The 1,151,100-nt window shown below is 45.8% G+C and overlaps 2 protein-coding genes across 4 annotated transcripts; one reads left to right on the top strand and one right to left on the bottom strand.

Annotated features, from left to right (window-relative positions):
* The first annotated feature begins 151,669 nt into the window (after window positions 1–151,669).
* ROCK2 (Rho associated coiled-coil containing protein kinase 2) lies at window positions 151,670–734,102 on the top strand. Of its 3 annotated transcripts, XM_086926332.1 has the most exons (34): window positions 151,851–152,361; window positions 404,873–404,954; window positions 464,818–464,918; window positions 481,899–482,036; window positions 510,976–511,236; window positions 515,801–515,945; window positions 535,001–535,139; window positions 536,962–537,053; window positions 572,595–572,754; window positions 574,879–574,942; window positions 577,867–577,955; window positions 578,189–578,237; window positions 584,744–584,879; window positions 584,990–585,081; window positions 588,804–589,050; window positions 589,914–590,020; window positions 595,523–595,682; window positions 596,179–596,339; window positions 618,008–618,192; window positions 628,719–628,788; window positions 630,622–630,725; window positions 630,820–631,006; window positions 638,897–638,990; window positions 639,094–639,188; window positions 643,114–643,296; window positions 647,355–647,508; window positions 648,896–649,090; window positions 660,213–660,280; window positions 664,521–664,609; window positions 680,434–680,512; window positions 692,652–692,913; window positions 693,326–693,539; window positions 722,291–722,379; window positions 732,602–732,737. In XM_086926332.1, the coding sequence occupies exons 1-33, from the start codon at window positions 152,263–152,265 to the stop codon at window positions 722,373–722,375; spliced, it is 4,386 nt and encodes a 1,461-aa protein (XP_086782458.1). In that variant the 5' UTR covers window positions 151,851–152,262; the 3' UTR covers window positions 722,376–722,379; window positions 732,602–732,737. The 3 variants fall into 3 exon arrangements, with proteins under 3 accessions (XP_086782459.1, XP_086782460.1, XP_086782458.1); XM_086926333.1 differs by lacking the exon at window positions 648,896–649,090 and having other exon boundaries at window positions 151,670–152,361; window positions 732,602–734,102; XM_086926334.1 differs by lacking the exons at window positions 648,896–649,090; window positions 722,291–722,379 and having other exon boundaries at window positions 151,670–152,361; window positions 732,602–734,102.
* Window positions 734,103–865,374: 131,272 nt separating this feature from the next.
* Window positions 865,375–999,903, bottom strand: SLC66A3 (solute carrier family 66 member 3). The gene is made up of 7 exons (XM_086925191.1): window positions 999,553–999,903; window positions 918,556–918,638; window positions 918,391–918,460; window positions 899,917–899,974; window positions 899,549–899,669; window positions 884,890–884,931; window positions 865,375–865,723 (listed from the first exon to the last, which is right to left on the bottom strand). Exons 1-7 carry the CDS (start codon window positions 999,699–999,701, stop codon window positions 865,632–865,634), a joined length of 615 nt encoding a protein of 204 aa, XP_086781317.1. The 5' UTR covers window positions 999,702–999,903; the 3' UTR covers window positions 865,375–865,631.
* Window positions 999,904–1,151,100: the final 151,197 nt, after the last annotated feature.

A 1,151,100-nucleotide genomic window follows, 5' to 3' on the forward strand; every position in this document is an offset into this window, starting at 1 on the left:
CCGGGTCACAGTCAAGGAGGTGAAAAACATGTGGTGCCACTGAACCTGAACTACGCAGGCCGGTGGGGCCACCAACCTATGCCGGCGACACTCGGTGTATGGCCCGTGCTGTCCGCTGCCTCCGGCCTACACTGCTGTCAGCCTAGGCTGCGCTCGAGTAGGTCACAGATTTGGAACTGTACATCGAGTATGCAAAGGCAGATTACCTATCATTGCACGCAAGGAGAGGTGTAAGAGGATTATGCGTTGCATCTTAGCAGAAAAAAAAGGATCACCGTTACGGAGGTGATTGTACACTACCAACAACTGCCCTGTTGTCACTAACAGTCACATGCATCAATATTGCATTTTGCGATTCCTTAATTGTGAAAAATAAGGAATCGCAATTAAGGAATTGCAAACTGCAATGCATCAAGAAATAGCTATAAAAATAGCGATTTCTTAAAATTCCTTAATTGCGATTCTCTGATTGAAAATCGCAATTAAGGAATACTTCCCCATCCATTCCTATGGGCCTAGAGGCCCATAGGAATGAATGGAAAGACATTCTTAATTTGCAATTCACCATTAGAAATTCGCAAATTAAGAATGCAATTTCAAGGGTGCAGGGGTGTCCAAAGGACACCCTGTTGCACCCCTGAAATCTGCTTAGGAGTACATTTTGCACACTCACATGCCCCATGGAACTTTGAAAAATGCACTTTAGTGCATTTTTCAAAGTTTTCGCAAATTACCATGAAGGTCAACTTCATGGTAATTTGCTCCCCTTATTTTATTTTAAGAGTTTGATGCATTGCATTTAAGGATTCTCAATTTGAGATTCCTTAAATGCAATCGCAATTTAAGAAATCGCAATTTTGCGATTTCTTAAATTGCGAAAATTAAAAAAATGTTAATGCATCCCAAAAATGGGAATTGCCTTCACAAACGGCCGAATTTTGCAATTTGCACCGTTTGCGAATGCAATTTCCTTTGATGCATGTGGCTGTAACTCTCTGTGCATCGCAAGCCAATGACATGTGGCTGTGGGCTACTGCTGACCACTGCCCCCAGCCCCCACTGCGGTCCAGTGGGTCACAGTGTCTTGATTTAGCAATGGCAAAGTTCATATCAGTGTACCGGCATCATCGAAGACTGCATCCGCTCTCAGCCCCTGTGCTGGCGGCGTCTGAGTCTATGGACTAGGGGCAAATTTTCATTCTCATGTAGCTGATACCGAATTGGTGGTGAAAAAACTCTGCATCATGCCCTGGAGGACACCTTCCATTGTTCCCCTGCTACCCTCCACAACATACACCTCGGACATTGATGAGAACCCTCTCAGGTCGCATGGCCCATCTGACTGCACCGCAAGTCACTGTCCCGTGGCTGGGTGCCTGTGCCGACCGCAGTGCATCTGGGGCCACTAACTCTGTGCTGGTCCGGGACCCCTTCCTCTGAGATATTGGATGGCCCCTGAAGGATTGGCCCTGGGTTCAACAACACCATTTCTCTGTGGTTTTGAGCTGTACGCAGCCTCTGGGCCAAAAAGCATCCCACCAGGGCTCACACACCAAAGCGAGTCCAGACCGGCCCGGACGTTGCATCACCGCAAGAGGCACACGCCACCACCGCAAGGACTACCTCCAACCGTCATCTGTCACAGTCGAAAAGGTGGTCCTGACAGACTTATGGAGTTGCTCAGACTTGTCATGGATGCCATCATCATCCTGATACCCTGCTCAGCACTCCAGGTGCCAGTGACTCAGTGCACTGCAGGCCATTGTCCGTTGCTGATTGTGTTTTGTGCTGTGGAGCGGTTGCTCAGCTATGTCACCTCAAACAATGTGGGGGACTTGAGACGTTGATCGGGAAGATGATGCAGGTCTAACACACCCCACTGCATCTGCATCAGGAATATATCGAAGGCATACAATACGAGACTTTTTCTTTACATGAGCGCGCTCATGTCTAGTGTCCCAACCCCAGGGCACAGCAACTCACGGACACGTCTGTTTGCATGTTGGCTGTCCTCTGGACTTTCTCCAGCTCACTCCATGTTGCTCAGAAGTTGACTCTGTTATGCATGTGTTTTCTATTTCTGATGCACTGGTGTCCAATGTTCAAGTGGTTGCCAGCACCAGATATTCCGTGCGGAATGGCTTACACTCACATGTCACCACAGGCAGTGGGTTGGAGCTTGGACATGTAGCTTTGTCGTAATCCACTCAATTTGTAAGGGGAGTGGCCAGGGCCATCGTACGCAGAGCCAACATGGGTGTGTGACTGCAATTTGAGCGCCCCTGGGTGTGGTTCTGTACTGTGTATGTGCATCTGCATGTGTCTCTATGGCAGTCTGTGTCTCCTTAGTGGGGTGTGGGTGATCCCTGAAGGGTGATAGACACCTACTTATGTGTCTTAGTTCGCATTCCATAGGTTCGGCCCCCACCAACACCTGTTGGGCCACCTCCTTTTGGCATGCTGACACACAGCATTGGGGTGCCATGTGTGCGTGGGTGAAGCATTGTGAGCCAGCTGTGTTTGCGGGTGCCTCCTGCTGTGTGATCTGTTGCAGGCTCGGTGTTTTCCTCTGAGTAGCTCGGCTGGCCGGGTCCTGGTGGGGAGTTGCGTTGGATATCCATGGGCTGTTGTAGGGTATTGGTGTCGATGGTGTGGTGGGCCTCTCCAGCATCACAGATGTGTTGTATTCTGTGCTCTGCGGAAGGTGTTGTGTGCCCCTCTGCAATGTGAAGGGGAGATCCTCGCTGAGCCCCACCCTCTTCAACGTCTACATGAGCCCCCTCGCGGCCATCGCACGCCAACACAACCTCAACATCATCTCCTACGCTGACGACACCCAGCTGATCCTCTCCCTGACCAACGACCCCGCCGCCGCCAGAGCCAACCTTCACGAAGGGATGAAAGACGTAGCCGAGTGGATGACGACCAGCCGCCTGAAACTGAACTCAGACAAGACGGAAGTCCTCATCCTGGGCTCCTCGCCCTCCGCCTGGGACGACTCCTGGTGGCCCCCCGCCCTGGGCACCGCACCCAAACCGACAGACCACGCACGCAACCTGGGCTTCATCCTGGACTCCTCCCTCTCCATGACCAGACAAGTCAACGCCGTCTCCTCGTCGTGCTTCAACATCCTGCGCATGCTGCGGAAGATCTTCCGGTGGATCCCCACCGAGACCAGGAAGACGGTCACCCAGGCCCTCGTCACCAGCCGACTGGACTACGGCAACGCCCTCTACGCCCGAACCACCGCCAAGCTCCAGAAGAGACTCCAGCGGATCCAGAACACCTCAGCCAGACTCATCCTCGACATCCCACGACACAGCCACATCTCCGGACATCTGAGAGACCTGCATTGGCTCCCCGTCAACAAGAGAATCACCTTCCGTCTCCTCACCCACGCACACAAAGCCCTACACGATCAAGGCCCGAGCTACCTCAACAACCGCCTCAACTTCTACGCTCCCAAACGCCATCTCTGATCAACCAGTCACGCCCTCGCCGCCGTCCCCCGCATCCGAAGAACGACAACAGGAGGAAGGTCCTTCTCCTACCTGGCCGCCAAGACCTGGAACTCCCTCCCGACCGACCTGCGCCTGACCCAAGACCACCTCTCCTTCAGGAAGAAGCTCAAGACATGGCTGTTCGAGCAGTAGCAGCACACCCCCCCCCCCCAAGCGCCTTGAGACCCTCCGGGTAAGTAGTGCGCTTTATAAATGTCTTTGATTGATTGATTGATTGATTGAGATGCATGTTGACTTTGTGTTGACATGTATGTTGGCGCATTGTGCTGGTTTGCATGCAGACTGTATGGCAATGTACATTGTGACTGTTTGGGGGTGCTGGATTCTTCTGCGGGACAGTGTACATTTGGACTACATGACGGATTTGATGTCGTACGCGTACATTTCCATTTCACAGTTTCCAGCTCTGTCAGATGTAGTAGGCATGTTTCTGTGCATGTGCGGAGCCAGATGTGTCCACTGTTCTGCAGTGTCAGCTATGCGCATTGTACCACGTTGTCGTCAATGTGGGTGTGCTGTTCTTGCTATCTATGTGTGCTGCAGTGTGCCAAGGGGATCTGGGACATGATCCTGGGTGATTGTGGGTGTGCAGTGTGCTACACCTCGTTGTGCATGTGAGCCATTGTGCCCATCTCCCCCGTTACCCCAGTCCCTGTTCATTGCACTCTCTGTTGATGTTGTGTCAGGTCCTCTCGAGCTGTGTCCAAACGCCCTACTCCTTGCACCATCTCCACACTGATGACTGTAGCCTGGGTTTCCTCCAGCTCCTCCTGTGGCGCTGGACTGCCACCTCCTGTCGTCGTTGCTGCCTTCCTGTTGGCAGTGAGTTTGTGCCTGGTTTAGGTTGTCACGTGATGCCGGCGCCTATTGGCCTCCTCGATTGGCCTCCTCGGCACTCCTACTGCATTCCAGGTGGTCTGATAGTGGGTCAGTTGCTGGTAGTGTTTTGTCACCTCCGTGACACTGGTCTTGTTTTCCTGCGGTCTGCACCCTGTCTTCCTCTCCCCCTTCTCCTTGGCCCTCCCCGACCCCGTTGTTCCTGCTGGTAGTCTGTGGGGTTTGTGGGGTTCGAGTTGGCCTCTGCGCTGGGTCAGGTTGCATCCATGTGGCTACGTGCTTGGGCTTGTTTCTGGTGTGTTTTTTCTGTGGTTTTTATGGTGCATTGTCCCGCCAGACGCGTGGGATTTGCAGGCCTGTGGCTAGTTTTCGCTCCTTTTTGTACCGCGGTTGGCCTCATTGCATGTTCTTTAGCGTTTGCGTATCGCATTTTTGCGGCATGGTGTTGATTTTCACGTGGACATTCGATGCGTTTTTGGTGTCTATCGCATGCTACCGCCGTGTTGTGAATTCCACGTTGACACAGGATTATTTTCCCGTGATAGGCTGCGATGTTGAAAGTTGCGTTACGCTACTCTTGCGGTAGTTATTACACGTTCTTGTGAATATACCCCATGGTACATTGTTTCCCAGCAATTGGGACAAACTGTTGTTTATTGTTTATAAGATATGTTTAAATGATGAAAAGACACTTGTGACTCCCTGGAGCGCATAATGTTAATAAAAACTGTAAATATTGCTATGATGTTATGTAGTGCTAGAACACAGTGTCATACAAGGGAAAACATTTGGTCCCTAGCAACACGTTAATTGTTGTATTAGTAATGTCGAATCTACAAGATATGTATTGTACATTACTTGATTGATGACACTTTTAATACCTGTATGCATGTACTGTTATGTCATTGAGAACACCAATAAAGATTTTTTTTTTTTAAATCTAAGAAATTTGTCATCCTTTCGGTTTTAGGGGGGTTAATATATTGATTGCCTAAGAATTCTTGACAAGACTGGTAGACATAAATTAAATAAGAATGGTGCCATCACATAGCCTTGTTTTAGGACATCACGCTTGGTAATTTTACCTAACAACACCCTATTCCTGCAATAACAGCTCTTAACCCAGGTATTGGTGTAGTTAGTTTGTTTTATAAAGAAAGGCAGGAATGCATTCCCATAAATGCTATCTTCAACCACAGTTGATTTATATGTACTCTACCAAGTATAGCTGATTAATTGACCAGACAACAGTGCAGAGTTTACCCTGCCCGATCGACTTTCTTAGCCAAACATATTATCGCCTTGATATTAAACCAGCTTGTTCAATAGACAGTAGGTGTCTTTCAAGCCACACCAGGAAATGATTCAGTAGCAGTCTTGTTTACACCCGGCCCTTGCAATCTAGTGCTGTTATTAAGTGAAAATATTCAGGGTAGGCCCCTTAAACACTTGTTATAAATTTTGTATCGGTTGAAAACCCTGCCTTGGCCTTGGAATTTTTCTTAACCCCAGTACCTTCAAACTTTATGGAAATATATTTATTTCTCAGAAAGGAGGGTTGATCTTTGGATCAGCAGTAGGCATTCGCTCTGGAAGATTTGGATTGAAAATAAGTCACTTGACAGTAGTAAGTATGGGTAAATTAGAAATAGCAGAGGACACATGTGCTGCTAAAGACAGGGATGTTTGTAGGCCTTCAACTAACTACAGAGTATCGTCACTTCCCATTCCTTTATCTGAAAATCCCACTTAGATCATGTGTTAGATTGTCTGTAGTCCTTCTTCAGCCCCAGGAAAGTTAACTGCTAAGCCTTCAACAGCTAGCTTGACCTGTTGTTATTTGGATTTCTAATAGCCATCTGTCCAGCTCACATACAATCCAGTGGCTGAAGATAATTACCATTGTGTTGACTATTCCCACCTTAACTAGCAAACTGTCTTCCAAGTCCCTGCTTAAAGCTTTCCTAGAATATTGGTGCCTGACATGACTTATGCTAAACTGACCATTAACATGGCAGTGAGCATTATGTTTAAGCAGCCCTACTTTATGCATATTTAATTTGTCAAGCACTCTTTTTGAAAAGATCTCTGCTGATCTAGAACTTTTCACCTGCATCCTATATACAACTGAAGCCCATGGTCATCAATTGGGTTCTCTAGCTTGATTATTGATGTTAAGATCTAAGGGCCTTATTTTGAGTTTGGTGGACAAGGTACTCCTACCCTCCCGCTTTATTTTATTTTTTATTTATTTTTTGGGGAGTTTTATATAGCACGTAATAGACCCGAAGGTATCAAAGCGCTTTACATGAGCACCAGTTGCATTACAGACAGGTACATTAATTTTGTTAGGCATGGGAGATTAAGTGATTTGAACAGAATCACAGGATGGTGAGCGTCCCTGCCGATACTTGAACCCGGTTCCCAGCATCGAGGTGGACCGCTCTAGCTGTTAGGCCATATCCTCTCCCCTTCTAAAGTTTGGTAAACCTTTGACCAATGGCCCACGGACATGGCCTTCAAACTTGTGTAGTATGGGTTGGCTGTGAGGCCAAGCTGCATATTTTATTACTGGGCCTCATTTCAACTGGTTTCTACACAAAAAAATTGGTATTGCGGATTTGAAACGGATAACAAGAACTAAAAACTTCCTTGAATAATGGGATTTTTATTTTTAATTATTGGTCCATGAGAAGCCCGTAAACCTCGGTTTGAGGACTTTCAACACACTAACGATCCAGCTATCTCTATCTTTTAACCCTTTCAAGCACACTGGCAGTCATTATCGTAATGCTAATTCCTTTAAAAAACTACTAAAAAGATTTACTCCAAATCAAGCATCAGCACCTCCCTCAGTAAAGTTTCAGATTCATTACAAGTTTTGCCCCACCCCACCTTTTTAAGCGTTTTCCACCTTAATGGGTTTGCATGAAACTCAAAATATATCAAATAAGTAAACATGGTAAGTATCTTCCAAGTGGTGTGCGGATCTATATAACTGTACAAAGTTATTAGCAAATAAATGATGTATTAAACACCCCCCCTCCCCACCATCGTTTATCTTCACAACCTTCTCAGATCGACATGAAACCTGAGATTTCTGCACTGGGTTACACATGCTAAGAGCCTACCACATTTCATTTAGTAGATTCATTAAAGTTACCAAAGTTATTTGCACATATATACGTTTTTGCACCCCCTTCTACTTTGTCTGCCCGAATGGGTGTGCACATAACTTGTCATAGCCACAGTAGATTAAACTTGCTCAATATCTCCCAAATTTCACTTGGATTCGTCGAATAATGCCATAGTTATTACCATATTAACACATTTTTACCCTGTTTTAAAAGTGCCCCTCGATGAACCTGCACAGATTTAAATAACTAGTGACTACGCTAAACATGCTAGGCATCTGCCAATTGTCATGCAAATTAATCATCAGACAGCGATAAAGTTATTTGCAAATAAAAAATGCTGAATTGTGTCAGGATATTCCTATCAGTTAAGCTCTTCATGCCCAACCCAAGAATCTCTTTGAACCAGGGACACTCAAAGGGGCATATTTACAAGCCCCTTGCGCTGCCAGTACGTCACTTTTTGTGACGCACTGGCAGCGCATTTCTTTGCCCCATATTTACAGACAGGAAAAGCCACCCTGTCCGGCTTTTCCTGTCCTTGTAAATATGGCCCCTTTGCACTCAGCACTTGTGGGTGTTCCCACGCAACACCCATGGAACCAGACACATTTCCAGATTTATGAGAAATCGTAAACCTGGAAATGCGTCAGTTTGCTATGCCACCCTAGGGGTAGCGTAGCCAGGCGCAACAAAGAGAAATGTTTTCATTTCTCCTCGCTTTTTCCTCTTTCAATGCTTGCTGCATTCTACAGCACGCATGGAAAGAGGAAAATGCCTGTAGTGATTGATTTTGTGCCAGGAGGTGCCCCTTCCTGCACAAAAGCAATCTCCCCATGGCACAGGCATCCTTGCACCATGGTGCAAGGATGCCTACACATGGCAGCTGTTTGTGCGCCAGCGCAGGGGAGAGCACAGGAATGTGACACATCATTGTAGATATGTTGCATTCCTGTGCTCTGAAAGTGCCGCAGCATGGCGCAGCCAAAGGGCTGCAGCACTTTCTTGTAGATCTGCCCCAAAGTATGGCTCGGGGGCCATATGCGGCTCACCTGACCTTTATATGCGGCCCCCTGGTGAATAGCAGCACTGGGTACAAACATTCATAATGCTGCTAAATGGGTAAACATTCACTTACAGTTCAACTAAATTAGCTATAAAAACGGTTTCCTCCACAACTTATCTTAAGGAACACTTGAATTTTTAAAGACATATTGCACTAGTCATGCTAAAATATGAGAAAGTGTATTTTATTAACATGCGGGAGCATTTCACCTTAGAAAATCAGATTAAATCACTGTGTTGAGAGGAATTTATTAGAAGTGATAATTTTCAAACATGAACTTAGAAACGCTCTTTCTGCCCCATTGTTATTATAATTGAAGCACCATTATAGTTTATTAAATCAAACACAGGAGAAGGATGCGTACAGCACACATCCTGAACTAATGTACTTCAAGGTGCTCTCATGTGTGGTGATGAAGACAACGGAGGCAAAGTGAAATAAAACAATTGCCTAGGATCACACAATTTATTAAAGTTCAGATTCTGGGTTGATACCAGGGTTTCTTAGTTCACATTGTGCAATTCAGCCACTGAATGAGTATCTCTTTGCTTCTCACATTTTACATCAAACATTAATGTTTGTTTTTTATTTATTTGCTCGTGAGGTTAGAACGTTGGCGGCAGACATAAGCCATGTGAGGGTTCGGTTTGTTGTCAAATAACGACGTACATGCTTTGCTTCCCTCTGCGTCCACCTTACACTACCTAACTGTCATCCTACTGCCATCAATTGAGCCCCTAGGCATGCCAAAGACCATACCTTCTGGCCCCTGAGGAAATGGTAAGGAGCACCCACTCTTTAAACATTAATTTCTCAAGAACTACTTAACGGATTTCTGCAAAACCAACAAAAGTTGAATCCTTGATGTAATTTGGTTTGTTTGATTTTTATGTATTAAAGAGCAAAGAACTATTTTGGAATTAAAATGGGAAATCAAACTTTTGTATCCACCCTTTTCTTTGCTCTTTCGTTAGTGATCTGCATTAAACTTGCCATAAAGGACCCACAGAGGATGAACTTTTTTGGGAAAGGTTTATGCAGATTTTTCAAACTGCCCCAAAGTTATTAAGAAAGCAAGAATGCCTACCCTATGGCCACTCTAAGTCAACCATAACGCACTCTCTCTGTCTCTCTATATGTATATATATATCTTTCACCAAAATAGAAAATAATGTCTGCACTCGTCCATTTGCTAAAGTTTGGGTTTTATTCAAGAGACTTCGTTTTTTTCTGGCTTTGTTGGTCCCTTCCTTTTGGCCTTGTACCTTGTTGTTTCTGGCCTCTTCCTCTCCCTCTCCCTCGTCCTCTTCCCCTTGTTTGTTGTTACTCTAAATAGACAATTTTCACCTCTTCTAAAAAAGGTGTCCTTGTTCCTGTAATTTCCTGGTCCTCATTTTCGCTCCAATCAGTGTCAGATTCGCTCAGAGTGGTATTTGGGGTTTCAGTTTGAGGTTGTGATTTCATTTGTAGTTTTATTTGCTCAAATTTCTTTGCAAATGTTAATATTCTACCACATGAGTAGTCTTTGACTATTGGGGACTTAAACAGATATGAGACATCTTGACCTCATGCAATATGTAGACTACTATGAAAATCACTTTCTAAATACAGCCTTTTGGGCACTGAGCCCTATATAATATGTATTTGAGGATTGGACTCTCGATGGGGAGTTAAATGGCACTGAGCTGATGAATGAACTATTGCAACATAGACATTATATCCAAACGACTTGGTAAATGATGATGTGTCGGTATAACTAATACACAAGTTAGATGGAATTTTTCCATGCGCAAAAACCGACTCTTATAATCTCCTTGAAAGATTGCCTGATCTCCTCCTATGTCATGAATGATGTAATATGTGACGTCATCAGTAATGCATTGCAGGGGTGCGAAATATAGTTAGCTGAACTAACTATAACAGTGGAATTTCTATGGTTTTGTACGAGTGAAATGTCCAACTAACTATAAAGTCCCTGAAACCTACGAATTTCTACGTTTTTTTAAATGCTTATTTCTAACTATAACGTCTGTAAAACCTATGGTTTTTTGAGTGAATTTCAAAGGTTTTTTAAAGGCTAATTTCTAACTACAATGTCCCTGAAACCTATATTGTTTTTAAGTACATTTTAAAAAGACGTGCATACTTTTTGTAGTGAAAAACTAACTGTAACAGTAGTCTGTTATAAGGTATAATTTACCAATATTTAAAACTTAATTAACACTAATTAACACATAAGTGTGGGAAAAGTGTGATGCAGCAGCTATGATGCCTGATTTCGAACAACAGAGTTCACAGTTCGATTCTCGGCTCCAGCGGCACGTTAGCCCACCACTATGTCACTGTGGGCCACTCCTTGCTTAATCGTTCCGACACCCCCGAGCGCCGGTACACCTCTCCCGAGGTAGCTGTACGCTTACAAATGCCCACTTTTTTTAATTTAAAACCATAGTGATGAGAAATATTAGCACATACTTTTTTTTCTTCTATTCTGAACGATATTTTTTTTATGTCTTCTAGGTAGAATTACAGCAATTGACAGATGTTTTTAGTCACAAGAAAGGAAATGACACGGTTTGCTGGGTAACAGTTTTTAAGCTAGGTTTCAGGACTGTATGACAGCAGTAGGAACTTGGATGGCCAAATGTTGCCTAAAATTGAACTCCTCCAAAACTGAGGTGCTACTATTTGGCTCTAACACTAATCTCTGGAGCCCTAAGTGGTGGTCGGAAGACATGGGGTCCCCTCCTTCCCCTGCAACGAAGGTGAAGAACCTAGGAGTTCTTATTGACGATCAACTTTCCTTTAAACCACAAGTTAAGGCGCTCACCTCTTCCATCCATTGGACCTTGAAAATCATTAGGAAGATCCTCCCCTTCTTACCGGTAGGAAGCAGAAAGACAGTGGTGTCAGCACTTGTGCTCTCCCGCCTTGATTACTGCAACAGTCTACTCCTTGAGGCCCAACAAGGGCTGCTTAAAAAGCTACAGGTCTTGTAAAACGCAGCTGCCCATCTCATCGTCGGACTGCCTAAGTTTTCATCGGTTTCCCGGGAGCTGGAAAAGCTGCACTGGCTCCCGGTACGGAAACAGATTATGTTCAAATCTTTGTGCATAGTCTACAAGGTGCTTCATGGACTGGGCCCAGCGTTTCTCCAACAGCACTTCGAATGGTATCTGCCAGGCAGACAATTACGGTCGGCCTGTATGGGGCTGATTAGGACAGCCCGCATCAGGAAGGCACGTTGGGGGGCAGAAGCTTCATCAGAGGGGCGGCGAATGCTTGGAACACCTTACCTCTGGCCCTAAAGCAAAGTGCGAACCTGCTGGCATTCCGGAAAAATCTGAAAATATGGCTTTTTACGCTCTAGTCGGGAGGCTTGAAATTCAGGGAGGTACCATTTCAGCGCCAGGACACTGGTTGGTAACAGCGCGCTTTACAAATGATATAAATAAATAAATAAATAAATAAATAAGCTCTCCAGCGTATGTACATATTAAGGAACCAGGGGCCAGATGTAGGTAAATCTCATTTACCGATTCTTAAATACCGAATTTTACCGAATCGGTATTCATGAATCGGTAAATGAGATGTAGGTAAAAAATCGGTATTTTTTACCGATTCGGTAAAATTCGGAATCAGACTTTCGGAATTTACCGAATCGGTATTTACCAAATCGGTATTTACAGATTCGGTATTTCCCATTCATTCCCATGGGCCAAAAGGCCCATAGGAATGAATGGGAAATACCAAACCGGTAAATACTGATTCGGTAAATTCCGAATCGGAAAGCAAGCAAAAGTGAAACTTAAGAAAACAGCCAATCAGGTGCTACCACCCTCCCCCTCCCTACCAGGAAGTGGCTACACAGGCAGCTGCAACTAATTAAAAAGCTTCTGGAGAGGCAGTTGGAGCAGCAGCAGAAAGAGTTTGTGCAGTTTAAAACCCGTAAATGGCAACCAGCAAAGACACAGAGCAGCCAGAGAGGAAGAGAAAGCTGACATTCAGCAGCATGGAGCTACAGGTCCTTGTGGAGGAGGTGGTGAAGGTGCACCACAAACTGTTTGGCAGGCAGTCCCTCACTGTGGCTGAATCTGCCAAAAGGAAGATTTGGCTGTATATACTGGACAAAGTGAATGCTGTGGGAGTGACCACCAGAGACACAGAGGACTTGAAAAAGAGGTTCTATGACCTGAGGAGCCTCACAAAAAAAAAATTGCCAGGCATCGAAATTGGCAGGCATCGAAAACTGGTGGAGGAAAGAACACATCACCCCCCCCTCACTGACCTGGAGGAGATGGTGGCCTCAACCTTAGAGCCAGAAAGCGTCTGCGGACTGGGAGAAGTGGACAGCTCAGCCAAAGCTGCAAGCAGAAAAGGTAAGATGCATGCACAGCAATCCCCCTCATACCCTCATCCTTCCCTCACCCCTTGAAGCTAAGTGACCCCAGTCCCAGTGTGCCAGCACTATACAGTAGCAATGCATCATGGGACATGTAGTCGGTTAATGAAAGACCATGTCATACAGCACAGCAACCACCAAGTTAGGCAAATGATTGCAGACATAATGAAGGGCAGGCAACATGTACATTGTGCAATTTAAAAAGATTTAATTGTAGTGGCTGTGAGACATTTGCGCTTAGCTGATATACGCTCATATGTCCACAGGTCACACATCCAGAAGGCGGTCACAGGAGACTGAAGGCACGGCACCCGAGAGGGATGAAAGTCAGGAGCCAGGTCCCAGTGCATCACAGGACACAGGTGTTCCGAGTAGCCAGCCACCTCCCCAAGACCCTGAAATCACTCAAGATTTGCAGGCATCCCCACGACATTCACAGTCCCCTCTGTTAATATATTCACCTGATGTGCCAGCATCACTGCATGTTGAAACACCTGCAGCACAACCAAGCAGGAGGCATGTCGTTGCCCACTCATAGAAATGGAGACATCTGCCGGTGAAATGGAGGTGGAAGATACACATACCTTGCCTGGAGATGATATCTCTGCCACACTGCAGTCCAGTGCAGAGGTTGTCCGTAGTAGCACTAGACGCCGCAGAGTCCAAGGAAGGAGTGTAGGTGCACGTGGGGAGGGGTCCAGTGTGTTCCAAAGCCTGGAGGGGAGCATGGTGAAAATCCAGAGGATGCAGGGAAAGGCCATCATGTCCTGTCAACGCTAAATGCGCAACCTGAATAGCAATATGGAAGAAATAGCAAAGGGCATCAGGGAACTTGTGGAAGTGAACAATAACATGGCTACAGGGATACATGAAATGACACAATGGACGCAGCTACTGTGCACCGAACTGGACACAGAAATAGCATCAAGGCACAGGGAGAAGCAGCGTGCACATCAACACAACAAAGCAATTCACCGCCTGGCCACAGCCACATCCCTGCTATGCAGGCGAAGCATTAACAGTCAGGAGTGTTTGACGCAAAACAGCAATGAGGTGACAAGGGGCATAGCCAGGATGACTGGTGCTCTTGAGGCGCTAATAAATACTCAAACAGCACAAACCGCTGCTATTGATGTGCCAGAGAGTGAAGGGAGCACAAGTAGGAGCAGCATGGCAAGCCCCCTTGGTGTAGAGACAAGGAGGAGCAGCAGGCGACAAGGTGAGGCTACAGTGCAAACGCCCGGCGAACACAGTGAGCCACATACATCTGGCACTACTAAGCGTGGACACAAATAAACAGTTAATATTATGGGGAAGTGACCCAGGACATACAATTTGGAAAGTTCAAAGTTTGTGTTGCACATTTGTGCCTTAGATACCTGCGTAGTGACAAATTTAAACTACGTTGGGTGCATACTCCACCTGTCTGTGTCTCTTTACTTACTTAAAAAAAGTTGTGTGTGATCTCTTCCCGTCTGTGTCTGCCATCTGTTGGTGTTGCATGTCCAGCTGTGTGTGGGTCAGGCAGAGCTTGGTCATCATCATGGTCCTCGAAATCTGATATTTCCACTTCAGTGCCCTTCTTAACTGCAAGGTTGTGCAACATTGCACAGGCTGCAATCATTTTGCAACAGGTCACTGGTGTGTACTGGCGTGCCCCTCCACTCTTGTGCAGGCACCGAAACCTGCTCTTCCACAGTCCAAAGGTGCACTCCACAATGTTCCGGGTGGATTTGTGTGCCCTGTTGTACCTCCTCTGGCTGAGTGTTGAAGGGTTGAGGTATGGTGTGAGGATGAAGGACAGAAGGGCATATGCACTGTCTCCTATTTGTAAAAATAGAAATACATTACACACATGCACATTTCAACATAAAGCTGCAATATGTATCAAGGGAGATTCACACAGTGTATTACCTAGCAAGTAGCCTTCGCCAAATTCCCCCGCTGTCAGCCGTGAGTAGATGCCACTGTTCTGAAAGATGTAGGAGTCGTGGGTACTCCCGGGAAACTTGGCAACTATGTCCGTGATGATAAATTTGGAATCACAGATTACCTGTACATTTATGGTGTGTGTGGATTTCCTGTTTCGATAAATGTACTCTGTGGCAGCAGGTGGGCATATTGGGAAGTGGGTACCATCAATGCACCCAATGACATTGGGAAAATGCACCATCTGATAAAAGTCAGTCTTGGTCCTGACCAGTTCAGCGTGCGTTGCAGGGAAGCTGATATAAAAATGCATTCTCTGCAACATGGCGTCCAGAAATTTTCTGAAAAACCGGGACAGACAGCTCTGGGAAACCCCACCTATCGATGCAATGACACTCTGGTAGCTCCCAGAGGGAAGCAGGTGTAGGCTACAGAGCACCTGCACATGGGGTGGGATGGCATGGGCCCTTGGGGTTGGGTGCTCCAACAGTGGGTGGAGGTCTCTGATTAGCTCCAGGATGGTGTGGGGGTCTAGCCTGTACCTTTGGAGGATCTCTGCCTCAGTCTGTTGGAATAAGGTGATCCTCTGCCGGCACACCTGCTCCTCTCTTCTCCATTCCCTCTCTCCTTCTGCCTGGATCCGTAGCCGCCTCGCAATCACATAGAATGCCGCCATTCTGGTCAAACTGTTGCATTTTGGGCCCTTTTTTATGGCCTGCACCTGGTTACCACCTGATATCAATCCATGGTAAATACTGACTCTTAAATACCGAATTTCATGCAAATTCGGTATTTTAGAGGTTACCTACATCTCAAACTTCATTTTTACCATTTCTTATTTACCGAATCAGTAAAATAACCGATTCGGTAAAATTACTGATTCGGAAACTTTTCCGATTCGGTATATTTACCGATTCGGTAAATTTACCGATTCGGAAACTTTACCGATTCGGACGATTTTCTGTCCCCTACATCTCAAATACCGAAAACCGGTCGGTAACGGCCGAAATTCGGTATTTTCGGCCGTTACCGACCGGTATTTGGTTACCTACATCTGGCCCTTATACTTTTGAGGATCAAAATTGAAACCTCTACCTCTTCACATTTTGTAACTTTTCCCAACACGTGCATAAGTTAAACAGTGAAAACTGGGAGCACCTGTGAACTGTAAAACGTGACATCTAAATGGGCGTAGCCGCATCTTCCTTCCATAGACTACTCAATAACCAAAAAGTATATAAACCACACCCGTTGTTCGATTAGTTTCGTTTTTGCGAGTTATTTACGTGTGTCCATTCTGTGATGCATGTTCCCTTTTCTAGCGTTGGATTCTTCTTTTGCGACAGCAAAACATATTACAGAGTTGTAAGTTGTTTGATTATGGCATAGTAGATATTTATAATACGTAGCTATTTGTGAATATTTAAAGATTTGTATTAAGAAAAAAGTGTTATTGGTTGTTTTTACCATTTATATGTAACCTCAGCAGCTTGTATTGAGAAACAGACAGAATAGAGTAAACACTGTTCCTTTTCTGGCTCCTTTGAGCATATAGTGTGCCTTTGTATATTATAATATTGACACTATACTAGACCTCAGAGGTGTTGGTGACCCGTCGGCGCGAAGACTAAAGATTTATATGTAACGTCAGCAGCTTCTGGTTCTTACTCTGTTTGCCCCCCGGGATCATATAGTGTGAGTATGTATATAGTAATATTCACAGTCATTATGTTCTCAGAGGAGTTTATGACCCGTCTGCGCGAAGACAAAAGATTTCGAAGTCTCAGAGAAAAAAAGCTTTGAACACATTCACCGCTGAAAAATATTTTGTTATTGATCTTGTTTTGTGTTCATGACTTTATTTTCCTTTTTTGAGTGGCATCAGTGACACTCTCTATATTGTAGTAGTGTGTCATATTTTCACACAAGAGGAACTGGAGATTTGTCACCACCAGGAGTAAACCTTCTGAAATACAGCTTACTGACCTTTATAACTTATTTGATCAGATATTTTTACAGTGAGAATATTTTTCGAAATTGCAGTTTAAAAAAAGATTGTTTGCATAGATACTTTCTTACTCAATGCCTTTGATAAACCCTACATTTCTTAATTGATATTTTGGTATTTCTCTTTTTCTCTGTTGTGGTTCCTATTCTCGTTCTCCCTATAAAATATATGGGAATAGTAGTGTATATATTACTACTATCCTATATGTTCTTAAAGGAGTATGTGATCTGTTAGCAGAGCAGTGAACGACCTCTAAGCACTACGACAAAACATTCAAGACTTCTACAGAATAGAAATTGTAAAAAAATAAAAATTGTTGTTGTGCTCAATCAATCAACCATTTGTAAAGCGCACTACATACCCGCGAGGGTCTCAAGTTGCTGGGGGTGGGGCTCTACTGATCGAACAGCCAGGTCTTGAGTATCCTCCTGAAGGTCAGCAGGTCTTGGGTCTGTCATAGGCTCAGTGGGAGGGTGTTCCATGTCTTGGCGGCGAGGTGGGAGAAGGATCTTTTGCCAGTGATTGTTCTTCGGATGCGCGGGACAGTGGCGAGTGAGAGGTCGGCAGAGCGTAGCTGGCGGTTGGGGATGTAGAAGGAGAGCTGTCTGTTGAGGTAAGCTGGACCGGTGTTGTGGAGTGCTTTGTGTGCATGGATGAAGAGCTTGAAGGATATCCTCTTGTTGACGGGGAGCCAGTGCAGGTTTCTCAAGTGGGGGTGATGTGGCCGTGCCGTGGTACGTCGAGGATCAGTCGTGCAGAGGCGTTTTGGATGCGTTGTAGTCGTTTGATGAGCTTGGTCTGGGCTCCCGCGTAGAGGGTGTTTCTGTAGTCGAGTCTGCTGCTGATGAGGGCCTGGGTGACTATCTTTCTTGTATCTGTCGGGATCCATCTGTAGATCTTGCGGAGCATGCGGAGGGTGTTGAAGCAGGAGGAGGAGACAGCGTTGACTTGCTTGGTCATTGAAAGCATTGAGTCGAGGATGATTCCCAGGTTATGTTCGTGGTCGGTGGGTGTCAGGGCTGCCCCAGAGCCGTCGGCCACCAGGAGTCGTCCCAGGCTGAAGGGTTGGAGCCTAGGATGAGGACCTCCATCTTGTCCAAGTTCAGCTTCAGATGGCGGATCTTCATCCAGTCAGCAACAGCCTTCATTCCTTCTTGGAGGTTGGCTTTGGTGGTGATGTGGTCCTTGGTGAGGGAGAGGATCAGTTGAGTGTCGTCGGTGTAGGAGATTATATTGAGGTTTTGCTGTCGGCGACGTGTGCGAGCGGGGCCATGTAAATATTGAACAATGTCGGACTGAGGGAGGATCCCTGGGGTATGCCGCAGATGATTTCAGAGGCTTTGGAATGGAATGGGGGGAGGTGGATGCTCTGGGTTCTGCCAGAGAGGACGGAGGTGGTCCATTCCAGAGCCTTGTCTCGGATCCCTGCGGCGTGGAGGCGTGCGCGTAGAGTGTGGTGGCAGACGGTGTCGAAGGCGGCAGAGAGGTCTAGGAGGATGAGTGCTGTGGACTCACCCTTCTCTAGCAGGGTCCTGACAGCCTTCATTCCTTCGTGGAGGTTGGCTTTGGCAGTGATGGGGTCCTTGGTGAGGGAGAGGATCAGTTGAGTGTCGTCGGTGTAGGAGATTATGTTGAGGTTGTGCTGTCGGCGATGTGTGCGAGCGGGGCCATGTAAATATTGAACAATGTCGGGCTGAGGGAGGATCCCTGAGGTATGCCGCAGATGATCTCAGAGGCTTTGGAATGGAATGGGGGGAGGCGGACGCTCTGGGTTCTGCCGGAGAGGAAAGAGGTGGTCCATTCCAGAGCCTTGTCTCGGATCCCTGCGGCGTGGAGGCGTGCGCGTAGAGTGTGGTGGCAGACGATGTCGAAGGCGGCGGAGAGGTCTAGGAGGATGAATGCTGCGGACTCACCCTTGTCTAGCAGGGTCCTGATGTCGGTGGCAGCGATGAGGGCAGTCTCGGAGCTGTGGTTGCTGCGGAACCCTGACTGGGAAGGGTCCAGGATTCTGTTTCCTTCGAGGTATCGGGTTAGCTGTCTGTTGACGATTTTCTTGTTGACCTTGGCTGGGAAGAGGAGCAGAGAGATGGGCTGGAAGTTCTTGAGGTCTCTTGGGTCTGCTCCTTATTCTTCTCCTCCTGTGGAATACTATAAACTCACTCTGTACATTTTAATACTGTGAATTTATAGTACTTCAAAGGGGTTGGAGATATATCTGTGCAAGACATTAACAACATTTACTAGTTATTTCCGTTGATAACTTACTACCTCACAGTTTGTAACACTGCTAATATTTTATAAAATAGTAGTGCTTCGTTTAATGTTTTGATGAAGCGTACATTTCTAGGTAATATGACGTAATTTGTGTTTAACAGTTTTTTACTTGTTATTGTTGTTGTGACCTGAAATGATGTAGTGTGGGAGTGTTTCTTGTAGCACTTCTTTTCTACTTTATCTAAAAGTAACTGATGTCCTCTTATATTAACAAGAATATGGGGCAACACTTTTACAAACTATAGGTGACAAAAAAAGTAGGGTGTGGTCACGCTCAAGGGATATTTTATGAATTGCATTTTTATTTGTCACCCCTCTGATATATACAGCTACACTTTCCTAAGAAAGTATATTTGTGATTGCTTAATGAAAACTGTTTCAAACCTAGACTTACATTTTTGCAACACAACCACACCTACGATTTTGCTGCAAGGAAGTAGCACTACCCGTGACAGAAGTATGCACCGCACTATAACTATACATTATAAGTAAACATTGCTCCCGAGAAGTAGCCCACTCAGAACCTTATTTAAATGAAGACCGCAACAGCGCGCTTTCTTTTTGCAACCCCATCATCCATATTATAATATTTGCTCCAAAGATGTAGCACTCCCAGTCAGAAAAGTAAACACCACATTATCAGTAAATACTGCTCCTGTGAAGTATATCACCCGCTGACTTAATAAAAAGAAGACTGCAACATACTCTGTTATTTTCCCGACGTGCTTTGTAGGCCCCACGCAAATTATATAAATGGCCCTTAAAATATATAAAAAACAATTTTTACCTTCCCTGTCCACCACCTTGTGACCACTGTACAAAGTTAATAGTGTTCCTACCCTCCCCTCTACTACTTTTTTTTTCCTGTACTCCTTTGAAGTGCGTCACAAAATGGCTGAACCGTTCCCACCCAATAAGGAGCAAACTTGTACTCGGAACACTTTAGTCAATAAAATATCCATGGTGTTCCACAGAAGGGGAGGGAATGGCTGCCAACACTTCTACTTTTAATGCTTCACAGCCAATGAACATTAAGTTTGGGAAGGTCTTGCTTGGAACATGTTACCCAATCAGATGTCCCTGATACTCCGTGGAGGGGGAGGGAATCACTGATAACAATTCTACTTTCATTGGTTTACAGCCAATGAACATTAAGCTTGGGAAGGTCCTCCTTGGAAAACGTCAGCCAATCAGATATCCCTGCTACTCCGCGGAGGGAATGGCTGGCAACACTTCTACTTTCAATGGTTCGCAGCCAATGAACATTAAGCTCTGGAAGGTCCTGCTTGAAACATGTGAGCCAATCAGATGTCCTTGCTACTCCGCGGAGGGGAAGGGAATGGCTGGCAACACTTCTACTTTCAATGGTTCGCAGCCAATGAACATTAAGCTAGTTGTTGGAACACCTCAGCCAATTAAACATTCATTTTGTTCCACGCACAGGGAGAGAACACGCCCTCCCACATAATATTACATTTCCTCTAACAAAGTGACACTATCCGTGATAAAAGTGAACACCGCATTATAAGTAAAGATTACTGCGCATTATATTAAAGGAATGCCGCAATGTGGCGCATTGTTGTTTTCCCGATATGATTTCCACAGCATACTGAACATTGCCGCAATACAGTTCATCGTTCTTTTGCGGATGTAATTTCCACTGCCTACGCAGCATTCACACTACCTGTGTGTGCACCCTACACACTGCTGGTCGCAATACGGCACATTGTTTCCCGATGGGCTTTCCAGAGCCTACGCAACCTTTCCGCAATACTATGCACCATTGTTCTGCGGATGTGATTTCCACGGCCAACACAACATTCAAACTCCCTGCCTCTGCACCGAACACACTGCTTCAACTAAGTACACAGTGTTCCTACTATACCCTCTTATACAATTTTTCTCTTTTTTTCCCCCTACTCCTTCCAACTGAGTCAGGAAATGGCTGCCAACACTTCTTAGTGTCAAGCGTTCACAGCCAATGAGCCGCAAGCTCGTGCTCGTAACGCCTCAGCCAATCAGATGTCAGAATTCTCACTTATCGATATCTGTAAAATTTGATATTTCTCCAAAAACTACAGAACGGATTTACCCCATTTAAACAAAAGCGTGCTTTCTGGACCAAGAGCTTGCTCCCTCCTAAATTTGGTGTAATTCAGTTCAGCAGTTTGACCTGTAGCCTTGTCTAAAGTTTCCAACGGAAATTGCATGGAGAAAACACGTTTTGGGACCTCCCTTTTTTCTCAGCCCCCCCCTTGAAGAACCACCCCTAAACTCTCAAGATAGGAGCTGATCTAAAAAGAGGAACTTTTTGGAAAATTTCATAAAGATTCGTCAAACGACGCCAAAGTTATAAGCACATCAAAAAATGCTTTTCCTATGGAAAATTGGTCCTAAATATAACTACCTACTGATGATGGCCAGTAGGAAATATATATATATATATATATATATATATATATATATATATATATATATATATATATATATATATATATATATATATATATATACACACACACATATTCACTGAAAAAACATATACATACACACATATTCAAAGAAAAAACAAAGGTTAAAGTAATGTAATAGTTAGGTGTAATAAAATGAGTGATGTCATCAATTATGTCATTTGAGATGTCATCAGTGATGCCATAATAATGTCATAGAACATGTCATGAGTTATTTAGTGTGTGAGGTCATAAGCAGTGTGTGGGGAGGTTCCAAGTTATAGCTGGCCCAAGTGAAAAACAAAAAATCTCCCTGGGCCAATCACATGCTCTGTTTTCTAATTGCCGCTCCCGCGAGACGCTCACAAGCCTCTTGCGGACCCAACTCTCCAGGTATATGAATATTTTTGTCACTTAATTTTTCAAAAACTACTGAATGGATTTATACTAAATCACAAAAAGCTCAATCTTGTGTCCTACCAATTTTGGTGTAATTCCGTTCAGCAGTTTTCCCTGTAGCGCTGCTTAAGGAAGTCTATGGAAAATGCATGGGGAAATTTGCTTTTTGATTCCTCCTTTTTTCTCAACCCCGCTTGATGGATCACCCTGACACTTTCCAGGAAGGAACTGAAGTGAATTTGCTTTTAGAAAAAACATTTTGTGAAGATTGGCCAAATGGCACCAAAGTTATTAGTAAACCAAAAAATGCCTTGTCTATAGAAAAGCAATCCTAACTGTAACTACCTAGTAGGGACTGATGCTATGCATATACACACATTACACAGGGTGGGTGCCACTGGTAGTCATAGTTTCTATAGGAAATTGCTTTATTGGTTTGCTAATAACGTTGGTGCCATTTGATGTATCTTCAAAAAACTTTCCATTAAAAGTGCTCTGTTTTGCTCAGCTTCTTCATGGAAAGTATCTGGGTAATCAGTCAAGTGAGGGCAGAGAAAAAGGAGGATGGCGGGGTCCCAAAATGCAATTTCTCCATGCAGTTTCCATACGGATATTTGGAACGTGCTACAGCCAAAACGACTGAACGAAATGGCACCAAATTTGCCAGGAAGCTAGATTTTGATCTGAAAGTGTGCTTTTTCTGTTTGGGTGTACATCTATTCAGGTACTTTTTGAGAAAATCAGGTTCACAAATATTTGTATATCTAGACGGTTTGGTTCATGGGACTCTCGTGGGACATGCAACTTCAAAAATAGAGTGTTCTGATTGGACGAGTGGGCTTTTTTAGGTCAAAGCCTACCAGATAGCGCAGCTGCCTAGTTTGCTACTGACATTTTGAGGACATTCGGAAAGCTTCCTTGGGAATGCATACCTTTTGGTTTGTAACTCACATTTTCATGCTTTCTATTTGCTGGCTTTATTTGTTTTAGGATGTCCAGCTAGGACGTCCATTCCCTTGCCTTGCCCAAACCTTATTTACAGTATCCTTCTGAGTGCCCATTTGTGTAAACAGGACTTTAAATCTTATTCTTATCTTCTCACATTTGCTGTGCATTCAAAGACAGAGGTTAAATGTTAGGCTAAGTCTTCAGAGAGAGCTTGGTGTTTACTTTTCTTTTTCTGACATCAAAGTGAGAGGATTTCTGGGACATCATGATGGTTGCTGAGGTGATTCTGAAGTGTGACGGAAACAAATATTTTAATATCATCAAAACAAATCATTACACTAGGTGTATTTCCATACATTATAGATTGTGTGCTGTATACTTTTATCAGTTACATTTTTATTTCTGTGCAAATGTAACGTTAATTTCAATTGAAGATGTGTTGTCTGCAATGGCACTGCACTCCCCCACCATGCAAACTCCACTTCACGCCATTGCATTCTACTTTGCACCACTCACACTATGCCACTCCACTCTACGCCACTCAACACTGCGTCACTGCACTCTACTCTGCACCATTGCACTCTATGCCACTTCAGTCTACACCTCTCTACTCTGCATTACTTTGCACCAATGCAATCTACCTGACTCTACTCTACTGTAGACCAATGCACTCTTTGCCTCTGCAGTCTTCACTACTCCACTCTATGCCACTTCACTCTATGCTGCTCTACTCTGCAACCCTGCACTTTGCCATTTTTCTCTACACCAGTGTACTTTACTCTGTACCACTCCTCTGTACGCCAATGCACTCTATGCCATCCAATCTATCTCACCCTAATCTACTCTGCATCATTGCACTCTACGCAACTGCACTCTATGACACTGCACTCCACCCTGCATCCCCTCACTGTATGATGCACCATTCAACTCAATGCCAATTCACTCTACTCTGGACCAGTCCACTCTGTGCCACTCCAGTGTACGCCACTGCAATCTCCGCTGCACCACTCAACTCTGCATCACTCTACTCTACTATTCACCACTCTCATCAACGTCACTGCACTCTACTCTAGCCCCTGCACTCTATGCCAATACACTCTACACTACTTTACTAAAAAACAATGTACTCTGTGCCACTGCACTATACGCCACTATACTCTACTATGAAACACTCTACGCCACAGCAGTCTATAACATTTTACTCTCTGCCACTGCACCCTATGCCACTCTGTTCTACTCTGCACAACTGTACTTCACGCCACTGCTCTCTATACCAGTCTACTCTACACCACTCTACTGCTCTGCACTCTGTGCCAATGCACTCTACGTCACTCTACTATACATCACTTTAGGAGTAGGTGCAAATCGTTTGAAAGATACTGGAGGCGAGATTACGCTCCACAATTCAAAGCGAACTATAAACAGTCAATCAGAGATTATCATTCTCTCTGTAATACTGCCCGGGGGGAGAATGTAAGTGCTACCATTTCTAATGATCAAAATTGCCCTAAGGTCATGTTCAAACTGGTTAAGGAACTCTCTGGTGCTACTAGTCAAGCTCCAAAACCTATCTTACTAGAATCGCAATGTGAGGAAGTTGTATTGTTTTTTCTTGATAAAGTGGAGCAGATCTATTCTAGATTAAATATTTATATGACTTCTACCTTACAACAATGCATGGCTACTCCTGTTTTATCTAATCCTATAATTTGGCTAGTGGTTCAGGAGGAGGCCAGCATAAATAAACGTGAACAATGGACTCTGTTTGATACTATTTCTTTCAATCGTATCTAAGAAAGTATCAAATCTGGTTCCCCTCGGGACCCGCTTCCTATTACTATATTGCAAAAAATGGTCTCATTTGCTTTGCAGATGATTAAGGAGCTACTTAATGCCTCCTTACGCGACGCCCTGATTCCTCCTGAATGGAAGCATGTGATGGTTCTTCCGCTGTTAAAAAAACCTAACGCTGACCCAGCCCAATTATGCAACTTTCAACCCATTTCCCTGCTCCCAGTGTTCTCCAAGTTACTGGAGAAACATGTGAATTTGCAACTAACTCGTTACGTGGAAACCAATAAGCTCTTACACCCATCTCAATCAGGGTTTAGAGAAGGGTTTTCCACATAAAACTACACTTCTGGGAGTCAGTGAAATGTTACGTAGTCATCTAGATGTTGGTGAGACTGTGGCGCTCATACTGTTAGATCTGAGCGCCGCCTTTGACACGGTATTTCATTTTTTTTAAAACTGTGTTTTTATTGCAGATTTAGAAAACATACAATTGTTTGTTCCGACTGTCCCGTCACTCACAAATGTCCCTTATATATTTAAAGCAATCATCACACAGCCTTTGAGCCCACATCCCGAGGCCGGGCGGCGCTAGCTAGATAGTGCTCAAACGTGGTAATAGCAAAAGGAAACAATGACATCTGCTCGGCCAGACGATCTAGCATCTGCTTTTCCTTTACTACCCTATCCCCTGGTCCCAACAAACAACCTGTCCTAGAGCTCAAACGGGAACTACTAGTATGTACTGCTATTACAACTTGGTGGCCCCCACTAACCATCTCACCCCCTTGATTAGCCGCCTTGTGGGAGCTAAAGTCAGTGTACCCTCCCCTAAGTGGGGAAACATGTGATCAGTCACACAACTCAAACGTCAACCCACGCAGCCCCTGAAGGTCGGACTCTTATTATATCAACAGTAGGACTCCCTGCCCTCCCACCCCTATCCTCCCCCTGAACCACAGCTGGTGTGGGCCTGGCCCATTTGTATCGATCCCTGAAAGGAAGAAACCTGTAGGAGCCTTACTCATCTATCCGTGTATCCCATGGAACTTCCTTTCAAAACCCCTTCCTCCTTAGTCCTCTTCATTCGCCAGACTGTTACTGAGCGTTCGTTCTATTTCTTCCCAAGCTCGTGCCATCTCTAGACTTTTCTCATTAGTTGTGCAGGCTGCCTGCCTAAGTCTGATAGTACCTTCGCTACGGGCCCATTTATGCAATTCATTTGCCCATCTTCTACTAGATGGACCCTCCTTCGATTTCCAGTGCCATGTTATCTCCCTCTGGGCTAAGATAAGACCTAGATCAATAAATGTACTAGTGATTTTAGTTCCTTTTGTGTGAGGAAACCAGAGCAACAAACAAGTCGCCATGTCGTAGACCACCTGCCTATCAGTAATCTCGTTAAGCAGCGCCACCACCTCGGACCAATAGAGCCCCAGTTTCAGACAATCCCATAACATATGTTCCAGTTCTACATCAGGTAGCAAACATCTAGGGCACGCTGCATCCCGTACCTGGAAATATTTCCGGATCTTCCATGGGGTAAGGTAAGCTCTGTGCACCACAAAAAAGTGCACTTGCTGAAAGTGAGCATTTCTGCACCCCTTCCATGTCCTCCTCAAGATATGACCCCATGTCGCGTACGGGATGGGCTTCCCCACACTCTCCTCCCACTTTTGCTTAAGAACCGTAAGTGGTTCCAATCCTTCGTGTAGCATTCAAGAATGCAGGCAAGTGACCGCCTTAAACGTGCCCATCGTCATCACCACGTACTGGCAAGCCATCGTGGTCCTTGGTTCTGTCTGCCCAGACTTCCAATGCTTCCTTATCGCCGTCGTGACAGCCATATGCAAGAGAAAGCTCCCGTCAGGGAGGCCAAATTGATCCTGTACTGCCTGAAAGGGTAACAATTCGCCCTCAGCATAGAGGTCACCTATCACGTGAAGCCCCAGTTCTTCCCACTCCAGGAGCGGGGACCAGTCTCCTCCATGTGGCAAGGCCGTCAACATGCCCAGAGGGATTTCGGGCGCGTATGGGTGCGCTACTCCCGCCCTCCGCTGGCTTTTATTCCAGCACAACCTCAGGGTCTTCTCCTCCAAGGTTAAGTCCCTTAACTCAAGCTTTTGTTGCATGATGATGTATGAGAGAACGTGCCTCTGTATTCCTGTCCCACGGGTCTGGTCCGGGCCCCTAAATTCTCGTGCAACATTCTGTGTAAGAATCTGCAGCTGTGCCGCCAAATAATAAAGTTCGAAGTTAGGAACTGCCAGTCGCCCTTCTAATTTCGGTCTCAACAACGTATCCAGCGCCACTCGTCGCCTCTCGTGCCCTCATATAAAGTCAATGGTGAGCGTGCGTAATTCTCGAAAGAACCGTGGAGGTATCCACAGTAGCAGCGTACGGAAGTAGTAGAGTAAGCGAGGCATAGCCACCATTTTCAGCAGCGCCACTCTCCCTACCACTGAAAGGGGAAGGGTTGCCCAAAACGCCATACAGCCTCTCAGGGCCCTTATACAGTGTCCTACGTTCCCCTCCAACATGTCGTCAGCACCATGATATATCCGAACTCCCAGGTACGTGAAGCATGATCGCTCCCACAGCAGACCAGCGGGCAGTTGCGGTTGGTGCATTTCCGCTCTCAGAGGGAAAATGCACATTTTATTCCAATTAACTCTGAGGCCCGAAAGCGCCCCAAAATCCGTTAGCAGGCCTACCGCCCCTCGGAGTGCCACTGTCGCGTCCTCCAAGAACAACAGCAGATCGTCCGCATACAAGGAAATGTAGTGCGGGATTCCTCCACACATAAGGCCACTAAATGCTTTCCCCGTCCTAGCGTGGGTCGCTAGAGTTGACACGGTTTTTCATACCGTGCTTTTGAAAACTCTCCAATCCATTGGCGTGACTGGAGTTGCCTTGAAATAGCTGGCAGATTTTTTGTCGGATCGCACGTTTTATGTCTCTTCCTCAAAAGCAGCTTCTAAAATCCATGCCTCCCCCCCTATGGGGTGCCACAGGGCTCGATTCTTAGCCCCTTATTGTTTAACATTTATGTCAAACCATTTGGCTGATATCGCTGAGGAGGTAGGACTGTCAATCTTTTCCTACGCTGATGACACCCAAATAGTCTTCTCCCTTTCTGCTAAAGAAGCTTTTAGGCCCTATTCTCTTCAAGATGGGCTTAGTAAAATCACTTAAGCTCAACAAGGAGAAGACAGAGGTGCTCATCCTGGGGAATAACAAAGAGCTTTGGGGCCCCCAACATTGGCCCCTTGAATTGGTTGCCACCCCTCAGCCTACTAAACAAGCCCGTAACTTATGATTTATCATCGATGATCATCTTTCTATGAGGCCTCAAGCTATAAAGGTGGCTGCAACATGCTTCTCCATACTTAGATGGCTCAAGAATATGTTATGGATTGCCGGATTCCACAAAAAGAACGGTAGTCCACGCTTTGGTCACCTCTAGACTGGACTACAGCAACATCCTTTTTCTAGGAGCCAATAAGGAGGTTATTCATAAGTTGCAAGTTGTTCAAAATGCTGCTGCTCGCCTGCTCAGTCAGATTCCTAAAACTACATCTGTTTCTAGTTTCTTGTGCTATCTCCACTGGTTGAAAGTGGAGAATCGCATTAAATTTAAGACCTTAACTTATATGTATAGGATTAAAACAGGCAAGACCCCACATTATCTAAGCTCCATTGCTCAACTGTATGTCCCTTCTCGTCTTCTTCACTCAGCAAACCAGATAAAATTTGCGGTTCCAAGATATAGATTATCTAGGGTAGGTGGCCGGTCTTTTTCCTATTTGGGCCCTACTTTGTGGACTTCTCTTCCTCTGTTTTTGAGGAATGAGCCTAGTTTTGTGCACTTCCGTAAGCTATTGAAAACCTGTCTCTTTAATCAATAGGTTTCCATCTTTCTCTTGATGACTGTGACCTTTTTCAAGCGGAGCCGGGAAACCCTTGGGTAGCTGAGCGCCTTATAAAAGTAAATAACATAACATAACATACACCACTGTTCTCTATGACAGTCTACTCACAACACTGCACTCTCTGCCACTGCAGTCTACTCTGCACCACTCTTCTCTATGCCAATGCACACTGCCCCATTACACTCTATCCTACTACCCTCCACTTTGCACCACTCCACTTTACACCACTGCACTCCATGCCAATTACTCCCCACTCTAAAACTCTCCACTCTCCACTACTGCACTTTACGCAAGTTACTCTAAGCCTCTTTAATCTACTTTGTACAACACCACTTTACTTACAACCAATACACTCTATGCCACCGCACTGTACGCCACTATACACTTAACTGCAACACTTTACACCTCTGTCCTCTACATCACTGCACTCTACGCCACAGCACTCTATTCTACTCTGCACTACTGTACTCTACGTCGCTGCTCTATGCCGCTTTACTCTGCACCACTTTACTCTGCACTGCTGCACTTTAAGATGCTGTATGGCGTTTTAGATTCTGAATGGATTTCCCCGATTCATGCCCTTATATAGGTACAATTCACATTGCCCTTATATTGGCATAGAAATCAAGCCCTTAATTAGGCATAGCCCATGCAGCCCAAATACAGGCATGCCTACTTCCATCCGTTCACCAAACGTCACAACGATTTCATGGAAAACCAGCTTAAACCGTTAGGGACTCCCCCTTGCTTGAATATTGATTTCTCCAAGAACTCAGTTAGTTTTAAAATGAACATCTATTCCTTAGGGGTTCATTCATGACGTTCATATGCCCAACTGTACGTCAAACATGGCATTCCTAAACATCTTCAAGGTATAAATATACCTTCACTTGCTATGACAAAGCACGGTGTTTCAGAGCAGTTCGACGACCTACTTGCCCGACACAGCTCGCCACAGCAAGTGCCGAAGGAATCTGACTCTCCAGCTGATGCACTGATCAGGAAGCTGCCTTCCTCTGCTGAGAAATCCAGCTCCAGTGTTTCTGACTCCCCTTGCGGGGTGTTGGGAAATCGAGTCCCGAGACATAGATACCAGACCTCCTTTATTCTAAGGTATGGAGCTAATTAGAACCTAGAGAAACCTTTGGTAGATTCTTGGCAAAAACAAAATCCATGCTAAAGACCATACTTACTTCTTCCCTCATACTATACCTAGGTTAGGTACATTGGGGTAGGCGTATTTTAGAAGCACCAGTTGAGTCTTTTAGCCTGTGTTATTTATGTATGTATTTTTATATGGCTTAGAAACCATACAATTCTATTACAGTATTACTTCATAATACTATTCTCGCTGTACGCATTATACTTTGTGTTCTGTCTAACTATTGTAGCAGTTCACCTCTCTTGCATAAGAAAGAAGACTGTTCAATAAACCTGTCTCACTATTTCTCTGCAACTCTGTAGAAATGAAGCATGCATGATTGACTGAGTAAAATTGTTATCTATTGTTTCTACGACTCTGAAGATATTTTTCAGTCCTAGGGAAACAAAGTGGTCATGTTTATGCGGTTGTCAGAAACTAATCCCTTCTTGTGAATTCAAGAAAGTTTCTAGTGACCTCTGAGCTAGCTGGCACTCACAATTAAGTTTAGTATATTCAATAGAGACCTACTGGTCTAAGTCCTACGTCAAATCTATAGGATATATTATTCCAATGCGCAGAGCCTCTTTGGAACATAGGAACTACACTACATGGCACCCAACATTTGGTAAGGCACTAATTTAACGCTAGATACTAAAGTAACTCAGTCGTGCTTTTCTCAGAGACCCCTTTTTCCGTAATACTCCAATAGACATCTGGACGAAAATCCTATGTATTAGTTTTTTGGTTTGTTCAATGTTGAAGGATACAGTGTTCCAAAATATTGTCCACCTTATCTTTGTTTCCTTGAAACTTGCTCTGCAATTTTCAATAAACAATGTTGATTAACGGCAACAACACCGAGAACGGTGGAGCTGCGGCTGATGCAGCAGCTTTTAACATAACAGGTTTTATTTAAACCGACAAGGATGCGTTATGCATTCCTATAAGTTTAAGGAAAGCCATCACTATAAAACTTATAAAAAATGGCCTAACAGCAAGAGGTGGTATGGTAGTTTTTGTGATAAAGGCACATGAATATCATCAGACATAGGTATTCTATTCATGGATAGTCTTCCCTGAAGCAAATCCAGTAACACAGATGTTTCACTTCTACAAAGAAGATGAACCACCGGAGGAATACATTCCTTTTGAGGATATTGAAATTCCACTAACTTACCAGGAGCATGCGCTCTGGTATAAAGGCGCCCTAAAACATATAAATAACAATACCAGGCTCGGGCCACTAGGTAGACCAGAAGCAACATGGCTGGTTTTAGCCACCTATACTCCACATCCTGAAATTAATGAAATGACAGATGTGGAACTACGAGCTCAACTCAAAGAGCTAATCAAAATCTATAGACAATTGGTTCAATATGTCATGCCGACTCTTACAGTCCAACCAGCAATAATGATTCCACAGCATCCCCCCCACCAGGGGAACACAAATAAAATTATACTACAGACTCTACATTCGATCGTTGGTAAATTACCCGCAAAACTGGAACGAATTCCATTCTGGATAGCTCAAAAAATTACTCAAATCGAAGCAGTATTTCCTACCCCCATGAGAATCACAGAATTTTTAACAATCTGTTTACCAATGGGGATCGCACCACATCTGGAGGACAGCAACACTTGGAGTACAGTCTTTGCTGCAAACTACACTAAAACACATGGTGTCCCGTCTGTGGCGGTAATACCTGACATCCTGAAACAGAATAAAAATTAATACGGGGCAGAGCCTGCTTTAAATTTAGGTATGAAATCACTGAAAGATTTCAAACAGGTCTCAACAATAATATTGGCTAATATTAAAGGTGAAACAGCATCCGCGGCGATCCGCCAAAAGTTAAGGGAATTTGATGTATCTGAGCCAGAATAATTGAAAAATCCTATGAAGAATTAGTCAGAGACAGCTTGGGTGGAAAACCAGTGAAACCCCAACTGTCAGAAAGTCCTGAAAAGGTCTTTAGTAAAAACACTCCTACTCCATTAAAAAGAAGTGGGAAAATAGCAAGCAAGCTTCTAAAGAGAAGCGTTCTCAATCCCGAGGTAGGTCTCCCCAAAAGGAGCCCTCTGAAAGGAGATATAACCTCAGGAATAGGGATAATTTGAGAAAACCTGATAGATATCAAGATACTGATACATACTCCTCTCGTACCTTTCAGAATTCGTCACAGAAATCCGAAAGAAGAGGAAGGTCAGAACACAAGGAAGAACGCGTGAAGTCCAAAGACGATCAACACGATCAGAAAAACAAGGAAACTCAATTTACCGAAAAGAAAGCAGCAGGTCTAAAAATCAGACATGCTGAGGATCTTGAGGACACAACTCGAGAACGGGGAATGGGCTCAGACAATGTTGGACAGTGCAGCAGAAGTCACCATAGCTTGCAAGAACTTGAAGGATCATCTGGAGACAGTGGACTTGAATGAATACGTTCAAGTTGAAACTGCAGATACCAGGGTTAGTTCTACACATAATTTATATGAAATAACACTCCGGAAGGAGGGAGACATACCTAGAAAGATAAGAGCACTCTTTTGGGAGTGACTCTCTAAGGGTTATGACATTATTCTAGCTGAACAAGACTGGCCATCACAATTTGTCAGGGGTGCCCACCTGGCGAAGACATCATTATACCAGCCTTCTCCAACCACATTCCAATTCATTTAAAATATACCTATGCCAGGAAATGGGCAGTTTCCCAGGCTCCTGTATTTTATAAAAATCACGTAGGATGGGATGAGGATTCTCCTCACCATAAAATACAGATGGAAAATAAACCAACTGCACAAAGGAAGTACCCAGTTAAGCAAGAAGCTAAAAAACAGGTCAGGGAGATATTAGATCAACTTGAATACCAAGGGGCGATTAAATCCTTTGTTTCCTGTCTCCAAACCAGACAATACATATCGTCTAGTTTTGGATTACAGACATCTTAACTCTTGTTGCAAAACATTTGCAGTACAAAATGCACATAGTACAGCATTAATGAACAACATTGTGCGTAAAAAATATTAAACCACATTAGATATTTCTAACGGTTTCTTCTGTCAAAACATTGCACCAGAAAGTAGGTATTTGACTGCTTTCTCAATTATGGGGACACAGAATTACTTCTGTCGTCGCCCACAGGGATTCAAGAACAGTCCTGAGTTATTCTCAGCAAGAGTAACAGAGTTACTACAAACTTATGATGATGAAGTATAATCATACGTAGATTACATTTATCTGACAGATGATGACTTGGATAGGCACTTGAACAGGGTGAATACAATTATATTGGGATTTGCCTAAGAAGGGTACAAATTCAATTAAAAAAAATCTAGAATTACCCATTTAAACGTCCTCTTTCTAGGATATGAACTTTTAAGTGAAGGCAAAAGCCTGGCAGCAAACTTTCTAGAGAAATTTGCGCTGCTCCAACCTCCAAAAACGCTGAAAAACTTACAGTCAATTCTAGGTTTCCTGAATTTTGGAAGAACATACATTCTCAACTACGCAGAAAGGGTTAAACCTCTCTACGAATTAATCAAAACTGATTTTAAAACAGTCAATTGGACACAAAAACACACAGAAACTTTCCGTTCATTACAAACAGACATGTTAGCAACAAAACATTTGCAAACACACGTAAACGTACGCAACTTAGTGATCCGAATCATTCCAGGACAATGCGGATTCATGTACTTAACTTTTAGCGAAGATGAAAAAGTACCAAAAGCATACAAGTCACATTTGTACACACAAGCAGAAATGAAATTCACTTCAACAGAAAAAATTCATACAGCGGTTCAAACTGCAGTAGCAAAAGATAGAGCCCTCGCACAGGGTAAACGCATTATGGTTGTTACACCTATACCTGCCTTAGAGGCAGTAACAAAAGCGAGCATTCCAAATGCTAAAACTTTACATGCAAGATGGATACAATGGGTTCATTTTCTTGCTGCAACAGACGTTGAATACGTTTTTGATCCTTATTTGAAAACACAAGCATTTCTACAATACGAACAAGAATGTCCTCTGTCTACTAAAAATTCTGCCTCTAGAATAGTATGAATGTATAGTTTATACTGACGGATCTGCTCAACCCGCTACGGGGTAAACAAGCCTATAGAGCGGCGTGCCCAATCGTTAAAGGTCGCTGGCGCAATGGCAAAGTCGGACCAATCATCACTAAAACGCAATCTCTAGGAGATTGTACAGCTCAGCGAGCTGAACTACAAGCATTCAAGATGGCACTTGAAAATACAGATCGCGAATTCCCCACACTCATAGTGTGCGATTCGTATTATTGTGTTCAATGTTTTAATGAATACTTACAGAACTGGATTCAAAACAGTTACAAAGATGCAAAAGGTGACACAATCAAGCATAAACTGATTTGGGAACAAGTAGGTCAGTTACGACAAGGACTACAAAACACTCATGTGATACAAACACTGAGTCATCAACGTGATGGCGTTCTCGTTGAAGGGAATTTATTGGCTGATGAAGCTTCCGTACCTGCAATCACTCGTTCAAAAACAAAAATAGACGGTTAAATAATGCAAGCTGTCAATGCTTCAAGCAAAGACAGTTGTAAAACATTACCAAAAGGGTTTCCACTCAAATGCTCAAACATAACTGATGTAAATAATATTCAGTTTGCTCGATTGTCAGACTTCGTTGGTAGACCAAAAACCCTTTGACATCAAAGACCGTTTGGCTGCTTTACAGGACTTAAATGAAATAAGAACAAAACAAAGTAACGTGTTCCTGAAGCCAACCACCACTGAAGAGAAACCGACCATCCCAGCAAGGCCTGTCTGGATACCTAAGCTTGGGGATCTAGTCAGAGAAAAGATCGCGGACAAGAAGGAATTTGGGCCTGCTTACAGACAACCAGTACCTGTCCTAGCAATCCAAGGATCAAGAACAGTATTACTAGCGCCCCTTGCTGGTAAAAAGGAGAACAGTTTTGTGTTCATCGACCTGTTCAAACCACATCATATGGCCGATCATAAACAGTAGCCCAAGTGGACTCTGCCAATGTAGCAGACGCCCTAATCTGCCTACTATCCAAGAGGTTCAAACTGAGAGACTCATCACCTTTGAAGTATCTGCAGTGCGACATGAAGGTCTATGCAACAAAGCTATGGAACTTGTACCTCTTGAGACCCAAATAACAGTTCATCAAGAAACACCTGTCTACAATGAAGTAACAAGTGATCAAGTGGTTCCAGCGATTTCAATGAATCCTGATGCAATCCCAACAATTGACAGAACTGCCTCTGGCTATTTCATTAACTTTGATACATATTCTGAGGATCTAAGCCAACCTGAAACAACGCCAGCAAAAAGATCGTTCAAAGAACAAGCAACAGACCTTTTTCATCACTTGGAAAAGACTTATCTGGTTTCACCATGGATTGAACTTTGGATTGTGTTGGGTGTAATTTTTCTTCTACTTTGGTTGACTCTGGTGATAACTTTGGGAATGCTGATAAATGGAAGATATGTAAAAAAGGACACAGCAAGTAAGAATATCAACTTACTCCTTAAACCACATAAATCCTCTTATCGTGAACAAAGAGACTTGTCAACAGTGAACATCACAGCCGTTCATATACCTGGTGGTATAGCTTGGGACAGAACTGACTATGACATTTTGGCCCTGCGGAGCTGTTGAAGATTCCACACCAGTTCAAGATTTCCTTGAATGACTTTGTTTCATCTAGTACCTTTTCTGATGATTGGGACTTCGAGACTATGATTAATATGATGTCAGACTTAGAAATGTCTGCAGTATTCACAAATCATGAATATTTAGAAGGTTCATCGGACTATGAACAAATGTATTGTTATAATCATTTTGGTCACCATTTCTTGCACACATCTGCAAACCCTAGAAATGTATTGATGTATAACCAATGGGAACATTGTCCTACGCCACCAAAGGGTAGCTCAAAAAAAAATTGGAAACATTTCCATACTTTTCAGGTTTTAATATTTCCAATCCAGAATCATTTTACTTTAAAAATGTTAATAAGGGCTTCCGGCCAAGATGGCGGCGAGAGCGGTCGAGTGATTCCTTGGCTTCCGCCGGCGGCTGAATTCCAGCACCGGTTCTGACGTACCGGGACCCGTGGCACAGGGTTCCTGGGCTGTCGGAGCCGTAGTGAGCATCAGCCACCAGGAAATCTACTGGGGGCGCGGTGGCAGCACGTTGGGACAGGCGTAGTGGGGCGGACTGCCTGAACCGCGGAGACCGCGGGCCGCCCCTCCCCCCGCGGCGCTGGAGCAGCTGCCTGGCCGGATCGGGGACACAGACCCCTCGCAGTTTGGCGGCGGCGGGTGAGTCGGCTTTGGCTGCCCAGCCCCGAGTGACCGCAGCACACCAGCGAGAAGGGCGGGCCGCCTGGAGCCCGGAGGCCGTGTGGAGCCCTACCCCCGAGTCGCTGGGGAGGCAGCTGGGCCCGCGCTGACACCTCAACGAGCGGCCGTGCACTAGAGGCCCGGAGTGGCGGCCCCGAAATAAGCTGTGCCCCGACCACCCGGGACCCACGAGTGAACGCCGTGCCCGCTTGCAGCGGCGCGCTGGGGGTGTCGGGTGCGGTCTCCGCGCGTACGGGAGAAGAGGAGACGGGCAGTGTGTTCGGCAGCAGAGACCCTCGGGACGCGGTGAGTGGCGTGCTTCGCCGCTGACCAGTCGAAGGCACTGCAGTTCCTGGGGCCTGGAAGGAGGTGGCACGGAGGACGCCCAAGACTGGTCCGGAGTGGAGGTGAGGAGCTAGACGCGCGTGGTGGGAGAGCCCTGCGTTGGCACCGGAGATGTGGCGCCGAGGCCGGAGAAGGGGTCTTCCAGCAGCAGACTACAGGGCGCACCCCTCGCAGGGACCTGTGAGGCCGCTTGGCGTCCTACCAGCCGGGGGCCCGGTGAGTCGTTAGTTGCTCTTGGAGGTCGGCGGAGAGTGGTGATTCCAGCACAGGCCAGCGGAAGCACAGAGACTCCCATTCCCTGACTTCACCAGCCCATGTGAGTAAGGAGCGGAGCGCTAGGGCTGAGCGGTGTGGCTCACGACTGGGGGTCGGACCGGACACGTGGAGGGGTGCCACTTCATATAACAGGGAGCTGCAAGGAGGCGGTCGTGCAAAGGCACCGGAGAGAGCGCCTAAGCCCAGAGAGGCCCGCGACCGCGCTACAGGCACGTTGCAGAGCCAGTTACACCGGACCGCATATTAGGTCTCAGGGCACCGGCTGGTCCGACGACAAGGCGGGAGGGATGTCCGAAGGCAGACCGCCCAGGGGCAAGACAGTGAAGGAGATGTTCGCCAAGTCGCAATCCCCCTACAGAAAGGCCTTTCTGGAGTCCCTCTTCGCTTCTCTGCGTGATGATATCCAGACCTTTAAGAAGGAGGTCACCAGCGAAATTCGAGAAGTGCGGCGCGAGATGGATGGCATTGGGGAAAGAGTGGCAGACCTGGAGGCTAAGAGCGGAGAACGGGATACAGAACTTTCCACCCAACAACAGGAAATTATCCGGCTGCACGATCAGCACGTCGACCTGCAACTTCACCTGGAATGTCTGGAAAACCGCTCTAGGCGCCATAACATCCGAATTCGTAATGTGGCCATGTCAGACGCTACTCAGGATGTGTTTCGCTATGCCAGAGAGCTCTTTAACCATGTCCTGGAGCGGCCTCTAGATTCCCCTCTACAGCTGGACAGGGCCCACAGACCGGCCCGCCCCGCGCGGCAACGGCTGCCCCCCCAAGTAATTTTGGTGTGTGTTCAGGACTACCGTACTAAGGAGGAGATACTACAGAAAGCACGCCGGAATCACCCGATTTTGTTCCAGGGCACGTCCCCGCTGCTTTTTCAAGATTTGGCGGCGCTTACACTGCAGAAGTGGAGACTCTTCAAGCCGGTTACAACCCACCTGCAGCAAAATAACATCCCATACAGCTGGGGCCACCCCTTCCGCCTCATCTTCAAAGTGGGAAACAAGCAGCACCAGCTCCGATCGGTCTCTGAGGCCTGCACTTTGCTAGGTATAGAAGCACCCACGGACGAAGCAGAGGCCCAAGGATCTGCTCCGGAGACGGAGGGGAAAAGGCCGCAATGGACTCAACAGCGCAGGAGGAGGCGAGTCAAGAAACCTCCGGCGACGGAGATCGAAGCAGGACAGCGCGCTGCGGTGAAGGCAGTGGCTACAGACAGCAACGCCGGCCCTACGGGATGAGAGCCTCAACGACTCCTAGTGACCGGGTTGTGAGCACTGGCCGCATGGCCGCTGGCGGGAGGATGCTCCCAGACAGACTAGTAAGACTACCTTACTTTCCCTTTTTTTTCCTATTCATCCTTGGATGAGAGACAATGACAACTTGCAGTTGGGAGGATGGGGGGGGAGTTTAAGTTGGGGTGAGTTTCTTGGAGCTGCGCGATGGGTGGGTGATGGGGTGGGAATGTGGTTCATGGCCCGATGGTGATGTGGTATGTCTGCCTCCCTGGGGAGGGGTAGGTGGAAATTGGATGAGGCGGGTTGGTCTCCCGGATGGGACACTGTGGACGCTACTTTAATAGCTACTTGTCGGAATTTTTTTCCCTGAATGACTCCAGTTGACTTTGTGGTTCTTACTCTGAACGTGAGGGGGCTGAATAATCCTGTGAAACGCAAAGCAGTCTTCTTGCTCTTAGAGCAGTCCAAGGCAGACATCTGCCTCCTACAGGAGACGCACCTTCTTGCAAGAGACTGCCATCGCCTCCAATCTAGCAAGTTTCCTTTGCAATTCTTTTCCTCATGCACAGAGAAAAAGGCAGGGTGGCAATCCTGGCGGCACGCAAATTTAAGGGAAAGGTGCTGGGTAAGATAGCGGATATTAAGGGAAGGCGCTGGTTTACAGGTTTGCATTGGGGGACCTGACATACACGATCGGCTCGATCTACGGGCCCAATGAAGGCCAGGAGAAGTTTCTGCACAAGCCGCTCACGGAGACCACTGATACCATGGACCGTCACCTTCTGCTGGGAGGGGATTTGAACTTGGTTTTCGATAACTTACGGGATAGATCCTGTCAGCGCTCTAGTCAGGTGGGTGCTCTCTCAGTAGCGGGTCTGGCCCAACTGAAGGACCTGGGGCTAGTGGACATTTGGCGCGAGCTTCATCCAAGGGAGACTGACTACACACATTTCTCAGCGGCACGCAAAACATATGCGCGACTAGATTACCTGCTTGTCTCCACGGCTGCGCAGTCGCTCATCACCAGTGCAGAGATCGGTACAGCGTCCCTCTCGGATCACGCCCCAGTCACGGTCTCTCTCGCTGAACCGACGGGCCCGAGGGTGGGCAGGGTGTGGCGACTACGGGACTCGTTGCTCTCCAAAAAAGAGGCGGTCTCCAGGATTCAAGGAGCCATAAAGGACTATTTGTCCCATAACAGTAATGGAGACACTAAGCTGGCTACTCAGTGGGCTGCGCTCAAGGCCGTATTGCGGGGTGAATTTATCTCGATCTCAACTGCGGAGAACATAGAACGGCAGGTCAAGAGGGATGAGCTAACCCAGAAGACAAGGGAACTAGAACAAATGCATAGAAGGACAGGGGCCCGAGGATTTGGCGCCAATTGAAGGCTGCGCGTCAGCAGCTGGCGGAGCTGGACATGGATAGGGCGGAGTATGCAGCTTTAAGGTTGAAGCATGCATACTACACAGGTGGAGACAGATGCGGGCGGCTGCTAGCGCATAAGCTACGCACAATCACCCAGGTCAGGGAACTGAAGGGGAGAGATGGTGCCTGTGTCACCGGGGATCGGGCGATAGCAGGTGCTTTTAGCGACTTCTATGCTACCCTATATGAGGTGGCCCCACCCGACCCGGAGGCGGAAATGGCCTTCCTGGAGTCGATCCCGTTACCGGCCCTGACTCAGGAGCAATCTGAGGGACTAGAGAAGGATATCCGCATAGAAGAAGTTATTTCGGCGATTTCCCGACTCAAACTTGGCAAGGCGCCAGGACCAGATGGCTTCCCGGCGTCCTTCTACAAAACCTTTTGTGCCCAATTGGCGCCGCTGCTGGCCAACCTCTTCACCTCGTTCGCGGAAGACGGGGGGATCCCTGGGGAACTACTCGAGGCATCCATTGCAGTTATACCCAAACCGGGCAAGTACCACACTGACTGCGGGGCATACAGGCCCATCTCCCTCCTGAATGTGGACCTCAAGCTCTATACCGACATCCTCGCCTCCAGACTAGGCCCTTGCACTGGGGGCCTCATTCAGCCGGATCAGTCTGGCTTTATACCGGAGCGACAGACCTCCGATAATACCAAACGGGCTCTCCACCTCATTAAGAAAGCATCCCGCACGCAGGGCGAATACATGATGTTGGCCATCGATGCGGAGAAGGCCTTTGACAGGGTGCATTGGCCCTACCTTGAGAAGGTGTTAGTGAAGGCCGGATTGGGACCCAAGTTCCGGATCAGAGTGATGAACTGCTATAAGTTCCCTTCGGCCATGGTCAGGGTTAATGGTTTATCCTCCCCCCGATTCAAGATCGAACGAGGCACTAGGCAGGGGTGCCCACTGTCCCCTCTATTATTTGCCCTCTATATGGAGCCGCTGGCACAGCTAATCCGAATGGACCCGGAGGTTAAAGGGATTAAATTTGGAGCGGATGAACACGTCATAAGTCTCTACGCCGATGACGTCCTGTTGTCCTTTGCCGAGCCCCGGAGCTCTCTCCCTGCCTGCATGGTTGACCTAGAGAGGTTTGGCAGCGTATCGGGCTTTAAAGTCAACATGACAAAGTCAGTGGCCCTTGATCTGTCTCTGTCGTTGAACACGCGCACTGAGCTACAGGAGAAATTCCTTTTGCAGTGGGCAACGGATGCAGTTCCGTATCTCGGCATCAAACTAGCTCCCTCCTTACAGACCACGGTGGAAGTAAACTACACCCACCTACGACAGACGGTCAGACGGGAGTTGGACAGTGGAAACATTACCCGCTGTCGTGGCTGGGCAGGGTGGCAGCGATCAAAATGACTGTTCTCCCCCAGATACTCTACATCTTTCGCACTATTCCCCTCGCTCCCCCTAAAGGCTGGATCAAGCTGGTGCAATCAGAGCTCTCCAAATGTATATGGAATGGTAGGAAGCCGCGCCTGAAAGCCCAGATAGCGATGCTTGCCCCAGAGCAAGGTGGGATTGGGATTCCGAACCTGGCCACATACTTTCAGGCGGCGCAGCTACGTTACATGGCGGAATGGGTCCAATGGGAGTCAGGGAAGCACTGGTTGTTCCAGGACCAAGCGGTCGCTGGAAGGACACTGCAAGAGATCCCGTTCAAGCACAAGGTTCATAGGTCCCACAACCTTTACGCGTCATTCATCACTCGAGTCCCGCTAGAGATCTGGGATCAGGTTGGGGTTGCACTCGGCCTCACCACCTTGCCATCACCACTCACCCCCATCCTTGATAACCCTGATTTTCAACCGGGGATGGATGGGAAGGCCTTCGAACGCTGGAAACTGGCTGGTTGTCGCTCCCTTTGCCACATGTATGGTCCCGAGGGAATAGTTCCCTTTCCGCAGCTCCGCCAGGAATTCGGCCTCCCAGAATCCGAGAGGCTCCGCTACTTCCAGGTTAGACACTGGGCCCTTAGCACGGCGGTGAGATCGGAAGCGGACAGGCGGCTGACGGATTTCGAACGCTGGTTGATTACGCGCAAGTCTGACAAGCAGCTAATCTCTGACCTTTACAAAATGCTCACACACAAACATAGGTACGCTTACAGCGCGAGTAGGGCACGCTGGGAGAGAGAACTGGGGAGGTCCTTCACACACAAGGAGTGGGAAGGGATATATTATAGAGCGCGACACTCAGCTTACCATATGGGGCTCACAGACACTCTCACGAAGGTGGTGACCTATTGGTATTACACACCGGAGCGGCTGTACGAAATGGACAGTGGCAAGGACCCCTTATGCTGGCGGGGATGCGGACAACTGGGTACCCTCACACACGTACTTTGGGACTGTAGATTTGTGCAGGAATATTGGCGCCAGGTACTAGATGACGTTGACACCCATTTTGACACCGAAATCCCACGCTTCCCTTCATATGTCATTCTGGGGCTCCCCAACGTACTGACCTACCCCTTACGATCACGAAGGGGACGCTTGATGGCCATAGCGATAGGCTCGGCGCTGCAAAATATCCTGGCACATTGGCGCTCGGCTTTTACTCCCACGCACCAGGGTTGGCTCCATCGACTGTGGATGGTCCTGGGTATGTAAAGGCTTTCTCTATATAAAACGGGTGAGGGGGCTAAATATGCTGAACTTTGGCAGACATTTCTGGCCCTTCTGTCCTCGGAGTTCGAGGAGGTAACTTGCCCGAGATACCTTAGATTGTTGAGGCTGACAGAGGCGGTCCAGGAAGGGAAGGGCACCAAATCCGTCTGTTAGGTTGCTAGACGAGGCTGTAATACCAATTGGAACGAGACCATGGACCACGGGGGAGGGGGAGGGAGGGCATGGGGGGGCCGGGACTGTTGGGGGGGTTAATGGGGTTGAGGGGGAGTCGGGGAGGGGGAGGGCTAGGTTCCTTGGGTTCGGGGAGGGGGTTGGGGTTTGTTGTTGTTTAAGGAGTGTGTCGACCACCGGCGTTGTACGGCACTTGGGGCGGGCTCTGAGCCGCTAAGGCGAGAGGAGGTGAAGGTCAATAGAAGGAACAGTAGCGGTCATGACGTAGTACTGCAATGTTTGAAACGCGGCCGGCCCATGATGGGTTGTAGGCGGCTTGCTGTGTATAATTTCGCTTTTGGAAATGCAGTATCGTCCTGGACTCCCTCCACTGTACTCGAACCCTAGTTTTTAATGAACTGCTTGGCAACCGCTCACCTTTGTTTGATGATCATTCTGTGTTGACATGCTCAATAAAAGATATTTAATACTAAAAATGTTAATAAGACAGGAATGAAAAGTATGTTGACAAATACCAAGCAAATTTATTCTACAGCCTTTTATGCCCAACTGTCCAAACTAGGTTTCGACTTTTGGAAAGACAACATTGACACGAAAACTGTCTGGGGCACAAAAGATTGGCAGGTCCAGGGTATAGAAGCTTTATTTAAAGCCTGCATCATCCCAGAGCAAATTATGTTTTTGAATGACACTGTCCAACAGACATCTTGCCTTGGGTTAGCCAAGATGAAAGACCTAAACGATCCGGCCATACCTACACCTGATAATAACACTTAAGAGGGGGAGGTCGATGTACATACTATTTTGCTTCACAACAGAACAGATCCAGATTGGAAAAAATGGTTGATCTGGCCCACAGACACAAACAACTGTCAAGATAGATTCCTGAACAAAACACAGGGTTTCACATTCACAGCATCCAGGAATAGTAACAGCATACAGTGTAGGGAAGGTGTGCCTTGATTGGTTACATAGATCTACACTCAGGATGTAAAGCAACACTTATCTTTACTTAAGGATGGCGCTGATCTTAAGAAATTCTTGCTAGGACCAAGAAAACCGCGTCATAAACGTTTTATATATGCCGGTATCTATGCTGCTTATAATGAAGCATGGAAGATTACGAAAGCAGAGACTGCGGAAAGAATACGAGAAATTGATCGTATTAATTTAGAGAAAACCCTCTCTCTCTTTCTGTAGTTGACAATGGGTTAACGACTCTGTCGTCCAGGATATATTCTTTGGTCAGCATAGTATCTTCTGCAATAGACATCATGGAACAGGACTTGGTCATGTTGCAACATGGTCACTCGCAATTACGTTCTATCATGTTATTAGGCTGGACATTACAAAACCTACGGTCAGGCTATGTGCTTGGCGTTTAATCAATACTACGTCACTGTTTTCAGAATTCAATCTCACTAATAAACAGATCAAACTGGCACAGAAAGGAGCAGACTATAATGTGCGGACCATTGAAAAACTGGAAAGATTGCCATTTACAGTCGCTGAAAAAACAGCCACTGAATGGATTATACATAGAAAAATCACTCTGCCTGTTACAATTTTCCATTTTCAGTATTGCCTAAAACATATACCAGCAGGCACATATGAAAGGTTGGGTAAAGAATACATCAAAACATCCTGGGAATTACCGTACACACACAGATGTTGGAGTGGGGGAAGAGAAGTGTTTCTTAGTGGTAATAACTGTGAAAACGCACTAAGCTGTTCTCTCCTTTGTCAGGGTATTAATTTACACAGGGCCTGCGATGGTTCCTCTACCAACTTATCCTGCCACCTGCAAGGTTTACCAGCTGCGGTGATTGATCCGATGTTTGGACAACTTTCCAATGGAAGTTACCTCATGTTGAACGATCACAGCTGCTAAAGCATGTTGCCAGGTTTACCCTAACTAGTAACTGTGTCAGTCAGGGTCACTTCCTGTATGCAAGTATTGTTTCCAAAAACCAAGACAGACCGGGAGCATCTCTTCTATACAAATTGATACTTTAAGCAGAATGAATGCCATTCTTTTACAGAAAACTGTGCCACTGACCTCGGCCAAAGAAACCTATGATCTGCAATCCCTATTAACTACAAACTTTCCTGTACATTTCTCAGAAAATTCAACCTGTAAAGATAAACCCTATTCATGACCCAAACCTTCCTTTTTAATACATATAAGTCACCCCCTGAGGTAGGCCCTGGACGGCCCCAAGGGGCAGGGTGCAGTGTATTTAAAATGTTAGACACATACTTTTAAGTTTTACATGTCCTGGTGGAGAAAAACTCTTATATTTGTATTTCACTACTGCAAGGCCTATCTCATTCAATAAGATATGACTGGGACTACCTTATTACATTTTTTAAGTGTAACTCCCAATTGAAAAGTGATAGCTTTTCGAGATTGGTGTCTCTGGAATCACAATTTAAAATCCAAACTCATATTGAAATCGGATTTTAAATTGCAATTCTTAAAATGCCACTTTAAGAAAGTGTTCTTATTTTAGCCATTTGGTGCCTGCTGCCTGTCTCTGGTTACTTGTCTGGGGTGGGTGACAGCTGGGCTTTGTGTATTCCTCCTAGACAGCCACACTCAATGAGAGCTTAGGTGTGAATTTGATGTCCTGGGAGGATGGGAGGGAGGAGATAGACCCAGCCGGCCACTTACACCTGAAAAGATTGTGTCCTGTCCTCACACAATGGGCTGCATACCCCCCTGTATTGTCTTTATTTTAAATAGTCCATGCAAAGTCCTTGCAAAGCATCAGCCAACGCCGTGAGTCGAGACGAAGTTGCGCCTGACTCCAGGAACACTCAATGGGCTTTTATCAAGGTGGCCCACGCAACTGACACAGTCCGAAGACTGACAAACTTGGGCTTCACTTTAGACCAGGGCCCGGACCAGATTGGGCCCCAAGGACTACTCTGCAACAAAGCACTGTTCGCCACTACTCGCCATTCTTCACACTTGCCCTGACGAAGTTCAACAATTGAACGAAACGCGTTAGCTGATGCTTTACATGGACTATTTAAAATAAAGACATATATTTTTTGCAACAAAGACACTGATCAAGCTTCTTTATTGTCATTATACTTGCCTGGTAGTGCACCGCTCCAGTGTTCTCAAAAAGGTTCCATATACTAGGAATCTATAGGTAAGTTTAATACGCCAATAGGGGTATGCCAATAACATCATGTTGAAAGGGGGAAGACAAGTACTTTCCCTCTGGATTTCCAACACCGTGAATATATTTTATAACACTGTGGTTAATGTATTTTTAATTTCTGGATGGAAGGTGGTGCCTGGTCACTTATTGGCATTGTAATATTATTGATATGGTTATAATGATCAATATTTCGAAGTGAATAAATACAACTAGAGCCTCTAGTGCTCCCTATTGAATATGTGTTATACATTGCATTGTATTATTTGTTCATATTGTTGAGTGTTTTATAATAGATGCCTTTTGCATATTGCAGAATACTACATGTTGTCTTGTATGTACCAGTATTTTTCACATGTTGCACAGGGCCCAGAAATGGAATGTCATAAGGTTTTTATATTTGGCAATATATGGCTGCATTTCAATCTCTTAAAGTTGTATAAATGATCTACTGTACACTGTAATACCAACTTAGACTCACTTTTGAAAAGTATTATATATATTCATATATATTCAACTGTAAAAGTAAAGGTTAAAGTAAAGTTATAGTTTAGTCAATTTCTCAATGACAACATTAACATTTTGACCTAAAAAAACGGAAAATTCACCAGCTATAGTTAGCAGCGCTAGCTATAACTTGCTCCTCCACCATGCGCTGCTTATGACCTCACATACAACATCACCCATGGCATTTTTAATGACATCTCTAATGACATCAAATACAACATCACTTATGACATCATCGATGACATAATCCAAGCTTTGTTTTCCCGCATATTCATCTATAAATTACTATAGCATTAGAGGACTGAAAGTATGTACAAAATAGCTCAGGGGAATATTAGCCATCATTGCTGTCATCACAGATACAACCCCCTTAGGTGTAGACAGCATGCATTATGTACAGCTAGAATAATTCACATTAAAAATCAACCACAAATATATGGGAAGCCCTCATTGAGTACAGTGTTGAATCTGTATTCAACTGTTCAGAGAAAGCCAAAATAGTGAACGTAAATTCTAAAAAAAATGCCCTACTACGGACAGCTTTTACCTGTATCAAACTGCTGCTTCACACCAAAGCTACAAACACACTCTTCTTGCCGCCATTACTAGCGAGCCGCGAGGCCACGCCCCCTTCGAGGCCACGCCCCCCGCCTAGACCTTAAAAAGACGCTGATTGCAAGCGCCTGGTCAGAACCACTTTCTCTCCTGAGGCGGAAGCCGGTAGCATGACTAAGAACTTTGTTTTTAAAAATTTGAGAGTCGGGGAGAAGCCAAGCGGGCGACCGAAATGGCCGCATAGACGCTCGGCTCCCGGAGCCCTCTCGCCCCGCACATACATCCTGACACTTATCCTGCGCCATAACGGCATATTTCAGAAGACAAAGGAAAACTCTCCCTTACCGTTTGCTTTTGGGGCTTCTACGTGCGGCAGATCTGAAGAAATGTCCCCGACTGTTCTGCGGCCTTCACAGAGCTGGGACCGGGGTGTCGAGTGAGAGGAGCAACCGGCCGCGACTGTCACAACAGCGGCCATTGGTGGAGGTGTGGTGTCGGCTGATGGGCCCCGGAGGTGTGCTGGGCCGATGGAGGCGGCGGCGATTCAGTCCGTCTAGCGGAGTGCCTTGTGTGGGTGCGTGGCGGTGCAGGATCGGGGGGGCACGTGAAATTTGGCCCCTCTTTCGGTCTTGTGTCCGGGCATGACAAACGGCTTCCCCCGGAATCGGTGGGCGGCTCCCGAGGAGCAGCAGCGAATTTGTTTAGCCCTTTGGTGGTTCTTCGCTGGATGGCCTGCCTAGACTTTCTGTGTCCACACTGTACATCCTGTTGAGCCCTGGTGTAGGGCCTGGTCCCGGGATGAGGTGAAGAAGGACGAGGCCGGGTCAGCTAAGATGGCGGCGGTCACCCTCCTACGCAGCTTGCATTTGAATGGAAAAGCCGCTGTGCGGGAGTGTTCAGGGGTCTGGCGGCACGAAACTGAGCCCTCGTCCCAAGATATACTGGTTGCTCTAACGACCCTGCGTGCGGCCCTGATCCATGGCGCCCAAGATCTGGGAATTGTCCCGACATTCCATACGGACATATCTCGATCTCAAGGAAACGCCGATGTGCCTGCCCCAAGGTCGTTGAAGAATGCTTCTGCTCTGCCTATGTTCGTTGAGACGCTGGAAGACCCGGCTCAAGAGATTGCCTTTGACAGCTTTGTAGTACGCATGAGTGATTCATTGGGGCGTATACTTGATCAGCGGTCGGGGAAACAACGCCGGTCTATGTCCTGGGCTGCCCAGGTGCCATCTCAGTGCTTGCCGTATGGTGTGACTCTTTCGCCCTGGACGGTGAGACTGTGTGCAGACTTGAAGCTCTTTTCGGTGTCGATACCGACTCAGATGGATTTTCCTCATGCACATTCGGCTGGGTTTTGGTTGCTGCAGTCCCATGGAGTAATTACGCGGCTCGGTCCGCCCGCATCTCCTGGACCCTACACGCAGCTTTGTCTGCCGAATGTGAAACGGACGTATGTTGGTGCTATTGATAGGAAAGGCCAAGGGTGACACTGTCTATGGTCCGGTGAACTTATTGATGGCTGATGGTGATTTGGGGGACATTCGGCGGGGAGTTTATTGATGATGTCTTCAATGCTTAATATTTTCCGTGGCTATTCTGATTATGTTTCTAGGATGTTTACCGTGTGCGGGGGCGGGGGGTGGGGCCGAGTGGTGAGATCGAGGGCCCTTCTCCACTTTTTCCTTCCTTCTTTTCTTCTTTCTCCTCCTTTACTATATTTCGGGTCTCTCATTTAGGGCGACAGGCACGCTGCTGGGGGGGGGGGGGGGGGGGGGGGGATAGGCCGTGGCCGTCTGCAGGCGTGCAGGGTGGGGGGTAGGGGGATGGGGTTGTTACTTTGTCCGTTCTGTTTCTAACGCCCTTTTGTCTTTCTTCCTTCTTGGTGTCGTCATCTTTCATGTTTCCTGCAATATGTTTCGATTTGAGGGGAGGGGCGTAGCTTGCTATGGAATGGGTTTGTGGTCACATTGGTCCTGACTTCTATACCTTATTCCCAATACTTAAATTGTGTATGCATTATTTGCGGATTCCTTGATTCGGGCTTGTTATTGTAGGACCATGTATGACTATACGGCACTGATCCGTAGTTTTTCTTATCATAAAATGAACCTTCATGAATCATGAATATCGGCCACTACGCCTGAATACGAGTCATATCCTGGACGTTTGTTAGACCCCGGTTCTTGGGCTGCTCTGTTTTTTCTACATTGATTGCTGTACTTATGACTTGGCTAGCGGCCGGCCGGGATGGTTGTAGGCCCATATTTGTATCTGCTTGAAGTGATAATAAAGGTTCCAGAAAAAAAAAATTTGAGAGTCACCAATTGTTGTGTTTTTTTTTTTTTTTTAAACCTTTATTTGTAAACAAGGTACACACAGCTATTCAGCCGAACATCCCGGAGGCACGGCAGCAGGATTAGAGACCAGAACTGTTGCAGCACACACAATTTTACACAGGATGAGTGAGGTTAATTTTAAATTTTACAACAGGATATTTACCGTTAGAAAGAATGAATTACAATATAATAACAAAAAGAGCAGAAAACAAGAAAGGAAGGTGGGTTCAGTCACAGAATCTAGATCATATATCTACCGGTATCTTTAAGGGGGGGCAGTCAATATACGCGTGCAATCAAACACTAAGCACACCCGTCCATCGCCCGTGCATGGAGAGGCTTAATGAAAAACATTTATGGGCGAAACCCACGGTCAACTTCGAGAATTCGAAATCAGGTAATGCACTGCACCGATCCCAGAACCCAGAAAGAAGGAAAAAGAACAGAGAGTCCAGTTAAACTAATGAAGAAAAAGAAGGCCATAGAAACAAGAAACGGAAAAAAACAATAATACCCCACCCCCCCCCCACACCCTGCACCCCTGCAAGTGGCTACGGCCTACTCCCCAGCAGCGTGCCTATCGCCCACGTCCAAAAACCCGAAATATAGAGAGAAAAGGGAAATATATAAAGAGGAAAAAGGAAGAAATATGAAACGGAAAAAAGACGGAGGAGGAGAAAAATCACATTCGCCCTCGGTCCCCTTACCCCCCCTGCGGCGCACAGTCCCAGTCCTAAGTCTAGCAATTATATAAGCAGGTTATTGAAAATAAAGCCCAGGGAAGGCGTCCGACACCGCCCCACCACCCGTAAGCAACAAAATGGCGGATCCCCCGAACTTCACGCACCCCCAAAGTCAAGATCTACAGCAGTCTCACCCTTGACCCCTCCGAATGTTCACAATGAGTTCAGCCAACTGCACCAGAACATATCCAGGAAAAATTAAAGTTCCCGCCAGTCTGTGGACCTGCATAAGGTGTCCGATCAAGCACCTCAGTCCGTCATGATCCGCCGCCGCCATGACACTTGCCGTCTTCCAGCCAAAGTACGACCATGTCGATCTCAAACTCAGGGCAAAGTCAAAACAATCGAGTGATGTTCGCAGCATCCGCCGGGTCGTATTAGCCGTAGGCTCAGGAGAAGAGAAGACTACAAACACGTCAGTGGACGGATGCGCCGATAATGGCAGGCGTCTCTCTGAGACAACAGGTCCACTAGTACATGGTGTTCCAGGCGATAATTGCGAGGTTTCGACATGAAGGGAGTCTCGTTTGGTAAGTACCGGGAATAGCGTAGACATAACAGCCAGCTCAGGGGCACCAGGCAGGTCAGGGTCCTCGCATGATCGGGCAGTTTCGGTGACATCCACGATCATCTTCTGGAGGGTAGAGGCCATGAAGGATCGCAGCTCCCTAATGGCGGCCATCACGGTCCTCAAAGACGGCTCTTCATTACCCCGCACCGCCTCCACACGGTCAGCTCCAGACATTTGACTGCACTCCGGAGCACACGATTCCCCCGGGGACCGAAGTGCAAGTCGGGCAGGCGAGGATTGGAGGCTCACTTCCGAATAGTGACGGGGCCTCTCGGGCGGGGGCACCAGCCCGGCGAGGGGGCCAGCCACCGGGAAGGGGACCCCCGACCTCTCAGCCACCTTCAGGATACGCACACCTCTGCAGCGTGTACAGGACCGCAGGCACCTCACCAATATAGGGATGGGAAACACTCCAGGTTAATCATCCAGACCACGTCTAGGGCACCCAACCGCAGCAGCTGCCCAGTAACCCGGCTGGGTCAGTAATCGAGGTCCCGGCTTACAGTCAAGTCTGGGCCAAGATCTTTCACACGGCACAACTCCGCCAATCTGGGTGGGAAAGTTCTCGGGACCACACCGCCAGTGTCAGCAAAGATTACCCCGCACGGGGGTGAGGCGCGAAAGCAGGATATATGTCAGGATATTCAAGCAACAGGCGGAGGTCGACGGAGCAGAGAGCTTATGCGGCCATCTTCGTTCGTTGCTAGGCTCCTCAATTGTTGTGTTTTTAAACTCACCTCACTCTTCTCCTTGGCACCATTTAGGACAAAAGCTTGATCCTAAACTGCCCGCGCAGCGGATTTACGCTGCCGCGGACTCAAGGAAAACACACTCTTCTTGCCGCCATTACCGGCGAGCCGCGAGGCCACGCCCCCTTCGAGGCCACGCCCATCACATTCGCATAACCATGTGCACCTCCCGGACGTGCAGCGGACGCGCGCAGCGGGCGCACCGTTTGCGTGCCGAAGGCGCGCCTAAGGCAAGCCCGTTTACGCCCGTCATCGCCAAGACATCGCCTCTCGCCTGTCCCCCTGGCCAAACTCCACGGGAACTCCACTACTATGATAGAGAATTCCTTACCGCCCTAAACCCCGGACAGAGCTGTGAGGAGATATCAGGCCACCTCGGACAGACATGCCTTCAATGTAAGTCCTGCCATTTTGCTGCACCCAGTCCCCGCCTTTCTAGGCACAAATTAGGCACGCCTAAAGAAACCCCTCTTATCGTCCTCCAACTGAATGTTAGGTCCCTCGTAAAACACCATTTAGAAATAAAAACTCTCCTACTTGAAGAGAACCCTGACATTCTCTTTCTATGTGAAACCTGGCTTCGTGATGACATGACTAGTCTACCCAACCTCACACTACCAGAGAGCTACTTAATTAAAACGCTAAATAGAGACGCCAGAGGCGGCGGAATCGCAGTTATCTATAGAAAGGAATTTATCTGCTCCTTTATTGAGGAAAACATCTCGGGCTGTGAAAGTGCTCGATTCAAGATCACGACGGGCCCCCATTTTTCCCTATCTGACCTCTACATCTATCGACCCCCCGGACCTGCTTCTAAATTCACCAAAGCTCTCCTTGAAGTGGCAAACTCCTTAGTGGTGGGTTCGGCTAATTTCACCATATTAGGAGACCTCAATCTTCATTTCGACCTAACTCAAGACTCTACCATTAGAAACCTCCTGGCCGACCTTTCAGCCTTACAACTATACCCTTTAATTCAGGCCGCTACTCACTCTGCCTGTCATATACTAGACCCTGTCTTCACTAACATCCCGGAGACTAGGACAGAGGCACCCAAACCTATGGGATGGACAGACCATTACCATTACCTAATTATAATTACTATACTGGTTAGAGAAAAGTTTAACAAGGCTGAGCCTACTCCCCGCCTAAAGAGACCTTGGCATAAACTTGTAACCAGCGACCTGCACTCCACTCTAGGAGAACTCCATCATGAATCACATATGGATATCAACACAACATATGCTGCCTTCTATGATTGGATTACTAGTGGACTAGATGCCCTCATCCCACTCAAATGGACTAAGGGGCGCAGCTTTCCCTCCAACCCATGGTATAACGACACCTTGAAATCCATGCGGAAGGACTGCAAGAAAGCCGAACGTGTCTGGAGACGGGAATATAATGATAGAGATAAAGCTTTCTATTTATCCAAACAAAAACTCTACCATAAGGCTATTTGCTCCGCGCGAGCTTCCTTCTATGCAGAAGAAATCAACTCCAGTCCGAACCCTGCTAAGGTTATTTTTAAACTGGTAGAAGAACTGCAGAGTAGCAGATCCCCTTCCTCCAGTATCACCTCCGCGCAGTAATGTGAGGATCTTGCCACGTTCTTTGTAGAAAAAGTACAAAAAATCTACAAATCATTCCCACAGCACTCCTGTGACCCACCTAACTCCACTAACGCCATCAGTAATGGCACCTCCATGATGCTTATACCAGAAATCTAGCTTGAGGACACCTAACTAAAATCTGCAGGAAAGTGAAATCTGGATCTCCAACAGACCCGATGAGGCCGGCCCAATTCATCGAATCTTTAGAATTCTTTCTGCCTTCCCTGGCCTCTATTCTGAATCTATCCTTTTCTTCGGCCAGTGTCCCGACCGTTTGGAAACAAGCTTGGGCCTCCCCCATTATTAAGAAGCCGACTCTAGACCCCTCCAAACCGGAGAACTTTAGACCCATCTCGCTGCTCCCATGGTTGTCCAAACTTGCAGAGGCCCATGTAAACAACGTCCTGTCCCAACATATGGATACTAACAACATCTTGGACCCATCCCAAAACGGGTTCAGACCGGGCCACAGCACGGAGTCTGCCCTCCTGGCCACGTCTGAACATCTCCGGACGATACTCGATGCCGGTCAGAGTGCTGCGCTGAACCTGCTAGACCTCAGCGCAGCCTTTGACACGGTTTCTCATAACATTCTGTTAAATCGTCTGGCCACAGTAGGAAGCTCAGGTCTTGCCTTGGAATGGTTCCGCTCCTTCTTGAAAGACAGATCCTTCCGGGTGTCAGCTCCCCCGTTCCTTTCCCAACCCCACTCCATCGGACAGGGAGTCCCTCAGGGCTCTGCACTTAGCCCATCCCTTTTCAATCTATATGTGCAGCCACTCGCCGTAGTGGCTAAGGAGTGGGACCTTACGCTGGTGTCATACGCAGATGACACGCAGCTGGTCATCACTCTCACCGAAGGTCCTTCCACCTCGGCCTCAAGATTTAGGGATGGCTTGGCTGCAGTCGCCCAGTGGATGATGGACAACTGCCTGCAGCTTAATGCAGGCAAGGCGGAGGTGCTGCTCCTCGGAAGGAATACCAGCTTCTGGAATGAGCACTGGTGGCCCTCGTCATTAGGCACCATCCCACCACCTAAATCCCTGGTCAAAAACCTAGGCGTCTGGATGGACTCCTCGCTTAGTTTCCAGACCCACACAAAAAAAGTGGCAGCTACCTGTGTGGGCCTGCTGAGGAGCCTCAACCCAATACTCGGCTTTTTTGACTCCAAGGTCCGTCAACTAATTGTCCAAGCCACAATTCTCTCCCGCTTGGACTACGCCAATGTTTTACTCCTGGGCGCCAACAAAGCAGAGGTAGCGCGACTGCAACGCGTACAGAACACTGCGGCAAGAGCCTTGGTTGGTCTCCCCCGCAGATGTTCGGCCACAGCTACTATCCGAAAATTGCATTGGCTACCCATCGAATCTCGAATCCAGTTTAAAACCCTCATAATGACATATAAAATCCTTAAAACCGGATGTCCAGAACTTCTACGCCCACTCCTAAATCCGTATGTGCCACAGCGCAACCTGCGCTCACTAGGCCAGCACCTACTGATTGTACCCCGTACAAAGCTTTGCCGCACTGGCGGTCGCTCCTTTAGGGTTTTGGGAGCAAAACTCTGGAATGCCTTGCCACTGCACATTCACTCCCTGGACAATCTGCCTGCCTTCCAGGAAAGCCATCAAAACCCACCTGTTCCCCCTCTCTAGGTCTCCTGTCTGTCTTCTTCTTCTTCCCCTGTAGAGCTCCTTATGGTTCCTTAGCGCCGGGACGCCTTTTTGCTGGGGCAGCTGTTGCGCTTTACCAAAATGTTAACATAACATAACATAACATAAAGAAATGAAGTTTATATCAGTAGGGAACTGAGTACTGTAAACAGTTTTTACTCTATGGAGATAGTTAATTCTTAGCACACTGTTTCAAACAATGAAACCCTAATGACAAATACACCACAGAGCATTGAGCACAATCTACTCAGAACAGTATGCATTACATGCAATAGGTGTAAAAAATACACTATTTGTTAAAAATAACCAAGATCTGAAGGTACTAAAGACAATAATACCTGCACCTTTCACACTACGAAGAAAACTTCAGATAGCCCATCTTCAGAAGCAAAACATGCACACATGCGTAGGTTAGTACCTGGTGTACAAACTCTTCTACGTTAAGTATACATTATGATGCTGACACAATCCTCTCTAATAACCCAAAGCTGCTTAGAAATGTTAGCATATACTAGAATCTTTATCCTGTTGAAAGCTTTTTCTGCAGAACCAAAATGTTGTGAGGAGCACAGCTATGGTGAATTAGGAGCATGTGTGCTTTTTAAACACTTACACCCATTAGTTGGACCCAGGCTAAACAAAATTAGGTGGAAAAATATTATTGTATTTACCTGCCACTATGTAAAATATTAAATAAACTAGCACACTCATTGGATAATGTCTTTAGTTATGTCTTCAGTGATGTCATCAATGATGTCATTTGAGATGTCATCAGTGATGTCATCAATTATGTCATAGAACATGTCATGAGTGATGTCGTATGTGACATCATAAGCAGTGCTTGGCAGAGGGGCAAATTATGGTTAGGGCTTCTAAGTATAACTAATTAATTTCTGTTTATTTAGTTCAAAACATTTATGTTGTCACTGAGAAATTCATCTAACTATAACATTACTTTCACCTTTGTTTTTTCCACTGAATGTCTAAGTTTAAAAACAATTCAAAGTAAATTATTTATTTAAAGTGTATCTATGGTAGAATAAATGAATAGTATATCCTGTGGGCAGACATTATTTGAAAAGGAGTTGCTTTCATATTGAAACTTAACTAGAATGAGTGCACACTTTGCAAAATGTTACTGAAAAATGATATTTGAGCATAAAACAGAGTAATATAGCAATATTTGTATTGCTATTTATCTTCTCAGTTCTTCTGATTCTCATATTGAGACATTTTGCGAGTTGGTTCAATTATTTTGTAATAGCATACTTTCCAAAGCCTTTGTCTGTGTTTGTATATAATTCAGAAAGAGAGTAATCAGTTTTTTAAATATTATATAGTAATAAGCTTCATTATATAAATCAATTTTTTTAAGTGTGTGACTACTCACTAGAATTCTATATTTATTTTATTCTCCTGTTTAGAGTTTTTTTACGTGTTCAGTTATTATTGAATATGAATCTGTAAAAGGAGAGTCATTAAAATATGATTGTAATATTCATTTTTTTAGACACATTTTTAAAAGATGGTGACTCTTGTGAGACTCTCGAGGGATCATGAAACACCTCATGACAGACCCAGTAATTTTCCATGCAACTCTCACAAGAGTTTCGCAGGATTGAACAAGCCTCATGCATCAAGCTTCACTCCCTGAAGCTTGCACTCTACTCTTGTGAGACTCTCACAGGATCACAGCACAATTCTAGGGAAATAGTAGTATATGGCAGAGACAAGCCTCTCGACTTAGAACCCTCTCTTGGATAATGGTTGTCCACTAAAGGGTGTGAGAAGGGTCTACCCTCTTGTTTCAAATTTTCTTTTTAGATATGCATAGGAGGGTGTGTTGATGAACTGCCTCTACTTCAAGATTTCTGATGAAAGGTGTCGGGTGTGCATAGTAGGGTAAGGGGAGGAACTGCCCTCTCCTTTCAGACCTTTCTCTCAGATGACAGGTGTGCATAGTAGGGTGGGTGCAGGGACTGGTCTCTCTGCTGAGACCTCTCTTTGAAATGATAGGTGTGCGTAGTAGAGTGTGTGCATGTATTGCCCTCTCTCTCAAATGATGGATGTGCATAGTAGGGTGTGTGGATGGAATGGCCTCTCCTTTTCAGAGACTGGCCTCTCCTTCGAGACCTCTCATTCAGATGATGGGTTTACAAAGCAGCATGTTTAGATGGACAGGCCTCTCCTCCGAGACCTGTTTCTCAGAAGAAGAATGTGCATAGTAGGGTGTATGGTGAGTGACTGACATCTCCTATGAGACCTCTCTTTCAAACGACAGGTGTGCATTGTAGGGTGTGTAGATGGACTGGAGTATCCTTTCTGATCTGTCTCACAAATGGCGGGTGTGAGTAGTAGGGTGTGTGCATGGGCTGTTCTCTCTTTTCAGACCTCTCTCTCAGATTATGGGTGTGAGTAGTAGGGTGTTTGGGGATCGACTAGTCTCTCCTTTGAGACCTCTCTTTCAGATGATGTGTGTGGGTGGTAGGGTGTGTGGATGGACTGCTCGTAGTAATGAATGAGGAGGGACTGGCCTCTCCTTTCAGACCTCTCTCTCAGGTGATGAGTGTGCATTGAAGGGTGTGTGGATGGACTGGGCTCTCCTGTCAGACCTGTCTCTCAGGTGACGAGTGTGCATAGAAGGGTGTGTGGATGAACTGGTCTCTCCTGTCAGACCTGTGTCTCAGATGATGGGTGTCTGTGGTAGGGTATGGGGAGGGACTGGTCTCTCTGCTGAGACCTCTCTCTGTAATGACGGGTGTATATATATATATATATATATATATATATATATATATATATATATATATATATATATATATATATATATATATATATATATATATATATATATTACCTACTGGCGATAGCCAGTAGGTTTATATAGTTAGGATTTTTTCTCTATGGGACTTTTGAAAATTCTATGTCTAATAACTTTGGCGTTTGTGGACGGAATCGGCTGAAATTTTCAGGAAAATGGCACATTTTGTTTCTGAGCAGCCCCTGAAAATTTGGGGGGGGGTTTGTCAAGGGGGGGCCCGAGAAAAAAGGGTGGTCCCAAAACGTGTTTTTCCCATGTTAATTTCCATAGGGCGTTTGGCCTCACTTTTAGCTCGAACGGCTGAATGGATTTGCACGAAACTTGGCAAAATTGTAGGGACTGTTAGCCCGATGTGCCTTTGCTGGGTCTCAATATATGTGCTCCAGTGGATTTTGAGAAATTAACGTTTTAAAAAATTTATATATCTGTGACAGCGTCCCAGATAGCGCTCCAGATCGCGTACTTTTCGCGTCACGGAGCTTTGCGAAGCGATGCTGATTGGCTCTCCGGTGTCTGTCAACATTCTAAACAGTCCGGAGCGGCCGCCATCTTGTCTCTCGGTGGGATCGAGAGACAGGAAGAGGTGAAAAACGAAGGGGGAATTTAATGAAAGGGGGCAAGGTATACCCCTCTTGACCCCCTAGGAATGATGTTGGGGTTATTAAAGGGTCCCGTGGGGAAAATTTAAAAAATGTGATTTTTCACGGTAGAAGCGCTTCTCGGTTCGCAAATTAACGGCTGAATGGATTTGCACGAAACTTGGCAAAATTATAGGGACTGTTAGCCCGATGTGCCTTTGCTGGGTCTCAATATATGTGCTCCAGTCGATTTTGAGAAATTAACGTTTAAAAAACAGGTATATCTGTGACAGCGTCCCAGATCGCGTACTTTTCGTGTAACGGAGCTTTGCGTAGCGAAGCTGATTGGCTCTCCGGTGTCTGTCAACATTCTAAACAGTCCGGTGCGGCCGCCATCTTGTCTGTCGGTAGGATCGAGAGACAAGAGGAGGAGAAAAACGAAGGGGGAATTTAATGAAAGGGGGCTAGGTAGACCTCTCTTGACCCCCTAGGAATGATGTTGGGGTTATTAAAGGGTCCCGTGGGGCAAATAATAAAAATTAGATTTTTCGAGGTAGAAGCGCTTCTCGGTTCGCAAACTGGTAGCGAAACGTGAATTCGCCATTTTGTGTTTCGATTTCATTAAATTACTAGGTATAAGGGGGTACGGGAGACGTATCCTGACCCCTTTTGTTTTCTGAGGGTGGCTGAGGAGGCTCATATATGTTGATACATGTCTTCCAGCAGCTGTGCGTGAGCGTTTTTTTTTTTGTTGCGTGACGTCTGTTAACGTTCGATTCGATGGAAATCAGGAAGTGTTGACCGCCATTTTGTCACTGCGAGTAAATATTTTGTTTTAAATAATTGTATAAATTAATCCTTATTGATAAACATTGTCTGCGCCATCTTGTCTTTTTTGCAATGCCACACTTTTGTTGAGCACGGCAGCCATTTTAGATGCCTTGACCAGACCCACTCTCTGCACGCCGCCGATCCTCAGCATGGCTCCTCACCCTCGCAAGCATCTCCCCCACGCACTGGTCACCCCCGCTCTCTCTCTCATGCATGGGCCAGAAACCTCCTCCCATGTGCGCTGCTCTTCCCTGAGAATCACACCCTGTGCCCGCCCGACACCACCCTTTCACCCTATTCACTACCGCACCCTCTGACACTCTTCTTCCTCTGTGTCCGATTGTTCAGGCCGGTCCCAGGCTATCACCTAGCCCTGCAGATGTAGTTTATGGCCCCAGCTGTAGAGAATCACCCCTCTTCAAAGGAGTTACAGTAGATCTGTCACACCACACGCGTTCCTACTATCTGATAACCATCCTGTATTGTGCTTGGGGAGGGGATTCTCACTGTGAGGGTGTGTGGGACCGAGCCTGAAGCGGAAGATTCCAGGGATGCCTCTTTGTACATCAAAGTTTTTACAATTATGTGTCACATTATAAATATATAGTACTCCAACAAAGTAGGATTATAACACTTTAATAACTTTTATATATAGAGAGCAACAAAAACAGTAAATACATTTAAACATTTTTTTGAAAAAAGAAGCAACAATGGTCAGTAGCTGTGTTTTGTGCGAATAGTCCCAAGGCAGCACAACGTGCTGAGTTCTGGAGGGCACCCAGGTGATGTTACCTGGGTGCCGCACTGGTTTTTGGTATCCTACAATGCAGCTCCGAAAAACGGCGTGGGGCGTCCCGGGGGGTACGCGGGGAGGCCTCGTCAGTAGCGGTCTGTTGTGCGAATAGTCCCAAGGCAGCAGAACGCGCTGAGATGTGGATGGAACCCAGGTGATGTCCAGTAAGTTGTCGCACTGGTTTTGGCATCCTACAATGCTGCTCCGAAAAACGGCGTGGGGCGCCCGGGGGGGGGGGGGCGATGGGGGGGAGGCGGCGTGAACGGGTCTCCCCAGGTGGAGGCTCGTCGGCTATACTGGGGCGCCCCTTTACCGTTTCAGTTGCCATTCCGCCCGCTTTTGCTACACTGTGCCTCATCCGCCATTCAGATGTTTATCGCCCGCTCTTGCGGCTACAGCGTCTCGCTCACCATGTAGTTGAGTTGCGCCCACTCTTGCGGTGCAGCAATAGGCGGCTGCCACAGGACTCGTAAAATGGCGGACGGCTCTTCGGATTTGGGCCTGGTCCACTAACATGGCCCTGGGACACCTTGGAACTCGGACGTCCCCTGAGCCTTGAAGATTTTACAAAAGTCTTGGGGGCTCCCGACTCCTGCAGGCTTCCGGTGGGGAGCGGCTGCCATGATTGCTCGCGGAATGACCACGACGGAGCCACGAGATGGTGGTGCTCTCAGGCTGACGCCAGCTTTAGGCTGAAACATCTAGAAACAAGGTGGGGCTTTCATCGTTTGGGAAAAAAAATGTTTTAATCCAATGAAAAGTGATATTTTTAGGTCATATGATCAAGCCTTCCATCATTAGGAAACCAAAAGTAAAATGAACCAATGAAAAGTTTTATAAAGAAGTTACATGACCTGTTATGCTTACGTTACGCGCTGCTATAAAAAGCGTAGAAAATCCGTTGGCACGTGAGGCGGCGTCAGTAGCGGACCGATGTGCGAATAGGCCGAAGGCAGCACAACGCGCCGAGATCCGGATGGCACCGAGGTGGTGTCCAGCAAGTTGCACTGGTGTGGCCATCCTACAATGCTGCGCTGAAAGTCGGCGTGGGGTGCCTGGGGGGGGGGGGGAGGTGGCGCAAACTGGCCTCTCTCGCCTCCCCAGGTGGAGGCACCTGATGTGCAGTGCGGCGCCCCTTATCTTTTCACTCGCCGTCCAGCAGAGTTTCGCCCGCACTTGTTGCTACAGTAGGCCGAAGGTAGCACAACGCGCCAAGATCCGGATGGCACCGAGGTGGTGTCCAGCAAGTTGCCGCACTGGTGTGGCCATCCTACAATGCTGCGCCGAAAGTTCCATGGTCCGGCGGAACTTTTTTCCTTTTCCTTTCTGCATCTTGTCCCACAATCCGTTTAACCTTTAGACACGAAAAGGTCCCTGAATGTGTGCAGGGGGACGCTATTGATTGAATCAAAACATGGTAGTAGTATTTACATTGGTAAAGTTTTTAATTTTAGTTTCTGTTTTCGAATCAGTAAAAGGCAAGTGAAATAAAGCAGTCCAATTACATGACGGATAAAAGGTATAATACGCAGGAACGCAGTAAAGATAAATGGTCAAGGGCTGTTGTGTTTTTTACTCCTGCAACATAAAGTGATCGATAAGAATCTGATATTCGGGCGTATCGGCGACTAAGACAGCAGGCCGAGCATCTTTTGCTCAACGGCTCCGTCATGGGACGAAGAAACGCCCTTTTGCTAGAAAAAGGAATATATTTTACTTGCAGGACAGTTGTAAATTTTCCGGGAAAATACATTAGCCTGGAACATTATAACATATATGTTTAAGAAAAAATAATGTTCGAAAGCAAAAAAAAGCGTAATTTTTAGGTCATATGACCAAGCCTTTCATCATTAGTATAACAAAAGTAAAATGAACCAATGAAAAGTTTTATTAACAAGTCACATGACCTGTTATGCTTACGTTACGCGCTGCGCGCTGCGCCCCGGATCCCTTCCGGGAAGCTGCGCTTCGCGCACTGGAGTACTTCCGGGTGCTCTAACGCGGCGTGTCATATAACGCATTACGCGACAACGTAGGTCCAGAATATAGTCAAAATGTCTCCACCAACCAGCGGTCGGAACACAACCCCTTTCAGCAGTCTAAAAAGTTCTGTTAAATGACAACAGAAGGGACAGGCAACAAGAACCATCAGTCAAAGAGGGGAGGGCAAGTTCTTCCCTACCGGGTCACGTTGGGGCGCTACCGGAACTGATCGAATTGGTAGTCTACAGTGTTTCTGGATGTTTCAGACTGAAGCTGGCGTTAGCATGAGAGCACCACCATCTCGTATCTCAGTCGTGGCCATTCCACGAGCAATCATGGCAGCCGCTCCCCACCAGAAGCCTGCGGGAGTCGGGGGCCCCCAATACTTTTGCAGAATCTTCAAGGCTCAGTGGACGCTTTCGAGAATGGGGCCCAAGCCCTAGCAGACAAGCGTCCGAGTTCCAAGGTGTCCCATGGCCATTTTAGTGGACCACGCTCAAATCCGAAGAGCCGTCCGCCATTTTAAGAGTCCTGTGGCAGCCGCCTATCGCTGCACCGCAAGAGTGGGCGCAACTCAACTACATGGTGAGCGAGACGCTGTAGCCGCAAGAGCGGGCAGTAAACAGCTGAATGGCGGAAGAGGCACAGTGTAGCAAAAGCGGGCGGAATGGCAACTGAAACGGTAAAGGGGCGCCCCACTACAGCGTGTCTTCAGGTCAAACGGATTGTGGGATAAGGTCCAGAATGGAAGAGTCATCAAAAGGCAAAAAGTTCCGCCGGACCCCGGGAGCCGGCCGCCTATGTCGGGGGCGATCTTAGGCCACGCCAGGGCAACACGACTTGGGGAGGGGGCAGAAGTCAAGCGCACCCTCCCAGTCCGCGCCACGACACCGTATGTTGAAAATCTGAAGCCATCGTTCTACAAACTCTCAACCAGCCTTGGATGAAAAATCTTGAAGAATGAACAAACTGAAAACCAGTTTTTGTTTGCATAGCATCAGCAGCAACGCTTGCTATCAGAATGCATGAGTTTCATGCTCGATCGATTGAGCTAGCCGGATCAGGCAACAAAAAGTATAAAATAGTTATGTAAATAGTTATTTAATAAAATGTTTTACCCTGTTACTTTGCTGGTGTGTTGTATATATTTATAATATTTGCATAGAGTTTATCGTTATTTTGGGCGGGGTGGGTGGCGGAGCCGAGCTGTCTTGCAGCCATCATGGTGTGGAGCTCAGTTCATCTCACTAGTTTCGTATTTCTCATGAAGGGTTGTTCCTAATGTTTCTATTTTAGCGAGGTCAAAAAGAGATCCCATTAGTGGCCTACTGATTTTGCTCGATTATTTTTTTTTTTAACACGATTTTTCACTATCTGCAAATACTAAACAGAGTATTGCGGCTTTGTGCTTGTTAGTAAATAGAGAATGAACCAAAGAGAATAAATTCTAAAATAGTAAATGCTTGGATAACAATCAATCAAATGGAGAGACAAGCAGGCACGACGGATTACAACGGGGGCAAAGGCCTGCGTTAACTACCCTTCACTATCTGCAAAGAGAGAGTACTTCTAAGAGAAAAGAGGGGGGGGGGCAGCGTTTAAAGCACATCAGCGTGCATAAACACGAAAATGTTTTTACCAATCACGTACTTGACATTTGACAGCTTTTGATATTTGTTATTAAAAAACCATTGAAATTCAATGAAAAAACCATAGGTTTTAGCCCATATATAGTTAGGGATTAGCATTTTCAAAACCTTATTTTACTCGCATAAAACCATTGAAATTCGCATATATAGTTAGATGCGCTAACTATATATCGCGCACCCGCAATCCACTGCTGATGATGTCACATATTACATCATTCATGACATGCTCAGTGACATCACTGATGACATCACTGATGACATCTCAAATGACATCACTGATGACATCACTGATGACATCTCAAATGACATCACTGATGACATCACTGATGACAACATCCATGACTGTATGTTTCTGTAAAGTTAAAATATGTCTTACATATTGAAGAATGAGTGGATGTATAAGTGTCTGGATGAAGGATTTAGTAGGTGCATGACTGACTGTATGAGTGAGTGATTAAATGTGTCTCACTGAGTGCATGGGTTAGTGACTAAACTGTCTTAATTTGTGCATCATTATGTCTGTTGTTCTGTAAACTGCTGCATGTGTTGATCAGTAGCTATATGAGTAACTATATGGGTTATTGATTGGTTGCCCAAGTATTTGTATGGGAGACTGAGTGTGTGTGTGGGTGGCTGGGAGGTGTATGACTTTGTGCATAAATGTGTGAGCAGTTGATTCACTAGATGTATGGGTTCAAAAGTGCATGTGGAAACAGCTGTATGGGCGGTTGACTGTGTGCATGAGTGTATTGGTGAGTGAATGGATATCTCAGTGCTACATGTCAAAGTAAGTACATATGTAAAACACAGTACATGTGAGAGTTGACATATATAAATAACTGTGCATAAGAGCCAGTGAATGTGTGAGTGGCTGTATGGATCATTGTGAACTTGTATCAGGGATTGTATAAGAGAGTAAATATGTGTTAGTATATGTTTGAATAAGTAAGGTGTGTATAACTGTATAGTTGAGGAAATGGAGGTGTGATTGATTCTTTGCATGACTGACTAGGTGTGTGAGTAACTCCATGGATGAGTGACAGTCTGTGAGTGTCTGTTTACACTGATTGTATCTAAGGTTATATTAGAGTCTGAAGAGGTTCATCGTATTATCACATGAATGATATCATCAGTGATGTGATCAGTAATGTCAAATGAGATGTCATCAGTGATGTCATCAGTGATGTCATTTGAGATGCCATCAGTGATGTCATCAGTGATGTCATTTGAGATGTCATCAGTGATGTCATTTGAGATGTCATCAGGGTTGTCATCAGTGATGTCACTGACCATGTCATGAATGATGTAATATGTGACATCATCAGCAGTGGATTGCGGGTGCGCGATATACTGTTAGTGCAACTAACTATATATGCGAATTTCAATGGTTTTGTGTGAGTAAAATAAGGTTTTGTAAATGCTAATTCCTAACTATATATGGTCGATAACCTTTGGTTTTTTCAGTGAATTTTCAAGGTTATGTAAATGCTAATTCATAACTTTATATGGTCTATAACCTATGGTTTTTTCAGTGAATTTCAATGGTTTTTTAATTGCAAATATCAAAAGCTGTAAAATGTATTCTTCTTTTAAAGCAAAAATATATTTTTTATGTATTTAATATAATTTTTTTATGTCTATAATTATTTATTTATTTTTTTCGCTACCGGTCCGCGCACCGGGTAGCTTCCCGTTAGCTCAATTTGGTGCCGCGACCCGATCCGCGCACCGGGAAACGTTCCGTTAGCGCAACTGCCGCATTCGCAAACAACATCGTGACGCGTCACGTAAGCGCGACATATCGCGTTGCCGCGTAATGCGTCTTATGACGTGCCGCGTTAGCGCACTCGGAAGTGCTCCGGAGCGCGACCCGAGGCGCGAAGCGCAGCACCCCGGAAGCGCTCCGGGCGCGGAGTGGGACGCGTATCGTAAGCGTAACAGGTCATGTGCCCTGAAAATAACACTTTTCATTGGTTTAGAACATTTTTTTTCCCAAATGATGAAAGCCCCCACCTTTTTTCCTCACTCTGACTTTCATCTTTGTGAGAGGAAGACCTGTTTCTGCTTGTTCAGTCATGGAATCTGTAGTAGCTGCAGCTGCTGGACCCCCACCACCACCACAACCACCTAGGAAGGAAGGACCACCTGCAAAGTTCCTTCCAAACCCAGAGGAAGAGGAAGAAGAGGAGGAAGAGGAGGTAGAGCCGAGGCAGTTCTTGCGTGAAGAGCCCCGGCAATCCCACCGCTTAGACCATTTTATATGGCAATTTTTTTCTTACCCTCGAGGGCAAAAAAAGGTCAATGCCCGGCTGGTGACATGCCTCATTGCGATGCAGTTCTGTCCCGAGGCACAGACAAAAAGTATAGTTTTGGAAACTATACTATGCACCGCCACATGCAGAGGTGGCATCCAATCAATTATAGCGTTGCTGAGGTGCGTCACCTCCAGGATAACCCACCAATATTATTTTACTGTTTCCCTTGGTTTTCCCCTTGTTACGCTTTCCGGAACGCTACCCAGTGCGCGGACCGGGCGCTAACCGTGCAAAAATTTGAAAGAAAAGGCTGGTTTTTTTTTACATATATGGGCCTCCTCAGCCACTCTCAGAAAACCTAGGGGGTAAGGATATGTCTCCCGTGCCCCCTTATACCCATTCCCAACATTGTTTATCCTCCGTCTTGTGACTAAATTTGTCCGAAACACAAGATGGCGGACTCCCGTTACGCTACCGGTGAGCTACCCGGTTCGCGTACCGGGTAGCGCTTCCACCGCGAAAAATCGAAAAAATATATATTTTTTTTTTTTTTGCCACGCGGGGCCCTTTAATAGCCCCCACATCAATCCTAGGGGTTCAGGAGGGGTCTACTTTGCCCCCTTTCATTCATTTCCCCCTTCGTTTATTTCCACCTCTTGTCTCTCGATCCTACCGAGGACAAGATGGCGGCCGCTCCGGACTGTTTAGAATGTTGACAGTCACCGGAGAGCCAATCCGCTTCTCCTCGCGAAGTTCCGTTACGCGTCTGGTACGCGAACCGGGGCGCTAACCGGGACGCTGTCACAGATATATAGATTTTTTTGAACGTTAATTTCTCAAAATCCACTGGAGCACATATCTTGAGTCCTAGCAAAGGCACATCGAGCAAACAGTCTCTACAATTTTGCCAAGTTTCATAGAAATCCATTCAGCCGTTCGAGCTAAAAGTGAGTCCAACCGCCCTATGGAAAACTCAATGTTAAAAACACGTTTTGGGACCCCCCTTTTTCTCGACCCCCACTTGACGAAACCCCCCCAAACTTTCAGGGGACGCTCAGAAACAAAATGTGCCATTTTCCTGAAAATTTCAGCCAATTCCGTCCATCATCGCCAAAGTTATTCAACATAGAATTTTCAGAAATCCCTATTAAAAAAAATCCTAACTATATATACCTACTGGCGACCGCCAGTAGGTAATATATATATATATATATATATATATATATATATATATATATATATATATATATATATATATATATATATATATATATATATATTCACTGAAAAAACCATAGGTTATAGACCATATATAGTTAGAAATTCGCATTTACAAAACCTTATTTTACTCACACAAAACCATTGAAATTCCATATATAGTTAGTTGCACTAACTATATATCGCGCACCCGCAATCCACTGCTGATGATGTCACATATTACATCATTCATGACATGGTCAGTGACATCACTGATGACATCACTGATGACATCTCAAATGACATCACTGATGACATCTCAAATGACATCACTGATGACATCACTGATGACATCTCATTTGACATTACTGATCACATCACTGATGATATCATTCATGTGATAATACGATGAACCTCTTCAGACTCTAATATAACCTTAGATACAATCAGTGTAAACAGACACTCACAGACTGTCACTCATCCATGGAGTTACTCACACACCTAGTCAGTCATGCAAAGAATCAATCACACCTCCATTTCCTCAACTATACAGTTATACAAACTTTACTTATTCAAACATATACTAACACATATTTACTCTCTTATACAATCCCTGATACAAGTTCACAATGATCCATACAGCCACTCACACATTCACTGGCTCTTATGCACAGTTATTTATATATGTCAACTCTCACATGTACTGTGTTTTACATATGTACTTACTTTGACATGTAGCACTGAGATATCCATTCACTCACCAATACACTCATGCACACAGTCAACCGCCCATACAGCTGTTTCCACATGCACTTTTGAAACCATACATCTAGTGAATCAACTGCTCACACATCTATGCACAGAGTCATACACCTCCCAGCCACCCACACACACACTCAGTCTCCCATACAAATACTTGGGCAACCAATCAATAACCCATATAGTTACTCATATAGCTACTTATCAACACATGCAACAGTTTACAGAACAACAGACATAATGATGCACAAATTAAGACAGTTTAGTCACTAACCCATGCACTCAGTGAGACACATTTAATCACTCACTCATACAGTCAGTCATGCACCTACTAAATCCTTCATCCAGACACTTATACATCCACTCATTCTTCAATATGTAAGACATATTTTAACTTTACAGAAACATACAGTCACTGGATGTTGTCATCAGTGATGTCATCAGTGATGTCATTTGAGATGTCATCAGTGATGTCATCAGTGATGTCACTGACCATGTCATGAATGATGTAATATGTGACATCATCAGCAGTGGATTGCGGGTGCGCGATATATAGTTAGTGCAACTAACTATATATGGAATTTCAATGGTTTTGTGTGAGTAAAATAAGGTTTTGTAAATGCGAATTCCTAACTATATATGGTCTATAACCTATGGTTTTTTATGTGAATTTTCAAGGTTTTGTAAATGCTAATTCCTAACTATATATGGTCTATAACCTATGGTTTTTTCAGTGAATTTTCAAGGTTTTGTAAATGCTAATTCCTAACTATATATGGTCTATAACCTATGGTTTTTTCAGTGAATATATATATATACATACATATATAAACATATATCATCTGTATATCTATATAAATACAAACATAAATGCATGCATACATATACTTATATGCATACAGATGCATGGTATTTACATGAAAGTTGAAAAAACACTAATAAAAGCAAAGCTAAAAAGCCACCTCATTACAAACAGAATGGCTTTAACTTAAACGAGGGCGAGATCTATTGCATTTTCAATGCTTGTTTACTTTGGTTCCATCAAGAAGGCATTCAGATGTGTCACACATTTGCCATAAATTCTGAATGTTAGCACTCTAGTTGCACATTAGATCACTGTAGTAAAGCTACTGCTCACCAGGGACGTCTGCTGCTGGTATTCAAAGTGCATGTTTCAGTCTGCATGTCTGCATGTCAGAATTTTTTTAATGAAATAGAAGAGGATTTGAGAAGTCACTCAAAATGATCCCTAATTTTTCTTTCTGAAGCACTAATCATACTTTCTATGGCAAAATTAACCCCCTCATGTTGTTCCTTTTTAAATTGAGTGTTTTCAGACTTACCACTTCATTCCAATCAAGATGGCTTCTGGTGTGCCATACTTTTGTCATAAGTAAGACTGTTAGCGCTCTAGTTGTTCTTTAGAACACTCTGGGACATTCTGTCATTGGGCAATACTTGGGGTACATCTGGGTGATATTTGGGCTACATTTAGGCTCTTTTGTCTCTGGTGGCCATCTTGGGAGACTGTATGTCAGAATTTTTTAATGAAATTGAAGAGGGTTTGAGAAGTCACTCAAAATGTGCCCTAATTTTTCTTTCTGCAGCACTAATCATAATTCATATGGCAAAATATACCCCCTCATTTTGTTCCTTTTTAAATTAAATGTTTTAAGAGTTACCACTTTATTCCAATCAAGATGGCTTCAGGTGTGCCATACCTTTGTAATAAGTAGGACTGTTAGCGCTCTAGTTGTTCTTTAGAACACTCTGGGACATTCTGTCATTGGGCTATACTTGGGCTACATCTGGGTGATATTTGGGCTACATTTGGGCTCTTTTGTCTCTGGTGGCCATTTTGGGAGACTGCATGTCAGAATTTTTTAATGAAATAGAAGAGGATTTGAAAAGTCACTCAAAATGTGCCCTAATTTTTCTTTCTGCAGCACTAATAATACCTTCTATTGCATAATATACCCCCTCATTTTGTTCCTTATTAAATTAAATGTTTTAAGAGTTACCACTTTATAGGTGTGCTATACCTTTGTAATACGTAGGACTGTTAGCGCTCTAGTTGTTCTTTAGAACACTTTAGGAGGCTGCAGTAGAGCACAAAGGAATCAACTGACAGTCTCTGTCCTTGTTGGATGTACATGTTTTACTGAGAATGTCAGACTTCATTTTCACATGACTGAGAAAGATAATGTGAATTTACAGAAAATATGCTTTCAGTTTAGCTTATAAATCCCCTTCCAAACCACTGTGGGAAAATCATGAGATATAAGTTTTCTTTCAAACAATATTCATGATATCACAGCAGAAGGCTTTTTCACATGGTAAAATCACCTTAGAACCCACCACAATTCCTAAAACGAGTATGGTACCATCAACAAATGATTTATAATGTAACTAAAGTCCTAAAACCCTCTATTAACTACAATGCTTTTTAATGAGGTGCTATCATGTATATTGGTCCCAGGATGGCTGCCAACACTTCTTGGATGAAGTGCTGACAGCCAATCAGATCAGATGTGTGGTTAGGCTCCGCCCAGATATATATATTTTTTTGAACCTAAATTACTCAAAATCCACTGGAGCACATATATTGAGACCTAGCAAAGGCACATCGGGCTAACAGTCCCTACAATTTTGCCAAGTTTCGTGCAAATCCATTCAGCCGTTCGAGCTAAAAGTGAGGCCAACCGCCCTATGGAAATTAACATGGGAAAAACGCGTTTTGGGACCCCCCTTTTTTCTCGGCCCCCCCTTTATGAAACCCCCCCAAATTGTCAGGGGCTGCTCAGAAACAAAATGTTCAATTTTCCTGAAAATTTCAGCCAATTCCGTCCACAAACGCCAAAGTTATTAGACATAGAATTTTCAAAAATCCCATAGAGAAAAAATCCTAACTATATATACCTACTGGCGACCGCCAGTAGGTAATATATATATATATATATATATATATATATATATATATATATATATATATATATATATATATATATATATATATATATATATATATATATATATATATATATATATACATATATATATATACATATATATATATATATATATATATATATATATATATATATATATATATATATATATATATATATATATGAGGTATGTCCAGTTCCTAGAGCAGGTAGCACAGCGCATTCAGTCACTCAGTCACACCAACAAACAGGAACTGGCGAGACCCAAGAAGGTGCAAATTTTTCTTTTTATTTAGATGTTAGCCCAGCACCAGTCCGCCATGACGCGTTTCGGCTAGAGATAGCCTTGATCACATGACAACGTCACGAGGGATGACCACCCTTTTAAAGTGCAAGAAGTGCCATCACATGGTATAGAAAGCAAGAAAATACTAAACTTTCCAATGAACTACCACTGTAGTATTACAGCATAAATGCGATTATTGCACAAACAGAATACATTGTACCATTCTATGGTCACTCTGTTCACAATTGCAGTCTAATAACTTATATTAGCAGTATTTACTCGTAAAACCTCAGTAATATATTTACACTGTACAAATTCACGGCAACGGCTAAATGAACTTCATTAAAAAGTACAAAGGTTAAAAGCCAATAAATAGTTATATTGCCATTAAAATTCATTCAAAATAGTACTCATAGCGTTAGATAATTCAAACACTGGTTAAGTTGAGAGTACAAATAATTAAATAACTTAAGAGCCCTGTTGTCATGGATTCTAATGAAATGAAAGGATATACTGCCCAAGTGGGCTGTCCATCACTGAGGTAACCAGTACTGATATTACTGTGCAAATATGCAGTATTTAGTGCAAAACATGTTAGATGGCTTTAAAGTGCTACCACAAAAAGTGAAATAGTGCAAAAGAAATGTTAAATCATTATATCTCATAAATTATGTACAAACAGGTCAAAGAAGAGGATCCAGGGTTCATATTACACTTTTAAACTCTTAAGGTTGCTAGTTTTAAGTTGATGTTTACAGGACAGTAACAGTTTTTGAGGATGAAAGTGCAAAGTGCAAATAGCAAGGTAGGCTAGTTCCTATAGATAGGTGTGGCAATCCTCCCCCATGTTAAGCCCTTGCGGTGCCTTAGTGTCGAGTGATATGATGTAACGAGTCTCCAATTTTCTAAGTAGGGACTCTCTATCACCTCCTCTCCTCTGGGGGGGAACACAGTCTATCACAAAATATTTCAAAACGAAGGCATCCTTCCCATGTGATTTCCCGAAATGCCTAGCCACAGGATATGCGGTGTCAGCATTGGTGATAGCACGCAGGTGCTGCAAGATCTGCTTATGGACTTGTGGCCTGGTGCTGCCCACATATCTGAGCCCACATGGGCATTCCAACACATAGACTGCAAATTCTGATTTACAGTTTAATTTTTGTTTGATTTTGATAGGGGAAGGTGACAATGGTGTATACACCTCCGACTTGCTTACACCATGCTTGCAGGCTTTGCAAGTGGAACATCGCAAAAATCCCTTGCTATCGTCTAACCATGAGCCTGTGATCACCTCTGGGCTACTAGATACCAGACTGTCTTTCATAGAACGTGCTTTGCGGTACGTAATGCTAGGGTATTTGGGCATTGCAGGGCCAATAACAGGGTCACTAGATATCAGGGACCAATTGTCCTTGATTATTTTGTGGATAATCCTGTGCTGATTGCTGTAGCCAATAATCAATCTAGTTTCCTCACCTGATCTATTGGCGGGAGGAACTTGTTGGCATGCAACTCCTAGGCCTAGGAGTACTGACCTCTCTATTCTGTTTGCCCTGTGTATAGCATTGTCTATTGTCTCTGGTTTATAGCCTCTTTGAAGGAACCGAGCCCTGCAGTGGGACTGTGCCAATCGGCATTCCTCCTCACTACTGCATATTCTCCTGACACGAAGCATCTCCCCATAGGGGATGCTCCATATCAGGTGTGCTGGGTGATGACTGCCAGCGTGCAGTAGAGTGTTCCCTGCCGTGGGCTTGAGGTACAATTTGGTTTGGAGATTGCCTTCCTGGATAAAGATTTCCACATCCAGGAAAACAATGGACTGGCTGCTTATATTGCTGGTGAATTGGATGTTGAGATTATTCATGTTCAGTTCTTCTATGAAATCTCTCACCTCACTCTCAGTCCCGTCCCAAACAAAAAACAGATCGTCAATATACCTAGACCAGAGTTTCACCTTTGTATTCATAGTGACAGAGTGTGCCACCATCAGGACCTGCTCCTCCCAGTACCCCATGTGCAAACATGCGTAACTGGGAGAGAAGCAGGCCCCCATTGCTACACCCCTGGTCTGAAGAAAAAGCTGTTTGGCAAATAGAAAAGCATTATTTTCTAAACAAATGGAGATCATCTCTATCAACATTTTCGAGTGTTCATTGAAGCAAGCTTCCCTCTTCCCTAGAAAATGCTGGATGGCTTTCAGTCCATCTTGATGGAATATGCTGGTGTATAGCGAAGTGACATCCATAGACACCAGAATGTAGTTGGAATTCCATCTAAAATCAATAAGTCTCCTCAGTAGATCACTCGTATCTAGGATAAACGAGGGCAAGTTTTTTACGTGGTCCTGTAGAAAGAAGTCAATGTACTTGCTCATGTTTTCCAACAGGCTGTTACATGCAGAGATAATGGGCCTGCCTGGAGGCTGCTGATAGTTCTTATGGACCTTAGGGATGAAATATATTACCGGAGTCACCTGGTGGTCCTTCTTTAAAAATGTGTATTCATCCATAGTCAGCAGGCCTTTGCTCCGCCAGGCAGACAATTTAGAATAGATTTCATTCCTTGCTGCAAGGGCATCATGCATGGTGATTCGTTTGTAACAGTCCTTGTCGTTGAGCTGTTTGTGTGCTTCTTCCAAGTACATTTTACGTGGCCACAAGACCACGTTGCCACCCTTATCCGATTGTCTTATAACCAAGTGTTTATTTGCTTTGAGCTTCTTCATTAGTTTGTGGTATTCACTGTCTCTGTAATTGTATCGTTTAGATGCATGAGAGTTCTTAATTTGCAGCTCCTTCAATTGTGAGGTTACACGCTCATGAAATATATCAACATTGTCTTTGACCATAAGGGGACAGAATTTGGATTTCGGTTTGAAAGGAGTCTGGCAGAGTGTAGGAAGAGGCTCACCACCCAATGCTGTTTGGCTCTCCGTATGACTTGGAAACTCCTCTTCTTGGAGTGCCATGAGTTCCTGCGTTAGGGCTGCTCCCAAAATCACTGTTTCGTTAGCTCCGACAGTAGAAGTATGACCAGAGACCGACCCCTGGGTCCCAATGTTGGTATGGCGAACATCCTCTGTGCGTGTTGCATGATGTTTGCGCAGCTTTAATTTACGCACATACTTAAACATGTCGATTTTGGTTGTGGCATAGTCGAAGTCACCCCATGGGCTGTACGACAGTCCTAAGGATAGAATCGATAATTCCTTCGGAGTCAAAACAGTATCGGTCAGATTTATAACCGAATGAATACTGGAGCTAGAGGCAGGGTTCGAATTTACTGCTGTGGTTGAGCTGTCGGGCCCTTGTTCCACTGCCATCTGGAACGCGGTTTCCTTTGCTTGCCTCCCGCGGTTGCGGCGTTTGTTGCTTTTCCGCCTCTCAGCGCGTTTCCTGTTGGCGCGCTGGTGGCGGCAGTCGATGTTCCAGAGCGCAAAGTTGATTTGCGGTCCTGTTGGACCATTTCCATTTCTTGCGCGGGGGTAAACTTGCGAAACCCCGACCGTAGTTGACGCCTAGTTTCATTGTCAGACTCACTTTCAGGCTGTGTATATATATATATATATATTTTTTTTCCGACGAGTACCAGGTAATGAAAGAAACCCGCCAAAGACCACAACTAAGGAACCATCCGCCCCAGCAAAATCAAAGAGGAGGACGAGGCGGGGGAAGAGGCACAAGGGGAGGTTCTCAGGGTACCACCACCCCGATGGTCACACGGAGTGCCTCCAATCGAAGGAGAAAGTGAATACCAAGGAAGATAACAATGTCATTAATCTGTCGAAAAGGATTTTGACGGTTGATGAGACCAATGTACTCAAAAAAGGTTTAAGTTTCTGTCCAACAAGCGAATTTACTTTAGTGGACGCCAAAATAGACTTGTTCAGATACATAAGGAAATTAAAGTTCAAAAAAACCTTCTTACAGAACCCTGAAAGAGCGAAGGAAGCAAAGAGTTCAGACATGTCAGAAACAACGACAATAGATGATGTAAATGAAGACAATCTCCTGGAGGTTTTGTTGACCTCAACACAAGAACTACAATACCAAGAACAGGAAACATTGATACAGAACGAACTTTGCACTGAACAAGCTAGAGATCCGAGCAACTTAAAAAACAAATCAAGAAAACTGCCAAACACACCACATGATGCAATTGATGTGTTCAATGATGCGATAACGGCAGATCTGGAGAAAATGGCAAATAAGAAAATGGATATTAAATCATCTAATATCACAAGGAAGGAATGGGCAGCAATAAAATCCTTACGAAATGACAAGACAATTGAGATCAAGCCCTCAGATAAGGGTGGTAACATTGTTATTTTTAGTAAGGAAAATTACGAACAGGAGGCACATAGACAGTTAAGAGACAAGGAATGCTATGTCACGGTGAAAAGAGAGGAATATGTTAAAAGCACCATTGTATACGAGACACTTTTAAACCAATGGAAAGATGAGGGTATGATTAGCCCTGAAGAATTCTCTTTCTTACATTGTGATTCCCCTATGCAGCCCACGTTTTACCATCTGCCAAAAATCCATAAAAATGCCAGGAGACCACCAGGGAGGCTGATTGTTTCGGCAATTGGCAGCCTGTTAGAAAACACTTCACGCTTCATTGACACTTATCTAGCACCAATCGTGAAGGACTTGCCCTCTTATGTAAGAGACACGCAAGACTTCCTGCGCATTATGGACAATGTCTCTTGGGAAAAGGATATGTTGTTAATAACACTTGATGTTGTTAATTTGTACACATGCATAGATCACGAGAAAGGATTAGGGGCCACTAAGTGGTTCTTGGAGAAAAAACAAGCCAAATACCAGCCACATAGTGACATGCTACTGTGTATGATGAGATTTCGTCTTTTTAATAACTTTTTCCTTTTTGCAGGCCAACTGTATAAACAGATTAGGGGCACTTCAATGAGCTCGTGCTTCTCTCCCAGCTACGCAAATTTATTCGTGGGCTGGTGGGAGATGCACAAGGCATGGGGAGGCAACAACGAAAAGTGGAATGAGAGAATATTGATGTGGACCAGATACATTGATGATCTGTTTATTCTGGCGGGGAGACAGAACCTCGGCTGAGGAGTATGTCTCAACACTGAACAATAATGACCTGAATCTACAATTCACCTGTACAATCAGTGAAAAAAGCGTATGTTACCTAGACCTAGAGGTGTTTGTGGAAAATGATCATCTCCACACCAGACTCTATAGGATGCCAACGGCAGGAAATGCCGTTTTGCATGCGGCTAGTCACCATCCCAGGAGTCTGGTTAGGAACGTACCCTATGGTGAATACCTACGACTCAAAAGAAACTGCTCAGGGGAAACTGATTTTAAAGATGCCCAGAAAGAAGCCAGTAATAGATTCCAGGCGAGGGGTTATTCTAGTAACATCTTACAACAGGCAACCGCAAAAGCAGATACCATTGATAGGAGGGACCTCCTGGTGGTAAAAGAGTCGAAAAAAGATAATGATCAGGTCAGAATGATAACTACATTTAACAGTAAATCTGGGGAACTGGTCCAGGCCTTTAAGAAAAACTGGCATATATTGAAAACTGACAACGTTTTGAAAAAACATTTACCTGATAGACCTATGGTAACCTATAGGAGATGCCAGTCACTCTCGGACCATCTGATCCACAGCCATTACTCCCCTGAAAAAGTGAACCCGACCACCAACAAGATCAAAGGCTTTTTTCCATGCCTACGCTGTAAAGCTTGTAAGCACAGTAAAAAAAACAAGGAATATCCAGGAAGAACAGGTGAGGACAAACCAAACAGAACGATTACTAAACATCTTAATTACAATTCAGAATATACAGTATACTGTTTGGTCTGCCCGTGTAAAAAACGATATATAGGTAGTACCATCAAACCTACCAAAATGAGAATCCTGGAACACATGAGGGCTATCGTGAACAATGATAAGACCTATCCGATAGCCCGTCATTTTGCTGAACACCACCACAGCAACAGGGATTTACTCATTTATTACTGCATAGATCAGATTCCAAAATCAGAACGGGGGGGGAATAGGGAGAAAGCCCTCCGCATTATGGAGTCTAGATATATTATGGACCTCAAAACCATGACACCGTGGGGTCTCAATAATGATGCAGAAATGTGGGTACACCTTTAAAATATCCTGTTCTAGAGCACTGATAATAATACTCTGTCAGGTAGCTATAACATAATCCTGGAAGAAATTAGAACAACAAAAAACTGAAGCCTTGTATATACTCTTGTTCGCTCCCTATGAATGCCTTGTAAATATAAATAAATATACTTGTAAATAGAGGTACCATACTTTTTCTGGTTACCAGCCCATACAGGGCTCCAAAAGAAGAACCGCAAATGAATTGTTCTGGCACTGTGTAGATAAAACTTGTAAATATGTGTATAGAACTTATAGGGCTCTATAATGGAAAATACTGCATGTACAGAAAAAATCTGCACAGACGTTTGAGATACAAAATCGGGGATACACCCCCACACAACTAATGAGAGAGTAACCCAAACAGATTGAAATGTAAATATATGGTATTCGACATAAAATATGAAAAAAGTGTGCACGTTATGGTAATAATATTTGTTGTTGTCAAACACTTTTATTTTTGCACTTAGCACTTTATCTGTCGCCATTTTAGAACAGTTCGAAATGCCTTGTATTAACATACTACAAGATGGCCGCCACGAAAAGAGTAATGGACCATCATCTATTTTGATGATATGAAGGAGGGCGGATAGTTTAAAATGGCGAGAAAGTTTGCACAATACTGACACTGACGAAGCCTGTGAGCGAAACGCGTCTGTCGGGGGTGAAGGGGGTTTGGAAATAAATCTATTTTTGTGATCACTACATCGGAGTGCTTGCCGTTTTTCTGGACGCAATTGTTTGGAAGTGCGTTGCGATATATATATATATATATATATATATATATATATATATATATATATATATATATATATATCATTTCTTTGGCAAAATGAAACCCCTCATTTTGTTCCTTTTCAAATTAAATGTATTAAGTGTTACCACTTTATTCCAATCAAGATGACTTCAGGTGTGCCATACTTTTGTCATAAGTAAGACTGTTAGCGTTCTAGTTGTTCTTTAGAACACTCTGGGACATTCTGTCATTGGGCTATAGTTGGGCTACATCTGGCTGATATTTGGGCTACATTTGGGCTCTTTTGTTTCTGCTGGCCATCTTGGGAGACTGCACATCAGAATTTTTTTAATGAAATATAAGAGGATTTGAGAAGTCACTCAAAATGTGCCCTAATTTTTCTTTCTTCAGCAATAATCATATTTTCTATGGCAAAATGAACCTCCTCATTTTGTTCCTTTGCAAATTGAATGTTTTAAGTGTTAACACTTTATTCCAATCAAGATGACTTCAGGTGTGCCATACTTTTGTCATAAGTAAGACTGTTAGCGCTCTAGTTGTTCTTTAGGACACGCTGGGACATTCTGTCATTGGGCTATAGTTGGGCTACATCTGGCTGATATTTGGGCTACATTTGTTTTTTTTTGTCTCTGGTGGCCATCTTTGGGCTACATTGGGCTACATTGGGCCACATTGGGCTACACTGGGCTACATTTGGGCTCTAACATATATATAGCCCAATGTAGCCCAATATATATTTTTCAAAGTTAATTTTCGGAAAAACCACTGGAGCATATATCTTGAGACATAGCAAAGGCACATTGGGGTACCAGTCCCTACAATTTTGCCAAGTTTGGTGGAAATCCATTCAGCCGTTCGGGCTAAAAGTGAGTCCAACCGCCCTATGGAAAACTCAATGTTAAAAACACGTTTTGGGACCCCCCTTTTTTCCCGGCCCCCGCTTGACGAAACCCCCCCAAACTTTCAGGGGACGCTCAGAAACAAATGGTGCCATTTTCCTGAAAATTTCAGCCAATTCCGTCCGTCAACGCCAAAGTTATTCAACATAGAATTTTCAGAAATCCCTATTCAAAAAAATCCTAACTATATATACCTACTGGCGACCGCCAGTAGGTAATATATATGTGTATATATATATATATATATATATATATATATATATATATATATATATATATATATATATATATATGGGTGTATTCATCGGCTGGCCTCATCTGTCAGACCTCTCTCTCAGACGAAGGATCAGGGTAGTAAGGTGTGTGCATTGACTGGCTTCTTACTTGGACATCTCAGGTGACAGATGTGCGTAGTGTGTGGGGAAGGACTATCCTTTCCTCTCAGATGACGGGTGTGCATAGTGTTAGAGCTCTGTCGGTTGTAAGGGTGCATTATAATCATGAATAGCTTGTGTCCGCAATAAATCCTTTGTAGTGCTAACGTTGGGTCAATAGAACGTGTAAGGTAACAACAAAAGCCAATGGTGGATTTGCTTAGTACGATCAGCACATCATAGAAAAATATCCCCCTTGTTATAAATGTATGCAGTGTTAGTTAAATCACTCTATGGGAGTGCAAGTCCGATGTAGTGCTCATCCACCTTTTAGCACCAATCAATGATCCCCTACCCACTCACGGTAAGGCAGAGTAACATATACAAGTTATAGACAAACACCAGTGCACATCCCTTTTAGTCACTCTTATCCAATAGGCATCCAGCCACATCAATGTTCTTTCCATCCACAAATTTAAATGCACAGTGTTCATTGATATTCAATGTTCTTTTATTGATTCTTTTCTTGTCACAACCGTCACAGTCGAACGGTTGTGACAAGAAAATTTGTGGATGGAAAGAACATTTGAAATATTGGACTGACGTGGCTGGATGCCTATTGGATAAGAGTGACTAAAAGGGATGTGCACTGGTGTTTGTCTATAGAAAGTGTAAGGTAATGATATGAAAAGTAAAGTGCTAGGAATATTTCAATGTAAACGTAAGGAACCTAATGTTGCATTACGTGTAATTAGACGAAAACATTGATGTGTAGAATTGAACATGTAGCTAACAAGCATTTACACAATTACTATGCTTTATAATGTGTAATTTGGGTGTGCTTAATAATGTTCATTTTATAATTGTGCTTTCATGAAGTTTTGTACCATTTCTTATGTTGACCGAATTCTGTAGGCCTGAATTTTATTTTTCCCTCGAAGCTCTCGTATTGGATGCAGTAGTGAATTTAATGTGTATGTGGAATTTGTTCTTTCTCACATATCTGTTGCAGGTGGAGTAATTCATCCTTGTTAGTTAGAATAATGTCTTTGTTTTAGGATTTAGGCTTAGGGAGGAGAAGATACATTGAATTGCAATACTGTTAATAAGGAGCTGCTGGACTTTCTCATCGGAGAGAGTCTGGAAATCAAGGTCATCTAGCAAAGGCCTGGGAGCATCGCGGCTGCATGGAAATTTACCTACGAGGAGGTGGCTTTATTGGATGGGATGATGTTGTGGTGCATTCTGGGATGCTACGTGCAAGTTCATGTATTGAAGTAGGGGTAGTGTCCATGGAACTTATGCCTTGCCTTGAGAGAGAGAACAAGCTCTATAGTTTTATACTAGTTGAACCACTCAACGTGAACGTACTTCTTAGGAAACCTTCACATGCTGACACCTTTTTAGAACCTGCCTTGGGAAAATGTGTAGTAGTGATGTCAATTTAGTAGTGTAGGGACAGACTAGATGCTTTTCACCTACAAATTTCCAATGGTTCAGTATTGAAATATCGAGGGACAAAATATCGAATTATCAAAATATCGACGCCAAAATAGAGACAGAATATGGAATACAAACAGGTAAGTACTAAAATATCGATTCCAAAATATAGAATGTTAAAATATAGTAACTAAAATATTGAATTTTTTAAATGTATTAAAAATACTAGAGATGTAATTAAATAATGAACCTAATTAAATAAATCATAATTAAAATAATTTTAAAAAGCTTAAAATGTAAAAATAATAAATGAAATGTAAAAAAAACAATTTTTAAATATATACTTAAATTAATAATATTATAAAATAATTATTCATCTTATAAAAAAATATTTAGAACATTAATACAAATATATTGACATAAATATATGAATAAACATATTATATAATATAAAAATAAATAAAATATAATAATTAAAGTAATTAAAATAAAAAAAAATATGGTGATTAATAATGACTGCAACAGTAGTGAAAACGGTGGATAGCGTAGGGGTAAAAATTACTATTCCCACTCCAGAGGGTGCAACAGTAGGGAAAGCATTGGATAGCGGTAGGGTAAACATTACTATTCCCCCTCCAGAGAGTGCAACAGTAGGGAAAATGTTGGATAGTGTAGGGGTAAAAATTACTATTCCCACTCCAGAGAGTGCAACAGTAGGGAAAGCGTTAGATAGCTAGAGGGTAAAAATTACTATTCCCACTCTAGAGAGTGCAACAGTAGGAAAAGCGTTGGATACCGTAGGGGTAAAAATTGCTATTCCCACTCCAGTGAGTGCAACAGTAGGGAAAGCGTTGGATAGCGTAGGGGTAAAATTACTATTCCCACTCCAGAGAGTGCAACAGTAGGGAAAGAAATTATTTAATATTAAAATAAGATTATATTAATTATCAATACCAATAAAAAAATAATTAAAAATAATTACCAAATATTAACAATGAATTACCAATTCGGAAAAATTATTACCAATTAATAAATTAATTACCAATAAATAAGTAATTATCAATTAATTATCAATACATATAAATAAAAATAAATATTAACTTTATTACAATTAAATTACTTCCCACCCAATTCCCCTATAAGCCCACAACCTGCTCCTAACAATAAAAAATACAATTAACATAATTATCAATTAATCAATGAATAAAAATGAATTACCAGTTTCTAAAAATTAATTACCAATTGATAAACATTAATTACCAATTAATAATTAATTATCAATTAATTAATTATCAATACATATAAATAAAATATAATATTTAATTCAATATAATTCAATTACTTCCCCCTCTATTCCCCTATAAACCCACAACCCACTATGGAATTAAATTACGCAAAAATGAAATTACATAACATTCATTACTTTAAAAAAATTAAACCTACATTAGAAAAATAATACATCATTTTAACACATAGACTACCATACATAACACTAAAAAAAATTGATATTATGGGAATCTATATCATAACATTCGATATTGTGGAATTCGATATTTCCTACCCCAATTTCGATATTCTATCCTATATATATATTTTGATAATTCGATATTCTGTCCATTCTATATTTTTGATTCGATATTCTGTCCATTCGATATTTTGGAATCGATATTTAGGGTGTTCACCTTTCCAATGAAGGGAAATTTGGACTTCAAAGCAATAATCTTTTGTATCCTGATTCTTGAATTTGTGATCTTGTGCATGATGCACTGTCATAATTACACCCGTAGGTTTGTCTTTGTAGTTGTTCCAATGTATTTCTACACTCTCATTTTGAGTTGTGTGTATGTCCAATTGTTTTTGGCTTTGTAATAAATTTACTAACTAGGGGGTCGATTAGGATCGCGGACGGAAACGTGTTCCGTCTGCCGAGGAAGGTGGCAAGATACTCCGGACCTGTCCGCGGAAAAAACGCAATAGCGATTTGGATCAAATTTGATAGAAACGCCGATCGCGGCGGACGGAGCACACCAATCTCCGTCCGCGGCGGTCGAAGTACACCTGAGGCCGCGGCAGGCGGACGGAACCGAAAGAACACCGACCGCCGCGTACGCACATGACCATGAAAACAACCACTTCCACCGCGATACCTGCGTTGTGTCTGTGTCCGCAATTAGGATAACTCCGCAAGTACCCCGGTAGCCACCGCGATCCACGTCCGCGGCGGTACCAATGCTACGAGATACCGTGCTCCACAGCGGAAGTCCAACACGAACAACATCCCTACAGTCAAACCAATGCCATACATTGCGACGGAATTTATCACCAAACACATGAAAAAGAACGACCACCCACCTGACACATCTAAACCAATCACAAGACACAATGACCCACCCCCAAGATCCGCATAATGCACACCTGGCAACACACCCACCTATCACCTGACTGCCAATAACCATTCACACAGAGCCAAGACACAGACTATAAATTAACTCCCACCCACTCCAGAAATCCTCTGCATCACAGCATAGCTGCTAGCAGGAGACACCACTTAGCCAACAGCAAACACAGATATCATACATATAACCCACACCCAAACACACCCTCTACACAAAGACCCACCACACCATCCCTAAACACCACACACCAGCACCTCCCAATTCACACAAACACACACCCCGAGCACCATGGCACCCAAAAAAAACCCTAAATTCACTGACACCAAGTTAAAGGTTATGGTAGATGAGATAATTCGTGTGGAACCCCACTTATTTGGGGCCCTAGTGCAGCAGACCAGCATAGCTAGGAAAAACAGCATGTGGGACTGGATTGTCACCAGGGTCAATGCCTCCGGGACCGTCCCGAGGACGAAGCAGGAAATTCAGAGGCGGTGGCATGACCTCAAGACCCGAGTGAAATCCATCAGAGCCAAAAACCTTCTCCGGGCCAATCACACAGGCGGTGGAACCCCCCCGGAGCCCTTACCGTACACCGAGTGGGAGGAGAAGGTGCTGACCATCCTGCACCCTGAGAGCCTTGATGGACTTGAGGAGGGAGAAGAGGCTGGTAAGTACCAACCAAGCACCACAAGCACAACAACACGGTGTGCCTCACACAACTCTGAAGACACATCTCCCAGACCCCAACCCATGCATGTAGTCCACATACTCACCAACCTCTAAACCACTCCAACAGGCCCCCATGTCCATAGGGAGGCTGGTGGTGGTGGGTGGGGTGTGTGAGGGGACGGAACTACAACTCCCAACAGGCCCCCATGTCCATAGGGATGGTGGTGGTGGTGTGTGGGGTGTGTGAGGGGGCGGAAGTACAACTCCCAACAGGCCTCCATGTCCATAGGGAGGGTGGTGGTGGTGGGTGGGGTGTGCTAGAGGTCACTAGACCAACTCTCAACAGGCCCCCATGTCCATAGGGAGGGTGGTGGTGGTGGGTGGGGTGTGCTAGAGGTCACTAGACCAACTCCCAACAGGCCCCCATGTCCATAGGGAGGGTGGTGGTGGTGGGTGGGGTGTGTGAGGGGACGGAAGTACAACTCCCAACAGGCCCCCATGTCCATAGGGAGGGTGGTGGTGGTGGTTGGGGTGTGTGAGGGGACGGAAGTACAACTCCCAACAGGCCCCCATGTCCATAGGGATGGTGGTGGTGGTGGTTGGGGTGTGTGAGGGGACGGAAGTACAACTCCCAACAGGCCCCCATGTCCATAGGGAGGGTGGTGGTGGTGGGTGGGGTGTGCTAGAGGTCACTAGACCAACTCCTAACAGGCCCCCATGTCCATAGGGATGGTGGTGGTGGTGGGTGGGGTGTGTGAGGGGACGGAAGTACAACTCCCAACAGGCCCCCATGTCCATAGGGAGGGTGGTGGTGGTGGGTGGGGTGTGCTAGAGGTCACTACACCAACTCCCAACAGGCCCCCATGTCCATAGGGAGGGTGGTGGTGGTGGGTGGGGTGTGCTAGAGGTCACTACACCAACTCCCAACAGGCCCCCATGTCCATAGGGAGGGTGGTGGTGGTGGGTGGGGTGTGTGAGGGGACGGAAGTACAACTCCCAACAGGCCCCCATGTCCATAGGGATGGTGGTGGTGGTGGGTGGGGTGTGTGAGGGGACGGAACTACAACTCCCAACAGGCCCCCATGTCCATAGGGATGGTGGTGGTGGTGGGTGGGGTGTGTGAGGGGACGGAACTACAACTCCCAACAGGCCCCCATGTCCATAGGGAGGGTGGTGGTGGTGGGTGGGGTGTGTGAGGGGACGGAACTACAACTCCCAACAGGCCCCCATGTCCATAGGGATGGTGGTGGTGGTGGGTGGGGTGTGTGAGGGGACGGAACTACAACTCCCAACAGGCCCCCCATGTCCATAGGGAGGGTGGTGGTGGTGGTTGGGGTGTGTGAGGGGACGGAACTACAACTCCCAACAGGCCCCCATGTCCATAGGGATGGTGGTGGTGGTGGGTGGGGTGTGTGAGGGGACGGAAGTACAACTCCCAACAGGCCCCCATGTCCATAGGGAGGGTGGTGGTGGTGGGTGGGGTGTGCTAGAGGTCACTAGACCAACTCCCAACAGGCCCCCATGTCCATAGGGATGGTGGTGGTGGTGGGTGGGGTGTGTGAGGGGTCGGAAGTACAACTCCCAACAGGCCCCCATGTCCATAGGGAGGGTGGTGGTGGTGGGTGGGGTGTGTGAGGGGACGGAACTACAACTCCCAACAGGCCCCCATGTCCATAGGGAGGGTGGTGGTGGTGGGTGGGGTGTGCTAGAGGTCACTACACCAACTCCCAACAGGCCCCCATGTCCATAGGGAGGGTGGTGGTGGCGGGTGGGGTGTGTGAGGGGACGGAACTACAACTCCCAACAGGCCCCCATGTCCATAGGGATGGTGGTGGTGGTGGGTGGGGTGTGTGAGGGGACGGAAGTACAACTCCCAACAGGCCCCCATGTCCATAGGGAGGGTGGTGGTGGTGGGTGGGGTGTGCTAGAGGTCACTAGACCAACTCCCAACAGGCCCCCATGTCCATAGGGATGGTGGTGGTGGTGGGTGGGGTGTGTGAGGGGACGGAAGTACAACTCCCAACAGGCCCCCATGTCCATAGGGAGGGTGGTGGTGGTGGGTGGGGTGTGTGAGGGGACGGAACTACAACTCCCAACAGGCCCCCATGTCCATAGGGAGGGTGGTGGTGGTGGGTGGGGTGTGCTAGAGGTCACTACACCAACTCCCAACAGGCCCCCATGTCCATAGGGAGGGTGGTGGTGGTGGGTGGGGAGTGTGAGGGGACGGAACTACAACTCCCAACAGGCCCCCATGTCCATAGGGAGGGTGGTGGTGGTGGGTGGGGTGTGTGCCAGTGCCGACTGAATTGCAAAAACAAATAAATTGACACGTAATGGCCACATGACTCATCCTCACATTTTTTTTTGCAGGGGATCCTAATCTGACAGCTGGAATAAACACCCGGCCTCCAGCCTCGCCACACTCTGAAGTCTCAGGGGACGATTGGCCAGCCACCTCCGGGGCTGAGGATGGTGCCGGCTCAAGCAGGCAGCCAGGGACATCTGGCTCCCAGGTCACACCTGCACCAACGACTACGGCCTCTGCCATTTCCACAACACCGGCCACTGTGACCTGCACAGCCACCTCCAGCACCAGCTCCACCACCACTACTACCACCACTTCTGCCCCTGCCACCCTGCACAACTCATCGCCCAACGCTGGGCCAGCGCCATCCCAGCCACAAAGGGAGAGTGTGAGGCAAAGCAGAGATGCAAGGCCAGATCCGGCAGGCAGGAGCACAGCACAAAGACGGCATGATGACACAACTACACCCAATGCCGTGCAACAGTCTTTAGAAGCACTAGCCAGGGTGGAGGAAAACTATCTACGTGGCCAGGCACAGGCAGACCGGGCCCACCAGGACTTTGTTGACAACACAGCAATGTTGGGGGCCATCGAGAGGCGGCTTGGCCAACTCGTGGACATATTTAGCACGTCTAATACCATGTGGATGCCATGGATATCCGCCAACACCACCCTCCCCACACCCCCTCAAACACCGCCACCACCACCACCACCGCCACCTGCGCCACTGGCGGCGGATGTGGTACCTGATCAGCCTGCGCCCCCAGCTGACTCCGTCCCCACACAAAGACGGAGGGGCCGTCCGAGGCTGGAAGTGGGCGAGAGCAGTGTTGAAGGTCCTTCCACATGCTCCAAGAGGAGCCGACAATGACTTTTAGAGTACCTGAGCCTGCCATTCACCCTGCCAACTATCCGGTCCCACCTGGCACAGGCCTGCTGCACTAGGCAGACACCACCCTATGTGGTGTCAGCACGGACATTTCATCTGCCATAACCTTTAACTCTCACTCCCCCACCCCTTCACTCATTTGTAAATATGCACCTACACCTATGCACAATCTGTAAATAAATACCACTTACTCACTCAATGATGTGTTGCCTCCATGTTTATTCACATGATTGCATCAGAAACAGACGTTACCAGGTTCATGGATCCAACTGGTACAGAATCATGACGCAAGGGAGTGACCTAGGGAAACATAGAAACCGCGAAGACACGTTAGGAAACACCATCACACTCATCCCAACACACTGCAGTGCAACATTCAACAAACCACACACATCACAACAGGTATGGATGAGACTACACACATCATGGAGACAAGCATGTACTCATAAATGAAGAGACACACACACATGCATACATCACATAACAGAACACATAGATGATGGCCAACACAATGACACAAGACCAGCAAACCTACACAGGGCATACACAAGCAGCACAAGAGGAGCACACTCACAATCAAGGGAAGTAGCGATCAATGAGCTGGCGCCTCTGGTCCACACCTTCCTCCTCACCACTATCCTCATCAGTCGACATGTGTGGGTCGGGAGGGCGAGGAACTTGCTGTTCATCTGGGTCCAAGAGCAGTTCAATGTTATTGCGCACAGCCAGGTTGTGGAGCATGCAGCAGGCAATCACAATCTTGCATACTTTGCCTGGTGAGTAAGGCAGGGCCCCTCCAGTCTTATCCAGGCACCGAAACCTAGACTTAAGCAGGCCAAATGTTCATTCTACCACTCGACGTGTCCTTCCATGGGCATCATTGTATCGCATTTCTCCCGCAGTAGTTGGATTGCGTATTGGACTCAGAAGCCAAGGCCTGTTTGGGTAAGCCGAGTCGCCTGTGTTTGTGGAAACAAGAGAGAGAGAGAAACATCAAACCCTGAATATGTGGGCACACCGTGCCACACAGATATCACTCCTGTCACCACAGCATACTCACCAACAAGCCACGCTTGTGCCGGACGCAGATTTGCCATCAGTTGGGGGACTATGCTGCTCCGCATGATGTGGGCGTCATGTGCAGAGCCAGGAAATCTTGCACACACATGTGAGATTATGTTGTCGGCCTGGCACACCACCTGCACGTTTAGGGAATGGAAGTGCTTCCGATTCCTACACACCTGCTCACGTGCCCGTGGTGGAATGATCGCAATATGCGTGCCATCAATGGAACCCACAACGTGTGGTATGCGACCCAGTGCATAGAAGTCTGCTTTGACCGCTGCCTACTCTGCTGCCTGTGGGAAATGAATGTAGTCATGCTTGTACAGCATCATGGCTGTCAGTACATCCCGAAGTACCGTGCTGAACATGGCCTGTGACATTCCCCCGGCATGTCCAACTGTGTACTGAAATGTGCCGGTTGCAAAACAATGGAGTGCCGCCATCACCTTTTGCGTGGGTGAAATGGAACCTGGATAGGTTCTTCGCGGCTGCAGGTGAGGAGACAATTGGTTCACAAGCTCCAGCAATCGACGTCGATCCAGCCTGAATTTCCTGATCACCTCCTCGTCCACCATATCCTCCAGCACAGTGTATGGGCGATGGACATTTTGAGCCCTCCTGTGTGGGAGAAAATGGAATGGAACTCAATTCACATACAACGCATGTCTGTGCAACTCACTCACATGTCATCGCACTCTATCCACCATGTAATAGGCAGTGTTTAATTAGCATATGTGTGACATCTCTGATTGTCACTACGACATGGTTTGACGTAGCAACAATGTGCATCCACTAGCCACATGATGTGTTGCAACATGTGCAATGCACTTTGTCTCAACTCAACATTACTGCCAACAAGACATGTGACATGACCCACATGTCTATGCGCAACATGACATACACACATGCAAGTGCATGCACACAAACGAAAATATACACACACACCATTTCATGAAGCACCAATGGCAACACCAATAATGGTGACCAAACGGACATCACATGCATGGTGACACAATAGGCAACACGCATGCACTGAACACAAGTGAACCCCCACCATAGTCAATATCACACATATACCACTCACTGACAACTGAATCACAATGTGCCGATACATCCGGCATCTACTGTGTAGATGTGAGGTACGATAAACTTGTGTAGGGAAATAACCGATGTCGACATGCACATGTGATGGACATTTGTGGCACACCGATGGCCATGGTATGGACACACATGGGATAGAGCATTACATGTGGAGTCACGCAATCACGCACACAACCGTCATCATGCAGCTGCAGACAATGGAACAAGGTGCATCGTCAGCTGACATGCAATCATTGACCCCGCCATGGCGGTGCACTGCTTCCGCTGTTTACGTCTGGGCATACGCGGCCCGCATTCAACATTCCCATTGTCTGCATGTGCACGGTCCGTGACGCTCACACACCGGCAAGTGCATGTGCTAGACTCCGGGACGGATGCTTGATTTGCAACAAAGTTAGATCACTGGCGCCACCATGGCGGGCACGTATTCGGCGGGGGAGGTGCAGGCCAACACATCCATAAGCTGATGTCAATGCACATGGCAGTTCATGACCCCCCTTACAGTGACATTGCATCAGCCAGCCTACACCGGCCGGCCCAGCCCTGCCCATGACCGCCGTTCCGGCCATGTGAACTACCGCCGTTTCAGGCCCGTCCAGTACCGCCGTGCCAGGCCCTGCCCATGACCGCCGTGCCAGGCCCTGCCCATGACCGCCGTTCCGGCCATGTGAACTACCGCCGTTTCAGGCCCCGTCCAGTACCGCCGTTTCAGGCCCTGCCCATGACCGCCGTGCCAGGCCCTGGCACGGCGGCAGTGGACGGGGCCTGAAACGGCGGTAGTTCACATGGCCGGAACGGCGGTCATGGGCAGGGCCTGGCTCGGCGGTCATGGGCAGGGCCTGGCACGGCGGTACTGGACGGGGCCTGAAACGGCGGTAGTTCACATGGCCGGAACGGCGGTCATGGGCAGGGCCTGGCACGGCGGTCATGGGCAGGGCCTGAAACGGCGGTAGTTGACCTGGCCGGAACGGCGGTCATGGGCAGGGCCTGGCACGGCGGTACTGGACGGGGCCTGAAACGGCGGTAGTTCACATGGCCGGAACGGCGGTCATGGGCAGGGCCTGGCACGGCGGTCATGGGCAGGGCCTGAAACGGCGGTAGTTGACCTGGCCGGAACGGCGGTCTTGGGCAGGGCCTGGCACGGCGGTACTGGACGGGGCCTGAAACGGCGGTAGTTCACATGGCCGGAACGGCGGTCATGGGCAGGGCCTGGCACGGCGGTCATGGGCAGGGCCTGGCACGGCGGTACTGGACGGGGCCTGAAACGGCGGTAGTTCACATGGCCGGAACGGCGGTCATGGGCAGGGCTGGGCCGGCCGGTGTAGGCTGGCTGATGCAATGTCACTGTAAGGGGGGTCATGAACTGCCATGTGCATTGACATCAGCTTATGGATGTGTTGGCCTGCACCTCCCCCGCCGAATACGTGCCCCGCCATGGTGGCGCCAGTGATCTAACTTTGTTGCAAATCAAGCATCCGTCCCGGAGTCTAGCACATGCACTTGCCGGTGTATGAGCGTGACGGTCTGTGCACGTGCAGCCAATGGGAGGTGTGAACATGGTCCACGTGTGCCCAATAGAAAGTACCGTATGCTGTTCAACGCAACACCAGGGCCAATCATTGGCCCTTTTCCAAACACGCTTCCAGGGCTGACCAATGGCTGGCGCCATATACCACTGACATGGCCACAGGGCCCTATATATGTGTGATGTGCAAAAGCATACATTCTACGATGACCACCGACTGCTGCCTGTGACCATCACCTCCACCTGCTGCTGCGGAGCTGACCACCGACTGCTGCCTGTGACCATCACCTCCACCTGCTGCTGCGGAGCTGACCACCGACTGCTGCCTGTGACCATCACCTCCACCTGCTGCTGCGGAGATGACCACAGACTGCTGCCTGTGACCATCACCTCCACCTGCTGCTGCGGAGCTGACCACCGACTGCTGCTTGTGACCATCACCTCCACCTGCTACTGCGGAGCTGACCACCGACTGCTGCCTGTGACCATCACCTCCACCTCCTGCTGCGGAGCTGACCACCGACTGCTGCCTGTGACCCTCACCTCCACCTGCTGCTGCGGAGCTGACCACCGACTGCTGCCTGTGACCATCACCTCCACCTGCTGCTGCGGAGCTGACCACCGACTGCTGCCTGTGACCCTCACCTCCACCTGCTGCTGCGGAGCTGACCACCGACTGCTGCCTGTGACCATCACCTCCACCTGCTACTGCGGAGCTGACCACCGACTGCCGCTCTAGTGCCATACTCCGTGACCTTGGCATGTCGAGAGTCAAAGAGATCCGGTCTCGTCCCTTCACCGCCGCGGAGCTTGATGTCCTCGTGGACGGTGTGCTCCGCAACTACGGACGCCTGTACAGCGCACCCGGACAGGTGGTAAGTGCAGTGGGGGATAAGCTGTTGTGCATGAGGTGTTCCATGACACCTGGGCTCTGGAATCTTGGCGGTGTGATGTGGGACCAACAAATGAGTCAAAATGTGCGTGGCTGCAGAGAGAAATGTGTTGACCCTATCTGTGTGACTGGCCAACTGTCCACTGACTTGCACCCTTTTGTCTCCCATCATGGTAGGTCAAGCTGCACCTTCGCAAGGACGTGTGGAGGAGCATTGCACGTGATGTACGAGCAGTGGGGGTGTCCAATAGACGACATACACACTGTCACAAACGCTGGGACGACATTTCCAGGCTGAGCAAGAATGTAGCGGAAGTGACACTGGGGATGATTCCAAGGACGGCACGTCTGGCCCGACGCTCAATGACCCCTCTCATGCACCGTATCATAGCTGTGACGCATCCTGACCTGTCCGAGCGGTTGCGTGTGGATGAACAGCAACGTGGCGGTAAGCATACTGTCAGTGAATGTTGCTTGTGAGTGCAATGCATGTATTGTTGACCACACACATTAGTGACTTCCGTGTATCGTGTGGCTCGTTCCAATGGCATGTTGGTGACATTGGCGCAGTTAAATTTCACTTCCCGGTGCGGCATGTTGAGACGCCACTCGCTAAGCAGTTGAGTGTTCATGCACATGCTGTAGTGCTCCGTCACCCCTTGGCAAGACTAGTGTGCAGATGTAGTTGCTCATGCCCAGTCTGCATGCTGTACATGTATTACGGCCAACGCCACTTAATTCCTGTGAGGATGACTGGTTGGGGTTGGCCGTGTGTAGGTTGGGGGATCGATGGACATTCTCATCAGTGGCTTTAGGGATTCCGTAGCAGTACTGTACGTGTGTGTGCCCATTACTTACACCCATTTCCTGTGCATTTCAGCTTTGGCAGAGGGCACTCAGCCACAGACGGAGGAGATGATAGAAGGCAATGCATCTGGATCAGACGTCGCACACACGCAGACTGATACCGAAGGAGCCAGCGCCGGAGAGGGGGACAGGACCGTCCCGGAGGACTCGCATGTGGAGACAACATCGTCATCATCTTCAGACTGTGTTGGTGAGTCAGCACTGTTGTCACAGACTGGGAGTGGGCAATCAACACCTTCGGTCGGAACACAGCACACAGGGCCCACCCTGCCGCCAACTGCACCATGTACTGTTCGTGCACGCAGGAGTAGGGGGAGCAGAGTGGCGTTCGGTGTCGGCACCGCTGCCCCAGCCTCGGTGAGCCAAAATGCTCTTTGTGCAGAGGCTGTTGATCTGCTGCGACAGCTGTGTGTGGGGCAGACCAATATGATAAATGCTTTCCAAGACCACGATAGGAAGTTGGGGCAGGTGGTGGCTTTCATGGAAGGTATGCATGGTGATCTGGCTGGTGTACACAGGACAGTGCAGTCATTGGCTAACAGTGTGTCGTCTGCCATTGTACAGTCGCATGGACTGGGTGGTACTTCTGTTACACCATCTACAACACTGGATGTCTCAGGGGGGAGTGAATATTCTGACCAGGACTCTAATACAGGTTATTGCACTAGAAGCAGCGTCAGCCAGCACGTCAAGGCACGGAGGCCTCAGACCCCATCCCCTAGGTCAGCTAAATCTGTTCACAAACACAACGTCAGATACAGTGGAGTACACACACGTCAGCCAACAGAGGGTATGGGTGTAATGGCTACACATGCTGCACAGCCATCCCACACACAAGGTACTCCCAAAACAAGCCTTACTCCCACTTCCATTGACACTACCTTGGACAAGGACATTCAGAAGACGAAGGCATCTCTTGAGAGCTCGGACACTCCCAGTGCCAGGGAGACTAGGAAGGAAGGAGCCACTCCCAAGGGCAGGGAGACTAGGAAGGAAGGAGACACTCCCAAGGGCAGGGAGACTATGAAGGAAGGAGCCACTGCCAAGGGCAGGGAGACTAGGAAGGAGGGAGCTTCTACCAAGGGCAGGGAGACTAGGAAGGAAGGAGACACTCCCAAGGGCAGGGAGACTAGGAAGGAAGGAGCCACTGCCAAGGGCAGGGAGACTAGGAAGGAAGGAGCTTCTACCAAGGTCAGGGAGACTATGAAGGAAGGAGCCACTGCCAAGGGCAGGGAGACTAGGAAGGAGGGAGCTTCTACCAAGGGCAGGGAGACTATGAAGGAAGGAGCCACTGCCAAGGGCAGGGAGACTAGGAAGGAGGGAGCTCCTACCAAGGGCAGGGAGACTATGAAGGAAGGAGCTTCTACCAAGGGCAGGGACAAGGACAGTCACAAGACAAACGCACCTAAGAAGAGCACGGACACTCCCAGGGGCAGGGAGACTAGGAAGGAAGGAGCTTCTACCAAGGGCAGGGACAAGGACAGTCACAAGACAAACGCACCTAAGAAGAGCACGGACACTCCCAGGGGCAGGGACACACACAGGGAGAAGGTGTGTCCTGGGGATATGTACACCACAGACGACAAGTCTGCTGCCTGGAAGAGGGCACCATCCAGGGAACAGGGAAAGTCCGCAGACAACATTACTCCTACGGAAATGGAACATCCAAGGGCCAAGGCATCTCCCATGGACAGTGGCGCTGTCAAGGACAGGCATACATCACCCATTGATGCACTGAGGCTGCTGTTTTCTGGGAAACGGAATACAGATGTCTCCGCAGTGGAGTCACCCCTTACCTCCACTCCCATCAGGGACCGTCAGGAACGGATGCAGGTGGACGCCGGGGAAGATCGTATTGACCGCACTTATCGGCATACCCTGGCGTCGACCGGTTACGATTCTGTAACATGGCAACCACCGCCTTACTGGGGCTGCAGAATCGAATCACAGAGTAATTACTCTCTTGTAATGACATGCCTTGCTATGCATCGGCAAATTAAGGTTTAATGAAAAAGGCAATACAACTGTCTGTCCTGATGATGGTTCCCATAATCCTTTACGGGAACCGAAACGCCGTCGACTTGCTTATGCACCCTATACAGATGTTTGATTGTATAGATTGATGTAACGGTGCTAATTGATATTTTCTGTGCAATGTATTTTTAAACAGAAAAACGTTTGTTTTTGCCTTCTAACCTTTCCTATCTTCACCAATGGTAATCACCCCGTGAGTGTCGGGCACAGGCTTGTGTACCACACAGGGGTTCTGTGGAAGGTGTTCCTGTTCTACTTTTGTAATCGTTGTTTATTCAGTAAACTTGAAGGACCCCTGTCCGGCTGGACAAGTCTTTCCTAAATATAGATTTGATTTCGTCTATATTTATTGTTTGGTAACTATTTCATGCACGGGACCATTGTTGTTTAATAAAACTGCTCCCCGAGGTCCCTGGCTGACTGTATTGGGGTCCCTTGTTGTTAAAAAAGTATAGTGGTGGACCCTTTAGTAGCATCCCCCATGACACATGTTGCACAGGCCACAAGGCAGCCACACAGCAAACGGCAAGCAGGCGCCAGCACGTCCCCAGAGAGCATTCCCCCGCCAGCAGATGCACCTCCCATGGTGGGTGATATTTCTTCGCAGTCCGGCCCACTTGCCAGTCCTGTCCTGTCCAGGGTGCAGTCACATGTCCACAAGAAACGTAGACACACAGCATTGACACATGCCCAATCCGATGTCGGACAATTTCAACTATCCCCCGCTCCCAGAGCCACCCTGCCTCCTGGACCATACAACCCTGTGGCTCATCATTTCAGTGGTCCCAGTGGCGCCGCTGCAGTTGACTCGCATGTGTCAGGTAGTGGCAGTGTATCAGTTGAGCCCTATCCTGTATCAGGTGTTGGCAGTGTATCTGGGTCTATGGGCCATGTGTCAGTCACTCGGACTGTGGCTGTGTCTCACACTCCTGTATCAGGTGTTGGCAGTGTATCTGGGTCTATGGGCCATGTGTCAGTCACTCGGGCTGTGGCTGTGTCTCACACTCCTGTATCAGGTGTTGGCAGTGTATCTGGGTCTATGGGCCATGTGTCAGTCACTCGGGCTGTGGCTGTGTCTCACACTCCTGTATCAGGTGCTGGCAGTGTATCTGGGTCTATGGGCCATGTGTCAGTCACTCGGGCTGAGGCTGTGTCTCACACTCATGTATCAGGTGCTGGCAGTGTATCTGGGTCTGTGGCTCACGTGTCCGTCACTACATCTGTGGCTGTGTGTCACACTCCGGTTTCTGGTGCTGCCAGTGTGTCCGATGCGGGAACTTCACGCAATCCACCTGATGGTGTGATGTAAGTTGCTGTTGTATGCCCTCTGATGTACCTACTCTGGTGTCCACACTGCCCTGTTGCATCCTCATACTGATGTACTGCCTCTGATGTACCTGCTCTGGTGTCCACACTGCCCTGTTGCTATCCTCATACTGATGTACTGCCTCTGATGTACCTGCTCTGGTGTCCACACTGCCCTGTTGCTATTGTCATACTGATGTATGCCCTCTGATGTACTGCCTCTGATGTACCTGCTCTGGTGTCCACACTGCCCTGTTGCTATCCTCATACTGATGTACTGCCTCTGATGTACCTGCTCTGGTGTCGACACTGCCCTGTTGCTATTGTCATACTGATGTATGCCCTCTGATGTACTGCCTCTGATGTACCTGCTTTGGTGTCCACACTGCCCTGTTGCTATCCTCATACTGATGTACTGCATCTGATGTACCTGCTCTGGTGTCCACACTGCCCTGTTGCTATTGTCATACTGATGTATGCCCTCTGATGTACTGCCTCTGATGTACCTGCTCTGGTGTCCACACTGCCCTGTTGCTATCCTCATACTGATGTATGCCCTCTGATGTACTGCCTCTGATGGACCTGTGCCTTGCCATGGAGTGTTGGTGCACTTAGCCCCTCTCATGTGCTGCCTCTGATGTAGCTGTTCGATGCCATGGACAGTTGATGCACCTGGCCCCTCTCATGTGCTGCCTCTGATGTAGCTGTTCGATGCCATGGACAGTTGATGTACCTAGCCCCTCTCATCTACTGCCTCTGATGGACCTGTGCCTTGCCATGGACTGTTGATGCACCTGGCCCCTCTCATGTACTGCCTCTGATGTAGCTGTTCGATGCCATGGACTGTTGATGCACCTAGCCCCTCTCATGTACTGCCTCTGATGTAGCTGTTCGATGCCATGGACTGTTGATGCACCTGGCCCCTCTCATGTGCTGCCTCTGATGTACCTGCTCTGGTGTCCACACTGCCCTGTTGCTATCCTCATACTGATGTACTGCATCTGATGTACCTGCTCTGGTGTCCACACTGCCCTGTTGCTATCCTCATACTGATGTACTGCATCTGATGTACCTGCTCTGGTGTCCACACTGCCCTGTTGCTATTGTCATACTGATGTCTGCCCTCTGATGTACTGCCTCTGATGGACCTGTGCCTTGCCATGGAGTGTTGGTGCACTTAGCCCCTCTCATGTGCTGCCTCTGATGTAGCTGTTCGATGCCATGGACAGTTGATGCACCTGGCCCCTCTCATGTGCTGCCTCTGATGTAGCTGTTCGATGCCATGGACAGTTGATGCACCTGGCCCCTCTCATGTACTGCCTCTGATGTAGCTGTTCGATGCCATGGACTGTTGATGCACCTAGCCCCTCTCATGTGCTGCCTCTGATGTACCTGCTCTGGTGTCCACACTGCCCTGTTGCTATCCTCATACTGATGTACTGCATCTGATGTACCTGCTCTGGTGTCCACACTGCCCTGTTGCTATTGTCATACTGATGTATGCCCTCTGATGTACTGCCTCTGATGGACCTGTGCCTTGCCATGGAGTGTTGATGCACTTAGCCCCTCTCATGTGCTGCCTCTGATGTAGCTGTTCGATGCCATGGACAGTTGATGCACCTGGCCCCTCTCATGTACTGCCTCTGATGTAGCTGTTCGATGCCATGGACTGTTGATGCACCTAGCCCCTCTCATGTGCTGCCTCTGATGTACCTGTGCCTTGCCATGGAGTGTTGGTGCACTTAGCCCCTCTCATGTACTGCCTCTGATGTAGCTGTTCGATGCCATGGACTGTTGATGCACCTAGCCCCTCTCATGTACTGCCTCTGATGTAGCTGTTCGATGCCATGGACTGTTGATGCACCTGGCCCCTCTCTTGTGCTGCCTCTGATGTACCTGCTCTGGTGTCCACACTGCCCTGTTGCTATTGTCATACTGATGTATGCCCTCTGATGTACTGCCTCTGATGTACCTGCTCTGGTGTCCACACTGCCCTGTTGCTATCCTCATACTGATGTACTGCCTCTGATGTACCTGCTCTGGTGTCCACACTGCCCTGTTGCTATTGTCATACTGATGTATGCCCTCTGATGTACTGCCTCTGATGTACCTGCTCTGGTGTCCACACTGCCCTGTTGCTATCCTCATACTGATGTACTGCATCTGATGTACCTGCTCTGGTGTCCACACTGCCCTGTTGCTATCCTCATACTGATGTACTGCATCTGATGTACCTGCTCTGGTGTCTACACTGCCCTGTTGCTATTGTCATACTGATGTATGCCCTCTGATGTACTGCCTCTGATGTACCTGCTCTGGTGTCCACACTGCCCTGTTGCTATCCTCATACTGATGTATGCCCTCTGATGTACTGCCTCTGATGGACCTGTGCCTTGCCATGGAGTGTTGGTGCACTTAGCTCCTCTCATGTGCTGCCTCTGATGTAGCTCTTCGATGCCATGGACAGTTGATGCACCTGGCCCCTCTCATGTACTGCCTCTGATGTAGCTGTTCGATGCCATGGACAGTTGATGCACCTGGCCCCTCTCATGTACTGCCTCTGATGTAGCTGTTTGATGCCATGGACAGTTGATGCACCTGGCCCCTCTCATGTACTGCCTCTGATGTAGCTGTTCGATACCATGGACAGTTGATGCACCTGGCCCCTCTCATGTACTGCCTCTGATGTAGCTGTTCGATGCCATGGACAGTTGATGCACCTGGCCCCTCTCATGTACTGCCTCTGATGTAGCTGTTCGATGCCATGGAGTGTTGATGCACCTAGCCCCTCTCATGTACTGCCTCTGATGTAGCTGTTCGATGCCATGGACTGTTGATGCACCTAGCCCCTCTCATGTACTGCCTCTGATGTAGCTGTTCGATGCCATGGACTGTTGATGCACCTGGCCCCTCTCATGTGCTGCCTCTGATGTACCTGCTCTGGTGTCCACACTGCCCTGTTGCTATCCTCATACTGATGTACTGCCTCTGATGTACCTGCTCTGGTGTCCACACTGCCCTGTTGCTATCCTCATACTGATGTACTGCATCTGATGTACCTGCTCTGGTGTCCACACTGCCCTGTTGCTATCCTCATACTGATGTACTGCCTCTGATGTACCTGCTCTGGTGTCCACACTGCCCTGTTGCTATTGTCATACTGATGTATGCCCTCTGATGTACTGCCTCTGATGTACCTGCTCTGGTGTCCACACTGCCCTGTTGCTATCCTCATACTGATGTACTGCCTCTGATGTACCTGCTCTGGTGTCCACACTGCCCTGTTGCTATTGTCATACTGATGTATGCCCTCTGATGTACTGCCTCTGATGTACCTGCTCTGGTGTCCACACTGCCTTGTTGCTATCCTCATACTGATGTACTGCCTCTGATGTACCTGCTCTGGTGTCCACACTGCCCTGTTGCTATTGTCATACTGATGTATGCCCTCTGATGTACTGCCTCTGATGTACCTGCTCTGGTGTCCACACTGCCCTGTTGCTATCCTCATACTGATGTACTGCCTCTGATGTACCTGCTCACACTGCCCTGTTGCTATTGTCATACTGATGTATGCCCTCTGATGTACTGCCTCTGATGTACCTGCTCTGGTGTCCACACTGCCCTGTTGCTATCCTCATACTGATGTACTGCCTCTGATGTACCTGCTCTGGTGTCCACACTGCCTTGTTGCTATCCTCATACTGATGTATGCCCTCTGATGTACCTGTTCTGGTGTCCACACTGCCCTGTTGCTATCCTCATACTGATGTACTGCCTCTGATGTACCTGCTCTGGTGTCCACACTGCCTTGTTGCTATCCTCATACTGATGTATGCCCTCTGATGTACCTGCTCTGGTGTCCACACTGGCCATGCTCGAGCCTAGACGATGTTACTCCGATTATGCGTAAATAAAATTGACAATCATGTGTCGTGGGTTGTCGGAGTCATTCTTGCGTGTGTGATGGTGGTGTGTATTTGTATTTACTTGAAGGCAGTGGGTTCAGATACATGTCACTCCCCCCTTCCTATGTCACGGACCTTGCAGGTACTCCTCTCCAGACAGCGAATGGTTTGTAGCCTACCTGCGTCGTCCTCGATGGTGGGCCAAGACTAGGACGTGGTGGATCGCGAAGAGTATCGGGTAAGCGTGTAGTGCAGGGTCCATGTCGGCGAGCGGCTCGTGGTGGGTATGGTCGCTGTGGGGCATCCGCAGTGTTCAGGCTGGTTGTTTTTCCGCAGCGCTTTTATGTGTATTTTCTGCCATCTTGATTTGGAGGACGGTCCTAGACGTCAGTCCATACGGCGGAGTCTCTGGATAGGTTACGTCAGCCACGAGGTTGGGTGTGGTAGTGCGGCGGACCGTGATCTACCGCCGCGGACGGATTTTGGCCCATATTTCCTATCCTGATTTGGCGGACGGAGTGTCCGCGACGGGCGGACGGAGAATAGGCATGTTACGCATGCTCCGGGGCGGCGGAGGCACTTCCGTCCGCCATCCTAATGAGCCCCTAGATTTGGAGTCTGTGATTCTTTGGAGTCATGGTTCATTGGAATGGTAGAGGTTGATGGGCTATACGATTTTCCTCCCCTCCACACTTTCATGCAGATAAAAAGAAATATCGACCTGGTGTTTCAGAGTAAATCTAGACATCCGTCACTGAATTCAAATCTCCTCCAACCACGACCGGACCCGTCAGTAAGTGTGCTAGTGTCCCCAACAGTTTCCCCAAGAAAACCAGTTGTTCCGTGTTGGGTGCATATATGCTACATAAGGTGATGTCGCGACCCCGCAGTCTACCTGCAATTGCCACATATCTACCTTCCGGGTCAATTACCTGTCTGGTCACTTGTAGCGGTACTCCAGCCCTAACCCAGATCAGTGTCCCTCTAGCATATGCGGAGTAGGCAGTGCTAAACACCTGGCCTCGCCATCTGCGCTGCAATGCTAGGCCCTCAGTTGCTGTCAAGTGTGTTTCCTGGAGGAACACAATCTGGACCCCTCTGCGAGTTAAATAAGAGTGAACCTTGTGTCTCCTTGCCATCGTATAGAGCCCCCTCACGTTCCAGGTTATACATTTCAAAGTATCAGTTTCAACCATTGTCCCACTCCATCTCGTTGCTGGCCAAACCGGTAGTCGTCTCTGCTTCAGTGGCGGGACCCTCCCAACAATTCCCTGTCTGCCCTTCCCCTCCCAACCTCCCAACATTAACTCCTAACATCTGCTTCGAAGAAACCTCCCCAACATTTAACCCTCCTCCCCCCCCAGAACAGGACCCAATAGCACCCCATCAGACCCCGTCCAAACTACCCTCATTCAACTTTAACTCCCGTCTAGCCTGCAGTCGTCACTGCTGGAGCCTTAAGGGCTTTTAGGGGTTGGCTCTAGACCAACAGGCGGCTGCACAAACCGTAACCCCCACCCCTATGATCCCCCATAAAAGGTGTGCGGCTATCCCGCTTTTCGACAGCAGTCTCTTTTGTTCCGTTCCCCCTCAAATTCAAATAGCCACCATGGTAACAAAGTTCCGAAACCTCACGTGTTAGGTGTCCAGGATTTCGTCCGCTGAGTTCGGTGTCACTTTAGGTCCCTTGGCGCCCTGTTTCTCCGATACGTCAGTCTCCGATCCCGTATGATGTCCCTCAGAGTCTGTGCCATGTTTTGACAAAGACGGGCTAGCTCCCGAGAGTTCCACCACTGCTTGCAGCGCTGCTTTACGTTCTTCCACTGTTTGCGATGCTGATGGTGTCCTGGTGTCCCGTCGTTTCCTGCGGAGTCTCTGCAATTTTCACATCTGCGTTGATCTCTGCATCTCTTTTTCCTGCTGCTGTGTGCTGTCGGTTCCCGCTTTATAGGTCTCGACCCATGACCAGGCCTCCTCTGGGGTGTGGAAGAAATGAGCCGTGCCATCCAACTCGACTCGCAGTTTGGCTGGGAAGAGCAAGGAATATCGTATACCCTCGTCTCTGAGTGCTCGCTTAACAGAGAGGAAAGAGGCCCGTAGTCGTTGCGTTTCGTAGGTGTAATCCGGGAACAAGGTCACTTTACTACTGCCTACTTGGTAAGGGCCTGCCATCCGGGCTTTTTGAAGCAGTAAGTCTCTATCTTTGTAGTGTAGCAGCCTCGCTATAACCGGCCTAGGTGGTTGACCTGGCTTAGGAGGCCTGGCAGGGACCCGCTGCGCCCGTTCAAGTGTGAAGAAAGGCGACAGGCCCTCTGGGGCCACTGTCGACTTGAGCCAGGAGTCCAGGTAGCCGATCATATCTCCTCCTTCAATTTTCTCCGGAAGGCCGACCAAACGGATATTATTAAGCCTGCTCCTGTTTTTGGCATCTTCCGCTCTCTTCTTCAGCGTTTGTATTCGGGCCAGGGCATTTTCCATCTTCCTTTCCAGGACTGAGTGAGCGGGGGTCAACTCCTGCAGTGCTAATTCATTTTGCTTGACTCTGTCCGTCAGCTTGGCATGATCCGCACGGAGTAGCCCCAATCCAGATGCCACCTGCGCGATATCCTGTTGCATGGCATCTTTTGTTGCTGTTATGGCCTCTAGTATGTGGTCCTGTAGTTGTTGGAGATCCGCGGGCCCCGAAGTGACAGGGTCCTGCGTCTCTGTAGGCGCGGCACCATCCGTTTTCCCTTTGGGTTTCCCCATGATTCGAATCCTCTCTCGATTCCAGTGAACCTCTTGTGTCGCTTGGGGAATCACAGGTCTGATTGTGTCAGGGGCAGGAAGGCCTCGCACTCTGGGTTCACTCCACCTCGGGCACCCTCGGAAGGCAGTCTAACGCACAGCTCTGGTCTCGGTGATTTCTAGGCCCAGGTGTTTTGTTCTTTGCGGGTGTCTGCCCCCGCCAACTTCGCAGCCCTATATATAGCTCTTAGCGTAGTATTCCTCTGTAGTAGGCCGATGTCTCTATCCCCTCCGTACTTCAACACGTGGGAAACCTAGCAGTGAGGAGGTGGGTCGGTCATTCAGCCACATATTTCATCGCCCTCATCTGCGGGCTCAACCTCCGGGTAAGAGATTTCCCAGGATCAGGGTATTCTAGGCTGTCCAGAACCTCCAGTTTCCCCTCCTTCTGACCTGGTCATTAATTCGCTCTGGTGGCTATTCAGGGGTCCCTTACGTGTGTTTACATTGCCCTACTGGCACCTGGCGGCGTTGCCTGCCTGCGTCCAGCGCTCGTCGTTATATGCTCCCCAGTGAAGTTTTTAAGTGTCTGTCTAACAAGAGGAGGGTATTAGTGGGTAATGTTCCAGCCCTTATGGTCGTTGGGTATAATGCGAGCAGCGTAGGTCGGGGCCTAGCGCCTGTCCTCCTGCCTTTTGTTGTGGTGTTTCAAGGGGTTTCTGGCCGGTAATCCACCCCGCCCAATTCCAGCGGTCCCCGTGTAAAGCCTGCTTCCCTTCCACTGTGCCTGTTCACATATGAGGATACACTCCTACTGCTGAGCGGGTCTTTGTATCCCGGCTTCAACCCCTGTTCAGCAGCGCTGCTCTGTCTCCCTCGCCCATCGCAGGGTACCGTCCTCTAGCTCCCCGCAGGCCTCCTCTCCACTGCCCCAGTCTCACCGCTCGTCGCAGTTTCTTGCCGGGTCTCCCGCTCTTTGGCTCGGCGTCGGGCTGGCCGCTCCACTCTCCCGTCTCTTTATGCCGTTCGCCTTCCTTCTCCGCGTGGCGTCTGAGCTCTCCTCTACCGAGTCTTGCCGGAGCTCCGCTCGTTCGCGCGAGTCGCCGCCCTTCAGGGTTTAATCAGCTCCTGGGCGCCATTTTGTCTCTGCGCCGGTCAGAGGGGCTCTCCGTCCTAACTCTTTTGTCCAGCAGTATTCGGGCTATTTTGAATGCGCCAGACAGCGCCGCTGCAGTCCTGGTCGTCTCCTTCGAAACGGTGATCTTTTCATCGCTGTTCTCCGCTTTGCTATCAGGATAAGTGTGGGATCAGGTGCGGAGCTCCGAGCTCACGCCACCATTCCCGTCGGCGTCCAAGCCACGCCCCCCTGGGTCACTATAGTGTCATGATGGTCGGGTGTGTATTTAGCCAGCAAACTCCATGGGTGGGTATGCATGTGGAATTTGACATCACACCCACATGTGGCATGTCACGCAGTGTGTGACAGTAATCCATCCTCCAGGGAGTGGAACACTGCTGTAAGTGATATGTTGCTATGGCACTGTCATGAATGTCACACGTTAGGGACATGCACATACCCCCATGTAGTTGTGGCATGCTGATGATGATGTATACCCCCTATATCTGAACAGTGCTGGGAGTCCTCTGCACCCACCGCTGATATGTGTGGATACTGCTGGGAGTCATATACACCCACCCCCATACTGTTGGCCTATGCTGGGAGTCCTCTGCACCCACCCCTCATCTGTCTGGGCACTGCTGGGAGTCATATACACCCACCCCTCATCTGTCTGGACACTGCTGGGAGTCATATACACCCACCCCTCATCTGTCTAGACAATGCTGGGAGTCATATACAACCACCCCATACTGGTGGCCTATGCTGGGAGACCTCTGCACCCACCCCTCATCTGTCTGGACACTGCTGGGAGTCATATACACCCACCCCTCATCTCTCTGGACACTGCTGGGAGTCATATACACCCATCCCTCATCTGTCTGGACACTGCTGGTAGTCATATACACCCATCCCTCATATGTGTGGACACTGCTGGGAGTCATATACACCTACCCCCATACTGTTGGCCTATGCTGGGAGTCCTCTGCACCCACCCCTCATCTGTCTGGACACTGCTGGGAGTCATATACACCCATCCCTCATCTGTCTGGACACTGCTGGGAGTCATATCCACACAGCCCTCATCTGTGTGGACACTGCTGGGAGTTATATCCACCCACCCCCATACTGTGGGCCTATGCTGGGACTCCTCTGCACCCACCCCTCATCTGTCTGGGCACTGCTGGGAGTCCTATACACCAACCCCTCATCTGTCTGAACACTGCTGGGAGTCATATACAGCCACCCCTCATCTGTCTGGACACTGCTGGGTGTCATATACACCCACCCCTCATCTGTCTGGACACTGCTGGGAGTCATATACAGCCACCCCTCATCTGTCTGGACACTGCTGGGTGTCATATACACCCACCCCTCATCTGTCTGGACACTGCTGGGAGTCATATACACCCAGCCCTCATCTGTCTGGACACTGCTGGGAGTCATATACACCCACCCCTCATCTGTCTGGACACTGCTGGGAGTCATATACACCCAGCCCTCATCTGTCTGGACACTGCTGGGAGTCATATCCACCCACCCCTATAATGTTGGCCTATGCTGGGAGTCATATTCACCCACCCCTCATCTGTCTGGACAATGCTGGGAGTCATATACACTCACCGCTCATCTGTCTGGACACTGCTGGGAGTCATATACACCCACCCCTCATCTGTCTGGACACTGCCGGGAGTCATATGCACCCACCCCTATACTGTTGGCCTATGCTGGGAGTCCTTTGCACCCACCCCTCATCTGTCTGGACACTGCTGGGAGTCATATACACCCACCCCTCATCTGTCTGGACACTGCTGGGAGTCATATACACCCACCCCTCATATGTGTGGACACTGCTGGGAGTCATATACAACCACCCCCATACTGTTGGCGTATGCTGGGACTCCTCTGCACCCACCCCTCATCTGTCTGGGCACTGCTGGGAGTCCTATACACCAACCCCTCATCTGTCTGAACACTGCTGGGAGTCATATAGCACCCTCATCTGTCTGGAGACTGCTGGGAGTCATATACACCCACCCCGCATCTGTCTGGACACTGCTGGGAGTCATATCCACCCAGCCCTCATCTGTCTGGACACGGCTGGGAGTCATATACACCCACCCCTCATCTGTCTGTATACTGCTGGGAGTCATATACACCCACCCCTCATAGGTGTGGACACTGCTGGGAGTCATATCCACCCACCCCCATACTGTTGGCCTATACTAGGAGTCATATACACCCACCCCTCATCTGTCTGGACACTGCTGGGAGTCATATACATACACCCCTCATCTGTCTGGATACTGCTGGGAGTCATATACACCCACCCCTCATCTGTCTGGACACTGCTGGGAGTCATATACACCCACCGCTCATCTGTCTGGACACTGCTGGGAGTCATATACACCCACCCCTCATCTGTCTGGACACTGCTGGGAGTCATATACACCCACCCCTATACTGTTGGCCTATGCTGGGAGTCCTCTGCACCCACCCCTCATCTGTCTGGACACTGCTGGGAGTCATATTCACCCACCCCTCATCTGTCTGGACACTGCTGGGAGTCATATACACCCACCCCTCATCTGTCTGGACACTGCTGGGAGTCATATACACCCACCCCCATACTGTTGGCCTATTCTGGGACTCCTCTGAACCCACCCCTCATCTGTCTGGACACTGCTGGGAGTCATATACACCAACCCCTCATCTGTCTGAACACTGCTGGGAGTCATATAGCCCACCCCTTATCTGTCTGGACAGTGCTCTGAGTCATATACACCCACCCCACATCTGTCTGGACACTGCTGGGAGTCATATCCACCCAGCCCTCATCTGTCTGGACACTGCTGTGAGTCATATACACCCACCCCTCATCTGTCTGGATACTTCTGGGAGTCATATACACCCACATCTCGTATGTGTGGACACTGCTGGGAGTCATATTCACCCACCCCCATACTGTTGGCCTATACTAGGAGTCATATACACCCACCCCTCATCTGTCTGGACACTGCTGGGAGTCATATACACACACCCCTCATCTGTCTGGACACTGCTGGGAGTCATATACACCCACCCCTCATCTGTCTGGACACTGCTGGGAGTCATATACACCCAGCCCTTATCTGTCTGGACACTGCTGGGAGTCATATACACCCACCCCATACTGTTGGCCTATGCTGGGAGTCATATACACCCACCCCTCAGATGTCACGCACCGTACACTAACATTCATGGCGTGTGTGCGGGTCGTATCACTATTAGACTGGTGCCATACGCGAGCGTGAAATGCACCGTACCCCAACTTTCATCGCTTGTGTGCGGGTCGTATCACTATTGCAATGGTGCCAAACGCGAGCACGTGAAACGCACCATACCCCAACATTGATGGCGTTTGTGCGGCTTGTATCACTATTGCAATGGTGGTATAGGCGAACGTGTAAGACGCACTGTACAAGTAGACTTCCGTTGTTACGGTACGTTGTACTCACCGTCCACGCCGTCGTCGGTTTCTATGCACCAGGTCGTAGGCGTACAGGACTGGGATGACACGGACGATGGGGTTCATGGCGTGTATGTCGCGTACCTGGGTGCGGTTCGAGCCGGACTCTGATTTTAGGGCTGTTTTCAGCTCCCGTAGAAAAAGGGTCGTACGGAGTGTCGCAGAGACGGATCGTACTTGCTGGGCCGGAAACTGCTGCTTGTTTAAGTCCGGACGTTGCATACTGCGTGAACCGGATACAAATCGTATGTATTTTTTGGTCGTACGGTGTTTGATACGATTCATACGGAGATCTGCTTTGGGTTTGGATCGTACTTGATCGTACGTACGGGGATGTTGAAGCTGTACGAATCGTATGGGAAAAACGCTCCATACGGCGAATCATAGGGGATTTTGCCGAATCAGAATCAACCCCATGTATCAATGGTCACCGCAATCTCACAATATATAGCACTACAAGTAGTGAGTGGAGAAGGACTGCCCTTTCCTGTCAGACCTCTCTCTCAGTTGATGGGTGTGTGTTTTAGAGTGTGTGCATGGACTCGCCTCTCCTGTCAGCCCTCTCACCCAGAAGATGATTGTGTATAGTAGGGTGTGTGAATGAACTGGCCTCTCCTTTGAGACCACTCTCTCAAAAGACAGGTGTACATAGTAGTGAGTGAAGAGGGACTGGCCTCTCCTTTCACACCTCTCCCTCAGATGACAGGTGTTCGTAGTACGGTTTATGGATGGACTTGCTTCTCTTTTCAGACCTATCTCTCAGATGGCAGGTGTGCGTAGAAGGGTGTATGGAGAGCAACTGGCCTCTCCTTTGAGACTTCTCTCTCAGATGATGGGTGTGCATAGCCGTGCATGAGGAGGGACTGACCTCTGTGCTGATACCTCTCTCTCAGAAGAAAGGTGTGTATGGACTGCCCTCTCTTTTCAGACCTCTCTCTCAGATGAATGGTGTGCGTAGTATGTTGTGTGGATGGACTGCCCTCTCATTTGAGGCCTCTCTGTCTAATGACAGGTGTGGGTAGTAGGCTGTGTGAAGAGAGACTGGCCTCTCTGCTGACACCTCTCTCTTGGATGATGGGTGTGCGTAGTAGGGTGTGTGGAGAGACTGGCCTCTGCACTGACACCCCTCTCTTGCATGACAGATGTGCGATGTGCATAGTAGGTTGTGGGGAAAGTCTTAACTGTCTACTCAGAACTCTTCCCAAGCCTATAGGTTTATATAGTAGGCTCTGATAAATACTATCTCCAGTAAGACTCCTTCCTACAGTAACAGGTGTACATACCAGAGTGTAATCAAAGATCACCGAATCCTTTCACTTTTAAAGTATCCCGCAAGTCCCGCGAGATCACATTTAAAAAAAGAATTAACCTGCTATTAATCCCAGTACTTATCTCTTATACATTTCCTCTGGACCAATCACAGGGCTCCATTTTTGTTTTCGTGCTCTACCAGGAGGCTCGCAGGCCTCTTGCGAGCCCAACTGCGAAAATATACAATTTTGTTTTTTACCCTAATATCTCAAAAACTACTGAACGGATTTATACCAAGCTAAAAAAAGCACGATCTAGCTTCCTGATGAATTTGGTGTAATTCCGTTCAGCAGTTTTTGCTAAAACCTGTCTCAAAGGAGTCTATGAAAAATGCATGGAGATTTTGCGTTTTGGGACCCCCATTTTTTCTCAGCTCCATTGGCTTTACTATGGAAAGGTTTCATGGAGATTCGTCAAACGGGGTCATAGTTATTTGCAAACCAAAAAACGCTCCAACTATGGAGAAGCAGAGCTAACTATAGCTACCTACTGGAGACAGTAAGTAGCATATTGCAAGGAAAAAAAGGAGGTCGCTAAACATGGTTGAAATCCAATGCATTTTCCATAGACTTACGTATTTCACGTAGCATGAAAATCGTCAGCTTGATTTTTATGAAAATTGGCAGTATTACATATTAGGAGGCGCAGATGATTTTGTGGGGTGAAAGAACGGAGAGAAGTATTTTTTAAGTTATAAGGTTTTTTAACTTATTGATATCTTTTAGCAAAATACTACAAAAAATAGCAAGGAAGCCCAAAAATAAACTATACAGCATATGTAAAGTTTCGGATTTACTGAATCAACAACTGAAAGATCCATTTATGATTAGATGCTAATGAAACTTATTAACAAGTACATAATGGATAGAAACCATCTTAATCTACATAAGTTTTCTTTGCATGCTCTCTGGCTCACAAAATAAAACTGGCCCAACAAGCCAAACAAAAGCCATGTTTCTTATGCACCCCTGTGCAACAAAATGAAACATTGACCTAGAAGTGACCTACACAAACTACTATTTGGAGGACATGATACTTGGCCGCTAGCAAAAAAACTAATAATCTACATTTTTCTAACAATACCAATGATTGCCTTACATTCACTTGGGCCCTTGTATGTAGGAAAATCCTACTAAATGTAGCAAGGAAACCCCCCAAAAAACTAGACTGCATATGTAAATTTCAGGTTTTACTGAATGAACAACTGGAAGACCCATTTATGGTTACATGCCAATGAAAACCTATAAACAAATGCATTACCAACAGAATCTTAACCTACATAGGTTTTTTTGCATGCTCTCTGGCTCACAAAATAAAAATCTAATTTAACAGGATTATACATTATGGTGCTGAGATTATGCTTTTTGGGTACTGCAGTTAAGTAGGGTAAGTATTTTAAGTTATGAGGCATTTAAACTTAGTGATATCTGTCCCCGCTGTACTTTCGTGGAATTTCACAAACTTTTATGAAACTGCCAGGGTACATGGCTGTAAACATTTAAAAATATATTGCAAACTATAAATAAATTCCTCTACCTATTACCACTTTAATAAATTCTAATATTTAATAAAGTGGTAATATGTAGGAACCTAGTATTTATCTAAATCTAGGGCCCTAACACTGAAGATAGCCAAAGTGTAGTAAAAACAATATGGCTGCCTTTTCATTCTCTAAAAACAGCCATTACCCAATTATATACTGGCTTGTCCCCGCCATGTACCACGGTATACTACAAAGGTATCACGGTATACCATGGCCCAAAATATAACTAAGTCCTAACTGTGGTATTGAATAGTGATACCCTTGCATCACCCATAGTGTTGCCTGAGCAATGCAATACTTAAGTCAGATTTACAAAGGAGAGCAAGGCCACCATGCATGGCATTGTGTTGATTGGTTCCTCTGAAAAAAATGCAAGGCAGTGCAATTCTATGTATTGCATTACTTTGTACACCATAATCTACATTGCTGCTAAATTTCACATACATCTATATGCCATGCCACTGTAGCCACTCTACTATATGCTACTCCACTCTACACCACTCCTCTCTACGCTATTACACTGTACACAACGCCACTGTACGCCACTCCGGTCTATGTCACTCCACTATCTCAGCCACCAGGTCCTAACCCAACGCCTGGAAAACATCGGAGTGAAAGACAAGGCTCTGAAATGGCTTTCATCCTTTCTCTGCCAACGCTCCTTCCAAGTCTGGGAATGTGACAGCCGCTCCCCTGCCATCCCCCTCCGGTGTGGTGTGCCACAGGGCTCGTCACTGAGCCCCACATTATTTAACGTGTACATGGCCCCACTGGAGGAGATGGTCACACCATTCGGAGTCACTATCGTCAGTTATGCTGACGATACACAGCTGGTGGTAACTCTATCTCACCCCAAGCAAGAGCCCTCCAACCTTCAGGACTGCCTCTCCAATATACATCAATGGATGAATGACTCAGCCCTGAAATTAAATGGGTCAAAAACGGAGATTTTGCTCCTAGGTCAAAAAACGCTGGATCTACCCCCGAACATCTGGCCCGCCTGTCTTGGTGAACCACCTGCCCCCAAGACGGCGGTCAAGAGTTTGGGAATATGGTTAGAGAAAGATCTCACCTTTAGAATGCAGGCAAGGAAGACGGCCGGCGTCTGTTTCGACCTGTTAAGATCATGTAGGAAGGTGCTTCCCCTACTCCCTTTCAATTCCCGGAAACAGTTGATCCAAGGCCTGATTGTGTCCAGGCTGGACTACAGTAACGCCATTTATTTGGGAGCCCCTGAAACCACCCTCCAGACACTACAGAAAATCCAGAATGCCGCTGCCCGGATGCTCACGAACACCCCGGCCAGAACATCGGCAAAACCCGCATTGAAAAAACTGCACTGGCTACCGATCAGGGAAAGAGTGGTATTCAAGGCCCTCTGCCTGGCTCACAAAGTGCTCCACAACGAAGGCCCTCTAATTCTCAAAAAATGTATCACCCCCTACAGACCTAATAGAGCGCTCCGATCGGACCATGAAAACCTCATTGTGGTACCCAGGGTGAAAAAAGCCCGTTCAGGAGGTCGCCGCTTTTCGGTTCACACAGCGAAGCAATGGAACGCGCTCCCTCTGAAACTAAGAACAGAACCTAATCTACTCCGTTTCAGGAAATCGCTCAAAACCCTCCTCTTTCCATAATCACTCTTACTTTTCCGCACCCCCTTCCTTCAGGATGACGAGGTATAGCGCTGGGATACTCATGGGTGACTACGCGCTCTATAAAAACCTTAAATAAATAAATAAATCTGCCACTCCACTGGACGCTACTCTGCTATTCCACTCTATGCCATTCAACTGTACGCAGCTCCACAATACTCTATAACATTGTATGCCACTCCACTCTACAACACTCCACTGTACACTATTCCACTGTATGCCACGCCACTGTACGCTACTCCACTCTATGCCACTCCCGTGTATGGCCCTTCACTCTATGCCACTTCATTTTATGCTATTAGATTGGACCCCTTTCCATTATACAATGTTTGCATTGTTGGTTGAATGGTGAGTGGTTTTAGCACTGGCTTCTTTACTGATGGAAAACTCCTTGCAGAAGGACTAGTAATAGTGGTTGTTTGCATGTTGGCCTGTAACACTGAAATATCTCTACATAATTCAGAATTTTCAGATTTTATATCTGCTAACATTGTAGCAACATCTTGCAATGACACCTGCAATGACACCTGTGAGGCTTGATCCATAGCGTCTGGGCGAAACAATGTACGTAGGCTTAGCCTTCTGTCACTGTTACCAAGACACTCTTACCTGATTAGTCCTGGACTCTTACCTGTAAGGTGCTTGGCAGTGTTTCGCAGAGACGCTATGGGCAAACTCCCAGGAACCCTATCCAGTGCTTAATTTGTGCCGGTGCTTTCCGGTGCTAAGGGCCGGCACCTATTTCTCAGGGCCGGGTCTATGTATTGAGAGCTTGAGGAGTGTTGCAGGTGCTGACTTTATCGTGAAGTTTCCAGTCGGTCAGCTGCAGCGCAAGGAGTGAGGGGGGCTGTTGTTGGAGGCACATTCAAGGTTCTGCAATCTGCAGGGATAGGCAGGCCTCGGCGCGAAGGGAACATGCAGGCTTCAGCGCGACTCGATTAATTTCCGGGTCACTCCTCGAAGGGCTGTTATACTGAATAGACTAAGACGCAGTGGCTGGCAGCGCACTGCACCGTGATGTGCTCGCAGCTCATGACACTGGGCTTCTTGGGGGATGGCTTAGCTAGAAGCTGCTAGTACTAAAATGTATCAATAGAGATGTAAAACTGATTACCCGCATGGCGCGCATTGCCATTTGACTGACATAATAGGCGCCAGGCGGCCGGCGCGATGTTACCTCCTACTGCAAGCTCCCGGGCTGCATTTAAGTCTATGGGACGCTTCCCCAAGGTGTAGGCTATGGACTGCTGCGCATGTGAAGCGAGCCTGTGCAGCAGTAGCGCCTGCTGCTAAGCCGGACACCGTGCAAGTTTGCTGAGGGAAGTGACCAGTGTTGTTGTAAATGCCAAGTCAGGCTGCTGTGATGAGCTCGCTGCGGTAAATGCCGCGGCCGGCCCCGTCCGGATATGCAGCTCTTGCCGGTGGCCGTCGCTCCATATTCATCTTCAAGCAAGTAAGCAGAGGCATAAAAATATTCAGTGAAGGTCGCGGGTATTTCAAATGTACTTCAGATTGGCTTGCTTTCCTCCTTCCGAAATTCCACGCATGTATGACACTGGCTGCATTCGCAGCCACATACTTCACTTCAGGCACCACAATACCTCTGTCTTAGGCTGGCTGAAAATTGAGCGGTAGACAGGCGCCCCCCTCCCCCTCCCTTGTGTGGGTCAGCCTGAGACAGCTTCCCGGGCACACACAGAGCCACAACCGAGTACTTCACAGACCTTTCCCTTGTTAATGAGGCTTTGATGTTTTACACCCCTTCTTAGAGCCCCTGCAGCTCGACTCTGGCTTTTGCCCACCCCGAAATTTTTTCTTAACAACCCCCCCCCCCCCTTCTCCGCCGAATTTGGCTGTAGTTGCGCCTCTGGTGGTAGATGTACACTCAACTGCACTGCAGCTGGCCTAAAACTGCACTCACTGATACTACGTCTGCTACTGCCACATATTTTCCACACAATTCATTGCCCAACATGCATCATACCTATTTAAAAATTAAAATTGCTTTTAATTCTCGGTCCGGACACCCAAGTGTTCCTCGCTGTCTCACTCTACTGCAAGTGCTTCACAACAGATGAGACCTTCACCCTGCTCCATTCCCCCTCTCCCCCACACACACGTCCAGGTTAGGCTGAGTTATGGACGCATTTGGGTGGCACAGGATTTGTGGGAGGAGAGTAGACAAAACCTCCGTTTCCTAGTCCTTACTGCTGCAGTAGACAGAAGCACAGTCGACCTTTCCGCATATTTATTATAGCGCTGCGCATGAATGAGCACTCACCGAGTGCAGTTTATTACAAAAGATAACGCGCAATTAGATTATAACCGGCTTGTCATTCGTGCCTGCCTGCCTTTTATCTACATGTTTTGGGTGTGAATCTTTTCTCGGTTTAACTTGTTGCTTGCTGGGACATTAAGTCCTAGCTTTCCTAGATTCCTTTGAAAAATGAAACTGGAAGAACTACAAGCCCCAGAAAGACCCTCCCTGGGAATCCTACCACGTTCCTGTGTACAGGAATACACTATCAGAGCCTCGAAGTAAGGCCAGTGCGATCAGCTGTTCCTAAGTGAGTGGAGCTGAGGGACACGACAGGAGGCGTAGGATGGGCGCAGAGGAGCAAGGCTTCAAGCTAGACCCTGCTGGTAAGGAGAATTCCTGGGAGGGAGAGGAGCGTAGGTAGGGAAGGCCAAACAGCAGATGGCAGCCCAGAGGGTAAACAATAGACGGACCCCTGTCTCCAGAGTACACCTTACAGTGTCACTCTGTAATCCCTATCCATTCTGTATGCACTTGAACTGGCTGTAGAGTCCGTGGACCTCTTTTGTACACCAAGCAGGCCCAGGTCTCCTGTCATTTCCACAGAACCCACAGGAAGGCCATGAGCCCCATGTAAACACATTAACCTTCAATACTTAGTCTATTGACATCCTATATAACCTTTTTAAATGTAACCTCCTTTCCTTCTCTGTGCACACTGCTCTCCTATATGAACCCCAAGCCATCGCTATTCTCCGGGCCTCCTTTGTACACTGTGACTTGCAAACCCCGAGCCTCCTGTACTGTACACAGTTACACTGTGACTGGCCTCCTCAGTAAGTAAGCACTACCTGGATCTCCAGGGTCCCACGATATACCCTTCAATTTCTGGTGATTACAACAGTTTTAAGATTTTCTTAGAGTTTCTTTTTTTGCTTAAAAGGGTGTCACTCATAATTTCACTGAAATTATGAAATTGTCATATATGAGGGTTAGAGGCTGAGAGCTAGTTAGTTGTCCCCATAGTGAGGAGCTTGTACAGGTGTGTAGGTGTGAGGCCTCTAATGCTTATGTGAAGAGCCAGGGTTTCAGCTTCTTGCCGAACTCAAGAAGTGAGGAAGCGACTCTGATGAGTTGAGGCTTATGGGTGTCGATGGAGCTAATAAATGAAGTGGGTGGAGCCCCTGGAGGAAGTGGGCGGATCCGGGGAAGTGGGTGTGGTCTCCTAAAAAAATTAGAGCACCTGCACTTAATATTTTACAAATTAAGCACTGACCCTATCCTTCAACCCATGATTTATATGACACACTAGTGGTTGATGATGGTAAGTAGGGAGGAGGGCGGGATTCGGACGCTAATGGAGTTCTTGTAGTCGATAAGCGAAGCAACAAGAAGTGCCCTTAGCAAATGATTCTAAAGAGTTTGTTTTAACTACTTTGTCTGTCTTAACTACTATGAACAGCAAGTAATAATAGTACCAAAAGGCTCCTACCTGCGATCTACAGAGATGGGCTTCGCGTCCTGGATGTCGTCGTGAGTTGAGTCTGGCAGTTGGGATGCTGACAGTTGGGATGTTGTCTTTTGGGAGCGTGAGTAGTGTAGTGGAATTGTAGTTGCGATTCTTTTCTGAGATCAATCAATAATATTATAATTAGTGATCATTCTTCTCTGAGTTTTAAAATTGCTAAACATTACAGTGTAACATTTCTTTACATTTACTTACTTCACTAAATCCCAGATCTCAAGCTCCTCATGACATTCTAAGAAAAAGAATAGAAATTGCGAAACATATACACTAATACTTTTCTTAACCAAATGTACTTTAAATGTCCACTAAGTCCTTAGAGTTCAACAATTGCCTTTTCTTCAATCAAAAAAGGGTTTTCCAAAAATTGTTTCTTTGCTTCTTTTATCAGGTACCTTTCTTGCGATGGGCGCCTTTAGAAATAAAGAGTTTCACTTAGCTTAAATTCTCTTTTCTCTTCCAGATGTCATCTCGTCGAGAAAACCAGGATCGAAGACTCTGGAGGCCTGGATGGAATTAGGTAAGCGCATTTTCCATAAGCGATGCTGCCACGAAGAGATCCGGAAGGCTAAGCGCATTCTAGAACCTGGGTGTGGCTTTAAATACTCCTGCCACACTGGGTGTGGCTTTAAATACTCCTGCCACACCCATGTTCGTCCGTTTAGCCGAGTTTGTTCCCATGTTCTCACGCTGTGTTCCAGAAAACAACACAGCGGGAGAAAGCATGCACAAGCGAGCGCATCAAGATGCTCTTCCCCGTTCTGAAGTACAGCGAGGAAAAGCATGCAAACGTGAGTGCCTCAAAAGGTCCATTCTGCCCAAGAACATATGTTTAAAGAACTCTGAGTCACTTGTACAACAAGATTTCCTGTCTCAACCATTATTGAACATAACAAGAACAACAAACATTGTATTTTGCCATCATCTCCACAAATAAGCATTGGTAATGCCAATAGTCAAATATAATATGTTTCACAAACCAAGTTACACAAAACATGACATAATATGTCACTAAATACATAAACACGTGGAGTGCAGGATGCACGGGACAGGGGTTTTAATGGGGAAAACTATGAATCATGAGGAACATAGCACCTCATGAGAGACAGGGCTCCTGTGTTTGTACTGACACTATATGTTCATGCTGATCTTGTACTGACACTAAACGTTCTTGCTGAGCTTGATAAAGGTAGGTTCATGACAATACGCCACTCTATGAAACTCTACTTCACCCTACTCCACTCTAAAACACTCTGCTCTACTCTATGACAGTCTATGACACTCTATTCAACTATTTGACACGCCATTCCACTGTACAACTCGCTTCTCCAGTCTACTATACTTGACTCCACTATATGAGACACCATGCTACTACATTATTTGTATGATACACTACTACATTCTACTCTACTCCACCCGATTGCAATCTACAGTACTCCAGTCTATGTCAACAGACTTAACAATGCTCTTCTCCACTATGCTGTATAACACTTCATAAAACAATTCGACACTGAACTCTAAGATTTAAAATATATTTTTATTTTAAAAAGCTAAAAACATTGAAATTCAATGAAAAACATAACGGATAAATCTTAGTTACAGTTATTTTTCCTATACGAACCAAGTTTAAACTACACAAACTTTAAAAATTCCAAAGTTATAATTATAACTTTCATTTACAATGTATCCACCACCTTCAAATTATACTAAGTAGTGGACCTTGTTACACACTCTTTTCAGCTCGCTAACCAGATAGCACTAACTATAACTCTCCACTCTACTCTACTTTGCCCTCACAAGTAATAATACTCCACTGCACAACACTACTTTGTACGAAACTCTCCGACACTGTACTGCATGGCACTACTGCCAACAATACTGAACTACACAACACTCTGCTACATTGAATTCCACTCTATGCCACTACACTCTGCTACACTCTATGCCACTCTACTACACTCTACTCAATGACAATCCACTCCACCACACTCCATAGCATGACACCCCAGTCGATGACACTCCACTGTACAATATTCAGCTCTACTATTCGACATGCCACTACTCTGTACAGCAAGCCACTCCACTCTACGATACTCGGCTCCACAATATGTCACACCGCACCACTCCACTGTATAACACTCTACTCCACTGTAAGATACGTCACTCCACTCTACTGAACTCCACTCTATTCCACTCTACAATATTCCACTCTATCTCACTAGACACAAAAGAAAGTGTGTGAGTAGTGTAGGACCTGATGTTGCACTAGTGTATCGTAACAGATATCATGAATACACCTATGCTCCACTTTTCGTGGTCTCGCTGCCTAGAAATTACCATTAATGAACAATCAATAAAACAATTATAAAAGGAGCATCAATTATGACCCAAAAATATTTTTATGCTTTATTTAAAGCCCAAACTTTCAATAAGTAAAAGTCCACAAAAATATCCACTATGCATAATCTGATGGGATTGAATTTTTAGGAGTCTTGCGAATATGTTTAGAATCCAAATTTCTTTAGGCTCAAGATAAATAATTTTTTTCAATCAGCCAAACCAACACGTTTTGATCCCTTAGGACTTCATCAGGGCTGTTCATTAAAAAAACATACATCACTACTGTGCAATACCCATTTACACCATGTTATCGTTTGTACAGTATGCGCATAGTTATTTACACAATACATCTATATTACTTCAGTACCCCAAGACTCCCTGCCCAGGCAAAATATACATCATCAATATATAGTGAATATTTACAATTGGTTATCATTGCTATAATATGTACCAATCATTTAACAAAAATAAAAGTTAGATTCTGAACATATTCGCAAGACTCCTGAAAATTCAATCCAGTCAGATTATGCATTTTGAATATACTTATAACTTCTCAAATGACATTATTTGTCTCAACACAGTGCCTGGTAGAGTGGTGAGTTATAGTTAGAGTTATCTGTTTAGGAAGCTGAAGAGTGTGTAACAAGGCTCACTACATATATTACTTTGAAGGTGGTGGATAAATTGTGAATGGAAGTTATAACTATAACTTTAGAATTTTGAAAGTTTACGTAGTTTAAATTCACTCTATAATCTTTGGGTTTTTCAGTGAATATATACAAACTAGTTGTGAAAATTTAGTGAAGATTTGTCAAATGGAGCCAAAGTTGTTAGTAAAACCGAAAATACTTGATCTATGAAAACTAGGTCCTAACCATAACTACCTACTGGCTTTCGCCAGTAGGTATTATATATATCAAGCGTCAAGTGGGGGCCAAGAAAAAGGAGGGTCCATACGTTCTCCCTATGCAATTTCCCATAGGGATTTTGAATACGACTAAAGCCCAGAACCCTGGACGGAATTACATCAAATTTGGCAGAAACTTACCTTTTGTTCTAGAAAGCATGCTTTTTGTTATTTGGTGTAAATCCGTTGAGTAGGTTTTGAGATATTATGGTTTAAATCTTTTATTGAATTTTCACCAAGAACAGGACAATAGAACCACCAGTTAACATACAAATATGACACGTGAAGCTCCAGTGTGAGTAAGAGTAAGTGAAGCACGTTCAGTGTCCGCTGGAGCTGGTCAGCAACATGGGCCACACACGTCACTATGGAACAATATAAAGTGACCCTCCCCCCTCCCTCCCCCCCTGTCCACCAATTAAAGCAAAACTCCAGTACCGCAAGGAAAAAGAAATAAGGGGAGGGTTATCAGCGCCTGCCCTTCTGTTTGCACTTGGATGTGTCCGGTTCCAGGATCGGGGTGTCTGCCAATCGGAGAAGCCGTAGGCATCTGGGACAGCTCAATTCATGAAATTCCCCTGTGAGCAATGTCAGAAAGGGCCGCCACAACTCTGGAAATTCTTCCCCCCCCCGGCCTGCACCAGGGACAGCTTCTCCATGCCAAGCACCATCCACAACCTGTGCAACCAACCCATATGTGGGGGGGGCCTGTGGTGTTCTCCAGTGTGCTAAAATGTTTTGTGTGGCTGCCCCCAATGCTATTGCGATGAGGCGGCCTCTACGAGACTTCAGGGGATACATCAGGGCGTTGGGCGGCCCCAGCAGGATGCAGGCAGGGAATCGGGGGAGCTGTGTATCCAGGTGGGAATCAATGTCATCTAAAATCGTGTCCCAGTACCCTTGTATGCGATCACAACTCCAGAGTAGGTGTTCCAGCGTGCCTAGTTCTCCACACCCTCTCCAACAGCGGTCACTAGTGTTTGGGTCTGCTTGGTGTAGGCGTTCAGGTGTGTGGTACCAATATGTGGCTACTTTGGTCAGGGTTTCAGTCAGTCCAGCGTGGTAGGCGGAATGCTGTGCTCTGTGATAGATAGCACTCCATTCCTTGTGTGTGAGGGCCCTTCCAAGTTCCCGTTCCCAGCGACATCTGCCCGCGTTATATGTGTGGACATTTGTGAGGAGGAGAAATTGATACAGGTCAGAGATCAACTTCTTCTCGGAAGTGCGAGTGACCAGCCACTTTTGGTATGAGGTAAGGTGTCGGTGTGCTCCCGGTTTGACTGCGGGGTGAAGAGCCCGGTGTTGCACCTGCAGATAAGCTAGCCTGTCCTCCTCTGGGATGCCATAGTCTTCCCTCATCTGTTGAAAGGAAAGGATCCCTTCCAGATTAAAAAGATGCCCCAGCGCCTTGCAGGAGGTTCGTCGCCAGTGCGCAAACGCTTTCGGGTCGAGTCCCAGGGTAAAGTCGGGGTTGGCGAATAACAGCGTCATGGGGGATGGGAAGGATGTCAGTTCGTGTTTGGTGGCAACACGGTCCCACACTTCCATGACCGTGCCTGTGATATGGGAGGCTTACAGGTTCGGCGGCCGGCAGCGCCTGGGGAGAAAGGGAATGCCTTGTAGGGGCATGCCTGGTCCTGAAAGAGCCAGTTCTTGCCCGATTCTAGCTGGTGCCATTCCACCAGGCTCCGGAGTTGCGCAGCGTAAAAGTAGAGCTGTAAATCTGATAGTACTACTCCGCTGTGGCCCGGTGGGAGGAATGCGATGGCCTGTTTGAAGTGCGGTCGGCGACCTTGCCAGACGTAGCGCACCAATTCGGACTGCATCTGTTGGACCCAGCCATGCGGCGGTCGAAGGGGGAGGGTCTGAAACAGATATAGGATCTGCGGCAGGAGGGTCATTTTCGTGGTGGCTATCCTCCCCAGCCAGGAGAGGGAATGGCGTTTCCATCTCCGGAGTTCCTCGCGGATCTGCGCGTGGAGTTTGGTGTAGTTCGCTTCCACCGTGGCTGGGATGGTGGGGCCTAGGAGGACACCTAAGTAGGGTACTGTGGTATCTGACCATTGCACAGCATGTTCCTCTCGCACTGCTGCTAAAGTCTCGGGTGCCAGAGAGATGTTAATGGCAATCAACTTCTCTGCGTTGATTTTGAACCCGGAAGCGAGTGCAAACCCGTCGAGTTCAATAAAAAGCGCACAAAGCGATTGAACAGGGTCGGTTAGGGAGACCAAAATGTTGTCCGCTTAGAGGATAATTTTGTGGGTATCTCCCCCAAACCGATTGCCCTTGATGAGAGCGTGTTGCCGGACTCTCTGTGCCAGCGGCTCCACATAGAGGGCAAACAGGATGGGGGAAAGGGGGCAACCCTGCCTGGTCCCCCTTCCGATCCGAATGCGCGTGGAGATATGTCCGTTGACTCATACCGTAGCATTGGGTTGTCCGTAGCAATTTAGAATACGGGTACAAAGGACGTCCCCCAGGCCAAAATGATGTAGGACCTGTTCTAGGTAGGGCCAGTGCACCCTATCGAATGCCTTTTCGGCGTCAATAGTAAGTAGCATGCAGTCTGGTTTCGTACGCGACCCCGCTTCAATGAGATGGAGGACCTGCCTGGTGTTGTCGCTAGTCTGTCGCTGGGGTACAAAGCCTGCTTGATCTGGTTCCACCAGCTGTTGCATGTAAGATGCGAGCCGGCTGGACAGAATGCCTGTGTAGAGTTTAAAGTCTATGTTTAATAGCGATATCGGCTGGTATGAACCACAGCGGGTCGCGTCTCTGCCGGGTTTCGGTATGACTGAGATTGATGCCTCCAAAAGGTCCTCTGGGATCGCGCCAGGTTGATCAAAGGAGTTAAAAAGGTCTCGCAGGAGGGGGGCCACTTGGTGGTAGAACGTCTTATAAAAGGTCGCAGGGTAACCGTCGGGTCCAGGGGATTTCTCCATTTTCAGGTGGGAGATCGTGGACACCACCTCTTCTAGGCCTATGGGTCTGTCCAGGAAGTCCGCCTGGGCTGGGTTCAAGGACGGGAGGTGCGCTCCCTGTAGGTAAGAGTGACCCGCCAGCATGTCGAGGGTGTTGCTAGCGTAGAGGGACCGATAAAACGTTTGAAAGTCTCCGCTATTGCCGCATCGTCCGAAACGAGGCCGGCCCCATCCGTCTGTATAGCCTGCACCCCCTGCCTCTGGTCATTTATTCGCCATTTATTCGCCAGTAGTCGTCCACAGCGAACCCCCCCTATAGTACGCCCGCCAGAGACGGAGGGCCGTGTACTCCGCTGCATCTTGGTCCAGTGCGGCTAACATTTTCCTCTCGGCGCACAATTGTCGCCAGGCCTGTGCCGCCCCCGTGCGCTGGTGCATTTGCTCCAGTTCCGCCACTCATTGCATAAGTTCAGCTCTTTTCTGCGTCCTTTCCTTATTATTCGCCGTGGCTATAGATATAAACTCACCCCGTAAGACCGCGTTAAGGGCAGCCCACTGAGTAGCTCGTGTGGTATCTGTGTTATTGTTATGTGTCAGGAATTGTGCGATAGCAGTCTTAATCCGCTACTGTTGAGGGGGTGTGGAGAAGTGATTCCCTGAGCCGCCAGTGTCGTTGTGGGGTCGGTGTTGCTGGCAGGAGGAAGGTGGCCACCACCGGAGAGTGGTCAGACAGCGAGGCCGGCAGGATATCTGCTTCTTGCGCTCGCGATACTAATGGGAATGTGCAGAGGAAGTAATCCAACCTGGCGTATGACTTGTTGGCCCCTGAGTGGTAAGTGTAGGCAGTGCTGAGTGGGTGGAGGTGTCTCCATAGGCTGGTGAGACCGAGATCTCGGAGGTGTGCATGTCCCGACTTGGAGAGGGCTCTCACCTGACCTGTTCTTTGACAGGAGCGGTCTGCCGTGTAGTGAAAAACTAAGTTTAAGTCACCCCCAATCAGCAAATGTCGCTCAGTGTTGGCCGTGGCTGCTGCTAATGCTGTCTGGAGAAATGTTTCTTGCCCCTAGTTGGGCGCGTAGACCGAGCCCACTAGAATAATTATGCCTGCAATTAGGAAGCGGTACACCAACAGACGCCCCTTTAATTCTGCTTCTCGCTGAAGGACCTTGCCTGTGAATGATTTGGATACCAGTATCGCTACCCCTGCAACCTTCCTGGAGGAAGACGAGAAAAGTTGTGTGGGGAAGGCACGGTATTTAAATCGGTGTTGGCAGCAAGTGCATCTCCTGGAGAAGGCAGATATCTGCCGAGGAGTGCTCCATGAGGGACAGGCCCGCCCGGCGCTTAATGGCGTTATTAAGCCCTCTCACGTTCAGGGAAAGGACCTTAAGTCTGGAATGTGTCATTAGGCGTCAGGGTGACTGCCAAAGCTCTGAATGCGGTGTTGGAATAGAACAGAAAGCAAAATAAGGAACAAATGGTGGACAAGGGGTGCCCCCCCAAACAACCTCTGTCCCCCAACCGTCCTCGAACTCCTCCCCTCCCCAGTACCCCAACTCCCATCCCTTCCTCCCTCCTTCCCGCCCCCCCCTCCGGCCCCTCCCCCACTCCCCCTACCACCACCCCAACAGACCCTCACCTTCCGCCCCTCTTCAGAGTCCCCCCACAACAACCCCCCCTACCACAACACCCCAACAGTGAGAAGTCAGTGTCCCAGTCCTGCCGGTCCATCGCAGGGCTGTGGTGTAGTAGTCTAGTGGAGCACTTCCAAGTGGCGGCCTCTGTGGCCCCCCGTCCGCCCCCCGGTGCCCAGATCAGAAAGAGTGCTAAGCAGTCTCCCCCTTTGTACGGGCTCATTCAGAGGTCGACGTTTGTTTGGCCACCTACCGGATGGCTGTGGCCCTCTCTTGAGAGATGACGTGGGCCTCGGGCCTCAAGCATGCAGTAGGTGAGCGCCTGCGGCCGACGCTCTGCCATCCTCCTTTAGCTTGCCCCTGTGATAGTTGCACGGGTGACTGATCCTACGGTTGCTCTAACCCCAATAGGGCACAAGTGTCATGCAATGATCGCAGTTGATGTAGGGCTCCTTTCTATTTAAAAACTAGTCTGAATGGGTGACCCCAGGAGTAAGGGATCTGCTCTTTCCGCAGAAAGTCAGTAGCAACCTTGAAAGCTTTCCCCTTCTGTAGCGTGATGGCCGAGAGGTCCTGATACAGGGCTATTGGGCAATTGCGGAACTGAAGAGGTTGTTTTCGCCGAGCCTCCCTCAGGGTCCTTTCTTTGAGCGGGAAGTCTGGCAGGAAAGCCAATATGTCCGGCGGGGGGGCAGGCGAACGTCTAGGAAGTCCCACTCTGTGCGCCCAGTCTATCCTAATTACGAAGTCGGTTGGTTCCCCCAGGACGTCGCGAAATAGGGCTTGCAGGTAGCTTGTAATGTCTGTCCCCTCTTCCTTAAGAGGGACCCCCGGACCCGTATGTTATTTCGATGGGACCGGTTTTCCAGGTCCTCTGCATGGGCCATCAGGTCCACCTGTTGGTCTTTCAGACGTATGACCTCTTGTTGTAGGTGTTCTATCTCCTCACTCCTGGCTTGGTCCGTCTTTTCACTGGCCGCCACCCGCTCCCCAAGGCCGTCCACCTCCCTTCTAATCTACCGGACCTCTCCCGCCACTTCCTGTTGCAACGATTTGAAGTCATCCCTGAGCGTGTGGAACAGTGATTCCAGGAAGGACTTAGTTATGGGCGCCTCTGCCCCGGATTGGCCGGGTTGCGGTTTGGTGGTCTCAGGCGAGGGCGGCCCTTTTTCATTCCTCGTCTGGTTCTTAGCAAGCAATTCTGGCAGTGTGCGGTCCCCCTTCTTCCGCTGGCTCGCCATTTTGCCCTCCGTTTCGGTGTCAGCCCTCCCTAGTCCCTCCGAGGGGTTATGCAATGCGCCCAGGGCCTCTGTGGGGGCTGGAAATGAGTGTTATGTCCAATCCGCGGGTAGCGGTCCCCCGCGCCAGGAATCCCCTGTCAGAGGCCAGCGCCGAGGCCACACCCCGGTCGGGCCGCACCGCCTGTGGCTCTACTTCGTGGGGTTATCTCCTGATGCGACGGTCGTCGTTAAACATGTAGGCCTGGGGACCAGTGGTGATAGTTCCCTTTATGTCTTCTTCTTGCTTCTCCCGGTTGTCCGGGCGGTGAGCGTTCCCTGCGCTCCCCCAGGGCTCGGCTGTACCTGATGGATGGGCCTGTAGTGGGTATCCTCGTCTATTGTGGGCGCAGGGCCTAGTCCGGACATGCACCCATGATCTGCTGTTTAGCCCGGGCCTCTACTGTCGCGAGCCGCACGAGTGGCTACAAGTTCTGTGGTCCCAAGCTCGGGAGCTCTGGGGAAGGGCGCCACCACGCGGGCTTTCGGCCGCCTTCAAGCCGCCGTCGTTGTGGGCCCCCACCGAGTGCGTTCCAAGCCCCGCTCGGCCCTGTTGTTAGGGCCCGTGCTGCGCCACCGACCTGCTGTGCCTGAATCGTCCGTGTGGCCAGGCGACCCAACGCTGGGGTACTGCTCGCGTCGCAGCCGAGTGGGTCCGCTGACTCACAGCCGCGACACCGTCTCCTTCCCAGGTGCCGCCTGCCCGCTGGCAGCACTCGCTGGCTCGCCGCGGTGGTGATGGCCCGGTGCGGGACCGTCTCCTTCCGTCTGCTGCACCCGCGCCTTCTCACCTCTTCAAGATGGCGGGCGAGGTCCGGTGTCTGTGCGCTGTAATGGCATCCGCGGTCAGCCTGTGCGGTGGGGTCACTGCCTCCAGGGCGGGAGGGGGGGGCTTGCGGCTCTCGGACCGCTGCGTCTACGGGACACCTGCCCAGAGCCCCAGGCTTCCATCTCCCAGCACCCCAGCGACCGCACCTCTCCAATTGGCCCAGGCGCCTCAGATCCTCCTCGCCTGCGGCCGCAGTGGGTACTTGGCCAGACAGCCACTCCGTTCCCCGGCCACCGGAAGCTTGCGTCGTGGCCTCGCCTTGTCCCTGAGTCTCCTGTGAGCCCCCTGGCGCCAATAGTGACCCGTTTTGGAAGGGCACCGTGCTGATAGTCGGCTTCAAGGGGCAACGGACGGGGAGCTCACGGGACCTGCGACTGCTCAAGCCGCCATCTTGGCCACGCCCCCCGGTTTTGAGATAGTAAAAGAAAACTAAATGTATATATCTAAGGACGCGGACCCTCTACGGATCTGCCCGCGGTGGCTCAGCGAAGCCATGAACCAAAGCAAGGTCCTGATTTCCTGGCTGCAACTTGACAGAAAAGTTTTGGAGGCCAATTTATATTTCGGGAAGCGGTCCCTGGGACTGAAAAGTAACGTGTCAACTAAATGAAGGGGTCATGTTAGAGCTTTCCTTCATCTATAACGCACACAATGTATTGTGTTATAGATGTGGGAAAAGCATCTACAATAGGCAGCAAAATATCAAAAAACAGGTATTTGCCACACGCGAGATCCATGTGAGGGCTCAACTCAGCAGCATGTAAAGTTATATATACGCGCACACCCACTCTGACACCCATACAGACACTCTCACATCCACTGTGACACCCAGACAGACACTCCCACATTAACTCTGACACCCAGATACCCACACCCACTCACACACCCTGCCATACTCTGACACCCTCTGATGCCCATACAAACACCCTCACACCCAGTCACACACACAGACAGACAATCTCACACTCACTCTGACACCCATACAAACAAGTTCACACCCACTCATACACAGAGACACTCCCATACCCACTCACACACAACACACACACAGATGCTCTCACACCCTCTGATGCCCATACAAATACTCTCACACCCAGTGACACACACAGACACTCTCACACCCACTCACATACACAAACACTGTCACATGGCACTGATACCAGACAGACACTCTCACACTCACTCTGATGCCCATACAAACACTCTCACACCCACTCTATTGCCTATGCAAACTCTCTCATACCCACTCACACACACAGACTCTCTCACACATGCTCTCACATGCTCTGATGTCCATACAAACACTCTCACATTGTGACACACCCAGACAGAGAATGTCATACCCACTGTGACACCGATACAACCTCTCACACCCACTCAGACACCTAGACAGACACCCACTGACAGAGACTGACATCCACTCTAAGACGCACTCATATTTTCAAACACCCACTCACAGATCCAGACACACAGCTACTCTCACACACACATACACATATTCACTTGCACACCTATTGTTAGAGTCATGAACTACTCACATATCCGATGACATTCTGTAGAGTTACAGGTGTGTATTGGATGAGTGCTTTAGGTTTGTGAATCCACAACAGATCAGTGGATCCACATAACATTTAGGAAATTGGAATTTAATATTTTTAAACTGTCTTTAGTGAAAGGGTTGGCCTTGATAACAGCCTTTGTGATTACGATGTGTAAGTGATAACTACACATAATACAGGATGCAGTCATTGATGTGCCTGAGGAACACCCTGTTGCCTTTCTCTATCAAGTGAATACCATCATTTCTACATATACCCTCCATGTCAAGGCGTAAATTGTTGTTGTAGATGGAGCTCATGTTGTGGTACTGAGGAATGCAGAAACTGTTTTATGGGCATGTTTCCTGGGTTTGTCTATCTGTGGACAGAATTCCTTTGACCACTTCCATTTCTGCCTTTGGCAAATCTTAGAGAACACCAAGGCAGTGTGAGGGAAAGGTGCAATTAATTGATCAAAAGTATCCTTCATTAGGAATTCCAATCCTACCCCGGTGCCTAGGTCATTGCCGCTACAGTGCACAATTATGAGGTCTGGATGTTGACAATCTGCAATGCTTTCAACCAAAGGCGATTCAGAAAAGGGGGTGGTGATGAACAGAGTGTCTGAATTAAGCAGACCACTCTTACCCAGTCCAAAGATCAGGGCTTGATCCATCACCGTTATTTATCTCACTGCACCATCCCAGCTCAGAACCTGGCTATATGCAAATCAGTCTGTCCCTGGCCCAGTGCATCATGGGAACAGGGCAGACTAAACTACCAAGCCAATTCTTCATCAGAAAGGAGACAAGCTACCGGGGACCGGTTTCTGGCATTTCAGCCGTCTTCGGCCCGGCTTGCTTGAATCCTGATGGTGCAGTGAGAAAGGGACTCATGTCTGAGTATACCCTGCCACACCTATAGTGGCCAAAACCGATTCAGAAAAGGGGGTGGTGATGAACAGAGTGTCTGAATTAAGCAGACCACTCTTACCCAGTCCAAAGATCAGGGCTTGATCCATCACCGTTATTTATCTCACTGCACCATCCCAGCTCAGAACCTGGCTATATGCAAATCAGTCTGTCCCTGGCCCAGTGCATCATGGGAACAGGGCAGACTAAACTACCAAGCCAATTCTTCACCAGAAAGGAGACAAGCTACCGGGGACCGGTTTCTGGCATTTCAGCCGTCTTCGGCCCGGCTTGCTTGAATCCTGATGGTGCAGTGAGAAAGGGACTCATGTCTGAGTATACCCTACCACTCCTATAGTGGCCAAAACCGATTCAGAAAAGGGGGTGGTGATGAACAGAGTGTCTGAATTAAGCAGACCACTCTTACCCAGTCCAAAGATCAGGGCTTGATCCATCACCGTTATTTATCTCACTGCACCATCCCAGCTCAGAACCTGGCTATATGCAAATCAGTCTGTCCCTGGCCCAGTGCATCATGGGAACAGGGCAGACTAAACTACCTAGCCAATTCTTCATCAGAAAGGAGACAAGCTACCGGGGACCGGTTTCTGGCATTTCAGCCGTCTTCGGCCCGGCTTGCTTGAATCCTGATGGTGCAGTGAGAAAGGGACTCATGTCTGAGTATACCCTGCCACACCTATAGTGGCCAAAACCGATTCAGAAAAGGGGGTGGTGATGAACAGAGTGTCTGAATTAAGCAGACCACTCTTACCCAGTCCAAAGATCAGGGCTTGATCCATCACCGTTATTTATCTCACTGCACCATCCCAGCTCAGAACCTGGCTATATGCAAATCAGTCTGTCCCTGGCCCAGTGCATCATGGGAACAGGGCAGACTAAACTACCAAGCCAATTCTTCACCAGAAAGGAGACAAGCTACCGGGGACCGGTTTCTGGCATTTCAGCCGTCTTCGGCCCGGCTTGCTTGAATCCTGATGGTGCAGTGATTCAACCAAAGGCAGCAATTGATGCAACTTTAACCCTCTCTGGGCAGCCCAATTAAAGTCCACATTAGGCAAATCCAATTCTTTGTCAATGCCACTCTTTCTATCACACTCTCTGACCCAAAACACATAGCTATGACCCGCAATCCACACTCTGGCCATTTTGAAGGCAAGGAGGAGTAGCACACAGGAGAAGACTGGAGCTGAATAAGACCGTTTTCAAAATGAAAGGCAGTTAAAATGGAGGACAACACCTAATTTAAAAAAACACAATTGATAGGCTGTTGTAAATAGGCTGGCAGTTAAAATTAGGTAGTCATTTTGAGAAAAAAGTAATGAGATCTGTGATTGGCTCTGGAAAAATAAAAATAAAATGTATGCTATTTGGGATATACTTATATTTCTAAACAGTCAACCACTCCTGATATAGTTGAATTTGAAGCTAGTATGCTGCTTAAAGTAAGTGTTGTGAACTTTTGATATACTGGTACAAGAGAGTGTTCCAAAGACGGTTGCTATGGAAACTTAGCGAAGGCAGTATGGGGGAAAGGTTCTGAATAGACTGTACTTTCAAACATTAAAGTAGAGTGGTTTAGATATATTCCTTACTATGGAAGAGTTATTTTCTAAATTAGTACTATCTTATAAAGTTAACTGTAGGTGCAAACTTACACTAGTATAATGTTAAATGTTTTAATGGTCTCCCACACAGATTCGTAAATCCACCGCGAAGTTATATTGTGGGGTCCCACTGAGCATTGCGGAGGATTAGTGGAAAAAAACAACCATATTTGGCTTCATCACAGGAAACATGGAAAGGGTTTAAGAAATACTTACAATTTAAAAGTTGTTTTGTAACAAAAAAGAAAGATGAATGAAAGCCTGTGATTTGTTAACTACAGCAGCATAAGTAAGAGCACATGGTGAGGGGTAGCCATTTTACCTGCATTTTTACTGAGAGAGGAGGTGGTTTGCAGGAGTTGTGACTGGAGATTTCAAATGAAAACAAATGTTACAAGGCATACAAATAAAACTGAGAGAACAACAAATAGCTTTTACTGGTATGTTAATTAGGTTGTAGAATATAAAAGTAAATTTAGAAAAAGAATAATGTGTATGTAAGTTGAAAGAAAATGTGCAGATTCTAGACACTATACTAGAAGGGAAAATCGATGGGCGCAAACATGACAAAATTAACTAAAAGTACAGGGGCTTATTTAGAAAGAATTAGCCTATGGCAGCGCCCCAAGTCAGTTTGCTGCGCTGCCCTACCGCAATTCGAAAGGCCAGAAATGCACCATATTTACTGGATCAGTGCATTCCTGTCCTTTTAGCCACCACTGACGCATAATTTGTAGCTGTGCGCAGGCACACTTTCACCGTGGTGTAAGAGTGTCTGCGCTGTTGGCATGATGATTTATGTGCACAATGGGGCACCTTCCTGCACAAAAACAATCACAAGAGGTGTTTTCCTCATTTTATGTGTGCTGTAGAATGCAGCACACTTGAAAAGAGGAAAAAACTAGGAGAAATGTAAATATTTCTCCTCGTTAAGCCTGCTCTAGGGAGGCGCAAGGTTTTGGTGCTGCCCCAGGTTTATGTGATATTGTAAATCTGGGGCAGCGTCAAAGTCCATGAGTGTTGTGGGAGAATACCCACTGCAACACCCATGGAACGCCTCTTTGAGAGAGGCAAAGCAACGACTTGCGGTGCCTTGCTTTGCTCCATATCTACAAGGCTATGAAAAGCTAAACAAAGCGGCTTTTCGTTGCCTCGTAGATATGGGTCTGCACACTGTGCCTCTGGAGCATCACAAAAGTGACGTTCCAGTGGCGCATATGTGCCTCAAGTGGCTTGTATACAAGCCTCACAGTGAGCAGGAAAGGAGAAAGAGGAATTGGTATAGTGAATGAATATTAATGTTATTATGCCAGTATAAATTAATCTGTTGGAAATTAGATGGGGTGCTTGCTTATAGTATGTAATGTAATATTATGTAATTTATGTACACTCATACAGCCAGGCAGGGAGTTACAGACCCAATTTCACTCCCACAAAAGCACTTATGTACCCATCACTCATATAGCCAGACAGTGACTGCCACAGTCACTCACACACCCATAAGACCAATCACACACCCCTTTACTCACCTGTACCTCCAGGCTTGAGTGCAAGTTTGCCCTTAAAGTCTGGGAGGACATCAGCAGAATGCAATGTGCACCACAGGAAAAGTTTTAAGAGGACTACTTCAGCACTCTTGAGAACTGAGAATCCTGATTACAATTGACCTTAGAATCAGGGCCCCTATGGTTACTGACTATGAGAAGGAGGGAAAGGATTAGAGAAATGGCTGGGCAAAGGTTCCAGATGAGAGAGGGGATTCCCTACAGAAAGAGATTTTCCTACTGGATTCAATGCAGGAAGTAGTGTCTCTTCCCAAACCCAGTCCCTGAGAAGCTCAAGGACAGACATGCTGAGAGGGACCTTAGGCTGTAGCTGGCCCAGATGACTGCAGAGGAGAGAAAAGCTGTGACTAAGAGAGCCTTGGAGGAGAAAAAGGTCTTGTTGGCTCATGATGTGACTGACAAGGAGGTGAACCTAAAGGCCAAATAGCTTAGTCCAGCAAAAATTGTGGGAGCAAAACTACTGTGTCGGGTGTAGAAGAAAGAGTCCATATACCCTGAGACTTGGTGCCTGACTGTAAGAAGGGGGTGATATAGACAGATTGTTTCAGCCATATGAAGTAGCTCTAGTGGTACAGATGATCTCTGAGGAGGATTGGGGAGATGGACTTTGGAGTCATATACCTGGTGATGGAAGGGACACCCTACTGGCTCTAGAGAAGGGGAAGAGGTTGAAGTATCCCACCATGAAGGAGGCCCTTATCAGTAAGTGTGAATTCGTCCCAGAGGAGTGCAGGTTGAAATACAAGCGCAATCAGAAAATGTGTCACCAGCCCTGGGAGGATTTTGTGGGGTACTTTTGAAATGTATGTTCAAAGTACTGTTGGTTTTTAAGAAGGTTTTTCAAACAGTTTTAGACTTTTTCTTTTTTTCAAAGAGAACTGGGAAAAAGTAACTGACTTCAGACTATGAAAAACATGAAGGTTCAACAGGGAGCTATGAAAATAAGTAGATATTCTTGCTGGAAGTACTTTGCACATGTATACAAATGGAAATGCAGTGCTTCATGCTTTTTTCCTCAGTGTCTTTTGGAAAGCTACATATAATATACTGTTCTATGAAAGAAAGTACAGACTCATCTGTGTCTTTTACAAATGTAGGTGCATCTTTTACCTACAACAACATATGACTATGCGGAGCATCTCTTGCTTCGTACTCTTTTGGGGAAAAGAAATCAATAATTTCTCCAAGAAGTTGTTGTAGATGAAGGACAGCATTATTTTAAATCTGTGCTTAAAGCACCTGCACACATTTGATGGATGCAAACAGCAAAGTTCTCCTGGTGTCTTGAATTTGATATCTTCATTGCAACAGTTTGTTAGCGTGAAAAAGTCATGTGAGTCATCCTATGGATATACTGCACAGCTCAGAGTTAGAATGCAAGTTTATTTTTTGTATAATCTTTATGATTGTATTTCCCACTGTTCACTGATAATTCTTTCAACAGTATATCACTTTTGGTGTATGATTATAGAACCTGAGAGCAGTAAATAAAGAGAAAATGCACCCACAGACAATAATTGTGTGGTGACATGCACATGGCATTTCACACAGTGAGAAAGCATCTCATTTACATTTTTGAAGGCAGGTGCAATTATAATGACTGCAGCTGATGGTGGTTTTCCCAAGGGTGCTTTACAGTAGACTGTCCTGCTGCACCTACGCTGTCCTTCATGATTTAGTTGTGGGCCCTTTCTGGAATTGTTTTTAAGTGTTTTTCACATAGAAACCGACCCATGTAAATCAATTTTTTGCAGAGCCCCAGGATAACTGCTTGCTGCAAGTATTGCAGTAGAGATATTTATATAACCTTTTCTCCCCTTGACGGTATTGTAAGATGCTTTAAAACATTACTTTGTTTTGTGCTTCCTGAAGTACTTGCGCACAAAAGAGTATTTGTAAATAGTTTAATAAGTTATGTGATGTTTATTTGTTAATTGTTTGGTTTAAATTGTTTTGTAATGTGTTAATAAAATGTATTTGCAAAGTTAGAAAAATGTATCTTAGTCATTTTAGTTATGGGTCACAAACACACCCATGTAGGTACTCATGCATGAACGTGCACACCTATAGAATCATTTATACAGGTACTGACACTCCCACACATACACCCACTCAAAATTCCATAAAGTCAGTTACACACCCATTTACACATACAACCTGCTACTTAGACTCCTACACCCATACATCTATTTTCACACCCTCTCATACAATCACTCACACACCAAGCCACACACCAATACAGCTACTCACATACCCAGTCATACACTGATAAAACCACACACAGCCTGACATCCATGCACAGACCAATGCAGCCACTGAGACACCCAGGTACTCACCTTAAACAGCCTCTGAGAGACCTAGGCTAACACGGACACAATCTCTGACACAGCCAGTGACACACTGATGTAGCCGATGACATACTCAGACAAGGGACTGCAATGGGGGCTAAATTTGCCCCGCCCTACGCCTGCCTTTTGATGGGAGCAGTCGAAGAACCCTGGCTCTGGCAAGAAAGACCTGATGATGTCATCGATAATATAATTATGTGGGGTCGCTACATAGATGATATTCTCCTAATTTGGCAGGGCAGCGAACAGAAACTGAGAACCTTCATCAAGTCTCTAGTACCTAATAGATGGGGCATTGAAATTACATATAACATCTCAAGAGCAGAAATAGACTTTTTGGACCTAACTATCTACGTCTCGGAACAACAACTACAGACAAAAATACACAGGAAACCAACATCTGCTAACTCAATTCTCCATGCCTCCAGCAGTCACCCATCACACACAATCGTAAACATTCCGGGAGGTGAATATAGACGGGCCCGTCTTAACTGCAGTTCAACTAAAGAATATCAAAGCTACTCTGAGGAAGTAACACAACGACTTAAACAAAGAGGCTACAACGAACAATCATTATCCAAAGTACAAGAGAAATTCTCAAAAATTGACAGACAATCCTTACTTCACAACAACATCACCAAAGAGAAAAAATCAATCATCCGCTTCAATACTGAATACCATAGTGGACAACACACAATTCGAAAAATCCTAAACAGACACTGGCATCTACTAAGCGATAACCCCACCCTATCAGACTCTCTAACAGACAAGCCACAACTAGGATTTTCTAGAAGCAAGAACTTACGCGACATACTCTGTCCCTCTTTCTTTGAAGTAAAGAACAAACCCAGGGACTTCCCACCACAAACTACAGGCTTCTACACCTGTACAAATTGCTCAATCTGCAAACTCGGCAATTCCAAGACAAAAGAAGTCAACATAAATGGACACAGATACAAAATCAATGACTTTACCAACTGTGAAAGCACAAATACAATATACCTGATTACTTGTCCGTGTGGCAAAAACTACATTGGGAGCTCAAGGAGACCCCTTAAAATTCGCATTCAGGAACATTATCGGAATATCCACAAATCAGACACGAGACAATCACTAGTGGAACACTACTTGCAACATCATGAACATAACCTAACATTCTCCTTTGTAGGTATCAAAAGAATAAAGACACCGAAACGTGGTGGTGATGTGGACCGCCTCCTACGAAGAGAAGAGAGCTCACTGATTATAAAAATGGAAACAGTGGAAAAGGGCTTAAATCAAGAATATGAATGGCACCATTGGCTGGAGTAAATTGCGCCTGCGAACCAGAGCCTTACACAAGGAAGTTGTGGTTTGTGAACTGTCCACTCTTATGAGCAGCTACCTTTTACAAACAATAGAAACAAACTGCAAGCACTAGACTGGCTAAATTGCGGACATTATCTCTCCTTTTATGTCAACCATATATTCTTGACCCTGTTATATACTGAACAGAGCTACAAACGAAAGAGCAAGCTATGTGATGTCCATATGATATAACCGCTACACACTGATTCTGATGCCCATTCACATTAATCTGAGTGTGGTTATCCCTTTCCCTGTTCAACATTGTCGTAGACCACTCCGACGTAAAACTTTGCACACTTCCTCCGTTAGCATTATAATATAAAAAATCTCTTTTTCTAACGTCCCCCCTGTAATCATTGCAACAATATGCTGCCTTATGGACACTTGCTCTGTCCGTTGCTACCACTAATAAAATAATTCATCATAATAATACCACTTTAAAATGGCGGTTTCCATATAACCTGTATATACTGATCCTGATGTGCATTCATACTATTCTGAGTGTGGTTATCCCTCCTTTCTGTTAAACATTGTCGTAGACCACTCCGATTTAAACTTTGCACACTTCCACCGTGAGCATTACAATATATAAAATCTTTCTCTAACATCCCGTTTGGAATAGTTGCAACAATACGTCGCTTTACGGACACTTGCTCTGTCCATTGCTATTATTAATCAAACAATTTACCGCAACAATACCGCTCTAAAATGGCGGAGCCTAAAAACACAAACAAGTCCTTCTTTGACTATGACTAAACATACGTCAGTGTGCCTGTAACCTCCGGGTCAATTGAAGATAAGTTTTATAAATGAACGAACACACAAAAAAACATGATCAACTATCAGACAATATTGAATTTACCTAACTTAAAATATATACCCTGTAGTTCCTTTTCTCAAGCATAAGAAATCAAGCTAACAAACACTCCCCGAGCACAAAATTATGGACCCTGTCTTCCGGGTCAACCTCTTTCTCTTCCGGTTTAAAAGAGGCAGCATTTAGTCACACATAGAACGCGAAAGCGGAAGACACATCCAGCGGGTTACCGACGACGCAACTTAGGGATTTTACCCTTACAAGTAAGTGGCTTAATAATCGCAATGGACACCCTTCTCCATGTTAAAATCTCGTTGTCCGCGCTACCCCACTTTGACTAAATATCGGACCATTTTTCCTCCGCACTAAGACTACACGCCGGCAATTAATTAATTTGCTAGCGTATTAGCTTAAACAATATCACAGACTGGATTTTACAAGCGAGACTCTAAACAACCATCACCACCTTGTAACTCGCCGTGTTTAATAAACAATGTCCCCCCCCCCCTCTGATTGAGTGCTACAACCTTCAGAATGGAAGAACAAAATGACTCATTTCACTAGGTCCATCCCCTTTACTTAATTGTATACACCGCAGCGCATTGTGTCTTAGCTATACCGGCCTTATAAATGTTAAAATACCCTAGAATATAGACTATTGGCTTGTTTTACGACTACTGTGGAGAAAAGGCAATGAAATGGTTGTGGCATTATTTTATACCCTAGAATTTGAACCCTTGTTAGATAAAGAAACATACTGAAATGGAATCTTATGTATATAGCGTAGAAAACTCTCTAAAAAAATGTACATGTTGTATCAACAGATTCACATTTTGAAAAAAACGGATTTTGGTTTGGAAAGTAGCACAAATTATGAAGAACTGTAAAGAACAAACTATACTGTAAATAGGTATGCAGCAGTAACTGTTGAGTCATTTTTCTCGCTTTACACCTTTCTGGCATGTCATCCTGATCACTTGAAACTACACTATTCTGTTTAACTTATTCAAATCTGATCATTTTGAATTGCATCCTCTGTAAATAGCCTGACTAAACCTCACTCATGATCTATATACAAAATTCTATAAAACACTCACGTATTAAAATCACAGAGGTGATTGGTTCTGGCTCTCATGCATCCACTTTCCTTTATGTTCTTAAAATTGTCACCGGGGTACACCTTTTCCACTGATTCCTAATCAGAAACTTATACTATGAAATTACGCTAGCGGCTATCTATCTCGCACCGCTTCACTTCTTCCTTCTCATCTCCATCTCACTGGTATTGGGGTCAAAGGCTAGTTCTTTCAAACCACTTGCGTTCATATATGTATTTCTGATCTCTTACAGCCTTGAAAAAGCCCCGGCGCAAATCGCCACAGGGGGCGAAACACGTGTCGGCTGTTCATGTTTTTATCTAAATTAATAAAGAGCAATTTTTCTACACAATATGGACTTTTGACTGTGACTACATGAGTAAGGATTCAGCCTAAGGATATCAAGAACCTTTGCTAAACACACTCATTACCCCCTTTAAGACATACTCAGACACAAGCTGCTACAACTACTGAGACACCCAGCCACACTCCAATACAGAAACTGACACACCAAGGCACATACCTATACAGCCAATGACACACCCAGTCACATATTGATACATCTACTTAGACATTGAGCCAAACACTGATACAACCTCTCAAATACCCATACACACACTGAGACAGCCAGTGACACATCCAAGTACACACTAATACAGACACTACCACACCCAAACATGAATGCATCTCAAAAAGACACCCATGTGCACACTGGCCCACATACTGACACACCCAGGCATACACTGCTGCGTAGATTGACGCATCCATGCAGACCCTAACACACCCAGGCATACACCAAAGCAGACAGTGACACACCCAGCCAAACACTAATGCATCAAATAACATATACAGGCAAACACTGACACAAATACTGACACACCCAGGCGTGGACGGTTGCCTTATTTACAAGGAAGCGTTAAGCCACGTTAAGTGGCTTAATGCTGCCTTCTAAATGAGGCGAAGCCCCTATCCCCACCACAACCTCTGAAAAAGAAATGTTGTGGTGGCGACAGGGGCATGTAAATATGCCCCAGAGAGTTAGCGGCCTGTTTGAACAGCTAGTGTTTTTAAAAAAACATTATTTTTACTAGAAGGACTTTTTTTTAATTGTTTTTTTATTTTTTTCTTCTTTTTATTTTTTGAACAAAATGTCAACAGGGTAGCAAAAAGAGTAAGGATAGGGAAATGCAAAGCAACTGGCTTCAGCCTTCAAAAAACATTGGCACATATTTACAAGCCCCTATCGCCACCACAACGTCACTTTTTCAGACGTTGTGGTGGCAATAGGGGCTTCGCCTAATTTACAAGGCAGCATTAAGCCACTCAACATGGCTTAACGCTGCCTCGTAAATAAGGCACTCTTTCACGCTACAATTAGCGTGAAAGGAGAGGGCAATGGGTGTTGCGGTAGACGTTCTACCGCAACACCCATTGATTTGACACTGCCCCCTATTTACAAGGGTGACGTTAATAGGAAGCAGCTCTAAAATTAAGACCAGGGAAAACCGGATCTTAAACAGGCGAAGTGAGGAGAAATGCTTTATTTAACAGCGCAGGTTTGTCCCAAAGCTCCCCAGACATACTCCGACACTCCACAGGCTGATTAGTTGCTTAGTAGTTCTTTTTATTTCCGATTACCGCACATAACACGTTTCGGTTTGCTCCCCAGCCTTTTTCAAACTGACTTACACAGATTTTTGGCCAAACATTAATACGTGCAACGTGCTGATGTCACCCCTAGACACAGAAAAAATACTACAAAGGTAAGCTGTCGACTTTGAAACTTTTGTGATCAAGGAAGTGTGCAGAAAATGCTGATATACATAGAATAAATACACAAGTAAATTCATAAATCGACTGTTGTTGTTAAACATCTGTCAAAGTGTGGTTGCATAAATGAAATTTGGGGTCTGATTATGATGGTGGGGAGTTCACCACAACAGGCTGTCCGTGGCGGTCTCCTCGCCATTGGAAACATGTTTCCCACCAGCCATATTACCATGTTGGCGGTGCCTGCCAGTCACCGCTGTAGGGATTACAATGTCCCTTTCCACCGACCTTTTCATGGTGGGTAACCCACCATGAAAAAGATGGCCGAAAGGGACTTTGGGGCCTCCTACGGGCCCCATTCCTCCTGGCCGTTGACTTTGGGTGTTGGTGCCCCCAACATATCCCTGCACCAGGTGGCAAGCACAATGAAAAGTAACTTCCCATTCAAATCTTAAGATAGGAAACATTCGCTAAGTTTATGTGTCTAGTTAATATAACTATAAGTAACATCAACAACTAATTTCCAAAGAACAAAGAGAGTTTTTCTTTTGTTTAATTTTTATTCTTTACATATTAAATTACAAAAAATATAAAAACATTGTTGTTCTGTACAAACATGCAGTAAAGTCTTCACAATTTACAGACAATATCATTAAACATTTACTAAAAAAAGACAGACAATTCTATGGCAAGATTATTTACTTTTCGACGTGCGTTTCGGCGTAAAGTATTCTGAAATCAATAAAAAACATGCTAAGCAAAAGATTACTATTTGTTGTTGTTTAACTTGCTCATCTAAATTACATTTTAGGTTACATCAATTTGACTGACACATACTGAGGTATATATTTAAATAGGTTTAAGTATACCTTAATTTTATCTTTCATGATTAAAAACATACAACTTAATACAGACAATTCAGTTTTCAGATTTATCAGAAGAGGGAGGGGATAAAGAAGAAAAAATATGTATTAAGTGCAGATATAAACAATATAAGTGGTAAGAAAAAAGGAGTAGAATAGCAAATACCAAGCAGCCCAAGGTGGGTTATGTCATGCCCAATGTGATAAATAGAGATCTCAAAAGATTCTTACTTTATGTATTATGGCTAAGGATGAAAAATGTCAGAATTTGATGGTATTAAAATGTCCAAAAAAGGATGGGAACCTAATGGTACAAAAAAACAAGACAGTTATATGTATTGATCGTAATAGTCAAAATTGAGTAAGCTAAAGCTAAATTTAAATACTAGATATGTACCTTGTCTATTGTATGACTATCCAACCAAGATACGCTAGTTTTGGCCAGTTCTGGAGATCTAATAGGGTTTCGTAAAGGATTTCATCGTAACTTTCTATTTAAAAAGATAAAATCTAGAGATAAAAAAGCATACATTTTTTTATATCTATTACTTGATGTAATGAATGTATAATGTGGAGCCTGCCACGTAATGCAGGGATATGTTTCCTGTCCATTTTTTGCATTGCGGCGGGTGCTGCCGCAATACTAAAGATGAACAGTGCAACCACTACAATAGCATTGTAATTTGGTTGACAGGACCGTTGACAGCATGTCGGACGGTCCCATTGTCCGATAGGGTGGCGGGCGGACTTGATTCTGCCCGCCATCCTAATCAGGCCCTTAGATTTCACTGGCAATATTAAGAAAGTTCATATGAAAATGCACAGAACATTTCTTTGATAAAAAAGATAGATAAAATTTTAAAAAAAAGAATTACACTTAATTCATATCAACAATCTGTTTGTGAAAATACTTTCTACATATAGTTGACAACCTTAAACCTGCAGATGTTATTCTCATGTGTAATATCTTTTTCTGTCTATATTTCACTGTACACCTGAGGTTGTCGCCTTCATGATTTGTCTCATCTTGATATAATGCAAAGTGCTAAAGACTTAAATCTTCAACCTTTTGGGGAATTGTGCCCCAGTGGGCTAAAGTACCATCTCCTAAAATATGAAAAAGCACACTATATAGTTAATTTGATTCTTGCACAAACAATAATATTCACCCCAAGTTGTTGCACCACAAGTTAAAAACTCCCGAGCTTGTGTAGTTATCATCATTTAGCACAAAATTCCTCAAACTGTTAGTTGGCAGCTATATCTTATTAAAAAATATACCGAAAGACATTCTCCGTTCTAGTCTCTTTAAAGCACTGTTGTTCCTTACTATTTTAGAAATTATTTCATACTTGACCATAGGGAAATGGGAGGAGGCTGACCTTACAAATGTACAAAAAGTTTGTCTTTAGTACTCAATCCTTCAGGCATCTTACTATTGAGTTTTAAAATATATATGGATTCTAATCTTCTCAGTTGTTGATCCCTGTTTCCTCCTCTGATGTTGGGGGTCCCGAGTCAATTACAAAGTATGTAAAATTAGAAACATCCCCACCATGAATGTCTTTCAAGTGGTGGGCCACTGGGTAGCTTTGGTCATTGTTCTTGATAGCCCTGATATGTTCTAAAATTCTTAAATGCACTTTTAAAATAGTACTACCAACATACATCTTTGGACAAGTACTTTGCAGAACATAGACTACAAAATCACTTTTACAATGCAGGGATTATCTTATCTGGTAGCTCTTTTTAGACAGTGGGGGCCTCACTTGTGTTTACCCCAAACTTACAAGCCTTGCATCTGAGACATTGCTTGAACCCTGGACTGCCTATCAACCATGATTCTACAGTCTGTATGTCATGGCTACTATGCACTAATTCCTGTCTCAAGGACTTAGCTTGTCTACACTTCATTAATGGTTTGGCTGATATTGAGTTGCCTATTAATGGATCACTTTTAATGAGGTGCCAATGAGTAGATACTATTTTTTTTTACTCTAATGTTCTCTGTAATATTCTGTGATCATTCTCAATTCATTTGGTCTTTCTTTAAATTTTCTTTTCTCCTCAAAATGGGGCCTCTTTGAAAGAGGCTCTCTTCACGGTCTTCGTGATTTGCTTTACTGATGGCACTATCCAAAATCTTACTGCTATACCCACGACTTAAAAATCTTTACTTTAGATCTTCCTGTACTTTTGCTAGTACCATCTTGTCGCTACAATTCCACATTATTCTCAGATTTTCTGCATACAGGATGCTAAATTTCTGATTATTGAGATGGAAGCTGTGGGCATGCAACAGGGAATTGCCCGCTGTTGATTTCCAGTATGTTTGCGTTTGGATCTTGCCATCACTAACATACACTGTCAAATCTAGAAAGTCACGTTATTCATAGGGTTGGTGAAATGTAAATTAGACTTTGTGAACTTTCTTGCTGACTCCTCTGACCCTTTCCATATAACAAAAAGATCATCAATAAAGCGGGTCTAAAGGACCACATTTTCCAATCATTTCTGAGCACCTGCTCCTCCCACCAGCCCATATGCAAATTTGCACACCTGGGAGCAAAGCAGGTGCCTATTGCTGCACCTCTCTCTTGTCTATAAATCATCTTGTCAAAGTGGAAAACGTTATACAAACACCACATTGTCATTAACAGTATCATTTTTGCATGTTGCAAAAGACTCAATGGCCTATGCCCCAAAACATATTCAATTGCTCTAAAACCTTCACTGTGGGATATACTCATATAGAGCAATGTTACATCCATTGTGATCCATATATATGGATTTTCCCCATTTTTGTCATATATCTTTTTCAAAAAGCCTCTAGTATCTTGGATAGATGAAGATAGATTTTGGATATATTCTTGTAGAAAAAAGTCAATGAACTTGGATGTATTTTCACATAATCTTCTAATGCCCAATATAATTGGCCTCCCAGGGAGACTGACAATGTCCTTATGGATTTTTTGTATTAGATATAGGACTAGTGTTATTGGATGTTCTACTTTCAAGAATAAATATTCTTCCTGGGAGATCAAGCCCAGACTTCTCCATTTGGCCAAATCCAAACTGTACATTGTTTTAAAAGCTCCCATTTCTGACTTTGAGGACACAGAGTAGCATTTGATATTTATTTGATAATTTTTGGTTTGTATAGCGCTGAAACACCCATGAGGGTATCTCGGCGCTGGGGACGGCGGAACATCAGAACAGGCAGAAGAAATTTAGAAGAGTTGGGTTTTTAACATCTTTCTAAATTGAACTAGATTGTTTCCTGAGCGTAACTGAGGAGGCAGGCTATTCCAGAATCAGGGGGCAAGTTAAGAAAATGCCTTGCCACCACTGCAAGCCTTTTTGATTCTGGGAATGGTGAGCAAATGTTCGGTGCTAGACCTGAGAGTTTTTGACGGGATATAGGAGGAGAGCTTGTTGGTGAGATACATGGGGCCCTTGCCATTACGGGCTTTGTGAATAATACAACCTATTTTGAACTTTACCCTTTTCTTTATGGGGAGCCAGTGAAGTTGATTGAGTAGGGGTCCAGATGGTGTTCTAGATGGGGCATTGTTGGTGAGTCGGGCAGCAGTATTCTGCACTACCTGGAGTTTATTAATGGCACTTTCGTTGGCCGAAAACAGGAGGGCATTACAATAGTCAAGCCTGCTCAATATTAGGGCCTGCATGAGTGTTTTTTTTGTAGAGGAGGGTAAAAGTGGAAAAATCCTACGCAGAAGGCCAAGAACATAGTAGCAGGAACCTGCTGTGGTATTGGCATGTGCGTTATGTGTGAGTTTGTTCATTGTCATTCAGCAGTCTAAAAACCTCTGTTTTGTAGGTGTGAAGTGGACAAAGGACAACGTTGCCGCCTTTGTCAGACTGTCTAACAACTACATCCTGTCTTCCACAAAGTTTGTCCATAAGCTTGTTATATTTAATCACATGTCTATCAAAGGGCTTCTCCCGAATGAGAGCATTTGGTGTGGGAGAAAAAGTGTCTGTGAAGTGTGTGATCAAACATTTAAAAACAAACACTCTCACACCCAGTGACACACACAAACACTCTTGCACCAACTGTGATGCAGATACAGACACTCTCACACCCACTCACATACACAGACAAACACTGTCACAGACACTGATACCAGACAGACACTCTCACACTCACTCTGACACCCATAAAATTTCACGCCCACTCATACACAGAGACACTCCCATAACTACTCTCACATCCGCTGTGACACCCAGAAAGACACTCCCACATTCACTCTGACACCCAAACAGATACCCACACTCTCACACCCTCTGATGCCCATACAAACACTCTCACATAACAAAGCTAGTTATTGAACCAGACCCAGTGCTAGCATTACTAGGATACTCTAAACCCCTAGGTAAGGGGGTGAGGCGTTTGATAGATATGGAGCTGTTGATGGCTAAACGCAGGGTGGCGATTAATCGATTTAGGGGCCCTTTACCGACAATTTTGAGATGGAAGGAGGACATGGCATATTGCAGCACGCAGACTGAGCTTTATAGTGAGCTACTTCCCCCACGTAACAGACCAAAGAATTTTTGGGAGTTATACACTACCTACCTGCTAACTGCTGCGACTGCTGACAACAAGACTCCTGACCGGGGTGACATTGGGTCATTATCTGGGAGCTTTTGGATGATGTAGAGATGTTACCTGTGTATTTGTGATGTTCACCCAGAAGTGCTTTGAAATTAATGTGGCACATGGTCATATTGGGAGCTGTGCGAATTGGCAAGATGCATCACTGTGACTTGTAATTGTTTAGGATTAAGAAAATCAATAAAACATATCCTGTCTTCCATAAGCTTGTTATATTTAATCACATGTATATTGTAGGGCTTCTCCCGAATGTGAGCATTTGGTGTGGGAGAAAAAGTGCCAGGGAAGTGTGTGATCAAACATTTTTTTTAAAACTGAACAACCCCCCCCCCCCCACTGAAATTCCCTCCCACCCCATACTTCTACCCTGGAAGCATCTGTGACACTAAACCCACACGTAACTACAACCCAACAGGGCCTAGAGCCACCACCCCACGAGCCCACAGAGGGCTCCCAATATATTAGGATCATAGTGGCTGACAGCAATTATTGTTATATCCTTACAGTAAAACCACAAGGAGGAACTCTAGAGCAAAACCAGAAACATTGTAGAGAAAAAAATGCAAAGAGAGAAAAAGTTAGAGCCTTCATGCCCCTCTGCCCCACCCAATCAAAAGAACCAAAATAACCCAATTGTATGGTCGGGCTTCATGAAGGGGCATCGAGGCCTTCATGGGCGGGGTCCATGCAGGAGAAGAAAAACGCCGGAAAAATCATGGCTCTCCTCAACATGGCACTTTTAAACTGTAGGTCCCTTTCAAAAAATGCTGTTGAAATCAATCTACTGATTCAAGATTTGAAACTGGATTTATTGTTTCTAACGGAGACATGGCTGTCACCGAATTCAGGAGCAGATATTGTCACGGCACTCCCAGGTGGCTTCAGTATGCAATGTCAACATAGGCCTCAAGGGAAAGGGGGTGGACTAGCGATAATACATAGAGAAAAAATGTGTCTGCAGAGTATCAGAGGGTGGTGTCAATGACTGCGAAAGCACTCACTTTAATTTGCAAATTACGCTGAATAAATCACTATCAGGCCTACTAATATATTGCCCTCCGGGCAGTCCTGGTCAATTTACAGGATCACTCTTAGAGAACACCATTGCCTTAGCCTCGGTTGCACCCAATTTTATCCTACTGGGGGATTTAAATTTTCATTTTGATGACCCATGTGATAAGGGGGCTATGGATCTTAAGCTCGAGTTAAAATCCATGGAGCTGGAGCAAAAAAATGAAGATGCTACCCATATTCTTGACCCCATATTTATGAATGTTTCACATTTGGTATCAAGGCCCCCCCTCCCTCTACCTTGGTCTGACCATTTTTTGGTCCCATTTGAGTGGCAAAGTGGAGTGGAGTGGCGTGGTGTGGCTCACTGGTTAGAGGCGGCAGACTCTGAAGCAGAGGGCGGCCCGGGACCAGGGTTCAATTCCCAACGCGGCAGGGTCATGAACCAGGGTCAGCGGACTCAATAATTCTCGCCTCGGTGCCTACTCTAACCAGGGATCACACTCGGCAACTCTGGGCATTAGCTTGCCTCATCTCCACAACGACCCCCCACAAATGCCGGGGATGCCTGGTTTCACCTTGGAGATACCTAGGAGGGAACATCTCACAGGGAAAGTCAGGACGGATTCCCCAGCGGTTTATAGCGCCAGACGCCTCCGGGTAGCAGTGTGCTTTACAAGACACACACATTTACATTACATTTACAAATTAATACTGACCTTCCACGGATACAGGCGCCACGCACTTTAGAGAGAGTGTGGTCCAAACTCCCTTTGGAAAGCTGGACTCACAGACTGGAGCAGACAATTCCCCCTACGGATCCTGACCCCGTAGAGGCGGATAAAAAACTCTCAACTGGCTCAATAGCTCCCTTGACTCCGTCCTTCCTAAAAAAACACTGGAAAAGAAGAGCAGGGTTTTTAAACCTCCTTGGTACACCCCTGAACTTCGAGAATTAAGGAAAATATGCAAGAAAGCCGAACGCACTTGGAGAAAAGATTGGGCCTCCCACAATAAATTTGAGTATAGAGCAGCCATGAGGACCTACAAATTATCCCGGAAATTGGCTCAAGCCGCTTACTATGAGGAGAAAATCAGAACTTCTTCTAATTCATCTAGAGAGACATTTAAGATTATTAAAGATCTCCTTAAAGCACCAAGCCCCCCGACGGTGCAAGTGGCATCGGAAGCTAGGTGCAATCAATTTGCCGCTTTCTTTGAAAGCAAAATTCATAATATACTAAAAACTCTGCCGCAGAACGACCAATCCTTTGACCTGGCTCACTCTTTGGCCCCTCCTTCCGGCCCTCGCTTTGACTCGTTTGCCCCGATTTCAAAGGACGACCTCCTAAAAATTCTGCATACCGTAAAAAGTGGTTCTCCCAATGACCCTGCTCCTATGCATATTATGAATCGGGTAGCTGCCACCATTGCCCCAATAATCACAGACCTTCTTAATGCCTCCTTGACTCAGGGAATTGTCCCGCCCAGCTGGAAGCGGGCCATGGTCAAAGCGCTCCTTAAAAAACCAGAGCTCGATCCCGCCGAGTTGGCTTACTTCCGACCAATTTTGCTGCTGCCGGGTATCAGCAAGATGGCGGAAAAATAGCCAATCAGCAGCTTTCATCTTTCTTAGAAAGTAATAAGCTGCTTCGCAACTCCCAGACAGGTTTCCGCCCAGGGCAGGGAACAGAGTCTGCCCTATTAGCAGTCGTGGAGGAGGCAAGGTGCATCTTGGATTCAGGGGGATCAACGATGGTGATTCTCCTGGATCTAAGTGCAGCCTTCGACACGGTGGACCATAAGATCTTAATCCATCGTCTGAGCAACTTGGGAGTGTTAGGTACAGCGCGGCGATGGCTCACATCTTTTTGGAAGAATCGGACCTTCCAGGTTTGGGAAGGTGCAGCACGCTCCAAATTAACCCCCCTCAAGTGTGGGGTTCCACAGGGCTCATCACTGAGCCCTACCTTGTTCAATGCTTATATGGCCCCCCTGGAGGATGTGGTGAATCCATTTGGGATTAAAGTAGTCACCTACGCTGACGACACCCAACTGGTCGTCTCGCTCTCCCAAGAAAAACACTGCGCGGAAAATCTTGACGCTTGTCTCTCAGAAATCCACTCCTGGATGAATGGCTCACGTCTTAAATTGAATGGAGCTAAAACAGAGCTTATGCTGCTAGGCCACCATATAACATTCTTACCTAATTCCATCTGGCCTGCCTGTTTGGGACCTGCACCCACCCCAAAGAATGAATTAAAAAGTCTGGGGGTATGGTTGGAGCAGGATCTTACATTTAGGCCCAAACAAAAAAGACAGCGGGCATCTGTATAGGACTACTTCGCTCTGCTCATAAGATTCTTCCCCTATTGCCGGAGCACTCAAGGAGTCTACTTATTCAGGGACTGATCCTATCAAGACTGGATTACAGTAATGCCCTTTTCTTGGCTGCCCCCGAATCTACAATTAATATTCTCCAATGAGTCAAGAACTCGGCAGCGAGACTGCTTACTGGCACTTCCCGCAGATCGTCAGCCAGACCTGCACTCAAAGCCCTCCACTGGTTACCAATTCGTGAAAGGGTCCAATTCAAGTCCTTATGTATTGCTCACAAGTCCCTGCAGGGGAACGGACCCCCCATTTTAGTGCATCTTGTCCGCCCATACAAGGCCACTAGATCGCTTCGTTCCGATCATGGCAATTTGGCCATTGTTTAGAGAGTAAGGCGGACTCGAACTGAGGGTCGCCGTTTTTTAGTGAACTCAGCGACCCTGTGGAATGGTCTTCCACCCAGGATTCGGATGGAGCCGAGCTATCCGAAGTTCCGAAAGCTCCACAAAACCTTTCTGTTCCCCCAGGACTCCTAGACGCTGGTACTGTCCTTGGCATTCCTTGTTCTATAGCGCTGGGATGCCCTCGGGCAGCCATGCGCTCTACAAATTCATTTTCATTTCATTTCATTTCATGCCGGGTCTGGAAAATGCTGATGGAGTGCCCATCAGCCTGGTATTCTGGAACATCAATGTTGGTCTCAGGCCCTCTTCAGTCCCAACCAGAGGAGTCCCCACATCCACGTGGGTGGGAGCGAGCCCACCTCTTTCTGGAGGGCTTAGGAAGAAGGTGGGGAACATTTCTCCCCGTCAGGGAAGCAGCCTGTTCGAATCCGCCAGCCCGCTGAAGCTCAAGCCTCTCTGCCATTCATTCCCAAGCGTGCTCTGGATATCAAAAAAGTAAGTAGTAGAGTTAAAATCACTTTCAAATGTGCCGGGAAAAGGGAGCATGTACTGCAAGTTAAGGGCCCGGAGCTTTTGCATACCGTCCTCAAAAGATTTTCTGCTGGCGGGTAGCTTGTCTTGTCCCATCTCTGCCTGTCCGGCCGTGGGTGTAATGAAGGAGGACGCATGTTACTATCCCTGGCTCGCTTACCCCGGTAGGGCAGCAAAGTAGCCAGGGTAGTCACACCTACGATGCCATTCGACCAGTCGTAGGAGTACCACTGTGGCCAAGTGAAATGGCGGCAGATAAGGAGTCGCAATCTACTGGCAGTGCCATCTTCACAAGCAGGTAGGGTCCTGGCAGAGCCAGAGTGCAACCTGGACAGATGCCAGGGAACCCAATAATGATCGGTCCAGGGGGATACAGCACAGCGACAAGGAAGGTAGGGCAGGTCAAACTGTTAGTGGAAAAAAGGGGGAGGCCTCCTACATCCATCGGCGGGAGTGCAGAACTGGGGGAGGAACTCCAATATCAGTGAGCTGATCTACAATCTTCCGCAAACAGTCAAGAGTTTATGGAGGGGGAGCACCGCGGTTCACTAATGTGATTTCCCAACCGCCAGGGCAGCACATGTAGGGTCTAATTCCTGGGTTGCCTGGCCTCTCGTCAAGCAAGCCTCAAAGGGACCCCCCAGAGCTGGGGCGCGCCCTTACTTCAGTCAGCGGGCCTTCGTCCGCAGCCCGGGCGGACAACAGTTTCAACAAGGTCCACCAGTCGTAAGGACACAGCTGTGTGCACACCTGCATGCATTTAAGGCAAAGGGGGGGGGGGCAAATACAGTGTCAGGGAGGGGCCCACCACTCAGCCCTCCCAGGCATAGCATCATCCAACATGGCCTGCTGGGCCCTGGGCCCCGGGCCCCTCCAGCTACTATGTGGTAGTGCATCTGCGCATCATGACCAGTGCTCCCTGCTTGTGCAGATGCTGCCATACATGTACAATATCCGCTCTTCACTCACTGTACTCTCTGACATCTTGCGCCCCTGCACCGATGCTGTGTTCTATCTGCCCCCTCGTGCTCGCTGGTCTCTCCCGTCCTTCACCTTTGGCTCACCATTGCAGATTCAAGCCGGCTGCAGAGTGGACCCCGGGCACAGTCCCTCGCAGGATATAGATGTGGCCTCTCTGCAGGGTTGCAGTCCTCAGAAGCGCCTGGGGCTCAACAGCAGGCTCCCATTGTGACCGGGCCTCGCAACCTGCGGCTTGGAGTGTGGTTCAGCTGCCCCCGCACAGCCATTCATGGAACCTCTGGACCCCCATATCCCCAGACGCAGAGAATAGGGAAACTTGCTATCAGGCGGGAGATGCCAGCAGATTGGTGTAGGGACCTCAGGAGCAGCTCTAGAATGCAGCCTCCATCTTGGCTGGCAAAGCCACGCCTAAAGTGGTAGTTTTAAGGTCTGGCGTTAGCCAAAACCTTTTGATCTTACTGAAATCATCTGTACAATATTCTTACTTAAAGGGGCTTCCAGTCAGCTCTCTTCATCCATTGGTCTGTTGCAGTGTCATTCACATGTTGCTTCCTTGTGTTACAGCATAGGACAGTGAGACATCCTCCTTCAATCACTGGCTGACTAAACTGTGAATGACTGCATTTCGCTCTTACACAACTAGTACATCCGCATACCAGGTAGTTCTCTTCAGTGCCTGTGTTTTTGTTTTTACTTTATTGTTCAGTGTTGCCTTTATTTTTACAGCCTGATGTGCTGGCAGGACTCTACCAAATGTGAGCACAGGGAACATATCAGCTTTATCAGTTCCGGGCTCCTGCTAATGCTGTTAAAAATTCCGTTTCATGCCCTTACTTTATCTGTCTGCTGCTGTTTTACTGCACACCAGATTGTGCCCATTTCAAAATTTTCTTCAAAAAGTAATCCTGTTTTTAATATGCATGCAATGAAGTGCATTTATAACTGATCTCTTGTGTCATGCAGGTATGTTTTTTAGTTGAAGACTACAATTATCCTTGTAAACAAATGTAACGGTTTGTCCTGCTTACAAGGCTTTCTAGTTTGCTTTCAGTGCTCTTGTATGCCAAAGCTTATATCGACCCTTAACTATTACCTAACTAAATAAAGCTGTTCAGTTTATTCCAATTTGATATCTATCTTTAAAAACCTCTCTGTCTGTCTACCGATCTACCTTTCCATCCTTCTGTCTTCCAGTCTTATCTGTCTGCCTGTGTACATGTCTATCAATCTCCCTGTCTAACTACTTCTCCCCCTATGTACCTGTTGGTGTGCATACCTACCTGGATTTCTGTCTGTCCATCCAGCTATCTATATTTGCAGCTCTATTGGTCTATCTGTCTGTATAGCCATCTATTTATCCTTCTTCGCAACTCTATCTATCTATATGTCTAGCTGTCTATCTATCAACAGTCATATCTGTCTGTCTATCTATCTTTCTACCTGTCTGTCCATCTATCTACCTGTCGGTTTGGCTACCTGTCAGTCTGTCTCCCTAGCTGTTTACGTGTTGGTCTGTCTACCTACTTGTCAATCTATTTATCTATCTGTATATCTATCTTTGAAGCTCTATCAGTCTGCCTGTCTATCTTAGTAACCCTATCTATATCTATCTGTCGGTCTACATGTCAATCTTATCTTTCTATCTACTTGTCTATCTAATTATGTCTATGTAACTACACACTCTCTATCTGTCTACCAACATGTTGTTCTGCCTGGAAAGGGGGGTTGGGAGCACACTGCATCACATCCCAGCACAGTTCGCCCCTTTGCATCCTGGTAAATGCAGTACAAAGTTAGTGCTTGCTTAAAATTTAGCTGTATTTTTTCACCAAAGTTGGTGCAGACATTGCTGTATATCTCTAGACATGTGTTTCTGGGGTCAGTCCTTCTTCAGTAGAGAGCAGCAGTAGCAGAAAGCAAAAAGAAAATAATCTGGGGTTGCTCAAAATGCTGCCAAATTCCTCTCAGGTCACAGTACCACTCACAGGCACACAGGTCCATCTCCAAAGCTCGTCAGCTTGCTTGCTCAAGGGAGCCTTTTGAACAGAAAGGGGAGTTGGAAGCACACTGCATCCCATCCCAGCACAGTTCGCCCCTTTGCATCCTGGTAAATGTAGTACAAAATTAGTGCTTGCTTAAAATGTAGCTGTAGTTTTTCACCAAAGTTGGGGCAAACATTGCTGTATATCTCGAGACACGTGTTTCTGGGTTCAGCCCTTCTTCAGTAGAAAGCAGAAGTAGTAGAAAGCAAAAGAAAAGAGCTCTGGTTGATGCACCTGCGCCCAGCGAGTGGTACTGAGACATGAGAAGACTTTGGGCAGCATCTCCGTGGTGCTCTCTACTGAAGAAGGGTAATTATCCTAAAACATGTGTCTAGAGATACACAGCACTGGCTGCACCAACAATGGTGAAAAACTAAAGCCTGACACCGAAGAGAGTGTTATCATGCACTGCATTTATTATGATGCATCGGGGCAAACTGAGTGCTGGAGTGTGAGACAGTGTGCGCCCACCCTCCTCCATGTTGTTCTGCCTGTCGACATATCTATCTATCTATCTTTCTATATCTATCTATCTATATCTTACCAACCATATCAGTCTTTATTTATCTTAGCAAGCCTATCTTTCTATACTTATCTTAGCAACCCAATCCATCTCTAACCTTCCTCTCATCTATCTTTTCTACCGTATCTATATGTCTGGCTTTGCAGTCTCACTATCTTTCTTTGCAAGCCTTTCTGTCTTTTTTATTTTGCAAGCGTCTTGGTCTATAATAAAGATTTTCTAAACCGTTTCCAAAAAAGCATTTGTAAAGGCAAGAGTCTGGCAACCAACGCCAGAGCATTTGGCTTTATTAACTCTAGTGTTATCCAAGATAAATTGATTTTACTAAATGTGTGTTAACTTAGTTATAGGATTTCTCAGCCAGACGTTGTCCATTTGTCTGTGGTTCTGTCATTCACATTGTTAGTCCACCAACTCCAGCATGCATCATAGGGCAATGGGTCAGCAAAATTCAGTCATTGGCTAATTTCACTTTGACTTAAGGCATGCCACCCTTTCACATGGAACACATCCACACAAAAAAGTAGTTCCCTTCAGTGCCAGGGACTTTTGTGGCAAATTGTGTTTTTTTTTAGGTATAAAAAATATTTTTGCCTTTGTCCAATTATTATTTTTAGTTTGATGAAGGCCTGGCCGTTTCCCTCACAAGAAAAGTTGTGCAAAGTTCCAGAAAGTACAAAATAAGAATTGTCAAGACGCAGACCTGTTGGCGTTGCCGATGCTTGTTTTTTTTACTAGAATTTGGATACAACTTAAGGTGACTCTCAGAACATCAATCACTTGAAATAAAAGTTAAGGTCGCAGGGTGTGTTGTGTAGTGCAGCACACACCAGTATTAGGAGAGCCCTGCGTTGTCTGCGGCCGCCGCGGGGTGTATCCCACCTCAGGCCCGTGTTGTGCAGGCTGCGGGCACGGTGCGTTGCAGGACGGCCTCGGCGGTGCGCCCCGGGACGGCGGAGGGGCACTGGCTCCTGTTCCTGCCTGTCTGTCTGCCTGTGCGCAGGGCAGAGGAGGGTTGTGGGTAAAGGGGGCCGAGTCAGGCTGATGTCAGACGGTCTCCGAGCATGGAGGAGGCGGGCAGCAGGCACCAGCAGCAGCAGTGCGCCCCCGCCGCCCGCAGCGGCATGGAGGAGTGAGGGAGCTGGCAGGACCCCGGCGGGAACCGCAGTCTGCAGGAGCAGCACCCCCAACTTTTGCAAGGGAAGCAGAGAGCTCGGAGGGACACCGCGCTGCAGGAAGCGAGAGGCGGGCTCTGCCATGCAGCCGGGGCTCTCCCCCGGAGCCTAGGCGGAGGGGCCCACGGGGGTCGATGTGCCCCTAGGAGGCAGCAGAGCGGCTCTCCCCGCCGTGCCCCCCTGGGAGAGGGAGGGGCTGCCGCCGCCGCTAGGCCTGGGCAGGAAGGGCCCGCCCGCCCCCTCCCGGACCGGGAAGATGTCCGCCTCCACCGGGGAGTGTATGGTGAACCGGCAGAGGAAGCTGGAGGCCTTCATCCGGGACCCCAAGTCCCCCATCAATGTGGAGAGCCTGCTGGTGAGTGCTGTGGGTCCATGGGGTCGTGAACCTCGGTGCCCCCCCTTACACCCAGTTCTGTGCGAGCCTCGGTGTGTGCACACCCCAGCCCCCTCCCTGCTGACACTCCCCAGCAGCCCAGGGGTGGAGGGCTGTATCCGATGACCAAAGTTCTCCCACAAGTACCACGTCTAGGTGTGTGTGTGTGTGCGCGCACGACTCTGTCCGCCCAAACTTTCTAGGCTTCACGAGCAGTGCCCCCTACTTGTGCAGACGCTGCCATACATGTACAATCGCCGCCCTGCTTTCAGTTTACTCTCTGACAAGGCTTCCTCCTACTCCCACAGAAGTGCAAAGCTGGGGGTGCCCCTCCCCACGTGACATCCTCTCTGCTGCCACTATTCTCACGCATGTGAGCTCTGCAACCCTTTCCTGTCCGTAGACACGTCACCCTGGGCACCGCGTCAGCACATAGACCTTCGATATGTGTAAAAGTTGTGTTTTATTTTATTCGCCCGCTTTTCTGTGCTGACACTTCCTTGTTTCCCTGCGCTGCAGAGACCCGGGGGAGCCCCTCGCCCGGGTGACTTGCATTTTGACATTGCTAATTCAGTCTGTGTGGTGGGCTGTTTGCTGTCACTACTGGCATTTCCATCTGGCCCGAGTGACAGCCCTCAGCTTTCTGACCAGGGTCAGGGTGGGACACAAATTAGACTCGGACATCCAAATTAAAATGCCTTTCATTAGCGAAGAAAATAGCTACAAAATCAGGTCAGATGGGAACTCGTGCAGACACGCTATCTGGGTATTTCGCACGCTTTCTGAGACTGCATGCACGTGTATGCTGCTGCCAATGCTTGTAGTAATAACAAGGAAATCAAAAGTTAAGAGGTCTAGTTGGCCCTAAAACATACACACAAACTGCAAAAAGCCGGCTGGCACACTGGCCTGTCAGACCAGCCCGTCTGACACTGCCTGATTGCCCAAAGGCCAGTCCGACGCTGTGCCTGGCTAGAGCTCCCTAGTTAATACCTAGCCTGCTTTCCCTCGGCGCTGACTCTGTTCTCTGACCCTGAAGCAGCACGGGCTGCGGCTCTCCCTCCCCATACTGCTGCCCAACATTAATAGTTCTGTACTGTGTTTAGATTCCTCCGAGCACTCACACTTTCCTCTCAGCCGGCTGCAGCCCTGCGCATGAGACCCCCGCCCATCTTTCCATGACTTGCCTTATAATATTAATGTCATTATTGTGGGAGGTGCTCTCGTCTCTCTCGTTGCTGGCACCCTGCAGCAGCACAGAGACGGAGCCCCCTTCTGTACCTTGCTTTCTAATGTTCATTTCACTGGCATGTGATGTGTTTAGTTCTTCTCTGTAATGGCACCTTCTCTCGGGTTCTACCGGGACCACGAGTGCCCCTCTCTAGCATGCATGGCCTTGTGTCATTCATGTCGTTTGGAAATTGTTGTAAACATTTTAGTGCTGTCATTTGATCCAAAAAAGTTGGAGGGCTTTGCTTGGCTCGGTGCTGCCTCTTTTAGGACCTGCACGATCCCAGCGCGCCCTTCAACGCCACGACTTGTCTCGTGATATTAATTCCTCGTCTCGGTTGTTTAGTTTCCTCCTCCACTTTCACCCGGATGTGCAGGCTGGCAGGCGGCTCCTCTTCAGGAATGGTAAAATTTTTCTAATGAAAGCATGACCGGGAGAGGACACTTCTCGAGTTTGAAATGTACCTCCGAGTCTGATGGGTGGAGAAGCTGGGAGTGGTGCCCTTGGGCAGAAGAGGCCCCCACAGCAGACTCCCACTCTGCCACGATGACTGCCAACCCCGCAGGCCACGGCTGCCGCAGACATGGCTCCCCTCCCCCTTTAATTAACCGTGCACCTTAGTGACTTACTAACCGTGACTTACCAAGTGTGTAACCTGTAACTATGGTCTGATACTCATGTAAAGCGCTCTGATACCTCCGGGTCTAGGCAACGCTATATAAAACCTTTCAAATAAAATAAAAATCATGCACCTTAGTGACTTACTCACCTATTCCTAAAAGTGCCTGAATGCAATGCTTTATAATGGGGAGTGTCATGGCGCTTAACGTGTCATTCATTGTCTCTGTCCCCGCCTCAGACCAGTTTCTGGTGGCGTTGATATTCATGCAGTCTCACAGCTGGGGATTCTCACGTTTCAAGTCATGGAGAATTTGCGTAATTTATTGGCTGAAACATTCTTGTTTGTTTTGTGGCTTCATGTGTCTGGAATTCCTGCGTTGGTGTGGGACACGAGCGTCCCTCTGAGTCTTGTTAACTGTTCCGGTTTGCAGTTCATGACATTTGACCCCAGGCCGCTCTTACATGCTTCCTTTCCACTCCAGGTGCAAGAGGCATCCTTTTACCCTGCTGCTGCCAGAAACAAGGTGGGCGCACATAGCTCCATCCCTGGTTCTTCTGATTCCCTGCTGTCTGGTTCTATTAAAGGGAGTGTATTTGAACTCAGTGACTGAGCACAGCTATGTACAAGCAGACTTGCACAACGAGTCAGCACCTTCTGTGTGTGGGTGTGGTTGGAAGCTCTTTTGCTCTCTTTTCTTCACCAGTAGAGATGTGGCTGTTGAGCCGGAGGATGATGTAACACTTACACAATGAAAAGAGTCTAGCAAAACCTCTATTCCGGCGCTTAATTTGTAAAATAATATATGCATAAAAGTGCCGGAGCTCAGTTTTCTCGGGAGTTGACCCCAGATTCTACTGAATGCTGGGATTGTTGAATACTGAGGCTGCCTTGTGTTGATTCCACCTCATCGACCTTTCTTACACCACTTTACTCTTCCTGTCTTATACCTCACTTTCCAAGTTCTTTTTCTTACCCCTGCTGTTTTAGTACCAGTTTTCTTATCCTTTCTTCCTTTTTAGCCTTTCTCTGTTGTGCTCTACGCCAAAGTCAGATGACGAAAAATAATTCTTGGACCTCAAAAATAAGTACTGGTGCCCACTACCTGCACTACATGCCCACCCCTGTCTGTTTTTAAATCTGAAACACTCAGCTGTGTTGGAGGCAGTCGGCTTTTGCAGTAACATCAAGATCTCATATGTGTCTTTGAGGCTAGTTTTCTTCTGTTGACACAGAGTATCGTTAAGTTGCATACCTAAACCTCCATGCCTACTTGGCTTTAAAACATGCCCACAAACTCCTAGTCCACGTTAAGTAGACTCCAAAGCAGCTGAGGAACCTGACTCGCAGTGGCTAAAAAGTAATTTGCTTTAAGACTTGTGATATACTTGCAAGGAGGAAAAAAAAGTAGGAATTGGAATCACTCAATCCGATTCAAGTTCTTTTACCTCTAACTACAGCATTTGACTACCAGACAGAGAGCTCAGACGATTGGAAATTCACTCTGAAATTGCATCCCCTAGGCAATATGTTTTATTGTTTCCCAGTGGAGTGGGGATTCCATTTTTGTCTTAACTATTATGACGGGTGTGTCTACTGAGTTGGGTGCAAGGGGTAACAGGCACTCGTCTAGAAATTGCAACAGGAAATATCAATCAGTCCTAAACAGGTAGTGTCCTAGCGGTGCGTTCAGAAAGGGGAGATGCACCCTGCTTCCCCAACCATCTACCTAAGATTGAAAATGACAATTCGAAACACACGCATTTCAAGTCAAATCATAGTATACTACAATAAAGTAATGTCAAAACAATGATATAGACTGTGTATCTTGTTTGTATCTTCTTTGGTCTTTTTTATTCTGTCCACTCCTTTTAGCCAACGCGTTTCGTCGCTTAGGGGTATCACCCTTACGACTTCCTCAGGGCTTAGGGTATCGAATAAGTTCAAAGTCACGATCTCCTAAAGCGTAAATTCGTTTCAAGAGGTCTTGTGTCCAAATTATGTCCATAAAATCTAAAAGCAAACTTATAATCAATTCAAAGGTTGCCAGTACGTGGCAAGTTCGCAACATTAGTTAGTCAGTTTCAAGATCCTCGGGAGATTAAGCTCCCGTATGTTTAGAAGCAGATCCCTGAAGTATGGGGAAAAACCTGTTGCCTTCTTGTGACCATCCCCGAATACAGCTGTGCATTAGTTGTGTATACTGTGGGATGTGTGATTGAACTAGGACTTCTGATGAGCATTTTATGGACATATATGTTCAAATTTGATTTGGTATTGGCCTCTGATGGGCCTATTCACAAAAACATTTTGGGCACTCACAGTAGTACTTCTCATATACTATTTTGTTCCTTTGTGAATTGGGCCCAAAACATCGAAAATGGGAATATTCAGATTCAATTCTAGCATATAGAAAGGACTGCTCGCTTTGTACTTTTACTAATAGAGGTTTGGACTTTTTGGGGTCAAATCACAAAGGTATGCAAGAGCACTTCTGTAGTACTACTTTCGGTGCTCATAAGTGCTTTGGTGAATCAGTCCCTATGTATTCTGAAAGCATCAACTACATATGTATTAAATAGTCAGTAGGCCTGTGTGGGCACTCGTCTGCACCAGAGCTGGAGAGGAGCTGTGCTCATTTTTACAGAAGTGGATTCTCTGACACTTTATTTATCTAATCATTTATTTATTAGCAGTTTTAAAGAATACAGACCAGACCCAGTGGGTAGCAGAGTGCTTAAATACACATATTACAGATACAGAGAATAAACATTGTAGTGTATTGAAACAAAATTATAATGTATTCAAATTACAGCATTCCTAGACAGAAAATAAGCGGACGATCAATTTAAACAAATGTACAAAAACACATATATTGTGATGAAAGTTCAGTGTATCTTGGCTAGAAAGTCACCAGAGACCCTTATTGGTGAAGTATAACCCGGCCAAAGTTGATGGCTCTAGTGGTCGCCAAAGCGTGGGTTTCCAACTCGTAACTTCTACTGATATTCTGTGCATAACCACCGGGGTCTTATTTGTTAAACTATAATGTTTTGTGGTTCTCGGGGGCATTCTTGCAAGTTTTTGTAGGGAGAGCTTGAAAAAAGACCCTTTTTATGTTTGCGCAGTGCCCTCTCTCTAGCTGAGTGATTTCATCTTCGAGTTCCTTGATTCTCTTGTTTCTCCTCCGGTTCATTCTTGCTTTGATGTTAATCAGTTTGCCTCTTAGCGTTGCTTTCAGGGCATCCCAAATAGTGCTTTTTTCCACCTCCCCGTTGTCGTTATGTTCCAAGTATTCACGTATGGCGCCCTCAATTTCCTTCACATTATCCTTGTTTTGTAGGATATCGCAATTTAATCTCCATTTGCTTGTTGGCTTCTCATTGTGCCTGCCACTAAGCGAAAGTGTGATGTGTGCGTGGTCTCAAATGGTGATTGGTGCTATTTCTGTGTGGTCAATCAGGTGTGTGTGTGTGCTGGACATCAATATATAGTCCATCCTACTGTAGGAGTTATGTGGGTGTGAGTAGAAGGTGTATTCTCGCGCGCTCGGGTTCTGTAGTCTCCACGGGTCCGCCAGGTGGAGTTTGGAGCACAGGTCCTTTAGGGATAACTTCTGATATGCACATTTTATATTTTAATATAAACACTTGAAATAAAAGAAAAAAGACCCTTTTGAGCAACCTTCAACAAATGCATAGGATAAAGTGTACATCAATTTGGGGCTGTTATATGTAGCTAGCAAGTATTCTGCACAAACATTTCTGTAGGTAACACAGATTTAATTTCACTCATTTTTTTGGACATTGTTTTACCTTTCACTTATTTTATATTTTTGTTCTTGAATTAAGAAACAAACATTTAAAAAGAGAGGCTGGAAGAGGAGAGGTATGTGGGAGAGACAATTTGAAAGCCATGACAGGAGCCTAGAAGCGGGGTTGGCACTACCTTCCTGTACTGACGTCTGAGCGGAGTTGCAGGCTGCACTGAGTGTTGGGCACCTGCTGTCAGTCTTTGCCTTTAAGTCACTTAGTACCATTCACTCTTTTACCTAATGGGAGCTCTTTCTTGGTCCCTCTGATTAAATGTGACTGGCAGGCTTGTGTCTGTAGAGATGCTGGAACGGTTTTTAGGGCTCGCGCCTGCGTTGCAGTGCGCAGCACTGCTCTTGCAGTGCAAGAGCCCTTTTGTAAGGGGTTTAGAAAGCTGCTCACATGCTCATGCGTGTGAGCAGGCTTTCGCCTCCCGCCATTGGCTTTAGCATTTTTTTTTTAGACAGCACAGGATTGGGCAAAGGCGGGCGCATGTCCCGCCTTTGTAACGCCCATTCCCGTCCGTGTCTAGCACGCGCAGCAGTGCACGTTCGCTTAGCTACAGCTGCTGTGCTTCCTCCCCCGTTCCTCTGTGGTGCGCGTGCACCACTGGTTTACAGAATTCAAGGTCCCTTAAAGCTAGTTACTTATGGCTTTGCGTGGATAACATGAGAATTCAACAGGTGTTTACTCTTCAGTTAGAGGTTTCTTTGTCGCAAGCTACTTGTTAAAGTTGGAGGTGGGGAGGAAGTGGGGGTGCTATTTTATTACGTTACCTCACCAAAGTTAAATGGGACATTTGACAGTGTTTGTTTTACAGCACAAAAAATGCTGCTGGAAGAAAAACCTTTGAATGGCACTCTCAATTTTAGGTCGAAGCCGACCATACAGCACAGCTGTCTGCTTTGCTAACAACATCTTGGGTACCTTCGCAAAGCTTCCTCAGGATTGCATTCTGCCCATTGTTTACCATTGGCTTTGTGTTTGTATCTCACATTATCTTACATTCCATTTGTTGGCTTTATTTGTTTCAGGCTGTCCAGTTTGAGTTCATCCCTTCACTTGCCCAAAAACCTTTTACTGTATTCGTCCACCAGCATTACATTTCTGTCAACAAGCATTTAAATCTTGTTCTTGTCACATTTGCTGTGTATTCAAAGACCAAGGTCAAATGTCAAGCTTTGTCTTCCAGGGAGATCAGGGTGTTCTTTTCTTTCTCTGAGCTCAAAGTAAGAGGATTTATGTGGCAATCATGCTGGCTACTCGGGGTTTGCTGTACAATGTAATTTATTTCCTAGGACAAAACAAAATGTAGGCAAACTGCACATATTTCAGAATATGGAAAGCACAAATGTAGCAAATTTTTGTGTGTTTCTGAAGTGTGGTGGAAACAAATATTTTAATACGATCAAATCAATACACTAGGTGATGTCATTTTGATACATCATAGACTGTGCGCTCTGTATACTTTTATCAGTAAAACTGGAAGTCTGTGAAAATGTATCAGTAATTTCAATTGAAGATGCATTGTCTGTGTTGTCTGTAGTGGCAGTGTGCTAACACACCATGCATGTTCCACTTCATCAAAGTCTACTCCACTGCACTCTACTCTGTATCACTCCACAATACCTCATTGCAAACTGCAACACTGCACTGTACTCTGCGCCACTTCACTCAATGCTTCTCTACTTTTTACCATTCTACTGTATGCCAATGCACTCTACCCCATACTACTCTACTGTGCACCACTGCTCACCCTACGCCAGTCCCCTAAAAGCTACTCGGCACCACTGCACTGTACGACACTCTACACCACTGCACTTTACGCCACTTTGCACTACTCTGAAACAATCTGCTCTACACCACTGCACTTTACGCCACTCTATTCTAGTTTCGGCCATTTCACTTTACACCACTGCATTCTACCCTGCACCACCCCACACTACCCCACTGCACTCTGTCACTGCAACGTAAGCCACTTTACCCAAAACCAATATGCTGTTCAACTTTACTGAAAACCAATACACTCTTCTCCACTTTACTCAAAAGCAATGCTCTACGACACTATACTCTGCACCACTGTACGCCATTATACCCTACTCTGCGCTACTACCCACTACGCCACTGTACTCCACTCTGCACTTTATGCCACTATACACCACTCTGCGCCACTCTACTCTGCATCACTTTATTGCTCTTTAGGCCAATCCAGTCTATATCACTCCCCTCTGCGCCATTCTCCTCAAGGCCACTCTAATCTACTGTGCACCGCTGCACTCTACACCCCTTAACTCTACGCTTCTCTACTCTATGCCAGAGCACTCTATCCCACTCTACTATGCACAACTGCACTCTGCCACTGCATCACTCAATTCTGTGACATTCTACTGCACTGTACGCTTCTACACTCTGCACCACTATAATCTAGTCTGTACGACTCCACGCCACTGCACTCTACACCTCTGTGCTCTACCTTGCACTGCTCCGCTCTCCAACACTCTACGCCACTCTACAACAATATTACACTCTCCTCCGTCTGTTACTCCTTGCCATTTTACTCAACTCTATTCTACAACACACTACTCTACTGTTCTCCACTTGACTACTCCACTGCGCCACTCCTCGCCACACCACTGCACGCAACTCTACGTCACTCCATAACACTTCACTGTCCTCCACTCGCCGACACTCCACTCCCCTCTACTCCCCTGTCTTTTAGCCATGCTGAACAGCCTCCACGCTGGTGTACAGCATGGCTAAAACATATCGGCAAAGCTTGTTTTATGGTGGCACTGCAGCACCTCCCGCCCCCCTGTTTCCAGCGCCACTACAGGGCTGAGGTGAGGTGTGTGAAGGGCAGAGAACTGGCATGGTGGCACACACAGGACCAGGAGACGAGTGCGTCACGGGGACAGATACTGGTATCAGAGAGCACAGCGGGGCTGCGGGAGGCCTGACGTCATTCAATTAGCTCGCTTTCAGGAATGCGTAGAGTAAACACGAGAGCTGCTTGGCGGACTTGGTTTCAATGTTGTCATTGAATAGCGAATATACATTTAACTACAACAGCCACAGGTTTCAATGGTGTTCTACCACAGAAATGTAAACACTATTTCGATCCCTTGCACTGCCTCGACATACAGCGCAGTTGGGCCTATGTTTCAAAGCGGCCACCACGAGTTGCCCCCTCTGCAGAGCTATCTCTCAGATTGCGCCCACGCGCGCTGCCATCTCCACCGATGCCAGCGTTGGCACCGCCTCATGGACAAGCATCACGACGCGTATTCAGTTTGATCTTTTTTTTTCTTCTTCTTTACGGCAGGAGAGCCCTGTTTCGCTGCCAGGACCAGGCAGTCTCGGAGGTGGCCTGTCCTCTCCTGGCCTGTCGCCACCGCAGGGTCTGATAAGAAACACGCGCGGGCGCAGAGGGCCACCTCATGGCCGCGTTGTCGCTGCGTGCCTCTCAGAGCCGGCTGAGTGGAATATTGCTGCGTTGTAAAGGATTATACAAACAGCTGTCCGAGGGTGCTGGGACAGGCACCAACCACCATGGGATTTTCGATGGGCTCCGAATGCCAGTGGCTGGCCTCAGCTCGTGCGAGAGCGGTTTATAACAATCTGTGCCAGTTCCTCAGCACGTTGCTGCGCGCATTTGGAAGTGTGAATGACGCGAGTTTCAATTTAGCACTTTCTCATTGTGATACCTGTATATTGAGTTGGTGGCACACCACTTCCTGTCCTAGGCTGCGCTGGAAGTGTGCTGGGCCGAGCGCAAGTGAGCTGTCTTTTGGAATCGACCTAGGAAAACTTAGACCTGTGGCCAGGAGGAGTTATAAATAGCAGTACGTACCAGGACTAAAACATTCGATTGGTTTTTGTTCACGCTTTAGTTCTGCAGCTGTTGCATGCTTTTTGCAGCTTGTTTGAAGCGGCTTTGTTGACAGGGTGACTAGCAAAGACACCTCAGAGTGGAAGTGCGCCTCTGGCTGCACATTCACGAATATGACGTGAAAAACTACATTTTGGAGGACGGGGCAAATCATTGTTCTGCGAGAAGTGAACTATTAAAGTGTAAATTCGTGTAAGGCCTGTTAAAGGCATCCACTGTGAAATTTCTAGCCTCATGGAGTCTTTTTCTGTTATCTTTTAGGGTGATGTTTGCACTACACCCTTTCAACCCAGCGCATGTGAGCATCACACATTTTCAGGTCTATATGAACTGTTTTTTATATTTTGTCTGAGTGGACAAATGTTGCTGAGTAGGAGCAAAGATAAAACCCCGCCTCATAGGATTGTGGTTTTCTTTCTAAAGCCTGCATTTGATGTTATGTGGCCGGTGCGCAATACGCCTGACAGTTATAGGCCTAAAAGTCGTGCTTCTGTAGTGTTGTTAAGTGGTTTATGGGGTCGCTGTTGCATAAGTTTCCATGGTCTGTTGGCTGGTCACTTATTACCGCTTGGTAAAAAATCGTGAATTAATCTTGTGATTGCTCAAGTTGAAATCTGCAGCCCTAAAGTGAAACCGTTATTTTGACCTAACTAAACACCTGTTTTTGAAAAAGATGCTTTTCCTTTTCATCCTATTGATCCACTTTTTTCTGTTTTGGAAACGATATCTTGGTTTACAGTGGGTTCTGTTTAAATAGTTCTGTTTTATTTAATTCTCTCATGCAATCTATATTAAAGAGTTCAATTTTATATACAAAATGATTACCACATATACAGGTATATCGAAAGGTGTATTGGGTAATTCCAAAGTCCAGCGTAATAAACCCCCACCTCAAGAATAAAGCAAACTATATCCTAACATGTTTCCTTTATCTTCCATCAACACTCCGACAACCACACACTCTCACTCTCTTAAATAAACCCTAAAGTAGCCTTACATTTCTTTCCCCTTCTATATCTTATTCCCCAATCAATGCTAATCATTTTTAAGCTACTTCCCTATCTTCCCATAGCCGACCACCGCATCTACTGAGCTGGACTCTTTCAATCAATTAGGATCCAACCCTCAGGAGTCTTCCACCCACTTCTTTTAATCATTCCTAACTACTTCAGAACATGTTCTACCAGCAATAATACTCCCCCCAATAACTCGAACCTGTTCCATCAAAAAAGTCTCCAAATTTAGTCAGACGTTACCTAACCAGAAAACCCAAGCCTTAACCCCACAGGAGCAGAACACAAAATTAGGCAGATATTGGGGACTGTAGTAAGACTACAGCTTCCAGATGTAGAAGATTTCCAAAAAAGAGGCTGTCCTGCATGCTGGGGGCCCCAGTTCTACTTCCCACTAAGACCTCTCTGTGGCCCCTAACCTAGTCCCTTCCCCAGTGACACAGTGGACCGTGCCACCAGCCCAAAAAGCTGGGTAGTGAGGATTTTCCCTGACCTACACTCCCGCCAGGCACCCAGGGATGCATGTTATTCCACATTCAGCCTAGTGGGGAAATGTTAAGTCCTATATATGACTTGCTTAGAGGGATCTTGCTAGATAAATTATCCATAGTATATATAGACGTAGAGCAGGAATGTTAATTGCTCTCTTTGATGGGCGTCTCTGTCCACTGGAAGAGGGTAGCCTTCTCCTCCTCTGGTGTCTGGTCAGTTGATTTTGTGCTCACTTCGCTTATTTCACCTACACAACATAATGCAAACCCAAAGAGCACCTTACACTAACGTCTATATGCTCCTATACCATTAGATTTCTCTTCCCAAGCAAACTTTGAACCTTAATGAATGCATCCCTGCTTTTCCTGGTTCCCCAAAGAACTTGGCTTGCTTCTTACCTGAAGACCTATCTTACTTTACTAATGTTCAGAGCATCAGCAAGCATCCATGGTCTCCTCCAATTCCCACAAGGTTCAATCAAAGTGGTAACCTGCCAGCGTCAGAGCAAGAGGGAGCTTTGAGTAGTTACCAGAGAAAATAGAGGAATTCTTATTTTGGGTATCACAATTCTATTCGTGCATCCTCTAACATAATTATTATATGTATGCTCAGGGGAAACCAAAAGAACATTATTGATCTCTACGCTCCCTTGAGGCCCACGTGTTAAAATCGAACTTTTTAAAATCCTAATGATTTGAACATTGATAGTGACTTGTCTTAAATGTTGTTCCTTCTCAAAGTTTGTGACGAGCTCCATATTTTAAAAGGCCTGTTCTATCAACTGAAGCGGTTCTTTAATCCGTGTATTATATCGTCTGTTACTTGGAGGCTCTAGGCTCTTAATCGGAATCCTCTGTATTTCAGCACCTTTCATGGAAAAACCTTCAACCATTCGTCACAAATAGTTAATATCCCTGGACCCAAACGGACCCATGGCCACCAAAAACCTTCTATCTCTTTTGCTATTTTTTCCACTGACAAATATGTTCTCGCAAGCTTTCAAAGCTTGCTTGTCTTTTGAGGTCGTTCACTGTATAGGTGAACATGCTACTGTCATATCACTTCCGATAAAAATGATTAAATGGTTTGGCGGCCCTAGCAGACTTTAGGCTTGTATCCAGTATCCCACACCAAACGAAGCACAGTCTTTGAAAAGCACAGAGTGGGTATTCTTCAGCAATTACCAGTGTTTTAAGCTGGCTTCTACTGTGTTGGAGTAATTGGGATGTCCATCTTGTTATTTGTTGAGGACAGAGAACTGAAAAATATGATTCTCGGGTAGCACCATTGTACTCTCCTAGGGAATTCTTGCATTCTGCAGGCACTAGATAATCTAATGTAACATACATGACCTCAAACTGTGCAGTTTTATTCATCGATTGCCTTTGAGAGACCTGGCTGTAGTGCTGCCAGTCTGTAGATCAACATGGCATGCCACCATGCAGGTTAATCTTTGGTTCAAAGTTTTAAAATAAAACCCTGCATTTTCTTTCGACTCGTTATTCAGACCCTCCAGCTGCTAGCGGCTTGAGTTTTCACTATAACACAATCTGTAATTTCTTTGAAGTCCCACAACCTTTTTAAAAGCAGTTATTGATTTGTTTCAAATTAAGCATTTGTATCCATCAGAGGACGAGGTCTACTAATGCACAATGGAGACTTCAATTACTGCTTTAGTTGCATTTCTGCTCCGAAGGTTTGTCTTGTTGTAAAATGATTACATTCATATTATATCTCGACTTCACTGAAGGAAGAATTGGTATGGGTGTCTTGGAGGACTATCTCAAAGTTGTGTTGCTTATGTATCTTTAAAGACGTCGAACCCGCTAGTAGCACCTCCCTTTCAGACTTGTGGTAGCTGCCAGGACGTGTTAATCATGTATATGATAGGTTGAAAAGTTCATAAATGGGTTACAACCCTAAATGACCATGATGGAGACTTGAAAATCTGGGAAAATGCGTGACTTCTCTAGAATAGCTATGCCTAGAAAATACTACGAGGAATTCATCTTCATGGTGGCTGGTCTTCATATAGTACCACGTAGTCAGCTTCACAGCTTTCCTTGCTTCAAAGCAAGCTCAAGAACAGCTGTTAGGACAATTTCATTGATATGTTACTGCTGGTGCTTGTGAATTGAGCAAACACAATTCATAAATCATCCAGAACATATATTATGCAGCATGAATCAATGAATTCCTTCCTTTATAATGTTGATGTTGTATTCGATCCACTTGACCGTCCTCTCTTCATCATCCTCTTGGACATGAACGTAAACCTAAAACTTAAAGAATATGACTCAAATCTTTTTTTCTTTCTGTTCATTTTTTCCTATGACTCCCTCGCTTACATGCGCACATCCCCAACCCGTTCTCATGGTACATACTGTTGATGCCATCCTCATCTATGCCCATCTTAACCACTTTCTACTAATATCAGATCCCCCACATTTGAGACATTCCCAGAGAAGTATTTGTCCCTCATTAACTCCAAATGTTCAGTCTCTAAATGTAGACCCCGCCTGCCTCCACTCTAGCATATCTTCAACACAGTAACAATTACCTTGCCCCACCAGAAAATTCTCTATACTTTGAAACATTTTCTTATTCTTTAAACTCTCCTTTGGGTGCCCACTAACCCGGTCTACAGCTTTATCCCAGCAGCATCCTGACCCCAGCCTTGGATTTCTTCTGCCATCCTCTTTCTTGAGACTAAGGTGCATACCTGTTTACATAGCTAGAACCAACAGTGCTTTTTCAGAAAACAGACCCTCAACCAGGTCTTAAATATTCTTACAAGCTTTCTGGATAAAAATAAAGTCCAGTATTTCCAAGATCTTAGTGAGTGACTTCAGCAATCTCCTAAACATGTATCCCATAGAATAAACTCTCTGTTCTCTTATCCTTGTGCAGTCATTGCCACATACATTCCCTCAGTTAACTTTTCATCACATACTAACACATGAAGATGAATACCATAAAAATCGTCTTACCACTATCTTAATTCCACAAACTGCGGAGGAGCTTCGCCCCCTGCCAGTAGATGTAAACTGAAATGATAATAAAACCGTTTTATTATCATTTTATTTTTCCTCACTGCTCTGAGTCTTTGGGGCGAGGGCATCTGGATGACAGCAGCAGGGAGGAGGAAGTGGGCACTGTTGCAAGTGCGCATGTCGGTTTGGCTAGCTGTCTTAGGACGGCCAAACCGACATGCAAACTGAGATCGCTCCAACCCAGCTGCATTGCCAGGTGGAGACGCACAGGCTCCTAGTCCTCGTGGGAGCGCAAAACCGGCCCGCTCAGGCCAGTCCCAGCGCTTCTCTAATTCTGGGTAACAAATGGTATTACCAGCATGACAGCATGTATTGGGTGTAGGGTAATCTGGGATCCACTGCCTGTGCAATAGCAGTAGTCCTCCTGTGAAGGCTCCATCCTCCCCTTACCGTCAGAGCACTTGTTCCGACGTTTTACTCCTGCCTAGTATATCTCCCCGTGCTTGTTGTTTTAAGGAGCTGTCGATTGGCAGGTGTTCCTTTCCTTTGCTGTACTTGGGATCGCAATGATATGTGGGTAACCCGGGGTGTGCCCTAGTCTCTTCGTAGATTCGTAAACTTGTCCTCCATAGTTGCGTGTACTCGTGACTGACACAGTAAATGTGAGCCCTCGGGTAGTCTTATCTGTGCTTTTGTGGATACTTTACTTATGAGACAACTTTTTATGTATAATAAAATACTTAAGTTCCTGGTGTTTTCACACTTACCCTTGCACATCACTCTGAAACCCTTCTGGATGAAGTCCCCACTATCTAAATTATTAAAAATATAAACCTGTGTGTGTGCCTGGGGCAGCTGTCGGAAAACGTGTATATATGTACTGTGCAGGTACTTCTGCAAATGTGTCGTAATGTAGGTGAAGGCGTCCAATCCAGTCTCGTTGGCACTTGTGTGTGCGTAACTTTGTTTGCCTTTGTTGTATTGTGTAATATTTTCCTTTTCATAAGGCTCTGTTAGTTTGAGCAGACACAGGTTATACTCACGTTTGATAAATACAAAAGGTATGCATGGCAATGCGTGAAAAAGTCTGAACCACTAGTAATTCCCCCCGCTGTATTCCATTCCATTATCTTGTGCTTGTTTTTGCCCCCCCCCCCCCCCCCCTCCACGCTGCCCTACCAATTTTCCCTGATACCAGCTGCTTCCTTCATTCCTTCCCTCCCTCCCCTCTGAAATGTTATGCATGTGGGGCTGGCTCTTTATGTTGTGGGCTGTGCTTCGAGTGTTCGAAGTCCCGCCCCCTACCTGGTACTTGTTGAGCTCACTTGGATGTTGTGCCCCACACACACACACACACCTCTCTTAGGCGCGTGTCATCTGAGAGTAAGACCCTTTTATTTGGTCCTAGCATTAAAAGGAAATCCTCTGTACTGCAAGGCCTTAGTTAAGCGTCAGAAGGCTGTTTATTTTGGCAGATTTTTTTCTGGAATTAATCTTTAGATGAGTGTTCAGTTGTGTAAACAGAAGTCTGAATTGAATGCTTGGTTGCTCTGTCATGTGTGCCTGTGAGTCAGAAATGTCTGTGAAACGCAGCTTTGTCCTCCCTTTTACAAGATGTAATTATGCGCTGGGCGATTGCCCTGGAAAGTATTTAACATTTTGCATGAAATCGATTGAACCAAGCAAAAATTAAGGCTCTCTTTTGAACTTTTCCCAGGTTGGGTGCGGTGGCTCTTTTTCTTGTTGGCTGATTGGGTGGTGTTTTCTTGCAAAGTGTTTTGGGTCCTAGTCCCCTCCAATACTGATGGCCCCTTGTGCTGCCTTTGTTGGTGCACAGAGTTTTCACTGTGTTTGGACTACTTGTAGCGCTCAATGACCCTATGACCTATACCCCAGTCTGCAGTAATGAATGAAGTCGGCTACCCATGATGGTGGTTGAAACCATGTCACACGTGGGTGGCTGCTGGAGGATGGTACCCCCCTTGATAGACAGAAATATCCTAAAATTCTGCTTCTTCACTCCATCACTGGTGTGTTTGAATGCACCAGTTAGGTCAGCTAAGATTGTTAATTTATTAAGATATACCCTTCAATTCAAAGCCAGTTGAGTTGTGCTGTCATGTACAATAATAATTGCTTCATGTAGTGCATTTATTTGGTGGTTTGTGCTCCATATATATTGTAGACACATTTTATATTTTTGTTTGCTATAGTTACATGTTTCAACAATTGCTTCAGTGCAGTTATTTGAGGTTTCTCAACACCGTGTTTGGGGAGTATTCTCCAGGGTTGAGCACTAGATATTTTGATGGCTCAGTTCTTAAATACGTAAATATGCATCTACTACTATACGACTATCCAATGTGTGTAGACATTCTTTCCCCCTCAGAAGTACATTTAGAAACCTGCAGCATTTGCATGTTTTTCCCGCGCAAACCTTGAAAGTATTGTGAATTTTATTTCTTCCAATAAAATCATCTGTTTACTCGTACCAAAATCTGCTGAGTAACTGTATTGCGATTTTTTTTTTTAGGTCAGGCATTTGGAACAGCTTTAGGCTTTTCACTGACTACTATTTTCATCATACAAAATATTCATACATAGAGGGATTTTTAGTCGGTGGGCTTCATCCATTGGTCTGTTAAATCGCCTTTCTCATTTTGCGCTGCACCCACCACAGCATACAGCGTGTGGCAGGGGGTCAGCCCATTTTACCCTCTGGCTCCTTTTACTTTGAATGGACTGTCATTAGCTACATTGCTTTGTCTTAACAAGATTCTGGTTGAATCATGTATCCAGGATTTTAGCCTTTCCTAATGGATATTCAATGCCAGGTACCAGTTTTTCGGAACAGAAAACTTTGCATTTTATTTTATTTTGAGAATTTTATGCTCCCCTTTCATAAGAAATTTATACTGGCACTATTGAGGCCAACGTTGTCCAAGTTAGGCCTGCATTATTATTTTTACAAATGTTACCCTCCCCGTGGTATGCTCCGGAGTCGCAAGCTTTCTGCTAGGGGCCATGAGACTTAAGGAGAAGATGCTCTTGCAGTAGCTATGTTACATGGAAATGGTATTACATGCCCTTTTTTTAACATCCTCTTAATTATACATATAAAGTATTTTTAACTAACTACTCACTTTTATGCATCTTATTTTGTCGTGTTTTTTATCAATGTACTGATATCTGCTGTTTGACTTTTTAAAATGTGTCATCTGAATTATTTGCGGCACATGTAACATGTGTTTGATAGGTTCTTTGTTATGGGCAAGTGTATTCTCTCTCAATGTATAAACCCTATTTTAAAGTTTTAATGAATCTTAATTGTTTACTTTTATGGCTTTTACTGGCCGAATAAAGTACTCTTGAACTTGAACGAACTCCACAAAGACTGCGTATTGTTCACTTTCGCCTAAAACAAGTTACTTTCTCCTCAGTTGCAAAATTCAAACAGTGATTTCTAAAAATGTTATTCTTTTGTTATATGAACTTAAAATACTGCATATTTATATTGCTTATGATCGTTTTTACTTCGAGACTACATGGCAGCACATGCTGTGTCTGTTGCAAGGCATATTATGGGTTCGATACTAAGTACTTAGAGGTTCTTGGAGCCCACCCTTTCCTCAAAAATTGGTTGGCTTTCTTTTGTTGCCCTAATTTTCCAACTTCTTACTGGTGCAAGTTTGTGCTTGCCATGGAGCATTGCCTCTTTACCATCATTTTGATTGGCTGGCATTTCTTCTTCCATTGCTTGTTTTTCAAATCACTATTCTATTGTGTGAAGCTCTCTAGGACAGTGTGTGCTCTTCGCAGCATTAGTGAATATTTTTTACCTTTCTATTCCAAGTATAAGACTACCACTTTTACGTAACACATTTCTTGTTTTGTGTTTACTTTTGTGGCATATTCTTGCAATAATAAAATAACCATCATATCAACTTGTTGAAGCCAGGTCTACTTGCTTTGGCAATGATTGTTTTTTTTCTATCTGTGATGAATGTCCATCTCCCATGTTCACCAGTTTTGGGGCTGTTCTCTTCCCCTTCTCACCCTGGAAAAGATACGATTTACTTCTGTCTATGTCTGGTGTACATTTCTGTCATTTTCTGGTTTGGGAAAGGGGTCTGAGAGGAGTTCACAAAGTCCTGAGACATTCCAGGACTAAAATGACACTTATATTTAAAATCTTTTTTACCACAAAAGTAGTTTTGCGGGCACAAGATAAATCTCATCAGTGTTTCTGATCGGAATGTATAATTTGGTGTAAGATTAATCTTTACTAAAAAAGAGCACTCCTGCTGTGCACCAGTGAGTGAACACTTTGTGCGTTTGTGATCTAATGCATAAAAAAGTTATGATTGTCTAAATGAATAATTTCTACAAAGACTTTGGTCGCGTAGTTTCGTTATCGAAAAGAGTAAAGTGGACACAGACACACTACCAGATACAATGTGAACTTTGCATGGAGCAGCGAATGAACTTCTTAGGCAGTGATACAATGTTAAGAAATCATGAAAACAAGTTTCTTTGCAGCCGTCCAATTTTTAATCTACCAATCCCGTTCTCCAGATCAGTGCTAGCCTTTGTCCCAGTCCAGGCGCGTGGAAAGGTCCCCTGCACCGCATCCTCCAGGCGCTCCCTCATTCTTGACATGTTGTTCCATCTTCTTGGCGCTTCAAGTCGAGCCCTGGTTCTTCTTCTCCAGCTGCACACAGCTTGTCAACAGTGGTGTGGTGGGCCCTGAGTCTTTTCATTCAGGTTCTTTAATGACTTAACAATTATGAATGATTGATTTATTTAGTAACGCATCACATTATAGCCTCTAACCAGCTGCTATTTCTATATTCTTATGGAAAAAGGAATATACGTAATATTAGATATAAACAACCACTCGGGTTACACCTGCAATAGCATCTTACCGGCTTCCGTCCATCTTGTCTTCTTCATCTTGCATTTTTCCCCAAGTTTACCCATCCGGTTCCTCCTTTTACCACTTTTATTGGAGAGGAGGAAAACAATATAGTCCAGTTCAGCCTGCGCTAAACCAGGATACCCACCACCAAACACATTAAATAATAATCTTTCTAAGTTGACTCGACAAGTAACTGCCCAAGTTGCATCCTTCAGCTTTTGTTTCCTCTGTTTACTCCTGCTTTTTCACTCGCCTCATTTTGCTCACAGCCCTCCTAAGTGCTATCCAGGTGTATGCACGTGCTCGTCTCTTTGCGTGAATATTTGGCATGCGAGATATTGTGCCGATGCTTGTACATCGACAGTTGGCATTTCTTTTGGATGTCGAGCATCGCTCTCCTTTTATGTTGCATTTCGTAGCTCATCTCTGGAATCACAAATACAGGATCCTCAACCGTTTCAATTGTTTCGTCCTTGCGGTGACTACTACATGACCAAACCTATGTCTAGCACTGGAGCAGGAGTCTGGCCAGCAACTGATTAGCATAGTTGTGTTTCTTAATAGCCAGTGTTGCAACTTATGTCCGGTAAAGCCATTCATTACATGCTGTGCATTGCATATACACCGCATGACCCTGCATAGCTCTCTGACGTTTACGTTGAGCATCACTGTGAAGAGTCGATGATGACACCCCACCCCTGGCTCTTCTGGCAGCACCGAGTCCAGTGTCAGTGACTGAGTACAGAAGGGCAGGGTTAAAACCATGACATTGGCTACTTCGAATCTGCAGCAAGAAGTTCCTCCATCGACAGAACAAACACTCAAGGGTCGAGCAATGAAGCTATGAGAGACCAGATTAAATTGTGGGATTCAGTAGATGTAACGCGTATGAGAGTTGATGGTCCAGTTTCAATCTAAGTGGCCAGCCTAGGTGCAAGTGGTGATAGTTTCTCAGCTACGCATAGGGAAACGTACATATGCTTCAGTTCCTTTGCAGGAGCAAAGAGAGAGCCTATTTGTGTATGAGTCAAGTCTCAAGTGAGCGAAACAAAGGGACTTCTTGTGTGTGAGGCTCAGGCCTTTGTCTGTATACACGTTGGAGCTTTCTCAACAATGCTGTTGTATGTACTCTTGTGTTCTTCACACTAAATGCATTGTCTCACATGGGAAATAGTGGGATGGAAAGTCTTCCAAGGAATCAGTCTCAAACTTTTTATATACAAAGATTCAATTTCGGTTCAAGTCTTTTCCAGGTTTAGAACCTCCACTTCACTTGGAGGGCACCCCAGATCCCTTTGTGTTGCCCTGGAATGCCATTTGCCAGAATTGTGTCCTCTCAGGAAGGAGATTTCAAGGAGCAGAGAGGAGCACACCAGTGGCGGTTGTTGCTCTTGGAATGTAGTAGTGCATAAACACCTGCCCCTAAATGAAAAAGCGGGCCAGACTTCCCCCGGAGGGCCATTATTTCAGAATTGTATCTAGACAAACTGGCTAAAAGTCCAGGTTATGAATGTGCAGTTAGGAATTTTTTCAATACTTTGATTGCGTGCCAGCCAAAATTCCCAAAAAACAGAAGAAGTGTGGCAAAACTGAATTTTTCAACACAGTTCCCTAAACTGGCTATTGATTTTTGGCTGTTAAAAATCTTTGTATGCAATTTCACATATATTGCTATTAAAATGTTTATAATTTATCAGTTCACTTCTTCAACACACTTCCTTCCATGTTTCAACCTATGATCATTTCAAAAAGCTTCCCCCACATAGATGATAGAATACCTGAACAGAAGTTAAAAGACAACACAATTATATCAGTAAGTGCTCTCTGGTACAAGGGATCCAATATAAGCAATAGTCCTCTGTGGCTCAACATGAGATATACCTGAAATATCAATTGTATAAAATATAACAAATGTCGCAATTTTACCAGCAAAATGAGTTTGCCGGTATCTGAAAAAGCATGCATTTTTCTTACCAAATAACAAATATTTCATTTTGGATCAAAAACGAATTTTCCCTGAAAAAAGGTTATTGTGCATAAAATGCAGCGTTTCTCTCGGAATACCAAGTTTTCATTTTATGAAAGAATGTGTGTCATTTTGGGGGACCCCAGTCAAGTACTTTCATGCCAGGGAGGAGTGGGGAGGTCTTGGCATTAAAATATTTTGAATATCCCTGCTTTAGTGGGAGTTTTGGATGATATTGGAAGTAAACTTTCTTCATTTAGCCATGCTACCTTAAGTTTAGTGAACTAAGGGGCATGTCAGTTGTCATGAGCACCCTTTATATGTAGCCTACATTTGTTTCTATATATAATAGTTTTACTAAATCAAACACAAACGGAGGTTTTATACAGCACACATCCGCAACTCGTGAATTTCAAGGTGATCTTGTATGTGATCATGAAGAAAAAAAAGGAGGCACTGTGAAAGAAGAAAATGTCCTAGGATCACACAGTTTTGTCAGAGTCAACCTGAGCCACAGTCTAGCATGTGGCTCGAGCCATGCTCGAACCCCCTGGCTCATCCACTCTGTCAATCAAGGGGACAGAGGCATCAGAAAGACATCATTTGACCATTATCAAACCGTTTGGTGAAGCAAAACTCCTTGTTTTAACCCCTTTGCCGCGGCGGTAATTCCGCCGCGGCGCTGGGAGGGAGGGAGGGGGAGGGCGCGGCGCCGCCATGCTCGTGACCGGAACCACTCCATCATGATCCACGGGCGCGCTGTGCTTGTGACAAAGTGGTTCCGTCAAGGCCCCGCCCGCTGATTAAAACTGCTGCGCAGGCGCGGAATTCATGCAGCTTGGGCGGGGCGGCCGGCCGTGATGGAACCACTCCGTCACCAGCACAGCGAGTCCGTGGCTCGTGACGGAGTGGTTCCGTCATGAGCACGGAAGGGGTTAAGGCCATATCTTGCACACCAGCCCTGATTTTAGTGAGTGGACTGTAAGGCTAGGTGTTCTGTCCTCCATGGGTAAAATCAGTGATTGTTGTGTTAGTCTGTTTTCTTACCACTGTTTAATGTGATTTAAATTCTTCCCATCCCTGTAAAAAAAAACATATGCTCAGAAAGTGATTGCCCATGAGCACACAATTTGTTAAAAGGGAAGGCTCTGATTAATCAAAACCTATGCCTTCTGGTTCCATAGCTTCCATCGTGTGAGTGTCTCAGGTTATTGAGTCTGGGGAACTACGATTGCCTGCTCAGACTTCATTTCCAGAGTTCAAACCCAGCATATTTTGGTAAGGTGATAAAGCCAGGTTTAAACATCCAGTTTAATAGTGCCAGGGCTAAAGCTTTCCCACTGCCCCATGTCTATTGGTGGAAGTTGGGTGTTTGTTTGCTCATCACAGTACATTGTGCATATCTCTTGGGGGAGTGTCTTTTTGTCAAGGATTTTTATGGCACTCGCTACCTTAACTGAGCCCTTTCCTAGTACTCCTAAATGTTTACAGAGAAAAGACAAAAGGTATAAGGAGATTGTGAAGCTTAAGATTTGATTTAATTCCAATTCCATAATCAAGTCACTTATTTTGCACACTTGACTCTCCAAAGCTGGCGATATCAGGATGCAGAAGAGTGATAGAAACTCGGATACATCATAAGACAGTCTCTCGAAGAGACACAGATAATGACAATACTAAGGGCTTATGGGAGCATGGAAAGAAACCCTAAAACTAACTCCCCAACTCGAGGTCCACATCTTGCGTATGCTTTGCTTCCCAAAGTCCACTTAACCCCTTTTGTCATACCACAGACCATACTAGCTGGCCCATGGGAAAGTGGTTGCGAGTACCAATGCTCTAAGCTGTTCCCAATGGAACGATGGCTGGTGTACTCATTTGACCTCTGATGAGTGAATGATTGAATCAAGCTGCTGAGGTTCACGCATGAGTCTCCCATTTCACAATATTTGTTGCAAGCACATTCTCTCGTTGATGTATGCATGGCTGGTATCCTCTTCTAATGTAGTGAAATGAGGATGCTGCCTTCATTATGAAGGAATTGCTCAGGCTAATTAATGTTCAGACTGCAGATGCTGTCGCTCCTGGCTGCCCAGCTTTGGTCATTGTAAATGACCATGCTCGAATTTCAAGTTAACCTCCGAATATGTAAAGTACACCAGTTAACCTAATGTGTATGCAGACGTGTCTTTTGTGGACATCTATAACATCTGGAGGGAACCAGCGCTTACCCACTCTCAAAGTACCATGGATAACTCTGCCATATACAATGCAGCTGAATGGTAAAGTTAATATGGCTTCCGTTGTGTCATGTGTGAACTTTACTAATACTATGGAGACAATGGTAAGAAATGTAGGTTGCACTGCACCCACTTTAGATATACTCAGCTGTGAGAGAGGCCGCTTGGACTGTGGTTTTTGCCTGTTGGGCATACAACAAACCGATTTGTACTACAGAAAAAAGTCATTTGCTCTATTTGGGAGTAGTTTAAGTTTCTGACTTTCTTCGAAGTTGTTTGTAGCCCGCACGCCCTCCCCTCCGCTGACTACATCCTCCTGGGGGACTTCAACTTCCACCTGGAGAACAACAACGACTGCAACACCAGCACCCTGCTCGACAACCTCGCCAACCTTGGACTCAAGCAGCTGGTGTCCACCCCCACCCACCTCGCCGGACACACACTCGACGCCATCTTCTCATCCAGCAAAGACATCGCCTTCAGCCACGCCACAGAACTCCACTGGACGGACCACAGATGCATTCACTTCACCTTCAGAAGAACGACGATCCACCACCACCAGCAACAGGTTGCGCGTAGAAGCTGGAACAAGATCACAGCCGACCAGCTCGCCGCTTCCCTGAGCCAGCACCCTCCGGCTAGCTCAGCGAACCCCAGCTAGGCCGCCGACAACCTCACGAAGTGGATCAGCAACTGCGCAGACTAACTCGCCCCTCTGAGGACCCCGCCCAGCAGACCCGGCAGTAAGAAAGCCCCATGGTTCACCGACGAACTCAAGAGCTCCAAGAAGAACTGCCGAGCCCTCGAGAAAGTCTGGAGAAAGGAACCCACACCGGACAACAGGACCACCCTCAAGCTCGCCACCCGGAAACACCACCAACTGATCCGCACCGCCAAGAAAGCGGCTTTCAAAAACCGACTGGATAACAACGCACACAACTGCAAGGAACTCTTCAACATCGTGAAAGAGCTCTCCAACCCCAACGCCGGAAACAACAACATCACCCCTTCGCAAGACCTCTGCAACTCCCTCGCCTCCTACTTCCACAACAAGATCGCGGACATACACAACAGCTTCAGCACCCATCCGACCCACGCCACGACCACAGCAACGCCGCCCACCACCACCCTCCGAGCCTGGACCCCGATCAGCACCGAAGACACCGCCCGCATGATGAACTCCGTCCACTCCGGATCTCCGACCGACCCCTGCCCTCACCACGTCTTCAACAAAGCCGACGCTGTCATCGCACCCCACCTGCGGGACATCATCAACACCTCATTCGACACCGCCACCTTCCCCGAGAGCTGGAAGCACGCCGAACTCAGCGCTCTACTCAAGAAACCTACGGCAGACCCCACCGAACTCAAGAATTACCGCCCCATCTCTCTACTCCCGTTTCCAGCCAAAGTCATCGAGAAGACCGTCAACAAACAGCTGGCCGCCTTCCTCGAGACGAATGGATCCCTCGACCCCTCGCAGTCTGGATTTCGTGCCAACCACAGCACCGAGACCGCCCTCATCGCCGCCACCGACGACATCCGAGCCCTGATGGACAACGGAGAAACAGCGGCCCTCATCCTCCTAGACCTCTCCGCGGCTTTCGACATGGTCTGCCACCGCACCCTAGTGCAGCGCCTCTGCAACGTCGGAATCCAGGAGAAGGCACTGGAATGGATCGTCTCCTTCTTCGACGGAAGAACACAGAGAGTCCGCCTACCACCGTACAAGTCAGAGGCCACCGAAGTCATCTGCGGCGTCCCTCAAGGATCCTCGCTGAGCCCTACACTCTTCAACGTCTACATGAGCCCCCTCGCGGCCATCGCACGCCAACACAACCTCAACATAATCTCCTACGCCGACGACACCCAGCTGATCCTCTCCCTGACCAACGACCCCGCCGCCGCCAGAGCCAACCTGCACGAAGGGATGAAAGAGGTAGCCGAGTGGATGACGACGAGCCGCCTGAAACTGAACTCAGACAAGACGGAGGTCCTCATCCTGGGCTCCTCGCCCTCCGCCTGGGACGACTCCTGGTGGCCCCCCGCCCTGGGCACCGCACCCAAACCGACGAACCACGCACGCAACCTGGGCTTCATCCTGGACTCCTCCCTCTCCATGACCAGGCAAGTCAACGCCGTCTCCTCGTCGTGCTTCAACATCCTGCGCATGCTTCGGAAGATCTTCTAGTGGATCCCCACGGAGACCAGGAAGACCGTCACCCAGGCCCTCGTCACCAGCCGACTGGACTACGGCAACGCCCTCTACGCCGGAACCACCGCCAAGCTCCAGAAGAGACTCCAGCGGATCCAGAACGCCTCAGCCAGACTCATCCTCGACATCCCACGGAACAGCCACATCTCCGGACACCTGAGAGACCTGCACTGGCTCCCCGTCAACAAAAGAATCACCTTCCGGCTCCTCACCCACACACACACAGCCCTTCACGATCAAGGCCCGAGCTACCTCAACAACCGAATCAACTTCTACGCTCCCAAACGCCACCTCCGATCTGCCAGCCACGCCCTCGCCGCCGTCCCACGCATCCGTAGAGCCACAACAGGAGTAAGGTCCTTCTCCTACCTGGCCGCCAAGACCTGGAACTCCCTCCCGGCCGACCTGCGCCTGACCCAAGACCACCTCTCCTTCAGGAAGAAGCTCAAGACCTGGCTGTTCGAGCGGTAACGGCACCCCCCTCCCCTCCCCCCCCCCTAAGCGCCTTGAGACCCTATGGGTAGGTAGTGCGCTCTATAAATGTCTTTGATTGATTGGTTGTGCTGACTTACTGTGTGAGTTTCAACCATTGGCCGAATTGTAGTTTCGGAATATCACCCACTTATGAGTGACAAGAGTTAGCATGGTCTGGGCCAATACACAGCAGAATGATTGCATACTGCTAGTGATAATAGGAATTATACAGACTCAGTGGAATGAGTTTACCAGCTCAGAGTGGAGCAGGGCGCCTTTATCAGTCTTCTCTTGAGGGTTTATGGACACAATGACTCCATGAAGAATTTTAGAACTGCAACACTATTTAAAACAAGAATATCTTTTCTTACGTAGTTTCCAGTATTGTGGCTATTGAGAATAGGGAAGGCCTTGATTTCTGTGTAGTAGACTCGGTCCTGCCATTCACAGTTAAATAGATACATATTTACTTGTGTTTCAACATTAAGAAACATATTAAGTAGTTGATTAAATATGAATAGCCCAGAGGACTACTGTGCTCTGTGGCTCTCACACTTTCCACTAGATAGAGGGGTTGAACTGCGGTAAGATATGCTCTGCAGAAGCTCCCAGGGTGCCCTTCTTGCAATGTCAAACGTTAATTCATTTTAAAGAGACATGTAGTCAATAATGAAAATCTACACTCTCTTCTGGCCGGAGATGTAGGCAAAACACTGATGCGCTTGGCACATGCCTTCCCCTTGTGGCCTCGGCTAAGCAACCACAGAAGCACATATTTAATGGCTGTACATACCTCATCACCTGTCTTCCCTACCTTCACATGCACTTTAAAATGTGCTTGCATGCCCCTGTCCACATGCAACTTCCTATTAAGGTCAGCAGGGGAATTCCACTTGACTGGCTGCCTTAATCTCTTGTAAAGCAGCGATTATTAGTGCATCGACACTTGACCATGCTTGAAATGCTTGATTTACGAACCTTGCAGGGCGTTGTCAGATTATGGAAGATACATACTGTGATTCTGTTACTCGGTTGGTAGTTCTGTAGGCCAGCCATCCGGCTACTAAAAATATATCTGGCTCACCAGTCATCTCCCCACTAACGTACACTCGAAAGACACTATCTCGACACAGACCACACCCAACCTTGAATATACCAAACACTACGTGTTCTTCCACTCTGCCCATATCTGCTCCTAAAAGAATTAGATGAGCACCCAAACTTTCTGTTGTTGAGTATGGCACCGTGCCTCGTCCTGCACCGCATTCCATCCTAGAATAGTATGTCCATAACACTTTGGAATTAGGACATATAAGGATAAATCCCCTGGGAACGCATAAAGGTAACCGGTTGAGTATGGAACAAAACACCCTTAAAACATGAACAATTGTAGAACATCCCAATGGTATTAATTTAGTGAAAATACTTGGACCACCATAAGCCCACTTTCACGATCTCCTTCTGCGACATAATAGCCTTCACTTCTTCAGATCCCACGAGTCCGTGAAAGAAGTTAGTGCAGTAGTGTCTGTGTATTCTTCTGCATGTTTTAGAGGCGACTCTCGCAATGGAAGTGACTATCGCAGAAAACTCTGTCCGTGTATCAGAAGACCCCCTCCCACAGGTGATCTGATCATTGAGTAATATTGGACACTCTTGTCACCACTGCACTTGCAAAGTCTACGTTTCTGTTGCTGAGACCATAAATACCGGAGACCATAAATACCAGTGGCCATACCAGTGGCCATACAGTGACTGCTATATGATGTTCTGTGATGTGCTGTGGGCCGATGCCCATCTTGGATTTGGGCTGCGCAGTAACAATATGTTTGTGATTCCAGACTATTCCTTACTTAGGCAATGTTATGTAGATTTGTAGAGCACAGTCTAGAACGGGAGGCCGTACCTTCTCATACCTAGCAGCACGGCACTGGAATGAGCTTCCAATCGAACTCAGGCTGACCAAAGAGTACACTGTCTTCAGGAGAAAACTTAAAACACATCTTTTCCCCAAAGACTGATATCTGATCCATCAACCTCGCTGACTATACTCATTACCGTAATCTTTAGTGCTGTGATATCCCCTGGGATGAATGTTGTGCTCTATAAATATATAAATAAATAAACCGTATCGCCCAATCGCCCGGTAGGGCATCCTAGCGCTGAGCAGATGTAAGTCTAGTGGAACTACTCCAAAAGACAGGTCTTCAGCTTCTTGCGAAATTCAAGAGGTGAGGAGCAGGATGCTCTTTTGTTTTGGTAGCAGGTCGTTCCACACTTGAGGAGCAATGTAGGAGAAGACTTGACCTCTGATTCTGGTTTTCCATATGCCTGGGATGTGTGCCTGTAGGAGTCCAGAGGAGCGAAGGTTTATGAAAGCAGGTGCAGTTGTTGAGGTTTGATTTACCAGCATTGTGTAGTGCCTTGAAAGTGTGCGTGAGGAGTTTGAATTGTACTTAATTTGGAGCCAGTGAAGCTCCTTCAGGTATTGGGTGTTCTGATGTGAGTATGGGGTGGGAGGTTGAGAGTAATTCTGTCTGCAGAGTTCTGAATGGCCTACCGCCTTCTGGTAAGTTTTCTTTTTTTGTTGATCCAGGCATACAGGGTAGCCCAGCTTGCTTGTGAGCAAGGCATGCATGGCGGTTTCCAAGGTGCTGATTGGGCGCTATTTGAAAATCTTTCACTACATCTTCAGGGAATGGAAGCATGAGGCGGTGATGACATTGACTTGGGTGCTCCTGTCGAGTTTGCTGCCCGACGATCCGAGGTTCTCACTGTGGGAGGTGGGTGTGGGTCCTAGCTCTTTTGGCCACCAGGTGGAGTCTCATGGTGTAGTGCTCTTCCCGAAAATCATTATTCCGGTCTTGTCGTGTTCAGCTTTAGACAGTTGGTCTTCATCCAGTGGGTGATTTCATGCATTGAACTTGATCCAGGTATTGGGCGTCATATCTGTGATAAAGAGGATGAGTTGCATGTCATCAGCATAGGAGAGGACATTGATGGTGTGATAGCGGATGATGCTAGCTAGAGGGACCATGTATGCGTTGAAAAGGGTACAGCTCAGTGAGGAGATGAGGTCTTGGGTATCCAAGGTGTACAGGGACAGGCTGACTGACTGGGCCCTTCCAGTGCCGAAGGAGCGGATCGATCAGAGTGCGTGTCCTGGGATTCTGATGATGTGTAGGCATTGGATAATGATGAGGTGAGAGACTGTGTCAAATGCTGCGTAGAGCTCGGTTCAGGAGGATGAATGCTGCAGAACCTCCTCTGTCCAGAGTCATGTGTATGTCATCCATAACGGCAATAGCAGCTGTAGTGGTCATAGCTGCACTCTTAAAAACTGGAGTTAGTAGTTTTTGAGGTGACCTACAGAGATTCTCAGCAAGCAGGGCAGCAGTGAGCCTTAGCGTCAGTCTTTTGAATCTGGGTTAGACTGTATAGGCTTCCTGCCCCTGGTTGAATGTTTCCTCTTGGTGTGTAGAGCTTTCCCGGAGTGTCAAAGTTGAACATAAATACACGGAGCACAAGGTCAGTCATTATTTATATACATAATTAGTCACCCAAGCAGCCACTCGGAATGGGTACTGCACTTGAGAGTTTGGGGGAAACCAACTGGGTTCGGGGGCATCTTTATACAGGTACAGTTCAGCTTCTAGGTAACTAACGTTCCATAATGTTATCAGTGTCTTTGATTACATGGTGATGGTAGATAGTCCATGGTACCTCCATGGAACGTTTTTTTAACCTTCTCTTTCCAGCCAGGCGTGCACAGTTGCTTGGTTTCAGTTCTCTTCAGCCAGCGCTGGCCACAGGGGAGTGTCAACTGCCAGCCAGCTCTTCTTTTTTGCCCAACGCCCACAGAAGTATAGCTACTGGCCATAGTCTTGATCAAGGCGGTGCTATTTTTACGGGGCCAGAGGCTTCCCTACCTAAACTGGTCTGATCCAGTGAGTTGAGCACAATCTGTGTCGCTCTGTTATATTGAAAGGTTTGTTGGTACAAACCAAGGACAGGATATGCTGGGCACCGTTGCTTGTTTGGGGGTGAATAGAATGAGCATCAAAGGTAGGCACGGGCAGAGAGTTATCTCAAAGCCGTTAATTTCTTAACATAGCAACCCATCTTCTTGCGGCCTCCGGTGCGTGTCCTATGCCCCCATGAACTTCACAACATCCTTTCTGCGGGGTGTGATGGGTCCCAGTCATGCAGGCACTTTATGGATATTCCTGAGGTGATGGGGCGGAAGTGTGGGGGGTTTAAGTAGTAGACAACCTTCGCAATTTGGTGTCCAAGTAAAAAACTGTGTCCGAGAACAGTTAATCAGTCGCCACTGTTAGTCTCATCATGGCATGTGGACTGGAGCCACCCATGTTCAAAGAATGTGTGCGTTGATCATATACTCTACTAGTGTGTAACTTGTTTCTAAACATCTAGAGCACCTGCCAGTGATCTCGTGATATTAGTCTTCTGTGCAGGAAAACCTAGTGAGTCAATCACAATGTTGCAATGAGACGCAAGCCAGCTTAAGGCTACTGCGCTACAGCATACATTGCAAGAAAATGTAGAGCTATTCAAGTCTCGCAGTTGGGTAGTGGGTTGTGAGGTATGTGTTGAGCCAGGAAGTTATTGTGTATGTGAGTTCTTCAAGTTTTTGACTGTGTGGGATAAAAATAAGATAGTAAAAGTGTGTGTTTTATTGGGAGCCCTGCATTTTTTTTTACTAGATTCAAAGTATGTAACAAAGCGCAAAGCCGAATTGCAAGGTTGTGGGTGAGTTGTGTGAGTTTTCAAGGAGAATCCAATTTTATTTTTGGTGTTCCTGATTTTTAGCTACATCTAGTGCCAACTGTTCGGCTGACATGAGAACCAGAAGAAAGATCTGGTTGGATTAATATTGAGCCTACATCGCTTAGACCTTTCGATTGTAGGCCAGTTCCATCTAAATATAGGCGCTCAGCTGGCCCCTGTTTTCCAAGGACAGTTCTTCTCACTCTCACACCTGTGGGGGCCGCTCTTCTGTGTTTTTGGTCTGAATTATATATTACATGCTTCATCTACAACCAGGTGCAACTGGATGATCAAGTGTGGAGAAGGATTAAGAGGTTCATTTGCATATCCATTCTATTAATGTGTTTGCTAACTGGAAATGTTGACTTCTATAAAAGCAATACCTGTTGCAAATACCAGGTCTAGTTACACTCTTTTTACTGATCTGTAGATACCGCTTTCTAAATTAAATGTGAAAGCGTGGCCTTAAATGAGACCTTATGCTCTTTTTGTGTTTGTGGTGTAGGTAGGTTTCCTTTTTCAGCACAATTTGTTTCTGAAGTAAGAGGAACCAGCATACCATTTAGCCTAAGCCCTAACCACGATGCGATCTTCCCTTTTGCGCACCTCCAAGGTTAACCTTTGTTCGAGAGGGAGGGCATCTTAGTAGCTTGAACCTTGTTTCCTGCTTTCTGTCTAGAAAATAAGCATATTTTAAACTCCGATAACACTATCTCTGAAAATGTGCCTTGCACAAACTGTAATTCAAGTCTCAACAAAGACGTACCTGTAAATGCATGTGGTGGTTTTGTTTATTACTGATGCTTAAATATGTTACTTCTGTAAGGAACTCAGCGCTATGCATATTAAATCCCAACAGCTAATCCACTGTGTTGGGGCATGCTGAATTAAAATGTTTATCTCCAGCTCAGTGACTTTATTCTTCAACACTCTCACATTTCCCATTAGTTGCCCAATTCATTCTGATACCAGACTCTTATCCATTAGAGCTTTAAACTGTTTACCGCTGCAGCAATTCCGCCGCAGTGCGGGCGTTCAACGGAGTGGGTGGGGCTGTGTCGGCCAACGGCCGACGTGAGCATGGGAGGGGTTAATGCATGTCTGATATTCTCATTGTTTTTTTGGTTACCCATTGCAGTGTTTATGGTGACAATTCGTGTCCTTATTAATGAAGCAGGTCCTTTTGTAATCCCATTTGCCCCCTGTCTTAGACCGGGTACGGCGTTCAGTGTGGACACTCCACATGCTCTTCAGATTACTAAATAGCATTATGAGGGATGTTAGATTTGGGGGTCTCTAGTTGGCACAGGTAGGTACTTGTGACAAATAGGGACCCATGCCTCTAGTCAGGGTAAGGGGGTACACTCCTAAAATAACCCCTGCTCACCCCCTTGGTAGCGTGGCACGAGCAGACAGGCTTATCTCAGAGGCAGTGTTGAAAGCCTTTGTGACCACATACAGTAACCCAGTGACAATTCTACAGATGGACACCACACAGTTGTATATTAAAAATAAGTAATAAGTATTCTTTATATAGGCTTAACACAAGACCACAAGCGACAAAAATCCACAATACTGAACTCAAAATGGTAGTTTTAGCTTAGTTCTCTTCAGTTCTTAAAATGCGACACTTTAAGTCAAAGTACCTTACGATCGGTTATGCTGCCACAACAAAAGTGTTGCAGCGATGGAAATGTGGCAAAGTTCCGGTGCAATGAAATAAAGAAAGAAGATCTTCTAGATGCGGCACGGTTCTCCGATGTTGCAAGAAGTCTCGGCTCGATGCGTCAGCTGCACGGTGACACCCTTTTCCAGAGATGCGACGATGGCGGCTTTGGCGGCGACACTCTTCTTCCTCGATGCGAGACGCTTCCGCTTGATGCGACAACTGCAGCAGCAACACCCTTGTTCAGAGATGTGACGACAGCGGCTTCGACGGCTGCACGCTTCTCGGAGGATGCGAGGCGCTTTTTTAGATGCGGTTCAATGCGTCAGCTACAGCAGCGACTTCCTTGTTCAGAAATGCAGCGGCTGCGACAGCGTCACGCTTGTTCTTCGGTGCGAGACGCTTCTCTCGATGCGGTGCAATGCATCGGCTACAGCGGCGACACCCTTGTTCAGAGATGCAACGGCAGCAGCTGGGACGGAGACACACTTCTTCCTCTTGAGTCGCGCTTCCAGCTCCTTGCAACATGCAGTCCCTCAGAAGGCCAAAAAACAGCAGCAGGCACTTCCCAAGGAACTCTGGGGAACTGGGGGTTGGAGTCTGTTGGCCCTGAGACTTCAGCAGGAGGCAAGCTCTGGTCCAAGCCCATGGAGATCCTTACAAGTTGATGAAAGTACACAAAGTCCCTCTCTGCTCTCTTTGGGAGTCAGGCAACCACTGCAGGCCAATCCCCCAAGCAGCACTGCAGCTTAGAGATAGTCTCTCCTCAGTTTCTTCAGGTTCCTCTGCTCGGCAAAGGTTTCTTCTTGTTTGTCCAAAAGTGATCTAATTTCTTGGGATCAGGGTCCCTATATTTATACCCCAAACTCCTTTGTCCTCTGAAGGCAGACGGGCCTTTGCCCAGTCCAAGCCAGTTCTGGAGCACTCTGTTGACATGACTCCTTCTTTCCTTTCACAGTGCAGGGCAGAAACATCAGACGCCCCACAGGAGGTGGAGCCAGCATTGTGGGAGGGAAAGCACAGCCCTGGAGCACTTTGTTGACATGATTCCTTCTCTTCTTTCACTGTGCAGGGCAGAGACATCAGCCGCACCCCAGGAGGTGGAGCCATCATTGTGGAGGGAAGGCACAGCCCTATTCCAGTCCCAGGTGCAACTCCTCCCTCCCATCTAGATGCAGATCTCTCTATTCATCACTGGGCTGACTCATTCTGTCTCCTGGAATCCCCCAACCCTGTCACTCAACTCCAGACAAGGAATACACAACCCAGCAGAGGCAGGCTTGGAAAGTTAGACAAATACCTACTTTCTAAAAGTGGTATTTTCAAACACAGAATGTTAAAATCAACTTTACTAAAAGATGCATTTTATCATTCTGAGTTCAGGCACACTAAACTCGAATTTTGCCTGAATCAGTTAGGATTATAAGATGTAATAGCCTAACTGCCCATTCTGGCCTATGGAGAATAGGTAGCCTTGCAATAGTGAAAAACCTAAATGGCTGTAATTCACTATTAGGACATGCCACACACACCAGGGCTTGTCTTACCTTATACTTACAATGCACCGTGCCCTTGGGCCTACCATAAGGGTGTCTGATATGAAGAAAAGGGAAGGTTTAGGGGACTGGCAAGTGGGTGCACGCGCTCAATCAACATGGCAATACAAGACTGCACATAGGTTCTGCAATGGCAGACCTTAGACATACTTTTACAGGCCACTTCTGTAGGTGGCCCAACCAGTACTGCAAGCCCACTAGCAGCATTTGGTTTACACGCCCTGGGCATACTCAGTGCACTGTACTAGGGTCTGACAGGTAAACCAAACCAGCCAATCATGGAATCACCAATTCATACATTAATTTACAATAGGGAGCACTCTCACTGTGGCACTGGACAGCAGTGGCACAGTGCCCAAAACAGCTAACACCAGCAAAAACACGAGGCAACAGCAAAAATGGAAGGGAGACCCACGCCAATGGTGCCAGGTCTAACACAGGGGATGAGGGGTGTGGCTGGGACAGAGAGAGTTTGACATGCTAAAGATAGACCAAACAAATGGGGATTTATATTTGGTTGTAGTGGCACAGTGCATTAGTGCTCCCCCCCCCCCCCCCAAGCGAACATCGTGGACATCCTGATCAAATCAGGTGTATTATATTCAGTGTTCGCATTGAAATAGTTGTTAACCACTGAATGTCAGTTCAGTTCATAGATATTCAATGCATCAACCTTTACATGCTGTAAATAATTTTCATACAACCTGGGCATTTCTTTGAAGTTGTGTCTAAGGATTCACTTATGCTAATATGTAACAATACATCAGTCAACAGCAGTATTTTCGTTTTATTTTTTTTGTATCATTGGTCTTATTCTTTCGTTTTATCTGTGTTTTGGTGCAAGGCTTCAGTCTTTACAGTGCTATAAAGCATAGTGGAGGCAAGTGCTTCTGGCTAGACCGGAATCCAATAGGGAGCCGTAGGAGTAGCAAACATCTACTTTCTGAACTCCCAAGGATGCTTACCGAGGCTGAAATCTCTGGAGTTCTGCTCCCCTAGTGCTCACAATGGAAAACAGAATATCTGCCAGTGCACTGCACTTACCTTGGGCTGGTGTTCATCAATTCTGCTTGTGAGTCTTATTAATGACAGAATCAAAGACTTTTGGAGCAAGATGGACTTAGGAAGAGCACCCAAACTGACAGATCTGTGAGCAGATGCTGAGCAGGTATCTGAGGAAGTGCAGGCCAATGGTAAAGAGCAGTGAAAAGGGGACACTGATCAGGTGGTTCAGTCCCTCCAGCTGCCAGACTAACGCCTGCGACTATGGAAGGAAGAGCAAGAAGGATTCTCCAGAGTTCAGGTCATGCTTGTCCAGGGAGTCGCGTTGAGATGTTTGAAGGGCATCAACAACAAGATGACCTCCTACCAGTGCCCTTAGTTATGGTTGACCCTGCCCGCAAACCTATTCAAGGGTGTGCTTCCATTGGCAGCAGAAGTTGGAGGCAATGTTAATGCTTTCTGGAATTCACGAAGTGCAGAGAACCTTTACCTTACTGTGAAGGTTTATACAAAACCGTTGTAAAGAGAGTTGCAGTCTACTATGTAAGTGGAGTCTGACGCTCTGACGTGGGCGAGCACACTGGTAGGGGGTGCAGCAGTGAGGGCCCTCAGAAAATGATGGTCTTTGACCAGTCAGTGCTACTTAGCCTGGAATAAGGAATTCAATGAAGAACTGGTTTAAACATGGTGGCCATCCGAGTTCTTGTAGGAGTTGAACACTTATCTCCTGAGGCACTCGCAATCCTGCTGTCAAGACCTAAATTTAAAGTGGTTCACAAAAGATTGGATTTGCAAGAAAGGTGATGCACATGACTGAGTTTCGGTTATGTGACTTCCGTTTGTTTTTCTCCTCCACTTTCATACATCGCGCCTCTTAATTTTGTCATTAAGTAAGAGTTTGCTATGGGGTACAGTTAGACGTGTAAAATTAAGCCTTTTATCTGTGCACTTCAGTATGTTTGATCACTCTATGGTTTAACCATAAATTCTCCTTTGGGTTATCACTCGGAAGCAGCTCAGATAGGCTTTGTTTTGTAGAGTAAATGCTTTCTCAAGCTATTGGTCCTAGTTATTGGCTTTCTAGCCAGACTATGGTCATAGGCTAGTCGTTTTATTCTTATGCTTTCAATAAAAGGTGGTCCTCAAATATGAGACAGCTATTTACGGTTTTGCATTGCTCTGGACGTGTTGTAACAGCGTCTCTTCGTATTGAGGTAGGTGCATGCTCTACATTGATTTCAGCGTTCTTGGGCACCATGTTGTGGGTCTAGTACAGTGAACGGACACCTGTCAATCGTAATATTAAAGTTGTGTTTTAGACCGCTAATATGGTTAATCAGTGGGCCTAACCACGGTATCTGACAGTCTGTGTAAATAATCAGCGCAAATATTTTATGGCTCCTTAAAGTTTAATCAAAGTAATGAAGATTGATTGTGTTCGTGGCATGTGCCGTAATAGCTTCGAAATGCATCAGTCCAGATTTTATGTAGAACATTTAAATCTAGCAGTCTCGAAACATAGTATCCTGAAATTTGTATTGAAAGGAAATACTTATTTTTTCACTTTAAAAAAGTTTTATTGTGACTACATTTTAAAAACAGGTTACATGCATGTTTTTTTCTACGAAATCGAATTATCCAGATTATTAATTGAAATGGAGCACACAAAATAGCCTAATAAAATGTAGTTACAATTTAACTACAATTATTAATAAAGTGACAAGTAATATAAATACAAATTGCAATTTAAATATTGTAAGTAAAGGAGAAAATGAGCGAGAAGGCAGATGATCATATTCTTAAAAAAGTAATACCAAATATAGAATAAGAAGTATCAATAAGCAAATGTATGTTCATATTCAATTATTTTCATATTGAAATAAACTGTAAACGAAAGTGTAAAAAAAAAAAGAGTAACACATTTGCTGATATTTGAGATTTTATACATTTGTGAAAACATTACCTGGAGAGAGACTTCTGTTAACGATTGGAAACTGATTTAGATATACAGGAAGTAAAAAGGTGACCATAATGTGTTTTGTTTGATACTGAACTATAAAGAGCACACATTCACTGTATTCAGTCTGTTTGTGGCAAATTCAGTTACACCAAGCGTTGTATGGCGTTTTTGCTTTCCATACCTGATCAGCCCAGACATCCATAAGCCCCTGGAAACTGTATTTTAATATGCCTCATTCTGCTGAATCCGGCATCTAGCTTCTTTTTGCAGTTATTTGAGGATTACTGCGGTGGAAACACTGACAAACACCAGATTTGCACAGTAGTCCATGGTTGCCGCTGCAGCATATGAGCGATTAAATTGTGGTCGGAACAAGATTTTATTGGGGCTAGGTAGAATATCTTGCTAGTTCTTGGGTGCCTTTACTGGGGGGAGATTTGGCAGCCATTTTGCTTCCGTGGCTCTAAGACCATGAAATTAACCTCTTTTTAAAATGGTAATTCAAAGAGAAATGAAGTACCACTAATCGATGACCTAAATTATAATCTTTAGAAACTTGCTCCTTAAAAGCCTGGAAGGGTAGTTCCTATTTTAGCATTGTAGAACCAATCCCAGTATGGTTGGTGCGAGAGGGTAAAGCGCTGGCTAGGGCATGAGCACCTGCGTTGAACAGAACCAGTTGGCACAATCGCAGAACACAGGAGAACTTTGGCACACCGGATCGGAAGCAGGGTGTGGATGGAGACTGTTGTGGCCGAAGCCCAGGCGTGCTAAATTTGGAGGAGCTCCTGTGGTCTAGAGTCCCTGCTACTTTAGGGGCAGCTGGTGGTAGTTTCTTAGTTGGGCAAAAAGTGTTGGAAAGGAGGTGCTTTCTCTGTTACAAGTTTTCCCAGAGCTGTGATCTGCCATCCGTGCAGTGCTAGATCAATACTGCTAAACTGTATTTTAAATCTACGGAGGCTGGTGGAAGATTCTTGTTTGATTTACAATAGTCGATTAAGAAAGTGGTTTGTAGTGACCTTGTCTTGAGTATGCAGGAAGGTGGTGACCGAAACTAATGCTAAGTAAAAATGAAATGTGTGTTTTTATTAATATCACTCCTCTCTAGGAGTCTTAATTGAGGTAATAGCAAGCTGCAGCAAAGCAGCACCTTTGCACAAATGAGGTGTAGAATAAAGGTTCAAGCTGATAGTTCATCATGAAAAGGTGTTGACTCTACCCTTTTCCTTATTGATATAGTTACTGAGAAGTTTTTAAAAAAAAAGACTGAAATGCAGAGTTGAAGCATGCTGCCTGGTAACTTGGCTCCTGCAGTCTGTCGGGAGGAACTGTGCTTTTCAGTCTTTATGAATCCATCTCACGCCTTATTGCAGTCTAAACAGAAGGGACATGACGAGGAATATTCTACTATCTGAAAAACTCAATCCCCTACCCAACACCGGGAGAAAGCATGTTTCCATGACCCACCGATCTGGTCCTGTGGACCACCTTCCAGAACAGTGGTGTTTATATTTCATATTGGTACTCTGATATAGGTCTAGGGATCATCTTACACTTTCCCTACATCATCTCCCCGTCATATCATATGAACAGGCCATATAAGGACATAACTCCAAATAAGGACAGACTGCCTTATATGGACATAACGCTATGGACTGTAGCCTTTTATGGACTAAGCCTTTCACCTAGTTCCAATAGATATTGGGTTTTTGCCAATCGATATTGCCAAGATGTCATCCTTAGCACATATGAATAATTTTATTAGACTCTCCAGGAGGTCCACTTCACCTCTCCCATCGACGCACAAAGTTTAATCCCCAACGTCATCCTCACACTAAACAATGGGGAACATAAGAACATAGACTGTATAAATACAGCACCTCTTGCTATCAGTAAGCAGGAGGGAACCGAGACTTCAATGCTGACACCCTGACCAAAGATGCTGCGGCTCCGGCATGCCATCGCTCCAGTTGACAGTGGTCTTACGATCCCTTACGGGGTGTCCAGCTCAAGTCCAGGACGAAGTCCCACACTCTCACTATTCAGGTATGGGGTTCGACTAAAGCCTAGTGGGATTCTTGACTCTTAAATTTGACTCTTAGACTTAGGCTCATAGACTTAGGCTTAGGTTATTTTGCACCGACTCACATAGTAGGTACACTTAGGTTCATCTAGACAGGCATCTTAGGAGTATGCACTTTATTTTATAAATGCTTTTCATATTCATGTATGTGTTCATGACTATTACAAAATGGTAGAACAATACTATTCCTTTTTATTCACTGTACTGCTGGTTCTATATATCTGCTACTGTGTTACAGTTGTAGCTGCACACTTATTTTACATGAGAAGAACAACAGTACAATACATTTTTATTGTAAACATGCTCAACTGTTTCTTTTGTGAATCCCTCTGAGAGCAATACAAGCAAGCACGAGTCACTGGGTAAAAGATAGTATATTGTTTCCACGAGTCTGAGGTTCTTATGTTCTGAAGTTGTAAAAATGAATCTCTCTGATAACAAGAGATTCTAGTAGCACTGCGAGCTAGCTTTGGCCCTCTTTGAATGCTCTTTTGTTTTCATTCAGTTGTGGCACATCTATTTCAATGCTGTCTTCTGTTTTGCTCTCTATTTGACTTGATTCAGATCTTATTTCAGTCTCTTCTGCCTGGTCACTAATCTGGCCTTGTTCAGGTATTTGCTGAATTTGGCTTTTGTTTGCTTCACTTTCTTCGTCCTGAACACAATTTTCTACTCCTGTCTGGTCCTGCTCAAGCTCTTTGAACCCTTGATTTACTTCCGCTTGAGCTTCCGCCCTAATTTCAATCTGTCCCTTTTCAGGCTCTGGAGTTCTTGGTGGAGTGTCGATTACTGAAACTTTCCCTATCTGGTCCTCCTCAGAATCACTTGTGACTTGTATTTCTATGATCTGAGTACCTTCTTCTACACCTGTCTCGTCCTCACTATCACTCTGTCTATCTTGATAAGTTTGACTTCTGGTTCACACATATTCTGCAGGTATATCGATTACTGGAATCCAATCATCTTTACTGGTGCTCGGTTGTTCGTCTTCAGCTACTTCAGGATCGATTTCTTGAGACCCCTCAGCTGCACAACCTTCAGCTTCAGTTTCATCATGTTCAGTCACCTTTTTCGTGTTACTAGCATGAATCCAGTGTTTAACTCCTGCACACCTTACAGCTGTTGTGGTAACCAAAATTACTTGTCGTGGTTTTCCCCACCTTGGTGCAAGACAAGATTTTAGAGTATGTTTCTTCAGCACCACCCAATCACCTGGGTTCAGGTCATGTGCTGGAGTTGCTGGTCTGGCGACAGCGTCTTCCCCAACCTGGTGAGAGATAGAACGCACCTGGTCAGTCAGTTCTTTGCAGTACTCCAGTACTAAATCATCAGATATACTTAGCAGCTTGTGTCCTGGCACCCATGCTTGCCTCCTTGCTCTTCCCATTAGTATCTCATGGGGACTTAAGCCTGTGTTCCGGTCTGGAATACTTTTAAGTCCCATCAGAACAAGCGGCAAAGCATCTGGCCACTCCAATCGAGTAGACTCATACATCTTTCCCAATCTTGACTTGATTGTGCCGTTCAATTGTTCTACCACTCCAGAAGCCTCTGGGCGATATGCACAGTGTAGTTTTTGCTTATTTTTGAATGCTTCACAAATTAGACCCATTATTTCACTATTAAAATGTTTTTCTCTATCTGATTCAATTGTTACTGGAAAACCGAAACGTGGTATCATCTCTCTAAGTAACAGTTTGGCTACAGTGATGCTATCATTCCTACGTGTAAGGTAAGCTTCCACCCATTTTGAAAACAGGCAGACAATGACAAGTACGTATTTCAATCCTCGACAAGGGGGTAACTGAATGAAATCAATCTGCAATCGTATGAAGGGACCCTCTGCCATCCCAATCTTTCCTGGTAACACTATTGTTTTCTTCCTGGGTTCATTTGCAGGCAAACCAAACACCTCTGGCAGAGTGCCTCTGCTACGTTCCTGAATTTCGTATTAAACCATGACTGTCTGAACAGACGTATCATAGCATCTCTTCCCAAATGAGAATCTCCGTGAATCAGACTAGCCATAGGAGCAAACAGACAGTCTGGTAACACTGGCATTTCATCTAGATAAACAATGACACCATCCTCATCCCTTCTCCGACAGCCTTGCTTCCTCCATTCTTCCCTTTCCTTTGGTTCTGCTGCATTCTGCAAATCTCTAACTTCTTCCCATGTATTCACACCTTCTAGCAACATAAGTTGGCAGCTGTTTCCGCCCACCTCAATTTTCTTGTTAACAGCCATTTTATATTTTGCACAATGTTGGGCTAACTAGTCAGCATATCGATTACCAGCTGTCACTTTGTTGTTGCCAGATTTGTGAGCAGCACACTTGACCACAGCCACTTCTTTTGGCAACTGGATTGCTTCCAGTAAATCCCTCACATATTGACCATTTCTGATTGGAGTTCCTGAAGAAGTCAGAAGCTCTCTTTGCATCCATAATTGGCCATAGTCATGCACAACCCCGTAACCATACTGGCTGTCAGTGTATATGGTTACTTTCCAATTTTCCCCAAATTTGTAGGCCTTTGCCAGGGCAACCAATTCAGCTACTTGTGCTGACTTGACTCCAGGCAAATGGAATGCTTCCACTGGACCTCTTAAGGTGCACACTGCATAAGCAGCGCTCAGACCTCCTTCCTCATGTCTCATACATGAGCCGTCCACAAATAGCTCATAATCTGAATCAATTAAGGGCTCTTCTCTTGTATCTGGTGGTTTGGTGCTATATTCAGTCAGGTCAATGCAGTCATGTTCAACTTCTCCCTTCACTTCTGCAGCAGTGTGTGAATTAGGTAGCAGTGTTGCCGGGTTCAGAATGTTACATCTAGCACTGGTTACATTTTCTGCACCTACAAGGATTCTCTTGTACTTAGTCAGCCGACTAGGTGTGAGATACTGGGTTTTAGTCCTGGTTAGCAAAATTACAACTACATGTGGAACATACACAGTTACAGGATGTCCCGTAATAATGGATTCACTCTGTTCAAGGCTCATGCAAGTTGCGGCTACTGCTTTCAGACATCCAGGCAATGCAGCTGCCACTGGGTCTAATGGGAAGAAAAATATGCCACTGGACGTCTCACTAATCCATGAATCTGAGTCAAAACTGAAAGTGCACAGTTATCTCGTGTGTCACAAAAGAGTGCAAAATCCTTTGAATAGTCAGGCATTCCTAATGCTGGAGCTGTACGCAGACATTCTCATAATTTTCCAAAAGCAGTCATGCTTTCGTCATCCCACTCTACTGGGGCCTTGGCTCTTTTCTTTGTCATTTGTATTAATGGCTTCGCTAGGACTGCAAATCCCACAATCCACTGTCTGCAGTATCCTACAACTCCAAGAAACATTCTGATCTCTTTTTGGGTTTGAGGCAATTTCATGTTTCTAATTATTCTGATTCTTTCTGAGGTAACTCTTCTGACATCCTTTTCTATCTGGTGCCCAGATATTTTACTGACGTGTACAAAATTGTAATTTCTCTGGTGACACTTTATGTCCTCCTTCACCTAAATGATTCAGCAAAGCAATGGTGTTGAGGACACAGTCATTGCGAGTTTTAGATGCCACCTATAGGTCATCGATATACTGAACCAAGACTGGCTGTCCAAGCAGTACCAAAGACTCAAGGCACCTTTTCAAAATCTGATTAAAAATCGAGGGACTTTCTGTGTACCCCTGTGGGACACGATTCCAAACGTAAACATGACTGTCGAATTCAAATGAGAAAAGAAATTTGCTATCTGGGTGTAATGGAATCGAGAAAAATGTGAGTCCATGACAGTAAACCATCCAGCCTCCCACGGTATCTGATACAGAATCACTGCAGGATTTGGCACGACTGGACAGCAAGGGACAACGATTTTATTAACCTTTCGGAGGTTTTTTACTACCCTGTACTTGCCACTCAGTTTCTTTATACCAATTATGGGAGAGTTACATGGACTGCTCATTACTTCTTGCAAAATACCTGCTTCAACCAAACGTTTTATTTCTACTTGAACACCTGATTTTATTTCTGAGCTCATTTTATACTGTTGAGTATTTGGGTAAACTGCATCTTCTTTTATGGTCACTTTTATTGGGTCAACATTTGCCATTAGTCCTACATCTTTTCCAGTAAAGTCCCATACCTCTGGTTTTACCGTCTGTTGCAGTTCTTCTGGCAAGCCTCCTATTGTCAGTCTTTTAATTTCTATCTCTGGTCTCGCTAACATTAATTTGTAAATTCCGTCTTCGTCTGGGGTTTGAATTTCAACACCATTTGGAATACAGAAAATGGCGCAATTCATTTTGCACAACATATCTCGACCTAACAGGTTTACAGGACTTAAATCACAGACCACAAATCTATGCATTTCTTTAAAATTACCTATTCTGACTTCCATAGGTTCTGTAACTGGGGTACTAATTTGTTTATTAGAAACGCCCACTACCTGGATCGCTTCTCCCGAGAGGGGTAGGTTTGGAACATCTGCCCCGCTCTGTACGTCGGTGCCTCTGGTTGCAGACCAAGCGGAAGTGGAGGCCATGCACATAGCCTCCACCTGGTACTTCTCTCATGGGACATATTCTTCCACTTTTTCTGCTTCTTTTAAAACATACTCTGAAGTCATTTGTTTTGATCAAACCTCTTCCTTTTTCTTTGCCCATCTAAATCTTTGTCAGAAAATTCTATTCGATATGGTTTCTGCAATAATTTAGATTTACCAATGTTAATTCCCATACTAGCTGCAGTGTCCATTAATTTCTCATGAAACACCCTTGTAATTCTAGTAATGCTTTTACAAATGAATAGTAATTCATCTTCACTTAGTGTATTTAAGCTGTCCAATCCCACATTTCCAGCCATGAATTCCTCCAATTAAATTCTCAATTTTTATATATCTAATGGCTTTGGCTGTGTTTTTGGTTTCTCTATTTCTCGTGTCCATCTGTCTGTCTTCAGGAGTTACTACAGTGGCACTTCTCGTACCTGAGGATGTCTCCATCTGTACTTCTCTTGAATTTAAAGGAGTGGTCTTCCTCATTGAACTTACTTCTGGTTCTCTTATTGGTAAATCCATTAAGGAGATTACTGACTCACATTCGCTTGCCTGATCATCTATTGTCAATGGTTCTTTTCTTGGCTGTACTACTGATGTAGTTATGACCGGAGCTTTTGGACTAGTTTGCTTATCTCCGTACAAAGGAACAACTGAGCCAATAGTTACTGGAATTGTCAGAGCTTCGGGACTTGTATTTAATTGAGAGATTTTCTGAATCAATTCACTTCTCTGTTTATTTAAAGCTACTCTTTCTCTTTCTTGTAATACCCTTTCGATGGAGGTCTCATGTACCACTTGCAGAATTAAGGGAGGTTTTAAAAACGGGGCATTTGGATTTACAGTACTCGGTTCCTCATTATAAGGAGGTGGATTTTTCAATAATAAATCCTCCATATAATCATCGTCTGAATCACCACTAGTCATTAAATGTTTGGTTTTCTCAGTCCTTTTACCTCCTGTTGGCTCTTCTAATGTTAATACAGGATATAGTCCTTCCACTAACTTGTTCTGTCTCCATTGTTTCATTTGTTTATCTTTGGAATCCCGTAGAACTTTAGGGTAGAACTTACTCAATCCCTTGTCAATTCTAGGTCTGTCTCGCTCAAAAGCCTCAATCTCCGATTCTTCTAATGCCTCATATTGCATTAATCTAGGTCTAGGATGTAAATCATTCATTTGAGTCCTTAAACTGAACAAAATTCTGCCATTAAATGTGCCTTCTATGGGAAATGCCGAAATTCCATCATCTTTTGTGTATTCCACCCAGTTCTCTAACCATACACAAGAGTGGTAACTCCTGTCTAACATCATAAATGATGTGGGAGTATTCGGTGGTAGAATAATAACTCCTTCTCTAGTATTAATTGGTTTGTCTTTTTTAAAGAAATTTTGAACTCTGTTTACAAGTGACATTTTTCTCTCACTTCCGTACGTTTTGCAAGGTCTGCCTCTTGGCATCTGTTCTCTAGCAAACCCTAAGTATCTTCGATCAGGTCGAGTTTCTGGATTACTTGGATACCACATATATCTTGCAAAATCTCAAATTGTGCGAAAATACTTATTTCTGTTTACTAAATGCTTCCAATAATAGCACGTCTTTTATTCTTCTTCAACCAATCAACAATTCAGTTTCGAATACTCTTAACCAATAATTGTGCAGCTTTTCCCGTGGGATGAGTTCCCACGCTCTTGTGCTCACCCCTCCTTTACAATGCTATCTCAGCTACACACCAGCTGTCTCGACCAATACCTCTGAGTGACGTCCGCGCAGCTCCGCAACTGACTCCCTCCTTCACAAGGTAATGCAAAAACTCAATTTTTTTATTTAAAGTGCAATTTGCTTTTAATCACAACGTAAAAACATTTGCCACTGTACCTGAGTGACTAGAAAGGAAAGTAATATTTCACTGCAAGTAAATCCCTTCCGTTTACTTTTCATATACTACAAGTAGATCCCTTCACACAAGCATTAGAGAACCTGCTACTCCTCTGGACTAATCCACTCTGGGATATATACTAAGGCCAAAGTTTCACCAGCGAATCCCTTTGCTATCAATCAAGCTCAGACGAACCTGCTACTCCTTCCGTGTGACCCTTTCTAGGTGATATCACAACAAATGTTTTGCTAGCGAACTCTTTGCTATCGTTTATTCACACATTCATACAGAAAACCGTAAATAGTGCTTCCGGTTATACTTAACCATGCACTAACTTCCTGCGAGTAAGTGACCTCACTGCGATGTGGCTTCCATTTACCACCCGCTATTCTGCCCCCGGGGATTCCAGACAAAACATATAACAGGTACGAACAATTTTGGTTAATACATAAAGTCAATATAGCAGCAACAGAATCACTAGAACTTCAAACATTTCAAATAATATCACATTTGATCGATCAACAAAATTACGAAGTAATAACCAACTAACTAACTACCTATCTTTAACTAATCCCTAACCCTACCTCTGCTACCAAAGAAATATACTGATAGAGCGCGCAGGTCACCCGACTATAATTTTACCATACTCACCTGGGCCCATAATCAATAACTCTTTTACTTATCAGGTAACCTTCGCTCTACTACCAGATATTTAACTAACTAGGTCCTATACCATTGACTTACCAATCCTTGTCACTAGTACCTATAACCTCTTGGATCAGGGAGTTAGTTTTAAAGGGGGTAGCCAATAACACAATAACATTTGCACTCATATAATAACCACAAACTCAAGGAAGTTTTTTAAAAATCTTTATCTGAATCTCATCATAAGTCATGATCCAAAGATTAAAAGCAGTAAGACTATCAATAACCAAGATTAGAAATAGTGTATAACTATGCAAAAGATATATTATGCCAATCATTTAACAAAATGAGATAAATGGGAAGGTAAGAACAAGGAACAAGCTATTTAGTTAAACAGACTTCGCACAATTTTCCGAAGGTGGGAAAACAGGGAACATACTAAATGACACAATCTTTTCGCAATCATCAGAGGGTGGGTAAAAAGAGAGAACATATTATGCAAATATGAAAACAATTTTAGCTTATAACTATAGGGAAGGTAAGAAATGGAACACACTATAAAATCGAATAACCAAGATTAATCACTTTAAAGGGAGGGTGGAAAAAGGAAACACATATGCAATTATGAGAAACGTTTAGCATTCGACTATAAGGAGGGTAGAAAAATGGAACATGCTATTAAACAGTGAAATACTAATTTATCATTTACAAAGGGAAGGTTAAGAAAAGGAACGTATACAATCAATCAAAGCTTTAACAATTTAGGGAAGGTAAGAAAAGGACGCAAATTATACTGACAATTTTCCCTCACACTTATATTTACCTAGAATGGTGTGAAGACCAACCCTGGCCACGGGTCAGTTGAAAGGACAGAAGAACCCCAAAGAATACAGTTGCCAGTAGGCCAGCAGGTGCAGATTGGAAATAAGGACAGGATAAACCAGATTTGGATCAGGACCGGACCACCAAGGATTAAGACCAGCACCCGCAGTTCAGTTGCAACGCCTGCGCTACTCCCTCTCTGCAAGGAATCTGCCAAAACCCTGATTGGGTTATAGCATTCACTAACAAAGTGCTTCACCAGCACTTCAACTTCCCAGAACCCCGATTGGGTCCGCGAATCTTCTGACAGAGTGCTCCGCAGCCCTCTGCTCTTAATCACCTATTGAGTGCGTTGGGTCAGTGACAGGTCAGATATTCGGACAAGTCGGACAAATTAACTAGCTAAGCCTACTCTAGTTATACCATTTTCCAGGTCAGTGTACCACCCCCCAATTTTGCCAGTGTAAGGATCCCCAATTTCGATTGGACAAAAGAGGAGGACAGGTCATCACACCACCTAAATTTTAGACTTTTACCGTCTCCTATTCAAATTGCGTTCCCGCCCATCAAATTTCAGGTTCTCATGAAGTTTTTTATTCCACCCAACAATGGATATTCTATTGACCAATACATTGTTTAACATTGTATAAACTTGGGTTCAAAAGTGCGCTTTCCCAGGAGCATCTTCTAGTCAGTCAGCTCCTTGGCTATAGTCCAAAGGTTACTGTTCCCGAGACTTGAGAATTTCGCGCAGCCTCAGTTTCAATAAAGATGGAGTACAGCGGTACAAGCCAGGCCAGTTTTCAAAGTGTAACATGAAATGGAAAAGATACAGTTTGAGAACACAGAATAAATGAATACACTGTATACCATGTATTTCTACACTATACCCATTACTTTATAATAAACTATAGCATTAGGATTAGGTAGAATGAACAGCTTAGCAAAAGCAGCAGTGGAAGCTTCTCGCATGTGAGAACACAGAGCAGCCATATTAGCACTAGTGCGCAGAAGCGACCGTTTCCCTCCAAAGCTGCGAGTACGTCATGTCACGTGAGTATGACAGACGCATGCGCAATAGAAAATCCCGCGTAGCAGCTGCCATTTTATATGCAGGCGTATTAGGATTAGTAAAACACATATGCAAGCTTCACTCGGACAACCGATGTCGATGTAAAAGGGGCAGAATTAATTAGACAAACATGTTGGTTACATAGTTAACGTTGTTCGAGGTTCATGAATTCGAGCAAGTCGCTTCTCGTGTGAATCCTTGCTCCATCAGGGTGTACAGAGTCAGTTTGCCACCAAGCCCACAGTATATGTTATCTGTAAACAGCGCAGGTCCTGCATGAAAGGGTACTATCGGAACTACACTACGGTGGGACTTTGAGAGCCTAAACTGGTTCCATGATGGCCTCCAAGATAATCACGGCGTTCTTTTCCGCAGTTTGTAGTTGGTCACCAGTCTTCATAAGTGGCCCATGGTGTTGATGCTTTCTTTGTTGAAAGGTTGTAGGTGCTGGGTATCTGGTGCATATCCCAGGCTTCCACCTTGGTTGTGGGAGTGCTGCTAGCTTATGCTCGCTTTCCATTTTCTTTAAATGTGGGAATTCTACAACTGGGTTAGTTGCTAGTCTCATCCTAATTTCCCTTGTGTTTCGGTGGAACAGCCTGCCTTATCGGGATATTACTGAGCTCAGACCTTTAGGGACCTGAAACTGGAAGCTCCCTACTTAATGTAAACTTTTTTAGTGTTGCTCCGGGTAATATCTGTTTTTTCAGCAACAAATCATTTAAGAGTCCTTGTGCTACTGAATAGGAATTTATCCTTAGTATTCAACATGGTCCCTTCCATTAGACCGAAGTGGGTCCAGTATTTCTCAAGGTTTGTGAAATTCGGAAATCCCACCACCTCCGTCTTGCCACATGGACCTTTCACCTCAAAGAAGTACAGCGGGACCTTGCCAGGAAGCTGCTAGCTTCATGATCACCATTGGCTTGCACGGTTTTATGGTGTTCAATCTGGCACTGGTTCACAATCACACTTCATATTAGGCGCTGCATTTTTGGGAGCTTTTGTACAAGAAATGATCTTTGAGGACAGGATTATACTGCCTGTGCCCAGACCATGCTCTTTGCCTATGGTGCACCAACAGTTTCTGGGGCTATTTTCAAACCTCAGTGTCCATTCGCACAGGCGGTGTGTGTTGAGCTTTAGAAACTGAACTACTGGTGGTTATCTGAGGGCTTCTGTTGATTAGTTAGTTTGACATCCTCCTTGTTTTGTGCAGTGCTGTTTTTTGTGTGTGCTCTGTTGCTTGCATACTCAATTCCAATTTTTAGTGCAATATACAGATGATACATAATTAGGGACCGTTGTGCTCCACTAACGTCATCAATGCGTTCTAGTCACCTAATTAGCCATGATGCCGAATCAAAGTGGTTTGTAAATGACACCACAACCGGACGATTACTACTTTAGACCATGACCATCATTAAACAATAACAATCCTTACTTACTATGTATAATAATTGTCGTGCCGTTACCATTAAACACCTTTTTTTAACTATCAAATGTTTATTGCACTTGAAGTTACTTGGCTGTACTTTTTGTGGCAAAATTATAGAGCTGTAGATCTGTTGTAGTCTGAAGGTGCAGTATTCAGGAGAGGATATTTGCTGCCTGAGAAACAGATTTGTCCATTGAAGTGAGGGGTTTAGCAGCAGCTTTCTGCAGTGTTCAGCTAATAATGCGGCTCAGATTGCAATGGAAATTTCAGCATTTGCTTCCCCTTTACACAGAGTATGCTGATGAAACACAGGGAGTAGGTGAAGCTAGTTAGTTCGTATATCTTAATGTCCCTCTTTAACTGGATTCCCACACGTTGAGTCTAAAAAAGACTCGCCAATGTATTCATACCCAGAATCTAATTTTCTAGTGCTCTCTTTAGAAGAAAAACGCAGGAATGGTGGAATTTTATGCAACTACATCAAATAATTAACCTTTATGGGAACTGTGGGTTTTAAATTAGCTGTTGTATTTGCAATACCGATATCCAAGCATGTAAGTGCATTTGACTAACATTTTAAAGTATTTACCTATCTTGCACCCATGTGTCTATGATGCAATTACAGCACTTATGTGTGGTGCATTAGTTAATGAGATTAAGAGCACCTCTTGCTGTACTGCATCCTTGCACCGTTATGAGTAAGCGCTCTCTGTCCCCGTTTAAGTCCACATTGTCCACTCTGCAGCCCTGGCCACATGTTGTATAATGCATAGAATACTTGCTAAAGAAGATTAAACGTCTCTATACACTTGAAAATGGCAATGCGCACACTGATCATTTTGCGCCTTGAGTTTGCTAACTCATTATTGATTGGCCAACCGCAGATCTCCACAACACCTCTGAATGCTGCCCTTCGCTCCACAATAGAACTTTTAACTGAAATAGTAGGGCCACATGGTCCTGACACTACGCAATTACACTAGTTGCCCTTAAATGCTTGAAATAAATTGAAGATGAGATGCATACCATACAAATCAATTTGCTTAAAGACTCCTCCTCCGGAATCGTAAGGATCAGTGACCCGTCCTTACGCTCGCACATGAACTCTGACTGTAACTCTAGTTACTATGCATGACCCCTGTTGAAAGAAGCGGTTCCTTTTCCTCCATACAGCATGATTCCCTGATTGCTGCTACCTCAGTGCATCTGTAATAGTCTACGCTTGGGCCTTACAACTGATCTCCTATCAACATTTTAAAGAATACAGAATGTGTACGTTTTGACCATGTATCTGAGGTCAGGAGGAACTTGACTGAATCGCAGAGTACAGTTAGTGTCTGAGCCTAGTTCATAAGGCGTATTACTTGCTGACCTGGTCGTACCTGACTGAACTAATCAGACTCGAAGGTCCTTGCCGATTGTTATGAGAATGTATTGCTTCTCCAAGTACCGACACTGAAAACAAGTATGAAGGGTGTTCTTCTCCGTTTTCTGGTGCCTAAATCTGGAATCATCTGCCTTTAAAAGTAAGTGAGAAACATTATAAGTTATGGAAAGGCAGCCAAGGTTCACCGGCTTAGCCAGTTTGTTTTTGCTTGCCGTGCCTGGTTTATTGGTTCTTGTAGCACCAGGAAGTCTTCAATGTCAGTGCACTAAATAAGAACTATGCGCCATCTTGAGAGCCTATAGTGACTGAGAAGCAGAAATTCGCTGCAGCTCAAACTTCCAAAGTTTGAACTCTTGAAAGCCCAAAGCCAGTTGTTTGCTGCAATAGGTACAGGTATGTGGAACTCACCACCACAAGATGCCTTAAGAACTCCGCCCTCATTGCATGCTTTCCAGTACCATTAAAACCCTCCCTCTTCAGGCTCCTTTTTAAAAAAACGTTGTCTTCAACTCCAAGAAAAATTTCCCTACCCAATTGCATCTGGAATGTCATTCTCCTTAATTGTCCTTATACTTTATACTGATGCACAAGTTATTGACGATAATTTTCAACTTGCATGTCACCACTACATCTTCAATTGCGAAGCAAGACAATTAGGGACGACCTTCAGAAAGTCCTGAACATCTCATCACCTCGACCTCATTCCCTGAGGACTGGACACATGCTGAAGCGACTCCTCTTCTGAAGAAATCATCAGACGACCAGCAGAGCCAAAAAACTACCGGCCGAGCTACCTGTTCCCCTTTCCAGCGAAGGTTCTCGAAGGTAATCAACCAGCAACTCACCAAAAACCTGGAACATTACAGCCTCCTGTGCACCTCTCAATCTGGATTCCGAACCACCCACAGCACCGAGAAAGCTCCTTCTCACACCTACGGGCCAAAGCTTGGAACGACCTTCCCTTGCACTGCAAGACCGCCCCATCGGTCGGTAAATTCTGGAAAGGAGTCAAGAACTGGCTATTCGAATGAACAGATCCCCACGAAGCAGCTAGAAACTCCAGTGCTTTGAGACCCTCACGGGTGATTTGCTGTGCTTTATAAATCCTAATTGATTGATTTAATCCGCAGCTGAATCAAATCTGTAGCATCTGCACATATCATTGTGTTTCACTTAAAGCTCACCTTCTGTATAGTTTTCTTATGTTCTTAGTAGAGTACATTAATCCTATTGTGCTCAAGCAGCGCCCTAGAAAACCATTGTACAATTTTATTTCATCCCTGTTATGTGTATGGTTGTTCTTTGCTGCTTGAGTTCAGCAGTAACGAAGAGGAGTCTTAATCTTTGCCGCCATGTTTTTAATGGAATCAAACCTCCTGTCACTTTAATTGGGGAGATTTCCATTGTAGAGTTCACTCTTTGGGCCTCAACGCATGGCACCAAAAGGAATGAACACCAATGAACCAACAGTCTTCTCCCATTCGTGTTCTAGATAAGTAGTAAATATTCCCCTGATCGCCTCAAAAGCGTGATGGGAACGTGCTAGAGAAATGCAACAATACCATTCTATAGCAGCGGACCCCATTTTGGCCTAAGGTCTGTGTTGATGTTGTGCAGTCATATTGACCTCTCCTTTGTGTCACAAAACCCACGCTGTGCGCTGATGGAAGCAGGGGTACTTGCTGAAGAGTATGAGTGGACTAGCTACCCTCCCTGGGTAACTCGTCCACTCACACTCTGCAACAGGCACGCCTCCCATCTCTCATGCTTCCCCGTACCCGTGATACATTCATGCTGCAAATGATCTGATCACGGCAGCCCGGGATTATTACTGTTTTGGACATGTTTCCAGTTGTATCCCATGAAAGGCTGCCCATCCTTCCCATATTTTGTGGTACTTCTTAGGGCATCCCGTAGCTATATAGAGGGGGCGGTCCAACCCCAGACTGCGATCTAAGCCCACCTTCCAACACTCCAAGGAAGGGGCACTGGTATACTTCCAGACTTTTGCACCTTGGTGATTGTGAAGCCCAGCCAAAGCAAGGGCCACCTGTACACGTTTCCATCTATTCCCTCTGTGTGATGTGTAGCTAGTCATACTGTAGGGTCCTTGGCTGGGTCAGCCCCACCACCTCCTCCAAGCAATGGAACACCCCCTCCCAAAATGAAGCTAAGATATCGCAGCTCCAGACCATATGCTTGAAATCACCTGTCTCAGTCTGACAGAGTACGTACCGGGCAGAGTCAATCAGCCCCCTTCGCCACAGTCTCTCCCTTATGAAATACACCCGGTGCAGATAGCGCAGCTGTTTTAGGCAGCATTGGGAGGCAATGGCCCCCTCTCGAGGAGTTGCAGGTGCCTCCTTCCAGTCCTCATCTGTAATGGGGCCTAAATCCCAAGTCCAACTGATAAGCGTGGCTCAAATCCACCCGAGTGACTTACCGCACTCACCTATAGTCGCTATATAGGAAGTCAGCCGGACAGTGGAGAAGAATAAACAAAAGTCTTTATTAGGCCAAACAACACTCATATGAGAGGGCCCTGTCCGACCTCACTCCTAGGAGTGCGAACGAGAGGACTGACTCTCTGCATCACAGCAATACATTATAATGCAATACAGTAACGAGGAAAGTTACCGAGCCCCAGACCATGGAACAATGCTCTCATAGAGCAGGCATCTGCACCTGCGAGAGATACATTATTATCGCTACTCGAGGCCATGGAGCTAGGCTTCGGCGTCTCTGGGCATGAGAACATTACTGATAAAGGGACTTGTTAGTTTCGGCCACAGCAAGCTAAGAAATGAAAACTGCTGTCTTAGTACATTTCTGTATTCCTGCGGGAGGGGCATATGAGCGAGCAGGGCCCGCAGGCACAGAGGGTTACACAAAATGGTGACACACAGGCTAAGCTAAGAAACTAATATGGTCACACATACACTTGAATATACGTAAGGAGCAGTGGAATAATTCAGCATAAGTGCATATACAAACGTCATCAGTTAGCCATATGATGCTAACTCATACATCAGCAATAGGTAATTAGGGTGTCGAAAAGTGAACTCTATCAGACCCTCCTTTTAGCATCATTGGCTAACTATGGCCTCATTTATTTGCCAAAAGGTAGTGCCGACATCCATACTAGGGGCAGGACTTAATTTCTTTAATCTAGAACATCTTCTGCAATGAACATCAACCAACTTGCATCAGCAGGAATTTCAGTAATCATAGAAGTGGTATATTGACCAGGTAACTTCTTTTTCGGGCGTATATTCGCAGCACACATTGAACAACATGGAGGGAGGCAGTATATGCAAAGGCAGCATGTTAAAATTACACTCACCACACCAACCAAACCCATCAATATTTTCCAACCCCAGGAAGAGAAGGCACCCCAAAGCCACCCCTGTAGGGACCATGTCCCATTATCCTGATGTAGTTCAGTCGCTAATCTATGTAATTTTTGTACTGCCAAGTTAACAGTCGGGGCTGAGTCAGGTATATAAACACAGCAAGATGTCCCGATGACGCGACAGGCCCCGCCCCTATCGGCTAGTATGACGTCAAGCACCATCCTGTTCTGGATCGTGAATAATCTCATAGCCTGAATCTCAACAGATATGTTAGTCGTAATGTCGGCCTCAGTTAGAACCACCTTTTCCATCACCCTAGACAGTCGTCTAATAGCTCTACTGTTAAATATCGGACCCCAGAAAGGTAGCAAACCCTTAGAAAAATCAGTCCATTGCTGGTACGAGGTGTCCGTCTGATCAACGTCATCTACCTGAAGTTCCCTCCTTTTACGCTGCTCTAGCGGCTGCTTCTGAGGACTGGGGAATCGACAATGAGTTTTGTGGTAATCAGAGGGAGCCACATACACAGGGGGAATCATGTAGGCTAGGTAGCACACCCCACCCCAACCCTCAGGCAACCATAAGTATCCATTATCGCCGCAGATGAAATATATACTGGGTGGGGCAATCAAAGAGGGGCTAAGAGGCAGGCGTATTGAAGCAGTCACATTACAAGAGCTATTACCAACTTTTATGGGACCCCTTCCCTCTATACAGAAAAATGGAGAAGGACCCACCACAGCCAGGGGTACCTGGTTCCAACGACGCTGTTCAACAATTTGGAAACAAGGGAAGCACTTAATTCGGGCCCGCACCACTCTATAGTCTCAAAGAACACAATCTTCGGCTAAACACCAGGGCTCTTATAAGTCCATCCCTACCACTAATTCTTCTTATTCAGAAAAGCCACTAAGCCCTTCTTCCGGTGTCTAGTCCATCATTTTTCAGCACTGTTACTTATTTCTTTTTCGGGGCCTCAAATTGTAGCGAGTGCTCCCTGGCACTTCGGGGTCAGCGAACAAAACAGGTGTATCTGTGGCAGACGCTGGACTTTCTGATGTCTCTTCACTAGTAGCAAGGGGAGTAGTAGAGCTCACTGAATTCTCTATTCCGCTACGCTCTTCTCCAATCAGTGAAGCATCCGAGAAAGGAGCATACCTCGGTATAGACTCATGCTCTTCGTCAGCGATGCCGTCCTGTACCCATTTGTCATAGGGCAACGGGAGCGGGACTCTCTTCACATGTGAGGCGTGAGTCCACGCCTTCCTGCCGTCGATCCGAAGTGCTGTGCGCGTGGTGAGGAGCACCTGGCGCGGCTCTGACCACCTTGGCTCCAGGCAAGACTTCCGCTGGTATCTTCGCACGACGACCCAGTCCCCTGGGTGGATGGAATGTCCAGGCCCCTCCGGCAACGGCTTCAGAGTGTCTGCTACCTGCTGATGAATAGAACGGAGATCTTTAGTCAAAGCATACAGATAATCTGTCAACAGAGGATATGGCACTTCAGAAAAACATTTAGGCCTGGGCACTCCCCAAATATTGGCCGGACGGCCGAATACCACTTCGTGGGGGGAGACGCCCATTTTTGCATTTACAGTGACTCTCGTCGAAAGCAAAGCTAATGGAAGTGCATCTGGCCAACGGAGACCTGTACTCTCACATATTTTGGCCATCTTTAGCTTGAGCGTGCCGTTAAACCGCTCCACCAGTCCTGCTGCCTGGGGATGTAAGGCTGAGTGGAATTTCTGGGATATGTGCAAACCTTTACATATTTGTTTCACTAATTCTGCATTAAAGGACGTACCATTATCACTCCAGATCACCCTAGGTAATCCGAAACGGGAGAAATACTCCTTTATCAACATTTTTGCAGTAGAAATGGCTGTGCAATCTTTCGTAGCGTACGCCTCCACCCACCTACTAAAGGCACATACGACTACAAGGACGTACTTCAAGTTATTGACCCTTTCCATTTCGATGTAATCCATCTGGATCACCTCGAAAGGGAAAGAAGGGGGTGCAAAATTTCCAGTTGGGACAGGAGTACCCTTTCCAGGATTGTGTCTCAAACACACCATGCACTGACGAACCAAATGAGTGGCCATTTTAGAGATGTTTTTATTACTCCACACCGGGTCTAACAGCTTACAGATGCCCTTGGCGCTAACATGGGCAGGCCCATGTGCCATCGTCACTACTGGAAGAACATACGCATTCGGTAGCAACCATCGTCTCTTGTCTGTCACATCTGTCCAACATTCATCCGCATCCAGTCGTCCCTGCCCATCCTTCCATGCTCTCAATTCCTCGTCCGTCGCTTTTCCCTGTATGTTCTTGACACTCTGTACAGTGTCTGCGAACATATGAACATCTGGGACCCATCTAGCTGGCCCTGCCACAAACATCCGTGGTAATTTTTCTCTAGCAGTTTCCTTTGCTGTCTCATCAGCAAAAGCATTGCCTCTTCCCACATCATCCACTATCGTCTTGTGTGCGCTACATTTTATCACAGCCAATCTTTTGGGTAGTGTCAGTGCCGTTAGCAGTCGTAATATCAGGGGACCATGTTGTATGCGTTGTCCGTGAGAAGTCAGAAATCCCCGTTCTGCCCAAAGTCGCCCATAATTATGAGCCACGCCAAAGGCGTATTGGCTGTCAGTATAAATGTTCACGTCTAACCCCTCACTCAATTCACATGCTCTCAGTAAGGCAATAATCTCCGCAGCCTGGGCAGAATTGTAAGGTATCCTAGAAGTCTCCACCACCGTCTGTAATGTTGTTATTGCATATGCTGCTGTCGATGTACCGTCTGGTAATTTAAAACAGGACCCATCCACATACAACTCCCCATCTGGTTCGTCCAAGGGCCTGTCTGTCAGATCCACCCTCCCCTTTGTCTCTTCTTCAGTCCTGTACAAACAGTCATGTATGTCATCGTCTTTTGTATCTGTGTCTGTAGGGATAGGTAACAAGGTGGCGGGATTCAGTGTAGCACACCTTTTGATCGTGACATGGGGTGCAAAAAGAGTCATCTCGTAACCCGTAAGACGAGCACTAGTTAAGTGCTGCGTCTGTGTCCTGTTCAGCAAAATGTCCACAGCATGCGGTACCATTACTGTGAGGTCTGATCCCAGTACGAGCCCTGCCGATTGTCTTATGGAGACCGCAGCAGCCGCCGTGGCTCTCAGACAGCTCGGCAGCGCTCTTGCCACGTTATCGAGCATGGCAGAGAAATAAGCACAAGGTCTCTGCTTCCCCCCAAAACACTGAGTTAAGACAGACAACGCGCAACCTTCCGCCTCATGCACGTAAAGAACAAAAGGCTTCTGGTAATCAGGTGTCCCAAGAACTGGCGCAGAACACAAAGACCTTTTTAGTGACTCAAACGCTTCTTGACATGCAGGGGTCCAGGGTAGGGGCTCGCGCACTTCTTTGGTAGTCAGATACAATAGGGGTTTTGTTAGTAACGCATAGTTAGGTATCCACTGACGACAATACGATGTTATGCCCAAGAACGCGCGCACCTCTCGCTGCGTGTTAGGTACCTGCATGTTAGTGATCGCCTTTATGCGCTCTGGCGTCAATCTCCTCCCCACTTTCGAAAGGAGGTGACCGAGATAGGTGACCTCCGTTCCACAGTATTGAAATTTTGGAAGGGACACCTTATGTCCTCTCGTAGCCAAATGATGGAGTAATTTCACAGTAGCATCCCGACAACCCTGCTCGTCATCCGATGCTATCAGGATATCATCCACATACTGCAACATAACGTTGCCAGGTGGAAGTTCCAGCTCATCCAATTGTGCCTTCAACGCTTGACTATAGATGCTCGGACTCTCAGTGTACCCCTGAGGAATTCTTTTAAAGCGGAAGCTTCGGCCAGCCAATGAGAATCCGAAGAGATACCTGCTCTCTTCATGTACTGGTATACTGAAGAAAGCATTTTTCAAATCTAGAACAGAGAAATATTTAGCCGAAGGGGGTATCATTGTCAATATTGTTGTAATGTCCGAGACCACCGGGTACTGTGGCTCCACTACCCTATTTACATGTCGCAAATCAATCACAAATCTATAAACATCAGGGGTATTATCAGTAGCCTCAGGTGACCGTCTTTTGAGGATAGGTAAAATAGGGCTGTTGCATATGTTCGAATCAGTCTCTTCCACTACACCAGACCGTATTAAATCTTGTATTATTTGTAACAGGGCCTTCTCCCCCTCCCTAGGAATCCTGTACTGTGGAACTCGGGGCAATTTCGCTCCCACCTTCACTCTTATTGTCACCGGAGCAATATCCATTTTACCTACATCTGTATCATTGACAGCCCACAAGCTGTCGGGTATGCCTTGGAATTCAGGTGGCAATGGATCGTCTTTCGAAAAACACTGGAATGGGCGGGCAACGTTCGGGCCCAAAGTAAGGTACACACCATCTGGAGAGCAATAGATGGTGGTGTGCAACCTTTTTAATAAATCTAGGCCCAACAAATTTTCCCCACAATTGGATGTCAATAGAAACGGTGAATCAACAGTAAAAGGGCCAATCGTCAACGTGAGAGGTTTAGAAATGGGGCTAATCACCGGAGTTCCTGCGAAACCCACGGAGATGTTATTCTTGCCAGACAGAGCCGCCCCTGGGACCCGAGAACGAGCCACAGAACTTTTCGTTGCACCCGTATCCACTAGAAATTTCTGTTGAGACCCCAATAAGTCAGCTTCGACATAAGGTCCCCTCTGATCAACTTCCATAAGTACTGGTCCCATGCTCTGTCCTACGCTGTCCTAGTTGTGGGAAAACCCTGTCAAGTCGTCCACTGAGTAATCATCGTTATAATACTGGCCCCCACCCCTTTGCGACTGCTGTCTGTCTGCACCATTGTCAAAGTAATTTCCTCCCGGTCTCCCGCCACCTTCTGACCGTGCAGCCTGTCTCCCAAAATCACCACCACCTCGTCCTCTTCCTCGTCCGGGACCAGTGCCCGATTGAAACAGTGGGCAATCCCGCCACCAATGCCCTTCCTGCTTATATTTCGCACACTGATTCGGTCCCAGCCTCTCCCTACTTTCACCTCTTCCAAACCCTCCTCCACGACTCGGCACTGCACCTCTCCCCCTTCCTCTAGCCACTTGCTGTAACAAAACTCTCGTCTTTAAATCCTTAGCCTTCTTTTCCTGTTTGTCCTTACTTTCATTTTCCCTGTGCTCATAATACTGCGCCATACTGAGGATACCCGAAGGAGAGGACGTTGTCCACGTACTCTCCGACGCTTGCAATCTAGCTGATATTTCAGGCAATAAGTTCGTAACAAACCTATTAACAAAAAGCCGCAATCCGCCATCTTGTGACACATCCTGTCCACTGTAATCCATAAACGTTTCCTCAAACCTTGTAAAGAAATCCGAGACCGCTTCATCCTTCTTCTGCTTACAAGCCGTCAACTTGTCCCAATCTACCTTTTTCGGGGGAATGAGAGAGTGCATATACTTTATTATGCGCCCTGGCAAAGCTAATATTTCAGCCTTCGGCTTCTCCCCTGGCTTACGCTCCTTGTCCCAATCCTGCAACTCCTGCCATGTACCTCCCAGCTCCTCCGTATGATCAGTACCTTTCACTTGCCGCCACACATCAACCGGGACCAAAAGCCCGAAAAACAATTCAACATCAGCCAACGTCATCACAGTAGAAGACGCCGCTTCCGTAAGCTCTTTGTAATAGGCAGTCGGGTTCTTTCTAGAATCCGGTAGCTGGGCCTTCAATGATAATACCTCACTTCTCTTCCATGGCGTATACACCCATTGCTCCTGGAAATGTGCATCAATCCTGTTCCTAGTAACAGCCTTCGTTACTGGGTCTAGCAACTCGGGGACCTCGGGGTGAAAAATAGGGTGCACCTCGCGCATTGGGTGGAGACCTGGGAAATGGGGTGTGCCGGCAGAGGGTAATTCATTCCTGTATTGCAATAGTGCACGCAGACTACTCATCACTTCTTTCACCCCTGTGTTCGTTCTATATGCTCCAGCCTGTATGTCTCGTAAAACCGCCGGAGCCACACCTCCATACCCCTGCTCCCATAGCGGTATCAATACGTTGGACATATGCCACAAAGCGTGCTGCTGCATCAAAGGCTCAAAATCTTTCATAGTGGACCAAATATCATCAAACAAATAAATATTGTTCCTGGCCCACTGACATGCCTGATTGGCCACCATACTCTTTTCATCTAAACCAACTGTAGAACGCGTAAGCAACTTCCGTACCTGTGAGAGTAATCCGCTACCTGCGCCTCGACTCGGCGTTAGCATCTCCTGACTGGGGGTGGTACTGGCTGAAACACTAGGGAGTGCCAAAGAAAATTGGGAGGGTGCAGGTGAGGTGGACTGGAGTAGGGAAACGAGGGGTGTCGAGGGTGAAGATTGTTGGGGAACACTTGCTGAAGGACCCGGAACTTCACTACTAGGGGCCGAAAATGGCAAGGAGGGATACAAGGGCTGTGGGGCATAAGGGGGAGGGGGTCGGGTGTTCAAAATGTCTTCCATCTCATCTGGGTCGTCTTCGCGCACTACATAACTCTTATTTTCTTTCAACCTGCAGAGCCTGTCTGCGCGCTCTAAACGCTGCTCATTCTCATTCTTAGTGTGTTCTCTCGCCTTCTGCGCCATAGTCTGAGTGGACTTTTTATAAGCTTCTTTCTCTTCTCTCATCTTACACTTCCGAGCTTCTTTCTGCCACAATCTCAGGGAATCAAACATGCTCTGGCGGCTACGCCTAGCAAACAATTTGTCCTGTAAATAATCCAATTTTTCTTCCTCAAAAGAACCCGTCAAAGGCCATTGCAAATCCACATTATCAGCAGTGTACCGATGCCATAAAGTACCAAACAAGATCGGGGGCAATCCATGCTTGACATACATATCAAAGCTTGGAGTGCCCTCAGGAGGGGCAAGTTGGCTTTTTGCCAGCCTAGTATCTGAGGGTCGACCACAACATCCAAAACATCGTAACTTGCTAAAACACGGCATCTTTACTTCGATGTAAAAGTAGCACTTCTCCACAGACTACGTTACCTTGAATCACAAACTCGAGCTCGTTCACTCACACATCTAGACATACATCGGAAAAACCACGCATACACAAATACAATATCTCCAAACACGTGTTACCAAATGGGACAAGGCCCGTCGACCAAGTCCTGGGGAACCTGGACTCTACCGCAGACCGAACAGTACGCTAACTGTTCTGAGGACGGGGAACAGATCCGCCACCCGTGCGGCACTATGGATCACTGCGCACTTTACCGCGGGAAACCCAGATCTCACCTCCACTGAACCACCACACTAGGAGTTCAGGGTAAGTACTGGAGTCTGCCCACAATGAGCCACGCCTTTACCACAGTACCATTCGGTCGGATCGCTACAAACAATTACCTCTAAATGCATCCCCAACCTCGTTAAGTCTGTCAGAGCACCAACTCGTACTCTGAGTTCCCCGGAGCACACTAGCCCCAGGAGCACACCGGCTCCTCAAACCATTGGAGGCACTCTAGTCTCCCGGAACACTCCCGTTCCTGCAACAATCACAGGTGGACCACTCACCTTCCGTAGGCGGCACCGACCTCTACCGTTCTCCACCTCCGGCTGCCAGGACCAACACGGTCAGCTTCAAGTTCCGCCTTCTGGACCCCGGCGTAAGATCCGAACCGGGACCTCTCCCGATCAGCAGGGTGGGGAAGCGCTGCGAGAACCAAGCTCGGCATCAGATGGGTACCCGGGCCCACCGTGCCGACCAGCGGGTCCCCGGTCTTCTGCTACCCACTTACGGGTGAGAAAGATCCTTACCGCGGGGTCCCTATTCGGGCGCCATCTGATAAGCGTGGCTCAAATCCACCCGAGTGACTTACCGCACTCACCTATAGTCGCTATATAGGAAGTCAGCCGGACAGTGGAGAAGAATAAACAAAAGTCTTTATTAGGCCAAACAACACTCATATGAGAGGGCCCTGTCCGACCTCACTCCTAGGAGTGCGAACGAGAGGACTGACTCTCTGCATCACAGCAATACATTATAATGCAATACAGTAACGAGGGGTACGCCCCTTGTGGAAAGTTACCGAGCCCCAGACCATGGAACAATGCTCTCATAGAGCAGGCATCTGCACCTGCGAGAGATACATTATTATCGCTACTCAAGGCCATGGAGCTAGGCTTCGGCGTCTCTGGGCATGAGAACATTACTGATAAAGGGACTTGTTAGTTTCGGCCACAGCAAGCTAAGAAATGAAAACTGCTGTCTTAGTACATTTCTGTATTCCTGCGGGAGGGGCATATGAGCGAGCAGGGCCCGCAGGCACAGAGGGTTACACAAAATGGTGACACACAGGCTAAGCTAAGAAACTAATATGGTCACACATACACTTGAATATACGTAAGGAGCAGTGGAATAATTCAGCATAAGTGCATATACTAACGTCATCAGTTAGCCATATGATGCTAACTCATACATCAGCAATAGGTAATTAGGGTGTCGAAAAGTGAACTCTATCACAACCCTCTTGAAGGGGCACAAATGCTTTTGAGGCATTAAGGACTGTGGACCGATAAATGTTGGAAATCTTTTGTTGTGGAATGTCCGTCTGACGTATTTTACCTTTCAGTGGGCAGAACTATAGGATATCATCCGGATATATGATGTTACAACGCATACCATTACAACTACCTACCATTACAACGCAACCATTACAACGCATACCATTACAACGCATAGCGCTTAGAGGTGCTGGATAGTGGTAAGTATAATTTACTATTCCAACTCCAGTCCCCGTGGACACTAGGGAAGGTGTTGGATAGTAAATTATACTTATTCCCTATCCTAGAGCGCCCCCCAGCGCAATGCGTTGTAATGGTATGCGTTGTAAAAGTTGCGTTGTAATGGTAGGTAGTTGTAAAAGTTGCGTTGTAACAGGTGTATACCATATCATCCAGGTGTGTGATATAGGGTGCAACTGTGTGGCGGAGTTGTAAATATTTATAAAATTGGCTCCGGTGGAGATCAAACTCTTCCAGGAGATCAGTGAAGGGCTTAAATGTGTTCTCATTAAGTATGTCTCCTTGCTGAGGGATGCAGATATAGTCAGAGCATTGGAACCACTGCAGCCCAGCCACCTGATGCAGGTAACATCTTTTTAAATGAAAAATAAAATGTTTCTAGCTCAAATAGATCAAAAGTTACTCAAAAATGTGGCTCACAGTGGATGGTCTGTAGCAAAGGTTGACTGGTCGCCTTTGTTTCTTATTGCTAAATGTCATTTCAGTTGGTTGACTTGGGGAACCTCTCTCATTGTAAAGTATGTGGGTGTTAAACGTCACCTGTCCGTTGCTTATTTTTTCTGTGGGTGCTGAAAGGTACTAACAAGGTAAAACGTTTTCCCCAGTGTTAATATGTTTGAAAATGACAAAATAATGAAGTAATACTATGAAAGAAAAAATGTGCCACATTAAGAGTCCTAATTTTTCTTTTGAGGCTGCATATGTCTGGGCCCAGGAGCTGAGCTCTCCTTCGCATGTGTGGCGATTTTGCTAACCTGGGTTCGTAAGATGTGGTGCTGCTGCAATTGTGACACAAACACATGTATAGTAAACTCGATCTTGGTGCATTTTACAGGCTCACTTCTGGGGCCGTATTAGGTTGGCACTGTCCTCGTTTGTGCCACATTGTAGTTTGGAGTGGGTGTGCCAAGCGCAAACATGGATAGTGTGCCCTATTGCCATGAATGTACAGCCCCCCAGGGCAGCCGGAAACTCACTCCGCCCTGGGGGCTGCAAATACAGTGAAAGACTGAGTGGCTGTTTTAAAGCCGCTCTGTGTTTTTCTGTGCAGGTGGCAACCCACCTACACTCTAAAGAGTGGTTTGAGATTCACCCTGCAGGTGAGTGCAGTGAGTGACTGCACCCACATGCATGGGGATTTCTGCAAAGAGGTCCGCTTTCAGCCTCAAGAGTGCTGCCCTCAGGGGGTGCACTGACAATGAGCCTCATATAGGCATCTTTTTTCTTCACTCGTTCCTGTAATACATTGCGGGTGCAGAGGCAAAGTGATTCCCTCATTTGCATAGGTCCGTGCCCCCATGCAAATAAGATGATGCCCTCTCAGGGTAGCACTGCCTACCTGTTCGCTAGCACTATCAGTATTCCGGAAGGGGCCGCACAAGCGTCTATGGCCTCTTCTGTAATACCATAGTGCCCCGGGCGGCTCAGAAAGCGAGTGATCACGTCCCTGGGGCACCATATGTAATACGATCCCTAGTACTTTAAACTGAGCTCTTTGCCTTCTGAAATAATGGTACAAATGATGTTAGTTGGCAGTTCGGGCTGGACTGTTCCCATGAGGCACAGGGTCAGACTGATTTGCTTATAGCCATGTCTGAACTGGGGTGGCAGAGTGGGCTAAAGAACGGTGATGGATTAAACCCAGATCTTTTGACTGGGTGTGAGTGTTTGATTGGTTCACATGCTCTGTCCATTACCACCCCCTTTTGTACCGCTTTTGGCCACCATAAGTATTGCAGGGTATGCTGAGACGTGAGTCCCTTGCTCACTTTGCCACTGGATTCAAGCAAGCCGGGCTGAAGACGGCTGGAATGCCAGAAACCGGTCCTCGGAAGCTTGTTTCCGGTTCAGGGAAGGCATGGCTTGGCAGTTCGGGCTGGACTGTTCCCATGAGGCACAGGGTCAGACTGATTTGCATATAGCCATGTCTGAACTGGGGTGGAAGAGTGGGCTAAAGAACGGTGATGGATTAAACCCAGATCTTTTGACTGGGTGTGAGTGTTTGATTGGTTCAGATGCTCCGTCCATTACCACCCCCTTTTTTTACCGCTAGTTGTGTTGGCAGCATGCACGTTTGGTGCGCCTTCGTTGAGGACTTTTGCCTACTTCTCTGTTTATAACCAGTGTCCCATTGAAGCTGCATTACGTAGTACCACACGGAGATTTAATTAATATTGACAGATAGCATCAACGGTGCATCGTCTTAAGTCCAATTTTATTCAGTTGGTCGAGCCTTTAAGTTGCAGAAATGTAATTAAATAATGTTTCTGTCGCTGTGAAAACTGGCTACGTTTTTTTTTATACTGTAATAAAATGGGAAGCATGTACGGTATGCTGCGTGTTTGCTGTAGGAAAGCCCTTTCGTTTCTCTCGAGGCCTGGCTTTGGTTTGTGCAGTTCATATTTATGGCTTTGCATTCCGTGTTTGTGAGCGCTGCTTTGGTAACTGGGTGGACAAATAAGACTAGATGAAGATAATAAAATGCTGCAAGCCCTTGAACGGCACAATTCTCCAGTTTCGTTTTTTGACGAAAAAAGGTTCTTTCTTTGGGCAATTTTTAACATCAAACAATGTAGACATTTTTCTTTTTGGATCAATTAACTATTTTGAAGTGCTTGTCCTTTTGTTTTTAGATTGCCTTTACGTTGACGGTGGCCTCGTCAGAGTGCATTGCAAGGAGAGTGGTTCCCCAGGGGAAGCGATGGAAAGGGACATTTAGTTCTGCGACCTCTTGCTAGTCATGCAGGAAGTTGTCTGGTATTCATACCACAGGCCTGCTGGGGCAGGGGAATTTTCGTTGCTTTCTGTGAAATTTCACTGGGTTGCAGGACAGAACTCCAAAGGAAGGGCCTTGTATATTTAACGTTTAATGCTACTCTCACCGAGTGGGATAACGTTTTATTTTTGGAAGCAACTCCACGCGTCTCTTCGACTGACAGGTTTGCAGTAGTTTTAGGTTTAGAGGGTGGAGCTACCGTGCGTGGCAGCATGGAGTGGGTATTACCACTTGAATTACGCCCTTTGCGTAATCGGATGTAGCAGTATTGACAAAATCTCAGAGTAGAACTTGTCTTCTGTTGACACCTTTTTTTTCTATAAAAGGCTGTACCCCATATGTTGCTCTGGCTGCTTTTGCTTGTCAATGAGACATACCAGTGAGATTGGTGATATTAGGTTTTTACTTGAACAAAATCTGTTATGTTGCTTGGTGTAATCTTTGGCGTTTCACATAATAACTGTAATGCCAAGTGTCAGAAAATCTCTGAGGTTACCCCAGCATAAACAACATTGCTTTGGGGCTTAATATGTATGCCTCTTTTGTGCCGTTTATGTGCTCGGAATCTATAGTGAATTGAATAGGGCACAGGAATAAACTGTAAAACTCTGGACTAGACCATTTCGTTACATTATGCTGTGTAAATCCTTTTGTGTGCAAGTGCCATCCCTCCCTCTCTACCTCAGCAGTAGTTTCTCTGTCGCTAGATTAGGCTTCTCCAGCTAGTAGTTCGTGAGCTATTGGTAGCTTTCCAGTTACCTTTAACCCTTTTGGATGCGCGCAAACTTTTCCCGCAGTGCGGGAAAGTTTCGCGGGTGCGCAATTTGGATTGCTCCAGGCCGTCCGCACACGCCACCCGTAGCTCATCGAAAGGGTTAAGTAGGCCCAGTCTACTAAATTTGAAACTATTGTTTGGTTGAATTAATGTATGCTTATCACAATTGAAAAGCATATATTAGAGACAAAGATGTGTGTGTTTTACAAAACTCGTAAGCTGATGTTTGATACAAAATGGTTGTATTTCCAAAATATATTTAAAGTTGGTATTTGAGTAGTAAATCCTGCAGCACCAGGGAGACTTATTACTCCAACTATTTCCTTGGGGCTAGGTGTATTGCAGCTTTGGGTGTTATGTATTGCCCACACTAGAGGCACTCCACTTTGAGAAAAAACCTTTTTTAAATGAGTGCTGGAAACCCTGTCTAAAACTCTGTTGTGATCACTACTTGTCATCTTGTATATCGTGGCCACTTGCGTAATCTTGTCTGATGTGGTCACTTTTACAACACTAGCGCAGGATCATTTTCATTGAAGATAAGTAGCTCTTAATACAGAAAAGGTTAGTGACCCCTGCTCTAGAGTCAATGTGGTAGACCTCTTCTTCACTGTGTGTGCTCCTAAGTAAACCACCACTACAGGAGTGTAATTCCACTAAAGCAAACAGCAGGGTAGTATTGGTGGGTCAGTAGAAAGGCCTGGGGTGCCTTGCTGGGTCAGAAGGCAGTCGCTTCTGTGGACACTGCAAATTGGGAGAGAGCTGCCTATTGTTAATGTGCCAGGAAGCTAAGTGACATCACCTGCAGTAAATGCAGTGGTTTTGTTCAAAACCCGGGTCTGTCTCAAATCTTACACTTCTATGCGCAAAGAAAGGCTTCTCTTCTCATCGCATTTGAATATATTGTTATTGGTGCCGCTGTCTGACTATATTACATGCCTGTAACATTTTTACAGATAAACTTAGTGTATTGTGGTTAGGGAGGTTGTAAGTTACATTTATTGTATAATTTAAATACAAGTAAGGACAATTAAAATCCATACCCCATGTGTACTTTCATCTGAGAGTAAATAATTTTGATTTCAATCATATTCTCACAAAATCGAACGATTAAAGTTGTATTAGATAACGCATTATCTTTAACCTTTTGCAGCTTAGGAGTTTTTGTATTTAAATTGCAGCTAGCCTAAGAGAAAAAGTCGTCGCAGAGGTTTGGCTGCTGGCTTTTCAGCTTCCATAAAACTTTATTTCCCCAATAAAATATCTGGTTTGTATGGTAAAGCAGCAGTTTATTACTTACCTATTTAAATGTTGGAAGTAAATATTTCCTCTGTAGATTTTGGCACTTAAGGCAAATACACATTATGTGCTTTAGTGCTTCGTTGTTTTAGTTACATGTGCTGCATGTTTTTTTGGAGTAATATTGTGGTTTTTTTCCCATTGTAAAATATAACTGGTCTTGATCAATCCCTATTAGGGCTACAGTGTTACCAATGGTTAAACATCCTGGACGGAAACCAGTTTGACTGATAAAAGGTTGTTATCAGTCACCCAACTAATTAGGGTTTTCATATGCTTGGCAAATAGTTTACCTTCTGCGTCGAGTGAGTCTGTCATTTGAAATTTGAGCGGGTTGTCTTTGTGACCTTTGTTGTGAATTGGCTGAATTTTAGACCCCTTCCGTGAATGTGAACTATGTTCAAGATTTAACACTTGTCCTGTGCATCTTTACCCTACTCAAGGGGCCTACTATCCTCTTGTCTGGGTATTTATACTCTGACACTAGTAGTTAAGCAATTGTTGATTTAATTCCAAGTCATTATGAAGTTGGGTAACTTCTCTCATCTATAAGGTAGAGTTGTAGTCTGAAAAGTGATCTGTTCTGACCTCACTTAAAAGCAAAAATATGGGAGTGAGGGGGGGGGGGACTAATTTGACTCCAGCAATTCGAGAAATTATTGTGCGATGGTTAATTTATAATGGCAGTGAAAGATATTTTATAATAGTCGTTCACCAGCAGTGGAACTATGCAGAGGGTGCAGCTGCTGGACTCCTGGCTATTATTGGGGTTTAAGCAGGCTGGGGAATAGCATTTTCTTTGGTGACTAGGATTGATGGTATGTTGGTACAACAGATAAAGCACTTCCAAATAAATGCATTATTACAACTTTAAAACATTTCAACACTCCTTGTTGAACCTAATGACACTTGAGGACTACGGATCTGTTATCTATTTGAGTAATATTGTGTTTTTTTTATCAACCAGAGATGCTTAGAGTTGCTTGCTACCCCGTTGCAACTGAGGTCAAAAGTTATTCTAAAATGTGTGTTAAAAGGCAAAATATGTTGGAGGCTTTATGATGCAAGGAGCTCACATTTAACCGTCATTTTATTTCGGCTTCAGCAAGTGCATCGTACCCTTGTGACGCCATTAAGATGTTGTAGGGACTTCAGTAAATTTGATTATGCCAATCCAATGTATCTGGGTTTCCAGGCGAACAGATTGCAGAATGTGAAAAATGTTGTGCCACTAGTTGTACTAAGTTTAAATAAGTCTTGCTCTTGATCATTTTTTTAAATGATGGGATTGGCTGCTTGGTCAGACTACAAAGCATTTAAAATATGAATGCACAGGTCCTATTTGCTTTTTGCGAATGTGATATTATATTTAGGCTTTTGGAGAGTGCGATTTTAAATGTTATCAAAGCTTTATGGAAACAAAAACGAATATTACGTTAGTGAGCAAGTATGACATCAACCAAGTTATTTTGATTTTGACTAAAATTAGATGCTTCATCGATTAGACCAATGCGTCATCCACCTTTCCTTCCGCCCACCACAGTATACAATGTGGGGCAATGTTCAGACCACTTATGCCTTTGGCTTATTCATGGTGAGTTATGGTATTCTGCCTTTTACCACGATGGCAATGTTTTTTACTTAGCTTCTTTGTCTCTGCTGTTGCTTTTCGATGCACAGGCAGGGGAGGTTCTGCTTTAAGGGCTGAAATGTGCCACTTTTTGATCTCTGAACACTGGTTCACTTGATGGTAAAGCCCTAAAATCGTCCCTTACTGGAGTAATCACTTTCCATGTCCCCTGTACACTTTCTCATTGGATTCAGTGTTTGCTCTGTTCGAATGTTCCCTAAATTGCTCAACTGCTGTTTTTGTTCCCCAGTGGGTTGGACACATCCTTTGCGTGTATGTTTTTCATGACAGTTCATTGCTTGAATTTTTAACGTAAAGCAGACGCCTGTACCCACACAGCATACACATGCCTGTGGTATGTTTTCTCTGGATCATTAGGGTGCAATGCATATTTTTATGCCGCAGAGATTATGTTGCTTTTCCGCTCAGTAATAACTTTAAGAAGGGTGAGCCTGTTTGGCTTGGAAAGGGCCTTCTAGTTGGTAGTCACCTGAAATGATCCCTTGGAGATGTTGGCTGCGGTATCCATGGATGACTTTTAAAATGCATTTCGAAGCACTGTGAAGAACCTTCCATTGCTTTTTTTTTCTTTTTAGGTCTCGTCTGAAACAGCGCATGTGAAACGCATTGTGTACACGAAGGGGCTTGAAGCCCACCCATTGCTTACCATTCTTTGGCTTCCTGGTCACTCTTATTGATGTCTTGTAATTGGGCAGCGTGGGCCAGCGTCACTGCCTCCCCTTTGGCTGGAGCATGGATCAATACAAATTGCTTCAGATTAATTTCCGTCCTTCTGCTTTTTCTGTATGTTGCTTCTGCACCCTCGTCCCCTCTCCCTCCCTCCTCGCTCCCCAGGCGAGACCTAAAAAGCACTATGACATGCCAGGGCAGGCGACGTCATAGCGCTTTTTTTAACATTCTGTTGACTGTTCCCACCCTCCCTTCTGTTGTTTGTGCCCCTTCCTTCTGAAACCCCTACACCCCAGTTGTCCCTGTTGCTCAACCCCACTTGCCATAGGGGAAAAAGCGCTATTATGCAACTCTGTTGAATCTCTTTTTTTTTTAATTTAATTTATAGGATAAGCTACTTTTATAATCTCAAGTCTACAGTATGGCACTTGTTTTACACACTATGTTTACGTGTACCAATTCATCCATGTGCACTGTTCCACCAAAGAAACAAATTGGAAATCAATTGTCAAATTGCTGCCAGAGGGATTTTTTGTAGCCCTCAGTCCACTGCAAACGAATCGCTTTCTTTCTTCCGACCCGCATGGTCTTCATCTGATTCCTAGTCCGGACACACTGACAATCGATGGGTGATGGAAGTGTGAGCCAGGGAAGCACAGGCATGTGACTTTGTAGGAATATTCTTTCTGCAGATTAATGTATTAATGTATTTGCCTTTTCGAGCTCGAAGTAAACCCTGGTTGTGATTGCCTGGTACCCACAGTTTCTTTATTATTATTAACAAAACGTACTTACCCTAAGAATGGTCCACCCTGAAATGTCTGGAAGTGTCAACTTTTGAATCCTCGAGTACAGCAAGGAAGGTACAATACCCCTTCCTGCCACAGCTCCTCCCTTGTGGTACTCCCTCATCTGTCTACCTTAGAGTCCAGTGTCTGAAGAGATACATTTGTTTTTGAGCTGGAAATGAGTGGAAGGATTGGAATTTACAATTTACCCTGAGGTTGAAAATGTTGCCATGCTTTGTTTTATCCTAATATAGCAAAAGCAGAATAATCAAATACAATAGCCCCGCTTCTCAGAGAGGACCCACTTTTAACCTGTGCCCGAATTAGCTCACTGGCCTTAAAGTTTTTATTTTCCTAGATGCTCTTAAACTCTGGAACAAATCCTGGTTCCCTTTGTACTGCATCCCTGCTTCTCACTCTTTCACATTCCGGCATCCATTTCCCACCAGTAAAAAGAGAAAGGGAATATTAATAGTTGGAAAATATAAATGCTAAAGTGCTGTGAGGTCGAATGTTATGCATTGTCCTCTAACCATGCCTGTCTCTTGTAAATTACCTATGTGCCACACATGCCCCTCTCTACATGGTGTCTCACTGTACAAGTTATTTCCAGTGAGGCTTGTATTTAAAAACTGTTGGTCTTGCTGGAGACTGGTCTGGGAGTTGAGTACCACCAATGCCAGTGTTCGCTAGCTTGGGTGCCAGCACATTCTTAACCTGCGTTCATTGTGCACAGATCAACAAACTTCTGTTCCAGAAATCCAGTGCCACCTTTTGCAGAAGTAAGAGGTCTGAATCTGACATTTTGATGGTATTAATGTGTGGCTCCATTGCCTTAGAGTCAAGAAACTGTTGCTCTATTAGGCCATCATTTGTTAGGTCTCGCTTGCTACAGAGCATGTTTTAGCGCATGTGCTTTACCTTGCAAGAGATATTGTTTTCTACAAGGAGCTTGAAGCCCGCTCATTGCTTACCATTTATGGGCATCATTGTTCCTCACATTTGCTGTCTCCTAATTGGGCAGTGCATGCCGGTTTCACCGCCTTTTCTTTCCTTTTGGAGCTAGGACCGAGTTTTGATTGATTCAACTTGATAATGGTCTTTCTGTAGCTAGCACTGTGATTGAGGTACTATTTTTCTTTATATCTAGCGCAGTTGTGCTTATTGCATATTCTCTCCCAACTGGGGAGAAAATGTGGCCTAACGACTAGGACTGGTGACCTCTGAGCCGGGGAACCGGGTTAGAGTCTTGGCAGGGACGCTCAGCATTCTGTGATTCTGGGCAAATTCCTTAATCACCCTGTGCCTAGCAAAAATTAATATATCCGTCTGTAACATAACTGGTGCTCATGTAAAGCGCTTTGATACCTTCGGGTCTAGTGCGCGCTATATAAAACTCCACCCTCCTCTTGTTAGTGTTGATTCTACATCTTTGTGTTTCATTTTAGAAACCTCCTTTTTTTTATCCTTTTCAACCTTTGCATTTTTTAATCTTTCTCCCTTTGTATCCTTTCCCTCTCTTCTTCATAGGTCAAAACCAAATGATGGAAATGACCCTTAGGTTTAGCATCCAAAAGTAGGTACCAGTGTCCACCACCTGCACAAATTAAGCTCTGCGTATTTGCCATAAAACAGTACATTGACTTGTCGAGCATGGTTTTAAGCCTGTCAAGAGCGTCTTAATAGGAAAAAGCATTGCACTATTTAAAAAAGGTTACACCGTAAAGCTGTCCTTTAGGCTTTGTTGCCTTGGATAGCCAGTGTTTGTTTGAGGTCTTCTACCTCTGGCACAGCGGAAACACCGGGCAGTGTCCGTGTTCCCTAGCAAGCCACTGATGCCCAAGAGCACGTTTTGGACGCAAGCAGTCTAGTTTCCAGGGCTCAGCATTGCTTATCTAAAAATAGTGCAACATGCAAAACGCATAGCTGTGTCGCCGCTGTTACAGGAAAGCAGTGATCTCATGTGTTGGAGTTTTCTGTTGTTCAGCATGACCCATTGATTCCCTTTTCATCTCAAACATGCACAACGAACGCAGCGAACATGGCAGTAACACTAAGGCAGGTTGGCATTTAGAAACGGGTAATAGTGGTGCCAGGACTTTAAGGGGGCCGGGTCCCTCCGGATCTCAGTCACAGTAGTAATCTAAAACAGACATTGAAACGGGACTCTTTCGTGCCCTGTATTCATGTCCTTAACTCCTCGTGCAAAAACACTGATCGATTTCATAACAATGAATGTAAAGAAACGTAAGGTAATCCATGTCCTTGCTGCTTATATTTCACAGGCTTTACTTAATCATGCTTTCCCTGTGTTTGCTTTCTCCGGGATGCTGGTTACGGTTTTATTCCCACGCAGCATATTATTCTTGTCTCTAGTGCATAATTGGAATCGATTCACATCCTTGTGTTTATGATGAGGCACAATTAAGTTGTGGTTAAAGGCAGTGCGAGTTTCTCTCGGTGCCTGTCAGTGGGGCACAAAAGGTGTACAGAAAACGTACTCTTTCCATCCTTGGCCGCTCTGCAAAGCGCACAGAGCAATGATTGCCAATTTTTTGCGAAGGTGGCACTCTTTAGGAATTGTTGTGTATTTGTTTTAGCCACACCCTTAATTATATCGGCTCCACCCCTTCCAGGGCAACCCGCCTCCCCCACTTTTCAGCCCACTTAGAGCTCTGCGTAGGGCGGCTTTGCACAGCAATTTACACTCCCTGGACTGTGCAGTGTCCGCTTGCATTTCCAGCACACCTCGCTCAGCTACAAGCGCAGATTCCATGTTTGAGGGTAGGGACAACGGTGCCTCTCTTTTCCTGGATTTCTGTCTGAATGAATAACAAAAATGTTTGACAGAATGGGTTATTCACTACAGCCCTAGATTCTGGAATGCAGAGTGAGAGCGTCCCCTAAAAAAAGCAAATTAAATAAAATGTAAAATCCAGATTAAAGCATGCTGTGCCTCCTAAATGCGCCGGGTGACTGGAGCCCCTGGTGACCCGTGCACTCCGTTGTCCAGCAGGCCGGATTGGTTTCCCTCCCTGTAGGCACAGGTGGCCCCATAGGCGAGACTGCTCCGTGTCGGAGGTGTTCTGTGGTGAAGTAATGCGTCAAACCAAACAATGAACCTTTATACAGCGCAGGGCGACTTCTAGACGCGCAGTCCGCAAGTATGTAAGCAGTGAGGTATCCCGCCAAGAATGCAGCCCTGTGTGCCACGTCTTAACCAATCAGGACAGCCGGGAACCCTGAACCAGTTCTTGTAGCATCCCTTACCTGCAAAAACTGCCCCGTTGAATCTGTAAGTGCGGTTTCTTAATCCTCCTGCCTTGGTTATTCGATTCAGTCGTATAGTGAAATCTGCCTGAAAAGCGATGTAATTGAGGAGGCTCTGGAAACCCTGTACAGTGCTTTAAATGAGCAGGTACTCTCCAGTACGGAGTGCCTGCACTTCTCAACACGGCCGGAATAGAAGTAAATGGGAGAGCACCGGCACTTCTCAGACGCAAACGGGCACTCTAAATGGAACCTGCACGCCCATATTTCATTTAAGGCACTGCTCATGCATAATTTCACTTTGCATGCACAAAGCAGAGTAAACACGTCACAAGGTCTCTTTGAAGGAAAACAACGTTATATTTATTGTGTTGCCTCAATTACTTACCGGTAATTGCATTACTCTGAGTCCTACTCCCTCGCTTCCATTACTTACACATTGAGGCATCCCAGCCTCACCAGACACCCATACCACGTGATTTATCACGCGGGGACTATAAGTAGCCCCCACCCCTCTCAAACCTCCTGTAATATAGACCGAAACCATACCAAAAGGTTGGCCTGTACTACCAGGGAGGAAGGGAGGGATGTAAAGTAATGGAAGCGAGGGAGTAGGACTCAGAGTAATGCAATTAGCGGTAAGTAATTGAGGCATTACCTCCTCGTCCCTCCCTCCCTTCCATTCCTTATGCATTGAGACGTACAAAGCCAATCAGGACAACCAAGAAGGTATGCAAAAACAGGTTTATCAAAAAACACAGGCAATAAGGAAAAAAAAACCCAGGAACCATAGTGGAAAAAACCTTGTACCCAAAAACATCAGCACAGCCAACCTCCCAGCCAAACCTGTAAAGAGAGACAAAGGCGAAGCCCAGGAGGCAGCCTGGCAAATCTCAGAAATGGAAGACCCATGAACCTCCGCACAGGACGTTGCCACGCTGACCGAGGGGATTACCTGGTAAGGTATCCTGAGGCTGAGAATTCACTTGGCGCCTCGCTGTTGGTCGCGCTGGTCGCGTTTCCTTGTGCTTTGCACTGCTGCATTTTAAAGCCCCGTTTTTTGGCATTTATTTTATTTTGATTTGCATTATCCCTCGTTTTTAGCTCCCCTCCTGCCCCCTACCTTGCACATAATTTCTGGAACAACCACCGCTGTTTGGCGGGTCCGGTTCTGGGGAGGTTGTGGTTGACGGCGGACATCTTGCCTTGGGTAGTGGAGTGTGAGCGCCATCTTGGAGCGTCCAGGTGAGCTGGGACGCGGAGAGCACGCTATTTAGGGCGAGCATCACGAGGGGATTACCTGGTAAGGTATCCTGAGGCTGAGAATTCACTTGGCGCCTCGCTGTTGGTCGCGCTGGTCGCGTTTCCTTGTGCTTTGCACTGCTGCATTTTAAAGCCCCGTTTTTTGGCATTTATTTTATTTTGATTTGCATTATCCCTCGTTTTTAGCTCCCCTCCTGCCCCCTACCTTGCACATAATTTCTGGAACAACCACCGCTGTTTGGCGGGTCCGGTTCTGGGGAGGTTGTGGTTGACGGCGGACATCTTGCCTTGGGTAGTGGAGTGTGAGCGCCATCTTGGAGCGTCCAGGTGAGCTGGGACGCGGAGAGCACGCTATTTAAAGCTCGCTTGAAATCGCGCAGCGGTAACGCGCAGCGGTGGCGCCATCCCTGCGCCTGAGTCGTGCCAGAGTCCTGCCCGTCTGCGCTCGTCAGCGTCTCGGAGGCGGCCGAGACGGGACTCTGGCATCTAGGGTAGGTGTGTGGTATGATTAGGTATAGTGCGGCCGCTTTATGTGCGCTCCGTCCCCCCAAAAGTAGATGTATCGTTCTTTTCCCTGGAGGTCGACATCTGGCTAAAGGGTGCCCTGGTTGTTCTTGGCGTCCCTTATCATCTCCATCTCGCGCTCCCCTCTCCCTCCCCTTGGAATGTCAGTGTGCCTTGTTAAATACCAGATCCTTGGCGCGTCACTCCATGGAAATTTGGGACCTCCTTACGCTTTCGAAACTCTCCTGTCTTTTTTTGACAGAGACTTGGTTGGGGGCTGGCTCGGAACCGGACATCGCTAGTGCCCTTCCCCCCAACTACACCATCTTAAGGAGGGACAGAATTGGAGGCAGAGGTGGTGGGGTGGCCTTAGTTGTTGACAAGTCCCTTGTTTGCACCTCTTATCCTGTAGATAATATCGCTGGTTGTGAAGCTCTGGGCTTTAGTCTCCAGTTGTCGGCTTCACATACCTGCACAGGAATTCTGATCTATAGACCTCCAGGGCCTTTAGGCTCGTTCTTCGAGGATTTACAGGTGGCACTGTCAGTACCCTGTGTGCGATCGGCACACTGTGTACTGTTGGGCGACTTAAATCTGCACATGGACCTGTCAACTGACGCCGATGCATCTAAACTACGGGACATTACCGAGATGCTCGGACTGACCTCTTTCATCGATAGTCCAACGCACGTGAAAGGGCATACATTGGATTTAATCTTTTCCACTGTGCCAATTAAGGTGTCCTCCCCTTTGCCGGTTCTATGGTCCGACCATTATTTAATTAACTTCGTGTTGTTAGCTGAGCTCCAGACGTGTCAAAGAGCTTATAAGGACGGGTCTCGTCAAGCGAGAGCCTTTCACCTGGTGTCAGCTGATATGCTCGCTGATGCACTCCATGCACATCCTTGCATTATGACTGGGAACTTAGAAGTCGACCTGCCACTAGTCCAGGACTGGCTTCGGACAAGACTCGAGGAGCTTGCCCCTCGGAAACCGGTCAGGACAGCCCCCTGCCAGGATTCCGCTCCTTGGTTTACCGCTACTCTGCGGAAAACACGCCAGGACTGCAAAAGGTCTGAAAGGCTCTGGCGGCGCAGTTACGCGCCTGAGGAGAAACTGAAGTACAAGGGTGCGATAAAATCCTACCACAGACAGATTGCCGAAGCTAAAAAGATCTACTTCGAGCATAGAATAGACCAGGCTGATAACACGAGCCGGGAACTATTCCGAATTGTGAAGGAATTCACAGAACCGGTGGCGGCCGCTAGGGTTCACTCCCATACTGAGGAGTGGATCAAGCAGCTTGCTGACTTCTTTGTGGACAAGATCCGTAGGATTCAGGACTCTTTCGATCGGGTGGAGTCCCTGGAAGTGGACGCAGCTGTGGAAAGTGATCTGAAGGTCCTTCCATCCGCTGCAGCCGAGCAGGTGCCCACTCTTTCGACGTTCCCCCCGCTATCCTGCGAGTCCTCTCTGGAGCTGCTTTCCCGGTTGAAATCTGGATCCCCCTTGGATGCGTGTCCGGCCAAATGCCTGAGCTCGGTGGCACCAGCTATTAACAACTTGCTGAACCCCTTGCTCAACTTGTCTCTGAGTTCTGGAGTGGTCCCTAAAGAATGGAAGCATGCTCTTATTCTCCCGCTCATTAAGAAGCCTCTGCTCGACCCTTTACAGTGGGCCAACTATAGACCAATCTCCCTCCTCCCTGCTCTGGCGAAGGTGGCGGAGAAACATGTTCAGCACACTCTTACCACCTTTATAGAGAATAACAAACTGCTGCATGACTCCCAATCTGGTTTCCGTGCTAATTATAGTACGGAGACAGCTCTTGTGGAGGTGACCGACGCCATCAGGGAGACGCTTGATCTTGGGGGAAAGGCCATGTTGGTCTTGCTGGACCTGTCGGCGGCGTTCGACACCGTCCCACACGCCGGCCTCCTTCGAAGACTCCGGGAGGTCGGTCTGCGGGGGACGGTGTTGGACTGGTTTCAATCCTTCTTAACCGACTGTCGGCAGGTGATCTGGGCTCCTCCGTTCTCCGCGGAAATGCCTTCGCTAGAGGTGGGGGTGCCTCAAGGATCCATCCTGAGCCCCACCATTTTTAACATTTACGTGGCCCCTTTGGCGAAGGTCGCGGAGGCATTTGGAGCCCGGGTCATTTCATACGCTGACGACACCCAGCTCCTGTTCACCTGCAGGAAGGGAGAGGTTTTTAATGGCGACAGAATCAGAGACTGCCTGAGTGCTGTTTTTGCATGGTTTCAGCACCAGAACCTGAAATGTAACTCGGATAAGTCCGAGTTGCTCTTTTTTGGTTGTGCTGAAGACCCTGGCTGGAAATCGTGGTGGCCTTCCGACATGTTCCCCCCTGAGAAACCAGTTGCCCAAGTAAAAAATCTGGGTGTGGTGTTCGACGACAGTCTTTCTTTTCGTCCCCACATCACGGGCCTGGCGGGAAAATGTTTTGGTATCCTGAAGATGGTGAGGAAATTTCTCCCACTGCTTTCCCTTCAATATCGCAAGAACATTGTGCAAGCACTCGTGGGTTCGCGTTTAGATTACGCTAACGCACTCTTCGCTGGTCTGCCTAAATATCTGGTATCCAGATTGCAAGTGGTCCAAAACTCGGCGGCCAGAGCCATCTTTGGCCTTCCACGGAGAGCCAGTGCCTCTCTACTGCGTGGAAAGCTGCATTGGCTGTCTATTCCCAGCAGAATTAGTTTCAAGGTCCTTACGTTGGCGTTTAAAGCCCTCCACTGCATTGGCCCAGCTTACCTCAGGAAGCGGATTGTTCGCTACGTTCCCCGGAGGAGTCTAAGATCTGCTGACCTGGCTAAAGTGGAGATACCAGTGATCAAACGCGTGCGGATGGGAGGCCGGTCTTTCCAGTTTATGGCGGCCAGGTTGTGGAATGAGCTCCCTCTATCACTCCGCAAGGCTAATAATCTTCTGGCCTTTAGAAAGGAGCTCAAGACGCTCCTATTCTCCACCTAACCAGTGGGCCTACAGTGTTTCTGCCGCTGGGTTTTTCTTGGTTGTGTTCAGGACTCTCTGCCAAAGCGCCGGGACACCCGTTCTGGGTAGCCGTGCGCTCAAGAAATACAGTTCTAACATAACATAACATAACCGAGGGGAACAACCCTGCACTCCCAAAGGAGAAAGGTGACTCGCCGCTTCAAGGATGCCAAAGCAATCAGAGACCGAACCCAACGATTCAAAGAAGGAGCAGAAGGACTCAAACCCCAACACACAGGCCCAAAATTCACAAAAAGCGAATCGGAGAGATGGGATGGAGCGCCCAGCCCCAAACAGGGCAGGAGAGCCCCCCGAACATCCAAAGAGTGCAGTCGCACCACAGACTCCGAAGACAAGGAATACAAAAAGGAAGAAAGGACCAACTCCTGATCCCTGCGGAACCGATTAACCACCTCAGGACGAAAGGAAAGCACCGGTTCCAAAACGATCGTCCCCAAAATGCTGACAAAAAGGGTGGTAGGAAGAAAGAGCACCAAGTACACCCAGGCGGCGAGCAGAGGAAAAGGCCACCAAAAAGAAAGCCTCGAAGGACAAAAGGCGCACGTCCACAGAGAGCAAGGGCTCAAAGGGAGGGGACATCCAGGCGTCCAAGACAAGAGTCAGATCCCAGGTGGGAAAATGCAGCTGAGGGGCAGGAATAACACTACCCAGTCCCCAAACAGGCGATCAACCAACCCATCAGGATCCGAGAGATTGCCCCAAGAGCTCCGAAAACGCCACAAACGCAGCCCACTGCAAACGAAGGGAAGAAACTCTCAAGCCCAAGGCAGCACCGTCCTGGAGAAACAGCATCACCCCAAACAAAGAAGAGGAAGCAGGGTCCAACCCCACGTCACAACATCACCAATAGAAAGAACGCCAGCATCTCAGGTAAGACTTGGTGGGCGACGGGTGCCTAGCCGCCTGCAGAGTAGGGGTCAAGCCAGCCGGAACTCCCAAACGCAACAGACCTAAGCGTTCAACCTCCAGGCCGCCAAGCGCATCCTGGCCAGAACATCCTGCTGCAACACTGGGAACACCAAAGAGGACGAAGACAGAGGGAGCAACCACTCCACCGCTGACCTCATCGCACCAGCAGAGGAAACCAGGAGGCACGAGGCCAAGCAAGAGCCGCCAGAATCACTGAAGCCCCCAAGGATCGGACCCTCAGCAGGAAGCGGAGGCGAAGAGGGAAGGGAGGAAAAGCACACAGAAGCCCGCAAGGCCAAGGGCACGAGAGAGCAAGCACCGCCCAGGTCGGCCCCTCCCGGCTGTGGGAGACAAACTGGGCCACCTTGCCATTGCCCACACACGCAAAGAGGTCCACCACCGGAACACCCCAATGCACTGACAGATCCACAATCAACACTTGACGGAGGCAGATTCCACAGAGGACGGTATGGCCCTGCTGAGGGCATCCTTCAGAGACTTGGATACCCCACAAAAACGAATAGCCGAGAGTGCCATCAGACGAGACTCCGCCCAAAGAACAACTGCCACGCCACCGGATTCAGAGAGGAGGACCTGGTTCCGTCCTGCCTGTCCACGTAAGCCATGGCAGTGATGTTGTCTGACCTGACTAGAACAATGGAACCCTGCAGAAACCGGGAGAAGGCCAACAGAGCCAAAAGCCCTAGACTGATGAACCCCCAGCCAGGCCCCCCCGAGAGGCTGGCAACCGAGGTAACCACAATGGGAGCCGGAGGAGAGAGAGAAACTCCCTTGAGCAGACGAACCAGCCACCAACCCAGAGCCGTCCCGATCTGAGGGGACACCGGGATCGGAGAAGTGAGGGGGAGGCAACGGGGAGACCAATGCATCAGAACATGAGCCAGCAGCTTGTGCAAATGAAACCTGGCCCACGGAACCAGAAAAAACTGTGGCCGCCATATCCCCTGCACCTGGAGCCAACGAGCCGCCACCTGAACCGGGCCGGACAGGAGGCAGGATGTGAGAAGGAACTTAGACCACCCGAGCCTCGGGCAGAGCGACCACCCCCAAACCTGTCTGAAACCGAGCCCCCAAGGAAGAGACTAAGTAGGGACGGAACAAGGAACAACATCGCCACAATGATAAGAAAGCCGAGCTCCCTCAAACAGCCAGAAGCACCTCTGTGTGACTGAGATATAACCGGAACGAGGGAGTAGGATCTAACCAATTGTCCAGGCAAGGATGAAGAAACATCCCCAGACTGTGGACCAGGGCCACCAACAGAGCCAGAAGCTTGGCGAAGACCAGAGGAGCAGACTGCAGCCCAAAAGGCAAAACCGCAAACTGGAAGAGGGAGTTGCCAAACGCAAAACGTAAAAACATCTGATGCTCCTGAGCCGCTGGAACATGAAGGTAGGCGTCCTGCAGATCGACAGACGTCACGAATTCCCGGACCCCCACCAACGGAATGAAGGACTGAAAAGACACCAATAGGAAGGGAACGGTCTGAACTCAACCATTCACCCTCCTGATGTCCAGAACCGGCCAGAATCCTTCCGACACAGTCCGGACCATAACAAAATGGAATAGCAACCCTGACCCAGTTGTGGCATAGGGACCGGCAAGAACGCCTATTTCGCCAGAAGATCCCGAACCCCCTCCGGAAGAGCCTCCTGCAGCGCCGGGGACCTGGGGACAGGTGTACGGATGGGGCCCCAGGTGGGCGGAATAGCGACAAAGTCTATAAGATAACCTCCTCTGATAATAGACCACTCCCATAGATCCGTCACAACCAGCCGCCAAGCCTCGAGGAAAGACAACAGCCTGCCGCCCACAGGTCCTGAGGCCGAAATGCCGCCGACGTCAGGACATCCACTGGAAGGCAACCAACGGATCCTTGGGCCCAGCCATGGTACTTGGGCCGGAACTTGCGCCGACGGGACGAAAAGGACCCTGAGGACTGCCGGGTAGACCGGAAGGAAGAAACGGAGGATGGAGCCGGATTCCAGAAGAGGTGAGAGCCAGACACAGATGCCTCGCCCTCGTAAGGCAGAGCATGCTCATGATCTATGAAGGCCTTAGCGATCATACTGGCCAGCCGTTCACCAAAAAGTATCTAGCCATGAAAGGGGATTTGAAGGAGAGAGGACCACTCCGAAGAATCAGCCCTCCAGTCACGCAATCACAAATACCAGCGAGCTAAAACCAAGGAACCAGAAGCCATGGTCGAAGATCGAAGCACAAACTAAGAGACGTCAGCCAAGAGTTCGGCCTGCTGTCCCATGTGGACAAGCAAGCCAGAGCAGTCCGTCACCACCAGAATAGCCGTGGCCCGCTTCCCAAAGGCAGACACCAATGATTGTGCCGCAAAAGCAGAGTAAATGCTAGTATGCACAGATAAGTTACCAGCAGAAAAGGCCAACTCCAGAGCCCCATCCACATTCATATCATAAGCAACAGTAGGAGAACAATCCGCTGGATTAATAGCCCTACGACCAATCAGGGTGGCCAACATGACATCCACTGTGACGGAGTGAGGAAGAAAGACCAACCCCCCTCCTCCAGGGAGAAAAGCATCTACAAAAAGCGAGTAACTGAAGAGCGCTCCAGAACACGCCACTCCCAAAATCAAGACCATGATGCGACCATGAATGGGCATAGCGAGCACAGGGGGCATAACCTACTGTGGAAACAATTCATCCGACCCCACGGGAGCAGGGCCAGAAAGGGAACCAAAACTGGCCCTGGCAAAGTGCTCGGACAGCACCCCCCGGGGAGATGGGGGTGTGGCCGAGCTCTTTGCCAGGGCTGGTTTTCGCCGATTTTGTTACAGGGCAGATTTTGCAGCTATGCTGCAAAAACGTCCCGGTTACAAAAACTGCCCCCAGGGGCCCAAAACCGCCCCCCACCCGTGCGCGCACCGGTGGATTGCCCGGTGCCCGCTATGGCCAGTCCGCCCCTGCACGGGAGCAGAGAAAGGCGAAAACCCCAAGTCTACTCTAACGTGTGGGAGAATCGCAGGAACCTCTTTCCCACGAACAAATATCCCTGAAGAAGCAGAAGGCCCGGCAGCACCTGAAGAAGAAGAGTCCCCAGAGGGAGAGTGCACCGGGCCCACCGCAGCATGAGAAGGCTCACGTGTTGCAGGAATCTGTCTTCCAAAGCATGAGCCACAGCACCCTCAATCATGACCTTTTTGAAGACGATAGCAGGGCAGAAGAATCCCCCGGACTCGGGGACCTAGTCCGGGAAAGTCTCCTCATCCTCGGAAGAGGAGGACAAAACATGTAAGCGCTCGGTAGCACGCTTCGCAAGAATGACACAGCAACCAGAAGTACAGCAGAGCCATGTCTAAAATAGGGAGCAGCACAGGAACCTTTGAAACAGAGGCAAAGTGAGAATCAGCAAACACACTTAGGCATTAAAAAAACAGCCTCACACAAGGCCCTTACTGTAACAAGGACCAGAAACAGCCCGCCGAGGATCCCAGCAGTCCCCACTGCCGCTGCTTCCCCTTCCGGCCTCTGACCTGGAAAGACAGCCCCAGCCACCCAGGGCCGGTGACTCCGTCAGCCGAACCCTGTCGCTCTGCCGCCAAGAGCGCACCGCTACTACAGACTCGGTGAGGGAAGGTCTGGCGCTGTCCAGACCGGCACCGCCAGGCCCGGCAAGCAGAATGTAACGAGGGAGAAGACACCCCCATAAAGAAACCAAAACTAAGAAGCAACTCTAACAAGAAGACCGCAGCACCGCAAACGGCCAGCGCGTGGTACACGCGTCTCAATAAGTGAGACAAAGAAAAAACATGAGGTTTGAGGGGGGTGGGGGCTACTTATAGTCCCCGCGTGATAAATCATGTGGTATGGGTGTCTGGTGAGGCAGGGATGCCTCAATGCGTAAGGAATGGAAGCGAGGGAGGGACGAGGAGGTAATGTATTGAAACTTTTTAAGTGTTTTTTTCCTGACAATCTTGGATGATTTATAAATGTTGTAAAAGGCAAAGAAAGTAGTTGTTCATCTTCGCAGCATTAGATTGCTATTTTCTCACCACCCATTGCTGCACAGTCGTACAAGATGTCAGACTAGGAATGGTGTGATAGAAATTCTCCCTGTGGAAAATACTGCCTGTTGTCTCGAACCTCACGAAACGGATACTACTGCAAGCTCACTCTATGCCAAGTACCTGCTTTTTAGGAATTGCTTCTCAGATGGTAGCAGTTGTACGAAATCAAGGCTTACTCTTGAGCTTCCAATGAACACAAAGGTGAACACATTTTCGTCGCTCAGAGGGACACCATTTATCCTCTGTAAGTGGCAGTTTTTTTGATGGGTAGACAATCAGCCACTCAGATGAGTGCAGCTCAACATTTTTTGGGGCAAACCAAGTTTAATTTATCTTGCTTACACTTTAGTCTTTTAGAAATGAACATACCACATTGGTATCAAAGTCTAGGTTCTATAATGGCTGAGATCCCACATATATAATCCTAGTTTGTGGATTAATTTCATGCCAGTCAGAAACTCTCTTGTAGTAGCTGACCATCATGATTAAGTATTGCGTGTAGTACGTCTTCTTAGGTCAGGTCCTGGTCAGGAAACTCGTGACCGACAGATGCACCATAGTTTCAACCAGACACGTTCAAGCATCATTTACAATTTTCTCAGTTTATTGGAGGCTAAAGAATAATTTCAAACTCTTTTGAGTATGATGGACAAAGCAAGGAGATGTTGGCTAAATTTAGAAAGAGACTGTATCCTGATGAGGTGTTAGCAACTGCGGTAAAAAGCAAAGAACAAACCAGAAAATCCATCAAGGAGACCACTCAAATCATCTGACCAGGGGAAGGATTGCTTAGGTCTCAACATTGTCAACATTGAGTGGAAATATTAAATTATCAGTGAGCAAAGGCCAGTACTTCAGAATGATACAAACTTTTGAGAATCCAACATTTGTTTACCAAGAGGGAGGCAATTTAGGAAGTCTAGCAATGGACAGAAAGTCAAAAAAGATCATAAATTAACAACAGTCATGTTTCTAGGTTTACTTTTTCCACATTGCAATAGTCCTGCTTTCTGGAGAAAAATTACCTTAAACGATATGCTGTGTGTCACAGCAAGACTTGTGTACACTGTATTAAATATCTATAGGGATTACTGTACGCACCAAAAACGTAACAAACTTCTCAGACTACAATTGAGTGAACATAGAATTCAAATAAATCAGAACGAACAACATTTAAAAATAAATGAACACAATATCAATCAATGCCATTTCTACTACATTTGGTGGTGTTTGGGAAAGAATGACTTGATGTGAAGACCCATGTATCAGATTGACAGATATAGTACAGAGACTGACTGAATATAGCCCAGACATAGGCATTAAATGGTAGATTTGATTTGACGTGTTTGTTATAAAAATTACAATGGACGAAGAGGCTAAGACAACAGGACTGATAGAAGAGGGATTTAATTGAATTGCAATAGAACTGAACACGTCTATAGCCAGAGGGGAGGAGGAAGATACGGTCTGCATAGGATTATTGGGAATAAGAAAAAACCTTTGGTGGATGACCTCAGCAGCAATGGTGGTTTGACATCTATGCATCAATCAACCAGGATTTGTAGAGTGCAGCTGCATCACCCGTGAGGGTCTCAAGGTGCTGGGAGAACTTGCTACCTGTTCTTCTATTGGTTGGGCGTCCAGGTCTTGAGGTACTTCCTGAGCTGCTGGAGCGATGGTAAGGCTTTGAGGTTCAGGGGAGGTTGTTCCAGGTCTTAGTCATCAGATGGGAGAAGGAGCTGCTTTCACTGTTCATCTAGCGGAATGCATTGACTGGCTGCTAGCGAGAGGAATTCAGGGCAGAGCTTGCTGGTAGGTTCGTGGAAATTGATTCGATTGTTGAGCTAAGCCAGTCCATCTCTGTGCATTGCCTTGTAAGTGTGGGTGAGCAACTTGATCTGGCATCTCTACGCAACAGGTAGCCACTGGAGTTTCCTGAGGTGAGATGTGATGCAAGTTCTTCTGTGGAGGTAGAGGAAGAGCCTGGCTGCTGTGTTCTGGTTAGTCTGGAGTTCTGTCATGAGTTGGGTGGTCCTTCCCGCGTAGAGGCAGTTGCCATAGTCTAGTCTGCTGTTGATGAGAGCTTATGTGACTGTTCGCCTGGTGTTGGGTGGGAGCCATCTGAAGGCCTTCCTGAGCATTCAAAGGGTGAGACTGCGCTCGCTGACCTGTTACCTCATGGATAGCTGGCTGTTGAGGATGATGCCAAGGTTGCGGGCATGTTCTGTGGGTTTGGGCCCTACTCAGGTGGCCACCATTCATTGTCCCGGGTATCCTTGCCTTTCCCGAAGATGAGTACTTCTGTGTTGTTGGTGTTGAGTTTGAGACAATTGTTGTTCATCCAGATGCCATTTCATACATGCAACTTTCGAACTTGTCTTTAGTCGGGGAGAGTACGAGTTTGGTGTTGTTGACATTGGAGATAATGTTGAGTCCGTGGCTATTGACAATGTTGTCCATGGGTGTCATGTATACTTTGAAAAGGGTTAGGCTGAGGGATGAGCTTTGAGGTACACGGCAGGTGATGTTCTTAGGGAGCGAGGGAGGATGAGCTTCTGTGTTCCTCCTGTGAGGTAGGATGCGATCCACTTGAGGGCTGCTCCTTGAATTCTGATCTGTTGGAGTCTCTTTATCTGGTATGATAGGTAGGAACGGGGTGATAAAGGCTGCTGAGAGGTTGATTAGGATGAGTGTTGCTGTTTCCCCGTGGTCTAGCAGCATTCTGATGTCATCTGTGCTGCAACTAGGGCTGTCTCGGTGCTGTGGTTAGCTCTGAAGCCGGGTTGGGAGGTGCATGGGCAAAGTACTGCAAGGAACAAAAGGTGTAGAAATTATTCTGACGTTAATGTTTTGTTGGCATAGGGTGAAGCAATAGATTGATTTAATTACATAGCTGTGTTACTTTATCGCAGATTGCAATTTGCCTCAAAAGAAGAAATTAGCTTGAAACACATTGGGCTATTATTCATGATTAAAAAGAATCGGACTTGATCACAAAACGTTTGAGTAATAAAATGTATTTGATTAGAAGCAATTAAGGAGTGGTGTTTCACTTAGGATGTGTGTTTTCTGAATCAATGGGAAATACTTATAGAAGTCCTTATCTATTTGGAGTTTGCTTTTTGTGTAATTAGGATTTGAATCCTTCCTCTTTTGGGTTTTCCATCCAGCTTTGGTATTCCCATTGGTCTTATTTTTTAACCCTATTAATATATTCATCTTCTTTTTTATTAAGTAATTACTAGACACAATAAATATTCAGTTATTACCTTGGTCATCCTATCATTGTTCACTCTAAGGTTACCACGTTCTGCCTACCTCCCATTCTTTCAGGTTGGTTATAAGAGAAGGAGTGAAATTAGAGCGAGGACATTAAGTCCCCCCGCCTATTATAATAATAGAAAAAAAATCCCTGCTTCAGTTGCCACTGATATTGCTGAAACTGCCTTTGCAAGACCATTCCTCTCCATTAAAGGCAGACTTAGCAGGCGCCGTCGCCACCAGTATCCCCATGCACAGACCCTTCTCTTCTCGCTTCAGGAGAGGGGGCTTGTCCTCCTACTGCAAACAGCAACAGTAGAGTATTTTTTTTCAGTCCACCTGCTTAGGCAGATGCGCCATTGTGTTGCTAACCATTTGCTTACTGTCTCGTCATTTAAAGCCTTTTTTGTAGCGGGTGATTCGGAGGAGGAGCTAGTGCTGCTCTGCTAAAGACGAGCAGCCATACTCCTTTGGAGATTTTCAATGCCACGAACAGTTAGGAGAAAGATTTAGAATATCCTTGGTTGAGGCGGCATAACCAGGAGACTTTCACTGGAGATTTGTTAATGGGTTACTGAACTTGAACAGAGGGGAACCCTGAAAAAATGGGGGCTAGGAGATATGTCTTCATTTTATTATTTGAGATTAAATATAGTCAAGAAAGTCTTAGGGATTGACTGGATTAATGAATGTTCCCAGAGTTCTCTCCTGTTTTAGAGAAAAAATGTAGATTGGGTTGGCCTTTGTTTTGTAAGCTTATGGTCTAACCTACTCTTTAAAGAGGGTTTTTTTGTCTGTAAATTGATTATTATGCCCGTTCCTTTGCTGATGAGTAATTGGCCACTACCCTATGGGCCCGAGCCAGGGAGCAAACTAATAGTTTTCATATGGTTCGCTGTTGTTTACTTTGGAGTGGAACTTTACAAGTTCCTGAATTGCTTAGGACAAAGTTAATTTTGCACATATTACAATAGACTAATAGCATGTTATCGTAGAGTACACATTGTTAAGTGTAGCAGTTGCATAGTGTAACTTTATGGGCGTAAATTAGAGGTGCCAGCAGAGACGCTAAGCTATGGTTGAAACTATGAGACTGCAGATAGAACACTTTGTTGATTTCTGATGACCGAGGCTCCTTTTGAAGAATCTGCAAGAAACTTTCCTAATAAAAAAACCTGCACCTTGAAGTGATTTTGCTAAGTTTCATATAGTCGTGCCAGGGGGCCGCGCAGTTCTAGGGAGGGTATTCTGACGTGTTTATTATTTTTTTTATCTAATATCGTGTTCAACATTACTTTCCTAATTGCTGAACAGAATTACACCAAGTTTTGCAGGAATGCAGTGCTTGTTGAATCTTGAAATCATTTCTTTGTGTGACGTATATCCGTCCAATGGTTTTTGAAATTTGGAATTTTAGAAGAGTATATTGACAGTTGATTACCTAAACTGGGTAACATACCTAAAAACTGAACTTAAAACTAGTATGATTTTCTATGGTGATTTTCTCCCATCTATAATTTCTTAGTTAACAACCCAGCTCTCCTGGTTTGCAAACTTCTGTGTGAGATATTTTGAGAAAGGCGCGAAAAGGGCCGCCAAAAATGTATATTCCCATGAAATGAAACTAAAATCAGACATTTTTAAAACCAATTTGCCTAGATTATAAACTACATCCGATTATTTTAGCTTCAACGACTATACCACTGATCTCCTGCGTTGTGGTATAAATACAATACATTTATATTGTATATTTTGTGTTTTTATTGCACAAAATGCAGTAGTCGGAATACCTATATTTTGTGGGAGCATTTTCACACATCTCTCTAAAATATTGATTTCATTGTCCTATTAGCAGCCCTCATACTGCTGGGCTGACCTTACCATTGTCAAGGCCACTGGGATTCGGAGAGTACCAAATGAAGCAACATTTCTAAAATATTCAACAGGTAAAGGAACATTATGCAGCATTGTGTGGCATATTTTTATGAACATATGATTTTGATCTTTTTGAGGCAGAAATTACATTTGTTTTTTAAATCTGTTAAGTGTAGTAAATACATAACTATATATTACAGCCACCAAATTGAATAATGCCACCGCCCCTGATCTCTGCCTATTTTAATCAGCGATCTGTTCATGAAAGGGAAAAAGCCCTTAAACATTCTAATTCCAATTTGAGCCAATGATTGAGTCTAAATTGAAAAGAACCGCTTTAACAATCTCTTCCTTCAACAAACCAAATGTAATTTTTGTAATAAAGGAAAGGGTGTTTAAAAAAAATGCATTCTCCATCCTTAACTACTTAACAAAGTATTGTTCGCCTCCTTTTACTACATAGACCCAAACAGTATAATCTAATATTTCAGGTACTATTTTTGTAATAAACATTTAACTGGAAAAAAACGACTTTTCAACCTCAGTAGCCAAAAACAACATGTATAATAAAACTCCATAACTACTAAGATATGTAATATGGTCCTGTATTACCATGTCAGTGTTCTGGTGTCACAGACCACTCCACCTTTGACCTCATGGTTTATGGCATTACCAGAACACATCACTGGCATTACTGAACCATGTTAATGGTTACCTCCTATATATCTATACTTAACAGGGCTCGACAAATCTAAAAAATCTTACTTGACCTGCAGGTCGAGTGAGTAGACTTTTCTACTCGACCTAACAGCAATGCACTCGACCCACAAACTGATTGCATATGACTTTTTTTCAAAACATTTGCAGCGCCAACAACCCAAGAAAACGCTGGCCAACCAAATTAACAGCAAATTTTATTAATTTATCACCCAGTTACCTCCTTATGTGTGTATCAAAGTGATATCAAAGTTTTTCTAATACTACCCTTCTGAATGGATGCAAAGCGGTGGTTGCAAACCCTAAGCAAACACAAAAATTCTCAGTACAATTTTAAGATGGTCTAAGCATTGGCATAGGCAATAGGTCTCGCCTTTGGGACCTTATAAGTGTTTAACAAAATGCAACAGTTGATGTTGTTGCACCAAGGATATTTATTTGTGCTGCAATAAATACTTATAAGGTTCCAAAGGGAAGACTATGCTTGTAGGCACGGTTTGTTGGCCAGTGGGCAGGCAGTCAGTGAGCAAGCTCAAACCATTCGGGGGTCTCTGCAAGAAAAACAGTAAAATAATGGGGCAAAATTGTGCATTTGCAGCCCTTTATGTCAGCGAAACAAACTAATTTCTGAACATCTGCTACTCATAAGTTGCTTTGTGCAAGCTCACTCCTCAGTTAAGTCATGGAAATTTCCCAACTTTCACAACAAAACTCACTCAGACTGCCCTCAGAATTGACTTGCACAAATAATACTGCATTTGCTCCTCGGTGCACGTGTGTCATTCTAACAGTTTGCTCTCTCATATGGGACAGCTTTCATTTTGGCACTGGACTAAGAACAAACCAGTTGTTCCGAATTCCCAAGACAGCATCAAGGTGGACTTACATCACAGCAATGCACCAACAAGATTAACAAAAGAAAAGGAGGCAAAGACCAAGGTCAACTTACCCACCACAGACACATGGGATCACCAGCGGGCCAGCTGCAACACTGCTAATCCAGGCAGGCACGCATATAACAGTTAAAAGTCTCAGGTCAGGCAGTCACATAATGGAAAATCCTGCTCCCTAATAACCAGCATGCAGCAAAAATAAAAGCTACCAGATCTCTCTGATCTGGACACAACCGTAATCATTCCCAAAACGTACTCCTGGCATTCAGAAATAGGCACTGACAAACCAATATACTCTAGTTTTAATGTGACATTGGGGGTCTACCCTGTGGATTCTAGCAGCACAGCTGAGGCTGTGTTCCCTGCAATTAATTGAGCCATTTTTTTACGGAAACAACATCTACGATCATGTCGCTGAAGCTCACTCCCCCCTCCCACAACCTAATAACTCTGGGCCTAAACTTACTTTTTGGGGGGAAACTGGGGCTGTGGTAATTAGCGGTCACACAATCAGTGAACAATCCACACCTTAGAGGTGATGAGTGACACTTACTTGCAAGCAAAATCCAGCAGTGAAGGTGAGGGAAACATACAAATATTCACAAATTACAGCATAGTAAATTCACCACACAATGTTCTAATGCAACTTGCATATATCTGTTTAGATGGTTTGTGGGTAAAACAGATATACAAAACAAAGTCAGACAAATGTTGCAAATCAGAGACTTAATGTTAATAAGATTTCGAACACTGCCTTTGGAGACTGTATTCTCTGCAATCTTGCTTTTTTTCCTGTCATCTTTAGTTACCCCTGTCCTATTCCCCACTACTTGCAAGTACTTCCCACATTATCAGTTTAACAGTTGTGACAGCATAATGGCTGGAAAGCACAATGCAGTCTGTCGTTACTACAAGAGAATTGTTGTTTCTAGGAACAAAATCCTCTCTATACAATCTCCAAAATAAATACTAACTTATCTACAGAGGAAACTGAGGAGCTGCCTTGGAACGATTTATCTGCAAATCACGGTGGTAAAATCACTCTTAGAAATAACATTTTAATATTGGGGTGGTTGCAGTACTTATTCTGGGTCTATGCTTCCAAATCACACAACAGGAGTGCTTAACTAAGTCATCCCATGCCCCCACTGTTACAATAGGGCGGCAGTCACTCTGCTCCTAAAGGGGGTGCCTGAAGAGTAACTAAATGGAATTGTACAGCTCTGTGTCTGATAGAGGAATAAGCAACGCAGGGAAGGGAGACGCTGAAAAATATTTAAACAGGCATGCGAGAAGAGTAAATAAGGCCAACATTAAGTGTGTGCGTGGTACACTGTGCATGATAAGCTCTGCAAGACCACGCACAAGCTGATGCAAAGCCTAATCACAGTAAAATTCTATGCAAATAAGGACAGCCTAATACATTACACTGCGTTTGAACACATCAAAAAGAGAATTGAAAAAACTGATTATGGGTACAAATTAAAAGAGCAGTAACAGCGGGTCCTGGAGCGAACGGATATCATGCCTGTGTGTCACCCAACCCAGCACCGTCAAACGCCACAGCCAACTATACGTGCAGACACTTTTTTAGTCAAAGTCCGAGGCAGTGATCTGGCAAGAAGCTATGGCGCCACAAAATTAATTAAAGAGCTTTGCATTTTGGAAGATCGAAGGATATTGTAAGTCAAAATGTTACTGAACCTACGTTGTATGGGGGACAGAAACTGTTTAACTCGTGTGGTGTAATTAGTCAAGTAAGCTACTGAGGATTCCAGATTCTTTGCACTTTCACCCAAAATCTAAGCTTGTGCACTGTAATGAAAAAGTACGATGCCTCAATTTGGGTCGAGGTCCTAAAACTTGTCAGTGACTACTGCATTTTGATACACCTGAAGTTGAAAAATATGCATGTTTCATAGAAGGCTAGGAGACTCCCTTCTCTTGGCCTGACCTGGAAAATGTGCAATTTGATATTCAAATTAAACGGCCCACAAGAGGTTTCTGCACATAAGGCCTGCAGCAAAACAATGTATAAAAACAGACTCACCTCCAAATCGCCCTGCAGCTGTCCCAAATCCCGGCTCCACCGAAGAGAGCCGGGGTGGAGGAGTGCTGAGTCACTGCTTCACTTTAAGCAGCACAGTTTCTGGGGCAGGCCAGGGCCGTCATTGGTAGCGCTTTCGCGCGCTACAAGATTGACGGCCCTGGGACCCACAGAAACAATAGGCAGTGCACCACACCACCACCACCAAGTTAGGTGGTGCGTGCATGCTGCCCCCTAGAGCCCTCACCGTGCACCGCGTGCACTTGATACTAGAATGCCGATGTTGCTGCCATTGTAATGCTGCCCCCTAGAGCCTTCACCTGCTACTGCAGTGCCAGATAAGCACTCGCCAGGCCGGTCAAGTAGGCCTTGAAACTGACTCGCCCTTCAGGAAATTCACTCGCATTTGCGAGCGGGCGAGTACATTTTGCGACCCCTGTACTACTATAATAAAGGAAGAACTTTGAGGCTTTGAGGCGGGTAAACTCGGGCAGCGCCAATCCACACACCCGATACACCGTTGTAATCGCCAGGGTGTGCAGATAGTTATAGGCTATATACATTTTTTTTAAAATAGTTATGTAAAAATAATGTACATTAAAAAAGTAGTCCCTCCGAAGTAGCGCCAGGAGCGTGGGGAGGAGCGGCGTCCAGGAACGCGACGAGGAGCGGCGGACATGGCGCGGGGGAGAAGTGGTGACGTGAGGAGCAGCGGACAGGCGGGAGGAGCGGTGAGGTGACGAGCAGCGGACAGGCGGGAGGAGCGGTGACCAGCGGCGGTGAGGAGCAAGGAGCGGTGGAGCGGTAAACTGAGGAGCGCAGGGGAGGAGCGGCGGCTGAGGTAAGGGGACCCACGGACAATGTCGGGGCAGGCGGAGGTCGGGGCAAGCTGGGGACGGGCCGGGCGGGGGCCTGGGCTTCTGGACAATGTCGGGGCGGGCGGGGGTCGGGAAGCCTGATTTCTCCCGGACAAGGTCGGGACGGGCTGCTAGTCCTAAATATGTCTAATATATTAACATCTACTAACATGAAAACTCCAGATTAATAGAGTGTATATTAGTGTATGCTATTTGGACTTGCCTGTTTTTTATTTGATTATCTGGTAGCTTCTCAATGATTGTGTACTGACAGATGACTCACAGGTTGATAACACCTTTGACTTCGGTTGGTGTACTTGTGACTTGTTCTACTGACTCTGACGCTCAGTTTCAGTTTTTTGGTTGGGAGTGGACTCTTGCTTCAATCGCTCAGATAAGCTTTCCTCTTCAGAAAATGTTTCAAACTGTAATGTCATATTTGGCAGCCATTTTTTGCCAGCATTCCAGACATTATAAATTTGTGCCTTGTAAATAGGGTTTCACTGCGCTCGAAATATACTGCAAGCAGAATTTTTTGTTACGGGCCGTTTTAACATTGTGTAAAATGAAAAAAAACTACTTCCCCTTTTTTTAAATATTTTTTTTTTTTGTTGAGAACCCAATATTTGCCACAAGGTTTAGTTGACCCTTTCGGCACCTCTTCATGTGTGAAATGTACAGGTTGTATCTGTTCTTTCTGCAGGTTTTTCTGAATGGCTTTGAGTGGACGATGCACATGCCGCGACGACTGAAAATAATAAGTAGATGTTTTCATAACCCTTTTTTAGTTTGTTGAGTCTGTGTAGTTCATCTTGGAGGTTCAGGAAATGAAATTTTGTCTTAAGAATTCCATTTTGTGTGCATGTAACTCGAGAAACCTCTATGCCGACAGCTGGCAGCATTATTTTGTTCTATGGAATGGTCTTTTGAAGAGTGATTGCTGCCTATCATTCTGCCAGTATAACAAGCAATGGTAAAGCCAATAGTTTTCGCCTTATTGAGCAATTTGTTTTGCCGATGCTATGCAACATTGGCAAAGAGTTTTGCCATTGCTGTGTAGCATCGGCAAGCCAGTAGGTCTGGCTTGAAGCAAAATATTTTCAGTCCCAAAAAGCACACATTGCCATAGTAGTCCTTGGCACTGAACGGAGCTACTTTGTGTGTGCATGTGCTCCTTGTCACAGAGCAGAATGCTGTTGTTCACAGTGAAGTTAGAAAATGCCTGAAATGTCATTTGAGGTGTCATCAGCGATGGCATAAATGATGTCATAGAACATGTAATGATTTATGTAATATGTGAGGTTATAAGCAGTTCATGGCCGGGGCGCAAGTTATAGTTAGCTCTGCTGTCTATAACTGGTGAATTTCTGTGTATTTTTTTTTTTTTTTTTAGCTCCCGGAGGCTCGACTTCCCGGGACAGAATACTTGAGCCGGCCCTGGGGATGGATTTCCCGGGGCCTTTAGATGCTCAGGAGAAGGGGGGGCCGCATGGGACCCCCATCCGATTTTAACTTATGTTACAGCCCTGTGGTATAGAGTCTCTGGGGCCTCTTAAGTCTCAAGGAGGGGGACTCTTTTCTTGAATATTGCCTGGCGCCTCTGTGCTCTTTGGGGAGTTGTAGCCCACACTGGATTCCTTGCGGTCCCAGTGTGAGGAGGGAAACCTTTGATGAAGCATTTCACCTTTGGGTAAGTGAGGGTTCTCGTCCTAACAGCGAAGTGCTCTCTTGTCTTGTCCGATCACTTTTTTCAGGTCTGTAGGAAGGGGGAGGCTCTAGTTGGCGCAGTGTAGCACTAGCGACAAGTAGGGACTCTCTCTTCCTCGTCAGGGCTGAGGGTTACCTTCCAGACAACCTCTGCTTACCCTCTAGGTAGTGTGGCTTAAGCAGTCTTAGGCTAATCTTTGGGGCCCATAGGGTTAAACATTTGCAATATTACACCATCACAACCAACCCACCACACAATGACACCAAACTGTATTTGTAAAAATATATATCTTTATATAAATTTCAAGCAGGCTTGTAAATACAGTTGTCAAATTTTCAATAGCGGTTCCAGTTTACTTAAATTCAGGTTGCCACAGTTCTCTTTTAGCAATAAGCAATCTTTCGGGCCTTCTGCCCAGGTTCAACAAGGTTCAGTGTCTCGTAGCGCCTCAATGCGCTCTCTGCGTGGGCCTTGAGGGCCAGGAGCCGTGCGAGCCTCTGCTTCAGAGGCGGCTCGCGTTGGGAGCAGATAGCGCGGTGCGAGCTTGAGTTGCAGGACGCCCGCACCGTGAGGATACCACACAGTACCTCTCAAATTCTTGTGGAGCGGGCGGCTTCCAGGGGAGCTGTCCCACGTCGCGTTGCTTTTCCGGGGTCGCTGTTCGCTGCGGCTCTCAGCCGGGCAGGTCACGGGTCATCCGGGGCGGCGGTGCTCTGTTGCGGCAGGGTCCTTTCCTCGTCGTTCGCTCCGACCCTGGAGGCGGCGGCTGTGTGGTGGCGGCAAGTGGCAGTACGGTCCCCAAGTGCAGGACGTACCCAGCCAAAGTACCGGTTGCAGCTGTGCGCTCACAGCTGAGCTGTCGGGCAGGCTACCGACCAGAGGGGGGTTATCACAGGGCGGCTGTCCGTCTTCGCAGGTGGATTGACGGCTCGAAGCGCAGTCAATTCGGGAGCTTGGACCGGACGGGTCCTCCTTCACTTTGCTCTTGGGCTCCCGGTGCAGTTGCGGTCACGGTGCTCGGGCCAGCGGCGGCTGGACCTCACGTTGCTCTCGCTGTTGCTTTGGGCCCCGGTCACGGTGCTCAGGGGGATGTCGATGCCTTGGTTACGGGGAGCGTGGCAGGCTTGCCCAGCGCTCCCAGACCCCTCTGTCCGTACTGCAGCGATAAGCAGCACACACAGTCGCTTTCTTCAGGATGTAGCGCCCACTGGTCCTGGGGCGCTGGTCAGGGGGCAAGATCAACAGCAAGCCCTTGGAGATCTTTCAGCGGAGTTTGGCACAAAGTTTCACAAAGCAAAAGTCTTCTTGTAGTCTTTCCTTTTCCTCTCCTTCTGCAGCAAGGCACCAGACACAGGCAAGAGTCAGCACCCTTCCTTGTCCTTCCAGGTCCTTCTCGTCGGGCAGAGTTCCTTCTGTAGCACAAACAGGATCTAATCTACAAGGAGCAGGGCTCCTACTTTTATACTGCATTTCTTTTGTTCTCGCAGGCCAGGGGGGCCTTTGCATAGCCACTTTCAGTCCTTGAGTACTCTGGTGGGTGTGCTGGCTTCTGCTTTCAGTGTGAGGGGCAGGCGCATGCGCATCAGACGCCCCACAGGAGGTGGAGCCAGCATTGTGCGGACAGGGGCAGCCAGAGTACCTTGTTGATGGGGCTTCGCCCTTCCTGGGCCAGGTGTCGGCTGAGTCATCAGTCGCTCCCCAGGAGGGTGGAGCCAGCATTGTGGTGGCAGAGCACAGCAAGATTCCGAGTCAAGAGCCACTCCTACCTCCCACTAAGGTGTAATCTGCGCATTCACCACCTGTCATCCCCCAGCCCTGTCACTCACACGTCCCAGACAGTCAGATACACATACCAGCAGAGGCGGGCTGAAATGGTTAGGCAAGCAAATGCTAACTTTCTAAAAGTAGCATTTGCAAACACAGGATACTAAAATAAACTTTACTAAAAGAAATATTTTATCATCCTGAGTTCAGGCATACTAAACACGACTCTCTACCATGCTCCCTGAGTCTGCTGGGATTATAGGGTGTAATAATTCTAGCAGCCCATTCTGGCCTAACGGGAGCAGGTAGCCTTCAATAGTGAAATACGAATTTAGTTGTAAGTCACTACTAGGACATGCCACACACATCAGGGCTTGTCCTACCTTACACCTACAATGCACCCTGCCCGCAGGCCTACCATAGGGGTGACTAATATGCAGTCAAGGGAAAGTTCAGGGGCTGGCGAGTGGGTGCACTCGCCCAGCCGGCATGACAGTACGAGACTGCACGCGGGTTCTGCGGTGGCAGTCCCCAGACACATCTTACGGCTGCTTCTGTGGGTGGCGCAACCAGCGCTGCAGGCCCACTAGCAGTATTGGCATTCACAAGCCCTGGCACTCCTAGTGCACTTTACTAGGGACTAACAGTGAATCCAATGAACCAATCATGGATACCAATCACATGTACAATTTACAGTAGGGAGCACTTGCACTGCGGCACGGGTCGGCCGTGGCGCAGTGCCCGGAGTATCGGAAAACCAGCAAAACATCGGAGGCACATCAGCAAAAAGTGGAAGGGAAACTCACGCCAAGGTGCCAGGTCTAACAAGGTCTCTTATTTTGCATATACTCTGACCACCAAGACAGATACATAGTGTGTGTTAGTATCCCTAACATCAATTACAGCCCTACTCCTTTTCTTATTTTGAAGACGCACAGTAGTAGTCTTGAGCCAGAAATGTTGCTCTTGGTAAAATAATTTGTGGGTATTTTTTTTAATGGACCATGTCTAATTTTTTTTATTAGAAACTATTCTGGCCAAAGCAGAAGTTGCTTGAGGAGACGGGCCATCCTGTATAGGCTGGGGCAGATTTTGCAAGGAATTTACCGCTCATACAGGAAGTGATGAGAACATCACTTCCAGAGCAACAATTTTTTATTTGTATAGCTGGCTGACACACCCCAGTAGCGGGCTTAGGGTGACCAACTGGCATGGGTGTAAATTCAGAATAGTGAGTGTCACAATTCAGAACAAAAATTCAGGACAGGATGTCAAAATTCAGGACAAAAGATAAGTTTTACAGGCACATCAGATGAGTTTTTGCAATGGTATATATATATATATATAAGTAAATAGACAACAATTTAGTACAAGTGAAAAGTTTATATCAGGTTGAGACAATTTTGCACTTCATGGTTTTTAAGTATGCACGCAGCTTTGAGCATATATGCAGGCCTTTTTGTGGTAACAAAACCGCCACCCACCTTTCCAGCCTCCCAGGGAAATGCCCTTTGCCTGGTCCGGCCTTGCTACCACCCTCCAATGGTGACCCTCCTCTTCACATAGACCCTCTCTCATTTGTATTTAATTCCTTTTATAGTGCTACTCATCCGAAGTAAGTAGGAGTGCGTTACAACTCACACATTATATAGACACAATGACTCATATAAATGTGAAAGTCAATCTATAGGAAATGTACTTAAGATATTGGGGGTTAGAAGGTGTAATCATTCTTTCGTCCATCATTCAGTCTTTCACCATTCATTCTGTCCTTCCACCTGTGTCCCCATCCATATTCATATTCAACCATTTGCAAACCTATCCATCATCTATCCATCCATCCATCATCTATCCTTCCATCCCTCCATTCATCCTTTCGCCTTATCCATCTGTACACTCATCCATCCACCTACCCTTTCACTCATCCAGCCATCCTTTACTCATCCATCCACCCAGTCACTCATCCATCCACCCAGTCACTCATCCATCCACCCAGTCACTCATCCATCAACCCAGTCACTCATTCATCAACCCATTCACTCACCTGTCATCCACCCTATCAGTCATCTATCCACTCATCTACCCTTTCAGCCATGCAGCCATCCTTTCATTTACTCATTCATCCACCCAGTCACTCATCCTTCCAACCATTCACCCTTTCAGTCATCCATCCTCCCTTTCTCTCTCCATCCCTCTTTTATTTAGCCATCCTTCCTTCCACCCATCGATTCATGAATCCATCCATTGGCCCTATCACTCATCCATCCTTTCACTCACCCATCCACCCTTTCCCTCCTTCATCCATCCTCTAATCCATCCACCCTTTCACTCCTTCACTCATCTATCCACCTTCAGTCCAGCCACCCTTCCTTCCACTCACTTATCCAGCGTTACACCCACCCTTTCACTCATCCATCCACCTTTTCACTTATCAATCAATCCATCCATCCACTCACCTGTCATCCAGCCTTTCACTCATCCATCCAGTCTTCCACTCATCCATCTACCCTTTCACCCATGCAGCCATCCTTTCATTTATTCATTCATCCACCCAGTCACTCATCCTTTCACCCATTCAGTCATCCATCCATCCTCCCTTTCTCTCTCTCCATCCCTCTTTCATTTAGCCATCCTTCCATACACACATCCAGCTACTCATCCATTCATGAATCCATCGACCCTTTCAGTCCTCCTTCCTTTCACTCATCCATCCACCCTTTCACTCCTTCATCTACCCATCCTTTCTCTCATCCATCCAAAATGTCACTTCTTCATTCATTCATCCATCCGTCCTTTCTCTAATACATCCTTCACTCATTTATCCACCCTTCTGTCCAGCCATCCTCCCTTTCACTCACTCATCCAGCCTTACATCCACCCTTTCACTCATCCATCCATTCACCCTTTCACTTATTAATCCATCCATCAGTTCACTCATCCATCCACCCATTCACTAACCTGGCATCCACCCTTTCACTCACCTGTCATCCACCCTTTCACCCATCCATCCATCCTTTTACCCGTCCATCCATCCTTTTACCCGTCCATCTAACCTTCCACCCATACATCCATCTATTAACCTTTTCTCTCATCCATCCTTCCATTCTCTCATCCATCCTCTCATCCATCCTTCCATTCTCTCATCTTTCCATCCTTTCTCATTATCCATCCATTCACCCTTTTTATTCAGACATTCACCCTTTCACTAATTCATTCAGCCATCCACCCACCCCTTACATTAGACACCTTTTCACATTAATTATGAACTTAGCCTTTGTCTGCTGAGTTGCAGACAGAAGAGGCCCATCAAGGACTTCACCCCTGCTCTAGTTTCTAAAGCAAGGGTGGGGCGGAGGGAGGGCTAACTATGCTCCTGTGCATAGGCAATCTATAAAAGTGGAAGTCATGCATGATAGACAGTGCCACTGTGACATGGCGTTGTTTCCAGGGCTTTAACCCCTTTGCCGCTGGCGGGATTCCCCCGCTGTGCTGGGTAGCGGGGATGGGGGGGCGCGTACAGCTCCCCCATGCCCATGACGAGGTCAGCTCGTCATGAGCCACGGCGCTCCGGTGCTCATGACGAGCTGAGCTCGTCATGACCGTGCCCGTTCCAATGGAACGCTCAGCACAGCAGGGTAATCAGCCCAGCGTGCGAGCGTTCCATCTAACGGGCGTGGTCATGGCGAGCTCAGCTAGTCATGAGCACCGGAGCGCCATGGCTCATGACGAGCTGAGCTCGTCATGAGCGTCCAAGAGGTTAAGTGTGATGGAAAAATTGGGGGGTCTCTCCAGAGGGGGTGTTCGATGTAATTAAGGGCATGCTTTAAACATCTAAGCTAAAAATCTGTGCGTAGCACAGTGTGCCGACCGACTGGTAATTTGCTGCTTCAGTCATTGCATCCAGATGTATAACACAACAAGCAGTGTTACACTTACAAGCCAGAACTATTGGCTTTGTCAATGGTTGCTAGTTGCATAAAATAAAAAAGCAGCAACCATGGCTTTGTTGAATAGAACATTGAAAATGTGTCAGTTTTAAATGATGAGACAGTGAAAGACCCCTAACCCTTTTTGTTTTACTTGTTTCACCACCGTTTCATGAATTGGATCTCACCCAGCAGCATGGGCGTTTTTGTTCATTTCTTCCACCTGACTGAATGTCCTACCCTAGACCGAGGCAGGAGGAGGCCACACCAATACCCAAAATTACGGGCAAAAGGCGTCCGTGAAAGGGATCATCACGGACCACAAATAGGTTGGTCACCCTAAGCGGGCTTGGGCCCTTCAGTAGGGTGAATAGGTGCATCTCTTTAAGTAGGGCAAACTTGATTGCCTTACTCGCTCATTTAGTTTTTCGACCGGCTAACCCTGAACGCATTCTCTTTGGAAGCAGATGCAGGCCAGTATGATAAGATATGAAGGGTCTGACATTCTTTCTCGAGAAAAGTGGTACAAGTTGAGTTTCTACTTTCTTATGCAGGAGTCGCATTTTTGAAAGAATGTTGGTGTATTTGTTAACCCCATTCATTCCAAAAAGTCCCATTTCGAAAATCCATTTCTCTCAAATTTTTTGTTACCTTGAAAGCCTTTGATAACTGGAAATTATTGAGTGGAGCCTTCCAGTTGCGGGCCCGCTGGCAAGCAATGTAACCCCGGTTTAGACGGTAAATGAGTCCTGATTAAGGTGAAGTTGCCCCTTCACACCCCTGAGCTCTGGTGCCACTACACCTGCTGCACCAGTGCTAGCTCTGCTCCTGGGCACAGCGGGTTCCGGGTTCCGAACAGTGCAGGTTACATGGTGAGATGGCGTTCTGCATAACCACTCGCCTACCCGAAGTACTTCAACGCTTTTAGTAATGTGTCCATTGGTACAGCGTAAACAAAAAGTTCCAATCCACCTAATAATACCTGTAAAGCATCTCAAAAGACGAGCTGTCTATTACGAAACTCTTTGGCAGGGACTTCTCTGCGGAGTCATGTTCTTGCTGCAGTAGAGACTAACACATTTCCAGAATGTATGTCAAATTTCTCGCCAGGAAAGCAGATCCTGCATTTCCAGAATGTATGTCAAATTTCTCGCCAGGAAAGCAGATCCTGCTGGAGTAGAAACAGGGGGTTCCCGTCATGTGCCCTGTTTAGCTTTTGTTTCATGCTTTCAGGATTCTGGAGGAAATGCTTTGTGGCCGAATGAACGTCGCTGTTCGTCACCACAAGCAGTCACGACGTGTTTTTTCGACAAATGAACAGTCGTGTGCTGTTTATTTTTGCGCTGTGGTAAAAATAGATGGGGGGCTTGCTTCAAAGAAATCTTTTTTCCCTTCAGATGCAACGCTGGTTGCGACGCGCGCGAGCCTATTTCGAGTGTGCAATGGAAAGGTTTCCATGGAGGGGGATGTCTCTGGAGATGGGCGGATGTCATCATAAAAATAGATATAGCACGTTGGAGGCGCACAGCTAGGTGAAATCACAAGTCCGGAAATGGTACTGGAGAACAGGTGCCCGCATCATGCATCAAATGCCGCTGCCCGGATGGCCCATGTGGACAGCAGCCCCCGGGGGGCCCGGACCTTGACATAAGAAGGGCCTCGGTGATTGGCCCTGTTGCAATGAATGCGCCCTCTCCCTCGCGCGCATTAAATCAAGTGCCTGCGTGGTCCTGGCACATGCGCGCGCCTCTGGCGGGCCTGGTGGAATGAGAAAAGAGCGCGCGTTTCCGAGCTGCAAAGCCGCTGGCAACTCCCTAAATGGCTCTTCTCTAAACGTAACCTCTCCGCGAGAGGGGGGGAAGAAACTGGCGGCCGTGATCGAAACAACTGTGGGAAGCGTGCAGCGGTGCCATTATTGGGACTGGCCTCTCTCGCTCTCTCTCTCTGACACACACTCGCGCGCTCTCGTGCGCGGGGCCTTTTTGAGGAGCGCTTCACATCTGCACTTTTCTTCTAATAATAATAATTGCTTATGCAGTCACTCCTACTTTGCAGCGACTTTGTTTTAAGTCCGCCTTGCTAATTGTTAGCCTCTGTTTTCACTTTAATTACAGCTGCGTTTTTCTTTTTATCTCTTGATAGTTTATTTTTTATGCTTTTTTAATTAGATGTTATCTACATTTGTTATCGTATGTTCCACCTCATTTGGCTCTCGCGTACTCGGTAAGGTTTTCAGGTTTTCATTCACTGGTTCCATGTCACTTTAGGCAAAACGTGGATTCAAGCTTATTATGGTAACTTCCAGCCTGCTGTTTTTCTTTCTCTGGCTGCCAGCCTTCAGAAGCTTCCCGGGAGTGCCGTGTGAGTTTAGAAAAAAAAATGTTCTGTAGGTACTGGATATTTCACAATTGGCCTCTGATGACTCTAGGCCTTGAAGAATGTTCCTGCGAGCTTATTCACACGAATGGAACATTGTGAACATATTGCACTGGCCTTACAGGGATTTAGTTGCTTCCATTAGAAAAGTGTCTGCAGCTCAAAACACGGCCTCACTAAAGCAAGTGACGCTGTCAATCTTATTTTGCAGGCACTGTGACCCGGTTCTGCAGACATCTGGTTGAATATCACTGATATCGCCACCCGGATCGCTTCGGGACCCGACGACTTCCACTCTTCGTGTACCCGCGTTACCTTGCCGGAAAAGTCTCGTATGAACAGTAACAAAAGGCTTTTAAAAAGCAGTTTGCAAAACGTAAACGCCGGATACCGATATCGGTTTTTTACACTTATTTGGGTACCCGACCCAACGACATTCAGACACTTTCACGTGACGATGAAGAATACTATGCTCCTGAAGAAGGGCTAAAAGCCCGAAATGCATTGGGCGCTTTACTTTGATTTATAAAGATGATGACAATAATGAAAGAATATATGATTTAATCTTTGATACAAACTACCTGAATAAAACTTTATTGAAAAGACACTAACGAAGTCCTAAGGAACATTTTTCTTGAGTGCTTGATGAGGACGTTGCTCCCTGCCGAAGCAACGCTACCATTAATTGCTTATCACACTCCCATGACCCAGAAGGGAGATCTCATCTAGCACCTACATACATTGCTACAAAAGATTCGAATTTCAAGAAATTCATATCAAAAAACGAGTGCGAGGATTCTGTCATCACTGTGTTCATGGGCCAAACAGAACCATATTGTCTGACCCTGGCCTACTTCATGTGGTGCCCTGAATTCGTTGTTAACCGGTGTAATGTTTCCTTAAAACAAGCGCTCAAAGGGATGTGTGGCAGGCATCGGTTTTACTGATTCCTTTCCCTTCTGTCAAAGGTGTTCCTATGACGTTCATTTAGCACATCTAAGAGAATTCCATGCTTGAACTTTAGAGGGAAACCTAGAGATTTGTATGAGCTTCTGAGCCAGCCAGCACACTGTAGCAAACCTGCAAATGACCCAAGTGCTCACACACCTAAGTCCATTGTTTTCTTTTGTGCCAATGACAAATTAGAAGGAGATCTTGGATTTCAAGTGATTATTTAAGTCTTTCTGCATATACTTGTCTTGCTGAAGACATCTGTGCTGCAAATTTAAGAGACTTGTGGAATTTCCCTTTCTCGAGTGCCAGTCATATTTGTGCTGGTATTTGCTTGCAGGATCAAAGATTGGTTTAGAGGGATTCGTGGAGTGCTACCGGAAAATCTTCAGAAGCGATCACAGTCGCTACAGCTGCACTGAAAGATAGGAGCGTGACTTTGCGAGACCCCCAGCAGAAGTCTGATTTAATTGGATTCAGGAACTCCAACTGATATTAAACTTCAAAATAGCTAACTATATAACTTAACATGTGTTTTTTTTCTTTGATTAATCGATGCATTTTACTAACTTCCAGTATTTTATGTAGAATGACACTGCTGTTTCATCTAATGGCTATGATTATGGGTTATCAATGAGGAGAAATAACTGACGCTAAGAGATGTCGAACTTGCCATTGATATTTAGCATATCTGCCAGTTTCTTCCTCATTCTGAACAATAAACAAACATACATTAAGTCCTGAATGCTTGTACAGTAGTTTCAAATACTTATGTTTTATTTTATTATTTAACATTTTTTTTTAGCAGTGCATGAAACTTGTTAACCTAGCTTGTGTAGTGCTGAACATCATAAAAGGGATACACAAATATGTATTTGTACAATCTTAACAATTTAGAACAAAGGCAGGTAATCTCAGTCTTTAATGCGAGCTAAACCGGCAAGTTTAAGAAGAAATGTTATTTATCTTTTAATAGTTTGTAATCAAGGAGTGAGATGAAAATTTGGAAGCTGATTTTAGAACTGGAAGTTGAGACCGAAAACCATTAGTAGACGATGGTTTAATAGTTTTGTGATCTTGAGACTGATGACGATCTTTACCCTTGTGTAAAATAAGAGCCATCATCAAACAGTAACTTTATTTCCAATAGAAAAATTACTGTTTCAGAGTAAAATGGGAGGAGACAAATTTAAATTGGTGAACCTCCAGTGGCAACCAGTGGACACCCTTATGCTACCATTATGTTGACTTTTTTGATTGCTCTTTTGCCTAGCTTCATGGCACAAGGGCAACACACAACAACATTCAGTTACAAATAGAAATACATAAACTGGGTAGGATAGAAGAAATCAAGATGGAATTAAATGATTACATACTTAATACTCTAGATGTTAAAATGCATGTTCTCTTGGCTTTTCCTAAAGATGTAGAATTTATATTCAACTTGTAGGTTTCAAGGTCATGAGTTCCACAGCTTGGCTGAAGCAATTGAGAAGGTACTTTCTCCAAGGTCGCAGTTTTTACTACAAACAGATGATCACTATAGGAGTGTAAAAGAAAAGCAAATTGACAGTCAGAAAGCCAAGAGATTTTTACTATTTCTTGTGAATGTTCCTATGCACAATAGTCCAGACTTTGAAGGCACTCCTGGGCCAAATGAGCAGCCAGTGAAGGGTACTTAAGAAAAAGGGATAATGTGTTACCATCTGGTAATGTGGGCTACAGTGTTTTGGACCACTTGTAGGCACTGGTGTTTTTATAGGTAAGCAGGTAAATGTAATTTATAATATATTTATATAATGGAGACTTAACCCCTTCAGCACAGCGCGAATTTTCGCGCTGTGCTGAAGGTTCTAATTTTTTTTTTTTTTAAATATATTTTTATTGCAGGAATCAGTAAATCGTTACATAATCGACCAGCATTATAGAACAAGCAAAATCAATGAAACACAACCTTCCGACCCCCAGCAGTAGTTCTCGTACACAGCCATTCAGCCCACAACCCTGGGGTCGGGCGGCGAAATTCAATGGGGGCTCAGCAGGAAGGCGAAGCTGGTCCGGATGATCCACTGTCCGTCATCTGCTTTTCCAAACAAGCCTATAAAACCCAGAAAGAAAACCCCACCCTCAAAACGCTATGAACCAAAGTAAACCCTACCCAACCCCGCCATCAGTGCACGGTAACAACCGCAGCAGGATCTGCGAAAGGACCCATGGGGAAAGCAACAGAGCTGAAAAGTGCAATCGTCTATCGGGACGTGGGGCGAGCTGCTTCCTCACTTTCAGAATCGCTGGGGGCGCAATAATCCCTGAGGGCCTGCACTAACGTCTCCCACTCTAGCGCTGCCTCCTGTGCCTTCTCATTACGCTGCCTCCAAGCTAGCTGGTACCTCAGTGTGCTCTCCCCCGCTGCCCACTTCAAAAGTTCGCTGTGCCACCGGCTTCCTGTCGGACCAGCTCGTGCCTTCCAGTTCCTGGTCACCTCTCGTTTAGCAAGGAGCAGCCCCAAATCGATGAACTTGCTAGTTATTTTGTTCTTGGGGGTATGAGGGAACCAGTGCAGGAGTCCCACCGCCGCGTCAAACGATAAGGATCTCCCCGTCACCTCCTCCAGGGTCTTCCCCACTTCTACCCAATAGGAGGACAATCCCGGGCAGGCCCACAACATGTGGAGAAGGTCCGCCTCCTGGGCAGGGCACCTGGGGCAGTCCGCCGAACTCGTAGCAAAATATCGCCTGATTTTCACCGGGGTCAGATATGCTCTATGGAGCACGTAGTAGTGGACCAATTGAAAGCGGGCGTGGCGTGTGCCCTTCCAGGCTCGCCGCACCAGCTGGGACCAGGTCGTCTCCGGGATCTCCTTGCCAATGTCCTCCTCCCAACGGGTTCTCAGAGTAGTGAGGGGAGCCATCCCCTCATTGATCAGTCTGCCGTAGAGGCAAGTGACCGCCTTCACCGTGCCCGCAGACATCATCACGTATTGGCACACCGGAGATAAAGGGGGTTCCTCCTGCCCGCGTTTCCAGTGCGCCTGGATCGCTCGGACTAGGGCCGAGTGCAACAGAAAGTCGCCGCGAGGAATCTCGAAGCGATCAATGAGCTCCTGAAAGGGCAAGAGCGCCCCGTCCTCGTAGAGGTCACCTATCAGCTGTAAGCCTGCGTCCTCCCAGTTCGCCAACCGTGACCAATCGCCGCCATGGGGCAAAGCCGTCCGCATCCCCAAAGGTATTTCAGGCGCATACGGTATCCTCAGGTGGCCCCGGGCGTGAGCTCGGTTCCAACACAGGCGAACGGTCCGCTCCTCAAGCGACAAGTCCTGTAACGCCAAACGTTGTCGCAGCGCTATGAAGGAGAGAACATGCCTGGCCATACCCGTACCCCTTCTGTCTTCTGGGCCCCGGAATTCCCGGGCGATCTCCTGGGTGAAGGTCTGGAGCTGCGCCGCTAAATAATACTTTTCAAAGTCCGGCACCGCAAGCCCACCCTCAGCCTTCGGCCTCATCAGGGTCTTGAGGGCCACGCGTCGGCGGCCCGAGCCCCAGAGGAATCCGACTATCATTGATCGTAATAGTCGAAACGTGGCCGGTGGGACCCAGATCGGTAGCGTCCGGAAGTAATACAGCAACCGGGGAAGCGCCACCATTTTGAGCAAAGCGATCCGCTCTGCCACCGAGAGCGGTAGCGTGGCCCAGAAGTCCATACTGCCCCGAAGTGCTCGAGTGCCGCGGGCTATGTTCCCATCCAGGAGGTCAGATGGTTCATGATAGACGTACACCCCCAGGTATTTAAAGCAGTCGGGTTCCCATCTAATCTCCCTACTGAGAGCAGGGCTAGGGGTGCCCCTGCGAACCGGGAAAAGACAGGTCTTAGTCCAATTCACCCGGAGGCCCGAGACCTCCCCAAACTCCGTGAGCGCCGTCGCAGCTCCATGCAAGGCAGCGAACGGGTCCTCAAGGAAGAGCAGCAGGTCGTCTGCATACAGCGAAATGTAGTGCGGGCCCGAAGGAGTCCACAGGCCAGTATAATGGGCTCCCGACCGGAGATGCAGCGCGAGTGGCTCCACCGCCAGCGCAAAGAGAAGCGGGGATAACGAACATCCCTGCCTCGTGCCCCTCTCCACCCGATATTGTGAGGAAATTAGCGGTCCCGCCCGAACCCTGGCCGATGCAGAGGCATACAGGACCGTGGTCCATCTGATGAAACCCTCACCGAGGCCGAACCTCCGTAGCACAGTGCAAAGGTAGTCCCACTCCAGGCTGTCAAAAGCCTTCTCTAAGTCTACCGACAAGACAACCGGGCACGGGGCGTCCACGAGCGGTTCTCCTAGCAAGCGGAACAACCTGCGAATGTTCATGGTCGTGTTACGCCTGGGGATAAATCCAGCTTGGTCCTCATGTACCAGGGAGCTCATGTGCCCCAGCAGCCTCGAAGCCAAGATGCTGCTCAGTATTTTATAGTCAACCGTCAACATTGATAAGGGACGGTAAGACCCCGGATCGGATGAGTCCCGTCCGGGCTTGAGGAGGGGAACCACCAAGGCCTCGCACATCGAGCCTGGGAGTCGCCCAAGCCTCTTCGCCTCTCTGTATACTATTAATAATCTAGGGGCTAGGAGATCAGCATAAGCTGCGTAGAACTCCACAGGAAGGCCGTCCAGGCCCGGGGTCTTATTCCTCGCCATCTTTTTAATGGCGCTACGGATCTCTCCCAGTTCTATGTCGGACCCCAGGGCTTTCGCCACGTCCTGCTCCACTGTTCGGAGCTCCAGAGGCCGTAGATAATTATCAAGCAGGTCAGGGTCTCGGACAGAGCGACTGCGGTACAGACGTTCGTAGTATTGCAGGTAGCAGCTCAGAATCTCAGGTTGAGTGTATACTACAGTCCCGTCTGCCATGCGCATGGACGTCGTCAATGAGGACTGGCGCGTAGGGTTGGCTAGCCATGCCAGCAACGCACTCGACCTATCCCCCTCTGCGAGGGACCGAACCGTATAGGCCTTGTAGTCAAAACAGCGCAGCCGTTCGACCACCGCCGCTACCGCCTCCTTCGCCTCCGCTGTGCGTCCCTGTAATTCAGGGCGCCCGGGGCGCCGGAGTTCCAACTCGCGGAGTTTCCGGTCCGCTGCATCTAGGTCGGCGAGGATCATTCGCCTCATGCCGACCTTTTTAGAAATACAGTATCCCCTCACCACCACCTTAAAAGCGTCCCACTCTAGCGCTCTCGAGCTCGCGGTGCCTCAGTTGGACGCAAAGTACTCCGAGATCTTATCGCCTAGGTCCGCTCTGAAAACACTGTCCTCAAGGATCTCGGGCCGTAACTTCCAGGTGGGCACCGCAGGCACCCCGGGAAACCAACGAAGGTCCAGCAGGAGGGGGTTATGATCTGATATGGTCCTGGTCAAATATTCAGACCGGACTGCTGCCGAAACCAGTTCAGGCGAGCCAAGAAATCCGTCCAGTCTAACGTGCAACTCATGGAGGCTCGAGAAGTAGGAATAGTCCCTAGTTGTGGGGTGTTGCGCCCTCCAGATATCCGTTAGACCCCAGTGAGTCTGCCAGTCCCTACGACCCTTAGCCATGCGGCGAACCGGAGAATCAGGGAGGGGTGGATGCGAGCGGTCAGTGTCCACATCCACTACTGAGTTGAAATCTCCACCGAGCAGGAGGGGCCCGGAGAAGAAGTGGGCCAACGAGCCCGATAACCTGGAAAGGAAGGCAGTCTGGTCTATATTGGGAGCGTATACGCAGCAAATGTTTAGGTCCCTCCCTCCCAAAGTGCCCGAAATGGCCACATATCGCCCCTCTGGATCTATCACTGTTTTCGTGACCTGGAAGGGAACCCCAGCTCTAACCCAAATCAGCGCCCCTCTGGCATACGCGGAGTACGAAGTGCAAAAGACCTGCCCCCTCCATCTACGCTGTAGCGCCGCCCCTTCCGCCTTGTTCAGATGGGTCTCCTGCAGCAGCGCCATTTGTACCCCCCTACGCACTAAATAAGCGTGGACTTTGTGACGCCTAGACATGGTATGAAGCCCCCGCACGTTCCAAGTAATACATTTCAGATTAGCAACATCAGCCATTGTCCCATATTGTTCTCGCAAAGTCTCCCCATCCGGGTCCCAACAAAGAAAAGGCATCAATCAACCCAGCACTTATGGCGGCCATTTTCCCCAACCAAAACTCAACAACCCAAATACGAACCAAACCCCCATCCACCCTCCCCAGAACAGGACCCAAATAGCACCATCCAGTTCCCATCCAAACCATACCCTCCAAAAACCCACTGTCCCCTACTAATCCTGCGGTCGCCACCGTAGGAAGGCCTTAAGGGCCAGGTGCGGGCCGGGCGGTGGCAGTGGGCCCTCGATGCTCAGGCCACCAGGACGAAGGCAAGCCCAAAACAGTGCCAAAAACCCTCGGGGCAAAAACAAGGCACCCCACCCCCCCTTCCCCGGGAGTCAGCATCAATTGTCGGCACCCGCCACCCCCGTGACGGGCCCCCACCCAAAATGAAGTAGCTCACCCCGTTAACCCTGTCCATCCAGAAGGTCCTCCACCGATTTCGGTGTGATCACCGGCGTATGGACGCTATCAGTCACCGATTCTTCAGAGTCCGTTGGTACCCCCTCGTCACCAGGGTCCGCTTCCTCTTCAATGGCATCGTCCCGTGAGCCAGACAGCGCAGATAACACCTCTAGCACTCCCTTCCGCTCCGTCGATGTCTCCGCAGTTGAGGGTCCGCCTGAGCGGCCACGGCGACTCCGAATCCTTTTGGACCGCCGTCTCTGCTCCGGCTCCGCCGCCTGCTGAGATGAGGAGCCGAAGCCATCTTTTCCTGCTCTATAGAGTTCAAGCCAATTACAGACATCCTCCGGGGTATCAAAGAATTGAGTCTTGTCATCGACAATTATGCGGAGCCTCGCAGGAAATAGGAGCGAGTATTGGATGCCCTCGCTCCGGAGCTCGCGCTTGACCGCCAGGAAGGAAAACAGTCTGCGTTGAGTTTCATAGGTGTAATCCGGGAAGATGTTCACCTGGCTGTTCGCCACTTTGAATGGACCATTATGTCTGGCGGCATTGAGGATGAGGTCTCTGTCTCGAAAGTGCAATAACCGTGCCACCACCGGTCGCGGGGCACGTCCCTGTTGCGGTGGCCTTGCCGGGACTCTATGGGCACGCTCCAGGGTGTAGAAGGTGGATAGCCCCTCCGGGGCCACCGTGTCTCGGAGCCAGGCTTCCAAGTATGCCACCATGTCGCCATCCTCAATCTTTTCCGGCAGGCCCACCACACGAATGTTGTTCCGCCTGTTACGGCCTTCCGCATCCTCCGCTCTCTGCTCCAGGGCCGTAATCCGGGACAGTGCATCTTTCATAGTCGCGGCCAAGGTTCGCTGCGCCGGCTCCAAGGTTTTCACCGAGCTCTCCACTTCCTTGACCCTGTCCGAAAGTTTGCCGTGATCCGCTCTAAGGAGGCCTAGGCTCGTCGCTACCTGGGCAATGTCCTGCTGGAGGGCCGAGCGCGTGGTCGCAATCGCCTCCAAGACGCGACCAAATTGCTGCTGCATTGGTGCACCACCAGAACTCTCCGGGTCCACACGTTCCTCTTTGTCCTGGGTCTCCGAGTCTGAGGCGGCTGGGGTAGTCCCCTTGGCTCCCCTAGGTTTCCCCATGTCGCCGGGAGCACACAGTGCGGATCCAGGAGCAGGCGTCCCCGAGTGCAGGCGCCGGCTATGACTCTCCCGGTTGCTGGGCCTCAGGCCGAGTGCCGGAGATCCCCGTCTCCAGGGCCTGTTGGACCTTCTCAGCTTCGGCTCGCGCCACCACCACGTCGTCTGAGGGCACCGAGGAGGAGGCGGAGACAATCGTCGCCAGGTCGGGCAGGCCCGTACGGCTGATAAGGTCTCGGAGTGAGGGTCACCAACTCCGCCGGATGATTTGCGGCGCCAAAGGGTTGCGCCTCCCATGGAAGTGGGTCGGCCAGGAAAAAGTAGCCAAGTGCGGTGTAGGGAGTGGGGCTACTGTCGGGATCCCTAGGCGTCCGCGTGCGGGATCCACTATAGTGAGGGCATCTGCCCATCCAAGTGCGATCCCCGTTGAAAGAATCCGAACAGACCGATGTCCAGACCCTCACAGCACTGGGAGACGGAAGAGCAGGGGGTGCGCCGCTGCTAGTGATGCTCCTCCAGTCTAATGGATCCGGCCAAGGGGACAATGAAGTCCGGGCGCCATGTTGGGTCGCACTCCGCAGTTCCACAAACTTCGATTTTCCGCCGGGTCATCACTCGTTCGGACTGCGCCAAGGGCCCCGGCAGGTCTCCGTCGGGCCGATCAACAGAATGCGGGGGTTGGGGTGCCCCGCAGCCTCCGATTTACAGGATAATCACGGGCTCAGTCCTGGAGCCGAGCTCTCAGGCGACCATCGCCGCCCAAGCCACGCCCCCCTGCTGAAGGTTCTAATGAGCCTATCGGCTCATGACGGAACCGTTCCGTCATGAGCACAGCTCAACCGACGCTCATGACGGAACCGTTCCGTCATGAGCATGGAAGAGGTTAAGTATAAACGTAAATCTATCAAATTTCCTTCCATAACTTGAACTTGAACTGTTGACCTCTTGGGAAATTCAGACAAATCTGCATTTCTTTCACGCACATTTAAATATGAAGGAACGATTAAAAGGTTTGATATGCCTAAAGAGATATTTAAAATGGACTTCCTCTGTTTTCATACTGTGAGCTTGCAAATAGAAAGCTTAGAATCTAAAAAAGTGACTTAGCAGAGTCAAAAACATAAGTGTAGCCCATTGGTTCTCAAAATAGATGCGCAGGGTCTTGAGTCTAGTCACCCTGGTGGGGGTAAGCAGTACTTCGTTTTAATGGTATTGATCTTCAAACAGACCAATTTATCGACTGAGAGGCTTCTCACTAGGCAGTGAACCTGAACACTTCTGTGCCACTAAAAGACATAACTGACTTAAATCATCACACTGATGGATGGAGATGTCATAGCCGGGTACCAGTTCATCTGATAGCTTGCCATAACAATTAAATGTACTGGAAGATTGGTACCTGAGCACTCTTCACTCCATGGACAGAGAAGTGAATATGCTGGATAAGTCCAGGATTTTTCTTCTAACACTTGTGCATGCAGCAAGGATTGAACTCGCTAATGAATGTTGAACACTTTTTGGAAAGCTGCTGAGAAACCTAACAGTTAAACCCCACGAGTTTTCCAATCATCAAATGCCCTGAACATATCATTAACCATCTGAAGCGTAGCTGTCTCCCTTTACTACGCTTGGGAGGAAACCCTGACTGATAAATCCGCAGCACACTTAATCACTGCTTTCTTGATAATATTCCCAGAAAAGATGACTAACCTTGTGAAAGGACAAACATTTATGAGGATGGAGTAGTCAAAATTTGATTTTTTTTCATAAGATGTGCAATCAACCCCATCTTACATTTGTAAGGAAAGATACTAAATGCTTCTGACAGTTGGCCTAGGAGTGTAGTTTCAGTGACTGTGTGGCTCTGTAAATAATAAGACAAAAATCAAATATAGCAGTTTGAAGTCATTTGTGATTTAAAAACAAAGTTAAAATTTGAGGTAAAGAGTGTATTAAATTGTTCCAGGAGAAAAATGAACATGTTTGGATCAAAAAGGGTATGTAAAGACCCCAGCAAGCATTGATACACTTGGAATACTATGTGCAGTATAATATTCTATTCGCATTTGTACTGGGTTTACTATCCGTGACGAGGTGTTAAAGTGCTTTATGGTGAGTAACACGTGCCTCTGGAACTCAAGTTTAGTTGTACTAGGGTAGGAGAGTAGGTAGTTATTTGGTTATTCTTGAGCTCTCATAAGTCTCAAGCATTTAGTGTCGGATTTATGAATAGAAGTAGATTAGTAGGTTTTAGGGAGTGAGTCATTATTGGGGAAGGGGTGAGGTGTGTGCTTATTAACTTAGATGGACAAGTAGAGAGATTAAGGAAATCTTAAAATGTATCTATAAGAGACTGGAAGGAGTTGGAGAGAAGAGCAGAAAGATTTGGGTGATGAAATGGGAGTGTGTGCAAAGGATGTGCGGCAGATAAGAATGAGCGGTGTTGCGAGTGCAGAAGAGTTTTTATTCTCCCAATGATTCCTATATCCAAACATTCCCGTTCTCATTACCCGTGCCTTTACACATAGGAGTAGTTCTCTCATATTTTACATCTCTTTAAAACCACTTTTCTTTTTAACTTTATTTACCATTTTAAGAAATCATTAACAAACATATGCAATAGGTACTCATTGCAGCAGAATAATAATTACCAGAGGGATTGGCAGCATTTCGGTCACACAACATTTGTGAGCATACATGTAAAGAAAAAACAACCAGTTATCACTGAGCCAGGGAGTCGCCTTGATGATATAAGGTTCCATAAAGTGCACGACCATTGTCATATAACTGAATGCACAATATAATACAACAGTAGCTCAACCCAATCCGGTAGGGACAATACCATTCTTTAAAACAACTTTTAAGGTTACTGTGTTAAATTAATGTCTTAGACCAAGTAAGTGGTTTGTGCCAATGAGCTTTGCCACAAACTAGAACAAATATTACATTTTAATTAGTCTCATTCGGTTGCAGTGATTATCATTTTGCTGTTTCTTAAATGTCCGTAAAGGTCACTTGCAACAATCTGAATTGCCGTGCTTTGCACTGTTTGCACACATGCTCACTTCCACCCAGGGCTTTAAGTGCTCCGCACCAGCAGTTGTACAAAGCAGGTGCTGAGACGGGTCCCTTTTGGGCACTTCATTTTTGATCGCATCCTCGGGATGGAAGAAAACTCAACTCTGCAGCAGTACCACCCTTCACTGCCGTTTATGTCGCTTCGAAGAGACTAGTTGTAGGTCTTTCATAGTCTCATCCTCTCAGAATTGAAGCATTTTCAATATGCTATACTAAGAAGCCATGGTTGTTGCTTATTTGTGTTATGCAACTAACAATCATTTACAAAGCCAATAGGTCTGGCTTGTTGCAGGCATAATGTTACTTGTTCTATTATATATCTGGATGCAATGACAGAAGCTGCAGATTACCTCTCGGGCGGCACATTATGCTAAGCACAGATTTTTTGCTTACTTTTAAAGCCACACCCTAATTACATCGACCATGCCCATTTGAGAGACCCCCCAGTTTTTCATCCCTTAAAACCCTGCCTCCACAAGCATACACGGGTGCCCATATATCCATTCATTCACATGCGTACATACTCACACCCACCCATTCAAAAAACATACATGCACAATCTTAAACTCACACATTCCACAAACACACTCCTGCAAGTACACATCTATTCATATGGACAAACACACCCAATCATTCAATGAACCTGGCAGGACCAGTAGGTGGTGGGAGAGAGGAGCATGATGATCCAGGGGAAGCTGGCGGCATCTGGCAGCTTCAAGCAGCAAGAGCTGGGGTATCCCGCCGCCTCCTTCTCTCATTATCTAATCTTGTCAAGTGTCAGCCAATAAGAAGAGGACCTTTCCTAACTTGTCTCAGGGTGGCGTGGGCTCAGTGAGACTTGCTGATCCCACTTCACTCTGAGTTGGTTAAGGGTTGTGTGAGGCTGCACTGATGGATTGTGAGCCTGGGCAGGTATTGAAATGCCCCTCTTTATCAGCAGAAAGATGATCCTTACAGGGCTTGACCAGGCAGGGGATGTCATTGTTATGTTATATGCACTTGTACCATGAGCAGATACTCCAGGGAGTGTCCCGGCCCTCAGGTATGTGAGTCCATCAGCCCGGCAAATCATGACTGGCTGGCGCTATTACGTTAGCGCACGTAAAGCACCTGGCAGCCTGACCCCAACATGATGTGCCTCCATTGCTCAGCCTGACAGACACTCATGGTGCCTTAGAAAGGCAGGGGCGGGGCACTGACGCCCTCACTGACAGAGTGCCCCCTGGAAAGAGTAGAACTTTTTTTTCATAAATTATTTTTAAAAGATGTTCTTGATGTCCATACATTGCAGCAGATTTAAAATGTATTTGTAGCACGTCCTTTAGCACTTCTGCCATTTCGAAGTGCTGGAAATAACAGAAATTGTGGTTACCCAATTTAATGGTACTCAGTTTAACCACCTTTAGCAGCTGTCTGCAGTGTTTCCATGCGTGTGCTGAACACATTGTTGGCAGGGTAAACCTTCGAACAAGGCACCCTCAACATCTAATTTTACCTAGTTTGATAGTTATTTACAAACTGGGACTATCTGTTCTTTTGATCGTGAATCAGTAGTTGCCATTTCTGCTATTGTAATAGATCTTCCATCTCAGAAGGATGAAGGGCTGAGTTGGCCTTGCCTCGATTCAAACTCTCGCCCTGCAGATCACTGCATGTTTCAGCTCTCCATGTTCATCTCACTGAGCCATTCTGTCAGCTATATGTATCTTATCAAAGGGTAGCAGAACTCCCCACCATCCTCTGCTAGTTCCCCTACAAACAAGCCTACCTAAGACGGTGTGTAACGCTCTACATAATCTCCCAAAGCCCGAGCTCTGCAGAGCTGATTACTTCATTTTCTTTCTTGGCATATTGGGTCATTTAAAAAAAAGTAAATTGACTGACTAGCATCAATGGGTGATAACATCTCACTTGTGCCCCTCGCCGTGCTTGCTAAAGTCATGCGCAAAAATGTTTTTGTTGGTGGTCAAAACACCAAAGAAAAGAACCACAAATTATAGGTGCCTATTGGTTACGAAAAAAACTATTCCATTAGAGCGATGGGCGGGTCAGCTGCATCAGGATCATTTTAGGATTTCGCCGGAGGTTGAGCAATGGTCCGAACTATAAGCTCGATAATGTTACATACGCTTAAAGAACTGTTTTCAAAGAAATGCGCCCTATTTCTCTTACTTAATCGATTGATTAGTAAATATCGTGCCATTGGGGGCTTGATGTTAATCTTCATTGAATGCTGGTTTTATACCTCCCAAGGCGCGTGCTCTACAACTTGCCCTGTTCCTTTTATTGCTCAGTTGTTTTCGAGCCTGGGAACCATGTCCGGGGAAGTCTCGAGGGGGCGAGCCCCGCCGTGTGCACCCGCTCCATTTCTTGCTGGTTTGACTTCTCGTTTCGGTCGCGGCCGCTGCCATGTCCGTACGGAGAGTTCCCAGCTGATGTGTCGCCAGTTTTTAAAGTCCCCACCTCCACACAGCTTCCTTCTATTGCCTATTTATAGGACTGCGAATGGATTGCAGAGTTGGGTCCCCCATCGAGCTCTGAAAATCGCCTCGCTTCCTTTCTGTTCTCTTGTGCAGTGTTTAGAATTCCATGCATGGAGTTATTTAAAAACAGTCGTAAAGGAGTGATTTGCATAGCTGCTTTCTCGTTATACGTTTTGTCCCTGCCTTATTCACCCTCGGGCAGGAGGGTACACACATGCCAGCTTTCATCGTGGTGTCAGGGCTTTGCGAGTACATTGCACTTGGATTTCATCATTAAGGGAAAACAAGCACTGGCAAAGCCAATTGACCTGGACTTGGCACGCTTGCGATTTTTTTATTTTCTTGTTTTCCTGCAAACATATGGAAAAGCTTTAAACGTGTAAAAGTAATAACAATGCTTCTGGTAAAGTATGGAAAAAAATGAGAAGCGACCCGAGGTAAAAATAAATAACCAAATGAATGAAATTAATGCAGGAATACGGGGGGGGGGGGGGGGATGCTCACCAGTTCTGCTACTGCTTCAGTGGACTGCCTTTCGGGAAATGTTTCCATGTGCACAAGCGAAATGCTGTCGCACTCAGCTAGTGGTTGGAGGTGGGCGGACCCTTTCCCGTGTTATACATGCTGTTGTGGGTGGAAGCAAAAATGCGAACGACATTTCAACAGACCAAAGGATGAAGGGCTGACTGAAAGCCACTCTGCGTATGTATATATATGTATACATTTATGTGCCTGTATGTATAAACACACACACACAACCATAAATGTGCATATTTAGTAAATCTATATAGAGTATTGTAATTGCATATATAAAGTGCTTACAATCCCTGATGAGGCTCTCACCAACACAACTTCATCCACACCTTTGCTCATCACATATGTATCTTAGTGTGCCACGCCAATGTGTGCATATTGATTATGCCCATCAAAGCCTGTTCAGCTTTCTAAAATGCCTTCGGCATAGCAGACTTCACCAACCCAAATGCCCAGAATGTACTATTCACTGCAGAAACGGTGCTTTCACCCATCTCATCCACATCTTAAATGCACTCTTCCAGATGATTACCCAATCCTTAAACGAGCACAGACCCTCAAAGCTGGTGGCAACTTTGCCGTCATCTCTAAGACCACAAGGCCATTCTTTGCGCTCACCTGCCGCCCACAATTGTGTTTGAATCTCTCTCAGCCCACCTGAATCTCTTCTTTACACAGAATGACGCAATCTCCCTCATCTACAGACTACCCTCTATAGCACAAACTTACACTGCAAATTCACCACCACCACTCACACTTCAGCTTGTTTATGAAGAGTCATCGGGTTTAGGCACCACTAGGAAAACCAAAGAATGTCTTGGACTTCATCATCTCCGTACACATTGCTTCTAGCATGACCACAAAACATACTCGAAAACTAAACTTTCTCGACCCCAACCCTTGTCACCTGCTCCCTTTTCGACATCTGCTACTGACTTCAATGGCCCATTTGAGTATTTAAAGTTATGGATCATTTGTGGTCTGGGAATGGGTATGCATATCTAGGGGCGCGATTTGTTTGCAATTTCAAGGTTTAGCAGCCCTTTATGCATGTTTTTCTACATTCTGGAGTTTACTACCTCTATCCATGTTGTGATGAAGACCCCACAACAAATTATTTGACAAGTCGAAACATCGACAAATCACTCTGTTGACTACGAAATACTATTGATTTCAGCTTGTACTTCAATTATTGAGTCCCAATGTTGAAAACTTGGTATTATTTGATCAACAGTGTGTGTGTTTTGGAACTTTCCATCAGCGCACATTGATTTCACTTCTGTCACCAATCACTTTCACTGTGCCGTCTTTAGGAGCACCCACTGTCAACATTGGCTGTGTTTCTACTTTTGTTTTTTTCTACCTTTTGACATCAATTAAAAAACCTTTGAAATCGTCTACAAGATGGGTAAAACATGTTATGTTTAGGTTTTAGGGGTTTACACATCTACTCCTGGGAGAACTATTGTTGTCACCTAAATCTATGCACAGTGGCTCCCCTTTGCAAACAACAAAAGTTTGAAACTCAAAGCATCTGCACCGTGGTACACTTGAGTTAAAAATCTACAATTGAGAAATTCACCCAAAGACATGATTACCCTAAAAACTGCCTGCACAACCCACACACTCAACATCAACAATGACAAATTCGATTTCTACATGAACAATTGAAACGTCTTTCCTCTTCAAGACTTCAAACATTCCATCAATTTATTTATCATCTCGCTCTAATTGCAAGACACCCCTGCCATAAATTCTTTATTCATTGAACAAAAAGAACACAATGCTGATGCCGCATGGACCTCACAAATGTCTCCTCTAATAACTCATAAACATGCCCCCTGGCAGTCCTTTGTACCTCTGACCATCTGGTGCCTGAAAACCACATCCAATTAAAAAGATAAATATGCTCCCCCCTTCATCAAAATTACGTTCTCCAGTCTTACTCACCACACTTTCAACTTTGTCAATTGTTATTTCTGGTTAGGTACCTTCTGTTTCTCATTACAAACATGCTGACTATTCCTGCTCCTGAAAAAGGCACCCATAAACCTGACAAACTAGCTAACACCCTCTTACCAACCTCCCCGTCTTTCTAGACCTCTACCTAGACTTTACCAAATGTTTTCATATGTACCAATATGGGGTTCCAATCTGGCTGTAGCATGGAAACATGCCCTAAAGATCAGAGACAAATGAGTTTCCACTCTCCTAGTTCTCCAAGACCATTCACACTTCAGGCCTTCCTCTTCATTCACTAGTCCTGCAGGAGATACTGCACAGAATCCTGGTATGGTTCTCCACTATTCTTAAAAAGCCAGCACTAAATTCTCCTGATGATGATTGCTAGGTGACCACCTTCGGTGCTGTACTCCGAGTTCAGTATTGTTACCAGTAATCTCTGACCTCTATTAAATTGGTAGTATTTTTTCTTGCTAATCAAGGCCTTTTCATTCATCAGTATACAAATGACGCCTACCTATACCTTAAAGAACTAATGCACTATAATTCCTTTGATGTCTATTGTCTTCTTGGAGTTGGACGACTCCATGGCTGATTTCATCCAGGGCCATGACGTGGCCCTGTCCTTCAAGGACCCAAGGAACAAAATCTTCCATACAGCTTTGTTCCACCTCACCTGCTTCTGAAAGCTCCGGCCCTGTGTATCATTTATCAACCTCTGCTCCTCCCGCCCCGCCTTGTACTGTCCATATTGAATGGAAAAGTTTGCTGCTCACTAAACACTGGGACCACTTAATGCTCGCTATCAAGCAGGTGCATCTCTAATTAACTGAGCGCAGTCAATAAGCATTGGTAAAGCAAATGTTTGCCTTACTGTGCTAACTTGTGGTAATATATAAACAGCTTGTGCACAGAGTATTTATGCAATGTCTTTGTGCAACAGCACAGCATGTATGAGGAGTAAAAATGATCAAGTTAAAAGAGGCGTTGAAACAGGCTTAACAGAATGGAACAAATCTATACAGATGTGTTCATACTTTTGTATGCATTAGCATATTAAAGTCTGGCATATTGGTTTTGTCAAGGCTTGTGTTCTGTAATAGCTCCTTTCCTTTTATGTCTTTTCCCCTTTAGTTGTGTGCTCATAGGCAATTCCACTAACGCGGCTTCCAATATGCAAACTTTGGGTGCAAAAACACAAATTTTGCCTTTGTTGCTGCTGATCTACAGTACCTTTACTACAAAATATAGTTTTGACGACCAATAATAACGTCATTTTTTTCCACAAGCCTTAGACATGTTTTTCTCTTTCTTGTTACAAATGTTTTGTATTTTTTACTGGCTTTGCCAATTTGTTTGATATTCCTGTGTGTTATTTAATTGAATAATACACAGTAAAAACTGGTAATATAAGAACCTCATGAGTTTGTGAAACAAATAATACTAACAACAGGTATTTGAATTACCGCATAGCACATCTGAGTAACAAATAAAAATGATTGCCTAAGCGTTGTTTTTGTTTCTCGCTATTATGAAGGAAAAAGTTTCAAAAACTGGATGGGGAAGTGATGTGAGAGGTATTTTGCAAATGAAATGAAAAAATAACAGCTGGGGAGTGCAGTTTCTGCTGGGTTGTTCCTTACTGAAATACTTGTGTGTTCAGTAACTAGGAACTTCTCCGCTACTAAATTGCGCGCCTTTGCGATCTCAAAGGGGCTTTCCATGGGCCCATGTAAATTTATTTATTTATTTTGAAAGTTTTATATAGCGCGAACAAGATCTTTGCAGATATCAGAGCGCTTTACAGGACAAGGGGGTGGTGATAGAGTAATAGAATGTAATAGTTGAGGTAGTTAGGTACAAGGTGCATAGTTACATAGGTAGGTCAAAAATACATGAGGTAGGTCACAGGTGAGGTAGTGTCGGTAAAAGGTGCATAGTCAAACAGTTGCGCCAATAATATAAGAGTACAAAAATAAGGAGCATATACTTGTTTAAGCGTGCTTAAAATGCTTTTGGAGATAGCAGAAAGGTAAGCATAGTTGAGGTAGGAGAGTGCAGGGTGTATAGTCACACAGGAGCATCAGTAGTACAAGAGTAGGGATAGTTGAGGTGGTGTAGGTACAGTGTGCAAAGTCAGACAGGTGCGTCAACAATATAGAGATATACAAAGAGGGAACGTATACAATCAGATAAGTCGATAATACCAGTAATGCAAATAGACCAAGGGGTCAGGCAGGTAGTACAGAGCGGATTCATGAGAAATACAGAAAAATAGATCATGTGTATTTAGCCATGAGGATCGCTTTTACTTCTTTCTTAAAAAGTTTGTTGGAGGAGATGAGCCTGGTTTCAGGAGGGAGTGAGTTCCAGATCCTGGGTGCCATTCCTGAAAAGGAGCCTTTATAGGTTTTTTCTTCCGAAATCTTCGAGGCTTCAGCAGAAGATTGTTTGTGCTTCTAGTAGTTCTAGAGCCACCCGAAATTGACAGCTTTTGAGTGAGGTAGGCGGGTGAGTTCATGTGTACAGCCTTGTGCGTCATGCAGGCGATTTTCAGATGTATCCTGGCTTCAAAAGGTAGCCCGACCAGGGATTTAAAGTCAGGGGAAATATGCGAGTGTTTTTTTGAGCCAGTGATGAGTTTCGCTGCAGCGTTAAGGGACGCTCTTAGGGGTTCCGTTGTAGTTAGGGGGAGCCCGCAGAGGGCTGTGCTACCGTATTCTATGTGCGGGATGACTATAGATTGTACTGCAGTTTGGAAGTCTTTGGCTGGAAGGAAGGGTTTAAGTTTTCTCAAGGTATTGATTTGAAAGTTCGCTCCTTTGGTTGCCTTGCTGATGTGCTGCTGCATGTTGAGATTGGCGTCAAGTGTTATGCCTAAAGATTTTGCTGAGTCTACAATGGTAGGTTGTACATTTAGAGCCGTTAAGTGCTTAAGCCATGTTTGAATGTTTGCAATGTTGTTCCTTGCTGAAATACTTGTGTGTTCAGTAACTAGGAACTTCTCCGCTACTAAATTGCGCGCCTTTGCAATCTCAAAGGGGCTTTCCATGGGCCCATGTAAATGAAGGAACACTCTGTGCCAAGGTCTGTTATATAGCCTGGGTGCAGAGTCTATAAGCATGTGCAATGCAACCAGTCTCGCATTTTCAAAACTTTGACCTATTGGCATTGTAAATGACAATGCCTTTTATTGTTGCAGGGATTTTTAAACACATACATAAAAGGCATTGTCTTTTACAATGCCAATGCCCAAAATGTTGCAAATGCAAGACCTATTGTAATGCAAATGCTTGTTTTCATTTCTCTTGGGATGCTGTCTTTAATTATGGTTGGTACCATCAGGGGCTTGGACAAAGTCCAAAAACAACATAGCCACAGCCTTATATTTTTTGGCAGCCCCCCTATCTGGATGGAAACACTATGACTGGCTGTAATACACAGTAACAGTCCATAAACCAGTTGCGCAGCCGCCATGATTTAATGTAAAAAAAAACACACAAAAAAACAGTTGAGGGAGCTGTGCGGCCCGACCCCCTGAGTTGTGCGTGGTCTCATTGTGAAATTGAAAGCGCACATAGCGAGCTACAAATAAAAATTTAATAAAACATCCACCATTGCTAAAGCACCGTCATAGCAGCCAATTGAAACAAGCATTTACAATGCAATGGTTTCGCCTTTGTTAAAGTTAGAGCTATTGGCATTGCTCTTGACATTATTTTTATTTATGTATTTTTTAACATAAATAAATGGCATTGTCATTTACAATGCCACTAGCTTTATCTCTCGCAAATGACACACACAGAGCCCCCCCCACACACACAGCCACACAAAGCTCCCCACACACACAGCCGCACAAAGCTCCCCACACACACAGCCGCACAAAGCTCCCCACACACACAGCCACACAAAGCTCCCCACACACACAGCCACACAGAGCCCTCCACACACACCCACATGGCACAAGCAGGCAACAGGGGCACACTGAGGCACAAGCAGGCAACAGGGGCACACGGACGCACAAGCAGGCAACAGGGGCACACTGAGGCACAAGCAGGCAACAGGGGCACACGGAGGCACAAGCAGGCAACAGGGGCACACGGAGGCACAAGCAGGCAACAGGGGCACAAGCAGGCAACAAGGGCACACGGAGGCACAAGCAGGCAACAGGGGCACACGGAGGCACAAGCAGGCAACAGGGGCGCACAAGCAGGCAACAGGGGCACGAAAACTGAGGCACAAGCAGGCGACAGGGGCACACGGAGGCACAAGCAGGCAACAGGGGCACACGGAGGCACAAGCAGGCAACAGGGGCCCACATGTCAGCTGTTGGTTTATATAGCTGGATGCAAGAACAGAAAGCACAGCAAAAACCAAAATACTGGTTGGGTGATACAACCCCCCGCCCCCCAACCTCCAACTTTTTTTTCATGCCACTTAAAACTTTGAGCTGCAGATACAGGAAAGCCTGAACACACTGACTGCAAAGGGGCATCTTCAGAAAGTGCGGGTAAATGACAACATGAACTACGAGCTTAGCAGGCCACCCAGGGAGATGGCATATAGAGATGAACTACAGAGAGCTTAGAGGTCACCTACAGACTCTGCGTGCAGCATAGGAATTGAAACAAACAAATCAGAAGGTAATCTCGAGACCAGCTGCAGAAGAATCACAACCACCTAGCCCGCAGGAGTCATGATTAGAGACTGTTAGAAGAAGGTGGTGCCGTGGTACCCGTAGCTTAGTTCACCTCCAGAGACTGCAGCCAGAGTAGGAGGAGGATATTCCACCCATACAGCTGGAGGTCATCTCTAAAGATGGCCTGCAATGAAGGCGCTGAAACCCACATAGTGACAATGAATCAACCTCAGGGAGAAAACTAACTTCCAGAGGCTAGAAAGCTACCTCAAAAGACTGCTAGCAGAAAAGGGGCAGAACTCGCCTACAGCTCAGAATATTAGCTTCAAAGGACACACACAGCCACACAAAGCTCCCCACACACACAGCCGCACAAAGCTCCCCACACACACAGCCGCACAAAGCTCCCCACACACACAGCCACACAAAGCTCCCCACACACACAGCCACACAAAGCTCCCCACACACACAGCCACACAGAGCCCTCCACACACACCCACATGGCACAAGCAGGCAACAGGGGCACACTGAGGCACAAGCAGGCAACAGGGGCACACGGACGCACAAGCAGGCAACAGGGGCACACTGAGGCACAAGCAGGCAACAGGGGCACACGGAGGCACAAGCAGGCAACAGGGGCACACGGAGGCACAAGCAGGCAACAGGGGCACAAGCAGGCAACAAGGGCACACGGAGGCACAAGCAGGCAACAGGGGCACACGGAGGCACAAGCAGGCAACAGGGGCGCACAAGCAGGCAACAGGGGCACGAAAACTGAGGCACAAGCAGGCGACAGGGGCACACGGAGGCACAAGCAGGCAACAGGGGCACACGGAGGCACAAGCAGGCAACAGGGGCCCACATGTCAGCTGTTGGTTTATATAGCTGGATGCAAGAACAGAAAGCACAGCAAAAACCAAAATACTGGTTGGGTGATACAACCCCCCGCCCCCCAACCTCCAACTATAGAGATAAATATTTGAAGGTGCATCCTACACATATAACATACAGATATTGTAGTGTCTCCTGCATGGTTTACACACCCAGTCATGTCTAGGCACTCACTGTATGGAGGGACTGATACGGTCTACGTCTCATATGAAATCAGACTCACGTAACTTACCGAGGTTGTAGTGCCTCATGCTTCGGCTACATAACAAATCACATCAAGGCACTAGTATTGTAGGCATGTACCACAGCCACTTAGAAACGTGAGTTGTCGCCGCATAATGGGTGCCCATTTGCACTGCGCTACGGACAGGCATCTCTTGACGGTTTGACCCAGGGACTACACACATACACGAGCAGGTAAAGCAGTGTACACAGACACATTCTTGGAGGAACAGCGAAGTGTGCGTGCGCGGAAGGGGGGTGCTCACACGCCGCTGCCGGTAAATGCTGTATGTCCGGATGAAGCTGTGAGTGGGGAATTTAAACTGCATCCCTGACCTTTAGAACGTGCCACCTTCCAGGAAGGGAAGCCAGTCTCGAGTCATGGGCAGTACGGCAAGAAGGGTTTGTGGGACTGGGGTCACAGTACACAAAGTCGGGTACAATGCCACTACTCACTATGCAGCGATCACCTACACTAAAGGCACACACGGAAGCTGATGGCATTCGGCCACCATCCAGGCATTACTAATGCCCATCCAGGGGCTGGCAGCCCAGCTCTGCGTCAGTATGGTGGTACCTCACCGGCGGCACAAGGCAGGGGGCACTGCTCCTACTGTAGGACCAGTCGAAAACATTTCAGTCCTTAGCTTATGGCTGGGAGTAATGCCCCAGGGCACGAAGTTTATCCCTTCAACATGTTCCAGCTGGCATCAATGTGCCGCTCCCTTGGTCTGGGGCTCCTAAGCCGGTCCCCCTCGATCGGGCTGTTGTTCCCACCCTCAGTGCGGATCCGAGTCGTTACCCCTCTTCAAACTATATGGCTGGCTTGCCCCGAAGACCGCTGTAGGGGTGGCCTCCTCGCCATCCCTGCCCCACAGGTAGTATTACTGCCCCCTCCGTAGGGGTTACCTGGCGCTCCGAAGTATGTGTGTAGTTGTTATGAAGTGTCACTCACACGGTGTAGATCTCTCACCACTCACTGCCCCCTCCCGCCCTCGGATCTCTACCTGCCCCGGCTCACCTTGTCCTGCTTGGCCGGCTCCGGAGGGGGCGACGTCGGGGTCGTCTTGTTGGCTGCTGCGGGGCCAGGTGATGGGGCCCCAGGGGACACCGGGGGTGCCGCCTTCTCCGCCTCCACTTTAATGAGCCGGCGGTTGGGGGACAGGAACCTGCCGTCCGGGGCCCCCCCGGGGGCGGACGGGTCGGCGCGCCCCCCCGGAGCGCTGCTGTAAGGGTCCTCAAAGTCCCGCTCCTTCTGCAGCTTGTAGGCGCTGACGATGTCCGGCTGCGGGGCGGGGGTGACGACGGCGGGCTCGCGGGGGCCCCCCGGGAGCGGCTGTCGGTAGTCCGGACGGGGCGGCGCCGGGGGCACGGGTTTGGCGCTAACTGTTTATCAGACACAAAACTCGGCAGAATTAGAGACTGGCCACGTAACCGAATGAGCTCAGGAGCCAAACGCAATCACAGCGCCTCCCGTGACCGCGGCGGCCATTTTGTAGTAGGGAACCCTTTATCTGTCCGAGACAATCAGCCATCAGTCGGCGGAGGCCCCGGTAACTCCATTTTTGCACGGCGTGAAAGTTTGGGGACCATTTGTCAGGCAGCGGCTGATGCAATCAGCCCGAGACCCCAGCACACAGCGCTGAGGTTGGCGCGCACGTACGTCGCCTTCGTGCCCATCCGTTTCCTTGATGAGTGCCACGCTATTAGCCGGAGAGAAGGCATTACCTGGGCGAAGAATGATGCCCTTTGTTAGCGTCTCTACTTGAAGAGCTGAGTCTTAGTGGTGTGTTTGTAGTTTCTTGTCATCAGAGACACGCACAAACAGGCACTCACACACCCACCACTCTCCCGCTGCAGCCTGGCCTCTGTTTGAGGCATACATCTTCAACCAGCGGCCCTAGAAAACCAGACAGGCCCAGTCTGCCGCTCGCCCATCATCCAAACCCTCGTGCAAACAGAAGGCCCTTAAAGCACACAGAGCATCCGTCTTCCGGGCAGCCCGGGGAACTCCGGCCATGCCTCGGCCCTCTCAGGGCACTCCATCTCTTTAATAGGTGTCTGCAACTCCAGCTTGGCATGAAAGAAAGAGATGCGCTCAAAGGGAAGTCCCAGGACGCCTTTATCTGCCGAGGGGGTGACCGGTAACCGTGCCCCGCTCTAAGCACTGGAATAGGTTGCAGTATGGACCGCTGCAACAGTGGGAAGGAGGGAGGGAGGGGGAGAAAGGGAGGGAAGGTCACTCACCCGTCCCGAGCAGCAAGGGAGGTGCCGGCAATGCCGGACCAGACACGGGGGCGTTCCCGGCGTCCCGTGACGTCGGCAAAAGCCAAAGAATGTCGGGAACGCCCCCGTGTCTGGTCCGGCATTGACGGACAGGCCCCTCGTCCAATGGCAAGGCTCCGTTTACGGAGCCAGCCAATCAAGGACGAGGGCCGAACAAAAGCCACACTACTCTTCTCAACAGGATTTCGCCTGCGCGGAAAAGCTGCGCAGAGCGCAGCTTCCGCTAGGCGAAACCTAAAAATTGGGTGGAGAGTGGGCGGAGCTTCAAGTCAGTACCTGAATACGGCATGCTTCCCAGAGCAGTGCATGCACGGCCCAGGCTCGACCTAAAAAAGGCAGTCGAGCCGCCCAGGGTCTGCCCCTTGAAGGTGCCCCTTGTAAGGTCGGGATGAGTTTCTATGGACCTTCCAAGCATCTTCCCGCATGCAGGTGTAGTCACTCACTGCCCCCTCTCCTTTGAACTTGAGGCCAAATGCCTCCTGCAGGTAAAGACAGACTTGTGTTTTGAAACACTTACCTATCTTTCACCAATGCGCTAGTTCCAGTGCAGGCACAAGTTCACACCTGAACTAAGAACAGCACATTTGCTGCCATGGTCTGCCGCCGGCATTCACACTTAAGGGTGTGCCCTGGCTGTAATGTTGCCCCTGTTCATTTACTGTCTGTTTCGGTTTCATATACTGTGAAGATTCACCTTTCCTGTCACTTCTAAATCTTCTCGTGTTTTGTTTGCAACCTCTGATACAATCAGTGCTGTCTGCAAATCAGGGCAGTGCCGTGGTTTTTCGTTTCGTTTTCGCTGAATGGTGTTTTACAAGAAAACAGGTTTTTGTTTTGAAGATCTTTTCTTTTCTGAACAAGCACCTTTCCAGTTTGGGGAGTCCCCACCCAAGGAATGCCACTCACCCGCTGCTGTCACCCAACGCACACGACAGCAGCTTGCAGGCTTTACAGCCAGGGCACCAGCACAGAGAGGGCGACAGCAGTGCAACCCCAGCACCACCGCGGGATATCACACACGAGAAGGAACGACAGGCGCGAACTGGTCAGGGGTGAAGCGAGAATGAAAGGAATGCAAACAGGGTAAAATGACCCCGGGGGTTTAAAGATAGCCGCATATCCCAAGCCGTCCGCCCAGAGTAAGCAGAAAAGTGCACTCCGCTCCGGCTGTATTTGTCCTTGGCAGCTCACGGTAGGGCATCTATAAACTGCGTTAATGAGGAGAGAAGTGCTTTAAGGACCGCCTTTGCAATAACAGAACTATCTCTCCTTTGGCAACTGTTCCCACCAAACAAAACAAAAACACAACCCCTGTTCACGAGAACAGCTGGTGGGTACGGATGCTGTACATCTCGTCGAAGTTAAAACTCACGGGCTCCTGGAAACAAAAGTTGTGCACCATCAAAAACACGTTATCCTTTCATCATATCAGTGGCTGTGGATGCTGAGAGGAACGTGGTGAAGTAAAGCACAAACACATGTCTGGCTTCTAGCTGAAAGGGCCTCTTCGGCCACTGCTGAGATTAGGCACCAGGTAGTAACCGCTTCTGGTAGTAAATGTGGCCTTCAGAGGCGACACAACCTCTCTCTTCATGAGCGGTGAACTGACCAATGCAGCCACCACCAGGACTTCGGGGCTAGAGGCGATCTGGACGCGGCCAGGAACTAGTTACATTTACAGTGCACAGGTTGGCATGAGCGGCGCCTTTGCATTGAAGATGCCCAGTGCCTTTCTGATGCCTTGATCTGGTTATCAAAGAGCCTAGCAACGAATCACCTCCTTACCCCTAGACTGGGGACCTTTATTGGATAGGGCTGTTAGCAGGCTTGAGCATGCAAGAGTAGTTCCGCTCGGGGCTGGTCCTCTTCCTTTGACATATGTCCTCCATAGAATATGCTCTTGGAGACTCCAGATGGGTTGTTTGAAGGGATTCCTCTTTTGAATAGAACGCAGGCTGTTCCAGCATTGCTGAAAAAAATGCATAGATATTGCTGCAGGACCAGAGGGTCCCTGAAATATCAGCATTGCTTGCATTGCTGCATATAGGTGTGTGAGCCCTGGTTCGGTGGAGCACTAAAGATTAACCCTCCACCGGTTTGCTGGCCAGGCCCCTCCGTGTAAGTGAAGAGGCGAGCCATCAAGGTAAAAGGCAAGTAATGAAAATGCGTTTGACTAGTCCTCTGGCTGAAGAGATCTTTTACTCCTGTGTTGATTAACTTTGCAGTACCTTGACAAGAAGTATCTCTGTGTCTGATGTGCAGCATAGGATAGTGCTTTCAAAACACAAGAACCCTAAAATTCATTCTTGTTCCATTTTATTCAACAGTGCTTGAACAATCTCTGGTTTAGGCGCTGTAAAAAAAATGTCAACTTCATAAACCAGTATTACGTTAAATTGATTGATGAACACGTAGTAGAATTCCGTTCAGAATCTACTCCTGTTGTCATTCATATGTCTTTACCTAGTGTTGGTTATTATGCTGATGCAGTTGAACCTGCCCCTTCAGAGCATGCAAGGGAGTGAGCGAGGAGAAGGGGAAGGCAGTAATGGTCGACAAGCAGATGAGTAATGCAAACTAAGTTTAACAGAGTCTTAGAGTTCCAAAGATAGGATGTTGAGGTAATCTCCGAAGCACTTTGAAAGTTGTTAAATAGTTTGTTCCTGAGTCTTAGGAGCACAGACTCTTGCCTTACACGCGATGGCAGAACTTTTCGTGGAGTTGAAATAATCACTCTAAATTTGTACCTGCCTCACATCTGTATATTGATCCTCGGTGTAGCAAGTTAGGTTGTGCAGGAGGGTCTGAAGTATGTCTTTGATTATGACTGGATAGGGGTAAGCAAGATGTTTTTATATGTGGTGATGTCGATTACATAGAGGGAATATATTTTTACGCATGCTTGAATAGGCAACCAGCTACAATCTTATAAAAGTCTAGGCAGATAAGATTTTTTTTTTGTCTGTGTGCAAGTCTTGTAGCTCTCTTGTTCATTATCTAGTTTCTTGCTAAAGCAGTTAGAAGAGCCCATGTAAAAGGATATTGTCAGTCAATCAGTGTATATTTATTTCCAAGACTTATCTTATAGAAATATACACATTCCAATGTCGCTAAAAGAATTAAATGCATTCAAATTCATTCATTTTATAAACCAGGAAAGATAAGCATGCGTATAGCCATGACCCCTTAAGCTGCTATATTACAATTTCGTTACTTTAACATGCTGAATTTGATAATAATGAAATCAGATAAAAAAATTAAGAAACCACATAAGAACCAATATTTATGTTCTGATACCACAGTTTCCCCTTAACGTATAGGCTACCTCAATATATATAATCTTTTATTGTATGTGTCGAATGTATTGAGCAAATAACACCACAAAATCAAACTGGTTTATTGCAGATAAAGTGCTTCACTGCATGATCGAACTCTATGCCTCAAAAATAGACGGCAAAAGATCTTTTTCCTTTCACTTAAAAATAGGTAAAAATAGGGTATATTCTAACAACAAATGGATAACAAAAGACTTAATTTTTAAAGTGTAGAAACAGTAGTCATTATTAAGCATAACTCAATTTCTGAAACCAGCTATTCTCCAACCAGAGTCAATACTTACTCGAAGGCGAAGAACAGTATGTCTCAACTGCCTTTCCAGAACATGGGACATATATGGGAATTAGGTCTCTGGTCCTAGGAACTCCAGAGAGTGGGCCTCTGACATTTTGGAGGCTAGATAGTCTCTTTCGGCTATTTCAGAAGCTCGTACGGCTTCTTCCTTGAGGAACCTCTTAAGGGCATTTGCCCTGAGAGTATTTGCAAATGAAGCAATACCGAGGCTCTCTCCCTTTTTGCCTACTGACACTAAGAAGTTTCTCGAAAATTTGACCATGGACTGCCCAGAATCTTGCAACATTACACAGGAAAGTTTGTCATTCGTACCTTCATGCATTAAGCCATGCACAAATCCAACTGCGAGCGAACTGGCCAACAATGCCCAGGAGGTAAAAGATCCCTCTAGCCTGTATTATCGTACTCCCCTGGAGGCCTTAAACATGGGCCCACCAGCGAGTCCCAGCAAGCGCGATGATCCAGAGCCAACAACTCTGCTCCTTAAAGAGCCTGCAGTATTAATTTCCCTACCACTGCCTTCTTTAAAAGCTCTACTGATAGAGCAGCGCACTTAGGATCAAACCTGCTCAGTACAATGACTGTAATTAGGAGCCCAGCTTTTGCCCTCTTCGTATGACTATCCCACCTCTGGTTATAAGTGAAAATAATACCCAGATATTTATAATATTCAACCTGATCTAGTGGGGCATTATCCAGAAACCAGGTGAACTACACCTTCTGCTCTGATAAAATTAAGGTTTTAGTTTTCTCCACATTTACTGTGAGAGTTCTTTATACAATAAGCTTTAAAGGTTTCTAACTTTACCTTCAACCCAGTCTGGGTATAGTCCATTAGAACCAAGTTATCTGCATAGATCACAGAATGGGTATGCAAACCTCCTATTTTTGGGGAGAACGAATTTGAAGTGCCTAGAATTTCAGGAGGATCTGTGATGAAAAGGCTAAAGGGCAAGGGTGCTAAGACGCAACCTTGCCTCAATCAGTTATTCACTGGGATTATTTTCGTTAGAGAGCCTAGGCCATTCAAATCGACCTGTACCCATTTATTCTCATGCAGGTGCTGTATCATTTTTAAAAGACCATGGCCAATTCCCCAACAAGTCAACTTCTCCCACAGGAACCCACGATCAACTCTACCAAAAGCTGTCCTGAAATCACCAAACAGCAATATAGTTTTCCTCCTGAACCATCTGCTCTTGATTCAGCACCCCATAGAGCAAAGCAATGATCAAATGTGGAATAGCCCTCCCAAAAACCCACTTGCTCTTTTAGAATGCGCCCACTACTGAAGACCCAGGCCTTTAGAGCAATCAGTAAAGCTTGGGCATAGATCTTCAACACCACATCGAGCAGAGATATTGGTCGATAATTTGCAGGGTCTTCATAGACTTCCTTCTTATAGATGGGTTTAATTATGACCCCTCTCTATGAATACGGTATTTTGCAATTTTTTGTCACCCATATAAAAAAGTGGCTTGGAGCATTTGCCCACCATAATGAGTTTGTCTTATAGAGTATTACTGGTAAACCATCTGGGCCACTAACCCTTGATGACAACGTTTCAGGTAATTTTTGCTAGGATGCCCGTCGTTTGGATTTGGAGAAAATGTGGGCATTCCAACTGATTGAAAACACTTTCATTTCTTTCATTTTTATCTGACGACATATACAGCTCTGTAATAAACTTTGTTCACTACGTTTCGCAGACCTGCACTTCTAATTTTGATGGGTATTTTTGGTGGACATTATTCACCAACCACCAGAATCAACGAGAATTGCCCTTTACTTCTGCTTCCTGCATTTCGCTCCAATAGATCTCATAAAACTCATCCCTTTTCAGGGAACACACTAAACGGTAGGTCCTTTTTATTTATATTTATTTATTTATTTAATGCAATTTTATATAGCGGAAACTTTACCCGAAGGTGTCAGAGCGCTTTACATAACAACCGGTTGTGATACTTAAGGACTTAGGATTACATGTTTTACATAAAAGATACAAACATTTTTTAGGGACCTCCAATCCTGCTGCGACCTCCTAAGGAAAACAGTTGTTTAGCTCTATTAACGGCCTGTCGTAGTGAATGGCATTCTTCATTAGATCACTCATTTTACAAATTTTCTACAGCTCTTTTCGATGAGTGGACTACAAAGAGAGACTGGACTTTATTAATCAAACGCTCACACCACTCCATTCCCTTTCCATCTGCAGATCCAAGTTCAACCTGAATTACATTATTTTCTAATTTACCCAGTTTATGCTCGGCTATAGAAACCCTTATTCTCTTATTATGAATCAAGGAAAAATAAACTGTCTGCTCTCTACAAGGAAAGGGATTCTCAGTTTCACTGCAAAGTGGTCACTCAGTCCTAGGTTCGTATTGCAAAAGCACACATCACCAAAATGCTCTATGGATGTGTAAAAATATAGTCAATAGGATACCTGACCGTTTGTCTTACTGATCTTTCGTTCGGAATGCGATCATTAAGATTGAATAGATTATATTGTACAAGGGCTATTGCACATGGGGTTGCTTTTGAAGAAGTGACCTTTGTCGGGCATAAGGCAGATGGAATACCCTAGCCACTTAATGCATCATATTAACACTCATCAAAGGTACTAAGATAGAATCTTAAATTAAAGTCACTTGCTAATATCCGCGCAGATGCAAAGCGACAGTAAATCAATGGTATTGTATTCCAACATCATTAATTCAGTCTCAAACGCATTGCACTTAGGCGGGATATAAACATTTAAACATATTAGCAATTCATCTGCATTAGCAGCGTTTGTCAGCAAGATTGCACAAGCTAAGAGCCAGGAACATGTTGCCTCTAAACGGGAACCTGCTTAACAGTAAGAGATACAAAAGTCGTCAGCCCTCCCATAGCTCAACCAGTGGACATTGGAGGGGTTGCACACTTACTAACTACAACAAACCCATTTACCCGAGGGCTCTCCCACAAACATGTCTCTTGCAGCTTTAACACTGAATATTCCTCTAAGATTGAGCTAAAGACACTTGATTCCTTCCATGAATATTCCATACTAAGATTTTATAGGTTGCGAGATGCATAGTTGCCTGGTGTCCATCCCCTCCAGTACGCTCATTTCCCCAGTCACCTCCACGAAGTTTACGATATTGCCTCTGCTCTTGGACAGGAATTCTCTCAACTTCAGTGTTGGTAAAGATAACCGTTACTATGCAGCTTGATTGACCTCCTCTACCCGATAGGTTACAGGGGCCTAAAGCCTGCAGAGGCCTTACCAGGTGGAGTAGGTCAAGTCGAGTTGTTAAAAGACCCGCATGATAACTTGTACTAATCTTAAATTAAAATATAACCAAAATGCCACTACATTTGTACGAGGAAGTCCTGAAAAATAATCTCATCCTTCAACTTGGCCTGGATCATCACATAGCATTACCCCATAGCTGATTAAATTGTCGCTTCTTTCAATAATATTTTCAGCTAATATGCCTGAAAAGAAGTCAATTCGCCTCCTGATGACAACCTAAAAGCCACCAGATATATGTCCCCAGAAGAGAACCCATCCAACCTGGGGACCCTTTTAAAAACTACTAGTAGCTTTGAACAATTTAGACAGGTGATTTTCTTATTTCGCCTTTTTCCTTTGTTACTTTAAAGTAGAGCCTCTTTTTATTTGTGCTTCTGAGCCGATTGCTTTTATGTCAATTCTTCCTTCCTACATAATTATTTTCCTTTTTCTACATCTACTCTTTTCCTGCGAGTAGCTGGGGGGCTCGGGGATACATTTGCTCCTTGCTTAGAGAGTGAGCCCGGCTTACCAACCGCAACTTGACTTAAATGCCTATGTATCTTATTTTTCATATTTTTTTAGGGAGGTTTACCCAGCCAACTTGCCAGTTAAATTTGTTGAGATGCCATGGCTAGATCTGCTGCCATAATTGTGCATTAAAGAAGCCCGGATTTCCCCAGTACAAGTTTTTATTTGACTCTTCCTCCTCTTTATCTTGGCTTTAGCATAATTCATCATTGCTCACGTTTGAACTCTGAAATATGATGGTATACCATACTTGGTTGTCGTGAAAAATACACACTACCCCTATCGGAGGATCTTTTTTCCATCTTATTTATGGCCATCTCATTCTGATCTCCCTCAGAAGATTTCTCTTTCTGAGTTTTGCTTGCGACTATTGAAACTTTGGGATTCACATCTAATGCAGTCTTGAAACTGTCGAAGAGGGAAATCTGCTTTGCCTGCTGTGTATTCAGGGGATCCAGAGATGTCAACATACCTTCAAATGTAGTCTTCATTAAAGTGAATAAATTCAGCATTGAAAACACCGGTACATTTGCTGAAGAGTTATATACCACAATTGGCTTTTTGGGATGGTGGTGGTAGTGGGGTTGTGGCCCTGCGTAACAGGATCTCTCCGACAACTCTCAGTTAAGGGAGGCTATATTTTGGGAAGAACATTGGAGGTGAACACAAGCACCTTTAAGTCATAAAGTTGAAGATAAGCGGGTGGGCATGGGGACTGCATTTTACTATCCAGCAGTAAATACATTAACTGCCTCGGCCCAGCCCCCTGATCAGTCACCCCCCTAAACCCAACTGCCGTAACTTGTCCATATCCGCTTGTATGTCCCCTTTGAACACTGACCTGGCAGCATCCCCAATGACGCCATTCTTGCCTCGACAAATTAAAATATGCTGCTACAAATATCCGCATGGTTATGGACCTGCTCTGAACCTTTTAACTCGTTTTTTTTCTTTCCTTCAATGATTCGGGGATGTACTCTGATTTAGCCTTGGGGGGTAACACCTCAACATGTTGTTCTCTGCTTCCTGGGAGCCATGCCAGAGACTTAATGTAGCCTTGCTAGACCTAGGTCTCAGTAGTCCTCAATAGACCTGGCTCTTCTTTAACGTTGTTCACACAGAACCAAGAAGATAGTGGCCCGGAACAACGCTGATGAATTCACATCAACAAAGTGGACAAGATCACCTCAGTCCCCACAATTCCACTAGCTCTCAAACTGGAATCCGGAGTTCCGGGCCCAGGAGGTCTAAAGTGGCTTAAAGAATCCGAATCAGGACACAAGCTGTGTCTTTCATCAGTAGGACGTTGATGGGGCACTCAATTTCCAATTCTTTATGCTCAACGCCCCCGCTAGGTCTCTCCTAGAACCGGTTCACAAACCCTCAAATTGCTACCAAATGCCACCAATTTTCAAGCAGCCGGGGGGGGGGGGAGGATATAGGGGGGGGAGATGGGGTGCAGTGCTAGAAGTGTTGAGCATCCACAGGTAAACAGTTGTGGTAAATCTTGAGGCAATTGGAGCCTAGGTACTACCGTAGAAAGGTGCTGGCGGTCACCAAAAGATTGCACAGGTTATAAGGAAAATAGCAAGGGGGCTGTAACCATTCCAGGTTCGAGGTGCACAATCCACCAGGGGCAATTCAAACCATTCAAATGCTGGCCACCTCCGCACCAGAGGAGTGCCGCACATAATGCTTAATGCGCTTAACAGCCTGCCAGTGCTTCTCGCTGCCGCCGCTGTGACCGCTGTCCCAAGCCTTCTTGCCCTTCCTGCTGCCACAACCGCCACCCTCTCCCTGCCTACTGCCTCCAGGCAGGCTATGGCAGAGGAGTGTGCTATGGGTAGACACAGTGAGCGAAGGGTTACGCGTAGTGGATACGGAGTTTACGTTTGACAATCTAGAATAAACAGTGGTGAAGACAAGAGATTTCTGATCATATATCACAGCGATCCCCACAGGGAACGAGAGTGCGACGCAAACAACATCCACTTTTGATAACAGAGTTGCCCCTGATGAAGGCACCACGAGGTGCCGAAATGCATAGGGCTCTCTTGTGAACTTATGATTATTGAATTGTGAAATTATTGGATTGCTAAAGTACTACAAATGTAAAAATGGAACAATGTTTGCACAAAAGTAAAAGAAACAAATATTTTTGTTATGCACTATGTAAATAATTCACAAGAAGGTATCTTGATATAAAAGTAATGAAAATAGCAGAATAAAAGCAATAACATCAGTACAAAAAACGAGTGTCAATAGTATTCAAAGGTGCGGAGCACCAAGTGAACAGTGCACGACTAGGTGGGTCCAAAAACCCATCATAACTAAGCTATATCCCACAGGAGTGACTACCCTGATTAGTCATAGCACCATTTGATAAGCGGAAGAGTTTGATTTAAAAAAACGGAGTGCTCTTCACGACCCTTACTTCTTTCCAGGCAGGCTATGGCAGAGGAGTGTGCTATGGGTAGACGAGGGGCAAATGTACTGTGAGGGCCAACTTGAGGTGGAGGCCAGAGGTAGTTTGGGCAGTCTATGGACTGCCAACCATCAGCCAAGCAGGCCGCCATAAAACTCCCTGCAGGGTCTCGTCTCCCCGCAGGGTCTCGTCTCCCCGCAGCGTATTGTCTCCGCACCTTACCGCATCTCGTCTCTGCCTCTTGCTGCCTCTCTTTTCCTCTATCTGCCTCTCTCTGCCCCTCTCCGCCTCTCACAGGAGATTGTGAAATCCTACCTATTTAAATTGACGACCCTGATTGGTGAGTCTTCCTGGTGGAAAGCCAAGGAACGAATTAAGTCCTTCACAAGTTATGGTGTGAATTACATTCTGTAATAGCAGATTGTTCTAAGGTTTAAAGAACAGGTTATTGAATGCCACCCTGAGGAATTCTATGATCTGTTTTCTCACTGTGAATTTGTTTTGCTGTACCTACTGTTACTATAGGAAAGTGCTGTTTGCTGTCATCTGAACCCCCGAAGAACTTGGAACCTAATTGTCATCTGCATAAATAGAGGTTCTAGTTAATAGCTTTTATGAGACAGATCGGTCCTCCCATTGCGGGTGATGTATTAGGAAAGATTTTAGTCTGATGAGGGCCGCGTATGATATGCCAAGCCAAGTTTCTGGATCCTGGTTGACTGTGTTAGAGAACTTGGAAAGTCCCAGGAAGATGGGAATGGATGGCTGAACTTAATCGACTGTAAGGATTTGCAAACATCAAGCAAATCTGAATTCATCCAGTGCTCTGGCTAAGGATCAGGTGGGACTCTTCCCAGATGCTGGTTCTCAATCCTTTATTGAAGGTGTATCCCACAGAGGCTCCCAAAGACCTGACTGGTTCGTGGAATGGTGAGGGTGGCTGGAATTTCTGCTACGGGGAGAGAGGCTGACTTTATCATTAGGATTTTGAATTAGGAACATTTTCAGGACAGTGGATGTTGAAGACTAGCATGCATAGGACTGAGCAAAAGCAATGTGCACTGCAGGGAGAACATTTGTGTAAAATAGTGTGAAGTTTCAGGGGAGTTGAATTCAGGTGTAGAGTGGAATAGGGTCTTGATAATGCGGTCCATGTGGCCCGCACAGTTAAAATTTGTGTAGATGGTAGTAAAGTTCATACAGGAAGGGCTATGTTGAATGGCATTTTTCTGCTTGATAACTTTTTGGTATACCTTACGTGTTCAGCTTTTTTGATGATTTGATTGTAGTAGAGCCATTTTGCTTTTGTCAACATCTTTCTAACCAGCGCTTGTCTATAAGGCAACCGAGTGTGCCTTAAGGGGTGTTAATTTTTCGCTAGCAGTTTGACTGCTGCAGTTTCAACTTGATATCCTGTTCATAGTTGTTTTTTGTTTCTTTTTGTTGTTGCAGGTTTCGCCTTTTTTTCTCCTTGTGACACAAGTGTATTTAACTGATTTTGCATGAACTTTCAGGAGAAAGCAAGCCATAGCATGGGATTTTAGGGCTTTGACAGAGTGGTGTTTTCGTGGAATGTTTATAAAATACTTTCCTCAATGTATAAGATCCTGTTCCTTGCTTCATGATCTTGTTTCTGTAAGGGAAATTAAAGTAAGTACAGTTTCAAGTGGTATAGATATGGTACGTGAGAAATGCTACTGGTTTATCATCCGCAGTACAAAATGTGGCAAATTGTTATTACTGGTGGTTGCCATATAAAGGTGAGAACTTGAAACAGTCATGACACAGTGATCTGTTAATAAACGCATTTATAACTGCTGGAGTCCACAGTCAAACTAATGTAATATACAGGATAAAGGTAATGACAGGGTTATCTTATTCATGGCACTCTGACATCTCGTCCACTTTTGCTGAATGTAATGTAGAACATAGTTCTCTAACCCGCCCGCTTTTTACATGCATGGCTATACTCATGGAGTTTGTCTGGAGGCATCGCCTTGAGATTTTGTGCTAGCTTCTGGGGAATGGGTGAAAAAAAAACTGACGATAATTCAAGAATTGAAATAGAGAGTGTGGACAATTCTTGGATGCAGTCATTGCAAGTCCTTGCCTGACTAGCTCAAGAGGTGGCCTTTCACTCTTGTCTCGATACACCGGTCATGAGATGTGTAGAGACGGTAACCTGGCAACAGAATTGTGAGGTAGTTTGACTAAATTAGGCGAATCTGCTGTATAAATCGTATTTAAGCAACTTGAGACAAACTTGGTGGGCAGTGCGTCCTTAATTGTTGAAATTGGTGTATTCTGAAGAGGTCCTTGACATGGCGTTCATGGCGTTGATGATGCCTTTTTTTCCTTCAAGCAAATCTAGGTTGTGGCCAACCCAATTAACCGCCAGTGGTATCTTTTCTTCCACTAGCCCGCCTCCTTCCTTGGGCTTTTGCCTCACTGCAGCGTTGGATTGTTAACGTGGGCACTCGGTCAATGCCCGAGGGGATGTATCCGAGTTACAGCTGTGGGCTTCTTTTTTGAGCAGCCAGGGGGCCGATTTGGGCGGTTTCTGCATTGTTCGATGCCGCCAACAGCCCAGTGGGTCCCTAAGTGGCCTTTCTGCGGTAGATGGCTGTCCATTACCTCCCTTTTATCAACAGGCCGAGGTGTCACTCCCTTTCTCTCGCTGGGCAGGTCAATTAAAATATGCACAGTGAACGGGGCAGGGGGCATGAGCAAAAGTGACCTCACATGTTTTCAGGTGTGTTTCACCAGTGTAAACTAATCAGTGCCTTTTTTTAAACTCCACTCCCCCCCCCACCCTTTTTAGGTCGAGCCTGACGTGCAATCAATGCGAAGCATTGATTGCGGTCTGCTCGACGACTATTGTCAGCCGTTTCTGGGAATGTGGACACAAGATGGGCACGAACGCAGATTACACCTCATGGGCGCGCACGGCGCCGTGCCCATCTCCTGCCTCGGAAGCTCCAACACCACACACACATGCGCATACACAGAGACACACACACACGAGCGCCCATGCACGCACCCATACATACAGAGAACCCACCCCCGCTGTCGCATACACACACACACTGCATACACACACGCTTCCCCCCTCGCCCCCTTACCTCACTGGGCTCTTTTCTTGCCCTGTTTTCTTGTGGGCTCCTTCTGCCCGGCTCCCAATGGATGGATGGATGGGCGGGCGGGCGGGGGCGATGCGGCCAGGGGCTCCAGTGCTGCTACGGCAGGCGGGCGGGGGCGACGTGGCCAGGGGCTCCAGTGCTGCTATGGCGGGCGGGCTGTGGCGACGCGGCCAGGGGCTCCAGTGCCGTCCATCGCCTCTTGTACGCCATCAGCAAGCGTAGCCGGAGAAGCGGCCAAGAACACTGTGCGCCTGCGCGGAAGTGCGTTCGCCCGCCTGACGTCACTGCTTCTCGTGTGAGAGGCGTACGGCACTGCCGGGTCTAGTTACTACTTAGTTCCGAAGTGGCTACGTCGTGGGGAAGTCTTCGATGAGCGGTGTGTGGGTCATGGGCGGGAGATTCGTAAAGAAGGTGATAGGGTGGCTTACTCGAACAAAAAAAAGTGTCTGAAAAGTTGTGGATAATAAAATCGGCAAGTTACCAGGACCTATCGTCTATAAATAAACTGAGCCCATGTTTTTCGGATTCCTTGCAGTGTTTCTATTGTAACAATTATTTGTTCAAGGGCAGTGTACTTGTGTTTGTTTTAACCCCGTGTGTTGGCGCAGATCGAGGTTTTGTGAGACTGCAGTGTGATAGATGTTTATTTACACAGTGACTCGCTCCTTACATTACAACAGGAGATACTGGAAAAATAAAACTCTTTATTGCGTGAACATTATTGTGTTTGCGTTTTGTAACCTCTATTCTTCATTAATGGTGTCAACGTACTTGTGTAAAAATATTGTGTCTATTTCTACCGTTACTTTATAATCCTTGCATTGTTAGGGAGTTTCGTCGTCTTTCGCCTACCACCATGCCTGGTGAATATTGAGTTGGGAATAGTTACTCTGCTCACGGAACACCTGCTCTTGGCTTGGAGGTGCTGTCCACCTTTTAGGAGCAATCGATGTTAGTGGCTGCATTGCTATCTTATTGGCTGTATCATTTTTGAGTCCTTCGACTGTTCTCCTGTAAAGGGGACAAAAAGGCGGTACTGTACAGTAATTACCCTTTTAGATAGAGCTGCATCCCAATCGGATTTTTTTTCCTTTCCTGCCTATCTCGGTCATTTGTCCCATATTCTCCTCCCCACTCCCGACCAAAGTGTGTGTGTGTGTGTATATGTATATATATATATATATATATATATATATATATATATATATATATATATATTTATATTTATATTTCAAACAGGTTACTCCTTCCACTTCCACCAGAGAGCCCCCGGCGGCGAAGAGAGAGACACGAACCACTTCTGGATTCAGGCAAGATGTTTATTGTAGCCAAACAGCAGTCGACAGATAATATATATATATATATAAATATATCATCGCCGACTTGACCCCACCACCATCCTTCTCCACATTAGGCCAGAAGGTCGCCACCCTCTTTGACTCCTATATCTGGGGGGTTATTTCAGCAGGCTTTATAGGAGTGAAACCCCTGTGACAAGTGCCAATCTCCTGTTCTTTTCTGGTTCTCATGCCTCGTATATAGCAGCGCTGTTGCCACTTTTTCAAACTAATTGTACATTTTCTCTGCCTCTCACATCTTTTACCAGAACACGCAATGGAATCCTGTTTACTTGAACTTTGTTCTTTTTGATAGCCATGGAGAGGCATTTAAGTTCAGTTGGTTAAGAGGCATTTAAGTTCAGTTGGTTAAGATAGGTGTTTGAAAATCCGATCTGCTCTACTAAACTAAAAACGCATACTTGCTAGTAACCCTTTCTTGAATTACATCACCTAATCTCAGATGATTTATTCCTTCTGTGATCTTTTCCATTAATTAATTTTTGTCTATCTTTGATCTGTTAATTCAGTTCATCACAGCTATGCGCCATTCCCATAGGGGGATAGGATTTGGCTTAACGGCCATAGCTGCAGACTTTGAAAATGGGGAACCAGGTTCAAGTCTCTACTTCAACCCAGCAACCCATGCCATTATAAATTACAATAACTTTTATTTAAGTATTAATTATAAAAAAAGCCATTGTTATTTGTAATATCAATACATCTAAGTCACGTAAATACAGCACATATTGCATTACAAATGCTATACGTGTCACATTTGCGAAAGTTATAACTATTGGCATTGTAAATGACAAAGCTATTAAATTCGCTATTTTCCAAACCAACACAGAAATAACCAATTTGTCATTTACAATACCAATAGCTCAAAATTTCCTAATACGAGACCTATTGCATTGCAAATGCTAGTTATAAAATGTAGCTGAAGCAGTGTTTTGTGGAAAGGCAATATGCAAATGTGGGCCGCTTTTTTAAAGCATGCCCGGCCCTATTTTTTTTTTTATCCCAATCCAACCCTGCCTCACTGGTTCAGACTGCCCAAAAGGCAACTCATGGGATGGTTTCAGAGAAGCTAGATACCAATTTGTATTTTGATGCGATGTACTTCTACTATGGTCCTAATCCGGTATCCCTAGGCTGCTCTGGTTGTGCACTGCATCCTTGAGAGAGGGAAGGAATAGAAGATATTGGTAGATCTTTTTCCTGCTTGCCACAGCTGGATTCAGGCTTACATTCTACACGTCCTTTGATTTTGTCCATTGACTAAAACAAGTAGCACGATTGGCATAGCACTTGGACTGAACTTTGTGCATGGTGATTTCAGTAATTAAGTTCCATTCACTTTTGGGGCTGAAGTTCGTATTCTTTAAGCTTTTGGTAAACAAGAAGCACATAGTTGCTTTGTTTCCACAGTGCAACAGGTTGTGCACTCATCTGCCTAGTTGCCACAATCTTGTAGTGTTGCACATAGTCAATACTCGGCTCCCTGTCCCTTTTCTGTCCCACTTACTACTGTCAGACTGCCAGTTGAATTGTTTCCCGCAGCAGCCCCAGCCCCCAATGAGCGCAAACCAAATAGGGAATACTATGACAGCAAAGCAGGAGATGAATCTCCCTTTATAGAAGGGGTGATCACAAGGAATTTGTGTTGTATGACGGAACAACCCAGGTAAAAACATTGCATGCCTTTACAACGCATTTCTTACCTCACATTTTCTTTTAGCACGCGTATGCTTCTAACTTGCATGCCATTACCATGCATAGTTAGTCTAACTAAGAGGAGTATTAGTAAGGGAAGTTTAAATATATATACATTTTACCTTTTTGTGCGGGGGGAGCAAACTCCCATACTTACCATAATGCTTGGTAAAGGCCCATATGTGGTAAAAATGTGTGTGGTAATAAATGCGTGGTAAAGGCACTGCAATGTAAAAATTGTATTGTAAAGACTGTTTCCCGTAATTTGAGAATCTGGTGGTTTATAGCAACATGTGTTCATTAATTACAAACCACTGGAAAGCAACTGAACTCCCATATTTCGTGGTGTGGCTTAGGAACGTCCATCTAGTTTACAGCAAGGAAAATCTGTGTGCCCAAAGGTTTCAGGTGAAGGGGAGTTTTATATCATCTGATACTATTTATGCACTTTACAAATATGAACACTTGAAAGTTCTGATCATATAAGTATATTTGGAGAAATTCTGCTATTGCTGTATTTGTATCGCTTTACTTTTCACTATCTGTATTTTCAAGCAATTCCTAATTTATTCTGTAATTGACAAAGGTGATTTAAGATTATTCCTGTGAGGTTAGCTATTGATAACGCTACCAGATAGCCTTTGTTTTGTTATATGCATTATATGGAATATTTAACTTAGAATGTAATTGAGAATGATCTTTTCTTGGAAATCACAAAAAAATGATTCAAGGGGTGGCATTGTATAACCTGGGCTGATGACGGGCGAGACATTCATCCAAAAGACAGAGTACCGTCAAAGACTGTAAGAAAATTACTATTTTACATGGTCATTCCCATTTGCTGCTGAATGGTTGTTAAACTCTCCACACTGGGGCACTGCTGCCCAGGCCCTGGTGTATGTGCTGTAACCCCCTAAAACATGCTAAATGTGGTCAATTGACATATTTAGATTTAAACCGTAATGTCATAGTATATGGTGCAGGAAAATAGCCCATCTCAGGAAAAGTTAAATGTCACCTGTGGACTCCAGCATTTATTGTGCTATCCTAAAGTGACTAAGAAAACATGGCTCCCGGCCTACCGATGTAGCCTGTCTGCATCTTTCAAACATGTAGGCGAAAATAATCCTTTTTGACGGGATAGACCGCTACTTTAAAATATTGAATAAGTTACCCCTAAGTAGGCCTTATAGTCCACAAGCTAGGTGCCTAGTATTTAACCCGTTGCATGCTCATGACGACTCCACGCCATCATGATCACGGGCGGCATGTGCTCATGACAGCGTGGAGCTGAAAATGCTGCCCAGGGTACATAACCTCTTTAACCCCTTAAGCGCTGCGCCCGTCCAGCGGCCGACGGCACCACTACCTCGGGAGTGCTGCTGTCGGCCGTTGGACGTTCCAACTGCACCTGCGCAATGGAACGTTCAGCACTGGAGCTGGACGTTCCAAAGCAGCTAAGGTGTTAACGCGTTGCTTTGCATTGTGATGCATTGAATTGAGTAACAGTTGCCTCATAATTACCTTCATGAAACAGCAATACATTTACTCTTTGTTACTGATCTAACGCTTGCTTTGGTAAAAAAAAATGTGGTTGCATAATTGCAGCATATCTCGAAACAGTAGCTATGGTAACTTATCCTCCAGCCGCTTTGGCAAACTTCTGTGCAGAAAAAGACATGATTCAACATTGAATTAATTGAATCTTTGTAAGGGATCAGACACGTGGCGCATAGGTTGAGAGTAGGCCTGGAGCGAAAGCTTAACACACCCAGGCGTGCGCTTACTTCAACCTGTAACTAGAGCCCTGTTTGCTCTTTCACTAATTGCAAATTGAGTAATTTTCATAACGACTAAAATCGGTAAATGTGTTGTGTACCACTATTATCCACGACCGGTCCCTTGACAAAGTATTATCTGGTTTAAAAAATGCTTCCGAGCTGCATACTTGGGGGATGGGGAGGTGTAAAGTTTCTCATTTGTCTGAACACAGAACTGCTGCTATTTCCTTCAGAGCACAGTTTAAAGAAGCATTAGCAAAGCCAATAGGTCGGGCGTTATCATAGCTGCCAGTCGTTTGCCTTTGTCAATGTTTATTTTGTCTTGTTACAGTTTTTCAAAAACTTTGTTTGGGAAGTTGCTTGGCCTTCATCAATCTACAAAAATGTTAAAAGCAAAAAGTTATTTTAGGGGTCTCGAGAAGTCTCATTGCCATAGTAGTCTCTGTCACTCAGTGGAAGTACTTTGAGTGTGGGTTTGCTTCTCCTGATACAGTCATATGCATCACTCAGAGAATTTGGGACCAGACTGAAGTGGGCTGGCCCGCTACCCCGTGCTGGATGCTGCAGTGGGCAGAAGAATTATGTGAATGACTCCATAGCACACCTATGGACAAAGAGGGCCTGTTCAAGGCCGTTATAAATAAGCATAGTATCCTTAGAATTAGAGAAAAATCAAAAGGTCTTGGCAAACGTCAAACCTAAAAACAGAGCAACAGGCTTTTAGGAGATCACACCACCTTTTGGGGTGTTCCCATAAAATAGCTTCCCCTGGCTCAGTCTAGCTAGGAGGCAATGCATTCCACTTTAATCTTGCAGAGTTTGGAACACCAAAGACAAGGGGGCCGAAAACACTTCTAGGAGCCCAAAAGGAAGCAGCAATATAGGGCCAAAAATGATTGTAGATTTTGGAGCAGTGCATGGCTCCTTCACGAGAGAACATCATGCCATTAAGGCAGAGCATCTAGTTCACATGACTTGAGTCACAATATAACCTGTATCCCTCTTAAGTGAATGGTCAATGCTCCTGATCCTCCGAGTCAGCCAAGTGCCAAAAATACTTCGAATCCCTCTATGGCTTACTGCAGCCCAGCAGTGCAAAGTATAATTGTAGAATTTAATATATTACTTTGACGACTAATGCTGAAAATGCAGTGACTCATACCAATGTAAACATTCGTCCATAAGTGTCTGCTTAACATGTTAAAACATGACATTGATCATGAAAAGATGCAACATTTTTGATTACTTTGTCATGTACAATGGACACTAGTGCAAATGACTCCAGTTAGAATGAAGATTCATGCACAAGAATTTCAAAGTTGAGAAATGTTGCACTAACTCTTATAGAAAGTTATTGAATTCAGTTACTCTACAGTATGTAAGGCCTTTTGTAAAGAGCTGCTGCCTGCCCCCACTGGCGAATTCTCACCCAGATGCATGTTAAATTGCCCTCCCTGGTCATCTGTCAGGAAGTTGATTATCAGAATTTGACTCGGCTCCAATTATCTACTGATGCCAGCTGCCTGAGCAATTAAACATGTATGTAATTTACATCAGGCTTCACACCCTTGGTGTAAAAATTGAATTGCATAAACGAGGTGCAGAGCGAGGCTTAAAGGCAATACAAGGCACATTTAAAGGGGAAATGTCGCTGGTTCTGCTGCGTTGCTGAGAATAAATGAAAAGTGGCAATATCCTAGATATCCGCGATGCACCTTGGGCAGTAATGTTTTATGGAGCTAGAACGACTAGCAACTTGACCTGCATTTATAAAGTAAACCTTTATTACAGTAACCAAAAAGCTTTAGTAAAATATTTTCTGTTGGTTACTTCTAACCACAGATTCCTCAACTTAGAAAACAGAGTGGCGGGATTATTCTCTTTTTTTTGTGTTTGTTTGGATTTTGGTTTCGGCTCACTGGAGGACTTGGACCACAAAGTAGACCTCTCGTGGGAACTGCCTTCAGAGCGAGATAGCCACGCCCACAATTTGGAGCAAGACTTCCTATATTCGGCGATATACGGCTCTGCTTGTCAGTCCCGGATTGCCTCTGGGTAGGGCACGTTTGTCGCACGATTTCAAGTCGTGTCCCAAGTCCAAATTATAGAGACACAACCCATGCAGGTTTGTGTGACCAACATCTGCTTTCTAACAGTCACAGCGTGGTTGGAAACCTGTTGTTTTAAGAGGGTCCACTGTCCCCTAACACACTGGATTAAGTTTAAAAGTCATCGGAAGCTGTTGAAATGTTGACCCACGCATAGAAAGAAAGCAACTGATGTCAGCACGCATGAGTGATGTTTATAATCCATCTCGCTCTGTGGCAGCCTAGCAGCTCACATGTGCATTGTGCGATAAAAGTTTCCAGATCCAGTCTAGAGCCTTGGGAGTATTGTAAAGTAAGGAATCCGTGGTCCGAAGGATCCATCAGGAAGAACACTACATAAGCTATGTAATTTGTTTGCATGTGATAAAAATAAAAACCACATGCTTATTCTGATTTGGACTACACTGCCATTAAATGCTGCTACTTATGCAAATTACATTACTTATGGTTGAGAGTCTCATGTGTATTGGAAGTGTAAGTCAATAAAATTCCCATTAGGTTGGAGCTGAGATCTAAGGAGCTGCTGACTGGGGCTCCTCCAGTTGTGATTTGACCCTGGACTAGACACCTGTCCAGTGTATACTGGCAAAAACCCAGTAGTCTTTTTGATTCCCTAAAATGGTGATGACTCTCGTCTCATTTGCGTGGAGCCCATTCAGGAGGTGAAGCTTTACAAAATAGCTGACGCCCTGCTCCTGATTGCGAGGTGTGGGTGAGGTATCCTAATATGTGAAGTCCCTTTTCTCGTTACTTTTTCTGTTCCTAATTGATTTATTCATCATTTTGATGAGGGAGCATTGTCTGCTCTCTAGTTCTTTTTTAGAATAAACACAATAGTCCGTAATCCCTTTTAGGCAAAGCACTGCATTCTGAAGGTTAGTGATGGTATGTGATCAATTTTTAGTCCGACTTTATTTTGAGCCAGATACGGCAGTAGTTCTAGGGTATGCATACTCGCATAGAGCAGGCTTTGGCTCTAGTCAGAGTTTCCCTCTCCCCACAGGCTATTGGCTCTTTAATATATCATTTCACCTATCAGGAAGTGCTTGCCATGGGCTACATAATGGACTGTCTTACCCTTGAACGGTGCACACAACCACGTGGTTACTCACAGAGTCTCCTCTATGCATTTTTTAAATAAAGCAATCATTTTGTGTAACTTTTTCCCAAACATTGGTAAAAAATGCCTTCCGTGATTTACGGCCCGCAGAGACAAAATATTTGGATAATAATTCTTTCCCAAAAGAGCACACTTTGTACATGTTGGTTTTGTATGAATAAGCTCCGAACTGCTTCGTAACTTCTCAAACCGGAGCAGCAAAAATCTAACTTTGCTGATACAGTGTCTTAGGCCACTAGGAAGAGATGCTTTGAATTGCTTCAAGATCACATGTTTTTATGGTTTTGCTATAAAGGTTTTTGTAATCCACTCCATGATCCATTCTCAATGATGTATAAAAGCATCTTTTTCTTTATATACTAGTTGCTGTTGGCCCTGTACCCACTATCTTTCTAACTCTGGAGCCATGTGCGTGGCACATAGCTCGAGTCCTAGGTTTTGAAGGAGTGCCTTGTTGCCCTGACTAAGTTTTTCAGAAATGTGCTCAAGAATTCGGTACCTCTTATCCTGTGAGCAAGTATCACTAATTCACCATCACTCATCCATGCTGTTTGAGGATCCCGAACTGTAGCCTAATCTCTGCCGTACTGGTTGAACAGGGCAAACCGTAAATGCGTCTGACGACTACTCACTCTATCTGGCCAGGATATTGATCACTTTTATCAAACGAGAATAGAGGGGCTCCGTATATTCCCCACAACAAGGGGGCACATTTTAGTTGGTGCATTTGGTCTTTAGTTCATTATGAACCTCATGTTTGTCTGTTAAACAGCATTTGTCAGGATTAGTAGAAATTGCTTTTGGGCTCAGCTTTGTACCATTGGGGATTGAAATTGGATGACTTAAACTAATCACAAATTTACATAATGGGACTTGGATAAAAGTGCAAACTAATTGTAATAGAAATTGCATTTAGAGGATGAAAACCAGCTATATATTAAAACAAGGCTATTCCTAAACACACTTTGTTTTATCTTTCTATGGCTGACCTCCACAATCGATTCGCAGCAGCAGTCATCGGTTTCCTCCAAGTTTACTTAACGTTAGCTGACGTTATCAGTCCTCTCGTGTGTGATGATGATGTGACCAATATACATCAGAATCCTGTTGGGATACAAAGTTTGCAGACCAACCTCGTATTGTATAATAATAACTTTTTAATTACAAATTTAAAGAAAACGAAATACAAACCATTGGTTAAAAAAACTGGGGTTCGAACTGGAGTATCGAGAGCGCCTTTTTGATGGCCCAGCCAAGCTATTTCTACTGAGGCATTTACATCACCCACTCTTTCCAAAATCAGAGTGGTTGCCACTACAAAAGGTTTAAAAATGTTTAAACATGGTGGATTATCTGTTAACCCCCTTTCACAAGCTATCACTGGTAAACCAGACTCTGCATTATTGTGTTTCTGTGTGGTATGTCAAAGGTATCTAAATATACATCTAACCACCACCGACTCAATGCTTTATGTTTATTGTTGAGTTTCGTCATGAGCATCGGTCGAGTTGTGCTTATGACGGAACCGTTCCATCATGACCACGCCCGTTTTAATTAGGGCTCAGCACCGGGGGGGGGAATCGCGGCCGCACGGAAGAGGTTAAGAAGAACTAAACCACAAGCACTGTGTTGTAGTAGAAACTCCGCAAGAATCCAGGTAGTAGTTCCAAGTTGTAGTTTATTAGATGGTTCAGTTACAGAGGTGAAAAGGTTACTAGCCAAAGTAGTAGGTAGGCCAGTAAGTACGTTGATATGAAGGCCCCACCAAGAGCAGTTTCCCAGATGCTCAGCCTGAAGTCAACTGACTCAAATGAGTCACCCACGTTCTGTGATATCCTAAAACATTCTAAATGTACTCCGGCTGGACAAAGAGGAAAGGCAGGGTGAAAAGGAGGAAGACCAGAAATTACATTACAACACACTTCTTAGACTGAAAGAGGCGTTACCCAGCCAGGAGCAAATTCTATGAGTTTATTGTATTATCTATGAGCAAAATGGTTGCAAGCTGACACGCTTCTGGGCCACATTTGGGAAACGAACAGTGTTTATTTATTTATTCTCAAAGTTTTATATAGGTTTTATGTAATGAAGGCGGGAAAGAGGAGGGGAGGGTGAAGGACACCGCATGGAAAGAGGAGGGGAAGGGCGACGGGGGGACGCAAACCGGTAGACTAGTCAAAGCAGCATCCAAAGTCCAGTAAGCTGTGATCCTAGGGGAAGTGGTATCACTTCCCTATCTCAGTTGCGGGAGGTTCCCTTTACGCAGTGGACTCTCTCAGAGGGGTCTCTGAGACTCCATGGCCTACATTCTGGATCCTTCCCCAAAAAGGGGAGAGGGAGTGCTTTGGCAAGGGGTGCCATACCATACCTCAGCTGTGAGTGGCTCCCTTGGCACAGTGGACTCTCTCAGCGGGTTTGCTGAGACTCCAGTGTATAAATATTGGATATTTCCCCAACAAGGGGAGAAGGCGTGCTTAGTCAAAGGGCACAAAGGACAGGGGGCTAGGCAGACTAGCAAGCAAGAGGAGAGATTCAGGGTAGAGGGGGGAAGGAGCTAGGGAGGTAGACAAAGAGAGAAAGAGTACTAAATGGGAACAAATTTAATTAATGAGTTCATATATAGCGCTGGCTAGACCCGAGGGAATCGGGGTGCCTTACATGAGGTACAATAATGTTGCAATTTACATCAGTTAAGAGTTGCATAAGTATCAAGAAAGGTATTTAAAGAACATAGGGGACAAGGTGAATGGAGCAAGGAAGGGTAAGGGGATTGGGTAAAGGGGTAGGAGGAATAAAGGACGTAGAGACGAGGGGAAAATCTGCCCAAGGTCCGGCTGGGTAGGTGATGGCAGGGGGTAGGGGGGAAGTCCACACCCCATCTCCTCTTTAGCTATATGGTAGCTCAACCGGGTTACGGAAACTACTAAGAGAAAGCTATTTAATCTCTTTGCTTACCAAGTATATTCTCCATGATGCATGATCTGATTAGCTACAAACCAAAAAAATGATTGAATGGAATGGGAATAAAATGCAGCCTCCATCTGTATAGTGTGGAGGACAATCTGTGTTCTCTATTTCACTTGATGAGTCACATAGAGCTGCTTCAGGTTATGCTACTTTGTGTTTCCAAAGTACCTTGAACTGCTTCTCGTTCCGAACATTCAATATGACCTATTGTAATTTCTTTTAAGACAACTTGACTTGTTCTCTATAACCTTACCTTGTTGTTCTTCAAACAAGGAGTATAGTAAAACAAATACCGTAATTTGGACGAGGAAACTATGGACCATGTCGGATATAGTTGTTCGGGCTAGATTATATTAGATACCACTAATCGGTGAAAGCAGTTGCATCACATGATCTAACATGTATTTTCAATGCAATGGTCTCGGCATTCTTAAGGTTAGAGCTATTGGCATTGCTTATGACATTATTTTTTTATTTCTATTTTTTAAAACATGAATAAATGGCATTGTCATGGCAGGAGAGCAAGCACAAGCAACGAGGGGGCAGGACAGCAAGCACAAGCAATGAGGGGGGGGCAGGACAGCAAGCACAAGCAACGAGGGGGCAGGACAGCAAGCACAAGCAACGAGGGGGGGGGCAGGACATCAAGCACAAGCAACGAGGGGGCAGGACAGCAAGCACCAGCAATGAGGGGGCAGGACAGCAAGCACGAGCAACGAGGGGGCAGGACAGCAAGCACTCACCGGGGGAATCGTCAGCTTCTCGACTTCTTGCGGCGGCTGTCGGGCAGAAATGGCGTCAGGAAAGCGCTGACATTTTCGCATTCGGGGCGTGGTTTTTGCTGTTGAGTGACGGATGACGTCACTGCGAGAAAACTGCAAAAAACACGCCCCGAATCCGAAAAAGACTGGGCTTGAACGGAGTGATGCCCCTCTCCTCCAATGGCTGGCCTCCGTTTAGGAAGCCAGCCAATGGAGAAGGGGGGCGAATTCAAGCCCCCATACTAAAAAAACATTAAATCTCGGAGCGAGACTGCGCAAGCGCAGCCTACGGTCCGAGACCTAAAAACTATTAGCTCAGCAGTTTAGTTTTGTGCTAGTTAGTGCAATCAGTACCATGCATGTTTCATTCGATTGTTAGGCATTGCTTTATGAGGATACTTAGAAGTGTCCGTGTTTAATGAATTATCAACCGATTTGCAAATGATTGTTTGGGGAGGGTTGCTGGTGTTCAACTGTTATGTATGATTACTTTTTTTGTAGTATTTAGAGTGGCAATTTTTTTTTATCTATAAAGATTACTCTTTCTAACAGTATACTTTATAAATGTTTTGATATGTATGTGCATTGTATTTATTCTGTATTATGTTTTTGGCAGTACGTTTTTTTACCTAACATGCTCAAAAATCTACCACTGCCAATTACTGCTTCCTGGCAAGTGTTTGGGCCCTAGTTCGGAAAAGACCAGAAAGTCAGATTTCTATTTTCCAACTTGACAGTTTTCTCCACATATCTGCTGTCGATACTGGCTCTCATCAAAGTCCAGTATGATTTTGTGCCACACTGGCCTTTGTTTACCCTCAAAGTAAGTCTGTAGGCTCTGTGGATCCTATACTGGCATTGTAAAGAATCACGACATATAAGTAGTTAATTCCTTTATTGTAAAGCCAGCACAAGTGCTCCTACAGACACGGAGCGTAACTGCATTCTGCTTGGCGATCAGCTGGCAACTGTCACTTCTGACAGTTCCCAGCTGGTGACCTCACTGCTGGTACGGTGTCCTCACAGGGACACAGACAGGTGCATCTGATAAGGTGTCCTGTAGTGGACACAAGAACTATAAACACAACACATCCCCCTCCTTAGGGGAGAACTGTAACCAACAGGAACTAAGTGGTAGCGTGAGCTCCGTTACCCACATATGTAGTCTTTAGGTTTAACGGGCGGTCCCAACATTCTACCCGGCCTACTTCTGTCCAATGGTAGTGCCTGGTCACTCACCGGGATGGCTGGTAACCTGCGCCTTGTACCTTCTGGTCTGGTAGGAAAGTGCAAACTGTCCTCTGGTTGAGTGTCTTCGTGCCGACCAAAACCACTCCCATGCCCTGGGGTTGTTGGGAGTTCCTTGTTGGAATCAGTGTCCGAGTAGTATTGTAGGGCCAGACTTCCCGTCTGGATGCTAGACTGCTCTCCAGATGCCTCTGGTTGTATGTTGTCCTTTGTATTGACCCCGAGATGTTTGTGAGCAGCTAGTGCTGAAAAATGCCAGACCTTACCATCACTCAGTCGTGCAGAGTTGCAGTACACTTCCCGCACGGTGAGCGGCTTGGAGTATCTTTCTTGTCCCTTACCGACGTGTCCGCTCCTTTTCACCTTTACTGCATCTCCAACCTTGACTGTTACCTCCTTGCATCCCTGTTTCTCGTCATAGAAACTCTTGCTTCTGGATTGTGCTTGAGTCGATCTACCATCTTAGATGACCAATGTACTCTGCGGGCCGCCTTGACCCAACCCACATTGTCCTTCGTGAGCGGAGTGCGCCCGCGCATGAGTTCGAATGGGCTGTGACCTGTTGACTCACATGGTGTTATCCTGTAGGCCCACACAGTTTTCATTACTTCTTTTTCCCAGTTTAGTTGGTTGGAGTTGGCTATCTGAATGATTCCTTTGAGGACCCTGTTAAATCTTTCAACGGCCCCATTGTCGGCCGGGTGGTATAAAGATGTTGTTTTGTGCTCAATGTTGTGCCTCACCATGTACTCCCTGAACAATTCAGAGGTGAATTGTGCACCATTGTCACTAACCACCCGTTTGGGTAGTCTTTCTCGTGTGAAGGTGTCCTCCAAGAACTGTACCACCCGCTGGGTGTCAGCCTTTTTGACAACTCTTATTTCAGGCCATTTGGAGTAGTGGTCAATGATGACTAATACATAACTCTGTAGATCAACTTTTACTATAGGTCCCATTATGTCTATGCCAATCCTTTCCCATGGCATGGATGGACATTTTATTGGTTGTAGAGGTGGTCTGAATGTTACCTGTGTTTTGTCCACATCCAAACATAACGTACAACCTCTTACTTTTCTTTCCGCATCCAGGGTGACTCCTGGCCACCAATACATGTTTTCACTCTGCCTTTGCTTTTGGCTATTCCCAAGTGTCCCTCTTGGCATATCTCCAATATCTTTCCTCTTATTGTCCTTGGTGGAACATATTTTCCACTTCTCATGAGTAGTCCATTTTCCATCGACAATTCATCTTTTACTTCCCAGTAAGGTTTAGCTGTTTCTTTCATTTTTTTTTTTGCTAGACCAACCCTCTCTGATCATTTGTATTACCAATCCAATGTCCTTGTCCCTCCAACCATTCCTCTTTTATTATTCCACTAGAACATTCCCACAAGTTTGCTACACACGGGTCATCGTTGTCAGTGTTCATGGTGTCATTTTTTGATTCCAGTGGCAACCTGCTTAAAAAGTCCGCCACCACGTTTTTCACACCTGGTACGTATTTTATGTTGTACATATAATCCATTAGGTGCATTGATATCCTTGCAAGACGAGGAGAAGCTGTGTGCAAGCCACTCGTGGTGAGAACCTTCGTCAGGGGTTTGTAGTCCGTGCAAAGTTTCACTTTTCTTCCCCAGACGTACTGTCGAAAATGCTCGAGGGCCCAGACACAGGCCAATGCTTCCCGCTCAATCACCGAGAATTTTTTTTCAGCTGGAAGACAAACACAACAACTGGTCATCTTGTCACTCAATACCTGCTTCATCGCTACTGCAACAAATTCCTTAACTTACTCAGATGGGAGTCCCTCCTCAAATTGTCAATTACCTTGCATTCTAAAGCGGTTTCATTACCCATTCTGTAGCACAATCTTTACATTTAGCCAGCTGTCCCAGAACCTGTGGCTCCTTGCCCTCCATGTAGGGACAGAGTCAGATATCTTTAAATACCTTTATTGGTATAATTAAGTAAATTAATAGATACAACAGGTGAGTGCCAGGGAAAGCAGCATACAGTCTTGAGGCACATAGATAACTGACAACAAGAACTAGAATGATACATCACCTTACATTCCATAGCCCTAACATCACAAGCATTTAAACGAACATAGCAACGATTTATTTATTTATTTATTTATTTTCGGGTTTGTATCCCACTAGATTCGACTCCCGAAGGAGTATCTCTGCGCTTTGGCAGCCACAACATATAATTAAACATAACAACATAACACTCAAGCCGACAAAGCGTTGCAGATTCATGCTCCATCAGTTTTCATCATGATTTGCTTGATACATTTACCTGCTCCACTGATCTCCCCGCATTTTCAATCCTACATTTCTCCGATGCATATCAGGGTGTATTCAGTTTATGGAGCGAAGGCCGGCCTGTTTACCACTAGCCAGCTCAGCAAAATCAGGGGGAATCGGTCTTCCCTCTCTTTGGACGCTTACTGTGCTGTGAAAAAGCCTTGCGTCCAATTCTTTTTGTCCTTCCTAGAATGAAGCCTTATAGAACAGTTAAAATCACTTCCAGTACTTGAACCAGTTTTGATGGGGGGGGGGGGGGAGGGGGGGTGTCTCTTTTTTCCACCGCTCCTTTGAGCCAAGTGTCATCTACCCCAGTGTCTCAATCAGAGTGGGTGAGCTCTACCCACTGAAGACCGCATCTGGACCCCCCCAATGCTCGGGTAAGATCCAGCTCATGTATCACACCCGCTGCCCCTCTGGCTCTCCGACACCCCTTAACTCCTCTGTCCTTCGCCTCTTTGCCCGTTCTGCACATTTACACGGTGACGATCAACGGTCCAGCTAGAATCTGTGCCCGCTGCTGAACGTGCATTCATTTTGCCTCCTTGTAACCCCTGCACCAGGTTCTTCCAGCACAGTTCTTCCCTTGTGGGCCCGAGAGCTCCGGCAGAAGCGCCATTTGGGTATAAATAACGAAGAAACCCAAGCTACGTCTTCTTGGGTATCCCAAATGGTAGGTCAGACCTGCCCATGAGGTGAAACACAGTGGGGCATATTTACAATAACTGGCGCATCACTGCAAATCAGCAGGGATGCGCCAGTTATTGTGCGCCACAGCTCCGCCATCATGGATGCGCCGCATTTACAATGCATTTAACAACAAGGGGTGGTGATGGACAGAGTCTCTGAATTAAGCAGAATACTCTCACCCAGTCAAGAGATCAGGGCTAGATCCAACACCGTTTTTTAGCTCACTGAACCATCCCAGCTCAGAACCTGGCTATATGCAAATTAGTCTGTTCCTGTCCCAGTGCATGATGGGAACAGGGCAAACCAAACTACCAAGCCAATTCTTACACTGGGAAGGAAACAAGCTTCCGGGGACCGGTTTCTGGCATTTCAGCCGGCGTCGGCCCGGCTTGCTTGAATCCTGATGGTGCAATGAGCAAGGGACTCACATCTGAGTATACCCTCCCACGCTTAGGGTGGACAAAATATTTAACAACAAGGGGTGGTGATGGACAGAGTCTCTGAATTAAGCAGAATACTCTCACCCAGTCAAGAGATCAGGGCTAGATCCAACACCGTTTTTTAGCTCACTGCACCATCCCAGCTCAGAACCTGGCTATATGCAAATTAGTCTGTTCCTGTTCCAGTGCATGATGGGAACAGGGCAAACCAAACTACCAAGCCAATTCTTACACTGGGAAGGAAACAAGCTTCCGGGGACCGGTTTCTGGCATTTCAGCCGTCGTCGGCCCGGCTTGCTTGAATCCTGATGGTTCAATGAGCAAGGGACTCACATCTGAGTATACCCTTCCACGCTTGGGGACAGACTGATTTGCATATAGCCAGGTTCTGAGCTGGGATGGTGCAGTGAGATAAATAACGGTGATGCATCAAGCCCTGATCTTTGGACTGGGTAAGAGTGGTCTGCTTAATTCAGACACTCTGTTCATCACCACCCCCTTTTCTGAATCGCATTTACAATGCGGCGCACCATGGGGCAAAAACGGCACAGATGCGTCACGCATCTGTGCCGTAAAAGTGACGCATTGCTGGAGTTGCGTCGAAAGCGCGACGCAGCTCCAGCAATGCTCTGGGGGCCCTATCTAGTTAATGCTGTGTCAATCCTTACGCCTGCTTCAGGCAGGCGCAGGGTTTTGACGCAGCATGGGCCTAAAAGTGACTGAGTGAAATCTTGTATATTCCACTCAGCCACTTTTAGGAGGCGTTCCTGCACCGGAACGCACCCCCTGCACAAGAACGCCTACATGTGGCGCAGGGCATTACGTGACGCATCTCCCAGATGCGTCACGTAAGGTGCGGTTGTAAGTATGGTGCGGTTGTAAGTACCCCCGCACCATGGAGCAGGATTTGCGCCGCCGCTGCGTCACAAAAGTGACGCAACGGCGGCGTAAATGAGGCGCAAGGGGATTGTAAATCTGCCCCAATATATATATATATATGTTGGAAGCATCTTGATAGTGGTGTCTAACCAATGTGAATAAACCAGGAGCACACTATGTTTTTAAGTAAGATTGGTTATAATTCACTCATGTTCCTAGTGTCTGCCTGTTTGTACAGTGTTTCGAGGCGTCCATATGCCTATATCGTTCTATACACAGTGCAAAAATGAAGGAAGATCTTATAAGCTCCCCGTTTTTATATTAAACGCTGTTTATTTGGTATTGGAACACAACTGCTGTTTTCTTTTTATGCAAATTAGTCACAAGTTAGGCTTTTGAGTTAGGGTGAGCAAAGGGTAAACTGCACAGATTGCTTAACATAATTTTCTGTTATTACAGCAAGATAACACATTTAAGAGGCTCGCGTGGGCTGCTGCAATGCTGGTAGTTTGGCAGTTCTACCAAGCTATCTCGAACTCTTTGCAGTGATTTGTGAGCGCTGGATAATCTTCATTAATTGCTCTGCACCGGGAGACACCGGGTCTGGTGACTCTTAAAACAGTAACATTGCTTTTCATCTAGGATGCAGCAGTACTCGGATACAGTGATAACATTATCACAAATGGGAGGCGCCTTGTCACCCAGCATTTGGAGGGGTAGTGCACAAATCACGTCTGCTGTTCCACTTTTGCCATGTGTTTTTTTTTTTTTTAAACCGTTATTATATCATTCACACAAATTACAGGAGTAGACCTACAACCACAGGGGCCGGACACCACATTCAGGAGATATATATAAGAAGCTCAATAACACAGCTCTTCAGCCAGCAACCCTGAGGTCTGGCAGCGGTACAGGATATACATTGCATTAAACACAGTGCAGAGCGCGTGTTATTCATAAGGTTTTCGTTTTGCATTTAACCCCCCCCCCCCCCCCCCCCCCCCAAGACAAGATAAAGAAGAAGATACAAGATATCCGGAGCCACACAGTCGAAGATATAATAAAGGTAGGTAGGTGTAGGAAAACAGTCGCGGACCAACTTAAAGAGACAGTAAAGACGCAAGCGCTAGCGAGCTCAAGGAGGGTAAAGAACCAAACAACCGATCTCTCGTCGTGGCCGCCCACCCTCAGACCCCACCCACCTGTATACTCCAGGATGAAACAGAAAGTAATGCTACCGGACACTGCAAGAAGAAGAAAGGGGCCATAGAACAAAACAAAGGCAAAATAACAAACCCCCCCCGCACCCTCCACCCTGCACCCCTGCAATGGCTACGGCCTACCCCACTAGCAGCGTGCCTGTCGCCCATAGGAATACCCTAAGAAAAGAGAAAGAAGGGGCCCTAGAACATAACAAAGGCAAAATAACCAATCCCCCCCACCCTGCACCCCTGCAATGGCTACGGCCCAACCCACTAGCAGCGTGCCTGTCGCCCAGAAACATCCCTAAAAGAGAAGAAAAGCGGAGGAGGAGAAATAAAAACACACTCCCGGACTCCTTTACCCCCCACCAGATGTAACCACCCCGAAACACGGTCAAAATAGAATGCAGCGAAATATAAAATCAATCCGGGGAAGTATGATACACTCCACCCGACTCTCGTACATTACAGGTCACAATCCCAGCATCGAGGTAAATTATTATGCCAACCCCAAAAAAGGACACAAGTTAACCCTGGCTGGTACGATTAATAACCAGAGCACTTCTAATCCAGACCACAACAGTGAAAGCAGCAGAGCGTTCATAAAAGTTCAAGTCAGTACGAGCGAGTTGAAAAAAGGATAAAAGTGCACGGCATCCACAAAGCAAGTGAGGAAAAGCGTGAAAGGATAATGAAGCTCTCCGATAATCACTGGTGATCCTGTTGAGGCACTCAAGACTGTCCACGTCGATATTCAGTGGGTTATGGCTCAAGCAGGGGAAGCTAACAATGTTCACGGGCGTGCGAACCATCCTGTAGGGATCAGCAGCGCACACGGAATCCGGCTTCCGCACAGGGTCCTCGAAATTGAGCCCACAATGTTCCATGGGTAGTACAGCTGGCTGAAATAATGCCGAAAGGTCGCCGTCCGGTCTCCGGCAGATATTGTCCACTGTTGCAGACAGTGCCTGGCTTTGGACGATGATCAGTGAGTGGAGCGCCCCAATGGCCGCCATTACGGCATGCAGCGATGGTGTGCCTTCTGTCCCCTCCATCTCCTCTCACGAAGCGACAGAGCAGGATATGAACCCCGGAGGTCGACTACACCGGGGTAGCAGGCACAACTGGAGCAGACAACAACAATGGGCGCCCTCACCTCACGATTTCTACACCTTCGCCGCTAGTCAGGGCTCCAGTCCGTCACCCCCGGGAGGCTTACAATGTCTCCGGACGTCGGATAAAGGACCGCAGCAATCAAGTAACCACGCTGCGGCGTCTGCGGTGTAGACAGGATATTAAATCGCCATTGGAAACGAGTAAAGTGTGTCTCCGTTCAAGAGACCGGACGAAGCCAAAAATCCACAGCCGATGTTGTTCAACTCCAGCCTGGGTGGGTTGGAAATCGAGGCCCCGGCTTCCACGCTGAATTAGGCCGAGAATGAAACACGGCGTATCTTCGTCACCCGATAAGTTAAAAAGTTCGGGATTGCACCTCCAGAGTCAGTAACTCCTCGCGTACACGGGAGTCAGGTGTAAAAGCAGGATAGATTGCAGGATATACGAGCTGCTGGCGGAGGTCGGCGGAGCCGGGAGCTTATGCAGCCATCTTGTTTCCCTGCGTAGCTCCTCCTCCTTGTCTTGTTTTTTTGATACACGTTAACACCGACCTTTTGCTGGTGCGGTACGTTCTGAGATGCAAGTGATTGCTTTTGATGTTTTTTTGTATGTTTTTAAAGCTTATTTTGATCTCGTTCTTAAGAATATTGTAGCCCTCAAATGGAATTAAATGTATTTTAATTAGTGCAAATGGAATTAAATGTATTTTAATTAGTGCCTTTTTATTATTGTCCATCTTTTTATAAAAAAAAACGAAATAACATTTTATACTGTAATTCATCATCCATTTTATGTGATCAAATAAAGTTGAATTGAAGTGAACTTAGATGCAAGAATTACCGCTTTACTGAAAATCCATCTGAATACTATAAATGTGTGGCGGACCGATTAAAGCATATTTCTATCACTGCCACCAGACTTTAAGTGAACGAGCTTGTACACTGAGGCGTGGATCATTTGTGGTTTATCATCCAAGCTATTAACCTTTTAATCTTGCTCCAGAGTGCTGTGTTGAATCATGTCAAGGTGGTCTCCATTTCCCCCTGCTTGTGTACCTGCAGAGAAGCTACTGGATGCCCTGTTTTAAAAGTACCTGCAGGGCCTTTTCCAGCAAATATCTAAAGTGGACAAACACACTCAAAGGTTGCTTCTTTTAACCACACTGACCGGAGGAGTCCATCAGAGCAGCCTTCTAGGTGATGGGTTCTTCTCCAGCACTGTAGTTTTATTAATAGGTTCAAATGTTAAAATCATTCTCCATTTTTAGGTCTCGCCTAGGGAGCGCTTGCGCTATCTCTTCGAGACTTGCTGTATTCAGGATATAGGCATAAAGCTCTGCCCACTTTCCGCCCATCTGTTTAAGTGGCTCCTGTCCCTGTCCTTTTGTAAATGGTGGCTTTTCATTGGTCAATAGGCTTAGTAGTTCCTCGGAAGTACCGCCTGGTCTCTTCTTGTAACGTCCCATGAGGACACCCCCTGTTACATGTGTTGTTACTCCCTAGGTTTTAATTACAGCCTCAGAGCACTATTTTCTTAAAGGGATTCAGGCAGGACACACACTTAGTCTTAGGCAAGGCTGGTAATGGTTACTTTACTCACTGGCCCATCTCGCATTTATATGAGACCTTCTAGAAATGTCCCTTCATCTGCTTCGCACAGAGCAAAACCTCTTCCGGTATTAATATAGTCATGATTTTGTCACATTTCAAAGCTATTTATTGTATATATGGACATAGCTATTTGAATGTGGTTCGTGGTACTTTCTTGCATGCAATGCATTATGGGCAGGGTGGATTTACCATATCTTCTGCAAGGTGCAGTACCATATGTTGCCAAAAGAGGATCCATGCTGCCTCTTTTGGCCGCATATAGTACTGCATCCAGCAACATGGCTAGATTGGCATTTATAATGCCAATAACTCCAACTAGATGCAAGACCGATTGCATTTCCAATAGTTCTCGCATTTGTTAAAGTTAGAGCTGTTGGCGTTGAAAATAACAATGTTTTTTACTTTTGCTTTATTATACCATTGTCAATAGTGCTATGCAAATATAACTCCACTGCAAATAAAAAAAAGTAAAAAACATTATTTTCAACGCCAACAGCTCTAACTTTAACAAATGCATTGCAAATGCTTGTTAAGATGGGGTTCCAGAGTAACATTACAGCAAGCAGTCCGCCGTATGAACATTTAGTCTGTTTAGTAGTCCATTTACCTCCGTTTAATTGATCAAACGTCAGCCAGTGTGGTGAGCCTCTCTAGAGGCCGCTATAGTTAAGGTTTCTAATGAACAGCCTGAAATGGTTTATAATGCATGTGAATATATACTTTCCTGCCATTGTTTTTCTTCACTCGCGTTTTTTTCCAGTAAGGGTTCACCAGGTAACGTTTTCAGCTGTTGTACCTGTGACAGGCGTGCAGAAGAGCTGGTCACCATGCACCCTGGGCAGAAAGACATTTTGCACCTTGGTTTCTGCTAGTGAATAAAATGATGCAGCAGGGGGCCCCCAGTCTGATCACATCAGAGCATTAACTGGCCTCTGAACACACATATCCATCACGCTGTTTTTCTGCGGAATGGGGGTGCTGGTGTTTTGCGGGCAGGGGTTGAGGGAGATGGGAGGGCAAATAAAGTGCTAAGGAAGTGTTAAAAACACCACGGCTGTACGTGTCACTGGAGCCAAGTGCACCTCTGAAGATTGGTGCCCTGTGCCTAGGTCTAGCTCACCCATGCCAAATGCTGAGCTCGCGTGCAAACGTTGGTGATATTTGGGGCATCTGCTGCCTGCCTGAGCTACTGCTTGGTGCGTTTGATTGCAATTTTAACTTCACAAAACCGATTCAGGGTTTTTTTCTTTGAGGACATTTTGGAAAGTCATATAACGGACTACCAAAATTTGCCATACAAATGACAAATTGGATACTGTACAGATTCTGATATTCAAATAACAAAATGACTGCACATGTAAGGGACGCTGTGGTTATTTTCCCTTCGGCTGTTGCATGGACTGAGACTTTTTCCCTCTCGTGCTGATCTGCATTTGTCAGCTTTATTTTTTATTTTTTTATTCTTTTATCTTGATATATTCGACCTAAAGTAGCATCTTTACACTGACCTCTTCCTGGCTTCGTAAGATACTTAAGTGCAGGACATAGCTGTTCAAATATATTGAGGTTAGGCTCTTAAAACATTTAATTACCAGTCTGATTTCTGTGAATTTCTGCATCCATTCCAGGATGAGCCTAAACATGCTGAAAGTATGAAAGTTCAAGCTGTTCGCACAATAATTTGTTTATCCCGCACTGAGCTGGTTATCATTTGTGGTTTGCTGATAGGCTCATCTTGCTCAGTCATGTATTTTGCTTTGGAATTTGAGAAGTTACTCCTTCTAGTGCTGACACAGGCTAGGTCTGTCAGCTACTATTCCCTCTGGTGTCTCTTAAGATGACCCTGATCACCAGGATCTTTATCATGTCTTGTCCTTGGAATAAGTGAAGAGATTTGTAGATGGAATGAACTCCACCCCCCCACCCCCCCTAAAAAAGCCCTAGTGCCTCATCGGAGGCAGCAGTAGTGTCTGTAGTCAGCACTTGGTGTTTGCTCAGCAAGCAGGGAGGAAGGGCGCAGAATAGACCTGGAGTAACAGATCGGGTTAGGGTGTAGAATTTGAGAGTAGGTAATGCCTGACAATCTGATGCATCGGCCTTCAGAGAGATGGTACATAGTTTGAGAAATCCTGGAAAGGCCGGAGAGAGGCCCTGGGGCGGTAGACCTCCCCTCCTCCTGCTGTACAGTTTTCAGTCAAACCTTTCATTCATTTGAAGCAGTTAGAGGGATACATTTTTTGTAGGGGTTTGGGCACCAAGCCTTGAGGAAAAGCCCTTCACAAGGTGCTGAAGGCCTCGTATAGTATGGTCTGATGTTCGAATCCTCATCCATGTTTGCTTAGCGAGCTGCTTTGATGAGGCCTCAGTCTTTCTTTTCTCTCTCTTCTGGTGACCTGTAAAATGATACTATTCTGCCATGTGTCAATCAGTGCTTAATTTGAGCTAGTGGTTTCTGGTGCTCTGCACCAGCACTTAATTATCAGCACCGGCACTTATGACAGTCCTCCACATGATGGTAGTGTTTGTCTAATTTTGAGTTGAGCACTACAACAGTTGTTTAATAAATTAATATACAATAAAATGACCAATACCTTCCACACAATCCATTCTTATAGCTTTTGGTGGCTTGGAGTAGTCTGGTTTGTCGCACTTACAGGAGTATGGTGGTTAGTAGTTGAGTTTATTATGTAATTTGCAGCCCTGTCAGGTGTCTGCTCCATGCCTTCTTGACAAGGGTCAAAGCACTTATCGTTTTTACACCTTAAGCACTGGTCCTAATACCTGCCGTGTGTTCTAGGAGCCTCTAAGATGATGGGATTTTGTGTATTAAAAAAATTCATGTTCAGCTAAAAACTTAGTTTCCTCTGAATCCTATTGATTCTCAGATTGCTGCGACAAGCAGTGCAACGTTTGAACTAACGGTTGCGGGGGGTGGGGGGCACTTATTTATCCGTATCCGACTTTGACCATGAGCAGGAGGGCAAAGAACATACACTAGGATGAAAAAGGAAGTTAATAGAATACTGGAAAAAACGTGGAAAAGTGAAAGGAATGTACTAACGCCCCAGTCAGTTAGTAAGGATTCCTAGCGGACTTGTCTGAGACACTAAAGTTGCAGTTTTGAGAAGTGTTCCTGTCTGTCCAGAAGGAAGTTAAAATATTTGAGAGGTGACCTACACTACACCTACTTTTAGTCATGCTGCAATGCCCGCGTTTTCCTTTCAGGGTGTGCCTGTCCTTTCAAAATTCCTTGCTATTTATCCAGAAGTAGCCCTAGAGCAGGTTACCTATGGTTCTTGTGAAGGAGAATTGGTAAGACATTCTTTAAAAATGAATTATCTTTGCACAAGACTATGAAGATCACACTGATCTTGTTTTCACTTCTATAAACTGATTTTTATCACTAGTGCTGCATAGGTCTCAATAACAGGAGAATATTTCTTTAGTTGTCTATCATAATATATGAAGGTGTTAGTCTTTGAGATCAAATTATGATGCTTATATGCAAGGGCCTTGTTAATATTTTGTGGCAAGGGTAACCTGAACAACTTGCCATCCTACTCCGGTGTAGCCAGTTTGGCTAACCATTCTCTTGTTTGGCTAACCAAGATACTCTCTTATTAACTTAAAGGCCACCGTGTGGACTCGAGTGAAATGTGGGGTTTAATGACAGCGAGAGTGTGGAAAAGGTAATCTAGAGTATGGTGCTAACAAATTTTGGTATGAGAAATAAATCGGAATTTTTGTGGAAAGGTGTGATTTATATGAGGGAATTAATGAATTGGATGGATTTGTACCTAACAGTTAGACATATTGTGTTTGAATCTTCTGTCAAATCGAGTCATCAACTATTTTAGCCAATTATATTCTGGAACCGAAGGACCGCTTTATCAGACGTAGGCTGGTATATTCTCCTGTGCTACAATTTACTAGTGCGTGTGCTAGTAGCCTGATTAAGTCTTAGATTAAGAGATTGTGTAGTGAGTCTTGTGTCCTAGCCATATCATTTATTTGTGCCTTCTTGGATTGATTTAGAGGGAAACACTTATTGTGTCACTATTTTAAGGAATCAAAGAAGGGCCTTACACTATTTACTTTGCATGAATAGTAACATTCAGAGTTACTTGCAGGGTTGGTTCGTGGGGATGGCTGTCTGGCCTAAATAGGAAAAAGTGATGGTGATCGGGAAGGAAGTCACTTGGCAATGGCCTGATTGGCAGAAGTTCCGTGGATATGGTTGGTCACGGTCCCGGATTGTGGTCCTGCCAAGCTTGAGATCGCTATCTCTGGCTTGCTGGGGTGCTTGGATCTAAAACGACACAAGATCAAATATATGAATGACTTCATTGTTGCGGATGATAGATTCAAATGAATTGCATTAGTCCTACCACTATTTTACCATAGCAGTTTAAATAAACACCACAGTGTATTATATTTTTGGGGACTGACGGAAACAATTGATGCTGTCAGGCAGTGATGAGCAGGATCAGCCCTGTCCTTTGTATGCTGTTTTAGTAATTGTTTTGTACACTGATTGCTCTTCTTAACTTTTATGAATTGTAATGTGAACCTCTAAAAATTATATTTTATAGGTAATTCTGTGTGAATGTATTGTGAATTATTTTGCAATAAAATTGTTTCAGCTATAGAAGGGAAGCTAATATAATTTGGTTTATGTTCATGGAATAAGTACAGGTGGCAGTAGTTGTTAGTGGCAAAAAGTATGCACAGGTTTGTCCCGCACTTGGAATTTAACTAGAGCTGCACATCTGAACAATTAAAGACAGCAGACAATACCTCAGTCAAGAGCAGGGTCGGGTTGGTAAGGTGGGCACTCGGGCCATGGGCCGGTTTTGGAGTCGCACCTATGGACTGCTTTTTTGCCATATTTCTGGCTGATTCAGGCTGTTTCTGTGCTGTTCAGGTGTTGCCAGAAGCCCAGTGGGTCCCTGAGCGGGCTCCCCGGAGGCAGATGGGCCTCTATTACCTCCTTTTACCATCGGGGTACAGGTCTCATCTCCAGAATCTCGCTGAGCCAGCCCAATAATGCATGCAGATTGAGCAGGAGAGGGCCTGAGCAGAGTGGCCTCACTTATATTCAGGTTTGGTTCACAACTGTGAACTAATCTGTGCACAAAGAGACCTTTGAGTTATCACAGCGAAGTTACGAAAACATGCCTCTTTTAGAGAACCTCCACCCTCCCTTTCATAATGCTTAAAACACGGAAGCAGTGTTTTGAGAAAAGGCACAATCCACGCTTTTTTTAGGGTGTCTGGGCCTCTTAATAACCACAATTCAACCCTGGTACAGAAAAATATGTTATCTTAAAAGGTAATAATTTTCTCTGGAAGAATCCACTAAGGCACTTCCTAGTATGTCCTATTTTTGCAGCTCTGATGTCTTTCTGAAATCTTAAGAAAAACTAGTTTGTAGTTGGCTGTTTGGTTACGGATTCTATTTTATGTAAATGTATTCTGGAATAGTCTTCTATTTTATGTAAATGTGTGCTGGAACTGTCTTCTTTTAACATTCTTTTAACTTGTCAGAAGTGAGCTTAGTGGAGCATGGGAAGGCACTTAGTAGTGTGCATAATTTAAATGTATTTTAATAAATCTAGAAGGCCAGTACCAGAATACATTCTGATTAAATGAAAGAACTCCAATATCACCAGACATTGTTAAATGTTCTATTTAATATTTGGAAATATGTTACATTTTTCTTATTGAAACTCAATGTAAACTTTTTTAGCAACTTATTTATTTTATACATGTTAGGTTCTTTTCTATAGAAATTAATTCAATCACTAGACTGTACAAATGAAAAAATCTATAAGCTTACAATCTTTCTAATTTACGATTTGACAATCCCTTCTCGGGGGTCTTTTACACTGAATTTACAAAATTAGTCCAGTTAATTCCTGTGCTTTCCAATGCGAAAGCGATCTTGGGACCAGACCCTACAATTATTTCTTGCACAATATTGTATTCACTGCTAACCTGCAAATGTAAGCATTAATGCGCAATGATTTTAAAAAGGAAAGGAAGATGTGCCCCCTGCTTGCATGGGAACATGGCTGCAGGGTGACTTCTGAATAGTTTGACAGATGTGCTGTAAACACCGCTGTTGAATTTTCTCTAATAATGGGTCAGACTTCTTGGAGCACTAATGTCTTTGAAAGTGAGTATTTTTGCAAAGTTTGATCAAGTTCCTGCACATATTCGATCAGAGGGTTCCTCGCTCATTGGTTTTCTCTTTGCACAATCATGGCTGTTTTTACATTTGTTACTCACAATTGGGAGTACGTAAACATTCACCTTATTTATTTATTTATAAAGTTACTCGCTGCTGCTGTGTAACTTAAGAGGAACGTTGCAAGATTTTCTCCACCTATACTGATTGATTAAGGCATTGTCTTTCCAAATGAGAATCACTCTTTAATGGGATTGTAACTAAATGTACTACTTAAATTCTTGAATGCCAGTTTGCCTTTATCCAATTATAGTTCTGGGTTGCTTGAAAGACCTGAAACTCTATCATTTTTAGGTCTTGCCTCGGACAGTGCATGTGCTGTCTATTGTGAGACATTTTGTTATGCTACAATGTGTTTAGAGCCCACCCATTGCTTAACATTGGTTGGCTTCATTGTCATTCTCATATGCTTGCTCTAATTTGTCAGCGTCCTTAGGCTTCCCTTCATCTTCTCGTGTTTGTCTGTCCCCTGTACCATGGAAGCATTACTGTGTCCTACTCGCTTTTTCAGGCCCTACTTTTTTCTTTTTCTATAATGACTCTATTAGAGTGCTTTTGTTTACCAGCTGTCTCCCCTTTGTACTTCTCCCCATCCTGTGTTCCTCCCTCTTTCGCCTTCCACCACTCTCCATTGTCCATGTCCTTGCCCTAGCCCCTCCCGTTCATCCTTTGTTGTCCCTTTGTTTGCCTTAGCGCCTGCCTCCAACTCACCCTCTGTTGTCCGTGTGCTAAACCCAGTCATTTCCAGCCACTCACCATTGTCCGTGTGCTAAACCCAGTCATTTCCAGCCACTCACCATTGTCCATGTGCTCGGACTAGCCCCTCCTGTTCATCCTCTATTGTCCCTGTGCTTGCCTCAGCCCCTAATTTTCTGCCCGCCCTCCGTTGTTCTTCTGCTCCACCTAGCCGCTGTCGTCCACCCTCTATCGTCTATGCTCTTATCTTCCCCCTCTTTCTTGTGGCAATGCTTCCATCTGCGTTGCCTTGTTCCCCCCAACTCACTCCACTGTTTGTTTGGGAAGTGGGTGTGAGGATGAAGCATGGGGGGAGATGCGAGAGAGGATGGGGATCGCATGGCTAAAAATATATTTTTTTAAAGCACAATTGAAAATGTCTTAGCACTTTTAAACATATTTGTTGCCACCCTATACAGAATGACCACAAGTTTATGCCAAGTCTGCAATGCCCATTCTGCAAAGCATTAACAAAAGCATTGGTAGGTCTCAAAGGCAAACCCTGTTGGCTTTGCCAATGCTTGTTTTGTTCTGTAGTCTTGCAAAAAAAGTTAGGTGGTTACCGAAGTGACATTTATGGCAAGGGCGTATCTACATTTTTGTAAAGATCACGAGACACGGACAGATGAGCATTTTTCTGGAAAGGAATGTTCTCCAGAGAACCCCGGTGACACCAGGGTCTCCGAGGCTGCAGATAACATTTTAAGATTAGCAAGAAAAATAAACGTTTGCTCCAGCAATAGAGGGCACGCTGGATGACCGAACAATCCTAGGCATTCAAGGTCAGGAACGCTGCAAAGGCCGAGTGCGCCTTCAATTAAGGGAAAGATGGCTTCTTTATCACCCAGACTGATGTTATAGCCTGAGCAAGCACGGCGCTGACTGCCGCTTCCCCCGTGACCCTGGGCAAAACCATGAACCTCGCTCTGCAGATTTTTGCAATCAGTAAGCCTTCTTTAAAAAAACATTTTTGTGGTCGAAGACCCCAGACTTATTTAAGTTGATTGAGGCTTTAAGTTTAGGTTTGGGCACCTCTGCTAAAACATTGTGATGAAAAAAATGTGCTAAGGGTTCAGGCTGTGTGTGGTGTGTTAACGACCTTAATCTAAAAACAGTAACTAGTGCAGCTAGTGGCTACCCTAGTTCAGCTAAGCAAATCTATTGGTTAGGAAAGCTTGCAAATAAAGAATGTTGTTAATTGACTTAAAAAAATAGACGAATTACTGTCTGAGGTAATTGCTCTATTGCATATAACAGCTACAGCGGCAGATCTGGGGCTCTGTATGTGACACTGAAAGAAATCTTTTTGAATCTTTGCCGCCCTTTGATAAATATGCACAGAAGTTTCAAAACACTATTCACGTGTCAAAATTGCTCCTTTAAAATTTCACTCATATTGGCTGGGAGTGGGGGGCGGGGGGGATTTTAGAGTGGGTCCTAATACTCTCCTAGGAATTTTGCTTATTGATACAACAAAGTTCATATATGGTGTTACCCAGAAATTAGTGAGCATTCATGGGAAATTAGTATGGGTCCAGCTTGTTTTTTTCCCCGTTTTGGAGTTAATTACTAATTAGTTGTTAAGGCACGTGTAAAGCCAGAGAACTTCATTTTACTAGAATTAACTGGGAGAGCAATGGACTAAGAGGCAATGTTATGGAGCCGAAGTGGTCCTGCGGTCATTGAGTTTGTGTGGGGGCAACACGAAAACACCCCAAACACTAGGCTGAGCTAGCACTCAGTAAATTGGCAATATACATTTTTCCCTGATAAAATGACTTAATTTAGTCTTGCCGATCACCCATTTTTATTTCAATACTAAATATAAAGTGAAGCAGCTTTAATGCCATACCATCAACACTGTGCTGTCTAACTCTGCGCGGGCACCATTACCTACTGAGAAAACGCTGTGCCCCGTTATCAGTGGGCACTGGTACTGTGTGCAGCCATAGACAAACTATTCATTGCCCCGACAATAGTGAATTTGCACAAAGTTTTTAAAAAAAAAAATATATATATGTATATATGTCTGTTGCTGAACTTAGATAAAGATTGGTTAAGGGGGCTTTATAGTGGGAGACGGGGCAAAATCCACTTTTTGTCCTTGAAATTCCAGTAGTGAAATATTTAAAGTGAGACTGTAAAATTGCTACCTGAAGTCCATGTGGCGTGACAAAGTGTTATTGAAGCCTGTGCCAAGTGCCTATTGTGCACTGTGGGCAAAGGTAGTGAGCATTAGGTGTGACAAGTGCAAGTGTCTATGAAATATCACCCGCGATGTCTCTGGTGCTATGACCAATCCATGGAGGAGCTTTGTACTGCCGCTCCTCAGAGCTGGCAAATTGGAGTAGTAATGAGGTTGTAGATCTCCACAAAAGTGCCTGTTTAGGCTAAGTTTGTATGGCTTGCACTGAGTCTCCTGTTAAGAAGCTGAAACTGTAGCTATTCAAAGAAGTGCTTAATGTGTGTCTCGTCCTTTGCATGCGTGTGCGGTTAGGAGATCATGACTTTAAACTAGACGTCTTTGTCCTGCTGCAAAATTGGCCATGTTGTCAGGCAGCCACCGAGAGACTGTGAGGGAGGAGGCCACCGTGACTCCCTGGAGGAAAGCTAGCAGTCAGAAATGTTTAGTTGGAAGTGGAGTCAACTCTACGCTCCCAAACGCCATCTCCGATCGACCAGTCACACCCTTGCCGCCGTCCCCCGCATCCGAAGAGCGACAACAGGAGGAAGGTCCTTCTCCCACCTGGCCGCCAAGACCTGGAACTCCCTCCCTCCTGACCTACGCCTGACCCAAGACCACCTCTCCTTCAGGAAGAAGCTCAAGACCTGGCTGTTCGAGCAGTAGCGGACCCCCCCCCACCCCCAAGCGCCTTGAGACCCTCCGGGTGAGTAGTGCGCGTTATAAATGTCTTTGATTGATTGGAGTAGCTGGGTGAGTCATTGGGGAGGTGATTCCACATTTCATGGAGCATGTTGCCAGTTAAAAGCCTTCGCAGTGTCGAAATTATGACATGACTGTAGAAATTGTTCAATGCCATCCTTCGCCCTCAGAGCAATAACCTCACACTGTCAATCAACAATTTAATCTGGCTCCCTGTGACCAGATGCCACTTTCAGTGTATTATGCCAGCTTCGTGCACGGACACTGAGTGACCTTTGGCCCAAACTCAAGCAGGGGCAGTGGCAAATCCAAACTCCAGTTGCCCTCTCGTCCCTAATTTTAGAAGTCAAACTATTGTTTTTTTACACTAAAATTATTTTGTAGGAAAAAATGCAATGAATGGGATAGCCATAGGTAACTACTGAAAATAGAAATCTACTACCAATTTGGAAAGCCAATTAACAAACTGGTCATCAAGGAAATATGTATTTGCAAACCCCAATTTTCAATGTAACTTTCTGAAGAGGAGACCATAGACTTTGTCACAACTGAGAGGGATTACAACTTTTCTCCTGTGCCCAATCTTTTCTGCCAGGAAGAGGCCATTCTGCATTTTAAGTGTTTTAAGATGGCACTCAGTGTGCACCGTAGGGACCTCTCTGGTCTTCGCAACTCTTTTGCTGCTACTGCTGCCATGCAATAAGAGCTTTCTACGCAGGGCCATGGTTGTACAGGGAGAGAAAGCTGCTTGGGCTGGTAACACATTGTTCGTTCTGCACCTATGTAGATAGTTGTGGCCTAACAGTGGACTTTATTGTAGACTAGACTCAACTGCCAAAAAGTGTCACTCTCATCATACAGGCTCACCTCTCAATTCACCTCCCAAAGGCGCTTGGAAGCAATACATGAAATGTTACTTTATTTCTCGAAGGGAGGCTCAAAAGGCCTGTGGGCTGCATGCCCTACAGGTGCGTTCCCCTCACCAAACCCCGATTGTTGAACTCATTTGTTTGATATTGTTGGATGTAGTGCGCGCGCCCTGGTCGCGTGCGGTGCGCGGTGGGTGCTGGGTCATTGTTTCTGACAGCCAGAGCGTATCACCAGCGCGGCCGTCGTGATTCCAGCGACAGGAGAATGACTCGGGGGGGGGGGGGCGGTGATTGAAGGGACGTTTGTTCTCGGCCGAGGCGGCTGCTGGGTTCGGGCTTTGTCGGCGCGGCGGCCCGGGAGGGTTTTGTCCACCGACAGCAGAAATCGTGCTCCGCTGCGCGCCTATTTTCCTGCTCTGCCTCTGCAGGCAGGGCTATTTTGGGTCTGCGATGACTGTGCATTTTCTGCTGATGCAGTAATGGCCTGATTAAGTATATTCCTCGTTTGAACAAAGTTAACATGATGTGCCCAGCGCTGCTTGGCACTTTGTCCAGCGATGCTGTTCTGCTGAATTCAGCTTTCAAGAACTTAATGCATGTCTGCTCGATTTTACCTCATTTTTCAACTCGCTAGAAGCAGCAAAGTTATTTTAAAATTCTAAGAGGTAAGCCATAAAACCGTCTATATTTCTGTGCAGCGAAAGGCATTACTGAGAGCAAGATGAATCGATTTATGTTGATTTTAGATGCTTGGGGAACGTTAGTACCCCAACACCCAGCCCCCCTGTAATTCCAAAATTGTTCAAAGTCCACTGTGGATGGCGCCATTTCGGTAGTTTATGATTTTACAACTCCTGGGACTGTGGTATTTCACCTGAGATCCATTCGCTTCGAGAACATTTCTTTAACTATGGTATTTGTGCTTAAATCAAGTAAGTTTGCCCGAGGTTTGTCTAACTATATCCTTACTTTGTGTCAGACAGGTACACCTCTTTTGTTATTCCTGAGAGGAGCGAAGCATGTTCCTTGTGCCCCTCTATTATCCCTTTTACTTCTCTGACCTCTTTATCACAGATACAACAAAAGTCCCCACCGCTTGTCAAGGCAGTGCTGTTTCTGTTACACCCCTAGCACCCTATTTCCCAGTTGCCTCTACCAATACATGTGGTATTTTCTTTATTTTTCGTGTTCCCTACATTTTGGTGGAACTATTTTTTGTAAAGTTTTAAGACCACCCCATGTTAACACTTTACACAAGTCTTTAGTATCTTTCTCAAAAGTGTGATTGTCAGAGGGCTTGATTTCGACAGGACGGAAGCACTGCTGTGTCAACCACAAAGCCTACGCACGCCTAGGGTAAGATTTGTAGAGAGACCCTCCAGAATTTTACTGTAGGTGCAGAGATAAATGGCTTAATAGATACTGTGGTGCATGGTGCCAGGCCGCTGAGGGTGCCAGGCTGCTCTCTTGGGACATTGTTTCCGTAGGATGTAATTTGCCCATCAGCCAAAACCACATCCTTGAACATGATGGCTCAATGATCCATCGCTAAACTCATCCAAATCCGAGCAAACAAAAAAGGAACAAGAAAATGCATTTTTAGAACTGAAACAAACTGGTAGAAAAAAGCTCCTATCATTCATAAAGTGGGCAGGATGGCCTGGCTAGTCTGTGGACTTGCTCACGCGGTTGTGTTTTGGCAACATCTGCGCAAACCAAGGTGCTTGTTATCCTTGGCCCTAGTGGGCCCAATTTACAGACATACATTCTAAGATCCTTAGTCACAGGATTAGGATCTACCGAAATACACGCCTACAGGTTGGAATTCGTACTGTAGAAAATCCCAAAGGAAAATGGATTTTCCATTATTCTAAGTTGGTGGGTATTGGCAGGTGTGGTGTGCGTCTAGATGGCCATGCAGGATACTGCAACTTTGGCGGTATTCACAGGCTTTTCACAGGGTATTGTCCACCCTGTGATCAGGTATGTAAAATTATCAAGAAGGATTGGTCTGTGGAGCTGTAAAAAGTTACTTATTGCCACATAAAGTGCCATATTTGGAGTTGCGGTAGACCAATTCTGCTTTGGGTAGAAACGGATTACCAGCGTTTATCTCATTTTTTAATGTCACCTGGTCTTCAGCTTCATACTCTATTCATTGGGACAGCCATCCAATCATCTTTTGTGGTTGATTTTGTAATGAGTGCCTTAACCCCTTCCATGCTGTTGACGGCCCCCAGCCATCATGCATTACGGTGCTCGTGTGCTGATGACGGCTGGGGGCCGTCATGAACCTGTCCACTTTTAAAAACGGCCGCACAGGCGCAGAATCGCGGCCGCGCCCAAGGGGTTAAGCTGAATGGGCTGCATGAAATTGGTGGTGGAGGGACAGAGGAATAGAGAGCTCTGTGGAATGGGCGAGGATTGATGCCAAAATCCTGTTCTACTCGAGTGCTCTGTATTTGAATCAAAGAAAAACCAAAGGGGATGATAGACGAAGCGTTGACGATACAAACACTCACCCCCAGTCAACTGATCTGGGTTTAATCCATCACCGTTCTTTAGCTCACTCCGCGCCCCAGTTCAGACATGGCCATCAGTCTGACCCTGTGCCTCAAGAAGGCTGAAATGCCAGAAACCGGTCCTCGGTAGCTTGTTTCCGGTCCAGGGAAGGCATGGCGTGGCAGTTCAGCCTGGACTGTTCCCATGAGGCACAGAGTCAGACTGATTTGCATATGGCCATGTCTTAACTGGGGTGGCAGAGTGGGCTAAAGAACGGTGATGGATTAAACCCAGATCAGTTGACTGGGGATGAGTGCTTGTATTGTCAACGCTCCGTCCATCATTTCCTTTGGTTTTTCTGTGTATTTGAATCAAGCAGACAGTAGCGTCATTCTGCCGCATGATTGATGCAGGTCACTTCTCAAAACGAGGACCAGTTTTGCAGTAAGTAACTGCAAAAGAAAGACCGCATTCATGCAGCCTGGCTCTGACTTCAAAACGTAAAGAAATGAACTCTGAAGAGTTGGTGACTGTCCTTACTACCTGTCGTGGTTGATCTTTTATTTTGACGAATTTCTAAAATGAAACTGAGGGGCAGATTTACAACCCCCTTCCGCCGCTTTTACGCCGCCGTTGCGTCACTTTTGTGACGCAGCGGTGGCGCAAAAGATGCGCCATGGTTCGGGGTATTTACAACGTGACGCATCTCCCAGATGCATCACGTTGTAAAGCCCTGCGCCAGAAGAGGCGTACCATCGCAGGGGGAGGGGTTCCGGCGTAGGAACGCCTCCCAAAAGCGGCTGAGTGAAATCCACAAGATTTCACTCAGTCACTTTTGGGCCCATGCTGCGTCAAAACCCTGCGCCTGCTTGAAGCAGGCGTAAGGATTGACGCAGCATTTTGCACATAGGGCCCCCCTGATCATTGCTGGAGCTGCGTCGCGCTTGCGCCGCAACTCCAGCAATGCACCACTTTTACGGCACAGATGCATCTGTGCCGTTTTTGCCCCATGGTGCGCCGCATTTACAATGCAGCGCATCAAGGGTGGCGGAGCTGCGGCGCACAATTACTGGCGCATCCTTGCCGATATGCAGGGATGCACCAGTAATTGTAAATCTGCCCCCAAGTCTGATGAAAGAAGGCTGACAAAACTTCATTTATGAGAAAAGTTCAAATGAAAAAATACTTTTTCCACGAACATATATTTCATTGAAAATGCAAATGTAAAGAGAAACAATGTGCTAAAGAGGTAATAAAAGTAAAGGGGTATTTATATAGGACAGGGTAGCGTGGAGCTGGGTGTAAGGATTTGTGGTTAAAAGGGGAATAAAATGGGAGTAAGGGAGTGGAGCAGGATGGAGAGTAAGTGTTTTTCAGCTGCAAGGCGAGTGAGTTTTTTTAACAAAAAAGAGTAAATCAGGTGGGAGAGTTGGGGATTAGTAAAAAAATAAAGAATAAAAGAGGTGGAGTAAGGATTTTCTTTTTTTTTTAAATAGAGTAAAATAGGAGGGGGTAAGGAGTTTTGTTGAAAGGAAAAAAGGGGTTTAAAAACAATGGGATTGAAGTGGAAAGGGGAGTAAAGTGGGAAGAGAGCACAGGGTTTTGAAAAAGAAGTAAAGTGAGGTTTGTAAAATAAATAAATGGGAGTAAGGCTTAAGGCGAGTTATGGGTTCCCCCAAAAATAGAAGCAAAGCAGGAGGGGCAGTAAAGAGTTTGATTAAAAAAACAGGCTTAAAGCAGGAGTGGTAGGTTGTAAGTGGCAGGTTAATTAAGATCTTAAAACTGGAGAAGGGAGTAAAGGGTTTGAGAAAAAGGGAGTAAAGTTAGGTGTAAAGGGTTCATACAAAAAAAAGGAATAAAGCAGGAGGGAAAAGTAAAGGTTAAAAGCCACAAAACGAAAGTTTCTTAAAGAATATGGTTTGGGCAGCCTGGTGAAAACCAATCTAAAAGAAATATTCGCAACAATCTCTAGACAAAATACATTTGTCAGAATGGATTTTTGTCAAATTAACATACAACCATTTGGCACAGAGGATGCTTGCTCTGCGACTCTGTAAATTATCTGATGTAGCTGAGCTGATTTATAAAATGCAACTTAAGTACCTATCTCCAGCCAGGATCTTGGTGTCCTTCTTGCTTAGTGCGGCCATCCTTACACTGCGGATTCGTTACATTTCACTTGTACTGAAATTGGTTAAACTCGTTTCCACGTATTCTGTCTAGAAGAAGAGTATTTACACACATGCCCTCTCACCTCAGCCCTGAAGGCCACTGGTTTCAAGGACGTTTTAATCCTCTGCTGACTTGGTTTGTGCTTCAGGAAGGAATTGTGGCAGGGACTGTCTCACAAGACATGATTAATCCACAGCTGAGACCCTACAGACATCTTCCTCTGACACCTAAACGTGTCTAGCTGTCCGTATATTGACATACATAAAGTGGTATGCTGATTTACAGGTTTAGCAACCTTTCCTTAGTGAAACAACGCAAAACGTCGCTTGTTCCCCATAGTTTTATTCGGCCCTCCCTACGTGTTGGGTCTTTTTGTTTCTCCTTACCCTGAATCATAATTAAACATGGGTCACATTTTAATTATACTGGAGTCATAGGAATAATTTCGTGTTACTCTTGTGATGCAAAATTAGCAACATTTTCACAATTGCGGCTGTTCGTGTAATTTAAGTCCAAAATGCCTCCCCAGGAGGACCGGAACAGAGTGCGAGTGGCTTCCGTCTCTGTTGCATTTAGCCCTATTTTCTCAGTGCAAGATGCATTCTCGGGTTCATTTTGGACGCAAGGGTGCAGTTTTCTGTAATTTTGCTGTAATCTCGTTTAATTTCGTTACAGCAAAAGGCACGAGTTGGGCCCACCCATAATCATAATTTAGCTCATTGTCAGGTTGAGTATGCTGAATGTGCTATCTTTTGATGTTCTGTAGCACCTGTATTTTCCTGCAAATGGTGGAGCGCAGCTGCTCTGCTACAGTTCTAAAACTCACATAAAACAGTTGCCTTATTACCACCAAACAAAATGATTAAATGTGGAATTCGGAGTAAAAGTTTAGCATATAATATTTCTCAATGAAACAATACAAGGCTTCAATCTCACTAGAATGGCTAATGCCAAATTTATGTGCTAGGCCTCGGGCAACATAGTACCTAAATCACTACGATGCATTTGCTTGCTTCACTTGTGCCACAAAAATGAAGCCTGTCAGCATAGTGCAGTGGAGGCACACAGCACCTTTGTGCATCAGAAAGTGAGAGCAGTTTGACTTCCCTGGATCTGGATAGTAATTCCTAGTTCCAGTCCCTGCTGAGAACATTGCAATACTTTCTCTTAGTACAGTCAGTTTTTGGATTTTCCTAAAGATAGAGTTTTGCTGTCTATTGTTGAAACCCTATTGTGAACAATACCAATAGTGGGCCTTTGGTCAGCCCATTGCTTTCCATTGGTTTGCTTTCTTCCCAATGTGGTCTGCTTGCTTCTTATTCAGTGGCTTTCCTTCCTCTTCTTGCATTTGTCTCTCCCTTGGAGCAGAGCTTCTCTGTCAATATTTTGTCTAGCTGACGTTTATGCTTCCACTGCTTATATTCATGGAACTACTTTTTCGACATCTTGGAGAGCATGTATTTTCTTGCTCTCTCCATTGTGTGCTGCTTTCCTCCTCAAATCCTTGACCCTGAGCAATCCGTGTTACCCCCCCCCCCCCCCCCCCCCCGCCCCGCAATTCGTCCGTTGCTTTCTCCTCCGCATCTGGCTCCTGTTCGGCCATTTTTGTTCTTTTTAATTTATACACCCCTACCCAGCTCCTCCATCCCCAGTACCACTCCACCTTCCTTTCCTTCCTTCACCCGTTCTTTTTGTGAGGGCCTAGTTGCTCTTTGGCTCACATTTTATAATTGTTTTCCAAGAGAGATGTATGCCATGTTGAAATGGTATTAAAAAATAAAAACACACACACACACACACACATCTCCCTGTTTAAGACTGATGACAATGTATGCACATATATTGCCCTTCCTTCCCCTCCTTTTCCCTCTCCTCTCTCCTCTCTCCTCCCCTCCCCTCTCTCTCTCCTCTCCTTCCCTCTCCATTCCCCTCTCTCCTCCTCTCTCCTCTCCTCCCCTCCCGCCTTTTCCTCTCTTCTCTCTCCTCTCCCATCCTCCCAAATTGTCATCGCTTCTTTGGTGTACAAGCTATACTTCTTTTTTTGTTTCCAAGCCTAAAGGACTGGTCATGCCATTGAAAGGCGAGACCTATTGGTCTGAGGGCCTCATTACGACTATGGTGGTCCCATGGACCGAACACCACCCAAATGCAGGACTGCCTGCAATATTATAAGCGTGACTGTCGGACACCACTGAACCACTGCTACTTCAGATGAAGGATCCTTCGGCGGTCTGGCAGTGTGGTTGGAGGCCACAATATGCTGACAATGCCACAGCGGCACCGTCAAGCATATTTTGAGTTGCCTCACTGCCACCCATCCGACCACAAAATTACTTTTTGGATCAAATTTATTTTATTGGCATCAAGACAAAACAATGCAATGGTAGGACAGTTGCAGCTCGTGTTTCTCCTAATACCCCCCTCGCTGGACCCAACCTGAGACATCCGGTCTCTAGGGGCAGATGCTATGAGTCCATGTATGCTGGTGAAGACGGCCACCATCGCTACGATGCACATTAGAACTCCCGTACCCCCACCCCCTCTGCCCACCCTAACCCACACTAGCCCTCTTTTTGAACTACCCTCTTCCCCCCCCCCCCCTCCCCCTCCCTCCGGTGTGTTCCGTTGTGTTAACTCTAGTGATTCACCTAGGTCTCTTCCGTATTTTCTTTTCTCTGTCACCTTGTGGTTTGTGAAACTCGTCCACCAACAAAATAACTTTTAATCTGGTGGGCGGCGGTGGTTTTCGACCGTCCTGGAGCAGATTGGTGGCGTGCCACCTGTTCCACGACTGCCGGAACACTTAATAAGGCCCTTAGTGTCTTCTTCAAAATAGGCCATTGGAAGAAATAGTGATCTGTACTTCAAGTAATGTTTTTTTAATAAAAATGCAGAACATTAATGCCTTTCCATCACGCTAATACCGTTAACGGCCTTCCAGCAATTGTGACCATTTACTAATGCACCACTGGAGATAGATTCTCACCTCATTAATGTTTGAGTACACCCGACAAAAGGTTAATGAATGGTCTTTTCTCTCCACTCTGAGACGTTAAAGCAGCCAGAATGTTATAGGGCGCATTACAAAGCAACATCGATGTTTAATAATATGATGAAAAGATGTATTCTACTAAGAGTCATGCAGATTGACAGGGCCTCCTTTCAACCTTAAAGTGACACTACTGATTGCAATCGCCCTTTTTTAGATCAATTCAGGTCTTGTTTCTCAGATTGACCAGTAGCATACCCCATCTCCTCAGAGTTTCACATATTTCCATAGTAACAGTGATTTCTGTGATCACCACCAACAAAAATCCCACAAAATGTGTATTATTCTTATTTAACTTGAAAGACTTCAGTATGTCCTATTCAGGCATATGGTTTCAAGCATTTTCTTACCGCTTAATGAATCCAGTTTTGTTTCTGGTATTATCAACTCGTGCTTGAAAAGTTTTTTTTTCTTGACAATGTAGTTAACCATCTAAGGGATTTATGTATGCTTGCAAAGTTATTTGCCCTTCACTTATCAGCTTGTGGCTTAGGTACAGCCTTGTTGAGATTAGCAGAAGGTTAACATTTATAGTGGCTGGTTATAGATTCCTTTATGAATGATGCCCAAATACATAAATACAATTTACCTAGTGTGATAAACTGTTTGTATATTGGTAATGTTTAGTCCGGAGAGCTCTAACCTAGAATTTCCCAAGCGCTGTCGCCAGCCGCAGACCAGCCGATGTTAACCACAGGAATTCTGCTGAAGGAATTCACACTCTGGTTGACGGTGGTTGCAGAAGAATTGCTTGGTCGGCATTTTTCAATTAGGGTAGTTGCTGAAACAACTTTACTTGCTTCCTAATCAAATTTGAAAATTCTTGTATAAAGAAAAATGCCTTTGCCACTGGAAGAGGAAGTGTGAATATAATAGACAATTCTGCAACTGAGAAACTAGCATGAGCGAGCTGTAGTGAGAAGTTACATGTAATGGTCTACAAAGGGATGGGGGTGTTCCTGTTCAACAGTAGAAGTCCGCTTTTTTGTACTTAAGCTTTATACCGCAAGTAAAAGAGTAATTCTATTCACTGTAACATGTTCCCATTCAAATCCTGTAACATCCTGATTGCTCTTCCTGACCCTAAATGCAATGTAGCCAGTGGACGTGATTGAGATCCCTTGTAGGTTAGTTTAGGGATAACATATTGTGGCCTCTTTGGTTTTCAGAGAGATAGATGTTGACACATGTTTGGGGAAACTCCTGCAGAGCCTCCAACGTGAGCTCTTAACTGTGCTAAATAATGCTGGTCTTTTTATTGGCAGCTGTAGCCAAGCTTATTGGGAAAACGCTTCCCAGAGTGCATAAAAGTCTGAGGGTTACAACTTTTCAGTTGTGTGCTTATTTTACACTCTAGTTATCAATAAATAGGTACAACTCTAAAGGAGTTTGCATTTTCTGGATTTCAAAGCAACTTTTCATTCAGCCGATGGTAAGGTCATGGAAGCCCTTCGTGGTTTGAGGTTGGATCCTGCCTGAACATCGATTGCTAATGCAATGTTGTCTTCACCAATGTGAAGCTGTGTTTGTGGTTATAGTGCTCTTAAGGCAAAGCCAAAACATAATTCTTTATTATTGAAGGGTTGCCATGCACTGTGTTTTGCTGCAACATTAGTCTGTTTAGCAATATTGCCACACCCTACCAACTGATGATGTTAAATCAACCCTGCTGGTGCCTCTGTCCTTCTTTTGCAGATGACTCCATTGCCCTAGCCTAAACAGATAATGAATGGCTGGGTTGACTAAGAGCATTTCTTAAAAAATTCTTCTCTAAAACAATTGATCTTGGAAAAACTGAAATAATTATTATTGTGAGGATGAAGAGGCTCGAGGTGGGTAGGATATCCAAGGGCCTGTAATCCCTTGCTATAGATTGGCAGCATCAGTACTTCACTTTTAACTCTACTTTTTTGCCAGACCATATTAATTTGATTTGATGTGCCTTTTTTCTGAAGGTGGGCTTCGTAAGCATCATTGGGTGTTGATAAAGTACTATAGAAACGTGAAGTAGAACAATTATGTTGGAATAGTCTGAAGAGGACTGTTGGCGGAATTTCTGTAAATGGAAGTTCCATTTGACCCAATACAGTCATTGCCGTGGGACATCACTTTTTATGCACGTTCAATTGGAGTCTGTTGCATATTATCAACTGTACTTTGGAAATTGGTGATTTTACTTGATTCAGACATTACTGTAGCTAATCAAATCTCGTTTGTGTCCAGAAATTGCTTCCATTACCTGAGACATCTCTGAGAAAGTCTTCCTTTCTTGTCCTTTCTCATAAGTACTTAAAAATAAGCATATGTCTTGATTCTTGCATAGAATTTTGTAATCAGTTTAACAAGGCTTTCCGAAAAAATTATTTGAAGTGTAGCTTATCCAAAATGTGCCAGCAAGCATTGGATTAAAGTGCGAACAATATCCAGTCAGTAATTTAATCTAATAAGTGGGAAACACAAAAGGCTGGCTATGAATCTGCCTCTTTGGTTCAACAAACTTCATTTGGTTTTAAGAGTTCAAAAGTGGCAATTAACGCTGGATAGATCTAAATGCAGGTCTAACACATTGTTCAAATCAGCCAACACCACAGATCGGGTGAAGGATTTTCAATACCTAGCTGATTCATCCTAATACCTTCATCAAGCGACCTTGCAAAGCAGCCTTCTCTCGGCTGTAGAGGACGTACCAACCAAACCATACCGGACATGGCTATCTGAGAGTGTTTTAGTAGGTTGTGGTGTTAGAATCACAACAGGCTTCCTGAAACCCGAAGGCAATTTGGGAAAGAGCAGCTGGTGCTTTAAACATAATAGTCCAACACGATTTGCATACATTTCACTGTGGGGGGCAAACACCAAAACGCTTTTGACATTGGCGATGTATTTTTATTTTTTTAATTTATCGGTGGTGTACCCTGTACTCCCACTCTCCTCTGGCATTTGGCAACCTCCAACTGCAGCACTGCAGTGCAGGTGGCGAAATGTCAGTCAGCCAAAAAAAATAGTCACAAAGTCCACATATCCTACACTATTTTAAGGGTAGAATTGTACAAAGAAATAGCTGAACCCTTTGAGTACAAGCTGACCCCTGTAGATGGCGTGGAGCAAGAATGGGGCACCTTTAAAGTACACTCTGGGGAAATTAGTATTGTAGAAGAATCAGGGTTGATGAAAGGTCTTCGACTGGACTGGAGCAAGTTCACGTCTAAAGTCAGGGAATTACAACACTACTCTAGTTTTGATGAGGAGCTGATGAACACATCTTTGTGTAGGGGAAACAAATTCGAATTTGGTGGCCCTTAACAATTTTCTGGTTGCATCATTTTTTTTCTCCTTTCCATTGTTGCTGAAATAAAGCCCCCACTAGTAACCGTGGGAGCTAGCGATTGGTCTGACAGCTGTATCTGTAATCTTTTAGACTAACGAGGTTGGCAACTTTACTAATATAGGAATAAAATGATTGCAGTGTTTGATGTAATTGCCTTTAACTTGTCTTCCAAGTATAACCTTATGGTTGAAAAGAAATCTCGCGTTATTACCTTTTCAGAAAGGGTGAGATAGTCACAATTTGCGACCTTCCAAATGCATATTAAGTAGGCAGGTCATTCTATAACCACCGACAATACAATGGCCAGTGTAATAGTATATCTGACCCTAATAAAAAATGAATCGTTGTTAGCCCGATCTAAAATGTGTAGTCACCGATTAACCTTTTGCTCTCCCCTAAATGATTTGGGACCATTCATTTTTATCGTGCATTACGAAAAGGAGTGTATGAAAGTTTTATTACATGGGCCAAGTCCTGCGTAGATGATGGTTGCCCTTTCTGTGAACAGCAGAATTTCTGTTTTTTTTTGTTTTTTTCTGTGTTAACACCTTGTCGTAGTTTCCCCCACAAACCGACAATAATTCTTCACATTGCCTTTGTGATTTGAAAATAGATGGGTCGTATTTTCTAATAGTATTTGTGAATATTTCTGAAAGTTTGAGGAAACCAGCTTTGTCCTAAAACATCTGACATTGTGTTCTCCAAAGATGAGGCAGGTGAAGGAAACAATATCATCTGTCATTCTAGCCACTGGGAAGTCAGTGCAGCTGAAAATACAACTTACAGATCACAAAAAACGTCATCGAGTATGGAGTATAGAAGTACTTAATTTCGACTTTATAGTGTTTTGCTTAGAAAACGTATTCACAGCAGATTAAGGAGACGTTCCTTTATTTGAAGCGTTCTAGGTGTGTGATAATTACACATGTTATCCCCTTCAGATTTCACATGGTTCCAAGCAGCATTGTCGGGGGTTTAAGGAACTTTCGCTAATGAAGTGTGTATTCATACTGTCAAAATGTCTCATACTTACGGTGGCAGTCGTGCAGGCAATGCGGTCTAAAATCCTTTAGAAGGAAAATGAGTTATTCAAAGAACGTGCCATTCAAAATATGTTTGTAAAATCCACTAAAAGAACTGGTTTAAACAATTGTACAATATCTAGTAGACATTCTGGATCTAACTTTCCGTTTTTATTCTGTTGAATCATTGGCTGGTTTTTGAAACATGCCGCATGCGCTGCCTGTCTGCCCAACAAATAGGCGTTGCTTGTTTTGAGTCATTTTTTTAGACTCTGTTTTACATGTGGCTCAAGCACCCTTATTAGGCAGGTCTTGGCATTCTCTCAACTTTGAGTAATTTGTTTCCCACTTTTGTGTTATCTTAAATCCAATAGGCCTGGTTATCTACCTTGAATGTTTATCCTCTTCATTCTGCATTAACCCTTCCTACACCTTTCCATATGTTTCTACGCCTCCTCCATCACGTTCTGCACGTTGCTGTCTCCTTATTTCCTTCTTACATCTGATCCTACCAAAACTTGGCTGATTTTGTGCCCTTGTCGACATATTTTGATTTCTTGCATGCCATCATCCTTTATCCTCCGTTATTTGAGGCCTCGATGTGACCCATCATATTTGGTTAGATTCTGTTTGTTATGTTTTCTTGTTGTTACTGAAGTTCTGGGTCATGGTGTTGTGGGTTGCTCCCCACCCTCTTCTAGGAGCCTTTGCCCAATGTATTCTTGCCCACTATCACCTAATGAAAAACATCAGTGGTCCATCATATTTCGGCTTCCACACACACATCTCTACCCCCCATCCCATTGACCCTCCGTATTGACTTGCCCCGGTGGGCTGTTGATGGATGACGACGGAGTAGATTCTAAAACACACAATATCCGACTGGGTTCAGAAGTAGGACTATTCAGGCTTCTAAAACTAATGCAGAAGCTGCATTGACTGCTGGAGAATGGGATTGCAGCTTGAGTTTATAAAGATATGTTTTTTCACTTGTTTAATTTTGTGGAGTTGTAAATGGATCTTGTTTATGAATGTTAGATTATATATTTATGTACAGCATACCGTTGTACTGTTACCATGCTCTTACCACCTTTCCCTTTCAGCACCGCATGTGTTTCAACAAGTCTGTTATTCCCTTCTCATCAAGCCAGCTCACTTCTATAGCATGGTTTGCCACACCTCTATTCTCACCAACCATAAAGTTAACTTCACTCTCCAGACTATCCACAAAGCTTCCGACAGCCTAGAATAGGATCCCCTGCCATGGAAATCTTTCTCCGTATCCCAAAAATATCTTTATTGATATCAGTTTGTTTATCCAACGAAGCCACTCAAGCACACCTTTTTCTGGAGACATAGAAGGTTGAGTGATTTGTCATTGCAAGGTTTTTTTGTATACAACAGAGTATCTTGTTTGTAGCTGTGCATTGGTACACATTTGCTTGTTTTTGTGCATGTTTACATCAAAAGTTCTGCTGCCTGCCCCAGTACTCCAAAATGCCTGTCGTACCTGTGTATGTTAGTCACGGTAGAACATACACACCTCGCCACACTCGTGGGGAATGATTTTGATTGTAGACCCCTCCTTCTCTTATTATTTGTTGAAAGAGATGAGGAGATCACGGTCCGAAGACGACCGGAAGAGAGATTGACCTGGGGCGTAAGCCTCTACATCACTTGAGACAAATTGTGTCATCATAAATAAAATAGTGAAAATGACTACTGTTACTTTTGATGCTAGCTAAAACCAGTTTGTGTCGTACTGATGAGCAATGGATGCATGTATGCTTGTTCGTAAATTATGAGCCTTGAGAAAGCCCAGGTCCAAATGACCATGATTGGCGAAACACGTGTCGACTGGTGAAGCTTTAGTAAAAACTTTGTTAAAGTTTCCTGAAAACAGGATCTTACGATTGCATTGAACCTCACGAAGGGCTTTTTAACAAGGATTTATAAATACAAATAAAAAGCATTTTTCCTACAAGGATTTGTGATCTTCTCATGTCTTTCAACAAATAATAAGAGACGGAGGGGTCTACACTCTAAATCCTCCCCCACAGGTTTACTTTTGAGACTGGAAAGGTCCAGTGCCTCGAGTGAACCCCTCTACTCTGATCAACATTGAGACTGGGCAATACCATACAGGACTGGGATCCCTGGACCTTTTAAACTGGTGGTGGCCACACCTCGCCACACTCACCTTCGCATAAGGAGCAATAGCAAGCATTTGCAATTAGCACAAGATCTCATGGTTGAATAGTTCACTGTCACCCAATAACTTGCTGCCTCTTGATAGTCTGCACTCAAGTACCTTTATTGCCAGCCTTCTCTCTGTAAACATGAAGGAGTAACTCATAATCTCACTGTTTTAGCGTGTTGTGACCATGGCTGCTGATAGAGCGCGCGGGTCACCCGGGTCACTCAGATTACCAAATTTCCCACGCACTGGGCCCTGGCGTGCATATGATGACAGTGTTTTGCAATGAACCGGGTGAAACCTCTATCACGCTACTATCAGTAATCGGGTGGGTGACTCTTACACCACTTACTATTCATGTACCTGACTTACCACAGGCACATTACTCCAGACGGATCAGGAGCTAGCAGTGGACAGGTGATAAGGGTTTTCCTAAAAGGGAGAAAATTCTGATTTACACATTTAATACCTTTAATATTACTTTAATATATAATGACCACAGACACCTTGATGGTTTTAAGGGTTTTATATAGTATAAGTTTAGGACGAAAATGCCATTACAAGGAGGCAAATACAAAGCAATACATCGATGATTAAAATCAGAACCAGAATGTAACTATGGAGGAGAGTGAGTATCATAGAGTAAAAGGGAACACTATAGGGCATGAATCATAATGAATATTTATCTAATACAGTTTAATCTAGGGCAAGGACGTGAGGAAAAACCTAATGTGTGACCTAATAATTTTATACTATTTCCTAAACCTTATGCTATCTTTCTAACTTCACGGCAACCATACTAAGGGAAAGGGAATAAGTGGAACAAGCTAGATAAACAGTCGGGTTTAACAATGTCTTATAGGAAGGGTAAAAGTGGAACATTTACTAATAATCAATTGCATGAAATTACATTCAAAGGAGATATGGAGAATATCACAGGCAAGATTGCTTTAATCAGAGGAGGAAAAGGTGAGGGTATAGTATAGACAGACACTTATGCCAATATTTACCTAGGTGAGAATGAGGACTAACCCTGGCCACGGGTCAGTTGGGAGAGAACGGGACAAGGACCCTCAAGGATTCAGGGAATACCAGAAGGTGAGCAGGTACAGCTCATGGAGAGTCAGGACAGGATACCCCTCAGGTCTGGGTCAGGACTGGGTTCTCCAAGGCACGACCAACCCCTCACAGCTTCGGATGTAACGCCAGCGTTACCCCCTCTTCTGCACGGAATCCGCCAATAACCCCGATTGGGTTTTCGAATCTCCCAGCAAAGTGCTTCGCTTTAGCACTTAGGACTAATTTCCACCCCTTGGAGTTTGTGGAAAGTTTCAGGCAGAATGCTCCGCAGCACTCTGTATCAGGCACCTATAGAGTTCGTAGGGTCAGTGACAGGTCTGCTAGTCGGACAAGTCGGACAATTTCTCTAAGCTAAGCTAGGCTATATATACAGTTTTAAGTCCCTAAGACCACCCATAAATGTTGCAAAATGACAAAGTCCCATCTTCTGATTGGTCAAGGGAGGTGGTTTAAGACATTTGTCACCACCTATATTTCTAATACGTATTTCACGTGACATTACCCTCCCCCTAACATCTGGGTTCCCAGGCATACGTGTGGGAAAGTACAATAGTGAAGAAAAGGTTTGCAACATTGTTGCGCATTTCAGAATAAAAATAGCACATCTTCAAGGGCAAAGGTGCGCCTGGAAAGGACAGTCCCCTTTTCAATGGCCAACTGGCCAGGTTCCATTGCTGCACGTCCCAGATCTTTGATCACGTGATGAGGGATACGTCAGCTTCAAAATGGATTCCATCCCCACTTCAAGGCCCTCATTTACGCGGTACATGAAAAGTAAGCGAAAACAAATTAATAACACAGAATAAAATGAATACACTGTACACCATGACCAACTACTCTTAATCCCTTATTTTATAATACTTATAGCATTAAGAGTTAGTGCAGAAAAGATGCATAGACAAAAGCGGCTTAAGATAGCATGAAGCATGATTAGTGACAAGCGGCCATTTTAGCAACAATGCGCATGTGCGAACTTTTCCCTCCAGATTGCGAGTGCGTCACATCACATGGGTATGACCGACGCATGCGCAGACTGAATTTCTGCAAAGCGGCCATTTTATTAATGTGCAAGCTTGATTACGATGAAAAACACATAGGCAAGCCTCCTAGGGACACCCGTGTGTTGGGGAAATACAAATAAATGACAAACAATCGGAGTTAGTACAGTTATGATTTAAGCGAGGTTCATGAAGAGAGCAAGTCGCGTTACGTGCGAATCCTTGCTCCATCACTGCTGCATATGTAATATGCCACGTTTACTGTTGAGATGAGCCTGGAGGTCCATATTTCCAGATCTGTTTTGCTGACCTACATTTCTGGTTTGATGAAGTTACAGTATAGTTCTCCATCAATTCTGCTCAGCATTAGCTATGAAACATGCTCCCCTGTTTATTTTTCAATCCCTGGTGAATATTTCTATTCTATATTGTCTCATTTTCTAACTATATATTGAGTCCTGGTGTCTCTCCTTATAGGACGTTTGGTGTAGATTTAGTAGTGTCTTGGTTACTCTCCCTTAGGCTAGTCTGACGTGTCTTCATCTTTTGGCATACCTGGCCTCATTCTACGGGTTAGGGGGCCAATTAGGAAGTGCTACCAATTGTGCGTAATGTTATGAGAATGTCTCCTTTTTGCCCATTGGGTGCCCTGTCACATCCCTTGGTTGTCACCCTCGACCATGCCACCTTGTGTGACACATTGTGCTCTTTGTGTTCTGCCTGATACAACCTGTATAACTTCTCTTATCAGCCTCAGAGTTCACACATTCACCGTGATATTTGCTTTCAGTGGTTTTCTCCTCGAGAAAGGTGACTTTACATTTGACTTCCTTAACTCTTGGTTCCCCCCTGGCTGTGTGAACTCTGTTGTAAATCTTGATGTCCCTCACAAAAAATACGCACTTTCTGAATACACATCTTTGAATTGTTTGATACGATCTTGGTTCCATTTAATTCATTATTTGGTCACAGAGGCAATTTAAATCTATCTAGAATCCTAAAGGTCTATTCTGATCGATACACATGGTGCTCTGGTAATCGTTACTTCAATATTATGTTATGTCATGTCAATTCTCCTCTTCTGCATTCTTTACATTCTCTTCTTCTATATTGCCTCACTTTACTTGCCATGATTTCTTATTATTTGCTTGCCACGTTTAACAGTGACTCCACGTTTTATGCCTTCATGTTTTCCTTATTTAACTTAGTTATTCTAGAAAAATCACACAAATACATTTTATTTGGAAAGTAAACACTTTAAGTTAGTAGTTTTCTTTAAAGTGTTTTGTTCTTGTATCCGGTTTTAAATTTAAAAACGTATTCCATTTCTCATTATTAAAAAATTGAAATGTAATATGGATGAGTGTTTAATTTGAGCTAGGTTTCGAGTGCTTGGCACCGGTGCTTAATTGTCATCACAGACATGTTTCACAGTCTGCCACATGGTGGCGCTGTCTAATTTAGAGATGAGCACAACAAGTTGTTTATTAATCTATATACATTAAAATGGCTTGCAAGTGCCACCCAACCATTCTTACAGTTGTGGGGGCCTGGAATAGTCTGAATTGTCCCTCTTGTAACTGTGATAATTAGTGAATGTCATTGGTAGTGCTGGCTGCAGCAATGGGTGATGCAAGCTGCAGTGATCCCTTGCGGATGACCAGTATTTTTTATTTTACTTTTACAAATTAAACAATGACTGCGATAAAGAATTTGAGAAATTGTCTCTGGGACTAATGGATTTGCTTTCCAACAATCATGCTTTTCACAACCTACATTTTATTCACTGCCTCTTGTAGTGTAATCTCTAGCTCTTTCACAGTTTTCCAGTTCAGGTTGAATATTGGGACTTTGTCTGTTGTCTTCTGATGAAAATGTAAAAGCATTTCTCAAATGTTTGCTTTCCACCACCCTGCTCTCCTAGAATATTTCGTTGAAGAGACTGGACTCCTTTGAAATCCTGCTGCTGTGTGTCCTGTGTCTTCTAGGGAAACGCTCATTCATAGAAGGCCATTAATAAGGTTGGTTTTGGTCCTCTCTGTACCAACCCCTCACTTCCAGGCTCCGTGATCAGGGCAAACATAGTGCCTAAATCCTCTCAACCTCCATGAACACAGGCACTACATGGGCATTATTTGTGCAAGGTTGCACAGGCCAGCTTTTAGCTCCAATACACACGCACACGCCCATTCCTCTTTAGCTAGAATCTTCCTGATGTCACACCCAGACCAGCTGCTTTGAGGTGGCCAGGTCCATTGCAGCCACCTCCTCTTGCCCACTGTCTCTTTTCTTCCGGTAGAGCGATAGGGCAGCGGCGGAGGCAGGGTCACACCATGTGCCTGTCACTGTAGAGGCTGTTTTTCCTGTCACTGTAATGAAGGTGGACAGGAGGAGAATAGGAGCGGAGCCTGAGATGACCCCGCTCTCCTCTGGAATCACCCGTGGGTGCTCTTGGTGAGGTTTGGGGGCCTCTGACACAGTGTTTATTATATTATTATTATATAGGTATTTGTTAAGCACACGGCTACCCCCAGCGGGGGTGTCCCGGTGCTACAGACAGCAGAAACTGCAAGCACCAGAAACAGGCTAGAGAGTAGAGAACAGCCAGGTCTTTAAGCTGCGCCTGAATAGTCACTCAAGGGGTCGAGGGGAAATCGAAACTGAAAGCGACAATGAGGCCGACTGGGAAGATGTCCCTAAGGCCGTTGTTGTTCACTTACTCCTCGGCCCACCAAAGCAGCAGAGTCCCCGGTCTCGATCGGGGTGGGCCAGAGAGATGAAGTTGACGTAAAATCGGCTCCCGACATCCAAATTCAATTTTTGAAAGGATAGTGGAGTCAGCAAGAGTAGATCTTCAAAAGCCCATAATAACAACCAGGCTATTTCGAGGATAGTCGCGAGAGGGCGGCGCGGGTCCCGGGAGCCCTCTTCTTATGCGACCATCTTGGACGCCCGCGAAGCTCCTCCTCCGAAGCTCTGGTTTATTAACTAGTCTCAGCTTATTTTGTTTACCTTCTGACATGATTCGATTCTTTTTGTCTTGTTTACACACGCATTGATGTAAACCAGGTGTCATGGACTCTATTGCAAGCAAGGAAAATGGACGCTGTCTGTACACATAATATAAACACAATTGGGGTTCAGCAATCACTTAAAGACCTGTACCTGAGCGCCACTGCCCCTGCTACGGTGATGATGGCTGTGGCCCTGCTCATAAGTCTCCAAGTTCCTTCTTCTGTCTTTTCTGCTCTACTCCCTCTCAGCTCCACACTCCCTTTCACTGTTAACTGCCTCTCCACTTCCTCTGTCTCTCTTCCCCTTTTCTGTCTCTGACACGCCCATATTTCCTTCTTCCCTTCTCTCTCTGACATCCATATTTATTGCTCCGTTTTCTTCCCTTCATCTCCTTTCTTTATTCATCATCCACTTGACCCATTCTGTAGTTTTCATCTCCTATTTTGCTCTCTTCCTGTCTTTCATCCTTTTTTGTAAAAGATCTAGGCTCTATTTAAAAAATAAAAATAAAAAAAAACACCCAAAGGCCGCTAAAAATAAGAGCAGCGGGTGTAGGGAAGTCTGGGTCCCCTCACACCTCTAAACCCTGGTACCACTCTACCATGGATAGCTACGCCAATGCACACGCATGCTCTACTCTTTCATCCCTGCGGGTGTAAAGTACTTGGCTACACTGTGGTTTGATTGTTCCTAAGAAAAATGTCTTCACCGGAAGTCTGTAGAATTCACACTGTGTTCTCTCCCTTTAGTAGTATTTTTAGCAATATTGAGCTTGGCAATGGGCCTGGTCTACGTTGCTCAGCTTTTTTCTTGAAATTGTGTTATTTGGGTTTGGTAAAGTAAATTCTTAAATGCATTGTGCCTCTGGGTTTTCAACATTTATTTTAAACAACGCTTTACATAGTACCAAGACTGAAACATCAGCGGGTGTACAGCATTGAAATGTGATTTGTAATGCGCGAACTTAGCCCAACTGGCATCAAGGCGCTATTAAACAACTTCTTATATCATGTAGTGATGGTACATTACATATGATTAACATTAAACACAATAACGCCGTTATATTTAACATCTTTTCAGTAGTAGGCATAGAAACAGATAAAGGTTTGGTCAGAACTGCTCGGGAATTGACAAAATACTAAAGCCGGGTATTAGAAATCAGGTTTCAAAGTTCCTTGAGGTCAGCATCTTAGCCGCTAGACCTGATCTCTGCAGTGCCTTACATTTACCTCAATGGATCCTGAAGCATTTGTAATTACTTGGAATATTACGGATGGCTGATGGGCTGGGAGAGGTGACTTGCTAACATTATTGGCCTGGTCCAGGTTGCCTCCAGTTTACTCTTTGTAGAGTTCATAGCTGATTGTTTACGTTAATCGTACTAGAGCGCCATAGGGAATGTGCTCTGGGACTAAGTTGCCAACTGTGATACTAGGTTTGCATCCAGGCCCAGGGACTTAATGGAAAAACGTGTGTTCCTGGGAAGATCTCATATTTTCCCTGTGATCAAAAAATGTACATTGGTGTAATGCAAATGACAATGTGGGAACGTTATTGTGTAATTGCAAGATAAAATAATGCACAGCTTTCTGTGGCTGTGTAGGTGGCTTGTATCAAAAGGAGGGAGATTAGAGACGGAGATCAATCGATCGACGGACACGGTTAACCACCCACAAGGTGGGTGGAAGGTCCAGTTGCAGCTTGTGTCCGTGTTTTGCACTAAGGAAACAAAAGAGGTCGCTGTACTGTTCCTATGGGAAATGGGGGAAGTGTCTAGCTGGCATGACCACAGATGTTAGAGTAACATCCTGGGGCATCCATTTTGTTGGATATAATGGCCTCACACACCCCGAAGGATGTCATGCTTCATCATCGGCAGTTGCTCCTCGTCGGGGAGGCGGTGCAATCCCCGACGGGCTCACCTCAAAGAGGGGCTCTTTGGCGGAGATCTTTTTCCAACTGCCTTATGGTGAGGTGGGGGTGTGTGGACCGGGCTAGGTGTGGTGATGTGTGGGGTATTAAAATGTAGCAAGGGGTACCGGAATTCAATTTATTCAGGGGGTCCCCTGGCTGCAGTTAAAAAGAGGGGTTAGGCTCACTATGAGTCAACAAGTTAGGTCAGGTGACCCTAGATGAGGCTAAAGGTGATGAGGCTTTGCACATTATATGCATTGACACTTGCATAAAAGAAGCAATAGGCTTCCAGAGCCTGACTGGTCAGTCTACGAAAGCTGATTCCGTGTATTCTATCTTCTTGCAGGTCTGAGTCCTGGTGTCACTGGGGTCCTCTTTTTTGCCCTTTACAACACTAGTCCATGGTGTCGGGTAAGGTGTTTTGTGGGATGCCTTGGCCATCTTTACTTCTACTTCTGTCCTCTTTAAAACACACCATGGGGAGGTGAACCTTCTGCTTACAGAGCTATCCCAAACAGTTTAAAGACTGGTAACTTTTAGAATGTGTCTGTTCTCATAGCCGCATAGTCAAACCTACCACTCCTTTTGATCCGAGTAGTCTGTGAAAGGAATTTTATGTTGGCCATGATACTTGGATGTTTAGCAGTAGAATGGCTAAACTTGGTCACCACATTGCTTAAATGGTAGTGCTGTCAAGCATGTGGCCCCTGTTGTATTATGCACTGTTAGCCCTGCGGTTCGTATGCACCACCAAGGCCTCTTTGGGTGTAGAGTGACTTGAACTGGCTCGCCCAGTGATGGCTGCACAGACACCAGGCACGGTGCTACCGGGCATTTGTAGCTCTTGGAGGACTATAAGGGACATCACATGACCCCATCACTGTGACTCCCGATTCTCAAAGAATCCAAGAGCACAGTCAAAAGGAAAAAGGCCATGAAACCACAGGGAATTATTACATTCACCTCTGCAATCTGCTATGCTTCGTTAGTTTCCAAGGTAGAAGATAAGTCATCTAACTTTAACAACTCCCCATTGTTGCTGTATTACTACAGAAAGGTTTGGTTAAGCAATGTGGATCAAAGCTGTATATAGATTAAAAATACTATGATACCGTGCCAAATCCCATTCGCATAGGGGACACACGCATTCTCTCAGTGGTCAAAGTGCTGTGCAGTACCCTAGTTAGAATTTCATGCGCTAAGAAGTAACTGTGTGAGAGCTGGTTGACCTGCTTTGTCATTCAGCGTTGAATGCATTTATCTAGCAATCTGGAGTTGTAAACCCTGCACCCTTGGCCAGAGGGCTTCCAAGAAGAGCGGCTTCTGTTTCCTCTTGACTATTCTGTGTTGGAATATTGAGGCTGCTTTTAGTGTTGTTTGTTCCATAGGTCGTCTCTTTATGAGGCCTTTTTTGTACAAGACCATAGAGCTTTGGGTTACCCTGGACCTGCTGTGCATTCCTAGACCCCGAACTTTGCATTTTACAGCAGATATAGAATTTTGGATGGTTTGGTGGCAGCAGTGATTTTTGGAGGGGTTGAGAGAGATTCTAGGTAAAAACAGGCAACTTTAAGTTTCTTTGTTTCTAATTAGATTTAGATTTGTCTTTTGTACCCACTTGAGTACAGCCTGTGCTACATGAAGTAATACGGGATGGTGTCTTCTGTTCTGCAGCTCCTTTTGTGGCTACAGATTGTTCAAAATGTGTCTTGTTGGATTCTGTCAATGTTTCTGCTAACCTCTTGCGTGCCCTGTAGCAAGTTTGAGTAGTTGCAGAGACTAGAGAGATTGTGTGGTTTTAGATGGTTGAGTAAGGCAGCCTTTGGACCAGGAGTGCTAAAGAATAAGAAAAATATATATTTGAACATAAATCCAGCAGGTGTACTTCTTATGCATTGGAGGTACAATAGGTGCATTTGTTTACTGCAGTGATTTATGAGCAACTATTATTATTATTTGTATTTGCGCACGAATCATCCCCAAAGGGATCTCTCGGCGCCCGGGATGCAGACAGCGATATACAGAATCATAACACTAAAATAGCCATGCTTTTAGTTTTTTCTTAAAGGCCATGAATGTAGGACAGATCCGCCGGTCTTCTGGTAGTGCGTTCCAATATTTAGGGCCAACATGAGAGAAAGCATGTCCACCCATCCTAACCTTTTTAATTTTAGGAATTTGAAGAAACTTATGGCTGCTAGATCTTAGCTGACGGGATGGAGTGTACCATATAAATTTTTTCCTTAGGTATTCTGGTCCTAGCCCAGCCAAGGCTTTGAAAACCAGACAAAGGAGCTTAAAAACTGCTCTTTTCCTCATTGGTAGCCAATGCAACTCATTCAGTAATGGGGAAGAAGAGGTGCGTGCAGGTTTATTGAGGGCTAGGCGAGCCACCGTATTTTGCACGACTTGAGGTTTGGAAAATAGATCAACTAGTCTACTAATAGGACGTTGCTGCTACTTGTTATGACCGGGAAGGTACACGTCTTTATCCCAGTTACACTGGCATCAGTAGTAGCCATTACATGTCCCACCATGATCTGGATATATTAACGGCTCATCATGCCAACAACTTCCCCACCCCCGTATTGCACCCTACTCAGTGACACCACATCTTCTGCCTGATCAGACAAACAACAATGAACACATATATATCACAAGATTATACACACACTTCTCAAATAGCCTGACAAATAAGGACAACACCTAATATTCCTGAACTATACATTGTAAAAGCATTAAGCATTCTGAACCATTGACTGTGCACACTGCACACCAGAATAACAAGCATTGGCAAAGCTTGTAGAGCTGTCTTCAATGTGTAGATTCATGTAAACAAAGGTATTCACACATGCTGCTGACATTAGTTGAATGAAAACATGCTGTTTGCATTCGTTGCATGCACAAATATTGTTTGACATTAAAATCTGCTCTCCTGGATTTGCCAGTAGTAGGGGACAAAGTAGCATAAAAAGGTTTGCTTTCTGTATAGAGCACATACAGGTGATAAAGAATGAATGTCCTTAACTGTGTGACAATTGTACTTTTCAGACACAAAATAGTCCCTCGTACAATCCAATGGAGGCATTTCCGGAAATGCGTTAACGGAGTTGCAGAACTATCACGCAAACCTCAGCGCTCACATAATGGTCCAAGAATACAGCATACTCCTGCCGGACGCAGGCAGTGCAGGAAGAACCGACGCAGCAAGAACGAAAGAAAGTGGAGAAAAGCTTCCGCCTGCAGCCAGTGTCTCTTTTCATCCACTTCAATCTGTCTTTCTTCTTCCATCTCTTCCTGTCACCTCTCATGCTGCTGCTAAGCGGCCTCCTGGCCTGTCTCATGAGAACCACGGATTTCCCTGCACTCCACCGAGCAGTGCGTACTTGAGGGACAGTGGGACCTTTTAAAACTGGGTACAGTGGCAAGACCAGCCATCGACATCCGCCCCGATGGAGACCAGGAGTGTAGCAAGAGGGAGAAGAATTTAGTAGTAAACCTCTCCAATAGAACACTCACTCCCATTGAAATGGAGATTCTCGAAAAGGGCTAAGGTTTTGTCCCTACCCCCACCCCGGACAGCTTCACAGAAATGTGCGAGATCAAACAACTGTTTCGTAAAGTTCGCCTCAGAGCTTACTTCCAGGAGCAGCCATCCACCGATAAGACCGATACAGGGCTACGCAATCCGTCTACTTTTACCCCCACCGATGGAATGGTTCCCCCAGAGGTGTTAACATTTGAGAAGGCTGTACTTAAGTCCTTGGAGACCAAGCCAAGTGCCAACAGTTTCAACAACTTGAGCAGAGCCGAAAGACAGGCAATCCTATCCTTGGGCAATGACACTTCCATCGTCATCAAACAAGCTGATAAAGGGGGAGCAACTGTCATACAAGATGCCATTGATTATGACACAGAGTGTAAGCGCCAACTAGCTAACACTACCCACTACAGACCCCTCCCAGCAGATCCAACCAACAGACTAACCACAGACATCTCTAGTCTCATCATTGAAGGCGAAACTAATGGCTGGATCTCCAAACATGAGGCAGAGTTACTTTTGACAACAGACCCAGTTGTCCCCTACTTCTACACGCTGCCCAAAATTCATAAAGGGACCAGCCCTGTGCCAGGGAGACCCATCGTCTCGGGTATTGGCTCATTACTTGAGCCACTATCAAAGTTCTGTGACGTATTTCTTCAACCTCTCGTCAAAGAAATACCCTCCTTCCTCCAAGACACAAGAGATGTCCTGCGCCTCATAGAGTCGATTGAAGGTAGAGAAGAGGTGGACCTATTATTAACACTTGACGTGGAAGCGTTATACACTAACATTCCCCAAGCAGCCACACTAGAAGCCGTAGAATCTGTCCTCAGGCAGCAGGAATGGTCCTCGCCTACCCCAATATCCTTTATCATGGCCTGCGCTAGTATCGCCCTGACGGAAAACTACTTCCAGTATGGCTCACAGATGTACCACCAAATTAGGGGCACCTCTATGGGTTCGACTTTTGCTCCCAGTATTGCCTGCATCTACATGGCGGCCTTTGAGAACCAGATTATCTATCCCGACTCGAACCCCTTCAGACAACATCTGACATTATGGCGTCGCTATATCGACGACATTTTGATATTCTGGAGGGGTGATCGAGAGAGCTGCAACCAGTTTTGTACCTGGATTAACCAACAGAATCCCTATTTGAAATTCACTGGTACTATGTCCGAGACAGCCCTCCCTTTCCTTGATCTCATGATACGGCTAGGACCAGCTGGTCTGAGCACCACTCTGTTCCGCAAGGAGACAGACAGAAACAGCCTCCTGCTGTTTAACAGTCACCACCCGAAAGCACTACGCGAAAATCTTCCCTTTGGTCAATTCTTGAGGGTCCGTAGAAATTGCTCGTCAAAGGATGACTATAGGCAAGAAGCAAAAGCTTTACAACATAAACTACTTGACAGGGGGTACCCCACCAAACTAGTGCGTGACTCTAGTAAGAGAGCCCTTAACAATCATAGGGAGGCCCTCCTTGAAGTTCATCAAAAAGAACGTGACGACTTAATAACATGCGTCACCAGTTTCACCCGAAATTCCAACTACATAAAAAAGACAGTGAATAAACACTGGGATATTCTCAACTCAGGGGGTACTGTTTTACCCAAGCCAAGGTTCGCCTTTAAACGTACGGCTAACCTAAAAGACTCCTTGATTCACACACGCCCTAAGAAACAACCCGGTGCTGGACAGCGTACACTGTGGGACCCTCCACCTGTTGTTGGCCACTACCCTTGTGGAGGATGTGCGGTCTGTCCCCAGACCAAACAGTGCAAAGAGATCCAGCTAACAGAGTCCTTCCTGTGGAAATTGAATAGACACACTAATTGCAACAGCTCCAAGTGTATCTACCTCCTCACCTGCCCTTGTGGCAAATCGTATGTAGGGATGACCATGAGACAGGTGAAGCTAAGAATAACGGAGCACAAAAGCAATATACGGTGCTCGAAGACCCATATGAGATTGTACGAACACTACAAACTGCACAACCACTCTGCTGACAGCATCCAATGGCTAGTGCTTGAGTCCCAACCAGGCATGAGCAAACAAGCCTTATTCAGACTTGAACAAAGATGGGTACACCGCCTCCAGCTAGACACAATAGGGCTAAATGATGCCATTCCCTGGGCGACCGTCTCAAGATAAAGACCCCGCACCTTACCACTCCTTCCCGGTCACTTGCCCGGTGTATAACCCCCATTCCCCCTTTTCTCTCCCCCCTTCCTCCCCCCCCCCCCCCCTCTAGAAAATCATCCCTGGCCAGTGCGTTTGGGTCACCTGACAACCTGTTCAGTCACTGACCGCCATTTAGCAGAAACCGTGTGTGACTCTACAACCGATATAACCAATTCATCATCAGAGGCTCACCCTCCCCCACCACCATCCATGGTATGAGAACCATCCAGACCCCATCCCACACCCCTTGAAAACTGGTCGTCTCTTGCGACCTGTCCCACAAGCCTTCATTTTGGGCCCACCAGAGGGCTAACCTGTGCATCCTCTGTATCTTACCGAGTTACTTTAAGACACGCAGCCCCACTTCTCATGGGATACCTACCAGTTCCACTCCACCTAGACTTCCTCCCTACCCGAGCTGCTCACACTTAAGGGACCTTTCACCCTTTACATAGGTACCCCCGCCGCTAAGGCACTCAAAATCGACCACCTGTTCGCTGTGACAGGGCTAGACGTCTGCACTGGGCGAGTTTTCATGCAGCCCTATAGAGACACGCTAACCGGCGAATCTGCCATACCCCCTGCTCACATCGATATCCTCCACATACTATTTGGGCGCCCGCCCCATTGCGCCATTCCCCGGTTACCTTGGGAGTCTCTCTCCCCATGCTAGACTCTACACGCGCTCCTTTCCTGTCCCTTCCAACATGGCCCCCGGTACGAGCCACCAGCAATGTACACAGTGCTGGGCTCGATGACTCATGGTGCGCATGCGCATCAGACGCTAGGGTCGCGCCACTACCGCCGCGACTCCTACGTCATTAAGCTGCTACCTTTTTAATGGCGGACACCGTTACGAACCCTCACCAGCTGCTCCGCACCCTGACCAGGTGCTGCGAGCGTGAGGGGTAGGTGTTCCGCCACTCCAGCGCTAAAACTAAGGTAAGCTTGTTGCTTTTTGTTCTGTATGGTTCCCGTTTTAGCCCCGAGCCTCTTCCGTGAACACTAGTTCTGCGCAAGTTCACAGTCCCGGTGAGGCTGACACCGCTTCGACCTCACCGACGGTGTATCTACCGAGGCTTGATACCGGTTCCTTTGTCCCTCCACCTGCCCTCCAACCGCTAGGCAGTGGTTGTGCACCCAACTTCACACCATGCTCATCCCGGCCAGCACTTTCCTGCAACTTGTGAGCACCACACTTGGCAAGCCCGACATTCTTTACTGTAACACTTCCCTGAATGTTGTTCCCTTCTCTGAATACCCTGTTTCTAAGGGATCGGGCATTTACTTATGTTGCACACTTTCTGTTGCAATTTTAAACAGAGCATTATACTACTACTTGCCCTATGTTAGAAGAAGTTTTGATCCCGCTTCCTAATACCCCTCATTGGAATGGATTGTGAGATTTCTTGTGGCCAGTGTCTTCCACTTTAGGGATGTCATCCTCTCCCACAATGTCCCACCACTCACTACTGTGTGATTCCTCCTAGCCAGTGACCTCATTTCTAGGGTCAGTTTATAGGTTTTACCTTCCTGATTCTTTACCCCATCCTTAACCTTCTGGACCAAGTGTCAACCCGTACCTCCCTTCCATATCCTACAGGTTCCTGTAACTAAATAGCGCTGGCCTCACGGGAGTACGCTGCGAGGCCTTATCCAATCCCCCTAGGGTAAGAACATGCTTGCTTCTTATCTATGATTGGGTGTTTTGATGATAGTCTTTGGCTCCACTCGTTAGTTCTGTGTTTAACGCACGATACTTACCCTCAAGTGCGAGATCCACTTGCGTTAGATTCAGAAGGGATTTTTCTGCAACCACATCTAGGTATGATTGTTTTCCCTTCACACAGTTTCACCCCTTTCACTCCTCACCTAGTGGAGATTTGTCACATTAGTCACGTTTTGCTCTGGGAGCATGAAAGTCACTGATGTTACATGTGACTTGACTTGTTCTTTCTTTGTTCAACTTTTTTTCCCCCACCTCTAGGTCGCCTAAATAGAGCAGGACCCCGAGGACCTCTTTTCCTCCGAATGAGAGGTTGTATTTACCTTCTACATACTGTATGAACATTGTGTTCATACATTTTTCTTTTTGTGTAGTACTGTATTTAGGTCCTGACGCATCGCCATCAGGCGAGAAACATGTTGACCACACCAGGGGGTTGAGTTAGAGTTCTGTACACTTTTACGGTCTCTAGTTCCCCTTTCACCCCTTTTAACCAGGGAACCAGCCACGTTAATAAAGTTCAGTGTGGACTGTTTTACCCTTTTTACCCTCACTCACTTTTTCACTGACTACACTCCTCTATCCCCTCACTCACACCCACCTTCGGCAAGGAACTAAAGAACCCCGCCAAAAGAGTACCTTCCGGGACTCCGGCAGACATTGCAGCGCCGGTCTGTCGAGGGGCAGAGAGCCGATGATGACACTGGATACCCTCCAGTAAGGGTGTGTTCCACACCGATTACTCTGGGTGTATGAGGCTCTCCAAGTTCCGACTAGGGAAGTCTTCCGGTCACGGTATAGACCATACCCACCCTCTTCTCCACACATACACGCCATCTCTGGGGAACTTTGTACTCTGCTGCTAGATCGACCTTTTAAAACTGCACACAGCAGAGCAGTTCTACAGGTCTGTGACACACAAGACGTAAGTGCAGCCTAAGAGTAGGCCCTTTCTTCCAGGGCTTGCTTCTAGCTGCGACAATGCACTTCCCTTTCGGTCCGTTTCTGTTTGATGCACTCCACCTCCTGACGTTTGACACAGGTCACTGATGCCTTCATTGTGTCAACAGAGCAACAGCCGCACCCTCCCCTGTCTTCAGGAGATCCGCCGACGCATGCCGCTGGGCAAGGCCACTAATGTGCCAAAGCAGCCCTTCTGTCCTCACTGCCAGGAGCTGCACCGGGGCAGAGGAAGAGGACACTGCTGGGACTTCCAAGACAAACTCCCTGTTCTCTGAAAAGTATGCTCGTCACCAGATACAGTATGTGTTGTCCTTGCAGGTATACTGGTATGGTCATATTACACATGCGCAAGGTATACGTAGACCTACTCCATCAGAACCAGGGTGTTTTCACTGCCCAGCCTCTATTTCACTGGTCCCACTGCCGCAGGATATGTGGACCGTCACCCCACTCTACACTGGTGATTGGGCAGAACAAACGGCAGTAATGGAAAAACACAGAATACTATATGTCATTACTGTGAGATATGAAAAATTCCACTGCTCACTCTTCTCAGAAGAAATGGCGAAACACCTCAGTTAAGTGTATGACTCCTATGAGAAAGGCCATCTAGTTCTGGCTGGATCTAGGGCCAGTGATGGTTCCTCCTAAAGGGCGGAGGAGCGTTGCCCCGCCCGCTGCAAGTGCAGCTGGTAAACTCTATTAATAAAATTATCATTACCATTCTATTACATCTGTGTGACGCCTCCTTCCGCTATTTTAGTGCAAGTGTGAGGGCGGGGCTGTTTCCTTCTGATTGCAGGTTGGCTGCTGCCCTGCCAGTGAGGATTGGCCGGCTGTCTTGCAACAGCCAGCCCGATGTGCACTTCAGACCCAGTAATCCCAGCGTTGTAAAACAGCTGGGACATTGTAAACACAAGCCCCCAGCCTCTGAATGAGCACTTGGTTAGCCTGCTCCGACAAATCCTGGTGCTTCTCTCTTTTGCTGAAAACGGCATGAAAGCAGCTCCAGGATTGGTTGGGTTCTCGTTGGCAGGAAGTCAACCACCTTGCTTCCCTTTCCTGCTAGTCGCCGTCACCCTTGTGATCCTGGGAGAGGAGAGACACCGGACAGAAGGCCATCATCTCAGATTTTTTTCGGCATCACGGCACGTCTACCACTTTTAAATGTTACTAGCCGCCCCTGTCCAGGGCATCAGCAGTGGTGGGCGCCACATACCCAATTGATAGCTATGAAAACTATTCACATAGTGTATTTTCTCTGATCAGGTGCATTTTTGAAATAACTGAAGTTTTAAAATAAAGTTAAACTTATTTGCAGTGCCTTTGCGATTGTGCCATAGGTCTAACGCAGGAGACTAAAATGGACCCTTTGACTACTGGTATGGCAATACATTGTAGCAATAATCAGTGCCCCGGTGCCACTGAACCTGCTGCATTGGTAACTACTCCCAGGTGTATTTGTGTATCTTGAAAAAACAGCAATGGACCGCACACCGCTAGCCCCTCCTCCGAGTCGCCCCTAAGCACTCTGGTATGTGAAGTGCCTGAAGTTCGAAGAATTACTGAAAGTTCGTAAATGGTTCACCTATGTAGGTGCAAGTAGATACTTGTTATTCCCCCGATCTCTAGACCCGGGACATGGCCCGGGTTTCGGTATATCTTCCCTCATCAGTAGAGAAAGTCAATAGGGGTGGAAGAGAAGGCCGCCTCGTAACCGTCACAGGCCTTGTTGCCCAGCACGCAGGTGCGTCGTCCAGAAGCTAGTCCGCTTGGAAGGCTCATGGGAGCCCTTATGTAGAAAAAACAGCAATGGCCCGCACACTGCTTGCCCCTCCTCCGGGTTGCCCCTAAGCACTCTGGTATGTGAAGTGCCTGAAGTTCGAAGAATTACTGAAAGTTCGTAAGTGGTTCACCTATTTAGGTGCAAGTAGATACTTGTTATTCCCCCGATCTCTAGACCCGGGACATGGCCTTTGTGATTGTGCCATAGGTCTAACGCGGGAGAGTAAAATGGACCCTTTGACTACTGGTATGGCAATACATTGTAGCAATAATCGGTGCCCCGGTGCCACTGCACCTGCTGCATTGGTAACTACTCCCAGGTGTATTTGTGTATCTTATCGTGGCGATATCTGCTAGAAAAGGTATTTGAGGAAGCCACGGTCGCTGTAGTTTGCCTTTCATTTGCCTCGGGTTCCTGGTCGGAAGTTACACACCTTGAAGATGGCTGGGCGCTGAAAGCGAGTTGTGCTTCTCTTGTTTTCTTTGGAACAAGTCCAGGTTTCTGAGTACTCTGAGAACCTGCTGCTGAACTGTGGCGACAGGAAGTTCAGATATTCTATCAGCAGACAGAATGAAGATTGGGTTTTAGGTCTGGCTTGATAGTGCAGCTCTGTGTGGCCTAACCTTGTTATTAACAGAACAAGAGATGTAAGAAAAACTTCCGGAGAGGGACTTTGGCTCTGCCTGCTTGTTAATTGTCCTAACTACTGCATTTGATGGGACAGAAGTTGTGTGTTTTTGCCGAAAAAGTGCATGTGTTACACATTATGCCGTATTTAAAGGTTATGTTCAAAATAGAAGGCCTCAATTGGTTATAATGGTAGCTAATGATGCAATTTGACAAATATCAGAAATAAAGGGAGGAGAGTAGAGGTAGGTAGAAGTAGGGACCTGTCAAATGCCATAGATCTGATCTGTTTTGGAAAGATACAAAAAGACAGTAGGCCTGACTTATTTATTGTGAAAAGCACTTGCTAAAGACAATAGGCCTCTAAGGGTGGAATGTAATAATTTAAGGGTAGGTTGTTACTACACTGTGATAAGGCCTGTAGACAGGTATTGTCTTACATGGAATTGTACGGTTTACCATGGTAGTAGGCAACGGTTTTGGTGTTTGTTACCCCTCTTGTCATATTTTTACCAACTGCAAATTTTGTACGTATTTGTAATTTTAAGACTGTGTGCCAGATGGTTGTCGTGTGAAAGGGCTTCAGCTACATCCTGTAGGCAGGGCCGGACTGGGAACAGAAGCCAGCCCTGGCAAACCTCTCATCCTGCCCCCTTGGGGTGAGGTGTAGTGCAGCCGAGCAATTTGCGAGGGTCGGTTTCGGCCGATTTTGTTACAGGCGGGCGATATTGCCGATCCCTAGTAACAACCCTCAACCAACCACCCCGGGGCACAAAACCAGACCCCACCCTAGCGGCCTACCGGGGAAACGCCTGGTGCCCGCTATGCCAGTCTGGCCCTGCCGGTAGGCCGGAGTTGATTATGGTGACAGGCCAATGGCAAAGGCCAGAAGCATGAGTGGTTCATTTGGAAAAGTTATGTAAGATGCTACAACCCTGTTCTGTTTATTTGATAAAGTTACAATAAAGGCAGTGGGGTTGGCTTATTTATAGTTGAAAACTTGTTAAAGTCAATAGACCTTAAACTGTTGATTGTTATTACATTTTTCTCAAACCTGCAGATGGGAATATTGTTACATGGAATCTGGGAGATCATTGTAGTAGACGAGTTTTTGTTGATTAACCTCTCTGCCTTGAGGGGCTGATGACAAAGTGTTTGTAGATCTTCTTAGGAGGAGTTGTAAATTGTTTGCCATGTTAAGTTTTGTATGTATATGTAATTGGATGCATAGCTTTTAGCTGTGATATATTAACATACTAACAGTTGTAGCTGTCTGTGACTCTTTAATAAATGGATAAAAATACATGTATACATAAAGGGCCTTTGAGGGCTGGCATTTTGAGTGCCATTTACATTCTGTTTCCGCCTGGGGGCCAATGGTGAACCCACTTTAGCCATTGGCTCCATTGCCCTCTGAGTCATTTGGCCTGATCACATGTGAACATCCGGTTGAAATTTAGTGTGCTTAAGTGTATGGCTTGTGCATCTGTGATTTCAGTTTTGCACAGGTCACCGTTTTATCTATCTTTGTCTTTTATTTCATTGTTTTTTTTTTTTTTTTTAAGAGTGTCTGTCCGTTCCGTTGAGAGTGCTACCGGACCATTCACTTGCTTCTCATGAATCTGCAGTGCACCAAATCCTGCACGGCCCCTGCTTTTAAATCATGTAGCCATCTAGGATTTCTATTTTAAATTGTGTATCAGTAGTTTATCATTCGAAGATGATCACATTTAGAGGCAACATGTCTGCTATCTGAAGCAACTAATCACGATACACTATATGATTCCAAGATGGCCGCTTATGGCCATGTTCAATTATGTACTTTTTAATATTGAAAGCACATGCTACATTTGTGCAGAGCCATATTCTTTTTCTACTTTTATTCTTTACATTTATCGTGCATATGCCTGTTGAGTTAGTGTTACAATGTGAGTGGGTGAATGCAACAATGAGGAGAAAATGGATGGATGAATGGATGGGTAGGTGTATGTATGATCAGGATACATCACCCACTTACTGAAGACGCACTTTTAGTTTAAGCTAGAACTATTTATGTATCCCTTTAACAGAGAGAAACACCAAAATCATACTTGGATAGCGTGCATGCTAACATTTGAGGACACCGAAGAGGGAGATTTCATTGCGAAAAGGGATTGAAAATTGCCCATTCTTTTTTACTTTCATCATACCTATTGATATCTTAAGTGGTAGAAAGTGTAACAAAAAAAGCAACAAAGATCATTGTTTTAGACGATCTGGAGTCTCCATCGTAAGTAGGGAGGTTAGCATATATAGAAACGACTCCCACTTTTCTAGGTGATTTTCAGCCACAAACGTTTTCCACCCATTTTCAAAACATACCCCATGACATCAAAATAATCACTTACTCTACCCATAAGAGTACTTTACATACCTTGAAAAATACATTAAACACCAATACCAGTCTTAGGAACACCTATGGCTTTTGATAAATTGATGTGCCTAGTAAGTATATTTTTATTATTACACAAAACTACTGTCAGTTTTTTTATTGGAAGCATTTGAAATAGCAAGTAAGAGTGTTGGAAAATTCTTTGCTCAAAGTTGTCATCCACAGAGGTCCCTTCGGAATTGCAGATTCTTTTCATTTGTACATTTGCACTCTAACATGAGCTGCTTAAGTTGTGAGTTATAACGTTTGATTACTCTTAAAGTTGAGGATGATTCTAGTTCTCATACTTCAACATCTGAGCTAGATCTAAATAGGTTTATTTCCCTTTTGCCTCAGTGGTCTTAGTGGAAAAGGCTCCCATTATGGTGGTGTTTAACAAAGACTTGTTGTTCCTGCTCATTTCAGGTTTGAGCAGTGATTCCACTGAAAGTTTATCCTCTCATGCTACCTCAGGTAGTGTCCTTGCTGCTTGGAATGTTTTCGCTAATTCATTATTTCATCATAGCAGCACCATGCCAGGCCTTCTCACCATTGAGTCACATCTTACTCTGACAATGAGTCACATCTTACTCTGAAAATCATAGTCTCTGCTTTGCATTCCTTTCCATGTCATCGTCCTGTGTCTACCTTCCACTGACATGCCTTCTTTTTAGTGTTTTATGCATTTGAGTTTGTTTTTTGTTGGGCCAAACATATATGGTTTGCAACATACCATGGATAGCATATACTATGTAGTATTCATAGCATAGTGTTTCTTTCAATTTGTCTGCCCATGATGTCAGTGCAGGAGAACCATGTTTTGTTCGATTACACCAGACGTTTATAATATAATGGTCTGCAGTGGACTTGTGCTCCTGGTTTCAGTTTACCTATGGTCTTGTTTGTTTTAATCACATGTACTCGTTAAAGGACCTCAATCCTATTAATCTCAACAGGATTTTTCAATTTGGCGACTAAGCTTGTCTGCTGGGGAAGCATCAGAGTCCTACAAACAAACACACTGCTCGTCCCCACCTCCAGCTCTTCCCCATGTGAGCGGTGGACCACGGGGCTTGGAGGTGAAAAAGGCTGGGTCATGCAGATACAGATTGAACTGCAGAGGTTGTAGCAAGGCAAGTCCTTGACCGTGAGACTAGTTTACAGGGTGTGTGCCATTTTGGCAGTTGAGTGTGGCCTACCTTTTTGAGGCGGTGCAAGATTGCTGTGGGAGACGTGTGGAAAAGATTTATGATGTAAATGTAAATGTATTGGCATTTATATAGCGCACTACTTACCCGTAGGGTCCCAAGGCGCTTCGACCGCTGCGAAACCCTTCCTGGCTTCCCTGAGAGATGGTCCCTTAATGGGTATCTCCAGGGTGAGACCAGGCATCCCCGGCGGTCTGGTGGGGCCGTTAGTGAAGATGAGGCAAGCTAATGCCCAGAGTTGCCGAGTGTGATCGCTGATCAGAGTGGGCACCGAGGCGAGAGAATTATCGAGTCCGCTGACCCTGGTCCAGAAACCTGCCGCACCGGGAATCGAACCCTGGTCCCGGGCCGTCCTCTGCTCTCGGGTCTGCCGCCTCTAACCAGTGAGCCACACTACTTCACTGATGGGCCAAGGATCTCGTTGGAAAGGCGTCTCGGGGGCAGAGCTGCAAATTATGATGTTTAAAAAAAAAAGCTTGGCCCATATTTATGGTTTTAGATTTGTTATCCAAAATCTTCCAACCACACTGATCTTCTTGTGTTGATCCATACAATATTTAGACTTCTTCCCACCTCTTCTTAATGTGACTTATATCCATTATAGTTAATGAGAAGAGCGCCTCCAGGGTTAGAAATCTCACAGGTTCAGGCAGCAGGCATGTCTTGGGTTACACTAGTCCTACTGTATCTGGTTGCAGTTACCAGGAAAACTTCAGAAAATCTTCAAATAGATGATCAAACGCTTCTGCATAAGTCATGCAATACCTGCCAAAGCAGCTGCAGTGTGTAAGTTGTACCAGGCTGCAGAATTGATCCTTCTAAGTTTAGAGGTGGTTTATAAGCAGTAAGGTGGCCAGGGGTGAGCATTGAGACGGAGATGATTGGCACACGAGTGTGTTTGGGACAGTGACTAAATGCATATCCTTGTCACACCAGAATACCTTAAAAATAAAATCATTGTGCCTGGAAGAATAGAGCATCTCAATCCTGTTTGTCGTACTTCATGTCTCTTGTTGCAAAGCACTCTGCCCCGCCACATGAGGGTCTAATTTGGGCTATGCAAAAACAACCTTCAAAGGTAGATACAAGGAGTAGGACAAGCACTGGCAAAGCCAATAGGTCTTGTCTTTGGGACGTGCCTGTTTTTTTTTTCTTAATGTTTGTGATCAGAGCTTAATTGGTGAACAAAAAAAAGCATGAAAGCAGTTTAAAAAAGAAGCAGCAAGAGAAACAAAGTAGCAGTGGGGGCGTGGAAGCAACATGGGGCAGAAGCAACACAGTAGGCATGGGGAGATAAGCACATGAGAGAGGGTAAGCCAACAGGGAACAGAGTGTAATGTGGTGATGGGGTTAAAGCACACAGTCTTAATGGGGAAAGTACATAAATTTAAGCGCATCACAGAGGGGGTCGGGGAGAAGCACACGAGCAGAGAATGAACAAAAGCGGCAGAAGGAAGTGTATTTATGACACAAGGGAGATAGCTGGAACACACATACTCTCAAAAAGAAAAAAGTACTGCTTGAAAAAGGAAGCAGTGTAATGCGTCTATGCTCTTGGGGAGGGACAACCACGGGCAGAGGAAGGAATTCCCACACTTGCCATTTAATAAGAAGCAAACAAATGAGTGACAATAAAGCCAACCAATAGACCTGCTGTAAGTCCACTGTAAGCTAACAATGTCTCGCAACAGACCGTGGATGCGCCGTCAGGAGGCAAGACCTAAAAAACATAGATTAATCCAACACCAACGCTACCAGTAACAAGGTGCTACAGCCCATAGCCCATTCTGCGGTCCACCTCCACAAATAAGAGCTGATGTTATTGGGAGGGGACAGACTTAAAGACTAGTGCTTTGAGATGGGAGAAGGCTGGTGGGCAAATGCTCCTCCTCTGTACCGATGCTATTGTCTACGCTTTAGTCTAACCTGTTCCTAAAAGCAACAGTCTACAGCACATCAAGAGCTGATGCTGCTGTTCCCGTATACCTCCGAATAACTCAACCCCTGTAAAAATGGTATCCACTCCGGAGCCAACTTTTCTGACAACTGCATGAAATAAAGTCCTGAAAATTTTTAAAATAGTCTTTTTTGTGTTATTCTACTATGTAAAAGTGCAAGATACGCTGCATAGCCACAGAGTTGGTAGTGTTGCTGCCTGCGGGTTATTAACCATTATGCACAGTGGTGTGTGTTATGGACTCCAAGTGTAGGCAGTGTCTGCATGTTAAGAGTAAGAGGAGAAGTGTGACAGGCAGACCTCGATGCAGAGCTCTGGTCAGGGACCAGGGTTGGATTCCTGCCCCGGCGGGTCTCGGGCTCATTAATTCCCCTGACCGGATATTCTCGCCTCAGTGCCTATTCTGATCATGGGTCCCACGGTGCAACTCTAGGCAATAGCTTGCTTAGTCTCCACAACAGCCCCCACAACGCGAGGGATGCCTGGTCTGCACCATGGGGGTGCCCAGGAGTGGACACTTCACAGGGAAAGTCAGGAAGGGTTCCCTTGTGGTATTCGTACAAGCGCCGGGAAACCCACTGCGGGTAGCAGTGCGCTATACAAGTACAAAAACATTTACATTTACATTTAAAGAGATTTTTATGGCGATGAGTTGAACATGTATGAGGTTGTGGCTGAATGTGCTGTGCAGACTTATACATGGTTGGGTTGGGGTCGTGGGATGTGAGAAAGCATTTTGAGTAATTTATTTGAGGTATGCCGGAGTAGAGGGACCCACCCTTGGTCTTTTCAAGGTCTAACGATCAGTTATTCTCTTCTTCAGTTGTTTGGTTGGAACTAAAGCTGTGTTTGATGTTTATTTTTAAGAACATCATTCTAAGCTGCTGATCATGTTGTGCCTGACCATCTGTTTCTTGAAAGCATTTTTCACTATGCAAAAGTTAAACCTTTTCACTTTGCCAGCTCCTGTTAAACTAAGAAACAAGTCCCACTCTGTGTGGAATTTGAGAGTTCTGTGGTCCAGCATGAGTGAAGGGCTAGTGAGCTGCTACGCTGTGTTACTACCGAAATAGCGGCGAGATGGGAGGCAAAAGGACGTACTTGTCACTCTGACCTCCACCTCTTTTGAATGTTCTGCATCCTCAGATTTGCACCCAAGTTATCTGAGGTCTGAGCTACCTGCTGCAGTAGCTCTGACCGCGTGCCTCTTGCTGATGCCTTCAGGTTCAGCCCTGCATCCCCGCACTCCCACAGCCCTTCTGTCAGTGCTGTGCTGGGTGGTGGCCAATTTCCAGACGTAGAAGGACCTCTTCTGAGCAAGTCTGCTTGCTCTGCAGTCGGTCTTCTGCTGCAGTAAAAAAAAAAATTGACCGAGCCTGCGGAATTTTTACTGCGTCCTTTCGCTTCCGTTTTCTGTGGCGTGTTTATCATCTTATTGAAGATTTGCAGCCATGGTTTGCGGTGTCCCCGCTCATAAGTGTCTTCTCAGCATCCTTCATCCGCGTCACCCCAGCAGCTGACCCAGGACTCTCGTGCAACGATCTGGTGGCTTAAGCGAATGAGTTACTGGCTTTATCGCCTCGCCAGTTTTGCATCTGATTTAGGCATTAACTCATTAGAATATAATAATTAACAGACAGCAATTATTATTATTGTGGTTATAGTGCAAACCCCCTTTCTGTACCATTTGCTCTACTAAAGACGTTTTCTGCCAGGCTGTTGTGCCTGAGAGGCGCTCGATAAGTTGAGAAATCCAGGGACAGGAAGCACACCCCCAGAGCCCATTCTGCACATAGGGAGCCCATTCTGCACATAGGGAGCCCATTCTGCACATAGGGAGCCCATTCTGCACATAGGGACCCCATTCTGCTCATAGGGAGCCCATTCTGCACATAGGGAGCCCATTCTGCACATAGGGAGCCCATTCTGCACATAGGGAGCCCATTCTGCACATAGGGAGCCCATTCTGCACATAGGAGCCCATTCTGCACATAGGAGCCCATTCTGCACATAGGGAGCCCATTCTGCACATAGGGAGCCCATTCTGCACATAGGGAGCCCATTCTGTTCATAGGGACCCCATTCACGACATAGGGACCCCATTTGGCCCAATGCCTACATATACCTGTGAGGGTGCAAGCTTAACTGATATAAAGGATGCTCAGCAGTGTTTGTAATTAGGAGTTTGGAGCACTTTTCTTGTGTTGTGCCCTTTGGGGGAAAATTAATTGTACTGCTTGGCCACTGACCTTCATCCCTGACCGTGGAGTCCTTAAATTATAGATGACTAGACTGCTGGTTCCATGTGTGGTGGGCACAGTGAGAAAAGGGCAGCGAAATGTATTCGACAAAGACTATCCTGACTGCAAGTATCTTTGGCAAGTCTGAGACTGTTATAAAGATAGATGGGTGCAGGCAAGGAGCAGTGCTTAATTTGAGCTGGTGGTTTCCGGTGCTCAGCACCGGCACTTAATCGTCAACAAGCTTTTCATGAGCACCAGTTAAGAAGTCATTTATTTATGGTAGGAACAGGGAGATTACGTGCTTTGCCCAGAATTACAGTATATTTAGCCGACTCCGAGACTCGAACCTGGTTCCACAACTTTAAAATCGACAGTTCTAGCCATTACGCGACCGCCTCTTGCCCACTTTCATGCTTAGTAGGAAATGGGCTGGTGCAATTTGCCTCCTGACGAGAACCCCTACACTTGTTTTAAATTTTTTTTTTTTACAAATTAACCACTGGCAAAGAGGGTGATGTTGGGTGAATGGGTGATTTAGTTTATTGGGTCCTAGGCGAAATAATGTTGAGGTTCTAATGAATGATTACATTTGATTGTCATCTCCACGCAGCTCGTGTGAGAAACTCCGCACCTCAGACCTCCATTTTCTCACGGCCCAGGGGTAGTTCCTCGTCTCCATTCAAGGGTCCCCCTATGTGAAGATTGGGAAGGATAGCGGGGGATCCCAAAATAGCAGAAAATGTTTGGGGAAAATAAATGACTCGATGCCAACATTTTACACCTGATTTCACCAGGTTTCAGCTAGCCTACAGCATTTATTTCAAGAAGTTTGGTATATTTCGCAGTAAAATGTAACCCCATTGTTTAAGGAGCATTCGCCTGGTCTCCGGTAGATTACTGAAACTCACTGTATGGAGGTGCCCCACTTAAGACCATAAACTAAAAGCAATGCAAGGGGTGTTTTAAATCTCAATACAAGAAAAATTTGCAACAGGTGCTTACACATATTTACTATTGGTCTCTGTTGAATGGTCCATTCTTCCAAACTGCTATGTGTAATGCCATAGAAGTGTAGAATAAAATAGTAAAGACCATGAAATGTATTCCCAGCGCTAAGTGAATTTCAGAAGAAATAATCTAAAAATCGGATTTTAGGCCACACATTGTAGTGAAAGGTGCTAACTATTGAAAGTCCAAGCAGTTGATCTGTGAGACACTTGGAAGCACAGCATTTTCCAAACAAACATTGACAAAGCCAGTATAGCTCACCTTTCTGATCAATTGGGTTTGCCAATGCTATGCAGTATTGGTCGCAATTTTTATTTTAATTGATGCTGTGTAACATTGGTAAAAAAAATACATTTAAAAAAAGCACAATGGCACAACCCCTTCAGTCAGTAAGTGCACACAGGCATGATGACGTTAGTGCAAGCCTATGGAATAATATGGATGTTCTTTAATTTACTTTTTATTAACCGATCCAAGATGGTGGATAGATGACACTTGATGTGGTAAATAAAATATATGTACATTTGCTTTGCTTTCCAAAAATCTTTAATGCAAGCAGTCGGCAGCAAATGGCAGCTGCTAGGCCCTTCTGACAAACTAAAACTACAGTTTTTATATGTCAAGCATTGTTGGGGGTTGAAGAGCTACAGAGGTGTGGACAGAGGTAAGCAACAGGGCTTAGGCAGGCGAAGCAAGGGATGAGCATTCTGGCACGGGTAAAAAAATAAAGCTGGGGAGGAGGGAACTAAACAGACGCCTGAGGTGAGGGTGTGCAGGTATTGAATTGGAGAAACAGCACACAAGTGAGAGAGCAATTTGGGAGAGGAATGGACAGTATGGAGTGTGCTGGGGCAGGTATTTTAGGCTGGGGAAGTAGCACAAGAGAGAACAAGGAAACGCATGCACTCTCAGAGAGTGCATAAAGACAAAAAGTAGTTCTCCAATTGTGAAAAGTGGAAGTTTAGAAGTTACCCAGTCAAAAGGATGGCAAAAAGCTATGACCAGGAGGAGGGGCAAACCTAGGAAAATCAATGAAAGCCATTGAATAAGAAGCAAGTAAATTCGAGTGACAAAGACAAACAACCGAGAGCACTTGGTGTGCTCTAAGCCACAATGTGAGTTTTTGGTGTGGTCTACAAGAGGCATTTCACAAACACAACATTGGGCTGTTTGTAGATCAGACCAAAAAATAGACAGCACTCCTTTGAGTTTGAAGAAATCTTTGTGATTGCAATGTTTTGATGCAGTGATGTGTGTATGTGGATGTAGTATATGTAAGACAAAGTATTCTGAATTGTTGATAGGTAGATAAGTGAAAGGATATGGGTGTGATGTTGTGGTGACAACACCCCATCAACTATGTGGCCTTAGTAAGGTCTTGTGATGGTGATGAGTTTTATGTGTTTAGGTGGTGTATGAGTATATTTTGGCATGGATGTGCATTGGGGTGCAATGAACAACTATCTGTATGATTTTGAGTCGAGGTGCATGTATGATGGTGCCAGGGATTGTCTAATGTATATAGTTGGCGTAGAGTGGCAAGTTAATTCTATGCGGCAGCAGCAACAGTTATGCCCACATCATGGTCCACTGCCACTATTGTCCCGATTTTTAAGAAGGGAGATAGACAGCCCACACTGCTCTCATTGATGCCACAGTGAAAGTCTTGCGTCGGGTTTTACTTAACAGGCTGTTCGATTGGACGGACTCCAACCGAATAACTTCGGAGGTGCAATATGGGTTTCGTGTTGGAAAACCTTCACAGACCAGTGCCTCAATATCCACCTTTTAATTGCAAAATACACAATAGCTAAACCTGGTGCACTGTTCCTGGGCTTCATGGATCTTACCTCAGCCTTTGACCGGATGAACCGTAGTAAACTTTGGAAACTGCTCGGGAACCTTGAGGTTGATCCTGTGATAACTAATGTTTAAATGACCCTACATTCTAACCCTACTCCTGTAATCGGATATACCTAGGAAGGGAATACTACAGATCATTTTAAATGTTCAAGTGGGGTCAGACATGGATGTATATTAGCTCCATTTTTATTCACATTATATGTTCATGGCCTTGATTCAACCCGGACGGCCATACAAGCTGACACTCCTATGATAGGTACGAGACCGGTCTCCATCTTTCTGTATGCCGATGACGCTGTACTACTTGCACGTATGCCGAGGGGCCTGCAGGTTTTACATGATGGGTTAGTGTCTTTTATGAATGAGATGGATCTTTCACCGAACCTATCTAAATCATATATTATGGAAATTGGTAAGCAGGGCAGTAGACACAACACCTTTACAGTACACACACACAGTTTAGCGAAATCTCCGGCCTTCTCTTACCTGGACATCTTATTTGACGAGAAACTCATTTTTAAACACCTACAGGAGGGGAAGCTTTTAGAAATGACCCGATCAATGGGAGCAATTGCAAACTATGCTCAAAGACTGGGCACTTGGTCACCGGGGGACAATTTTAAAGTTATATAATTCTTTCTGTATCTCTAAAGTCCTATATTGCAGTGGGGTATGGGCAATATGGCGGCCAATACATTACAAACTGTAGAAAACAAATATTTTAGGTGCATCCTGAAAGTCGATCAGAGTACCCCCTCATACTCAATACATGAGGAATTGGGGACTAAGTACATCATGGATATGGTGCTATGGTGGCTGTTAAATCCATGTTTTGTTGGGTGAAGATTTCTCCAATGAGGAGGCAGGTTTTAACATACTAGTAATTCAGGGCTGCCTCTCACTTGATCATGTGCTAAAATACATTAAGGACACCTTCACTGCCTTAGGCAGAGCAGATATTTTCTCCATGTATGATAATGTGAAGCCCCAGGAAAAGGACAATATCAAAGAGGCCAATCGAGAGGGTGAGGAGCTTTGAAAAACCATGGTCAAAGCTCACATTCTAGTGAAGTCTGTGCAGGGCATGGAGCCTTATCTATCTTTTTTAATAATAGATTTTTAATCACTCGTTTGAACTGAACCAATTTCACTATTTACTGGCCTTGCCCTCTAGCTTTGCCCCACATATAGAAGATAGAGGTCCCTGTGGATGCGACAATAGGTTTCCACAGGATACTCTTCACTTTGTCTTTGACTGCAAATATTTTTCGCACCCCAGACGAGTGTACCTTAAAGGGCTATTAAAAGATCTGAGATTTAGGCATGCCCATCTTGCTCTATTGTTTTTACAGCTTATACCCAATGCTCACACACTTTTCTGTGTCACAAACTTTTTAAGATCTGCTTTAGGGTCAAACACTAGAGGTGATTGAAGGTCACAAGACTAGTTGGGAGTTTGCACATTGCTATGTTTCTATAAATGTAATGAACTGATGGTGATTTTTGCAGACTATTTGTGCTTTTCCTCCTTGTGTAGCAACTCCTGACCATGGCTTGCCCAACTCTGTTTTAATGTTATAATGTTTTTAGGTAGTCTAGTGAAGTTAAGAACTCAGCCGTGACATAATGGACACCTTGCAAATTTGCACATTTGGTCGTTAGGTAGTCAACAAATGAATATGATGCTGTGTTTCTTTTTTAAATTGTCTCTTTTATTGCTGTAATTACTGCTGAATAAAGATTATTATAAGTTAATTCTAGGAGTTCGTATTTTCCGAGATCTAGAGAGAGTGGTGTCATTGTTTTGTTTAACTATATCTGTGCAGCTTTGGTTCTACGGGGCCTAGTGCTTTGGTGCTGTATTGTGCACATTATAAAGCCAGCAGGCTTTCCTAAGTGTACTGTTCGTGGTTTGTATACACCAATGGAAAATGTTTCTGGTTCTTGGGTGCAGGTTTTGGGAGTTCTCTCTGACTGAAGATAGGTGGGTTGCAGGTTGTTCTGTAACTGTAGTAGTACCAACTTCTTTTTAATCTGTTTTTTTATCTCACACACTCGACCCCAATATTCATTAATCCCTTCTCACAGACTTGCCATTTTGTTTACCAGTTTTTAGATCATCCAGTATGAGAACGCTAAGATGTAAAAGTAGCATGGAAGCTCCTACTGGTGCTGCTTGAGTTTGACCTAGGAAACATTTTCTAGGGAAACTCAACAAATCATCTACCTCATGTTTTTCCAAAAAGATTGCTTCCATCCTGGAACATGTCATTCATGTTAAAATGTACCTCCACCTTTTTTCTTAAAATCGCTTGGTCACTTGTACTGAGGAAATCCCTGTTACTCCTCGCCGTTTACCTTCTTGTTATCTCGTTGGTGTGAAGTGGACGGGACCCCCACTCTTCTTTGTTTTTTTATCTGCTTAGCTGCCAGGGCTGTGTTTTTTTTTCTTTTGCCCACTGTATATGGCCTAGTATCTTAAACCCTCAATTTTAGAACCTCTCCCTCTGCCTACTTCCTGTCTACCCTGGCCATTGACCTAGTACATTTACCCTGAACCTAGCACCACTGCCCCTATATAAATACTAATAAGGTAGCCATACCCTACCTAAACCCTAGAACCACGATTCATGCCTATTTTCTAGTAACTCCACCTTTAACTATACCTCTACTCCTGTTTCTACCATTGTACCACTGCTGTCGCCTATTCCATTGCCCTTCTGCATCTGCCATCTCAACTACTACCTCTACACTAGTAGCACTAGCCTACTCTACCCTTGACTATATCCTATTACATCTTCCCCAACCTTTCCCCTAGTACCTCCACATGTCTACATTGTAGTATGTCCACTCACAAATCATATTCTAGGGTCATCTACCTCCGCCGCATATCCCACACTTCTGCCCTAACACCACCAACTTCTGCATTACTCCTGCCCACTTGTTGTCTTGTTCCATTTCCATATCTTACATATTCTATTATTTCTGTTTTCATTTTTTTGGTTGAAATGAATTTTTTTCGAATAACGTGTTAAACAGCTCCTCATTTAACAAATTACCCAAATGGTGATGGGGTTTTTCGTTTAAATTGTTCCCCAAACTGAGAGAAAGCTGTACGTTCAGTACATTTTTTGGGTATGTTGGAAGCTGGCTCTACCTCTGTATATGTTGAAACTGTGCTGTGTGCTCTTGGGAAGGTTGCTGCAGTCTTTCCACTCCACAAAAGCCAATACGATTAGTGTTGTTAATCTCTGTTTTGAAGTTTGTTCATTCGATTTGTTACCATACAGGATATTGCATAGAAGGTGTTGCAGCTTTCTTATTTTCATCTAGCACCCTGACTATTCAAAGAGAGATGCTGCAAGTTAACTTATTTCAGATTTCCTTTTTGAATATAGCGTTTAGGGGAAGGATGTAAAAGTGAGAAAGAAAGCATTCACTGCTTGTATTGAAGAAATAACATTTCCTTTAAGCAGTTATTGCATCTACTCACCCCCCCCCCCCCGCCCCCTAAGGAAGTTCTTTCAAGTCCTCAAAGGCTGCATATTTAAGAAACATGTCCTGCAGCAGTAAGGTGGGTATCTTGAAATAGGAGATCATTTGGAAAATTGATGTGCACACTGGAGCCGATTTAGCTCCTCTGGTAATTCTTGGACCAGGAGTCAGCGTTTCACATGGACACCCAATAGGATATTGAGCTTCATGTTGGCTATATTTTGTGTGAGCTATATCAGCAGTTGAGTCAGTGACCATAATATGTTGCCTCAGTAGTGATGGCCAGTGAAAAGATGATAAGGTTGGCCTGATACAGATACACTTGAGGTTAGCCCCAAGGTGCAGTAATATCTTGCTTCCACAGTCAAGGAATAGTTTATAGGGTAAGCATACATTTCACATACAAACCATGAATGGTCATTGAGGTGTTGTGTAGTTCCTATAGTACCCATGCAGGACCTGCACGTTTGGATAACATAAACTGTGGGATTGGTGGCAGGCTGGTTCGTACACCCCCACCGAGAAATGTTAGCCTATTTGTATTTAAGCTAGTTTACAGTGACACTAGTGTCTCCCCTTATCGGGGAGAGATTAGTTTCTGGCAACCTTAGAACATGACAACCCTGATCCCTCAAGATCGTGGAAACAATGTACTACTTTTCACTCAGTCCCTCGTGCTTTTTTAGTTTATCTCAGAGATACACAGAATAAACAGTCTGGGCGTTTCAATAAGGGTTTATTGAACAGTTGTTTTTCTCGTGTAAAATATATGACCTACTACAACCATTAGACAGTAGTAGAGATATATGATTACCAGTACAGTGAATATAAAAGGATAGTACAGTTCTACCATCTTGCAATAAGCATGAATATAAAATGCATGATAAAAGTGCGTATACTCCTACAATGCCTATCTAGGTGTACCTAGCATGCGAGTAGGGTTAAAGCCAAGAATAATTCTAGGATTTAGTAGAACCCCATTACCTGAAGTGTGAGAATGCAGGAGCCCTTTTGGTCTAGACTTGGACACCCCGCAAGGGATGTTCAGACCACTGTCAGCAGCCGAAGGGTCTGCATGCAGGAGCCTCTTGCATGCTAAATAATCTTTTATTTGTGAACACATTATTCAAAAATCAGCGGTTAATTTGCTTACCCCAATAGGCGTGTTTGGCTTTTAGAAAAGTCCAGTGTAAGAATGTGCACAATTGTTATAGCTGTCCCTTTTCTCGGGTAGTTTGCAGCATTGCATTGCCCTGCAAGATAATTTAAAAACATTGCCTGAGGGCTGCCAAGCAGCCCTGAGTGGTTGCATTCCAAGTTGCAGCTTTGACATTTTATGCTGAGTCATTTGTGATAAGTTTAAAGCTTACTTTCAAACATTAACCCAGTCACCTGTAAAATGTGCACTAAAGTCCGCAAAGCCCTTGTGCATAATGTTTAAAACTTGTGTATGCAGAGGATGTTGATATGCGTTGATCTCCAGTAACGGAATCACGAAAGTGCTATGTACTACGCAGGCTTAAAGTAGCTTTTCCATTGATGAAGTCTTATTTATGCAAAAACTCCAAATGTGTAAGTTGGCTTAGGGATCACCTAGAAATTAATACTCGGTATTGAACTTTAATTAATGTGCAAGCTAAGATTTTTATACAAATGTCACAAATATTTTTTTTTTAAAAAGAGATGTGTATCTCTGCCTATGATGTAGTAGCCCCTGAATCAGTTCTGACAGACCGCCACCTTCTGCATTGACCTTCAGTTTCTCTCGGGTCAAAGCACATCCCATGAAAGTATGACATACCATTGTTGATTCTACCCGGAGGACAATAGGCTTTCAGGTGTAGCTGCTCGTGCTTGGAAATACCCATATCAAGACAGTGAAAGAACCGTTACAGAGCAGTCTTTGGAAATCTACATTTAGATGAGAGTTGTGAGGGGAAATAGGTAAGTTGAGACCAGTTGGTCGGCATCAAGCCAAGCAGGAACTTACAGAAATTGTGTTAAAAGAAGGATAAAACATGAACAGGTGTTTGACGTTTGCCTTCTGAGTGACTCACTAGTACCTGTTGAGGTGGCAATGAGGACTGGTCCAGAGTGGTTGGGGCGGTGGAGGTATCATTTTAAAGGGCAAGTTTAGGGAGCTCATACAGCTGCAACACCATTCTGCCATTTTGGAAAACACCTTCTGGGATAACTTTAGTCACTAGTCAGGAAGTGCTGAAAGATTGTAATTTTGCCAGGTTAGTCATGGGTAACCACACTAAGCAGGGCTTTCGCCCCTAACAACCTATAACAATTAAAGAATATGCCTATTGGAAGGAATTCTTGATCCTCCTGGAAGAGTGACTAATTTGAGGTCTCCCTGAATCTCTGTTTCTGAAAGCCATTATCGGGCCATGGGAGCTGGCTTCTTGCACAACACAAGAATATAGGGTGACCCACTGGTTATCCAGGGGAGCCATTGCTGCACCCATGTCTTTCCAATGTAGATAATACGGTCTGATGACCAGATGGGGTGTTTGTGTTGATACCTTTGAGAATAACATCAGGTCCAGTTGGAACTGGGGGGTTGTCTGTAATTCCAACGAGAATAGATGAAAATTCAGCCTCTCTAGTTCTTAGGAGGTGACACCGCGGCGGGTGCTCCTTAAAGTTAGGAACCTTTGACACATTGGAACAGAAGATGAAAACGTTTTGTTTAAAGTTCTGTAATGTTGTCTGGAATTTCCCCCCCAAATATTTTTATTCACAGCTTATTCAATTTATTTATTTATTTTATTTATTTTAGCGATTTCTACAGCGCCTGGTGACCCAAGGGTATCCCCGCGCTATGTAACTTGAACCTATTGAGAGGGGAGGTAGTCGAAGGGTGTTACTTGGGAAACAAATGGGTCTTAAGTTTTTTGCGGAACGCAAGGAAATTGGATTCCAATCTGAGGGCCAGAGGGAGTGCGTTCCAGCCTTTGGCCGCCTGAACGGAGAATTGACGGCCTCCCGTGCGGACTTTTTTGAATCTGGGAATGAGGACTAGATTCTCATTTTGAGATCGTAGCGATCTGGTTGCTGTATAGGGTGTGATCATTTTGCTGAGGATCGCTGGGCCGAAACCGTTGTAGAGCTTGTGTGTGATACACATTGCTTTAAAGTGCACCCTTTGGCGAACAGGGAGCCAGTGCAGGGTTTTAAGGGCTGGCTTGGCAGATGTTCTGGAGGGGGTGTTGGTGATCATACGTGCTGCCGCGTTCTGTGTCCGCTGGAGTTTCGAGATGGTAGCCTCGGGGGCTCCCAGATAGACCAGATTGCTGTAGTCTAAACGGGACAGCACTAGGCCCTGGATAAGGAGCTTTCTGGACATAGGAGGGAGTAGGGGCAGGATTTTACGAGTCGTACGCATGAGCCCAAAACATGTGCCCGAGGTTTTGGTAGCCTGGGTCTTCATCGTGAGTTGTGGCTCTAGCCACATCCCGAGTGTCTTGATTTCAGATTTGGGGGGGGGGGGATTTCACCGAACACATCGGGCCATATCGTGGGAGGGATAGTTGTCCATTGCTTACCGAGTAACATTACCTCTGTCTTGGTCCCATTCAATTTCAAAGACGATTCGTTCATCCAGTTGTGGATGTTTGTGAGGCAGTTAGTCAGGTTTTCAGGATGGTCAGTCAGCTGGGACAGGGAGACGACTAGTTGGGTGTCATCGGCGTAACTCACCATTTTGATGTTAAATGGTGTTACCACGTCCTCGAGGGGGGCCATATAGACATTAAAAAGCGAGGGGCTTAGGGAAGAGCCCTGGGGGACGCCGCTAGTGAGTGGGAGGGTGGATGAGTGGTGACTGTCATCCCAGACTTGAAAGGTGCGTCCTGTGAGATAGGATTCGATCCATCTGATAGCTGTCCCGGTAAGTCCTGCTTTCGCCAGTCTGCTCAGAAGGACACGGTGGTTGACCGTATCGAAGGCTGCACTTAGATCCAGGAGGATCACTGCCACTGATCCTCCTGAATCTAGTAAGCCCCTTGCCTCTTCAATCACCGCAAGCAGTGCGGTGTCCGTTCCGTGGCCTGGGCGAAATCCGGTTTGGGATTGTCTGAGCATTTTTTTTGTTTCAAGGAACTGGGATAATTGGATATTTACTAATTTCTCGGTGACTTTACTAATGCCAGGGAGTAGGGATATTGGCCTATAGTTGGACAGGTCCGATGGATCCAGCTGGGGTTTTTTTATGAGTGCTTTAACCACAGCACTCTTCCAGCTGTCGGGGACGATGCCATGGGAAAACGAACAGTTGATGAGGTCCGTAATGGTAGGAACAATTACTGAGGCTACTGTCTTGAGGAACCTGATAGGGGCTGGGTCCAGGGGCGATCCACTTTTCATTTTTACTAGGGTTCGCTCAACCTCTGCGGGGGCGACAGGTCGGAAAGTCTTAAGCGAAGGACGACAGATGCTTTCAGACGTTTCGGGGGCAGGGCTGCTTTCCGTAAGGCTGGGAAGGCTGGAGGGAGGGAGGGAGGCCAGGATACGGGTAATTTTCTCGTTGAAGAAAATGGCTAACTCGTTACTTCTGTCAACTTTGGGTGTGTTGGAGGAGGAGGTGGTGGGGACCTTGGTCAGCTCTTTGACGATTAAAAAAGATTCTCGGGCTGAATTGGATGCTTCTTGTATACGTGTGTTATAGTAGGAAGCTTTGGCTGATTTGATAGCCTCTTTGTAAATTTTGACCGCAGACTGGTAGGCTTCTTTGTTGGCATGTTGCCAGGTCTTTCTCCAAAGACGTTCGGCCTTTTTGCAGTTTTTGCGAAGTGCTCTTAGCTCTGTGGAGTACCATGGTGCTGAGCCACGTTTGCCGTTTTTATTTTCCCTATTTCTGAGTGGAAGTATAAGGTCTAGGGAGGCGGTAATCCAATCTCTGAATCTTTTGTCTGCTGTATTTGGGTCTTCTGCCTGAGCAGGGATGTTTTTTTTCAGGGTCTGAGCCCATTCGTCCGTGGAGAGTCTGGGCCAGGTCCTATCCTTGCTGAAGGTGGGGGGTGTGCGGTTTTTCTTGGAGGTTCCAGGTAATTGGAAAGAGACCAGAAAGTGGTCTGTCCAGGGGAGGGGCAAGGCCTCTTTGGCTGACATTGAAGGCGAGTTTGTAAGTACGGGGTCTAAGAGGTGGCCCTTGGTGTGGGTGGCTCCGGAGTTTAATAAACGGATGTCGAGAGCCGCTAGATCTTGAATCAGATCAAGGGCTACCGAGTTGGCCGGGTCTTCAAAGTGGATGTTCAGGTCTCCAACTATCATGTAGTTAGAGAAGGAGTGGGCTTGGGTTGTGATTAGGTCCAGAAGCGAACAGGTGAAGGGACCCGGAGTGCCGGGAGGGCGATAAATGAGGAGTCCTGTAAGGGAGGTGGTTGGGTTGAGTGTGACGGAAAAATGCAGGCTTTCTGCGTCGGTAATCTGGGCGTCGTAGGTTTTGAAGTGGAGGTGTTCTCGATGGATAATGGCTATCCCTCCTCCTCTACCTAGAGGACGGGGTAAGGACTGAATACAGTAGCCCTGTGGGGTTGCTAGGACCATGTCAGATTGTGAGTGAGGGCCGAGCCACGTTTCCGTGAGGAAAAATATATCAATTTCATGGTCTTCTATGATGTCGGCAATCTGAGTCGCGTGTTTGGGAAGTGAACGGCAGTTCAGAGAGGCAAGGTTAAGGGTGGCAGGTTTGCTGGGTCTAGCGGGTAGCGTGAGCTGCGTTGGTTTGCATGAGGAGCAGCCAGTGAAGGGTCCCTTGGGATTATGGATGTAATCACAGGACTGTGGGGGAGGTCTGAGGCTCAATAGGTCTCTGCGGGAGTACCTTATGATTGAGTGGAGGGAATCGGGCAGGGGTTCTGGCCCTAGGCCCGGTCGTGCGCGGACGGGCGCAGACGGGCTTGCCTTAGGCGCGCCTTCGGCGCGCAAACGGCGCTCCCGCTGCGCTCGTCCGCTGCGCTGGGGGGGTCGACACATTTGTGCTAGATGTGATGGGCGTGGCCTCGCAGTGGGCGTGGCTCCGCCTTTGGCGCGCTCTCGGTGATGGCGTTTCCCAGAGGGTGGGGGACTGGATTAGCGCGTATCAGCAGCGCTTCCAGCAAGGTGAGCAAGAGCGTTTTTGTGGATTAAAATGAGCAAGTAATTCAAGTTATTGTGACAGTTTTTAAAATCGTGCAGTTTACAAAAACCTCCGGCTTTCCGCCTCAGAGGGTTCCAAGTGAATGGAGTCGTTGCGCTAGTAAAGCGTTTAAATAGTCGGTCGGTGGGCGTGGCCTCGCAGTGGGCAGATGCCTTCACATTTTTCTATCAGACAATCAATACAATCGTAAACGCAAGTGTTTCATCGATGTCTTGGCTTTTTCCCCTTCCCTGATGTTCCACACCCTGTGCCCTCCACAGCTTTCCTTTTCTCCATCCCTAGTTATGGCTCGACCCCTATTAGATGAAATTGCTGCATCCTATCTGCATCCGATCCCGTCGACGCGCCGCAGCCCACTCGATAAAGGAAGGTTCAAACTTGACTCGTTGTAAAGGGTGATGTGTTGTCCGGTACATAACTTGACTCTCCTCTTGTAGACTACATCACGAGAGTTAGCTGCGCAGCTCCTATTTTAAAAGCCTGCTCCCTCCTCGTGATGGACGCCAGCTTCAATGCAATTTAGTAGTCGTTTTGTGGCTGTCCTGTAACATCTTTCCGGTGCTACAGTATTAGCATTGGGGAGACACATCTCGATGATCAAGTAACAGGCTAAGGCAGCATAATCAGTGGTCCTTGTTGGGTTATACCAGTACTCAGGGAAAGCAGGTCATGAAAACAATAAACTAAACTATAAACAATAGAACAGTTCGAGAGCCCTCCGGTTCCTAACCAGCTGTCCGTGGTGTGTGGGTGTCCCTCCTGCTACCCCCTCCCCCCCCCCCCCCCCCCCCCCCCATGCGAGATGGGTCCTGGGTAATGTGTCATAGTGCCATATGGAAGGAAAACAGGGTGATGGTGGGGAGGCAGGGGGGCATAAGGGCTGTACCCAATCTATACGCCATAAGATGCTGTTTTTGGAATTAAGGTATTTTCCTAAAAATGGAACGGTTTTAAAACTATTTTCAGGGAGGGTCTAAAAGAGGGTGCTAAAAGCGAATGCACTCCTGCCCCATATTAGAAGTTTTGAAGAATTGGATAGCATTGACTTTTGACAATCACATTGCTTTAACGTTTTGCCTTCTTTATTTAAAAAAAAATCATTTGTGTTTTTGTGGTATTTTAATTTAAATAAAAAAATGTTTAATTATTTTTGGGGGTATTTTGTTTATTTTAATTTTGTTTTTATGCTTCTAAAATACTTCACACACTTGAACCTTAGCTACCAATGGTAAGCCCAGAATTCCTCACAGAAATTGTATTACTATTTGTAAACTAGCTTGCTTAACTCTTTTGGAGCTAAGGTATTGCTTCCCACTCTTAACAATTCCCTTCTTTACAGTTATTACCTTTAGTCTCTGAGGCACTCTGATGAAGCTTACTCTACCTGAATCAGCTTCATGTACTCTACAGAATAGGCAGCCAAATATGGACAACCGTCACTAGATATCGATGCCAATAAATAATCCTGTTCTCTTCTCGGTGGCATCAAAGGCATGATGCAGCGCTACTCCAGAAATGTTTTCTGAAACCATATCACCCTTCCCTGAAGTACCAAATCATACATTACTCATCAGTGGGGCCCATGACACTGCGAGTCACTCATACACACTTTCATTCTACTTCATGGATTGGTGAGAATCAGGAGGGCTGCTGGATCATAGCTGAGTGTCTAAATCAAAACTAAATATTTATACTATTTACACCTGCAGTTTAATGAATTTTACCATGATTTAACAATGAGATATTTATTCAGACACACCACCATTATGGTCAATGGATCCGCTAGTAAAAATTAGGCTAAGGAAAATACAAGACCAGCTTAATTCTCCATTTATCCAATTTTTACTCAAAGCAGAGTTTAGCATGTCTAACAGTAATTTGCTTTATTTATTTCTTTATTTGAAAATAACCTTCCAAGAGTGAAAGTTTTATCCCAGTTATATTTATTTATTTCAAAGATTCAGAAAGAGACATTATCATTTTTAGGTTTTAAGACACAAGTATTAGAAAAGGACAGATAGTTCCAAAAGTTCATTTTCTCCTAACTTCCCTGACTAATAACCTCAACTAAAACTCAGTTCTCATTCAAATAAAAATAGAAAATGTATTCCAAGTCTTACATCTCAGGAAAATCAGCATCTCAGGAGGAAATCGAAAGAGTTTTTTCTTAAGAAAAGTCACGTCTTTTTATACCCTATTTCACTAACTTTATCTATCTACAAAAGTATCTGTCAGTACAAACTCAAGCCTTAATTGGACAATTTGAGGGTGGATGAGCATCATCTCATCATTCTAATATTCATTTCTGTAGCATCAGCTGAAATTAAAGAGTTCTTTGTTTTAAGAATGTCCGGCCTAGTCACATCCTCAACTGGCAATATTGAGTTCCTTTCCCACAATTTACAATAGAGACGTCCATATTTGTTGGTAGTCATCTGAACTTTCGGGGCATGTGTCCTTAAACCTCTCTGTTCAGGCACAGGCAGCTCACATTCACTCTTGGTTCCGGCTGCACATGCCTAATACAGCTTTCTTTCGGAGTTTACAGAAAACTTCCATTTTAATTTAGGCCTCACAGGCCAGACAGGAACTATCATAGAAACAAACACAAATAAATGTTAAATATTGAATTATGACCCTTTTGTTTACCTCCCCCATACTATTTTTTCCCTTTTAGTCGTTACCTAGCAAATAAGCAACACATATGCATGGTATGCTTACCTGTCTTCATGTTTTTGCCACGAAATACATAAACAGAAAGCACATTTATGCCGCTTTCGATTAATTTAAAGCTTTTGCATTAGTAAAGACCATGACAACATTACTAAATTAGTCAGTTATATTTTTCCATGCAAGCAGATTAATATTTCCACATGTATTTGTGTGCATTCTATTCTACGTTGATTAGTATACCAAACCACACAATTAATAAAGGTTACAGTTATGAGGAAATGACTTTACGAGGGGTATACAAAATGTTGTTTCTTCACCTCGCTCCATCAGGCAGATAGCGTAGATTGAATAAACTGACAATATAGTAGTGAGAAATATCTGTAGAAAGAGTGGGGCCATAGGAACCTTTAAGTTCAGGCTGATTTTGGGAGAGTGTATGGCCTTATTTAGTTGTGGTAATACATCCACTCTCTCATTTATCCCAAACCCCATACCATAAAATAACCCTTTCTAGACTCTTTCCTACTCTACCCCTACTTGCATCATCTGACACCTCTTTCACTATACCGATCCCCAAAACAAACCTTTCTTAACTCTTCCCTCTTTTCTATCCCTCCCCAACCCTTCTCAATCCAAATAACTGACTAACATATCCACCACTAAAATTACTTTCATGTTTCACCATACTAATTAAACACTAATCCTTTATGGGTTCCGGAGTGGCGTGCTACTCGCCAGAAAATCGCTTCAACATCCATCAGGGGTAACAAGTGCTATATGAATGCAAACCTTTATTCCCCTTTTATCCCTCCGCTAACCTTCTCACTCCAAATAACTGACTAATATCCACCACTGAAATTACTTTCATATTTCACCATATTAATTCACTACTAATCCTTAATGGGCTTCCTGAATAGCGTGCTTCAACACCCCATCAGGGGTAACAAGCGCTATATAAATACAAACCTTTTTTCCTCCTCTACCTTCTGCTATCATTCCAAATCCAAATAACTGACTAACCTATCCACCACTTAAAATGTACTTGCATGTTTCACTATACTAATTCAACATTAATCCTCCATGGGTCCCGGAGTAGCGCGCTACTCGCCGAAAAAGCGGTTTGACGCCTCTTCAGGGGTAGTAAGCGCTATATAAATGCAATTACAATACAATACAATAGTCAAATGCTGCTCCTTCCTCAGATACTCTTACACAGAGAATAGGGAGATAAACCATACAATGACACCAATATGGCTCTATGAAAGGAGGAACCTGTATAAAGAGAGTGCCTGGAGAATGATGTGACTCATAAGCATGCTGGAAAAGAGTTGGACAAAATGCTATTGAAATCTAAACATTGCTTCTTCTTTGGCAGAAAATTAACTTCCCTAGGCGGGAGAAAATCCTTAGTGATTCATCTGCAAAAAAAAAAAAAATACTATTCAATGTGAACACAGGTTTGCTTTGTTATTGAAGAGTGTGTGGTGCTCGTGGTATTCTAGATGCAGTTGTAATCGGTCTTTGTTGTTAATTTAAGGATTCAGTACTCTTAATTTTCACAAATTTGATAAAAATAGTCTTTTCCCCATGTGTGTGGTACAAAAATGTATCGACCCCCACCCTTGTCCATACATACACGCACAGACACAGACCATCGTTTTGTCGTCTTTCTGCTGCATGGCAACCCAGAAAAGGCAAATGATAGATGTGAGTAAAATTTTACGTAGCCTGTGCACCCCCACTCCCTACCTCAGGTGACGGGTCTTCCGTAATGAGGCCCTCAAGCGGAAAAGTTTATGAGCTCCTGTACGTGAAACCAATTGCCACAGAGTTAGCGAAGTCTTCTGTGGTCCGCCGGCCAGGTTGCCTCTTGATCTTGAAGTTAAGGGGTCAGTTTCAACTTTGCTTACTTCAGACGGTGCTTGTGCTTCTGTGTACACATCTGCCACTCCCCGCCTCACCCCAAACACTTTGCTATGCTGCTGGTCTGCAAAGATTTTTCAGTGGTTCTGAAATTTTAGGACCCCCCCCCCTACCTTTTAGCTAGGCTTCTGTGGTGTGTCTGCGTTCAATTGGAACTTTTTCTTTGTGATCAGACATACTGCAGGCACCATTACTAATGTTGTTCCTATTGAAGTGCTGGATAAAGTGTTTTCAAATTGTTGTGAGCCATCATGCAAGTTAATTATGCTCGTTAGATGCGATATAACATTTCAGTACGTATACTTTCAATTATGTCTCTGCTGGGCTAGGACTCTGTTTCAATGCTGCTACACTTGCTCTGCTAGCGCTGTTGAGGGGAACCTACACTGTGTGTCAGGGATCATTTCATTGTTGCTGTGAGTTGTACCTATGTAAAGTGATGCTGAAGGAAACTACCTATGTTTTGGTCTGTTTGCATTTTATTTCTGCTCTGTCTACAATGAAGCTTGTGTCTACTGTTTGTTTGTTTGGAACAAAGGAGCGTGGGAGCGCAGCTGTCTCCACCGTCTTTGTTTTTCTTCTCCGTGAGCCCCTATTTCTGGCTCTTGGTTGGAAGATGCTAGGTCATGCAGTCCCTGTCTCTTGGACCTGCTTTCTACGAGTCGCAAAGATCGCTTGTGGTATCACTTGGCACCTTTGCACATGCTGGCCAATGGGACTGTGCCAAAGGCTATGCACTCACATTTGATTGGTTGATTTACAGAGCAGGGCCTGCGAAATAGCTAATAACCGTACAACTATAATTACATGATGCATTGGCTGTGTGTGTCAATTCACATCTTTGCATGCACACCTGGTGTCCTTGGGTATCGCAATGTCCCATCCTGTCAGCCACCTGACACCTAGCTAATTGGGTCTCCCCTTGCGACTTCCCGCTAGCATAATGCAGTGCATTCGCAGGTATAATTGTAGATATGCGTGACATATTGAAGACATCCTGTTGCTTAACTGTAATTTTGGGAATACAGTGGGCGTACTTGGCATGATAGTGCTCATCCTTGATATAATGGCTCACTGGCTCCCATCCTTGACATAATGTGTTCATACTAATGTATGATAATGCTGGCCCTCCCGGCTTATCAACTTGACTGTATAAGGCAGAATATGTCTGTTTTGCAGTTGGACATGTGAGTCCTTGATTAATAGGGCAATGTGATGTTTGGATAATAAAGGTGCAGTACTAAAAAAAGAAATAGGGAAAAGATAGTGTTTCAATATAACATGATATTGTTTAGAAGTGAATTGACTTTATCCAAAAGTACAATTAAAGCCCTGTAGTTGATAGCACATACTGCAAATTTTCAGAAACTGACAAGTTGATGTTTGCAGACCAAGTTGATTTTTCCAAAGTAACTTTTTAGCGGATATTTCGGTAATAATTCACGCTGGGTTTGGAGGTGTATCACTTATGCGGTTTCCTGGGTGTGTGAGGTAACTTCCCGTTCAGTGTCTTTTCATGGCTCGTGTGGAGGCATTTCATCATGCAGGTTGATGAAGCTTGTTATTATATCTTGGATATTGCTGGCGTAATGTGAATTGTCTGAACCTGCATGGTTTCTGAACGTGAGCAGTAGCATTGCTGTGTGAACATGTAAGATCCGGCTCTGTCTACTGCCTATGGCCTCTGATCGCAGGATCTGTATAGCTTTTAACTATCGCACCTTGATCCTTCCAAGTAGCAGAAGGATAGATACTTTTTTTTGCACAATTACTTAAAATCATTGCAATTCTTACAAAAAGCTGTTCAAATTGATTTTCATTCTCTATTTTAAAAAAGCGTGTGACGGGCGTGGCTGAAATTCTTAGTGAGCTTCTGCAAGAAGAATAGATGTTATTGCAGCTATGAATTTTACAAAACGGGCGGCCATCTGAGCAGAGTCGTCCTTCATGCTCTCCTCTGTGGCCTCATGGCATGTCTGCACCTTGAGGATGCGCCAAACTGGACTCAACCCAAAAATTCGCAAGGGGCGCAGGATATTACAAATGCATGACATGAATTAAAGTTTCTTCCATGTTGCCGCAAAAAACTGCACTGAAAGGGCGTGTCTTCCTTGTACCTCTGGCCATACTGGCCAAGTAGTAGTTTTGTCTTTGCAAGAGCCTTTTTTGTCCTCAGTTCATGAATATACAATAGAAGATGCTGAAATTGGACATGGAAGGAAGTCTAATGTAAGAGTGAAGTACAATATACATTTGTAAGAATGGAGGCCAGAATGTAAGCATGCACTACCTGAATGTTTCTACAGCTACTGCCTGGGCCGAATGTCAAAATAAATGAACTGCACTTAAATGCCTCAAACAGTGCTGTTGTATGGTCATTATGTAGTAAACATTTGGCGGTAGTGAGTGCGTTTATTTAAGATGTTGCTACACAGCTGTTATTTGCACTCTAAAATAGGTTGGTCTTACATAATTAGTGTAGTCTCCTGTGACTTTTTCAGTGTATTGGATGGTCAGTGGAAAAACGCCCCAGGGCACAGTATGAACAATTTCTGACTGATAATGTTCTTTCCGAAGGCTGTATTTTTGTGAATTAGATAAAAAGCATATGTGGAGTGGTTGTGCAACTAATCTGCAATCCGCAGGGCTAGATGTACAGACATGGGTCACGATTTATTTTCTTAAGGATTAATTATCACTTTTGGAACGAATGGCTGTTGTGTAATCAGTGACTGTTTTTGCAGATTATTTTTTTTTATCACAAACCTATTTTTTATAGAGAGATCTGAAAATGCCACATGGGACCTATTTTGAGGATACAGGGAGATAGACTGATGTCTGCATTCTGGGATTAAATTAATCTTATGCAAGTGCTTTTGTATGAGGCAAAGTGGAGAACTGCATTTTTGGTTGCATAGTGGGCAAATGAATCAGAACAGATTTTTGTTAAGTTCTGTGCTTGTTGAATTCAGGTTACGCAGAAAATGTGGCAAATCTACGTTAACCGTTCTGTATTAATTACAGCCACCTGAACTGGGCGTAGTTGAAATGTAACCACTAATGTGCTACAGAAGTGATTAGCAGAAGGGTTAGGTGGAAGGAACATTTTTGAAAGTGGTGAGTAAATTTGGAACACGCTGTTTGAGCGTTCTGGAGGATGTCTAGATCGCCATGGTAGTGAAGTACACAAATAGTGCTGGTTTGTTCTTACATTGGTTTAACTTTTCTTGTTAGTTAATATAGATTCGTTAAGATTCCTCCTGCATCAGATGATCCAGGAGTGAAATAATTCAATACAATTGTAAGGTGTGAAGTGGTGGAACTCTGATCCATTTAGTTCCTGATCTATTCTATGGACAAATACACATTTGGTAGGGGATAGGGAGCATGAGGCAGAGCAGCTGCTGCTGATAAGCTAAGATTCTGTTGGCTTCCACCATATAAAGGTCACTTGTGGAGTGAAATGCATACTTCGGATCTGTAGGAAATAGAGTACACTTGAAATCTTGCAGTTACTTGCCAGAAACATCTATGACTGTTCAGCTGAAGACTAGGCAGTGCACGTCAAGTCTGGGAGTAAGGTGTATGTTAATGTAAATGCATAAAGTGTCTTCACTAAAGAACTGGATAATTTGAACAAAATACATTCATATTACTGAAGGAACGTTTGATTGGGGAATACCTCTGAAAGAAGGATTCGATAAAGGGTCATGTAGGTTGTTAATTGGTATGGACATATTTATTGGTGTGTGCGTTTTGCTTTGTTACTTTCGTGTTTTAATGTATCTTGTGAGCGCTGAACTCTTATGTATTGCAAACTTGAACGCTGTGATGGTACAGCTATTGCTCCCTCAGCTTAACCCACATGAGACCAGTTGCTAGAACCTTTCACCAATTGCGGCATTCATAGCAATCCTTAATCTAGTAAGTGGCTCTGATTGTTCACCAGCACTCCCAGTGCTCGAAAGCGCCATTCTCATTAGGGGCAAATGCTCTGGATGCTTTGAGCGGTGATGAGAGTTTAGACCTCAGTTAGATTTCCTAGAGCTTGGGGTGACTGAGGGTGGAATTTCCTTCTTCGAAGAATCTTAGTTACATATATTATCTTCATACAGAGGTAATTAATAGGAGACAATCATGACGCTGGCATAGCGCTGCACTGCACACTAAATGGTGGTGGTATACAAATTTGAGTATGTTTAGAGTGTCTCTGTGAAGGTCTGGCATTGAAGACTCTCTCAAGAGTTTTATTTGCTCATCTGTTCCTTGTCTAGACTTTCGATGTTTATGCATTCCTTCAGTTTTGAACGTGTTGTCACCAATATTTTCCCATGAGTCATAATGGCTCTGCATTGCAGAGATTCTATCACTCCCTTACCTGGCTGCCCTTAAAATGTAGTTAATTTGATTGCGGGCGGTGCTTCTCTTGTCTCTTGGGAGCATCGCTACTGCTTTTGCTGCTCTGCTCAGGGTATATTTTCCAATACCTGGGGGCAGGGTCTGTGTGAATATCTGTGATAGCATTCTAGCCAAGAGTTGTGATGTATTAAACTGTGGTCTTGAGTTTTAAAGAAATGGTGACGTAACGACCATGCTTGCTGCTCTGTTACCAACCCTCACCGTGGTTTGGAAAGGGCATCATGGGTGTTGTTTGTATTTATATAGCGCCTTCTACCCAGAGGTCTCGTAGCGCTGTATTCATACCGCTGTGGAACCCTTCCTGGCTTTCCTGTGAGGCGTCCACTCCAGGGCACCCCCAAGGTGAAGCCAGGCATCCAAGCGCTGCTGGGACCGTTGTGGAGATTAAGCAAGCTATTGCCCAGAGTCACAGAGTGGGACCCATGATTAGAATAGGCACCGAAGCGAGAATTATCAGGTCCGGGGAGATTGAGTCCAAGAGCCGCAGAGGCGGGAATTGAACCCTGGTCCCGGGCCAGACCTCTGCATCAGGGTCTGTCTCTCTAACCATTGCGCCACGCTTCTCATGGGTCAAAAAGATACTTCATAGTACACCCTAGATCCATGAGGATATTTTTTTTTCTGATTCTGCTCTGCTATTGAGGTGGAATCAGGATGAATGTATACTGGGCCTTGTCACTAGTACTCCAGTTTGATGTATCTGTTTGAGAGTTTTTTCTTTTGGTCCCAAGTAACAGGTTAGGGAGGAAAAAAGTGTTAGTTTCACTGGCTCTGGTTGAATTGTTTCCTTTGTACAATTTGAGCGGAATATAGATGGCTTTGTTTCTGAGGTGTTGATTCTATACGGTTCTGCTTCACTCTCGTTTTTATCCTCTCTTGCCTTAAACTGACGACCGTCTCCGCGCATGGGGATAGATAGCAAGGGTGACTGAGGCACCCTTGGACGTTCCTTCTTGACAACGCTTTCTGCGCATACCGGAGCTGCTGTTGCTGCCCCTGGAGGGGATCGAGGGGGAGGAACTTACCCATTTCCCTTGAGGGGGACGTCTTCTGGCCATCAGCTCGCCGCACGGGACTCGGGAGACCAGGAGTCCGTGCGTGCCTGCAGCTGCTAGGAGCCCCGCCCACCCGCACACCGGGGGATTCAAAACTCCTTGCCGGACCCGCTGGCGCGGGTCCCGCTACGCTTTCTGCGCATACCGGAGCTGCTGTTGCTGCCCCTGGAGGGGATCGAGGGGGAGGAACTTACCCATTTCCCTTGAGGGGGACGTCTTCTGGCCATCAGCTCGCCGCACGGGACTCGGGAGACCAGGAGTCCGTGCGTGCCTGCAGCTGCTAGGAGCCCCGCCCACCCACACACCGGAAGATATAGGACCTTCATACTCCCGCAGAGCGGGACCGCGCGCGGATCAGCGCCGGGCTAAGCCCGGGCAAAGGGCGGGCCCTCTGTGGCCCTCAGAGGACCTGAGGAGGACGGGACGAGCCACCCCACATGGCCCTATCAATTGATGAGGTATAGAGACATTCTACCCTTTTCTTTTGTGTTGTGATTTGCCTATTGACGATTGGGACCCCTTTTTGTCAACCAACTACCATGTCTGTCTGGGAAGAACTTAATGCCTTGTGTGGCACAAACTATGCCCCCGATATTCTTACTTCCCCTCCAATGGACAGAGATATGGATCTCACAAACTGCACTCCCCAGGCCCTTGAAATAATCCTGCCTCAATCTGATACACCGTCTCGGGAACCACTCAGCAGAAGGAAAAATGAGGTTACTCCACCAAATGCCGCCCGTATGTGCTGTAGCCCCTCTTTTTCCTTCGTCAACCCAAGCGTATTAACGCCATCTAAAGCGGGGACCACATCAAATGCCTCTGTCTCCCCCCTCCATTCGACCCTACTGGCCCACATTGAGCGACTGTTGAATGCGGCTTTAACACCTTTGCTCTCAAAAATTACGGATCTGGGAAATAGGTTGTCTGATGTTGAAAAAATAGTACAAAGCATTGCACCATCACCTGTAAATACTGTTACTCTCTCTCGCCCTACGCTCTCTACTAACCCTGTAAACCCCGAGTCCATCGAACACAGGAAAGATCCCTCTCTCAGTACACCCATCCTAAGCGGCAGTAAAGTTACTCCTAAGCCCACTCGCCTCCCTCTCAAAGCCTCTAGGCTCCCTCAAGAAAGAAGACACCAAATGAACTTACCCCCTGAAGCCGCCCCCTATGTGACTGTTCTCTCCGGGGTCCCCGAACTTAGTCAGGACAAACGTGAAACAAGCCAGGACCTGTTGAATAAAGCCATCTTTTGGCTCAATAACAATAGACCGCTGCCACCTGACCTAGATGGCGGAATCCTGAGCGTCAGGAGGGTGGGATGGCTAGGGATGATGCCCAAAGACATTCCGGGAGACCTGATACTAATTAAATTCAAACATAGGAACATTGTCCCATTTTTAAGATTTTCCCAGCCCAAAATTGGAGATGGCCCTATTTCTATCTGGGACTTGTTTGATTTTTACCCTGGCCCCAGAGCATCGCACTATAACACCTGGTGAAAGGGGTTTCTGTCTATCATGCGTTTTTAATTTGCACCAGATTGGTTTTACTTTGTTTTAAACATCCGGTCTTTTTTCAACATTGTAATGAACTGTTGATTTCTATATACATGTATGTATTTCTTTTTGCTGCTTTTATGGTTTAAACTCAAAAACCGAAATAAAGCTTATTTGATTTGATTTGATTTGACAACTCACCCCACCCCAAAACCACCACCACCTCCCTTAGGGTGATTTCATCCCGCAGTTTGAAGTCTGAGTTCTAACAAGGTGGTTCTCTTTCTTGACAATCTCCAGTTGGTCTCGTTTGTGAAGCTGGTATTTTTTGGGGGTTTTCTGCTTCTTCAGGTGGAGAAGAAGCTGCACTCTTTGTTCATAGTTGCTTGTGCTGAGACAAGATGCTGATGCCCAGACATTTTTTCCGTAGTTGCTGTAGATTAATTAGGTTGGAAATCTTGCCTGGTTACTCTAGATTCCTCCAGTGAAATTGCGATGAGTCTTTGGGTCATGGCGAACATGCAAAGTGCGCATGGCAGTTAGGACGGCCGGCAAAGCGTCCTGCGCACTTGGAGTGGGCAAACTACTCCTCCCTTGCTCTGTGAGCAGAGCAGCCTTGCCCCAACCCAGCTGAGCAAGGGAAAATATAAAAGGATAATAATGAATTATTCTTTTATTTTTTCCTCTTTTACCTGCTCAGTGGGACAACGCTCCTCCGCCTTAGCAGTAATACAAGTTCTACTCTCGTACAACACTATGCTTCCTGCTGGGGCGTAAAGCAGGGACGGACTGAATGGGGTGCTCAGGCACCCATCCAATCCATGCCAGTACGATCTGGCAAAATACAGAACAGCAACTGTTGAGATGTATTTAGCAGTTTGCTGAAGAAACACAGTTGCAACGTTTATCGATTTATTGTTGCAGTTTGTAATATCCCTGGAAAAAGGCGCCCACGTGACTGTCTCTTCACACAAGAGGGAGCTAAAAACAGAGGGAAGCAGAGGCAAAAAAAACATCAGGGAAAGAGAAGAAAATGGGAACTGGGTAGAAATGCATGCAACAAGGATGAGACAAAATGCAGTAATGGAGATTACCCATAAGTAAGTAAATCTTCAATTCCCGCCTCTGAGTTCCAGACCATACAGCACACCCACCAAGTGCTTAGATCATGGCATTGGGGGCATAATATGAAACACTCATGGCTGCAAGAGAGGTGCTATATTAACCACCCCTGCTACCCAAAAAGACAACGGCAATTGTGCATTAAGAATTGGCATACAGTATGGTGTACAATATATTTCATGACAAATGAATATCAACAGTACAGTTTCCTGATAAAATGTATATTCCAGCTTTTAAAGATATCCGCTTTGTAGATGTATGTATGGCTTCTAAACCTGGTATTCAGGGTCTTGTTAGGCTCAATTTCTTGATGACCGTTATGAGTAATTTAGACTACATAGTGTATCGTGGGTATGTAGACTCCTGTAAAGCGCGCTCTGTTTCAACATGGTTCTTAGATTTCTCATTGACCACAGTCATTGTATTCAGATGTTGTGTATTGTCCGTGAGGTGAAGATAGGACAGATGGTGTTTTGTCTAGTTATTTTTTATTTACTTTTTTTTTAATAACCTTTATCTTTTTAACAAAGTCACAGCAGCTGTATATTTTCGACTGATGCAAACAAGTGGAATTTACGGCCATGTTTAAAGATGCGGGCAGGACATTCCAACTTATGGCTGAACAAATTATCATATATCAAAGAGCTCATCGTTATATTGTCAAGTATATCAATCCTTTGTTTAGTGAAAGCTTAATATGTGCAGGAATGCTTGCACCAAAGGACCTTGTTGCTTACTCTGTGCAGCCAGATTGAACGGTTTACCTGCAGTCTGCTTGGTGGTTTTCTTGGTTTAGACTTTAGGTCTATGTCATGAATGATGCTTCTCGTTGTTGCGAGAACGCTTGGGCAGTTGTAGGGCTCAGATGCTGTATTGCATGCAATAATGAGTATAAGATGTGATGTGACTGGAGATTATTTTGTGGCTTTGTAAATTAAGGTGGTGTCTGTGCGAAGGATTTGCTTTTGAGGTGATGATGGGTGGCAACAATATGACTTTAGATTCCTGCCATGTACATATGGTGCTGGGAAGTCTGTCTGTTAATTGTGCTTTGTTGGGTGCTGGTGTGTCCTGTGAAAATGCAATACAAAAATGGGGGAATGTTGCATAGGCTTGTAATGAGGTTTCACGTTGTCAATAATATGGCAAGAGGTTGTCTAATCCTTCTTCAAAAGCATTGAATCTTCGCACCCTTGGTTCGCCTGCATAGTTTACACAAGTACCCGAAGTGCAAGAGCGAGTTTCTAATCGTTTTAAATCAGAACATCATATTTAGAGTACATTCATCAAACAGACCTGTCAGATATTTCCGGTCTATGCCCTGGGGTAGAGGTTTAATCACACTACCTGTTTTATGAAATGATTTAACCATAACTCATCTTTTCTTCCGTATACAACTTTCACAGACGTCACAGCTCTGTGAAACGCACGCGCACTTCCTCTTTTATAACGGCGACTGTTTGTCTACGGAGAGCCGTTACGACATTTGAAAGATGGAACGAACGTCAGATTTCTCACTCAGTTTGCACGTGCCCCGTGTATAACTCTAGCTGACAGTTATGAGTGCACTTTGGCCCATGGAGCGAACAAGTATGTTTACATGGAGGCGAGAAAGACATTTTGTGACCTTCAGCCGCCCTTAGGATAAGATATTACGTATGTAGTAAAAATTTGCACTACACACGACTATCATTGTGGTTGTTTACAGTCTCGATTTCTTTCCGTAGCTGATAATTTATTTAAAATTAGTAATGTTATATTTAGAATCGCGCATTTACGCAAGAAGTGCAAAAAGCCATTAACAGGGTCACTATAATATGACTCGCAACAGAACAAGGGTTTTGGGGCTGGGAATGGTGGAATCTGAAGTTCCCCTAGCAAACACTGCATCATTCTTTGTGAGACCAGCACCATTGAGTCATAGTTGATTTTGTTCACAACAGACTATCGGATATTTCATATAGAGTTAACTATTGGGAATTACGGTTTGGGGTTTCAAACGTCAAGCACACCATTTTTTTTTATTACAGCCCCTTCTTATTCGTTGCTTCAAAACTATGCAACACCCAACAAAGTGAATCTTTGATTAAATAGCTAACCTTTATTAAACATCTTCAAGGCTGCCCATCGTTGGTACACTGACCAGATTCGTGCCAGAAATCCACACATGGTAAAGATAAATCTTTTTGTTTCGTTAAATCCGGTTCAGAGTAGGTCTTTTTCTTCCCAGGTATTAGTTTAATAACGAGTACTGGCATAGCCGATTTAGCTCGCCTAGTAAAAGAAATACATACCTATTTGGCTTTGGTAATACTTTTTGCTTATGCTATTCGGCATTGGCAAATTTTTTTTAATGCTTCTATGGCAATGCCAATGAGCATCAGAAAAAAAACCAATGTTTAATGACGCTACGACTGACCAGCGTGATAACATATAAGTCAATGCGCACGCTTACGGTAAGGCTGTAGTAATTTTTTTTCTCCTTATGCACTATCCAAAGATGGCAGACTCCTGCCATGGAGCAGGTAAAAAATAAATTACAAAAATAAGATGTATGCGTAAGTGCCCATCAAGAAAGAAGTGGCTAGGCAGCAAGTTACAGCAGTCAACCTCTTAAAGCAGGGTTCTCTAAAGTTAGCCCTGCAGGGCTGGATCCATGCATGATTTTTAGCGTATCCCCATTTAGATAAATGTAGTAATCTTAAAAATCTGGCATGGACTCGGCCCTCCAGGACTGACTTTGGAGAATCCTGCTCTTAAAGTAAATAAGATGGGGAGCAACAGAGGCCCATTGGGGTACGCAGCACGAGCAACAGGGGCAGGAGGGGGTTTAAAACAATAACAACCAAACATTAAAAATGCAATAGGTCTCACCTTTTATTAAGTTAAAGCCATTTGCTTTGCTATACAATACCATTAGCAAAGCAAATGGCTTTAACTTAATCAAAGGCAAGACCTATTGTATTTTTTATGCTCCTCAGAACTCTTTAGATAAAACTATATGTCACACGAGTACTCATGTACAGCTGTACACCGAAACACTCAGAATATATATAGGGTATAAGTAAACAGGGCTCGAGTCGGGGTACCACGTGGGTGGACGGCGTCCCCCCATCTATTTTACCAGGAGCTCGATTACTGGAGCAAATGGAGCCACACATTCACTCTTTGGGCTCTCTGGGGCGAGATCAGAGCTCATTCAGAACGCTGCTCATGCGCTGGCTTCTCTGATGCAACCGCATCTAAGGGGTGAGCGAGGGGAGGCAATGAGTCTGATGGTGCAAGTCACCTTTTGTGACGTCACTTCCTGTTGTGACGTCAGCGTCCCCCCACTTCTTTTTTTAGGCCTTGTGCCCTGTAAGTAAAGGTCATCATTGCCCCCCACAAAAAACACCAGCAATTAAGAAATGCGCATCCCTTACAACATTAAATACACCTAATCGCCGAACAACTACAAGTGTAAAATGTGCACTATTAACAAAGTACATCAGGACCGCAACGTCACACGCGGCATCAACGTCCATCGCTGATTATTCAAGTCACCTAAATACCCAAATGCCCTGTTTACACCATTCACTGAGGCCTTTAAGGAAGAGGCCTTTGCTGCCTGTAGGAGCTCGAGTGGACAATAGACATGTGAAGTGAATAACAAAGCGGGGGTGCTGGGCCGGATTAGGCTGAGGGAGTAGGGCAAATTCAGCTCCTTGCTACCAAGTCCTCCATCCCGCACTCGAAATCCCTCACTCCACATGTGGCAGCTCAGCAAGGCACATTCCATTGGGGGACAGGGTGTGGCTAACCCGAGAGCTACAAAACACCGAGGGTAGAGGGTCCTAGGGGAACTTTAACAACCAAACCTCCTATAGCCCCTAACTACATAACTACACCAACAAAGAATAGCAGTGGGTCAAAAGAAGGCTAAATAAATTATGTATCTATATGTAAACCTTGGTGTGTACAAAAGCAGAAAGTGAAATCTTGCCTGTGGAACTCCCTCAGTGTGAAAGAGTTCCCATCAGTCATCTAACGAGACCGCCCTTCATCATCTGGGGACCCTCAAACTCCGAAGGTTAAGTACCCACAATAGATTGGCAGATGTTGTAAGCCTAATCTATAACAAAACATATCATTGATGGATGGAAAGGGATGGAAAAAGTGTCTGTAGACGACTGAGAAGCAGTGCCAAATAAAGTGAAAGTGAATCAGTGAAAAGTAAAGTAAGTTAAGATTGGGTAGTGACAGGGGAAAAAACCTTTATTCTGTACCCCTTCAATCCCAAATCAATAAAAACAGTGCAAGTAGTAGTGTAACAAATAACTACTAGTAAGTATCTTATGTCGACATGTTTCTGCAGACGAACGGAGCCAGGTGGTCTCCTGCTGCTTCCTCAGGACCATTAATGCTACTGATAAAGATAAAATAGAATAATATCACCTGGAAACGTGATACGTTACCATCCTCCTGACTTCATAATGCAAGAGTCCATAGGGGAGGAACCAGATACATAAAAAAGAAAGACAAACAAAGCACAATCAGTTCCTATTTATCATGTGCTTGGATGATTAATTAATCAATTTCTTTTGCCAGCTAATGTTTAACCAGCCGCAAAGGGCCAATTGATTCTGCCCTCTTATTTCCATGCTCACTCACCTTTGCGGCAGGAAGGAAAAGCCCCACCTCACCTGGCTTCAGCTCAGGTACTTGGAGCTCCAACTTTAACTTACTTTACTTTTCACTGATTCACTTTCACTTTATTTGGCACTGCTACTCAGTCGTCTACAGACACTTTTTCCATCCCTTTCCATCCATCAATGATATGTTTTGTTATAGATTAGGCTTACAACATCTGCCAATCTATTGTGGGTACTTTACCTTCGGAGTTTGAGGGTCTCCAGATGATGAAGGGCAGTCTCGTTAGATGACTGATGGGAACTCTTTCACACTGAGGGAGTTCCAAGGCAAGATTTCACTTTCTGCTTTTGTACACACCAAGGTTTACATATAGATACATAATTTAGTTAGCCTTCTTTTAACCCCAGAGCTGCCCACTCTGCCGGGAACCACGTTCGGGTCTCTGCGTTGGCTCAATGTCCTGCAAATCTGGTCAACTCACTTTATCTCCTGTGGCTACAAAAACGAATGTGTCCTTGGGTAACGGATGCTCACAAAGCGTTCCAATACCTTTGCGTCGAGTTCACGCTATAGAAAAATGTAAAAAAATATATATATATATATTTATATATATATATATATAAAGTCAAATATTTCTTCGTAATCCCTCGAAGAAAACACACAAACTCTTCAATCTCCCAAAAGCCTTTTAATTAGCAAGTATAAAGGCAAACGCTCTACGTGTTTCGGGTCTGTGACCCTTGCTCACGAGTAAATTTTAACATTCCAAGTTCAACTTATATAGTCATGTGATGATTGTGCAATTAATAAAACAGAAAAACAGACTTAAACCGTGATTCTAAAATAAAATAACAGATGTAAATAATCCATTTACCTTTTTGTGCACATATTTTCAAACGGTATATTATGAATGAATACATATTCTTTTCAAAACCAAACCTATATTCGGCTCCTTATAAAGTTAAATGGTTGGGGGATTTTTAAAGTATATTTGAAAACAGGGGTGATCATACAAATTAAATTTCACTTGTTATTCTCGTCTGTGTGTGGACAATTAACTTTTTTTATATAATCCGGACAGACTCTAGTGACTTAAGATATTTAGCCCCAGTGGGCCTCCTAACTGTACATCACCGCATTGATTAAATACATTGTTTCGACCCCCTTATCATGATTTATTTTTTGCTTTTCTTAGTAAAAAGCAGTATATATATATTGCTGGCTACGAAGTTATAACTATCTGAAGGTTCACACAGGGCATGGGAACATTCAGGAGCTATACGGAGTAGCGGCCCCAGTTCCCCCTCCCCAGCTCGATGTAACCCCCAACCCATGTTTTAAACCTGCTCTCCAGACTACTGGCCCCTGCACCTTGCCTGCTCCCTGTCCCATACAGGATCGTATTTCACTTTTCGCTGCTCCAGCTCCTGGAAGGTTATTCTCCAGAGCTCGTTCCATGGCAAGGAGTTGCGGGGCTCAGTATCTACAGCAAAGTAGGAGCATCCATAGCAGGGGGTGGAGCCATGTGGGAAATTGGAGAACCCCTGGGAGGGCGCTCGGGCGAGGTGGCCATGGGAAAGAGAGGAGTGGAAACTTAAAGCTAAAGAGAGAGACGGGGACAAGGGTCTGACAAGCGACTTCCACACTGATGTAAAGTAGCGCCTGCATTCCTACAATCTATCCCAGGAAGAGAGTTAGGAAGTGTGCTGCACCAGGTAGGTTTGGAGGGTGGGACCAGAAACAAGCTGCCGACTGAAATATCGGTGCAAAGGGAGACTCCGGTCAGTGGAATGTCAGGCTGTACGCATACACAGAAGCAACGCCTAGGTGGTTGCGCTGCCTGCTGGTTACATGCAAGGTAAACTGACTACATGTAAGGTAAACTGTCCTTGCGTGCAGCTATAAAGTGCAGTAAAAAAAAACAAGCTCTCGGCATTGGGCGAAGCCAGCCGTGTGTTTATGATTGCATTGCGCTTTCACTTTAAGTGAAAGCGCGATGCAAAACTAAATACGTAGCTGCCTTTGCCATCGCCGAATGAGAGCAAAAAAGTGTGTAGCGGCTAATTAGGAGACACTGTGTCCCGCCGCCAGTAAAAGATGCAATCCCAGTGGGCAGGGCCAAAAGCGGACAGGGTGGTAACCAGGCGGGACTAAAAACCCTCCTGGACAATCCTAACACCCGGTTTTGCATAATTGGTGACGCAAAATGACACGCATCAATGCAAAACACGAGCGGAGCCCAAAGCGAGCTTCTGGAATCGTATTGATTCCAAGAAGCCCTCGCAAGGCGAGACAGCGCATGCGCGCTAGTAACACTAGGCGAGACCTAAAAACTGCACTGGGACAACACAGAGATCTAGTGGAGATTTTCTGGGGCGGAAGTGTAAAAGGAAAGAGAACAAGAAAACACATGCACTACCGTGGAGTGCCAGAGGATAGCAGTTTTGTAAATACAAGCAATTGAACGACCCACGTTATCCAAACATAAAATAATAAAGAAGTGCTCTTGAACAAAAAAATAGAGGGGGAAAGCCATTGAATAGGAAGATTATTTGATAACATAACTGTCAATGACGTTATTTATAATGAGCACATACACCAAAGTTTAATGTTGCTGCAGAGAAAAATAACGTAACACACTTTGAAAGCTGGCATGCATTCTAGGAGAACCATTAAAACAAATCTTTGGCAATGAAGCAAATTAACTTTTTTTTTTTTTTTTGTAAGCAACATGCAAACATGAAAGGTCATGTATCTCTGTTGGCAGATTGGTCCACACTTTCATTTCCTTGTCTCCAAATGAAATAGTCTGTCTTGGTTGAGAAAGAATTGCTAGGAATTGAGAGTACATTTTAGGACAGAAGTAGGGAATTTATTGAATGTAGAAGTACTGTCAATTGTGCTGCCTATCACAAACTAGAGTCTTAAATGGTATTGTATTTTTAACAGGAAGTCACAAAGAAATGTCAGAATAGGAGTGATCCCTGTGTTTGGTGCCTGTAATGAGCCTAGCAGCGGCATTCTGCACCGACTGTAGCCGCCTTAAGAGATTGTCCTTTAGGCCAAGGCTAATATCTGCTGTATTCAAGCTATGATCGCACTACTGGATTGAACATGGGATGTGGTGCTCTGTGTCAATATAGTCTAGCATTTTTTTTAAAGCTGAATTTTCAGAAACAGGTACTGTATACTTAAGCTACTGGGAACTCCGAGGAGAGGTATGTATCAATATAGATACTTAGATTGGGGAATGATTTTGAAGGGGAAGAATAGAGGGCCCATAACTTATGGCAAGATGGTCAGTTTCTTTTAGCAAGGTTTTGCTAGTAATAAAGAGGGACATATTTGGTGTATTGCATGGTTTTTTTAACATTATCTGGGATCTGCCACCACCCTTTGGTTAGTGTATCTACGAATGTTTATCATGCAGATGATTTTGTTCAGGTGTTCCACCTTCCAGGCAACACCAACTGGGTGTCACCAGCTAGCATGTGGTTTTGCACTTCCACAGTGTGTAGGAGGGTAGCAAGTGGCATCAGAAGGATACCAAATACTAGAGAGAATTGCTGAGATCTCTTTGGAACACCACATTTAACGTGACTAGCTTTGGAACCGAAAGGTGTAATAAAAGTGGTCTGGACGAGACTAACTTAATTAATTTGAGAGCAAAGCCTTCAAGACCAATTCCCTCCAAACTGGAAAGAAGCAGATTGTTCAAAGAGGAGAAGGCTACTGTAATGTAAAGTATGATTAAATTTCGAATATTGCCATTCCCTTTGAGCCTGTGAAAGTCATCCTGCACTGAGGTCACCCTCCAACTCCATGGTGTTGGTCCTGCCTAATTCCTACCTGAAAAGCGTGTGATACATTATCATCTTAACAAATGTTTGTAGCTAGGCCAAAAACAACTTTTTAAAATTTTCACTGAGATAGTGCAAATGCGAGATTGGGTGAAAATGATTTGGCTCATCTGTGACCAGGGAAGGTTTGTTCAACAGAAGTGTAACCAATCAGGTTTCCATGGTAGAGGGATTGCACTGTAGTTAAGTCGCAAACTGAACAGAGTAACAAGATCAGGCAATTAATTAGTTGTTGCATAATTTTAGCCCAGCAGATATCGTGAGGAGTTTGTGATAGCCTGGTAGTATTGATGGTGTCTGTCACAATAGTTGGTGAGCCCTCCTTGAAGTCCTTTTTCACCGCAGTCCCTCTGGGTCGAGGTACGAGATCTTATTCTTTCTGAATCCTGATTTTGTTAATCTTTAGAAACAAAAACGTAGGCACTTACAGAGGTTGTGTGAAGGCTCAACAAGGCACTGTTGAGATAAAGGAGATTTAAGATCTTTGATCACGCCTTATGGCTCTTTTGCTACATTTGTAGGCTGGGCAATGAGCAATAATTTCTCCTGAAAATTACAAGTCTAACCCGAAAAAAAGAAAAACTGCCACATAGGAAACTGACTTCTCTGAATCCTCTGTTCACAGTGAATTGTTTTCCTCATCCGTGCCTAATTTGAGCCGGCCAGCAATGGCACTTAATCACAAACACTGACCTTTTTATGAGCACCAGTTAATGGGACACACATTAATTTGCAGGGATATTAAGTGGTTTACCCAGAATCACAGGATGTTGAGCCAACGCCAGACTCGAACCTGGTCCCCCAGGTCTGATCTGAAGTCTGCATCTCTGGCCATTATGTCCCATCCTCTCCCCACTTTCCTGGTAAGCAGTTGGTTCTGTTTTAGGCTGCGCTAACAGGAGAAAGGGGCTGGTGCAAACTGCCTCCTGATGAGTGACGACACGTACTATTATTTTTTTTTTAGACAAATTCACCACTGTTTCCTCTGCTATGTTGGAGGCACAGATTATGATTTGTTTATGGGGTTAAGATGATGAAACACGCTCAGGAGGGTTGATGTTTGTTTATCACAATTGACGCAGTAACTGCTATTCACAACTGACCAGCCCAAAAGGGGTGACTCACAGCTGCATGTATTTATTTCTTTACATGTTTATTTAACGTTCTTATATAGTGCACTTGCTCCCAAATTAGGAGCTGCTTTGAGACTTGGGGGGAATTGGGACAGTGGATAATTAATAAAAAATTGAAAAATCATGCGAACAGTGGCCAGCTTCTGCGCCATCGTCATAAACAAATCCTTTTGAATATCTGCTTATATTTTGCCATGAGGTTTGCTTTTAGGAACTCTGTTATAGTGGATTTGGAACATTGCTTATTGTTTGTTGCGTCAGTTTTTAATATGGTAAGCAGGCCCGGTTCTAACAGGGGGGCCGGGTGGGCCAGGCTCCATGCTAAGCCCAGATCAAGTTTTCAGTGCCAGTCTTCGTAGAGCATAATGTCAAGGCTTAGGTGCGGTAACAGGGAACTCCTTAACCTTTTTACCACTATTACAATCTGCTTGGAATCCTGGTGCTAAAGACTAGGCTGCTGGAAAGTGTAAGAGTTGGCCTGTTGAGTATTTACATTAGCTTTTACTCTCAAATAATGATCTAAATACACTGTATGCCTGTTTGGAAGAAGATATGATGAAAATGTTGGGCTTGTAGGCTACCTACAGAATTGACAAAAATTGGGCCCACCCCAATGAACTCTTGGCCCATCCAGATGAAAACTCCTGGAACCGTGCCTGATGGTAAGCTAAACAGAATCACCCCTCACTCAAATAAAGAAGGGGGATATTCATTAATTGATGAATGCAAATCTCCATTAATTGATCATTGCAAATCTCCATGTTTCCTTCATGAAGTAGTACCCAGACCGCTTGTAGAGAAACTAAAGGGAGAGAAACCTCGCGCTACAGACCGAAGCAAAGAACCACCAAAAAGTGATGCAATTTTATGACAATAGAAAATATCGGAGCCGAAAACAAAGGAACAAAAAAAACTGAAAATTGAAAGAGAATACATCGAAATAAATTTAAGACACAAACGATTACAGTAAAAAGAAAAAAAAACGGGCTTTTTGGGCCTGCTGTATATTTACAATACACTGTACGCTCTAGACTATACGTTCTGCAAAAAGGCTCCCCTGGGATCCCCTTCATTGAAAATAGATGTTTAAAATTAAAACAAGGCGGCAGCTGAAATATTGTGGGAGTTGTGGAAATACTTTGCGGTTTGTAATCGGCACATGAGGTCCAGGCATCCTCGGAATGTGAATGTAAAGGACGGCGCGGGAGCACGCGAGGACGCCTGAGGAGGCAGCGCCGGGTGAGCACCACCGCCCGGCGCCGCAGACACCTGCTCACCGCGGAGGACGTGTGTCACCGGGGCCGAGCTGTCCTGACCCTCACTCCCAGTGTGAGGGCGTCCCGTCTGGCATCCCAGCCGCACGCCCTGTTTTTTACGTTTACTCCTACGGTGCATTTGCTTACCCGACGCTATATTTAGCCGCGTGGCTGCTCTCTCAACCCTTTTAACTGTAAGCGGAAGTGAGCAGTGAAATCATTGTGGTAACACGTTTCCTGCTTGAGATGACTCGGCGCCTACAGATGTCGTCGTTGTTTTTTTGCTCTCCTTCAACCTTATATGTACTTTTCTTGAACCTTTTATTGAACGTGTGGGATTCGCTTGGTATGATTTTTTTTTTACATTTATTGTTCACTGGAATAGAAAACATCCTGCCAAGCAGTGATGAGCAGTGAAATGAAAAGCGCACGGAAACGTTTATCGTGCCTGTGTTTTTCAATTTCTTAACCCCCAACCATCATTGTATCTATAACAAAAAGTAATATATTTTTTTGTAACGGGTATTGGATTAACGTATCTGTGTTTGGCCGCAAATACTGTCAAGGGGAATGCCCACTGGAAGATTATGGGTGGCAGGCTACCAATATAGGCAAGCTCCTCAGCGCCTCACATAGGGGTAACAAGCGCTGTATAAATGCTACATACAATACATTTTTAATTATCAAGTGTGCAGATAATTTGCCAGGCGCTCAGTGCCTCGGCACTGTGGAATGGGACACAAGGGCGGATTTTTATCAATATTTCAGATTTTCTATCTAGCTGCGATGCTTGCGGGGGTCATGAAAGATTCCAAATTCATTAAGGGATTGGAAAGAACACCAAGGTTTCTAGTGAAAACTGCAAAAGTCCGTGTGTCAGGAGAGAAGCAGATAGAGGGTGTGCAAGTAGTCGTAAAACCTGTGGAAAGAATAAAACATGTCTTAGCTGAATTCAGCATGGTGGGACATAGGCCTGCCCACTGAAGAGGAGAAGTAAGAACCATAGGGTATTATTATACAGTCTCGCTGAAGCACCCCTGCTTAACATTATCCTCATCATGCTGGCGGGCTTTCTGATAAAAATCAGACATTTAGGATTCAAAGCTTCTCATGGAATGTCCTTAGGCTAACTTTGATACCTTACCCATCTGTATACACCCCACAGCGTACAATCCGATACTCGGCACTTCCAAACCCATCTAAACCACCCTGCCTGCCTTCCTGATTCCGGTCCTTCTCTCTTCTGGGGTATGGTACTGCTTTATATTTATGGAAACTTGTCATGGTTATGTGTAAGGAGTTTTAGATCTTCGGGTCCTGAGTGTTGTCAGTTGGATTGCAAAGGTGGCTGAGGCATTTTTACTTATTGAAGAAACTTGAATTAAACTTATGTGTTGAACCTTCATGAATGCGGTCCCTATTCCTTCACATCAGGCCCCACCTGATTCTTCTACTGACCTTTGGGGCTATTCCTACTCTGAAGGAATTAAAAACAGCACTAAGAACTCACTTCTTTAAGTGTTGAAGGAAATAGGGATAGTCTAGTCCATCCAGGGATTTAATATTGTAAATGTGCCCCTTTTTTATTAGTGCTACCATGTACGTCTCTATCTGCCCATTATGCCTATTATATAAGCTTTGTACTATTTTTAAATGTTTGTCCACTCTTACTGGTCTTGCCCTCGCACAGTGTAACTAGAACATAGCATTTGCAACCTACGTGCTTCTTTCAGAAACAGGCATCCTGGGACCGGTTTCGGGGTCTTTCGCTTTCTCGCCCTAAGTGCGCTGGGTATGCCCAAACGTGGGTCTGGGCTCACTGTGCCACTGGTTGCAGGCTAGCCTGGCTGATGAGTGGCGAAACCCCAAAACTGGTCCTAGGATGCTTGTTTTCGGTCCATGAAGGACTGGCTTGGCAGTTCCGGCTGGACTGTTCCCATGAGGGACGGGGTCAAGACTGATTTGCATATGGCTGGATCCAAACTGGGGTGGGGTGGTGTGCTGAGAATAAAAACCATGGATTTAACCCAGATCCCTTTACTGGGAGTGAATGTTTTGATTTGTTCTGCATTCGGTCCATTATTTGTGTGTCTATTGCTTTCTCGCCCTTAGTGCGCCGAGTATGCCCTTGCATCAGTAGGGGCTGAGGAGGCCCCCTTCATTATGGGTCTAAACTAGGGTGGCTTGGTGAGCAAAAGAACAATGGATTTAACATATATCTCTCTACTGGGGGTGAATGTTTTGATTTGTTCTACGTTCCTTCTATCATTTGTGTCTTGCTTTCTTGCCCATTACTGATTGAAGCAGATTATAAAGCCAAATACCAAAGTGCTGCCAAATCAACAGCTCCTACTGTCACCTTAGAAAACTAAAGCAAACCGAGCACTCCCTCAGGCTCTCAAGGGTGAATCATACTGTATCTGGATTGTAATGTGTATATAGACAGTAGCCTGCACTGACCTAGCAAGCCAAAGAAAACAGAAGATCTTTGGAACACGATCAATACACATAAGGCACTAAACGTTCTTATGCATACTATTTCTAATACAAACATTGACCAACTTCCCGCAAACGCATGCAACAAAACGCCCACACACAACTTTAGCACTTAGAGTGGATCCCCAGGATGTATAGAAAATGGTGCTAAGATTTATGAAAGCATTCAAGAGGATAGGCACATATATATTTGAAAGAGGGTCTATATACAAATGTTTTAATGTAGAATAACCCCTGCCTGTAATTATCTCTGTACAAGCAGTGGCATAACAAAACGCGACTGCCCCTCCCCCCCTCCCTCTCCAAGACATGCTGAAGGAGCCATCACACTTGCATCAGTAGGGTCTGAGGGGGCACTCTCCATTATGTGCAAACCTGCCACCCACCCCCTCCCCCACTCGCCGGGGCTTTTTTTTTTTTTACAAAGGGGAAGGTAGCCTTCTCTACATCTCGTGTATTTTATTTGTAATGAATTTGAAGCAATTACAGGCTCATATTAGGACTCTTATGTCAGCTTGGTAGTTGGTTTTAATTGTACACTTTTTTATTCATACAATACTTTTGTGCATTTATGTAACACTTAAGTCGGAGACTCAAGTGGTCACTCGAATATTAAATGTGCGCGCAGAATCCCTTTGTGAGCAGATTAAAAAGTGCCATGTAATGACTGCTAGCGCCACTCAGACACTAATATCATAACTTTACCTTGTTCTAAAATATCAACAAATTCAGAAAGTCTCTGTATATTAAATAGTGGAATTGACAAACTCTTTTCTGATTTCATTGTACACAGGTAATTCCTTATGGTGAAAAGAAGCACTGTATGCATTTTTATCATGATTCTCTGTATCTAGCGTATGCGTTTTTAACATCGGATTCTCTAAGTCTAGTGCTGCTCTAACTTGTTTTCTTTGGTGTGTTTTTTTAGGATGGCCTCAACTCATTGGTTCTCGACCTGGATTTCCCTGCATTACGGAAAAATAAGAACATTGATAATTTCCTCAACAGATGTAAGTACATGGAAACTCTTGGCTAATCTTCTTTGACTGAAACTGTATTACCCGTCTGTCAGGGCTTATTATTGCTGTGTCTTGTTCTTATGCACAAAGTTCATGCCAGGATAGAGCAGGGTATTGCATGCCTTTTTTGAGTCACCCTGATTTAACGATGCTTTGTGTGAATACTGTTTGCATCCCTACTGCGAATGCAGAACCTGCTGGGATACAGATATTCTATCACACCCATTGCTTTGAGGACCTAAACAACGTTTTGGTCTTCATCCGGTCCTGTAGACGGTTTTGCGCTTCCATGGGCCATGTAGTCTTTGTGTTTCTAGATTTAGAATGATGCTTTGAGACCACCTTTCCAGTAACCCTTTTTTAACTTGGCTTGCCTCACTAGGAGCAAACTGTTGCTTTGATGTGGTCATGCATTCAAGACTTTCCTGAAGTATGTTATGAATGCTTCGCTGTGTCCTGAGAGCGCGTACATGGGGCGTGTTTGAGTGCTGCTCTGGGATCAGTGTTCCTCCAGCAACGAATGGCAGCCAGGCTCTCCTGCTCTCTCTGGACTGAGGCTCTAGAGGGCTTGTCAGCAGCACACCCTTTGCATTGATATCCCCAAGCAGCAGGCCTCTGACTCAGACGTTACCCCAGACTCATTCACAGCCCGCATGCTGTTGGCTACCTTTTTTTTGTGCCTGCCTGTAATCACCTCCCGTTTAGCTCCCCGCCCTTTCTCCCTTATCGCGCCAAATACTGTCATTTATTCAGTTGCGGCGACCATGGGTTCTTGCCGACTACCTGGCGCAAATGTCTCTCGGGGATTGTGATGGGGACAGGCATTCATACTATCACAGATCAAGGTACCAGACCTTACTGCAAAGTATACCTCACCATGCACATAGCAGCTTTAAGCAGTTCCCTTTTCTCGTCCTATTTTCTCTACCCTTGTTGCCATTAATGTTTGAGTGTGATTATTTTGCTCCAACAGATTTGTTGTTGTGTTTTGATTTTCATTCCTAGTTTGAGTCCCTCTTTGACCGATGATGACGCAGCCAGTCGAATGCTCGTCTTGGGTGCTACAGCTTGAGGAGCTGTGATTGCTGTTCTAACCTAAATGTTAACTTTCTTAGTTGACATTTGTCAGGTGTTTTCATTATTTTTTTCCTTCAAGGCCTCAGCAAGTGTGAGTTCAGTACAGCTATTAAGGGTCGTATTATTTAAGCGATTGGAATACTTTTGATCAGGAAGTCAATTTGACCAGAATCTTTTTTGAGCTTGTACATTATTGTGGTATTCAGGTGAATGAGATTTCTTATTTACATTTTTTTTATGTTCTTCAGTGCCTACCTAATGTGTGTAACATATGTCCATGTACAGTTTATTTATTCATGCTATCCTGAGTGATTGCCATTGTAGTTTTGTAATGGGATTTGTCATCTGTTTTCGGTCCAATGTTGCAGTTCCTGTTACTGCTATTAACCTCTGAAATATATGTATTGACTGAAACTACATCTAGACTGGAATTCCTTAGACATATTGTGACACATTTTTCTTGAGTAACCCATGTTTGATATTGCCGCCTTTTTAACTTTTTTTTATTTATTTATGAACTGTGCGATTACTTAAAATCATTACAGTATAGAAAAATACAGTTTGGTTCAATAAAATACAGTAAAATGCAGTAAAAAGCCCCCCCCCCCCGCTCGGTATACACTGGTCTGGCCCATTAGTACCGATAATTGTTCTCGGTGCGGACTATGTTCACTGGTGCTATACATTATTAAAGGAATTAAAAATTTAGAGTCAACGTGAGACCTCGCTTACTAGAGTCTGGAGGGCGTATATAAGTTTGAGATCCTCAGTTGCACTGTGGACTACATTGGGCCCAGGGTCGGCACCGGTTGGATACCTCTGACCGATGGAACCCTTTTCTTTTTGGCAGCTCCCTGTATTATCTATGGATTGCCAACTTTGGGACGACGGGTCACAGGGCTCTTTGGGATGGTATCCTTTAATTGGTCTTCGAGTGCCATTTTAATTTGATGGATGAACTTGCCTATCCTAGCTAGTAAACATGTTGTGGTTTCAGAGAAACACCAATCCGAGGCCTCTTTGCAAGTTCTATGGCCCAAGATGCGTAGTGCCGGACGTAGCAGACGCTGTCGGTCGCTGGCCAGCTTGGTACAGCAGCATAGCAAGTGTAGCCAGGATTCTCTGCGATAATTGCAAAGTCGGCAGGCAGTGGCTCCGTCCGGGCGTGCCCAGCGTGGATTGAAGTCCGTTATCCTGAGGGCCAAGATTTCTTATTTACATTTTTTTTTATGTTCTTCAGTGCCTACCTAATGTGTGTAACATATGTCCATGTACAGTTTATTTATTCATGCTATCCTGAGTGATTGCCATTGTAGTTTTGTAATGGGATTTGTTATCTGTTTTCGGTCCAATGTTGCAGTTCCTGTTACTGCTGTTAACCTCTGAAATATATGTATTGACTGAAACTACATCTAGACTGGAATTCCTTAGACATATTGTGACACATTTTTCTTGAGTAACCCATGTTTGATATTGCCGCCTTTTTAACTTGACTAAGTAGTTTGCGGCATATTTCTCATTTATCTTGAACAATGAACAAGTCTCCAGGCAGGGCCTTTTGTTGACTCTTCCAACCCAAATGCTTGCCAATCCCGGATTTAAAAGACTATAGTATGACCTCCCTAATGCATTTGTTGACAACTAGTTGTATGTCTCCCAGAGCAAAAGAGTCCTCAAGATCCTTTCAGTTGACTTTCGAAATGTTAAAAAAGAGTTATAAAGTGCATATATTTGTGTTCTGTGACCTGACAGTTTGAGAGCTTGGTTTACTCTTAATTTGGATTTGTATGCTTCGGTAAATCCACGTATGTTTTTTAGTCTCTTTTAGTTAGGTTGTTCATTTTGGTGACACTCATGAGTCTGCCCTTTCCTACTGGTCTGCACATGAAAGATCAAAGGGAGGCCAATTAAGATTTCCTTGAAAATTTGTTCTACATTTGTAAAAAGGTTTGTTGCCTTAGGATTTGGTAGCTTTCTTTGTTTGCTATTAGTTCTTTATTAATTAGAGTAGACCAATTAAGAATATTGTGCTCTATCAGGTGCAGATAAGTCCGACCAGTCTTCGAGGTTCAATCTTCACATTGCGGCCTATTGATGGTCCTGTGATTTCCCTTGCTCCTGCTTTATATATTACTTAGAGGAAAGCCTCAATTTTATAACCTGTAACAATTGCTTAATTCCAGGCTTGCTTTGCCCCGTCCCCCGAAACTTTTTCTGGTGTTAGTCCATTTGGTGCAACGTTCTAAATGTTTTTATTTGAGAAAACTGTCTGCCTAATGATGCTTATCAGAAACCATAATTTCACTTAGTACATATTTTGTCACTGAAAACAAACACTTTTAAAGCCACAGTGTGGATGCAATCGGAAAATGCCTGTTAAAAAAGAAATTCACCCAAAACAACAATTCATTTGTTGCAATGTTATGGTTGTGATTCAAAACTGAGAAAAACAGTGAAATAGATCGGCCATGCTGACATACTTGGCCATAAATCCTGCTATGCACTGCTCATAAGACCCTTGGCACAGATACTTTCTTTTTGCTTGGCCGGGGCCTGTTGAGTTGGGGGTGGGGCTAAGGTCAGGCTCCACTTCGGTCCTGACCAGCGGGCTCTTAGTTCAGTCAGTACACAACACCGCTCCCTCCCCAGTGGTTCACTGGGCATGGCCTTATTCTCTTCCTCACCTGGTGCCCACTGTTCTTTGTCTTATCCAAGATAATTCTGTGCCCAGGGCAAGCCCTTTGATGCTCATTGCCATAGTTTCTATAGTACAGAGGTCTTCAAAAGGTGAGGCACACCCCCATTGTGCTCTGTGGTTCTATTCCCAGAAAAGGGGTTTGGGGGGCGGGGCAGATGCCGCAGGAAGCACTTAGTTTTGAAGATTGCCTGGAAGTGCAACTTTGTTTATTTATTAATTTTCGAGACTGTTTTCATTTACAAGCGCAGTTAAAGTGCTTACAAAAAACGTATGAGAGCTGTGACACTGAACGTCATGGTGGTAGGGTCAAAGACCTGACTAAAAAGAAGAAAACATTCTGAAATTATTATGTTCTTTTTTCCACCTTCAGGTAACTGCAGAGAAAAGAAGATACACACCTTAAATGAAAACTAAATAGAAGTTGGGCTAATCAGTGGGAAATTCACTATTTTACATTATGAAACCTCATTTAGTTAATGCAATTACTGCCGATGTTGGAGTGTGAAACCAGATCCTGGTTGGTGCAGCGGGGAACAGGGGCTTGTGTATTTATAATGCTATGAGGTCTCCTCTTGCAACAGAAAACATTGTAAATATGCTAGCCTTATTTTAAACCATGTGTTACACACTGTTGATGATAGGTTGCTGCAGAATAAGTTAGTGTTTAATATAAAACAAGTACTTTCAAAGTGTATATTTTGTAATAGGTAATCAGACTGTACCTAGTCCATGTAATTTATAAAGGTCCACTAAAAGGGCAATTTCTAGAACTCGACAGTCTTGTCATATTTCAAAAATAATAAAGTGTTGTCCTCATGAAACTTAGTGACTCCATCAATTAAAGCCTATGGTGGGTCCCAAGCAGCCTTTACATTTGACGATTACCCAATTGATCACATATACATTTCTTAAGGTAGCAGGCACCTTGATGAGAAGGCCTATTTGGTCTTTAGTTCTCTTTCCTGCCCTCTTCCACTTCAACCCTTTCCAGGGCGGCTGTGTTTCTAACAAAACGTATGGGAAATGTTTTTGTAAAGTTAAAAAAGCATGGGCACATTGGTCCCCATAGATCCTGCCTGTTTCGGCATGCAAATGTTCTTTCAGGTGAGTTGAGTGTGGCAGGAAGGCCAGCAGGGTTGCGTTTAGATGCGGAGCCCTGATCAACTGCACCCTGGGTCCCCAGAGTAAGGGCCCAGGAGAAAGTGGAAAGGGGCGAGTTCCATAGACTGGCGTGCTATCTGGAGGCTAATTTTTCCATCATCAAACAAACGGAGACCGTTTTCTCAGAGAGATACCCTGAGGAAGATGACACAGTATGGGGGCTCTTTGTGTTTTTTAAAACAAAGGACCAGCCCTACCATTAGTGCAGCAGGCGCAGTGCACTGGGACCAAGGATGTGAGTGGGGCAGTGCACCACAATTATGGCTTTACTAGCATACACTAGAGTGTGGAGCCATTTTCCTTACTAATATTACTGCACTGGCCACTCTTGTTGCATAGGGAGCAGGCCCCAAGTAATGGGAGATTTGTGGTACTTTTACTTTTTTAATTACACAAAGGGGCAGACGGCCTTCTTGGGCATCAGGCCTGGGAGTGATGTACCTGTGTGGAGTGGGTAGAGGATTAAGCCTGTTTCGTAGGGCTGTAGGTGTCGCTGGTGGTGCAGGTGCATTGGCACCGAGGCCCTGGTCCCTTTGCACCTTTTGGGGATGGGGCAAGATTAGGGATCATATTTTTAACAGAGTAGAAGAGACAACCCCTTTCGCAAGGCAGTAGCGTTTATTAGTGGTTGAGTCAAGTGGCCATGGGGTCTATGGGTGTGAGGGACTAATGCATCACAATCATGACCATCTTACTTTCCAAAAAGAGGCATTGTGCTTTGCTAGCATTGAAGTTGATGAAACTCTCTGCGAAGAGGGGGCAATGTGTGCAAGCTCATTTTTTTCTGAAAGGGACATAGTCTGCTTCATGTTTGGAGTGATGGGTAAGCATGGCTGATTGCTAATTTTAAAATAACTCACTTGTGCCGAATGTCACCTGACAAAGATTTTATAAGTGCACGTTGTGTTTGAAATTGATTGCTAATTTTATTCACTCACCCTCTGTGCACAAACGATACTCCCCAGAACTGTAAGGGGCATCAGGCGCTAATTTTCTGGTCTGCGCTCAGTGTTCAAGCCTGCCCGCCACGGTCCGACTCGGTATCCATTACCGGAGGGCGGGGCAGGTGAGAGCCAGACACGCCCAGCAACCCCGAGGCAGTCGAGCGATTAGCGCTCTAGCACCACTTTGCCAAGGACTATTTAGCCACTCGTCGGCCCAAGCGCGCAGCGGTTGCGGGCAGAGGGGGCGCCTTCGACAGCGCCAAAGATTAGCCTAAGACCAGCCCGGCTGCGCCCGTCCGCGACAGGACAGCGAAAGGGGCCATGGGGGCTACTACTTTCAACCTGGAAGTCCCCCTTCCTCCAGGATAACCTATTCCCCTCAGGTACTTCGAAATCTATGGGTCAAACAAATGCACGATTGTGTTACGGGAGAGAACCCTTATGTGGAGGGTCCTTTTTCTTGCCGCCACTGTCGTGCCCAGTTCACTATACATATTCAGGAAGTTTGCACTAATGGATGTTCCACCGTTCATACACCCACCCCCAATGTCACTAATAAAACCGACAGCACTCTCATTGGGAGGAAAAATCTTCTCTGCAACATAAGGTCGCTACCCAAACACACATCTGAGGTATGGGACCTAATTTCCTCTAACAAACCAGATTTATGTTTTCTCACTGAAACCTGGCTCAAACTCCATTTGACCCCCTCCATTACACTAGCAATCCCGACCGGCTACAAAATAATCAGACTAGACCGTCCCACAAAAATAGGAGGAGGGATCGCGATCATACATAGGCAGGAAATTAACTGCTCCATAGTAGCGGAACTGAGCACCCCAGACATCGAATTATTGATTTTCAAATCTGCTCTTTCTCCCAAAAAAAGCCGGATCGGAGCTCTGGTCTATCGCCCACCTGGACCTTGCACTAACTTCTCCAACACACTACTAGAGAACCTTGCCCCTTATGTAAACAATGACAGGGATTTTGTACTAGTAGGAGATTTTAATATACACAGCAAGCAGAAAGACTGCAAGGAGGCGCAATCTGTACTAAATGACCTATCCCTACTAGGACTAATACAACAAAACTCGGGACCCACACACCAGGCAGGTCACACCCTAGATTTGATCCTATCTAATTCCCCTATAGTCACATGCCTACCCCCTATCCAGGTTAGCTGGACCGACCATTTTATCATCGAATTTTACACTCCTCACTCCAAACCTGCCCCCTCTGGGCCTATTCCCCTTCCCAGCGAACGGCGTCAATGGCACAAAGTCAATGAAAGCGCATTTAAAGAAAGATTTACTGAACCCTCCCTCACCCCCTCTAAAAATATAGAAAGTGCCCTCAAGAAATTCGAAATAGCAACTAGGACTGCCATAGACTACTTAGCCCCCTTAAAACAATTTAGACCCCGACCAGCCAATAAGCAAGAAATCTGGTTTTCTGATGACCTCAGGGCACGGAAACAAGCAGCTAGGAAACTAGAAAAGAAATGGAGAACTTCTTGCCTGACGACTGACAGGAACCACTACTGGGACTCACTATCCACCTACCACAAAGCCATCCGTACTGCGCGAAAAACCCATATTGCATCCCAAATCACAGCCGCAGGGAACTCCTCCAGGGTCCTATACCAAGTATTACAATCCTTTGTTAAACCTGTAGCATGTGAAAGCTCTGAGCTGGTATCACAACAGCTTTGCGACAAAATATCTCTTTTTTTTTACCAAAAATAATAGATACCATCTATGAGAAAATAGTCAACACCAATAAAGCCATGATCACTGACATAGCCCTTGTCCAACACGATACGGAATATAAGTAAAACATACACACCCTGGATATTTTCCCCCTATCGCCCCCGAGGAGACATCAGCACTGACCACGCAGATAAAAGGCGGCAGCCCGGATGACACTATTCCAGCCAGACTAATGCCCACTCTACTTAGAATACTATGCCCGATAATTGGGAAACTCGTTAATCTGTCACTTAGCACAGGCACCGTCCCCAGAGAATGGAAGCGTACCCTAGTAAGGCCTATTAGGAAAAACACTTCCACACCATGGACCGAACTGGCCAATCTCAGGCCCATCTCCCTGCTACCCTTTTTGGGAAAACTGACTGAAAAGCACGCCAACCGTCTCCTATCCAGCTATATTGAACTTGCTGGCGGCCTGGACTACTCCCAATCTGGGTTCAGGCTGAAACACAGTACAGAGTCCACCCTTCAGTCTGTTACTGATGACTTGCACATGTACCAGGGCAAAGGCTACTCCGTGGTATTATTGGATTTGTCTGCAGCGTTCGACACATGTGTCACATACCATCCTGATTGACCGGTTGGCGAACGTGGGAATCAAGAACAAAGCCCTTGCCTGGCTAAGGAGCTTTTTATCCGATCGCACCTAGACTATCACCATGGGTGCATATTGTTCAGCGGAGGTAGAGATTTCAAAAGGGGTGCCACAGGGCTCCTGTCTGAGCCCAACCCTCTTTAACATCTATGTGGCACCCCTGGCAAGAGTGATGCGCAAATTTGGCTTCATTCCCGTGTCATATGCTGATGACGCGCAGCTCCTCTTCCCCTTTAAGACTCTCTCCGCTGAAGTAAAGAGCTCCTTCTCATCAGGCATGAAGGCAGTAGCACAATGGATGTCCACTAACTACCTACAGTGCAACGTCAGTAAGACAGAGGTTATGCTGTTCGGGGAGGCAAAAATACTATGGACCCCAGACTGGTGGCCGCATGACCTTGGAACTGTCCCAGAACCTAAACAGGTCGTCAAAAATCTGGGGATCCGAATTGACCAGGAACTATCGCTGAAACAACACAGTAACTACGTTACAGGCTCATGTTTCCACACCATCATCCTGTTACGCAAAGTCTTTCCCCTGCTGCCAGATCCCTTCAGGAAAACCTTAGTCCAAGCCCTTGTCTTAAGTCGAATCAACTACTGCAATGGCCTGCTTCTCTCCGCCAATGAGGGAGTGCTGGCCAGACTCCAGGTAATTCAAAACACGGCGGCCCGCCTAGTCCTCAATGCCCCCCCAAGAACTACATCTAAGCCCCTCCTTGACAAACTGCACTGGCTCTCAATTCGACAGAGGACTAAATTCAAAATATGCTGTCTGATACATAAGACCGTAAATGGACAAGGCCCCAGGTACCTGGAAAAGAAATTCATTCCATACATTCCCCCCAGATCTCTCAGATCCAGCAACAGTAATCTACTGGTAGTGCCTTGTGTCGAGAAGGCTAGACACGGAGGTAAGGCACTCTCAGTAGTGGGACCCACACTATGGAATAAACTACCTCTGACTCTCAGATTGTGTTCTGAACATCTGAAATTCAGAAACAACTCAAAACTCTTCTGTTCAAAAATGAGATCTAGTCCCCGCCAATACCGCATCCTCTGTTTATGCTAACTGGCCCAAAAGCGCAGAGATACCCCAGTTGGAGTCGATTCAAGCGCTATAAAAACCCATAAATAAATAAATAAATAAATGGCGGACAAGGGGTGAAAGAGGCAGTGAAGACAGGCTGCTATTCAGGGTTGCAACTATCATTAGTGCAGTTGCAATGGCACCAGGAGTGAGAGGGGCTCATAACACCCCAATTATGTGAGATAGTGTTTTTTTTGTCAATTTCTGATTTTGTTTGACATTTGTTCTTTCATAATTCTCACACTTAGCACAGATGTTGAACTACAAAAAATACACCAGAAATCTTATAAGACCTATCCCTTGCACTCAGCCATGCTACTCCCACTCCCCCGAGTCTTGCTCTAAAGTTTTGGAAGGGGTCCTATCTTTGAAATATTTTGCATAAGAGGAACACAGAGCAAAACAGTGTGAAGATCTGCTATAGTGGCTTCACTGATGTCATCAGTGGTTAATGTGAATTGTGATGTGATCTAATCTCACCATCGATGTCATAGATATAATTTCTGCTGCCCTACATGATAACAGATATGGTTGTGACCAGTGAATTGGAGGGGCGTTATGGTGACAAAGCTCAACATACAGTGCACATATAAGTGGTTTGTATGTTTTGGATAATTACCATTCCATCCTTTTAACTGAAGTTTTTTAAAGACGAATTTTAATGTTTTTTTGCTAGGCCTTACATTTTAAACTGGATAAAGAAGCAGAAACTCTGTGCCACATGTGGAAGATGGCCGTTATCAGTAGGCATGGCTTTTGGTCCCTCCATGTGCACCGCCCCACTCTTTTCAAACATCATTTCCCTGGAACCAGTTACCGAGGGAGGACCTTTGGCTCTTAACAGCAAGCAAATCGCATGGGCTTTGATCATGTCCTGTTCCAGTCACCCCGCTTCAATATCACAGCTTCCGGCTGTGCGTAGCATGTATTATATGTAGGGTGCGGGAAGGCATACACAGAACTACACATGGCCTTTGTGAGCACTAATTTGTTTATGTGATCGTGAGTTTGTCAACATTGTGGCAAATTTATCTTGATAAATTTACTGGGTTTTCACTTGACCCCACCTGCTGATCTGTACACAGGTTCTGTATAAGAAGGCATTCTGTAGTGAGTGTTCACCCTACGTAGGTTTCATGTTATTGGCATGTCTCCGAATCACACAGTATTGCCATTGATTGCTCCCCAGTATTTTCTTTACTCTGACACCCTTCCAGATGAGTGTGCTCTTGTCATGCTGCCAAATCCCACTCATCGACCATTGTCGATGTGAAAATAACCTGAGTGTGGCTCAACGTGCAATACTAACAACAATGCCTGCTTGTTGCATATCACCAGATTACATTTAAGCGTGCTATGCGCCGGAGCATGTAATGGATTTCTCTATAGAGGCAGAGCAAACTATAAACAGATATAAAGTTAAAGAAAACATGACTTGTGGCATATGACATCCAGGAGTTTTGCATAAAGTAAGTAAAGCATAAACTCCGCAACTACCATGCCCACTTTGGGTAAACCTATTTTGCTGATGTTTTAGAGGTGTTGCATGGTTTTGCAAATGCCCTTTCACACAATCCTATTTCTCCAAGCCTAGGAAGATGCTTATTTTTACTTCTCTTTTCCTTTAATAGTGCAATGTAGATTTGAGTCACACTTGTACTCTGACCTGCATCCACTGTATCTGCATTTCCTCTTTCTGGTAGTCCAAAAAGGTGTTTAATTATCTACAGAGTTCAAAGCAATATTTGCTAGAAGTTACTTTAACCCATAAGATTTTCCGAAGTTACCAAGCCTATTATCCTAACTGTAAATAAAGTCCTAGGTATTTTTCCCAAAGAATGACGGTGCTTGGACATTATAATTATTTTGAGTGTTACTTCTGCGGGCTGAACTGAGCTCTCTTCCCCCCCACCACCCTCCCAGAGTAAGCATCAGTTGATCGACGTGAGTACCCCACCGAACATCGAACCCCGCAGATTAGGTACTTTGTATTTCAGTGAGATTGCAGTAGCCCTTGCTTCTTGTGGTTCCCAGGACAATGGCAATACTTGAGCCCGGATTTCATATTTGCCCTTGAGTCCCACAGACCCTTGAGATCTGGCATTACAGAATGCATACATTTTGTGACCCTGGACCACCACCACTGCTGGTCCAGATGCGGTGATGTGCTGCAGTGGAACTAACCACCCGGAAAAGGCCCTCAATCGGCCCTGGAAAAGTTGAGTTCCATTTTGGCCACATTAAGGTCCAATCATGTGCAGATACCGATAAGGTATTTCAAGTTGCATTAGTAACGTTAAGAGTGGTTATTTTTTTTCTCAGAGTGGAACTTGGCAGGAAATTGTTTAACATGCTCAGAGCAAATCATTAATGACTGTCCAAAGAGCAAGGACGAACATCCAAAGTAAGGTATTAGCGTTCATCATTTACACATCACCATCTGCAAGACTGAGCCTTGTAGCTGATTGGACAGTTTAAAGTGCTGTTACTCTACCAATTCCCAATATAAAATCTGTGCCTTAGGGAGATCCGGTTTATGTATGAGGTGCGGGTGTTTGACAAATGTCACTGTCTAAGTTCCATGGAAGCACCATTCGGGACAATGGAGAATGCTCAGCAGTGTCGCAGCCTGCGGTGTGTGGCATGAGCAACTTGCAAATCATTGGGGAGCGGAGACACAGGATTCAGTCAGTCTGCTGTTATCAAGGCACAGAATTGGTCACTTTTTTTGTGTGTTGTCTCTGCATTTACATCAAACAGGATTGTTTGCTTGATCCTTTTCTGCTTGGAGCTACCTTTGCTCAGTTAACCATGCAGGTAATTGCCATATTCATTTACCTCTGTTAAGCAGTGACCTTTCCTAACTACAATTATGCCATCAGATCCTGCATCTTCTTGCCAAATCCCCTGTAAATACCTACGCAAGCCAACATTTTCCCAACTTCACAAACTATTGCATCACTTGCAAGGCTCCTCCGGATTGCGGGCAGTGCACAGTGTGTGCATGCAGTTCTCTGATCTGACAACCGCTTAGGAACTCTACTGCAGATATATTTATGTGGCATAGTATTCGTCTTATTTCTACCAGTCGCTTGTTCTTGTTTACGAACTAAAAACTTTATAGGGCAACCAAGTGCTAAAGATAATATTGTGGAAACGACAAATGAGAATATAATAGGTTTACCAATTGCCAGACCATTCTTTATCTGCATGTTTATATGCCATTTATTCTCCAGAATTGTGACATAGTTTAACGAACATTGACAAAGTCAGTAGTTTTGCCTTTTTTTGTTGGTTTTTTCATGCTTATTTCACGCACCACAGGGTAAAATTTGTGCAACACTAACAACAAAGGCTCAAGCCTTCTTTGCGGCCACAGCACAGGTTCAGAATAGGCAGAAACAAGACAAGCTAGATTCAGACACTCACAGTGGGTTCAGTAGTAGTGCAAGCTTTTGTCGCATGCAAGAGATTAACTGCAGAGTCCAAGCTTCCCTCACACACACAACTGCCCACTAGTGGTGCAAGTTTCTTACCGCACTTGGTGAACCGCTCCAGCACCTGCGTAGTAAGTCAAGCTGGTTTATGTACTCAGTCCCATCACACGCACAAAGACACCTCCAGCGCTCACACCTCCCACACCCACCCACACACACCTCCCGCACAGGAGTGCAAACATTTCGCACTCCCATACACACACCGGTAAGCATCTATCGACCAACGATTAGAAACGGGTGCATTGGGATTGGGTCTGTTTCGTTCTGTTTACATTACACCATTTATCGACTTTATTGCAGGACTGTATTCCAGGTGTGTTATTTTGGCATAAAAAATACTCTAGTGATACAGTGAACGATATGTGGTCTTCAGATTCCAAGAATCTCTTGTATTGTTATACTTTATTAATATAGAATTTGTGCGTATCCCCCTGAGGGCATGACGCAAACCCCTCACACTATGATTCAACAAGGTTAGACTAATGTACAGGTATACCAAAGCATCAAGTTATATATTCAATGATTACCTAAGTAGCATTTGTTAGTATGGAAAACACAACCGGTATAATAAAAAAAAATGTCATCCAATATACACAATTCTAATCAGACATCCATTTGAATAAGGCAAAGTAATGAAGGTCCACATTAATTAGGTTGGTTTGTTCTGTGTTCTTCAACATTTAGCGACAACTCCAACACGTTTTTCGCCATGTAGTGGCGCATAGGCCTGGAGGCATTAGGCTCAGAATGGTGCAAAAAGGTGTGTAACAATTCTCATCCTTTGTCATCAAAAGAGAGAAAGTCCACAGTATCTGTTAGGTTTAGTCCAGATATTTAGGTCGGTCGACATAGAAGATGCTGTAATAGTCAAGAATTTTTTTTCTGTGTCATGTTTCGGGTCTGTGCATGTTAAACCGTCATTTGTGGTATGAGATTCAGAAAGGAAAGGTTTTCCTTAACAGCATCTTTTGTCACCGGACCTAAATAACTGGACTAAACCCCTACACATTCTTTGGACTTGTGGTCTTTTAATGACAAACAATGAGAATGGTTCGACACCTTTTCACACGACTTAGAGCCTTGAATAGACCCAAGGCCTGCTTACCGCCACGGGGCAAAACGCGTGTTGGCTGTCCTCTCTAAATGTTGAAGAACCCAGAATAATCCAACCGTAGCTTACTTTGGACCTTTGTTACTTTGTGTTTTTTCAGATGGATGTCTGATTATAATTGTGTATATTGGATAAACAAAATCTATTTTAATTATAATAGTTGTGTTTTACACACTAACAAATGCAGATGCTACTTAAGCAATCATGAGTATATAACCTGTCGATTAGTATCCCAGTACATTAATCTGAAAACGCATTAGTGCTAGTTTTAAAAACTGGTTCTTGACAAGAAATTAAGTAATTTAAAACGGGACTGAAATATCTTAATTCACTGACAAACAATCAGTAAGAGATGTGATTTATACACAGAAAACAATCGGCAGAACTGTTGTCTTGAATATACCCATGAGGTCTGCTATAAGGAGATGAGAGAATGTAAAGGAATATCATGGGACGAAGAAGACAACGGACCCTGGATGAGAGGCCTGTGAAGCCCACCTCTGGAGAGTGCAACTTTGTTACTAGCAAGGACGTTTAAAAAGGTTGGTTGAAAGCAGCCTGGTGCCAGGGACTGGGAAACAAAAATAATCCTGGCATATAGCCATCCCTCACTGCAGGACACTGGCTAGAATTAGGTATAGAGGATTTCGTGGTTGGATCATGAAAATTCATCCTGCTCTGAAAGCATCCTCCTTGCCTGTTGCCTACCAGGGAGAATGAACAGTCCGGTTGTGCACAAGGTACTTGGAGAAGTGCAAACCTCAGGATACCTGGCGGATCTGCTAATAGTTTGGTCTGTTTGTAGGTCGAGCCTGGAGTTGCAGCGCATGCGCTGCTCGCTTTGTGAGGCATGCTGTATTAGGGTATGTTTTAGAAGTGCAGTGGAAGCCCCGCCCATATTTTTCATTGGCTGGCGTCATCGTCCATGGTAAATGCTGGCTTCTGATTGATAATGAGGCTTCTTAGTCCCTCATTGTTACCGCCTTGTCTCCTTTTTGAACCGCCCATCAGGACTGGATCTTTTAATTGCTGCGTTACACTGTATCCTTCATTAGTCGGTAAGCACTATATTTTTCTCACAATGGCTATAGCTTGTCTGGTATTTGTATTCGTGAATCAGCGCACAGCTGTATAGCCTGAGAACCAGGTCAGCGGAGCTGCTCTAGAGCCAGAGAACAATGTCTGCAGAGCTGCTGTAGAGCCAGAGAACCAGGCCAGCAGAGACGCTGTAGAGCCAGAGAACCAGGCCAGCAGAGACGCTGTAGAGCCAGAGAACCAGGCCAGCAGAGCTGCTGTAGAGCCAGAGAACCCGGTCAGCAGAGACGCTGTAGAGCCAGAGAACCAGGCCAGCAGAGACGCTGTAGAGCCGGAGAACCAGGCCAGCAGAGACGCTGTAGAGCCAGAGAACCAGGTCAGCAGAGACGCTGTAGAGCCAGAGAACCAGGCCAGCAGAGACGCTGTAGAGCCAGAGAACCAGGTCAACAGAGCTGCTGTAGAGCCAGAGAACCAGGCCAGAAGAGCTGCTGTAGAGCCAGAGAACCAGGTCAGCAGAGCTGCTGTAGAGCCTGAGAACCAGGTCAGCAGAGCTGCTGTAGAGCCTGAGAACCAGGTCAGCAGAGCTGCTGTAGAGCCAGAGAACCAGGCCAGCAGAGACGCTGTAGAGCCAGAGAACCAGGCCAGCAGAGACGCTGTAGAGCCAGAGAACCAGGTCAGCAGAGCTGCTATTGAGCCAGAGAACCAGGCCAGCAGATCCATTGTAGGGCTTGAGACCTAGGTCAGCAGAGCTGCTGTAGAGCCAGAGAACCAGGTCAGAAGAGCTGCTGTAGAGCCTGAGATCCAGGTCAGCAGAGATGCTGTAGAGCCATAGAATAAGGTCAGCAGAGAGCCTCTCTAGAGTCAGAGAACCAGGCTAGCAGAACCACTGTAGAGCCTGAGAACCAGGTCAGCAGAGCTGCTGTAGAGCCAGAGAACCAGGCCAGAAGAGCTGCTGTAGAGCCAGAGAACCAGGTCAGCAGAGCTGCTGTAGAGCCTGAGAACCAGGTCAGCAGAGCTGCTGTAGAGCCTGAGAACCAGGTCAGCAGAGCTGCTGTAGAGCCAGAGAACCAGGCCAGCAGAGACGCTGTAGAGCCAGAGAACCAGGCCAGCAGAGCTGCTGTTGAGCCAGAGAACCAGGCCAGCAGATCCATTGTAGGGCTTGAGACCTAGGTCAGCAGAGCTGCTGTAGAGCCATAGAACCAGGTCAGAAGAGCTGCTGTAGAGCCAGAGAACCAGGTCAGAAGAGCTGCTGTAGAGCTGCTGTAGAGCCACTGTAGAGCCTGAGAACCAGGTCAGCAGAGCTGCTGTAGAGCCTGAGAACCAGGTCAGCAGAGCTGCTGTAGAGCCAGAGAACCAGGCCAGCAGAGACGCTGTAGAGCCAGAGAACCAGGCCAGCAGAGACGCTGTAGAGCCAGAGAACCAGGTCAGCAGAGCTGCTGTTGAGCCAGAGAACCAGGCCAGCAGATCCATTGTAGGGCTTGAGACCTAGGTCAGCAGAGCTGCTGTAGAGCCATAGAACCAGGTCAGCAGAACTGCTGTAGAGCCATAGAACCAGGTCAGCAGAGCTGCTGTAGAGCCATAGAACCAGGTCAGCAGAGCTGCTGTAGAGCCATAGAACCAGGTCAGCAGAGCTGCTGTAAAGCCATAGAACCTGGTCAGCAGAGCTGCTCTAGAGCCAGAGAACCAGGCCAGCAGAGCCACTATAGAGCCTGAGAACCAGGTCAGTAGAGCTGCTGTAGAGCCAGAGAACCAGGTCAGCAGAGCTGCTGTCGAGCCAGAGAACCAGGTCAGCAGAGCTGCTGTAGAGCCAGAGAACCAGGTCTGCAGAGCTGCTGTAGAGCCAGAGAACCAGGTCCGTAGATCTGCTGTAGAGCCAGAGAACCAGGTCAGCAGAGCTTCTCTAGAGCCAAAGAACACCGTCAGCAGAGCCTCTCTAGAGCCAGAGAACCTGGCCAGGAGAGCCGCTCTAGAGCCAGAGAACCTGGCCAGGAGAGCCGCTCTAGAGCCACTGAACCAGGTCAGCAGAACCGCCGTAGAGCCAGAGAACCAGGTCAGCAGAACCATTGTAGAGCCAGAGAACCAGGTCAGCAGAGCTGTTGTAGAGCCTCAAAACCAGGTCTGTAGAGCCGTTGTAGAGCCAGAGAACCAGGTCAGCAGAGCCGCTGTAGAGCCAGAGAACCAGATCAGCAGAGCTGTTGTAGAGCCAGAGAACCAGATCAGCAGAGCTGTTGTAGAGCCAGAGAACCAGATCAGCAGAGCTGTTGTAGAGCCAGAGAACCAGATCAGCAGAGCTGTTGTAGAGCCAGAGAACCAGGTCCGTAGATCTGCTGTAGAGCCAGAGAACCAGGTCAGCAGAGCTTCTCTAGAGCCAAAGAACACCGTCAGCAGAGCCTCTCTAGAGCCAGAGAACCTGGCCAGGAGAGCCGCTCTAGAGCCAGAGAACCTGGCCAGGAGAGCCGCTCTAGAGCCACTGAACCAGGTCAGCAGAACCGCCGTAGAGCCAGAGAACCAGGTCAGCAGAACCATTGTAGAGCCAGAGAACCAGGTCAGCAGAGCTGTTGTAGAGCCTCAAAACCAGGTCTGTAGAGCCGTTGTAGAGCCAGAGAACCAGGTCAGCAGAGCCGCTGTAGAGCCAGAGAACCAGATCAGCAGAGCTGTTGTAGAGCCAGAGAACCAGATCAGCAGAGCTGTTGTAGAGCCAGAGAACCAGATCAGCAGAGCTGTTGTAGAGCCAGAGAACCAGGTCAGCAGAGCCGTTGTAGAGCCAGAGAACCAGGTCAACAGAGTCATTGTAGAGGCAGAGAACCAGGTCAGCAGAGCTGCTGTAGAGCCAGAGAACCAGGTCAGCAGAGCTGCTGCAGAGCCAGAGAACCCGGTCAGCAGAGCTGATGTAGAGCCAGAGAACCAGGTCAGCAGAGTGGCTCTAGAGCCTGAGAACCTGATCAACAGAGCTGCAGTAGAGCCAGAGAACCAGGTCACCAGAGCTGTTGTAGAGCCAGAGAACCAGGTCAGCAGAGCTGTTGTAGAACTTGAGACCCAGGGCATAACAGGTGCTGCTGGGACTGGAGATGTACAAACGTAATCGGACACAGAAGAGGTGCAATGATGCAGCTCACTATGGCACATTCTGTCGCAATATTTTGCTATTTTACAACACAGTAGTACTGTCTGGGCAAACGTTTCTCCTCGTTAGCAGCACTCGAACACCGAATACAGCCGCCAGCTACAAAATGGTGACAGTCTTTGCAAAGTGTTTGTCCCCCACGGGGGACCACGGCTGATGCTTTTTAAAGCCTCTTTAGATCCGTCTGAGCTAGAATCCATGTTTGCAACTGATACATAAGCTCTGGATCATGCAGCAAGTGTGTAACATATGTAAATACTCCGAGAACGTGACTGCCATAATATTGCGTTATTCCAGTGGTCCTGCCTTTGAGCAAAGACTTGTAGTGTAATGTCCTTGATTTACTGACTGTTTTAAATCCATGGGACTGTCCCCCAGAAGAATATTTGGGCAACAAATAACCTCGAAGTACTGATTCTGTGGTACCAATAAAGTAAGGGTAAAAGTGGAGGCCATGCAAGGTCACTGAAGTCTGGAAGGAATGGGCAGTTCTGGACAGCATTGTCGTTCTATAGGTAGGAATTCCCATGCAGGGCAGTGCCAAGTAGCTGGGATGAAACAAGCATTTGCAAATCAATAGGTCTCTTATTTACACGAGTTGAAGCTATTGGCATCTTAAATAACAATGTCTTTTATTTATGTTTTATGAAAAAAACCCATAAATAAAAGGCATTGTCATTTACAATGCCAATAGCTCAAAAGTATGTAAATGCGGAACCTATTGCATTGCAAATGCTTGTTTCAGTAGCACACATGATGATGCTTAATTTGTTGACCGGTTTTGTAACTTCGGTCTCCAGATTTTTGCTTGTCCCAACATAGGATACAGGCACAAAGAGGATCAGTGGTGAAATGTAGACACGGGCTCCATTATAGTTATTTTTCTTGTTGTAATGGTTCAAAAATTCCTTATTTGACTGCTGTCTGAATGATACTGATGCGGTATTGCGCAATATGAAACAATACACAGACTGATCAAAAATAGCCCATCACAAGACTTAAGAGCATTTAAGGTTACACAGGCTGTTTTTTAAACTCCACTTTATGAGGAAATGCATTTAGACGCTTGCAGTAAAAATCCTTCCTTACTTACTAGCAATTACTAAATTCCCAAAGCAGATTTAATTTGGTTTTTTTTGTGCTTACAGTTGCAGTTTTTTTTATGCAGCATTGATGCCATTTTTTCCGACTTGGCATTGTCCTATATAATGTCTATGATCCATTAAGATCACATTGTTCAATATGGCTTCACGAGCATAGAGTGATCAAAGCTGGTATAGCTGATACGCTATGCTTATTTGTGTGCCATGAATATCACCATGAAGGGTATTTGGACACCTCAAGAAGGATGGGTAACCCCAGCTGGGGTCCATTGAAAAGCCAGATTTCCAGTTTTTTTGCGAAGTTCGAGGACTGAGCTTTGGCTCTAATGTGCAGGTGGAAGTTGTTCCAGGATTTAGTAGCCAGGACTGACCAACTATAGACATTTGTTATGTTATTGATTATTTGTAGAGCGCATAATCACTGGGTAGGTCTCCCTGGCGCTTGGTAATGCACCAAGCATAACTTGTGCCTGATGCTGGTCTCAGGAGCCACTGATTTGACCACAGTCAGCAAATGTACGCTTGAGCCTTTTCCAGATCTGGTCTTCAAGTTTGAATTTCATGACGAGACCGGAGGCTATCATTATGCATATTACTTTTATTGACACCTTCTTGCAGCACTTAAGAGTATTACATCACTTATAATCTAAACTCTAGAACTTAGAATGTCCAACAATATATAAACCCCAGCACAGCAGCCATTTTCCTCTTTTATTTGCTGCTCCTTGCAAGATAAGTATGCTGTTGTGTGCTTGAATTTGGTAGATATAATGGAGTAAGATGTAATTTATTAATGTTATATTTTGAGGATATTTGGTTAACTATAGTAAATACGTGGTATTTAGCGGTTTATAGATATTTTAGTTGTGTGTTCTATTTTGTTTTGTCCCAATTTATGGGTTTGATGTAGTTGTTCGGTCAGGTAAGTTTTAGGCAGTATTATCAGGGTTTAGTTGTAAGTTTAAGTAGGTTATAAAGGAGGGAAAGAGTTTGTTTTTAGTTTACCGTTGGGCTGCGAGCTCGCGTTTTTTAAACCGCTCACGTTCTCACTGAGCCGCGTTGTCCGGAGTGGCTCAAGGTACCTGTAAAGGTGAGTCGGAAGGCTAAGGGGCGTCATCACGTGTATGTGCGTGGGGATGCATCGCGGCCATCTTGAAGGAAGGCTAGAACGCTAACCAATGCACTGTGGTTCCTCACAGTCATCGGGTTACAAAGCGCTCGAGCGGTGTCAGTTTTAACTGCTGATTCAGCTGTAATGAGTCAGCTGGTGGTTTGAGGTTGACATGGTCGAGTGGAAAGGGCAGTTGAGGAAGCATTTAGTGGAGAAAAAGAGCAGGAAATAAAAAAATAAAAAAGTAATTTATTGGAGTATTGTTTTGAATAAGTAGTGGTTAGTGGTGAGATGACCATGGAGGTGAAAGAGGGTGCTCAATCCTCAGGCGCAGGGAATGTGAATATAAGGAAACTAGTGCAAGAAAAGGTAAAGAGTTCAATGAAGGAGGTTTTGCAGCCTGTATTGAAGAGAAAAAGGAGAGCGTAAGAATGCTCTGAGGAGGAGTATTGTTCTATGAAGGATGAGCAAAGTAATGAAAATAGAGGTTATGGAAAGAGTTGCAAGGCTATCCTGAGGAGGATTTATCCCAAGTTGGGGGACTTTGCAACAAAAATAAAAGGAACCAACAGAGGATCCTAAAGAATATCTTTTCGGAGGACTGGTGAAAGGAGTAGAAAATTATGTGTCTACTTTCACCTACTTGGAAAAGGTACACACATCTTTTAAAAGAGTCTTTGGAAGAGGTGTTTTTGACAGGGCCTGTTTCCCTGGCCGGTCTTACACAAGGGCTCAGTATAAATCTAATGGGCGTGCCAACTTCAGGGGTTTCCAGTCCGCGATTGGATTTTATCCCCAAAGACGAAGAGCAGGAAGGATGCGTCAATTGAGGGGTTGAGCACAGTTTGCACAAGTGTCCCAGGGTAAGTATGAAGACAGTTTTTAGTTCTTCCACAAGTGAGATAGGGGGAAGGTTGAGATGGTCTGTGGAAAATTAGGAGATAATAACAAGAGACAGTTGGGTTATTCATACTGTGAAAGGTAATATCTTGGAGTTTAGCGAAATGCCAAGTCAATTAAAGGAGCCAAGTCAATTGTTTTTCAAGAAAGAGCTACAGGAAATAGTAGGGTTAGGAGTTTTGGAGGTAGGGTTAGAAAATTTGGAAATGTTGTAAAAGGGGCAATAGAAAATGTTTCAGAGGAAGGTCGAGGTTTTGTGAGTACTATTTTTTTAGGGGAAAGGTAGGAGGCCGATGATACGTTTGAGATGGTTAAATCAATATGTGGTTTACAGGCATTTCAAGATGGAGAGAATCCATATTTTAAAGGATATCCTACAAGCCGACGATTGGTTGGTGAAGTTAGATCTAAAAGATGCATATTTCACTATTCCAATTGCGGAAGTAAGTTGCAGGTTTCTTCAGTTCAGATGGATGAGGCAGCTGTATTAGTTTACATCCCTTCCATTTGATCTGGCATCTGCACCTTGGTGTTTCACAAAGGTGTTGAGGCCTGTGGCATAGTTTCTAAGAGAAAGAGGAGTGCGGATGATTATGTATTTAGACAATTTTTTGATGATGTCTCAGTGTTAAGAAGACTTTAAGAAGCAGTTGATTCTGATTTGAACCTATTAGAAGGTTTGGGATTTATAGTAAACAGATAGAAGTCAGTTGTAGTTCCAAGCCAGTGTTTGGAGTTTATAGGCTTTGTGGTAAAGACTGTGGAGAAAACTTTGAGTTTGTCAGAGAAAAAAAGTGAAGAGAATAAGGATGGAAGTAAAAGGGTTGTTGAGAAAGGAAAAGGTCATGCTGAGATCTTTGGCACGAGTGATTGGTTTGTTTTCCTCGTCCATTCAAGCTGTGTTTCTGGGGCCTCTTCATTACAGAGGTTTGTAGAGAGTGAAGGCAGAGGTTCTCAGGAAGGGATTATGGTATGGAGATCAGGTCATTAGTTCAGCGAAGGCTTGAGCGAAGTTGGCTTGGTGGTTGGAGAATCTGGAGGCTTGGAATGGAAGGGCAATATTTGGGATATGCCCAGATAATGGTATGGAGACCAATGCAAGCCTTTTTTGGTTGGGGAGCATGTTTATAGAATCAGAAGACAGGTGTGAAATGGTCTTTGGAGGAGAGGTTGGATCATATAAATGGTTTGGAAATGAGGAAAGGTCTTTTTGCCTTGAGGAGTTTTGGAAAGAAATTGTGAAATTTTAATGTTTGGTTGAAGATGGACAACGTTTCGGCGGTGCGTTATATAAACCGCTTGGGTGGAAGCAGGCTGGAGAATCTGACTCGGTTGGCCAAGGAGATTTGGAATTTTTGTTTAGAAGAGAAGATTGGATTGAAAGCAGAGTATTTGCCAGGTCTGAACAATCTTGTAGCGGACTGGAATTCGAGGTATCTCCGTGATTACAGCGATTGGAAGCTGAATATTTTTACTTCAGAAGAATTTTATGAGTTTGAGGTCCACTGGAGGCAGATCTGTTTGTGTCAAAGTTGACTTTCCAGGTGAAAAGTTATTACAGTTGGAGGCCGGATCCGTTGGCAGAGGAGGTGGATGCTTTCGAGCAAGATTGGAGGAAAGTTCGGGGAATGCTTTTCCCCCTTTGCATTGATTCAGAGAGTTTTGTTGATGGTAAGGAGGCAGAGATGTCAACTGGTGTTGGTGACACTGTTTTGGGCTAGTCAGGCCTGGTTTCCAGGTCTTTTGGAGATGGCAATAGAGGAGCTATTTTTGATTCCGGATACGGAGGACATGCTTCTAGGGGAGGAAGGAAGTTTTCATCCTTTGGTTTTAGAGTCAATCATATTTATTGTGTGGGGAAGCAACTTAATACAGAGCCCAGCTGCCTACATCAACTTGCCGGCAGGGCTTATTCTCTTGGCAACGACACAGCGTCTGGGCCTACAACCCGGAGGGCGACCCCGTGTAAGAGATTTTAGTTTTAAGAACAGCCCCTCCAATGCCATAGCAACCACTTTTAGTAGGAGAACAGACAAAAGAAACAAACACCCCAACTTCCCCCCTTATTCCCCCACCCCGCTCCACACCAGCTTCTAGCTCCACCATCCAACCTCCAGTACCCAAAGATTCCTCATATCACCATTCAGACAGCATACGTAGCCCCCCTAGGCTCTAAAGGAATGAGTTGCAGAGTTTGTAGATATTGCAAACACGTCACTTCTCGCAGGCCTTTAGAAAGGAGTTGTAAGAACAAACCCCAGAGCTTTGCGTATTCATCGCCCTTTCCATCCAAACCCAGGGAGAGATGTTCCATAGCTAAAATGTGCCAAAGCCTTTGTATCCAATCCCGTGGGTCAGGTATGATCGGGGAACCCCATTGCGCCAAAAGGACCTGTCTTGCCGCTAGCAAAGCTAATGCAATCTGTCTACCCCTCGGTGAGCGCAAGGGAAAGGACTTAGGGTGGGGAAGCCCCAACAACACATGCTCAGGTGCCCGGAGGAATGTAATCTGGAATGCATCATCCAGAACCATTTTCCAATATCGCACCAACTTCGGGCAATTCCACAACAAGTGCACCAAAGTCCCTGAAAGGCCACACCCCACCAGCAGAGGCCTGACTTCGCCACATCCCAAGCCTTGATGCGCGCCGGGGTATAGTATCGACTACCCGCAGTGTTAGAGGCAGTGTGGTGTACGTGGTAAAAGATGTGCTCCCACTCCTTTCTCATCAAGGGACGCCCCAACTCTGTTTCCCATCGGACCTGCGCCTTCGTACGCTGCTTTTTAGGATGGCGCAGAATCATCGCGTATAACTCCGAGATGATCTTGCGGTCATCCTTCTTGCAGACTAACCATTTTTCAAACACCGACAAGGGGCGAGACATAGAGGCGAGATTGGCTGGCTGGGTCACCCAGTGTGCTAACTGCGAATAGTGGAAAGCGTCAGACTCCGGCAGCTGGAAATACTCCTTACATAATTAGGCAAATGGGATCAGGCCATCAAGGTCGAAGAGGGAGCCCACCCTCTTACAGCCTTCCTCTCGCCAGTGCTGGAAGACTGGAGACACACATCCCAGCGGGAAGTCCAGATTATCAAGAATAGGAGTCAATGGGGAGGAAAAGGTAGTTCACCCCCTGCGCTGCGCCAATTGGTCCCATGCTTTTCGGGTCGGGGGAGGTCACCGGGGAAGAGTAAAGGCCCCACGCCCTGTGTTTGCGCGGTAACCACAACTCCCGCCAGATGTTACAACCCACCACCGTCTGGTCCATAAAGTTCCAATGTTTGCTAGACAAGGGCCTATTCCATTCTGCTATATAACGGAGACAGGATGCCTGATAGTAAGCCGACAACAGGGGAAAACCCAGCCCGTCCCCCGCCTTTGGGGTAGTGGCGAGGGACATCGCTAGCCGCGGCCGCTTATTGTTCCACCGAAACCTATTAAGAAGCCCCTGCAGTTTCCGAGGAGGGCCCAGGGGGGGACTCCAGGGTAGCATTTGGAAGAGGTAAAGGACCCGAGGGAGCAAAGTCATTTTCACCGCCGCCAACCTCCCGTACCAGGCCAAGTTGAGACGGGACGAGTCAGAGAGGGCCTTGGCAGTTTGTTCAACAAGCAGCCTATAATTAAGGGACACCGTTTTAGCGATAGAGGGGGACAATCGGATACCCAGGTATGGAATATCGGAGTGCACCCACTGAAAGGCAAAGTCTTGCTGCAGGTCTTGTGCGTCTGCATCAGGGATGGAGACATTAAGGAGCTGTGATTTTGAGAAGTTAACTTTAAAGCCTGCTACCTTTTGGAATTCGAGGAGTTCCGCCGACAGATGCTGCAGGGAGGAGTGAGGTTGGGTTAGCGACAGAATAACATCGTCTGCATACAGGCTAATCTTGTGAGTATCAGCGCCGAACGTAATCCCCGTGATACCTATGTTGGACCGAATGCGTTGGGCGAAGGGCTCCATATAGAGCGCAAAAACCAATGGGGATAGGGGACATCCCTGTCGCGTTCCTCTAGTGATAGGGAAGAGGGCTGATTTACAGCCATTCACCCGCACCGCCGCCCTAGGGGCCGCATAGAGGCACCAAACCCAGCCCTGGAAGTTGTCTCCCACCCGAAGGCCTTCAGAACAGCGAACAGGTAGTCCCAGTCTACCCGGTCAAAGGCCTTCTCCGCGTCAATAGATAGCAAGAAGGCCTGAGTCCGAGAGCGATGAACCAAATCCATGAGGTGGAGCAGCCGCTTGGTGTTGTCCCCCCTTGCCGCGTTGGGATGAATCCTGCCTGATCCGGATCAATGATTCCATCCGTTAAAGGGCTGAATCTCGCAGCCAGCACACTCGCGAACAATTTTGCATCAATATTGAGCAGCGAAATCGGTCTGTACGAACCGCAATCCTTAGGGTATTTTCCCAGGTTTAAGAATGACCGTAATCGCCGTCTCAGCCGTGGAAGGAGTCACTGCTCCTGTATCGAGAAAGGAGTTAAAGAGACAGGTTAAAAGAGAAGCCAGCTCCACACAGTAAGGTTTATAAAATATGGCAGAGAAGCCATCCTGCCCCGGGGATTTAGCTACCTTCAGCTGAGCAATCGCGGATATGACCTCCTCTATGCGGATTGCTGAATCTAAAGCATCCGCCGACGTCTGAAACAGGGGCGTAATGCCACAAGACGCCAAGTAGTCTGCCACTCCCCCAGAGGCCGCGTCCTCCCTCCTGTATAGGGGCTGATTAAACTTTCGAAAGGAGTCAACAATGCGAGCATCAGTGGCTTGCTCAACTGCTTGAGTGTCCCTAATGGATTGGATAGTTGTCAACTGAGTTTGTGCCCGCAATCTGTGCGCCAGCCTCCCCCCCCCCCCTCCCCTTGTCCCCGCTGAGGTAAAACCTGTGTCGCAAGCGCAATAGGGGCATGTGCAGCTCTGTCTAGATCAAGGTGCTTTAACATGCGTCTTTTCGTCTCCAACTCCCTCCAGACCCTCGGGCCCCAGTCCTCTTATGCATCGCCTCCAAGTCCCCAACCTTCTTCTCCAACTCAGCGCGCTTCACTTTGCGCAATCGAGAATACGCCGCTGCAAGCACTATAAACTCTCCCCATATCACTAATTTCAAGGCCTCCCAAACCGATGCTAGGGGTGTACCCTCCAAATCATTATCGGCAAGATAGTGGGTAATAGTGTCTCGTATCCGCGTGACCACTGAATCCGAATGAAGCAAGGAGACGCGAAGGTGCCAGCCAGACGGCGGCCGATCGCCATAGGAGGTGAGCAAAACTGAGATAAGAGCATGATCTGACAGGAAGCGTGGTGTGATTTTGGCCACTGACAGATGAGGTAAGAGAGAGGACGTGGCCAAAAAGTGGTCCAAGCGCGCATACGTTTTGTGAGCTGCAGAGTAGTAGGTGTAATCGCGCTCTAGAGGGTGCTGAACACGTCATACATCAGGCAACCCTCCCTCCAGAAGCCACTGTCTCCCTCCCTGTGAAATTGCCCCTGCCTGGTGGGACCTCTGCTCAGACCTGTCCAATCTCTAGTCCATCACAATATTCAGATCACCACCCACAAGAATCAATGCGTCCAGCGACGCTAACACCTCAGAAAGGGCCGCCCGTAAGAAAGGCTCCTGTCTCTCGTTCGGAGCATATATGGACCCTATTGTGAGCTGCGTCTCCCCCCCATTGGACGCGGACAGCAAAAAACCTTCCTTCAATGTCCACAACCTGAGAAAGAACTTTGCAGTGCGCACGCGTGCTAAAAGGAATTGCCACCCCATGCTTCTTAGCCGGACCGGAGGACCATAATTGCAGCAGGAAGCGTTTATCTGCCATGCGATTAATATCTTTAGAGAGGAAGTGAGTCTCCTGCAGCAGGCACACATCACCTTCCGCATTCTCCAGGAGGGAGAGGAGAGCTGAGCGCTTAACAGGGCTATTTAGACCCCTAACATTTAGGCTCACAATTTTTAAGTCCCTACCCATAACACCTAGAAGAGGGGGGATAGCTAATGCAACTCCTATCGCCAGAGCCCCTTAAGGTGCCACGGTGCCCCGACTGCACCCTGGGTCCTCGCCCAGGTCCCCTGAAAGCTGATGCAAAGCCCCCAAAACAACCCCCAAGCCCCCCCCCCAACCCCAACCACATGAAAACCCCAAAGAAAAGAAGACTCCGATTTCGCCAAAAGTAACAACAGTCTGTCAGACAGGCCCAAATAGCAGGAGAACATGGCGCCTTCATCGAACACTTCCGGTTCCTGATACAGGACACACTAACTTCCAAGGACATAGGAGTGCAACAACTCTTCATTAGAGAACCGCCCTCCTCCGGCGCCAGATATAGACCCTACTAGTGCCAGTCCGATTGGTCTCAAGAGACCCCAGGTTTATCGGTTACCAGTGCCACGGAGGTGACAGCAGCCTCCCTCTCCAACAGACTTGCGGACATATCTGGTTTCGCAGATGTAGAGGACTTCCCAACACGCTGCCATTCCGTGGAGCGCCTGCGCTGTCTTGCAGGCGACCTGCTGCTTCCAGGCGTGGATGCGGTCCGCTCCAGACCCAAGATCTCGAAGGCCGAGTCCAGTGAGGGAACTTGGATCAGTTTGCCATTGTATTTGAAAATAAGTTGAAATGGGTGGCCCCATGAGTAGGGGATGTCTTGCTCCCGCAAGTGATTAGTGATGGACTTCAAGTCCCTACGTTTGACGAGGGTGGAGGCCGCCAAACGCTGGAAAAGAGCTGGTTGGTGGTCCTGGAATTGTATGGGATTGAGATCACGGGCCTTCCGGAGAATCCGCTCTTTAATGAATGAATGAATGAATGAATGAAATTTAATTTATAATGCGCAGACTTAGCCCAAAGGGCATCAAGGCGCAAACTAAATCATAAGAGAATATAAAAGAATACAAACAGAGAGTAGTTTAGTATGCCTGAGAGAATAGCCAAGTCTTCAGGAGCTTCCGGAAAGTCATCAAGGAGTGTTGGTTGGAAAGCTCGGGGGGGGAGGTTATTCCACAGTTTAGGGGCCAGAGTAGAAAAGGCTCTTCATCCCCATTTCGCCTTTTTGAATCTGGGGACCGTAAGCAGATTTCTTGAGGATGAGCGAAGGGTTCTCTTGGGAGTATAAGGACTAACCAGAGTCCTTATACCTTCGAGGCCAGAACCGAACACAGCCCTGTGTGCCAGACAGATGAGCTTTAAGGAAATCCTGGCATGTATGGGTAGCCAATGGAGATCCTTCCTGGCCTGAGTTGCAGATGATAGCCTGGGTAGGTTTAGGACCATCCTAGCAGCAGAATTTTGAACCATCTGAAGACGATGGAGGGATTTCTTGTTTATGCCCCCATACAGCGCGTTGCAATAGTCAAGTCTGGAAGATACCAGGGCAACAGTTGACTGCTTGCGGGCGTCGGGTGACAAGTAGGGGGCAATCTTTTTCAGCATGCGGATGGTATTGCAGCTGGTGGATACTGTTCTATTAACCTGAAGGTCAAAGGAGAGGGCTGAATCAATGAGAACACCAAGGTTCCTGGCCGAGTTGGTGGGTTGGGGGCAGTCTGAAATCTGAAAGTCATGGGCACATACCAGTATGTTCGGGGAAGGGACCCTTGCACCACGTGGCAGTCCAACGCGGTGGACAGGATCCATCTGAATGTCCTGGACCTCCTCCTCCTCACCAAGGATTTGACGAAAAAGTGCCCCAACATACTCGCGCAGGTCATCCCCCTCTCCTTTCCACGGAACCGCCTGGATTCTAATATTGTTCCGCCGGGACCGGTTCTCTAAGTCCTCGGCGTGCGCCTGGAGGTCCAGATTTTGTTCTGTGAGGGGAAGTACATCTTGCTGAAGTGGGTGAATGTCCTCCGCTGTTCCCAGATCATGCTCCTCCAGTGTCGCCACTCGCTCTCCAACAGCATCCACATCACGCCGCATCTCGCGCAAATCCGAGGTGAGCTGCGAGCGGAGCTCTAAAATGTCTTCCTTTATGGCAGAGAACAGTCCTAACATGAAGGCCTTGGTTGCCGGTAACTCATGGTCTTCAGAGCATGGGGATTTGTCAGCAGGCAGAGAGGCAGACTGCCCCGTCGCTTTCTGGAGCAGATCCTTGAGAGGTTTATCTCTCCGATTCCTGGCAGCCGTCATCTCTCCTCCGGGAGGGGCCCGCGCCCCAAAGCACAGAGATAGGGCAAAGGTGTAGTCAGCTCTCAGGAGGCACAGCCGAGGGCCCACACGTTAGCTCCCAAACGCCAGCCCAGACGTGAGCTCTGCGCGCCAAAGTACCACCTAGGCCTCATGCCCCTCCAGGGGGAGGCGAGCCACCATACGATCAGGGCCCTGATTAACGCCTCAGAGGCCCAGCAGCCTCCCAGGCCACGGCGATAGACTGTCAGGGGGCGAAGGGCACCACGGGAGGGATGTATGGCATTACAACGCATAATTTTAGATCGCATTCCATTACAACGCGATTTTTACAACGCAGAATCCATTACAATGCATGCCTTTACAACGCATGTCATTACATAGCAGATGCTATTACAACGCATGCCATTACAGCGTAAGTATAGGTAAGTATATCTTTTTAAAAATTTTTTTAATTAAGTTAATTTAATTTAATTAATTTAAAAATTTTAATCAATTTAATTAAATTAAATGAATTTATTTAATTTAATTAATTTTAAAATTGTAATTAATTTATTTTACTTAATTTGATTTAATTAATTTAATTGAATTTAAAATTGTAATTAATATATTTTACTTAATTTAATGTAATTAATTCGATTAATTTTAAAATGGTAATAATTTATTTGAATTAATTTAATTAATTTATAAATTGTAAATAATATAATTTAATTAATTTAATTTAATTTATTTAATTTATTTAGTCGTTTTTTTACAAAAACTGAACCCTAAAAATACCCGTGTACCCCAAAACCCAAACCCAGCCCTAAAACCTAAAAATACCCCTGTACCCCAAAACCCAAACCCAGCCCTGAACCCTAAAAATACCCCTGTACACCAAAACCCAAACCCAGCCCTGAAACCTAAAATACCCCTGTACCCCAAAACCCAAACCCAGCCCTGAACCCTAAAAATACCCCTGTACCCCAAAACCCAAACCCAGCCCCGAACCCTAAAAATACCCCTGTACCCCAAAACCCAAACCCAGCCCTGAAACCTAAAAATACCCCTGTACCCCAAAACCAGCCCTAAAACCTAAAAATACCCCTGTACCCCAAAACCCAAACACAACCCTGAAACCTAAAAATACCCCTGTGCCCCAAAACCCAAACCCAGCCCATAAACCTAAAAATACCCCTGTACCCCAAAACCCAAACCCAGCCCTGAAACCTAAAAATACCCAAACACCCCAAAACATAAACCTCAGTACCCCAAAACATATACTCCTATACTCATACTTATTTTAAAAAATTTAAATATAAAAAAAACATAAATTAATATATTTATTTATAATTAATATTAATTAAATTAATTAAATAATATTAAATTAAATTAAAAAAAATTATTTACTTACCTATACTTACGTTGTAATGGCATGCGTTGTAATAGCATCTGCTATGTAATGTCATGCGTTGTAAAAGCATGCGAAGTAATGGATCCAGCGTTGTAAAAGTTGCGCTGTAATAGAAGTCTGTTGTAAAAGTTGCGATGTAACGGTTGTTTCCCCCACGGGAGGCCAGGTAGTGAGCATAGCAACATGTGTAGGGGAAGCAGATGGGGGGGCCAACCAATCGCCCCACAGCCGGACATCTCAAGGCAGTGCAGCCCCCGGTGCTGTCACGCTGCGTCGCTGTCCGCCGATACACGGACCGAGTAGGCTGCCAATGCTCCCACATCCACTCTGAAATAGAGACAAAGCTTCAGGCGCCCCTTAGGAGAGCAGGCTCACTCCATGCCCCGCACACAACTGCCAGTCAAGGCGGGTCTCCGTCGCAGGTGCAAGGATACCGCCCGCCGACCCGCGGGCCGATGGTAGGCCGCACACTCCCCGTAGGCCTCCCAGGTCCCAGCCGTGCAGGCACCCCCACAGGCTACGCTCCACAGAAGAGGGCCACTCTTCCCCGCTGCAAGCCCGCAGCCTGCGCTGCCGCAGACTCTCGGGGTCGGACTGATGCCACACTATGCCCCCCTCCTCACAGCGCCGGGCTTCACTGCAAATCAGGCGAGGGGGGGGGAGGGGTCCACTAATCCGTTCCAGGCATCGGGGGCTCGCCAAGGGCAGGAAGGAAGGAGTGTGGGGCCTGCTCTCCCCACTAGGCCCCCTCGCTGTCTGCCGACTCGCGGACCGAAATCTCAGCCCCAGGCCAGCCAGCCGCCTCCTCTCGCCACACCTCACCTCCCGGCACCCGGGCCTCCGCTTAGCCGCTCCGTACAACCCTTCAGGAGCACTCAGCCGGTCGCCAAGTGCATCAGCAGCCACCGCCATAGCATCAGGTCCACCGGGCCCCTCCGTCCAGGGTCACAGCTGGGCCCGGGCTCCGCACGCCACCACACGCAAGGCCGGGCCGTAGAGGAACAAAATGGCGGCCGCTGCCGCCGCCACCACACCACTGCTGTACTCCTTGGTCCGCCGTTCAGGCAGGGAGACCGTCGCTCCCGCTCACGGCAGCATCCGCCCCTCTGCACCGCCGTGTCTCCGCCGAGCAACAGCCGCTCCAAGCACCCTGACCAGCCAAGGCCGTCGCGCCGCCGCCGCGCCAGGGCCGCACTTCCCCCAAAGGGCAGAACGCCGCACCGGGCGCGGAAATAGGGCGCCCTCCAAAGGGTAGTATGCGAGGGGAGGCAGAAGACCCCCGCGGCCAGCACAGATGGGCAGTAGTAGGGCGAAATACAACTTGATGTCCTCCTCCACCGTCATCTTGGCCACACCCACCCATCCTTTGGTTTTAGAAGGGGCTATGAGCCTTCTTGTTTGGAGGATTTCAGGAGAGGAGGACAGTTCGAAGGTCTTTTGGATCAGGCTCAGGAGTTGCTCAGGGAGTCTTGGGCTCCAGGAACAAGGAAAAAATATTTGGGAGCATGGAGGAAATGGGTTGGTTAGTGCATGGAAAGGAGTTTGGATCCCGTGGAGGCATCTGCCATAGAGTTGGCTAATTTTTCTTTGTTTGAAAAGGGTTTGAGTTACAGGGCTATCAATTGTTATAGGACTGCGGTTTCTGCAGGACATAGTTTGGTAGGGGGTTGTTCTATTGGTAAAGAGCCGTTGGTTTGTAGGGTGATGAAAGCCGTTAAGTTTAGGAGACCCCTTAAGCAAAGATAGTTTTTGTGGGATTTTAACAAGCTTTTAAGTTTGTTTGAAGGATGGCGAGGTAATAAGTATTTGACTCTAAAACAGTTATCTGGGAAACTGGTGAGTCTTTTGTGTCTTATTTCCACCAGGAGAGTTTCTGATGTAAGAGCATTGGATATTAATAACAGGTGTTTTAATCAAGTCGGGGTGATATTTACAATTACCAAAAGGACTAAATGCATGTCATCTTCAATTTTTCTTCCTAGATTTGAGGAGCATCCTAAGTTGTTTGTGGTTAGATGCTTGAGAGTGTATGAGGGTAAGTTGAGTGAGTTCAGGAGGCATGGGGATGACCAGTTGTTGATTTCTTTTGTGAGACCTTTCCGGACGGTATCTACAGCAACTATTGCTAGATGGGTGAGATTTTATATGCTTGAAGCTGGTGTGAGTTTGCAAGAATATGGTGCACATTCAGTGAGGGGTGCAATGGCAAGTAAGGTTTTCTTGTCTGGTGGACTTATGGAGGAAATTGTGTGTGCAGCAGATTGGTCAAATGCTGATGTTTTTGCTAAATGTTATTTAAGACCTATGGATCATATTTCGTCTGTGGTTTTATCACAGCTTTGAACATGCATAATGATAGCCTCCGGTCTTGTCATGAAATGTTGAAGTTTGTGAAGAGAGAATCTGGATTTCATTAATGACACGGAGGCTTGCACTAATTTTGGGAATTTTACGGAAAGTTCGGTTTATTGATGGGTTTTTGTATTTGTCAGATGTCCAGTAAAGGAGGTCATGAAGATGTGTTTGTTCATGCTGAATTGTTGAAGTTTGCTTCCAGAGCAGCTTAAAAGAGGAAGATGGCTGCTGTGTTGGGGTTTATATATTGTTGGACATTCTAAGTTCTAGATTTGAGATATTAAGTGATGTAATACTTTGAAGTGCTGCAAGGAGGTGGCAATAAATGTAATGTGCATAATGCTAGCCCACGTGTCTTTAATGAAATGCAGATTCTCTCTTCACAAACTTGGAGAATCTGCATTCCACTTCATTGCAGTTGTGACATCTCAGAGAGAACATGTGGTGCACCAGCACATCCATTTGTGTACCCACCTGTACCGGTGAACCCAGTAGAGAGACTCCGTACCTGTACTGGAAATATGAATTTCCTAAAACATAATTGCATGCCTCTGCTCTTCATAAAACAAGGGCATAATGTGCATAACACATCAAAAATTACATATGCACAAACATCCCATCTGACAATCGGTGAACAGTTAATTTGCATTTGTAGTTGCATTATTAGATCTAGATAGGAGAAAAACATGATTCCCTTGGTCTGAGGCTCAATAGAAAATGATAGATTGCCCTCTCACACCGGGCCCAACAAACTCAGGGACTGCCTAGAAGCAGTGACCTCATGGATGACATCTTCATGTCTCAAACTAAACTGGGACAAGACCGAGTTGATGTTACTAGGTCACCCCCCAAACCAAACATCGACTCCCTCTGGCCTACCTGCCTTGGACCCCCCGTGCCCAAGGACACAATCAAGATCCTGGGCGTCTGGCTGGACAAGTCCCTCAATTTCAACCACCAAGCAGCCAAACTATCAGCCACCTGTTTCGGCTTACTTCGGTTTATCCGAAAAATCATTCCCTTACTACCCTCTAAAGCCAGACAGATCATGATCCAGGGTCTAATCTTGTCATGTTTGGATTTTGGGAATGCCCTCTACCTAGGGGGCCCCACAGGCCACCTTAAACAAGCTACAGGTCATCCAGAACTGTGCGGCACGCACCCTGCTCCAGATCCCTCGTCGTATCCCATTTAAAACCGAACTCAAGAAGCTCCACTGGCTCCCTGTCAGAAAAAGAATCGCATTCAAGGGCCTGTGCATCGCCCATCGAGCCTTCTGGAAATCGGGCGCCACCATCAATCACTCTCTGGTCACCCCCTACCAACCAAACAGACATCTTAGATCTACCTTCTCACACCTTCTCAGAGTACCCAGAATCAACAGGGTCAGATGTGGGGGAGGGTCTTGCTCTCGCAACACGGCCAAACTCTGGAACTCTTTACCTTCCCACCTGTGTTCGGAACACAATCTTCTGTCGTTTCGGAAAAAGCTTAAAACCTAGCTCTTCAACAATTCAGACTAGGCCCCCTCTGCTCTTCCACACGTGTTTGTCCGCAGCGCTAGAACGCCTCAGGGTAGCTACCGCGCTATACAAATGTTTTTTGTATTTCATTTCATTTCATACATCAATTCCCGTAACTTTGCCTTAATATCATTTCTCCCTTGTATTCTGGCCCTGAGGATTATTATTCTGTTCCCTTCACTACCCTTTCTCCACTTTCTTGCCAGGCTTTCCATATATGATGCCATTTCTGTGGGAAGCCACACCCAGTGTAAATAGACTTTTCAATTTTCATACACCATCCCATCCCCCTTTCCACATATCCAAGTCCAGGTTAACGTCGCTACTCCAATTGTTAACAGTGTCCCTACGAGCGGTCATCAAACCCCTATTGTACAAAATCATTTTGTATCTTCTAAGTAAATCTTCCATCATTTTCAATTGTGCCATCTTGGGACAGAAGCGAAATAGTACTACACCCATGGCCCATACCAATTAAGTATATATATTTTAACCAAAGTTTACCTAACCCTGGGCATTCCCACATTGAGTGAAAAACTGTGGCTGGTAGCCTTTAACATCTAAAATACATCAGGTCTGTCACCAGGACCATATGGTTTAACCACGTTCTGCAACTTGAGCTGTTTTAATATCTGGAATGAGCTAGAGAGTAAGGACTTCAGTCACAACAAAGCATTACTGAGATTGAGACAAAGAAAACTCCAGCCATGCTCTCAGAGCACTGGGCTCCTGAGCCTGGTGTATCCCTGGAAAAAGAAGCCAGAATTGTTCCAGGTTGTCTAGCTCTTGGTGCTTTAAATGGAGCTTAGTGGAATCTTGCTGCACTACATTTTATTACCTTTCCCACTTTCTATCTCATATTTCAGTAAAGAATTTGTGCTTAATCCAATCTCCGATTCCTCCATTGAAAACCATTAAATGCTAGGCGAATGGCTATCTTATCGTACATTATACGCCTCCAAGCTGATCATCTCATCTAGTTTTAAGCCTCAAAAGTTTTCCTCAACTAATTTATGCAGTTGAATAAGCTGCCAGTTCACCATCCACTTGGAGAAGAAAAGTGAAACTCATACTCCCTAGTCTCTAGGATAGGTTAATCGAGACGGGCTTCGTTAGGACTTGGAGTAGTAAGATGGGTACAGGTAATGCATCTTGTGCCTGGATAGGTGGGTTCAGCATTTCGATCTGTTTTTAAGGTCTTGTCTAGCGTAAGCAGCGCATGCGCTGCTCTCGCTATTGTGAGTACCTTTTGGAACCCATTCTGCGAAGGGCTTGCGTGCACGCGTCTGCATGGACAAACATGGTTGCTCTTGCCATTTGTCCATAGCAGACAGCATGCACATGTCCGTAGGAACTGTGGACAGCCCGACGGGATTTAGCCTGGCAGTGTTTGCGAGTGTTAATGCACACCCCCTGTGCCCTCCTCCTTGTGGAGGGCCTCTCCCCATACGTTAGTAACTTATGTTAATATACCTGATCCTAGCATGGCAGCGGCCATGCGCAGTGGTAGGGTCCTCAGGCGTTCTAGACAAGTTTGCTTGGGACGAGCGGCGGCTCCGTGTGACCCGAGAGCACGGACTCCCGCAGTGCGACTATCTTTTGACCCGAATTCAGGTGCAGTCTCGTTGCCGAGCCTCTCTACCCGCGCCGGAGCCGCGCCCTCAACACAGCAGCAGAAAGAGGGACCCACAGCTCCCCTGTCACCTAACATTTGTCGAGGCTGGTCCCCCAACATGGATTACTTCCAGGAGCAGGAGCAGCAGAAGGACGTGGGCCGCCATTTGCAGGTGAGGCCGGAGTTATTGGAGTATGTGTGCGATCCCCGTCGTTCACCAGATCTAGAAAAGGACAAGCAGCGCTGGACAAGATAGTTGATGAGCACATCGACTGGGTTAACTTCAGCAACTATACGGTGAGGAAATACATGAGATTTTCAACTCATAGTCATAACACTGGTCTTGGGAGTGATCCAGTACCCGTACGATGGTGATCAGGACTGTCAGGCTAGGAAATTATAGTATTATTATTGGACCTTACACTGTTGTGATAGAAATCCGGTGCGTATCATCGTGGGTTTGACATTTGTACCTGGGTGATAAATTGCTTGCTTTTTAACCAGGATAGTTTGATTCAAATTGTGACCTCTTGACTTGACCAAAATAGTGATTTTGAACGAAACTATTTGAAGATACATGTGTACCTGTTTGACAAAATAACTTGAACCTTACTTTATGCGATCTTGTAACGTCCTAGGTGGTGTTTCACTCCTGTATCACACTATGAGAACTGTAGAACACTGCAATTTCGCCTGAGGCTTGAGCCGGGCGGTCACTCTTTCCTCTTGCTTTTATTTTTAAATATTCCTATTGTAAGCACTTGCCCTTTGTTTCCTCTCCCCCCTGCACCAGCCCGCGGATTTAGCGCGACGCTTGCTGTGTCCACCGATTTTCGGGTGAAGGCATTATTTTATCCTTATTTTAAAATACAATTTGATTGCACTCACCCAATTTAGCGCTGCCTTCCCCCAGAGGGTCCGGCCGATTTCAGGGCTGTTGTACCTGGGGCACGGGCGGAGTTACTGCGGCGGCCATCTTGGGTAGGGCTATCCTCCTTTGGGGCGCGAGTCACCAGTATAAAAACAAACGGCTATGGCTCCGCGTAGCGGACGCGTTCAGCGGGCGCGCCGTATTCGCGCCGGAGTCAAGCCAGAGTCCAGCCCGTCTGCGCCCGTCCGCGACAGACCGGGGCGCAGGGCGAGTCCTCCTAGTCCTCCGATGCCATCCGACATGCTGGGACCGGTCAGGTACTATACACAATATACTAAACAGGAGCTTCTGTCGCTACACCCAAGTGTGACAAATAGATGTGGCCACGTCTTTCAAGCTGATTTACTACCTCTGTCTTGCGGTTTCTGTAATCAGTCCTTTCAATTCTCGAAGAACAACATACATGTAATATCCAAACCCAACATGCTATTATTAAATTGCAGGTCGATGAAAAAACATAAACTTGAAATACATGATCTATTAACTACAAATAGTCCCGACGTGCTCTTTCTCACCGAGACGTGGATGGACGAAGATTTGTCTCCTGAAGCGCTCGAGGCCACTCCTCCTGGTTATTGTCTACTCCGTCTAGATAGACATAAACAAAGAGGTGGGGGGCTGGCCCTTATTCATAAGTCTGAGTTGGAATGCACCTTAGTGAAAGCCACTTTACCTCACAGTGAGAGCGGCCTATTCACTATCAAAATAGGGCCGAGAAACGTCATAAATGGTCTGCTGGTGTACCGCCCGCCTGGAGTAGCTGGACAGTTTGGTAATCAGCTTTTAGACTACATTACTCAGCCAGCCCTCCGATACAAAAAATTCATCATTTTAGGTGATTTAAACCTCCATTTTGATGATAGAGAATGCAGGGAGGCACATGATGTGGCGGCAGCTCTGGCGTCGCTGGGGCTTAATCTACAATCCACTGCCCCCTCACACCAACTTGGTCACCTTCTGGATCCCATCTTTGCTAACTGGGAGGGCATTATAGTATCCCCTCCGGTTAGAATAATTTGGTCAGATCACTTCATCATCCTGTTCTTTGTAGATAATACCCCTTTAGAAAACAAACTTTTTAAACCCCCTTCCCTGAAACGGAGAAATTGGAAAACTTTTAATCAAGAAGCACTCGGATGTGCACTACAAAAAAACCTCCTCCGCAAAGTAACTCTCTTCAAGAGGCTTGGAAGAACTATGAAAAATGGATCTCCACCGTTCTGGATGAGATAGCTCCTTGGACATCCAAGCCCCCTGCTAGGCAATCTAAAACCGCTCCCTGGTTTTTGGAAAAACTTAAACTTGCCAGAGCCAGATGCAAGACTCTAGAGCGCAGCTGGAGAAAACACTATAATCTTGAGGATAAACTATTGTACAAAAGTGAATTGAATAAATACCATAAATTGGTGAGATCCGAAAAAAGTTGCCACCTTAAAAGCAGAATTGACTCAGCGAACAACCCTATTAGAGAACTTTTCACTATCTACAGAGAGCTTACGGTCCCAACCAGACTGGAAGCTCAAGACACTTACTCGAAAGAATTGTGCAACTCTATTGCCGATTTTTTCGTAAGCAAGATCGATAAAATCCATGCCACTTTTACTAAGGATGACACCCATCCAAGTAAACTTGCAGTAGCCAAAAACATCTATACGGAGAATTCTGGTCTCACTTGTTTTATCACACCTGAGAAGCAAGAATTATTAAGCATCGCCAACAGCATACAATCGGGCTCACCGAGCGATGTTTGCCCGCCGGCTCGCTGTAAAGGAGTCAAGGAGACCACAATAATCGACCAGATCAGCCTTATTGTGTTGCTCTCTTTTCAAGAATGTCAGGTATTGGATGCTTGGAAAACTGCCCAGGTAATTCCCCTTAAAAAGAAGGCCAACATCCACATCTCCCAATTTCAAAACCTCCGTCCTATTTCCCTTCTTCCCTTTTGTGCAAAGATTGTGGAAAAAGTTGTGAATAGGCAGCTCATGAGTTATCTGGAGGAACATTCTCTCCTGCACCCCACACAATCGGGTTTTAGAGCTGGTTACTCTACAGAGTCAGCCCTACTCTTTTCCACCGAGGGCCTAAGGCGCATAGTTGACAAGTAGAGACAGCAGCGTTGGTTATTTTAGATCTAAGTGCAGCTTTTGACACCGTGCTGCACTCAACGCTGCAGTCTCGGCTGTCTGACATGGGAGTAAAGGGACAAGCCCTTGCTTGGATAGAGTCCTTCTTGATCAACAGGAGCTTTCAGATGCACTGCCCCCCCTTTAAATCCTCTCTCAGGAAGGCAAGCCATGGGGTTCCTTAGGGCTCGAGTTTGAGCCCTACTTTGTTCAATATCTATATGGAACCCCTGGCTCGCATAGTTGAGACATTTGGGGTGGGCATTGTCAGCTACGCTGATGACACCCAATTGATGTTCAAGCTCACACCCGACCACAGAGAAGATGCCACCAATTTCTCCAACTGTCTTTCATCTGTGGCAGCTTGGATGAACAGCAACTGCCTACGCCTTAATGGCGATAAAACCGAGCTACTGGTGGTAGGGAAATCATCTTCAGCATGGTCACACATTTGGTGGCCTGCGGAACTAGGCAGTCCGCCCTGTCCTGTGGTTTCGGTGCGTAATCTCGGCATAACACTTGACTACAAGTCTCATGTCAGTAAAGTAACAGCTAGGTGCTTCAGCGTACTGAAAGTACTTCGGAAGGTTTTAGACCTCCTTCCCATGGATTCCAGGAAGACCAGTGTCCACACTTTAGTTACCCCCCATCTTGACTATGGGAATGCTCTGCTTTTGGGTCTGAGCAAAAAAGGACTTCACCAACTCCAGTGTGCTCAGAATGCCGCAGCGCGCCTTGTGCTCAAACTTCCTCGCAGAGCTTCAGGGAAATCCGCTCTGTCCAAACTCCACTGGCTCCCTATCAAGGAGCGAATTAAATTACTCCCTGAATAAGGATAAAACAGAAGTGAAATTATTAAATAACCTGTGTGATAAAAACATCCTGGGCGACTTTGGACTTACCTGGCAGCCGAAGAGTTTTAAATATTTAGGTTTGGAATTTGAGAAGGATTTGATAACCACCCTAAAAATTAATGAGGAGATACTCTATAAAAAAATACAAAAACTATTAGATGGTTGGTCACCGAAATTCCTCTCATGGTGGGGTAGAGCGGAAACGTTAAAAATGATGATCAGTCCCCTGGTAAACTACATGGCGTGTATGCTCCCCATGACCTTCACGGAGGATTTTCTGCATAAAGTAGAGAAGTCATTCACAGACTTCCTGTGGAAAGGGAAGAAACCGAGAATTGCCATGAAAAAATTGCAACTTCCAAAGCTCAAAGGGGGTATAGGTTTACCCAATTTCAGAAACTACCAAACCGCCTTTCTCTGTAAACAGGGAGCTTCCTGGTTTGCCGAAGACCCTAACTATACGCCTTTATGGATTGATATTGAAAAATCCATTATAGGCAAGGCCCTACTTTCTGCTGTGCTTACAATGGACCTCTCACACCTTACGTATTCTAAACACATCATGCTTAATACCAAGAGAGCTCTTTTGCGAATAGATCGCATTCACAAGACTGGTCTGCAAATCCACAATTCATCTTCTGCATCTTTATGGCGCAACCCATCAATTAAAATCAGCGGCTCGCCCCTCGTATGGGACCACTGGTCTGATAAAGGTATCAATGTGGTTGCAGATCTCCACGAGAATAACATGCCATTGCCCTTCTCGACTCTGCAGGCTAGACACTCCCTAATACCGATTGACTTTTACGATTTCCTGAAGCTAAAGTCAGCTCTATCCACACGAACATTCAAACTAGCGACACCTTGGCTAAAATCTATGCTCCATCACTTTCACTCCTCTGGACATTTCGTCTCAAAAATATATAAACTACTTGCACCAACACCCAACAAATCGATGAGGCGCAATGAAATCAAATGGGAATCAGAACCAAACAACACTGGTACAGGCATAGACTGGGTCAGGATACATGCATCGGCACTCACACACAAGGTCTCGCCGATACTATCGCAGACCAAGTATATGATACTCAACAGGGCATTCTGGACCCCACAGCGACTATTTAAGGTTGGCCTGCGAGACACACCGACATGCTGGAACTGCTCATTGGACGTTGGTGATCTTCTACACATGTTATTTAATTGCCCTATGCTTCACACATATTGGGCTAAAATCTTTGACTACATTGGTCACACATTTGCCATACATCCTGCAAGGGAATTCGTCTACATTATCCTGGGAGCCATAGACCCACTATTAAAGGGAGACCATGACCGCCAGCTTCTGGATCTCTTGCTAACATTGGCATGCAAGGTGGTCCTATGGAATTGAAAATCAGCGGCTGAGGTCTCTTTCAATACCTGGAGGGAATGGTTGTCCTGCATTAGGGGCACTGACAATCCCGCTCTACACTTGTCACCATGGCAAGTCACCAGCAAAAAACTATGGTCCTCCTTAGATCAGGCCTCCTTCACCTTCGACCCACCATGAGGTGTTACCTGACGAAGTCGATACTTAGTAAATCCTGGGGTGCCCACTGCACGAACTATACTGGGTATGACCTATGCTCATGGCATAATAGATTTAGACATACTGCGCAGGGACGACGAAGTATACATGGTATTAAATGGCTGGATTTGGATGGAGGTCTCTACGGAATTGTGTACAATAGTAAGAATGCAATGATGGTGTATTATTGTTTATTTAATATCACCTTTTACAGATCCGAAATGATGCTTAAATTCTTGTTTAATATACTTTACTTTCCTTTATTTCATGTATCGTTTTGTATGTACTGACCCATGCTTGATTACGGCATCACTCCAATACGATTGTGAAACTACTGATGTTTTATTGCCGTTATCATTTTTGTTATTGTTCAATAAAAAAGATTTGAACTTTAAAAAAAAAAAAAATTAAGTCCCTCTGCTTTGCTCATCGTATTGCCCATGGCACTGGTCCAGGCTATTTACAAAGCCTTCTTACTATACATCGCCCCATTAGGAATCTAAGATCTTCTGGAATGATGATGTTCAAGCTCCCCAAAATTACCAGAGCTAGGATGGGAGGATGTTCGTTCAGATACCTGGCTGCCAAGTGTTGGAACAAACTCCCGCTCGAGCTCCGGATGGAACCCTCTGAAAGCAGGTTCCGGGGAAAACTTAAAACTTTTCTCTTTCCACGTGCATAATCCCTTCTCTTTCCCCAGCCCCTCTCTGGCTCACCCATGTTCTTTCCTTTGTGCTATTTCGCAGTGTTTAGCGCGGGGACACACTGTTTTTGGGTAACCAGGGGCTTTATAAATGGTTTTATTATTATTATTATTATTATTATTATTAGTCTTGTTTCAACAGGTCGCCACGTATTCAATTTTCTCTGTGAACAGCACAGTTTTCTCTGTAAAGTGGTTTGTTCTTTGGAGCTAAATCCATACTATACCCCACCACCTCCACTAAAAGCTATTTTATAAAGGATTATCTGGAGCTACGATTGTAGTGCATATTCCATTTGAGCCGTATACTTTTTTTTGACGTAATTAATTGTTATGGGAAAATAATAATTTGTGTAATTCTAGTTTTATCATGTAACTAGTAATCAGCCCCTCTTGGTTTTATTCGGTACCATTCAACCTGTGGAATTTCCATTGCTTATTTTTCTGGGTGCAGCAGTGAAATGTCGAATCCCCATAAGCCACACCTGGATTTAGGATAACATGTTTGCATCTGATAAGCATGAATGCCAGTGTTGCTAAATATGTATGTATGGATGTATTTATTGCTTGTTAAGCGCATCTGTCACCCAAAGGGTATCCTGGCGCTGAGACCACATTATTCCTGCACATAGACCATCTTACATTACTCTGGGAAACAGAAAGGTTTTAAGGTCCTTTTTAAAAGAGGCAAGATCTTGTCTACTCCTCAGTGTCAGCGGGAGGGTGTTCCAAAGTGTAGCAGCTGTGAAACTAAAAGCACGGCCGCCCATTCTCACTCTATTGATCCTGGGGATCGTCACTAGGAACGCAGAGGAGGATCTCTGAAGTCTGGTAGCCTGATACCAGGAAAATAGATTTTGGAGCGGTATCGGTCCCTGTTCATGCAGAGCCTTAAAAACAAGGCACAAAGCTTTAAAGGCAATCCTCTGTTGGACAGGCAACCAATGAAGATCAGCCAAAGCAGCCGAAGAAGAAGCGGAGTGAGGGCGGGCCAGAGCCAGTTTGGCCGCCATGTTCTGGATCCTCTGGAGCCTTAGGATCAGAGTTTTGGGAGCACCCAAAAGTAGGGCGTTGCAGTAATCTAATCGACTAAGAATAGAACTGCGCACTACCTCCGTCCTAGCCTCAGTGGGAAGGAGCGGTAAGATCTTACGTAGTGCCCGAAGTAAGCCCATACAAGTCGCCGTAGTCTTATTCACATAGGCATCGAGCTGCAGATTAGGTTCAAACAGAACTCCTAGATTGCGGGCCGATTCGGCGGCCTCTACTGTACCCAAGATGGATGTAGGCCAAAAATCGTCCGGAAGCGGACGAGATATGCGGTCTAAGGAGCAGTGAAGAACCTCGGTTTTGGATCCATTGAATTGGAGCGAGTTAGCCCGTAACCACTCAGCTGTTGCCGACATACAGCAGTGAAAAGTGTCCCTCGATACTGCCTTTGAGCCCTCAAATGAAAAAATCAATTGAGTGTCATCGGCATAATTGATGACAGATATGCCGAATGACTTTATCAGGTCTACCAGGGGCCGAAGATAGAGATTAAAAAGAATCGGGCTTATCGCTGACCCCTGGGGAACACCCTGATTCACTTGCCGTATGGCAGATCGAAAAGGAGATAACGCCACTGCCTGCTGTCTATTACTGAGGTATGATGTTAGCCAACTCAAGGCCAACCCAGTTACTCCTATGTTCTGGAGACGGCTCAGTAGTACTGCATGGTCAACCGTGTCGAACGCGGCCGACATGTCAAGCAGCACTAAAAATGCTGACTTGCCCATGTCGACACGCGTTCGAAGATCGCCCATCACTGTGACCAATGCAGCCTCCGTGCCGTGAGCCGGCCTAAAGCCGAATTGTGATGTATCCAGGCAGGAATTATTTCCAGAAAACTGGATAGTGCTCTTGTGACCCATTTCTCTACAATTTTTATTGTAAATGGTAGGAGTGAGATGGGCCTATAGTTGGCCGGGCATGAAGGGTCCAAAGATACCTTCTTCAGCAGTGGTGTAACTATCGCCAATTTCCAACTTTATGGAACTACTGCTGTACTCAATGACTGGCAGCATATAGCATGAAGCGGGGGAAACAGCTCATCTTGAAATGCCTTCCAGATTTTATGTGGCATAGGATCAAGTGGTGATCCAGAGGACACACCATTAGCCAGGAGACAAAACTCCTCCAGAGAAGGGGTGGGAAAGCAGGACAACTGAGGAGAGTCCTCACGATTATAGCCCATCTCAGAGCCCGCAAGAAGGGGGGGGTTCTGCAAGAGAAGGCAAGGACAATACGGGCTGACCGGCAGTCTGCAGTCCGTTCAATATTATCCTAATCTTCTCCTCAAACGCTGAAGCCAAAGAGTCGCACAGTTCCTGAGAAGCGGGAATGGCTGGTGAAGTACAGGGCGGATTGGCTAGATTGTCGACCAATTTAAACAAGGCCTGCGACTTATTGGAGGCCTTGGTCAGCGTGTCTGCCAGGAATTGGGCTTTGGCCTTCCTCAACTGAATCTTATATTCCTGCAAGGCTACTTTGTAAGCTACTTTATCTGATTCTTTATATTCTCTCCTCCAAAGTCGCTCCGCCTGCTTACAGCGAAGTTTATGCTGTCCAAGGTCTTCAGTGAACCAGGCGTTGGTTCCTCTGGGTCTATCCCTCAATTTCCTTAGTGGAGCCAGCTCATCCAGAGATGTCGAGATCTGCTGGCAAAGGACCGAGTAGCTCTCATCCACACTATCCTTCACCATAAAAGATATAGGCAACAGTGAAGGTCTATTTTAATGTTTCAAAAGGCGAGACCATTGCCTACTGATCTTAGCAACGCCGGGGTCGCCTGTCCTTGGGGAGTCAGGCAGGGAAATAGATATTGGCACTAGTGCATGATCAGTCCAACATTGATCCACGATCTCTCCAATTGTGACTAGATCCTCATTGGCAAATACAAGATCTAAAGTATTTCCTTTAACATGAGTAGATGACGTAACCAACTGTGATAGTTGTATATTACTACATGCTTGGCAGTGTTCTCTATACACCAGATCTTGGGGTCCAGACGACCAAAGGTTAAAATCACCTAACACTAGAAATCTAGTGTGGGAATTCGACAGATCGTAAATCAGATAAATCAGTAGCTGAAGGGCCGTGGTGGTTGAAGCGGGCGGTCTATAACATAAAAGACCTGTTACCAGAGTGCCTCCCTGGGCCGTGATGGAAAATCCCATTAGCTCGAACCCCAAAACCTCTTTAATCCTCAGCTGTGTGAGAGAAATTGTATCTTTATGAATATAACCTATTCCACCTCCTCTACCAGATGTTCGAGGAGCATGTTTTATAAGGTAGCCCGGAGGACAGGCCCACCCAAGTTCGACACCACAATCTACCTTAGTCCAGGTCTCCGTTACAAAAAGTATATCTAAATGTAAGGAGTCTATCAGGAGAGCAATTTCAGCGTGATGCTTTACAAGAGATCGGACATTCAGTAGTCCACAAGAAAGAACTGTGGAAGGAGGAAGGGGCAAGGTACTATGTTTACCGGCATTAGTAGGCATAAGCGGAACCTGGGGATCCACTAAAAGATCTACCACACGAGGGATAGCCGAGGTGTACGCACCGGGAGCGCCCGGGACGCGAACGGGCGCAAACGGGCTTACCTCTGGGGCACCTCCGGCGCATCTACGGCGCTTCCGCTGCGTGCATCCGCTGCGCGCCTGTTCACCCATACTAATTTATGCTAGAACGCCGCGCGGTCTTCCGGCTACTAGATCCACTAGACCGAGCAATATGGCGCCTGAAGGTGGCCCAAGCACAAGCACCCACCCAAGATGGCGGTCGGGACCACAACAGCCCGGATCCCCTTTAACTGAGTCCCGTCAAATGCGGGTGAAAACCGATTAATATGCGGGTAAGCCTACCTAATTCCCAGGTAGCAGCAGTGGCGAGTGCCCAAATTATGGCAAGAGACAAAACTGCGCACTGGCGTGCAGCGCGTTAAAAAGTATCCTAAATACACACAATGCACAACACAAGTTTTAAAAGTGCCCAGCACAGCAATGCGCGCAAGGAATGAAGGTCTGTCAATATCTACGTGAGAGCAGCTTAAGTAAGCTCTCCAATGCGCGGTCTTCCGGCTACCAGAGCCACTAGACCGAGCAATATGGCGCCTGAAGGTGGCCCAAGCACAAGCACCCACCCAAGATGGCGGTCGGGACCACAACAGCCCGGATCCCCTCTAACTGAGTCCCGTCAAATGCGGGTGAAAACCGATTAATATGCGGGTAAGCCTACCTAATTCCCAAGTAGCAGCAGTGGCGAGCGCCCAAATAATGGCAAGAGACAAAACTGCGCACTCGCGTGCAGCGCGTTAAAAAGTATACTAAATACACACAATACACAATACAAGTTTTAAAAGTGCCCAGCACAGCAATGCGCGCAAGGAATGAAGGTCTGTCAATATCTACGTGAGAGCAGCTTAAGTAAGCTATCCAAAGCGCGGTCTTCCGGCTACTAGAGCCACTAGACCGAGCAATATGGCGCCTGAAGGTGGCCCAAGCACCCACCCAAGATGGCGGTCGGGACCACAACAGCCCGGATCCCCTCTAACTGAGTCCCGTCAAATGCGGGTGAAAACCGATTAATATGCGGGTAAGCCTACCTAATTCCCAAGTAGCAGCAGTGGCGAGCGCCCAAATAATGGCAAGAGACAAAACTGCGCACTTGCGTGCAGCGCGTTAAAAAGTATCCTAAATACACACAATACACAACACAAGTTTTAAAAGTGCCCAGCACAGCAATGCGCGCAAGGATTACCCAGGTTTAACCCCTTCGACGCGGATGACGAGCTGGGCTCGTCATGGTGTAGCCTCCTCGCACGCTGATGACGAGCCCAGCTCGTCACGTAAAGTGCGTTTCCGCAAAACCCAGCATGCGAGCGGAATTCCGCTAGCGCGCATGGTGTTAAAGAGAAATGTTGTTGGACTATAGGTATTGGATATTGGCCCAGCGCACTCAGGACAAGCTGCAAAGGACAGATCTCCAATCCATGAGAGCATGTTGCTATGGACCGATCTTCGGATCCCAGGTGTCATAATAGGAGACACCATACTGTACGGAGCGACATTTCGCCCCAATCCCAGCATACCCACTTACATCCCAGTCCGGCCATATACACATGCACACACCTACCCACTTACATCCCAGTCCGGCCATATACACGTTCACACACATATCCACTTACATCCCAGTCAGCCATATACGCTTACATAGATATACACACACTAACTAATGTGCACACCCATGTAGGCCTTTACACGCACACACAGACACTGTTGCACAAATGCACTAGCAGGCTCCGGACTCGTACAAAGCATATACCCCTACACTCAGATACATAGACAAAAATACATGCACGCACTTAAACACTTATACAACATATGTACACATGTACACATATACACATATACACATATACACATATAGACACAAACACCTACATATCACACAGGGCATGCTCACACATACAGTATATACAAATGCACACAAACATATACACAGGGCTTTAAGTGGGATGGAAAAGTTGGGTTGTCTGCTTTGCCAAGTTCTTCTTGGGTTAATTCTAAAAACCTCCTTGGGAATGCATTCTGCCCATTACTTACAGTTGGCTTCATGTTTTGTAATTCACAGTTGCTTGCTTTCTGTTTGCTGGCTTCATTTATTTTAGGCTGTCCAGCATCTAGCATCTCTTTGTCCCACCCATGGCGCATAGCCTGTTTATAATGTGCTGCATAACTAAACACTTATAAGGTCCCAAAGGCGAGACCTATTGGCTATGCCAATGCTTGTTTGATGCTGAGGGTCCTGCTCGAAATAATGTGTTCAGCACTCTGATTTAAACAGGCTGTTGGAGTGTAACTGGAGTGAATTTATTTAAAATTAATTTTCATCTTCAAATTGAAGTCATGAATTTATGAATTAGCAATTTATTTGCACTCTCCCTTTCTGGATCTTTCCCATACTCCAAAGGTTGTTGTTAGGGCTGGAGAATTCGTCCATAGCTGTTAAGTGAGAGCATTTGTGCATGGGTAACGCACTCATGTGTGACTCTTCTGTGGTACAGCCTGGCATCCTCAACCATTACTTTTTTTCTGTGCATTGTGTGTATCAAAACCTGCTTTTCTCATGTTCAACCATTCCTAAAACTGGCCTTAGCTCTGGTTTTCATGGATATTTATAGATCATGTTTGCAAGGTTTTTCCCTTTTACTCTATCCTCCAGTACAGCTGCTACTTTGTTCCATTAGCTGCTATCATACAAAACTTCTGATTCTCTTGATCAGAGAACAGTCAAACAGAGAAGAGCTTTCCTGTTGTGCCTGCGCTGCTGGTATGTGGTTCTTCCTGCACCACCAGGCTTATATGTAGAGAATTGGTCCCTAAGGAGAGGTTGGATTTTCTTATTAGTAATCAGCACCTGAAGGTTATTCCCCTTCTTCTACCCCCAACATCCCCACTGGACCATCGTCCTCATATGCAGAGTTCATCCTAACTGGCCCTATGCTGTTGGTGCGAATAAATCTGTGGTCAGATAACTTTCTCCAGCCAGACCTGGATATTATGCTGTAGAGAAGGGCAGATGGTGTCTGAGAGTTCAAAGCTCCTCAGGGGATAAACAGTTTTTTTCTTGATACTTTTTCATCCTTAAGTCCAGTACCTCAACAGGGAACAGAGATCCCAAGCCTCTTCTGCACTTTGTGTGCATGGTGCAGCAGACCTGTCACATGAAGTGCTCATATCAATCTCTCTCCTTTGGTGATAGTGCTAGGATCTATCTCCATTTGCTTTGTTCAGTCTGAAGATTAGCTCTGGGGAGTCCGGTTGAGCCCAGCAGAAGCATGGTGCGGGTGACGGCTGAAGAGGAGGGCCTCCCCAGTCAATGAATGGAAACTCTTGGCCCAAAAGAAATCAGAGAAGGCATGCCGCATCATCCGTCCTTGATGGTCTAGGCTCTTCAAGTACTAAGTCACCAAAGTCCTGGTGAGGGGTCACCCAGTATAGTAAGTGAATATGTGATGTCTTCACCATCTCTACTGGTTGAGTTCTTGTAGGAGCAGGTTTTGGTCCTGTATCGCTAATGCAGCCACAAGGCTGTCAGGAGTCCACCCTGGTGCTGATGGTCTGTCTTCTCAGGTCCCATTTTCTATTACAGTCACCCCATATTTAACATTCCTCATGGGTAATGAGCGCCATAGCAGTTAGGTTTCACTCATCTAACTGATCAGACCATGAGTAACTAGGCAATACGTTTCTGAATTACTCCCACTTTCCCTAAGATCTGGACTCAATAGGATTGGTGTCTTTTTTGTAATCCAACTCTTTGTTGGATCCCTCCCAGTCAGGCTTCCGTGCCTCTCATAGCTCGGAGTCCGTATTAATGGAGGTCACTGACCCAATCCGAGTCACTTTAGATCAGGGGAACTTAGCTTTTCTTATTCTCCTTGATCTATCAGCTGATTTTGATACCATCTGCCGCCCAATTATAATTCAGCTCTGAAAAGGGTGGAAAACTTTCATTAGAACAAACTCATAAAGTACATATGGATCCTTCTCATTCTAAATCTATGGCCCTGGCTAAAGGGGTGTCACAGGGGACGATTCTGAGCCCTACTCTCTTTAACATATATGTGGCTCCCCTTGCCAGGCTTATCAGGTCATGTGGTTATGACACTATCTCATACACCGAAGACACACAATTGGTCATTACCATGGATTCCAACCAGGAACTTACCAAAGTCAAATGCAAACACTGTATGTTCAAAATTGCATCATGGATGGGTGCGGACTTCCTTCAACTCAACTCCAGTTAGACTGAGGTCCTACTTTTTGGGAAGGCTAATTCAATTTGGTCCGCTGAATGGTGGCCATCTGAACTTGGATCGCACCCGACATCTAGAAAAATTGGTTACAAATTTGGGTGTCTTTCTGGATAATAATCTCTCTAAGAATGAACATGTTAAACCCATCTCTGGAACCTGTTTTGGTCTAATGCGCATGCTTAGGAAGCCTTTTCACTGTGCTCCTCTGCATGCTAGGACAAGCATTTACAATGCAACAGTCTCGCCTTTACAAAAGTTAGAGCTATTGGCATTGTAATTGACAATATTTTTGTTTGTGTTTGTTTTGAAAACAGATAAATAAATTGCATTGTCATTTGCAATGTCAATAGCTCAAACTTGTAAATAACCAAGAGGCAAAATAAAAATACATATGTTCCATAGTAATTGACGTATAGCATGCGATAATATAACATTATGAGACATAACAAAGAGTCCAGTTCTATTAAACAGTATCAGAAAGCACTATAGCAAATGACACACCATCATAGCACGTAACATCACAGAAGCATACAAAATAGTATAGCATAGCATGACAGGGTGACATTATAACTGCACAACTGAAAACATGTTATAAGACGGCAAAAAAATATATTCGAATTCTAAAGCAAAGCATAACAAGGATTAACAAGCAATGACTAGGAAGGGGACCAGAGGGAGGATGGGTGAAGTAGCAGCGAGAGACAGCATGGCTGTGCACTATGCGTTCCAGTCTTGGCCCTAAAACTGATGTGTCAATTACAAAGCACCCCTAAAGCTCTCTTGAACCAACTGTACTCCTCAGTTCCAGGATCCCTTCCACCGCCAAGCGTGTTTGCACTATAACAATCCGAACACTACTTACTAGGGTGTATCCCCCCCAAACAAGCTCCTGGAACATTAGGCTGTGCCGCTTTCAATCCATCCAAAGACCCTGTACCCGCAACAGAACATTACGATGTGCTTACCCGCCCTCCATCCATGATCCATAGACCCTGCGGGCTGTGACATGACATCCCTGCACCCCATCGAGACACCCTGCAGGCAGGCACCCTCCCTGGATCGCACAGGCTGTGATGACACCTCCTTGCACCCCCCGCCCCCATGCTGGCTGTAGACTGACCCCATGCGCAGGACATGCACAGTGCAGTTAGGCACAAGGACCAGGACACAATGATGTCTATCTTACCATGCACGGTGGCTGCCTGCGTCTTCTAACTGCCAGCACCCTGTCTACTCACCGGGCCAGGACACCAGGCTACTCCACAGCACCCTGTCCACTCACCGAGCCCAAGCTGCAGCATCCCTCTGCACCCGGCCTACCCCCCTGCAGGCTGTTATTCTGCCCTCCACAGCCGCTGCCCCTCACCTTCATCTCTCGCTCGCAGAAAGTGTCTCTGGTCTGGGGAGGGCTGCACGAATGGCTGAAAATCCTGCTCGCCCTCCTCCTGGGGGTCCCGGGAAGCTGCCTCCTCCTCCGTGGGCTCCTCTCCCAGCGTTGTGGCCGCACACCTTTTGCCCAGCAGCTTCTTGGTGGCCTCCTCCTGGCCCAGCTTTACAGTCATTGTCAGAAAGAGAGAGCATAGGCGTGAGCTGGGGGTGGGTGACTGGGGTCAGGGCTGACCAGGGTTAGGAATTGAGATTCCCTCAGAATCCAACCCAGACAAGTTCTGACGAGAGCTCTTCCCAACATGGCGGCCGTTTGTGACAATCCCCGCCGCTGTCCTGGGCGGGCTGAGTGTAAGGACTGGGGTGCGGGTGCAGAACTGATGTGTCCACAGGTGTATCTGAACCCCATCTGGGGAGTTAAGTCCCACAAGAAACGGGACAGCGCTGATGGGAAAGACGCAGGGACGTGAAGCCTGGTGACTACCATGGTGTGCAATGTCTAACTGCAGTTATGGCTCTGGAACGCACCCCCCAATATCCCTGCTCCACTCTAGCCCCTGACCCTATCACCGGGGAATGGCTGCCGCCCCCGACCCGTACTCACAAGGGCCCCTCGCTGCTCCTATTCAGGCAGGGTTGCTGCATGGCCCGGATTCCCCTCTGCACTGCCGCTCCGGGGCTCCCTATTTGAGCGTTTGCGGGCCCTCTGCCCATCTTGGATTGCCCCTTGAGTGTTCCCTGCAAAGCCTTCCACTACTGGCGACTCCTCGGCGCAACTCTGACTACACCATCAACCTGCACGGTCCAAAAAGTGCCAAAGCATGGGCATCCCAAAGACGGGCTTGGGAGGAGCAGGAGCCACTGAAAGAGTCTGGCTAAGCAATTCGGCATTTGCCCCGCTCGCCAGGCAGCCACGGCATCTGTGCTTTACTTCTAACATTTTGACAGTAAAGCGCGGGTGCCGCGATTATACTAAAATGAAAGAAATAGAAAAAACATCTATTTCTTTTATTGTACTATAATCGCAGCTCTCGCGGTTTACTTTTAAAATGTTAGCAGAGAATTGCAGGTGCCGCGATTATACTAAAATGAAAGAAATAGATGTTTTTTCTATTTCTTTCATTTTAGTGTAATTTTAGTATAATCGCTGAACCCGCGCTTTACTTGTAACATTTTCAAAAGTAAAGCTCGGGTGCCGCGATTATACTAAAATTAAAGAAATAGAAAAAAAAGACAATATTGTCAGCAATTATTCTAATTGTCATCGCTCTTCCTTCTTTGCGAATCTTGTATTTAATAGACGAAATTAGTGACCCTCATCTAACAGTTAAAGCAATTGGCCACCAGTGATACTGAAGCTACGAGTTCACAAACTATGAAGATCTTATATTTGACTCCTATATGTTGCCAACCCAAGACCTCACTCCAGTACAATTTCGACTTCTAGAAGTAGATAACCGTATGGTAGTCCCAATAGAATCACCAATTCGAATGCTCATTTCTGCAGAAGACTTACTTCACTCATGGGCTGTTCCTTCAATAGGAGTAAAAACAGACGCCATCCCAGGACGGTTAAATCAAACAACTTTTATTGCATTCCATCCAGGAGTTTTCTACGGGCAATGCTCTGAAATCTGTGGTGCAAATCATAGTTTTATACCAATCGTTGTAGAGGCAACACCCCTGAGCCACTTTCAAAACTGATCTTCATCAATACTAGAAGCATCATTAAGAAGCTTTCACGGATAAGCAATAGCCTTTTAAACTAAAGACCGGTGGCCACCAACCATCCTTAATGACATGCCACAACTCAACCCTGGCCCATTATTTGCTATTTTCCTAACATCATCAATTATTTACTTAACCATCCTAACTGCTAAAATTAACAACTTTAAATATCAAAATGAACCAACACCACAAAATACAAAAAAAGAAAAAACACAACCCTGAAACTGACCATGAATGTAAGCTTTTTTGACCAGTTTATGAGCCCCACCATACTAGGAGTCTTGTTGATAGGACTAGCCTTAACACTTCCATGACTACTATTTCCTAAAACAACAAACCACTGACTAGACAACTGTCTCTCAACAACACAGACTTGATTCTTTGGTATTTACAACTCCAGCCTTGCACCAACCCCAGAATTTGGGAAATTCTGACCCCCTGCTCGAATTACCCCCCTTAGTCCCATTTGAAGCCCCCCTATTAAACACTGCAGTCATATTAGCCTCTGGTGTAGCAGTAACATGGGCCCATCACAGCATTATGCAAGGAAACCGAAAAGAGGCTATTCAGTCATTTTTAACAATGATCGCGGCATTCGCGGTTTACTTTTAAAATGTTACAAGTAAAGCGCGGGTGCCGCAATTATACCAAAATGAAAGAATTAGATGTTTTTTCTATTTCTTTCATTTTGTTATAATCGCAGCACCCGTGCTTTACTTGTAACAATTTAAAAGTAAAGCTCGGGTGCCGCGATTATACTAAAATAAAAGAAATTTCTCTTTTAGCCCCGTCCTTTTCAGACGGGCTCGGCATGACTTACTGCTGCGGTACAAGGTTCCTCATCTTCTTTATGGGGCCATCTGGACCCATATAGAAGATAAGAAAGATTTTACGCCACCAGTAAGTCAAGTAAGCCAGTCTGAAAAGGACTGGGCTTAAAGAGAAAGAAGAACGTCACTAGGAACTCTTCTCCAATGGCTAACCACTGTTTAGCATGAACGGTGATGCAAGCCAATGGAAAAGAGGGCGGGGCTTAACCTCACTAGTGAAAATCCCTCTATCTCATTGAATCTCGCCAGCTCGACTGCGCATGTGCGCAGTCTTCCGCAGGCCGAGACCTAAAAACCCTGGTCCAGATGTCAATAGTGAGTTGCCTGTACTATGGGAATTCCGTTATGGAGGGAATGAAAGCTTTTTCTCCAGACTTCAGGTGGTACAGAACATGGCAGCCTGCCTAGTCTGTAATCTTCCTCCACGATCTCCATCTGAACCCACGTATGATGCTCCCTTCATTGGCTTCCCATAAAAAATTGTGCACTCTTCAAACTTGTGTGTTTGGTCTTTAACCCCTTCAGTGCTCATGACGAGCTCAGCTCGTCATGAGGCACAGTGGAGCTGTGCTCATGACGAGCTGAGCTAGTCATCAAGCCACCCATTTCCATTATGGCCCAGCACAGGGGAAGAATGACTCTAGCAGCCAAGGTGTTAAATCACTACACAGGATGGGACCATGTGATCCTAAAAAAACAAACCTAAAGCCTTATATCCCGGTACGCCAGCTCTGATCCTGCGAGCTTTTACTACTATGCCCCAAACGTATCCATACAGCCAGATATGGTGGCCGCTTCTTTTCTTTCTTGGCTCCCAAATACTGGAATCAGCTACCCTTGCCCTTTCGTTCTTGCTCAGACCTAATCATTTTCAAGACGCTCCTGAAAACATGGGTGTTTGATCTTTAATCACCATATTGGACTGTGACCTGCATTTGAAGGCCTCGGCGCCGAGAGATCTCCTCTGGGATGATTCGTGTGCCTAAGAAATATAATAAAAAATACAAATGAAGGTTCAATGCCCCGTTTTCATTGATTCTCTAATTAGACTCCCCTCCTCTTAGCCGTTCGACCTCATTCCAATGAAACTATCATCATCTGTCTTGAAGCTGCTGCAGACTCTTCAACTTTTGAGGCCAGAGGACCTCCAATGGCATTGTTTACCTGTCTCACCTGGTTCTGCTGGTACTAATCCAGATGCTGGGCTTGACCTTTTATCCAGCTGCTCTAGCTTAGTCGTCAGAGGTTGACCATTCTACTGCACAGCTCTATCTCATAGGCCTTCTTCCCCTAAAGAGCTTGGTTGGTAGAACCAGTCATTAATCCAGAGACCAGTGCGAGTGACCAGGAGCCCCCGCATCCCAAACATACCCTACCACACAGTGATGACAATGTCTTTGGAAGTGCTTCCCCTCTGACTCCGGTACCCCTGCTCGATCAGGAGGGCATCTACATTCTTGAGAATAGAACACCCACTTCTAGACAGTCATGGCTATTGTGTCCACATGCTCTGAAGCAGGACCAGCAGATTGGGGGGAAGTCTTTCTCTGAGCCATCCATCTGAAAGTTTTTGGATAAAGAACCAGGCCCCCAAGTTTAGCAAAACCCTCTAAGTCAGGGACCCTAGATCAGACTGCGTTGGGGATCGCTGGTTCCCTGCAGGGCTAAGCAACTTTCACCTGGGAACGGAGGATAGCTGACTAGAGACATGAAATGAAAATGTATTGATTGGCTTTTCTAAATCTTTTTGAGATAGGTGACCCCTAACACCACCATTGTCTGTTCAAGGTTATCTCTAGGACACAAGATTGAATAGTATACTTGTACCTGGTTTTCAGACTATGGAAAACATTCCTGCTCAATCTGGGCAAAGAGGCAGCACAACAAAAGGAAGGATGTGGCAGTACTTCATTGATCTGCCTCCAGAGAATTAAACTCCCATCTGGCCTTGCACCAGCAGTCCTAGTTCACGTATTTGCATTTGAAGCTTTCGAGCTAGTAAGCAGTCTTCAATCTCCCCTTCATTTGCAAGAAGTTTCTCCTTTCCTCAATGGGTGAGATCCTTCTGCAGCAGATGAAAGGCACATCACCGGAAAGTTATCAATCTCCATTCAGTAAGTACCACTGAGACCAAACTCCTTCCCTTCCAACAAAGGCCTTTCAGTCCTTTAAAAGCTAACTAGCCCTTCTACTCCAAGACCATAAATCTCCAAGCTGGTGCCTCCACATCACCCGCCTCCTTAAGAAAGAGACATTTGAGGAGGAGTTGTAGAGGGAAGAACCAGTCTGCTCTTAAGGACCAAAGGCAACATCTAAGGATGCCCCTTCTACTCTGGTTGAAGAGGAGGGCCTTCTCCCCTCCACCAATGAAACCAAATAACCACAGATTCTGGTGTCCTCTCATTGGTGAAGAATTGCTGTGCTGTACTACTTCGAAGCCCCTGCCATGTAAGATGCCTCTGCCTAAATAGGCATCCCTAAATTTTGTTTGGAGAGGAAGGGCAATCAAGCTTGTTCTGCCACCAGAAGGGTGAAGGCTACTGCTCCCATTATTTCTTTGGAGAGGAAAGGGAGATTGTTTCCTCCACATCCTTGTCCTTTACAATTTAAACTAGATTTTGAGAAGTTGAAGATGCTCACTCCTCAGGTGCTAGCAGTTATCTAAAATAACAATTGGTGACACTCAGTGGACTGTAAGGATGCCTGTGTCTTTGTGCCATCCTTTAAACATTGGAAGTTTCTGTTGGAAAACCTGTAGCACCTCTACAAGGCACAGCTGTCTCCTCTCCCTGTTTCTCCTTGGGCTTTCGCCAGGATGTGGCCTCAGTTATCGATTTTCTTTGGCTGCACGGAATCTGTACTTAAGTAATTCTCATCTTAGAGGGATAAGTCGAGGAAGGAGTACATGAGTACTCCGCTCTAACCTGGTACTCAGAACTCTGTACGATCATGGATTCGGAGCAGTGTACTCCAAAAGGATCCCGTTTAAAAAGGCATCCGTGGCTGCCGCCTGGCAAAGTTTTTCACCCTCCACACAAGGCAACAGCCAGAAAGTGGATAGAGCTACTATAGGAATTATGCCAGCAATAAAGTGCCAACGAACTGGAACTGGAATCCTACAATTGAACCTCATCCTTAAAAACGTGGTTACTCAGCATGGCAAATCTAACCCAGAAATTATTGCTCAAACTGGAAGATCGAAGAGAATTATGCACAAAAATATGGAACTACTCCATAGATATATTTGACTTCTAAATATACACAATAATTACCAGCTCGTTTAATGGAAATTTGTTATGGGATGCCAAGATTTTATTTACTATATTTTTGTTAATTCAGAATTTGCTTTTACCAGTATTTGTTGTTAATTATTGATATAAGTAGGCTTAGATCCAGATTTCTCTCTAGACACTTTAATGAAAAATATCAACATACTCTGTTTATTACAATTTAGAGCACCACTAGAACTGCCTACCATTACGTTACTGTTTTGTGAGTCACAAAATCATTACATTTTTGCTCTAATGTAGCTTGTGTAAAAATATGCAATTGAACAGAATTTCTAGGTATCGTATTTCTCTATCCCTTGGCCATTTGTACCCGATTTGCATGTTTGGAAAACGCTACGTGAAATGTTGATTATGTTGGCCTAGTGTTTACTTTAAAAGCTTACTCTGCACGCTCACAAAAACACACGTTTACCAATTCTTTCTTTTATCCTTGACAACTTTATAGGGTGGAGTTTAAGATATATGCTAATGGTTGTATTGAGAACCCAATGGAATAGCTTTTAAAACATATCTTTTTTATTGTTTTCCTTAACAAGCCGACCAAAGAAAAACTATTGTAAAAATAACAAATGGTTGGTGGTTTCTTGAAGTCCATACAATAAATTCATGCATCTCAATCCTCTCCCAGCCAACAAGTGGCGTGTCACAGTGCATTAGTTTCTCTGGAGAGCTGGTTGTCAACTGTGTTATTCCGAGGAAATCCTCTGTGTAGGTTTCCCTGTTGTCTCATCTGTGCCATAACAGGCGCTCCAACATTACTCGTGATAAATTTGTTTTTAAGTCTGCCTATCTATTTCATCCCACCAATTTTCATTGAAAAATAGTACATTCTTTGAATTCAGATGGGCAAGAGTTACAAATAAATGTGATTAGCCCAACTATGTGTTGTTCTGGCTTTGCATTTTATTGATGAAGGTTTAAAGGGTGGACCTCTGTTGTCCTGCAGGTTGGCAAGATTAAAATGTATGCAGCTGGTTGAGATTGGGGAGTAGTGTCCAAATAGAGCGAAAAGAAAGCTATGTTTAATGTCATAATTTTGATTTTGTTTATTAACAATGAACATACACACCCCACTATTTGCTGCTGTGATGAGCCAGGTAATTAGGTTTTGTCCATTAACTGATTTAACTACGTTGAAAAAGTAGTAATGGGTATAATGCAGAATCATTAATAATATTTTAGGATCAATTTTGTTTATTTGTTTTAAAGGGTTACACGACATCCACCAACAACTGGTGGGTTGTATTATATCACTGATCATTTACATCTAATGTCTATGACGTTTAGTTGCTCATCTTTTACACACACTAATTAACAAGTTGAACTAACAAACAAAAAATAGATATCTCTCCATATAACTACCACCTCAATCCCACTTCCCCCAAATTAGTCTCCTTTTAGATCACTTCTGCCTCTTAGAAAATAGTCTACCATCCAGAAGCCCCACTGCCCATCTGTCGGCTGTTACATTATTTGAAGGATGCCCCGAATCCCAGCCCACCAATCAGGCCAGTTCTGAAATGTGCACCACACTAAGAAACTTGGGACAAGTGACCACCAAGAACTCTGAGGCAATCATGTTAAGCGTTGTTTCCAGTGTTTTCAATTGTTCACCCATTCCCTTGATGGTAATCGATATCTTCTCCATACGCATCAGTTCCCAGACTCAATAAAGCCATACTCTGACTGGGTAGACTTTCCTTACTCCACAGTCCCAGGACCGCTTGCTTAGCGGCATAAAATAGCAAGGCAATCAAACGACCTCTCTGGGATCACTGGGGGTATGAGAGCCGATCAGCTACACCTTGAATAAAATGTGTCGGAAATCTAATCGGGGAGATGTTAAACATCAGATCAGTATCATCCCAAACCTCCTCTCAGTATCTTTTAATTCTAAGCCATGCCACCGCAAACTTATAAGAGAGCCACCAGGGATCTCACACTCCCTTCAGCAGTCCCCGCTTTTGCACTAGTCCCAGCCGTGTATTCATTCCACTGGGCGTAATACCAGTAGGAGGCAACGAGTTTCATTAATGGCTGAGATGGATGTGCTCGTTCTTGGGCTAGAGTAAATTCCTGCTCCGTCCACTCACGTTCTCCCCAGCTCAGCCTCCCATCCTTGTTGACCTGTTTTGCGAAGGATCCTTTGAAGCATAAGGAATCTATAGGTTTTAGCAACTAAGTGCTTCCCCTTAGCTTTTGATAGGGACCATTCATTCCTATGTGGGTAATATTTAACATTATTTAGATGTATTCATGTTTTCATGTTAAAGCGCACAGATTGAAGTATCCTGTCTTCAGATGACATTTGACATTAACAAAAATGTTTCAATTGTTTTTCTTAGATGAGAAAGTTGTGGGGAAAGTCCGGGAATTGCAGATGAAAGCAGAAGACTACGACATCGTCAAAGTTATTGGAAGAGGTGCTTTTGGAGAGGTGCAGCTGGTAAGAGTACTGTGAAAGTAGTTACCTCATCACCTTTCCACTGAAGATTTATAACCATAGAGAACAGATACAAGTATAGTGCCTTGGCAACTTCCAGGTTAGGTAGACAGATGAACAGTGTAGCCTGAAGAGTGTGAAATGAACAATGTGGTGACGTAAGGATCAATGAAAGGCCTAGATTTCAAACCATTTTCTGCAAAATTGAAAATGAGAAAAACAGAAACATAAATGAAACTTTGCAGATTCCACTAAAATGAACCAGCATTGAGCTGTGTTGAAAGCATCAGATAGTTGAATGTAGGCCTAACCATCAGGGTATAGTCCCCGTAATGTGTACGTTTGCATCCATTGCGACATTGTGGTCTAGTTATGGCATATGTTTTTAGGGTTTTATAAGGCGCACTAATACTAAAAAGGCGTCCTGGCGCTAGCATGCTTACATCCTTTTGCACCGAATCAACCTAGACGAACAGAGTATGGTGGAAGAGCACTATCATATAATGACAGACGGTGCATTATGATCATCGATGCCTTGCTGACCCGGAGAAGCTATCTGGGATCTAATCACGACCCTGGCAGTTGATTCTCGGGAATCGCGGTCTATTGAGTTTTTTCAGATTATATAAATGTTTAAAGTGGAGTAACAGTGTGATGTGAAACTGTACTGTCTGATGCCTAGTATTTCCCGTGACTTCGTGTTCTAAACCCCCTCACTTTTCAGTTTGTATAATCTGGTGTCCATCACTCCCTCACCACACTCATTACTGTTACACTTGCATTATCTTTTGTTTGAGGTGCTCCTGTTGCAATGAGCACAATGTTTTCTGTAGAGCACCTTGCATGTTCTTGGCGTTACATATGTTACTTTAAGTACCTCACATTATATTAAAAAAAAGAATGGCATAATCGGAAACAGCCTGGAGTTCTTGGGATGGTGTGCAGTTTTAATTAGATTTGCAGTATTGCTGGAATACTTCAGCACATATTGTGCGGATTATTATTGCTCAGTAAGGACTGGCAGTTTCTTTTCTGAAACTTTTTTTGTGAGTTCTCCCGAGAAGTGAGAAACCTACTCGGATTTAACACCAGCAAAATCAGTGGAAGCACATATATAGTTTTCTTAAATTTTCATGATGATCAGAATGCCATTAGTAGCTTTACTTTACCATTATGATAAAGGTAGACACAATTGTATAGCTGTCGGAAATGCTGCTTATGTATACTTCTCAAAATTCAAGCAAGTTAGAAAATATAATTTAGCTATATAACGGGAAGCCTAATAATCCATTCCCAACTTTAACAGTTTAAAAAAAAATACTACTCCTAACTGGGTGATTTAAAAATCAACCCAGAGGTCTTTCCCCAGAAGGCAGTCCATGCTGAACTCTGTATTGACACCTTCCATACCTGTCTCAATTCTGTTTCCGGCTGTCAGTTATGCCTGTGCATTGCCATAATGAAAATCTTACCCATCTGTGGTCTTTTTGATCCTGTGGTTTTCTGCACTACTGAGGTATCTCTTGAAGTCCACAAACACATGGTCAGATATGGTAATGCTTGCTCAGATACCCCAGAGAGCAGCCATTTCTGTTTTTTTGCTATCTGTATACAGATTGTTGTTGGCACCTTCGAATGGACGGACATTAGGATCTATCTCCCACACATTCAGTGAAAAGGACCCTGCCACCTTAAGGACACTGGCGTGCATCTTGTCTGTCTGGCAAAGCAGGCTTGGCAGTCTGTGGAGTTGAGGTTCCTCATCCAGGGCAATCTTGCTTTATTCGCCCATTTTCCCCACACTTAAGGCAACCAACTTTGTACTTTCTCTATGCATTCTTGCCTTTTTCATTGTCTGACCTTAGTGGAAGGCCACATTCATCTTGGGCTTCTGCCCCTAGTGGAATCCATGGAATTACCTGCGCCATTCTAAAAAAAGCCTTTTGGACGTACTGCTGGAAAGTGTCTCCCAATGGGTTTGTATTGATTCTTGTCCTTCTCTTTCTATCCTTTTTGAGAATCCCTGACTCACTTTCATTCTTAAAATTCTTGTGGTTTTAGGCAGTTCTATATCCAGACCTCCTGATGAAGTTATCTTTATTGCTATCCTACTATACATGGTAACTCTTCCTCAGTTCAATAAAGACTCAGTAAATTCACTTATCCACGCAGTTTTGTAGACTCTATGAATTCACTTCTCCACACCGTTTCTGCATTTCTCACACTAGGACATTTCCCTAGCAGATCCTTGGTACCCTTAGTGTAAGAGTGGCTAGAGGTGCAGTTGGGTTGTCTTCACTCCTTCCAGTGTGGACACCTTCTTTTTCAAGGCTTCCAGTGAGGCATTCTCTACAAAGCTAGTCTATCCTGTTCTTACTCAGTTTCCCAACCCCTTTATTCTGTTGCTGCACACAAGCATCATTCATTGAAACTCAGTAGCGATATCATCTTGTCTTACCATGTTTATATACATATCCTGCTCGAGACACTTAATCCTAAGAAACTGCAATAATTACAAGGACAAGCACAGGGTCTCCAATTGGTCAGGTGATGTGGACCCCTGACTGCCGCCGACCCCCTCACAATGGACTTTTGGACCAATCTATCAAAAATAATTCTGCTTGTGAGCTGGTCTGCGCAAAGTCCAGCGTACTTATTGCTTTGGCCTGAGCGTTCATTCTGCAGCTCAACAACTCTTTTATCTCAGCACCGATTTTTAGCGAAATGTTGTGCATAGGCCATCTCATAACTGGCCTGCCTCAAGTATTTATGATTTCCATTGTTATTACATGTCTTCTAAAGTCTGAAACTAATAATCAACTCCGTCTGCCAGCCAACATAAGGCCCTCACTTGTTAAAGGACAGTATTAATGGGAGGGTACTGTTGTCTTCCAGGGTAATAGTTTAGAACGCAGAGACAGTAACTGCACACAAACTAAATGTTTAGTCATATCTATATATTTTAGAAATAATACATTTGTTCACTTTCAGGAAATTTAGGACTGTTAAAATAATGGACACTAAATCAGTAGGCCGTTGCCAAATTATGGCTTACATACGACACCAAAGAAGCTAGTAGCACATGTGCAGTGAGGCGCTACATTCTTAACATCATGATCTTTCCTGGACAATGTTATCACATGCGAGAGAAACTGATTTCTGAGCTTTCTTTGAATACAGTCTGTCCTGGTTCCGTCTGTGTGGCTTGAACTGTCCCCATTCAATTTGAGAAAAGTACCTGGTATGCTACGATGCCTCTTCTCAATGACTCAAGTGCAAAGTGTAACACGTCAGTGGGTTTGAAGCCAGGTAGTTTATATAAAAAAGTTGCCAAGCACCAAAATGCTTACACAGCCTTAGACACACAGAAGATAATTTGTATTCCCATCCACAGAAAAATCATGGATTTTGTAGCCTGAATGGATTGTTTCAGAGTTTGTGCCTAGTTTGCAGCACTCCATTAGTTGGTGACCCAGTTCAATGAGACAACCGTTACTGCTTCCGCTGGTCTCCAGTGTTGCAGTTCACACAAGGGGATTATTGGTATGAACGTGCCCCTTGCCAAAGCACTCCCTCTACCTACCCTTGTTTGGGGAATGGGGATTGATCTAGCATTTTTGCCCCGGAGTCTCAGGTTCCCCTCCGAGAGAGTCCACAGTGTTAAGGTATTCACACGTAGCGGACAATGGCCTTTATTGGCGTCCTCTTAGGTGCCTCTTGCTGAAGCACTCCTTCTTCCCTTGTTGAGGAGGGATCCTGCATTTATGCCCTTGAGTCTCAGATACCCCTCTGAGAGAGTCCACAGTGTTAAGGGTTTCACAAATAGCAGAGGTTTGGGATTGTTCCTATTATTGCAGGTAACTAAGCACTGCACACTGTGATAGCCGCTCTTTTCTAAACCTTTTTGATGACCTCCCGAGGCTGATACTTTAACCCTCTTATGTACCTCCGCGACCGAGCAACCTTTGGCCGATGACCGGTGGAGTTGCCCTAGGCAACTATTGAGGAGTTTGGCTCCGGTCCCCCCCCCCCCCCTTGGCCGGCACCTACCCTCCTGATCGTCAGACACTGTTTCTTTTCTCGTCTCCCTGTTGTGTTCCCTTTCCCTTCCCTCACTCTTTATTCTTCCTCTTCTATTCCTTCCCTCCCCCCCCCCAAATCTCTCTCCCCCTGCCTGCTGTTTCTTCCCCACATCTTATCCATACCTTTGTTACTCATGTATCCCCAGTAACTACGTACTTGAAACTGTTGTTATTATGTAACTATGTTTTGAAGCAATTCTACCTACTCGTGTAAAGCGCTGTGATACCTCTGGGTGTAGTCAGCGCTATATAAAACTTTTCAAATAAATAAATAAAACAGTAGACCTTCTGGGTGCACCTTTTCCTTTAAAAGGCTTTCACAGTTGAGAAGTCCAGATGTCTAGCACAACAGAACTGGGGGAGCACCCACTAGACCCACAGATTCTTATTCCCAACTCCAGCTTGGTGAGTGGTTACATCTTAGTGACCTCAATGAGCCACAATTTCTCTGGACCAGAGAGATTGGTTCAAACTGTTCTGATGTAAGTGCGATCATCCACCTGCAATGGGACACAGCTTAAGACCTAGGGTTATAGGGTAAGATCCCTCACTAGTCCCCAAGGCTGAAAAATGTGTGATACAGGCTCTCACAAATTTGCTGATGGATGGCATCAGGTTGGTCAGATTGAAGCATATGCTTACTACACATTTCTGCAGTGTTGCCTGAAGGTCCTCTACCCTCTTGTGCAAAGCGATGATCTTGGCTAAGTTAAGCAGATGGAAGAAGACTCCAGATATGCACCTTTTTATTTTCTACTACTTTAAAAACAGGCAAACTAACTTCAAACCTTTATGTGTATGATTTAATCCTAATCCTCCTAAGTATTTTAAACCTTCTGAGCTTTAATTCTGAGATATCCACGGTTGCACAATAGTAATGGATTAGGTAATTCGAGTACCTCCCATATTTGCAATATCAGTTTGGATCTGTGAAGCAGCATGATAGTTTACAACCACTTGTGTGCACAAAAAGTAATACATAAAAAAAATTAATCACAACATATTTACAGGAGTGACATTAATATAGTTTGAATATAGAATCCCACCGTGACAAGCATTGACAAAGTCGCTAGGCCTGTTTGTGGGAAGCAGGTGCAGTGAAGAAAAAACGAAAATAAAAAATGCCTTAAGGTGTTGGCCGAATGCTTGAAGTCGACAATTTTAAATTTAAAAAATGACCATCTAATATAATTTTAATAAAGCAGTACAGGTGCTTCCTAGCAGGAAAGTGTACTTAGAAAGGTTATAGCAACCGTTTTTTAGGTCTCGCGACCTATCAATGAGCGCATGGCATTGAGCGGAGCGAGCATTCAAGTGCTCAAAATGCTCGTCAAACCAAGGGCTTTTTGGTGCGGTTTTCTTTGAGTTCACGTGAATCACTTGACCAAACAAGCACGCGCATTAGCCTCCCTCCCTCCTAATTGCATTTTTTCACGGCCGCACAGCACATCAAAGGGCTTCTCCCAGCGTGTGCTGTGCGGCTTCTCCTCCCCTAATTATTCATGGCTGGCCGGTGGCCGGCCGTACTTTCAGTTTCCCTGCCGCTCTTGTCTATAATAATCCCTGCCATGGTTTCCCTTCTCTTTCATACTCTTCCCCTTGTTTCATATATCTTCACTTTCAGCAGTAACAATGGTGGCTGCGCAGCTTGCCAAACCGTGAAGCCTGCTTTATGGAGGTCGCGATACAACGTTCCTTCCCATAACCCTCATCCATCGTCCACGCTTCATAGTTCACCACCCCTTGTTGTTAAATATCATAGTTCGTGAAGCACAGCCAAGCAGTCCGGCACCCCACTTTTCAGCAGTGGTGACCGCACACATCACTCATGGGACCATGCCATTGTTTTTATTCTCAGTGCGCCATGCACGCTTTCACTTTCATTTTTCATTTTTATGGTATTCAAACGGTTTGGGAATCAGCGCATTGTACTTTCTTTCCAACAATTAAAAGGAAATGGACTGTTCTGGTCCTTTGGTCACGCTCTGCCCAATTGCCCCGGCTTCGCTTTAGCTCCATTGTATTCCTACGCACTTTCGTCACCTTAGCTCGAGAGATGTCCCGAAAAGTTTGTGCTGTTCACTTTCCCAGCTTTTTTTCTCCATTATTGTTAGCTCTGTGTTGGAATGAACGTGTCTGGGTCAGAGACTTCCATCAAATGAACCGAAGGTGAAAGAAAGTTCCCCTAATGTCTCTGCACTTCACTTGCTTTCAATTGCTTACACTGTAATCTGAGCCAGATTTAACTACGGGAACTGCTGCTGGGTTCAATGAGGCGTCTCGTGCATGTGTGCCCCCTGTCTCGTTTATTAACTGAATACTAGTTTACGGGCGGATTGTACCATTCTTGGGTTTTGGAGCTCATTACGCATAGTGGAATAGTGGGAACGAGTCGCAAAAAATAGAATTCCAGATGTAAAATGCTTTAAATGTTAGTCTCAAAGTGCACGTGTGGGAAGTGATTTATAAATATTTCACTTTTCACTTTGGTTTTGCGTGACACAAAATGCGCATGGCATTGTTTGTGAATCACATAACAGATTAGCACTTTGCCCGCAATCATGGCCGTTAGCCTTGCTCAGTGCCCGGTTACCATTAATAAAGTTGGATTTTATCAATGAAATTACAAAAGTGCAGAATCAGAGAGAAGGCAGTGTTCCCTACAGGGCGTAACAAAAGTGATTATGTTCCTTGTGCCTCAATTCAGTTTCTAGCTTACACGTGTGTCTGCGCCCAAGGGCCTGGGAAACGGAACAAGCCAAGGTGCAGGAACATTCAAAGTTTTAACTACTTCAAACTGCACTGCTAGTTAGCTGCCAGCTACTGGCCGCGCCACCCAACCAGCACTTGACCAGCTGAAACTAAATCAATGGGAGAGTTGTCTATTGCTAGCTAGAAGGCATGTTTTAAATGCTCCAACCTCAGCAACACGAGCTGCTGAACTGAGCGCTCCCAGTTAAACGGATGTGGGCAGCAGGTCACAGTTATCAGCAGAGACTGCTTAATGCACCGTTATATTCATTTGAAGCTGTTGGTGGTGCTGGCGACTTTATAATATACCACACACCTCAGGAGGTTTTTTTAACAGATTTATATAGCGCGAACTCGACCCAACGGTATTGGAGCGCTTTACATGAGCGTCATTTGCATACATTTTTTTGTTGCTTTGAAGGACCTTTGATATAGACATTCAGGTATTATAATGCTCATGCATATGCACACCCGCGCATTTATATGTATACATAAATATACGTTTGGCGCGCACCAAGCTGTTCTGCAGGATTAGCAGCTCTTAAGAGTCTCTTCTTGCCCATCTGTCTAGTCTTCTGTGCGCGCTGCTCGAGACGCAGCTTGGACGGAGCACGCGCAGCCCCGACGCGCCCCTACAGTTCTTAGCGGCGGTGAATTAAGCCATTTCTCATTCTCCGGCTTAAATAATGATACATATGTATTAATTAAGGAATTTTAGTGTACCCTCAAAATCAATGAGAATTAAACATGCAGATAATTTAGAAATAAAATGTCAGCATGGACATTGGCCCCGAGAGTATTCAAAGTTGGTATGTTCATGCACAGTTGTATAGCATTTCATTGTAGTTTTAGTTACTTTCTAAGTACTCTTAAATGTTGGTAACTATGGTAACCCAGACACTGAGGATAGAAGGAATTTGCTAGGATCAGCGTCTGATCAGGTTTGGATTGGGGATGCAGAGACCGGAACAGTTCTTTTTGACTCTTAGTTAATAATTTTACATTAGAGCCTGTTGTAAAGTTGGGTGGCAAAGGAAAATCCTGCAATTTTGGAGGAAGAGCTAAATACCGAAGAGAATCCACCTGTGGTTTCTTCAAGGTCACTATTACTGTGGCTGAAGAAATTCGGGTTTTGTATTAAGCATTTGTACACCACTTACTATCTGTGTGATTGGAGATCTAAATTGCTTGCCGGCATGCATAGCAAGTGACATCATGAAGGGTGTATAATTCAAAGGGTGTTTAGGTCTCGCCTAAATGGCGAGAATTCAAGTGCTCAAAATACTCGTGAAACCACGGGTTTTTTCGTGCGGTTTCCTTCGAGTTCACGTGAATCACGTGACCAAACAAGCACGCGCATCAGCCTCCCTCCTAATTGCATTTTTTCACGGCCGCCACCACATCAAAGGGCTTCTCCCAGCATGTGCTCTGCGGCTTCTCCTCCCCTAATTATTCATGGCTGGCCGGTGGCCGGCCGTACTTTCCGTTTCCCTGTAAAATGTAGGAGTCCGAGTTCTGTCTCCCACTTTGAACACATAGTGCAAAGCTCTTCTGGATGCCATGATACAAATATGGTTTCTCCAAACGTCCTAACACCAACCAACGTGGTATCGATTGCACAGGTTATGCCGTACTACACTGCGCATGTCAATCCTCCCAGCTATTCGGCCTGTCCTGAGCGGCGGACATGACAGAGACAGGCAGTACGTTTCTCCACCTCCTCTTCGTTTAAATAAAGTATTCATCTGTGCTTTCATCCTAAATGAAGGACGTGAGCGAGATTGAATTGTTTTAAAACAGCACTGTTATTATGTATTAATCCATACGTACAAGGGTTAAACTTTAACATCGATTGCTAACCAACTTCAAAATGCGGTTCTGAGAAACCTGGATAAACCCAGATTAACAGGCTGACGAGAGTAATGCAAGGATTTTTGCAGTTTACTTTCCCAATAGTGAGATTGGTTATGGTTAGAAAAAAAGCCCCTTCCAAAATACCCAGGCTGCTTAACCGGAAGAGACTTCACCACTACTCCCGAAGGCAGCCACTCAGCCGCACACGAGTCTTGGTTTCAAGGCAGTGTGCCTTATTCCCTGCCGCAGCACTCTAATGTCCCGCTGTTTGAACAGTTTGAACTACCTGTCTTTCCATGACTCCATGGAAGCATAGGGTTACAACAAACGGAAGCCCGGGCGGACATAGTCTACTTACTGCCAGCGTGATGCCGAGAAGCGTGCATCCCTGGCAGAGCTGACTGGATAAGCAACAAACGCCGAGGTGTGTGATTCCTAAGAAAAACCGGTCCTGATTTATTCTGCAGTTCCTGATAACTGCGTGCGCTTTCCTAGTAGCTATCAATTCAACGCTCATACATTTAAAGAAGACAAACAGGTGAAGAAGAGTTGCTCTATTTTCCTATGATTATAGCTATGTCATTCGTGATGCGAAAGCTGCATGGTTGCAGTGGTCCCAGCCATTTATTCCGTTTTAAGACATGTTCCAATTATATAGTTTAGTGCTGGTAATTTTACACATTATAGTTAGTTTTTATGATACATGCAGCCTCACTCAGCCTCACATCCTCACCCTCACACACTCTCACCCTCACACCCCCTCACTCACACACCCACTCACCCTCACACCCCCTCACCCTCACACCCCTCAGTGCTACAACACATATGTGTGTGTAGGTGCAAATGCAATGTTCTTGGATTTTCGTCACAATAAAATACACTGAACATAATCTTCACAAAATGTATTTACAAACGTTTAAGCTAGTGCCATTATAAATTACAATAACTTTTATTTAAGTATTAATTATTTACAAAATTAAAAGCCATTGTTATTTGTAATATCAATACATCTAAGTCACGTAAATACAACACACATTGCATTACAAATGCTATAGGTGTCACATTTGCGAAAGTTAAAACTATTGACATTGTAACTGACAAAGCTATTAATTTTGCTATTTTCAAAACCAACACATAAATTAAAAAAGTGTCATTTACAGTGTCATTTACAGTACAATACAATACAATACAATAGGTGTCACATTTGCGAAAAGTTAAAACTATTGACATTGTAACTGACAAAGCTATTAATTTTGCTATTTTCAAAACCAGCACATAAATTAAAAAATTGTCATTTACAGTGTCATTTACAATACAATACAATACAATACGAATCGCTCAAACTTTCCTAATGCGAAAAGTTAAAAGTATGGGCATTGTAAATCACAAAACAAAAAAATAAAATGTCATTTAGAAAACCAATAGCTCAAACTTTCCTACTGCGAGACCTATTGGCAACGCCAGTGCTTGTTTAGTTTTAATGCTAATCAAAGAAAAAAAATTCTGATTGGCACGAAGAAAAGGTACTATTACTGTGGCCTCAAGACCTAATTTAAATGCACAAGCATGACAAAAAATAGAAAGAATGAAGAATAGAAAGGAAAAAAGCATTGGTAAGTTAACTTTGTCCAACAAGCCATGGCACTGAAGAGTGCACTTCTTTTGAGGCACATGTGCACAGGCAAAATGCCATGGTTCCCGGTGTAAGACCACCCGTGATTAAAGTTGACTGACCACTTTCACCATGCTGTAAACTGTGTTGAGTGGAAGAATTATGTGAATGACGGTTGAGCACAGCAATACATGAAGAGTATCTGTTTATATGCGTTTGATTTTTATTTCTACATGCAACTGGTGAGGCAATTCATGCTTGTCTCTTGGTTAGATCTAAAGATGTGCCCATGTTTTTACAATGGGCAGCAAACATCCAGCTTACTAAATTGTGCTTTTACTATAGCCCCATATATATTTACACCATACCAGTGAACATAAATGTAATCTGGTGACAATTAATTTAGAGCAACCATTGTCAGTACACCTTTCAGTGGGCCACAGTGCAAGCTGGTCTTACTGGGCCCATCTGTGGGGCTTGAGGCCTTTTACTCTTGATGTCCAGGGGCCCGACTTACTATGGATTCTGAGTAACTCACACTTTTGATTCTCAGGGTAGGCGTTGTCAGAGCAGTCTAAGGCTCCCTTGGGGGTGGGGTGGGGGTGGGTGGGCGGGAAGAGGTGAGGATACAGATTAATGAACCTGGACTCTCGGTTCAGAATGCACACAGCAGTAGCAATAAATCATTGTCCATCTAAATACTCGTATGAAAAATAAGTATTTTATTCCTACCGCTACCCACACAAAGGAAGAATACAACATTCACAAGCAATGGCACAGCCCTTCACCGAGGATGGGGCTACAGTTTCTTTGGTGGTTCACTGTCCCAGTCAATCCTCGTAGCATTTGTGATTATTTCCCATTCACTATTGGTAAATTCCAAGGTTTGCCCCATTAGTAGTCCGAGTCTCAAGAGTCCACTGTGACTCTGATTTAAAGTCAATAGTGTTCCAGCACAAACACGCTCAAATTGCCAGCATGTTTCCCTGGGGCTGTCCTGCTTCAAACATGTCTTGCCTGCATCGGCAGGTGTGGAGTGTCTTACGTTTCGGAGTTTGCTCTGTTTGCTGGCACTCTCAGCTGCTACATGCAAGGTCAGGTAAGTTGTATGCACGCGCTCAGTTGGCTGCACTTCATGGGTGCAGATTCTCACAGTTGTGCTCCTGAAGTGACCAGCAGTATCCTGCAGATTCTCCTGCGGGTAAGTGTTCCTTCAGCTCCTGATGGATGGGGGGGGGGGTGGGGGGGGAGAGGGGGGTGGCTACGATGATCCTGTCTTGGGTCCCTTGCCCAGGTGAAGGTGCACGAGTGCTCCCATGGTGCCCTCACTGTTCTGGCAGGGAAGAAAGAACAAGTTGCAGTCCTTGAGCTCCTGGTGATCCCCTTCAGAATACAGGGTCACCCCAACTCTGTCCACATGCTCCGGCCCAATCAACACAGTGAAGTTATCTACAGCGGCCCCTCCTGGCATACATTTTCATAGCGCCGCTACAGCACAAAGCTTCTGCCTTTACCGCACCGCACCGCACTGCAGTCTCTCCCCCGGTGGCTCCTCCTGGCATGCATAGTCGCTGTGCCACTACCGCACAAGGCTTCCACACTTACCGCACGGCAGTCATTCACATGGCTATCTTCACAATGGTCCCATCCTAGCACAGGGGGGTCACCGACTCAGCCCTACACAGGGGCAACTACCCGATTGATACAGCAGCAGTTTCCTCTCACCAGAAGCCTACTTGACAGGGCTCCCCAATGAACCTCCTATCCGTCACAGGGAACACTGGTCTTGGCAAACAGGCAGGCGCTCCTTCCTCAAGGGCAGGTGGTCCTGGATTCCCTAGGGGATATCCCCTCACCTAGCAGGGACACTAGCAAGCCTTGGCCCCAGTCCTGGTCACAGGCAGAAGTCTTGCAGAGCTTCCCTTCCTCATGCAGCCCATCTGGTTGCTTGGCAGATGACAGTTTTTGGGGTCTCAAACTCCCCTTCTTCTAGTCCATTTCCAAACACCGAATGTGATTTAGGGTCTGAGTCTTTGACATTTTATGTTGAGGGTCTACTTTTTTCGAAGTATATACTCCTGTGCTTCCTTTTGAAAAACAACCTGTTATAACAAGAGTGTCTCCAAAGCTGGATAGTCCCAAAACACAGGCCATGGGAGTGACTAGAGTCCACACCTTGATGCCAGGCACCCTGATATGTTCATTAAAAGGTTAACCCAAGGCCCCCAGCCCTATTCTTCCCAAGATGTGCCCAGGCTCTTCCTTGTGACCTCTCGCTGAATTCAAGAGCACCCTTTGAAGTGTACAGGGTGGGGGGGGGGGCAAGGTCCTCTCCTACCTAGTTTGAGTCCTACGCAGCTTACAGGAATGCAGCAATATACAAATCAGTCTGGGGGGATCTCTACCTCCTCTTCATGTTTTACCATGCAAGCCTGGGTCTCCGAAAATGGAACCCATGGCCCTCTATGTATTGCACCATTCACAAGCACACCCATGCCCAGAGTGTATACAACATACACTCATGTGACAGTACTGTATCCTCCTTTCACTGTACCACTCAGAGGCACACAGATATCCAGCACTTGCATCTTACAAGTGTGCACTGCAAGCACTGTATCCTTTATGTATTTTACCACTCATAGGCACACATCCACGCAGCACATTAACTCATCCTGCACAGCACTACATCCTTCAGGTACAGTACCACTCTCCGGAAGATGCACCTCCATCATATGCATACACCATGCATGCACTACTCAGTACTGGATTATTCCTGTATTTCGCCCTGCCCAGGTGCACACTCTCAGCACAGATACACCCCTTCTGTGCTACGCAGCACTTCACACGAACCTGACGTATGCCAAGAGTGAGTTAAGGACATAGCAACAGAATGTTAAAAAGTGAGTGAGCCTGTAGGCCTCACTACAGTGACACAGGTTAAAAAGGACCTGTTCACTCCTACTGATCGTGCTGCTTAACTCCTGGTGAAGAAGGCAGTAGCTTTCCACCACTATGAGGGTTTCGCTTTGGGCGCCTCTCCCGGCTCAACAAGACAGCTGTCCATAAGAGATGCACAAATAATTCATATTTGCCTAGGACAACAAAAATCAGCATTGGGGATCCAGAAAGCAGTACAGGTGGGCACTCGGGGCAAGGGTGCACGTGTATTCAGTGGCAACAACTGTACTGATAAATGCACATTCATTACTACAGTTCAAAGGTCAAGTGCCATCCTATTATCTCAGTACACCAAGGTTAACATGGGAAAATACTTATTGCCTCACAGATTGCATGTTACAATGACTTTACACAGGAAATCAACTCTAATTGACCATGCTTTTTCAGTGCACACATTCAACCCCCTGCATCCTATGTCCGGTTGGATACATTCTTTCAAAATAAATACTCATGAAAAACAGCATGGCATAAAACTTATATGAAGGTTGCCATATGTTAATTGTAATAGTTGTTGGGAGAGTGGCGAACATCATGTCACACTTGTGGCTTCATCGCTTGTCAGTCATGCCCCCTCCCCACACTCAGCAGTTGAAAATAAATTGCAAATTACACTGCGCATCTGCATACATATGTAAGTGTCGGACCTGGCTCTTTTTGTATGGTTATCCCCCAAACATTTTGCCTACTTCCTCCTATTTTGTTCTGACTTGTTTTTGTTGGCTCTAGGACTCTGGCCAATTTACCACTGCTGGTCAGTACATATGCTCTGTGTCCAACTGGTATTGGTAATTGGGTTTCCATGGTTGGCATATTTGTTTTACTGGTAAGTCTATAGTAAAGTGCCCTAGTGCTCTCAGCACTGATTGTGCCACCCACAGGAGCAGTAGCCCTGTAAACATGTCTCAGACCTGCCACTGCAGAGTCTGCAAGTGCAGTTTAAACTCCCCTGAAGACTCTTGCCAAGCCCAAACCGTCCCTTTCATTACTTGTAAGGAACTCCTAATGTAAACCCAAGGTAGCCCCAAGGACAGGATGCAGTGTATGTGAAAGGTAGGACAGGTACTGGTGTGTTTTACATGTCCTGAGAGTGAAATGATGCCAATTTCGTTTTACACTTTTGCAAGAGCTAACTCTCCCTTAGGGTATCATTGCAGCTAACTTATAACATCCTACAAGTTTGACTTTCAATTTGGAAGAGAGATATAGATTTGGAGTGTGGGTTCCCTGAACTCCGGATATAAAAACATATCTTTCTGCGAAAGTGGTTTTTAAGTTGTGTGTTTGAAATGCCACTTTTAGGAAGAGGGCATGTTCTTGCGTTACCATCCTGTGCCTCTGGCTGCCAGTGGAATTCACATCTGGTTTAGACTGACAGTTGGGCTGTTTGTGCATTCACTGTAGACAGTCACATAAAGGGAGCTAAGGTGTGCCCTGCATATCCTGATTGCCCATCACCCGGCTCTTGCGCCTTCCTGAGTGGTGGGAGGAGTTGTCGCTGATGCCTGAATAGGACACTCTCTGTCCTCTCACAGTGCTGCCTCCACCCCCTTGTAGTGTGTCTGGAGCCAGGACAGGGCAATGCAGGATCTGGGCACTGCAACGACTATCTTTTAAAGTATGCCTACTTCAAAGGCCAAAAGTGGTAAAAGCAGAGGCCGCTCCTCTGCTAAGGCGGAGGAGTCTCACCCCACAGGAAAAATAAAACAATAATAACATCATGTTATTATTGTATTCTTCAGTACTCCTCTGGACTGCCCACAGAGCCTGGGAGGAGTGGTATGCACCCTCTAAGTGCGCATGACCATCATGAGCACTTGGTATGTTCTCCACTGGGCTCTGGTGCACTAGGTGGAGAACATGCCCAGGCTCCCAGTATTATGAACAACAAGAGGGGCAGGTAGGGCTTTAACGGGGTCCAGTGCACGCGCCCTTGTAGCACAGTGTCAAAAAAGGAGTACGCAATTCCCCTGGATAAAAACCGATTTAGACAGTTGAAATCGATTTCAACTGTCTAAATAGGTTTTTATCCAGGGAAACTGCGTACTCCATTGGAGCACCAAACCATGGCGCTCAGACCAATCACAGCGCGCTATCAGCAGCGTCGTATTTGGCTCAGTAGGTCTAGAAGCCTGGGTGCTTCCTGTTCCTGCATCGATGGAAGAAGAGGACAGAGGAGAAGAGGTGGTTAGCAGTTAAGTTTAATTTTTTCTTCTTCATTTTTTTAACCACGCCTCTGCCCCACGACTACTGCCCCATCACAGCCGCTACTGGGTATAAGAATTGGTCCTATGACCCCCCATCTTTAGAACACTTCTGGATAAAGAGGTGATTCTGCCAAAAAGAAGAGCTGGAGAAGCTGTAGGAGGGGAACTGCCACTTTGTTGCTGTGTTGGGCTGATCTGCTGTTTCTGCCTTGCAGAGTGGACGGACTGGTCTTTGCTTTCTTCTATCCTGCTTGCCAAGGCTTTTGCCTCCTGTTTGCCTCCTGTTAAGAAGTCTCAGGCACACAAAATACTTCTTGCAACTCTGTTGGGGCTACTGGACTCTGGCATCTGAGAGTCCTACCCTTGCCTGATGTGCCTCCCTCCAGTCAAAGGGCCTCCGATTTGGGTTCTGCAGTTGATCTCTGTAAGATTTAGAGCAAAGCAATGCAAAGCCTCGCAAAGCCTTCCCGGGCAGCCTCTCGGAGCTGATGCCCGATGACTCGAATCCTCGCCAAGTCCCGCCGCAGAGCTGACAACCCCTTGGAACTGACGCTGGACAACTGGAAGCCCCATGAAGCCTTGTTGTGCAGCCCCAAGAACAGGCCCCAGACGACACAAAGCCTTGCAAAATGTACCCATCACCTCCTCACGCATGCAGGAACAGACTCATCACCTCCTCTCCCAGTAAGGAACCGACGCATCACTTCCCCTATGTGGCAGTAAGGAACCGATGCATCATCTCCCCTGGGATTAAAAAACCAATGCATCAGCTTACCTGCGTGTAAGGAACAGACTAATCGATTTGCTTACCGGTGCGCCTTTTTTGTCTTTGATTTTGATGCATCTCAGGTATTTTGTGTTAAAAGTGACACATTCATAGTTTTATATGGACTTAACTATTTGAAAACTTTTAAAAGTGATATCTTGGATAGTGTATGTTGGATTTTTGTCGTTTTGGTCTTGTGTTACGTAGATAAAGAATTGCTATGTTTCTAAATTGGTGTGGTGTCCATTTGCAGTGTTGTCACTGTGTTACTGGGTGTTTATGTACAAATACTTTACACATGCCTCTCAAATAATCCTGACCGCTCGTGCCATGTTAGCAGGGGGGGGACAGGGGTTATCTTGGGTGTGTAACTTGCTTACCCTGACTAGAAGGGAGGGTTCCTACTTGCACAGGGTGAAAGCCATTGCCAATTATAGATTTCTAACAGTAAGCATATGTGTGTATATGTTCAAACATGCATGTAATATGTGTATGTATATATACATATATTATTGAGTACACACAATTTTAGTAAGCATGGCTTGAATTTCATTCAGATGTCGTATAATTGTGAGTTTTTATCTAAGATTGTTACATGACTTAATAAAAGACTAAACGTCAGACTGTACATTTAAATATCAAACACCATTTCGACCTGGTCCTTTCTGAAGTATGCAAGACATTTAGTGTAGTGAATATAATTTTTCTTTTCAAAATTGTCCATATGTTTGTAATTGTAGGTTTCTTTTCTTCTAGGTCCGACATAAAGCCTCACAGAAAGTGTATGCAATGAAACTCCTCAGTAAATTTGAAATGATTAAAAGGTCTGACTCTGCGTTCTTCTGGGAAGAGAGAGATATAATGGCCTTTGCGAACAGTCCGTGGGTGGTTCAAGTAAGTAGCGCAGATTTCAGCGCGTCATGAAACATTTTGTTGGTGAATCTCTTTTTCCACATTTTGTCTATAGCTATAGAAAATACAATCGTGGAAATATTTTCAATTTTTAGATTATTATATTACTCACAGAGTGCAATCAGAACTACTAAAGAAACTAAAAATGTGTTTAATGTAGCCATTATTTTGAGTACTGGGAGATAACCGTCGTACCTTGTGGGTTCTAGTATTTACTGTAAAACGATGACCTTCAAAAACATGTACTTAGTTAAAATGCCAATGTTGCCATCCTAGGTTAGGTGTTGGTTTCAAATGTACCCTCTATTTGCCAAGGCATGGAACCAGCTGGCTGCACTGAAGAGGTTTCTTAATGATGGACTGATTAGAGTTGTTGAGTGAGTGCTGTGTTTGGCGGTCTCGGTAAAGCAGAGGAACGTAGGGATATCAGTGGAATTCCCTGAAGAGTAACTCATGAAGATACTTATGGTTGATTCAGAAATGATAGTTGATAGTCTTGAGGGTTCATAGTAACACAGTGAATGAGGCAGAGCAATACTTTCACTTTCAAGCTATCCTGGAATCAGCACTTACTGTTGTGATGCTCCTCAACTAACAATAGTGGGCAGGGTCCTTTTTTTAGCTCTGGGTTTTGACATTGCAAGTATTAAGCAGACACAGTGCTAACAATATACATAAAGTGTGCTTTGTGTCACACCCTTTCAACCAGTGTTTTTTTTCAATCAGCCTCTTGCAGCCATTGGCCTGAGGCTTTGTCAGTCACATTTAGCACAATAGAATATTTATGTTTCACCTAATGCCATTAGCTGTTTGGATGTATCCGTCCACTCCATTCAAGTGTTTGCAATGAACTGCATGAAGTACTATTTTAAAACTATACACCTCTTTGCTGGCTTTCTCCAGTCTCATTCTGACGTGCTAAAGCTGCATTCTTTTCACTTTAATCCCAGATTTAGTGGGTACGCCAATGGTTGCTTATAAGGTTGTAAGAATAAAGAATTCAGACAGTTTAAGAAAAAAATTGTGGAGGACCTCAATGGCAAGCACACCATTTGAGAGGTCCCTTACCTTACTGATTTGAGGTTGAAGGTCACAAGCCTTTCTTCCACCCAGGCCCCCAACCAATTTCATTTTGTTCAGACCATCAAGGTCATCAGTATGTGACAGCAGTTGATAACTGCTGCATTTTACTCACTTGTATATTAAATAGCAGTAACATTTCTACAGGAAGTACTATCAACAGCAAATCAAGTTGTACAAACGCAGGTGATTGGCTGAGCAGATATGTGGTACTGGAAAGTTGAAAGTATTTTGTGTATTATGAGTTGGGTATTGTGAATGTAAAAAGTAAAGAAGAAACAATGCATAAATTAACATGATACTTCAGTTATAGATCATACACACATACATTTGGGTGGTAGAAATTGTGCGGTGGGTGTGGGAAGAGGAGGCCATTGTTTTGTGGTGGCTGAGTTAGAGACATTTTAAATTAAGTCAGAGAGAGAGGTGACTACTTTCAAATACAATATTGAAATATAAGGGATCTAGTCTTACATACATTTACAAGTATTGTATACCGTACTGTAAAGCCATGTGGAGTTGGTAGATGTTATCACAGATATTGACAGGTTCTTTGGCTCAGTGACCCCCATGGCAGTGCTAGTAGAGGACTTGCAAGGTGATGCACCAGCTACCAAGAGTTAGCCTCAGAAATCAATGTTACACTTTTTTCAGTAACATCACTTGCATCGTTTCTACACAGCACGGCACAACGTGGTATATAATATAACAACCCAACTAAGTTAAGTCAGTCTTCCTTCTTAGTGGTCATGCTGATGGTGAGCACAAATTGAATGTAAAATACATTTCTTTGCAGATGCTCTCCTGTTGTTTTCAAGCGCCACTTGGGAATAGGTCGGCTTCTGCTGAGCTCAATTACACAGAATGTGCAGACAGGGGCACTTCTGATCTTTTACGGCTTCAATAACTTCGGCTCAGGGATTTTAGATTCAAGTCTAATTTACTGCTCTTTGCCTGGTACCATGGTTGTTCACCTTGTTTCAAAAAAGACCCTTTGTATTCTGCTGCTGCTATACTATCAAGAGGATCCTCCCCATCATTCCTGAGAACTGCAGCGAAGCCGCTTGAAAGCAGAGGCTTGACATCTCATAACCTCACTAGAATATATACTTGGTTCCTCCAAGCATTTTTCATTCCTGTTGTATCTATATTTCCTTCAGTGAGACAAGCCCCAAGGTTTGAGCGGATGAACATCCACTCTTGTGTTGACTTGCCAGTAAATGCCTCTGGTCCTTTTCCACTGAAGTATGCAAAAAAGTGATGGGTGGAATGCTTAAATTAATCTCAGCCACTAGAAATTACCCTCAGCTGCATCCCTCTTCATAGTTATTTTGCAAACAATGCCACCTCATTATGGACCCACCGATATGTAAATCAGTCTTTATCCTACTCTAATTGAAAAAGTCCAGCCCAAACTGTCAGGCTAGGTCCTCCTTGAACCAGAACACAAGCAACCAAAGGCCGGTTTCGCCCTGATTTGGGCTCCTCAGTCAGGTGTAACTTGGTTCCAGTAGGCTCTTTCCAGTCAGACACCATGAATTCAGAGGGTATCTCAAGAAACGGTGATTCAGTAAATATAAGTTCCTTATTTCTCAAAGGATTTCTTTACCCACACCATGTGAGACCGAATTGTGATACGCTGAACGTAGTTCTTTATTGATTGTTTTTCTTCCTCTTTCTTAAAAGTATAGCAGCTGGCATATGGAGCATGGGAGAACAAAAGGAAGAATATTTTCTGTAATTGAGGTATTCATTCTACGACAACGTCTTTCCTCCCTTTTCAGAAAGCATCACATTCTGTAACCTAAAGCATGTTCTCATGCATTATCCATCCCTTTGTGCATTATTTATCACTGCCATGTGCTCTATAGCTGGGGCTTACCTCATTCAGCAAAGCCCACCTACAGAAGGAAATGGCTCCATACCACAGGAACTAAGCCGACTCTTCCGTGCTTTTTGGTAAAATGCAGATAAAGGGTTCAGGTTGACCAAGGGGAAATTAACAATAATTGTCACATAAAGTTGAGATAGTTTGTGTTCTAGGACTGCAGGAAGCAGTGAACCTGACAGACTTAGTTGCCTACATCTACCATTAATATTGCTTATTCATACTGCTCCATTCCATGGGATCCTGGGGTCACCTATTAGCATGTCATCTATTTTTTATTAAGCTGTGCTTATCCTATGTACGGCTCAGCAAGTGACTCATGCACAGAGTAACCTTATGCACATTTGGCCAGACCAGGTGCTGCACGCACTCACCTCCATTTCTTGATATATAGTAGCAGCATTGTCCTTCTCTTCTCAATGTACTGTTCTCTTTCTGCCTAGACCTTGTAGATTTCTTTAGCATTGAGTTGACTTCAGTAGCACCATAGGCTATTAATTTATTTCAACTGACTGTTTGCTGAAACTTACGCTCACGAGTACCTCATTTTCCAGCAGCTGGTGAGTTCCTGGCCTATGTGCAGATGAGGCGAAATTCAATAAAAAAATTACCTTCAAAGCATGTTGATTAAGCGTATTAGATCTCTTTGGTTTTTGACACAACTTGTTATTCTGTAGAACGTAAAACAAATGATTTGTATGTGGGTTTTGTCAATGCAAAAGTAAAGCACAGTTGAAACTTAGAGGGCCAAATCAGCTGTTTTTGATGGTCTTCTAAGACAGGGTCCAAAGTGAGGGGACCCGGGGATTTAATCAAATACACCCCTGTAGGTTTTCAACAGGTTTCTGCCCATGGTTGCCCCAAGATGGGTTCTGGGGCATTTGTAAGGACCTCGAAAATTAGTTACTCTGCTAAAAGAAAATAGATAATAATTCAAGAAAAAGGTCAGCAAGTTAATGATGGCGATGGCCCGTATGTATTCTGAGTCCACTGTCTTTCTTGAAAAAATTATAAACAAAGCGACCATTACTAGTACAAAGAAAAAGAAAAGCTCTCGCATGACATGCTATATTAGACAATTATACATGGTCTAAGCTCATGCTGTTAACACGATTAGCTAATCCATATCAGAGATCAAGGTGATGACCAGTGAGTTCTACTTGAGTCATCTAACCTACAGTGAGAAGAAGGTCCACTCTCATGCCACTAGGTATGCCTGTAATGCAAAGCTAGAACAAAATCGAGCATAAAAATGGAGCGACAGGGAAACCAACAGATCAGCTGAATCAAGGCCTGTGAGAGTATGCATTCACACTTGCAGGTACAGTCCCCACTGAAGGAGAATATTAAATATGAATCAAGATTTGACTAGAAGATGGCCATTCAGATGGTAATGAACTGTATCCTGTGTGTACAGTGTATCTTGTATATAAAACTCTACACAGTTTGTGCCTAAGAGGTGTTGGGCTGGCCCAAGCATACCATCCCCAGGGGAAACAGAGAGACAACCAGCTACAGAACACAGACTGAATGTGCCCCATAGTGGGGTAATGCAGGCCTTATGGCAGAATTGAGTATCCTAGCATGGGACAGGGTCCATAATGAGGCCCGTAATCCATAATAGGAGAATGGCGAGATCATCAGGTGCTCAAATGAGGGCCACAAGGAAAGCTAGGCCTGTGATAAGGACTCTGATCAGAGCTTAAAGGGGAAGCCTTGGTTAGAGCGGCCAACTCGCCTAACAGTTCATGGTCCCGCGATTGGAACCACATGGGGTCTTCAACCCATGCCGCAAGTGGGAGTGGGGAGGACTAATACTGGGCATAAGGAGCCCAATCTTCGATAGCAGGTTAAAGGTGTCGGAGACCGCTGGGCCTGAGATAGGAGACACAGCCTGATTGTGGTGCTCTAAACAAAATTTGTATCCCGCAACCGATAAAGTGGGAACGGGATTCTAAGACGCCTCTAACCTGCTAAGGTTAGGGCTAGAGCTATGAGACGTCCCAGCTAGAGTCCAACCAGCCCACTGGCTGTGTCCTATAGAAATAGGAGTAGGAGCATTGTGGTGATGTGCCAGTGACGTGGGCGTTAAGGTACGTCCAGCTCTCATTGGGGATGTGGTCCCATAAATGGGGCTGCATCACAGCATCAGCAATAGAAACTTAGAAGTTGCTTGCCCCACAGTGCAACACGCTGGGTAGCAAACTAGGTTACCCAGGCATGGCAAAAAGTCAGGAACCCTCTGCAGGGGAGCAGGGTATCCTGTGCTGTCTAGTGAGTTACCGCAAGAGTGACAGGAACCCTACTCGGTGGGAGAAGGTGTCCTGTACGGTGTTGTGGAGCATTATAAATGTGACAGGTGTGACAGTGAGGTAGGCACCATAGGGCGTACAAACAGAGCCTAGTATACTGTGTGCCCTCTGGATCTGATCACACCATCGGTAATAGAAACATTGGTAGCTCCAAAATGGGTGCGTCAACCATGGTTCACTAGACTACTAGAAATCTCTGTAGTCCCACACAGGAAGTTTCCCCTCAACACAGACCTTCTCACACAAAACCAGGGCACAATAAGACACCACAATTCCAAGGAAATGAACCTTGCGATTTGTCTCATAGAATTTAGATATTTAAATTTATTTCAACAATGTATGGATATTTTTAAACATACGCGTAAATCTACAACCAGACAATGCTATGCTGTCAAATGGAAAAGATTTTTTCTACACTGTCAACAGCAAAAGGTTAACCCTCTACATACACAAATACAAACAATCCTTTTGTATTTGTTGCATCTCCAAAATTTTGGTCTAGCATGTACCTCAATATGCTTACACCTAGCAACCGTTGCAGCTTACTTACAAAATACACAACACTTGTCTTTATTCAGGATACTTGTGATTACGGCGTTTATGGAAGGACATAAGAACCATTCCACCTAGGTGTCTACCGGCACCAACATGGAATCTTAATATTGAACTAATAAGACTCGTGGGACCTCTGTTTGAACCACTACATTCCTGCTAAATGCAGTATTTATCATTGAAAGTTCCTTTTCTAGTAACTATCAATTCACTTTGGTATGTTAGAACCATTCTTCCAACTACACAGAGACAAATTAGTCCTTCAGCCAAATCCAAAGTTTTGACCTAAAGTAGTTTCTCCTTTTCACATTAAGCAATCGAGTTACGGTTTCTTTCCCCAGCCAGTCTGTTGCAGAAAGAGCCTTACAAACACTGGATATCAAACGAGCTTTAATGTACTACATTGACAGAGCCAAGACTTTTAGGAAATTAAACCATTACTTATTGCTTTTTCACCCCCTCACACTGGAAACCCTATCACAAGGAGCGGAATTTCAAGATGGATAGTAAAAGGTATCCAAACCTGTTATACTGAAGCTAAAATACTTTTACCTGTAACCCTTAGGGGCTTCAACGGCATTTTTAGGCAATATTCCTCTTGCTGACATTTGCAAAGCAGCAACATGGTCCACACCACACACCTTCACAAAACATTATTGTGTGGATGTACTTGCACTTCAACAGGCCAGTGTTGGCCAAGCAGTTCTAATGACTCTTTTTCAAACAACTGCTACCCCCACTGGATAACCACAGCTTTGGGAGAAGGACAGCTTCACAGTAAATGCACAGCATATATATCTACAACACATGTGCTTTGAACAGATCGTTACTTACTCTGTGCGCATCTGTTTTCGGCATGTAGTGCTGTCGATTCACATGTGCCGTCCCTCCTCCCCAGAAACCTGTGTGAGTTGCAGTTTAATTACACTAATTCACATTAATTGCATGGACATCGCATTACTAATATTTATTAAAACTTCATTCTCACACACCTGCGGTAAAACAATCTAAAGATGGAGTCGATGCCCATGCACACTATCACCAAAAGGAGGAGTCACACAATCACATGACTCGAACAACTTCTTGGAAGAAAAATAACTTGTAATCATCTGAGCCAAACACTAGATGGTGGACTTATGCGCAGCATGTGAATCCACAGCACTACATGCTAAGAACAGATGCTTACAGGGTAAGTAACATAATCCTTCTGGTAAATAACATAGCTAACCTTAAGCTCCTCCCCTGCCTTCCCGTTTCTGTACGCTAGTACCTCTCATTGTTTGTGGGCTCCACGTCCGTGGGAGCGGACAGTGTTCAGAAAAAAAATTGGCATCAACACTCATAGGTGGCACTTACATGTATGTAGTGAAGTCAATGCGGAGCTGCATAGTGCGCCGACTGGTACGTGGGAGCAATGCAGAATAAGTCCTTTGTATCCGGTGTGGTGCCTGGGGACATTTTAAAGGTGGTAAAGGTGTGTTTACACAAGAGGTTCTACCAGAAAGAGAATCATCCAAGGTAAATAACTTGTTTGTTTTTTATATAGTGACTAATACAGTGGTTTCTAAACAGAACGATTCTTACTGGAGTTGTACTTCAAGAATGGAATAGATGTTTATTTTAAAAAAAAAACAATTAGGACATATAGACATATGACCTATGAAAACTACAACGTAACAGTCCTTAGTTGCCGTTGTTCTTGTTTCTTCCACAGTCTGGGGTCCCAGGAAGGCAAATGAGTTGAGCTAAGGGCCATCATAATGTCTGCAGTGGGGCAGATATAATGGGCGGCATGATAAGGAGGCATCGTAGGCTCACGGATGGACTCAGTTCCTCTGTGTCTCTTTTATCCTTGATCCTTGATCCTATCGCAGTGCTGTTGATTCAAGTGTTTCAAGTTAGCTTGGCTGCAAACATGCGCTGCTATAATGCAAGATCGGTCTCCTAGTAGGTTATCGGGGTTTTTTGCTTCATTATTTTAAAACATGCACCTTCCCTTTTTCTTGGCTGAACAGCATTGTAGCGCTGGTACATGAGAAGGGAAAGGCATCTTGCCCAATTTAAACAGGCCTTTCCGTCTCTTGAATTTGGAAGCCAACATCATTACCAGCATAATCTTCAAAAACGTTCAGCAATGAGAAGAAGAAATAGGCATTTGGACTATCTATCAAGGTGAGTGGAGAGCTGCTTCTGCACCATTGACCAGGCCTTCATCCTCCAACAATTGGTTTCAAAATAGATGAAGCAAAGGAAATGCCCTTTATGCCACCTCCTTACATTTCTACTCCAAGTTTGGTTACATCAACCAGAACAAATTATTGACAAAACATGAACAAATATTTGTGAACCCATACCTGAGCCTATGCATCATAAAATTACGTAAGCAGGAGTGCGGCCTTGAGGAAATAAACCATTGACAACAAAATGCCCCATAAAACGAGGATAAAGCAAACCTCTTTTGCAAACCTTTCTTTTCAACATTTGTGTAAATGATCTACCTGAGGTTATTTCGATAAAGGTCTCAAACACACCACAAATTGAAAACATCTTTGTCCCTATCTTATTTTATGCTTCTGTCACTACCCCAAATGCTCTCTAATAACTGCTCCCACACACAAAATTATTATAAAGAATAGTATTTGAGTGAACAAATGAAAAGGCAGGCTATGTGCTTGGGGCCCACAAATGAAGAAGAAAAGTTGAAAGCAATGTTACCAGAAAGAGTTGAGATGTTTCCCTATTTGTGTATAAAGTTTGCTGTGCCTATTCTTGGAGAAGTCATTCGGGAAGATGGAAGTTAATCCTAAAGGAATTCTCTACTTTAGGAATGCTGTCAATTTTAGACATTATCCATATCCAAAGCAAAAAATGAATATGCTCTACACAAATGGTTAATTCATAGAGAGAAAGCCATAGAGGAAAATGCCGAAACGCTTGGCTCCGGATAAGTCAACACCAAAAGCTGCTCTACATTAACACCGCATATATCCCAGTTGAAGGTCCTAGACAAAAAAGATGGTGGAATACCCGGTTAAATGCATCACAGCATGTTTATCCCATCTGATAGATCTGGGTAGGACAGAATACATGAACCATACTAATAAATGCAGAAAGAAAGACCAGGTAGCCCAAAAATCGAGAACATTACGTCTATCTCTACATCTGTCCTCTCTTGTGGACTCAAATCACATCATGCACCCCATAGAGACATCAAAAAATGTCTACTCTTACTTAATTCCCAAGAATAGAAAGAAACTGTGGGAACTGTTAAAATGACATCCCGTGGGTTGAGACTTTTGAACTGCATCCACAAAAGCAACTTTATCCTCTTGCAAAGTACTGATGGGAGCAAAGTCTTCACCCTGACAAGATTCAGCTTATTAGACCCCCAAGAATAGATTTAATTTTCGAAAAAGGCTTCTCAGTCAGAATGCCTTTTGCAATGAGAAGTCCAGTGAAATATTGCACACATTCATTTAGAGAGCAAATGACAATTTAAGAACAGAAAAATCTTCCTTGACGAAACTCTGAGAACAGCTCAACATAAAGATCCCTCTAGTACCTTCACTCTGCTTACAAGTTACTACTTCACAGAACTTACCTAGAAAAGTGGGTGCTTTTCTCAGGGCAACTCAGAAAATCAGAATTTAATGGCAATTACAATGGCAGTCTTTTCTGGTCTAGACAGTCAAACAGACGTGTGGCTCAATGCCTGCCCAAGATTCTTACAGTCGCCTTTTTGAATGGCAACAAGCTTTAGTCAATCTTTCATCCAAGGTTGGTAAAATGACTAACATTCTGTTGGGGAGTAGCTAAATCTGGGCAGCGGGGTAGTGTCCTATTTGCATACCGTTGATGCTCAACAAAGCCTCTTTTCTTTTGGTTTGGAGTGCGTTTTCATAAATTGCGATTTAGACAGAAGGACAAAAGGGCTTCCTTTATACTAATGTATGTAGTTGATAATAGTGGGTTTACGTGATCTATTTCTGCTGTTTCATGTAGCCAAATGCGTTCTATTTACTATCCTTTGATGGGCTTCTCCTAATGCACCAACCTTCCATGCTTATGTGGTCTCTTTAATCGGCAAGTGGCCCTATAACATCCCCATTGGAAACTGGAGTTGGTTACCAACATCAGCCTGCATAGGTTTTCTTCATCAGCCTACCAAAGTAAGAAAATTGGAAAAGTCCCTGTTCCGTAGCACAAACTGATGAATCGGGTAAATCCTTCTTATAAGTTTGGAACATGATTGTGATTAAAATGCGTTTTCTGCCCAAATGACAAATGAAAATGTGTGTTCTTAAATATGGCTTTAGGCCTGGCTATGTGTGCTGTCTCAGAAGTCCACAGAAGAACATCTATTTATACAAAGGTGACATTGTAGTGCTGTTATTGCTGTACAAAGAGTATTGGTAGACCTGATTTGTTTTATTGACAAAGGGAATTGTTTTTTTTCTTTCTTGTTGCTTTTGCAGCTCTTTATGATGCCCTCCAGCATCAAGGAAAGGAATACTGACAGGGGAATTGTCATTTTCATTTACTACCTTCCTTTGCTTGTTTCTTACTCAGAAGCAGTTTGTTCCTGGTAACGTAATTGAGCTCATCTTGTAAACCGAGAGTGAGATCTCTCTGGTGACTTCAGAAAGTGCCCTAGGCTCCGAAGAGTGAACTAGCAATTACCGTCATTGTAAGTGTAAAGATTCAGGAAGCACGAACAGCAAGTGGCTGCGGATAAACAGTATTTTGTTCACAAGAGACTTATGGAGAACATGAAAAAATGCAATAAACCATCAGAAACAGACAACAACTTAGATTTCCGAGAATGGATGCTCTTTTCTTCCTGTTGCAAAAAAATCCTGCACATATCTTGAGCTAGTAAATTAATATTTTAATACTGATTCCCCCATATTTTAATACTGATTCCCCCACCTATCTTTCCAATTCCCTTTGCTCTTTCCTCAGTGTATGATGTTTCCTTTTTCCTCCCCTCATTTTTAATCCCTGTCAGCCATGAATCTGAGCTTCAGTTCACTCCACTCAAGCCTCTGCAAACTGCCCAAAACTGGTCCGCCAGCAACATTCTCTTGTGGTGCATGGCAAGCGAATGGATGTGATGCACTGCCCTGCATGATCACAACCCTCCGTTTGTCACTACCCACATGGCCTCTTCCTGTCACTATGTATAAAGCCACTAACCATTACCAACAACTCCTTCTTCGGTCCCATCAATGACGGGCAGGGTAGTTAGATCAAGAAAGGCAGAAGTATCCATGGGGATCCTACTTTACAGAGCATTTGACTTCTTAAGTTTGACCAATATTCATGTATATGAAAAAAATTATATTAGAGCGTTCCAAAACCAGCTATATTCTGGCTGTACAAAACAAAAGGTAATACAGGGGACCAGCCTTTGATTTTAAAATCGAGCTTTTGATTTTGGCACAGATGTTATATTTGGGTTAGGCCATGATGACTCCCAACATTTGTGAATGATTCACCTTGGGGCTTTTAATTGCTTTATGCAGTTACTAAGTCTTACATGCTTCGCTACCTGCACCCCAAAACCTTTGTATTGTCACATTATATCACATTATCTTACCAGTTACCATGTACTGCTTTTTAGATCATACCTCCGTCAGGGTGTGAATACACATTAGGTGAGCTTTGCTCAAAGACGCGTATAAGCAAGGGTGTTTTAGATACAACTAGGCTTCTGAGCGATTTTGTTACTCAAGTATATAGATGTTGAGCCTTTGAATTGTTTATAGGTTAGCAGATTTCCACATGTAATTCTGGATTGCTTGGGAGCCAGTGAAGGGGTCTTAGATGGGGGCTGGATGACTGAATTTGAAAATGAGATGACCCCTGCTTTTTAGGGAATTTGGCGACTTTGTTGCATTTTGGTAAGAAAGCCAGATCTTTTTTAATGAGTTTTTATTTGTGTGAAATTTGATTTGGCTAGCTAGATTTATTATTTGCATCCTGTAATAATCCTAGGTTCCCGACCTTGGCTTTCATGGACACTATATCATAAAAACATAAAAGAAGCTGGAGGTAGATATCATTAGTTAATTTAATTTATCCTAGGGGCCTGGCTAAGGACCAGAATTTGCCTCTGTGGAGCCACTTAGCTTTAGGCTGTGTGGGCCCTTCTTTATTTCTTTTCTTTTTTTAGTTAAAGGAAGTTTATTTGATATAAGCATAAGATGAAATACAATAAACAAAGAATTACATATATGAATAAAATATTGTTATAACAAACAGGAAGAAAAAAGAGAAAAAGGATAAGAAAGAAAATATAGAGGGAGAAAAAGATAGAAAATAAGAGGGAAGGGGAGGAACATCCATTTTATGCTTGATATATCAAAAAAGCAACACTTATGCATAAAAAATTCCTACAAACATTGAAATATTCTGTGACCATAAGATGACTTTTAAATAAAACAGCAATAAGCGTATATTCAAGGATGTTTGGGTACTTCTTCAGTGCAGGGGTTATGCGATGGCAGTTTTTTAGCAGAAGTATTTAAGAATTCAGTAACTGGCATCCACAGAGCTTCTCTTTTAATGGCAAGTGATACTGGGTGTACATAAGCTCTATCTAGTCTATGATTATAGCGAACGTCATACCACCATGCTTGAAAAGAAACATCAGAGTCGTCTTCCCATGATTTAGTGATCTGCTGAAACACAATAGCTATGAGCAAATCAATAATATGAGTATATGGGGGGGCCAAATTTCAGAGACACTACCTAGGAAAATGTGTGAAAAAGGAATACAGGAATGACAAATGATGTTAATCTGACGCCAGACTTGAGCCCAAAAAGATTGTATTTTTGGACAGTCAAAAAGCATATGTTTGAGATCCGCTGATGGAGCAGTACATGACCAACAGGAAGAGGAAATGTTAGGGTCAATCAAAAGTAGTTTAGCTGGCGTGATGAGTAGTCTATTGTAAATAAAGAATAAAGTTTGAGTAGCATTAGCTGCTCTAGAAGATTTCCTCACTTTAGTCTAGATTTTATTCCACAGTGGAATAGGGAAAGAGGTACCCAAATCCGATTCCCAACTACACTCGACGTCAGATTTATTATGAGAAACTGGGATATCCATTAATTTGTTTTTATATTTTTTTATTTAAAATTCCTCCTTCTTATTGTCTGAGTGTGAGACTGATTCTTACCTTTGCCCATTGTGGGTAGACATCGAGAGAGCCCTTTTTCATCCTTTTTCTTTTGAAGAATTTATTTCTCTTTCTCATGTACCATTGTCATTTTCTCTACCTATTCTTAGAAATGCTCGGAAATCGTTCCAACCACTTTTTTCATCTGTTTTAGATGAACGTGCACAATTTATGAGTTCATCCATCTGGAACAATAACCATATTAAACTCAACAATAAATATATTTTTTAGAAAGAGTGGTTAACCTATGGTCTCAAATTGACTTACCAACTTTTTCAAGAGGGCATTTGTATAACCTTTTCGGTATTGCAATCTTTATTTTCCCTTTTCCTTACATTACAAATATTTATCTTTAATAGCAGTTGCTCAGACCTCTTATAATTCTCTCTCTACCTCTCATACTCGTACTCCTACTCCGTTAACCCCTATTACCACGTAATTTCGAAGTAATTCTCCTTCGACTGCTCTTCTTTATTTCTACTACCCTAAGGCCTCTGGTATGTTTATCACTGTCTCGTATGATACACAGATATAGTTGTGACATTGCCACAGGAGGAGTGTGGGACGTTATGTCACCTGTGATCATGAATTGAATGTCTGAGGTAAACCCAATATTGGAGAGGGGTGATTAGTGGGGACTTGCTTTTCACTGGGCTAGGTGGGGATTTTATGTCCTGAAGTAGTACTTTGTAACTACATTCCGTGATGTATGGTTTAGGTAGGGATACTGTGCCTTCTAGCTGATTACATTCTACGATGTAGGATTTAATTCACTTCCCATACCTTTGACATGAAGAGAGAAATATGCTGTTGACCATCAAAGAGCAGTCAAGGAGGGTCAGCATGTTTAGTGGTATCAAAGCCACCACATTTAGTAGATTGACCTATAAATGAATGGTGCTCTTTTTCCTGAAACTGAGTTACTTTCTGTCTAGTGTTTGCTTTTTATGTGAACATCAACCTACCTAAACAAACATGTTTGGAACAACACATTTCTGCATTATTTTTTAGCTTTATAGTAGTACGCTGAATCTGGTGCTAGTGTTTTTTAGGAGGGTTTACCTGCTTGTTTAGCTGTTGTCTTCGCTATTGACTGCTATCACTGATAGGATCTTAGCTGGGGTAGCTGCAGTAGGTGTTGGGCAAGTCTTTTCCAGTCTTTCCTTTTCAGCTGGAGTGGTATTTCTTTGTGCTTGACATTGATGAAGCAGCAGCTATTGATTGGGGCTATGAGTTTGTAGCTGTGTAGGAAGTGTAGTTGGTGAGTGGACATACGTTTGAATTTCTGTAGTTTTTCAATGATGAAGGACCATTAGATGTTGCCTTGGTTTTTGCTGATGAGGATTGGTATTTGGTAATGCGAGTTGGGTTAGGGGTCATGTATACATTTGAATCACTTCGAACGGTTCACACAGCCTGCATAGTACTCTTCATTTTCTTTTACAGTGATTTAAGACTTTTCAGACTAATTTGAACTGTTGAAATGTCTGGCGCACCATCATCAATGTCTGATACCTCAATTAACTGTATATTTGAACTTTGAATTTAAGCCATGCATAGGCAGCCTATCCCAGACTTTTGGGTGGAAGTCCCAGAGAGATTTATGCAATTGTTGGCAGATTCTTTGGTTCCTGTGGATTTCTACCTCGTAAAGAGAAGACTGTTACAAACTTAACAGAGCAGACTTATCAAAGCATACATGGTAACAGCTGATGCTGAACATGAGCCTAGTAAGACGTCTTCGACATAAATCCAACCTCTGATAGCAGACAATTTGCAAACCTGTCCAGCAAAGGATAACCTTGTTCAAAGGCCATAATTTAATTTGGAGACTAGTTTCTTTCCAGATTATTGTTGTGAATACATTTGGATGTTTTTAACACCATCGCTGCTGCAGCAATTCCCCTCCTGTGCTGCAGATCCTTCATTTCCATTGTTGATGACGAGCTCAGCTCGTCACCAGCACAGCTCAACAGTGCCTCATGACGAGCTGAGCTCGTCATGAGCATCGAAGGGTTTTAAAGATGAGCTGCGGCCAGATAGACAATTGTACAGCAGGTGATACTCACTGAGAGTCCTAACCCTTCTGCCAATTCCTGGATTAAACCTTGAGAGTTTGACCTGGCTTCTTTTGGAGAGCCAAGTGTGCAAACAAAGCAACTCTGTTATCCAACTGAAGCGCAGTCACGCATGACATCCTGGTAGACCAGTGTGAAGCAAAAGTACTTACCAAGGACAGTGCCTAGGTTTTGAATGACTGCCTTAGGAACTAGAGAGTAAATGTCAGTTGGGAAGGCTGGAAGCCAGCTGAGTCCCTGAAACATGAAGGCAAAAACAACATGGAATGAAGTTTGAAGGTATTCTGAGCCAGGTGCATACATGCCACTTTAATGGACCATGTTGCCTTATTGTGATTTAGAGCAACACCAGAAGGAGGCTGTTGATTTTAACTAGACATCCTATCTGGTGGATATGTGGCAATAATGAAAATAAAATGTGAATATAGAACAAGATGCCAATGACAGAAGAAAGATGAACTATAGCACAGATCACAGTAAATGACTCTACTGGATGATTCAAAAGTTGGTGGGCTCGTTGCTGCTTTTGGAATTAGTCGCCTAAATCACATCGCAGAACGTTTTTTTTGTTTCATTTATGTTTTTCTGAAGCTTCCAAGCAATTGGTATATATGACCAAATTGTTGACAATAATGTGAACTTTATAACGTGGATGAGGTTTCTTTTGTATCGCCATTGTTTGTAGAATATCTAGGTTTTGCCGGGCAGAAAATCGAAAGGTGAGTTCACCTAATGAAAAGGAGGGGAAGAGGAAATAGCGGTATTTTGAAGAAAAAACTAATGCCACCTTTTCTCTTCTTGTAATCTCCCATGAGGACACCCCCGTTAAATGTGTTGTAACTCGGTGGGCTTTAATTACAGCCACCGAGCCCTATTTTCTTAAATAGCGTTGTCCTGCCTAGACACTTTCTCCCACAATGCTTTTTTTACTTCATTTATTTAGCGCACCACGCCTCTGTAAGAATAATGGTGGCCCGCATTTTTTTTTGTTATTTACTGGTCGAACGCGGCCGCATGCCTTTATTTCTGATTACTCATGGTTTTTTTTTAATTGCCTGCACCCGCGCATTCATTTTAAATATCTTAAGCTAAAGCAGGGGTGCCGCGATTGTAACAAAAGTAAATAAATAAAAGAAAAAAGTGTGCTTGCCATTGTTTTGCTATTTATTTACATCTGTTACAATCCGCTGCACCCGCACTTTAGCTTTCGACATCTTAAGTTAATGCGCGAGTGCCACTATTGCTTCAAAAGTAAAGTCTATTTATTTATTTATTTTTGAGATTTATACAGCACGTACAGTTGCCCGTAGGCGTCTCGGCACTAGAAACTTTGAGTGTATTCCCGAAGTTAGGCTGGTAACTATTCTTGATCAAACAGTCAGGTCTTTATTTTTCTGCGGAAATGCATCAGGGGTGGGCTGTCTTTGATGGAAGCTGGCAGGGAGTTCCATAACCTGGGAGCTGCCACAAGGAAGCGTCTATCGCCCCAGTTAACTGTTTTTGTTCGTGGTATTTGAAGGATTTTAAGGTTGTTAGATCGGAGCGATCTTATGGAGGACTGGTATCTGAGATGGGATTTCAGGAAATGTGGACCACAGTTGTGTAGTGTTTTATAGAGTATGCACAGAGCTTTAAACTTTATCCTGTTTCGAATCTTGAGCCAATGCAGGTCTCTTATAGTCTCAGAGATTGGTGAGAACTTTTGGATTCCAGACAAGAGGCGGGCTGCAGCATTCTGGATGGTCTGCATTTTGTTGGTCACTCTTGCTTGGGCGTTGATGAATAAGCCGTTACAATAGTCAAGAGATGACAGCACGAGGGCGCTTACCAGTGTCTTACCTGCTGAGGTTGGTAGAAACGGCATGATTTTCTTGATCAGCCTAAGTTTGTGATGGGCTGGTGCTGCTATTTTATTTGAGTGGGCCATGAAATTTAATTTATCGTCAAAAATCACCCCCAGATTTCTGACGGTGATGGCTGGTGTAGGTGGTGTTCCGTGCGTAGGGGGCCACCGCGTGTTTGACCATCCGGGGGAGAGATGTCCAAATATGACGACCTCCGTTTTTTCAGCATTTAACTTTAGGCAGTAAGAGGCCATCCACTCACCGATCGCCCGCATGCCCTCTTGGAAGTTTTCAGCTACCTTGTCTCCATTCCCGTTGATGGCCAACACAAGCTGGGTGTCATCCGCGTACGAGGTAAGGCTCATCCCATAGGCCTTGATGACAGAGGCCAGGTCTGACACGTAGATATTGAATAGTGTCGGACTAAGGGATGAGCCTTGGGGAACCCCACACGGTAGTAACAGCTTGTGCGATTGGAAGGGCCCCAGTGTGACCCCTGTGATCTACCGGCCTAGAAGGAGGAAAGCAGATTTCTAGCCAGGTGGCGGATGCCCAGGTTTTCGGCACGGTCGACCAGGATCATGTGGTCGACCGTGTCGAAGGCCACCGACAGATCGAGCAGTACGAGTATTGCTGTACCTCCCTGGTCCCGGATCACTCTTATGTCCTCTGTAGCTTTTATTAAGGCAGTTTTGGTTCTGTGGAACTTGCGGAAACCAAATTGGGTGTTGTCCAGTAGTTGAACTCTGAGAGTTGTGAGTTCATAGCCTTTCTTTACTTTTTAATCTATCATGACATCCGTGCTTAAGATGTTGAAAGATTAAGCGTGGGTGCCACAAAGGTCTCGCATTTGCGAGAGTTTGAGCTATTGGCATTGTAAATGGCAATTCCTTTTATTTATGTATTTACAAAACCTGCAAGCAGTGTTAACGCACTGCTTGCAAGTTTTTTTAAACATGTAAATAAAAGGCATTATCATTTACAATGCCAATATCCCAAATTCTCGCAAATGTGACACCTATTGCACTGCAAATGCTTGTTAAACTGTGTGCCTTCTCTTGTGTCCTGGTTTGTATTCTCAGCATGGGCTCTGGTTATCATTATCATTGCCATTGCATTTGTCTCTGGGCAGTAATATTTTAGTGCATTTCATGCCCCTTTTCTACCATGTTGCAGCTAAATTGGACTGAAAGCCAGTTATGTTGCTGAGAAGCAAGCATTTCCTTACCACCACCACAAAACATTTTCTGGCTCTGCTGCCAGAAATTGTAACCCATTCCTTTCTGCTGTCCGTCCCATTTCGTCAGATTCTATGTTAAAAAAAAAAATCTTAAAATTTTTTCTAAAGGCATCTTCAAACTGAATCCTATCAACTTCCTGTTTGATCACTGATTGCTTCTCTCATCTCCCTGTCTCAGCTGTTCGGATTATGTCCTTAATCCTTCTCTTTATTTTTGCTTCTTTACAGCTTTATCCATTTTCTTTTTTTATATTTTTCCCTTTTGTCTTGCTACAGTCATGTTTCCGTTTTTCCTCTCTCCTATCGGTCTCCTCTACCTTATCTTATTTTGATTGTTTGTTAACCCTTTCGATGCTGATGACGAGCTCAGCTCGTCATCACCCACGGGTGTCGTGTGCTGATGACGAGCTGAGCTCGTCATGGTGCCACTAAAATGGCAATTTCCAGCACAGGGGGGGGGAAAACGCCCAGCAGCCATGTGGTTAAACAACTCTGTACCTTGAACAAAATACCTGCAACAATTGCTTCTACCCTGAACCTTCAACTTCTAATTTCCTTCAGTAATTGACATCTACAAATATTTTATCACGCATACCCCATCTTTCGTATACTGTACCTGTTTGCTGGTCTACAGTACAGTTTCTACTTTATTTATATAATTAATAATTTTTCTTAGGCACTGTAAAGTTCATTGTTTACTTGAATTGTGAATTCTCCTGTTTAGCCAGGTTGTCGGACTGTAGAGCACTCTATTGACTTCTTCACTCTTTTGACAACTCAAATAAGATCAGTTGTAGTATCTCGTGATGCAATATAAGAAATCAATTTTGAAGTCAGACTTTTTTTTCCTGGCAAATAAGCTTGACTCTGCTACATATGTTTGTGTGTTCTCCTCTTTTTTTGGGGGGGAGAGGAGGGGGGGGGGCTAGCTTTTACCTCCCTTATAAGTTCTTCTGTTACTCAGTTGGAAAGTCATATGGTAAACTATACTTTTATCTTAAAAGCAATAATATTAAAAATCTGTGTGATTGCTAAGCAATATCTTGTTGCAAATATGTCTTCCCTATTATTTTATACCTTAACCAATGCCAGCCTTCTCGCCCATTTTGACTTTAAGTCACAGATCGTCACAGTTTCCTACATGAACTTCTTTGAGGGGGAAAAACTCACCTGGCTAACTCTGAACCCTGCCCTTGGTAAATGTAGTAGGCATATGATATGCAAATGCTGAAGATAATAACAAATTGGTTTGATGAGATCACTGTTATATGGTTGAATACCTTTTTGTGCTGAGAATCGCCTTAAGTCAAAATCGTTCTGAAGTCTCTTCTTGGACTGTAGAGTTTGATTTTACATAGATTGGTCCTGTCGCCTGGTGTGTTTGAAGGAGATTATTTGTGTGACTGATAACTTGAATAAGAATTTGAAGACTTGGCTTTTTAATCTCTCTGTTTAGGTGGGTTTCTTTCTTTTCCTTTGGGTTTCTGTTTTTCTTGTTATGTTGTTATACACTGTAGCTGCCTGTAGAAAGCGCCGGGACACTCTTTAGAGTAGCCGAGCGCTATATAAACGCTCGTTAACATAACATAACTAGTGTGGATCCTTAACCCCTTCGCTGCTGATGACGAGCTCAGCTCGTCATCAGCCACGGGTGGCGTGTGCTGATGACGAGCTGAGCTCGTCATGTAACGCGGTAATTTGAATTGTGCAGCACAGCGCAAAAATCAACGCAGCAGCGATGCGGTTAAGAGCAGGGGGTAATTTAATCTCTGTTCATGTTTAGGATTTATCCGGCATATAGATGGGTTCAAACTGGAATGGCATGGTGAGCAAAAAAACGATGGATTTACACCCAGATCTATGTCTTAAGGTGAATGTATGACATTGTTCTGCATTCTGTCCATTAACTGTTGTTTTTGCATAGGATTTGTCTCGCTGCATCACTCTGGGTAGTGGAATGGTCTTTTCGTTAGGTACTGCTATACCATGTGCAACACTGAAAACTAGTGATCTTAAGTGTTCTGCCATGCCTGATGATTAATTGCAGAACTTCCCATCGTGCTTGCGTGGATTAGTCCCTCCTTATGCCGAATAGCACGAACAGTGGGTCTGGGCCATTTTAATTGGGTGACATGGTGGATACCCCCAAGGATCCTTGGTCTTCCATATACTTTTTAATGTGTAGATTGACGCTCTCGACAGATTTAGTAATGTGTGCTGACATTTATTATTATTTTTTATAAAGATTGCACCCGGCTTTAAATCATGATGGACGGTCTTCAGCGAAAAGCCAAGCCAAAGGAAAGGCTCTTGGATAACATTCCTTTAGCTGTAACTTGTGTTTCAAAATCTGAGGCATTTTACAGGGATCACACCATTAAAATTAAAGCGGAGTACCAGGACTTTTTTGGGGGGAGGGGGCGATTGGATGTGGGGCATCGAGGCTTACTAAGTAAAGAATTTTGGCATCTGCAGTGTCAACATTAAATCATAGCTGAACATTAGTGATATTATAATTTTTCTGTCTGCCCATCGGGCCCAAACACACAGTTATTATATCCCTCTAGATGATGGAGCCACAGTGAAAGGCATATTTAAAACATGATTTACTTACTGAAATGGTTTGTGTATTGGCTACAAGGCCACAATTGGCCTAAATTAAGTGCAATCATAAAAGGCTTTTGATTGCACATCATTAAGTGGCGCTTGCATGGATAATCTGTGAAAAGAGACGCTGGACCATATTAAAAAAATAAATACTTGAGAGTGATGGGCTCCTGCGCCTATTTCTGCACTCCTGGGGCCGTTATGCATTACAGAAGGGTCAGCAGCCGTTCACACAGCACCTCCCTAATAGACATTGCGTGTGCTCAACATTGCCACCCAGTGGCAAGTAGGTTTTGGGTGAGGCCAAAGAAAACCATTTTTTTCTGCAAGTGCTTCATCTGTATTACTGAAACATGCTTACATTTAAAAAGTACATTGGACTGGCAACATTTGTTCTACATTGTTTCCTCCTCTGTATGTCGTTTGGGATGGAAAAAGGAGGGTTCAGGAGCCTAACCCTCTGCCAAAAGTAGGCTATTGGATCTTCCTGTACATACCCTGAATGCCAGTTCCTAATGGACCCCTCATGTGGTCCTCGAGGGTTGCTGGGGCACCAAGCACAGAGTGATGGGTTAGCTGCCACACCATATTTATATCCTCTGATTGTTTTCTGCACATATGCTAATTCGATTCCCACATGTGCTAGATACTCCCTTATTTTATATTTTGTGAGTGAGGTGCTAACCCTAGTCTGTATGTGGTGCACCCGAACATGGTGTGCTCAGGCACCAGGAGTGGGCCCTTCGATTTAGTTTCTTAGTGTATGCAGGCAGCCTGTATTATATTCAAATAGGTCCATATTACTCTTTGAGTCTACCCTTGCTGAAAATATGTAATAGCCTCCCAGAATATATAAAGAGTCTCCGCTAAGTTCCTATTTAAAAAAAACTAAAATGAAATGCTTGTTGAACAGATCAGGTCAGGCAAAAAGAACACGCATTGGCAAAGACATTAGTGGTAGTTCCAGCATGGAAATTTCAGTGAATTTGCAAGGTTTTTTAAATGCTAATTCCTAACTATAACGTGGCTGAAACCTTTGGTTTTTTCAGTGAATTTCAAAGGTTTTTAAATGCTAATTCCTAACTATAACATGGCTAAAACCTGTGGTTTTTTCAGTCAATTTCAAAGGTTTTGTAAATGATCATTTTTAAATGTATTAATTGTTATATTTTTTATACTAATTTACTACATTGTTTTAAAGTATTTATTTTTAGATATTTTATTTTTTAAATTACATTACATATTTTTAATATAAATTGATTTTAAAAAAAAATATTGAAATTGTAATATTTATTTTTTGTTTTTAATATTTTTTTAATTTATATATATTTTATATAGCAGGCAATGATATCCTATGGAAGGAAATTCTAGTTACTGGTAAGTACAGTTAAATTTACTTTGCAGGAATAGTAGTGAGCTGAAAGGTGCAGCACTGAGGTATCTCCTTATAACAGGTGAGTAAATTGGAATTCGTAGTTCGACTGATTTTTGAGGAATTTTTTTTAAGTTCCAAAACTCCACACTTAGAAAAATTTCTAAGTAAAACCGGTCAATGTTAGCCTATGGAAGGAAATTCAAGTTACTGTAACTACGATTAGAATTACTTTTCAGGATCAGTAGTGCACTCAAAGATGCAACACTGACGTTTCTTGTGATAACAGGTGAGTAAATCGGAATTCGTAGTTCGGCTGATTTTACAGGAATATTTTGCTCAATAGTGAGGGAAGGGGGCGGGGCCTGAGGTAACATGTGTGCAAACACGCCCTGTGGCGCATTTTAGATTGGGGAATTAATTCCTCTTCAATCTTTTTTTTTTTTTAAATTCTTTATTTTCAGGAAATTAGAAGAAATAGCAGTACATCATTTGCAAGTGTCGTAACTTAACTGCAGGTAGCTCCCCCGGGTGGGGATAGCATGCAACATAGATTACAATAACAGTTGCCGATTTCACGCAGGGCTGGATGGACAAAGGTTTAACAAATAGATATAAGCCACCTCACGCCCAGTTTCTCCCCGTCCTCTAATTCCCTTCCCACCTATACAGTTCCACGGCAGAAGGTTATTATTTCTCTTACAGTGCATGAGTGGGTACATACAAGAATAACGAACTCTATTCCTAAAACCAAAACAGTCGTCATCACCATATCAGAGTCTGCGTACGTTCTGCTTTACCATCTCACAGGTTAACAATCAGCAATTCGCGTATAGCGTCAGTGCGTGCAACACTCCCCCTGGTCCCTCCCTCGTTCACAGTATTTCTCGCTCGCCACTAGTCTTCTTCCTCCTCTGAATCGGAGTCTTCACCCTCTGGCAAAGCCTCACATGGGTCACCTCTATAAGCGTTCCACTTCAGCCATACCCGGTTCCACTTACGTGGGCAGGCTCTCATCACATACACTGCCCTTTCCTTGATCATGAGAAGGTCCATATTTCTCACCCACCCCGCCACCGTAGGTAACTCCGGAGCCCCCCACCTTTGTGCAATGTCACGTTTGGCCACTGTCATTGCAAGAGTGACCCACACTTGTTCGTATCTGTTCAGGTCCGTAGGCTCCCAAATATTCAGTAGGCACCTGCGAGGTTCCGGCAGGACAGACACTTTCATGGCTTGAGAGACGGTGCGCATAATTTGGCGCCATAGTTCCCTTATGCGTGGACATTCCCATAGCGTGTGAAGGAGAGTTCCCTCCTCCCCGCATCCCCGCAGGCAGTATGGGTGCTGCGCCCTATGTATCCTGTGCAGCAGTGTGCGAGTGTAGTAGGTGCGGTGGAGCACCTTGAGCTGTATCAGGCGGAACCTAGCTGATATACCCACCTCCCTCGGGGAGGCTAACGCTTCATTCCATTCCGTTTCGTCCATGTCATCTAGCTCAGCTACCCATTTCTCCCTAAGCTTGAGTGTGGGATCAGGTGTGTTGTTAATTAATTTCTTGTACGTGAGTGAGGTCGCCTTTTGTTCCATGTATTCGGTGAGCAGTCTATCCTCAAGGGGTGAGGACTCTGGGAGTGTCGTGTCTGGTGGGATAGCGCGCAATAGTGCATGTCTAATCTGAACATAGCGAAATGTTTCAGTGGGCCCGAGGCTGTATTGCTGCTGGAGGTGCTGGAGGGGAACAACCGTGCCCTTGTCCCAGAGGTCTCCGACCACTGAGATGCCTATGTCATCCCATCTCATTCCTCTTCAATCTTGAGGTCCCTTGTGAGCACACTAGCCCACCAGGTACCATCAGTATGCGCAAGGCAGCTGTGTTGCAGAGAGGTGTTCAGAGGGCACGCCCCCTTTTTACAACACTCTGCAACACAGCTCCGTGGCGCTTACTGGAGATACCAGTTGGACTAGTTGCCCCCTAGGGGACCTCTGGATTGAAGGGGAATTAATTCCCCAACTTAAAAAGCCCCTCAGGGCATGTTTGCACTCAAATCACCTCAAGCCCTGCCCCCTACCTTCACCACTATGCAGACACCCCCTGTAGCGTGTTCTATGTTGGGGGATTAAGCCAGCTAGCCCACCAGGAACCTCCAGTATGCGCCAGGGGGCTGCGTTGAAGAGAGGTGTAAAAAGGGGCTTGGCCTCATTACACCTCTCTGCAACGCAGCCACCTGGCACGTTTGCAGAGGGGGAACTAATTCCCCTTGCATACTGGAGGTCCCTGGGGGTCAGCTAGCCCACCAGGAACCTCCAGTATGCGCCAGGGGGCTGCCTTGCAGAGAGGTGTGATGAGGCCACGCCCCTTTTAACACCTCTGCAACGCAGCCCCCTGGTGCGTTTGCAGAGGGGGAACTAATACCCCTTGAATACTGGGGGTCCCTGGGGGCCAACTAGCCCACCAGGAACTTCCAGTATGCGCCAGGGCGCTGCATTGCAGAGAGGTGTAATGAGGCCACGCCCCTTTTTACACCTCTCTGCAACGCAGCCCCCTGGTGCGTTTGCAGAGGGGGGACTAATTTCCCTTGCATACTGGAGGTCCCTGGGGGCCAACTAGCCCACCAGGAACCTCCAGTATGCGCTCAGGAAGGTACAGAGTACAGTACAGAGTACAGTACAGAGTACACAGAGTACAGTACAGAGTACCGTACTTCGTTCCCCGCGATTTATTTAAAAAAAAAAACAATTTTGGGCTTGGGGGGTCCTTGTGGGACCCCCTGAGCAGGCCTAGGGGATCAGAGTGTTTCTACCCTGCCCCCTTTGCGTGTTTTGCTCATTTGTTTCACTGCTTTCTTGTGCCTCGGTTGACAGCCAATGACCATGCAGCTCGTGCTCGAGAAAGGTACAGAGTACAGTACAGAGTACGGCACTTCGTCTCTAGATATCACTATGATTTTACTTTTGATTTTCTCAGAAACTAATGAACGGATTTACACCCTATGGAAAATTGCATGGGAAAGCATGTTTTGGGACCCTCCTGTTTTCTCAGCCCCCACTTGATGAATCACCCCCAAACTTTCAGGGAAGGAGCGGAGCAGGCCATTTTCTTGGAGAAATTCGCGAAGATTCGTCCACCAACGCCAAAGTTATTCCAAATAGAATGTTGCGGATTTCCTATGGAAACTAGGTTTTAACTATAACTACCTATATATATACTCCTTCAAAAACAGCGCCTCGTTCCTGCGATCGCGAAGAAAGAGCACGGACCACACAAAATCCTTTTAGGCCGCAATGTTTATTCAGCTCCCAAACATACAGCGGCAGCCATTACCCGTTTCATCCCTTCAGGGGATTTGATCACATAATGCGCTTCACAACTTAACAGTTTACTTTGATAGGTTACACTTTTTTTCTTTATTCTGTTCCATTTTTTTCATCAATATCACGTGATAATGTTTTAAAGTGACTTGTGCTCAAACTCAACCGCCAGAGGGTTAGAGATACATTAATAACCAACCTCTGTTGTTCTTATTGTGGGTATCTCATCATTGCTGAAACAGTATGCTCCATTTCATGTCAACAATGAACAATTAGCCCCAGCATTAGTTCAGCGTGGCTCATACCAAGGAACATATGCACATGGATGTATAAATATCTAAATATATATACAAAAATCATTTTCAAAAGCCTGGTTGCTATTGATTAAACCTATTCAATATTTATATACATAAATAGATAAGTAATAATTGAATAAATATATATGTTATATTATAAAATTAACAATTTACAATCAGTGCATACATGCTTGGTATTGACCCATTACAGTCCTGATGTCACTACTATCATTCTAAGTGCCTATTCAGTTTTCCATTCTGAACTTCCCTGTTTCAGGGCTAAATCATCCTACAAAATTGTATCCCTGTTTAGTTTTGTCGGTTGTTTTTTCATATGTGCAAATGGTGAAATGCTGAAGTGGTGTGGCTCACTGGTTAGAGGCGGCAGACCCGTAAGCAGAGGATGGCCCGGGACCAGGGTTCGATTCCCGACGCGGCAGGGTCGTGGACCATGGTCAGCTGGCTCGATAATTCTCGCCTCGGTGCCTACTCCAGTCAGGGATCACACTTGGCAACTCTGGGCATTAGCTTGCCTCATCTTCACAACGGCCCCCCAGACCGCCGGGTATGCTTGGTCGCACCTTAGGGATACCCATTAGGGACCATCTCTCAGGGTGAGCCAGGACGGGTTCCCCAGCGGTCGAAGCGCGGAGATACTCCTTCGGCAGTCGATTCCTAGCGCTATATTAACCCACAATTAAATTAAATTAAATGTGCAAACAAGAAAGTGACTAGTGTAAAAATTGTAATCTTAGGTGAATTAAAAACGAGGGGAAGATACATTCTATATTCAGTGAAATTACGATGGGCGTTCTCTTTTAACTTGGTTACATACAGTATTTGTTGAAAGGGCAATTATTCAAATTCTCATTTTAGATGGTAGTTTTTCCCTTAGCTGATGACATTGATATGATAGACTTGCAATGCTGTCTCCTGCTGCGCATATAAGCTGGCATGCAATTCCCCCAAAATATTAAGGCCATTAGGATGCTTAGTATCAAGATTTAAGATGTATTGCATCTCCAGTATTCAGAGTGGCTTTTCCCGGTCACCTCCTCTTTTGTTAGTCGGATTGGAATCTATGAGATAATTTTTAAGATCCCTGGGATTGCTATCATGCCTCCTATAAAAATGGCGGGCCACCGGATAGGCTTGGTCATTGTTTTTAATGGCACATATGTGCTGGAGCACCCTTTTATGTCCTTGTAAGATGGTACTCCCAATGTATTTCAGTTTACAAGGGCACTCCAGCACATAGACCACATGATTTGTTTTACAGCTAAATGCCTTATTTATTTTTCTGTCTGGGCTGCCAAAGGGTGTTGTAAACTTGTCATGGACACCCCATGTTGGCATGCTTTGCAAGTTTTACATTTGAAGAATCCCATCCTTTGGTTTAACCATGCACCTTTGGTTGTAGGACCACAGGGGTAATTGTTCATGGATGTATTCCTACTATAAGTAATGGCCGGCCGTTTGGGGGCTGTTTTTCCAATTATTGGATCTTGGCATATGAGATACCAGTTTTTGTTCATTATGTTTCTCACCGCCGCTTCCTGCTGATTAAATTCAAAGACAAATCTGAAGTTGTTTTTTTGTATCAGCAACCTAACCTCACTGGGTTTCTGTTTAAGTAGGGTTTCCCTGTTTTTCAGGTTGAATTTAGTTAAGGCGGTAGCTAGACACTTATTGCTGTAGCCCCTTTCCTTAAATCTAGGTAAGCATTCCAATTGAGCAACCTCCAGATCTTTACTGTTGCTACAAATCCTGCTTTAAGCGTAATAGCTCCCCATATGGAATGCTTTGAACCAAGTGGCCTGGATGTGAACTGCTGGCATTCAAAATTGCATTGCAAGCTGTTGGCTTTCTATGCCGTTTTGTCTCCAGCCTATCCTGGTTAGCGTGCACCTCAACATCAAGAAAATGTACAGGCAGTGAAGCTCAAATTTAGCTGATTGATGTTAATTTGTTCAATGAACCTTTCCGCTTCTGATTCAGTTCCCTGCCAGACCAAGAACAGATAGTCAATGAATCGCCACCAGATTTTGACATTGTTGGTCATGACATTGATGTACTCATCCATGAGAACCAGCTCCTCCCACCAGCCCATGTGTAGACAGGCGTAGCGTGGGAAGAAGCTGGCTCCCATGTCGACCCCTCGAGATTGCTGAAACATGGTGTTTTGAAACATAAAGATATTATTAGTTAAACAAATATCAACAGTATTGACCAACATTCTGGTGTGTTCAGCATATTGTGGCCCTCTCCTTGAAAGATAATATTGCAAGGCTCTGAGTCCATCTTCGTGTCTTATTGATGTATACAACAAAGAAGCTACATCAAGTGTAATCAAAAGGTAGTACTCTTTCCACAGAAAGTCCATCATTTTAGCCCAAAAGTCCCCTGTTTCCTTGATGTAGGAAGCCAATTTTCGGACGTGCTCCTGTAAAAAGAAATCTATTTAGATTGAAGTTTTTTCAAAAATGCTGTTTCTTGCTGATATTATTGGTCTCCCCGGAGGATTTCTTTCGTCCTTATGTACTTTTAGAATTAAGTGCATTATGGGTATTGTAAGGTTTGCATTCCACAAATACTTATATTCATCTGCTGTTATTAGACCAGTGTTTCTCCAGGCTATCAATTTAATTTTGTAATTCACATGTACCGCATTCAAATTCATTTTGTCGCTGCAACAGTAACAAGTTTTATCATTGAGTTGACTCACTGCTTCCTTTATAGTGTCATCTCTCTTCCACAGTATGACGTTACCGCCTTTGTCGGCGCTCCTGATAACTATATCTTTGTTGTTTTTCAATTTAGTTATGAGTTGGTGGTGTATATATGTGTATCCTATCTATCTATCTATCTATCTATCTATCTATCTATCTATCTAGAAAATAAATTGAAATTTCAGAGACCTCTTGAACAATCTTAGTAATTGTTTTGATCCTTGTATTAATATCCAGTGTTGGTCCCTGTTGTTTCTGTAGTTATGCTTCTATCCTCCCAGCCAGCTTCATTTGTACCCACCGACTCACTCAAGCATACTAAGAACAACAATGTGTTGTACTGTGTTAGTGGAATGAAAGACAGTGATTGCAATTTTGTATGTACTCCTGACCCCTAACATGCTTGTGTTTTTATTATTTTTTTTAGCTCTTTTGTGCCTTTCAAGATGAAAGATATTTGTACATGGTGATGGAGTACATGCCAGGCGGAGACCTCGTAAACCTCATGAGCAATTATGACGTGCCTGAAAAGTGGGCCAAATTCTACACTGCAGAAGTTGTCCTTGCTCTTGATGCCATCCACTCCATGGGACTAATACATCGAGACGTGAAACCAGACAATATGCTCTTGGATAAATACGGACATTTAAAATTAGCAGATTTTGGCACATGTATGAAAATGGATGAAGTAAGTGACCAAATTCAGCATACGATCCAAATGAGGACTCACCGAAAAGAAAATCTATACTTAATGTATCAAAGCTGTATGGCATTACTAGAGACCATGATAAAACATTTATCTTTAGACTTCTTAGGTTGTTGTTAATTAGGGATTTTGATGAGGGACACTGTATGTCTAACCAAAGATGCTACCTTTAGGCGTAGAATTCGGTAACCATATGAAACTGGTATGTGGGATAACTACATGACAGTATATGCATTTAATGTTAAAGTAGTATAAACTAGTTATTCTACAGTTGGTCTAGGATTAAAAGGATGAAAAGGGGCAGGTGTTGTAGTAATGAGAAGGTTTTAGCCATCATGAAGGTTCAGCATGCCATGTCTTGTTACCTGGAGAGGTGGGCCGTAGGGCAATTGTACTGGTTTGAGAATAAAAGTGCAATAGTAAAGCTTAACCATGAATTTTTTAATAGGGGATTTGACTAAATGGAAAGGGTGTTCATTGGAAAAGCTAAGGTTTTTAAGTAGTTTTAAAATGACAGAAGTAGAAGGGGGGAGCTGCTTACTAGACTTGCCCTACACTTAGAACGAGAGAAACGATGTTAGGGTTTCTGGGAAAGACAAGATGATCATCAAATAGGCAGCAAAAGAAGCTGAACCTGGTGAGTAGGGGACCCTGCATTAGTCTTGTGGTATAGCCACGGAATTCATTGTGGAGGGGAGGACCACATGGAGGATTGGGCAGAGAGTTGACACAGGAACCCTGAAAGTGCTGCCCTGTTGTCCAGTAAGACCGGTGTGGACAGAACAGTCAAGTGAAGTAAAGGGATGGGCCTACAGTCCTTGGGAATTTTAGCCCTCCTCCTGTATGTAAAATAACTAAAACATAACCCTTCCAAGAACGCTTTAATACTTAATTGAAAAGAACGAAAGCTGAATTCTGACGTCCAAAGATTTCTGAATTAACCCGCATTGTGTTACTTTCACAAGACATTTTCATTGTTGGTTTTCAAGAACGTTTTTTCAGTAGATACATGAGAAGGACAGAAAACATTTAAAAGAGAAATACTTTGGTTAAAAAAAAAGCCACCTGTGAAGTGAAAGTATTCAAAAGTGCTTTACATGTGTAGAAAATCTATAACGAAGCACCAGACCAGAAGCATTTCTTATGGACTATGAACACAAGAAGGGGCACATGATTCAGTTAGGTTCCCCATAGTTTAGAAATGGAATGGGAAGGGAAGCACTGGTCATAGATGAGGCAAAGTCTAGTGGTAGTTGGATCTTCTTATTAGTCCCATGTACTGTTATGCAATTGGCGTACCCGTAAGAGTATCCAGGTGCTTTGTAGCAGGAGTGTGAGGGCAGCCCTGGGGTCTTGCTCGAAAAAAGCCAGGTCTTCAGTTTCTTACCGAAGACAAGAAGAAGAGGAGGATTGCTTCTTTGTCGAAAGCATGGTGTGGACAGGGGTCAGCTAGGGCAGTGTAGTGAATAGTTGATCTTTCCTCTGTGTTAATGGTGTCCCATTTGGTGATTTTGGTGACCTCCTTCATCACTGGGAGACTTCTGGAGAGAGCCAGGGGGGTCCAGTTGCAGGGGGAAGTTGCTGTATATGATTGGGATTTTGCTGCGAAAGAAGTTTTCGACTATGTTGTATGAATCTTGCAAATGTTTCTCTACTGCATCTGGTTATACTTGCATGTACCTTTCTTCCTTTGTGTTGGTAGTCGTCGCCTTTCGAACCAGTGGTTTCTGGGTAGCCTAAGGACATGGTCTTGGTATTTATACTACAAAAATGGCAGGTATAATGCATTTCGGAAAAGGGGCATTAACAACGTTTTTAGGAGTAAGCTTATGTGCAAAACATCGGTGTTTCATACCTTGAAATATGACTGGGGTGTGGTATCTTATGCAAGATTTTCCATCTATAAGGAAAAAGGGGGTCTGACTGCACAAATCTGGTTATGATTTTTAGGTGTTTTGGTTCACACCCAATTTAGCGGCACCCACTTGCGTGAGGGTACGTACCCTGTGGAACTTAAAATTCTTGAATGTGTTCATGGAAAATATCTGTACCTAAAAGGAGATAAGGGTCATGTTGCTAAGCCAATGTACACAAAAGTGATTGCGAGGAGGCACAGCTTTAGGTGACTATACCTTGCGTTGGTAAAGCATTTGGGATTTATTTGGCCAGGCAGTGCAGGGACTTCGTCATGTGCAGAGTTAATGGACTTATGCTTCGCCAGACAGCGTGTGCTCAAGATTCAGTCAGCTGGATGGCACAGGGATCTAATCATGGACAGCATCACTCGAGGTGCAATTCCTCCGGACAGCATGGAAAGTTCTCTGAAGACATGGTCACTGTGAGTGCAGCTCGTATTGTGCCGTCCCTGCACAAAATGTGCATTGACATGCTAGGGTGTATGAGGATTGGTTGTGTACTTTTAAAGGGAAATTAGTAATATCTTAACAGTTGCATATACTAGCTGTGAAAAGAAGAATGGACCCGGGCTATGGAGTGATCAACAGTGGCACCACATAGTTGTAAAGGAAGATGAGGTAGGAGGATACGTTATTATTGGCATCAGAATTGGGACAACTGTGAGGCCAGGCTCAGTGAAGGACAGTCGATATAATGCATATGCTGTGACATTTAGTAGGGTGAAGAACGTTGGGTAGAAGGCGAGTTTGCTTCACTCAAGATATCAAAACCATTAGGTAAGAAATACGATGGCAGACTGATATGGAATCAGGGTATGTTGAGGGCTCCACCTTAGGTGTCTTGAGTGGGATAGCCACTTCTTATTTCATGCACTGGGCTGGATTCTAGTGAGAGGAGCATGGTGGAAGAGCTCAGAAGCAAATACTTAATTAAGGCTCGGTGATTTGAGAATCAGACCAGTTGAGTGACACAAGGGTGGTTTGCAGACTTATATTATTAAACTGAGTTAGGAGGGAGGTGGGTAGATGATTTTGGCCTAAGGGCAGCGGTGTGGAGGATGGGCCATGAGCAGGGCGCTTTTGACGAGGTACTTTTTGATAAGTATTAAGAGGCAGTGTTACTTGCGGAATAGATCAATTGGGTTTTTGGCTTTCAATGTTATTGTAATGGAGAGGGAAGCTTTTACTTGTGACGTGCAAGCTGAGGGGCTTAGTTTGAAGTGATAAGATCATGATTGCATGTAGACTTCCCTGAATCAGCAAGGGCCACCTGCAGATTTCCTGTAGCATAGTGCTTCAATGTTCCTCTGATTATTTTTTAGTTTATAAAAAGTTTATATTGCTTTGCGAAAGCTAAATAAGCTGTATATGCCAAAATAAATGTGGTCTTGATTGACAGATGTCTGAGACAAAGCTGCTTACAGCCAGGTGGGCCAATCTAGTCTATGTAGTTTAGACCTTGGTAGGGACTTTGACTTACCCTAGTTCTGTCTTCAAGTATACCACAACCCATACTTTGGCTAATTAATTTCCATCTGTAGTTATTTAGATCCATTGGTTCTGATTTGCCAAAACTTCCGAAGTTAGGTAGAAATGAAGGTAATCCAAAATGAAGGAAACAAAAATTATAAGTATTGAAATTGTTGCATTTTACTGGTCTTCATGTCTTTTCTTCTTTTAAGAAAAATGGGTGGCTTGTGTATATTTGGTTTACTGTGAATAAATAGAGTATCATATATAATGTTGCTAAGAAATCCTAGCACCCATAGATAAATCATATGTTGTGGAAAATCTTATGTCGTTTTTGGCTTTGTCTTCTGACCGCAGAATAGCCTCAGTATGTTGGACCTGCAGACTTGGGTGTATTCATGAAAAGCACTGTTCAGTAGAATGAAGCAGCACCTTTATGTGGACAGTGTATGTGGTGATCATGAAGTCCTTAAAGGGCCTGTAAATTCCTTCACTGTGTCACTCCGAACGGGCCAGGGTAGATTAGCCGACAGGTTTGCCAGGGTACAGAATGGAAGCAAAGCCACCCCACATTTAGGGTGAGGTGAAGCCAAGAACTTTGTCTCTTGACAGCTAATGCAACTATGAGGCGCATTTACATTTAATGCTTGGGCATTTCCTGTATGTGAGCCAGAAAAAAAATCACTGATCTAGGAAGAATGCGCGCCTTTCCTTCTGCACATGCTTTTCTATCTGGTTAAATCCCTTGTACATTATCTCACTTGAGAATACACAGAAATACAACTGAACAGTTTGTATAAGATCCCTTATCAGAGTTGTGCTTTGCAGCAGGAGAGAAACTGTAACTTTATATACGGAAAGTCGATTCTGTGAATTGCATTGTGAAGTGGTGTTTTTTTTTGCACTTATTACCTGCGGCCAGGAAGAGATTCATATTGGTGTTTGTTCAAGATAAGATTGTTTTTTCTTTCACTTTGTGAAGTAGCAATTTGTCTTGCAAAATATCTTCTTTTCTCATATGTGGTGAACTATATCATTCTTAGTTCTAGAGCTCTTGTGTAGAATCAGCTTAATATCAATTTAGATTGTATGATTGCTAATGTTATTGTCTAAAGATTCTGTCAGTTTTATTCAATTTCGCTCATTCTGTATTAACTCAGACAGGTATGGTGCATTGTGATACTGCTGTTGGAACTCCAGACTACATTTCCCCAGAGGTATTAAAATCCCAAGGAGGTGATGGTTACTATGGACGAGAATGTGACTGGTGGTCTGTTGGCGTCTTCCTTTTTGAAATGCTTGTTGGTAAGTAAAACACGTATAGCTGCTGTTTTAATCCATTGAGTTATATAATCACATTATAATTCCTTTTTTGAGAATGTGAATTGCTTAATCTAGTGGTTGTGTGATCTTGGGTGACCAATACGTGTTTAGGCATCTTTGTGTAATTTTTAGTTACATGATTGTGGGTTAAACTTTTGAGGTAACATTGTAATTTGAATGTACCTAGTCATGCTAGCTGCTCCTGTAGGAATGTTTGCTCTGTTGACCGATAGGTGTTTGTTATTTAGGAAGGATACACATCTGTTGAGAACATTTCTGCAAAAAGAAATGCATGAATTTAGGTTTTTTATTGATCTTCTGTTCTATTGAATGCCACATAGACATCAGAGGGTCAGAAAGGAGGTACCCTACTATCCTGTATTTGTAAGGTATCAACATTATATTTAGAGCCATTATTTTTGGTGCTGGATTCAGCCGAAAACCTGATTGGGAGGGATGTAAGAGGTTCCCCTGCTTTTTGCGAGTAATTTGCTATAATGGCTTTTCCTGAGAAGAGAACAAACATAGGTTTGAAGTCAGCTAAGATCTCACGATCAACTAGGTTGTTTGATTAACAAAGTCACTTGTCCATTTTTAAAGATTCATATAAAAGCTTGTGATCGGATGATGTTTAAAAGATGGTGCCAAGCATCTCCCATGAGTTTAAAAGAGTACTTGACAGTGCAGACGCATGTGAGGGCCAAGAAAAGGCTAGTGAGTTTAAGGTTTCCATTAATTTGATTTAGGTCAGGTTTGGAGACGGTGGATAGCCGCAGCCGCTCATGCTTGAATTTAGGAGAGCAGAAATCAGAACAGAAGTTCTTTTTTGGTGGGTTCATTGTAGGTGTTTCTTTTATTGATGAAGGTGATAAGGTGGTTTAATTCTCTTGTAATTTTAGCCCAACTATGAGATTTGAGGCTGTATAATTTTGTTTCAGAAGGTAAGATGATTTTACTTGTGTAATTTGTTTCTGCATTTCTGAACTCAGTTGGTATCTGAGTTGTTGGAGAGCCTTTGACAAAACCTTAAGCATTTAATTTCTTATTTGGTATCTTCATGAATAATGAGTTAATCTGTGAGTCAGAGTATTGGCTTTCAAGAGGAGGGAAGACACTGAGTTTGTTAGTATGCCTTAAATTCATTATTTGAAATCTGAAGTGGATGGTGATTGATACAATAATGACCTTTTTATTGAGTGTCCACAAGACAGTTGAGAGTCTAGAGAAGATTAGACCAACGATTTTCTATCTTGTTGCTGAGTGGCGGATGTGCGAGAACTCACAGAGATCAAATTGTTTCCCAAGAGCCTTAAGTTTCGCAAGCAAATTGGTTATTGTGTCCATAGTAATAAGGTTCAAACGGCCTATAAAGAGGTTTTTGGGTAGAGTGCTTATGTTTCCGTGATGGATTTAATGAGGTTATCAATGAAGTTAACTTTTCTTTTAGAACTTCGTAAATTATTGGAAGTTATATTTATTTAAAAGGCCTAACTCGAAGAGAGAATTTTTACTTTTCAAAGTGGGAGCTGTAGAGTTGACTTTTTTGTCAAATTTGTGATGAAGACTATTTTGTGAATTACCTATCTTAGGCACTGATAACCTAACTGAATGGTACGCATTTTATTGACGTCAGAAGAATGAAAGGCTAGAGTGGACCTACTTTGAATATTCAATTAATTCTCATATCTCTACTACAGTTCCAGAAGTCCACTGAGCTCTCTTACAGACTTACTTCCCAGTGGTTAGAGGCATGATAGTGAAGAGTAGATATGAATGATGTTGGGTAGTATTCCTTTACTTTCATCAAAAATATGTGGTATGGCCTTTTGCTACTCTTGAAGCCTCAGAGAACAGATGCTCAAATTAGAGCATACCCTTCAACAGCTGTAGCAAGCACTAGCATTAAAGGCAGTGTAGACTGCTGAGCGATTACTTAGAAGGCAGAGCTAGTTTGAGAGTAGAGCCTCAAAGGAATAGCTGAAAAAAATGTTGACAAAAGCTATCTTCGTAGGGGTGAGATGTTGTGCCCGTAGCTGAACAGGGTCTATTGGAGCAGATTGATGGCCAATGTGATGATTGCTTTGAGAGTGCTAAGCCAACAGAGGGTTGTTGAAAGTGATACAGCATATCCTTTTTGAGAATTTAGGAAGGCAACCCCATTAAGTATCGCTTGAAGGGAACATTAAAGCTCCCTTTGTAGAAAGGGTTTGATTGGACGATTTCCCTTCACCTTGCCTTTCCCTGCCGTATGTCAGACTGTCTAAGAAAAAAGGTAACAGATTCGGACTTTTTAATGTGTGCTGTTCATATTTGTTCCACCCTTTTATGCAAGAAACAAGGGGATCTAAAAAGGACCACAAACTTGGGTGGAGTTAGTCAAGTGATGTAGATGTATTTCTTAATGCTAAGAAGGGATTCTCTCAAATGCAGTCTGCTCGGATGCTGTCTTTGAGGTGTCTCAATCATCCACTTCTCTTTCAGACAGTTGACATAGATCCAAAACAAAAGGTCCACAAGAGGATCCGTTCTTGATCTAACTGTAGGGAAGGTAGAAGTTTTTTTTTTAGCTATTGTGGCCTATTTCAGTCTTTTTAGGCAGGGAGGATAACCCTGAAGTTCCTCATCGTCGCTCCATTGACGTTCAAAGCCTCATGCGAAAGTTCGCCTTTGCAAGCATCCCTAAAACTTTCCTTGAGAAAAATGCTATTCCTCTTCCAAACTTAGGCCATTTGTGCTAAACCATTAGGCGTCCACAGTTCCTCGATTTCATTGTAACTGCTTGCGGTCTTTAGGCTTTCTCATCTTCTATAATCTTCTTCAGGAATTGTACCACGGCAGTGAGGATCACACACCAATGGGACCCTCTGTCCTTTTACAGGTTGGGTTCCGCTGGCATGATGTGAAGAGTCCCTGGGGAAGCTGAATTGTTGGCTACGAAAACTAATGTGTCTATGGAAACAAATTTGATTTAGTCCATGTACATGGTAGAAAATGACTTTAGAAAGGGAAGTTAAATGCTTTTATAGTGTTTGAAATGGTATATGTCAAAGTGCAAAAATAGGAAGAAACTATGAACCCCCTTTTTTCCGGATGATTTCACCCCTGCCCCCCTTTATGCAACTATGAGCTCTAATATTGCATATATTGTGACATGTTGAGGGGACTCCTGGCGCCCTCTACAATATTTCATCTTGTTCACAATATTCTACTCGTGAAAACAGCATTGCCAGTTAAGGCAGGTGGAAAGAGGATGCTTCGGCTTAGAGACTATTTCGTCATATTATTCAAAGGAAATATTTTTCGAAACCTCAGAATGTGTATTGAAGGAGTGTTTGGTTGGAAAATGGGTACATTTGCGATACACTCTGAAATGATGCTGACAGTTTTATTGTAATTCAATGTGTAGGAGTGGCCCATTGCTAAAAATATATTTGAGTAATAATGATTTAGCTAGGGTGTGTTGTGAACTAAACTTGATACAGGTTAGAAGTGTATTCGTTTGTGCATCTTGTTTTGACGAATGGGGGACGCTAGATCAAATATGCTTCTCCAGCATTGGACCTTTTGTTCTGTTTTCCGGTTTGAAATTCTCTACAGTCAGCAGTGATTAAACAGCTGTGTTCGCTCAGTTAACTCGTGAACTCCAAACATCATCCTATGAGGTCTGAAAATACACACATTTACATCTTGAATTCGCACTTTTCAATTTTGGAGTACGTATGTTAAGTCATCCAAGCACTAGCCTTTAATTTACTGGGCTGCTCTGCACACAGGAGAGCCACTTGCAGGTAGCTGAAGAGATACCAGGAGCCCACTAGCTACTCGTTGGAGAACCCTACTTCATCGAAACAGCAATTCAACCCACTAAATCTTCCACCACCAGTCCAACATTATGAGAAGGGAATGATGATAGATGGAGGCTGAAACACAAAAAGGAATGTAGACAAGCACACTCATATCATAAATAGCATGTGATGATGGTGATTCTTCATTTGTAAGTACATTCTATAGACTATTTTAATTAAAAATTAAATTAGCAGAAGAGTTAACTGTATGGGCGATGTTTGAAAAGATACACGTTTGTGCATCAAACTAAAAACATGCTCTTAGCATTTTTCTAATACATTTGCACCCTCTTGTGGGTGGTGTTTGAATGTTTATTCCAGTTGCAAATGATTTTGTACAGTTACTTTAGAGGGTATATCCCACTGCATTAAAATGCGCTTAATCGGGATTACTGAAAAAGACATTCTGTAGGCTTTTTATATGCCTAGGCTTGGTCAGCGTTTACAAGCCCATTTGCTAGCCCGTGTAAAAAATAAAACCATGGAATACAAAAAAATACACACAGCCTATCTCTGGCTCACGCCTCTTCATCTGTTGGTCTGTAAACTGTCGTTCGCTTTTGGTTGTTCCCTGCTGTATTCACCACGGGAGAATGGGTCAGCCCACTTAAACTATTAGCTCTCTTGTTCTGTGAGTGATGGCATCACCAAATCACATATGGACATCTATCTAAAAAGATTATTTTTAAGTCATCCTTGTGTGCTTAAACTATGCCATAAGGGGACAATTGAAAGTTAGCCCTTTTCTTAAGCCAATTAAATTAAAACGAAAAAAGATCTTTTTTATCTTTCCTTGAGTACACCTGCCCACTCGGAAGGACCCTTGCTGTCCTATTAAAATTATAAGCAGTAGCTGTTCTGTTTCTTCTTGTTTTTTTTGTACTGCAAGCATATGTCTCCACGTTTAGGGGATAAGGAGAGGAAGAGAGCCCACAGCAACCTCTTGTCAATAGTATATATATATTTTTTGCTGGTACCCTGACACTTGTCCGTCCTGGGCACTGTCTTCGTCCATTGCCGATCTTAAACCATTAGGTTATTTTTCCAGTGAAAACAACACCAAACACTTGCGTGCAGTTTAATTACCTAAGACACTGGTCCACCTATCTGTGCGCCCTTGTGTTGTAAATTTACTATTCTTATTTTCGGAGTTTTTTTTGGCCTAATCATACTGGGACACGTTCTTGGTAGGCTTCCTAATGGGGTAATTTTATTTTATAATGCCCGCAGATAGCCCTGAAGTGCTTGTGGTCTAAAGAGGTAGGTGATTCAATGGACAATGAATTTCTTCTGGGGTCCCAGCAGAATGTTGTTGGCCCCCTTGGTTCTAGCTTTCCAGTGTTTGTAACACAGTGTGTTCTGATCCCCATACAAGTGGCCTTCTCTCTTGCACCTGATGATTCCCTGCTGCTGCAGGATCCGGCACTGTAGATTGGGCCACAGCAGTGTACTCAGCCACATCTGAGGTGTAAATATTTTGGCCCATTGTTTTCAATCTAGCCATCGTAGAGATCTGGCATAGCTTTGCATTGGAATGTACTGATAATGCACAGCAACCTCATGGACAACAGAAAAATCCGATCCAATCCTCAGATTCATTTCTGTGGCTGGTTGTTCCACAGAGTAATAATTTGAACATAGTGCCGCTCGTTGCTGAAGCGCGAGTGTTGTGTCCTATGTACCTGTTATATTAGAAAAGCTCCTTGATTCCATTGGTAAGAAGGTATCATGCGATCCTGCCACCTCCGCACGTCAATGCGGATACCATGCAGACTTCTTTCAGCACCAAGATATGGCAATACGTTTGATATGGATGCTTTGCTACCATCCCTGGTGGTCATAAGGTAGCTGTTCAGGTGGCCCTGAAAGAGGGCAACTCATTACGTTTCTTCTGTTGAATTCCGCTTAGGAAAGCATTGACAGTGCAGTCTAGTGCAGTGGTTCTTAACTTTAACATTTGAAGACCCACACTGAATTGCTCCCTACTGGATGCTGGGGACCCTGGCATAAGTAATTTCTATGATTTAAACTGCAACAAAATTACACACTCACGGAAAAAAGTATACCTCAAACGAATGCACACATTATGAAATATTTTCTTAAATTCACAAACCATATATATATATATATATATATATATATATATATATATATATATATATATATATATATATATATATATATATATAAAATAGTCTATGTGCTGCAGTGTCCTTGTGATCTCCGATATGTAGGAAGTACCCGACTACCGGTTCACAATAGGATACTGCAGCACATAAGAGCCATTACTAACAAGGACCAATCCTATCCTATGGCACACCACTTTCAAAGCACCCATGAGAGTGACCCCAAATATCTCTCTTATTATGCTATTGACTGCATTTTGCCTCTCAAAAGAGGTGGCAATAGGGATGCACTTTTGAGGGTCCTGGAAACTTGCTACATTCTGGAATTAGACAGCCGTACCCCCGGGGGGCTGAATGCTAGCGAGGATCTATATACCTGTTTGTAAATCATTAACAAAATTCCCTTTAACATCTGGTAGCATTTTACCTTAGGCAATAGATCGCTTTATATTTATATTTATTTTTAGTCTGGTGAGTCACATAGGATTCTTGAACAGTCTGATTACTAGCTGTTTCTTAGGGGGTTTGAGGAGAATGGCATTGCCAAATCGATTCTTAATTGCTTGATGGCAATAACTATAGGTAGTTTTTTCTGTGGAATTCAAAAAATGGGAAATTTTGCAAGACATCTTGACGGGAAGGATTCCCACCTTGGCAGAATATGGAGCATGTGAAGCTGTACCTAGATTTGAGTCAATGTGAATACCGATTACACCCAGATTTTTCTGGAAGGGTAGTTGTAGCCATGCAACTATGCCTGTGGAAGTCCTTCACATTGCTATTTTTAACTGGAAGTAGACGTGTGTCTTACTTAAATTTATCTTAAGGTAGTTGAAGGACATCCAATCAGCTAGATTAAGTTTTTGAGGCTGTGGAAGCTTTGGTCTGGAGACGCTCCAAAAATAGTATCATCCTCATACATGAAGAAAGCAGCTCCCATATGGATTAAGAGCTTTGCTAGTGGACACATGTCGGGATTGAAAAAGAGTGGCGAAAGGTTGACTTCTGAGGTACTTCAGCTTTTACTACTTTTGGTCTGTAGCAAGAGATTTCAGCGATGGTAGTGCCAGTCCGTTTTTACTGATATTTACCAATCTAGAGAGTAGATTATCATGATCTATGGTATTAAACACAGTTCAGAGGTGGGGAGCAGAAATGCCCTTGGATTTCTAGCATTGATCCTTCTTCTGAGATAGTCAGATCCTGAGACGACAACCAGTTGCATACCACAACCTGGGCAAAAGCTTGCTTGGTTGGGGAGAAGTAGATTCAACTCCACATGCTAATGTATTTGAAGAAATATACTGTTCTTAAGCAATTTAGGTAGAAAAGGCAAAAGTGAAAGAGGTTTTAAGTTTCCTGGCTCTGAAGAGACTAGTGAAGGTTTTTTTCACGAGTAAACAAACAATTTTTTCCTTCCAGCCTGAGGGAACTAGGCTGTTAATGAGGAAATCTTTAAATAAATATCTCTCTACAATAGGCATTATTGAAAAAATCTTCAAATATATATCTCACTATATTAGCCAGTAATAAAGAAATCTTCAAATCCATATCTCACTACAATAGCTATATAAGGCATAAGTTGTTTAAAATATTTGGAAAGACATGTCTCCAATGACGAATCCAAAGCGCAACTTTTTTGTAATTACTGTAGTGAAGTCTGCATCTTAGATGGGGATAAACCTGTCTAGGTTTTGTTGTCATTTTCTCTGCTGAAGGTTTGTATATGTTTTTTTTTTAAGTATGTCTAGGCCTTTGGGGAGGGCAATGCCTCCATTTTCAATTTCACTTCTGATATTAGTATTTTATTTCTATAAAAAAGGGTTGACAAATGCTCACAAAGATCAAAGGATCGGATAATATAATTTTTAGTTGCAATTGGACATTGCAATTCATTTACAATTTTCAATAATTTAGATAAATTTGGGATTGTAGTTAGGCGACTAGTGAAGTATAGTTGGGGTTTTTTGCACTGTTTTCTCCCAATGTACTTTTGCTAGAGCTAAGCAGGCAGATTTCAATTAAGGATCATAGGAATGGCCCCATTATCTTTCTGCCTTTCTTAACTTCTGTATTCTTTTCCAAAGGGCATCCGAGATCCAGGGTTTTATTTTCTTCCCTCTTGATATTTTTTTTTAATGGATTTAAGAGGTAATGTGTCGTCATCAAGAGACCAAATAATAGTATTATTAAGACAACTGAGCTTCGAATTAAAATATAAATCTTTAAAATTGAATAGTTTTCTAACAAGTTTAGGTAAGGTATTTTCTCCAATTGACGCAGACAGAAGGCTTTCCACGTGCACCCTAAATCGAAGCTATCACTTATCTTTTAATAACTGGAGGGTTAACTGAAAAACAGAATGACATTTCTAAATGATCAATCCAACGTAGAGGTAAAGGCTCTTAGACTTCAAGTACGTCCCAGTTAGAGAAAGTAGATCAGCCAAATGGGTTGTGGGCCTCTGAAGCGTCTAGTCAGAAGTTAGTCACCCAGTACTAGTCTAAAAAAGTTGAAGTAGCTGATCTTCCTGTATCAATAATTTTGAGCTGAATGCCTCACTAAGGTATTTATCTAGGTATGTGATTTATTTTGCACAGACCTTGCACAGCCTTCAGCTGCTTTGTAGCATCAGTTGCTGTACTTATTTCTGTCTAAGCCCCTGATTATCTTAATATACATTATAAACTTAAATAAAAGACTGGATATCAGTATTTGTGGTTTTCACATAAGGTTGTTTGACTATATGTTGTTCTGGCCTGTACTTAGAAGCAGATAGTCCTAAGAGTTTATGTAGCACTGGTTTATGATCGGTGGTTTAAGGAAAGAATGCATGAGTCTATATTTCAAGAACAAACATATCAGTATTGTTGCATAGTCTTTCAAAATTGAACATTGATGGTTGACATTAGACAAATGACTCCTGGGTTTTGAATGAGCGACAGTATCTTGTCAGCAGAAATGTCTTGGAGTGTTGATAAACTTTATCTGCAGGGAGGAGATTCAACTCCACATGCTCTTGTATTTGAAGAATAGATTTGAGGAGTAACTGGTGGGGGTTTCCTCAAACATTGATTCTTGTAATGTATTGCAGACAAGGAAAGATTGACTAAACGTCATAATGGGTGGCTGGTGTTGAAATCATATTAAATCTTACCAGAATCTCTACTGCTTACAGTACCTTATCATCAGAAGGTTAAACAGTCATTTCTGGCCCTTAGACTTGGTGAGATACCCACATTAGATTTCCTGCCAAAATGGAGGAAAGGCAGCCTAAGTGAAGACCAGAACTGCCGATTATGCCATCAGAGGATCAAGACTCGGCTCCACATTATATGTATCTGCCCAGTTTTGTTCAACCAACAAAGGAGCCTATTAAGACGAGAGTTCCTTGACCGGGGAATCTGGTCTTGCAGGCCTACACTGGTGGAATCAATGGACCCAAGCAATACAATGTTAAACATTAGATTAGTACAGTTCCTTGCTATTTTTAAAAACCTGATTAGTACATAGGACAGATGATGGGTGAACATGGGGGGGCTGTGACAACACGGATAAGTTCCTAGTAGGCCCCAAGTTCGGTTGTTAAGGGCTGCCAGAGTGCTTGATATAAGGTTTTGCCAATCCCGTCAAGTTATGTAAACTTACCTGAGTGGGTAAAATGGATACACAAGGCGGGCATGCTAGGGATAACTATAGTAGCTGCTCCCTATCCTGTTTTCCTAAGGCAAAAAGCGATTATGCCAGAAGTTATGTCCTGCACATTGGCACTTTAACAGCGCATAGTTTTGCACACTTGCACTTTATCTTTATCATTGATGTTCTGAAGAATCTTGTAGATGTCTTTTTCACTGAATGGGAAGAAGGTGCCCCATAACGCATTGTTCTTAGTGATCAGAATGATTGGTTTGCGCTTATCTAAGAGGTCAAGGGATGGCAGTAGAGCCTTCTTAGAGGCGAGTTCAATGGTGATGAGTCTTGATTTCTCATTGAAGAAAGCAGCAAGATCATCGCAAGAAGGTGGGATAACACCAGAATCCTAGTGGTTTGGGCCTGCAACTGATTGCTGTTTGACCAATTCGAAATGTTTCTTGGGGCAGTTTGTAGCTTGATCAAGTTGGTGTCTGAAATAATCTGCCTTGGTGCTCTTGATTTGTTTGTTATAGAAGCTCCTAACATCTCTAACCCCTTCGCTGCTGATGACGAGCTTAGCTCGTCATCAGCCACGGGTGGCGTGTGCTGATGACGAGCTGAGCTCGTCATGTAACGCGGTAAAATGAAAAAAGCCGCACAGCTCAAAAATCGCCGCAGCAGCGATGCGGCTAAGGAGTTATACTTGTTCCAAGGATGGATTGGATTTCCAGGAGCATTCAGCTGCCCTAAGGTTATGGCGTTCTGTGTTTAAACTGTCATTGTACCATGGTTTGGATATTTTTATTGAAGCGTTTTTTGTAGGAATGATGCGATATCCATGATGTTGGAGATGGTCGAATTGTAGGAGTCAGTGACTAACTGAACATCAACCAAGTCAGCTTGGGAGGAGAGGGCACATTTACAGTGGGCTGCTAGTTCAGTTGCGTTTATTGATCTAAGGTCCGTTTTCCAGATCTTTAATTTTGTTGGCTGAGCCTTCCTCATCGACACTTCCCTGTTTGCAAGGGGTAATGGTATCCAATGTGATGGTCTGCCCTTGTGGGATAATGAGGTCTAGCGTTTCTCCTTTATTGTGAGTTGGTTGGTCACAGTGCTGGATCAGCTCATGATCATTCAGGAATGCTTTAAGGCAGGATAGCGCCTGGTCATTGCGGTTAGACCAGTGAAGGTTGAAGTCACCAAGTAAGATTTGGCGCACGGCTGAGTCGACATTGCCAGAGATCACTTCCATTAGTTGCTCGATAAAGGGGAGATTTTCTCCCGGGGGGGGGGGGGGGGGGGGGGGGGGATCGAAAGCATGAAGTTTGCAAATAGTCAGGTTATTACTTGAGATACTGAGACAAAGGTATTTACATTTGGAGGGCAAAGGGGACTCCAAGTGAGAAATCAAGAGTGTGTTCCTATGAATAGAAGTCTAGGCCACCCTCCAGCTTCAGAGCTCTGTCTAGCCTAATTATGTTGTGAGTGGGAGGTACTAGAAGGTCTAAGATAGAAAAGGAGACCGGATTTAGCCATCTTTCAGCTAGGATAATAATGTCTAAATACATGTGTTGGATGAGGTCGGAGATGTCAGAGGCGTGTTCACTGGCCGACCTGCAATTGAGTAGTACACATTTAAGTTGTGGTGTATTAGTGTGGGAGGGAATCTGGATGATGATCACTCTTGTGAGGTTGTCTTTATTGTTGACTCTAAGATTGTGAAGAGGTTCTCTATACAGGTTGGAATGGATGGTTTAAATTTGTCTCGGTGGGATCAAGTTGGAGTTGGACCTGGTAGAGTAAGAGTTGTGAAGGTCATTGATTTAATTGGACGCCACGTAGGTCTCAAATCTTTGTGCAAAGACCAATTATTTCTGAGGCACTTTTGTTAGAAATGGGATAATTAATTTGAGGGAAGAGGCATCCCTACTTCCTCAAACATTCCACACTAGAAGAATCAAAACACAGTTCTGCGAGAATCCCTGCTCGGCTCCTTATAGCTATAGCACCAGCAGCAGGCAATCCCCTGTCAAGTGTGTGCTTCGATCATGCAGTGTCAACAGTTTCAGAGCAAAGAACACAACACAATAAAATTACCAAACCAATTTGAAAAATATAGTAGACTTTAATAAACAAAAAGATACCTATGTCCTCAAAATAGCTTATGCTCCCTATCATCTGAACTATTCTAGACGCAATGCAGTTTCTGGCCTATTTTCCCAAGAGGCGAGTCCGAGATATTCAGCTTATGATACCGATATTTCATCTTCTATTGATTTTGAGGATAATGACCATGAGGTTGTTGAGCCTCATGGCCTCCTGCATACCTCTTGTAACACATGCCTGTTGGCAAATGCAAGCTCTGCAGTGGGATCTGGAAGACCCAGTTGGCGCAGCATCAGGGAAATCTCTCTGACATGGTCCAGATCTCGGAAGAAACTTTGAAAGCTCTGCAGTGGTGGCTGATGAACTGCGATTGGGTCAGGGGCATAACCCTCTTCCTTCCCCAACCAGAGCCGACTGTACTGACAGATGCGTCACTTCTTGGATCGTACAGCCATTTGGGAGAGGTGGACATCAGAGGCTCTTGCTTTCCAGTGGAGTCCAGTATCCACATCAACCTATTGGAGCTTTGGTAGATTTGCTTGTCTATGAAATCCTTTCTTCCTTCGATCAAGGGAAGGCTGGTGCAGGTGTTCACGGACAACACTACCACTAAGTGATAAAGCAACAAACAGGGCAGGGTAGGTTCGTGGACCATTTGCTACGAGGCTGAGCACCTCTGGACATGGCTGGAACACCAGGGCATTACCTTGGGGTTTCAACACCTGGCAGGCTCTCTGAACACCAAGGCAAACAAACTCAACGGAAAATGCCTTGCGGATCACAAATGGCGTCTCCATCTGGAGGTCATTCAAGGTCTCTTTAAACAATGGGAGAGCCTTGGTTAGATCTGTTCACCACTCCTGAGAATGTGCAATGTCCACTGTTTTGCACACTGGCATTTCCAAGGCGACTCTCGCCCCTGAAACACTTTATCTTGAATGTTCTCCAGCCTCCTGTACGCCATTCCGCCTATACCGCTCCTGCCCGGAGTTTGCATGAAGATCAGAAACAACTGGGTCCAAGTTATTCTTGTGCCCCTGGATTAGTCACGGAGACTCTGGAATCCTGAGATGTTGAGCATGACCATTGGTCTGCCTCTCGAGAGGATCTTCTGTCACAGGAACAGGGCAGGGTTCTGCACCCAAACCTGCACACCCTTCACCTTCATGCATGGAGATTGAGCGGTGACAGCTGACAGCTTTTGACCGTCCTGAAGTCTGTGATAAGATTCTGTCAGCCAGGTGTCTCCTGTCCAAGTCGGTATACACCTGACATTGGGTTAAGTTTGTGGCATGGTATGATCCTAAAAACATCTAACCTCTTTCTGCACCTCTTTCTAAGTTTCTTCTGTTTGCTCTATCTTTGGCCCAGGAAATCTCTGCTCTAGGCACAATTAGGGGTTATTTAGAAGCCATATCAAAATTGTTTCGATTGCCAGACCAACCTGTTTTCAAGTCCTCTGTTTTGGCTAGGTTTCTCAAAGGTTTGCATGCCCTGTTTCCCCCAGGCTATTCCTCATATCTCCAGTGGGAACTGACTCTTATTCTAACTTTCTTAATTTGTGCACCTTTTGAGCTTCCCTTTTAGGCTATAGGCCATCTAAACAGCCTTTCTAGTGCCCATTACATTGTCCAGGAGGACAGCGAATTGCAGGCACTCTCTGTGCATGCTCCCTGCACCAGCTTCTTTCAGGACAAGCTGGTGCTCCAGGCACATGCCTCCTTCCTTCTGAAGGTTGTGACTCCTTTGCATGCAGGCAAGAAAGTCACATAGCCTACCTTTTTTGCTCTGCCTCACCTCTCTAAAGAGGAGGGAAAGACTCCATTGTCTGGACTCAAAAAGAGCGGTGTCCGTCTACATTGATCGCACAAAAGAGCTCCGGGTGGATGATCGACTCTTTGTGGGGTATGTAGGAGTCAAGAAAGGGACGGCTCTGCAGAAACTGACCACCTCATTCCAGCAGAGCTAAGGCTATGACCAATGCGGCAGCCTGTAGAGTCCCTGTCCTGAATACCTGTTAGTCAGCAACGTGGTCGTCTGTGCACACGTTTACCAAGCACTGTTGCTTGGACAGTCGGGTCCGTTGCATCGGGCGCTTTGCATGCTCAGTCCTGCAGGATTGTAAGGATTAAATTGGTTTAGCAGAGCTACCTCTTGAGAGGAATATCTTGGGTATCTATTCTAAAGGAAGTATCTGCGGCTAGAAGTCTCTATCAGATACACAAGTTACTTACCTTAGGTAACATTTCACTGGTAGAGACTATCTAGTTGCAGATTTGTTACCAGCCCTCCCTCCCCGCTTTTCAAGCTGATTCCAGTGTAAGGGACACCCTTTTCAGGACCTTAGCATTTCACACCAGTGGTCAGTTCTCATCCTGGCTCCGTGCTCCTTGCATGGAAAGTTTCAAAAGTAACTTATGTCAGCGCTCTGTTGTGGTACCTATATGTGTACCACTCACGTAATTTCTGGCTTCACCAAGTCTGACGGGGAGCCAAACGACTCAATATACCATGCGCAGGGGAATTGCTCGAAAACCTGCGGATGCATTCTGATGCCTGAGTAATATTCTATGGTAAGGAATCTGCTGCTAGATAGTCTCTATCTGAGGTAAGGAACTTCTTCTTTAACTGGCAATGATGGAGCTGAGGTTGAATACACCAATCAGTTTGTTCCAGTCAAAGGTTTTACCTTCAGACTGAAGTCTCCAACTTCTGGGAAAGCTTCTGCAGGAAGCTAAGTCCTGCAGCCTTAGCTCCTCAGGGCAGAATTCTGAGCACCAGGTCTCTCTCCAGCCATGTCTCCTGCAGGACCTGCTCCTCTTTAGATAGCTGAGCTCTCTTTAGTCTTTCTGCGTTTTGTGTCCACGGAGCACGTAGACAGGATGCCAGCATGACCACTATACTGGAGTTCTAGCCCTGGGTGCAAGCAGGATTCAGGAGTCATTGAGTGATTACTCTTCATTTAGCAGAAGCCTGGATTCTTCAAGCAAGCCTGCCTTCTTCCGATGGAGTCTTCCAAAGTTCAGGAATGTTCTAAGGAGGGGGCAGAGGTCCCAGATTCATCCTGTGCACTAGCACATGATTGGATGAATTCTACCACCTAATTCTACCAATTTTCTTGCAGGTCCCACCTCCTTTTGCAGAATTGTCTTTTTGCCTTACTTTACATTACCCAGGAGCCCCAGTTTAAAGATGGAAGGACCCAGCTCCCACCCGATAGGCCTGTCTTCAGCTTCTAGGCCAATCCCCTACTAGACAGGATTAAACAGTTTTTTCCACCTTTTCAGGCAGACGTCTAACTTGCTAGGTGGGTCCAAGTCAAGAGGTAGTGCTAAAGCTATCTGTTGTATTGCCAGCTGTTCTTGTCTGCTCCCGGATAGCTAATCCCTGCTAAGTCTTCAGCTGGCCTTTCCTGGGCCTAGAGGCAAGCTATTGTCCTCTAACCCAGGGTTGTGAAGTCTCCTAGCAAAAATGTGTATTGTAAGCAATCAAAAATCTGATTATATATATAGATTGTTGGATATTTCGGCGGGGGAGGGGCGACACACCTCTTTTTAATCCGTGAAGCGGAGCGGGGCTGACAAGCACTCTATCTGTGAAGGGCTCTGATGAGGGCACATCCATTTGCCCGAAATGCATACGCCGCCACTGTTTCCTGCTGTACCTGTGAAATAAAGCTTACCTTTGGACTCCCCTATGGGCCCCAGCCTGCTTCCTTTGGAGTAGGGTGTTCGGTGACGGATTTTGCGCTGGCCAGTAGCGCATTGCTGGGTGTCCCTGTCGCACAAGAGGCCCGGAAGTTGCTGACTTTGCTTTGCTGCAGTTTTACGAGTCGAGGGATCGACTACTCCGGTGTCCACCACAACGCTTTGGAGGGACCGACTAGGTCCGAGGTATTTACCCCGGGAGGCTCGCGTGCATTGCACAAATGGCCCCTGTCAAATTTCCTCCAGGGCCAAATGGTTGTGACAGTCCGAGGGGACCCGAGGGAACACTTTGTAACATTGGATACAGCACGAGTGAACCCGTTTGAAGTTTAATTATCGCTCCATCAACTGACATTTTTTGACCTCCGTCATCACCAACCAGAATGTGTATTCCACAGCATTCTGGGAGTTGTAGGCAACATTGGACTGTAGCGAATTTACAGGTGTTGGATATTTCGGCGGCGGAGGAGCGACACACCTCTTTTTAATCCGTGAAGGGGAGCGGGGCTGACAAGCACTCTATCCGTGAAGGGCGCTGATGAGGGCACATTCATTCTCCCGAAATGCATACGCTGCCACTTTTTCCTGCTGTACCTGTGAAATAAAGCTTACCTTTGGACTTCCCTCTGGGCCCCAGCCTGCTTCCTTTGGAGTAGGGTGTTCGGTGATCTATATATATATTTGTATAGATATGTGTATGTAAATATCATAGTTGGGACCTAGTAACAATAGGAAATTGTTTTTTTGGTTTTGATAATAACTTTGCCACAGTTTGATGAATCTTCACAACCCCCCAACCCCAAAAAGTTCATCAATCTCACCTTCTTCCTGGAAGGTTTTGGCGAGATCCACCAAGCATTGGGAGGAGAGGGTCCCAAAGTGTATTTTCCCTATGTAATTGACGTAGGGGGTTTTACACAGTGCTACAGACGACAAGTATGAAAAGATGCAGTAGCTTGCACACTCTGGCTGGCCGCAACCTGCACACAAATATTGCTGCCGCCATTACCGGAGTGTGGGACTGTCCTAAAAATAAGGTATGAGGGGCAGCATAGGGGTACCCTGAGCACCTGGACCATGTGTGGGCAAATAAAAAGTGTTGTTTTTGGGGAGCTGCAATCCCGCATGAGTCCTGCGGAAGCCAGTTCTGTCCTCCCAAACTCCTGCAGAAGTCCTACGGGTCTAGCACGGCTCCTACAAGAGTCCCACAGGATATTTTGTTTTATAAAAAAGGAGAGGGATTGTTTTCCATTGGAGTCAGGAGGATGGGCTGGCTGTGTGGGAAAGGGTTGGGTGCCGGGCCAGAAGTAGGTCAGACCCTGCACCCATCCACATGCCACGCATGGCCTGGGGTTGGCTAAGTGAGGTATGGTAATTAAATCATACGTTGCAAAGGTCAAAGTGATGATTTAGGTGGGTATGGAACTATCTTATCTACCTTAAAAATATCATCAGAAACGTTCTCCAAAACCAAAGGTTACATTACATCATGGTGGCATTCTAGTTAGGTGAAATTTTGAGTTAAAACGTTACATTTGACGGAAATTCACCAGTTATAGTTAACTTAAGTAACTATAACTTGCAACCTCTCTTTGCACTGCTTATGGCCTCATATATTACAACACTCATGACTTTCTATGTCATCATTGGTAATACTACTGAAGACATTTGAAATTACATAATTGATGACATAGGTATGCATGACAAGAGCACAAGTTATTTGAGTTAACTGTAACTGGTACATTTGACCTAACTGTAACGTCACTTTCACCTTTGGTTTTTTTTCTCGTGGAAAATAAATATTTATTACTTCTAGGGGTATTTCAGCCAGCCAGCCGTCTTGAGCCTGTGGCCTGACTGCATCCAATTTACATTTTTCTTCCACCCACTGCAGCTTGGGCCAGTGGGTCAGGCCACTTCAGCCATTGACTGATTTCACTGAATGATGGCATTCTGCTCTTTCGCAAGGAGCGTATCCACACAATGTAGTTCTCTTCATTGCCAAGTTCTACTTTGTCAGCGTGTGGTTTTGAGGCCAATAAAATGTTGTGTTTAGTCATTTTTTATATCGGAGAGGACTCGGTTGCTCCTCCAAAATAAAGTTTCCAGAAAAGCTTGCCCAAACAAAACCATCATTGACAAAAACAAAAGTCTGATAGACCACACCAGACCTATTGGCTTTCCCAGTGCTTGTTTTTGAAGACTCGAACTTAACTTTCATCATTAGATTTTGATCTAGAGGAAGGCAGAAAAGGGATAAAGAAGAATGCCAAAAAGAAACATTTAGCTTAGGGTTACTGAATCAAGGCTAGGTCGCGTCATTGGTTAATGCTAAGAAAAACTTGTCCCGTCCACTTATGTTTTAATGGAAATTCCATTTCAGAGGAGTAATGTGTGCGTACCCCTCTCCCACAAAACACACACACACACACACACACTGAAAAAAGTGCTGGTATCGTTTTCGCTTTTCAAAATGTGTAGCGAGTTGGTGCTGTTGTGGGCTTTAAGTACCTTGGCCGGTCTGCGACAGACCAACCAGTCACGTACTGAACAGGCTTCTCCAACTTGTAGCTTGTGAGCCACTGGTAGCTCTTCAGCTGCCTAAGAGTAGCTTTCCTGGGTCCAGTCCAGCCTACTAAATTAGAAGCTTTCGCTTGACCAAATTAAAATATGTATACCAAAATCGAAAAATGTTCAAAGCTAGAATGTGTGTATTTTTAGAACTGATAAGCTGAGGGTTGAATTTCCAAAATATATTTAAAGCGGATATTTGAGTGATAAACCATGTTGTATTTGGGAGGTTTATTACTAATATTATGACCTTGTTGCCAAGGGTTTTTAATCTATGGCTGGTATGTATTGCCTGTGTAAAGGCATTCCAAATTGATAAAGCCTTTTTTTTTTTTTACAATACTGCTGGCTACGCTGTCTGATGCAGAGGTGATTGCTGCGGGTAATTTTACATAGGATGGCACTAACAATGTTTTCTGATGTAATTGTTATTACTATACTGATTATATTAGTAACTCTGGATGATTTGTATTGATCATAAGTAGCTCTCATAACAGAAAAGGTTGGAGACCCCTGCTTTACACCGTCTTGGTCTTTCGAAAAGCATGCGTGTGCTTTTTACTCCATCCATGAGAAATCTACCTGGGTCTTAAAATCCGCCCTGAAACACTGCCATCTCTGTGCCAATGGAAAGGGGCGTAGCAGGACAGCTGGTACAGTGAGGGTATCTGTTCGCCGTCGCCTCTGTGGAATGACATATAGATGTGGTGTCTCTATTAACAGGAGTTTGGAGCCAAGTTCGTGAGGCTTTAAATCCCAACCTGGTTGGCTTGACAAAGGGCGTTCTGTGCCACTCGCGATTGCAAAACTCAAGAAAAACATTTTGGAAATTGGATCTTGAAAAACGCTCTCTCCCCATGTGAAAATGTATTTCCTTTGCTGACTACATAAGCGAGCTCAAGAATGTTTACTTTGAAAGAGTAAATTCAATTTACGTGCAGCTAAACCTATCTTATTGCCACCACCGCTACACTGAGTATCACACATCTTGTAGGACGTACCTTTCCCACTACCACACTGTGAATTTGACGTGTCTTGCTTCTTCGTAGGGGATACTCCATTTTATGCAGATTCCTTAGTGGGAACATACAGCAAGATCATGGACCACAAGAACTCGCTCAATTTCCCAGACGATGTCGAAATTTCGAAGCATGCCAAGGACCTAATCTGTGCCTTTTTAACTGACCGGTATGTATAGAAACCTCCCTGTTTTAAGCCTTCATTTGTGATAATAACCTGCAAATTGCGTGGTGTTTTTTTTTTTGTGGGGTTGTGGTCTGTGGCAGCATTTTCAATTAACCAGTTTCATATTTTATTTGAGATTCTTGTATGTGCAAGGGCCCTAGTTTGAACAGGGTTGCTTCTAGAGAAAATTATAGTGGGTTTCGATTGCATGTCTGAACTTAATAATGTGATTGTTTTGTAATTGCTTTTTGTCTGGTAGTTTTATCTAAACCAGTAGAATTTACCTTGTATTTTCTCTCTGCTGGACATCAGAATAGCTGCATCCAGTAGTGGCCATTGTAGCTGGCGGACTAGAATTTTAAACTGAACAAATGAAAGAGGGGAGAACCTATCAAAGGACAAAAACAAACTAAAACACAAAGAGACGGTTAAAAATCTTCTAGTAATGATATTTCTTGAATTGATTTTAATGAATTGGCTATTGTAGAGAAAAAGGGCAGTTGTGAGTTGTCTGAGGGAGGGGATGCTTGTACTTCAGGGTGTGCGAAATTGCTAGACTGATCTTTTACACTCGTCATGAAATATTGCCGAAATTGTGCGCGCATTTATTGAAATGTGTAAAAAAAAAAAAAGATAGGAGTTGCAGAAAAAGTAATGCCCCATTGTTTTGCCGTAGCAATATATAAATTGAAACATTCTCACGTATTTTGCTGCAAAATATGCACATACACTTGTGGCAAAAAACAATTATATACACATTTCACTTGTGTAATTTTGCCAAATGCAAAGTAGATATAAAAAGAGCTGGTTTTGCAAAATGTGTTTATTTTGCCCAGTTTCTCTATAAGAATACAACTTTCGCTCGCCCCTGTTGACCAGCCATTTATCATTGAGTGGCAAAATATTACAGCATAAAACATTGATGTGAAAGTGAAGCAATTCTGCGATCTTGTGTTTATTTTAAGGAGCGGTTGTGTGGCAGTTCTTTCAGGCCGCACATAGACCTTGAGGACGAAGCTGCTTGAGCATACCCGCGTGCATTGAGGTTAAAGGCGTAGCTCTAGAAGGGAGAGGTCAGAGGGCGGCGCTGGCTGTCCTTTTATTTGTCTGATCTTTCATGTGAATATTAGTTCTAGTCCCCGAGGGATGCTTAAAACAGATGCGCACTTCATGTCTACTTGATTACCAGTTGCGCGCTGGATGTGATAGGTGGAATAACTTGGTTTCTTTCCTGTTTTTTTATTTTATTTAATTTTGGGTCTCAAGTGGCTCTTGTGCTGCCTGAAATGCTCCTTATTTCCAACACAGCCCGTGCTGTTCGCCCTTTGACGTGTTTCTCATTTGGTGCGCAAGGGTTAAATCCTGGGACTGTACAGAGTGTATGTATTTACTTTTTGCATTTTTGTGCCGCCGCACTTGGCGATGAATTATCACATTCTTGCGCCCTCCCCTCTGTCGCTAAGACTTGCCCTATGGCTTGGCAGCATCGTGGGTGCCTGCAGAGGAGATATTTTTCTATTTAAAATGCTATTGCCCTCGCCTCACCCAATGTACAAGGAACACAGCCCCCTCCACACTTGGCAGGACGCGAGCCCCAGTCGGTTCCATGCTTTCAAGGGAGGGAAACGCACACCCAGGAGCGGGGGTCATGGGAGGAGGCCCCGGTTAGTCAGGCCATAACGGTGGCCGGTGAGGGCCAAGCTCCCTTGCTCTCTCAGGGTAGGCGAGTGAAGGTGCCTTGCGACTGCGTTGTCTATGGGCCGACAATGTCCTGAACCCCCAAAGCAGACTTGTTCTCCTAATGCTGATGCCTTGCTATGTTTAGGGAGAAGCGACTAGGAAGAAACGGGGTGGAAGAAATCAAGCAACACCAGTTCTTCAAGAACGACCAGTGGAACTGGGACAGCATCCGCGACAGTAAGTGCTTTCTGACTGCATGTTTCAATGTATTGGGTAGAATAGGGAATTTACTTACTTTTTATTTTCATTTTATAATACATTTGATATTTGCTAGAAAGTATTACAAAAACACTGCTGCTGTGGAGGCACTGGGTGGATCAGCGGGTAACTGGTTAGACACCAGCTGAGGTCAGTAGTGTATACCACTATTTGTCATTTCTGTGATCGACTTTGTTAAAGGAGGTTCATGAGTATAGGCATTGCCCCACTGACTCGGCTTCCCAGTAGTTGAAGTGTACAAGTGACTCTCCAGATGATGACAACCCGAGATGTCTGGGTTTCAGACAGTTGTGTTAGTGTTTACACCATCAGCTTTTGTGGGGTTCTGGTCTGTTCACTTCTGTGTGCCTTTTGTTTTGACGCCCTCTATCACAGACAAGTGTGCTGCTGAGACGCAGTTCCTTCCAGAAGCAGTACAACGTTGCTACACGAAATAGCACACTTCTTTTGTGTGTGGAAGTTCAAAGCATGGATGTCATTTAAGGGTCGCAGCTACAACCCCCAGCACTGCCTTTGCAACCCCTGGCCTCAGAGGTGGCAAAATCCGAGCAAGGAACCCAGTGGCACCTCGTCCTTAAATACATCAGTTGAGGCTCCACTCTTTGCTTTCTGTAAATATTTAACTTTACTAATAGTGAATAATATAGTCACTATTAGTATATATGAATATTATATTATTCACTAAAATAATACCTTCAATGGCATCTAAAGTAAGTAAAACATGTGTTTAAATGTATGCTGTGTACGTGCCTGCAGGTGAGTGTACTTTAATGAGAGAGTGTGTTTATAAGCTTGAATGTGTGTGTATGTGTAAGCGTGTATGAATGAAAGCGAAGGTCAGAGGACATGTGATATCACTTCTGTTACTCCAGGCATTTTGGTTAATTGACGCCCATGGTTTTAAGCAAATGTGATCATGTTACTTTTCCCAGAATTTATTACCTGCACAATTCGATGGATTTTTAGTGCATATTGTATCCGTTTGTTGACTCCTTAGCACCCATGTTACACCCGATGAATAGTTGCATTTTAGTTTGAAGATTTTTCTGTAATGGTCTGATGCCGCTAGTCATGACATCTTTTTTTTTTTAACAGTGTGATCTAGTTGTCTGGAAAGGCATCAGCCAATTTAGGATATCCTCGGACACTTACAAAATGGGGCTTTCTGAATAGAGAGGTTTTCCAGAAGTGATTTAATCTATAAATGCAGATTTGTCCCTCTGTTTCTTGCTGTCTTCTGCGATTTGATGCCCTTGTGATTTGATGTCTGAAAACACTCTGGCTCTAGGCAAAGAGCTTCTGAGAGTGAGGTGCAAGGTTTTTTTTAAAAGGGGACTTTTTCTACTTGCTTTTTCTACACAGTGTTTAAAATGCTATCGGATTATTATATTACATCATGACTTTTGCGAAGGTCTTCTGTGTTGGGCTCCCAAATTTTGCCCCAGGTCTGCAAAACCAGTTGTTTAATATATTTTAGCTATGCATAAAACATTTCATTTCTGATTACTTGTTAAAAAATTACCACCCTTCAGGATAGTAAAGATCTCTAGGTCCTATGGGTCAGTGGGTCAAGCAAACCTCTGATTGAAGGTTGTTTTGGCTACATGGCCGTCTCGCACGGGGCCAAAAACCCAGGTAACCCCTCTTGCAAAAGCTGGTGGTATTGAATGTCAATCCCACCAGCTTTTGAAAGAGGGGTTACCTGGGTTTTTGGCCCCGTGCGAGACGGCCATGTTGGAAAACCTACCAAACCCACACATTTCTGAAAAGTAGACACCCGGGGGCTTCCAAGGAGGTATGGCTTGCGTGGATCCTCCAACGTTCCTTTACCCAGAATCCCTTGCAAACCTCAATTTTTGCAGAAAAAGTCAGTTTTTTCACACTTTTTTTGTGTGGGAAAGCGTGGCGTCACTGGGCTCACACAAATTTCCTCCCACCCAGCGTTCCCCCAGGTCTCCCGATAAAAATGGTACCTCACTTGCGTGGGTAGGCATAGTGGCTGCAACAGGAAACGGTCCAAATCGTACAGTGGAGAATTAAGTTTTCAATTTGAGAGCGTGTGATTCAAGGAAATTGTGACAGACAATTTCAAGTTTGCAGGAGATTCTGGATAAAAATCAACAATAGAATTCACCAGAAAGACATGACCATATACTTCAATGGTTTAACAATAATAACTAAATTTAGTAAGTTATTTATGGCTATAATGTACACCGTAACAGAGTTACTCAAAAGTCAAACTTTCAAGGCACGGCTAACTATTCCTCAAAGACACACACATACAGGTTGGATTTGGCACGAGGGCGAGTGATGGTTCAGTACATAAAATTTAATTAACAAGATATTTCAAAAAATGAAATGCTCTGTCAATAAATAAATGCATAAAAACCGAACCAGTGACTCGCAACTCGTGAGCTGTAAAGCCACGACAAGGCACCAACCGTTTTACAGGCCATTCACGCGCCTTTCATACCTGATACAAACCAGACCATTGACACCATCCGGAAAGAACAGCAACACATTACAACAATCACAATAAGGGACAAGGTACACCCTACTTCAGAAAGAGATAAAAGACAAACATTACTGCACAGCCATCAAATCCGCAAGCACACACACATTCTGGTTGGATTTGGCACGAGGGTGAGTGATGATTCTGTACATACAATTGTATTTGCAAGTAATTTCAAAAAAATGAAATACACTGCGTATAATTGAAAGTATGATAAACTGAACCACTGACTCACAGCTCGTGAGCTGTAAAGCCACGTCAAGGCACCAACCTCTTTACAGGCCATTCATACACCTTTCGTACGTGTGACACATACAAAACATTCACACCGCCAGCCGCGGACCCATCACATTTCAACACTCACACCAGCAGACAGCGCCATTCAAGGGCCCATCACTTTCACACGCCCACATTTCTGACATTTCAACAACACAAAATGATGGACTGCGTGGAGTGTCACTCACCTAGCAGTGTGTGTAATGACCAAACTTATTTATTATTTATTTTATAACATTTGTAAGGCGCGACAGCTACCCACAAAGGGTTTCCCGGCGCCGAAATCAGCAAACACACATGGCACGACTAGAGAGAGAGCAGATCTGGAAGCAGAGATTATTGATCAAACAACCAGGTTTTCACGCTTTTTCTGAAACTCCTGTAGTTTTCTTCAATGCGTATCTGAGTAGGCAGAGTATTCCAAAGGGTTGGTCCCAGGAATGAAAAAGATCTTCCACCCAGTCTAGCCCGTTTATACCTTGGCACCGTAAACTTTGCAGATGTCATTGAGCGAAGATTGCGATTTGGCAGGTAGGGCTTGGCAAGGTCTTGAAGATATTTGGGGGCAGTCCCAGCTTTAATTTGAAACAAATAGTTCAGGGCTTTAAAGCGGATCCGATTTTCGACCCTAAGCCAGTGTAGATCTCTGAGATGTTTAGTTATTCTGGCATATCTGGGGATTCTGCAAAGCAGTCTGGCCGCAGCATTTTGCACCAGCTGTAGTCGTCTTATGACTGCTTTATTTGCACCCAGATATAGGATGTTGCCGTAGTCAAGCCGAGATGTCACTAAGGCATTGACTACGGTCTTCTGGGTGGTTGATGGTAACATCCAGACGATTTTGCGAAGCCATCTGATAATAGTAAAACAGATACCAGCCACTTTATTAGCTTTCTGAGCCATGGATAAGCTGTCATCAATGATGACTCCAAGATTTCTGACTTGGGTGGCAGGGGTCGGGAGCTTGCCCAATGAGGTCGGCCAATGTGAATCACTCCAGAGGTTTTTACTGTTCCCTAAGAGGAGGATCTCTGTTTTCTCCCCATTCAACTTAAGTTGGTTGGCCGACATCCAGCAGAACATTTCGTGGAGGCCTGTTTTAAGTGCAGATGAATCAGACGAATCGGATTTAGATAATGAAAATAGAATCTGAGAGTCGTCTGCATAAGTCATCAAAACAAGACCAAAATTCTCTGCAAGGGTAGCTAATGGGCGAAGGTACAAATTAAACAAAAGGGGGCTCAGAATGGATCCCTGTGGTACACCGTGCGGGGAGTGGAAAACATCCGAACAAGCCTCAGCAGAGGTGATCTGAAAGGTCCGGGAGGATAAATAGGATTTGATCCATTCTAGCGCCTTGCCTTCGACACCACTCTCCCCCAGCCTGTAAAGCAGTCTGGAGTGAGAGATGGTGTCGAAGGCTGCGCTTAGGTCCAGTAGGACCAGTGCCACCGTTTGGCCATCATCCCTGAGCTCTTTAATTTTTTCCGTGATTCCGAGTAGGGCAGTTTCAGTGGAGTACCCACTCCTGAATCCGGACTGAGAAGGGTGGAGTAGTTCGTTATTTTCCACATATGTGGAAAGAGCTTCATGAATGTGCTTTTCCAGCATTTTGGAAAAGGCAGGAAGTAACGATATTGGTCGGTAGTTGGCCAATACCGTAGGATCGGCGGCTGGCTTTTTCAGCAGAGGGCTGACTATGGCGTGTTTCCACATAGCAGGAACTGAAGCCTGTTCCATGGACGCATTAAGAATGTCCATAATGGGCGTCAGGGTAAAATCCTCCAGTTGGCTGATAATACTGATGGGGATAGGATCACGAGGAGAGCCCGATTTAATAGCTTTAAGAAGTTTCCTCGTTTTATCCGGTGTTAAGGGGGGCCAGGCTTCAAGATGACAGTTTCTTTTGAAACTTTGGAAGGTATCCTCTTGATTATGAGAGATAGAGCTGTTGTCATTAATATTAGAAACGATTTTTTCGATCTTTTCAGTAAAAAAAGATGCCAAGTCTTGACATTGCTGAGTGCTAAGAGGGGGGGCCTCCGCTCTAGTATTTTCTCCTGCCAGTTCCTTCACCGTATTAAAAAGAGTCTGGGATTTATTGACCGCTGAGTTAATCGTCGTAGTTACGTAGCATGCTTTAGCTTTCATGCATGCCGAATGATAGCTGTTTCTGGCCCTGCGGTAGATCTCTTTTTGGTGAGTCTCATAGTTCTTACGCCACTGTCTCTCCAAGTTTTTACAAGTAGATTTTTCTTTCTTTAGGGCCTCTGTAAACCAGGGGGCCGGGGGACGATGTACTTTTCCCTTACAGCGGGATAGGGGCAGGCAGGCATTCACTGCATCGCTTAGCCATGCATGTGTAGCCTCAGCTATACCAAAGTAACTACTCACACACCGCCAGCCGAGCGCCAGTCCACCGACACCACCACCCAAGCACCAGACCATGCACACCACTAGCCAAACACCACTCAGCGCACACCGACAGCCAAGTACCACTCCACACACACCACCAGCCAAGCAACACACCACGCACACTGCAAGCCAAGCGGCACTCCACACACAACGCCAGCCAAGCACCACTCCGTGCACAGACAGCCAAGTACCACTCCACACACACCGCCAGCCAAGCGCCACTCCACGCGCACCACCATCCAAGCACCGGACCATGCACACCGCCAGCCAAACACCACTCAGCGCACACCGACAGGCAAGTACCACTCCACACACACCACCAGACAAGCACCACTGCACGCACACCCCAAGCCAAGTGCCACTCCATAAACACCGCCAGGCAAGCACCACTCCGTGCACAGACAGCCAAGTAGCACTCCACGCACACCACCAGCCAAGCGCCACTCCACACACACCACCAGCCAAGCGCCACTCCACACACACCACCAGCCAAGCGCAACTCCACACACACCGCCAGCCAAGCACCACTTCGTGCACAGACAGCCAAGTATCACTCTACGCACACCACCAGCCAAGCGCCACTCCACGCACACCACCAGCCAAGCGCCACTCCACGCACACCACCAGCCAAGCGCCACTCCACGCACACCACCAGCCAAGGACAAATCCAAACACAACACCAGGCAAGCGCAAGAGCACGCACACGGCCAACAAAACACCAGACCACGCACACCGCCAGACAAGCACCAGTCCACAGACACCGGCAGCCAAGCGCCAAACCATGCACACCGTCAGACAATGGACACTACACGCAAACCAACATCATACTTTAGTTTTTTTTTTAAATAAAAGAAAAACAAAAACAAATTGCAAATTGATACAAATCTACTAACTCAACAACTACACTAAAAAGACTACACAAATGCAAACTTTGAAACTGAACAATAAGACCAACCAGTTCACTTTACCACTCATTGATACTCCCAAAAATTCTTTTGCGTGTGGTACAATCTATAACAAGCAGGTACACACAGCCTGGGGTTTGAAGGGCAGTCAGGGCAGTACATACGAACCTCCTTCCGCAAACCTCTTCGCCAACAGACTCTACATCTCCGACTGGGAAAGTCTTTTGAGGTTGTAGGAGGAATTTGACCAGGAAAATGGCGATCTTTCAATCTGGCAATATCCTCCACCACTCCAACTCTAGGAACACTTGCCTGTTCAACTAAAACAAGACTGCCTATTACAGACTCCTGAAACTTTTCAAAAGTAATCTTTGACTGGGGACAAGATTTCTGGAACACAACAAAAGCATTAAAGGTTGCCAAGTGGAAAAGATGGATAGCCAACTTCTTGTACCAAATGTAAGCCTTACGAAGAGCAGCATACGGTTCCAACCTCTGATCTACTCTGTCAACACCACCCATGTACTTATTGTAGTGCATTATGCACACAGGTTTGCGCACTTCTGCAACCTGACCCCAAACAGTCACCGGTTCAGTGCTTTCATCATGTATTGTAGTCAACATGTAGACATCTCTCCTGTCTGAAAACTTCACAGCTAGAAGCTCCTCACAACGCAATGCACTACACTGTCCCCGAGCAAGCTTCTGACACACAAGTTCTTTTGGGAAACCCTTACGGTTTGAGCGGATTGTGCCACAAGCAACAGTGTCCACTTTGCCCAATTCCCTGAACAACCGCACACCAGTGTAGAAGTTATCGACATACAAATGATGGCCTTTGTTAAAAAATCCACGACCAAGTTCCCACACAATTTTCTCAGTCACTCCAAAAGTTGACGGACAACCAGGGGGGTTAATCCTGGATTTCTTACCAGTGTACACCCTGAAATTAGAGACATATCCAGTCTCACTGTCACACAGCATATACAGTTTGATTCCATAGCGTGCCCTCTTACTAGGAATGTATTGCCGAAATACCAAGCGGCCTTTGAACAACAGCAAAGACTCGTCCACTGCAATTTCTTTCCCAGGATAAAAGATCTCAGAAAATCGATCAACGAAATGATCAATGACAGGCCGAATCTTGAAAAGACGGTCACAATCAGGGTGATCTCGTGGCAAAGCAAGACTATTGTCAACAAAATGCATCATCCGAAGCAGAAGCAAATACCGATCACGACTCATGACTGCCGGAAATATAGCTGTAGCCATCAAGGGACTAGTAGACCAATATGAAGCCATTGATGGTTTCCTAAGCAAGCCCATCAAAAAAGTTAAACCCAAAAACTTTTTCATCTCCTCCAAATTTGTGGGAGTCCACCGGGTAGCTCTAGCGTGGGGCTTAAGGCTGGCACTGTTCACCCTCAAAAAAATTTCAGCATACAAATTAGTCTGCTCTACAATCTCTGCCACAAACACATCATCCATAAACAACTTGAAAAAATCAATAGGCAAAAAGTTTTCTGTGTTCACCCTACACCCTGGAACACCAGTAAATTCAGGCAATGCCGGCTGCACCATGCCTGGTGCAACCCAGAGGTCAGAACTTTCAACATCAAGTCTTGCAGCCGCAGGCTGCCGCCCAGCTGCCTCTCGTCTTACTGCACCAACTGGAATACTAGCAACCCCAGGCTGCAGCCCAGATGTCTCTTGCCGCACTATTGGCACAGGAATGTCCTCCGCAACCACAGACACAACAATGTCCTCTGCAACCACAGGCGCAGCAATGTCCTCCGCAACCACAGGCACATCATCCACACCAAAAGTAGCTTCATCAGCACTCAGAGTGTCTTCATCATCAGATGAAGCCATGTGTAGAGAAAACTCACTACCTGAATCTTCACCTCCCACCTCTGGTTGAGAATCAGAGTCAGACTCTGGACCATGGTCAGAGGAAGAATCAAAAAGCAATCCAACAACTTGCTGAGCAGTAATCCGGCGGCTAGCCATTATCCTTACAAATAAAGGAGTCTGCACAAACAACAACAACCCCAACACTGCGCAAAGTAAGATAAAAAAAATGTAAGCCTTTTTTAAAAAAAAACTAATTTAGAAAATATATACAATTCACTTACAAGACACAACTACACTCACCAGCACCTACTCTGCAAAGACACAGCAAAGGGGCAACGATATCCCACTAGAAAGAAGAAGAAAAAACACTTACATCTACAGAAGGACACATCAAAAACAAATGCAAAACATGTTTTACAATCACAACAAACAGAAACCAAACATACTCGTATTTTACTACACACTTTTCAAAAAAATACAATCACAGTACAATTGAACAAAAAAGAGGTCTCTTACCAAACACATACAACTACAGAAACAGCAGAACAGAACCACCAGTAACGGAACCGCACACTGCAACACTCTAAAGAGAAAAAAAAACAATACACATTAGAAGAAACAAAAACAACGCACATTACAACAGGCTATGTCACAAATGGGGGGTCTGTCCCCAAGGGGGGGAGATTATAAATCATTATAAACCTGGGCCCCCTGGAACCAACCCTACGGAGGGCAGAGAGCCCAAATAAAGACACAGCAGAACATACTTTTGAAATGGGCACAAGGAAGCAACCCTTGGCCAAGGGGTCGCTCCCTATAAAAAAAAACCCCTGAAGTCTAGTGGGCTTTTCTATCCCCCCCTGGATCCATAAACGGTAAAAAAAGTTGAGGGGGGGCAGAACAGTCTACAATATTTATAATGCCCCCTGGAAGCGACCCTTCCCCAAGGGGTCGCTTCCTTTTCAAAATACAAACAAATCCCTGGTGACTAGTGGGCTTTTCTGCCCCCCCCCTGGGTGCAGATCGGCCAAAAAATGGCCAATCTGCCCCAGGGGGGGGCAGAAAAGTCTGAAAAATTATTTATCCCCCTAAGGAAGCGACCCTTGCCCAAGGGGTCGCTTCCTTTATAAATATACATTATTCCCTGGTGTCTAGTGGGCTTTTCTGCCCCCCCCCCTGGGTCCAGATGCGGCCCAAAAAACGGCCAATCTGCCCCCAGGGGGGGCAGAAAAGTCTACAAAAAATATTATGGCCACTAGGAAGCGACCCTTCCCCAAGGGGTCGCTTCCTTTTCAAATAAAAACAAATCCCTGGTGACTAGTGGGCTTTTCTGCTCCCCCTGGGTGCAGATGCGGCCCAAAAAACGGCCGATCTGCCCCAGGGGGGGCAGAAAAGTCTGAAAAATATTGTATGTCCCTGAGGAAGCGACCCTTGCCCAAGGGGTCGCTTCCTTTATAAATAAAAATCAATCCCTGGTGTCTAGTGGGCTTTTCTGCCCCCCCCTGGGTCCAGATGCGGCCCAAAAAACGGCCGATCTGCCCCAGGGGGGGTCAGAAAAGTCTGAACAATGATTTGCCCCCAAAAGGAAGCGACCCTTGCCCAAGGGGTCGCTTCCGATTTCAAAAACAAAGTAATCCCTGGCTCTAGTGGGCTTTTCTGCCCACCCTGGGTGTAGATCGGCCAAAAAAACGGCCGATCTGCCCCAGGGGGGGCAGAAAAGTCTGAAAAGTAATTTAGCCCCAAAAGGAAGCGACCCTTGCCCAAGGGGTCGCTTCCTGCACAAAAATAACACGCCAAAATCACTCCCTGGTGTCTAGTGGGGCATTCCTGGTGCACGATCGCGACGCTGTGCGCGATCGTGCACCAGGAATGCCCTGCATTGGGACATCAGGGGAGAGGAAACACAGTTTCCCCCCCCCCCCCCCCCGATGCCTCAAGGCACCGAAAAACGGCCCCCCCGCCCCACCGGAGCACCAAACACGCACCTTGCTCCTGGACGCGCTGGAAACAAATGGCTTCCAGCGCGTCCAGCGCTTCCTGATGACGTCGGCGCGCGCTGACGTCACCAGGAAGCGTGGGGGGGCCAGGGGGTGGCATAAGATCCCTGCACAAGGGGGGGAGCGCCAGCGCTCCCCCCCAGGGCTGTACTGATGACGGAGCGGTTCCGTCATCAGCACAGCCCAACCGATGCTGATGACGGAACCGCTCCGTCATCAGCATCGAAGGGGTTAAGTGCGCCTTAGACGCAGCAGACACTGCGGCAAGATCTATAAACACCAGTATCATGTTAAGAAGACATGCATGGCTTAGGGTCTCAGGGTTCAAACAGGAGGTACAAACTTCTTTACTGAACCAGCCCTTTGATGGGAAAGCACTCTTCGGCTCAAGCACAGATGAGGCGTTAGAGAAAATGAAAAAGGACACAAACGGCGAAGTCAATGGGAGCATTGCAACAGTCATCTCAGAGAGGTTCCTTTCGTAGATCCACCTATAGAGGCGGCTCAAAAAATACAGGCACAACCCAACAATCAACCTCTTTTACACCTACATCACCTAAAGGTAATTCAAGAGGCAGTTACAGAAGTAACAACAAGGGTAGAGGTCGCGGAAACAACAACAACCACAACTCTCCTACCCCAAAACAGTGACTTCATACAGCTCCCTCCAGACCATGCAACACCGGTCGGGGGACGCCTAACACAGTTCCTGCCTGTCTGGGAAAACATCACATCAGACAGGTGGGTGAGACAAATTATCCAACATGGTTATTGCCTAGAACTCAATGCTACCCCACCAAACATCCCCCCCAGACAGCGTCCAATGAGTCAAGATTATCTGACATTATTAAAACAGGAGGTACTATCGCTGCTACAAAAGCATGCGATAGAGGAGGTTCCACAACATCAACAGGGAACAGGAGTGTACTCTCTATACTTTCTAATTCCCAAAAAAGACGGATTTCTAAGGCATATACTAGACCTCAGACCTCTCAATGCATACATAAATTCGGACCATTTCCACATGGTCACGCTCCAACAAGTACTTCCTTTACTGAAGAAAGGGGACTTTCTTTCTACACTGGATCTAAAAGACGCTTACTTTCATATCCCAATTCACAAAGCTCACAGAAAATACCTCAGTTTTGTAATAGAAGGACGACATTATCAATTCAAAGTCCTTCCGTTTGGAGTCACAACAGCACCAAGGGTGTTCACAAAATGTCTAGCAGTGGTTGCAGCACACCTAAGACGACAGCAAATACATGTATTCCCTTACTTGGACGACTGGCTAATAAAGGCCACATCACAAGAAGAATGTCTTCAAAAGACAATTCAACTGCTGCACCAGCTAGGGTTTACGATTAACTACACAAAATCCCACCTGCAACCAAACAAGGTTCAACAATATCTAGGGGCTACTATAAATACAGAAAAGGCCATAGTATACCCCAATCCAGTCAGGATTCAGACAATGCTCACCCTAATTCAAAGATTTCAACCGAAACACTCATTAGCAGCTCGAGTGTTCATGCAGTTATTAGGGATGATGTCCTCTTGCATACTGTTAATCCCATATGCCAGACTACAAATGCGCCCGCTTCAAGAATTTCTAGCAACACAGTGGAATTAGGCTCAAGGTCAGATTAGAGATCTGGTGTTGGTAGACGACCGCACGCATCGCTCTCTGAAGTGGTAGAATACAACAAACATTTCTAAAGGACGGTCGTTCCTAGAGCCAATTCCACAAGTGATACTAACAGCGGATGCATCGCTCCCCGGTTTGGGAGCTCATATGGAAAGATACACAGTACAAGGGAGATGGAGTGTACAGCACAAAAGACTGCACATAAATCATCTAGGACTACTAGCAGTGTTTCTAGCATTAAAAGCTTTTCAAATGCATTTTGTCAACAAAGCAGTCCTGGTCAGAACAGACAATATGACAGCAATGAATTATATTCAAATACAGGGGGGGGGGGGGACACACTCTCTCCAACTATCCAGACTAGCGCAGGAAATTTGGAGATGGGCCATTCCTCAAAACATCTACCTGTTAGCCGAACACCTTCCAAGAGTTCAAAATCAGATAGCAGACATCCTGAGCAGGGAGTCAGAACAAATACACGAATGGGAACTGCACAACCAAATACTGCAACCATTCTTCCAAAGATGGGGACAACCGGAGATAGATCTCTTTGCCACTCATCACAACGCAAAATGCCAAAGCTTCGCATCCAGGTACCCACACCACCTGTCGCAGGACAATGCATTATGGATAAATTGGTCCAACAATTTGCATACGCTTTTCCCCCTCCCCCACTAATTCCATTAGTGCTTCGAAAACTGCAACAACATTCAATGACCATGATATTGGTAGCACCCACGTGGGCACGGCAGCCGTGGTTCACCACGCTCCTACAACTCTCACAGGTGCCACACCAAAAATTAAGAATCTCACCCATGCACCTTACACAGAACCATGGAGAAATAATGCACCCAGACCCCAAACAACTGAACCTAGCGATTTGGCTCCTGAGGTCTTAGAATTTGGATACTTAAATTTACCTCCAAACTGTATGAAAATTATTAAACAAGCAAGACGTCCCACCACAGGAGCCTGCTATGCAGCAAAGTGGAAAAGGTTTGCTGTATACTGTAACAGTAACCACATCAATCCTCTGGACGCATCTACACAACATATTATTTGCTACTTACTACACTTACAGCAATGTAACCTTGCTTATACCTCCATTAAAGTACATCTCGCAGATATAGCAGCATACCTACAAAACAGGCAACATTTATCCCTGTTTAGGGTACCCGCAATCAAGGCTTTCATGGAAGGCCTCAAAAGAGTTATTCCACCAAGACTACCACCTTCTCCAGTCTGGAACCTCAACATAGTACTCACCAGACTAATGGGACCACCTTTTGAACCTATGCATAGGTGTGAAATACAATTTCTTACATGAAAGGTGGCTTTCCTTATATCCATTACCTCCCTCAGGAGAGTGAGTGAGTTACAGGCATTAACAATACAAGAACCATTTCTACTGTAACACCATAATAAAGTGGTTCTTAGAACAAACCCAAAATTCTTGCCTAAAGTAATTTCAGCATTCCACATCAATCAACCAGTGGAACTTCCAGTCTTTTATTCCAAAGCCACAGACGGTAGTAGAGAGGGCCCTACATAAACTAGATGTCAAAAGGGAAATATTATATTACATAGAAAGAACACAAACTTTCAGAAAAACTAAACTATTTGTAGCGTTTTCCCCAACACATAAAGGCAACCCTATATGTAAAGCAGGTATTGCCAGGTGGATTGTTAAATGTATACAAATATGTATACAAATATGTTAAATAAAGGCAAAAAGAACACTAACTGTTCCCCCTAGAGCTCATTATACACGCAAAAATGTGGGCATCTATGGCATTCTTAGGGAACATTCCCCTAGATGACATATGCAAAGCAGCAACTTGGTCTTGATTCTTACTGGTGTCCGTAATACCCCATATGCCTGCACCATAAATTGCGGTGGACACGCACTTACCTTATAAATATCTATCAGAATTTTCACTGGTTTTCCCCCAAGCTTAATAGCAAAATTTTGCACAGCTCCGATGGCACTGGAAAATGCTAGCTTCCTTGCATTTGCAGCTGTGGCTCATGTCCCTTTATTATCAAAGTTTATTCCTAGGTAAGAAAAGGTTTTGGTTGAATCAATCTTTGCACCATCCAAATAAATATTACACTGTACTTTACTGTTTTTAGAGCATGACATGCTGAAAGTTTTGGTGGTGTTAATTTTTAGACCCTGCGCATTCATAAATTCAGAGAAGGAATTAAGTGATCTCTGGAGTCCCACTTGCGTACGAGCCATGATAACGGCGTCGTCCGCATATAACAGGATTGGAGCTGACCTGCCTTTTATTTGTGGACAATCCTGCCTGTTATCTATCAGATGGGATGCTACACTGTTAATATATAAATTAAATAAAAACGGAGCCAGTATGCATCCTTGTCGGACTCCTTTTTCAATTGGAAATTTTGAGGTACACTCTCCTTTTATGCCAAAACGAAACATTGGCGCCAGCCCCCCGGTACAATTCCTTAATGAAATTTATAATACTGGGATCCATTTTTTAAGCTGGAAAGTGTTTCCCATAAAATTTCATGACTGACGCAATCGAAAGCAGAGCTTAGGTCGACAAAAGTCAGGAATAACTTATCTCCTTTTGCGACCACATATTTGCCAATAAGAACAGCTAAATTTAACCCTTGCTCTACTGTACCTAAGCCTTCTTTAAATCCATACTGGTATTTGGAGAGAACTCACGTGTCCACTGCCCACACCTGTAGTCTATTTAAGATGACCCTGCCGGCCACTTTCATTAAGGAGTCTAATAATGATATGGGCCTGTAACATTTTGGGTCATAGCGATCTCCTTTTTAAAAAATGGGGATCACTATTGCTTCCTGCCAGGTTGTTAAAAACCCTATTTTATTGGAGCTGTTTAAAACATTAGTTAAAAGAGGGGCCCATAATTTATCGTTCGATTTATAAATGTCCACAGGTACCCCAGGGATTTACCCCCTGAGCTCTCTGCTATAGCTACTTCAATCTCAGATATTTCAAAGTTAATGTTCAGGGGAAATAAACTCAGTGAACTATTTTCTGCCTCTACCATCCTCTCAAGGGCTAGGCCCCCCGGTAGGAGATCCTTCTTGTGTAAACTGGTAAAATTATTTATCCAAGTTGCTTCCTCGATCACTACGTCAATGCAATCGACGTTCCTCTCCTCAAAAAAGGGGCATTTACTGCCTTCCAGAAACTAGTATTGTCTTTCTGGGTGCAGGCTTCATGTAAAGCGTCCCAGGCCTCCTGCTTTATGACCTTTTTTCTTTTCTTTACTGCTGCATAATATGCCCTTCTAGCGATTTTTATCTCTGCAGTATTTTTCGGTACTCTTCTTAGCGCTTTTTAAAAATCTGCATGAGCTTTGCTACATTCCGAGTTGAACCACCCCTCAATTTTGTCTTTTCGTCTCTTCCTTTCTGGTCCCTCTAGGGAGTGATTGATCTCCACGGAAATATTTGTGAAGGCCGACATCACGGCTTCCGGGTTACTTGATTCCGTGAGACAAATTATAAAGTCATCCACTCTATTCATTATTATTTTTTGGAGAAAAGGGGCAGGCTTAATTTTATCCCATTTAAGGGCATAGCCATTTCTTTTCGCTAGATTTAATTTATGAAGATAAAGATTGTTTACCACACCCAGCCGATCTTTTTTGTGCTTCAAGGATTTTAAGGAAAAGCTGTTAGGATAATGATCGATTATTGCGATTTTGCCTGTTTTAAAATCAAACAGGTTGTATGAGATACCACTCGAAACCATGACGAAATCAATTAGTGAATTGCAGCCCCTTCCATTGTATGTGGGTTTAAAATTGACCTGTGGGGCACACAATTCATTAGCAAAGCCTAGGTCCCTTTCGAACATCAGAGTTTTTAAAAGGTTCCTCATTAGTGTATGTATAAAATGAGTACCGGGTTCACCATTGATGTTAATTAATCCACATATACCAGTTTGGCCATTAGGGCACAAAGAACAGTTAAAATTCCCCATCCATATAACCCGATTTCCTGAAGGGCAATCCCTGTTTGAATTTAGCATTACTTGTGAGAGACCCTCAAAGACACTGGATAATTCACACTTTGGGATGTTGTTATAAAAATGTACAATATTGAGGGTCTCATGTCCCTCCAATGAGAGCTCTAACATCTGGTAGTACTGTGATGAGGAAATACATTTTCCAGCCCTTACATTGGAAGTATTTGAGATTAAACAACACAGCCCCCCTTTATTTCTACCCCTGACAGCTTGCTCAGCTGGGGTATGAAAAGTACGGTATCCGTTTATGTGCACAGCCTCCCTCTCCCAGGTCTCCTGAAAACAGATTACGGAGAAATCATTTACAAAGTCCAGGAAAGTGGGATCATTCAACTTATTTGACAAACCAGCAATGTTCCATGATAAAAATTTTATTGGCTTCCCCTTTGCACCTGCCCCTTCGGCCATAACTGAGTGTGGTAGATTGCTGGCCCCTTCCTGCTCTGGGTACTGTGTGATGAGGGTTATTAATGGGTTTGACGGAAGATCATCATCCTCTATACCCCCTAATCTGTTCTCTACATCTGGAGAGTTAATTCTTGGATTGGTATTAACATTTGAAACCGGTGTATTCATTTCTTTGGGGTAACAGTCCATATTAGTATAGTTATTTTGCTTCGAGAAGACGGAGTGGTGCTCCGTATCCCCCTCCCCATTTGGAAACTTGATGCTTATTTTGGGCTTATTCAGTCAGTCAACCATTTCCAGCGGACTAAACCTGTTTTTTAATGGTAGGTAGTTCTCTAAGTATGGAGGGCCCTGTCTATATCCACCCATCCTATCATGTCCCTGTCCGTGCCCCACTTATGACCATGCTCCCGTGGTGTCCGAGTAAATGGGTGGTGGGAAAAAGAACGATAGAGGTCTAACTTCTATCGTTGTCTCTTGGTTATGGCTAAAGTTATTTTGCTCCCAGGAGCAAATATACTCCACCGTACGGGGATCTCGAAAATTAACCAAAACACAATCTCCTGCGACTGTTTTTGGTGTATGTCCCACCCAGGGTACCCTGCGCACCATCAAGATGTTACTTCGCAAGTGAGGGGGTAGCGGTCTGTTTATATTGAGCCAGTGTACTACTTTGTTTTTTAAACAGATAAATGGCTCGTGGCTAGAGTTTTTCAGTTCGGGAACTCCCGTTAAAGCTATAACAACCGGGTTCGATTGTGGAGGCAGTAATGCCGATTTCGCCCGCCTGGGGATTTCATCAAAGGTGTCCCTTTTGCCTACTTTAGGTTGTAATGCAAGTGGCGTAGATTCTTTGCCCACAATGCTAGGAGTTTGTTGTGAGGTTATGGGACCTTTTGCTACTTGAGGGTGTGAGAGACTTAAGCTGGCTTGCGCCACTGATCGCATGTGTTGCTGTGTAAGCTGTACATCGGGTGCCACAATTACCTTTTGTGTACTCGTTGAAATGTTTTTGGGCTTCCCACCCGCCTTATTGCTCTTTACCTCAAGCTTAATAAGCTGTTTTTCTATTCCAGAAAGTCTTACTTCCAAAGGGGCAAGTAAGGATTTTAATAAGGACGCCAGGTTATTTAAAAGGGAATCCTCATCAAATCCATCAGAACCTGATCTACCCTGTATCGTGTTTGTTATTGTCTGCACTAATTCCCGGTGTCTCGTCCTGACTTAAGGCTACGAGACGAGTGCCTTCAATGCTGGAAAGTTGATTATTAAAATCAACCACTGGTTTTGCACCAGATGTTGTTACATTTTGATTCGAACCCTTAGTGGATTTAGGTTTTTTACTACTTTCAGCAACAGGCACTTGCTGTTTCCTTTTTGGTATTGCCCCTTCCTTTCTTCCTCGTAGTTGTCTGGTATTTCCTGAATTTTGGGGGCTGTCCTCTACTGCCTCTGCTACCACTTTCACAACTTCTGGATCTATTAGCGGATCCTCTAATGTGTGTGTATTAGGAGCTGGCAGGGAGCAAAAAGAACCCTGCGAGCTAGGAGTACTATGCATGAGCACCTTGATGTCTGTGGTATTTACTCTATTGGTGGGTTCCAGCGTAAGTGCGTGGGCCAAGTGACCCATAGAAGACCTTTTTGCAAATGCCTGATCCTGCGACACCCGCCTTTCCATCAAAATGATCCCCGCTCTATAACCGAGTTCGTTCTAGTAATAAAATTATCCAGGGTTCCTAATAGCGATGGTCCGTCAACAGTCTTGTTCTTTTTCTCCCGAGCAGGCATTTCAGTGACCAGAGTACAACCAGAGCACACTAACTCCAATATCTGAGGTCCAAAGTTTAACAGGGCATGAAATGTTAGGAGTTAGAGGGGGGGGGGGCCCAGTCCAGTCTCGCTCGGTCTTGAACGGGCTACAACGGGCCCGCCTCCTGCCCCCGGCGTGTCCCGCGACGCGGGGGCTACAGGCTGTTTATAGCGCCTCCGGGCGCAGGGATGGCGGCGTCAAGGAGTGCCAAGCAGCGCCGCAAAGGATGCTGAGTAGGCGAGTCCTCCAATCGGCGACCGCTGTTGTCAGGAAAGCGGCGGCGGGAGGACTCGCGGGCACAGGGTCCCACAAGAAGCAGCAACCAGCAACCGGCAGTATGAAAGGTGAGAAGTTAGCCCCAAAATTGTAGCAGGCACTTTAATCAGTTAATCGACTATTGTCAGGGCATAGGCAGAGGCTCCTGCCTCCTCTTTCCCAGCAAAACGGAAAGATTCTTCACTCACTTCACTCATTTAAAGAAAGTAGTTTTCCCCGAAATCCATGCGTCTCGTAAAAATTAATGCAAGGCGCCAAGTTTTACCAGCCTCGTACTCCGCATTCACCGCTCCGCCAGCTCCTGCTCCACCTTCCACTCTGAGCGCTGCTGGTGTGTGGCGGGTCTGCGGCTGATTGCTCCTCGCTCCACACTCGTACCGATGACCTGCGTTTTCCGCCTTCCTCCTCTGTAGGTGTTTGTGGCGTGATGGCACATTGTGGAATTCTAGCATTACTAACCAATACACACCCATTCAAGGTCAACCCTGAACCACATGCTTTCTCAAACTTCTCAAATCATCTTTAAAACCAATTCTGCAACTTTTTCTTAAAAGCTTCACCTTGGATAGTGAAGACCAGACCCTTTTCATTTAAATATCCACCCTTTCCACAACGTCTACTAGCACTCTGCAGCCACGTTTGGGGAAACTTTGCACATAGTGTACCACAAAATAGAAATGCCTCATTCTTAAAACCTATTTGGGAACGATAGGTGCTTTCTCACCATCATCCTGTATCTAAACACATGCAGCAAAGATTTGTGGTGGCTTATGAACTTTGAATGTGGCAGAATGTAAATCATGCTTTGCGTTCGACTGAGCGAGCAAAACAAGCAATCCCAACAAGCAATCCCAACTTCATCTTGGAGGATTTGGGGGCAGTCCTCAACTCAACCCCCAAATCTCCCCACCTTCCCAAAAAAAGAAAAGCAATGACAATAAACCTGAATACAGAGCACCTGTAAAAGCTTTGATAAAATATCCCAAAACGTTTGTGTGTGCCAAGCAATCATTACGTGCATTAAAGTTGTCTGACATACATCATTGCAAAGAAAACCTTCAATGATTGTCCCCAAAATAAAATGTGTAGCACAATTGCCTTAACGATTGAGTAAAGAGCTACTTGGAGGCAGTTCCAACATTTAAGTGTTCATTTTCACTTGATCTGTCATGTTGCAGTATTAATATAATGTATCTTAACTTCAACATTCCACTTCCTTTTTTTGTATTTTTATCATGACCCTTCCAAGTAGTTTCCCAGAGTGCCACTATATAAGTATAAGAAATGACTTGCAGGGGGCGATAGTGAAAATTAACGTTATACTAATTACTCAATCACAGGCTGAAGACAGCAGAATTAGACAAATCTTATATTTTCTTACATCAAAGCGACAGAGGCCTTAAAACAGCAGACGTGGTACACCATTGTTTGCCCAGGTCACAGACAACTGTAGCCATTCTATTATTTAAATGTTCTCAACATAGATAAAAAAGAACAACACAAGCCCCAAAATAATAGCCATTGCAGGGAGTGCTCTCTGTTACCAAGGAGATAAAATCAGCATAAATGGTCGCTCATGCATCAGATTTAATAATATTCCCAAAATGTAATGATTGTGTTTGGAATATCAGCTTATCTCATTCTGAAAATATACACATTCTTTTATCAAATATAAAATGACACTTTGGATTAATATGCCGCTATTCCACAAACAGAAGCTTGTCCTTTTCAAAATCCAGCTGTTCATTTTTTAGTAAGTGCTGGTTTGGTTATTTTAATGAAGTACCCACACATATTACTCCAACACATCAACAGGTTTTGCTTTTCATGCTCATTGTTAATTCTATAAGGCAAGGAGTCTACCACCATATGCCAAGGATAGTCCGAATAGTGTCTCAAATGTTCACAGTATGCCAAGGATGTCAACTGCTATGGCAGAGCCACCCTAATGCTGTGAAACAATAAAGAGGGCCCTTGGGCCACTCACTTAGGCCATTGGTTGCCTTGGACCAGCCCCTTTAGTCATTGTTTTATCGAAGTGTGACCTATTTGGATCAATTCACAGGACAGGAATAATGCACAGTTTTTGGTAATAAGCAAAAAAAGGAAACCATAATAAAGTGGATTCATAATTTGGGTGGATGGTAGACCACCACAAGTAAGAACATCACCAAACTGTACGTTCTAGGCAAAGATTTCAATAATTTAAATGTGAGCTCAACATGTGGTACCGTCGAGCAGACAGGGTTAACTTCGAGAAAATGTGTAAGGCATTCAGAATTACTCAAAAAAGTAAATAAAAATCCCAAAACACAACACAATAAAAATCCCACTACAATTCATAAAATATTTGTATAAATTTATAAACAAAATGACAAAAATTCAGTAAGGAAACCGGAGATATGAATTTTTAAAGTTTTAAGGAAAAAAGCAACAAAAAGTAAAATGCCAATTAGTAATTATTATTATTTATTATTATGTTTCTTATATAGCGCCTGAATCGACCCCCGAAGGGGTATCTCCGCGCTTGCCTTGGGAACCCGTCCTGGCTTTTCCCTGTGAGATAGCCCCTACAGGGCATCCCCAAGGTGAAAGCCAGGCATCCCGCCGCGGGGGGGGGGGGGCCGTTGTGGAGATTAAGCAAGCTTAATGCCCAGAGTTGCAGAGTGTGAACCCATGATTAGGTCAGGCACCGAAGCGAGAATTATCGAGTCCATGGACATTTGAGCTCAAGAACCTGCCGCGTCGGGAATTGAACCCTGGTCCCGGGTCTGACCTCTGCTTCAGGGTCTGCCTGCTCTAACCAGTGAGCCACACTTCTCCACTCTTTGAGGTTGACCGGCACCCTAAGTGCGATTTCAGGCTCACCGCAATGGGCTACACCAAACAGGCTCATCCCAGTCAAAGATTTTACCTTAGGACTTTGTCTCTCAAATAAGTCAAAATCCTTCCGCTGGGCAAGGTTGCAGATTTTATCCGGGCAACTCCTCTCGAAGCTAGATAGCCTTTGGACGAGTTCCCTCTGAAGCATTTGGGTTTGGTGGGAAAAGTTCAGATTTTGCATCTAGAGAGGTAAAGTATTTTTCGGGGTACTTTTCACTCCTCTGGCCAGTCATGAGTTCTTTGTTTGGACTTGGTGTCTTTTGGAGCACAAAATTCACCAGCGTGGTCAGTAAAGCTGCAGTCTGTGTCTGGGTGTCTTTTGGAGCACAAAATTCACCAGCGTGGTCAGTAAAGCTGCAGTCTATGTCTGGGTGTCTTTTGGAGCACAAAATTCACCAGCGTGGTCGTTAAAGCTGCAGTCTGTATCTTGGAAGGTCTAATTTAATTCAGGTAGACTTGCCGTGAGGGTCCACTGAACAGGCTTTTCGAGTGACAAAAAGCTCAGAGTGGTGCCAACTTGCTTTTTTTTACCCAGTGAGGTAGCATCTTTGGCAGATTGACTTAGTTGGTTGGTCCCAGTGCTTCAGAAATCAGGAGGTTCAACGTTTTTCTACATTCCAACTTTTCAGAAAAAGTCCAGCTGACCCCAGCCAGGGGATCAGTGATTTTGGGGACAACACTTTGGGGGCAGAACTTACTCAATTAGAAACCACCAGCAGCGTCCAGTCCATGTCCAGCCACAAATGGTCAAATGGGCACTTCAGGAAAAATGCCATCTGCAGCTTGTTTGGTCCCTGTAGCCACACGAGGTCAGCCAACTGATACTTGGAGTCTGCATCTTTGTCTGGGAACCAGCAGGAGAAGTCCATTCCTTCAGGTCTTCCCACAGCTCTCAAACAGCAGGTGCAGTCCTCCTTCTGTTCTTCCACAGGTACAGAAAGTGTCCTGAGGAGCTGTAAGGCAAGGATATGTTTCACTAGCAAGTGGGTGGGAGTGACTCCTGGACACTACGTAACCAATGGACAGAAAGTTCGAGGGGCAATCCTACCCACTTGTTCAACACATCCTTTTTGCCTTACTGTAATCTATCCCAAGGTCCACTGTTTAAAGGGAAATCCAACATGGCACAGGCTTTCTCCTCTTGGAGGAAGCTGTTGTGCCAGTCAGGGGTGTGTTAGGAGAAATGAGCAGTCCCCTCCTCCTAAGCTAGGCATAAATGTGACACCTCCAGGAACACTCTTGGACCGGAGGAAGAACAGAAAAGGATTGAACCTGTTGTTTGTGACCCAAGAGGAGTCCTGAAGGACTGGACCTGCTCCCTCTTGTACCCATGACAAAGTAGTGAACTCGAAGTGTCATAAGGCTGAACTACTGTTCCAGCTACAGAGATGCAGCAAGCTAGAAGAGGCCTTTCCGGTAATTGTCAAGCTGACCAGTGGCAACTGAACCTGAAATGGACCCTGCTGTTGACCTCTGTCTCACACCCTGTGAGTCTTAGTGCCCCCACCGAGGTCCTGGGGGCTTTACAAGTGTACTCCTGGGGTGGCTTGGTACTTAAAGAACTAAGTCAGAAGGTAAAATATTTGACCATGATGAACCTGGCTAGTGTATCCGACGGAGCTTCATTGCAATTTGTTCCTAGGTCCTGGTCTTCCATGGCCATTGACTATCATTGGCACTTTGTGCTTCTTGGCACTATTTCTACTCACATTTTGCTCTTCTTTTCTAATTCAATTTGGGATTGTTTACATTTGTTTTGCATTTCGACTTTATTACTGTTTTGGTACTGCATATACTTTACACATTGCCCTAAATTAAACTTACGCCTGTTTTCTCTGTGACGTAGCTTTCAGGGGTTGAGCCCAGGTTAATTTAGTGGCTTTGAGCTTATCAGTCTGACAGGCGTTATTTTTCCTTGAGATTTGAAGTCACCCACCCTAAATAATCTAATTTCTTACAATAAACATGTAAGCCGTACGTACATGCAGCGGGATGGCCGTGTGACTACGAAAGAGCACCTGGTCGCGTGCATGCCTGTGGATGTTCCAAGGAAATCGCTTGAGGTGAAAGGAAGGTTAATACAACAGTGATCAATTGCCTTTCTCAATACCACTTGGTATACACCTGTCTCTCCAGACAAAGATGCCTAGTTATTCACAGCTGGTCTGTTTTCCAGTGTTCAGAACAAGACTTGAGAGCTTTCCATATGAGGCCTCCCCTTAGCTGTCCCTGCACATGCTTTTCTCCGGCTGACAGTCCTCATCGCCCATTTTTCATGCAAGTGTGCTGATACTGCTGAGCTTGATGATGCATTCATGCTAGAGAACCCTAAGATTACTTCTCTCTGCAGATGCTGATGATGCTCAGTAACTCACTGCTCTATTTGCAGGTGATTTCCAGCTTCATAAAATGATGACCCACCCTCCCCCTTTCCCCTCCCCCCCGCCTCCTCAACCAACCAAAACTAACTTTTGTTTTCGGAAATAGAAATTATTCTCAGGAGGCTAAATGCAGGCTGTAGACTATCAGCTGCTCCTCTTGGATATTACATTCTGCTGCATGGTCATGATGACAGGTTAATCTCACCAAGGGTCGTGATGCAGGCACCTGCGGAGCTTGGCGATCAGCTTCAGGTCCTTCTGCAAGGTGTTCAAGTGAAGTGGGATGCAAGGGAGCACAAGCTCAATTTCACCCTAATTCATGAACTATTAGCTAAATCAAAAGAGGGCAAGTCAGGGAGCACTAATAAAATAACAGTGGTTTTAGGATGGTCACTACCGTGATCGAAAACAAAGAATTTCTAAATTACTGAATTGGGCTATACTGTGTGCATTGTGCATGTGCTACTGTAAGTGTGTTCTTAGATGCACACCTTGTGCGTGAAAACAATACAACATGAATGTGTGCTTTCCTCATTTGTATTGTGTGTGGAAGTTTGCATATGGAGAGGCTTTGCCAGGAATTGGCCCTTCTGCTAGCTTTTTGATGCTGTCCCATTTTAATGCTAAACAGTGTTTTTTCACATTGCACAAATGCCGTTACTTCCATTTGATGCCATATCAGAAAGTATAGGTTCAGTGCACTATGTGATAGTAGAAATGAATGTGTCTTATTTATTTATTTTTATTTTAAGAGTTTTATATAGCGCTGGCTAGACCCAGAGGTATCAAAACGCTTTACATGAGGTTCCACAAAATTACATCAGTTACAATTTATATCGGTTGCTAGTCAAACATTACACGAGCATGGAAGACGAGATAAGTGAAAGTGTAGAGGGAAAGGGGGTAAGGGTAAAGGGGTAGGAGGGAGATAAGGCGGAGAGACGAAGGAAAGACTGACCAAAGTCCGGCTGGGTAGGTGACGGTCAAGGGGGAAGTCCCAAAACCCATCTCCTCTATAGCAATCAGGTAGCTCCACCGGGCATTTGCCAATTAGCTAGATCTCAATGGGAAAACATTTAAAGAACATAGAGGACGAAATAAATGGAGCGTGGGGGGTAATGGGGTAGGGTAAAGGAGTAGGAGGGAGCATATGGCAGAGACACAGGAAAATCTGCCTCAACGTCCAGCTGGGTAGGTGACGGCCGAGGGGGAAAAGTCCACAACCCATCTCCTCTTTAGCTATCAGGTAGCTCCACCGGGCGTCGGCCAGAAAACTAGGTCTCCACGGTCACTAGTCACAGACAAAAACTTTTAAGGATCATAGAAGACTAGGAAATGGAGAGAAGGAAGGGAAAGGGGTAGGAGGGAGATGCGACAGAGAGACGAAGGGAAAATCTGCCCAAGGTCCGGCTGGGTAGGTGAGGGCCGAGGGGGGAGTCCACAGCCCATCTCCTCTATAGCTATCCAGTAGCTCCACCGGGCATTGGCCAAATGGCTAGGTCTCCGTGGAAAAACATTTAAAGAGCATAGAAGATGAGATGAAAGGAGCGTAGAGGGGAAGGGGGTTTTTGTAACATGGCAGCAGAAATATTGTCTCAGTATCAAGATAAACTCAATTTATTAAGTGCTTCTAACTTGCACAAAACTGGGTCATGCACTTGCCAATTTTTTTAATAGGTTGACAGGTTTCACTGTCATTGTATTTTGACAGATTTATCTGTCTAAAAGCGACAGTTCACTCTACTTCGTGCTCTCAAAATGTAGGTCTGACGTTGGTGTTTATGAAAGGTCTAACACTGTCTTCCTTTCATACCACAGAATTATTTGTGTGTGTGAACCCTCACACCAAGAGGCCCCTAGAGTGGCTACAGTGGAACTGACAAAAAATCTGTTGCAAAATAACAGATCCCTGATCTCAAGTTGTCTGAGATCATTCAAAGTGCCACCAGGGGCGTATACAAATTAAAGTGTTTAATTTCCACTGCACCCTTTCCTGCTGGCACAACATATTTAAACGTCTTTGCGATGTACAGTAACTATCACCATTCATAGTGGCATTTGGAATTTGTGGGCACCCCTTTAGAACAGTTTTCTGTTCTCATGTTGCGATCTTGTTTTACTTCTGTTAGCTGCTTTCCAGTAAGGCAACACATAACAAACACACCACACTTTTTGTTTGTTTTGCCACACAATGCCTCCCTGATAGCTTTTACCTCTGTAATTCAGACTCACATCAGCCCTCATTGCAGAAGACATGACTCTTTTTCAATTCATCATGGCTGCAAAATAACCTCTAGACTGAAAATGTGTAAGTGCTGTGCAACACATGCAGTGCGCCTTATTGATTCTCCGTCAAGGAGGTGTTTATTTGATAGTCCTAGGTAAATCAAAGAGTTCTACTAAAACACTAACTTTTCTAGGAGAATGTCCCAACACTGGCCAACATTCTTGATTTCTTTTGGAAATTTCCCAGTGTATATTTATTTTAAACAAATTTTTTTTTTTCAATTTCAAACATAAAGCAAACGCTGCCAGGATACGTCACAAATAATAAATAATGCACTGCGACAGTACCTAGTAAATAGATTAAAAAAAAAAGACAGGCAGGCAAATACATATAATAAATACGATAAAATGACAATTAAACATGTACATATAATAGATAAAAAATGACGAGGAAGTACATATAATAGATAAAAAATGACAAGCAAGTACAGTCTAAGTGCAAAACATGTTCAAACATATCATTAGACCACTACAGCTTCTAACTAGCAAACAGCTAACTCCCCCACCTACAGTTGCGCCTTGCCAAGCTGTCATATGTCGTACACCGCAGTGGCCAATATCTTTAAAGTTCAATACAGTAGTTTCAAATCCCGCCCAAGACGATCCATACACGGTCAGCTAATACGACCCTCTAGATCTTCCTGAGAAATCATGGAGCTATTCGATCTATCCTTGTAATCATCTGGGGCCAAGAAGCAATCTCCAAGGTGTTCCCATGCTCTAGCCTCATCAATTGTTCCCCGCCCTCTTTTCAGCTCTTGAAATAACTCATCACCTGCCCACTTAACCAGTTCTTCTTGCCGTTTAATCATTCTAGGTCCTCTGGTAGCTTTCCAATGCATTGTCAATTCTCGTTTTGCTAGAATCCATGCCAAATCAATAAATATAGATCCGGCTTTCCTATTTTTGTGGCTAGGGTATCCTCAAGAATGCAGGACAAGCGTGTACAAGGGATCGCTCGGAACGTTTTTTCATTAGCACTGTTTATTACCGCTCTCCAGTACTCCTCCCTTAACTCCCCACATCTCTGACATTTCGCAGCAGCAGTCGCATGAAACCTAGGGATCTTGCATGGTGTAAGGTAACCTCTGTGCAGAATATAAAAATGAATTCATTTGAACCTGACATTACAAGAGACAGCAGGTACAGGTGCTAAGATCCTCTCCCAGTCCATATCAATAATCTGAAACTCTAGGTCTGGCTCCCATTTCTTTCAGATCATTGAGGGAAGCAGGAACACTAGCATGAATAGCACGATATAGACTTGTGACTTGTACACGACCCAATGTTGTACAGAGCAACTGACACATTTGGTGTATTACAGGGTCAGCCCCTCCATTCCTCCAGTGATTCTTTTATTCTGAATTATGGTAACCACTGCCCTGGGCAACAAGAATTGGTCTCTGATATACCAAGTTCTTCAGCAAAGTCTTCAGACATGAGCATCCTGGTACAAATCCCCTCCATGATTAACCCCAAAGTCAACCCACCCTCAATCCACTCCCCAACCCCCCTCCTGCACTCGAATTCCAGCCACTATTTTCAACCTCGTTAGTGGTTGATCAGGAGAATAAGACACTTGAACAGGAGTCCGCTGCAGACAACTTCGCCAACACTGCCATAATACTAGGAGCTCCTAAGGGACCACAGGTAAACGTCGCCAGGGAACCAAGAGGACTGCAATAAATCAGGTGGCAAGCCATAATACCCTCTTCTTCAGGATTTATTCTGCACTAAACCCACTGGTTTTACCATTGCAGTTGGGCCCCCAAGTACTAAGACTCTAGATCAGGCATAGCCAGTCCTCCCTTCGCTACAGGGTGCTCCAATTTTGTTAGTACCACCCTATGCGTAACTGTCCCCTAGATCAATCAATTCCAAAAGTAGGAGCACCAGGTCCTGGAACAGCCGATAATGTACAAGTAATGGCAGTGTGGCAAAGAAGTAATGCAATCTCGGAAGCACCACCATCTTAGCCACGACTATTCTGCCAGCTTCGGATAATGGCATTGTCTTCCAAATGTTTATACTAGTTCAGAGAGCTCTGATGGCTGCCCCAACATTATCATCTAGTAGATCTTACTGGTTTTGGTATATTTTAACATCTAAATATTTAAGACCTGTAGGGCTCCATGCACAATCAGAGGAGGAGCAGCATCTCCACAGAGTTGGGAACACATGGGATTTCTGCCAATTAATATGCAGACCCGAGACTTCGCCAAAGCGCTCCAATATGTCCACTCTGACAATCTGTAGAAAGAGTAGCATATCGTCCGCATATAATTCACATAATGGGTTTGCCTTTGGCTCTCCAACACAGTAACGCCCCCTGTGCGAGCACCGCTAACTGGGCTCCATTGTGATGGCGAATAAGGGGGAGATTGGACGGACACCCTTGCCTAGTTCCGCGTTCACCATCGTAAGGTTCACATGCAGTACTGCCAGTGCAAACCTACACCTTGGGACCTGTGTAGAGAAACCTGATCCAGAGAATGCACTCAGTACCCAACCCCAGTCGAGCCATTACTTGATACAAAAATTCCCAACTCAGACTATCAAAGGCCTTCTTAATGTCAGTCACCATGACAGCAGCCGACAGCTTATCCAAAAGTCATTGTCCAGGAATGAGATGAGTCTCTGGATATTAAGTGCTGTATTATTCCCAGGAATAAAACCAGCTTGATCTGCATGAATCAAAGAGGGCAAATGGGGCAGTAGTCGGGCCACAAGAATTCAACTTCAAAAGTTATAGTCCACATTGAGAGTTGACAAAGGCCGGTCGGCACTGACATCTGTGGAAAGGTAAATGGGTTTCAGGAGAGGGATGGCTAGAGATTCACATGTAGTCACAGGTAGATATCCTGACTTCAGAGCTGCAGAATAATGTTCTATTTATGTCAAGCTGTCCCTATATGTAGCAAAGAACTCCACGGGCTGGCCGTCAGCTCCAGGAACCTTACAGCGAGCCATGTTTCTAATGGCAGCTCTAATTTCTTGTATAGAATATCTCCCCCCAAATCATCTGCATCTTCCTGTGAAAGTGCCCGCAGATGACCCAGGGACAGAAAGTCCTCAGTGTCCTGCAGTTTTGGCCTGGACGCTGGGGTATAGGGGGATGTATAGAACTCTCAAATTCTAGTGGTGATGACGTCTTGGCTTTATAAAGATTCCTGTGTCAGAGTGTAGCTCCAAGTACAAAGAACCCCTTATATGTGGGTTAATAAGCCACGCTAAAAGGGAATCTGTTTTATCATGCTCTGCATGAGCATGAATCAGATATTCCCTGTAATCAAAGTAGCGTAGTCTCTCAACTCTGGTTGCCAGTAATTCCTTAGCCTCAACCAACGGATACTTAAATGCAGGATTACCCGGTCTCTGTTGTTTAAGGTCCCGAAGCACCTCTTCCTGCGCCTCTACTTCACCTACACCCATTCTACGCACCCCAACCACATCTGCAATACAGCGACCCCTGATCACTTTGTTAAAAGCATCCCACTCCTTCAAAGGGGATGTAGCAGTCCCTGCATTGTTACAAAGTAAGCACTTATGGCCTCTCCGATATTAGTTTTAAAGACCAGATCATCTGGTGCCTCTACCGCAATCTCCAAACCGGAATGCGAGGTTGCTCGCACTCCCCATTTAGAGAGACTAACATTGGTTTATGATCAGTTCAGCATAGGTATTTTATTCCATGAACTGCAACATGGACAGTATGGGTACATAAAAAGGTGTCAGGCCAAACATGAAGTTTATGCAAGCCTGAACAAAAGGAGTAGTCTCTTACCACATGGTGAAGTCTCCTCCAAGAATATACCCATCCCCACTGCTGTTGACATGCAGAGAAAATGCGACCCATCTGGGTCACTGGGGAATCTCCCAGTGGCGGATGTGAATGATTGAGTATGGAAGCTGCAACACAGTTAAAATCCCCACCCAATAAAATAGTCAGTCAGGGAAGGTGCCAAGGCCCCGGACAGATCAGCAACCCCCCCCCCCCGTCTTTATTGAGAGCATAAATTCCTACAATAGCAAGGTCGAGTCATGCCAACCTCCCAGAGATGACCACGTACCTACCCTCGGGATCTACAAGTTCAGTTGTTTTCTGAAATGGTACCCAAAGAAAAACAACTCTGGGAAAAGGTAAATAAGTCATGGCATTCACCTGGCCCATCACCTCTTGTGGAGAGCCAGTCCTTCAGACCTAGTAAGATGGGTTGGCTGCAGAAGGGCTATGTGAGTTCCCCGCCTCTTAAGATAGGAATATTTTGTAACTTGTTGTGTATATATGTTTTCCCCATAGTTTCTCTGTTCCCTGATGTGTGTGGGTGTGTGTGTGTGCGTGTCACAGAATGTTGATGAGTGGCTGGTGGGTGTGAATGTCAGTTGGTCAAGTGGGCTTGAGAAGCAAGGATGCTTCTCCTGGTGGGGTGTTACTTGTAACCTGTAGCTAAGCTAACTAAATATACATCTTATAACTTACAAGGATCTATCTTCATACTATTAAGACCCCGGACGTTCCAGGAGATTAAGTTGTACCTCAGGAAAGTCCACTTGTGGGGTAATCTAGAGAGGAGACCGTTAGAGCCATCATTAATAACCAGGAGCAGCATGAGCAGTAGGCAGGTGTAACTCTATAAAAATCCCATAAACAAATACAACCAAGCCAACTCACCTTCCCCAGGACAAGAAGCAAGCGACTTCCCATCCAAACCAGTTAAAAACCATCCAACTCGCATGCATGCATTACAAGCACAACAACAACACGAAGGGGGATACCTACTGAGGCGCTCCCAAGCCCCACAGCACACCATCTGCAAGATACAAAACAGAATTATCACCTCAGGATAGGACCTTGCATGCAAGATAATCACCACAAGATTGAGCCCAGCATGGCAATTAGCCCAGCATTACAGTATTCCCATTGATATTCCACCAGTTCTTATGCATACCAAAACATCTGCAGGATACAAACACAATAATTTCCTCAAGATTGGGCTATGCCTACAGAATTTTGAGCCTTGCATACAGGATATTCATCTCAAGATTGAGCTGAGCATGACAATTCGCCTGGCATCACAGTATTCTCGTTGACATTCCACTAGCTCTCATGCATAACCAAACTAAAGTAATTCTTTTAGATTATCTCCTCTGATGTGCCTGGGGTAATCTTTGGCAAGGATTCAGTAGATCCTAGTTTTGAGACCGATGTTTGATCAGAACCAGAATCATGTAGTTGACTTTCTCCATTGGCAGACAGTGGAGCGGAGAGCCTTCTACTCAAGGCATCCACTGCCCCCAAAACTCGCCGGCGTTCATAACACACATGCTACTGAGATGAAGTGAAGTGAAGTGAAGTGAAGGGGTTTTGTAGAGCGCGGCTGCTGCCCGAAGGCGTCCAAGCGCTAAAGAAGGAAAAGAGTAGATTCTGAGGGTAGGAGGTAGCAGGGGAATTAGCTTCTAAATAGGAGTGTTTTTAGTTCTTTGCGGAAGTTTAGAAGGGTAGGCTTGGCTCTGAGTGGGACGGGGAGCGAGTTCCAGAGTCTGGCAGCGTTCAGAGAGAAGGACCTGCCTCCTGCTCTAGTTTTTTTGATTCTGGGGACTACGGCAAGAAGTGCATTAGTGGAGCGCAGGATTTTTCCAGGGCAGTAGGGGGAGAGAAGTGAGTGGTTAATTTCTGGGCTTGCTCTGTGGAATGCTTGATATGATATACAGAGCGCCTTGAATTTTATTCTCTCTCTTACTGGGAGCCAGTGGAGAGCTCTGATTCCTGCCTTGACTGACTCTCTGCGAGGAATCTGTAAGAGAGTGCGGGCGGCACAGTTCTGTGTTCTTTGCAGTTTTTCTAACACATACTCTGGTGCTCCTAGGTATAGAGCATTATTGAAGTCCAGCCTAGATTGTACGAGGCCCTGAATGACCACTCGCCTAGCTTCGAATGGTAGTAGTGGAAGAATTTTTTTCAACATTCGAATAATTCCGAAGCAGGTTGCAGCTGTTTTGGTGGCTTGAGTGTTTAATGTGAGTTTGCTATCTAGCCAAACTCCTAGGCTTTTAATGTTTTCCTTGGGAGTTGGCATAGGTCCCAGGCTAGAGGGCCATAGCTGGTGATAGGTGGTGGGGGGGGAGGGACCGAGGATCATAATCTCGGTCTTATCACCGTTAAGTTTTAAGGATGACATTGTCATCCATCTTTTAACTTCCTCCATACATGCTGCCAAATTGGGTTGGGGGGACACGCTGCCTTTCTGTGTCAGGGAGACCACCAGCTGGGTGTCGTCCGCGTATGATATGATTTTAATACCGTATTTTTGGACGACACCTGCCAATGGTCTCATGTACACGTTAAACAGCGTGGGGCTCAGAGAGGAGCCCTGAGGCACACCGCAGTCCAAGGGTTGGTTTTTGGAGTAGGAGTCGCCATCAAAGACCTGGAAGGTTCTGTTGCTGAGAAACGAGCTCAGCCAGTCTAAGGCGATTCCTGATATGCCGAGATCAGAGAGTCGAGCTAGAAGAGTTTTGTGGCATACCGTATCAAATGCTGCACCACTGCCACTGTCCCTCCTCGATCCAAGATCTTCCTAGCTTCTTCTGTGACGGCTAACAGCGCCGTCTCAGTGCCATGTCTGGGGCGGAACCCTGTTTGAGAGACGTCGAGTAGGTGGTTCTCCTCGAGGTAGTCAGTGAGGTGGAGGTTTATGTGCTTCTCTAGGACTTTGCTTGCCCATGGTAGCAGAGAGATTGGGCGGTAGTTATTAGAATCTGCTGGGTTGAGATTAGGCTTTTTTATTAGTGCTTTCACCATTGCTTGTTTCCAGGCGGGGGGGACCACCCCTGAGGAGATTGAACTTTTGAGTCGATCCAGGAGAACAGGAAGAATGATTGGGTTGACCATGTTTATCATCTTGGGGGGTACAGGGTCGAGGGGTGAACCAGATTTCACCTGAAGTGTGAGTGATTTGAGTGATTCCAGGTCTAATAATGTGAAATCATTCAGGTGGGTTTGCGCAGGATGTTCAGTCGCACAGGTGGATTGTGGCGAAACAGATTCTGGGTTGGGATTTGTAAATGAGGAGTATATTTTATTTATTTTTTGAAAGAAGAATTCAGCTAGTTCATTGCAGCGGGAGATGGGATCAAGGGTTGTGATTGTAGGATGGGGAATTTTGGAAAGGGTTTTGACTACCTGATAAATTTCTTTAGGTTTGGACCTGGCTGCCATGATTTTCTCATTGTAGTAGGTGGCTTGAGCGGCGCTTATTTCCAGTTTGTAGGCTCTAATATTTTCTTTATACCTGTCTTTGTCGGCTAGGGCGTATCCAAGGCGCCACTTCCTCTCCATTTTTCTGCACTGTCGTTTTAACTCCCTGAGTTTGTCCGTGTACCAAGGGGCGGTTTCTCGGGTTCTTTTTAGTTTGGTTTTTCTTGCGGGGAGAATGGTGTCGATGGAGTCCTCTAGCCATTTGTTGAAGATTATGCTATTTTGTTCCGGATTATTGGAGAGGGTAGGTATGGAGTTTGAGAGAAGGCCAGACCACGCCTCTAGCGGAAGTTTCGACCAATTTCTCATCTTCCGAGTTATGGGAGGGGGGGCGGGGTGGCGTTTTCTATAGACCAGTTTAGGTGGATTAGATGGTGATCCGTCCAGGGTAGGGGAGTAATGGAGCCAACTGATAGTGTGGGGCAGTTGCTAAAGACTGGGTCGAGTAGGTGACCTTTGTCGTGGGTGGGCGCTTTTACCAATTGAGATAGTTGGATTGCAGCTAGACTGGAGATGAGCTCGCTGGCGGTGCAGTCGGTGAAGCAGCCTCCTTGCCAATTCTAGCTTCTTGAGAGGTGCTCGCCAGCTAGGTGTAGTCTGTTCTTCAGAGCAAGGTCTCCCTTTCATTGAGGAAGGTGGTCTATCCATTCCCATAGGGACTGAGGCAATGTGAAAAATTGCGCCTCTTAGCTCAAGGTCACCCACAGTTTGGCAGCGGACAACATAGCATTTGTGATGCCTAGTATATGGAGACGTTTTTGTGCCATTGGTGAAGGGGCACTTTGTTTCTGGACTTTACTCATGAAGTCGGGAAAGAACATCTTTCTATGACTCTCAGCCTTGTCTCCACGGGATCTGGCCTGTAATCGGGATATGATCTTAGTCCCTATAGTGCAAACGTTTCACCATTATTGGTCGGGTAGTCGCACCAGCAGTGGGGGCAATGATGGGCTTGTGCTAAGGCATAGTAAGGAGAAAGACCCCCAGAGCTAAGTTTTCTTTAATCCATGTCTCCAGAAAAGCAATCCTGTTGGTAGTAGAGCCCTCAATACTCTCTGGAAGCCCGATGGTCCTAATATTATTCCAACATGCTCGGTTTTCTGTATCTTCAGCTCTGGTTTTTAAAGTTTGAAACTATTTCCCATGGTAGCTAGCCTGTTTTGCTCTGTAGTAATTTTGGGTGCAAAGTCATTATAGCACGCTAAGGCAGTCACCTCTGATGATCTACCAAAAGACCCATGTCTGCCACTTTGGAGTACATTTTTAATTCAAGCGTCTCTAGAGGCAGCAATTGCCTGCACGACTGTATCCAGAGTAGTGCCTGAGGGCTCTCCGCTCAGGGTCTCCTCGTCTGGAGATGACTTACCATCTCTTGAGAGCCCAACACCTGGGAGGAGCTAGCCTCCAAATCCTCTTTTTCTTCTTGTTGACCTTACCCATGACGTTAATCATTCAGACTAAATGAAGAATCTGGTTAGGGATGCGAATGTTGTGAAGGTCTTGACAGGTCAGATGAAGTAGCAAATGGAGTGGTTACCCAAGCAGAAGCCGCAATGTTTTCATGGCCTGTATTATGCTGTATCAATCCTCTCAGAAAATCTAGAATGTAGCCCTTAGGCCATCACTCAAGCAGAAAGGCCATGGTAGCTGCCAGGACAAAACTCAGCACCTCAGACCCCATAGTTATGACATCTTGAATGGTTGGTATTAATTTGCAATGGGAACCTGTTCACAAGACCTCAAGGATCACTTAGTTTCCAGCCCTTCACAGTGCATGGAATTCCCCAGCATACATGGGCTAATTTATTGTTAGCAGGCAATGTAATTTCTAAAAAAAACTTAACTTCTTTGTTGCCATTTTTCCTCCCACGGTTGATTATATGAAATGCTCTTTTAAAATGTCATCATTTGCATTTCAGTGTCTCTTTGTCTTCCATCTAAACACGATTTGTAAGCTGTTGAAATCCTTGATCCACCCACCTTAGACTCCCTTGAAAGTGTTTCATCTTACATAAAATGGAAGTTATCCTTGCATAATTAATGTTTTTCTTTGTAATAGAAGGTCCATGTGGTGGATATGTGTCTTGGCAAACCAAGGACTTTGTCTACTAGACCAACAGAAGGAATCAAATTAGTTCACAAATCTTCTAGTCAAATTGACTTGCATGGTGGTGGTATTGTCTTTTCTTTTGAAGCTCATCTACCGTACCCCAAGCGTAAAAATCCTGTTTGATATTCAGTGTGCCCTAGAATATTGTAATTTCGTTATTACATTTCTAAGGAAGCTTAGTTAAGTGTCCTCTGAAATCGCAAATAGGTCCTGCATGAGAAAAAATGTGCCTTATAGTTCATTATCTGTAAACTAGCACAGTATCTCACTCTATAACCCTGTTAGACTATGTTTATAAATAAGTATGTTATTTTGAAGCACATGGATACTAGTCTGTAATGATTAAATCATTTTGCTCTTTTTCTTTCTTGAGTTTTAAGTGGTGCTGCCTCTCGCTGTATGCTTATTGAATACATGTATTTTAATTGTTTCCTTTTTCAGCTGCTGCTCCTGTCGTACCTGAGCTGAGCAGTGATGCCGATAGCAGTAATTTCGATGAAATTGAGGACGATAAAGGCGACGTGGAGACCTTCCCAATCCCTAAAGCATTTTCAGGAAACCAGCTGCCTTTTATAGGATTCACCTACTACCGAGAAAATCTGTATGTGAACCTACACATACCAGTCATTACTGTTCTTTGAACTTTATTGTATATGACAATATGATATCTTTATTCAGCACCTTGGAGGGCTTTTCTGTGTTTTAAAAAATATATATATTTTTGTGTTTGGGGTATGTATGTAAGCGGGGACCAGGCTACGTGTGACAGTCAATCAATTTATATGGTTAAGTGTACAAGAGGATATTTACAGAGCTCAAAATTGTACGCATGCATAATCCTGTCCATTTTTTAGAAATTTAGCCTGTAGCTTGACTGCTTGCAGTCTGCTCAAGATAGGGGTTTCATCCAGTGTTTTTCAGAAACAGTGAGAGTAATAAAATCATACAAAATCTTCATTCACTCAACATAATGTGCCAAGTAAGCTCTCCCAAAGTTAAAGAAATCCCATCATGGCTTGTAATTTCTTTTAACCCATTTGGAGGTTGCAAAGTAGCACACATCTGTATGAAAACATGTGCCAAGCCCTTCCCCTCACTGGATAACTTGTATCCAAGAAAATCACATTTAAATACTCAGTTTAGATTTTTTTAAATACATTTTGTACACATAGCAGGCGAACAATGTCACTATCCAGTCCTCTCTATCCAGGTGTTTGTTCAGGTAATTGTCTGCGATTTCTACCTCATGTAAACATGATAGGGGCTCAGGATTTCCCTGGAAGATCTTGATTATTCTTGCTGCAAACAAACCAGGACTGTTCTTATAGTCCATAGGCAATCTCGTATAGTAGTCGCACAAGGTTCATCATTAGTCCTGTACTGTGTATGCATATTTGCATTTTTATGATCTAAAACTATTGCATATGATGCTTAAGGGTTTAATTCCTGGAAAAGAACGGTGTTCATAATAGAACAACACTGCACTATTATACTTTGATATTATAGCTGAACAAAAATCGCTTTGAAATCGCTTTTAACTTCTTGTTTCATAGGCTATTGAGCCTGCACTTGTGGCTCATTCCTTAAAGGACTGACCTGTGGGACTGATTCTTTGTTCCACCCTGCTTGGGTTCTGTACAACGCAGAAGTTTGCTTTGAAGCCCACACCTAAACCATAGACAACAGGAGCGTCATTAAGTTTGCTATAGTAAATCCACAAGCTCTAAAGATGCTCTAAAGCTTGTTTTAGCAAGCTCAAAAGCAAAAGCTGTAGTAACATTAATAACCTCCGACTCCTAGAAAAGCAAGGGTTGTAGCAGCATCAGTAAATCATAATCAAAGAAGTAGAAATAAGAGAGCAGCACAGAAAATCTAAAACCACTGCAGCATCAACACATGCTTTTCCGTAGTGATATCGGTGTGTGCCTCTGCAAAAGGGAAATTAGAATACTTTCTTTGGATAAGGGTGTTTTGTTAAGTCCATTGTTCTTGGACACAGTTGCAAGACCATTCTGTGTTTTTATTTATTTATGTTTTCATTTCCATTGGGCTTTCATTAGCTGCCTGTACTCTGTGTATGCAGCGTCCTGTTGTTAAGAACAATGATTAAAACATTTATTCTATTGAATTGCTGTACAGATCAATTGAAATCTTCGTAGTCGGTCTATGAAATAATTCCGTTTTGTATCAAATTTGGTTTGCGTTTGCTATTTAATATTAACTATATTATTATTTTTAGAAGGATATTTGTTATGAGCTTTTTACAAAAGCCTTTAACCATCATTTACATGGTGCATCCTAAAATCATGAGCCCTCTTGAGGTTTCCTGCGAATACGATATATGGTATCACAGTCTCCATATTGAACAAAACTCAATATCACATATACCAAGGAAAGGAAATATGCTGTTTAAAAATATGGGGTACAACTATAATCTCCTTACCTAAATTATTGAGATATTGAATATTATGTCTTCAGATCTGAGCCATATTTTATTGTATTTACTGTTATTGGCATTTGGACCTGCAGAGTTGTCTGAAAATTCAGATATTTAAAACATGGTTGATATCTTTAAGTGGAGCAAAAAACAATGTAGCAAAACGATTTTTGCTGAGTATTAAGTGAATCAGGGACATTTAGGCTTAAAGGAACATAAAATAGCATTCTTAGCTGTGCCCAGTGTTTTTGCTTTCTTTGAATAGTGGATTTCTTTTTTCTTATACAGGTTGCTAAGTGACACACCTCTGTCCCGTAGAGAACATGAGGCACCGAAGCAACCTGCCATTGAGGTAAGTTTTTGCTATATAAAATAGAACACAGCAACACCATGACCAGCAGAAATGGACCTTTTTCACATTGTCAGCGATGGTAAATGTGAATTTGATGTAATCTTAGTCTTCTTAGTACAGAACTATATGTGGGAATATCCTTGTCAATTTGAGGTGCTTTAGAAACAAGTTTGTTTATAGTAGATTTGTTTTGCTTGGAACTCCATTCTCTCCTCTGAAGTGTCTAACATTTGTTTGCTTGCTAAGACCACTGTTAATGCTGAGGTTCTTCAGTTTGGCACATCTTTAATTCCTAACCAAGGAGGAAAATAAATGATGCTATACAGAATACTCAAGAAAATAATGTTGATTCTGCAACACGAAAAAACTAGAAAATATTAGCCATGTTTAGAGAAGGAAATCTCCACGATAGACACTTAATTGGATAATATGAATGTTCTTTAAGGTCTAATTCAAAGACTGGCCCAAGACTTTTATTTTTATTTAATTTGTGCCTCATACATACTGGTCATCTATATCAGAGCTAGGTTCTTTTCTAATACTTACTATCTACCACTTGCCGTTTTGTTGAGTTTTTTTTTTCTTCTTCTGTTGCTTTCACTTATGTGCTGCTCCCTAGCCTGGATGATGGTTCTATGTTGGAATGTTGACTGTGTTAATGTTAGTATGGAATGCATATTGAGTGTGATTAGTATTGCAAAGGGAAATATTTTAGGAGTATTTTTGTCAAAATATGTAAAATAATTAAGCAGTGTGATTTCGAGAATTGTTGACACTTGTTATTTTTGAAGAATTGGCCAATTTCATGTTTGTACATTTTATTGGTTACATGATAGACACGTGGGAGGTTTGTAGTTCATTATGTGTTGCATACCTTAAGATAGGGGTGAGAGTTTTTATCATCCAGTGAACTCTGTGAACCACTGGCATAGTGGAAGTTTTCAAAGTTATTTCTGCATTTGTACTGAATTCCTGATATAGTAATGAGATTACAGTATATTGTGCAAGAAGGAATTGTGTCCTACTGGTTGAGTGGAAGCCTATAAGAGCCTGCAAAAGACATTGTCCATTGGGAGTGTAGGGGTGTGTGGCCTTTCTGGGCAGAAGGATATTGGACAAGCCTTGGATGAGGATGAGGCAGAGTATGGCATATCAGTTACTCATTTTGATTTTGGTTGAAGGCAAGGGCTTGCACTCCGTGTGTTTATTGGGTCTTAAGAAGGGCTTTGAGTCCTCGTTGGATATTTATTTGTGGGTTATGTTTCATCCTCCATGTGATGGAATGTTCAAGTGCACCCTTTGTGCTGTGGTAGTGGGAGAGGTGTTGAGACCAATTTCTTGTGCGCCTTTCATATCTGTGCTCAGTTAAACCTGTGTAAGGGTTCTGTTAGAATGCTGTCAATGCGTGGATGTGCAGTCTTCAAATAATAAATCAATTCATGTAATTTAGGACGCACAGAGCAGGAAGCTGCTTGGCTTCTAGTAGGGCATTATTTTAGCATATTAGTTATTTGATCCTGTAACATAGGTTAAGAAGGAAGTAAACATTGCCTAGGTGATACTCAGAATTCATATCTTCAAGGCCCTTAGATATAATTGGAGTTTTTTTCAGAGATTGCCTGTTGCATATTTAGTGGGTTTCAAGAAGGAATCTCCTAAACAGGGATTCAATTCGGAAATTGCGTCCATAGTAACACAGGGAGCGTACCTCTTTCTAGGATGAGAAACTAGCGTACTGCTAATAATACTCCTAGATGTTAAGTTAAACATCAAACCAAGCGTGGAGTTCACAGTTTGCTTTGTCCCATTAGAACCAGGATAGAGAAGACTTTCTGGTGGATGACCTAAAAACAGTCCGGAAGCTCTGCCCTCTAACGGTTTTGCTAGGGGCACATAAACAGAAGTATTTACACTGTGCTAATTGTAACCTTATACTAAAGTGTCATGTATGTTAAATCAGAGCGAAGTCAAGGTAACATGCATGTTAAACCAGAGCTAAGTGAAGTTAGAATCAGATGTATAGTCAGGTTATAAATTCTGTTTTATAAAAATATAAGAGCATATATGAAAGTGGAAATTACCAGCATGCTTCTATATGTTTTGCTGATTTTTGTATCTGAAATAGGGTTGGGGTGCAGATCTTGCATCATATCTTTTCACCTAATCTGTGTGAGTGTCAACTGTCTTGAGGTAGAAGTATATGTTAGATAATTCTGGCAACCTGTTCCGTGTGGTGATAGAGGGGGGCAGTGGGTGGGTTGCTTCAGGTTTTACAGGCCTCCAACTAACCTATTTAAGGTATGGCAGTGCCTTTTGAATTGAGAGTCCCAGCAGCCTCCTACTGTTGACTGGATTTGTCCTGCTTTTCCATGTAATCTGTTCTCAGTTTTCAGTGTGATAGGCTTCACTCCTCAGTTAACAGACAGGGAAAGTTTGAGGAGAGACTATTCTTTTTAAAACATTTTTTAAATATATCTTTATTGTTTACGCAAGACTTATTTCTGTAAGGCATGAGAGTTCGCCTTTTGTGGCAGATGTTGCCCTATCTTTGTGTGTCTCCTTTTGTCAGACTGTCACATGTTTGGTGTTATGAGAACCCAGTGTTTCTCTGTTCCATAGTATCTCTGTTCCTTCATTTGCATGTCTTCCTGCCTCCTGTTTCCATGTCACTACTGTTAATTTCCCATCAGTCTCTCTTTCCCAGAACTCCCTATCTTGGGGTCTTGTGATATTCTATTAGCTATATCATGAGCCTCTGAATGTTTGGGGGTGTAAATCGAAATGAGTCAGAACTTCTACTGTCATTCCAAAAGACAGGGAAGTGTAAAGTTTAGATTATGTGCTATGAGAAGTGGGAGATGAAAGAATACTTGCCTATTTGGTTCAGTAATGAATATTTAAGACAATAAATATTTTTTTTTCAGTCTGTACAATTGCAAAAGAAGCTGCACCAGTTGGAAGAACAGCTCCACAATGAAATGCAGTCCAAAGATGAGATAGAGCAAAAGTTCAGGTAAGATTATACATATTTCTTCAGTATAATGTATTGTACAAGATGTAAAGGGGGCAAGGTGCACTAAGAAAAAATCTAAAATAAATATTATTACATATTCATGAATATTTCACGGGCTTACAAAACTGCATGCTTTTGGGAAATGGCTCATTGTGTTCCATGAAAAAGAATATCAAGTATGCTTATTTTCTAGAAATTATATAATGCCGTTATTTTGTCCTTCTATTTATTAGAACAGCAAATGTTCGGTTAGAGAAGACAATGAAGGAATTGGATGAAGAGGTAAAGTGTTTAAACATTTTTAAATCTATAACAAAGATCTCGTACACCATTATGCAGAATGCTCTGTTCCATGAATACCTCATATGGTATACATAAATATTACTAAGGTTTCTTTCTTTAGCTGTATTGTTTACATTTATCAGTGCAGTTGAATCTTATCTCCTGTAGCATCACTCTTGTCACAATAGGTAGGTGTCAATATTAGTTTTAATATATCAGTCCTACATCAAGAGGGTCTTGCTTATCTTTAAAATATGGTATCCTACAGGTATGGTTGAGGTCTCTTACTGTGATCTTCATAACAAAGATAGTCTTTTGCCGGGGGGAGAGAATCTCCATCCCAGCCTCCACTAATTTGCAGCAACGCAATGCCGACAGCCCCCACGGCCTGCACATAACACTGCCGGGGCCCTTGGGGCCACTACCTCGCCTTGCCAGAAACACCCCATGGATTGCGGGAGGGGTACTGCTAAAGGGTGTTGGTTGCCAGCAATTTCTTTCAGTTTTTTTTCTTTTAAAAAAACCTTTTTTATTGGATTTTACATTTCATGCATTTCATACAAGCAGTAAATTCAGGAGTGGTACAGTACTATCAATGCATTCGAGTGTGATGCCTGCCACTGGCGGGGGATGTCAACTAACAGATGACTCGGTTGTCAAGGGGGAGGGCTCCCCCTCGCCACTTTCGCCGTAAATGGCCCGAGGTGATAACTTGATTATGCAGTGTTCTCTGAGGCATGTGACTGTCTCTAATCCAAAGTCCCTCGTGTCGGGCATCTTGAAATGGCTATCCAAGTTCTAACTTCAACTAGGGGACTTACAACCGGGTGGGGATGGGATTCAGGGAGGGAAGGAGTGGAGGGCTTCGGGGTCGTATAGAAATGGAGCTAGAGTGACCATGATCCGTGTTGATCCACAGACTTCTGACGCCTTGCGTCATGCCAGATGTCGTGGAACCGAGAGGGCCTTTTAGGAGGGGGTCGGCGGGGCGGGTGGGAGGGCGCCCATGGACCGGGGAAGCGGCTCGTGAGCCTGGTGTCGTCCGCGGGCTCTGCGCTGGGTCAGTACCTGCAGACTGTGCTTGTTGAAAGCTATGCAGAAGAGTCGCCTATTCGAGGGATATGGGGCGTCGGCGTATGCAGCGGGCTTCTACTTGGCGGATAAGGTCATCTTTAACTGCGGCCCTGCAATTTCTTTCAGTTGACCCTTAATAGAGTTATTGCCTGTGGTCTGGGACCTCCCATTGCTGAGGAATCGTTTTGGAGGACCTTCAGAGCCAGGAAGGATGCTGTTGGCCATTGAGGGTGTGGGAGCCAGCCCAACGCTAAGGGGAGAATTTTAGAGGCACGGGGACTACAGACATTTTCAGAGTAGGCGGGGGTCGGCAGGGAGAACCCACAGACCTCTCGGGACTCCTGTTCTCCCTTGGCAGGCAGCAGTATTCTCTCGAGGCCCCCTCCCTACATTCAGTATACAGCGGTGACTGCAGGTGCGGACGTCGGAGCCATTGTGCCCAATGATGACGGGCGGGAAGGGACTAAGAGCTGTACATCAAGCTAAGTTGGCCAAATTCACATTAACTAAAGAAACCACTCCTAAATCTCCACCGGGAGATCAGTAAGCATCCATGGCGCAATCCATGGAGATTGTGGAGAACCCCACTCTAACAGACATCTTATCAGTGAAACAAGGGATTCGCACCGCCCTTGATTCGGAAATAAACCAGGGTCTTCAGATGTCGATTTGATGAGGGCTGATGAGGGCCGATCTGCAGAAAATAGGAGCATGAGTCAAAGAAACCGAGGACTCCATTATCGCCTTGCAGGCGGAGACGAAGACCTGGAAAACCAGTGCTATGGTATTGACCTCAACTACAGGCACAGCGGAGGACCACCTTTAAGATTACAAAGGCCACTCCAGAAGGAACAATGTCCAAATAATAGATGTGCCAGAATGTGTGGAGCGGCCTGAGGTTGACCGGTTTGTTGAAGATCTCATACTTAAACAACTCCTGCCCCATGGCCTCTCAAACTAATTCCTGGGTACAGGGCACGCAGTGTCCCTGGCACCCCACCAAAACCAGGAGTCCCCCTCCGCGTCCCATCATAGAGCACAGATTTCTAGCTATAGAAACAGGGATGTCATCCTGCAGACCGCTCTTAGTGCCCCGCCTGTCAAGAATAACAACCACACCATCAGCTTCTTCCTGAACTTTACTCTCAAGGTTCAGCGACAACGGCGATCCTTTCTGGAGGTCAAAAGAGCGTTTGGGGAAAGGGAAATCAAATGCTCCATATTGTTTCCAGCAAAACTATGCGTGGTGCTGGAGGGAAAGACATTCTACTTCGTGACACCGGAGGAGGCCTGGGACTGGTTAGAGGGCTGGAAAAAGGATGGAGGATCGGGACCCTGTGGGTGGAGGGGGGTGTGGTACTCTGATGCTGACCCTCCACACCAAACACCGGATCAGCAGGTCAATAAGCTTGCGTCATCCTGCTGATCCCCTTTGTTAGCTGTCTGCTCTGGGGAGAATCTTATCCTTTGGGTCTCCTTGTGGGATACATTGAACATGGCTTGTGGGACACTTCGAACATTGAGCTTGTCATCAGTTAAGTTAATGTTTGGGTTTATGTGGGGAGTTTCTGTGAGCAGGGTATCACAGTTCCCCTAAGTCTGTCTAATGTTTTGGGGCGACAGGTGCTCTGCATAGTTGGGGGGCCCAAGGTGTGTGGGCATTCTCATGCATAAGACCATTCCGCTTACCATACAGAAGACATAACTTGATCCCCATGGGAGATTTTTTAGATGTGAAGGGACAATGGGAGGCCACCACAATTAATACTGCTTCCATTTATGTCTCATCCCCCTGGCCTCCAACTACATGATGATGCCTTATCGAATTTGGTACACTATTGCACACCCTCCCTGAGGGTGGGTTTCGTTTTGGGGAGACTTTACCACCATCCATGATGAGGTAGCAGAGCGATGGCCTCCTCACCAGTCCACATTGCAACGTAGGCCCTTAGTGGGTTTTATGTAGGCCCAAGGACTTATTGATGCATGGCAATCCCTTAATCCCACAACACAGCAGTATATTTATGGACAGACAATCAGCAGCGATAATTGTCGGGTGGTTATAGACTCGTGATACCTTAAGGTACCTTATATCTGCTGTTATCTCGGCCCAGACTTTGTGGGAGGCTTACAAAATAGTGATCAGAGATCAGGGAATAGCCCAGATTGTGGGATACAATAAAGAGAAGAGGGCCTGTGCTGGCTAGTAGTGGGGGACCGGGGAGACCTCAACTACAACCAGGTCTTGAAGCAGAGGGAATATAGGGATGTATGGCCACTGAGGCAGCCAGAAACTACTTCCGTACTAAGCAACATTGCCTGTAAAAAGTGGGCGATCAAGCTGGGAAACTCCTCGCTTGGTTGGCTAGACGGGACGGAGGTCCCGTTGGTTTCTATGTTCGAAATAGAAGGGGTGGTAGCTACGGTGTTTGGAGATTTTTATACCTGCATCTATCCCTCGGCTGACATGGCAACCCTTGAGGAATCGTGAGAGCTTCTGGCAGATATCCAAATGCTGTGCCTGTCACAGACATAGAAGAACGTGACAGATAGAAATCTAACATAGGAGAAAGTGGCGGGCACCATTAGTGCTCTCAACTCTGATACAGTGTCGGGGCCCAATGGACTTCCCATAGAGCTTTACAAACTTGCAGCGACAGAGCTGGTGCCCAGCCTGCTGCGTATGTACCTGGAAAGCAGAGAGGCCGGGATACTGTCATGAGATCGCAGAGTAGCCACTAAAGTGAAGATAGCAAGCCGATTGAGGAATGGGTCCTCTCACTGGCCCATTTCACTGTTGAATGTGGAAGTTAAAATTTTAGCAAAAAAACGTTTGGCCACACGTCTGATTCAGGTGATTAGCCCACTGGTCCATACAGACCAGTCCAGCTTCAAGCCGGGAAAAAGTACAGCGTTAAAGCAGCGTTGCTTACATGGTGTCTTGGGTCGAGCAGACCGGATCCCAGAGGATTCAGTCATACTGTCCTTGGATGAGCTTATGGACTTTGTCACAATAGAGTGGTCCTTTATTTGCGCTGTGCTGGAAAAGCTTGGATTTGGTCAAGGTTTTCGGTCCTGGATTCGGCTCCTACACTCTGATCCACTCTCCCAGGTGGTGGTGAATTGGACCGCTATGACGGGCACCTCTTTCCCCCTTAATCTTTGCCTTGATCCTGGAACCATTGGTGGCATGGGTAAGATCAGATGCAATGATTAGAGGCCTGAGTTCGACCGCAGAATGGAAAGATAGAATTTCCCTCTATGCAGATGATAATCTGCTGTATGTGGCAGAACCCACTGAATGTGGCAGAACCCACTGAGTCCCTTGAGAGACTCATGCAAGTATTCACAATACACCAGATGTATTCAGGCTATATCATCAATTGACATAAATCACTAATATATGTTCTCAGAGGCGAGACTCAGATTTTGGGGATTTTTGTCACATGTGATCCTGGGGGTTTTACACTACCATTGTGTAGGGTCAGAGTGGATGTCCAACATTGGAGTGCCCGCTACTTGTATGCGCTCCACAACATGCCATACCCGGTTCCTGCGACCTGCTTCCAGATCATTGATAATTAGGGGCTTAGCCCTCTCTAGCCTAGGGGTCCCTTACCTATTGCTCTCCAAAAACTGACCTGAAGCTGGTTTGCGGGTGGTATATCCCTTCCTGATATAAAAAAAATACTACAAGGCGGCACAGCTAATGGCCATTTATCACTGGGTTTATCTCCAGAGGAGGAACCGGCATAGAGGATGGACAGGGATAACATGAAGCCTGGTGGCCATCTCAGAACCATTTACCTGGGTCCTGGGGCTGTGCTTACACTTAGCCCTACTGCTACAATGGTTGCACTTTGGCATACCACACTTCACAACCCGAGGTGGAGGTACAAAATCGCACCAGCCACCCCCTTGTTGGATGGGACTAGTTGGGCACCCTGGCCACACGCGGTGAGTTTGATATATAGGCTTCATAGGTCTGTCAAATGTGGGTGATTTGTGGACACAGGGAGACATACTTTCCTTTTCTGAGCTGCAGGAAGAATGCCAATTGGCCCTAACTGAAACCTTTCGCTCCATACAGGTCAGGAGCGCCCTTTGGAGGGCAAGTCAGAGGGGGCGGGTCTCCCAGAGTCCTCTCCACTTGAGGATCAGTTGTTAGATGAACACATGGCAAGAAAGGCTATCTCCCTTACCTACCTCAAATTGATAAATAACTCCCTGATCTCATAACCAAGCTGCAAGCGAGTTAGGAGAGACAGTTGGGGATTTGGAGAACAAAGAGCGGCCAGAGGCCTTGGCTTCCCCTAGAGAGGTGGCCATATGCTCCAGATTTCGATTGGTATTGAAAATACTCTACTACCCTGGTTAACCCCTTCCATGCTCATGACAAGCTCAGCTCGTCATGCAGTACACTGCTCGTGTGCTCATGACGAGCTGAGCTCGTCATGAACAATGGGATTCAAGGGAGCTCCGCATCCGGGATGAATTGCTGTTGCATTCAAGGTGTTAAAATGTGTGAAACAACCATGTTGGGTGCCCTAGGAAGTGTAGTCAGGATGGTTCCTTTTTCCATATGCTGTGGAGTTTTCCCATGCTCCATAATTATTGGGAGGTGGTACTCGCATGTCTCAATGAAGTGGCAGGAAGTAACTTGGCACTGTCCACCAAATGGTGTCTTCTCAATGTGTGGGACGAATCAGACCTCACTCGTATGGACCACCTTTGGGATTGATGGTGGCCAAGCGAAGCATAGCTCGCATGTGAAAAGCCGAATCGAGTCTGAGCTTAGAGGACTGGAAGAACAACATGGATTGGTGCATGCTGGCGGTGAGGATGGTATATATGGGAAGGGAGTACCCGAATAAATGGTTTAAACTATAGGCAAGTGGAGTGAGTACAAGGGGGGCCTCTGTGAACCTGTGGGTCGATTTGATGATGTAATGTAACGATAAAGTTACTGATTTAACTGCCGACCTGACCTGTTGAGTACAGATTGTCATGGTCCAACGTCGCAGGGTTGCTATCCTTCTAGGTCTCGGTCAAAGACTGCTGCTGTTTTTTCTTTTTTTCTGAGCTGCATTGTATAATGTTACCGCAATTAATTTTGTTTCATTGTTTAATAAAAAAGAAATGAAAAATGGCCTTTGACCGCACCTGTCACCCAGTGTCCCATGCATTCCCATTTTATCCCTGCATTCTATGCTAGGCAGAAAGGCATAAACACTTTGTACCTCCAAGCAGAAAATGATACCAGTTGTATTTTTTCCACATCAGCTCAACAACATTCTGTTACATCTCATTGCACAACACTACCATTATCTACAAAGAGTTCTCCTTTCCAGAGGATATATATAAACAACTGTAATATTTCATCTCATTACCAGCAAGATAAAAGCTTATTCCATTCTTTTGATTGTTTGCAGATTAATGTAAGAAAAAATCTGGAATCCATATCTAGGCAGCTAGAACGGGAAAAAGCCCTGCTTCAACACAAAAATGCAGAATACCAAAGGAAAGCTGAAAATGAGGCTGACAAAAAGCGAAGCCTTGAAAATGACGGTAAGTGGTTTTTAATGCTCTCGATTGAACTGCTGATCCTTCCAAATATTGATTACATCCTTGTGTGCAAGAATTTACAATTTGTATTATTTTTTTTCTCCTTCTTTCAGTTAACAGTTTGAAAGATCAACTGGATGACCTTAAAAAAAGAAATCATAACTCCCAAATATCCAATGAGAAAATCAATCAGCTACAGAGACAGGCAAGTGTTTTCAGTGAAAGAAATAGAAAACATTAGCAGAGCTTGGGTTGGAGTAATGGAAATTTCATTAATCAAGTCCTGACCCACTGTAAAATTGCCTGCCCAAAATTGTGGGCCTGATCTTAAAAGGAGAGCAGATAATTGTGGGGCAACTAACGCTTAACTTCTGATTGCATGTAAGTAATTGGTACAATTTCCCTAATCTCTCCCAGCGCATATCTTCAGATTTGGTAGTCTGCTCTCCTTCACACACTCTCTTGGCATGGATTGCAGGTAAACTGTAGTTAGTGCCAGCATTCTTAGCACTGTGATTGCCTGAGACAAACTCAGATTTTTAGAGTAGATGTTCGGAAACTGCCGACTTTATTTAGCCTGGGATTTTGTCACCCGAATATGAATGAGCGGCTCCTCGCTCTTTCAAGTTATGTCAGTGAAAGCCTCACAAGCAGAACACCTCAACCAAGCAGTCACTTCGCTAGCCGGCATTTTTAGTAGTGCACCATATCTGTGGCTGTAATTAGCTCTACAGCCCCTTCTGGCATCCCTGGCCATGAAGTAAACCTTGCTTTGAAGGAGATAAGCCGCTGCTTCGACAGCCACGGTTGAATCAAGAAATGGTACTGGAAGGTGCCTTGTAGTACTTTGTTCCTCTCCTTTACCTCAGTATGTGCATTAGGAGGATGATTTGTGTCAGCCTCAGGACAGACTTCAAATTCCTAAAGCATTTTAGTTCCTCTGCTTAATTACTTATCTGTCCTCTCACCCAGAAATTCTGTTTGCCTATTTCCCTGCTGCAGACTCTGTTCTAGATCTTGGTATTTGAGTTGTTTCTAGCAGTACTTTCACTCTTGCTTTATTTGCATTGTTTTATTTAGTTGTTGTAAATATGCTCTAAAGAAGGTATACGTTTGTAACCTTTTTTTTTTGTATTGTCCACTAAAGGAATAAAAGATGCGTCTTGTGAATGAATGGGTGGCCTGCATGGTACCAGGCTCTTCGTGTCTTTAGGACCTCTACCTGCAAAACGTGACATTGATTGTCACTGGCACTCTGAGAGTGCTCTTCCTGAATGACAGTAGTTGCATGGTATTGGTTGCTGTTCCAGGGTGGATGAATAGCATTATAAATAATAGGATGGCCATCAAAAATGTGAAAGTATGTGGTATGTGGTTTAACTATTTCTCCAATGCAGGGGTTCCAGGCAAGAAACACGGTTGCAATACATGTGATTTGTCAGCTTACTTTCAAGGGCTTAATATTGAGCAGTATCATGATGCGTATTGTTTTTATGGCTTTTATTCACGCTTTTCTTAATGAAAACCAATACAACGTCTTATGCAGCCTGATATTCCAGAGGCCTGGCATTCCCTGAATTGCTTATTGTGAAGCATAGCACCAGGTCATTCTTAAATTGTTTTATTCCAGCTGATGGATTTGTACTATTTCCAGTCCCCAGATTAGTATCTTTTATTAAGTCTACACCAAGGAAGGTAGTGATTCTGTGAATTAGAATGCCTGTATTTCTTTGTCCCTTCCCAGCACTCGTCTTATAAAAATGGCTCCTGCGTCAAGATCATGAGCTGGAGTTATAATATACTGATAACTGTATGCCACACCCCTTTTATAAGGAATTTGGCTGGAAGACCCTGGCCCTCTCTGACCTATCCTTTTAGTACCCGTTCTGTGAAATTCTGGGAAGAGAGGTAGATCTGTTGAAATTATTAGGTTTTGTGTTAGATATGTAGGTTTTGCCTTTGCCTGACTTTCCCCCATCCCTCAGGGAGCGGAAGGAGTCTTACGTTGCTTTATAACCATCCATACAGAGTTCCTATTGAAAGATTGGCCTTACTGGCAAGTGCTTCGTACCACCACCCTTCCTATAAAATGGAAGCTTTTCACAGTTTGTTTGAAGTGCTAGGAGTAAAGATAATCGAGGCTTAGCACCCCTTTGTGCTGAAATGTTTCAGGTCTGAAAGCTGTATTATACTACTCAAAATGTGTTACTGCATTCTTTGGCCATGTGGAGAACTGTCCGTTCTTCCATTTGCTTCTATGCCCCTACATTCTGTTCTGAGATTTTCTGCCTGTATCCTGTGGGGCTGCTTAAAAATGTCTTTTAAAAGAGTTGATCCAATGGATTTTAATGCCACGGTTGATTTCTCTGCTTATGTCTGTTATTCTCAGCAGATAGGAACTGGGACATGCTGTGCTTGATGCCACACTAATAGTCAATAATGTGGAGGCTGTGATCTTAAGAAAAGTCATTCTTTTAAACCTTTAAGACCCAAGATGTTTCATCATTCTGTACCCTGTGATAATTCTTCTGACCTTTCTGGTTTTAGGTTATATGTTGAGCATTCTAATACTGTATGGCGATTTAAGGCTAAACTGGTATGGTTTTCTGTGGCTGCTTTGCCAGTTGCTGTGCATGCAGTGCAGGGTTGCTTTCATGGACCCTCAACAAAAAGGGCACGCTTCCGTGGTATCAGATTTAATGGGCAGTCTTTTGTAGTTGTGGATTTAATGGTTTTAGCAGCTGACCTGTACATACATGGCTTGTGGGTGTCTGCTGTGTGGTTTGGTCGAATACCTGCCATTGCTTGCTATATTTTTGATATTGAAATTGTGATGGGAAAAGGTAGAGAATGGTGATAGTCTGATTACTTATTATAAATTCTTAAGCTTCCTCATGTGTTTGGTATTTCTGTAGCCCGAAACTAGCTAAAATGCAGTGCAGCGCCATACCCGGTCAAAGAGAAACACATAGTCAACGAGTGATATGAGGGATAGTTGGGTTGTAGACAGTTAATGCACTGTGATGTAGTTAGTGTTCTTTACAGAGGTGAGTCTTCAACTCTTTCCAAAAGATGAGCAGCATTAGAGCCGTCCTGATTGATTTATGTGGATGTTGTTACAGATACTGGGTGTGTAGATGCACCTTGTTTCTGCTTAGGTGCTTTGTTAGTCTTTTTTTACTTGTCTTAGTCTGATGATGTCTTGGCTATGCCAATTACCACCGGAGATGGAGAACTTGACTGTAAGCGGGGGTACTGGTCGTGATGGTCTGTAAATCATTCAACTAGTATTGGAAATAGTGCATCCTGGAAAGTATAGCGAAAGGAGTTGCCACCAGGATGGCGGTGATGTGGTCACATTTCCTCAGGCCCTGAGTAGGATACTAGTGTGAAATCTGGGAAGCCATGGAGCACGGTATTACCACCATCCACTTGCAATAGTACAAGGGTTTGAACAGCAGTTGTCAAGTCGTTTCAGGAAAAAACGGTTTCACTTTCTTTAGAGGAAAAAGCTGGCCTTTTTATGTATTTTTGGCAGTGTTCCTTGAGTGTGAGGTGGTGTCCAGGGTGAATTCAATTGACTTCAGATTCAGTGAAAGTTGGGATTCAATGCTGTCATGGTTCATGCCATTGAGCCTCCTTATGACAATTCTGAATTTCCTTCCTTCCTCTTTTGTGGTCTGTGTTGAACTATTGTGGTTTTGCTTGAATGTTACAAACCCAATTAATGACTCCAAAATCAGGTGTTTGTCTCGGGCAAAGGTGCTAAAAATAGTTACATGAAGCCAACTTTGCTACTTTTACGTTTTAATTTGCCAATGCTGTTGTCTCACTTTCCCTCAAGAATAAATGAAACTTTACCTGGTGAGCTAGGCAATGTTTAAAAATAATTTCTCTCTCAAATGTGTCATCCTACCGCTCCTGCAGCTAGATGAAGCCAATGCACTTTTACGAACAGAATCGGACACCGCTGCCAGGCTCCGAAAGAACCAGACTGAGATGTCGAAGCAGATCCAACAGTTGGAAAGCAACAACCGGGAAATGCAGGATAAATACTGCATGCTTGAAAGTGCTAAACTCAAGTTGGAGAAGGACTACATTAATCTGCAGTCTGCCCTCGAGTCCGAAAGGAGAGACCGAAGTCATGGCTCCGAGATTATCACCGATTTACAAGGTATTTGAGCCAACACTGCAGGAAAGCGTGATTTGTTCCAACAAATTGGGTACTCCTACCAGGCGAAATCAGTGGTCAAGTGAACAAAAGGACATAGGGCTGATATAACCAATTTGTGTTCACTTATTAGCTCTGGAAAAGTGAACTGGCTATTAAAATAATTCAGGGATAAATACAAGTTATACAAATGGCTTAATACATGGTTAATATACCCCAGTCATACGTCTACTATGTTTAATATCATCCAAAAATTTAGCATTTGCCAAACCGTTCATTCGGTTTGCATTTTGAGGTCTTATATTTGCAAAGAAGTTCATTAAAGGGTGCAGCTTACTCATTGATGTGATGTAAGTTAACTGATTTCAAATTGTTAAAATGCTATTGCGTTTTGTATTTCCTAATGTGATGTGGTTAGCCTCACATTGAATACGTATTACCATAGCTGTTTTATAATAGTTTTAACTGCAAAATTTAATTCATTTTAAAATGGCGAACACAAGACTAGAAAGTAAGATATTCAGAGGCTTGGACATTGTGATGCCCTTATTGTCTGGTTTATAATATATGCCTAGAGACCCGTTTCTTCTCACTGTGCCTTTCTAAGCACCCTCTGGTGGTTATTGCTGTTGTGCAATGCTTTGGAGCAGTGCAAAATAAATAAAATTAGTATCAAGTTTCACCCTCTTGATTATAAAACAAGGTACTTTTATATGCTTGAAGGGGCTGTCAGGATGTATAAGTGGCACTTAAACAAATCCCACATGACATAACTTTCTATGCAAGAATACAGACTAGAATAGAGTTGGAGCAGCAGTTTGCTACAATATTGAAGGTTCCTTATTATCTTGTGATTTTTAAATTAGCACGAATATCTGGTCTGGAAGAAGAGTTAAAAAATGGAACAGGGGCATTGACGAAGGCTGACCTGGAGAAGAGACAGTTGCAGGAGAGGCTGTCCGGTTTGGAAAAGGTAAGACTTGCCAGACATTCAGTTTATGCCATAACATCGTGTTTCTTGCTTGTTATATGACGTTTTGTGAACGTTCTAATTTTCTCATTACAAAATACATTAAATGTTTTGTACGTAGATTATCTAGAATAAAGCAATAAAATAAGCAAGTTTCTGATGGACCTTTTTAGGTACAATATACTGGAAATGTAAAACGCTTTGCACTAATAAGCCTGTAGAATAACTTAAAAGTTAGGTACTGCTGCTGAGACCTATGTGCAATCTGCAAGTTAGACGTTAGGATCACTGCATACCTTTCTCACCCCTTTATTTCAAAGGGAAAAGTGCATTGGTATTCTGGCGATACTAAGTAATATTTATGACATATGTAAACAAGCACTATATAAGAGCAGCTTATCTAGTTGCCAATTTTGTCAGTTTGTTTGCATTTGACCTGTACAATTGCCTTTGAAGGAAAGAAGATACTAACAAAATATGTTGCATATGCACGTAAGATTAGAGTCCAGCACTTTGAAGAAAGTGGTTATTCACATATGTCATGAAGGGAACACTGGTAAATAAGTAAACTGGACAAGAGATCCATTACTTAAACCAAAATAGAGGGAATGACATTAGATAGCTTTCAGTGCCCCATTTCTTTGCTTCATCAAGGGGAAAAGTATGTTGAAGACATATACAATATGGATCAAAAGTAGTGTGACTATGGCGCTTATGCATTTCATTGTTCATCCTTTGTTAAGGAGGGACTTGTTAAGATCATTAAATGTCAAAATGGGCTTAGGTTAGGGCAGTGGTTCTTAACCTTTTATCCGGGGATTCCTGGGGGTCCGCAATGACTACTCAGGGGTGAGTGATTGCTTAGAAAATTAAATAAAAATTGAATAATAATGGATTAATAAGGTGTTTATAAATAAAAAAGAAACATTTAAAATTGACACTTTAAAACTTTCTAAAAATGTGAATTCGAATTTGGAGCCTAAAAGTTGTTAGTATCCTCCGATTGATTTGTGGGAGCAGTCACACAGAATAAAGTATGGAAAATGGATGGCCTCAGTTGAATTTAGAAGAGCAGCAACCTTTATATTACAATTAAAATTAATTTTTTATGTGCGTTTGTGAAATTTAAATAAAATATAAAAAATGTTGTGTAGCTGTATGAATGCTTGTGTCCATATTTGTGTGTATTGTCTTGTGGTTCAAATCATTAAAATTGCCATGGATTCCAAATAAGACGCTATGGCGATCCCAGGATTCTAATAAGTGAGGGACCCCTGGATTCCAGTAATTATGAAGTGTGGGTCCACAGAAGTCACAACTTTAAGAGCCAATGCATTAGGGTATGTCTCTACAGTCTCTCCTCTGTTCTTACAAGAATTTCCCAATTTGGGGATAGACTCTAGGGAAGATGGTGTGGAAAGAACAAACAAGTTATGACTTTCAGATTGTGTTGCAGTGTCCGTTCTGCAGCAAACCACCATTGTTGGAATGGGTGCAAATATTAGGAAACAACTTTAAAAGTATTGGGTAGGACTGGCCAATAGAAAGGCCACCATGGTACCCAGGAACAGGATTGTAATGGAAACTCGACCTAACATTAGCAAAAACGCAGCCACAGCATGATTTATATTGCATGTAAAGGATTGCTTCAGTAGTTAATGACAGTAAAATGTTAATCAACTGGGCCTTCAGGTGTGGAGGAATTTCTATTTTGGGGAAAAATATTTTGATAGTTCGCAGGAGAGAACATTTCAGTTGTACTGTCTGTGACAGGCCTATATCCGGTTGCAAAAGGACTATAGAGAATGTAATTCTGAGTGATTAGGGCATTAGATGCGCTCTAAAGCCTCAAAATCATACCCTATGTGGCACAGTGCAAGAAGCGCTCTGCCATTCTGTGTTGTCATGTTGGAACTGGTCCTTTTATGGGCAGCACGCTTTCTAGACGTCTTGTTCGGTTTTCACCAATTTTAGAGATGCCAATCTACAGCATGCTTCTGCTGATGGTGTCACTGCTACTAAATCTACTTATCAACAATAATTAAGTTAAATCCAGATGACATAGAAATGCTTTACAGCATAAGGGGCGTTTGAAAATGGACAATATTAACATGCTGCTGTGTCCAGTTACACATACTTAAATGTCTTTTATTTTTTCAAATGCCCAGAAACGCCCATACATTCTCCCACATTAATTCTTGAATGTTAAATGCCTCATAGTAAACAAGTTGAATAATGCTCTTCGCCTTAATGGCCTCTACCAGTTAGTTTAGCACTCTACTGCTTTGAGTGGTCTGTAGTATAAATCTGTACCGGTTGGGTGTTATTCCAAGTACCAAATTGATGGTCCTCAATAGAGTGAAGCAGAGGTGTTAAAACGAGTCCTCAAGAAAAGGGAATCTAGCTCTTCTGAAATTTACATTTGTGGCATGTGTAATAGATGCACATGCTCTGCATACTTCTGATATCTAGTGTTGGGCTCGAACATGTACATCTTGTTTTTCTTCGACGAAGTGGTTGAATCACATGGTATAGTGACTTTTGCCTTGACTGGTAATGCACATGCACATGGACATCACCTCCATAGTTAGATTGTTTTCGTCTCCCGTTGTAATTGGATGTTCTTTGCTGGGGTTCTGAGTCAACGTCATGTTACGCTGTTCGTCTGAGCTTCTCGAGTTTTCCTTTGAACAATCCTTTGTTACACCAATGTTTTCTCTTTACTGTTGTGGTCCTTCCATGGGATCTGGGTAGTCAGTTTCATTGATGACTCGCACAGACCTTCACCCCTGTCGGGCCTCCCCTTATCAAGTGTTGTGCTCGTAAAAAGATAGAACTGTGATGCAAAAGACACTTTTTCGGTGTTGTCCAAAATGCCATTCAGAGTACTTGTGGGCACATCAACGCACGGTCTGCAACCTCTGCATGTCCTCGTCTTGCGGTCGAAAAAGGCAATTCAGAATTGTTGTGACCGTAGACTAGGTCGGCATGCCATGGAACAACATCGAGCAGATTATTCCCTTGACATCCTTTAGGAAAATGGACGGAGAGATCGATGTTGAAACAGCTTCATCATTGAGCACAGAACCTGAATCTCCTTCAGACTCGGAGATCCAAGACCCGCAACCAATGCTGGGTCACTATCACGAGACAACTGCTGTGAGTACTGGTATACAGCAGCACTCATCGCCCCTCAGGGAGCTGGGCATCGGCCTGCAACAGAGGACACAGCCTTCCAAGCCCCCACGATCTCCCAGCCATGGCCGGCACCAATCTAAGAGTTTAAAGCTGACCTAGTCTCTTGCAATAAGCCAGCTAGAAAAGACCTGTCCTGCCTTGGTGCCGACAGCTCCATCGGCACCCTCAGGTGGCTCAATGCGACTTTGGAGCCGAAAAAATGTCTGACGTTCAAGACAGCCCCGAACCCGAAACAGACTTTGTCATCCAGTCGCCTGTCCACAGCAGACTCTAAAGATCAGAAGCTGCCAATCTTACAATGCTTCCAGGAGGAGTTGGACTTTTGCTAGGGAAGACTGTTTTTTCATCCTCACACGGGCTAAATGATCGCAAAGCCCCCACCACAGGTGCAGTAGACTCTCCCTTGCCAGAGGAAGCTCACCTTACACTGGCGTTGGGACCCCCACCGTCTCCAAAGTGGAAAAAACATCAAAATAGAGGCAAAAGTTTGTTGCCCCTAGACCTACTTTTCAACTCTTCTTCCTCACCTTTCTCCTCCATCTCCTCCTCCTCCTCCTCCTCCACCATGGCTCCCCCCTTTTTTGCCAGGAGGGTCTACACATTCATCTTGCAGGGAAGGGTGTCCTCCACCCTTAGATCCTTTTTCGGCTCCTGATGACCTGGAACTTCAGAATGACCCATAAAATGATTATGGGGTTGTCCCTCCAGATGCAAGTGACCCTGCCTTGTACCCTGCCAAACCTTCTTATCCTTATGATACCACCTCAGATCATGAGGTTGTACACACAAAGTCTACCGTTATCAAAGTGAACCTACACACCGTACCAGAAGAGGAGGACTTCTTGGTGGAAACGCTCTCCCACCCTCTGCGTGCCTCCTAATTCTTGCCTATGCTTTAGGGAATGCTTAACCCTACGCCGGAGGTGTTCAAGGACCCAGTTAAGGCCAGAGTTGTCACCCAGACGGTTGACAAAGAGCCCTCACCCTCTGACTCACCCTACATTAGAGGCCAGCTCCCACCAAACTCATCGGTTGTGCGTGGCACCCTCAAAAGGGCCAACATTCAGGATACTGGGGATGACCCGCCCCCTGACAGGGTCTGATGCGACGGGGAAAAGAGTTGCCTCATAATCTGCGACTCGTTTGCGTATCACCTATTCTGTTGGGTTGTTGGCGAGGTACGACCGTGCCCAGTGGTATGAAATGGGGTAGCTCATATAACATTTCCTGTACCAATACAGGTAGGTTGTGACTGAAGGGCAGACTATCTCCAATACTTCCATCAGGTGTGCTCTCGATGCAACCACACAATTGCACCAAAAACTATTGGGTGGATGTCCTAGCTTGACATCAAGTGTGCCAGGCTGTACTACGTACACTTTTTAAAATCTTCAGTAGTATCCAATGGCTAGCCACCGCCTTACAAAGAAACTGCTTTACTTTCTGTGCAGAGCATGTGTATCTACAGCTAAATATGCCACAAATGGAAAAAGTTACCCTTTAAGCAACTGTTTGTGGCATGTAGTGCTGTAGATTAAAATATGCCACCCTCATCCCTGGATGCCTTTCGGTTGTTGCGGATGTCCTTTTTTCTCTTTAACTATCTTTTCTTTAGCATGGACTTCTTTATGCATTCTTATTCTCTATCTCCAGCCACACCTGCTGTGTGGAAAACAATCTAACAATGGTGTTGATGCCCATGCGTATTACCGATCCAGGGAGGAGTCACTAGAAAAATAAATTGTACACATACAAGCCGAACACTAAATGACAAGAGTATGCAGAGCATGTAAATCTACAGCAGTGCATACCATGAAGAGATGCGAACAGGGTATATAACATTTAAATTTCTTCAAAATTGTCCTCTTTACACATATGGAAAATGAATTTGTATACACTGTGTAAGGGACAGAATCACTTGCATTCTTAATGGATAGATATTTAAGGTTGCATATATGGAGTTCAAAGCCATTCTGAAGGTCAGTTTCATGACATGCCTTGTGGCAGACTCTCTATTCAGGTATGCTGCACCCATAGTCTCAAGGCTAAGTAAGTCACCCTTCTATAAAAATGTACATGTTACATTAGTGGGAGTTATCACTTGTTACACCTTTGTTAGTACTTTTGCTTTTTATTTTCTCCCCGTTCTTTTTTAGCATCAGGATAAAAACCTTCTGTTGACTGAACTAGGGTTGTGTAAGATGTGCTGATCATTTATACAATGGAGGTTAGAATTCAGGGACCTTAACACTTATGCGTATATCCACACTCATGTCTTTGAACTCTAAATTCTTCATTTTGCAACAGGAAAAGAATAATTTGGAGATAGACATGACATACAAATTAAAAGTTATACAGCAAAGCTTGGAGCAGGAGGAGGCAGAGCACAAAGCCACAAAAGCACGGTTGGCAGACAAGAATAAGATCTACGAGTCCATCGAAGAAACAAAGTCTGAAGCCATGAAAGGTAATCTTTTCGTACTGTGTGCAAAAATCAGTTTAATATAGTAATTTATATAATTGCCGTTCTCATGGGGGAAATGCAAACATTCCCAAAAGCAATTGATTTCTAGCAGTGTCTCCTGTAGAATAGAAGCCAATTATAGACTAACAGGAAACATCTTCTGTCATAGTTTCATGGCACACATGCTTGATAGGGTATAGTAACCTTGATCAGTATGCTTCCTTAAGACTACAATGAGCGAAGGCTGGTAGTCGCTGGACAACGCTTTTTTGTAGTAAGGCCATATTTAATTTGCATTGCATAAATAATGCTCTTTGGTGTGTCTCGTTCTGGGCCACCCTCGATACAAGTCAACTGTCTCTCTGTAAGATTTGCTTCTATTAACATTGATGTGCAAGCCATGGCACCTCAGATGCAGGATAATGGTACTAATGCCTGGTGAATGTTAATTTCGTAATACTATTCCGTAAAATTTGTTGTTTACTTTTGTTTTCACCAGACATGGAAAGAAAACTTCACGAGGAAAGAATGTCCAAGCAGAGAGTTGAGAACAGTTTGCTGGAAGCAGAGAAGCAGTGTTCAATGCTCGACTGTGACCTTAAGCAAGCGCATCAGAAAATGGAAGAGCTGCTGAAGCGAAAGGAGAAGCTGCACGAGGATGTAAGTATAGTTGATGCAGTAAATTGGCACCATTTGTACAGGGTGTGTACTGAATGTGTGCTTCTGTGCCTACTTAAAAGGTTTTCAAAAGCTTTCGAACATCCTTCAGTGAGTCGGCAAGTGAGAATATGTAACCTTCATTTCATCTGTGGAACCAGTGCACCACATTTTTTAATTTATCCAATTGTGTGATCCTGTGGCATCAATTTAACGTTCCATGTTTCTGTCCCCTTATGTGCCGAATGTTTTAACACTTGGAAACTGATTCAATACTAGCATTAAGAACTGTGCAGAAAAATGGACATTTACCTTAAGAATTATATGCCCTCAATTTTTTTGTATCTGGATCGTGATGGGCAGCAATTAAACAGACTAAATAATGGACCTTGAAATAATCATACAAATAATTCTGTATCTTCAAAAACTAAACTTACCTGGTTTTCCTATGATGTGGCAGTTTGGTACAATCAACTGAGTTATTGCAATATACAACAGTTAGTATGAAGATGTGAGGACTAAGGAAATACTGGTCAAGCCCCTCATGACACATTTCTGAGCTGTTAATGATTTACTGTTGTCTCTTTTACTTGATTGGATTATATGAACTGCTAGTATCTTACATTATAGAACATGAAAGCCATTGAATAGATTCTTCAGAAAAGTAGAAACCTTCAAATTGCAAATAAGATTTCCCTAATTAGGATTACTCATGATTACTGTATTTTCTCCACACATTTCCTAATAGTATTTTCAAAATGGAGTGAATGATAGATGCTTCTAATAAGGACAAAATAATCATCTGTTCCATCTATTCAATGTTTCTCAGCTCAGGCCACATAGATGGTGACAAATAATTAATACATCCCCTGTGCCTTTATTCCTGTCACTAGTAATTGGCCCTATATTAACTGAAATGTGCCTGTGATAACCTTATTGGCCTTAAACATCTCTGCAATGACAGTAATCACTTTCTTTTTTGTGGCTGTAGGACACAGAGTTGTTTCCTTGTTGTGTTGCACTGTGTTGTTTAACAAAATAATTCTGTACTGGTTGTAAGGAAAGTGGTTTATTATATAGTATGGTCGTGCAACCTCATCAGTTATTAAACTCACAAACCCATGTTGAGTCCAGTCAGGCTTGTTTGCAAAACTTTTGCACAACTCTGGGTAACTGTGGCTTCGAACAGTCCTGCTTTGTCAAAGGAACAAGTGCAAATCATTTAGAAGGGCCAAGACAGCTGAATAAGCAAGAAACCAGACGCAAATAAAATCTGACAGCAATTTATGAAAATAGCTCTTTTATGAATTTTTCAGACGCCAAACTGAACAAAATTCCCCAGAGCTCTCTGGTGGTACAAATTATTAAGCAAATAATAAATCCCTGCTTTTCATTTAAATTGCAACTACCCCGGTTAGCGGTTACATGGAAAACTTTTATAACGTTATGTTTGGTTACTCTGGCCCACTTTGGATGACCAAATCTGACCAGGTGTAAGTCCTAGGCGTCGATGGGGCTTGGCAAGGCAGTTACCTTGCAGTAAAAGCAGTCTCTAATCCAGTTCTAGGTTCAGTTGATGAACTACCACAATTATTGGAGTGGTCATAATGCATGGCATACAGGGTGATGATCGGCTGGTGGGGACCTTTCCGGGGCCATTCCTCAGTCCTTGCACATGGCGAGGGGACTTTGGTCACAGAGGTCATTGTCCCTCGAAGTCTGGTCGAACTCCAGCCAAAAAACAGTTGCCACTGATTACTGATAGCCGATTCAATTTACCTGAGGCTAGTATTCATTTTGGGGACCAAATTGCAACCTGACAACTCTCCCTGGTCCAGCAGACTTGGTTGCAACTTTTGAGCATGGAGACTCAGTCTCCCAGGCTGCTGTTTGGCTTCAAACTCTCCAAGACCTGCTTCTTCAGCTTTGTGTCCTTGTAGCTGTAACAGCAAGTCAACCAACTGACTCTTGGAGTCACTTCTTCTGTCTGGGACACGGGGCGACTTTTCCTCGAGCAGGGTGCACGACAGGCGCAGTCCTCTTTGCTAGCCTAAAGATCAGCAGGAGCTTTCCAATCGTAGGTCCAGCATCTCTTTGTCGGGTCCAAGGAACAGCAACATTAATAGGAGTTGGAACCTGATTGGGTCTTTATCACTGAAACTTGGGTTAATGTAGCCTCAGGACCCACCTAATTGATGCGAATCCGAATAACTACTCTATCCAAAGGGTAGATAGGGTGGGACGCATGAGGGGGTTGAATTGGAGATTGTTTTTAAATCACAATTTGAATGCCTCATTGAATCAGGATTGAATCCCCACACCTGTGAAGCCACCCACCTTAAATTCATTCTCCCAGCCACCTGCGCTTTTGTTGGGCTACTGATTTACAGACCCCCAGGACCTAGACCGCTGTTCCTTCAATAACTAAAAAAGCTTCTAGACAACTGTCTGACTATCATGGGGGACTTTAATTTCCACCTCAAGGAGAGGGACAGCCAAGATTCTAATGCTCTTTTAGAGATGCTCTCCAGCATCGGTCTGCATCAATTAGTAAAGGCTCCAACTCACAAAGCGGGACACACACTGGATGGCATCTCCTCCAATGTTCTAAGAATCACCTATCAAAATACCATACCTATTTGTTGGTCCAACCACAGTGCAGTGTCTTTTGATTTTTACTCCCCATCTATAGCTGCTGACCACAGAACCCCTCACCCCCGAACAGATCCAGAAGCTGGAAATGAGTCTCAGCTGAGACCTAATCAACACTCTAATCAATACTCCCCACATAATCCATGAGGATCCTGATCTTGGGGCAGAGGACTTTGCGACATGGCTGGAATCTGCAGCTAGTAACTGTCCCGTTTGAAGCTACATGCCTGTAAAAAATGTCGTCCTTCGGCCCCCTGGTATAATGACAGACTCCCAACTGTTAAAACAAGCCTGCCGTCGTTCTGAGTGACCTTGGACAACAACCCTACAGGAACAGGAAAGAACGCTATACAAATCAAGTATTGAAGAATACAAACTTGTACTGGCGGATGAAAAATCCGAATACTGTACATATAAAATTGAAAACTCATCTTCCACTAAAGAGTTATTCAAGCTAGTACAACATCTCTTGACCTCTCAACCCATAGCAGAACCAGAGATCTCACAAGCATTCTGCGAGTAACTGGCCACTTTCTTTCAATCTAAAATCATGGATATTTAAACAGGCTTAGATCCAAACAAACCATGGTGACAATGGTATGAGCATTGTCTGAGGGCTGCACTCTCATGTCTCACACAGATTTTGCACATACACAGGGCCTACTAGAAACACTGTTTTAACCCTTGCTACTGTAAACGGATATATTCGTCAACATTGGGCACTGGACAGTTCTGAACTGAACACACATGATTGTATACAGCTGATACATACCATGGGACACAGCCGTCATCTCATCCGCTGGCTGTATCGGCGCCTGCTTACGCACATACTAGTTTCCTGGGTTCCCCTGCTAACAAAGTGGGAGGAAGACTTTGCACATAACCTCTCCGACAAGGAATGGGCCTTCCTCCTTACATACCCGGGGCAGATTTCACATAAGGCCTGCTTCAAATGTATTCAGTTCTCCATTCTAAACTGAGCTAATCTTACACAACACAAACTTCACACTATATTGCTAAAAATATACTCTGCCTGTCCCCGTTGCTGCAATCAAAAGACGTGAATCTCCTACATATGTTATGGGCCAGTTCCTCACTATCCTCTTATGTGGCAGATATCTGTGCGACGTTATTAGAGCTATCTGAGGTTGATTATTAGCACGCAGTGGAAGTCTCCATTCTTGGACTCTGCTCCAGGCCTAAGGGCAATAAGGTGTTAACACACTTTGTTGATCTGGCTATCTTAATTGCAAAGCGCCTCTTTACAATTTGTTGGGCATCTCAGACGGTGCCCCTTATTTCACAATGGCGTGATAAGGTGATATGATGGGGAGCAGCTGAGAGTGGTGCCTTATGCAGAGAGGAATATAGAGGCTTAGGAAGCGACCAATCTCTATGGAATGGGATGCGTTGCTTGAGGCCTTTGCTGCCCAGGAGCCTGTTGATGTTTAACCTAGCTTGGATTGAATTCTTTATAATATGTTATCATAGCCTTGATTTGAGAGGCATCACTGGTATTATCACAGCCTTGATTTGAGAGGCAACGCTGCCACAATACCCTATGATGTAGTAACAGTATAATATAGGAGATGGGTTATGATTTATAGTGCACTCCGACCTTATGAGAGTTCCTGGGGAAATAGCGGACGTTATTACACCAACCACCAACCAGGTTTATACACCCAGTGGCATGACATAAATGTACACCTGCCTGCTTGTGACGATGTATGCTTTGCAGGACTTGCTGAAAGGGTGGGGTGGGAGTTTATTGCTTATGTATAAAAACTTTTTCCAATACATTTAAAATATCCCTATATATGACACAGTGGATCCTTTATTAATTCTAACACCTTGTATTATGCTTATTGTCAAGTTCCAACCTCATTTTCAGACTATGAATAATAACACACGTAATGCAATGTTTCATTTTGCCAGATATAGGTATTTGACTGTAAATGTAGAAGCAATAAAGTTTGTTTTAAAAAAAACTGAGGTCTGGCTGCCAGTGATGCCACTTTTATGCCCAGGACTTGCCCTCGTGGGATGCGGTGACTACTAGCCAATCCGCTACCAGGTACCCTTCCACCTGATGATGACTTAATGCATAATGTGGCATCTACCGAGCCCAATGTGTCATGTTATGTTATGTTATGTTAAGTGTTGCTTATAAAGCGCACTGACACCGGAGCTTCCTGGCGCTGGTAGACAGAACAGAGTGAGGAGAAGGTAGAGGTAACAGAATCTACGTGGGGGTAGGGAAAAGGTAAGTTTTTAGCATTTTCCTAAAGTTGAGAAAAGAGGAGCAGGATTTGATAGAGAGAGGGAGGAGGTTCCAGAGCCCAGGGGCCAGCTGGGAGAACCGGCGTCCGCCGAATCTCTTAGTTTTGCTCCTGGGGATGATCAACAAGTCAAGGTGGGCGGATCGAAGATTACGTGTAGGACAGTAAGGGTGGATGGTAGATTTCAGGAAAGCAGGGGAAGGGCAATGAAGTGCCTTGAAGGTAAGACAAGCTACCTTGAAGGCAGCCCTTCGCTCAACCGGGAGCCAATGCAAATTCATAAGCAAAGGTTTAGCTGATTGCCATCTGGGTGTTCCGTGGATCAGGCGGGCAGCCTGGTTCTGGACGATTTGGAGGCGTTGAGTCAGGTATTGTGGTAGACCGTGATAGATGGCGTTGGAAAAATCCAGACGGGAAAGTACCAGCGAAATAACAGTTTGGGTGAGTGCTGCCGGGGGAAGAAAGTGGCGGATTTTGCGGATCCTCCGAAGTTGAAACATACAGGAGGAAACCACCGCTCCCACCTGAGCCCTGAGAGAAAGCTCGGTGTCGATGATGACACCTAGACTTTTTACTGTTTTTGCAGGGACGGGGGGGGGGGAGCCAAACTCTGGAGGCCAGAACTGTGGACCCCAGTAGGTGGAGCTGAGTCCAGGAAGTAGGAGCTCAGTTTTACCGTGGTTCAACTTCAATTGGTTCTGGTTCATCCAGAGTTGGATATGAGTTGTGGCTCCATGAAAAGTTTTGATGGCATTTGGTGAGTTGAGGGGGAAGATGATCTGGAGATCGTCAGCGTAGTTATAAGTGACGATGTCCCATTTCAGAAGTGATTGAATGAGTGGCCGGAGGTAAAGATTAAAGAGGAGCGGGGAGAGGGAAGAGCCTTGGGGAACACCACAGGATGTGAGAGTTTTTTTAGCAATGTAGGGGCCAAGGCGGACCGCCTGTGTTCTCCCCGTAAGGAAGGACCTGACCCACTCAAAAGCAACGCCCTGGATGCCCGCCTGCCCGACACGGTGGAGAAGGATGTCATGATCCACCGTGTCGAACGCGGCCGACAGATCCAGTAAGACGAGGGCTTGGGGTTTTCCCGCGTCCGCGTTGCCTCTGAGTGTGTCAAGGACTGCCAGGATAACGGCTTCTGTAGAATGGGCGGGTCTGAAGCCGGCCTGGGTTGGTACAAGGTAGCCAGAGGATTCTATAAACCTGGACAGGCAGCGAGTGACGTGAGCCTCCATAAGTTTAGAAAAATAAGGGAGAAGGGAAATAGGGCGGTAGTTCGATGGCTCCGTCATGTCGGCGCCAGGTTTTTTTAGTAAGGGTACCAGAATGGCTTCCTTAAAGGAAGTGGGGCAGATGCCGCTGCTGAGGGAGCTATTAAGTAGATGTAGGATACTGTCAGGTAAATTGAGACATATGCTCCGCAAAACGGACGGTGGGCAGCAGTCATTTGGGGAGCCGGATTTTACACGAGTGGCTAGTTCCGCCAGAGAAGAAGAGTCTAGAGCCGGAAAAGAAGTGAAGGACAGGGGGTTATTGAGGGATGTATCCGGTAGTGACAGTTGGGGGAGTGAAGGAATGGATTTTTTAATTGTGGAAATTTTTTCTAGGAAGAACGAGTTCAGGGTGTCACAGGCCTCCTGAGTAGGGGTCTGGGCTGGTAGGGTCCTGTCGTCTGTGGTTAACTCGTTCAAAACTCTGAACACCTCCTTAGATTTGTTAGCTGCCAGAGAGATTCTGCCCACTTCCAAAATGACAGAACCCCTTTCTCGGTGTGTGGAGCTTGGTAGCCCACCCTCAAGGTGTAGCTACCTGAAGGCTACACGCCTGCAGGGAAAATCTTTGTGGCAACTGTTTCCCCTTTTCTTTCCCCAACGCAAACCTGTCCATCAGATCCAAAGAGCAGCCCCTCTTGTGTGTCCATTATTTGCCCTTCAAAGGCGGCTTCCCCATTTGGGCTCACTCTATATTTGGCCTTCCTGCCAGGAAGAGAGATTACATTTTCCACTGGTGGGCACTTTGTGTTCCTTCCTGAGTCGTTCACATTTCGGCACCTGGAGGGCAAACTGCTGTCTCGTGGCCAGCAACCGTAAACCGACACTGGAAAACATGGGCAACTGAGTGGCAACTTTCTAAAGTTAATTAATCAAAAAGAGACTAGCTAGGAATGGGGTATAGCATGATATTTATATTATAACCATCATGGTGACTCAGTATTGTTTTGTCAATTGGTGGTGGCACCTGCTGGGTGTCTTTATAAAGCCCTCACCCACCAACCTAGTTGGTGGCATGCTTCATCATCGGGCCCACCCAGTGACACCTAGCGTGTCCCGGGTGTGCTGCGACGCCTGATTACAGCGGAGCAGGTATGTCACTGTGTGTGCGGTGAAGGGTGATAAGTTTGTGAGTTTAAAACGGCTTGGCGGGGGTCCCAGTACCCAAGGGGTAAGAACACTTTATTAATGGGCCTCCGTCAGCGGTTAAAAATAAGGCTGTGGGACGTTAGAGGCGAGTTACGACCTCCTACGTCCTTAATGTGTCAACATGTTTCAGCCAGTGCCTTATCAATATTCTGGCTTTCTTCAGGACAGATAAAAGGTGTGTGTAATTAAAACTAGGGGGTGTGTAGTGCAGGCTATGTGTCTACACGCCCTAAAGTGTATCTAACTGTGAGAGGGGGGGATTCCCTTCTCAAGATCACCTGTACATATAACATAAAATGACAAAGACAAAACATACATGGGAGAAAAGAGTCACTAGGAGATATTTATCATAAGTTATGACAGCCGGCTAAATAGCGAATGGGTGCAGGCTATAAGCGGCTCAAGTGTAATGGTACTGGTGGTACCATTATGGTGAAAGATCGCACTAGAACTGCGTAGGTGAAGTGGTTTAAAAGAACGATATTTATACAACAGTGGTAAAAAGGTGAAAAAAGGAATGAGGCGTAAGGTCTACTTCTTACGCTAGTTTTTGGTTGGTTTAGCTTCAAGGTTATTGAAGTGGCAAGGGGTTGGCCCTATGTGGGAGACAAAGGTAGGACCACTGGGGTTAGGAGACCTGTTGGGAAAAAGGTAGCGCTTACCCATAGTAGAGATGGTAGTTCAGCATACTCACAGGATTTCTGGCCAGCACTGGCGTTGGACCTGTTGTGCCTCCTTCGCAGAACCGGTAAGAAATGACTGGTATTGCCGGTTTATATACTGATAGGTTAAGTCAGGGCACCTGGAGAAGGAAGGAATGGTGGAAAGACTCGCAATCTCGAGTCAAAATCGCGCTCAGGTGTGTGCTGGTTGCTTCGCGCTAGTGCGCGATGTAGTGGGCAATCTCTGCACATGCGCGGTGCGTTTGGGTGATAGAGCGCATGCGCGGCGGATTAGTGTTGCCGCGCATGCGTCTGGAGAGAGCGTTGGTCCTGACGCGTGGCGCTGGTAACTAGCGCATGCGTATGAGATTACACGTGCTTAGAGCTCCTGGTATTGTACGCGTGCTAGCTCTGGGCATGCGTGGTATAATTATGCTGAAGGTGCTAAGAAGTGACACCTCTCTGGTAGGCTGACCAAGTGTTGACGTGTAAATTAAATCTTAAAACGGGGGTATCAAGAGGCTGATTATATCAAGGGGGTGCATTTTGGATGGAAAATGGGCGCAAAACTACCCAATATTCAGGAATAAAAGGCTCAGGGGGTACTCAGTTAGCAGGCAACCTTGAGTTCACAAGTTGGTCAAGGAATTCCAGGGGATGGCATCGTTCAGACCATCTGTAGCTGTTGACAGACAGTATATCCATCTTTGCTCTTTATTGAGCAGTTTTTTGTCATTGTTGATGGGGCTTTCAGGGATTTGCTCAATGACTGTACAAGTAAAGTCATTGGGTGTGTGGCAGTGGGTGATGAAATGATTGGTCAATTTGCTGATATTTTTCTTACATCGCATCTTGCTGCGATGTTCAGTTATCCTGGTTCTGACTTTACGTGTGGTCATGCCCACATATCTGAGGCCACACGTGCACGTGAGTAAGTAAATCACATTCCGTGAGTTACAATTGGTGTGGCTCCTTTGGGACCAGATTTTATTGGGTTCCAGGGTCAGAGTTTTTGTGTGGGATGTGAGGTGGCACAGACTGCAGTCGTTGCAGGGGTAATGTCCTGTTACTTTGGGCATGCCCCATGCATTGAGTATAGTATTCTCCGCTGGTTTTGGTGGTGGTTTAGGTCGGGTGCTAACTAGTTGGTCTCGCAGGTTGTGGCACCTTTTGTAAGCAAACCTTGGTAGTTCCCAATTCCTCTGTCCTGAATTGATGATTCTCCAGTGTTTTTTGATGATTTTTGCAACCTCATTGGAGGAAGTATTGTAAGTGGTGACACACGTTGTTGGTTGTTCCTCATCTTCTTTAGTGATGTCTTCAAGTAGAGCTTCACGGTTTTGGTTTCTGGCCCTCTTCTGGGTTTTCTTGATGATGGCCTTTGGGTAACCGCGGTATTCTAGTTTGGTGGCTAGATCTGCTGATTGTGATTTATAATCATTCACATTCGAGCAGTTTCTTCTGATCCGAAGGAACTGGCCAAAGGGTAAGTTTTCTTTGAGAGGCCGAGGGTGGAAGCTGGTGTAGTGAAGCAATGAGTTCCTCGCAGTGGGTTTGTAGTAAGTGGTGGTTACTAGGGTTCCATCCTTGGCTCTTATTTCCAGGTCTAGGAAAGGGAGTTGATGGTTGCTGGCTGTGCTGGTGAAATTCAGGTATGGGTCTCTGCTGTTGAGCCAATTTAAGAAGTTATCCAGCTCATGTTGTGAGCCTTGCCAGATGACCAGTATATCATCAATATACCTATGCCATTTCAGTATATGATGTCTGAACGGATTGGATTCCACAGCGATGTTGGTGCTTTCGAAGTGGTGTACATATAGTCCAGCCACACTTGGCGCGAAAACACTGCCCATGGAAGTTCCATTCGTTTGCAGGTAGAAGGTGCCATCGTACTCGAAATAGTTTTCTTTGAGGGCGAGGGCTGCACATGCCAGTACGAAGCTCCTCGGTGTGTGGTAAGGGCCAGGGGGATTCTTCCAGATGTCATGCAGCACCTGCAGGGTGGCATCTTGTGGGAGACTGGTGTACAGGCTTTCCACATCAAGTCCTACCAGTAATTGGGTGTCGGGATCAAAGGTAATGTTGTTGATTACTTGTAACAGATGTTTGGTATCTTTAATATAGGTGGGGGTTTTCTGTACCAGGGGATTCAGAAAGAAGTCACAGTATCTAGAGAGTGGCTCTAGTACGGAGTTGATACCCGATACAATTGGTCTGCCGGGGGGTGGGATCACCCCTTTGTGTACTTTGGGTACTGTATAGAAGTATGGCGTTCTGGTATGCTCAGGGCAAAGGTATTCGGCCTCCTGCTTAGAGATGTGTTCCTCTTCAGCTGCCCTTTTGACAAGGGTGTGTACAGTGCGCAGCCGTTCTGTTGGGTCATGCTCAAGTCTGCGGTAATTCCTGTTGTCGCTGAGAAGTCTGCGACATTCTGTATCGTAGTCTGTTTTGTCCAGAAGTACGATGCCTCCCCATTTGTCTGCTGGTTTGATTATTAGTGTGGGGTTGTTTTGGAGGCGTTGTATGGTTTGTCTGTCCTCCCATGACAGGTTGTTGTAATGGTTGGTTGGATTGAGATTCTCAATGTCATGGTATACTGCCTGTTCAAATGTGGTGATCTCTGCAGGGATGGTGGAGGGTGGAGGGACGAAGGTAGACTTGACTCTGAGGCCTGTGGTGTTAGGATTGTCGTCAGTTTGTGTAGGTTCGGGGGTTGACTTCTCAAAGAAAGATTTTAATTTCAGTTTTCTGAAGAATTGTGCTAATTCAGCATGTAATTTGAATTTGTCAAGTCTGGTAGTTGGCACGAATGAATATCCCCTTTCCAAGACTGACTGTTCCTTTGTGGATAATGGGGTGCTGGATAGGTTGAATACCAGTGACGGTTGGGTGGTAGGGTTAGCTACTTGCTCGGTCCTGGTGTTGCCTCTTTTGTCTTCTGGCGTGTGTTGGAACTCACAGGGTTTTCTTCTTCTGCCCAGTGTACCTGTGCGTTGTTGTGCTGGGTTGGTCTTCTGCGACCCCGTGTCCTGTGGCCCCGTCCTAAAAAAGGAAAATGGGGCCCTGGTTGCCTGCAAAGAGCGGCATAGGGCCTGGGGGGTACATGTTGGGGAAACCAAAGTAGGGATTCTGCATGTGGCCTAAGTTTGGTGGGAAACCATAGAATTGGTTTGGTGGTCCTCCTTGCCAGTGGTTAGGCCAACGTTGTCCTCTTCGTCCTCTTCCTCCCCGTTTTTGTGATCCACTGCTGGAATCACTGGAGACGGAACTGTCATCACCTGAGGAGTTGGGTATGTTGGTCTCTTTGACAGGCGGGGTGTAGTTCTCCTCCGAGTATGGGTATACTTTAGCATAGGAGAACTTTTTGAGATCTTTTTCAAATTTTTTGAATTTAGCCTGGGCCAAGTAGTCCTTGTACTCGTTTATCTCTCTGTTCTGGTCATCAAGTTTTTTCTTGAATGATGTAATAGTGGCTTTGAAGTGTCTCTCTGTTTCTTTGATTTCAATGGATAGTGTATCTGACAGGCGTTTGGCTGTCTTTAGGATGAGTATCATCCAGTCCCTGGTGCAGTGCCAAGCGATCTGGGCCCAGTCCTTCCTGAATGTGGGGTCATCAAGGAAGATCCTGGGTGCGTTGGTTACTAGAAGCCCCCTTGGAGCCGAATTAGTTTTGAGGTATTGGGCCAGGATTGTCCCATGGAGGATGGTGCGTATCCTGTTGCGCTTTTTCTCTGTTAAGGTCTCCCAATCAGTGGTCTGTGCGGTAGTGCTAGAGATGTTAAAATCCGTTTGGAATGACGGGTCAGATAGTATATCTGCCAAGTCACTTTCAGAAAAGGTCAAGCCATGGTTTTCGGCCATGGTCGAATATGCTCTCACAGCTGCGCGCTGCCAATAAGTGCGTGTATCAAGAGGGAGAGAGAGGACCAGATAGCTAGTCCAGATCCCCGGTTTATATGTCAATTAATCAAAAAGAGACTAGCTAGGAATGGGGTATAGCATGATATTTATATTATAACCATCATGGTGACTCAGTATTGTTTTGTCAATTGGTGGTGGCACCTGCTGGGTGTCTTTAGAAAGCCCTCACCCACCAACCTAGTTGGTGGCATGCTTCATCATCGGGCCCACCCAGTGACACCTAGCGTGTCCCGGGTGTGCTGCGACGCCTGATTACAGCGGAGCAGGTATGTCACTGTGTGTGCGGTGAAGGGTGATAAGTTCATGAGTTTAAAACGGCTTGGCGGGGGTCCCAGTACCCAAGGGGTAAGAACACTTTATTAATGGGCCTCCGTCAGCGGTTAAAAATAAGGCTGTGGGACGTAAGAGGCGAGTTACGACCTCCTACGTCCTTAATGTGTCAACATGTTTCAACCAGTGCCTTATCAATATTCTGGCTTTCTTCAGGACAGATAAAAGGTGTGTGTAATTAAAACTAGGGGGTGTGTAGTGCAGGCTATGTGTCTACACGCCCTAAAGTGTATCTAACTGTGAGAGGGGGGATTCCCTTCTCAAGATCACCTGTACATATAACATAAAATGACAAAGCCAAAACATACATGGGAGAAAAGAGTCACTAAGAGATATTTATCATAAGTTATGACAGCCGGCTAAATAGCGAATGGGTGCAGGCTATAAGCGGCTCAAGTGTAATGGTACTTACATGCGCTCTATCACCCAAACGCACCGCGCATGTGCAGAGATTGCCCACTACATCGCGCACTAGCGCGAAGCAACCGGCACACACCTGAGCGCGATTATGACTCGAGATTGCGAGTCTTTCCACCATTCCTTCCTTCTCCAGGTGCCCTGACTTAACCAACCAGTATCAGTATATAAACCGGCAATACCAGTCATTTCTTGCCGGTTCTGCGAAGGAGGCACAACAGGTCCCACGCCGGTGCTGGCCAGAAATCCTGTGAGTATGCTGAACTACCATCTCTACTATGGGTAAGCGCTACCTTTTTCCAAACAGGTCTCCTAACCCCAGTGGTCTTACCTTTGTCTCCCACATAGGGCCAACCCCTTGCCACTTCAATAACCTTGAAGCTAAACCAACCAAAAACTAGCGTAAGACGTAGACCTTACGCCTCATTCCTTTTTTCACCTTTTTACCACTGTTGTATAAATACTGTTCTTTTAAACCACTTCACCTACGCAGTTCTAGTGCGATCTTTCACCATAATGGTACCACCAGTACCATTACACTTGAGCCGCTTATAGCCTGCACCCATTCGCTATTTAGCCGGCTGTCATAACTTATGATAAATATCTCCTAGTGACTCTTTTCTCCCATGTATGTTTTGTCTTTGTCATTTTATGTTATATGTACAGGTGATCTTGAGAAGGGAATCCCCCCTCTCACAGTTAGATACACTTTAGGGCGTGTAGACACATAGCCTGCACTACACACCCCCTAGTTTTAATTACACACACCTTTTATCTGTCCTGAAGAAAGCCAGAATATTGATAAGGCACTGGCTGAAACATGTTGACACATTAAGGACGTAGGAGGTCGTAACTCGCCTCTAACGTCCCACAGCCTTATTTTTAACCGCTGACGGAGGCCCATTAATAAAGTGTTCTTACCCCTTGGGTACTGGGACCCCCGCCAAGCCGTTTTAAACTCACGAACTTATCACCCTTCACCGCACACACAGTGACATACCTGCTCCGCTGTAATCGGGCGTCGCAGCACACCCGGGACACGCTAGGTGTCACTGGGTGGGCCCGATGATGAAGCATGCCACCAACTAGGTTGGTGGGTGAGGGCTTTCTAAAGACACCCAGCAGGTGCCACCACCAATTGACAAAACAATACTGAGTCACCATGATCTTTAAAATATAAATATCATGCTATACCCCATTCCTAGCTTTTCTCTTTTTGATTAATTGACATATAAACCGGGGATCTGGACTAGCTATCTGGTCCTCTCTCTCCCTCTTGATACACGCAACTTTCTAAAGTTGCCATATACTTAAGAGTTACATTATATATGACTTTAAGTTGGGTTTAACATAGTGATTCTTTTGATACCCTCAAGTACCAACTTTAGTAGTCCCATTCAGAAGTTAGCACAGCTGAATTTTTAGTGTGAATCCTGTACTCCGCAACAGGGCTACTAGCCTTTCCACATAAAAAATGAAAATATATGGGTTTTTTACTGTTAGTACATATACCAAGCATTGGTGTAGCCAGTAGGTCTCGCATTTGGGACCTTATAAGTGTTTAGACATGCAACAGTTGGTGTTGTTGCACCAAAGATATTCTGCTACATAACTAAATACTTATAGGGTCCAATGCTTGTTTGTTTTTTGTTGCTGTTTTGTTTAAGTTGCCAGATCTACAATAGCTGGACATGGTTTTTGTTAACAGTTCTTTGCATCAAATGAACTTGTTTTCATTGCTCTGAATGTTGTTTCCATTCTGGTTGTTGGAAGCAGTAAGTTTCGGGGGTATGGGGGATGCCTATGTGCTGAACTTTGCAAGTGATAAAAAGCCTGGTGCAGACGCAATTTACAAGTGTGGAGTGAGTGAGCCCCAGGCAGCATGACTCACTCACACATGAGTTCATGCACTTCACCTGCATACTCACCATGGTTTAAGGAAACTCGACCCATTCCCTCTCAGGCATCGAACACATATTTACCAAGAAACTCTGAGAGGAGCCTGCCTGCTGCACTGATGGCTGGTGGTGTGTGTGCCTGGTGAAAGCGAGCACTGATGGCTGGTGGTGTGTGTGCCCAGTGGAAGCGTGCACTGAAGGCTGGTGGTGTGTGCGTGGTGGAATCGTGCACCGACAGCTGGTAGTGTGGAAAAGCATGCACTGACTGCTGGTGGTGTGTGTACCTGGTGGAAGCGTGCACTGATGGCTTGTGGTACGTGTGCCTGATGGAAGCGTGCACTGACAGCTGGTGGTGTGTGTGCCTGGTGGAAGCGTGTACTGATGGCTGTGTGTGTGCCTAGTGGAAGCGTGCATTGACGGCTGGTGGTGTGTGTGCCTGGTGGAAGCGTGTACTGACGGCTAGTGTGTGTGCCTGGTGGAAGCATGTACTGACGGCTGGTGGTGTGTGTGCCTGGTGGAAGCGTGCACTGACGGCTGGTGGTGTGTGTGCCTGGTGGACGCGTGCACTTATGGCTGGTGGTGTGTGTGCCTGGTGGAAAAGTGCACTGACGGCTGGTGGTGTGTGTGGCTGGTGGAAGTGTGCACTTACGGCTGGTGGTATGTGTGCCTGGTGGAAGCGTGCACTCACGGCTTGTCAAAGGGAACGGTCAGCACTCCGCCCATGGGGCCCAGTCGAGACCGAAATATCCCCTCCGACTCCTTTGGGCTCGGCTCCGAGGAAAAAGACTACGCCTTCCGGTGCCTCGGCACCAACGAAACCACATGTGCCAATTCCACCTCCTCCATTGGTACCTAAACATGCTTCGACACCGAAGGATTCTCCGACACCGAAGGCAAAACGTCCTTCGGTGCCCAAAGACAAAGATCCTTCGGCACCCAAACCAAAAGATGCATCGGTGCCGAAGCCGAAGACCGGACCGGATCCGAAAGCTTCAACTCCGAAACCTTCTGGTTCCAAGAATAAAGATGGAAAGCCGGAGTCCGGCGCCGCAGGGCCAACGAGACCTGTCTCCACTGCAAAGTCTCTAACTTCGGTACCAAAGACTCCAAGGCCTGATACAGAGACACCTAAACCCTCTAACAAGCCTACCAAGCCGAAACCACCTTCAGCACCGAAAAATTTGCCCCAGGACTCGATAACGCCTCCTACAGCAAAAAACACAAAACAACCCCTATCGGCAACGAAAAAATCGACGCCGAAGAAGATTGTAGAGGAGGAAGGCCTGTTTAGACCAGATCCTAAACAAAGAAAGGTCCATATCAATCCAAAAACTGGACATGTGGAAGTAATTCCTTACAAGAAGAGACTAGCAGACACACCACTTATACCTGTGGTTCCTGCCAAAAAGAAGGATTGTGCAACTTCTCCTATGCACCCTTCCTCTCCTTCACCTTCTTCCTCTCCTATCCCTCCTTACATTGAAGCTACAGCTTCTCCTGTTCAATCTCCTGCATCATCACACCACACTGACGAGGAGTATGATCTAGGTGGGGGGGAATGACTTACCAGAGCCACATTCATACCCTTTAGATGAAGATGTCAATCCAGAATATCCCAAAGATGACGATATATATAGTTTCCCACCACACAATGTGCCCGACATTCCTGATCCTCAGTACTACCCAACAAAACATTCCCCTCCGGAAGATAGTATTGGGTTTAATCATCTATTAAATAGAGCTGCCCTTTACCACATGGTTTCAATGCACTCTGATGCCATTGATGAGGATTTTTTACTGGATACATTTGAGCAGTCACAAAGGTCTGCGCAAATACTAACCATGATCAAAGGAGTCATTAAACATGCTCCAGAAATATTTAAAGACCCGGTACGATGTAGGGTATTAAATCCAAGAATAGAAAATAAGTATAGACCAGCACCAGCTGATCCTGTCTATATTAAGGGACATCTGCCACTAGACTCTTTAGTAGTGTCTAATGCATGCTAAAGAGCCAATTCCCAGACTTCTGGTGACACGCCACCGCCTGACAAAGAATCTAAAGTTATTGATGCATCAGGGAAATGGATTGCTGCGCAGGCAACAAACATATGGCGCATAGCAAATACACAAGCCCTACTCTCACGTTATGACAGAGCTCACTACGACCAATTAGGAAAACTAATGGAGCCCCTCCCAGATCAATACAAAGATCAGGCAGCAGAGCTCATACAAGAAGGCAAATTAATATCCAATGCCTCAATTAAATGGGCACTAGATGTAGCTGACACAGCATCCAGAGCAGCCAATACTAGTGTTATGCTCAGTCGACATGAGTGGTTACGCATTTCTGGTTTTAAACCAGAGGTACAGACTACCATCTTGACCCAGCCCTTTAATCAAAACCAATTGTTCAGGCCGGAAGTAGACAACACACTAGAAAAGATGACAAAAGACACGGACACAGCAAAGTCTATGGGTGCATTACAATCCAACAGACTAGAAGTTATTTTCGCCGCTCCTTTTATAGAGGAGGCTCTAAGCAAACCGGCTCAGATACAACATCATCTTTTAAAACGCACACACAGACCTCCTCTAACAAAGGCTACTTTAGAGGAGGATACAGAGGCAATAATAACAAGGGAAGAGGTAGAGGTAATAACAACAACCGCTCCTCTTCCACCCCCAAACAGTGACTGCTTCCCCTACAGCATTCCACTCCTGTGGGGGGCAGATTATCACAGTTCCTACCTGTCTGGAATTCCATCACAACCGACAGGTGGGTAAGACCGATTATCCAACATGGCTACTGCCTAGAACTCACAGCAACCCCCCAAACACCACCTAAGCAGCGTCCAATGTCCACAGAACATATGACTCTGCTTCAACAGGAAGTTCTAGCACTTCTAGAAAAGGATGCTATTCAAATAGTTCCTTTAGAGGAACGGGGAACAGGAGTTTACTCCCTGTACTTCCTAATTCCCAAAAAGGACGGGACACTAAGACCAAGTCTCGACCTGAGGCCCCTCAACCATTACATACAATCAGATCATTTTCATATGATCACTCTACAGCAAGTACTCCCACTACTACAACAGGGAGACTTTCTTTCAACACTAGACCTAAAGGACACTTACTTTCATGTTCCTATACATCCTGCTCACAGGAAGTATCTAAGGTTTGTCATACAAGGACAGCACTATCAGTTCAAAGTCCTTCCATTCGGGGTCACAACAGCACCACGAGTGTTCACAAAGTGCTTAGCAGTAGTAGAAGCACATCTCAGAAGACAACAGATACATGTCTTCCCTTACCTCGACGATTGGCTCATAAAAGCAAAATCGTTCAACCAGTGTGTCCAACACACAAAACAGACAATTCAGACATTGCACGACTTAGGGTTTACAATAAACTACACCAAGTCGCACCTAGAGCCTTCGCACGTTCATCAGTATCTAGGAGCTACCATAGACACATCTACAGCTATAGCGTATCCCAGTCCAGCCAGGATACAGAGCATTCAGTCCTTAGTCTCCCTTTTTGAACACCAGAAGTCTCTCCAAGCCGGAGTGTTCATGAGACTGTTAGGCATGTTGGCGCCTTGCATCTTCATAGTTCCACACGCAAGACTGCAATTGCGCCCATTACAAGAATGTCACAGAAGTGGAATCAGGCTCAAGGTCAGCTCACTGACCTGGTGTTGGTAGACAGCCGTACATATCACTCTCTGCAATGGTGGAACACCAAAAACTTGACAAAGGGACGGCCGTTCCTAGAACCTGTTCCACAGATAATGCTCACGACAGACGCATCCCTCGCAGGATGGGGAGCCCATCTCTTACACTATACCACACCAGGCCAATTGAACAACCAACAAAAACAGTTCCATATCAACCATCTAGAGCTGCTAGCAATTTTCCTAGCACTCAAAAGTTTCAGGTACAAGTACGAAACAAAGCTGTCTTAATCCGGACGGACAATATGACAGCCATGTATTACATACAAAAACAGGGGGGACACACTCTCTGCAACTGCTTGCACAGAACATTTGGAGATGGGCCATTCCTCAAAACATACACCTGACAGTAGAACACCTTCCAGGAATTCACAATCAGATAGCAGATTTGTTGAGTCGACAGTCACAACAGATTCACGAATGGGAGATACATCCACAAGTTCTTCAACCATTCTTCCAAATGTGGGGGCATCCACAGATAGATCTGTTTGCCACCCACGAAAATGCAAAATGCCCAACCTTCGTCGCCAGGTTTCCACACCCACAGTCGGCGGGGAATGTGATATGGATGAACTGGTCAGGCAGATTTGCGTACGCTTTTCCGCCTCTCCCACTCAGTCCACTAGTAGTGCGCAAACTCAGACAACAGTTTCTCAAACTAATACTAGTAGCTCCCATATGGGCACGTCAGCCGTGGTTCACCACACTACTAGATCTCTCACTGGTTCCACATCAAAAATTTCGGCTCACGCCATCCCTGTTAACACAGAACCATGGAGAAATAAGACACCCAGAACCAAGTCGACTGAATTTGGCGATCTGGCTCCTGAAGTCTTAGAGTTTGGTTACTTAAACCTACCACCAGACTGTATGAACATAATTAAAGAAGCTAGAAGACCCACTACCAGAGCATGTTATGCAGCTAAGTGGAAAAGATTTGCAATATATTGTAACAATAATCCCATTGATCCACTGGATGCTTCCATCCAAAATATTATTTGCTACCTTCTACACCTACAAAGGTCCAATTTAGCTTATTCTTCCATACGCCTGCATCTGGCAGCAATTGCAGCCTATTTACAGAATAGACAACATCTATCTCTCTTCAGAGTACGTGCAATAAGAGAAGCATTTATGGAAGGATTAAAACGAATAATCCCACCTAGGTTACCACCTGCTCCAGTATGGAACCTAAACGTGGTCCTTACAAGACTTATGGGACCCCCTTTCGAGCCTTTACACAAGTAAGAATTGCAATTCCTAACATGGAAAACTGCTTTCCTTGTTGCCATCAACTCTCTCAGAAGAGTTAGTGAAATACAAGCATTCACAATACAAAAACCTTTTTTTCAGATACATCCTAACAAAGTGGTTCTTAAGCCTAATCCTAAATTCCTGCCAAAAGTTATTACTCCTCTTCACCTTTACCAATCAGTAGAGCTACCTGTGTTTTTCCAAAACCCGGACTCTGTTGCAGAAAGGGCTTTACACACCTTAGATGTTAGAAGAGGTCTGTTATACCACACAGACCTGACTAAATCCTTCAAAAAGACAAAACAACTATTTGTATCTTTCTCTCCCCCACACAAAGGCAACCCCATCTGTAAGGGAGGAATTGCCAGATGGATTTTAAAGTGCATACAAATATGCTATCAAAAAGCTAAACGTACACTAACTGTTCCTCCTGGAGCGCACTCCACTCGCAAACTAGGAGCCTCTATGGCTTTCTTAGGAAATATACCACTAGAGGACATATGCAAGGCAGCAACATGGTCTACAAAACACACCTTCACTAAACACTATTGTGTTGATGTGCAAGCCAAGCAGCAAGCTGCAGTAGGCCTAGTTGTCCTTAGAACACTGTTTCAGAATGCTGCAACAGATACAAGCGACCACCGCTAGGGGAGACACTGCTGCACAATCGTTGCAAAAGTCTACGATCTGCAGCTCATATGCCTCAAACGGAAAATGCTACTTACCAGTATGCATCTGTTCTTGGCATGTAGAGCTGCCGAGTCGTACACGCCCTCCCGCCTCCCCGGGACTTGTATCTGTTCCAGTACTCATCTAAAATCTACCCTTATCAGTTGCTTCTCAGCTCCAAGAGCAAGATAAAGTCATTCTCTAAATCTCCAATTCATACTTGCTCTGTATGTGGTGGGGTAATATTAACTAAATGCATACTCTGATCAGTCAGCCAAGACCTAAGAGTCTGACATTGACCCTCTGATTGAATTGGTACTGCTACAGTGATGGCTGTTGGAGTGTCTTCAGTATTCTGTGTTTTTTGGCTATAACTTAGTAGAGAAGATGCAAAGACAGGGTAGAAAGATGTTTATTGACCCTTGAAACATGCTTCCTATTCCTCAAACTGTTTGAATGCCATGGCGTTACAATTTCTCACTTTTGGTTGCCTTTTAGCTACAGCCAATTTCTTTGTCAGGCTTGCAGAGTAAAGTCAATAACAATCAAGACGTCCTGCAACACAATATTATTGCTGATAAGGAATCTGATCCCCCAGTGTGTTGCTGACAAAAAGTTTCATTGATGCACCAACTTCAGTCGTATATTTACACAAAGTACCCCCTTTCCAAGTCACTCCTTCCTCCCCCTAGTACTTTTACTTTAAGATTTGTCTCTTGTCACTCATTACCAACATCTAAACAACTTCAGTACAGCAATATTTTCTCAGTAGACAGGGGGAATTACTCGGCCTTTTCCCACTTTGTAGTCCTTTTGGAATGGGCTTAAAGGTGCTGTTCCTGCAAAAGTCTTCCATCTCCCTCAGCACATTTCATATGAGTGAACAACCACACTTGTATACTGTGCAGCTTCCAAGTGTTGAGTTGTAGTTCACAATTACTTCTCTATAAAAGTTGCCATCAGTTTAGATGGTAGTTAGGCATGCATCTAGGATATAACCCTGGGAAGGAACAGGTGCAGGAGTTCCTGATTCCTGGCCTGGTAAGTAGACAAACATAATTCCTGTCAATTTTCTGATGTGCCGCTTCACAAAACATTTTAAGTTGACTCTTTTCGTTTTTGACATTTGGCATAGTGCCAATTTTCTCAAGAGCTTTTTAAATCAGAAGAATGCAAAGGATGGGGAGGATCGAATTTTCAGTAAATTAACACCAGCTAGTCTGCAATTTTGGCATCATTCCATGACATATTTGAGTAATACTTCAATCTAGTGACTATTTTAAAAAAGTTTTCTTAATGTCAGTTTTTATTAGTGACTGTTTTGTGATAAATATTATTTAATTGATCTTGACCATACAATCATTGGCCAATCTGCAGAATTTGTTAATGTTTTTCTTTAACTAAAGCTCACATGGTTCTGTTTGTTTCAGGTTAGAAACTTAATGCTGAAAATAGAGCAGGAAACACAGAAACGTTCTCTTACCCAGAATGACTTAAAGATGCAAGTTCAGCAAGTGAACACATTGAAAATGTCAGAGAAACAACTAAAACAAGAGATTAACCATCTCACTGAGATCAAACTAAGCTTGGAAAAACAAAATGGAGAATTGCGCAAGTGAGTTGACTTTTGGTTTCCTTTAAAATTACTACATCCCTTTTTGCACTGTACAACTCCATGCTCTAAATTATGAAAATTCCAGAGCTAAACTATGCTATGTCGACACTTAATAGTTGGAAAAGAGTAGTGCATGGCTCTCTGTATAAAGTTATATGCAACCATAGTGAACATCCTCAAAAGCACAATTTTTACAGTGCCGTTCAGACATAACTTCTCTACCAAATATCTAAATGAAAACCAGCTCAGGTGGGTGCAATAAGTCAATTGAGGAAAAGTATTCTGTTTCTATGTCAATAAAACAGGTTGAATTTGCAGTTCTGTGACTGAGCTGAAGGTGTGGACTATTTTCTGAATCTTTTCACTGCGGAGACAGCAGCCAAAGACAACATTAACTAATAACAAACAGCATGTGATGCAATCCTTCAAATGATTGTTTCATTGTCCAAACTTTATTTATGGATTTTATTAACATAATCTCTTTACCTCTTTAGATGACCTCTTTAAATATCTCTTTCTTGAGGAGATACTCTGGGCCATGCAAAATGTTATAGACCATTCAAATGTCTTAAAATGGTTTGTAATAAACCTCTGCAATCCTGTGTCAAACAACTAATATGTGTATATGTGGTGCTTTTAGGCTTTATGTAATTCAAGCCAGTGGACCATGTATACACAAATCACTTCCTTACCCTTAGTGGAACTTGACTACCTTTAACCAAAATTACAGCTTTATCTGTAACAAATAGGTCAGTCAGAACCAATCCAGCTGCTTCTTTAGTGCATTTCAAGCACTTCCACATTTAAATATCAAAAATTGCTCTTGGTCACCATTTCAGTCCATCATGTTACATTACCTGTGCCCTGCTGTTCTTCTGAAAAACGAGCAACCACAGGATTGTTTGCTCTTTTCATACTACCCGATACAAAAGGGGATGATGGACGGAGCGTTTGAGCAAATCAAACACTCACCCCCAGTCAACTGATCTGGGTTTAATCTATCACCATTCTTTAGCTCATTCCGCCCCCCCAGTTCATACATGGCCATATGCAAATCAGTCTGACCCTGTGCCTCATGGGAACTGTCCAGCCCGAACTGCCAAGCCATGTCTTCCCTGAACCGGAAACAAGCATCCTGGGACCGGTTTCGGGTTCATAACCCTCATCAGCCAGGCTATCTTGAATCCAGTGGCAATGTGAGCAAGGGACTCACGTCTGAGCATACCCTGCCAACTTAGGGTGAAGAAAGCGATACAAAAGGGGATGATGGACGGAGCGTTGAGCAAATCAAACACTCACCCCCAGTCAACTGATCTGGGTTTAATCCATCACCATCCTTTAGCTCGCTCCGCCACCCTAGTTCAGACATGGCCATATGCAAATCAGTCTGACCCTGTGCCTCATGGGAACTGTCCAGCCCGAACTGCCAAGCCATGTCTTCCCTGGACCGGAAACAAGCATTCTGGGACTGGTTTTCATACTACAGCAAACTAATTATGAATAAGAATGGTCTAGAAAAATGTATACATGTGAGGGTTTTCTTCTTTCGTTTTTCGCATGGCTCTATTGAGCCTTTTCCTCTTCATCAAGATTCAGAAGTGAACAGCGCAGAGTAGGTAACTTGAAAACAATGTGATCCTAGCGACCATTTACTGGCGAGCTTGTGTTTTTTTTCTGGTTTTTTTGGAGCTTTCTTGGGATTTTCCGATTCCAGGTTTCAGAGGCACAGTGGGCACATTCGAGCCGAGCCATGCCGGCCCAGTGGTCCAAGATGGTGGCCTTCGATGGCTGGGTGCAGCAAAAAGGTCTAAGGGGCTGGCAGTGACGGACTGCAGAAACGGTTTGGTGTCACACGGGTACCCTCCCTTGTAAGTGGTTCGCCAATTGAGACACGGAGCGGCATCCGCGGCAAGAAAGCCTTGAGACCAACGTGGATTAGATATCGGCTGAACCCCTTCTCTCCATGGGTCCATCTGCTACCTTAAGTGCCTTCAGCAGCTTCAAACTGAGAAGGTCCTACTGCCTGACGCTCTGGCGAACAGGCACAGAGCATGGAGAGACAGCACTACATGGTGAGGGCCCGGTTGATGGTGCAGAGTAGGGATCTGATACCTGTTAAGACTGGGGTGGAACTGTAAGCAAACGTTTTCTAGCTGGAGGAGTGCTGCAGAAGGAGCTAACATGAGACCCACACCCCGGGGTTTGGAAAGTGACTCACTGACCCTGCTGGCGACCCTTAGGTGACTGATTGCCTAGCCTCCTGCCAGGATCGAAGAGGCTTTGTGACTGCTGAGGCCTGGATTGGTGGGACACGGACCTCCCGAGCAGCTCTGCTGTCCGAGGCCTGGGAGGCCGTGTGGCGGCCATGGGATGCCAAGCTCCATCATGTGACAGATGATTTAGTGCCCCAAAGTAGAGTGAAGCTGGGACCCAGACACTGCCGGGCTGGCTGATTCACTCTGGGGCTAGAGAAGAATGGATGGAGTGATATGTGCTGTGCTTTGGACCCCCTACCCGATTTGGCTCGCAGACTCCAGCTTCTGCGATGGTGAAGCCAAGTGGGAGGCAGATTCCCTACGCAGTCACATTAGCTCCTCGAACTCCCCGATCTAGCGGGCCTTGGATAGACATTGATGAAATGTGGGTCTCCCTGGGTAGACTACAACAAAGTGGGGGCCAGCGAAGCACACCCCAATGTGGGAGAGCCAGATCTCCAAGGGAATCAGGTACACAATTGTGCCAGGACACTATGCCTCCCCACAGTGATGTGCCACAGGAGCCCCTGATCAACCCAGGACTGCAAGGCATGGTTGACAAACTGGATGGGATATTGGAGGCGGGCAGCACCTCTATAAAAGTGCTTGAATTGATAAGGTGCTGATAAACTTGAGTGTCCTCCACGACTATCATTTCCGGTTCGTGGACAAGGTAAAGCGTCATGAAGACGCAAGAGGGGAGAGGCACCTGATGATGACTGAGCTCTAGTAACTGGTAGCAGGCTTACAAGTAGGTTCGCACACATGGATAAGAGGCGCGGAGAACGTGAAAGGACGCAGCCATGGTGATATCAGAGTGACTCGCCTCCCTGAGAATGTGGAGGGCAAAGACATGCTCTCCGAGACCTGGTTGTCAGCAGAGACCGCCCCATAGGGACTGTCCCATTTTTGTCACAAGAGCATGCCCACAGGTCCCTGGCGCACTGCACGCCACCAGGGACCTCATCAACGCCTATGTTGGTCCACCTCCTCCACTACAAGGACATACACCCGATCATCCAGAAGGTGCGGCTCAATGGAAATTTGCGGCTGGAAATCAGCCCAGACAGATACGGTGGACCTGGCCTGTCCTGCCTGTCCACGCACTCTCACAGTTACACATCAGAAGACATACAACCGGACGGTTTCACAACGGATTAATCCTATGAGGAACATTGGAGCAGACCACTCTTGACCCCCTCAAATGGAGGATGACCTGTGAAGAAGCCACATGCAGGTGACTGGAGAATGCTAATAGTACAGCCAATGACCCGGGATGACACCGCTCCTTATGCAGGTCCCAAGCATGCGCACTGAACTAACGAGGACTCCTTAGTTAGAGAACTACCACACCCACCTTCTGACTTTGTGATCACTCCCTATGGGGGCTGGGTACTGATGAGCCCTGGCGGATGACCTGCTGCACCATAGTCTCATGTGCACAAGTGCTTGGGAGGACGAATAGACTATTGGTTAAGTTGCCTAAGTTTGGCCAGTTGACAGCGGGAGTTGGTAAGTGTTTGTTTAAGTCGTTATTCCACTATGCTGCACACACAAATGAGATCTGTGCCACTCACAAAACCTCCCTCACATACCATATCATACCACCCACGTGGCAGACACACCAGGTAAGTAACTTGGAACATATGGGGAATGGGCCATCGTGGGAAGCGCTACAGGGTACCAGTCGACTTGAGACGGAGGAGGGTGGATAATACACTATTACAAGATATGCACCTGGTGAGCACCACAATACTAAAATCGGGGAGATGCTGGATAGGACATGTTTGCCGCAGGATGCTCGGCATTTGCCAGGGGAAAGTTAATTTGGGTCAAATCAGGACACCCCTGTGAGGTCATCACTACCCACATAGACATGGAGGGGTGGTATGTTCTAGTGCAAGGGAGACTAGATGGCACTGAGGTGCTCATGAGTAGTCTCTACACCCCCAATGTTAACAACATTTTCTCGAAACCATCACTAAGACCCTGCCCAGAGAGGAGTGCCTGCCAACACTGTTAGGGGGAGATTGTAACTGTATAGCCGATGTGCACCTGGATAGGTCGACCCCACTCCTCTCAGATTAGCGTTCAGTTTGGAAGGCCTGGGAATTCATTCTGTGAGTCACACTGAATATGTGATATATTGTGCGCAACCTATCCCGGACAACTGGAATACTGCTTTTTTTCCCCTCTGCACATGCCTTTTTTAACGTAATTTTAGATGCCCTTATGGAAACGCACACATTGGGAGTGACTATTACGTTTATTGAATATCTTTCCCGCACCATCTCTGACCACAATCTGCTATTCATGCAGATGCAGTTGGGCAGACGTAAAGCACTTCCCAACATGCCCTTTTTCCCGACAGCTTCTACATGAAGTGGTGACCGGAGACACGATCGCCAAAGCCATTAGTGACTATTGTTAGCAATCCACAGATCACACCCATAAAGAATAGGAAGCATTTAAGGTGGTGTTGAGGAGGTCATTCAATCAGCAGGTGGTGGCGGTGAGTAGGTCCCTAGAGTGTGAACTGGAACTAGAGGGTGGCATAAGATGGCTGGACTGATCCACTCCTCGTGATGCGATGATCGGACAAACACTAGGAGATGAGCGGAAACAGTATCTGGCACTGCAAGAACGACTGCGGCAGCATGCGAGCCAGGAGTATTTTAACACCTCCCTGGTTGCTGGTGAAGAAACTTATCAAGGCACCCTTGCTTTGCACATCAGAACCAAGGGGGAGCAGTGAGGTACCCCCAGATGGTCATCCATGAGGTAGTCACAAGACATTAGGCAGAACTATATGAGCCTCCTCTAGAGCCTATCCCCGATGAGGCAATAGAGGCCTTTATGGGCAGGACGACACTTCCACAGCTGCCGTAGGAAGCAAGAGAGACAGCAGGTGGCCACTTGTGGAGGTGAAGATCTTGGAGCACCCTGAATGACCAATGGGAAAATGCCAGGAACCAACGGCTTCCTTGCAGAATTCTACTGAGAGTAAGCCACACTCTTGGCTCCTAGGATGACTGGTCTGTACGCGGAGGTTTACGACCGAAGCCTCCTCTCCAGCACAACCAGGGAGGCTTTTTTGGTCTTTATCCCCAAACGCCATGGAGACCCTGCGGATTTGGCTTCATAAACGTCAATCCAACCTAGATTATAAAATGCAAATTAAAATTCTTGCAAGTTTGCTCTACCCCTTTAATGGGACTTTAATTTACATGTACCAGATGGTTTATTCCCTCCCAAAATTCGTCTCTTAATATACGCTGGATGTTCAAGGTGATATTGGATTCTCCCCTAGACAACCACGCCTCTGCAGTGGTTCTCATCTCGTCTTACACAAAGCCTTTGACACAGTAAGCTGGCCCTACCTCATGGCCATCATGAGATGCATGAACCTGGGTAAGATGTGGACACGGTCGGTGATGCTTTTATATGCAGGCGCTGGTTAGACTATGCTCAGGGCACCTGATTTACAACCTGATTGAGATAAGAAGAGGCACTGGGGAAGAATGTCCCTTTTTACCAATATTATTCTCTATTCCTATTGAGCCTTTAGTGGCCATAATCCTCGCAGTGTGCCGGGGACGGGGCATTTTACTGAGAGGGCGAGAGCACTGCATCTTGATGTACGCAGATGACATGCAACTATTCCTACCCTGGGCAGGCACAAGAATATCTTGCAGAATACAAATGCTAGCTGAAATCGGTGTGGTTTATTTCAGGTCTGGAGCAAGACATGTGCTTTCTCTGTGCACCCCACTACAGGGGCAGCACCGAGAATGGTCACTGAACAGGGTATTTTCTTGGAGCCAACAATGTTGAAATACTTGGGCGTGAAAGTGTATCACTCAGATGAGAATGTTTGTGATGTTAACCCGGGGACCATAACCTATCATGGGGCAACCCTGTATCCCTCGGAACCTGGGTATAGTAGAAAAGTACTTTAGTGTGTTCTGGTCGGTTATTCAGTTGCTTAGTTTACACAATAATAATTCATAATCAATCTCCTCAGTAATTCCCAATTGAAGGATGAGTCAAAGGTACACCACACACATAGTATACTATATGTATCACTTGAAAGTATTGTGTTATATATGGCTGGTACACAGTCAAATTTGCAAAAGGAAATTCACAAACTGACATGACATGAATTGTGACAAATCAGTGCAGTTCAACTTCCACTCTATTTTTTATATAGCACTAGCCTAAAAGGGTTAGTGACTTGAGACGTGAAGTAACTGTGCATCGACATTTTGACCCAAGATGCACGTTTAATTATGAAAACATCACAGTGGATCTTCCTCAGGACTACGCCATTGCACATCTACATTGGTGGCTCTTTGGCGAAAAGAGGAATTGGGCCCAATAGCTCATGTGGCGCTTTTACTAGGTAAACAAAGGAACGTCCCAAACTGCTGACTATAGCGCTATGGACGTGTAGGAAAATCATTAAGAAAACAAAAGACAAGCCTCTTTATGTCCCAGTGCTGCCACTAGTGGGACTCCCAAAGCTGAGTGGGGGGCACTTCACAAGTCGGAGACTGGAGAGCTGAATGGGAGGTGGAGATATCCGCGGTTGTAAGCTGCTCCACCAACAGGGAACTTCGGAGCTTTGACTCCCTAGTGGACCAAGGCAACCTGCCACAATCCCAATTCCTAGCCTACAGGGCAGTCAGTGGGGCAATATGGGCCAAATGGAAATCTGGATCAGCAGAACCTCTGACAGATGGCACCCTATAGACACTCCTCACATCGGCGAGGGTCATAAACTAATCTAATTTCTCTATAAGACTATGCTCTCGATGTCCCTGGCACCCATGTAAAAAGCTAGAGCCTCCTGGGAGGAATCCCTAGGAAAACACCTGACTGACAGAGAATGGAATGCCACGTTACAGTCCACCTGTCGGGTGTCCAGGAACTCCAAATTCAAATACTCTGAATTTAGTCACCTCCACATGACACACCTGATGTCAAGGGTCCTCCCCTGTAGAGGAGGATGGATGTCCACAGGAGCAAAGATGAATGTCCCACACACTTCCAAACAGCAACGACCCAAGTGAGAAGAGATAACTCACTCAAAGTTAGTTGCTCCCAAAAAGTGTGGGGGGAATTTCCCAGGGAGTATACCACTCTCCCCCAGCAAGGATGATGTAGCTGCAGTCTCGATGGCAGGAGATGGCTGGAATCAAACATACAACAGTACTAAACTCACTAGTAGTTTACAGGACTAATACACAAGTGTTCAACATAGAATTCCACTTACCTCACCAAGTGAGCGTCAGGGCTTTAAGCGAGCAGTCAAGTCATGAACCAGGAGGTAATGAAGGGAACCTGGATGACTACTCAGCAAAGGATACCTCCAAGTAAGAAGGTACACACTTCCAGTCCTGCTCCTAAACTGAAGACAGAGCAAGACTGGGCCACCAGAGCAGCAGATGACAAGCTCGTATCACTTATGGAGCTAAGGACAAAGTGACACGGCAATAACTCCCACTTCCGACTCATAAACTAAAGACAGAGCGGAGTGGGTAACATAGAACACACAACACACACGAATACACACACCACGTCCGACTCTTGAAACTTATGACGGAGCGGAGCGGGTGTACACACAGAGACAATCCACGGCTTACGCACAACGCATCCAACTCGTAAGCTGAAGACGGAGTGGAGCGCATATACAATTACAAACACAACAATGCACAAGGAAAGTCTCCGTCCACTCAATAACAAAAGCCTGAGTGGGACGGAGCGGAAAGAATGGCTCGAATATGAACCAAACAACGAAAACGGGGCGTGAGGGACAAAGTCGAAAATGCGGAAACGTGTGTAAGGCACCAGGGAAAAAGGAGAAGCGGGACGGGAGTAGGGAGACTGAGTATCGAGAACAGGATAGATCGGGAAAAGTCGAGTAAAGGGAAGGGATACCGGGAATCCTACGGGGAATCAAGGACAAGTACCACAGGCTCAGGAATCGGAGGAACAAACGGGAACCCGAAGGCAGACCGGGACCAAGAACGCTACGGGAACCTCACAAAGCAGGACGCTGAGTAAAGGGGGCATGGTCACTAACCAAGCAGTAAGCCAAGCAACGATTCGCGGGTGAGACTCCCTTTTCAGTTAGTTAGGGAGCGTCTCAAAATTCGGAAACACAATGCAGCATGCTACTTAGGGAATGTCACAAAAGACCTCATGGAGTTCAATAGATAATGCGGAAAGGAGAACTCCGATTTAGCCCTGGGGAATCTACGTTGAATACTTATTTATGTGGTCAAATCCGACCACCCCTAACACCTGACACAACATACACTGAACATCATAGCAGGTGCAATGGATAAAACATGTGCCAGATGCGGGAGAGAATATGCAGATTTTCTACATTTGCCAGATGCGGGAGAGAATATGCAGATTTTCTACACATGGTGAGATGCGGAACCATAGTCACATTCTGGGGCAAGTTCACTAAAGACCTTAAGAGCGCAACGGGGCTCCCACACATAGGAGAGCTGGCCAGGTGCATGTTGGGCCAGGCCCTAAGCCCTCGCCCCGCAATTCAGTCACTAGGATCATAGACCTGGGTCTCATAGTTGGCAAGAGAAAAGTAGTGATGCATTGGAAGGACCACCCCACATCAGGTGGAGGATGTAATTTACGAAAGGAGAAATTAGCACTGCGCTATGAGGAAATAGAGGGCTCCACTGGCTGAGGAAGGATTGAGCACTTCCTAGACGTCCTCATGGAGAGATGAAGATGGGAGCTCCAGTTCCCCTGACAAGAGTGACACACCTGAACAGGCACCAACAGCGAATGCACATGTGATCGGATACACTAAACATGAAGATGAACCCATGCAGGGGAAGAGAGTATGGAAAAAGGATGCCTCGATGGCAGCGTTCACTGTTATAAGTTTGATTTCATTTTGTTACCAATTCTGCTGGACACCATACTACACATACCGATGTGCTGCTGGTAAACTGAATGAAGATTAGACTAAGCATGCCTAACAAATATATGTGAACAAGTGACTAACAAGCGATCCTTTCAGGTTATGACACTATTCAATGATGCTGGAAGTATCACTAGAAAAGATTGTAAAATGTAATAAAAGCTACTTAAAGAAAATAATAATAATCACACCAGGATCTAAAGCATGTAGAGCTGGCTTTTATAACCTTCCTATTTGCAAGGTGGTTTTGTTTTTCTCTTATGTGGAGGGCTAGGTAGTTCCAAAATTTGCTGTGTTGGACTCGGAAAGAACCCTCTTCCTGTCATGATTTGGTGGAGTGTGACACTTCAATATATATTTGCATCAGACATTTATGAATGGACCAAATGTAGTATTGAGTTGATGAAAGGATGACTTGCTTCTGCATAGAGTGTACAGATGGGGCTAGCACCAGATGCAAGAATCAACACAAAATGTTCCATCCTTTTAAAAACCATGTTCATTTACTTTCTGCACCTACCTTTCTTTGTCATACCCATGCCATATTTTCCTTTTCTATCTATTTACGCCACCCACTCTGTTTATTTAAATTATTTATTCATTTCTTGTTCTAAATTTTTTGTTGTAAATTTCCCTGTCACTTTTTAGGCTGGTCCCTGCATTTGTACATCACTTTTTGATGTTAAATGTCCATCTACTTTTATGTGTATATATGGGTGTTAAGAAAATTGAAAAAAAGCAAAGTTCATTCGAAGGTAGCATTAGGTTCTCTGCTATAAAGGCTTACTGCTGTTGAAAATGCCCTCGAGAAGCAGTGGTGAAGATGGTATCATTTAGTGTTTTGAAAAATGGTCCAATTATATCCTCCTCTTCCCTCCACAGGAATTAGACACCGCACACTAACTCGGTGGGAGAAATGGTGAAAAACATGGGAATCAGTGCTTTTGTACCATTTGCTGCATGTTTTACCTTGCATATAAACTGGATAATTTAAGCATCTGAGTAAAATCCTACTAGAGCTGTCAACTTCTATTTATGGTCCCATTTACAGCACCAACCCTCGTGCATTAACGGGTCTCTGTGCTTAGATTCATATGGTTAGCATTAGAATGCAGATATGCTTTGAACTTGAAAATTGAGAGGCATTTTAAAAATCAGAGACCATCACTAGCAATGAGGTCGTTAAAACGTCATTACCATAGTCCTGTTGAAAATGCATACAGAATTTGGTTGTTCATAATAAAACTGTGAACACAATGGTGTACCCCTTCTACTTTCATTGCTACAATTTTTATAATCTATGTTTTTTGTAGAGAACGTCAGGAAGCAGATGGGCAGATGAAAGAACTTCAGGACCAGCTCGAAGCGGAACAGTATTTCTCAGTATGTATTGCTTTTGTTTTTGAAAAATAATTGGGATTTGCTTCGAATCAAGTATCGGGTTTGGCTAACCACCTTTTTATTTAAAGTAAATTAAGTTATAAAACACCATGAAACCCACAGAGTATGTGAAACGTAAATTGTGGTTTTTCAAACAGAAGCCTAACTGACTCCTCTTTGACATGAGTGTTTAAGGTTTTGCAAATTTGTCCCTACAGCGGGATTTTATGAGGTGAAGCCTTGCTAGAGGGACAGAAATGTTAATAAAAATCTGATGGTGGTTGAAAATTGAGTTTCTTGTCCTTTCCCCTTTCAATTTGTGTGTTCTGCATCTTGTATGCGATTTGTCATCTGTATTGATTGGAATCGCATAAAAGATAAACATGTTTCTTAATTGGCTAGAAAAGGGGCCACCAAGCTTTTCAGTACAAGGGCTGCATTGTATATTTTACAAATATTCGTGGGCCGAAAAAAATTAGAGTTACTACCCACCCCAAATCAAATACTTTTTGTCCCGCCTCTCTTCGCTACCCAGTCCTGTTTGCCAGTACCCCTCACTACTCTTCTCATGACCCCTACCACTCTTCCCTCTGTATTTACTCTCCATCAATCCCCATCCATCATTTGTCCATAGCCCCTTATGACATTCCCTATCCACTTCCCCATCTCCTTCATTTAGCTGTCTTCTCAACTTTTAACTCTACTTTTGGTCTTCTTCAGTTCACCCCTGGCACTCTCCACTTACCACTGCATCATTCCCATCCCCCGTACTTGTCCTTTCTATCAACCTCCAACCACCTTAACTACTCTCTGCTTCAGTCTTCCTCCACTCTTACACCAACAGCCTCCCATCACATGTATCACTCCCCCCACCTTGCATCCACCACTATCCCTTCCCATCCACCACTCTCCTTTTCCCTTGTATACAATTGCTCTTCGCAGGTTTTTCAGTCACTCCCCACTTACCTTTCATTGCTGTGATCACAAAGTACATCCTCGTCATGTCGGCTACAGGGCCAGGGAAGCCGCATCCGGGCACACAGATACCATGTCCTTTGGAGCTAGCAGCTTCTTGGTCTTTAGGGCCAACACCACCTTCAAGCAGCAGCTCCCATGCACCAACACAGTGGATATCCCAAGAATAATGAGGCCCCATGGAAAAAATATTGCGGGACCTCTAATATCATAGCTACGCATTTCAAACCCACTTAAACATAAACGTGAACTCCAAGCTCTTGATTTTTAATGATTGTTCCGCTTTCTGCAGTAGTCAATGACATGAAAGCCTACCAGGATGCAGTGTTGGACTAGCCTTTTGGGCAGCTTAGGACTCAAATGGTCAAGCTTAAAGAGGCCAGTGTGTTGAATGTTGGTTCTTTGGTTCATATCAGGGCTAATATATATAGCCTACACACTGACCTTTTCAAGCTGGCCCCCCTGGCAGTACCAGATTGCTTGAAAAACCTCACTAATCTGCAGGGAGTGAGGGACAAAAGTGGCCCATTCCCTCCAAAGCCCACTTTTTTTCTCCCCTCTGCCTCCGCCCCTCCACCCCCTTTCCCCATCTCACCCCATGTTGAAACAGATTTTCCGGTATAGCACTTAATGATTTCACTGCTTGAAAATAGTTTTTCCTACCAGGGCTACAGTTTCTGACCCAACCTTTTTCTCTTACTTAGATGATCACTTGAAATGTACTTGCGACTAAACCCAAGGCATCGCATTTGCATTATTTTACAGCCAGTTGATTTAAATAGAGGCATTATATGACTTTCAGTTGAGCAGTGCAATGGTAAAACTGTAAATGTACGTTTTCTTTTTCATCTTTGTCTGTAGACGTTATACAAGACACAGGTTCGAGAACTGAAGGAAGAGTGTGAAGAGAAGGCCAAAATTTGCAAAGAAATCCAGCAAAAGGTTCAAGAATTACAAGATGAGAGGTGCGGCAGTGTTGCATAGACATTAAGTGCAAGTGTTTGTGAGCCTATACAAATTATATCTGATGGTCACGGTGTGTATCTTTTGGTCCTGCAGGGATTCCTTGGCTGCTCAGCTGGAGATCACCTTGACAAAAGCAGACTCTGAGCAGCTGGCTCGCTCCATTGCTGAAGAGCAGTACTCTGACCTGGAGAAGGAAAAGATTATGAAAGAGCTAGAAATTAAAGAAATGATGGCCAGGCACAAGCAGGAGCTTGCAGAGAAAGATGCTACTATTGGTTCGGTAAGAAGACTGTTAACCACAGTGGATAGATAATGCTTGTTTAGAATTATGATCTTTTTCCTATTCATTCATTCGTAAACCTAGTGTTTTAAAAACTAGGTAATCCTATAATTAATATTCTGAAAACAAGTTTAAATATTCTCCCTTTCTTTAGATAGACTATACATCTTGTAACTTAATACCCTAAATGACCTGATACACATTGTGGTTAGTGGTCCCTTGAAATTAGTAGGAATAGAGTATCCTCTCTTCTACTAACTTGCACAGAAAGGGCAACCAGGTTTACAGAAATGCTGTTTACATTCAAAGTTGGGATCAAGGTCCAAAAAATAGGGCAGTGTGAACATTATTGTCCTCTTCTGGGAACCTTCTACGTGTTGAAGTTTTCTTGTGGAAACAAGTACAGGTCAGCCTTCCTGGAAGATGTTATGTGATGTTAATTGACCTATGAGCACAACTGATTCTTAGACAGGTGTCCTCTGCTAAGGTAACAAGCATTTGCAATGCAATAGGTCTCGCATTAGGAAAGTGTGAGCTATTGGTATTGTAAATGAATTTTTTTTTTGTGTTGGCTTTGAAAATATATAAATTAATAGCATTGTTATTCACAAAGCCAATAGCTTACACTTTCCTAATGCGAGTCCTATTGGCTATGGCAATGCTTGTTGGTAGCAAGCAAGGACAGTGGTGGTGTGATGCTGAGTGATGATGTGTTTAGACTGAGTGATGTGGTGTATTAGAGTGATGTGGTGGTGTCCCAGAGTGATGTGGTGGTGCCCCTGAGTGATGTGGTGGTGCCCCTGAGTGATGTGGTGGTGCCCCTGAGTGATGTGGTGGTGCCCCTGAGTGATGTGGTGGTGCCCCTGAGTGATGTGGTGGTGCCCCTGAGTGATGTGGTGGTGCCCCTGAGTGATGTGGTGGTGCCCCAGAGTGATGTGGTGGTATCCCAGAGTGATGTGGTGGTGTCCCAGAGTGATGTGGTGGTGTCCCACAGTGATGTGGTGGTGTCCCCGAATGATTAGGTTAGAGAAAGTTAAGAATATTGCATGTGAGAAAGGAACACATACTGTATGGGAAATAGGGAGGTATAGTGTATGGGAGATAGGACAGCCTAAGAAATGAGGCATCATGTATGAGGCAAATTCAGGGAGACAGTAAAAAACTGGAAGGCTGCTCATTTTTGGAGAAAGAAGGTCTGGTTGAATGGGAGAAGACTCCAGACTGTATGGGAGTAAGGAAGTTAGGTTGTATGGGATAATGTATGATAGAATGCATGTGTTAAAGGGGGATACAGTGTATGCAAAATAAAATATTTGTATGGAAGACAAATAGACTAATGGAGAAAGGAGAGCAGATTCTGGGAGAAGTTATGACAGACGGCACGACCTAAAAACTGTTTATGGTAGAACAGAAGGCAGAGACTAAGGGGAAAGTTGCACCCTACTGCATGGAAGAAAGGATGAGAGACCATGAAAGAAGCAACAGTAGACCTTATGACAGAACAAAAAGCAGTGTGTATCGGGGAACAGGAAATAGAAAGAAGGGGTTATGGGAGAAAGGGACGCAGCAAGCAAGAGTAAAAGTAAGACAGAGAGCATGAGAGAAAGAAAAGCCGACATGGGAAAAAGGAAAGCAGAGAGCAAGGAAGAAGGGAAGGCAGAGTTCATGTGAGAGAGTAAGGCAGACAGAATGGAACAAGCATTGGAAATGCAATAGGTCTCGCAGCATTAGAGTTAGTGCTTTTAGAATTGTTTATGGGTTTTTTTTGTAAATCTTTAGCATTTTTGTTTCCTGTAGCCAATGCTAAAGAATTACAAAAAAAAAAAAGCCATAAACGTTTCTAAAAGCTCTAACTCAAATGCTCCGAGACCTATTGCACTGTGTGAGGGTGAGGGGTTGAGGGTGAGGGTGAGTGAGGGGTTGAGGGTGAGTGAGGGTGAGGGGTTGAGGGTGAGTGAGAGTGAGGGTGAGGGGTTGATGTTGAGGGTGAGGGGTTGAGGGTGAGTGAGGAGGAGTGAGAGTGCAAGAAAGTTGCAGTTTGGCTTTGAAACGGATCTGAGAGGTGTCTGCGTGATAAATGAATGATGCATAGGAATGGACAGAATGGAAATGTGTTTCGAGGACGTGCTCGGGGTGTGCATACTGGAAGCAGGGTGATGGATTCGAGGCTATGAGCGAGGGTGATGCCGAGCTCACCTCAAGGTGAGGGGGAGGGGCCAGGGCAGAAAGTAGGGAGGGGAGGTGTAAGTCGGCAAAGTCACACGGATCGAACAAACGATGAGTAAGGGAAGAATTGTTAAATAGGTTTAAAATGGAACAGGAAAAAAGAAACAAACTGGGGAAGGAAAGAAACGGAATCTGAAAGGAAAGAGAAAAAGAATAAAGGAAAGAGCAGAGGGAAAATAAAGAGCGAGGAAGCGAAATGGACGGAAAGGAAAGAAGGCTGAAACAGGCAGAGAAGGGGAGGGGGGAGGAGAAATCCAGAATAAAGGAAAGAGCAGAGGGAAAATAAAGAGCGAGGAAGCGAAATGGACGGAAAGGAAAGAAGGCTGAAACAGGCAGAGAAGGGGAGGGGGGAGGAAAAATGCGACACGGCGGGCAGGGGAGGGGGCGGAGCGGGGAGAGGGTGTGAAAGCAGCAGGGTCCCAACAGCTGCTGCTTCTCCTGACCCTGGGCAAACCGCCGAGTACAATTCCCTGAAAAAAAGCTTCATCAAGGTACCATGCGTGTATCCCATAGGCATGCGCAACATGAAATACTGATCGCTTGAGCACAGCATGATTCGAGGGAGGAGGCTACACTGTGATGAACTACTCTTTCAGACAAGCGCGCAAATATACTTTACTCTTTTGCACCTGCGCACAGCTTAAGACACTGCTCACCTAGCCCTGTATGGACGGAATATAAGTGGACAGGGCCCCGAGGTTTAATTTAATATAAACTCGAGACTCCAGTGAAGTAAAATGTAACTGTTAAAAACATTATGCGAGGTGAGCTTACCTTCCCAAAACACGAAATTTTAAACTGTAAAGGGTACTCTGTGGTAGCGTTACACAAAATACACTTTTATTTTTAATGAAGAGTACAAATTATTTTATGTTGCAAGGATAATACCGCTGTTTAGCCAATACTCAATAATTAAGTTGCGATCATTCAATACCAGATAAGCCCTTTCCATGCGACGCGACATGGCAGGCAGGGGAGGGGGCGGAGCGGGGGTGTGGGAGGAGTGCGGGAACAGACGGCGAGGGGAGGAGAGTAGGAGGAGGAGAGTAGGGGAGGCACGGCCTAGCGGCCGTGCAAGGAGAGTAGGAGGAGGAGGGGGGAGGAGAGTAGGGAGGCACGGCCTAGCGGCCGTGCAATCAAAAAGTGAGGGGGCGGGAGAGTAGGCAAGGCAGGCGGCTGGGGGCATGTGGACGCACTTTTAAGCTCAATGCGCATGCGCATTGAGCTTAAAAGTCACGGGCACTGCAAGGATTCGCCACGATTCCTTGCAAGTTGGACAAAGAGTGGATAAGCCCCCATAGTCTTGCTTGCTCGATGCGCATGCGCATCGACAGGCGAGACCTAAAAAGGGAAGGCTGACAGTATGGGAGAAAGGGTAAAGGAAGCTAGAAAGCATGGCAGAAAGGAAGGCTGAGATCGTGGGTGACAGCAAGGCAGACATGGGAAAAGGAAGGTGAAGGGCATGGGGGAAAGGGAAGCAGAGTGAGAGGGAAAAACGAAGGCAGAGTGCATGGGAAAAATGAAGGACAGCAAGAGAGAAAGGATGGGAGAGTGCATGGGAGAAAGGAAGGCAGAGATCATGGGAGAAGAAAAGCAGAGGGCATGAGAAACTTGGGGCACAGTGCACAGAAAAGAATGTAAGGTAGACTAGGAGAAAGGAAGCAAACGTGATCACATAAAGCAAAGAGCGTATGTGAAAAAAGAAGGAATCTTATGTGACATGCACTGGCCATAATCCGCATTCCAAAGCCCTCTTGGCAGGATTTTCTGGTGCCCCTCTATATCTCTCGCATAGCGATTGCTTACGCAATAGCTAGGCTCGACCTAAAAAGGAAGGAGTAACTGATGAAAAATAGGGGCACACTATTGGGTATAGAGCCAAGGTATTAAGGCCTTCCTAAATAACAGCAGATCTTGGGTCTTGCACAATGTAAGGGATGTGAGTTCCATAAATGGGCTGCTCTTACTGAGAAAGTTCTGCCCCCAGCTGTTTGCGCTTAAGACAGTCACCGGGTGAGCATCAGTTGGAGTGCAATCTGAGAGGAAATATAGTGTACACATTTGTGTTGGAGGTAAGTGGGAGACAGTCCAATAGAAGAGACTATATACACAGCAGATGGATTTGCAGCAAATCCTCTTTGGCTCCGGCAATGAACCCAAGGCTGCAGAGAAGATAGGGAGGCAGACATATCACCAATTTTACTTGGACATTTTGAATCCACTGTTGCCTTTTTAAAAGGCCAATGAGAGAACCCGGAACTAAAGAATTAAAGCAGCCCAGTCTACTCAAATTGGTCGACTGGACCAGACAGAAACACTCTTGAAAAGTAAACTCTCAGCTCCTGGGTCACATTAGTTATCTGATTCATAGAAATGGACACCCACTTTAAGGTTCTCTATTATGAATGGGATAAGTGAGCACACAGTTAACATGCCTGCATAGTATAGAATTGTTGCAATTTTGAAATGGAGGTTTTCTGTCCCACTTCAGTATTCACTACTCTTTATTGGACATCCAAATCGAGTTCCTGCTCAATTAGTATTTATTAGTTGGGCACTTTGCAACTTTTGTAATAAGACCCTTTAAAGCGGCAGGGCTTTGAGCATCCCACTCACTACTAAGGAATATGCTTGTTGCATCAGATGCAGAAATTGTGCTGCAACCAGTATCTTATACGTCCGGCTCAAATTGTACAGAAAAATCTTGTGACATTTCATCTGTCAAAAAATGGGTAGATGTATTTGTTTCTTTAACTGTAAGCATTTTTCATACATTTCTTCTTTCCATACTTATTTCTCTGTGGCCAATACGTCATGTGCCGTAGTTGCAGTGTTTGCATTTTCTGTTTGTCTAGTGCTTTCTAGAATCCCTAAAAATGAATACATTTTGTGTAGATTTGGACAGCCATGCCTGCATCTTCCACAGTGATGCTTGACCATAATCTCCTTTGGAGAAAGGGCTTGAAATCAACCTAACCATGCCAGCTTTGAGGGTGCAGGTGTTGTGCTAGCATTCGTACTTACTTCATAAACACATTTAGCATCAACCTGCTGAAGATTTGACATCTTCTCTGATGTTTAAGCCATCTAACCGTTGCAAAAGGCCTCAGAAATTTAACGCTCTGAAGCGCAACCTTTCATATTCTCAAGGTCTAATAACTGAAATTCTTGTAGCTTGTGAAAACAAGTTTCCAATTGCTTAGTAACTATTTGGAATAACAGTCCTCTACCATTGTCAAAGCGTCATTTTAGGTGTAAACACTACTTGAGTTTCTTTTCTCAAAGTTTTTTTTTATTATAATACTTTTTATTAACAAACATCAGCATTACAATCACATTACAGAGGAGGGATGAATCTGTCATCATGACTACAATAGGCAATAGGTATCATAACCGAATATAGCCCGGAAAGTCTAGGGCAAAGGGGGATCTTCGTTGCATGTAGCAAGGGGAGGTTGACATATATTCCCCCGATAGGCATTCCACAAAGCCCATATTCGAGTCCAATTCTTAGGGCACCCTGGGGACACATACACAGTTTTCTCCCGGAACATTGACCAGTCCAAGTCTTTCTCCCAGTCTCGCACTGTAGGCGGGAGTAGCGCCCCCCCCCCCCCCCCCTCAACCCCCCCCGCCTCTGAGCAATGTTTCTCTTGGCAATCATAAACCCCAATGTAGCCCACTGTGTCGTGTAGGTAGTAAGATTAGTTGGTTCCCATATATTTAATAAGCATCTACGGGCTTTTAGGCGAAGATGTGTGGACAAGACTGCATTAATGGTGTCGTGTATGAGACGCCAGTAAGATTGTATAGATTCGCTTTCCCAAATTCTATGCATAAAGGTGGCCTCCTGACCACACCCCTGTCTGCACTCACCCCGTCCAAACTCCCCATCGGTACCAGCTGAGGTACAGTCACATACACCCTATCGAGGATCTTAAGCTGGACCAGTCGGAGGCGAGCAGGTATCGCAACTACCCTGGGCGAGGAAACTGCATCTTGCCATTCCTCGTTGTCCATCTCAATACCATCTTTGGACCATTTCTCTCGAAGTGCGTGAAGAGGGTCTGGCATGTTATTGATGACTTTTTTGTATATCTGCGAGATAGTCCTATCTGGGATGTGACCATCTAAAACTCTATCTTCCAGTGGGGAGGATTCGGGAGGAGCAGTTCCACGCTGCAAGCAGGAGCCCAGGGCGTGCCTAACATGTGTGTAGCGGAAGAACTCCGAATCAGCCAAGTCAAATTGCTTCTGCAGTGCTGAGAATGGTTTAACGTCTGTCCCACTAGTCACCAATGCGTGAGAGGCTTATTAGGTCCCATTTGTGAAACCCCTCACTTTTCCACAAACTACCCAGCAGTTCCGAGTCCCATAGTGGTGTCACAAGTGAGTCTTCGGTCCCAACCCAGGCTCTTAGATGCTGCGTGCCACACTGGTACAGAGTGGTTGGTGGGGCCTGTAAGTGGAAATTGTCGCGGTTTGGAATAAAGGGCTCTATTGTAGTTCCCACCAGAAAGCAACCATCTGTCCATGCTATAGCCTGCATCCTCGGGTCGGGCATACATACCGTTGTTAATCGAGGCTAGGTGAGCTGCCCAATAATACTTTTTAATGTTGGGGAGGTTAATACCACCATCGTACCATTTCTCAAACTCTTTAATCTATTTAGATAGAACTGTCCTAACAGGGTTTACTGTAAGTAAAGCAGTAGCTTAAACGACTTCAAGGTGCAGATGGAGAGTAGATAAGGGAAGGTAGGGATTACATGAGATTGGATTAGTATACAGAAGAAGACTCCATCCTGATAATATGTTGGCACAAGGCCCAGGTTGTAGTTAGGAGTGTAACCACAGAATACAACTACTATTTGTGCTAAACTTAACCACTTTGACATGTTTACTTTTAATGGTATGATAATGGATACTTTGAGAGTTCCCAGAGTGAATTTGAGGATCTGGTAGTCTGCATGGAAGGTGAGTGCCGGTTAAGGGAGAGATTTTTTAATCGCAGCACTCTGCGGATTAACCTCTTACAACTTTAACTAGGCTCTGCAGCGTCCCTCAATTGCTTAGAATTCTTTATCCTTCCATGGGCAGCGTCCTGCTGCTTCATTGAAGTTAAGAACCTTAAGCTTTTGTGTTTTCAGATGCCTGTATTGGGGCATTACTGATGCCAGAAACCTTTCTGCTTGCTGTATTGACTTCACATGTTTTGTTTTGGATTTAAGTTTGTAAGAGGTATCGCAATAGGATGATTGGTTGGTCCTTCCTCTTTAGGTTGAACATAGCCTTGTTTGATCAATTAACTTTTTGTAAACCATTTACTACGATCTGACATCATATTACGTTAATCAAATAAGGAGGTCCAGACCATGGGTCAACCACGAGTTAAATGCTTGGCACAAGTGAGAAACGGTCTAGGTGTGGAGCATACGGTTAGAATGGAAACTGTGGAGATGCTGCGCCCAGAATGGATCTCTTCAGGACATGACACTTTGCTTCAAGGCTTACCCATCCTTCCACAGTCAACATTTAATTACTTATAACTGCTTACATGCTTTCTCAGTTTTATCTTTCGTTACTTTTTCATCTGCTTCTTTTCTCTGAAAAAACTTTGAATTTTGTTCAGCACAATTATATCTTGCCTCTTTTATCACCTTAGTTGGAGGAAGCAAACCGAACCCTAACTAGCGACGTTGCCAATCTTGCAAACGAAAAGGAAGAACTTAACAATAAAGTTAAAGATCTCCAGGAAGGTGTGTATCCACTAGCACAGTTGCAATCTCCTTAGTAAAAGTAATTTTGGCATTAAATGTAATATTTGTATTGGTTCAATTAAATTTTTTTATTCGCTTTCAGAAATCCAGAGGCTTATGGAAGAAGAAGCAAACATAGGACTTTCTAAAGTGCAGCTGGAGAAGCAGCTGATTAATGAGAGAACTCTGAAAACACAGGTATAGCCCATCATTGCTTTCCCATTTTTCTTTTGTTTCAATAATTTATTAATCTTTACATGAGTACTCAAAGCAAGAACTCGTGTTGTGATATAAACGTGTTGTAAATTACATTTCATGTATTTAAGTTTTTCTAATATTGGACAGTTTCAAATTCTGTGCATAGTTTTTCCTTGCAGATCCATCCGACCCTTCTTGCCCATGCATGTAATCTAATCAGTCACACTCACAACAAGGGAACCCTACCTTCTAAGGAACCAGGGTGCATATTTATATAAAAAAACAATGGTTCCAGTAGAACAGATAAGAGTATATGTATTAAATACTGACCAATGTCAAATAATAGTGTGAAGGTTACTGAGGATGTAGGAAGGAGAAACAAAACTCATGACACCTAATGAATTACCATCAGTTGTTATTTTTGCAAGAATAAAAAAAGTATACAATAAAATACACTTTAGTGTACATGTAACAATGTGAATACTTTAGAAAAAAAGGGGCGTCCCAAGTGTAAAGTGTGAACCAAAGGAGTGGTTAAAGCACACAGAGGAGACAACACGTGACAATATGTGCACGGTTTCAACAGGGGTATATTTACAAGGGAATGGGAAAATGACCAAATACACAATATTCAATGATTTAAACAATGACTATTGAATTCATAGACATTGACTGAAAGGTTCATTCCCAATGGGCGTCGACGGCGTTTCGACCCTTTATAGGATGGAGGGTCTCATCAGGACAGGGACAATGTGGGACATCTGTAGGGGGTGAAAAAGGGGGAAAGTGAGCTCAGTGTATGGAAAAGTGAATTTACAAAAAGGACTTATTGTAGAAGACCTGGTACCTTTAATGAGACAATCAGGGGCTCATGGTGGAAAGGTGCCAACCATGCGTGAAAGGAAAAAATAAACGTTCTTACAGTGAACCCTGCTGGGTACTCTGGTACAGGGAAACAAAGAACGGAAAAGAATGTAGTCACTAATGATCAAGTTAGCAACACGCTGTATGGGGCTTTTAAAATTATGTACTCACCACTGTAAGTAGTTGGATAGAGCACAATGGAGTTAATCTTTTGTGGAACCAACACGCAATGCGTCCGTTTGTTGGATCGTACCCCTCGAGTGCTACAATGAGCACGAGTCCGGCGCTGACCAGGAAGATGCCTACAAGGTTTCACAGGGGTTAGATAAGGTTGTGCAGGAGAATACGCTGCATAACGGTTCCATGTGGAAAGGCGGCGCGTACCTGTTAGTCACCGCAATTAGCTTCCGTCCGAGTGAATCAAGGAACCGGCACTGTCAGACATCCAGGAAGTAAAGCGTGTGCGCAGGCAAAAATAGAAGAGAGCGGAGCGCTCGATCTTCTAAGCAAAAGGCAAAAGAGGTTGGCACCGAGTTATCGATGAGCCCACAGAGTGAAAGTAGGACCAGGCAATGGGAAACAGAATTACATACGGCGCATTTCTAGAGGACAATTTTTCTAAAGTCTTCACATTGTTACATGTACACTAAAGTGTATTTTATTGTATACTTTTTTATTCTTGCAAAAATAACAACTGATGGTAATTCATTAGGTGTCATAAGTTTTGTTTCTCCTTCCTACATCCTCAGTAACCTTCACACTATTATTTGACATTGGTCAGTATTTATTATATATACTCTTATCTGTTCCACTGGAACCATTGTTTTTTGATATAATCTAATCAGAGCCTTAAGCTGCACATAGTCTTGCCCTGTTTGTTATATTTCTGCAGTAGTCCTTCTTTCCGTTTTCAGATAAGGAATCTTCATCCCCTTTGATCATCAAATACAGCGGATCCCACCATTCACACCATGACCTTCCCATCTATTTAATTCTTGCTTAAATCCTGGCAGAATACTGTTTAACAGATCCTCCTTCCCCCTCAAAGCAAATATAATCTCTTCAATGAGACTTCGGCCAACTCCACTATATGTAATTAGCATTCACCAGTGTTTTCAGATTCTTTACCACTACCATCCTGAAACATGTATCCTATTTGTATCTTCCATTTGATCATACCACATTATTCTGTCTTGCCCCCCCTGTCATTCACTGTAATTTGATACTGTATGTCCACCATGCACTCATTGTTCCAAACACCGGCCAATATATCTCATATCACTTATCTCATTGACATTATGGAAACAAACAAGGGTTCACTATGGAAACTGCATCTGCCTGCCATCCTTAATTACAGCCCCCTCCTCTTTAGCTTCACCTTTATCTGATTTCATTATTCGAAGTCCACAAACACCACCATGTTACAAACCAAAGAAGAGCGTTGTAACTGTCTTATTACTGTTCTGTCACTTTTCCTTTTTGCCTTACAGTTCTCTGCTATGCCACATGCCTTCCTACTTGTCCGTCTACTCTCTCTCTCCCTCTCCCTTATGCTCAGTTGGCATACTTCTCCTATGAACAACGTTTATTTTTCTAGATAATTATTCACAAAATAAATAAAGATACATTTATGCTTGAAAACTCTCCGCTTTGCTGATAATTCTCTTCATTGGCTCTTGGAGGTGAACTGGATCAAAGATCCGTTTGGCAAAAAAGTATTTAACTAATCCATCCGTAAGTAATCTGTTGCCAGGATCACCCCCTGTATATTTTCGGTACTTTGGAAGTAAGGTCTAAGCCCTTCATAAAATAACCGTATTCGACCTCACATGAGATGCAGGATCTATCTTTTTTTGCTCAGTTTCCCACCATCTGGAATCAACTTTCACTGGCTAATAATAAGTCTTCTGTTTAGTAGCTATTTTTAAGAAAAATGTAGACTGCTCTGTTGGCTACATTTAATATCGGCTACAAGGGACCCTGAAAAGAAGTAAAATAGTAAATAAGAGTTCAGCTAAAATGTTCTTGCCATATTGTAGTCTAACCGTCGAGCAGTGCATGTAAATGGCGGCCAACAATGTGTCTCAATTTCTTATGAGTGCCTAGGCCCATCTAATCCTCCTGTGGATCACTCCACACCCGTCCATCTTATCTTTCTTGGGAAGCACAAGCAGAATACTTGCCTTGCAGGCATCATACTGATCTGATCCCATATTCAAACCAAATGATCGGACTCTCTTACTGCAATTCAGTAATGGACTGCCTGCTATAGTCAGAAAGCGGATTCTCTTTGCAACATAGAAAGAGTCTGAACGATTAGGAGAGTGCCATATTACAACAATTCATTTGACTGAGTCTATTTGTGGTGAAACATTCTCAGTTTCTCATCATTCAATTTTCATCAAAAGCTTGGGTTAATTCATTGTTTGCCCAGTCCCTGCAGTTCATGTCTACTTTCAAGATGGTGCTACTCTTTCTTTAGGATAGGAGCAGGGTTCACAAACTTGGAAAGTTTTCCATTATGTGCCGTGGGAATTTTCAGTGTTAGGAGAGATACTATAAGACTCCTAGAGCTTATCCCAAAGCACCTTTATTTACATCCTCCTCTAACCAAGAAAGAAGAAAAGAAACATTGACTGCAGCAAGCACAAATGCATGCAGTCTCCTATACCTGATATGCAAATGTGTGCCACTGTTTTGGGGGTCTGATTTACTAAAGGTGGCTACTTTAAGGCTAGTTTTAAACTACATCATACTAGCTCACCTTTTTAGTGTGCTGTTTAAATGTTGTGTATATGGTGTTAAATGCAGCCTCTAACATTTAGCTGTAGAAGTGTGTTGTAATGTTCACTTCTGTTGATTGGTACTGTGGTTTCCATTTTCATGCCTCAACTATCAACTTCATCCGGTGGTCAAGTTATCAGTTCCTCAGGGCTTTCTGTAAAGTGTACCTTAGGATCATTTATCTATTGTTATAGTACAGATAAAGAACTTTTGTGAATTTGTATTATGTAATAATACTCCAGTTCTGCATCCTAACAATCTGAATTAATTATTGCAGGCTGTGAACAAGTTGGCAGAGATCATGAACCGTAAGGATCCTATGCATAAACGTGGAGCAGACACCGACGTGCGGCGGAAGGAGAAGGAAAATAGGAAGCTCCAGTTGGACCTGAAGTCAGAGCGTGAAAAGTTAACACACCTGGTGATCAAGTATCAGAAGGAAATGAATGAGATGCAGGCTGTAAGGAGTTCATGAATATATGCCATTGCTTTAGTGTTCTTTTGTGAGAGTGTATGTTTTGTGTTACTTGTACATCTGCTACCTCGTGTCCGTTAAGCATTGTCCAGTTCATAATAAGTGCTCTGGAAAAGGATGTCAGACTCCTTTTTAAACAGAAAACAATTGTTATCAGAAGCATGGTGAAACCTGGGCAATGGAGTACACTGGAACTCTAAAACCAAACCAGAAATGCTGGTCTGTTTGACATAATAATGCTCACCTACCGGTTTCCTCTTTTCATGTTTTTTCATAGTATTTCTAGAGCATATAATGTGACTAAAGGAGCTTCTGCAGGATCTAGGCATCAAATAGGATCCAGTATTCGAAGAATATCTTGGGTAAGGACATCACCCAACCAGATAGTTGTAGGCAGAGCAGCAGAAACGGGGGGAAGTGGAGCAAAATAATAATTGAAATTGATGTTGACGGTCATACGCATTACATTTATTATTGCCATGCGTTTTGTAAAGAATTCTGGCAGTCTTTTATACCAGGCAATACCAGGCATGCAGCTTGTGACCAGGAAGTACTCTATGTAACTTATTCCTGGTGTCCTGAGCGTGTTTGTGAAAAGATGTTCAGCCTTCTTGTAATTGTGGCATGTGTGCATTACCAACTCCCCTACCTCCAGACGCTTGAGGAAGGATGGAAGACTGTCACTCCATGTAAGATGCTCTTTCAGACCTTCTGCCACATGTATGGTAAGGTGTATCGTTATAACAGCTAAGTAGAAAGAAATACATTTCTTTCTAGTGAGTCTTTTAAATGGCCTACTCAGGATGCAAAAATGTTTTTTGCCTTTTTTGGGTCACTAATGTCTAGCAGGGGCGGCCTTAGGCATGTGCAAGCTGTGCACCTGCACAGGGCCGCCAAACCTTAGGGCCGCCACTCCAATATATATCCTTAATATAATAATCCTCTGAGGATGGATACATATTTGCGTGGCGGCCCCTGGCAGGGATATGGCGGACTCCGGCTCTGTTCCACTTCCAAACACCCTGACCCGCCCATTTCACTGGCCTTCGCGCCTTCGTTCCTCCTGGTACCTGATTGGCTTCTTTTTTTCCCTTCCCACTCACTCACGTCATGCGTCACAATACCCTCCTCCTCCTAAATGTTATCGTTCTGAGACTAATTCGGAAGGGTAGGAGCAGCCGCAGGTACTGGTCATCTAACGCATTTTCTGGACGTTTTATTAAAAAACCTTCCTGAGCTCTGGGGGGCTCTGCCCCGCCCGGACCCCCTCTTCCGGGGCCCCTACCTACGCTCCCTGCCCAGGGCTGCCATGAGCCTAGAGCCGCCCCTGTGTCTAGTTAGCACCTGAAAAAAAACACCTGGTTTAAAACAGCATTCTTTGAAGAACAAAAAATGATGGTCTGGACATATGAGTAGCATTTATTTCTAAAACTAGAAAGGTGATCGAATGAGTTCTTAAATTAAGCCTAGACAATGTTAATAACTCTGTGCTACATTCCAGAGAGTTGTGTTTTTGCTCCCAAAAGCGAATGAAATCAATTGAGCTATTCTATTGTTAACCTTTCTGTTGTCTTAAAATATTCTTGGTATAATCATAGCATGCTCAAAATATACATTTTACATAGCGTCACAGTTTATTTTTTTATCTATTTGGATGCCTTTTTTTTTGTCAACTCTGTTTATTGGCGTTTGTGTTTTAAAAAAAATAGAAAACAATACAGCATTTCAGTAGGTGCGCCATTGCAGATAGTACGGTTCTTCAGCCGTGTCCGGCTTAAAATACATAATCATCATGACATAACTATGAGGCATTATAAGAGTACACGCAGGTAGCATGCACGGTGACCTTGGGCGCCTGAGTATGTCCGTAGCGTAAAGGAGTCAATGCGCCCTAGTCTTGTGTAAAGAGACAAATTATATATGCGTATAACAACTGCAAAAACTTTGCAACAAAACAGAAACAATTACCAAGAAGCAATAAACTGCAGCACTGTCACAGAAGTACATTACTGTTCATCCCCATACCCGGAGCCCCCTCCCCACTCTTCCCTCCCCTGCCCAACCTCCTTAGCCTACGTGTCTCAAGTGTGCTGCTGTCCCTACACATTTTCATGTTGTGCACCAGTCTGCGTGTCAGGTGTGTTGTCTACTTCGTGACCACTCGCTGCGTATGACTAGCCACCGTTCCCTCTTCGCTCGCGGCATTGTCTGCTGTCAGTAAAGCGTTGAGCATACGTTCCCAGTGTTTCGCCATGGGTACCCTGCGGAGTCCCACTGTTTCCTCCTTCCATATGGCAGTCCATTCTGCTCGGGCCCACGACTGTAGGGACAGAACCCATGCCTGCACACTTGGCGTAGTGCTCGCCTTCCACCTCCTAGTGAGGAGGCGTGTTGCTGTTACCATCCCCAAATCTAAGAAGCAGGATGATGCCTTGTCTTTAGGCGAGCGCCTAAAGTGATGCAAAAGGTATTCAGGCCAGTCGCAAGGGATGGTGCGGCCTGTGCACCGTGCAAGTAACACACTAACGTCCCGCCAGTAAGGGCAGTGCCACAAAAGATAAAGAAGATCTGCGTTCACCGTACCACATCTAGGGCAGGACGCGTCCGTCCTGTGAAAGTACTATTTATTAAGTCGGGGTGAGATAGGCCCTGTGAACTATATATACCTGTATTTGCCGGAAGCGCATATTTCTGGGGATGCGTACCGGACTTATAAGAATCTTTTCCCATTCTTTGTCCGCCAGTGCTCGCCCTAGGTCTCGCTCCCACTTTCCGCGGAGCGGGGTCAGGTCCAATTCTGTGTGCATCCGTAGAGATGCGGCAAAACACTTAATTAGATGCCTGCCTCTGCCCATGACATGCAGGTATTGTACGGTCAGGGGCTGCGCTGGCTCCTCCGAAATGTCGCCCCACCTAGCCGCCATGTGAGCAGTGAGCGAGCGATGCAAGAGGAACTCCCCAGGAGGGAGCCCAACATCCGTGACCAGGGTCTCATAAGGTACCAGTGCTCCATCTTGATACAAGTCGCCCAACGTATGGACATCCACTTCCCGCCACTGTTCCAGCATGCAGCGCCTGAGGACCCCCTCGCCTCCCAGTGAGCCCTCCAATGGCACCGCTGGTGCATTCGGGAGCACCGTTCTCGTGAGCTGCAGTGCCTTGCGAAAGCATCAGAATGCCACCGCCAGCAATAACTGGATGGGACGCACCGGCGCCGCTAGAGGGTGAAACAGTGCAGTGATCCGCTCCATAGTGTAGGGCGGTTCGTTCGTGGTGGTATCTTCTCTGCCCCTGTCCGCTAACCATCGGGCGATCCACTGCAGCTGCGCCGCCAGATAGAAATGCTCAAAGCAGGGAGCGGCCAATCCGCTTTTGTCCATGGGTAGAAATAGCTTCCCAATCGCCAGTCGATGGCGGGACGCTCCCCAAACAAAATCATGCAGGATCTTGTTAAGTTTGGAGAAAAAGGACACGGGCACAAATAAGGATCTATTTGGATGCCTTCATAGCTAAATTGAAAATGAACATCCATCAGTCGAACACAGACTTAACATTGTTTAGTACAAGGAGAGCTCAAACCATTTGAAGATTACGTTTCAGGGACTGCCATTCTTTAGACGATGTACCCCATTGTGTGCAATAAACACTAGGTGTGTGATTTGTTCTTCTGCTTCGACCAGCAATTGTGGTCATGTTTAGCTCAATCGTTTTATATTCTGCTAACTTTTCTCACTCATTTGTTTGTTAATCACGTTTTTTCTTTTGTCTGTAGTCTGCTACAGTTTTGTTTCAGATTGTTCATTTGTTGGTATTGATCTGCTTTTTAAAACTGTTTATTTGTGAGTATTGCTCTACGTTTTAAAATACTTTGTTGATCACTTTAGGCTTTTGTTTCAACACGTTATGCTTCTTGTTGGATACTTTCCATCTGCTATTTTTGAATACAGACAAGAAGTGCTGGTACATGTTGAGTGTTGCTTTTGTTTGTTATCATCCCTGACAAAACTGTGCAGTAATTATTGCTAAAATATCTTGTTTTTCAGCAAATAGCTGAGGAAAGCCAGGTACGGATTGAGCTGCAGATGGCTCTTGACAGCAAAGACAGTGATATTGAACAGCTTCGGTCACACATTGGCCTTGAAACCACCAGCATAGGAAGTGGACATGGGGATGCAGATGCTGATGACGGCTTCCCTGGTATGGTTCTCATCTTCTCCTCTGTGGGTGGAATGATTAGAAACTTTTGCAGAAATTCACAATACACAAAATATTTTGTGCAGGCAAACTTATTTATATTTAGATCTACTGTCCGATCACAAAGGTACTCCAATACTAATGACACTTTGTTGGATGATTCTGTTTTGCACCATAAAGCACCAAACGTTTTAGTGCAGAAAGCAGATGGCTAACAACCTTACATTTGACCCAGCCCATGAATATCCCATCTTAAAACTTCTGCAAAAAGATAACTGCAAAAAGTACAATACATAAGTATAAACTGCCAAAGTGTTCATCATACATGAATATAGCTGTATGGAAAAACCTACCCTTTTTGCATATCTAGATTCGTCGACTGGCTCCTTTTCAAACCTGTTGTAGGACCTGATAAATTAGCTATTTATTATCGTAAATCCAGACTTGTGGGCCTGTGGCAGGTGATGTTTTTGTTTCCATGTGTTTGCAGTTTGTTTTTTCAGTCTGTATTTTCACATCCTATAACCAGGATATTCTTTAATATTGGAATCAATGATATGTGCCGACACTGCCATTTGCATTTCAGTTGTGTCAGCTGGATAAGGAAATATTACTCGGTCTCCCCAAATTGCTACCAGCCTCACTGTCATGTAGAGGAGGCAAAAACCGTCTGAAAGCTTCCAAGCGAATTAAGGAGGGTCGCAATATCCCATTCACGGCCAGATACCGTTTAAACTGCAAACCCTTACACATAAGGTTAATACAGATGTCACATATTTAAGAGCTATATGTATAACCCTGTGTATTTCTTACGTTTACCATAGCACTTCTAACCCAACCATCCCAGATATGTAGTTAGGGACACAATATCAACATTAACTTGGTGACTTGTTTGGCACAAGATCCTAATTCAGATGAGAACATAAGTGTACCTTTAAACATACTGGATGGTGCTGATAACATAAATATGGTACATTTTACCTCATCATTCACATGGGCCAGAGTCCCTGCGTGATCCATTTTTGTCCAAGCAAGAGCATAGACATTCCTTTAGGTTTACACTTTACCAAGACCTCAAGTGCAAATACAGTTTTTAAGAGGAAATCTGATAGTAAATTTCATTTGTATCTAGATGTTGCGTGAGATTCAAGATGTAGTAAATGTATGAATGCACTTCTCTCTACTCATCCTATATATTACTGCAGTAGAGAATCTTCTATATGGATCTTAAGCAATGATTTTGTTACCTGAGCATTGTATTTTGAGTAAATGAAACTCAACAATTTGATGTAGTATAAAACCTGTATTATAAATGACTAATCTGTTGGTTCTTGCGTTGATAACTTCTTTGTCTGCACTTTTTCCCCATTGATCTATGCTACTGTTTCAGTTCGAATCACTCAGTCCCGGACTACGGAGTCCATGTCTTTCTCCTACCAGCGCTCCTCTACCTCTTACAGCATTGCCACTAAACCCTCCAGGTCTCACTTTCTTCTCGACCCTTACTCTGACTCAGACGAAGAGCCAGTGTCTTGTTCACATGATGAGCAAGATTCTCAAGTCCCTTCAGAGCCAGATAGTGCAGGTGACATGCCTGAAAATACTGTAGTGCACTGTGTGTTTTACGCTAAATGTCCATCCATTGCTAACACTGTTTTAATGCACGGTGTTGAAAGCACTGATGTCCCACCGCTAAAATGGACTTTGTAGTAAAGAATGATGCATGGATTGAGAATATTTTGTGTTATGAAAATGCTTGCTATTCAAAGTACCTTTATCCAGTCTTAGTGCAATAGACCACTTCTCTCTGGAGTCATAATTATCAACCACCCAAATTCAGAAAAAATCTAGCACAGTTTCCATGTAAAGAATTCTTCACACAAGATTCACATGTCAAACGTTTGTTTGCCACAAAGTAACTTCAACTTGCATGCCTAATTTGGAAGCTTCACATTATTTTATTTTTTCCAAATATTAGTTACCATGTAATACACATACACTGTCTACAATTTGAAATTTCTGTTCAGCTAAGACTATTGTACCCAAATATATAAATGACTTCCTTCATTCTGTTGCATGTGCCTCAAATACTTCCTAATTCCATGTGAAGTACTACACCAATGATAACCTGTTAGAAGTGTATTAAAACAGCTTGACTAAAGCACTGCACACTTGGGAACCTTGTTTAGTAATCCTTTCTTGATTAGCATTAGGCAACTGATTTTCTATCACACCCGACTAATAACAAGGAATGTTCTTTGACGTCATCTTTTAATTTCAGAACACATTTGAACAAGTCCTTTTATCTCCTTACTCTCCTGTAAATGTATCTAAAAGTAATTGTGGTCCAATGCAGAGGCTTTAAATAAGTATTTCGGTAACTGCCAAGAATAGTGTTTTAATGTGTTAGTTATTTGTAAATATTAAATGTTCATGGTGACCATTAGGGGTGGGCGGAATTTGCATAATCGCGTTACGCAAATCTCCGCAAAACGGTAAAAAATCTCTGAGAACACACAGAAATTCGGCGAACACGTGGAATTGCTTGTTCACGATGCTTTTTTACTGTTCGCAATTGCTGTTTATGTGCTCGGAAGGGAAATATCTTGCGAACACACATTTTGAGAACGCGAACAAGCAAAAAATTTCGCAAAGTCGCGGAACACAGAATTTTGGGCAATTTTAGGTTCTCAGCAGAACGCGAAATTACCCAAATTCCGCAAACAGAACGGAATTTACCGCCCAGGCCTAGTGACCATGCAACAATATTTAGACCACATAAACATGAAGGTTAAAATTCATTTAGTCTTTGATTGAAATCGCTTCAGAATTGGTGGCAACATTCATTTAAATATCCCTATGGCGAACATTATTCTTGGAAATGTTGGGATCAAAATTACCACAATCCAGCTGCTTTCTTTCTTTTTTATAGACACATTTTATTAGGGTTTGCAGACGTACAAGTTCAATATGACAGAGAAAATCTCTAAACACAAGAAAAATAACATAGGTTGCATATCGTTCCGTCCCTCCCCTCACATGCTCCAATCCAGCTACTTTCTAATATGTAGGCTGTTAGAATGTTATCTGGAAGTATGAAATAGAAGCTTTCTGTAGACTTCTTTTTAACTTAACTAAACATATTGTTTAGCTGAATGAGTTTTGTAGCTCTTCACTCATATTTTTCTAATGATGGTGCAAAGTGATTATAAGCTAAGACTTAGAGGGGCCAACATCCCATTCCATTTCAATCCCTAAACATTCTGATTACAAACCTCTACCTCACACTACTGCAGTCTTGAGGCAAACTAATGTCATCTATGCTAGAAGTAAATCATTATGTTAAACATTGTTTGACATTCCAATGTATTGGATTGGTATATCCTGGAATAGTACACATATCTGTTGAAATGGTCTATTTTTCCTCCAAGAGGAAAGAGGCAGATGAAGCTGTTTTTTTTATTTTTACAGTACGAAGGTTTAATTCGTCCTAAGGTGGTTTCTAATTTCCAAACTAGTGATGTTTTACCATGTGGTTATTTTTTTAATTATTAAAATTGCCCACAAAAACAGTAAGGTGTGGCCCTCTTTCAACAAGCAATTCTATTATGGAGTATTAACTGTTCACAATGTCATTTCAAGTTTAAAAAATATTTTTTTTTGTGATTGCAGTTGAATGGTCCCTCTTTTCTTTTTCATTTTTTTTTTCCAATCGAGAAATACTTTGTTGCAGGGAGTGACAAGTTTTCTGCCAACACCTCTGGAGTGTACGTAGTCCATTGAGCGTTAGGTATGCATTGATCATCCCTTACATGCCTTTTCAGGATCCCTGAATGCCCACAAGTACATTTTCTGAATGGAATAAGATTGAGCCTCCAAATATACACTGATGATGCCCAAATTCCCTTAAACTTATCCACTTGGAAAACGGTTCAAATAACCCAACAAACTATTATCTCGTATTTCGACTGCATGTTCCTCAGGCTGGAGAAGTGCCTCCTATATATGTTCATGAATGTATGAACATAACAGTATATTGTACCCCTGTAGTTCTGCTGGAAATCCGATGCAAACATTTAATAGTTAGGGATCCCAGGAGTGGTATATATATATATATATATATATATATATATATATATATATATATATATATATATATATATATATATATATATATTACCTACTGGCGGTCGCCAGTAGGTATATATAGTTAGGATTTTTTCTCTATGGGATTTTTGAAAATTCTATGTCTAATAACTTTGGCGTTTGTAGACGGAATTGGCTGAAATTTTCAGGAAAATGGAACATTTTGTTTCTGAGCAGCCCCTGACAATTTGGGGGGGGGTTTCATCAAGGGGGGGGGGCGAGAAAAAAGGGGGGTCCCAAAACGCGTTTTTCCCATGTTAATTTCCATAGGGCGGTTGGCCTCACTTTTAGCTCGAATGGCTGAATGGATTTGCACGAAACTTGGCAAAATTGTAGGGACTGTTAGCCCGATGTGCCTTTGCTAGGTCTCAATATATGTGCTCCAGTGGATTTTGAGTAATTTAGGTTCAAAAAAAGATATATATCTGGGCGGAGCCTAACCACACATCTGATCTGATTGGCTGTCAGCACTTCATCCAAGAAGTGTTGGCAGCCATCTTGGGACCAATATACATGATAGCACCTCATTAAAAAGCATTGTAGTTAATAGAGGGTTTTAGGACTTTAGTTACATTATAAATCATTTGTTGATGGTACCATACTCGTTTTAGGAATTGTGGTGGGTTCTAAGGTGATTTTACCATGTGAAAAAACCTTCTGCTGTGATATCATGAATATTGTTTGAAAGAAAACTAATATCTCATGATTTTCCCACAGTGGTTTGGAAGGGGATCTATAAGCTAAACTGAAAGCATATTTTCTGTAAATTCACATTATCTTTCTCAGTCATGTGAAAATGAAGTCTGACATTCTCAGTAAAACATGTACATCCAACAAGGACAGAGACTGTCAGTTGATTCCTTTGTGTTCTACTGCAGCCTCCTAGAGTGTTCTAAAGAACAACTAGAGCGCTAACAGTCCTACTTATTACAAAGGTATGGCACACCTGAAGCCATCTTGATTGGAATAAAGTGGTAACTCTTAAAACATTTAATTTAAAAAGAAACAACATGAGGGGGTATATTTTGCCATAGAAAGTATGATTAGTGCTGCAGAATGAAAAATTAGGGCACATTTTGAGTGACTTCTCAAATCCTTTTCTATTTCATTAAAACATTCTGACATGCAGTCTCCCAAAATGGCCACCAGAGACAAAAGAGCCCAAATGTATCCCAAATATCACCCAGATGTAGCCCAAGTATAGCCAATGACAGAATGTCCCAGAGTGTTCTAAAGAACAACTAGAGCGCTAACAGTCCTACTTATTACAAAGGTATAGCACACCTGGAGCCATCGTGATGGGAATAAAGTGGTAACTCTTAAAACATTTAATTTAAAAAGGAACAAAATGAGGGGGTATATTATGCAATAGAAGGTATTATTAGTGCTGCAGAAAGAAAAATTAGGGCACATTTTGAGTGACTTTTCAAATCCTCTTCTATTTCATTAAAAAATTCTGACATGCAGTCTCCCAAAATGGCCACCAGAGACAAAAGAGCCCAAATGTAGCCCAAATGTAGCCCAAATGTAGCCCAAATGTCACCCAGATGTAGCCCAATTATAGCCCAATGACAGAATGTCCCAGAGTGTTCTAAAGAACAACTAGAGCGCTAACAGTCCTACTTATTACAAAGGTATGGCACACCTGAAGCCATCTTGATTGGAATAAAGTGGTAACTCTTAAAACCTTTAATTTAAAAAGGAACAAAATAAGGGGGTATATTTTGCCATATGAATTATGATTAGTGCTGCAGAAAGAAAAATTAGGGCACATTTTGAGTGACTTTTCAAACCCTCTTCAATTTCATTAAAAAATTCTGACATACAGTCTCCCAAGATGGCCACCAGAGACAAAAGAGCCTAAATGTAGCCCAAATATCACCCAGATGTACCCCAAGTATAGCCCAATGACAGAATGTCCCAGAGTGTTCTAAAGAACAACTAGAGCGCTAACAGTCTTACTTATGACAAAAGTATGGCACACCAGAAGCCATCTTGATTGGAATGAAGTGGTAAGTCTGAAAACACTCAATTTAAAAAGGAACAACATGAGGGGGTTAATTTTGCCATAGAAAGTATGATTAGTGCTTCAGAAAGAAAAATTAGGGATCATTTTGAGTGACTTCTCAAATCCTCTTCTATTTCATTAAAACAATTCTGACATGCAGACTGAAACATGCACTTTGAATACCAGCAGCAGACGTCCCTGGTGAGCAGTAGCTTTACTACAGTGATCTAATGTGTAACTAGAGTGCTAACATTCACAATTTATGGCAAATGTGTGACACATCTGAATGCCTTCTTGATGGAACCAAAGTAAACAAGCATTGAAAATGCAATAGATCTCGCCCTCGTTTAAGTTAAAGCCATTCCATTTGTAATGAGGTGGCTTTTTAGCTTTGCTTTTATTAGTGTTTTTTCAACTTTCATGTAAATAACATGCATCTGTATGCATATAAGTATATGTATGCATGCATTTATGTTTGTATTTATATAGATATACAGATGATATATGTTTATATATGTATGTATATATATATATATATATATATTCACTGAAAAAACCATAGGTTATAGACCATATATAGTTAGGAATTAGCATTTACAAAACCTTGAAAATTCACTGAAAAAACCATAGGTTATAGACCATATATAGTTAGGAATTAGCATTTACAAAACCTTGAAAATTCACTGAAAAAACCATAGGTTATAGACCATATATAGTTAGGAATTCGCATTTACAAAACCTTATTTTACTCACACAAAACCATTGAAATTCCATATATAGTTAGTTGCACTAACTATATATCGCGCACCCGCAATCCACTGCTGATGATGTCACATATTACATCATTCATGACATGGTCAGTGACATCACTGATGACATCACTGATGACATCTCAAATGACATCACTGATGACATCACTGATGACAACATCCAGTGACTGTATGTTTCTGTAAAGTTAAAATATGTCTTACATATTGAAGAATGAGTGGATGTATAAGTGTCTGGATGAAGGATTTAGTAGGTGCATGACTGACTGTATGAGTGAGTGATTAAATGTGTCTCACTGAGTGCATGGGTTAGTGACTAAACTGTCTTAATTTGTGCATCATTATGTCTGTTGTTCTGTAAACTGTTGCATGTGTTGATAAGTAGCTATATGAGTAACTATATGGGTTATTGATTGGTTGCCCAAGTATTTGTAGGGGAGACTGAGTGTGTGTGTGGGTGGCTGGGAGGTGTATGACTCTGTGCATAGATGTGTGAGCAGTTGATTCACTAGATGTATGGTTTCAAAAGTGCATGTGGAAACAGCTGTATGGGCGGTTGACTGTGTGCATGAGTGTATTGGTGAGTGAATGGATATCTCAGTGCTACATGTCAAAGTAAGTACATATGTAAAACACAGTACATGTGAGAGTTGACATATATAAATAACTGTGCATAAGAGCCAGTGAATGTGTGAGTGGCTGTATGGATCATTGTGAACTTGTATCAGGGATTGTATAAGAGAGTAAATATGTGTTAGTATATGTTTGAATAAGTAAAGTTTGTATAACTGTATAGTTGAGGAAATGGAGGTGTGATTGATTCTTTGCATGACTGACTAGGTGTGTGAGTAACTCCATGGATGAGTGACAGTCTGTGAGTGTCTGTTTACACTGATTGTATCTAAGGTTATATTAGAGTCTGAAGAGGTTCATCGTATTATCACATGAATGATATCATCAGTGATGTGATCAGTAATGTCAAATGAGATGTCATCAGTGATGTCATCAGTGATGTCACTGACCATGTCATGAATGATGTAATATGTGACATCATCAGCAGTGGATTGCGGGTGCGCGATATATAGTTAGTGCAACTAACTATATATGGAATTTCAATGGTTTTGTGTGAGTAAAATAAGGTTTTGTAAATGCGAATTCCTAACTATATATGGTCTATAAGCTATGTTTTTTTCAGTGAATATATATATATATATATATATATATATAACAGCTTCGAGGGTTGCCTGATCTTAGGAAGCACTTTATGCCGTCAATGGTTTACAAAACCTTTATTGGTGCAAACGGGGATTCTGCTTGTTGATGCATTAAGCAATTCAAAAGTCTGTGATGCCTGACGCGTTTCGAAGTCAAGAAACTTCTTCTTCAGAGGCTTGGACACAATGAAGACGTGCACACTCTGGCCCCGCCCACTCAATTACAATTATTGTCCGCCCTGGATGGGCTGTCCAGGTGAGTCTGTGCAAAGCGTTCTGGGCCGGGTAGTCCAGAGTGCATCTTTCATTGATGTCTGCACTAATTAGCTGCTGCGAGGTCCCGTTTCAATCCAGCATGGCATTCCAAAGCACGATTCGGTATATCCAAACCACTTGGCCCCCACTCTCAGGGTGGTGCATTCCCAATGGCAGGGCCTGCCGCCAAAACATAACAGCTCCGAGGGTTGCCCGATCTTAGGAAGTACTCTATGCCATCAATGGTTTGCAAAACCTTTATTGGCGCAAACGGGGATTCTGAGGCATTTGAAGAAGGCGTCAAGCCGAAACCGGTCTGCTGTTTGTTCATCATTGAAACAGCTGAAATCCTCCCCTGGTGTCCTCTGATCTTCTCTGCAAGGAGGGGTGTTTGTAGCATATATATATATATATATATATATCAACTGGAACTCACGAAAAACACCGCCTGAACGCGGAATCACGGGCGTAGACCAGCTTCAGTTTCCAACATTATTTTATTAAATCACACAATGTCAGGACGCGTTTCGACCGTCCAAGCGGCCTTGATCACCTGATATATATATAGTTCCCGGTTGCTCTTGGCTTCCTTTACGCGGCGGTCCTGTGCAGGTACCGGTTACCCTTTGAAATTCTAACAGCGTAACTCCTTCTTCAAGGAAAAACAGCGCAGGTTACCTCTGGATGCGTCATTTAGTTTATTGGCAAAAGGTTTTTTCACTTTTGCCAATAAACTAAATGATTACAACAAGGGGTGGTGAGGGACAGAGTCTCTGAATTAAGCAGAAAGCTCTCACCCAGTCAAGAGATCAGGGCTAGATCCAACACCGTTTTTTAGCTCACTGCACCATCCCAGTTTCAGAACCTGGCTGTATGCAAATCAGTCTGTTCCTGTCCCAGTGCATGATGGGAACAGGGCAAACCAAACTACAAAAGCCAATTCTTACACTGGGAAGGAAACAAGCTCCCGGGGACCGGTTTCTGGTATACTCAGAAATGAGTCCCTTTCTCACTGCTCCGTCATGATTCAAGCCAGCCGGGCCGAAGAAGGCTGAAATGCCAGAAACCGGTCCCCGGTAGCTTGTCTCCTTTCTGGTGAAGAATTGGCTTGGTAGTTTAGTCTTCCCTGTTCCCATGATGCACTGGGCCAGGGACAGACTGATTTGCACATAGCCAGGTTCTGAGCTGGGATGGGGCAGTGAGATAAATAACGGTGATGGATCAAGCCCTGATCTTTGGACTGGGTAAGAGTGGTCTGTTTAACTCAGACACTCTGTTCATCACCACCCCCTTTTTGTAAATCGTTTGGGCCACTATAGGTGTGGCAGGGTATACTCAGACATGAGTCCCTTTCTCACTGCTCCATCAGGATTCAAGCAAGCCGGGCCGACGACGGCTGAAATGCCAGAAACCGGTCCCCGGTAGCTTGTCTCCTTTCTGGTGAAGAATTGGCTTGGTAGTTTAGTCTGTCCTGTTCCCATGATGCACTGGGCCAGGGACAGACTGATTTGCACATAGCCAGGTTCTGAGCTGGGATGGGGCAGTGAGATAAATAACGGTGATGGATCAAGCCCTGATCTTTGGACTGGGTAAGAGTGGTCTGTTTAACTCAGACACTCTGTTCATCACCACCCCCTTTTTGTAAATAAACTAAATGAAGCATCCTGAGGTGTCCTGCACTGTTTTTCCTTGAAGAAGGAGTTACGCTGTTAGAATATATAATATTCTTACATAAAGTGTGGCATTAGCCGCATACTATGATTGAATTTTCTTTCTCTTTCTTCCTATATTGTTCATTCTCTGTGACTTTAACTATGCAAAAAACAACAGAATGTGAGTCTAGGAATTCTAGGAATTATTAAATGTAATTGTAAATTGTACATAATTTTTAATAAAGTTTGTCGCCATATGTAGCGTTTATTAATTTTCTGTAGTATTTTTAACATAAAAAGAATTACAATTCAATATGCTGTTTCCATACAGTCTTTCGAGGCTACACTACTTGAAGGAAGGGAACACATTCTAGTCCTATTATAATACCTCTATTCAACAGATTAAGCAAGTGTTATCTGGTGTACACCAAGAGTAAATTACCCTATTTATACATTTTTTTAATGTTTATAATTGTAAAATATGTACAATTGTAAAGGTTGTTACAGCCTCCTAATATGATTGATACAGTTTGGCCCTTTAGAGCTTCAGGATATTGTAGAACCTTATAACCTTTTAGCTTGTATCTGGTGCTTTTACTTGGCAATTGTTCGGTTATGAGTCCTTTTTTGTTTCATTTTCCATGGATGAGTTGTATTGGTAATCTGGCTTTCCTTCACTCATTTTGTTTTAACATACCAAGCTTTTAAAATAGGGTTGCATACTTTTAATATTGTTTGATATAAATATGTAACTTAGTGTTATTTTCAGTTAGTCATGGAGCATTCACAATATATGAATAAACAGGAAGAAAATACATTATGTATGATTGTGTTTCACTCCAGAGACCTTCCTGTATATTTCCATGCATTATTACACTAGGAATGAGATTCTAGTGATTGGGTGCCCTGTGCTCATATCACTGACTTCTGACTAATCGTCAGGGGTCTGAATAACTTGTACACCTCAGCAGAAGTAAAGAACCTGGGACTTCAGTTTTATTTTGGTCATCCCTTTGCTACCTAAATTAAAACTGTATTCAAAGGTATGAATTTACAGTTCTGGCTTCTCCGGATTTGTATCCTTGTCCTTCATTCTTACACACAGGGTTTTTTCTGTTCTGACATTCTTTGACTACTGCAGCATCTTCTGCTCTGGGCTCCCCCAGAAGATCACTCACAGGCTCCAAACACCTTATATCAAGGCAGCCAGCGTCTGCCTTAACTTCCAGTAGGAGGACTGCATAAAACCTGCCTTTTAGTTTCTCGATTGACTCCCAGAGGATACCGGGATTACATTTCAAGTTATGTGCTTCATCCCCTAAGCTAAATAGGAGAAGCTCATGAACACATAGAACCAAATATATTTTAGTTCAAGGGGCGAGACTCTGGAATGCCCATAACACTATACTGAGAGCTTAATTCAACTACATAAAGTTGGAAAACCTCTGAAAACTGGACTTCTCAAGCTTGCTTTCAGTTGAACTCAACATAGCACAATGGTTGTGTCTGAGGAATATTGGATTATATTACCTAGCTGACCTGAGCAAAGGTTCCACCAAACCATCAAGTTTGACATCCTCTTTCTGTCAGTGCTCTACAAACAAGGCACTCAGCGCAGTACACAATTCCTAATAAATAAAAAAAACATTTTTGCAGGTGCAGAAATATAACGACATTCTAGCAGTTGCGCATTTTATTGTCACAGTTTTTGATAGCCATGGTGTATTCAAAGTTGCTAACTTTTTACAATATCTTTTATGATAAGGGTGGTCTGTGGCTTGAAAACTTTTTCTAAGACGTCTGTTCAGCTAACTGAGCCAACCAATTAAACCCTGTAAAATTATGTTTGCAGTTTACAGGTAGGTTTATCTGGCCGAGCCCTTGTGCACAGCATGATATGCAGTATGGACGATCACCTGTACCTGATGTTTTAGTGTAGTAGAACAAAGATGACTAGAATACGTCTTTATATTAATTTTGATAGCAGCTCATTTTGGAATGTGTCAAAATCAAACCTGCCTAATTCTCAGAAGAGAATTTTTACTTTAGCTGTGTGAGAATAAAAGAGCTGACACACCGAACTGAAAGCTCTCAGTCCAGAGCATATCAGTTTGTGGTATTTTATTTTGTTTCCAAATTTCTGAAAATAAAACAATTTAACTCCGATTTTCTAATGGCAAACTCAAGCTATCTAAACTTCCTTCAGCTTTGATAGACTACCATATATTTCATCCTTGCATCTGTGCACAGCCACATTTTCAAGGTAAGGCCTGCAGAGTAGTCCGCAGGTGTGGTATATTGTAAAATTCTATGACTATTCAAGATTTCGCTTTGCTTGTGCTGTAGAGTTATTATATGTATGGAATGTTTAATGTTACGACACAGTGTTCCCTTAGATTACATACTTGGTAGTAAATGCCCAGTTAAGTTTTCACTGTTTGTGCGTTTTATTCAGTTTTGTTGAAGCGTGGTTGGTTTGCATTATGTTGTTTTTGGCTGTGCATTACAGTTGTGTTCCAGAAAATTGTCTGCAATGTATCTTACTAAGCACTTTTGTTGCAGATTGTGGCGTCCGTCTTGTCTGCTTTGAAGCTACTAAAAATAGTTTAACAACCTATTATAACCCTTAACTTACAGTTTACCTTTTTTAATGTCGTTATTGTAGAGTCAAGGCTAGAGGGTTGGCTTTCCCTGCCTGTCCGAAATACGAAGAAATTTGGATGGGTTAGGAAGGTAAGAGAGGCTAAGCTGCCTGCTGGACTTGCTATTTTTGTTTCATGAAGTTTTAATGAATGATAGCTTCACATAAAAAGGCACTTTTGACAATCAGCAAATTAAATACAATTGTTATGGTAACAAAAAGTATTGTCTGAATCTTATCACACCTCAAGAAATGGTTAAAAGAAATCTACCTGCCCCACCGACTACTCAAACCCTTTGCAAAGTTGAGTCAAAATTAATTTCCATCTTCTTTTCCTTTACCTCTCTTTACCCGATACCTTTATTGCTGTTTCATTCCTGTTGGTCTGTTGTAACCTTTCCCAGTGGAAGCATGCACTTCATTTCTTAACACTGTATGCTTAAAGAAGTTGTATGTCTAAACTCAGTGTCACAGTTTCTTAAATTCATTTTCTCAGCAAAATTAGCACTTTCTACAATACAAAACAAAAGGTGCTAGAACCTTATTTGTCTGAGATAAGATTCCGAAATAGTTTTTAGTGCGAACACAGTTAGGCACTGTAGTTTGAAATAACATAAAATTAACATAAAAAGTGCTTTCTTCTTTAATGAACGTTCAAGCTTTCTTCTAGCACCATGTGGCTGGCAAACTGTGGGCAGCTTGAGCTCTGCCTTTTTTTGCAACATAATTTATTCTTTTTTAGCATCATTAGGTTTGAATTGGCTAAACGTGTGTAATAAATGTAAAGGTGTTCCACTACAGACTGCGAGTCCTGTTTGGAATGATTGTTTAATTAACAATCAGAGAGATCCCCTGTGAGAGCCTATCCAGCCTTACTGAAAGCTCTAATCTCTTCTGATCTCGGGAGGAAGATACTAGATGACTGTTAGTTTACTAAAACTTGCTGAGACAGAGGTATTGTCTGCCTAATGCCGCTAGATTATAGAGATGATACTTGTTCTGTGATTAGTTGACACAGTTATATTTTTGTCTTCTTATGGACACATCTTCCCTCAGAGGTGCGAGTGGGCGGGGAAAGTTTTGAGGGTTGGTAGGAAAAGTTGAGGGTTTAACTTCCTCCTACTTGAGAACTATAGTTTTATAACTACAGGGCATTTGAGGTCTTCGTTACAATGGCATAGTATTATCATTTGACGCACAACTCCTTTTTGTATATGTATTACTATTGCTCTTGAAAAACATTATCTTGTTATAAAGATGTTCTAAACAGGGGACCCCAAAATGTGTCTTGCTTAGGGCCCCAAAAATCTCTAAGATGGCACTGGGTCCAATGTTGAGATGACTGGTCTACCTGGTCTATCACGTCAAATGTACAATGGGCACATTTCATGAAGAGCAATCTTTGCTCCACTTGGGCTGCAAAGTCTTATTTCATTCTAGTAATCGAAATAGACCATGGTACCTACTGGGGCACCTGTGTTTTTCAGACTTCAGGCGCTCATACCTTGTGAAAATCATTTCAGATTTCTGTTTTTGATAGAGTGGACACACATTGGATCTCTGGTCCCCGATGGGCCACCTGAATGCCAGCTGTCACTTGAGATCTGTGATAAAGGGTTAGGGTCCGCATGCTCCTTCTATGATGCATTATCTCCAGAATGGTAGGCCTTGGATAGAGATTTTGAAGATTCCAAAATCAGAGGGACCACGATCAGCCAGTGATACATTGACTCAGTGTCTACGTGAAGCTAAAAAAGAGAAATACCCTGGTTTTCTCTTGGCCAGGAATTGGGACATTGAAGGCTTTGACGAGTTGTGGAATGAGGAGTGCGTAGGTACTCCAGGCTCCTCATAGTCCTCATCCTAGATTGGCTCAGGATGTGCTTGACACTCTGGATGTTGAGACTTATGTTCTGTTACAGCTAGCAAGGTCCTCATAGTTCCTGAGCAGCTCACATTGTAAGGCATCCTTTGCCCATCTCTTCATTTAGGTTTGTTAAACTGGTCTGGTTTACTCCTCTCTTCACTGGGAAGTCCATCATCTCGTCTTCCCTTCCAGGCAGGACACAATAGGAGGGCTCTACTGCCCCATGCTGGGCACCATCCTGAAGAGGCAGCGGTGATACTTCATCCTTGGGTATCCTGCTCCTGGCGATGCACAGCAGAGTTCATTCCACTTTCAAAGTAAATACAGTGAGCTTACGTAGAGGACCATTCCCTGTCCTTTTAATGGGAGAAGGGAGCTATGGGCCAGTGAGAAAGAGCTCCTCCTTCGGAAGTCATGGTCACCAATCCATAGCAGGTCATATCTCTAAGGGTGTTTTGGAAAGTAGAGGTGTATGCGGCAAGTGTACATTGAATGTTCATTGAGGAGAAAAAAGGCCAGACTTCCAATATGAGAATTCCTTTTGCCTGACAAAGAAGTGAATGGGCACTGGAATTTGGACTGGACCCTTTATAGCCTAGTCACCATGAGAAAGAGTTAAGCTATATAAATGCAGATATGAAAGCAGGAGTGCCAAGCAGTCAAACCAGTTAAGCTGTTTCTATTGCTTCCTGGCAGAGTTGTGGTGCCAATGCAAGTTGCATTCCAAAGCAAACATTTGCAAAGCAATACATCTGGCTTGCATTTCGAGTTCTCACCAAAGCATTTTTTAAATGTCTACTTCATTGAATAAAAAACATTGCATCCTGTGTACCTTTTGGATAAGTAATTTAATGTGTAATGATTCACTGTACTTTGTGGATGTAAAATAGTTTCTCCTGCATTACAAAGCAAACACTTCATAGAAGGCATTTTGATACACCAAATGGGAATGGCATTGAGTAAGGTGAAAGAGAAATTCGCCAGAGTAGAAGCATCTTCTAGTGGTAAGGTAAAAAGCCTACTCCTGTGTCTGTCAATCAGTTGCAGGGGCGTAGCTTCCGGGTGTGGGGGAGGTAAGGGTGCAGCACCACCTCCCCAGATACATTTTTCTTAGCTTAGTAGCCCTCAGTCCGCCCTGCTATCTGTGTTGGCTTTTCTCAGCATGCGACCCGAATGTAATACAAAATAGTGATCTTTGATGTAAACGAGAGAATCTAGGCACATTTAGGGTTTACATGGCAACTGACTTAGTTCACTAATGGCATTGTCATTGGGGGGCAAGCCATGAATCTTTCTAAGGACTAGCACTTTGAATAAATGCCTATCGAGGCAGTGATATAATATGATGTACTAAGGAGAAGTACTTACGCTTTTGAAGAGATTGTATCATATTTTTACATTGTTTGTTACACGATGTACGTGGCAAATGTTTTCATGGCATGGCTCGTGCATGAGCTCCTAAATCCAAGCAAAGCCCATAGCTTGGCTCTGGCTTGGCTTGCATAAGCCCCCTTCTCAATTTGTAATTTGGGAATTGTACATGGAGCCCTCAGACTCTGGCTAAGATGAGGTGAAATGGACAGGGGCATAAATTCAGCGGGGGTGTTTGGGATGTAACCATTCTCTAATGCATTCTTCGTTCTGTAGTTTAGTCTGAGGGCCCTGAGTCAGGTCTGCTATGTCATATACTTTTATGAGCTGCAATGTCACCCTGAGAGTTTGCCACTGGTTAGAATATTTGCAAGTATTCATCACATCACTTTTTTGGGTGTTAGATTACCAGTAGTATGCCTGGACATGAGACTGTTGCAGCTTTAAAGGCTTACTACTGCCAATGTTTGTGAATTTTAAAAAGTAGTAAGTCATTCATATATTCATTCATTCATTCATTGGCAGTAGTAAGCTTGGACCGCTGCACCAGTCTCAAGTGTCCAGGCATACTACTGGCAATCAAACACCCAAAAACGAGATGGGATGAATACTTGCAAATATTCTAACCAGTGGCAAGCTTTCAGGGTGACATTCCAATTCATAAAAGTAGCTTTTATACAATGGGGCATAACAGGAATGGCCTCCAGTCAAGCAGATACTAACACTCACTTTGTTTGGATAACAACAAAATATTTGTGGCTCATTACCCCAGTTTTGATTTAAGGCCACGTAGCCGAAAGAAATTACAGACCGCAAATAAAACGGAGGTAGGGTGTTGTATTCAATTAACCTTGAATGACTTTCATTGGAACTGTTTCCCCAAAGAGTGGAGCTGTAATCTAGCTTTTGTATAGTCACAAAATATTTTATAATGGAAACAAAACATTTAAAGTACAAAGATGGAATATAAGAACATAACCTCTTGTGTATTACTTAACATTTTTGATCATATTTCTTTAATCCTCTTGAGAACAAAGTTTGTTAGCAAAAGCTGAGTGTTAGTAAAACCCATTCCCTGCTATTTTTCTTTATAGTATGTTGTTGTAAGCAGCAAGAAGATTTTGTTCTATGACAGCGAACAGGATAAAGAGCAGTCAAACCCATACATGGTGTTGGATATTGAGTGAGTATTTTGACAGAGCTTATTAAAACATATTATTGTGATCCTATATTATGGCAAGTGCTTGTTAAAAAAAAGCCCTGTTCTACAGTTTTTAAAACGTGATGTTTATAACATTTGAAGTTGAATATTAATCATTGTGTACATTTCTTTTACATCAGGAAAATGTATGCTTGTCGGTGTGTGTTATGAAACAGTTTCAGAACCAAATATTGGTTAATTTATTCACGGGTTACACAGGTTCTAGAATGCATAAGCAATTTTGGGGCTGTCCCTTTGATGCCGGCTACACTAGATCTCTCATTATCCACACATTGTCTGATGCAGAAGGTATGGATTCATTAAAAAAAATAGCGGATAGTAGGGCCGTATATTAGAGAGTATAGCACCCAAGAGTAATGGAAGACTGTTATAAAGGTGTTTGTGCTGAATCTTCGATAACTGTGGCTTGTTTTTCAAACAATAAGGCTGCATTTTGTTAACAAATTCCATTTCAATTTAGCACCTCTCCGTTACCTAGTGTGTTAGAGAATTTTTCTGAGGAAAATAATTGTTTCAAAGTTATGAATCTTTTGAGTTCCTCTTTGAGAATGTTTAAGCTGCTCTACATTAATTACTGATACGTTGAGTCTCGCTATCCTCCAGATTCATGAGATGCCGGAGCACTGGTAACAGTATGAAACATTCTTGTTCAGTAAAATGCACCACCTGCTGATTCCCCTCCAGGACATGTTCCCTCCTTTGCCACGTCGTTTCCGGCACTTGAGGTCTTCAAACTGCAAAGTTCATGTTTTCTGCCTTTTCCCCATCTTTTTGTTTCCTACTTCCTTAGATGTGCCTTACTTTTTGTTTTTGCTCTTGCCCGCAGCAACCAGTTTCAAGCAATACTCTCTCAATCAAGATCCACATTTAAGAAACCCTCCTCCCACCCCACCCCCCACCCCCATCCCCCCTGGAAGCTTCATGACCCTGCTGACCTCTGTTTAGCCAAACTGATTTTGCTTTTCTGGATTTTCTTTGCCAACAAAAGGGCCTAGTTCTGTGTCTGTCTCTCAGCCAGAATGCTGGTTGCAGCCAGGCTGTCTGTCTTATTTCGATTGTGGTGCATGCCACTTGGATCACCTAAAATACTTCCACCATAGTGTAATGCAGTTGCAAGTGTCTGCGATTTTTCCACTGATATTTGGTGTATCGCCTTGTAAACTCTCCTTTGCCCTAGTTTTTGTGCTTTCTTTTCTCCAGCAGTGGATCTTTCATATATTCACTTGCTTCAGTCATTGCCCGTAGTCAAGCTGGGAATCCCCAGTATATTTAAATAGCAGTAAACAGTGTAGACATGGTCATTGACTTGTCCAAGCACTGTTTGTTTAGTAGCACGTCCACCTTTATTTGGAGCAAAACAAACCTCAGCCAGTGAGGTGGAACCATCAGCTCCTAGAGGCCACAGTAACTCTGATTTCTACTGTACGTCATGTGTGAGGGACTCTACAGGCCAAGCTTTGCTCTAATCTTTCAGTGAGCTCAAGTCTATTACTTTTCTTGATGTGCCGGGGGCCTAAACTATCCCTATCAACAGCACCCAAACTCCTGTGTTTTTGGGAAAATACTATTTTTATTCTGGGTCAGGGAGACCATTTCCTGCCAGTCAACTGTCACCTTTTCATCTTGTGGGCATAAGGTTTATTCTGATGAGCCACATTCCCAGTGTATTTTTCTTTATCCTGTTCATAAGGCGTCAAGTTGTGATATTTGTAAAACCTTTACTGCAAAGGTTCTCAAGGACAAGGAGAAGAGCTTGACATTATATCTGATGGGAAAAGAGATTTCCCTCCTCGTAAGGGGGGATGCCAGCAGTAATCTACAGTGTCCTGCAGAGATCTGCTCTAAACCCTACACTTTTAAATATTTATGTGCAGCCACTGGACTCTATCATTAAGGTATTTGGAGTGTCAATCATCTTTTATGCTGATGACACTCAATTGGCTGTCTCCCGTTCCCCTGAATCAGGATCCCAACATCATCTGGCTCCTTGCCTCGCAAATGCAGCTCACTGGGTGGCGTATTGCTCGTTGAAACTAAACTGAGATAAAATCGATATGATGTTATCGGGGAATAATACAACCCCTCGGGATAGTTAGGCTTGACTGATTGTTTGGGTGCTCCACATTCTCCCTTGTCCCCCAAAAAAGTATGGGCATGTGACTGGATAGTTCCTCATATATGGAAGCCCAAGCAAAATAAACAGACTACATCTTATTTTGCTTTGCTGAGAACTTTACGTAAAATCTTAAAGTTACTACCGGCATACTCTAGAAGAATTGTAATCGAGGCACTCATTCTTTCCCGCCGGATTACGGGAATTCTTTGTATATTGGCTCACCTATAACTGTTATTAAGAAACTTCAATTGGCTGAAAATGCTTCTGAATGGACCATTTTTAAGTTACCCAAATACTTCTCAGCTAAAGGTGCTCTGCCTCCTTGCACTGGCTTCCAGTGGAGAAAATAATATAATATAAGCCACTATGCATGGACCATAGAGCAATTAACCACAGGGGACCCTCTTCTGATCTAGGCCTTTTTAACGCCCTTCAGTCCCAATAGGATTTTGAGATCCGCCAATGCAGGTCTTCTGTGTGCCCCACGTATTCAAAGGACATGATAGGGTAGAAGATTTTTCTCCCTTGTGTCCCCAGAATTATGGAATTCAGTGCCAACTGAGCTGGGAACTGAACCCAATGAAACTAAATTCCGAAATTGCTAAAAACTTGGCTGTACCCCAAGTAACCCTTAGTGTGTAGCTCAAGACAGTCCAAACTCCGCACTATAATTCAGGCAGCGCTGGGAATACTTGCAGTAGCTATGAGCTCTTTAAATCCGCATAAGATAAGATGCCCCCTCTTCAGAGGACAATTCTGTGAATAGTGCCCCACCAGGCACTCCCACGAAAGCAGCACTTAAAAGGGGACTCATACAGTTTCCTGAACTTGATATTTTTGGTACAGAGTTTGCCGCAACCTCCTTCAGAATACTAAGTAGGGAACAGGAAAGCATTCCATGTATCTGTCTACGGAAAATATTGTGTGAAAATGTCAATCTAGTGATGAACAGCCTGTTAAAAAAAATCAAGAATCCTGAGAAATCTTTGTCGGTGACAACCACAAGAAAGACCTCATCGATGACGAGACAGTCAATGCCGAGAACGGCAACAACAGTACTATGTATGTCTCCTCTAGCACTGTTTCCTATGTTGATGGATTCGATTACAGTGATACCCTTGATGGTGAGCCCATCTACGGCGACGTTGATGACATCACCTTCAAGGTTGACTATAGCACCGTCCACTATTTTATATACTATATCTATGTTTTTACCTTTATCTTATCTTATCTTAGGTGCAATTTATAAAGCGCACTGACACCGAAGCTTCCTGGCGAGGGGGAAGCACAGGTGGCGAAGTTCTAACTAAGGGTGGGGAAGAGATGAGTTTTTAACAGTTTTCTGAATTTCAGAAGGGAAGGGGAGGATTTGATTGAGAGGGGAAGGAGGTTCCAAAGCACAGGAGCTAGGTAGGAAAAACGGCGACCGCCGAATTTCTTAGTTTTGCTTTTAGGGGTAACTAGCAAATCACGGTGGGCTGATCGGAGGTTGCGTGTTGGGCAGTGAGGGCGGATGAGAGATTTAAGGAACGTGCGGCCAGAGCAGTGAAGAGCTTTAAAGGTGAGGCATGCCACCTTGAAGGCGGCCCTTCGATCAACTGGAAGCCAGTGGAGGCTGATGAGCAGAGGCTTGGCGGACTGCCATCTGGGGGTTCCATGGATCAAGCGGGCCGCTTGATTCTGGACAACTTGGAGGCGTTGTATCAGGAATTGTGGAAGACCGTGGTAGATGGCGTTAGAAAAATCCAGGCGGGAAAGTACAAGTGAAATGACAGTTTGGGTAAGTGCCGCAGGGGGAAGAAGGTAAAGATGTCAACATCTGTTCTACCTCAAAGTCTGGAAGCTGAATAGGAAGAGGATGCTAAGCCCTCAGATACTGCACATAGCCCAATGTAATTGATGTGTGCTATGTTCCAGATTTTGAGGATGGAATGAAAGAGAACTAGTCTTTCAATGAATTTGATTACCAGCAATATTATAGTTCACATATCCCACATTTGTAGGACTGTATTGAAAGAGGGAGAACTTACTGCAGCAACTATCATTGATGTAGCATGTACGCCTCAAACACAGGCTTTCTCCAACTTGCAGGAGGAACTGTCTTGAGAAGACCAGGCTGGTTAAGATCTACAGCCTTCTGCCCTCCGGTCCAGTCAAAGAATCTTGACAGGCCTGGTGATGGTTTTAAGAAGACTGACAGTAGGGCTGCAAGGGCGCTAGGTATTTTACAGTACTTATAAGAAATTGGGTGAATGATTAAGGACTGTGAAAGCTCTACTCTGGGAACAACGTAGTCCTGGTCAAAGTGAACCACAAAAGTCACCAAATTTAATAAAGAAACGTAAACATAAGTCACCTAATTAACCTCAGCTTAACCCTCTATTAGCTTGGCTCAAAAGCAGTCAATCTTAATTTAGAGGCAATGTGTAAAGTACTTTTGCAGCTCACAAATAGTAATAAAGTGAACACACAGCACAAAAAAATGCCTAATGCCAAATCGGTTTAGAAAAATGGAGTGAATTTAAATGAATGAAATGATTCCAAACAGATCAAATCCAATCATTAGTGCTGGAGTTATGAATGTTTTAGTTCAAAATAGCGCATAAAAGATGACGGCGCCAACTGCTGGGAATCTGGTTGCATGAGACAGGGGAAAATTCAAAAGTTAAGGCTGACCGCGATGGAGTGTGGTTTGGATACACAAGGTGGATTGGGCCCAGTCTTGGCTTACCTTTGGACTTATAAGAAATGTTAAGGAAAGTTTTTGACAGGGCAGCAGACCGTGGCGTCGTGGAGGAGCAGCTGGGCGTAGTCGCACTTAAGATTTTTGCCTTCTAACTTTTTACTTTTTTTAGAAGTTGAAAATCTCCAGCAGGAGGAAGCTGTAGCTGGTGAGGGCTATACTAGGCTGCAAACTTTTGCCAAGAGGTCCCGCTGGATAGGGTTTGCTGCTGCAGAGAAGAACATAGCGGGAAGTCAGGCCTGCCAGCAATCCACTTCTGGCGAATCGCCTGGCAGATAGATCCTGGTCTTCTGGCAGTTCTCAGGACACTTTTTGGTGACACGTTTTATAAATCCCACGTTTTAGGGTTGGGCAGAAGCAGCAGTTCTAAGGGTACAGAATCTGGGGGCACCACTTGGGGAGGAAGGGGGTGTAGTATTCACTCCAGCAGAGGCCAAGAGCAGAAATCAAGGTCTCTGGAGCTTGTCATGTTCCTGAAGTCTTGAAGGCCAGCCAAAAAGTCCTTGTCATTTCTGGTGGTCCTGGCATCAAGGAGATGGTCCAGTTTTACTTCAAGCAGCAAGACAGCCCTTCAAGCATCTAGGCTGTCCTCTGGTGTCAGCACAGCAGTCCTCTAGGGGTCCAGCCAGTTATCTGAAGTCTTCGACAGGTCCGGGAGTATACTAACCAGTTGATCTGTACCTGGTGGCAGCCTTTGAACTGGGGGGACGTTCTGGGCACATCAAATTCTGGAATTCTGGCAGGTGTCTGGTTTGAGTGTGTGTGTCCTGAAGGCAAGCCCTTAGTTGTGAGTAAGGCCGGGAATAGCTCTGCTCCCAGCCACTGCGGCAGGATGGCCCATCCTGCTTACACCAAGTCCCCTTTATCTCCCTGTCTGGTGGAAATGCGCATGCCCCAACAGCAGAGCCATTCACAGTTATATGACCCAGGACACTGGCAGCAGGCACCAGATGTCATGGGCAAGAAACTTTTTAAAAGTGGCATTTTCAGAATTGTGACTTTAAATCTGACTTTACCATTATAGTGGATTTTAAATTACAATTCATGTTAGTCCAAACATGACATTTCTACTTTCTCCCAATCAACAGTTCACATTTAAAATACAAAATTATTTAACATAGTGTTATCCATTGGAAGAGAAGTTTTACAGCATCAAAATATGTCGGTGTTTTTCACTACCAGGACATGTAAAACCTGAAAGTAAAAAATACAATGCACCCTGCCTTATTTGCCTTTATAGCTTACCTTAGGGTTGACATATACATATTAAAAAGGGAGTATAGGCCTAGCAAAAGATTTATTTTTCCAGGTCGAATTGGCACTAAAGTCTGCAATAGCGGGCCCGAGACATGTTTTAAAGTGCTACTTCAGTCGGTGGCCCAATGAGTGCTGCAGGCCTACTAGTAGCAATTACTTTACAGGCCCTGGGTACATGCAGTCCACTTTACTAGGGTCTTGCAAGTAAATTAAATGTGGCAATCCAGTATAGGCCAATTTTCCCATGTTTGAAAGTGTGCAAGCATTTTAGCATTAGTTAAAAGTGTAACATGCAGAGTACTAGTGCAGAAAAAACTAATTCTGGTAATAGAAGGGGTGAAAGCAAAAGCTTTGGGGCAAGACCCCACCAAGGATGTCTGGTCTAAAGGCACGGCAGAGAAAGATAATCACATTTTCGTGGCTCGTGAAAATCACAAAATTACAAAGGAGGCTTCATTCAGTATGAAGGTCAACTCTGGTCAGGCAATACGACCAAAGATATACCTACTACCCCAATCAACAACAATGTTATGGAAGATCTTCAGGAAGAAAGAGAAGCCCCTCCCAGTCATGCATCAATGACAACCAGAAGAAGGCTTGACTCAACCCTTACCCCTTCCTTCCATTTCATACACAGAATTGGGTGCTGGGAAAGGGGGGGGGGGGGGATTTCACCTTTTGCTCCATGACATTTGACAAATAGGTGAGGCAAACTGTTTGCACTGGTAATTGAATTTGTTCATTGACCGCCTGTATGTCACCCAAAAAAGATAATTATCTCTACCTGACGGAACTGCAGCAGGGAATTCTCCTCCTCAAGGGAGCAATAGAGAAGACTCCAACTACCAGAAAAAAACTGGGATTTCACTCAAGTTTAATTTTGATAAGAGGATAAAATATGGGACACTGGAAACAAATTCTGAACAAGTATTTGAAAAAAACAATAATTTCTGATGAACTCCGTTCAGGAGTTCCTTCTGATGAACTAGAAAGGTGACTTCATAGCAGCCTTGGATCTTCAGGACTCATACTTCCAGATACCTATCCAATGAAAGTACAGGAAATAGCTGCACTTTTAGTAGCAGGACAACACCACCAGTTCAAGGCACTTCCTTTCACACTAAAATCAGCACCTTTGATTTTTCTCCAAGTGCCTTGCCCTAGTTGCCACCTTCCTCCGGCCACAGGGCCACCAAGTGTATCCATACTTGGACTCTCACAGATCGTATGCCCCAGAACTTCCACAACACACACAATTTTAAAACAAAGTCTTCCAACTCCACTGTCCCACTCAAATTAACTAGGACTCGAAGGACCTGAAGAATGAAGTGAATTGGACCTGAAGAATGAAGTGAATTGGAACATGCGTTTCCTCTTACAGAATCCTACATCAGCTGCGAAACGTAATCTAAAAAGCTCCAGGGCAAACTTCGGAAAATCGACCTGGCTGTCTAAAGAAAAAAAGGATGACTTTTGGGCTCAGCTCTTGTATGTGAGCAAGAAAAAGAATGTCAAAGGTTTCTGGTCTATGGGCAACCAAAAGCTAACTGGAGGCTAGAAGGTCACCAATGGAAACATTCCTGAAACTGTTTAGGTCTCAATTTTGTCATTGCAATTGACAATAAACCTGTGACCCTGTTTCCTCCCTAGCCAGGCTCAAATGATTACTCTGATACTTTAGAAGCCCCGAAAACTCCTGCGTCTGACCCACCAGAGGACTGCTCAGAGAATAAAATCCTTAAGAACTGTGAAATTTTGACAGAAGACTAGGGCAGACTCAAACTTGAGAGATTGCAGAAAGACCGCACCCTTCGCTCAAATGGGCTGCCATCAGCCCTTTTACATTTGACCCCTCATTCTGGACTATGGCAATGTCACTACTTGTAGGATTCTTCCTTGGCAACCAACAGCATTCCAGACTCCTGGAAAGGATTAATTATTCAGCCAATCTTCAAAGGTGGATCGAAATCGGAACCTTGCAACTACCGCGTTATAGCGCTCCTCGATAACGATGCTAAACCTTTCGCCAGTCTTCTGCTCAATGACTTAAAAGCCTGCTCAGAGGAAGAACAGATTATTCCTAGAAATCAGTGTGGTGTCAGAGACAACTGTGGTACTGCAACATATTTGATGCTGCTGGCCCTAATGTGCAACAAAGCTCTCAGGAATGGATCTGTGCTCTACTCTTGCTTCATAGGTTTCAAAGATGCATTTGGCAGCATCTCCAGAACCTCCATGTGGCTCAAATTTCAGGATTGGGGCCTTCACGCTAATTTATTGAGATCAGTTGATCAGCTCTATTCAAACACCTGGGGTACGGATCAAACTAGTGTATGACACACTTGCTGTATACGGACAACCTCGCACTGCTAAACCAAAGCAAAATTGGCCTTCAGCACCAACTCTCCACCCTGCACTCCTATACTGTTAGGTATAACTTTGAAATAAACCGTACCAAAACCTTCAGAAGGAAAATAGAAGGCCATGGCAGATGGCACCCCAACGGGGAATGCCTCCAGCATTGCACTGAGTATAAATATCTGAACATCTATCTGGACAGTTAAGACACATTCAAATCCCACTTGCTCTCCCTTAAAACCAAAGGTACCAGCCTGGTGTTCGTTCGCCCTACTCTTGCCCAGAAACTTCGGGATCTAGCCTACACTCCTTAATTGTGTGGGAGTGAAATATTGCTGGGCATGGAGGCTATGCAGCTGGATAATTCTGTCACTCAAATTTATAAAGCTGCCCTTCGACTGCCAAAGACCACCTCACCAGCACAAATGAGGCTAGGGTTCATCATAACAAAGCAGTCCTGGGCCAGAAGCGGCACATTTCTAAACTTTTGACATGGGCTTCAAATTGCTATGCATGACACTATAAATGCCTCACTCTGGCAAGACCTCGAGAGCTGTGGATCCTCGTCCAAACGCCATACCGAAGAAGAATTAAAAGAACTCGCCTGGAGGAAAAAAATCTCCCTCTGCAGGCATTCCAAATGCATCCTGTGGTTCCCGCGAAAAAATTGTCAAGAACAGAAAACTGCCTACACTGAGCAAACACTCACATGCATGGGCAGTAATCAATTCATACACCCCACAGAATAAGCAGAAATACATCACCTGCACCTGTCCGCTATGGCTAAAAGCCAGATTTGCAGGTCTTCGGCTGGGGGAGTGGAACCTGCGGGCTCATTTCCCTCCATGTTGAAACACTGCAACTCTAGGAGCAATGTGCCGTTTTTGCGGCCTAAGAGAGGAAACCTTTCTTCACATACTATGCATTTGTCCTTCCCTGCTACATCTAGGGAAACATCTACTACACAGAGAATATGTTCGCTTGGGAGTCCGGACCTTCCATCAGACTGTAATCGCCAGCCTGAACCCAGAGAATACCACACTAACCTTTTAAACAATCACATTTCTCCAGATGACTGCAGCAAAATTGGGCCCTGCAAACACCTTTTTTGGTGCAGATCTTGGCTTTAAAATCAGTCCTCCTCATTAACTAGCTGTTACTGAGTACTAGAGGCAATGCAGAGACAATCCATTCCTTAATTGCACTTTGCAATTTTATCGCATAAGTTCTCAAGAGGAACGTCACGAACAATACTGCTCCTTGGCTACTACTAAACATTAAACATCGGCTCAGCTTTAGGGTAACTTGTGTAGCCTTTGCATTTGCATTTCCATATCTGCTCGGGCCATCAGAATGACTGTCCGATGATGTTGCGAAATCGGGCCTCGCAACCACCTCCTGTGTTGCAGAACTTGGTATTAAAATCAGCCCTCTACATTAAACACGCTGCTACTGGGTGCCATACTCGACCAGCAGCTGGGAAGGAATTTCCATCACTAGAGAGTTTTAAAGCTTCAAGCTATGGCAGAGAGTTTATTGACAAAACAATCTGTTAGTCAGACGGTACAAGTCTCTGTAAGGCCTAATGTCATCGTGTATAGGCCTTCTTCTCTTTTGCAGGCTCCAAAAGAGACCCGTCCAACAAGAAGTGGACATGCAATGGAAGCAAGTTGAAGGCTTATGGGACGACATAGTCCAAGTCACAAGACAACTGAAACATGCACTGTTGTGGTGGAGATTTTAAGCAAATCTCAAAGCAGGTCTCTTTTCAAACTCCAACAGAAAGAATTGTACTGACAATTGATGCATCAGTGGATGGATGAAAAGCTCATCTGCAAGAACCCTGAACAAGAATCCCCTGGTCAGATGCAGAAAAGATACTTCAAATCCGTGTGCTAGAGCTCAGGCCATATATTTAAGCCTGCAAGTGTTCCTTCCAAGATTAGCAATTCTATTCAGCCTGAAGAATACAACATTGATGTTCTACAATGCCAAACAAGGGGAAGGTCTTTTCAGAAAAAGCCCAAATGCTATAGGATTGGACCATTTCTCACGAGATCGACGTTGCTTTGGAGCACTTGTCTAGATGCCAAAACGATCAGACGGTTGCACTATTGCTGATAACTTTCAGACTGCCACAAGTGGGAACTACACCAGGATTAGGTGGATTGCATCTTAAGGTAAAGGGGTCAAACTATGATCAATCAATGTATTTTGCGACATCGGCAACAAGAAATACCAATACTTTGGAAACAGATTTTGGCATGCAGGGACAATGCCCTTTCAATCAATTCAACTAAAATCTTTGCTTACTCCTTCCTTCCATTTCCCCTGATACCCAGAGTGCTGAAGAAGGGGAAGATGGATCATTGAACCCTGATCCTTATTGCGCTGGCGTGTCCATGCCATTACTTATACAATGATCTCCTGTAGTTGTCCGCATGTCCAGTCATCCATCTGAAATTGCACTCCAATGTCCTCGCCAGACACCATAACGAGATTCTGCACCATGACACCAAAATGCAGAACCTGCCAGCATGGCACCTGAGCACTTGCAGTTCGATCATTTAGATCTACAGCAGAACTGTATAAACATTTTATCTCCTAACATTACCCTCTGCAGGGAGAGCTGGGGAGATGTAAGCATTCATTCTTAAAAAAACTTTCCTCCGGTTCATTAAGGACAGCAACATCCTGAGAGCCAATCCCAGGTTCATACCCAAAGTTCCTGCTGACTTTCATATGAATAAAGCTGTATTTCTGAGATCTTTTCTTCCAAATCCATCTACGTCAGCAGAAACATTATTACATTAATTGGGCTCAGCAGTGATAACTCAGAATCTGCATTGATAAGACATACATTAATCTTATCAGCTATTTTTGTCTGGTCGACAGCCAGACAGAGATCACCTCCTCTCCAAAAGGGGGATAGCATGTTTGTTCTCAACCTGCATTGCCTTCTTTCACATTGAAGCCAAGAGTCCACTCCAGGAAATAGTGAGGGTGTATTCCACCAAGAGCATTGTTTCTACTGCATCACTCTATGCTGGTATGCTCTTGCAAGAGATTTGCCGTGCTGCCACCTGGAAGAGCTAGTACACGTTCATGAAGCACTACTGACACAGCAGTGGGAAAGGCACTCCTCAGAAACCTATTTTGATAAAGGTGAGCCTGATTCCACTTTCTTATGTATTATATTGTCTACTGATATCTTTCTGATTCTAGCACGTCAATATATAAAAGATCCACTGTTGGAGAAGAAATTAGTTACCTGCAACTCCAGTTCTCCAAAATGTGAATCTTTTATATATTACACATGCAAGCGGTCCTCCCCCCTGGTCAAAGGCTCATTATATACTCCTCTCACACTTGTGCTTAGTAATCTGAGCTACGGTGGCCTCTAGGAGTAATAGGAGTGCTGATGCTTCCACCTCTTTGGCTGAAGTCCGGGTAGCTTCAAGTAAGGTGGATGTGCTACTGAATAAACATTGTAGTTTTAGGTATATGGCCGTGTTAACACTTTTTACTCATCAGTAATAGGAGCCAATGGGAAATTGGAAGGAGAATGCTTTCTCGCCAAACTTTTGGGGTTATGCAACAAAATGTGTTTATTTCTCTTCATAGCCCCATAGTCAGAGACCTCCATGTAGATTTTTCATATGTTGGTTCATACACTTTTGAAACGCTGGTCACCAGTGGTGCTACGGTTTAGCTCTTGCTTGTTGTTATCTCACCTTTGAATGAGTGAGTTGAAAGTTCCTTGTTGGTCATAGTCCATTCTTGTTGTAAAGAAAGCGGCTGCCCCATCTTCTCTGGGCTAAACATACAGGATTCTTTTTCTCTCATTTGGCACACCTTATTGGCTTGTGGTTGAGAATCATGCCATATTTTAATATTTTAGTCTCTGGGTGTAATAACTCAGGTAATACACTTCGGCTGCCTCACCTACCTGCTTCTCAACTTTTTGCATTGCACTCCTTACGTGCTTTGAGATCTGCCTCTATGGGCCTTCTTTAGGTCGAGCCTAGACGAAAGCAAAGCGAAGCTTTGCTGTCTAGGTCAACAACTTATGTAATCACTTTCAGGGGAATGTGGACAGCAGACTGTCACGAGCGTCTCCTGCCTGAGATTCTATCTCGTGAGCGCGCACGCCCAGCCCGGCGCCGTGCACGTCCCCTGCCACAGACAGACACATGCACACGCAGGCAGGAAGGGCCACACACACACACAGACACACGCGCGCACCCCCCCCCCCGCCGCACACACGCAGGAGCGCACCTACACACACGCACGCACACATACAGAGACACCTCCCCCCCCATCCCCCCCCCTCCCCGCCGCATACACAGAAGCGCCCCCGGCCGCCGCATACATACTGTAGCGATACGCAGCCCCCACGTGCTACTGCGAGGCCACCATGGACATTCTGCGAGGGTCTGATAACACTCAGGGCAACAGCAGGGCATGGGCGGAGTCCCTCGCGGGGGACTCGGTTTTTGTTGTGGACCTCCCGGGCCTCTCGGGGCCGAGGCGGCAGGGCATGGGCGGAGTCCCGCTCGGGGGACTCGATGCACCGGCAATGTGCCCCAACGCCCCTCCTCTCTATTTGGGACTCACCGGGTCGGCTGGCGCTCGGCGGCGGCCCGGTCTCTCCTCCTCCAGCGGGGGCTCCCTCTTCTGCCCGCCATGGCTGGTTTTTGTTGGGTCCCATTGTCAGCGTTTCAGACAAATTCTCCGGAAAAACAAGAGCTGTGCACGCGCGCAGCATTGTGAATGGGAGAGCTGGCCACGCGGCGATTTGCTCTCGCGCACGCTCACGGCGCCAGCGTCTGGTAAGTTTCGTTTTCGCTTTTTCTATTTCCTTGTTCACATTGCAAATAGTATTTGAATGTGTTTAATTTTGAAAACTATCCCCAATCTTGTTTTCATTCTTGTTCGTGTATTTGCATTTTATCAAGTAGCATTCTGGGATCATTATAAAAAGCTACAGCTATTTACATTTTGCAAACACGTGCACATGACTTTGGATTCAAATGGCTGTTCGTAATGGAAGCGTAGGTTACACTTCACTATTTCCTTAGAGCGCCCATCCCAGTAGTAAAAGCTTTGCATTGATGAATTGATGCATCGGTCTGGCGAACGCTTGTTAACAGAGGGGGCGCGGCTTTTGTAGGCGTGAGTACATGATATATTTTTTTTTTCCCATTCACACAATGGCATAGCGACAGCTTGTTCCGATTAGTAGCTGTGCGCTCACTTGCGTAATTTAAATTCCAAAGTCACAAAATCGTAGCTGAGCGGTGATCCAATGGCTTGTGTGCGCGTGCATATCCAGGAGCGCCAGCAGGATCATAAACATTTACTAAATGTGTGTGGAATTAAATACAAATTAGAAATTCATCAAGCGTATAATCAGAGCCCAGCTCTCAGTAGGACCCGGTGCTGCTTGACTCTCGGAGGCAGACTGACACCTTTTGTTTTTGTGTAGCGTTTGTGATAATACAATGCGTTCCTGTGCAGTCCTGTGTACAAGCTGCAGCCATAGCAACACGTATGGTATCGCACGTGATGTTTGCGTCACAGTTCCTGCTTTTTTGGGAGACCTTGAATAAAATGCATATTTTTATCCGGTAACAAAATAAACTTTTGGACGGAATCATGTTGTTTGTATGGCTGGAGAACAGCAGTTTCTATCATCACCAATTGGGGGCTCACAGCCCGTCACCGCCTGTGCTGAAAATCCATCAGCTGTTAAGTTATAGCCTGTCCTAGATCTGACCTGTTACTGTCCATGCGAGGCACTGTGATGTGTATTCATGAGTCCCGCATCTGCCAGGATCTATTAGGCATATTAAAGACAGCCCCCCCCCCCCCCCCCCCGTAGCTAACTATGGCACACTCGTTAGGTGGAGGACGTTGGACTGATGATGTAATGTGCAAGTTACTGAAAGAGGTAAATCTAGGTTTTTCCCACTAGCCGGCATGAATGACTCACAGCGAACAGCTTCAGGTGAATTTATTTCATTTGGTCGGAGACGGGTCAAAACTATTGATCGTGCAGTAGGTGCAGTTGCACTGGGTCCGGATCTGTTAAAACATAACAAGGAGCTGGGGTAGTCAATTTCCTTGTTGCATTAGGTATCATGGCACCCTTGCTACGCCTCTGGTTCGGAGGCCTAGGAGTAGGTGATTCCTGATATCTCTAATGTAGACTTCTTAGATGAGTTTGACAGCTGATCAGTGTTTACATTTTTGACAAGGACAGAGCTGAAAGTTTGATGGAAGGGATTCAGAGGAAGCAAGGATCATTGATCTGAAGGGAAGTCTAGCTCGGGTGGGCTTCGCTGACGGTCTTTCAAGCAGTAAGTATGACTTAGGGTAGGATTGTTGGAGACAGATGATACTTCAGGCCCTTTCATAATCCCGCTCCCGGTCCTATGAAGCACAGTATTCAACAAGCATTTGCAATGCAATAGGTCTCGCATTTATGCACGTTTAAGCTATTGGCATTGTAAATGACCATACCTTTTATTTATGTTTTATAAACCAAAACGTAAATAAAAGCCATTGTCATTTACAATGCCAATAGCTCAAACTCTCGTAAATGCGAGACCTATTGCATTGCAAATGCTTGTTTTGTTCCTGTGTCCACTATTAACGGGACGTAGCATACTGTTTCCCATATTGTGCTGCTACTCAGTAAAATGGTCTCACTTTAGCGTCTGGCTGATTGCTGGTCTCCTCTCCCTTCCAAAACTCCAGACAGTCCAAAAACTAATCTTTTTTTTTTTTCTTATTTGTAATGACTATTTCTCTGACATGAATCCACCACCAGAATTAAGTCAATTGCATGCTTTATAAGCACCATAATTCATAATTTCCACATGAAGGAGCAGACAGGCACTCAAGGGCACGAAACATCTACAAGCAAGCCTCCCAAAACGTGACTCTTACTGTACAAGAATGTTTAGAGGTAGGAGCCTCTAGACTGTGTAACTTTTAATATCCATTTTTTCGTGTTTGTTTGTCAGCCATGTTAAAACATTGCTAAAAACGTGTTTTTGAATCACAGCAAGAGAGAATGACTGATGCATTTGTTGGGTGTAAAGGAAATAGCTGAACAGTATTGACACTGTTAGCGATGTCTCCAGCGCTTACATAAGTCTAAGACTAGCCTCAATATGTAGGCAATAGATCCAATTTATGAATGTATTATGTGCTGTTGCACAAAGTTTTGTAACATCGCAGTGTGGGTGATCTTTCTTTCTCTGGCATGGTGCATTCATTTTTAACAATGCTCTACTTTTACAGCAAATTGTTCCATGTGCGACCAGTGACTCAGACTGATGTGTACAGAGCAGATTCCAAAGAAATCCCTAGGATATTTCAGGTAAGTAGTTAACAATTTGTATTCTCATTCCAGTGTCTCAATAGGAGGATGTAGATCATATTTTCATTGATAAGCCTCCATTATTGCTGCTTTAAAGATGTGCAAATGTTGCTTTGAAATGTGTTGTGGTTGGAAACTCGTTTCATGTGTGTTTAAATACATCGTCTGTCATGCAAGGGTCTCCTGAATATGTCATTGCTATCAGTAAGTTCCACCTCCACCTTGTGAGTAGGGTAAGTTGCACAAATATATGCTTGAAAGAATCTATTGATGTAATTTGTCAACTACAAGAATATAATTGCACATAAAAGGATGGTGAAAAATAGACAATGACTTATCAAAAATAAAGCAAACTTAATACTTTCATATGACTAAAGTTAGCTTCACTGTCAATCTCTGTTTTTAATATTGGAATTAAATATCACAAAACTCACAAAGTGTGCATCTTGCTTGATTATGGAGTTTTATGAATTTGGAGCGGAGTTGCTGCAGGTTAAATGCCTTAGTTAGGTTAGCAATTGCCTAACAAGCTTATAATGTTGTGTTTGAGTAACTTTACTTTTTAATGTTTTGTACCTGGTGGGTCCGGTCCCAGCGAACAACAAAAGTTGTTTTTCCTAGTTATCCCAAATTCCAGCTTATCTGTATAACATATCATGGTTCTGGAATGGGGGCTTCTGACCTACTCATTAATTGAATGGCTACTGTGAAGGCATATTTTAATTAGGTAAAATGAATCTTGTTTGTCTTGCACAAATGTTTATTTAATATATAAAAAATAGATACTAAAAACTAGATAAAGTTGTGAAACATTGTTTATACCATGTAGTTAATTAATTGCTTTAATTGCAGTTTCAATAAAATTGACTCCAAAATGTATTTAAAACATGGCAGGGGAAAGAGTCCCGTAGATACATTTACTTAAAAACATACTCAATCCTCTTTAAACTCTACCTTCTGCCTTTGTTGATGGTTTGCCTCAATATAATATTTAAGTTAGCAGGCCACCATGAGCGGCAAACAGTTTACTTGCCATACTCCATTTGTTTGCCAAGCCTGTCAAATCCTCAATTGACAAGATTGCAATATTTCTTTCTAAGCATTAACTGTAGCAACTCAACACCATATCGGAGTTAGTTTCCTGTGCCATCTGGCATAATCCATATCTCACCTCATCATCATTTGGTCCTGAGCTAAAAGAACTAAATGGCAAGTTGAACAGTTTGAACGTCGAAAACTCTTGCTTAATATTTGTGCTTAACAAGAACTTGTTGACCTTTAAATCAAAGTATGACTTCACAACTAATAGTCCAGATTTCATCTTTGCTGTCAGTCTTATGTTATGGAAAGAATAAAGTGATATATTTCTTGTAACCTTTCTTGGTAACAGACTTCAACTCATTCCATCCCCTGCGGAGTAAGATGATGGCGTAGCCATGTACCTAGCTGGCCTTCATAGTCCTAGCCTATGATATCAGATAGACATCTAGCCACAGATTCCTTAGCTTGTGAATTCTCCCTAGGCATCTGACTGGATCCGGAAATTTTCAGCAGTGCCTCTGTGTGCCAGGGGACAGTCCCGTACGGCTCTGTGATGACGTTGACTCTGATGTCAGTTGATACATATAAGTCCAATCAGGTGTGCAGACGTCTGTTTCTTCTTTTCCAGCTGCTACCCATATCCGAAGAAGCATATCTCCTGGCCCTTTTTCGGACTGCTGAGACTGAAGTAGTGTGCCAGCTCTCTATGCCTTCTGGATTTAAATCTGTGGGTCTTGTACTCAACAGATGTAGGGTATGGATCCTCATTCTATATGCATGTGGTGCTTGGCCTGCCAGCTGCTGAAATTAAAGGCATGCGGGAGCAACGGATGAAGCTCCTAACAGCGCTGTTGTCGAGGACTTCCATTTCTTCTACAAGTAGGTCGACTGCGGTTCGGCAACGGAGCCACTTCATAGGGGGGACTCGTTGGCATCACTCTCCATCCAGTGAACGGCAGAAACGGTCCAAGACCCCGTCCACATCCCACAGTAAGCGTCATCGTAAGTGATCAAAGTCTTGGCCTTCCGGGCCTTCTTTGTCTCTTAACGTGGGTTCAAGCTGCTCCTCACAAGCTCATGCTGAGGACTTCGCAAGAGTCGCTTCCATGATCCCCACTTTTCCTGGAGCCGGAGCGATTCTGGCCCAGATGAAAGAGTATTATAATGCTCTTCATTTCATATTTGGATCCTCACGTTCCCCTGGAGCGCCTTTGGGCCCAAGGAGGTGATGGGTGAAATGACTGCTTCCTTGCCATGCTCGCCAGAAGTTAGTCCCTTACATACAGTGACGCTGGTGCACAGCCCTTCGGGGTTTACACCTGTGGCGCCGACTGACTCTGAAGCGGCTTCGGTTAATCCCCTGGGATATGTTTAAATGGCGCCGGAAGGCTCTAAACTGGAGTCGGTGGCCAAACCTGGTGAGAATCTTGATGTGATGACATCCCCTAAACTCGTTTTGTTAACGTCCGCGCCATCCGACGCCCTTCGACTTTCTCATCCTGAGGTTGATACAACGTCCTTTACTGAGCCGATAACTCATGGTTCTGTGGGTGAACAGTTAGTGGAAGGAAATGAGAAAGAGGTTCCTTTTGTGCATCCAGTGCATATAGATCCTGCTATGATGGATAGCTGGATTTCTGAGTTAGGTGAAGGCAGTGGGTTAGAATCATTCCTGAATTATAGCCTTCTATCCCCTCATGCCCTTACCTTGGAAGCAAGCTGTTCCTTGGCAGGTATGTTAAAAAGGGTGGCTGGGAGGCTTTTATGATATTTTACTGGGCGCATGGGCTAGACCTTATACTGGTGCGCCTGTGAACCATACTATTGCCCACAAAAACTTCAAGATTCCTTGTACTCCGATTAACAGAGATTCCCAAAAGCAAGACTTGTGGAAAAAGTATGTTCTTCACCAGTGCGGCGTTCTGTTCCATGAACACAAGTAGCATCCTTATGGGACTCTTTGCGGCGTATATTGCCATTGCTTATGGTTGCTAATAGGAACGAACTGAGTCAGTTGATTTCAGATTTGCAACAGGCGGCTGGGTTAAACATTAGGTGTGGAATGAGCACCACCGATTTGATTGGTCGAGGCACGGCGTCTACTGTGATGTTACATCAGTGAGCTTGGCTTCGTTCTGCTGGATTTTAAGAGGCAGTCCAGTCCGCTTCAATGAACATGCCATTTGCTTGTGTTCATTTGTTTGATGCCCATGCAGATGTTGCTTTGTATAGGTTTAGGGACAGTTGGTGTGGCCCAGACTCTTAGCCCTGTTCCCTTCTTTCAACTGTTTCTGTTTCGAAGGCTTCTCTTAGTTTGCAAGTTGGTTCAAAACTGCATTATGGTATGCTTTTTGCAGTGTAACGTTCAGCGGCTCATCTGGTTAACAACCTGCCTTCAAGGATTCTATCAGCCTTTTCGTATCACTAAGTGTAGGTCCCTGTTAGTGCAGGACCTGACCTGTTATTTCATTGGAACTTTTGTTTCTTGGATCATGGTTTCTGTTGTTAACCTATTGAATTACTTCAGCAAGTGGTATCCGTTACATGTTTTTCCTCTGCTTATTTCGAATGTATATTCTTCAATTGTTGTAGAGTGCAACCTATTTATTTTTGATGCCTTCCATTTGTATGACATCAAAATATTCTTATTCCTGCAGGGTTGCCATGCTCTTTCTTTAGGATAGAGGCTGTATGCATCTATGTGGATTTTTGATATTTCTTACTCCTACATTGTTTGTGTTTTATTTTGGTGGTTTCTTTTACAGTAAATATCTTTTCTAGTGTTATTCCTTAAGAACACGTTACACTTATCTTTCTTAAGTTTAAAATGCTAGGTTGCTGCCAATTACCACTTTGTGTGTGTGGTAGTGTTTTCCTTCTTCCTTTGAGTGATCTTCATCTGAGTTCTTGATGTGCTAAAGCTGTTTAGTTGTTTGAAGGAAGATCTCTCTTCCGTTTCTCCCTTACATGGTGTTGATCTCCATCTCCTTTCTAGTTTTAGAGTGAGTATATCTGAAAGAGACTGGGTATTGATAGATTCCTTACCTTAGATTAACCACCAGGCATGGCGTTGTGCGGCTCTGTGTCCGTTGCACCAGGATGACGTTGCAGCAGCAACTTAGACGCCACGCGTGCTGACGTCAGTTCTTTCTTTTTCCACGCCAGCAAGCCCAGATCCAGAGAGAGCGGTACCCCCAGTCAATTTTTGACTGAGTTTTTTGGGACTTTTGTCTCTGTCTTTTTGAGTCTTTGACTCCTGGTGTATATGGATGCCCGGTTTCAAGTCTTGCAAGGTTTGTCCCCGCATGATGTCGGTGACAGACCCGCACCGCGATCGTCTCTACTGCCTGGGGCGTGACCACAACCCCGTGTCGTGCCCCTACTGCCGGGCCATGACTCCGAAAACTTTGCGGGAGCGGTCCCAAAAGTTGCTTGTGGTCCGGGAGTCGGCTCCACGCCTTTGAAGGTCCCGGTCCCGTGGTAGGTTGGGGGACTCATCGCGGAGCCGCCACCATCATTCGACGAAGTCTTCGTACTGTGGGTCAGGGAAGACAAAGCACAAGAAGTCGAAGAAGCGACGTCTCTCTTCGCCTTCTCCTAGCCTGTTCCACGACACGGCTCGGGGTGCGGGTGATGCCTCCCCTGCGGCTCCGGCGGAGCCTACGCAGTCGCCGTCGGCCTACCTACCCTTCCCGGGTCCGATGGCGACTCCGACCCAGCTGCAGGAATTTCTGTCGGCTTTGGCCAGTCGGGCGTGCCTCCGGGCCCCGCTAGTCTGACTGGGGGTCCTCGCCCTTCTTCGTCAGCAGCTGCAGCCCCGACGACGGCAACAGCGCCGCGAGACCCCCATGTATCCATGCAAGAATCCCAGCCGATGTCGGTTGACCTCCACTGACATCGACGTCTATGGCGACGCCACCAGCATCCGTCGGCTACCCTACCGATGTCGTCCCCAGCTTCCACCCCGACGTGGAGACGGTGCCAGACTGGTGTCGATCGACGCCGATTCCGGCACCGATGGGGAATTTTAAGCCCTATCTGCATCCTCCTCCATCTTTCTCACCTGCCCAGCAGGTTATGGAGGACCGGGAGGACTGTGAGGGGTCTGAAGAACCTCTCGCAGCCCAATGCCAGTTAGACCGGGACTGGGCAGAGGATTTGGGGGACGCCAGTGATCTGGTTTGCTCACAAGAACCTGGCGCAGTGTCTCATTCAACCGTGCCTGCGGAGGAGAGTGGTACTTATTCAGTGGTGTTGCGTGGGGCAGCAGAGGCTCTCCACCGCGTGCTCCATACAGTGGCCGTCCGGACTAACCACCTGAAAGAAGTGCTTCGCCGGCAGCCTCCCCTGCGGAGCCGCTGCTGCCCTTTAATGATGCACTTTCAAATGTCCTTTTGGGCTCCTGGTCAGGCCCAACACAGGGGCTCCTGTGGATAGGAACGTGGCCCGAAGCCATCGCCCGGCCCCGGACGACCCCATTTTCCTCTCCCAACACCCTACCCCTGGGAGTTTAGTTGTCCAAGCCTCTGCGTCCCCAAGCACATTCCCTTCTGCACCTCCGGACAGAGAATCTAAGCTACTGGAGCAGTTTGGGAAGACGATTTTCTCTTCTGCCAGTTCAGGGCTGTGGTCTGTGAACATTGCATGCCTCTTGGGCCGTTGATCCCACTCTGTGTGGGATACGATGGCGCAGGTGCTGCCTCAGTGTCTGGAGGAGGCCCGGACGGTGCTCTCCCAAGCTATTGCTGAGGGGAGAGATGCTGCCAAGTTCACAATTCGTTATGGCCTTGACACCGCAGACTCGCTTGGCAAAGCGAATTCCACGACCGTGGCGTCACGCCGTCACGCCTGGCTGAGGACCACTGGCTTTTTAGGGGATGTCCAGAACACTCTGAATGACATGCCTTTGATGGCTCTTGCCTTTTTGGCGACAGGGCAGATGGTGCGTTGAAGCGCCTTAAGGACTTACCGGCTACGGCCAAGTCCTTGGGCCTTTCGGCCACGCGCACTCCTTCGGGGTCTGCGTTTCGCTCCTTTCGTGGCTAGGGAAGAGGCGCCCGGACACATTCTTTTCAAAGCCAAAGGGCTGCGCAGCACAGTCTCAGCGCTACTGTGGATGTGGGACCCGCCGAGGTGGGTCACAGGGCAGGCGGGCTGGTCAGTCCACTACCTCCCCATGCCACCTCTGTCTCCAAACCTTCCTAGTCCAGTGTTTCAGGCCTACCAGACGCCAGTGGGCGACAGGATTCACCATCACCTCCCCCACTGGTGCACCATCACTACGGACAGGTGGGTTTTACAGATGGTCCGAAGGGGCTACTCCCTCCCCTTCGAGACCACCCCTCCAGCCATGCCACCTCAGTACTACGGTACAAAAGGGGGTGGTAATGGACGGAGCATCTGAACCAATCAAACACTCACACCCAGTCAAAAGATCTGGTGTTTAATCCATCACCGTTCTTTAGACCACTCTGCCTCCCCAGTTCAGACATGGCTAAATGCAAATCAGTCTGACCCTGTGCCACATGGGAACAGTCCGGCCCGAACTGCCAAGCCATGCCTTCCCTGGACCGGAAACAAGCTTCCGAGGACCGGTTTCTGGCATTCCAGCCGTCTTCAGCCCGGCTTGCTTGAATCCAGTGGCATAGCGAGCAAGGGACTCACGTCTGAGCGTACCCTGCCACACTTATGGCGGGCAAAAGCAGTACAAAAGGGGGTGGTAATGGACGGAGCATCTGAATCAATCAAACACTCACACCCAGTCAAAAGATCTGGGTTTAATCCATCACCATTCTTTAGCCCACTCTGCCACCCCAGTTCAGACATGGCTATATGCAAATCAGTCTGACCCTGTGCCTCATGGAAACAGTCCAGCCAGAACTGCCAAGCCATGCCTTCCCTGGACCGGAAACAAGCTTCCGAGGACCGGTTTCTGGCATTCCAGCCGTCTTCAGCCCGGCTTGCTTGAATCCAGTGGCAAAGTGAGCACGGTACTCACGTCTGAGCATACCCTGCCACACTTATGGTGGCCAAAAGCGGTACAAAATGGGGTGGTAATGGACGGAGCATCTGAACCAATCAAACACTCACACCCAGTCAAAAGATCTGGGTTTAATCCATCACCGTTCTTTAGCCCACTCTGCCACCCCAGTTCAGACATGGCTATATGCAAATCAGGACAAAAGCAACATTGCGATATCAATTAAACATCTAATATAACAAATCTCAAGCTGCTCGTCTCAGTAACCCCCACCCACATCCCTTTCCCACCACCGGTGTGCCTTGAGTACCTGTAGCCTATCTAATAGAGGTACATCTGGGTTGTGCACAATAAAGAGTGTAACAACATGAGCGCAGTGCTGATAATAAACTGTCATTGGATCTCAATAGTGGTGCCGCAGAGCATACCCTGGCTCACTCACTGTGCGCCATAGTGTCAGTTAGATCCTCTGGGTCCTCAAAGACCGATCCCTCCTCCGAATCCTCTTCAGGAGCCTGTAATAGTGCAACTAAGGCCTCCCATGCCCTTGACGCTTCCTGCGCCTTTTTATTATTAGTACGGAGTGCCTGCTGTAGCATAAAGGTACCGTCGCTCAATGCCCATTTGAGGAATACCGCCCTCCATCTCCCCACAGTTGGTCACATCGCCGATTTTCAATGCATTGTGATTTCCCTCTTAGTTAATACAAGATCCAGATCTATAAATTTGCTTTTCACTTTCGTTTTAGGCGTATGTGAGAACCAGTGCAATAAACAAGTACTCTGTTCCGGTTCTATAGTACGATCAGTTATTCTACATAGCAGGGCCATCACTTCCTCCCAGTACGTCCCTAACCTCTCACAGCCCCACATCATATGCTGGAAATTGGCGCCCTCTAAGTCGCACCTCGGGCGTTGACCTGCGGCCGCACTGAAATACTGATTAATCTTAGCTGGTGTCAAGTAGGCTCTCTGCAAGACAAAAAAGTGCACTAATTGAAATCTAGCGTGGGAGGTTCTTTTTAATAAGAAGAATTGATTTCTACCCAAATGAACCCATTTTGCAACATTAGGATAATGACATACTGAGGAAATATCATAACACTCCAGCCTATACCTTGCAATTTACATGCAGCTCTTTGAAAACCGTTAATTGCTCACTGTTCTACATTAGGATTTTAACTTATAAAGTGCATGCAACAATAGGATCTCTCTGAAAAAAGCAGTAATGGACTGACCTATTTACATTATTTGCACTTTGTGGTCTGAATGATGCATGTGCTTTGCAGCAGGTATATTTACCCTCTGCCCTACCTTAGGATGAGTAAAAACGCCCACTAGACAAAACTTTGACCTCTCTCTCTTTCTCCAGGAAGAAAATTAATCACAGGAGTTTTTTTGACATTTTTATTGTTGGCTGAAAATTGGTGGTGGGAAGGAGCATGATAGCAGGTGCTTTCAAAATCATAATATATGGCCCCCCACTGCCCGCCCCCATCAGCACCCGGTGCGGAACCTGAGTTCGTTCTCGAACTTTTGTAGGATTAATTCGAAGATCCTCCTCCAAGTGGGTATATCGAAGGTATTTAATTCACAAGTTACGGAATCTGCGGATGTCTCTATCAGATGGGAAACGTACTTACCTTTGGTAACAATGTATCTGGTAGAGACATAGTCTAGTAGCAGATTCCTCAATACCCTGTCCATCCTCTGCAAAGGACATATGATGTATGGGTTATTTCAATTTTTTAGTACAGGTTATTTACCCCAGTGATCACTGTTTCGTGTAGTGGTATGAACTCATAGACCAAGTAGTCTTGCTCATTAGGTTTTGTTCTGGAATTCCCATACCATTAATTTCCTTTGGAAGTGACTGGTCGACTGAAAGATGTTCTTTTTTGCAATGCTGGTTATACAGCAGTGCACAGGTTTCACATAACTTGTGATTAGTGATCAATTCGGTCTTAGCCTTTAAGACCTAGGCTGGTGTTATAATTTAATTTGTTGCTACTTTATAATTATTGTTTCAAAGATTTTTGATCTATTAGGCTTACAGTCAGTTTCTACAGTAGCTCCGCGTTCTGCGCGGAACGTTTCACAGAAGAAACTTACGTCCAAGTGCCGGAGGAGACTTATATGACTCCAGTGGAGAAGTGTTGCTCAATGGTTAGAGCGGCAGACCCTGATGCAGAGGTCTGGCCCGGGACTAGGGTTCAATTCCCGCCTCGGCGGGTCTTGGGCTCAATTTTCTTGGACCGGATAATTCTCGCCTCGGTGCCTATTCTAATCATGGGTCCCACTCTGCAACTCTGGGCAATAGCTTGCTTAATCTCCACAACAGCCCCAACAGCGCTGGGATGCCTGGCCTTCACCTTGGGGCTGCCCAGAAGTGGACATTTTCACAGGGAAAAGCCAGGAATGGTTCCACAGCGGTAGGAGTACAGCGCCAGGACGCCCCTTTGCTGGGGCAGCAGTGCACTTTACAAGTACAAATTCATTTGATTTCATTTCATTGACATCCCATCCTGAGTCGACAGCACAAGGCTGTACGACGCTATCCCCTGGCACGCAGAGGTACTGCTGAAAAATGTCTAGATCCAATCTGACACCTGGGGAGAATTAACAAGTTTAGGAATCTACGGCTAGACTATGTCTCTACCAGATACATCATTACCAACTGTGTAAGTAACTTGTCCACCAAAACCACTTGCCAAAGCAGGCTGGCTAATATTTCAGGCTTTCGAAAAATATGAGTAAGACCCAACGTTGAAATGTTGCATTGTTATAAATCACAATTATAATTTTGGTTCGCCAAGCAGCAAAACATCACCTGCCATTAAAGATCCAGTACATTCATTGTGCAGAGGTGAACTGCAAGGCCAAACACATGTACGATTAAACAGTAAACCTTCTACTAGTTAGTTAATGCTTCCAACATTTTGCACTATCTTTCCTACAGAGTCCAGAAACATAATAATCTTATAGTTATCAGAAGCTGCATATTCATGTTGTTTTTGAAGATTGTTTGGAACATGATGCCAGGAATCTCGTGAACCTCCAGGCACCCCAAATAACAATGAAAAGATCACTGCAACTCATTATTTAGGATCTATTATGAGTGCTAGATACATACAGTGAAAAGTGTTGGATCTCTAAGCAACATTTCTTCCAACTAAGGACAAAAATGGTCCATCATACATTTAAACAATTCCAAGTTATACTACCTTTATTTGTTTAAAATGCAGCTTTTATATCCAGTTTTACTTTTCCTCCGATACAGTACTTGAAACATAATGACTACCCCTATTAAGTATATATATATATAAGGGTTTTATCCTGAGCCATGTTCTGAGTGATCTTGTGAGTGGGCTGCAATGGTGTACCAATATCCTCCCACCTTATTAATAACTCCCCATCGCTGTAATCAACTGAAGGCAACACTTAGTAAGGATTCAGCAACTAATGTAAATCCTTCTTAAATATTGTCTCAAATGTGACGACCAAATACTAAGTTCACCTATTCATTACAACACCAAACACAATTACTGTGGTAATGGATTTGATAAATCATACAATGTTAGTGTTCACTGTGTTTGTGGAGGTTGTATTGCTGCTAAAAGTTACATGCCATAGCTCACTTTAAGGATAGGATGAAAAAGTGACGCAGTCAGTTTGGATGGAAAACCTGTTCTCTGTGCAGTACGTGGTTGTTGCAGATAAGAATATTTCTGGCACTGACAAAAAGGTTCAGTCTTTCATTAGCGTGTCAGTATCTGATTTGACAGGACCTGATCTAGTTGAGAAGACTATAGCCTATTTCTAGAATGCCTTTTACTTATGATAGAAAACTTACCTTGTTCATAAAATATCTGGAAGCTGTCCAAAGCTTGAGATGAGAGAATGGCTGGTTTGTAAACACTACATGAGTGGTTCTTAACCTGTTGTCCAGGGATATCTAGGGGTCCACGATGTCTACTCATGGGGTCTGCTACTGCTTAGAAAATTTAATATTATTAACAGATTAATGAGGTGTTTATAAATGAAGATGCAAATTGTAAAAAAAAATAAAACTAAGAAAAACTTCTAAAAATGGGAAGGAATTTGAAATTGGAGACTAACATTAAGCAAGTATCCTCAGATTGGTTCATAGGAGCAGTCTAACAGAAAATAGTAGGGGTGACCTCAGTTGAATTTAGAAGAGGTTAACTTTTGCATAAAAAAAAAATACGATTCAAAAAAACAAATATTTGTCTGCACATTTTTTCATAATTTGTATATTTTTGTGTATTATTTTGTGGTTGAAATACTCAAAATTGTTTATGCCAGAGTCCCTGAAATCAATAATGAATCTGTGTCCCTGGATTCTAATAATAATTCAGTGGATTCAAGTAATGACTAAGTGGGTGTCCACATGTGTCAAAAACGTAAGACCAACTGCTCTACTTGAATAATTTTAATCTCCTGAAGTGCCTTAATATGAATATGAGTAACTTGTGCTGGATTGTCAGTTCTATTAACACTTGTATTCATTTTTTACTTTTTTTTTGTTTATGGTTTAAATTTCATTTTGTTATGTTTGCTGTCTAATACAATGGCGTTGGCTGCTTTATTAGTTGATAAGGCTCATCTAACCATCATATCCTGTTCAGTTGAGGCCACATCTCTCTGGATAACTGCCTTTAATATAAGCACGAAGAGAGACTATTAAAAAACCTGCATTGGGGTGTTTTAAGGGTACACGAGGGCCACAAGTTATTCATTCCTGTGAGCATTGTTGTCTTTTTTTAACTTAGATGACCTAAAAGGTTGAGTGTAAATATTCTCATGGTATTTTGTATTTTTCTGTGAATGTTGTGTTTTAAATTGATTTTATGATGATAGCATTTACAAAAATGTACCACACGTCTTTGCCCAGCTGTGTCTTGATGGCAATATTTCGTGATGCCGCCCCAAATTTTGCAGCATCTATTGAGCTGTCAGAGTTCTTCATGGAATAACGTTAGTTGGCATGTTCATTTAAGTGTGTAAATGTGCATGTGTGTTTAGCACTTGGGATTGTCTCATTTATTTGCAAAACAATTCTTTTCCTTGCATATTTAATTTTGATTTGCATCTTTAGATTTTATATGCAAATGAAGGAGAAAACAAGAAGGAGCAAGAATTCCCAGTGGATCCGATGGGAGAAAAATCGAATTACATTTGTCACAAGGGACATGAGTTCATACCAACTTTGTATCATTTCCCGACCAACTGTGAAGCTTGCATGAAGCCCCTGTGGCATATGTTCAAACCACCGGCCGCCCTTGAATGCCGGCGCTGCCACATAAAATGCCACAAGGATCACATGGACAAGAAGGAAGAAATCATAGCACCTTGCAAAGGTACTGACAGAAAAACTTGAACTTGTCCATCTGTGCCGTTAGGAAGAGTTTCTGGAACATATTTGTGATGTATATATTAACCAGAGGTTCAGCTGTTTTAGAAAGAGGTATCTGCAAACTATAGCTTGGAGCTGGTATTATTTTATTTGTATTACACATTTTATAGTTTTCTGAACTTTATTATAATTATACGTAGTATTGTTTTAATGTGATGACTTTGTCACAGCTATGACAATTATATTCGATTCTTTAAGTCTTTTTTGGGTAGGGGGTTGTATTTTTACATAACATTTTTGTTATTCGGATTATTAAGCTACAGTTCCAGATGCATTAAATGGGTGGTTACATTTCAGTGTTTTACACTTTCATTCTATGCTTGTGTAAGTATTTACCCATGTGTTCTACTTTTCAGTAAACTATGATATCTCTACGGCAAAGAATCTACTGTTATTAGCAACTTCCACAGATGAACAGCAAAAGTGGGTGAACCGTCTGGTGAAAAAGATTCCAAAAAAGCCTCCAGTGCCGGATCCATTTGCTCGATCGTCTCCTAGAACTTCCATGAAGGTACAGCCAAACCAGTCTATGCGACGGCCAAGTCGACCGGGTCCTCCAAACAAACCCAGGTAAATGCATGATAAAGAATCAAGTAATGTGCACTGTTTTGAAAAAAGAACATAATGGTTCAGGAAGGAAGCCAATGTAAATTTTGTAATAGTTAAATTGCCTCTAAAACAAGGTAGGGCATTTTGCTTGGTACTACAACATATAATTTGATTTGAATTTTTTTTCTCACCATTTTCATATTTAATTCATTACTTTTTGCTTTGGTAAATGAGTCCTAAAGTAAATCAGATCTCATTCTTTCATTTTGTCATTCTTTAACTTGCGTAATTTCAAACTTGCAAGTATCGAATGCTCATTTTAGTTATTATGTAACTGTTTTACATTTAATATGTACATCGTACATGCTTTAATGGTGTGTTGATAGGAGGAAGGAGCACCAAAGAAGGAGTCATTAACGTCAAATTAGTCCAGCAGTTCAGGGGCAGGATTTTCCCGATTGGCCCCTTGAAAAGGAAGAGGAGAGTCCGTGTCTCACGTAAATCTGACTTACATGAGACACTGACTCTCCATTTCCTTATAAAGGGGCCAATCGGGATGATCCTGACCCAGATTGTGTGGGTTCCCGTGATACATATTGACACACACAGCATCTTGCGACTGGAGATATAGACTCCCATCTGACTTGTCAGGGAATTATCTCCGCTTACTCTAGATTTGTGTCTATGGGATTAGTTTCTCCTAGAGACCAATTAGTTAAATGAGAATATCCTTCCCCAAAAATCCCAAGCCCTGTTGAAGTTCCCCCAAGGGAACGAAACACGTTGGCTGATATCCAATCCATGTTTTAAGGAATTTTCTAAGAATAAAAGAAACTGCTGGACTAATTTGATGTTTGACTCCTTCCCTGGTGCACCTTCATCTTATCCACAAAATTCATCTCACTGAATGCCAGTTGAGCTTAACTGCCGTAAGCTCACGAAGTGGATGCAAAGGACACTTATTACTCTTATATAAGGGATTGAGGTGCTGAACCTTGGATCGGCCGCAGTTTCGAGTTTTTTATATGCTTTACTGTTGTATCCAAACAGAAGGTAAAGAATTATTTTATACTTTCCTTCCTATCCTCCTATTGTGGATAATATACTTTTGGCATCAGAAGCTTATCTTCTAATCATATTGTATAAATAAGCTTGTCCCCCCCCCCCTCCCCCAACACTTGTGCGATCCTTGACCCCCACTGAGACTTGTGCACAGATTCTAGTATCTAATTTCCTTTTGTCAAACTGTAACCTCCTTTCTACACTCTACTCATATAAGATAAGTTTGGAAATATAGTATGACTTTGCACAGTGTCTTCTTTTTCTGACTTCAACTAAATGTTTTTTTGGGGGGTTTTTAAAACCACAAGCGAAAGTTAGTTCTTTTGACAGAAATAAAATATGGCAGTCACAATTATTTGAACTGTTAATGAACACAGAGCAATATGAATGATTAGCAGAATAATCATACGCTAAAACTACAGTAAGAAAGCCTTTGTTCAGTTTTTGGATAGACCCTGAGAGACTGTACCTGGCATAGTTGCTGTACATGACGATATTGTAATTGTCAATTATATTTGTGTTGGCATATTTTCAAAATGAGAGAAGATGGTTTAAAACTAGAGTAACGATTGCTACAGCTGCTCTGATTGTATATGATAAACTGGAGTAGTTTATAATTCAATAGTTATTTACTATAAACAAAACCGATCCAGTCACACAATTTCCTTGCTGTCCATTTATAAATTAAAGGCCTTTTCCACCAAATCCTACTCCAAGATTAATTACAGTATCATCCAGTGTAGGCTGGCTGGCTTGTAATTTGGTAGAAGCTTTTTTAATAAGATGGTTCACCAAGCCTTGTGAAATAGCAGCTAGTTTCAGTTTCTCTCTCTGTTATTAGCCTACCTTTTTTCATGGAAAGTCAGAAATCTTGTTTGTTTCGCTTTAAAGTTCAGTCTCAGGAGGAGCTGGTTCATGTGATTCTCACATTATTTATATATTGTAGTCTTGTCCAATTGAATGTTAATATTTTTTATGAAGATGGTCTCTCTTTCCCTAGAAAGGAAGCAAATGTGTCTCTCACAGGAAGCGTAAAAGTGTCTGTTCATCAGTAAATGACTCTTACAAAGTTTCAAAGTCATATTAATCCAACAGTATGGACTGAATAGATGTTTTGATCACCCTTAACCACTCTATTTATATTTGGTTGTGAGAAAAACAATCTCTTCCCTGAGGTTCTGTTGCTTTACGCCTCTGTACCAGCACTAGCACCAGTCTTGGGTACTTATATTGCATCATCGTATTCTTTACTTTGGGAACTACACCCAGCAGGCCCAACTGTGGGACAAGTTGCAAGGGTATACCTGTTGACTCTACCAACTTGGCAGATACTTCTTGCCAAAATATTGCAACCAGAGTACACTGCCAGCTTTAGTGCGGGAATTTTAACCCCCGCTGTGTCACACTCGGACGATCTCCTGGGCTACATTTTAATCAGTATAATCTGCTCAGGTAGATGGGATCCAGAGAATTTATTGGATCAATATACATCACGCATTCCTCATACCTCCCTCACCTGTGAACATAAAACAGTGGGTCGTTGGTGTAGAAAGAGGCTATGTGCATGACTTCCCCAACCATAATCCCCCAAAACCCCAAGCTCCACTCGAAGTTGAATCGCCATCATCTCTAGAGCCAACTTAAAGAACAGGGTAGTGAGGACTTTCCTGTCAAATCCCTATCCCCACCTCACAGCTACTAGATACCACCATACTAATATGTAAAGGGACGGTGGGCCTTGTATATAGTAGATTCAACCAGCTACAAAAGGCTGAACCAAAAACCATTTGTGTAAGAATTTCTTTCATATCCCTTTTTCAGAATGCACCACGTTAGCCTTCTTATATTAATTGCCATTTTCCTGCCAGGGGTAAAATCACACTGATCCTCCAGTACTAGTTCCTCAACCACCTGACTCTTTCGAGTGGCCAGTATCCTGCATGATGTTTTAGTGTCAGAGTTAATCATAGTCAAAGGGTGGTATGCTGACCGGTCCATTGAATCACCCCCAGGCTTGAGCATCTTACATATGATGCCTTCCCCCATTGTGGAAGGGTAAGCCTGAGAGTCTCCAATAATTGCTCAGTTTTCACAGCCAATATGTCTTCACTGGGAATCCGGGTGTTTTGCCCTTCAGCATCATTTTTAACAGCTTCCTTCAATACTTCTAATGTAATTTACTTCTCTAGCTCTTTCCTATGAGGTTTGCAAAACTGTGGAAAATTAATATCATTTAAGTATTCTGCGAAATTGTCACTGGTCACCAAGTCTGCGCTACGGTAGATAGTCTGTAAATGGATGGCCAGTGTTACGTTTAGGACTACCTGTACCTTCAGGATTGCGTAGCACCACTACAAGGGGAATATGAAACTCCTGTGAAAGTATCCAGATAGCCCCCTCTTTATGTAGTTGCTGACGATACTCCATTGTTAACATGTCCAGCCTATCCCCTGTCTCTTAGGTCCCTCCCAGCTGTTAGTATTCTGTTTACATATTCCGCAGAGGTGAGCAATTGTTGTTGTACCACTGCCAGTTTTTTTTCCTGCTCCCTCAGTTCTTCCTAAAGCTGCCCCTTAACCCTGTGTATCTACCCAAGACATTCACCCTTGCCCCACAGCATCGCCTTCTTTCTTTCCTCTCATTTCCCCTAGTCAAGGGTTCTTAACTCCTCTCTAAAATGGATCCAATCTCTGTTCCATAAGTCCAGGTTGGCATGATCTGTTAGAATTCCCTTCAGTAGTCTAATAGTGAAGGGTGTTTGACTTCTCCCCTCATTACGTAATCCAGTACTTTTGATTAGCGATCCTACGAGAATCTGTAACAGGATAACCGTACCAACCACTGTAGTGATAGAAACCCAGGTTCTGTGTGATCCTATCTTTATATTTGCCTGATAAGATCTGACTGTGGCATTTTTTCGATTTAACAAACCTCTTACAAAACATTTAACTTCCATCCATCAACTTATCCCCTCGACCCAGGTGGACACTATTCACAATCATGTAAATGTGGCCTGTTTACCTCAATCAGTTGGAGCCAAAAGTGATTGGTAAACTGCCTCTTGGTGAAAACCCCCTCCACCCAATAGAATGTGGTTGTTCTGGAACACTATTTGTTGGTGTGTTATGTGGGAGTGATTGTCATCCCACCCACAACGCTGTCAAGATAAGAGAACATTCACTCCAGCTGCTTTAACGAGTTACGTCGAGGAACAAACTTGAGTTTTTAATATTTTGCAGCCTAATTATTATATTATATTGTGCCATTTACTTGAACCCAATGAGTCCCCCATATAAGGTATGCAAATTGTGTTTAACCCTCTCATATAGGCAGGATCATTCTCCTGAATTTTCCTGATGCCAGTCACGCTCCATACTCAAAGCCTGTATGGACAACCGGTTCTGGGAGGCCTCCTGCAGCCTCAAAGTTCCATCTGACTCAACCACCAGCTGGCCCACGTCTGGTCAATGCCTCTCCTGCTGGGAGCAAAGGTACATTAACTGTGGAGGCATCTGACCAGAGCCTCGGGGTTTAGCAACGACTATGTGTGTGCCAATGTGAGCCTCAACTTCAAGCTAGTCCCAAGTCTGTTTTTGTTCCATTAAAAAAATAGATTTCCCTTTGTGAAGTACTCCCAGCTTGGCCAAGAATGGAAGCATATACTTTAACCCCTTAGCCCTGAGTTTCTGCTTCACTGGTTCAGATCGTTCACTACCCTTTTGTACATCCGTTCTCAGTAGATTTACCTCCAGGGATATAGCATGTATCTTTATCTACAGAATATGGCCAGACTTCTCAATAGTAGCTAGTATCTGCGCATCCAAGGTTCCTCCTCTGCATTCAGAAGGGACCCTGAAGCCTCCGATGTGCCCTTTGTGCCAGTAGTAGCAAATATAAGCATGTTTTAGTTTGTTGTGCAGAGCAAGTTGCATTATCATTCACCATATTGGATTGTACAGTGCCACTCTGAGTGTCTCCACCAGTGGTCATTCATGGAAAAACAAATTGCAGAGTGTCAATATGCCCCTCGGATGGTTGATCAACTCCTGCTGTCAACCTTTATACAAATGATAACTGAAATACATTTTTAGTGCTCAGTGCTTAGTCCTTATAGTGCCATGTTTGGGGTTCGTCTAGATTCGCCCTTCGACCCTCCCCACCTTCTTCCCCCAGGACCCTGCATTCATTGCACAAGGACGGTAGGTACACCCCAAGGGCAACCAGCACACTACTTCAAGTGGAATAGTCCATAATGGCTGTCACCCAAAGAACTGGACTATTAGCCCTTGAGTCTATATACACTTCAACGTTACTGCCAGGGCATTCGCTTGCCGCAATGAGATCCTAGCTCAGTTAATCCAAGTGCTCTCATGCCCCAAAGGCTATAAACGGAGATATCTACTTCATGGCGAGTCAGACCCTTGGGCGGACAAAAGAGCACTGCTCTCAAGCACGGTCCCTTGATATCTGACCCACAAAATTAGTTGGTGGCAGGGAGAACTCTCCCCTATGCTGCCTGTCTGCAGTAATGAATGTACTTTTAACCCTTCCACATGTGCGGGGGAGAGAGAAGTTTAATGCAGCAACAGTCCCTGAGCCAGAAATAATACAGGTGGCTTCTCCCTTTGTCGACAGGCCTTGGCTTCAGAGGTGAAAGGGCTAGCCACACTCACTGCTAATACTCTCTCCAAGTCCCGGTATCAGAGACCCAGATAGGAAGCAGCCTAAAGAGCGTTAAGGTTCCTTCTGCCCACGTGGGCCACATCGGACAAAGTCAGTGCTTTTACCATATCAGCATGGTCCCCCCTCATTCCGCTCAACATAGCGACCAACCTCAGATACAGAGCTGACAGGGATCACTGGTGTGCCTCCTTGCAACTGTGGCTGCTTGATACTGCGCTCCAGATCGCCTACAACCTTCTGCAAATTTCAGCGAGGCCTATTGACTCGAGTAGGCAGCCATACTATCTCCAAGAGTACCCCCTGTTTCCGTCATCTCTTCAGGGCAGCCAAGAGCAGAATTCTACATTAGGCTTGCTCAGGATATGTGGGCAGGGAGAAAAAAGCACAGATTTGTGTTACATCCAACGATGACAAATAGAAGTATAATTGAAGAATAAGATTTATTCTAGGAAAGTACAGCACTCAGATCCAAGCAGAGTGTTTCTTCTTTTAGCTCCAGCCTTCAACTGACCAGCCAGAGCCCCAACATTCTAATCCTGCTAAGCAACACATAGTTGAAAGATGCATAAAGCAACATTAGTTGAAAGATGCATTTCCATCTTCTAACCCAACATTAATACACATACATTTCTGTTAAATGTCTAGAGACAATAAATAAAACTTTAAAATAAGATATAACAATTGGTCAGTGCCATTGTTCCGGGTCAGGATGCAGCAGTATACCGAAAAATGCGGCTGAGCTCAAAAATGTTAAATCTTGTCAGCCATGTTGCTTGGCAGTGCCCTCAAGGCTGGTGCATCTTTGAAACTATGACAAGGTATCCTGGAACCCTCTTGGACAATGGGTACCTGTTTCCTGGATTCTTCAGAAGGTCTAAATTTCCAGTGATGTTAGATAATTTGCAGTCTGAAAACATGTGAAGCTGCAGGGTTAGGTGAATTACAGCAACTTCTCACTCTTCTTGATGGAACATCATTACTTAATATTACTTGATGGGTTATGATATTGCCCTTTACAAATATTGTATGATTTTGTAGAAGGTGCCGCTATTAGTGAACCAGTTTCGGAATTGATCGGTCCATTGCCTGCACATAACCTGTCACTACGACCCGTATCTTCAACGTTCTGGATAATATTTTAGTTAGCCCTTTTGGGGCTTGGTCTACACTATTTTCAATTTGTCACACCAGAACAGAGTGAGTACTGTATTGAATTCTGAGGATCACTTTGGTTTGTTTATTTTCACTTTTTAAACCACAGTAAAATATTTAGCTGGTACCTTCTGGACTAGTCAGCAGTGAATCATAGATAAAAAATTAAAATGGTGCAGTTCTTTTCTTCCTGATAGATTTCAGAATAGTCCTTCTGCTTCTACTCTCAAGAGTGCTCCAAAATGTTTACCTTCGCCTTCTCGCCACTATATATAATTTACTATCTTGACTTTCTTAATCTTAATTCTTAATCTTCTGGAGCTATAAGAATACTTTTCTTGGAATTCAAATTGGTCTTAAATCCACTCTCTGGCCCTCAGTTTGGGAAATGCCTCGTGGTAAATAAGGGATGTACAAGTATTAGTTTAAATGCAACAAATCTATAACCCACCTTATGATCTTGGGTAACCACACACATAAAATTGACCTATGACCAGCACTTCTAGTGATATCAGTCACTACAACTAAAATGGTGAAACTCACCCCTAAACGACAGTTTTCTACCTGTCATTTCCCAAGGCTATTTTTATATGACAATTTGCCGTTTTATGTATTTTGAGGTCCATGTTGATTACTCACTTTATTTTTATGTTGTGATGAATTTAGATATTTGTTTCATATTACTACCAGAAACATACAGTTGATGAATGGGACTGTGTTCCCTATGTTTAGAGGCAGCAAGGTATTGCTGTACATACATGCTCTTTTTATAGTAGTCCTTGATTCAGAAGATGCAGATTAATAAACCATTAATTGTCATTGTGCCACCAAGAATATCTACACAGTTTAAGATGTTTTCTTTCAGCATAATTGTTGCACAGTTTCCATTGACACTGGGAGGCCAATTTCGCCACGCCTGATATGTTTTTTTTCTTGGTAATGCAAAGCTTGCTAATATTAACTTTTGTTTTTACATTTCCATCTCATCTATCATTTTCATTGTCTAAGAACAAATGTTTTCAGTGGGAAACAATAATATATCAGGATCTGTCCATAAAAGATTTCAGAGGCTTGGTAAACTGCTTCAAGATGTTGAAACCATATCCGAAAGAAACAGGTTAGTGTTAGATTCCTTACCTTAGAATATCCCTAGGCGCCAGACTGGATCCGGAAAGTTTTGCGTAGCAGTATCCCTGCCTGTCGGTAGGCGTCGTCTGCGGCTCTGCGTCCGTCGTCGGCGTCGTTGGCGCCGGGATGACGTCGTCGGAGTACTTAGATGCTGCTGTCGCGCGCTGACGTCAGTTCTTCTTTTTTACGCGCCAGCAAGCGCAGATCCGGAAAAAGCAGTACTCCTTAGTCTCTTTTTGATCTTTTTGATCCTGTTTCGAGTCGTAAAGACTATCGGTGCCAGTAGGGATGCCCGGGTTCAAGCCCTGTGCCGATTGCAACCAACTGATGTCGGTTACCGACCCCCACCACCGATGCTTGTATTGCCTAGGGGCCGACCATGACGACCAGTCGTGCCCCGACTGCCGGGCCTTGACGTCAAAGGCTAGGCGGGAGCGATCCCGTAAGCGCCTCGAGCTCCGGCAGTCGGCCCCCAGGCCGTTCACGGTCCAGGTCAAGGAGGAGGTCGAAGGACCGGTCGCGGGGCCACATACATCTAAGCTCAGCGAGTCGACACCATTCGTCGGGCTCCAAGTCCTCAGATAAGAGGCACAAGAAATCGAAGAGACGTCATCGCTCTTCCGACTCCCCCGACGCTCGCGCGATGCTGCAGGGGGTTCGGGCGACACCGCCCACGCGGCTCCGCCGGAGCCGCAGGCGCCACTGCCAGCTCCATACCCGCCTGTCCCTGGGCTGAACTAGACGCCGGAGGAGATTGATGCCTTCCTCATGGACATGAGGTTGCTCTCCCCTCCGTCGGGTACCGCTGTGGCGCCTTCGGGTCCGGATCCGGGCCGCCGCTGGTCGACCTTACGACCCCTCCGCCGGCACCGACCCCCATGGTGTCACCCCCGACACTGTCCCAGGACGACGACGTCCCCAGTCCCTCCCTTGGTCCGGATCCGGCGTCGCTCAACGCCGAGAGAAGAGCAATTCTTCTATAATCCGGCCCCATCCTTTGAACCTGACTATCAGGAGATGGGAGGCGAGGGGGACTGGGAGGGGTCTAAGGACCCTCTGGCACAAGAGTTTCAGGACTGGGCAGTGGATCTAGGGGAGGCCAGTGGTTTGGACACTTCGCCCAACACTGGCTTTGTCTTCCCTACCATGGCTGAGGAGGAGGGGGCTGCTTACAGCGTGGTTCTGACGAGGGCGGCTAAGGCCTTGGGTCTTGAGCTCCCCGTCGCGGCCGTGAGGACTAACCTCCTCACCGAGGTCCTTAAACAGCTGGCAATTTCAACGCTGGTTGATGTTATGTCTGGCGTAGCCCTTAAGTCCTTTCAAGCTCTCAGTGAGGAGTTTCATATGCCCAAGACCCAGTTTTTTAAGAACTTGCAATTTCGCCATGCCCTAGCGCCCAGCTTGGTGGGCCTGGAAGCCCTGCCCGAATTTAGCCCCTTGGAGGCGAAAGTGTTTATGGGGGATTTGGTTGATAAGAAAGTTTCTCGCATTTACCAGACCCGTGTCACGCATTGCTCTTCCTCCTTACAAAAGCTGAAAGACTCTTGGGAGCGTGATGTGGGTGCGTTGGAGGAGGAAGATTGGAGGGAGGCCCTGGAAGCGCCCTGAGGGGCGGCGATAGCGGTGCGCCTTAGGCTCATCCAATTTAAATATCTGCACAGGGCGTACTATACGAGGGAGAGACTGTGGAAAGCGGGACTGATTGAGTCACCAGATTGCCTGAGATGTGGCAGGGAGGTGGGTACCTTGTTTCATACGGTGTGGGCTTGTGAGGGCTTGAATGGGTATTGGAAGGGAGAATGGGACTGTCTGTCTGAAGTGTTGGGATGGGATCTCCCCCAGGATCCTAGGCAGGGACTTTTGCACGTGATGGAGAATGTGGGGGGCAATGTGTATAAGAGGCATCTCCTGTTGTTGGGCCTTACCACCACCAAACGGGATATAGCCCAGCACTGGAAAAGTACGAATGCACCCCCGTTGTCGGTATGGAAGAAGGGCTTGGACTTTAGTATGGGGTTGGAACGTCCTATCTTTGAAGCACGAGGATGCCTTAGAAAACATTATAAGATATGGAAGAGGTGGGCGGATTATAGGGGCCTTGACCTGGATCCACCAGCAGAACCTGAGGATATGGATGAGGGAGATATTGGGGGAGGTTCTTAAAGGGATGTTCACACAGTGATATTGGATGTTATACCTTGGATCAGAAACACTCGTGCAGTGGGCGGGGGTGGGACCCGGGTGGGGGGAACGTTGGGGGGGCCTGGGGAGGGGTTGGAGGGGTGTTTAGAGGTGATCAGTGATGTAGATTGACTTATGTCTTTTAATTTGCTTGCAGTTATCTCCTGACTGTGGAGTGCTGCTTTTGTGTTAGACCTGATCATTGCCAGAAATACAATAAAAACTATGTTTAAAAAAAAAACAGCTGGCAAGCTCTTCGGAGCCTCTACTGCCGTTTAATGAGGCCCTTACTTACGTTCTGGTGGGCACTTGGTCCAGGCCCCCCAGTAGATCGGAAAGGGGCCAGGCGCCTCCGCCCGGCCCGGGCGACCCTGGCTTCCTGTCCACCCACCCCACCCCGAGAGCAAGGTTATCCAGGCCTCTAACTCCCTGACCGCATTCCCGACTGCACCACCTGATCGGGAATCCAAAAGGTATGAGCAGTTTGGTAAGAAGTTGTTCTCCTCACTTAGTTTGGGGTTGAGGTCGGTCAACACCGCTTGCCTTTTGGGCCATTACACCCACTCTCTGTGGGACACGGTCGCGTACGTGCTGCCAGCTTGCCCGGAGGAGGCCCGGGTCAAACTCGCTTAAGCTCTTGTGGAAGGGCGGGATGCAGCACGGTATTCTATCCGATGTGGACTGGATACCACGGACTCGCTGGGCAGGGCCATTTCCACGACGGTGGCGGTTCGCCGCCACGCCTGGCTTAGGTCCGCCAACTTTTCGGCTGATGTCCAGAATTCCCTCATGGACATGCCGTTTGATGGCCGTTGGCTTTTTGACGACAAGGCAGACAGTGCGCTTGAGCGTTTCAAGGACTCCAGGGCTACGGCCAAGTCCTTGGGCCTGTCGTGCCAGGGCCAGCAAACTTCTGCCTTTCGCTCCTTTCGTGGCCTAGGAAGGGGCGCTCCCTCACGTCCTGCCAGCCACAGCCGCAGACTAACATCCAGCGCGGCGGCGGACGTGGTAACCGCCGTAGCGGTGCCAGGGGTAGGCGGGGAGGCCAGTCAACATCCACTTCCACAGCATCCGCCTCAAAGCTTTCCTAGTCTGAGCTTTTAGGCCCATTCGACTCGAGTGGGGGGCAGGTTTCACCATCACCTCCTCTACTGGCGCTCCATCACAAGCATATTTTCACATCCCCGTCCTGCCGGCCCACCAGCGTTACCTGCGCTTCCCGATAGGCCGCAAGCACTTCCAGTTTACCGTGCTCCCCTTTGGCCTTACCAGCGCCCCTCAGGTGTTCACGAAAGTGATGGCGGTGGTCGCAGCCCATCTGCGCAGATTAGGGGTGTCAGTCTTCCCCTATCTCGAAGGCTCGCCTCAGAGTCTTCAGCCACCTCCAGACTATGACTGACCTCATGCACCTGCTGGGGTTCTCCATCAATGTGCCGAAGTCACACCTGTGTCCCTCTCAGAAGCTCCTCTTAATCGGTGCGGTTCTGGACTAGGCGCAGTTTCGTGTTTATCCTCCCGAACAGCGGGTTCAGGACATACAGGCTCTGATTCCGATCTTTCAGCCTTTATCCCGAGTCTCGGTCAGGTTGATGCTGCAGCTTCTGGGGCTGATGACCTCCTGCATCCTTCTGGTGCATCATGCCAGGTGGCGGATGCGGGCTCTGCAGTGGGACCTGAAGTTTCAGTGGGCCCAGCATCAGGGCAACCTGTCCGACCACGTCCTGATCTCAGAGGGCACTGCGATACAGTTGCAGTGGTGGCTCACGGTTCGCGTTTGGGTCAATGGCAGATCCCTCTCCCCACCCCAACCGGAGCACGTAGTGGTGACGGATACATCCCTCCTGGGCTAGGGGGGGGGCCACATGGGAGACGCGGAGATCAGAGGCCTCTGGTCCCCGGCGGAGTCCCGGCTCCATATCAACCTTCTGGAGCTGTGGGCGATCCTACCTGTACTGAAGGCATTCCTTCCCTCTGTCCGGGGAAGTGTAGTACAGGTGTTCACGGACAACACCACCGCCATGTGGTACTGCAACAAACAGGGCGGGTGGGGTCATGGACCCTTTGTCATGAGGCTCTGCGCCTCTGGCAATGGCTGGAACACCAGAGCGTCACCCTGGTGGTTCAACACCTGGCCAGTTCCTTGAACGCCAGGGCGGACGAACTGAGCCGCCGGTGCATGATGGATCACGAATGGCGCCTAAACTCGGACGTGGCGCAAGGCTTCTTTCAGCGATGGGGATAACCTTAGTTAGATCTATTCGCCACCGAAGAGAACATGCAATGTCATCAGTTCTGTGCGTTGGAAGTTCCAAGGTGGCACTCGCTCGGAGACGCTTTTCGTCGTGAGTGGAGCTGCGGTCTATTGTATGCCTTTCCGCCTATACCACTTCTCCCCAGAGTGCTGAAGAAGATTAGGCGCGACCGGGCCCAAGTCATCCTTGTGGCTCCGGACTGGGCACGGAGATACTGGTATCCCGAGCTACTCAGCATGTCAGTCGGTCCCCCGATTTGTCTGCCTCTTCAGGAGAACCTTTTGTCGCAGCAGCACGGGACGGTCCTCCACACGAACCTGTCCGGTCTCCACCTTCATGCGTGGAGATTGAGCGGCGTCAGTTGAGGCCATTTGTCTTGCCTCCTGAGGTCTGTAATGTGATTCTGGCAGGCAGGTGGAACAAATTTGTGGCATAGTGCACAGAAAAGGCTGTGGATCCCCTTTCTGCCCCCCTTTCGAAGGTTCTCCTCTTACTTCTTTCTGTTGCCCAACAGGGCTCTGCTCTGGGCACTATCAAGGGCTACCACTGTGCCATTTCAGCCTTTTTAAGGCTACCTGATCAGCCTTCTCTTTTCAAGTCTCCTGTTGTAAATAGATTCTTGAAGGGCATCACACACATGTTTCCTCCTGTTCCTTTCGTGATGCCTCAGTGGGACTTGAACCTTGTTCTTACTTATTTGATGTGCGCTCCTTTCGAGCCACTTCAGAATTGCCCTCTTCGTCTTCTCACTCTTAAGACTGCCTTCCTGGTTGCCATCACCTCTGCCAGGAGAGTGAGTGAGCTCCAGGCTCTTTCTTCCAAACCTCCTTTCCTTTCTGTCCATCCGGACAAAGTTGTCTTGAGAACGCGTCCCTCTTTCCTGCCAAGGTAGTCACAGCCTTCCACATCGGGCAGTCTATCACCTTGCCCACCTTCTTTCCGCCTCCGCATCCCTCGAAAGAGGAAGAGAGGCTCCACAGTCTAGACCCAAAACATGTGCTCTCATTCAATCTGGACCGCACACGCCAGTTCCAGGTGGACGACAAGCTCTTCGTTGGTTACGTGGGCGCTAAGAAGGGTCGGGCGGTGCACAAACTGACCATCTCTTGGTAGTCGTGTTGTGCATCAAGGTATGTTACACTTTAGCTAAAAAGGATCCTCCTATTGAGCTGAGGGCCCATTCCACTCGGTCCACGGCGGCTACTACTGCCCTGGGTCGGGGAGTCCCCTTGCAGGACATCTATCAGGCAGCTACGTGGGCCTCACTACACACGTTTTCTAGACACTACTGCCTGGACAGCCAAGTCCAGAGAGATGGCTTTTTCGTCTGTTCTGTTCTCCAGGACTTTCTGGTGTGATCATTGGTTCGCAGACCCACCACCGGGGTTGGTATTGCTGGGGTATCTATTCTAAGGTAAGGAATCTAACACGAACCTGTTTCTTTCAGATGCACAAGTTACTTACCTTTGGTAACAATATATCTGTAAGAAACAGTAGTTAGTGTTAGATTCCTTACCGCCCCACCCATCCTCCCCGTTCTGCGAACTGATATCTAGGGTTAAGGATCTTCCCTTTGAGGACCCTAGTTTCATGGCACCAGTGTTGGTTTTTATCATGGCCCTGCGTTCGTGGCGTGGAAAAGCTGTGTATAAGAACTGATATCAGCGCGCGAGGGCGGCGTCTAAGTACTCCGACTACGTCATCCCAGTGCCGACGACTGACGCGGAGCCACAGACGACGCCTACCGACGCGCAGTGGTACTGTTACGCAAAACTTTACGGATCCAGTCTGACGCTTGGGGATATTCTAAGGTAAGGAATTTAACACAAACTACTGTTTCTTACAGATATATCGTTACCGAAGGTAAGTAACTTGTGCAATCTGCATAATGCGTCAAAATGGTCCACTGCTTATTTTTCCAGCACTTGTAGTAACACTGGCTTTTAACATCTTATTGCAAATTTTTTAGTTCTGGCCCTCCCCTTCGAATCATCCTACACTGATATACATTTTTCATAACAGTAAGTAATGTCAGTCATGTCCTGATCAGCATGTGCTTACTATGTATACTAACTAAAGGTGTTTATGTGCTTTGAATAGGTTGCATTTAAAATTTAAGGTCAAACCAACTTTCCATTTTTGAAGTAAAATCCAAAAATGAGTTTTAACATACACATGGCTTGTTTTAAACATGGTATTTATTAATGCTCTGGTTTTGTATCTGCCTGGTGTGCTGTAACATACATGTATCATTCTCACAAGTGTCTTCTGTAATTAAATATAAGTGAGAGCTTGGGATGCTGGAATGATTAATGATTACACTTACCAAGGTGCATTTAATCCAATTTCAGATTTACTAAATATTTCATCTAATCTTCACCTAACGTGTACAAATAAATACACCACTGAAATATGTGATAAGTGTAGTTAAATATACAGAATCACTTTATAATAGACTACAAAAGAATCTTTTTTTAATCTAACTTTTTTGAATTGTGTAAAATCCAAGTTCTTCCAAATCTCCTTTCTTCGTAGTTTTTCAGTCATTAGTTATTATTTGGTTTTCTGATATAAAATTGTTTATGGGTGCAATGTTATCTATTCAGACAAAGAAATTACGTTTATTGTAGCCCTTGGTATTATGAACATCAAGCACAGCTTAAAAGAAAACAAGACCTTGAGAAGCCAAAGACAATGATTATTAAAGGGTTTCAACAGTTATAAGGATTTGCATAACACCACATTGATGGCCTATAAAGTGGAACTGAGGAAAACATATCTAATATATTTCTCTTGGCACATTTTGACTTCTTAAACTACTCTTCTGGATTGTGAATACAGTTTCTTATGCGCAACAAGGTCTAGCATTATATTGTACGCCCGGAGTCTGCACAAGAGGGAAGGTTGTCCAGAGAGCCGGCCCTGACGAAACTCGCACAAACTATTGTGCACAACACAAGGAGGCATGACTTTTACCCAAGTTGGGTCATCGCTAAATAAACCACAAATCAATACAGAAACCAAGGTGTGTGTGATTGGGAGAAAATCAATGAACCCATACATTAAAACTCCAATCACTAAGTAGATAATGTCGAAATTGGTCCTGACGCATAGGTACTAGATCATTGTTAGAACTACACAGAAGCTAGAAACATGTTGACCTATAGCTATCTAAGATAACTAAAGTCTGATAGATAGCACCACACATTTTTAATATAAGTAAGATAACTTGTTAATTAAAGTTTTTCCTGAGAAGTACCTCTTTCCCCGTTTTTAACCTCACACCTAAACACCAGTCTACTCCTTAAGCCCCACACTTCACCAAACGGCGGACAAGATGATCTAGGGCAAAGAGTCCCCTTTGAGGGTGCCCGTTGGACATTGCAACGCCGGCCTGACGAAGAGCAAACACCCTATGATGAAGTATGACACCTATCCATGTGTGTGAGGGCATTTGATTCTTGCAGGGTCAAGAATAGTCATTGGCCCACACACACTCATTCTTCTTTAGGAACTGCATGACCCACATACATTTATTAGATTATTTGGTGCACCAATGCTGGACCTTGATGCACTGTAAGTCTCTCCCTTTGTAGACATTATATTGTAAGTGTCTTTTGTAACAACTTGGCATAATTCTTTGTATCAGAAATTGAAAAAATCTGAAAAAGTATAGTACGAGAAAATCATGAGCATCCTTCCCCCCAATTCTTCCCAGCTCTCCATCTCTTGAACAACTTCTCCAGGATGATTATGCTGAAGATATAGTTTTAGCACTTGTTCACTTTATTCAGAATCTTCTTTAGTTCCATTACCAGTGTGCCTATCAAGCCAGCTTGGAGCTAATAGTTGCTCCACATTGTTTGAATGCGTAATTGTTTCATCCGATCAAGGCACAATGTCAGTAATGGTAGGCCGTGGTGTTACTCTTGTAGTTCCCAGATTTAGTTGTTTCTCTCTCTTTTTAAAGATACTCCATTGGATTCCTCTTGAGAAAATAGTTTCTTTAAAAGTTCTCTTCTCGAAATATAAAAATTGTTTAGTTAATTAACAAAAGTATTTTAGAGATACTCAAAAAACCTGTGCTCTGCTATTAACTGTTTAATGTCCATCCCTGAGGGCAGTTTTGTTGAGAACCATTTCTGTTTCGACACCAATTTTGTAACTCACTCTCATTGGATTTACAGAGTGTGATCAAGCTCACCTTTTTCTGGAAGAGGTCAGGTTGATTTTACTCTTCAGTTCTAAAAGAGGAAGTGGTTGAAAACGTACCTATTCATGTGTTCCTTAAAATGCTTTACTCATACTGGTAACATTTGTTTTAGTTTTCTTCCTCAAAGCACGTTGAAAGCTCACAGGCTATTATTAGTTATGTTTTACTAGAAGAGAATAACATAACTTATCTAGGCGTTGAGTTTTCTTTTCCAACAATATCCTAAATTTACAGACACCTAACTGTCTGTTTCTATCTGTGGAACATTCCTAGATGTACAAGCATTTGAAGTAGTTCCACTCCCCAGACTGGGAATACTTAATAAATCATGGCAATATAAATAACATCACAACAGTATGCCATCAAGATCACTGCTGTCCATTTTATTTCAGCGTATGGTTGGATGGCTGTAAAGCTGTATGCAAAGGCTAGGATAACTTGACTTGAGTCAGTCAATCAACAGTAGATCGTCTTCTCTTTTACCTGATTCAACCATTTTCAATTCTGTTTAACCTCTTCGAAGATCATGACGAGCTGAGCTCGTCATGAGCCACAGCGCTCCGGTGCTCATGACGAGCTCAGCTCGTCATGAGCCGTGGAACGCTCGCATGCGGGGATAATTCCCCTGCTGTGCTGAGCGTTCCACGGGAACGGGTGTGGCAGTGACGAGCTGAGCTCGTCATGAGCACAGGAGTGCCGTGCCTCATGACGAGCTCAGCTAGTCATGAGCATGGGGCCGCTGTGCGCGCCCCCCAGCACAGCGGGAGATTAACCCCCACAGCGAAGGGGTTAAGGATGCAATCCGTAAACTGTATTTGATAGCCATAATCCATAGATACTTTGAAAGCGTTCAGCCGCCTGTGGGAGCTGCTGTTTGCTCTTCTCTGACCCTCTACTCCTGTCACGAACCTCCTTTTTCATTACAAGTTGCAGTGTCTGAAACTTCAAAATAAAACTGGATTGAGCATTGTAAAAAGTGTGGTTATCTTAGCATCATCAGTAAGTTTGTATTTATTGATTGTAGTGTGAATGCAGATGAGTCCCCTACTATTTAATAGAGTTTCTCAATTAAGACTTAAAAGACTACAAAACTTTCACTTATTGCTACACTGAAAGTGCTTATGTCTCCTCTGATCAGGATATGCTAGAAGGTATGTTCTCCCCTCTTTTGGTAGGCTCCTACTGTCACCGACCCGATTGCGTATTTTAAATTATTTATTGTGAATACTGAGGCCGGGAGCGCGGTTCAGGCGCGGCAGTCTCTGTTGTGTTTTCACCATGTTCTTCTCCTCTCGGTTTGGCCTTACCTTCTTGTCCTGTGCCTGCGTCCACTGCTGTCTCCCTTTGCGACACACATCCCCTCTGGATAAAGAGTAAGGAGAGGCTGTCAGTGATTTGGTCATCCCTCCCTTCCTGGGGTCCCCTGTTCCTCCTTAGAACCAGTGAGGGTCCTAGGTGTTTCTTCACACCAATCGCAGAGTGCCTGTTTCAAGAGGGTCCTTTGCCTTTATGTGATCCCTTTGTTAAGGCGCCCTCCCCCCTTTTGTGCGGTTATTTACAGTGACATGTTATGCCCTTTTCTTCTTGACTAGATGGTGCCTGGGTGCCCATCTCCATGCGAAAGGGGACTGGTAATGACTCCTTATGCAAGAAGGGAATGGTGAACGGTCTCGTCTCCACCCTTGTCGCTCCCTAGAGCCCTTTGAGAGCCCCGTGAGAGTCACCTGTGACCACCACCATCTTTCCAGCAAGTGCCCTGTCTCCCGCAGCACTTGCTGAAGCTGTGACCCATTGACAGGGTTGCGGCTGCCTCGACCTTGGTGCCTTCCTCCGGCGACACCTCTCCTGTCCTCTGGGTGTTCCTGTCCTCCGTCTGGTTAGTCCGACCTCCGCCTCCAGATTCTGCTTCCTCCATCTCCTGCTCTGCTTCGCTGCTCTCCTTTGTCTCCCGCTCTGCTTCTGTGTTCTTTTCGCTCCCCTCTGACGACCTGCCTCGATCCTCTTCCGGGACCAGTAGCGTTTCAGTGCTCTGCCCCCCTGACGTCACCAGTGACGGTTGAGGTGGGAGTCTTCCAGTGCCCACGGGGCATGCAGGGCCATCCTCAGAGTAGGTCCCATCACACCTACATTTGCCTAATGCCCTAAATAGAAAGGCTTTCCTGGCACAATAAAAAAATAAAAAACATTAAAAGGGAATAATCTGCCCTGACCGAAAACAAACCTGCTACTGAGCCTCTCCTGTCTTTCTGTCATGAAACTTTTGTACAAAGTTTCTGATCACTACACTCTATTTGTTGGTATTGGCGCTCCCCCACTCAGGCGCTTTTTCATCAGTGTAAAGGTCCAGCCCTAATGGCGTGGTCTCCTGCTTAAATACTGAGCAGCTCCGCATCTCTCTGCATAGCCTTCAAGAGTTTTTTGAACGCCCGAGAGGATACATTGTTGTTGCTTCCAAATTCTGTGATCCAAGCACAGTAGCCAAATATATTGCAACTATCAAGCAAGTGCTGTAATTTCCGGAACCAGTGAATTTTGGATATTAATATTGCCCTGACGAATTTCTTTGTAAGAACGAAACGCGTTGGCTGCCCGATGAAAATCTATTTTCACACCACGAGAGCTAGGAGCTCACAGTTCAGTTTCTACATTGGGAGGGGGGTGTGTTGCCATTCGAGAGGTGCGACAAACACAATTTGATTGTGTGTAGTGTTGGGTTGTTCCACTGTTGGGTTGCATAGCCTTTAAGAGTGTTCTTGTATTCAATCACAAAATTTACTCCATCAAAAACTTCAATCTTTTGACTTGGATAACATAGAACAACCACAGATTACACACCGTCAACAGGAAACAGTATCCTGGAGTATGTCATTAAGAAGAACCTCATTACTTTCTATGCGCACAACATTGAGGAATACAGTTGGAAGCATTAAACCACTGATGGTGTTCTCAGAATGATTCTAGATGTTTTCTTTTAAGGTGAAGAAGAATGGAAGATTTGAGATAGCTAGTTATGACCAAAGAATTCCTGGACCCTGGAAAACGGAGGATCAAGAAAGGTTCTCTAAAACAAAATATTAGACTAAACAAGGTTCCATCTCTTTGTTTTTAGTCTTTTCTGTTACCGCCCCCTTTACATACTCTGTGTCTGCCTTCTTCACATCCAACCAATGAGTGTTCATCTTATCTGATTTTAATGCTATATCCTTCACTTCCTTATGTGCCATGCCTTCATCTCATGCATGGTCTGCATGCAGGTTTCACTATGGCTCGAAGATCTCTGTCCTTCTTCTTACAGAGAGAACTTAAGGTGCAGATATTTGCAGCCTAAGTGAAGCTTTTTTATATTTTGGTAGGGAATGTCATTTGTCTGGCCTGGTAACATCCAAAAAAGCTAGAGTACTAGAGCTGAAAGAAATGAAAAAGAAAAGATGTGATTTGTAGCTGAATCACTGTAATACCTAGTAAGGATAGCACCCACTCACTTTCCTACTGGAACAACCCTTAACATAGAACACATTTAAACACTGTAGTCAGGGAAAGGCCTCCCACGAACCACAAGAAGCACCCTTCCAAACTGAGCACAGATGTATTCCAACTCATTCTATGTGAAGTGTCCAGATTTCTCCAGTTTTTAAAATAGCTCTGTTTTTCTTGCACATACTCGCTCTCTTCCCTGCGCTTGTCTTCGTCATAGTTCTACTGCTGTGGCTCCCCTCCCCCCAAAGTTCAGCAGAGTTTTTGCGCCTTCAGGAGATCAGAACACATAATGTGTCAAATCAATAATTAGCTACAGATTTACTGGGAACAACAAGCTTTCCATTGGTCCCTTCTGTTGAACTCCAACACTGGCTCTCTATCCTCTGATATCTCTGTTTTGTATGTTGGCTCACATCCGGAAAGGGGAGAATCCTATATTGTGAATGCACACCTGGCTCCCCATTGCCATCTTGATAATCACTGACTTCATTGAATCACAAGTCTATGATGAATTGATCAACACCGTTCCTACAGCCTTTCTTCCTACCTGTTAGTCTAAAACATTTTAAGGTCTGGCACAAGAGATTCAGCGAGACATCCTGCGACACCACCTTAAAATCACTCGCTTGTACGTCTGAGATAAATCCAGCGGCCCTCATCATACCAATAATTGTAAGACTTTGCCTAAAATTTTCCTGGGTCTCCATTCTGTTTTGTAGATAATGGTTCTGCTCCACCAGGGTTTGAAACTTACCTTTTTCCTCTCTGTTGTCTTCTGAATGTTCCACATAATACATTTTTAGAGATGACTTCCACTTTGCGCTTGCCAAAACAGCAACCCAATTTGTGACGAGTCTGATTGATGTTATCTAGATATTCTACTAGCTTTCATTGAGCCGTGTCACCCTCAGGGTCTAGTCCATTGTTTACAAAACTGCTAATAAATTATGTGAAACCTGGTAAGTATTTCACTCTTTGTTAAGAGAGCTTTTGAAGGGCATTCAAAGGAGGCATTCCTGGATGCTGTAGTAGGTTTGAATGTAAAGACATTGTTGTTACTGAACTACTTTAAAATGTTGCAGTGTCTTTTTAAGCCTTTAGTCTCCAGGCCCTGCCATTCCCTGATACAAAAGCAAATAGGTCACAACGGTGAACATCCCACCATCGCTCGCCACCTTCTGCTGATGGTAAACATCCCTGCCGCCACATGAAACTGAGATATTCACTGCAGCAACACTGACCACCATGCACTGACCTGTCCCAGGACACCCCCCGCGCCGCACGGCACGCTAACTGTAGCGCGTCTCACCTCGCCTCTAGCCCGGTGCCCTCGCTGCTGCTCGCTCTTTCCCTCCTGCCGCCCTTTCTGATTTCTGCTGTTCTCCTGTGTGTCTGCCCTCATTTGTGACTCCCGTCGTACTCTCCCTCTAGCCTCGGTGCCCTCGTTGCTGCTCGCTCTTTCCCCTCTGCTGCCCTTCCTGACCTCTGCTGTTCTCCTGTTTGTCTGCCCTCATTTGTGATTCCCATCGTTCTCTCCCTCTGTTTAGATTACTTAGGCTGTGCCCGTCTGCATTTCCCCTGGTGTGCCCCCACCGCTCCCTCCGCCGCTCTCTCGAGGCCCCGCCCCCTTTCTCCGCTGCAACCCCATAGGCCGCCCCGCTCCCGCCTCCCAGCTGCCCCTCCCTCCCACTTCACCTCATATGGAGCCCGCGCGTACGCGCAGCATTCACGCGCAGTGGGCGCGCCGATTGTGCGCCAAAGGCAAGCCCGTCTGCACCCGTCCGTGCCTGGACCGAGCCCAGCGCCAGAACCCTTGGCCCCCGTCGCCGCCAACCCACATGACGGACCTACGACGCCGCCACCCTCGACTCACTCAAACCCGACCGGAACCCAGCTTGCTACCGATCCACCCCGAAACGCACCCACAGACCCTTCACCTGCCAAGCCTGCAAATTCACCTGCCTCCGGACCTGCACCGAACCCGCCAAGCCAAGCCCCAGCAACAACCACCTCAAGTGCATCCTGCTCATCACCCGCTCAGTCCACAGACACGCCATCGAACTCTGGAACCTGCTCGACACAACATCACCAGACGTCGCCTTCCTCACGGAAACCTGGATGAACGCCTCCTCAGCTCCCGACATCGCCATCCCGGACAGATACAAGATCACCCGGAGGGACCGCGTCAACCAGACTGGAGGAGGCATCGCCATCATACACAAGAACACCATCCGCATCACGACCAACTCCGACGACACCTTCACCACCGCCGAATACCTCCACTTCCAGATACACACCGACCCACAGACCACTCTCAGAGGCACCCTTATCTACAGACCCCCGGGACCACGCACAAAAGTCAGCGAAGACATCGCAGACTTAATCAGCCCGCACGCCCTCCCCTTCGCTGACTACATCCTCCTAGGGGACCTCAACTTCCACCTGGAGAACAACAAGGACAGCAACACCACCACCCTACTGGACAACCTCGCCAACCTCAGACTCAAGCAACTGGTGAACACCCCCACCCACTACGCCGGCCACACGCTTGACCCAGTCTTCTCCTCCAGCAAGTACATCTCCTTCAGCCACTCCACCGGACTTCATTGGACCAACCACAGCTGCGTCCACCTTAGCTTCGGAAGAACCACGACCCACCACCACCCGCCACAGGTTCCTTGTAGGAGCTGGAACAAGATCACCGCCGACCAGCTCACCACCTCCCTCAGCCAGAACCCTCCCGCCAGCACAACGGACCCCAACAAAGCAGCCCGCAACTTCACACAGTGGATCACCAACTGCGCAGACGACCTTGCACCACTGAAGACCCCTCCCAGCAGACCCGGCAGCAAGAAAGCCTCCTGGTTCACCGACGAACTTAAGAACTCCAAGAAGAACGGCCGCACCCTCGAGAAAGCCTGGCACACCGACCAGACCACAGACAACATGACTGCCCTCAAGCACGCCACCCTCAAACACCATCAGCTGATCCGCACCACCAAGAAGACAGCATTCAAAGAACGACTGGACAACACCCACAACAGCAAGGAACTCTTCAGTATCGTCAAAGAGCTCTCCAACCCCAGCGCCGGAAGCAACGACATCACTCCCTCGCAAGACCTCTGCGACTCACTCGCCTCGTTCTTCCACCGCAAGATCGCCGATTTTCACAACAGCTGTGGCGCACCAACCACGCACCCAACCTCCAAACCAACGCCCCCCACCATCACCCTCTGCGCCTGGACCCCGGTCAGCACCGAAGACACCACCCGCACGATGAACACCATCCACTCCGGATCCCCAACCGACCCCTGCCCCCACCACGTCTTTAACAAGGCCGACTCCATCATCGCACCCCAACTCCGGGACATCATTAACACCTCGTTCAACACGGCTACCTTCCGGGAGAGCTGCAAGCACGCCGAGCTCAGCGCCCTCCTGAAGAAGCCAACAGCGGACCCCACCGACCTCAAGAACTTCCGCCCCATCTTGCTCCTCCCTTTTCCTGCCAAAGTCATCGAAAAGACCGTCAACAGACAGCTTGCCGCCTTCCTCGAAGCGAACGGATCCCTCGACAACTCGCAGTCTGGTTTCCGAGCCAACCACAGCACCTAGACCGCCCTCATCGCAGCCACTGACGACATCAGATCCCTGCTCGACAACGGGGAAACAGCGGCCCTCATCCTCCTGGACCTCTCCGCAGCGTTCGACACTGTCTGCCTCCGCACCCTAGTGCAGCGCCTCAGCAACATCGGAATCCGTGAGAAGGCACTGGAATGGATCATCTCGTTCCTTGCCGGAAGAACCCAGAGAGTCCGCCTCCCCTGTTCAGATCCGAGGCCACCAAAGTCATCTGCGGCGTACCACAAGGATCATCACTCAGCCCCACCCTCTTGAACGTCTACATGAGCCCCCTCGCAGCCATCGCACGCCAACACAACCTCAACATCATCTCCTACGCCAACGACACCCAGCTGATCCTCTCCCTCACCAACCACCCGGCCACCGCCAGAACCAACCTACACGAAGGGATGAAAGACGTCGCAGAGTGGATGAAGAACAGCCGCCAGAAACTGAACTCCGACAAGATGGAAGTCCTCATCCTGGGATCATCGCCCTCCGCCTGGGACGACTCCTGGTGGCCCCCTGCCCTGGGCACCACTCCCAAGCCAACGGACCACGCACGCAACCTGGGCTTCATCCTGGACTCCTCCCTCTCAATGACCAGACAAGTCCACGCCGTCTCATCATCGTGCTTCAACACCCTGCGCATGCTCCGAAAGATCTTCCGATGGATCCCCACCGAAACCAGGAAGATGGTCACCCAGGCACTCGTCACCAGCCGACTGGACTATGGAAACACCCTCTACGCCGGGACCACAGCCAAACTTCAGAAAAGAATCCAACGCATCCAGAACGCCTCCGTACGACTCGTCCTGGACATCCTCCGACACAGCCACATCTCAGGCCACCTGAGAAACCTGCACTGGCGCCCCGTCAGCAAGAGGATCACGTTCAGACTCCTCACCCACGCACACAAGGCTCTCCACGACCTGGACCCCAAGTACCTCAACAACCGCCTGACCTTCTACACTCCCACCCGCCAGCTACGATCGATCAGCCAAGCCCTCGCCGCCGTTCCACGCATCCACAGAACTACCGCCGGAGGAAGATCCTTCTCCTACCTGGCTGCCAAGACATGGAACTCCCTCCCCATCCACCTTCGACTAACCCAGGACCATCTCTCCTTCAGGAAGCAACTCAAGACCTGGCTTTTCGAGCAGTAACGTACCCCTCTCCCCCAGCGCCTTGAGACCCTTCCGGGTGAGTAGCGGGCTATACAAATGCCAAGATAGATAGATAGATAGCACTGCAGCACAGGGCTGCCGAGCTGCTCTTTGCAGCAGGCTGGGTGCGACCCTCTCACCATGTCCTGGTCCCCAGCAAAGATGGACTAAATAAAGGAAAGTCATTGTGTAACTCCCTCAGGAAGACGAGACCTGGGAGAGGAAGGTGACTTACTGCAGTATTGCAGCACCACCACGAACAGCAAGCCAAATGCAACGCGCTGATGTACAACTTTTCCCATGCCTTGTGATTCAAAGTGCCTCCCTAACCCAGGACTATTGAAGAAAATGCTTTGCCTCTGAGATCTTTAAACATGTCCCACCTTGTTTATCCGCCTCCACAACACAAACTGAATAGATATTTTGGCAATTTTCTGCTCGTTCCTTTAATCCAGATTATTCTGTATAATGAAACAAGATATACCTGAAAAGTGCTTCTCTGTGCCATTATAGCGTGCAGACAAGTTTGATTCCAAACCTCCTTAAAATGTTGACTCCAACTTGAATCATAATAGCAGTACACCCTGAGCATAACTGAGGCAACACAGTTACTGAACCATGACCAAGGTTGTCTGAGCTTAATAGACTGGCTCCTGATTTCTTTGAATGTGGACACTTGAACATTCCTTGGTGGTCTATAGTCAACCTTAGGCCTTTTAATGAAGGGTACCTATGCCAAGAAATTGAAGCAATATTCTTTTAAATCAGGCCAACTGCATGCGTGCCCTGTATGCTTTGCTTCACCAAATACCTAACAGTAATTTGGAACTTCGGTAAAGTGGATTTCAGCTGTTCTCTACCCGATTTCACATCTCTTTGTTGCCCTGGTAGAGGAGTCATCCAACATCTATTGATTAGCTCTCATATCAAGGTAGTCCTTAGAAACTGCACTATGATTTTACCCCCAAAGTGTGCAGACACACCTGTATATGTAGGTAAACATATTGGTATTAGTACTGTCTTTTCCCATTGAACCTTTGGATAGCTTTAAAAATAGCCCAGACTACAGCAGTGCATCACTTAAATTCAAGTATTTTCTTCTGAAGAGCCATCCATAAAATTGTCTAGAAAATCCTATCAAAATTTAATTTTACCCATCTAGAATCTTTACTAATCCGTCTATTCCAGTTGAGTACGCACGACAGACTGGATATTTAGGGAGTTTTATATCATTATGAAAAAAGAGATCTATTGTACACCACCCCAATGTTACTCGTGGTTCTTCAGATTCACAACTCTTACTCAATCAAAGGATTGGTGGAGGGATCATAGCCTACAATATAGTGTGCTATGCCAAAGGCAGCTGACCTCATCCAGTTAGACGTAAAGTGCATTCCAGGACAGTGGTAGAGTTAATGGGCAAGGGGTTAAGAGAAATTACAGTAAATGTATGACAACCCTGCTTTAGATCAGCTAATTGGAGATTCTTTCGCACTTTCTTGTAACACAACTGCATGGAAGCGGCTGCCAGAGCTGTGGCACAAATGAGAACACTTTTCTTATTGATGAGTGTCTCTCTGTCTGCTCCTTGATTAAAAAAATATTAATAAACTGCTTGCAACACTTTCAAAAACATGAAATCTATTGCAGATCCAAAGGTGAGGTAAGACAGTCCTTTTCTATAAATTTGGTGTTTTGTCTTTGCTTTCTTTTAAAGAATCTCAGGTGTGAGCCCATCCTGCCTTCCCAGTAATACAGCAACACTTTAGGAGGGGGCCTGGGGAGAGGTGGGTGGTGTTGAGTAGTTTAAAGAGTCAAAATCCAGTGCTACCTGCCTATTCTAATGGCAAAAGTGACATTAAAGGTCTTGCAGGCTCTGTTCAAAAGGGAGCTAAGATATGCACTCCTAATGCTCCAGTTTAGTTATTTAATCATATGAAGGCTCTGATACACTGGTCATTAATCCAAAAATTCAGTGTTAGAAACAATAGAGAAAAAGATCTATTTGAAATAAAATGGTTGCGATCCCTCGCCTAAACTAGATGCCATGCTTCATCTCACGGATACTCTTTTGCCAGCACCTTTCTAATGCAGGGTGGGCTGATTCAAAGCTCATGTGGTCTTTAGTGGCTAAAATTGTATTGAGGCAGATGTGGTATAAATCAAATTTTCTAATTAATCCACACCATACAAGATTTAAAAAATCTGCAGGAATCGGAAAAATAAATACTAGATACCTTTGCTGCATTCCTCCTAAAGTCAACATGTTTCAGCCTTCAAATGGTAATAAATGAATCCAAAACGTTCTTCAAACCAGAAAACTCTGGTCCTGATTGTGAGTGTAGTTGCTATTTAGAGCAGCTGATAACAAACAATACCACAAGGTGCTTTTATTCATCGGGTACAATGAATAGCACCTATAACAGTATTTGTTGTTTAATGCACAAAAAATTGCATTATATGGTTAATACCGTAAACTTGTCTGCTGTTATATTTCAGTAGGTTTGACCTGCTGAAATGTTACATGCCTTCAGGTATTCAATGCATCCAATAACTAGCGGATGCGCTAAATAAAACAAAGCTCGTAATTCTGACCGAAGTACAAACAGGTTTACACACTGATGAAAGGAATTAACCAACCCACTCATAAGCAGGGCCTCTAACTTTTTTTGTTACTTGCATAGGTATTGCTTCCTTGTGTAAAAGTTAAGGTTAAATCACACTGACCTGCAACTAGATGCACTAGATTTTGCTAGTATTGCCCACAATAAGACACCCAGTGAGTTATATGCAAGAAAAGCACTGGCATATGTAAACACATCGCCTTGTCCTCTTTGTACTTGGGCTGAGCTCAGGGATTTGTTTTCCACATTACTTCTTTCCAAGGAAAACACTGGATTGGAGTTAATTTGGGCTATTCTATTGAATCATTCATGGCTTATGACGAATGCTTTAGAAGCAGTGAGAGTGAGCAAAGGATAACATTTCAGGGCAGAGTGACACATAATAGTGTATGGTCGAACGCAGAGATGCTTTAAACAAAACAATAGCTTAGAGAATGTGTAATACCCTTGGTTGCGTATCACATTACAATGTGGCAGGTGTGCACAATATACCTATTTATTTCGTTTGAGGTGATGGGGTTAAACAATGGAATGTGGCCCATCAGACAAATTACATTTTGTACAAACTTTTATGTACTGTGGCTTAAAGTGAACATGGTGTACATAATGTTGCAACCGAATGTGCGTGCCCAAGTGCAAACAATTCTTAGAACGATCTATTAGAAGCCGAAGACGAATTGCAGACATTGTTGAGTTATAATCAACTTATCAACTTTTTTTAGTAAGAAAATGCAGACTAAATATTTCTACAAAACATCTGTCTGTGCTCAACAGTGAAGTGAATAAAAAAAAAAAAATATATATATATATATATATATATACATTTAGAATGTTTGGCTAAATATCTTTGCTTCCCTTAAAATGTAAACATTGCCACCATCTTATATTCCTTATACCACAAATAAATTGTTGATCCACTTACTGTTAAATGGGAAGTGGTTTGAAGGCATGCCTCATAATTATAGCTCCATAAATTTCGAAGAGTGGCATATATGTACCATTGTTCAGTCATGTACATAGTTTCAATAAACTAATCTCAAACGTTGATTGTTATAAGGTACTTTTTAAGTGACAATAATGTCCTTTATTCCCCATACCAAGCTAGAATGCTCCTCCCTTCCCCTTTGAAGGTATTGTAGTGAAATACAAAATGTTATAACTAATTTTTTCAGTCTCAAACTTTTTGTCAAGTGCTACAATCTTCCTATTCCAGATTACTTGATTTGGCATTTAGAGACTGGGATTGGTCAATTGATGATATTGATGATGAGGATGATGACGATGTGTTTGATTTCTGAAAAGGTAATCTAGGTAATCATGCAGTGAGATGTGGGTTTTATTTACAGCATGATTTGATTTGTGTATGTATTTTTCTAAGTTTTGATTGTGTGTTCTATATAGCAATTCATGAAATGAAGACCACCAATGCTAGAAAAGGCAAAAGAAATTGTGAAAAATAATTATGCAAAGAAAAATAGATAATCTGTGACATAGAGCACATCCTCTTTGTAGCATTTGAAGGGCATGCAGTCAAAATGTTGTAAAGAGGAGGATGACTTGGTGTAAAAGTTCCTAACATACTTTTTGAAATAAAATGTTGTGTGACATTGTGCACCAGAGGTGTTCATTAAAGAAGATGTTTGACATTTTAGTGGTTTGAGATATTGCAGTGAGATATTGAATGCATAGTGATTGTGGCATGCAGATTGTGTGCAGTTTGTTTTTATTTTGTGTCTTTTGATTCCATCTGTTACATATTCCCTGCAATACTGTAAAGAAATATTTCTGGACTTTACTAGCGAGAAAATTTGAGTTGTCTAACAACCGCAAGTATGTATGTGTTAGTTTGTTATCTAGTTGAATTTGCTGGATTTTTTTTATTACTACCTGACTTAACAACATCAAGAGTATTACACTTTGTCTTATACCCCCTTGCTCTAATGACAACCCCTTCAAGTTATTTTTCTTCAGGGGTTAAAAAAAGAACTTTTTGGCTTATTGGACTGCTTTTATTTCAAATTCCTTGGCCGTAAGATTGCCAAAATGGAACACTGTTCTTACAATATGTTACATTTTATTTTGAATGCCACATTCACTCTAGTATCTTGAGCATAATTGAGAAACATAACAGTAAAAGGTACAAATAAGAGTGGAGAGGAACATTGAGGAAGGGATTTACTGGTCATGTATTATGATGCTATGCAGAAAATTTAGAGACAGATTTAGCTAGATGGTATTGGGCTAGGAATTCCAGGCCATAACTTCGGCCGCCCAAGGCAACTGTCTTCGGTTTTTGGCACATCCAGAAGCCCTGATGACATGACATGCAACCTCCGCCTTTCACTCCTGCAATGCCAGTGACTTTCCCAGTGCTACTACATCCTCACCAACCCACAACACTGACCAGAGGACCATTTCATCCAAGCTTAACTATGTGATGTCAAGGACTAAAAATCCCTCCGCTAAGGCCCCCCGTGACCAACATGTGAGTGAAGGTCTGTCCAAATAACACTATATAACACACAGAGATGGCAGACACAGGCATGCAACTGAACTCCGTAGGGGAAACACCATTTTACAGTAGACAAATTGGCATTGGTGGGGGTAAAGGGGATAGCTCTCTAAGTGAGCATACTTCGTTCTTTTGAGGTGATCTCTTAGAGGGAACATCATGATAGTTCAGGAGATCACCATTAGTGCTGGAAAGTAATTGAATGTTGAGACAGTCGCTCCTGAAGTTCAGATGTTTGTCGTCTGCAAAACATTGAAAATCAGATAATAGTAGGAACATTTTGCTCTTGTAGCTTCCTGACCTTCTAGAACCTGCAGCAGTCAGTTTTCACTTATTTTTTCAGTCACCCACTCAATAGATTTCCTGGAATAGAACTACAGAGTGGCATATGCCGACTAAATTCCTTAAGGTATATCTAGTTCCTGATTTTGTATTTTTTATTTATGGACATCACTGTAGCTTAGAAGTGCATAACCACACGTGGACCTTTGACATGTAATTTGGAAAAGGAAAGAAAATAAATTGGAGATTTTGAGAAAAAAAGACTGAACTTGTGCTGCTAGTAAGAAAGCTGCACATTCCTCTGCTCTCTGCAATGCTACAATCTCTCTATAAAACTACAATTTATGGGCAATTTCCCTGGTGAAAAAATAAAAAGGACAATAATGCAGAGAACGATTGGCCAAATCAAATGAGTTATTTGCTGTTGACACTGATGCCTTGCCCACACTGGAATATTGCTATATCGTTACAACGGAATGTTCATCCTTACTGCACCTCACCACCTTGATTCGTCAAGTGTAGCAGAAAGTCCTGGACTTTCGATGTCTCACAAATTATGAAACCAAAAAATATTAAGTTGGAGTCTGAAGCACTCGGATCTGAGAGATTGAGAGAGTTCCCTCTCAAAGTGGTACAGAAGGTTCAGACTGTGTTGAATAAGAATGCTCTTGCAGGCGTCTAATCCAACTTTCTTGTTATGCATTGAAAATGGCGCAAAAGAATGATTGCCAGATTCCCGATCTGAAGAAAATTGAACAGTGGGGCAGGAATAAGAAAGTAGAAATGTTAGATCTTGCATCTGCAAGACTAGATTAACCCCACAGATTTACGAAACACTTAATTGTGTATCCCAGTTTGTCCCGTACACACGTCTGTAGCTCCAAAAAACACCACCAGCGTCGCCTTAGTACGTTGGGTCAGAAGTGGCCTTAACCCTATTGAATATAAACACCTTCAATAAAATCTGTTTACAGAAACAAGAAAAGTGGCCTTACCCTAATCACCAACTACTCAAACATTACAGGATGATATACTCCCAGCCCTATGATTCCACATCAGGCAGACAACTTGTCAGACTTTCCCCCTGAAGACATTCAGTACTTGGAAAATGATTTCGATGCAAGGGTCGAAAGAGTGTTTACTTTAGAGAACACTCCTTGACTACAGAACAAATGCCGCCCCCACTGAATATTATCTTACCCAACAGTCTGGTGCTAATCTCCTCGTTGTTGTGGGATTTAAGGCTTTGGGATGAAGTCTAGGACAGAAATGTTTGTTGCTATTATCGTCAGTTGGGTCATACAAAGGGAAGGAAAATACTTCTCTTTTTAGTTCCAGCTTAACTGCATTGTCTGTTAACAGTCCTTTAAAATATAGAATGGTCTTTGACTTCACTTAGCGGAGTAATACTCTCTCACCTCATGCTATTGTCAGTTTGGTCTATCATTCCTCTATTCAAGAGATACTTGCACTGGAGTGCAAGAGGGACTATTTTGCATCTGGAAAGAACACTCAGTCATCATGTTGTGTGTCTCATTCACTTTCACAAACTGCACACGAGACCTCTCCAGGAATCCTAGTCTAGTTGTGCTGTAGGGTAAGGGACTTGTGGCATCAAGATTTTCAGTGAGCAGCACATCCCAACAGTGCATTTCATAGTGGGATGGGAAAAAAACCCTAATGTAATGAGTCGTATGGCAACAACTATCCATTGATGAAAAGATTATTGTTGACGTGCAATGGAAAGAATGTGGCATGGGTGTGTATGCTCTTATGATTAAAAAGTAGGCCGATACCAAGGGAGCAGCAATAGCACAACAGTGTGCTGGAACATAGCCATATATTTAGCTCTAACATCTCTTCTTCTGGTGATAAATTTTAATTAATTTTTAATTTGAGACTCTTACAAAATACTGCCACTAGCACTACCATCATGTGCTGTCTCAGGAGGCTGATGTCCACGGAAGAAAAACATATATGATCTTGCACTTGCTCCTAGTGGGCAACATCTGCATTGCTGGAGCCATCGTACTGGGTCTTAATACTCGAAACTAACCAACTCAGTCATCTAAAGGGTGTATTAAACAATGGGGTTCTTGAATATACCTTCTTAAAATCAGAATGACAGTCAGTTAATATAGTTGCACTGGAAGAAAATTAATAACACTAAGATTCGCATAAAATCATTTCAAGTGGCCTTGTGTCTGGTAGAGTAGTCAATTAAATTTGTATGACCCACCCCCCCCCCAGTTTCCCTTGCTTCTGAACATACTTACCAAGCTGCAGCAGTATAGAGTGAAACTTACTCTCTTCGCCCAAAATGCCTTTGTCAGTGATTGTTACAAATGGGGTTTTTGGTTGCTAGGGTATGCACCCGAGCCAGGCAGACCCCACCCCTCTAGTCAGGGTAAGGGAGTTACATACCCAAGATAACCTCTGCTTACCCCACTGGTAGCTTCGCAGAGCAAGAAGGTATAACCCAAAGGCTAGAGTGTAACGTGTTTGCCCAACACACACACCCCAGTGACACAATAAATACACCACAACAGAAACAACACACTGGATTATACTGTATATATTGTGCACAAAACATAGACCAACACAATCACTTTGCCAATTGTCATCACATCATAGTTGGTGCAATCAGATAAAGACTTATAAGTTGCATTCGTCATAAAAACACCATTACTGCCCCAACAAATGCGACTCCTGAAATAATACTCATTATCCTGACACTGGAAAGCAAAAGTGACATAAATCAGAGCATAAAATAAAGCAGTTAGGTTACTGGAATTAATTAATTAATTGCAGGTTTATATAGCGCTAGGATCGACTCCCGGAGGAGTATCTCCGCGCTTCGACCGCTGCGAAACCCTTCCTGGCTTCCCTGAGAGATGGTCCCTTAATGGGTATCTCCAGGGTGAGACCAGGCATCCCCGGCGGTCTGGTGGGGCCGTTAGTGAAGATGAGGCAAGCTAATGCCCAGAGTTGCCGAGTGTGATCGCTGATCAGAGTGGGCACCGAGGCGAGAGAATTATCGAGTCCGCTGACCCTGGTCCAGAACCCTGCCGCGTCGGGAATCGAACCCTGGTCCCGGGCCGTCCTCTGCTCTCGGGTCTGCCGCCTCTAACCAGTGAGCCACACTACTTCACGGAGGAAACACATGAATCACCAGGTATCACCATCAGTACTAGTTAACACCATAAACACGTCAGCAACAATAACACCATAAAGGCCGGGACCCCTGCACTCTTATTAGCAGGGCTACATCTGTAATCATTGTGAGCCTGGTTGTAAAAAGAACAGATGGCTTGCTGATGTAAAATGTAGGCCGCAGGAGAACCTGCACGCCTACTACCGGGATACAGTAATTGCCAAGATTTCCCCAACTGGCTTAGCTTCTCCCTGGCAGCTTAATGTAGTGCTCAGGGTCCTCTGCGTTCCACCCTCTAAAATTCCACCGACTAAATATCCCCACAATCCCGAAGAGACTGGAGAAAGGAGGGGGGTAGGGGGGGGGACACCCAGGGTAGAACACCATGGAGAGACCTCGTCTGGTCTCCCACAGTCGAAACACAAGTCGCTGCTGCACATTAGGGCTGCTGTGCAGCTGCCCACACATAGCCCTGCTTGGCCTAAGGTCCATGGAAGCCTCTTCCAACCTAGGAGATGGCCTCGGCCAGAAGAGGGTAACTCCGCTGCTCGAGGAGCAGGTATATTTCCTGGGCAATCTGTATGGAATGCTGCTACTTGCGCTTGTCGAGAGCGATCCTCTACAAAGGTGCCCGCAGCAAGAAAGGTCCCGGGGCCTCACAAGACGTCACACTGTGCTATGCTGCCCTAGGCAAAGGGGAGCAGTGCTGACAATATACCCAGCACAGAGCTGATTGTGTGAAGAGAAGGCACCCACCACATGCTCCTCTTTAATATAAACTGAAATCAAAAAGTGAAGTGCTCCGCACACACCGGGGCAAGCGAAGAGCAATCCTGGCCCCTCTCTGGCTGAAAATGGAGCGCTCAGTCTGCACTTGTTAGATCCACAAGACTCAATTTACAGCACTCATGATGCGCTGTTAAACCAGGAGCAGTCCACAGGGCTCACTATGCACTAGACTGGCAAGGACAAGGGGCCTGAACAGCCCTTCTTGGAATGCACTGTGGGGCACACAAGCAGGAGAGTAGGCAACAGGCCAGCACACATGATCCTTGCAGGCAAAGAGGCAGTCCTTCCAGCAGATCAGCACAATAAAGTAGAGTCCAAGTGGTGGTTTTCCTGGCAGCATAGCAATCCTCTGGTGCAGTATGTATACCCAGCAGCGTCTGGTTACAAGTGCCATGCAGTGTCTAAGATCATGGGGTCAGAGTCCCTGTACTTATACTCAAAATGTCTTTGATTTGGAGGTAACTTCAAAAGAATTTTAGAAGTGCACAACACCCTCCTTTCGACTCCAGCTTTGACTCCATACATGAGTACGGCATAAACTAGTCCTTTGTGTGAAGTCTGGAACCATCCTTTTCAAGTGTAAGTGTGCCCCATCTCCCTCTCTCCTAGCCCAGGAAGATTATTAGTATGCAAATGGACACAGACACGTCTCCTGTCCCACCGCTGCCCTTCCTGTGTTGTGGCTGTCTGGAAAGTATGTACAAGCCCAGTTGTCACTTTACCCTAGACGTGTTTTGGAGTCAGCCTGCAAAGCACCGAGTCATAAGCACATAGAAATGCCCATGTTCTAAAAGTGGCATTTCTCCAATAGCAATGAAAAATCCACTTTCACCTATAAGCAGGATTTATCACCACTGTTCCACACATACCAAACATGGCAACGCTACTCCTTTCAGATCAGAAATTGCCACTGAAAACTTATCAGAGAATTCCCAATGCAAGCCTGTTGCTACCCGGACATGCCACACAATGAAGAAGCATGTCCTTAACTTTTACCTACACAGCACCCTACCCTTAGGGCTACTTACGGCCCACCTTAGGGGAGACCTATATGTAGTAAAAGGGGAGTTTAAGGCTTGGCAAGTAATTTTAAATGCCAAGTCACTGTGGCAGTAAACTGTGCATGCAGGCCTTGCAGTGGCAGAGGCCTGAGGCAGGTTTGAAAGGCTACTTCTGAGGATGGCGCAAGCGATACTGCGGGCCCGCTAGTAGCATTTAACTTACAGGCCCTGGGTATATGGAATACTACTGTGTACAAGGGGCTTACAGGTAGATTAAATATGCCAAACGGGTACAATCCAATCTTACCATGTTTAAAAGAGAGAGCATGTGCACTTTGGACACTTTACCGCTGATATTCAGTGCTAGAATCCTAAAGCCAACAAATACAGGTCAGACAAAATACGTGAGGAAGGCAAAAAGTTTGGGGACAAACCTGCAAAAAGGGCCAGGTCCAACAGTGATGCACTCTTATCTCATCTAGCTTTCTGACTGACTTTTGTGAGTGGTAGTATTTAGATTTCCTTCAGTTTCTGCTCTCCCACACAGGAGAGGAATCCTAGATCTCACCTTGAAAAATGAAATTCGTGACTAACTGGGCAAGAGTTACTTTAAAAGGAAAGTCCATCTGCCCCAGACACTCTCAGAAGAGATGATTGGATAAATTCTCCTCGCAGGCAGTCTTACAGCAGTGAACCGCGCTAACATACACTTTAAACAAAAAGAAAACCTGTCTTTTTGTTTTGTTAGAAAAGCAGGTTCTTTCTTCTATGTACTAGAACACTTGGTAGGATCTTCTGCTGCATAGGGATTCCTAACTTAAAAACAAAAAGTATCTGATGGATAATATACTCATGCAAAATTTGTTCATCTCTGGAAACCTTTTTCAGTTGATATCACAGATGCCTAATAATACTATTTTGCACCTCTAATATTGCTTCAAGTTTTGGCGTGTATACATATACATACGTACATAGAGGAACGTGTCCTTTGGACATCAGAGCACTTTCCAAGAGAACCAGACATTACCCATTTTTAGAAACAGGATGGTTGTGACTTTCTCAAGATGTTGATCAGAGTCCAACATTCAGTCCTGGTTCCCCAGTTCAGAAGTTGGCATCGCCTACAACCCTTGCTTCATTCCTTTTATCCACCTGTTCCAGCCATGAGCACCTTAGATCCTCGTAGGAGACTTATGCAGTTATTAAGCAAATCGGCTCTTAATTTTAATGGAGTTTCATTGTCACCTCTGATGTTTTCTAGCTGCAAGAGTCACATTAACCATTCTTTGTTGTACCTGGATTTAGAAGATTCCAGCTATGATGCTCCAATCTATAGATAGATGACCATTTTGTATTTATCCATTCTAAATGAATCGCCTTAAGAAGCCATCACCAGATACTTAGTTGAAAAAAGCCTCAAAATAATTTTTCTCTAGTACCAGTGCCCACTGAATCTAGAGCCAGTGTAAGTATAGCACCGAGCTAGGGAATTGTTCTACATCTAGCTTATGTTAGACATATAAACAGACAAGTTGAAATTGTAGCGAGTTCCACTCAAGATGCGCTAACCTGATAACTTCAGAAAATAATTATCTGCAAACTCCCACCTTTTCCTGGGTTGTCTTTACTGTGCATTCAAAAGCTTTATTTATCAACTCATGAATGTATACATTTAATAAAAGGCCTTCAGCTGCACATGCTGTTGTTAATTGTGCCTGTGCTCTTCTCTGCCTTTGAAGGTGTGGTTTATGCAGTATTAACATTTTTCCAGATGAGTCACAAACATATCCGTATGCAAATTTTCTATGAGGACCCTTCCTGATTACCCGCAAAAAAGACTAACTAATATAAAAAACCACAATGGTTATGATGCGCCAGAATACTGTTGAGATGGTAATAGTTTAGAGGTAGCCGGTCCATTCAGTTACTAATACTGATGTGTGAGTTGGTCATTGCATAGTACACAGCAGTGTTTAATTAAGGGTATCAGGAGGGATGTATCCTGTGTTCAATCTAGATTGTGGACATGTAAATATGTTGCTAGAAGCAGTCTTAAAATTGTCAAGAAAGTAGTGCTATTTATTCTATATCATGCTGAACTGCACGGGATGGTGGTGGCTCGACAAGAACAAACGGAAATGGGGTGAGCTGAAAGCACACTATTGGTTAATCCCAAGTGCAATAGTATGCTAGAAGCTGGGCATGAGAATCAGAGCTTCTTTAAGCAACAGAAGAAAAAAAAACCTTTTGAATCAGCAGTCCTTGTTATGAATGATAAGCCTAGAAAAACATGGCGGCCAGCAAAATTTCTTCAACGATTGCCTTTTAGAGAATAACATAGTCACTTACCAAAAGTACTCATAGATCTTGGCATTCCTGATCTAAAGATAATTAATACACAATATCTGAAGACCTGGTTCTTCTAGTTGAAGTCAGTTAAAAGAAATGTCTACTACATTTGATTTTGGAGCAATCTGAATTACCCCCATACTAAGCAAATATGTTGGCCCACCAAGGCACCAAAGCAGAGAGGGTGTGTCCTGTGCAGTAATAAATGTTTGGTTCTCCGGTTCCTGGAATGAAGACGCGGACAGAAAAGTTTGTGTACTAATACTGGCAGTAAGGGTATACAAAGGGTAAGGAAAATACTGTTAAATTTAGGTCCGGCTTAATTGCTATGTGTATTGCCTGTTAACAATTCTTTAAAATGTAGATGGGTCTTTGACTTTACTTAGCAGAGTAAAACTCTCTCACCTCACGTTATCAGTTTGGTGTATCATTCTGCCATTCAGCAAATACTTTCACTGGAGTGCAAGAGGGACTATTTTGCATCTGGGAAGATCACTCAATCACTCAATCATCACCCGGTATGTCCCATTCACGTCTTTATCTCTTACATGCAATCTACATATAACAAAAACATCCCTTTTCAATATAGTTTTCCGAGCATTGGCAAAGGCAAAGTGCAAGGTATGGATGTTATGAACAGCATTTGTGCATGCAGCTCGTGAACAGCTTTTGCAAATACCTGTGTTTACGTGTGGTGACACATTTAAGCCATGCCAATTTGCTTTGCTACTGAATGCTCTACAGGGGGTAACCCAGGATAAAAAGCTGCCTGTGTGCTCAGATGATCATGGGGCTGCTTCTCCTAGTCTCTGAACTAGAATGCTTGTTCTTTCGCTGTGTACTTCTCACCATAGTTTTGGAATTATTGAGTATGTTATAAAGTTTTTACAATAAGGCAGGAAAACTCATTTTCTGGATTACATGTGACCTGTGTCTCACGGAAGCATGCACGTGGAAGTGTTTGTGTGACAAAACCTGTGTGAGATGTTTACTTTGGGTATTAGCGTTATTTTACAAAACGTGTGCACATTCAGCATTTTGAAACGTGCTCCTTTAAGGAGATGTAAGAGATAACTTGGGGGGAGGGGGCTAGGGGTGCGAGAAGAGGATAACTCAAAATCCTTGGCCCATTTGGGTTTAAGTCCACTAATTTAAAAAAAAAAAAAACAGCGAGAGACCGTATTTGGTACTTTATATTTCCAATAAAGTAACTTTACTTGTAAGGGAAGTCAAATAAGTTTATGCAGAGAGATCACAAGTCTGATTTTAAATGCTGAATCTACATTGTGGCTACATTAGTTGAACTGGATCAACAAAAGTTGGTTGTAAAATGTGTTTAACCTGATGTGTGGCTTGAAGTCTCTGCATCATCTACCTTTCAGACCCAATCATTGTTTTTTTTCTCACAGTAACAATTTGTATTATCTTTCTTTTCAGCTAACTGCCTTCTGTGAATGCAGTCTCCAATTAAGATGAATCAATTTCTTCCTGCTCAAAAAAAGACTGAAAAACATAAGATATCCCCAAATGTATAAAATCTATATTTTAACCTAAGAGACTGCGCTATATATATTGGAGGTTTACAAAAGTGTTTGATGCAATATAGTAATACTAATCCTGAAGAGTGGCCTAGAGTCCCTATGGGAAACTGATCCGACTGGGAGTGAATGGGATTGGCACACCGAGACCTCGGGTAGCCCTTGCAAAGGTTTGCACGGCAAAAAGCTCTTGGCAGAAATTTACACTACAGCCGGTGAAAGGATTCAGAAGAGTGCGAATCGGGACCGACAAAGTCGCCTGGTTTCAACCTTCACAAGGGATGCCGGCCGCCCAGAAGGACAACTGGTCGGAAGGATCTGGAGGAACAGTCCAGCAAGCCAGAACAGAGGGCATCTCCAAGAAGTGACCATTATACTGTGTATATATTTATATTGTACTGTAATACTGCAAAAAGGGTTTTGAGAACTTCACACTTTATTTTTATACACCGTATTGGATACCATTTCTTACTGCAGTGGCAAGTATGCACTTGTAAAAAGCCATAATGTTGAACAGATTATATATGGATCCTGTATCAGTGCTGTGTTTTTGCTCAGCAGCTACAGTAGTATAAGGAAAAAAGTTGAAGTATATCAATTACACCAATTTATTTTTTTTATGAGATTTTCTTTTTTGTTTTCTTTTTGTTCATTTTTGCTTGTGTTCCTATCCTGATGCCTTAATTTAATTTCAAGGTCTTCGCCCATTCCATAAGAAAGTAACCAGCTCCTAGGGTATACATTTGTTTTTGTTCAGGAGAAGGAGGAGAAGGAAATTATTAGTGCACTATTTTTACACTCAATAGACATTGTTGTCTGCCTGATTTGAATGTATCGCACAATGTTTAGGAGGAAACAAGCTGTATCTGTTACAGGAATATCAGTCTGCATTGGAATTACTATAAGCTCTTAAGACTACATTTAATTATCAATCCAGCCCTTGTTCAGACATCCACGTTACTCACTGAATTTATATCACTCTCAGTAAGTGCTATGGACTTTCGTTTGCCTTGTTTTTGTGTACTATTCTAGATGTGTTTTTATTTCTTTAAAGAAAACATCTGTGACTATTTTTACATTTTCACAGCACATATACAAGGAATGTCACACAAGTAAAACATACTGTAGATGTATTTTAAAAATGTTTGCTGCGGTTCCCGACACCTAGCTGTAGGCATAGAAAGAAACCTCACTAGCTTGTTTTTCGAATTTACAGCTGAGAACGGAGAGCCTCCAAAGCACTCAGAATTCTTCTTTTTTTTTACATGGTCTTATACAAAAAATAATATAATTTATGTGGGCTCATTCATTCATAAGTATCCCAGAAAATGCATGTTTTATACAGCTACAGTATGCTAAAATGTTACACATATCGACAATAAATGAAAACATGTAGCCTACTTTTTAGTATTTTATTTATCTGCTGCTTTTATTGGAGTTGTTTCTATAGTTTCGCGAAGAGCTTGAGGATGAGGAGAATCCTGGGAATGCAACAAACTGCTCAGTTGTAAATTTGTATGTTCTAGTAACTGCCCTCTATCTTTTGGTCCCTTAGATGCATACATTTTGTAGTATATGGTTCTGGATATACTGTCTACAATTTCCATAACAATCCTAATTGATATTTTCTTCTACCACATTCTTCTTTTGAAATATCTCCACTGAATGCAGACACTATCCTATAAATCAAAATATGCAGGATGGTGGCATATATTACCAAAGATGATTCCAGCATTGTTGATCTAGGTAAACGTTGTGTTCTCCGTCAATTATTACCTTATTGTAGCACTTAATGGAAACTGCGCTGCACATCTTCTTGCTCTTTACTGTATTTTTCCTTCAGATTTATAGAAGCTGTGATGTCTCATGACTCTTCAGGTTTCATAAACTGATGGCAATGCACTTACAGAATTTGTGCTTGTTCTCCATTTACTCTGTATGCCTGGTCTATGTACTGAGTATGAGTGCCAGCTAATCAGCCTGCTGGCATTAGAAGGATAAGGTGTATAGTGATAGAGTGAGAAAATAACCTACACCGCTTTACAGTCTTACTGAATAGTTTATCACTTAAATAGCAGCTATAAATAGATTTTGGAAATTCAATAATTTGTCTAGAGTATGAGGTCTGAAAATACACACATTTACATCTCAAATAAATGTTTTTCAATTATGCTATACATTTAGTAACTCAGTCAAGCAAAAACTTCTTATTTATTTACCTGGGCTGCACATAGAAGAACTACATCTAGGTAGTTTTAGAGCCAGCTGTAGCCCCCAAGCTACTCATTGTAGAAGCCTGGTTTAGGGGATTAATGCTAGATAGCTCAGCCACCAGTGGTCTTGGGCAATGGTCTTTTCTTGACATGCCATATGATCAGGTGATCCGTTCTTAGCTGCCAATTTTATATCATCCGGACCAGTTCTATTAATATACAAGACTGCTGATACTTGCTCTACCAGAGTTCTTTCTGAACAGTGTTCAATACCTAACACCAACTAAATATAGCAGCCTTAGAACTAGTGGGCATGAGAAGCCTAAATTTGTTGTTTATTGCACGGCCTCCCCAGCCTAACCTTTCTGCAGCTGTGAGTGATGAGATGCTGGACTCCTACTTCTGTGGTATTAAGGTGGGAAAGGGACCAAACACCTTGCTTCCAGCAAGGGTCACTGAGGTGCATACCAACCATGTCTGGCCTTTCAGTTAGGTGAGCTTGCTACAGACCGTGTCCATGTGAAGCTCGACAAGTTATTACCAGTCCTTTACAAAACCCCATCATGAATACATGAGGGGATGTTTCTGTTTTCAAAGGTGTTATTGTGAAAATATTTAAGCCAGTTTCTCAATCCACTTCTGGATCTGAAAACCCGTTTACACCATCTACATGTTTAGGTGGCCCTGGAATTGTGCCTTCGTCCTACGATTGCTGTCTGGGTGCCCTGTAGACATCCACTGATCAGCCCTGTTAAAAAAACTAAATGGAAGGTCCTAGTCTGTAATGTCAGCCTCAGCTGATGCTGAGAGACAAACAGTCTATGACTAAGATCTGAGCCTGCACACTTTTACCTTAGGTGCTCTAACCTCATCAGTTCATAAGCAGCCCTTAAATCGTGTCATTGGCATACAGTATTGCCATCCAGTATTTCTGACTTTAAGGTGGCATTGAAAATTAGAAAACAAAATCTTTTATGTATTTTCATTTTGAAAGTGTGTACTACTAAATACTTATGCATTGATAATAGCCATTTTTTATTTAGCAATGCCACATGTTTGCAAAGTGGCAGGCCCTCCTAGCAGCACAGCAGTCCTTCATGCAATGTGCAGATGTAGAGGCAGCATAGTCTGGTTATGAGCCCCTTGTAGTGTCTGATCAGATGGGTTCACAGACCCTGTACTTATACCCAAAAGTGCCTTTGATGTAGGGGAGAGACTTCAGAAGAACTTTGTCTAGTCCGGCCTGTCAGCCTAGCTATGGGGGGTGGGGGGTAGGGTTTGAGTAAATCAGCCCTTTGTTTGGAGATAGGACACTACCTATTCAAGTGAAGTGCTACCTCCTCTCCTCCCTTCTGCCCAGGATGCAGATGAATGCAGATGCAGTTGGGTGTACTGTGTTGAGGCTGTCCAGAGGGAATGCACAATTGTAGCTGTCACTTACCCCAGAAGTGTATTGGAGGCAGGTGTCAGGCACACTAGTGCAGTAGATGTCCACTTTCTAAAAGGGGAATTTCTAAAAAAGTAACGTTAAATACAACCTCACCAGTAATTAGAATTTATCAATACCATTCCAAACATATGAAACATCAAGAAGCTACTCCTCTCTGATTAGGAAATACAGTTAAAAAGATTAAGGAGTTCCCAAAGCTACCCTATGAGAGGGGTAGGCCTCACAGTAGTGAAAAACGAAATAGGCTGTTTGCCACTATCAGGACATGTAAAACGTAGGATACATGCCCTACCTTTTACTTACATATCATCCTGCCCTTATGGCTACCTAGGACCTACCTTAGGAGTGACAAATATAAACAAGCATTGGAAATGCAATAGGTCTCGCTTTAGAAAAGTTGGAGTTATTGGTCTTGTAAATGACATATTTTATTTATTTGTTGGTTTTTAAAATTGCTAAATTGATGGCTTTGTCATTTACAATGCCAATAGTTATAACTTTCGCGAATGTGACACCTATAGCATTTGGAATGCAACATGTTTTGTATTTACGTGACTTAGATGGCAGCTCTGGTCGTTAGGCCACATCTCTAGAGAGCAGGAGAGTGCAGCAGGGTAGAGAAGCACAGCAATGCAATAGGTCTCGCATTAGGAACGTTTGAGCTATTGGTATTGTAAAGGACACATTTTTTATTTATGTGCTTGTTTTGAAAATAGCGAATTAATAGCTTTGTTGTTTACAATGCCAATAGTTTTATATTTCGCAAATGTGACACCTATTGTAACACAATATGTGTGGTGAGGGGTTGAGGGTGAGGGGTTGAGGGTGAGGGGTTGAGGGGGAGGGGTCGAGGGTGAGGGGTTGAGGGTGAGTGAGGGGTTGAGGGGGAGGGGTCGAGGGTGAGGGGTTGAGGGTGAGTGAGGGGTTGAGGGTGAGTGAGGGTGAGGGGTTGAGGGTGAGTGAGGGTGAGGGGTTGAGGGTGAGGGGTTGAGGTTGAGGGTGAGGGAGGGTGAGGGTGAGTGAGGGTGAGGCTGAGGGGGTGAGTGAGGGTGAGGGTGAGTGAGAGTGAGGGTGAGTGAGGGGTTGAGGGTGAGTGAGGGGTTGAGGGTGAGTGAGGGGTTGAGGGTGAGGGGTTGAGGGTGAGTGAGGGTGAGGGTGAGTGAGGGCGAGTGAGGGCGAGTGAGGGCGAGGGTGAGTGGGGGTGAGGGTGAGTGAGGGTGAGGGTGAGGGGTTGAGGGTGAGTGAGGGTGAGGGGTTGAGGGTGAGTGAGGGTGAGGGTGAGTGAGGGGTTGAGGGTGAGTGAGGGTGAGGGGTTTAGGGTGAGGGGTTGAGGGTGAGGGGTTGAGGGTGAGGGGTTGAGGTCGAGTGAGGGTGGTTGAGGGTGAGGGGTTGAGGGTGAGGCTGAGGGGTTGAGGGTGAGTGAGAGTGAGGGTGAGTGAGGGGGTGAGGGGTTGAGGGTGGGTGAGGGTGAGGGGTTGAGAGTGAGGGGGTGAGGGGTTGAGGGTGAGTGAGGGCGAGTGAGGGTGAGTGAGGGTGAGTGAGGTTGAGGTTGAGGGTGAGTGAGGTTGAGGGTGAGGGTGGGTGAGGGTGAGTGAGGGTGAGGGGTTGAGGGTGAGTGAGGTTGAGGGTGAGTGAGGGTGAGGGGTTGAGGGTGAGGGTGAGGGGTTGAGGGTGAGGGGTTGAGGGTGAGTGAGGGTGAGGGGTTGAGGGTGAGTGAGGGTGAGGGGTTGAGGGTGGGTGAGTGAGGGTGAGGGTGAGGGTGAGTGAGGGTGTTGCAACTTTTTTTTGTTACTTTTGATCCACACTTTTTGTCTGAAATCGCCGCATTAGATAGCAGATGACCGATTATGTGGTAAATACGGCAAGCCCAAAGTAACGCGGGAACTGCCACGGCTTCAAAATCGCATAATTCCAGTGGTCCTGGGTATAGATGAGGCACGTGATGGTTTATTAATGCCTAGGCCGGCTTTACACACACAGGTTCATGTAAAGTGAAAGCAAACCCTCTTTCCCTCACCAACAAGCCATCTGCAGTCTCAGTGCAAAATAACATTGTCCATTACAGGAAGTGAGGTTTATTCTCAGGGGATACTCAGTACGTGTACTAACAGCATGGCCCTCAGTGCTGAAGACAGACGCTGCTGTCGACATGGCGCGGTTTTATTTGCCCCAAAAAAACATGCACTAATGTATATTTATTTACAAGTCGTTTTATTGATTTTCATGAGCAATTTGCTGAAGCGATAACGTGCAAGTTCACCTAGATATTGCTAAGAGTGTTGGAAAAATCTAATGGATTTATTAAATAATGGGCAACAGCCTCTGGCAAAGCAATTGCCGTAAAAAAAAAGTTGTTTGCTCTGTAAATTGAAACTAGTTCGGTCCGGGATTCTCCACCCTCTTAGTGATCGTCTGGCCTGACCCGTCTGTAGGCTGTCAATGCTTGGAGAGAGCAGATCGGCTGGGGGAGGGGAGGGGGATCAGATTGCCACATGTATGCAGGAACAAGGGGGGATTCTAGCATTCACTAGTGCACAAATAAGAGAGGCTTTTAGTGCGGGTGTTTTTTTATTTTTTATTTCATTTTGGGAACACGTCATACGATTTGTTTTAAACCTTTAACCAGCAACAGAAAAGAGAAAAAATATGTTTACATTTTTTTACCACATTGAAAGAATGGCCGTTTGCAATCATGCAAGCTGCGTGGCGAAATGAATCCGTGTTATGGTATCAAACTGTTAACAAGACGGAGGGAAGGAAGATAAGGGGAGGGGAGAGGAGAAATGCGACACGGCGGGCAGGGGAGGGGGCGAGGGGGGAGGAGAAATGCCACACAAACAAGACGGAGGGAAGGCAGATAAGGGGAGGGGGGAGGAGAAATGCGACACGGCGGGCAGGGGAGGGGGCGAGGGGAGAGGAGAAATGCGACGTGCGGATGAGGGAACTGATGTGCACGCGCTTTTAAGCTCAATGCGCATGCGCATTGAGCTTAAAAGTCACGGGCACTGCAAGGAATCGCCACGATTCCTTGCAAGTTAGTTAAAGAGTGGTTAAGCCCCCATAGTCTCGCAAGCTCGATGCGCATGCGCATCGACAGGCGAGACCTAAAAAAGGATAGTTTAAGGCTAGGAAAGTAGTTTTTAGATGGCAAGTAGTTGTTAAATGCCTAATTGAAGTGGCAGTAATTTGCGCACACAGGCCCTGCAGTGGCAGGCCTGAGACAGGTTTGAAAGGCTACTTCTGCTGTGGCACAATAAGTCCTGCAGCCCACTAGTAGCATTTAACTTGCATGCCCTGGTCATATAGTATTCCACTTTACAGGGGACTTATAAGTAAATTAAATATGTCAATCATGTATACACCAATTACACATGTTTTAGGAAGTAGCACATGCACATTAGCACTGATTAGCAGTGGTAACGTACTCACATTACTAAGGCCAACAGAAAAAAGGTCAGAAAAAGAGGAGGAGGCAAATGGTTTGGGGTAACCCTGAAAAAGGGCTCTTTCCAATATGACACCCCCCAGCCTGAAGCCAGGGTAGTCTAATCAATACCTTGATGAAGTTCCCTGCTGAGGGCACTAGAACATGGACAATGGCCCACTAATGTAGGGGTACTTGCCAGTTCTACTCCTTTCTGACCCAGGGGGATCCCTCGGTCTATGCTCTTAGGGGCCACAAAGCTAACGAAGTGTGTTGGCCTGTTCCACCCCTGGGGTCTGACTTCTGTTGCCGCCCCAGGGAAAATTCTGTCCATAAGGACAGCAACCACCAGAGAACACTGCAAATTGTCAGGATTAAGAGCCTGGCCACTGGCCATTCAGACCTCTATCCTCTGGGGTTTCTCAGAGTGGGATGCCTTAGTCTTGCATGCTTCCTCCACTCTCCCTCCCACCAGTTTAGGCTTACTGTCCTGCAACTGGCCCTTCAAGCCAGGGTCTGTACCCTCGGGTTGAACAGAGGCCAGGGGTATTCCCTCTTCCCCCTGCCTTTCCATCTGGGCTTCTGCAACCTCTATTTAGGAATGGTCTTACCAGAAAGCTGAACTGTAAGGGTGCTTGTAGCAGCCACCCTTCCTAGTTTGTCCACCAGTTCAAGGGTGATATCCTCCAACTGGTCCTCCAGGCCAGGGTCTGTACCCTTAAGCTCAACGTGCCTGGTAAGCCAGGACTTCTAGGTGAGTAGAACTACCCCTGCCCCCTCCCTCCCCGCCCCCCCCCCCCCCCGGAAAAACACTGCATGTATTGTGCAAGAGTCTGCCTGGCACAGGTCTCCTGACCCCTTACCATGTGACGGAGCGTGGACCTCCCTCACCAGGCCAGCAGTGGCCTCACCAAGGTCAGTCATGATCTCAGATCTGGCAACCCCTAACCCACTGGCCCTCCCACTGGGGACTGTCTCCTCCTATTACCCCTCCACCTATGCCTCTGTACCTGTGCCTCTGTACCCTCCTCTGTGTAGTGGTCCCCCCAGAAAAAACATCTGGTAGGGCGCTCGTGGCAGGTGCCCCCTCTTAGCTCTCTAGACACTGGAGAGCTACCATCATGGTCTCCCAGTACAGACAAGGCTCCCCTAGGAGTGCTTCCTCGGGGAACAACCCATGCTCTGGGGCAGGTAACAGGGCACCCTGGGCCTCTGCCTATCCCCACCTCCCCTCTTACTCTGAGAGGAGACGTGGGACCCTTTACGCCCGTCTCGCTCCCCCACTATCCTGGGACATGTCTGGTTACTGTGAACCTCCCCAGCCTTGGTTGGGGGGAACCTGAGGCAATCCCTTTTGGATCACTCCCAAATGCCTCTTCAGACATTCTGGTACTCACCCAGAGGTCTGCCTCCTTTAAAAGTTCCCTGGGATCGGGGAACTTACAATCAACCATTAAACTTATAGGCCCTGGGTATATAGTATACCACTTTACAGGGGACCTATAAGTAAATTCAATATCTTAATCATGTATACACTAGTTACACATGTTTAGGGAAGATACACATGCACTTTAGCACTGATTAGCAGTGGAAAAGTGCTCAGAGTACTAAAGCCAACATAAGCTAGCTAAGAAATAGAGGAAGGCAAAACATTTAGGGCAACCCTGCGCAAATGGCCATTTCCAATAGTTACCCAATATGTATGCACTATTCCTCATGGCTGTTTGATTTTGTTTGGTTTATATTTGTTAGGTCTATAGAGTTGATGCAGCTTTCTATTATTTTTCTCACGGTTTGTTGACATTTTTACAGTTTTCTGAACTATTTTGCTAAACTCCAGGCATACCTAACATAAAGACATGGTTTAGATGCGGGCCTATAGATCGGTCCCACTGGCACCGTGACATGCTGAGCCATAGACAAAGTAGCAACACAAAGACCTATATACTCTGCACAATGTACCCGAACCCGCCCATGCAGCAGACGGTCCTTTTATTAATACCCAAGGCCGCGCCTGGCCTTAGGTTGCCTGCAAACACTAGAGCACTGACTTACTACAACCCTCCCAATCTTAAAAATCTTGATGATAACGAATGGGGTCAGTTACTTGTTTAACAAAGTATTTGAGCTAGCAGTGGGAAGAGGGTGAGGGCACAGGTGGTAATGTTCATTGGATCTCAGGCCGCTTCCTGGTAGCACCGTCGAGGTGGTCGGTGAGGGAACTTGTGCTGGAGATGCTGCCGGAGTATGCATTGTTAGTCTTTCTCTTCCTTGTATGGTCTGGTGTAGTGATGCTGGTCGTTAAAGCTCCTCTCTACTGTCTCCGGGAAGGCTATCCCTTTCTGTCTCTAAGGCTTCATCTTGTTAAGCAGTTGGTATTGGAGCCACTTGTAATTTCTTGAACCGTGATATGTTCCTGGTGACCACTTCTCTCACTTTTTGTGCTGTGATCATGGTTCTTTGTCATGTTATGATAGTCCCTGTCTCTTTTTTTTGTATGGTGTTTTGAACATTGAGCCTGGATGCCAGTTCTTCAACAGTACTTTGTCACCTGGCCGAAGGACGGAGTCTGTCCCTCGTCAGGCCTCTGTGACATGGTGGTTATCTGAAAGAAACAGGTTAGTATTAGATTCCTTACCTTAGTATATCCCCAGACGTCAGACTGGATCCGGAAACTTTTGCGTAGCAGTACCCCTGCGCGTCGGTAGGCGTCATCTGTGGCTCCGCGTCCGTCGTCGGCGCCGGGTTGACGTCGCCGGAGTACTTAGACACCGCCCTCACGCGCTGACGTCAGTTCTTCTTTTTCCGCGCCAGCAAGTGCAGATCCGGAAAAATTGGTACCCCTCAGTCGATTTTTGACTAAACTTTGTCGATAATTTTGATCCTTTTCGAAGTCTAACGCCTCCGACGGTGCCGGTAGGGATGCCCGGGTTTAAACCCTGCGCCGACTGCGACCGACTGATGTCGGTTACCGACCCCCACCACCGGTGTCTTCATTGCCTGGGCCTCGACCACGACAACAAGGCCTGCTCCGACTGTCGAGCCCTGACGTCTAAATCTAGGTGGGAGCGGTCCTGCAAGCGACTCGAGCTCCGGTAGTCGGCCCCGCTCCGCTCGAGGTCCCGGTCCGCAATGAGGTCGAGGGACCGGTCGCGGGGTTGGAGCCACCATTGCTCCGGGAGTCGTCCTCGGTCTTCGGGCTCGGAGTCCTCAGGTAAGCACAAAAAGTCGAAGAGACGTCATCGCTCTTCCGACTCCCCCCGACGCTCGCGTGACGTGGCCGGGGGTTCGGGCAACACCGCCGAAACCGCGGGCGTCGCGGCCTGCTTCATACCAGTCAGTCCCTGGGCAGAACGCGACGCCGGAGGAGATCGAGGCCTTCCTCACGGCCATGAGGTCGCTCACTCCTCCGTCGGGCTCCGCGGCACCTTCTGGCCCAGCGGCCCCGACTGGGGGTCCCAGCGGGTCAGGAGCTTCGGTCCCGATGCTGCCGGCCCCCGCAGGATCCAGGTCCGGATCCGGGTCGTCGCCAGTCGACCCCGCCGGCGCCGGCCCCCAGGGTGTCGCCCCGATGCCTCCCTTGATTCGGGTCCGGCGCCGGAACGGCACCGCTCTCGACGCCGATGGGAGATTTCTACCCATCCTTTGTTCCTGAGTCTCAGGAGATGGGTGGCGAGAGGGATTGGAAGGGGTCTGAGGACCCTCTGGCACAGGAGTGTCAGTCTTATCAGGACTGGACAGGTGAGCTAGGGGAGGCCAGTGGTCTGGACACCTCACCGGACACCGGTTTTGTCTCCCCCTCCTGCCGTGGCTACGGAGGAGGGGCTGCCTATAGTGTGGTACTGATGCGGGCGGCTAAGGCCTTGGGCCTGGAGCTCCCGTCGCGGCCGTGAGGACTAACCTCCTCACGGAGGTCCTTAAACCGCAGGCAAGCTCGGCCGAGCCTCTGCTGCCGTTTAATAAGGCCATGTCTGACGTTCTTCTGGGCACTTGGTCCAAGCACGCTACAGGTCAGCCTGTAGATAAGAACGTGGCCAAGCGCCACCGCCTATCTCCGGGCGACCCTTGCTTCCTGTCCACCCATCCCACTCCGAGAGCCTGGTCATCCAGTCCTCTAACTCCCAGACCGCATTCCCGACGGCTCCCCCCGATCGGGAATCCAAGTGGTATGAGCATTACGGAAAAAAGGTATTCTCCTCCCTGAGTTTAGGGCTGCGGTCAGTCAACACCGCGTGCCTCTTGGGCCGTTATACCCACTCTCTGTGGGACACGGTCGCGGACGTGCTGCCACAATGTCCGACGGAGGTCCAGACTAAACTCGCCCAAGCCCTTGCGGAGAGTCGAGATGCAGCACGGTACTCCATCCGGTGTGAACTGGATACCACGGACTCTCTGGGCAGAGCGATGGTAACGACGGTGGCGATTCTTCACCACGCATGGTTGAGGTCCGCCAACTTTTCGGCTGATGTCCAGGAACACCCTAATGGACATGCCGTTTGATGCCCGTCGCCTCTTTGGCGACAAGGCAGACCATGCGCTTTAGGACTCCAAGGCTACGGTCAAGTCCTTGGGCCTCTCGGCCCCGCGCCAGCAAACGGCTGCCTTTCGCTCCTTTCGTGGCCAAGGAAGGGGCGCCCCCAAACGTCCTGCCAGCCACAGGCCGCAGACTACCGTCCAGCATGGTGGTGGACGTGGAAACCGCCATGGCGGCGGTCGGGGACAACGCCGAGGCCAGTCCACACCCACCCCTGCAGCATCCGCCTCAAAACCTTCCTAGTCCGAGCTTTCAGGCCCATGTGACGCCAGTTGGGGGCAGGGTTCGCCATCAACACCTCCACTGGTGCACTGTCACATCGGACAGGTGGGTGCTGCAAATCGTCCGAAGGGGCTACTCCCTCCCCTTCGAGACGACCCCTCCAGCCATGCCACTGCGATACCACCGCGTGTCGGGGATCACTTGACACTTCTACGAGAGGAAGTTACGGCCCTCTTGGCCATTGAGCGCGTTCCTGGGCCAGAAGTAGGGTTTGATTGTTATTCCCACTACTTTCTGGTACCCAAGAAGGGCAAAGGGGGCCTACGCCCTATCTTGGACCTGCGGAACGTCAACGGCTTCCTCCCGCAGGAGAAGTTCAAGATGCTGACACTAGCTCAGGTCCTAGCTGCCCTGGACCCAGGAGACTGGATGGTAGCGTTGGACTTGCAGGACGCTTATTTTCATATACCCGTCCTGCTGGCTCACCGGCGTTACCTGCGGTTCACGGTAGGCCACGAGCACTTTCAGTTTACCCTGCTCCCCTTTGGCTTACCAGCGCCCCACGGGTGTTCACGAAAGTGATGGCGATGGTCGCAGCTCATCTGCGCAGGTTAGGGGTTTCAGTCTTCCCATACCTCGACGACTGGTTGTTGAAGGCGGCCTCGCCCCAGACAGTCGTCAGCCACCTCCAGACTACAGCCGACCTCCTGCACCTGCTGGGGTTCTCCATCAATGTGCCGAAGTCACACCTGTGTCCCTCTCAGAAGCTCCTCTTCATCGGAGTGGTTCTGGATTCGGCGCAGTTTCGGGTTTGGGATATTCAGGCTCTGATTCCGATCTTTCAGCCATTATGCCGAGTCTCAGTCAGGTTGACACTGCGGCTTCTGGGGCTGATGGCCTCCTGCATCCTTCTGGTGCATCACGCCAGGTGGCGGATGCGGGCTCTGCAGTGGGACCTGAAGTTTCATTGGGCCCAGCATCAGGGCAACCTGTCCGACCATGTCTAGATCTCGGAGGGCACTGCAAGACAGTTGCAGTGGTGGCTCACGACATCAATTGGGTCAGCGGCAGATCCCTCTCCCTACCCCAACCGGAGCACGTAGTTGGGACGGACGCGTCCCTCCAGGGCTGGGGAGGCCACATGGAAGAGGTGGAGATCAAAGGCCTCTGGTCTCCGGCGGAGTCCCGGCTCCACATCAACCTTCTGGAGCTGCGGGCAATCCGGCTTGCACTGAAGGCATTCCTCCCCGCTGTCCGGGGGAGTGTAGAGCCAGGTGTTCACGGACAACACCACCGCCATGTGGTACTGCAACAAACAGGGCGGGGAGGGGTCGTGGACCCAATGCCAGGAGGCTCTGCGCCTCTGGCAGTGGTTGGAACATCAGGGCGTGACCCTGGTGTTCAACACCTGGCAGGTTCTCTGAACTCCAGGGCGGGCGAACTCAGCCGTCGGTGCATGATGGATCACGAATGGCATCTGAACCCGAACGTGGCGCAAGGCCTCTTTTAGCAGTGGGGAGAGCCTTGGTTAGATCTATTGGCCACAGAAGAGAATGTGCAATGTCATCAGTTCTGCGCGTTGGAATTTCGAAGGCGGCACTCGCTTGGAGACACTTTTCGCCACGAGTGGAGCTGCGGTCCGTTGTACGCTTTTCTGCCTATACCACTTCTGCCCAGAGTGCTGAAGAAGATCAGGTGCGACCGGGCCCAAGTTAACCTTGTGGCTCCGGACTGGGCACGAAGATATTGGTATCCCGAGCTACTCAGTATGTCTGTTGATCCTCTGATTCGTCTGTCTCTTCAGGAGGACCTTCTGTCACAGCAGCAGGGGACGGTCCTCCACCCGAACCTGTCCAGTCTCCACCTCCATGCTTGGAGATTGAGCGGCGACAGTTGAGGCCATTTGACTTGCCTCCTGAAGTTTGTGATGTAATTCTGGCAGCCAGGCGTCCCTCCACAAAGTCGGTATACGCCTGCAGGTGGAACAAGTTTGTGGCATGGTGCACAGCAAAAGCTGTGTATCCCCTTTCTGCCCCTCTTTCTGAGGTTCTCCTCTTCCTTCTTTCTCTTGCCCAGCAGGGCTCTGCTCTGGGCACTATCAAGGGCTACCTTTCTGCCCTTTCCGCCTTCTTAAGGCTACCTGATCAGCCTTCTTTGTTCAAGTCCGCGGTTGTTAACAGATTCTTAAAGGGCATCACTCATATGTTCCCCCCTGTTCCTTTTGTGATGCCTCAGTGGAACTTGAACCTTGTACTTACTTTTCTGATGTGCGCTCCCTTCGAGCCACTTCATAACTGTCCTCTCCGTCTTCTTACCCTTAAGACTGCTTTTCTGGTTGCCATCACCTCTGCCAGAAGAGTGAGTGTGCTCCAGGCTCTTTCATCCAAGCCTCCCTTCCTTTCTGTCCATCCGGACAAGGTTGTGTTGCGGACAAGACCCTCTTTCCTGCCCAAGGTTGTCACGGCCTTCCACATCGGGCAGTCTATCGCCTTGCCCACCTTCTTTCCGCCTCCGCATCCCTGAAAAGGAGGAAGAGCGGCTCCACGGTCTGGACCCAAAACGTGCGCTCTCATTCTATTTGGATCGCACACGCCAGTTCCGGGTGGATGACCAACTCTTTGTTGGTTACGTGGGCCTTAAGAAAGGTCGGCCGGTGCACAAGCGGACCATTTCTCGTGGGTCGTGTTGTGCATCAAGGTATGCTACTCTTTGGCTAAAAGGGAGCCTCCTGTTGGGCTGAGAGCCCATTCCACTCGGGCCACGGCGGCTACTACTGCCCATGGCCGGGGAGTGCCCTTGCAGGACATCTGTCAGGCAGCTACGTGGGCCTCGCTGCACACGTTCGCAAGACACTACTGCCTGGAAAGCCAAGTTCGGAGGGATGGCTTCTTTGGCCGTTCAGTCCTCCAGGACTTTCTGGTGTGATTATTGGTTCATAGACCCACCACCGGGGTTGGTATTGCTGCGGTATCTATTCTAAGTTAAGGAATCTAACCTGTTTCTTTCAGGTGCACAAGTTACTTACCTTTGGTAAGGATATATCTGTAAGAAACAGTAGTTAGTATTAGATTCCTTACCGCCCCACCCATCCTCCCCGTTCTGCGAACCGATATCTAGGGTTAAAGCCATCCCCTTTCAGGGCCCTAGTTTCATGGCACCAGTGTTGGTTTTTATCATGGCTCTGCGTATCTGGAGCGGAAAAGCTGTGTATAAGAACTGACGTCATTGCGCGAAGGCAGCATCTAAGTACTCTGGCGACGTCATCCCGGCGCCAACGACGACGGACTGTTACGCAAAAGTTTCCATATCCAGTCTGACGCCTGGGGAAATTCTATGATAAGGAATCTAATACTAACTACTGTTTCTTACAGAGATATTGTTACCGAAGGTAAGTAACTTGTGCGTTAAGGACTCTTCGCCTCTGGCTTTTATGGGCGTTCAGTTATATGGGTTTCCATGTCGGAACGGTGAGGAAAACTACCTGGACACTCCTCCTGAACATGAAAGCATTAGAGGCGCACTTGGTGACACAATGGGTTGTGTTATGGTATGCCCGAAAGAAGTTGTGGAATCCCCATTCTGGGTCTTGTTCATCAGGGCTGATCCAGTTTGCTTTCACCATGGTGCACATGAACCTTTCAATATCGCCATTGTCTTCTGGCCATTGAGAGGTTATACGTCAGTGGGCAATGTGGAGACTGTAGATATTCTTTAAAGTAATGTCCATTGTCTTATCTGGGGACAGGCCAAACACAGCAAACGTCTTCTCTAGTGCCACCTTCATTTGGCCGAAAGCAGTGGATCTTACTAGCTCGAATTTTGGAATGTTGGCGTATGTATGCGGACGAGAGCTTGCTGGCCATCCAGGAAACTCCCGAAGTCCACACCGACAAATGTCCTAGGCGTGGAACTGGGGCTTTCGGTTAGGATGGGTGCGGGTTGTCTCCTGCTTTGTTGAGTTGACATGGCAAGCATCGGGCCACTTGTGTATCTACCTGTGTCCAATCAGAGGAACTACAGTTTTTCCCATAGCTTGACCTTTGCCTTTGCTGCCCCCTATTGTGCTTGGTGGGCTAGTTCAACCAGTACATCTTGCAGGCTCATGTGGACTACAATCCTCTTGGCTCAAAGGATTAGCCCATCCTCCACTGAACTCAGTTCTATGCGAACCTGCCATAGCTGGGTATGTTGTGTAGTTCCTATAGTACCCATGCAGGACCTGTACGTTTTGATAACATAAACTGTGGGATTGGTGGCAGACTTGGTTCCGTACACCCCCACCGAGAAATGTTAACCTATTTGTATTTAAGCCAGTCCACAGTGCCACAAGTGTCTCCTCTTATCGGGGAGAGATTTGTTTTTGGCAACCTTAGAACATGAAAACCCTGATTACTCAAGATCGTGGAAACAATGTACTACTCAGTCACTCGTGCTTTTAGTTTATCTCCGAGATGCACAGAATAAACAGTCTGGGTGTTTCATTAAGGGTTTATTGAACAGTTGTTATTTTTGTGTAAAATATATGAGCTGCAACATCCATTAGGCAGTAGCAGAGATATATGATTAGCTTTACAGTGAATATAAAAAGGATAGTACAGTTCTACCATCTTGCAAAAAGCATGAATAAATACATGAATATAAAATGCATGATAAAAGTGTGCGTACTCCTATGATGTCTATCTAGATGTACCTAAGTGTACCTAACATGTGAGTAGGTGTGGAGCCAAGAATCCCTCCAGGATTTAGTCGAACCCCATTACCTGCAGTGTGAGAATGTCAGAGCCCTTCATGGTCTCGAGTTGGACACCCCGTGAGGGATGTTCAGACCACTGTCAGCTGGAGCCTCAGCATGGAGGAGCCTCAGAGTCTCTGGCCAGTGTGTCGGCCTGGAAGTCTCGGTTCCCTCTCACTAACACTACGAAGAGGTGCTGTATTTATACAGAAAGGAGCTAGGGCTCCTTTGTTGCTTGTATCAGCAATTGTTGGATTGAGGATTACGTATGAAATGAACCGTGTACGTAGATGTGGGGAAGAAGATGGTGTAGCCCTAGCCTAGTTTTCAGGAACTCCTATGAACATTCATACTGTGTGAGTCTTTTGATGGAGGTATAGGACTTCATTGTTTAGGAGAAACCCTCCTTCTGCACCCAGGACTAAATCTAGGTAAAAGGTTCAATCCTAAAAAGGCGCATTACAGTGTAGCGTAGGGAAGGTAATGTAGGTGAAGGGGTATGATGTTACCCCGGCCTATATTAGGGTACCTATAAGAAATATAACACCCACTCCTCTTCCGAACAGTCAACAATGATAGAAATGCTAGTGTACTATTCTCTTTACTAGATAGTAGCACATAAAACAATTATCAATGGGCTTAAAATGTTTTAAAATCATTTTTAAAAACAGCTTAAAAAGAACAAGAGAAAAAAGAAAAAAAATTCTACTAATTTAGTTTGTTTGAATTGTCCCTTGAGCCACAGTCCTAATAGAGTTTGTTTATATAAATTGAATTTCTACAGGCGTCAAAAAGGCCATGCTTTTCAGTGAGAAAGTGTTAATTTTTAGGAAATCTTCCAAATTTAGTTACGTTTAGAAGAAAGAAAAAATCTGAATTCTTTCCCAGCACACGATGAGACAATTCACTGCAAAACCGTCATCGAAGAAAAGTAAAATGCATCCAGACTGGTTTAAACAATAGGAACCAAGAGTTGCTCAGTTCCCGTAGGCGATGTGTGCTTAGATGCCGTACCATGCGTTCACAGTATTTCCGCTCCAGGAGCGCTTTTGCCATCTTGTTGGTGATTGGGCCGTCCATTGCGTAGCAGATAAATGATGAACAGGATTCCTGCTATTGACAGCAGGATCTGAGGTAGACCTCCAAAAATGCTTCCAAATACGGAGTGTATAGGGGGGCGTGGCTTGGCGGGCGATCATGGCGGACGTGGCTTGTTAGAGCTCCCGCCGGCCCGATGATTATCCTTTGATTTCTCCTGGCCCCCGGACCCGAATTGTGCACCACGTCTGGGGTAATGGTAGCGGACGACGCAGGGAGCCATCCGGTGCCAGGAATGACGCGCTGAGACCTTTCTCTGCGGTGCGGCGAGTCGGAGCGGTGGGCGGCCTAGTGCCAGTTGGACAAGCCGGGGCCTCAATTTTGGCACCCCCGGACCGGAAGACTCGATCCGAGGCCTGCGGCGCCACTCTTTGGCCACGATCCGGGGTTGCCTGCTGCCGGGGACCCATTGCGGAATCCCCTGCCTTTCCTCACCATACCAGCGGTGGGGGCTTGTACCTGGAGGGGGCCTCGGAGGACCTGCGGCCTACCTGGCCTTGGTGGAGCCGGGACCTCGAGTTTGGTGGTCCCCGCCCGGAGTCATCAGCCCTGATCCTTGGACCGGGTGTGCGGACACATCGGAGCCCCCGGGGGCTATGGGGTCAGTCGGGCGCCTGGCCCGGACTATTGCCTTTCCCTATTCCTGTGGTCGCCGGAGCAGCGGCCGGAGGGCCTGTGAACCGGACTTGAGTGGCCCATATCCGCGCCGAGCCAGGAGTGCCGGTGGGCCCGGTGTGGGTCTGGCGCCGACCCGCAGGGGGGGTCCATCGAACTGTGAGTGTTGCCCCCTCCCCCCCACCTCGTGCTGCGGAGCCTGCTGAGAGACGCTGTGCCCGGGGAGATCATTGTGGGCCCTGAACAGCCTGTCGGGCCGGAGGTGTCCCCTGGCTGTAATTAGGGCTTGTAGGGTGCCCTGGAGCAGGCGGTGGAGGTGGACATTTAGGGACCTGGCCTGCGGGGGTCTGCGGAGACAACCTACTGCACCTTGGTGAAGCGGCGCTACCTGGGGGCCTACCTGTGATCTGCGGGCTGGTGGCGAGGGGATACCGAGTGGCTGCTGTTGATCTGCTGTCTCTGCGGCCGCCATGAGTAGGGGCACGGTCGCCACTAAGACTGGACCCATTGATAAATTTACCGGCCCTGGTGGAGGGGCTGGAGCGGCTGGTGGGGGCCAAAATGCTGGACCGGACAACGCGGCGTTGCTGACAGCCATTACACAGTCCCGTGACATGCTGGATGCGAAGATTGGCGCGGTGTGCCGACGTGATGCTGCTGCGTCAGGACCTTCGTAATGCGGTCGCCCGCATTACTGAAACGGAGACCAGGGTCACGGCAATGGTAGGAGATGTTGGTGCCCTCAAAAAGAAGAAGGTTGCCGACATGGAACAGACTCAACTGGGCCTGGCGCTTCGTGTGGAAGATGCCGAAGGGCGGGCGCGGCGAAACAACCTGCGCTTTGTTGGCTTTCCGGAGGACTGTGAGAAAGGGCCCATGGACGCTTTCCTGTCCCGGTGGCTGGAGGGCTGGCTACCCCCGGACACCCTGTCGCGCTGCTTCGTGGTGGAGCGTGCACACCGCGCCTTGACGCAGAAGCCGCCGGCCGGGGAGCGGCCTCGCCCGATTATCGCCAGGCTCCACAACTTCCATGACAGGGACGTTATTCTCCGGGAAGCGCGGCTTAAGGACACTCTGCTCTATGACAATCATAAAATTATGATATTCCCGGACTATACCAGACTGGTCCACCAGCAGAGGCACTCCTTCCTGGCAGCCAAGGCCAAGCTGCGTGGCCTGAAAATCCAATACTCGCTGCTCCACCCGGCTCGCCTCCGGGTGATCTTCAACTCCAAGACTCTTTTTTTCGATACGCCGGAGGCCGTCTTCAATTGGACCGATGAGGCGGTCAGACTTCGACCACACGTCCAACCGGGGTTGCACTCCGGGTCGTCGCGTGGCTCGTCTCAGGACCGGAGCAACCCGTCAGGCAAAGGGAAACGACAACGCAAGTCCCGCTCCCGGCGGAGGTCCTTGTCCCAGGATCCCCTTCTGGGGGACACACAGCCCGATATGGATCAATCTGGCAAAGACTCCTGATCAGCGTCCGCTAGGACTATCTGCTGATTGCCTGCATCTGTGACTGTACACTGCGGCTGCTGAGCTTTGCTCGGTGGGACGGACATTGGCTGGTGCAGTATTGACTTCTTTGGCGAATGCTTGGGCCCTCGTGGTCTGGTACCTTCCTGTGGTGCTTTGCTTATGACTTTGCTATGTGTTTGGGGTTCGGAGCACGTACTATGGGCTGCCTCCTCCTGTTGGGACTGGGGGATGGTTCTGGGAGCGTGTCTGGTTGGTTTGGGGGGGACTAGTTGGGATCCATTGGTATGGCTGGCTTTAGGCGCTGTGTTTTGGGCCTGAAGTACCGTATACCGCGACAGATACTTCATCGTTCATTGAGGTATGGGGGTGGGAGAGGGGGGAACTGGGGTGTTTGGTTACTTGTGGGTTGGGCCGGGTTTAGAGGGGTAGTGGGGTTCAGGGTTGTATTCAGGGGGGTGCACGTGCTTCTTATGATGTTGGCAACTGGAGTGTTGGGGGCCTGGGTCGGGTACCGGGGGTGGCAGGAACTGGCTCATCGTGACAATGGCTGATGCTCCAAGGCTCGTGTCTCCTGGCACTTCCATGCGTATACTGAGCTGGAATGTTCGGGGGCTTCTGGACAAGATCAAGCGGGGGGCTGTGCTTCGCTGGGCGAAAAGGGACTTGGCGGATGTGCTCTTTCTTCAGGAAACATACATGTTGGGTACTAAGGCACTGAGTTTGCAGAGGTTTGGCTTTCACCAGGTGTTTCATGCCGGGTTCACTAGGGGGTCGAGGGGCGTGGCCATTCTTGTCCACAGACGGTTGGCTTATTCTCATGAGCGTCAATGGCTCGATCCTCAGGGCCGGTTTGTGTTTGTGCAGGGGAAGATTGGTGTGGAGCCTGTAGTGTTCGGTAGTGTGTATGCCCCTCCCCCGCTGCAGTGGACCCTTGCGGAGCGGCTGTTTGCCTTGTGGACCGAGCTTCCCCGTTCCCTGGCTGTGATTGGAGGCGACTGGAATGATGTGGTGGACATGACTTTAGACAGTCAGAGGGGACGGGGGGTCGCGGCTGTAGCCTCCCCTACAAGGCTGAGTGCCCTGATTGATGGTCTTGGATGGGTGGATGTTTGGAGGCATCTGCATGCGGAGAGGCGGGAATACACATATGTTTCTGCTGTACATGGCTCTCTCTCGCGCCTAGATAGTGTGTTTGTACCGGGGGCCTTCCTTGACAGGGTGCAGGGGGCGGCGATCCGGCCTCGCGGGCTGTCTGACCACTCCCCTGTGGCGGTTCAAATTGATCTCTGTAAGGCGCGCCAGCCGTTCCGGTGGCGGATGTCTACGTGGCACCTGCAGCGACCGGATTACTCCCGGCATCTGCGCGGTGCGATTGCCCGCTACTGGCAGGACAACCTTACGATGGGGATGGATGCGGTGACGGTATGGGAGGCTATGAAGCCCGCCTTGAGGAGTGTGGATATAGCCTGGTGCGCTTCTGCTCGCCGGACTCGGCAGGAAAGTATTGTTACCGCTGCGGTGCAGGTGGAGGTGCTGGAGGCGCGACATAGGGAGGCGGCCGATGATGTGACACTGCGGCTGCTTCTACAGGCGCAACAGTCTTACTCCTTGGTCCTATTAGATGAGGCTCGCCAGGCGTGGCTGGCTACGCGTAGTAGGGTGTATCAGTGGGGTGACAAGACTTGCACCATGCTCCACAGGCTTTGTCAGCAGACTCTGCAACCAATCACTTTGCCAGGGCTTGTTGACGACGCGGGGGTGGCAATTACGGACCCCATGATCCTTGCGGCGAGCTTTGCACGCTATTATGAGCATCAGTATGCCCCTCGGGAGAGCCTTTCCTCTGATGGCATTGAGGAATACCTCGCGGCGGTCCACCCGCATGCGGTCTCCGATGACGTGCGTAACGTTTTAGAGCTCCCCCTGACGGCGGAGGAACTGGGCGACGCACTGGGCCAACTAAATGTGGGTAAAGCACCGGGGCCGAGCGGGTTCCCCAGCGAATTCTATCGGAAATTTCACCTGCAGCTCGGGCCACATTACAGGCGGGCGTTAGAACTGGCGCGGGAGCGTGGCAGCCTCCCCCCCGGACTGGCGTCATGCCGAAATTGTGGTCTTTCAAAAGCCGGGCAGACCCCCTGATCGCCATGAGTCGTACCGTCCCATATCCCTCATTAATTTTGAAGCCAAGCTCCTGGCCAAGGCGCTCGCGAACCGCCTGCTTCCGCATATCTCAGCCCTTGTCCACCCGGATCAGGCGGGCTTTATGCCGCACCGGGCGACGCGGCACAACATTCGGCGGGCTCAGGCCGCGCTGGACGCGATCGGGACAACCGGGGATCAAGCGGCACTGTTGTTGGCAGACATCGATGGTGCTTTTGACTCGGTCAGCTGGACCTATCTCTTTGCCCTCCTGCCGCTACTGAACTTGGGTCCAGTTTTCGTCTCCTATGTAAAATTGCTCTATACGGATGTCACCGCATCGGTGCGCGTTTCTGGGGCGATCTCCGCGCGGTTTCCTGTGGCCAGGGGCACTTGGCAGGAATGTCCCCTCTCCCCGTACCTCATCACGCTGGCTATGGAAACTATGGCCGCCCGGGTGCGCCAGGATGCGCTTTATCGGGGCTTTGTGTGGGGGGCGGACCACTCGGACCGCATAGCCTTGTATGCAGATGACGTGCTCTTCTTTATGACTGATCTGCATCGTACGGGCCCTCGGGTTCTTGAGATAATGCATGAGTTTGGTCCGGCGTCGGGACTCTTTCTTAACCCACGCAAGTCGACCCTGTGGGTGTTGGGGAGTGACTCAGTGCGCTGCCCGTGGGCTGCGTCCCTTCAGGTGGCATTCGATGGCATGAAATACTTGGGCGTCTTCCTCTCGGCCTCGGCCACGGTGGCGTGGGATCGGAACATTCAGCCGGTGTTGGACAGGGTCCAGATGGACGTTAAGACCTGGACGCGTATGCCCCTTAATATCTATGGTCGGTCGGCCATTTTCAAAATGGTAGCCCTACCTCGGCTCCTCTACCAACTGCAGAATCATCCGCATAAAATCGACCCGCAATGGTTCCGTAGTGTCAACTCGGTGCTGGGTAGGTTTTTGTGGGCCGGGGGTGCCTCTAGGGTGGCGCTACGTACCTGCTTTCTCTCTACATACTGTGGCGGCTTGGCGTCCACGGATCTGTTGTCTTATTACCAGGCTTCCCACCTCCTAGTGCTCAACGAGTGGTGGTATGGGGACCGTAGTGATCCGGCCTATGCTCTGGAACACTCGTTGATGGGTGGTGCCACACTCCACACGTTGCTGTACTCGGCCAGACGGAGGAGGATGTTGCCGAAGGTCACTCAGGTGGTCTTTGCGGTCTGGCGGCAAGCTTTACACCGTATGGGGTGGTGGGGCAGGCTGACGGCCGAGACGCCATTGTGGCATAATGGCTTGCTTCCGGCGCTGGCTTCCCTGTCCGGGTTTGGCGGCTGGGACGCGATCGGGATTTCGTCCCTCGGTCACGTTCTCACTGGAACTACACTTAAGTCCTTTCAGGACCTTAGTTCTGAATTTAATATGCCTAAGTCCCAATTTTTTCGGTACCTCCAGTTCCGCCATGCCCTCGGCCCTAGCCTGGTGGACTTAGAGCAACTCCCCGACTTCAGTCCCATCGAGGCAAAACTGTTCATGGGCGACCTAGGCGACAAGAAGGTCTCTCAGATATATCGCTCCCCCTCTCTCTCGACATTGAAGGCCTCCTGGGAGAATGATGTTGGCCCCTTGGATGATGATGACTGGCACAAGGCCCTTGAATCCCCCCGGGGAGCTGCTATAGCCGTCCGTCTTAGATTCATTCAATTCAAATACCTTCACAGGGCCTATTATACTAGGGAACGGCTGTGGCGAGCGGGCCTTATAGCCGCTCCGGAGTGTCTGAGGTGCGGTGATGAAAGGGGGACGCTTTTCCATACAGTGTGGTCCTGTGGGAGGCTGACCAGATTCTGGGCGGGGGTTTGGAACTGCCTATCGGAGGTGTTGGGGTGGGACCTGCCCCGTACCCCTAAGCTGGGTCTCCTTCATGTCCTGGAGAATGTTGGGGGTAACACTTACAAACGTCACTTGCTGCTGTTGGGACTGGTGGTGGCCAAGCGAGATCTGGCCCAGGCCTGGAAGTGCGAACGTGCCCCCCCCACTTAGTGCATGGAAAGCGGGACTGGACTTTCTTATGGGCCTGGAACTACCTGTTTTTGAAGCCAGAGGGTGTCCCCGGAAACACTACAAAATTTGGAAACGATGGGCGGACTACAGGGGTCTGGCCCTCGATCCCCCGGCTGATATTGATGATGTGCTGCCCCCTGATGTGGACCCCGCACCTTAGGCTGTTGGCTGACACCGCCTTTGCTTTCCATGTCATGTTGCTACACTGTGAACACGTGCACTGGGTTAGGGTGGGATAAGGGGTGGGTAGTTGGGGGGGGGTGTTGAAGGGCGTTTTTGGGGATGGGCGGGATGGGAGGGGATTAGGGTCTGTTTTTCTACAACTCTGGGTTCACTGCTATGCCTTTTACATGTCTGTTGTTGACAGTCTCCTCCTGACTATGGAGGGCTGTACCGAATCTTGCTTGAACTCTCAATAAATACGGTTTTGAAAAAAAAAAATACGGAGTGTATAAAGTTTGGAATAACTCGGAAGATTGTTTGAAAGGTGCTAAGAAATCTTGACCCTATGGACTTAAATAGGTGTACAATACCACTCGTATCAGACGTATTAAAGATACGACCCACCATTTCTGCAAAATGAATGGGGCAGTTTGTACGTAGAAGTGCCTGTATCTCAGTCGAGGTCCTTGCGATTTGAAGATCAAAGGACTCTTGAGCGGAGTTCAAGGGTACGGTTTGCTATAAAATCATGGCTTTCAGTCTGCTCAAAGTATCACATTGAATAAAAGAAACATTCAACGAAGGCCATAACGGTGCCTCCCTGACTGTACTTGTTAGGGGAAACAATACTTGCATACAGCAAGTAACCCTGGAGTTCACAGTGACCAGTTAGGCAATGCCCGGAAGCATACCAAAGCAACCTTGATTGTTCAGCATCAAGTAACTCCCATTCGAGAGAAGCTCAAACACCGGTTTAATCACGGCAGCTGGAGTCCCTTTCTTGTGGCAGGACAAGTTTGCTACCGACCCATTGCAAGCCCCGTGCAACTAAATGTCCTGGCACATGAGAGAACCGCTTCAAGCGTTCTTGCAGTTTGTACCATTTAGAAACCCTTCTCGATCCCCACTCCGGCATCGAAATCTATATGGTAACTCCCAGGATTTCGTATTGTAATCCTTACCCAATTTTTCATATTTTCCCACCTGCTTCTGTTAAAGGCAATATTGAAACTGAAAAGTAGTGACCGGTAGAGTTATGTGGCAATGGATATGCTATTCAGTAGACGGAGCTTCCGCTACTGTAAACGGTAGTTGGTCCAGTTTTTCAATATGCAGCATTGTATATTTAGCTCCCCGTTGTGCCATTTCAACCTGTTTATCTGTTAGATTATATTCAGAAAACAGAGACGTACTGTTTATAAAACGTCAAGGCGCAAAGCCTGCACACAATGATTGCAGCGTTCAGCTCAATCACATGATAGAACATAATTGAGATTGCCTGTGCTTTAACATGGCCAAATCTTGTTTTAGTATGTCTATCGCCGAAGACACAATGTTGCCTAAAGAATATATTCTGGAGGACAAACTTGTTAACCCAATGTCTACCACAGCTAATGATTTTTCTAAGTTAATACGGTCTATTTACCGTATTTTTTCTGCGGCCTCTTGTTGGGATATTTTCCAGATTTCATTGTAGGCCTCATAAATGCCAGCATATATGATACGTTTCTGACGTGTCTCTCTGGGGCCTAATAAAAAATCCTCATGATCCATGTCTTGTCAGAGTAAAGATAAGTGTTGATTCACGTCTGAGTATTGAGGTTTCTAGCAAATCAAGGCACAACTTCCCAACACAGTAGGATGTCACTACCCCTGGGTGTTCTCATTGTACATAACGTGGGTTCTGCTTTCGGTAATACCCAAGAATCTCTTATGACATATGCTCGTATCTTAGGGCCAAAACACCCATTCTTTCCAATTTGGGTCTAATATATTGTACTGTAAAATATTATCTACTGTTGCCCCTTCCTTTGTAGTTGAATTTTGCCACCCCTGTGAAGGTGTTGGAAACAAAGGTGTAGTAAGGTCCTTAATCTTGACTAATCCAATGCAGGATGTCTGCTGCTCAGTGTTGTTTAGAAATATCATCTGCTGTGGAGTGAGGCATGCTCTAAATAGCGCTACTGTTCCCTGGACTTAACCAGTCCCTAGATCCCCTGACTGATTTTAAGTCTATAGTGTCCTTCCATAGGTCATGACCTTGTTCAAGCAATTAGGCAATAAAGGAAGCAGAGTAAATCTGTTTAGTTTTAGCATATTTTCAGTGCAGATGTCCGTGTAACCTTATAATAACATGAGGTCGGGTCTGTGGTGTTAAACTCTGAAAAGTATGAACATTTCTGTGCAAAGGTATGTGAACTACTCTTTGGTGGTATAGAGCAATGCTCCCATTGATGATATTCAAAAACATTTCTTTTTTTTTCTTTCTTTTTTTTGGGTAATCCTCATATACCATGATTGGAAATCTTGATGGGAAACTGGCACCTCAATGCACTTTGGTCGTCCTGATCCAGCCCTTGTTGTAATCGGCCAAAAGCAAGGTGGTAAGCCTGCACCCTCAAGTAGCCACTACCTTCCCATCCATACTCCTTTTCACCAACCTATGGGCGCCCATGCTACTTAGGAGTCCAGGGAACCAGCAGGGCTCCAGATAAATCATTGGAAAACCAATCATCGAAGTTGCCATGCCTCCAGGGCCGCCCAAACATTAACCTGACTCGCGGGTTCACAAGCCATGTCTGACTTACTAGTTAACATGATTTGCCGTAAGCAGCTTGGGAAAGTGGGTGGAATTGGGTCCTTCCAGGCTCTACAGATCTCACGCCTTTCGAGTAAAATAACATAAAAAACGAATTTAGTGGGGAGATCGTTTACTTTATAACCCGAAATAAGCCCTGATAGTATAGTGGGGGTAAAGATTGTGATGGGCATAGAAAAAACATTTTCCAGAAATTCACTAATCTTGTCCCAATATTCTTTTAGTTCGGGACAATCGGCAAACGTGGACATCATCCGCTTTCGGATGACCACATCTCGGGCAATGGTAAGCTATGTTGGAATATTTAGCCAGTTTCTTTGGAGTTATATAGACCCTGTACATTGTGTACAAATGATTTCTTTTTAGTGCTCCTGGCTTTATTATTGCGTTTAAAATGCTGAAAGAGTCATACCAAAAATCCATAACGGTCCCACTGTCCAATGTTAAAGCGTTGGACCACAGTTTGTTTACCTCCGCTTCTGTCACTTCTTCGCCCTCTAGCAGCGCTGAGCACCAAAAGGATATTTGGCTCTTCCACCTGCCACCTCTCGTCACCGCATAGAATTTAGGATTTGGGATTTTACTATCTGAGGGTCTTGTTGGCCTTGTTGCCCACCACCCACATAATTGATAGTATTTAAATCCGGATTAGGGTACCCCTTGTCAGATTGGAAAACATATCCCAACTCAAAAGCCGTCCATCCTCCTGCAAATCCGCCCAGTAATTCAGCCCCGCCCGTTTTAATGGCAGTGACAGGTGATCGTTTAGGCATACTGGAAGGCCTGGTAAATCCCATATAGGGGCCTGTGATGCGTAGTAAGGGATATTCAACTTATTTCTCACAAATACCCAGTTTTTCAGGGCTGTCCCCAGAATCTTCAGCCTTACTTTTAAAAAAAAATTGGGTCCCCAAATTTAAAGAGGAAATAGTCTAATCCCTGTGGGACATCCTGTAGTAGGGCAGAAAATAGCAGACCCATGGATGATTGATCTATTTGGCCAGCCGTTAGTCTAAAGTGTTTGAAATGAAACGCCTGGCAGTAAAGAAGTAAGTCTGGAAAAGCCAGCCCTCCTGTTTTTAGGCTTCTTCTTAGTTTTTTCCAGGCGATTCGCGGGGCTTTAGAATTCCAAATAAATGATCCCAATTTCCCTTGCATCTTTCTAATTAAAGATAATGGAAAAGATAAAGGAATAGAATTAAATAAGAATGTGATTTTGGGGAGGATAATCATCTTCAGAAGATTCACCCTCCCATAGATATTTAAGGGGAGAGAGGACCATCGTTGTAGTAGGGCATTTGTGTCCTTAATAACTCTCTCTAGATTAATTTTTGGGATTTCTTCAATTTTTTTAGCTAGATGGACTCCTAAGTACCTCATTTTATTTTTACTCCCTACTGTATCTACCTGCTGATTCCATTCCATTGTTTCCGTTTTCTCTTTATTGATTGTATACCCGGAGATCTCACCAAAGCTACATGTATAAGCCTAGGTATGGCTTCTTCCGGGTTTGAGGCATACATCAACAAGTCATCTGCATATAATGCAAATTTCAGCTCTTAAGTTTCCGATCTTAAAGGTTTTAATTAGTGGATTCGATCTTAACAAGCAAACAAAAGGCTCAATATATAAATTAAACAAAAGGGGCGAAAGGAGGCAACCCTGTCGAGTACCTCGTGCAATAAAGATCTGATCTGTGAGGGAGCCGTTTACTAAGATTTTTGCTGTTGGAGCAGAGTATAATGACTTGATAGCTGTAATAAAGTTATTTGGGAGGCCGAATTTGGCCATAGCCGTCCAGAGATATTCCCAATCTACCTGGTCGAAAGCCTTGGCGGCGTCGACTGCCACGATGGTCAAGGGCAGCTTTTTCTCTTGAGCAACATCTATTGCCGCAACCACTTGGAAAGTCAGTTCATTGAGTTGCCTATCTGGAATAAAACCCCTTTGGTCACAGTGTACGACAGATTTTACTACCTTGGCCAGTCTAGTCGCTAATACCCCCGCATATACCTTGTAATCCACATTTAATTGAGAGATGGATCTATATGACTCTATCTTGCTTGGATCTTTATTCGGCTTCAGTAGTAGTGTGACTATAGCCTCAGCCCATGACCTTGGAGCCTGCCCCCCTTGAAGTAAGATTTCATTAAATAATAAGACTATAGCTATTTGTTCCAATACAATCTTATAAAGTTCCACGGGAAGCCCATCCGGGCCTGCGGCCTTGCCTTTAACCATTTTCAACAATTGAGTCCTCACCTCACCTTCCCTTATCTCGGACCTAAGGAAAGACCTTTCTGTGTCTGATAACTCAGGGAGCTGTATGTTATGCAACCAGATTTCTGCCTGCTCCCTGTTCAGAGAAGTATTGGGACCGTATAGGGACTGCATGTACCTCTTGGCCTCCTTTCTGATGAAATCATCGTCGTCTGTGGTTTCCCCTGTGCTTGACAATAATAGGTTGTCGATCTGATTCCTCGTCCTGTCAGCTCGGGCTTTCCGCGCGAGAAGGCGCCCGCATTTCTCCCCATACGCAAACTGTTGTAATTTGCTCACATCCCATTTGTCTTTTAAGTCTTTATCTAGCTCTGCTTGATACTGTGCTCGCAGGATGTCCAGTTCCCTTTGAATGGGGAGCCTACTATGAGACTGCTCTGCAGATGCTCTCTGCAATTCAAGTTCTTTTGCTTTAATTTTCAGTAGACGTACTTCCCTTTTCTTCCTCCCCTGTCTGTTCTTCCTTATCATCAGGGTGGTCAGAAGACCTCGGGTGAAAGCTTTGTATGTTTCCCAAACAGTTTGTTTGCTTTCAGAACCGTTGTTGACCCTAAAAAACTCCTCAGTCTGAGTCACAAGGTCCTGTCTGACCTCCTCATCTAGTAGTAATGTCTGGTCTAAGGTCCACCTCCTTTGCTGTACTTTTTGCCTCAGATGAATCACCATTTCCGCAACTGAATGATCAGACAAAATGGCCGGGATATAAGTTATGGAGTCCACTACAGAGGAAAGAGTTTTGTCCAGTAGAAAAAAATCTATTCTGGAATGATGGCCATACCTTCTGCTATAGAAGGAGTAATCCCTTTTCCCTGCGTTTTTAAGTCTCCAGATATCTATTAAGTTAAAATCCTGCATGATTTTCTTCAGCTCCAATCTAGTTTTTTGGTGGGGAGTGAATCTCACTCTAGAGGTACGATCCAGATCTCTATAAAAAATTAGGTTAAAATCGCCCCCTAGAATTATAGGACCATCTGTCTCTATTAAGCTGCTTTTAAGTTTCAACAATGCCCCTGGAGCATCCTGATTGGGACCGTAGAAAACTGCACAGGTGAAAGGAGTACGCCCTAAAATTAGAGATGTCACCAACCATCTCCCAGAGTAATCTGTCTCATGTTTCGTAAGCCTGATCCCTGTGTTCGCCCTAATTATTATAGCCACCCCTCTCGTACTGCCACTTTGCTCTGAGCAGACAACATCCTGAATCCACCTGCATTTTTTAAAAACGTGCTTACATTCCTCCTTCTCTAAATGAGTCTCCTCGAGTAGGCAAATATGTGCTCCAGAGTTATACAGAAAATCAATTATCCTGCGAGCTTTCTTACTGTCCCTCAGCCCATTGACATTCCAACTGATGAGTTTTATTTTACATGTCATACATGTCATATTAACCGAATTATGATATATCCGCAGAATGATTCATCAACCAGCTCCCAATTGGGATACAGTGTAATTTGTTTATGTAGATTATTTTTTCCCGCTTTTTCCCCTGCTTCCCCCCCGTTCAAAAACATTTCTAGGTGAAATAGATTTGTGCAAGAAATGATGACCATAATGTTGTAACAGTACAAAGCATCATAGTCTGAATTACCTTTTAACATTTCAGTATTCGGAAATGCTGCAGTTTTTTCTAAATCAGACAACATGTTATTAACAGTTTCAGTGTACCAATAAACAGAAAAAGTACTGGAGATAATGATATCACTTAATAGAATTTTAAATAAATTAGGAATTTTTAAAAGTTTGGTCTGGCCGAATATATTGAAATCCACTTTGTCCTATACTATACCATCCGGTATAAGAACTGCTGTAATGTTCACTGATGACAAGTGTCTTTGTTCACTGTGTGATGATTGATGTGGCTTCAAAATCAAGTTGACTTTTTGGGCTGTAGAGCTTTGCTGAAGGCATCTTCCATTAATAAGCATGTTACAAGTTATTACTAAGCCTACCCAGAAAAGAAAAAACAGTATCCCAGTAATTACCCAGAGTTCTACCCAAGGCGATACGAGGTATGTCTTTCGAAGAAAATTAAGAAAGTTCCTGATTTGTAGCTTTAGTGTTTTTGTGGCTGGCGTTGTTTCCAGTTCACTTGGATCCAAAGAAAACTTATCAAAGTTTATGAAGTAGCCAGTTGCAGTTTGATAAATATTTGGAATTGCATCGGGATTTGTTGAAATTATGTTTTTTTCTCGCCGAGGCATGTTTATGTAGACGTCTGTATTTGGTCTAATTGCAAATTGGGTGTTGCTTTGAGTTTGATTTTGAAGTTCGGGTTCAAGGGGAACGAGTTCCATAGCATTGTTGCTTAGTTCCTCATTCCGTATAGGTGGCTCTTCAAACGTGATGAGGCTTTCTATTGGAACTTCTTGGATTGTAGCGAGAGGAGGGCGTCTGCTACTATATAGTCCACGAGGCCCACTGTTCAGTATTGGCCACATAGTGTGGTTTGATTAAGTCAATTGAGACAAACCTTTTCTCCTTTTTCCCGGCAAGAGGCAGCAGAAGTACAAGTCTTGTTATTGTACTGATAGGACTGGTACAGGCTGTCTAAAACGTGCAAATCTTTTATAACAATTCGCGTGTCAGCCGAGTGCTGAGGCCAAACCCATAGGAATCTGGAGCATGCTTCCACTGCAACCATTATATACTTCTTATCCCCATCAGATTGTATGGGGCTGCAGTGATCCAAATACACACATGCGAGAGGTTTGTCTGATTTTAATAGTGGTGTCTGTGCCGGGCGTGTTATGGTGGACCCCTTCATCTGCTGGCAGATGTCACATTTCAAAACGTAGTCTTTAGTTTGTTTGGTTAGTCCTGGCCACCAATAGTGCTGTTTCAATAAAGAAATAGTCGTTGTAACGCCTGTGTGCGCAGAGCTCAAACCCTTGTGTGCTCCTGGTATTAAACCTTGCCTACAATCTATATTGGGTATTACTCTGTCCCCCACTCCAGGAATTTGAGCTTATGGAATGCTTTGGCTTTGTGCATCTAACTTGTAGGAGTACTAGAGTCGAAATCTTTTAGGCACTGCTGAGCTGCCTTTGTGAGAAGCAATGACAGCCACCATAATATCACAGTCTATTCTCATTTTAGAACAAGTGATTGCCTCTACGGAAGCAGTGCGTACAGCTCCCTTTGTGGCTTCATCAGCCAATGAATTCCCTTCAACGTGAACTCCGTCACGCTGATGGCTCAATGTGTGTATCACGTTAGCCCGTGGTAGTTCGTTTTTCAACTCAACTACCTGTTCCCAATGCATTTTATGCTTAATTGTGCCACCTTTCGCATCTTTAAACCAGTTTACTTCCCAATGATGTAAGTAGTCATTTTATGACTATACACAGTAAAAGGAATCACACACAATTTGTGTGGGCAATTCGTGATCTGTATTTACGAGTGCCAGTATCAGTGCTTTTAGTTCTGCCAATTGAGCTGTGCAGTCTCCTAGAGATTGTGTTTTTAGTGCAACTTGGTTCGAATATTTCATCCTGCATGTGACCTTTAATGATAGCACATGTTGCACTGTATTGTTGCTTACTCCCTATGGCCGGTTGAGCAGATCCGTCAGTGTAAATAAAATATTCATACTGATCTATAGGCAAGAGTTCATTTGGTAGAGGATATTCTTGTTCGTATTGCAGGAATGCTTGTGTTTTTAAACTTGGATCAAACCTGTATTGAACGTCCGTTGCAGTAAGAGAATTAGCCCATTGTATCCATCTCGGATGTAGGGCTTTTGCATTCGGAATGCTAGTCTTTGTAACAGCCTCTAAGGCTGGTACCGGGGTGACGACGATTATACACTTACCCTAAGCCAGTGCTCTTTCTCTTGCGACAGCGGTTTGAACTACTTTCTGTTGAGGTGAGACGCATTTCTGCGTTTGTATACAGTTGTGATTTTATGCGATTGGTACCGTTTTGCCTTCATTGAAGGTTAAGTAAGTGTACCCACATTGACCTGCTATTACACGGATCCCCAAGTGGCGTACGTTTACGCATGTCTGTAAGTGTTTGGAAGCAATCATATCTTCTTGTAATGAACGTAGGATATTGAAATGTTCTTGTGTCCAATGTTTAACTGAAAAGTCAGGTTTTATTAAGTCGAGGAAAGGTTTTACTCTTTCTGCGTAATCCAAAATGTATGTTCTGCCAAAATTCCGGAATCCCGGTATTGATTGCAAGTTTTTTAATGTTTTTGGAGGTTGGAGCAGCACACACTTTTCTAAAAATGTAGCTGCCAGGCTTTTTCTTCACTTGAAAGCTCATATCCTAGAAATGGGACACTAAGGTGGGCTATTTTTGATTTTTTAAAGTTATATTTGTAGCCCTCAGAAGCTAGTCCCATAATAATGGTGCTCACCCTGGTCAAGTGCCTCATTAAGTCATCGTCCGTCAGATAAATATCATCCACATAGGACAATGCTTCCTCATCAAAATTTTGGAGTAACTTGGTTACTCTTGCTGAGAATACCCCGGACTGTTCTTATACCCCTGGGGGAGATGACAAAATTGTTGCTGGGTTCCTAACGCTGAGATGCAGGTCAAATACCTGCTTTCAAGCGCTATATTTTAGCAGAAAAATCCATTTGAGATATCACATTTTGTATTTTTTCCGCACAATGTTATTCATCATTGCAGCACTGTGTGCATTTTGGACAGCAAATGTCTTTGTGCAAGTGTTTATATGTCTGTAATCTAAAACTAGATGATATGAATTATCTGGTTTCGATTCGGGAAACAAAGGACTGTTCATTGGTGAGGTGCAATATCGGATCACCCCTTGGTATTCACGTTGATTTAAGATCTCCCTGACCTGTTTTTTAGATTCTTGTTTTATAGGGTATTGCCTCTGAGAATTTGGTGAAACTTTTCACTGGATTACGTGGTGGGTTGACTCTTCATCCCACCCTGCATTATTTTTATATAAATCTGGAGCTAGGGTTACTGCCCACCCCTGTGCATATCCATGTTTAAGGAGTATGGGAACGAGGTCGGAGAATGCTGAAAAAATTCCTCCTAGGCCACTCCATAACGAATGCTGGCGGCCAATCTTGTTCTGCTAATGGGATGTCATACCCAGATGACAGATTTCCCAAAAGAGACCCTGAACTTTCCTGGGCTTGTCCCCCTCAATTTGGAGTGTTATCTTGGGTAACTTGTGTGGGACGCTCACCCTCATGTCTGTTGTTTCCACTGTGATGTAATCATTCAAGTCCACTGTCACCAGAAATTCCTCCGGTTCTAGCGAGCTATTGTTACTTCTGCCGCACTGTCTAGCATCGTCGGAGCATATTTACAGTTCAGAAGCTGCGTTCTCAGAATTCTAGGCATGTCTGATCTTTAGTCCTGCAACTTTCTTTTTCTTAAATTGAGGTTTCGAGTTTGGCTTGTCTTCTTTTATGGAGGTATATTCTTGAGCGTGCTGCTTGTCTTTGGTCTTTGTACGCTCTTCTTTGTGTTCTGACTGTCCATCTCTCTCAGAGGTTTTTGTCAAGCCCTGAAAGGAACGAGAGGAATGTGTATCAGTATCCGGATACCCGTCGGGTTCCTAATATACCGATTCCTGAGATTTTACCTCTTTTCAGAGGGCTACTGTGGAGGAGATCTACTTCTAGATTTAGATATCTTTTCTGTTTACGTTTGTTGTTTTTTATTATCCCACTTCTTTTGAGAAGAAGAAAGTATCTGCTTAGAAGTGTCCTTACCAGGACTGGCCATCAGTTGTGGTTTTAAAGCTTTCCCACCCAAACTGTCTCTGCCTAATTCTGCATATGCATTTTCGATCATTTTGGGCAGCTCGTGTTCATTCAATGGACTGAACTCACTTAGGCGTTGGCGGATTGCCACTGAGGCTGCTTCCCCTTTGATATTAGATAGAATTGTGGCTGATACCTGGTCGTAGTTATTTAATAACTTCATCCCTAAGATCATAGCAGGCTGTGCTCCATACTCGTTCTGTATTTCTCTCAATACATCGGGTATCACCGCTAATGAATGAATACCATGAGTTCTGGTATATATGGCAGCAAAGACTGTACCCCAAGTGGTACAGTCCTCTAACTGTGGTGTTATCCGCATGGGCAAGCAGATTGTCAGCATTCGTTTTTCAAATGGGGTAGTATCCGGGAATACTGCCTCAAGCCGAGTTATTTTCTGAGCTACCCAGAGTGGCATTTGTTCGTATTTTGTGGGCATTCTGCCCATTACTGCGTGGAATGTTTGTGGAGTGATTTTAGTTGCTGCACCCTGAGATTGAGTTATATTTGTAGCAACTATCGTGGTTTTGACTGTTAAACTCCTCATGATATATTGTGTCCGGTTTCTGTAGATTCTAATTAAATCTTTGTGTTGTATGAGTAATTCTGGTTGTAGCATTGTATCAATGTCAGGATGTGGTGTGTAGCCTCCTAATACAGGTCATGTTGCCCGTCTCCTTTGAGTGGGCCTAATCTTACTCTGTTTCTTAAGTGGTATAGGGCACATTTAAACCAGTAAAAGTGTTCCTGGTACGTGAGTGGAACCTCTGACCTCACAAGGACCAAATTCCACTGGTGCATCTCCCTCTGTGTAAGATTGAAATGTGTGTGTTCTAGCATCTGCTTGTGGGAATGTAACCCACAAATAGAATACCTCTGTTTTATTTGATTTGTGTGCCTCAATCACAAAGGCTACTAAGCCACCCCTTGCTGATAAACCATGTTCTAGTAGTTTCAGGGTGATAGTACGTCTGAATTTAGGTGGAATTAGAATTCCATCCACCTCTTCATCCGCTGCTGAGAGGCATCGCTCCAGTTCTACGTTATTTTCAGTCTCAGTCATTTTGAAACAAAGAAGTTTATTCTAGGGAACTCAGATAAGGTGTTATGCACAATTTAGGAACACCATGTCCTGTCAAGCTTGATTAACCAGCAGCCAATAAATAGGATATTTTGCCTACTTGGCTGTGGGGGAGTTTGGTGCCCCCTCCCCCCCACTCCAGACGTCTTAGGTGTTTGTGAGTAGGGGTCTCTGAGAATAAGCTTGACTAATCGACTGATTCTGCTGTTAAATACGCACCCAAATAAAGTTGGTGGCACCATGTTGTGTAGTTCCCTTTAGTACCCATGCAGGACCTGCACGTTTGGATAACACAAACTGTGGGATTGGTGGCAGACTTGGTTCCGTACACCCCCACCGAGAAATGTTAGCATTTAATCTAGCTCACAGTGCCACTAGTGTCTCCTCTTATCAGGGAGAGATTTGTTTCTGGCAACCTTAGAACATTACAATCCTGATCCCTCAAGATTGTGGAAACAATGTACTACTTTTTGCTCAGTCACTCGTGCTCTTTTAGTTTATCTCAGAGATATACACAATAAACAGTCTGGGCATTTCAATAAGGGTTTATTGAACAGTTGTTATTCTCATGTAAAATATATGAGCTGCAACAACCATTAGCCAGTAGCAGAGATATATGATTAGCAGTACAGTGAATATAAAAGGATAGTACAGTTCTACCATCTTGCAATAAGCATGAATAAATACATGAATATAAAATGCATGATAAAAGTGTGCATACTCCTATGATGCCTATGAAATGAAATGAAATTAAATGAAATGAAAATGTGACTTATAGAGCGCTGCAGCTGCCCTGAGGCGTCCAGGCGACCTATCTAGATGTAACCAAGTGTACCTAGCATGTGAGTTTGTGTGAAGCCAAGAATCCCTCTAGGATTTAGTCGAACACCATTACCTGCAGTGTGAGAATCTCGCGTTTAACACCCCACGAGGGATGTACAGACCACTGTCCCCAAGAGTGTCTGCATGCAGGACCCTCAATGTCTCTGGTCAGTGTTTCGGCCTCGAAGTCTCGGTTCCCTCTCACTAACATTAGCAAGAGGTGCTATATTTATACAAAAATGATCTAGGGCTCCTTTGTCACTTGTTGCTTGTATTAGCCATTGTTGGGTTTGAAGATGACGTATGGGATGGAAAGTGTACGTAGATATGGGGAGGAAGGTGGTGCAGCCCCAGCCTGGTTTCTAGGAACTCTTATGAATATTCATTCATACTGTGTGAGCGTTTTGATGGAGTTATAGGACTCTATTGTTTAGGAGAAACCTTCCTTCTACACCCAGGACTAGAACTAGGTAAAAGGCTCAATCCTAAACAGGAGTGTTACAGTGTAGTGTAGGGGAGGTAATGTAGGTGAAGGGGTATGATGTTACCCAGGCCTATGTTAGGGTACCTATATGAAACATAACAGGTGAGGGTATTACGAGACGACTGGGTTTACTGCTGGATTTCTGCCAGGAAGGACACCCACCTGTTCTGTTTTATTACATTAGCTACTTTGGAGAGACACATCATGTTTTGTAACATAGATAAAGTCTTTGAGCGAGAGCACCCTTGGGCGCGCCCTTTGTGAGACAAACTACACAATGCTCAGTTTCTTCCATTCGGCTGTCTGCAGCAGTAGTGTCAAGCTGTGGGTGTCAGGAAAAGAAATCCAGAGGGTTTTCGTATCCCGGCCTGTAGGACATGTCAAACTGATAGTGCTTGAGTTTTATGACCCAGTCTCTATACAGGGTGGTGGGTGTTGCGAAGTTCCCAGGAGCAGGTGCTAACAGGGTTTACTCTGAATCTGCGCCCTTATTGATATAGATGACAATGGGTACAGCCTCATTTGAAGCAATTATTTTGTTTTCAATTTGAGTGTAGCACTTTTCTAAAGAGAACAGGGCTCTGCTGGCAAACGTGATAGGGAACCTCCAATCTGGGCACTGTTTATGCATCAGTACCACCCCAAGGCCTACAGGACTGGGATCAACTAAGAGTTCACTTTCCAGTACTGCCATTGTGACGTCATGCAGGAGAACCTTCTTAGTCATTTTGGGTAGGTATCTATTTCCACTGAGCATTCACGTTTGTCAGGGCTCGTAGTGATTTAGTGAGTGTGGCCAAGTTGAGGATAAACCAACCAAAATAGTTTGCCATTGCCAGGAAAACTCCTAACCTCAGTGACAAAGTTTAGTTGTCTTTAATGTGGCAGTCCGGTATAAGTCAAAAACGTTATAATGATTGAGGAGTTTGTGCTATCCAGAGTTGAAGTTAATCTGCCAAATCGGTTATATCATCCATCCATCCCCCTAAAGCTCGCTTTCCATTACTCATCAGTTCTGTTTTTTATGACCTAGCGCTTGGACACCCATTGGGCAGCAATCGCGCTTTACAAATCACAATACAATACAATACAATACAATACAATTTTGGGGGTACACTTGTGCTCTCGTTTAATGGCAGTGTTGGGGAGGCGCATGTCAATACATAGTCTCACCGCTCTTGGATGTTTCGGTTACGGAGCGATTACCATGGCGGAGACCCATGGTGTTGGGCGGGAGACTTTACGACCCCTGGCTTCTCGAGGCGTGCAAGTTCCTCTTTGATTTTTCCCCTGAGGTGAAAGGGAACTCTGCAGTGCCTCAGGCTTGATGGCTTTGTCCATGTGGTTTTGTCAATGTGGAACGTGACTGCATAGTCCTTCAAGCATCTGAGGCCGCCTTCGTGGTGGTGTGGACTTGCTTCTCGAATGCAATGCGCCCTAGTTCTTCAGCCATCTGGCAAATAGGCAGTGTGTCACTCCATTTTATGGAGACAAAGAATTTGGCTTTCACTCAATGGCACTTGTGGTGTTTTACTTCCTCAAAGGCACCTGCCAGGGGAAAAGGTGAGTTGCTTTCTTAGAAAAATATTCTCATTTTGTTTGGGGCCCGTTTGGGATTGTTCTGCAACAGGCCATTTTGACTGTGGTCCATAATGTTAAAAGAGGCTCCTGTATCGATGAAAGCTGGTACGCTCTGTTCATTGATTTCAAAGTGGCAGCACGGTTGCTGTTTGGTGAATTTCTGACTGCATTTTGTGTAAGAGATCAGAAATGTGTCCTCATCTGTCGTCCTCTGTGATGGAGTGTTTGCATAGTTGGTATGCCTCTTAGGCGTCCAGATCAGTGGCTTACACAGGCGCTCTTATTTGTGGCCTGGCACATCTGCGAGGTGTTCTGGCACCTGTGCTGCACACTTGCGCAAAATGATTGGCTTTGTCGCACTTGGAGAATGTTTTCCCTTGTGCCGGGCATTGTTCTGAGGAGTGAGTCTCCCGCCCCCAGTAGCCACACTGCAGGCCTCCTGGTTGGGTGGCGTAGGAACTGGTTTCGCTGTACGGATCTGATCAAGTGTTTCTGAATTGATGCACAGTTCATGTTATGTTATGTTGTTTTATTTTGTAGAGCGCACAGATACTCCAGATTATGTCCCGGCAAGAACCAAGAGGTTCTTGCCGGGACATAATCTGGAGCACTAAACAGAGATACAATTTCAGGTTTTTCTTTTTTTAAACCAAGGGGTCTTGGATGTTCCTTAAACCAAACGGAAGGGCGTTCCATGCCAAGGCAGCTTTTAGGCCAAGAGAGCAACCACCCAACCTATGGGGTTTGAAGCAGGGAACCTGGGCTAGAAGTTGAGACATAAAGCGCAGTTCTCTCAAAGGGGCATAAAAGGAGAACACTGATGCAGATAGATAGGGCCCCGACCATGGAGAGTTGCGGTGGGCGATAACTAAAGATTTGAACTTGACCCGTTCTGCCATGGGAAGCCAGTGGAGTGAGCGCAGATGTTGTCTCACACTGCTTCTAATAGGAATGTCAAGAAGAAGCATGGCTGCTGCTTTCTGGACCACCTGAAGCTTTTTCAGCAGATTGCCAATGCTCTGTATGCGGGCATCCCTGGCTTAGTCCAGCCGAGATAAAATAAAAGCACAGATGACTGTTTCTTTTGCAGCCCTAGGAAGAAGGGGGAGATATTTTCTTAAGGTTTTAAGAAGACCAAAACAATTGCCGGCAAAGCTTCTTGACCTGGATGAAGAGAGGTTCTCTTCAAACCAAACCTCCAGGTTCTTGGCGGGTTTACCTTTCAATGTCGGCAAAGAGAACTCAGGTGGCCAAATCGTTTCTCTGAAATTGGAGGAGAATTTTCCATAGAGAAGAATCTCCGACTTCTCTTCATTGAACATGAGTTGAGCGGCGGCCAACCATTTAAAAATAGAGGACAAACAGTGTTTAGCAGAGGAGACGAAGTCCACATTTTTTCCCCAGGTTAAAAGGAGCTGGGTGTCATCAGCATAGGCAATAACATTAGCCCCCATGTCTTCGGCCAGATAGACCAAAGGGGTAACATAGATGTTAAAGAAAAGGGGAAAACACCTGTGGCCTCTTTCTGGGGGGATGAAGAGGATTGCCGAAGCCTGACCTGTTGCACCCGTCCCTCAGAGAAGGACCTGAGCCAGCCCCAAGCAGTGCCAGAAACCTCAATCTTGGCAAGGCGAGTGAGGAGCAGTGAGTGTGGAACCATGTCGAATGTCCCCGGCATTCTCAGTGTCCGGTCCTATCAGAAATGAATAAGAATAGGGATACAAGAGAGATAGCGGGTGGGCCAAGAAATAGAGGACAGGGACGAGGGTCCACAAACGACACCAGCAATGACAGGCCAGGCAGACCAAACACATTTGACCGTCCCCGACAGAACCAGTACCAGCAGTCTGACTGCAACGACGCCCACGACTTCGCATAGGACTGCCAAGGGCAAGGGAGGGATCCAGTCGAGCTCTATGTTGATCAGCAAGGTCCTTATGTCACCGCTAAGGTCCTGGGTACGAAGTCTCCATTTTTGGTAGACACTGGCGCAACACGTAGTGTGTTATCTAAACGACTGATTCCAAGGGCACCCTTGTGTGGCTCACTTGTAACATCGATAGGTTTCGATGGAATGCCCTCCACCAATCCCTTGTCCACACCGATCCCCTTTGACTTAGAAAATAACACCACTGACACAACGTTTTTGCTCTCATCCAATACCCCTGATGCCATTATGGGACTTGACTTACTGAAGCATTTCCGAGCTACTATTAGGTGTTCGCAAGATGGAGTTCGAGTCTTTCTGTACGATAACCCGACTCTGCTCAGACTTTGTCCCTCCCGACGCATGTTCTCCATCTCTGACGCTGACCCGTCCCTACTCAACACTCTGCCTCCATATCTGTGGGCTAAGACTGACTCAGACGTAGGACGCATGATGATCGATCCAGTGCACATAACTGTTCGACAGGACGCAATACTACCAAAACGTCCACAATATCGGATATCGCCCGAGGGCGAGAAGGCATTGGTAAAGATTATCCAGTCCCTGATAGATGCAGGAGTGGTAGAGGAAGTAGTTAGCAATGTTTGCAACAGCCCTATCCTACCCATTATAAAGAAGCAAGGTGAAGGAGATGAGAAAGCGTACCGCTTCATCATCGACCTACGAGAGGTTAACAAAGTAGTTGTACCTCAGTACCCCGTAGTCTCAGATATCACCACTATTCTGACTCTGATTCCTTCCACTGCTACCACCTTCACTGTCATTGACCTCAAGAACGCTTTCTTCTCTATCCCCATCCACCCAGACAGCTGATACCTCTTCCGCTTCACCCTAAAAGCCCGCTTGTATAGATTCTGTTGAGCACCCCAAGGCTACACTGAAAGTCCCAGCATCTACAGCCAGGCCCTCAAGAGACAACTAGACGCAGTCCAGTTACCCGATGGAGTGGCGTTGATACAGTACGTTGATGATATCCTTTTGGCAGCCGACACCACTCCACTTGCAGTCACAGCCACCATCCAACTCCTGCACTTCCTTGCGGAGAATGGCCACAAGGTCTCCAAGAAGAAGTTGCAATTCTGCCAACCCCAGGTCACCTACATAGGTCACCTCTTGTCCAAAGACGGGAGAAAGCTTACCCCCGACCGGATTCAGACCATTCTAGAGACCCCTGTCCCTAAAACTCAGAAACAATTCCGCTCCCTGCTAGGCCTCACCTCTTTCTGCCGACAGTGGTTGCCAAATTTCAGCCTCATTGTGAAACCACTGCTTTCCCTGCTGGCTAAAGATGCCCCCTTCCCACTCCCTTGGACCCCTGAGTGCCAATCCTCCTTCATAGAACTACGAGACACCCTTTGCTAAGCCCCTGTCCTAGGAACCCCCGATTACACGAAACCCTTCTCCCTCTACACCCAAGAAAGGGAGGGATGCGCTTTGTCTGTCTTGACCCAGTCCATTGGCCCAAAACAACGCCCCTGTGCCTACTTCTCTGCCACTCTTGACCCCATAGCCAGAGCTTTGCCTGCCTGCCTTCGAGCTGTAGCTGCCGCTGCTATCTCTATCCGACAGAGTGAGGGGATCGTACTCTCGAACTCCCTCACGGTGTTAGTACCCCATGCGGTCGACACCCTCCTGAACCAGACTAAGACGCAGCATCTGACTAGTGCACGACTGACTGGGTACGAACTGACTCTACTTGCCCCCCACATCACCCTGAAAAGATGCACCACACTGAATCCGGCAACTTTGTTGCCCCTACCTGAGAACGACCCCAATGTGTCCCCTGTACACGACTGTGTGACCCTCACGGACGAACAGACTAGGAGTAGGGTTGACCTCAGAGACACAGCCTTCCCAGACCCTGACGGGGAGCTATGGGTGGACGGCTCTTGCATCAAACTCCCCGACGGCACCACCTCTGCTGCTTATGCAGTTACCACCGCCCGAACTGTAGTAGAGACAGCCCGCATCACACAACGATTTGCACAGGCAGCAGAACTGCTTGCTCTCACACAAGCATGTATCCTAGCAGCAGGAAACACAGCAAACATTTACACCGACAGCCAGTATGCCTTCGGGGTGGTTCATCATTTTGGGCTCCTATGGAAGGAGAGGGGATTCCTGACCTCGGAGGGCACACCCATCTTACATGGAGATCTGGTCTCTGCTCTGACTGAAGCGGTCCTCCTTCCCAAGCAACTTGCAGTAATCAAATGCCAGGCACACAAAAAGGTGACAGACATCATTCGGCAGGGAAATGCACTGGCCGACATCACTGCCCGAACCACAGCTAAAAAATAGGACAATGACACGCATGTATGTGACCCGGTCACAAGCAGGAAAATGGATGGGCGCTAGGGAGACTATTAGAGACATCCAAATGGCCAGCTCATCACACGAATTGACTGAATGGGCATGGGTGGGACTGAAAGACGATGAAGGCTGCTGGCGGACAAAAGACACGAACAAATGGTTGCTACCCAATTCATACCTGATCCCCATACTGACCATGGCACACTCTCCTGCGCACATAGGATCTGCCCCTATGACCGAACTTGTCTCCAAAGTTTGGCACACCGACAAGATCGCAGACTCTGCTAAACGTCTGGTCCAACAATGTCTGATATGCCTGCAGCACAACCCTGGGAAAGGAACTGTAGTACCCCGGGGAGGGTTTGGGGTTCCAAATCATCCATTTGAAGTCCTGCAGATGGACTAGATCCAACTAGAAAGATGCTAAAGTCTGAAGTATGTGCTTGTTGTCGTGTGCGCATTTAGCAAGTGGGTGGAAGCCTATCCAACTCGCGACAACACTGCCATTGCCACTGCAAAGGTACTACTGAAAGAATTCTTCCCTCGCTACGGCCTTTGTCGAATTTTGTGGAGCGACAATGGCCCCCACTTCGTAGCCGAAGTTATCCAACTCATCATGAAGGGGTTGGGTGTAAAACAAAAATTTGATGCTGTCTTCCACCCCCAATCTGCTGGACTAGTTGAGCGACACCATGCCACACTGAAGCTCAAACTTGCTAAGATAGTGGCTACCACAGGACTGAAATGGCCAGATGCTCTCCCACTGGCATTGCTATCAATGCGTTCCACCCCCACCAAACACCATTTGACCCCTTACGAAGTTGTTTTCGGCCGACCCATGAGTATTTGGTCTGCACCAAAACCGACATCCATTCACGACGTCCCGGACGTCCTAATGTCTGACTATTTGTACAATCTGACTAAGACACTGTCTGTTATCCATCAACAGGTGTTGCATGCCATTCCTGATGCTTCCAGGGGCCCCGGACACGACATCCAACCCTGTAATTTCATCTTGGTCCGGAATTTCCAGCGTGCAAAGAGTCTAGAACCTCGGTGGATGGGCCCCTGGCAAGTTTTGATCACCACCCGTACAGCTCTTTGAGTGGAAGGCAAGCGGAACTGGCTACATGCACACCTCTGTAAAAAGATCTCCTCAACACTGACGACGACCGGAGACGTGGCCACCCAAGAAGCTGCTGAACAAAGATCGACCATCCCTGAGCTGTTACCCTGAGGAAAAAACACTTGAACTGACAGAATTTCCTGACCCCACTGTGCCATCCAGAGAAGGGTATAACCTGCGACGATAGGAGGGAGCTTCGGCTAAGCAGACCACTGACTAAGTTACAATTCTCAGGACGGTGGCCTAACACTACTAAGGCTACCAGGAGAGAAGCCAAACGAAGTTTGTGGTTCTGCCTGCTACCGAGCCCCGTGAAGATGATGGAAGCGCCCGATATGAAGATGATGGAAGCCCCTGGCACGAAGATAGTGAAAGCAACCGAACATCCGAAGATTCACTACAGAAACCCAAAGACTGACCAAATCCACAGCTCAAAGACTATTGCTCTCTTTATCACTCTTCTCTTTTGCCTCCTCCTCATGACCACCCTCTGGATCGTGGAAGAGAGCGCACCAGCTCATAAGACATTTCTGACCACTGCACAGCCTACCACAATGAAAGAACATTACCTGGTCTCTCTTTCACCTCAACTTCGAGAAAGACGTAAGGAGTTTTGAAACAACTCCTTTGTGCAATTGCTGCACCAGCACAATCTTGCCACCAACTGCTGGATATGTGGGTTGTTACCCCACACCACTGGACATTCCATCCCCTTCATCCCTTCACCTTTCTCCGTTCACGGCTCCTGCCTTGCTTGGCTGATCCTCTTGCAAGAAAGCTACAGGGATAATGCCACTTCCAGCAGAACTATGACACATTTCTTTCATGGGGTCTGGCAGAACAAAACAGGGAGAACTGCTGTACACTTTTGCACTCTGACATCCAACGACTCTGTTCATATGGACATCCCTGTCAAAGAACGGATTGAAATGCAGGTGTTCAACAACCCAACCAGACCCTCCTACCTCCGGAAACGAACAGCTGCCACCCTGACTGTGGCCCTATCTGTCGTCAATGTCTCAGGCCTTATGTGCATCGAAGGGCTGGGGACACAGCTGGTAGGCCACAGCGCTTGCCGCATCACCAGAACTTTGGACTCAACAGATCCACCCTCTTTTGTCACTTCTCCTAATATGTACTTTGTTTGTGGTACAAAAGCTTACACCTGGCTCCCCAAAGGCTGGGGGGTACCTGCTACATTGCCTTCATCCTTCCTCCGACCTATGTGGCTCCAGCAAACCATCACCGACAAAGGCGAGCTAAAGACATTGAGCAAGCCGACTCCACCGGAGCACAGTTCCTGGACGCAATGAAGGGACTTGTTCCACTCTGGGGTCCGATGGCGAACAACCGTGCCATCCGACATTTGACCCAGGCAGTTGAAACGACAATGAACATTACAGCTGGCATCCTCACGAACAATACAGCTGAGCTTCAGGCGGTCCGCCTGGTGGCTCTTCAGAACCGCCTTGTTCTAGATGTGGTTCTAGCGGATCGTGGAGGAGCATGCCGCATTATTGGGTCCAGCTGTTGCACCTACGTACCGGACAATTCACCCTCAGTGTACAAAGCCATTGAACACCTCCACAGACTTTCCTCAGAAGTTCATCAGGAACAAGAAGAATGGTCGATTGGGGGTTGGTTCTGGAGTACCGTGAAGAACTGGGGGTGGAGGTTATTTATGATTACACTGGTACCGATTGTCATAATATGTGGATTCTGCCTGGGTATTCAATGCTTGCCGCCCCTGTGTTCACTATCTGCAAACTGTATCTGCCCTAAAACTCTGGACTTCGAAAAAGAACGCATGAAAGCATTGTATGATGTCGAGGTTAGGAATACAATGGGGATAGACGTGGACTGACAAGCTGGCTAGATATGTTGAAAAGGGAGGACTGTTAAAATCTAGTTTGCGACATCAACATTATCGGCGCCATTTTGTCCCTTTTCAGGCTCATATGTGCGCGTAAGTAGCAGCCATTTTGAAGGCCATGGCTTCTCTGCCCACTGCCGATAGCCAGCGCGTCTCTCTCTCTCCCTCTAACCTCGCAAGCATCCCCCCGCACGCTGACAGCCCCCACTCTCACATGCTTGAGCCATAAACCTCCCCTTCAGCGCAACCCTGCCTCGGAGCCACATCCCGTTCCCAGCTAAACACCTCCCTCCATCCCTTTCATGATCTTGTATCCTTTGATAAACCCCACTTTCCTCTGTGCCCGATTTACCTGCTCGTTCCCAGGCTGCCACCTGGCCCTGCGGATGCAGTTTATTGCCCCCATACAGTAGGAAGCTTCTCTCATCAAAGGATCCACAACCGATCAAAGCCCCCACCCCATGAGATCCGATCAGCCGCACACATTCTGGGAATCGACGGAATGTCCAGCTGCGCAACAGTCATCACCTGTCGAGACCCGGGTGGGGACTTCTACTGTAAATGTGTGTGGGAACGGGCATGAAGCGGGGATTTCGAGGATGTCTTTCCGTACATCAAAGTATTTGCAAGAATGTGCCACATGTAATAAACTGCAATAAAGACCATAAACCTGTGTATAAGAGGCCAGGCCTCAGAGATGCGGTTAAAGCGCCTCGAGAAGATACCTTGTAATCTGATTTGATGTGTTCTGCTCCGTCGGAATAAACTCCTGTTTCCTGCCTTCCAGTCTCCAGCTCCTGCCTCTTTCTTTGATAGATTCGAATGGAATGTGAGGCGGTTAACGCTGGGCAATACTTAAAGGTTCTTGGTCGACATCGGCTCTACCTTTTTCTACAGGTGCAAGAGGCTCGAACTTTCGATTAACTCTGTGAGTTGTTTATTCACCACCTTTTCACACACCTTCGCCTAACTAGGCAAAAGGGAGATGGGACGGTAATTCCCTGAGCTGAGGGGATCAAGAGAAGGCCTTTTTAAAAGAAGAATCTTGGCCTGCTTTCAGACCTCCTGTACGCGGGCCTCCTGAAGAGACATTAATTATGCTATTCACTTCAAAATTGATAGTCTCTGCAGCAGCTGCCAACAATCTGGCTGCATGGATCAGAAGGCAAGCCTGATTTCAAGCCCTTCAGAATTTTAAGAGAGCTAGGCAGAGCAACGGGACATAAAAGCATGCAGGGAGTGAATAGGATTAACAGGTGGTGGCATCAGAGTGGTGGACCGCCATGATGTTTGCCTGTTGTGCTATGGCCCGAAGGCCTTGAGGGAGCTGGGCAGGAAGCTGCTGGAGGTCTGGCACTCATCCCGATGCCGCTCGGAGTCCAGGGACCATTCCCAAGACCGCTTGAGGCGCCGCAGTCATCCCTCCTCGGGCTACAAGTCATCGCCCTCGGATTCTGGTAAGCAACAACATAAAAAGGATTTGAAGAAGCGTGCTCGCTCTCCGATGTCCCCCCGTCGGTCCTCGGATGCGGACGAGGGGGACAGGGGATCTGCCCCTGCGGCTCCCTTAGAGCATGTGAGTCCCGCGGCCTACCCACCTTTCCCGGGTCCATCAGCGACTCCCAAACAGGTGCAAGAGTTTCTTGCCACCATGGACCGCCATGGTGGCAAGAAACTGTGTCCAGATCCTGTTGGGCCATCGGCGGATCCAGCTTCTGCTCCACAGGATCCTATCGCGGTTGGCTTTGGGCCCTGCGCCACGGGGTCTGGCACTGCCGGCTCCAGCCCCAGCACTGCCCTCTGCTCCGCCGTCAGTGCCACAGTTGGTGCCATTCATTCCGCCCTTGCCCCGTTTCCAGGACCATTTTGTTCCGACTTAGGATCCGTATTGGGAGGCCGTGCCGGCGCCGTTCACGGCGCAGTTTCTGACGCCATTCGTCCCTCCTCCGGCTCCGCCGCCGCGGCCGGCTCCTCCGGCAATGGAGGTGGAGGATGAGTGGGGAGGATCTGAGGACGATCTTGCCCGAAAGTGTGACTCCAAGCAGGACTGGGTGGATGATCTGGAGGATGCAGGTGACCGCGATGTCTCTTCTGACCCGGGGTTTGCCGCTCCCCCCGCCCACGATGGAGGAGGGCACTTCCTACACGATGGTGCTCCATCGGGCTGCTGAGGTCCTCAACCTAAACCTTCATACGGTGGCCCTCAAGACCCTGCCTTCCTCACCATCCACCCAACGCTTGATAGTTTGGTTATCCAGGCCTCAACGTCGCAGAGTGCTTTTCCCAAGGCTCCGCCGGATAAGGACTCTAAGAAGCTGGAACAGTTCGGTAAGCGCTGGTTCTCCTCGGGCAGCTTGGGGCTGCGGTCAATGAACACCGGCTGCTTATTAGGCCGCTACTCCCACGCGGTGTGGGATACAGTGGCTCAAGTACTGCCTCAGTGTCCTGAGGAAGTTCAGGCTGTTCTTTCACAAACGGTTGCTGAGGGTAAGGATGCGGCTAAGTTCGCCATTCAGTGTGGTTTGGACACCGCTGACTTGTTGGGCAGGGCAATTTCTAGGACTGTGGCTCTGCGTCGTCACGCCTGGTTGCGTTCTACTGGGTTCTCGCCCGATGTCCTTTGTTCGCTCATGGACATGCCCTTTGATGGCACTCGCCTGTTTGGCGATAAAGCCGACAGTGTGCTGGAGCATTTGAAGGACTCGCTGGTAACGGCCAAGGCCTTAGGTCTTTCCACGAAAAGCCCAGCCACATCTGGTTTTCGTTCCTTTCGTGGCAACGGAAGGGGCACCCAGGAATGTTCCTTCAGCAAGCCTGCACAGAACCAGCCTCAGCGCGGACGCGGCTTCCGCAGGGGCGGGTCTAGGAATCAGGGTGGGGGGTCAGTCCACTTCCGCCCTGCTGCTTCTACCTCCAAACCCTCCTAATCTGAGCTTTGTGGAGCACCCTATGCCAGTGGGTGGCTGGATTTGTCATCACCTCCCACACTTGCACGATATTACATCGGACAAGTGGGTGTTGCAGATCATCGGCCTGGGTTATTCCCTTCCCTTTCAGTCCTTCCCTCCAGCCATGCCACCTCAGTGCCACCGCATGTCGGGGGATCATTTGGTGTTTCTCCAGCAGACAGGCACGGCCCTCTTGGCCAAGGGGGGCATTGAACGCGTTCCTGGGCCAGAAGTAGGACGTGTTTGTTATTCCCACTACTTTCTGGTCCCCAAGAAGGACAAGGGGGCTTGTGCCCCATCTTGGACCTCCGGAATGTCAATCGCTTCCTCCGGAAGGAGAAGTTCAAGATGTTGACTCTGGCTCAGGTCTTAGCTGCCCTCCACCGTGGAGACTGGACGGTAGCGTTGGACTTGCAGGACGCATATTTTCACATCCCCGTCCTGCCTGCCCACTGGCGTTACCTACAGTTCACGGTAGGCCACGAGCATCTTCAGTTCACCACACTCCCCTTTGGTCTTACCAGCGCCTTTCTGTTGTTCACGAAAGTGATGGCGTGGTTGCAGCTCATCTGCGCAGATCAGGGGTTCCAGTTTTCCCCTACCTCGACGATTGGCTATTGAAGGCGAGCTTGCCCCAGGCTGTCATCTCCCACCTCCAGACTATGGCAGACCTCCTACATTCCCTGGGGTTCACTGACAACGTGCCGAAGTCCCACCTGATTCTCTCTCCTTTTCATCGGGCGGCTCTGGACACAGCGCAATTTCGGTCCTATCCTCCCGAATAGCGAGTCCAGGATATTCGGGCTATGATTCTGATCTTTCAGCCTCTATCCCAGGTTTCGGTCAGAATGACTCTGAGGCTGCTGGGCCTCATGGTCTCCTGTAACCTGCTGGTGGACTATGCCTGGTGGCATATGCGGGCTCTGCAGTGGTACCTGAAGTTCTGTTGAACTGTATTTAAAAAATGACCCACATGACTCCATTTTGTGTTGCCATGCTCTCGGCAACCTGATGAAGAATTGCTTTTCATGTCCCTGTTGAAACTTGCCAAACCCTCCCTGCTCCTTGTGGTCGAGCCGATTCCGAGAAGCTGCCTGGGTGCCTCACCTCCCAGCTGTGCCAGAGACTCAGCCACATCCTGTCCATTGTTGGTAACTCAGCCTGTCACGACCAGCTGCCCTGTGACCACACCAACTGATAGAGGAAGCACAAGGCTGTGCACTGTGACCACACCAACTAATAGAGGAAGCACGGGGCTGTGCTCCATGACCACACCATTGAGCAAGGAAGCCCGAGGCTGTGAACATTGTGCAATCCGAGAACAGATGTCCCCTGACCATGATTGCACCACAAGACTGGCAAAGAACTTGTCAGAATGAGGAACCTATCAACATGTGGAACTGTGTATTGTACAAATGGGCGTGGCTAGCGCTGTAAATATGTGTAAGCTGTGGAGTAAAACAGCAGTCTCCGTAGAATTGTCTTTGTACCATTCTGGGACCTCTGTCCTTAGCTCGAGCTAATAAATAACTTACTTCCCTCCACGGCTGGTTGTCCTAGGCTCCTTGGTAATGTATGATTTGAGCAAGAAGTACCCCGTAGATTCTAGGTGTCCCCTGCACCACTGGCTTTGATCTCCTAGTGGGGGGTCTCCAAAAAGCTGGTTCTACAGTCTGGCGCCTCAACGTAGGGCGTCTTTGGTGGTCATCATCAAGCCTGGTGGTCGTGAGGGGTCCGTGATCGAAGTCCAAGGGAGGCGCGCCACTACATTGGCTGAAAATAGTCTTTGTGGGCCCGAGGTCTCCGATTGCGTGATTCCTCCTTCCTATGGGCTAACTGACTGACGCCCCAGTTTCGGCTCCTAGTCTTTGGAGATCGAGACCTTTGTGGCACTTGCCGTGTGATGGAAGATTAACGGTCAGGTAAGAGTGGGAGTGGCCCACTTCTTTGGAAAATTGTATTTTGGTTTTGGTATTTGATTCGACTTTTGCAAAAGCCGAAGCCAAGGGGTTTTACAGTTATAGGCTCTAAATGTTCGATAGCACCCTTTGACGTTTGGATCCAGGACACACATCTAGAGATGCCTGGACTTAGTAAATTCTGGAAATGGTATTGCTGTTGTACACGGCACTCCATATTGGAGGAATCTTGTCCGATTCCTCCTCTGGGGACCCCTAATCATGAAGTCTATGCTAAACATGGGGTTGGCCTGATTATGTTTTCTTCACTTCTGCACAAGTATACAAAGGGTAATACTGAATTGCAATGGCCAATATATGGTAGTTTTGAGCCTCCTGTTTAGATCATTTAGATGAGAAATTGTTTCAGAGAACAGTTAGGCCTGTGATGACCTAACACCTTTCCCTTGCAGGAGACGTTTTGAATTTATCTTTCAGGGTGTACGCGCACATTGAAGTACAAAGCAGACATCACAAGACAGGATCTCAGATGAAAATAATGGTAAGCGCACTAGAAAGCTGTTTAAAAAAAAACATCAGGAGAGAAAATTCAAATGAAGGTAAGAATATGAAGTATAAAAATATATCTGAAAGAGACACGTTAGTGATAGATTCCTTACCTTAGAATATCCCCAGGCGTCACTGGATCCGGAAATGTTTGCGTAGCAGTACCCTTGCGTGTCGGTAGGCATCGTCTGCGGCTCCACGTCCGTCGTCGGCGTCGTGGGCGCCATGATGACGTCGTCGGAGTACTTAGACGCCGCCACCGCTTGCTGATGTCAGTTCTTCATTTTTCCACGCCAGCAAGCGCAGATCTGGAAAAAGTAGTACTTCTAGTCACTTTTTGACTAACTTTTTGGATCATTTTGATCATCTTTTCGAAGTCGAACGATTCCGATCGGTGCCATAGGGGTGCCTGGATTTAGGCACTGCAAGGATTGCGACCGCACGATGTCGGTCACGGATCCTCACCGTCGGTGTCTACTCTGTATCGGCGTCGACCACGACGACCAGACCTGCCCCAACTGCCGGGCCCTGTCTTCGAAAGCCAGGCAGGAGCGGTCCCGCAGGCGACTCGAACTCCGGCAGTCGGCCTGTGCCGCGAGAGGTCCCGGTCCCACGGGAAGTCTAGGGACAGGTCGCAGGGTCAGAGCCACCACAGCTCCGAGAGTCGGCACCACTCCTCCGGGTCGAAGTCATCGTCAGGTAAGAAACACAAGAAGTCGAAGAGGCGCCATCGCTCTTCTGACTTCCCCCAACGCTCGCGCGACGCGGCTGGGGGGGGGGGGGGGGGTTCAGGTGGCACTGCCCACACGGCTCCGTCGGAGTCGCGGGCGCCGCATCCAGCTCCACACCCTCCGGTCCCTGGGCGAGACGCGACGCCGGAGATCGAGCACTTCCTCATGGCCACGAGGTCCCTCTCTCCTCCGACGGGCTCCGCGGGGCCTTCGGGCCCAGCGGAACCGTCTGGGGCCCCTAGCATGTCTGGAGCTTCGACGCCATCGAGTGCTTTGGCCCAGACGCCGCCGGCGCTTTCGGGCCCAGTGCCGCAGGCCCCCATGGTCCCAACGACGCCGGAGCCTTCGGTCCCGGCGCCGCAGGGCTCCACCGTCCCGACGCCGCCGGCGCCTTCTGGCCCGGCGCCGCAGGACTCCACTGGACCCGCTTCGGGATCCGGGTGATCGCCGGTGGACCTTACGACCCCCCGGGGTCGGTCTGTCAGGTGTCACCTCCGGCGCCGTCCTCGGGCGGCGCCGTCCTCGGGCGGCGCCGACCTCGGGCGGCGCCGTCCCCAATGCCTCCCTCGCTCCGGTTCTGGCGTCGGAACGGCGCCGCTGGGCGCCGCTGGGCGCCGCTTTTGACGCTGCTTGGGAAGTTTACCTTCTATGAACCGGCCTCATCGTTTGATGACCCTGACTATCAGGGGATGGGTGACGAGGAGTATTGGGAGGGGTCTGAGGACCCTCTGACCAGAGAGTGTTAGTCTCAAAAGGACTGGACAGGTGGACTTGGGGATGCCAGTGGTCTGGACACCTCAGCAGACACTGGTTTTGTCTCACCTCCTACCGTGGCTTCGGAGGAGGGGGCAACCTACAGTGTGGTGTTGATGAGGGCTGCCAAGGCCTTGGGCCTTGAGCTCCCCGTCGCGGCCGTGAGGACTAACCTCCTCACTGAGGTCCTTAAACCGCAGTCATGCCCCACAGAGCCTCTGCTGCCGTTTAATGAGGCCTTGTCCGATGTTCTTTTGGGCACTTGGTCCAGGCCCGCTACGGGTTCGCCCGTAGATAGGAACGTGGCCAGAAGAGACCGCCCGGCCTCGGGCGGCCCAGTTTTCCTGTCCACCCACCCCACCCCGAGAGCCTGGTCATCCAGGCATCCACTTCCCAGACCGCATTCCCGTCGGCTCCGCCGGACAGGGAATCCAAGAGGTACGAGCAGTACGGTAAAAAGATCTTCTCCTCCCTTAGTCTGGGACTGCGGTCTTCCAACACCGCATACCTCTTGGGCCGCTACACCCACTCTCTGTGGGATACGGTTGCGGAAGTGCTGCCAGAGTGTCTGTTGGAGGTACGGGCCAAACTTGGCCAAGCCCTTGTGGAGGGCCGGGACGCAGCCAAATATTCTATCCGGTGTGGGCTGGATACCACCGACTCACTAGGTAGAGCAATGGCAACGACGGTGGCGATTAGACGCCAGGCCTGGTTGAGGTCAGCCAACTTTTCGGCCGATGTCCAAAATACACTGATGGACATGCCGTTTGATGGCCGTCGCCTTTTTGGCGACAAGGCAGGCCATGCGCTTGAGCGCTTTAAGGACTCCAGGGCTACGGCCAAGTCCTTGGGCCTCTCGGCCCCGCGCCAGCAAACGGGAGCCTTTCGCTCCTTTCGTGGCCAAGGAAGGGGCACCCCCACATGTGCCGCCAGCCACACGCCGCAGGCTAACATCCAGCGCGGTGGCGGGCGTGGAAATTGCCGTGGAGGCGGTCGGGGACAATGACGAGGCCAGTCCACACCCTCCCCCGCAGCATCCGCCTCTAAACCCTCCTAGTCCGTGTTTTTCGGCCCACATGACGCCAGTGGGGGGCAGGGTTCGCCATCACCACTCTCACTGGTGCACTGTCACTTCGGACAGGTGGGTGCTGCAGATAGTCCGAAGGGGCTACTCCCTCCCCTTCGAGACGACCCCCCCCCCCAAGCCATGCCATCGCAACACCACCGAGTATCGGGGGATCATTTGCGGCTTCTGCAGGAGGAAGTTTCGCCCTCTTGGCCAAGGGGGCCATCGAGCGCATTCCTGGGCCAGAAGTAGAACGTAGTTGCTACTCCCACTACTTTCTGGTACCCAAGAAGGGCAAAGGGGGCCTACGCCCTATCTTGGACCTACGGAACGTCAACGGTTTCCTCCGGAAGGATAAGTTCAAGATGCTGACTCTGGCTCAGGTCTTAGCTGCCCTGGACCCAGGAGACTGGATGGTAGCGTTGGACTTGCAGGACGCTTATTTCCACATCCCCGTCCTGCTGGCCCACCAGCGTTACCTGCGGTTCACGGTAGGCCATGAGCACTTTCAGTTTACCGTGCTCCCCTTCGGCCTTACAAGCGCCCCACGGGTGTTCACGAAGGTGATGGCGGTGGTCGCAGCTCATCTGCGCAGGTTAGGGGTTTCAGTCTTCCCCTACCTCGACGACTGGTTGTTGAAGGTGGGCTCGCCCCAGACAGTGGTCAGCCACCTCCAGACGACGGCAGACCTCTTGCACCAGCTGGGGATCTCCATCAATGTGCCGAAGTCACACCTGTGCCCCACTCAGAAGCTCCTTTTCACCGGAGCGGTTCTCGACTCGTCGCAGTTTGGGTATACCCACCCGAACAGCGGGTTCGAGATATACAGGCTCTTATTCCAATCTTTCAGCCTTTATCCCGAGTTTCGGTCAGGTTGACGCTGCGGCTCCTGGGGCTGATGGCTTCCTGCATCCTTCTGGTGCATCACGCCTGTTGGCGGATGCGGGCTCTGCAGTGGGACCTGAAGTTTCAGTGGGCCCAGCATCAGGGCAACCTGTCCAACCATGTCCTGATCTCGGAGGGCACTGCGAGACAGCTGCAGTGGTGGCTCACGGACCGCGATTGGGTCAGCGGCAGATCCCTCTCCCTTCTCCAACCGGAGCACGTAATTGTGACGGTGTCCCTCCAGGGCTTGGGAGGCCACATGGGAGAGGCGGAGATCAGAGGCCTCTGGTCTCCGGCGGAGTCCCGGCCATATCAACCTTTTGGAGCTGCGGGCGATTCGTCTAGCACTGAAGGCATTCCTCCCCTCTGTCCGGGGGAGTGTAGTGCAGGTATTCACGGACAACACCACCGCCATGTGGTACTGCAACAAACAGGGCGGGCTGCGCCTCTGGCAATGGCTGGAACATCAGGGCGTGACCCTGGTGGTTCAACACCTGGCAGGTTCTCTGAATGCCAGGGCGGATGAACTCAGCCGCCGGTGCATGATGGATCATGAATGGCGTCTGAACTCGGACGTGGCACAAGGTCTCTTTCTGCAGTGGGGAGAGCCATGGTTAGATCTAATCGCCACCGAAGAGAACGCGCAATGTCATCAGTTCTGCACGTTGGAATTTCCAAGGCGGCACTCGCTCGGAGATGCTTTTCGTCGTGAGTGGAGTTGCGGTCTGTTGTACGCCTTTCCGCCTATACCACTTCTGCCTAGAGTGCTGAAGAAGATCAGGCGCGACCGGGCACAAGTCATCCTTGTGGCTCCGGACTGGGCACGAAGGTAGTGGTATCCCGAGCTACTCAGCATGTCAGTCGATCCCCCGGTTCGTCTGCCTCTTCAGGAGGACCTTCTGTCGCAGCAGCAGGGGACGGTCCTCCACCCGAACCTGTCCAGTCTCCACCTCCATGCTTGGAGTTTGAGCGGCGACAGTTGAGGCCATTTGACTTGCCTCCTGAAGTCTGTAACATTATTCTGGCAGCCAGGCGTACCTCCACAAAGCCGGTATACGCCTGCAGGTAGAACAGATTTGTGGCATGGTGCACAGCAAAGGCTGTGGATCCTCTCTCTGCCCCTCTTTCTGAAGTTCTTCTCTTTCTTCTTTCTCTTGCCCAGCAGGGCTCTGCTCTGGGCACTATCAAGGGCTACCTTTCTGCTCTTTCAGCCTTTTTGAGACTGCCTGATCAACCTTCTTTGTTCAAGTCCCCTATTGTTAATCGATTCTTCAAAGGCATCACACATACGTTCCCTCCTGTTCCCTTTGTGATACCTCAGTGGGACTTGAACTTGGTTCTTACTTTTCTGATGTGCGCTCCCTTCGAGCCACTTCACAACTGTCCTCTCTGCCTTCTTACTTTGAAGACTGCCTTCCTGGTAGCCATCACCTCTGCCAGGAGAGTGAGTGAGCTCCAGGCTCTATACTGTAAACCTCCTTTCCTTTCGGTCCATCCGGACAAGGTTATGTTGCGGACAAGGCCCTCGTTCCTGCCCAAGGTAGTCACAGCCTTCCACATCGGGCAATCCATCACCTTGCCCACCTTCTTTCCGCCTCCGCACCCCTCGAGAGAGGAAGAGAGGCTCCACCGTCTGGACCCAAAACGTGTGCTCTCTTACTATCTAGATCGCACACGCCAGTTCCGGGTGGATGACCAACTCTTTGTTGGTTACGTTGGTGCCAAGAAGGGAAAGGGGGTGCACAAGCGGACCATCTCGCGGTGGATCATCTTGTGTATCCAGGCGTGTTACTCCTTGGCTAAGAAGGAACCCCCTGTTGGGCTGAGGGCTCATTCCACTCGAGCCACGGCGACTACAACTGCCTTGGGCCGAGGAGTGCCCTTGCAGGACATTTGCCAGGTGGCTACGTGGGCCTCACTGCACACGTTTGCAAGACACTATTGCCTGGACAGCCAAGTCCGGAGGGATGGCTTCTTTGGCCGTTCCATCCTCCAGGACTTTCTGGTGTGATTATTGGTTCGCAGACCCACCACCGGGGTTGGTATTGCTGGGGTATCTATTCTAAGGTAAGGAGTTAGTGATAGATTCCTTACCGACCCACCCATCCTCCCCGTTCTGCAAACCGATATCTAGGGTTAAGGTCATCTCTTTTCAGGGCCCTAGTTTCAAGGCACCAGTGTTAGTTTTTAGCATAGCTCTGCGTGTCTGGTGCGGAAAAGATGTGTCTAAGAACTGACGTCACCACGTGGAGGCGGCGTCTAAGTACTCCGACGACGTCATCACGGCGCCCACGACGCCGACGACGGACGCGGAGCCGCAGACGACGCCTACCGACGCGCAAGGGTACTGCTACGCAAAAATTTCCATATCCAGTCTGAAGCCTGGGGATATTCTAAGGTTGGGAATCTATCACTAACTAATGTCTCTTACAGATCTATTGTTACACAAGTAGTAACTTGTGCGTTAAGTACTATGAACAGTAAACAAGTACAAAGTAGGGTTGGAATGCCCTTTTGAGTCTGTGCAAACCTAGTGACTTGCATGTTTAAGTGTTTGCACCAATTCTTCTAAAATATTCTTATAATGAGAGGGGTTGGCAATGTACTCTTGACAGTGGCAGACATAAAACTTCTTCCAGGGTTCGAACAAAGTGGTTGAAGGAAAAGTGAACTTAGAAAGATTAAGATTTTCACATGCGCAAATGTACACATGCACCTTTTGCGTATATTAAAATTATGCCTGTCACTCTCTCTCTCTATCAGCTAACATCACTGGGAGTGACAGTATTCTGCTGTTTGACAAAGAGCATATTTACACATGAAGTAGTTGTGTACAGTGCACAGAATTCCTTTGGCAATGTGTAATTTTTGAGACCAAAAACGATTTAAAAAAATAAAAGAAAAATGAAAAGACTGACCTCCAATTTCAGACCTACTAGTTTTTGGCAATACTTGTTTATTTTTGTTTTCTATAAATGTATTTAAACTGGTTAAACTGATTTTCCAATATGAATATTTTGGGAAATACTAGCATACATCCTCATGTTACTAGGAGCATTATACATAGCCTCACTGGAACTTCCGTCAGTGGAATGAGAGGCTTTTGGCCGCAGCTTTTGGCCTAGGACGTGTCATAGAGTAGGAGGTAGCCGTAATGCTAAGGGAAATGCTGGGTGGTTATACATGTTTAAATAGCTTACATATGCTATTTACTTCCTCAGAGTTTGTTTATGCCCAGTTGCTACAAATAGGGGTTGATGGTGTTGACAGAAGTGAAACCTGTTTCAGGTTTCCTACCGTCAAAATGGGGGGAGGAGGCTAGCTCCTCTACAAATTAAGGGTAAGAAAAAATATGGTTGCTCTCTCTTTTTCCTAATCTCTTTTGAGCCTGTCCAAACTGTCTATGAATAAGTCATGAGACATTTAATTGGCTATTCAGTAATACTGTTTTAAAAAGTGTTAACATTAATAAAATGAATATATATATGCTATGTTACTGCCCATCCTGTCTGATGTTTTAATAAGAGGCTGAGTAGTCTGCATAGTTTGGATCATGAAAAGTAGAACGCAGGCAAGATGTCCATGTGTTCCTTAGAAACATTCTTGAAGAAAATGTACCCACTAGAATACCTGTAAAATTAGCAGTTTGGGATTTTCCTGCTCTTCCTCTTACATAAGAGCATGGTCCTAAGCGTACAATGTAGATGCTTTTATTAAGAGAAAGAATTGTAGAAGTGTCTGCAGTCCTGTGCAAGTAATGTAAACTCTGTCCATGCAGGGAGTTTAGAGCATTTATTTTTTGTTGCTGCGGTTAGCCACTGTGTGTGTGTGAACGGGGCTGTGTTTTATTGAAGGGGGAACATATTCCTTTTCAGCAAATTTGTTTCTATTTAGGCCTACAGCAAATAAGTGTTAAGCAAATGCAAACTCCAGTGCAACTTGTCCTAAAAGAAAAAACATAGACCTGCTTGTAATGTTGAAGAGTAGTTTAAACAACTTAAATTCCTTTATATTAATTAAATATCCTGATTCTACTATTGTAGGGTACAACACTACAGGTAAATGTAAAAATTTGCTCTAATGATGTCTAAATCTATAATGTGCTTAGGGAAATTAGGGTCAAAATGAATTCTCAATTCATGGTAATAATATTAGGGATATCACATTAGCCTTCCTGGAACTATGTTGGACACCACAGATCTGTTTAGAATATCACTGTTTTTTTAAAAGAAATAATAACTTTGCAGGAGATATGCAGGGTGGGTTTATTCAACTGAATAACATTAGCAAGGGGTGCTGCGTAGATACCAGAGAGTAGATAAGAGTATGGTATCAGTTTTATTGTTGCACAGTTTTTCAGGATGAAAATATCAGACATGCCCAAGGAGAATCACCTGGTTCCACTAAAGTGGAAGATGTTTCCACTAACGTGGAAGGTAAAGGGATACATTTCACAACTTTAATATAAATAAATATAATTTTGCAACAGTATATATATATATATATATACATATTTTTAATAAATGGAATTTACTCACAAAATACCTAACGATAGGTTAGAACAGGGCACTTGCTGCTTGCAGCTTCAGTAAGGATTCTCTGTTGTATACAACCTCTGCAGAGCACGTATGGATGTGTTGAGAGATGATGAATGATGTTCTTAGACTGCAGTTTGTTACATATGAAAAGGAAATGGATGAATGTACACATAACTAACAAGAAGTTTATAGATCTTTGGACCGGACCCTGCTCCACTACAAGGAATGAAGCAGCTCGAGATACCCACGATGGCCATTTTGATAGAGGAAGCGGGCCCCGTGCAACGAGAGGTGTCGGAGCCTCCGGCTGGTGTGATGGCCAATAGGAGCAAGATCGGTGCTTCGAATGGGTCGTCAAGCCTACTATCAACACTGACTGTGGAAGGACTAATCGGTGCTCCCTTTCCGGAGACTTTTGATGAGAACTGTTTTGGGATTGAAACCTTTTCTCTCCCCTATCCGCCAGTTCCATTACGATGGCAGAGAAATCAAAGTTGGGAGTTCATGACGGTGAAGAGAGTCTTTGGACCTGATGGAGTTCTCAGTGACTTAACATCTTTGCTTGAACTCAGTTTGAACTTTGCTGCACTTTTTTCTTATTTTGACTAACCTGTGGAGGCGGCAGTTCGTCCGGAAGGGGTTCGCACTTCCGATCGGAAGGGTCAAGGATGAGACTGATTGACTGGGTTTGACATTATGGTCTTGATGGATGTGGGATTTGCTACCATGATGCTTGCGGGAGGTTGGGTGGTGTTTACAGTTTCCCCTGTTGCGTACTGCATTAGCTTCTTAATAGATTAATGGATTTACTCTGGGGGATTCTTGGTTCTGGCGGGAGGGAGGGGGGACCGGGGGCACGTACAAAGGTGCCCTCCTCCATTTTCAATATTTAGTATTTAGTTAGATGGGGCGACAGGCACACTGCTAGTTGGGGTTTGGCAAAAGCCATATGCAGGGGTGCAGGGTGGGGGGTTGGTTGTTAGTGTAGTTAGTTTAGGTTGTGGCGTGAATATTTTTGTCATTTATCCTGCATTCGTTTTTTCGTTTCTAGGGGCACTATGCCTTTCTTTATCCTGTTCTGTTGGGTGGCGGGGACTGAGTACTGTAGCGCATCCAATGTAGCTTAAGTGTGTGCAGTCAACCATTATTGAACGATCTACGTGTCGATGTTTCAATGACCCCGCCCACTGTTTTTTACAGAAATCCTGATATCTGAAAACGTTGGCTTATTATTGTAACTGAATGTGATGTCCCAGATACGTCTTTGTTTTATTTTGTTTTATACTTGAAAATAAAAAGAAATATTAAAAAAAAGAAGACGTTTATAGATCTAGGGAACGGGGAGGTTTTGGTTACATTTATTTATTATAAAGTTGTATACAGCGCAAACTTGATACCGAAGGATATAATGTCCTCACCACAAAGTGATTTTTAAAAAAAATAACATTTAAAAAAAAAAGAGAGGCTAATGAAAACATGCTGTCCCCATAAAGTGATTACCTTGAATTTGTGGTTCCCTTAGAGCCTGTTGTGCCTGACACCATTACGATATTATTATTTATACCTGTAGTGGCAGAGTATTTATCTCTCCTAAGTGGGTTTTAGCATTAAAGTCCATCCACAGGTGAAAACCTCTTTGCCGTCATACTGGGATACCAAGTCCACTTCTTTCATTGTGAGTGCCAATGTCAATACGCAGGCAGTGAAGAGAGACTTGGGCCACCTATGCCTGGAAGGTTGTACATTGTCTTGCAGTAAGCTGATAACCTCCTTGTGGCATCTCCATCACTTGAGGCCTGTGAAAGTCTGTGATAAAAGACACTGTAGCTCTGCTGAACTACCTCCAGGAGAGAAGAGGAGCCTCATTATCAAAATGCCAGTGCTGCCAAAAAGAGATGACTTACCTGGGTTTTGTGATATTCCAAGGTACCGCAGCATATCACCTGACAGAATTAAATTGTTTCAGGGCATTCAGCTCCTGCCCACCAAGAAAGGAATGATGTCCTTCCTGGCGATAATGAACTGCTGCCACCAATGGATAATAAATGCAGATGCTATGACTGTTACAAAATGAACTTGCAAACTGCTTCAAGAAATTGAAAGAGACATTGTGTGCTGCACCTTCATGGTGACTGCCTGACTACAAACTGCCTTTCCATCTCTGTTTTCAGAGCAAAATAACATTGCAAATGAAGTGATGCTGCGAATGATGTGCTGACACAGCTGGAAAAGAAAGTCCTGTGGGACACAACTATGTGACTTCGCTTTCTGCAGTGACTAGAGGTCAGCAGCTGTGATAGTGGAGAGGATGGCTCTCATTGTGTTGGACTGTACCTGTATTGTCTAGGTGCTATATTTGGTGTAGTTGTTGCTGTCTGGATCGATTCAACATTTTTCTGCTAGCAGGCACACAGGTTATAATGGCACCATGTAAGATGCCCACCTGTTAATTTGTCAAAAATATTACCTGTAATAGGTTATTTTGATGAGATCCATTCTCTTAGAAAAAGATAAGACCCCCAAGTAAGTTGGTGTTGAGATTGTAGATCACGGCACCGATCCAAGATTAGACACCATTAAAAAATGTAGTCTATAGGAGTGGTACACTGATGGTTCCTCCAGCAGACTGACAGACACTGATAAACACTAATTACAGAGCAGGGTATGCTATAGCAATAGCTGAAGTGCAGCTCTGCCACTTGGAACATTTACCCAATAAGATGAGCTGTATGCTGTGACAAAAGCATGAATACTAGTCAACGGGTAAAACTGTTAACATTTAAACTTACTCACATTATGCTTTGCAGTTCTTATTTGTGGCCAGCTGTGGAAGTACCACGGATGCATAACAGAAGCAGGGTGCCTTATTAAAAATGGTCCTTTAGTAAGGATCTTGTTAAAAGCAATATTATTATACACCAGGATAGCGGTAATAAAATGTTAAGCCTACACAGGAGCTAATACTAAGTTAGCCAAAGATGATGCCATTGCTGACACAACATTAAATGAAAGCATGTTACAGCCAGTGCAGATGGGACTAATGACAAAGCATTCCCAAAAAAATACAGCTTATTCAGAGACCATTGTTGTAAGCTAATGTAAAGGAAGCACAATGGTCTCCAACAACAGATGAACATAGAGAGAGGATTGACGATGGATGTGAGCTGAATAATGAAGAGACTATGGGCCTACCAGGATGAGTTAGAGGCCTGTGTCCCCACGCAGTATGTTCCTTTCCCTTAAAAGACTGGAAAGGGACCCTCTGATATTGCACAAGGGAGGATGAATGCGCAGATGCATGTTTCTTCCCAGTGAATGGATTTAAATATTTGCTGGTGTGGGTGGATATGTTTTTCTGATAGGGGATTTCTCTCTGGCAGTACGGAGTAGGGTGTCGCTAGCCGTGTCATTAAGTATTCGGACAATAATAAAGGTCGGGGTGGCACTCCAGCAATCTGTTTATTCGTAGGGATTCTATGTGCCCTTTCGATGCTGAAAAGGTCGGTCTGCCCTTTCGGGGCTAGCGTGTTGCGCAACCACCGCTCTACGAAGCGTGTTGGATTAGTCTCTTCAAAACATTCCGGCAGGCCCATAAGATGGACATTATTTCTGCGCTAATGGCCCACCACGTCTTCAACTCTGTCCTGAAGGCTGGCCCCCCACGTTGCAGCTGCACAGTTGTTCTGTGTGGGTGCTCCAGCAATCTGTTTCCTCGTAGGGATTCTATGTGCCCTTTTAATGCTGAAAAGGTCGGTCTGCCCCTTCGGGGCTAGCGTGTTGCGCAACCACTGCTCTACGAAGCGTGTTGGGTTAGTCCCTTCAAAACATTCTGGCAGGCCCATATGATGGACATTATTTCTGCGCTAATGGCCCATCGCGTCATCGACTCTGTCCTGAAGGCTAGCCCCCCACGTTGCAGCTGCACAGTTGTTCTGGGTGGGCCTTGTGCTGTGGAATCATCTTGGTGAGGAGCAACTTATTGCTTTTCATAGTTGTGGTAAGCTTGGCGTGATTGGCCTTAAGCAGCTTGAAGCCTGTTGTTAGTTTGCCTATTTGCTGCTCGATTGCCTTCCACGAGTAACGAACCTCCTGCAATATGATGTCTAGTTTATGTGAGGGTGGGCTCCAAAGCTGTTGGCGGTACGCAATCTGTGACAGGGTCTTGGGTCGCATCACCTTGCCCACCGTGGTCTGCACCCCCCAGGTGCCAAAGGATCATGTTGCTTTCCCTTCATGCGACCCATTGCAGGATATGGAGAGACCCCGGTGTCTGCTGCTGAGGGCTGAATGAGATGGGGTGGGGAGGGAAATAACAGTGTCCCCCTATCTGATGGGCACTCTCTCAGTCCAATAGCCGCAACGGGCAGCTAAGAATGGTATCTGGTGATGCACAGACCCTCATTTACTGTAACTGTGTCCCAGTTCAGGGGGAGAGGACAGATGGGCTCTAAGCCCATGCAGTTGCCGAGCCAGCACAATGTCAGACCAGCAGTTGCACCATTTATCACGGCCCCCTTTCAAGCATTCATGCCCAGGTATTGCTTGTTGGTCTTTATTTAGAAGGCCACCACTCCAGTCCTTCCACTGCTCAGACGCAAAGGTGGCACAGACCTCCCCAGTGCCCACCCGATCTCAGACCAGCGCCACGCAGTCTCCGGTCGTCCGAGGGCGCTGCGCAGTATTCAGAGATCTTTGCCACGGCCCATGCTGGAGTGCCTCCCCCACCACAGCGTCCAAAGTCCCAACACCGCGGCAACATGCATGGATGGGCACAGCAGTTCAGTGTAATTGCAAGGAGCTGAGGTAAGGGCTTCGTCCCTTTCGCGCCTCCGCAGGAAAGTCAGTGCGCCGACGCCACCACTCGCAATAACGCAGGCCACCGCACTAGTCCTTCCACTGCTCATAGTGCCCATATCGGCCCCACTGACCAGCACTCCTGCAGCAATATACATGTAGCATAAATAAGCAGACAAGACAACTATTTTGGTGTAAAATATTGCTGCAGGTTTATTAGCATACAAATATGCCAACATGGTGGGTTATCTTACAGGCGATCCAAAGGCAAGCCGCCCCTCGCGGCCTACCACCTTATGGGCCAAACTTGCATTGTGGCCTTAGCCAATCGGTGCTTAGCGGTTGTTGCGAGGGGATAACCACTCCCACTTCCGGTGAACCATCGGTCCACCCTTTTGCTCACGCCCTCCCCCCCCCCCCCCCCTACGAGGGGCGGAGCATTCAAGCGACCCCCGGTTGTACAGGTTTCCAACCGCCCGTAGGACAGACGGGGCGCCGTCGTACCCCAGGGTCCACCGCACAGACTTTGTTATAGAATAGATCCTGCGGCAGGGGGGGTGGGCTAGCTGTGATAATTAAATCTGCCTACTCCTGCACACTCTCTCCTCTGACTATACCTAACTGCGAATGTGCCCTATTTAAGATCAGGATTTCGAACAATTTTACTTTTACTGGGCTTCTTATTTATCGCCCCCCCGGGGCCAGCTGGAGCTTTCCAGGAAGCCCTGACCCTCACCGTTTCCACACTTGCCCTTTAGACAGCCAATTTTAGTATTTTAGGAGACCTGAATCTACACCTGGAGCACCTTGACTCCCATGAGATCACTAACTTCCTGGGAGACATGAAGCCTGTCAGTTAATTCAGCTAGTCGAGGGTCCGTCTCATCTCGCAGGCCACCTACTCGATCCTGTGTTCTCCAATATTTGGGCACTCAAAGTCCATGCCCCCCTTCCACTAATTTGGACGGACCACTTTCTTATCCATGTGTGCCTTAGCACATCTGTTGCCTTCCGGCAGAATCTCCCCCCACCTCTCTGGAGGCGCCCCTGGCACGAACTGGACGCTCTCAGCCTCGAGTCCAGCCTAAATTCTTCTCGCCCAGATTGGCCCAGCGATCTGGAGGAAACAGACAAAGCCTATAGATGGTGAATTAATAACTCGCTGAACCACTGTATCCCTAAAAAACTGTCGAGATATTAGCATCAGAAAAAAAACACTGTAAGACTCTGTAGCACGATAGGAGGCGCTCCTATGACCCTCTAGCAAAAAAAACCTATAGGAAAGCCACTAAAGCATACCACAAACGCATACAAAAAACGAAAGCGGCATTCTATACTAATATGATTAATTTGAGCCCCAATCCATCTAAAACTATTTTTTCTCTTATAAGTGACCTGACTAAAGCGCCAGGGGAACTAACAATATAATAGCCTCCAACTCGCAATGCGAAGCCCTGGCACGTTTCTTTATCAATAAAGTTGAGGGTATCTACAACTCACTGGACATTAGAAGATCTACCCCAAGTCCTTGCGTACCCACCTGTCCATCTGACCTCTCCTATTCCCTGCAAACCCTCCCATTCTTGTCTTTTAAAGATCTAGAAATTCTGGCCATAAAGGTGAAGTCTGGCTCGCCTGATGATCCAGTTAAACCAGACACCTTCAGGAAATTCCACGACTCCATCTTGCTTGAGGGATGGGAACTGATCAAAAGATCACTTCAGTCATCAATAATCCCTACATCGTGGAAAAATGCAAACATGATCCCCTTACTGAAGAAGCCCACTCTGGATGCAGCCCTGCCAGAGAACTTCCGGCCTATTTCTCTTCTCCTGTATCTGGCCAAGGTGATGGAATCACATGTTAATTCCACCCTGACCAAGTATCTGGAAGCCAATGGGATCTTGGACAAGTCACAAACCGGTTTCGGTCTAAGCATAGCAAGGAGTCCGCCCTGCTGGCAGTCACTGAACAACTGAGGGCAACACATGACCTAGGTAACACCTCAGCACTGATCCTGCTCGACCTTAGCGCGGCTTTCGAAACGGTTTCCAACGAGATTCTGCTCCATCGCCTCTGGGAGATCGGGGTCAGCGGCGGGGCCCTGGCTTGGTTTGTGTCTTTTCTATCTGACTGCTCCTTCCAGATTCATGCCCGCCATATCTGTCCAGCATACACCCCCTGAACTGTGGTGTCCCTCAGGGCTCACCCTCAGCCCTACGTTGTTTAACGTGTTCGTCCACTTTCTTGATCTCTTGGCTAAAGAGCGGAAGATCAAAATGATTTCATATGCGGACGACACGCAGCTGATCTTCACCTTCTCTACGAACACTGTGTCAGACCAGTTAAAATTCCATGAAGATGTTCTGGCCATCTCGAACTGGATGGCGGTGAACTATCTTCAACTCAACTCCTCAAAGGCGGAGGTGCTCTTGATTGGCCGTGACTCGCATATATGGGACCACCAGTGGTGGCCTTCGACAATGGGTCCTCCCCCTAAACCCAAAGAGGCAGTCAAGAATCTGGGGGTCCTAATGGACAACTCCCTGTCATTCGAGCTTCATGCAAAAAAAGTTGCTGGAACCTGCTTCGGCCGCCTTCGCGGCCTCAAACCCATTCTGGGATTTTTTTTTAGCCCCCTACCCGCCAAGTAATGATTCAATCAATGGTTCTATCTCATCTGGACTACTGTAACGGGCTACTACTGGGCACTAATAAAACGGTCATTAACAGACTCCAAAGGGCTCAAAATGCGGCTGCCCGCACTCTTTTTGCCATACCCAAATACTGCCGCACCTCCCATCTACTGCACCGTTTGCATTGGCTGCACATGAAACAGAGAATCCAATTTAAGACCCTTTGCCTAATCCATAAAATCCTACATGGCCAGGGCCCCCAGATACTGCAGGGACTCTGTACCTTTTATGTTCCTACACGTGCCTTGCGCTCCGCAGACCTGCATCTTGTTTGCACCGCCAGGGTGCGCAAGAGCAGAGCAGTTGGCCGCTCTTTCAGGTCTTTGGCCCCGGCCTTATGGAATTCTATCCCACTTGAGGCGTGTAGCACACAAGATCAGTGGCTCTTTCGGAAACATATTAAAACCTTGCTGTTCGCCTCCATCTAGGGAGGCTGCCGCACCTGTTTACTCCTGAAAGTGACCATATATATAATGGTGTGAGGAGTTGTCTACTTTTTTTATAACCAAAATAGCGAAGATCCAGCAGGGCCTTTTAGAGGCACTTCCTGCTGATCGCTCTGTAGCTGGTCCCTGCTCACCCTCTCCCTCACTCCCTGGGCACCAACTTACCACCTTCGTACAGGTTACGGAAGATGATGTTCTCCATCTTCTCCAGTCCCTTAAATCGGGCTCCCCTGTCGACCCATGCCCTGCCCGAGTGCTCTCGGAGGTGGCGGAGACTGTTTGCAGTGAGATTACGCAATTGGTGAACCTTTCCCTGGCCGTTGGCGCGGTTCCCCAGGTTTGGAAACACGCCAAACTCCTTCCACTCCTGAAAAAACCAGGACTAGATGTGTCGGTCCCGGGAAACTATCGACCCATCTCCCTTCTGCCTGCTCTCACGAAAATCTGTGAGAAGGCAGCTCTTCTACAAGTGGAGAGCTTTGTTGAAACATCTAATGCCCTCCACCCGGCCCAATCGGGCTTCAGGGCTGCTTATAGCACCGAGACGGCCCTGGTGGAGATGTCCGAGGCCATCCGGGAGTGTCTTGATGGAGGTGGCAGAGCGGTCCTAATTTTATTGGACCTCTCTGCCGCTTTCGATACTGTCCCCTATGATCTCCTTCTTGGTCGGCTGTCTGACATTGGTATTGGGGGAGTGGTGCTTGATTGGCTATCTTCTTTTCTATCTGATAGGACCCAGCAGGTTTGGATGCCTCCGTATGCTTCGGAGCAAAGACCTTTGCTTACAGGGGTCCCGCAGGGGTCCACACTTAGCCCCTTACTGTTCAATGTGTACATTACACCTTTGGTATACCTAGCTGAACAGTTCGGGGCTAATATTTTAGGGTATGCTGATGACACCCAACTGTTATTTACCTGGCCAGATGACAATCTGGACACATCTACAGTTCATCTGTGTCTGTCCTCAGTATTTCGCTGGTTAACACAGGCCCAGTTGAAGTGCAATGAGGACAAGTCCGAGGTGCTCTTTTACGGCTCCTTTCCCCCCTCATTTAAGAGCACACTCTGGCTCTCAAACATTCCTGGCCCAACAGAGATGGGGAGACCTGCAAAAAATCTGGGCATTTGGTTTACGGAGGATCTCAGATTTGAGTACCACATCAAAAAACTCACCGGCACTTGCTTTGCCACTCTGAAAATGCTCCGTAAATTTTTCCCCCTGCTCCCCAGGGAGGCCAGAGAGTCCGTTGCCAGAGCACTCATACTGGCTCGCCTTGATTACGCGAATGCACTGTTTAGTGGCATTCCGGCATACCTGGTCAAACGCCTCCAAATTATTCAGAATGCGGCTGTACGCCTATTATTTAACATCCCCAGGTGGAAGAGCGTCCGCACGGAGTTGCGCTCGCTTCACTGGCTTCCAGTAACACAACGCATTCGGTTTAAATCCTTGGTGCTGGCGTTTCGTGCAATTCATGACCAAGGCCCCTCGTATTTGAAAAGAAGATTCACTAAGTACATCCCGGCACGCACCCTGAGATCTGCCTCGCTGTTCAAACTGTCTCTTCCCCGTTTCAAACGTGCCAGACTGGGCGGTCTGTCGCTGTCGGTGGTGGTGGCTCGGGCCTGGAATGCCCTCCCTTTCCATCTACGCTCCATGCCGACAGTGACTGCTTTTAAAAAACATCTGAAAACTCACCTATTCACGAGTGCAGGCTAGGAGGATTCTTTGCAGTCTTGTTTTATGCCGTTCTGATCCTTTCCCCGCGCCAGGATACTCACCAGTAACAGAGCGCGCTACAAAACGGTTTATAACATAACATATAACATATACTGATGTCCCTCTTTCTGTGTCCTGCCCCCCTGGTCCTGTCTGCAAGCGCTGGGACACCCTGTTGCTGGGGTAGCCACGCGCTATACAAGCTAATTTAACATAACATAACATACCATAACTTCCTGGGGATATTAGGCCTCAGCACCCTTTGTGCTCCCGAAGAGGGTACCCCTGAGTACCCTCGCCCTGTAACTCCGCCTGTAACACAAATAAAAAGATTAAAACATATCCCCCCCCCCCCCCTCCCTGAAAACGCTGGGTAAGCGGTAGGGAGGGAAACGGTGTCAGGGTGAGGGGACAAAGAGGCAGCCAGGTGGGCGGGGGAGGAATTTATGCTTCTCCCTGCTCCCCACCCCGGCCGGAAGTGACGAGCGGGACCCTCCAGTGGTCTCGGAACACTAGGCTGCTCAGTGTGCCATCCTGTGGCACTAAGGGGGCGCCCTCTTATGAGGGTCCCCTGCGGGGACCTGTCGGTCAGCCTGCATAGTGCCAATATCTGCCACACTGACCAGCCCTCCCTTAGCATAAATAAGCAGACAAGACAACTTTATGGGTGGAAAAAATTGCTGAAGGTTTATTAGCATACAAATATGCCAACCTGGTGGGTTATCTTACAGGTGATCCAAAGGCAAGCCGCCCCTTGCGGCCTACCACCTGATGGGCCAAACTTGCATCGTGGCCTTAGCCAATCGGTGCTTAGCGGTTGTGGTGAGGGGATTGCCACTCCCACTTCCGGTGAACCAACGGTCCAAATTCTTGCTCACGCCCCCCCCCTACGAGGGGCGGAGCGTTCAAGCGACCCCCAGTTGTACAGGTTTCCAACCGCCCGTAGGATAGACGGGGCGCCGTCGCACCCCAGGGTCCACCGCACAGACTAACTGGTGAAATTAGGCCTCCGCGCCGTTTGTGCTCCTGAAGAGGGTACCCCTGAGTACCTTTCCGCCACTGGATCGCCCTGTAACTCCGCCACAGCCCTGGGTGTGGTGACCGTCGCAGCCAGGGCCCCCCACCAAGACCGGCATTCCTACTTACATCCTGCTATTTCTAGGGCCTCTCCCCTATCCAGCAAGAATTGGTCCATGCTTGTCCTGGGCAGATGTAGCCCCTCGTTCTCAAAAACACCCTGTGAATTTGGCGTGTAGCACCCAAGTCTAATGAAGCCAAGTCTCCTCTGCCCAGTGAGAATATGTATAGCGCAGAAGAACATCCTGCGTGCAGGCTCCAATGCCTCCCTGCCAAGCTCTCTGCCACAGGAGCCAGGGGTGATTTCCGACCACTGAATATTGACCAGACAATTTCATAGTTCATTCCAAATATCCCTGGTGCACATAGCAATGGTGTCACAACAGGTTTGAGGGAATAAATGTATGGTGTCCGTCGTTAGACCTGAACCATTCCGTAAAGTGTCCCTACACAACCTGTGACACTACAAGAATGTGTGTCACATGTTTTGCTATAGTCATGTTGGTGGATCCGCTGGGACCCATCTGTGTCACTGCAAAGCTGTGTCACGCACTTCAGCCCTATCATGTCCTTGTCCATCCCTCAAAGAGACCTTACAGCCTGATACCCCCGCTGATTTTGTGAGGGGTTTTGGGGACAGCCCCGTGTCTACGTTCCAACATTTATCTCCCCTGCAGGCTCCAGCTAGTGTGCGTGGCTATCACTGTCCTGGCAAGGCATATCCATGGCCATTCCCCCTTTGGTGACTATCCTGCCATGGGATATGTGTCATAAGCATGGGTGTCCTAGTGTGCTTGCCGTTTAAAAAGGGGGAACCACATGAACGCAACACTTGACCCTTTTTTGGGCAGTCGGAACGCCAAAACAATCCATCTTCAATCATTGTAGCCCAATGATGCTCTGACCCCACGTTCCCCTCAGGTTATTGCACCGCAACCCACAACTTAGCTGGCAGCTACCACCACTGCCTAGCTCCCTGGCTCTAGCGCAGGTGTTATTGTCTGTCTAGGATGGTCTTGAGAATCCATCTCTTGGTGCATGCTTGTAACCCTAATGTTATCATATTAGCTGTACAAACCCACTGCCTGGCCGCATGCTTGGCAAGCCCCTGCGGAAATCCCCTGCCTGTGCAAGCCGACCAAGCTATTTCCCTAGCATCCCATCCCTTTAACACAAGGTCTACTTTATTAGGCATGTCCCTAATATCTCCCTAATGCGTATAAGGCTAGTCTGAGACCTGCTTAGACAACATCCCTTCTAGTAAACCGTGTAGAGTAACCATTCATGATTGTCTCTTGACCAAACGCCCCGTTTGGGCACTTGTTGGACCCAAGGCAGCTTCTAACAAGCCCTTATCCAAATGTATATATCATGACACGCTAATTTGGGACACTGTTACTTCATTACTACTTACTTCCCGGCATGAGCTACTGCCTAAGATCTCCACCCTTAGTACCTAAATACCCACTAATTAAAATACTGCCTTCAGGTACGAAGGTTACTAGTGCACCTTGCCAAGGTCCCTCCACTGCGTGTGAACCCCTGCTGTTGCGTGTTAACTTGCTGTTATTGCCTGCCCACATCCGGACTCTACACGTCAAACCGGTAAAACTAATTACAGGCCCTCCTGCTAAGACACCACCCTATATGGCTATAACGTGCCAATAAGTGTCCAAAGAATACTGGGCAATAGAAATTGAAACAACCCTTAAATCCGAAGGCACTAGTCAACTATGATCTAGACTTGCTCAGTGCTTGTTGAGTGGACCTCTCTAAAAGCCACATAGTGGCCGACTGTCAGAGGTGCCAGTGGTGACAAATGAGGGATGAAATCCCCCCCAAGACACATTGAACTCAGGGGAACTAAAGATATAAAAGCGTGATTTGGTTACTTGCCAGTTAATCTAGGCAACAGAAATTAGACAACCGTTAAATCCAAAGATATTAACGAATAAAGGCTTTGTTGTATCAACCAGACAAACCGTGGAGTCCTAGCTGAAAGGACCAGAGTGGGCCAGCATGGAGGGGTATAAGAGAGGCTACTGCAGGCCCAGAGGTGTGAGCAGCTTGCTGCTGCCTCTCCGTAATGCCAGTGGCCCTGGGTCTCAGAAAAGGCTGATGTTGTGATACCTTAAGTAATGTGGGCACGGTTAACTCTGTCAGTTCTTAATTCAAGCACCAGTGTGGTTCAACTGTAAAGCGTGTGTCACTGAAACTATATCAGGAGGTGAAAGTAGTTAATAGTCCTTCCCCTTGCAGTTCAACCCTTCTTGTATGCTGGTAAACATCAAAACCAGGAATAGTGACTTGTGTTTACAAACATTGGAAACAGCAGCTGCTCACTGTTATTACTGCTAACTCGAATCTGACACCTGCCACTGCTCAATTATGAGGTCCTCTTGTAGTCTAATATACTGGTGATGTATGTTTTAAGGACCAACACAAAAATTTCACAATTAGCCAATCCATCATTAAGGCCACCGGTTGCCTAATGATCTTGACCCGACCCCTTCTTTCCTTGTAATAAACATACAACTTTTCTAGTCCTGAAACTAGATAACCTGGTGTTTGTGAAGCCTCACAAGTACTCACAGGTACTGAGCAGTACGGTGAATACCAAATGTGCTGCAGTCTACCCCTGAGTTACAAAGATAACGAAATTAGAAACCCCTCGTAGCACAAGGTTTGTTGCTGTGGAAACTACTGAGGCTTTGCCTATGTTTCAGAAAATTTAGTGTGTCCGGGTATATTTTCACGCAGAATGCGAAAGGTATTCATCAATAGATGCTTAAAACAACTCTACTAGCTGCACTTAGTACGTGATATGCTCCAACGAGCCCTAATAGTGTAGATATAAATATGTGGCCTGCTAGTATCATATGCTTGGGTAATGGTTCCACTTGTATACATGTAATTACTACTAGCCCAAGTTGACTAAATACTATACCACTTATCCTGCTATCGTTGTGAGGCTCCCTGGTGCCTCCAGTCCAAATTGCGCTATGTAGGAGGCTGTAACTAAAACGCCTGTTTCAATTATTAACAGTGTGCATTGTGGGAACTTAATAGTTCGGTCATGTGTTCTCTAAGCATGGGCGAATTTTGCGAATCTGGCGTTCGCGAATTTGCGTATTTGCAAACTCTCAATCCGCAAAATACGCGAATTCTCGCGAATTTGCGGATTTTTTTTTTGTGTTCGCAAGGGTTTCTGCCAGTTCGCGACGGTTTTGTACCAGTTCGCAATTGCAAACTTACTTGTCAGCTCGCAACGGTCGCGACTATGTTGTTTCTACGTCTGGTTCATCATCACAGGTTCCTAGCACCCTCTGTTTCACCACTGCCACCCTCTATTTCACCCATGCCACCCTCTGGTACATCAATGCCACCCTCTGGTTCATCATCACTGTAGATTATGGGGGGGGAAAAGCAAGCACACCTGCCCTGCTTCAACTGCCATGAATTAATTTGGGGTTGATTTATTAATGTGTCACTGTTTTAAAATTCCAGTCTGGCACCTGCTTCCTTATCTGTAATTTGCTTTCTGTTGCAGTGCAATTTTTTTTCCAGGACCTTTGTGGCCTACTTGTAGCTATTCTATGAGCCTGCTGTGAGGGTCAGAGTATTGTTGCAACTAGCAACTGAACTCTGGAGGGGCCCCAGTCAGGAAGCACTACAGGGAAGGGTTACTATTACTAATGATGAGTTTGAACTTTTGCCCCTGCTGAGTGCTTTCAGTTTTGCAAAACTCGTTTTTCTGCAGAACAGCAACTGTAATGCCCCAAACAAGCTTACTTGTGAAAGTTGATTTCTAATCCAAAAGTGATCCAAAGAAAGTCAAAAGGCCTCAAATCCAAAAAAGTGCAGGCAAATGTCAACCTGAGGAGTTATTCTGATAAAAATCATCATTTTCAGAAGGTCTATGCTGCTTGCTAGTGGATTTCTTGTGCAGAATTGTAAATTTTATATTTTTGCGAGTGCGAGATTGTTGCTGCCCGCCGCACCTACATGTTCGCAATTGCGAAATCTCGCGATGCGTCGCCAAACTCCCGCGGGATCCCGCAGCAAGATCCAAAATGGTGCAGCACTCGCAAAATATCGAGAAAAACAACTCGGCAAACGCTGAATGACGGTAAGTGAACGCCGCACGCCGCAATATTGTATCACCAAGAAAAAAAATCCCCTGCGTGCGAATTTGCGGATTTTCGGTAAATTCGCGAGAGTTCGCGGATTGCGAATTTACCGAAAATCCACGAGCGGAACGGATTTTCCGCCCATGCTTAGAGTTCTCCGGCCCAGCAAAGTGGCAAAGAAAAGCAACAGCCCTAATGCTCACGGCAGGAGGCCAAACCCGCATGCCCTGCACACTGCTCTCGATGTGCAGCCAAACGCTTGAAGCATCACCTATACCGTAACACTTGCGCGGGGTGGCGATTCAGTCAGGTCCAGGCCTCCCACTGCTATAGTAATGTCTTGGGCAGCAGCTGGAGTGGGTACTTACTAGTGCCCCGGCACTTATTTTTATTATAACGTAATGCCCTGCATTAATTGCATGAAACCCAGAGGTAAGTACAAAGGAGGAGTTATTCCCTACCTATCCTCCCTCAGTGAGATGAAGACAGCAGCAAGCAGGTCAGTCCTGTAAAGTGTTGGAGTGTCCAGAACACTGGGCACCTCTCAATCCCTTTGTACCTCACACACATCCCCAGGCAACCCCGCTTGTTACCCCTAACACCATTGAGTAGCTTTTGATGTGCGTAAGGGGGATAAACATGTGTGGCAGCATAACATTTAACAAAATGCACTCATAAATCCATAGCAATGCGAGCGCCACTTATTTAGCGCTGGAAAGAGCAGGCTGCTGCAAGTGCCCAGCTTGTGTGATTTTCTTAAATATAAGCTGGAGATGACTGAACACCTCAACCCTACTGGACTCCAGGGCCCGTGAAGCTAAGGACGGGGAAACGCTGACTTAATAGGTTGAAGGATATCAAACCGTAGCCTGCCTTAAGTACTTACACAGCAAGCTCCAGGTCCCTGTCCGAGGCATCCGTACAAGTTTGCGTTTCCATCATACCTTTACAGAATCTATCAGACGATGCCCCAAATGGAGACAAAACCCTTACGGGAATCTTACCACCGTAAGAAGCACCATCACGGGAGGGCCCTTACAGCCCGATTCATCAAGCGAAATTGCGCTCTCAAAGGGCCAGATTCTGAGAATCTGGCCCTTTGCGAGTGCAATTTTTGCATTTGGGATTCATCATCTCAAATGCAAAAATCGCTATTAGCGAAATCGCATATTTGCGAGGAATTGGATTTAAGGAATCTCTAATAGAGATTCCTTAAATGCAATTCATCAAACAATTTGAAATTGCGAATTCTCAATATTTGGTCGCAATTTACCACGAAGTCTGACTTCGTGGTAAATTGCGAAAAAAGCACTTTAGCGCATATTTTTCTTTTGCATGTTACACACACACATGTCCTTTGGACATGTGTGTGCGCAACCTAAACATTCCTTATTTGCGATTAGCAATTTGCTAATCGCAAATAAGGAATGTGTAGGAATCGCATCTTATTTTGCGATTCCTACATGAATCCCGTTTTGCGAGTCTGTAATAGCGATTCCTTATGAATCGCTATTACAGACTCGCAAAACGGGTCTTTGATGAATCTGGCTGTTAGTGCTGTACGTTTAAAGGGGTTACACTCACCTCAGCCTATTTATTAACAGCTATGAAACTCAGCCCAATGCTGCCCTGAAAGACTTTCAAAACAAAACTTTAGTGTCCGGGCCTATTGCAGACATGAAATTTCCCAGATATAGCTGAACAAGGAGCGCAGCCTCCGGGAAATAGGCTCACGAGAAGTGACGGACTAAATAACCAGTAAGGTGAAAGTACCGGCCGTGTGAAGTGGGGCGCTACCTGAAAACAATAACCAAAGCGCCCCCGGCCGAGCTGCCAACCACCTGCAAACACTCACACTCCCCCAGCTCCCAGTTCTCTGCAAGCTGCCAAGCACCCTCATGTCCCCGTCCCACACCTGGGAAACATGCTGAACAACCAAAGCATGAGGGGTCCCAAGCGTACCGGCCGACACAACCCGCCGCTGCGCGGATAGAAGGCAGCAGGGCAGGGAACATGAGCATTGCTGACCTACGTGTGGCCGGCCAAGACCAGAGCCTTTGCGGCATAATTAAGTGCCTATAATGCAGAGCCATGACATATATTGACCGTGCCACAAAACCCAAGAATGAAGTGGTACCAAAACCTCCCATACCAACCCTTCCTAAAGGACAACATAACTCTGCGCTGGGCGTGTGCGCACCCAGTCATGGTATCTCAAAATTGCAGAGCACTGTGGCGCAATCGAGTTTGAACAAGGTGCAGCAGCCGACCGACAAACTCCGCGATGCACGGGGGTCCCAAAAAGGGGGGGGCCTTGTTCGTGTGATAAGGTGTCATGTGGTCATATGGGCACTGGTGAAAGGAAGTGTATGAGCCTCCTGCCGGACTCGAACCCGGGTCCCCAGCCCTCGCCAACAACTCTGTGTTAAAAGACAGGAAGGGCCCCAGTTACGTGGCCTGTGCCACAGCTGCATCAGCAGCTGGTACAAGTGACTGCCCTACTCGAGACAGGGGACGATCTAAAGGGAAGGGGGACGCAGGCTCACTGCCCCATGTTCTGCCATGCAAGTCATGGCGGAAATAATGGCTATCCAAGCATAGGCACGGAAAAGGGGAGTAAACAGTGTTCTAGAAGACAAACAGCAATGTTATGCAACATAGCCTTTAGAAGTTACAATCATAGTCCCGGATGCAAGCGAAGTGCTTTTAGTGAATGGTGTGACCCTGGGCAGGGTACTAATTTGTCCGAAACATGCTAGTGACGACACTTAAAGACCACCATGAGATCCCCGACCCGATCGCGCTGCGAGGTCATATGATGTAGCACCACCTCTCTTTCTATATATGCTTTTTTCATACATGCTTTCTTGTATAAATGTGGTACAAATATATTTTTTATATATGATTGATTGCTTTTGCTTTTTATGAGTATTGAATTTACATGACTTTGTATTAACTGTTTTTTTTTAATATGACTATGCATATTTATGAATAAATTCAGCTTGTGTTTTTTAATTGGTTGTGCTTCTCATATTGTTCAGTTTCCCTGGCTATATTATCAATTGTCTTTTCTACACAATGTAGCACCACATGGGTCCTTGTTTTCTAGATGAAGTTCATGGGGGCAGGGCGGAGACCCATTCATGGTTCTCCGGCCTTTCGAGACCCAGAATTACACGTGTGGGTCTTGAAACACGCTGGTAATTTCTGCCTCCGGGATAGGATATGTTCCATGGCTTCGGGCAGGTTGTACCTGGGAGCCGCTCAGCGTTGGCGGGTTCCGAGCTGATCGCACGACAGTGTTTGGGGCATCCTCCTTTTGTCATGCACTTGGGCAGTTATGCATACAAGCGGCGATTTTACCACAAGCACAGGTCCCAGCGGGCGACACTTTACTTCCTCTAGATAGGGCCAGTAGGAGGCTGCACAGCATCTGGTGCGGCGAGTAGTTTGGGTAAATAAGCTATGGGATTCGCTCTTATCAGCTATCTTGAAACTCTTTAATTGCTGTGTGGAATTTTATCTTGGCACCATAATATTATACAATTCACAGATTTGCTGTATGGGCTTTCTCCTGTGGCGCTTAAGGGGGGAGGGGCCCTCACTTCTTTCCCCGCTTAGTGTGCGGGGGTTCACAGGAGCTATCTGGTGTCCTACACCCCTTTTGCTCATTTGCATTCAGATGGGTGGTGCCTTTGCTCGGTGGGCTCCTATCAGGTTTTGAACACACAGCTTCACGAACACGTTTTCGTGTGGTTTGGCCCCCCTGGCTTGCGCTGGAACAGCCTCATGAATATACCTGAGTAACCAATAGATTCCATGGGAGCCCCTCCCAATATGAGAAGTCGGCCTGAGGTATTGATGTCTCCAATTCTGGGGGTCCCTGGGAATCAGTCTACACATTCCCTTATGATGGGGGTTGTAAGTCAACCTTATAGACAAGCTATCCTAGAGGTAGCATGGACCAAGCAGCCTCCAGGCTATTCTAGGAGGCATGTGATGTCAGCTGTTTTACCATTGCAATCCTGTATATCTTATGTAAGGACACCACACAAGTTATATACCGTATTTTCCGGCGTATAAGACGACCTTTTAACCCCTTAAAATTTTCTGAAAAGTTGGGGGTCGTCTTATACGCCGGATACAAAATTAGACTGTTTGTTTTCGTGGTTTTTTTCAACAGCGCGGACTACTCCTGAAGGTTCTCGCGCTTCCGGCCCAGCCGGAGGTGGGGGAGGGTGGCTCTAATCCAGCCGGAGGTGGGGGAGGGTGGCTCTAATCCGCCCGCCAGCCACAGAGGTGAAGAGTTGAAGAGCATTGCATCCTGGGGGCTCCGGCGCACAATTGGCTTTCAAGCCGCAACTTCGCTCCAACTTCGCCCCTACTGCCTGGTGGGTAACCCCGAGGCCTCCCGCAGAAATTGGCAGCCATAATGCCGGAGGATTCCCGCCGGAGCATTGCATCGGTGGACAACGCTGAGGATCCGCGATAGCATCCACGGAGTCGGAGGACGCCGCCGGGCACTGGAGCTGCTTCACTGCGGTAAGCTGAGCGTACTCGGAGGACTAGCGGGTGGAGAGATTACGGTAGGCTTGCAATATTCCCAGCATACAAGCAAGGTGGAAGAAACATTTCCCGCCTAAGTTACATGGTTCAAAAGTGACAATAGCGAGCAACCAAAATACATGAGGTAGCAATCGGTACATTACAAGAGAAAAAAGTGATAAGTGTGCAGGTTACCGGTATAACAAAATACATGAGGTAGCAATCGGTACATTACAAGAGAAAAAAGTGATAAGTGTGCAGGTTATAAAAGCGTACAAGGTACAAGTAGAGCGTTGGACTGTGCTGGAAGTGGGGGTATTCTTGGGGTAGTCTTATACGGCGAGTATAGCACAAAACCTAAATTTGATCAAGCAAAGTGGGGGGTCGTCTTATACGCCGGGTCGTCTTATACGCCGGAAAATACGGTACTAAAAAATGTATGTTTTCACTGAATAACCCTCTGTACTCTTGTGAGTATAGATGCACAAGCGTTTACACAAAGCACAGTTTACAGTTGACTATTCGGAGTACTGCGTTTCGGCAGAAGTTGAAAATGAACTGGGTGTAGTCTGCTGACGCGTTGTGTGAAGGTGTGTGGTGGGTCTCAGTGGCATGCGCTGGAGCTCCTATTGTATGGATTATAGGAAGCGATATCGGCAGGGGATGCCCCTCACCACCTGGTCATTCACCTAGGGCATAGGTCTTCAAACTGTGGGGCGCGCCCCCCTGGGGGGCGCAGCATCCCCTCAGGGGGGGGCGCGCACTCCACACCACCACTTCATCATCCACTTTTGCCTACAGGCCCCTCAGCCTTGTGTGTCTCAGCCTGGCCAAAGTCAGAGTGGAGATGCAGGGGCGCTAAGAGGTAAAAAAACACAACAAAGCCTCATTAACAGGTGAAAGGCCTTTTAAAGAGCTGTGAAGTACTCGGCGGCTGGCAGCTCAGAAACTGTCTGTGTTTGTGCCTGGAAGCTGTCTCAGCCCGGGCTGACACACGATGAGGGGGGAGAAGGGGGTGCGATGAAAGCCAAGCAGTGCCATCTAAAGGTGAGGAATCAGCAGTTAAATTTAAATCCACCAGAAAGAGTAAGTAGCTTGTTCTTTAGTAATGGAGGAAACGTATTCAATTACCCCTCTCTCTCAATGGCTTCTCTTCTCTATGTGTAGTACATCCACATTCCATGGACACAATCCTGCCTAATGTTAAAAAAAAGTCTGCAAGAAATTAAAACTACAATGCCGTGTTTTTGTGGCATACCAACAACAAAAACACAGCGATGATGGTTTAATGTCTTGCACTACATCACTGTGCTTACATCTCTGCAAGAAATGAAAAATGAAAACTACATTGCCGTGTTTTTGTGGAATACCAGCAACAAAAACACAGCAATGTAGATTTATGTCTTACACTACGTCACTGCCCTTACATCTGAGCCGACTCTGGAGTTGGGGTTTGAGACTCGGCTTCGGCTCATCTGCAAATCACAATTTTCCCGTGCCTACCAAGAAATTATTGCGTGCATTTCTCTTACTGGTGCTCATGTAAAACGTCAATACCTTTGGGTAGAGTTCAATATTAAATAATAAAAGCAGATCATGTTAATTATGCTCTCCTGCCTGTTCCATGCTGCATGTAGTAAAGTAGTCAGACTCACTGTGCCGTTGTCCCTCGAATTGGAAGCAGGCACAACACTGTGACCCAGGCTCTTCAGAGGGGTGGAGCAGGCAGTGTGCTCCTGCAGTGGCGGTGAGCTGAGACCGTGACTACAGGCCTCGTTAGCCGGCCTGTGCAAAATTTATTCAACAGAACTAACATAGATAAAGGCTCAATGCTATTTTATTACCTTGCGGAAGGCTGGAACAACAGGAGGGTGCAGCAATTGGCAAACATGCAACTGTACACATGGAGCGGCGGACTGACCCCATATTAGTAATGGTGGCCTATATCAAACAAAAATGGAAATACAAGTGGGAGTATTTGGAGTGCGTTTTCGCAACTGTAACTTGTCAAGAGTATGCCTTTGCTCCAATTATCTCTTATCTCTGATCCACACTTTGGGGACCCTCCTGCACCCAGAGAGTGTGTCCGTACAGAGACACTTTGCTAGTCCAAACCGGTCAGACAGGAGGTCCTGTATTTTTTTAAGGCGTTTGACATGGCTGCCACCACCGATTCAGATACTGTCAGCTCTAACATGATGATAAAATCCCTGCCCATAACATATCTCACAAGTCATAGAAACTTAAGGAAAGGCTATCTGATGGGGGGGGGGGGGGAGAGTGATGGCTGAAACCCTCTGAGCCCTATGGACGTCGCACGCCTCTTAAAGACCATGTGTATATTTACATACCTTTGTAAACTGATTACACAGGTTTGTTTTCTGGTTCCAGTACCCCCTGGGACCCTACTTTGCCTATTCCTTGCATTTGGATTTTACTGCCTTAGTGTGAGAATACTTTTTATGAATTGGAATATCAAGTAGGATTCCCAGAAGAAAAATGCCAGCCATGTGTTTAAAGAGCTTGCAAAGGCCTTGTCTTGACACTAAATTGGGTTATAAATAAAATAGTATGTATTTATTTGTAATGTGAATTTTCAATCTTTGTTCCCTTTAATTTTCAGTCATGGATCATTCAGGCAGCCTTAGAACGCAATTAAAAATGCTTTCTATTTATTTTTGCTGTTCCAAGTATGCAAAGATAAGTGCTGAAAATAGGCTTTAGGTGACTGCTTATGTTTGTACCATCTGGGGCATCAATATAAAGAGCTGGCAATGTTAATCGCAAGACTGGAAGTTTGGTGCAGGATAAGCACAATATTTATTTCCTCCACCCTCGATCCCTGGAGCCTGAATAATGCCATAAAAGCAATAGTTTAACTTATATCTCAACCCTTATGGCAAGCCTCAATAACATGCAGAGTAATTTTAACTGTGTCTGGGAATGCACCCTGCATTCAGACAACTCACTCCTCATTCTCGCCCTTCTTTTTCACACTCACCCTGCACTCACAGGTATCACAATGTACTCACACTGATCATCATGCACTCATACCACTCGCTCACCCTGCACTCACAGTGACCACACTGCACTTACGCCACTCACCATGAACTCACACCGTTCTCTCTAACTCACTTGCGGTCACTTGAGCACACCACACACTCTGCACTCTCGGTGATCACTCTGCACTCTGCACTGGCAATGCTCTTGCGCAGTACACCCTGTACCTCACCCTGCAGTCACACGAGTTCACCCTGTACCGCACCCTGCAGTCACACAAGCACACTACTCACCCTGCTCATGTGACACTTCCCTCACCTGTCCCCCTCAGGCGTGCGATCAGTGTTAGGGCCAGCCCTGGCTGGGAGTCTTAGCCCCCCCCCGAAAGTTCAGGTCTAGTTGCATCCCATGTTTCTTCTCACGTCGGAAGTACGTTTCACTGGGCTCTGCAGGAGGGAAGGTCCATCAATGATGCAGAGTACAAGCTTCCAGAACTTTTTTGTCAGGTGGTGGTGATGGTGGGGGGGCTCGACGTGTAAAAAGTTTTAGAAGGGGGGTTCAGCCGACAAAAGTTTGAAGACCTCTGACCTAGGGGTATGACCTCACGAACCTGGGATAGTCTACACTATGGCTGTAGAGGAATTTGTACCAGGGGGTAATATGCAGATTAGTGTTAGAGGGGCATTGTTTTCAGCTGGCAAGTCATGATTCTGGTCAGGATCTTAAGGGGGCACTTGGTTTCAGTCAAAGCATCCCTTGGTGGTGGTCATAAGTCAACCGGTTAGACAAACTATCTTAGAGGTAACATGGCCTAAGCTGCCTCCAGACTAAACCCAAAAGGGCAAGTGAAGCCAGCTGTTTTTTCCATTTTAATCCTGTATTAGCACATGAAGGGACACCACCCAAGGTATATAGGATAATATAAGTATTATCCCTACATTAGCCCCTGTGGTCATTTGAGTACAGCAGCACACTCGTTCAACGTAAGCACAGTTTCTCTATGATTATGCGGAGGACGGCGATACAGTAGTAGTTGTAACTTAACCTGGGTGTAGTCTGCTGACGCTTTGTGTGAAGGTGTGTGGTTGAGTCTCAGTGACATGCGCTGGTATGCCTTTGGCATGTTACGAAGCGCCATTAGCAGTGGGGGCCCCTCCTCTTCACTTGGTCATTTACCTGGTAGTATGACCTCACGAACCGGGGATGGTTACACTAATGTTGTAAAGGAATAGGGACCCGGGGGTATCTGCAGACTGACGAGAAGCACTGCAGAGCCAGGGTTGCAGGTTCCCCTAAGAAGCGAAGTGCAAAGGTTGCACGTAATAGAGGTAGAGATTGGTGGGGGCCTCGGGCTGCGGTGGGGACCGTTGCCCGGGCTGTGGCGGAGTTACAGGCCAATCCGGAAGCAGAGAGGTGCAACACTGTACTTCAGCGGGCACATAGGGGTGCCAGAGCCTAACCTTGAACCTCATGGGAGGTCCAGTAACCCGTGTCTGCGCCCCAGTAGACCTTCGGGCGGTTGTGGGCCTGTGCAACCGGGGGTTTGCCTAGATACGCCCCGCAAGGGGCGTGAGTAGTGTGATTACCATAATGGTGCAGCAGTTGGGTGGTTCGCCACTGTGCTGATTGGCTCATCAGGCGGGCAGGTGGCGAGAATGCGGCCTGCCCTTGGATCGCCCGTAAGATAACCCACCGTGATTACATAACGTTGTATGTAATAAACCTGTGGCAACTTTTCCCAATCTAACACTTGTGTTTGTGTGTTATTTGCGTGATGTTGGGTATGTTGGGGCGGGGGGTTCCTGTTGCCCTGATGTGACTATGCGGCTTCCCGAGGCCACCCGGTGGCCATCAGGAGGGCGGGCCCTTCGTCCCAGAGGACTGCCCCCGCTGTGGTCAGCCACTCCTCCCCAGGGCAGGCGTTGCCCGGCTGGAGGGTGGGTGTGACGGTGACGCGCGTCCGGGGCGGCAGGCAGATAGAGCGGGTATACTGCTCCAGATTATTAATATAAAAGTAGAATAAAAAAGGCACCAAGATGCAGCCTTGGCGTACCCCACTTCTGCAGTGGAAGGAGTCAGTGCATCCGCCCTCCATGTTATACCTGACTTGCGCTGAGGTATTACTATGCAGTTCTCTTAAGATGTTAATAAGGCCAACCTCTATCCCCATACTGGTCATCATGTCCCAAAGCTTGCCCCTATTTACGTGATCGAAAGCAGCTGCCAGATGCATGAACCCCATATAAAGGGATTCATCACTGGCCATAGTATATTTGGCTGCTAACATGTAGAGGTTCAAGCATTGGTCACTCATGGAACGACCAGTCCTGAAACCGTACTGTGTGTCCGAGATGATATTATTTGCTTCTGTCCACTCAGACAACCGGTTTAATATCCCCCTTCCCAAAATTTTAGCAGATACATCAATCAAGGAGATGAGGCGATAGCATTGAGGGTCGTCCCTGCTACCCTTTTTGAAAATAGGGACAATGATAGCTGTTGACCAGGAGGGCGGTAAGCCACAGCGGATTGCAATATTAATGACTCTTGTCATTATAAGGGGCCCATAATTCCACAGAATTTAGGAACAAATCAGGCGGGATTTCATCTGGGCCTGGGGCTTTGTTTTTAGACAGCCCCTCAATCCCGACCTTGATTTCCTTTAGTGAAAAAACTACGGGCTGACCTTGGTCTACATTCCCTTGTTCATACTGTATGCCCATTTCGTGGTTATATAGACCCCTGTAATGAGTAATCCACATGTCAGGCGTAATGTTTGTTCCTAATTTGGGGGCCATATCATCCTGGAAAGTGGGTCTGCTGATAATTCTCCAAAATTCTGTCATGTCCCTCTTTTCCCCTGCCTCCCTTAGGTCCGCCCAACCTTCTGCTTGTAGTGCCTTTTTCCTCCTGCTCAGCTCGCTCTTGTATTTTTTCTTCAGGAGGCAACTCGTGCGACGTCCCTTGGCCTTATTTTAATACTATCTTTGAGCTCCCTCAGGGCTTTGGAGCAGTCTCGGTCAAACCACTGCGGCAGACTACCAGTCCCTTTTATCGGGGCGCTAGTCTTTAACAGACCATCTACTAAATGCGCAATGTGTTCGAATGCTATGAGTAACTGCTGCCCTTCTATTGTCATGTCTAGACACACCTCAAAAGCTGTTTTCCCCTTCTCCATCAGTGATCTATAAAACCTTTCTCCATCAATCTTGGACCACCTTAGGCGTCTGCCCTGATCAGTGACCCTCTCAGTTACCGCTATGGGCTTTCTCCTGCTGAGACCGGCCCGATAGGGTACATCTAACACCAAGGGGTTGTGATCACCAAACGGGTTCCATTCAATCCCAACCCTGGAAATTCTATTTTTAAAAGCCCTTGAGGCGAGAATATAGTCAATATATGATGAACATCCTCTGCCCTTGAAAGTAGGTGGCAGGATCTCATCCTGTGGTATATGCACCATGTCCATGGTGTGAACCAAATCCTGGTTCTGCAAAAATTTTGTTAAAGCATCACCTTCTAATGAGTGTTCAAAGTGGGCTCCATTATCCTCTGGGCATCGCGACCATGTCTCATCTATTGGGAAAAGGGCTGGGCAGAGGTGACAGTTAAAGTCCCCCATGACCAAACAATTTTGGGCATGGGTCCTGGCTTCACAAGTAGAGTCCTGGCACAATCTAAACTCCAGTTCTCTTATCAGTGCATTGCATTCCCCGCCCGCCACATTATTGTAAACATTGAACATTGTCAGATTAAGCCCTTTACCCTTGAGCCGCACCTCTTGGATATCATGAGAGTTACAATTTGAGGTCGACCATGTGCCAGGGAGATTCAGGTCCACATATACTGATAACCCACCCATAGCCCTACCTGATGTAGATTTCCTTGCTGGGACCAAGAAACATTTGTACCCTTGTATGAGTAGTGAGCTGTTGTCGACTGCCCAAGTTTCCTGTAAGCAGATTATAGAGAATTTGCTTATGTACTGGCGCCATTCTTTGTTATTAATTTTGGCAGCCAAACCCGCTATATTCCAGGACACAATTCTGACTACCTCGTCAGCTACCTCCCCCCTTTTGCCTCCCCAGCCTGAAACTTGTACATGAACTGGTTGCCCCTCATCTTCAATCACGTTCTCAATCAATTAATTTTGGGGCCAAGTATGCTTTGGGGAAGGAACATGTACATTGCTAGTTTTGGTTGGCTCCACAAGTAGGGAGGGGACCTTTTGTAGTCCAGCGACTTCATTGTCTGCTATACCCCCTAAGCAAAGTCAATCGACTCCCTCCATGCCCGCTAATACTGCAAAGCGATTAAAAGTGGGCAAGGAGTAATCAGCTTGATGGTGAAAGAATGGTCTGGACCCACCTTCCTGCCTTTGAAATGAGGGCCCAAAACCAAAATTCTGATGACAAAGTGAGGGGCCTGTATAGTTGCTCTGTTGATAAACCAGGGGCCTGAGATTGGATACCGGAGCAACTATTCCTCTGGGGTAAAAGTAAGTCCGATCACGTACAGTAATTGAGTTACCAGCATATTGTGGAAACCCATTTACAATGTATCTGACAACTCTGTCATCTTGAAAATTTATTATAACAATGTCACCCATTAAGTCCTTAGTTCTTTGACCCAGCCAGGGGAGACGCCTAACGTTAAGAATTGCCCCATTTATTTGTGGTGGGAGTGGGCAATTCTGCCTCAGCCAATGTATAACTTTGTTTTTCAGCCCACGTTGATCTTCTCCACAACCATCCGCTAAGACTGGCACCCCGGTGAGGACCGCTACATACAGAGCCGCTTCCGGGGGCAGTTCTACTCTAAGCCTCTTAGCTGGGAATGTCCTAGCAGGTTTTTCTTGGTCAATGGATTTGGGGGCATTTCCAGCAGGATTTAATTTCGGGGCATTTCCAAGTTAATCTGATGTTAATCCTTCCTGTGTCTTCTTAACGTTATTTTTGCTATTTATCACTGCTGTGTTAATGGGTAATATTTTACGGGGTTTTGGTTTGGGCAAATTGGTGGTTTTTGTTCCATTCTGGGCAATAGTGATCGAAGGCACGACAGGGGGTTGGGGCTCTAGTTCTGGTTTGGATAAATCCTTAATTGCCACTTTGATTTCCCTAATGTCCTTTTCTAGCTTCTCAAGATGGTGGGTTAATCCTTTCAGTTTCTCCACCAATGGCAGTGTGAACAATCTTATTAATTGTTCTATACTGCCCATTAAATTGATTCTAGATGGGTCATTTATTGGGGTGGGTGTTGAATTAACCGTTATAGATGGTGTGGATACACTAAGGGTGGGTCTTTTGAGGGGCCCACCGTTTTTACAAATAGCCTTATTTTTACATGAAGAATCCCCCCTCTTTTTTCTTCTTTTGGGCGGTGGACCTTGGGCTCTGGGGGTTTTAGATGTTCCCTTTAATGTGTTGGTTAAATCCACTCGTGGCGGCAGAGTGTCGGGCAGAACTTCTGCCTCTGGGGTCATGTTACAATTAAAAGCTGATTCATTTATAGTCAGGTCACTGACTGCAACTAGAGGGAGAGTTCTTTCTTGCAAGAGTAATGGGATACTATCATTTAGAAATGCCTCGCTGTCCCCATTTACAGAGGAGGTACTGTGAATAGGTGAAATCGTTAACTTTGGCGAACCTAAAGATGATCGCTTATTTTTAATGGATTCAATAGAGCGACGTCTCTCAGCCCGTCGCTCAGAAAGAGCGATTTCCTTATCTGTTCCAGTGGTAACCCTAAATATAAAATTATCCAGCGTACGCTGGTTGGCTCCTCCTATTGGTAGTTGCTTATCCTTAATGGGAGACGACATCATCAGTCACTAGTGGGGCTTATTCTAACACACTACTGAAGCCCACCAAACGATACAAGCCACTAACTTTACAAGCAACCTGGGTGGATAATAATAGTGCCCACAGCTTACTACATCATATATAAAAACGTCTTAACCACAATATGGTCGATGAAATGGAGGGGGCCCAGCCCAGTCTCCTGCGGTCTCCGAGGGACTCAGAGGGCCCGCACTTTGCCCGGGCTTAGGCCGGCGCACTCCTGCGCGCTCCCTTGCAGCAGGGGTCAGGATCTCTCAAATTTGACGTGTGATGACCTGTGGACGTGGCACGGAGGCAGCGCGGACCAGGTGTGCTGTCCAGGGCAGGGACTCCTGGGAAAGCGAGTCCCTGCAGTTGCGCCGCTCCTTCAGTCCGCCTCTCACGCCACAGTGTAGCCCCACAAGGTCCTAAGCGCCTGGGCTGTGAGCAACTCCTGCTCCCAACAGCCTCCCGTGGACAGGCAGAAACGACGTGGCACCCGCGAAGCGGGTGCGGCTAGTTGCAGCAAAAGTTCCGGTTACGGGCAAAAGTCTCCACAAGAAGGTAACGCCGAGAGCCCCAATGTCAGAGGGGCGAGCAGGCGTTTATGGCCAGCTGGTGACCTGTGGGCGTGGCACTGAGGCAGCGCGGACCAGGTGTGCTGTCCAGGGCAGGGACTCCTGGGAAAGCGAGTCCCTGCATTTGCGCCGCTCCTTCAGTCCGCCTCTCACGCCACAGGGTGGCCCCACAAGGTCCTAAGCGCCTGGGCTGTGAGCAACTCCTGCACCCAACAGCCTCCAGTGGACAGGCACAAACGAGTGCGGCTAGTTGCAGCAAAAGTTCCGGTTATGGGCAAAAGTCTCCACAAGCAGGTAACGCTGAGAGCCCCCTGGGGCTGACAGCTGAACAACCACTCCTGCCCTGCCCCTTGTTCATCCCCCGGTACCAGGAAGCCCCAGTCGTCAATGCAACATCGCGAGGGCCGGCCTGGGCATAGCCTCGCTGGCACAGGGTTCCGTAAGTGGGAACACGATGGGGGGGGGGGGCAGAGCAGTGAGTAGGAGATCAACCACATGATCGGGGTAGACGGAGCACAAATGTCTCTCTCCGTCAGCAGCCCCAGCCCCCACAGACACAACACAGGGCCGGGGGCCACCCCGCCCTCACACAACTCCGAATGATTGGGCTGGGGAAAGGTCAATTGTAGCACTTACCAAACATGATGTGCATTAGCTCCGGCAGTGCGCATCAGGGCTCGTGACAAACGGCGTCATGGTGAGGAGACAAGGAGGCCGCCAGGTGGGCGGGGGAGGAATTTATACTCCCCTCCCCCCCCCCTCCCCCACCCCGGCCGGAAGTGACGAGCGGGACCCTCCAGGGGTCTCGGAACACTAGGCTGCTCCGTGTGCCATCCTGTGGAACTAAGGGGGCCGCCCTCTTATGAGGGTCCCCTTTGGGGGTACGTGTCGGTCAGCCTGCATTCACAGGGGGGGCACAAACTTGGCCAGCGCCCTCCAGGACTCAGGCCCACGCCCCACAGGCTCCGATTGTCCGGGGGCACCGCACAGTATTCAGAGATGACTGGCGTCCCAGAGGATCCCACCAAGCGCAGCAACATGCGGGAGCACAGCAGCTCAGATCAGGGGCCATGAGCGGAGGTAAGAACTGTAGTGTCCTGCGAGACACATTCTAGTGTCTCGCCAGGCACTGGCTTAATAACCACTTCCCATATGGGAGTGGGCACACACACCCCACACCCATCCACCACCGGCGTCACGAGTGACGTGGTCCGGCTAATAAATGGGCCCGGGTGCACGTTAAATGTTACGGGATTTCTAAAGCGCATGGCTGCCCGTGAGCGTCCCAGCGCTGAATAAGTACAGATGGAATCAAGAGGGGAAGCTTACGGGAACAGCCAGGTCTTCAGAGATTTACGGAATGCCAGAAGGTTGGGTTGTGCGCGGAGGTCAGAGGGGAGGGAGTTCCACAGTTTGGAAGCGTTGTATGAAAAACGTCGACCTCCTGAACGTGCTCTCTTGATCTTAGGCGGCAGAGTAAGGTGGGCATTAGAGGATCGGAGGGGTCTGGAGGTGGTGTAGGGAGTCACCAGGTCTTTGAGGATAGGGGGTGCTTTTCCATTGAGAATTTTGTGCGTTAGACAGAGTGCCTTAAACTGCACTCTTTCTACGACGGGAAGCCAGTGCAGCGCTCTGATGGCTGGTTTGGCCGAACAGCGACTCTTAGTATTGGTCAGAATCCTAGCGGCCGCATTCTGCACTACCTGTAATTTAGTTGTAACTTTCCGCGGTGCGCCCAGGTACAGTGCGTTTCCGTAATCCAGCCTTGACAAAATGAGGCCCTGGATCAGAAGTTTCCTTGATTGGAAAGGGAGCAGTGGTAGGATTTTCCGGGTGGAGCGCAGGAGACCAAAGCAAACTCCAGCCGTTTTCCTAGCTTGGGTATGCATGGTGAGATTTTGGTCTAGCCATAGACCGAGGCTTTTAATCTCGGATTTGGGAGTTGGGGGCGTGCCCATGGATGGGGGCCAGAGAGAGTCTGAATGAAAGTGGGCCTGATTCCCCAACACCAGAATCTGTCTTGTCGCTATTAAGCTTCAAGTGAGATCTGTCCATCCAGCTGACTATGTCTCTCAAGCAGGAGTAGAGGTCGATGGTGGGATTTTCCTGCTGAGTAAGAGAGACAACCAGCTGCGTGTCATCTGCGTACGTCAGGAGTTTGATCCCATGTGGGGTGACTATCTTTTCCAGGGGGGACATATATACGTTGAAGAGCGTGGGGCTCAAAGAAGAGCCCTGTGGCACTCCGCAGCATATAGGGGTCTCTTTAGATGTGTAATTGCCCTCTATCACCTGGAATGAGCGGTCCTGAAGAAACGATTTCAGCCAAGACAGGGCAGTGCCTGTGATCCCAAGATCTTTAAGTCGCTGGGCCAGGATCTGGTGGTTGACCGTGTCGAAGGCCGCGCTCAGGTCCAGGAGGATCACTGCCACTGATCCTCCTGCATCCATGATCTTCCTGGCCTCCTCGACCACCGTCACCATCGCTGTTTCAGTGCCCTGGCCCGGGCGAAAGCCTGTCTGTGAAGATTTGAGTAGTTCATTAGTCTCGAGGTAATTAGACAGCTGGGAATTGATGAATTGTTCTGTTATCTTGCTGATACACGGGAGGAGAGAGATCGGCCTGAAGTTGGATAGGTTGAGGGGATCTAAATTAGGTTTTTTAAGTAGGGCCCTAACCTTCGCCTTCTTCCAGCTAGGGGGTACCAATCCTTTTGTCAGGGAGGCATTGATCATGTTTACCATTGGTGCGAGAATGGTAGGTGCTACCTGCTTTAAACTTTTCACTGGGGCGGGGTCCGACGGTGAGCCACTTTTGAGTGCATGGAGGATGGGGGACAGAATGTCCGGGCTTATGGGGGCGATATGTCAAGTCCCGTGTTAAGGTTGTTGACCTGCATTACGGACAGCGATGGGGGGTCCATAGGGGAGAGGGCGGAAGTTGCTGTAGAATATTTTGTATCTTTTGATCAAAGAACGTAGCCAACTTATCTCAGTGGTTGTCCGAAGGATCAATCAGGCCTGTGGGTTCTGGTGTTTTTGAAAGTTGTTTTACGATTTGGAAAGTCTCCCTAGACGAGCAAGATGCCGCACTGATTTTCTCTTGGAAAAAAGCGGTTTGGGCAGTTTTCAGGGCTTTTTTATAGTTAAGAATAGACAATCTACAGTCCTTCTTGCTATTAGGGTCGAAGTCTTTCCGCCACACTCTTTCGGCCCTTTTACAGAGCTTCTTCAGATGGCGAGTCTCCTGGGTGAACCATGGGGAGGAAGTTTTTTTACGGGAGGTCAGATACGGTTTTTTAGGAAGGATCGTGTTGAGAGAGTTTTCAATCCAAGAGGAAAACTCCATATCTGCTGTCACAGGGTCTATTTCATGGTTTGGTTTAAAGAGTTCCAAAACCTGCTTCCATTTATCGATGTCTAGTTTGGCCCAGGGACGCGTCGGTTTGCCGGGGGGTTTGTTGGAATGAGAGATATTAGAGATCTCCCACCTAAAGGGGATGAACAGGTGCTCCGACCATGGCAGGGGGATCGGGCATTGGTTTTAAGATTGTCAAAATTGCATATGATGGGGTTGAGTAAATGTCCAAGCGTATGCGTAGGTTGGTCGCTCTGAAGATGGAGATGAAGAGTAGCCAGATCTGTAAGTAGTTCTGATGCAGTATTGTCATCGCTGTTGTCGAAATGGATATTAAGATCCCCTAAAATTATCATGTTGGATAAAGTGCTAGACATGGCCGTAGAAAATTCCAGGAGGGAGCTACAGAATTGGCCCAGAGGCCCTGGTGGGCGGTAAATGAGGACTCCTGAGAGGGAGTTACATGGGGACAGTTGAATGCTAAAGTGTACATTTTCACAGTCCAATAGGGGACTGTCGTGAAATCTACATGGAAGTTGGTCCTTGTGGATAATAGCAATCCCTCCTCCCCTTCCCTTTGCTCGATCCAAGTGTTGCAGGAGGTAGCGCCTGTACAATATTGTAGTCTGAGTCTGGGGTGAGCCATGTTTCAGTGAGAAACAGAATCTCAAGTTGCTCCTCTTCTAGTAGCATATGGATTCCTGTGCATGTTTGGGCAGAGATCTGCAATTTAACAAAGCCATTTTAGTGATTGTCAGGGGTGCTTGGTTCTTCAGAGCAGGAGTGAGTTTGAATGGGCAATGAGGACAGTGGGCACACGGGCTCTTACCTTTAAGGATATTAGTGCAGGAAGGCTGTAGGGACTGGTTCAGTTGGAGTAAGGCTGTTGGAGTATGACAGCCTTACTTGAGTAGAAAGGTCCAGGGTCCCTGGCCTTAGGCTCGTCCTGGCGCGGAAAGGCGCAGACGGGTTTGCCTTAGGCGCGCCCGCTGCGCTCGTCCGCTGCGCTTCCGCCAAAGACACATTTTTATTAGTAGGGGAAGGGCGTTGATGGGGGGTGTGGCCTCGAAGGGGCGTGGCCTCGGTGCACGCCGTCAATGGCGCCGGTCAATGTTTGTTTTTGACAGAGTCCGTGATCCGCGATAAGATCCGCTGTGCGGGTTGCCAAAGTAAGGGTTCCAGTCCTAGGAACTGCCCAATATGAGGTAGGTTTTTAAAAGCACAATCAAATAACAAGTGACACTCAAAAGTTAAAATATGCGAGTACGCTCCCGGCTTCCACCTCAGGAGTACAGTTCTAAAGTGCGCTAGTTCTCAGCGCCTTTTATACTTGGGTGGGGGGCGTGGCCTCGGTGCACGCCGTCAATGGCGTCGGTCAATGTTTGTTTTTGACAGAGTCCGCGATCAGCGATAAGATCCGCTGTGCGAGTTGCCAAAGTAAGGGTTCCAGTCCTAGGAACTGCCCAATATGAGGTAGAACTGTACTCCTGAGGCGGAAGCCGGGAGCGTACTCGCATATTTTAACTTTTGAGTGTCACTTGTTATTTGATTGTGCTTTTAAAAACCTACCTCACGTGCTCGTTGCCAGTTAGCAGCATCCCACTACTGTGTCTGTGTGTGTTGTTTCTAAGTATGTGGGCCTAGCACCCAACAACTTTACAATGGCAACGAGGGGGTTCGCCCTGCGTGCATTCTAGCGGTCGCTTCTATTCGCCCTGGAAGGGACGTGTAATGGCGTTATGGTACCCCCTGCACCCGTGGCCTGCACAGGAACGACGGAGGAGGGCCAAGGCTGCGGTAAGGGGACGCTGCGGTAAGGCGTTGTGGCAGGACCTCCTGACCCGCTAGCTAGCTAGAGATTGTTATTCTGAGCCCTATCTTTATCACGCTGCAAAGTGTAACGCTGAATTGTTTGTTTTTTAAAAATCTGTGAACATAACGGAATTCTTTTTAAAATTATCGTTGATCGCATTCTGGCACACACTTCACCACAACTAAGACGTTTGTGTACTTTGGAGACAGAATATCGTACCTAAGAGCGCTGATTCGTCTTCCCTCGGATTGGAAGGGGGAGGACACCACTTCCTGTTAGAACTGCTGGCGGTTAGCGCTCTAGCAGTTGAGTCTACCGGGGCTATTTAGGCTGAGCCTGATTCCATTGACGCTGCGGTAAGGGGTTGTGGCAGGACCTCCTGACCCGCTAGCTAGCTAGAGATTGTTATTCTGAGCCCTATCTTTATCACGCTGCAAAGTGTAACGCTGAAACGCTGAATTGTTTGTTTTTTAAAAATCTGTGAACATAACGGAATTCTTTTTAAAATTATCGTTGATCGCATTCTGGCACACACTTCACCACAACTAAGACGTATGTGTACTTTGGAGACAGAATATCGTACCTAAGAGCGCTGATTCGTCTTCCCTCGGATTGGAAGGGGGAGGACACCACTTCCTGTTAGAACTGCTGGTGGTTAGCGCTCTAGCAGTTGAGTCTACCGGGGCTATTTAGCCCTCGCCCCCTACCGAGCGCGCAGCGGTCGCGCGCAGGGGAGCCAAAGACCACGCCAAAGAGTAGCCTAAGAGTAGCCCGTCTGCGTCCGTCCGCCTCAGGACGGGCCAGGGGCCACCCTCCTTGCCCTTGCCACTATGGACCGTGCCATACCCACTCCTTGTATCAGGTACGCACCACATACTCTTAGGGCATTACAACCTCAGCGACAATATTGCTGTAAAAACAAAGCGCACACGTGTCCTGAGGGTCCCTTCTCTTGTATTAAATGCGGTTTTCAAGCCACGCCTTCCCACATCATCTCTGGACGGCCCACAGAGAATACAGATGTTCAGGGAAGCTGGGATAGCTTTTTGTTAAATGTCAGATCACTCCCTAAACACTGTATAGAACTATGGGACACTATTTACAACACTCAACTTAAGATATGTTTCTTAACTGAAACATGGCTGAAACCCCACACTATCCCTACCATCACCCTAGGGATACCTATGGGATATAAAATCCTTCGCCTTGACCGCCCTGTGAAGGTGGGAGGTGGAATCGCTATCATATACAGAGACACTCTGAATATTAGAGTCCTAGAACAAGTGATGCTCCCTACTATGGAAGTACTCATCTTTCATTTAAAAATTAATCCAAAAACACAATGGAAAGGAGCCCTAGTCTACCGTCCACCTGGACCCAATGCTGGTTTCTCCCTTGCCCTCACTGAATTACTAGCCCCCCATTTGAAAGCTAATGAAAACTTCATTTTACTTGGAGATTTCAATTTTCATATTGACATTGCTGATCATCAGGATACTAAAGCATTCCTTACAGATCTTGCCTTGCTAGGGTAACATCCTAGAAATAGTGGCTCCACTAATTCGGGTGGTCACACTTTAGACCTGATCCTTACTACCCAACCTAATGTCCACTGCCACCCCCCTAAGCATATTAATTGGTCGGACCATAAACTGATTGACTTCTCCATACCACACTTATCTAATTCTATAAACCGCCCGGCTACTCACTCTATTGAACGTAGGCCATGGCACAAAATCACTCTTCCCAAACTTACTCAAACTTGGGAACAACCCCTACTCACCAATTTGGACAATATCAATACTGCTCTCTCCATTTTCAATTCCACTCTGATGACAGCTATTGACTCTCTAGCCCCTCAGAAAAATGCAAAAAAACCCACCATAGCGAAAAGGGAAACATGGTATATGGAAGCTCTCAAAACAGAAAAGAAGAGATGCAGAAAACTGGAAAAATTCTGGAGACGTACGGGCAATAGGGAAGATAAGAGCCGTTACCTGGAGGCTATGTCCTCCTATTACAAAAATATTAAAAAAGCAAGAAAAACAAGTCTGACCACTCAAATTGCAGAGGCAGGCAACTCCACAAGAGAGCTATTTAAAATCATTCAAACCTTCACCAGCCCTGAAGTATGTGAAAGCCCAGACACCTTCACTCAAGAACTATGCGACGAAATATCCCAGTTCTTTGAGGACAAAATAGAAGGAATATATAAAAAAATCACTACAGTCTCAGACACCTTGGGAACTGAGGTCCCTGGAACTTCCCCGCAACTGACCTCTGGAAAAACCCTTCTGGATATTCCAGAAATAACTACTAAGGACCTGACCACACTCATCAACCAAACTAAGTCTGGTTCTCCCACTGATCTGATACCAGCTAAATTCATCTCCCCGCTAATCGAGATACTAGGTCCTCATATTCAGAAACTACTCAACCTGTCTTTTGCCAAAGGTCAGCTCCCACTCGCCTGGAAGGAAGCGGTAGTGAACCCCATACGTAAAAATTCCACCTTGCCCTGGTCAGCACTCTCCAACCTTCGCCCGATTTCTCTCCTCCCTTTCATCAGCAAACTGGCAGAAAAGCACGTCAACACCACTCTCTCCAATTTCATCGAAGCGACAGGGGGCCTGGACCAATCTCAATCTGGATTCAGGCCCAACCACAGCACTGAATCGGCCCTCCTCTCTGTGACAGATCAGATCAAAATGTCACAAGATAGAGGGGGCTCCATGATTCTAGTGCTGTTGGACCTGTCCGCAGCCTTCGATACCGTGTCTCATAACACCCTGCTGAACCGGTTGCAGGGAGTAGGAATCGGAGGCGTAGCACTATCTTGGTTGGAGAGTTTCCTCTCCGGGAGATCGCAATCTATCAGCCTGGGCCCCTTTCGTTCCATCTCAAGGGGGCTCACGAAGGGGGTGCCACAGGGCTCATGCCTTAGCCCTACATTGTTTAATGTCTATGTGGCCCCCCTAGCCGAGATTGTGCAGAAATATGGGTTCACACCGGTCTCCTACGCTGACGACACCCAGCTCCTCTACCCTTTCAGCTCCCTTGGCCCCAAAATCAAGGAGAACTTTGCTGAGGGTATGAGAGCGGTGTCACACTGGATGGCGAGGAACTGCCTCCAGTGTAATGTAACAAAAACAGAGGTCTTGCTCTTTGGCAAAGCAAGTATCCTTTGGTCCCCTGACTGGTGGCCACTCGACCTCGGCCCAGTACCTGCACCCAAACCCCATGTTAAAAATCTCGGAGTGAAGTTGGATCAAAAATTGACCCTGAAAGAACACACAAACTACATTGCGGGTCTGTGTTTCCACACCATTGGTCTACTCAGGCGCGTCTTTCCTTTTCTCCCTGCCACATGTAGAAAGACACTTGTACAGGCCTTGGTAACCAGTCGCCTGGACTACTGTAACGGCCTGCTGACATTAGCTAACGCAGATGCAGTAGGCCGCTTACAGGTGGTCCAGAATACGGCAGCAAGACTGGTCATGGGTGCACCTGCTAGGACTCCCTCTAAGCCCTTGCTGAAAGAACTGCACTGGCTTCCCATACGGCAACGTATCAACTTTAAGATCTGTTGCACGGTGCATAAATGCCTGTATGGAGCAAGTCCTAAGTACCTATCCCAGTCTCTTGAAGTGTACCAGCCCAGCAGGTCCCTCCGCTCATGCAACCAAGCCTTGTTAAAACCTCCCATCACAAAGAAAACTAGACAAGGAGACCGTGCTTTCTCCTCTGTTGGTCCTGCCCTCTGGAACAATCTTCCCACTGACCTAACAACAATCATAAATCACATGTCCTTCAGAAAGGCATTAAAAACCCTTCTCTACCAAGAAGCATTCCTATCCATATAACTTCCCAGGCTGCTCTACCTAATAATTCTTCAGCTGGCAAAGCGCGGAGATACCCTTACAGGATTGATTCCTGCGCTATAAAAGAAATTAAAATAAATAAATAAATAAAGGCTGTCCCACTGCTGACATCCGGGAACAGCAGTAGTGAGCCAGAAGCAACACCCGCCGGGCGTGTTGGTGAGCCCACGGGTCGAACTGAGTAAGGCCCGTGAGGTGTGTGGATTGTTGCAATAGCCACCTGGTGCCCACAAAGCTGAAAGCGCACCGCTCTGACCACCCGCAGGAGACCCCCACCCGCCAGGTCAGCGCGTGCCGATTCACCGGAGAGGTGGAGCAAGGCGTCTCATCTCCATAAGGTAGGAATGCCCCTTGCACTGAGCAGAGAACGAGGGCCTGCAGACACAAGCAAGAGAGAGAGTGTTGCGTTTCAGCCTGAGCCCTGCATGGAAGGGGTAACGTCTGCGCTCCTACAGTAATAGGCTGCACCTACCCTGGAACGGGTAATAAATGAAGCGCGCCTGCACAGTGATGACTGTTCCCTGCATCGGTGTCCGTGGGGGGAGAAACAACTTGCGGCATTAAGAAAGCCGCTCCGACAGCACCGGATTGTCAAGGACCTGCAGCGTCACCAGTGGCTTGTCGCGAAGTCTATTCAGATGGACAGTTGTCTGAGACTCCGAGCAGCGCAACACACTGTCTCTGCCGGACTGTTACGGCCAAGAGAGAAAGAGGCTGGCATCACCGCGAGCGGACCTGCAGCCCAGCGCGGCCAGATCGTCACCACAGAAAGGAAACAAAACGACAACGCTCACCGCTACCCCCTTCAACGAGGTGGTCACGTCCGCGACGCAGGAGTGCCCCACCCCCAGGGACAGTGCGCGTGGGGCCGGCAGCCGCGAAAAGGACAGAGCGTGCTTAGAAGCCTGAGCGCCGATAAGGCAATGACAGTGACTGTGTGACGGCGGTAGGGCTTAGAACCCAAAGAGTACTGCAGAACAAGTAGTGCAGACGCCCTTCCCCGACAAGAGTCATAGCGCACGAGGACTGCCAAGCACATGATTTAGTGCAGTTGCACCCAGCGGAGGTGCACAGAAAAAACACATTTTCTGTCCGGGGGGCGGAGGGGAACAGTCCCGTTGCCTGGAGGTGCCCTGCTCAGGAGAGGGCGAGTGAAAGGCTGCGAGGCCCGCAGTATTTGGAGACACTGCGAAGGCTAGAGGAAAAGGAGGAGAAAGACTGCCACCTACTGGCCAACTGAGTTAATGCTCCTGAAGTAAATGCACGACGGAAGGAGTGCAAGCAAGCATCGATTGCAACAGCTTTATGAAAGTAAGGCCAGTGTCACCTAGTGCCGGGGGCGATTCTCCTGAGACTGAGTTGCACCCCTACACTCTGCTGCACAGAAATGACCACAGCACCACGACGCAGTCGCAGTACACCCCCCCAACGAGGTCACATCTGGCAAGGAAGAAACTGGCAACACCATCAAGAAGCCCCAAGAGAAGCATACAAAGAATGGGTGCATTGCGTGACACCCTAACAGGCTGCCAAGACACTTAAAAGAGGAAGGACCGTTGCATGCCACCAAGGGCTCCCAGGAAGCCCGAAGGTTCTCCAGCTCAAGCAAGCACCAATCAAGCTCATGCAGCTACACCAAAGACACTGCAACACAAGCCCCATGAGCAAGAGGGGACAACCAACCACAAGCAGCAACGTCTACATGAATCAGTCTCAGCAAGATGATCACTGATTGAGCAACAGCTCAAGTTACGCTACCCCCGCCAAAAGTGCAAGAAAATATGCGCAGAAACTAGCCAGAAGTTCAGGGCACAACAGCTGAAAGCTTGCAAGTAGCCCAAAACTGCCTCACATACGAAGGACACTGCCAAGAAGCCCAGAGAAGGCGCAAGGGAAACGTTTGCAGAGCGCACAACCCCAAGTGGCAGGGTGACGCCATCGCAAGCAAGGAAGATGAGCAAGCCCGCCAAGAAGATCAAGATAGACTGGTGCGGAGGACGCATCCCCAGCAGCTGCCAACGCCACCACACGGGAGAAGAGCGCCACATGCCCCTGGTGGTGAACAACCACCACAGCAAGGAGGAAGAACAGGCACGCCCAGTGCAAGAAGAGGGCGCACAAGAAAAGATGAAAAGCAACAGCTCTGAAAGGAAAGAAGCACTGCTGGAGACAGCACCTTCCAATATTGTTACTGCATGGATAGAGCGTCCAATGTTTGTAAGTAATCTTTCATGTACTGTAAGCATATTTTTATGTCCACAATTTGTATATAAGATATGATGATTCAATCTACTTTATATTTACAACCTCCACCAATGGGGTGCAATAATGTAACGTTTAAAATATAGCTAATATATAGCGGTCTAAGAAGAGGCTATTAGCTATGTCTCTCTAGGAGTAAGGCTGAGACCTGGTATGAAGGATCAATCTATGAACAGTTCTAGTTAGTTAGGTACTGTACAATCGATAGACATCTTTCAGCTAATCATTGCCACTGAATGAACAAATTGTTATGGAGGGTCAGTGTGATAGTAAGGAATGTCATGTTTTGATGTGTTAATATATGGATTGTATTTTAATAGACATTTTTCTTTCATATATGTATTTTCAGGATTTATTCTGTCTCCTGAAGAAGGCGGCTTACTGCCGAAACGCGCGTCGAGTTCTTATGCTCCTTTTTAATATTTGACGTACTACATGCATTTTTGTGTCCAATTTTCATGTACTGATTATGAATTTTATGTTGTTTGATTATTAGAACTGTATGTCATTGAATTATTTTTTACTCTTATTATATGGTTTGACCTCGTTGTCACATTTTACATGTTGTTTCTAAACAAATACTCATTAAAGATATATATTTTATATAGATATTGTTAAATTCTTGATTTTCCTACTTGATTACTGATCCATCCCGAGTGTTCACAGTGTACATTAGACGTCCTGGGATTTTCCTCACACTAGTTGTTACCCTGCCCTAGGAGTCTATATACTACCCAGGGGGTCCTTGTTGTCTTCACCTGACAGCAGGGAGATGCCATAGATCTCCACAGCAGCAACAGAGCCCGGAAGGGGCCGAACGCATCAGTTTCCTCCATCACACTGCTGCAAGCAGGAGCCATCAGTGACCCAAGGCTGACAAGAGAAGAGTCGTATACCACACATGGCCAGCCGCCATCACAGCACACCACTGCCAGTGGAAGCTACTCCCTGAGTAAGGAGCACCCAACACGAGGGTCTGCTTGCCATGCAGCCAAGAAGAGCGACTGAAGGCTCGCCTGAAGGCTCGCGAGACTATTGAAGGTAATAGGCCTGTTGGCCTTGTTGGAACAAGTGGCATGTCACTGCCCCAGAAGAAGAAGAAAAGCGGAAATGATGTTACCCATAACAGCTGGACACCCACAGGTGCATCAAAGACAACTAGAGGAGGAGCCCAAGGACTCGTAGCAACACAACCCAAGAATACCTCCAAAGACACCAGACAGACACCAAGGCGGACCGACGGCCCTGGCAACAGCACTAAGGATAACCACATGAAAGCGGCAGCAAGTGAGAACTGAGTCTCATCCCACCACTTCCCCAGGTGAGCGTCAATCAGCGTCCCTGGACACAGGCTCAAAGGAGAACCAAGAGTAAGCCGCAGCAAGCGCAAACTGAGTCTCATCCCAATTTCTCTAGGTGAGCGTCAATCGGCGTCCCCGGATACAGCCTCAAGGGAGAACCAAGAGTAAGCCGCAGCAAGCGCAGACCGAGTATCGTCCCAAAGTTCCCCCTGGTGAGCGTCAACCGGCGTCCCTGGATACAGCCTCACGGGAGAGCCGAACACAAGCCACAGCAAACGCAAACTGTGTATCATCCCAACGCGTCCCCAGACGATCGTCCACCCCAGAGTGTCAGCAGTCGAAGTCAAACGGCATCCCTGCTCCTGACTGCAGATGCCATGGGTGAAGATCGGTATCAAGTGTCTTTCCTCACACCCCCTCAAGACGGAGTCGGCAGTGGCCCCAAGCCAGGCAAGAGAGGATCCACACACTACCTGTCACGCCGGCACTGAAACTCAACCTCAGCATGACGGAGGCACAGGGCTACCAAGTCCCTCCTGACATCCAGCTCTCCCAGCACGTCACCACCACCTGTCATCCTGAATCACCACATGGCTGGCAACCGCCATCACACCAGCCATCACCACATGCGTCAAACACCACTCCCAGAGTATCGATGGACCGGAGTCACACGCTATTGCCACACCAGCCGAGAGCAGAGACCAGAGGCTACTTGTGAACCTGGCAAACCCCTGAACCGCGGTAGTGAGAGCAAGCATCGGCCAAGACACCTCCACCCTAGAGGATTGTGCGTGCGACCAAGTAACGGCTCCTAGGTGGTCCTGCAGCCGCCCCCAATCTGCACACAAGTGACCCCAGCGTAGCCTTTCTGCAGTCCCACAGAAACCCCGGTAATGGGCCTCTCCAGACGGGAGAGTGAAAAGAGACTCTCCCCCACCGACGGCTCAGTGGTTACATCCAAAGGAGTCCACAGAGACACATGATCAGGCAACACCTCCACGAACCGTCACCATGAACTCCGTCCTTGCTCATGACGCATCCCATTGAAAGAACTGTTTGAATTCACCACAGGCCATCACAGACGTCAACAAAAGGGAAGTCATGCAAGACATGCCATCCCAAGTGAACTGTTGCCATGCAGTGGGCGCCTCCTAACCAGCGGTCGTGTCCTGAACTGTTCAGGTTAAACTACGAGTGCCAACCGGGAAGGTCCTGCTGCAGGCAGAGTCATCAGCCCACGTCTGGCGTCTTCCTGCCACCTGTCTCAGAAGACTGATGGACTCTGTGGTGTTTTAGTTAATTGTTTTGTCCCCACAGGGTGGACCAACATTTTTTTTGTTCTTTAATAAAGTTGGAAAGGAATGTAGTGTCCTGCGAGACACGTTCTAGTGTCTCGCCATGCAATGGCTTAATAACCACTCCCCCTATGGCAGTGGGCACACACACCCCACACCCATCCATCACCGGCATCACGAGTGACGTGGTCCGGCTAATAAATGGGCCCGGATGCACGTGCTGGTGGCAAGTTACCAGCATCCCACTACTGTGTCTGTGTGTGTTGTTTCTAAGTATGTGGGCCTAGCGCCCAACAACTTTACAAGAACTTCAGCACTTCGGTGCCTCAGCAAGAATTCCAGCGCGCTGCCGCCACCACTCCCAGAAAGGACCGCGGTAAATAGCAGATCGCAGCGGGGCATGTAGCAGTCTATAGGCCCCGACCGCGGCGTACAACTCTGCCGGAGCAATGAAATTACCGCCAGTCAGGGCCTTGCAGCAGTTCAAGTCTCTAGGCTCACTAGGAGGTCTGGAGCCGCCCCCCCCATCACTCAGTAGGCTGCATCCATCATGCTCCCTGACGATACAGGCCACAGCACGGTCAGCTCTGCGGCAGCCGATCGAGCCCCGTGCATTCGGCACATCCCCAGTGCTGCCCTCCAGTCCCAGCACTAGGGGTTCGGATACAGGTCACATGCATGCCCAGAGCAGCGCGATGCATCGGCGCCTCCCAGCTCGCGGAGGACCCACCGCAAGCAACGTGTACTCCGACAATGGCAGATGGCACAACTCCCCGTGCCCATAACTCATCAGCAGCAGTCAGTGATAGGTAGGCGGGGTATAGCCCTCGATGGCCAGCAGTGCTGCTGTGTGTGCAGGATCTTTTAGGCCCGGTCTGGAGCTTGACTAAAACACATCCGCCATGTTCGGCTGTTAGCCACGCCCCCCCACGGCCATCACCTGCATTAGGCAAATTTTCAAATAACTTGAATATTTCTTCACCTGGTGATACAGGCAGAGCAGGGGTTGTGGGCCCTGTGACTGGGGCAGCAGCAGACATGTCCGGCCTGGCAGGGTCCTCGGACATACTGTGATCACAGCAGGTGGAGTAGTCCAGGAGGGCCGAAGCAGGCGAGGTAGCACTTGCTGACATAGTATACCCGGGTGTGTTCGTTTTGGTGGATCCAACCTGCGGGCGCAGATAGGCATCCGTGGTAGTGGGCCATTGATAGTGCTCAGTGCAGGGCTGCTGCTGGCCCTTGGTGAGAGGTATAGGTGTGGTCTGCTCAGCTCTGCCATGTCTGTGTGGGCCATTGGTTAGGGTGACCAGGCGTCCCGGACAGTCCTGGTTTTTCGACAGCTGTCCCGGCAGATTTAAGGAAATTAAGCTCATGTTCCGGTATTTTTAGGAGGTTCGGCTTAAAAGGGTGGGAGGTATTTGTTTATGTTTCGCAAAGCAGAGATAGTTAGCAGCTGTTATAGAAAAGTTATTTAATTAACAGGCATGCAATTGGCTTTAAGAATGGCATTTTATGTATTTTCTTACTGCCTTTTCTGTAATTTTCGGCTAAGGAGCACTGTCATGCTGTGTTAAATTAAAATTGTAGTCCTTCAGCTGTTTTTGAGAAATGTCCTGTTTTTTTGCTTTAAAATTCTGGTCACCCTGGGGGGCGGAGCTAGCCATGGAAAGAGATGGCTGCGTTCTGAGCGAGCTCCTCTCGGGCGCCGGAAAAATCCTTCAATAATCCTACATGCACAGAAACTCGATGAAGAGATATGGTGAGAAGTGACTCGGGGACCCCTTGGGAGCCGTGTGGATCTGACCTCTGCTCTTCAGAAGACTGTGGATTGCTGTGTCCTGCTCGTTGTTAAGGAGCCGCCTAGCGCCTCGCCGGACCCGTTTCGCGGGTCCCGCAGTGCTTGTGAAACTTCCTGAACTGCTGTCGAGTGGCTGGAACTTGGGTGAGGAAAGTGCGGGGCAGGCAAGTGAGTCGGCGGGGCTGCGAGCTTCCTGACAGGGACTCCAGTGTCCAGGAGTCCCTGCGCGCCCAACTCGTAACACCTGGGCTGCTCTCCCCGCTGGCCACGCCCCCCGCCTATCAGCCTATCACAGAACGGCATAGCGTATAACAGCCCTTAGGGTTACCGCTTCGCGGGAGCGGGCCGGGAGAAGCCCGGGACAAGGGCGGGACCGTCCAAGGCCGTCACAGGCCGGAGTAGGCTGGGCTGGGCCTACTCTCTTGGTTCTGCCTTTTGCCATCAAGCTTCTGGCCCAACAAACTGATAATTTGCCCCATAGCTAATATTACACTCTAAGACGCCATGCCGTCCCCGGTAAGGGAAAGTACCCCCATAAGGCAGGGAGGAGCGAAAAATAAGACCCTAGAGAATTACTTTCCACGGGCTGGGGGGGATGTGGACAAGGAGAGCACATTAAATCGGCTCAGGGCTGAGCGGAGACGCTCTATAGATAATTTGAAAAGCAGACCTCTAGGAGATTATCCCCCCACGCCCAGCGAAGATCTGACCCTAATTGAAGATGTCCCGATCCTGCTGAGGGATTGTACAAAAACGCCCTCAGCGCCACCTATGAGCTCAACCCCAGTGAGTAGCACAAGCCCAAGCAGGGGGACGATTGATCTAATTTCTCAACCTCCCCCAGCACCGAAACCCAGGAAAGCTAAACCTAAGCTAGCTGCAGCACAAGGTGTATTCGGGCCCCCTCCAAACAAACGTAGGAGGAAGACGAGGTGCGCCCAGGGAAAAAACAAACCCAAGACCCCCCATTCTGAGTTTGGGAAGTCATTTAAACCACCCATACCGACCGTGATAACAGTGGATAACTCACATCTTAAACCCGCTGCACAGGATGGTTTGGCCCCCGCCCTGATTAAAGAGCCTGCTAGCAACATTGTTAATGCCCCCCTCTCTGTTGCCCAGTTGGGTAACTTGGAATTCCTGCTCAGGTCACTATTGTTACCTATTAGTGAAAGCATCAAAAAGGTGGAAATCAGACTAACCATTCTTGAGGCTACACTAAGTAGTATGAAAATCCCGGTCAATTCTCATGAAAGGCCTCCTAAGCCTATTGCCACCCCAATAGCCCCGAAACAGCCCCCAAAAAGCGTTACGATCTTGCCCCCTCACAGGTTGCAATTGCGGCCGCCCCACCACAAACTCAGAGGAATAACCCTGCACCAAAGAAGTCATCTAATTCCATAGGGCCTACCCCCCCTACAAACTCTGCTCCTCCAGCACAGCCCATAGATAGTGCCGTACCAACTCCACTAATGAAGCTTCCCCCCAGGCCACGTAGACCTAATCTACCACCAGAGGCAAATGACTTCACAGTAGTCATGGCGGGTGTCCCACCGCTAGAGGTGGGCGAAGCTGAGGATTTCTGTGCCTTAAAAAGCAGGGTAATTAAGTGGTTAAATCTGAATAGACCCTTACCGGTACACTTAAGCAATGAAATCATAATGGTTAGAAGGGTGCCTTGGGTGGGGAGAACACGCAAATCCATTATAGGGAATTGCATATTGGTGAGCTTCAGGGACGCTGGAACTGTCGCTCACATATGCCAGGGAAAGAATAGATCGCAGGTGTCAACAATCCAAACCCTCCATGTGTCTTTCTTCTTTCCCCCCATCCCTGCCCCTGCACATGCACATGCGACTCGATCATATGACAATTGGGAAAGGGTGGGTCGGAGGGGTGTTCATCACGAGTTCAACCCCAGGCCATTATTTAGCCGCCCAGAGCCACCTCTTCATACATTCAATCGGTTTCATTGTCTAGATGGCCTTGAAGGGGTAGATTGACAAACAGATAAGGGTGCACGGGGAGTAGGGGGTACAGGGGTTTTGAATGAAGAGCTGGAGAAGTATAGTCCTGAGGCAAAGCAAATGTCATGAGTTGTACCGGGATGCCTGTGCTGGATGAACCTAGGGCTGTAGATATTGCATGTATAGGAGGGGTACATGGGCCGGATATGGAAAAGCCAGGGTATGAATTACAAAGAGGGCCCCAGCGGGGTGGGGTACAGGGGGGTGAGGCACTAAGAATTATTTCATGGAATATAGCTGGTCTGGCTGGAAAATTTAATAACAATGAGTGGCTCGACTATATCAGAAAATTCCATGTAATCTGTTTGCAGGAGACCTGGGCCTCGGAGAATAACTTCCATTTGCAAGGGTACAAGTGCTTTTTTGTACCCGCTCAAAAATCAAGATCAGGGAGAGCCATGGGAGGATTAGCTATTTATATAGACCTGGGCCTTCCGGGCAGTTGCACTTGTCTTGACTGGAACTCCCACAGGATTCAGGCAGTTAGGTTTTCTGGGAAGGGGCTCAGATTTGTTGGAGTAAATATTTACAACAATGAGACAGCGGGATCCCACACCTCTCTTGTTACTGAATTAGATCATAGGCTGGGCCAGGACATAACGGGCCAAAAAAAGGGGCACCCACATGGGCTGATGGTTATGGGTGATTATAATTGCCTGTATTTAACAAGGTTAGAGAGCAAAGGGATTTTATCCACTTAGGTGGACGGAAGGGTACTCCCAATCCCCTGGTTAGGTAACTATATAACAAAAATAAGGAGTACCACCAAAGATGGTGGTACTCCTTATTTTTGTTATATAGATTATAATTGCCACCTGTGCCCGGCACTGGTCGAAATAAATACAGACTGGTCCCAATACCCCATGGAGAAGGGGCTGCACTTTTCTCATACGCCGTTAGGTTTAGCCTTCAGAACGCTCCGGCTCAAGTATGACCTTGAACACACCATTAATATGGTAGGGACGCAGGAGGATGGCACACTCCCTCCCACATTTAAGGGTAGAGGATGCTCATCCTTCATAGACTATATCCTGGTCTCAAGATCCCTGATAAATAAGATAACTAGTGCAGGGATTGAATGGAGTGGCTTTAGTGACCATAACCCTCTTGTCTTGGAGCTGTTGTACAGGGTGGGCTCAAGTAATAGAGTCCAACGCACTTTTACTGAGAGGGCAACAGACCAGGGCAGGAGACTAAAATGGGCCAAAATGGATGGGGAAAAGTTTTACAAGGACCTGGTGGACGCTGGCAAACTTGCCATTTATGACTGTTTAGATACAGAAGTCCACGGATTGAGGATAATGGAAGCTCTCGACCAGATCGCTAATCTGGTCGATGGTTTACTAAAGACTAGTGTTCCACTAAAGAACCACGCGAACTCCCGATGGTTCGATAAAGACTGCTCCAAAGCTCTGAGGGAGCTGAAAAGCTGCCTTAAAATTAAACCAAGGGTCCCCCATAAAGTTAAGGTGTGTAGAGAAAATTATAAAAAGGGGATTAAGAGGAGGAAACTCGCCTTGCAGGCGGAAGCATGGGCGGATTTAAGAGAAGCAGGGGAAAGAAAGGATCTAGCGGGCTTCTGGAAAATAATTAATAACCCAGCTTTCCAGGAAAAAGATACCCCGGATATAGGGGCTAACATCCTCCCAGAGCAGTGGGTTACCCACTATAGGAGTCTGTACAATCATGAGCCTGGCTCTATTGTAGAGTTATCGGCTATTCCAACTGAGGCTCCATTGGTAGAATTTTCCATTAAGGAGATCACTGCAAGGATTGACGGCCTGACTAAAAAATAAAGCCCCGGGGCCTGACGGAATCCCCCCAGATTTATTTCTGAGTAACATTGAATTTTGGGCCCCCCAAATGACAAGGGTCATTAATACTGCTATTACCTGTGGTTTGCCCCCGTCTTGGTCCACGGCGGTAATTGTGCCGATTTTTAAGAAGGGCAACAGGGATGACCCAAAGTGCTACCGCCCGATTTCCCTGATCGACGTGTCAGCAAAACTCTTGGGGAGGGCAATTCTTAACAGACTGTCCGAGTGGACCGATGAAAAAAACACCTTCTCGGACACCCAATACGGATTCAGGGCAGGGAGGTCCACTAGTGACCAATGCCTGAACCTTTATATGCTGACTGCCAAATATACCATGGCTAGTGATGAATCCGTTTACATGGGTTTCATGGATTTGGCAGCGGCATTTGACCACGTCAATAGGGAGAAATTGTGGGGTATGATGTTTTGTATGGGGATAGAGAGTGGCCTAATTAATATATTGAGGGAACTGCACAGCGACACCACGGCTAAGGTCAGATTCAATAGGGAGGGGGGACTGACTAGCTCTTTTCCTTGTATGAGTGGAGTCCGACAAGGCTGCATTCTTGCTCCTTTTTTGTTTTCCCTCTATATTAATAATCTGGAGCAGTTTCTGTTAGGTCTGAAGGCAGATTGCCCAAGGGTTGGGTCGCGTCATATCCCTGTTCTGCTTTATGCAGATGACGCGGTACTGATCGCACGTACACCCAGGAGCTTACAAATCTTGATCGATGGATTTGTTAAGTTCATGGGTGCCCTGGACCTCTCTGTTAACCTGAGTAAATCTTATGTGCTCCTGGCGGGGAAAAAAACTACCTCCAAATTCACATATACAATAGGGAGTCACATTGTAGAAGAGGTCAAAACGTTTCCCTATCTTGGTGTAACATTTGATGGTGCCTTACAGTTTGATTCCTTGGTGGAGGAACGTTGTGGTAAAATGATTGCATCTAACGGGGCAATAGCTAGCTATGGCAGGAGGCTAGGAAGATGGTCCCCGGAACAGGTGATGAACTTGTATAGCTCTGTATCATGCTCCAAGGTAATTTATGGGGAAGAAGTATGGGGCTTTGTCAATACCACTAGAATCCAACGAGAAGAAAATAAATTTTTGAAATCACTCTTGAGGGCACCCCAAAGTACTGCTGGATTGATTGCCCACAGGGAGTTAGGGAGGCCATATATAGAAGATCTGATAAAACTGAGGCCCATTACTGCTTGGTTAAAAATCTGGGTCAACCCTGATGCGACACTTAGTAGAGAAATCTTATCGGACTGCTTAGAGAGGGACAAGTGTATGCGCATTCCCTGGCTCCTTTATGTGAAGAACACCCTAGAGGAGCTAGGCTTTGGGAACCTCTTTACTCACCCTGCAACTATTGTAGCCCAGAATAAGCTGCAAGTAGGGAGAATTTTTCTAGAGCGGAAAAACCTACGCAGAGCTGAGGCTGAAGGGTGCAAAAAGACAGTGAGGGCCCATCACCTAGTGAAGAGCGTGGAGGGTATGGAGCCATACTTGTACCTCATGTACAATGCACAGGATAGGTTCTTGATTTGCTGTTTCAGACTGAACCTACTCCCATTTATGTTGGCATCACCAGCAGGATTTGCTACATCAATCGAACAAAAGGGGCCCTGCGGCTGCGACAACAGGTCTCCGCAGGACTCCCTTCACTTTGTTTTACTTTGCCCCTTTTACTCAATGCCCAGACGCAGATTCCTTGTAAACCTTTTAAAAAAAGCTAAATTGGCCCATGTTAGGGAGGCATTAGTATTTTTACAGAAAGCTGCGGAACCCTTAATATTGTGTAGTATTATGAATTTTATTAAGGTAGCACTCCGTTTAAGGCTTACTAGGGGAGAAGATTGAAATGTTTCTGAATTTTAACCCTTTTAAGAGTTACACACGGTTACACTGTTGTATTTTATGTTTTGTTAACTCTCCGTACAAAGAATCTTGAAATGTTTAATGACTTTTTACTATGTATATATGCGTGTGCTTTTATGGTGTTTTTTAATCACCGAATAAAGATTCTTTCACTTGACTTGACTTGACTTGACTCGGGCAGACATCGGGCACCTCCATGAGTCACAACATCGACTTTGCAGCAGTTAAAACATTGCGGAGAGACTCTCGGCAAACAGGAGCCCTGTTGGAGAAAACTAAACTGAAGCCGCGGACTGCAGTGGAGGATCAGTCAGTGACGCACAGTACGCAACACGGCAGTGCGGTGGGGACCGGTCTGCTATGATCGGAACACAGAATCTAGTGCGACCGAGCGGTGAGTGACCTGTTTGGAGCCCCAGTCCAGGAACACTGTTGAGGAATGCGAGGCAGGTGAGAAGCGCACGGCTGAACAGAAAGAACGCGGCACGCACAGTAGAGATCGGAAGTGAGCAATATCGCGCAGACACGACGACCGCCTCAAGACCTGAGGTGTTGTTTGCCTGCGATATCAGCTGGAACAGACATCTTTCAAACACACGGCTGGAAGAACCACACAGCAGGAAGTGAAATAGCATTACTTGTGCAGGTCGGGCAAGAGGTGCGGCGTGAGACATAGAGCCTCATCACAGAAACGCAGACACGGAACCCCCCTGCACGCCCTAGACAGACTTAGGCGAGGACACATACTGAAGACCTGGCCACGTGGACCTCTCTCATTCACAGGAGAGCAACTGGTATTAAAGCTGTGCAGAGACAAAGGGGATAAAGCCTGTGACCAATTGATGGGACTTATGGGGACACTGTGATACCCTCCTTGGACCCTCTGGAACTCAGGGATCTTTAACTGCTTCCTCCACATACAGACTGGTTCTGAACCCAGATCAAACCTAATGGGGTCCTTTAAAATTACGCTACAAGCCGACGAAGCGGAGCCATCACATGAAGGTGTTCTAGGCAAAGCCGGACCGGTGTAGCAGGGCGACACAGGAGGACGCACTGCTTGCTTGTTCCATAGCAGTGGGGAGGGGTACTGTGCAACGTTTTAATATAACCAAGTGATCCCCCTATAGTTTTACTTGCATGCGTGTTGAGAGCTGTACCAAGGGCCAGTACCCGGAGGACACAAAAATCTGCAAGCTAGACACGCAACACCCGGAAAAAAGGGGAAACACAATGAACTTTGTGCTACAGTGATCTCTGTGCAAGACCACCCCGATCTGCTCCCATTTGTACGCGACTATTCCCTATAGAGCCTCAGTTGAAGATCAGAGGTATCCACACCATGGGCAAGACTGAACCGAAATCAGCCCAAATTAACTTTTGAACTGGCGAAAAAACAACCTGACCACGGAGCAGATGACCAACCACCGACGCAATCAATGGTAGGAACACAGGGGGGAGTAACAAATGATGACGTACAAGCTATGTTTGCCACGATCCAAACCGCACTGTCAAACATTGACGGAAAGATAAAATCACTGATGTACAGAGTCGACAGGATGTCTGAACGCATAGACAAACATGCAGAAAGAATAGATATGGCAGAGCGCAGAATATCCGAAGCTGAATACAATCAGGTACAGATGTGAAGTGAAGTAGTGTGACTCACTGGTTAGAGGCGGCAGACCCGAGAGCAGAGGACGGCCCGGGACCAGGGTTCGATTCCCGGCGCGGCAGGTTTCTGGACCAGGGTCAGCGGACTCGATAATTCTCTCGCCTCGGTGCCCACTCTGATCAGCGATCACACTCGGCAACTCTGTGCATTAGCTTGCCTCATCTTCACTAACGGCCCCACTAGACCGCCGGGGATGCCTGGTCTCACCCTGGAGATACCCATTAAGGGACCATCTCTCAGGGAAGCCAGGAAGGGTTTTGCAGCGGTCGAAGCGCCTTGGGACCCTACGGGTAAGTAGTGCGCTATATAAATGCCTATACATTTACATTTACACATGGACATGAAACAGGTTAAGATGGAGAAACAACTAGCAGCCATAACCGCGAAAGCGGAGGACTTGGAAGCGAGGTCCGGAAGAAACATTTGCAGCCGAATTTAGACTATCCCCTTAAATGGCACACGGATCCGGTAAAGTTTTTGGGCATATATGGATACATAGGATCTGGAACTGGTGGTAAGGGAAAACTATGGAAGAGCAATAACTAAACTGAATGAACAGATAGACAGATGGATAAGGATGCCCCTTTCTCTGGCGGATCGTATAGCTCTGCAAAAGATGATTGTCCTACCAAAATTCTTATATTTATTTAGTAATATTCCTATTTGGCTAGCACAGGCAATGTTCTCAAACCTGAGAACTGCAATGCAGAAGCTGATGTGGGCGGGAAAACAGGTCAGAATACGCTGGGATATACTGAAGAAACCATATAACAAAGGAGGTTTCGGTGCACCAGACCTCCAATTGTATTACTATTGTGCACAGGCACAACATGCTCACTACTGGCTACGACCACACGCGAACATACCAAATGTGGCAGTGGAAAGGAACAGTGTGGATCCGACTCCATTGACTGCCTATGTGTCGGACCCAAAGTCCTTTACCCACAATGATAGGGTACAAACAGTACATTGCACCTCTTGAGCTTGGTATATGCTAGCGCGCCGAGCGAATAAACTTCCCGTTTATGCACCATCACTACCTATTGCGTACCACCCGAGACTGTCAGTTACGCAGGAAAAAGGTATGCTACGGCTGTTCGGCGAAATGAAATTGAACACCATGGCGAATGTATTCCGACATTGTAGATTCATCCAGAGACCCATCACTGAGCATACACAATACTCCCATGAAGCGGTTTGCCCATTTGCGGTTACAGACGGCAATAAAGGAACTACATGTCTCAGATCCGGAGGAACCACCTCAATTGCAAGCACTCCAAACATTGATAGTTACACCTAGCTACCGGAAATTAGTCTCACGCTTATACAACGCAGCACAATCGGAGCACAGCGGAACTGTGAACAGATCGCTTAATTAATGGGAAATACTACTGGGTGATACTGTAAGCAAACAAGATTGGGAATATAGCTGCACACAGCTACAATTGATGACACCAAACTGCAATTTGCGCATAATACACTTTAAATTCTTAAACCAATTTTATTACACCCGACTCAGTTACACAAATACGGTCTTCGGCCAAATGACAACTGTTATAGATGCGAGGCTTTACATGCAGACTTCTTACATATGGCATGGGCCTGCCTGAAAATGCATAAATATTGGGAAGAAATTACGGGAGCACTTACAATTATGTTATCTGAAATTATACCAAACGCCCCACTTGTATGCCTATTGGGTATATATAAACTTACACCTGTGAAAAGGATGACATTTCTGGCAGTAGCGCATTTGCTGGCTAAGCGCTGTGTCGCTATGAGATGGGGTAGCAGATACCCCCCCAGATTCAAAGACTGGCTGAAGGACATGTCACACTGTAGAGACACCTTGGAAGTCTACGCGGGAGAACTACCGCAGACATCCAGACCTAGAGATTTCTGGGGGGAACATCCTTTACAACGCAACTTTTACCACGCAGTGCCTTTACGACGCAAGTATTACAACGCATGCCATTACAAAACATTGCGCTGGTGGGCGCTCTAGGATAGGGAATGGATTTAATTTACTATCCAACACCTTCCCTACTATCCAAGGGGACTGGAGTTGGAATAGTAAATTAAACTATTCACTATCCTGCACCCCTCAACACTATGCGTTGTAACAGCATGCGTTGTAAAACCTGCGATGTAAAGGCATGCGTAGTAAAAGCATGCGTTGTAATGTCATACATCCGTAGAATATGAGACGCCTCTATTTACCGCCTGGTGGGAGGAGACCAAGAGTATTGTTGGAATAGAATGTCCAAGAAATGTTTTTCAACATAAATTGTATAGTAGTGCACTTAAGGAACGTAGTGTCAAATCGGGGCACTCGAGTTGAAATGACATGTAAGTGATCTCCCCAAACACGGAAACAAAATATTTTTTCTGAATGTATACACTGTGATACAATTTCATATTCTGTATAAATGTGATGTACTGTAATGTGTGCCATGTTCAATGCTGACCGGAACCAATAAACAAATAAAAAAAATAAAAAAAATCTGGTCACCCTACTATGGGTGCCACCATGCTGGAGTTCGGCGAGGCAGAGTAGCAGGCCAGCAGAGAAGCGAATGGTGGGGCCTTACCATGTGGGCTGGAGTGCACCGCAGGACCGAACTGGTAACTGAAACCAGCCTTGGTAGACTTCTCGGCCAGCCCCCTGGGGGGGCTGAGGGGGTGCAGCCGAGCTGTTTACAAGAGCCGGTTTCGGCGGATTTTGTTACCGGGGGCTGATATTGCTAGCCCCGGTAACAAAAACGTCCCCCCAGGGGCACAAAATCGGCCCCCACTCTGGTGGCCCACCGAGGAAATGCCCGGTGCCCGTTATGGCCAGTCCGGCCCTGGTGCACCGTAGTAGGCAGCAGCAGGCTGCGCTGCGCTGCACTCGTGGAGAGCAGCTGTGACAATGGTAGAGGCTGCCAGGTAAAGGGTCCAGATCCTTGCAGCTAATGTGGTCTGGTCCTGCTGGCACGGACACGCTGGGTCCAAGGCCAGGATAGTCGCAGGCGCCAGAGCCAAAGTAGTAACACAGCAGTAGTGACTTAGGTACTGTATTGGACCACGCCCCAAGTGGCATGCGGTCCTTTTATTTATACTTGAGGCCGCACTCAACACTAGAGCGCTGCCTCACTACAGATCACTCCCTTCGTCCTGACAAATGACGCTGATCTGGATAGGTGATACTTTGCAGAAAGATGTTGACCAGTAAGGGATAGAGGGGACTACTTAATCCCTCCAAGTCCGATTCAGCTGTTTAACATTACTGAAGGTCGCAAAAAAATTAGGTAATCTTAAATCGCTTCTTATAAGTGTTTCTACATATCTTCTAGGCGGTTGTATGACATTATCCGGCCTTCCTTCACCGCACACATTTTTACACTACCACACATTTACATTCACTCCCATTGGAAACCCCTTCACCACGCAACCCACTACCAAGCATACTTTTACCATGCTTTCTGTTTTCTGAAAAATCCTGTCACAGTCTAACACTGCCACCTATTGTTTAAAAATGATACATCAATTCTTAAAACGTTATTAACAATAAATATATTCGTTTTAACAAATTACATTTGTCGTTTATAGGTTTGGTACTATTATAAAATGTTATACCTTTGGGGGGAGAATCCCCAAGCCTCCTTTTTAATTACCCTTAAAAATATATAAAAGTGTCACATTTCCAGGATTGATGATCTTAAATTATTAATGTTAAACATGTAATACAGTGCATACAGAAGGGGGCAACACGACTAGCTGCTTGTGGCTTATTCTCCCTCAGTGTCCTCTAACTTCCATGAGCGTTTCTGGAGGAAATTCTGTAATATATCCTTTACCTCCACTCTGGCTCCTCTCAAACCTCATTCTACTACTCCCTTAAATGCACTACCCTATTTCACATCCTATAGTGCTCTCAATATAGCCTCTCACTCACCTCTCTGACTTCTCAACCTTCATTCTACTACCTTCCAATGCGATACCCTATTTCTCACCATATACCTCTCAATATATCCTCTACCTCCGCTCCATCTCATCCCGAACCCCATTCTACTACTACGATCCCAAAATAACCCTTTCTACACTCTCCCCTCCACTACCCCTCCTTGCATCATCTCATACCTTTTACTATTCAGATCTCCCAAACAAGCATTACTAAACCCTTCTCTCTGACTCTTTTTTCTCCACCTCCCCTTCACTCATCCCAAATCCCCCCTACTGCTATGAACTCCCTCCACCCCCCAAAAAAACCTTCTTTGACCTTTCTCTCTTCTATTCACCCACTATTCCTTTTCAATCCAAATAACAGACTAACAAGTCCACCGCTTAAATTAATTTAATATTTCCCTATACTAATTTCCCACCAATGCTGTTTGAGTTCTGGAGTAGTGTGCCACTTGCCAAAAAGTGCTTCAACACCGCATCAGGTGTAGCAAGCGCTATATAAATCAAACCCTTCCCTCTTCCGTCCCTCCACTATCCTTTCAATCAAAATAACAGACTAACATATCTACCACTCAAATTAATTTAATATTTCACTATACTAATTCACCACTAATCCTTTTGGGTTCCAGAGTAGCGTGCTACTCACCGAAAAAGCGATTCAACGCCTCGTCAGGGGTAGTAAGCGCTACGTAAATACAATTAAAATACAATACAATGTACTGAGTCTATGTATGCCTGCGAGGAATACATTGCATGAAAGATTTAGTGCTGTGCAGTGAAAAGCATGTGATGGGTATATGTATGCTTGCATGAAGTACAATCCATGAAGGGTGAACTGTTGGGCAGCATGCACATGGTTAGAGTGTGTGTTAGTGTGTGTTAGTGCGTGAGTGTGTGTGTGTGTTAGTGTGTGTGTGTGTAGTAGTGTGTGTGTGTGTGTGTGTGTGTGTGTGGGGTTGTGTGTGTGTGTGTGTATGTATGTGTGGTAGAGTGTGTGGTAGTGTGTGTGTTTGGTAGTGTGTGTGTGTGGGTGTGTGGTGGTAGTGTGTGTTTGGAAGTAGCACATACTGTTACAATATAGAAAAGCTACAGTACTGAACTGAATGTATGTGCTAAATGTATGCTTGCCTGTAGTGGTAGAGTACATTGAGATAACAGTACTGAAGAGAAAGGGTCATATTTATCAGCCCAGATGCGTCTGACGGAATACAAAAATGAGATTTATGAAGCCACGCAAGGCCACTTTGCGAGGTCCTGAGTGACTTCATACATCTGGAGTAATGCATTGCAGCGCAAATCTTTTGTGTTACTCTGCCCTGGGATGCATGGGTGTTCCCACACAACTCCTATGGTTTTTGGCCAATGCCCAGATTTACTAAAAGTGGTAGACCTGTTAATGCGCCAAAAGATACGCTTGTCCCAGGGGAGGCGAAATGAGGAGAAATATCTTCATTTCTCTTCGTAACTTCCTCTTTTTATGAGTGTTGCTTTCTGCAGCACACATAGAAAGAGGATTATACCTCTGAATTGTTTTAACGCAGGAAGATGTCCCTTCCAGCACAAAAACAATCCTCCTTACAACGCAGGCACCCTTGCACCATGGTGCAAGGATGCCTGCATTGGTGCTGGCAGCCAAAACAGCGCAGGTACAAACACACAAATGTGCTATGTGCTTTTAAATACGGCACATTCATGCCCTTTTCCTGTCATGCAGCGCAGCCAGGTTTCTTGCTGCATGACTTTTGTAAATATCCCCCTAGGTGTACTGTGAATGTACGCTGAGTGCAAGTGTGCCTGCAACAGTACAATACATGAAAGACATAAACCTTGCCTGCTGTGACAGACCGCCTTTCAAAAGTAGTGGAACCCCAACATAAAACATCAAAGAATCAGACCCTAAGTCACATTTTGGTGTCTGGAAATGGACTATATGAAGGGGAGGGTGAGATCCCAAACTTTGTCTGCCAAGTAGCCAGACAGGCTGTGTGCGGAGGGGGAAGGTCTGCAAGACTTCTGTGACCAGGACTCAGGGCAAAGGCTTGCAGGTCTTTCTGCTTAGTGAGAGGACATTGCCCAACGAAACAAACATCACCTGCCCTTAAACTTCGAGCACCAGTTCCTCCCTGCTTGCCAAGACCAGTGTGATTTCTGAGGAAGAGGCGAGCATTGGAGGGAGTAGGGCCCAGTGGTGATCCCTACTGACAGGACTCACTGAGTGAGGTGTGAGGGAACTAATGAGATTTCATTGGGTCATTGCCCGTGTGCAGAAGTAATTAGTGACCCCCGTAGGCCAGGAAAGATCTGCTGCGACGTGATGCATATAGCCAGTGCCATGCTCAAAGCGTCAGGCCTGCACCGCCTTGTAGCGGTGAACCCGTATTCCAGAGAGGGCCAACGTTGAATTATTTGTTGCCATAAGCATAAAGACTTGTTGCTATCTTAATCAGTGACCCTAAATGCTAGGAGTGTCCGCCGTGGTGAGGGCGAGCATAGCAGATGCATCCGAGTGTCAGTGGAGAGTATCTCGGCATACAATGCTACAAGAGGCTGCCCTTCCTTACATTTTCAAGAGTTCGGATTGTTGCCTGTACAGAACATTGCAGTTGTTGTCTGAGAGACAAGTTCACACACCAAGGCCTGCCCCTGACTGATTCCCTGATGACCGGGAAGGACGCTGCCTGAGATGTCACACCCTCACTGGGATCCAGTCAAGATCCGGAGAATTGAATCCCCCTCTATGTGAGGGGAAGAGTGACTTACTTAGTCTTCGAGGAGCAGTTCTGATCGCTGCAACAAGCGTGCACTGCAACTGGATGCACAGTTTTAGTGCTGAAAGGTCCCCCCTTAGTACCAAACCTGTGCTTGATATAATGCACAATGTGTGCATTTGTAGTCTATTATGCGCCAGTGCAGGGCGAGAGGAAAACAGCATATCTTAGATTTGGTGCTGTTCTGCTCTCTCCCTTACACGAAGCACAACAGCAATTTTGGTTGCTGTGTTACATAAAATAAGTAAATCTGTCCCTAAGGTTTCAAGTATGTCAGAACCCCTCTGAGAGGACCACAGGGGGTTTATGGCCAAACAGTGGTAGTTGAGGCTTTTTTCTCCTGATGTCCCAGGGCCCAACTTACCATGGATCCTGAGCAACTGGGCCAAGTACCCCTTCTGTACTTGACTTTCAGTGGTAGCTGTAGACTAACAATCAAAGTCCCCCGAGGAAGGGAGGCTCGTGTAGATACAGGTAAGTGAACTCGACTCATAACTCAAAGTTCAGAGTACAAACAGTAAATCAATGTCCAGCCAAAGTAGTTCCTTTTAAAATAAATATTAGTATTATTATTATTATTATTGCATTTCTTATATAGCGCCAGAATCGATCCCCGAAGGGGTATCTCCGCGCTTGCCTTGGGAACCCGTCCTGGTTTTTCCCTGTGAGATAGCCCCTACAGGGCATCCCCAAGGTGAAAGCCAGGCATCATCCGCAGGGGGGCCGTTGTGAAGATTAAGCAAGCTTAATGCCCAGAGTTGCATAGTGTGAACCCATGATTAGGTCAGGCACCGAAGCGAGAATTATCGAGTCCGTGGACATTTGAGCTCAACACCCTGCCGCGTCGGGAATCGAACCCAGGTCCCGGGTCCGACCTCTGCTTCAGGGTCTGCCTGCTCTAACCAGTGAGCCACACTTCTCCATTATACTTCTAACTCCATACATTCATGATCAATAACAGTCCCCTTGAGGTAAGGGCTCTAGTATTGTCAGGCAAATCACTGCCCCAACCTCTTCCTTATATCGAGGTTATTCCCCAATCACTGATGGCGGCATCCAGTAAATGCTTACTAATAGGCCGTATTCAAGAATTCCACTGTGAGTCTTTATGGTGCCACAGCACCGTTAGCAGCGAGTTCCCCCGAGGCCTCACAGGCCCAATTCTAGTCTTACTTGCTCCGGCAGTATGGAAGCATTCAGTAGTGCAGAGAGTGTCCCGTCTGCGGGTGCTCACAAATCCCAATCCTGTTTGGCGAAGTGAGGCTGCCCGCGGTACACATGATCCAGTATCCATGTTTTAATACGTTTCCTACTTTTTCTTTGTGCTGTACAATGCAGCACATATGCAAAGATCAAAAAATTACATTTTTCAAAACTTATACCATGCTTATGCCTGGTTTGAGGATGTATACATTTTTTTATGGAAATCCCTGACTCTCAATGTCAGATGATAGGGATTTACATGGAAATCCGTGGCTTGTTGCATGGGATTCCCAGGTACCACCTATGGTTCCCTCAACTGATGCAAAGTAGCCCATTGCACTACTTTGGCCAACTTCCCAATGCAAATCCTGATTTGCTTTGGAAAGTAAATACCACAACAACATAGTGCACCGGGTTTGCATTACTAAAGTAACACGAACCCGGTGCTAAGTGTTAGTATATATGGGCCTTGAGGTGCATTAAATAATATAAGGATGAGGCGTTAGCATACCCAAAGAAGCAGCCCTCTTTTAGATTGTCTAGTTGAACATATTACATAATGTAAAATAGACTGCATTTGTGTACTAGTTAATTATTTTACTTGTATAAGTAGCCAGAGAGAATCAGGTACATTTCTTCACGTGATATGGAAATGTGCTGTAATTTATTCAGACACCTGACTAGAAAGGGCCAACACACTCAATGCAAACAGATTTTTGCCACGGTCAAACAATTTGCCAAAACTAGCACAGAGACCGCAGACATCCCACCCTCCCAAGACCTCTGCAACAACCTCTGTTCCTTCTTCCACCACAAGATTAAGGAGTTCTTTGACAGCTTCAACAGCCTCAAACCCAAGACCCTCGCACCCTGCCTGCAACCACCGCACCCAACAACACCGGACCCCAGCAGACCCTGCTCAGCTGGACTCCCCTCACTGTTGCAGACACCCTCAAGATCATGCAGAGCATCCACTCTGGAGCACCCTCGGACCCCTGCCCTCCCCAAATCTTCAACAGAGCCGGCACCTCCATTGTCCCCGTACTCTGCTGCTCTATCAACTATGTCACCTTCCCGGGAAGACTGGAAACAGGCAGAGCTCAACGCCTTGCTGAAAAAACCTTCTGCCGACCTAACGGACCTCAAGAACTTCAGACCCATCTCCCTGCTCCCCTTTCAGCCAAGGTAATCAAGACGACCATCAACGCCTTCCAAAGCAACCACAGCACAAAGACAGCCATCCAAACTGCCACAGACAACATCCACACCCTCCTCGACCAAGGCAAAACTACAGCCCTCATCCTCCTGGACCTCTCGGCTGCTTTCGACATGGTCTCCCACCGCACCCTAAGCACAAGACTCGACAACGCCAGCATCCACGACAAAGCCCTGAAATGCATCTGCTCCTTCTTCACCGGTCAAACACAGAGATTCAGACTACCTCTGTTCCACTTTGAACCCACAGAGAATAGCTGCAGAGTGCCTCAGGGCTCCTCCCTGAGCTTCACCCTCTTCAACATCTACAAGGCCCCGCTCACAGCCATAGTCAGGAGCCACAGCCTCAACATCGTCTCCTACGCCGACGATGCCCAGCAGATCTCCCCATCAACGAACCCACAGTCACCAAGAACAACTTACGACAACGGGATGAAGATTGTGGCTACCAGGATGAAGGACAGCTGCCTCAAGATCAATTCCGGGAAGACCGAAGTCCTCATCTTGAGCTCCACCCCCTCCACCTGGGGCTACTGCTGGTGGCCCACAGATAATGGATCCCCCCCCCACCCACAGACCAAACATGAAACCTTGTATTCATCCTGGACTCCGCAGTCACCATGAACCGCCAGATCAACGCTGTCTCATCATCTTGCTTCCACATGCTACGCCTGCTCAGAAAGATCTTCAAGTGGATCTCCACCGAACCCAGAAAGACAGTCACACATGCACTCTTCAGCAGCAGACTCGACTACGGCAATGTACTCTGCACCAGTATAACCAAAAACTCTCCAAGAAACTTCAGAACATTCAGAACGCCTCCGCCAGACTCATCCACAATATCCCCTGCCACAGCCACATCACCAGCCACCTCCGAGACTTCACGGTCAACCAAAGACTCACCTTCAAGCTCCTCACACATGCTTACAAAGCCCTACTCGACGCAGGACCTGCATACCTTAACCACCGGCCCTCATTACACGCACCCACCAGAGACCTCCGGTCCGCCCATCTGGCCTTGGCCACCATCCCACGTATCCACAATACCACGGCTGGAGGAAGGTCCTTATCCTACCTCGCAGCAAAGACCAGGAGCACCCTGCCTCTCTATCTCAGGCAATCACTGTCACTGCCTCAATTCAGGAAGGACCTCAAGACCTGGCTCTTCGACTGAACCACAGTGCTTTTCAGCAGATCAGCAGCATCCTCCTCATACCCACTGCGACCAGCACCTTGAGACCCTTAGGAGTGAGTGGTCGCGCTTTACAAGTCACTTGATTGATTGATTGATTGACGTGGAACAAGGACTTGTTTCTGTAAAACTTTTAAATCCATTTAAATTTAAATGGACAAAATACTCAACCATTTGAGCAAGTGAGTCGTTCTCCATTTTCCCAGGCCATGGTGTACGACAAAATGTGTGAATGTTTATGTAGTGCTAACAATGATGAAACTTTGAATATTGCTGGTTGGATGAAGAGAAGGTATAGGCTTATATAAGGTGTCAGGCTCAAGTTTAGTATTACCTAAAGTCCACACATGACAGTTGATGGAAGTTTGTTGTGGAAGTGTCTATAACAGCTGACATTTTACTAGACAGCATGCGTTTGGAGTTTAACGTGCTGAAAAAATCACAACAGTACATCATTGGTCTTCAGAACAAAACCTCTTCTCTTTAATTTCAGGGGGCCACAGATCTATCCTGTCCTTGAGAAACGAAACAATTGATAAAGTAAAAAAAAAAATGGAACAAGGAACGTAAGGCCGAGGTGGACAGTAAAAATAATGCAAATCCGCTCCTACCTTCAACCCGGATGTCCCCTCTCCATCTAAACCAAAGGAGTGTTCCAGAGGATTCCTTGCTGGAGTTTCACCCACAAACCAACTTTAGGTGGAGGTTCAATGCTTGTTCCTTCAGGAGCTTTTTGTATGTTTTGACCCTTACATAACCTGGGTATGGTATGCTACAACAGTATTGCCACTTACCCACTCTGACTGCATCAAGGAAAGCCGAACCCTGGCATGGAATGGACGAAGATCATCCCTCGTGTTGATTCTGTTTCGACCCTGACAGAGGAGCTGACGTTAATAACCAGAAGGTTGTTCTTCATTATGGTGCAACTGGAAAAAGATCTTACAATTCATTGAGAGAAACATGCCCTGAACATTTGGGTGAGAATTGGATGCGTAGTTTGGCAGTGTTACCCCAGGTGTATTGCGGCTATTTTGTTTGCAGCCCACTAGTATGCACAGATAAACTAAGCTACCAGCTGCTTTCATTTGGTAGGTGCTTCAATGTTGGGAAATCTTTCCTCACCTATGACAAAGTCATATTCATAGTAATCACTTGGATCCATATTTTCTTACTAAGTGAAACATTTCCTTGCAGCAAGAGACTTATGGAACTGCTGTTCAAGCGTATCCTATATGGATGGTGGCAATGCCCTGCCCCATGGCCTCCCAACCTCCACACTGTCCAACAACCCTTATAAGCATCCTACATGACATAGCACATCTCAACCATGGTCTGAAGAAAGGTTACCAGGTCAACCCACCCTGAGGCAATACTACTGGCTACTGTTGCCTACCATCACTGTCTTTAAAACCAGCTGCATCATCGACAGTCAACCCGACCAGCACCTCCGAGTATCTCTCTGACAAATTCACTATCCCTAGTGATTCCTGGCATACCAATTGAGGACACCATACGATTGGAGGCGAAGTGTAATAACGTTTTTTGTTAAAGGCACCTTCCTCATCTATGCATCCAGGATCTGGAATGACATCCCTGTAACCATCAGAACTGTCCCAACACTGCTCCTATTAAGAAAGAACTGAAGACTCACCTCTGCACTAATCATGCGTTTCTAATCCCAGAACCCAGCTACCGCTTCAATTATTTGTTGAATGTACCTTTGTCTTTCACCCTGCACAGGTGTGTTGGCTGGATTCAAGCTATACGAATACCACTTGCTTAAATATAAGCAAGGTGTGCGCAGTCACTCACACAATGCAATACAATTTAGGGCTGCACATACAAGCCTTTACAATGATAAGTAAACATGTTATGTTTTATGTCATGCAATTCTTTAGTACTTGTGTTCCTTGGACTGGAGAAATATGCACGATTCACACAGTCCTATATGTAAGTCTCTGGGAAATAGTCCTTGCAAGACATCGTGAGAATGCAATCATAAAAAGTAAGGAATGCATGTCGTCCAAAGTTGAAGATCTTACCAGTGCTTGGTTAGCATGCACCTAGGCCTCAATGTGCTAAAGTCATGGAACCCAAACTGGGTTCCTCACAGGAAGACAACTTGAACCCTGTTGGGAGTTAAGTAAGAGCTTCCTTTGTTGAGGGAAGAGGTGTGGCGCAGCATCCAGGGTGCCTGACTCCGGAACATGGGGGCTCACAGTTCGATCCCCGGCGGCAGGCTAGCCCAGCACTATGTGACTTTGAGCAATAGCTATCTTAACTCCTTTGATGCGTCGGGCTCGGGGGAGCCATCCGACGCATCAGTGCTCATGTGCGTTGGGTGGCTCCAGTGGGTCCAACGCCATGGCACTGGGAATCACTCTGATGCGGGCACCAGAGGAATTCCCTTTACACCCTCACCCCCCCCCCCCCCCAAAGAGCCTCAGGACCTGGGGAAGAGCTTCACCAGCTCCCAAGGCACCCCCCTAGTTTCTCTGCAATTACGATCAGCGCGCACATCGGCTGACTTAATTTCCGTGAAACCGAAATTGAAATGAGTGAGAGGCTCTTTTCAGTTTTCCTTTGTACGTGCTCAGGGGCTATCTCAGCCCCCTGAGCACGTAGAAAGTCAGGAGAGGGATCGTCGGACAGGGGAGAATCTCCCCTTTCCAATGGTACCTCTCACTAGTGAAGCCCTGCTTGGGGATCGCCCCAGGAGGGGAATCCACCCACTAGGTACCAGGGAGGGGGGAGCGGCACCTTGGGCAAGGGCCTTTGCTCCCCACCATATGAATTTGGGCACATTTAGTCTTCTGCCACCCTTGAGGGGAAGAAAGCCCACTAGATACCAGTGATTTTTGTTTATAATTTAATTAGGGGTGGGGGCTGCCCAATATGGGCATGCCAATGCCCCCACACCCAGCCATAAAATCAGTCTTTCTGCCCCCCCTCCCCCACCCCGGGGGTAGTAGCCCCCAATCTGCCCCCCGGGGGGCAGAAAGCCCACTAGATACCAGGGATTTAAAAAAAATTATAAAGGGTGGGGCAAAAAATAGTCTTTCTGCCCCCAATCTGCCTCCCGGGGGGGGAAGCCTACTAGACACCAGTTGTTTTCCCCTGATGAATTTAGGGGTGAGGGCTGTCCAAGATGGGCATGCCAATGCTGCCACCCTACCCCCAAGAAAACAAGACTTTCTGCCCCCCCCAGGAGGCAGATGGGGGCAATAGCCCCTGATCGCCCCCCCGTTAGCTGGGGGGGGGGGGGGCAGAAAGCCCACTAAGTGCCAGAGATTTATTTTTATATAGGTAGGTGTGGCGGCTTCCCAGAATGGGCATGTCAATGCCCCCATTCAAATAAAAAATTCTATAGTCTTTCTGCCCACCCGCCTGGGAGGCAGATGGGGCAATAGCACCTTATCTTCAACCCCCCCCCGGGGGGGTGGAGGAGGAGGAGCACAAAGCCCACTAGCCACCGGGGATTATTTTTCTTCCGAAAGAATATGCCAGTCTTTCTGCCCCTCCCAGGAGGCAGATGGGGTAGTAGCCCCAATCTGCTCCCCAGAAAGACCACTCAAACCCCCAAAAGAATACCCACAGACTTTCTGCCCCCTGTTTGGCATATCGGGGCAAGAGCCCCTGATTTTCCCCCCTCCCCAGGGCAGCAGAAAACCCACTAGGTACTGCTTTTTTTCGGAATGTGCCTACCTGTGGATTTTGGGTCTTAGCTCAGCCAGCACCCAGGGAAACATGGCAAACCTATATACATTTTGAAAACTAGACACCAAGGGGAATCCAGGATGGGGTGAAATGTGTGGCTCTCACTAGGTTCTGTTACCCAAAATCGCTTGCAAACCTCAAAATCTGGAAAAAAAACGAAAACAGTCTCACATTTCGGTAGTGGAAAGTTCTGGAATGTGTGTGGATCCACAAAATTCCACTCACCCCGCATTACCGAAAGTCTTCAGAGAAAAATGCTACTTCACTTGTGTGGGTGGGTCAGGTACCGACAACAGGCAGGGGCCCAAATACCTATTGAGGCGACATCAAAATTACCTATCACGGGGAGGAGCCAAGCTCGCGACCGTGATGGCCGCACTGTAGCTCGGCTCCGTCAGCCTTCCTGCCTGAATTGTAAATCCTGTACTTTATCCTGCCCCAAGGAGACACATTCGACGGAATATGGAAATATGAAAGGCTGCTTGCACTCACCGTTTGTCCCGGGAGCTCCTGGGTGCCGCGGATCTTGAGCTGTGCCCTTGTTCGCTCCGGAGCCTCCGTGGCGTGCAGGCCGGGGACTCGCCTGCGACGGTCGGCCGGAGCGGAGTATCGACGCCGACCCCTGGTGGAGGAGAGGAGTCGGCTGAAGAGGCCATTGTGCGGTTGGACCGGTGACGACTGACCGGGCCCAGTCTGGTGGCCCGGGGGCCCAGCTGGGCCTTGCTTGACGGCCCAGACCAGGGTTGAGGGACGGAGCGGCCTTGTTGCGCCGACAAAATGGCGGTCGGCGCCCTGGGTCTCGGACCTGTTGGGGGCGGCGGAACTGGTCTGTCGAACCGCATGTTGGCTGAAGAGTGTGGGAGTGAGCCCACGATTGGCGATGTCTTCGCCGCCTTGTGTTCCTGGCGTGCGACCATGGCCTTTGCCGCAGTTGCACAAGATAACTGTTCTGCCGCCGGGCCTGCAATGCCGCCCCCCATGCGTGAGGTCCGACCGAGGGAATGTGCTGATTTGTCGCTCCCGGCTGTTGAAGGGCATGCGACCGCCGATCATCTGGGAGTTCATATGTCTGTTGCCTCGAGTCTCCAGGAGGTTTTGCTTGAGGTGGACGTGGGAGAAGGCCCCACGCCGGGGTCCGTCCAGGTCAGTGCTGCTGGGGTACCGGCGGCTTTTTGACTCGAATTGCTTTGAGGGGGTCCCATGGTTGTTCCGTGGGGGACGCCTCCCCCCTTTGGTCGGCGGGACTACACCCACGCTGCCTGCTGCTCCTGTCATTGCTCCTCGCCAGTTTGGTCCGCGGCCGCCATTGTTTGTACTGCTGCTCGAGACTTGGATCCCCTGTTTTGCACCCTTGGCCTGTCTTGTTCCGATCCTATGTACACTTCGTGCCTAACTGCTTGCTGTATTCTCCTTTACTGTGTACTACAGTAATAATCAGGAGAGGACAGGGGTGAGATGGACTCGTCTCAACGGACTGCTAACTAATGTGTGGAGATGAATACTGCTCGCAGCTGTATGACCAATACAGCAGTATGACCAATTCCTCTTCATGTTCCTGATGTTTGATTTTGTGTCGATTTCATCTTGATGTGGGTCCTAACTTTGTTAAGGCGGGGGGTGGGAGCTGAAGGTTCGATTACATATCTCCTCTCCCACTGGTTTTTTCTTCCCCCTTCCCCCCCCCTTTTTACCTGTAGTGTTCTTCCTTACTTTCTGATTCTTCTGTATTTCGGGTTCTACTTAGGGCGACAGGCACGCAGCCGGGGGGTAGGCCGTAGCCTTCTGCAGAAGTGCAGGGTGGTGTGGGTGGGATGGGGTCTGTATATTGTTCGTTTTTTTTTTTTCTTAGTTCTATGGCTCTTTTGTATCCCTTTATCGGGACGCTGCGTCCGCACGCATACTCCATGGGGTGTTCGCTGGCAGTGTAGGACATGACTTCTTCGCGTTAATATAATGATAGCACACTCACACGTCCTACTTGCCTCGTCCCCGATTGTGGGTCTTGAGTATTGTATGCCTTATTTGCCTTGGGGCAACTGCCCGCCATAGGAATTCGGAAATTAACGGTTGCAATTGTTCCTGCTATACTTCCTACTATACTATAAAATTAACCTTCTCTTAGCCTGCTCCTGGCGGTTATACTGGGCCTTTTCTTGATTACGGATTGTTCATAGAATGCTGAGGAACTGCTGGAGAACTTCTATACTGATTTTGTGCGCTCGTAATGTGTTGTGGCCGGCCTGATTGGTTGTAGGCCCGTATTTGTACGCTTCTGTTTGCACAATAAAGGTTTTTTTTTAAAAAAAAAAATACCTATCACAAAACAACCTGGTTTTGAAAGATGGGTCTCATGAGTTTTTGGCTCCAGGCTCGGCGGCCATCTGGGGAAACCTACCAAACCCACACATTTTTGAAAACTAGACACCCAGGGGAGTCCAGTAAGGTATGGCTTGCGTGGGTCCCCCAACATTTCCCTACCCAGAATCCCCGACAAACCTTAAATTTAGCTGAACAAAAAAAATCACTTTTTTCTCAAATTTCTGTGGGAAAATTTTGGAATCTGCGTGGATCCACAAATTTCCTTCTACACAGCATTTCCCCAGGTCTCTCGATAAAAATGGTACCTCACTTGTGTGGGTGGATCAAGTACCTGCGACAGGCAAGGGCCCAAAACGCATTGGGGAGACATCAAAATGACCTATCACAAAACAACCTGGTTTTGGGGGGGGGCACCTGGTTCTTTGATCCTGGACATGTCGCCATCTAGGGAAACCTACCAAACCCACACATTTCTGACAACTACACACCCTGGAGAGTTTATTGAGGTATGGCTTGCATGGATCCCCTAACGTTCCCTACCCAGAATCCCCTGCAAACCTCAAATTTAGCTGAAAAAACTAAGGGGCATATTATCAAGGAACGGCGTTAAAATTATCGCCGCTTTAGCGGCAGGAAACTGCCGCAAAAGCGGCGATAATGGGCTTGAAAATATGCCCTTGACAATTCCCATAGCATAGTTCTGGAGTGAACGTGGGCTTCTATTTGAATTCTCAAGGGCATATTATCAAGCCCATTATCTCCGCTTTAGTTTTAACGCCATTCCTTGATAATATGCCCCCACATTTTCCACATATTTTTGCGTGGAATCACCATGCCGGCACAAATGTCCTACCCCACAGCGTTCTCCTTAGTGTACAGAGTAAAATGATACCTCACTTGTGTGGGTGTCCAATGCAGAATTGGCTAAAAACTTACTTTTAATAAAATGTAGTGCTTAGAATTCTCTGTGCTATACCCTTATTCCCTATGCTTTGGGCTCTTCCCAGTCACAGGCCCTTGCCCCACCCACACAACACAAGTGAGGTATCATTTTACTCGGGAGACTGAGAGGAATGCTGTGGGGTAGGACATTTGTGCCGGCACGGTGATTCCACCCACAAATATGTGGAAAATGTGGTTTTCATCTAAATTTGAGGTTTGTAGGGCATTCTGGTTAGGAAAACGTTGGTGGATCGACGCAAGCCATACCTCGCTGGACTCCCCCGGTTGTCCAGTTTTCAGAATTATGTGGGTTTGGTAGTTTCCCAAGATGGCCACCGAGCCCGGGGGCAAAAACCCAGGGGACCCCCTTGCAAAACCAGGTTGTTTTGTGATAGGTCATTTTAATGTCTCCTCAATACGTTTTAGGCCCTTGCCTGTCACGGGTACTTGACCCACCCACGCGTGTGAGGTACCATTTTTATCGGGAGACCTGGGGGAACGCTGGGTGGTAGGAAATTTGTGGATATGGGCTGGCATACCCTTGGGAACAAAGATCCCACATTAATTGTATTTCTGAAGGAGTAATTTACCTGATTACGTGTCCATGCCGGAAGCAGTATGTGGGGATGACAAGTCGGAAAGTGAAGACCCGCATTATGGAGCATCAGAGTACTATTAGATGTGGGAGGTCTAATACGAAACTGACTGCACACTACTTAGAACTAAGGCACACCACGGAGGAGCTCAGGTGGTCAGTCATCGAAAAACTGCAACTGGGTTCTTACACGGGGGACACGAATAGAGCCCTCTTACTGAGAGAACAAAAATGGGTTTATTGTTTGAAACGCCACATTGTGGGGTCAATGAAGATATCGCATGGCATGCCCTCACGAGATAAGTTTTCCAACCCTTTTCCAGCATTATGGAGTGGCCAATCTTTTTTCATGGGGTATGTCGTAGAAGATAATACACATGTCTGATCTGGGCAGTCTTATTGGGAATGCTAGGAGTTCCGCCCTGTTGTTTGTCCTCCCGTGTTAACATCTTCCGACCTGACAGGGACTCTGGGGGCTAATTTTACATCACCTAACATAGGTTGGCCTGGTAGCCCGATTCTCTCCCTGGGCGGGGGGGGGGGGGGGGGGGGGGGAGGGGGTTGACTGTACTGAGAGGCCCCTTGGGCGAGAGGTAGTCTCCTGAAGATGGCGCCTACTGTACCTTGTCTGGACTGGTAGGGTCAGTACTTACGTATTTAGTACTACGCGGTATTGGTGCCGAGTGGTATTTACATGTTGGGCCATTCACCCCCGACTGGCTACGTCCCCCGCTCGCCCCCTTCTCATATTCCTTCTTTCTAAGAGAATTCATGAGAGAGGTGCCTTTATACATAGGAAGGCGGGTCCCCTCTCCTTTCCGCTTTTATTCACTTTTATTTGAGGATGGGAGGAGTGTGACTTAATTTCACCTATTTGTATTAGGATCCCTAGAGTTGGCGTCCTGTTTATGGGATCGGGTTCCTCTTGTCTCACCCGCCCGCATGTTCGTGATGGGCAGGAAAGAGGCAGGTACGTGCCCCAGATGACTCCAGGGTGTGGATGCGGAATAAGCATACTTAGCAGCTGTGCCGGCGTTTTCTCACTCCACTTCGCGGCGATAAGGAAGCAGGCACGAAGTAAGGAGGCTAGAAATGGGGGTGTTGTCTTCCTTCTTGTGTCTTTTCCTATTTACTGGCATCTATGGAGGATTTGAAGCACAGTAGGATACCGGGAAGTGACGATTGACGTGCACTGTTTTCTCTCGGATACAGTTTGTGTTATTAGGGGTCCTCCCTGCCCGCAGCCATTTCGGATTCACCAATTTGATAAACTCGGTGAGTGTTGACTTGAGGGGCAGGCTTGGAGGGGTTCCTCTGTTTTTGGGATTAATGAGAATATTTGTTTGAAACAACAAGTGGATGGAGTGTTTTTATGCAGGACCGCAGCGATTATGAATATCTGGGACTCACAGGGGCATATTACAATTTGATTTTCTAGGAGGGGTTAAGACAATGATACAGTTAACCCGGGCATTGACGAACAGATAGCTCCTGCAGTATGATGCCCCTTACTTCGTAAGGGGGTTCATTATTTTGAGCTAATAATCTTTTTGTGAATATGGCGACTACCAGGATGTATCCAACTACCCTTGCTAAGTATATATATATGTATTGTGTCTTTTCCGTATTTGTATTCCGTGTTGGCAGGAAGTCCCTCCACACGTTTGGATCTTTCTTGGTCCATAAACCCTAGCAACTGACCAGAGTAAGGTAAGGTGGGGAACCTGACTGGGACAAGTCCTGAGGAAGACCGACGTGACCTTCTTTTCGGGGAACAGTAAGATGGTCGAAACATGTCAACACTTGCAGTTTAAAGAGGGGTGTTTTTGAGAACCTAGCATTCTCTATGACACACCCATCCACCAATATTTTAATCCTGGCCTTGGGACACGTGAATAACGGGTTCTGATGGGGTACCCATGAGCCAGTTTTAAGCACTTTCTTCGCTGCACTTTTTCTATCACAGTACCCAGTCGCTGGGTATAACACACCCTCTCACTATTGTGTTTCACTTTTTTGTTGTTTGTCTTCCCCCTCCCTATGCTCCATCCTGTGCGTGGCTACGCCAGGGTGTTTTGTAAGCAGACCAGATGATGAAGTATGTCACACACATTTGTGTGTGTGAGGGCAGTTTACAAAAACACAATTTGTGTCACTGCATGTAAATCACCTTTTCTTCTCTCTACCCCTCTTGGTGTTATCAGGAACTGTGTGGATCCATGTAGATTCCAGAACTTTCCCACACAGACATTTGAGAAACAGTGATTTCTTTAATCGAAATTTAAGGTTTGCAGGGGATTCTGGGTAGAAAAACATTGGGGATTCAGAATGCCCTGCAAACCCCAAATTTAACTGGAAAAAAACACTTTTTCTCTCATATTTCTGTGTGGGAAAGTTTTCCCAAATTAATTGCTATGTACCCAGTACATAAAAATCCATTGCAAGACGCTGCTCAGATATTGGCTATGGGTTCGTTGGGTTCTTTCTGAACCTACAAGTCCTATATATCCCCACAACCAGAAAGGTCCAGCGGATGTAAAGGTATATTGTTTTCAAACAGCTGTCATAAATAGAATTTACAGGGGAAAACTTTGACACAAATGGCTGTTTTGTTCAACTAATTTTCAATTTTTCCCATACTCAACGGTTAGTTTCTACAAAGAAGCCTTGAAGGATCTACACAGATGACCCCTTGCTGAATTCAGATTTGTGTCTACTTTTCTAAAATGTATCGCTTTCCAGGATCCATTATTGCTTTCATACCCATTTCTACCATTAACTGGAATGAGGTTGAAAGTACAAAAAATAGCAAAAATATGCTATGTCCCAGAAAAATGCCAAAAGTGTGTAAAAAATGTTGATTTTCTGACAAAAGTCTGCGTGGCCCTGCAAGCTGGGAAGACGGTGATTTCAGCAGCACAACTCCTTTTTGGATACCATTTGCCGGGGGAAAAAAAACAGACGCTTTCATCTGTAGCCCTTTTTTCCCATTTTTCCAAAAAAAAAGAAAATATTGTTGTATTTTGGCTAATTTCTGGGCCCTCTCCAGGGGAATTCACTGACTATGGTTATCTTTAGAATCCCCATGATGTTGGAGAAAAGGATGCAAATTTGGCGTGGATACCATATGTAGTCAGAAAGTTACAGGGACCTAAGCGCGAACTAACTAACCTAATAGCCAAAAAAAGGCTTAGCACCTGGAGGGTGGGGTTAAGCGGGGGGGGGGGGGGGGCCTTGCAGCAAAGGGGTTAATCTTCCCGACGGCCCCCAGCGCCTTGACACCCTCCGGTATTTATTTGTGCTTTACAAATACTGGATTTAATTTAACACATACCCTACTACATTCGAAAACGTTCTTACATATTGTAGCTGCTTGCTAGTTACAGCACTTATGACACCAAGACTTTGAACTGATGTACATGTTTTGTATATTCTGGCCTTTCACAATACGAAATAAGAATGTAATAAAACAACTGGCTGTAATTTTATTATGCACAATAATATCACGCATAAAAAAAATCAGCATCCCATTACTATGCAAATATTTTTGGTCTTGTAACATTTTTTTCAATTCATTTATGTAAACGATACCAACACTGACATACATGCATACTGCATGTACCGTATACATTGACCATAATCCTTTTAAAATACTATTTTGCGGTTTGTTTTGTTTGGCCATCTTAAAAGCAATTCCTGCGCACTTCTAAAGTCAGCAATCAGTCCGTCTTCTTTGACGTCCGTCGATAGCGCAATACTGTGACAATGACCCATAGGTTGAGCAACAGCATAATAACAAACCGGGCTAGCACTGGAAAGAAAAAGATATTTATTTTAAATAAAAAAAACAATCGAACAATCAATTCATGCAAATGCAGACACCGAAAAAGAAACCATATTTTTTTTGTATTTTGAGATATGACAGCTCTTCTGCTCATGGTGTGATGGACCGCGCTGTGCAAACAATGACATCTCACATAATAATGGCCTGATTGTTGTAATGACAAGTACGCCGCTTTCTTTATCGTAAGCTTTATTAGAAGAATCCTGGCCCACCATGCGGAGACAGCGTGGCTCTCTGGCAAACTCAGAGCCCTCCGTTCTCAACCGTCCTCCAATGACCTCATCACATTCTAAACACACAGTGACATTCTGTATGTGACAGACACGAGCCAAATCCAGCCACGTGCCAATGTCATCACAACACATCTTTACTTTTTAAAAAACAGAAGAGAAACAAAATAAAAAATAAAACCTGAATATAACATAAAAAAATTCTCATGGTTCAATACATTTCATTATGAAGAATTTTCCAAGCTTAACACATTAAGGAAAGGAGACATAAATATGTAGTCACATTTGTAATCAAATAATCTGGTAGGTTTCTTCACTAATCTTCCATACCTTCCAGTTTTAACCTCACCACTTCTTTCACTAGCAACAGGGGAGGCAAAGCTCCCACTATTACAAACTTCCGGTGGTGCTGTACTCCCACCATTACCAACCAGCGGTGAACCTGTACCCGCACCTTCGTTGGCAAAGAGGAACCACATCTCATTACCCTCACTACTCCCTCCTTCCTTTTTATCACACAACCAAATAGAATTTAACCATCACATACTTCCCCCTTATTACACAGAGACAAAGAACTCATGTGCCTTACTTTACCATTGCTCCAAAGTGCGCCATTACAAAACACCTTCTCTACTCTATATGGTCTTGAGTACCTGTTCATTGCACTCCTCAAGACTTCTTACTTTCACCATATAACCCACCTGTAAATCCTCCTGCTTGCATCCATGCTTCCTGTCATACTAAGTTTTGTACACAGTTTTTCCTTGTTCACTCTATCCCTTACTACGTCAGGGTCCCATGATACTCTTTAGGCCTTAGGCATCCAAGCAATGTTGTCTTTAGAAAATGCAATTCTTCCGCTCATCAATTCGAAAGGTGAATGACTTGTGGTGGTCGCACCTTTTATCATTCGGTTAAACCTTTCCACTACACCATTCCCTGCTGGATGATACAGCAAAGTGGTATAGTGCTTGATACCATTACGTTTCAAACATTTCCTAAAAGCTTCAGCCACAAATTGTACACCATTGTCTGTTACGACTGATTTAGGTAGACCATCCCCGAGAAAAATGTTGTCTAAAATTCCAATGACTGTTCCAGCATCACTTTTATCCAGCACTTCCATCTCTGGCCATTTTGAAACGTCATCAACTACAACAATAATATACTTTTGTCCTTCATCAACATGAACTGGTCCTGTTATATCTATTCCTACTTTTTCCCCAAGGCATTCCTGGGGTACTGATGGGAACCAAAGGGGGCCGAAAGGTGACTTGGCTCTTGTCAGAATTTATACAGGCTACAAAGACTCTCACACTCCTCTCTATGGCCATCCACATTCCTGGCCACCAATACAACTCTTTTATGCAGCATTTGGTTTTAGCAAATACCTAAATGCCCTTCATAGCACAACTCTAGCACTTAGTTTTTTCGGAGGGACAATTCTGCCGTTCCTCAACACAAAGTTACCTTCTACAGACAATTCATGCCTTAATTCATAAAAATGCTTTTAAATGACTTTCCATCATGTTCTTTGTGGGCCACCTATCTGAAATTCTGGTCTTGACTTCCCTCAAAACTGAATCTTCCTCATACCCTCTGCACCATTCCTCAGCGGAAATAACTTATATTTCTTCTCCCACAACTGCTACACTGTACTGTTCGATGTAATCACCAGCCACACTGGTCAAATGAAGAAGGAAATCTGCAACTTTGTTCTTTGCCCCAGGCAAATACTGTACACTTTACTTGTAATCTAAAAGTTTTACTGAAAACCTCGCTAGTCTGGGAGACTCGTTATATAGCCCCTTAGTGGAAAGGATTTTCGTGAGCAGCATGTGATCGCTTCTCAATAAAATGTGACTGCCCCAAATAAATGGTCTATATTACTCCAAACCCCCACACAGGCTAGGGCTTCCCATTCAATCACTGATAATTTCTCCTCAGTGGGTGTTAATTATCGTGATCCGAAAGCCACCACACACTCTTCACCACAATCATTTATCTGTGAGAGGACATCGCCTATACCTTTAGAACTTGCATCTGTAGTAACCACAGATTACAATGCAGGGTCAAAAGCTTCCAAGGGCAAGGCTGAATACATTTATTGTTTACTTAAAGTAAACTCATGTTGACATTCATGGGCCCACAAAAACTTGTTCTTGTTTTAAAAAGTTGTCTGTTATAAGTTTTACTTGGAATAATTTGGAACAAATTTTGAGTAAAATTCGACTAAACCTAAACATGCTCCGACTTCATCCGTGTTAGCTGGTATAGATGACTTTTCTATAGCTGCAAGCAACTCTTTCTTGGGTTTTATACCATCCACTGACACTTCATGTCATAGGTAAGTTACAATTTTATTAGCGGACTTACATTTTCTAAAATCCCTAGTCAAACCTCTGGTACTCAAAATACCCATCACCTCTCTGACAGCCTTATCATGATCACTCTTGGTCCGCGCCATAATGAGTGTATCATCTTGGAAGAAGGTAACATTTTTAACATTCTTGAACAGTTCGTACATTAAACGCTGGCACATGGCTGCTGCTGTAGCTAAACCAAAAGGTACTCTCACATACCTGAAGCAGCCAAAGTTTGTAACAAAAGTTGTTACAAAGCGACTGTGCAATGGTACCTGGTGGTAAGCAGTGGTAAGATCAATGGTTGTGAATTATTCCTTTCCCTTGGTAATTAAAAGCATTTCCCTTATTTTCGGAAGAGGAAACGGATTCACAACAATGTTTTTGTTAAGATCTCTCCTATCTACACAAACTGATTTGTCCATTGGCCCTCCGAGCTACCACCATTGGAGACACCAACTCAGACGTTTCCAAATTCCACTTTTTCTATCACGTCTTCCGAACAAAGTTTCTCTAGTTCTTGCTTGACCTTTTCTTTCAAGTTTAGGGGTATATTCCTCACTTTGTGGATCTGGGGTACAGCTTTTTCCTTCAAAATATTGTTATGCTTGAACCCTTTCAATTTACCTATGGAACCAGAGAACACCTTGGGATATTCCTTCAAAGTATCTCGATCCAATATGTCAAAATCCTGTACTACCAACACTGGGCCTGGGATGTTGGGGTCAAGGATGATCTTCAATTCTCTTTGATCACCCCACCCCAAAACTGAGGGTCCTGCAACAGCAACATATAATTTACACATTGCACGCCTGTCTCTAAACTCAAATACTACTGTATATCCTCCTAAAGGTCTTAGGACAAGTGTCAGCAAGTTCAATTGCCGGTTGTAGCAGGGAAATTGAATTTGAAAACTGCAGCTGGGGGTGGGTACTTGTTCATTGCCTAACATGCCTAATGTCACTCTGTTTCTTTGAGCACACGCCAAACAAATTACTCGCATTCTGTTGGGCGAGCCGCCATCTTTGGGGAGGTCAGCACTCTAGTCGCTGAGCACTCTCCCTACACCTCAGCCTATAAAAGCTAATGCTCTCGCGACCGCGCAGCGCTATAAATTGCCGGCTGCAGCAGGGGAATCGAATTTGGTTCCGGTGCTGAGAAGACGCCGAACGAATATTCTCCACGGATAAAACATAAGGGAGGAAAGACCATACTTACCAATCGGAAGTGGGTCCATGAAGTGGCTGTAATGGTATGAGAGCACAAACCACTAGCTAGCACGCTAAACACAGTACTGCTGGCAGTGGCTTTTCAATAATCTTTGCCCTGAAGAAATTGCCTGAATTTTTACCAAGGCAATGAAACATGTCGGCAGCGAGTTGAATGCGAATCGATAGGTAGTATTCGCTTCTCTCCATTTTATGTATATATGTTTACTGTTGGCACACAAGAGAAATTAAATAAAGGAGTTCATAATCTTGTATGCACAGTATTTGTTGCGTTATATGTTGAACGTTGTTAGTCCTTGTCACATATAAGTTTGTGTACACTGCACCATTCACTGTCTTCTTCTCTTTTCTTTTGGGAGTCGGACACGTTTACGTTAAGCTAGTTGACACCGATGATGAGAACAGGGCCATCCTGGTGAGTACCAACCAGGGGCCCCATTGGTGGTGCGCCCGTGAGGTGTCCTCTGGCTATTCACACCTTTTTCTCTAAATGTTGTCCTTCTAGTGAATGTTGGTACTGTGTTGTCTAGTGTCAGACTGATCAGAGGTTGGCTATTTTTATTCTATGGCAATAGTCTTGAGCATGACACTTATTTTTGTAACAAGGAGTGCGAGTGGAATGATCTTTTGACAATCCCCATATGCCCTTAGATCTTTAATAATTATTGCCCTTGGGGCTAGGTCTTTGTGATTTTGAATCGAATTTGAAACCTGCAGCTGGGGGGGAGGGGGGAGTGTACCTGTTCATTGCCTAATAGGAATATCTCGTTTTTTTTAAATGTAATGCTTTTAAAATTGAATCTGATCACTCTGTTTCTTTGAGCACACGCCGAACAAATTACTCAATTCCTGACGGTCCCGCATTCTGTAGGGCGAGCGGCCATCTTTGGGGAGGTCAGCACTCTAGTCGCTGAGCACTCTCCCTACACCTCAGCCTATAAAACCAAATGCTCTTGCGACCTCACAGCAGACGTGCGTAGCGGGCGCGCCAAAGGCAAGCCCGTCTGCGGCCGGGTCGCGCCATGCGCCACAACCCCTGGTCAAATTTTAAGAATAACGTACACCAAGTTGACTCTGTTGAATCTACAATACACATCTACGGGTAAGGTTTGTCAACCCATCTCTCTTGGAAATGGCTTTCAGGCATTAGTCTGCCCTACTTGCAACTTTGCCTCTAATAAAAGTAATTCTATACCTCCTCCCTCTGAAAAGGCAGTCATTATTCGGTATAACACATGTTTCGGTAATAAGCGTACCTTAACAAGTGTCCTACTGAATACTAGATTACTTCTTAAACATAGGCACGAACTTGCTGATTTTGTAGCGTTGCACTCGCCAGACATACTGTTCCTCACTGAGACTTGGACTCATCCTGCCTCTGAACCAGAACTAAATGTCGCCATACTATCGGGTTCTGATCTGTATAGGATTGACAGAATAGGACAAAGATGGGGAGGGGTTGCGATTGTCTATCGCTCACATATTAAAGCAATCTTCTCCGAAATTCCTCACCTTAAAGAAGAGGCTATTCTGTTTACCTTCAAAGTCACTAATACGGAGTCCCTTAATGGACTTCTAGTATAAAGACCACCGGGACCTAGAAATACGTTCATTGAATCTATTTAGACTATAATGGAATCCTGTATGGCACACACTAATTTTACTGTGTTAGGGGACTTCAATTTGCATTTAGAGGCCATTGATAACATGGACACCAAGGAGCTTACAGACGGATTCCTCAGCCTAGGGTTAAATCAAATAGTAACCGAACCTACACATATAGGTAAAAACACCCTGGATGGCATCTTTACAAATCAACCGCAGACACACTCTACTGAGACACTATCTGTACCCTGGACGGACCATAGTGCGAACTTCTTTAAGGTCCATACAACTGGCCCCTTAAATAGAAGTTTCGGCACAAACACACCAAAGACCTCACATTCTTGGACACAAATAAATCCTCTTGATCTCCTGAACACGTTGCAGGACACTATTTTGGACATCGACCCTGACCAAGCTGCAATACATCTCAATCGTTGGTTGAAACAAGCCGTTGTAAGCCTAGCTACCGAAACTAGTACAGGAGCAAAAAATAAACAGACCTCGGCGCAATGGTATAACACTAAGTTAAAAGATCTTAAAAATCTGCAGAGCCAAAGAAAGGCTCTGGAGAAAGGAATACTCAGAAAATGATAAAAAGCTTTATGGAAAAGTCTTAGCTAAATACAAGGAAGGTATAAACAAGACAAAATCCACCTATTTTACTGAGAAAATCATGGCTTCCAAAAACACCTCCCGAGAACTTTTCAAGACAGTCTTAAAACTATCCAATCTTGCCAATACCAAACATTGTAAATCAACAAGTCAGTTTTGCAACAAGCTTGCCAATTTCTTCCATCATAAAGTAGTAAAAGTATACAATGAATTCTCCACTGACGCAAATGAAACTAGACCAGTCGATTGCAAACCAGATGCATGATTAAACACACAAGTGCTCCTAAAAAAGTTTAGTCACCTCACACAAGAAAAAGTTGAAAAACTCATCTCGACAACTCATTCAGGCTACCCTCTGGACCCCTGCCCAGCCATGGTTTTTCATATGGCCTCGGAAGCCATTGCTAAGGTCCTGATACCCCTTCTGAATAATATTCTAGATCAAGGACACTTCCCGACGCATTGGAAGAACTCTCTTATAAAACCTATTCTGACAAAGCCGACTTTAGACCCTGCGGAAGTGGCAAACTATCGGCCTATTACTTCCTTACAATTTCCCTCTAAAGTTCTGGAAAGAGCGATAAATGAAGAACTGCTTAATTTTATAGCGTCAAACAATATACTAGACCAAGCACAGCACGGCTTCAGACCACGCCACAGCACCAAGTCTGCATTGATTGCAGCCACTGAAAGCTTACGTGCGCAACTGGATCAGGGTGGGAAGGCAATATTGATATTGCTCGATTTATCCGCCGAGTTTGACACAGTGGATCACCATATACTTCTTCAGCGGCTGGCTGAAATAGGCATCACAGATAGGGCCGCAGACATTCTTAAATCCTACCTAGCAGACAGACAACAAACCATGTGGGGTACCTCAGGGTTCGGCACTCTCGCCCACCCTGTGCAACATGTATGCAGCCCCACTGGCAAAGCTCATTCGCACCTTTGGCTTTACAGCCATATGCTACTCTGACGACACGCAAATGGTCGTCTCACTGACCGATATATCAGAGGATGTGGCAGCATGTTTTAACTCCTGCATGAGCCATATCATCAATTGGATGCAAAGCAATTGCCTAAAGATGAACACCGGGAAGACGGAGGTAGTAACGTTTGGCAGGGATTCCTTTCTTTGGAACACCGCTTGGTGGCCTGATACAGCTGGATCCTGCCTTCACCCCGTAAAAAAGGTAAAAAATCTCGGATTCATAATGGACGACCATCTCTCTCTATCAGACCAGGTCAACAGCATTACCTCTTCCTGTTTCTATACCCTTAGAATACTAAGGAAAATCTTACCTTTCATCCCTATGCCCCTCAGGAAAAGGGTAGTCACAGCTGTGATTCTGCTGTGATTCTGTCGAAAATCGACTATTGTTACTCACTCTATCTTGGAGCCAAAAAAAGTGTGACACATAAATTGCAGACTCTACAGAATGCAGCTGCACAACTATTACTGAATTTACCCAAATTTTGCTCCATTAGTCATGGAATTCGAGATTAGCTGCATTGGCTCCCGATCTTAGCTAGGATCCAATTTAAGTCATTGTGTATTTTACATAAGGCTTTGCACCAAAAAGTACCAGGACAGATCAGACAATATGTCGAGTGGTATGCCTCACAGAGAGCTCTCCGCTCTGCCTCGGCCTCCTTGCTAATAGTTCCAAGGATAAGGACGCTGAAGTGGGGAGGCAGAAGCTTCCGATATTTAGCCCCGAAGTTATGGAACTCTATACCCATACATCTTAGAACCCAAAATAATCTACTTCAGTTTAGGCGAGATCTCAAAACCTGGCTGTTTTAGCTTATAGCTGTACATAATCCATGGGTATGCTCAGACGTGAGTCCCATGCACTCCACACCACTGGATTCAAGCAAGCCGGGCTGAAGACGGCTGGAATGCCAGAAACCGGTCCTCGGAAGCTTGTTTCCGGTCCAGGGAAGGCATGGCTTGGCAGTTCGGGCAGGACTGTTCCCATGAGGCACAGGGTCAGACTGATTTGCATATGGCCATGTCTGAACTGGGGTGGTGTGTAGTGCAAAAAAACGATGGATTTAGGCCCAGATCTCTGTACTGGGGTGAATGTATGACATTGTTCTGCATTCTGTCCATCAACTGTGGTTTTTGCATTTGTACATAATCCAGCTGCATTTTTCCCCCTACCTTGTATTTTGATAGTTAAGCGCTAAGACGCCACGGCATACACGCGCTCTATAAAAACCCTCATTTCATTTCCATAAGATTACCCAATACATGTAAAAATAATTCTTGCCAAACTTTTTTATTTATGATAGTGTAGTGTAAGGTGAGCCGGTATCAGCAGTAATTGTAACAACTACACCCCCCATGTTAACGTCACACTTCGGATTTTTCTTGTGGTGTTCCTCAACTTCTAAAACACCATCATCTACACATAGAACACACATATTTAGCTTCTCCTCATCAGAATCTTCTGACTCATTCAAATCTTGTGCAAAGAAGTTTAATCCGCTACCTTTGTTTCCTGCACACTTTCTGGTAATGTCCTATCACACCATATCCTGAACACTTTGGATTCCTCGCAAGACATCTTTTATCATTGGCTATATGACGTTTGGACCAAATTTAAAGCAAGAAGTACCCACATCTCTGGGCGTGGATTAATTAGAACGGCCTGCAATATTGTCATCTTTTCTGGCACAGGTTTAGCTGTGTTCTTGTACACATATTTTGGTCGTATCTTTGCAACAACACTTTTTTCACCTCCTTCCTTACTAGGGATGACGGCCTTCGCACAACTCCCCGTTAATTCTGCTTTTTTTACCACTTCAACAACTTCTTGTAGTGTGTATTCTCCCATGGTCCATAACTTGTTTTGTATGTTAGAATTTGCAGCATACATGATTATCTGGTCATGAATAAACTCGTCATGCAAATTGGCAAACCTAAAAGTTAGTGCTACATTCTTTAAAGCTGCTAAGTAATCTTCTACAGGCTCATTCTCGCCTTGCTCCCTATGAAAAAAAGTGTACCTATCTACAGACATGCATACTGTGGGGTTAAAACAAGTACCTAAATCTTACAATGCATTTTTATACACATCAATTTGTTCAGAAGATCTGGGTTTCTTTTGTACTTGGTTGTATATCTTCAGGCCACCAACCCCCCAAACAGTACAGTAAAATGGTCTTCTTGTCTGAAGTTAAATCTTTATCATCAATAAACAAGCAAAGAGTGTTTTATGGTTACACTAAACCACATTAGGGAGCAAAAAAAGGGGGAATGGTCTCCCTTAGGACATAAAAGAAAGCCCTCACTCACCACCTGGTGATGACATGCTTCATCATTGGGCTCCACCAAAGAGACCGAGTGTCTCTTTGGTGTGCTACAACGCCAGGTCTACTGCGGAGCAGGTTAGTGAGATTTAGGACGCGTTTGTGCAAACTAAACTAGTGGGTGGTGAGGGTATTAAAAATTGTCTGTAGTGTATCAAAAAGGAACTTTATTCTATGATCACTAAAGACATATTAAAATCTATGTCGACTGATATCTAGGAATCTACCACTCAACTAATTGTGGACTGCTTCCATACACATTGATTTTAATATAATGTAGGATTGTATTGTATTGAGTATTTATATAGCGCATGAAAACGGTCACCATACGGGTATCCTGGCTTTTGACCTTGATGGTAAACAGCACTTTAACAGCCTAGCGTTGATAGTGGGAGGAATAATCTTCCATCCTAGGGAACAGCCAAGTTTTTAGCTCTTTTCTGAAACAGGTCACTGAATGGGCCTGTCTAATGATCTGGGGTAGATCGTTTCATTGTCGTGTGGCTGCTAAGCCACACGACAATGGAACGCTACGCCAAACGCTCTGCCCCCCATTCTGGATTTCTTAAATCTGGTGGTCTTGATCAGATTTACATTAGAAGAACGGAGCTGCCTGTTTGGAATATACCATACAAATCTCTCCTGTAGTGGAATAGGGCCCACATTGTGTACTGCTTTATACACAATGCACAGGGATTTGAAGCAGACTCTCTATTTGATGGGCAGCCAATGTAGGTCTCTTAGGGCTAGGGAAGTAGAAGCCCTACGTTGCCTATTCAGTGCCTGTTTTGCTGCCATAGCCTGGACTCTCTGCAAGCTCCGTAAGATGTACTGTGGAGCTTCCAGATACAGAGCATTGCAGTAGTCCAGTCTACATGCGAATGATCACGCCTCAAATGGTGCTTAGTATTACACGTCTTTATTCCTCAGTGTGTAACTGTTAACTGAACATTCAACATCACAAATTCTAATGCCCACACCCACGCACTTAGATTACTGTTCTATGGAATGCATCAGGAACCAAAAGGGTCCCATCGTCTTCAACTCACAAGACATTATAGCATCCTGGTCTCCCAGGGATAACAAACTACTCAAAAAGCAACGACAGCAAAACACCCCTTGGTGGCTCACAACCGTCCCGGTAGGAGGTTGCATCACTTTTTACCTCCCCGGATGGAGAAGCATCATGTCTGATTCAAGGTGCTTCAAATTGTGCCCCATGGATTCTCTCGATCATTCCTCTCACCACCCAGACACACCATCACCCCCACAACAACTCCTAAAGGACCACTTGTCCATACTCCACAGAGGAGTTCAGGGTCTCTTAGCCACGGAAGCTATAGAGAGGGTTCCTACATCAGGGATAGAAACTGGTTGTTAATCCTGCTAACTCCTGGTGCCAAAAAATAAATGGAGGCCTTTGCTCGCATTTCTCAATCTCCGCCCTGTGAACCTCTTCCAACGGAAGGACAAGTTCCAGATGCTCACCCTGGCTTAAGTTTTGTCTGCCCTGAATCTAGGAGACTGGAGGGTAGCATTGGACTTGCAGAACGCATATTTTCACATTACAGTCCTTCAATCCCACAGACATTACCTACAGTTACGTGCAGGCCACAAGCACTTTGAGTTCTCTGTGCTACCCTTTGGTCTTAACGCTGCACCATGGGTGTTTACAAAAGTGACGGTGATAGTCGCAGCGCATCTGTAGAGGCCGGAAATACCCGCCTTTCCATACTTCAATGACCAGAGAAGGCATGGCAAAGTGGGCTCTGGCCCAACCCTTTCAGGGGCCCAGTTAGCACCGTTTTCCTCACACTTCCGCCCAGATGACCTTGAATGATTTTTCCCAGTACCATTTCCTTTTAATTTATTTTTAATACAGGTAATGTGTGGGAGTCTATTACAGACTTTTGGAGAGAAATGTTGTGTTTGTTCTTCACTACCATGCAACATAAATAAAATAATTGCTTTTAGATCAAAACAGGACCTTCCATATTAGAAACGGCAGTGGGTCCTACAGATTATTTGCAGTAATATTAGTGAGGTGCTGCTGTATCACAATATTGAAAACACACATCACTATCCCTAAATATTAGATGGAAACACATTTAGGACCTCATTTATGAGGTCCAACCAGCACTTTTGCGCCCCGGAACAGCACTCTTTTGACGTTCCGGTGGCGCAATGTGCCCCTGCATATTTTTAAGGCCACGTAAAGCCACTTTACATGGCTTTTTATTGCCTTATAAATATGTGCCCCTTTCATGCAGAAAACTGCTTGAAAGGGGCTTTCCCAGATGTTTTGCTGTGGGTATTACCATACAACATCCATGGAGCCTGACACATTCCCAGATTGATGGGAATTTGTAAACCTGAGAATGCATTGGAACCTAACGCCACCCCAGGGGTGAAGTTAGGGAGGTGCAATGAAAAGAAATTAAAACATTTCTCCTCGTGCTTCCTATTTCTCTGAGGGAGATTTCCTGAATTGATTGATTTTGTGCAGGAAGGTGTACCTTTCTGCACAAAATCAATCAACCACGCAATGCAGGCAACCTTGCACCAGGTGCAAAGGTGCCTGCGTTGGCGCACGGCAGACCATTGTGTGCTGGTGTTGGAGAAAAGGACAGGAATGCACCGTATCACATAGATACAACGCATTTCTGCCCTTTTCTTTTGCTGTAGGGCAGCGCAGCATGAAGGCCTGCAGTGCTGCCCTATGGCAAAAGCCCATAAATGAGGCCCTTAGAATTTAAACAAGTCCGCCTTTGCAGTGTCAGCGACTGGCCTAAGAGGGCATGCAAAAGCTGAAATTGGATCATAAATTCAAAGCTGTTCCAAACAAGGGCCCCAAAAATATGTTTGGCCCAGGGCCCCCAAAATCCTTAAGATGTCCCTGTCAATGACTTGCCGCTGAAGGTGTGCTTGCCTCATACAGGCATACACCACTTCCAGATGATTGCCAACCTGTTACCATAAATGGGATTTTACTTCATACCCAACTCCTCCCTTTCACTCGAGCTATCATAGAAACTTTGCTCTTCTGAGCTCTGTCTTAACAAGTCCAGGACGCTCAGGGTATGATCCCACTGTTTCAACCCTTGAACTTGGTCTCAGTGAAAGCGGCTCTGAGGCTTCTTGTCCTCCTGTATGTTGCTTGTGAACCACACCCAGTGGCACATGTGGCCATTGCAGGGGGATCAGACGTCTCAATGGGCTCAGCATCAAGGCAGATTTCACCTAGGGGTCTAATGAGACTCCAACAGACATGCAGTGGTGGCTGTTCAACCGTATTTGGACCTGTGGCAGACCCCCTATCTCCACTCCATTCAGAGCTGACTGTTGTGATGGGTGCATCGTTGCTGGATATGGGAGACTAAATGGGGGAGGTGGACATCAGAGGACCCTAGTCTACAGCTGAGGTTCACCTCCACATCAACTTGTTGCAGTTGCAAGTGAATCACTTGGTACTAAAGGCGTTCCTTCTAGCCATCAAGGGGGAACATATATACGTTCTCACAGACTATATAACCACCATGCAGTACTGCAGCAATGAAGCAGTGGGCGATCCTGGGACCTGTGCCAGGAGGATCCACATTTCTGGAAGTGGCTAAATGCTCAGGGCATTTCCCTGATTGCCTAACACCTGGCAGGATCTCTAAAATTCATGGCAGACAAACTCAGACTAGCGGATCATTAATGGCAGTTCCACTAAGAGGTGGCACAGAGCATTTTCCAACAACAGGAACAACCCTTTCTCATTCTAGTCACCACTGCAGAGAACATGCTGTGGAAGTTTGGATACTGGAGTTCTGAAGGTGGTTCTGCCTCAGAGATGCCTTTCACCCCTCCAGCTCCTGCCCAGAGTGCTTTCAAACGGGGCCAAAGTCATTCTAGTGGCTTTGGACGTTTGAGGAGCACGGGTACTCCAATATGGCTGCCTCTTCCAATGAACCTCCTGTGGCAACATCAGGGCCGACCTTTAGACCAGAGCCTACACGACCTGCGCCCCCATGCCTGGAGATTGAACGGTGACAGTCAATAGCTTTCGATCTTCTCCTGTAGGTGATCGGTGTCATCCTAGAACCCGGTTGTCCATCAACTAAATCTATTTACATAGGATGCAGGGAGAGGTTTGTTGTCTGAAGTTCCTCCCGAGATTCCCATCCCCATATTGCAAAATAATCTATGTTCTTCTGTGTAGATACAGGCACATGCATCAAAAGAACAAGCATTAGAAATGCAATCGGGCTCGGATTTATTTGAGTTTGAGCTAATGGCATTGTAAATGCCAATGTCTTTTCGCCATGTGTTATGGAGTGTGTGCATGTGGTGTGTAGTGGAATTATGTGGGTTGGATTGACCGCCACTCTACCGCCACTCTGCACTCACCGCCACTCTGCACTCACCGCCACTCTGCAGTCGCAGTCACTCTGCAGTCACCGCCACTCTGCAGTCGCAGTCACTCTGCAGTCACCGCCACTCTGCAGTCACCGCCACTCTGCAGTCACCGCCACTCTGCACACACCGCCACTCTGCACACACCGCCACTCTGCACACACCGCCACTCTGCACACACCGCCACTCTGCACACACCGCCACTCTGCACACACCGCCACTCTGCACACACCGCCACTCTGCACACACCGCCACTCTGCACACACCGCCACTCTGCACACACCGCCACTCTGCACACACCGCCACTCTGCACTCACCGCCACTCTGCACTCACCGCCACTCTGCACACACCGCCACTCTGCACTCACCGCCACTCTGCACACACCGCCACTCTGCAGTCGCAGTCACTCTGCAGTCGCAGTCACTCTGCAGTCGCAGTCACTCTGCAGTCGCAGTCACTCTGCACACACCGCCACTCTGCACACACCGCCACTCTGCACACACCGCCACTCTGCACACACCGCCACTCTGAACACACCGCCACTCTGAACACACCGCCACTCTGCACACACCGCCACTCTGCACACACCGCCACTCTGCACACACCGCCACTCTGCACACACCGCCACTCTGCACTCACCGCCACTCTGCAGTCGAAGTCACTCTGCACACACCGCCACTCTGCACACACCGCCACTCTGCACACACCGCCACTCTGCACACACCGCCACTCTGCACACACCGCCACTCTGCACACACCGCCACTCTGCACACACCGCCACTCTGCACTGACCGCCACTCTGCACTGACCGCCACTCTGCACTGACCGCCACTCTGCACTCACCGCCACTCTGCACGCCTCATGTCCCACGAGCAACAAAGACAGACGTAAACACACTCACAGCAGACGACTTCCGCATTCTTAATGAGGTACCAAGCAATGGAAAGGATGTATGAATGCAGCCTTGTGCTGATGAGCCTGGAAAACCCAAAAAGTTTACTAATATTCTATATTGATTTTACAGGTGACAAAACGTAATTATTAGTACAATTTTTAAAGCAGACACATGCAAACACAAATTGTATTGCCGTATTCCAATTCAAACTCAAAAGAAGAATGGAAAGTTAAGTGATAGACCTCAGCTACCAGCGCCTAACCCACTGAGCTAGCAGCACTGAGTGTCTGGCAGCAGAGCAGAGGTGAGGCTGAGGCTGCAGTGCAGAGCGAGCCAGCGCACGGAGCGCTGCTGAATGGTGAACGCGCCCCGGCCGTCTGCATTCACTTAACGAGGCACCCTAACAGCTCCTAATTTTTATTTATGGACGCCTGTGCGCGAAACCGCAGAGAAAATGCCCACAATGGCGGACGCAAATCACATAAAGCCTATCGCGTCAAGGCTACTACAAAGACAGCACAGCGAAGACGAATCACTATGCAGATGCCATAAAACAGCCACGCGCACTAAGGAATGTTTGGAATGTTTCTGGCCAGAGCCCTAAAGAAACCTTTTTTTTTTTTAATAACAATAGAGCTCTAAGCTCCGCCCCACTTCGTGGTGACGGAGGCCGAGCCCTAAAAACCGTTTGCAAAAGGGCAGATTCTCAGAATTTGCGACCAGTATTTTTGTATTTGGGATGCATCATCACAAATGCAAAAATTGCAATTTAAGTAATCTCTAAATTGCGATTACTTAAATTGCGATTGCATTTACAGAATCGCAAATTGAGATTCCTTAAATACAATGCATTAAAGTAAAAACATTAGCGATTTGGCTAATAGGGGGCGCAATTTACCATGAAGTTGAACTTCATGGTAATTAGAAAATACTTTGAAAAGTTTCATGTTGCTCACACACATGCCCTTAGTGAATGTGTGTGCGCAACATATGAGCACTGATCAATTTCATGGGTGCAACAGGGTGTCCTTTTGACACCCTTGCACCCTGAAATTGCATGCGCCACTATTGCACATGCAATTTTCCATTCATTCCTATGAATGCCCATAGGAATGAATAGGAAGCCATTCCTTATTTGCGATTCGCAATTTGCGAGTTCCAAATAAGGAATCACTATTTTTATAGCGATTCCAACATGCAGATGCTTTTTTGTGAGTCCTTAATTGAGATTCCTTAATTATAGCAATTAAGGACCCGCAAAATCTTGATGCATGTGCCTGTTTGTCCTTAGCCAAGTAAGGCATTGCTGTGTGGCGGTGGTTAAAGGTTACCTTTAGGCCTTTGTACGTTTACAGGATCAGCCATCCTTCTTCAAATCACCTGTTGTGATGCGTATTTTTAAGGGACTGATCAACATGTCCCTGTCAACAAAGTTTATGATGCTGCAGTCGGACTTTAATTTGGCACTCACTTCTCCAATGTGCACTCCCTTCGAACCCATGAAAAGCTCCCCTCTTCATCTACTAACCATCAAGGTTGTATTCCTCAGCTCCATAACATTAGCCAGGCGAGTTAGTGAATTTCAGGCATTTTCTGTGGTAGCATCATGCACATCTTCCAGAGAAATTAGACAAATTAGACCACTACACAAAAGCAGCGTTCCTTTCCATAGGGTAGTCCATCCCCTTGGTGGCTTTTTATGCCCTGCCTCATCCTTCCAAAGAAGATCAGTTCTATTGTCTCAAACCTAAGAGGGCATCCAGCTTCTATGCGATCAGACCAGAGAATACAACAGTGTGACAAACTGCAAAGCAGTCCAAAACCGAACCACCACTTGTTCGATTGAGTTATGCATCAAGACCTGCTATGGACTGGTTAAAAAGCAATCTCCAGAAGGCTTCAGTGCTTTACGCACCTGAGTGAAGGTTGCTATAACTGCGCGAGTGTGTGGTGTGCCAGTTCGCTATGTCATCGTAACTCCATACGCAAATTAGGCACTACTGCCACCATAGCATGGCCCAGCAGGGTCAGTTCGTCAGTACTGTCCTGCAGGATTTTCTGCAAGCCTCAGCTTCGCTCCTCAAACATTTGACCTGACAGCCAGTCCCCTACAGGGGTGTCATCTCACAGTGATATATGCCTCACTAGATTTCCCTGTGCAAAGTATGGCAGTTATGGTCACTAAATTAATTAATGGCCCCAGCACACGGATAGTAAAACCCCTGCATGTCAGGGCCATCCATGTTTTCTCTTTGAAAAGCAAACATCCACACAGGAGATTTTTTTATTTAAAAAAAATGCTGAATGGCTGAAATGAACATGAAGCTGGAGCGACAAAGATCTCTCTGCCTTCAGTTCAAATATTGCACTAGCGATAATTAGGGATCTTTAACCCCTTGGGCGCGGCCGCGATTCTGCGCCTGTGCGGCCGTTTTAATGAGTGGGCGGGTTCATGACGGCCCCCAGCTGTCATCAGCACACGCCTACCGTGATGCATGACGGACGGGGGCCGTCATCAGCATGGAAGGGGTTGTATCAGGTGAGCTGTCTTCAGCCTGAGAAGCAGAAGCCATTGCCTACACCACCCTGGCATGTCTAGCACCCGAACTTAAATGACCCCTAAGATCTTAGATAATACATACTCCGGTTTGGGGATGTTGGTTTAAATCGGAAAATCTTGCTGCACCTGTGGAAAAGTGTCCAGGTCTGTATATGTTCACGCATGAGGGACATATGCAAGTGACCTAACCAGCAAGATACAAACAACCAAATGTAGGTGGTGGGATTCACTGACTAAGTGAACCGCCTGCGTTTAACAAAGCCTTTAAACAAATTGGACTGTGAAGAATGCCAGGTGTGCATACATCTGAGCCAAAGTGTGTCATGAAGATAAAAAAAGATCCACTGAAAGAGTGCTGCACTCCAGAATAGAACGGTGTACATTGGGAAGTATCTCCACCTGGTGAGACTCACACAGGTGACAGGAAATGGTTTCCCAAATTATTGTTCAAACTTGTGAGGTGGTCTAGCCACAGGATCACTAAATGCTGCATGCCTTAGAATACCATGATGGGTCGAGAGGATGTAAGACACTGCTGTCCAGAGTTGGTGCTACAGCAAGATAATACAATGCCTCCAGCCGGGGCATCACTGGCAAGGCTGTGCCAGGCTGCACATGGAAGTATTAATGCCACGTACTATGCAATGCAGAGCCACCTTGTGTGGCTCTGCATGGCATAGTAAATCTGGAGTAACGCAAGATAGCACAAGTCGCTGCCTTGTGTTAGTCTGCGTGGGGATGGCATTCCATGGGTGGCGTGTGGGTGTTCCCTTCCATCCACCCATGGTTTTTGGCTCACTCCCAGACTTACTAAGACTAGTAAACCCGGGAATGTGTCAAAATGCTACACCTTTCCAGGTGAGGTGTAATGAGGAGAAATATGTGTATTTCTCCTCGATATTTCTTCTTTCTATGTGTGCTGCAAAATACCTCTGGGGAATGTTTTTGTGCAGGGAGGTCTATTTTCCTGCACAAAAACAATCCTGGCTGTAATGCAGGCACTGCGTAAAATATTAGTAAATCTGGACATTAAGGAATGGCTAATCTACCTACCTCAAGCTGAAGAAGTAAACGTTGAACTAGATATAAATGTCTTTTATTCTAGGTGTTTCGTTATTTCTACAAAGTGAGTAATTCCAATACTAACAGAAGGTAATATGCGGAGACCTTCCAGCAGACAGGTTTCACCAATCTTACAGGTTCTGGTCTCAAACAGCAGTAGTGTATATCACTCCAATATCAGCTTTAAATATATATTTGGGAATGCAACAGTTTTGTCCTGAAACATCTGTTTGGCGGTTTATAAAAATCCGTACTTTTCCTATCAAGTGCAAACTTTTTATGTTGGAATCATACATTTAAAAACACAAACCAAAAGCTTGCCACTTGCATGCAGTTCTTCATATAAACATGTTTTTACAGCATTTGCAGCATATTCCCCCATTTGCTTCATAATTTTCAGACTTCAACATTATGTCACCTCAAACGGATCAGAAGGTTTTTAAAAAGAGTGCCACATATGGTGCAACGCAGTGGCAAGCGCTTTTGCTAAGGATATCTGGTCACCTTTCAGTAAGTGTTAAAGCGGTACTAATGAGGCAAATGTTTGCCCGTACAGTACTGATAAGGGTTAACATTACAATATGGTGAAATAATACTGCCACAGAATATGGTGCAGATCACGCTTTATCAGCTGAACAGCTAAAAATTAAGTAGTGTACTGGGTAGATGCATCACTTCCCCACTCAATCTCTCACTCTGACCTTCTGAGTGACCCAGAAAAGGCGATTTGCAATGCCACCTTGATAAAGATTTGTATTTCATGCATGTATACATATTTAACCGCTGCCCTCCTCCAACCTATATTAAAAAAGGGCATATTGCATAAGAACATATTTGGGTTCTTATTTTCATATACGCACCCATATTGTCCTTGGTGGTCATCAGGGTTGTAAATATTCGAGCTGCAAATGAAGGAAAGAATTACAATTATTATGTATACACCACGCAAAAGTTCATGAAATAAATTAATGGAATAGGAGATGAAAACATAGCTATCTGGTAAGGCTGCATCGGCCAAACCGAATCGGTCCTGATGGGGCTGTTTAAATAATAGAAGGTGACCTCTGTTATGTTCCTGGACTAGATTAATTATACATTATTTTCTTCTCTGTTCCATTCTTCCCATATGGTGAGGACTGAATGATAGAGACACTATAAGAGACTTAAACGCACAAACTATAAGCTTAAAGAACATTTGGGGACAAAGAATGCTTTACTGCCCTTACCGATATTCACATGGAAAGGAGATTAAACTAGACCAGCCTATCGAGGTATATGCAAGCATAAACTTAATGGAGGCTTAGCCCTCGCAAATTTAACAATGCTGGGCAAGTGTGGGTTCTAGCCGAATGATCCCTTAAATAAATTACCAAATATGGCTGCTCCTAAACCGAGTCATTGTACGTAGAACTATAGGAGACCTAGGGCCATATGTATCAAGCCTTTTTCCCGTTTGCAAACGGGCAGATTCTCAGAATCTTTTGCGAATGGGAAAAAGCCTTTGGGATGTATCATCCCAAAAGGCCATCAAAAAATAGAGAATCGCTAAATTTGCAATTCTCTATTTTGCGAATGCAATTAAGGAACTACAAATTGAGATTCCTTAAATGCAATTCTGGAAGCACCAGAAATGTGCTATTTGGCCTTATGGAATTGCAAATTACCACCAACTTCAAGTTGGTGGTAATTTGCGAATTTCTTTAAAAAAGCACGTTTTTTTTTTTTTTAAAGTGCCATATGTCGCACATACATGCGGGTATCCTTTTGGCACCCTTGCAACCTTGAAATTGCATTCTCAATTTGCGATTCTCTAATTGGTAATCGCAGATTGAGAAGGTCTTCCCATTCATTCCTATGGGCTAGGAGGCCCATAGGAATGAATCGGAAGGTATTCCTGATCTTCAAATGTCAATTTGCAATTCGCAAATAAGGAATATGTAGGATTTGCTACATTTTTTGAAAATCCTACATACATTGCATTTTGCGATTCTCTAATTGCAATTCGCTAAAATCGCAATTAGAGAATCGCAAAACTCTTTTTTGATACATATGGGCCCTAGTGCGGAAACCTCAAAAAGAAAGCCCCCAAAACGCATTTGTTAGCACACCTACCAAATCTACACTAACAGTACAGGATAATATGATGAAATAACCACATTTAGCCCTACTCCATACAACCCCCACAACAATCCCACCTTTAGGCCAGCAATAGACCTGGAACTGTTGGTAAGTGGAACAAAGAGAACTAGCTTCCTATTTTGAACATGCTCCATAAGGGTATGGTTCTGAGATGCAAACAAATATATAAACTTGAGGAAGCACAGAGATTCAACCATGACCAGCTCTGATCATGGGTAATGAACCCAATAATCAAGGAGGCAGCCACCTGTGACCTGGCACCTTCTTAAGAATTGTGAAATTAGGAGGGCGCACAAGAGGGACAATACTGGTCTTATATAATATTTTAATGAAAGCCTTCTCCCGCAAGCCAGGCACATAAGCTGCATTGGTAAAATAAAAAGGACTTGGGATGGGAAATAGAAGACATCTAGTGGAACACTTGTAGTGAGACATCACAAAAAACATACATAGTATCCTAGATGGGGCGCACATTGCAAAGTAAGCGGTGAATGCTATGCATACCCAGCGAAATTAAATACGATCTTCCCCTGTACAAGTGCATACTGCTGGAGGGTTTGAGGTCCGATTCGGGATTTCCAGCACACTTGGTGGGACTGTCCACATATCAAGGTATTCTTGGTGGAAAGATAAGCAGCAATGAAAACAACTTTGAAATATCGAATTTTGTTGGCTTTTGCGGTAACTCTAAGCTCCCCTCTAAGAACACCAAAGGCGGACTGAATCTTAGGTTTTCTTATGATTCTACATTATGTTGCAAACTGGAAAAAGCCCCCCCCCCCTCCCTAATCTCAGATTGATATTTAAGGTTGTAAATGATTATGGCAATGGAGAGGCTTAAGAGATCACTGCCCAACCATGGCAAACATTCTCAAGAGACTCAAAATCCATTGAGAACTTATTTATCAAGAGGTCTCCCAACCATGCTATCCATTTTCTCCCCTGCTGCGAGCCACAAATCTATTTACCTATTGAATGTGATTTCCCAAGGCCCTCTAAATCCTGATGCAGCGAAAGACTGTAGAATATCCACAATCGACTATGGTGAAATCCACACATGTAAACAAAAACATCTTTTAAAAAGGTACTTATTTAAATTGATGAGTTGCTGGCACACCGCTGAAAGGAATCCTTGCAGGTATGGAGATAGCCAAGACCTGGTTTTGGTAAAATTATGTGTTTAATATAAGGTACTCATAGGGGATTTCATAAGACCTCTTCATCTATTGGCCTATTATTGTGTTCATCACATTGTTCTCCCACCCACTGCAGGATACGACATTGGGAAAAAGGGTCAGCCCATTTCAGCTGTGAGTGATGGCATTCACACACAAAGTTATCCCCTTAAGTGCTAGCGACAAGTATAGGGTGGGAACATGTGACTTTAGAGACCCAAACAGTATTTTTGCTTTTAGACAGTTTTTTTTCCTTGATGAGGGCTGGTACTGGTAGAGTCGCCATCAATAAAGATTTGCCAAAAACCATAACAAAACAAGCACTGATAAATTCAAAAGGCTGGCATCAAAAGCCAGACCTGTTGGTTTTTCTAATGTTTGTTTACCTTTTCTGTTAAGGCGAGAGAGGGGTGGAAATAAGTTATATGTTTTAACACATACAGATATTTAGAAGTTTTGCCTTCTTTTCCTTCAAGAAGACTAAGATAGGAACAACTGTTTCCATACTCCTTTATGTTGTATTGTAAAATTAAAAACTAAATAAAAACGACTTTTAAAAACAGTTCGACACTTGAAATTTAGATTTGGATTCTTGCTGCTTGCCAACAATACCGAACAAGCTTTTACAATTTATATTATTTTTTTTGTTTGGAGCTTTTAGAGCACGACAGCTACCCAAAAGGGTTTCCCTGCGCTATCGAGACACAAAGCCTATGAGTACAGCAAAATTACTGTGGTGAGAGAGGGGCTACTTATTGATTAAACAACCAGGTTTTAGTGGCTCTACGAAAGTGCATATAACTTGGTTCCTTGCGTAATGCAATAGGACTTACATTTTCAAACAGTTAACCTATCGGCATTGCAAATGATAATGCCTTTTATTAGTGCAGGTTATTTAAGCACAAAAAAAGCATTGTCATTTACAATGCCAATAGCTCACAAGCTCGCAAATGCGAGAACTATTACACTGTAAATGCTTGTTAAAGTGAAAGCGCGCATGCTGCACTGAAAATACACGAAGCGGCCGCTATTGTCCTGCATTATTCATTAAAGAAAAGAGCGCTTACCGCCTTCATAACACAGACCATGTAACAACACAAGTAAAAAGTCTAGTTGCTATGGGAGGTTACAAATGCAGATAAGGCGGTACCAAGGAGGGATTACTAAGCCTAATCATGAATGAAAAGCAATGATTTTGCAAGACCAGTAACGGGAGCCAATTGAAAAGATGAGCGGAAAATGGGCGCGCTTCTATGCCATATCTCAACACAGCATGCCTTGCAGAGCAGTGAATGCGCTTGCCCAGGCTCAACCTAAAAATGGGGCCTTGGCCGTCTGTTTTCTGATTCTTGGGTCTTTTGCGTTAAGAACATATTAGTACATTTGCGCACTATCCTGTATCATATATCAGAACGAAATGAATAATTCCAGTTATGATTCATATTCAAATAAACAGCCACGGTGAGGAACTGAACATATATAGATACACGGCAAGCCGTGTAGTCACCTTTGAATTTTTTTGAGACATCCTTGATCTTGCCATGCCTTATTGTTGGTATCCGTGCCAAAGCCTTTGCTAAATGCTTCTTAAGAACATTCCTATTTTATTTAATTATGTTCATGATTCAAAACTTAATCTTTGAGTAAGGGCTTATTCACGGTGTACTGGTGTTTTTATCTTTTATGTACCATTAACATTTATGGGCTTCAAATATTTGTGTTATTTTTATTGCAGCGGCAGCACCTTACCTGGAGGAACACCTCGCCACCTCGCCACACGCAGCCTCACGCCCCTGGGTCCAGGAACGCTGTAGGTCTCGCCGCCATCACCATCTCGGCGGCTGGAGACTACAGCTCCCAGCGGGCTTTGCGTGTACTTCCGGGACTTCCGGTCCCCGCAGACAGCGCGCCCGGAGGCGCTACAAAGGCGGGCCAGACCCTCCGCGTCGCGGACGCGCGCGGACGTCGCCGGGCGGAGCCCGGGCAGAGGGCGGGCCGTCTAAGGCCGTCCAAGGTCGACCAGGGACGGGACGGGCCACGTCCCTTTTATTATGGGTAAGCGCAAACTAAACACATCGGCGGCAGGCGAGGCTAATGCTAAGGTGCCGAAATACACAACCAGTATTCTCACATATTTGACTTCCAAAGTGGACGAATTAACCACCCAGATAGCAGTTTCTGAACGTGCATTGGCGCTGGAAACCACATCTGGGAGCATTAGCACTACAATCTCTTCACCCATTAGGTGTGTACCACTGGAGCCGAAGGTCATAATTGAAGCGTGCCGGACTAATCTGGCACAGACTCCCACAGTCCTGCCTTCCCCAGAACTGCCTATTTCTGTAAAACCTGCCAGTAATGAGGTTGGGAGTGTGGATGAAACTGTGGCCAACACCCAATCTGGGGGACAGCAGGCCTCCTATGTTACCAAGGAGGGTCTTATGGAAATATTGGAAAAACTTTTTACTGAGAGGCTAGAATCAGCCCTAATCCAAATTGCAACAGATATTACAGAGACACTGAGGGACTGTGTTAACAATTTGCTGATCAAATGTGAACGCATTAATAACTTTTTAAGTAATCAGCCGCCTGTCCCAGTACCCATAGTACCCATAGAAATTGACCCACCAAGCAACCCAGTAGTTAACATACTAACAGAAAGCCTTGCACCAGTCAAAGGAAAAGTTGTAAATGGTAGATACACACCCTTACCACAAGCTGCACCAAACCAGGTTCAACTGGATACATCTTTAGCGGCTAGGCCATCATGCCCCTTGGGAGACCAGGGGTCTAGGGTGCCCCCAGTACACCTATCCCCTGATGCAACACCCTTTGTGGCTGTCCTGGTTAACGTACCTAAATTAGGTGCGGGTGAGGTAGAACATCATGCAACGCTGCGTAACCATACAGAAAAGTGGTGCAATACAAATTGCACGGGTGAAAGCAACATCTCAGCTAATATATTGATGTGTAGAAGGGTCAATTGGGTTGGTAAAACCAAGAAATGTGTGGCGGGTGACTGTGTCATAGTAAATTTTAAATCGCGTGATGTCACTAGCCGACTCTTCTGGGATGCTTCCCCTTTAGATCCTTTTGGTAAGGGTGTGCGTGCTATGCCACTGGGTTTTTTCTACCCTCCCACACCCAGGCCAACTGGGGTTGGGTATGGTAGGCCCCAGCTAAACAACAATCCAGGGCACCAGGGCAACCAAAATTTCCAGCAGCAAGGAAATGAATGGGTGACTAAGAGGGCTAGGGGTAGTGGTGTAGCCACACCGGTAATGAATACATTTTCAGACAACCTGCCTCTTTTAAATAGATTTGCGGTTCTTGATAACCAGGTCGTCATGGACTGACTAGATCCTATGCTAACTAACCATTCAGCTACTACACAGGAAGCCCTTATGGACATCCCAACCCCCTGTAATTTAGCTAATAACTTTACCCCGTGTAATGTGGTTTCAAACGTGGGGGAGGTAATAACAGAGGGAGGTAATAGAAACATTAAGATTCTGAGCTGGAATGTTGCTGGCTTACGTGCAAAACAAAATGACCCAATCTGGCTAGGCAAGTTGAAAGAGTACGATATTGTAGCCATGCAGGAAACATGGGCTAGGGACAACTCTTTTTGGCTGGATGGTTATTCTTCTTTTTTTGTAAAAGCACAGTGTTCCGTGGCGGGAAGGGACATTGGCGGCCTGATGTTCTTGGTATCCCTCAATATAGCTGGGAGTGTGAGAGAAATTTATAGTTCCTCATACCATTTTCAACTGGTAGAAATATGTCAATTAGACAAAAATAAAACACTCCTTATAAATTGTTATAATTCTCTGCAGGGTGGCCCCCAAAACTCTGTTTTAGATTGTTTAAATTTATTTGTTGCGGATTACATGTCAAAACAAACCACTTTTGTTCAAATTATTTTAATGGGTGATTTTAATGTTCACTTATGTGAATCACATTGTCAGATCAAAGATCTCGATGGGCCTGATCTTACGACCCCTCCCCATTTTGAGCATAGCCTGAAGGGTTCCTCTATGGAACATTTGTTATCAGCTAATGATCTTTATGAACCTAGTTTTGCTGATCACAATGAACGGGTGGTAACCTACAATGCAAGGGGTAGTGAATCCATCATTGATTACATCTTTATGTCCCCAGGGCTTCTCCACTATGTCCTTTTTTATAACGCCATTGAAAGTGGCTTTAGCAATCACAATCCGGTGTGTCTAACGTTGGATGGATCACTTGGTTTGTTGAAGGAGGTCCTGTTATCCACTTCTGTGAAGCACATTAAGAGTAAAGATAATGGGCGGCGTTTAAAATGGTGCAAAGTTTGCCCTGAAGATTTTTTGAATCTCATTGAACATGAAAAGGCGGTGGAACTCCAGATTTGCAGGGACCCAGCTAGGGGGGACAAAGAGATTATTGCCGCTTTTGAGGCTATTTGCTTGAAGGTGGAGAAAGAATTAACCCTTAGCCCTAAAAGGGGACCCGCTCCAGTCTCTGGCTGGTTTGACCATTCTTGTTCAAAAGCCCACTCTGCACTGATAGCTGCACTAAAACATTCCCCAAGAAACAGGCCAGTGATAGCTCAACTGAGGAAAAAATATGCAGAGGCGATAAAAATACGAAAAAAAGCTGTCAAAGAAGAAGCCTGGGATGCTCTAATGGACTCCACCACCCTAAAACACAGCTCTAAATTTTGGTCCATTGTAAATAACCCCATATTTGCTAAAACATGTAACACAGACCTTGAGGCCAATATACCCGAGTCAGATTGGCTTAACCATTTTTCAGTTATTTATGGGAGCAATTTACTTTATGAAAGCTTCTGTTTACCGTGTAACACTAATCTTCAACCTGCGGTTGTTTTTACTGAAAATGAAGTCAAGGTCGCTATAATTGAGTCCGCCAAGAACAAAGCACCAGGTCTCGATGGGGTCCCATTGGACTTATATAAATCAGACCTAGAGCTATGGGCAACTGTATTAACGAATGTTTATAATAATGTGCTTAAGGGGGGCTTTCCAAATACTTGGGCATGTTCAATTATTGTACCAATTTTTAAAAAAGGAGTAAGAAATGACCCAAAATGTTATCGCCCCATATCCCTGTTGGATTCCTCCATGAAGATCCTAGGAAAAGTCCTATTGGTGAAAATTAACAAATGGTCCACAGAGAATAATATTTTGTCCAATGCCCAGTATGGTTTCCGGTCAGGCAGAGGGACAGAGGACCAATGCCTGAACTTGAACATGATAATTGCTAAATATACAAAGGCTAAAAAAGGGACTATTTTTGTTGCATACATGGACCTGTCTACAGCGTTCGATTTAGTGAATAGAGCCAAGTTGTGGGGCATGCTGTTACAGATGGGATTGGACCCCCCTCTGGTCAACTTTTTGGCTGAACTCCATAAAGACCTCAAGGCTTCCATTAGAATGGACCAAGAGGGGCATCGAACAGCGTGGTTTAAATCAGGCAGGGGTGTGCGACAAGGTTGCATCCTTGCCCCTATGCTGTTCACATTGTACATAAACTCTCTGGAAAAAACTCTTTTGGCTTCATCTGTGGACACTCCACGTGCAGGAGACACTCACATCCCAGTGCTCCTGTACGCGGATGATGCTGCCTTAATAGCTAGGACACATTTGGGCCTCCAGAGACTTCTAAATGCATTTAGTGATTTTATGTCCTCTCTTGACCTTGTAGTTAATAACGCAAAATCTCATGTTATGGTCTTTGGGGCAGCAAAGAATAACACCAAATCCTTTTACTGCAAAGGGGAAGTGATCAGCAATGTAAAAGTGTTCACTTACCTCGGAGTAATCTTTGACACCAAGGGTAGCTGGACCCCTCAGGTAGTAGCAAAGACCAAAGCTGTAAGGAGTTCTGTTAATGCCATCTTAAGCTTTGCAAGGAGATTGGGGGGGAAACCAAGCGGTGCACTTTTAGCCTTGTATAGGGCAAAATCATTGGCTATAGCGAGATACGGAGCTGGATTATGGGGTTATGTAAAAACTGAAACTATTCAAACAGAGGTTAATAAGTTTTTATGTTCTGTGTTAGGACTCCCCTTATCAACAGCCACTTTTTCTGTCCATCAGGAGCTTGGAGTTTGTTATATTACAGATATCCTCTCCATGGCTCCTATTCTATTATGGATAAGAGTTTGGACCAACAATAACTTAAGTCTTAACCACAAAATTTTGTTGGACTGTTTAAAATTGGATAAACATAAAGATATTGCTTGGCTGGCTTACATTAATAAGTGCTCGAAAGAACTTGGACGCCCGGAGATTTTCTCCTCCCCGCTTGATTTAAAAAAAGCTGACCTTGCTTGGGTCAAAGAGAATTTTTGCAGACTCAAGTCTTTGGAGAGAGAACAACTCCAGTTATCAAAACCTACGGTCAGAGCACATTATATGACTCTCACATGTATTGCCATCCAACCGTACCTTGCTTTAGTTAGTATCCCATTTCATAGATGGCTTCTGGTTAAGTTTAGGTTCAACCAGATATACTTGGTACTTTGTGATAGACAGGGTTGGTGCAAACTGGAGGATGCACCAGTATGTGAATGTGACAACTTTTCCACACAAGACAACATACACCTTGTGTTATTTTGCCCTTTTTATCAAGTTCCAAGGAGAAAGTATTTGTTACCCTTATTGAAGGAGAAAGCGTTCCTGCAAGCAAAACCCGCTTTTCTGTTCCTACAAATGCTTGATTCTCCCTTGGTAATGTTTAGTGTGGCAAATTATCTTGTGGCTGCTGTTCGAATTAGGAGGAGGAAAGCACAAGCCCAACAACAGGGACTGGGATGATTTAAATATTTCTGGCTCTTTTGCACATAAGTCTTTTATGACCTTTTATAGTTCAAAATTGAATTGTATAATATGGAATTTTTTATAAAATGTGTTTTTAACTGCATTGTATTATATGAAATTGCAAAATACGTAATTGGAATGATTTTATATTGGAATGATTTTATATTGTTGTAGTATGCTTTTATGATTTTTAACAAAATCGAATAAAGTGGTTTTGACCTATTATTTTATCAACATGTTAAACTTTCTATTAGGATTTGTGATGTTTGTATTGCATTTATTGTATTGTTTTAAGAGTTTGTTGGTCCAAAATAAACCCTGCATGATGATGAATTTCCAGTTCACCTGTTTCTATGGATTGTGGGGAATGTGAAGTTGGCTTCTCCCATGCCTCTGGGACCCCATTCATGCTGTGGGGTGCTGCAACTGGTGAAGAACAAGTCCAGTCTCTACTCCTTGCCTTTCTTGTGTTTCTGCCAGTCCGCTTCTTTCCCCTGTCCTTCTCCAGCTCCCTGCTTGTTTGCTCAAGGCTCTTGTTCCCTTGTTGTGGACCGTATTCTTGCCTCCAATGCTCTGGTCCTTCCCGAATGTATGCCATCTCAAGTTCCCTCTTCCCCTTTTGCCAACTGCACTGTGGACTCACTGTACACAGACTGGTTGAGATTGAATCCAGTGGGTAAGACAGCCATGTTCAATTGCCTTCTATAGCTTTGCCTATGCTAGTGAACGCGGGGGCACCCGACGTGCAAAAGGTGTGTGTGGGGGTTCTGTCCTCCATCTCCACGTGATTTGGGCCACTCACTTACATACCTTTGGCCTGGATGAAGGCCTGACATTCACCAAGGACCTCAACACTCGTGGCGGAGGCCGGACAGTTGTGGCAGAGTCTACGCACTTGTGGCGGAATCCCCGTAATTAGAATTTTCATTGCAGAGATTCCACCCAGAGTGCGGGGCCTGAGGCCCTTTGTGAACCAGGCCCACTGTCTATAACAAGCAAATCTGGGACTGTGATGAAATATTGCCAATCATTTATTTCCTCAGTCTGCACACCCACTGAAATCTGTCAGTCAGTAACCAACCGCAGTCTTCCTGATTACCTTGCCTGGAGTCTTTTAAGGAGTTTAGTGCTTCGTTTTTTTTGCATGAGCTTCCCTTACACAAAGTGGCAACAGCTAGAACAACAAAACTACTGTCAGGCAGCCAAAGAGCATGACGGGGTACAAACGGCTAACCATTCAGCCAAGTTAGTCAGTTATTCTGTTAGGATTAACTTTGCCCCTAATACGTCGCAGAATTCATGAACAAAATCTACAAGAAGATTACAAATTCCAGGACTCAGCTGTGGCAATGACAAGCTAAGCAATGCCAGTCTCGACTCCTTCTTACACATTAACGCAGATAATATTATTTGTGAATGGCTCTCGATGTCCCCTCAACACTCTTAAGAACATTGTGTTAGTTGGACAGGAAGTACCCGCGCTCATCTGAAAGAGAATTTAAAGTCAACTTTTTTCTAAATGTATCACTGTGTGTAGGTCAACTCCACTAACAAATGCTCCAGTTCTCTAAAACAAAACTGCTAATGCAGATTTCTAAAAAAAAAGTATACCTCTATGCATCAGGAACATTGTCAGTATAATTACTATTTATAATACCACCCTGCCTTTCCATATGAAGAGTTTTAAGGACAGAATCTTTATTGCCCACCTTGTTGGAGGATATATTCAAAGTTCTCTCAACTGGGTTTGGCACAATAGACACTAATAGAGGAGCCATACACCATGGACTGTAAGGACTGAAAGTGTCTGGACCTTTATTTTCCAGCCAACATCAGGAGATGTCTTACCCACTTCTCATCCTCATCTGCCATCTTTGCCCTGTTACCTTTTTTTGCTCGACACCTTTTGTATTGACCGCCACAGTCGCTGCAGCCTACTATCCAGGCCTAGCTTCATATAAGCGTTGCTTAAATGGATAGACTTTTTTTTCTTCCCAAATTGCCATACCCAATACTCTAGTAAGGCAGCTGTATGTGTACACTTTCACTATAGAGATGCAGTCCAGCAGTGTTTCCAGTAGGACATATCTCCTGCTATATTAAATTTACTGTGGCCGCGCTCTCATTGCTATTTCGGATTATTGTCCACGGAACTCCTGTCTGTATGCCAGAGACCTCAGTAGGTGTGCTTCCTGCTTTGCCTGAACTACTACTTCCAGCCTCTTGCTCCGCTTGTCTCTTGGTCAACAGGCGTAACAGGTTCAAGGTCCTTACAGTTAATTGTGCTTGCCTTGGTGGAATGTTTCTCTGGAGGCTGCAGAAGATGATGAGGTCTTGGGTGCCTTTCTTGAGCAATTCCTGTTGTCCAGATGGACTCAACATTTCTTGCGGTCCAGATTGTTTAGTTTTTAGGGAATTGGTTATTGAGAAAAAGGATGACTGGTGTCTGAAGTGCCGGCCCTGGAGGTTGGAGGACTTTAGAAATTTTCTGGATGTTGTTTAAAACATTGTCCTGGCTTTCGTGTTTCACCTTGTGCTGCTGGGAGCTGTGTGCACTGGCTGGGTGTTGGGGGTGAGGATTCATGGCAGTGGGATGGCGGACACTATATGGCCTTAACTAGCGCCGGTCTTCGTGGGGCTCAAGAGCATTGTTATAGGTTGGCGCAGGTGGTTCAAGGGATTTTCGCAGTGGTGATCCTGCCTGTTTGGAAGGAAGACAAGGGTGACATTAACACAAAATCCATATTTTCTTCAGCCACACTTCTTTGGCTCCTGGAGAAGAAAGAAGAGAACTTGCAATTTTTTAAAAAATGGGCCTCTAGTGGTCAGAGGACAGAAACTACATGAATAAAGCTAACAGGAAATATCATGTTTTCCTATCGAAGCTTCAATACAGTATGGTAGAAGATTACTTCATATGTACAGGGGAAGGATCAGAGTCTCTTGGCATATGAGATGAAGTCATATCCCTTGTTGCATCTCAACTTCAAGGATACTTCTTTATTCTATTTTTCATCCACTGCACTGCATTCCCAGGTTTCTGCTTTTTCGTGCACATTTGGGTTATTGTTATTTTTACAGAATCTTTTTTGCTTGAAGTATTTTTGTATAATATTTACTTTGTATGGGTTTAGAGAGGCTTGTTCTGCAACTTCTTACTTTTTATTCTCCTCGCTGCCTTTCTCTTTGCCTGCCAGTCCATCTTGTGCATCTAGTTTTCTAAGTGCTTTACTTGGCGTCTCTTCTTTTTCTTCACAGTGAATCTGCAGGGCAGTGATGAGGTGGTTACAGGAGGTTACCATTTCTATCCTTCAAGGAAGAATGAGAAGTTAATAGATGTGCAACTTACCATTATTAGGGTAGGATGCCAAAGATTGCACTAACCTGAAGGATCCAATACGTATCAAAAGCAGGATTTACTCATGGCAGTTCAATCTTTGAACCAGTGAGTTCAGACCTTACCTGAAGAGAATATCACTTTACTGCAGGTGTAGCTTCTATGGGACAGATTACGCTTCGACCGCAAACAACTGAAAAAAAAAACTTTACTGCCTGTCCAATGAAATTTACGTTTCCACTACAACAATTTAATATGGCTAGATCCAAGGTTGGACGTTGCCTTGGGCAACCCCTTTTAGAACTACAAATGATTCTGCGTTAGAACATTTCCAAAATTTCTAAAGACTTCAAGAAGATGTTTGATTGTAGGGAGACTGTAAATTAGGCTTCTCAAACTAGTAACTCATGAGCTGCTGGTAGCTCTCCAGCTATGCATGAGACGCTCTCCAGTAAGCAGCTCAGCCTACTCAATTAGAAGGTTTGGCTTGGATGAAATAATATGCAATATGTGTCTATTTTCAGAACCATAATTTCCAAACTGTTTCTAAAGCGGAGGATAAATTGAGTAGCATTGGGAGACTTACTAACATTTTTAACTTGGTATTATTACCTTGGTGCCAGGGGTATTGTAGCTATAGCTGCTGTGTATTACCATTGCAGAAGTGTTTTAGTTGACTGAGGGGCAGATTTACGTTTCCTGGCGCATCCCTGCAAATCAGCAGGGATGCGCCAGGAAAGATGCATCACGCAGGTTTACCCTTGCGCCACCACAGATGCGGCCCATTTACAATGCGGCGCATCATGGCGCAAGGATAAACAGATGCGCGTCGCATCTGCCAGTGTAATGTTGGCGCAGTGCTGGAGTTGCGTCGCAGGCGTAACGCAACTCCAGCACTGTTCCAACCCTGCCTATGTCCAACATGGTGCATCAAGCCTTACGCCTGCTTCAAGCAGGCGCAAGGCTTTGACACAGCGGGGTCGGAAAAGTGACAGAGTAAAATCTTGTAGATTTCACTCAGCCACTTTTGCGAGGCGTTCCTGTGCCGGAACGCCCCCCCCCCCCCACCCCCGCTCTGGTACGCCCACATGAAACCTGACGCAGGTTTCATGTGGCGCAGGGCTTTACACGTGACACATCACAGAGTCAAGAATTTTACAAAACTAAGTTTGAGGGGGGCTTATCTCTTGCTAAGAATCAGAAAGATAGACCAATAGAAGTCTACATTTTGTACTTGTTTTGGACATTACAAATGCCAACCATTCCAGTCTTCTCTGATTTGTTAAATCATTCTGTGATTGCCTATTTGGATGATATTTTAATATGTTCATCTGATCCTGAGCAACATGTTGAGCATGTTAATGAGACACTGAATTGTCTAAGATGTCATAAGCAAGCTTGTGAACCAGAACAATTTACATTTGAAGCATCTGGGCTAGAGTACTTAGGATACATTCTTTCTGCTGAAGATATGTCTATGGATCCAAAGAAGGCAGTTGCAGTTATGAATTGACCAACTCCTATAAATGTCAGGACATTCAGTGCTTATTTGGATTTGCAAACTTTTATAGGAACTTCTCATCTTACGTTAACTAACCAATACACTTCTGAAAAAAGGGCAAACTTTGATATGGGACTATATTGCCAATACTACCTTTGATCAACTAAAGACATTCTCTGTGTCAGGCCCAGCTTTAAGACATTAAAAGTTTCTGCTTCCCTTTACACTCCAGAAGGACATTTCCGATGGAGCATTTATAATATAGAACAAACGTATAGCAGCCCTATTGAGAGTGCTAGTACTCTCCACTACATGCCAGTCCTCCTGGGACGCTCGCGTGCTGTACTGTACTGTACTGTACTAGTAGGGCTTGCCTGGTTGAGCATTGAAGTAGCCCAGTCACTAGCTCCACCCCATCACCTCCTTGCCCTTTCATATGCAACTAAGATTGACAAAACAGTATTGCAACCTCTTAAATATATAGAATGTGTTAAACCACTTCCATTTTCAAATACAACAACTTAGTTTCCTTACTTGCACAGGTGTAGCAGGCCATACTCCATGTCAAGGCACTCACTTGTCCGGAATCCTTTGTCTGCCACAAACATTGAAGCTGGACAAATTTGCTAGCAGCACTAATGAAGGTGCAACATGTCTACAAGAAATAACCAACAAAACCACATAAGATCACAAGTAGGCCTATTTTATCTGTCAGCCAACCAAAATGAAATAGCATGCATAGATCCTTCTGGCGACTACTTGTCATCAACAGCTGTACCTGGAAGTTATAATTGACATTTAACTTCATTCAACATTTTTCATTAATTGACCATTGAATTTCCCATCTGAAATTAAGAATGAATATGGCGCCCTCAGTCATGGGTCAGGAGCACTGTACATACCATTGCCAGGTCAATGATCCACTTCTGCAGAGCCAGAAGATACCATCCTGCAGCAAAGCTGGCCTGGAGTTAAGGTGCACACACTTACAATATTCATAGCCTGTGGATCCAGGAAATACAGATTGGCATTTTTTCTATCTCTATTACTCTTTACATTTTTCATACTTGGAATTGTGCAAGAGCATTCACCAAGATCCACCAGGGAGGACATTCAATCTGTGATTCCTCTAATGCATTCAGAGCTTCAGCTTTCATTTTTCACTTCATGATGTTTTCTGACAACTATTTAACAATACATTGATATAAAGCACAAAATATGTCCAAATGTAAAGCAAAGGTCATTAAATACATGAGTTCCGTTTGGTCTCTGAAGCTGGAATTGACCTACGTGTGCCAGGTAACATGAATTATTTCCCTCCTTATGTTCTAGAAAGCTTCTTGTTTTGCAGTCTCTCTTTGATGTATCTTCTGTCTACTTCCGGGGAAGGTGAGTGGGTTGCATGCAAGTCAGACCGGATCCCCTTTTCTATGGAACCTTTTTAGAAATGTGTAGGTTCTGCCAAATGTCGAACACAAGTGAACTTGGGGCAGCATCAATGGGTTCCATGGCTACTGTGAGATGACGGTAGAAAAATGCTCACAGCATTTGTCCCTAATCTTCATAAGTCACTCAGCATATGACTTATTGAGATGTTGTCCTGTATGCTTGCTGACTTTATTAAATAGAAAGGGTTATCTGTGGGGGGAATGGGATTAAAGTCTGAATATGTTTTAGCATATTTGAACTTTTTAAAGCATAATAGAAATAATTTATGGGGGCGAAATCCCAACTAATCGCTTAAAGTATATTTGTTTGCTAATGTCTATGTCAGCACTCCTCCTGTCTGCCAGCTCTGCTACGGGCTCTCCACAGTTACTAGCCACTTAGAAACCAGTTATGGTGCAACAATCGTGCGTCAATGCAGAAGACCAACAAGGAAGATTCACAGATTTCTCAACATTGAAGAATAGAGGAGGACTCCATGTTTGTCAGGTACTTTCCATACAACACCACTAGATAAACCTTTCAGAAAGAGCTCAGCTTGGTCATACCCACTGATGAACTCCATTCTGACCACAGAATCACTCCAGATCATTGCTCATACACTGTCAATAAGGGAAGTCTGTGCGTATTGGGATCTCTGCACCACTCTCACTTCTAGGCCTCAATGGTACAACCACACTTGAATTGCAGCTGTCTGCAGAGAACCTCACCTAAGGGCCGATGTTGTAATTCCATTACTCCTAGTGATTTCCAGGGATTTAGGTGGGGCCAGTCCTTTCTGACTCCAACACTTGTCAAAAGCAACAAATCCCGTAACTGCACTGTGTTCTACTTTTCAGTGCCTAGTTTGAGAGGAAACACTACACCCAGTAAAACGTGGATTGTGCAGGCGTTACCTCCTGGGGGATATTGGAGTACTTTGCACTAGAATGCAGATCTGGTGTCCCTTGGCAACATACTGATACATATTAATGCTAGTTCTACAATACACAGTCAGCACCCGTGATACGCATAGCAGCAACACCTTGTAGAAACCACACCTCTAAAACCTCTGCAAACTTTACTGCATGTGTGCACCTCACTTGGGGTGAAGATCCGAGATAATAGTGTGGCTGAAGAACCCTGTAGGAGGGGAAGTGTAGGTTTGTGTGAGCTGAAGTGCTGCAAGTCTTAAGTGATTCTCTGTCCTCTGAATGGAATGCCTGAGATGCATGCAGCTGGCAGGCACAGGATATGCTTTATACAGAGACCGGAAACACCTGGTAGGACCGGTAACTCTTATTTTTAATACACCTTTTTTATGCGTAAAAACAGATATCCCTAGTGATTTATTGTTAAACTTGTGAATAGTGAGTAACATTAGGTGGACAATGCACTACTTTGCCAACCATACATGTACACTTCTATAGGATTCTAAAGGTTTTGCATTTTAATCCATAAAATAACGGCATTATATTCTGTTCCAAGGGTCCTTTAGAATCAGTTATCAATAAAGTCAGCACACATCAAGTTTTGCAGATTGATAAACATATAGGGCAAAGATGCAGGCCTATGTTCTATTCAGGTACAGTGAAGGTTGATATCGGTCAGAGCCAGCAACACCTTAATCACGTGTCTCTTTCCTGAGCCCAAGAAAACTGCTTTATACAAATATATTGGGAAAGGGTGATAAGCCAAATGGCCAGGGCATGTAGTAAGACCTTGCGACCCTCTCCTAAACTCTGTCTCCTCAACATATGGGAGGCTACCGACCTCACCCAGATGGAGCAGGCGTGGGCTGCAATGGGGTGGATGATGGCAAAGCGCAAAATAGCACAAAAGTGGGGGCAGGATGCTAGCCCACAGGTAATGGACTGGGCACAGGATATGGACTGCGCTAGGATAGCGGAGAAAACTGTCTGTAAGGGACGGGGATGCCCCAGCAAATGGGACCAAAAATGGGGAAAGTGGAACGCATACCGGGGGATATCTGCATCTCCCCAACAGTGGAACTACGACGGGAAAGGCAAACACTTATGGACCACCTAACTATGTCCACGGAGTCCCCTCCAACAGCGATATGACAACGGTGTGGACACATGACCCTAACAAACATTTTAGAATGGAATGTACATGTGGGTTTTGCTTTGTTTTGTGCATATGTATGAAGGCCTGCCCAGGGATAGGTGAACAAATGTAATCTTTACCCAATGTATTGAACCAGTGGCTGATGAGGTCTTGTTTCTTTTTGGACAAATCCAGGGGGAACTCTTTTTAAAAGATCCACCAAATCGCACAGCCATTCACTCGGTATGAATCAAATGAATTAAGTTCAACCATATTCATCTTCTTTTTAACCATTTTTTAACTGTTTAGTTCTTCCTCCTTTTTAAACTATAACTTCAATTCGTTTTATCCATACATTTTCTATGAGACTAGTCAAAAAGACGTCGGGCACAGGAAGATTCCGCATATCATGATGTTTAATTTTAAAAAAAGGACCCAATGCATTTCGGGATAAAACAATCCCTTCGTCAGGGGAAACTAAAAAGTAATGTAAACACAGTAGTTATGTCAGTGTTTAACCCAACATAAATCCATATTGTCCATTACAACAGTAAACAATATATCTCTTGTTATCCTGACATATTCAGAAAAGTGTAAACATAGTGTGCCACAACATTTACTCGACATTCTGAATTACCAAAGATCCAAAAAGAAAGTTACCAATTGAGCCCCCTTATCTGCAGCTATGTTGATATACTAATATTGTATTCTATGTCCCATCCCTTTTGTAAACAGTTTCCTTCTCTAATCTGTTTCTTTTTGGAACATGTCAACGCAAATGTATATTGCTAGCATCAATGCACTTTCTCATAAATAAAAACAGTTAAAAAAAAAAAGAAAACTGCTTTAAGTCTTAGCGCTTGCTAGTATAGCTTTCAGCTCTATGTAAAACAGATTAGCTCCTATCCAACAAAGCACTCGTTTTATTGACCTCAAATGGATACAAAAACAGGACAAAGATCTCAGCAGCAGTAGGTTAACTCGGTATATGCACACGATGATCCAGATTTGTTTTTGTAAAGCAGAGCGCTGGGTGAACACCACAACAGGCAAACAAACAGTCATCTAACGCTTGGTGGGAGAGAGGAGTCTTCAGAAGTTTAAAGAACATCCTCTCGGTTTTCAAATGAGGCAAGGGAGAAAAATCCAGTAGAAGCAGCCCCAATTCAGCATAGACCTACTGCCATATTCTTTGTGGGTCGGGTGAATCTTAGGAGGCAGAATGCGTGGCATACATTGGGTATCAAGTTGGGACACCCAATGTTGACCTGGGGCATTTCAGTAACCTCACTGTTGCTCATCTGGGTTAAATAATCAGAGGAAACCATAGAAACACAGCACTGCAAACGTCATCACTTCTAGGTACTACTCTGTTGAAGAAATGGTGGTACGGCGGTCAGAAGATGTACAATTGTTTCTTTCTGAACAACAGGGTGTTTACCTCTGTGGATTGTTGTGTTGGACTCCATTCACTGAATTAGGAAGTGATTTACACTTTATCGCTGAGTAAAGTGTGATCTGGAGATATGAAGCAGCATATGATGGGCACTTCATAGGACACGTCTATATATAGCATTGCTGAGGTTTGATGTTGCTTTTCTGAGGATGCACGGATATGTGAAGCCAGGGAGCTAGAAGGTTAGTTTTGCATTAATGGACATGTAGAGTTTTTGGGGGGAGGGGTTCATCAAAACGGAGAAACAATTTTCCTGCCACACGTCTGGCTATAGAGCTCTGGGCTATTTAAAAGGCATGAGAGCTGGTAATTCCATGAGCCTCGGTAGAGGAAAGTTCGCATATTCATGTTTTGAATGGATAGAGATTCAACAAACCCTTTTTGTCATAAGGGAAGGTGAAAGGGTTCAGACATCCGAAAAAAAGGCATCTTATGCTTCCAAATCTGTTGGTGATGGTTCCATCCAAGATGTATTCTTGAATTAGTGGAAGAAAGGGGCCTTAACGTGAATTTGGGGTCAACACTTCTGTTTTGTAAACCACTGAGCTAGGGGAAACATAAAAGTAGTCTATGCTTCCATGGATAGGGTGGTGGAGGGGGACTGGGCTGCTAGGGGTATTGAGGAGGGTGTGGAAATAGACATAGCGTGTTACTGGAGACTATGGTAACCAACCAGGGACTTGTCATGCGAGTTAGTGGAAACTGGAAGGGAAGGTCTCAGTTTTATTTGTTGTGAGTGGGTATCTAAAATGGAGCAAACTCAGAGAAACATAGAAGATAACAAAAAAGGGGCAACAGTCAGTCACAGCAAAAAAGCGGCTAAAATAGAGTACTGCAAGGACTCATGTATCTCTGTTATCTAAAACTACAAAGACATAGACCCACTTTTTAAGAAGGAGAGTTTCATTTGCATGGGTAAGGCAGATACTAGACTGTAAAAGAACGTTTTAGTTAGATAGTAGCATGATACTGGGACGATGATGGCTTACAAGGAACCAGAACAATGTCTTTTTTGAAGGACCTGCTAACAATTTGTAGATGCCAGACCATTCATCAAACACCAAAGATGCAGCATTGATAGATCTGACTCTAAGGGGTATTTACCGAATCGTTAAATGAGATGTAGGAAGCACTTTAAAGAGTGCTTTTGTGCTTTAAGGATTCGTTATTTACCACCAACTATTAATTGGTGGTAAATAACGAATACCTGCGTAAATGCAAATCTGTGCATTTACACCATTGCCGTGTGACAGACATACATGCCCATGTGTGCCACATGTGCACACCAGCACTATTTAGGGGTGCAACAGGGTGTCAAAGTGACACCCTGCCACCCTTGACTCTTTCCCAATTTTACCGAATCAGTAATTACTGATTCAGTAATTGACATTCATTCCTATGGGCCTCCAGGCCGAATCTGTAAATACCGATTCGGTAATTACCAAATCTTAACGATTCGGTCATTTTTACCGAATTTTTAGCTACATAGCATTTACCGATTCGTAAATACTGAATCGGTAAAAATCGGTATTTACGAATCGGTAAATACTATTTACCTACATCTAGCCCCAAGTCTCCTCAACTCAAATTGAATTATCATTCAGTTTACAACTTTAAATGTGTTTTAGAATTGCAATATTTTGTCTTCATTAGCATATTGGTTTTTGAAAATACAAATTTTTCTATCAAAACCACTTCCCACTTTGAGCAATCAATTTCAATTTTCCAGTAGAAAACCCTTTTCTAAAAAAAGCATAATTTTTTCCTTTAAAAATCAAGTCAATTTTCATTGTTAGAAAATACACAGTCCCTAAACATCAGCTTTTCATTTTCCTTGAGTACCGCCATGTAAAATTGCCTCTCATGGACAAATTCTGCTTCAAATACCCAAGTATTGGAATCATAGACCATGCTTGCTTAGCATAACACTAAGAATGCCTCTGTTACGCTAATAATGCGCACCATTAAACCAGCGCTACCACTGTGCCACAGCTGGATGCCCAACAAATATCAGTTATGGCCATTATTATGGGAGAAGTGGTTGCCACTCTGTCAGGAATAGCAAAAAGCAGGCCAGGCATGCTCCTATTAGGTCAATGATGGCAGCAAGTATGTAAATACTAGACTTATATGCCCAAAATAGTCAAGGATAAAAATATTATGGCTATGGCACAATTATACCATAAGCGGGCACAATTGAGTCAGAGAGAATACTCCTATGATGGGGACCATCATACATATTTAGCAGTCCTTGACAATAGGAGTAGCTTTAAGGAATCAACACTGTTTAATAGGAAAGGACACAATGTCACACACCCACACAAAAATGAATGTCATGCTTTAATTTTCTCTGCCCTGGATGCATATTCTCTTCCCCTCAGCTCTTTGGTTGATCATGCTACCAAGTAACACATTTTCACTCTAGGTCTTGCAGTCACATACTTTGGTGGGTCAGCCCTGGTTACAGCTGCCACTATGCTTTGAAGTCACACACAGTTTAACTGATAGAGCAGGGCATATAACATGACCAATCTCCTTCTTAGGTAGATTTAAAGTGGATAAAGATGGTTCATGTGGCAGACCTATAGGCCAACGCCGTAGCCTCCGCATGCTTCAACACAGCAAGACTCATACCGCAAGACCTTCAAATAGATCCCGCCCAAATACAGGAAGACAGTTATCCACACACTCATCACCAGTGGGCAGGACTACGGGAACGTCCTCCAAGCCGGAATCAACAAATCTCGACTCCATAAACTCCAGACCGCCCAGAACGCCGCAGCCAGACTCGTTCTCAGCATCCCATGACCAGACCACACCACCCAGCACCTATGAGACCTCCACTGGCTCCCAGTCAAAACAAGCATTTGCAATGCAATAGGTCTCGCATTAGGAAAGTTTGAGCTATTGGTATTGAAAATGGCACATGTTTTATTCATGTGTTGGTTTCAAAAGTAGCGAAATTAATAGCTTTGTCATTTACAATGCCAATAGTTATAATTTTTGCAAATGTGACACCTATAGCATTTGTAATGCAATATGTGTTGTATTTACGTGACTTATATGTATTGATATTACAAATAACAATGGCTTTTAATTTTTTTATTAATCAATACTTAAATAAAAGTTATTGTAATTTATAATGGCAATAGCTTAAACTTTTGTAAATAACTTATGAAGATTATGTTCAGTGTATTTTATTGTGACGAAAATCCAAGAACAGAAGTGAAATATTAACATCTTTTTGTGACATTTGTAATAAAGCTTGAAACATTGAGAGAACATATTTGAACCAGTTGTTGTTGAATGGTTGCACAGATTGATGCTGTGATGATGCTGAGTGATGTTGTGGTGGCGACAAGTGTTGCTGTGGTGCCCCTGAGTGATGCTGTGGTGGTGCTGAGTGATACTGTGGTGATGCAATAGATAGATTGAGGGCGATAGAGTGAGGGCGGTAGATAGATAGAGATAGAGTGAGGGCGGTAGATAGATAGAGTGAGGGCGGTAGATAGATAGAGTGAGGGCGGTAGAGTGATGATAGATAGATAGAGTGAGTGAGGGCGATAGAAAGATCAAGTGAGGGCGATAGATAGATAGAGTGGGGAGAGGGAAGATGGGAGGAGAGAGGGGGGGAAGAGAGGGAGGGGTGAGAGGGTTTGGAGAGTGAGGAGAGGGGAGAGTGAGGAGAGGGGAGAGTGAGGAGAGGGGAGAGGGAAGAGTGAGGAGAGAGGGAGTGGAGAGAGGGTGAGTGAGGAGAGAGGGGGAGAGGAGAGTGAGGAGAGAGGGGAGAGTAAGGAGAGAGGGGAGGGGAGAGCGGGAGAGGGGAGATAGGGAGGGTAGAGGAGAGAGAGGAGAGAGGTGAGAGGAGAGGGGAGATTGAGGAGAGAGGGGGGAGGTAGAGAGGAGAAGAGTGAGGAGAGAGAGGAGAGTGGTGAAAGGGGAGATTGGTGACGGGGAGAGTGATGAGAGAGGATAGAGTGTTATGAGAGGAGAGAGTGGGGGAGTGAGGATAGTGATGAGAGGGGAGAGGTAGAGAAGAGAGGGGAAAGGGAGGAGAGAGGAGAGTAAGGAAAGGAGAGTGAGGAGAGGAGAGTGAGGAGAGGGGAGAGAGGGAGGTGAGAGGGAGAAGGGAGAGAGGGAGGTGAGAGGGAGGGGAGAGAGGGAGGGGAGAGTGGAGGGAGGGGAGAGTGGAGGGAGGGGAGAGTGGAGGGAGGGGAGAGTGGAGGGAGGGGAGAGTGGAGGGAGGGGAGAGTGGAGGGAGGGGAGAGTGGAGGGAGGGGAGAGTGGAGGGAGGGGAGAGTGGTGAGAGGGGAGAGTGGTGAGAGGGGAGAGTGGTGAGAGGGGAGAGTGGTGAGAGGGGAGAGTGGTGAGAGGGGAGAGTGGTGAGAGGGGAGAGTGGTGAGAGGGGAGAGTGAGGAGAGAGTGGTGAGAGAGGGAGTGGAGAGTGGTGTGAGAGGAGAAAGTGGGGAGAGTGAGGATAGTGAGGAGAGGGGAAATTGAGATTAGAGGGAGGTGAGAGAGGGAGGGAGAGTGGTGAGAGATGGGAGAAGGGAGAGTGGGAAGAGTGAGGAGAGGGGGAGAGATAAGAGAGGAGAGAGGGGACAGGGGAGAGAGAGAGAGTGGGAAGAGTGAGGAGAGGGGAGAGTGAGGAGAGGGGAGAGTGAGGATAGGGGGGAGTGGTGAGAGAGGAGAGAGTGGCGAGAGAGGAGAGAGTGGTGAGAGAGGAGAGAGTGGTGAGAGAGGAGAGAGTGGGGCGAGAGGAGAGAGTGGGGCGAGAGGAGAGAGTGGGGCGAGTGAGGATAGTGAGGAGAGGGGGATAGTGAGGAGAGGGGATATTGAGGAGAGGTAGAGAGGAGAAGAGAGGGGAGAGGGAGGGGAGAGAGGAGGCGAGAGGATAGTGGTGAGAGGAGAGTGGTGAGAGGAGAGTGGTGGGAGGGGGAGGGGACAGAGCGGAGAGTGGTGAGAGGGGAGAGAGGAGGAGAGATGGGAGAGAGGAGGAGAGAGGGGAGAGAGGGGGAGAGAGGAGGAGAGAGGGGTGGGTGGTGATAGTGGTGAGAGGAGAGTGGTGAGAGGGGAGAGTGGTGAGAGGGGAGGTTGAGGAGAGAGAGGGGAGAGGGACGAGAGGAGAGAGGTAAGAGGTTAGAGGTAGGAGAAGAGAGGTGAGAGAATAAGGGAGGGGAGAGAGGTGAGAGAATAAGGGAGGGGAGAGAGGAGAGTGAGTAGAGGGGAGAGTGAGGAGAGGGTTGAGTGAGGAGAGGGGAGAGTGAGGAGAGGGTAGAGTGAGGAGAGGGTAGAGTGAGGAGAGGGGAGATGGAGGGTAGAGAGGAGAGTGAGGAGAGAGGTGAAAGAGAGGGAGGGGAGAGAGGGATTGGAGAGAGGGGAGGGGAGAGTGAAAAGAGGGGAGATGGAGGAGAGGAGAGATGGAGGGAAGAGCGAGGAGAGAGGGGAGAGTGAGTATAGAGGGAGTGGAGAGAGGAGGGGAGAGGGGAGTGAAGATAGAGGGGGGAGGGGATAGTGAGGCGAGAGGGGAGAGTTAGGAGAGGGAAGAGGGGAGGGGAGAGCTGGGGTCCCGTTTGTAATTTTAAAATAAAAACGTGCCAAAATGTTTAAAAACTGCAATTGGTGATTAAGTGTGCTTTGTGCGCACGTACAAATGTAGATGGGGAAATATAAGCAAAATAAGACACAGCAATGTGGGTTCCAAGTTAGGATGTTAGCATTTTCTTTTCAAAGCCACGCCCGCTTCTTGTTTACACAGATTTCATGCTGTTTGTTAGAAGATGGAAATAAAATTGCACCTTAAAACTGCAAAATAATATGATTTGCTGCATTTAATTTGTTTACAAATTAAACACTAATAGGGCGTTTCTAACCATGACATTATTCAGTTTGCCCTTCTCCATGCCAATAGTAGAATGTTTACTATAGTTAGGCAGTGCAACAAAGGATTTTAAGACCGCATAGGGAGTTAGCGCAGTAGCATTTACAAACCGCTTTTCTGAGGTGAAGTTTATTGTGCAGTATTTGCACACTGCATCGGGAGCACTGGAACCAAATCTAATTGTTTTTTTTTTTTTTTTAAAGCATTTTCACTACGCATTAAGGCCAGGGATCGAGAATTAACGCAGAAGCATTTGAAAAAAAAGCAAGCTCCCATTTTCAGACTGCATCGGGGCTAATCGCTTTTCACACGTGAAGTTTGGAAAAAGCATTCACGAGGGTTAGCACTGAAGCATTTAGCATATAAAATAAGCAAGCACCCAAAATGGAAAGTTCAAAACCGAATTCTTAAGACCAATAGGAAGGAGCATGTTTACTGTACTTACCCAGTGCACTAGGAGCATGTTTACTGTACTTATGAAGTGCAACAAAGCATTTTCAGACCTCATCGGGGGATGGGGTAGCGTTTTTCTCACATAAAGTTATATGTTCTAGATGTTAACACCGCATTCATTAGGAGAACAGAAATGAAACCGAAATAGCACTTTCACACCGAAACCAGAAAAGCATGATTCACTGCACTTAATTTGTTCACAAATTAAACACTAATAAGGGCGTTTCTAACCATGACATTATTCAGTCTGCCATTCTCCATGCCAACAATAGAATGTGTACTATAGTTAGGCAGTGCAACAAAGGATTTAAGACCGCTTCGGGAGTTAGCGCAATAGCATTTAATAAACACTTTTCTGACGTGAAGTTTATTGTTCAGTATTTGCACACCGCATCAGAGAACTCGATCAAATTATGTCAGAATTGCGGAAATATGTGCTCAAGTCAACGCAGCGGTTTAAGTGTATTGAAAACACGTAAATGAACCTGTTTTTGCGTTTTTTACCTACTCGCAGTCTCTGGGAGAAAGCAAACTCACCGCTGCAGCCCGGCTTCAACAGGAAGCCAGGCAACCTTTGTTGGGACGGGGGCGGGGCCGGACACGCGACCGGAGCTTCCCAGGAGGCAGGCTGCAGTGGCTGGCGCATAGCTCCGGTGCAGAGAGGAGAGCCCTGCGTGCAGCCGGTGTCCGCCGGGAAGCCAAGGAGCGGAGTGCCGGTGTCCCTGTGCCCGTATTACGTCGGAGTGAGCAGCCCCGGAGCGGGACGAGTAGAAGTCCGGGTGAGTGGTGCTCCGTGCTTGCGTGTCTGTCTGTATGCAGGTGGGGGGGGGGGGGGGGAGGGGAGGGGGGGGGGCAGCGTGTGCGTGTGTGTGTGTGTGTGTGCGCGCACGCGCGCCTGTGTATGCGTGCATGCAGAGGGGTGGGGGCTGGCTGTGTGCGAGCAGGGGCTGTGAGTTGATCTGCGCAAGCGCGGGTCAGACGCGCGCTCCCGCGGTGAAAACTGCGAGCTTGTAACAGATTGGTGTCCTCATTCCCAGCATTCTCAATAACGGGCCACAATAGGTCTGAAGCAGACACCTTCAATGTTCACGCATTGAGGGTAGGTCTGCTCGACCTAAAAAGAGTGTCCTTCAAGCTGTTCACAGACAACTACAAACCCCTCCACAATACCGGAACCCAATACCTCAACAAACAAATCTCCTTCTAGCCCTCAAGAGAAACCTCTGCTCCGCTGACCAGTCCTTGACTGAATTCCCCCACATCCACTGAGCCTGAAGAGGAGGCAGATCCTTCTCATACATCTCAGCCAAGACCTGGACAAACTCCCCCTCAGCATCAGATGAAGCCCCAACCTGCAAGCATTCAGAAAGAGTCTCAAGACCTGGCTGTTTGAATGGCCGGAGCTGCCCAAATCCATACCCATAGCACCTAGAGACCCTCACAGGTGAATAGTATGCTCTATAAATCCCCAATTGATTGATTTATTGATTGGCCAACACAGTGTGTGTTTGAGTGTTATCAAGAGGCCCTGCCATTAGTTTGGCTGTCTGTAACTCTTACAGATAATGAAACGAGCAGTGCTGCCTTCTTTAATATACACAGAATCTCTAAGATCGGCTTTGTTTGGCTTCACTTTGGAGAGCTACTTTGAGGGTGCTGGTGAGATACCAATAGCTACCGAGCTAAAGGTTGGAGACCCCTGAACTAGACAATATACTTTAAACACTATGACAAAGATTAGGATTCTTGGAAGGAGCCACTGGATAGAGAATATGAAATAGGTATTTAAAGGAATGAAGATTAAAATATGATATACACATGTGGATTATAGAGCAAATTGAGTGGAAAGTGTGGCATGCTGATAGCCCTTTTATCCTGTAATGATCAAGGATTCTATTCACACAAAGGGGCATATGAACAAAATACTGACGCAGCAAGTAATCATGTTGTGCTGTGCTGCGCCATAGGGAAAGTGCAGTAAATGCACTGTATCTTTGCCTCTATGGCGCATTCCTGTCCTCTACCTTGCTGATGGTGCCTTTTTGGCAGCCTAGCGCCAACGCAGGCAGTATTTTTTTTTTACCAGCTGTTGCATGCAGGATTTTTTTTGTGCAGGAAGGGGCACCTACCTGCACACATACAATCTTGGGAGGCATATTCCTCTTTCTATGTGTGCTGCAAAATGCAAAACACATAGAAAGAGGAAAAATCGAGGAGAAATTGAGATTTCCTCAGCATTATGCCTCCCCTGGGATGGCGTATGTTTTGGCACATCTCCAGGTTTACAACTCTTATAAATCTGGGACTGCATCAAAATCCATGGGAGATGGGTGGGAACATCACAAAATCATATTTATGAGGTCATGAAAAGCAGCTTTGAATGACCTCATAAAAATGGAGCAAGGCAGCGCAAATCACTGTGTTGCCTCACTCTGCGTTAGGGAGGCGTTCCATGGGTGTTGAAGTGGGTGTTTCCATGTAAAACCATGGATTTTGATGCTTCCCAAGATTTATAAAACCATGTAAACCTGGGGATGCACCAAAACCTTACGCCTTCCCAGGTGAGGCGAAACAAAGGAGAAATATGTTTATTTCTCCCTGTCTTTTTCCGCTTTCCATGTGTGCTGTATTCTGCCGCACACAAAAATACAAGAGAAAAAAGCCTCCAAGGATTGTTCTTGTGCAGGAAGGGGCCCCTTCCTGCACAAAAACAATCAATCCAACCACACAGGCACCCTGATGAAGGGTGCCTGCATTTGCACTAGGATGTCGAAACAACGCCAACGCTGGCAGAAAGGACAGGAATGAAATGTATTCCATAAATACTGTGCCTTCCTGCCCTTTCACTTTGTCGTAGGGCAGTGCAGTAAGGTGACTTGCTATGCTGCCCCATGCCAAATCAAATTATTAGGCCCATAGATGCATATTCAGATAGCATACAATTTGAGAATGCAATACTGTAGAGCCTCTGTCGAATGCAAGGTTAATATTGCTGGGAGCAAGGAAGCCGAATATAATGACTTTATTGGGTTCTGTTTCCATGAAAATCTTGGTGGGTTTCATTATACGTGTGCTACAAGACAGAGTTTGGCTCCAATAGACCAATCACATCTGGGGTCCCAAAGTCTAGCCTTTATGATTAATGATCCTTTTTGGATGCTTTATAAAACCTTGAGCGCAGGTCTGAAATTAAGTTCGGAGTGTAGTTATGAGCTGTAGAGTGCATCAACCTATTTAGGAAGTGCAAACGGTGCGAATCGGTAAATTCGGCCGTTTGCGATTCCTAAATAAGTTTTTGGGATGCATCATGCATTTTTGTGAAATTCGCTATTTGTAGCGATTTCCATAAATGCGATTGCTTTTAAGGAATCGCAAATTTGCGATTTCTTAAAAGCAATGCATGATTGCGTTTCAAATTGCAAATTCGCAATTAGGGGGTGCAAATTACCACGAGGGTGAACCTCGTGGTAATTTGCGAAAATGTATTAAAATGCTCAAAATTGCATTTTAAAACACTGTCATGTTACAGACACACATGTCCTAAGGACATGTGTGTGTGAAACATGCACTTCAAAATACATTTCAGCGGTGCAGGGGGGGTCCTTTGGAACCCCCCCCCTGCACCCATGGAATGCATTAACATTATGCGAATCGCTAATTGAAATTCACAAAATGTCAATGCCTTCCCATTGATTCTATGGGCCTTTTGGCCCATAGGAAATCAATGGGAATTGCGAAATCGCTAATTAGAATTCGCATAATATTTGCAATTCGGTAAAAATTGCGATTTTTACCGAATCGCAAATATTATGCGATTTAAATCATGCATCCCATTTTGCGATTCCTTATTTGCGATTCCCTAAAAATCGCAAACAAGGAATCGCAAAACCTTACAATGATGCATGTGGCCGAACGTCTTGACTTTAAGTCGATGTGCTAGCAAAGTCTGACTTGGGGACGAAGTGCCGTCTGTAGAATTCCTACAGCTAAGGGATTAGAAGAAAAGAGAGGGTCCGAAAGTGCCTACCTGATTTTGGTTAAGTGACTAAACTAGGTTAAATATACAAACCAGTATACCTACGACACAGGCAAAATGGGAGGGGGATATCTACAGCTAAAGCCTCCTACCCTGGGAATGCTTTAAATAAGACCCATGGAAATCATAGGCTGTTTACATACACTGAACATCTGACTGCGATAATACCGCATATACGACACCCCCAACATGTACGAAATGTTACACTGAAATATTAGCAATAAAATACCACTTTATCACTGTGTTTAATATGCATCATTCAGTACATCAATTGAAAGCTTTTTCAGAAACTAAATAGAAGGGTGATGGGAGTTTCACGATAGTAATCACGCGACCACTGCACATACAGAAGCTACTACATTAGCAGATGAAGATGGAAAGCAGCACTGCTTCTACTTAAGAATGTGCAACCATTTCCAAAATGGACTATGACAGGAGCCCCTCACCCAGGTTTGGAGGGAGATTTGTAGCAGCACTTTTTACATTTCTCAAGTTGTGTTTTAATATTTGACGGCCGAAAGGAAAGAGCTAGAGACTTTGAACCTCGGGACCCAGGTTTGAATCCCAACTTTAGCTCAACATCCTGTGACTCTGAGAAAATCACGTAATTCACCTGCGCCTTCTTTCCCAACTAGGCTCCAGCAAGCATTTACTGCAGAAAACTAATGGCCCACACTCTACAGAGAGCAGCATCACTACCTCCCACATAGCCAGAATTCAGAGAAAATGACATGATTGTGCAAAACAGCAATGGTTCAAATCCTAAAATGTTCCAGTTCAATCCGCTACGGAGTGAACTCAGCACATCACCAGCAATGTTCTGCAAACCTCATTCAATAGTTCTTGCATTCCTCATCTTTATCTTGTGCAGCTTCTGTCCTTGCCTCAGTTCAGGAACTCTCCTCTTGAACAGTCCATGACACACAGGACTAAGTGACTTTCACTGAAAGGAATTGACACTCTCCTCCCACACACTCCAAGCTGCAATCCAACCTCAACCTGCAGCACAGGGCAGAGGCCACCCTAGGGTGGAGAATGCAAATTGTTCCGAATACGCAAACACATTTAAAAGGGTGAGTGCAACTAGATATTGATAAAAAGATGTAAATGTTTTTAATCAACATAGAGAGGGCCCTCTCAGGACCTGCGACAAACTCTGCATGCCATTATCAACCGAGTATAATGGCTAACTCCACTTTATAATGCATAAGGACTGACCAATTGTGACCAGTAAGACCACATGCTGGCCACAACATAAACAACAACAAAAATACCATCACAGATCAACCTAAACAGTGGCCTCAACTGCACCACGTTCAGTTAGTGAATAAAAACCTTTAAGCTCCTAAAAGACCATTAGGGCAATCACATCAAGAACTGGTCAGTGCAACTGCAACCATACACTGCATCAAAAACACCACTATGAAACATACACGAAAGAGACAAGATAAAAGACCCATTGCTAGACTCAAAGCTTGGAGATAGTGTACACTAAACAAACAGTGAAATACTTTAAATATATGGTCCGAAGTACAGTTCTCATTTGGAGGGATGGAATGATTCTTTTAATATATGATGAATGGGTAAAGTGAGTAGATTGAGTAAAGATGTATCCACATATGTGAGCATATCTACGGTGGCAATGGAGCAATTATCATGACCGACCCGATGGTATTTAAGAATAACAAAGTAATATGAAGATTAGAAAAAAGATTCTACATAGAGCCGTTGTGTTGGTCTCTGACAAAGCAACTGCCTTCATATTTTGACACTGTAAAGCAAAGTGAGCTACATATTCCTGACTTTAAAGTGAAGTATGGGTAGTGTATCGGGTGGAGATGAGAGGTATGCAAACTCTTAAGATTTGGAGGGGATGAACTTGCAAGCAGTAATAAATGCTTTTTGGCCAAGAGATAAGCAGTGCAGCGGGAGAAGTGAGAATCTAACAATATATTTTTTTTTATCAGGCCGTTGCCTATTTTTAAAGATAGGGAGTTAAAGTTTGGTTTGCATGTGTTTGCATTTTGTTACTGATGTTATTAAGGAGAAAATTAGTTCAACACAGAGTGCAGGAGATTCCATAACTGGGAGGGGCAGATTTTTTTTGCTTCAACAGTTCATGGGGAATTATTGACAATTTCAGAAGTGGAGTATTTTGCTTTGATGTTTTAGGCCGCTGTTGTTAAATATAGGCATTCGTTTGTCATCAAGTATTATTAATGCACTCACTAGCCATTAAATCATGAATCAAAATAAATATGCAAGATTGCACATTAACAATGACAAACAATCCTCTTAAATCATCTTTTTTTCAAATGCAAAGAACAACAACAGTCATTAGCAAGGTTCCATATGAAAAACAATTGCTAAATCACAGACTGCTTTTCTGGTCTTTACTAGGATTGCTCTGAGTTGGTATCTGCTCTTCCATCTATAAAATGTATTCTACATTCCAACAAGGCTTCTTAATGTAAGCACTGCTATAGACAGCCTCCCGAATTGCAGCGTTCCTAGCGTGAACCCTACTATATACTGCCTCCCGCATTGTAGCATTCTTGGCGTGAGCCCTACTACATACAGCTTCCCGAATTGCAGAAAAGGTTTTGTGTTTTCTAGACTGTGACTGCTCATAGTATACAGTAATAAGCGTTTCATGGTTTGCTCCAGTTTAAATCCAACAAAATGTGACACTGATAGTCTCTACACACTGTGTGATTCAGTGCCTTCAGATTGTCAAACTTATTTTTATCTAGTAACATTAAGCCCTTGTGGTCTAATCTAGTATGTCTGTCAGACAATGCATGGGTGGGCATCCATCATGTGCTGCAAATCTCAGGCAGTATAACAGCCACAATGACCAGAGGGTTACGCTGTCCCTGTGGAATAGGGGAGATTCCATTACTAATCTTTGGAGCTCTGTTCTCCTCAAACTTCCCACTTACCCCCCCACACAACTATGCTGGTCTGATAGAGCATCTGTTATTTAGCACCAAGATAGCCTTGGGTGAAAGTGCGCTTTACCAATACATATGTTATGTTACATTATAGAGGACAACTCATAACCCATGCATTGAATCCTCAGGACATGACCCATAAAAGGCTAGTCGTACATTGAGCATGTTTTTCCAGGCCTCCTTTGACTTTGTAATCTGCCAAAGGAAATAGGATGCAGGATACACTGGACGAACAGGGAGGATTTTTTCTTCACCGAGTATGCTTTTATTGGTTCATGATGGAGAGAGGACCTCTGTCAGATAATGTACACTCAACAGGGGGAGGTAGGAGGGTGCTGGCAGGGCCCCATGACCTCTGGATACACTAATGTCTTTCACCGAGACCTGACCTGGCTGCCCCCAAAACATATCCAGGATAGGAGTACCCAAAGATCCGACTTATCTCCGATGTTTTCCTCAGCCTCCCCTTGCTTTATAATCCAGCAGGAGAGTAAGGTGGTAGTAAAATTAAATAAGCAGGGGGACTCCAACTGGATCTACATGCCCCATACAAACGTGGTCCATCACCAGAGTGGAATATCTGTGGTATTCTCTTGCAGTGGACAAATACTGTGTTTTGCATTTCCATCTGTCTTTTCGAAATGGGTGGTAGCTTACCACAGGTCATAAACTACTAACCGTTCCACCACATGGGCAGTAATATAAGTTACACTCATCTCCAATTTAAAAAAAATGTGGGCACATTTATAGTACTTAATTTACACACCTTGAAAGGATAAACGCAGAGTATGCCTAGCCAGAACTCAAACTCGTGACTTCCTCCACACATCATTTATCAGCAACAAATGTTCTAATTCTACCTGTTTTCTTAGCCCACCTTGCATTACAGTATGTTAAGTTAATATTCCTTTTGAATTGTTTACCTTTTTGCAAAGATAGTCTTTAGTGATGAGCACCCACCTTCTCCTTTAAGGAGACAAGAACTTGTCACTGTGTCTTAAAAGTGTTCTGTAAACCCCACATCTCTCTGCTTCCAATCACATTGTCTGTGCACCTTTTATCCCATTAAAGGCAAAATATGCTTATTTTACAATTAAAGGATACACCGCTAGATATGGCACAGCATGTTTCAGGCTGCTACTGTAATGGCAAATAAAGAGCAAGAGAATCACATCTGGAAAAAATATGGATAGAAGTAAATACAGGATATACATTTTAACAGAAATTAAATTTAATAAAGGCAGTGGTAAGAAATAGAAATCATTTTACCTTGTGCAATAATGATTGGATACTCCAGATAGGTTTCAATTGGATAATCATAGTAATTTTGGTATCTGAGAAATACAATGAATCTATTGGGAGGAAAAAGGGGAAATCATAAAAACACGTTTTCTAGAATTACATTTTATGAGCAATTTTGAGTTTTTTTAACACCAATTCTTCTGGAATGATTCTTCTCGATTATATATATTGTTTAGCTATACATGTTCACAGGTGACCTATTTTCATTACATGCTATAAGACTCACCAGGATATTGTAACATGGGCTGCAAAGTTTTTTGTGAGATAAAACAGGACATTTTGTGTCATGAAATTTCATTGTGGTATTTTTTTTTTATCTCCACCTTAGTGCCCGCCCAGAAACTCCGGTTACCATAGAGACTCCATTTCAATGGAATACGAAATATCCATTGTTGGGCTTTCCTTTAAGAGTTATTTATGAGGTATTCTAAGACATGTTTTTCAACTGAAGAAACTTAAGAATACAGTTACTGAAAAGCAAAAGCTTCCTAAATGAATGCCCAGCAGTGGGAGAGTAGGGTGTTTGTGACGTGAAACCAGGGCTTTAAGTGGGATGAAACAACTACGGGGTCTCTCAAAGGGGCGTGGCTAATGAAATTAAAGGCGTGGCTTAAAAACACAAGCTAAAAAGCATAGTGTGCAGTCAAACTTGTATTTTGCTGTTTCTGTCCAGATATACGATACAACAAGCAGGCACACAACACCCATTGGAATCAAGGGGCTTCAGCCTAACGCCACCCCCTCCCCACCCCCGTCATGTGTGGCAGCCCGGGGGCAGCTACCCGGGCACACACACAGCTGCACCCGAGCATTTCACAGGTCTTTAAAAGACCATTTGCATGTTGATGAGGCCTTGCTGTTGTTTCAGCCCATTCTAAGAGCCACTGCAGCTCCACTCTGCATGTTGCTTAAAGATTCAGCCCCCCCCCCCCGCCGAAAATTTTCTCTGAACGCACTTCCAACGACTACAGGGGACTCAGTTTACCAGAATACATATGGGAAAGAGGGCAAGGACATGCAATGGCAAGAGTTTTTGTAAATGCAAAGATGGATACAAGTTCTCAGTTTAAATGACATGTTCAAAGCACAAGGTTCAAAGCACTAGTTATTAAGTGCTAGATTCACAATGCTAAGTTCAAAGCGCTAGGTTCTAAGTGAAAGGCTTAAAGAGCTAGGTTTCAAGCTCTAAGGTCGCAGTGCTAATTTCAAAGTCCTAAGTTCTAAATGCTCCGTTTAAAATGCTCGGTTTAAAATGCTAGGTTTAAGGCACTAGGCTCTTAGGTTCTAAGGTACAGGTAAGGTATGAATATAGATGATACAAGGTATGAGCAAGAAATATAGGGTGTTTAGTATGTATACTGAGTTCTGAAAATGTATGAATCTGGTATTACCGTAGTAAAGTGTTTTTCCTTCTACAGATTTTGGTGCCGAAAAGACATTACTTCTTGGTTTGGCTCTGCACTATTAATAAACCGTGATAATGGAACTCACTTCACTGCCCAAATAGTGCATACCATTTGTAAGGCTCTCCAAATACAACAGAATTTTCTCTGTGCCTATCACCCTCAGTCACCTGGGAAGTAATGGGGTGTTTGGAAATATAACTGCATAGATCTGTTAAGATTCTGACCTGATGCTTTGCCGATCACTCTCATTCTGGAAACCTCTCGAATGAAAAAGAAGACGATTTGCCACGGATTGCTGAAGAGGATTTGCCACTACATGCTGAATAGGATGGGCCCCTATATTTATTAGGTCTTCGTTGTAGGTTATAAAGTCCATGTAGAGGAGACCCACCAGGAGCACTTTATTGAATCCTGTGGCTGCTATTGTTATAAAAGGGGCTTCAGGGCCCCCTTTTATTAAAATATACCAGCCCCAGGATTCAATCAAGTTTAGGTTCCAAGCACCCAGGTATCTTTTTATCTCACAAGTTCAGCGGACCCTTCCATTCTCACATTAGTGTATAGGTCACACCTTCCAAAGTGCTCCCACGTCTCTGTCAGTTGTCAGGCGCAGCGTGCCCCACCCCGCAGCGGGGCAGGAAGAACCAGATGATGCAACATGCTACCAAGGGACCTTTTGGTGGGTGAGGGTTATTTTAGGAAAACTCATGGTTTTCCTCAAGTATTAACAATATTACTGGAAGGATAGTTTGCTGTATTTCTCCCCACCCCCTTTTGATTAACTTGCGGTTGGATTACAGCTTGGAGTGTGGAAGAAGAGTGTAAATGCTCTTCAATGAAATTCACTAGGTCCTCAGTGTGATTGGATGTTCGTGGCAGAATTTCAGAACTAAGGCAAGTGCAGAAATGAAACCGCCTTATATTTATAAAGGTGAGTACTGCAAGAACCATTTGAGGAGGACTGCAGGGCATCACTAGTGATGTGCAGAGTGCTTACTGGGGCTTCAGAAGGATCCTCTTGGCATCTTTGCCAGTGCCCTGTGGCACAATCGTGTGTACGTTTCTCTGACATCTGGATATGGGAGAGGCAAGGATTCTGTTCCCTGTATGCCAGAGGTCTTCAATCTGTGGGGCGCGACCCCCAGGGGGGTCGTGGAGTCCTTTGAAGGGGGTCGCAGATTCTGTCCCTGGCTTGGGCTGATGAGGGTGCTCATGGCGAGGCCTAATTCACACCGAGGTGTGAAAAACATCGAAGCCTCATTAACAAGTAAAAGACTTGTCAAGTACTCGGGTGTGGCTGTGTGTGTCCCTGAAGCCGTTTCGAGCTGGGGGAAGTCGGGGAGGGGGGCTGGGGGAGCAGGCTGTAGTGTAGCCTGCCCTTTGAGGTCAATGGATATTGCGCGCCTGGAGCTGTGGGTCCCGTGACACATCCCCCGCCCCAAGCAGGGAGGCACAGAGATGCCCTCCCATGAGTGGGAAAGAAGGAAAAACACGCAGAGAGATACTGACCCCCCCGTCCCCCATGAGAAAGGCACAGAAAAGGTGGGTGAATGAATGATGGGTGGATGGATGGATGGATGTAAGAATGAAGGATGGATGGATGTGTGAAAAGGTGGGTGGATGAATGATGAATGGGTGGATGAAAGGGTGGGTGGATGAAAGGGTGGATGGATGAAAGGGTGGATGGATGAAAGGGTGGATGGAAGGAAGGATGAAAGGGTAGCTGGATGAAGGATGTATGGATGGATTAAAGGTTGCATGGATGAATGATGGATGGATGTGTGAAAAGATGGGTGGATGAATGATGGGTGGATGAATGATGGGTGGATGGATGGATGTAAGGATGAAGAATGGATGGATGTGTGAAAAGGGTGGGTGGATGAGAGGGTGGATGGATGAAAGGGTGGGTGGATGAAAGGGTGGGTGGATGAAAGGGTGGATGGATGAAAGGGTGGGTGGATGGATGAAAGGGTGGGTGGATGGATGAAAGGGTGGGTGGATGGATGAAAGGGTGGGTGGATGGATGAAAGGGTGGGTGGATGGATGAAAGGGTGGGTGGATGGATGAAAGGGTGGGTGGATGGATGAAAGGGTGGGTGGATGGATGAAAGGGTGGGTGGATGGATGAAAGGGTGGGTGGATGGATGAAAGGGTGGAAGGAAGGATGAAAGGGTAGCTGGATGAAGGATGTATGGATGGATAAAAGGTTGCATGGATGAAGGATGGATGGATGTGTGAAAAGATGGGTGGATGAATGATGGGTGAATGGATGGATGAAAGGGTGGATGGATGAACGATGGATGTATGGATGGATAAAAGATTGCATGGATGAATGATGCATGGATGGATGTGTGAAAAGGTGGGGGGATGAATGATGGGTGGATGGATGAAAGGATGGGTGGGTGGATAGATGAAAGGGTGGATGGATGATGGATCGATGTATGGATGGGAGGATGAATGGATGGATGTATGTATAGATAAAAGGTTGCAAGGATGAATTATGGATGGATGTGTGAAAAGGTGGGTGGATGAATGATAGGTGGATGGATGGATGGAAAGGTGGATGGGTAAAGGATGGATGTATGGATGGAAGGATGAAAGGGTGTATGGATGAAGGATGGATGTATGGATGTAAGGATGAAAGGTTGGATGGGTGAAGGATAGATGGATGAAGGATAGATGTATGGATGTAAGGATAAAAGGGTGGACGGATGAAGGATGGATGGATGAAAGGGTGGATGGATGGAAGGAAGGATGAAAGGGTGGACGGATGAAGGATGGATGGATGTATGGATGGATAAAAGGTTTCATGGATGAATGATGCATGGATGGATGTGTGAAAAGGTGGGGGGATGAATGATGGGTGGATGGATGGATGAAAGGGTGGGTGGATGAAGAATGGATATATGGATGGATAAAAGATTGCATGGATGAATGTGTGAAAAGGTGGGGGGATAAATGATGGGTGAATGGATGGATAAAAGGGTGGGTGGGTGGATGGATGGATGAAAGGGTGGATGGATGATGGATAGATGTATGAATGGGAGGATGAAAGGGTGGATGGATGTATGGATGGATAAAAGGTTGCATGGATGAATGATGGATGGATGTGTAAAAATGTGGGTGGATGAATGATGGGTGGATGGATAGAAGGGTGGATGGGTAAAGGATGGATGTATGAATGGAAGGATGAAAGGGTGGATGGATGAAGGATGGATGTATGGATGTATGGATGTAAGGATGAAAGGGTGGATGGGTGAAGAATAGATGGATAGATGTATGGATGTAAGGATGAAAGGGTGGACCGATGGATGGATGTATGGATGGATAAAAGGTTGCATGGATGAATGATGCATGGATGGATGTGTGAAAAGGTGGGTGGATGGATGGAAGGGTGGATGGGTAAAGGATGGATGTATGGATGGAAAGATGAAAGGGTGGATGGATGAAGGATGGATGGAAGGATCAAAGGATGGATGGATGTGTGAAAGTGTGGGTGGATGAATGATGGATGGATGTGATGAGGTCTAACAGGCGCATTTATGGTTGTCAAAAGATGATGATGAGGAGTACCAGTTTCTAGAAACTTTTGTCAGAAGGGGGTCCTTACCCCTAAAAAGGTTTTACAAGGGGGTCTCGGCATCAAAAAGTTTGAAGACCTCTGCTGTATGCTATGGTGAGAAGTATTAGATGGTTGATGTAAAGACTTATTGAAGTCTAGTTTAGGAAGATAACCATTTAACTCTTGCACCCTTACTTTGTCCCATATAAACAGGCCAAAGTCTTTTACATCTTAAATAGATGTTAAAAAAATAGACTTCCTAGCAGGACTGGCTATAGATTAATTCATTGCTAGGCAGCTGCTTGGGAAACTAAAATAGGTTGCCTTTCAACCATAAATATTGATGTGCAATATGAGGTGTTAACTTGGAATCCAAGGGATTGGCACTCAGGTCAAAGCAGAGTGCTTGCCCAATAGTATGGAGTGCAGATAAGAAATATTGATGGTTTGGCCAAGGGCGAATACAGAGGGGGATTAAGGATTCAATAGGCCAAGCGATGATTGAGCATGTGTAGATATGTCTTGTTTGACACCCAGCAAGCACCCAGTTTTCAAAGGGTTCTGTGTATGGATAGTGCGTTAGCAGTGGCATCCACCTGGTATACTAGACACCAGACAAAGACCAAGCCCAACTGCCCGATCAAGTGTGCAGGAGATAAATATGAAACAGCTACTTAGTTCATCAGACTCTATACATGGATAAAGGCTGCAATCCTAGGCAAGGCCGCTTCACGTGGTGCCGTTTTGTAATAACTTAACTTACCAGTGTCTTTTTAGCCAGCAGCAGGGTATTTGAACATATACTTTAAAACAAGATCCAGATCACACATGCCGTTGGTCTAGCTAATCATCCCACATGATATGGGGTCGACTGCTAGTCACTGTGGAATGCCATGGAGATCAAGCAGGATGGAAGTAACTCAACAATGTTTTCACAGGCCATTAAAAGGCCATCCACCGCAGAAGTAGACAAGTGGTATCATGCTTTTGCTCCATATGATTCCATATTTATATAGGAGAAGGTACTATATTTTTCTTTATTCAGCCTAGGTTACCCATTAATTGGCTTCATGAATCTTGGTACCAGATATACATGGTCACATGACCTTGGCACAATACATTAACCCAATGGATCTGCTGTGCTATTATGTATGTAGTATTCAGAGTTAAGGACTGCTAATGTCATGCATGGTCAGAACAAGCAGCAGTTGGTGATAGCAACAAATGTCCTATGCAGCACTTGAGCTAAGGAATAGCAAAGGGTAACAGAGACAGGAATAGTTGGTAAACCGTGTGCTAAGAACTCTGTTTATTTTCAGCCAAGTCTGTTCACTTTGAATTGGTGAAAAAGCTATGCAGCAAACAGTGCAGTTTTCGAATGCTCATGTATGCATCTGTTAATGCTGGATACACCAGCACAGGGAAATGTATATGATTAGGCACTCTCTTTTGAGATTAAACGTTTGAATCACAGTATGGTTGTCTGTATTTATCATTTCGAGATAGATGTGCACACACCTAGTTTGTCTGCTGATGACTTTGCCCACTGTTTTCACAGTGCCATCTGCAATAACGTATTTGCTATAGTTTGTATAGTTGCTATGTTTTTGTTTCTCAGCCAGGGAACGGGGGCGAAGAGTATTGAAGTTCTGAGGAGGTACGAGATGGAGTCTAACTTTTAGGTACAGAGGAACAGAGGGGTGTGGATGTGCTTAGGACAGTTTTTCTGATGTGCAGTGTCATACTTATTAGGTCGAGCGACCTATCTCAATGCGCACATACGCATTGAGAGCGGCAGCTCGATATAAAGGGGCTTAAACAGATGTTTAACTAGCTGGCGATTTGGTGCTGTGCCCGTGAAATGCTCGTGCACAGCATCAAATCGCCAGCCATCTGCCATCTGTTCCCCAGCAGCTCCGCCCCACAAGCTTCCCCCAGCTTGCGCTCTGGCTCAGTCGAGCCGCACTCCTCCCACACCTCTCACACACAAGTGAAGCTTCACTTCAAAGTCCCCGCATTTACATTTCACTCGTCTCTTGTATTCTCTCACTCGCACGCTCAAACACACACACATTTACTCTTAGCCTCCGTGGCACTCTCGTTCTCCCTTTTGCATGCACATTTTTTTTTGCTCTCAGCTTTCATTACTCTCTCTGCTGTTCCCCTTCTTTTACTCTTTTTCTTTCAGTCACTCTTTCCGCAGCCTATCGGTCTTCATGACTGTCTCTGTTTCTCTCTCATATTATGCCCCTCTCTCTCTCTCGCTCTGTTTTTCTCTCTCAAACACACACGTACACGCTCAGAAAGATGCTTGTAAGCACACGTGTAACTGCAGCCTGGACAACGAAAAACTTCTGAGTGTGGCCAGACTATGCAAACTTTGTACAAGTGCAGTGAATTTTGCATGAGCTTTTTTTGCATCGACCTATGTTGGTTGTTCAAGGGTAGATGGGTTCAGATCTTCGTTTCGGTCTGCCCTTTAGTTTTCACAACAAAGCAAAGACAACCCTGAAAATGTCCATGAAGTATAAAACATCTTAATGTAAATTGTCCGGCAAATTCCCACTGAACAACACCACATCCACCATCACCACCACATCCACCACCACATCCACCACCACCACCGCATCCACCACAACCACATCCACCGCAACCACCACCGCATCCACCACCACATCCACCACCACATCCAACATCACCACCACATCCACCACCACATCCACATCCACCACCACATCCACATCCACCACCACATCCACATCCACCACCACATCCACCACCACATCCACCGCCACAGCATCCACCACCGCATCCACCACCACATCCACCGCCACCACATCCACCGCATCCACCACCGCATCCACCACCGCATCCACCACCGCATCCACCACCACATCCACCATCACCACCATCACCACCACATCCACCACCACATCCACCACCACATCCACCACACCCACCACCACTACATCCACCACCCCATCCACCACCCCATCCACCACACCCACCACCACTACATCCACCACCACATCCACCACCACATACACCACCACATCCACCACTACATCCACCACCCCATCCACCACCACCACCACCCCATCCACCACCACCCCATCCACCACCACCACCCCATCCACCACCACCCCATCCATCAACACCACCACTGCATCCACCATCACCACATCCACCACCACCGCATCCACCACCGCATCCACCACCACATCAACCATCACCACCATCACCACATCCACCATCACCTCCACATCCACCATGACATCCACCATGACATCCACCACCACATCCACCACCACCACCACCACCCCATCCACCACCACCACCACCCCATCCACCACCACCACCACCACCGCATCCACCATCACCACATCCACCACCACCGCATCCACCATCAACACCACATCCACCATCACATCCACAACCACAGCCACCACCACCACATCCACCACCGCCACATCCACCACCGCCACATCCACCACCGCCACATCCACCACCTCCACATCCACCACCTCCACATCCACCACCTCCACATCCACCACCGCCACATCCACCACCGCCACATCCACCACCGCCACATCCACCACCGCCACATCCACCACCACCACATCCACCACCACCACCACCACCACATCAACCGCATCCACCACCACCACCCCATCCACCACCACCCCATCCACCACCACATCCACCACCACATCCACCACCACATCCACCACCACCACCACCACCCCATCCACCACCACCACCACCACCCCATCCACCACCACCACCACCCCATCCACCACCACCACCCCCTCCACCACCACCACCGCATCCACCACCACCACCGCATCCACCACCACCGCATCCACCATCACATCCACCATCACCACCACATCCACCACCACCACCACCCCATCCACCACCACATCCACCACCACATCCACCACCACCACCGCATCCACCACCACCACCGCATCCACCACCACCACCGCATCCACCACCACCGCATCCACCACCACATCCACCATCACCACCACATCCACCATCACATCCACCACCACCACCACATCATCCACCATGACATCCACAATCACATCCACCATCACATCCACCATCACCTCCACATCCACCATGACATCCACATCCACCACCACATCCACCACCACATCCACCACCACCACATCCACCACCACCACATCCACCACCACCACATCCACCACCACCACATCCACATCCACCACCACATCCACCACCACATCCACCACCACCACATCCACCACCACCACCACCACATCCACCACCGCCACATCCACCAACACATCCACCACCACATCCACCACCACATCCACCACCACCACATCCACCACCGCATCCACCACCGCATCCACCACCGCATCCACCACCACATCCACCACCACATCCACCACCACCACATCCACCACCGCATCCACCACCGCATCCACCACCGCATCCACCACCACCACACCCACCACCATCACTTCCACCACCACTTTCACCACATCCACAACCACCACATCCACCACCACCGCATCCACCACCACATCCACCGCATCCACCACCACCGCATCCACCACCACCGCATCCACCACCACCACCACATTCACCACCACCACCACATCCATCACCGCATCCACCACCACTGCATCCACCACCACCACATCCACCACCACCACATCCACCACCACATCCACCACCTCATCCACCACCGCATCCACCACCGCATCCACCACCACACCCACCACCATCACTACCACCATCACTTCCACCACCACCACATCCACCACCACCACACCCACCACCACCACATCACCACATCGACCACCTCCACCACATCCACCACATCCACCACATCCACCACCCCATCCACCAACACCACCACATCCACCACCACCACCCTATCCACCACCACCACCACATCCACCACCACCACCACATCCACCACCACCACCACATCCACCACCACATCCACCACTGCATCTACCATCACCAAATCCACCACCACCGCATCCACCACCGCATCCACCACCACCACCACATCCACTACCACATCCACCACCACATCCACCACCACATCCACCATCTCATCCACCATCTCATCCACCATCACATCCACCATCACATCCACCATCACATCCACCATCACATCCACCATCACATCCACCATCACCTCCACATCCACCATGACATCCACATCCACCATGATATCCACATCCACCACCACATCCACCACCACCACCCCATCCACCACCACCACCCCATCCACCACCACCACCACCGCATCCACCACCACCGCATCCACCATCACCACATCCACCACCACCTCCACTATCAACACCACATCCACCATCACATCCACCACCACATCCACCACCACATCCACCACCACCACATCCACCACCACATCCACCATCACATCCACCATCACATCCACCACCGCCACATCCACCACCGCCACATCCACCACCGCCACATCCACCACTGCCACATCCACCACCGCCACATCCACCACCGCCACATCCACCACCGCCACATCCACCACCGCCACATCCACCACCGCCACATCCACCACCGCCACATCCACCACTGCCACATCCACCACTGCCACATCCACCACCGCCACATCCACCACCACCACCACATCCACCACCACCGCCACATCCACCACCACCGCCACATCCACCACTGCCACATCCACCACCGCCACATCCACCACCACCACCACCACATCCACCACCACCACATCCACCACAACCACCACATCCACCACCACCACATCCACCACTTCCACCGCATCCACCACCACATCCACCACCACCGCATCCACCACCGCCACATCCACCACCACCACCACATCCGCCACCGCCACATCCACCACCACATCCACCAACACATCCACCACCACCACCACATCCACCACCACCACCACATCCACCACCACATCCACCACCACATCCACCACCACCACCCCATCCACCACGACCACCACCGCATCCACCACCACCACCCCATCCACCACGACCACCACCGCATCCACCATCACCACCACCGCATCCACCACCACCGCATCCACCATCACCACATCCACCACCACCTCCACCATCAACACCACATCCACCATCACATCCACCATCACATCCACCATCACATCCACCACCACATCCACCATCACATCCACCATCACATCCACCATCACATCCACCACCACCGCCACATCCACCACCGCCACATCCACCACCGCCACATCCACCACCGTCACATCCACCACCGTCACATCCACCACCGTCACATCCACCACCGCCACATCCACCACCGCCACATCCACCACCGCCACATCCACCACCGCCACATCCACCACCGCCACATCCACCACCACCGCCACATCCACCACCACCCCCACATCCACCACCACCACATCCACCACCACCACCACATCCACCACCACCCCCACATCCACCACATCCACCACAACCACCACATCCACCACATCCACCTCATCCACATCCACCACCACATCCACATCCACCACCACATCCACCACTTCCACCGCATCCACATCCACCACCACATCCACCACTTCCACCGCATCCACCACCACCACCACATCCACCACCACCGCATCCACCACCACCGCATCCACCACCACCACATTCACCACCACCACCACATCCATCACCGCATCCACCACCACCACATCCACCACCACATCCACCACCACATCCACCACCGCATCCACCACCGCATCCACCACCATCACTTCCACCACCACATCCACCATCACCACATCCACCATGACATCCACTGCCACATCCACCACCACCACATCCGCCACCGCCACATCCACCACCACCACATCCGCCACATCCACCACCACATCCGCCACCGCCACCACATCCACCACCGCCACATCCACCACCACATCCACCACTTCCACCGCATCCACCACCACATCCACCACCACCGCATCCACCACCGCCACCGTATTCACCACCACCACCACATTCACCACCACCACCACATTCACCACCACCACCACATTCACCACCACCACCACATCCACCACCACCACCGCATCCACCACCACCACCGCATCCACCACCACCGCATCCACCACCACCGCATCCACCACCACCGCATCCACCACCACCGCATCCACCACCACCACATTCACCACCACCACCACATCCATCACCGCATCCACCACCACCACATCCACCACCACCACATTCACCACCACCACCACATCCATCACCGCATCCACCACCACCACATCCACCACCACATCCACCACCACATCCACCACCTCATCCACCACCTCATCCACCACCTCATCCACCACCTCATCCACCACCACCACCACCACCACCATCACTTCCACCACCACATCCACAACCACCACATCCACCACCACCACATCCACCACCACCACATCACCACCACACCGACCACCTCCACCACCACCACATCCACCACCACCACCACCACATCCACCACCACATCCACCACCACCACCACATCCACCACCACCACCACATCCACCACCACATCCACCACCACCCCATCCACCAACACCACCACATCCACCACCACCACCCCATCCACCACCACCACCCCATCCACCACCACCACCACCCCATCCACCACCACCACCCCATCCACCACCACCACCACCACATCCACCACTGCATCTACCATCACCAAATCCACCACCACCGCATCCACCATCACATCCACCACCACATCCACCACCACCACCCCATCCACCACCACCACCACCCCATCCACCACCGCATCCACCACCACCGCATCCACCATCACCACATCCACCACCACCTCCACCATCAACACCATATCCATCATCATATCCACCATCACATCCACCATCACATCCACCATCACATCCACCACCACATCCACCACCACATCCACCACCACATCCACCACCGCCACATCCACCACCGCCACATCCACCACCGCCACATCCACCACCGCCACATCCACCACCGCCACATCCACCACCCCCACATCCACCACCACCACCACATCCACCACATCCACCACAACCAGCACATCCACCACCACCACCACCACATCCACCACCACATCCACCACCACCACCACCACCACATCCACCACCACATCCACCACTTCCACCGCATCCACCACCACCACATCCACCACCACCGCATCCACCACCACCACCACCACCACATCCATCACCGCATCCACCACCACCACATCCACCACCACATCCACCACCACATCCACCATCTCATCCACCACCACCACACCCACCATCACTTCCACCACCACATCCACCACCACCACATCCACCATCACATCCACCGCCACATCCGCCACCGCCACATCCACCACCACATCCACCACAACCACCACCTCCACATCCACCACAACCACCACATCAACCACCACATCCACCACCACCACATCCACCACCACATCCACCACCACATCCACCACCACATCCACCACATCCACCACCACCACCACATCCACCACCGCATCCACCACCACCACATCCACCACCACCGCATCCACCACCACATTCACCACCACCACCACCACATCCATCACCACCACCACCACATCCATCACCGCATCCACCACCACCACCACATCCACCACCACATCCACCACCACATCCACCACCTCATCCACCACCTCATCCACCACCTCATCCACCACCACACCCACCACCACCACACCCACCACCATCACTTCCACCACCACATCCACCATCACCACATCCACCATGACATCCACCGCCACATCCACCACCACCACATCCGCCACCGCCACATCCACCACCACCACCACAACCACCACCACATCCACCACCACATCCACCACCTCATCCACCACCTCATCCACCACCTCATCCACCACCTCATCCACCACCACATCCACCACCACATCCACCACCACATCCACCACCACATCCACCACCACCACATTCACCACCACATCCATCACCGCATTCACCACCACCACATCCACCACCTCATCCACCACCGCATCCACCACCGCATCCACCACCATATCCACCACCACCACATCGACCACCTCCACCACCACCACCACATCCACCACCACCACCACATCCACCACCACCACCACATCGATAACCTCCACCAACACCACCACCACATCCACCACCACCACCACATCCACCACCACCACCACATCCACCACCACATCCACCACCACCATATCCCCCACATCCACCACCACCACCACATCTACATGTGTGTGGCTCTGTGTGTGTGTGTGTAGGTGCAAATGCAATGTTCTTGGATTGTCATCACAATAAAATACACTGAACATAATCTTCACACAATTTATTTACAAACGTTTAAGCTATTGCCATTATAAATTACAATAACTTTTATTTAAGTATTAATTATTTACAAAATTAAAAGCCATTGTTATTTGTAATATCAATACATCTAAGTCACGTAAATACAACACACATTGCATTACAAATGCTATAGGTGTCACATTTGCAAACGTTAAAACTATTGACATTGTAAATGACAAAGCTATTAATTTTGCTACTTTCAAAACCAACACATAAATAAAAAGTGTCATTTACAATACCAATAGCTCAAACTTTCCTAATGCGAGACCTATTGCATTTCCAATGCTTGTTTTTATTAGTGCTAACATTGTGAATCGTTGTTGCCACAGTTGCATATCTATGAGTTTAGAAACTGTGATTGTGAATACATATGGATCCAAACACAGTGGGATATCTTGTTAATGGGCTGCTCCTGTCACATACACACAAGCATGATTGCTAAGGGGGGGCTCCCCGTTTGAAAGGAAAAAATATTTTCATTTGACTTCTCTTTCTCTAAAAATCAATACAAGTTAACAGGAATGTATACCCTTTGTGTTTTGTCAATGTCGTTTATGGCTATTCCCAAATGTTGTTTGGCATAATGTTACCCTTGGCAAACACTTTTATACGAGTAAGCTCAGCCAATAAAGCAGCAATGAAAAATTGAACAGGTGAAACTCTTTACTAATAATAGGTTTACCATTTCTGAAAAGCCTGTGGTCTGGTCAGATACACAGAGAAAGTCCAGTCTCTTGTAACTGTGCAGCACAATATGAAGGTCCTGGGAAGTAGCAGGCCCCTAGGGTCAAGTACGGATGCATCACCACTGAGGAGTGGGCAACAAAACTGAAAGTGACTTGTGTCATCACTGTGGGGTTGGTGGTACTGCAGCACAGGTAAAGAGGTATTGCAAGCACGCTGGCCTGGACAGGGGCTTTTTGGCAGACACTTGTGGGGCACTTTGTCTATGCTGCATTCAAGCAATAGTTCTTCCTCCAAACATGAGGGAGGAGATCATGTAATTTTGTATTTTGGAAATAGTTGCATGGTCTGAAATAGAAGCAATGACGCTGTCCAACTATATTGGCTAATGTGTAGAAGCTTCTGGATGTGCAGTGTAGCACTATTGTCGTCATTACATGTATCGGATTACTTGCTGTTGTGAAACTGCCATCACCTTTCCTAGATTTTCTGAAAAAACTTCCTAACCTATGTACTGAGGATTGTAAATAAACTGTGAAAGCTAGCATTTTATTGCTAATATTTCAGTGTAACTCATTGATTTTAAACGTGGTGGGGGTGTTGTCTATGTTGTCTATGTAGTATTATCACCATCTTTTTAGTATTTATCACAGGCATGTGTTCAGTGTACGTGAATAGCCAATGCGTTCTATGCTTTTCTGTACAACATTTGCAGTTAAGGAGAGTTGTGCTGTAGATTTATCCACCAGTTCTTGCCTGTGAGGTAGATACACTGGTTTGTATGTTTAGCCTTATTTGATCGCTTAAGCAAAATCAAGTATACACCTTCGGACCCTCCCCTTTTTCCAATCCCTTAGTCATCGTATCTAGAAAGACCTCACTTCGCCCACAGTTCCGACTTTGAAGGCACAGCACACATTTGTTTAATGTTCATAAATGTGTATATTGAGCTAAATACCTTGTTTGAAGGATCTACTTCCAATGATGCACCAACAGACAGAACCTCCTTTTGATGTCCTTTACCCATGCTCTGTAGGTTTTAAAAAGTATCCCAAAAGGGATCATTAATTTTGATGGTTTCATTTTTGAAGGCCAGATGAAATTGGTCTGTTGTGTGGCGTTTTAGAGTCCGAGTGAATTCTACCGATTCATTTCCTTATATAGGTACAATTCACATTGCCCATATATACGCATAGAAATTAATCCCTTATTTAGACATAGCTCATGCCGACCAAATACAGCCATGGCTACTTCCACCCGTACCAAATATCACAACGATTTGTTGGAAAATCGGCTTAAGCAGTTAGGCAACACCCCTTGCTTGAATATTGTTTGTCCAAGAACTCATGTACTTTGCAAAGAACAAATATTCCCTAGGGGTTCTTTCCTGACCTTATTATGCCCGACTTTACGTCAAACTATGGCATTCCTAAACACCTTCAAGGTATAAATATACCTTCACTTGCTATGGCAAACTACGGTGCTTCGGAGCAGTTCGACTATCTACTTGCCCGACGCAGCTAGCTACAGCAAGTGCCGAAGGAAGCCGACCCTCCAGCTGACGCACTGATCAAGAGACTGCCTATCTCTCTCCGAGAATTCAGCTCCGGTGTTTCCAAGCTCCCCTTGCGGGGTGTTGGGAAATCGAGTCCTGAGACAGAGATACCAGACCTCCTTAATTCTAACCCAAGGTATGGAGCTGATTAGAACCTAGAGAAACCTTTCGTAGGTACATTGGGGTAGGTGAATTTAGAAGTTTCAGTTGAGTATTTTTAGTCAATGTTATTTATGTATGTTTTTTATATGGCTTAGAAACCATACAATGCTTTTACAGTATTATGTTATAATACTCTTCTCGCTGTACGCATTATACTTTGCAGTCCGTACCTATCACCAGACGCAGCTGGCTCTTTCCCTGCTGTTCCTGCGTTTCCAACCCTCTACATAGAGAACCAAGCCCTGAAGAGTCATATCTTCAAACGATGTGACGAAACACGTGTCGGCTTACTTTGTTCCTAATGTACTGATCAAAACTGAACTATAAATCACTTTCCACACTCCGCTGGATTTAGACTATTCATTTTCTTGTCTAAGCGAACTATAAGTTCTTGTTCTTACTTAAGAATCCTGCCGCAATGCCACGCGAGGTGTAGAAAGTCTGCCGACTCAGCTCCACACCGTTTACACCTTGCATCCGTTTGAAGCCCATATTTATGAAGCCTGGCTGGTGTATAGTACGTTTGATGCAGGTACTTATAATGTAATATTCTCAGATTTCCGTTAGGTGTGATCATACCCGAAAAAGAGCAAGTTATTTTCCACTCCTCTTCCGTAAGAGTGTCAAGTACCTCATTCCACCTCATCCATGCTGTACGTGTTGTGTCAGCAATTTCTTCTTGAACGAGGGCATACAAACGTGATATTAAATGTGTGGGGTTAGCGGATACTATGATCAATTGAAGGGCACGCAGTTGCAAGGGTTCCTCCGGCTAGGTAGGGTACTGCTGTTTTACAGCCTGTTGGAGTCTATGGTAGGTGAATCTGAAGAGGAGCGTCTGGTTGCTGATATAATCCAAGTCCTCAATACTTTGAAACCTACCATCGATATAAAGATCCCCTAGTGTGACCATCCCAACTTGTTTCAAGAGCCCTATGCCAACCTCTTCTTGCGTGACAGACAATTTCGGGTGATAACGTAATGGGAGGGCTGGAGCATACAATGGAAGTTTATTAGTTAATTTACCATTTTTTCGCCACGCCGTGGTGGTAGCATCCACTGTATTGATATCTGTAGCGTGTAATGGGGGTCTCTTATGAATTACTATGGCAGTCAGCGGAATAGGCAATGCATCCCCCTCTTCAATGGCCACATGCGTGAGGTATGGTGTATGGTGATACCAGTGGTACGCATACTGTGCTTGTGCACAAAGATAATAAAGAAAAAGATCCGGGACCATGTAACCACCTTGTGCGTAGGGTAGGGTGAGTGCCCGTAATTCAATTCTAGCTTGTTTGCCGGCCCAAATAAGTTTGGTCACTAGGGAGGATATGCGCTGAAATACTGCTGCAGGAGGTGTGATAGGGATGTTGTTAAATAAATACAAAAATTTAGGCAGAACTACCATTTTGACTATAGCCAAACTGTCCACGAGGGAAAGCGGCAATTGGATCCAGTGATTAATCTTATCCGTCAGTGTACTGATTGCACGGCCATAATTGGTCCGGATGACAAGTTCTGGATCCCGGTGGTACCAAATACCCAAAAAGCAAACTGGCTCTGTTTGCTACTCTAAGGGGAATTCCGTAGTGTGTGGAGAGGTTGAGTCTGTCAGGGGGATAATAATAGATTTGTCCCAATTAATTTGGAGGCTGAATGTCGACCGAATTTAATATATTCACGCAAAAAAGGAGCTAGCTGCGTTTCTGGATCGCGCACATATATCAACATATCATCCGCATACATCGATATGTGTAACGGTCTCTGAGGGAATTGCAAGGCAGAGTGATGATGTCCTTGCCTTATCTTGCAAGCTTAAGGCTCAAGAGCCAGGGCAAATAACAATGGGGATAAAGGGCATCTCTACCTAGTGCCTCCCTCTATGTTTATACTTTCCGATATATAATTATTAATACAAATATGGGCGACCGGCGCAGTATATGAAAGCTGAACCCATTGTAAAAAAACAGGAGGGAACCCCATCCTCCGAAGTTCGGTCGTGAGATAGTACCATTCGATCGAATCAAAAGCTTTGGCTGCGACTTGACCGCTGCCGCCTTCGTAGTAGGCACCAGGTAATGTGAGAGGGCAGATAAAGTAGGGGTATTATGTGCGGCGGACCTCGTTGGGATAAACCCTGATTGGTCCGGCAGAACCAAGTTAGTCATGAGGGGTTTCAGCCTCACTGCCAGCAGCTTGGCCAGTATTTTTGAATCTACATTTAAGAGTGATAATGGCCTATAAGAACTGTCAGGATCTTTCGAAGGCTTTAGAAGAGAAATCAGGACAGCTTCACGTAAAGACGGAGGGAGAATGGCCTTGTCAAATGCATCACCATACATGGCCACCAGGTGTGGTGCCAACAGCTCTACAGAGGCTTTATAAAATTCTCCCGTGAACCCATCCGGGCCTGGAGCTTTCCAGTTGGGAAGAGATTTGATTATTTCTGTTACTTCTTCTACTGTGATAGGTAGGGAGAGATACTCCCTTTGCATGTCGGAAAGCCAAGCGATTGCCACATCCTCTAGATATTGCATAATCTCACACGGTGGAGCGTTAGGATGGGACTCATATAAAGTGCTATAAGTGAATCGAAACTCCTGTAAAATCCCATCTGCAGAGGTCTGCACGACCCCGCCGCATCGCGGATGCTCGATACGGTATACAGCGTACGCCCATCACAAATCTTAGATGCTAACACACTCCCAGGTCTGCCGCCCTCCCCATAGGCCCGCGCTTTACTGCGGCACATTCTATAGCGCAGTTCATCTTCAGCTAACCTGTAATATTCAGACACAGCCGTTCTAATTTCGCCTAATGTCTGCGTGCGTTGTGTGAAGGCATAGTCGTGCTCCAGGGATTTCAGCTTATTTTCACATCCGAGTATTCGCCCCCGTATATCTTTCAATATGCCTGCATTGGTACTTATACACACACCATGCATTGTGGCCTTAAAAGCATCCCACAGAAGGCTAGGGTCATCTGTGGAGGACGCATTAAACTGTAAAAATTCTGAGATGGCAGTAGCAAGAGTATCAGTATACACCACGAACGGTAGAGGCGAGGGAGAAGGTGGCGGTGGAGGTCGAACGGCTCCGCTGTTTCGATTATAAGGCCTACACGGTCCGATCTATAGCGGAGGGCGACAGGTCGAGCGCGTTACTGGCGTGGTTGGCCAACCCTACGCGCCAGTCCCAAACGACGACTAGGATGCGTAGGGCGGATGGGACCGAGGTGTGCACCCAACCGGAGATTCTTACTTGCTTCCGGCATTTTTACGAATGTTTATACCGCAGTCGCTCCGCGCGTGACCCAGACCGGCTCGATACCTATCTTCGCCCGCTGGAACTCCGCACAGTGGAACAAGAAGTGGCAGACACCCTGGGATCTGACATAGACTTGGGGGAGATCCGCGGGGCCATCAAACGGATGGCGAGGATCAAGACCCCGGGCCTAGATGGCCTGCCGGTGGAGTTCTATGCAGCTTATGCTGACCTTCTGGCCCCTCGTTTATTGGTGGTCTACAAGGAGGCGAAGAGGCTGGGTCGCCTCCCCGGCTCGATGTGTGAGGCGTTGGTGGTTCCTCTCCTCAAGCCGGGCCGAGACTCGGCTGACCCGGGGTCCTACCGTCCCCTCTCAATGCTGACGGTGGACTACAAAATATTGAGCAGCATCTTGGCCTCGAGGCTGTTAGGACATATGGGCTCCCTAGTACACGAGGACCAAGCCGGTTTCATCCCACGGCGAAATACGACCATGAACATCCGAAGGTTGTTTCGCTTGCTTGGGGAACCATTCGTGGATGCCCCGTCCCCGGTAGTTTTGTCGGTGGACCTGGAGAAGGCGTTTGATAGCCTGGAGTGGGACAACTTAAGCGCGGTATTGCGGAAATTCGGCCTCGGGGAGGGATTTATCAAATGGACGGCAGTTCTTTACGCTTCCGCTTCAGCCAGGGTTAGATCGGGCCCTCTGATTTCATCGCGATATCCGGTGGAGCGTGGCACGAGGCAAGGGTGTTCCTTATCCCCGCTTCTTTTTGCACTAGCGGTGGAGCCACTAGCGATGCATCTTCGCTCGGGAGCCCACTATACGGGCTTATGGACAGCAGCGGGCCCGCATTACGTCTCGCTCTATGCGGACGACCTGTTGCTCTTCCTGGAGGACCCGGTCGACGCATTACGGGGAGCGGAATTAGCGCTAACGGAGTTCGGTGAAGTCTCAGGCCTACGAGTGAACTGGTCTAAGACCTGCCTCTTCCCGATGCGTAGGGGTGTCCCCGCTCCGGCGCTATGTAGGGAGATCAGATGGGAACCCGACTGCTTTAAATACCTTGGGGTATTTGTGTACCACGACCAGCCCAACCTCCTAGACGGAAACATTGCCCGTTGCATACGAGCACTCCGAGGCAGCATGGATTTTTGGGCCACGCTCCCGCTCTCCGTGGCGGGACGCATCGCCCTGCTCAAAATGGTGGCGCTCCCCCGACTATTGTATTACTTTCGGACTTTGCCGATCTGGGTCCCTCCGGCTACGTTTCGCCGCTTGCGTTCTATGGTGGTCGGGTTCCTTTGGGGCACGGGCCGACGGCGGGTGGCCCTCACTACCCTGATGAGGCCGAAGGACGAAGGGGGGCTCGCTGTGCCGGACTTTGAGAAGTACTACTTGGCGGCGCAGCTCCAGACATACACCCAGGAGATAGCCAGGGAGTTCAGAGGCCCGGAAGACGGTAGAGGGACGGGTATGGCCAGGCACGTCCTCTCCTTTATCGCGCTGCGACAGCGTTTAGTCCTTCGGGACCTGTCGATGGAGGAACGGACTATCCGACTCTGTTGGAATCGAGCCCATAACAGAGGTCACCTGCGGACCCCATATGCACCTGAAATACCATTGGGGATGCTGACGGCCCTCCCCCACGGAGGAGATTGGTCGCGACTGGCGGACTGGGAGGAATCGGGTTTACAGCTCGTCGGGGACCTGTATGAGGACGGAGTGCTCCTGTCCTTCCAGGATCTCATTGACCGCTTTGGGATCCCCCGGGGCGACTTTCTGCTGCACTCGGCCATTGTGCGAGTGATCCAGGCGTACTGGCAAAACGGACTAGAGGAGCCTCAGTTGTCCCAGGTGTGCCAGTATGTAATGATGTCGGCGGGCACAGTGAAGGCGGTCACGTGCCTCTACGGCAGGTTGATTACTGAAGGGTTGGTCCCTCTCACCACACTGAAGTCCCGCTGGGAAGAGGACATCGGTAGGGAGATCCCGGAGACGACCTGGTCCCAGCTGGTGAGGCGAGCATGGAAGGGTACACGTAGCGCCCGTTTCCAGCTGGTCCACTACTATGTTCTCCATAGGGCGTACCTGACCCCGGTTAAGATCAGGCGTTATTTTGCCACAGCCTCGGCGGAATGCCCTAGGTGCCCGGCTCAGGAGGCGGACCTCCTACACATGCTATGGGCCTGTCCCGGATTGACGTCTTACTGGCAGGAGGTGGCGGCGACTTTAGAGGAGGTGACGGGGAGGCACTTATCGTTCGATGCGGCGGTAGGGCTACTGCACTGGTTCCCCCATACCCCCCGGAATAAAATCACCAGTAAATTTATAGACCTGGGGCTCCTACTGGCTAAGCGAGAGGTGACCAGGAACTGGAAGGCACGTGCTGGTCCTACGGGCAGCAGATGGCACGGTGAACTTTTGAAATGGGCGGCGGGTGAGAGCGCGCTGCGATATCAGTTGGCTTGGAGGCATAGCAATGAGAAGGCGCAGGAGGCCGCGTTAGAATGGGAAACGTTGGTGCAGGCCCTCAGGGATTATTGTACCCCCAGCGACTCCGAAAGCGAAGAAGCAACTAGACCCGAGTCCCGTTAGATACTAGCATTAACAGCACTATCACCTTCCCCGAGGGTCAAGCAGTGGATCCTACAGTGATAAAACTCCCTGGCGCTGATGGTGGGGGGGGGGGGGGGGGGGGGGGGGGGGGGAGGAGGGAGTTTCACAATGACCTGTAGTTTGAGGGGGGGGATATCTTTTTGGGGGGTTGGGGTTTGTTTAGAAAAGCAGATGACGGACAGTGTGCTATCCGGACCAGCTCCAGCATCCTACTGACCCCAGATACATTCGCTGTCCAACCCCAGGAATATGGGCCGCTTGGCTGTATAGCAATGCTATGGAAGGGGGTCGGTGGGCTATATCTTGTAAGAGTTGGCTATAATATGATGCTGGTCGTTACTGTATTGTTGTACTAATTCCTGCAATAAAAATATATTTAAAAAAAAAAAAAAAGAGTATCAGTATACACCGAATCAGTCAGGGCCTTAGCATTAAAACGCCAACTATACAGGGCTGGTACGTAAGACGGTATGCTGATGTTCAAAAAGACATGGTTATGATCAGACATTGTACGCGGGAGGTGGGTGATAGCATTAGTCCAGTGAAAGCATCTGGGGACCCCAGCCAGTTATCAAGTCTGGACCAGCTGTTATGTGCCACAGACACATGCGTCGCCTCCCTTCGATTTGGATATTTAACCCGCCAGATATCATGCAATTTCAGTTCCGCCACAAGGTCGAACATTTTAGACATAGTTTTTCTGTGGGGTTCTACGGTAGAGGGCGAGCGGTCCAGACTGTCATTCAATACTAAGTTAAGCTCCACCCCCCCCACATCGTTTATCTGCTATACTGGTTAGATGTTGCCATACCTCATGGTAAAAGTCGGGGAAATCCACTTTTGGAACGTACGTATTTATAATTGCCAACCTTTGCCCACGAAGTCTGCCCACAAGAATGACATAGCGCCCCAAGGGATCGGATGTGATGGTATCCACAGAAAAATTTGTACCCTTTTTTAATCAAAATAGTTACCCCCTTGAATATGAGGAATATGTGGAACTATGGATCGATTCAGCCCACTTGCGACCCAGTTTGTGGCCAGAATGAAGGGCAATGAGTGTTTTCTGGAGAAATGCTATATCAACATGCAAACGATCAAAGTATGCAAACATTTGCCGTATTTCTTTGGGGTTAAGGCCCCGAATATTCCAGGTAAGCAAATTAAGCGTTGCAGGTCTTAACCTATCTGGTACCATGTGAGGTCATAACCAATATCTTTCAACAACCCATAATATGCAATAGTAGAACCCACACAAAGAAAACCCATGGCAGGTTTAGTGCTCATCCAGCACAGTATAGCATATATAGTATGGTGCATGGCGGTGCATCTCAAAAACTTGGGTCTGTAAAACAAATACCCACCCATCCCCTCCCACCCCCTGCCCACTTGAACACCCCAACCCCAACTCCACCTCCCCCCACCCACTTCAGCAACCCAATCCTGCCGAAGCCATACCCCAAAATTGAAACTCCATAGAACCATAAACTGTCTGGGGAACACCCATGTGGGGGGGGGTCCACCTAGGGTACACGACACCATCCAACTTAATGGATGTAGACAGACCATAGTCATGAATACAGACGTAAACTTTGCGAATACATTAGATCAGTATTGACAGAATTGTGAATTTGGCATGTATCAGTATATCAAATTACTGTGCTTATAGTGTTCCCGGAGGATGAAAAACATCACATGTCAGTAAAGCCACCTCCCCTTCCAAACAGGTGACATATATTCGCAGGTAGTCTCAGTGATGAGCAAAGGAGACCCACTTTTGCTGCTAATTACACCTTACATTATTTGACACCGTTCCTAGACTTTAAGCAACTACAGCAGGGATCTGGCAGCCAAACTTAAGGCCCTCATATCCTTACTATCCCAACGACCAGTACCAAATGTTTATCCGTGATCTATGGTCGCCCATATCTGCTATAGAACAACAGTTCACTTGGAGTGGGAACAAATCAAAACATCATAGATAGTAAGGCTGAACACAATCCCTCTTTTAGTCTACCAACGATGAGTCAAGAATACTGCCCCCATCAAGAGCACTACAGAAATCCACTGTCGACAGGTAGGGTCATGAAGTCACATACAACTTTTACATCCATACAACAGTCTTTTGCAGTCCCAAGTGCCTGCAAACGTGTCGCATCCTCGGGCAACCAACCAAGGCTACTGTACATAAGACTCCGATGTTCAAGTGGCAGCCTTTACCTAAGACGCACACTTAACCCTCAAAGATCGTCCAATGCCCATCAGGTGTGGGGTACCCGATGCAGTTAAATCAATGGTTTGCAATACAACGGCCATAAAAGCAGATGGAGCTGTCTGATGGGTTCTTGAGCGTGTCAGCCGTTCACTCCGAGTCATGGTGTTGGTCAACATGTTTCTGCTCCTTTCGCTTGCCAATAATCTTTTTGATGAAATCCTGGGCTGCCTTCGGAGTTGAAAGGATTGTTGGTTTGCCTTCCCAAGTGACCTTCAGCCGTGCCGGGTACAGCATGGTGTATTCCACCTGCAGGGTTCTCAGCTTCTCCTTAACACTCGCAAATTCCTTACAAGCCTGGTGCACCGCTACTGTGTAGTCCGGATAGAACTCTAGTTGATTACCTTGATATGACACTTCTTTTTTCTCCCTCGCCATTCGCAATATGCTGTCACGATCCCGGTAATTTAGGATTCGAGCCACTATGGGTCGTGGTGGGGCACCAGGTGGTGGACGTGGTATCAGTGACCGGTGTGCTCGCTCAACTATAAAAATCGATGATAGATGTTCCGCACCAAAAATCGTTAGGCAAAGCTCTTCCACATACGTCTCCATGCGGCCTGTATTGGTAGTTTCCGAGACACCCGCTATTCTGACGTTGTTGCGGAGCTACCGTGCCTCCAAGTTCTCCGCCCTGCTTTTGATCACTTTCAACACCATTTCCATTCCTCCACACTTAGCGGTAGTAGCATGTGCCTCGTCCTCCACCGCCGATATACGGTTTTCAGCCGCGTCCAAACCTTCACCCTGTTTGTCCAGTTTCACCGCCATGTTATCCATGCGGCAGGTGAAGTGGTCAAGCTTTCCGTTATTGTCCTGCAAGCTAGATTGTATTGCCTTCAGGACGGACTCCATGCCGATGTCTGGGCCACCGTCCGCATCTGTTTCCGTATCGGAGTGCGCTGCGGGACCACGCACCGATCGACGTGACTAAGGTGAGTTTTGGCTGCGGTTTGTCCGATTTCCCCATCCCGGGTAATTTAGTTGTCACCACGATGTACTCTCAATGAAGCGGCACAGACACGTGGAAAGTGCTCCCCAGCGCAAAGTGTTGTCGCCGTAGTCAGGTTTTCAGGGGGGGGGGGGACACTGCTGGTACTCCCTTGTGGTTCCAAGAAAGATCATCACACCACCAACAGTCCGCTGCAGCCAATGAGGATTGTGGGCTCAAGGTGCGGGGTCAGACAAGCGGAAGATGCAGGCGCTGAAGGGTTAGATGCACCGTTCCTTTACTCCATGCTGCGATGAGTTCACTATGTGGAACACGCTATGGGCACAGGTCAAGAACAGGCGGCAATATTACTCAGGACGGTGCGGCACAGGTCTCCATTTCGGGAGAGGTATCATCATCTACCACACAATCACATCCCAGGTGCATTAGCGCAAAGATTCCGCTTTGAGGATGCATTAACAATTGGTACAGTCCATGTCCTGCAACATAACGTGGAGAGGAGACCGGCCCGTGGCAACTCCCAGGACATCAATGCCCAGTCGGGCGACTACAAAATGGCCATTTCCCAGAGTTCTGCAAATCACTCCCGATCGCTGCAGGAAGAGAAGGCCCCTCGCACAAAAACGCAGCGCATTGCAGGGAGTACAGTCGAGAGACTCAAGCCATCAACGCAGTATTCCAGGCTGCAAGGTCGAAGGCGGAGTGGCTGAGTCCCAACCAGCAGGTCCAACGCTTGTGGAGGTGTGCAGAGGGGAGCTGTAGCTATGCAAAGGGGCCTGCAGTCCACCCAGCAGAAACACTACTTTGCGAACGGGGCAGAGAAGGGGGGCCCACATGGACCCAGAACAGCTCCTACCTGGTCCTGAGAGTCGATCCTGTACGTTCTCCCCAGGCTGGTACACCAGCCCAGTCACCACCCGACAGTCCCGAGCTCTCAAAAAGGTGTACCTCTGTGGCAAACTCCTTTCTACCAGGCCTTGGGACCCGATCCCCGTGGTGCAGCGGAGGCCGCCATTTTGGCACGGCTTCCACATTCCTGCCGTGAGTGTCCAGAGCGCTCTTCAAAAGCCTCCTGCTCCCGCAATCCACCGCTCTGCACACTCCGATCCTGAGCGGTAGCGGTCACAGTCATGGGCGTCCGCAGGGGGGGGCAAGGAGGGGCGCTTGACCCCCCCTGGAGCACACCTGCTTGCCCCCCCTGTGGACGCCCATGAAAACCGTGACTTCAAGACAGTTCTCACTCTCTTTCTTCTCCTTTCATTTATTTGCTTCCCTGTGAAATGGATCCAAAAAAGAAATACACTTTTGCTGGAAATGTCATATTTTTCTGACATTTTAATTCCAAAGTGCAGCATTGGGAATAAAAGGCTAAAAATATGAAAAATAGATAAATACCTAAATAAAGTAAGACAGGGTGGTAGCAAACTGGCCAACTGATTTTATTCACACTGAAACACATTAGCGCCACTTTTACAGAGTTTGCCAGTGAAGCACTATTTTTGTTTTCTTGTCTTTATTTTTCCTGGACTTGGAACTAGTGCACCAATCCTGGAGGTACTGCAATGTGTGGATTGGAAAACAAAATGTGTACTGCCGCTCTGCGTCCAGGGATGTGGTCTTTTTACCATACTGCTTATGTGTAAAGATATAAGCAATGGCCATTGAAATGGGTCCATTCAGGGCCCTGTAATCGTGTCCTTGACTTTTCAGGCAAAAGCACTCACTGATTTTTGAATAGTGAGTGTAAAAGCATTAAGGTAACCAGGTTGTTCCTGCTCACATTTCCCAGTGTTTGCTAAATTTTGCATTCCCTATAATTGTTTGCTTTTTCCAGGATGTTGTTACTTTTTTTTTTTGTAGGCCGCATATTGCTCTTGTCTAGTGCGTAATTTAAATTAGCCGCATCCAGATGTTTTTAGCGGGCAACAATTGGGTTGTAGTTGAAGACAGTGGGAGTTTTTCTCAGTGGGGCAGTACAGTGTTCAGTGGGGGAGAGGATGTGGCACTATGGTCAGAGTTGCTGAATGTGGAACTGGGAACCAGGTTCAGCCTTAATAACCAGTCCACCAGACCATTCTTCTGCGAGAGCACAATAACATGCTAGACCTTAGAAGGCTTCACAACACCTTCGAAGTCCTGGTGTCCTCGCACCAGCAGGTGGACCCTAGCATGACAAGTGTAGGTGAACCTTCAAGGCTTGTCCAGCTCTAGGGCTGTGCAACCAGTGTGACCGCACCGGGTGCTGACTTTAGATGGAGGCATCATGTTTGCAAGTATATTATGGTTTTAAAAACGCTTGCTGCCTCCTTCCTGGCCTCCAGCAATTTTTGGCAACAATAAAAATGTAATGATGACTCTGGTGATTAATGTTCTTCCTAGAGAGAGATCAGAATTTTGCCTAGTGGAAGTTTTGACTCATGGGAAGGTAGCTCAGAGGGTTCATGTACCGGCTGCAAAGAACATGCACCATGCAGATCACAAAGTGCACATAATGTAAATAGGTCAGTGGGCTACTGCTTTTGTCAGAGAGATCCTTTTGTTACCTGCAGTTTATAAGTTAAAATCCTAACTTACAACAGTGAGCTATTAAATGTCATATAAGAGCTGTATACAAACTGCAAAGTATAAATTAGATTATCCTAATGTCCCAAAAAGTGTTCTTTTGGACAGAAATCAATTCTGATTATTAAGGAGAACCCCCAACCATGGTATTACGTTTTAAATTCCTGTTATTGTGTTTCTCCAGACCAATCAATGTAAAACTATACAGGCTACTAGTATGGTTGTCATGTGACTCCTACACCTTGTAGTCCTTAGTCTTATGTAACATTTTCTATACAGTGATTTACACACATATTGATGGTCTCTGTGTAATGTGTGTGATGTAAAGTGCTCTGACACCTTACAATGGTATGAGTGGCGCTGTAAATCAAATTAAATGCATCTGGGAGAGAGTGGTTATGGAAACTGGGGGGCAGAGTTAAAGGGTGGTAGTGAGGGAATCCATGGAAGAGGTGGTCATTAGGGGGCACTAACAAACATTAATGCACAGGACACCACCAGTGCTATGGCTGGCCCTGCCCTTGAGGCCAGTCTGCCTCACCCATAGGTACCTCGCTCCATTGGCCTTGTTTCAGCAGTAGTAGCTGCAACTCACCAGGGATTGGCAATGCAGGACTTGCACGCACACCAAACTAAGTTCGCAAACTTACAGTCACCCAGCTTCGTTCACAAGCACTTTTAACATGTGCTGCCTGCTGTGGGGCCTCTGGAATTAATTATGCAGCAAAGGATGACATTATGCCGTAGTGTTGACTAAATTATGCATTAAAAAAAGGCTGTAGTGTAATGCAGTATATTTTCAGATATTTTATTATTTTGACATGTGTACACATGCGAACTGTCTCTGGAAAGATTTTGCCTTATTAGTACCAGTGTAACATACAAACGCAGCAGTGAAAAAGGTGACCAGTCAACCTTTACAATAGGCCATCCACTCCGCAGCAACACAAGTCACATTTTATATTAACTTTTGATATGTTTGAGCTACAAACAATTTATTAGTTTAAATGGTCAGATCATGCAGCAGATCTTGCATTATGAGGCAAATATGGCAAAGCCATAATTTTAGAGAAAACATTTGCAAACTAGGATATTTTGCCATTCCTGTTTGAACTGCTGTTGTGGAAAAAGGGAGTAGTGCTGATGACAGAAACTCCATGGCTGGGAGACAAATGGCTTGTGTTTCCACATTTTATCGTATTTGGTACATTCTGTGATTAGAAGCATATCACACATTTACGGGGCCGGGCATCCGCATAAGGGAGCTGGCCATTATTGTATCCCTAAACGTGGGCACGTTGTCAGTTTGACATTGACTACACGTAGAGGGACTCTAAGTCTCTTTGAAAAAATATAGCTAACATTTGGACCTATACATTTTATTTTGTATAAATTAATTGAATGTGTGTAAAATTTAGCAATGCCCTGGGAATTCTAGTAAAGGGAGCACCCATTGGCGAATCACTAGCGTGTGTGATTGCTGCATTATTTATTACTAACTTTGACGTTGTGCTTTAACTTTGGATAAAAGTTATCATGAATTCTAGCACCAAGAAGCCAATATTGGTAAATATGTGTGCTACAAATAATCCCCAACATTCACTGTGCATACAGTATATTCAATCTGGTGCTTTAATCATAGGCTGCTTTAAAGTATTCTAATAAAAATCGAATCGTGCTGAAGACAGCCTTGATTGGTGTTGGATCGAGGACCCGGAAGTCTGCACACGTAGCAGAAGGAGATAAAGCACCTTGTCAGAAAGTTTAGCGTTTTCCCTACAGGTGGTGTTTGTTGGCCTGTGGCAGGGTCAGTCGCATGTCCTGGATTCCTGGCATTTAATTGAGTCTATCCCAGTTCCGCGCCCCACTGTTTCTTGTGCCCCACCTGGCACACATCAGGTCGGAGGATGGTGATGATGTTAACATTTTGCCCCCCCCCTGGAAAGATGTCTGCGGACACCCATGGTCACAGTCCCGAGACCTTGCGCACCTGTTGGCTGTCCCCGACGGCAGAAATCGCACCCCTTACTTCTCCGACAGCATAGAGGGCACCATTTTGCGGACCTCCAACCGCTGCCCCCGGAATGCAGAAACGTATGTTTTCACCTCGGCATGCCCGCATACACTGTCCGAAGTCATTCCTCAGCTTCCTGGGACACTCCGATGTCGTTTGCTGCCATTATACACGTTCTTGTCGTCCATTTAGCTGATCAAAACATGCAGGACCGAGGTCTGTCCGGCGGAGCTGCCGTTTCAGCCATCCATCCTGCAGTGCGCCCTCTAGCGCCCCCAAGACATGCTATTTTTAACCAGTATTTAGAATTTGGATGTATGCACAAACAGGTTGATGGTATGTGGCTGCGAGGACATGGTATTGAGGATTCAATAAAGCACCAGCTTCTTGGTTACAGGACGGTAAAAGTTGTTTGTGTAATGGTTGTATATGCCACATGATTGACTTTTGAGAAGGAATGGTCAGCTGTGTGCAGCATTAGATAACGAGGGGAGCCAACATCCTGTCAAGTCTAAAATGTAAAACAAAGGAACATGTGATAAAATAAAATCATGAATAACTGAGCAAATCTCCAGAGTACATGTCACTTTGACCGGTTATGAATGGTTTCTATTGAAACCGAATATTCCATTTATGTTTATGGACAGTATAAAAATATTTACGTTATTAAACCTTGCAGGATGTAGTACTGAAGTATTTCAATTCACAGATATCACATTTTAAACGGTGTTAACTTTTTACTGTTAGTTTTTCCTCTGTGCCCTGCAACTGGAAGCCCTGATTTTATTTAGAACTGACAAAGCAACCTTAACTGTACAGAATGTAAATTTGCTTTCCTTCTGCTCTTCAGACACAGCCTTAGTGTGGTGACGCCTCCCACAGCAGGGTGATCTCTGGACTGAAGCCTGCACAAAGGGGTGTGAGCGCCTACATTTGGCTGTGATCGAGGAGGACAAAGGTTGGGTCTCAACTGAAGGGTCCCTTTCACCTTGCACAAAAACCTATGCACTCCTTTACCTCCCCATACAATCTGCAAAGAGGCAATTGTTGGAAAATGGATTATTGATAGTTGTAAATATGCAACTACCACTGACAACAAGGCCACTTACAGTCTAGGGTTCAGAATAGCTCCCAGAAACGTATTCCCATGCTCAACCCTTGGTAGCATGGCTGCAAGCAGGCAGGCTTAACTTTAGAGAAAGGTATGTAAAGCGTTTAAAAACACAAATTCAGCAAATAATAATGACACAACGCCCAATAAAAATATAATACCAATTTATAAACATAGGAAATATGTTGATTTTTTAAACAAAACAAATAATTCAACATAGGGAACGGGAGATATGAATTTTTAAAGATTAAGCACTCTATAGCACATATAGCACCTATTGGGGCGCGCTAGACCGGGACAAAGTAAAAGTTTCAGGCTGACCACAATGGAGCCATGTACAGCTAGCCCTCGGGCAAAGTTTTACCGTTTGACTTAGAAACCTTTCTGTAACTTTTTCTGCCATAGTCCCTTGATGTTCTTCACCAGTGAGGGTTGACCGGCTTGCTTTTCAGGGAGTTCTCGGTCAAACTCTAGAAGTCGGACCTCCCGAGCTTTCCAGCAGGATGACCCAGCAGGGCAGGCCAGCTCACGGTTGAAGGTCACCAGCTTGGCTCTCGCTGTGGAGTCGTCCCCCTCTCGAGCTTTTTCCCAAAGTTCTCCATATTTCTGGAGCTTCTTCCTGAAGTTCCTCTGGGGGGTCCCAAAGTGTCCAAAACACAATCTAAGAGTCTGGAATCTCCAAGATGGTCCTTGAAAGGCTGGGACTTCAGTTCCCACAATCTACTTGGACAAATCCCTTACAAATCCACTGAACGTACTCCAGGCTGTGGATTCTTGGTGGTGATGGTCCAGGCGAGCTAGGTTAACCTGTAGCTTGCAGGGAGTCCACTCTTTATTCCTCTTGAATCAAGTTAGGTCCACATGGCTAAAGTTCCAGATTGTGCAGCAGATGCAGCCAGGTCAGAGTGCAGGCCCTAGTTGGTGCAAATCAAACTTCCATCATGGACTCTTCTCTGAGTCTCAAACAACAGATCTGAGAGGCCCTAACCCACCCAAATAGTTACTCAGTGTTCTCTGGGATTAAGCAGGAGGGCACCCCTGTCCAATGAGGTGCAGGGCAACACCTCAGAGGATGACCACTTCCTCCAGAGTGTGGCATAATGGTCTCCCATAAAGTACTATATGGCCGGGATGCCCGCCACCCCTCCCAACACCAATTCCCCATGGGAGGAGACAGACACAAGTTTGAGCTTTACAATTTTACTTTCATTACATTTTGATGAAGACATGTTCTTTGGCTAACCTTAACAGATCTCTAATACAAAGGTTTCCTAGCCGAGTCTAGCATCCTGAAAATGCATAACATTCTAAAATAAAATTGTACATCCTAGCATTAAGGGCCAACGGCAAGGTCTTAACCAGTGTCAGATCCCTACTACCAAATTCCCGCCCTCACGGTGTGAGTGGCGCATGCGCAGAGGACTTTACCCTCGTTGCCAACTGTAACTTCCCTTGTCGTGGGGGCCCCCTTTCACTCGACGCCATCTTAAAGGTCGTCCGAGTTCCCGTGTGAGGTATCTGTAAGAAGGACAGCGTGGACTCCCCCCCCCCCCCTTCCCCACACTCTCTTCGGCCGGAGCGGATATCCGGCCCCCGGGAAATTCGTAGGAGGGGCATATAGCCGTCTCCCCCCTGGGAGGGGCCTATGGCCGTCTCCCCCTAGGCGACCCATCCGTAGTGGGTGCCGCCTCCCTGTGGGAGGGGCCAATGGCTGCCTCCCCCCGGGCACTCCCATCCATACTGGGTGGCGCACCCCCTAGGGACCTTGAAATCACTGCTCACCGATCATGACCTTACCGCCCAACCAAAATAAATACGACAGTTGTTTTACCTACTAAGGAAAGAAAATACGCCTAATCTGCCACAGCTTGACGATTCATCAACTTTCTCATTTCTACAAAGGGAAAAAAGTCCTAAAGCACACGACAATTTTTATTATTTGATACACTCCTTCACTTTTCTACAAGGGAAAAAAGGCCTACACACATTTATTCAATCAAAGGCATACATCAATGCTGTAAAAAATGTGACTGCATCTCTTTAATACATTCGAATATCACCAACAATTACTTCATTCAAACAAACATTGCAAGAAGGGGCTGGTGGGTGGGTCAAAATTGCTGCTTGTTCCGTCGAGGGCTCACGAGCAACGAGTGGTGCAGCCTTCCGAGCACTGGAACAAGAGGACGCTTCATTGGATTCCCGCTCTATTTATCCGTCTGCGGGAGGGCGGGGGCCCTCCTCGGGTACGCCCATCTGGGCACGGTCTTCCGGGCGGGTGTCTAGGACAACCCCTTCTGGGCGGGAAGGGCGTGCTCTGGCTACGCCGCTTTGGGCATACCAGCCAAACCACGCCCCCCGCCCAAAATGGTTTCCCGGGGGGGATCGGGGCACCCATCCATACGTTCGGGGGGACCGAGTGGTCTTCCCTTTCCATATGGCCGGGATGCCCGCCACCCCCTCCCAACACCAATTCCCCATGGGAGGAGACAGACACAAGTTTGAGCTTTTGGAAGGCGGGGGGGGAGTTACCCCCCGGCAGTATTTATTAAAATATGAAACAAAATTTAAAACTTTAAATTAAAACGTTTCATAAATTATGTACAATTTTACTTTCATTACATTTTGATGAAGACATGTTCTTTGGCTAACCTTAACAGATCTCTAATACAAAGGTTTCCTAGCCGAGTCTAGCATCCTGAAAATGCATAACATTCTAAAATATAATTGTACATCCTAGCATTAAGGGCCAACTGCAAGGTCTTAACCGGTGTCAGACCCCTACTACCAAATTCCCGCCCTCACGGTGTGAGTGGCGCATGCGCAGAGGACTTTACCCTCGTTGCCAACTGTAACTTCCCTTGTCGTGGGGGCCCCCTTACACTCGACGCCATCTTAAAGGTCGTCCGAGTTCCCATGTGAGGTATCTGTAAGAAGGACAGCGTGGACTCCCCCCCCCCCCCCCCCCCCCCCCTCCCCACACTCTCTTCCGCCAGAGCGGATATCCGGCCCCCGGGAAATTCGTAGGAGGGGCATATAGGCGTCTCCCCCCTGGGAGGGGCCTATGGCCGTCTCTCCCTAGGCGACCCATCCGTAGTGGGTGCCGCCTCCCTGTGGGAGGGGCAAATGGCCGCCTCCCCCCCGGGCGCTCCCATCCATACTGGGTGGCGCCCCCCCCTAGGGACCTTGAAATCACTGCTCACCGATCATGACCTTACCGCCACAGGCCGGATAGTTGACCGACTATCCGGCCCCCCACACCTCCTAAAGGTCATGCCTCCTCAATCCCACTAGCCATGCTATGAAGTCTCCTATGAGTAAATCATTCCCCGCCCTGGACAGGTGAACCCCATCATTCAAGTAATAGTGATCACCCCGAATACACCCATGGGGAATGCTTTGCAAATGCGCAAAACAAAACAATTTCCCAATTTTATTGTTGACCCTCTTTACCGAGTGGTTCAACGCTGTTACAGAGAAACCCCCTCGCCAAACTCTCCTGGGGATCATGTGGGACCAGGCAATTGTGCACCCCGGGAGCCTCCTGGCCAACCAGCTGACTGCCGACAATATGTGTTCCACTAACACCCGTCTTTTCAGTCTTACCAAGTCATTGCCCCCCCAAGTGCACTATGATTACAGATGGCGGTGACCTTTGCCGCCCTAAAAGACCCTCCACAAACGATTGAAATTGGTCAAAGCAGAGGCCTCCCTTTCCATGGAAGGTCACTCTGAACCCGTATTCCCCAGATGCGTGAGTCGCGTCACCCGCCATGAATACTTCCCCGGCACGCCTCACGTATGAGTGGCCCATGACCCATACCACTTGCTCTCCAGTCGGTGATCCTTGACCGCTGGTCCTCTGGTGATGGGTTGATCCCAAATTCCGCCCAGCGTCACAGGCTTGCGAAACTGTAATTCAAACAAAAGACAACAAGCGTGATTGCATTTCATCAGTCTTTTACAACATGTGCAGTCGCACATACCTCTTGAAACAGTTCGAGGACCAACGGCCTAACTGTTTCACTTCCTCCGCACCCAGACCCCGAGCCGTAGCATCAGTAGCGGCCCCTATTCTGAATGAGTGGGTCCCAAAAATCGCACGGGTTCATGCCCGCCGCAGCAATTGTAAGTGCCAGCACCCTCTGAAACTGAAATTTCGTCAACGGGGTGCCATACTTGTGTATAAGCAGGCTCCCTCCCCATGTCGCCGGCCTCTGTGCCAGGTAGTCCTCTAAATACCGTATCGGACAACTGGGGCTCCCTCGAGCGCGCTGCACAATAACACTACTCCCTAAAGCTTCCTGGTCTGTCTTGGACCTGGCCATCGAGATTAGCATAGAATCACCCCGTATTTGAACGTGATCCCTGCATAGGCCTCCCTCCATATCCTTCTTGTTCCTCGCCACAAGTTCACTTACCCGCTTGGCCCCATGGAATGCCAATGCGAAAGCCGCTCGGAACAGAACTACCTCGGAAGGGGAGGAGCATGTCTTATCAAGTTTTGCTAGTAGCAGAGACAATCTCTCTAAACAAATCGGGTGCCTTGTATCTTGTCTGCGACCCTCCAGGCGTTGCCAACCGCGGAGCGCCCTCCTGACTAAGAAGGAACCCGTCGGGTCCCGTATGCCGTGGAGCTGTGCCATGAATGATATGGCCGCCCTATGTCTGTTGGCAGTTGCGGCTGATCGGCCTTCTTTATGAAGCGCCACTAAGAACCCCAGGAAGGATTCCTCCTGCCCCCAGCTATGTCTCCCTGCCGGCCCTAAAAAGGCGCAGTATGAACGAAACGCTCCCTCATAGGCTTTCCTCGTCCTGGGCGCTAAGCTGGCTGCCACGAGGTCCTGTAATCCGGGGCAGCGATCAGCTATAGTGCTTCGGGGAACGGTGCCGCCACTAGATCCGCTGTAGGTAGATAGCCCCTGAAAGCCTGCATGTGTGAACGAGAGAGTGCATCAGCTGCATTATTCAGTACACCCGGCACATGTTTTGCCCTGAACTGTACATTCAATCTCATGCAACGTAATACAATTTCTTTCAACAGTCTCAAGATCCACTTGCAGCGTGCTGCCTGCTGATTAATGCACTCGACCACTGTCATATTGTCAGACCAAAACACTACTGAGCGGTCCCTAAAATCTTCTGGCCATGCCAACAGAGCCACCCAAATGGGAAATAGCTCCAAGAACCCAATGTTACCTGTTAGGCCACTGGAGTACCACCACGTCGGCCATAATTGCGCCGACCATCGGTTACCAAAGATTGCGCCAAATCCCACGCTCCCAGCTGAGTCGGTCCATAAACCCAATTCATCAGACGATGCTGGGGGTTTGTTCCACGCCACCCGACCGTTGAAGTCCGCCAGGAATGCCAACCAAATGCGCATATCCTGGCGAACCTCTGCCGACAGTCTCGTGCGGTGGTGTCCCTTCTTGAGGCCGGCCATAGCCTTTGCAATGGAACGTGAGAAGGGGCGAGCCATCGGTATTACTCTTAAGGCAAAGTTAAGCTGGCCCACTGTTTGTTGTAACTGGTGCAGGGTCACCTTCTCTTTACCCAGGCATTGTATTAAGGAAGCCCTGAACTTGGCCACCTTCTCCATTGGCAGACGGAAGCATCCCTCCACAGAATCGTGCTCAATTCCCAGAAACTCCAGTGAAGTAGATGGCCCCACTGTCTTACCTGGTGCCAATGGGACCCCAAACTCCTGCATGAGAATGCAGAATTCCTGCAGCGCTTGTGCACATTTCGTAGTGCCTGCCGGCCCTAAGAACAGGAAGTCGTCTAAATAGTGCATCACCTGTCTATGCCCAGTGGCCTCGGTGAACGCCCATTCCAAAAAACAGCTGAACATTTCAAAATAAGCACAAGAAATTGAGCAGCCCATGGGCATGCATTTATCCATGTAATACTTCCCTTGGAACGTAAATCCTAGCAAGCGCTGGTCCCGCGGGTGTACCGGGAGCAACCTGAATGCTGATTCGATGTCTGATTTCGCCATCAGAGCACCGGGGCCCAGGTGGTTCAGTAGGTCGACGGCATCGTCGAACGATGCGTATCGAACTGAACAGACTTCCGGGTCAATGGCTTCATTCACCGAGGCCCCCCTCGGGGCCGACAGATTGTGCATGAGTCTATACTCCCCTGGGTCTTTCTTCGGAACCACTCCTAGAGGTGAACACACGAAATCCGCCACTGGCGGGCAAGGAAAAGGTCCTGCTACCCGTCCCAAGCTGACCTCTTTGGTAATTTTCTTGGCTGCCACTGCCGGGTTGTGTTGAACAGATAGCTGATTCTTACAAAAGGGGCTCCCCCGAAAATTCTCCGCCGGGATGTTGAAGCCATATAGGAAACCATTCCTCAAAATCCCGACGGATACATGATCAGGGTATTTGTTCAGCCAGGGAGTCAAAGCCATGATGTCGATGGGTGAAGATGATTGCTTCCCAAGCATCACATCAATCCTGCTTGGATCCCCCCTTTCCTCCCGAACTACCGCTCTTGGACCTATAGCTACTTTCTGGGTGTGAGGAGTTCCCACAGCCCGCACAAGCATGCCGGAACCTACATTTTCCTTGGGGCCTGTTACAGTTACCTCTGATGAAACCCCAACAAACCCCGCGCTTGCCCCCATTCCCGCCGGTCTTGGGCTGTGATTCCCCACCGGCGCTTGCTCGAAAGGGCTGCGCCGGTCTTTGTTGAACTGTCCCAGACCCGCTCCCGCCTGGCGAGGACGTACCCGCCGATCCAGGCAAGAGCTGTTTGTGCCATGACACCGTGTCGAGACAATCCCACGTTAAAGTCACATCAAACTCTTTAGATTTTCGAAAGTTAACATCGTAACCCTTCCATTCATTCCCCCCGTACATTGTATAAAAAATCCATGATCCTGTTCTGGTAACATGATAGATCAGGCAACACTTCAGGTTTACGTTCCCCCATTACTGCTGTAAATATAGAAAAGGCCTTCATCCAGTTCGCTATGGTCTCGTCGACCCTAAATTCCGCCATCTTGGCCCGCCATACGCTGGGGTGCCATAAATCTTTCTGGGTCTTTGCATACACTATCTCACGATGGTCGGTCAACAGTGAAAACATATTAATATATTTGTCCCCCCATATCATTTCCTTCGTGGCCGCCGGGATGTGCTGGGACAACCTTTCCCGCCTCGAAGGCACTGAACTCTCCCCCACCATTGGCAATGGGTTCTTACCAGGTTCAACCGCCGTGTCCGCTGTCTTTTCTCGGCCATCCGCCATCACTCCCGGTACCACCTGTGGGGGAATATAAGGAACATTCGCCGTCCCGGCTTCCGTTGACCGCCGTAACTGCTCAATTATTATTCTGGCTTCCTCGGCCGGATCCCCCGCAGCCGCTGCCCCCCCTGCCTTCTTCTTTAGCCAGGGTAACACTCCCGCTAACTGAAGGGCCAGTTCTTGGGGCATCTGATCATCCTCAACTGGCGTTATCACAACGGGAATTGGTAAACCCACGTCCGGACCTGGTACCAGGCTGTCCACCGGTGCGACTGGGCCTGCTGGGGGCACCTCCGGGACTGGGCCCTCCCCGGAACCCGCCCTCTTCTTACTACGCTTCCCCTTACCCTCTGGGGCGACGCCCGGCAAGGCCGGTCCTATCACTTTCTTAGGCCGCCCCGCGAGGTTGTTCTGGGCTGCTATATGTTTCTTAACCTCTGCCAAGCCCCGACCGATTGAATCCACTTTACCCAGTTTTCGGTCCATTACCGCCATTCGGTTCACCAAGGTGCATAGCATCTTCTCCATTTCGGAGCTCTTTTCCGCTTTTTTACCAGACATGCCTTCGGTTACTCCGTCCGACTTGATCGACAAGGTCCTAGATCCTCCACACACCTGACACTGAAAGAGAAACAACAAAGATTACAAGTTCTCAAAATTGCTGCTTGTTCCGTCGAGGGCTCACGAGCAACGAGTGGTGCAGCCTTCTGAGCACTGGAACAAGAGGACGCTTCATTGGATTCCCGCTCTATTTATCCGTCTGCGGGAGGGCGGGGGCCCTCCTCGGGTACGCCCATCTGGGCGCGGTCTTCCGGGCGGGTGTCTAGGAAAAACCCCTTCTGGGCAGGAAGGGTGTGCTTTGGGCATACCAGCCGAACCACGCCCCCCGCCCAAAATGGTTTCCCGGGGGGATCGGGGCACCCATCCATACGTTCGGGGGGACCGAGTGGTCTTCCCTTTCCATTCCTCCTAAATTCGATATGGCTGAAATTTCAGCAAAGGAACAAGAACTAGTTAAACCACCTTCAGTATGGCTCATGTCCATAACTCTCCTCCCACAGACATCTGCATATTCCTTCCTTAAGCGTGTTATCTGGCTGGGCTTGAGAGGGGTTGGGGGTAGATGGACCTGGCTATCTGTTGCTACCAGTTCTTCCTTTGAAGATGATGCTTTAGGACCCATCCCCGTGCTCTGCAATTAATCTGTAGAAGTGCCCTCTCCTACCAGATAGCCTCTCTCCCCAGGTGCCACTGATCATTTCATCAAAGCATCCGGTCTAATCCGATCAACCCTGACCCTTCAGCAAGATCTTAAAATAAAAAGAATACATAGAGATGTAACAATAAAAAACCTGTCTGTCCTATTAACATAAAAGCAGGTCAATTGAGTTTTCCCTTTTTAGGTCGAGCGTAGCGATGGACCTCCAGTATACTTTAGTATACATATATGCTTGAATATGTGGACACCAGACTGGGGCGCGCATTTTCCATCTCGGATTTGGCCTCGTGAGCGCGCGTTTGCTGCTGGCATGAGCTGTGAGCGTGTACGGCGGCGTCAGCAGCGTCTGTTCTCGCGCTCCTGCTTTCAATTTTGAGACGCCACATGAGCCTCTCGCAGGCACCTTCACTGTCGCCGATCTCTCCCCCACAGTGCAGTGCTTGTTAAGGTATCGCAGAAGGATGTATTGTTTTACTGTCTTGTCTGCCAAGTGATACAGACCGGACACCCGCAGATTGGCTTCTGTGTACGCGCTCGTGAACAAATGCATGTGCACATGTCACTTTCGTTTTTGTAATGCGCACGCGCGCTCCGTTTCCATCCACTCAACTTCGAAAACCGCTCTGTAATTATGAAATATCAATTTAGAAAAGCTGCATGCGGTGGTTTGCTAAACTAAGGAATATAAAATGCATAAATCAATCCAAGTACAAATGCAAAACAGCATTACCGACAGACGCACCCATGTCGTAGGGAGCACACAACTACGGTCCAATGTTCCTCGTACAGACTACCGCAACGTTAGTCCAATATAGATAAACTTTTATTTAACAGGGCTCCTTTTGGGGCTTGTAAGAATGCCTGGCCCTGAACCCACTGCTTCTCACACATGTGAATGCACTGCTGTGGCTGGGGTCCAGGTCCATGCAGAAAACACACACGCTTCACTGGCCCTCAAGGAGCGGTCCGTTCTGCCAGGAGTTTCACTCACCATTGCCGCCAGTCAGCCCGACGCCCTGTGCGCTCCAACGCCGAGGGCCAGTTCGCACGTCCAGCGCCTCCTTTCGGCTCAGCCGCTCGCTGTAGAGGCCCTGCCCCAAACCTTCCCCCTCGGTGCCGCGCCAGGGTCCACTGCTCTCTTCTCAGCAGGGCCTTCCCGACAGGCGGATTTGAAGCCCCAGGTGCTCCAGTGTGAAGCAGGTTCAGCCAACCCGAATTTCTATCACATGACAGGTGTCATTAAAAAAAAAAAAAGTTAGCGGTATCTCTCCCCCGGGCCCTCGCCCACAAGAAACACAGACAAAATGTCAAGCGTGACTCAAATGGCAGAGATCCTGAGAAAGTCACTCCCTCCGCCTCGGTTTCTTTATCTGTGAAACTTAGAAAAGCTTAGAAACAGGTTCAATGTTGTTATTAAGTGATATATAAATAACTAAAAGTTAACCTCTTCTGCAGTAGATAAACAGATAAGCGAGGGGCGTGATATTTCTAAATGTTACATTCCCAAGTTAAAGAACTTGGCACGAGTTTGCAGCACCCAACCTATACCTGTGGATAGCGAGGCACATAGTGCTGTGAGGGTCCCCACCGTACTTGAAAACAGTTACTGCAAAATGCCAAACCATAGCACAGTGTGCGACGTAGCTGGAAACCATCCTGTCCAAATACCTTAGTCAGCCAGAATTCTAGTTTCCTTTCCACTTAAAAAAAAAATAGAAAAGAAGCGCTGCATGTTTAAAGAGGATGGGATGGAGCCCCTCTCTGCCAGCACTACTCGGAGTGTGACGGGGTGTCAGGGAGCAAAGCCCGCTGCCGGGCAGTGCCATCTGCAGCCGCACGAGATTGTCTCCGGCAAACAAACACATCTGCCTCTGCGTACCCCTCTGTGCCGCCCATCTGAAGCAGGTAAGCTAGGGGGCGGGACCCCGGTATCAATGGGGGCCAAGGGGAGATGGCATGCTGGGAAATAAGGTAACGCAGCACAATGTCACATCCTGCTGTACCGAGAAGCAGATTACATTTCCCTTATTAGCTACCGTATTTTTAATGGCTGTCGGTGCCTAAGTAGGCAGACACTTGCAGTCTCACCCTCACCTCTGCCATCTTCTCTTGCAACAGCATGGCCTGCTAATAAGCAACCTACCCACAAGGTTACCACAAACAGATGGTGGTAAAGAGGGCTAGTAGCTATGCCTCCCCCCGACGCCCCCAAAAGAATCATAGCCACAAAGTCCGTAAAAAGGCATGGTGAGCAGACCAGCTACCTAGGAAGCATGCGTGCATTCTGAAGTTCATATGTTTGGTCAGAAGTACAGCAAATGAGTCCTAAAATTGATAACCTTCGGCTAATAGGACTGACTAGGTGTCAGTAATGTGCCAAGAGGCAATTAGTTAGTTGGCAGCATGCGCTATAAAACCACTCAGTGCCACATAATTACACTGCACTCAATGCAACATACACTCCAAATCCCACTCACTGCCACATAATTACACGCCACATAATTACACTGCACTCAATGCAACATACACTCCAAATAGCACTCAGTGCCACATAATTACACGCCACATAATTACACTGCACTCAATAGAACATACATTCCAAATACCTCTCAGTGCCACATAAATACACGCCACAGAATTACACTGCACTCAATGCAACATACACTCCAAATACCAACAGTACCACATAATTACACACCACATAATTACACTGCACTCAATGCAACATACACTCGAAATACCACACAGTGCCACATAATTACATGCCACATAATTACACAGCACTCAATGCAACATACACTCCAAATACCACTCAGTGCCACATAATTACATGCCACATAATTACACTGCACTCATTGCAACATACACTCCAAATCCCACTCAGTGCCACATAATTACACACCACATAATTACACTGCACTCAATGGAACATACATTCCAAATACCTCTCAGTGCCACATAAATACACGCAACAGAATTACACTGCACTCAATGCAACATACACTCCAAATCCCACTCAGTGCCACATAATTACACGCCACAGAATTACACAGCACTGAATGCAACATACACTCCAAATACCACTCACTGCCACATAATTACACGCCACATAATTACACTGCACTCAATGCAACATACACTCCAAATAGCACTCAGTGCCACATAATTACACGCCACATAATTACACTGCACTCAATAGAACATACATTCCAAATACCTCTCAGTGCCACATAAATACACGCCACAGAATTACACTGCACTCAATGCAACATACACTCCAAATACCAACAGTACCACATAATTACACACCACATAATTACACTGCACTCAATGCAACATACACTCGAAATACCACTCACTGCCACATAATTACACGCCACATAATTACACTGCACTCAATGGAACATACACTCCAAAAACCTCTCAGTGCCACATAAATACATGCCACATAATTACACTGCACTCAATGCAGCACCCACTCCAAATACCAACAGTGCCACATAATTACACACCAGATAATTACACAGCACTCAATGCAACATACACTCGAAATACCACACAGTGCCACATAATTACACGCCACATAATTACACAGCACTCAATGCAACATACACTCCAAATCCCATTCAGTGCCACATAATTACACGCCACATAATTACACTGCACTCAATGCAACATACACTCGAAATACCACACAGTGCCACATAATTACATGCCACATAATTACACAGCACTCAAAGCAACATACACTCCAAATACCACTCAGTGCCACATAATTACACGCCACATAATTACACAGCACTGAATGCAACATACACTCCAAATACCACTCAGTGCCACATAATTACACGCCACATAATTACACTGCACTCAATGGAACATACACTCCAAATACCTCTCAGTGCCACATAAATACATGCCACATAATTACACTGCACTCAAAGCAGCACACACTCCAAATACCAACAGTGCCACATAATTACACACCACATAATTACACTGCACTCATTGCAACATACACTCGAAATACCACACAGTGCCACATAATTACACGCCACATAATTACACTGCACTCATTGCAACATACACTCCAAATCCCACTCAGTGCCACATAATTACACGCCACATAATTACACAGCACTCAATGCAACATACACTCGAAATACCACACAGTGCCACATAATTACATGCCACATAATAACACTGCACTCAATGCAACATACACTCCAAATACCACTCAGTGCCACATAATTACACGCCACATAATTACACTGCACTCAATAGAACATACATTCCAAATACCTCTGTGACACATAAATACACGCCACAGAATTACACTGCACTCAATGCAACATACACTCCAAATACCTCTCAGTGCCACATAAATACATGCCACATAATTACACTGCACTCAATGCAGCACACACTCCAAATACCAACAGTGCCACATAATTACACACCACATAATTACACTGCACTCAATGCAACATACACTCGAAATACCACACAGTGCCACATAATTACATGCCACATAATAACACTGCACTCAATGCAACATACACTCCAAATCCCACTCACTGCCACATAATTACACAGCACTCAATGCAACATACACTCCAAATACCTCTCAGTGCCACATAAATACATACCACATAATTACACTGCACTCATTGCAACATACACTCCAAATCCCACTCAGTGCCACATAATTACACACCACATAATTACACTGCACTCAATAGAACATACATTCCAAATACCTCTCAGTGACACATAAATACACGCCACAGAATTACACTGCACTCAATGCAACATACACTCCAAATACCAACAGTACCACATAATTACACGCCACATAATTACACTGCACTCAATGCAACATACACTCGAAATACCACACAGTGCCACATAATTACATGCCACATAATTACACAGCACTCAAAGCAACATACACTCCAAATACCACTCAGTGCCACATAATTACACGCCACATAATTACACAGCACTGAATGCAACATACACTCCAAATACCACTCAGTGCCACATAATTACACGCCACATAATTACACTGCACTCAATGGAACATACACTCCAAATACCTCTCAGTGCCACATAAATACATGCCACATAATTACACTGCACTCAAAGCAGCACACACTCCAAATACCAACAGTGCCACATAATTACACACCACATAATTACACTGCACTCAATGCAACATACACTCGAAATACCACACAGTGCCACATAATTACACGCCACATAATTACACTGCACTCATTGCAACATACACTCCAAATCCCACTCAGTGCCACATAATTACACGCCACATAATTACACTGCACTCAATGGAACATACATTCCAAATACCTCTCAGTGCCACTAAAACACGCCACAGAATTACACTGCACTCAATGCAACATACACTCCAAATCCCACTCAGTGCCACATAATTACACGCCACATAATTACACTGCACTCAATGCAACATACACTCGAAATACCACACAGTGCCACATAATTACATGCCACATAATTACACTGCACTCAATGCAACATACACTCCAAATCCCACTCACTGCCACATAATTACACGCCACATAATTACACAGCACTCAATGCAACATACACTCCAAATACCACTCAGTGCCACATAATTACACGCCACATAATTACACAGCACTCAATGCAACATACACTCCAAATCCCACTCAGTGCCACATAATTACACGCCACATAATTACACTGCACTCAATAGAACATACATTCCAAATACCTCTCAGTGCCACATAATTACACGCCACATAATTACACTGCACTCAATGCAACATACACTCGAAATACCACACAGTGCCACATAATTACATGCCACATAATAACACTGCAACATACACTCCAAATCCCACTCAGTGCCACATAATTACACTCCACATAAGTACACAGCACTCAATGCAACATACACTCCAAATACCTCTCAGTGCCACATAATTACACGCCACATAATTACACAGCACTCAATGGAACATACACTCCAAATACCTCTCAGTGCCACATAAATACATACCACATAATTACACAGCACTCAATGCAACATACACTCCAAATCCCACTCAGTGCCACACAATTATATGCAACATAGTTACACTGCACTCAAAGCAACATACATTCCAAATACCACTCAGTGCCACATAATTACACACCACATAATTACACACCACATAATTACACTGCACTCAATGCAACATACACTCGAAATACCACACAGTGCCACATAATTACACGCCACATAATTACACTGCACTCATTGCAACATACACTCCAAATCCCACTCAGTGCCACATAATTACACGCCACATAATTACACAGCACTCAATGCAACATACACTCCAAATCCCACTCAGTGCCACATAATTACACTCCACATAAGTACACAGCACTCAATGCAACATACACTCCAAATACCACTCAGTGCCACACAATTATATGCAACATAGTTACACTGCACTCAAAGCAACATACATTCCAAATACCACTCAGTGCCACATAATTACACACCACATAATTACACTCTACTGAATGCAACACACACTCCATACAATACCACTCTATCTATCGCCCTGACTCTATTGGCCTGACTCTATTGGCCTGACTCTATCGGCCTGACTCTATCGGCCTGACTCTATCGGCCTGACTCTATCGGCCTGACTCTATCGGCCTGACTCTATCGGCCTGACTCTATCGGCCTGACTCTATCGGCCTGACTCTATCGGCCTGACTCTATCGGCCTGACTCTATCGGCCTCACTCTATCGGCCTCACTCTATCGGCCTCACTCTATCGGCCTCACTCTATCGGCCTCACTCTATCGGCCTCACTCTATCGGCCTCACTCTATCGGCCTCACTCTATCGGCCTCACTCTATCGGCCTCACTCTATCTATGTATCGCCCTCACTCTATCACCCTCCCTCTATCTATCTATCACACTCACTCTATCTATCGGTTCGCCACAGCATCACTCAGCACCACCACAGCATCACTCAGTGGCACCACAACATACTTTGCACTACCACAGCATCACTGAATGCCACAGCATCACTCGTCGCCACCACAACACTCAGCGCCACCACAGCATCAATCTGTGCAACCATTCAACAACAACTGATTCAAATATGTTCTCCCAATGTTTCAAACTTTATTACAAATGTCACAAAAAGATGTTAATATTTCACTTCTGTTCTTGCATTTTCATCATAATAAAAAACAGAACATAATCTTCACAAAAGTTATTTACAAAAGTTTAAGCTATTGCCATTATAATTTACAATAACCTTTTTTTACGTATTAATTATTAAAAAAATTACAAGCCATTGTTATTTGTAATATCAATACATCTAAGTCATGTAAATACAACACATATTGCGTTACAAATGCTATAGCTGTCTCATTTGCGAAATTTAAAACTATTGGCATTGTAAATGACAAAGATATTAATTTTGCTATTTTCAAAACCAATACATAAATACAAAATTGGTCATTTACAATACCAATAGCTCAAACTTTCCTAATGCGAGACCTATTGCATTGCAAATGCTTGTTTCTCCTGGGCTGCATCCATGCACTCGACAAGGCTTGCTACCATTTGAAGATTCTCTATGCTCAATGTGCATTTCAAAGTACCTTTTGCCCAATGGTACACCTTTTTAATAAAAAATAATCTTAGACACCTTCATAGTTTGGGTAAAAGAGTGGGTCAGTGATTCTAGTTTATAAAATTGCACAAACAAACAACAGCTTTTTTGACAGTTTCCATTTGGAAAGAGCATAAAAAGCAGATCTGGATAAACGTTGTCTCACTGTTTTTGCCAAAGGGCAAGAAAGATAATTGGCCAATTTCTCCCCAGAGAGGCTCTCTGAAGTGTAATCGGCAAGTTTAGCTTTTTTCAGGTTCTCAATGTAACGAGCATCTGAAAGATATATTACCTTATGTTTGGCTTTTGTATGAATTGAAATAAAGGGATTCCTTGCAAAATCATGCCTGTGCGAGGACCACCAGAAATTACCTTGCAGCGTGCTGAGTAAATTGCAGAGCAGAATGCGATACTATAGTAAATGCCCAAATATAAGTGCTAAGTAGTAACTCCGTTCTTGGAGAGTATATATAGCCAATTTGGTTCAGCAAGGTAAATGTGCACCGCTGGCGAGTCCTGTGATACGATTATTTAGACTACATAGAAATAGCAGAACTGACGAATGAAGCGATATATACAAAACAAGTTAATATACATGACCATATGTAAAGGTATAGGTTCAATACATTAAAAATGGCACTATAATACAACGCAAGTGAACCTGTACAACCACTAATCTAACAGGACGTTTCCTTGATTTTAAACCTCGCCCAGCTTGTGAGGCTTACTGGGATATCATAGAGCGTCCGTTTGACCGAAAGCTGTATTTCCAGTTTAGAACTGGAACTCTACCTGTAAAAGCTTTCAGTTACAAATGGTCTGCAACCCGGGATGACAAATGTCATAACTGTAAAGACTTGACCGAGAATGTAGCCCATATGTTGTTTGTATGCCCTCTTTACACAAGCCCTCGTCGTAAGTGGCTAAAACCAACGTGTACCAACCTGGGCACCCGGAGGTATAATGAAGCTCTGAGAATATTAGAGACTGACTGTTCCCCGTGTATAGCGATTGCTGTTGCTAAATTTTTAAGGTGGGCTTGGATCATACGCACTCGCACTTTAAACTCTCCAGAAGTTAGCTAATGAACTGCAAGACCTCCAAAAACATATGATTGATCTTGTTTTATGTATAAATTTTAGCTATTTTTAAATAGTCTTCTAACAAACTTTTTAACTTTACAAATGACAGCTACAAAGATTTAATAACTTTTTAACATTGTAATTTCTTTTGTTAGGTAGTATTTATAATGGTTGTGATAGGATGTTATTCTGCTTTTATGACATGCTGTCGAATAAAGCTTTGAAATTGTTAAAATTGCAAGTGTACCCATTCCTATTTGGCCTGACCAGGGAAGAGACTAAAGTCTGCCACAAGCACATTACATTACTATTAAGCTACAGACCAACCACCAGACAAAATTTACAAAGTTCAAACATCATGATTTGCTCACATGATTTCATTAGTAGTTAATAGCGGCTGGCATTTTGACATTTATCACTGCTAAAGTTAGGACGACAGGGAATCAGTTTAATTGCTTTGCGTTACAAATGGGAGTAGTGTTTGTTATTGTCTTTCCATTCACTACTGTGGAACTACGCAGTTACATGAAGAAAGTTATATCAGAGGGAACAGGTGTAAAAATAAATACACATATCACTGAACCGAACGTGTAAACCTTACACTTGCTCTGGTTAATTAATTTAAACTTTTGGTGGAGAGAAATTCTAGTTGCAAGGCCCGGTTTCAAATTTCTCTGGAGTGTTTTCTCTATGTACTGCACTGTCCATCCATAAGAAAGCTAAAGTTTGAAGATTTATATAGCGCAGCTTATCACCTGTATGGGTATTGAAATAGGGAAAATGGGATACATTATACAAAGAGCCACAAACCCGGATCACCAGCTCCCAAGTGGGTGCCACACATAAACGCCCCACCCTCGAAATGCATCTCCGAACACTTGGTCCACTTAAATGATTACGGGAAATTTAAAAATAAACAAATTAATCTAAAAAATAAATAAATAAAAATAAAAATGAAGTAAAAATCCTATGCTTTTTTTAAGATGGCAAATAATGCCATTATGACTTTCTTGAAATCAGTGAATAAGCACAATGCCTAAACTAAAGCAGTACTGGCTTATCTGTCTTACATCTGAATAGGTGTAAAAATATGAATTGCATGTTTAAGTAAAAAAGGAAATTAAATATTTGTTCAGTACATGCCCAGCTCTCTCTTGAAAAAGCAGGTTAGTATCCATGCATTTCAGCAGTCTCCAGGCAAGCCAAAATATGAGTTAAACGCACATTCCCTGGGGTACACCAACCTACCAGCATTGACAGAGATACAGGAGGTCATATGTAAAGAAACACCTGCATGTTTTAGGAAAACACAAGACATTGATATATTACCATGAGTGCAAAGTTTATGTAAATAAAATGTTAAATCTATCACGTGCATTACATTAGGGCATTCTAATAATACATTTTAGCCAAAAGAAATCTGGATGTCGTCTGTGGTCTAAGAAAATGGGATAGTACCAGCGCCTCACACAGTAACAATGGCAGCCCTTAACATTTTGCAGTACCAAGGATATGGTTTGACAGCGTCTGGTGCGCACGCATTCACAAATGTTTTGAAGTGGTTGATGCCTGTGCACTAATCTAGAATATCAATACTTAGGTCGCGGGTCGACTGCTCCAAATAACAACGGCCTATTAGGCAAAGGCTACCCCTCATTATGTAGAAAACCAAAGAATCAACACAAACAGCAGGTCTCGGAGTGACAACAGCCAGTCTTTCAGGATGCTGAAGTGGAATATCACTAAGTGAGTATTATGTCAGAAATCACAGATACATTCTTTTCATCAGTGAGTTATGTGCCCTCTCAACACACCTGTCAGTAACCTGCATGTCACTCATGCCTTAACTGTACATGTTCTGTGAGCAAAGAACGTTTGTACTAGTCTGCCCTGCTGATTATGTTCTGTGGGCAATGGTGGATTGCCCTTGTTGCCTTCTGTGAGAGAGGGAATCTTGCTTTGCTACTGTAATGCTGTACCTGTTTTATGAGGAAGCAAAGATTGCACTGCTAGCACCCAATTTTCCCATACTTTGTGATGGGAAAAGCATGTGCTGTTTCCGCCATAGCTGTACCTGCACTCTGATGGAGGGAAGCATGCACTGTTTCAGTTCAAGGTATACCCGTTCAATTAAGAAGGGGAATTTCCAGTGCTATCACCCCATTTTGTGAAAAAACAAAGGATATATTGAAAACACTTGCATAAACTACCAAACATATCCTACAACTCAGGGACTGTTTATTTGATTTGGGAAGCCTACAATCGTGAGAAAGGCGCCTGACCTCATAGGGACAATATTGGATTGCTTAAACCTGTCAAAAAGACAACAAAAGCAGGGTACATTGGTTGACACTTTTTTTTTTTTAAACCTTATGGTAGGGAACCCTTAACTAGAAGGCTGTACAATCAGTGAACAGTAGTACTCTTGGATGGTTCCCAGAGCTAGATATGGTGTCCACAGATGAAGTATACTACACATGGCATGGAGAATTCATCATCCTATATGAGTACATGAATGCAAGGCAATCTACAGGAGGTATCGCTACTTTTCCAGGAATTATGGCAAGTCATATATATTGCTTGGTTAATAACACCTTTGCAATACAACACAAATAAATACAATATCATAATATCAAAGAATTACATATTAATATGAGTTATAAAACACACACATGGACCCATTGCAGTTAGTTGTGTTTTCAAAACAGAACCCCAGAAAGAGTCTTTGTACCTACCCTATAGATCAAGGTGAAACTGCCCCAAGCCTGATCGTACCCTTGGTCTCAACAAAAAATGGAGATGTGAAAAAAAATTAAAAAACAAGCTAATAGAGGGTGGCCAGTTTTCTTCATGAACTCTTCTGCCTCAAACCATTGCTCATTCACATATGCAGTTAATTGCAAACAACGAGTCTAAAAAATGCGAGTACAGCAGATAACAATGACAAAAAAATAGTTGTCATTAAAAAGGTACATATACAAAAGGTCTGGATGACTGGACACCTTAGCTGTACATTCAGGGCACCAAAACCAAGCTGATAAAGGTCTAATCGCACCCATCCCTTCAGCTGTTGGAGCCAAGGCCACCTTTTTAGGTCGAGGACCGTAGGCTGCGCTTGCACAGTTCGGTCCGAAGATTTAAAATTTTTAGGTAAGGGGGCTTGAACCCGCCCCTCTTCTCCATTGGCTGGCCTCGTAAATGCTGGCCAGCCGTTGGAGGAGAGGGGCGTCACTCCCTTTAAACCCCGTCTTTTTCTGATTTGGGGGGGTGTTTTAGGTTCTTTCTATCTGTGATATCATCCCTCACTCACCAAAAAACATGCCCGATTCCGAAAATGTCGGCGCTTTGCGGCAGCCATTTCTGCCCGACCCCGTCCGGCCCTTGCATCCATCCGCTTGCTTCCACGAGCCTCCTTCTAATCGTTATTGATTTCTCTCCTAATGATATTTAGTGGTAGCCCTCCGCCTCCGCTCCTATCTTACAACTAAACTACAGCTAAAGCCCCATTTGTCCGCTCCTGCTGACTCCCTCCAGTGTGCCTCGTATAGGGATAGGCGGGAAGCGACTCGAGGGCGCCCCATGGTGGAGCCGCGGCTGCGGAATAACATATCACACTTTGGGCAGGTGATGGAGAGGCAGTAACTGCTGGTGGTCGGGAGGGGGTCGCCATTTTCAACTGCGAGGGAAGAAAGAAAAGCTGGAGCCAAAGCGCCGACAAGCGAGCGGAGCGGGACCCAGGCCAGCTGACATCCCCAGGTAGAGCGAGGCGGCGGCGGCGGGCACAGCATGGCGAAGAAGGTGGCACGGAAAGAGCGGGGGCGCGGTCCCAGGCATTGCCGCGCAGAGGGGTCGGCGGGGGGTTGTGGTGGTGGTGGCGCCCAAGAGCCCCCTGGTCAGCCCAGGCAAGGGCTTCAAGGCGACAACGCTCAAGACCCCGACCGGTAAGGTTGCAGCATCTCCTGTAGCCAAGATCCGCCCACCCCCCAAAGTGCGGACACCGCCAGCCTCCAAAACACAGAAGTCCCCAGCTAAGCCCCAGGTGAGCCCTGCAGAGCACACCTGTGAAGCCCAAGAGCTCTCCGGCGAAGCCCAAGTCGCCTGCAGCAGCCAAGTCCCGGCTGCCATTGGCGAAGTCTCCGCCACCCCCCAAGGTTCGGACACCGCCTCCTACCAAGACCCCCTCGCCGGCGACATCCCGGTCACCACCGCCCGCGAAGCCCCAGTCCCCACCTCCTGCCAAGTCCAAGCCTCCTGCCCCGTGAAACCTCAGTCCCCTACCCCGAGCAAAAATCGCCCTCCACCTCGGGTAAGGTCGCCCCCACCTACAAAGCCTCAGTCTCCGGCACCGCCGCCACAGAAAATGTCGCAGCCCCCGACACCCCCGCCACAAAAAAAAGTCCCTGCCTCCGGCACCCCCACAGAAAAAGTCCCAAAAATCCCCACCTCCTCTCTGCGCCCCGCTGCAGGCGCGCACCCCGCCTCAACTCGGACTTCTGCATTTTCTCCTTCAGATGGAGCTTGCACATAATTCCCTCCTTGTCCAGCTACAAGAATCTGACAGCACACAGGCCTCTCTCTCTGAGGATTTGAGCCATTCCGAGAAAGAGAAGTCTACAATTGCTGCCGAAAATATGCAACTAGAGCGGTCTCTCCAACATGCAGACAGGACCTAAGAAGTGGTGGAGATGAGCAGTCTGCGGGCTGACTCAGGAAAAACTGAGAAACGTGAGTGGGAAGGGCAGCTATGGATGGAATAGACAAGGAGACTAAACATTTGTCCCCGTTGTCAACTTTTTCTTGCTTGCTGTCTCTCCACAGATGTGCCGACAGCAAGATGCCTATAGACTTCAGCTGGAAGAGCCACAACAGGAGTCATTATCTCGCCTTGAGACACTTGAAAAGCTGTTGCGGCAGCAAGAAGCTGAGGCCAGGGAGCGAGCTCGGTTGGAAGTGCAACTTGGTTCAGTGGATCGGGAGCGCAAAAGCCTGGAGGAGCAATTTAGCGTGTCAGGTAGATCATACACACAGGAAACCTGGATGTAGGAACTTATTCTTATCTGTGCTGCCCCTTCTTTCTTGCCATCCCCTTATTTCTCCCTCTTTCTTAACCCCCTACGCCTCCCACCCTCTTTTGCCTTCTTTCTACATATTGCCCTCAGTTTCTGTATTCTTAATCATCAACTTGCTCCCCCGGTTTTCAATTGTTTTCCACCTCTTTCCTTATTACTAAATCGTTATCACTTTTATCCATTTCTAGTACTTGCCTCATCCCCTTCTGTCTAGGTTTATCTTTGCCCAAATTCTCTTCTTTTTTACATCTTTAGTTTATTTCTTGTGCTTGCATGTAGTCTTTCTCTTTCTCCATTCTTGCTTCATACGCCCTCTATTTATTCTTTCTTTTTCTCACTCGTTTGTTAATTCTCTTTCTTGCTTCCAATGTTACTTTTCCCCCCTTTCTTCTCGTTTCCTGTGTATATTCTTTCTTTGTTTTGCTTGCTCCTTACCTTTTCTCTCGCTAACACCTTTTCTATTTGTTTGCCCCCATTTATTATTTTTTTTTTATTTCTCTACTACTCGCTCTAATACTGTACTACTTACTCTAAAACTCTCTAATACTGCCTAATAGATTTAGTAATGAGAAAAAATGCTGTGAGGTACGGACTGTAATACTCTACAAAAAACTGTCTACTACACACAACTTACTACACACTACTACTCACTCTTCACTACTCACTCTCTAATATTCTCACTACTCACTCTACTAGTTACACGACAAATATCTAATACTCTATATTCACTGTACTACTCAATATCAACTACTAACTCCACTACTCAAGTACTTATTCAAGAACTCTCTAATACTCCCTACTCACTTTAGTACACAAATAAATACTCTACAGTACTCACTATAACGTTCTATTACACACTCTACTACACACCCTTTACTACACTCTCTACTATTCACAAGTACTCACTAAAATAGTCACTCTATACTACTCACTATCCAATATTATCAATATTCACTCGAATACTTACTATACAACTCCATAACACTCTCTACTCACTGTAATACTCAATATCAACTACTCGCTACTACTCAGTCTACTAAATAGCATCTAATGTATAGTACTTACTGTAATACTGTACTACACACTCTGCTACACTCTACTACTCAACATTACTCACTCATAATTAGTCACTCTATACTACTCACTCTTTACTACTGAAACTAAAAATATACTTTGTATATGTTAGGGTATGGCTGGGCATGTAAAGGTGTGTGGCTCTAGGACTCTTTACTACTCACTCTCTCACTATTTAATACTCACTCTTTCACTACTCGCTCTCTAATACTCTCTTTACTAATAACTCTCTCCTACTCACTATCAACTACTCACTCTACTACTCTACTACTTACTCTGTGTGTGGGTGCTAATGTAATAGGTCTCGCATATGCAAGCGATTAAGCTATTGGCAATATAAATGACAATGCTATTTATTTAGGATTTAAAAAACAAAACAAAAATGTCATGAGCAATGCCAATAGCTTTACCTTTAATAATGCCGAGACCATTGCATTGTAAATGCTTGTTTAGGAAGCAATGAAAAAACTTTACCAGTGCACAGTTTATATTAGTGTCCGACGGATAAAAGCAGGCCACCACTGCCTCCCTGCAGGGCCTTGAGCCCTGGGAGATCCACCCTCTTCGTAGCAGCTCTCTCCTGTACTCCATAAGGGTGGGGCACAAGCACAGTACATAAATGATATCTTCCTTATTCTGTTTGCATAGCCAACACTTCTCCTGTTCCTCACCTCTTTTACAAGCAGGATAATAAATGGGGTACGGAATAACCCCATCTTAAGTTTCATAAACTGTGCCTTTGACCAATCAATTTGCTTAGATAACACTGTGGTTTCAAACATCTATCAGTCCAGCCGTTTTTACTTTGAGAGAGGCAGGCCTTGTCCTCTAGTAGTGAGATCTGTTTTGTGCTAGTTTTTGGCACCCTTTTAAATTCCTGATGGCTAATGGTTAAGTCCCAGACATCCGTTAACCAAGTATGCTCAAGGCCTGGTACACGTAGGACCTTGCAAAATACCTTTGCTTTGTTTCCAGTTATCCTAAGATAGTAGCCCAGTAAATCTTCTTTTGCTGACCTAAGTTTGTGACAACAGCCAGCATGTGCTTTAGTAAGTGTTCGAACATCCATGTCCGGATGAGCGGAGGATATCAAATTGGTTCTGGCAGAGGCGGGTGGAACAAGCAGATCGTGTGATTCCCTCATAAGATCATGGAAAGTAACTGTTGCCCCACTCTTATTGCTAGGCGCGATATTGAGTGATGAAATAGGGGCCACTTCATGGGAGTTGGAGTCTAGGCTTGAGCTACCCAGTCTAGATGAAAGAGGGGGCGGGTGTATATGAGGATCCATGGAGCTCATTGTGGCTGGTCCAGTGATGTTATACAGGACACTTGCTTGGTTGGGTTTCAGAGATGTAGGTCTTTTGGGGCTCAGTCATCCCGCACTTGTTGCCATGCTGGCTGTTCAAACAGATGCTAGGGCCCCCAGCTGATTTGTTCAAGGCTATATTAGACCTGTCCCGCTTGACTGATAATACAAAATTTGTGATGGGATTCCTTTATCTATCGTGGCTAGCTCAGCAATGTCTTGTGGGGTGCTTACTTTGGAAGATTTCGTAGTGTTGATCCTTTGAGACATAGGAGTGGGTTCCGAAGTGGGGCCTGCGTCTTCATGGGGGTCTTATAGGTAACTAGAGGAATTTCATTCTTTAGCCATGTTAATGAGAGCAGGACTTTTTCTAGTATGAAAGATTCGGTAGTACACAATCTTATGATTCTGAATTAGATTTTTATTTGTCCATCTTTTTTTTGATCTCTTGCATTTGGACTCTCCAACCCCAGCACCAACGACATCTCTCCTTCACAAGACCTCTGCGATTCTCTCGCCTCGTTCTTCCACCGCAAGATCGCCGACATCCACAACAGCTTCGGGGCACCATCAACGCACCCAACCGTCGAACCAACGCCCTCCACCACCACCCTCCGCACCTGGACCACGGTGACCACTGAAGACACAGCCCGCACGATGAACACCATCCACTCCGGATCTCCGACCGACCCCTGCCCCCACCACGTCTTCAACAAGGCTGACTCTATCATCGCACCCCAACTGCGGGACATCATCAACGCCTCCTTCAACACCGCCACCTTTCCGGAGAGATGGAAGCACGCCGAGCTCAGCGCCCTACTGAAGAAACCAACAGTGGACCCCACCGACCTCAAGAACTTTCACCCCATCTCTCTCATCCCTTTCCCTGCCAAAGTCATCGAGAAGACCGTCAACAGACAGCTTGCAGCCTTCCTCGAGACGAACGGATCCCTCAACCCCTCTCAGTCTGGTTTTCGAGCCAGCCACAGCACCAAGACCGCCCTCATCGCAGCCACCGACGACATCAGGACCCTGCTCGACAACGGGGAAACAGCGGCCCTCATCCTCCTGGACCTCTCTGCAGCGTTCGACACCGTCTGCCACCGCACCCTAGTTCAACGCCTCAACAACATCGGTATCCAAGAGAAGGCACTGGAGTGGATCATCTCATTCCTCACCGGCAGAACTCAGAGTGCGCCTCCCCCGTTCTGATCCGAGGCCACCGAAGTCATCTGCGGCGTACCACAAGGATCATCACTCAGCCCCACCCTCTTCAACATCTACATGAGACCTCTCGCAGCCATCGCACGCCAGCACAACCTCAAGATCATCTCCTACGCCGATGACACCCAGCTGATCCTCTCCCTCACCAACGACCCTGCCACCGCCAGAACCAACCTACACGAAGGGATGAAAGAAGTAGCCGAGTGGATGAAGAACATCCGCCTGAAACTGAACTCAGACAAGACAGAAGTCCTCATCCTTGGATCATCACCCTCTGCCTGGGACGAGTCCTGGTGGCCCCCGGGCCTGGGCAGCGCACCCAAACCCACGGACCACGCATGCAACCTGGGCTTCATCCTGGACTCCTCCCTCTCGATGACCAGACAAGTCAACGCCGTCTCCTCATCGTGCTTCAACACCCTACGCATGCTCCGCAAGATCTTCCGATGGATCCCGACCGAGACCAGGAAGACGGTCACCCAGGCACTCGTCACCAGCCGACTGGACTACGGAAACGCCTTCTACGCCGGAACCACAGCCACGATACAGAAAAGACTCCAACGCATCCAGAACGCCTCCGCCCGTCTCATCCTGAACATCCCCCGACGCAGCCACATCTCCGGCCACCTGAAGGACCTGCACTGGCTCCCCGTCAGCAAGAGGGTCACGTTCAGGCTCCTCACCCACGCACACAAATCTCTCCACAACCTGGGACCCAAGTACCTCAACGTCCGCCTGACCTTCTACGTGTCCACCCGCCAGCTACGTTCAACAAGCCTCGCCCTCGCCGCCGTACCACGCATCCGAAGAGCCACCGCTGGTGGCAGATCCTTCTCCTACCTGGCGGTCAAGACATGGAACTCCCTCCCCATCCATCTTCGGCTGACCCAGGACCATCTCGCCTTCAGGAGACAACTCAAGACCTGGCTGTTCGAGCAATAGCAGTCCCCTTCCCACAAGTGCCTTGAGACCCTGCCGGGTAAGTAGCGCGCTATACAAATGTTATGATTGATTGATTGATTGATCCTTCTGCTACGAGATGTTCTCTGCCAAGATCGCTAGGTCCAGCTAAAGAGGCAGATATGTCCCAAAAACCGGTGCCCCTGATTGATATGTTCAAACTGTTGTCTTCAATGGCGCTATCTATTGAATTTGTTTGCTGCAGATTCCCAGCCTCAACTGCCATGGTTATGTTTGTGCTGTCTCCTTGACCGGCCTGGCTTCAATCTTCATTTTTTTTCTTCGTCTTCTTGCACCCAACCTTTGTTCTCTTGTGGTTTCACATCGACCGCTTTCTTCAAATAACTCACAAGCTTTGTCATCATCTCTGGAAGCGTGCTTAGCTTATCAGGAACTAGTGAACAATTACATACCTGGCAGGGACCTACTGCATCCGCCTTAACCCTTTTTATCAGATTGTTGAGGTTTTAAATATTTTTGGCGATTATGGCTACGTACAAAGTTAAAGTGTTCAGTCTTAGATTTTAAGACAGCCTCCCAGGCTATTTTCTCTGGCTCCTCTTGTTCTGCTTGATCTACTTGATCTTCTTGATGCCAAGGGCTAAGGAGAGTACTTGCACCAAAATGTATAGGCTGTTCCTTATCCCTGCCCAGTGCAGAAAGGGCCCCTTTTTTATGGGAGGGGTCCCTACAGGCCTCAAGACTCCTGAGGGCCCTACCAGTTCCTGAGATCTCTTCCAGCTGGGCGGGTGCTGGGGCCCCTTTGCAGATGATCACAGTGGGGCTCAAGGGGATGGGCAGGCCCTTAATGTTTGTGTTACTGGAAAAGATGACTTCCCCAGCATCTTTTAGAAAGTTGAATTTGGAGGAAATTTTGGGCTGAAAACGGACAGTGCTTGACCCTTCAAAAGTGCAGATTGCGGATGCATCTGCTGTTGAGTCAGACTGGTGACCTCTTATTGGTGTAGTTGGAGTCAATTGGAATATCTGGTCTGGCACAACTGGGAGCACATGAAGATCTATCATCTTCCTCTGTTTCTCATTAGCAACCACAGGCCCCCGTGACTTGCCAGATCACATGTCTAAAACTCTACAAAGTAGCTTGGCTTCCTAGTTGTGGACGTCTTTTCTCTCCCCACCCACCTCCGCCTTACACAGAACCACCTCTCCTTCAGAAAACAACAAAAAACTTGGATATTCGATAAGTAACGTACCCCCCCTCCCTCAAGCGCCTTGAGACCTTCTGGGTGAGTAGTGTGCTATACAAATTTTAACTTGTCTTGACTTGGCCGCAATAGATCCCAGTGCCGTATACAGGTATGCACTTGGTTGGGCTGTTTTTGCGCATACCGTTGACAACCTCAGCCACATAAGGTCTCTCACCAGGGTCACTCACCAGCTACAAAAGCCTTTAAGTACCTAAAATGGCAGGTCACCTCCGTCTCAGCCTCCCCCAAGTTTTAGGAGGTGTAAGAAGATATTAGGGACAGTTTCCACAGCTCTTTCCAGGAGTTTAGTACTTCTTGTATTTTTAGGTGTCAGGGATTTCAGCAACACCAAGCACACTACGCCACTAACCTTCAGTACTGCCAGCGGGAACGATGCCGTGAAGAGTAGTTTCCCAACTCCCCTAAACACTATTCTCACCGCCGTGAAAATTAACACTATGGGAAGAAAAGCATCCAAGGGAAAAGGGAAGGGGATAAAATAACAAAGATACCCTGTTTAAGCACAGGGTTGGTAACAGCCTCTTGATGGGACCCCTGTAGGTGATAGAAAGTAAGAATAGTATAAGAATCACCACATGCATTTACTCTCAGTATCTTACTAGTCTTAGTACTTGCACTCACAGTAATCAGGCCAGGACGATTTCTCTAGCATGAATTGGAATTCCCCAGGTAACAGGATGCAAGTGTAAGTCAGAGAAACAGCGCCTTTCGCTACCACACACCTTAGGATTCTCCAGGCAGTATAGGCACTCTAGATGACGAAGTAATACTGTAACTTACATCAGAAACAAAGTAATTATGAAGGCAAGATGCGCGAGAGGAGAGCGCCTTTATGCGTAGTCTCCGACTCTCAAGCGTAATCCCAAATACCTGAGATGCTTGGATATGGTCTGGCATCCTTAAGTGATGATGGAGGATTAATGAGCATAGAGGATTCATACCCTTACAGAGGAGAGCGCCTTTATGCGCAATCTCCGACTCTCTATGCAGGAATCTATTGATGGCGTCAAATACGTTGGACTAAATAATGCAGGCAAGCGCTTCTCCGTGCTACAGTAGAATTGTAGGTAAGCGCTTTACGCGCTGGTTTCAAATAAAGTATGCAAGCGCTTCATGCGCCGGTCCTTGAATGCAGGTCAGCGCTTCACGCGCTGGTTTCAAATAATGTATGCAAGCGCTTCACGCGCCAGTCCTTGAAATGCAGGTAAGCGCTTCACGCGCTGGTTACAATATTGCATGTAATCGCTTCAAGCGCTAAAGTAGTTTTGTAGATAGCGCAAAGGAAAGTTTTACTCACGGATTGGAGGCTTTCTTTCAGACGCGTCTTCTCTCTCCCCAACTCCGGGCTGCACCGCAGTAACCTCCTGACCCGGAAGATAAACAGAGAAGCCGGGAAGGAACTCTCGGTCGCGCTCCGGTAGCGCTCGAAAAACGCTGTGGTAATTAACAAGGCAGCAGCTCCTCCACTGATGTGTTCCACAACGTGTGTTTACAGGAAAATGCAGGACGGGACTCTGAAAGGCTCCAAAGGCAGTTTGTCAAGCCCCGTTGTTAGCGGAGGTGGGGCTTAAGTAGGAACTAGTCTACCCTAATTGGATCCTACTTCCTGTACCCTGGCCTCTAAGCCTCTTGGGACATGTAGTTCCCTGAAAAGACCTATTCTTGACATATGTGGCAATTGCAACGGGGGAAAGTGCTGTGTATTTATTATGTTTATGTGCGCCTTTCCTAATATGGGTACCTAGAATCGCTACATTATGTCCGTTTACAGACAGCGAATAACTGTTTCACTCTCTGTTGTGTGCTAGCTATTGGGGATCTATGCGCGGGATAATTGTGTGATGTTAGTGCTGCTATTATAATAAATGGTCCCGTCTGGATTGATTTGCCCTGTAGGCAGGTTAGCTCAATAACAAATAGATCACTATTGGCTTATTTATTAAACCCTTATTTCTAGTTTAAATGTATAGAGTTTTACATCTGTGTGCCCTCAGAGCGCACTTTTTGTGCAAACCTAAGGAACCATAGCTGAACATATTATTTACACCATAGCATAGCCTTATCACTCATGCACAAATTATTTAAATAAACATTTGAGTATCTTTAGTACCCTGTACATAGAGACACTGGTAGCCATGTAGTATATTTCAAGTCTTCTTTATTGGTTCCATGTCAAGGTAGAATCAATCTCTGTCTAGCCAGCTCTGGTCAGGTACAAGCCATGTACCAGCCACACCAAGAGCAGACTTTTTTGCTGCTCAGCCCATCTCTGTCACCACTCATCCACTCAGGCACCCAGGCATTCCATTCACCACAGTCACACCAACATTCCGTTACCATCTCTCACTCTGGCTGAGCAGCTAGGAGGACCTAGACTGATTACATGTAAATGTAATACGGGGGATATAACAGTATCACTATCTCACTGCCATATAATAACTCTAGTTTCCATCAAAAGTGCAACTGCATACAGCGCAGTGATTTCACAAAATCTTAAAATAACAAGTCTCTTGTAACCAGTAAAAAGGGGTGTATGTAGCCATCTCAAGGGTCCAGAAATACACCCTGAGGAAGTTCAATATCTAAAGTCCTCAGAACTCACTCATTTGTAGGCCCAAGACTTACTTAGTGAATCAATCCATTCTAGTAATTTTTTCTAGAACAACTTCTCGAAGACGAAAGGATGACAAGTTTCGGCCTGACACTTTAGGGAAGTTAAACTGGACCGTGCACAAACTGGCTAGGTGTAAAAAGGTGAGAAAATGCATTTTTTTAAAGCTAGTTTAAAAAAAAGGTTTTGTCCAATTACTATGATGCCAAACATTATTAAGCATATAACATTAGAATTGGTATATGCCCATAAAATAGCATAACTCAAAGAATTCTTCATTCAGTCAGAGCCTAACCATAAAAGCAAAGTAAAAAAGACAATACATAATTAAATTCAATATAAGATCCCAGATAAGAGGGGGCGCCGAGCAAGATGGCCGCACGTATGTGAGGCTCTGCCGAGACCGTCCTTAATTTGCTGTAAAATCCTGTATATTCTGCTGCTTTTTCCCCCCGACACGACGACAACACTCACCTGAAGTGCCTGGGACTCGAGTGAGGTGCTCTCCCCTGGCTTAGAGGGTCGTTTGGCCCGAGTTCTCGGACTTGCCGTTGGCTGGCTGCCGGGCGACCGGAGGCGCGTGTGCTGGTGGCATGGTCCGCCCACCGGCTTGGAGTTTGGGATCCGCTCCGCCTGCACGGCCGCTCCGGCTGGTGTCCTGTGATCTAAGCTGCGGGCGTGGAAGGAGCTAGGTGGACGGCGACCTGGTGCCTGGAGCCCGGGCGAATTGGGATCCTGCCCCGCAGGTGGAGGTGAGTGAGGTGCTGGCCTACGCGAGACCGGGGCTGGGGTACGCAACGGCGTTGAGACACAGCGGCTGATAGTTGGATGTGTGCTCCTATCCGGTGTGCTTGGACGACCCTTTGCGCTGCAAATCTGTGTAATCGAGAGGATTTCTGAAGCTCCTGCGGCTCTTGGCCTACCGCTTTGGATGCACTGTTAAGCCCTGAACTGCGACTGCTGGGGTGAGGATAGACTAGGCCCGCGACCACGTGGGTAACTGCCCCTGGGCCAGGTTGAGCGTTGTGGAGGCGCCATGGGTAGGCCGGAGCGTAATCAGCCCAAGATCAACTTTGAGGCGAAGAAAACGGCGACGTCTTCCTCACAATCACTGCCTGCGCTGAAACTTTGGGGGCGGTTGGCGGCGCCCCGAATCTGGAGAACACGTTGGTGGCGATGCAAAAAACGCTGCAATCCATTGAATGCACCATGGAGGCGGTCAATCACAGGCTCGACCATATGGCGACGCAGTTCGATCGGCAGAACGAGCGAATGGGCGAGGTGGAGCAGAGAGTGTCCGCTACAGAGGATGGACTGGCCACGGTGACCACTAAGGTGTTCAACATGGAGAGGGTGCTGGCTGTGATCCAGGCGAAGAACGAGGAGTTGGAAGGAAGGTCCAGACGAAACAACATTCGCGTCACGGGCCTTCCGAAATCCACCAATGTGGGTCGGATGGAAGACTTTATGGAGAGAATGTTAGTGGACATTTTTGGCTCGGATAAGTTATCGAAGGTCTTCATCGTGGAGCGGGCGCACCGTTCCCTGGCAAAACGGCCTGTGCCTGGAGCCAACCCGCGTCCTGTTATGGCTCGTATTCTTAATTACAGGGACCGAGATGCTATACTTCGGCTAGCCAGGGAAAAGGGCACCATTGAGTACCAAGGAAATAAGCTGGAGTTCTTCCCTGACTTTACTGTAGCGGTTCAAACGGCGCGCAAGGAGTTCGCTCCAGTGAAGCAACTGCTGCGAGACGAGAACATTCCATACGCCATGTTGTACCCGGCGCGTCTTCGAATTGGACCTCCATCGGACAACAAAATCTTTGCTACCCCTAAGGCTGCCATGGACTACGCGAAGAAACAGAAAAAACGTAAAAGGGACTCTAATGGCCAGCAGGAAGGGGAAGGAGACCTCATGGAGGATGTAGAATAGGCGCTTTTCACCTGGCAAAGTTAACCCTACTGGATGCGATACGACTTGGTACAGTGTCCATCTTTGGCTTGCTGTGCTCTTCACCCTGTTTTATTCGGCGAGCCTCTGCTATTGCTGGTTGTCTACGGAACTCCTACTAATATTGCATTGTGACTCATTTATAGAGCTGAGGAGGATTGGCATGTAAATACTGTGTTTAAATCGACTTTTGGATTGTGCCCCACTGTGACTATGCATAGGGTGGTGTGTGACTAGTGTGTTGTTACTCATATGACCTTTGATATTTGCTTATTGGGCTTATTTTTTACTTGAGGAGATCCTGGCGGGAGAGCCGATTGCTCTGTTGCACTTGCTGGGCGGACAGGCTTTGCAGGGATCCTTAATGCTTTGAGTGTTGGGGGGGGGGGGGGGAGCGGGAATTCATTATCGCTTACGCGGTCCGCTCTGTCGTCAGATTTCTGGCGGGAGCTGTGCTCCACTGCGTCCCCACATATGGGAGATCCCCACACATTGATGAACATACAGTTGGGGTTGTTGGGGGAGGGGGGCTGGGGTCGGTTTTGGCAGGTTGGGGACGCTGAAGTGGGTGGTGGGGGGTATGTTTCGATCCTGGGTATGGTCACAGTATTGCATTGTGTATGATGGGAGGTATGTAGGGATTGGACCGGGGTTGGGTAGTGCCTGGACCTTGTGTTATCCAATGAGGGTGTCTCTCCTTACTGGGCTTCGGAGGTTGCTGGGCTCTATGCATTGTGCTCCTTCTAGACAGGGGGGGTGGCCCTGCTGGTTTGGGGATACCTGTCAACTTTGGGTGGATGGCAGGGGGGGGTAGAATTGCATGTGTTACTTGGAATGTGAGGGGGTTGAACCACCCTCAAAAGACTAGACAAATGTTGGCGTTTCTAAACAGGCATGGTACGCATATCGCTTTCTTACAGGAAACACATCTATGGGGTAAAGCTGCGGAAACTGTGGGTCGGAGATGGGCGGGGGTTAGACTGGCGTCGAACTACTCCTCATATGCACGTGGTGTGATGATATTGATTAAAAAGTCTGTGCCATTTGTTACGATACATGAAGACATTGACAAGGAAGGGCGCTATATTATAGTGCATGGTACTTTGTGCGGTTCCCCTGTCACGCTCATCAATGTGTATGGACCTAATGTAGATGACCCTGATTTCTATGTTGCACTTTGGAATAGGGTATACATGTTGCCACAGTCGGCTGTGATTTGCGGTGGGGATTTTAATGTGATCTTGGATGGGGAAATGGACAGGAAACAGGACAAGCCCTGGGTGCGGAAGAAAGCGGCTGCTGAGGTTCATGAGGGTATGCAAGGACTGGGATTGGTGGATATATGGCGTTTGAAGCACCCGGGAAGGCGAGAGGGTACTTGTTATACTTCAGCTCACGACACCTGGTCGAGATTGGATTACTGGTTGTTGACTCGGGATGTGAGTGGATGGGTGTTGGAGGTTGACCATTTGCCGCGCACGCTCTCTGACCATGCGCCGGTTCGCTTGCTGCTGCAGGTGCCGTCGTGCACGCCTGCTCCGTTCACTTGGCGCTTATCTCCGGGAACCTTGACAGATTTGGTGCTCCGCGAGCGACTCAGAACTATTATTGTAGAGTTCTTTGAGAAAAATGTCGGCACAGTTGATAGTATGTGCACAGTGTGGGAGGCCTTTAAAGTGACTATTCGTGGGGCGTGTATTGGCCTTCAATCCGGAGTCCTGACATCACTGAGAGACTCCATGTCTAGGTTGGAAAGGGAGTTGCTGGTGTTGGAGCAGCAGTTGGAGGACTGCCCTGGGGAGGCTCTGCTAGCCGACATTCGATCAAAGGTTTCCGAATACAACGAGCTGGGCGATCAGGAAGTGAAGTTCTTAACCAAGCACACCAGGGCGCGCTATTACGGAGAGGGGGGCAGGCCGGGAAAAGGGCTGGCGGATCGCATAAGGGAACCATGGGCCAAGCATTGTGTGGTGCAGGAGATTGTGGATGGAGGGGAGGTCGTGACTGACACGCCCAGCATCCTGAGTTGCTTTGCAAGATATTACGAGGGTATGTATGAGTATCGGGAGACAGCGACGGAGGAAGAAATAGCTCCGTACTTTGATGATATAGCTTTGGTTTGGCTTTCGAGAGGTCAGCAAGAATTCCTAATGCACCACATCACCGAGGAGGAGTTTCGGGAGGCGATTGCTGCTCTTCCTAATGGGAAAGCTGCTGGCACGGACGGCTTGCCTGCCGAATTCTATAAGGAGTATGTTGATCATTTGCTTCCACACTTGTCGATGGTGCTGGAGGAGTCTGTGGAACGGGGCCGGTTCCCGACCACGATGAGGGAGGCACTGCTGGTTGCATTGCCGAAGCCCGGGAAGCCTCCTGACCACTGTGAGTCGTATCGTCCCCTCTCGCTAATGAACACTGACGTTAAGATAATAGCTAAGGTGCTTGCAACTCGCCTGCGGCTGCTGCTTCCGGTAATGGTGCTGCCTGATCAGTCGGGGTTCGTACCGCTTCGGTCTACCACCCACAATCTCAGGGCTCTTTTTGCTGTATTACATTTACTCAAACCAGAACTGGCTGCAGTGGCTGTTATGCTTGATGCCGCGAAGGCATTCGACTCAGTGGCATGGAGGTATATGATAGCTATTTTACATCGCATGGGGGTGCCCTTCTTTTTTACATCGTTGGTGACTCTTCTTTACACGGACCCGGTGGCCCGTGTGCGGGTCAACGGCCATGTCTCGAACTCGTTCCCGGTGCGGAGGGGCACTCAGCAGGGTTGCCCTCTCTCACCTTTATTGTTTGCTATAGTGATGGAGCCCCTGGCCTGTGTTCTGAGACAAAGGTATGCAGACGCGGCTCTGAAATTCCCCCTTCGTTCGTTGGCTGTGTCCATGTATGCCGATGACATGGTGCTTTATGTGCGCGAGCCTGCACGCCATCTTGAACCTATCCTTCGGGAGTTCATCCGGTTCGGCAGGCATTCTGGTTTAACTATCAACTGGGACAAATCTGTTATGCTGCCTCTCACAGACGTCACAGTTCCGTTCCCTCTGGAGTTTCCACTGGAATGGGCTGTGGATCCGGTGCGCTACCTAGGGATCCAGATTCATCGGGATAGTCAGGAGGTCATGACAGAGGTTAGGTGGCACAGCGAACTTTTGAAATGGGCGGCGGGGGGAGAGCACTCTGCGATACCAATTGGCTAGGCGGCAGCACAACGAGAGAGCGCTGGAATCAGCACTAGAATGGGAGACGTTAGTGCAAGCCCTCAGGGATTATTGCGCTTCCAGCGATTCCGAGAGTGAAGATGCAGCACATCCCGAGTCCCGATAGGCAATTATACTTCAGATACCTATAGAATCCTCTGGGGGTTTTTTTCCCATAGGCTTTCCTACACGCACTACAATACACACTGATGGCGGGGTTGGGGGGGGAACTAGTCGAATCATTGGGTTGTTGGGGGGGGGATTTCTTTTGCCCTTTTTGTAGGATGATTTGGAAAAGCAGATGAAGACCTTTGGATCATCGGGACCAGCTTCAAACTTATATCAGATCCCCTTTGATGTTCGCCGCCCGACCCTTGGGTTGTGGGCTGAATGGCTGTGTACACATGTCGTTTGCCAAAGGGGGATGGGATGTGTTAAAAAAATTTCTGATTGTGCCTATATTTCTGGTCCGATATGTAATTTTGGCTAATTCCTGCAATAAAAATATATTTAAAAAAAAAAAAAAAAAAAAAAAAAAAAAAATAGTCAGGAGGTCATTAGAGCCAATTATGGAGTGGCTGTCTCCAAACTGGAGGATCAGGTGTCTCGGTGGATTAAGCTCCCTCTCACCTTGGCTGATCGCGTGTCTTTAATCAAGATGGTTGTCCTCCCAAAATTTTTGTATCTTTTTGTAAACATACCACTTCGACTGACCTCACATTTCTTTGCGCAGCTTGCGCTCTTTGCGGACTACCTTAACCTGGGCTGGCAAGAAGCTGCGAGTGACATGGGATGTGCTGACTAAGCCCTACGCACTGGGTGGTTTTGCCGTGCCGGATATGAAGCTATATTACTTGTGTGCACAGGCGCACTTTGCTGCCTATTGGGTGTCTGCGCCCCCGTATACTCCTCACGTGGCACTTGAGGCCAGCGCTACTCTGCCGTACCCGTTGAGAGCTATGGTGGGTAACACTCACTCGGTGTTCGACAAGAGTGAGGTGGATACAGTCCGTTCCACAGCGAATGCCTGGCGTGAGCTTGGTAGGAGAGCTGGCAGGTTACCGCTCTATGCTCCTGGCATGCCGCTGTTGTATCATTCGGATATCTCGGTGTCGAGTGAAATTGGTGGTTTACAGGTCCTTCAGGGTGCTGGTCTCCACACTATGGGCGATCTCTTCCCAGGGGCCAAGTTCCTCCCATTACAAACTGTGACGGAGCAGTCCACGAATGTGGTCATGGCTACCTTTATTTATGTTAGACTCCGTGCGGCCATACACTCCTTATATCCTACATATCCGGAGGAACCCTTAGCACAGAGCGCTTTGCAGTTAATCTACACCGCGACAGACAGAGTTAAACTGCTCTCCAGACTATACCGTGCTGCTCAAGAAGATGAAGGGGGGGGGGGCTCTACTGGCTAGGGCCAGATGGGATAGGAGTCTGCCTGAGCCGTTGACGGATGAGGAGTGGACTGAAAGCTGCTCCATGACTGGGGGCTACGTGGCTAATGGCAATATCCGCCTACTCCACTTTAAATTTCTACATCAGTGGTATTACACGCCAGCACAGCTGGTCAGATATGGTCTTCAGGACACTGCGAAGTGTGTCCGGTGTGGGGAGGATGATGCAGATTTTGTGCATTTGGCGTGGGGGCGTGCCCGGGTGTATAGATTCTGGTTGGCTGTGACTGAGGCGCTGACTAAGATGACGGCCATGGAGGTTGCGATGGATATACAGCTATGTTTGCTGGGGCTTGCCTCTGGAGTGCCTTGTGGGGAGCGGAACTTGATTGTACTGGCATTACAGCTTGCTAAGCGGAGGGTGGCTATGGTGTGGGGTGGCAGGCGGGCGCCCAATGTGCAACTGTGGTTAAAGGACCTGGCCTACTGCAGGGATCAGTTGACCTGCTATGCTGAAACTCTGCCCGAAAAGTCACGTCCGCGGGACATTTGGGCTCCATACACTACATATATGCTTGCATTGGAGGAGGACGACAGTTCTGATGGCGAGGGCGGGGATTGAATGCCTGGTGTCGGTGTGCCTGAGGGTTTGCGTGAATGCATGGTTGGGCTGAGTTGTTGTCGCCAATGGGATATCTATTTCTGCTGGTGAGTGTGGCTCCTGGGGGGGGGCTGTCCTATCTGTCATTTTCACTGTTCTTGCACGACGGCTGATGGCACATGATGAATTTCGTATCTGGGGTTGCACTGCTTGTACAACTGATGGCAGTATCTTGCGTACCTTCTACATTGCTTTACCATTCAACATTAATACGATGAACTTTACTGTGACCTGGGATCGGGATTGTTTGGGTTTGGGGGTGGGGGTTGTTGCTGTTCTGTATAAAACTATAAAATAAGACCTACAGGTGAAGAGCGGGGAACGCATGTGGAGGATGATATTGGATTGAACTGTGGACATTTTTTGCCCTCTACGTTCTGGGATTGTCCCTGCATGATATCCTTTGATATGTACTTGCAGATATCTCCTGTTGATATGATGGCAGCCAGCCCTGTATAGGGTTGTAGGCATTCTGCTGTGTCTGTGAGCACGTTTACAATAAAGGTCTTGCAAAAAAAAAAAAAAAAAAATAAGATCCCAGATAAACATTTTGAATTCATTAAAAGGTTACAGACAAGTCTTTTATGCAGACATGTACTCCTAGAACACTCGTATTTTACAGTGTTGGGAGATTTCAATCTTCACGTTGACAATCCCGCCTGCACCCAAGCCTCATTTTTGCTCGAAACTTTACAGGGCTTGACCCTGTCTCAGCTAATTAAGGGTCCGACCCATATAGCAGGTCATACGCTTGATCTCATTTTTTCGAACCACCCTGGCATCTCCTCTTTCCCCTACCTACCCCTCACGTGGTCAGACCACTTCCTCCTCCCTTTTGAAATCAGTATCCCCTCCCTGCCCCCCCTCCTCCATGAACAGAGATATAGGACGCAAATGGTCTAAAGTTACCAGTGAGGCCATTAAGCCCTGTTTTGACTATCACTTTAATCCATTGGAAGACCTGGACAAGGAAACAGCGAGATTTAACTCTGCCCTCTCCACTGCATTAGATATTATTTCCCCCCTGGCCCCTATGACTTCCTCCAGATCTCGCCCATCTGCTCCTTGGTTCTCCCCCACGTTGAGAGAGGAAAAGAGCAGATGCAAACAGTTGGAACGAAATTGGCGCAAGTCCTACGACCCTACCAGCAAATCAGCCTATAAAACGGCATTAAATAAATTTCGAAAACTTAAGAGGTCCACAATGAGAGCTTACTTCTCAAAACGTATCCAACAGGCGGAGAATTCCTCAAAAACTCTCTTCACAATCGTTAAGGATTTTGTGAATCCGCCTGTATTGAAAGCCCAATGTACTCCCACTCAAGGCCTCTGTAACGGACTATCCGATTTTTTCCAGGAAAAAATCATCAAACTATCGTCTTCCTTTGATCCCGTACCTTCTAGTCCCCAGCCAGGTGTATCAGACACCCAGCTCGGTTCATTTAATTCCTTTGTTGAGCTGACTTCAGATTCAGCCCTGTCACTTTTAAACCAGGTGAAATCTGGATCTCTTCCGGACCCAGTTTCGGCGAAAGTGATGGTTAATCTGGCCCCTGTTTTAATCAACCCTCTCCTCGCTATATGGAACTCTTCTTTGAATCATGGCCAATTCCCTTCAGTTTGGAAACAAGCCAGGCTGCTTCCTATTTTAAAGAAACCAGATGCAGATCCTTCCTAATTTAGCAATTACCGTCCCATCTCCCTTCTGCCTAAACCTGCCAAAATTCTAGAGAAAGTGGTCCAGAAACAACTGGCCCTTTATCTAGAAACTAACCAGCTGCTGCATGATTCACAGTCCGGTTTTAGAACTGGATACAGTACTGAGACGGCCTTGCTAGAGGTATCGGAGACGATTAGGGAATCGGTGGACAGGGGCGAGGAGGCCATGCTGGTCCTCCTGGACCTGTCCGCTGCATTCGATACTGTGTCTCATGATATCCTGGTGACTAGGTTGCAGCAGTTGGGGATTGGAGGCACGGCCCTGGCCTGGATCAAATCATTTCTCTCAGGGAGATCTCAAAGGGTACTTCTCCGTCCTTTTGAGTCAGAGGACGGACCCCTTGTTTGCGGTGTGCCTCAGGGCTCCGCCTTAAGCCCTCTTTTGTTTAACGCGTATGTGGGCCCTCTTGCCAGGGTAGTCGAATCGTGGGGAGTCAGGGTGGTCTCTTATGCTGATGATACCCAGCTCGTTTTTTCTTTTAGAGACCATTCTGACTCGCATTTTTCCAACTTTCGCAACTGCCTTGGCAACATCTGCACCTGGATGGCTTCCTATCATCTGGCTCTAAATACAGACAAAACCGAGGTGCTTTTCTTTAGTCAGAAACCAGCCCCCCAGCCAACCTGTGGTGGCCTACTGTGCTGAACCCAAATCCCAATCCAGTAGAGTCAGTCCGTAATCTCGGCTTCCTTTTCGATAGCACCTTGTCCTGCAAAGCCCAGGTTAACAAAGTCACCGCAGCTTGCCTTGCCAAGTTGCGCATGATCAGCAAGATCTTTCCTTACCTTCCCCAGACTTCCCGCAAAACAATTGTCCATGCTCTCATTACGGCACATCTGGACTACTCCAACAGCCTATATGCTGGAGCCCCCCTCTATCTCATTGACCGATTGCAAATCGTTCAAAATGCGGCTGCTAGGCTTATTGGAAACATCCCTACCCGCAACTCGGTCAAAGCATATCGGAAAGATTTACACTGGCTCCCTATCGCTCGTAGAGTTCAGTTCAAAATCCTTACCCTTGCCTTGCGAGCCATTCACGGAATTGGCCCATCCTACCTGAGCCAAAGACTCAAACTATCAAAGTTTGAAAGAAACCTAAGGTCCAACAACCTACGTCTACTGATTGTTCCCAGATTCAGGCTAGCCCGGAGCGGTGGCAGAACGTTCGGTGTGACGGCGGCTAAATTCTGGAACGACCTCCCTTTGGACCTTAGGTTTATCGAGTCTGAGCAGATCTTCCGACGCAAATTAAAAACCTGGCTGTTCACCCAACCTCGAGTAGGAGGGCCTCTGCTACACTGGGCTGGATGGTAGGACCCTGGTTGCCTCCTCTGGTGATATACTTGTTCTCTCAGCGCCGGGACATCCCTGACGGGGGTAGCTGCGCGCTTTATAAGCTTCTTAAATATTAATAATAAAAGTTAAAAATTAAATCAAAATGTATGAAGCATATTTTTTCCTCAGTTTTAAAGCAGCAAGTACATAATTTAAGACAGAGAAACACATTGTTGGGGTAGACAAACATTGTAAAAAAATGTAAACCTTCTTAATATACAAAAACAGGGTGCCTTTTCCTGATTTTATGCCTTGTGTGTGGTGTGCCTCTCCCCCTTGGGGTGGCCACCTCTGTGTGAACAAGATTGTGCAGTGTTAATTAGGTTACCAAATTTACAACGTGAACTAACAAACCCTTCAGTGTCATGGGGGACCATATATGAATCAAAGACTTGTTTAAAAATTGTCATACATTTATTCAAAAATTTTCTTTTAAAAAAGAGTCATAGTACCACAAAACTGTTACATTAAAAAACAATTGCACGATATATATTCAATTAATACAAATAATATTAATAACACATTTACTAAAACAATTCTAAATTTTTAAAAAACTGCTTGTGAAGCAATGTTTGCCAAAAACATATTTGTACATAGATAGTAGAACACAAATTATAGGAACAAACTGTCGACGCGGCGTTTCGGTGCCTCTTAAATTCTTGCACCTTCTTCAGTACTCGTTCCCTGATTGGTCACATCTACAAAAACATACATCATAATACATTTCATTAGGTCCCATCTTCTAACATCAATTACATTTACTTAGTACATCATTAGTTAAAACCTAATATTTGGTAACCTATATATTCTCTTTTGCACACCTAAACTCCAGATTTACTTCAACTTTCTTTCTGTCTATTCTCATTTTCTATAGATTGATTACCTCCTGGGCGGGATGATAGCATGGGAGTGTGTTTCCTTACACCAATATTAGTGACTGACTCAGTTCTCATTTACTATACTGGACAGTCCTGTCCCATACCCCTGTCTCAGATCTTTTTATTATATCTGCATGGTCATTACTCACGGGTCCCTTTGTTATGACCCTGGGGACTGGGTTAAGATTCTTTTTCCTTAACTGTATCTGTCCAACCATATTTATTACTCAACTTACCCAGGTGATATTCCCTGGATCTTTTTTAGTCATATGAGTCCGTTTAGCATCTGCCCATATTTTTCTTCCCCTTTGTTTCTATGGGATTTCTGTTACTAAGATAGGATAAACAAAAAGGAGTCAGACCGTTTGTTTTTGGTTTTTCCTTACATTTTATGTTATGTTCAGTATGGATTGACGGTTATGTCCCTGCTCAAGTAATTAAAAAGTAGGCCTACTTTTTAATTACTTGAGCAAAGAGGGGTTAGGTAAATAACAGATTGATCACCAAAAGAAATAAATAAATATACATATATGCTTTCCCTTTGCCTTGTAGTACTGAAGTGGTTAAATTCCATAGACTCCGAGGAAAGATCGAGAGTATCGATTGCGAAGGTAATTAAGCAGGGACATAACCGTCAATCCATACTGAACATAACATAAAATGTAAGGAAAAAACAAACAGTCTGAATCCTTTTTGTTTATCCTATCTTAGTAACAGAAATCCCATAGAAACAAAGGGGACGAAAAATATGGGCAGATGCTAAACGGACTCATATGACTAAAAAAGATCCAGGGAATATCACCTGGGTAAGTTGAGTAATAAATATGGTTGGACAGATACAGTTAAGGAAAAAGAATTTTAACCCAGTCCCCAGGGTCATAACAAAGGGACCCGTGAGTAATGACCATGCAGATATAATAAAAAGATCTGAGACAGGGGTATGGGACAGGACTGTCCAGTATAGTAAATGAGAACTGAGTCAGTCACTAATATTGGTGTAAGGAAACACACTCCCATGCTATCATCCCGCCCAGGAGGTAATCAATCTATAGAAAATGAGAATAGACAGAAAGAAAGTTGAAGTAAATCTGGAGTTTAGGTGTGCAAAAGAGAATATATAGGTTACCAAATATTAGGTTTTAACTAATGATGTACTAAGTAAATGTAATTGATGTTAGAAGATGGGACCTAATGAAATGTATTATGATGTATGTTTTTGTAGATGTGACCAATCAGGGAACGAGTCCTGAAGAAGGTGCAAGAATTTAAGAGGCACCGAAACGCCGCGTCGACAGTTTGTTCCTATAATTTGTGTTCTACTATCTATGTACAAATATGTTTTTGGCAAACATTGCTTCACAAGCAGTTTTTTAAAAATTTAGAATTGTTTTAGTAAATGTGTTATTAATATTATTTGTATTAATTGAATATATATCGTGCAATTGTTTTTTAATGTAACAGTTTTGTGGTACTATGACTCTTTTTTAAAAGAAAATTTTTGAATAAATGTATGACAATTTTTAAACAAGTCTTTGATTCATATATGGTCCCCCATGACACTGAAGGGTTTGTTAGTTCACGTTGTAAATGTGGTAACCTAATTAACACTGCACAATCTTGTTCACACAGAGGTGGCCACCCCAAGGGGGAGAGGCACACCACACACAAGGCATAAAATCAGGAAAAGGCACCCTGTTTTTGTATAATTGTCGACCCAATCCTTTTCCTGACAGAAAGGGTAGCTCCCTACTCATAACTTTTCTGACAACCTTCTTAATATGACATTAAATTCATACTACTTAAAATGGGGCCTGAGAAACCGGTTCGCATAGTTCAAAACAGTGTGCACAAAAGCATGAAGTGCAATATGGATTGAATAAAGACAGCATCACATGGGCAGCATTAAAGCTTAGCAAACCAGGCTCCTGCCTTGGGAAATGCTACTAAAAATGGACCATATTCAGTCGCAACTTTGTGAGATAAAATCTATGCTCAGAATTGTTAATCAAGGTTAGGTATGGTGCAATCCCCATGGAAGTACAGATAGGCACATACATTACTACTGTGGCTATATCAAGCACCTTAGCAATTCTAATCTTCTCCCTGCCCCCCAGGAACTTTTCTTCTACCAATGCATTTGACCTGGAGTGGATCCTACCTGGACAATCAAAGATAGTGCTCAAACTCAAGTTGGAAAAGGTATTAACATATGCCAACCAGATGACGCCATTATATCGCTAGAGTTCATACAGTCCACTATTACATTGCACGATAATGTAGTCTCATGAGTAGACCAAAGGTTCAGCCACAGTAGTGAAGGGGTCAATCTAACTGGGTCCTCCAAGTAACCAAGGCCCAGTTCCTGATGTGAGATAAAACTAGGCGTGGTTTTGGGAATGGTAAAAAGTCTGCACAAAAATGTATTTTCAGCAGTCTGTGAATTACCTAAGCCTGCATATCCCATCCACCAACTGCACATGTTCCTGAAGAGAGTCATTACTTTTATAAACGTGTAGACATCTCTCTCAGGGGGCTTATGGCCTAGCTGTTTTGCAAATCTACAAATTAATTCACTTGAAGCCACCATCTTTTGTGTTCTCAACTCAGTTAGCCTGTCCCAAATCAAGTGTGCATCAAATAAAATGCCTAAGTAGTTAAAACTGGATACTTTAGCCTTCAGAGTTGACCAGATAAAAAAAATCTTTAGTTATTGTATCTTTGGCCCACAGGTCTTTATAAAAGATTTACTGTGGTTGAACTTCAAATTTAGCTTCCCCATAAAATGATTAAAAGCATCTAAAAGTGCTCACAATCCATTTGCTCTATGTGCAATAAGAACTGTATCATCTGCGCATAAAAGTGCAGGGACCAGGCAGGAGCCTATTTATGTACATCCTTTACACCAGATGCTAAAAAATACTCCAGGGCATTTATATAAAGTACAAATAAAAAGATGCCAAAATGCATCCCTGCTTTACCCCTCTCGTAACCTTAATGGGGTTTGTACAGACACCATTTTGTATATAACTGACTTTTGTGGAGGTATCCCAATTGAGGTGCATCAGAAGTTCCGCTAGAAAAGGGTAGATACCAGCTTGTTCCATTAGCCCCCATTGCTTCTCCCTGTCAACGAAGTCAAAGACACAGGAGAGGTCAATGAAGGCCATATGAATGGCACCTCTCCTGGGCTTGACGTATTTCCCCAGAATTAGAGATCGATTTAATGCCTGCTCAACAATGCCTAAACAGGCCAAAATCCATACGGGACTTCTGAAAAGAAGGAGTGTTCCTCCACTCATTCCTTTAATTTTCCCAGAATTACATGCTCTAGAAATTTTGCGATGTAACAATCAGATAGCACGGTAACAAGCTGGGACGCTCCTGTCACCCTTCATAAATATGGGTACTATAAATGATTCCCTCCAGGAGTCAAGTGGACCTTTTTTAATTGCAGCTCTCATCAAGTTTGTCAATAATGGGGCCTAAGAATTGGATTGTGCCTAAATCAACCAATTGGTACCCCGTTAGGGCCCGGGGCTTTCCTAGAACTTGAGAAAGCCTTTGATACATCAGCTACACTAATCCATCCCTCAAACCAGGTATCATTACCTGGAGCAAGCTCTGAACCCCTATTGGTACTATATTGATTCACTAACATAATGCTAGAGTTGAATATCTGGGAGAAATTAGCAATCTAATCACCTTCGGGGATATGGCACTCTATACTGGTAGCGGGCTGATCTGAAAAGAAAGGACTGTTTACAATTTCACAGAAAGCTCTGTTGTCCCTCATCTGAGCTGTGCCTTCCAAGTCTTCCCAAAATAACATAACTCAGTGTGCTTATTTGAATAAATTGCGCATTGAAATGAGAGCTATACGGTGTTGTAAATAATATGTCCATCCATGGTTCCATATGTTTTCACAACAAATGAGATCGGAGGATACACAGGTGCAAGACACTGTAAATTGATATTAGAAATATGGGTTTAAATAATAAACCAACAATGATTTATGCGATATTGAGCTAAACTGCTAAAAGACCAAATCAATCCCGAAGGGAACTGTTAGACCTGGAACCATTGGCATGGGTCTCCCTGACATTTTTTGCTGTTACCTCGTGTGTTTTTGCTGGTCTAGATGCTTGGGGTACTTTGCCACTGCTATTCAGTGCTAAAGTGCAAGTGTGCCCTATTGTACATTGTTGTACAAATTAATGACTCCATGATTGGCTTATTTGATTTACTTGTCAGACCCTAGTACATTGCACTATGTATGCCCAAGGCCTTTAGATCAAATGCTGCAGGTGGGCTTGCAGCACTGGTTGAGCCACCCACAGAAGCAACTTTTAAAGTGTGGCTCAGACCTGCCATTGCAGAGCCTGTGTACAGTCTGGGACTGCCATGTCGTCTTGGCAAGTGTACCCACTTGCCAGTCCCGAAACGTTCCCTTTTCTACATGTTAGTCACTCCTATGGGCAGGGTGCATTGTATGTGAAAGGTAGACATGGCCTGATGTGTGGGGCATTTCCTGATAGTGAATTACAGTCAATTTCTTTTTTCACTATTGCAAGGCCATCTGTTCCCATAAGCCAGAATGGGCAGTTTGATTATAACATCTTATGATCCTAACTGACCCTAGGAACAAGATCGGAAAATAAAGTTTAGTATGCCTGAAATCAGAATGTTAAAATATATCTTTTAGTGTGGGTGATTTTTACATTCTGTGTTTGAAAATACCACTTTTAGAAAGTATGTATTTTCTTGCCTAACCATCCAGTATGCCTCTGCTGGGTTTGTGTATTCCATGTCTGGTTTGTGAGTGACAGGGAGCTGGAGAGGGCCTTTGCTCCAGCAGTCTGAAGGGTCAGGGCTGGGCTGAATAGGACCTGAATTGAATACAGAGTACGTGGGAGGAGATTTCTTTTCACTTGCCTGAGCCTTCATTGAATAGAGAGGAGGGGGGAGGAGATTTCCTTTCAGCTACCTGGGCCAGGTCTGCTTTGAACAATGCTGTCTCCACCTCCTGTCAGGAAGCTGCACCAGGGAGGACAGAACTGGTTTTGGCTGGGCACAGGCACCTTCTGCCTTCAGAGGACAAAGGATTTTGCAGTATAAATATTGGGTCCAGACCCCAGAACTTTAGATCACTTCTGGGAATCAAGACAAACCCTTTGCCAAGGAGAGAAACCAAGGAAGCTGAAGGAGGAGACTGCCCCTGTGCTGTTTGCTGTTGGCCTGCAGTGGTTACTTATTGCCAGGGAAAGGAGAAAAGGAACTTTGTGTGTCCTTTTACTATCATGAGGAGGATCTCCATGGGCTTGAAGCTGAGCTTGCCTCCTGTTCTGAAGTCTCAGAGACACAAAGAATTCACCACCAGCTCCCCCTGAATGTCCTTGCAGGGAATTCTACCTGCAGTGAGGTGCCTTCTGTTGTTTTGGGCACTCTGGAAGCGTGACATAACGAGGAAGAAGTGTGTCACCGTAGCAGCTGTTTGCAAACGCATTGCCGAGACGTGTCGCATCGCCAAAGAAGCATATCACCACGGCAGAGGTTGCAGCTGCATCACTGGGGAAGTGTGTCGCAAGGCATATCGCGGCTCAAGAAAGAATAGATTTCGCCGCAAGGCCGTCGGGCGTGAACACATCACCACCAAGTTGTAGCATCGCATCAAATTCGCCATTTTGCCGCACCAGATCGTTGCATCGCATCGAGGCTCCATCTTGTCGTATCGCACTAGATCACAGTAAGAAACAGACGCATCACCTCCCCTGCGCTGCAGTAAGGAACCAATGCATCACCTCCCCCCGAATCAAGGAACCGACGCATCACCTTCCCTGCGACCCTTTTGTTTGATTTGCGTGACGCATACAAGGTACTTTGGGAGTAAAGTGTTGAATTTACCATCTACATTGAACTAAGCTATTTCTACCATTTTAAAGTCATATTCTTAATAGTGTATTGTGGATTTTTGTCGTTTGGTCTTGAGATAAGTTTAGTAAAGATTATTTATTTTTCTAAACTAGTCTAGTGTCCATTTGTAGTGTTTTCACTGTATTACTGTAGGTGTTCACAAATGCTTCACACACTGCCTCTGCGATAAGCCGGTCTGCTTGTGCCAAGCTACCAAGGGGGTGAGCAGGGGTTATTTTTATTAGAGTGTATCCCCTTTCCCTGACTAGAAGCAAGGGTCCCTATTTGGACAAAGGTGCAAACCATTGCCAACTAGAGACCCCTATTTCTAACAGGAACTATTTATTATACAATGATTTGGTAGCCCAGATTTCCGAGTGGTAAATCAGGTAACTCCCGAGTTCCTTCTGCTATTGGCGCCTGCTCTTTTCTTCGGTAAAGTTGCACTGATGCTGTCCATGTTGTAACTTTGTTATGAATCTTGGTATACAACTTTTCACAACACAAGGACAAAATGATGTACATTGCCAATGCTTCTTTCAATGCATGATATACATGAAAGAGTTAATCCTCCCAAAATATGTGAGCAGAGTTTACTTTTGGTAAAACACATAGTTTTTTGAATGAAGATGGCAGTTGTATAACATTTTAAAGCACAGCTATTCAATGACTACATGTCTAAGCAGACTTACTGATATATCATGCAAGGCAGCAAGCATAGCAACCTCGGTTACAGTGCTGAGCTGCGTTGCTCTGCGCAAGAGGGAGAGAATAGGTCAGCACCATCCCTACTAAGATATGACCCTGCTGCTCTCTTCCAAAGCGATGGCACACTTCCTGGCTGCCTAGCGCCATTAACACAGCTTTGCAACATAGAGCAAAGGTGTCTGCGAGAGTCTAGCATACATTTTATATAGTAAAGGTAAACAACTTATGCTTAGATATCCTTTAGATTTTCCCACATTTATATATGCTGTATGTAACAGCACACATGCAAAGTCAAAAAGGTTTGGAGAAGGGAAAAAAAACTTTTTTCCTTCTTTGCGCCTTCCTCCGGGAAGCATACATTTTGGGCGCAAGACAGTGTCAATATAGTATATAGGACTTTGCATTAAAAAAAAATCATGGGTAGCTGCATGGAAACGTATGTGCACCACCCATGGAACACCCTCTTGATGCAAAGTAGCACATAGTGCTACTTTAGTTTATTTATAGGCAACTTTTCAGCACGAAACCACCTTTTGCACTGAAAATTAAATCCCCAATTATTCACGAGAAAAAGTGCCCAGAAAGGTGATCTCACAGTAAAAAAAACTTGAAAAAGTGACAGGTAAGTACACAAAACAATGAAACAAATGGCTTACAACCCAGAAAGATTCTAAAGGAAACAACATGGTCTAGGACTGTAAAAGTACTCTATTTGCATTCTTGACAGTTTTTTTGTGCGGAGCATACATTTCACAAACTTTGCCTTTCAACTCTTAAGTACCCAGCCCTGCCCCTAAGGATGCCCCGGAAGCAGAGATGCACACAGTGAATAACTGAGCCTGCCGTGCTGCGTCACGGTGCTGCTCTGTGCACAGCTTGCAGGTCCTCGGGCGGTGCTGCGCGGCTCTCTTACCCGGTCAGCTCCAGCAACAAGCTATTCAGGCTGAGCCCGCGGGCAGAGTGTGCGGACACCACAGCCAGGATCTGCGGGAACTTGAGCACCATGCACACAAGCAGGGTGCTCCAGTTGGCGAACACGAGCAACTCGGAGGTCGCCATCATCCCGGGAAGCAGCAAAGTAGTGCACCTCCGTCTCCGGCTGCCACTCCCGCGCTGCGGCTTTAAAAGCCCGACCGCAGCATCCCTGCCCAGCCGGTTCCTGCTCCTCCCTCTGTTGTTGTTCGGCCCAGGGGGCGTTGTCTGCGCCAGTGACGCAGCGGAAGAGCGCGCATTGGGAGGGTGCAGCCGAAGGAGGCCTCTCGATGCTGCCCCAGGGCCTTGCTGGAGTCGCATTTAACAGCGTCCTGCCAAACCTGCTGACATGCCCAACTGTGCAGCTGGTCCAGTGGCCATTTTTTTAAATTTTATTTTATTTATTTTATGCGTTTTTATATAGCGCGGACTTTGTCCAAAGGTGTCAGAGCGCTTCACAATAGGAACAGTAATGATACATGAGGATAAAAATTACTAGTGAACGAATTACAACAGCAAACGTTAAGTTACATGAGGCAAAAGTGACAATTGTGAGCAAAATACAAGAGGTAGCAAATGGTACATTACAGGAGGAAAAAGTGATACGTGTGCAAGTTACAAAAGCGTATAAAGTACGTAGAGGTATAATACTGCAATAAATGGAAGACACTCAAACACAACAACAAACGTTACGTAGGCAATGGTGCACTTGTGCAAGTATCTAAAGCAAACAAAATGTAAGAGGTAAAAAACAAGCATTTGCAATGCAATCAGTCTCGCCTGTGGGACCTTATACGTATTTAGCGATTCAGCACATTTAGGGAAGGGGCATGAAATGGGAGACCCGCTGTGTTGAATAAAAAGCTATCAGAGTTAGGGTAGACTTTAAGGACAGGGTTTGGGGCATTGTGACAAAGGGCGAGATTTCTGCAGAACGAGTAAAAGTGGGGGACAATGGGATAGCATAAATAGCGACCAACAGAGTTTGGAGGATAGCAGTCAGTTTAAACACTGGGGGGCATATTATCAAGCCTGGGCGATAAAATTATCGCCCCTTTATCGGCAGGAAACTGCCGCTAAAGTGGCGATAAAGGGCTTGATAATATGCTCTATGGAATTCCACTCGAAGCACATGTTAGATGTCCTTCACATTTAACATGAGCTTCGATTGGAATTCCATAGAGCATATTATCAAGCCCATTATCACCACTTTATCAGCAGTTTCCTGCCAATAAATCAGCAATAATTTTATTGCCCAGGCTTGATAATATGCCCCAGAGTTAGGAGTGAGGGAGAGGAGAAACTAGAAGAAAGAGAGGGACAGAGTTTTGAGAGGGAGTATGCGTGTCAGGGAGAGAGATTAAAGAACAGAGGCATGCAGAGTTTTGTGGTGAAACAAAGGACGCTGGGTTTAAAGGGACTGCGCATGAGACAGAGAAAGTGAGTTTGAGGGGCAAACAGTGAGTTTGAAATATTTTTTCATGGGACGGGGAGCGTTAGACAAAGGGGCAGACATCCAGGGCACAGACAGGCAAAAACATGATTGTATGCCTCTTCCGGTTGCTACTAAGCGCTGCCCCCAAATTTTCGAGGACCTTCCCAAGTTATCCAGTCTGTATTTCTTTTATGCGTCTACGAGTTTTGGGGGAAACCTAAAATATACAAGTACCCCATGTATCTTCTACAGTAAAAATACAGGCCTTTCTATAGTTAATTTAACCCTGGAAAATAAATAAGCTTAAAATTGCCAAATACATGGGTTAAATAATAGGCATTGGGATTTTAAAACAAAAATAGCTTGAGTATACAGATTGAACAAGAACACCAAACAGGAGGATAAATAGGTTATCACATAAAATCAATGTCCTGAGCAATATTCATATTAATGATAATAGTATATCCACACAATGGTCTTCTTCAATGTTCTTCTCCATTGGCAGGACCTGCTGGCCTGCTTAGTTACTGACCTCAAGAAATAAGGTTGTAATACACTTTTATTCATAGTTTTTCACTGTGTAGTACTGAACACCTAAGTCCTGAAGAATTGCCATTTGGGCAAGAAACATGTTGACTTGATCAGAGGGTTGTAGGTATTTTGCTTGGAATCTCCTCAGCATATATCTCCCCTCCCACTATTTTAATCAAGGGCGTCGGCCACGCCAATAAAAGTTCATTGTGGACTGAGCCACCTTTTTTAACTCACCACTATCTCACGAGTACACTTTCACTTGCCCTCTCACACGCATGCACCATATGGCTGGAACAAAAGATCACCGATAAAGAGCCCCTTTACGGGTGCCCGTCAGACATTGCAGCGCCAGTTTGACGCGGAGCAGAACCCATATGATGAAGCAGGACATCTAGCTTGCTAGGTGTGTGAGGGTTTTAGTTCCAAAAAGGGAATTCCCCTCCCTGGTTTCTCTTCTTCTACGGTCTACACACACTTGTCCTCTTCACTCACATCGGGGAACTTTGTACCCCTCCTGTGTTCGTAGTCTTCTGGACATGTACACTGGACCCCGTTAAATATCGTCCATTTTTGGTTCCCCCTTGTTGTCGATAAACTGTGCGCGGGAGTTCTCCCGCGGAACCTTTGAGGCTACCTACAGTAAAAAAGTTTTACTGCAAGGACCATTGGATCCCTGTTGCTACTTTTCTAGCACTCCAGGGTTTTCCACTTAGTATATGTGCTCAGACCTTTCCTGTACACTAACCCCGACCGTTCCGACCAATCATGGAGGACGTTCCAGGTCTGAGCTTTGATGAAGACGCTATAGCTGAGGCCCTGAGAACAGCTTCCTCACTCTTTGGGGTGGGAGGAGCCACTACCTCGGGCTTGACCAATGATGATTGGGCAACGCTAACAATCATGAAAAAAGAATGGCTCAGGATTACAGTCCATGGGGCTATGATGACCGAGTACTTGAGAGCCAATATCGCCCCCCAGGGACTCATTGTTAACATCATGCAGAGACTCTTTCTAGAGAATGGCCAATTCAAGGTAGACTGGTGCCAAGTCTCGTGGTAGTGTACCAAAGATCTACTCTTCCTGATCGTGCAAACGGCCAAGAGACTGGCAGATGCCTTACTTGTTAAAATTACAGCCATGGAGGAAGCCATTAGAGGGTCACTTACCAAAACCCCCTACACAACAAAACTGGCGGAGATCAATCAAGAGATCGCAGAGAACCAAGAGTTCCTCCTCAAACAAAAGATGACTAAACTACAGAAAGATGTGGCTAGATTTGATAAAGAGAAGGTATATCCCTATCTTAAAGACGGATATTCCAATAACAGAAACAGCTACTCTTCTGATGAGAGCTCGGACACCGGTAGCCGGAGAGGTTCCTCTGGCAGTGATTCAAGTGGGAGCTTCCCCTCCAAGAATAATCGCAATCAGCGACGTGGCAATTGGAATCAGGGCTACAACAATGGACCAATGTTCCATGGGCCACCACAAATGATGCCACCCTGGCAATACCCCTTCTACCCACAGGGACCACCACACTTCTACCCAATGAACCCCCCTTTTTAAGACAGAGGTTGGGGCAGTGGAAGAGGGCACAAGCGAGGGGCTCCAAAGGGTGTGCAATGGCAAGACCAGCCAACCACATCATCCTCGGTGGAGACCAGGAGCACGACCAGGGGAAGGAGAGTTTGATTGTCAAACTCTCTGAAAGGACATTAACTCCCATTGAAACCAAGGTCCTGGAAAAGGGTTTGGGCTTTGTTCCAACGCCAACACCTGACAGCTTCACCGAGATGTGTGAAGTCAAACAACTGTTCAGGAAGGTACGACTGTGGTCGTTCTTTCATGACAAACCTGAAATTGAAAGAACTGACACCGGGCTGCGTAAACCATCAACCTTCACACCGACCGACAACATGGTCCCACCTGAGGTATCAACATTTGAAAGGGCTGTCCTCAGGGGTTTGGAAACCAGACCGATTACCAGTAGCTTCAACAATCTGAGCATAACTGAGAGACAGGCAGTCCAGTCCCTCTCCAACGATACCACCATTGTCATCAAACAGGCAGACAAGGGGGGTGCCACCGTGATTCAGAGCAGCTGTGACTATGACACAGAATGCAAACGTCAGCTGGCGAACACCACCCATTGCAGACCTTTGACTACAGACCCAACCAAAAGACTAACCACTACCATAACTAGCTTAATTATGGAAGGTGAAACCAACGAGTGGATCAATAAGAATGAAGCAGCATTCTTACTGACCACCGATCCGGTGATACCCCATTTCTAAACCCTCCCGAAGATCCACAAAGGGCAAACCCCGGTCCCTGGTAGGCCTATCGTCTCCGGGATCGGTTCATTACTTGAGCCGCTTTCCAAATTTTGCGATGCCTTCTTACAACCTGTGGTTAGGAAAATACCCTCTTTTCTACAAGACACTAGGGATGTGCTCCGTCTTATAGCCACATAGCCCTTTCGTGATGTGCAAAAGTTTCACCTTGCCGCCCGTCTCTTTTCAAATTTGTGAGAGCGAGGGCTTGATAAACAGGCGTGGAGGCTGCAATATAGGTTTGAAAATAGGTTTATTGATATTAGAGGAATGAGGAAGTGGATGGGGATTGAGAATTTCTTCTTCTTCTGAGTTTTCCCGAGATGAGTCAGAGGAACCAGAGATCTGCGATGTTGTTCTCTTGCCTTCTAGGTCGTCTGGACCGGGTTGGTTATTCCGGAGGCTCATAGAAGAAGGGAAAATAGACAAAGGGGAATCGTCAGAAGGGAGTTCTTTTTAACAAAATTGGTTACCGTCACCGCACCCTTGTTTGTCAGGAAAATGCCAATGGCAAGTGGTCTTAAAAAATGTGGGACGGGTTGTGCATTTTAAAGTGCCTAGGACGGGATATTTGTGTATGTCTTCCAACAGTGGTCAACCAATAAACATAGATAGAATAATGCACCAACACTAGCATACTTCGCAAAACAGCGTGGTACATATCAGTCTTTCAAGTTTGACTTTACCCAGTGCGCTTTCCTCCCAGTATACTCTCACCCGCCCTACCCTTAGTGTGTCCCCGAGTCAGTTAACTCACCGACCCCGCCGTAACTCTCTTCCGAGTTACGGCCGCCTTCCAGCCTCCTCCGGACACCACCAGTCCTCCGACCAGCTTTCCTCTTCAGGGTTGTCAGGGCCGCTGTTCTGGTTATCGGGTCCCGCGTCTTCTCTCTCGGGTCCCGCGTCTTCACTCTCGGGTCCCGCGTCTTCTCTCTCGGGTCCCGCGTCTTCTCTCTCGGGTCCCGCGTCTTCTCTCGTCCTCGCCGTATCCGCGTCTCTCCTCCTCTCTCTCCTGACCTGCCCTTGCGCGCAAGTTATTGGCTCTCGCCTCTCGCTTCCGGGGCATGGGGTTTGGACTTCCGGGTTACACGAGTGATCGCCAGTCCCCTGTGAAGATACATGAGAGTCATGCAGGGGTAGTAGTCCTCGGGAGGTGTCGTGACACCAGGGACATCCCTGCAAGTTCCGGGCAAGTGCGGGATCCTCCTCACAAAATTCCACTCGCCTGGCTCTCTTTGCTGGTTGGATTGACACCACCACTAAGCTTCCATACACCACGTAGATTCGTCTTTTAAACATATTGTTCCTAACAAGAATTGCTCAACCGGAATTTTCAGGGGGTTTCTTTTACCTGCAATGAACTTTATGGTCCTGATGATGGTCTTCTTGACGGCAGCAGTATAAGACCGAAACGGCGACAGCTACATCATCTCCATCCACGCTGCTTGTGCCCAAGCACACAACCATGATTAATTAATTTCTTTTGGTTGTTGTTATAAATTGATTGGAGTTGATGTTCTAGTGGTGAACTGATGTGGTGAAGTTATATATACCTCTGTTCACTACTCTTTTGCTTTTTATTTGTGTCTCCCCTCATTTTGAATTATAATTTACTTTATGGAATTCATATAAAAAACCTTTTGGAATAACATACCTTTTATTCTCTCCGTGTGTTCTTCTCCTTCCAATGATTCATTTCTATTTTTATTATTTGTGATACCTTGTGGGTACGTTGGAGTAAGATATTTTCAATACAACTCCTAACTGAGTCATTACTTTTGTAAAACAAATCCCTTGTAGCATCCCTCTGACCTGAACAAAACATTGCCCAAGTCTACAAGGGTTTATTGGGTTTCCCCTGTTACAGTCCCGTCTTATAGATAACATCGAGGGGAGGGAGGATGTGGACCTCTTCCTGACATTAGACGTCGAAGCACTGTATACGAACATCCCTCAACAAGCTACCCTAGAAGCAGTTGAATCTACTCTCCTACAGGAAGAATGGTGCTCACCCACACCAGTCTCATTCATACTAGCGTGTGCAACCATAGCCCTAACTGAGAACTTTTTCCAGTACGGGACCCAACTATACCACCAAATCAGGGGGACCTCTATGGGTTCGGGGTTCGACCTTTGCCCCATGTCTAGCCTGCATCTACATGGCCACCTTCGAGGAAAGTGTCATCAGGGCCACACACAACCCCTTCTGTGACCACATAACTCTCTGGCGCAGGTACATAGACGATATCCTCGTACTATGGAAAGGAGATCGGGCGACCTCTGAGGCATTCTGCACGTGGATCAATCTGCAGAACCCTTTTCTTAAATTCACTGGTACCATCTCTGAGACGGCTATCCCCTTCCTAGACTTGAGTATTAGTCTAAACCCGGCTGGGCTAAAGACTACACTCTACCGGAAAAACACCGACAGGAATAGTCTTCTTCTTTATGAGAGTTACCACCCGAGAGCCCTGAGGGACAATCTCCCTTTTGGACAGTTCCTCAGGGTACGTAGAAAATGCACAGACAGGGCAGACTTTAAACAAGAAGCGAGTCTCCTACAACACAAATTACAGGACAGAGGGTACCCGGCTAGGCTTGTGTACAACTCCTGCAAACGAGCCCTGAACAACCCTAGGGAATCACTACTCGAGACACGTCCCAAAGAGTCCGATGACCTGATCACATGTGTCACCTGTTATACCAAAACTCAGCCTACATCAAAAACACGATAAACAAACATTGGAATATCATCAACTCTGGTGGTTTGGATATTCCACAGCCTTGTTTTGCTTTCAAACGGACGTCCAACCTGAAGGACGCACTAATTCACACACGGCCCAAGAAGCAAAACACCAACAGCCAGAGTACACTGTGGGACCTTCCCCCCGTGACAGGTCACTTTCCATGTGGAGGGTGCGCTGTTTGTCCTCAAACGCGACAGTGCAAGGAGATTGCCCTTACAGACACTTTCACCTGGCAGCTCCGTAAGCATACCAATTGCAACAGCACTAGATGCATCTACATGCTAACCTGCCCATGTAATAAACATTACATTGGGATGACCATGAGACAAGCCAAACTGCGAATTATGGAGCACAAAAGCAACATTAGATGCTTAAAGACACACACCAGGTTGTATGAACACTATACACAGCAGGGACATCAGGCAGACAGTATATGCTGGTTGGTTTTGGAATCCCATCCCACCATTACCCAACAGGCCTTGTTCCAAATCGAACAAAGATGGGTCCATCTGCTTAAATTAGACACAACTGGCCTTAACGACTCTGTACTATGGTCGTCCCTCATACGCTAGAACTGACCCTGTATACGCCTGGATGCCATTTCAGTGTCCTCACTTATTCTCCCCACCTTGATTGGCCACCAAGCATGTTGTCATCTTTCACTTTCAGTTGCCTACACTTGATGTCGTTTTTACATCAACCCCTCCTGCCCTGTTTGTATTTAGCTGCCTCTACAGCGGTTGGCACCAAACACAGGGGTGCTGTTACTTCATATTGAATACAACGATTGACCAGCCCTGGTTTACTATCCCTGCCCAAACCTTGTCTCATAGCCACCATAAGACACTCCACCAAATTGGAACACATGCATATAGTACCATCACCACATAGCGCTATACCCCATTCTGGTCCAGTGAACTGCGGATCACAGTACAGATACATGTGATGGGAGTATTCGGCTAAGATGTCGTCTGTGGGACTGCTGTGTGATATCCATACCTTGTTTCATCACCACCAATAACACGAGCCCGCAAACTGCCTCCTGGTTGATAATAACAAACACCACACTATCTTATCTGTTTGGCTCTGTATTGTTCCATTTGTGTGTGCTTTTACCGTTGCCTGTTCATCATACTCTTCTTGAACAATTTCTGTGTGCCCATACTCGCACTTACGATTATTTACGGGTGGACAGTTGATTGTGGGACTTGAGTGTCATTTCGGACCCTTCTCACCCCATCAACACAACCATTAATATTGGCCCCTCCATTGTTATCTGGCTCCAACAACAAACCCTTCCCGATCGTATTTGATTGACCCTGCATTTTTACCAAGTACACACTGGTATTCTTGCCTTTCCACGTCCCTTTGACAACACCCAAGATGGCCACCTCAATAAGGCGCTGGTTGTATGGGCGGAGAACTGAGTGGCTGTGTCTACCGATGGGAAAGACTTGACGCATGCGCATTACAGGTCCGTGTTGCACCCGACCCCAAGCGATCCTGGCGAGGCGGGAGTACTGGAGCTACATAAACAAAGCACAGTTTCCGTGTCCGCTACCAGTCGCTCTGTCCTGACCAGACGGTGGGGGTAGGTGTTATCGGCTCTGACCGCACGCCGAACGGGTACGTTTCCAAGGAAGCCTCCACGATTTCTGTACTGTCACCCCGCGGGTTACACTCAGCGCTGGGTGCGCTTTACCCATTGGGGTAGCTGCTATCTACTAATTGCAGCTGCTGACGCCGGCCCTAGGCTATGGGCACAGTCTTTGGTGGGCGCAGCTTTCGTGCTATTGTTGGCGCGTGGGTTTGGCCCTGGCTGGTCCTCGCTCCTCACCGGTTTCCCTGTGTTGGTGTGTAGGGATGAGTCGGGTTGAGTCCTTGTGCCGGCAGTTGTAATGGAGTACGCGCTGCCTCCAGAGCTTGTGTGTAACTAGGAACCATAGTCGCTCACTGTGTAGTTTGACTTCCTGCTACCCCTATGGCAGCCTCCCCTCCAGTGCCACGACCTATGGCAGGGTGTGATCTCCTGACCGCCAGATCCATGAGTGAATGTAATTTATGTACCCCCACCCTCTTGTCCATCTCCCTTCCTCACAGGTACCTGACCCATACGTGCAGGTCCCACAGGAGCTGACTGCGGGGCGCCTTAGGATTTTCCTTAGGGTAAGCTCTTACACTTCTTGCCGTTTTTCCATTTGTCTCTAATAGCTTTAGCGTCTCTACCTTGCTAATACAAGCATCTGAAACCCATGATGTGGGTACACTTATGACTATTCATTAGATGATTGTTTGTTTTAAACTCACAAGTGTGCCTTTGAGCATAGAATGTATGTGACCTGTATCCCAGTAAACACAGCACTGATTTCTCTCCTGTGTTATGTATTTCCTTTAGCGATTCAGAAATGGGGGTGGTGATGAACAGAGTGTCTGAATTAAGCAGACCACTCTTACCCAGTCCAAAGATCAGGGCTTGATCCATCACCGTTATTTATCTCACTGCACCATCCCAGTTCAGAACCTGGCTATATGCAAATCAGTCTGTCCCTGGCCCAGTGCATCATGGGAACAGGGCAGACTAAACTACCAAGCCAATTCTTCACCAGAAAGGAGACAAGCTACCGGGGACCGGTTTCTGGCATTTCAGCCATCTTCGGCCCGGCTTGCTTGAATCCTGATGGTGCAGTGAGAAGGGGACTGAACTGGGATGGTGCAGTGAGATAAATAACGGTGTTGGATCAAGCCCTGATCTTTGGACTGGGTAATAGTGGTCTGCTTAATTCAGACACTCTGTTCATCACCACCCCCATTTCTGAATCATTTTTGGCCACTATAGGTGTGGCAGGGTATACTCAGACATGAGTCCCTTTCTCACTGCACCATCAGGATTCAAGCAAGCGGGGCCGAAGATGGCTGAAATGCCAGAAACCGGTCCCCGGTAGCTTGTCTCCTTTCTGGTGAAGAATTGGCTTGGTAGTTTAGTCTGCCCTGTTCCCATGATGCACTGGGCCAGGGACAGACTAATTTGCATATAGCCAGGTTCTGAACTGGGATGGTGCAGTGAGATAAATAACGGTGATGGATCAAGCCCTGATCTTTGGACTGGGTAAGAGTGGTCTGCTTAATTCAGACACTCTGTTCATCACCACCCCCATTTCTGAATCGTTTTTGGCCACTATAGGTGTGGCAGGGTATACTCAGACATGAGTCCCTTTCTCACTGCACCATCAGGATTCAAGCAAGCCGGGCCGAAGACGGCTGAAATGCCAGAAACCGGTCCCCGGTAGCTTGTCTCCTTTCTGGTGAAGAATTGGCTTGGTAGTTTAGTCTGCCCTGTTCCCATGATGCACTGGGCCAGGGACAGACTGATTTGCATATAGCCAGGTTCTGAACTGGGATGGTGCAGTGAGATAAATAACGGTGATGGATCAAGCCCTGATCTTTGGACTGGGTAAGAGTGGTCTGCTTAATTCAGACACTCTGTTCATCACCACCCCCATTTCTGAATCGTTTTTGGCCACTATAGGTGTGGCAGGGTATACTCAGACATGAGTCCCTTTCTCACTGCACCATCAGGATTCAAGCAAGCCGGGCCGAAGACGGCTGAAATGCCAGAAACCGGTCCCCGGTAGCTTGTCTCCTTTCTGGTGAAGAATTGGCTTGGTAGTTTAGTCTGCCCTGTTCCCATGATGCACTGGGCCAGGGACAGACTGATTTGCATATAGCCAGGTTCTGAACTGGGATGGTGCAGTGAGATAAATAACGGTGATGGATCAAGCCCTGATCTTTGGACTGGGTAAGAGTGGTCTGCTTAATTCAGACACTCTGTTCATCACCACCCCCATTTCTGAATCGTTTTTGGCCACTATAGGTGTGGCAGGGTATACTCAGACATGAGTCCCTTTCTCACTGCACCATCAGGATTCAAGCAAGCCGGGCCGAAGACGGCTGAAATGCCAGAAACCGGTCCCCGGTAGCTTGTCTCCTTTCTGGTGAAGAATTGGCTTGGTAGTTTAGTCTGCCCTGTTCCCATGATGCACTGGGCCAGGGACAGACTGATTTGCATATAGCCAGGTTCTGAACTGGGATGGTGCAGTGAGATAAATAACGGTGATGGATCAAGCCCTGATCTTTGGACTGGGTAAGAGTGGTCTGCTTAATTCAGACACTCTGTTCATCACCACCCCCATTTCTGAATCGTTTTTGGCCACTATAGGTGTGGCAGGGTATACTCAGACATGAGTCCCTTTCTCACTGCACCATCAGGATTCAAGCAAGCCGGGCCGAAGACGGCTGAAATGCCAGAAACCGGTCCCCGGTAGCTTGTCTCCTTTCTGGTGAAGAATTGGCTTGGTAGTTTAGTCTGCCCTGTTCCCATGATGCACTGGGCCAGGGACAGACTGATTTGCATATAGCCAGGTTCTGAACTGGGATGGTGCAGTGAGATAAATAACGGTGATGGATCAAGCCCTGATCTTTGGACTGGTTAAGAGTGGTCTGCTTAATTCAGACACTCTGTTCATCACCACCCCCATTTCTGAATCGTTTTTGGCCACTATAGGTGTGGCAGGGTATACTCAGACATGAGTCCCTTTCTCACTGCACCATCAGGATTCAAGCAAGCCGGGCCGAAGACGGCTGAAATGCCAGAAACCGGTCCCAGGTAGCTTGTCTCCTTTCTGGTGAAGAATTGGCTTGGTAGTTTAGTCTGCCCTGTTCCCATGATGCACTGGGCCAGGGACAGACTGATTTGCATATAGCCAGGTTCTGAACTGGGATGGTGCAGTGAGATAAATAACGGTGATGGATCAAGCCCTGATCTTTGGACTGGATAAGAGTGGTCTGCTTAATTCAGACACTCTGTTCATCACCACCCCCATTTCTGAATCGTTTTTGGCCACTATAGGTGTGGCAGGGTATACTCAGACATGAGTCCCTTTCTCACTGCACCATCAGGATTCAAGCAAGCCGGGCCGAAGACGGCTGAAATGCCAGAAACCGGTCCCCGGTAGCTTGTCTCCTTTCTGGTGAAGAATTGGCTTGGTAGTTTAGTCTGCCCTGTTCCCATGATGCACTGGGCCAAGGACAGACTGATTTGCATATAGCCAGGTTCTGAACTGGGATGGTGCAGTGAGATAAATAACGGTGATGGATCAAGCCCTGATCTTTGGACTGGGTAAGAGTGGTCTGCTTAATTCAGACACTCTGTTCATCACCACCCCCTTTTCTGAATGTATTTCCTTTAGGTCGTATCAAATTGGCAGGTCCTGCTGGCCTGCTTAATTACTGACCTCAAGAAATAAGGTTGTAATACACTTTTATTCTTAGTTTTTCACTGTATAGTACTGAACACCTAGGTCCTGAAGAATTGCCATTTGGGCAAGAAACATGTTGACCTGATCAGAGGGTTGTAGGTATTTTGCTTGGAATCTCCTCAGCATATATCTCCCCTCCCACTATTTTAATCAAGGGTGTCGGCCACGCCAATAAAAGTTCATTGTGGACTGACCCACCTTTTTTAACTCACCACTATCTCACGACTACACTTTCACTTGCCCTCTCACCCGCATGCACCATATGGCTGGAACAAAAGATCACTGATAAAGAGCCCCTTTACGGGTGCCCGTCAGACATTGCAGCGCCAGTTTGACGCGGAGCAGAACCCATATGATGAAGCAGGACATCTAGCTTCCTAGGTGTGTGAGGGTTTTAGTTCCAAAAAGGGAATTCCCCTCCCTGGTTTCTCTTCTTCTACGCTCTACACACACTTGTCCTCTTCACTCACATCGGGGAACTTTGTACCCCTCTTGTGTTCCTAGTCTTCTGGACATGTACACTGGAACCCGTTAAATATCGTCCATTTTTGGTTCCCCCTTGTTGTTGATAAACTGTGCGCGGGAGTTCTCCCGCGGAACCTTTGAGGCTACCTACATTAAAAAAGTTTTACTGCAAGGACCATTGGATCCCTGTTGCTACTATTCTAGCACTCCAGGGTTTTCCACTTAGTATATGTGCTCAGACCTTTCTTGTACACTAACCCCGACCGTTCCGACCAATCATTGAGGACGCTCCAGGTCTGAGCTTTGTTGAAGACGCTATAGCTGAGGCCCTGAGAACAGCTCCCTCACTCTTTGGGGTGGGAGGAGCCACTAACTCGGGCTCGACCAATGATGATTGGGCAACGCTAACCATCATGAAAAAAGAATGGCTCAGGATTACAGTCCATGGGGCTATGATGACCGAGTACTTGAGAGCCAATATCGCCCCCCAGGGACTCATTGTTAACATCATGCAGAGACTCTTCCTAGAGAATGGCCAATTCAAGGTAGACTGGTGCCAAGTCTCGTGGAGGTGTACCAAAGATCTACTCTTCCTGATCGTGCAAACGGTCAAGAGACTGGCAGATGCCTTACTTGTTAAAATTACAGCCATGGAGGCAGCCATTAGAGGGTCACTTACCAAAACCCCCTACACAACAAAACTGGCGGAGATCAATCAAGAGATCGTAGAATTGAAATTGAATTAAAATCGGATTTCTAAAGCGCGTAGCTACCCTAGGGCGTCCCAGCGCTGACATGCAACCTATTGTTCCAGAGGGGGGAAGGGAAGGTGTAAACATTTATGGAAAGAGTCATGTTTTTAATTGCCTGCGGAAAGCGAGTAAATTGTGTTCTCTTCGAATGGACAGTGGAAGAGAATTCCACAATTTAGGGGCATTGTAGGAAAACAATCTCCCCCCCGATCGGGCTCTTTTTATTCTTGGGATACTGGCAAGGGAGAGAGAATCTGACCTGAGTTGTCTGTTCGAGTGGTAGGGTTTGATGAGGGATTTCAAGATTGGCGGGCCTCTGCCTTGCATTAACTTATGTGTAATGCATAGGGTCTTAAAGATGACCCTTTCCTTGATCGGGAGCCAGTGGAGACTTTTAAGGGCCGGTTTGGCCGAGCATCTGGACGTGGTTCCTGTAAGGAGTCTGGCGGCCGCGTTTTGGGCGTATTGTAGTTTTTTATGACTGATCCAGGGGCTCCTAGATATAGGGCATTTCCATAATCTAGTCTGGAGTTCACCAGAACCTGAATAAGCAGTTTCCTAGATTGGAAGGGGAGTAGGTGAAGTATCTTTTGCGCTTTTTGGATGAGGCCGAAGCAGATGCCAGAGGTTTTCCTAGCCTGGGCTTTAAAATTGAGCTCCTGGTCCAGCCAGATACCCAGGCTCTTGACTTCTGCTTTGGGGGTGGGGGGTGAGCCCATGCATGGTGGCCAAGAGAGGGACGGGGGGGAGTATGCGAGGGTTGCCTAGCAGGAGGATCTCGGATTTCTCTCCGTTTAATTTTAGGCGAGATTCACACATCCAGTGGTAGATGTTTTTTAGGCAGTCTGCCAAGTTGTCCAGGCTTTTACTTGACTGGTTTAAGGACACCACCAGTTGGGTGTCATCGGCACACATGACTGCTTTTATGCCGAATGGGGCTATGATGTCCTCTAAGGGGGACATGTAGACATTAAAAAGCGTGGGGCTCAGGGAGGAGCCCTGAGGGACCCCACACTGTAAGGGAAGAGCCTTGGACAGCACAGGGCCATCGGACACCTGAAAGGTTCTGCCTTCCAGAAAGGATTTGATCCAGGACAGGGCAGTACCAGACACTCCTGCCAAGCTGAGCCAGTGGATAAAAATGGAGTGATCCACAGTGTCGAAGGCGGCACTTAAGTCGAGGAGGATCACTGCCACTGATCCTCCTGCGTCTATGATGGTTCTTGCCTCTTCGACCACGGCTAGAAGTGCGGTGTCAGTGCCCTGTCCAGGTCTAAACCCTGTCTGGGATTGGCGCAGAAGATTGTTAGTCTCTAAAAAAAGGGACAGTTGGGAGTTTACAATTCGTTCGGCGATTTTTCCGATGGCCGGGAGGAGAGAGATGGGTCTAAAGCTGGATAAGTCCATTGAATCCAGGTGAAGATTTATAAGCAGTGCCCTGACTGTAGTTTTTTTCCAATTATCTGGAACAGTGCCTAATGCCAGAGAGTCGTTGATCAGTTGGGTGAATGGCGGGGCGATGATGTCGGCGACCAGTTTTAATTTGCTCATAGGAGCAGGATCTGATGGAGCCTAACTTTTCACAGATTGTAAGGTAGTCAGAAAAAGTTCAGTAGTGACAAGGGAGAATGCTTGGAGGCAAGAAGCTTCTGCACAAGGAGAAGAGGTGATGGGTAGTTGGTCGGGGATGAGAGGTGGGAGGGATTTCAGGATATTGCTAATTTTTGTGGCGAAGAATTCAGCTAGTTGATTGCATCTAGTACCAGACTGGTCTGGTACGGGCACCGGGTCTGGGGTTTTTGTAAGGAGGCGCACGATGCGATAAGTTTCTTTGGAGGAATTTGAGGCTGTCTGTAATATTTTCTCGAAGAAGGTTGCATGGGCGTTTTTTATACAGGATTTATAATGTTTTATGGCGGATCTGTATTCGTTTTTGCTTTCAGTTGCCCAGTCCCTTCTCCAGAGACGCTCAAGTTTTTTACACTGTTTCCTGAGCAGATGTAGTTCTTGGGTGAACCATGGAGATTTAAGACTTCTCCTCTTACTGGGGAGGGGTTTGACGGGAAGGATAGTATCCACGGATTGATCTATCCAATCACGTAGTTGAGCGTCTGCTCTGGATGGGTCAGGGTCCAGCGCTGGCAGAATAGAGGCAAGTGTTTGGGCCCATGCAGCTGTGTCCAGTTTCTGCCAGGGGCGAGACGGTGCTTGCACCGGGGGACTCTCAGATACTTCTACAGATAGCTTGAGATTAAAGGGAATTAGGAAATGGTCTGACCAAGGGACAGGGATAGGGGTATTCACTGCTAGCCTCGAGAGGTTTGTGAATATAGGGTCTAGCATATGACCCATGGTGTGGGTTGAATGGCTACTTTTTAAGTGAAGACTGAGGGAGGCTAGGTCTATCATGAGATCGGCGGCTATTTTGTTACTTAGATCGTCGAAGTGGAGATTTAGGTCTCCTAGAACCGTAAAGTTGGGGGTTAGGCAGGCCAGAGAGGTGATGGTTTCCACAAGGGAGTCACAAAAAAGTCGTTGGTGTCCTGGGGGGCGGTAGACTAATATCCCCGAGAGGGTTGTGTCTGGTGGTAAGTGGATCGAGAAGTGAACGTTTTCACAGTCCTGGATTGGGCTGTCCTTAAGAATGCAGGACAGGTGATCACGATAAATGATTGCTATCCCTCCTCCAATCCCAGAGGGTCTATCCTGGTGTTTGATAAGGTAGCCTGGGGGAAGTGCTTGGATGATGTCTGGATCAGTGTTGGTGTTGAGCCACGTCTCGGTGAGAAAGAGAATCTCGATCTCTGAGGACTGTAAGAGCATGTTGATTTCTACTTGGTGTTTCGGAAGGGATCTACAGTTGAGTAGAGCCATACTAAGCCTACGTGGTTTCAGGGATAGACGTGGGGAGAGCTTGTATGGACAGTGTACACAGCAGGACTGTCCTTCCTTTAATGAGAGAGTACTGTGACAGGGGGCAGTTGCGCCTCTTAGGTTGAGGAGAGTTTCCCGGGTGTACCTCCGAGGGGATGCAACAAATGCAGGGGTCACGGGCTCTGGGCTCGGTCTGGCGCGGACGGGCGCAGACGGGCTTGCCTTAGGCGCGCCTTCGGCGCGCAAACGGCGCTCCGCTGCGCTCGTCCGCTGCGCTGCCGGTAGATGCACATGTTTTATGCCGGAAGGTGGGGAATGGGTGGGCGTGGCCTAAAAAGGGGCGTGGCCTCTGTCGTGGTCGGTAATGGCGTCAGGGGGAGTGTTGTGGGCGGCTGCGAGGCAACGCTAAGATCCGCTGTGCGTGCCTGTCCAATTCGAGCGAGTGCTCTGAAAGAGAAGGAGAACCAAGAGTTCCTCCTCAAACAAAAGATGACTAAACTACAGAAAGATGTGGCTATATTCGATAAAGAGAAGGTATATCCCTATCTTAAAGATGGATATTCCAATAACAGAAACAGCTACTCTTCTGATGAGAGCTCGGACACCGGTAGCCAGAGGGGTTCCTCTGGCAGTGATTCAAGTGGGAGCTTCCCCTCCAAGAATAATCGCAATCAGCGACGTGGCAATTGGAATCAGGGCTACAACAATGGACTAATGTTCCATGGGCCACCACAAATGATGCCACCCTGGCAATACCCCTTCTACCCACAGGGACCACCACACTTCTACCCAATGAACCCCCCTTTTTTAGACAGAGGTTGGGGCAGTGGAAGAGAGCGCAAGCGAGGGGCTCCAAAGGGTGTGCAATGGCAAGACCAGCCAAACACATCATCCTCGGTGGAGACCAGGAGCACGACCAGGGGAAGGAGAGTTTGATTGTCAATCTCTCTGAAAGGACATTAACTCCCATTGAAACCAAGGTCCTGGAAAAGGGTTTGGGTTTTGTTCAAACGCCAACACCTGACAGCTTCACCAAGATGTGTGAAGTCAAACAACTGTTCAGGAAGGTACGACAGCGGTCGTTCTTTCATGACAAACCTATAATTGAAAGAACTGACACCGGGCTGCGTAAACCATCAACCTTCACACCGACCGACAACATGGTCCCACCTGAGGTATTAACATTTGAAAGGGCTGTCCTCAGGGGTTTGGAAACCAGACCGATTACCAGTAGCTTCAACAATCTGAGCAAAACTGAGAGACAGGCAGTTCAGTCCCTGTCCAACGATACCACCATTGTCATCAAACAGGCAGACAAGGGGGGTGCCACCGTGATTCAGAGCAGCTGTGACTATGACACAGAATGCAAACGTCAGCTGGCGAACACCACCCATTACCGACCTTTGACTACAGACCCAACCAAAAGACTAACCACTACCATCACTAGCTTAATTATGGAAGGTGAAATCAATGAGTGGATCACTAAGAATGAAGCAGCATTCTTACTGACCACCGATCCGGTGATACCCTATTTCTAAAGCCTCCCGAAGATCCACAAAGGGCAAACCCCGGTCCCTGGTAGGCCTATTGTCTCCGGGATCGGTTCATTACTTGAGCCGCTTTCCAAATTTTGCAATGCCTTCTTACAACCTGTGGTTAGGAAAATACCCTCTTTTCTACAAGACACTAGGGATGTGCTCCGTCTTATAGATAACATCGAGGGGAGGGAGGATGTGGACCTCCTCCTGACATTAGACGTCGAAGCACTGTATACGAACATCCCTCAACAAGCTACCCTAGAAGCAGTTGAATCTACTCTCCTACAGGAAGAATTGTGCTCACCCACACCAGTCTCATTCATACTTGCGTGTGCAACCATAGCCCTAACTGAGAACTTTTTCCAGTACGGGACCCAACTATACCACCAAATCAGGGGGACCTCTGAGGTAATATGAATTTTTATGGTCAATTGTGTCCCCTAACGTAGACCCCAACGGCTCCATGTACGTGCTTCAAGTACATGTATGTTCCCTCCACAACCAGCTATGAAGACGCAAATACATTTGCGTCCAACGTTAACATGTCCTCTTTCAGATCCACCATGAATGGGTCGAATATTCAGTTCCTAAGTATGCCTTGCCACCGTCTTTACATGGTGCACTTCTATGTTTTTCTGGCCCTGGCGAGTTAGGCCCTGATTCCTGCCATCGAGCCCTTTCTGCCTTCTGTCTCTGAAAGCTGCAGCCTGCCGCTTCCATGACCCTTGCCTTACTCCCTGTGCGGCGAGCGGTGCCTGGCTCGACCTGCTTGCCTGCCAAGACTGTATTTTGCCTTCAAGTTATCTGCTCCGCTCCTCGAAAACACATTCCTGTCTAGTGATTTAGGAAAACATCTCCCCAGCTGCAGAGCAAAGGGCCCGGCCTTTCTGTCTCCGTGCAAGTAATTCATTGCTCCTGTTACCATGGTAGGCCCATGGCCCCTCGCATCTCACGTAGACACGTAGACGCATATGCACGCACTAGCAGTCAGTATAGAATAGCCTCTGCCCGAGAGACCTTTCCTTCTAGATAATACAGTTCCTCAAACACAAGATATTAGATATGATTTGGGTTTAGGTTGTTCTGACACACCAGACTTCTGTCTCCTCATGTAGGGCTAAATGTCAAGTCCCCTTCACCCTCCAGTTCCACGTCAATCACACGTCATGCTGCTGCGCGCGCATCTCTGCCATGTATTTCTGCTGACACTGCAGGATTCCTCTATGGATCCACCTACCTGTGATACGTTTCATGTGACGTTGTCTAGCACACACCTCCGTGTACGCCCTCATGCACGCCTTCTGTTACGTATATGTGTTCTTATCTCTTTTCTCTCAGCTGTTACGCCTTCTGTATCCATCACCATTAAAAATGCATTTACTATATATATTGTAACCTGTTAATAAAGCGTTGTCTATCCCTTCCTGAACCTTCGTGGTGATGGAACATGATACCTGGTTCGAACCAATTCCATTTTATGGAATAAAACCCTTATAAACTCAGATGCCACGGACTCTGCCTCTCATTTCTGATTGAGTTATTCTTATTGAACTTTACCGCATAGAAATTCCGTATAGGTAATTTTAATTTACCACATAATTGGCGCCCGAATAGGGACCCCTCCCCCACCTTACGCGCCGGCGGTGCGTTGCAGGCCTGGTCCCCTGCCACAGCCGTGACGGATAACTACGCGTACCCGCAGGATTTCCTGTATCTCCCTCAGGCCAACGGAGGTGACTGAGGCTGCGATCGACACCCAGACGAGGCGGTGAGGAGTGCGGAGGATCCCGACCAGAGCCCAGCTGAGAGAGCAAGTTCCGAGGTGTTCAGAGGCCCACCAGTTCCGAAGTTCCGAAGTACCTACGTCACGAATCGAGTCGAGTCCAGTCCGGTCCAGTCCAGTGTCGAGTTTCTGAGGCCTTCCGTTCCGTGCTTCCCGGTGAGTACCGTTGCTGGGGACGCATCTAGACGGGTGCATTAATTTGTGTCCGGTCAAGACGGGTTTGGGTACACAGACCCGGTCTGCACTGTTTAGCAGTGTATCTGTACTGTTTAGCAGTATATCGAGTATTCAACTATCAAGTTATTGTTCGTTTTTACGAAATGTTTTAATGTGTTTTAATGTCGTGGTATGAGTGATTGTTTGATTTTCATTACTGTGTTCATTGTATTAGTGGTGTCCAAATACGAGTAAGTATCAAGTATCAAGTATCACGGCTAAAAATGCTGCTGTTTTCGAAACTGAAACAGATAGGAACTAGAAAAGGGATACTCGAGGAAGCTGTTCCCATCCCACCCAGGGACACTCCAGGGTATTTTATGTACCACAAGCACGGCTTAGACGCTGTATTATATCTCGACTTGTGGGTGGATTACACCAAGGATTTAGCAGAGAATCAGAGATGGCCCGCTACAGGGACATGGGATGCCGATTGCATCATGAGAGTAGAAGAAGCTTTATGGAAAAAGAAAGCCAGACAGTCACAGAAAGATGCCATTGAACTATGGCGTAAAGAATCACACAGACGGACAGAGAAAGCACTCAGAAAAGCAGAGAAAAGTAGAGAGGATTCTGAAAAAGCCAAAGAAAAAGAACTACTAGAAGAAGGGGAACGAGTTAGAATGGAACAACACGATAGACGGAGTAACGCAATTATGACAGGATTGTATCCAGTCCTGGCCGAGGGCTTGCCTAAAGCGACCCCGGAAACACCGAAAAATCTGCCCCCTCCATTGGTTCCGACTAAATTACATCACAAGACCGCAGCAGACGTTTTTATTTCATCCTACTTGGATGATGTAGCTCCCGCATATGCTAGTATGCCTGCCCGTGTGCCACCTGCTGACGGTAACCCGCTCCCTGATCTCCCGCCCCCAGTTCCGCAACAGCAAACCCCTCCCGGTCTGCTTCCTCCACCCTTACCTGCACCCCCTATTAATCCGCATAATCCTTTTGGGCCTGGCGCGGTTCAGGCCCGAACTCAGCTACAGCAGGTACCGACCCTACAGCCAGGTTATGGTCAAGCCTCCGCTTCAGGAGGTGCTACCGGAGGTTATCGAACACCCCCACAGTTACACCGAGTGACAATGAGAGATCTAGCAAAGGCTCGGACACCTAAGGGTGTACCGGCAGAATGGCTTAGAAAAGAACTTACAGATTGTAGATATGACCCAGTGCCCGGTACAACAGGACCCTTGTTGCTAGCGTCCCTACGTTTGCGACGTGTTACAGATTATCTGATGTTACTGCCAGGTATGCCAGATCACCTAGACAAATTGTATTATTTTATTAGAACAGGAGAAGGAATGGAATGTGTTGCCGAAGCCATGTCATGCCAGAAAGTAGAGAACAAAGGTTTATTAATGCGATTTATGGTTAACTGTTTAATAAGAGAACAAGATCAGGCAGGTTTTCCGCAAAATGAAATGGATAGACTGCATAGATGGAGCCAGAATATCGCGGATGGCAAACATGAGAAGGAGAACAGTGTACATACTATGGTTAGAAAGATCCGTAAAGAAATAATAGATATACATGCCCGACGGGCCCCTGAAGAACATCTTGAATCAGACGGTCCGACTTCCTCGCAGGAGGAGGATGATACAGAGGATATAGCAGAAACTTCGCATCAGTCAGGCAAACAGATGATAGCATATGTAGGGAGAGGGAAAGTCCCTAGACCGCATCCCTTTGATAGGCCCTTTGACAGACCCATTCGTAAACAAGAAACGTGTGAAAACCAGAAACATTACCTCTGTCCAATACCAGAAACATACCACTCTGTTACGTCAAATCCGAAGACTCCTGAACATCTGTTTCAGGCTACCGATAAAGTACTTCAAGAGCGAATGGGGTACCATGTACTCAATTCCATGGATGAACAAGAATTAGCCAGGTCAGCAGTACAATGGGCTGACAATTCTGATAAATATAAGGATGACACAGTAGCGCAAACATTTTTGAATCTTTCCCCAGACGAACAGCGACTAGCTGGTATGTACATGATACAGCATCTCCTTATTCTGTATAAAAGCCAACATTCTGATCCAGGTCCCTTACCTGATGTATTAATAGGGTTACTCATGAATAAATGGAGAGGTCTGGGTACCGATTTAATTAAAGTAATTCTAGAACATCGACACAAATATAGTGCCTTTCTGAATCCACAGTTTGTTTCAGCTCCACCCCCAGAAAGAAAAATGTTTTACATAGACAGACAAAACCCTTTACGAGAAGTGCATCCAGTCAGGAATGATGATAACACCCTTACACGTGTGTATGTATACACGCCGATAACTAAAATGGAATTGTTAGAAATGAAGAAAATAGTACCCAGTCATGATAAAGACCCTGCAGGTTTTCACCGTGAAATAAAAGACATGTTACTCATGGGTGATTATACCTATCCCGACATTATGAAGATATTGAAAGTACTATTGCCTGCTGGTATTTACGAGAAACTCAAAGAAAAAGAATGGGAGGTGGGAGAAACAAAGATTGATTGGGCTGCATTAGAAGCTGAAGAAGAGACCCGAACCCCAGGATTGGGTCTTGGGGACAAAACTAGAGCATTACCAGGATTGTTAGTACAAGTATTACCAAGATTATTGGCAACTAAAAAGGAGGACTGGGATGCAATCTCAGCCTGTAAACAGAAACCCGATGAAGACACTAGTGATTTTTATTTCCGATTTGAGAAATGTTTTATTATTAATAGTGGCCTGAAAGCAAGTAGCGAGTCATATCCACACCTTTTTGTATCTAAATTGGTCGAGAATTCCCTACCCCAAGTTAAGAATCGTGTACTGAAAGTCGAGAGCACATGGCAAGCAAACACGCCTTCACAAATGTTACAAATGTTACAGTACCACCAGAATAGAATTAGAGAAGAACATGATCACGAACAAAGACGTATGAAAGACACGAAAATGAAAATGTTAGTCGCACAGTCAGTTCCAGCTGACGGTCAGAAAAAGGGTATGACACAGTCCAATAATTCGGCAGTTCCTGTTAAAGGGACATGTAACTATTGTAAACAGCCAGCTCACTATGTAAACGATTGTGCAGTTTTGAAACACAATATATCTACAGGTAAAACTAAAGAAAGACCACGTCAACCTAGACAAGACCAGGCCCAACAACACGTTCCACAGAATGTACAGCCTATGCATGCTCCACAACAGACAGTACAGACCGTAGCGGTACCACAGCCACAGCCGATTGCCGCAACACAACATGCAACGCAGCAGATGTACCAGTATGCACAAACTGATTATCCCGATTATCAGCGATACACATGAAACAGCCTAGAGAGGGAGGTTGGCTTGCCTCTTATTGAGGTTCCTGTAGATCAAGAGGGTCCTTACGTACATAGCCAAGTGTTAGGAAAAGATAGAAAGTTTTTGATTGATACAGGGGCAAGCAGGACGACAATAAGTCACGACGAGGTTCCAGGGGCACCCCTCTCAGGCTCACAGAATGTTTCCCTTGGATTTTCAGGCAAGCCTATTGTAAATGAAGTATCGAAACCAGTACCTCTTTTAGTTGGTCCGTTGTCTCGCACTTCAGATTTATTGCTAACGAAATCATGTCCAGAAAACTTATTAGGCATCAAGACACTGAAGGCCCTAGGTGCTGTGATATGTTGTTCTCCGGAAGGAGTAAGATTGTTCTTGCGTGACTTTAAGGGTCACTATGTGTTGAGAGATATTGATCCCAGATTACGGAATGTTCCTGCACATTTATGGGCACAAGGCCCCACTGATGTAGGTTGTATGCACATCACTCCATACCGTGTCACACTCAAGCCAGGAGTAGTACTACCACGAATCCGACAATACAAGTTACCTCCAGATGCTGTAGTGGCTTTGCTGAAAATCATTGACGAGCTCATTGCACAAGGAGTGGTTGTAGAAACCGACTCGAATCTATGTAACTCCCCTATCATTCCAATTCTTAAACGTACTGACCCAAATGCACCCCCAGTTTATCGATTAGTGATCGATTTACGAGAACTGAATAAATGCATTGTACCACAGTATCCCGTGGTCCCAGATATCTCGTCTCTATTGACTGCCATAGATTCCGAAGCAACGTTCTTTACTGTAATTGATCTGAAGAACGCCTTCTTTAGTGTCCCAATCGATCCGGAAAGCCAATATCTTTTCGGATTCTGTTTAAGTGGTCGAAGCTTCAAATTTGCACGCGCACCTCAAGGATTCACAGAAAGTCCCAGCATCTATAGTCAAGCACTGAAAAGACAACTTGACAGTATACATATGCCTGACAACACTGCCCTGCTGCAGTATGTCGATGATCTACTGATCACCGCCCGCAGCGAACCTGAATGTGAGCAAGCATCACTGACGGTTTTGCATTTCTTGGCTGACAAGGGACACAAGGTGTCCCCTTCGAAGCTGCAATTCTGTGTTCAGCAAGTGGTTTACCTTGGGCACTTGCTGTCCAAAGGGGGGAGACAGCTAACGCCTGACCGTATCCAGTTAATTGTAAACATGTCACAACCCAAGACACAAAAGGAGGTACGAGCCTTTATAGGCCTCACTTCTTACTGTAGACAATGGATTCCTCAGTATGCATTTCTAGCGAAACCACTCATACAGTTGACAACCCAGGAGGCAGCGACATCGACTGTCCTCCCTTGGACTCAGGAACATACACAAGCTTTTGACGAATTAAAGAAAGCCTTATGTCAAGCACCAGTTTTAGCGACACCATGTTACAGTAAGCCTTTTACACTTTTTGTCACAGAACGTGAAGGTGCCGCATTGTCAGTACTTACCCAGGATCAAGCAGGTTCATACAAACCGTGTGCCTATTTTTCTAGTACATTAGATCCAGTAGCCCAGGCTCTGCCTGCGTGCTTGAAATCTGTAGAAGCAACAGCTCTAGCAATCAGACAAAGTGATTCCATAGTGTTAGGACACCAATTGACAGTACAAGTTCCACATTCCGTGGAAGTTCTTTTAAACCGAACACAGACTCAGCACTTGACTATAGCACGACAGACAGGTTATGAATTGACACTGTTTCAGCCACACATAGAAATCAGACGTTGCAATACATTGAACCCTGCTACACTTCTGCCATTAAGTGAGACAGACCCTTTGGCACATGATTGTATTGAAGTCATTACCATTACGACGAAACCCAGACAAGACTTGACAGACACTGCATTACCAGATCCAGACCTGACACTTTATGTGGATGGTTCATGTATGAGAACAAGTACAGGAGAGTTAGTGGCCGCCTACGCAGTCACGACTGACACTGAAGTCATCGAAACAAATTGTATTGATATTCTGTCAGCCCAAGCAGCAGAGCTCATCGCTCTGACTCAAGCCTGTATTCGAGCAAAGAACAAGAGAGTTAACATATACACAGATTCACGTTATGCTTTCGGAGTCGTACACGACTTCGGTGTACTCTGGCGAGAGAGAGGGTTCTTGACCTCTCACGGGGCCAAAATCCAGCACGGTCCCCTCATTCAAGCTCTGTTAGACGCAATACATCTGCCTACAGCGATATCCATCATGAAGTGCAAGGCACATACGAAAGTCACAGATACAATTTCCCAGGGTAACGACCTGGCAGACCGAACAGCCAAACATACAGCTCAGACTCAGACTCACGCAACTGACCTGACAAAGACAATAGTCCCGACACCGACACATTGCATGACAGTTAGGGATCCCGCCCTAGATGTAATTGACATACAGACACATGCTACACCAGACGAAATCAAGAAATGGATTGAACTAGGAGGGATCCAGACAGAACAGGGATGGATGACAAAGGGGAAAGCCACATGGTTTCTCCCCGACTCTATGGTTCAAGTTATCATTAACACAGTACACAGTCCTGCACACTTAGGAGAAAAAGCCATGTTAGACAGTATTCAAAACATTTGGTTCAATAAACATTTACGAGCAGCAGCCAAACAAAAAGTGCGTACTTGCATGATTTGTTGTCAGTTCAACCCAGGTAAAAGCATTCCCGTAGAGCAAGGTGGATTTCATCCTCCCGATCACCCTTTTGAAGTCCTCCAGATGGATTATATCCAGATGGAACGTTGTCGAGGATTCAAATATGTCCTTGTAGTTGTATGTGCACTCTCCCGTTGGACAGAAGCATATCCAGTCCCAGATTACACTGCTCCGACTACTGCCAAGCAGCTGGTTCGTGAATTCTTCCCCAGGTATGGCTTGCCCCGTATCGTATACTCAGATAACGGTCAGCCATTTTCGTCCGAGCTTATGAAGCAGGTATCACTCCTGCTAGGTTATGAATGGAAATTCCACTGTGTCCGACATCCCGAGGCAGCAGGTCTCGTGGAACGTCATAATCAGACCCTGAAAATACGTCTTGCCAAGATCTGTAGAGAGAAAGGTGTTGACTGAATAGTAGCTTTACCAGTTGCACTCTTTTACATGAGAATGATAGCGCACTCAAGAACAGGGCTATCCCCGTATGAGGTGGTCTTTGGTAGGCCACCGAATATGTGGGGGACACCTCTGCCTCGTAAAATTACTGATGTTGACTGTACTATGCTGACAGATTACCTTGCCTCCTTGATGTCTGCACTACAATCATGTCGTTCACAGGTCGCTGCAGCCTTTCCCGACAACACCGAGGTGAAGCCACACGCGATTGTTCCGGGGGACCTGGTGCTCGTGAGGAACTTCGACAGGAGAAGTCCGCTGGAGCCCCGTTGGCAAGCGCCGGAGCTCGTGTTATTGACAACAAGGACCGCGGTCAAGGTGGAGGGCCGCAAGGGCTGGCTTCACTCGAGTCATGTTAAAAAACATTATGGACTGCCTCCGAAACTAGACTCCCAGCCCTGCCCCCTTCCAGAGACTGACACAAAGCTCCCCCTGGTAGAGAAAACTCCCTCCCAGGAATTTCGCATGAAGTTGAGGTCTAGCAAGTCAGACAGTTTAATTGTTTAAGTCCTCCCCTAGGTGAATCGGTTAGACAAGTTTCTGACATGTATCCCCTAGACCCCAATAGAGAGAGAGATAGACAGAAACGGATCAAGAAACATGAATATTGTAAATCTCTCCGTAGTCACTGTATCGTGACATTGTTGATTATGTTTTTTCTGAGTCTTTTGATTATTGCTGCAAGTATACTGTTGCACATATATTATCCTATTTTCAAGCGTGCACATTCTTCCTTAAATGTCACTGCCGAACATACTTTCAGTGAACTGCCCCCGCATGAGTTGTCTTATCGACTTGCGCTGCGCAACAATACATTCATCCGCATGTTACATCATTCCCATCAGACCAGCAATGCTACCAATTGTTGGATATGTGGCCGACTCCCTCCCTATCAGAAGTACAAGGGAGTTCTGCCCCTCTTTCCGTACCCGTTCACACACAATGGTTCCTGTGGTGCATGGTTTAGTTTAATGAACTCTTTAGATTCCAATTCTGTAGTTTACCAGGGTAATTGGGTATGGGGAAATCTGAACACAGTTCTGCATAAAGTATGTTTCCCTGACAAGGAGGGTCTTCCCCAAAGGACAGGGACTGACCTAGAAAACGAAGTATATGGATTAGGTAACTTTACACTTAACCTCATGATTCTGAACGTTGAATCCGAAACCGAACCAGTCTTGCCCGCTATGTCCGCATTACCAGTCAAAGGTGAATTATGTGTCAGAAAGAATGGTTCCGTACACCTGGGTCATAGTAGATGTACTACTGTGATCGAATTCAGTGATAAGGGCAAGTCTACATTTAAAAGCTTCCCGTCATTCCTATTTCATTTGTGGTCATACAGCATATATACGCTTACCTCTAGATTGGGATGGTACTTGTTACATAGCATTCCTTCTGCCACCTGTTTTCCTAGCCCCTCCTGATTATCATAGGGACTCCCATCTAGTACACGTTAGACCCAAGAGAGATCTCCCGATTGTCGGCTACACTGAAACGGCATGGGAACAGTATACAGACTTCAATAAAGGTTTCTTTCCCTATTTAGGTGCTGTCTTTAATAGTAAACTGATACGTAAATTAACCAGAACCCTCGAAGCAGTAGTGAATGAAACTACTTCCGCCCTAGGTAACTTAACGGAGGAGCAGTCTGCTATGCCGGTTGTTGTTCTTCAAAATCGTCTTGTCCTTGACGTCATCCTGGCCGATAGGGGCGGAGCTTGTAGAGTCATCGGATCGAGTTGCTGTGTTTTCATTCCAGAAAACGCGCCATCAGTATATAGAGCCATAACCCGTCTCCACAAGATTCCGAGTCAGATACACCAGAATCCAGGCACCTGGACTTGGTCCGGTTGGTTCTGGAGTGTACTATCAGCCTGGGGATGGAAGGTCCTATCCTTCCTCGGAATAGCCCTTCTCATAGTGTTCAGTTGTTGCCTATGTTTACAATGTGGGCCAGCAATTTGTGGCTTGTGCGCCACATCATGTATTCCCCATTCAAGTCCACGGTCAAAATCCCGCCAGAAAAAAGAAGAGCAAATGATGTTATATGAACAAATTGATAGACTAATGAAGATCGATATATCATGAAGGGTCCGTAGGGGACAAGGAGGGAATGAGGTAATATGAATTTTTATGGTCAATTGTGTCCCCTAACGTAGACCCCAACGGCTCCATGTACGTGCTTCAAGTACATGTATGTTCCCCCCACAACCAGCTATGAAGACGCAAATACATTTGCGTCCAACGTTAACATGTCCTCTTTCAGATCCACCATGAATGGGTCGAATATTCAGTTCCTAAGTATGCCTTGCCACCGTCTTTACATGGTGCACTTCTATGTTTTTCTGGCCCTGGCGAGTTAGGCCCTGATTCCTGCCATCGAGCCCTTTCTGCCTTCTGTCTCTGAAAGCTGCAGCCTGCCGCTTCCATGACCCTTGCCTTACTCCCTGTGCGGCGAGCGGTGCCTGGCTCGACCTGCTTGCCTGCCAAGACTGTATTTTGCCTTCAAGTTATCTGCTCCGCTCCTCGAAAATACATTCCTGTCTAGTGATTTAGGAAAACATCTCCCCAACTGCAGAGCAAAGGGCCCGGCCTTTCTGTCTCCGTGCAAGTAATTCATTGCTCCTGTTACCATGGTAGGCCCATGGCCCCTCGCATCTCACGTAGACACGTAGACGCATATGCACGCACTAGCAGTCAGTATAGAATAGCCTCTGCCCGAGAGACCTTTCCTTCTAGATAATACAGTTCCTCAAACACAAGATATTAGATATGATTTGGGTTTAGGTTGTTCTGACACACCAGACTTCTGTCTCCTCATGTAGGGCTAAATGTCAAGTCCCCTTCACCCTCCAGTTCCACGTCAATCACACGTCATGCTGCTGCGCGCGCATCTCTGCCATGTATTTCTGCTGACACTGCAGGATTCCTCTATGGATCCACCTACCTGTGATACGTTTCATGTGACGTTGTCTAGCACACACCTCCGTGTACGCCCTCATGCACGCCTTCTGTTACGTATATGTGTTCTTATCTCTTTTCTCTCAGCTGTTACGCCTTCTGTATCCATCACCATTAAAAATGCATTTACTATATATATTGTAACCTGTTAATAAAGCGTTGTCTATCCCTTCCTGAACCTTCGTGGTGATGGAACATGATACCTGGTTCGAACCAATTCCATTTTATGGAATAAAACCCTTATAAACTCAGATGCCACGGACTCTGCCTCTCATTTCTGATTGAGTTATTCTTATTGAACTTTACCGCATAGAAATTCCGTATAGGTAATTTTAATTTACCACACCTCTATGGGTTCGACCTTTCCCCCTAGTCTAGCCTGCATCTACATGGCCACCTTCGAGGAAAGTGTCATCAGGGCCACACACAACCCCTTCTGTGACCACATAACACTCTGGCGCAGGTACATAGACGATATCCTCGTACTATGGAAAGGAGATCGGGCGACCTGTGAGGCATTCTGCACGTGGATCAATCTGCAGAACCCTTTTCTTAAATTCACTGGTACCATCTCGAGACGGCTATCCCCTTCCTAGACTTGAGTATTAGTCTAAACCCGGCTGGGCTAAAGACTACACTCTACCAGAAAAACACCGACAGGAATAGGCTTCTTCTTTATGAGAGTTACCACCCGAGAACCCTGAGGGACAATCTCCCTTTTGGACAGTTCCTCAGGGTACGTAGAAATTGCACAGATAGGGCAGACTTTAAACAAGAAGCGAGTCTCCTACAACACAAATTACAGGACAGAGGGTACCCGGCTAGGCTTGTGTACAACTCCTGCAAACGAGCCCTGAACAACCCTAGGAAAGCACTACTCGAGACACGTCCCAAAGAGTCCGATGACCTGATCACATGTGTCACCTGTTATACCAAAACTCAGCCTACATCAAAAACACGATAAACAAACATTGGAATATCATCAACTCTGGTGGTTCGGATATTCCACGGCCTTGTTTTGCATTCAAACGGACGTCCAACCTGAAGGACGCACTAATTCACACACGGCCCAAGAAGCAAAACACCAACAGCCAGAGTACACTGTGGGGCCTTCCCCCCGTGACAGGTCACTTTCCATGTGGAGGGTGCGCTGTTTGTCCTCAAACGCGACAGTGCAAGGAGATTGCCCTTACAGACACTTTCACCTGGCAGCTCCGTAAGCATACCAATTGCAACAACACTAGATGCATCAACATGCTAACCTGCCCATGTAATAAACATTACATTGGGATGACCATGAGACAAGCCAAACTGCAAATTATGGAGCACAAAAGCAACATTAGATGCTTAAAGACACACACCAGGTTGTATGAACACTATACACAGCAGGGACATCAGGCAGACAGTATATGCTGGTTGGTTTTGGAATCCCATCCCACCATTACCCAACAGGCCTTGTTCCGAATCGAACAAAGATGGGTCCATCGGCTTAAATTAGACACGGCTGGCCTTAACGACTCTGTACTATGGTTGTCCCTCAGACGCTAGAACTGACCCTGTATACGCCTGGATGCCATTTCAGTGTCCTCACTTATTCTCCCCACCTTGATTGGCCACCAAGCATGTTGTCATATTTCACTTTCAGTTGCCTACACTTGATGTCGTTTTTACATCAACCCCTCCTGCCCTGTTTGTATTTAGCTGCCTCTACAGCGGTTGGCACCAAACACAGGGGTGCTGTTACTTCATATCAAATACAACGATTGACCAGCCCTGGTTTACTATCCCTGCCCAAACCTTGTCTCATAGCCACCATAAGACACTCCACCAAATTGGAACACATGCATATAGTACCTTCACCACATAGCACTATACCCCATTCTGGTCCAGTGAACTGCGGATCACAGTACAGATACACGTGATGGGAGTATTCGGCTAAGATGTCGTCTGTGGGACTGCTGTGTGATATCCATACCTTGTTTCATCACCACCAATAACACGAGCCCGCAAATTGCCTCCTGGTTGATGATAACAAACACCGCACTATCTTATTTGTTTGGCTCTGTTTTGTTCCATTTGTGTGTGTTTTTACCGTTGCCTGTTCATCATACTCTTCTTGAACAATTTCTGTGTGCCCATACTCGCACTTACGATTATTTACGGGTGGACAGTTGATTGTGGGACTTGAGTGTCATTTCGGAACCTTCTCACCCCATCAACACAACCATTAATATTGGCCCCTCCATTGTTATTGGGCTCCAACAACAAACCCTTCCCGATCGTACTTGATTGACCCTGCATTTTTACCAAGTACACACTGGTATTCTTGCCTTTCCACGTCCCTTTGACAACACCCACGATGGCCAACGAAATAAGGTGCTGGTTGTATGGGCGGAACTGAGTGGCTGTGTCTACCGATGGGAAAGACTTGACGCATGCGCATTACAGGTCCGTGATGGACCCGCCCCCAAGCGATCCTGGCGAGGCGGGAGTACTAGAGCTACATAAACAAAGCACAGTTACCGTGTCAGCTACCAGTCGCTCTGTCCTGACCAGACGGTGGGGGTAGGTGTTATCGGCTCTGACCGCACGCCGAACGGGTACGTTTCCAAGGAAGCCTCCACGATTTCTGTATTGTCACCCCGCGGGTTACACTCAGCGCTGGGTGCGCTTTACCCATTGGGGTAGCTGCTATCTACTAAGTGCAGCTGCTGACGCCGGCCCTAGGCTATGGGCACAGTCTTTGGTGGGCGCAGCTTTCATGCCCTTATGTTATTGTTGGCGCGTGGGTTTGGCCCTGGCTGGTCCTCGCTCCTCACCGGTTTCCCCGTGTTGGTGTGTAGGCATGAGTCGGGTTGAGTCCTTGTGCCGGCAGTTGTAATGGAGTACGCGCTGCATCCAGAGCTTGTGTGTAACTAGGAACCATAGTCGCTCACTGCGTAGTTTGACTTCCTGCTACCCCTATGGCAGCCTCCCCTCCAGAGCCACGACCTATGGCAGGGTGTGATCTCCTGACCGCCAGATCCATGAGTGAATGTAATTTATGTACCCCCACGCTCTTGTCCATCTCCCTTCCTCGCAGGTACCTGACCCATACGTGCAGGTCCCACAGGAGCTGACTGCGGGGCGAACTGCTTAGGGGTTTTTAAAGCTCCGATATCAAGGGCGCACTGCCTCAATTTCTACGTTACTGTGTGTAGTTCAAAAATGGTTGCTGTGTAGTGCGTAAAGAGCAGGCGGAAAAACACCCTTAACCGTCTAAAAAGTCAAAGACTATACAACAATTATACATCTGTGCTCTCGCAACTACAATAAGGTGTCACAAAATTGAGTAGAATAACAAGTATGATTAAATGAACAGAAGCAGATTCTTTAGTGTGTTTCTTGTCCCAGCAAGGTGATGATTTATTGTATCCAGACTTGAGGAATGTCACAATATGCCGACACGTGTTTCGTCGTGTGCCGTTGAGTCAACACGACTCTTCAGGGCTGGGGGTACAAAAATAGCGTATACATGTTCAGTAGTGCGTCACATCACTGTAATATACTGCATATGGTGACAAGAAGTGCATCACACATGCAGTGGTAATGTGCGTATCCAGTCGCACGTAGTGGGTGTGGTGGGTGATGACGCTCGAGATACTGGAAGTGTGCCACTCCAAGGAAGTGAGTGGTTGTCCTTGAGTGGTGGTGCCAATGAGGTGCGGTGTAGTGGTATTAACATATAAATTGTGGCAAGCGTTGGCGCACACACGGTGGTCCTGCATTCCGAAGGTTACAAAGTGTCAAAATATCATGGTGAGAGCAAACTAAAGTGAAGTTTATGAAAATTGTGAGTGACAAGTTCATACGGGAGTGTGTAAGTATAATTCGTAGTTTAAGAAGATCGGTGGTATCTAAAGTGACTTAACGAGAAACATGCTCTCTCTAAGCGGTCAGGTAATTACCTTTAGACTCAACTCCTGGATGTGGGTTGAGAATAGTCTGGAGATTATGGTAATGTTCTACGTGGGTGGATTAGAGAGAGACTAAAAGGCGAGAAGAGAAGGAAAAAGATCGTCAGGAAGGCATAAAAATGAGGAATATTCGAGGACATCTCAGTGGATGGCTAGAATTAAAGCTATGAGATCGAAAAAGGAGACTAAGTGGAAAGTATCCTTACCACTGAGTTTTTCAGATTCAAATTAATAGGTAAGTAGGGGTGGAATGTCCAGTGGAGTCAGAAGCGAGATTTCGTTCTATCCGCTATACTCCGCCCTATTGGGTGTGTCAGAATCTTCAAGATTTAGCGCTATGGTAAAAGGACAAATAAAATACCAGGATCATTGGGCTGAAAGTGGCATATATCGCGTCATACTGTATAACATTCATGGTGTAATAGGCGGAAAATATCGGTGGGTAGCGATAAAGTTCTGTACCTGAATACGGGTGCGTTTCAGGCAGTAACCGGGAGGGGATCCATCAATCGGAAAACATCTGAAAACGGGTTCGTTTTCTTAGTTGGCGGTGTGCTGTAAAAGTTTTAAATTAACATGCACGCATTAGAGATGCGAGAGTCAGGTCGTGTGGGCTCATTAAATCCATAAAACTGGGAATTCAGTTGTTGTGGGGAAAGCCCAAAGACTTACCCGTAGTTTGGTATCCCTCCTCCGTTGATTCCCGGTAGCCGTCTATCGTGAACGAACACATGACCGGGGGGGAAGGTGTTTCTTTGTAGGAGTATTAGACATAGAAGATGTCGGTTCGTTTGTTTGTCAAAACGTGGCCGCCATCTTAGCAAGGGGAGTTGATGAGGCAGAATACATAGTATTCGCGTAATATCATATTACTGAAAGAATATCAGTGTGTCTAAGTACCATACATTTTGGAAGGAGATGATGGGTAGTACCAAGATAGGAAAAATTAGCCATATTATTGTTGTACTGATTATTTGCTCGGTGGAACATGAGTTCTCCCGAAATCGTGGTCTAGTTTCTACTTCTTGGCTATCGACGGAATGGTCTTATTTATCGGTGTTCTGTTGGTCGGTTAGTGGTGAACGGTTGCTGAAATTGGATTTATCACCTACTAATGTGACCCGGTGCCCATAAGTGTGGTGTAGTTTTATAGTAGGTGATTAGATGAAGTGGTGATCTGTTGAGTAAAGGTGAATTATTGTTACTGTGTATTCGTGACTTTATTAATCACATTTTCAACATTATTTAATTTCTATCTGATCTGGCCAACGACCTAATAGATCATGAAAAAAAACCAAAATGACAGTTATGTATTAAGATCAACAATATAACAAGCATTGTACACATTACAGTATATGCATTTTATGGTATCATCCTCATTCCAAAAAGTATAGACATTTCTAAAAAAGTGTCTATGGTCGTTTCATATAGGTTTATCAGTGAATAGTTCTTGAAACAATAAATACGATGAGTATTCCAAAAGGAGGATCCCAAAAGGTAACTGTTAGTCACCCAAAAAGTATTGAAGTTCAGGGTCGTAGTTTAGCCCATGTTCCACGCTCTGTAGACGCATGATCCATGTGGCCTCCCTACGTCTGAGCGTCAATTCTCGGTTACCCCCTCTGATATTGAGGGGAATCATGTTGATCCCAAAGACACGCACTTTGATGTCATCCTCCAGAGGTTGACATTCAGCTATGTGTAGTGCTACTGGGTACCTAGGATCTCTTTTCTGTATAGCTCTCATATGTTCTGCGATTCTTTCTTTGAGTGCCCTGATTGTGCTGCCTACATAAATTTTGCCACATTGGCATTCGATTATGTAAACTACAAATTTGGTCAGGCAAGGGATGTTATGTTTGATTTTGTACACTGTCCCTTCCGGACCCTTGAAAGTTGTAGTGCCATGTTTACCCCAAATACACATGGAACAGAAACCACATTTGTGGAATCCCAGTCCTCGTGTGGATAGCCAATCACGTGCTTTAGTGTTTGGGGGAACTGTGGGGCTCAATTTGTTCCTCAGAGTAAAACCCTTTCTGTACGTGATGGAAGGTCTGTCTGGAAGGAACTCCTTAAGCACAGGATCCTCTGTTAAAAGTTTCCAGTGTTTATTGAAGCTCTTTTTGGTAGTGTGGTTGAGTGCATTGAATTCTGTTATCAGTCTGATTTGTTGTCCGGAGGACTCTGTCTCCGTGCGTGTCTTTAGACAATCTGGTCTCGGGATGGTTCTGGTCCTTTGTTCTGCTATCTTGAGGGATGCGTTTGAGTACCCTCTCCTTAGGAATCTGTCTTTCATGTTCGAGATACAATTCTCGAATTCACTGGATTCGCTGCAGTTACGCTTAGCTCTTAGGAATTCTCCATATGGGATAGAACGTAACTGGTGCTCAGGGTGAAAACTAGAGGCATGGAGTATAGAATTACAGGAAGTAGGTTTCCTGAATAGTTTAGAGTGTAGTCGGTTGTCCTTCACGTAGAATTCTAGATCCAAGAACTCCATACTAGTGAGGCTGTGTCGCATGGTAAAGCTCATTTCCCATGTATTATTGTTTAAATGTTCAAAAAAGGATTGAAGTAATTCTTCAGAGCCTGACCATAACAGAAAACAATTGTCGATGTATTGACCCCAAAAGACTATGGAGTCGATGTATTGGATTCCTTTGGTGCCCCAAATCAAGTCAGCCTCCAGAGCCCCCATGAAGAGATTAGCGAAGGAGGGTGAGAATTTGGAGCCCATGGCTACTCCCTTCTTTTGTCGATACCATTTTCGATCAAAAATAAAGAAGTTGTTCTCTAGAATGATCCTCATCATATGTAGTAGCATGTTGGTGTGTGCCCAGAGTGAAGCCGGTCGGTTAGATAAAAGTTTGGTGATGGCTGTTAAGCCTAGTTCAGGATTGATACTGGTGTAGAGAGACACCACATCCAAGGTCACTAATATGGTGTCTTGTTGCCACTCCATGTCTGACATGATGCTCAGTATGTGTTTAGAGTCTTGTATGTAAGACAGAAGATTTTTGACCAGAGGCCCCAAGAAAAGATCCACATACTCCGCGATTCTTTCGGTGGGACCTCCAATCCCCGATACTATCGGTCTTCCTGGAGGAAACGGTAGATTCTTGTGGACTTTGGGTAACGTATACAACCAAGGATACGTAGGTCTGAAGACTTTGAGGTACAGGTACTCATTGTCATCCAGAAGACCAGATTGTTTCCAGTTAAGTAAGAGTCCATTGATTAGAAGTGTTAGTGGACCCATGGGGTTATGATTGAGTAACTCATAACATGAGTCATCATTGAGTTGGCCTTGGATCTCGTTGTTGTAGTCGATCAGATCCATGGCCACCACATTGCCCCCTTTGTCTGCCTCCCTGATGATGATGTTGGGATTATCGCTTAAAGTGGAAAGTGCTAACCGTTCCCCTTTAGTTAAGTTGTCTTTATATTTAAACTTAGTGTTTAAGTTCTTGGTATTGGTTCTATTAAGATCCTCAATAACATGTCTGTGAAAATTGTCAATCACATTACCCCCTGATAACATGGGTGTCCATTTAGATTTGCTTTTCAAGCCACTCGCCATACTGTAATCGGTCTCAACATCAAGCTCCTCAAGTAATCTTTCCATTTCAAGAGGACTGTCTTCCCTATCTGTTAAAGAAAGAAGCAAGTGTGTAGATTGCACATCTTTAATGGTCAAAGAAACATCATCAAAAACATTTGGAATGTGTCTAGGTTGTCTCTGCCTGTCCTGTAATCCAGCAAAATGTTTTTTTAATTTAAGGTTGCGAATGAATTTAAAGACATCAATCTTGGTTTGACACATGTCACCGGTGGCATAGGGATTAAAGTTCAGGCCTCTACTCAATAAGGAGACCATCTCTGGTGTCAAGGGAAATGAGGACAAATTAATGACTTGTACTTTGTCATCTGGTGTGACTAATTCTTCTGTGTCCCTGACCTCAGTTTCCTGCGATAGTCTTCGCTTGTTCCCGCGTTTGCCCCTGTGGGGTTTGGGTCTACAGCGGCTCTTGGTGGCTGTGTCCTGTTGCCTTTCCTCACACGTTCCATTTCTAAAAAAAAGGTTGAACTGTTGGGCTCTGAATTCGCTAGAATTTCATTTTCAATGTCACTGAGCCCAGTAGAGCTCAGTGAGGTGGTGCTGGAGTTAACAGAACTGGTGGTTGTGGTTCTGCCTGACTGTGGGCCTGCTTTGGGTTTAGGGATCAGGGAATCATATTTTCGATCAAAGGTGTAGATTCTACCATTTTTATAGTCTGCCTCATCCCTTTTAATCTGACGTGCCTTTCTGTTCTTTATTTCCGTTTGGTGTTTGAGAAGAATCTCATCTAGTAGGGTGTAGTTTTTGACTGTGGCTTCAGGTTTATTCAAATCTTTAATCTCCTGTTCTACAATGGAGATTTCTGCCTGTAATTTTGTGGTTTTACGGTCAGCACTCTCGATGAGAATGTCCATGAGTGTAATGGAATTCTGATTGAGTGAGTCTTCCCATTTGGTCATGAGATCTCGGTCTAGATCATCAAAAGTCGGGAAAATGTGGGATCGTAGTCCTCTGGGAACTAGTTTGAGCTTGAGATAGTGTTTCAGGGTTGCTCCGTCCCACCAACGGGAGTTCTCTTGTTTTTTGAGTTTCTCTAATTTGAAGAACTTGTCTCTTAAACCCTCTATGCGTGCAGGACCTGCCGTGGCCGATGCCTGGTGTGTGGGCATGCCTTTGGCCAGGTTATCAAAGAGATCTGCTGCTGCCTTGTCTCTGTCCATAGTATGCTGGACAAGTAAGGAAAAATGGGTAAGAACGATAGTTAGATTTGTAACGTGGAGGCACCCTATCTGAAAAGATTGAAGTAAACTGCTTAGGGGTTTTTAAAGCTCCGATATCAAGGGCGCACTGCCTCAAATTCTACGTTACTGTGTGTAGTTCAAAAATGGTTGCTGTGTAGTGCGTAAAGAGCAGGCGGAAAAACACCCTTAACCGTCTAAAAAGTCAAAGACTATACAACAATTATACAGCTGTGCTCTCGCAACTACAATAAGGTGTCACAAAATTGAGTACAATAACAAGTATGATTAAATGAACAGAAGCAGATTCTTTAGTGTGTTTCTTGTCCCAGCAAGGTGATGATTTATTGTATCCAGACTTGAGGAATGTCACAATATGCCGACACGTGTTTCGTCGTGTGCCGTTGAGTCAACACGACTCTTCAGGGCTGGTGGTACAAAAATAGCGTATACATGTTCAGTAGTGCGTCATATCACTGTAATATACTGCATATGGTGACAAGAAGTGCATCACACATGCAGTGGTAATGTGCGTATCCAGTCGCACGTAGTGGGTGTGGTGGGTGATGACGCTCGAGATACTGGAAGTGTGCCACTCCGAGGAAGTGAGTGGTTGTCCTTGAGTGGTGGTGCTTCTGTTCATTTAATCATACTTGTTATTGTACTCAATTTTGTGACACCTTATTGTAGTTGCGAGAGCACAGCTGACTGCGGGGCGCCTTAGGATTTTCCTTAGGGTAAGCTCTTACACTTCTTGCCCTTTTTTCCATTTGTCTCTAATAGCTTTAGCGTCTCTACCATGCTAATACAAGCATCTGATACCCATGATGTGGGTACACTTATGACTATTCATCAGATGATTGTTTGTTTTAAACTCACGAGTGTGCCTTTGAGCGTAGAATGTATGTGACCTGTATCCCAGTAAACACAGCACTGATTTCTCTCCTGTGTTATGTATTTCCTTTAGGTCGCATCAAATTGGCAGGACCTGCTGGCCTGCTTAATTATTGACCTCAAGAAAAAAGGTTGTAATACACTTTTATTCTTAGTTTTTCACTGTGTAGTACTGAACACCTAGGTCCTGAAGAATTGCCATTTGGGCAAGAAACATGTTGACCTGATCAGAGGGTTGTAGGTATTTTGCTTGGAATCTCCTCAGCATATATCTCCCCTCCCACTATTTTAATCAAGGGCGTCGGCCACGCCAATAAAAGTTCATTGTGGACTGACCCACCTTTTTTAACTCACCACTATCTCACGACTACACTTTCACTTGCCCTCTCACCCGCATGCACCATATGGCTGGAACAAAAGATCTCCGATAAAGAGCCCCTTTACGGGTGCCCGTCAGACATTGCAGCGCCAGTCTGACGAGGAGCAGAACCCATATGATGAAGCATGACATCTAGCTTGCTAGGTGTGTGAGGGTTTTAGTTCCAATAAGGGAATTCCCCTCCCTTGTTTCTCTTCTTCTACGCTCTACACACACTTGTCCTCATCACTCACATCGGGGAACTTTGTACCCCCCTAGTGTTCCTAGCCTTCTGGACATGTACACTGGACCCCGTTAAATATCGTCCATTCTTGGTTCCCCCTTGTTGTTGATAAACTGTGCGCGGAAGTTCTCCCGCGGAACCTTTGAGGCTACCTACAGTAAAAAAGTTTTACTGCAAGGATCATTGGATCCCTGTTGCTACTATTCTAGCACTCCAGGGTTTTCCACTTAGTATATGTGCTCAGACCTTTCCTGTACACTAACCCCGACCGTTCCGACCAATCATGGAGGACGTTCCAGGTCTGAGCTTTGATGAAGACGCTATAGCTGAGGCCCTGAGAACAGCTCCCTCACTCTTTGGGGTGGGAGGAGCCACTACCTCGGGCTCGACCAATGATGATTGGGCAACGCTAACAATCATGAAAAAAGAATGGCTCAGGATAACAGTCCATGGGGCTATGATGACCGAGTACTTGAGAGCCAATATCGCCCCCCAGGGACTCATTGTTAACATCATGCAGAGACTCTTCCTAGAGAATGGCCAATTCAAGGTAGACTGGTGCCAAGTCTCGTGGAAGTGTACCAAAGATCTACTCTTCCTGATCATGCAAACGGCCAAGAGACTGGCAGATGCCTTACTTGTTAAAATTACAGCCATGGAGGCAGCCATTAGAGGGTCACTTACCAAAACCCCCTACACAACAAAACTGGCGGAGATCAATCAAGAGATCGCAGAGAACCAAGAGTTCCTCCTCAAACAAAAGATGACTAAACTACAGAAAGATGTGGCTAGATTCGATAAAGAGAAGGTATATCCCTAGCTTAAAGACGGATATTTCAATAACAGAAACAGCTACTCTTCTGGTGAGAACTCGGACATCGGTAGCCGGAGGGGTTCCTCTGGCAGTGATTCAAGTGGGAGCTTCCGCTCTAAGAATAATCGCAATCAGCGACATGGCAATTGGAATCAGGGCTACAACAATGGACCAATGTTCCATGGGCCACCACAAATGATGCCACCCTGGCAATACCCCTTCTACCCACAGGGACCACCACACTTCTACCCAATGAACCCCCCTTTTTTAGACAGAGGTTGGGGCAGAGGAAGAGGGCGCAAGCGAGGGTCTCCAAAGGGTGTGCAATGGCAAGACCAGCCAACCACATCACCCTCGGTGGAGACCAGGAGCACGACCAGGGGAAGGGGAGTTTGATTGTCAATCTCTCTGAAAGGACATTAACTCCCATTGAAACCAAGGTCCTGGAAAAGGGTTTGGGGTTTGTTCCAACGCCAACACCTGACAGCTTCACCTAGATGTGTGAAGTCAAACAACTGTTCAGGAAGGTACGACTGCGGTCGTTCTTTCATGACAAACCTGAAATTGAAAGAACTGACACCGGGCTGCGTAAACCATCAACCTTCACACCGACCGACAACATGGTCCCACCTGAGGTATTAAACATTTGAAAGGGCTGTCCTCAGGGGTTTGGAAACCAGACCGATTACCAGTAGCTTCAACAATCGGAGCAAAACTGAGAGACAGGCAGTTCAGTCCCTGTCCAACGATACAACCATTGTCATCAAACAGGCAGACAAGGGGGGTGCCACCGTGATTCAGAGCTGCTGTGACTATGACACAGAATGCAAACGTCAGATGGCGAACACCACCCATTACAGACCTTTGACTACAGACCCAACCAAAAGACTAACCACTACCATCACTAGCTTAACTATGGAAGGTGAAACCAATGAGTGGATCACTAAGAATGAAGCAGCATTCTTACTGACCACCGATCCGGTGATACCCTATTTCTACACCCTCCCGAAAATCCACAAAGGGCAAACCCGGTCCCTGGTAGGCCTATCGTCTCCGGGATCGGTTTATTACTTGAGCCGCTTTCCAAATTTTGTGATGCCTTCTTACAACCTGTGGTTAGGAAAATACCCTCTTTTCTACAAGACACTAGGGATGTGCTCCGTCTTATAGATAACATCGAGGGGAGGGAGGATATGGACCTCCTCCTGACATTAGACGTCGAAGCACTGTATACGAACATCCCTCAACCAGCCACCCTAGAACCCGTTGAATCTTCTCTCCTACAGGAAGAATGGTGCTCACCCACACCAGTCTCATTCATACTAGCGTGTGCAACCATAGCCCTAACTGAGAACTGTTTCCAGTACGGGACCCAACTATACCACCAAATCAGGGGGACCTCTATGGGTTCGACCTTTGCCCCTAGTCTAGCCTGCATCTACATGGCCACCTTCGAGGAAAGTGTCATCAGGGCCACACACAACCCCTTCTGTGACCACATAACACTCTGGCGCAGGTACATAGACGATATCCTTGTACTATGGAAAGGAGATCGGGCGACCTCCGAGTCATTCTGCACGTGGATCAATCTGCAGAACCCTTTTCTTAAATTCACTTGTACCATCTCAGAGACGGCTATCCCCTTCCTAGACTTGAGTATTAGTTTAAACCCGGCTGGGCTAAAGACTACACTCTACCGGAAAAGCACCAACAGGAATAGTCTTCTTCTTTATGAGAGTTACCACCCGAGAGCCCTGAGGGACAATCTCCCTTTTGGACAGTTCCTCAGGGTACGTAGAAATTTCACAGACAGGGCAGACTTTAAACAATAAGCGAGTCTCCTACAACACAAATTACAGGACAGAGGGTACCCGGCTAGGCTTGTGTACAACTCCTGCAAACAAACCCTGAACAACCCTAGGAAAGCACTACTCGAGACACATCCCAAAGAGTCCGATGACTTGATCACATGTGTCATCTTTTATACCAAAAACTCAGCCTACATCAAAAACATGATAAACAAACATTGGAATATCATCAACTCTGGTGGTTTGGATATTCCACAGCCTCGTTTTCCTTTCAAATGGACGTCCAACCTGAAGGACGCACTAATTCACACACGGCCCAAGAAGCAGAATACCAACAGCCAGAGTACACTGTGGGGCCTTCCCCCCCATGACAGGTCACTTTCCATGTGGGGGGTGCGCTATTTGTCCTCAAACGCGACAGTGCAAGGAGATCGCCCTTACAGACACTTTCACCTGACAGCTCCGTAAGCATACCAATTGCAACAGCACTAGATGCATCTACATGCTAACCTGCCCATGTAATAAACATTACATTGGGATGACCAGGAGACAAGCCAAACTGCGAATTATGGAGCACAAAAGCAACATTAGATGCTTAAAGACACACACCAGGTTGTATGAACACTATACACAGCAGGGACATCAGGCAGACAGTATAGGCTGGTTGGTTTTGGAATCCCATCCCACCATTACCCAACAGGCCTTGTTCCGAATCGAACAAAGATGGGTCCATCGGCTCAAATTAGAAACAACTGACCTTAACGACTCTGTACCATGGTCGTCCCTCACACGCTAGAACTGACCCTGTATACGCCTGGATGCATTTCAGTGTCCTAACTTATTCTCCCCACCTTGATTGGCCACCAAGCATGTTGTCATCTTTCACTTTCAGTTGCCTACACTTGATGTCGTTTTTACATCAACCCCTCCTGCCCTGTTTGTATTTAGCTGCCTCTACAGCCGTGGGCACCAAACACAGGGGTGCTGTTACTTCATATCGAATACAACGATTGACCAGCCCTGGTTTACTATCCCTGCCCAAACCTTGTCTCATAGCCACCATAAGACACTCCACCAAATTGGAACACATGCATATAGTACCATCACCACATAGAGCTATACCCCATTCTGGTCCAGTGAACTGCGGATCACAGTACAGATACACGTGATGGGAGTATTCGGCTAAGATGTCGTCTGTGGGACTGCTGTGTGATATCCATACCTTGTTTTATCACCACCAATAACACAAGCCCACAAATTGCCTCCTGGTTGATGATAACAAACACTGCACTGTCTTATCTGTTTGGCTCTGTATTGTTCCATTTGTGTGTGTTTTTACCGTTGCCTGTTCATCATACTTTTCTTGAACAGTTTCCGTGTGCCCATACTCGCACTTACGATTATTTACGGGTGGACAGTTGATTGTCGGACTTGAGTGTCATTTCGGACCCTTCTCACCCCATCAACACCACCATTAATATTGGCCCCTCCATTGTTATCGGGCTCCAACAACAAACCCTTCCCGATCGTACTTGATTGACCCTGCATTTTTACCAAGTACACACAAGTATTCTTGCCTTTCCACTCCCTTTGACAATACCCAAGATGGCCACCGAAATAAGGCGCTGGTTGTATGGGCGGAACTGAGTGGCTGTGTCTACCGATGGGAAAGACTTGACGCATGCGCATTACAGGTACGTGATGGCCCCGCCCCCACGCGATCCTGGCGAGGCGGGAGTACTGGAGCTACATAAACAAAGCAAAGATTCTGTGTCCGCTACCAGTTGCTCTGTCCTGACTAAGCATGGGCGTAAAATCCGTTCCGCTCGCGGATTTTCGGTAAATTCGCAATCCGCGAGATTTGCAAATTTCCCGCAAAATCCGCAAATTCGCACACAGCGGATTTTTTTTTTTCTTGGTGATACAATTTTGCGGCGCCCGGCGTTTACTTACCGTCATTCATCGTTTGCCGAATTATTTTTCTTGATATTTTGCGAGTGCTGCGCCATTTTGAATCTTGCTGCGGGATCCCGCGGGAATTTTGCAAGCGCGATTACGTAATCGCGGCTTGCCAACTTGTACAGCGAGAGTTTGTCAACGCGAGTACGCCGTGATCACGTATCGCGGTATTTCGCAATTGCGAGCTTGGAGATGCGGCAAGCAGCAACAATCTCGCACTCGCGAAAATACAAAATTTGCAATTCTGCACAAGAAATCCACCAGCAAGCAGCATAAACCTTCTGGAAATTATGATTTTTATCTGAATAACTCCTCAGGTTGACATTTGCCTGCACTTTTTTTGCGAGGAGTCCATTTTGGGGAGGGGGGGGGTGGGAGGAAGGAAGTGCCCCACAGTCTCCAACTTCCTGTTCCTGTCCAGCAGGCTCCTCCCAGTACTTTGTCCATCTCCTGGTCACTTTTCATTTGGATCTGGAGCTGGAAGGATTACTTTTTGTGGATGCTGCTGGATATTTGGATTTGAGGCCTTTTTGACTTTCTTTGGATCACTTTTGGATTAGAAATTTCACAAGTAAGTTTGTTTGGGGTATTACAGTTGCTGCAACTACAATTTTGGAATTTTCGATTTTTGGGCTGTTTTGGGGCCTTTTGCCCAGGGGTACTCAGTGGTGGGTGCACTGAGTCTTTCTGTGGGGTGTTTTGAATTTAAACATCATGGAGGGGCTGGATGGCTTGGGATTGTGCTGATTCTTCTGTGATTTTCGTTTTTTTGGCCTGTTGTGGCCTTTTCACCAGGGGTAGTGAGTGGTGCATGGGCCTAGTCTTTCTGTGGACAGACCATGTGGTTGGGGACCATTTTGAGTGCTGCTACAGGCCCTGGCCATGTGCTGTGAGGGAGGGGGGCATTTTGAATGCAGGCAGTGTTCTCAGGCCTGCACCCATTTTGCCTAGCTTTCATCCATTATGCCCAGGGGTAGTGAGTGGTGCATGTGCCTAGTCTTTCTGTGGGTTGTCTTGAATTTAAACATCATGGAGGGGCTGGATGGCTTGGGAGTGTGCTGATTTTTCTGTGATTTTCGTTTTTTTGGCCTGTTGTGGACAGGCCATGTGGTTGGGGACCATTTTGAGTGCTGCTACAGGCCCTGGCCATGTGCTGTGAGGGAGGGGGCCATTTTGAATGCAGGCAGTGTTCTCAGGCCTGCACCCATTTTGCCTAGCTTTCATCCATTATGCCCAGGGGTAGTGAGTGGTGCATGGGCCTAGTCTTTCTGTGGGTTGTCTTCTTGAATTTAAACATCATGGAGGGGCTGGATGGCTTGGGATTGTGCTGATTTTTCTGTGATTTTCGTTTTTTGGCCTGTTGTGGACAGACCATGTGGTTGGGGGCCATTTTGAGTGCTGCTACAGGCCCTGGCCATGTGCTGGGAGGGAGGGGGCCATTTTGAATGCAGGCAGTGTTCTCAGGCCTGCACCCATTTTGCCTAGCTTTCATCCATTATGCCCAGGGGTAGTGAGTGGTGCATGGGCCTAGTCTTTCTGTGGGTTGTCTTGAATTTAAACATCATGGAGGGGCTGGATGGCTTGGGATTGTGCTGATTTTTCTGTGATTTTCGTTTTTTTGGCCTGTTGTGGCCTTTTCACCAGGGGGTAGTGAGTGGTGCATGTGCCTAGTCTTTCTGTGGGTTGTCTTGAATTTAAACATCATGGAGGGGCTGGATGGCTTGGGATTGTGCTGATTTTTCTGTGATTTTCGTTTTTTTGGCCTGTTGTGGACAGACCATGTGGTTGGGGGCCATTTTGAGTGCTGCTACAGGCCCTGGCCATGTGCTGTGAGGGAGGGGGCCATTTTGAATGCAGGCCGTGGTCTCAGGCCTGCACCCATTTTGCCTAGCTTTCATCCATTATGCCCAGGGGTAGTGAGTGGTGCATGGGCCTAGTCTTTCTGTGGGTTGTCTTGAATTTAAACATCATGGAGGGGCTGGATGGCTTGGGATTGTGCTGATTTTTCTGTGATTTTCGTTTTTTTGGCCTGTTGTGGCCTTTTCACCAGGGGGTAGTGAGTGGTGCATGTGCCTAGTCTTTCTGTGGGTTGTCTTGAATTTAAACATCATGGAGGGGCTGGATGGCTTGGGATTGTGCTGATTTTTCTGTGATTTTCGTTTTTTTGGCCTGTTGTTGTGGCCTTTTCACCAGGGGTAGGGACTAGTGAGTGTTGCATGGGCCTAGTCTTTCTGTGGGTTGTCTTGAATTTAAGCATCATGGAGGGCATGGGATTGTGCTGATTTTTCTGTTTTTTTCCGATTTTTTGGGGTGTATAACTGAACTGATGTTCCTCTGTCTTCCATTGCTTTTAGGTGCACAAGACTCAAGAGAACCACCAGTGCCAGGAAGAAGTCCTGCAGCGGTGTGTGTGTGCAGCATAACGTCACGCGACGTCACGTCTGGCCTCAGACAACTCTGCAACTCGTGCAACTGCGGCCTGCTGTTCTGACCTGCTCTGAAGAAGATGGCCCCAAAAAAAGGTCTCCGTAGCTAAACGAGCAAGAAAGTTGCTAGTAAGGAGCAGAAGAAGCAAGTTACCAAGGAGGCTAGTGTGCCGGCCGCCGCGTTTTTTGGGAGTAAAAAAAAAGTACGCCTGCAGCAGCAGCGGGATCTGCTGGGGACCAAGCTGGGAGCAGTACCCCCGCTCCATTGGGCTCAGTGCCTCCACCACCACGCCAACTTAAGTCAAAGCCCTTGAGTGCTTCAGAGGCAGTCAGTGTACTTCTTCAATCACCATCGACCAGTGATGTTGGCTCATTGCAAGAAAGTAGCAGCAATGTCCCTGAATCAACACAGGTTTTTGTAACTCATCTGACAAGTGTTGAACAACCACAGCCGCAACAACAACAACATGTGCAAGTACAAGCCCAAGTACATGTGGAAGGAGAGGCAGCGCAAGGAGATGCGCAAGCAGAGGTGCATGGAGGGTCACATGTGCCCACAATAGTTGTTCCTCCCGAAGTAGGGGCACATCAGGAAATTGACAATCAAACCGAGGTATCATTTGAGGAAGCCACTCCTCCTGATGATCATTCATTGTCTTCCACATCCCTAGCAAGGAAAAGATCAAGGGGGTGTCTACATCTTCTTCAAGCCCACCTCTTTCTGATGATCTGGATGAAGATTGGGAACCATCACGGCAGTCTGAGAGTGAGGCACACCATGATCTGACAAAGATACCTAAGCGTAAAAGGAAGGTCGTCGAAAAACTCATAGCTATGGAGTGTGATGAGGCTCAACAAGAAGTGACGGATACTGCTGCTGATGAAGCCTCTCACAACGACGAGCCAGTCATCATAAAGGTCACTGCAGCCCCAGCGGGCATTCAGCAAAGAGACATTTTGACCCTATCACGAGAAGCTGCTGAGCGTGATGATGATGTTGACGAGGAGGCAATGGAAGAAACACCACAATCATTGGAGTTAACTAGTACACCAACACCTACCGCTTCCATATTTCTTAGTCGCCAGAAGGGACCTCCATCCACCTCGACCTCAATTAGTGGTGGTGAAAGTGCAAAACGTACTGAAGTTCGGCAATCCACATCCTCCACTTCATCTGGCATTAGCAGCAGGACCACCACCACCAGTATCGCCGCCTCCTCCGGCCCCCAAAGACATTTCAAGTCTGCAGTTTGGGACTTCTTTAGTGTTTGCCCAAAAAAGGAAAACGTAGCCATTTGTAGCATTTGTAAGCTTCGAGTTAGTCGTGGTAAGTTTGGTTCCAACTATGGTACCGGAGGCCAGAGAGGTCATCTTGAAAGAAAGCACGCTGTCAAATGGTTTGCGCACCTACAGGCGATTAAGGAAGCCCGAATTGCAAGTAATGTTGTTTCATCTGATGATGACGAGGAGGAAGAAGACGTGTCAAACACTTCACTTACACCCAGTACCCCTGTCAGCAGCACACCCCATGTGAGCCAAACTAAGAGTGTGGGAGAGAGTGATACACCAATGCGAAAAATTTCATCAGCGAGCGTAACTGGGTCGAAGATATCATCATCATCATCCCGTAAATCCTTGGTCCAGGGCAACATTAAAAAGATGTTGTTTACAGAAGCGCAATATGAACGCAACCACCCACTGACGCGTCTGTATAACACTAAGCTGGCTAAAATGCTAGCTCTGGACCTTCTCACTTTTTCTTTTGTAGAAGGGGTTGGTTTTCCAGAATTAGTGGCAGCGCTCTGCCCTAAATGGAACGTTCCTAGCCGGTTCTATTTTCCCCGAGTTGCGGTTCCAGCACTACATGAAGATGTTCTGGAGGTGATTGGGGCAGCTTTGCAGAAGAGTGCTGTTCACACTATACATCTGTCAACAGACATGTGGACCAGTGGCGCAGGCGCTGATTACATGTGCATCACTGCACACTGGGTCTCTTTTTCAGGGGTTAAAGCAAAGCTAAACGCAGGTGTTGACCCGGACCAAGTTTTTAAAGCTGCTCGGAAACATGCAACACTAGCCATGTTTGGTTTGGAGAAACGTCTCACAGCAGAAAACATTTTGGATGTGTTTAACAAAAAGGTCCTTGACTGGCTGTCCCCAAAAATACGCCAGGTTGGTTATGTTTCCACGGATAATGGCGCCAATGTAGTTAAGGCCATGGAGCTGGGTGAGTATTTCAGAGTGCCGTGTTTGGCGCACTGTATAAACCTGGTTGTCAAAAAATTCTTGAGTGATAAAGACAGTGCAGCGTACAGGGTAGTGGACACCTGCCGAAAAATGTGCAAACATTTCAGCCATTCTTTTAAGGCCCGGAAGCATCTGAGGAGCCTGCTATATGAACGTCAAATGCCAGTGAAAGCACTCATCCAGGAGGTGGCAACACGTTGGAACTCAACCTTCTACATGCTTGAGCGTCTGTATGAGCAGTATACGGTACTCGATCACTATTTCTTAACACAGGGTACAGCTCAGAAGGAGGACCTGAGGATGGGTGCGGCGCAATGGGACATAGTTAAAAGCCTGACACGCATGCTTCGTCCTTTTGAGTTCTTCACGCGTGCAGTCAGCAAGGAGGACTGTCATTTGGGAAAAGCTATCCCATTGTTGTACATGCTGGAGCACCAACTGAAGGAGGTGTGTTCTGTGTTTCAAAAAGATGAAAAAAAACAAGACCCTTTTGTTCTGGCGGAGAAATTATTAGAGCGCCTACAAGGTGATGAACGTCTTAAAATGATCCACTCAAACCAGCATTACATTTGTGCTACTATTCTGGATCCACGCTACAAAAAGGTGCTGGCAGGCCAAGCATTCTTTCCTTTTGCTGATGAAGATGTTACAAAGTACAAACAGTGGCTAGCCTCCTCAGCCAAGAGGTTTGAAAGAGAACGGCAGAACATTGAAGGAAAAGGCAGTACATCAGCATCAGCAGGCCATCCCCAGTCACAACAATCCACTTCTGTACCTGTGGCTGTGGCACAAGTGACCTCTCAGCCGTTAAAGAGACCGGCAACCGGATCATCTGCACCACCAGACACAACAGTAACATTGGAGGCTGAAGAGGATTGGCTAGTTGGGTTTGGTTCTCAAAAGGTCACAGCAACAGCTAAGCAAAGTGGAGGAACCTTGGAGGAGCACCTTGAGTCGATGGTGAAGGACTATCTGAATGACTCAACAGAGGTCTATGTTAATGCTGACCCATTGGCATATTGGCATGGGAAAAAAGAATTGTGGCCACAGCTCTCCAACCTGGCTTTAAACTACTTGTCTTGCCCACTCGCAAGCGTGTCTTCTGAACGTGTTTTCAGTGCTGCTGGTGGCATTGTAACTTCCAAACGGAGCCGCCTCTCGCCCAAAAATGTGGAGAGGTTAACAATGATCAAGATGAATCAGCACCTCATACCACCAGATTACAGAGTACGAGAAAGCACGCCGGATGAAGACGAGGTGGACAGCAACATAGATGAGGGAATTTCTTCTCTGTCAGGTGACACTGAGCTCACCCTGCCTGAATTCACAGAGTATGATGACGAAGCCTTATTCTTATTCGTGGACCGTGACACCGAGCCCTGAAATTGAGACAATGAATCAATAACTTTCTTTTTCGTCCTTATTCACTTTTATTCCTGTGTGTCTGTCTTTCTTTCTTGTGCACAGTTAATATAATTCAAACTTTAATCACCTAATCACAAAAACAAACCCATCAGCAGAACTGTCTTCACTTGTTTGCTTATTGATTTGAAGGTGCCGCAGTCTGCATTCCTCAGGTTCACAAGTTCAGAAGAACATGCTCCTCCATCCTCCTCCTCCAGACTCCTATTTCCATCAAAGCAGAGGGCTGGTTTACGCCCAATGAAGAAAGACTCAGCACTTGTGGGGGTGTTGTTCTACCTCTTTGCGGGTGAGTTGACGGCTCTGGGGCCATTGCTGGGAAGCTCTAATACCGGATAAAAGTGGTTTGGACCAAATCCGAGGCGGAAATTTTTTGGTGTTTTTGCTGACTTGCTTGCCTTTGAGGTGCTCTTTGGGGGGGTTCCGGCTGTTTGTGGGTGAGTTTCGGGGTCTGGGAGCACTGCTGGGACACTCTAATCTTGATTGCATTTGCTTTTCAGGAAATCCGTGGTGGTAAACCGGACTTATGGCCTAGCTACACAGCGCGTTTGGACCGAAGGCCGAGAAATATTGTAAGTATGAGATTTTGCTTTTGGCCTGTTTGGGTGTGTTATGCTTTTTGGCGGGTGGGTTGGCGGGTCTTGGGGCATTCCTGGGAAGGTCTAATACCGGGTAGAAGTGGTTGGGACAAAATCCACGCGCTTTTGGCACTTTTTGTAACTTAGGGTTCGTTAGGGTTAGCCCTAGCAGCAGGATTGCATGTGTTTCGGGGTGTTCTAGATTTTTGCAACTGAGTTCTGGGGTCTTAGAGCACTCATGAGAATGTGTAATTTTGGTTGCAACAGTCATTTGAAGAAAATCCATGGTGGGAAAGGGGGATTTGGCATAGTTAAAGAAAGCCTTTGCCACTATTCTTAACTTAGGGTTCGTTAGGGTTAGCAGTATTTCTATTGCATGTGTTTGGGTGGGGGGTTTTCGAGTCTTGGAGCGATGCTGGCTATGGATACTTTTGCTTGGTTGCTTGCAAGTGGTTTGAATACAATCCACGGTGGGTAAGGGGGTATTTGGGCCTACTTTTACTTTCAAATGACGTTTTGTCACCAGTTTTCTGCTAGGCCTCGTTTTTTGAGATTTGATTGGGGGTCTTCTACATTTTTGCGACTGGCTTTAGTAAGGGTCTGGGTGGGAGCACTGCTGGGAAGATCTAATTTTGTTCTAAAACACAGTTTACAGTACACCTAGCTTGAGGGGAAAGATCCGCTACATTAATTTGCCCATACTTATTTATCCTTCAAAAGGTGACTCAGACAGAGTACGCACTTTCAAAAATATTGTACTGTCTACTAGGAAAATCAAAGTGTGACTTTTTGCACTCCACAGCCTACATACCTTATATTTATTTATCAGTGGTGTTGTAATATTATATCACTTCCTGTTTTTCGTTGAATAATTACAGGCCGGGTTTCAGTCTGTGCAATGGGGAAAAAAGGATGGAGTCAGGCTTCACATTAGCGAGCCGCAATTCAGCATCCACCAGGCAGGAAGTGGACAGGGTGTCTTCTGGTCACCAACATTGATGGACGAAGCGTCAGATGGAATGTAGGAGTGCCGCTAATAAGAGGAATTTTTTTCTGCATGCAACTTACTTACCAATTTCAACAGGACAACTACAACAACATACAGATACAGTATCCATTGTTTTTTTCTATTACTGTGACTGCATTTCTTGGATCTCTCTCTGCTTCTAAATTGATCCCTTAACACATCACTTAGTCCACTCCACTATCACATCTGCACCACACATAGTCATTTGTAAGTGCTCCTACGTAATTCGCAAGTCGCAGCACGCCCCAGCCCGTAGAGGACTGGGATGGTCCCAATGATGAAGCATGTCACCAAGGGGCAACCATGGTGAGTGAGGGGACACCTAGAAAAAGAGCAATTTCTCCTTTTCTATCTACTATACCTTCCAGACCAACCCCATTGAGTGTTGTGAATGGATTTATAGTGACCAGCAAGGCTCTCAGGTATCTAGCAACAGAGACCTTATGTTGAATATAGTTATCAATAATTCCACACACGCCCTGTACTGTCGCATTCTTTCTTCCACAGTTGTCGAAAGTACTACTTACTTTTCACTGACATGCATGCAGTAGTGCATGCACTTTCAAAGATTGATGGATAGGTTTGTACCCAAAGATTTGTTTCTGTTCACAATTGTTTGTCCATGCTGTGCTATTTTTTCTTGTCTCCCAAAACCTTTCCCAAAAACCCCCGTACCCATCCATTTTTCAAACCCTAACCCTCTTCCCCCGGGCTGTGTGGTTTTGATTGATGTGTGACTAAATTACAGCAATAAATCCACACACTTGCTGGGAAGGATAAGGTGATAGCAACAGGCTGGTGAAGAAATCCGAGGATATATTCTTACTCTGCTTGACAAAGACCCATGGCTAATGTCAAAGAACTTCAACCGAATCAGTAGTTATACTTTACCATGTGTTAGGCTACAATGTGGCACTGTTCTAGTGTACTGTCACCTGCTATATTCTCTATATTGTACCGTTGTATTGCTCAGGAGGACAAACCAGATTTCATTTTCTTTTTTTTCATAGGCATGCAACTGCCACTGTGTCACACCACTAGTACCACCGCTATGAGGAAATTTCATCCGCCCAGGATTGCCAACCTTAATCGCCATTTCCCGTGGAGCTAGCCCTGTGCCTAGCCCTACTTTGAAACACAAATTACAGGTAAGATAAGCGTTTGGTGGGAGGGAGTATAATGGAGTATTAGGAGAGACGAGAGACTGACGGTAGTACTACTAAAGTCCTAGGACTCTTGTTTGGGCATTTACACTTAAAGGAAGAAAATGGAACTAAACTTTCAGGAAAACAAAGTTACTGTTAAACCCCCACCCACCAGGCAAGCAGTAAAAACAGGTATGGTCAGATAAAGTTTCAAAAAGTATATTTTTATAGCCCTAACAAAATAATCTCCCGCAAGACCCTCCCTAACCCCAACGGTTGTCCTTTAAAAGTCCCAAACCCAACTCCCGATTCCCACCCCCCAAAAGTCTCTAAAAAAGGGGCAAGGGACACTATGGGTGGATGCTGTTGACTTTTTGGGCCAGGGCATCATACTCCTCGCGGAGCAAGGCGTGCTCTAAGCGGAGCCCCTCCAACACGTTGGTAAAGTGGTGGAGCTCCTGCTGAAGGCGGGACACCCTCAGGGTACTGCGGCGCAGGCGTGCCTTGCAGTTGCAATGGCTGTGAGAGGCAGCTGTTGTCCTTGCTGCTCGGCGTCGGCGTTTGACTTTGGCAGCCCGGCTCAGTCTGGCTGGAGCACTGTGCTGGGTGGCAGCCCATGGGGGCACGGAGTCCGATGCAGCCGACGTTGTTGTCGTGGTCGACTGCGCACTTTCGTCGTCCTCCAGGGCCACCAGCCGCCGATATTCTGCAACAGTGGCATCGATCCTCCGTTGCCGGGCCACTCTAGCCAGCTCCTTCCTCCTTGTTGGTTTGGAAGGAGCATCTATATGAAGAAAGAAAGACATAGTCTGTAACCAATGCTCTTTAAGATTAACTCAATCATTCAGCAGAAATTTGTGTTGCAGTACAACTAGCAACTTGCAAGCGCATTACATAACTATTGAGGCCAGTATCTATCTAACCTCCCACTTCTTCATCCTTGCTCTAACATTAGTGGGAGTTTAAGGAACAAATTCTACGAGCACTATGGACTTCTATTGGAGTCGACTATGAAAGTACCCCAGTCTTATTCTTCTTCTTGTCTCTTGTTTAGGAAAATAGGTACGTTATCTTATGCAAGCCGGCATAATGCCAGCGCAGTGAACTTGCACCCGAGAAAAAGAGATGCACGCCATGATGAGTGACCTAGACTTGCGTTACTGTACCGGTCCAGTACATGCAGGTGGTGAAGCTCTTACTTTTCTATTACGGGTGGCACTGAGAATACTCTGTTACAAGGGCTACTGCTTAATTAATTTAACTTTCACCCTACAGTGCAAATGAGTACTAGAAATGGAAAATGAAGAAGATAAATAATCTGATTATCTATCACTTCACATGGGATGTTTTTGCTTACATATGGGATGACTTTAGGTGCTTTGCTTTTTATTGAGTGACCAGTGATACATCCACACATGAATGACTGAGTACTACTAAACTTATTAAGAGAGGTAGGGAGTGGCCACCGTAATAACCGGATCTATGCTGTGCTTGCAATACAAACTACTGCTACTATTGATGATAGTATTTGGACAAAATTACAACTTCTTTTCCTTGCCATTCCTACACTGGAACGGACGTGCGGGTGCAGTGTTACATGCTCTTCAAAGTTACACTTAGTTCATCCACTGACCGTCTACTCTCTCTAGATCATGGGTACTCACAAACTTTCTCTCAGGGGCTAAATTTGCAGTGTAGTTTGTGGCCGAGGGCCGCACTGGTGGACCCAGCATTTACATACATCTCTCTCCCTCCTGCTCTCCCTTCTGCCCTCCCTCTCCATCTCTCTCTCCCTCCTGCCCTCCCTCTCCCTCCCCCTCTGTCATCTCACTGTGTGTGTGTCTGTCTGTGTCAGCCTTCAGCCCGGGCTGAGACAGCTTCCTCAACGCGCACACACAGACAGCCACACCAAAGTACTTAACAGGTCTTTAAAAGACCATTAACATATTATTGAGGCTTTGTTTGTTGTAGCGCCCCTGCATCTCCACCCTGACAATCACTGCTTGCCCGGCCCCACAGAGCAGAGGCTTTGTTCTATTTCACCTCTTTGTGGCCCTGCATCTCCACTCTGCTCTGTGGGGGCCGGGGGAGCAGTGATTGTCAGAGTGGAGATGCAGGGGCGCTAACAGGTGAAATACAACAAAGCCTCTGCTCTGTGGGGGCCGGGGGAGCAGTGATTGTCTGCAAGGTCTGCGCACCGCCAAGGAAGGCTTGCCGGGCCGCCACCGGCCCGCGGGCCGTACTATGAGTACCCCTGCTCTAGATACACATATGCTATCTAAGAGTCAGATAGTAGCATGATCCAGGTATATGGACACATACAGTTTCCGTGTCACCCACCCAGGCTGTTGTCCTTCCACCAATCATTGCTTCATCATTCACCCAACCATGCATCTCATATTCTTTCCTTTCCAGCCACGTCTTCAATCTCAATAAGTAAGGAATATATAAGAGCTTACCTCTGCCCGCCACCACCACCGTCTCAACTCTCACACTGGAGTCGCCGCCTCCTCCCCTGAAGAATTGCCCTCCGCCTCCGTGTCGAGCACCACCACCTCCGCGCTGGCCCCGCCACCAGATGTTCCACCTACAAAGTACATTTAAGAATGTTAGAATAAACCACTCACTAGTATTTGGTCTAGGAATGAAGACTTGTGAAAACATTGTAATTTGTGACTGTGTACTCTAAAGTAAAAAAAAATGTCCCTTTTTCCAGGGAAGGGTGTTGTCTTGCTGCACTTTTTGGCACAACTGATGAAGGCTGGCTTTTTAACACGCACCATTTTTCTCCACACAGACAGAAGATGGACTTCTAACAACAAGATCAAGTTGAAACCAGGTGAGAGCTCGGCTCGACCACAAGAAATGTCTTCAATTAATCGTTAGCACTAACCACTTTTCCATTCTCAGTTAAACGTTTAGTTTTTTTATTATGACTCCATTTTAATAAATGTGTTTACTTTTAATAAAGCTTTTAAACTTAAAAAGACTCTGTGTTTTTTGGTCCAGACTAGAGTGACTGAGCGAAAGGTTTTGCAATTTTTGCAAGCATGAGTCCGTGCCTCTGACACTTCTTGACTCTGACTCCGTACTCTTGAGCTACGTTGGATAATCATCATTGGGGATCGATCATCGATGAATTCGGGAGGTAAATGACTGTGCCACACTATGTAGTCAGTCAGTAAGGACATTGGGGGTTCAGAGTCTGTTATCACAGAGGTATGTGGAAACTCTAACAGCGCCTATTATAATTGATAAGCAATGCACTATTTATTGTCCATAGTTCTGTTTCTGCAGAAGAATTGTCCCCGCAACAGTAGTGGTATGGATTGTCCTCCTATCCAAACCAAAAGGTAGTATCTTATTCTTTCTTGGTGGTCATTCACATTTTATAGTTGGGAATTTTCAAAGCAGATAGAACAATTCAAAAGACATTATGGACAATCCCAGAGGACTGCACTAAGTTGATAGAGCTATTGCTGACTAGAACGTGAGTTTCGCCAACCGTGCAATCTTAGTTAGCTACACAGACAGACTAATAAGAATAATCTAGTAATACCACAGGGAGTCATAGTAGAGGCAGGATAAGAATTTAGATACAGTCTACAAGAAGATCTAAGATGATTTTGAAAAAAATCAAATGAGGAACGCTAGGAAAAATAGGTACTAGTCTAAAATGAAAACTTACTGGGGCAAGCAAAGGAGCCCTCGCCTGCCCGATCCTGGCCCTGTTCAACAGCATCCGCCGCCGCCTGCTGCTCCTGTGTCCCCTCGCCCCTGGGGGGAGCTGACGTACAACATGAAAGAAAGAACAGAAAACATGGATGATTGTTGCTTGTCAATGTCGACCAAATCAAACATTTCAAAACAACAATAACAAAATATTTCCGCGAAATTATATTGATTAGGGTTAGTTTTCATTGATTTGCGGACCTGCAACTTCGAAAGTCACGTAACTCACTAAACAAAGTACTGGAAGGTTCACCTAGGACTGGCAGGCAGCAGTCCGCAGGCAAGACGCAAAGTGACAGACAAACTCCATTGTGATTTCAGTCAGATCAGTGACAACACTAACAGTTGCCTGCTACATAACCAGTCTTTTAAATAGTCAAACTATCAATCCACCACCACTATTTTTCTTATTGTCAGGGGTACAAAGGAAGGGGCAGATTAAAGCCCCTTGCGGCTCTTTTGCTCCGTTCTTGCTTGAATTTTGTGATGCAGCAGCTGAACAAAAGAGGCGCCATGGTGCGGCGTATAATATTATAACAACGTGACGCATTTGGGAGATGCATCCCGTTATAAAGCCCTGCGCCATCAGGGGGCGTTCCGGCGCAAGGAAGGGCATTCCTGTGCTGGAACACATCCTAAAAGTGGCTGAGGGAAATCTACAAAATTTCAATCAGTCACCTTTAGGACAATGATGCGTCACACAAACCCTGCAACTGCTTGAAGCAGACGTACGGCTTGACCCAGCATTGGGGAGATAGGGTACCCCAGAGCATTGCTGGAGCTGCGCCATCGTTGCGACGCAACTCCAGCAGTAAAGCTTCGGTGACGTTTTGGGCCCATGGTGCGCTGCATTGCAAATACGGCGCACCATGTTTGGTGGTGCCGCACAATTACTGGCGCATCCCTGTTACTTTGCAGGGATGCGACGGTAATTGCAATTCTGCACCTTAGGGGCATACTTACTTACGCGTTCTGGCGCATCTCCAGAGATGCGCCAGATCAAATGCGTCACGCAAAACTACCCTTGCGACACGGCAGATGCGCCTCATTTACAATGCGGCGCGCCCTGGTGCAAGGGTAGGCACTTGCGTGACGCATCTCGTCACGTAAGAGCGGCGCATCGCTGGAGTCACGTCGCCAACGCAATGCAACTCCAGTAATGCTCAGGGCCACCCAATACAAGGGGCTTGCAAATGTAATCTGCCCCCTAGTGTCTAGCATTACGCAGTTCTGTAAAGTACACTCATACATAATAGTTACTCAGGCCAATGAGACCACAAAATAGAAAACAAATAGGCATAGTAGCAACGCCACTGAGAAGGAGAGCAGTGCACCTGAAATGCACAGAAGATTTTGAAATATAATTTAACTACAATGTAATCGTCAGCAGCATTATTGGCTTGCTCCATGTAAACAAATAATATTTGCAATACAACAACACAGAGCAGGAGAAAACATAGTAGTGAGTGATGAAATAGCTACTACTACTCACCAAGCCCGGGGATCTCCAAGCCGAGCTGGTCCAGCAGGTCGCGCTCCCAGTCCAGGAGGTCCGTCCAGCGGTGGGTGGCCTGGCTGTAGGTGCGCTGGACCCCGGAGAGTTGGGACATGGCTCAGCACACCTTCTGCCACCGCTTCCGTCGCTCCCGGATGTTGTAGCCGCCGGCTGCGATCCTGCCGCCTCCCGCGATGGTCCTGGGCAGGCGGCGCTGGACGAAGTAGACCAGCGCGCCCACTTCCTCCGGGCTGAAGATCTCCCGTCACGTCACCTGCTCCCCCCTCAATCGCCCGCATGCTGTCCTGGCACGGGGTCCAGGACTCCTCCTCCCCGCCGCCGCTGCGGCCCTCAAGTGCCTGGGCAGCTTCACGGCGCCTGGCTTTACCATGGTCTGCGCAGGTAAGGTAGGAAGTAGAAAATTAAGAAAGAATAGGATAGGAAAGAAGAAAAGAAAAGAGTTTAAAAAAGTAGTTTAAAAGTAAACAAAAATAGCAGAAAAGACAAAAATATACAGCTAGGAAAAGAGAGGGATAGATAAGCAGCAAAATCGTTCGAAAAAAAACTGAAAACAAGCAAAGGATGGCAAAGATAGCAAGAGGATAAACACCATGCCCAGACACAGGAAATGAATGAAAAACAAGATGGCTGCCCGTTCACGAGCGCGAAAGTAAGTTCGCACGCGATTTTCCTAGCGATCTCGTGCGAACTTATACTCGCAATGCGCTTACTTCCCGAGATTATACATAGCGGGCGGAAACGGAAATACGTCACGCAAACAAAATGGCCGCGCCCGTACTCGACCTTGGGGTAAATTCGCGTGTTGCGCTGCAAGCGGCTCGCGAATACTGCAAAAAAACTCGCGAAATAACACGCCGCAAAAAAATATAAAGCTCATTCGCACGAATTGGCGGCTTCCGCGGTCGGTTTTGCACGACGCCGAGCCTCGCAAATAGCGCAAAATTACCGAAAAACGATTTTTGCAAAAGCAAAACAAATGAGTGTGCAAAAGGTCAATCTCATGATTTGTAACGATTCCCTGTTGTGCTTCCTGAGGGGGGCCTCCAGAATTCGGTTGCCTATTTGCAACTATTGTGTGACCCTGCTCTGACCTTAACTGTATGCCACAAAGGTCCTGATTTACAGCTAAGGGAGCAGACAAGCAGGTGCCAGGCTGGAACTTCAAATTCAGTGACACATTAATTAGCCCCTAATTCATTATTGTCAGTTGGGGCAGGGCAGGTGTTGTTAATAAACTAACCCCAAATTAATTCATGTCAGTTGAAGCAGGGCAGGTGTGCTTGCTTTTCCCCCCCATCTTCTACAGTGATGATGAACCAGAGGGTGGCATTGATGTAACAGAGGGTGGCATGGGTCAAAGAGAGGGTGGCAGTGGTGAAACAGAGGGTGCTGGGAGGCTGAGATGATGAACCAGACGTAGAAACAACATAGTCGCGACCGTTGCGAGCCGACAAGTAAGTTCGCAATTGCAAACTAGTACCAAATCCTCGCGAACTGGCAGAAACACTTGCGAACACAAAAAAAAAAAAAAATCCGCAAATTTGCGGGAATTCGCGGATTTTGCGGATTGCGAATGCGCAAATTTGCTAAATTCGCGAACGCCAGATTCGCAAAATTCGCCCATGCTTAGTCCTGACCAGACGGTGGGGGTAGGTGTTATCGGCTCTGACCGCATGCCGAACAGGTAAGTTTCCAAGGAAGTCTCCACGATTTCTGTACTGTCACCCTGCGGGTTACACTCAGAGCTTTGTGTGCTTTACCCATTGGGGTAGCTGCTATCTACTTATTGCAGCTGCTGACGCCAGCCCTAGGCTATGGGCACAGTCTTTGGTGGGCGCAACTTTCGTGCCTTTATGTTATTGTTGGCGTGTGGGTTTGGCCCTGGCTGGTCCTCGCTCCTCACCGGTTTCCCCGTGTGGGTGTGTAGGGATGAGTCGGGTTGAGTCCTTGTGCTGGCAGTTGTAATGGAGTACGCGCTGCCTTCAGAGCTTGTGTGTAACTAGGAACCATAGTCGCTCACTGCGTAGTTTGACTTGCTGCTACCCCTATGGCAGCCTCCCCTCCAGAGCCACGACCTATGGCAGTGTGTGATCTCCTCACCGCCAGATCCATGAGTGAATGTAATTTATGTACCCCACGCTCTTGTCCATCTCCCTTCCTCGCAGGTACCTGACCCATACGTGCAGGTCCCACAGGAGCTGACTGCGGGGCGCCTTAAGATTTCCTTAGGGTAAGCTCTTACACTTCTTGCCCTTTTTTCCATTTGTCTCTAATAGCTTTAGCGTCTCTACCATGCTAATACAAGCATCTGATACCCACGATGTGGGTACACTTATGACTATTCATCAGATGATTGTTTGTTTTAAACTCACGAGTGTGCCTTTGAGCGTAGAATGTATGTGACCTGTATCCCAGTAAACACAGCACTGATTTCTCTCCTGTGTTATGTATTTCCTTTAGGTCGCATCAAATTGGCAGGACCTGCTTAATTACTGACCTCAAGAAATAAGGTTGTAATACACTTTTATTCTTAGTTTTTCACTGTGTAGTACTGAACACCTAGGTCCTGAAGAATTGCCATTTGGGCAAGAAACATGTTGACCTGATCAGAGGGTTGTAGGTATTTTGCTTGGAATCTCCACAGCATATATCTCCCCTCCCACTATTTTAATCAAGGGCGTCGGCCACGCCAATAAAAGTTCATTGTGGACTGACCCACCTTTTTTAACTCACCACTATCTCACGACTACACTTTCACTTGCCCTCTTACCCGCATGCACCATATGGCTGGAACAAAGAATCACCGATAAAGAGCCCCTTTATGGGTGCCCGTCAGACATTGCAGCGCCAGTCTGACGAGGAGCAGAACCCATATGATGAAGCATGACATCTAGCTTGCTAGGTGTGTGAGGGTTTTAGTTCCAAAAAGGGAATTCCCCTCCCTTGTTTCTCTTCTTCTACGCTATACACACACTTGTCCTCTTCACTCACATCGGGGAACTTTGTACCCTTCTTGTGTTACTAGTATTCTGGACATGTACACTGGACCCCGTTAAATATCGTCCATTCTTGGTTCCCCCTTGTTGTTGATAAATAGGTTTACCTGGCAAAGAAGGCACCCTCGTATGCAGTGCACAAACCCTTAAATGTCTGTGAGCGTGAAAGGCAGCCATGCAGGGCAGATCAGTTTAGCCAAACAAATCCTATAAATCAGAGTCGGCTGGAGCTTAAGCATAGCTGTCTCCCTATTTTATTGGAGCATCTGAACGCCCAGCACTAGGAAAGGAAATCGTAGTCTGCATAGAATGTGTATGAGAAATCCCACATGTCACCTGGATATGATTTGCAGTTACTCACAGAGCTCCCCCAAAAACACCACTTACATAAGAACCTCCTGGCTAACGATTAAACAAAAAAAGACATGGTAAAATTGTTTTTTTGAATACATTTTACGCTGTACAGAGCCAGTAGGGTTGGTTTTGAATCATCCATTGCTCAGAAATGTAAACCACTTAATGTATCTGTGTTTTAAATAACATTCTTCTGATTGTCTTTGGTAAAAGACATCACATACCATTTCGAACTGCTGAACTTAAACCTGGAGATCCCATTACCCCCTCATGGGTCCTCCACGTCCCAGTCCATACCATGTGAGGCAGTGAGGCCTTCACCCAGCCAATCAAAACGCTAGAATTCAAAAGCTTACATAAGCCCCTCCAACCTACCTCCAGGCCTGTTTTTTTTCTGCACCGATGGCGGTCGGAACTCTGATGCTGCCGGTTCCCGTCTCCAGGTTTCTTTTGCTGGTTCCAGTGCAGTGAGTGTTTGTTGATTGTGTCATTTTGCTTTAATTTCTCACGGCGTGGCCGCTCCAGTCTTCCGGTCTGCCGTTCTCCTGTTCTGGGGTAAGGATGCTCCCCGCTCATGTGCTGGGCTGGGGCTGGGAGCTCTCCTGCTGTCCTGGCCTCGGGTCGTTCCGGCGCTGGTGCTTTAGTGCAGCGTCCGGCCCCCGCGGCCATGTTTTTCATTTTGTGGCTGTGGGTGGAGACTACACAGCTGCCGTTTTTTATTTATATTCTCCAGTCCTAAGTTGCAAGACTTGAGTTTAGGGCAGTATTTATTGGGGGTTGCTGAGCACTTCCTTTTGTTGTGTGGTGAGTTCTTTTTTGGTTTACTCCAGTTTTACTCACCATGAGTGAGGGGGCTTCTTCTCCTGTGCCTGCGACGGCAGTTTCCAAGCAGCATAATGTCCTGGAGCTGCTAGAGGATGACATTTTGCAGATTTCTAGGGCTGATTTACAAGAGTTGATCAATTCAGCTGTCCATCCTGCGCTGCTGGAACGGGTGGCTAAGAGGGCTAAGGATGATGAGGAGGACATGGACAATTCCCCTAAGGGGAAGTGCGTCCAGCTTAAGGTTTTTTCTGATATGCTGGTCCATATTCAGGAGGTGCTTGCTTTTGACCCTAAGTCCCTGGCTGATGAGGGGTTTTTATGCACAGTATAGTTCCTCTGTGGTGGATGACCTTTCCTTCCATGATGTCCTGAAGGATATGCTGACTACAGAACGGCTTAAGGCGGATAAGCAGGGTATTCCTCACTTTTTGGGGAAGCGGTATCGCTTGGCAGACTTTGACTCCCAGTTTGCTGCGATTCTGAAGGTCAATTCTCTTTTGTCTTCTATGGCTTCCGCCTCCTCTTCCTCTTTGTCATCAGAGGAGGCTTCCCTGACAGATCTGGTGGAGTGAAAGGTGGAGTCTGCTCTCAATCGTTCTTACGCCGCTTCGTACTTTGGGTTGCGTGCTAGCACTTATGCAGCCTATGCCTCGGAGGTCCTGCTGAAGGATTTTGAGAAATTGTTGACTGTCTTCAGGATCAGTGGGATCCTACTCCTGTGTTGGCTCAAATGTCTCAACTGGTATTTTATTCGGGTGGACTGTTCATAGATGGTGTAGAAATCACACAAGAGGGGAAAAAAGGTACAAGGGAGATCAAGGTAGAGTGGAAAGGTTGTTATTTGCAAGTAGTTACTTGATACTATGATTCAACTAGATTGCAGTAACGATAAAAAACAACTGTGCACTGGATGGTTTGCAATGAGTGAACTTCGCAGTGACACAAGTGAGTGAAGTGGCACAAAAAAAGTGAATCAATAAATTGTGGGGGTCAAACAAATATTTTTTGCAATTGCAACTACAATTTCATTTTTTGCGATAGACCCTTTGGGGATGCGAATGGCGTTTTGGAGTAGACGGCGTTTCTACCTTTTTAAATCAAGGTCATCATCAGGACGATGGTTACTTAATTCTGGAATAGTGCTGTATAGAATCAGAGAGGAAAACAAGGGGTAATCAGAATGAGTAGAGCCCAGAGAAAAAGCAGTAAAACAGAGAACGCGCTAGGTAAGTGATTAAGGGATACCTTATGGCACTATGGGAGAAGGAGAATACAGGGGAGAGAATCCGCTTGGCTGGAACTGCTGTAAGAACAGAGGGGACATGTGGTCAAGATAAAGGAGTGAGGACGCAGTGTGTCGAAACAAAGCAGGTGCCCACCTGTGAGTTACCTGTAGGACGTCAATCAAATGTAGACCAGTGTGTAGGGAGCTGCACTCTAAAGAAAGGGAAGGAAATGGGAACACTTACAGGGGTTACTAACAAGGATGATGCGGTAAGCCAGTGAGAGGTCGGACCGTAGCTGTCAAGTAACGCGGTATTACCTTGGCACGCAAAAATCACCGGCAGCAGGGGGAAACTAAGTCCGTGGTGGAAGGAGCAATCAGTGCAAGGGGTTATCCAAAATCGGTTAGGTCGTGATCCGGGAGGTCGGGCTGAGTCCGAGTTTTAAACCTTACTCGGTCTCAGCTGGGTCATTGGGTTTACTCCTGTTTCTGTTTTCAAATGGAGGTCTTGGCCCAATTCCGCTCGGATGTGACTTTTGATTCCTTGTGGGCCTTCTCCTCGGCTGCTGGGGTGGAGGTGGCTGGTAGGAGGTCCCTCTGGAAAAAACCTTGGCGTCTTAAGGATGCGCAGAAGGCCTTGGTCCATAAGCTGCCTTTTGATGGCCCTCGTCTCGATAGTGGAGCGCTCTGCGGAGGAGAAGAAGTTGTTGAAACCTTTTCAGCCTGCGCATAAGAAAAACTCCTTTTTCCATAAGCAGGGTTTTTAAGGGGCTTTGTCTTCTCAGCCCTGTTGTAGTCGGGCCCGAGGTTGGGGGTTCGCGTTCCATTTTAAGTGTTGGCCCCCGTAGCAGCAGTAGCAGAATCCTTCTGATGCGGGACAGAAGTGACTATGCTGCTGTGGGGGCTCAACTCCGTTTGTTTCAAGACCGTTGGTCAGCTCTGGTTTCTGACCAGTGGGTTTTGTCTGTCATCAGGTGGGGTTACCAGATTTCCTTTCATTGCCCTTCCCCTCTGGATTGTTTTCTGGTTACCCCGTTATCAAGTGATCCCGTGCGGCGGTCTGCCATGTTGTCCGGTGTCGCCATGTTGTTGCAAAAGGAGGCAGTTGTGCTAGTTCCAGTGCAGGAAGGGGGCCTGGGGTTCTATTCCAATCTGTTTCTTGTGCCAAAGCCAGATGGTTCCTTCCGCCCAATACTGATTATCCGTTCCCTGAACAAGTTGGAGTGGTTGGATCATTTTTGAATGGTCACGTTACAGTCCGTCATTCCCCTCATCCAGGAGGATGACTTTTTGGCTTCTCTGGACTTGGAAGACGCCTATTATCACATTCCAGTCCATCCTGCCAGATAGCGGTTCCTGAGGTTTGCGGGAAGCATTTCCAGTTGCAGGTTCTGCTGTTCAGTCTCTCCACTGCTTCCAGGACTTTTACCAAGGCATTGACTCCAGCTGTGGGGGTTTTGCAGCATCAGGGTTTTCCGTGTTTCCCTATGTTGATGATTGTTTGATCTCTGCTTCCTCTTTTCCTAAAGCTCTTCTGGCGATGGAGGCTACATTGACCCTGTTCCAGGATCTGGAGTTCAAGGTGAATCTGGCCAAGTCTAATCTGGATCCTGTTCAGAGTTTTCAGTTCATTGGGGTCTGTTCGACTCCTCTCTGGGGGCGGTGTTTCTCCCTCCTGTTCGTATCCTTTCCCTGCAGACTCTTTTGATGGATCTGTTGAGTCATTCATCTGCCCCGGCTCGTGTTTGGTTGCGGGTCCAGGGATTGTTGGGTGCCACCACTGCTGTGGTCCCTTGGGCTCGTCTCCATCTCAAGCCCTTGGTGATTCATCTGTTGGCTCGGTGGGACTCCTCCCGGGAGGATTACGAGACTCTGGTTCCTCTTTGTCCTGCTCTGGTTCTGGATTTGGACTAGTGGCTTTGCACTCCCAATCAGGAGAAGGAGGTGCGTTTTTGTCTTCCTCCTCCCCTTTTGTTGCCGACGGATGCCCGTCTTTGGGGGGCCACGTTGATGTCCTTGGAAACCAAGGGTCAGTGGACTCAGGGGGGACAGCACCCTCTCCTTGAACTGGCGCAAATTGGCGGCAGTCTGGGAGGCGGTGCAGTTCTTTCAGGTTCATCTCCACGGGACAAATCTGTTGGTTCGTACCGACTATTAGGTGGCTCATTGTTACTTGAGCCATCAGGGGGGGACCAGGTGTGCATCTCTGAACCTGTTGGCCTCCATGATTTGTGCATGGGCGGAATCTTACCTGTTGCCGTTGAGGGCGGTGTACATTCTGGGACAGTTGAATTTTCATTTGGACGCTCTGAGCTACAATCTTCCGTTCTATGTTCTGTACCATCTCTCTCTTCCTCTGTTCCAGTCCCTTTGTCTGTGGTTTGGGACTCCCTGGATCAATCTCTTTGCCTCTCCTCACAACAATCTTCTCCCCTGTTTTTGTTCGGAGGTGGTGTGTCCTCAGGCTTGGGCGGTGGATTCTCTTTCGATTCCCTGGCCTTCGGGCCTTCTGTATGCCTTCCCTCCCATTCCCCTCCTCCTGAGCGTGCTGCAGAAGATTCGGGGGAGGGGGGAGAGTTTCGGTCCTACTGATTTCTCCTTTCCGGCCTGGCCGCCTTTGGTTTCCTCTCCTGTTGCTGCTGGCGGAGGGTCGGTTTGTCCGGCTTCCTTTGGTTCCGTCTCTTCTTCAGTTTCCGCTCCTGTCTCTGCTATGTCTTCGTCGTTTGCAGCTGACGACTTGGCTCTTGAGCGGTTGACCTTGGAATCTTTGGCCTGTTCCTCTGTGGTGGTTCGTGACATCCAGTTGTCACATCGTCCTTGGACCCTTAAGTGCAATGGTCGTCATTGGGGCTCCTTTGTCTCTTGGTGTTTTTCCCATGGGGTGGTTCCTGTGCTGGGGGTCCTGCTTCTATTTTGGATTTTCTCAGGGATGGTTTTTTATAAGGCCTTTCCCCTTCCACTATGTCTGCTCAGTGTGCGGCGGTTCATGCTTGTCGGGGTCCTGGGGCCTCCTTGGAGACTGATGCTCCTTTGGTGAGCCGGCTTCTTCTGAGCTTTCGGCTTCGTTGGCCCTTGCTTGTGCCTTCTTGGGATTTGCCTACTGTTTTGCAGGGTATTGCGGCTGCCCCCTTTTGAGCCTTTGATTGATGCGGATTTGTTGTGGTTGTCCGCGATGGTGGCTTTTTTGCTGGCCATCACCTCCGCTCGGAGGGGGTTTTGCAGCAGGCTGTGGGGGTTTTGGGGGTTGAGGGGGTTTTGCAGCATCAGGGTTTTCCGTCTTTCCCTATGTTGATGATTGTTTGATCTCTGCTTCCTCTTTTCCTAAAGCTCTTCTGGCGATGGAGGCTACATTGACCCTGTTCCAGGATCTGGAGTTCAAGGTGAATCTGGCCAAGTCTAATCTGGATCCTGTTCAGAGTTTCAGTTCATTGGGGTCTGTTCGACTCCTCTCTGGGGGCGGTGTTTCTCCCTCCTGTTCGTATCCTTTCCCTGCAGACTCTTTTGATGGATCTGTTGAGTCATTCATCTGCCCCGGCTCGTTTTGGTTGCGGGTCCAGGGATTGTTGGGTGCCACCACTGCTGTGGTCCCTTGGGCTCGTCTCCATCTCAAGCCCTTGGTGACTCATCTGTTGGCTCGGTGGGACTCCTCCCGGGAGGATTACGAGACTCTGGTTCCTCTTTCTCCTGCTCTGGTTCTGGATTTGGACTAGTGGCTTTACACTCCCAATCAGGAGAATGAGGTGCGTTTTTGTCTTCCTCCTCCCCTTTTGTTGCCGACGGATGCCCGTCTTTGGGGTTGGGGGGCCACATTGATGTCCTTGGAAACCAAGGGTCAGTGGACTCAGGGGGGACAGCACCCTCTCCTTGAACTGGCGCAAGTTGGCGGCAGTCTGGGAGGCGGTGCTGTTCTTTCAGGTTCATCTCCACAGGACAAATCTGTTGGTTCGTACCGACTATTAGGTGGCTCATTGTTACTTGAGCCATCAGGGGGGGACCAGGTGTGCATCTCTGAACCTGTTGGCCTCCATGATTTGTGCATGGGCGGAATCTTACCTGTTGCCGTTGAGGGCGGTGTACATTTTGGGACAGTTGAATTTTCATTTGGACGCTCTGAGTTACAATCTTCCATTCTATGTTCTGTGCCATCTCTCTCTTCCTCTGTTCCAGTCCCTTTGTCTGTGGTTTGGGACTCCCTGGATCAATCTTTTTGCCTCTCCTCACAACAATCTTCTCCTCTGTTTTTGTTCGGAGGTGGTGTGTCCTCAGGCTTGGGCGGTGGATGCTCTTTCGATTCCCTGGCCTTCGGGCCTTCTGTATGCCTTCCCTCCCATTCCCCTCTTCCTGAGCGTGCTGCAGAAGATTCGGGGGAGGGGATAGAGTTTCGGTCCTACTGATTTCTCCTTTCCGGCCTGGCCGCCTTTGGTTTCCTCTCCTGTTGCTGCTGGCGGAGGGTCGGTTTGTCCGGCTTCCTTTGGTTCCGTCTCTTCTTCAGTTTCCGCTCCTGTCTCTGCTATGTCTTCGTCGTTTGCAGCTGACGACTTGGCTCTTGAGCGGTTGACCTTGGAATCTTTGGCCTGTTCCTCTGTGGTGGTTCGTGACATCCAGTTGTCACATCGTCCTTCGACCCTTAAGTGCAATGGTCGTCATTGGGGCTCCTTTGTCTCTTGGTGTTTTTCCCAGGTGGTGGTTCCTGTGCTGGGGGTCCTGCTTCTATTTTGGATTTTCTCAGGTATGGTTTTTTATAAGGCCTTTCCCCTTCCACTATGTCTGCTCAGTGTGCGGAGGTTCATGCTTGTCGGGGTCCTGGGGCCTCCTTGGAGACTGATGCTCCTTTGGTGAGCCGGCTTCTTCTGAGCTTTCGGCTTCGTTGGCCCTTGCTTGTGCCTTCTTGGGATTTGCCTACTTTTTTGCAGGGTATTGCGGCTGCCGCCTTTTGAGCCTTTGATTGATGCGGATTTGTTGTGGTTGTCCGCGATGGTGGCTTTTTTGCTGGCCATCACCTCCGCTCGCCGGTTGGGTGAGTTGGGTGACTTACTCATTTCGTTTCCTTATATGCAGTTCCTGCAGGATCGGGTTGTTTTGCAGCTTGATCCGGCTTTTCTGCCTAAGGTTTCTTCCAGTTTTTATTTGCAGCAGGAGGAGATACTTCCTGATTTGCCAGCTGAGGGGGATTCCCCTGTTCTCCCTTCCTTGGATGTTCGCAGGGCTCTCCAGATTTACCTCCAACGTTCGCTGGAGTTTTGGATTTCTCCTGCCCTGTTTGTCTCCTGTGGAGGTGTGGCTAAGGGGAAGAAGGTTTCCACTTCTACGATCAGTCGGTGGGTCCATTTGGTGGGGTGCCAATCCTATAAGTCTTTGGATCTACCTCCTCCGTCTCAGATGCAGGGTCATTTGACGTGTTCTGTGTCTGCTTCCAGGGCTGAGGAGGCAGGGTCTCTAACCAGGAGATTTGTAGGGCGGCCACCAGGGAGTCCCATCACACATTTGTGCGACATTATCGGCTTGATGTTTCACATGCCTTTGCTGACAGTTTTTCTGTTGGCGTCTTGAACGCTGCTGTTCGTTGATCATTTATTGATTAAAGTTTTGTACTTTTGCATAGATCCCTGGTGTCGTGCGTTTTTTCTTGGTTCCCTGCTTGTGAGTTCCTCACGTAGTAAGGACTGGGACGGGGAGGACCCATGAGTAGGTAATGTCTTGATACTTACCGGTAATCTTCATTACCCCAAATAGGGTCTCCCCATCCCAGTCCCATCCCAGTCCTCTTCCCTCCCTCCCGCTGTGTTTGTGTCGGAGTCCGTTGATAACAGGCATGGCGGTAGGTGGGAGGGGCTTATGTAAGCTTTTGAATTTTGCCTTTTTGATTGGCTGAGTGGGGGAAGGACTGCCTCACGTGGTAAGGACTGGGACGGGGAAGACTTTAATCGGGGTAATGAAGATTACCGGTAAGTAACAAGATATTTCAAGTTTTGGTATATTTTTAATGTGCTACGCCACACCAGACGAGTCCTGTTGCAGTTTATTTAGTTTAAAAGTGCCGCTGCCTTGGGACCCGAGCCCTAAGCAAGCACCACATTCCTGCTGCAGAATAAACACACAGCACGCTGGGGGAGTAGAGCTAAAAAGGTAGAGGGTGGCGTAGAGGGCTCGGAGCACAAACGTATGGGCTAAAATAAAGGGAACATGAGTACAGGGAGAGGGGAGAAGACCTGCAAGAGGAGCCTGAACTTTCCCTTTGCCCAGTGTTGAAAACCACGGAATGCATTATATATTATTACCAGGTCAACAACAAGCTCCCACTTCAACTCTGTGTGATTAAGAATTGTACGTTATATTCATAAAAGTATGTTCTCCATGTCAAAAAGTTTCCATGCAGTGATATCATGGAGTCTGGTAAATCATCTGACCATATCGAGGCAGAGTAGGAAAGTCCGCATTATCGCTGGCGCTCCTCTCTTTATCTCTGCATTATATTTCACTCTGGACTTGATATCAGCTCAATCCCCTCCTACGCATGAAATACATCTATTTATCTCCTGCTGAGCGCATTTTGGGGCATATTATCAAGGGGTTTTATCTCCGCTTTTTTGGCTTTAAAAGCCAAGAAAGCGGAGATAAAATTATCTCCCTATTACCTAGCTTCCGCTAACACCAGTTAGCGACAGCTAGTAGGAGATAGCGACCATCTTGGGCCCCACTTTGCATGTCAGTGATATTTATCACTAATGAGATGCAAAGTGGGCGTGCCAAGATGTTAGAGACTGAAAACAGTCGCTAACATCGCTATCTCCTATTACCAACTTTTGGAGATATTCGCGCTAAGCGGGAATATCTCCAAAAGCTAACACCTGCCCTGAGCAGTTCTTAGCCATGTTATCCAATGGGAGGTGGATAACATGGCTAAGAGCATTAGCTCGCTAATGCATGAATATCGCTGACTTTTCAGCGATATTCATGCTTTGCGGCGATTTTTATCGCGTTTGCGATAAACCTTAGTAATACCAAGGTTTATTTGCGGTAAAAATCGCTGCAGGGCTGCGGTAAATTTTTGTCTCTAACCAAGCAATAGCGATAATTATCACTATTGCTTGGTAATATGCCCCTTTGTTTTTCATGTAAGGGAGTCGGGTTTCAATACAAAATGGGTGTTTTTGATATATTCCTGTTTAAAAAATATATTACTGAGTAGTGGCCGAGAGCTGTCTGCGTGCACAGAGGGGTGGGCATACTCGGACTGCTGAGGCTCACTGGTGCGTGGTGCGTCTCCGCCCTCCGAGATGGTGATGCTCCCTGTGCCTGGACGGTAGGAGCAGCACCCGAAGTGTGCGAGCTGAGGCTGTCTGTTACAAATTGTTACTGAGCCAGCAAAGAGTGCAGCCACCAGACGCGATAGGATGCAGCTGCTTTGTTTACATTGCAAACACGAGACATAGAGCGAACAACCATAAACCAGCAACGGGAGGGTAGTGGTGCGATCATGAAAAATGACACTGACAATAACAAGCTTCGAGGGGCAGGAGGGGTTTGTGGGGAAAGATTAATTGAACTGCAAGAAGCACTGTGTGCCAGCGAGTCTCTGGCAGGAGAGAAATGAAAGGGCAAAAAGTAGTGCAGTCAAACAAAACATATGACCAGGGGCGGCTCTAGGCTCATGGTGGCCCTGGGCAGGGAGGGTAGTTAGGGGGCCCCGGATGAGCGGGTCCGGGAGGGGCAGAGCGCGGAGGCCAGTGAAGAGGGGGGGTCAGGGTGTTTGGAAGTGGAACAGAGCCAGAGGCCACCAAATCCCTGCCAGGGGCCACCACACAAATATGTATCCATCCTCAGAGGATTATTATATTAAGGATATATATTGGTGTGGTGGCCCCTGGGATTTGGTGGCCCTGTGCAGGTGCACAGCTTGCACATGCCTAAGGCCGGCCATTGTGAAAGGATCCCCGTAGCAAGGTCGGTACACCATTCACCAACGAAAACTTTGGAATTCATAAAGGCAGACCAAGCAGCCAATAAAAATGGGTGGGCATGTGTCCAATCTCCAGAGAGAATATCTCACAGAGCAGGGCATGATCGTTGACTCTAGGCTAGACCTAAAAAGAACTAGGGGGGTTCTAAAAAGTGGTGTGGCAAACATCTTAAAGAGTGTGGCAATCCAATTAGGGGCTTGGCCTACATCATGAGAACAAGCATTGTGAGCTGCCTCAATATAACGGTGCAACTGTTGAAGCACAGTTTAGTTAGCACTAGACTAGAGGGTATAGTTGCCCTCCTTCAAGACTTTTATGTACAGCATGGTAACATAAGGACTTTTTCTCACCTATGCATTGATTACAACTAACTAATATAACGACAAATCCTTAACTGCCAAGGTTTTAGATTGCTTATGTGTTACATTTTTATAGTTTCAGTGTACTTATGAGTGACATTCAACAACCAAATGTGTGACACTTTCTCATGAGTAAAATGAAATGAAATGGGGTTTTGTAAAGCGCGCTTCTACCCTGAGGCCTCGTAGCACTTAGGACGGGTGGGCGGAGGCAGCTATCAGAATGGGAAGTTACTGGAAGAGGAAGGTTTTCAGATTTCCATGGAATCAGATAAATACCAGATGTTACATTCATATGAGCAATGAGAAACTGTAAGATCTTCAAACTGCTACAAAGCACCTGAAATGGAAGGGCACTAATCACGTTTCATTTGGTTTATAGCACTCCCCATACCAGTGTAGGTTGTCAGATCACTTTGCATCATACACACATTATACAGAGACAAAAACTCATAAGTGTGTAAATCAGTCTATAGGAAATATTACATATGCCAGTGAGGAATACAAGTTGTAAAATTTCTTTGTTATCCATACTAGTAGGCTGTATATTTTAAGTGTGTTTGGTCGATAGAAGCACACACTCAGGATTTTAAACATACCACAGTGGTTGGTTTTACTGAAAAGAATGTTTTCTACCCAAACTACCCCTTTTAGCAACATTAAGATAATAAAAGACTGTGAGTGGGGGAATAACGTTGTAACCTATACCATGCAGTTTGAATGCAGCTCCATGAGTGCAGTTCATGAGTAATTGTGTTATATTAGGATTATAAATGATAAACTCCAAGTAACAAAAGGATCTCTATGACAACAGCAGTAACCCACTGAGCTAGCCTCATAAAATTCAGTTTAGGGATGTCTCTGGCACATGTTCTTTGCAGCAGCACATTAACCCTCTGAGCTATTTCACGATGGGTGAAAACTGCCACTAGACAAAACGCTTATCTGGCTCCAGCCGGAACATTATTCATGAGAGTTATCTTGACATTTTAATTGCTGCCTGAAAACTTCTGGATACACAAGGAATTCGGCCAAAGGTGGTTATATTTCAGAGTACACTGCGAATCAGGGGAGAGGGAGTCCCCACATCATTGTAGCTAGAAGAGCCGATACCCAAGCGCACCGATCGCCTAAAGAGACCGAAATTGGGCATGGCCCCATTACCTGCTGTATCCGTGCAGAGAGCAAAGAGAAGGGAGAACATGAGCCAATGCAGCGTCCTTCTCATTTGCCCGTGGAGCCAGAAAAACAAAAGTGGGCCATGGACTTCAACTGCTTACAATACACAGAACACTCAGGCCTCTCCACTGCCTGATGTAAAGTACAAGTAAGTAATCTGAAACAGTCAGAATAGGAAAACCTGACGTATGCTACAAGCGCCGGCTGCCTGGCCCCTGCACAATAACAGCTGAAACTAACAATACTCTTTTGATTTTCAAAGGAAAAAGAAATGATTCCTTAGATGTTGATACCAAAGGGGATGATGGACGGAGCATTTGAGCAAATCAAACACTCACCCCTAGTCAACTGATCTGGGTTTAATCCATCACCATTCTTTAGCTCACTCCACCACCCCAGTTCAGACATGGCCATATGCAAATCAGTATGACCCAGTGCGTCATGGGATCAGTCCAACCCGAACTGCCAAGCAATGTCTTCCCTGGACCAGAAACAAGCATCCTGGGACCGGTTTTGGATTCATAATCCTCATCAGCCAGGCTATCTTAAATCCAGTGGTAGAGTGAGCAAGGGACCCATGCCTGGGCATACCCTGCCAACTTAGGGCAAACAAAGCGATACCAAAGGGGATGATGGACAGAGCGTTTGAGCAAATCAAACACCCCCAGTCAATGGATCTGAGTTCAATCTATCACCATTCTTTAGCTCACACCACCACACCAGTTCAGACATGGCCATATGCAAATCACTCTGACCCTGTGCCTCATGGGAACAGTTCAGCCCGAACTGCCAAGCCATGTCTTCCCTGGACCGGATACAAGCATTCTGGGACCAGTTTCAGATTCATAATCCTCATCAGCCAGGCTGTCTTGAATCCAGTGGGAGAGTGAGCAAGGAATCCACATCTGGGCATACCCTGCCAACTTAGGGCGAACAAAGCAATACCAAAGGGGATGATGGAGGGAGCGTTTCAGCAAATCAAACACTCACCCCCAGTCAACTGATCTGGGTTTAATCCATCACCATTCTTTAGCTCACTCCACCACCCCAGTTCAGACATGGCCATGTGCCTCATGGGAACAGTCCAGCCCAAACTGCCAATACATGTCTTCCCTGGACCAGAAACAAGCATCCTGGGACTGGTTTAGGATTCATAATCCTCATCAGCCAGGCTATCTTGAATCCAGTGGTAGAGTGAGAAAGGGACCCACGTCTGGGCATACCCTGCCAATTTAGGGCGAACAAAGCGATACCAAAGGGGATGATGGAGGGAGCATTTCAGCAAATCAAACACTCATCCCCAGTCAACTGATCTGGGTTTAATCCATCACCATTCTTTAGCTCACTCCACCACCCCAGTTCAGACATGGCCATATGCAAATCAGTCTGACCCTGTGCCTCATAGGAACAGTCCCGCCTGAACTGCCAAGACATGTCTTCCCTTGACCAGAAACAAGCATCCTGGGACCGGTTTAGGATTCATAATCCTCATCAGCCAGGCTATCTTGAATCCAGTGGTAGAATGAGAAAGGGACCCACGTCTGGGCATACCCTGCCAACTTAGGGCGAACAAAACAATACCAAAGGGGATGATGGAAGGAGCGTTTGAGCAAATAAAACACTCACCCCCAGTCAACTGATCTGGGTTCAATCCATCACCATTCTTTAGCTCACACCACCACACCTGTTCAGACATGGCCATATGCAAATCAGTCTGACCCTGTGCCTCATGGGAACAGTCCAGCCCGAACTGCCATGCGATGTCTTCCCTGGACCGGATACAAGCATCCTGGGACTGGTTTCAGATTCATAATCCTCATCAGCCAGGCTATCTTGAATCCAGTGGGAGAGTGAGCAAGGGACCCACATCTGGGCATACCTTGCCAACTTAGGGCGAACAAAGCGATACCAAAGGGGATGATGGAGGGAGTGTTTCAGCAAATCAAACACTCACCCCCAGTCAACTGATCTGGGTTTAATCCATCACCATTCTTTAGCTCACTTCACCACCCCAGTTCAGACATGGCCATATGCAAATCAGTCTGACCCTGTGCCTCATGGGAACAGTCCAGCCCAAACTGCCAAGCCATGTCTTCCCTGGACCAGAAACAAGCATCCTGGGACCGGTTTAGGATTCATAATCCTCATCAGCCAGGCTATCTTGAATCCAGTGGTAGAGTGAGAAAGGGACCCACGTCTGAGTATGGAAACCCAGGTGGCAAAAACAGTGGGGATTTGCACGGCTCTGCTACGCTCCCTGTGAAAAATTATGCCACTTCTCCCTGCACAAGCCCGGGCGTTGGTAGTCAGGTGTACGATTCTCAGTCGCCTCGATTACTGTAACGCCCTGCTCCTTGAGTCTCCAGTCACGTTACTGGACCGGCTGCAACGAATTCAATCAGCCGCGGCCAAGCTGGCTCTTGGCTGGTCGAGAAGGTCTTCGGCCACAGCGGCACTGGCCGAACTGCACTGGCTACCCCTAAAGTAGCGTGTGGCCTTCAAGTCCCTCTGCATTGTATTCAAGGCTCTGCATGGACTCGGTCCCAGGCCCCTGCAAGCCCTGTTTCTGTGGTATACTCCTACCAGAGATCTGCGATCATCCTCGGCTTATCTGGTAAGGGTGCCCAGATACAACAAAGCCAGAACTGGGGGTAGATCCTTTAGGGTCGCAGCGGCCAAATTATGGAACAGCCTGCCCATTGACATACGCCAGATCCCTCAACTTCTTCCATTTAGGAAGCGCATCAAGACCTGGCTTTTCCCTTAGACCCCCCCGCCCTTACATACTTTCGGTCTATTCTTCAGTAGAGTATTCTCTAGCGCCAGGAAGCCTGCAAGGTATCAGCTGCGCTATATAAATAATTAAAATAAAAAATAAAAAATAAAATACCCTGCCAACTTAGGGCGAACAAAGCAATACTAAAGGGGATGATGGACGGAGCTTTTGAGCAAATCAAACACTCACACCCAGTCAACTGATCTGGGTTTAATACAGCACCATTCTTTAGCTCACTCCACCACCCCAGTTCAGACATGGCCATATGCAAATCAGTCAGACCCTGTGCCTCATGGGAACAGTCCAGCCGGAACTGTCAAGCCATGTCTTCCCTGGACGGGAAACAAGCATCCTGGGACTGGTTTCGGATTAATAATCCTCATCAGCCAGGATATCTTGAATCCAGTGGTAGAGTGAGCTAGGGACCCACGTCTGGGCATACCCTGCCAACTTAGGGCGAACAAAGCGATACCAAAGGGGATGATAGACGGAGCGTTTGAGCAAATCAAACACTCACCCCCAGTCAACTGATCTGGGTTTAATCCATCACCATTCTTTAGTTCACTCCACCACCCCAGTTCAGACATGGGCATATGCAAATCAGTCTGACCCTGTGCCTCATGGGAACAGTCCAGCCAGAACTGCAAAGCCATGTCTTCCCTCGACCGGAAACAAGCAACCTGGGACCGGTTTCGGATTCATAATCCTCATCAGCCAGGCTATCTTGAATTCAGTGGTAGAGTGAGCAAGGGACCCACGTCTGGGCATACCCTGCCAACTTAGGGCGAAGAAAGCAATACCAAAGGGGATGATGGACGGAGCGTTTGAGCAAATCAAACACTCACCCCAGTCAACTGATCTGGGTTTAGTATATCATCATTCTTTATCTCACTCACCCCCAGTCAACTGATCTGGGTTTAATCCATCACCATTCTTTAGTACACTCCACCACCCCAGTTCAGACATGGCCATAATACAAATCAGTCTGACCCTGTGCCTCATGGGAACAGTCCAGCAAGAACTGCCAAGCAATGTCTTCCCTGTACTGGAAACAAGCATCCCGGGACCAGTTTCGGATTCACAATCTTCATCAGCCAGGCTATCTTGAATCCAGTGGTAGAGTGAGCAAGGGACCCACATTTGGGCATACCCTGCCAACTTAGGGTGAACAAAGCGATAGCAAATCAAACACTCACCCCCAGTCAACTGATCTGGGTTTAATACAGCACCATTCTTTAGCTCACTCCACCACCCCAGTTCAGACATGGCCATATGCAAATCAGTCTGACCCTGTGCCTCATGGCAACAGTCCAGCCCAACCTGCCAAGCCATGTCTTCCCTGGACCGGAAACAAGCATCCTGGAACCGGTTTTGGATTCATAATTCTCATCAGCCAGGCTATCTTGAATCCAGTGGTAGAGTGAGCAAGGGACCCACGTCTGGGCATACCCTGCCAACTTTGGGCGAACAAAGTGATACCAAAGGGGATGATGGACGGAGCGTTTGATCAAATCAAACACTCACCCCTAGTCAACTGAATTGAGTTTAATTACATCACCATTCTTTAGCTCACTCCACCACCCCAGTTCAGACATGGCCATATGCAAATCAGTCTGACCCTGTGCCTCATGGGAACAGTCCAGCCCGAACCGCCAAGCCATGTCTCGTTGGCGCGAAATTTGTTTGTAGCAGGTTGCTACATCTGGGACTCTTCTCCAACGGAATGATGACGACTCTATAATTGAGGATCTATCAAAGTGCGATGCATATCAGAGAACTCACTTCTACATATCGATGGGTGAAAGTAAATAAAGATTGCTACAGATACTCTAGTGTCTATTCCACCCTAGTGCATGAATTGGCATTCGGATCGAATTGTCTTCCCTTTTCTCTTCTTCTTCTACGATTGTTGCACATTATTTGTGCTTCAACTAGCTTTGCTGCTGACTTATCATATCAGCTGTGGCTCTTTCCAATGAGACTGTAATCAACCTGAATTTGTTCTGCCCTGAGGAAGCCCATATCGGGCGAACGCGTTGGCTGTTTCGTGCTGTTTCATTGATCATCGTACTTTGAGTTTCTTGGCTGTTTTATCATCGTGTCAAGAGAAACCGATTAAAGTTTGGACTTTTTTCACATTCATGAAGGACATGTGTCTCAATTCATCAATTTGATACATCACATTTAACAAATTTTCTTGTTGCCTCTCCATTCGCCTGCTTTGTGTTTAGCTAATTGTAGTTCCGTGGCAGTGGACTAGGGAGGTGGGCAACTATTTACTATTTTTGACTGTGTACATTAGTGTATAGTTAGGTTATGCAACATTCATTCCCTTACTGCCATCTTGTTGCTGTGTCTCATGCCTTCCCTGGACCGGAAACAAGCATCCTGGGACTGGTTTCGGATTCATAATCCTCATCAGCCAGGCTATCTGAATCCAGTGGTAGAGTGAGCAAGGGACCCACGTCTGGGCATACCCTGCCAACGTAGGGCGAACAAAGGGTTACCAAAGGGGATGATGGACGGAGCATTTGAGCAACTCAAACACTCATCCCCAGTCAACTGATCTGGGTTTAATCCATCACCATTCTTTAGCTCACTCCACCACCCCAGTTGCAAATCAGTCTGACCCTGTGCCTCATGGGAACAGTCCAGCCCGAACTGCCAAGCCATGTCTACCCTGGACCAGAAACAAGCATTGTGGGACCGGTTTCGTATTCAGAATCCTCATCAGTCAGGCTATTTTGAATCCAGTGGTAGAGTGAACAAGGGACCCACGTCTGGGTGGAGTGAGCTAAAATGATGATGGATTAAACCCAGATCAGTTGACTGGGGGTGAGTGTTCGATTTGCTCAAGCACTCCGTCCATCATCCACGTTTTGGTATTCTTAGATGTTGAAGCAACAAAAAACGATTGTGAAAAGGAGGCCCCTGCACTTGTAAGTGAGGGAAGCCCTTAGCAACCTTCCCAGAAAGCCGTAGTCTCACAACTCTGTTCTGCAGCGGCCTGCTGCCCTGAAGTGTCCGTCTGTTGAGGTTAGGGAGCACAGCCAAACTCCGACTGGCTGCAGCATTTCCTGGTGCCTCAGGTCCATCGGCAGGAAATTGAAAACACATCCTGCTGCCGCAACCTGCGCCAACTTCGGGACTTGCAGCCAGGGCCGTCTTTAGCGAAGGTGGTGCCAGACCTGACAACCATTTTCGACACCCCCACAACCCATGACCATCTCCTCCGATTCTCTCACTACCACCAGGCAAAAGTGCCCCTCATCTCTTCAATCATAAGATATTGCTAAAAACAGGGCCCCCACCTAAGATCAGTGCTCCCTCCACATGTCATAAGAACATATGGTATCCCAACTGGTATTATTCAAAGGCAATTAGTAAGGATATGAGTACAAAATTATCCAAAAGGAAGCAAGGAGACTCTATTTGATTATTGCATGTGCTCATGGCATCATTTATGTAGACAATTTGGGAAAAAGGTAAAAAGGGGCAATTAGCAGTTGTGACAGCACTGCGATATACAAATAAAACAAGTGAAAACGACTCAAATTGTACTTGGTGCTCAAGGTGTGTGAGTGAAAACCACGGTAGCGACGCAGGTGACAATGTGATCAGCGTGGACGGCGCATGGTGACTGGTGCATAAATATATACAGTGAATAAATGGCACAATGTGGTTCCAGCTAGCTTGAAGAGTTTGTTTCTACTTTGATTTAATGTATTGTTCGTGAAACACTTTGTATAGAGCGCCTATGATCACGCTGAATGGTCAACAGCGTTTCGATCCACATTAATCGGGATCTTCATCAGGACTGGGTTGGGTCGAAGGCAGTGCAGACACATCATTTGAATCAGCGGATATCAATGTACGGAATTAATGGAATCATGGAAGTCAAGATCATCAGGGGCTGCTGATCAAATGCGCCTCAGAAGGGGGCCCAGGAAACGCCAGCCCCGCTCGAGCTTCACACAGCTCTTCGTCTGACAGAGATTAACTCTCTTAACACCGATCACTGCCGGATCGGTATGAGGAAATTTTCCTTTCTGGGCCCCCTACTGAGGCGTATTTGATCCGCAGCCCCTGACGATCACGCTGATCACATTGTCACCTGCGTCGCTACCGTGGTTTTCACTCACACACCTTGATCAATTTGGGTCGTTTTCACTTGTTTTATTTGTGTATCGAAGTGCTGTCACAACTGATAACTGCCCCTTTTTTCCTTTTCCCCAAATTGTCTACATAAATTGAATTGAATACGCTCTTCTATAGCGCATGGCTACCCTGAGGCATCCCAGCGCTGAGCACATTCAATAATCAAATAGAGTCTCCTTGCTTCCTTTTGGATAATGTTGTACTCATATCCTTACTAATTGCCTTTGAATAATACCAGTTGGGATACCATATGTTCTTATTACATTCTCTACCCCAATCCCAACATGGTTGAAGGGTTTTTGCTATTGTTATTGATACAAAACCCTCCACATGTCAGCGCCCAGTGCAACTGCACCGGTCGCACTGCCCTAATGCCGGCCCTGCCTGCAGCATAGAGAGACAATCTGCCCAAGTGCACAGACCTGAGGCCGTTGATTAAAGATAGCTCAGTCAGCTTCAGTGCCCGTTGATCCTCCTCTGCTAGTAATGCCGCCCTTGGCTGCCAAAAGGTTCTAGTGACAGTAACAGGGGTGTGTGCGGTGGCGCCAATTGCTGAAATAAAGCAACACAGGCCGGGAAGACGCCACTCCTGTTGGATTCATTTGGCTGGCTATACACTCACTCAGTCTGGTACTGCAGGCCACGTGAAATGGTTATTGGTAACATCTCTGAGGGCCAATGGTGAGAACACACTGCTAATGTTTAAAGTCACTTTTTTAACACAGACTGAATGAATGTGACAGTACGATTCTTGAAGAACAGCCTGCACCGCGCTTGCCGGCCGCACGCTGCTGTTAACGCAGCTCCTCCTCTCTGACGCTTGGGATCACACGTATCACCTCCCTCTTAGTGCGCTAGTGGTGCTAAAAATTATTGACTAATGTATTTTACTGTGGTGATGCGGATCACCACACAAAAAAAACATTAGTATAACGCCTGATGCGTGGTACTTGGCAGGACTGATAATGCCCACTTTTGTTCAAGAGTAGAAGGCCCTCGCTTATTTCTCTGCGATGGATTTTTAACAAACTCATTTGCAAATATATATAATCACTCAAGGTAGCTAGCTGCAACATTTCACTATTCCTGTCTCCACCAACCCTGTAAAATATACAGGTGCTAGGAGGGCCTGTCAATATGCACCCCAATGTAACGTTTTGGCTTCACATAATAAACATGACAAATAACATGATTTTTTCTGTTCAAAGTTAATTTTTTGTAGGTGTGGATTTATGCGTGTAGCATGCATTCATACCTTAACATTTGAGGATACAAGAGCAAGCGAGTGGTGTTTGCTCTGTGGAACTGTCACCTTTGTAGTAGGTTCAGCGAGAGAGGAATTAAGGTGTTCTTATTCAGATAAAGTGCATCAGGTGACACCAGGACGAAGTTGCTGCTCCAGCATTGCAAAACGAGAAAGGAAAGCCAGAGAGAAAATGACCCTCTTGAAAGGATTTCCCTTCTCCTACAATGCTCACCTGGCATGACGTAATGATGTAACTTGTATACTAGTGAGAAGTGCATTAAATGCACATGCACACATCGATGTGCATGCTGTCACTGCAGTCCGGAAAAAATATGGACCAGCTGTGCCAGTGCATAAAACAAAGCCAGATAGGGCCCTGTTCCAAGGCCCCCTTTCAAAAACAGCTGGTGCTCAGCACCGGCAGGACCCAGCCCACTTAAAGCCATGGAGGTTCAAAGGCTCCTCCGAACCCGATCCTGGGTGATTAGTTTTAACAAAGCAATGGAATTGGGCCAGGGAAGGAGAGGGTATGGGGGTGTTAAACCAGGAGGAGATTGAATACCCAGTACATAGCTGCCAAGTTTCCAAAGTCCATGCATGACTACTTAGGCCAGTCCTGTATTTTTTTTAGAATTCGGGCACTTATAGTCATATTTAAACCCAGTATTAAACTAGTACTACAATTCTAAGAAAGGCCCAGAATTCTATTAAATACCAAAATGGGCCTGGACTAACTACTCATGCATGTACCAGGGAAACTTGGCAGCTATAATTCTTAAAAGGGAACCCCCTCAGGATTTAATTTCCAATGCAGGCTCAGGACTGGGGAAAAACTAAAATTTACAGTCAAAAGAGAGGTCCTACCAGCCTGAAATTATTATCTCAGAGGTTTCAATCATACTAGAACAAATCCAGATTACACTCTATACTTAGTTTGACATATTTCTTTCTATTCATATTTCATATACTCTTTGTTATTCTCTCCCACTTATTTCTTTGAACCACATTTTACAATTTAAATAATATCAATTACATGTATTTACTCTTTAATATTAACCATTTATCACAGACTTCATCTGTGAACAAACTGTGAACAATTCTTTACATCATTTTAAAACATTTGTTTTTAAAAACTCATACATCCCTATTAGTCTCGTCTGCTCCACATTCTTCTCTAACATACCATCCATTCCACATACCACCCACTCCTCAGATAACTATCCAGAAAAAACAACATCCTTCATACACTGGCGGAGTCTATTTCCTTCTCTCCTTCTGGTGTGGTGGCCATGGACTGGACACACCAGCAATCAACTCATGTTTCAGTGGTTCTAGGTTTACGCTACCACCTTTTTCAGGTCTGTTAGAAATGAGGGTCTCTAGTTGGCAATGGTTTGCACATTTGTCCAAAGATCTTCCTAGTAAGGATAAAGGGGATACACTTCTAAAATAACCCCAGCTCACCCCCTTGGTAGCTTGGCGCAAGCAGACAGGCTTATCTCAGAGGCAGTGTGTAAAGCATTTGTGCACACATACATTAATACATTGAAAACACTACAAATGGACACCACACCAGTTTAGAAAACTAAGTAAATCTTTATCTTAACCAAATAAGACCAAAAACGACAAAAATCCACAATACAGTTCCACAAAATATGCATTTTGCAAGAAAACCTTAAACTTGTAGAATATCCACAAAACACAGTTCATCCAAGCCAGTAGCTCCGTCCGGGGCTACCGCGATGCTGAAAACAACTGAGTCTAACAGTTCCAACCAACCGCATCGGTATGGGGCAGCTAAAGCGTTGACAGACTCATGAACAGTAACTTTCTCGTTGCAGGTGACACGTTGGTACGAGTCGGTGTGGGCAACCATTGCGGTTGTGTTGCAAAATTGAAGCTGTGCAGTGCCCTCACGGCACGATGGAGGCAGTGGTTCAGTGACGATAATCCAGATGGCATTGGTGAGACCAAGGCTTATGGTGCGGGTGAGGCGCTGCTCAATGTGGTGCTGGCAGGTTACGGTGCAGGCATCGATGTTCGGGTTGTGCAGCTACGGTGTAGGTGACGTCCAAGCAGGGTGAGGCGAGAAGGTGCAGAGTGTGGTGCCCACAGGAAGGGGTGCAAGCAACAGCTCGGTGACGATCGTCTAGATGGCATCGGTGAGACCAAGGATAAGGTGTGAATTGTGGTAGGGCCTTCTACTGTGCCTTCACACCACATAACCTGCGACGGACTCAGTGACAGAGTCCGCTGCTCCTTCTGTGGGTGACTAAAACCATCCATTCCAGAGACGGTACCCAGAAGGATGGTGAGGTCTTTGCTGTTCCTTAGACCTCTTGAACAGGGGGCAAGCTCCACTTCAAGCCCCTGGAGACACTTTACAAGCAGGATACACACACAGTTCTCTCCTTGGCAGAAAACTGCCACTACCGGACAACCCCAGACAGCACACAGCAAAGGGGCAGTACATCTCCTCCAGCTTTTCCCAGCTCTTCTCCTTGGCAAAGGTTCCTCTTGAATTCTAGAATTAGTCTAAAAGTCCTGGGTCTGGGCCCTACTCTTTATAGCACAAATGCCTTTGTTCTGAAGTCAAACGTACCGCCAAGGTTGGCAGGCCGCGCCGCTCACTGTGCTTGAACAGTCCTTGTGGACTCTATGCTAAAATACTCAAAATGAAACAGTAAACAATGAAAGTGAGATGATTCAATCCAAAGATATCACACAAAATGATCAGTATACTATTTTATATATATCATATATGTTTAGAGCAAATGTTTGAACTTTTTCATAGTAACCGTGTACCTCTGGTTCGAATGAAAATTATACATTCATTGATAAAAAATTAACATTATATTGTAATCTCATACACTTTTCTCTTCATAGAAATACATAACATAAACAATTTTTTGATGAAGTGCCTGATGCATTTCGGGACGATGATGTCCCTTCCTCAGGGGAAATCTGGCTGGACACTGCTAATCGCCAACTGGTGGTTAGAAACGACTAGTTTCCTGTATTGTAATCAATGTGTACCTCCTGGTTAAACAAGAAATCTTCGGGGCCAATGAAAATCAGCTGCCAGGGCAGCTCACGCCGAGCTGCTAACCCCACTATAAACCAAAGTACAGTGCTGTGCTGTGCCTAAAGGCGGTTCAGATAGCTCAATGTTCCTTCCACAAGGTTCGCCTCTCACATTAATCTCCGCTACTTCCTGCGTGAAGCAAGGTGTCAGAGAAGCTTTTTGTCCAGCCAAAACTTGTCCTGTCCTCTCTGGTGCAGCTTCCTGGCAGGAGGTGGAGACAGAATCGTCCAAGGCAGACCAGGCTCATTCAGGTGTGAAAGAAATCTCTTCCCCCTATTCAGAATGCAGCCCAGTTCTATTCGGCCTAGCCCTGACTCACTCTGGAAAGGCAGGACACACCTCACCCCACCAAGTCGCTGTCTGAACAGAATGCACATCCACAGCCCCTCTCACTCCAAAGCCAGACAGTAAATACACAACCCTAGCAGAGGTACATAGGATGGCTAAGCAAGGAAATACCTACTTTCTAAAAGTGATATTTTCAAACACAGAATGTAAAATTCATCCTCACTAAAAGATGCATCTTTATATTCTGAGTTCAGAGATACCAAACTTTACCTTCTAATTATGCCCCAATGGGAAGTTATATTTATAAGATGTTATAATTGAGCTCCTATTCTATGATATGGGACAGATATTCTTTCAATAGTGAAAAATGAAGATAGCAGCATTTCACTATCAGGACATGCCACACACATCAGGACATATCCTACCTTTGACATACACTGAACCATGACCACAGGGCACCTTAAGCCTACCCGAGGCATGAATCACCATCTCATTCTGTTGAGTACTTAGCATTAAACGGATACGATTATTGGGTAAGACAACATTGATTTGAAATCAGGATGCGGTACTAGGTCCTGGCAGATCCAAGGTATTAAATCTTTATTCCATGCATGTTTGATAGCTGTTCAAATTATTTTTCTTGATTACATTGTCCAACAGACTACTTGTCTGGGGTTGGCTAAGATTAAATAATTGACTATTACTACTATTCCTTCTTGGGCCCTGTTTGAAACTTGGCAATCTTATACCAATTATACTGCAGACCAGCTAAATAGTATGATACAAAATGGTACAAATAACTCCACTGCTATTTCCCCATCTGGATGGTCCTTATGGCCTCTTAATATGAATGTTTGTCATTCTTGTTTTGTGAATACTACTTCAGTGTTTACATTAAATAGACCTAATCCATGTTACCCACATTCCAACACTGTTACCACTTATTCAGTGAGGATATTGTGTCAACAATGGTTATAACATTCCATATTGTCTGCCGTGTCACAGCATCTTTCTCTCCTATCGGCTGGCATAAACCTTTCTAATTTCCTTTTAGGTCCCAAATCCCCTTGTGCCAAATGATTTGTTTATGCTGCATATAATGAATTTTAGAAATTATCGCAAATGAAAGCTGCAGTGCGTTTACGTCAAATTGATCAAGACAATTTAGACAAAGTGCTTGCTGTTTGACAAAAGCATTAATACGTTGTCATCTCTAATTTACATGTTTGATAACATTGTGTCATCTGTAATCAATATTGTATAAAATTCAGTGTCTACCTTGTACCATGATCAACATCAATTCAGATCAGTTATGGAATTTTGTTGGAAACTGCAGACACTTAAAAATAGATGTGTACATTTGCATTACCTGAATTGTACCGCATTGTTCATACCCTTCAATTTAACACGCAAACAGCAATTAATAGCTATGAAAGACGTGAGTTATAACATGTATATATAGAAAAACTTGAACAGCTTCCCATCACTGTAACAGAAACTAGTTCAGCAGTTTGGTTATTACACAGGGTTATCTTGTTGTCCATCTCGATGTTTGAATTTACTGCCTGTATGAAACACTACCCTATAGGTAGATATGAACCCCTTGGGAGTAGTTACATTAATGAATTATGGTCCCTGCCTTTTACATATCATTGTCAATAGGCTGAGAAAGAAGTTTTTCTAACAGGGGAAATGTGCGATTCCAATGCTGGCCATTCTCCTGTCTGTCAGCAAGTAAAAATCCAGTCCACATGTAATGTTTCTGCCTCTAATCTGGCTTGGTATTTGAAAGGAACTCGGGTTCCCACTTTTATTCCCACAACCACATTGCTTTCAAACGGCGGTTATCTTGTTCTTAATAATCATTACTGCTGCAGTCTGTGGGTGGGAATCCCATATGTAGTGTCTTTTTCACAGTTGGTTACTTGTTGTAACAACTTCCTGTTTCCTCCTTGTTAGACATGGCATCTTTTGGCGTGTTTCCCCTGAGTTTTTGCTTTCTGACCTCCCGGTTTTAGCAAAGTTTTTGCTGGCTTAGTGTCTTGGCGCACTTTTATCACTGCTGATTAGAAGTAAAGTGCAAGTGCTCCTGTTGTAAACTGTGTTATGGATTGGTGTTTTCAAGATTGGCACATTTTATTTACTTGTCAGACCCTAATAAAGTGCACTGAGCGTGCAAGGGCCTGTAAATCAAATGCTGTTAGTGGGCTGCAGCACTGGATGGCGCCACCCAAGCAAACAGCCTGTATATGTAACTCTGGCCTCCCATTGCAGAGCCTGTGTGCAGTCTGGGGCTGCCATGTTGTGTACCCACTTGCCAGGCCTTAACCTTCCATTTTCTTACATGTCACTCACCCCTAAGGTAGGCCCAAGGTACCCCTGTTGGCAGGGTGCAGTTTATGTGAAAGGTAGGACATGCCCTGGTGTGTGTGGCATTTTCTGATAGTGAATTACTGCCAATTTCGTTTTTTTCACTATTGCAAGGCTACCTGCTCCCATAGGACAGAATGGAGAGTTTGTTTATAACACCTTATAAACATAACTGTCCCTGGGAACTAGGTAAAGAATGAGATAGACGTCATATCCTCAAATCTTCGTCCACTCCTATTCTCGACCTCTTGGTACTCCCCACCCATGACATAATTCGTCTTGACAGAGACAAGAAGATGGGTGGCGGCCTAGCCTGTATACACCGGAGTACGCTTGCGGTCTCCCTTTCAGAATCATCCTCGCTGGTAACATGCGAATACCTTTGTCTCAGTATCTCCTCTCACAATAGTCTGGTCTGCAAACTACACTCATTCTACCATCCCCCAGGCGATAATCTCCCCTTCATTAAACAACTGTTGGAAATCATCGCGGGCAATGAAGACTCAACCCAGTCTCACATCTACTTGGGAGATGTTAACCTTCACTGATCTAACACTAATGATCGTGCAGTCTCATGCTTAAAATCATTTTTACTCGACCACTACCCGATTCAACATTGTGACCAGCCTACTCACACTAAAGGGGAAACCTTAGATCTCATCATCTCCAAAGGTCAATCCATCTCTTTGGATTCCATTATGCCTTGTGATTGGTCAGATCATCACATCATTTCCTTCCATATCAACTCAGAGGTTCACCGTAGTAAGACACAAAAAACCAAATCGAAGATCTGGAAAAGGGATCTCAGAGATTTTAATACTGCTGAACTATCTACCAGCTGCAATCAATCGCTCTCTCCTCATTCTTATTTATATGAAGTTCACGCTCTCACTGAATTCTACAACTCTTCCATTTCCAATATCATGGATCTGATGGCCCAACTCCAACAAAAAAAGGTGCCGGCAAAAATTTCCAAACCTTGGTTCAATAGCAACCTAAATTCTGCACGGCGTAACCTAAGGGCCTTTGAACGGTCCTGGAGAACCACCCCTTCAGCTGACAATCTAAAAAACCTTAGAGCAGCAAGAAGTGCATATAACAAACAAATCAAGACAGCCAAGGCGGACTATTTTAGAACCCAACTTAACCAAGCGGCGAATCGACCCAAAAAACTATTCGAATTGGTTAAACAACAATCGATAGCAGCCACTAACCACTCAGCTTCAGACAGCATACCTCCCTCTTGTGTTGATTTGGCTGCCTTTTTTATGGAAAAAAATAGGCTTATCATCAATGATCTGGAAACCAGGAAGACACTATTACCACCCAACAAACCTGCATTCCTACGGGCTGCTCCTGACAAGACAACACCAACTAGATGGGGTATCAAGAATAACGCTTCTTGGGACACCTTTACCCCCCCTTAACGAAAATGATTTCAAAAAGGTATTGCAGATTATCAACTCATCCAATCACTTCAATGACCCGCTACCACCTAATATTTTCAAAGTAGTTAAGGACAAAATCACCCCCTTCTGACAAAGATAGTCAATGCTTCCTTGTCACAAGGTATGATCCCAGATTGCCTCAAAGAGGCACAGGTAACGCCTATATTGAAAAAACGCACAGCCGATATTACAGATCTTAACAACTTCCGACCTATGTCTAGTATTCCTACCCTTGCCAAACTCCTGGAGAAATGTGTGCAATCACAACTATGTGCACACATTGAAAATTACCACCTCCTGGACCAATATCAATCTGGCTTTCGTAGTGGTCATAGCACCGAATTGGCCCTCACTCACGTGATTGATGATATATTAACAATGCTTGATTGAAATTAATCCTGCCTCATTATCCTACTTGACCTCTCCTCCGCATTTAACACTGTTAATCATGACAAACTTCTATTCATTCTGGAACATAGGATGGGCCTCTCAGGTCAGAGGCTGCTTTCGTTTGGGTCCTTCCTGCAACACAGAACCCAAAGAGTTAAGGCGAAGTACTCATTCTCCCAGCCATCACCTGTCATCATGGGCATTCCCCAAGGATCCTCCTTATCTCCCATTCTCTTCAATCTGTTCCTGGAACCTTTAGCTAACGTTCTAAATTCATTGGACACTAGGTTCCATATGTATGGAGACGACACCCAACTCTATTTAAAAATCTCCTCTCCGGAAGACATCACCTCACTCAATTCTACCCTCCTGACTACCCAAAATTGGTTGACTAAGAACCACCTCCTGCTAAACACCTCTAAAACAGAATTCCTCCTCATATCACCTCCGAAATATACTCCTAATATCGACCTATGGATGAACCGACTAACCGCCTTCAACTGTTCCCCCTGCATCATCGATTCAGCTAAATCCCTAGGAATTACTCTGGACAAGCATCTGAATATGAAGTCTCACATTAGCAACGTATGCAAGGGAACCAACCACCTTCTGAGAACACTCAGGAATCTGAAACCTTTTCTAACCCAAGCAGATTTCAAGCAAGTGGTGCAAGCGCTTGTCCTACCGAGACTTGACTACGGCAGTGCGATGCTATGTGGACTCCCCAAATACGCTTTGGCCCCTCTAAAGGCCTCTCTGAACGCAGCGGCCAGATTGATCATGGGCACCAAGCGTAACACACACATCTCTCCGGTTCTAAAATCTCTTAATTGGCTACCATATGAAGCTAGAATTCAACTGAAAATTGCCTGCCATTCACACAAAACCCTCCACTTCAAACCCCCTACCTACCTCGCACAAAAACTAAAACTATCTGGAGGAAGTAGATCGACAAGGAGTGCTAATTCCCTCCTCCTGAAACCACGGACCTTCCACAAAAAAAGAACTTGCCACCGAGCTTTCTCAGGAGTTGCTCCAAAAATTTGGAACTCTCTTCCACCCGAAATTCGGAGGATCTCTTCCAAGACCGGCTTTAAATTGGAAGCAAAGAAATTCCTCATGAAGAAGTTCTTACCTTAATAGGAAGGACATTATATATACCTTTTTGTACTTTATTTTCCGCCCGAAAGATGTCGTTTATTGTATTGTATGATTCACCCTTGTATATGATTTTTCTTCCCCAGTGAGCGTGCACCCAGGATTGTAAATGTTTATTAGCTGCTTACCACTTGATTCAATGCTTATAAGCCCAATATAACTCATGTTTAGATTTTACTACATTGTTGACTATTATTCATGTTTGATTATTCACTTAATACGCCTTCTAACGGGAAGCAAAGAAATTCCTCATGAAGAAATTCTTACCTTAATAAGAGGGACATTATATATACCTTTCTTGTACTTTATTTTCCGCCCGAAGGTGTCGTTCATTGTATAGTATGATTCACCCTTGTATATGATTTTTCTTTCCCAGCGTGCGTGTACCCATGATTGTAAATGTTTATCGGCTGCTTACCACTTGATTCAATGCTTAGTATAAGCCCCATATAACTCATGTTTAGATTTTACTATATTGTTGACTATTATTCATGTTTGATTATTCACTTAATACCCTTACATCACCACGCTACTTCATATAGCCCCTTTGTCCTCTCTGGACTATATTTGATTTGTTATGTGTGAACTATTGATCTTATGTTTATTTTACTACCCATGTTTGTCTCAAGTTCTGATTGTTACCTTCCCTACAACTTTAAAGCGCTCTGATATCCTTCTGTATCTAGTCCGCGCTATATAAAACTTTATAAATAAATAAATGCTTGAACTCAGAATCTAAAGATGCATCTTTTAGTGAACGCCGATTTTTACATTCTGTATTTGAAAATGCCACTTTTAGAATGTAGGTATTTTCTTGCTCAGCCTTCCAGTAGGCCTCTGCTGGGTTTGTGGATTGACTGTCTGGTTTTGGGATGACAGGGGCTGGCGGAAGAGCAGTGGCTCCAGATAGTCTAGGTGGGTCAGGAAAGGGCTAAATAGACCTGGGCTGCATTTAGAAAAGGTAGTGGAGATTTCCTTTTGCCTGAATGTGCCTGGTCTGCCTCCGACAATGCCGTCTCCACCTCCTGCAAGGAAGCCACACCAGAGAGGGCAGAACTGGTTTTGGCTGGGCACAGACACTCTCTGAGGGGACAAAGGATTTTGGGCTTCCAAGTGGAGCCCAACCCCCTAAACTTTAGAACTCTTTTGGACCAAGAAGACTGCCAAGAAGAAGAGCTGGAAAAGCTGTGAGGAGGAACTACCACTTTGCTGAGTTTTTCGCTGTGTAGGCCTGCAGTGACTTCTTCTGTCTTGGGCAGTGAAAGGACTGGACTGAACTTTCTGCAATCTTTTTTTTGTGAGTTTCTCCAAGGGCCTGAGGTAGAGCTTGCCCCCTGTTCAAGAAGTCTCAGGAACAGCAAGGACTTCCAGTTCTACTGCCCTAAGCACTGGGAACTGTGTGTTTTGTACTGCAACAGAAGAAAAAGCAACACAACGCTGCTGCTGACTCCGTGTCCTGAAGGCACCGCAGAGGGCACCCCTGCATCGCCGCACTGCAACTCTGGTCTCACCGATGCCAACTGCTGATGCCACCACCGAGCCACTGCTTGCACCACGACTTGTGGGCACCACACTCTGCACCCCCTCTCCTCATGACGCCGCCTTGGAATCCCCCGACGACGCTGCTCCATGCCGAATTCGACGCCGCTGCCTGCACCATGGTTCGATGGCACCTCTCGTAAAGTTACACAACACACCACCCTCATCCTTCACTGCAGCCTTGGCCTACCGACGCCAGCACCATCAACTCCAGTTCGTCAGCCAACAACAGCGCTTCACCGATGATGCCATTTGACACCGCCACCGAGCCGCTGTTCGAACCGCAGCATGAGGGCACCGCATGCAGCACCGCTGCACTTCGCACCGCAGCACCCGATGCCTGACTATGCTCCTTACTTCAACCAAAAGGAGGTCGATCTGCAACGTGTGTGACTTCAAGGGCTCAACGACTCCTGCACTGACCTCCAGAACTGACACCTGCAGACGCTGTACTTTTGGAGCTCAACGAGAAGTCGCTGACACCCTGCATTCCTAAATGTGCTGTTTTGTGGGTTTTCCCGACTCTGTAGCTGGTCCACGATGCCGCGGTCAGCTAGAACTCTTTGGATTTGTTTGTTCAGGACGCCGAGATAGCCCCAAGAGGGCACTATCAACTTCAAGGAACTGTTTTTCAAGGTTATTTTGAGGTGAGCAGGGGTTATTTTAGAAGTGTAACTCCCTTATCCTGACTAGGAAGAAGAGTCCCTATTTGGACAAAGGTACCTATCTCTGCCAACTAGAGACCCCATTTCTAACACCCCTTCAAATGGGAGTGTAGATAGTTAGTTGGGGGCTTCCATTCCAACCCTGAAAACAGATTTTATTAAGCTAAGAAAACTCAAAGCGCTATTGTTTCAACAAGAAGTGCATCAAATATTTAATGCGTCTGATACCACAAGCCAAGCACACTTTTTTAAACTTGTGGGCTCTGGCCTCATGACTTCTTTTTAAACTATTCTCAGAGTAATTCCAGCTTTTATACATTCCATCTTCTCCAGGGTATTTTGTGGGTTCCCACTGCTGCTCTCCTTGATCTGTGGCATTGTTGTGTTGTTCCTTTTGTTCTGTAATGGCTGCTCTGTCTGTGGTCCTGCCCGAACAGGCATCACTGCAGCTGTACTGTGAGCGGGTGCTGCCTTTTTTTGGAATAGCGCCTCTAGATGCTAAATTTTGTCTAACCTTCTGATATGCTTACTTCACCTGTCTGCAACCTGTGCTTTATTGTATCCGGTGCCCCTTTCAGTGGGCCCTGGATGTCTGCCTGACCACCCCATCTTGGGCTGTCCTGGATTTCAAACTGTTGATGGGTCCCTTAGTGGCCCATAACCAGAACTGTTCCTTCGATATGCGGCTTGTATACAACCCTGCGTTAGGGACACTGGGTGGAGGTAGCTCCTGTGCAAATGCACAGCGTCTCTTGGATCTCAGTTTCATCGAAGTTCACACAGGTTCTCCATGGATGGTTCTATCTACAACTGCTCTTTTGACCTGCTCAATCAGATGACAGTTATTGGCAATTTGGAAGGTGCATATATGTTACTAGAATTGATGTCATTCCATTTGCTAGAATTGATGTAATTCCATTTGGTATCCTCCATCTTGGGTTCTGGCGATACACTGTAAACGGATATATTTATGTGCACCAAAATTTACATCGCATTCGACAGTGCACCAATCTTTGGAGACAGTCTTGCCCTGCAATTGCTTGCGCGCTTCATTCTGCTTATCATTTGATTTCTGTTGTCATTCAGTCTTACTGTCCTGACCAAGGGGAGGTGTCGTAAGTCCCGTGCATGCCCATTGTCATTTTCCCTATGTTAGCAAGAGCTTGTTGTAGACTGTCCTTTGCTTTGCAGACGTTACCTTATGGATACATTATGTTTTATGCTGCAATGTACTTTCACACAAACCACGCAGTTGTGTTGCGCTCTGTTCTTTTCCTGGGATTTAGTCTGAACATGGAGACAAGGGTGAACAACAATTCACCTTGTTATTCTGTTCTGGTCAGGCCCTAGCACCTAGACAAAACACACAAATGCAGCTGTTGTTTGGTAACACATACTTCTGTCATGTAGGTATGCTCAGAGAGGTAACACACAGTTAGAGAGGGACTTTTCTAGGGAAAAGATCGTGACAGCATGTGGGACGTACAGGGTCTGCTGCTAGCACCTAAAGATCTTCTGATTTATAATCGTTTTGGTTCTGTAGAATGGGAGGGAGGCTAGGCTACCCTGTCATATATAATGACAGCTCCATTTATGATTTAGGGACTATTTGCTATGTTAACCGTATTGGTATTAGGCATTTTTAGGTCTCATCTATGAGGCGCGCATGTGCTGCATAGAAAAAATACCTCTTGTAATCAATTCAGTTTTTGCCCCAAAAACGTGCACACGTTGCATTGCTTTCAAAGGCAATGCATGCACGTTTGTCGATTCCCTTGCGAGAACGAGCCTTGAAACCATATGGTTCTTGCTCGCTCCCGCAAGGGAAACAGGCGCAGGCTCCCTCCTCTCTCCCTGCGCACGCTTGTTATTGAAATAGACAGGCTTGCATCGCGGCCAAGTGCTTCCTGTCTGGAGGGGAGGTTGTTGCCCTGAGCCCTTCACGGCTGCAGGGTCAGCGCCTCTTGTTAGCGGGCACAGGGTGCAATGGAGGTCTCTCCTCTTGGCAGCAGCACTCACGCGTCTTGGGCAGGGGTGTTTTCTAGGCTTTGGGGGTCTTGGTTCGGCAGTCCTCAGATTAGCTTCTACTAATACAGAAGGTAGTGCCTAAGGCAGAAGTGAATTAACTTGCAGTACCATACTTTCAGTAGCCTGGAGCAAAGCGCACAGTGGGTACTTCCATCCAAGACAAGAGTCCAGATCCTAAGCACACACTGCGTTATTTCCTGGCGCTATAAATAACGGGTGGCACTGCTTGTGATGCTTGCCTTACTAACCTGGGAGGGATGAAGGGCTGCGGTTCCGTAGCTGGATTCTGCCCCTTCAGTCTTAACGCCACCTTAACGTCTGTGTCAAAGTCCCCCTCATTCAGGGCAGGGTTAGTCCGTCCAGGTGTCACTCCTGGTGTAGAGGCCCTTATGCACAGCTGATGCGAACTGCTGCCCCACGCCTGCACTGCACGTGTGAGTGCGCGTGAAGCCTTGTCTCGTGCTTGCCTCAGCCTCCCATCAGACTCATTGACTACGAGCAGCTGGAGGTGACGGCCCGCCTCTTCCGGCAGCGCCTGATCATCGCCGGCACCAGCGCCTACGCCCGCCTCATCGACTACGCCCGGATGAAGAAGGTGAGTGTGGTGGTGAATGAACTGTAAACCACACGCCTGGCCTTAATGCAGACAGCTCCGCCTGTATCCTTTGAGGACTGGTGCCTGGGCCTGGGCCCAGCTCACCAAAGTCAGAAGCCGACCCTGTAAACACCCACTGGCCAGTCACAAAGTCTAGTGACTGAAGACATCCAGGGAGCAGAGAGTGCTACAGCACAGACCCCTGCGGGCAGTCACTGCATATCATTTGTCTACAGTTTCAAGGGCGCAACACCACTCACCCCCTCTGATCACTGAGCGTGGCTTTGTCTGCTTTCCTGGATGAAGCTGCACACTGGCACAGCTGGTAATGCCACCTGTTGAGCTCTCACTGCTGTCAGAGATGCTGTTTCCACAGTGTGTTCTATAACCTCCTCCTAGCTAGTACCCAGGGGTGCTGGCACCGATGCAGGGGGCTGTATCCTCTCACAAAGCATGGCCCATCAATAACCAGGGGAGCAGCTTTCACAGGGGGGGGGGGGTGAGGGGAGGAACCCTTCTGGGAACATTGATGGCAGTAAATTGACTACACTTATTTGTTTTTGTACAGCACTTCAAACCTTCCCTCTTACCGTTCCTTTCCCCTTAATGATGGGTGTTGCTATCATAAACACAACATATTGACATCCCCATTGCCTCCCTTGCAGCAAGCGTCCCCTCTACAACGAAGACTGATTTAAACATAAAATGGTGAAGACCTTCCTGGGTGCAGGGGTGTCACTCCGCCAGGCTCCAGTGCTGCTGACGGTTATATTACTGCTAGTCCCACCTTTCAATAAGCGCCTGTCTGAACGTCTGACTTTCCCTTTTCTCTATGACTGTTATTATTTTTTCTCTCTGCAAAATTATTTAAAAAGAAAAAAGAATGTAGGAGAAAAAATTAGTTTCCAGCCTTTCACTTTTCATCACGTCTGCCACTGTCAAGTGGCATTTATAGGGAAGAGTGGGTTCCAGGCACAGAGCACGCTTAGACGTGGGAGACGTGCACATACAGGGGTGATGTGGACATGCGTGGGAGACATGCACAGATAAGAAAGCTGTACACAGGCACGCTTGTAGGCAGGGAGTTGAGCTGTAGCCCAACAGGGCACACATACAGAGTCAATACTTCCTGTGAAAGAGCGGGAGGGAATGCAGTATCTGAAGGGTCAAGGAAGGACTACGCAAGGGGTGGAATCGGTGCACCCATTGACATGGGCCTTGTACATGAGTGGAATCGGGTGCTTGTGGAATTGGTCCTCCTACTTGGAGACAGAAAGCAGGCACTGGGGAATGGAGGAACATCAGAGGGGATGTGGTGCAGTTTTTCGGGGTGATGGCTAGCACAGAGGCAGGGACATCCAAAATGAGAAATCAAAAGGGCACCAAAAAAAGATCAAATACATGCACAGAATTGTACAGGTTATTGTGCTGGACTGCTTGGGTAGTGTAAGAAAGTGGCTCTGTATATACTGGACCAAAGTAAGGTACAGTGTGCACAGAGTCCACAGTCTCCAGAGGTATGGCAGAGGCTAAAGTTAGATATAACCTTACTCTCTAAAGTGGTAGCTTGGTCGAGCAGTAAGGCAGTATCAGAGGACAGTGTACAGCATTTGTTGTACACACTCAGTCAGCAAATGGTCTTACACACTCAAGAACTGAACTCTAGGCCAATTGTTTTGTATCAAAAGATATACAGCCACATGAATCAACCCAAATACCGGTCGCAAACGGGCAGATTCTCAGAATCCGCCCCTTTGCCACCAGTATTTTTGCTTTTGGAATGCATCATCCCAAATGCAAAAATCGCAATTTAAGGAATCTCTAAATTGCGATTCCTTAAATCGCGATTGCATTTAAGTTCAAGTTCAAGTTCGGGCATTTGTATAGCGCACTACTCACCCAGAGGTTCTCAAGGCGCTGGGGGAGGGGTAGATTATTTGTCGAAAAGCCAGGTTTTGAGCTCTTTTCTGAAGGAGATGTGGTTCTGAGTGAGGCGGAGGTGGGTGGGGAGTGAGATCCAGGTCTTGACAGCCAGGAAGGAGAAGGATCTGCCACCCATGGTGGATTTCCGGATGCGCGGGACTGCGGCGAGGGCTTGATTGGACGATCTTAGTTGACGGGTGGGTTTGTAGAAGGACAGTCGAGTGTTGAGGCATTCGGGTCCTAGATTATAGAGGGCCTTGTGTGCGTGGGTAAGAAGGCGGAAAGTAATTCTTTTGCTGACGGGAAGCCAGTGGAGGTCTTTTAGATGTCCGGTGATGTGATCTTGGCGCGGGATGTCTAGTATGAGTCTAGCTGATGCGTTTTGGATACATTGGAGTTTTTTCTGTAATTTTGTTGTGATTCCGGCGTAAAGTGTGTTACCATAATCCAGTCGACTCGTGACCAAAGCGTGGGTGACAGTCTTTCTTGTTTCGAGGGGGATCCAGCTGAAGATCTTTTTGAGGATGCGAAGTACGTTGAAGCAGGAGGATGAGACAGCGTTGACTTGTCTGGACATCGAGAGAGAGGAGTCTAGGATGAAGCCAAGGTTACGTGCATGGTCTGTGGGTGTGGGTGCTGTGCCCAGAGCGGAAGGCCACCAAGAGTCGTCCCAAGCTGAGGGGGAGGATCCTAGGATGAGCACCTCCGTTTTGTCTGAGTTGAGTTTTAGGCGGCTCTGTTTCATCCATTCGGCTACTTCTTTCATGCCTTCATGAAGATTGGTTTTGGCGGTGTTGGGATCTTTGGTGAGGGAAAGGATTAGCTGGGTGTCATCGGCGTAGGAGATGATGTTAAGGTTGTGATGACGCGCGATGGAGGCGAGAGGACTCATGTAGACGTTGAAGAGGGTGGGGCTGAGTGAGGATCCTTGAGGTACGCCACAGATGACTTCAGTGGCCTCTGAGTTGAATGGGGGAAGTCGGACTCTTTGAGTTCTCCCAGCGAGGAATGAGATGATCCAGTCCAAGGCTTTTCCTTGTATGCCGATGTTGCTGAGGCGTTGTATAAGGGTGCTGTGGCAGACTGTGTCGAAAGCGGCGGAAAGATCGAGTAGGATGAGGGCCACTGTTTCTCCGTTGTCCAGGAGTGATCGGATGTCGTCCGTCGCTGCAATGAGGGCGGTTTCGGTGCTGTGTTTGGCTCGAAACCCGGATTGAGATAGATCGAGGGAGTTGTTGGATTCAAGGAAGGCGGCGAGCTGGCTGTTGACGGCTTTCTCTATGACTTTGGCCGGGAATGGGAGGAGGGAGATGGGGCGGTAGTTTTTAAGTTCCGAAGGGTCAGCTGTGGGTTTCTTCAGAAGGGCGCTGAGTTTGGCGTGTTTCCAGCTTTCTGGGAAGGTGGCGGAGTTGAAAGAGCAGTTGATGACATCGCGGAGGTGGGGTGCAATGATGGAGTCAGCTTTGTTGAAGATGTGATGTGGGCAGGGGTCAGAAGGCGAGCCAGAGTGGATAGAGTTCATGAGGCGAATGGTGTCTTCAGTGCTGATTGGGTTCCAGGCGTTGAGGTTGTTAGTTGGTGGAGTGGGATCTAAAAGTGGAGGAGAGGGTTGATCGCTGGGAGAATTCTTGAAGCTGTTGTGGATGTCTGCGATCTTGTTGTAGAAAAAGGAGGATAGTGCGTCGCAGAGGTCTTGGGAGGGGGTGATGTCGTTGGATGCTGCGGAGGGGTTGGTGAATTCTTTGACGATGTTGAAGAGTTCCTTGCTGTTATGAGTGTTGTTGTCGAGACGATCCTTGAATGCTGATTTCTTGGCGGTTCGGATCAGTTGGTGGTGTTTGCGGGTGGCTGTCTTGAGGGAGGTCATGTTGTCTGAAGTTGGGTTTTTTCTCCATATCTTCTCCAGGGTGCGGCATAGTTTCTTGGATTTTTTAAGTTCATCATTGAACCAGGGGGCCTTTTTGCTGTCTGATTTCATCTGGTGCTTTTTCAGGGGTGATAATTCGTCAGCACTGTGGGTAATCCATTGCTTGAGGTCGGTGGCCGCTTGGTCTGGGTCCATTGAGATGGTGGGAGGGTTTTGGTTGAGTGAAGTGAGGAGTTGGTCGGTGGTGATTTTGTTCCAGTTTCTTCGAGGCATGGGTTGTGGGCGGTTGTGGGTCAGGGAATCCCAAACTGAGATTCCTTAATGCAATGCATGAAAGTTAAAAAATTCGTGATTTCGCTAATAGGAGTAGCAAATTACCATGAAGTTGAACTTCATGGTAATTTGCAAAAACTTTGAAAAATGCACTTTTGTGCATTTTTCAAAGTTTCATGTTCCGCACACACATGCCCTCAGGGCATGTGTGTGTGCAACATATGTGCAGAGATCAATTTCAGGGGTGCAACATGTTGTCATTTTGACACCCTTGCACCCTTGCCATTTCATGAGCAATTTGCGAGCACCTACTGGTGAAATGAAATGAAATGAAAATGCGTTTTATAAAGCGCGAAATAGTTGCCCGGAGGCGTCCAAGCTCTGAAATTGCGGTATGTTCCAAGCAGAAAAAAACAATTGATACAGAGAGAAAAAAGGAAGTTTATTTATTGAACAGAAAAGTTTTCAGGTGTTTCCTGAAGGAAGTCAAATCTGGATTAGACCTTAGTTGAAGGGGTAAGCTGTTCCACAGCTTAGCCACGTACAGAGTAAAAGAGCGTCCTCCTGATCTAGCCCGATTGACTTTGGGCACTGTAGCAAGGAAAGCGCTAGCTGAGCGCAACTGTCTGCTAGGAAGGTATGGGGTGATTAGGGGACGATTAATCAGAGGGTCAGTTGACCAAAATGACTGGTGGGCAATACAAAGGGATTTAAAAGCAATCCTGTCTCTAACAGGAAGCCAGTGCAATCTTGTTAATCCAGGTTTAGCGGAGGACCTACGAGGAATTTGAAGAAGGGTCCGAACTGCACAATTTTGGATTACTTGTAACTTCCGCATTGTGAAGTCAGGAGCTCCAAAATAGAGAGCATTTCCGAAGTCCAACCTGGAGTGGATCAGTCCCTGTACGACAATTTGCTTGGCTTGGAAAGGTAACAGGGGGAGAATCTTCCTCAGCATTCTGATAATACCGAAACAGGTAGCAGACAACTTAACAGCCTGATGGTCTGGCGTTAGGGCCCTGTCAAGCCAAATGCCCAAGCTCTTAATGGCATCCTTTGGTACTGGGGGGACCCAGGCAGGCCGGCCAGATGGAGTTCAGTGAGGGCGGGGCCGAGCGTCCCAGCATCATAACCTCTGTCTTGCCCCCATTGAGTTTGAGGCAAGACAGGGTCATCCAGCTGTTCACTTCGCTCAGACAGCGAGCCAGATCAACTGTGGCCGTGGGGTCCTCAGCCTGCGTCAGAGAGACCACTAACTGGGTATCGTCCGCATAGGTAACGATCTTAATACCATATGGGCGGACGATACCTGCCAGTGGTCTCATATAGACATTAAACAACATTGGGCTGAGCGAGGAGCCCTGCGGGACTCCACAGCCCAACGGTCTGCTGGCGGAGATGGTGTTTCCCTCAAAAACCTGGAATGTTCTATTGGACAAGAATGACCTGAGCCATTTCAGCGCTCCTCCCTGGATCCCGATATCATGGAGACGCTGCAATAAGATCTCGTGGTTCACAGTGTCAAAAGCGGAACTCAGATCGAGGAGGATGACTGCCACCGATCCTCCCCGATCTAAGATGCCTCTTGTTTCTGTCAAAACTGACAGCAAAGCCGATTCTGTCCCATGTTTGGGGCGGAAACCAGTTTGCGATGGATCAAGCAGTTGGTGGTTTTCCAGAAAATTAGTTAAAAGGTTGTTAATATATTTTTCCAATATCTTGCTGATCCAGGGGAGTAGAGAAATGGGACGGTAGTTGTTAAAATCATTCATGTCCATATTAGGTTTCTTTGCGAGCGCCCTCACCCTTGCCTGTTTTCATGCTGATGGAACCACGTTGGAGGAGATTGAGGCATTAAGTACCTCCAAGATTACCGGAAGGATAATGTGATTAACTGCCTTTAAGGAGCTCGGAGGGGCAGGGTCACTGGGGGAGCCCGATTTGACCTGCGCCATTAAAGTGGCCAGAAGGTCCAAGTGTAGCAGGGGAAACTCATCCAACACAGGTGGTAAGCTGTCTGTTATATCCTGCTTAAGATGCTCCTGGATGTTAGCTGAGGCATTTGGGAGAATGGCTGGGAAGGATGAGTAAATGAGATCCACTTTTTTATAAAAGAAGTCGGCCAGCTCGTTGCATCGGGCTTGTAAGTCATCACTATTTACTGGGGGCTGGGGGAGTTTGGTGAGACATTTTACAATCCTATAGATCTCCTTAGAATTAGAGTTGGCTTCAGAAATCTTTTGAGAGTAGTACTGGGTTTGTGCTTTCTTTATTTTAGTCTTATAATCCCTAATTGATTTCCTATACAAAATTTTGTCTGGGTCAGTGTAGCCCATACGCCATTTCCTCTCTAGCCTTTTGCATTTGCGTTTAGTATCCCTAAGCTCCTCTGAATACCAAGGAGCTGAGGTCCTAGATCTCTTTGCCCGAGTTGTCTTGGTTGGGAGTACGGTATTCAACGCTCTTGTTATCCAATTATTAAATTCCTCGTTGGCTAACAAGGGATCTGCACTAATCGATGGTATAGTGGCTTGTAGCTCATCGGTCCATTTATCTAATGGAAGTTTGGACCAGTTTCGGGCGTCCCATGATCCTGGCATCAGAGCAGGGGGTTTGTGCGTGTGCCAGGTTAAAGGGACTAGGCAATGGTCTGTCCATGGAAGCTCAATAGGTTGTTCTGCATCTAGATCTGGGAAATTACTAAATATAGGGTCCAGCAAGTGTCCTTTCATATGTGTAGAGGATCGGACAAGCTGCAATAGCTGCAGAGCGGACAAATCGGCAATGAGCTCTTGCGTCTTATGATCACCAGAGTCCTCAAAGTGTATGTTTAGGTCGCCCAGTAGTGTATAATTAGCAGAGGTGGATGCTAGGTCTGCAACAGCCGCAGGAAGAGAATATGCAAACTGTCTAAGCGGACCCGGGGGGCGATAGATCAGTGCTCCAGCGAAGTTAGTATTAGGCGAGAGTTCCAGACTGAAAGACATACTTTCACAGTCTATAAAGGGGCTAGGGAAGCAGCGGCAAGAGTAAATACCTTTAAATATTATTGCTAGACCGCCTCCTTTTCCCGAGGAGCGATCTAACTTTGCTATTTGGTATCCTTGAGGCAGAGCTTGTATTATGTCAGGTACTCGCAATTTTCTCATGCAATCTCCAATTCATTCCTTTGGGCCTGTAGGCCCATAGGAATGAATGGGACAGCATTCCTTAATTGCGACTAGCAATTTGCGAGTAGCAATTAACCCCTTCGATGCTCATGACGAGCTCAGCTCGTCATGAACAATGGGATTTCCATCAACACCAGCACCGGAGGGGAATACCATCAGCATCAATGGTGTTAAGGAATGTTTTTTAATAGCGATCCCTACATGCATAGGCTTTTGCGATTCCTAAATAGCGATTCCTTAAAAATCGCTATTTAGGAATCGCAAAAGCCTACGTTGATGCATGTGCCAGATAGTTGTTTTATTTTAGAACCAACAAGGTATCAAAATATACTTTCTCAGGATGAGATACTTTAGTTAAAATACTTTTCAAATAAGCAATAGACTTTTTGAATGCAATAGTTACAGTTTGTTACAATGGGCAACACAATTTCAAACACAATGCAACATTGAGCTCAATGGGAATTTTTAATAAAATGCAATTAGTTAATTTGTAGATTACTTTTCTAACCACAGGACTGGATCCTAGATTCAGTCCCAGGACATGAGCTGTAAAAAGTTAAGTAAAAGCATTTTGGTTACAGTAGTGTTTTTAAGGAATATTAATTTATTTTAAAAGTTGACAGAAACCTTTTCAGTTGAAATTACCAATGTTATCCTATGGAAGGAAATTCAATTAGCAGGTAAAGTATGTTCACGTGACCCTTGTAATTCAGTGCTGGACTCATAGGTTCAGCACTGGGACATCTATCTAAAACAGGCAAGTAATTAAGGGGCATATTATCAAGGGGGTTTATCTCCGCTTTTTTGGCTTTAAAAGCCAAGAAAGCAGAGATAAAATTATCTCCCTATTACCAAGCTGTTGCTAACACCAGTTAACGACAGCTAATAGGAGATAGCAACCATCTTGGGCCCCGCTTTGCATGTCAGTGATATTTATCACTAATGACATGCAAAGTGGGCGTGCCAAGATGTTAGCGACTGGAAACAGTCGCTAACATCGCTATTACCTGTTACCAACTTTTGGAGATATTCGCGCTAAGCGCGAATATCTCCAAAAGCTAACACCTGCCCTGAGCAGTTCTTAGCCATGTTATCCAATGGGAGGTGGATAACATGGCTAAGAGCATTTGCTCGATAATGCATGAATATCGCTGACTTTTCAGCGATATTCATGCATTGCGGCCGTTTTTTATCGCATTTGCGATAAACCTTGCTAATAGCAAGGTTTATCTGCGATAAAAATCGCCGATGTGCGGCGATAATTTTTGTCTCTAAACAAGTTAGAGACAAAAATTATCGCTAGTTGTTGGTAATATGCCCCTAGGTTTTTATTGTTGGCACGATTTTTAAAGAATATTTGAAAGTTTCAAAAATCGACACTTGGAAACTTTTTCAGCAAAAAGTAGGCAATGATATCCTATGGAAGGAAATTCAAGTTACTGGTAAGTATGGTTAAAATTACTTTTCAGGGTCAGTACTGAGCTACAAGATGCAGCACTGAGGTCTCTCTTGATAACAGGTGAGTAAATCGGAATTCGTTGTTTGGCTGATTTTAGGTGAATATTTTAATGTTCCAAAACTTCACACTTAAAAGAACTTCCAAGCGAAACCAGTCAATGTTAGCCTATGGAAGAAAAGTGAGTTATCGCCTTTTAGGTAAGTACTCGACTGGTAGAGTTAAGGTTCTGGCATAGACTCAGGGGTCTCCCAGGGTCAGGTAGGTACAGTTGGTACACCCTCAGCGGCACAGGGACAGCCGGGTGCAGAGGTAGTTAGGCCCAATATTTTCCAATGAGAGGCAGGGGGCCTTCGGTTGGTGGCTGCTGGCTATCAGGCCACCCGGCTGTGGGAGCTGGGCTCCTGGTCACTTGCTCATCGCAAATGGGGAAGTAGGATAGGACAAAGGTTGCACTGCCAGGGGCACTCCGACGGCTGGGTGCAGGGTGCTTTTGAGCCGTCAGGGCTCAATGTTATTCAATGGAGATCTTGAAAAGGGAACAAAGGCTGCAGGCTCGGGGATGGAGGATCTTCTGGAGTGACCAACACTTCGAGGGGTAAGTTGGGATCTTGGAGGATAGGTAGGCACCCAGGAGTTGGGTACAGGGGGCCGTGGGGCACCGGGTGCAGGGGTTTCTTTTGAGGTCGGGAAATCTTACCCCCTGTTTTAAAATGAAGATAGGTCCATCAACGTCTTAGAAAAAATCTAAGTTTATTTGCAACAACAACCCCGTTGTGCCTTTACAGCTTCCCAACTGCTCCAGCTCTCCTCTAGGTTCTACACTCCAGAACCCAGAGAAGAACCTGGCATGAGCACAGAATCATAACCATGTTTACACTAAAACATAACTACATTTACACTAAAACATATTAATAATATAACACCCTGCTGGTCGCGGTTGGAGGGGTCCCTTGTCCTGTGGCTGCAGGCGTCGTCGGGGTCATCGAGGAGGGTCCTTGGGCACTGGATTCCAGGTCAGAATCGCCGGGGGGACGTCCTCAGGGTCTTTGTTCACTCAGGCACAGGCCAGGCACGGCGGGTGCAGAGTGTGCTAGATTCGCCGTTCCTGGCTAGCACCAGGGGCATTGTTGTATGAGCAGAACTACTGCTCGTGGGAGTCCCAGTCTTGGTAGAGTCAAAAGGCAGTCAGGTCCTCCGGGGTATTTGAGGTTTCTGACCACAGAAGGAGCCCGCGTTTTGCAGGAGCAGGTTCGAGGGTCGACAGGTCTGTAGGGCTGGGGCCAAGTCACATGGTGTCTCCGTCTTCTTAGCAGCTGCACAGCAGGGCTTCTTGTTTCTTGATATTCTTGCTTGTTATGGTATCGGGAACTGAGGAAGGAAGGTTCAGGGTACCCCTAAATACTAAACCTAGGGGCGTTGCAGGTAGGGGAAGGGCAGGGACACATAGGTCACTGTCCTGGGGTGAGTACACCCCCTATCCTGCTCCTCTCCTGTGGGAGGGAGGCAGGAGCCTATCTCTGACTGGGCAGGGCTCCCCATCCTCAAGATGGCCAAAGCCTTGAGTTGTGCTTCACCTCACCTCTCCCACCTGAGGGATGGAGTTGGCACAGGCTGGCATACCCCCTTTCCTCACGTAGGGTTTCCCACCTTTCTTCCCGCCAGAGTGAGGGTCAGAACCACTGGGGGCCAGTTGGTGAGTACAGCAAGTGGCCTGGAGAAGCTCACAAAGGCGGCATGCCTTTGAAGCTTCCCCCTGCCCATCTTGGGGAGGAGACCTAGCACCTCGCCCAGGATGTGCATTGTTTCAGGCCCAGGAGAGTGGGATCTCTCCACCCAGGGGTCCGGCAACATGTCTGCTAAGTGGCAGCCTAGGCAGCCTCCCATACAAGACATGGATTGTAGGTTAGGTTTCAGGGGGCATCTCTAAGATGCCCTCTGTAGTGCATTTTACATTAAATCCCACACTGGCATCAGTGTGGGTTTAATGTGCTGAGAAGTTTGATCTCAAACTAGTCAGTCTTCAGTGTAGCCATTATGGTGCTGTGGAGTTTGTAATGACAACCTCCCAGCACCATATACTCTTAATGGCATCACTGCACTTATAGTGCCCAGGAATGGCCCTGGGTACTGTAGGGGCACAGGGCTCATGCACCTGTGCCCACACCACTGGCATAGGGCACCCAGCTAGAGGGGTGGCTGATGTATGCCAGGGCAGTGGGTTTGTGGGCATGGCACACAGGGATGTGTGCCATGTCGACACTTTGTTTAGTTCTTCACCAGGACACTCAGCCTGCAAAAGGCAGTGTGTGTGTGTCAGGGTACAGGGCCCCTAAGGGTGGCACAATACATGCTACAGCCCTTTGGGTTCTTCTCTGGTCACAATGCCCTGGGTCCTAGGGTCCCATTTTCCAGGGGCTGATATGTGGCCAGAGATGCCAATTGGGTGTAGGCTTCATTACAGTTTTTAGGGAAGGAACACAGGCCCTGGGTACCTGATTGGCGGGGACCCAGGGCACACCAAGGAAGAGTGCATCAGGTATCAGGCAAAAAGTGTGGGGGGGGGGTTACTGCAACAGAAACCCACTTCCTTACAGGTAGTGCTTGATTATCTGTGTTGTGTTTGCTTGTTTGCCTTGTGCAGTGATGCTCATGCAGTGTTGGGTTGCTGGTATAGTATGATGGGTGCTTGCTGAGAGTTGCGGGGCTCTGTTAGTGTTAGATTGTTAATGTAGGTAGGTTCTAAAAGCGTCTGCTTGAACTTCTCACCATGCTAAAACATACAACAAAAACAAACTTATTATTAATCACATAAGTGAAACCTATTACTTTGCAGCGTTCTGGTACTCACTGCACAGACACCAAACTCCACAGAGGGAACAACCGGCAGCGCCTCTGGAGAGCTGAGGCGCACAGGTGGGGACCCCTATTACATGACAAGATTCCATCATGCTTTTCTTTGTATTTTTTCGTTTAAATTCAGGACAGGTAGTGTTGATTTAGCGACCCTCTTCAGTAATATCTAGACATAGTGATCTGAGCCTGGAAGTATGTCTACCAGTCTCTTTACCAACTTTCCTGAATACTGGTTTAATTTAACGTTATTACAACATTATCACTCTTTTTTTTTACACTGTTATGAACACTATGGGCCCCATTTATGAGAAATGGCTCATCGCTGCGTGAAAGCAGCGATGCACCACTTCTTAGTGCGCCCTCCTTGCGACACCAATGATGCGCAGAATTTCAATATGACGCATCATGTCGCAAGGAATGACAGATTCGTCAGTATTTCTGACATATCTGTCGGCGCAAAAAGTGATGCACCGGTGGCGCAAAAGTGACGGAAGGGCTCTTAAATAAGCCCCTATGTATTTAATCCTGTCTCTTTCCCGTTTCTCCTGGGCCCATTATCACACGTAAGGTACATTGACCTTCATTCTTTCTTTGTTAAATTTGCACTGTTATCTCACTAATCTATGCATATTCTTAGCACTCGCAGAGATTATTATCCATGTCGCAGAGATTATTATCCATCTGTGATGTATCTAACTTTTGTCGTTCATGGGCTCCCTTCAACAGAGACATTAACATAATGGAGTTGTTCATTTTAATTTGAATCTTAAATACGGGCAGACACTTGAATAGAGTCTGAGTCACTGCTGAATAAGTAGATATCACAGAACGCAAGCAGAAAATCAGTACAGCTATCCCATTTAATTCTACATCATCCTCAGCACTCGCTTCAGTGTCAATTACTCATTAATAAGACATAATATGCGCGAAGGCAATGTATATGCCTCATTAGAGTTGGTTACATAATGGAGGTGGTAATGCTAGTTACGGGTCATCCCTTCCCAGTGAGTCTGAACCGCTGCCAATCATGTTGATCTAGACCATGGGTACTCACAAACTTTCTCTCGGGGCCAAATATACAGTATGGTTTGTGTCCGAGGGCCGCACCAGTGGGGGCGGGGGTCAGTGGGGAAGGGGGTGGGGCTAGAGCAACAAAAAAACTGTGACCATGAGGTTGAACACAGGTCCCTGCAGCGGACTTCTTCGTCCACTGAGCCACCAGACATGGCATACACACATCTCTCTTTTTCTTTCTTTCTCTCTCTCTCTTTCTTTCTTTCTCTCTCTATCTCTCACTCCCTCTCGCTCCCTCTCTCCCTGTCTCTCTCTGTCTCACTCACTCTGACTGTATCACTCCCTCTCTCTCCCTGTTTCCCTTTGTCTCCTTCCCTCTCCCTCACTCTGTCTCCCTCACTCTGTCTCCCTCTGTCTGTCTGTCTGTCTGTCTGTCTCCTCCCTCTGTCTCCCACCCTCTGTCGTCCTCCTCCCTCTGCCTGTCTACCTCCCTCTGTCTGTCTCCCTCCGTCTCCCTCCCAAAGTCACCCTCCCTCTGTCTCCCTGCTCCCTCTGTCTCCCTCCGCACTCTGTTTCCCTCCGCCTTCTGTCTCCCTCCTCCCTCTGTCTCCCTCCGCCCTCTGTCTCCCTCCGCCCTCTGTATCCCTCCGCCCTCTGACTCCTTCTGCCCTCTGTCTCCCTCCTCCGTCTATCAGCCTCCCTCTGTCTGTTGCCCTCCCTCTGTCTGTTGCCCTCCCTCTGTCTGTCTCCTTCTGTCTCCCTCTGTCTCCCTTCCTCTGTCTCCCTTCCTCTGTCTCCCTTCCTCTGTCTCCCTCCCTCTGTCACCCTCCGTCACCCTCCCTCTGTCTGTCTCCCTCTGTCTGTCTCCGTCCCTCTCCCTTTCTCCCTTTCCTCCCTTAATCTCCCTCCCTCCGTCTCCCTTCCTCTGTCTCCCTCCCTCTGTCACCCTCCCTCTGTCACCCTCCCTCTGTCTCCCTCCCTCTGTCTCCCTCCCTCTGTCTCCCTCCCTCTGGGACACGCCGCCTCAGAACGCCTTCCCTGTCGTCCTCCGGTGCTCTATGTTGGTCCCAAGGGTTGTGATGTCACTGAGCACCAGGCGGGGGGTTGCGTGGCTCTGGGCTTGTGTCCACTGCACACCCTGGTCCCGCCTGGTAGCTTGTGGAGGTAGGTAGCAACCCCCTCCTCCTCACTCCTCAGGTTGCTGCTGTGGCCCCCTCCCATGCTTCACAGGTACGAGCAACGATGAATCACTGCCTTTATGCCCCCAGGCCGCCTAGTCTCAGGCTATTGCTATCTTGACGATGTGCAGCTGGACGAGGATTGGCAAGGTTGCAATGTGTGTAAGTCTCTCCAGGGCCCCTTGGCCTTTTGCGTACAAGGCAGCGTTATCTCCTAGCTCACGGTGATGATTGAGCGGTTCCTGTGGTCTTTTGAGGAGGGATCCCGCTGCGCTCGCACAGATCACACTGTGCCTTCCAGATCCCTGGAGTGCAGCTGCGAGGTGAGCTCTCTGGCCAGGAATTGCTCCGGAGCCCCCTCCTCCCCAGCGGGCCCGCACTATCCTCTGCGCTCACTGGTCTTGGCGGGGGGCACCCGTAGAGCTCCATATTCTCCCCCCACCCTCGCTTCCTAGACAACATCACGGAGCAACACAGAGGAGTGGGCCAACTCACCAGCCAGCAGGGGGTCTGGATCTGCATCGTACAGCCCCCAGACTTCTCAGGGCGATCTTCTCCTGAAGGACCCCTCCTACCATCCGCTCCTAGGTCGGACTCCCACTGTGTTCCGCATGACCCCGAGTGCCTGCCGGGCATTGCCTTCAGCAATTGCAGTAGCTCCGCCCAGTCCGTTTTCGGCCGCCCTGTCTGTGTGTGGCACACACAGCTGCTGCACCAAGCACTTCACAGGTCTTTAAAAGACCATTTGCATGTTAATGGGGCTTCGTTGGGCTCTTTGGCCTCTTGCATTCCCTTCTCTGCCGTGTCTCTCCTTTGTCCATTTGTGCACCTTTGTCTTGTCTGGTTTCCTCTTGCACTGGTGTCTGCTCATTTTCTTCTTTGACCTTCACTTCCTTGAAATGCGAGCTGTTTCGTGTCATGTGGTAGCGCCCCGCTGATGCTGTTATCATGGGCCCTTTCACTTCAGTCACCATCAGCGGATCCTTTGAGAACAGGTTGTCTGACTTCCTCAGCTGCCTTTGCCGCACTACTACTGTGTCTCCTTCATTTAGTTGCACCGGAGTGGCATGCGTCCTTGCATCAGCGTATGCTTTCATTTTCGCCTTTGCTTCTTCGTCTTTGGCAGCTATGTTGCTTCGCTCCTTTCTTGATGTCTCTTCCATCTGCGGTATCCTCGTCCTGCTCAGACGTCCTAGCACAAGCTCAGCGGGGCACCACCCTGTGGAGCTGTGAGGAGTGTTTCTGTAGTAAATGTAAATGTAAATGTGGCGTATTTGTATAGCGCGAACAGTGACCCGGAGGCATCCCGGCGCTTGTACTCCTACCACAAGGGAACCCCTCCTGGCTTTTCCTTGTGGGGTGTCCACTCCTGGGCATCCCATGGTGAAACCAGGCATCCCTTGTGTATCAGGGGGCCTTTGTGGAGACTAAGCAAGCTATTGCCCAGAGTTGCAGCGCGGGACCCATGCTTAGAATCGGCACTGAGGCGAGAATATCCGGTCAGAGGAATTTAAGCCCGAAACCCGCCGAGGCGGGAATCGAACCCTGGTCCCTGGCCAGCGTTCTGCATCAAGGTCTGCCGCTCTAAGCATTGAGCCACATTTCTCCAGTCCCTTAGTATCTGGCATAGTGCCTGCCCTATCGATATCTGTGTTATCTTAGCTCGTTGTACAGCATTCTTGATCGTTCCCATGAATCTTTCTGCCATCCCATTTGCCTGTGGCCACAGAGGCGTTATTTTCCGGTTGCGGATCCGCCATTGATGTTGCCTTAAATGTATGTGGTAGCGGATGTCTTGACATGTAGTCCCCGGGGTTGTGTTCCTTTCCTGGTTTGTGTATGATCTTGAAGTTGTAGTCCATTAGTGGACAAACGTCGGCAGTGCAAAAAAGCCGAAAGGAAGTGGCGTAAACACTACGACGCCAGCTGCAGGGAATCATACAGGTCTCTGATTAGAGACTATCATCGCGATATCATCGCCAATAAAAAGTTCTATTTGGCTAGCCGCATTGAGAAGGACACAAACTCCTGCAAAGAAATTTTCAGGATTGTTAAGGATTTTATCTTCCCCCCTTGGACCAATCCCAAAATCACGCACTCCGAGTCCTGGATTTCCGAGCTGGCTGTCTTCTTTGCTGACAAAATTAAAAATATTCAGCTATCCTTTGGTGCTCCCAATAAGAACTATACTTCCACTCCTGGGTCTCCGGATCCTTCATCTTCCGCGTCAGAGCCCTCCCTTTGTAACTTCCCTGTTATGTCTCTTCAGGCGTCACTGGACCTCCTAACTAAACTTAAATCAGGCTCTCCCCGTGACCCTTGCCCTGCCAAAACCCTTGCCCAACTAGCCCCCACCCTTAATCATCTCATAAACCCGATCCTTAACCTCTCACTTAGCACAGGTGAAGTCCTGCAGCCTTGGAAACAGGCACTCATCCTGCCATTACTCAAGAAACCCAATCTGAACCCGGACTCTCATGCCAATTACCGACCCATCTCCCTTTTGCCTGCCCTCGCGAAAGTGGTTGAGAAACATGTCCACACTTCTTTGTCCCACTTTCTAGAGACGAATGACATACTACATAGATCCCAGTCTGGCTTTCGCTCTAACCTGAGTACCGAAACCGCTCTTCTCGAGGTCACCGAAGTGATCAAGGCAACCTTGGACAAGGGAGGTAAAGTCATGCTGGTGATGCTTGACCTCTCTGCGGCCTTCGACACCGTCCCCCATGACCGCCTCCTAGCAAGACTCTGGGAGGTGGGTCTGAGGGGGACGGTGTTCAGCTGGTTCCGGTCCTTCCTCTCCAACCGACAGCAAACTATCTGGGCCCCACCTTTTTCCGCCGCGATGCCTCCTCTGGAGGTCGCAGTTCCACAGGGCTCAATCTTGAGCCCTTCACTTTTTAACATTTACATGACCCCTTTGGCGGCACTCGCGGAGGGCTTTGGGGCCCAGATCGTGTCGTATGCTGATGACACACAACTCCTGTTCACTTGCGACAAGGGCCACGACTTTGACGGGACTTCTATACGGGACTGCCTTGGGGCGGTGTTTGACTGGTTCAGCCAACACTGCCTCAAATGCAATTCTGAAAAGTCGGAAGTACTCTTCTTTGGCTGCCCCGCTGATCCCAGGTGGAAGGAGTGGTGGCCGGCCCCCATGTTCTCACCTGATAGTGACTCTGGGTCACCGAAGAATCTAGGTATCCAGGTCGAGAACTGCCTCTCTTTTAGGGATCAAGTGTCGGGCCTGGCTGGCAGATGCTTTGCGATCCTGAGGATGCTGAGGAAGTTCCTGCCCCTTCTATCCATCGAGCACAGAAAGACCACGGTGCAGGCCCTGATTGGCTCTCGCCTGGACTACGCTAACGTTCTGTACCTTGGCCTACCGGAATACCTCATATCGCGCCTCCAGATAGTACAGAACTCGGCAGCCCGGGCCATCTTTGGCCTTACCAGAAGAGCCAGGGCGACGGAGCTCCTCAGAACTCTTCATTGGCTGCCTATTAAGAAGCGGATCGCTTTTAAGGCCCTGACCATCGCCTTTAAAGCCCTGCATGGTTTAGGCGCCCGCTATCTTCAGAAGTGGATCACTTTCTACCTTCCTTCAAGATCCTTTCGTTCTTCGTCACAAGCCAGGGCAGTCACCCCTAGGATACATCGGGCTCGCCTCGGCGGACGCTCCTTTAAACATCTGGCGCCCCTGCTGTGGAACGATCTTCCTCTCGCGCTCAGATCCTGTTCCAATCTTTTGGCATTCAGGAAGGATTTGAAAACCTGGCTGTTTCAGCAATAAGTTCTTCCACCTTGTCCTCTTATCATGCTGCCTGTACCGCCTGTTTCTTTTGTTTTTCCCCTTGACCTGTGAGGCTCCGACAGCGCCGGGACACTCCTCGGAGTAGCCGTGCGCTATAGAAGCACCCCTATTAACATAACATAACATAACATAACACTCCCCACCTCTCTATTCGGGGCGTTATTTTTGCATTGGGATTTCCATAGATCGTTACCAGTGCCTGGTGATCTGTTATTATTGTGAATGGTTTCCCGTATATGAACATGTGATAGTGCTCGCATGCCCACACTACTGCCAGACTCTCTTTCTCCAGCTGAGAGTATGGCCTTTCAATGTCAGACAGGCTCTTGCTTCCGTATACTACTACACACCGTGGTGACTCCTTGCCTGGTCTGTGTTGTTCTAGTATTGCACCCAACCCCACTGGGCTGGCCTCCACCGTCAATTCGGTACAAAGCAACGGGTCAAAGTATGCAAGGTGATCTACTGCTGTCACTGCGTGCCTGATCGCTTCAAATGCTTTGCTGCATTCTTTCGTCCACACAAAGGTCTGGCCTTGTTTATTTAGTTCTCTAAGTGGCGTGCTCACTGTGGCAAAGTCTTTTATGTATCTTGCGTAGTAGCTAGCAAGGCCGAGAAATGACCTTACTTCTGCAACGTCGCCTGGATGGTTTGCTTTTTCTAGTGTGCCCACTTTGCTGCAATCTGGTTGCATTCCTTTTTTCGAGAAGATGTGTCCAAAGAACACCAGTTCGTCTCACCCCAGTTCGCCCTTGTCCTCATTTAGCGTCAGCCCTGCCTGCTCCAGTTAAGAGCACACATCTCGCAGGGCTTTGTCATGTTCATCATCTGACTTGCCGAACACCAGAATGTCGTCACTGTAGTTCAGACTGTTTTTCACTGGCCTTATTATTTGCCGGATTGTCTCTTGGAATATTTCAGCAGCCGATGATATTCCAAAGCTCAGACGTTTGTATCGGAAGAGACCCAGGTGCGTGGAAAACGTTGTGATATATCTGGACTGAGGGTCGAGTTTTAGCTGATTATATCCTTTCACAGGTCTAGTTTGGAGAAACGTCTTGTGCCTGTTAGGCAACTGATCATATCATCGAGGTGAGGTCCAGGGTGCCTTTCGCGTTCAATTGCGGTGTTCTGTATTCTCATTTCGACGCAGATGTGAATCTTGGACGTGTTCTTCTTTGGCACGACCACTATTGGCGACACCCATGGTGTCGGGCCCTCAGCTGGCTCTATGATGTCCTGCCTTAGCAGCGCTTCTATCTCTTCCTCTACCTGTGGTGTGGGTGTATAGGTTCTCACCGGTGATGCTGAGCTACTGGTTTAACTGCTTCATTGATGTACAGTGGTATTTGTCGTCCTTTTAACTTCCCTAGTTCCTGGAGGAGTTTGGGATATTCTTGCAGGATGCTTTTCTTCTCTGACATGTTGTATGTCATTTCGAGAAGGCCCATTACCTGCGCTGTGACATTGCTAAATAGGCACGGTGCCGGAATGTCACCTTTCAGCACGTGTATGTCTTCTTTTAGCGTTTGGCCTTTGTATGTCAGATTTTCTGTGAATTTCCCATGTTCATCACTGGTTTTCTTGACCCCCACGTGAATACTTCAACTTTTGACAGCATCAACACTGGTTTTACTTCCATCTTCTTATATTCGGACACACACATGATATTATATGTTGCTCCGCTGTCTAGCACGAAGCGTGTTTTGTGTGGTCCCACCTCTATGGTCAAGGTCTCCGTAATTTTTTATTGTATCTTTGTGCAACAGGTGGATTCTTTCTCGATTCATGCCTTCATCGGGGGCATGGCAGCAGTGTCGGACATGAGGTATAGTCGTTCTACCTTTTCTTCTTCCTCTACTTCTCCTAACTCTATCGATGAGCTTCTGTTTGTTGTTTCTACATGTCTGACATGTCTGCTCGTCGTCATCCTCGGTCTTCCCGGTCTTTCTCTTTCACTTCTGAACTGCAGTTCCAGCCATGCACTGGCAAAATGTTTGTTCCTATTGCATTTCCTGCATGTTTGGCCCATTGCCGGGCACGTGCCTTTGTGTGGAAATTCAAGTCCGCATCTGTAGCAGGTTGATTCAGATTGCTTCTTTGTCGCCTGTTCGTTGTGTCCTTTTTTCAGCTGTTTGTGCAGTTGTTTTCTGCCATGCGGTGTGCCTGTTCTATTCGCCGTTCCTTTCCCCGCTCCATTTGCTTCGCTTGCACTGTTGCTCTTGCCTCGGCCCTTGCCAATGACAGGATCTTCTCCAGTGAGGTTGGTTCCTTCAGGATTCTCGCACGGAAGTCCGTGTCACGACGTACTTGTCGAATTTGCATTGGGTCACTAGCGTCACGAAATCATCCAGCGATTCATCCGTGTGTTGAAATGCTATTGTGAAAGTATATAGCTCAAAATCAATGTTTCTCTGTTGATCAAATTTGCTTGATAGGCATTTTATTAGCTCTTTGTACGTTGACGTCTCATCTTCTGGTAGTGTTACTAGTAGGTCGTCTACTTCATCACCGACTAGATTTAGGAACAGATCCAGTTGTTTGGCCTCTGTTACATCCGTGGCGCGCATATACCGCTCACATTTTTTAATCCATCGCTCCCATCTGATCCCAACTTGCGGTTCTGATAGATTGAATGGGAGAGGTCTGCGGTATTGGGCACTTTCTTTTCGCTCCTTTCTTCAGTCATCTTTTCCTGGCAGCCCTTCTACACTTCTTTGCTACCTCCTGCTTTTGTTTGCAGTGTCTTGTGCTTGTTTTTGTGTGTGCTCTTATTGGCACTTTTGCTTTTCTGTTTTGTTTGCAGTGTCTTGTGCTTGTTTTGTTTTTCCTGTGCTCTTATTGGCACTTTTGCTTTTCTGCTTTCCTTTCCTTCTTTCTTTTCTTCTATTCTGATATTTATTTGTTTATTTCTTCGTTTCTCTGCACTCTTGTTTCCTTCTGCTTTTGTTTGCAGTGTCTTCTGCTTGTTTTTTCTGTTTATTGTGCTTTTCTCTGCACTTTCCTTTGTTTTTCTTCGTATTGCCTGTTCTTAAGATGGCCGCCGCTGTTTTCAGCTCCACTATTGGCTGCTTTTGCCTGATTCTAAGATGGCCGATGAAATCTCGCGCGATTTCGGGGTCAATCCGGGCTTTGCCTGACTTCAAAATGGCCACCCGATCTTTGTCAGCGTTGATTGGTCAGTTTGCCTGACCTGAAGAGGGAAGCTCTCGCAAGAATTTGCGCATTGTTTTCAGTTTCTCACGCGCGTCCTGCAGAGCGGGGTTTCTTCCTACCCGCTCAGATGTTCATCGCTGCTGTCACGGCCGGGGTGGGCTCTCGCGCTATGGCCTCTTTTCAGATGCGAACCAGGGTGGGCTCCTGGTCTAGCTTTTTCCATTTCAGACGGGCACTGGACACACGTGTACTCTATCCCACCTTCGTCGCCAGATGGCGTGTCCTTGTGCTTCAATCACGACAGGAGACCGCCGCTCATTTAACATAACTTTTATTACTTTGTTTGTCACAGCTTCTATAGGATACATCCTACTCTGTCCCTGGTCATCCTGTTCTGCCCCCAGCTTCCTTTCCCTGACCGGAACTGGTGTCCGGTGTCGGCCCCCTCCCACACTCGTGCTTCGGGGTCCTAGTGCCTACTATCCAGGGCACGACACACTCTATCACTGGAATCGCCCAGGCCCCGCAGAAGAGTCTCTGAGAGTTGCGCTGCTGAAACCCTCAGTGTTTGTAGACACTCAAAACATTTTTTTGAAAAACACGGGTACGATGTCTGCAAGGTCCGCGGGCCGCCAAGGAAGGCTTGCCGGGCCGCTGGTGGCCCGCGGGCCGTACTATGAGTACCCGTCATCTAGACTGTCGGGTTAAAAAAATGAGATCACTTTATTCATAATTACCATTCAACACAGAATGCAATTACAGTGAGATGTGAATCCCGGCAGTGACCTTGCTACCTCTGCAGTGTCGCAGCCATAGTTGGTACACAGCGCAGCACAAGGCACGCAGCCTTCCTCCTTCGACTGTAGGGGAGTCCTGGGAGGTCACACTGAGCCCAGCGCCCCAGCCTGGGAGTCTTCATTGACCATGATGTCTTTACTTTACAAGCCCCGCCCCCTTTGGAAGGACTGCGTCCTGCATACAGTGTCCAGCGAGCATCATGGAGTGAGTATGTCTATCTCTGTACTTTAGAGTCAGTGACCCTATTGCAACAGCACTGGAGAGGGAACTTGTCACTTAACAGTGCATGACATGGCCCTGCAATATGTTCAGTGACCATAGTACCACACCCAAAGGGCTGCCAATCACGGTATATTGCGTGCATATTGACACTTTTCCGTCCAGTGCTTAACACTCATGGGGAGGTGGGGGGGAGGGGGTGTGGGTGTTGTCCATCACCGTAGACTGTCCACTGTGATGTCTCTGCGGTGCGAACGCCCTGGGAAGAAAACATCACTGTACAGTGTCTGCAGCAATTATCCTACTACCTACTGCCAGACAGACCTGTGAGGGGCCCATCTCTTTAGGCTGTCTATTGTGACAGTGTTTCTTCTACTGTCTGACTGGTCTTTAATTCATTTGTGTGGAACAATGTGTTTGTAGGTTTTGTCTACACAGTGCTTGTGCTGTGCTTGTTTTTCAAGTGCTGGTATTTCTGTTAGGAGTCTTAATTGGTTAGTTAATCATTTTTGCTGTTCGATCCGGTGTCTTTTCTTTCTTTCTCTAGTTTCTGTTTCACTCTGCACCGTAACTTTCATTTCTTCTACGAGGCTTGGAACGCATTGTTCTCCAAGCCTTGCTTTCATGAGCCACTCCCCCAGTTTTCGCCTTACCACCTGTTACTGCACAATTTGTGGCTTTTCTCAATAAACAAGTCTTAACACTTTTATGGAATTCCTTTAAATTATATTGCATAACTGCTCACCAAGCTAAAACTTACATTTCTTTATTATTACTCATATAGGTGAAACCTAATGCATTTACACATGCTTGTTAAGTTTGGTGGGGCTGGGACAGGGCCAGTCACATTAATAATTGAATGTTTCCCAATCCTGGTGGCCTTCACAAGGAAGTGGTTAGACACTATGAGGCTTATTTACAAGAAATTGATGCATCTGTATAGATGCGTCAGTTTCCCAGTGCCTGCATGCGAAACCCCTGTGCCACCATTAATGCGCCGTATTTACAATAGGGTGCAAGGATTGACAGATGAAGCAGAAATGTTAACGCATATGTCGGTATAAAACTAACGCATTGCTGGAGTCGTGTCGCAAGCACGACGCGCCTCCAGCAATGCATGGAGAGGCCTATTCTTAACTCACTGCTTCACTCCTTACGCCTGCTCCAAGCAGGCGTAGGGTTTTGATGCAGTGGCGTACTTGAAGTGGCGCAGTAAAATCTTGTAGATTTCACCTAATCGCTTCTATGAGTCTTTCCCAAGTGGGAACGCCCGCCCTGCATATATTATACCTAACGCAGGTATAATGTGGCGCTGGGCTTTACAAGGTGACGCCAAATGTGATGCAGCACATGCAACAAAATTTGTTTTATTCATTTTTATGTTTACTTACCTCTATTCAGCCGTACTCCGTAGTTTACTACCCCCCACCATGCCCCTCCCCTGCCCCACGTCAGCGCCCGGCAGCCCTCCCACCACGGGCCGCAACTGCCTCGGGGGCCCCTGGCAGGGCCCCTGTACCTTCGCGGCCTCAGCTAAGAGGCCTTGGCGGCAGCTGTGGTGCCCCCCTAAACATCTATACCCCACGTGGTGCCTGAAACACAGTGCATGAATGTTTGTAAATATTAAATTTTCTAATGCAGGTTGTGCAGCTGCCCTTTTCCGGCTGCTGCACAAGCTGCAATAGATATATGGATGTTTACAACCATCTCATTGGAAGGCGCATCCAATTTCGTTGTGGAACCGCTGACGACTAGTCGGTTGGTTTCCATTCTGACATGATCCCAGTTAGGCGCTCATCCGACTGGCACTGTAAATAGGGCCAAAATCATAAATGAGATTTACAAAGCCATGGAAGGTCACCTTGCGTGGCTTGATAAATATGGAGTAACCAGCTGAGGTATTCGGCATGCTCTTATTGTATTGCACTGGCCGCGGGCTCCTGGGCACAGGCACTCCTTTATTTATAAATTAGGCACTGCACATACCCCAGCAACCTAGGTCCCTTTTTCAAAATCCTCCCACTACGCAGTCATATTAATAAAAGTAAACACCAGTTTCCAAATAAGCAGAAATTTCTTAGTAGAAATAGATGGATATTAGACCTTCGTTTTTGAAAGCACAACACATATGAAAAGATAAACACAAAATGCAATCTTTACTACTCATTCACATTCTGAATTTCAGCATGGTTATTTTTGGGGGTGCTGCAGCACGGCGGCACCCCTACTTACAGCACCTATGCCATGATGCATAGGTGTGTGCCTATTGGGCTCCAGGCAGCCTGTTTGTGTGCGCCAGTGCAGGGAAAGAAAGCCTACATGAGCCCCCTCGCGGCCATCGCACGCCAACACAACCTCAACATAATCTCCTACGCCGACGACACCCAGCTGATCCTCTCCCTGACCAACGACCCCGCCGCCGCCAGAGCCAATCTGCACGAAGGGATGAAAGATGTAGCCGAGTGGATGACGACCAGCCGCCTGAAACTGAACTCAGACAAGACGGAGGTCCTCATTCTGGGCTCCTCGCCCTCCGCCTGGGACGACTCCTGGTGGCCCCCCACCCTGGGCACCGCACCCAAACCGACAGACCACGCACGCAACCTGGGCTTCATCCTGGACTCCTCCCTCTCCATGACCAGGCAAGTCAACGCCGTCTCCTCGGCGTGCTTCAACATCCTACGCATGCTACGGAAGATCTTCTGGTGGATCCCGACCGAGACCAGGAAGACCGTCACCCAGGCCCTCGTCACCAGCCGACTGGACTACGGCAACGCCCTCTACGCCGGTACCACCTCCAAGCTCCAGAAGAGACTCCAGCGGATCCAGAACGCCTCAGCCAGACTCATCCTCGACATCCCACGAAACAGCCACATCTCCGGACATCTGAGAGACCTGCATTGGCTCCCCGTCAACAAAAGAATCACCTTCCGTCTCCTCATCCACGCACACAAAGCCCTACACGACCAAGGCCCGAGCTACCTCAACAACCGAATCAACTTCTACGCTCCCAAACGCCACCTCCGATCAGCCAGCCACGCCCTCGCCGCCGTCCCCCGAATCCGAAGAGCGACAACAGGAGGAAGGTCCTTCTCCTACCTGGCCGCCAAGACCTGGAACTCCCTCCCGACCGACCTGCGCCTGACCCAAGACCACCTCTCCTTCAGGAAGAAGCTGAAGACCTGTTCGAGCAGTAACGGAACACCCCCCCCCCCAAGCGCCTTGAGACCCTACGGGTAAGTAGTGCGCTCTATAAATGTCTTTGATTGATTGATTGATTGATTGCAGCAGGCACCATTTAACAAGTATGATTGTAAACTGCTGTCGCCCGCTTGCGCCACGCTGCACCGAGTAGCATTATATTTTAGTGAATTTACCCAATAATCAGGGGTGTGACATAGTCAGTGAAATTCAGGGGTGTGAATCTTAAATTCCCCAACAAAAAAGTAGTGGGCTGCAGAGTTGAGGGATGAGAGGATCAAGGTTCAGGATAGGCTGTTTCAGTGACTCACAAGGTCAGTACTGATTGGCATTAGGTGGGTCTCTGTCTAAAGTGGCATAGTAGGAAACAGTGATGTGTTGGAATGCTTCTCCCAGTGATTGCCAATCGTCAGACCTTTTGTAAGCATTAATTTCATCACTTTTTTGTTGTTTGATTGCCAGTAGTATGCCTGGAAATTTGAGACTGGCGCAGCTTTCCTAGCCTACTACTGCCAATGTTTGGGAATTCTAAAAAGGGATAAATTTGCACCCATTCAAGGAGCACATCTATAGGTGCAGATTTACTCCTTTGTTTGTAACCTGGTCAGTATATTTATCTAAGATTTTGGTCCCAAAAATGAACAAGTTAAACCTCTTAGTGACATGAGGATGACAAGACAAACCGACACAGACATAGCAGACCCGGCTCAGGACCCCCAGACGCAACTACTAACAAGAATGTACTTGAGCGGTATCGCACCCCAAACACTCTGTCGGAAGCAACTCCCCCACCCATTCCACATAGGCCTGGTAGATCTCCCTGGGAACTCATGACGGTCGCATACAACACAACAGCCGGCAGTCCCTGCGCTGGGATCGCTTATTTCAAATATATTTTTGCTGCACGCCCTCTTCATCAAATCTGTTCAAAGAAGCATTGATGGTAGTGCTGTTAAATCGGTTCATATGGAAAGGGCTCCAGATTTCTAGGACTCGCCTCTTATAGATAATTTTATTGAGAGACTGATGGCCCGAGTCGCAAGTAGAGGAGGACGTGCAGAAAAATTAATTGGGCAAATCAAGCCAGAGCCAAACTATGGGTCTAGCTTGGCTCTAATAGCCCTTGCACATGTTGAGCCATGAAAATATTTGGCATGGATATCGTGCAACATACATAATGTAAAAATATGATACAATCTCCTCAAAATGAAAAAAGTGTATTTCTATAATACGCAGAAGCGTTTCACCTCAGTGCATGATTATATCACTGCATAGACATTTATTAAAAGTGATAGGGCATATTACCAAGGGCCTTATCGCCGCTTTAGATCGAATTTTTCCCGCTAAAGCAGCGATAATTTTATTGTCCTATTACCTAGCCAGTTAGCGACAGCTAGTAGGAGATAGCGATCATCTTGGGGCCCGCTTTGCATGTCAGCGATATTTATCGCTAATGACATGCAAAGTGGGTGTGCCAAGATTTTAGCGACTGGAAACAGTCGCTAACATCGCTATCTCCTATTACCTACAATGGCATACTTTTGGAATATCTCCAAAAGCTAACGGCTGCCCAGATCAGTTCTTAGCCATGTTATCCAATGGTAGGTGGATAACATGGCTAAGCGCATTAGCTCGGTAATGTATGAATATCGCTGACTTTTCAGTGATATTCATGCATTTCAGCCGATTTTTATCGCTTTTGAGATAAACCTTGATAATAGCAAGGTTTATCTGCGATAAAAATCGGCAGAGATCGGCGATAATGATATTGTCGCTAACCGTGTTAAGCGATAATTATCGCTTAATCGTGGTAATATGCCCCATAGTTTTTAGAAATATTCACTTCTCACCCTCTGATAAAAATGTCATTAGTTAACCAAGAGGCAAGTCAGTAGTCATGTAAACCTAAATGTGTCCTAGATTCTTATTGTAGATGGAACAACATGACAGTCTATTAAATTAAACTCAAGTGCTTAAAAGTAGCCTCCTATTTCACGATAAGAAAAAAAGGAGGCTCTGTATTAAATATATGCCTGGCTCACTCAAATTGGACAAGCTGGGAAGCCGGTATTGATTCCATGTTATCTGACTTCACATTTGGAAATGTAACCACCAGATGGGTATCACTCTCCCTCTCCTGTTTACTTCAAAAGTCAATGTTTCGTCATTCATTTTTGGCTCACAAATAGTAAAACCGACACAGAGATAGCAGACATGACTCAGGATCCCCTGGCCCAACTAGAAAGCCCAAAATGCATTTATCTGTGAGTGCCACACTCCAAACACGCCCCTTCCAATAGTTTAGTGAATTAAAGGTAGGCATGCGTCTGTACTGTTTCATCTTTTTCAAACTGAACATTTCCTTCAAACATAGCTTGTAATGCATTGCCATCTGGCGGCCAAAATCTGTAAGGTTTTGAAATAAGATTGCTAGAAGTTTTTGCTGGAAAACATTCACGAGACTTTCAATGTACCGTGCACAAACATTGTCTTTCTTCTAGCTCTGGCCGGTTTTTACTATCAAAACCAAACTTCAATATAAAGAGTCGCATTTAATATGTTATTGATTTTTGCAGGCGCTTATTAAGTTAATCATAACCCCATGGCCTCAAATATGTATGCTGGATGCTTATAGACATTTTAAAGTGCCTTAATAAATCTTTGCGGTGCTTCACAAGCCAAGAAATTTGACTATGAAGAACCGATGACTTTGAAACAAGACTGTACTGTCATTTTATGTAACCAGCAGTAACTGCAGTTGGCCTATAATGAGTGGATTTTAAAGGCGTATTGCTCTGCATTGAAAATTCATTTATATAGCGCTTACTACCACGTACGAGGCGTTGAAGCGCTCTATGGAGAGTAGCATGCGACTCGGACGCCCAAATTTACTGGTCAATCATTGGTTATTGGAATTAGTCTTATGCTCTCAAAGAAACGATTCCATGCATTTACCCCTGTTTATTTCTTGTACAATAATGACTTAGGTTGATCATTAAAGGGGATTATGTGAGAAGCAGACGGTTGATGGAATAAATAGATATTGTGAGGTTGCATGGATATGGTTTCAAAGAAAGAGAGATTAAGGGCTAGATGTACGTGTAATGGTGTGAAAATATGGACCACGCTGGATAAGTTTAACTATTCTTTATTTAGACGGAGCGCCGGGAAACACAACCGCTTGCTTTGGAACGGTCGGCGCCAATGCCCTAAGATGGCCGCCTTCCGTTTCCGCTACTCCCCTTCCTGTTCCGCCTGGCGGAACACTAGAACGCTAAAGCGTTACCACATATCTCCCCCCCTTTAATCATTGTGATTCAAACAATAAAGTTCTTACTTCCAGTCCATGTTAAAGTCCTTAAATCTTTCGGGCGCCTTCACCTCTCTCCCAACTCTGGTCTTCACCTTCGCCATTCTCTCATTGCCTTCCTGTTCCCTTCTTGCTGTATGCTCTCCGCCTCTTTCACCATCTTTGTCTGTCACCTCCTCACTCTTCTCTTCGTTGCACCTGATCCTCTGCTCTTCTCTCTCGCCTGCTTCATCTTCATCCTCTTCTACTTTCTGTATACCTTCTTCTATGTTCTCACTTCTCCTTCTGCTACTTCCTTCTTCTCCATCTTCCACTACATTCTCTGATCCTTCTTCAACTTCACCTTCCCATTTGATGATCTTGCTGCATTTGGCCATCCTGTCCTGTGACCATACCTTCCCATCACTCAGCAAGGCCGACCGGGCGTACGGCTCTAGAACTTGCAAAGGCGGTGAGAATTTGCTTTCGCCTTTCTTCTTGAGGACCGCTAGTTTGACTCTCACCCAGTCCCCTTTCTCCAGTTCCGCTCTTTTCACATTATGATTTCTGTTGAAGTGTGTCGTATACACCTCTTGTGCTCTCTCCAAGTTTCTTTTCACCACTGCTGGAGACCACTTGCTCTGTATCACCAGCTTCCTCCACGCCATGTTATCCTTGGTGAATGCTTCTCTCCCTCTCAAGAGCTTAAAGGGGCTGTATCCGGTGCTCCCCGGTGTGATCCTATATGCCCAGATCATCTTTTCCAGTTCTTTCTCCCAGTCTAAACCATCGTTGATGGCTGCTTGGATGGTTCCCATAATCACGCGATTAAATCGCTCCACTTGGCCGTTTCCCGAGGGATGATAGATTGGCGTGTGCATCACCTCTATTCCATTTCTCTCTGTGAAGGCTATCCACTTGGTCGAGGTGAATTGAGGCCCATTGTCGCAGATGATGACCTTCGGGATTCCTTCTCTTATGAAGGTGGTTTGTAGGAAGTTCACCACTGCTTCCGTGTCCATGCCTTCTCTTATTTCAATTTCAGGCCATTTGGAGAATTTGTCGATGAGGGCTACCACATACTTCTGGGTCCCTGCTTTATTTAGGACCGGTCCCAATATGTCCACTGATAGCATCTCCCAGGGTCCATCTGGTATTGGGAATTTGCCCAGAGGGGGTCTGATTAGGCTTTGCGATTTGTCTGCTTTAGCACATGATTCACACTGCCTCACATGTCTTTCGACTTGCACGTCGATGGCCGGCCACCAGTAAGCTTGCCTGGCAAGGGCCTTGGTCTTGGTGATGCCCTGGTGCCCTTCGTGTAGTAAAACCATTAAATGTTCCAGTATGCCTTGGGGTGGTACCACTTTGTCCCCTCTCAACAGGAAGATGGGATTCTCGGCCAGCGATAGTTCCTCTCTCACTTCCCAGTATCTCCGGAGTTCCTCCTTTAGGTGTCTCTTCTCTGGCCATCCATGGATGACATATCCCTTGATGGCTTCTAGATCAACATCCTCCTTGTATGCTTCTTCCCACTCTTGCATACTTATCACCTTTTCAGCTTCTTGGATCGTGGCAACGACATAGCCTTCCCACTTCTGTTCTTCTTGGTCACTCGCGTCTTCCATAGCTGCCGCTCTGCTGAGAAAATCTGCCATCTTGTTCTGTGGTCCTGGGATGTGTTCCACATCATACGCGAAGTCCAACAGGCGCAGCGTCATTTTTGCTATCCTGGGTGTGGCGTGTGCGTGGCCACTCGAGGTTAACACTCGGACCAAGGGCTTGTGGTCCGTCTTTACTAGGAATCTTGCTCCCCACAAGTATTGGCGGAACCTCTCCATGGCCCACACGACTGCCAGCATCTCCTTCTCGATCACGCTAAACTTTTCTTCGTTGGGGGATAGGGATCTGGACGCGAAGCTGACTGTTTGCATCTCGCCCGTCTCTGACCGCTGCATTAAGACCGCCCCTAGACCCCGGTCACTGGCGTCCGTCGTGAGTATTGACTCTGCACTGGGGTCGAATCCTTTTAGAGGGATGGTGGCACTCATCTCTTTCTTCAGTGACTCGAACTCCGCTTGTTCCTCCTGGCCCCATAGGAATTTGTTCTTCTCCTTGAGCAACTGGCGTAGGTGATGCGTCTTGGATGCAAAGTGGGGTACAAACTTGCTGTAGTATTCGGCCATTCCCAAGAATGACTGAACATCTTGTTTCTTGCACGGGGTGGGGGCATCTTGAACGGCCTTCATGTTTGCAGTTTTGGGTTTGATCCCTTCTTCACTTACTTCGTGACCCAGATACGTGACTGACTGCACTCCCAATTTGCACTTCAACCATTCCGCTGTCAACCCATTGTCCTGCAAGATTTTGAGTACCTTGTGCAGTTTTTCATTGTGGTCTTGCATGGACTTTCCCATCACCAAGATATCATCTTGAAAGAACTGGACGTCGTCTACGCCTTTCAGCAACTTGTGCATCATCTTCTTGAAGACCGCGGCCGCAGATGCTAGGCCAAACGGCATCCGTACGAATTCATAACAGCCAAACGGTGTGATGAACGACGTGAGATGGGTGCACGAGGGGTGTAACTTTACTTGGTGATAGGCCGATGATAGGTCTACTGTTGAGAACCATTTGATGTTCTTTGTCTTTGACAACATTTCGTTTATGCGTGGTAGGGGAAACTTGTCGATGATTATATTCTTGTTTAATTCCCTCAGGTCCACGCACAACCGGACCTTGCCGTTCGGCTTCTGAGCCACCACCAACGGAGAGAGCCACTCCGCACTTTCTATGGCTCTGATCACTCCTTCCTTTTCGAGTCTGTCCAGCTCCTGTTGTACCGCTTCTCTGCTCCGGAATGGGATATTTCTCACTTTGTGCACCACCGGAGTCGCTCCTTCCTTCAACTTGATAAGGTGCTTGTATCTTGTCAGCTCCCCTATTTGGCCATTGAATACTTTTGGGTATGCCCGTTTCCACGAGTCGATGTCATCTCTTTTGTCCATGTCCATAAGGAGGATTTTCTCGATTCCTCCCGGGTTGAGTTGGATCCCTAAGGCACCCTGGTCTCTCCAACTTAACACCGAGGGGCCTTTTTCCGCTATGTATAGTTTGCATATGGCTTGGCGGCCTCTGAACTCAAACGATAGAGGGCAATACCCCAACATTGGGATTTTCTGTCCAGTGTATGTGACGGGTCGCAAGTCCATGGGGCGTAGATTCTCCCCGTGCTTTGTCTCAAACTTGTCTTCCCACACCTTCCTTTGAATTATGGAGATGGGAGCACCGCTGTCCGCTATCATTTCCAATGGTATTCCTCCGATATGCATGTCCAATCGGGGCTTGTCGGTTCCTGACCCTTCCATCGCCAGTACCTGGACATCTATGTACAGGATTTCTTCCAATTCTTCTGTCTCCTCCGATTCAGTGGTTTCACCCTGCTGTTCTTGGTCCACGTACTTGACGGTTGTCCCCTTCGGCTTTCGGCGGCATACTTTTTCGTAGTGACCGAATATTCCACAATATGAACATTTTTGCCCGGAACGCTGGGCACACTTTATCGTTCCCTAGGTGCGTAGCACTCCCACACCTGTAGCAGCTTTGACGTCCTCCTTTGTTCGCTCTCTGATCTGTTGAATTATTGGATTTAGGGCGTCTGCTGTCCTGATTCCTCTGCGGCTCTCGTTGCTTGGGACGCTCTCCTCTTGCTTGCGTCATTATCTTGCACACTGTCTGCGTACCTCCTGTTTCCTTCTTGGCGGCTTGGGCGCAGCGTTTGGATAGTTCGACTTTCTTTACCATCGCCCAAATTTCTTTCAGAGGGGCATCTCCATTTACCCATAGTTTCTCCTGGACATGTGTGCTCGATGTGTGCATGATAATCTGGTACCTGATTAGGTCGTCGTGTAGTGTTCCAAACTTGCATGTGAGTGCCAGTTTTTGCAGGGCTACCACGTATTCATCTACTGTCTCATTACTCTTTTGTTTCCTTTGGAAAAAATTGTAACGGTCAATGGCGACATATACGACAGGCCTGAAGTGTGCGTCTAGGTCGGCAATGGCGTGGCTGAATACATCAGTGTCCGTGGCATCTCTTTCTACTTTTACGATGGTGTCGTAGACTCTAATCCCTTCCGGGCCCAGATTATGTAGAAAGATTTTTTTTCTTCTTTTGCTGGAGTATGGCGCGTCTGCCTCCTCCTCCAACGCGTCGAGGTAGTTGAGGAAATATCTCTTCCAGTCCTCCCATAGCCTCTCTGGTTCCCCTGAGTTGGTTAGGAAAGGCACGAGCTGTGTGAGGGACGACGACTGTACCGCCATGTTGTCAACTCTATGTCTGGTGGGCTGGATGGGGATGGCTCTCCCCGGGGGGCTACCTGGCGCGTTTTGCCCGGCTGGGTCCCTTGCCTCAAGGTCACTGTCACTGGCTTCTTCTCGCAGCGCGTGCTCAGGAGCAGGTAGTGTCTGTGTGTCTTCCTCTCCTTCTGCCTGCGCGCCTGCCACCCCTTCAGGGCGAGTGTTGGATGGCTCCCTTCCGCCCTCTCTCAGCTCCGCCAGCTTGCCTAGCTAGGCTTTTCCTCGCCGAGGCCGATGTTCCCTCCTGCCCCTGGCCTGCCCTCCACTCCGCGGGCACTGTCGCTATGCTCGCCGGTGTGGCGTCCAGTGGGCATGTAACTGGGCTTATTGGCTCCGTGATACACGGTGACTGGGGCGCCTGCGGGCCTACCTCCACTCTCTGAGCTTCCTCTGTGCTCCGTTGCCTGAGGGACGCGCTGTGCTGCGCTCGGTGGGGTCCTCTGCCACGCTCCGTCTTATTCCTTTTTGTTGTTTAATTATTTCTTTTGAATAATGCAGCCACCGTCGATCCAGTTTTCCCAGCGTAGCACGCTGCTCGTAGGTCGGCGTCACGCCTGAACCCTCGTCGCCATTGTAATGGTGTGAAAATATGGACCACGCTGGATAAGTTTAACTATTCTTTATTTAGACGGAGCGCCGGGAAACACAACCGCTTGCTTTGGAACGGTCGGCGCCAATGCCCTAAGATGGCCGCCTTCCGTTTCCGCTACTCCCCTTCCTGTTCCGCCTGGCGGAACACTAGAACGCTAAAGCGTTACCACAGTACGAACAGTAAAAATAGCGATTACCATATCGTGATTTTTTTGTGACTCACTATTTGATAATCGCTACAAACGGCTTATCTAGCCCTGATTTAAAAAAGAGATTCCCAGTGGGCTACAAATAGACCTACATCATTAATATTAACGAGGTAGGTCGCAATTTGTGACCCACTAGGTTTCGCTCACATCACAGGGATAGTCGCCTGCTGGGGTCAGCAGACCACCATGTCTTCGATTGCCATTTAAATAAAGCAATATTATTTTTTTTAAACGCCGCCTGATTTCCTTCAAGGAAAACGTTATGCGTTTAAAAATAAAAGTTAAATCTTTCTCTTTAATTTTTTTTTTCCTGGGACTACTGTCTGCTCTAAAACATATTTTTTAAGCCATTAGCTGATTTCACTATGAGTTACGGCATGCCCCCTTTCACAAAGGACACATCCACACATAAAGGGAGTATTTATGACCTGGTTTGCGTCGTGTTTGCACCCCATGGTGCTCCTTCCTGCACAAAAACAATCCTGCAAACATCAATAGCACCCTTGCACCGTCGTGAAAGGGTGCCTGCATTTGTGCTATGCTGCCAAAAGGGTGCCAGGAAATCACTGCATTGACTTAAATATGTTGCATTAGAGCCCTTTCCCTGTCATGTAGTGCAACTCAGCTAGGTGGCTTGCTGTGCAGCACTGCATGACAATTTTGTTAATCTAGCCCAAAATAGTTCCCATCAATGCCACGGAGTGCTATGGTAATGCATGTTTTTTTTAGACAAAATATATGTTTCCCTGTAGCAGAGGTATTTGTTTTTTAGATTGCCAAACAATGAAGTTTTGAAAAAAACATGATAAAACAAACAAGAATTGGCAGGTCAGCCAACACCAGACCTATTGCCCTTACCAATGCTTGTTTTGTCTTGTGTGGATTTGGAGCAAGGTTAACATTCTTGTGCCAATAGGAATACGTTCTACTAATTCTATTGATTGGATACATGTCAATACAAACGAGGTAACTTGCTTAACGGATTTTATAATCTCTACAATTAGGATTCTACTGGGTCTCACCAGGTTAATGTATTTTGGAATGTTATCTGCACTTTCATTATAGTTTAATGCATTTTATTTTCGGAAAATGAACTGTCTCTGCTACCAGATGCGATCATGGTCATCAAATGCGCAAAGCAAAACATGGACATGTTTTCCATATCCTTTAAAAGATTAAGTACATTCCCACATCATCACAATAAGGTCTGCCCAAAATGTAATGAGGGTATCAGAAAGAAGAGCCACGCGTTTGTTTTCATTTTCCCCTTTTTAAAAAAAGGTATATGACAATATGGAGCTTTACTGCATCCTGTGTAGCTAGACTAAACACAGCAAGAACGAGATCTGCAAAGTAATGATGACCAGGGGAGGAGTAGAAGTAGGTGTTGCAACAAGCAAATATTTTTTGAAACTTCTATTTTTTGTCTACCCCCAGAAGCCTTACTGGACATATGATTGGGCGATACATTTGGTCCCATGCATCTATAGTGCAATGCAATCGCTAACACATAACGTGAAACGTAAAAACATGGACCCCACAAAGCGAACTAAAGGCCCTGCTAGTTCCAACAAATCTCCTAGTTCAAGTTCAAGTTCAAGCATTTGTATAGCGCACTGCTCACCCAGAGGGTCTCAAGGCGCTTGGGGAAGGGGTTCATTATTGGTCGAACAGCCAAGTTTTAAGATCTTTTCTGAAGGAGCTGTGGTTTTGGGTAAGACGGAGGTGAGTGGGGAGTGAGTTCCAGGTCTTGGCGGCAAGGAAGGAGAAGGATCTGCCGCCCATGTTGGATTTACGGATGCGCGGGACAGCGGCAAGTGCTTGATTGGACGATCTTAGTTGGCGGGTGGGTTTGTAGAAGGACAGGCGAGTGTTGAGGCATTCGGGTCCTAGATTGTAGAGGGCCTTGTGTGCGTGGGTGAGAAGGCGGAATGTAATTCTTTTGTTGACGGGAAGCCAGTGGAGGTTTCTTAGGTGTTCGGTGATGTGATCCTGGCGAGGGAGGTCTAATATGAGTCTCGCTGATGCGTTCTGGATGCGTTGGAGTTTTTCTGTAATTTTGCTGTGGTTCCGGCGTATAGTGTGTTGCCATAATCCAGTCGACTCGTGACCAGTGCGTGTGGAAGCTACAATGTAGCCTGGTGCACTGGCACCTGCGATGGTGAAGGGCACAGGGGCTGCATTTGATATGTGGCAACTGCAAGCTTGCATTAACATGGCCTGCTAGACTCTAGAGACACAGATTTAGAACATACCTAAGTGGGACTGCTACACGACAATATCAGCTTGGGCAGATTCCCTACTAGAATTATAGCACCTCTAGGAAAGTCAGTTCTCCAAGTCAAAACACCGAGTGGCATATTTCCAATGAAAAGGCGCAGCACTGCGCCACAAGCAATTTTTCTGCACCGAGCTGCGTCATTTAAAAAATTCAGGGATGCGCCATATTTACAAGAATATGGCACAACCCTATGCTGGCGCTATAACAGCAGCTGTGCACTAACTCAGGCACCCTTGCACCATGGTGCAATGGTGCCTGTGTTGCAGGGTTGATTTTTATTGTGCAGGAAGGGACCTTCTATCTGTACTGCACAATGCTGCACACATAGGAAGACAAAAAAAAAGAGTAGAAATAAAAGTATTTGTCCTCTTTGCACCACATTATCTCCTGGAAAGGCGCTAGTTTTTGGAGCTGCCTTGGATTTACAAATCTGGGGCAGTGTCAAAAAGCCATGGATGTTGCGTGGGAACACCCACAGCAACACCCATGACAGGCCCATTTGACGCAGAGTACTGCGTGAAAGAGGGCCATATTTACAAGGCTGTGTAAAGCCATGCAAAGTGGCTTTGCTTGGCCTTGTAAATATGGGCCACCACACAGCGCCAGTGCGAGTGTCAAAAAAAGTGACGCTCCTATGTGATGTGATTTTACACTCCCAAAGGTAGTTTCATCTTCTGTAAATCTCAGTTGAAGTTCTTTTCATGAGTATCAACCTCTAGTGTCCACTTTTTAATGATTCGGGCTAGTGCAGGTGGCCGGCTAGAGCGAGGCGCAGATTATAAACAACACTTGTAACACTCATGTACACATAAATGTTGGTGACTCTGCCTGCCATTTACTTACAGGTGGGCCTGTGATGGATGACACGCATTCTAATATTGACATTTCGCCCCAAAGCATCATGATCAGAGCTGGACTGGCCGTAGCCGGAAGCGGGTGTTTTCCCGGTGGGTTGGAAGGGTGGGGGCCGGTTTTAGACCCATGGGGGGACAGTTTTGTTGCTGGGTGCCGGCTTTGCAAATCGGCCTCCTGTAACAAAAGCGGGAGCGGTGCTTCTCACTAGCTGGTTGTTGTTCCCTGTTAGATTTGGGGGTCTCTAGTTGGCACAGGTAGGTACTTGTGACAAATAGGGACCCTTGCCTCTAGTCAGGGTAAGGGGGTACACTCCTAAAATAACCCCTGCTCACCCCCTTGGTAGCTTTGCATGAGCAGACAGGCTTATCTCAGAGGCAGTGTGTAAAGCATTTGTGACCACATACAGTAACCCAGTGACAACACTACAGATGGACACCACACAGTTGTATATTAAAAACTGGTATTCTTTATATAGACCAAACATAAGACCACAAAACGACAAAAAATCCACAATACTATACTTAAGATGGTAGTTTTAGCTTAGTTCAGTTCAGTTCTAAAGATGCAACACTTTGCGCCAATGTACCTTACGATGCGTTGCGCTTCCACAACAAGCAATGTTGCAGCGATGGAAATGCAGCAAAGTTCCGGTGCAAAGAAATAAAGATGTGAAGATCTTCCAGATGGAGCACGCTTCTCCGATGATGCGAGAAGTCTCGATTCGATGCGTCAGCTGCAGCGGTGACACCCTTGTTCAGCGATGCGACAGCAACAGCTTCAGCTGCAACATGCTTCTCCAACATGTGCGAGAAGCTTCTGCATGATTCGACAACTACAGCGGCGACATCCTTGTTCAAAAATGCAATGGCAGCAGCTCCGACTGCGGCACGCATCTCTATGGGATGCGAGGCGCTTACCTCGATGCGGTGCAATATGACAGCTACAGCAGCGACACCCTTGTTCAGAAATGCGAAGGCAGCAGCAGCGACGGTGACACGCTTCCTCTTTAATGAGAGACGCTTCTCTCGATGCGGTGCAATATGACAGCTCCAGCAGCGACACCCGTGTTCTGAGATGCAACGGCAGAAGCAGCGACAGCCACACGCTTCTTCCTCGTTGAGTCGCGCTTCCAGCTCCTTGCGACACGGAGTCCCTCAGAAGGCCCAAAACAGCAGCAGGCACTTCCAAAGAACTCTGGGGAGCTGGGGGTGAAGTCTGTTTTCCCTGAGACTTCAGCAGGAGGCAAGCTCTTTTCCAAGCCCTTGGAGATCCTTCACATGTTGAAAGTAAAGCACACAAAGTTCTTTCTCCTCTCTTTGGCAGTCAGGCAACCACTGCAGGCCAATCCCCTAAGCAGCACTTTAGCTTAGGAATAGTCTCTCCTCAGTTTCTTCAGGTTTCTCTCCTCAGCAGACGTTTCGTCTTGTAGTCCAAAAGTGATCTAATTTCTCTGGCTCAGGGTCCCAATATTTATACCCCAAAATCCTTTGTCCTCTGAGGGCGGAGGGGCCTTTGCCTAGTCCAAACCAGTTCTGAAGCACTCTGTTAACATGACTCCTTTTTTCCTTTCACAGTACAGGGCAGAAACATCAGACGCCCCACAGGAGGTGGAGCCAGCATTGTGGAGGGAAGGCATAGCCCTGGAGCACTCTGTTAACATGATTCCTTCTCTCCTTTCATAGTGCAGGGCAGAGACATCGGACACACCACAGGGGGTGGGGCCAGCACTGTGGGGGGCGGGCACAGTCCTATTCAGGTCCCAGGTGCAACTCCTCCCTCCCATGTATATACAGATCTCTCTATTCACCACTGGGCTGACTCATTCTGTCCCCTGGAATCCCCCAGCCCATTCATTCAAACTCCAGACAAGGAATACACAACCTAGCATAGGCCGGCTTTGGATAGTTAGACAAGAAAATACCTACTTTCTAAAAGTGGTATTTTCAAACACAGAATGTTAAAACCAACTTCACTAAAATATGTATTTTATCATTCTGAGTTCAGGTATACTGAACTCGAATTTCTACCATTTTCCCTGAGTCAGTTAGGATTATAAAATGCAATAATCTAACTGCCCATTCTGGCCTATGGAGAACAGTGGGCCTTGCAATCGTGAAATCGAAAATGACCGTAATTCACTATTAGGACATGCCACACACATCAGGGCTTGTCCTACCTTAAACTTACAATGCACCTTGCCCTTGGGACTACCATAGGGGTGTCTGATATGAAGAAAAGGGAAGGTTTAGGGACTGGCAAGTGGGTGCACTTGCCCAGTCAGCATGAAAGTACCAGACTGCACACATGCTCTGCAATGGCAGGCCTTAGACACATTTAACAAGGCTGCTTCTGTGGGTGGCACAACCAGTGCTGCAAGCCCACCAGCAGCATTTGGATTTACAAGCCCTGGGCGCACTCAGTGTACTGTACTAGTGTCTGACAAGTAAACCAAACAAGCCAATCATGGAATCACTAATTCATACATTAATTTACAATAGGGAGATAATATGCAGTGGTAAAGTGCCCAGAGTCATAAAACCAACAAAAACAGGTCAGACAAAATACAGGAGGAAGGCAAAAAGTTCAGAGATGACCCTGCAAATAGGGCCAAGTCCAACATTCCCAGTCCGGCCATGATCATGATTCCGGCTATGATCATGATGCTATTTCCAGTGCTTAATTTGTAAAAAATATAAGTGCCGCGGCTCTTGTCAGGAGGCCACTGCAGCTTGCACCACACATTGCCCCTGTCATGCTGCCAACAACACAGAGCTACTTAATCATCACTATCTACAAGTGTGACAATTCAGACTTTCCAGGCCCCCAAAGCTATAAGAATGGTTTGCGCTTCAAGTAATAGTCCTTTTTAATGTATATTAAATTAAAAATTAACTTTTCTTGTGGTCATCTTTAAATTAGCCAGACACCGCCACTTTTTGACAGACTTTCACAAGCACCGGTGTTGACAGTTAAGTACCGTTTCCTAGCACCGGAAACAACTGGCATCATTAAGCACTTGCTGTTTCCCCCTAATTCAGTTAGGCTCAAAAGTAATGAATATACATTTTGGTACAATGCACGGATTCCAAAGTCTTTAGAGACAGTTGATACTGTTTGAACAAAGTGCATGAAATTAAATATTCTGATTAACACATGGTACACAGACCAAAGTCGTTATGTACATCCGTTTGAGTGGGTTATGACCCGAAAGGAATTCCTCCTGATACTTGTGCATTAGTTGATGGCTTAATGGAATTCGAACACATTGCACTGACTGAGTGGGGACAATTACTGTACTCCTAGCTGGCAGATCACAGGCCGTACATACAATAGGCCCATATGCCACAAAGGATTGACTCCTACACCATGGACAGACGGGTTATGATCTTCACATAATGTTGCAGCATCCTCCTCCTAATTCAGTCACGTGACGTTCTCAAGGTGAGCAAAAGGCAAAGGACCATCTCCTGCCTCCAGCATAACATAGGAGGACACTATAAAGTTAGTTACTCTGAACAAGATTTTGATGGAGGGGAGCAAGCTGTTCTGAATCAGTTTTGGAGACGTGTGTCACATTGGAAATCTCACAGAATGCCAGGCAGATGTTCGCCAGCAAGTGGGCTGACCTCTTGCATTGTAGAATATAGGCGGAGGGATGATAAAGCTGGTGGCTTGCGGCGTATATGTGTGGATGTTTGCTGGACATTCTCTCCGGGACTAATGTCACCCCGAGGACTTTTAGGAAGTGGATCTATTGTGGTGCTTTTGGGTGGCCTTACTGGACTGATAGCTGGAGGAGTTGGTATTGTGGACTCCTTTTGCTGTTGTGAGCATTCCCTCTGTGGAGAAGGGCCCAATGCAGGGAAGCATCCTGCCTGGATACAGAATCATCTGCATAGGAGCTGTGCAGGACTGGAGTAATCATTAACGTTGAGTAGGACCTGGGGCTTAGGGAAAGGAGCAGGTGTTGCCTGTGGCTGTAGTGTGCTCACGTGTTCATGACCCAGGGGCTTGTGTACAAGCCCATTGCACAGCTGGGGCATCACTTTTTTGATGCACAGGCAGAACAGTGTGCCTGCCCTTATTTATAAGGCCACATAAAGTCACCCTGCATGACTTTTCATTGCCTTGTCAATATGGGCCCCTTTCATGCATTACTCTATGTGAAATAGGCATTCCATGGGCATTGCAGTGGGTGTTCCCATGCAGTATCCATGGAACCTGACACATTCCCACATTTACAAAGTGTCATAAACCAGGGAATGCATCGAAATCCTATGCACGATGAGAAATACTTTATTTCTCATCGTTTTTTGCTCTTTCTAGGTATACTACATTCTGCACCACAAATAGGAGCAAAACGCCATTAATGATTGTTTTTATGCAGAAAGGTGTTCGTCCCTGCACAAAAACAATCCTCCCTGCAATGCAGGCACTCTTACACAGTGTCTGCATTGGTGCACAGCTGCTGTTTATGTGCTGGCGCAGGGGAGAAGGTCAGGAATGCGTTGTATCTGATACAGCTCATTCCTGCTCTTTTATTTTGATGCACAGCAGTGCAGCAGGAAGGCTTGCGGTGCTGCAGGGCGTCAAAATATAGTAAATGAGGACCTTAGTGTTCCCTACTGGTAGTTTGAGGGGGCTCCAGTGAGCAACATGCTGCAAACTGTGTATAAATCCATACAGCAGACGCTGAGATATCTCAAGTTTGGAGCTGCCACTTGGGAGTGGCTTTTGCTGTTGTATACCATTGTCCTGCAGCATGGGAGAGAGTCAAAGGGCCATATTTACTATAGAAATGAGAGAGCATGGCGTTAGCCTTCTTGGCTTAACGTTGCGCTCGCCACTTCTGAAACGCTGGGCTGCACCACATTTACAGCAATATGGTGCAGCCCTACGTTTCCCCATGTGCTGGCGCTAAATTTAATAGCCTAGCGCCAACGCAGCCACCCTTTCACCACAGTGTAAGGGTGTCTGCATTGCAGGGGACGATTATTCATGTGCAGGAGGGTGTCCCCTTCCTGCACATAAACAATCTTTAAATGGCTTTTTGTAACTTCTATGTGTGCTGCGTAATGCAGCACACATAGAAGTTGCAATGCGTCATTTTTGTAATGATTGTTTATGTGCAGGAAGGGACACCTTCCTGACATAAACAATCATTGGCATTTTGCTGTTTCTATGTGTGCTGCACAATGCAGCACAGATGGAAACAGCAAAAACGGAGAGAAATGTAACATTTCTCCTCGTTGTGCCAGGGTAGGTCCAGGATTTCCCTGGTCTTAATTTTGGCGCTGCCCCAGATTTACACCACACTTGTAAATATGGGGCAGCATCAAAATCAATGGGTGTGGTGGCAGAATGCCCATGGCAACACCCATTGCCCACCCCTTTCACGCTAAGTATTTCGTGTAAGGGTGCCTTATTTACAATGCAGCGTTACGCCACCTTAAGTGGTTTAACACTGCCTTGTAAATAAGCTGAAGCCCCTATCGTCACCACAACATTGTGAAAAGGGACGCTGTGGTGGTGTTAGGGGTTTGTAAAAATGCCCCAAAGTGTGATTAGCTGTGCAGTGGGAAATATGTCTCAGCGGCTCAGGAGTGTGGTGCACAGGACTTGGAGTGTGATCTTTGTGTTCTCAAGCTCCTCCGTCCTCATGGATCAGCCAGTGCACTGCAGGGCACGCTCTGCAATGATTTGGGTGCCAGGCTGCAGATGGCATCAAAGATGCTCTCCAGGGTGGCACATGGGAAAGCAGAGGAGGCTGGGGAAAGGTACTGGATTCTTGTTTTGTGCACACCACCATCACAGAGCCACCCAGATTTGATCGTCCCAAACACAAGTGTAGCTATTCTGCCTTGCATTGCATATGTGTGACTAGGTCAACTCAGTTCACAGGCTCAAAGAAAAAGAATTGGGTCTGGCTGGATGGAACTTCACGGTTTTTCATGGCGAACTTTTGTTACAAAATTGAGTTGGGTTGGATCTCAGTTTAAGGATCTTGGAAGTGACTTTTTTTCCAGAAAGACTAATTTAGAGCGGCAGACCCTGATGCAGAGGTCTGGCCCGGGACCAGGGTTCAATTTCCGCCTTGGCGGGTCTTGGGCTCAATTTCCTCAGACCTGATTATTCTCGCCTTGGTGCCTATTCTAATCATGGGTCCCACTCTGCAACTCTGGGCAATAACTTGCTTAATCTCCACAACTGCCCCAACAGCGCTGGGATGCCTGGCTTCACCTTGGGGGTGCCCAGGAGTGGACATTTCATAGGAAAGCCAGAAAGGGTTCCACAGCGGTATGAATACAGCGCCAGGACGCCCCTTTTCTGGGGCAGCAGTGCGCTTTACAAGTACAAATTCATTCATTCATTCATTCATGCTATCAACATAAAAGCTTAAGCCCTTTTCGGTTCCAGCCAATGAGGTCACACCTACTCTTTCAAGGAATGAGGAAGAACAAGGAATGCTAGCAGGGTGATAAATTGCCCAATGTGAAAGAGAGTCTTGAATTTAGGCAGGAAGGTTACCTGAGACAGCAGCACCAGTTTATCCAGAATAATTATGGTGTAGGGTCAGTGTCTAAAGTTCACTCATGCAATTTACTGAAGTGATCGCAGTGAGGAAGACAGTGTTTAGAGTCAGAGGACACTGGAAGCAGTTACTCATCTGCTCCAAGGACGTACACATGAGAAAAGTCAAGACCAAGTTAGGGTCCCACTGTTGCATCACGAACAGTTTGGGAGGGAACATGTGTGTCAAATGTTGCTGCGATGCTCGCAAATCCTGAGCTTGACACGCCTCGTAGTCATACCAACGCACTTGAGACCGCAAGTACAGATGATTAAGTATACTACATTGCTAGTATTACAATTGGTATGACTACATTACCACATATAACAGTCTATCCAACGTGGTGAGCCGCAGCATCCCAAAAAATTGGAAAATTGTGACAAGCAACCAACTGAACTGGGGAAAACCTCTCTTTTCTTATAAGAGAGCGACCAGCTTGAAGGACTCCCTAGTCCACACCCGTCCTATAAGAAAGCAGAATACCCAAGAACCCACGGTACTATCAACATGGGTTTTGCCCCCAGTGATGGGACATTTTCCGTGTGGCGACTGTAGCATCTGCCACTTAACCACCCATACAAAACATCTGAACTTGGAACCTGGAAAACAATGGGAACAACGTAGTCATACCAATTGTAATACTAGCAATGTAGTATACTTAATCATCTGTACTTGCGGTCTCAAGTACGTTGGTATGACTACGAGGCGTGTCAAGCTCAGGATTTGCGAGCATCGCAGCAACATTCGATGCAAACGAAATACCACAAAGTTGACCAGCCACTTCATTGAACATAACCATACACCAAACGACATGCGTTGGACTGTCGTAGAACATGTGTCTGGGAATGAGAAGATCCTATTTGAGAAAGAACAGCGATGGATCCATCGTCTGTCTAGTCATTGCTCAGGCCTCAATGACGATATCCCTTGGGGGTTAGTACTACGACGTTGACCTCCGTCTCAATAATAGATAATACATGAGCCCTTTGTTGACACTGAGAGACCTCATCAATAGGTGTCCATCCTTGTATTTTTATGAACCTAATAATAACAAGGATTCGAAGGCCAGTATTCCAATAATTTCCAATACATTGAGTCCCTTGTAAAATTCTCATTTCATAACACTCTCGACCCCTTGTGGGGTTATAGATCTCCCTTAGATTAAATAATCCCATGTAGATAGCATTGGCTGTAAATACGACAGGTTTTGTAATGGTCAGAGAGATTGGTTAGGGCCACACTAGTGTTCTGTCATGATGGGAGATTGGAATAAACCTAATTGAACTCCTGCCGGGGGAGGGATGCCGGTGGGTGGTTAATACATCTTCCACCCACAAGTTATGCAGACTTGCATTCAACCAAAAAATTCCTCCTCACAAAAGTCGTTCACAATTACTCGCGAACCGTAGCTATTTGGCCTTACACGATTCAAAATCATTACGTGTAAACTTTGCGATTTGCTAATCAAAACCGCATTTTGACATCCTACTATTGGGGAATAATAACGTTGTGTTTCCCTTTAACGTTAAGATCTCCCGTCACACAACACGTGACCTCCCAAGCGATCACGTGGTGAAACCAGGAAGTATCTTCACCTTCCCTTCGCCGGCTCGGCGTTCAGTCCGGGCCGCGATTGTGCTAGAATAGGTACTTGGCGGCGAGTCGCCTGCAAACAAGTAAGTACCTTTCAACAATATGTAGGCGCTCTGTGTTTTTCCGAGGCCACCGCAATAATCGCGAACATAGCGATCTTTATTAATCGGACCTTTTCTTCATGTTGTGGTTTCCCCGTTTTTGTAGAATTGCGGCGTGAAGAATTGCCCCACATCGCGCTTTGCCCACGGGGTCTCACACTGATGTACCTCCTGTAAGTTTAAGGAGGGGCCTCCTTGTCTTCCATATGTCTCCGTTGTCTGACTCTAGAAAACCCTCTATTCATAGAGCCTTTATTTGATTCTTATTTCTGTGTGAATGAATAAATCAAGTGCATACTTTAGTTTTTTGTTATTGTTTTCACCACTCCCAATCTGCCACTGCATTTAACAGGCCAGGCAGATTGCTGGATCCTCGAGATATTTGAGGACATGTAAAGTTGTCTTAACTAATGAAACTCCCAGTAGACTGATTTGCAATTAATTGCATGTCTCTATAAAGGGGAATACCCTTCAAATTATACCCACTATGATTAAGTCACTAGATGGGTGCCTATCTTTGTCTGGGTGATGGGACGTATTAGTATCAAGTGATATTGCAATACAATGTTGGGACTGAATCGCTCTAATCATTGAAACATTCTTTCCCCACAGGTATATGACCCCAGCAAAATTGCTGCGTGTGTCTTGCACGGCTTTTTTGCCGTAAGTATAATACTCACTGGAAAGGGAAAACCTTTTTCTTTTTCACACAAATTCCTCACGGCAGGGGGCACCTTAGTGCGTGTACACCACCGGAGGATCACACTTTATGGTCCTGACGAAAGCTGAGAGACTCGGGCTCTTATTAAGCAGAAACATGTCGACCTTATCTTTCACTATGGACTAGGGGTCTTTAATAACCGAGACCACACCTATGTGTCCATCTAAATTTGTTTTTAACCAGTGTACATCGGACTATTAATAAAATAGTTGAAAGTCACGATTCTGCACTTTTTAAGTTTTTTCTTTATCTTCGCACTCATTCTAGCTGAATTTGGCTTCAATCACACCCTCAACACTCACAAGATCCAGCTCCGCTGTAACCAGGCGTTGAAGCACACTGGAAAGACACTCTGGGGCAGATTTATGTTAACTGGCGCATCCCCAGGGATGCGCCAGTTAACATGCGCCACAGTGCGCCACAGCTCCGCCAGCCATGGTGCGCCGCATTTATAATGCGGCGCACCATGGTGCAAAAACGGCACAGATGCGTGACGCATCTGTGCCGGAAATGTGTCGCATTGCTGGAGTTGCGTCGCAAGCGCGATGCAGCTCCAGCAAGGCTCGGGGGTGCCCCATTTTAACAATGCTGCGTCAAGACCTACGCCTGCTTCAAGCAGGCGCAGGCTTTTGACGCAGCATTGGCTTAAAACTGACTGAGTGAAATCTCATAGATTTCACTCAGCCACTTTTGCGAGGCGCACCTGCCCCGGAACGCCCACCCTGTGCCGGAACGCCCACAAGCGGCGCAGGGCTTTACAACGTGACGCATCTGCCTAGATGCGTCACGTTGTAAATCGTTCGTAGGGATGCGCCACGTTTACGTCGCCTTGCGTGACGCAACAGCGGCGTAAACGTGGCGCAAGGGCCTCATAAATCTGCCCCTCTGTCTTTCCAGTGGGAACCCGGTGATGAAGCATGTCACCACCAGGTGGTGAGTGAGGGTTCTTAAAATCACTTGGTTGTGTCCTACTCCCTTATGTATGTATTACTACATCCATTTTTTTTTCCTTTGCATCTCGGACGTTCAGCACGAGGTTGCTATATATGTTTTTGATTCACTCTTTTGTTGATCTGAATCATCTGAAGGTGGTCTATGACTGTTTTGAGCCCACCTTTAACAGACAGTCATCAGTGTAAGGGAAAACTAGAATCCCCAACCTTTAAAGATGTATGGCAACCACCACCATCACTGTCGTGGGCACCTGTGGGGCACTGGAGAGGTCGAAGGAGAGCACTGTAAACTGAAAATCCTCCTGACCAAATTTAAACACCGGGAATAGTAAGCATATCAAAATACACATCCTGCAGGACCAAGGACACCATCCAATCTCCAAGGTCCAGAGCAGGAAACAGCTAGGCCAAAGTGAGTGGCTTGAATTTGTCCTTCCGCAGAAAGGCATTCAGAAGTCAAAGATTCAATATGGACCGGAGGCCACCATCATTTTTCAACACAGAGAAATAACGAGTGTGCCAACCCTCTCCTCATTCCTTTTCCGGGAACTCTCTCTATAGCGCCTTTAGATAGCAACACTCTCACCACCTCCAGGAGAATGGAGAGGTGCTCCTCTGAAAGTTGATTGGGTGAAAGTTGACGATGTTACAGAGCAACCAACAGGGTAGGGCATAACCATGCTGGACAATCTGTATGACCAGTCTGTCAGACATGATGGATCGCCATCCTGGGAGGAAATCCTGGATCCTGCCCCCACAGAATCGGTGTGTGCCTCTAAGGGCAAAATAAAGCACCTTAAAGGTTTTTGCCACAGGAAAGGTGGAATGGAAAGAGTGGTGTCCCTGCTGGCCTCCATGATTTCTGCCAGACCCCCATACTCAAAAGGACTGAGGTGACTTCTGCATTTGTTGGGGTGATTGATGCTATATGTACACCAGCCTCCTGGATTGATGATGGGAACTGATGATGGAACTGCTTCATGGCGGGTGCGAGGGTTAGCAGTCTCAAGGCACATGCTGTGGGGATCACGGACATAATATCGAGGGACATAATATCGAGTACCAAAAATATCGGCGACAAAATATCGACAGACAAAATATCGACTTTGTATCTACAAACAGGTAAGTACAAAAATATCGAGTAAAAAATATCGTTTACAAAAATATAGTTTGTAAAAATATCGACTTTATTAAAACAATGTTAAAATAAAATAATATTAAAAATTATTTACTAAAATATACTTAAATTACCTTATAATAATTAAATAATTAATGAAAGTTATACAAAAAATGTTTACAATCATATTTGTTAAAACATATATATATAGTAACATAATATAATTAAAATATATCCAATATTATTACTGTAGGATAGCGGAAGTATAAAATTACTATTCCCACTCCAGAGAGTCCAACAGTAGATAAGGCGTTGGATAGCGTAGAGGTAAACATTACTATTCCCACTCCAGAGAGTGCAACAGTAGGGAAAGTGTTGGATAGCGTAGGGGTAAAAATTACTATTCCCACTCCAGAGAGTGCAAAAGTAGGGAAAGCGTTGGATAGCGTAGGGGTAAAAATTACTATTCCCACTCCAGAGAGTTCAACAGTAGGGAAAACGTTGGATAGCTTAGGGGTAAAAATTACTATTCCCACTCCAGAGAGTGCAACAGTAGGGAAAGGGTTGGATAGCGTAGGGGTAAAAATTACTATTCCCACTCCAGAGAGTGCAACAGTAGGGAAAGCGTTGGATAGCGTAGGGGTAAAAATTACTATTCCCACTCCAGAGAGTGCAACAGTAGGGAAAGCATTGGATAGCGTAGGGGTAAAAATTACTATTCCCACTCCAGAGAGTGCAACAGTAGGGAAAGCGTTGGATAGCGTAGGGGTAAAAATGACTATTCCCACTCAAGAGAGTGCAACAGTAGGGAAAGCGTTGGATAGCGTAGGGGTAAAAATTACTATTCCCACTCCAGAGAGTGCAACCGTAGGGAAAGGGTTGGATAGCGTAGGGGTAAAAATTACTATTCCCACTCCAGAGAGTGCAACAGTAGGAAAAGTGTTGGATAGCGTAGGGGTAAACATTACTATTACCACTCCAGAGAGTGCAACAGTAGGGAAAGCGGTGGATAGCGTAGGGGTAAAAATTACTATTCCCACTCCAGAGAGGGCAACAGTAGGGAAAGCGTTGGATAGCGTAGGGGTAAAAATTACTATTCCCACTCCAGAGAGTGGAACATTAGGGAAAGCGTTGAATAGCGTAGGGGTAAAAATTACTATTCCCACTCCAGAGAGTGCAACAGTAGGGAAAGCGTTGGATAGCGTAGGGGTAAAAATTACTATTCCCACCCCAGAGAGTGCAACAGTAAGGAAAGCGTTGGATAGCGTAGGGGTACAAATTACTATTCCCACTCCAAAGAGTGCAACAGTAGGGAAAGCGTTGGATAGCGTAGGGGTTAAAATTACTATTCCCACTCCAGAGAGTGCAACAGTAGAGAAAGTAGATACTTCATATATTATTTAAAAAGAAATATATATTAATATCTATAAAAAAAATTATTAAAAGTAATTACCACTTAATATAATATAATAATTAATTAATTACAAATACTAATTTAATTTAATCATTACAATTAATTATCTATTAACACTAATTAATTACAAATTAACAATTAATGAAATAGTAATTAAACAGTTACTTAACAATTAAAATCTAATAAATACACAAACAAAAATTAACATAAGTAATTAGTTATAATTAAATTACTTCCCACCCTATTCCCCTATGAACCCACAACCCGCTACAGAAATTAAATTACTTAAATTACCATAATTATGAATTCATCAATTAAATAAAATTATTTGGCATTTAAAATTTAATTAATTACCCCAAAAATATAAGTTAACAATTAATTATAAACAAATACCAATAAATAAATTAACATATTTAATTAATTATAATTAAATTACACTACATAAATTAACATATTTAATTAATTATAATTAAATTACTTCCCACCCTACTCCCCTATAAACCCACAACCCGCTACAGAAATTAAATTAGGTAAATTAACATAATTCTCAATTTATCAATTAAATAAAATTAATTGGCTATTAAAATGTAATTAATTACTAAATAAAAATTAATTAACAATGAATTATAAACAAATACTAATAAATACATTTACATATTTAATTAATTATAATTAAATTACACTACATAAAGTAACATATTTAATTAATTATAATTAAATTACTTCCCACCCTACTCCCCTATAAATCCACAACCTGCTACAGAAATTAAATAAGTTAAATTAACATAACTATCAATTAATCAATTAAATAAAATTAATAGGCAATTAAAATGTAATTAATTACTAAATACAAATTAATTAATAATTATTTATAAACAAATACCAATAAATAAATTTACATATTTAATTATAATTAAATTACTTCCCACCCTATTCCCCTATAAACCCACAACCCGCTACAGAATTAAATTACGCAAAATTTAAATAACATTAAATTAATTAATTAAATTACATTATAACATAAATAAACACTTTTAACACATAAAATACACTATAAAAAATTCGATATTAAAAGTTCGATATTTTTCTTAACCTATATTATGTACTTCGATATTTTGACTATCTATATTTTAAAATTAGATATTACATTACTTACCTTCAAAACGATATTTTTGATGTCTATATTCTGTCCATTCAATATTCTGTCCAGCCTATATTTTGTACTCGATATTATGTCCATTCGATATTTTGTAGTCGATATTTTGTCTGTTTACCATGCTGTGGATCTACTATCCTTAAAACGCTTGTGGGCACAATCAGCTGTTTTCTCAAAAAGATGTGAGCAGTCGCACAGCAGATCTATCAGAGAGGCTTGCACATCACAGGAAAGGCTCGTTTAATGCATCCTCACATGACAGCAGAATACAACACTGGTGCCGACTGCCATCTTTAGGCAATCAGTAGTATCCAGGCCAGCATGAATCACGTACAATGACACATCCTGTTCATCATGAATGGTTTGAGCGTTGCTGAAGAAACTTTCCAGATCCAGGGGCAGATTTACAAGCCTCTTGCAACACTTTTTTGCCGCCTTTGTGACGCTTTTGGGATGCAGCAGCAGCAGCTTAAAAATTGCAGCCAATTTACTTCGTGACGCATCTAGGGAGATGCGTCACTTTATAAAGACTTACACACATCATACCTGCGTCAGGTAGAATGTATGCAGGGTGGGCGTTCCCACACAGGAATGCCTTGTAAAAGTGACGAAGTGAAATCTACAACATATTGTGAATATGGCCCATCCATTGTGGCACAAGCGTATCACAGGCTGGCGCAGGAAAACTGACGCATCTCTACAGATCCGTCACTTTCTTGTTTACCTGCCCCCCCAGTAGGGAGCATTCTAAGGTGCGGACTTTGCAGGTAGAAGTATCCATCAGAATTATTTAATTTTATTGTGATTTTAAATAGCACTTAAAAAACAAGAGAGCCTCGGAACGCTTTACAGAGAGAAAGAATGTCAAACATCTTTCCATGTTTCACTGCTGTGCTTTTAAACTGCAGCCTAGCCAGAGTACCTTGGTGCTCCTGGCAGCCATGTATTTTGGCCATATTTATAAGTGATGTAAGAACACACTGCTGCCCACAGATGACAGTTACCTTCCATTCCACTGGTGCATTTTTGGTTCCATCTACTGTAGCCTTCCAGGGAAGGTAAAAATTCCAAAAGGGTGAAACCAATTTTCACAATACCATTTTAGGGGAAGAGAACACCACTGTTGCACTGAATAGTAGTGCCACAGTGCACAGAGTCCTAATACCAGCAAAGGTTCAGAAACTGGCAAGAGCAGAGGTGATCATGCAGGAAATGTGACGTTGCTACAGCCATCACCAGCAAAAGATACTACATTACAAGTTCAGTTCCGTACTGCACCTCTTTAATACCAGGTTTATGGTAGTGACCCAATTTTGATAAGTGAGCCAAGTTCATTTATAGAGACTCAAAAAGAAGTTAAGGCAAATGGAGATAGCTGTAAATAGAGTAAAAAGACGTGAGAAAGGTAAGAAAGGTAAAATAAGCTTATTAAAGAAAGGAAAATTGGAAACCGGAAAAGGGTACAGGGGAACAGGTAGAGAAAAATGGTGAAAGGGAGAAAATGCAAAAGGACGCAATGAAACAAGGATAGATGAAAGGAAGACAGGAAAGGTAAAAAGAAAGGAACGAAATGTAAAAAGAACAAAGGCAGAAAGGGGATCAGGAGGGATGAATACATTGTTGGAAAATTGGCTGGAAGGACCAATGAAACAATATATGAAACAATGGATGGAATGACCACTGGATGGATGGAATGGTGGAAGTATGGATGAATGGGTGAAAGGATGGAATGGCAAGCGAATGACTGGAATCGTGAAAGGCTGAATGAAAGAGTGAAGAGATCTGAAGGTGAAAGAGCATGCAAGAAAGGAGGGTGATTTATGGGATGGGATGGGGGATCAACCTATAGATGGGTGGACGTAACGGTGAATGGAACAATTCTAGAATGGGTCGGACTTATCTCTCTATGCCATTTGAGATCTAGATGTAAGTGGGTATATAGAGAAGGGTTAACCCAACTAGTCAAAGGGACCTGGGTAGTTGAGTATTAGAAATAGAGGGGTCCCAGACTGGGAATAGATTTAGATTCATAGAAAAATTCATTTACAAAATTAATGAATATACAAGAAATATATCTCAGTGGTAAAGTTGTTTTATTTACAACATACCCGCAACCTACTATTGGTTATAACAGTATTCAATCAATTACATTCATTGGTTAATTGTACTGTGTTTTGTGCCCACGCGCGCAACAAGGAGGGGGAGTGGGGAAGTGTAGGTGTTGTGAAGGAAATCTGTGATTAAGTGCAGTAAAATCATGGCTGTATGGGCAGGGTTCCTTAAAGTTAATTCTCGGATTGTCTTCCATCGAGAGAAACCCCATTTGACGAACCGCGATTGAATCCCAAGCGTCCACCGGAAGACCCGTTTACCTGTGGGTGCTCCCAACTCTCTACCGACGCTGTTTTCAATTAAGCGCGAGGACCTTTCGCTTCAACACTTTGAAGTTATATCCGAGAATTAACTTTAAGGAATCCTGCCCACCCCATCCCTCGTCCTGAAGAAGACCCGCTCTGTAAGGGGTACTGTCCCTACTGTCCCAAGGGTCGAAACGTAGACTATACCCACCACAATACCAGCTTCTGGCACAGAGCAGGATTAATCCAGCCATATCAGAAGACTGTTACTCATGCGATTTTCTCTGACTATTAAAGCAGCTTTATGTGGCCCCTGGGAAGGGAGCCATTGTAAATTATTTTATGACTGTATAATAGAATGAAATGCAATTCTATCACTGCTTGTTTTTAATGAAATGAAGTTTTTCTGCACTTAATCACAGATTTCCTTCACAACACCTACACTTCCCCACTCCCCCTCCTTGTTGCGCGTGTGGGCACAAAACACAGTACAATTAACCAATGAATGTAATTGATTGAATACTGTTATAACCAATAGTAGGTTGCGGGTATGTTGTGTGTAAAACAACTTTACCACTGAGATATATTTCTTGTATATTCATTAATTTTGCAAATGAATTTTTCTATGAATCTAAATCTATTCCCAGTCTGGGACCCCTCTATTTCTAATAATAGATGTAAGTGGGGCATATTTTCCTTTTCTGGTTACTCCCTTGGACGCAGACAGTGAATGCTGGTTAGAAGATTTCTTAAATTGTTTCTTCATGTAGAATGTATTTCTGAAAAAGAGTGTTGATTGGTTTCTTGACAAGCAGATGCAGTTTATAGAACCCATTCATTTTCGTTGTACATTTTGCTGTCTGGTTTGGCTCATAAGCGTTTTGAATTTTGTTTTTGTTTGCATCAATTTGGGCTAGAAAGTTAGACGAATTTGAATGTGTATTATCTGTAAACCCTTTCTGGTGTTTCATCATGATCATTCAGGTATTCAAATCCATTCCCCTTTTTGATAGACTATTTGATTTTCACAGGACCAAGAAGGTCCTCCTTTCCACTGTTTGAATGTCTCTGAGTAGGCTGAGATGGTTTTACATAATCTGGATGGGAGGAAAAGTATTGTGATTTATTTGACCACTTAACATCTTTCAGTAATTCAGACAAGAGGTGCGTCACCAATTCAGGCAAAGGTGACTTACAAACGTCATTATTTAAAGTTTGTCTCATGTTTTGTAATGCTATTTAATCTCTGGGCTTCATCTACCAGGCACTATTCACGCACATGCAGTCAAAGCCGAAGCAAAGTTGGTGGCTTTGCGGTTCCACTACCCTCTGGAAATGATCTGCAAACAAACCAAAGTCACTATATACAATGCTGGGTTGAATAGACCTAGACTGCATTAAGAGTAGTGGGAGGAGATTTTTCCTTGCACCTGAATAGGCCTGGTCTGCCTTACACAATGCTCTCTCCATCCACCGCCAGGAAGCTGGGCCAGAGAAGACACAACTGGTTGGACTAAGCACTGACACACTGTCCCATAAGAGAACAAACGGAAATGTGGTATAAGTATTGGTGCCCAGACCCCGATCTTTAGAATTCTTTTGGATCAAGGAACCTGCCAAGAAAAAGAGCTGGAGAAGCTGTGAGGAGGAACTACGACTTTGTTGTGTGCTTTGCTGTGTTGGCCTGAAGTGGCGGCTGCTTCTGTCTTGGGCAGGGAAAGGACTGGACTGAACTTTCTACAACTTCTTTGTTTGAGTTTCTTCAAGGGCTTGAGTTAGAGCTTGCCACCTGTTTAAGAAGTCTCAGAAACAGCAAAGACGTCATCTTCCATTGGGTACCTTCTTTTGGACAGTGTGTCTCAGTTGCCAAGGGGGGTAACTGCGACCGACGCCGTCACCAAGACCGCCGGCAGTTCCGTGACCTGAAGGCACCGTAGAGCCGCACCTGCAACGCAACCCTGGTCACACCGATGATGACCACCGCCGCAACCGACCCGCTGCTTGCACCGCAACCTGTGGGCACCGTACTCCACACCGTCTCGCTTCACTCATTTACCCTGGTCTCATCAGCGACGCCATTGTCAGCAGACATCACCCCGGGGTCTGCATTGTGGTCTGGGCGCACCACTCATAAAGTAGACAAAGCACAGCCCTGTCCGACACCAAAGCTGCGGCCCACTGACGCCAGCCCTATTGACATCCGATCTTCGACAGACATTGCTGCTGGCACTGTGACCATCAACTGTGCGATGAGCACCGCCCCACTTCGCACCGCAGCCCTGGTTTGACCGGCGCCGCTGGACAACCCCCACTGAGCTGCTGCCTGCACCTAGACCTGAAGGCATCTCATGACGCACCCCTCAGCTTCACACCATAGCCTCGATGTCTGCCAGCGGTGGCCTACACCGCCGTGATCGGCCGGGATAAAATTGACTGTTTACAAGTCTTCTGACACTGATGCCAGTCCGCACCCATGCGGTTGACTGGAACGATTGGATTTGGTTGTCTCCAGCACAGTGGTAGCACCAGACAGAGCTACTGCCTTCAAGGAACTGCAGGGCATATCAGCAACGCTTTGCGATAACTATCGCAAAGCGTACTTAGCGCTCCTTTCCCTAACGCCCACTATCGCAGGTTTTTATCGCAGAGATATTGTATTATTAGCAACGCGTATCTCCAAGGCGATAAAAATTCCTGCAATAGCGGGGAAATCACCGTTTTGCAGGGAACATCGCTGGTTTTCCAGCGATGTTCCCTGCAAAACGGCGATAACCTTGCTGATATGACCCTGTGGTCGATCAGCAGAATCCACCTCCTATGTTAGGGGTGGCTAAGTCAAGAATTTAGCAGACGTTAGTTTTTGGAGAAAACAGTTTTCTCCAAAACCTAACATCTGCTAAAATGCTAGGGCATCCTTGCTGATAGAACGAAGCCGCGCTATTGATGTCCTGACATGTAGTGTATGTCAGGAACGCCCACTTTGCATCTCATTAGAGACACAAAGGTAGACGTAGTGCAAAAGGGTGCTAACATGCGAATATGCATGTTAGCACCATCTTGCTGAAAGGGCGATGATTTTATCTCCGCTTTTCTGGCTTTTAAAGCCAAAAAAGCGGAGATAAAGCCCTTGCTGATATGCCCCTGCATTTTTAAGGTTATTCTTGCAAGGTACACATTCTCACTATTGTATTTTCGATTTTTGACGTTTTGGTCTTGTTTTACCAGATGAATATTGCATATTGCTCTAAGCTGGTGTGGTGTCCTTTTGTAGTGTTCTTACTGTGTTACTGTATGTTATAGCAAATGCTTTACACACAGCCTTTGAGATAAGCCAGACTACTCATGCCAAGCTACCAAGGGGGTGAGCAGGGGTTATTTCAGTAGCGTACCTCCCTTATCCTGATTAGGAAGGGTCCCACTTGCATAACCTGCCAACTAGTTCTAACAAATGCCTTTTGAAAACACTAAGAACTGGTTATCAGTTTGTGCGAAAATGCCTAGGGCCACATTTACTAAAGTTTTGGGCAGGCACTCGGATGACACAACCCAATTCAGCACTGCATACACGGCCCTTTGCAATTATAAGTGAATTGACGCTGTCTTTTTTGCCCTGTTGTATGAGTCAAGGTGGGCCTGAGTTTGGCCAGCGGATGATAAAAAATTTCTTTGGTTGACCCCTGTTAAAGGAATTACTATTTGCTGCCTCTCCCCGTCTGTTTTAATTTGCTTAGTTGGTAGGTAGGTGAAAGTAAAAATATTTACCTAGTGACACTTGCACTCTCAAGTCCTGCACCCCTCTTCCACCAGCTTACCCACAGCTATTCTTGCTCTATGGCCTAAATATGGGCTTTAATGGCACAAATGGAGAAAACAAGAGCTGGCAGTGGGGATGAGTCATAAAAAGGGCAGCCTTCCTAAGCTTACTTTGCTTGAGCATTGTTCTATTTATAATGGGAAGGTACTTTATCTGGGACTTCTTTCCTTTCGGAATGCATGCTCGTCATAG

This window comes from Lissotriton vulgaris, chromosome 6 (assembly GCF_964263255.1).
Source record: "Lissotriton vulgaris chromosome 6, aLisVul1.2, whole genome shotgun sequence".
In the NCBI taxonomy this organism is placed as follows: Eukaryota; Metazoa; Chordata; class Amphibia; order Caudata; family Salamandridae; genus Lissotriton; species Lissotriton vulgaris.

Bases quoted from the DNA above. Each gene is read 5' to 3' on its own strand.
- ROCK2 (XM_086926332.1), top strand. From the start codon at position 152,263: ATGTCCGCCTCCACCGGGGAGTGTATGGTGAACCGGCAGAGGAAGCTG. The intron at 590,021-595,522 runs GTAAGACTTGCC...ATTTTGCAACAG, and splicing joins GGCTGTCCGGTTTGGAAAAG to GAAAAGAATAATTTGGAGAT. The intron at 639,189-643,113 runs GTATAGCCCATC...TAATTATTGCAG, and splicing joins AGAGAACTCTGAAAACACAG to GCTGTGAACAAGTTGGCAGA.
- SLC66A3 (XM_086925191.1), bottom strand. From the start codon at position 999,701: ATGATGGCGACCTCCGAGTTGCTCGTGTTCGCCAACTGGAGCACCCTG. The intron at 918,639-999,552 runs GTAAGAGAGCCG...TCCTCCCAATAG, and splicing joins TTGTTGCTGGAGCTGACCGG to ATTCATTGTATTTCTCAGAT. The intron at 884,932-899,548 runs GTAAGGAAACTA...CTTCATTTGCAG, and splicing joins GGCCTGCTACACCTGTGCAA to CTCGAATATTTACAACCCTG.